Below are 937,460 nucleotides of genomic sequence, written 5' to 3'. Positions count from 1 at the left end.
CTATTATCGCTGGAAAACGATCCCTAGAAGAGTATGTGCTAGGATTGTTAAACTTTTAATAAGTTTTAGGACTAATTCCAAAACCAGTAATAATTCCTGATCAAATTATTCCCCTGGAAATGCTTATACACGTTCTTTTTATTAAGATTTCTCTGGCTGCCAGAAATGAAATATGAGCCTTACCAGAGAAAGAGTAAAGGAAGGCCAGAGCAAATTCTTATAAGCTTTTTTTTTTTTTTTTTTTGGAGGGGTGGAGGGGAAGGAGGCGGGAGCTCAGGTTGGAGCCAGAAAAATGACAACTTATCTAACTCAGCTCTCATTCAGGTTCCCTACAATAGGAATTCATCCCCCTGGCCTTAACAGCGAGCAGGCTTTCTAGCACATCCCAGATTTTGACTCGAGGAATTTGGCTCGCCCTCTTTTGCTCTGGGGCTGAAGCCGGGCTCGGTACACTTGTTGGGAGCTATTTTCTCATCGGCGGAGTCAGAGACCGAATTAGTCACCGACTCTTTGTTTTGATGTTACAGCCCTTCTTTCTCCCGTGCGACGCTGCAGAAGGACTTGCTGGGCTCTATGGGACAAGCCACCTGCACTTCCTTAGCTGCAGGGTATTTTTGACGCGCGTGGGCAGTAACTGCTGATCCCGAGTGCGGGAGAGCATCGGTAGAAGCTGCTCGTTTATTTCGGACTGATGAAGAGCTTACCTCTCGGGGAAAAAAAGGGTGCCTATTAACTGTTTATTAATGCGTCTTAATAACCGAAATTATCTCAGTAGCATAGAGCTTGGGAGTAAGAACCATTAAATCTGTTCATGTTTTAAGAGGGATCAGCCTGAACAGAAATCAATTAGCACCGCAGACAAAACCAAGCCCTTCTAAAGACAAGTGTCACTGCATTTTCAGCATACTTCGGGAGTTAATCGTTAGCGCCGACCGTTCCTTCCTACGTTGAAACATTTCAGCATGAGCAGGCGCTGACAACCCTCAGCGGGATAACCTTGGGAAAAGTCCCCATTACCAGGAGGGAGTTATCCCTCCTTGGCCGCCCGTTTCACACGTGCTGAGGAAATCCCACGCAATCCCATGCCGCAGGCTGGGGCCAGCACCGGAGCTGGGCTGGGATACAAACGTATCTCCCCGCGTCCGCCCCGCCTGCCGGGTGAGCGTCCCGGGGGGAGACGGGCCCGCCCCGCCGGGGCTGGACACGGGCTCGGCGACCGGACCGTGTCCCTCGCCGCTGTTCGTAGCATCGTTTGCGCCGGAGCCGGTGGCACAGCACGGCAGCGCAGGGCGCATCCCCCTTGGGCAGCGCGAAGGGGCGGCTGCGGGTCGGTCTCTGGCACAGAGTGATTTGCAGCCAGACCCCCCCCCGGCCCCAAGCCTTCAGCCTTCCCCGGCTCTGTCAGAGCAGCTGCCCGCGCTGTGGCAGCCTGAGTCCGAGTGTGTCATCCGTGTCACCCTCCCCCCCGCCTCTCCGTGCTGCTGCTCACCCTCGCACGACCCGCCCCCCCCCACGCCCCGGCCTCCCGCAGCGGCTGCGGGCTCCGCAGCCAGGAGCGCCGGCGGCCGTGCAGCCCCTCGAGTCGGCCGATGCTCTGTCACCGCCCCGGCGCGCCCCTCTGGCTCCCCATGTGGCTCCCACGGCCTCCGTGCCAGCCCCGGCCCCGCGGAGGCCACCCCGGCGACAGACCATGCCGACCCAGGAATTTCGGGGGGCGTTGGGGGAAGCCGAGGACAGAGATCTGTGGGTCTTTGCTGATCACTGAGGGGTCGGCTGAGGGTCTCCGGAGTGCATTCAGTGTCTCGGGGTTCCGCCTTCGCCGTGCCGCGATGGTGACCCCCGCCCCGCCTCGGGGGTGCCGCGCTGCCCCGACTACAGCCGGCTAACCTAGTTTTCAGAAAAAAAAAAAAAAAAAAAGCCCCAAACAGCAAAACCCTAACCCAGCCTTGTAAAGGAAGGCACACAACTTTGGGATTTCCCCCGTGGAAGCCTGTTGAGGATTTTCAATGGCTAAAGTCAATGTGGCAGCCTAACGCCATGGCAGCAGGTCAGGAGAACCCCTGCTATGGCACCCTGGTCGCGGCTTCTTGGAGCTTTGGGACTCCTCGCAGACCTGATCACTGGAAACCTGTAGCCTGCCTACAAGCACCTGGGACGCTAAATCAGGCAAGCCCCAGTTTTCCCCTTGCCCCGTATGTTCCACCCCCCACCCCCACCCTCTTTGCTCCTGCTTGGCAGAGTCGCTTTTACCCAGGAGACGCGTCTTCCAGTTGTTCCTGGCCATTCCATAGAAGGGAGGATTTCCAGCTACTGCCTCCTGTCTGCTCCACCGGGCCGTGGGGCAGTAGAGGTGAGGGCCTTCCTCTCACCGGGACACTTGGTGAGCTGTAGGGCGAGATCTGGAGACAGGAGATGGAAAAGATTAGAGACGAAGAAAAGTGAATTGAAAGCATTCCCGCTGCAGCGGTTCTGGGGTTCTGCTCCGCGGCTGCTTTGTTTCCATATCTCCTATTAGTTAGTAATGGGTTAATATACACATATTGCTCAGAGTGCAGAACTCCAGTGGATACTTCAGATCTGGGTCAAACGAGTGATTTCAGGCTCTGATGCTCAGCTTCGGAAAGATGCCTAGCTACAACCCAGCTGCAGGAAATGGACATGAGAGGCATCTGTTTCTCGGGAGCCTCCTCTGCAAATCCCGGTGTGGACTCCATCAGCAGTTTTGGCCCCCGCCTTTCGTGAGCCACTTTCTTGAATGCACGTTCTCGAGTATCGCCGGGCAATAAGCTTTCATTAACACCTGCTGCTAATTGCCCAAGTCTGGCTGGTGGTTTGGCTATGGTCATTTCTTGACGGGCTTTTCTTGACCTTGTAACTGTAATTACCAAAGAATAAAGGTATGTTTGAAACTTGTTTTTATGGCCTGAATATTCTGCAACCAGGATAAATTATACCTGCTCCTGCATCTCATCATCGGCATAATTTAACAATTAGCAAGCCAGCATTTGAATAGTCCAGGAACCAGTACTGCTGGCCAATATTGACCAAAACATTCATATAAACAATGCCCATTCATATATATTTGCACAAATCAAAATCTATTGTCACATACAGAAAAATTGACTTTAAAAAGGCAATGTTAATATTGATATTTTACTGTATTTTGAACATAACCTCAGCAATGCAAATACACTTGAAAATTTCCAAATATAAAAGTAATCAGAAAGCAACTGCATCAGGTTTATAATGGTCACAGATAAAAGAAAATGGGGCAAATCCAGACTACACTAAGGAAAATGACATCTCTATCATAGGTCCATAGGTTTCACCAGGACCAGGCTTTTACCCAGCTTCTTCCATTTTTTTTTCCCTCCTGTTGATGCCTTGAGATAAATTAATTAATTTCTGGGCTCCAAACTCTTCAGAGGGTCATAAATCCTGATGAAAACATGCTCCTTCTTGAAGTTGCACCTGGATCACTTCTAGGAACATTTTTTAAAGTTCATGTAGAAGTTCCTCTTCCTCACTGATTAATAAAGTGAAATGTTGAAGAGGGTACTGGATTAAGTGAACATTTAGTCTTTCATTTGCATCTCATAAGTATTCTTGAGAATGGTCTTTTTCTGACATGGACTAATGACAAATTTGGCTCCTGGATGACCAACTAGGACAAATTATTTAAAGATTACTACTAGAAACAATTGCTAGAGACAAATTTACTTTTTTCTCCCTCTCATTTATTTGCTCTGGAATCCTCAGTAATAATTTATATTGCACCAAATAAGATGTACCCAAGGCAAGTTATTTCTAAATGAGCAGAATATTTTACCTTTAGCTTGTGAGGAAGAAAAAGATCTCTCATTTTTGAAGGGCTCAGGTATAAGATTGTGAGGTTTTAGGAAAAGCTTACTTTTTATGAGGCACTCTTTTTGGAGGGATTGCTTCCAAATGATGACTGATGAAATTTTTGTCAGTTTCCAAAACTCACACTTAAAAGAAAACATTCATTTCTCTTGTGCTACTTTTCTAGAAGGGGAGTTAGGTCTTCCACTAAAATATTTATTTATGATCAGCTGTGGAGAAGTAATGATAACCTCAGAGCAAGTCTGCCTTAGTCAGTTGTTATTATACTTCTGACAAACATGCTTGTCCCCTGGGAACAGACCACAAAACTCTGATAGAGCTGAACATCTAGTACCAAACTAGTACTAGTTACAGCTGCAACATGAGCCAATATCCCACCTTGCGGAATACATCGTGTTGATGGCAGAAGGTATTCCAACCCACCTCCTCCCTGGGACATACCACCTGTGCCTGCTCTCGGAAGGCTTTCCATCCAGCTTGTTCAATCTATGGCCCACAGTTTTTTCTCATCCTCTTCAAAGTCTCAGCTGCCAATGACACCTGCAGCCACACTCTCCAGGCTTTATTTTTTTCAGGCTTTTTAGACTTGCCTCTTTTACCCTCTTTCCCTTACCTATCCCTTCTCTGGTGACTCCAGAGAAGATGGCTTCACCTATCACCTTCACTGTGACAGCACAGAGTATCACTCTTCACTTAGATTCTGTCTTTGTATTTGTTTTCAAAATATCTTATGCTGTTTATAACATACCAGCAATAATTCAGCCTAGATCAGAGCAAGCTCCTGCTTTCTCAGTCTCTGAGCATTTTCTTCCACTGTCCTCCCTTGATTAATATTCCTGCCAATATCTCTGAATCTTGACCATTCCTTACTGTCCTTTAAACCAAACCCCAGTCAAGTGTTACATAATTTAGATTATTTTAAGTTCCTTCAACAAATATAATTTGTCTATTTTCCCTCTACCATTGTGTAACAGTGCACAGGTCTCCTTGGCCCATGTGACCACCTACTCTTGTGCTTTCCTTCTCTGCACCCCTTTGCTCCACACAGCTGTCAACAGTTTCAACACAACTGTTGTATTAGCATTGACAATTGTGTATCTAACAGCATCTCTTACTTCAACTACAGTGTTGCTATAGGAACTTCTACCTTTCCAGTACTTTTGATAACATCCTTATGGCTCATTGATTCAGTTTCCCTCTCAAGCATCTACAGCTTTGCCCAGTTCTCTGGTAAGGAGCATCCTGTGAGGTTAGCTGTACAGTGTACTCCTCCTAATCTCTCCTGAAAATTGACTTCTTCAACTGCACTAGCAAAACACTCAACAGAATCAAGGCAGTGGATGGGTTGGATGGCTGTTCATTGTGATACAAGTGATTATTTCCTCATCCTTTTTGCACAGGCCTTGTATCACACACCAGGCTTGTTCACTCTCCAGTGCCAGGAAAGTATCTCAGGTTGCATGCCCAGCAGAGCCAGCTGAAGAGTACAATTTTCATTTGTCAAGACTTAAACATAGATTCAAGTAAGAACACAATTTGTTTTACATATATTTATACATAACTTTCATCTCAGTAAAAAATGTTTTTCCACAGCCTGGACATTTTTAGAGAAATAAATTCCTTTTAGAGCACCAAAGTGTAATGTTTCCAAGTAAAAAAATACACCTTGCATCTTGCAGATGATGATGTAAATGCTGTTCTTTCATGGCCTTCTCCAAGGCGCTGTCCCCAGGCATCTGTGGAAGCTCCCAGAACATGTGGCTGTGAGACATTTTCTCCACCCAAACAAACCCAAGACCATGGACCCCAAGGCATGACCCTAGACCTCGGGCTCAGAATCCCAGCCTTGCAACAAACAGTGGGGATGATCATAAAGATAGGGAGCCTGGGTTCAGATTAATATTTTCAGGGCTGAATGCCAGGGAAGGTATTTTCTGGGATTTCACCGTGGGAAAAAGCATTTCCAGGACACCATGTAAGCTTTGTGGGGCATTATTCTTGTGCATTAAGATAGATTATGAAACACGCTTGTATCATGTTTAGACAAATGGACCACAAATAGGGTTCTGAGTGTTGGTCTCAGACCATTGAAAGTCCCTTCCCATTTCCAAAGGTAACAGTTCCTTCCTAACTTAAGTCAAGATTATTTTGAGTGTTTTCAAGGAATTCTAACAATAGACGTAAGTGGGAGCTCAAATCCAAGATTATTTTGCCTCTGGCTGGGGTCAAGCATGGGCTTTAAGCAAACTCAGGAAAGCCATGAGACAGGAAGCTGAGGGTGCATGAGATTCTTCTGATGGACCAACACACAAGAGAAATTGATCCATTGAATGGGAAGCCATGCAGTCACACAACTGTGACCCTCTCACAAAGTCTGGATGTACAGTATCAACAGATGCAGGAGAGGAAGAGGAGATAAATCTCCCTTCAGCCTTTTAAGAAATCCATACTCACAAAAGCTAAAGTTCCATCACTTTGACATTGTCATTTCACCTGCATTTTATCTGCAAGATATATCTATTTCCTATCTGTAGATTTTTTAGAAATCCAAATGAAGACTTTTTCATCATCATGCTGTCATTCAAAGAAGCAACATTCCCATGGAAGGCAAGGGCCTCCAAGGAATCACACTCAACCATATTTGAAAGTTGGACATATATATGTAAATTGCTATGTATGTAAATTATTTTCATTAATATATTGGTGTAAATAGTAATATCAAACCAAGATCTTGATCTTGTGCATTTCTAGGGTGTTTGAATTAACAGCAATACAAAACAAAATACAAAATTGTTGACATTACCAAAATGCCATATCTGAAGATTGAGTAAATTGCATTGCTTTTACTTAATATTCTTTACTCCTATCTGTTTATTTAGCATTAATTCTATTCCCTCTTATCTTTGGTGATCACATTCATCGCTGATCTCAACAGGAGAGGGAAAGGTAGAAGCAGTTGCAATATGCAGCACGCCTCTCAGGACTCCATGTAGATGACAGGGTCCATGTGCTGTATCTCCCCTGGGCAAGCCTACATTTGCATGGAGTTGTGGATTATGGCTGGAAATAGGTCTAATTTTTGGAACTATGTTCAAGATCTGTCCAAAACTTTTCCTTCGATTGTAAGACTCATCTCTATGTCTGATTCATAGGATTGAACTGGTGTTAGTCTTTCCCTCTGGAATTGCCAGACTGGGTTTTCCTTCTTTACCCAACTGCCCATTTCCATAATAAAGGGCTGCAAGACCATCTTCCCCCAGCCAGACTTTCCTGAATTTGTCCAAAGAGATGAGCCGTTTTCAGGAGGGGACCACCAGAGAGCCCTACGTAAGCACACTGTCAGAGAGTGCAACCTCTTCTCCATTACGAAACCAGCCTGAAAATCAAGAGATATCCATGAGATGGAAAGTCTGACAGAGATGGAAGAAGAAACACACTGACTATCAGCAGTGATCTGGTAGAATGTGATTTTTTTAAAAAAATGATTGTTTTAGAGCTGGATCATTCTGACAAAAGAGGCTAGGGATGAGATTTTCACCACTACTAGTTTGGAGATGATGTTCTCATGAGTTATTTGAGGAAATAAATGCGTGGGGATGTTGCCCCCGTGGGATGGCTGGCAGCACCTGGGCAGCAAAAGGGCCAGGCCTAACAGCCCACAGTATCAGACTGTGTCTGCTCACCCCTCAACCCCAAGTGCCTGCATGGCTTCCCGTGCTACAGAGAGTGCGCTGACTCCCTGGGAAGCTGGCAGTGCAAGGCAGACCACGGGAAGGGGGAGCGCCGGGGGTCGAGGGGGCAGCCCCACAGGTGGAGCACTCAGTGCGCTGTTCAGAGCTCAGTCCCACGGCTCAGTTCAGCCCTTCCCGGCAGCAGCCGGGAGATGCCGAGGGTGGGGGACAGAGGCTACCAGCGCCCCGGCCGGGACCCGCCCCGACGGCCGCCGCCAGCGTCCGCGGCAGGCGGGGAGCGCACGGCGGCGGCGCCCGGCCCGACCACCGGGCGAGGGGGAACGCGCTCCGGGCTTATCCTGAGCTTCACACCGGCTTCGCGGCCGAAATGTGCGTTTCAGTGCGTCTAGGGACATGCTTTCAAAAGGGGTGTGTGTGTGGACACGAATGTCTGGGATGAGACTCCTGTGCTGTCTCCCTCCCTCCCCCCAGTTCCTGAAGAACTGAGGCAGATCCGTCAAAGGGCTCGCCGGTCCAGCCCCCTCACCCCCGCCTCGGTAGGCGACATGCTGATCGGGCCGCGCAGGCTGCGCGCCCCACCGCCTTCCTGCGCGGCTGCTGCGCGGAGGCGGCTGCGCCGGGCCGGGGCTGCTGCACCAGCCCTGCCAGGGAGAGCTTTCATGGGCAGAGAGGTTCACAGTGTAATGAACAGCTTTATCGTCGCTGGTATCTTTACAACTGCTTAGATGACTTTTTAATTGTGGCTTAATGCATTTAATTATGACAACTCTTGCCCATTTTCAAGTATGATGTATTAATATTACAGATCATTAACATTGCTAAATTACTGTAATGACACACAGTCCTCAGTGTCCCAGTTAGACAGAAAAAAGACCCGCTCTTCTCATTTGGCTCCTTTGTTATTTGCCTTATAGGAAATTCATGCACGATTCTTCAGTCTTTAAAGCATGTAGGAGAGGCTGCTGCTCCTGCTACTGCACCCTCCTTATTAAATTATTGATAGAGAAAATCCCCCATGTAAAACTTCCCGAGCCCGAGACACAGCACAGGAGGTAATATTGTCTTTCTAATATCCACTTCATCAATGTAAAAGTTAGAAAGCCTCGGCTCTTGAGCGGGTCCCCCCCCTCCCCGCTTCATAATTAGAGCAGACCGTATTTAACATCTGCAAAATAGTCATGCTTATAAGGAATGAGAAATGCGAGATGTTCCATTCTGTTTGCAATGGTTAGACCGTTTTAATCTCTTAACTTCAATATATGTCCTCTAGCAGGCTATACTTCTTGGATTTCATTTTTAGATCCTTAAGGCTGCATATATCTGTCAAACAGACATAATGAATTTAAAGTGCTAATGCCTAGAAGACCAGAAAAAACATTGAAATATATCCTCGGATGATTAAATTACCACCTCTAGCTACTTTACCTCCTTATGTCCAAACAGATTTCCCTTTTTACTTACCAAGTACCGGATCTGGGAGATGTGGAAGATGTAATTTCATGGTTAAAAAAAAAAAAAAAGGAAAATGAAAAAATAACCAACCCAACCCAACCCCAAACCAACCCATGCACGGATCTTTAGACAAGCTTTTTTTTTTTTTTTTTTTAAATTTGGTTGGGTTTTTTTTCTTTCTTTCTTTCTTTCTTTGTTTTAACATCGTTTCAGATATGTGCCTGTAAGATAGGACTTGCCACTGACTGGAGGTATTTTTCAATTACACCAGAGCTCCAGGGAAAGCCCGGGGTGGGAGCCCGTGACTTTGCAGCGCTCACCTAAAGGCTGGGGAAAGAGGGGGGATGAGATGCGGGCGCGTCCGACGGCGGCGGCGGCGGGAGCGGAGGCTCTCGCTGCCCTGCCCCGCACCCCCTGCCCCTCCCCGGGGGCTGCCCCTGCTCCCCCGCCGCCGCTGCCGAGCGGGGCGGCCCCGGCGGGCTGGCCCTGAGGGGGTTTGGAGAGGGGATGCGGGGGCGATCCCGGCCCCGAGGATGCCGCGCATCTGCGAGGGACCGGCGAATCTGGGGAGAGCGGGGACAGAGGGAAGGCGAGCAGATTTGTCGCGCTTTGAAATGAAACGTTATAATCCCTCCAACAATCCTGTTGACTGTGAGCTGTAGCGCCGGGAGTACAACACGGCGGAAAAAAAAAAAAAAAAAAAAAAAAGAAAAAGATACATTGTTGGATAAACAGCTCCTTATAGGTAAAAACTGAATGGGCCAAATAGATGAATAAGGCGACACAATGGATGGGGGGGTGGTGAAAGGAAACGAGTCGGTGGCAGTGGAAGAAAAAGGTAAAAGTGAACAGAGGAGACAAAAGGAGAGAAAAGAAAAAAATGTAGATGAGTGAGACAAAAAAGCAAAGAGAAAAAGAAAAGAGAACAAGAGGGGGAAAGAAGTAATATTTTCCTTGATAAAAATGCACAAAAGGGAAGATGAACTTTGTTCTTTTTCTCTTTCTACTCTCCTCTCTCTTTCTGCTTTTCGCCTCGCAGCACGCCAGCCTAAGCTGAGAGCTGTAATGTCATTAAATTGCAAATGCTTTTTCATTTCCGACACACACTGTTTACTTATCTGGCAAAAACATATGTTGGAAGGAATCCGTTAAATTCTGCCCATTGCCTTGGGTAAAAGTGCAATGGAAACGGACCCACTGAGCTTCTTCTTTCTTCTTCTTTTAGCACTTCCCTTATCTACAAGACTGCTTCGCAGAAAACTGGCTAGTTCAATGAAAAATGAAGATACAGCAGGAGATTAGAGAAGAACACTGAGCAAAAAATTCCTGGAGAGAGGGTCACTCCATTGCAAATGATTTCACTCCTCTAGATCTGCATAAATTACTATTTTTAAGGCATCTCCAAAGTCTGTATATTTTTCTCACTCTGTCAAACATTTAATTTCACGCCCCGTGTTCTGAATATGCTAAAATGCATATCTCTGATGCACCTTTAAGCCAGAAAAACGAATGCAAAATTGAAGATAAAATGATGTGATTTGCACTACAAGCCTATTACTTGAGGTATTTACATATAGTTTACCTCTGCAGTTCTGAGAATGATTTATTAAAAAAAAAAATCTGGATTAAGCTCGTATAAATATGTATAAATCTTTGTTTAGAAAATAGATTTTGCAGCTGTTGTGTCAAAAAGTTCTTTAAGATTCTGTGAAGAATTTTCCTTTCAGCCTGCTTTAAAAAAGAGGGGAAAAGGACAGTATTTGACATCCTGCTTTGGCAGGACGGAAAACACACACACACACACACACACACACACACACACGTTCAGACATTCAGGATTTTTCTGAAGACTCGTTTTGTTTGTTGTTTTTGTTGGTGGTGTTTTATTTTTTCCTATTTCACACTTATCTTCCTAAACTTCTCTGCTCACATCCTCTCCCCCTCACTCGCTGGGACTCGGTGTCAGCCGCGCTCTGGGTTTTCCTGAGCTTGTGAAATAGCGGGTCAGGTGTATGGAAATAATCATAGTATGGGGGGGAAAAAAAAGAAAAAAAAAATAAAAGAAGAGAGTAAATCATAAATCATCCCGGGCCCCCGAAGCGGAGGAGAGGACGCCGGGCAGGCTGCTCGCCCAGCCCGGCCGTGCCGCGTCCCGCCGGGGCCGCGGGGCCGGGGCCGCTCGCAGCCGCTTCCCCGGGGCTGCGGCCGCGGCCCAAGGGCCCCCCCTGGCGGCGCCGCCCCGCCCGGCCCGGCCCGGCTCTGCCCGGCCCGGCTCTGCCCGGCCCGGCTCGGCCCGGCCCGGCCCGGCTCTGCCCGGCCCGGCCCGGCCCGGCCCGGCTCTGCCCGGCCCGGCCCGGCCCGGCCCGGCCCGGCTCTGCCCGGCCCGGCCCGGCTCTGCCCGGCCCGGCCCGGCTCTGCCCGGCCCGGCTCTGCCCGGCCCGGCCCGGCTCTGCCCGGCTCTGCCCGGCCCGGCCCGGCCCTGCCCGGCCCGGCCCGGCTCTGCCCGGCCCGGCTCGGCCCGGCCCGGCCCGGCTCTGCCCGGCCCGGCCCGGCCCGCCGCGCTCCGCTCCGCGGCCCCTCCGCGCCCCGCCGGGCCCCGCGGACTCCGCCCGCAGCCGCCTCCCCCGGCGGAGAGGCTTCCTTTCGCGGGGACTTTCTTCCTCACCGGCGGAAACCGTAGCTACAGACCCGGCGTTGAGGAGAGGTGTGGATGCTCACGGGCCCTGTACGACCACAGGCGTGCTTCATGGAATTAACCTGGATAGACTTCTAAGGCAGCTTTTCAGCCGCGACGCCGCTTGCATTTCTTTCCCTCTGGAACACCAACAGCCGTGACTGGGGGTGAGGTGTGTGAGGAGTGAGGGCATTTGCTTGGGAAAGCCTCATACTCGAAAGGGAAGAAGAGACTTTTCAGATAACTCCAAGGTTAATTTAAGACTTGGCCACGAAATCTAGACTTTGAATAATACATGAATTGTAACAATTCCACCAGGGTATGGTGACTGGGAAGCGGTTATTTCCTGCCTTGGTTCTATCATCCTATTTTCATCTCCAGAACAGAAGCCCTAGGTTTGCTGCTTCCCCCAGCACAGAGCTTATAAAGTCACAACAGTGACATCCGCACACATGCACACCGCTGCACATTCCGGGCTCTGGTAACTGACCTCAGAGATAAGAAACTGAAACTCACTGTCTACATATCTCCAACTCAGTAGTAGAAAAAGCTTGCTTTTCTTTTTCTTTGAAGGTGATCAACCCTTCTGGTAAGTGCATGGCCGTCCCCCCCTTGGAAATACTTGGGGCGGATTGCAGCTCTCAGCTCCTCTTCCGTCACTGAGTAAAGGCTTCTTGCTTTGTCCATGGTCAGTGCTGGGATGACTCAGGCTATTGACAGTGACAGCACAGGTTGCTGACCTGGAGGGACAGATACCAGGTTTGAGCTCATCCCTTGTCCCCACAAAAGTAGGAAGGAGGGAAACCCTAAATACATTCAGTTCTTGAGAAGCAGCAACAATCCTGCTGTACTGATGCCATCAGTGACAACAGCACACAGTGAAGTGTCCTGAAGGCCATTGCTTCACATTTAAACAGGAGAAAAGTGAAGACATGAGGGAAATTCAGGATCTTGAGAAGTGCTTTATTTTAGACAGCAAAGATCCATCTCATAGATTTCTCAGAAATTGGTCTATTAAATATCAGTTATATAGTAACCAAACCCAGTTACTTGTAAGAGGCAGAAAGATGAGACCAAGATGTAGAGGTCAACCAAGTCTCACATGCCATGTAACTCTTTAAATACATTGAGATGGATGGAAGCAGGGTCTCCCTGCTGCAACAGCAGAACACTTGTCCCTCTGCAACAGCCATTTGTGTGAGGGACATCTAGGTAGTGACCCCTCTTCAGACAGGGGTGAAGGTCCACAGGCTCGGCAGTCCAATGAAATCCTGTAGCCCATCACCTCCATTCCACACCACTCTTTCAGAAGGAATTTATTAATTTCTAACTTCCCAGCATATTCTGCTTCTTGTGGGTCAGGACTTTGGGTCTGTATCATCATTACTACATCAAGGTTAGTGTTCTGAAGGTCTTAGGCCTCACTGAAATTAAATGGAAGAGCTACTTTTCAGGGCAAGTTTGTCAGGGCAGTGATGGCACTAAGTAAGGTTTCTGTCATATGAAGTTGCAGTTATTTTGGTGAAATCCCTCGCCAGGGAGGCTGCCTTTGTGTGAAGGAACAGACACACAGAAATGATTGCACTGAGGGGACAGCTGCACACATGCATGTGGAGGAGCTTTCAAGAACCCAAGCAGCTCTACAGAGCAGGACAGGCAAGTGATCAGATCACGGCACCAAACAAACATTTGCAAAAGCGTTGTATTTCTCAGAGACCTGAAAAGCCACAAATAGCCCTAGGGACTCCAAGGGGACACATCAGTGATGGAGTGACAGATGGTCCACCTTCTCCTGCCAGTTTGGTAATGAAAAGAGGGTGATAGGAATAACAGATAATCCTGATGATACCCAGTTTAAGATACAGAACTATCCCATCCCTCACCATGTGGAGGATCAATGCTTTGTTACTCTAGGGAGTTTGTCACCACTTGCTTGGTCTTCCAGGGGTCAGAAGAGGCTTCCTACCCTTGGCATGAAGGCTAGAGATAAGCAGCTACCATAGCTCTAGATGATGAAATGTTCTGAAAGTATCTATTGGTGCTGCTCACCTTTTCTATCTTGCAAAGTAGCCCTTCCCGAAATTCCTCCAAAATTCCTGGCCCTAGTACTAGCTCCAAGCCATTTCAGTTCCCTTCTATGAAAAAGGAGCAATGCAGCCCTGTCACTGGGAACTTGCCATGTTTTACACCAAACCCATTACCCTGCTGTGCTTCGATACAGCACTATCTGAATGTAGGCATTAATATCCCTGATCTGACTGAATCCTGTGTAGTCTATCACAGGAATTCATATCTGAGCTCTGGTGTTGCATTGCCATATGCAGCGTAAGGAACCTTCCATATGGTTTCTGAAAAGTGGTTACAGCACACGTGCACTAGCCAGTTTTCAAAGTAAAACAGATCTGTTCATTTTTATTTTCAAAATACCAAAGCAGTAAAATCATGTAATTGAGTAATCACTTGCCAAATTTCCTTTTTAAATCTAATCTATTTTGAGTTACATCAGAGCCAAAATGCAAATTAAACTGGTATGGTTCCAAGGTTTTTTTCCCCTTCCCTTTTAGAAAACACAATTTAAGGTAATCATAAGTAAAGAAATTTTAAAACCCCATTTGTTTTGTATGCTGTAAACTTTGGAAAACATGTTTCAGCCTGAAGTAAATTTTCATAGGTAATAGGTTACATAGAAGTCTTATGTAAATTTTGATCTCTTCTTAACAACTCCAATGTTCATTTTATAAAATTTGATTTGAAAATAATGCCATTGTTTTAAAAGAGGCTGGAAGGGTGAGAAACTAAGCAAAAAAAAAGTATACACTAACAAGGTGCACATACACTCGTTCAGCTGTGGCTACTGTATTAAAGAAGGAGAGATTACCGAGATACCTTGTTTTCAGATTCCAGGAATTCAATTTTTGGAGTGAGTTGTTGCAGGAGCATTAGAAGCCAAACTCACTCACCAGGCTGGACAAACTCAGGAGCACTTGACCACAGGGTGAGACAGATCCTCCCCATCCCACCAGAGTCTCCTGAAGTCACGCATCTCAGCCGATGAACAAGCCGAGAGATAAAGGCAAGCTTCCAGAGCACCCGCTGCTGGAAACCTTTGCTCTTTAGGTTGCAGATGTTTGGATTAAGTCTCTCCTTACCCACAGGCAGATCTTGTGAAAAGCCATGTGATGTCCTTGGTTGCCTTCTACCTCAGTGTTACCATCTGTTGGAAAAAAATGGCACCCACTGCAGTCGTGTCTGTTTTCATGGATTTTCTCTCAAAAAAATTTCCTCAAACTGGGGGCTGCTCGTGACGCCTCCCAGCTCCTTTTTAAGGCTGCAAAGACACAACTTTAATTCAAGTTAAAATAATTTAAAGCAGCTGAACAGTTTTCCCCTTGCTGGAACCCCCTGCCCCTAATGACACACTCCTGTTGAAAGACAGCGGTCGAGGGCAGGGACAGTCCAACCCTCAGCATGCAAAGTGCAGCAGAAGACCTAGAGAAGAGAGAAGTGGAGGAATTAAAAGGCTGACCAGCTGGCCTTCTAAAGAGGTTCTGGCCTCTCTTCAATGTGCTTTTCCGACTCCATCCCCAGCAGTGCCACCAGCACTCAACAAAGTTTGTTGAACCTGGTTTGGTGAGCTAAAACAACTGAGAACTAAATTGTTTTTTGTTTGGCTGCTGTGAAAGGCTGAATTTTTTACCAGTTTAACTCCTCAACTCCTCACTCAAACTGCAAGGTGACAGCCAGTGTCAGTCCAAGGGAAGCGAGAGCAGTGTGTAGCCAGGAGAACAGGGGAACTATTTTTGACAGCTAACAGCCCAAATTAGCTGCAATGTCAAACCACACCCTCAGGTCTCTGATGGCTATGGAGACTAGGAAGATGGCACAGAGGGCAAAGGAGAGACAGGAAAAGCATGGAATCAAAACAGGCCAGGGAAAAAGAGAATACGCACATACAACATGCAAAGCAGGGGCTGGACTGTGAGTGCTGATCGTGGGAACAGATGGAGAGATAGAGAGAGAAATGACACCCATTACACTCAAAGTCATATGTATGAGAAAGGGGGAGAGGGGAGGGCAGAAAGAGAGCACAGTGGGAGAGAGAATTCGCAAGGCAGGAAATAGATTTGCAGAAAATAATGATTTAAGGAAAACTGGAATCGGAACTTAGTGTTCACTGGAAAATCACAGCCTGGTCAAATCAGTGCAGTTAGAAAAGATGGATCCTTTGAAAACTGGCTTAATAGTTTCTCTTTTCATGTTTGACATTCGCAAGGAGAACCTGCTCTTTGTGTGTTGCATAGTCACACACAGAGTTAAAAAGTACAGCCTAACATCAGCAATGGCCAGTCCCATAAACATTTATTCTATCAATTAGAGGCAGAACATTGCACAGAATAAACTAAAACCAAATCAAATAAAGCATTCTTCCAGTTCTGTAGAGAATCGAGATGCAAACAAAAGGATCTTGATACTTCCACAGCTTTCCACTGGCACAGGAACCAGAAAGAAATATTCATTTAGATCTGGCTATAAACGTTCATCTTGTGTGGGAGGTCTTAGTATTGTAATATGTATTAGAACGTTGGTATTTTTCCAATCAAGTCTTTCCACTTCCATTTACATATATTTAATTGTAAATATTCATTTTCCTACCTGAAGCACTTTAAATAAATATACAATAAACACAGTCTACATGGAAGGGGAGTGAATAGCTGAGGAGACTTGCAATAAGCCCCAGAACTGCTCCAGCCTCCACATCGCTGGTGAGGAGCAATGCAGGATAATCCCTCCTGAGAGCTTGTGGGGGGTCTTGTAGATCGAGTTGGTGATCTCACCCTTTTGTCTCACTGCACTGAGATCCTCCCTCCCGACCAGTAAATCACAGCTGACACAAACTGGCATCTACACCAGCAGAAGCAGTGATGGCTGGCCAAGTGATGTCCTCTTACACAGAGAAGTGGATTTCTTCAGAGCACAACCAACTTCAGTTTGCAGTCTTGTCAATACACACTCCTACTTTACAAGCACTGAAACACACAGGCCATGGAATGAACAGACATGGTAACCCCAACTTTATTTAAAACAGAACTATATAATGCACAGAAACCCTCAGGTGAGATGTTCTTCTCTGACCTCAACAGTGCTGCTCACCATGGTCAGCAGGAGCAGTGCTGCCCCCAGGGGTACCCTGCTTCAGCTCCGTGCAGCAGTGAGGTGTCAGGGAGCCTGGAACTGCTGAAGCTGTCCCCGAACATTCCCCAGGTGCATGGCAGCTTTCAGCAGGCACAAACCCACACCTCGTACACACTGGGGCTATGGGGGCACTGGAGGAGTGCTTTTGTCCACTGCTGTCACCTAATGCAGTCCTGATGTAGGGCACAGCACCAGCTGATGCACACAAAAGCCTCAGTGTGTGACAGAAAATGAGTATGTTTTTTTTTCGGTGACAGAAAGCACATTTCAGAAGTACAGTTTTCAAGTTGGGATGCACAGATTGAGGACAACTGGAAGAAGGCTGAAAGCTATTTTTTCAAGATGAAGTTATGAAATCAAATTGATAGAATGGATAACAGTGTGGATAAGCATGAAAAAAGCAAGGTCTTATCAGCTGTTCTCCCAGGAGATACAAGCTAGAAAGAAAAGAGAGACTTTTACATACTTGAACCGCTCCTCAGGCATGATCAGAGGCAGTAAGTTACAAGGCAGAGTACAGGTTAAGTACGAAACTTTGTCCATTAGTCATACTTGAAGATTTCCCACCTCCCCAAGATATCCTGCACCAAATTAACTGAACATTACTGCAGCCATAGTGACATACTGCTACAGTGTGCATTTATTATTTAATAACATCAAACTGGTGAGCACTGCTGATCTGCTAAGAGACCTGGGCACCTGCTAAGAGACCCTTTGTACCACTTCCCTTGAGAAAGTGATACTTCATTGCTACAGTACATTAATAGCAAAATTAGAATTTATTTCCAATGCCAAACTAAGAAACTAATGTTACCTGTTGACTTATGGGGCAATGTGGGAAAGATGCAAAAGACAACACTTTATGTTTCATGCTTACACTAAGGGACCATGATTTGTTGTGGGGTGTATCTATAAAGTGAAAATAAGGTAAATGGTATCACAGTACTGACCAAGTCAAGTCAGAAGAACTACAAGAAGTAAGACAGTACTTCTAGAGAACAAAAAAATGGAGTGCCTCTTCTGAAAGTCACATAGAGGTTTTTTTGCATAGATTAAAACTTTTATCATGATGGATCATAAACTGTAAAGCAGTACTTGTGTCTATCAGAAAATTCTATTTTATGTGTGAATTTGAAGTGTTATACATGAGGACAGATAGAACTCTTTTACTACATTATTGGAGACTTATCAAAACCAGAATGCTTTTTTTCTTGAGAAGATGAAAAGTACAGAGATAAGCAAGGAAATAAAGACTGAAGTTTTAACCAATAATATTTTTATGTGGTTATCAGAGGAATGTAATAATTAATCTTTTAATAATTCTAAAGATGGTGTGAAATCATATCTCATCTTTTCCAGCCTCAACCTGCCATTCTTGATCTGAATTACAAACAATAAGAAAGGAGATGATTTAATGAGCAACTTTGTCATGTTGCCATTTTGCCTTAGTCAAAGGCAAATATCTAGTTTTGCCTCTAAACTAAAATGGAACAGACTTATGTTTCAACTATGCTCATAACTGAGGCAAAGATAAATGGAAAACTTTGGGCTATTTTAAAGCTAGAACCAGTGTCTTCACATTTTCACAGAGACATAATCAAATGCACACTGTTAAGAAGAAGCCAACACTGATTTACTAGAAAATAAAATCCATTTTGTGAAGAAACACACATGTATGAAGTTTAAGCTAAGCTAAATCCAAAATGAAAAATTTCACTCACAATGGCAATAGGTATGCTCTTATTATGAAAGAAAAAAAATGTCAGCATGATTTAATCATACTCTATAAATAGGCACTTCAATAAAGTATATATTTACACTGGCTTTCTGGATGCTAGGGCATCACAAAGTAGAATGGCTTTATTACAATGGATGGAAGATGGCAACTACTTAGAACCCAGTGCCAACATGGATTATAACAAATCCAGTGAGTATTTTGTTTTTCAATTATTCATAGAAAATTTAATCCTGATTAAGTATCCTTGGGCAGGAATTCATGGGTAGTTGATGACTGAAACCAACATTTATTTGAAATGCTTCTGTTAATTTAATCTGTGTATATGGCTTAATTATGATTGAATCCTCAATGTAACAGAAATGAATTATATCAGGATTAGAATTCTAGTACCACATCACCCATTCCATTTTCTTTGCCTTTTTTTTTCTCCTTTAAAAGATGCAAGGCTGCTGTTTTAATTACCTTTATGTTGCTATGTATTCCAGGGCTCAAAAACTGTTCAAACCTTGGTTACTGGATGAAATTTTTAGTTACATTTACTTTTTTTTTTTTAAAAAAAGGAAGACATAAACCCTATTTATGTTCCCATTAGGATGTTAATCAGTATGAACATTAGATGCAAAAAAAGGCTTTTCTTTTACACTCATGATAAAGGAAAGTTTCTTGCAGACAGTTGTGAACATTTTACATATGTTTTCTAGATGATTCTCCTTTCTTTCCCCGTCTTTTACACTGACACATAAAATGCATTTTCTCTAAAGCATAAAAATACAAACCCCCTTTTAGTCATCGTTATGCATCACACCAATTTCACAACTGTCCTATTTTAAACTTGTTTGAGCATGTAGATGTTTTAAGAACTCCATTTTATAAGACCTTCAAACCTAGTATTGACACAAATTGATGGCATTTTTGGTGTCCGTGAATAGGAGAGAAAAGATTCATTGTACTCTTCTGTGATACAGCTCAGCACCACTTGTTGAAGAGTATCTATAAAACTCTTCAAATTATGGATTTTTATACTCCCCAATATTTTTAACACATTAATCTAGGAATCTTGTCAGACCAAAGGTCTGTGAAGTGCTTTGATATTATCACTCAGTTTTCCAGAGAAACCAATGTATCATACACTTGTGACAAAAATATCTGTATATTCAAGTCATTATTGCACATTTATTACATAATGTATTCTTCCGAAACATCTCAGAAGTGATGTCGATTTTTATGTCCAGAGGATATTGTTAGTGGCAATGTCACTGATGACAGTGAAGATACTTCCCAATATAGACTATGAGATAGAAAAAGTCTGTAGAGGATAACCATGGAGATGCACTGACAGAGGATAACACCTATGGTAATAATCTAGAGACAAAAAAAAAGAGAGAAAGGAATAGTAAGTGAAAAAAACCCTCTCACTAAACCCTCTCAATAAATTTCTATCAGCATGAGTGCTTGAGGTTCAACGTTAAACCACTTAATACTGCTGCAGTTACAAAAGATTTGAACATGCATTTTAAGTCCAGGAATCAGACTCTCACACCTGGGTGTTTTTAAATCAGTAGATAGCCCTAGGCAAGTCACATAACCCTTCTGGCAGTCTCTGTTCTGGGGAATTTCAGACTTGAAATTCACCACCCATGCAGTTTCACAAGCAGAGGTGATGTTTAGATATTCTACTCTTACAACAAACAGAGTGGGAAAAAAAAAAAAAAAAAAAAAAAGAAAGCAAGCTTGGAAACACTTTGCACTAGCACAATCACGGAGCTGAGGACAGTGATTTATCAATCTCACTTCGCCAGATCTCTTTCAGTTCAAGTCTCTTCATCTGCAAAAGCTGTGTAGGGCTGTACTTCTTGAATGCCTAAAGGTGTAACTTGTTTCTGAGAAAGCATAAGTCTTCAGTTTATGTACAGCCAGTCCTTTAAAACACATGTTTTTCTTAAATAAGTATGGTATTTATTGATTGTGCATTTTATTGCATTGAGGTGCATTTGAAGAAGCAATTATGGCTGAATTATCATAGTGTAGGAACTACAGCTGCATATAATGGTTAAAGTTGCTCAAATGCAAGAGCAGAGTAATTGTAGTCTTCCTTTAGAAAGCTCAAAATACTGCAAAAATACTACTTTACTGATCCTACCTCTAGAGACTGACCTACTGCTCTGAGGATATTTTCATCAAGCAAAACAAAAAGTCTCTTCATTAGTAACGCTAAAGGAATCATTTTTTTTCTGCCTAGATTTCTTTTTTTTTTTTTTTGTAAATCAAACACAAAATTTATTTTATTATGTATATATAATAAAACCTTTTTTCCCCCCCTACATATCCTCTACACAAATAAAAGCTCATTTTCTGAATATATTTGCATACAAATGCACAGATGGTTATAAGCATAAAGAAAATAAGCAAACCCTATGCTGGAATGAGGTAGTCAATCACCTGAAAATAGTGGTGCACTTCATCTGAATGTGGCAGGCTGCACACACGGAGTTCTCCAGTTCCCAATATGTTTAAGCAACTGAGAAACTCAGTGAGTCCACCTTTGTTTTTAACTGTTTAGAGTTTATAAACCAAACAACATATTTGGACAGGCTTCTTGATCTAAAGAATACAGTTCAGCTACAGGTTCCCTGACCTATTTAGCCACATGAAGCTTTTAAAGGATGAAGATTAAAAAGCAAACAAAAAAAATCCACTGATTTATCTTTCTACTCCCTTTGTTAAAAGAATCTCCAAGGTGTTTTTAATTAAAAGCAAACAAGCAAACAATAAAACAAAACACCCCCTCCACATTTTCCTTTGACTTAACAATCTCCCCCACTCCCTCCCTTAACCTAGAAATGATTACCCTTAGATGATTCGAGCCCTGTATTCCTTTGTAAAATATGACTCACATTAGCATCAATGAGAGCTGTGTGACTAAGACTTTTCAAGTTGCTTTGGGGTCATAGGATTAACAGTCTAAGAGCATGAGTTTGCTAACAAACATTAAACATGAAGAACAACTACTATCCAAATTTCATCTCTTTTATCTTGCCTGTACATACCTTTTCTCTTTGATATTCTCTGAATATTACAGTGATGGTTGCAAGACATGGGTGGCACAGAAACCAGAGAATGCAGGCCTAAAAAAGAAGATGAGTTTAAGTTGTAAAATGACTACATGCCAGCTTAGAAGAAAGATGACAGTTACAAGAACTACATTTACATTTCTGTCTATTTTATGAACCCATTGTTTAATTTTCAATCAACACAACGAAAACCACACAATGAAAGGTGGGATTTCTGTTTTAAAAAGCTCCATACTCCTTGTCAAATTAAAATGCCTACTTCAGAGTATGATGACAGGGTGCAGTGTAATCAAACCAGACACTAACTTTCTTATGGAGGGAAAGTGTTTAGTGCTTCTGTCAACTGCACACCATGATTATATTTACAGACAAAGGGATCAGTTTGCTTGATGTAACCCATACTTTGGCAAAGGTGATGTAGAACTCCCTTTTCAGTGTGCTTCTCTCCACTGAGATAATCTGGTACAGCCCAGCAGCCAGGGACAGAGCTAGGCAGACTCTGAGGCCAATGAGCAGCCCGCTCGCCAAGCCATGGTGTGAATGGTAGCTGTGGTGATTTGTATCTTCAAACTGCTCCCAAATTAACAAAATGCTCTGAAAAAAGAACAACAGCAAAGCGCACTTAGAGTAAACCAGGTTACAGTAACTCTCAACTGACCTTCCCATCACAGATTAAGTTATCTGGTAATGCTCCACTCTACTTGTTAGGGACTGCCATGCTAAGCTAAAAAACCCAACAAACCACAGTCTGAAATGCTTTTTGCTGTGACCTATTACTCCAACTGCAACTGGCAGGAACAGAGTCTCACTTCTTGGATTCTGTAACTTTTAGAAAGCTTGACAACTTAAAGTTTCCTCTAATTTGGATAGAGGGAATGTAGCACCTTAGAAAAAAAATCTGAAATAATCACCTGCACACTTGTCTTACTCTGCAGGAAGACCACTGAAATGATTTAACAGAGCTACAGGGAGGTGTCTCCTTTCACTTGTGATCCACAACCTGTAAAGCTTGTTTCAAAGGCAGGCGACTACGCCTTTTCTTTCAAAATCCTAACAGGATTCACTTTTCTTTTCAATGATGGGGAAGTAAGAGGGTGGTGCTGCTGCCCCTTTTATACAATAGCCTTAAGGCTCAAGCATTCACCCAGGTTGAACTTGGATCTCCCACAATTCCCTTCTTTGCCTAAAGGATATCCAATTCACATCTCCCACCTCCTTGGAGAGTGCTGCAACTGCCAGGCTATAGGGTGTTCTTGGGTGGGCCACTCTCCACCCCTTCTATTGAAGCTGTGCCATTGTGGAGAAAAGAATTCAGCATCAGCTAGGTCAGAAACTGTGAGCGAGCCTGACTCTGCAAACACCTGGCTCAGAAACCTCTTAGGGTCTAGGAAAGGAGTGTCACAGGCTCCAAATGCCATTCCAACATCTGGCCCAGCACTCAAGCCAACAGATAACTACATGAAAGATAGTAACCCCCTCCTTAACTCCCAGCATTGTATCCATCTGCTGTGGAATCCAGTTTTCTGGGAGCACTGAGAGAAACAATATTGATATTCTCCAAGGAAAAACAGACTAACAAGCAGCTAGTTTCTGAATCTTAGTTGTGAAGAGGGCAGGCGCCAACCAGTTGCATAAAAAAATGTGTCTTGCTGAAGAACATCTTTTCAAGACTTTGGGAATGCTAACATTATAAATTAGAATACACAAAGTTTAGACTCTCAGAGCATCATGTAGCAGCTGAATGGCAATTTAGAACTTGAATATACACTGGAATCCAGTCCACCTACTGCACGTATCAAACTTGCACTGAGGCTTCAGGTGCCTAATAAAGCAGGTTTTCTAAAGAAAGGTAGGCAAATTTGATGAATGAAGTAGCTCTGAAGGTTCAGAAGCAGACATTGTATGGCTCAATTTAGAAATATAAATTAGTCAGATTCCTTTCTGAACACATTCAAAGGCTTTCTCACTACATAAAGACAAAAAGGTTACTTATATTAACTCTTTAAAAAAGGTGTAATCCACCTGTGCCTTCCAAAGGTGGGTGGCCTTGAATCTCATCAGTTGAGTAGTAGAATAATTTGTGCTTAGAATATCCTCAGAGTACTCTCCTGCTTCCCCCCTCCCTTACCTAAGGGGGACACAGCCCTGTCATTTCACAGCTGCTCTCACTTCAGTCACTCCTCAACCACCTGGATGGAAAATGGAACGATGGGAGAGGGACAGATGTAAAGCATGCAGGTTTTCAACATCAATGACTACGAGAACACAATCTGACTAACAGGCTTCAAATGTTCTCACCATAATGCTCAGAAAAAAAAAAAGTAATTTCAAACAAACATCTTCAAATTATCAAGTTACTTGACTGAGAATTCTGTCAAAGAGTAAGACTGAAGTAAGACTAAACTGCTCCTGAATCCCTGAGATACAGCACAGTGTTTGGTAACATTGTGTCTACAGCACTAGTTTTGACATGAAATTGATGAGTTCCTATCACAGAAGTTATTTCAGTCCAATTAGAACATGCTCAGACAATGAACAACAGTTTTACCAGTTACAGAATCAGTGCAGTCTTGTGAGCATTTTCCCTTTTGATATTTACATTTGAGAACAGCGAAAATATTGAACTTCCCTGAACTGTACATATTCTGCTTGAGAAAATAAAAGATTCCCTGAACTTATGTATAGAATCTTCCTGACTTAAGTGTCTGGGGAGAAGCCCTATAGGCTGATGGAGACAGAACTGTGATACTACGCAAAGAAGAAAATATCACTGGAACCTACCCTACCTTAAAAACCAGAGCTCATGAAGGTCTGAATTTTCCTTAGTCTACACCAAGAGTAACAGCAAAGAAAAAAGCCACTTTCATGGGAAGATGACAAAGAGCTGGAGTAAAGGGATCATGAGAACAAAGCCCAAATCCTCATAGGATAATAGTGTCTGACAGCAGAATGCGTTCTGGACCAGCCCTTTAAAGAGTGTAAACACCACAACATCAGCTGATCAAAGGCTGTGTATGGTGACAAGAATGTGAGATCACAGAAGTCTAGTTTCCTTCAGCTTCATTAGATTATTCCAAAATGAGCAGACTGAGGTGTTAGAGGCAGAGATGGAACTGTCAGTGCAACATAGTGTAAACTTGGACAAAATAAATGTATCATTTACCCTTTCTATGAGCTGGGGCTGTTCTCACTCACCTGGGAAAAGCAGGATCCTATAGAAAACTGTGCTATCAAGTCTTTCTAGGTAAAAATGGGTTAGACAATCTGTTTTCAATGAAGAAAAACCTTCATAGACAAGAATGATGTTCAAGTTAAAATCTCTTAAGTTGTGAAATATTAAAAAATAATAAAAATTTGAGAAATCAAGGTCAAGGAACCCTAAGGTCCCTTACCTTGACCACAGAAAGGCAAGTATCAGCTCACATAGCTGCAATATCAGGAACAAACTTAAAAACACCAGACATCAACATACTGAAGTAGACATCAGAGACATTTTTTGTTGGCAGTGAGCAAAATTATGTTTGAGCTCTGAGAAGAAATCAGGGGGGACAATTCTAATTGTTATCCAGAACAACAACTGAGCTTAGGCTGTAGACAAAAGAACTAGATGAGAGAGGAAGCTAAAGAGCTGGCTCACACTATGCTATGTCCAACTTAAAGTCACTGCTTCTTCGTAAGATGAAACAGAATGACTATCTCCTTGTTTACAAAATACACTATTCAAAATGCCTGACTTTACCTATACATAATCCTGACCTATCCTGGCTCACAGGGGACAACAACCACTGTCCAGTACTGGCCTTCCTCTTCAAATACTAGAGGAATGATGGCCATGGATATCATCCTGATGTTCCAGACATACAAGCAGAACCTCCACATCCATATGAAGAAGAACCAGACACTCTTCCTTTATGTCATGAGAAAACAATTATCGTAGAACTCCTCCTTCCCTTCACAATGCCAACACCGACTTTATGACAAGCCAAGATAACGTATCAATCTCCAGCAAAGACAGGTTCTCATGGAACAGATCACCCCTGAGAGGCAAGGGGAAGGGGGAAGCAAAAGGGAAATTAGAAGGAGTAGCAAGGCAAACTAGCTGTTTCCAACCATATCTATGACTCAGTTATCTGATGTCACGCAATGCAGCACAGCAAAAAATGGTTTAGATCTAAGGTCAGAGGAAGAGCTCATTTTGAACACACCTAAGAACCCCTGTGTAGGGTGAAGTCTAATGCACTAAGATTCTATGCCATTTTGATCAGCTTCAGAGCAATCAGCTGTCTTTCCAGAATCACTGCCTACAGTCTGGTCAGCCCTGGAAGCTGAAACTGCTCAGGTGTATGTGATGGGAAGGGCCTGCCATTGATAAAGCTCTGTACAAGGTTTGTGCCTCAGCAGCAGAAAGCACAATTTTTAATGAATGCACAGCAGCCTGGGAATATTTTGTTCTGTGGCTGAAATAAAGAATAAGTTAAGGCAAAGGGAGATGCTACATGGCAGACTTGTCCCTCCTTTGAGAAGTTACCTCTTTGCAGCTGCAAAGACCACAAGACATTTGCTGACTAGGAGGCTGTGTCCACCCGACACTGAAGGCAACCCATAAACATAGCCCAGGAAATTGCTAGTGCTTCTGAAAGAGCAAAAAAAAAAAAAATCCATAGCATCAGTACCAAGAGGAGAAAAAACCCTAAAAATCTGCTGAGCAATTTGAACTAGTAGCAGGCAAACAGGCTCAGATAGCTTGCTAGTCAAACCTGCATTTAAGTTGAAAAATAACATGTTTTTTCAGGCTGTCCACTTTCTTGACTTCCCTGAAGATGAGGACAGGTATGGGAGAATGTCAATAAAACTAACATGGTGCAATCTCTAACTGCTGCATTAACTTAATGCACATAGTTTCCAGCAGCCTCCACAGCAAGTCCTCAGAATATCTCTGATTATCCACATGGAGTCTGTCCAATCTCTGGCATAAGAGGAAGCTGGTTCTCCCATAAGAATCTCTGGGAAAGATCAGAACAGGAAGAAGGTTATTCTACATTTTTAGCCATTAAATGGGCCCATTGAGTGTTTATAGCAGGTCAAACATCCATGTCAATCTAGACAGACCAGTGAAAAACTGTCTAAATCCTGTTTCCCTGAGCCCAACAGCTGCACTCTGTAATAAGGAGAACAAATCTAGCAGGAGGTGTATTTTCTATGTACTGAACCATGAGATGGAAAATATCTTCTCCAGAAGGGATACTCTTAGTGTGAGGGAAATTTTGCTGGAGACAGTAGACACTGACATGGGGGTGCAAAACCACTTAGGCAATGACATATTCCAATATCCATATTGTGTTCCTACAAGATTCCTGCTGAACCTGACACTCCCAACGGTACCAGGAGGAGATGTGGTAGAGCTGTGCCTTACTGCTGAAAAGTAAGATAGACAATTGTGTGCTAATGCAGCTCCAATGCTGCTCCAAGAGCCTGAAGAGCCACTGCAATGGACCAGTCTTGGGGGAAGCAGCTCGTATGTGTGATGCCTGCCCCACTTTTACCATAAGTAACAACCAAAATAAGATTGAGCTGATTATACTGAGTGTCTTTTCTACGTATAGTAAAAGGAAACAAAAATGAAAAAGTTTCCAGTCTCAAGCAGCAGAGTACTAACACACCCATACATATGCACAAGTGCAGAGGCATGAATGAAATGAAATACTTTAGAAGTCTTCTTTACTACCAGCATGTAAAATTTCTGGTGTTGGATAGGTTCATTCCACCTTATTTTGACACCCATCTTTAAATTTCAACAGTCCCACTGACCTTAACAGCCTTTGGTTTATATTCTTAATTAGCAAGAAATGCCAGCTCCCAGCTATTCTTAATGTTCTAGAAGTCCACTTATTTAGTTTAGAAACAGCACTAATTACAGATACTACCCAAATGGCACAAAAATCTTCAGTATAATCTCTTCCTCATTACTGTCTCCAGTTTCTCTCTGCTCTTCTCTTTCTCAATGGTTTTCAGATTCTTGTCTTTATGATGTGATTTAAAGAAATTTGTTTACAAAAAGCACCACCAGGTTGAATGATTTCCATTACAATTTACTTTTAAGTTACTGGTTTACTTAACTTTCTAATTTATACTAATGGAAAATATTTGAATGAAATTATGTGTCAGACCATTTGTATATTTGCAAGACCAATCCTGCACATGAACCTTTCAAGAATTTCCTTCTTTATATTGATTGAAAGGACCATTAGACATTCTATTTGAGTGCTTCCAAAAGGAGGGTATTGATGATTTCCGTGTTTTCATGACAAAGACCTTGTCACAGCAGCTTTTCTTGTCTTTCCTCCCATGCTGCTGGTTGTCAACCTGCACAATGTACTTCACAATGCCTCAGCAGTACTGATTACAACTATTTATAGGACCACATTACAAATCAGATCAATAAAATGACTGCACAAATATTATTTTTTACTTTTTTTTTCAGTCTAGGTTGTTCCACTAATCTGGTTCACAGCATAATGCTACCAACAATTGGCACAATCAGGACTTTGGGAAACTGTGGGAACTTCTTAAGTGGTTTTACTGCTAGACAAAAACATACTGTGAAGCAACATCTTAAATTGTTAAAGTAAAGAGAAGGTGGTGTTACCTATTAGACATACTGGGTGCACATTATGCTGTGGGCTTTTTACCAGTCTTAATACTCCCTCCCTCATAAAATTAAAATATTGAAATTATTTGGTTCACAGTTCTGTCATACTTAATAGCAGCTGTATACTTCAGTGTAAGAATGAATATGAAATACAAACCTGTGTAACAACAACCACTACAGCAATGCTGGTAGATGCTGGACTGGAATCCCACTGAAGAGGTCTGCCATGAGATTTCTTCATTCTGCCTATTGTCCAACCCATACACAGACTCAACAATAAATACAGCATTTGTATCTGTGAAACTATGTCACACACTATTGAAAACAAAAGAAAAAGGAATAAAATTACAACAAAAATAAAATTGTGGGTTTTTTCCTATATCAAAGAGAAATGGTCTATATACCCGCAAACAAATGCTGGATGCTTATGCCTCTGCATCACCTTTTAATTTTGATGATTTAGATTAGATAAGGTTGCTTTGCCACAAAATGTGCCTATTTTGTGGAGTTTTCAGTGACCGAACCGATCACTATCAGCTTTCCTGCAGTTATGTTGCAGATCTGCAAGAAAATGGGCACAGTGCCATGTCTTTCCAAATCCCACTCTTGTGTCAGAGTAGTCTGGGCTCAGGAGTCCATCTGCATAAATAGACTTACAAATGCTAAAGAACTAAAATCATATGTATGTTAATCATAGTGCAAATATGCAACATGCTGAAATGAACTCCCTTCTTCACTCTGAAGAACTTTTGTTCAAAAATCAGATAGTTACATTGTACTTTGAATTAATTGCACTTTGTCTTAAGGATGCAGTAGCTTCCAGAAGAAAGCACAAATATTTAGGACAAATTCCACTCTGAGATACTTAAAGGGGAAAACATAATGAATAACCCTAACACAAACTTCATTAAGATCAACAACTTGTCTGTATTTCATTTTATTAAATGCAAAGTACCTTTGCCTCATTTTGCTATGTCCATTTTTAACTCTGTTTGGAAACAATTAACACATATTCCATAAAGTTACATTCTTAATCAGTGTCTCAAACTTGTGTTTGAAGCTGCATCAGAATAAAGAAAACTTTAAGCTAGGATATATTAAAGCCTTTATTTGTAGGCTTGCTGCAGCACTATTGACAGTAGAAAACTCTGAGGATTTCTCTCTGGGTGATTGTTAGCTTTAGATCTGGTAAGTTTTTGACTTAATGAACAATTTTAAAGTTGGTGTTGGGATCTGACTCATTGTACTGGCATAGCAGAGATGTAAAAGAAAAATAGATTCTTACGCTATGTATATTGTAAATTTGGTTCAGAAACTAGAGATTGGGCACTACACAGCAATGCTTTCTTTTTTCTTCATTAATATTTTAGTTCAATTAAATTTGTTCTTTATTTGTAACTTTCACTTACACTATCAGGTACAAGAATAATATTTCTGTCACAAAAAAAGCAAAGCTCTACTTTTATACAACTGGACTGTATTAAAAATTATAAATATCACATTTACTAAAAATATTGGCACAGGATATATTGCCACTACACAGAAATTAATATGGACACAAAGGAAGTGTGTCAAAAGAAGATCATCTACAATATTTCCCTGACATCCAGCAATACTAGCAAAATAATAAGAGTATAAATCAGACTTCAGAATGTAATTCTTGGGATATGCTTGGTATTCTCAGAGTTTACACGCTTAAATGCTTCTTAATGTATTAAGACACCTTTGCTGTTTAAGATCTGTCAAGAGCTTTTAGTAAATACAAAATTGGTAATTCTTTAATAAAATCAACCAGCACTGATTTTGAGCAAAAAATGATAATGGAATTATTTTCCAATGCTATCTTATTGTGAGACAGTACTCACTAGAAGAAGAATTGTTACATGAACTAAAGGCATGTCAAACCAGCGTCACAAACCTAAACTAGAAAAATTACTGAATAATTCTCTGTGTTCTAGGGAGTATTTTCTTTTCTGTCATTCCTTAAGATAAGCTGCCCTAGAAGGTATAGCCAGACATCATCTCTCCATCATATAATGGATATAGATACTGCTCTGCTTCAGTGTGGTAACAATTCGAGTGGATTCACACATAAATTCCTCTAAGACAAAAATCCACAACCAGCTTTAATTTTTGACATCCCATACACTTTGCTAGAAAGGAACAAGGGTGACAAAAATTTTAAAGATTACAATAATCCCACAATATTCAAGGTCAGTGTAAAGCCACATTACTAAACTGATACCATAATTGTCTGATTTCATCACAATTCATCTTTTTTGACTAGTCAACAGACATAATAATAGTCTTTGACTTTTCACATTTTATTCTTACCCAAAGTTAAGAGGACACCATTTGCAATGCTTTTGAGTGCCAGCATTATTTGTGTAATTCATGTGATTGGGCTAGGTGGTTAATTAGACTGAGGATCAGCTTTTTTATATGTGGTAAAGACTAAATCATACTAGGTAAAGAATAACTGCTTGAGATGGTATCTGAACAGGTTTTTAGAAAGATATCTGGGCCACACTACAATTAATAGAAATGTTAAGATTTATTTTTAATTCATATTTCTGCTGCCATATAGGAAAAATGGTATAATCTTTTCCCTTCAAACTATACTACTTGCCATCAGCCATTCTTCAGAACTGTAATTGCCACTGAAGCTTTCCACATTTCTGTTACTTCTGCTCTCTTACTGTTTTAGAAATCACCAAATTCAGAGACAGTAAGAAAGTATAAACTTTCCTAGCTGAATTTAAGAAATTGAGCTACTGATTCAAAAATAATATTCGTTATAAACTTATACAAATAAAAGTGGGCTTTTTGACTACAACACATACAAAAAAAAAAAAAAAAAAAAAAAAAACAAACCATGATGCTATTCTCTCTGAAATTCTGGCTGGATAGTTAACACTGGGGTGAAGTTATGACTACCTCCACATGCTCCATTTTATTTCATTTCATGAGATGAGAAGGAATGTTTAATTATACAGTTGTTGGAGTGGCTGCAAGGAGCTGCCAGCTCAAATGGTTAAAACAAGAAAGAGGCAATTATTGTGGTGTCAGGTGCCATCAAGAGGCTGATAATTCCAACTGCAGCCTTCTAAATGAACTCTACAAAGGGAAATATTTCTCTGTATAGGCTGTTACTCCCCAACACTACCACACTACTGTAGTACTACTTTCTTGGGGTGCTTCAAGCCAGTCAAAAGGAAATGTATTTGGTTGGAATGAACCTCCAATCCTTCAAAGGTGAACTGTGGAGAAAAAAAAAACCCAAACTACCCAACAACAATGGAGAATGAAGAATGGAACAAGATTAAGTTAGTGCATTTTGGAAAGCTATGCTACAGGAGTTTAGTTCCAGTGAGAATTTGGAATATCTTTACAGAGTGGAGAAAAACGATTTGTTAGCATCAAACCCTCACATAAGCATTTTTTGCATCATGCTAATCATAACATTTGTGCTGTAAAATACTTTTCCATTTAATAATTGTTAAATTTGTCAGTGAAATGACAAATTCTATAAAATATGATTAAGTTTCCTAAAAAGCTTGGCTTTCTAGATCTGACTCCACAAAACTCTTCAATGTATTGAAAGACCTGCTCAGTTGATATTCATGTCTTTAAGTGTTTGTAGCAGGGAATCTAGAGAAAAATCCTTTGAAAAATCTTTGAAAAATCCTAAACAATATCACAGATAAGTAACTTCAAATAGTTACTGTAAACACATAAAACATTTTTTTCCTGGACGAGTAATTTTTAGTATTAGAAATCAAATTATGTGATCCAATATCATAGTATAGTCCAGCAACAGCATTTGCTAATGTATTGTAGAGATTAATGGGTAAAATATGTAAGAAACAGGGGACAGACTCACATTCTGCCAGACTTCCCATAAAAGGAGCTCCTATCCCATCTCTAGAATAACTGAAAAAAGAACAAAAAGATTGTATTTTTAAGTGGGTGTGTCTTAAATGGGTGTTCTCTCTCACAAGTACATTTAGATAATGATGCAGTTCAAAAGTCAGTCCTAAATTTTGCCACAATCCCTCCAGGCAAATCATGTACTGATCTTTACAACACATTGTTCTTCAAGTTTAAAGACTGAAAGCAGAAAAGGAACAAAGGTACCTTGAGAAATGCAGGTAGTTGGCAAAAGCTGAACCAGCCTGCAACAGTAATGCAATTGTCAACACCTTTAATACACCATGCATAGGTCCACGCTTCCTAATTGTTTGCCACAGGGATTGTGCATATATGCAAGCAGTTATGAAGTATGCTAGGACAAGCAGGAAAAAGAATTCATGTAATCCTGTGGAAAAAAAAAAACACAGCTTAGTTTTATGAAGAAACTTTGCTACTAGGAGCAAATAACTAAAAAAACAGTGCAATCATTACAATCTTTGGGATTAATACAATAATTGGGAAATATGTAGCAACTGTTACCCAAAAGTGGTAGTATACATAAAAGGTCTAAATCCTAGTCAATTTTATCCAAGAAAATCGGTGAATTTTATCAAAAATCTGATTATTATTTGATCTCAGGAAGTGTTCTTAGTCAACAATACCCCTTCTGAGCAGAGAGGTTTGCAGCAATTACCAGACTAGCATAAAGTGACACAGTTTCTTGATACACACAAAACAATTGTAGCTCATTTGATTAGTAAGAAATATATTTATTAAATGACTCATTTTTAGCTCTTTTTGCTTGTTTATTTGATTCCGTAAAGGCACAATCTGAGGTGAGACAAACCCCAAACAGACTTCTATTTAATCTTTTTAACCACTGGGTGTCACCCTTCCTCCACATAAAGCAGCATAAGAAACACAATTGATCAAGTCTGAAAATTTACAGATAAAGAAAGTAGCACAGAAAACAGTAATTAGTTTTTAGCATGCCTTCTTTTGCACTTGTCCAAAAAAAAAAAATCCACAATTTTTTAAAGATTATTTATAAAACAGAAATCCTCTAATTTTCAGCCTGGCAGTAGTCTGGTAAAATGCTTCCCTTAAGACCTGGATCCTGGAAATCTTTTCTATCGTCAGTAAGCTTTGCAACCCATCAGGAGCTCCCAAAGGGTCACAGCCAGTGAGAGATATAAGCAAAAACAGATAAACAAGCATTTCTCATAGAAAACTTGTTTTCATTCTCCAACCTTCCTTGAATGTGGTGCCCATAGAATCAGATTCTAAAAAAACCTTTTTCTCCAGCAGCAAAATAACTCTGGTAAAAGCTTCCAGACAGCTCCCCATAGAGACTGGGAAGAGCAAGTATACACATTTCAATATCTGAGCTGAAAAGCATTAGAACTGGATGAGTTCTGAATAGTAGCTAGCATTGTAGCTTCTGTGACTGAAATTAAACATTTTGAACATACAAACAGGAAAATGGGAGAAAAATAGCATAAAGTAATTAAGAGGATTAAAAATTCCAGGCCACTCTGCTTCTCTTGTACACCAATACATGAGCATGATTTATCAATGACAAATCTATCTATAGGGTATAGATCAAATCTTTCCTTCTGCTTCAAAAGATACCCACTGAAGTTGGCAAGGACTATGTAGGTAAAAGTTATTTCTCACCATGATGAGTGAGAACTCTAGGAAAACTCTTTAGTAAAATCAGCTAGCTTTTAACAAACACTAAGCATTTATGATAGAACACTCCTTCCAACCATAGAGTGTAGAATATTGGTTTGAGACCAAAAGGGGTTAGGAAAAAGCTGCACTGAGAACCAACTATAAAAAAATACAATTTTCAACCTGTCTCCTTTAAGTTTCCTGACTTTCAAGGAACCTAGCTGACAAAGATATCTTACTTCAAAGCTTTTCAAAATGCTACCTGTTCAGTTGCCTTTAGGAATCCTGGATTCTAATGACACCATGTCTTATGTAGAAGACCCCTGCCATATAAAATATGATTACTTGCCAGGGATCAGAAGTCAGGCCCCCTCATCTCTGAAGACAAGCATCTTAATCACAGGGTGACAGCCTCAAGTTCTTTCCCATGCTTTCCTTATTATTCATTTAATTTTTGAGAGTCCTGTGCCACAGCTTAAAGTAACTCAAGTGAAGGAAGACCTAACTAAAACCTTCTGCAACTATGTAATTTTTAGTTGCCTGCATGAAATAAGCAAGAAATGAAGCTGGATCTTCTCTCTGATACCCTCTCATTCTAAGTTTCTATGAAAAAATGGCAAAGATTATTTCACAGAGATCCATTAAATTAAAAAAGAGAGAGAAAGAGAGATTAAATGCTCCTCAGCTCTTTGAATGCAGAGCAGTGCATTCAGCTTCAGGATTCATGGCTACAATGCAGGTTTTAATTCTGAATTAACAGAGGTGTTCCTCTGCAACTCTGAAAGACATGGCATGTACCGCTCACCTTGCTTCCTATTTGTTAGATCTAAATACATACATCCAGCACATTTACACACCTTCTTACTCAGCACATAAGCTGTTCAGAGTTCTGCTTCCCAGTGCTCAGTCTTCCTACAGAATTAATACAAAGCTGAAATGCCTCTGTAGGAGGTCTCTACATCACTTTAGTGGGCCATATGATGCCATGTAACTGCTTTGACCCTTGATGTAGCAATTACTCCTTTAGCAATTACTCCTCTTTGAGAGTATGTAAATTAACCTAGAATTCACTTCTGAAGGTCAAATTCACCAAATAAAAACTGGCAAGTTTATAGAACTTAAGAATTTAAAGAGAGGTTAAGTCTGATTATGAGCCTTGAAATACAGATTATTAATGTGCTACTTTCTTGCAGATTCTGCTAAGCATTCCAGCAGATATTTTCTTCCTTTCAAAAACTAAGCTGCTTTTGTTCCCTCTATATTCTCTTGAGGTCATGAATGACAGCAGGGCATTTGATTCCAAGCACAGCAATTAGACTCATCCTTGGTATATTCAAGTTCACTCTGTATAGGACTGTGCAGACTTACACTCTGTACAGACTCAGCCTACAGAGCCTTTCCCTCACAACAGATCCAGGAGAGTGACATGTTGATGAGGCCTCCCAGAGCAGTGATGCTATTCACTGCAACCAAGAATACATTAGGCTGGATTGTCCAAAGCATACAATTTTATCTAGGCATTTCTTTGGCTGCTGTCTTGAGTTTTTCCTTAGAAGTTTAAAGACTTAAAATCACATTTCTTATCATAACAATATCAGGTCAGACAAACCTCATCTACAGCCTGTGACTAAGACACTTATAATGATCTAAACACAAAACTGAAATTGTACTGGCAAAATGTTTTATCCTGCATGTACTCCTGTTGCACAGAATCAAGTTTCACACATTTAAGGATTTCACTAATTAATTAAAATCAGGTATTAAGTTTACATTCAAGTGGAAGATTACAATTTCAACATGTTCAAAATACCTATCGGCAAATATTTTAACACTGACTGTCCTTGTGTATCTACACTTCTAGTTAGTCAAGTTTTGGAAAGTCAGTCTAGGGAAAGGAAACTATTTGTCTGTGATGACAGAAAATGAACTCAAGTCTACTCTTTGTAAAAAACAGAATATGAAATATAAGACGCTCTGCTATCCATTCCCCATGCTCTTCCAAGCACAGTAAGTACTGATTTGAGTAATCAGATCCTTAACTTACAAATCTAATTTTAAGAAAAAAAAATCTTACCAGATTCCCCTGCGCTAAAGTGATCTAATGGATTCCCTTCTGCATCTGGGTTTAGTAAGACCATTTCAAACTGAATATCCTCGGATTCAGAATAATTCTCCTCGCAGGTAAACTTGTCTACATAAAACACATACCATGTTTCCGGATAAGGAATCTGGGACACTGTCAGATTTTGCTCAGTGTGGTTCACAGTCACTTTGGAAGAAAACAAAAAAAAACCAAAAATAGGAGTAAATACTTGATTAGTTTGATTTTAGAAAACACATCTTTGAATGAAGATAAAACTTAAATCCACAGCATCATATACAGGTTATAAACTATACACAGTAGAAAACAGACTGAGTTTTGAAAACTGTCTGTAACACCAGAGACCAGACCTCCAACTTCAGCTTTTATTTCAAGTAGGTGGGCAAGGGGTGGTGAGGACGCTGCATCCCACCTTTCAGCTCTGCTGGGAGGGCTCCCTCCTTCCAGAAGCTAGAAAGTGCAAACTATGTCCTTTGCTTAGCACATTTCCATCCTCCAGTTCTGTATTGACAGGATCAGCTATTCTGTACTACCCACAGGTACTTCTGCAGCATGAAAAATACCTTTGTGAAATTTATTTGACTTTGCTTTCAGAGAGATTTAGAGCACCAAACAGAAACAGGTGCATATGAGCTCAGTAAACAGCACCATGCATGCTTTAAAGGTGCAAATCAGTATTACTTCACAGGATCTTCTCCAAACTGTAACATACTGAATTTCAATTGACAGTTAATATCTGAAACCATTGTGTAATCAAACTGCATATTTCAAATCAGATTACATTTAAGAACAACTACGTAAGATACTCATGTTTCATCTGCTTGCTATCTTACCACTATTTTTGCCTAAAAACAACAGTTAACCAAGCACAGTCTCTTCAAAACCAACTCTTGATGCAAATGAGATCTGTGGCTCTCTATGTTTGGCTGAAACTGCAAGAAACACAAGCATTGTCACATTGACTACTGAACTTGAGTGCTAATCAGCTCAATCATTTCTCTACAGGAGAAATAACAATAACAGAATAATTCACCTTAATAGGTAAACATGACAATGGCTAAGGACGAAGAAAAATTTCATTAAAAAATCCACAATTTTTTTTTTTTTCTGTGAAAGGCCTTTCTAAATAAGAGCTGCAAACATACAACCTCATTTTCCCTAAATATTTTGTAGACAAAATTTAGAACAAATTTCTAACTTGAAGCCTACCTGTGAAAAACTTCAATGTAATTCCAATAAATGTGTTTCAACTACAAGAAGTTACTTTCTGTTCTTTTAAGGTACGAATTGAGCAACATGAGAATCCAGGAAGAATTGCAGTGTGTGTGTCCTTGCAGCAACTGTCATGAGGTACAGATTTGGACGACACACAAACCAGTATTGCGGATGGTGCTTAATCCAATGAAAGGCAAACTGTGGCCCACAGGAGTGGCTTTACTCCCCATGTCACCTCTCAGCTGACTTCTGACACTGTTATTTGCACCAAGAGTAAGGATCACACAGAGTGTGTTTAATCAGTTTCCTCTGAAATCTGTAAGCTGACTCAGAGGCAGAAAAGCCACTGATTCTGCCCAAGATCAGCAAAGAAATCCAACTCACCCTGTGGCCACACGACTCCTAAGAGAGCAGAAAACAGTGAGCACACTGCTGGGACAAGTCAGGAAAGACAGAATAGCTGCCAGTTATTCCAGCAGTACTTCAGTGCAGCTCTGATGAAGTGTAAGGAAACCACATCCCTACAAGTGACATCTGTGAAAGGTTTCACTATGACAAATATTACATGATCAATATGTTACTCTTGGGATTTTGACAGCACAAAGGAAATGTATTTAAAAGAGAAGCTTAAGTCGCTTAAAACACATTTGAATTAAGCTTCTAATACTAATTTAATTTCTTTAGAGGAAAATTTATGCTTTAAGTACCATTGTGATAAAAAATGGTGCAAAAATTATTATTTCAGTCTGTCTGTCTTCTAGTTTTGTAACTCAATGCTTCAGTGTTTTACTGTTCTTTCACATTTAGATGGATACTCAAGCTAAGCTTTATCCTGATTAGTTCATCGCTAATACTGTATTAAAAATTTTCTAACATGTTTTATACAGTGAAGCATGACAGATTTGTACTATCATGAGAATATAATTTCATTTTTGTTTTCTCTGCTTTGAAAAATGCCATTTCCATGGAACTGGAGAACAGGAGCCTCCTGACAAGTGAGAAACGTTCCTTTGCAAACAAGAGACAAAAAGACAATCTACATATTCTATACTGGTATAACCCTTAGCTCAAACATTAAACACAGCTGAATGTGAGATTCAGTAACAAGTGTCAGTTCTAAAAGGTGAAATAGCATTAAGTTATAAAAGAGGAAAGTTATAAAGTAAGGTGGCATGATGCAGATTAATTTTTGCAGAGAATAAAGACTTATTACGAGGTAGTGAAAGAGTAGGTTTACAGGTACAAAATTACCCTTTTACTTTGTACTTGGGCTACACACTCCCACCTTACAAGCATTTGCTTCAGAAGTTTAGAGGCAACTGCAGCAGGTTCCATCACTTTGCCTCTAGTTTGTTTTTCATTCCACTGCAATGAAAGTCACAATTCAAACTCAAACAAGTCACAACTCAAGTCACAACTCAAAAAGTCAAACATCTGACTGTCCCAAACATTCAGATTCTTTAGTTCTTCAGTTTCTTAGTACAAGGATATTCTTTGTAAATTCTCTCTCATACTCAAGATAATCTATTTTATAGAAAATTTGAGATTAAAAAAAAAAAACAAACAAGAAGAAAGACATTTACTCCAAGCAGAGCTAAAAAAAAATCTCTGTACTGAATGGCTAAATGAAAACTTTAGCCAAGTATGTACCCTTTTTGAGTTGTGAACATGTAAAAGCATGAACTGGAACTGGTCAAAAAGTTCGGCTGTTTCCACTAAAGCCATTGTTTGTCATGGATTTCATTTTCCAGCAGCACAATAAAACATAACTTGCAAACAAATTCTTCTGAAATGATATAAAAAAAGAAATTTTATTCCCTTGTAGTATTTTTAATTGTAGAAGACCAAAGTCCTAGTTGATGCAAAGCCCAAATTCACTGAAATGAATAGCCTAAACACATAGATAACTGAACAGAGTTCTAAATACACAGTAACTCTTTAAGGAGAAAAAAACCCAGTAACTCACTTGTCAGCTGAGCTTTAGAGAACTTCTCTGTACAGCTGTGATCTTGGACATTGTTCTCCAGCTTCTGCCATTCCTGCGCTTGAAAGAGGTGAAGTCTAGCTGCTTTTGCCACAGCTACTGCTATGTTCTTGATTCTGACACACAGAACAGCATGGTCACCTTGATATTTAGAAAACAAAATCAACTATTCTGTCTTGATGTCAGTTAAAAGCAAAAAGTGTGGCACATATTTCTCTTTTAAGTAACTGCAATACAGTTTCACATTATCCTTAATTTTTTACCACTACTTCCTAGTTAAAGTATTTATGGTCTTTCAGAAACAATTTCTATGTCTCTCATTAATAAACCAGTGAATGTACAATTCTCTATAATGCTATTTAAACAAACCTTCACCATAGCCCATGTGTCATTAACCTTCTCTACTACTAACAGCCTTCCCACCGCCCTCTTTTTTAATACAGACTTCCAGATAACATTTTTTCCCTTCCTCCCTCCCACCCCAAATTTTATTGTTTTTAAGTTAAAGACAGTGCCTCAATAACTTCTTCAAAGTCTAGTATTTTATGATCTCTGTGGCATGACTGTGAGCACCACAGGGTAGCTCTTAAGTCTAACACCAGAAGAGCTTTTGTGAATGGACTTTCACATTATGGATGGATTAGAGCTAAAATACTTAATTATAGATGACAGATTGATGACAAATTGATGCAAAGAAAATCAAACTTCAAAAGTGTTCTCTAATGTGCCAGGCTACCTGTGGAATCGCAGAATGGCTGAATGGCCTGGGTTGGAAGGGACTTGAAAGACAACCCAGTTTCCAACCCCCATGCTGTGGACAGGGACACTTTCCACTAGACCAGGTTGAACAAAGCCCCATCCAGCCTATCTTAAAAAACTTCCAGGGATGGGCATCCACAACATCTCTAAACAACCTGTTCCAGTGCTTCACCACTCTCACTGTAAATATTTTTTTCCTAACATCTAATCTAAACCTACTTTTTTCAGTCTGAAACTTGACACTATAGACTGCATCTTGACACACAGAAATATTTTAGTCATTTTAGAACTAGGTAATTTGACAAAATTTATCTTGCTTGAGTAATTCCACAACACTTAACCTTGTTTTCAAAATTTCTTTCATACATTGCCATAGACTTCTTTAACTTAGGAGTGTCCTAAATTAAAAGGTAGGATTTAGTGGAGAAGAAAAGTCAGTAAAATGTTCTATGAACTACAGTTTAGCTAAGATTATGAAATATTAACAGAAGGTTCTAAAGAAAGCTTCACTAAGACCCAAAATAGTTGCTGGTATTCATGCAGAAAGAGAAGTATTTCTATGCAAATATGTAAGATCAATTTATACAATTATATCTGAACACCTACACGGCTCATCTTCAGTTTTGACAGTCTTTTCTCAGATTTAAACAGTGCAGTTTTCCCCTTCAGATCTATTTAGAGCACTCGTACAGTTAACTTCTAGGACAGTGCTAATTAACTGCTTTCAAGTCACTTCATAAGCTGTCTCCACCCTAGCTATCATTTCTCATTCAGTACTGGAAGGTCATGCTCCAACTCTGTTTTTCTGCTCAATGGAAAGAAAATTGATTTTGAAGCTCAATGGGAAAGAAAAACAGCCTAAGCTACTGAAATGCTGAGCACATAGGAAAAGCAGGCAGACCAGCAGAGCCTCGCTGGACATGGCATGTGTCATGGCCACACACATCTCCTTCTGTTAGGTGAAACTCCTCCAGCAAGCACAGCGGGACACTGCTAGGGCTCTCTTTCAGCAGGACAGTAGCCAGGACTAACAGTCAGAAATTATTACTAACAAGGAGTTTTTAACACGGAAAGAAAAACCATTGGCAATAGCCAGGTGAGAATTCTACATGCCGATGCGCGGTGTCACCGTGCCCACACAGCCACTTTAGAAGCCCCGCTGCCTTTTGGGGGAGTCCCAAGAGGGAAGGAGCGATGCGAGCGGCAGGGAGAACACGTCTGCCCTCCCGGACTCGCGGCCGGGAGCGTCCGCACGGGCTGCGGGGCACGAAGGGAGGCGGCACAGCGCTGCCCTGCCCTGCTCCCCTCCGTGACCCACGGCGCGGGAGGCGCTGCTGCCAGCGGCTGCAGCCGGGGCCGCCCCGCCGCGCGGCGGCCGCGTCCTGCCGCTGGCCGCGATCCCCGGCCCCGCTCCGGCGCTGCCCGGACAGCGGATCGGACCTGATGCACGTCCCGGCAGAGGAGAGAGAAGGAGGAAAAGAGGGAAGGACAGTGCGAGGGAGAGAAGTAGGGAAGGACGGAGAGGTGCAGGGCTCAGCCCGCTCCCCAGCCCGCGGCCCCTCCGGCCGCCACCGGTCCCCCCGCGCCACAACGGCTCCTCACAGCCGCCCCCTTCCCCACGGCCCCGCTCCAGGGCGGCACAGCCGCTGCTGCTCCGCTCCCCTGCCTTCGGGGCACCCACCGTGGAACTGGAAGCGCGCCACGGGCCGCCACGGCTCCTGGCGGGCGGCGGCGCTGGCGAAGCCGCCCCGCAGCGTCTTGCCCGCGGCGAGGCCCCAGCAGCAGCCGGCGGCGGCGGCGCTGAGCAGCCACAGCAGCCGCCACCGCATCCCCGGGAGCCGGCGGACACCGGGATCCTCCTTCCCCCGCCCGCAACGCCCCCGCCGGGTCACGTGACGCCCCCGCCGGGTGAGGCGCGAGCGGCGAGAGAGCCAATGAAAGAGCGCGCCAGCCCCCGGGGGCGTGACCGAGCGCCGGGCCCCGCCCCCGCGGCCACGTGTCCCGTCGCTGGGTCCGGCCGTAAGTTGAGAGACCCGGAGTCGTAAAAGAGACGGACATCAGTCTCCCCTGAGTGCGGAGGCGAAGCATTGGCCCTTCTCACACGCCGCGCCCGCCTCGCTGTCGGTGGCCTCCGAGACGGTGACAACTCCGCCCTTGGGGCCGCGCGGGGAGCAAGGAAGGCGATCTTTTAAAGAGCCTCTTGCAGGCGCTGTGGCTCTGCCCGTGAAACCCACGGGTCCATGCTGCGCACGCGCAGCCGTGGGGCAAAGGGAGTGAGGGGCCGGTGCCGTAAAGCGCGGACGATGTCGGGGCGGGCGGGCCGTGCGGCGCCGCCGCTGTTCGAGAAGCGGGTCCTGGTGACGGGCGGCGCCGGCTTCATGTGAGTGAGCCCCGCGGGGCCGGAGCGGGCCGCCGGCCTCCTGTGCAGGGGCGCGGGTGAGACGTGGCGGGCGGGGGTCCTGCGGTGCCGCCACCCTTGTGCCCGTCCCAGGCCGGTTCCTTCGCGCCGCCGTCTCGGGCAGCGCACGCTCGCGGGCTGCCGGTAACTCGCCCTTGTCGTGGGTTCTGAGGTGGTAAGTGCTGGGGAGCGAGCTGGGAGGCTGCCCCCGCGGCCCTTCGCCTGGCGGGGGGAGTCGGGGCTCGGCCTCAGCCGGGACGGGGCTGCCCAGAGGAAGGCAGCGGAGCTGGTGAAGGGCCTGGAGCACAAACCTTATGAGGAGCGGCTGAGGAGCTGGGCGTGCTTTGCCTGGAGCCTCAGGCAAAACAGCCTCATCTCTCTCCTCAACTCCCTGAGAGTGGGGTGTAGCCATGAGGGGTTCAGCCTCATCTCCCAGGCAGCAAATGAGAGAGGACGCAGTCCAAGCTGCGCCTGCAGAGGTTTAGGGTGGACGATAGAATGCATTTATTCACAGAAAATATGATTGGATTTTGGACCGGGCTGCTCAGGGAGCTCAGGAGTCACTGTCCCTGCAGGGATTCGGGAAACGACTGGACGTGGTGCTTAGTGCCATGGTCTGGTTAACAAGGCTGTGTTTGGTCCTAAGCTGGACTCGATGAGCTCGGGTCTTTTCCAGCCTAATGCATTCTTTGGGTTGAAGGTGGCAGGGCTGGGACCAGCTGCTATTTCCCGTGTCAGCCCCCAGTGCTGGGGCTCAGTTTGAGTCAGAGCAAGGTCTGGCCTGTATTAAGCTGGAGCCCCTCAGTGTGTGCAAGCTGTGAGAGTTAAATTTCTGTGTGTGAATAACCCTGAACTAGCCCAAACTCTTAGGATGAGCTTCATTTACTGTGAAAAATGCATATTATATGGCTCTACGCAGATATTTACTATATGTATTATGCTAGGTTGGAAAGTTATGCTGTAGTAACATTTTAATAATATAGGAAATGTAGTTTTGTAATTGAAATTAAGCTTTAGTAGTTAAAATAGAAAATATGTGTGTGTGGTATTCTTTTTGCTCAAGAGAAGGAGAAGATAATCAAGAAATTCTTCACACAGAGATAACAATTACAAAAACCCCTAAATCTTCCAGAGGAGAGGAATTTATGGCTTTCTTTATCAACAAAAAAACGAACTTCTCCAAACTCGACTTAGACTTCAAGGGCCTGGAATTAACAGGAATTCCTCAACAAGTACCGGACGAATTCTTGTTTTAAATAAAAATATGCATATTCATGAAGTGATTTGTGTATGCAACAGGTTACCCCTCTTAAGGAGGGAATTCTCTTTTATCGGGGTCCTTCTCCTGGCTCACTTTTGTCCAGAGAGGGGTACCCAGCCCGGGCTGTAACTTTTTGCTGTTATTGTCTCTTTAGTTGTCCTAACTCTAATTGTTTAATCTTTATTACTATACTTGTATTAATTTTTTTCATTTTATTTTTATTAAACCTTTATAAATTTTTAAAACAAGTGATTGGCGTTTATTACATTTACGTAAGACCGTGCTAAAGGGACACTGCCACCTGGTTGTCTGATTGTCACTTCTAACACCCAGCAGCAGTGTCAGAGACTTGAGTGATGGCAGTCACTGTCGTGGGTTAGGAGTGTTGACTGTTTGGTTCTCCCTGATTCATAGTATGTAAGCTTTAGAGTACAAAAGTATTTTACAATGGCAATTGAATGTAGCATGTAACAGGTTTTTTTGGTTTTTTTACGTGACTGTGGGCTGTACTGATTTCTTTGGTTATAAGATGAACTTTTATTCTGACTTTTAGTTTCTTAACCATATGCACTTATATATAGAAAATACTAGGATAATGTATAGAATATATATTAGTATAATGTCGATGTGTTACAATATCTTTGAATTTGTCTTTGTCTTGAATATATCCCCTTCTTACCCCAAAGGCTTTAGAAAATGCTGAATTTTTTTGGAATTTGTCATCTCTTTATTACCTTAAAGCCAAGTATATAATTGTAAAATATGTTTTTCTTCTATCCTGCAGTGCTTCACATGTAGTCGTCTCTCTTGTGAAAAACTATCCAAACTATCTGATTATAAATCTGGATAAGGTAATACCTTGTTTTCTTTCTTGATATGGGCAACTGTTTTAAGTGATTTACAACACAATCTATAGTATGTTGAAATTTATATGGCTTATTGTTAGTTTTTGTTTGATTTTCCATTTGTTCCTGTGCAAAAATAAAAAAGTCAACTGTTGCTCAGAAAAAGAGCTAAACTTTTCAAGCTCTAAACATCTGTTGAAGAATTTTTACTTAAACAGATGTTTAGATACAAGTTAGGGTATCTGTCGAAGATTTGTGCTTTTAAAACCTCACATCTGCTTGAAAAGTAGGTTTTTTTTAAATAAGTTTTTACTTTATTCTCAGACTTTCCAGTGGTTAGGTTGGGTTTGAGTTAGCCTTTTTGCATCCATGAAGCCCACTTACTGGTGTTGTGTTACATTTCTCTTTAGCTCGACTACTGTGCAAGCTTGAAGAATCTTGAAACTGTCTCTGGGAAGGAAAACTACAAGTTTATCCAGGTGATAGAACCTTCCTTTCCACAAAACATGACTTTTTACAGATTTTTGGTGTATGCTTCCACAGTTTTGTCTTTGGACAGGAGGTTGGTTTTGATTTATTGTTCAGATCAATATTCAGACTTGCTGGGCTTGTATGCTGAGCTTCCTCCTGTCTACAAGAGGCGGTGCTGATGATCTCTCTGTCTTGGGGTCTGCCCAAGGTTGCAGGACATCTCAGAAATTCATATGGTTCAGTGTGCTGAAACAGCACCTTTCTCAGAGGTAGTAGATGTAAACTTGCCTTTTTTCTTAGATTCAGGCAAGGCTGGAAGCTGAACTTGCCCTGACCTGTTGGTGATCCCCATGGCTATTTATGTTTTTGTGAACCACCTCTTTCTTTCAGTAAGGAAAGGGATATGTGAGGAAAGGGACATGCATGTGAGGAAAGGGACAGTCTGTATGACATGTACGTGTGTGCAGTTTCAGCATGACTGAAATGGCTTTTTGGTTCTTTTCCTAAGGTTTTTGATTGTTTCCAGTGTGCAATATGAAATGTATGAATACAGTATAAAAGCCTTGTTACCTGAGGAGATACTAACATTTAATTGCTGGGGAGAGCTTGGAGTTCTACAAGATATCCTTTAAACAGGCAGGTCCCTATGTGAAGCAGGGGAACAGTAACTGGGAGTGATGTAGCTGTACTGCTTTTGAAAAGGGTAGGAATCTCTTGTCCAAAACTTACATCAGTATAAACAATTACAATTTTTCACTGTGGTTTTTTTTTTTTTTGTGCTATGGGGTTTGTATTTTGAGTTATTTGTTTCTGTTTTTGGTTTTTAGAGGCAGTTGATCACAGCTTAACATCCAGCTGGTATGCAACCAAGCAGTTTACACTGTCAGGAAAAAAATGTGCTGGAAAAGAAAATTTCTAATGTGCATCCCTTACAACTAGAACTGTAACATTGGTACTGACCTTAGGAGACAGCAAGAAGGATGTATTCTCTAGTGCTACTATAGAAAGGAAGTCTGTTTTGGAAAGTAGAACAGTAAGTTTAGAAAATTTGACACAGGGGCTGTATGAAAGATACATTTTAATCACAATTTCTGTTGCTGTTCAACAGAGGTGTACTATGCTTGAATTTCAGTTAAAAAAATCAGTAACTACCCATTTAGTTCAAAATAACATCTCTTTTAAAAAAGTATGTCAGTAAAAATAAATCACCGGAATAAACAGCAAGCAGCAAAGCCTTGCTTGACATAATCCAATCCCCCTTAGTGGGAATCTGCTTCTCCTTTTGTAGTGCCACTAGATGTCCCTGCCAGCTTGCCAGACTGGGAACTCTTACTTGCTCTGGGAACTTGGCATTTCAGCCTCAGTGCTGGAGCTCCATGCTGTACTTTTGTTGTATATATTTTTGGACACATTGCTATTTCTAATGTTAATAGTAATATAAATTCTGAAGTGAGTTTCATTGAGGATTTAAAAAAAAATGGGTGAAATTTTATGTATGGTCTTGTTTTAGATGTGGAATTGATAAGTGGCCCAGAACTCAGCTGATAGTGCTGTTTGTATCCTGTGTTCCCTTTGTAATGGTTTCTTATGTGACACTTGGAATAATGGGAAGCTGACTGTTTTCTATCAAAAACAATTTGCCCTTTCTTTTTTTCTTTCCTGTTTAGGGAGATATTTGTGAACCTGAATTTATAAAGCAGCTCTTTGAAACTGAGAAGATAGATATAGTCCTTCATTTTGCAGCCCAAACACATGTAGGTGAGCATTGCTGCATGTTTTGGTATTGTTTTCCATGGCTATACCTTCTTGAAATATATGCCAGTATGCCTTTTGTCTTTTCCCTTCATATAAAACAAGGATCCAATTTGTCTCTACAAATCACTTGATTGAGCATCTGGTGGCCTTTATTACTCAGAGGGATTCACAGCCTTGATTTGAAAAGTTCTTCATCTAACTGTTGTCTTGTTTTCATTGCACATAAATGGTAATGTACCTCTTTGTCTGCATTACATTTTTAAATTCTATCTAGATTCACATGTAGCTGACAATGTACTGAGGGAGTTGTAAAGACAGTGGAGAGGGGCTTTGTGCATAGTCTGATGTTTTTACTTAATTGGCTCCGGTGTCACATGAAAAAACAGCGTGAAAGCTGAAGGATTAGGCATAAGTCCCACTGAAATCTTGTCTCCGTGCTAAAAAGAGAGAAAATACTTATTGAAATTGTCAGATGTGATAGGCACAAAGTCATTAGGTCAGGGGAACAGTTGTAAGAGTCAAAACAGCTGCTGCTGAGTTATTAGTCATGGGTCCATATGACTGCATCTTGAGTTGTATGGACCCATTCAAAGACAATTGTCTTTGAATGACACTTTTCTTACTGTACTTAGCCAATGCTGTTTTAGATTTAAAAAAATCCATAACCAACAAGCTTTTGCTCATGATTCCAGCCTATTGTTGAGAACAAGGATTTTTGTCTTCAAGTGTAGAAGGTGCCTTCATTTAATACGGACCTTGCTGTCTGACAGGTCTATGTTGCAGCCGTCAGTGCCCTGTCTTGCCTAAATTTAATCAGAAATGTCTGCATTTTTTAATGTAGATCTTTCGTTTTGGCATGCCCTGGAATTCACCTACGTGAATGTTTATGGCACCAATGTGCTGGTTGCTGCTGCACATGAAGCCAATGTGGAGAAGTTTGTCTATGTTAGCACAGATGAAGTATATGGAGGTAGTACTGATGAGGTGAGTTTGAAAATGCATGAGGATTTTTCTGGTTTACCTGCTTTTAATAGTGAAAACAAAGTTGAGTCTAACTTTACTTGGCCTCTCTAAATGTTTGACTTCAAGTACTGGTAGCTTCTAGAAAGCTGACTATCAAAGTTGTCCTGTTTGTTTTTTTTTTTTTTTTTCATAACTTGTTTTATATTGAATGTTTATTGTCTAAAGCAGTGAGATTTGGATCATTAATGGTGTCACTACCAGAGGTAGTATAAAGAAGTGTATTATAAAGGTTTTGTCCTGGAGCATTCATGAGACTTCAGTAATGTGCACAGCTTAACAGGTGGGGACTAGCTAAAATATTAACAGAACTGTAGGTAGTGACAATTCAAATAGAAAACAATTCCTGTATTATTTTCATAAATATTCAGATGTTTCTTGTTGTTATGAGCAGATCTTTGATTTTTTGAGAATTTATACCTGACCTTAATTCAGGAAATGGAATTTAGCTCAGTAGAAAGGCAAATTATGCATGTTCATCTTTTTAAAGGCATAAATACAGTCAAAGGAGCCTTTTGCCATAGTCCCTGGAGTAATGCACTTTCTTAGTATCACAGTGTCTTTATCAGTTCCTTCAACACAACTTCCATCTGTAGGCCTTTAGGATACCCAAGGATGATGTTTTCTCGTGTGTAGACCCATGGCTTGGCTGATACCTTCAAGTGAAATTTTTCTGTCTCTGGGCCTTGAAAAGAGAACTTTAACCTGTTTTTTCTTCTCTTTGTGAATCACACTAGAAGTTCTCATAGAGTTTTTTTTTTTTTTTTGAGGGGAGGAAGGCCATTTAATTTCAGAGGCAAAGGTTGGACAAGAATAGTGAGTGTTTTAATCACATTAAGGTGATAGTTACAAATCGCATGTTGTATAGTATCCCTCCTTCTTTTGGTTTATTTTTTTCTCCTTTCAAGTGAGATGTAGATTAAAGTGTTAGGATAGTCTGGAAGATACCTGTTCTGGAACTGGTCAGAACTGTTGAAGCCTTGCTTTGGGCATTTTTGGGTTGCAATTCTACATTTTTTACAGAAATAAAGTTACACAAAAATTTGAGAAAAAAACCCTTTTGTTTAGGGCTGAATTTGCTAGTGGTGGTCCAGTTTCTCTCTGAGGCAATATGAACCTGAAAAGTATTAAACCTCTCTGTAGCAACAGTGATTATTTAATAAGATAAAGACCTGAGGACCTGCTGCTGTGAGGTAACTCTGTTACAAGTACAAAAATATTACTGCTGGTAATCTATCTGCCTTCTATGTTCAGTAAATAGGTTGTCTTTTGTTATGTCCTTCTGTTGTAAGGAACTTTGTTAGACTGATGTGCTTGGCTATTTAGGGGTTTTTATTTCTTTTGTAACTTTAAGGCTTATCTGGGCAAAAGAAATAGAGCAATGCAAATTTTTATTTTCATTTTAGGAATTTGATGAATCCTCACCAAAACGTCCGACAAATCCCTATGCCTCCTCTAAAGCAGCTGCAGAGTGTTTTGTTCAGTCTTATTGGGAAAGGTACCAAGTAAGTCCATAGAAGCTTCAAAAACTCTGTCTTCTGTAATTAAGTGTCTGTATTATGTACATAAGAGTATAAAAGAAAAATCAGTACTAGTCCACACAGTGCCACCTCTTTCCTTATTGTTGGTCTTGTAGTCTGGATGTGTTAGAGAATCGCCACCAATAACTTAATGAAGACACACTGCAAAACAGTGGGGACAGGTCAGATGTTTTTAAGTTTTGTTTTTGAAATCTGAACTGTAATATCTAAAAATGTGCTTTGATAAAATGGTCAAAGAGAACATTAGGAATTTAAAAACTACTGCTAAGCTTGCAGGAATATAAAAGTATTACACAGAAGTAGAACAAGCATAATTCAAATTGTCCTAAGACTAGGCTTATAGTTAAAGCAGAAAAAAAAAAAAAAAAAGGAAAAGCCCTGCTAGTCAAATTTGTTTAAGCAAACACATTTAATATTTTGGATACTTTAGACTTCTGTTCTTGATATATGATGCTTTTGCTATAAAGTGAACAGGAATAGGATGTTAATGACCTGTGAAACATACTGGAATAAGTAGGAGTAAGCCAGTCTTCAGTCAACCAGATACACGTATGCAATGTCCTGTGGTGGTTCCAGAGTAAGAGAGTTTTCAAACATTTATCACTTGTGGTGCTCCTAACAGGCTGAGAATGCTGGAGGCCCTTGCCTGTTTGACAGAAATACAGAGAGCTAAATTCAATAACATTTGCGAGGGCTTGCGGATTTTTGAGTAATCACTGTGCATGTGTTGGTTTGTTTATTGACCAGCAGGAAGGTACAGACTGTTACTGGTATATGCTTTCTTATGTAATCACATGTATTTTTAATGCTCTTCAGTTCCCAGTTGTCATCACACGGAGCAGTAATGTTTATGGACCACATCAGTATCCAGAAAAAGTAAGTAAAACTGTGCTTTACTCTGAGCTTCAGTGTACCCGAATTCAGGGTTGCAGTGATGTTACTTTTTTCTCATGTGCATGGGATGACTTTTGAAAAAAGCACTCTTGAAATTAACGTGTGATTATATATTTTGAGCTTAACACTAGTGTGTCTTACCCTGAGCACATATTTTCTGATTGTTGATAAAACTTCAATTAAAGACTTGTAGTTGAAAGGAAATTTATAACAGAAACTTTGTTTTGTAATTTTTCTGTTTTTCAAAGGATATTTTGACAGAATTCCCCTACAAATTACATTAACTCACATCATGTTCTGTAATTGTGAGTGTTCAATAACTAAGGGAAACATTTCAAAAAGTAAACTGAGAATACAATGTCTGGTATAGAAAGGGATGTTCCAACCTGCAAAGAAAATAAGTAAGATGGAGCTATAACATTCATATATAGGGTGAGAAGTAGTGTAAAGTGACTTGTGTTCATACAGACCTTGCAGGGTAACAATTTAAAACAGTTATTTGTGAGAAGGCGTTGCCTTTTTAAGTCCATACCTGGATCTGCTTGTTTAGTGAATGGAAATACACTGTTGAAATGAAAGTAAGCACCACATGTACTCTTTGGAGTTTGGAACTGGTGGAAAATATAGCTATATTTTACAGTTCTATGGAGGTGTTTTTTAATTTAAATTGCTTTTTACATTTTGTGGGATTTTTTTCCCCCAAATTTATTTTTACGTGCATTATTGCAGGTGGATAAGCAATGGCTTTTAGAGTACATTTTTCATTGATCTGTGTCTTGCTTCAGGTTGCATGACTGTTAGGAGTGTAGTCAGGGTATGTATTTGCTTGCTTTTGACTTGCTTTTGACTATTCTTCTTCACATACCAAATTCTAGTTACTGCTAAAAACACAGCACAAGGCTACATGAATCTTTAGTTTTATCTAGTATTCTGCTCCTCTGTTTAGAGTAGGGAGTTAAATTTAAGTAATTTGTGTAGTTTTCTAATGGCTTCAGTTTAAGGACTTTAATAGTGGGGGCAACTGTTCTGAAGTGTCTATGGCATTATGAATGGATCTAAGCTTTTAGATGAAGATAATGTAAATCTTTGTGCAGCAAGGATGCTGTGACATGATCTGTGTTTATCCATGTTATCTTAAAATTCTCTTCCAAATTTAACTGTTTTAACAACTCTTTGGTTCTACATTTACTGCAGTATGCTGGATGTTTAAACCTTGTTCTGAACAGTTGGTAATAATTATTTCTAGTTAGACTCTAATGCACTACCGTGTGCAAAAGTAATGGAAACTTCTTTTATTTTTGAAAAACTGTTACATTTGTAACAGCCAGAAAGATAAGGTTTACAATACAATAGAGGCACCTGCTCTTACAAACCAAAATCCCTGCAGTTTCTAGGCTTGATACATTCTTTCATTATATTTAATAAAACTTAGAAATATTTAAAGGATCTTATTAAAATACTTAATGCTACATAACTGTTGGAAGTTTCTCGTTCTTTGTAGAATAACAGCTTCTAAAATAGTGGAGTAATTTTTTTGTTTTGTTCAATTCCTTAGGTTATTCCAAAATTTATATCTTTGTTGCAACAGAACAGAAAATGGTAGGTAACTCACATTTTTTAGTAGTATTTGTGCTATAAAACTGTAATTGTAGTTATAAATATGTGCTAGTTTGTAAAATGATAATTATATAACGAAGTTCTGAATCACTTATTTTAATAGCAGGATTTCCTTAAAGTAAAGGATTGTTTGCATGTCAGGTACTTAAGGTACCTTCAGGTGCCCATGTAACAGCAAAACTGCTTAAAACACAGTCCAGTAAATTGAATGTAACTATTTGAGGACTAAAAATACTTTTTTGTCTTGTCTTAAGCTGTATTCATGGTTCTGGACTTCAGAGAAGGAATTTCCTTTATGCAACTGATGTGGTAGAAGCATTCCTTACTGTCCTGAAGGAGGGGAAACCAGGTGAAATTTATAACATTGGAACTAACTTTGAGATGTCCATTGCCCAGCTTGCTAAGGAGCTAATCCATTTAGTGAGTAAAGTGTTCTGATGCTTTTCTGTACTGGTTTTCATTGCACATGTGAATAATTACACAGACCTTCTGTAGCTCTGAAAGAGCTTAGACTTGTGGTGGGTGTTGGAAGATCCTTGCAGCAGAATGATGTGCTACCCTTTCTGTGGCAGCTGGACTGTGTAAGTTTGCAGTGTGGGCTATCCTGTGCTGGGCTGCTGTGTCAGTTACCCTGACTGCGTTATATCCTGACTGGCATCATGCTTAATTACCCTTTTTTTTCCATGCTGACTGCTTTAGTTTTTGGTCTGAGAATGTGACAGTATTAAAATCTAACAGTTGGATTATGGATGTTCTGGCATTGCTCTGGATGAAGGAGATAGGTTGGAGATGTTCTAGATAATTTTGGTGGTTTGAAGACTCAGTATACAAAAGACCATTTCTGTTTGTGGTTTATATTTTTTTATTTGGTAGGGTTTTTAAACAAGATTTAAGTTTGTTAAGGAAAAAAAAAACGTTTTTAAATACATGTTTAGATAGCCTAAGATGTATGGGAGTGATACTTGTTTTTTTTCTTGACAGATAAAGAAGACCAGTTCAGAGTCTGAAATGGAGCACTGGATGGATTATGTCAAAGACAGGTGAGGAATGTGGTGGACATGCAGGATGTGCTGCACATGCAGGATAGTTTTGTCTGGCAGGTTTTCTGAGACTCCTAACCAATTAGTTTTTTGTGGAAGTGTTTCTGCTCTAAAGGAGGGAACACTTTTGAGGGACTAAGAGCTGTTTTGCTTCCTTAATTTTTTTTTTTTTTTTTTTTTGCTAATGGATTTGACATCTATGATCAGGGTTCAGTATAGAAAACAGGTTTTTCATTTATTTGGATCTGTAGGTCAGAATGAATGTCTTGAAGGCAAACATGTAGTGCTAATTTCTGTCTTCAGACATTCTTCATAGTTGTCATTACTGATGTGTGCTCTGGGAAGAGGAAAAGTTTTACTGAGCAACTAAATCTTTCCTTCTTGGTAGTTCCAACAGTTTATTCAGTGTACTTTTTATTCAGCATCACTGAGTGAGATGAATCCCATCATCTCTCACTTAACTTTAGTATTTTGGCATTAATGTGACTAATTCAGACTTAGATATACTTTGTCGTAAGACCCAGTCTCCACAGGCAGAAATATGTGCCTGTGGAGTGTAGTTAGCTTTAGATTTCTATCTTAAGCTGAAGCTGCTATCTCAAAAGTAGTTGTAAAGCTCTAAGGTACCAGAGTTAGGGCAGTGGAAAAATGGGTAGCTTTTATAGATATGCTTTTGCTGTGTGTTTCCGTCCTTAATTTCAGGCTTGGTTTGGCTCTGCTCTTTTATATCCATTTCTTTTCTGCAGCAACAATGAATCTCTGCTTACTTTAGATATCACTCTCTCCAGAGTGATTAAGAATGATGTGTCTACTGATAGCAGTTAAGAATTATGGCCTTTAAAATTTTCACTTTCTGTTCACATTTAGATTGTTATCATGGCAACTGAAGTGTCTTTAAAAATGTGCTAACTTTTGTTTTTAGGAGATGTTCTTCAAAATCCTATCTGAATGTATTACAGGACTTTGAACAAATTGCCTTTGGCTCACATGATGTGAGTGTTTAGGAGTTCCAGTGTAATTCACTTTGATATGTTTCTTTGTGTGTATTGGGCCCTGTCTGCTAATGTTTAAACATAAATGGGCTTGGGAAAACTAACCACATAGGAATTGGTGTTTCAGGAGTGTTGAGGTGTCATCAGAAGTTGATAATATACCCAATTTATGACTATATAATTCTATAATGAGTGACTTAAAGGTCATGGGGGTTACTTGCTATGGAAAAATTAGTTCTGCTTCTGCTTGAGATTATTAGCACGTTACAGTAACAATGATAAAGTGCTTTGTTTGTGCCTGCACATGTACCTTGACTGTTCAATATGCCAGTGCCAGTAGTGCAGGATGCTAGACTAGGCTACCAGACTGTGTAAGTGAAAATTTCTGCCATGCTTAAATATCAGATGTATCTTTCTGTGTTGAATCTTGCAGCTTGGGATTCTGCATATTCAGTATTACAAAGTTCATGTAGCTAATGAGCCACTGTAATGATGTCCCTTTGGAAGCCTGTGCATTTTAAATCTGAAATATGTGTAAGTTTCTGGGTTTTCAGGATAAAAACCATAAATGCTAATATTAGAAAACGCTGGCTCTGTGTTGCAAATGCACTGATTTGCACAAATGCGTTGGCAGTGATTTTTGTGTTCATTTTTGTGCCAGTAAAATACTAATTAATATTTATTCTAGTCAATTTCAAGTAGTTGACTGTACAAACTGAATTGCATTGTTGTAGCTGCACTCAGATGCCACATATTTTTTGAAGGCAATGCAACCTGTTTATGTTGATGGGAATTTTCAAAATTGAAGCATACCTAATGTTCCTTGGAAGACAGTGTGAGGTACTTCATCTCTTATTAAGGAAGTAGTATAATCAGATTGTTTTCTGTGTGCATTTTACTTCATCAGGCCTACAAATGACCTCAGATATCCAATGAGTTCAGAAAAAATGCACAACTTAGGATGGAGACCCAAAGTGCCTTGGAAAGAAGGAATAACAAAAACAAGTAAGACTGATGACTTTTACACTGAATTAGGAGTGATGGGAGGAGGGAGAGGGAAAAGGGGGAAATGGATATATAGATTAGTTAATGAGAAGCTGAAGAGGTTGAATGTAACACTTGAATTTTACATAAATTGGCTGCTTTCTAAATAGTGAACTTACATGACATAAAAGAAAGAAGATAATAGCTTTTTAGTGCTAGAATAAGTCTTGCGTAAAGAACTTACAAAGTTTAAACTAGATTTTTGTAATATTATGGCTTAAAAACTTCCATAAAGAACAATTAGTATGTTGCTAGTCTTATATCTGTGGAATATTTGGATTTCCCTGTTATCTCTGGTCAGCTTAACTCATCGACATTCTTTCCATATTAGTTGAATGGTACAGAGAAAATTTCCACAACTGGAAAAACTCGGAGAAAGCTTTGGAGCCTTTTCCTGTGACGGACCCATTTGCCCAGCTCAGTGGTCCATAGTGTGGCACAGAACCTGAAGGAGTTTTTTCTACCTCATATGGTCTTCTCTTCAAAGCCTGCAATCAAATGGCCACACTGGACTCTTGATGCATTCAAGATACACGAACCATGACAAGTAAAGAACCACAGTATGGCACAACTTTGGAATGGTTTCAGCACTTTATAAGTTGAACCTCTTAGTTTCAGCTTTTGGTGCAATACTCTATTCTCACTAGGTATTGATTTTAAAAAACTGTATGGAGTGAAGAATATTTATAATGTTATAAATTAGTGTACTGAAGTAAAATCTGCCTTATTAAGAATAATTAACTGTGATTGCAGCTTTTGGGACTTGGAGTTAAATTTGTTTTAGTTCTGGAATTATTCATCTGTATTAGTTTGTTTTTACATTGTAATATATATAATTTTTTGTCACTTCAAATAATTGGGTTTTATTTTTAATCAAGGGGAGAAATGATATATTTTTTGGAGACTGTAAATTGATTGACAAAAGCTGGACACAGCGCCTGTATGGTTCCGTCCTTTTCTCTGCTGGTGCTCTTCTAACTTTTGTAGTTGACTGATTAAACTTACCTGCTCTATAACTTTAAATGCCCCTTTTTAAAGGGAACAAGGGATGATGTCAAGAAGTAGCAGGTGTTCTCGCTGAGGTTTCCAGAAGTATTTCCTTAAACTTTGTACTCATTTTACAGTATTACTGTCTATTACATGTTAACTCCTTTTTCTTCACTATAATTGTAGCAAACTTGAAATACTGGAACACAGTTAACATTCCAATGATCTTATTTCCTGTGATATGAAGGCTACTTATGGAGAAAATTTCTTAAAACTCTTCTTTATCTGTGAATTGTGGGTTGGCAGACCTTAATCAATGAAGTGTATCAACATTTTTTCTGTAAAAAAACATTTTAAAGATAAAACAATATTGAGTTTTAATATAAAATTTGGAAAAAACACTGTAATTCTAGAAATATGTCAATGAATCCTGTTCCAAGTTGATTTAGTAATAAATATTATGGTGTAATTGGTTTCTCTTCATTAAGAAGAACATGCTGAAAAAGTAGATGGTGGGGGTTTTTTTAAAATATGTCTTAGCTCTTCCTCTATCCTGAAAGAATTACCTTCACTTTTTTGTCTTTGAGGTGGTCTGGCAAACATAAAAAGGACCACTGTTCTTGGTTTTATCACTTCAGCTTCTGTAGTTGACCCAGTCCCTGATCTCTGTGGCCCCTGGGCAGAGCTGCAAGTGGCACGGGACTGGGATGCTGTGGTGTACTCAGAAAAAGCTGTGACTTCTAAAGAGTCTCAGAAACTGGGACTCAGAAACTTGTGCTCTTGAAGCACAAGTGTTTCCAACTTCATCACACCTCTTGTGGTGCATGGTGCTGTTGATAAAGTGCCACTTGTGGTTGGCAAGAGTCACTCTAAAAGAAGGCTAACCAGGAAATTTCTAGGCTCACTGCAATGCCAAGTGTTTTAAAGTCTAGGAGCCTGTTATTGAAGGTGAGTTTTCTTTGACACAGTGGGATAATAATACTAGAATTGCGTAGCAGTTGCTGATGTGTGATTTGGAAGTAAAAGCTTCCATTTGGGACAGATAGAAGTTACAGGATTTCGTATGTAATGATCTGTCGCATTCTTGGCTTACCAGATGTGCTTCTATGGATGAATCACTGAAATGTCATTGTCAAAACACACATTGCTGACTATATTCAAAGATTTCCTTAATTTTCGTACTTTTCTTGATATATGGCTTCCTTACAATGTGCATCCTTCCTTACGATATCCATCTTACTGTTCTGTATTTTGCAAAAGTCAGTACCAGAAATAGCTAAAGTGCTGGAAAGATCTGTCTTAGCTGTATTTGTGATTGCTGTGACAGCTGCTTTGAGTGGGTTGCATGAAGATGTGTCTTTCACATTCCTTATACTGGAAAACTGGCAGTGTTGTGTTTTTAAGAGTAGAGATTACAGATAACTAAAATCTTACTATTTTAAACATGCATAAACCTTAATTTAAATCTATTTTAAACCTTTGAAAATAGGTACAGTGTCTTTGGAACACTAAAAACAGTGTTATCAGAAATACACAGAAGAAAGCAGCATGGGGTGATTGGTTTATTGAACAGAACTTTTGAAAGTTGTTCTTAATGTATGGATGCTGAAGATGCAGGCATTGATATTTAAATGACTATCCAGAGAAGTGATAATACCTGGAGAGGATTTTCAATAGGATCTATTAATTTTTTAGTGAAAGCTTTTCTAGCCTATTTAAATATTTTTGAAGATTTAATTCATCCAAGTGTTTGAGATTTGTTTTTGTGTTACTACTTGTAAATATATAAATAAATGCACATTTTAAAATATTGAATTATATATATTCTAGAAATGTAGGAGGCTTTTGCTTTGAGATACTTTGCTGAAGATCAGATTTTCTTACCAGGTGAGTGATCTGGTAGGAGCATTTCTTTCACAGGGAAAAGTATTTTCTGTTATAGAAAACAGCTTATTTTCCCATTGGCCTTCGGGCTTCTGTAGGAAGAAAAGGACAAAGGATCAACTAGTGAACTGTCAGTGTGGAGAAGTGTGATGCTTTCAGGTTTTGTTTCTCACTGATTTTACTGGGAAGCATTTCTGGAGAAGGCAGAGGTAGTGATGTAAAATACTGTGAACACTGTAACCTTTGTCTGTTCTTTCAAGGTCTGTGTCACAGAGCCAAGTGAGGCCACACCAGTATGAAAATAAATGGAATAAACGTGTATTTCACTTATCTGCTAAAACATTCTAAGGAAAAAGGGCTGGACTTTGGCAAAGGTTTTGATTCAGGTTCTGTCAGGAACTTGGGAAGTTAACTGGGGCTTGCTGTTAGTTTGCATCTCTTTTTGGGATTACTGTTCTGAATTGGATCAGATCTTCGGGAAGCAGCTCCTGAAATCCCTTGTGCACTGGGGAAGAGCAACATTGCGACCTCACTGTCTTGGTGTACCACAGCTGCTATTCAGTGCATCCCTTGCCAGCAGCAAATGCAAGGATTTGGAAGACATTGCAGTGGGCAGCTGAGGCAGGGCTGTGTGCACTCACAGAATCAGAGTGGTTCAGCTGAGAAAGTACCTTAAAGATCACCTAGTTCAAGCCCCCTGCCATGGGCAGGGACACAGAGCCTCATCCAACCTGGCCTTGAGCACTGCCAGGGGTGGGGCAGCCACAGCTTACCCTGCCAGCAGTGGGGTGTTTGTGGTGTGTGTGTATCAGCTCCACTTTGTGCAACAAAAAGAACCCTTACTTTCTCCAAGGCTTTCTCTGGTCTGACCTCAGCACTTGGATAAAGCTGTGTGCTGCTTGCAGTAAGGGGTGTCAGCTGTGGTTTAAGCTGGTTTACACTGTCATAAGATGATGGACTAGAAAATACCTTTTTTTGTCCACCCTGTACTTGCTCCGATGTAGGAGAAAGACTGTGGGTGAAAAATGTGGGGTTTTTTTGTTGGTTTGTGGGGTTTTTTTTGACTAATAATGCTCCATTTTGCTGAAACTGAGTTCTTACTCTCATTAGGCACAAAATGCAAATATCTTTCTACAGAAGGAGGAACTTTTAACACAAACCCCCTTGCCAAATTCTGTTAGGGGAAAAGCTGACTCTTTTATTAAATATGCTATGTCTGAGACTGAATTGTCCTTCTCTTCTATTTAATTTTGTTTTGCATTACCTTTAGTTTTTGTTTTTATTCCCGTTGTCATTTCCATTTCACCTGGCAAAACAGAGATTTCTAAAAATAAGAATTGGAATAACCCATTGCTCCATAGTACCTCTGATTGTTGTGGTAATGTATTAAAACTGCTCAGTCAATAGTGTTTTGACTTCTGTGCATGCTGTGACACATTTGGAGTTTATCTGCACCAAAGATCACAGACTGTGTTAGCTGCATCAGTAGGAGACATTCTTGTTAAGGGATTACATTCATCATTTCTCAGCAAAACAATCATTGCCAGTGGCAATGGAAAATCATGAGAAGATGAGATTTTCTATCAGTATGTCGTTCACACACCTCTTAAGCATAAGTGTGGGTGGATTTTTTTAACCTCTCCCTAATGGAATTTGTTTGGTGAAGAGTTTTTGGTTGCAGTCACTAAACTGCTGGCTCAGTCCTCAGCCTTTGTACTTCTGAAAACAGGTATTTGATTCCTGAAAACTTATCAACTCCTGAAGAACTCACAAATGTGGGACAACGTGAGGAAAAATACACTCTGAAAATAAAAGGAAACAGGGTGATTTATGTTACCAAATATTCACATGGCTGGCTTGGGCTGAGGCTGCTTCTTCCCCACTTGAAAAAGGAGGGGTTTGTTAAATTCCTCTAGTACCATGGAAGAGAGTCTTGGTGTTTTTACTAACAGGAGGGAGCAGCAGGGGACAATTTTGCAAAGCAGCCTCTCTCCCCTCACAGTGTGCAGAAAGTGTGAGTAGGAGATGCCCTCACAGGTGGCTTTTCCTAGACCATGGGCTGTGCAAATGGGCACCAACTTGAGATGTCGGTGCCCATCACAGGCACTAACGTGGGCACTCTGGTGCATCCTCTACCTTTTCCCTGCAGCCACAGGCATGTGCTACCGGTTGCCTGTTGAAATTAATGCCTAATCAACAACGTGAATGTAAACTATTCTTAGGATAGTGATTTGTGTGGACACAGGGAGCTTCTCCAGTGGAAGAACATGGACACAAGAAGGTGCAGGTGCCTTATGTTCATGTATTTTTATGACAGCATCATCTCTGCACACATTTTGTCAGGCTTTAAAATAAAATCCGTGAAAACTGAAGGTAAAATGTTGCCAATTTAATGCTTCTGAGTCTCACATAATGTTCTAGTTCCCGTCAACCTCCCCCAATAATCCAGGGAGCCACTGCCAAAACATCTTCATTCTGACGTGTGTGTTGTGCATAGAAGTTTGTATATGCATAGTTTTGTGTTACTACTGATTTGTCTTTGGCTTACGGCATAATTTTGTTTGCGGGACCCGTCATTGGCTCGTTTGTGGCATCCAGCGCCGCAGGGCTAATAGCATCTATTCCAGAGCATCGGCTACGAGCGACGGGTGTGAAGAACGGATTAGTGCTATTTCACCGCAAGTCGTGCAGCACGGCGGCCGAAATAGCTCAGTTGGGAGAGCGTTAGACTGAAGATCTAAAGGTCCCTGGTTCGATCCCGGGTTTCGGCAGAAGCCTTTTCCTCCTTTTCCTCGCCCTGCCCGGGGGGTGGCGGGCGGCGGCTGCTGCGGGGCGGGCCCGCGGGCTCGGAGTGCCCCGGGGCTGGGGCAGCACCGGGGAATTGCCTTGCCGGGCTCCTACCGACTGCGTCGCTCCTGCGCAGCGTGCCCTGCCTTTCCGGTTCCCTTTTCAGCTCCTCTCAGTTTAGGCTTTTTATTTAGGGTGGAAGGAACGAAAGCAGCGAGCTTCATTCCCGGTCCCTCCTCTCCCCTTCGCTGTCTCACGGTGGCAGGGACGAGAGGAGAGGAAGTGAAGCTGCGTGAGGAGCGGGCGACCGGGAGGGAAGGGACAGAGCGGGAAGCAATGGCTCCAGGGAACTGGGACGGGGACAGGGACGATTAGAGGTTCCTTCTTCAAAATCTGAAACGCGCTTCAAAATTTCCCGGACCTCACCTCCGCCGTGAATAGATGGCTGAAACTATTTTACTTCACGAAATGCCAAAGGAGTAGCTTCGAGGCCAGGAAAGCTGGCAGTTAATGTCACCTAGTCTTTACCGCTCATCTGTTTCTTCCTATTCCTTTCTTTACTCGTAAGTTGAGAAAAATAATTCGGATTTTCTGAAGCATATTTTTAAGGAGAGTGTCTGGTTTTGATTTGAAGACATGAAGAGGCGGACAGTTCGTTGGTTGTCTTTGGTAATTGGTTGCAATTTTTTCAAACGTGTACCTTTAATCTGAACCTTTTCTCTGCTAGATCAGAGATCTTTCTTGGTACCTGGCATTTTGGTCATCACAAAACTTGTCACATCAGCACCCACCTTTGTTTTGGTAAGCTAAATACATTAAATTCTTTGTGTCTTTAAGACATTTTCTCCTGCTTTCGGGTAATTTTTTTGTGACCTTTTTAATACACTGACACCAGAACAATACACAGAAAAAGGCCTTTCAGTATTGATGTCACCAGTGCAAAACACAGCAGTAAATCATCTCCCTTACTTCTCTGTTCAGCATCTTCTCTTCATGAGAAGGTGTCACTGGTCCTTTTCTAATCACAGCATCACAACAAACATTGATATTGAACTACTTGTCCAATACAGGGAACACTCACTACAGATGAATATCTAATTAGCACAAAGCAAGGGTAGCGTTTCTTAGATCCTTAACAGGTAAGACGTATAAGGGGTAGTATAACTGCTTGTATTACTATTTCCCCAAAACTTTTTTAAGGTTTTAAAATAACATTAAGACTGCACACTTGCGTACTCAGGGATGGAAGGAAATGTTAAGTAGCTTTTTTTTTTTGTTTGTTTTTGCCAAAAGTGTTCAATTATTCATCAAAGACTTTTATAGTGCTTTGGGGAAGAGTTAGGGAGGTATTAATTTCCTGCAGATATGTGATCAAAGAAACAAAACCAGAGAAGGGCTGTTTACTGTTTGGCCTTTTCCACACTGCTGAATAAAAGAGAGTCATGGTGCAAGCTTGGGTGTCAGACCTCTGAATCTCTGCTTGGCTTGGGCACTGGCACCCTGAGAGACGGCACAAGGTCATTTGCTGTGAAGGGACTGCTTTTGTGCTGTGGTCTGGCTATAACCTCCCAATGCTGCTCTGGAGGTTTGGTCCCCTCTGCTTCTGAGCTCCTCGAGGGCCAGGAAGTGTGTGGGTCACCCTCACCCCTCAAAGGGTCTGATTTTCAGCAGGAGTACCCAGGCACATGGATCTATGACAAATATGTGCTGCATTAGTGTCTGAAATTTCTATTTTATCGATAAAGATAATATTACCTGTAATGGCAATTCCAATCTCGGAGCTTTTGTGACGTTAAACAGAAATTTTGTGGAGCACTGAAGTACTAATGGTGGTAGTAATGGGGAGAGTGAGAAGAAAATCTTGTTTTTTGTGTGGTGTGGGATTTAGGTTGCACACACTGAGAAAGGCCTGAAGTCTTATGTGGAAGAAGAGGATAAAATTAAGAGATAACCTCAATTCTGGAATGTTTTAACTCCTGTCTGTTTGATTTTCCAGGTTTGATGCAGATTCCTAATGTGATTTGGCAGGTTCTGTGAAAATAACCTCAAGTGTTGCTGCTTTATTGCTTGTCACAGAATATTCAGGCATTTTTTCATTCAACTGTACCTTCTTTACACAATCTATTTTGCTGCACTCTAGGCCTCTTCTTGCTAGCAAACATTTCCATTTATTTTTCTATCAGCTTCTTCCCTCAAGATGAACCCCCTGCTAGGACACAAATGCAGGCTGTCTAACTAGGCCTTTATGATTTAGTCACAAAGTTCCTTCTCTGCAACTGGGAAGATTCTCTGCTACTACACATACACTCACATATGCTTTTTTTAGATGCCCGCCAAATACTGAAGTTGATACCTCTCAGGGATTCAGAGGAAAAAAACCTTTTCATGTGCTTTCAGCCTTAGGCAAACATTCAAAGTCTGGTGGATTTGGTTCCCATGGTTTTTTCCATGGCCATCCTTCTGTTTCAAGTGAATGAAAACTGGGGCAGAAGAAGAGGATCAGAGAGAGGCATATCCCACATCCTAGCTCTGCTGCAGACTGCAACAACTTGCAGTCATGGAACATGACAAATAATGAAGAGACTGAAAGCTTTACTGTGAAATACCTCTATTTGGAATTTCTGACAGTGGTGGGACAAAGTTGCTGTGCTCGGTGTTATCCATAGGCTCAAGTTCAGGTGTTCCTTGTGCAAAATGCTCTTCCTTTTCTTCCATGTCCCCCGAGCTGCTCACCTACATAATTTTAAAAGTCTCTTCCTTGTCCCTGAAGGAATTTCTGCTCTTGATATTTGTTACTGTCTTATCTACCTCTCAGCAGTAGAATTTCCTTCTCTCTGGGTTAAAAATTGTGTTTGTTTGATAGAAAAGATTTATTTCTGTCTCTTTACTGAAAGATTTCCGACTTTGTCTCCTTCACTGTTTACAGGCATCTGGTAAATCTCATTTAGTTACCTAGTGTGACAGACTCAAAACATGAGTCATGAGTCACATTTAGGTTTTTTATGTTTTTAATGACTAATCTTAGTTATAGTCTATTTGGTTTCTGATCCTGTAGAAGAACTAGAATGGTGTTTTTTCAATTTTCTGGGAAATAAATGCAGTTAAAAAGGCAACAAAAATTTTCAACTGATGATGCATTTCTAGAATCCAATAGTTGACATTCAAGTCTTTTATTTCCCCTGTCCCCCTGTGAGTGAGCAGTTTAGGAGAGCTTTATCCTGTTTGAGCTCTGCTCAGGAACCTCATTTAAAGGAGACTTTTTGTGATCCCTTTCCTTGGGAGTTTTGGGCTGTGATTGTTTTTTTTCCCTCCTCCTTTTTTATTTCTTTTCCTCAGTGATTTATTCCAGAGTTATTGCTTTATGTTTTTCTAGTAATATAGGACTCGTATTCCATTACATGTAGAACTGGATAATTTATGTTACAGTTACCAAGGCAAATTTGGGGCAGTTAAGTGAAAGCTTAGCCTTTAGTCTTGCTATGGTCATCAATGCTATCTTTATTCCTTAGTGAACACCAGGGAGGCATTATATTTTTTGTTTAAATGTACACAGATCATCTTGCTTAAAGCAAGGGAACATTCATTACTTTGTCCTCAATGTTCTTGGAATTTAGACCACATGACATGAGGGATGAATATATTTTATTCTATTTTATATGTTCTATTGGGGTAAGTAGTAGCATTAGTATTTTGAATAAAAATTGTGAGAGAAGAATGTCTTCTGGATCAGGCTCTGGAAAGTTGAATGTAAGGTTACAAGCCAAACTACACTGTGACTCTATAATTTCAGATATTATTTCAAATACTATCTATTATTTCAAATACTCTACTATGTCCTATCTTTCAGATTTTTAAAATATGGTACACAGCCAGATCTGGATTTTCTTCTTCATATTTCTTCCCCTGTGAACGGGGCAATTTGTTGCATAGCTGAATTGTTGAGACGAGACACTCTGTCCTACCTATTTCACGTCACAGTTTGTAAACTGGCATGGATGTACTCTATGCAGATCAGGCCCTCCCCCACCACAGACATTTAGTGACATTCATTTGATATCAGTGACATTTAGAATTTCAGTGTCTCTCTGAAGTCAAACTAGTCACCCTCACCTCCTTTTAAGATCAAGGTAGAGAAATTAGGACAGAAGACGTTGCCAAGATGCCTGTCTGAGAATGGGGTGTGTTGTTCCCTTGAGGTGCTTCTTTCCCTTTATAGAGTACTGGTGAACATCAGGGTGACTGAGATTTGGTTCTCTTACCTTCCAGATTCTGGCTCCCTTAAGTGAATCGTACTTTATATTCTATGACTGCCTTTGTAGTAAGCCCAGGCTAGAATTTGATGAAGTAAAATTCTGAAGATAAAACTGTCTTTGGGTAGGTGGTCACCATGGCAGCAGTTTAACCTGTCAGTCAGCCTTGTGTTCATCTAAATTATAAATGGCTAAAGCTTATACCCATGTTCCTACATAACATGGACACTGGAAAAAGTGTGCTTGTTTAGTTAGAAAGTGACAGAGTACTGAGTCTCATAAACCAAATTATGATAGTCATGATCACTGAAGAAGTTTCTCAGACATCTTGAATGAGGGAGTAGGAAGAAACAAGGATCTTAAAAAAGAAATGGAAGTGCTCAATCATTATCCTAAGCAGAAATGAATAAAACCACAGTAAGGCAACACCTGACTTAAAAGTGTAGAAATGTATCTGCAAATAATGTTTATTTAAGGCTGTGGAAAGATCTGGCAGAGTTGACACAGGCATGTACTGTACCAAAGCAGCGTATGAAGTGTAGGACCTTCCTATGCAAGTTGTGCAGAGTACATGTTTCAGCTAGCATGTGTCCTTGGGGAGGGGAGAAGCAAAGTGCCAGCCAATTCAGAGCTTTGGAACTGTGTGTGTCTTTAAGTAATGAGGAATTCCCACTGCAATGAACTCCAGACTTCTGGGAGGCAAGTTCAGCTGGACCACAAGGCCTGGTGAGGAATCCATGAAGAATTCTCTGGGGAGAATTCATCTGTCTAAATGTAGACCTGTCATGCATATTGTTCTTCTCTGAGTTCCTCTTCTCTTCTAATACGTGAACATGTTGTAGCATATAAATTAGTTTTCAGGAAAACAATTCCATGCAATAGGAAAGGACTGGATAAATAATTTAAATACGAGAAGCCAGGAGATGATGAGACTATTCATATGAAGAGGGTTTCTGTGCAATGGCAGGATCATGAGCTCTTCGGAGCTGCTCTGACATTCCCAGACTTTGGCCTCATTCTCCCACATACAGGACAAGGAGGCAAAGGGTAAGGTGGTGACAGGGCAGTAGCTTTTGTTGAGAGATCCCAAAGACATACATTTGCTAGGAGATTCGGGTAACCTAGAACATGAATAGGTGTCTGAAAACCTGTGCTACAGGTTTCCTTATAAAATGGTCTTCTTGTTATCTCTAGAGTCATTATGAATTGTCGTGTAATTTATTTATTCTTCTGGTTTCTCCACCAGTTTATATGTAGAATGTTTTATTTTGACCAAAATACTTTCCAAAATTCCAAAGGCCAAATACTTTTCTGGCTTGATACCAATCAGTGCTTGAGTACAGTAGAAGGAGCCTGAGAAACAATAGTGTCATTGAGGAAAAAAAAAAAGTGAACTTGCTGCCTACTTACTACTCAGGAATTCTGTGTTACTTGTGTGAATTGTGTTTAGTGATTTCTTTGCCTGTAGCTTTGAGTATTCTTTTTCTCTATTTCCTCTCCTGCCACAAAAATATGTGAATGTATTTGTCCCAAAAATGTGTTGGCATATGGATATACTTCTTTGCCATCTTTTGATGACAGGCTGAGAAGTTTTCTGTAGGGGGTCACCCTATGCATGAATCCAGACTGCAAGACAGAAGAAATACTGTTTTCCTGTACTTTCAGCATAAATCCTAAATAATGTAATTAAAAATTGAACACAGTTTCAGGTGTTCCTGATCCAGTAGCTCAGATGTGTGGTGTGTTGAGTTGACCCTCACTGGATGCCAGACACCCTCCAAAGCCACTCTGTCACTGCCCTCCTCAGCTGGATAGGGGAGAGGGAATATAGAGAACGGCCTGTGGGCTGAGATAACGTCAGGGAGAGATCATTCAGCAATTACTATCATGGACACAACAGACTCAGGGAAATTAGTATGATTTATTGCTAGTCAAATCAGACTGGGGCAATGAGAAATAAAATAAGATCTTGAAAACATCTTCCCCTCATATCTCCCCCCTTCCTGGGGTTAACTTCACTCCCAATTTCTCTACCTTCTCCTCACCAGCAGTGCAGGGAGACAGCGAATGGGAGCTGTGGTTAGGCTATCATGTCTCTTCTGTTCCTTCCTCCTTAGGGGGAGGACTCCTCATAGTCTACCCCTGCTTCTGCCTGGGGTGCCTCCCACAGGCGACAGTCCTCCATGAATTTCTTCAGTATGAGTCCTTCCCACAGGTGCATGTGGGAACAGACTGCTCCAGTGTGGGTCCCTGCAGGGTCACAGTTCCTGCCAGCAGCTCTGCTACAGCACAGGCTCTCTCCACAGGTCCTGCCAGGAGCCTACTTCCCAAAGGATCACAGCCTCCTTCAGGCATCCACCTGCTCTGGTGTGTTCTACCCAGGCTGCTGGTGAGTCTCTGGTCCCCTGTAGACCTCCATGAGCCCATGCCTCACCATGGGCTGCACCAGGAGCTGCAGGGGAATCTCTGCTCTTGTACCTGAAGCACCTCTTTCCCCTTCTTCTTCTCTGACCTTGGTGTCTGCAGGGCTGTCCCTCTCACATATTTTCTCTCCTCTCTCTGTCTGCAGTTGCCATTATGCAGTAATTTCTTTTCCCCTTTTAAATGTGTTATCCTCAAAGTGCTATCACCTTCGCTGATGGGCTCGGCCTTGGCCAGTGGTGGGCCCATCTTGGAGCCAGCTGGCTTTGGCTCTCTTCGACATGGGAGAAATTTTTAGAAGCTTCTCACAGAAACCACTCCTGTAGCTCCCCATCTGCCAAACTGTGGCATGCCAGCCCAGTGCTTGTGGATAAGGCAGTGCAATCACAGTTTGGATAATTGGCATGGCTCATATGCTCAGATTTGCTGCCTGAAAAGTCCTTTGATGGTTCAGGGCAGTAGTACCAACATACTACCCATTTTTCAAGATGTGAAACTCTGTAGTAAATAGAAAGTCATTCAGGATACTAATTTGTAAACTGGTATAGTGCTGATTCTGTGCAGCCCCAACAACAGCTCCTTTATTTAAGTGTGATTGCATGGGAAAAACAGAGGAACTTCTCAGTAGCGACACACTAAAGAATGGACAGTGCCTGCTGTTTTCCAGTGATTAATAGAAATACAACTGTCTTTTTGTAATTTTTTCAGTGTGTTCTTCATGGCGTGTCATGCAGCAGTAGATAACCACCATTGCTGGTGACGCAGTGACGCCAGGATGTGGGAACTGTGCATCTTCTTTTGTTTTTCTGGGTGTTCCCCCTCAGCCAGAGAAGGCACTCTTAAAAATGCTGATGCATTACTGAGGACAAGAGACTATTGCTACATCTATGCCAGGACTGCATGCTGTAGTGTGCTCCCAGTGTTGTAGAATTATGTGATGGAGAGAGGCAATCATAATAAAATCTACATGTGCCACTCTTCTACTCACAGTTTTATTTTCCCTGTACACTAAGTCATTTCCATGTCATCCTCTACCCGCTCTTCCTTTTCCACACTACAACTTCTCTGAAAACAGCAGATTTCTCCTTCCTCATGTACTACATTAGAAACCTATTGCCTTACCTTATCTTGCCTGCCTCAGTATCTCACCTTTCTCTGTGCTTACTCTTTCTGTCTCATATAGGGTTTAAAATAGCTGTAGAAACATTCCTATCTGTGTCTGAATTGAGCCAGCTTTGATTTTAATAATTTTTATGATTGCTTGGACACATATTTTGCATAAAGACCCACCAGTTCAGGGGTTTGATTGGTTAGTTGAATGTATCTGTATATTTTGATTTCATTTTGGTGATGCTGGTAAGTGAGTGTGTGTTCACTTTAATTGCTTTCAGATATTATGTGGGTAACTTTGGTCCAAGACATTGTCTAACATAGATTCAAAGACACATCCTTCACACACCAGGGAGATGCATTTGGGTGCTGAGTAGGATGAGGAGGAGTGTTTTTCAGAGGGGTTTTGAGCCAGTTCTTCCATTTATAACTCCTGAGCTTCTTCAACATATTTTTTCAGCAACTATTCACACTGTCTTTTTCACACATTGTGTTGAGAGCAGAAGACAAAAACCAATTGCAGGTAAATTGAATCCAAAATGAGGTGAGTTGAAACCCATTTCAGAATACATGGTATTGCTAATATGCTTTATGCCTCCATAAATGAGGTAGAATCATATTTCAGTTTGTCTGTCAAACAGTAATTTTTTGATATAAAGATCTGAGAACCTAAAAGTGCTGATGACAATGTCCATGGTGTGGATGAACTCTTTAGCTACATGATGGCAATAATTTGCTGCTTTGATCAAAAACTTCTTGAGGTAGAGTGGTGAGGTTGAACATCCATGGAAGTATTGAATAGCATGGACATAACCATGGATTTTTTCATGATACATGCTTATAAAAATAGCTAAACAACACAGCTGGGGAAGGTGGAGGGGGAAGGTAGTGAAAGCTTTCAGTGAAGCAGGGAGAGTTGCCAATTTTTATTTAGTATGGTGGACCTGAACTAATAGCTATTGCTTCAGACTCACAGAATCACTTATCACTAATTTATTTTTATTTATTCATTTTATTGCTGTAGGAGTTGCATTGAGGGCAAGAACTGCTGCATACTAGGAGCTTTTTAAAGATATTTTTGTTGGTGTACTGAACAGAACCACTTAAGTGCATATCTGGTGTGTGTATTGATCTCATAGACTGTGTTCTGCCAGGTGAGTAATAAATGCTTAGCTATGACAGTTCTGAAAGTCTAACAGCCAGACCACCTCTACAACAGCATCTGGTATAATGTGAGGAAAGGATTACAGAGCAAATGAGGACCATTCACTCTTTAAAAACAATTAAATAATTATTTTTGCCTGCAAAAAGGCTATTAGAAAGGAAACCCTTCCCCAGTTGCCACTCAGATGTTTTCAGTGCAAGCACTGAAGTTCAGCAGTTGGCCGGTGGAATCTCCACCCCAAATTTATGTTACCACATTTATTAATTTTTGTTAATGCTGCATCTCTATCCTCTGTGCCTCCAGTTAGTTTTGCATTGCTACTGCTTTAATGGAAAGTATTATCTTACAGTGAATGGACTCTATTTATCATCTGTTTACAGGGTTTTGATTAAAAGAATAAATGTGTTTCTCCAGCCACCTCAGATAAAACAAGACCATCAATTTCTCAAATCTCATAAAAGACTTGGAGAAATAAACCTGAGGCATTCACTCTCCTGACAAGCTGCCAGACCCTTGGTTTCACACTGGCAAAGGCATTTCTGCCCTTGATGTCATGTGCAAAACACGAGGATTTGTGCCGTGCTAATCCCTCTAATGAGGGCTTCTCCCAACCTCTATATAAACCCTGCTCAAAGCCGTGGCTGCTGGACAGGCACCACAGAGTCAAAGCACCCATCTTTTGAGCTGTATTCGAGGCAATTAGAGGCTGGGATTAAGCAAACACCCAACACCAGCACCCTCAGCAGCAAGAGTTATTATCCTGGTTGGCTGGGGCTTGGAGCTGTGGTGAGGCCAGGTTGTCCCACAGTACACATCTCCCTGCTCTTCGCAGTCAGGTCCAGCAGGGAGGCACAGCCTGCACGCAGCAGTAATGGGAGCCCTGAGGTGGCTTTTCTGGGCTGGGCTGGGCTACCTGAGCTGCTGCTGTCCCCCACAGGCACAGGCACAGTTTCCCCGTGCCTGCATGACGGTGGAAGCCCTTCGCCTGAAACGCTGCTGCCCGGCCTTGGGGACAGAGCCAGGCAATATCTGCGGGTCCCTGCAGGGCAGGGGACGGTGTGAAGAGGTGCTGGCAGACACTCAGCCCTGGAGTGGCCCCTACACTCTCCAAAATGTGGATGACCGTGAACGGTGGCCCCTCAAGTTCTTCAACCACAGCTGTCAGTGCACAGGTGAGATGGGTGCTGGGGGGAGTGGATGGGGATGGAGGGGTCTGCTAACCTTGCTCCAAAGGCCAGAGGCATTCCTGGTGGTATAAGGCATCAAGAAGGCTTCAGATATTACCGTTATCTGAAAAGTTCTTCCATATTTATGATACTGTTAGTACTTTTTCAGAGTACTTTTTCAGGGTCAAAGAAGTATTTTCTCTCATGTGAATTTCGATGTTTTCCTCTTTGCCCGTGGAGCTGTCCCTGTAGCCAGGGGTCCCCTTTCTCCACAGGGTTTTGGACCTTTCAGTGCTGCTTTCAAACCTCTGTCTCTGCTACTCATGGTGCTCTGAACCTGGATCAGCGTGCATTGTTTGAAGATTTATTTCTCATGGGTGAGTACTTTGCAGCATGACATAGCCCTGTGCACTGAAAGTTTCCCAATGTCAGGCCAGGGTATTTCCCAGGTTTTTTAACTAAATTTACATCTTACGCTGATCCAAAATGTGTCTGTACAACCACCAAAGAGGCCACCCTATCCTTTTCCTCCTCATCTCCAGCTGCTACTTCTCACTGTGACTTTACATGGGCTCCTGACTTTGAATGCTGGAGGTGAAATGGATCTAGGAGGAGACGTGCTTGAAGGCTAACCAGGCCAAAGGGATAAGGTTCTAATGAGACCACTTCCCTAGTGCTGGCAGGAGGCAGTGAGCAGGAAGGTGAGCTCAGGGCAGAATAAGGTGACAGGACCTCTTCTCAGCAACAGCCCTGAAGGGGGGTTAAAATGAGCAGGAACTGCAGCCTCAGCCCAGACTTCTGTGCAGGGCTCTCAGGAGATGGCACCACTAATAGGGCAAAAGGCACATCAGAGGCACTGAAATCTCTTTCTAGGCACATTTCAAATGAAACCTGGGATTTCATGTTGAAAACATCAAGTTGTTTGAATTTTCTAACATGAGAAGAATAAACTGCCTTGCATCAGCCTGATTCTTAGAACGAGCGGAACTGTTTTGTCTAAAATGTATACCTCAGCTTGCACTACCAAGAAAGCCCAGATCAATCTGGGAAGGCAGCACTGCAGAGAATTTCAGCCAAAGACATTAAATTTTCCAGTGCAGTTATCAACTGGAAACAGAGAGGCAGTGGCAGATGACTTAAATGGATACAGGGTGTTACCAAAACTCCTCAAAATAATAACAATAGACTTTATAGTATACATAAATTTTTATCTCTTTCTTTGACTGGATTTCAAATGCTTGTGCAAAAGAACCTTTCCAGACAGTTTGCAAAAAAAAAAAAAAAAAAAAAAATCGCATGCACATTTTTTTTCTTAAAGAAAAGACAAAAACCTTATATATCTCCAAAACTTTAGTCAGGTATCACATACAGACACAGATCCTGGGTCAGAAGAACACTGGAGAACATGGGCATGCACCAATATTTACGTAGTTAAAGTCATTAGAGCATCAAAACCTGTGAGTAAATTGAAGAGCAATTGAGATAGACATGCTCTGAATAGGCAGACATTAATTTGCTTGTCCAAGTAGAGATAAGCACTGGTATTTGATATTTGCAGGACTGGATCCCAAGTTACATTAGCAGAATGTAGTGTCCTTTCCATCAGCTTTACTTCTTCTGAGCTGACTGCTCCCCTTGGCTCTTTAAATCCCTTGGATTCCTCTTTCTCCTTGCAGGTTTTTTTTAATCTAAATATACCAGTGATAAAACAGTAAGCAAAAGGTATCCTTATTCATGATTTTCAGAAAGTTTTCCTGGCCTGTACTCTACTTGATAATGTATGCAAAACCATTTTGAGGAGAATGCTAAGAAGTACACAGCTATGTGGGATTTGAATTAGATCTGATGCTTTTGCAATGCTGGTGATTGTGGCTCCGTGTCTATTAGGGTTTTTTGTGGTTTTTTTCCACTTGGTTTAATGCACTGGTTGGTTGTCTGCACAGCAGCTGTAAGTGGTGTGACGTGTGGTATTTATTAGGCATCCAGAGCTATGATACCTGTGTAACATAATGGTAGGTAACATAGGGTAACAGAAATGAAATATGCCCATTCAAAGGGACATGGAACAGTACAGATCTCTGCTATTAAGGTGTCTTATTTTCCAAACTGCAAACTGCCTGTTTGGAATAGTTCCTGGATTGTGTAAACTCCAACCCCACCAAGGCTCTTTCTAGCACTTAAACAGTATAAAAGGTTGTGTTCCATCTTTATAGTTTAGAACTGGTGTGGATGGTAAGCTGTGGGAAATTCAACAACCATGTACCTGATTATTTGGTTAGACAGTGCCAACTGAACGTGTCACACAGCTGATGGCTATATGGTAAGGAAGCTGGAGGAACAGTGAGGAACAGGGGCTGAGATTTCCCAAAGGTGGGATTCTGGAGTTTTTGCAATAAATTTAGCTTTTTGCTAAAAACTTAGTATCTAAGAAGGAAAGAAACTCTGAAAACTTTTCCATTTGTTGAAGCCATTCACTGAGGAAAAATACCTTAAAATCATATCTATCCAGGTCTGGGTACTGAATATTTATGGGCCCCTCTTCCTCCCAAACAACCTAACAAACCAAAGAGGAAAAAGAAAATCCCAAACACAAATATGGATGAATAGCTATAATGGGATCAGATTAATTTTTTTCCATTTCTAGGCTTTAGCAGATAATATGCATGAGTTTTTCTTTAACTGAGGACAAACAGAACAAGATTAGAACAAAAGAAAGATCCAGCTTTTCTTCCCACTTCTTGTGCCAAGAGCCATGGTCAATAAGCAATTGCAGGTTTGTTGTCAGGATGCACTTTTTACTCAATGTGTTGGTTGCAGGAAAAATATCATCTCTTTAAAAAAATATGGGGTTATGGCAAGAATGTAGTTGGAAGGTAGCAAAGCGTTTTTAGATCTTGACTAATTTCAGTTTCGAATCCATTGAATGTGTTCTACAATTGGTTTGGGTGCCCCTCATATTATTCAATTTATATAAATTCTTAAACTGAATCTACCGGACAGATCCTGACACTGTGCAGTATGTGTGAAGGGGAATGTGCTAATTTATTTTCAAGAAGGTGTACATGTTGAATTAGATGAAGTGATGGATATGTGAGTCCAACCTTGAATATTGAGACTTGTAGATGTTTACAAAACAAAGCAGTGCTTCAGTGAGATAGTTGAATTTCGTTTAGAAGAAAATTATTTTAGAGGACTTGTGAACTCAATACTATTTTGAGTTCTAAATGATAACATTGTACTGCTGGGATATAGATCTGGTATAGCATTTTAAAAACTCAGTACAGAAGACTATTGTGAAAAACGACTGCAGTCGGTCATGTGGTTGCTAGTACAGATTGTGACAGTGATTAAACAATGACGTAGTTTGAGTTCAGTGAGGAATTAAACATAATTATCATTCTTTTTTTCTGCTTCCACTTTCTGAGGTTTACATATGGGCATGTGCTGAACATTATTTTTTAATAGAAGTTTTTTGAGGGAAAAAAAAAATTAAATCCTTTTGAATTCCTGTGCAATATATTCAAGCTGGCGACAGATGATTTAACATCTATTCTTTAGATGTAATCAAATTTTCAGTTAAGCCATGTAGCTGATATGATGGCTACCCCATGAGGTAAAAATTGGGCTTTTGAAGTGGTTATAAAATACACTTCATTTACTTGTTGCAGGGTAATGTGTCTGTGGAGTAATACTAAAGTATAGCCATACCTTGATGACCCTATTAAATCCAGTGTAGGTACAGATCTTCCACATCCTACAGCCTGTGAGTGTGTCCAAATGAAGAGCTAGAAAAGAGAGAAGAGCTAACCATTTGTCCTACATGTTAGCAGTCCTGATCCCAGCCTTGAGAAACTGCAGTATGCAGGTGTTTCAAATCTAATGTAACTCCTGTCTTAATGTAATAGCTAAAGAAGTCTGAAAAGGAGTCCTTTCTCCCCATCTGATAAATGAAGGGCATTAAACTAGTCTCTGTGGAAGGAAGAGGCATGGCAGCTGCCAGGGTGTCATCTTGGTACACTGAAACAAGGCAGAAAATGGTAAATGTTGAGTGGGTTCATTTTTACTGAAGAAAAGACACAAAGTTGATGGAGTTATTAATTTGTGTTATGTTTGGTGACTGAAGGCCAGCCATATGTTATGACCTCTAAGAGGCAGAAAATCCATGAGCTCAGGCAACCCTCAGGCTTAAGAAGCAGCTGCAGTGGTGTGTGATGACTGGTGTTAGCGTTCACCAGTGATGTGTGTGAGCACATACCACATGTCAGGTCATAAGAAGTGTGTTTTTCCCAGTGCCATGCCAATGGATTGACCCACTGGGAGAAGCAGCATGGCCACAGTGCCTACAGAAAGAGTCTTGACTGAGAAAGAGCACTTTAAGTGTTGCTCAGATTGGGTACAGAAGAAGGCAGCTCCCCAGACATGTGATCCCATCTCCAGACAGAAGGGTTAATGGAGAATACACAGATGATATTTTGATCAGCGGCAGTACAGTGGACATTCCTGGAAACAGTGGAACAAGACGGGAGCATCCCACAGTGATATTATCTCCTTCCTGTGTACCAGAATGACCTCCCACACTACATTCTCTGGAAACCACAAGAGATGATAAATAATCTCTGCTGTCCCTGGCAGAGCCTCAGGAAGGCTGTGCACTGAGCTCCTATGTGTTAATCACTGAAGGTGAAAAAATGCTAAGGCATGAATCCTTGCATGCTCCTAGAGTCCCTGTGTGCAAAAGGATCAAAGTGAAAGGGTCTCACTGCCTTACTGAAAATATCTGCAGTGCACTATATCCTCCTATCAGGAGATTATTTTTCCTGCTCTCGTAGAGCTGTACCATTGAAGTCCACCATCACCAGCACAACAGACAGGTAACTTAAGTTGTAAGAGAGCAGCATTTCACAATGCTGTCATGTGGGAAGTGCACATGGCAGTAAATGAACTTTCTGGAAACAGTAATGCATAATTTCCAGATCAGTGGCCTGGTAGAGTGCTTTAGAAACAAATAGTGAAAAAGTGGTTTGGGTGGGTCAAAAAAAAAGCTGGGTCTGATTACTGCAGTAATTTCTCATTGAACTATGGGAAATCCCACAGACCTCCATCATTTTCTTGCCATTTCAGCTGCTGCATAGAGGCAGTCCTGTGATGCATGGTGAAAGAAAATTACAAAAAACAAGTCTTGATATAATGAAGTTTTGTGTATGTTTCTGACAATGGAACATTGCCAAATAGACCTGAGGATGTAAAAAAAATGTTCGAAACAATTGGCAGAAATATTGCAGTGTGAAATACCACTTTGCCTGGAAATTGTCTCCTGTTTGCAAGTCTCCACTACAGTCCTCCTCATTTAGTAAAAGCTCATGCCCCATTGAAAAGTGACTGGGGAAGTGATGGAAAGAATGGAGCCCTTGGATTCCTTCCTAGATAGGGTGGTTAAGGGAGAAAATCCTGCAGAGCATCAATTGGATATAATTAGCACCTGCCAAAGGGAAACAGGTGACAAGTCATTGGTCCATCTAGCTCCAGATACAGTTGGAAAAAAAGCTTTCTTCCCATGAAGATAACTCATCATTTCAGGCTTTTGCAAATTTCTTCTCAGAGCCTGAGGAGGTACACAGAGTATATGTAAAATAAAGATATTGTCTGATAAAATTATTTCAGGCATCAAGACCTGCAGATTCAAAGGGCCCTTCCTGAGGGAGGAATAGGCACCGTCAGAGCCTCAACAAGTGACTGAGGGTGTCTTGCTCTGGTACCAATCCAGACAGCACAAACCTGGTCCTGCACTGCCTCTGCTTCTATTAGTGCTGTATTTCAATGTGATGCTTATCCAGCATTGTGAGTAGAGGGGTCCCTTAAATGACTGGAGGAATAAATGCCAGTCTCAAAAGAGGTTGTTGGCAGATCTTTTCATGGTTAATTCCTGCTTTTTCCTCCTTCTCTTAAGGATTGAACTGTACCTGAGTGTGAGGGGTCAACAGGTGCTTTCCAGAAGGTCATGGTACATGACTGAAACTTGAGAAGTATACATGACCTAATTATGCAATGTTGCAAGATATTCTTGATATTTGTCATCTGGTCAGTTCAGGCTGGAGTATGCGATGGGCCCTAATAGCTAGGCTGAGTCATGAAGAATAAACAAGACACAGATAGTGGGGAACACTGAATTGATAACAGTAATTTTGCTGTTCTGATGGGACCCTGAGGATACTGTGATCAAATAAATCTTCCATGTTGCTTATCCCCCCTGCCTCCCATATCCATGCAATCCACACAATCTGCTTTGTTTCATATAACTATAACCTACTTACTTCTTCTGGTGTATGTCTTCATCTCCTTTAGCCAGTGAAGACCCCTGGCTTTGGGTGCCTTCCCTCATAGCTGGAATATGGCAGCTGAACCCAGCTGCTTCTACTTGCGTCATGACAAAATGTAAGCCATATATCTGGAAATTGTCCTCATGGGATGCCATTGGGATGTGCATGATCCAAAACCTCATTGAAGTCTTCATGCTTGTGGTCCCTAAACTGAGCACTGATCCTCAGCTTCATGACAACATGTAAACTTAGAGATCTCAGGGGCTCTGAAGCAACTGTAACCAACCTACATTTGGTCCAAACTCTGCAGTAAGTCCTCATATATTCTTGGCAGCTCTCACAGGAGTCTGCCACACATTTCAGCAGCTCTTACCCTAAAAGCTAGACATAAGCTTCAGAGCCTTGTTGGTAACAGCCCTTTTAACCTTGGGGGTCTTTGAGTTTGGTAATAAGCCCTGTAGCCCCTAACAATCTGAAATCTTGCTTTAATGTTAATTGCTGTTCTGGTCATAGGCTCAAGCCTACAGCCTAGGGACATCTGCCTGTCTGGGAACATTTCATAAGACACTTCCTCATCCCCATGTTAGTCCTGGATCTAGTAGCACCAATATGTGTGGTGAACAGTGAAATTTTGTGGCATTTTGGAAAACAGTTGTCATAGTTGTTGTGGAATGAGTGTGTGGGGAGTTGGAGGGGAGGTTGAGAACAGGTTAAGGAGTCAGTGCAGATTTTTGATAGCAGTGTTGAGATCCCAGAGGAACTCTGTTGTCATTCTGCTCCCCCCTGCCTCTGGCAGCGTTGCCTCATGTCCTACACTGCTGCAGCCTGCCAGCACAGGCAGGGAGCAGGCAGGGAACAGGTGTGTACTGTGGGAATGGCTGGTTGTTCCCTGGCTCCCCCAGAAATAGGGGAGCAAGACCCAGTAGGGCCTTTCTGCTGCTGCCAGCTGTCTGCCACAGCATGCAAGAGGCCACACTTAAAGCAAGCTCTGCTTTCCTGGGCTCTCCCATCTCATCAGAGAGTCTGAGCAATTATCCTAGAGCAGACCTGATTACTTGCCTTAGGAGTGATGCCAGCGGGGAATAACAGTACTGCAGTGTTTCTCAGGCTGTTATTGCAGCACCGTTTAATAACGCTTAAAGTGTGACTAGCAGCAGCCCTAGTGCTTGTCCTGGTTCGTGTTGGGCCCTAGATACACTGTTGAGAGGCACTAATTTCACATAGGTTCTGTCCTTAAGAGAACTGTTTTGTTTAGGGATTTTTTTCTGCGCTTAAGGATCCATGTGAACTGACCCTGTTTTGGGTTTGATCCTGGAAGTAGAGGAGTACTTGAGAGCCAGTCGAGCAAAGCACTTCATCACTGGCTTAACCTCAATTGCTCAGCTCTCTGTTCAGTGAGAGTCCTCACGTGCCTGAGGACTTTGCAGAGCTCTGAGCACCTCAGGGCGTCAAGCCCATTACCCAGCACTTCTCCAGCTGGCTGAATGTGATTCTTGGCCCTGCTGTGGCTCTGGGAATCGAGCCAGTCATCCTTCTGGTTAGTCAATTGGCAAAGCTACAAGTCTGCTCAGCTGCTGTCCTTTCCAGGAACTGGCATCTCTGGGGAAGAAGAGCACTAATTCTTCATTCTTCTACGTTGCACTGTTAGTTTTCCCTGATTCATAATGTCATGACTGATTGTTCCCTCTTGATCCAGGAAACTTTGGTGGGTACAACTGTGGTGAATGCAAGTTTGGCTGGACCGGCCCTGAATGCAACAGGAGGAAGCCAGCAGTTGTCAGGAAGGACATCCACTCCCTGACAGCAGAGGAGAGAGAGCAGTTCTTTGATGCTCTAGACCGTGCCAAGACAACCATTCACCCGGACTATGTCATTGCAACTCAGCACTGGAGAAGTCTGCTTGGTCCAAGCGGAGAGGAACCGCAGATTGCCAACTGCAGTATTTATAACTACTTTGTTTGGCTTCATTACTACTCAGTCAGAGACACGCTCTTGGGTTAGTTCTTTTCTTTTCCAGTGGGGTCTGCAGGTAAACAAAAGGGTGAAAATACCACTGCTGGACAAAGGTCCCAGTAGTAGGCACAGAGCTGTGGAGCAAAACAGTTGGTGGTGAGAAGCTGGTGGCCTTTGGACCTGCTATGGTCTGTTCCCCACACCCCGTGGCAGCTGGAGCACATCAGTTGCGCTCCTGGTGCATCTTCAGTCTGACAGGGAGCAATGCACAGTCTTCACTTGAGTGAACTGAAGTGTGGCCAGGCAGTGACTGACTTCAAAAAGATGTTCCCAGTCCACAGGACAAGGTAGATGCAGTGGCGGTAGGAAAGGGAGTCTGCAGTGGTGAAGCCATGCAGAGCCATGCAGAGATATATGAGACCAGAGTGCTACTGCTTTCTGTGGCTTTCAGCAAGTCACCAAGTCCCCAAGGATGGGATTTGCCTGAGAAGCCACAGTTACCTTTTAAAACCTAGCTTAGAGGTTTGGGTATCTAACTCCATGCTTTCTCCCATATTCAGATTCCTAGGCTGCATTTCATTCTAGACAGAAGTACCTATACCAGCCCCATTTCACAAAGCCTACTTCTTGTAGGAGGTGCACCAACCAGTTCAGCTTTTCTGCCTGGTAGTCCCATGTGCAAGCTGAACAGCCCTTGTCTATCTCCTTGCTGGAGGGTGACTGCTACTCTGCAGTCGGTATCATTCAGTTTGCCCCCCTGACACAGCTCCCTTTTGCAGGGCTGAAGGAAGCAGCCTCTGGCCTAGTGAGAGCAAAGGTTCTTCAAGGGACAGGACAGTCATGCGGAAAGGGAAAGGGGAAACTTCTAGTACTGCTGCAATGGTAGATAAATGATTCAAATGTGATTTGAAGCCTCTCACTTCTCACCCAGCAAAAGCACTACGCAAGAAATAACAAGCGCTATTTGAAGAAAATTGGCAAAGGATTCTGGATTACTATTGGCATGGAAAATGCTGAGGTTCTCTTGATAGATACATGGTCTAAGTATTGCAGCTGAGCAAGAAAATGAGGTAATGCACATATTAGCAAGGAGATAGGGTTTTAAAAGTAAAACCAGTTTTAAAAATCAAAATTCACTAAAGTGAGAAGAAATCTTCACAATATCCAGCTTTTTAGGGAATGTGAAGTTTTGTTCGGCATTGACGCAAATATCCACAGAGGAATTTGTTTCACTTGTCCCAAGTAAGTGATGTAGCTTCTGATGGGTTCACTCTTTTCAAAGATGCAGAGCTGAAGTTTCTTGTTTAACTTCCCTCCAGGCAATAGAAGGAAGTACTGTCTTTCTTTCCACCCTCATTTGATGCCTAAATGCTTGTTTTATCATCCCTTTGTAGGTCCTGGCCACCCCTTCAAAGGTATGGATTTCTCCCACCAAGGACCTGCCTTTGTCACTTGGCATAGGTACCACTTGCTGTGGCTGGAGAGGGAACTGCAGGTTAGTTGAACAGCCTTTCCTTTTCCTTGCACAGCTTCTCCCTTTTGCTCTGTCACTTTGTTGAGCTAGCCAACGGTAAGCTACCTTCGAGGATAGTTTCTCACCCAAACTCCCAGGAGTATTTGATCATTTATCATTTTTTTTTGTTTTGTTTTAAGTGAAATTAGTGCATTCTGTGTGATGAAGACTGAATGATTTCTCACCATGAACATTGATGTGAAGGTTATCATGGAGATTTTTTCCTTTCATCTTCACAACAGAGGATAGAAGATGTGAAGTAACAGTATTTATTAATAAAATTGAAGCAACACCTTAATGTAAAACTTGGTAACAGAGATTGTTGGCTGGTGTTGAAGATACTGATGAAGATACATATACTAAAGATATGACATATTATACATTTAATACATACATATATTTAGCAATATGCCTTTTAAACAAATATATGTTAGCATGCCTAAGAGTCAGTTGCAGAAGCATAGACTCATTTCCATTTGCATGACTTCTATATTGTCAGTGTTGCTGTATTTCAGCCTTACAGATCTCTAATGAAAGTGGTTGCTTATCAAAATAGCTGCAGGATCTTGCTTGTGTGAAATTGTATCTGGCAAGCAAGCACAATCAAATGCACTGTACTCCCCTATTAACACAAGTTCAGATTCCTCCCCAGGGCCAGTTTTCTGGAACGAAAGCCAACCACACGCACAATTTTACCCATTACCCACTTAAATCACTCAAAGCCTCTTACTTGCTTAAGGCTCAATTCATCTCTGCTCCTGCTCTCCTGCCTGGTCTCTGAGTTGGCAGAAAGCCTAACATGGCCAAAAGAAGGGCAGTACCACAGTAGGAAAACCAGTCACAATGCCTTTGCTTAGACTGATTTAATGCCACAATCTTTTGGAAGGAGTTGGAGAGGCACTGTGAAATGCAGGTAGTTGAAATGCAGAATGAAAAGCTGAATATTCAGTGAAATATCCAGTCAAACAGCTTGAAGGAATCCAGCTTGAAGGAATCAATTTCTTTCTCTTTCCTTTGGAGCTGATTCCCAACTAAGGTATTTCTGTCCATTGCAGCGCCTGATGGGCAATGAGTCCTTTGCGCTGCCGTACTGGAACTTTGCCACGGGCAGGAACGAGTGTGACGTCTGCACAGACCAGCTCTTTGGAGCATCGCAGCCTGACGACCCGGGCTTGATCAACCTCAGCTCCAGGTTCTCCCGGTGGCAAGTAGTTTGTAACAGGTAGGAGGGTATCCAGAGCAAGCTCACATATGGACAAAACATCGCTGTCATTCAGCATTGACAGCATGGGCTGCTCTCTCAGTGTGAGTAGAGTGGCAGGAAAGGAGCCGAGACGTCTTCTTTAAAACTGGAAATTGCCATCAGTTCATGGGTAGATGGTTCTGTGTAAACTTTCCCATATTGTGGAAGTGTATTTTTAAAAGATGATTCTTCTAGTACAGGATTTTAGTTGATTTAGCCAATTTATGGCTGCCAAAAGTCTGAAGAGTTTCCCAATTGGCAAGTATCTTTCAAAAAAAGAAATGCCTGTCTGTTGGTTCTCTATAACATGCACCCAACTGATCTCAGCAGCAGAAAAAGAAAATTGTTTTGGCATATAGAAAGCTAGAGATAGGCTGGAAAGTCTACTACCTTGTTTTGGATGAGACTTTAACCCTGATATATATAATGCAGTTTAGGGATTGACTTTGCAATATCTGAGATTTCACATGAAAAACAGCACAGAGCCAGACAGGAGCTTGCTGCCAGCTCCCTGTGGGAATGTGCTGACTCGTGTAAGAGCAGGGCTTTGACAGGGGATTCAGATGCGGGATCAGGGTGCTGTGACATAAAATGCTGTTGGTTACAATACCCATACCTCATTCTTCTCTCAGCTCAGGGGCAATGTGCAGTTAGTCAGACAGAGGTACGGAAAGCTCAGGTTTTTCAAAATAGTCTCTTTTTCTGGATACCTAAAGAGATATTTGAAATTCCAGCTTCAGGTACCAGTTGCCTTTAAGTCTTGGCCCTACTTTTTCCTGAAAGACAAACAGGGCTTTGGATTTTTCTTGAAAACTGAAGTGACTAAACTTTTGTCTCACTAAGGTTAAACTGAGAAGAGCTTTTGTTTACTTCAAAAGTTTATGAAAATGCTGTTTCATTTCCTACTGAATAGAACAGATATTTTTGTTTCAGCAGTGTTGCACTGTTTCTCTCCTTCCGTTTTTCTCTCCCTGGTATAAAGGATTTGCTCCCCATTAGTTACTGAGTAAGCCCAGGTTGTTCTCGAAGGCCCTGAAAAAAGAGGATGCAATGCATTGCTCTTGCTTTTCTTCTAAAGTGGATGAGGGATGGCAAATGAAAATCTGTTTTCTGTCATTTCTTGCATTTTCTCAGCTCACATTTCCCTTCATTTTTTTCCTTTTTGTTAAGAGTTAAAAAAATAGTCTGTCATCAGGAGTGAAAGTTTGTCAATTCAAAATTGAAAACTTCATTTTACATTGCCTGACAAAAACTTCTTACACAGCCCTTGGGAGTGGAGAAGGCATGACGGGAGTTGGGCTTGCTTTTTCTAAAGCATCCTCTCTCTGTGGACAATGAACCTGGTAACTCTTGGTCTAAATGACTGTTGGTCCACAGAGGATGCAGGGCCACAGAAAGCCATATCATGGTGACAGTCCTGAAATAAATTCATCTCCCAGGCTGTGTGACATGAACTGAGCTGCCCCAGGAGGTGTCCATCCCAAACCTCTGCTGTCTCACACGTATAGCTGAGGACTCTTTGTACTGCATGAGAAAAAGCCAACAAACAAGTCCTCACCTTCTTCTGACTTGTGCTTCTCTCTGTTCCATGCTCAGTTTGGACGACTACAACCGCCTGGTCACACTGTGCAATGGCACTGATGAGGGGCCGCTGCGGCGGAGGCCGCCCCGCGGCTCCAGTGAGCAGCTACCCACTGTGGAAGATGTCAGGAGGTGCCTTTCCCTGCAGGAGTTCGACAGACCCCCCTTTTTCCGCAATTCCAGTTTCAGTTTCAGGTTTGTCCTTTGACTTCTCTAGAGCTGGCTGGGTCACTTGTTTTCTTTATGAGCACATTTATCAGCAAAATGTGGTTACTTGATGATGCTTTTTCTCATCCGCAGGAATGCGCTGGAGGGCTTTGATAAACCAGATGGAGCCCTTGACTTGCCAATGCTGAGCCTTCATAATTTGGTTCACTCTTTCCTGAATGGGACCAGTGCTCTCCCTCATGCAGCTGCCAATGATCCCATCTTTGTGGTATGTCTTTTACCCCCATCGTGATTGACAGTGGCTGAGGCTCAAGGGCACCTTTCTTACAAGAGATTTGCAGAACAAGTAAAGTGAGTTGCCTAAGAAATAGTTCTTTAAATAGAAAAGGAGGAATCCTTTATCTTTTCTTGAACACTACCACACCTGCATAAATGTTGAATAAAAAGGAAAAAGATCCCAGGGTAATTTGTAAAATATAAAATAAGATTCTAGGGAGAAGAGCTGCTATTCCAAGTCATGCTGCCTTGAATAATTTTATTAGGTGGTATCTAAATCTAATGGCTTATATTGAAAAACAACAAAACCTTATTTTACAGCAACAAGATAAGGTGAAATTTGGGATAGTTATTTTAAAGCAGTAGATTGAGTGCTTTGTTTCTTTGTTTTAATATTTACAAGCTAAAAGGAAGTCCATACAATGTCAGGGTGTATTGGGAAATAGAAAGAATATGATTTCAGTGGTGCATCGGAATAGTGCTGCACTGCCATGAACAGCACAAACAGTGTTGTGCAAATAAAAAGCCAGTAGTTGACTCTACTTATGCATATTTCTCCCCTAGTAAATTCATGCAAATTTATTCTCTTCTTTGTTAGATTAAACCACAGCATTTACATTACATATATAAATTCTTTATATATTATATCTATATATTATGCAGATACATTTCTTTCTTACCTTTATTTTAAGTTTTCAAAACTTTATTTTTGAGAAATAAGGCCAAATACTTTTGTAATGGTTCTTCAAACTGTTTCCTTAATGATTCTTTAATTTCTGCATGTTTCTTTCTTACACAGTGAAACTCATTTCACTATTCTGTAATTTCGTACAAAAGATTATTTTCTATAGGATATTTTCCAAGTTTTTTCCAGGGTTGTAATTAAAAAAACGTGAGTACATCAGAAATTAGTTTCAGACATTTGTAATAGTTGTCTGAAACAGATTTCCTGCATTAGTTAATTTTAGATCTATAAACTCACCTGATCAAAGTCATGAGCACCTGGAGCTGTGGAGCTGGTGGCACATGCTCTAAAATGAGCATGATGGAGTCAAATTTCCTGCAACTTTCCATACTTGTTCAGAGACAAGAAAGATTAAAATAATTTTGAAAGGCACATTCACCTGAATGAGCTCAGTGGCCCCTCACCTGCGATGATTCACCTGTCCATTTGACATCAGCTGATGTTAAACTGTCTGGAAAAAGATCTTATTGTGAACAAGCAGCAACAGGGGTGTATAAAGCAAAAATGTCCCATGCAGAAGATCAGTTTAGTCTTCTCATGAGCTTTCCTGATTTCCCATTCTGTAAATCCCCTCTAAATTAGATTACCCTCTTCTCTCTCTTTCAAAAGCTCCAGCTACCTTGTGTGTTTGTTGTGTGTTTTAAAGGTGGTTGATTTCTGAAAGAGCTTAATAAATGTGCGTGCCCATGCCTGGATTTGCAGGTTCTTCACTCCTTTACTGATGCCATCTTTGATGAGTGGATGAAGCGTTTCAAGCCCCCTGACAATGCTTGGCCTGAGGAGCTGGCCCCCATCGGGCACAACCGCCTGTATAACATGGTCCCTTTTTTCCCTCCCGTGACCAACGAGGAGCTCTTCCTAACTGCGGAAGAGCTCGGCTACACCTATGCCATCGACCTGCCAGGTATGTCCCAGGATGCTGTTCCTTACCAAGTGATGAGACAGCTCACATTTTCTATGGCACAGGCATATGTAAAATAAGGAACCTTTCACAAAATGCACAGGTCTATTCACCTGCTCACTTCCCAACATTAATATTTGGGTACCTGGAGAGATGTACCTGGGTGTTTTTTCTTGTAAACCCCCAATTTTAAAGATATTCCATGTCCATGGCTGGAATCTTCATTAGTGTTTGTCTATTCATTTGAAATTACACTTGACACAAATCAGACAAAGACAGAATAGCAAGAAAGTGAAGTATTTATGTAGAAAATCCAAATTTTGCAACAAGATATTAAATATTTGTAAAAGGCGGAAGACTAAGATCTGCATGAAAACCATGCTTCAGCTGTTTTTCCAAAGATTAAATCTGAGTAGTTTCTTTCTTCATTTCAGTATTACTTTGAAAGGCATAATGTGCTTATCTCACTTGTGTGGGAAGGAATTTCTTCTAAATGCTTACCATACATCTCTGGTTTTAATCTGTGGAGACTGTTTAAAGGTCTGTAGACTGCAAAAGATTGAAACCCTTGCCCTTAGGCTGCATTCATGCAGGGGAGCCCTGATTTGTGGAGACATGCTAGCTGCTTTTGCAGTTCTTCTCTCAGGGGCATCCCCAGAATTTTCCCTGAAAGTTTAGCTTCCTTATGAAAAGGAAAGGAAAACTTACGGAGTTTAAGTTTTCCTCCCTTTGGATTACTGTACCCCTCTCCTGCTTTGCAAATGTAGATGCCCCTTTGGCATGAAGCACCCAGAGAGGAACATGGGTAGCTTGTGAGTCTGTTGTCACATTGGAAATAAACATATATTAATACATTGCTGGTTCTTACTTGAAAGATGATAAAGCAGGAAACAATTCATTTTGGGACTCTACTAATTTTTGGAATGGTTGCATTCAACCTTTATGAAGACTGCAGATTGGGGCACAAGACTTTTAGTTGCTTTTATAGTCAGTTTGACATCTCCCGTAGCCATCTGTCTCCTCTAACCCATATATATAGATAACTTTTAAACATGTGCAGTCCTCTTGAGAGTGTGGTGTTTTTTTTGGTGATTGTTTCATCAAACATGGTTATTGCCATCTCAGTATATGTAGCATTCTTCAGAAAAGGAGGGCAGGCAATTTTTGCTTCTTCTGAAAGCACAAAAGAAAACACAAACATTTAGTCAAGTGGAGCAATGTTGTCATAGGAATAAGCAATATTATCTTTGAAGACAGTGGTTCTTCAGAAGTGGTTCAAAATCAGCAGATGCGATCTGGAGCTGATCAGCAGAAGCACACTAAGTAGTGTTTTCAGTTAAAAGTTTGACAGTAGGCTGCTTTGTGGTCTTTATGAAAATTTGAGGGTTTTCTGTTGACCAAAATAGCTTGGAAGCAGCTGTCTTGAAATGTCACTATAGAAAGAATTGCTCAGATCATTCATAATTTTGGCCAAATTAGGTGAAAGTCACATCTCACAGTCTCAAGCTGCATCAAGGGAAATATAGGTTAGATATTAGGAAAAAGTTTTTCACGGAAAGAGTGATAAAGTACTGGAATGGTCTGCCTGGGGAGGTGGTGGAGTCACCATCCCTGGATGTGTTAAAAAAAAGACTGGATGTGGCACTTGGCCATGGTTTAGTTGAGGTGTTAGGGAACAGGTTGGACTCGATGATCTTGAAAGTCTCCTCCAACCTTGTGATTCTGTGTGATTCTGTGTTTGTGAAAGATCAGTCTTTTTGTCTTGTCAATGTTGATCTTTTCCATTCCCAGCACTTAAATTTGTATGAATTATTGAAATTTAAATTCAGCTGTACACTTCTCTAGCAGGAAGCATCTCCATCTCTGGTATGTGTCTCAGTTATGTGGTGTGTTATGAATTTTGCCTGTGGCCAGTAGGTCACTAAGCTGCACAAGTAATCATAATTTATCAGCATGTAGGAAATATTATGTCTTCTGTGTAATTTGCAAAATTGAATTATGGACTGTCCTCACTTCAGTCATTTCATATTTCCAGGTTCCCTTGACAAAACCCAAGCATGGGCTGTCATGGTTGGATCCACAATTGGAGGAGCACTTACAGCTCTGGCCGTGCTTGTTCTGCTGCTTGTGCTTTTCCAGCACCGAAGGCACAGAAGAGGTTTTGAACCCCTGATGAATGTGAGCTTCAGCCCCAAGAAGTACATGGGAGAGGCCTAGTGCCCTCACTTTCTTTGCTTGCTCTTGTAGGAAGTGACCTTGATTGCCTTACTGGTATCTTAGCTGAGACTTTATCACACACTCCTTCGGCAGCTGACTAGATTGTTCTCATTCAGGTTTTTCCCGTTATCTTGTGAATTGTAATGTGTGAAGTCTCTGGGTACATATGAGAAAGGCCCAAGTCAGGCTAGATTTTTTCTCATTACTAAATGTTATCTGGAGTGTGTGACACTTGTAAATCATCCTCTAGAGATTTATATCAAGACAGCTGAGAATCCAAATAGGAGAAAACCAACTTGAATAACCAACATAATTTTTCACCTCAATGTGTTTTTCATTTCATTTAGCAGCATTAAGATGTGCTGAAAGTTATTAATTCTGCATGTATATTTGAGTAATACATTATTTTACAGTTATCAATAAATATTCTGAATAACATAGTCTTGTTTTAAAGTTCAAAATGTTTCATGCAGTTTGACAAAATATAGGAACACCCTGGTTACAGTTTATTTCAGAAACATGATCAATTTTGTATGCTATTTCCAATAAAGTTGATAGCAATAGGTAAACTCCACAACTCCAACTCCTAACATTTAAGACCAGGAGTGCCCTGACACCTAGATGTACACTTGTGTTTTACCTCTGTGTTAGGGACCTTGGACAGAAGTTGAAAGTAGGACTTAATTTTGTCTCTGATGCACTGTTCTATGAATCTAGATGTAAACTTCCAAATTTCCAAAGTCTAGGATACAGAACTCAAGGTAACAAGACTAAGATAACTTGCATTACTCAGGTGTGCAGGTGGGGAATCAGGTTTGGATATGGCAGTTGTTAGGCCCCATCCTAAACATTCCTTTATACATTCCCTATATATTTCTTTATTTAGACAGAGATTTGAAACCCATTTGTGAGGTTCTCCAGTGTTATCTTGGAACAGGTTTTTTTACATAGCAAATGACATCTTGAACAGATCCTGTCGGCTTTGGTGCTTGATATATTACATTAATGGAGTATTCAGACTTTGTGTATTGTGGGGTCTTGAGTCTTATAAAACCTTTGCTGATTTTAGCCTTGAATAAAAAAATTCAGTTAGTAAAATTTTCTGGCATTTCTTTTAGGCCTGCTAAATACCACCTATGTGGACTAGAAAAAATATGTTTTTCACATATACTTAGCTTTGAATATGTGTAACTCACAAAAACTTACCTCTGAATTGCAGACTTTTTGGGTCAAACAAAGTTGTGATTTGCTCACCACACACTCAGATAGCCTTTGCTCCATCAGGTGGACAGCAGTCTGCTGCTATTTCTGCTGCTTTCTGTGCCTTTGGGGGATCCCAGTGCACTTGTTCCTGGATTATGTCCAAGATGTCAAAGGTTGAAGCACTTTTTGTACAGCAGCTCAGCTCAGTATCTTAGTTCCCAACTCAGGCTGCCTTTTGGGGGTTTTGTTGTTTAGGGACTGGTGTTATCTGGTGCTGAAGACAACAGATGAGGTCTCCAGAGATCTAACTTACACATGTGTTGCATTAGTTGACCCTGATCTGTGTCAGAAGGTAGCTAGGCCTGAGATCTCCATGTGCCTTTCTCAAGGAGCTCTCAGCTGTTTTCCAGCACTACAAGGGTCTTCATATAGAATCACAGAAGACTTTGGGTCCAGATCATCTAGTCCAGCTCCTCTGCAGTGAGCAGGAACATCTTTAGATCAGGTTGTTCAGAGTCCTATTCAATCTGACCTTGAATGTTTGCAGGGATGGGACATCCACCACCTCGCTGGGCAACCTGTGACAGTGTTTCACCATCCTTATTGTAATAAATTTATTCCTTATGTTCAGTCTATATCTACCCTCTTTTACTTTGAAACCACTACCCCTTGTCCTATTACAACAGGCCCAATTAAATATTTTGTCCCCATCTTTCTTATAAGCTCCATTTGAGTATTGAAAGACTGCAGCAAGGTCTCCCTGGAGCCTTCTCTTCTCCAGGTTAACAACCTAGAATGTGCACCAGTTCATGCTAAACACTAATTTAGAGAGCTGCTGTTGGATGGAGATGGACACAATTTTGTCCTTCATGGGATCTGGATGCCAAAATTTAGGAGGCACTCTAGGCTGCTATTTCCAAGGGTGGATGAGAATTTTCCTTGGAGTCACAGGGTGCCCAACTGGCTTCTTCAGATTGGTGGTTTGGATGCTGCTGCCCCAAAGGTTTTCTTTGCAAGCTGCCCTGGTAACGGGCAAGTAACAGTGGCAGTGGGGTAGAGGAAGGAAAGAAAGAGGGAGAAATGTAAAAAAAATGTAGCACAGCAGCTAACTTGTTAGAACAGATTTTGCCTAAGAGCCTGTAGGCAAAGTAAAGGAGAGTTCTTGTCTCTCATGTAAACTGAGTGGAAAGGTATTTTCCTTTCCAGAAGAAGAGCAATGAGGGCATTAGATTGATGCTATGCACATAACAAGTACTAGGGTCAAAGACCCATGCATTCCTCTTTTCACTGGCTGGAGCTTAGTTTGGTAATTAGGGCTTTAACAATGTGAGTGGACTTAACAGCTACTTATAAAAATGTGCATCTGTATTGAGAGCACAACCTGCCCTCTTGTGGCTTACTGGAATAATACTGGTGACACCAGAAAGCTCTTTTTCTCCCTCTTAAAGAAGTACAGTATTGTTCTAGCAACGAAGAACAGTTGTGTCTTTGGTGAAGGAAAGAAGCACAGGTCATCTTTGTATGAAATGTTTGAAAAGAAAGGAAACTGAGCACAGACACTTTAAAGAAGGAAGGAAAGGAAATCCTGCAACAAGTCTAACTGTAAAGGTTGGTTTTACATGTTTTGATATTCTATTAATCCCAAACAACACAAGATGCATTTTTTGTTGCTGTTTTATGCAGATGTTATTAAATATCAGTTGTCCTGAGGCTGCTGGGGTGGGATTAAGAGGGATGCTCAAAGGCTCCCACAGATGCCTAAACTGAGGGAGAGAATGCTGAAAACATAGTATCCCAAATCTCCACATAACCCAGTACACCCTGGGATTTTCATCCTACAAATCAGTGCAAAGCATAACCTCAGCTGGTGCTCATGGACCTCCTCTGCCCTTCACTTTTCCCCTTCACATTCATGATACACAGCCACCCAGCCCAGCCCAGCCCAGGGGGGAAAGAAGAAGGATCAGCACATCTGTTTTACTCAAGGCACTTTGCTAACAGATGGGAGGTGCACCGCTGAATGGCTTCAAGCTGAGATGGATGTAACCATCACCACCCCTGCCCCCTTTAAAATAATTCCTACTGAATTGCTGCTTTCTTCTGAGAAAATGCACACAGGAGCTACAAATGAGATATTTGATCTCTGGAGAAGAAGTACTCAAAAACATCCCTTCCTCAGCCTTTTTTGTTAGCTAGACCCATGCAGCTTTGCATGTAGGGCTTTTGAGTGGATCATCTTTCTGAGGAGTTTAATGCTGTCTGGTCACTAGTTAATTGCTCTCTCACCTGGCTGTACTGGATCTGTGGACAGCTAATGCCTCCTTCTGAGTCACTCAGTAGATTAGGTGCCTAAATTTTGACACTGTAGTAAGCTGATGAAAGCCACATCATCTCTGTCAGCCATGGCCTGTGCTTTTGTGAAAATGATAATCATGAAAATATTCTTAAGGAATTAGTGAGACCCTGTTTTCTGAATGAAATTGAATCTCATTCCTGTCTGTTTAGCTAAATGCTTGAAATGGAATTTGTTCCAATTTTGTCCTGGTTTAGGAAAGAAGTGACATAAAGCTACCATGTCTCATGGCTATTACTGTAAAATTTTAAGTTGCAATACCATTACTGACTTTCCTTTGGGGCAGACACATACCTATGCTTGTGATGGCAGAAAAGAGAAAGAAAAGAAGCAGATTGAAAGACTGTCAGCTAAATTTAGCAGGGAAGGTGTACACTCACAGAACTAGGCATGTAGGCTGATACCAGGAAGGAAACTCTTTTTCCTGAAATACTGGCTGTGCCCTGCTGTGCAGGGCATGCAGTCAGTGATTTGCCCTACACACAGGTGCCTGCACTGAGTCAGGTTATGAACAAAGCTGTGTCTGTGATCCTGCTCTGCTTCAGTGCTCCTGCAGCTGAGAGACAGCAGATATTCATTATCCAGGGCTTTTTACTGAAACTGGGCTTTCCAAGACCTGGGTGGTCAGACAAAGTGGTACCAATGCTGCACATCTTTGTTACACACCAGCTTCTTCTTGTGAAGGGGCGCTCACCTTCTCTTCCATGGACAGCAAAAGTACCTCTACACAAATTAAGACAACATATAAACCATTGCACTGTATAGATCCAAAACCATGCTCCAAGACCAGCAGGGTATGGATGAAATATGAAAAGAAAGCTTCAGGTATTCATCTCGCTGCAGAATCTGCAGGTTATTTTGTCTATTCTGATCTTCTTCACGAATCCTGTCTGCACTTATGATGATGTTACCATTGCCATGTGTTCCCACTTCAGACGTCTCTTTTGTCCATGAGCCAGGACACATGGGTTTTCCAGGATAGTGGCAAAGCTAGTAAATCTGACTGTGAGAGCGAGAAATCTCAACACACCAAGCTTTTCACTAGAAACCAAATAAGCAGTCAGCTCTCTTCCACATCATGTAAACCATCCCTGTTTGTCTCTCCTTCCTTCACTGCCTTGTTCTCTCTGGCCTCTTGACAAACTGATGAGCCCTGGAGCAACTTCAACAGGCAGGAGGGAAAGAAAGTATGGGTGGACTGCAGCCATTGCCCTTGGCAGCACTTCCAAGTGCCTGAATAAAGGAGGCAGTCACGGGGTCTCCAGCCCTTATCTTTGTCCTCAGGCTTTCTCACAGATTAGATTAAAAAGATCCTCTCCATCACCATCGTTTTTCCTGTCATGGATCTCCCTCTGTGGCTCCTGATTTTCTGCAGCTGTGTAGCAGAGAGCTCAGCTGTCTGTTCTGGAAATGGTGAGTTGTGTTATGTGGATGTATGGCTGGAAGACAAAGGCTTAAATGTTCAGGGGTAAGGCCACAAAATCTCCCTTGCAGCTTCCTTCACTGGGTGATTTCATTGCTGCATCCAGGCTGCTTCCAGGCCTGTTTCCCTGCCATCCATCTCTAGTCTATTCTGTCTCTTACCAGATTTTTAAAATTTCTGACTTAGAAGAAGGTCTCCTGAAATTTCTTTCATTTTTTTTTCTCTCTGCATGCCTCCTTGTTGAAAACATCTTTCAGTGGCTTCATATTTATGTGGAGGCATTATTGTTCAAGTATCCGTAAGAGTCTCACAGTTTCCTCTTCTGCTTGAGTTAACTGAAAAGCTGCTAAACACGTTAAATGCTCAGAAGCTGTTCTTGTCAGCAATGAGGCTGGTGGCTTTGTTGGGGCTAGGTGCCACCAATTCCAGATAGAGCCTGAAGTGCTTATTAAACCTTCTTCATTGGGTTTCTTCTTCATTTTTACCAGAGATTTCCAAACTCCAGCCCAGTTGTATAAGCAATTTTTTTCACTCTCTTGCTTATCCATGCTGCCATCCCGTGATCAGTAGCTGCTCAGGATGCAGAGACCTTACCAGAGAGCTGCTTCTTCCCATGGTGCTGCAGTGGGCTGTGCAGGGCCAGGGCATTGCCAGGAGAGCTGCTGTGCTCAGCCCTTGCAGAGGCACATCAAATCTGCTCCCAGTCCTCGGGACCGATGTCAACAACCGGGTTCATGGCTGGCAGGTGCACTCCTGCCCGGCACGCTGTGCTCTGGCTGGTCCCCTTGGCATGGCTGTCTGGCGGAGCTGTGAACCAACAGCTCCACTGAGAGCAGCTCCAAGGCTGTTGGGATGCATGTCACATCCCAAGGCGGCTGCATGTCCTCCCCAAGGCTGGAGAGGGAGCCTCGGTGAGCTGCAGAAAGCCTGTTCCTTGTGCAGATGTGTGCAGCAGCTCCGAGTGCCAAACCCCACGGATTTAGAATTCAGCTCAGGGCTTTGAAAAATACCACTTGTGAAGGCAAAGCACAACCTTTCCTGAGGAAAGAAGAAGCTGGATTTTTTTAACAGAAGGAAAAGCCCTTGTTTTCCTCCAACATTTTCCACATGTAATCTTAGGATAAGTTGATTTTGCAAAAGCAATGAGAGCATTTGTTTTAATATGGATTTTTTTTTTTTAAACCAACCCCCCAAATAAAAATATTTGATCAGGGACATGACACATATAGAGAGAGATTACAGAGCTCAGTGCTCCTTTATACTATGTCTATCTGCTGGTAAGAAAGAAGTATACCCTGGTGGCTGTGCTAGGACAGACAAACATAAAGATAAAATGTATATTTCTACTTAAAATTGAAAAGGGAGGGGGAAAATGGTACTTTTTGTTTCAGTCTTGCCTATATCTAATTTTTTTAGCTTGGTCTGGGGATTGCTAGTTGTGCTTTTGTGATGTATACTTAATTGTGCTATTCAGACAGATGAATTTGTGTCAGCTCATCACAACAGCCTGTCTCATGCTCATTTTTGCTTTAGTTGCTGTCAGTCTCTCAATATTGGTATGGTTTTTATCTGGAAAACACATCTCTAGTAGCACTTCACAAAATTGCTCTCTCTTCCTTTCTCTAATATTCCGTGATTTATTTCATTTGGACACAAGGTAAGGGCAGGTTTTACACAGCAAAGTGAATGGGAATGGGAATTTATTGAGCAACAAAATGACTATTTGGAATATTGCCTTTGCCTGAAAAGTGTCAGTAAATTCCATTTGCAGCCAGGGAATGTCAGACTTTTTTCCTTCCACATTTCATGGAATGTGTAGTGGGGCTGCTTGCCCTGGAATAGAATCCCTTAGTTTTCAGTTGTGCCTGGAGCACGGTTAAGGATCTTTGAAATTGTTTCAGGGAGGAGTCCCTCAAATATTTCAAATGGGAAAGAAAAAAATCCAGTCTGAATGTCTAGCATGTTTGCATTGCCGTGCAGGATTGTCCTAGTTCTCTTTTCTGCTGGGAGGTGCCCAGAGATTTCACTTCTGTTTGTTCCTCTAGAGACTTCTCCAGTCTCCCTCCTCTCTTCCACATTGCTTGCCTTGTCCTTTTGGCTCTTTCTGCCTTGCTTGTCAAATATATCTATTTCACCCTCCTCTAACTTACCCATTAATATTCATTCCAGTGGGGGAAAGTAGAATGATGCTAAAACCTAGGCTGTATTTTAAAGAAGCCTCATAAATTGAGTAGCACAAATAGTTGTCCTATGTAGTAACCATTTGTATCGTGTTTACGCTGCTGTTTTAAGTACAGTCATGGTTACAGTTGAAATATGGAAATTTTTAACATCTAATAAAGGGTGTCTGAAAAGTTTCTGTATTTATAATTTTATTGTTTTTTTGAATTAATTAATATCTCTATCAAAACTAAATACATGCATTATTGAAGAAAATCATTAACCACAAAAAAGAGAAACTTCATCACAAAAATTAAAATCAGGAGCCAGATTAGGCATCTTTATCTGTTTCACTTTAAGGATATTTTTACTGATACTCACCTCAAATCTTTCCTCTTAATTCCATTATTCTGTAGCTCTTGGACTTCTTTAATTTTACTCTCCTCTTTCTCCCATGCTCCTTATCTCATAAAATAATTTATTTGAAGTAACTATAAGTATCTAAGATGTCTCATTGCAGTAGGCTGGTCTCTTCTACAAGCCCCTCCATCCCTCATGCTCCCTCACTGCCCTGTCCCCAGAGCTCCTGCCTGCATGGGCTGCCCAGCTCTCTGCTCCCTTCCATGGGCTGGGCTTGGACAGGTGAAGCTGATGGCAGAAGTGAGCATCATCCATCACACGGGCTGCTCAAAAATGGGCCATCATCCCACTCTTTATCAGACAACATCATTCCTCATGCAGATCCCAGTCCCAGGGAGGTATTTTGCATTTACCTCATATTGCAAGAACTCGACACCTGCACATTCTTTTTATCAGCTGGGAATCTGTATCTGATGGCTCTCTGGTATGCCTGAGCTTAGCAATGCATCAGAAAACATTTTCTTAGGCCAACGTTTTCCCTGGATTAACTTCAACAGTTGTTTGGATTTATTGATGTTTTCCATAGACACTACCTGAACATTCAGGTAAATGGATATGCATTCCACAGATGCAAATGCAATATTAGGTTCAATAGTGTATTACTCCAAGAGAGTGCTAATAAATTCAGCAGAGCCTCAGAATTTAGTATATCAATATAATTTCAGTACTAAGGCTGGTGTTCAAATATCACGTTTAAATTGTAAAAGAACCGACCGGAACATTTACTTGTCATTCAAATAAAAGCATCTGTTGTTTTCAAACAGTTAGATGGTTGTATTTTCACTTTTAAAAATACTTTCTCACATTCCATTCTCCTTGAATTTTATTTGCATTCTGATGAGACAAAAGAATCAAAATAGACTTTCAATGTTTCATACAGTCATGACACAAGTATCAGAAGTTTGGCAGAGAAAATGGTTGTGATAGTATTTCTAGACTAAGGGATTCAGTGCTGTTTGAATAGGCAGGTAAATTTTTGTCACTTAACAGAATCAAATCTCTAGCAATTCACATTTTCATTCTGTTCCAGCAGGATTTAAAGCAAAGCAACATTAATTGACAGAATCTTCTCATAGGTGCACAGTAAAGGAATAATAATTAAAACACGTTATTAGTTGTCAGATTTTCTATGATTCACAGAAGACACTATGCACTGCTTCAGGTAATGTCTCTTCAAGGAAGTACCAGAATTTTAAATTGTTGATTTCATTAAACTCTTCTATGACAAGTGATTGTTTTTACCTTGTCAGGAAACATGCACAGTAAGGTTTGTTTTGTGTTAGTAAGATAAAGAATACTACAAAATTATTAGAAGCTGGAAATCATTCTTCAGCCTTTTTCAGAGGCTGAACACCATATTTTTTTTCCTCCTTGAAAATGCAGTGTTTTGGTTTAAGATGGGGAACACAGCAATCCACTCTAAAGAAAGGAGTACATTTCCCAGCCCTACCCAAACAATTTCTTCATGGAATCATTTTTAAAATGAGCTGGTTTCTCTCTGTTCAATGATAGACATGCCCAGAAGATGTCAGGCTTCCTCTGTCTTGGAGAGCTGGTGTGGGTAGCCAGAGGCAGCTGATGCAGTGCTACTGGAGATGCTCAGTGTGCCCTGCACTGGCTCCAGCTGCTGTCCCAGGAAGCCACGGATAGCCTGCAGTTCTTCATATTTGCCAGGTATCTACACACAGACACCTTGAATGCAATCTTTGACTCAATGTGCCTCACAAAAGTGCCCAGTGCTCTCTGATATATCCTAGAAATTCCAAGGCAGTGGGACTAGAAGATGTAAACACAGGCAGCTGAACCAAACCCTGCCATACCCAGAATGGCAACATTGCCTTTATTTAAGCAACTAAACCCCTTCTCAGAGTGAGATTTAGTTTTCCCAAATCTAGATTTTTTTACCAGGTTAGAGTGGGATTCAACTCACCTGAATTTAGGAAATTGGTTCTCTTGTCTAAACATAGGCCTTTAGTTTCATTCAAGGTTCTTGAGACCATCCCACCTGGACAACTAATTGCCAGTCTGGAAGGATGCAGGGCTCTGCAGGTCCTGTGTCATGTCTGCTGGCTCTGGGCAAATGCCTTGGATAACTCAAACTATTTCAAGTGATGCCAGATAGCAATATGTAGGCATCTGAACAAACCCCTTAAACTTGAAACATAATCAACAGAAGAATTTTAAAGAGGCTGCACTGACAGTTTGAAAACCTAATATGAAATCTTAGACTCCACTGAATGAATTAGAATAAGCCAAATTAAAAAGGAGAAAGAGACCCCTCTAACTTGCCAGATCCTACATTTCTTAAAGACCAAGATTGATTTACATTTTAAGACTCTTGGATCATGAGCAGTCTAATCAAAAAAAAAAAAAAAAGGTGTTCAACTATTTCAATAAAATACTACTATTACATTAGCTCCTGATATGATTGATTTAGATCTAATAAGTAAGTAAAAATAACAATCAAGTATAATTTTTAGAAGTATTTTATGTATAGACATAGATAGATCTCACCTTTTGCAAAAGAGTAAATAAAGGACTCCTGCCTGAAATTTATCCTATCATGACTTTGGACATTTCCATTATATTTTTCACTTTTCTAACAGATTTTAGGGCACATAAATGTGCCAGCTGAGAAGAGAATACTGTAGAATGAAGTCCTCATAAGTTATTTTAAAGATTCATTTAACCTCATGATTCTCCAGTAGCTGGCAATCATAAGATTAACATTGCTGGTCTGCAGAGAGCACTTTTTGTTGTCTGCAGACAAGAAACCACAAGACATGAGGCAGGTACTTACTTCAGATGTTTATTGTAGTCCATCAGAGAATATCAAATACCTGTTTTTAAACCACCAATATGCATTGCCTTCCTAGTGTGAGTGAAGGGTGATGAGAATGAGAAAAAACTGATGAACATGATTTATATTTAACAAAACTTGGATAAAAATGAATTGGACAATTTTAAATCAGAACAGTTATAGTTTTATTCTTTACATGGGAAAGCAATCTAACAAAACCAATACCATAAAAATAACTAGAATGAATAAGGCATGTCAAAGTCTTCACTGAGGTGTCAAGTAGATATATACATACAGTACTGAATATTAAGTGACAGTGTAAAAGATAGTCCCACACTTTATTTCTGTTGTAATGATGCACTAGTAAGTGTCACCAGTGTTGTTTGAGAGATAGACGCTGAGGATATAAACACAGATTTAAATGGTTAATATCAGACTTGTTAGATGTGCTTTTCCTGGTTCTGGAGCCAATGGCAAACTCTCACTGGCTTCACTGGGAGGAAGACCAGAGAGGCCGGGGAAGGTGTTTCTGATCCTCCATTGCATAGTCCTCACACAGCATAAATTACATTGTCCAAGTTGCTGGAACACTTCTAAACTTTGAATTCAAATGAGTTACATTGGGAAGTCTTAATCCATACACTTAGTTACCTCACCAAAAAGAAATACTTCTGACCACCTCTCTCTTAATACTTGGATTAATGGGCTGAGTGCAAACCACCTCCTATGGCATTGTGCATGTATTTGAAGGTTTCTAAGCTGAAGATTGTAATGAATCAGTCACAGAGCTTGTCATGCTGTGATGCCAGACCAAGAATACCCTTTACTGTCAACAGAGAGAAGTCAGAGTAATGTACAGAATAGGTAGCTACAGCCAGTGGAAAGCGTGTGTTTCCCTGTTTCTGTCTGTTGATTGTATAGACAGTTGAAATCTCATGGCACTGGGAAGCAGAGAGTTTCACTCTCTCTACTATATCTCACAGTAGATATGGTACCTATAGGATACCTATAGGTATCCTGTAGATACCATAGGATTGCAGACCATTGCAGTAGATGGTCTACAAGTGACTTTGTGTGTTGCATCAGTAAGACTTCCCTGATGAGCAACCTGGTATTTTCTAGCTGAGCTAATGCTCTCTCTGCCTAGAGAGTTAGTGAATTGTGAGTTGTATATTTTAATGTTTTGCCGATTATGGCAAGATTCATATAAAGGTCAATATATTTTCTTGTTTAACTCAGAAAGTCTATTTATTTCTTATTATGAAGACAACTGGAAAAACTGTTTTCTGACATTTTTAACACAATGTTTTAGTGGAGATTCATTGATAAGGAGTTTACTGTGATTTTGAAAAAATATAATTTAGATCTAACAATCAGAAGTGAATTCTCATGTAATGATCAGAATTTTATGTAATGGTGTCTTAACAAAAGAAAACTCTGGCTATTAGTCAGTGACAATCAATTAGACTTTCCAACAAGCCATTGCAAATTTAAAATATGCACATGAATAAACAGTAGAATAACACTATGAGAGAAATAACTTGCCTTACACCGTCACCAGTGGAAATACATATTCATTAATATATGTATACCATGAAGCAGGGAAACTAACAAGGTACAATCTGTCTGAAAAGCATTATGTGGATAATGTTTGCAGGCAGAAGGCAGGGCAATTAAAATTAATCTTTAAGAATGCTAGTTATTGTTTCAGTCTATTACTGAATATTACAATCCTATTCTAGCTTTCAGATGTGTTGTAAGCACAAAGAAAGGACTTTTCAATAGGCAGCAAAAGAAGTATTGATTCAGAAAATAAAATGCATGACTTTTTCAAATGCCTTTGTCTACTAACATAATATTGTACCAGGCAAAATTGCCTTGGCTGAGCAGCAAGGTCTTCTAATGTCTATATTTCAGGAAGATGCAATACAAAAAATGAGTTTAATTGGAGGACATTCATTATCTGGTAGTAATTTTAAGGTATATGAAAGAAGCAGGTGCAGCTCTACATATATACACATATATATGTTAATGCATGTAAATGACTGTTAATACAACCCTGCCAACAAAATATCCCTGCAGTCAAGCTTTTCTTAGTAACGAACAGAAACACAATGGTTTATGTTTTAACTGTCCTGTGATTTCCAAATATCATCTTTAACATGAAAAACTGTGAGAGAAACAAGCTTAAGAAACACATAATTCATTATAAATCTTGAGGGAAGGAATGGTATTTACATTACTGATCATTGTTTTGTGAAAACCACATTAGCTGTTGTGCACTGGACTTAGTAAAGACTCGGGGGAAACAGAAAAGCAGTGGGCTGAGCAGTATCGTCTGAGATTGCCTGGAAAATGTCAAACACTTCCCTTCTTTTTATCCACAGGGAAATATGAATGCATTTCTACTAATCAAAACTTCCTGGAGGAAAGTATGTGGAGAAGAAAGAAATGAAAAAGACCCAATTGCTGCAGGGGTAATCCGTTGGGTATTGTGTCATGTCATTCTTGGGTGACGGACAGTGGCAGTATGATTATAAATCTGTAATTCAGTTAAGGGGGGCCAGATGATATCATTAGAAGTAAGATCCAGTTTCCATGCATTCTGAATTCACTTTTTAAAAAAAAAAAAAACCACCAACTAGGATGGTGGTTTTGATCACCAGTATTTTACCCAACTCATTTTTAAAGAACATGCTTCCATAAGTGTAGAAAAGTCATCATTTAACAATTATTGTAGCCTGAAAGGAAGGATGTAGGGGTTCCGAAAAGCTTGGTGAGCTTTTACAGGGTTTTTTGTGTGCAAATAGAAACCAAGGAATAATGAAATTTGTATCAGTAAAGCCCCAAAATACCATCTAGGTTGCTGTTTTTATCTGGAAAATTGTGGGTTTTATCTGTTCCTTACTAATAGCAGCAGATGTTGCCAAATTAAGTTCTGCAGGCTCACTCATTTCCAGTTATTTCAGAAAATTTCATCAACACTTATAGAGACACAAGGTATAAACATATTTAAAGCACAAGTTCCTGGCTGGGATTCTTCTCATTAGGTCTATGTCTAGTATTGTGGTAAATGGAGCCTTTCCAATACTCTCTTATAGCATATGTGCTTGAAATTTACTGGTCTGTGATTGTATTTGTAGAGATACATATATGTGTGTATATGCATACAGGGAGAGAGATGCATCCTCACATGCACTATGTGCATATGCAGTTCTCAGAAATGCAAAATGAAAACAAAGTGGAAGAGCAGGAGGCCTAGAATATTGGACTGAAATGGGTGCTTCATAGCTAGGGCTTTTGGTTTCTGCCACATTTCAAGTACCAACCCCTCAAGAAGTATTCTAGGGAAAGAAAAATAATTTTCTCATTGGAGTCTCAAGAGATGGAGGGGGATACAGATGAAGCTGTGCTTAATTATTGTTCAGCTTTTAAGGAGTTTTTTCTGTCACACTACTCAGCTATTTTTTAAGAGGTGTGTTAGTGGTTTGTCAGCATTAACCTGTAGGTATAAACCTTGCTTTCTCTACCGACCTCTTAGATGTGTACTTTCCTTTCACTGATGCAGTAAGGGCTGAGACTGACAAACAATTAAGTGCATTAATGATTCAACCCAAAGGGTATCTTTATTGCAGATTCTCACTCCTTGAGGCACTGCATTAATTTTCTTCCTGTCCTTTGGCCATGTGTGTCATCATCCTTTCTGTCTGTCTGAACTGGCTTTAGCACTGTAAAGTTTCCACATTCACCAGCCTTGCAAATACATCTGGGATTTCAGAAAAGACCTGTTTGGGCTCCATCCCTTGTGCATATGTGCATTGAAGGCAGTCTTCTTTCCTGCTGGAATCTAGGATATTTGACTGGTTCCAATGTCTTATAAGTAAGACTACAAACACAGCAGCATCAGGCAGCATTCAGACCAACAAACACATGTTGGTTGTACATCTGGTTACACCAGGGTTGGTTTGGCCCAGAAACAAAGTCATTGTACTGTGACTTCTCCAGGTGGAATTCCTCTCCAGGCTCCTCACTCCAGCCCTGGTGTGAAGAAGAGGCATCATTGGACCAACCAAAAAAAAAAAAAAAAAAAAAAAAAAAAAAAAAAAAAGCAGAGGAGAGAGTCTGGGTGAAGTCTGGACCTCTTTTCTCACTAGTGGCATCTACCTCCTCCAGGCACTTAAGTGAGATTTCTCCATGACAAACCTTGTCATCCCTGGCAGCCTATGCTGGGAAGGGAGGTAAGCCCCTTCCCAGGTATGGAGGTGCCCATCTCTGCCGACTGACTAGAGATCTACAGGGGCAATGTGCTCCCTGAAGTGCTTGGTGGGATGATCAGAGGCCCTAAGTTGCAGCCAGTTTTCATGAAGACAGATGGCATGAGAGGAAAAAGAGTCAGTTGCAAAGGACTGAGAGAATGTAGGCATTGCCCATCAGGAAGGTCTTGGTGCTCTTGGCACTGTAACCACTTCTTGCTTCCAAGCTCTCAGTCTATAAGTGGACTGGAAGCGCATTCACAGCTAGTAAACAGAGCTTTCATTGTCTCTCTGGTATAGTTAGCAATCATAAGGCTGTATATCATTGCAGTGGAAAGAAAAGTCTAGTGTTGCATCCGAAGTATTTACTATAAAAGGCTATATACAGAAATAAATTCAATTGCATTAGCCCTACATAAAGTGATTTAAGGCATTTTGCACAAAAAATATCAGGTTCTGTGAAACCTATTTCACAAATGTATCAAAACGATTGTATATATTTTTCTCTTTCTGTCTATTTCTGTGGTACAATACTTCTCTGAAGTTACAAAGCCATAAAGAATCTTTCCCTTAAAAGTTCAAACCCTGCCTTGATATACTGCTATATATATACACACACACTGCCATATGCTGCTAAATATTCTGTCTTTGTAAGTAGTGCTTGGAGATGGGAGAACTTGGGATTTTTCGCTAACTTTCGTTTTGATTGGAAACCTCCAAATTTGAAACTACTATTTAGTTTCAGGTATGAGCTCTAAACTGGTTTTAGGTTTTTGTTGTGCCAGATTAAGCTGAAATGTTAGAACCAGATCAGTAGAAAAGCAGGTTTAAAGTTTAATAATATCTTTTCAACCCAACCCCATTTCTAAAACTAGTTTTATTCGAAACTTGATTTGCATTCATATATCATCTCTATAAATTCACATTTAGCTATGTTAAGTACTAATCTAGAAATACAGCATAAAAACCAGAGCTAACAATTTGCATGCTTTCAAGCAATGTTCATATGTCTGGAGTCATAAAAGTTTAACAAACATGTATAAATGTCAATTGATATCCAAACCAAGAAATCCGACCTACTTAAACAACACCCTTTCTTTGAATTTGAGAAATGTAACAAAATTGCTAGTGGAAATTAAATTATGTTGCTCATCAGCAAAAAAAAGAAAAGTAACGTGGGGGAAGTCTGTCTATAAATGTCCATCAATTGATTTGGTTTGACTTCCCTGAACATCTGAATGCGAATTCCTCATTTGTAGACTTGTGTTCAGATTAGGCAGAAGTTGAAAAAAAGTATCAGAATATTTCAGAGATGTAAATGGTCCCTTCTCCCCACTCAAGTACACACACATATTCACAAATTATTTACAAAATATTATTGGAGTCTCAAACTGAACTAATACCATAAAGCTGAAATCTGAAGACCTCTGACTACTCTTTGGGCAAATTTTTGAGATTGATCTGAGACTCTGTAGCTCTTAAAAGAAACCCTAAGATCAACCAACTGCTTAAAAATCTTCTGTGTGATCTAAAGACTGAAAAAATTGATCTGTTGTTGCATTACATGTGTACAATGCAACATACATGTAGCCAATGTGTGAAGTAAATGAAATGAAGCCCACAACATAAAATAAAATGAAATAAAATAAAACAAAATAAAAATATCCAACACCAGACCTCAAAATAATCAATTGCAGAAGCAATATGAATTGTTTCCAGAAGTTGTTGCCCGTTCAGTTGATCTTGCTATAGAAAATCCACAAGATCTTTGGTGTTGGCCTTGCTAGCTCATCAGCATACCAGATGATAACAAAACAGAAATTTCAGGCTATAGTTACAAGAAAGAAGTAGAATTTTGCCACAGTTGAATGAATAACCCAAAATATAATCTATAAACTCTAATAATAGATGGAAAAAAGAGTCAGCAGCATTTATGTCAGATAATCCAGAACATACATCCACACAGGCATGTTTAGAATAGAGAATAAAAGCTAAAGGTGGGGTTTGATAAAGCCCAATAGAAACCTCCCAAATAACTGGACCAAATCTCCCTGTTGCTGCTTCCTCTGTTTGAAAATAGAAGCTTTAGTTGCTACCAAAGGCACAGAAATCTGGTGAAGGGAGATAGAAAATCCACTGAGCTAAAAATGACAGAAAAGACAGTTCAGCCTGGAGAAGAAAATTGTCATAGCCAACACTGGTGACTCAAAGACAGATAGGACATGTGGCACACAGGAAGCATTAGTTCAAATTATTTATCATCAGGAAACACGAAGGCAAAAGTTGGTTTTTTTAATATACTGGCTGAAATTATGAAATACTTATTTTGAAAGGTTTTCAAGGCCAGGATGATACTTTGAGGTGAGGAGTGAGGAGGAGGGATGAGAAGGGGCACTGTCTACCTGTAACCTAATATTTGGGATATTTAGTGGAACCTGGGAGACCTCTGAGAAACTTAGAGGGTTAATGGAGTTTGGGCTTTCTCCAAAGTCTTCTCTGAATGTAATTTTCAAGCTGGAGAAGAAAACTCACTAGATGCATAATGAAATTGAGTTTTATTTATGAGACATGTGAACAATTTTGTGCCTAAATAAAACTTTTTAAGAATGAAAAACTGACTATTGACACACAGAAATTTGTTTTAGATTGTAGGCTCTTCCTCAGAGTCTGAAAGATACAGAATTAGACAGTCTACCAGGAAAATGAGAAGAGAGAGAGAAACTTTGCAGCAGACTACCAAAGAACTGCTGACTTGTGAAGCAATACTTACGCCTTCTCTATGTCCATGAGTAGGTAATCAGACTACACTGAAAATTCCCAGGCAGTAGGTTGAAAAGAAGAGCTGGACAGATGTGAGGAGCTCCAGCTGTCCCTCACCTGATTTTATTGTTTGTCCCCCATAGTCATATATATCTGCTGGGTCTCACTGTTGAAGTCACTCTGCCCTGACTCATTCTTCAGGCGTTTTCTATTCATCTTGGGAAAAAACCCTCCATTGTTGGCAGAGACAACTTGCTTCCCTAGGAGGCTCCCTGCTTTGGACGATCTGTGTGGGGGCTCAGGAGAGCCCTGGAGAGCTACAAAAGAGATGCAGGAGATGAGAGAAGGAGAGTTGCCTAAATGGCTATCTTCTCACTTTGGAGAAATCAAATTTCTTTCTAACTTCTTCAATGCTTGGAACTGAAAGCCACATATTCTGTATTATTTTCATGGAAGAAAGCCATACTGATTTATGTTTTAGTGGGAGTAGATTTGTCTTCCCTGGAAATTTGACTTTAAAACATCTTCAGAAATGCTGACAGATGGACCTCCACTATATCTAAGATAAATAGTCAACATTCTGTACATCTTTTTTGCTAATGATGAATGGACACACTCTTTCCCTATTCCCTCTCAAGAAAAAGACAACTCCTCTTAGTAATGCAGCTGTTCTGAATGTAATAAACAAACTACACACCAGATGCTGCCAACTGCTTTAAGTATTAAACCACACAGATTTCTTGGTGGCAGAATAGAGGAGGAAAAGGAAGAAGGTTTTTTTAATCAGCGTGAAACAAAAGCCTTTCATGTGTGTTAAATTGTTAATTATCAGTGCTACATAATTAAATATAAAGGTGAAATAAGAGCAGACTGAAATACCAATCCAATTTCTTCAAATTATTTGATTTAACTGTGTAGACTTTAAGCTATGGACAAACACATATGTCTTTCTTGAACTCCAGGAAAGTCCAGAGACCTCAGCTGTGGGGAAATCAGTCAGAAAGGCTGCAACTGCTTTGGAGTAAAGGTTGAAAACTTGCAGGTGACAATGCTAATGTCACTTCTTTTATGGACAGTGGTATTGTTTTATTAAGAGTCAGAAATAAACAACATATGAACAGCTTCCAGAAAAAAAGGACTAATTTTTTTCTTCCTGATTATAGTCAAAATCCTGGTTAATGACAAAGCTCCCATTTGTTTTGTCATGGCACCAGGATTTCACACAGGTGCAATGCACAAGTCTGTTTACGACCTCATATGATGCACAATCAGAATCATAAACTATATACTCAGCTTAGTAGAAAAAGTAAATAAGTACTGTAAGTGAGCACTTCATGTTATGTTGGCAAATTACCCTCAAGTGATCGGTTGTTTGTATTGGTCAGCAGATTTGAATAGGACAGACTGTTGCAAAATGTTCAGACTGAATTAATTTGAGACCATCACTCTTGCCCAATGTTAGAACTTTATTTTAAAAATCGAAGTTTTTATTCTCCATTATATCTCCTATACTGCTTAACAGATGAGGAAATTGTTACTATCATAACATTTATCCTTCACATACCCTGTTACCATGGTACTCTGGTCTTTATCATTATCTTATCCAAAAAGGGTCATAATTACACATATTAATATGATCCTCACAGTCCGTCTGAGTAGTTGTAATGAAAACATTGCCATGTTCAGTGCATCACCTGCCCTATTTTCCTTGAAAGTAGGCATTGCTGAGTCTATTATGTTTTGACAACATAATCTCAGTACTGACACTAAGACTTAGCCTTTGACTGATGAATTTCCCTTTAAAATTATGGCTTTTTTCAATTTTATGTGACATTCCACTGTTAAATCCATTCTCCTCTAGCAGGTTTGAACATTTGTGAGTTAATATAGTAAAAATAGTTTTGTGGTCTTTGAAATGTGGATTTCTTCTTAATATCCGTAATGAAATCTATGGAAACCTGCATAATCATTCTAAAATTTTCTGTATTCAGTTCTAATGGGTTATCTTTGGAAGCAAATTAAAAACAAAAACCACAATTTGCATCAGTGCTGTAATTTATTTTTTATGTTGAAGTAATAAAAGTTTCAGCAAATAAGTATAGTTACATTTGATAATGATTCAAAATCAGTTAGTAAACTGAAGGCAACTGCTGCCTGCTGAGACACTGCACATAGAGCCCACCTTCCAAGAACAGCTCCAGCTCATAGAATCATAGAATCACAGAATGGGTCAGGCTGGAAGGGACCACAGTGGGTCATCTGGTCCAACCTCCCTTCTCAAGCAGGGTCATCCTGGAGCACATGGCACAGGATTGTGTCCAGATGGTTCTTGAATATCTCCAGTGAGGGAGACTCTACAGCCTGTCTGAGCAATCTGTGCCACTGCCCAGTCACATGCACAGTAAAGCCATTTTACATGGAAGCAGCTCGAACTGGTTTACACATCTGTGGGAACAATTTTTCCTAAAAAGTTCCACAGAACTGGGATGATTTGTGCATCTGAGACTCAGATTTTCAGAGCTTTCCATGGACAGAGGTCTATGATGCCTCTTAGGGAACTGGGATAGATCAACCCTTACCAGAACACTGAGATGCAGTTTCCTTTCCTCTTCCTCTTTTGCAGGAAATCTCTATTCTCTTTTTTCATTTTTTTCTGATTGTCTTTTTTTGAAATGCCTAAGCTTGGCCAGAGTCCAGGGAGTCTGCACTGCATTTACAGTACGATGTACTGAGTCATCAGTAGAAAAATCTGCAGTACAATGAACATGAAAAATTTGGGGAGGATGCAAAAACAATTCAGTTAACATTGAAAAGATAGAACCTCACAGGGGTATACAGCAATAGTTATGTAATTAATTACATCTAATTTTTGATTAGCCTCCACTTTAAAAGAACATTATATGTGAAGAACAGAACTTCTAGATTGCGCAGCATAGAGGGTTTACACAATCAAAGGACTTTTCCTTAGGACTTAGCTCCTTTTTCTTGAACATGTAATTGTCTTCTTTATAATTTCTTACTTTATCTGCTGCTAACAGAAGAGAAATATTGAAATTGTGGCACACTAAAAAATTGCCTCAGAAGAAGAGCTATTGGATGCAAAGAATGTGTGAATAGAATAATTGGAAATTATGTAGATTCTCACATTTATGAACATGAATGCCTTTTCTTTTCTCTCCTTCATTCCCTATTTCATTTTCTCTGTAGATGTAATAGCTCTCTTAATCTCAGAAAAATGCAATGTATGAAGAGTGTATTCAACCTTTAGGGACTATTAAAGAAATGTATACACAGTAACTTCACGCAAAGGCATCTCTGTCTCCTGATAAAATATCACCATGCATAGTAGAAAAATAAGAGGAGAAATAATAATGTGGAAGACAAAAAATTTCTGGCAGAACTCCTGCAAGAATCATGTTTTGGCAAAGATTAAGCTGGTGTGTTGTTTGAGCAGCAGTGTATAAGATCCAGTTCAAGAAGAGCAGGGCAAGCTCCTCCAGTGACGAGCGCCTTCAGTGAACCCCAGGTTCTTTCTTACTCCTTGTCCAAAAGAATCCAACTTACTCCTTGTCCAAAAGTCCATGGAGGTCTGCAAATAGATGAGAGCACCCTGGACACACACCTTGGCTGCACCAGCTGAAAACAGTCATCAGATCACCTACATGTGTGCCCAGACTAGCACAACAACCTGAGGAGTCCATCAGCTCCTTCACTAGCAGTGTGGAGCAAGTACAACAGAGAACTTGCATCAGAGGGCTTGGACACTTTTGCCTGTCTTTCAGATCCATAATAATCAGATGGAAATAGAATCAGTTACCACTGAATAAACACACAACCAGAGAAATCAAAATCAAACAACTTCTCTTGAAACAAAGTTGCTGAGGATGTAGAGAGGATGTGGAGATGGGTAGAAAGAGATGGATCAGGGGAGATTTTTAAAGGGTTCTCCTTGTAGAAAACAACATGTGCAATTTCAGGAAAAAAATTAGAAGCAAAGACCTTCTGCTTGATACCTGCTGTACAAGGGCAAAAGAAAAAGCCTATGAGAATTGGCTTAAACTTCCTGGACACAGTAAATGCTCAATCAGAAGACCTGATCCAGGAGGAACATTTGGAGAAGCGGGAAGCATTGCTATGCTTACACATGTAAGACACGTGTGATCTGTATGCTTAGACAGTGACATTCTAATCTGGGCCCAGAAGAACAGACCACCTGTCAGGGCCAGGCTGGATGGCGCCCTGAGCAACTTCATCTGGTGAATGGCATCCCTGCCCATGGCAGGGGGGGATGCAACTAAATTATCTTTAAGGTCCCTTCCAACCCAGACCATTCCACGATTCTATGATGCTATCTATCATTATATTTCAAAGTAAACAAATGGGGAAGAAAAGGAATTGAATACAAGTGGCTCAAAACTTATACTTTTTGTTATTAGACATACTATATAAATAGATTGTAAATACTTTTTGGTAAAAGTGCTTAAGTATACTTTATGCTAACGTGCTGTGTGTTTTCTATTTTAATTTCATGCCTAAATCGATAGCTAATTATAATTTGACAAGAAAAAGCGATTGCAAAGGATATGATCTACCTGCTCTGCTGCTAAATTGGAATGTGGTTGGCTGGCTTTACAGTGTTACCACAATTTATATATACCATTTCCAGAGTCAATGTAAGAATCAGGAAATAAATTTATGGCAAATCATTTCAACACCACATAGAACTGCCCCGAAAATCCTTTGTCTGTGGTTGATAGAAGAAGGAAGATTTTGATGTCTAATTGTTGACACACATTCGTCCAGGATTTAAACAGCTTCCATCTTGGGTTTCATGACCAGATGCAAATTAGGGAAACTCTATCCCAGACCATAGCCATTTAGACAATGATTATTAAAGCAATGTATCCTTGAAGAATCTGAAGTACAATTACCATCACAATTAACATCCATGTCCTTCTCTAGGCCTATCATACAAACTCACATGCTCCCCCCCACCCCTCCACCAAATACACACATATGAGAGAGGTTTTCTCCACCAACCTGCAAACTTGTTAGGAAATGGACAACTGGATATGTAAAAAATTCTCTTCTTTGATTTTCATGCTCACCAGTCATTAAAGGGTTACTTTTCAGAGCAGCAAAAAAAGAAGAGTTGGTTGACCAAACATTTTTTTTCTTATAAAGAAGTGTCAACCCTGAGCTTGTAATTAAGAAGTTAAAATCTGTGATTTATATATATTTATATATAAAAATAGATGATCATACTAAGACTAAAAAAGTGAAAGAAATCTCCATGTCAGTACTATATATTTGTTTGATCTGAAATTTTGTAGAAGAAATCCTTGCGACACTGAAATTAACTGATATGAAAGATGTAGTTAGGTGTGAAACACACTACTGATGTGGTTGCTGTTAGTCTATTAGAGAATTGCTGTCTTGGTAGGGTAATGGACATAGTAGCAAAAACTTCTAATCGATGTCAGAACAGTAACAAAAGGAAAAAGATTACATCACAAGAGATTATTTTCTGTCTGAGCCCGTGAGGGGTCAAGAGAGTTGTTTAACATTACCATCATGGCTGGTGAGCTCACAGGGGTGAGCTAAGTGGAAAACTCTGACAATTCTATAACATGGATAAATCCTAAAAGAAACTAGGTGAAATCGTGCTACTACTCATATTTTTACTGGGCGTTAAGATTCAAATCCTAAGCAACTGTAACATGACGTTCTGAAGCTAGTGGAGCTACTACCATACTAAAAGATAAACTTATTTTTCAGCTTCTCTACCTTCATACCAATCTGATGTGCTTGGCAGATGGAGTGAAAGACATTCACTGCTGAGACATACTTTTTTAGTGTTGGGGAAAAAAAATCCAGCCTTTCCCCCTATAACAGTGATCATTCTGATGACCTGAATCATCCTACAGAAGTTCCTAAAGGAAAACTGGCTGTCAGTGAAGAATAGTTGCATTTTTTTTTGTTCCTTTCTTGTCTTTTTTTTTTTATGTTGTTTTGTTGATATTCTGTTGAAATGCAGCAGCCTTGAGTCAGGCTTGATTCAGAAAGAAAACTTTCTTGATTTCTTCCCCCATCTTTTTTCTCACTGGGGAAAACACATACTGTAAGATCTTTTTTCCCTTTTGCAGCATAAAAGGAAATGAAGCTCAGAAAGTCTCCTGTAATAAAGGATTGAGAAAGAATTCTCACAAGAGTGGATATTGTCTTCAGAGATATCTGAAAAAAGCAGGAAGCAGTTCAGTCTGGCACCTGGTACTCTTTGGGAAAACTAAAATGGGAAGCAGGTTGCAATAACTGCCATCTTGTAGAAAACTGCAAGTGTTTGTGGCATGGTTCATTGTCCAAGAGTATAAGAAAAGAAGAAAGTAGGCTGTTTCTGTAGCTAAAACACAGTTTCTCTGACTAGATCCAGGATTATCTCCACTGTCTCTGCAGTACAAGGCTGAGGAAGATGACGAGCAATGTCTGCAGTGACCAGCCAGGCTGTGTGGCTGAAGCCTCCACCTCCCTCCTGTCTGAGTCAACAGGCGGTGCTTCGGTGGTGACGAAGTCAAATTCGGTGGGGCAGATGTCGTCCGTGCAGCCGCTTCCGCTGCCTGAGCCGCTGGTTTCGTCACCTGGCACAAAGGAGTGAGGGAAACAGAGTGAGTGCTATAGCTTACAGCTTTCATCCCTTTTCTCCCTTCTAGTTGGCACCCCAGTGGGGATGAACACATTGGGAATGAGGAAGTGTTGGTGGTGCTAAATTTCATTCAGCAAAGCTTCCAAATGAAACCCACTGTGACTTAATTAGGTGATTAAGTGCTCTTCTGAAAAAGGATCAGACTGCTGGCATTATGGAAAGCCTTCAGTGTCTGGATGTATTAAACATGAAGATAAGCAAGAGAAGCAAAAGAAACAATTATATAACTGGAATTTCATGGAACAGAAAAAGACTTTTTATGTTGTCAGCAGCGCAGAGTACAAAGACCACAGTAAGTCATTGCAACAGAGCCAATTTATAAATGGGTTCCAAAATTACAGTTATGTAATGACAGTTAATGGCTTCTTACTTGTGTCCTGGAAGTTGACATCATTCCCATTGTATGCGTTCTTCAGTTTGTTAGTCATGACACGTAAGGCCATGATTTGCTGTCGAATGAAGGTGTCTGGCCTTGTGATGTCCACATCTACTTCTGGATTGTTGATCTGGTTGGTCAAGCCATCGTTCATAATCTCAGGCAAGTATCTATACAGCAGAATGAAAGATTAGTTTGAGACACAGTAATTCCAGAAAAAAAGCCACTGTGCAGTAAATGATGTGCTAAGAAATTCAATGTGCAGTTCTTAAACAGATCCATTAAAACTGTTTTAAAAATATAGTTTTTAATTTTAGCAACTCCAAAGGATCTGTTTAGTAGCACAGCTGCATGGGGAGCAGAAAGGATTTAAGTTTTTCAACTTCCTAACTCTCCATATACTCCCCAGCAAGAGCAATGACTGTGTGAACTATGGAAAGGGTTTGCAAGCCAGCAGTAAGTCACCACATATTCATATCCTCTGCTGACATGAATGGCTGCACACTAAATTAAGCATCTAACAGTGCATTCTGCTGTTTTTATTTCTTTCTGCTTAAAAAATATGACGTCCTTTGTTGTATATAGCATATTTGTTGTTCTGAGACAGGTTAGAAGCCTATCTTGAGGTGTTTAAAAGAGCACTTAATTTCCTTCTCCAATTCTTCCTTGCATCTCTTTTTTAGACCACCATGAACATCTCCAGCCTACATGACATCCAGGCCCATAAAAAGCATTAAAATTTTACCAAACTCCAGCATTCTCTTTGATTTGTTCATTATTCCTTTAAACCAGGCTATGCTTGCATGTCTCATGTACTTTGTGCATAACATTTAAGGTATGGCATTTCCTATTCATCCACAAATCTGAATCTTTTATTCAGGCTCTTACCTTATAATTTCTTGATTACTGCAGCATTCCTTTCTCTGACCTTGAGTAATGCAGTCTTAGGCTGCTCGCAGGCAACAAATGTACTTTTGCACATCTTTACCCTACAAAAAGCAGCCCATGCCTCCAATCATCCTACAGTAAAAATCTCCATTACCCTTTGTTAAAGATGCACTCTTTGTCCCCTGCTGCTTTGTCCTCAGGAAGCTCTCCTTGCAGGCTTTTGCAAAGCTACATTTTTTCCTGCTTCAAATTTCTGTCAAAAATTATCAGTGCATTTTACAGCTGCCAGGCTGAAAAAAAGGTTGACATTATATCTCTATGCTGGCATGGCACCCTGAGAAAATAGTGCATCACAGTTTCCCTCTTCTCTCTTGTCTGTCTTTACCTACTATCTTTGTCTCATATTTAGGCTGCAAGGGATTTGGGGCGCATCTACCCTTTTTTTACATTCTTTACAAGGATATGATCTATTTTGTAATTAGTTTGCATACCAGGTTGTCCTACTGATGTCTGTGGGACTCCTTGTGTGCATGTGTGCTCAGACAATAAGTAACGATAGCACAGTCTAGCCTACTAAAGACAAACTTTCACGATGCCTGGTACCAAATATAGTTTGAGAGTATTTCACATCACTCTCACTTGTGTGTGTCCAATTCTCTACCAGCACTGAAGTTTGGCGTTGGTGACAGCATATGTTCATATTAGTCTGGAAATATAAATATCTCTGGAATATAAATGTGAAAGTAAGGGAGATGAAAGGACTTTCTCTGTTGAAGTCATGGTGAAGAGAAAATAAACTCTGCATTGCTTCTGGAGGTTCACAAGACAACAGATGCTTTGCTGCACCAAGGAAGGGCTTAGTCTCAGCGTAATGGGTCCTTGCTTCGCAAGATGAGACTCATTTGCCAGCAGTGGCCTTTGAAGGTTTACATGAGAATAATACTGGGGGTGTGTGAACATCAAAGAACCAAACACAATTGCCAAAATACCCAGCCTCAAGCTGCATGTCCTGTTGTTTCACAAGTACCATGACGAGAAATAACATTGCTGTGGGGATCCCATCCAGACTCCTGCAGTCGGATTTACTGTGGTGAGAACACAGAGCTACCTCCCCCAGTATGCAAGACTGCAGGCCACGGTGTTATGAATCACTAAAGACAGAATAGGAAATAATTCTGCAGAGCTGCCTGGAGGCAGTAGGATGGAGACCTTGGCAGGCAGGGATGCTCTGGACTGCAAAGGAACAGCATCTCCATCTGTCACACGTCTCTACAAATGAAAGGGCTGCTGGAGATAAATTACTCAGCCTAGGAGTAAATCAGCAATTTCAAGGTGCAGTTGATTAAAAAAAGCAAGAATGTAAGAATTGAACTACTGGCTCAGAAAGGATGATTGTCCTGCTCTGTATCCCATCCATGATGATGGCCATAGCTGTTAGTAGCTACAAGTGATCTGAAATTGCTAAATATTCATGTGGATTGCTTTCCTTGTTTATGAAGGGTTAGCAGCTCTTTATTGCAAGCTGTCTATAAGAAGCTAAGGATAGCTCTGAAGGGCAGCTCACAGGCTTTCTTTGACTGATTTCTGTCTGGTTTCATTTTGTCTTACCATCAATAATAAAAGAAGAATGTACTGACTTAAAGCAATTAGAAAGTGCTCTGGTATGTGCATTTCATGGAGGTTCGTATTTTGCACTGTGACTAATATGCATCTGATGTCCTTCTCAGGATCATCTAACTTCACATGGGGCAGCCCATTCAGTGATTTTGTCAAACTGCCACACACCCTGCTTTATCTGCCCAGGATCTGGTGACCCCCAAAGCATTCCTGGCAACTGTACCTCACTTAGGTGTGTAAGGGACACATACTTGATGTAGGTCACAAGAAATCCATGGCCTTAACACTGCCTAACAGTTATTTGGATGCTTAAATTCCCTTGGCATTTAGGACATAATAGCAAAATAATTAGAAAGGCTGAAAATTAATCTTTAGGTTTACACATATACCAAATTTTGTGTGTTCAAATGCAAGTGTCTGCACATAAGCAGAGTCCTGCTCTCACAAGATCTAGCCACCACCAGATCCAGTCACAGCTAGTCAGGAGTTTATTCATCAGTGGAGCAGGGACAGCTGTTAGAGTCCCATGTGCCTTTGGCCAAATGACTAGTTCATTATGCTTCGTCTGCTGGGATTTCCTTCCGTAAACACAGACAGCTGGTGCCATTTGAATGCTCTTAGCTATTCCTCCTCTTCTTGTCACTAACTCTGAAAGGTGAGCTCTGAAAGGTGAGGCTTTCTGGATCATATCTGCAGGCTTCAGTGGGAGGTCCTGGACATCTGGGGCATCTAAAGTTATAGTGTGTTTCTTTCTCAAGGCAGCTGAATTGAGTCTTGAATGCCACTTTAGCCACTAGGATGTAGGCTGCTTGGCGTCATGCTGCCACTCCAGTAGGGTTTGAATATCCACTAGGTCCAGGGTCTAATTTTCCAGTTCCGTGAAGGTGTCGTGACTACTGAGACCATCTTCCATAGCAGTAGGTAAGTGTATTCAGCCAGTGGAAAACTGCCTCTTTGAGTACACTGACAGGGTATTGGGGGTCTTTTCGGGCACCTTAACATTGGTACTTTTAAAAATGCTCAAGCAGTTTTAGCCCAGGCTCTGGTCCAGAGGGGAGGCAGTGTCCTGTGTCACACTCATCCCAGATGGCCCACAGAATCTCCAGTGATACTACAACTGCATGGGCAACACACTCTTTATTGCCTCACCCCATATTTAAGTACCGGAATGTTTGAATGTGTCGCTCGATTCTGCCCTCATTGCTGAACTACTTCACCTGCTTCTTTGCAGGGGGAGAGGAAAGACAGAAAAGTTATATTGAATGAAATATCTTTGAATCGTTTTCCTTTATTTAAAGGATTGATGCAGATATGGGAACATGCAGCCCAAGGTGTTTTGTGAGTGGCAGCCTTGGAGAGGCAGCCCGACACATGTTCTGACAAAAGCATTTTGATGTGTGTGGGGTAGGGTTAAGTCACACCGAATAGGAAGCCATGTCTTGGGACCATGATTTGACAGAAGATTTGTTGCTGGCTGGGCAAAGTTGTTGAACACAGCTGCTTTTGCTGCAGTTCCGTAAGTTGAGACACCCTTGTGAATTTTAAGCTTTGCTGCTGCTTCTGCTCCCCTTAATGATCTCTTTGTAGGCCTGGCCATTACAAGAACTGTATGCCCATTATAAATGAAGAGAAGTGCCAACCTGAATCAGTGTCTGTTCTTTCCATCCTCCTAGCAAAGGGAAAAAAAAAAAAGAAAAAAAAAAAAAGAGAAGCAAGCTTTCTTAGCCCTCTGAGTATAGAGAAGCCGAACAATACTGTTTGTTTTCTGGTGTTTGCTCCTTGCTCAGCTATGTCAGGATTTTAGTGTAATTTACATTGTTTTCTGAAATATTAATGCTTTCTGTTCCTCTTAGCCTTTCCACAGTTCTTGCTTGTCTCAGCAGACACAGCAAAGACGTCTTTTGGCACATCATAGCCAAGTACCACAAAGCCTATTTAAAACCACTTCTCTTTTCCCCCTCTTGGTGTTTTTTTTGGTTGGTTTTTTTTTTTTTTTTTAATAACCTGTTAATGTTCCACAGTGTCTGCTTCCTTTTCAGGTCTAAAAATGATTGATGAATCTTTCAGGTCATATATATAAAGCTGTGAAGTTCACACCCCACCCACCCAAGAAAAAAGAAAAAAAAAGAAAAAAAAAAGGAGGAATATGATTTTAAAAAATAATCTGTCTTAAAGGGCAACATTCTCCATACTTTGCTGCCACAGCAGCTGCTTACAGTACAACTGGGGCATGCCACCTAGGCAGTACTGGAGGTATTCCAGGTGCACAGAATTGTAGGCAATAGAATACAAAATACAGCACAGGCTTACTCAGGCTGGGCTGGGTTTAGACAGTCACATCTGGTCCAGAAAGATAAGTGCAGTGGAAAATTGGCTTGTTTGGCTAACTAGTTCACCTCATCTGATTCTGTTTGCTCAGGAGGTAATCCCCATAGGATATTTTCTGTTTGGTTTTTTTCCCTCCATCTTGGAGAAAAGCTTGAGCAGACACAAGGAGAGGGAGAAAATGCCTAACTGCCACTTTTTTTGAAGATATCAAAATAAACCAGAGCCATAAATTAAGAATAGGCAGTTTTCACACATAGGGAGAAGTGGTTTATTCCCACTTTCATTAGTGGTGCTAAACACTATCTGTGCCTACATGCAGCTAAAGGACCCCAACTCATTGTCACTGCAAGCTTTGCTGGACATCAATGAGCAACTTTCTCAGGCCAAGCACTGGTTTGGTGAGTCTTTTTTCCCACTGAATTTCACCAGAAATTAAAAGCTCTCTGCCAAAGAAGTAGACACTCCCACATGTGTGGCAGGAGAAGAAGAGAATGTCAGGACAGCTGAGAATCTGTCCTGTGTTTGCTTTGGTGACATACCTTGTAGTTTTGAGCTAGATATTGAAAATTATAGTGTTCATTTTTCATTTTATTCCTTACCTTTCTGTATGTTTTTCTGTTTGTTTCATTTTTCTGTCTCATATATTATTCTATTTCTTCTTCTGTTTGGAGGAGTGATAGGTTCCTTGTGGAAAGGAATGCAGGTCTCATCTATTCCATGGATTACAGCTTTTCAGAGCTAAGACATATTAGTAAGTTTATAGTCCTGGTGAGCATGAGCACCAGGATGATAGTGCATGAGCACAATCTCCCAGATGCTTTGGTTGGAATGAGCTGGCTGAGTTGGTTGGAGCAATTAAAAGTTATTCTCCTGAACATCAGAGAGTTCCAGATTTGGTTGCTGTTACTTCAGTAAAAGTCATATATTCAAGGATTAATACCTTGGACTTGGTTTAAGTCCTAAAGACTGATTTTCCATCATTCTTGAGAAAATTTCTTAATTCTGGAGAATACCTATTAGTGAAGATGCCATCAGCTGTTAAGAATTTAATTGCATGTAGGGAGGGAGGTAAATTTTCCAAGTTTGATCTTAATGTTGTTTTTTAGATCCTAAATAGCTTTCAGAAATCTGTCTCTGCACATCTGGTAGAAGATGTTAATTCTTTAAACATAAAATTATGTTCATGTTCTTTTCTGAATACAAATATGATGGAGAAATCCTGCTGGGCATCTCTCTAAAAAGCACTTTGTCTGAAGTAGCTATTATTATTATCTTTAATATGGATTTTTCAAAAACAGAGATTCATCCATCTAATAAATATTTTCCCATTTCCACAGCACTTGGTTTCTACGTGATGTGACCTGATTAAAACCATTATTTGTACAGGATCAGCAATGAGCCAAGTGCACCCTTCCAGAACACCAAATGGATGACTCTGTTACTCCATGATTACTTGTGAATTGGTGACCTTCAGTTGGTGACCTGGTGTCACTGTAAATTAATCATGGCAGCAAAGTGATATTTAGGGAGTGTAATAACCACAAATGACCTTGGTGTAATGCCTCTCTCAGGAGAAAGCCAAGCTCTCATTCTCTGTGATCTCAGGTTTGTAACTCTTTTCCCCTGTAAAAGCAGCAGCAAAAGGTGATGTGTAAAGTGAAACATAAGGCATAATGTCTAGCTGGCAATTCAAAGTTTCTAATTCTTTATTCCAAAATAGAATTTGACAAAAACCCCAGCAATAATTTCCTTTTCCAATGGTAGCCAACCCCATGTTGTCTTCTTAGTTACAGCATTAATGTCTAGGAAAACAGGAAGTGGCTAAATTTCCTTTTTTTTTCCTACCACGGGCTTTTGTCATATTCTCTGGAATTCAACATGCAGCTCCTCACATAGCACAAGAGTGCTTATGACAGCTGACACAGTGAACACAGAGATATATATATATATGAATACTGACCAGACTTTGCTATGCTTGTTCTTGTGAGCTAGTATTTGATATCAGATACTAATCAGTCTGATAAAGGAAACCTTTATTTTTTTATGCTGCAGTAAAAATCTTTATCCACCAGCCAAGAAGTGATTTTGCATTTAGAGCTGGTTATTTTCAATATTGTTTTTAATACTATTTAATATGCAGCCATGACATTCTGTGGTGTTTCTCTGACTTATTACTATTGCCTCCACCTGAAGCACTTATTGAATTCTGTTACTGTGACTATACATTTCCTTTGTGAATGGATATTAAACAGAAACTGGTCAGAGGAGTAGTGACTGGACCTGCTGAAATCATATCTTCAGGTGATATTTTGAAGCTGTCACTCTACATCCAGTGAAACATCTGTGTTCAAATACCAAGAAGATTATTAAGAGAGGACTGATCTTCTCTCTCCAGAACATTAATCTCAGAAGGCATAATGAAAAAAAACAGGCTTCTCATAAGATAAATTCTGCAAAAGTAGGGTGAAAAACTGTATGCTTAAAATGTACCTCCTTAACTCCCAACAAATGTGGAAGCTGTGCCAAACCCTTCAGTGCAGGGGCAGAAGAGAGCTGCCAAGTATTTGCCAGGTGTAGTACACACACTAGTGTTAAGCATGGAAACCAGGAGGAATAGATAGATATTAAGGGATTTGGCTGCTCTTTTGTAGAAAGAGTAGCATATATCTCTTACTGATGCATGCATCCTGATGTGGCTCATGGCATTTAGCTGGGGCGCCTTGAAATTCTGCTTAGCTGCTGGCAGTGCACTGGCCTGGGCTCATGTCTTTCAAAGTTCAATAACAAGAAAGGATAAAATAGAGAAAGAGAAACCACACGTTTTTATTTCTCTCTTCACACCATTCCTTTATGATGAATAGTGTAATAGCCAGACACTCCTACTAGTACTTCTCTAAATCCCCAGGGACTTTCTCTGGATCTGGGACTTAGCAACTAAGCAGTGGCTCATGCTTTTGGACAGACTTGTTCACATTCATCCATAAGTGGATTCAGGGGGCTAGCAGTATCCCAAACAGCCCCCTCCTCCTGTCTGTAAAATGAATTCCTTTGAAGGCTATGTAGTAAGGCTAGGAAAAATTTGTGTGCATTCAGTGTGAAACATCCTCCTGTAAACTGTGCTCCTTATCAAAATGATCAGATGGTGAGAGGGTGGGGGGGTGCGATCTATTTATGCATCTGTCCATCCATACATCCATGTAAAATGACACCGAGCACAATTCTAAGTTTTTCTCCTTTGTTGTCTTATTTGCACTGCTTTTTATATTTTACATGCTTGTCTCATTTTTTTCTATTGTTTATTTGTTTGATTGGTTGGTTGTTTTTTCTTTTTGGCTCATTTTTATATTCTATCTTCATATATATCTTCAGGCAAAAGGAAAATGAAGATTCCAGTCCCTGAATGCCAGAACGTGTCACTTCTCTTCAGATTCAGCTGTCACCAGACACTCAGACCTCTCCACTCCTCACATCTACCCAAAAGCACAGGATACTGCTGCCCCTGGCATGGTCCCTGAGCAAATTCCTCCCCCTCTCAGCAGGGACAATCAGATCCTCTCCTCTGCCAGCTGATGAATCCACACTGGGACTTTTGGAGACACCTGCTCATCTGCTGGTTCCTGCTCTGCTGCAGCCAGGGCCAAGTAAGCTTCAAAATTAAAACTCACAGAAAACTCATCACAAATATGGGCAGATGATCACAGTTATCTCTGAAGAAGTAACATAAGGTCAAATCTTCTACACAAGATAAGTAGGAGTGCTACATTTATTCTCTGATGGTGATTTTTCATTTTTTGCCCTCCCCCCCCCAGTAAATAGCCTTAAGCTTTGCCAGCCAATAGCAAGTAGAATTGAAATTCCAATTTCTGTTTCATCCCAGTATGGTATCCCGAGAGTGCAATTGCTTCACAAGCTGTCAGTCCCAACACAGGGATGCTAAATGGACCTAAAGAGCTCTTTGAAATCTCAGTATAAATTATCCTTCTGGAGCTGAACCAATGCACATTTTCTGCCTTCACATGGTGACCCTCTGTGCACATTTACCTGACTCACACTCTGGCTTTAATGGCACCTTGACAATAAGTAATCTTGGCTACAAGTGGCGTGTGGACAATGGCTTGTTCTCCCCATTTGTCTTTCACCCTCATAAACAGTTTTGTGAAATACCCCCAGTTTCATGAATGCTTCAGGCCAGATGGGGATTTGGACTGGGTGGGGTGGAGAGGGGTCCACCTCACCTCGCCTTGGTGTGGCCATTCCAGCAGTCCTCCTCGACGGACGGACCCGCTGTCACTCGCTCATCCTTGCAGATTGTGTAGGGCAATGTTGACCAGAACTTTTTAGAGAGCTTTAGCTTTTCTTTAATGTCTGTTACCTGATTAAGAGACAATGAGAGGGAAAACAGATTAAAAAACATCAGCCACACTAATTATAATGTTAAACAATACATTGTATAAATTTGTAATGGTGATGATGGTGAAGGTTAAAAAAGCTAAAGGTGCTACAACTTAATTTCCTTGTGTTTAAAAACAAGACACCCAGCATTGAGCTCAGAACATACAAACAATCAAAGTCACCTTTTTCCACAGGCAAGACATTAATAAAAATGTTGCATCCTGCACTTCCTAGTTTCCATTTATCTAAGGTTTTCTAAATATACACCTTTTTAAGAATTAATATGCCTCACAGTCTGCTGAATGTAAGCTCAGTTAAATAGTGTACATCAGATAAACCCATCAGCTTGGTCATGTCTTAGAAAAATATTATATAGGCAGCTGCATGTGGAGGTTCTAAAAAATGGTGCAGTGCTGAGGTGATGTTGAACTGATTTAAGATATATGAGCTGAAAACACTGCAGTACATTTGGATCTCAGTTATAGTGAGAAGTCATGCAGAGACTATATTCATCTTTGCTATTATGTTTAGCTAAATATCTGTAGCAGAATACAGAATCTGCATGCAAGAAATGTTGGGACAGTATCGAAACAGTTTCTTTACCTTATAAATTCCTTGAACAATAATTTAATTTGGCATGATTCAGGTGACAAGCAGGAACAACCTGAATTTCCAGCATCAACTTAATAAATAAATGTTCTGACTAAAATTTTTTCAGTTCTTGTTTTGTGTATGGTATACTGGAGTGGGGAAATCTACAAGAATAGATAGAAAAAACGACAAAGGACAGACTACAAAGGATGAATGCTGCCACTGTTGGTCTTATGGAAACAGAAGCATTTCACATTAAGTTGTAATAGGATTTAGGGGAGCTTGTTGAATAGCTTTTAAAGGAAATCGCTAAGCTTTGTTCTTTAAAAAACCAAGAAATAAAAGCTCTCCATTCCTCCATTCAGTTTTGATATTGTCTTTTAGCTTGTTGAGGTACAATATTGTACTCAGCTATTTATCTCTTTTATCTTTTTTTCTCAGGACATGATAGCTCTCCTCACAAATGGCCTATGCTGCTTTGCCATGCTTAAACTCTGTGGAATGTCACTTTATAAGCCAGGAGATAGAAACAGCTGAGGATGTTATTTCAGAAGCACTGTTTGAATTTTCATCCACAAGAAATAAGTAAGAGAGTATTTTTCTGTATGGGTTGTTGACAGTGTTTCTTGCCATGATAGACACCTTATAAATCTCCTCAACACCCCTTGCCAAGCCCTAGTTGCTTTGTTTTCACATGAGATACTAGTGGCATTTGCAAGCCTTCAAAGTCTCAACAGGGGAGCCCTGTTAAGCCAAAAATTAAATTCCAGTTTACAGGCTGTGAACAAGGCTTTGGCAGAAATGGAGATGGTGTCAGGATGCCAGCCCTTTCTGATATCTTTGGTCCATAGGGCCAGGGTTTTTGGGGAGATAACAATCACTTTTATTCTATTTCTGCCCATGCTGAGGGTAAAAACCCCAAGGTCTCTGCTGAGGTCTCTACTCTACTCTTGTGCTGGGATAGCTAACCAGCACAAGCAACTCATTTAAACTACCCATTGTTCATGGTGTGTAAATTCCTGCTAGTACACAGTGAGAATAGAGAAATTCTATAGAAAGTGTAAGAAAGAAAGATTATCGGGTGGAGGATCCATTAATATAAGTTTACTGAACACGAAAGTCAAAGGGATAGATTTTCTTATTATTGCTTGTGCCTGGATGACTATTTACATGAGTAATCTGATTGATATTGGTTGTGAGTGATTAGCTTTCAGAGCAGTAACTTCATTGCTTGCTGGAAGTTATGTAAAGCTATTCAAAACTCATGTGTTTGGAGTTACATTCAGATTTTTCTCATATTCAGATTACAGCTGGTGCTCTAGGACTTGCAGACCTCTGTTTTCAACAAGTGATTCAGCACCTATTGGAAAGTGATTTTCCCCCTGACCCTTCTAAGAGCTGTAATTTGGAGTAGAAGCCTTTAATATTCACAGAAGCCAGCAAAAGGATGGAGAGAAATTGTCACAGCTCACACACTGCACATGCTTTCCAGATCCTCCCTGAAAATCAAAACCAGGACTCCCATTCCCCAGTCTCTTCTGAAGATATTAAATGGTGTCTGCATACTCTATATTAGATAAAAAATCATTAAACTTCCAAATGGATTTTCTTTTTAATTTGTATTAAGGAGGTACACCTGATAAAGTAAGATGGTCTTACTTTACTCAGGATCGTTGGTGAATGACAACTCATTAAATCTCAGAGGCATCCTCCTGAGGTGTTATTCCCATTTTAGAGCCTGGGGGGAAGCAGACATTTGCATGACTCACAAAAGGCAGCAATAGTAAAAATTACTACAGCTTAGGGAAACATTACCATTTACAGCCTCTCTAGGCGCCTTTGATTCAGGTGCATTTTAAAATTTTTTTATGTCATTCAGATATTTCCCTTCACAGCTATCTCCCACCTCACACCTTCCTATTGCATTATTTCACCATGGAGGTTTACACAACTTGTGTGGACTCAGTCTCTGGAGTCTTGCCCTTTCCTGCTGTCTGACCAACCAGACCTCTGCTAATCCTCAGTTTTTTAGCACTGGAGTTTGCACATCTGTCAAACTGGTTCCTTGAACCTCATCCTGGAACTTTCTGGAAGTGCAGTATGGTGTCTGATGGTTTTGCTAAAGGAATTCTGAACACTGATTGATTCACATCCTCTTTTAGGGAGTAGCCTGATGGCCTGGTATTCATCTGTGAGGTGAATATTTGGGCAGGTAATAACTTTGAAGTACTTTTAATGTAACTTTAAATGAAGAATAGAATTAGGAGATGTAATGCCTGCCATGACATGTTAAACTTTTTGCCCGTGGATTTCAGAGGTTTCAGTTCTGGGATCTTGTCAAGCATGACCACAGAAATTCTCTTATTAGTCCCCATGGTTACACATGTTCCTCTGTACATTGTTTTGATCGCCACTAGCATTTAAAAACAATGTAACAGATGTATAGACCCTTGAAAATAAGATAGAGCCCACTAAGGACTCAGTTAACATTGCTTGCTTGTGATTTATGAAGTCAGACTACTGTATTCCCTAGTGACCTGTGGCCTTGTAAATGATTCCTCGGTATTTCCTATTCTTTGAATTAAAGATTAACTTTCAAGCTTGGTTAGACTTCTGTGGAAACATTTAAATATGAGACATATGCGGTTTTGATATTTTACACATTTTCTTTTCACTTGCTCTAGCAGAGATTTATAGGGATTAAGACAACTGGATATCTTTGGCTGTAGCTAGCCTGATTTTCCCTAGTTATCTTCCTGACATAGCCCTGATATTATACTGAAATACCCTTTTTTCAGCTACTTTGGAGGTATGAAACTTGTTCTGAATCACAATACTTTTTCATAAGAAAAAAGATATAGCCAGAAACATGCAAAAACTCAAATTTTTAATTTATTTGGGACATAAAAAATGGATATTAAAATAGCCTTGTCTTGATCTATAATTGCTAACAGAAGAAAGGCATTAATGTGTAACTGAGAAAAGTTAAGTATTGGCATAATTTGCAAAGAGAAACTCATATCCAGAGTTACAGGAATGGTATAGCTACACACCCTACATTGAGAAAGAGTTTATTTTGTATTTCTGCCACTGACTTCTATGCAATCAAGTCAGTCATGTATGTCATACAATTCCTCAGCAGGACTTGGAAGGGCACCCATGAGCTCAGTTCCAGGCCTATCAGCATGGTCTCAGTTATAAGGTAAATAAATAACTGACCCATGTTTCTGTCTTTACTCACCTTGCATGCCAAAGTCATGAAGTGAGCTAAAAGCAAGCCTGTCACTTTAGTAGGAATCAGACCCTAGCATTCCTTGCTTTATTTCAGGGCATTTGGATAAAATGAGAATTCAAAGTAAGTTTTGAATATACTATGTAAAAATAAAAGTGTGCTGAATATCAGTTTCATAAGGCATGAAAGATTGCAGAAAGACCCTTGCTTGTGAACACGGAAGACAGTGGAATCACTTTGGCTTAATTTCTGATGGAAGAATGCTTCTTTGGCAGTGTGATAAAGTATGCTCAAAAGCAACTGGGGACAAAAAGCAAATTTTAAATGTGGAGTCCCTAAAATAATTTTTTAAAAGTAAATTCCTTTTTTTTCTTTTTGTCCTGCTCTGCCAAATCTTCCCCTGTCAAGACCATCTCATATTCCTTTCAGATTCATCATCTCCACCCATATAATTCCTACTTTCAAAGATAAAGGACTATCAGAAGATGCTAAAATCATGTTCAAAGATGGTGAAATGCACACAAACCTGACGTAGGTTCAATGTAATAAATGAAATAAAATAATATGGAGTCTTTATGTTAAGAAGAAATGTTTCCCTTTAACCTCTCTTTCTTCTTCCTGCTGTTTTTTAAAATAACATTTTTTTTCTTGTTTATTCTGTGATTTGGAAAGATTTTCCTTTTGAAGTAAAAGCAGAATATTCAGCTTGCCTTTCTGTCAACACCTTCTCCTTGTGGATGCTCAGAGATGTGTTGATGCAAAGTCCATTGAGAATTAAGCCTTTATGACCTGGAAAAACGTAGAAATGTTTCTGGTGGTTCACTGGAAGTTGCTTCTCTGGGGTACCAGGGTGCCACCCCAGATGTTGTACTGTGGACTGTATGTGGCAGCAAAGACACGTGGCAGATGTTTCAAGTGGCTGCTTGTGATGGGGTGCGGTAATTTCAGGGACTTCAGGCCATGTATGTAAAGTATATTCTGCCAGTGTGTCACACTGACAGAACAGCTACAGACAGCAAGTGGAAAGAAGTCTGACATTTTGTCTCAGAGAACAGACATGAAAGCAGCCATCGCGAGCCATGTTCGTGTCTGTTCAGTTTCTTTAGTCACTGACTCCTATGCCCTTTCATTCACAAGCAACATTTAACTAATGCCACTTCTTCATGCTACATTATTTTCCAGTGAAAAACCAGACAAGCTTTTTGTTTGCCTGCTGCTTGCTTTGCCCTAGAAGCGTCTAAGACATCCAGCCAAGCACTCAGTACCCTTGCAGTCTTTATTAAAAATAATGTAGACCTTGTATAATGGTGGGCAGCTGGATAATGGATTTGTGGATATGGTACTTGAGCACCTGAGCTGCATGTGGAATTGTGAGAGGCATGTCCTTCCTCATGGGCATGGCCAGGTAGGAAGAACAAACAGGTCACCACCATTTGATTTGTGTTCTGCCGTACCAGCAGAAAACTGCGCCAGACTTTCATACATCGATTTATGTCCATTAGGGATTTAATCTGAAAGCATTCAAAGACTAACAGCCAACAATTTGTTTAAAAGGACTAGGTAGCAACCACATATTATATACTGTTTCTAACTAAGTTGTTATGTGTATATGTCTGCTACATGTGAGTGTCGAAGTCAGGGCAGGAATCATAAATCACAAGCAGCTTAGTATAGGACAGCTGGGTATTTTAACTGACACACAGTTTTCCTTGTAAGATGGGCTTAATGAAAAGCAGTTAACTAAGTTTTAGGAACTGTCCCCCAAGAAAGATGTGTCTCCTGTGTGTCCTTTGTTACTTCTCTTATCTTCCTATAAATATCTTGGAGGCACTAAGGATTTATGTATAAGCAACTGAACTGGGCTCCCTCTATCTCATCCAGCTATTTAGCTAAAAAGGATCTCTCTCAGACATTTTATTAAAGGAACCTTCATTTCTCCACTGATTAGATGTAGGGAGCTTAGGCACACATTTTTGTGTGGCTCATTAGGTGCCCAAAATTTCAATGCACACTGGGTACCTCAGTGAGGGTGACTTGCTTCAATTATAAAACAAGCGAGGCAGAACTTTATTTGCTCTATATGGAAATCTTTCTTTTCATACATTATACATTTCCATATTTTCTCACAAAACAAATTTAAATGCCAAGCCGTTGCCAAACCACCATGCACTTGATGGTATATTATTTTCAGCTTTTTAAAAAGTGAGGCGTGTGCCACATGGACTTAGCGGGGTTTGAGCACCGCGTCGCCCCAGCTGCCAGGGAGGACCCTGGGTTTGGGGGGCCCTCGAGATGGCAGTGTTGCTCAGTCTTGACGCTGCTGCCAGCCCCCCTCAGCACACCCGCTGTGTTTCCCAGAGAATAAGACCGTAGATTGTTCCGCTGAATATAAAACTGACAACCCTGTTATTTTAAACTCAAAAGTGACAGGCTGTTATTTTAATGAGGTCTGCCAGTGCCAAGGTTAACCAAAGCTTTATTTTCCCTACAAAACATTAAGACTGCGGTTCTAAAAAGGGGGCTATGAAATTTTATGGTTATTGATACTTTCTCAGGGCATAGAAGTTCTGAGAATTTCACCCAGGTCTTCTTGCTCAAAAAATGATTTTTGTTTTCCATCCTTTTTTTTTTCCCTGACTTTGTGACTTTAAATGGTCTGGAGCTTTACCAATAACTGCCTACTCATGATTCATGTTTCTGAATCTGCAGAAAAGCAGATGACAGCTCTTCTAATCAAGAGCTAATGCAAAATCCCAGTTATAAAGCACAAATGAGCACCTGGGTAATTTGTGAAATAAAACAAATGAGCCAGGTGACTTTACAAAGCAAGATTTTTCTCATCAGAGTATTTTGAAGCAAAATGAAAGGATTTGTTGCTGTCATTGTCTGTGAGAGTTATTACCTTTGACAAGAAATAAGTTAAGGCCTTTAATAACAATAAAGAATGGCTATTAACCTTACTGAATTCTCAGAGTAACACATATATAAGTTCAGAGAGTTAGGGTGCCTTCAGCTTCCAGACTAATACCCCTACACTTAGGTATCTACATTCACGTCAATCCTCAGAAACCCAACACTGACTCACTTAAGTTTCTAGTGCCATTTGAGGCACCTGCAGCGATGTGGGAAAGTCCCTTGCAACTTGTGATTTATATGTGACCGCCCAGGGTGCTGTCTTGGATGACCTAGCTGAATTTTGTTGTATTGAGCTTTGACCTGAAACAGGCATTTTAAAACAATCCAGGTTTCCTACTGCATGTTTTTCAGGAAAATAATTTGCGGGTCTGCATGAGGGCTGACGTGATCCCGCAGAAGGCTCCTTGCCATCTGTGGCCTGGAAATGCTGGAGTCACGTCACAGGTTTGCTGGCTCCAGGGGCAGGTGCCATTGCTCGTGTAGCGGCTCGACAGTCACTGCTCAGAGCTGACAGCCTTGTGCTCCAAAAGAGTACAAGCAAACAGGCGTGTGCCTTTGGCATTGCTGCCTTTCTGAGTCTTAACCCTCACCTGGGGATCTTACCTTCAGCAGTCTCCACAGCCCTGCAGAGAGCACAACGTTGTCTCGCATCATCAAATGGACATTTCTTTTTTAATAAAACACTGACAATTTTTCTCACAGGCAGGTAGAGCCTGACAAAAATCTCCTGCCACATTCAACATTCATTTTGGCTGGGGAGAGATGAAGGGCAGAAATATGTCCAACGGTGGAGCAACCTGCCCCAAATATCCTTTCCATAAATGTATCCTCCTTTCCATAAATGTGTCCATTTAAACTCTGCACTTTGACCCCCAGTAAATAAAAACATTACTTTAGGAAGGTAGAAAGTACAGGAAATGTTAATGCCCCGAAATGGAAATCTGTAGGACCTGAAGCAGCTTTCCCCTTCCCTGCAATACCTAGGAGCAGCACTATAAAACTGGTCTATAAATCTGATTCAAGCAAATCCAAAGCACTTGGAGCAATCAGCTTTTTATTGCAGATAAGTATTAAAGCAGCAACAGAAATATGTTGGAATCTTAAAGATAAAATGCCAGAGGCTTTTCTGTGGCAAGGCTAAGCCGTTAAGCACTGTTTCTTTCTGAATAGTCCTTCATCTCTCCAAGCAAAAATGTTAATAGCTAATGTAAACAATTACTAATAGAGTATTTCAAGCTTACATAGACTTTCATTTGTCCTGGAAATGTTCATCTGGTACCTGTAGTGAAGTGGCTGTTTCTTGTCTTAAAACTCAAGGGTTTAAAAGGACCTGCATGTGTTACAGCAGAAAAATAGCTGAAACCTCACAAGAGCCATGAGAAGTGTATGATTTCAAAGTGCAGCAAGAGCTGGGATATATCCTCTCAGAGCAAGGATAATTGTACTTCATACTTGAAGAAGCCTTACATTTAACTGCACTGCTTCTAGTAGTTACTTCTTGACATAGCTCCTTTGCCTTCCAAACTGAAGAAGTTCTCAGAGGACTCTCAATGATTCAAAGCCAAACTTTTCAGGCCCTCTTATCCTGGGGGATCCCCAGGTCCCACAGACTCAGCCCGAGGGAGAGCAGCTGCAGAGAGCAAGGCATTAGAACAGTAGAGTGCTCTTCTCCACATCATAATCTAGATTAATAATGTTTCCATTATTAATGTTCTATGGGAACACCCCAAACTTGCAGCTGTACCATGCAAACTCCTGCTTGTTCTAACACCAAGATTTATTCCATCCAAAATTAATGCCTGCTAGATTTTCCTCCCCTAACACTTCTGGTTGCCAGTCATTCTCTTCTGGAGCTGGAGTTTGGTTTCAATAGCCTGAATATTTTCCTTCTGGATTATTTTAATCCAAATACATACAAATCTGCATTATTACAAGCGGTGAATATATAGAGTCAGGAAAAAATTAAAAGTCACCATAGAGGCTTTGTGCTGTTGCATATGCTCATTGAAGTGATATGTAGTTTTGTTTTTTTTTGTTTTTTTTTTTTTTTTGCCAAATTTTCTTTCCAGACTCTCCAAGGAAGATGCCACAATTTCATTTTTAGAGTTGTTTCAGGGATGAGAAAGTTATCAACAAATTAGTGTTAAATCACATGCAATATAAATGGTTAAAGCATCTAAGTTCTAAGTGAAAATCACAAAATACTGAGAATGAAAAAGGTAATGTTTTCAGAGACACAAAGTTATGCAAAAAGATATTTCTGGCAGGTTGAGTAGGCTCAACAGGGAAAGTGCTTATCAGGAAAACAATCAGAGTCAGAGAGAGCCTGGTAGTGTCAATCTGCTACGTCAATATACGAATGGCTTTCACTGCCTTCCTACTGAGCAGGGGAGCTGAGGTGGAGCTGTCCTTTCATGATAAGGTTAAGTGCCCCAGTTACTGGATCCTCACAGAACAACTGCACACAGCTTCCTCAGGGCTGCCAGGGACCCAGGCAGATGCAGACAGGCGATGGAGAGGTTGGGCGTGGGTCCAGCTGCTGCTGGTGTTCAAGACTCCCTCTAAAAGAGGGAGGAAATTTAAATCCAGATTGAAGTATAGCAAAGTAATGTTGTGGTCTCATAAGATTTTATCCTAAAGCAGCAAAAATCTTATGAGACGAATCAATTCCCTGTTTTCTGCCATGGCTGGGTGGAAAGTCATGAATTTAGATATTCTTTCAAAATTGGTGCTCAATCTAATCCTGAATCAGGAAATTGACCCCTTCTTTGGTTCCCTTTGAAGCAGATATGTATATCTGGAGTCCTCAGTCTGAGCCTTGTGACTTGGTGAGCGGTATGAATTCAAGGTGCACAGCTCACCTCTGCCATAAATTCAATACACTGCAAAACCATTTGTGAAATCTAATCTGGACAATTTAAGGAGCAAACACCGATGGATAAGAATGAGCACAGTTTCCAGCACTTAAGGCATACTGTGTGAATTTCAATGAGTTCTCTGTCCCAAAGAGTTTTTATTCCAAACAGAAAAATGAAGAGAAGAAAGGAATACCCCATATAGATGAAAAATAATCATATACCAAGCAAATTACTTAAAATCAGAGAGTCACTGGATAAGCAAAGCATTTCCCTATATCTCTAGTACCTTCCTTACAATGAAAATTCTATTTTCCCTTCTTGAATTCTGCATGAGGTAAAAAATCTCCCCACTTCTCCCAGCACGCCTACCTAACAGTAGTGATAATATAGGACAATTCAAGCTATATTTAAATCAAGCAGGTAAACACAGCATGCAACTAGGCTTGATGCTACTGCTTGAGTATTTGCTGTGGCTCTTGGGCAGGCTTTGTAGCTTGCCATCCACCTCCCTGCCACTACAAGCATGCTGCTCTCATCTGGGAACTCTATGTCACCACTCTGCTGAGGGGGATACACCCCTTTCTGGATGCTGCCAAGGGAAGAGGCCTGAGTACTGCCCTTCTTTCTGTGCTTGCACCTTCCTCTTCCCTTTAGAGGGCCCAGCATCACAGGGGCTGTAGGGGGAAGACAGGCTGTGTGGTTCTGCTGGGACAAGGGTGCTGTCACTGGGATATTTCCAAATACAAATGGAAAACGGGAATGCGTCTGTTCTGCATCTTCTGCTGTGGGCTGTGAGGGCAGGGTGGGTGGTGAAAGGAAAGCTACAGGACTCAAAGCAATCAATTTGCAATGGATATCTGGTGAGTCACTTCACAAAGAGCAGTAAAATATTCTTGTCTCATTCTTCCCTCGAAGCCCAGGCAATCCCGCCTGTTCTTCACAGCTGTCTCTGAGAACAAACAGGTACAGCCGAGCTGCAGAGCTGCCTCTAGCTGGCAGGCAGCCTTCTGCCAGTTACTGCTCCTGATGGAAGCAAGCAGCTGGACAGGAGATCGATGCTTGCTCCTTGCACACAGGAGCTTAAAAGCAGCCCAGCTCCTATGCCAGCCCTCTCACGATGGAGGCAGCTGTGCGCTGGCCATTTGTTTGGCTTTTTTTTCAAAGTGCCTATCCCACCTTTGTCTGCTGATGCTTTTCAGCCACACCAGGCATTTGGTGACCACAGGCTGTGTTCCCACGGTCAGGAGTCTATCATAAAAGTAATGACATTATAAAAGTAACGAGTGCTGTGGTTTATTTGCCTCCAAAATCTAGAAACTTTTAAATCCATGTTTTGGGGAGTTTAGTAACAGTCACAAAAACTGGAAAATTGTATTTGTTTTACTATAAGAGTGAAGACTGCAGATTTTAAGAAAAGCAGTTTCAGAGGATTGGGAGTGAAAAATCTAGAAAATTTGCAATTTTGTCTATAAAAATTACTCTGGAGTTCTTCACAGTGTAGAAAAAACTCAAAATAGAAAAAAAGAATATGCACCCTCACAAAGTGTAGTGTCAGAAGGGAGCTAAAGATAATAATAGAAACATTCACATTTTCTGTCTATTTTAGTTATTTTCCAGTCAGGAACTCTTCAGCAGACAGAAGAGATTACTCTCACTGAGTCAAAGCTACCATTGATACTGAATGCATAAAATATAGGCCACTGCCTGAAGAATATTTTCAAGATCCCATAAGGATTTTGAGCTTCACAAACCCTCACTTCTTATCCTCTTAATTGGAGTATTTCAAGAATGTCATTTGAAAAGCTGGGATTTGGTGACTTGGAGTAGAAAAGGATCAGGAAGGTAGTGGCACAATGTAGAAGGATCCTAGTTACCCTCTGTAGGAGTTGATACAAGTATGTGAGGAAAGACCAAACCTTGCCATCTCTGAACTACCTGTGAGAGTAGAGACACAAGCTTGACAGAAAAGAAATATGATTTTTGGCAAGGGAGAGGGAAAATTTCCCTTCTAAAATATTGTCCTCAAAGGGCTCAGAGCAGTTTGAGAAGTTGAACTATAAGGAAAAATTATGAGGATTCACCTAAAGCAAAAAACTCACTTAATTGTTTTAAGCATCAAATCATTCTGCAGTGGGGATTATGTTATAATTTATAACACATTTTTGAGTCACTGCAAATTTATTTCAGTACTTCCTTGAAAATTCCCTGACAGTAATTTATGCGGGCCAAAGTTATATTCTGTCAAACGTGTCTCAAACTATCATATATCATCTATCCATCAAAGCCACATCTACCCTGTGTAGACACAGGGAATTTGAAAAAAAAAAGAAAAAAAGAAAAGGAAAAAATATAATAGAGGAACAGAAATATTTTATAATGAATAAGATAACACTTGGGATAAAAAAGGAAAGAAACAGATGAAAATGGGTTTCAGACAGACTGTTCCACTGCTATTCACTGCTCTGACATCTTTGCATACAAGAACAGCAGTTCCTAGAGGGGACCTGATGTTTGTGGAGGAAAGGGAGCAAATGTACAATTGCTTTCAAATGTACAAATGCTCAGAGAGGAGTGGCTTGAAAAATTTAAAATCCCTGTAGAAAGAAACAGCCCAGCGCCAGTTTTTCTTTATTTAATTGCTATGTACAACGGAATAAAGAACATGAAGCAAATGCGGTGTTCAGGGGATAAAAGAAAAGGAAAATTATACTTATTAGCATGCCTTTTATTCTGCACTGTTAACATCTTGCTGTTGTGTAAAAAGATTGCCACAAGGAAGAACAAGAAGCAGGAGAAGTACAGAATTCTAATTGAGTTTTCCATGCTAAACAAAATACCATGATGATTGCTCATTCGTTTGACATTCCTGCTCTCCCTGAGTCAGCACTCTGAATGGCAACATCCATCTGTGATATTTTTGAGCAATGGCTTGACCTATGGGTCATTTGCCAGCAGAGCAAACAGTTGTTGACTACCCTGCCCTAAATATCAAGCAAGCGAGAGTTTCATTCTCTCTGGTTCACATCTTGAGCCACAAATGGGCACATAGGAGAAGAGGCGATGAGGTTCAAATTTTTTTTTTTTGTCACAGTGGTAATAACTTGCACTGGAATATAATGAAAAATTAATTACTTCTTATTTTACTGGAATATTTTTCCCTTTTCTATTTTATCTCATTTTCTTCTTCCTTTGTGCAGCGCATTATCTCCTTTTACTGTCTCAGTTGACTCTGTCTGTCCTGCATGGCTGGGGTAACCAGGAGGTTGTGGCCTGGTAACCATCTCCCAAGGTTGTGAGAGCTCCAGCTTTGGTCTGTGAACACTTGAGGGGAAATATGGGTGAACCCTTGCAGGCATGAGAGGTGGCTTAAGAGACTCTTTGGCACCCACACTATAGGCCTGCCAGTGTAAGCATATCTAAAGGGCAGGAGATTTGTTGGGTCAAAGCATGTAGGGCTGTGCAATGTAGACATGGGCTTCTGTTGGGCTGTTTTGCCAAGCACACCCATTTTTACGACCAGGAGATCATTCCATGTGTGTACATAGACATATACTCCCCTATACTTAACTGCTACTGCATGCTGAAGCAATCTAAATCAGATATGACAGGAAAACCTGTAATTCCATCCAGTCTTTATATGCTGATTTCCTTTCCCAGAAACCAGGAATTACCAAAGTTTTGGGAGGTGTATACTTGGGTCTTGACAGTCTGGAGCTGGTGCCAAGCCAGAAGTGTTAGCTCAGTGTGAGCATCCAGAGCAGATGGATGCTGTGGTTTAGCCTTTTCCTGCGAAGGCTGTGTGAGACAACTCACTTTTAGGTATGTCAAGTCAGCATGCAAGAGGTTAAAGCATATTAAAAAGTTTCAAGAAACTTTCCCTAGAAACTAAAGTTGCCTGTAGTCATAGAGCAGATGTACTTCTTTGGAGCAGCTATAAATCCTTTGAGTACCCTAATAAATACACTGCACATTCTTTGGAACAATGTGCCCAATGGATTTAAACTGCATCTTATCACTTTTTCCTGAAAATAATTATCACACCTATTAGAGGCTATATTTGGGATTCTTACCCTTATACATATATCTGCTTTCCTCTCTCTAGACAGATATTCTGCCATGAAGGATGTGTGCATTTGCAGCCTGATTTTCTCCCCAAAGAACAGAAATAACCCTATGACTATACACTGGGGCACTGCTTACAGTTAAATCAAGGTGCCCTTGAATATGGCTGGAAGCTACAGGCACTGAAAATCCTACTTTTAAACTCTTCCAGGAGCAACATAAACCTTAGTGCACAAAATACATTTTCTGTCTCTTTTCATATCAATCCATTGGATGATCATGCTGTAATAATGAAAAAGTAGTTGAATAAGAATTTCAGAGCAGGGTAGTCTTGGTGACATTTCTGTTAACTGCTTTTCCAAAACACTTTGTTGGTCACAGTTGCTACTGTTGAATGACTTTCTGAGAAACATCTTCACTGAAAAACAAAGCCCAGTGAAAGCTCTATACTTCAATATTTTTAAAGGCTTGACAAGCTAGATTCAGTGATGCTGCCTAGGTTGGATTCAGTTTCTTGGGACAGTTTGTAGATGATTTAATTTTTCTGTCTGAATCAGACAACAGTCAGGTATCAGTGCTAGGATCTTTATTTTTCTCTGAAATTCAAAAGCAATTCAGTAAAAAAAAATTAAAAAAATACAAGAAAAAAACAGACTGAACAAACTCTCTTAAGGATAGCATAGATTTATGAAAAATCCACAGAGTATTCTTACCAAAAAGAGAAACAAGATGTTGGGGGGGGCAAATAATGCACAGGGCCAGCTCAAGTGAGTCCAGCAGGCAAACTGTAAGTAAATCCAATTACAGAAAGAAAGATGTGCCTGATAACACTTGGAGTATAATTAAAAATTCCTTTTGATGAATGTACAATGGATACATGTAATTCTATACGATGGAGAACAAAATTATTTTGTGCAGACTAAATTCATTGCATGCTGAAATCATTCCTCCTTGCATTAATTTGACTCCAAACACCAAGAGTTGGTCTTGCTTGAATATGATGAGTGGTAGCTTGCATTACAGCTCAGACCAATGTTATCTTCATCACAAACAGAATTTTCCCAATACAATACTGGGAGCAGATAGGTCTGGTTGTCCTTAGGGACAACAAGCTAAGCTGCTTTCTCTCAGCAGACAGATGATTCCCAGGTGTTCAGCCAAGAAAAAGCATTATTCAAAATATAGTAGTAATCCATACTTGGGGATTAAACCATCCTCGAAAATCCAAGAGATATTTCCTCATAACAAGCAAAATATTCACAATGCATACTGACATCCTGCAGACATGTGTGGATGAGATGCTTCACATAGAAAAGTAATGATACTGTGACAGGCACAAATACTCAGGTTTGTGGAAAGCTTGCAGTATAGTAGTCACAAAATGATCTGTGTATTCACTTGTAAAAGGAAAACTTGTTTATGAACAGCAAAGCCATATGAAAGTATGGCTCCTCTACCAGCAGTAATATTCATTACTGCTGTAGTGTATTTTGAGCTAATATGAAAATACATCACAGATAAATTACCTATGATTTTCTGTGTATAAAATTTCAGAAATGACAGCAAATGTAAGGCATGTTCCCCCTTTGTCCTCCTCTGAGAAGTCAAAACAAAAGTACTAATGTCTTTCTAATGAACACTACTTTGTTTATCCAGAATCCAAATAACAACACACAGAGGCTGAGAGTCAGCATAACCCACTGTGTTGCAAGAAACTTAAATCAAAACTGATATTAAATCAATGTCCTGATGATTTGCTTCCCCAGAGCACTCTCACTCCCACAACAGGAAGGCTGATGAAAATTAAAGTAGTAGTGCATCATAATGCTCATTTAGATTAGCTTTATTGGAGCCAGGAACAGATTTTAGCCAGTATTAAGTGCTTAATTCTCACTGACTCTAGTTTTTTAGGGGCATACACATTATGCACACACCATCTACTCTGCATGAGGTGTAGGTTACATCAATGAATACACCAGTCTCACACATCTTAGGCAGGAATGCTATTGAACGTGGTGCTTTATATGGTCTGCTAAGGGAGTTGGCATGCTAAGTTCCAGGAAGACTGAGCAGAATTGCTCACCCCAGTCGTTCTATTGAACCTGGACACAGTCCAAGATAAAATAATACCAAAATTTCAAGCTCTAATTGATATTTCTCCTATATTTGAAAAGTTATAAATGTAAGTATGTTTCTATAAGCATACATTTTTAACGTTAGTATCAAGAATACTAACAGTAGCCACTGAAGATAGATCTATATTACTTCATAAAAATAGGAAATGGCCCAAGCATGGGACCTCAGGTGGTTCATGGTGCTAAATTGTTAACATGTTCCCTGGAACTGTGCTCAATCACCCCAAGTGCTTTCTCCATTGCAATGTCCTGCCATGGCTTGGTGGAGAGTTTATTCCAGAGATGGTTCCCAGCAGGCAATGCACATGAGACGGCATATTTATGATACCCTCTGCTCTGTACAGCTCTCTAATGCTATCCTGGCAGGCTTTGCCTTCTCTTGCACAACCATGCATCTTTCCTGCCACATTCAAGGGCACAGTGACACATATGCCCAATTCAGTACTGCCACATGGATGGATCACACACAGCTCTCACATTATTTCAGATTGTTTGAATTGGAGACACACACACCATCAGTATTTTCTAAGACTACAGCAACACAATGTGTGACCCACAGGAGGTCCAGGACCAAGAAGTGTGGTCTGTGAGTGCAGGCAGTTTGCTTCTGTGGAAATGAGTCCTCATCAGTGTGAACAAGGCACAGTTTACTTTGTATAGCCTCAAAATGTCAGGATCATATCTTAGCCTTTTCTCTATTTAGTGGCCTCAATATACCCTTGTAGGCAGTCCAGGCTGATATTTGCAATACACATGGAAACTCCTTTGCCTAACTTGGTGGATGTGATCCAGTTGCCCAAGTGTTGCCATTACTGTTGAAGATGCCCCAGAGAAAGCTACCTGGATGTCAGCTGTGGTTTCAGAAGGGTGCATGACTACTATCCCACTGAAGCACTGCTGTGACACATACCTTGTGCCACATGTCTCACATGATGTCCATAATTTCAAATGGCAGTAGGTACTATATGTAAGAAAATGCATGGAGCTCTGACAGTGAAAAAGTTAGTTGCATTCCAAATGATCAAATATCCAGTACCTATGTATCTCATGCTTATCTGACACTGATGAACAGCGTCTGGGAAGTGCTTCTTTGCCAGTAACTCAGAAGACATGGTCTGCAGGCTGGGTACAGACTACAGATGGACAAAAGTAGGAAAGCTGGAACTATGAACTTCACAGAGAGTTGGAAGTTGTAAAAGGTAAAAAAATCAAGCTTACTTAAGGAAAACTAGGATGAAAACTTAGTTGCTGGTATATTTTAGATTGGAAAAGCTAGTGGTAGGAAAAAAATCTCTGTGAACTGAATGTATTTAGCATTTTTATTTGTACTTCAAGATTCACACTTAGACCACAAGAAATTCAGAACTGTGACTTCATGCTCTGAACACCTACTGAATCTTCATTGTGACTCACCCAAAACCTAAGAAAATGAATGGAATTGTTTATATTGACCTCACTGAACTTAATGTTAGGCTCTAGGTTTCTTTTTCTATGTACAGTTTGATTTGTGAACATTATGCCCAGGTTTGTTTTAAAAGGGTGTCTGAGTTAATGTGCTATGTCCACATTTGCACGCTTTGGATGAATGAGCAGAGCCTTCCTGCAAAATCATTGTACAGTCAGTGCTCAGGCCTGCTGAAAAACGAGGCCATTTGCTGAAAAAGCTGAGTATAGTGTTATTAGCCTAATTGTGGGCTCTAGTAGAGGAATATGGTGTCTTGTATTAATATGTATTCTGCACCTCCTGTTTACCTGGAACAAGAGTTTGCTCACTGATTACAAACTCCATTAACATCACTCCAGAAAAGACAGTCCAATCTAGCTAGAATGAGTTCAAATATATAGGCAAATAAAAAGATGCTTGGTATATCCTAATATGGGTATAGTTTAATTCTCTTCAGTGAAAGTGCTGTTCCAAGCACCATGAGACCCACAGAAGTTCCTGTGGCAATACAGGCAGCCATGAAAGGGATCACACATCTGGTGTCACTGCTATGAAACAGCAGGCTGTCCTTATTCCATTAAATGAAATGCCATTTATAGTTCAAAGTTCTTCATGGAGGGTTAAATGCTTTAAATACTTATGACTGATGCCATAATGGCAGAGTCAATAATATCTAAATGATTTCATGTTAGTGTTCCTCAAAACTGAAGGCATTACAAAATGACAGGTACCATAAAGCTACAATTTGTCAAAAATGGACAATATAATTTTTATGCTACACTTTTGTATCTTTTCTGCCTATCATTCATTCTAATAGAATAGACAACACTGATGATGCATTCACAATTTAGTAACACATTTCATCTGCCTTCCAAATCCTAACAAATAAGAAACTTAATTGGTAAGTTTTAATATCCTTTAATTACAACACTGAAACAGTGTTCCACTGATAAACAGTAAAAGAAACTTGGATTTGTCACTCTTGCTGTTCTGTATTTGTCCATACTTCATGTAAAAGGGGTAAAATATGTGGAATCTGCTTCTAAGGATTGTTCAAGTGCTCAAGCTCTCAGTTCTTACATCAAGTGCAAACCAAGCTGTTGGCACAGAGACCAACAACCAAAGAACAGCTGGAAGCTGGAGGGTAAGTCACCTTAAATGCTAACTTACTGGGAGGTATGGGAGATTTCTAATCACTGAACTTCACAGCCAGACTCATTCACACTCCCACACTATATCCCAAGACATTTCAATGCATTTCCTTCATGCTACAGAGTTCATCAAGGAGGATGCTCTTGTATTAGGATGGATGACAGGTGATGGATAAGCCCCTTTCTAGGAAGATGGGAGATTGCAGTCTCATCAGCCAGGGAAAGGAATTAAACCTAGACTTTCCATGTGCCTGTGAATGCTGTCATAATGACCTTTGTCATGCTTGATGTCCATTTTGGAAGACAACCTCTGCTAGTGGTTCAAGGTGATGCTATGGTGAACATATATAAATATATGATCCAGGTTATATGTGGAGGTGCTTCCTGATGCTGATAGATAAAACACCAAATATGCCGAGGAAGAAAAGATCTAAAATATTGGCCTGCCCTAAGCAATGACTGGCTATTTCTAGCTAGTGTCTCCCAGATATTTTTAGCCAAAAAATCACTACTGAAGTTTACTTTCTCATGGGTAATTTTTATTCCTTAGAAACACATTACTGAAAAAATTCTAAATGGAATTGTTTTATATGTTTCCGAGACCAAGCTTGCAGACTGTTGATTTAAATTATGGAACTTGTATCACATCTCACAATGAGGCACAAATCTGTCCCCAGACATAAGTAATGCTAATGCCTGACTCAAAGATTTGGATTCAGCTCTGGGCTCTCTCATTGTGTCCACTCTTTTTGCATCTAGCTCTTCAAGATCTGATTCAAAACTCGCTGACAGATTCTTCTTGGCACTGGGCCATGTCCTAATGAACAGATAGATACACATAGCCCCAAAACTGTCATTCAAGTTGCATCACTGGTGTTTTCACTAAGCAGTACTGATGAGGTAAATTACAAAAAGGATAAATGTTTATTTTTCGCAAATGAAGACTTTAATACCTCATTTTTTGAGAAGAAAAGAAAGAATATAAATTGAAAGAGAGAAAGAACATAACCTCAGTAAAAGAGGAGTTTCAGCCAAGAGTCAAAAGCGGGAAGTGATTTGGTTTTAAAATCTCTAAAAGGCATTGGAGCAAAGCTTAATCCTTGGACACTATGCATATATTAACCTCTACAAAGACTTTGATCAAACCCTTAAATGTCATCAACCCCCTTTCTGTTTCTTCCGAGCCATATAACATCACACACATCACAAGAATTGACCTTTATTGTTTGCAGGCATGCTGAGGATATTCACATCATCCACACACAGCCCAGAAATACCAGTCTCTGTTCCTTACAAGATCTAAATAACTCACAGTGCATGGAAAGCAGGATTGCATACCCCTATAATAATTTAGATTAGAAGGGACTCCTGGAGGTCATCTGGTTCACACCTGCCACCTCCTCTTCACATCCCCATTTGGTTCAAAGCAGAGACAAGTTGAAAGATGAGTCTATCTTCAAGTGAGATCAGCTTGCTCAGGGCCTTGCCTACATCAGGTCAATGAATATCTCCAAAAAGGGAGGTACCTCAAAGTCTTGCAACAATCTTTTCTGATACTCACTCACCTTCACTGCGCAAAAAGAAAAAAATTCCTAATATCTAATCAGGTTTTCCTGTACTGCTGCTTGTGTCCACTGCCTCTCATTATTTGGCCATGAAGCTACAATGAGGATATGGCTTCATATTCTTAGTAACTCTTCATGAGGCAGTTGAAGGCAGCAATACGATTCCAACTTTACTTTCACCTCTTCATCCTGAACAACGCTGCTTTCCTTTCCTTGTATGCCATGTGCTCCAGCCCCATAACTACCTTGCAGTTAGAATTAGAGGCTTGTATGGGAACTCCTCTCTTTCCTATGGCAGTGAAAACAGCAGTCATTGGATGGATTGCTAATTGGATAGAGAACCCGTTAGGCTGGACATGTGAGAGGCTATGATTTGTATTTGCCCTCCTTTTAATTATAAGGAAAGGCATTACTGTGAGGAATTTTGTGTGTGTGTATATGTGAAGGAAGACATATAACAAGATATTCGGAGGGGTGACTTAATTTGAAACAAAACCAGCCTCAAAATGCATTCCCTAACTTTTCATAAAACTAGGCTTTGAACTACAGAGATTATAATTGGTTTGAAACACAGCAATTTTTTTGGATAACAGCAGAGGAAATAAACCTATGATGTTCATAATCTTGCAGACAACTTTACATAAACCCATAAAATATAAATATTGAAAAGATGCCATATATATGTATATATAAATACATATATAAAAATGCATATATATATATAAATTCCTGTGTCTTTTTGTTGCACCAGCAATATATATATAGGGATCAAGCATTAAAGACCAATGTAGTCATCCATATGTAGGCATATCTTTTTCATAATCAGGCTATTCTTTGAAAGCCTTGAAAATAGTATTTGGCTGTTCTCCCCACCCCAGACAATAACATTAGAGTCAGGTGAAGATGAAATGGTAACAAAGACAACTAACATTTTTTTCTGAATATTTTTTGCCTGATGCTTGTCTCCTTTTGTGAAGAAGCAAGAGACTGAGAAAATAGGTCCTCTGCCACCTTTCATATCAGCATGAAAAGTGATATAATTGAAGTGATAGCTAATGGTCAGAATCCTTTAAATAGCTCTGTCAGGCGTGCTTGAGCTATCTGACTGATTTTTATTTTGGCTTTTTGACTCATTTGTCCATAATGGTTTGCTTTTGCATCCAGGAGGAATGTGATGCTCAATTAGGACTCAATCATGTGGTGCACTGAGAGGAAAGTTACTTACGTGTTCAGTAATTGAAGGTCTTTGACATGTTACCTCTGTGTGCATTTTGCTCAGCACGCAGGGGTGCAAATGTGCTTGCCCATGGGACATGTGTCCCAGCAGTGCCTGCTGGGCGGAGGAGAGTGACAGCAGTGTCATCTACAAAGAGCAGTGAGTGAAGTAGTTTTCTTGTTCCTCTTGTTTTAAGATGAAACAATTTGAATGAGAATTGGCTCCCTGTTGCATTTCTGAAGCAAAGGTGTATTTTGGGATCCCACAGAACCCACTGAAAGGTCAGGCACTTTGTAGGCAAGAGGGTTTAGAGCTGCACAATGGAGGAAATAGCTGTTTTCTTCCATTATTTTTTCTCAGAGCCCTCAGCAGTATGGAAACCCCTGGGGATGCAAATATGAATTGACCTGCCCGTTCATTACAAAGGTGTTCTGTGTCTGATGCCCCCTGAGCAAAATCTGACACATCTTGCTTGCGCTGTCTACTGAGGCGTTCATGGGTAGACACCCCCACCTCTGAAAAAAGGAACAGAATAATCAAAATTCAGAGCTTCCATTCACGCCAGGTGGAGAAAATGCTTTTGGAGATTTCCAGCTGCTGTTCTCTGCAGGCAGCATGGACATCACTGACAGAGTGCTCTTAGAGCATATACTGATATCAAAGCACTGGCTTCAGCGTGAAACTAAGGGGATGGTTTTTTGGTTTGGCTTTTGTCTGTGACTCTGTTGTTTTTGATGGACAAGTTGGGAAAGCTGCTTGTGCTAGATATTGAAATACTGCTGTGGGGAATTTGTGCTCTTTCACATGTCCAAACAATTGGGTTCTCTATCCTGGTAGCAACAGATTCATTGACCTGATGTAGGCAAGGCCCTGAGCAACCTGATCTCACTTGAAGATAGACTCATCTCTCAACTTGTCTCTGCTTTGAACCAAATGGGGGTGTGAAGAGGAGGTGGCAGGTGTGAACCAGATGACCTCCAGGAGTCCCTTCTAATCTAAATTATTATAGGGGTATGCAATCCTGCTTTCCATGCACTGTGAGTTATTTAGATCTTGTAAGGAACAGAGACTGGTATTTCTGGGCTGTGTGTGGATGATGTGAATATCCTCAGCATGCCTGCAAACAATAAAGGTCAATTCTTGTGATGTGTGTGATGTTATATGGCCCGGAAGAAACAGAAAGGGGGTTGATGACATTTAAGGGTTTGATCAAAGTCTTTGTAGAGGTTAATATATGCATAGTGTCCAAGGATTAAGCTTTGCTCCAATGCCTTTTAGAGTTTTGCACACAATAATCTGTTTGTTGATTGCTAATAGTCCTTACAATGACTCTTTTAGGTACTAAACCTATTCCAAGTCTTAGGAAATACAGGCAGGCCACAAGCACCAGCTGATACAAGTGTAGATGTTACATAAATTTATATCTATCTGAAAATATGTGCCTTTGAGGACAAGAGCCCCAAACTAAACTTCCTAACCTAACAGAAGAATTACTTAGTGCTTAGTCATAATTTCAAACAGTTAAAGTACTTAGTGTCTGAAATGCAAAATAGCCTCCTCTGTTTGTTTCTGTGGAGAAGAATATTGGATAGAATTGATCACAGGACCAAATGAAAAGGATATAGTTCCATTAGATTCTTTTAGAGGAAAGACCATCCACTCCATGTGTGGAAACCTAAAATGGCCATGCAAAAATTAAGGGAATAGATATTACTTGATATTGCTTTCTAAAATAAGATGCAAGCATACTTACTATGGAGTGAAAACACAGGGAATGAAAAGTGTATCTCAGCAATGTTTTGACAAATTTTCCTGACAAAATTCTGAATGGCTTCTAAGAAAAAGTATGTTCAGTGCCGAAAAGCTGACTAACCATTAAAGACTCTATATACCCATGGTGATGGTAAAAAACATGGTATGGAAGGAGTGCACTGGGTTTATATGTGCTGCTGGAGTCATACGATGGTTTAATCTTCTTTGACATGGGAATAGTAATACTATAATAATCATCATCTTGTATTTTGTAACTAGAAATTAAATTTGAAAAGAAATTAAAAAAAATTATTCTCTATGTTTTAATTCCTTATATGAATGAAATAAATTTCAAGTGTGTTGCAATGTCTTCTGGAAAATTCTACCACCCATGTGCTTTACAGACATGAAAAACTGACAATTTTCTAGTCTCTTTGTAAGCTATTTCTTGGAGGCCTTGGAAGAGTGAAGAGAATGAGTGGGCAGTATTTCTTGCAGGGATTGGAGAGAGTTCTCTGAGCAGTTTTAGTGTATCTGCTAGCTTCTAACTGGACAAGACAAGGCATGTTAGTGCTTTAGTGACAATTGAGGTATTTAGGGGATGAGGGAGAGCCACAGCCCAAGCATTTAGAAACATTGGCAGTCAGGCCAAGACAAATGCACCTTAATATCTGCCTTACCCTGCATTAATCAGTAGGATGAGACTGACCTTGTTAGAAGGGTTCACAGTTTGCTGCTTTTTTATTTTTGTTAAGAGGGGCAAGGGAAATTTGTCTTTTGTTGCAAAGCTTATACGAAAATCCTGTTGCAAATTATTCCATTCTAAAAGAACTGAAGCCCTGTGGGGGAGTTGGTGGGCAGAGGTAGCTCAGCAGGGCAGTGGTTGTGGCCAGCAGATTGTACAGCAAACACAGCTGGTGACAGCAGCTATAAAAAATAAATCCAGCTCAAATCTGCAATATTTATTCTTCTATGATGTATCTGAGATTGTCTGTCTGTGTAAGAGCAGTGTTAGGTCAAGGAGGGGGTAAAGAACTGGGAAAAAAATATCTCTGGTAAAAGAAGTCCGTGTGTCCCTGCAGAAGGCTTGATGCCATGTGTCCTGAAGAGCAGCTCAGGGTGAAGCCTCCTGAAACACTCTACTCTCTGCATGGGGGTGGTTGGACTGCAGCTGGATGGGAATCCTCCTGCCTCTCCTGAAACATGCTGCCAGCCTGCCTCGGAAGGAATAACTTTGTCCTAGTTACCTGTGTATGTTACTGGCATGACAGATGTTCATACATTGCTTGGTGCTTTTCACGGCATAAAGCATTGTGCTTGGTTCTGATGACAAATCCTCAAAATGAAGATCACAGAGCCTCTCTCAGGTTTACAATGATAAATGATTTCCCGTCCATTCCCTTTCTCTTAAAGCTAATAATGGACCTTTTTTGCCAGCTGGTGTCAAATTTATTTTTAAAAATTTAAAAATTACTGCTGGGACCACCCCAAATACCTGTCAGGACAAAATGTGTGATAAGTGTCAGTGGTTGCCATCACTCCCTCAAACCATTTGAATACAAAGATTACTTTCTACTTGCAGTAAAAAAATCTTAATTACACTCCTTTAGCCCTCATTTTCTTTTCCGAAGACAGAGTTATGATGCCCTTCTCTTCTTGCAAGGCTGCTATATAAACCTGGAGTCTTCATTCATATTTAGCTGAAAGGATTTTCATCTAGTACTGCGCAACAAATCAAAAACCTGCAGCAACCTGAAGATATTTTATAGTCAATCTAGTAAGACTGCAGTTTTCATAGAGAGTAGTAATATATGACCTAGACAAGACCCAGACAAGGGCTTGTGAGAAAGACTGTGCAGCTTTAAAATTATTGCTTTGGATGTAGGAAAGAAATATGGATAATCACTGCCATCCCCTGACCCAGAGTAGTCTTCTGAGAGATAAGTATACAGCTGGAGACAAAAAACATCTGGGAGTTGGCAGCTTTTGCAGCTGGGTCATTCCACTTGAAGCTGAGATTTAAGCTGATGTATATATGAATAAAACTTTGAACATTGCCTTGAGTGGAGATGAGGGGGTGACTTGTTCTCCCTCCTGGGACAAGGGATTTTACACCTTTCCAGAAGAGAAGTGTTTGGAGACAGTGTTTACTTTTTTAGGCTCCAAATGACTTAAATGGTTTAACCAGTAAACTCTTAAAAAAATAAGAGAAGGTTTTGCATGGTTCTGAGTATGCTGCACTTGTGAGTGCCTCACTTCCCAGAGGTTCTCTGTTTTAGATTTTACACAGAGGAAAGCTGACTCCATGGAGTCTGTGTGACATACAGGCTGATAACCTGTTATTACCATTTGGCTGATAACCAAAATAAGCTGTGAGATATGGTACAACCACCCTGCAGAGCTGTATTTTTTACATTTAATCCCTTCTGAATGGAAAGTGGGTCCTGGGCCTGGAGTTAGGGTGTGACGGAGAGTAATCTTCACCAAGATCAATCTTCACCAATATATTAATCTCTCTTCTATTAGCTATTACAGCTATCCAGAAATAATAGAATCACAGAATCATGGAGTGGTTTGGGTTGACAGGGATGTTAAAGATCATTTTGTGCCTACCTTCTGCCATTGGCAGGGACAACTTCAACTAGACCAGGCTGCCCAAAGCCCCATCCACCCTGGCCTTGGACACTTCCAGGGATGGGATGTCTACAGTTTCTCTGGGCAACCTCTTACAGTGTTTCATCACTCTCACATTGAAGAATTTCTTAACATACAATCTAAATTTCTCCTCTTTTAATTTAAAACTCTTCCCCCCTTGTCCTATCAAAATATGCCCACGTAAAGAAATGCTCTCTCTCTTTTTCTAAAATAAGAAATAGTTCAAGTCCTGCTTGAAAAGAGACATAGTCACCCCAGAAGAGCTTTTATAGGCATCTGGATGAGAACTGGTGTGGCTGTTTCTAGTGTAGCGTTACAAAGTATTGCACTTCAGAAAGTGAGTGAGAGACGTACTGGTTGGAGTACACAGCTCAGCAAAGCCATGTGCGTCTCAAAGGCTACCCTAAAATCCACACTGTGGAAGGTGGAGCCCCCTGAACCGAGCCAGTTAGAAATGTGGGCACAGTGGGTATGTACCCCACTCTGCAAGGCAGTGGTTGAACCATTGTTAATATATTTATAGCCGTTGTTAATATATATTATATACTGAGGTGTGTAGTTCCTATGGCAAGGTGGCAGGTTTTTTCAAGCAGGAACTGTGGACTCACGTGTATATTTCTCCCCTCAGAATGCAATATTTGTCCCCTCAGAATGCAATTTGCCATGATTTAATCCCAGCTGGCAACTAAGTACCATGCAGCTGCTTGCTTACTTCCCTCTGCCCTCCTCCTGGTGGGATGGGAGAGAAAATTGGAAAAAGTTAAAGCCTGTGGTTCGAGAGAAGAACAGTTGTGAATAGTAGAAGAAGAACAGTATGTGAATAATAATAATAATTTTTTAAAATATGATGATGAAAAGAAAAAGGAAAGATAAATAAAACCCAAGAGAAATGAGTGATGTACAGTGCAATTGTGCACCACCTCCTGACCTACGCCCACCTCATTGTCGAGCAGTGATCAGCCCCTTCCAGCCAACTCCCCCCAGTTTACGTATTGAACATGATGTTCTGTGGTAGAGAATAGGTCTTTGGCCAGATCAGGTCACCTGTCAATGCAATTTCACCACTTTTTCAGTGCACATATTTTAAATAATAATTCTGATTTTCTTTGGCTTTGCCTCCTTTTTTTTTTTCCCCTTCACTCATCACTGGAATCCAGCCGCTTGAAAGTTTGGTGTTTCTGTGACATAATTTACAAGTACCTGAATCCTCTATTGGAATCAGCCCATGAGGATCGCTGAGCAAATGTCTTTTGCAAATGGCCTCTGATTTCCCTGCACTTAGTTGGTATTCCTATATGCTCACAACACTGCAGGTGCTTTGTATAAAATCAGGTCATAAATAAAGCCTGAAAAAACATCTCTTTAATAGTGACATCATAAAGTTCTGCGGTTATTGCTTCTCAGTGGTTTCAAAATCAAATTTGCTTTCTATATAAATAAAATGGTGTGAGATTTTTAGCTAATTAGCAGCCCTCCCTTGAAATGTGAAAGTCAAGCACTTTATTTCTAACGTGGGGATTATTTCCTGCTCTGAATGAATTACATTACAGGCACAATAAAGAAACAACTGAGCTAGCTCAAAACAGGACTGGGGAGTTTGTGTCTGCACACAGCATGTTGATGAAACTTTCCATATCTGTCCCATTGGCTCCAGCTGGTGAAACGAGCTAACTAAGAGAGTACCCCCATGAGCAAGGCTGCTGAAGATGATTAGCTGCCTGCAGATGTGTTACACATCACCTGAGACAACTTGGGTGAACTGCAAAGTTCAGGTGAGATGCTGATCAAATATTAGATCAGCATCAAAACTGAATGAGTGTGACTGTGCTCTGGGAGGTGACCATTTGAGTGTGATATAAGACCTTAAGAATCTCCTGCATGCCTAGCTTGCAATTAAAGCCCCAAATAATATAACCATCTTTGTCTATAAAGGCAAACACCACCTCTCCACCTCAAAAAAACCTTGCTAGATACCTTTGTCAGGTCAAGACTGAATTATTGTAGTGTACTCTATTTAGAATGAAATATAGAATTCACTTGAAAAATGGAGTAAGCATGAAATATAACCACAGCCTCACTGCTTAGTAAGCTGAATGCTATGCCAAGAATGCATTACACATTGCTTTGGGGTTTTCTGTACTAATATACTGGCAGTGAACCTTTAATCAAAATCTATTCCAAATTTTATCCATTCTGCTGGAAGGGATATTCTTTCTTTTCTGAATTAACAGCCCGGGATTTGTTATGTTACAGACTGGCAGAACACAGTCTTAACCTCTTGCAAAAGAACTTTCTCTCATTGCATTGGATTTTTCTAGAGATGAAAAAAGGCTAGAAAATGACAGAGGGAGAATATGACTCTTACTAAAAAAGATCTCAAGAGTTTGGCCCTGAAGCAAGTGGCAGAAACTCCCTGTATCTGTTTTACACAGCACTTGCTGCAGGGTTTCCCATGGCCTGTAAGTTACATACACTGAGGAGTGCCAGGTATCTGGGCAAAGTATTCTGAGGGTAATACTGGGATAACAGATGATAGGATGGAGCTGTAAAAGTATGCTGGATCAGGAGGTCAAAGATGGGGACTTTGTGCCCCATCTACTGGCTTTGTGGAATGGTTCCTGATATCCTTCTAGCTACGTCCATGTCTTGGAGGATATTTATTGGTGTGGGCCAAAACTGCAATGGGGAATGAATCAGCCACCATCAGCTATCAGTATGAGCAACCCTTGGGCCAACCCTTGATCACACCCAGCCTTTTTTTGTTCAGTGATCCAAGTAGACCCGTCAGTTCCATATTCAGAAAAAACCATAAATTCTCAGTTACACCTCATGATTGGTGTGTGATGGCTAACCTTTCTTGCAACAGCAGCTGGAAATTTCTACCTGCTTTTTCCTGCTATCTCCTCAGTTCTCTTAAGTCTTTCCTTTGCAATGTAGTCTCATATTTTTTAGGTCTGGCAGGAAGTCATTGTTCCCAGACACATGACCTTGTATCTGGCTCTATCAAAATACATTTTATCTAAATGGACTAAAATCATAGGTGATTTAGATCACTGTCTTGGGCTGTCCTATTCTGTCAAATATATATTATGGGACCCATCTGTACTACTTGCAAAACTCATATTGAATTTTTCCAACATAAACGCTGAATTCTTCAAGATCTTTAACTGGTTTTCACAGAGTTGCACAGGAATACATGGTTATATTGAAGAACATAGTTGCTTGGAAAAACGGTGATTCCCTGTATTTGCTGAGAGCAGTAAGCTAGCTAGTCAGTCCAGATACTTCTTTTTGAAATTACAGGAAGTACTTATGTATCTTGAAAAATCTCTCTCCATTCTTTAGGTTTTTAATATACGTTTCCTCCATGTTTTGTAAAGGAAGATTTTAAAGCAGGATGCTATAATTTTTCACTGAAAATAACAGGGATGTATTACTAAGCTAGATTACAGAACTGATCTTTGTGAAAAACAAGATCAGACAGAGATGTTCTGAGTTGTCATCTGCAAACTGTTGTCTTCGTTCAGCGTCATTCTCATGTTTGGGGGTGTTTTTTTATAGGCAGCTGTACAAGATTTTTGCATTTTCTACGAGACTGATCTTGAACCGTAAGTTCTATATAGGGATTCTGATTTTTAACAGCTCTATGCTTAAAAGAAATGGTGTCAAACTGTTGCCGTACTTCTTTTTCTGAAGTAATTTTTAGTGGAACAGTAATTTCTAGTATATATTTTAAAGTCAAATCAGCCTCTGTCAATAACTCTTTTGAGTTGCTAATTTTATATGCTTAATATTGTAATTTTAGTCTCTCTTCCATGTCAATGGTATTTTGATTTACATAATTGAGCTATCTTTTCATAAATAATTTAATTTTATTTATTATTTTAGCATTCAAAGCTCTCAGTTGTCTACCTTACCCTGGGAGAAAATGTTTTCGTACTTTCACAAGCTCACAAGCTCACATTTACTTTCCTCACTCATTGATGACCTACTGCATTCTCTTCAGTCCTTTTGTATAACTGGGCTAAATCTGATTTTTCAAAATCACTAGATATCTGCATTTTTGTCCCTCTGCAGTCTTATTTTCTAGTGAATCCTACACTATCCTCACTAGAGAGTTCATTTCTGCACTCTCCCCATTTCACTGCATCTATGGACTAAGGTCTCTGGACACTGCCTTCATCTACCGATGGTTATTTGCTTGGATAATTTTATTTGCTTGTTTGTTTTTTGTTTTTTTAAGGAAAATAAATACAGGACAGAGAAAGAATCACTGGATCATGAGGGATCAAATAAAACTCTTTGCCACTACTACATTTTGGGGCTTAGCTTGGTAGTTTTTTCTTCAGTAATTTAAGAGTGACAGGAACATCCCTGGAGACAATGAAGATTGACTGTCCATACAGATAAAGTGTGAGATCAGTCACAGGAACAGTTTTCACATGGGCCAGCTCTCCAGACCAAATTTTGGCATACTTTGGGAATTGTTGTGGGCTGGGCATCTTGTTGAGAAACAGTTTTCATGAGGCCACCAAGCTTGGTGAGATTTAACACCACAATTGTTCTGAGTTCTTGGCACATTACATTTCTGCTGGGCTCTTCCTGAGTCAGGGACTCTGTGATTCCATCTCAGACTATGGAAAGAGCCACTCTGTTGGTGATGTCCATACCATGGGCAAGTTACCTAAGCTAATTTGCAATTCACACATCAAGCTGGACACACCAAAACCAGGCCCTGCACAACACCTGCTTGGGTACAGCAGTGCTGTCTAACAGAAAACATCAACAGCGTCAAGTATGTTCCTCTAGGAGACACAAAAGCTATAAATGAGAAAAAAAATTGACACAGGAAGCCCTGTCTTATTTGGAGAGGACCAAATAGGAAAGAGGATGGTCAAGGAGCACAGCTACATCATGGCAGACAGAGATCCTTCAGATCACCCCAACCCAGCTCGTTATAGACCTGGTGGCTGGATGGCAAAAACATGTCAATTGATTGAATTAGTCCTGTGGAGAGGCAGGTCAAGAGCTGCAGAATGATGCTAAAATATCTTTATTGCTTCCAGTGAGCTGGCAGCTTCCCATGCTGTGGTATGGTGAGTGGCAGGTTACACCAGCTCACCCAGAGCTGGCTTCTGACTTTTTAGACTGTGTTACTGCAGAGCACAGAGCTGACCTGTAACACATTTCTACTTGTAAAGTTCAAAATGGGAGGGAAAAGAGCAGTGATATCTCCCTGAGAGATCAGAAGCCATTAAAGATTTTGCATAAAGAGAGGAGAAAAAAAAAAAAGACCTGAAAGAGATGGCAACTTGCCAATAGGTTACTCATGGACCGTAATAACAAGTGGACCCATAGGGATAAAACGGCAGCCACAGGATGAAGTCTTGTCACAGAAAGACTCTGCTTTCCTCAGATGAAACCTCAGGCTTCTTTCCCTCTCCTACACTGTTCAGGTCTATTTTCATTTCAATAAAGTATCATGGAAGTGTACTGGAAATTAGCCAGTCTCACTGTTCCCAGCTCTCCCTGTTTTACAGTACAAAGCACTGTGCAAACTCCTGAGGCACATAGCTCTCCTGCTTGTTTTGTTTTGCTCCCCGGCATTTGTAAGCCTCTTGATTAGGGTGGCTCCCCCAGCCACCATATGGGAACACGCACCCTGAAGGATAACACCTGCTTGCCTCCAGAACCCAGGGTCATCCTGGTGTGTCGAGGCAAAAGCTCCTGATGCAGTTTTTATGAAAGACTGAATTCTGAGACTCGAGCTCAGAGCCTGTGAATGTGGCTTGTTGTGGCTGAACACTGACAATGAGATGATGCACAGCTTTGGCCTTAAATGAGATTTATAGCTAGGGCTGTTCATGATGCAAAGAATCTCTCACTGTCAAAAGAAAGAGAGAAAACAGGCTCTGTCCATTTTAAACAGTTAATTGCAGAGGTTGTTCTCAGTTGAATAGAGGTACAGGCATGGGATGGTAAAAAAAATCTTTTTTGGGTGCTCAAAACTTCTGTTTAGACTGTGAAGTTTTCAGTCTGCAAGTCTGAAAAACTCAGCTATATGAACATATGTTGTTCTTATATGATAAAAATATATCTATGCTTTTATCCCATGAAAACATTCAGATAAAGACTTTCCAGATGCTCCCAAAGCCTTGGATTTAACCTAATATCTTTCCTAAAAAAATGCTCCAGCCTAGCTGTGATGCATTGCCAATGAACAGCTTGTATAAATTTCTCAAAAGTGATCTCACAGGAAAAAAAATAACAGTTTTTATTGATTTAAGTAGACATCAACTTAATTCTATAGGAGGGGACACATTGAATATGCTCTTTCTTTGGGAAAAAAGTCCAAGAAATAACACACTTTATAACTTTAAAATGTTATTTCCCCATAATAGTTCACTTTTTGCTCAATTAAAGTGTAATTTCCTGGGCAAATTCCCCAATTTTTAGACAATGGTTTTGAACAAAAATGTATTTGAGGCAGTTTGAATGTAAATGTTTTGTATGAGAGAAAATGTACATGCGTGGTAAAATGAATTACAGTTGGATTTAATCATAGTACTTTTAGTATATGACTTATGCCAATCAGGAAATCTAGATTAAGTTCTACTAACACAGAAATACCAGCATGGCTTTTCTTCCATGACAGGTGGCACAGAAAAGAAATGCTTTTATTTAAAATATGGTTTGCACCATTTTCCTTTTGCACAAATCAGCTAAGGTCCATAAATGAGAAACAACTTGGATTTTATTTTAACCAGATTCGCAATCCATGAAAAAGTTACTGCCACGTAGCAGTGTAAGAAATCAACCTAATTCTGTGTCAGCCTGCTGCTCATATTTGGAGAGATCCTTGTGCAAATATACTCCAGTAAGTGAAGGCTACTCGTAGTGTGAAACCCAGAAGCACCATGAGCTGGCAGCAGAGAAGTCTTGTGCTTCAGAAAAACAATAACAAGAAGATGTTGTTGAATTTCTCAAGGTGTGTGGTGAATAACAGCACACAGTTCTTCTTTTCTTGGGAGAATACAAGTGGATTCAGAGTTGTCTTGCCCCAGCGGAGAGATAATTGCTATAATTCATTAGAGAGGCTAATTTCCATTTTTCATTACTGGAGCAAAACTTTATAAACTGTGTTGAATGGAATGGGAGCTTTTATTTCCTGAGGCTGCATATATAATAATTTTAATTCAAACAACCAGTCGAACCAGCCTATGCTGGTCATTACATCTCCTGTCTTCCTGTCATTTTGTAGTTTAATTTCTCCATCAACTCATGCCTAGTTTTACATGTTCTTTCAATTTCTCTGTCTTGAGGCATACAGCAAAGTAAACTTATTGGTGGTGGTTGATTTGCACAGTTTCTACCGTCTCGTTTTCAGAATAGACCAGCCAACATCTAACATCGATCTTACATTATTTATGTTTCAGCTGTGCAAAGAGAATACTTTCACACTGGGAAGGACTTTAAACTATGTCCTATTTTAAGACAAACCTATTTATTTTCCTCATGCCCTTGCCACATTTGCTGATCAAAGCCACTTACATCTAAACAAGTTTTGTTTCTTACAGGTGCTTTGCCTGTCTTATTTTATTCTGCAGTACAACTGCTTGTGAAGGTGAATTTATAACTCGGCTACTGTATGCATGACTTCATCCTGTGACGGAAAAGGCAAAGGGTTAGAACTCCACTGTAGGTCACAGAGGAAAGGAAATCTGTGTCAAAAGAGTTACCAAAAAAACCCCACCAAACCCCAAGCCACCAATAAAATCCCTGAGGGAACCTTAAATTATTAAAATCCAGGGGAACTTTACCATTCTGACTACAAATTCTTTAAGAATTACAATATGCAAGAAGACAATCTGAAAAACAGAAGAAATAGAGAAGAACCAGAAAGGTGAAAAGTAACACAGCAATCAGTGGACTGCTCTCAGAGCAATCCTGCTGTTGGTCTCTAAATGGGAGTGACATTCTCCGGGATTCTTGCTTGGACTATGCAGACCGACATGTGTTCCAGCTTCTGCAGTGCTATGCACCAGACCAAGGAGATACCCTGTGATGATTATTTTTTAAAGTTGCATTTAAAGAACCACCCCAAAACCAGAGTACTTCATGTTTCTGAACCTTTGAAATCTGTAAAATATAGCTGCAATTCTACTTCAGTCTCAGATAGCAGACTACATCAGAAGCTTGCTTTACTTAATTTATTTGCTTATTTATTTCTAGTCCTGACCAAACCCAGATAAACAGGAAACAAAAAAGAATTTTCTGCCTTACTCATATCTGTTGCCTGTTTTTCAATGAAAATGTGGTTTGATAGCTGAGAGTTGGGGTGGTTGGCATCTGAATTAATTTCTGACTCAAGCTCTTGGTGCCAAAGCTGTATGTTTGTACAACTCTTAGATAATAGACCCCTCTTGTCAGGAATCCTAAAAAGAATTATATCTGTAAAAATAAATAAGAAAAAAGCAGCATGATTTTTTTCAATGCACAAAATTGTTTAATTCAATGAGATGTGGGAGAAAAGGTAAAATCACTTTTCATTTTATCTGAATTGGATTACCCATCCTCCTTTTTTTGCTCTTATGCTTCTTGGGTTCAATTATTTTCAGAAGATAGAACTTGCCTCACATCATCCCACAGATGGCTTCCAGCCCTTTAAGAAATATACTATGCAAGCCAAATCTCTGAGATGTTTACACTTCCTTTTAAGGTGGTTTTAGCATTTTTTATCTCATTTATTTTCCTACTTAGGAAAACCTGGCAAAGTATCAAAAAGGAAATGTGCAGATGAGTACTCTTCATGGAAACTAGATGGATGCTTAGTAACAAGGGGACCCACAGAGATAAAACAGCAGGTTCCCAAGGTTCCCAAGGGTCCCAAGCCAGGGTTTTCTGATTAGCTTGTTAAAATTCAAATTCATCTGATGCCTGTGGATCCTTTCAGGACTAGTACCTTTTCTGATGAAGAGTGAAGTTATCTCAAGCTGTACTATGCACCCCAAAAGCACCTCTTGGCTTATCTTCTGATAAGCCTACACAAGGCTCATGATTTTGGCCTCCCTCCCCTAAATTTGCAGTTCAGGGTATCAGCTTGCTGCCCTGCTAGCAGCCAGCATAGCATGCTCCACATTTAAAGTTGTGGGATATATTTACCAGGCTGCAGTACTTCTGCTGCCATCCCTTATGGTATAGACCAGCAGGTGCAGGACACTGAACACTGTCTGGTGCTGCCCATACTGGCATGGCCTTTCATACGTGAAGCCTACAGGCAAATTAAAAATTCTATGTACAGGGAAAAAGCAAAACCTTTACTGCTTGCCCTCTCTGGATGCTGGGAATAGGAGAGGAGAACACACTTTGTGTTTCCAAGCAAAGGTCTCAAGAGTTTTAGTGTTCCCTGAACCTACACCTGAGCATACAGCCAATTCCCAGAACAAAAATTCCGAGCCATCTCGAGCCTCTTGGCCTGCACGTTCACACATGGAGAAACAGGCTTCTCCCGAATGTCCTCCTCCTCTCTCCAGTGTACCCTTGGTGGAAAATGCAGCACCCTTCTCTGTTGTCATAGTCCATGAAACAAGTTTTGCTCCCCACACTGGCCCATGAAAATCATATTGCTTTTCTCCTTCACAAATGACCCCCCTGGCATAGACAGGTACTGTAAAAGAAAAACAGGCAGGTTCCTTCAGGTTATAAATGGTGGCATATGAAAGATGTCTAGGACAATTTGATTTTCTTTTGCTGGTTCCCCCCTTGAAGACTGAGTGGAGAAGACAAATAGCTGTGACTGAGTAAATATGACAGTAGACATATAAGGGATGGAGCAAACCATATGGAATATCAGAACCTTATTTAAATAAACATACTTTCTGAACCAGAAAAGTATTTGAATATTATGAATAGAAATTTAAAACACTTCTTGCTGTGCCTCATAACCCCATTTTCCACTGTAATTCATTTATACCAACATATTATGCCTAAAATTTCTATCTGACAGACCCTTGCACCCTTGCCCTATTTAGCTCTAGCTGAACATCAATCTGACTTTTAATAGATGCCTAAATATCCATAGTTTGGAGTCTTTGCTCCATCTGGTTTCTGATAACAGGCAAAGCTTGATTAACTTATCCTGATAGGTTACTATGGCAACTTCCACCACTGCAGCAAGAATTAACAGGTATGTTCTTATCATTGCTCTTTTCCCCCAACTATGCAATTTAATCCATTAAAATTAACTGGTGAATTGTGCAAATGAAGTCTGAGCCTTGGACTCCTTGATGGAAATTAGTCATTGGTCTGGATCATAGTGTGATGGTCTGGATCATAGTGTGAGTATTACTTTCTTTGTTAGAAAACCCTTCAGCAAGCCAACAGCTAGAGGAGTAAGGTGTCAAAAATCAGATAATATTGCATTCAGAAGTGCAATAAATCCTAAAGAGAACCTTAATGTTAGTCCTGTTATGTGTCACTACTAATAGTTGTGATACTACTAATATGTGTCACCACTAATAGTGGAAAAGGACAAAATATTCCCTAAAGGAACTGGGAAAACAAATTCAGAGGTTCTAACCATCAGACACTCTAGTGTTTCAAATGGGGAAAAAAATATTGAGGTGTGCATGTAAATTCAGTTTTGTGATCACCATGCAGCATCAGAGCTCTTCATGAAAGCCTGATAAGTTCACTTGCTTTTTGTTGGAGAGTTTCCAGAGTGTGTGTGGGCTCTTTTCTGGATGCAAAGTTCAGCAACTGGCTTGTGTCCTTAGCATGCACGGAGTACCTCTAGAGTATAGCTCATATTCTGTAGTGAGAGTCTGGCTTTGGTCACCCAGGTCTAGGAGGCCAGAGTTAAATTTTGGGTGGTTATAAGACATAAATATCTTGCTCAGATCTTCCTTTTACAATGATGTCCTTCTAATTTCTGTTTTCTCGCTGATGAAGTGAATGGCTGAGAGCAGAGAGAGTGTTATAGTATGGGAATGAGTGGCCTTGAAGTGATTATGGTGCCTTTGCCATGGGGACGCATTAAGGAACAAATAACATTGAAGAATATGTCCCTATAGATCACTAACTATTTTCTAGATTTCTGAAACCGTGTTTGCCAGCCATATTATTTCACATTTTAGCACAGAAATAAATCAACATTACAACCTGTGGAAAATAGGATTTCTTAAAGTACTTCCACAACTAGCCTGAGAATTCCAGGGGTTTTGTCCCAGAACATTACCAAGTCAATTTTCAGCTAGTCACATTCCCAAGTGAGCTGCATGCTTTACAGGCAGTACTTTTTCTCCAATCCATCTTTCCCCTTTATGTCTATATCTGGCTGATTTCATGATAAAAGAGATTTTTAAGGGATCTGGTTTTGCCACATTGATTTTTATCAAGCAAGGGGTGACTTGATAAAAGTGTGATGAATCTAGGCCTCTCTCTGCAGACAGAAAAGAGCTGAGTTATCCATTTTCCATTTAACAATGAAGGTCTTTACCTAGGAGAACTAAAGTAGGACTGAGAATAGGAATCTGGATGGGATTGAGACAGGTGCTGTCCTCTTTTCTTTTCCAGCTATTTAAGCATTATAATCTGGGAGACATGGGTTGCAGTTAAAAACAGTTATGGTTTTCCAGTCCCACCACTACATGTGAAAATGCTCTGTACCTGACAAAGAGGAGGATATTCCCAGTCTCTGGGAGTCTTGCACCCTGGACAGTATTCCATCTCTACTGCTCTGCACTTGGAGGTGTAATCTGAATTGCCTGAGCATAAATGGCAAGGGGAAGACTATGTAAACTTTCTCCTCTTTCTCTTGTGAGGCAAACAGGTTACAATTCAGATTTTAACTTGGGTATTAGGAATATCACGCTTTACAGGAACAGCTGATTTGTTTTTCTGGATGACTCCATTCCCATAGTGCAAGGAAATGGCTAGAAAAACATACAGAGGCAATGAGCAATGACTGGGAATCCTGCATCTTTGATTTCAGAAGAAAAGGTCTGAAAGATAGAGCTCATTAAGGTGCTCAAGACAGGAACTGAGTTTTAGTATGTGTTCAATGCTGAGCACAGTGTGACTCCTTGTTGCCAAACCAAATCAAGTAGAAATACCATCAAGCTGTATGATAGTAATTTCCTAGTCTATCCAGACCACGAGCTCCAGAAAGAAGAATCTGTGAATTAAATTAATCTCACATGATGTCAGAGTTCTTGTCTGAGCTACAAACTCTTCTTCTGCAGACAATGGTGAGAAGCAGGAACTGAAGAGTACAAGTGCTACTTAATTTAACAAAGATTTTTAAAGTAGCTCAGATCAACTGTGCCTTGAAAGTGCCTATTTCTCTCAGCTGACACCAAAGGATACATCATCTGTCTGGCTCTGGGATAGGATACTCTCACTTGGTCAGCTGGATTTTGTCTGAATGAGGGAATAAGAGTTGAAAAGATTTTAATATAAAAAATATTTCTAATAGTATAAATGTTCCCCTATTTTTAATGTAAAATTTATTTATAATATTATAAATGTTCTCTGATTTTTAAGCCCATTAGCATTCATTGTGAGATCAGAGAAAAGGAAGTTTCTCAGAGATTCATTTTATTATGCAGTAATTTTTTTTCCTCTGAATGACTGATGCTTTTTTCAGCAGAAGAAATACATTACTCAAATTCCTGTTATTTCTCCATATATATCATACTTTAATATAGGAGCACTGCAGGTACCTTATATTAAAAACACAATGCACTTTAAGCAATTAGCTTTTTACTTTACTTTCTCTAGCAGTTACTTAGGTAACACAGTTATTATTATGTACTGGATATTTTTATGGCTATGAATGTTTCAAGAGAAAAACAACTTTAATTCTGGCCTGTTTTCATTTGGGTTTCTACATAGTGTTTATGCTGTCCAAATATATAATAGGAAAGGAAAAGTCTCAGCACTTTAAAGCAAAGGCAATTATCCTAGGGACTGTTAAGAGCTGGTTGAGTATCAGCAGCGTGGTTTGCTCCCATACAAATGAACAGTAATGTCAGCTGTCCATCAGGTTCTGGCAGTGCATTAGACTTGCCTGAATTTAAATCTATCAATGTGGGTGTTGACATGTCAGCTGGGTGTCTAAGAACCCACCACAGATGGTGGAGACCTGGAGGGAGGTTCATCTGCCTGCAGACAGATATCCACTGCTTTGGAAACCTTCCCTTTTCCAGAACAGATGTCAAATAGGTCCTGCACCATACCCGAGATCCTCATGTGAAGTCTCTCTGTGGAAAGGCTGTGACCTCTTAGTCAGTGCTATCTAGACAGCTATTCAAGTTGCCAGCTGTCTCATTTTGGTGTAATTTAAGACCTTATTAGTAGCTCCTAGCTCTCTCATTCACTATAGATACAAATGAATTTAATGCCACATTGGAGTCCTCTAAAGCATCCAGAAGATGGAAGAACTTCTGTAAGGCACAGAAGTTCTTCCATCTCTTAGCTCTTTGCAGATGCCTAGACAGTTCAGGGCATGTCAGTTATCATGACACTTGTGTTTCAGCCAAAGATTTCTGTCTGTTACTGGCCCCCTTGACTTGCTCTCCACTGCTACCTTTAACAATGGTTAACAAATCCAGCTCCACAGAGCACCTGTATTAGACACACTGAATCAGACAGAATGAATTCCATTTCTTTTGTACCAGAAATGACATTTACATGACATACATTCATTACAGAAGCAGCAAGACCCAAGAAAACCAGAAAGACATGTACATGATGGTAATTTACGATTGCTGCCACCAGATCACAAAGCCACTGGAACATGGTGAAATTGTGAGCTTGTACTCAGTCCCCAGTTGACTACATCTAAGTCCTTAATTCTAACAATCTTAGTCACTTTTACTTTGGTAGGCCTGTTTGGATAGAAGTCAGGTATTGACTGCTCAGAAGGAGTTAGATTAACTCAGCTCTAGCCCTCTCAAACCTAAATATCTTGTCAAGCCTGAAGTTCTTCATAGCTGATGGAGGAACATTGGCACTTCCACAGAACTATTAATGCAATCTCTGGCAGATATCTACATTAGACTGGGAATGCCCTCTGAAAATGCCTATTTTCTTAACCAGCTGTGCAAGGAGTCTTTACTACTCAATCTTAATCCTGTAGGTGGAGTTCTCTGTTACTGTGTACCTCAGTACTTGGCAGAGTCCAGAATGGGATCCGTTGAAGTGTCTTGCAGGTATTCTCCCATTTTCCATGTTGACTAAATATCTGAATTGATAATATGCTAGCTACTAATTTTGCCCTTATGTGGACCTGTGAGGTTGCTAGGGTCTACACCCAGACCTAGGATCCAGAAAATGTTGGGTTTGCTCAGAGATGCAGTCTTAGGCTTGTCCTCTGTTAAGGATAGATACAATTTGATGTGATGGATCTATGCTTTTCCCTTCCCCAGTATTATGAATCATCTTGGTTTTCCCATCAAACATCTGTAACTATCCACTCAAGATTTATTGCTTACATGCAGCTCTGCATTTTAGAAGAATTCTGTATTGCTATCCCAACAATCTAGATTGATACATTGATATGAAAATATTGAAGGATGATAAGAGCAGAAAAAAAAAAAAACAGGAAATCTTTCCTAATGTAAAATGTTCAGTTTTGACTAAAGAAGGGTCACAAAAGAATCATCACTTGTAATGAAGATAAACCTTCTTATTTCTTGTATTTTACTTCTCTTTAGCCACTGTAATACACATAAAAGTCCATAAAGTGGCATTTTCTGTCTATTACAATCAACGGAAAACATATGAGATGTTTAGTTTGGGAAATCAGTTTCAGTCTGCTGTAACCTAATATTTGTTCTAAGTGGAGTCCAGCACTGCACACTCCTGTTACGAGTTCAAAACATATCCATGTGCTGCAGTCTAACAAAATAAAATAAACTGGAAAGGCTGGAGAAAACTAATTGCCAGCAAAACATAAAATATGTTTTTCTTTGGAGAGTGAGATTCACTATTCGCAACTAATTTAGAAATTACCAAAGTTTTAATTTCTCTTTTGGCATCTACACTTGTATACAACTGACTTTGTTGTGGAAAGACATTTTATGTTCTTTTGTCACTTGCACAAAAAAGGACCCTCTAATTCTCTAGTGGTAGATGAACAGATGATATATCATAAATCCATTTTTGATGAAAACTTAGAACTGGTTGGCTGCACTCATCTTAACAATGCAAGAATTCATCGCAGTTTAGCACCTTCCAGACAGGCAGGCAGCTGTTGCTGTAAGTGTCATATTACATAGAAGCATCTAAACGAGCATGGTTTATGTACTGCAAATGGGGACACAAGCCCTGCCACTAATTTTTAAACCATATTGTTTTTCCTAATATGATAGTGAAACACTAAATGCAGAAGATGCATATATAGTTAATATCCTTCTTTATCATGAACATGAACATTAATAATTGATTTTTTCTTTTGCACATATTCATGCACAGACACATGAAATGAAATGTGATCTGTCTTCCAGCTGAAAGAGCAATGTGAATTTCCTGCTCAGATTAATCTTCCAGAGGCTGGTAATATAAACTTTCTGTATATTGGAAAAAAACCCTAGTCTTTATTGAGTAGATGCTAAAACATCAAATGGAAGGAAGTATATTTTAATCCAGATTTACAAGGTGAAATTTCCATTGAATAGAAGGTGTGCAGCCTTCAAATTGGCAATTTTTGTTTGAGTCTAGCTATCCTTCTAGGTACCTGACGATACCATGGCAATGACTATGATTAGTAGTATGATAAGAACTATGTATCAATATATCTTATAGACCAAAATCTCCTTTGTGCATGTCTGATTCATAGAGCCTAGCTCCAACCGCAAGAATTATGGCTACATTTAGACATCTACTGGATGTCTAAACTGGATCTCTGAATTAATCACCCAGATTCTATTTATGCTCAGTGGGTAGAAGGGGTTAACTGTGAGTCCTATCTTCTCTAAATCAGTATTTTAAGCAAGCTCTGGAGGTGCTATCCCCATTTATTAGTAAAGGAATGAAGTGATAGCTCAGACTTTGATTGTAACACTAGAAACATGAAAAGCTAGGATAAATAAATCCCACCTCATGTTTATCTGGTTTGATAGGGCACAGATGTGCAAACTTTAGCCTAGATATCTTACTTTTCTTTACCCTAACAGCCAAGTTCATTAATCACATAATTTTTGAATGTACACCAAGTGAGGCCCCATAACTGTACCATTTCTTCATCTTTCTGTTTGCTGAAAGTCTGGTGATTAGGAGTGGATTCTATCTGCAGCTTTTTTATTCCCCACCTCTCTAACGGTGATCCATAGTATCATTCACACCCCTATGACTTTCCTGGAAATGAGATGATGACTCTCAATGGGTCTTCACACCCATCAGGTAAAGGAAGTTCAACTAGTACTAAAAAGTCAGTTGTAGAAGATGATCAAGTAGGCACCGTGTTCCACAGGACATCATTTTTCAGGCAAGGCAGAAACTGCGTGGCAGTCAAGATTTGTGCATTTTCTTTGACTGCTAATTAATAGAGACATCTGTGGTTCCTGTCACTGTTGGGAGATGGCCTTTCCTTGCCCATGCTAGTCAGGGTCTGAGCAGCAGTCAGACACATTCCACCTGAAGACAGAGGCAACCACTGTAACGAAGCTCTGTCTTAGCAACCACCTCATGAACGTTCGGAATGCAATGCGTTGGATACAGCAGCATGCACAACAATTCACCTGGGGGATGGAATAATATCACCATTTTTAAAAACAGGACTCTGTCAGGTCTGCCAGGAGGGTTCTGACAGCTGCCATCATTCATCCACCTTTGCCACTTGGAACTGGTATTAACCATGAGGGAAAAAATGACTGCACAGACTTAAACTTAGATATTGCTGTGAGACAGAAACTGAGACTAAATGAAACTTGATATTAAGCAAACACTTATTTTGGAGAACCAATCAAAGCCTAAATCTAATGCCAAATGACCACAACAAAGTGGTAAAACACATTTATTAATTTTGCATATTGCGTCCAAACAGCTAATAAAAAACAGGACTCTGTCTAAACATGCAAAACGCAAAGCTGGAGGAGCTGTACAAGTCAGGAATCATCTGCTGATTAACATCACACAGAGTTATCAAATCCAACAGCACAGCATCTAAGGGTTTTGGGGTAGTAGCCTGCGGGAAGCCAGTAGGCTTCTAAAGCACTTGTGCAAGCCTGTCATCTTCAGCCTGAAGAGCGTGACCCAAAACTCCAGAGTTACGATGCATTTTACAGGCTCATTTTTTGTATCTTATCCCATGGCCTCAGTATGCAGAAGATACTTGGAAAATTAATCTCAGAACTTTACACCCTCTAAGACTTATGCCTTCTGGATTTTATTCTAGGGTTTCTTGAGGGAAAACATCTTGAGGCTAAACATCCTATCCCAGGAAAATTGTGCCATGATGGCATATATTTAACAGTTCAAGATTGTGGAGCAAATGGAGTCTAACAAAACTGAAATGAAAACTTCACTTTTAGGAATGCCCTGGAGGATTCTCTGGCCAATTCAGATCAATGTCTGATTTGTCTACAGTCTGTTACTTTTAGTCTTTTATGGTTAAAATGCAAAGCAGATTATATATTTTTTAAGTAATATTTTCTATTTCATGTAGTTTTGGAGCAGTGGGAAAAAGCTGCTCACAACTGGTTTGTTAGGTTACCATCACATTTTTTCTCCGTAACAAAAACCATAGCACAGTGGAATAAAAAAGAGACTAAAAGTACATCAAAATTTATCCCTGAAAAGGGTAGTTTAGGGTATCTTCCTCATGGAAACTGAGACTTTATCTGCTTTTACTTTAAGAAAATCAGAAGGGACTCTAAAAGAACATTTTCCCACAAAGTGTGACACACTATATTTCCCTCCCTGGGGTAAAGAGCATTAAAGGTGTCCTTTCTCAGACGGGGTGCATGCTCATCCACTAATCTATGCAGCCACTGTACTGTGTGTGAATGCAAATCACCCATGAATGCCACGGCCAATTTCTCATTTGCCTGTCTCCATAGGATGCATGTACTTAATGTATTATATGGTTAATAGTGCATCAGCTCCCTGGTGAAAAATCAAGAAAACTTCCGTGTCCTCCTGAAAGAAAATGCGGAATTATTTTATATATGTCCAGCCAGGTCAGGCTGCTGTATGTTCTCGGGAGAAATTCCAGCTGAAGTAAGACAGCGCTGCTGTACAGTGATGTGGTGGATACAGAGGTACTTGGGGCAGCTCAAACACAGGAAGCAGCATGGCTATATCAGCCTGGTGCTCTCTGTAGACTAATCAGTCCTGCTAAGAAGCTGGACTATTTAAGTCCATGCTAAATGCAAATCTGTGCCTTCTCCTTGGGCTGTGCTGAATGAGCTCTGCTGAGGAAGGCTTTTCTGTCTGGAACCAGGGACCTCTAACAGCCACAAAAACTTATGAAGCTGTAAAGCATAAGGAGATTGGGCTGCAAGACAGGGACATTTTTAGGGAGAGAGCCCAGGAAGGCCTGTGAGGTCATTTCCATTGCTCCAGGCACAGGACTCTGAGCTGAATGCTACTACAGTGTCTGCATTGCTTTATATGTCCTTGTGGGGTTTGAGGCTATGGGGATGCTTACACCAGGTTTTAGTTCACTGGAGGAATACATAGCTCCTTTTGAGGCATCATCCTTGAGGTGAGAGAAAAATACTGGAAGGCAGCAGCAGCTCTGGGCACTTGGCAAAATGAAATTAGAATGCAAAATTACAGAAAGAACTGCTAGAATTTTAGCTTACAAGACACACACACAAAGTAAAGATGGTGAAGATGAAACTTAAACAAGCATTTTGCCCATCAAGGTACAAAGACAAATGGGAATGAAGTGAAGAATAAGAATACCAAAGCTTACACCATGTTGCATTGTCCTCCAGATAGTCCTCTGGGAAGCAAGAGGGAAACAGATTCAGGGAACAGAAAAACAAAACAAAACAAAACAAAATAAACCACAGGTTATACCAAACAGGCAACCACAGAGAAGATAACGAGTCTTGATAAGCAGTTGATTTTAAATGAGAAACTTTAGATCATACTCTACAAAAACAGGTGTGTTCAGTAGTTAAAATGGTTTAATTTTTGACAATTTTTAAAATTTACTGATCTTCAGGTGTACTTGCTAGACGCCTGGACTAAGATTGTCACTTTTTGGCATTTTGTAGTAGAGGGATTACGAAAGACTTCTCTGAACTGTTCTAATGTATACTTTAGGAGGAGATGAATTGTGCTTTAGAAATATGTGATCTCAAATCAGTTGCCTAAACCCATGCTTAGGTGACTGAACGAAGGCCTTTATTTCTCTCTGTTAACAGTAAAAATGACAGTCATCTGGACTCAAATTGAGGTAGCTGGTTCTAGGTATCTGCACTATGGATTTCTATACTGATTCAGAAAAGTCCTCATTTTTGCTACTGTTACAGTCAGTATAAGGTGGAATACAGTTATCAAAATGTAGGCAGAGCAAGTCAATTTAGCACCTCTAAGATATTCAATTTACCTTCCAACCAGGTGTCCTGTAACCTTGCTTTCACCTTTGGACATCTTGAAGAGCACAGGCATCTCAAAGAGCATTAGGTGACTATATTTATGTAGCTGACTTGCACATGGTACAACCTGCAGAGAACAGCTGGGGCTCAGTTCTGTTCTCCCACTTGGATGCCTCACAAGGAACATCCTCTAGGGTGGTCTATCCAGACTCCAGATGCCAGTCCAGGGGAGCATAAGCATCTCAAATTACTGATCTATCTTCTACCTCAGTTAGATGACTTAAATACTCCAAGACATTTCAGTCTTGTCTACCAACATGTGGATATTCCAACTGAGTCTTTCATTTCCTAGTTTTTGAGAGATATCTGTGACAGATGGGATGAATCACTCTCCAAAGATGTGTATCTCTCTCCATTTACTTCAGAAAGAGCCTGACTTTTAGGCCTAGTGCTGTGAAGATGTCATTAAATTATCTGAGCCTTGAATTGCTTGAGTTTCTGTCGTATATTCAAGCCAGCTCCCCTCTGCTGCTCTAGAAGTGTACTGGTCTCCTTGAGTCCTCTGCTGGTCCTATATTTCAGATACTCTAAGATGCCTCAGATGGTGCTTTTCATCCATGCTTAGACAAGTCTCTCAAGCTCTACATAACTTCCTAAATAAATCAGATGCTTTAAAACCACATATACCACAGCCTTTGGGGGGTATTCAATTTTTTCCACATTTTTTAGTATTAATTTTGATCTATTTCTAATTTGTTAAGCCTTATTTGTTACAGCTATGACAATAACACAGAGAAATCACTTTCTCTCCTTTTGAAATGGAATAGCTGGATTAATTGCATAAGCTCAGGGAAGGATGAAGGAGCACTTTCTCAGATACCCGAGTGATTTCAGCATAGGCTTCTTATGAGGGCTGCTTTGTGCAACATACCTGATAAAATATGCCCAACTGAATTAAGCTTATAAGTGGGGATATGAGCAGGACCAAAACAGAATTTGGTTCAGATATGCTGCATGTTTGTATAACATTGAGATGCAGAGGAAATATTTTCTAAACTTGGTTTATTCTACTGTCAAAGACAGATAAAAGCAGAATGGTTTGTCACTTCTTTTGAGGTTTTTGCAACTGTATGTCTGGACTTTGTGGTGACAGTTTAAAGTCAGTGTTCCATGAATACAAACTCCAGAATAGACTTCTAAAAGCAATAATATAACACTGAAGAGTCTTCTGAATCGCAAGAAAAGACTTGTTTCTTATATCCATAATAATCAAAATGGTCTTTAATGTTTGAAAATACCAATTAAATACTAATATGGCAGTGTATTTATATGAAGTAAGCAACAGAAAATGATCAGTGTGTAGACAAGAAAACTGCCGTGCATATTGCACCCTGTTAATAATGCAAGGGTTAGGAGTATCCAAATGAAGCTGGTCCTCTAAGCTCTGGCAATAGTTAATGAAGAGAGAAACGTCATTCAGGGAATGATTCAGCACATGGAAAGCTGAGGTTCTAACACAGGTTAAATGATGTTTCTGTGAGGCAGGAGTGTAGCATTTATAGCCTTCCGGATAAAATTACCCAAGATGGTGTAAGATGCAGGCAGTGACCTTTCCCAAGAGCTGCTGAGGGATTACAGCTCTGAAATAAGGCCGTCTGCTCTAATCCACATAAACTACCTTTCCTAGCTCCACTGAGATCAGCAGCCATCTCTGAACTGAGAGATGGTTGGTCTCAGCCCAGAAGGAGACAACACATTCATCACTGCCATTTGAAGATGGATTTGATGCCAACACTCATCATTAACAGACCATAAATAGCAATTATTTTACATACTGTCACGCTATTCTTTTAAAAGTTTTAAAGTTCTTTAAAAAGTTTTCTATGTCTTCTGATGTTTACATATTCCTACTAGAGTTCTCACGCACTGTTCATGAAAATAATGATTGTTTTACATTCTTCTTTGTAGGAGGAGAGAATTGATAGACTGTTAGTTTGAGCAGTGTGGTTAAAGAGGTAGCAATTTCTTCTTCCAATCCACTTTTAAAATTCTATATATTGCGAGGTCAGAAATAAAACTTCCTCTTTTCCTCTTTTTAGATCCTAGTGTAAGTATGCGAGTTATTTCGTGTCGTAGTACAACATACCATCAGTAAGAACAGGAAATAGGAATTTGATTTGAAGATTTTTTTAATTAACAGCAGTAATACTAAACTCCTTGTTTTGTTTCCTGAAATAATGCATGAAAAAGACTAGTTAAATCATATGGAGATATGTTCCCCTTTCTAGAGGTCTAGAAGTCATAAAGAATGATCTGCATTGGCAACTTTGATTAGTTTCAGCCTTTAAAGGCTGGCAGCATAGGAAATATCTCTGCTTCATTCAGTGTGCTGCTCAGTATTTTACAAGTTACTGTTTTAAGAAGGATATTAATGTGTTCAGGAGTATTATGTCAATATGTAACGCAACTTAAACCTTCCTTTTTCATTACAAAAATGCTTGAACTGTTCTTACATAATCAGATTAATCCAAGCTGAGCTGTGCTTCCAGCCCCTTCCTTTTTATGTTCTTCATCCTATTTCACAACCTTTAGATGTTCACAACCTTTAGATTTGACAAAGTGTGATTAAAACCTAAAGGATTTGGTGACCTTTCACTTCACCTTGGCCAATTCTACATTAAGATCCAGGCCTCTGCTCCAAGCAATGCAGAAGGACTGGTTCTCTGAGTCTAAAGTGAAAGGGTAAAATTAAGATCCCATCTAATATAGATTGAGTATTGCTAGTCAGAGTTTTAGCCTGAGATGTTGCACTGCACTATGATCCTGCTGTGGTTGGATCTACAGTGGAGGTAAGAATCTTCTCTGCTTCTCCTTTTAGGATAACTAGGCTACAATATTTCCAGGAGTATGGAGAACAAATAGATGTTGCTTTTTGCTGTGGGGTAATCCTATGTCTTTACCAGAAATGCCATGTTATTTTCCTATTGAGTTGCCATGAAAATTGACAAAATAGAGTACATAGAGGACAACATAGGCGGAAGTGATTGGAAAGACTCGGCACTGTGAAAAACTACTGCCACCATCATATGAATTTGATGAATGATGGCATCAAGAAGATACCCGGGTCCTCATCTGCATTGGTATATTTGGGTACTCCCTTTGGCAAGACAGATCAGTGCTCTGCAAATGTGCAGGAATTAGCTAAGGGCACGTGATACTGCTTTTTTTTAAATCAGAAACTCTTCAGTTTTGCTCATTGGTTTTACCTACAGATGATTGCTGGGATGATACTAACAGCTGTAGTAATTATCTCTCTATAAGTCTATAGATGTATAAATAGCAGGAACATTGAAGTCTGAAATGTGAATCTGATGATCGGTAGCAAAGCAAATAATCTTATGTTAAAGTATTGTTTTTCCAAAATGATTGAATAAGTAAAGCAAGATTAATGATCACTGAAGTTTTAGCTGATTAAAGTCAATTGTTGAGATGGATGGAAATAAAAGCGTGGTAATTTTATAATTAAGTAAAGAAGTGAAACAAATCAAGGTGCCTTTGCAGTGTGTAAGTTAAAGAACGAGGTGATAAAAATGGCTTTAATACATAACTTTTTTATAAAATAAAAAATATAAAATATTGTTGTAGACCATTTTTGATACATAATTTATACTGTAAAGTACCTGCAAAGGCTTTTGTGGTTTCTGGCCTCTAGGAAAGAGTTTATTCTCTTCTAACAAGTCTAATACATAGAAACTGAGCCATACTGCTGTCCTACAATGAAAATCTATACCATTTCCAGTGGAGAAAAAAAGCTTTACTGAATGCTGCAACAGCTGGCAAACAAACTATAAAGACTGATTATAAAATTATTAAATCAGGAGATGACCACCTCCTAGCATATAGCCAAGCCTTTTGTACTAATCTGAAAATGGAATATATTTTGCCTTACCAGCCTATCCAAACTTGTGCCAGCAGCAGTTGTAGGTCGCTCCTCTGGGTTATATGGTCTAAACCGGGTATTGAAGTTTTCAGGGACAGAACGGGAAGATCTCAGGGCAGGTGCTGGTTTAGGTTGGCCACATCCTTGGAAAACCTGAAAAAAGACATTCTTGGTTATATGTTGGTTATATGAAAATAATGAAAAAAGGCCATATTTTAACCTCTTTATTCTTTCTTTTGTATACTTGAAACAAAGTTTGATTGACATTTTTATACTAGTGAATTGAGTGCTTGGCCTACATTAAAACTCAGGTTAATAATTTAGCATTATTAATCACTTGATGAAGGTACAGAAACATATAGGGACCTTAAATCCCCCTTAATTTAAATAGGTGATTATTATGACAAATTAACACCTGAAAGCATCTTAATTGCTGTTTTTCCAGGAAGAAGAATGCACAAAAGGATGTCCTTTGTGGCCAGACATAGCTGATAGCTGCTTTCAGTTTTGTTAAAATGCAGTGTTTACCCAGAATCACAGGTCATCCATAATCCCTACCTACAGCTCTTTGTACTTTGCAATCTTATTTGTAGTCTTAGAGAAAAGGTCAATGATGAAATAGTCTTGTAACTGGATAACTTTCTTATTCCCTACCAATCTCTCCCTAGAAAAAGGGTGAGGCAGACTGAATGGGCAACACTGATAATTATTTTCTGCTAGTGTGTTGTTTTGTGGGTATAGAAAATAATGTTTGCAGTTATTAAATTCTTCATATATTTCCATATGGAAAAAAGTTTCAGTGTTGTGCATCTGGTTGGTACTAAAGGACACTGAGACATTTTTGACTACTGCATATCACGAATATTTCCCAGAGGCATTTTTGCACAAGCTGCACATCCAAAAAGAGGTAGAAAATCCACTGAATTAAAATTTTCAAGTGCTCTCATGAAGTAGAATCCTAGTGTTTGCCTTCACATCAACTTTTTCAGTTTTAGAATCACTCTTCTGGTTTTGTGACCATTGTATTTTGACTGTTTCAACATTTTGCCTCCATTCGAAAGAAAAATAATTGAATGTCAGAATTTCTCATAAAACAGATTATACAAAACCCTAATGCCATACACAGACTTTTTGAATGAGCTTTGTGGGTGTGAAAACCATGCAAATGCTGTGTTTTGATTGTAGGACCAAATTACTCCTTTTTGTGTGGCTATATTGGTTTCTGTGGCCAGGTTTTGGTAGTGGGGGAAATACAACTTCTGTGAGAAGCTGCCAGCAGCTTCCCCCATGTCCAGCAGAACCAATGCCAGCCAGCTCCAGGACAGACTCTGCTGGCCAAGGCTGGGCTGATTGGAAGTGACAGTGATACCTCTGTGATAACATAGTTAAGAAGGAAAAAAAAAGTTATTGTGCAGATGTAATTGTGGCCAGAGAAGAGTGGGGTGAGAGCATGTGAGAGGAAGAGCCCTGCAGACACCAAGGTCAGTGCAGAAGGAGGGGCAGGAGGCGCTGCAGGTGCCAGAGCTGAGATTCCCCTGCAGCCTGTGGGGAGGCAGCTGTGATCCTGCAGCCCATGGATGTCCCTGGGGATACAGAGATCCACCTGCAGCCCGTGGAAGACACCCACACCAGAGCAGGTGGGTGCCTGAGAGGAGGCTGTGATGGAGCAGGATCCTGCAGACTGTGGAGAGAGGAGCCCACACTGGAGCAGGTTTGCTGGTAGGACCTGTGACCCTGAGAAGGGACCCACCACTGGAGCAGGCTGTGCCTGAAGGACTGCAACCTGGAAGAGTGGAATGCTGGAAGAGTGACCCAAATCTCTGGTGCAACTTCTGCTCCTTTCAGGGTACATTAAATTGGCTCTCAGGTTTCCTGATGTTAATTTAGAGGCCCCAAATGATTTAAAATTTGCTGAAAGGATCTGATTCATACTAAATATTTGTCCAATCATCAGGTCTGCTTTGGCTCAAAGTCCAGCAAGTCAGCTGTTGTATGGCCATTGGGATTTTTAATTTATGAGTGGAATACTGTTTGGTCTGGTTTGAGAATATCTAAGAGTTTCAAGCCTCCCTAGTCCTGAGGACTATTGGACAATAAATTAATTTAATCAACCAAGAAAAAATATTTTAGCTTGTAAAGCTCTAAACCTTTCATCAGGAGAGAATCTTATTTTTCCTCTGTGAAGAAAATTTAACTAAGATTGATATTCAAAATTTGTACATGATTGTGTAGGATACTGTACAACTTAAACGGTAAAATCTATACGTTAAGTGCATGAATTGTACTTACAAAAGTTTACTTAATTCTTCTGATTCGAGATAAGTTATGCACTGAAAACATAATTGTTTATTTAGATATCTATAAAATCCCATTTACTCAATTAAGCAACTGGGTATTTGCCTACAAAGCAAGTGACAATTATCCAGAACATACAACTAGATTCTCAGGAGAAAGGAAAGTGAGGGAATGTCTCCTTAAAAGTCCCAGTGTGTGATTGTTAAGCTACTTGTATGACCATGTGGTACAACTGCAAGTCTACATAATTTATATTACATCTTTTGTATGATGTACTGAAAAAAACCCAACAGAGACTTTGTGGCATTTATCTTCATACAAATAGTTGCAGCAAGTGCTTTTATACAAACACATTTACATACAGTCAGACAATAACAGAGATGGAAACTAGACAGTAATATTTATATCACAGAAAAAGAAATAACTTGCATTTTAAATGACCTAACAGAAATGCAGTAAGGATACCATATTCAGTAACTGAATTTTGAGTGCAAAAGAGACATTTTAAAATTTGCATCCTGGTATTGACAGAACACAAAATGTAAAGATCATAACTGATATTAACAAATGCTTCCTAAGAAGAAGCACATGAAATACTTTCTTTACAATGCTACTCAGAGGTATTGAACAATTTCTGGAAAAATATTCAGGTGTTTCATTACACATGCTGTAAATTGGTAGTATAAACCCACTCTCTAAAAAATTGTATTTTATATATAATTGGTGCAGTCCATTTCATCTGAATTTAGAGAATAGATTCCATTTGAAATTAAGAAAGCTAAGTTAAGTTGGTATTGTATATGTGTCTACATTTAAGCTATACATCTAAGATAGGGGAGATCAAAAGCTTCCTTCTGTTTCTCTCTCATCAGCACCTAGAGTCATTTGGGATGTTCTTGGATATCTGAGATGCCTGTTAAGATTTTATAACATAAAACCATTCCCCACTGAAATGCTGTTAAAGCTCAAATGGACCAAATCTCTGAGGTCAGGGATATGAACCAAGCCATGAGAATAAGTCAACAGAGCCAGTGAAGAATTAAATCTCTTGAGCTGACTAAATGGAAGTATCTACTTCAGGACTAGGATGTAGATACTGTAGAAAAAACAGCCCCTTTCCCAGGAGAATTTGAAGTTTTGAATTTTTGTAGAAGCTGTAGTTTGTTCTCTGGGAAGCCTTGGGTCATACTGTTATTTAGCTGTGTGCTAGTGCTCAGTGTTTCCAGTTGAGTGTCTCTATATGATTCTGCTCCATTGACTCTTCAGATAGAATAGCATTGATTTTTTTACCTGAAATGCCATTATATTTTTCCTGCACAGAGCTCTGTAAAGAACACAGATAAATGAAGAGGTTTTCTTAGTATGAAATTTGTGGACTATTTTAAGAAGAACCTTGGATGTAGTCCTGTGAAGATATCTTATAAATAATGCAAAGGTAGTCTGCTATGTCATGGAGCTCATTCATCCATTTAGCTGAAGTAATTGCTGAGAAGGAACATATATTTATAGGTTAAAATGGCACATCCATCAACTCAGATAAAAGCAGATTTAAGACTTACTAAGAGGAAACTCTGTTATGGGACAGACTATATGGAAGTGGAAAAATCTGGTCATGGCAGCCAAATGACTCTTCCAGCAGTCTAACATACTTGTATAGGACCAGACCATTGCAGAAAACAGTTCAATATGTTGTGTTTTGAGCAGCAATGAAGACATGATTACGCTGATGCAATCAGATTAGGAAATTTCTCCATTTTGAAAAAAAATGATGTTTTAACATATTTTGTGTTGTTTTTCTGAGTTTTCCTCCACTTGTGAATGAGTAATCTCTGCCAATATCAACTAGTAAACATTCATGTTTTTAAAATGGAGCAGATGTAGCATTTACTTTTTGACTTGAAGCAAGAACCAAAGGTGTTGGTACTGACAGCTTTGTGGGAAAATTGTGAAGGCTCTCAAAACATGCTTGTTTTGTCCAAGATTGAGTATTTATGTGTTATGACTCTGAATATGACTACGTGAATTACCTCAGGGAGAATGAGAATGAGAATAAGGTAAATGTATGCTATGACTAAGCCTGGGATATGAGCTGAACCTTGGGAAACAATGCACAAAATGTAAAAATTTTGCCTGAGAAATAATCAACATATTTCTGAACACTGAATTTGGCACTATATTGTTCAAATACCAAAAAGATGTCACTGGAGAATAATGAAGAGATTTCAATAAAGAGGATATCCTGTCTCTGCTATTACAAGCAGAAATCCAAGGTAAATCTACTGCACCATGACTTCTGCCAGAGGCGACCTTCAGGGAACATTAGTCTGGGTAGATCCAGGCTGCAAGGCCTATTCTTAAGAGGTACTGATGTCTTGGGAGGCATCTCAGGCAGCCCAGGCTGATTGTTTTGCACTCTGTGATGTGGCTTGTGGAAGGTACTCTATAAGAATGGCTGCAGGTGTTAGATGATGAATCTGTGGAAACTGGTTTTGATGATCAGCAGTCCTTGTCTTCTCTTAGAGAAGGGAAACTTGGGGCGTATTCAGAGCACATAGATCCTTCCAGCAGAAAGGCCTTGGGCCTTGGGGTGTGACTTTCTATACCGTTGCTCTTTTTTGACAAGCATCTCCAGTTGTCACAGCTGTCAGGAATGGCACTTTTCCAGAGGCAGAATAAGGACCTTATGTGGCTGTCATTAAGGGACAGTTGTGCAAGGTGAGCAGCCAAGAAGCCTAGAGATTTGTGATAAGACTTCCTGGACAGTGCTGAATATAAACTGCTGAGAAATACCAAGAAAATAGAGAAAGATTGCAGCCTCAGAACGAATTGCAGGAGTTTGACATAATACTAGCACATGTTTAATGTGAAATGTGCTAGAAGAAATGACTGTAATCATCACACAAACAAGAAAAGTTAATGGCCTAGGAATAGAGATGCTCCATTTTATGTAGTGAGAGATACTAGAATGTGTCTGAGCTTGAATGTCCTTGGTCAGCAGGACAAAGAAAGAAGAGGTACATGTGGTATCTCTATAATTCTGTCTCAGTGTTGACATGCAGCTATCAAAAGAGGAAGACAGAGGATTTGTGTCTTCTAAGGAAACGAAAGACAAGGAGTGAATTCAAGCAATAAGCCTTGACTTTCTGCTCTGATTAATTGTTAAGTCATTGGCTTTTTCCTGGACTTTTGGAATAGGGCAATTTTATATAACTATTTGAAACAGGAGTGCTGGAGTTTGGATAATCCAAAACTCTGGGTCTTCTGCCTACAAAGAGAATGAAGTAAGTGAGAGCTCCTTGAGGAAGAAATCTTTTGTTTTCATTTTTTCCACTCCTTTGAAAAGAAAAAACATTATATAACATGGCCAAAAATTCTACTGAATAGAGCATAGAGTCTTCTCTCAGATATCAACCAGGTTTTTAGATAGAAAAGGCTGCATGTCAGCGGTGAAAAACAATCTATGTGTATGTGGGTGTTGCAGGCACAGCATTATTAGTGCATCATCATTTTTCCACTGTAACAAGGCACTGATTGACTTGTGGAAAAATAGCTATGATTCCTAGTCACCACATTTTTTAGTAGATGCAGTCAAATAAAAGGTACAAAATGGTCTGAAGAATGAGAAAATAGAAAATATCATGATTTCAATACCCTGCTTTAGTGGCATCTCAAATTAATTGACAAGAGTGACTTTTCTCCCACATTAGGTCTGCAATTGCATTCCATGCACCCTACTACATCTGGTGAGGTGTTTGTCATTTCTACTGAAACTCTAAGTGGTCAACATATATAAGGGGGAAGCATTAGATGGCAGAGGACAGATTCAAAGTCTGCTTGTATATCATCTCTGCAAGTCTGACCTGGCATAGAAGAGGACAGCACTATACCCAAGGCCTTTGCCTTATTTTAAGGGTAAAGCATTTCCCTGTTACATAAAAAAAGATGGCTTTAACCTAGGAGATGAAGGAAATCACATTTCATGAGAATAATGTCTACAGAGAATATACAAAGGTCCCTCAAGGATAGACAGCTCTATTATCTATGAAAATATAATGAAATAAATTTTACTGATATAATTTCTGTTCTACAAGATTAAAAAAAATATTGTCTAAGATTTCTCCTAGAGGAAAAACTTTTGCATTGTAAATGGCATTGCTATTAATCTTTACAGCAAATAAAATATTTGTGAGGGAGAGGAGAAACAGTCTGCTCTGCTACAAACTAGTAGTGAGATGAGCTCATGCCAAAACAATATTGGACTCTGGCAGGGGATGCAGCTTTCCAGCTAATGGATAAACTGTGAAAACTAAACAAGTAAAAGGGAAAACAAAATACACCTGGGCCTGGGGGGGAGTTTTAAGCGAAAATATTTTTTGTTTCTTTTTTGAGGTAAGGGCTGAGTTTGCTGAAGCTGACCTTTAATTCCCAAAATATTTGAGAGAATTTGGCTGTTAAACACTTTGATCACTGGTGCCAGAATAAAGTCTCATCCTGCAGGATGCAGACTGCTTTTAAAATCCAAGGAACATCACACAGGTTGAAAGCAAAAGGCATATTGAAGGAAATTCTTAGCAACCTGCAGCACTGGGGCCATAAAAAGCATTTAATTTTGGGTTGACAGGAAGAATGTGAACCTCAGGCTCCTGCTTTTTGTCCCCACTTTTTTTCCCAGCTATAGCAGCTTCCTTCCAAGCAATGGAAAATTACTGACTTAGATGGCAGTCTGGCCAACAGCTGACTACTGGGAGTTAAATGGGAGATAGAAGCTCCTAATGCAGATAGCTTGGCAAACTGTTAACTTTAGAATTTCAGCCACAGTGCACTGATGAATATTAAGGCAAAGCCATTAATTGTTGACTATTGGTTCAATAGCACCTGCTACTGAATTTGAAGGATCTTATTTACAGGGGGTTGGGAGGTGGTGGTGACCTGTGTATATACACACACATTAAAAATGGAAAAGAGGCAGTCGGTATCATTAGCTCTGTTTATCTTTGTGTCAGAATCCAGACAAAACTCTATCAAACTGAGGTCTGGTAATCAGAAACCGGCCAATGTAGTATTTCCCTAGAGTGGCTATTAATGGAGGTCAAATGGAACATTTTGTGTATTCACCTCAAACACATTGTGCTCAGTCTGACCTAGATAAATCAAAATGTGTTTACAAGTTAATATGTAGAATCACAGATGAGACACGAGTGGAAGTTAACAAGTATACTCTGCAGGATAATGCTTACAGAATTACCACTGGTTTTTAGAACACTCTATTTTCCTTAAATCTCTTACCGTTGTTACTTTGAAGTTTAATAAATGGTTGCTTTCCCCCTTCCACTTCCTTTTGCAAAATTCAAGCTTGTTTAACTAGTTTAGTGAGGAATTCAAAGCCAGTGTGGTGAACTGTTGAACAAGCAAAAGTAATTTCTGGTGGTCTGGACAATCTTTCTTAAAGTCTAGACAGAAAAATTGGTGGAGATATTTTTTCCCCCCACTTGTGACATTCAACAACAGAGAAGGCATGAGTGACACAGTACCTTTGCTGACACCTGCATGCTGTTCTCTTGCATGTTCATGATGGCTTCAGAAATCTTGACATCAATAGGATCCATGACTGATTCAATGTTGAATGGTCCCTCTAATCTCTCGGCTACCAGAAGCATAGCATCTGTTAAAACACAAAGCAGCCATTCCCTTAAAGAAGGGATACCTTTGGGTTCCTCAGGCAGACCAGCACTGCCAGCTGTAGGTATGGATACTGAGCACTCCTCAGCAGGAGTCTGGGGAGATGTGTGGCAGCAGCACTGTGAAGCCTGCTGGGCTGCTTCCCAGTTGTCAAAAATATCTTCTCCTACTGCTGCCACCACACAAAGAGGAATAAAGACTTAAAAAAGTTAGATTAATAATAGTTGCCATTGTATTATTGAGCTTGGGGTAAAATTATTTTACACAGCTTCTCAAAGCAGCCAGTGCTTTGGAGTGTACTTATGTAATCTCCTTCCCAAGAAAAAGCAGGATGATAGAAATGAATCCTTGGGGTATGTTCTTAGAATTTGTGTGAGATGATGAAAATTTTGTTATGATCTATCGGGGTGTTATAATTAAAGCAGCTGTTCTTTCTGACCTTAATGATCTCATTTTCTTGCAATATGAACAGTAGATGAATATTGGATTTCTGCCATAGTATATAGGTATCAACCATGTTTGCCTTGCTACATTTTCCAAACATGGCTGTAAGTTGTATGTAGAAACATATATTGTTTGTATGTTTTGGATTAAAACAAAAACTGATTAACTTCCATTTTGCTTAACTTCCATTAGAGCCCCTCTGCAAAATAATTGAATCTTTTGATGTTCATTAACAAGTAAAAAACAAGCAACTGAACAGAAATTCATGGCAATAAAAAAAGGTTTTGCCATGAATCAGATATACTTGTCTATACACAAAGTTAACATAATTTATGCGGCAATAGCCATGTGATAAACTGGATTTACAGTATATCCTTTGAACAGCACATTAACAGGATCCTTGTCTCCTATGTTAGATGTAAAGTTTTCAGCAACTAATTAGCTTTAAGCAGATGACAGATGTTGTAACGTTAACACGACAAACAAAAATCTTCACATGCTCTCTTCTTTATACATCAGACTTAAGCTCCAGAAAGTACCAAGCAGACTTCCTTCCGAAACAGACCCATGCCGGCTTTGCTGCTGTAAGCACCAGTCCCACAGCAGCTGTGTGAAGAAGGCATGGAGCTCCCCACAGATCTGACAGCAGTGCTTGTTAGCTTTACACTTGGCTGCAAGTCACAGAGATTTGTTCCAAGATGGACATCTTCTCCTTCCCCATAAAAGCACAAGTGCATGGAGGTATGGGGAAAAGGCGCTGGTGTCTCACTACGGCAGTTGAGACAAACCCCTCCATGCACAGCCTCACCCGAGGACTGCATTATGTTTTTTATATGCTGTCAGTGAGTACCCAGAAATCCCACTGAAGCTGGAATTGCTTGGCATGTAGCACCAAAGCATTTTTGCAAATTTACATCTAATATTTCACAGTAATTTTAGGCTGGAAAGAGTGTAATGCCAGTTATTTGGAGTGAGGTGTATATAGCACTTGTTGCTAACTGTGAGAAATGGACGGATGATAGAAAATTGGTTTCAAGCAGAGGTGTTATTTTGCCTGCACCTTATTTTAAAATTCTGTAGTTTATTGCATTTCCAGTGGGAAGTGGTGAAAATAGGGACTACCTCTGATAGAGAAAACAGATTTCATACACACACAGACACATACATACATACACACATGCACACACTTACAGCTTACAGAAATAAGTTAGCAGTTTTTCCACATGCAAAAAAAATTACAAAGAGAATTTGTAAGTGTGGACTCCTATGAAGTATTTTCTTCCTCATGTTCAGAATGACTTGTATAAAACATTCATGATTTAGTACTTTGTGAGCAATGTGGTCAGCTTAAATTCTAGATGCCACGACCAGTACTAGGCCTTGTTAGGGTATAGGTCTTGGTGGACGGATTTTGGTAGTTTACTTCAGGAACAGGGTTAAGGTTAGGGTTACTGCATAAAATAGTCAAAAGGTAGATTTTTTTGTTTTGTTTAGTTTTGGGTTTTTTTTTGTAGGAGTAGATTACATTTTAAGTTAAGGACAGGTGCCTCTTTATATGAGTTCACTTTATTTTGGCAACTAGAAGGTTGGAAAAGTCTAGTGCTAAGTATGTGTTCAGGGACTGTGCTGAAGCAGAGTTCCATAAATACATAATTGCTGGAGATCTCTTGTGAGAATGGGTGGTGGCTCCAGCCTCTTGCTGCTTCATCTGATAGCACTGGGCAATAGTTCTGAATTAAACCTTGAAGTAAAATCTCAGCTATGTGGCAGAAAAGTGCATCACCTTTAACTGAACAAGAACCACAATTTTAATTTAAGAATATCCTTTCCTCAAGGAAAGTGCCTTCAACTCCAAAGTGAATAGCTCTAGGAGATGCAAACTAAAAATCTGTTCCTGGCTTAGACAGTTTGTATCTTTAGAAAGATACCCTTTAGCTAATCAGCTTCTATTTTCTGAAACTTAAGCCTATTCATAGACTTAGTCTTTATATATACATATACATCTATATATCTATATCTATATCTATATCTGTATCTATCTATATCTATATCTATATCTAATCTATATCTATATATCTATATCTATATATCTATATCTACATCTACATCTATATCTATATCTATATATATCCATCTATCTATATCTATATCTATATATCTATATCTATATCTTTATCTATCTATTAGATATTGTAAAGAAAGAGGGCAAAGGCTGAGGAATGTGGATAATTCCTGGCTGTCAAAGGTGAGCTTTTTGTTATGTTAAGCTTCTTTCTTTGATATGGTGTGGTATAGGTCTGATGATAGCTAGGGTTCAAGTTAGGTTAGGGTGAAGTTTATATTTCAATTACATGGGCTATAGCTTTAAGCTATTGCTTTACATAAAGGAAAGGAAGAAAATTAGAGAAAATAAAAGAAAACAAAAGAAGAGAGAAAAATCAAACAGTAAATCCCTGCTTGTCCATATTCTTTAGTTTATGTCTCCTTCTCTGGCTTGGAATGAATCTGGACCACTCCAGGCATCTATTCATAACTTAAGTCTGTGGAGCAGTAAGAAGTTATGAGCCCACAGTGACATTTGACATTAGAGCCTTGTGATCTTTTATTTAATTGGATCTTAAGGATATGCCTGGGGAGAAAGGGGTTAAGGGAAAAATATAATTTTAAATATTCACACCTTTATTGATGACAGGTACATCTTTATATTTGCATTTTCATTTTGGGGTTAGGATGTGAGATAGGACTAATGCTGAAGTAGAGGCCTATACAGGGATATATTTGAAGAGTCTGAGAAATGGATTAAATGCTGTGACAAGAGATGCTTGAGGGGCTGAAGTAAAACAGGTTCCTCCTTCAGCATTATTTCTAAGGCTGATGGAAATTGTGCTTCCAGTTAATGCTCATTTTAGGGATCAACTCAGACTAGAAGTCTGGGACAATTGCACAGTTCAGATGAGTTCTTGTACGAATGGAAAATTAATGTTTGAGGACTCTTTTACTTCAGTTCCAGCAACTTTGTGGGGCCATGGCTGACTTAGCAGTGACCAGGCTGCTGGGTTATTCTTGTTTCCTTCTGATAGGAGCACTACAATCTCAGTCGAGCAAAAGAGGATGAACAAGTGGCACTTTTATGAATGCCAAAGTTATTTTCTTAGCCTCTGTCTGACTGGGGTCTTCCTTCTACCCTTTTTCTAACCATCATGCTGTTCCTAACTAAATCAAACATATTCAGATGATACCTGACAGCCACAGACTAAGAGAAGCCTGAAAGAACAAGGTAGCCTTATTATTGAATGTTATTAGTGAATATTCAGGCCCCTTGGAAACAAACTCACTTCGGTATTTAACAGGCTTGATACTATAAATTTTTTGAGTTAGGCCTCAGATTTAAACTAAGACTGAATTTTTCATCCAAAACATTGATTTCTAGGAAGAAATGCTGAATTGCTGTCTTGGAAAATATTTCCTCGGGTCATTAGGTTGAATTTTCTTTTTTGCCAACCCTAACTCTCACTACAGTGATAAACTTTATTGTGCACTTGTACAGTTCCATGTGAGCACATACATCCCAACTACTCTGTGCAATTGATTGAAATGGAAGCTGTTAGGTGGAATACAATGAAAATCAGATGAAATGTAATAAGCTGAGATTTATGACAGGACAGTCAAAATGTTGTAATGGTCCTCAGCAGACTGTAGCTCTTCAAATCTCTAATTGTGAAATTGTGTATCAACAAACACAACACTGCTGTCCAAAGTCCTTTTTTTTTTTTTTCCTTCTAAAATATTGTGAATATTATTACATGAGAAACTGGAAAGATTTCAAAATGAAGTTCAGAAAATCTAGATGCTTTAGTCTTGAAATCCTAATTCTCAAGAACAGACCCTTGAAGTGGACAAAAGCCTAGTAGAATTCTGCATAAATCTGAGTGGGTTTAATAATTTCTCAAATTAGTAAAAAATCAAAATCACCTCAAATAGTAGATATTGGGAACTGAATTATTGTTTGTACTATAAAAATCTGAAAATTGGGTCATTGACTCACCTGTTTTTTATGTTGTTAATATACTTGGACTGTATTGTTCAATTATATATGTTCTTTATTTTTTCTCTTTTGTATTTTTCTAAATCTGCTCTCTTAGGTTCAGCATGTCTTCCTTCTCCATACACTATAGCGTCTGGCAAGAAGCTGGCATCTAGCTGCCAGCTGGGGGGAGTGGATCAGGAACTCGGTTTAGGCAAGTCATTCTTGTCCTGTGGGTTTGTCCGGGTCTGGGTAACAATAGATGTGATTATTTGCTCACTTGGGGACACAGGCTTGCCAATGGCACTGAGAAAGTGCAGAGCATATGGCACACTGGGGTCACCCGCTGGGGGTCACTGGAGCTCACTGGGGTCATCAGTGCTGCTGCTCTCAGCCTCTTCTGGATGCTGAAAACAGGAGTGGGGACCTTCCTGATGCACTAACCCCTCCAAAGTCTACTGAAGGCCTAGGGTGTGGTCCAAGGGCCCCCAACATGTCTCTGCCTGCTGAGCACAGCAGTTCTCCTTAACTGCTTTATATTCTGTTTTCCATATCAAGAAAAACCACAGGCATTTGTCAGGCTTTTAGATGGACCTCGTTTGATTTTAAGCAGTATTTAAGGAAGAGATCCTGAAGAAATTTTTTACTTACTTTATAGTTTTTTTTTTTTTTTAGGTTTTATAGGTGCCATTTTAATGAGAAACACAGGAGAAAACTGGTTATCATGCTAAGTGATTTATTGTATAACTTAAACATTCAGAAGACCAGGTGTGAATTTCAAGATATGGAAATACTTTATGAGCCCTAGGCATCTACAGGCAAAATAATGGATAGACTAACAATACAAATAGACAAGAATCTGGCTCTGTTTCCTTGGAAATGCATCAAGCCACCCTCCTATAATCTTGATACCAAAAAGTGACGTGTTGCTGTTTGTGTCATATTTCTTTCAGGGTAGTTTCCCAGAAAACTTTCTAGTGAATTCCAGATTGAAATAAAAGGAGCAGGGACAGTGACATTGATGTATGAGACTTCTGACAAGTCAGCACCCCCACCCCATACTAGGCTGAAATACAAAGCTCTCTCAAGAACCATCAATGTCTCCTTTTTCTTGCCTTGTTTCTATCATCAAGAAAATGCAAGGAGGGCCTGATAGGGAAAATTTGGGAGGCTGACAAGGAAAGGTATTTTTAGGGTCTCTGTTAATTTGGCTGTGACATCAGTTTTTCCTTTCATGCACATTGTTGCTCTTCTACTTCAAAATTATCAGTGAGATTCCAGCGATGGCTGAGCTTCCCCCAGGGGAATCCAAGAAAGAATCTATGGATGAAGTCTATAAATGTTGTTTTTTCATGGAAACAAAGAATGTTAAAATACTAAATTGCATGTCCTTCACAAAACTGTAAGGTATATTTTGTTTTGGGAAAAAAAAAAGGAGGAAGATCTTATTTTAAATTCCCTATTAAGAGTTCTCTATTTTTCTTCTAGGTATGTGTTCTTACACTTATTTATGGAGAAGTGCAAAATGCTTGTTCCCAAAGCTGCTGGTGAACAAAAGTAAGGGTAAGTTTTTATTTGTGAAACTTCAAAGGATTTGTCTATGGACAAAACCATGGATTGCAGATTAAATAGTTGTAAACAGAGTGAGCAACCTGTTGCACTTGACTATGACCTTGAGAGTGGCAATGACTGTTTGGAATAGGATATAACTGTTGATATGCTGGGCTGCAAGGCAGGGATTGTTTGGTAGCTTCCCAACCTTCTGACCAAGGGCAAGGGGAGGCAAGAGTCTGGATTGTATTTACTAGGTCGTGTAGGTAAAACTCAGTGAGTTTTCCATCATGACACTAAATATAAATAGTGGTCATAAAATCTTTAGAGCGTTAGATGGTAAACTAATGAAACAAATTAAAAACTAAAAATTGAAAAGTGAAATATGGGTACATATTGACTTTTTACAAATATAATATCAGTGGAAATACATTCCTGTAATAATCTGCCAAAACTTTTACTGCTAGATGATGATGTACTAAAAAAATTCAAGAAGAGAAAAGTAAACCTCTACCTCACATTTAAGGGAGGTGGTAGAGCTCTTCTCAGGAAAACAGAATAAGGCATGACAGAGATGCCAAACTTCTGTTTTCCTTAGGGTCCATGGTCCTTTTTACAAATTATTATTCATATTAGAACTCTATATGTTTCTATCCTGATAAGGCTAAACTGACACTTTACAGATTTCCTGTCTGAGTATCATTAAGCTCCACATACACTTCATACTACGGAATAATAACATTATCATTTTCTACATCCTGCTTTATTTTATTTTTTGGTGGTTTTGGTGGGTTTTTTTAGTTTGGTTTTTTTTTTTGGTTGGTTTTTTAAAAAAAATTGTTGTTTGTTTTCTTTCATTTAATGGGAGAAGGTACTTTTCTTAAAATTAATCTTGCACTTGTGCAGAGGGAATCTTAATATTTTTATTTGGATATTCAGTTGACAATAATCAGTTAAGCTTCTCTCTGGCGTTATGCAGGCAAATGACTTGTCAGTCCTTGCATGAGAAACTGCTGGATATGGGGTAAGATTTTCTGGAGATGAAAATTATCAACATATGAAGCTGAAGCTGAACAAAACTGGGAGCAATGGGGAAAACATGTCTGGGATGGGTTGTTTACATGGGAGAAAACAAGGGCAAAGAAAGATGGATTAAGGTGAGCTAAGGAACAAGCATGGGGAAAGAGGGCATATGAAAGAGGCCATCTGGAAAAACAGCTGGTCAGCAAACTTGTCAGAGGCTTGATCACTGCAGTCTGCTCTTTATCCTTCTTAAACTCTGTTCTTAACCATTTTGTGGTTGAGAATCACAGCATGGTTGTGCAGAATATTCTGTGTGTGTGTGTGTGTGTGTGTGTGTGTGTGTGTGTGTAAGATGCTGCTAGGAAGCTTCAAGCCAATGACCCTGTGAGTAGGAGACCAGTAGCAGGTAAGACCTAAGCTTTCTGATGGACTCTTGCTTTAGTCTGGGTGCAGAATCTGGACAGTCCTGAGGCCCAGGCTATGGTTCAAGGGAGTTGGTTCAAGATGTGTGTGTGTGTGTGTGTGTGTGTGTGTATGAATAAAGGGAGCATGCAACTCCCAAATGAACTGTCACAGGGGCAATCTGACAGAGATCCATCCACCCTCTTAACCCTGCTGAGCCTATAATTTCTGCACATCATCCTTGAGCATGGAGTTCTTCAAAGGAGTAGTGCAGAAGGATGTACTCCAGAAGGTGTCTAACTGTTCCTAGTACAACTAAGGCATGGAAAACTCCATTTCAATCTCTTTTCCTGTTGTGAGCAGTCTCAAAATTTTACCAGCTGAAAAACACCTTAACCACCTCTGCTACTCTAAAGTGCCCAATAGCTCTCTTTTTAAAGCTACTTCTATGGAATACTTAGCTATTCTGGAGAGAAAGATTGGTATTTAAGGCATATAGTCAAGAAGGGGTGAATCCAATTTTCTGGCTTATGCTTGAAAGGCTGATGTCTGAAGGATGATGTAATGAAATTATGTCATAAGTTCTTTCAGGAGGGACTGGAATACAGAATTGTCTATGCCAGGTTAATTACCAGCTAATTAAAAGGCAAACTTTAAAAATGAGCGTAGAGTATCAGATCCAGTTTTTATTATCTAGGTTTCAATTATAAGAATGTACAGATTTAAGAATTAAAATGTGTTTTTTGATATTTCTGATGAGCTATGTAGCTGTGTTGATTCATAGCAGTATCACTCTGCCTTCAAAATAAAAAGGAAAAAAAGAATTGTCAACAGTATGAATAAATTAAAAGGATATTTTATTATTCCTGTTGGGATTGTATCTCTCTCTTGGGTAGAGCAGCTCAAAAAATTATGGTATATGTATAAAAAGTTATTGACATGCAATTGTCATCTTTTTGCATCTGATAGAAACAAAATGAGTTTTGTTGGGTGAACTGCAGTTTCACTGGATTTTTTTTTTTAGTATTTCACATACCATATATTTTTCTTCCATGTATTGAAAAAAAATGGCAATATAAAATTATTCTTTTTCTATGTCTTTATATAACTTTTTGGAATTCTGAATAGTTTATACAGTGGTATTAGATAATGTCTTATTCTTGTTCATGTATGCAAAAAGAAAATAGCAAAGACTAGGCAAAATGGTCATCTTTGTCTACTATTCTTATTCTTCCACTACCTTTAGTAGCTGAATACAAGACGTTCTTCTGAACTGGAATTTCAATATTATTGCTAAATGTTGAGGATTCTGTCTAAATGTTTGACATGCATCAATTAATAAAACATAATACATTTCTAAAACCTTTGTCATGTTGCTTTTTCCATATGCCTAGAGAGGTTTAAATGGTCTCATTCTCAGTCACAGGAAATGTTAGTAAATAAGAGAACCTCCATTGATGCATGCCTGTATGCTACCTTCCATAGTTAATTTAAATTTGTATTAACATAGACTAGTGTGCATAATTCTTTTAGGATAGGTGGAGTTTGGAACACTGAAAAAAGTCCATCTTTCTGACTCTTTCTTGATGAGACAGGCTGAGATGATTGAAAAGAACAAATCCTAGCCTGAATTTTCTTACTACATTTAAAGGTATCCTTAGTGAAAATCTCCTGGGTATGTAGTTTGCATTATCTTTATGCAGTCAAAGACATTAGAAACTCAAAGATCTTTTCAACCATTCCAAAGCCCATGCAGAGTTACAACCCGAGATATAAATTCCTAGGTATAAAATCCCTAGAGCTCTGTGCAGAAAAAAATTAAAATAGCTTTGCTATATTCTTCTGACTTTTTTTATGAAAGCTATTTCACTCTATGCCATACACCACTATCAGAATATTTGTCCAGCTATGCATTGTATTTTTTCTGCTGCTTAATTTAACTCAACTATTTCTAATAAGCTGCTTCATATAACTTTAATCAGTTTGATTATTTCTTCTTTGTTAAATCCCTCAGATATATGTAGATATTTATAATGTCTTTTAGTTTGTACTTGGTCATATTTTCCATGTTAATTTTCTTATTCTGTTTTCATAAGTGGTTTCCTCAGGTCTTTTCCTGTTTTCTTTATTTCCTTTAAAAGAATTCTCTAGTATTGTGGTGCCTAGAACTAATTAAACTTTTCGAGTTGGATCTCATTCATGTTGTTTTGCAGAGGTCCTTTTTGTTCCATATGTCTGACTCAGAAAACTTCCTTGATTCCCTTGATGTATCTGATTTCCTTATCCCCTTCATCACAACTGATTTATAATTCATATTTCCCATGTCAGTGCTGACACATTTTTCAAATGTCTCCTTATATTCAGAATTTACAGTGAATATGATTTCTACAGTCTTTTTTATTTTCTTCCCCACTTCTAATTCTAAATTTTGTGCAGTAGAGATTTTTCCACCCTTAACCAAATTTATGGTACCTTTTTAAACACATAATTAATGACCTGTCCATTATCTCTTCTGGAAAATTGACACATATTTTACTTTTATAAGAAGTTTGTTTCAAAAAACTTTTAGTTATTTCAAGATTAACTTCACCCATTAACAGTATCCAATCTACACATAGCATAGAATCTTGTCTCAGCATCTTATCATAGCATGGATTGGATTGGAAGGGACCTTACAAATCATCAAATTCCAACTCCCTGCTATGGGCAGGGACATCTTTCACTTGACCAGGTTGCTCAGAGCCTGTCCAGCCTGGCCTTGAACACTTCCAGGAATGGAACATCTACTATTTCTTTGGGCAAACTGTTCCAGTGCCTCACCACCCTCACAGTAAAGAATTTTTTACTGATACCTAACTTAAACCTACTTTCTCTCAGTTTGAAGCCACTTCCATTTGTCCTGCCACTTCATGCTCTTGTAAAAAGTTTTTCTCCACCTTTCATTATCTTTTTACTGCTTAGTGTGGTGGTATCTATGACTTTAATGTCTTCTGCAAAAATCCAGTTTAAACCTAACAGACTGATGATCCTATTGGCCTTTTACTGCCTTATGGAAGGACACTGCTCATCATTCTGTTTTTTTCTTTTCTATGAATAATTTTTTCTGCGTCATAGTCTCTGTATGCCACTAGATGTAATGCATTTTCAGTGCTGCATTATCAATGACTTTTTAGCCATTTTTTGGGTTTAAAGGGTCCAGTGGATGACCAGCTAGATGATGAAAATTTTGGAGATAACTTTTGCTCCAGAGACATTTTTAACAGACTGCACAAGACCCCAACCCAAGACTTTCTTGCTGTTACCTTTTTAATAAAATGGACTTGGGGGTAAACAGAAAGGTGAAAATGGACAGTGGTGTTACTGTTCAGGAGTGTAAATATGAAGACTGACCTAGAAAATCTGAGAAGGACCTTATGATACTGAATGACTGAGAAATAAAATAGAATCAGCTGATGAGTATAAGAAAACAAAACAAAAAAAATCCTAATATCTTTTAGGCAATGAAGGGTTTTGAGATGACCATTGTCACTCAAAACCAAGCTTTTCAGTTTATGCTACCATAACATTGTCTTAGCAATCATCAGAAAACCTCACACTGAATATTTGGAAAAACTAGAGAAGGAAAAGAGCATCAAAGAAAATAGGTTTATAGTTACAAATAAATCTACAGTAAAATAACATCACAGATAGCTCATTGCAGAACTGATAAATGAAAGCTTTAAAATATGACACAAACCTTAATCTAACATCATACAATCCTGAATTAGAAGAATTACCAGAGGATGCAACAGTGGCCAGCCAAATTGTGGGTGACATGGAGGTGTCTTCAGGATCAGTGCTTATTCCAGTACAGGAAAAGTGATGTAGAATACAGAACTAGCTAATCACATATTTACTTTCTTGAAGTTACAGTAATGATAATTTGTTAATTCCAAGTATATATGGCAAATTCCTCAGTGTTGTCATCTTTACAGAGAATAACTGGATGATCCTCAGTTTCTTTGGTAAATTCAACCTTTTATTTCCTCTGAATCAAAGAAAATCATTGTGTTTCATGTGGGAAGCCACAGTTGCTATTAAAGTCTGAAATACATACTTCCCAGGTACCAGTGCCAGGCTTTTGAATAGGCATCCTACGACTAACATCTTTCCTGCTACTCTGTCAGTAGGATGACTTTATGCCTTTCCTTGTCATAAATAAACAATCAGCCTATGACCATCTTTGCTGGCATGAATCCATCCCAATGGAGCAACTCTTAGGGAGGTGTCACACACAGTTGCACAGACAAAATTGATTTTTGCCTTTCATTTTATTGATTAATATGGAAATGTACTGCGGATATCTCATTGCATTTAAAAGCCTGCCACTATGCAGAGAATTTTGAGATGCCTAATAGCATTTTCTCCCAGCAAGTCTCAATGCAGCAAATAAAAACGGTGGGTTTGTCCCCCCACTGATAAATGTTTGAATCCCAAATGATTGCATACATCAAGGCTGTCACAAATCAATGCTGTTGGCATGACTAATCTATTTATTGTTTTGATAGTCCTTTTGAAAGGAAAGAGCAATTTCTCTATGTTTGCCTAGCTGCACTAACTATATTATTGGGATGAAACAGAACTAATCAATAGGATAGGGGCAACGTTGTAAAAATCCTACACTCGAGCTCCTTAATTCTTCCAAATTACCTGTGTCTTGATCTTTTAAATGATTGGAAGATCAAGAGTAAAAATGTTTGTCCAGTCTAGATAAGGTGAAAATACTATAAAAAGTTAATGTCCATCACAAGGCCACTTGTCTGATAAGCTGTAATCATCATAAATATTAATAATAACATGCAACAGTGTTTTGCAGAAAATAAAAAGTCTGTTCCCACTACAACTTTGACAGCAGGTAAAAAATTGCTTTTAATAGAGGGTGAAAAATTAAAAAATGGAACGTTTTCCACAGAAACATTTCTGTCTGGCTGCACATTGCTGAGGCTTCCAGGCCAGTAGCCAGGGAACCATTGCATTAATTGTCCCTCTAAAATTTTTGATTATCTAAAATGAACATTTCCCAAAAGAAAAAACCACCAACAAAAAATTCATCCAACAGCTCAAGTTTTATCCAAGGGGGATTTATGAATATGAATTAACTCTATTTCATAAGACTGCTGTATGCCATAAAAGTGGACTAGGAAATATAAGGAGGTATGGGGATGTTTTGGGATTGAGTTTCTATAACTTTGAGTTTTAACCTGTTCTTTCCATTCTAAGCCCCTAGTAGAACAGTCCTCCCTGGCTCCCTGAACACTAAATGTGGAGATGTAGTCAGCACTGAAGACCTCTGGAGAGATATTCCACCCTCCCAGTTTATTTAGGGGTTAAGTTTGCTGTGAACCTTTTCATAATGCATCCCCTCTTTAGGAGCTGCCTGGCTAAAGCAGCAGCTTTGTGCATTCAAGCCTCTGCACTGCTCTGTCCCACCCTCCTCATCCAACTGAGCTCCTTATCTGCCACTGGTCTGTGCTGGAGACCAGCCTTCACAGAATTCCTAAGCTTTGTGTGCATCAGCTGAATCCAGCTCCTCTTACTAGAATAACAAATGTTGATGAAATTACTCTATCACTAACCCAGCTCCAGCCCTGGGATATGAACACTGATTTAATGGCATTTCTTCTTGGTCCTTCCAGACATAAGCAAGAACAGGGTGCAGATCCAGTAGCACATTAAGAAATGTTAGGCTCTGTTCTCTGCTGTTGTACCCACAGTTTATTGCTGTAAAGAAATAACACTGACTTCAGATTTTCTGAATGTGATAGCGTAAACCCAAATACGCAACCTCTCAATGCTATACGTTTTAAAGAAGACATTAAGTTGATTATTAATACTTATATCTGCCAAGAATAGGACATGACCCAAGGCCTAATAAAGTCACAAAGCATCTTTTCAACAATTTGTTTTGGAGAAGATTCTTCATTCCTAGTCTCAGATTTTTATGAAAGAGTCCAATATTTTTTACAGTTGGCTGAGTGTATGGAAGGAAATAACTATTATTCCCATTTCTGCACTGATATTTGCGGACATTATTGTACAGATTTGAGCATGGTTTGGCTTGACAGGACTAGGTGGTAAAGAAGTTGATTACTTTGTTCCTATTAAACAAAATAGGCCATGCCAGTTTTAGCTCTGTTCAAAATAGGGGTGAAAAAAAAAGAATTGTCAAATGGAAAAGGACAGTATCTATGGGGCAAATTGTTTTCCATGGTTTCAGAAGAGAAAAAAATGTGAGAAGACAGAAACAAGAACAGTAAACACTATTCTAAAAGTGGATACAGAAATGACTGCTTTCTTAAAATCCTGCTTATATGTATCATATTTTTCAAGAAAAATTAGGAAAAATTACATTATCTACATTATCTGGCAGTGATATATGCTGCACTGTACACTGGATTCTGTCTACTCTGTGGGGAAATCTTTTCACAGACACTTAACATTGCTGATATTCAGTAACTAAAAAAGGCTTTCAAAGTCAAGTGTGTTCTGCTTCAGTTAAAGGAAAGTTTAAGACAATTTTTTTGTCCTCACTGTTTCCCACATGCTCTATACAGAAAGATAAGAGTTAGCAATATAAATAATGATGATTAACTTGGTAGCATCATATTCCTCTACGAACCAGGAAAGAAAACCAAAAGGTTTTTATGTCGGAACCCAGAATGTCCCTTGGACACTCTTGGATGTTCCGGGCCCAGGTCAGAAGCGTTTGAGACCCTGGCATGCAGCTGGAAACCCCTGTGGCTTTGAACCTGATCCATGGAACAATTTACCAACCTTGCAGGAAGAACAAGAAATCACAAAAGTTTAGATATTATAGTAGAAGTAGTCACAAAGTGAAAGGAAGATTTTTTTGAGTGCTGTACAGGGGGGTTTTAGGCCTTGTACAGAGGGGTCTGAGTTTTGTACATGGGGGTCAGAAGTTCTAAGATAGAGGGACTTGGGTGGGCCCTGTCCTCTTTCCTTCTTCTTCCTAACCTCCATGTTCTTGGTGATGTTGGCACTCACAGATTGGTTTAGAGTAGAAAGTCACTGTTCAATATAGGTGATGGGCATTGGGGGAAAACCATAAACATTTAACACGTCATGTACGATATAAAAGAGGGCACCAGCCCCCTGGGTGTTGGAGTGTGCCTTTGTCTGACTGCTGAACGGACCGCAGCAGTTCAGGAAGAAAATCTTTTAGATAACATACAATAAACTACCTTGAGACCGGACGACTGAAGACTACTGAATCTTTCTTTGGAGACATGGGTTGGAGGAGAGACTTTTCCATCTTTTGGGGTCATCCCAATCTGGGAGTGAGCCCTGTCATTTTTATAATACTTACATCAGCCTAGAAACATCTTTTCACTTAAAGCAGGTAGATACCCTTTATATATCCCTCAGGTGGGGTCTCTGCACTTGTGAGACCCAGCCTGGAGCACAGCAGCCAAATCTAGGGCTCCCAACAAAAGGAAGGCCTGGGTCTGTTGGAGTGGGACCAGATGAGAGCTGTGAAGTTAAGGTTCATCTTGGAGAAGAGAAGGCTACAGTTAGACCTTAGAGCAGCTTTCCAGTACCTAAAGGGGCCTTCAAGAAAGCTGGAGAGGAAATTTTCACAAGGGGTGTCTTGATAGGACAAGGGTCATGGCTTTAAACTGAACAAGAGTTGGTTTAGAACAGACATTAGAATAAATTTTTCTTATTAGAAAACAAGGGTAGTGGGGCACTGGAGCATGCTGCCCAGAGAAGCAGTGGATGTCTCATTCCTGGAAGTGTTCAAGGGCAGGTTGGATGGGGCCCTGAGCACCCTGGTTTAGTGGAAGGTGTCCCTGCCTATGGCAGGTACATTGGAACTAAGTGGTCTTTAAGTTCCCTTCCAAAACAAGTAATTCTATTATTCCATGATATTTTCTTTTGGAAAAGGAAGTTAGACAACTTCCCATTTCAAAAGCGAGTTGCACAAACTTGAACAAACCTGTACTTTGGTGGTATTTATTCAAACTATGGAACAGAAATATTTACTTTGATGATTTCAAACATTTCTCTCTCTCTCTATGGAAACATAATAACCAATAAATTCAACTTGCCCCTTGCCCTAACTTTGCTGCTTAACTTTTTTTATTTGTTTATTTATTTCTGCAAATATTTGTGTGCTTAATGTTAGTTTACACAAATATCTGTAGCAGAGTTTCCATTCATGAACAAATTATTGTGTCTGTGGTTCAGATGAGTTTGTTCATCCTTGTCACATGTCCAAGACCACAATTTCTTGATAGAAATGAGACAGAAAAATTTTACTGAAAACATCAGTCACTTCGATGTAAAAATGACAATGTATGAAAAGACAGTCCTTACCTTTTTGTTTGATAAGAATGAATCTCACTAATTTAAAATGGAAAAGGGCCCGGCAAGGAAAGAAGATGAAAAATTTCCATACCTCTCTTACACCTCTTACTACAAAGCTTTTCTTTCCTTCATTCCTATTGGAAGGCTAGAATGTCTAATCAAAGACTGGAAATACATCTGCTCTGAACTAAGCGGCCAGTTAAAAAAAAAAAAAAAGAAAGAAGGCCTCCCAGATGTCTATAACTCATAATTGTGGTTTCCTTTAGTGTAAATGGTTCAGTAGAACTGAAAATTCTCTTCTGTTTATAAAAGCTGGGTTTTGAAATGTAGTGAATAAAGATTGCAGTCACCATGTGATCGCACACTTCTGGATAGCTGCCTGAAGGAGCAACGAGGAACACAGGAGTGTTCTTGTGCCTCCTCAGACACTTTCTCCTGACCTGCCATGCTGGATGCATGAAACAGTCTGGATATCTACATGGGGTAGTGAAAAAGAGGACTTGGATGGTATGCATGGAGAAGGATAACTTCCAAGAGAGTCCAAAAATGAGAAAGCAGTGTCAGAAGACAGGCCAACTGTGCTGCTTAGCTCAGGATGCTGTCACAAAACCCATTTAAGTCAACTGAGAAAGGGGCTTAGTCTCCTCTACACCACTGAGGACAAAATTATCCTGCTCTGTGCCAGCACTGATGCCCATGGAATAGAGAGACAGATTCAGGGAGGGACAGAGGTGGTTGGAAGCAATCCCAGGTTCATTTTCAGCATGATGTGATCTGCTGCAGAGCAGACAAAAAGATTATGGGAATGGGAAGAAGCTTGCCTTACAAAAGGCAGCTTGTATTAGAGTGGCTTTTACTGTGTTCAGAGTGGTGCTGCCATCTCTGTCAGGTTCTCAGGTGGCTCCCACCAGCCCAGGTGTTTGCAGGAAGAGGTGCCCGCAGGCCTGGAAATTGGGTGCACCCAGCAGCACTCTGGGTGGGTTGGAAGGCTCTGACCACGTGAGTGCTACCGGCTTCCTCTGTAGCACCAAGCACAGCTCTGGAAAAGGATGTGCAGGCTGCAGGGAGAAACATTTCCAGAAGGATGTAGTGGGAACAGCATGCTGGAGAGAGGCTGCTGTGCTGAAGCTCCAATATAGAGGATTGCCATGGTGCTGGAAACAGTAGCCAAAGCTAGAACTGTTACAGCAAGGTGAACCAGCAGCAAAAGGGGAGCCACAGCACAAGGTTGACAGAATGACATCAGGGCACTGTGAAAACAGTTTCAAGAAAAAGTTCTAGCCTGTTTCTCCTCAGCTGGGCCCTCCTGCTTATCTGCTATTCTGTTTTTCTACAGTAATGACAGTGTGCTTTGAAAATGCTTAGGAAGTTTTGAATGCCTCCACAGAACAATTTAAAAAGAAGATATCAACAGTAAAATGGCATCTTGTTAAGACAAATATATGCCTTTCAGTGAATGCTAGATGCGAAAATGATTTGTTTTTAAAACAAAAATATGCCCATAAATCTTTCTTGGTTTAAACAGTCAATGATTTTTAGTTATTTTTATTTTCTGAAGAAGCAGGAAAGTACAACAATAAATGCTGATTGGAAAGGGCATAACGAGTTATGTACTAGCTTGTGTTCTTTTCAGCTCCCTAACTTCATTTGCTTGAGAAAATGGAGAGCAGGTTGTGATAGCAGATTGATGGTTTCTTCTAGATGAATAAAAAAAATTTCAGCACGATAGGGAGGAATCTCAATCCTGTCCACATTAAAGAACAAAACAATTATTTATTCATGGAGACATAGGCCATTAAGGACATATTTATTCTGGACTTTTTTTTTTTGTTCAGATAAAGATGGATTTTTATCTTTATTGTCACTTATGATACATCTAAGGGTTTCTGATATGTGATTGCTTTGTAGAGCTTCATGCTGTTTGAGAGAATCTAATTTCTTAGATAAACACTGCCATTATGCAGTTATTTATCCCTTTGCCATTAGGGCATACTCCTTGATTAGTAGTTTCATGATTTGCTTACCAAAGAGCACTTGGTTGTGCATTTTCTTGAGATTCAGATAAAATACCCTTGTTCACATTCAGCTTCATTGTTTCACAATCAGATCTCCAGTTTATACAAATCACTTCCTCACATTGTCTCTGAACTCTTAGATAAGTCATTATTTAAAAAAACCAAAAACATGAGTCTTTGTGTGCTTTGTATTTCTTTCCTTTCTCTCAAAAGTACATTGCATCAATCTCCAATTCCATCTTACCCAAACCATTGCTTGATGGCATGGGAAATAAGATAATGATAGCCCAGTCTGAAGTGTACAGCACCTTGTGTCTTCCTACTGTTTTCCTGCAGCAAACAGTGCACACACAGTTTAGGGAAAAGAAAAGTGTCCGATGGCAATTGCACTTTTAACTCTTGGGTCACACACTGAAAAAACTCCTAGATATTACTGGAAGGTTTACAATGCATTTAATTTTGTTTCAAAATTAACAGCAATTTCCTTCACATTCCATTTCCCACCAGATATTATGTGCAAATTGGATGAGGTCACCTAAAAACCATTTTGTTTAACAAGAGTTTATCTGAGGAAAGAGAATAAATAGACACTTCTTTTTTTTTAAATAGGAAAGAGCTAAGCTATAAGAGTCCAAGGCTATAAGATATCCAAGGCTACTGAATTACTGGATGAAAGTGTTTGTTTTCATAGCAAAAGACAAGTGTCTTTCAGTCCTTAAGCTTTCTATAAAATGCCTCTCTGCAGGGCACCACAAGGCGGATAACAAATCTTTCTCTGTTGCAGGTAAACCAAGAGAAAAGTTCATCCAAGAAAGGGAGGGAGGGCCACCCAAAGAACCACGTATCAGCTTCATCTCCCAGAAAAGAGTTATTCCACTCTTGCTAGTAATGTCAGCAAAGGAGCCAGGGATCTACTGGAAATTGCAGCAGACTGCAGAGAACCACAGAGGACATGGATTAGGGCTGTGTTATGGGGATAAATGTCTTGCAGCTGTTAAGTAAGCACTCTCTAGCCAGAGCTGATGAATCCTGCAACACAGAACTGCAGAACAGAGGGCTTTCCCCAAGTAATGATCCATCTGTTTTGTAACAGCTTTAAAAAGCTTAGCACCTTTGTTTCAACGATTTTCTTATTTCATGTTTCATGCTGTCCATAATGCACTATTAATGGCACATGTCATGAGATCCTGTCTTCAGCTGTCATCATTTGTTTTAAAGAAAAAGATAAAAGAATTATAATTGCAAAGTCTGCTTTGATTCATCTGTTACTTAAAATGTGCAGTGAAGGGTGATAAAATAATTTCTTTTTTATATTGACTTAGGTGAGACTTATTTTCATCATTTGGATTGCTGAGGATTTGACTGTTTATAGTATTTCTATAAAGAAGATGGGAGTTTTACCTATTTGGATGTAGATACACCTGTATTTTGTAGGGCTGTACTTTATATGTGTACAGCTGTTTACATACTTGTGCACAAACACACACATCTGCCAACATGTGCATACAAATTTCAGAATTGAAAGTGCAAGTAAACAAACCCTTTAGTCACACAGATGAATATCTGCCTGCAAACCCCAGTATCTGTTTGCTAGTTTCTAGCACCAAGCTACAGCAAATAGACTCAAAAGCTACAGTACATTTTATGAATTTTTGCAGAAACTTCCAGGTCTATTAAAATACAGGCTCAAAAAGCCACTTAGTGACTTTTTGTTGCTGTTTACAGTTTGGCTTGGATTTATTTAATGGAGAAAATATTATTCCATTCTTTGTTAAATTTATAAGAGATGAAGGACAGGACGAGACAGATTTATCCACCTTAAATGCTATTAGCTTATTTTGTATGTTTGCAGGGTCTGATTATTTATGCCATTTAAAACTGACCAGCACATGAGTCCAGCAAAGAAACTGAGTAGAGAGATGGGTTTTCATCCGTGGATAATTCAAGAATTTTGCAAATGTGCTTTTGGCTTGTACATTATTATGATTTACAACTACTATGAACAGAAAAGCAAAAACACTACAGAAAATAACGAGATAAATTATTTAATGGTTTCAGCTTCATAATTTACAAAATGGAGCAATTATCTGCTCTAGTTCCACACATTACAGGATGGGGCAGTGGGAAATCTCTCCAGCGGGATGGCAGAATATTCCCTTTCTCATAATAGAGAAGCCATATCTTGTCAACCACCTGCTTAGAGATGGGAGATCATGAGTTGCCTGGTCCTGAGAACAAGCAAAAGCTGCACTAGCATTAGAATCTCCATGTATGTAGTCTTGCAGGCCAGGGCTGAGCCAAAATAATCCACGTGAGATTAATGTGCACCCTAGTAAATGTGCATATATGTGCATGTTTTTGTGTATTAATGAACCCAGTCCTGCCCACATAAAGCAGGGTCCCACAGAATGAAGCACATCAACATCCAAATTGTTAAAGCTGCAAAATGGAGATGAAGTCATAGAATCATATGACAGGGACCTCAAGAATGGTCGGGTCTAACCTTTCTCGGCATTAGCACAATCTAAACCAGATGGCCCAGCATTCTGTCCAGGTGAATCTTAAAAGTTTCTAGTGTTGTGAAATCCACCACTTCTCTGGGGAGGTTTTTCCTATGGCTGATTGTTCCCATTGTGAAAAACTCTCCTCTTGTGTTCACTCAGAATTTCCCCAGGAGAAATTTGTACCCATTATTCCTTGTCCTTTCCATGAAAATTTTTGTAAAAGTTGCATCGTCTTTGTAACCATCCTGTAAATATTGGAACATGGTGACAAGGCCTCCTCTAAGCCTTCTCTTCTCAAGGCTGAGCAAACCCAGTTCTCTAAGGCTTTTCTCATATGGCAGGCTTCCTATATGTGGCACATCTGCTTAATTTTTTTTTTTTGACAAACTGGTTTGCCATAAGGGCTATTTTTGCCAGCCATTTTGTTATTCAGTCCAGCTGGGAGCTGAACAACACTCTCCAGCTCAATGTATAGCTCTCAAGAGACCATGTCCAAGTGTGTGTAAAAATTAAGCCTTTAAGTCACTACGGATGTTAATTAATAGCCATACTGGCAGGGAAAGGAGTAGAAGTCCTCACCTAATTTCTCCTGCTAACAGAGGTTTACAGAATGTAGAGTTCTGCATTTTTTCCCCTTCAGTGGATTTTCAGTATAAAAAAACCACTGCAATGTAAGGGGTGATCTGAGCAATGATAGCCCTTATGGCTGAGCCCTGGTGTGTGTCAGTGCATGCAGAACCTTGGACAGATGGGTGTGCATTTGTCTCTCACCAAGGCTGCAGAAGGGATGCAAAGGTTGTTTCATGTGATAGCAGAATATTAGAACCCTAACTATACACTACAACCTTGATTCAAAACTAGGTACAGGTCTTGTATATTGGAAGAATTCCAGAAATTACTCCATTATTTTTTAGAAATGTTGGGGACAAAATGTAATGCATCAATTCTGCCTATGAAAAACAATTTAGGGCCATGAAAGGGCTCATAGAGAACAGCTTCAAGCACTGATGGATTGCTTGTGCATTATCCCTACTGATTACTGAACACTGCATCTGGATAAGTACTTTCACTTTGATTGAAGATACAAGGTGCAGACTTTGATCAAAATGAATTAAATGCTTACTCTGCAACACTTTCCCAAGTGCAGGCAGAAGACAATGCAAGCAGGAACTGGAATTGCAATCCACATACAATGGGAAGCAGGAGGTGGACTTGATAATGATATTTTCTAACCTAAATGATTCTGTGAGTCTGTGAATTCAAAATTAAAACTGTGTAACCAACACAAATGTCAAACTGGTTCATCAGTAATGGGAGATTTATTCTATTTGCACTTTAAAGTCACTAGTATTATATAAATGTCAATTTTCTTCCCAGGCTGTGGTGGTGTAGGCACAGAGTAAGTAGGTTTTTTTAGCCATGAAATGAGACTTATGGTCTTAGGGCAGTACAAGCTGCTGCTAGATGTTTCTTTTTGATGTTTCACTCTAGAAGCCAAGCACCAGAGGGGCATCCAAAAGGCAGGAGCCCTGGGCATTAGCTACCTCTGACTGTTGACACCCACTGATCGGAAAAGGAAGTGGCTTCCTGCTGGCAGTGGGAAATGTTGTGCATGAAGTTGGACATCTCTTCATGGCCTTCTCTCCCTCACTGCTCTTCCCATATGCATGAGGGCTGCGAGTGGTAGCTGTGACTCTCCTGAGCACCAAGTGCAGTGAGACCCCAGCCCTTCCCCAGCGATTTCAGGAATTTCTTAGTGTTCCTCATGCTCCTCATGCACAAGCTTCAGCAGCTCAAGCCCAGCTTCCCACGTGACTGGAGTGACCCTTTTTTGTGTGAGGCTGTAACTCAGAGCGGCCCCGGGGACATCACCCACCAGCCAGCATGGAGAGGTTGTGGGCAGCCTCTGCAAGTTCCCATTCCAGGATGGCTGACATGCAGTGCCTCCCTGCACGCTCCTGCCAAGTCCAAACCTGTTGCACCTCTTCCTCCTCCCGTCTCATCTCTGCCTTTCTCTTCTGCTTTGATTTATCCTGCTTAAACTTAGGCACCAAAGTATGTGGGTTTTAAACTGGACTGAATCAGCATGTGTATTAAAAAATCACTGACACCAATGACTGCATAGGGTTATTCTCCTTTTATTTTAGTGGTCATCATTTAGCACTCCGGCATGGCTGTACAGATAAACCAATTCCTACTCGAGTTAGCTAGATAAAAGTGCAGAGAGACTGCTGTGAGAATGGGCTGCTCAGCAAGGCAGTGGCAAGCAGTAATTCAGCTGCCTTCTTGCTTTTCCTCTGTTTAATGATCTTTTTACTCATAGGCTAATCTGTTACGCAAATTGTCAAGTGAAACTCGAGTTTGAAAACAACTTGTGCTCTTCTCTTTTCATCAAGTTAGTTCTGTCTTAAAAAATGTTTGCTTTCATTTTTTCTTTGAAGAAACAGCTGTTTCTGTGGAAGAGCTGCAGACACTGGGTTCCCAATAATTTCAGTTTCAACTCCCTTTTTCTCTGCTTCTATGATCTGTTACTTAAACATGGGCTAGATTGAGAATAAAGAGAAAAAATGTTGCAAACTTATTTTTTATGTACCACCTTGCTTTTCTTCTATAGATTCAGCTGCCTCCTGAAACTCTTTGAAAGAGATGAAGCCACTGCCTTTTTTGTTGCTGTCCCCACCATGAGAACAAATATCACATATGATTACCTTATAAGAGTAAAATTGGCCTTTCTTGGATATGTTATTGGAATGATTGGTTTTGAAGGAGGATATAAGAAGCAGAAGCTTTGACTAGAAAAAATTGAGGGGTTGCAAGGGAATATAGTACAAGAAGGCTTATTTTCAAAATGGGTGCAAATTGTAGGAGACAATTTCTAAAAAAATACATAAACCCACTCAGTAGTCCTTTGAAGAGTCTTAAAGTTGCTCCACACTGAAATATAGAGGAAAGAGATAGCAAGGGCTGTAAGGGCTATATCCAAGGTACCCAAGAACAAAGCTCTAGAATGTGCGGCAGCAAGCTTTATTCATTTCGGTTGCTGTAAAATGGGCATGGAAATTGTTCCATTCCTGACTGAAGGCAATTTTGTTTGATCATACATACTACATGCAATTTGATACTCCTTTTTTTAGGCAGTGAAAGAAAAGTATATGAAAAATGCTACAAAAAGATATAAGGTTATATTCTAGGAAAAAAAAAAGAAGTAAGAAGCCAAGTCTCTTTAAGTTTTTTTAGTATTTGAATATTAAACTGCAACAATTTTAGTTTTGAATACATACATGAAATGCCATCCTAAGTTAGGTACCCAGTTTGAACAGAAAATTTTGCTGTCCGGTGAAACAGTTCAAATTCAGTGGGTACATTTATTCTGGCATTTTGGTGCAGATCAAGAGGACTCCATTTAAGTACATTCCTTGCCTGTCCTCACTTTGGTTCACTTTGCAGTGTGGGCTCAGGGACACACAAACTGGATCCCTTTGAGAGGCAGCAGTAGGGGAAGATGTACTTCAGGATCACATTCCCTGCATTCCCAGCATCACTGGACACTGGTGCTCGGGACCAGGGCACAACTTTGAAATGTGTGTGCATTGAATGTGAATGTCAGGCCCCTGCACCAGCTGGTTTGCTTTGCAAGGCCCCTTCCTTCGGTCCACACTTCTGGCTGATATAGAATGAATATTCTGTACACAGTGTTTGATCTTCAGTCAAAGGTGGGGTGTGTCAGCAGAGGCCTCTGGAAGGAGATCTCTGTCTGCCTAAACCCAGATACCATAATCAGTCTGGCAAGATTTCTCCTGGGAGGGTTTCAGAATCACATTTTTCGCTATCTAGATCAGGAATATAACTGTTTATGCCTAGAGCTAAATCAATACCTAAAGTTTGGGTGCAAGTTGCAATGAAGTGGTGTTCATCTTCCTTACTGAGTGGTGGAAGCTTTACTTTTGAACTCACTTTAATCAATTAATTATATTGAGCAGACATGATAACTGAAAAAAATTTTTTTTGATTTGCCTACTAACTTTTCTTTTGGGCACAACAGATCAATATGACAAGTAAAATTCTTCTTTCAAAAGAAAAAAACTCATGAACTAGAACTCCCTTTAACATGTATTGATGATCATAAAATAAAACCCTTTTCAGAGGGATTCACATCTTACTTTTAATTCATACTTATGTTTTATCAAAAAAAGTTTTAAATATATTGCATTTTTAAAGCTGTCCTCAGATACTCTTCTGTTTCTGTGGTGTCCTACTTCCCTCTCTCTCCCTCTCCCTCTCCTCTCTCTCTCTCTCTCTTTCTCCCTCTTATGTACATATAAATATTTTATGGAAAACAGATGGTCTGGTAAAGTTGCTATCCACTTAAAAAGGCAGAAGATGAAACAGAATGGATCATATTATTCCCTAACATGCTCATAAAATAATTCTATTAACATCAAAGTAGGTACTCGAAGCTGTAGGATTTACCTCCACATACTGAAGTGAGCAACCTACACAAAGCCTAAATCATAATTACTGTTCTAGGATGACAACTGTAGTCAACCAGGGAAACCTTGCAATAAGAAAACAATGTGCAGCCAAATGGTGTTTATACATGATCAAAGAAGATAAATATTGGCTGAAACGGACACTCTCTCTTCCTCAGCCTGTTCATCAAGAGATGGTGACCTTTTATTCTGCATATTGAAAGGTCTTTTAAATTGGTGAATCTTTGGAGTGCAGATCTGTTGATCTTCTGTCAAAGAATGATGGAGGCTTGGAAGGCAACTTTTAAACTCCTGGCATTTAAATAAAAAAGATCAATCGTAATAAATGATCAAAGACCTGTTTCTTTTCTTCATAAACAGTAAGTGTACCTTTCTGTTGGTTCTAATCTGAGGAGGTACCCTGAAGATACTTTAGCCTCTCTTTTCCCTGTATGATACCAGCTGGACATTCCCTTAAAAACCTGGAGAATTTGAACAATTCACTGTGAGAGAGTGAACATCAGTGCCCTCTGAACATAGGGCAGGTAACAAGAAATCATGACTATAATAAATTAAGTCAGTATTCATTCCATGGTCAACTCAAATGTTACTTAAATTTGAATTTTCCATCAACTGCCTATGTAGAAGTTCATCAACAACATGCACTGATTAAGGGAAAGGATGATTATTATTTTCCACAAATAGCTTCTCAGCAAGCCCTTATTTCAGCACAGAGACAAATGGAAACAACCTTTTCAAAGGACTGCTTTGAGCATAGAGTTAGGAGCTGAATAAACTCATTTTTATCCTTTTAAACTTTTGGATTAAATAGTTTCTGAACTCTTGTGGGCTTTTCATGCTGACACTGGTTTTATCCTTTCATGGGGAAAAATGTGTGGGATCCTACTACTGCAACTTCTAAAATGAGGGAACTAATGTTATTGGTTTGTCTTCTGAGCTGTTTACTGAGCTGGCAAAGTGTACATTGACAAAATCCTTTGTTCAATATGTATCAAGACTCAGTTCAGATTTTCAAAATATATATGATGCCTATTTCAGAATTTGATTCACATGTGCCCTTAACAATTTATAACAGTACTGGCCATACACCTGTCAAACAGCTGAGACCACACTTTAATCTGGCTGCAAGTTTTCTTTTGGAGCCTTCAGCAGATGCAGTTTTTCAACTTAAAATTTTAATCTTTAAATAGATGGTTATATGCTAATACTTTCATTTTTTATTTTGTAATTAAAGTCTTTCTGATGAAAAAGTAACCTGCAAGTACTTTAAATTTGCTTTTTAAGAGAAAAAAAAACTAGTGTTTGCAATGTTTGAATCTGATTCATTTCATGCTGGTTATTTGAATACATTGCACTAGTCGTCTTCAGACTCTTATAAGCTGGAAATGTATAAGATTTTTAAAAAAAGGACTACTTTCTTGCAAAATATGGATTTTTGTGTCATTAAAAAATGCTTTACAAGTTCTCTGAGGCTACGACTGCTGGAAGAAGTCCTGTTATTAATCTTAATGCCAATGACAACACATTTAGCGACTCACAGCACTGACTTCTAGGACGGAGATTGTAAAGGCAGATTTATATTGGATGACGTGATAGGAACTGGTGACGTGTTTGCCTGCATGTGCAACACCTAGGCTGGAAACTTATTTTATTTTAGTTGGAATGCAACCAAATAAATAGGGAGAAATTTTGCTGGTTCCTGTTATAATTTAAATTGAGGTCTGAACTGAACATTTTCTTATGAAAGACATTTTTGAAGGATGAATGGAGTAGTCAGTCCTCTATAATAAAGAGACTAATTTGAAAAAAGCTGGTCTATCCATCCACAGGAATCTGCCTGCACTAGAGATATTTTTCTGTCTCTAAAATGATGCTGTTTGAAGTTCTTCTGCACAAACTTATTTGAACTGCTTGGCTCTAGTTCCTCTCTGTGTACTCACTCCTAAGCAAAAATAGAAATTTTTATATGCATGTAATCACATTTTTCTACTGAAATATTTGCATGTGAATGGTTTTGACTCTTTCTCTTTGAAATACACTTTAAAAAGTTCTTTTTTAATGAAAATAAGCTAGCAAGGACTTCTTGTTATAACCAGCACTTTGTGAAAAGGATAGGCCAAATTTATTTGAAAAAAATAATGGTGAATTTACAATAGTAAATAGTGGCACTTTCTTTGGAATAAATGATTGCATATAAAGTGTCAAAATGACAAGAAGCACAATGGGATAACACAGAGAGCACAGGAGAAGAGACAAGTTTTGAACTAATATCAGGAACATGGTAAAAGGAGGTGAAGGAAAGGGCTGTTCTGCATGGCTGAAGAGGAAAAGTAGAAACTTCTTACAAGAGTTCCAGGCAGGCTATGTGAAAAGAGATCATTAATATTGGTTATGGATCTAATGAGTAGTTAAGATAGCTTGGACGGGATTTCCTAGGGTGTGAAAACAAGGAAAACAATTCTAAGGAGAGATTTGGTGGGAGTCACTTCTGACTGCGCCAAGTAGTAAAAGAACAGAACAGAAAAAAGAAGAAAAGAACAGAAAAAAAATTTCAGGGGTGAGTGCTCTAACCTGTATACATTTATATCACAAAGCAGCTGCAACTGTAGATATACCTCCAGAATTAAATCTGCCTCTGTTGAAACAAATAGCTAAACTTCTGTTGTTTTCAAGAAAGCTGGTGTTTCATTTCTGGATAATATACATGTGCAATAAAAGGGATTGTTATCCATAGATCACAATTAACCACACAGGACTATCTTTATTTATTTTGTGATTCTGTGTTTTATACCAGACAATCTAAGATAAGTCATAAAATATATTAAAAAAACCCAAAAGTAAACCAGAATGTTCTTTATCCTGCAGCCCCTGCTTGTTTTATGAGATTAAAAACGGCTACCTAAAGTAGTATAATATTTTGTTTATCTTGAAGTTTAATTATCAAAAGCTATTTAAAAATCCTTCCACTACAAATGTTAAGTGCATACAAATGTTATGCATACAAATGCAAAACAGTATGCATTTTATAAGAGCAAGATAAGCAGAACCAAAAGATGAATAATGACACTGAGTACAGCTTTTTAATTACCAAACGTCTTTTAAGATGTCCTTTGTTTCTTTTAATGGGAAGTTCATAACAAAAACAAATCAAAAACTAAGATTAAAAAATTCATTGCATATAATGCATTTGAAATGTATTGCTCCTATAACTTCCTTCCACATTATTTTTTCTATGACTTAAAAAACCCAACAACATCTAAAGCTGAAAGAAAAACTCTATAGACTCATATAAATTAAAATAATAATAACACATTCATATATGTCCTACTAGATGTGTGCTTAAAAGCTTTTTCAAATATTCTTTTTTTAATGGCAAAACTGAAGCAGAGTATTTGTACATTAGAAGTTGAAAAATTGTTAGGGTTTTTTTCTTTTTAAATCTTGTTTCCCTGGCTCTTAAATTGTCAGCTAAATCATACACTTTTAAAAGTCTTAGACTACTACTATTGAAGCTACCTGTCTCAATTATTGCCTTCTTCATATTTGACTGGAAGGTAGCTGTTACATTCAGAGGACACTTATGCTAATTATAGGAGAAGAGAAGAAAACAAATTTGATTTAATAGCGTCTAGGTAATTGAAAGTTAAATGTCCAATAAATGTCATTGATAGCCTGGCTAAATGAAACTTTTACACAAGGTAAAGGTATGTTTTCTTTGAGGAAATAATTCACATTTCAATGTCAGCATGCCTGGCCAGGTGGGATACCTCCTCTTTCATATTTTCTTTGCCGATGTAATGTTAAATGGCAGATGAAATATGGTAATCTTAAAAAATGCAGGCTCAGATAAGTTCTTCGTTGTTACAGAGCTTGCTTTCCTGAGCTTAAGACAACTTGGTTTCACAAACTCCACATTAAATCTTCCCTTTACACAAACATTTTAACTGTTTTATAAAGCTGGTATTTTTGACCGTGGCAAGGTTTTAAAGACAATACAGGGAATTTAGCTGAGGAATGGACAGAAGTACTAATCTTTCTTCCACTGGCTGTAAATCTGATCTGTATTTTAGAGCATTTTACTTCTGTACCAAAAAACCCCAACAAACCCACATTTAAAAAATATTGTCGATATCAGAAACCCAAATGTTTTAGATATACAGTAAAATTATAAACTAAATAACAAAGAATAAAATCTGCAAAATGAACATACAAATTTCATAATGTGAGATTTAGTGTCTTTCATCACTCTCAGCCTAAATCCTTTCTAATGTGCTTAAATTTATACTGACAAAAATGATGTGGTCATTACATGGGTATAAAGACATTGCCAAATAAAAAAAACAAACCAAACAAACAACCCCCCAAACAAACAAACAACAAACAAAACCCCTCTGTTTAACTTGCATAATAGTATGGAAAAGTAACAGGTCTTTCATTCCTGGTGCCCATGAAAATGAAGGTCATGTATGTTTGTGCCTCCTGGCTCCTTTTCAGAGACATACCATTCAAAACCCCACAAACTTCTAATTCTTATGACTGAAAAATAAGCCTGGTGCGAAATCAAAATGTTTCCCGGCTTTTGTATCTTGCTTCTGTAAGTTTGGGATTGCATACCATATCTGTACACCAGGAAAAATTTCAGGCTTGCATTTGGCCCCCCTCTATTCCCTGGTTTACATGAAAAGGAAATCAAAGATGTGGTCAAATGACAGTCATGGTGCATTGCCACAGGTCCCCAGTCTGGATGTCAAAAGATTTGAGCACTTTGTTTGTAATAGTGTGGTCTGGATTTGTTGAAGGGCTGATCCACAAGGTGAAGCTGCTGTGCAGCTGCCCAGGGTGTCTGTGTGCCATTGAAACTACCGAGAAAGTCCTTAGAGACAACAAGGGAGGATGGCTATTCTTCAAGAGGTTTTTCAGCCAAATACCTTTAAAACAGGACTTGGGGGGTTAATTTATTTCAACAGTTGCTAATGGAACTACGATGTTGTAATACTAATGTGGATGTCCATTTCATGGCACAAAGTACTGGAAAGAAAAAAGAAACAGAAATAGATGAAGTTCTGTATTGCTTAATAGCTTTGAACATTGTCCTGTATAACAGGGGATGCTGACAAAGTTGGTATTTTGCTTCAGTTTTCAACACTTAGAGGAGCTCTCAGCTTTCAGACTAATTTGAGACCAACTCATAAAATAGTTTAAAAACTACTCTTGACCCACAGCAGACTTCACTCTTCACTTCTACCCTTGTTGGGTAGTAGTTTTTTGCTCCACACCAACATTCACAAGAGCACAGGTTGACATTGCTGTCATGTCTGTATGGGAAAATGGGATTTTGACCTCAGGTTTCTAGAGATGAAGAGTTAAAACATATTCCTCAGCTCCACTTGTGATTTCCTACACTGTCTTTCTGACATAATTTAGAAAACCTAGGTAACACTAAGTGAAACCCTTAATGCTGAATTCCAGCTGGACTAAATCAATCTGTAATTAGAATTTTATAGGTTCACTTCACAGTTTGGTAATGCCATATTATTCTTCAAAGAAATAGGCTGGGGGGGACTATTCTATACCTGAACACAAGGATTTACATTGCTGTCTCCCTCTATTATCAATGGAAGAAATCACATCTATTGAAATAATATTGAAATAGAAAATTGGATGGGATATAATGGAGGAGAATTGCCAAGTTTCATGCAAATGAAAGCTGATACAAAAATACTGCTTCGCACTGTATATGACACATGCATAATTGCTACACTGATTTATGTAGCATTAAATACATAAGCAGGTGGTTTAAGTTTTGTGGATGCTAATATAGTTTTAGGATCTGTAAATGGCTGTATCAGGTCAGACAAAGGTTTACATAATTTAATAAACTCTGACAGTGAGTAGCAGCAGATGGCTAGGAAAGCATGGAAGAGCAGGTCAGACACATAGTGAGGAGCATCTTTTTATTTCAAAGCCCTTATCTGATTTTACTTTAATGTGTCTGCTTAACCTCTTTTCTAAACTCATGTAAACTCTGGGAATGACATTACCATCTGGCACTAAAGTCTGAGCTCAGCCATGACATGTGTGGACAAGCACACTTCTGCTGATTTTCAATCTACTATCTGTTGATTTAATCAGCTATTTATCGCCTCTTGTACTATGCGAGACATTTCTCTGTGCACATTCCCCTTGCTTCTTGGGGTTTTATAGGTCATTGCAGTATCTCTCTGGAGATGTTTCTATTCCAAGATGAAAAGTGTTGGTCCACAGAGTGATTCCTAGCATAGAATAATTCATATTTCTCTTTGTTCTGTTCTGTATCATACTTAGTTTTTCAAGACAAAAGCTTTTTCAAGATTGGGAAGCCCAATCTCTACAGAGTATTTAACATCAGCTAGTATTTCAGCTTAGATGCAAAACTGAGTGATAACTTATAGGCTTCTGAACAAGTATCTGCTTTAGAATAGAGTGTGCAGAGACACAGTGCAATTTTTATTTTTTTTTTATTTTGCTAGCATTATAGACCTCAGGTCCAATTTATGTAAGTAGTTTGCAGCTAAAACATTTTTCTGCCTGTGTGGTGAATTATGTGTTTCATAAAACACATCACACCTTCAATGTGGTTTCATGTTTTATATTGTTGATGTTTTATTTAACTACATATTATCCAAAAGACTTTCTCCTGTTTGGAAGAACTCTTTGCATTGTCTGTTATACTCTGAAAAGGTGTTGTCATGTGAGTTCATAGGAGGAAGGTGACAGACTTGTTCAGGAAATGTATGGCTGTTACTCAGGATTTATTTTCACATGATCTCTCATGTGATATTGGAAAACACATCTCATTTTTTGGGGTCATCCTTGAACATGAAAGGTGACAAAAGCACAACTGTATTTGATTCTCTCAGGTATTTAAATCTAGGAGCAGTTAGCCTGATACTCTAAATAATCCCAGTGACAGCAAGAATGCCATCAATTTGAATAAATATCATCTCATGGCATATGAAATCCTATTTCCGTCAATGAGATGCTGAGAGATTGTTTTGCAAGTGACAGCTACCTTATGTTGCACCTTAAGATTTCCTTTGTCCAGAACTTGTCTCATCTCACCTGCAACACCAACTTGAGACTGCACTAGAGAAGAACAAAACACAAAATTATCTGGGTCTGATAGAAACAGCGTATTCAGGCTCGCATCTTCCATGTAAATTTAAGTGATCTTCCATTCTGCAGGAGTGATATTCAGCAGGTGTGAAATACACCACTTTCTCTCTAGTTACAGGAGCCCTCTGTTCAAACTGATTTTGGTTTCAGCACCACTCATTCACACCTTGTGTGCCCTCTGCCTCCTAGGGACTAGTACAGCTGTGAGAACAGCTAGGCCATTGAGACTGAAAACCCCTTGATTTAAGCACCAGGGAGTGGTGTCAGTGCTCAGCACACATTCCTAGTTGTTTCAGCTGATCTGAGAGCACTGGACAGTACAGCAATGATTATACACAACAGAGGCTCAGCCTGCTTACATGGGAAGGAGGAACAAGGGGGATGCATGCCAGAGCCAAGGCGACCTATGTCCCAGCCCTTGAACTGACTGAAGAAACAGCTAGCAACTATTTTTATTGCCTGAAGCTGGACTAACAACAGCAATGATGAACACCTTTGATACTCATACCTGCTAAAAAAAAAAAGTTTAGGTCTGCTTTAGAAATGCTACTCCAGCATGTAATTAAAAAAAGGGCAGCGAATTTTCAAAGTTTAATTTTTTTCAAGATGCATGCACATCCTAAATTCCTATTTATTATTCATATAAAATGAAACCTTAAAATACCATTAAATGATGCTCAGTGGTAACAGGAACAATTATGATTAACTGAGAATGATTTACCACCCAAGTTCCTCAGATTCTAATGCTTCACATGACCATATTTATTTACTTAAATTGAGCATTTATCTACTTGTTCTTAGCATTCAGGTAGAGGATATAAAATTATGTTCTTCTAGTTTATCTACCAGTACAATTTAATTCTCATAATAGCTGTTTCTCATTCTGTTTTGAAGAACTAGACATTAGTTTTCTATATGATGTTCCACCCTTCAAGCAGAGGATATCCCAAAGTGCACTATTTGGATGCTGGTCTCAGCTGGACTGTGCTCAGGAGTACTTGATTCAAGGCTTGAATCAGACTTCTCTCCAAATTATCAAGTTACTCCCTTGAAAATGAAATTCCTGCCTTCTGCCTCCGTGACAGGGTGTCTTGTCATTCTGATGATATTTACTAGGATAATTTTACCAAGACTTTTCTTTTCAGGGATGCTTTTATTTCTGGGTAATTTCTCCCACTTGTTGAGTTATGCTCTTTCTACAATGGCAGGAAAATTATGCTTCTACGTTTCACCACAGAAGCAAATGCTAAGCTTCATTAAAAGTCTCCAATAAGTAAGTGTTATTATCTTTGCATGAATTTTTAAGAGGCAGTTAGATGTATCTGTATTTATCTAAGAAAAAAAGAAAAGACAATAAAACTTTTCAGACTTGTCTCTTATGTGTAATAAAGCACTCTTTTCTCACTCCAGTGACTATACAAATTGAACAAGTGACTTTAAACTGCTCTCCCAGAGTACCATAGTAGAAGACAATGTAATTGCCCTTGTCCTTCCTAACACTCTATATTAAATGAAAAGTTCTCATCAAGACGAAAGATAAATTTTTTTCTGTCCTGTGTTTGCATAAATCTCAGAGAATTTGTGAAATATTTGAGGGTCTTAAATATCTCTGAATCACACTTGGGGTAGAAAGGCAACAAAAAGGTCCAAGAATGGTCCTAGTAGAAGAGGTCCAACCTATGATCTGGTTCCTTCAAAAAGAAGGAATTGTAAATCTGGCTGATTGAATGTTATACTTTGAAAAATTTCAGGATTTTGCATAGATTAAAGTAATACTTAAGAACAAATCCTGTCAAAGTAATTTCAGCAGACCTTATCTGTATGTCTGAAATCTTCTATTTGAATTCAGCATCCATCATCTTCCCATGATGAACAGACAGTCTAACTAACCAGACAGAAGGATACCTTACAACTTTACTGTCAGTGAAGCTCTGCAGAATTCCGACTGGCACGCTCACACCTGGTAAGATGCATGGACTCATGCTGGGATGCAATTAGCACACGTATGCTCATTTGTTATTGTCTCTTTAATCCCCATTCCTTATTTTTGCTTTAAATCAAGTAGGATATTTTCTCAAAGACGAAAATTTTCTCTATGCTTATTTCCCTACAGACAAGAATAACCCCCAAGAGTAACCTGTGTTTAGTTTCAGGAGAAATATGGCATTTCTGAAACACAAGTAAGATCTCCATGGTATTTTGTATCATGGAAACAATGAAAGTGCATAGGCAAAAGAAGAGAATGCTTTCATATTATTCAAGAACCATCTACCTTCTTCTCCAACTGAGCCTGGACAGACTTGAAGAGACAGTGCATGTTCAGCAGTTGACATTTGAAAGGTTTCCCATGCTTAAAATAAAATTTCACTTTAGAGCACCCTAGAAAAAGCATTACTTATTCTGATTTAAAAGCATTAAATACTCAATATGTATTTTTTTTCTGATACATATGCATACATATATGTAAAAAAATCAGCAATTTTCTCATTACAAATATTTAACATTTTATATGTCTTTGGATGAGATACAAACAAATGCATACAAGAAGGGGAGAATAACTGTATTTATGCAGGAGATAAGCTTTTTTATGGTTCTCACAATTAAGATTTTGGGATTGTATCTTCATCTGCATTTGAAAAATCTAATCTAAATGCTTCTATTAAAAAAAATTACCAACATATCACAATTCTTATGTTTTCATTCCCTGAAAGAATATGTCTGGCACACTGGTGTCACTGCAGAATTCACTGCCTCAATTGGAACTCTGCTCATGAATCTCAACAATGATGTTTTTGCTTACTATTTTATGTTTTCAGTTTTTTTTTTATTTTATGAGAATTCAGAAGAAATTTTAATTGTAAAGATAGTATATTGAAATATGAATTGAATTTATATTAAGGGTTATAGGCTCAGAGAAAATTTCCTAGCCATCTCAACAGAGAAGACCTACCTCATATACGTGTATCATTGTAGAAAAATTCTGAAATAATTTATAATCTATAAGGTCCATGCAAACAATTAATCAAAATTCCTCTTTCCTCTCTTTCCCTTCAGAGATCCACCTACATACCTATCTTTATCCCCTCTTTCTTCTGTAAAGAGTAATTTTCAAACAGTAGGAGCCAAAACTCAGGTCATGGGGATTAAAAATCTCCTGAATTCCTTAGACATACAGTTCACAAGGAAATTTTGTGAATTTCCCAGCCGGCCTTCACAAATTTCACTTGTTGTGCTGAGCTCTTAGAACACTATGAAAACAGATATATTAAAGACAAACAGTGATAATTATTCATTGCATTGTAAAATTTATCTTAGAATATCAGACATGAGCAGAATCAGCACAGAGTCAGTTAGTACAGACTAGATTTGTCAAAAAAAGCACAAGAAAATTATAAAAATAGAATTTCTATAAGAATTCTTGTATTTATTTGTGCAACTGCACATTTTAACATCAAATGGAGGATGGCTTGGTAGCAAGACAGAGTCTCTCTTTAACTGAAGTTCTGTGGAATCCTTTAGGTTTGAAAAGCTCTCCACGATCTCAAACTGTTAACTCAGCACTGCCAAGTCCACCACTAAACCATGTCCCCATGTGCCACACCTACATGTCCTTTAAATACTGAATTTTTGCCAGGGATGGTGACCCCGCCAGTTCCCATGGCTGCATGTCCCAATGTCTTTCAGTGAAGAATTTTTTCCTAATATCTTGAGGCCATTTTTTTCTCTCCTATCCCCTGTTAACTGGCAGAAGAGACCAACCCCCACCTCACTACACCCTCTTTTCAAGTAGTTGTAGAGAGTGACAAGGCTCTCCTTCAGCCTCCTTTTCTAGATGTTAAACACTCCCAGCTCCCTCAGCCACTTCTCACAGGACTTGTGCTTTAGACACTTCATCAGCTTCATTGCCTTCTCAGGGCATCCTCCAGGCACCTCAATGTCCTTCTAGTGAGTGATCCAAAACTGGATACAGGACTCAGGGATGTGACCTCGCAGTGCCGAGTACAGAGAGAGAATCACCGCCCTGGTCCTGCTGGCCACACGATTGTTGATACAGGCCAGGATGCCACTGGCCTTCTTGGTCACCAGGGCACACACTGGCTCATGTTTGGCCACTGCTGGCATTCAGGTCATTTTCTGCCAGGCAGCTTCCCAGCCACTCTTCCCAAGCCCATAGGGCAGCATGGAGTTGTGATTCAAGGGCAGGACCCTTGAATCACCTGTGCCACCTGTTCTTGTTAAACCTCATACAATTGGCTTGGGTGATTGATCCAGTGTGTCCAGATCCCTCTGCAGAGCCTGCCTGCCCTTTAGAAGCTCAACAGTCCCACTCAGCTTGGGGCCATCAGCAAACTGACCGAAGGTGCCATCAATGCCCTCATCCAGGTAATCACTAAGGGTGTTAAACAGGGCTGGCCCCAATACTGGCCCCTAGGGAACACCTCTGGATGTCTCTCCATTCACCACCACTCTTTGGGCCTGGCCACTCAGCCAGCTTTCAACCCCAGTGAACAGTGCACCCTTTCAAACCATGAACCACCAGTTTCCGCAGGAGAATGCTGTGGGAGACCGTGTCAAAGGCTTTACATGACATCCACAGCTTCTCCCTCATCCACTCAGTGGCTCACCTTGGCACAGAATGTGATCAGAATGTGTTGCTTAAGCAGAACCTGCCTTTCACATACCCATGCTGGCTGAGCCTGACCCTCTGGTTATTCTGCATGTGCTATGTGACAGCACTTAGGACAATCTGCTCCACAATTGTCCCTGGCACTGGTTGTGTTATGGTTACAACTTTGTGGTTAACAAGTTAAAGAATAGATGCTAAGTAGGCAGCAAATTTGCTTTCATACTTGTAAAGTTATAATCCCAATGAAATGCAGAAAGCCACATTTTTCTCCTACAAGCAGTTCAGCAAATTTCCTTTTCTTTCACTCAGTACATATAGCTAAATCAAAATAGACACAAGATCAAAACATTGCTGACTTTTATTCAGAATTTGGTAGAACATGAGGAAATTGCCTTTTCTGAGCAGCACTTGTCATGCAGCCTCCATGAACCTACCTACCCTGAGTTAAATGTAAAGAAGTATAGATTGCACATAACAGTTGTGCTGTTCCTCTTTGCTTTTTCCAAAAGTGGTGCCTTATCGCATAAATGATATCATTGCCCAAGTGTTTCAAGAAGTTTAATTAAATGTATCACTTCCAATAAATTCCTTGGGCAAATGGTCTACCATAGGGGCACATAAAGAACCTGAACATTAATTGCATTTGAGATTAGCCTTGCTGAATTGAATTCTCACACACTGATACCCTTTCTGCTTCAGCCATAAATATCAGGCATTTCTACATCCAGCTATTGGCAGGTTTACTGTAAAGTAATATTCCCACTAGACTGAAAGTCTACATGGGAAAAAGTTTACTATAGAAGAACTGCCTGCTTACAAATTACCAGCGAGGCAGACAGTACCTCTCTTTTGATACTCTTTACAAATGCAGCATTTCTATTCAATATCATTCCATTAACAATCTCTGTATCAGAGAATTGCACATGAAAAAAAAAACAACTGTAGTTTTATAAACCATCAAAAATTTCTGTGTAAAAATACCTCCACCAAAACCAAACCAAACAAAAAAAAAAAAAAACCCAAAAACAAAACCAAACCCCCCCCCCCCCCCCAAAAATAACCCAAAAGAAAGCCAAAGCAAGGACACCTGGTGAAAAAAATCCAATTTGCTGATAAATTAATTAAATTCCCTACTGACCCAACCCTGAATGAACATGCCTCATGTGGGAGAGACTTAAAGACAAATTTGCTAATTAATGTTAATGCAGGGATTGGAACAATTAGAAGAATAGGTTCACAGCAGAACATCCCTCTTTTGCTCAGTTAGTACAAGCACGGTAACTAGATCTTCACATTTGCAAGAGTTATTGTGAATTAAACAGTTCCATTACACAAAACACAAGTAATAATGTTGCAGTCCCCTTGTGGAGGGAAATGTAAAACAAGTAAGGAATAGCTGTTCTTTCTGAGTTTATATGTAATTGTGTCCCAATATCCTGAGTATCACGGGAAAACCTTAAGGGATTAGTACTACTGTGGCACTTCAAATAGTCTAAAAGATTATCATGCCTGAACATCTTTTCAAGGCATATTCTAATAGAGACTTAACCATTTGTAACTAGTTGATTATTATAATTGCATTTCAGTGAATATAGTTGTAAAATAGAAAATTGGATAAACTCACCTGTATGATATTACAGACTAATGAGAGATGGGAAAGCTCCAGATGAATAAAATTAAAAGTGGCTGAATTCCCTTTACCAGTGCTTATATTCGCTACTGTTAATTTTTACAATGAGATGAAGACTGCATACATGGTGGTGACCTGCCTGACTCCTTCCTAGTTTTGATAGATCTGTTTTAAAAATTAATTCTGGGTGAAATAAGATTCCTAGCCTACACAAGGGAATCTCACAATATCAGTTATAATTTTATTGAATTTATTGGATTCTATATGAAAAGTAACATAGTACAAAAGATGTTTGCCAGTTCCTGATGATTCTACTATTTTTATAAATTATTTCTTTAAGATTATGTATCATATATTTCTATTTTGCCACCATGCTATCTCTTAATTACTGATCAATATGACTCTAAATATAGAGCTACTCAAATGGTAGACTACAAGGAGCCATAATGGACTACTGGATAACTAATGTCTGTTTTAACAAGTCCATAACCATGTATTTGCTATAGGAGATACTTTACTATGGCTCCAAAGGAGCTATTACAAGCTATTGACTTTGAGCACATTCCTACCCATCTAATTATGTATTAATGTTACTGCTGTTACTGTCACAACAGAGAAAACTGAATTGAGACAAAAAGTTAAGAAGTGAAGTAAATGCAAATTTATCTAGCATTGAAAATTCTAAATGAAATGTTTCTTTTCTGCTGTTTACATATTTCTTGGTAAAAAAACATAAAATTGGTGAGCAGCTGAAATAAAGGGAGACGACTATTAGAGCATTTTAACACTCAGTGGATTCAGTTTCCAGTAAGGTAGACAGTTGTTTTATTTCATTCTGCATTCCTGAACAGAGGTATCACACAAATTTTTCTTTTTAATTATGAGCTGAGTGAAAGGAGCAAGTTTGTTTTCTTCTTCCGTCTGTGTACTATTACACTGATTTTCAAACTAAATCCTTACTGAGAAAGGAGATTAATTTATTTTGATTTATCTGGGATCAATTTTCAATAATATAAGAAAATTTGAAGCAAGGAAATTTTCATTTATTCCATTTTACAGTGAAGAATTTGCACAGCTTCAGTCCTGGCTGCATGTAAGAAGCAAAGAAATAGAAGAGGGACATAATGAAATCTAAAAGAGGAGCAAAGCTAAAATGAAGGGACAACCCTTTCCAGATGAGCTAAATATTCCTTTCACCTCCCTAAAATACAGCAAGATCTTGAGCTACACTCCCAGCTTTCCTGCATTCAGGAGTTTGTATTCACATTTGTAGAAATTACAACTACTGTCTAAGGCTGATAGTGGAAAAGACAGTGGATGTATCTGAGAGCGTGATTAAAAACAAGCCAGAGACACTATCATTTTGGCAGACAGCTTCTAAGTCCTTCTCTACCACATTAAGATTCTCATCAGAAATCCTGTGACTATGTGTATGATGATGAGGCAATCCATACCTCGACATATTACTTTTCTAACACATAGCAGATGTAACCAATAAAGTGGTCAAAAGAGAATATTTTCCTGAATTCCAGTTGAAAACTTCATCAGAAGACTGGAATGCAGAATACTTTTTCCTTTAAATAACCAACACCAAACATATAATTCTTTCTTCAGTAGTGCATGCAGTTTTCACTACCTCTAAATCAAGTCCTTTCCCCAAAAAATGCAACAGTCCATATGCAGCAGGGGAGGGAATGGAAAGCAGAATTTTCTAGCAAAATTACTCCTGGACATGGTTTGCTATGGCCTCTGAGCAAAGACTTCCTGAACTGAAAATGAATCACCCTGACAGTTACAAAAAACTAAGCAATAGGGCTTAGAAATGTCCACAGAATACATATTCTCTCAAGGTGCATGATTCTAACCAGAATCTTAGATGAAATCTGTCTCACCTAACTTCAGGAACCTGTAATGTAGACGTTTAGAGATGAGCTAAACTCTTAATCTAGGCAGTGTCTGCTGTCATTTGAGAGAAACAAGCACAATTCATTTGACTTACTTGACCCATCTTTACCAGAATGATCTATATTAAAATAGAAATATTAAAAACAAGCCTAATGTGCCCAGTTTAGACGTGTAGAAATCCACATTTAATTTGATTAATTCTCTGCTTAAAACAAAGTTTAAGGAGTAGAAAGGGCCACAAGTTATATATCTGAAAGAACTACACAAAGGAACAGGTAAGATAGAGGGCTTTCCAAGTCTCCCTTGACAGCATCTCACCCTAAATTGTACTAAAAGTTGCAGCCCACAGATCATATTGCACAAAACCATAAAACCGAAACACACCCAACCAAAGGATGTCTCAGAAACATCCTGAATAGCCTGACTTTTCCTCAAATCTAAGAGATTTAATGAACTAAAACTCCAGAAGAAATTTCTTAATTCACTAGGTTACTAGGATGTTAGTCCTAATATTAGTTAGAGTTGAAGGGGCATCTAGAGGTCATTAGGGCTAACTTTGAGGATAGATACTACTTTAAACGTAGCTCAGGTTGCTTATGGGCCAAGTCCAATTGAGTTCTGAATAGCCTGTGTGGGACATCTGCTCAAGTAAAAAGTCTGCTGCATCTGCAAACATTACAAAATGTGCTGAAACAGAGGTAAGACTTCTGTTAGCAACAATACTCTGCAGACCTTCATTTGATAGGCAGCATTTAACATGAGAAAGGTGGTGAGGAATCATGTATGTACACCACCTACACCATCTGTACAAAACCCTAAAACCCTGTTAATATTTCTGTGGAATAGTTTAGTAAGCTACTTAATTTGATTCAATGTGATAATATAATTAGCTTTTTCAGTTCTACTCATTAAAGGAAAAAGAGACAAAAACCACAAAAAAATTCCCTTAAACCTGAGGACAAGAGATGCTACAGTCCTTTTTTGATCATTTTGTTGAAATAATGGGTGTCATGGGTACTCAATTATGCCTAATTGATAAGTAGCTAGTGATAGCTAAGAGTTCAGGTAGATAGAGTCTGATATCCCCAGCTCAGTTTTAAACCTACTGCTGTAGCAATATTTGATCTTTATTTCACAGAAGAAGAATGCATTGCAAGTGAAAGAACGGGAAAGAATGAAGAATTGTGGTATAGCTGCATATCTGGAAGAGCCTCAAAGAAATTACAGACACTGCAAACATAAAACCACTGACTGAATTAATTAGCTAACGAAATTTCATTTCTCATTTCTCTCATTCTGCATTGTAATACTGCATGCCCTTGAACTGCCACCTGTACTCACAAGTCTTTATTGCTGGAAAAATAAAGAAATGAGACACACAAACATGCACTTTCTATTATACATGATATGAGTGATTCCAAATAATCAGAATACGGTTGGGAAAATGCTGCAAAAACAACATATATGTATATGTGTGTGTGTGTGTGTGTGTGTGTGTAGTTCAGCAGCAGAAAACATTTTTGCAGTATCATCAGAGCTGTAGCCAAGCTAGTGGGTACAGATACAGTCCTATCTTCATCCTCTGTGGTAGAATGGTTCATTGCTTTCCACTATATCTTCAGAAGGGAAAAGGAGGGTACTTAGGCATGGATGTTCCAGGGTGGGCAATATCACCGGCAAACAAATCAAACCAAAAGGATTTGGACCTCATTAAGACAACTGAACCTTGCAACTGCCCCTTTCAGAAGAGTTAAGTAAGGACACCAAATAGTGGTAGATGTCCACGTGCATCATTTCCCCTCTCCTTTCAGCTCATAGGAAGCAGTTTGAGTGGTTTCAGCTTTATGGTGATTAGGCAGAGCAGAACAGTCCCGCCTATGCTAGAGCCAGTGACCCCCATTACACAGGAATGTGCGTGCTGTGAATATTACTAAAGCATACTGGGTTGCACAGGATCACCAGCAAATGGAGAGTAAATGACAAAATGAATATCCAGTCTGTACTGAGAATCATACAGGTTTCTGTTTGAATCAGTAGGATCTCAAAACCCCAAAGGAATTTGAAAATAGTTGCAGCAACTGAACTCAATAGAGGTTTAGCAAAACTGTTCCAGAAGTCAGTAGAAGTTCTTACAAATCAAATATTAAGGCTGCAACCACAGATTTATTTTTTAAATCTTTTCTTGTAATGCAAATCAAAGAACTATTTAAAAGACACTTGCCTTCATATGTCTCCTTTCAAGTTCTTCTGATCAAGTAAAATACTGGCAAGGATTGTGTTGTACGGTGTCATATGGTAGTAAAGCAATTCATCAGAGCTGAATTTATAGTAAATCAAGGTTGCATGGTGTTCTGTTCTTCCAGATCACCAGGATATCAGTAACAGTATTGCCAACGAGTGAAAAAGTGCTAAGAGCTATATATAAATGATATATTTCCCAGAGCTCATATGAAAGCCATGACACCTTTGCTAGAGGAGCTGCTAGGTTAAAAAACAGTCCTTTCCTGGTTGTCATACTCTTTCTGCAAAATAATTGCCTGATGAGTCAAAATGGCTTTTTCTTATTACCCCTTCATATAATTTTTTTTTCCACAGAAATATTCCCAGTCAGTAACAGCATTGTCTAAACACAAAGCTGCATCATGCTGGTATCTTGTACACAGAATCCAAAGGTTTTGCTTTTAGTGTCAGCATGCATGAGAAAGAGGATTTTCATTGCATTGAGTGATATTTCTTAAGGTATGTGGCTTTGCTTATTATTGCTTTAAAATAACTACATCTTGTGTTCATTAATGCTGAATATGAAAGTGTACCTCAGGCTAGGGTTTCACTGTGGTTTTTTTCACCCCCTGCACTGAAATGCTGAGCAGTGCTTCATTTGCCAAAAACCAGATGCTTCCTCCTGCTCCTGCTGTAGCCAAACGTTTGATTCGGATGGGATTTTGCATCTGTTATACCAGTTATGGGAATTGCAGGAACTCATTAGCACTCCAGCCCTATGTCAGCAGACTTCATCTGGGAAAGAGAGGAAAATGAGTGCCCCACAAATAATCCACAGCAGGAGGTTTCATCCCTTCAAAGATATCAAGACAGGTATCTGTAGTTCTGTAGCTATTTCTAAAATACCTGTTTTTTTCCTCATAAATATGGTTAGATTATCTTCTGCTAATGAACAAGTCTCATCATTTACTTCATTTGGTATAGAAATATTGGAACATAAATCAGTAATTTGTCTTTAGGAGATCTCTTAAGAATTTTATTTGCTTTAACGTGAGTAATCTGTCCTGCAGACATGTCAAAAATAAACTTTGAAGGCTGCTCTTCAAAGTTACACCATATGTACTGGCAAAGCTCTACTTAGTTTTTCCTTTTTATTGGCATCTTCACAGGACAACACCTTCACATAAGAATACATACAACTCCTCTTCCCCTTGATAAGACTGACTTGTTGTTAGAATGGATTCTGTCCAGGAATTTAGTACAGTTGAATGTTTATTGCAACTTCATAACTTCTTTACAGCACTGACATTTTTAACTAGCATGAAAAAATGAGTAGAAGAATATATCTGTTTTCTTTAGTTTATCCAAAATTTATTTAGGGCACAAAGGTGCTGCCATTTGGATGCTTTTAAGTATAAATAACACATTTGTTGCCTTTTATGTTGAATAAACAGATGAAGGTCCTATGAAATGTCAGATATATTCTTAGCAACTGAGCCATTTCCCATAAAGGATCAGTGAATCTAAGCATTTTTTTCTTGTTTATAATTAGCAGCTTTCCTTTCCAGTCAATCCTATTCTACATGTTAACATCCCAGAAGTTCTTTTCTGCTCCATTTGAGGTCTGATGCTTGACACATATGAGATAATTTTTAAAATTTTGGTGCCATATTCCCATGGAAACAGGAATTACACTGTCATTTATTGACTGTTTTTGAGAACAGTTGCCCAACCACCACCTCTTAAAAAGCAGTTGGCTAGTTATGCCACACCAAGTAGGGATTGCCAGTAGGTACTGTGGAAAGCATGTGTGTTCCCTGTTCTGAGATGAAGGACATTGCAAAGCACTTAAATACACTGTTGAGAATAAACAGGACTACTGAGGATTGAATGGTTGTTTTCATACACATGCAGAAATTACATAAGTGAGTGATTGTGTAAAGCAGCTCTGCTGAGCAGAGAAGGCTGTTCAATAATAAATCCAATAATTATTTTCAGAACTTTGGTTGTTAAATGAGTGGCAGCATTTGGCCAGATTGGTTTTGGTTTGACAGTTGAGATAAAGAATCCATTTTGTTCCAGTCCTTTTAGTAAGTTTCTTCCACTTATCCCAACCCAAGAAGCCACACAGAAAATGACCAGATATAATTCATACCATAGCCTATGAGAGCAGAGGCTTGTTTAATTTCCAAAACCATCCCGCTTCATGTATTATTCCTGCAATTTAATGTAATGACTTTCATAATGTCTCACTTGGATTCACTTCAGTAAAATGTCCTTTATCCTCCCTTCTTCCAGTTTCCTGCTTAGAAATTGCAGATTAATGAGAATTTACATGGATGATATGAATTCTAGTCCAACATCTCTCAACTATTTGTGAGTGGTTTACAAGTTGTGGGTTAGCTGAACTGCAGATGCAGGGACACTGAGCTGGCTCCTTGCAGTGACAACTCTGGTCTGGCAAGAATTATATGCTACTATAGAGTGCTGTGGGATGGTGGCTTTACAGTTTGCAGGGTCAAGTTGGCCCAGAACCAGTTTACAGAGCCTAAACTAAAATCACTTGGCCTTCCTGTACCATGCAGAGTCAACCAAACATCTCTGCAAGGGGCTGGTCCAAGCCTGGCACGGCTGACTTGGCGAGGAGGTAGAGTTTGATGGGCACTGCATTATAGCTCATAGAGCTTTATTTCTCCATGCCTCTGTGCTGCTTTCCAGCAGTGCTCCTGGTCCAAGGCATTGTTTCTAAAATGGAGAGTGGAGCTGCTGTACAGAGCCAGCATGGATCCAGTGCCATGCCTGAACTGGTATACACTGGTACACCTGAACTGGTACACACTGTGGGAGTCTGGGACAGAGACCCCTGAAAGGCTCTGCTAAAATCAGCTGTGGTCTACCTGCCTTGTTGGCTACACCAGACGTGATAGTGACTCTCTTTTATCTCATCCTTGTTCAATTATTTTGTATATTTCAGGTACCATCCTCCTTATTTGTGGTCAGCTGATGATAAATTCCTTTCTGAAACATGGCTGGGTTTTGGGCATACTTATCAACTAATGTTTGGGGAGGAAATGCTTTTTCTGAGTAAAACCTCCAATTTTCCAGTTTCTGGGACATTGAAACAGCAGTGAGTGGGACCAGCCAGCACAGTAAGGGCTACCTCAAAGGTTTCCTTTATGCTTTCCTGCAAATTGGCAAAAAAACATGGACCCTGTTAGCCACATTGTGCCAAGGAATTTAATGGGAGGCTGCTTGTTACAACAGATCAAAGGGATCCAGACTTATGCAACAGGCAGTAATATTTCTTGCCTAGGAATAGCTGTCTAGCACAGGGGTAACTTGAGGATGATTGCATAAAATATCTGGCTTCAGAAGAGCTAGCCATTACTGGTCTGGAGTCTACAAAAGGAACCACCTTATCACTGGCTCCATAGAGGGCAGTCTGCATTCCTCTACCTCAATTATGTATCTGAAGGCTGCTCAAGAGCCATTAAAACATCTCTAAATTATACTGTTAGTTTTTGAAACTAAGTTTAAAATGTTTTTGAAGAGGAGCATATGAGAAGAGGTCCTTAATTTATAGTGTTTCTGGAGATAAATGGGTTGTGCCAGAGCAGACCCAGAGAAAGTAAAATACAACCTGCTGCTTGCTGACTGCCAATGAGCATTACTGCCCATTTAGGAGTACAAGAACAAAAGACAAACTAAATTATTAAATGCATGTACTTGAAAAGAATCTTAAAGGTTATATCTTACTGCATGAAACTCTTTTATCAAACTCCACATCAACAGCTGTATGTTAACTCTTGAACTTCTGTACCTGGAAACTTCTTTTCATACCACCCTTTTCTAATGTTGTCAGTTTTCTGATAAAGTCTTTGGTGCACTGAAATGTTGAGAGAGCATTAAAAACCACCAGTTTATTCAAAACTGGTTTGCAAAATTCAGTCACTGAATGATGGGTCCTACATAAGTGTTGAAAAAGCTAAATGACACATGTGAAGGGGAAAGTTCATGTGAAACAAAACCTAACATTAATTTAAATGGTATTTTACTGTAACAGAGGCTGGAGTATCTATCACAAGCATCCAGGGGAACAAGAAGCTTTGGCAATCTTACACTGTAATGTTGAATTTTAGGTATTTCTGCAACACTGATCTCTCTACATATATCTTGGGAGATCTGAGATCACAAATGTACTGCATGACATTCTTTCTCTTTGTATGACATATGTGACCTTAGAAAATACCTCTCTAAGATAATCCCTTATTTTTCAATTTTTTTTGAAAACTTTCTAATGCATTTGTTCATTTTCTATATAGAAGGCTTTTTCCTTTTTCCTTCCTGTGGGTATATCCTAACTTTCCTTTGGAGTAAAACTTATACCTCTTGAAACTGCTGCATCCTAGTGCAAAGAGGAGATTTCTAGAAGCATTATCTTTTCCTGATGAATTCAGGTTTCTGGAATTATCTGTTCTGGGTTAAAATAAATTCAGGGAAAATCCAAAATTAAGGAATGCCTTTTAGGACTGATTTTTCAGTCTTTTTTTTTCAGCTGTCAACAAAAACTGATTTATCCCTTCTCAGCACATAATCCTCATGCTGACTGTGAAGAACTAGCAACATCAAAGTGAATATCTGCTAAAGGTACTCCTAGTGAAGAGAAGGATTTGTTTGTCTGAAGCACTGGCCAGTCTTTGTGCACTGCAAAGGGAGTACCTCTAGAAGAGTAGAAGGAAGTATCTCTAGAAGAGTGCCAGGGTGTAAATTCTAGAACCTCTTATTCTTTCACCAAACGTTTTCCAAAGCTATGAAGGCATGTAGCACCTTAGAGGAGAAAAGCATTTATACAGGGAAAGCTGCTAGGGGAAAATAACTCAAATTAATTCAGAAAGCTTTTTTTTTTGTTTTTCCCAAATATTTTTTGTGATCACTTATCATCCAGAAGAGAATCCCAGGGAAAAGACTGTTGTATTCATGTTCAATCAGACTGACAATCTTATTTTCTCTTTGTGAATATGGTTATAATATATTTTCTCCTAGCATTACAATGCTCTTTTCTAAGAAAGCAGTGGTAAACTTTATCTGAGGCATGTTAATGAAGTCCTTCAACAGAAGACAGACTTCATAGGAAATTCCCACCTCACTTTAATTCAGCTCTCAAAAACAAGAGGATGAAGAGCTATATAGCCCTTTTTACTTTGTAAAGTTTTATTGTTGAATTTTGCTTTCTAAAAATACAAGAGCATGACAAGTATGGAACCCCCTCTTCCATGTGTGTAGCTTGTTCAGTTTGGCTGTCAGGTTTCACTCAGAAGGCAGCCCTAAAGATTTCTCTTCCTCCAAATCTCCTCTTAAAAACAGTGATACTCCATTAGAACAACTTATAAATTATGTGCTTTACTACCTCCCAATGAAAAAAATGGGGAGGAGTGAGAAGGCTGTCAGAGAGCTTAGGGGGTAGTTTAGAAGCATTTCTCTCTGCAATGAGGAATAGGAATTTCCATCTTCCACAGAGACTCTAAATTGCTTTAGCTTATTTGAACTATTGTAAATAGATTGAGTGCATAAAACAAAGTTGGCTAGAATGACTGGAGACAAATTGCACATTTCAGAAGATTAAAGAAGATAGTTTCCATCCCCACTTTGGGGATCAGTGAGGAGATGTGCCAGGGTGTGCTATCTCAAGGAGCTTCTTGCTGCATACTGCTTATCCTCAGCTGCCTGGAAGAGGGCTTTGGTCACACTCTGGCTGAGAAGGAAGTTCCTTTGCTCTTTTACCTTTATGTTATATCTGACCTGCAGTCACTGCACATGCACTTAAAATATTTTAAATTAGTGGCAGTTTTTAGCAGCAGGGAGCCCAGCACATGCTGACAGAATACTTTACTTCTCCTGATGGGTGGCTCTTCCTAGGCCATTCCTATCTGTGTTACCTCAGCTAAATAGCTTTCAGTGTCTGAGAAAATAGATATAAAATGGCTTAGTTAATTCTAAATTAGCTGCAGACTGTGCTTCAGGTTTACTGTTTGTTTATCATTCAAAAAGGGAGTAAAAGGGAGTAAAAGGGAGTAAAAACAGTTTATTAATGTAAATATATTTTCTTAAAAACTTCTCCAAACAACAAACAACAAAGGACTGGAAGAGATGTGGGTCACTGAGAATTGGTATTGCAAGACTCTTACGATGTGAAGCTTTTCATAAAATTATGAGGCCGCATCTTAAAAGCAATTAATTTTGTCCTCCCTATTTGAATGGAGAGGAATTCTAGAATCTCATTGCTCTAATTTTGTGAAGTCTTTGCTTAAGTCTCAGAAAGAAATATTATTCCACTATCCTCCAACTTAAATTTCAATTTTCTTTCCTTTTTCTTGTTTCTCAGATAATATACTGGTTGGGTCTGGCTGGGATGGAGTTAATGTTCCTCAAAGTGGCCCATATGGTGATTTGTTTTGATTTGAGACTAAAACAGTGCTGATAACATACCAGTGTTTTGGCTATTGCTGAACAGTGCCTTCATGGCATTTGGGCTTTCTTAGTTTCTCACGCTGCCTCCTCAGTGAAGGGGATGGGGTGGGCAAGGGGCAGGGATGGGACACAGCTGGGACATCAAACCCCAGCTGACAAGAAGGATATTCCAGGCCCTGTAATGTAACACCCAGCAATAAAAGCTCAAGGAAATGAGAGGAAAGAGACATTAATTGTTATGGCTTTTGTCTTCACAAGTAACCACTACCTATGCTGAGGGTTGGCTTTCCTGGAAATGACCAACCATCTTCCTGCTGGTGGGAAGCAGGGAATGAATAACTTATTTTGCATTGTTTCACATGCAGCTTTGCTTCATCTAAGCTGTTTTTATCTTCCCCTCCAATTTTTCAGGTTTTCTTCTAATTCTCTTTCTGTGAGTGACTGGTTGGGCGGTCATCTGTTGGCCAAGGTCCTCCAAGTACCAAGAGAGACAACAAAAACATTTTGTTACTTTCTTCCAGGCTTGATTTTTGTAACTCTTCTTAGAGCTGGAAAATATTCAACCATTCTCTACATATTCCATTTTGAACCCTTTTTCCTGATGAAAAACTGGATTTCTTTCTTTCTTTCTTTTATTTAATTTTTTCCTAGTGAAAATATTTCTACTGATACACCCCAGGGTGCAGTTTCCTTTTCCATTGCACTATATGAATCCCACTCAGTTTCTGATTGCTACTTCTTGTGACTGTGAATAATGCTAAGTATTTCTTCTCTGGGCGGCACAGCTCAAAGAAAGAGAAAACGTTGATTATTTATGTCATCAGAGGTGTGTTGACTCTACAAAAAGTCAAATAATTTACTACTGTTTTGTTTTATAGTGGCATACACTTTGAATGAAACATTTGTGCTTGCTCACACATTTTGAAAGAACTGTACAGTGAAGTCAGGATTCAAATCTCTGACACATCAGTGGTATTTTGGAGAGAACCAAGTATGAACACTTCAACTGTGTGCTTCAGATTTTTAACTGTCAGTTTTTGTGAAAAATGTAAAGCTTAGAGTGGAAACACAAATCTTATGGTGAAGGAAAAAGTGTTGTGTGGCTACTATAAACCATTGCAAACTCCAAAATGAACCCCGGTTGCTTAGTCAGTGGGTCTGGACACTGGCTTGTCATGAAGAATTTGAACTGGGTATGTTGTCTCACAAAAAAGAGTTCATCTCACCTAATGTAAGTAATTAAAGTAAAAGCCTCTTTTTTTTTTTTTTTTTTTTTTTTTTTTAAGCGATACAGGGTTACAAGATAAAACCTTGACTCAGCTCAAATTTCAGACATATATACATGTAGACACTTACATCATAGACATTTAAGTTGTCTGAATCTGGACCTCTTAATATTAGATTATATGAATAGTTCTTTTGGATTATTTTTCTACTTGGGAAGGGTATTCTAAAGAGCCTCAGTTTCCATGTTGCTTTTTTTCTAGTTTTTATTAGATAGTTTAATAAGCTTAATTTGGGGTACTCTTCAGATCTGAGGGTAAATCTGATTTTTTGGAAACATTAACATGAAATGGTAAAGAAAGGACCAAGAGTACCAGACTCAAAATGAAAAGATAAAATTGATTCCCTCTCCTTCCTCTTGCCAGGGAGATTTCTGAGTTATCGCTTCTTGGAACATAATTTTCTCTTGCCCTGTACTTTAACTTTTTAATTACTTTTTATCAGGGATGAACAGAATTTCTGTCAAGCCAAGATATTTTCTTACTTGGTTTAAAAAAAAAAAAAAAGAAAGTAATATACCTGGGAAAATTACAGAAAGACAGTTTATGGGCTGTAGCAAGTGAGAACTACTGGTGTAAAATGACTATCAATTACTCATTTTCAACCAGCTATCTCATTGGATCCATTCCACCTACTATACTGTAGTGCATTTATCAACTTAATTCAGGCAGTTAGTCATTCGATTTTCTCATTTCATTATTCTGCATAGAGAGCAATTGTTTTTTGTAATTATGGTAATAAAACTATATTTAGATCTGATTTAACCTCCCACTCCTTTAGGCATCCCAGTTAAGTGTGTTCGCTGTGATCCTATTTGGTTTTCTCAATGCACATATTCCCTTTACACTTGGGGGAAGAAGAAATGGAGCTGTCAGGGAAATTTGGACAATAGGAGACCTCCGTGAAAAACTTAAATCAGGCAGGTTTGGTTTTGGCTATGGTCATTACCAGAGAGAGACATAACCAATTCACTGTTTTGAATTCCAGTTCTGGAAAATCTGACACTTCTTGAAATTTATTTTAAATTTTCCTAGATTTACTCCTTTTTCTAGGTTGAAACTTTGGAAGACTTGGAGCTTTCACAGCATCTGATGTTAGTCAAAGTTACATAGAGCACATATATACAGTGAAACTCTGAGGATTTGTGTTATTTAACTGTAATTTTCTAATGTTATTTTTATGAGGATGTTGGGCCCAAAGCCAGGATAGAAATCAATAATTGCAAGAGGTCAATCTCCTAATAATTTATCTGCTACCTATAAATCCACCCACAAACTGGCTGCTTAAATGGCTGAATTTACAAGAGAAATTTAGAACTAATTTTAGGTTTCATACAGTCCCCTGCAGTATACTAGTGAAGTATTATAAAAAGCAAATATCAAAGTTGCAGTCCTCTGGCATGAAAATTTCTGCTTTGAAGCCAAAACATTTTTGACAGTTTTTGTTCCTTCTTATAGCATCTTGCACTTAATATATCTCTCCCAGTAATTATTTTGTTCTTTATCTTCCAATTTCTTCCAAATTTAAGATTCTTTTTTGTGTGTTTTTTTTTCCCCTAAGATTTGTATATATTTTTAATGGAAAATGAACTCTTAAAATTTGTTGAATGTGCTATGAGCTTCATCCCTGACCTTTTGTTTTTCAGCTATATTCATTTCATACAGTCCCTTGGTTATTGCTAGAGTGTATATTTTCAGGTTTGGGCTTCTTTGTTCATCAACATTAGCCTTCTTTATTTCTGGTGTATTTTTAGCTAGATTACATGCACAACCCTTGGGCATACATTAATTTATCTTTGAATGTTTTCCATTTCCCTCTGTGTCCTTTATCTCTATTGATTTATCCTACTTGATTTCATCCTGTGCTTTTACATTCTTCTGAAACTCACTCTTTGAAATTTAACATCCTTCTTTTTTTTTTTTCCTTTTGTGGTTTTACCTGCGTCCTAATTACCACCCTAATTAGGTTATGAACACAATTGCAAAGAGCCCTTGCACTTTTGCAATCCTTTTATATTTACCACACACAGACCTAGCCAAAGATTGATTTTTTCTTCTAAATTCTTCCTTTTTCCTTACTGCATATATAGTATAGTGCTGTGCTTTAACCACAGAATTAAACATCTCTTGATTTATTTATCTTATGCAATGAGCCTGAATATACTAATTCATAACTTTAACAATTTGCTGTAGATAATGTAGTGTTTGCAAGTCCTATATATTGCTATATGTTTTTTCAAATGACAACTATAAATTTATCTAGTTTTTATTCTTTTTTCCCCCCTCTGGTTTCATTGTAAAATCTAATAAATTACTTCTACTGTGACATTTTCAAACATAAAGTATGTTTGCACTTCTATTAAGAAAAATATTACAACCATATGTCTCTTAAAATATTTATAGTTATTGGAAATTTTAAAAATTTGTCTTACATGGTTATTCAAAATCTGCTCTTTGTTCCAAATGACACTTGCAAAAAATTTTTCTTCTCTCCTCTTCTCCTCCTTTGACTTCCTAATTTATCTCAGCTTTTTATGTCAATCCCTTGTAGACTTTCACATCATTCATCTGATCAATCTTTAGCTAATTTTATACTTGCCTTTTTTATTTGCATGCAGCCAAAAGTCTTTGTCATGGTGACAATGTCATTTTTATTGCCTTGTGCAGGCAAAATTAAGAATTTTCAGGAATATTCTGGGGTATTGTACAGCTTTAAAGTAATGGCTATTTAAATTGCAGTCACTTATGCCACTATACCAGTAGGTGAATCAGAAAACTTGATGCTTCTATGCAAATTTATCATAGAAGCATAGAGTGATTTGGGCTGGAAGGAACCTCAGAGATCATCTAGTTATGCACAGATACAGCAAAAAAACAAACAAAACAAAACCAAAAAAACCCCACAGTGTTGTGTCTTCATATTTGTTTCTGCCTCCTCATTTAAGCAACTTTCCCTTGCTTACAGCAGATGGGTTCCACATGCATAGTGCTCTTGCTGTTCAGCTCCTTCCTACTGTTATTTCAGGGTAATGCACTTCAACCACTCAGCTGTCAGTTCTTTCACCTACTACGTCTTTGAAGACTAGAAAGGATTTAAGGAGACTGCATATTTTCTAATTTCATATCTCAATCATAGTTATGACTGTATGTCCAGAAAATGATCCTGTTTCTTAGAAAATTGTCCTATTGCATTTTTCTTCAGATTACTTTTTAGCCACCAAGACCCATAGATTCTGAGATAAATTGGATTGCCTTCTTCCCACGGACAGCAGTTTTAACCTCACAGTTAATGATGCAATAACTTCAAAACAGTTCACCTGAAACTTCATTGCTAATTTTACTTTGCAACAACATTGTACTGAAGCTCAGAAAATACTGAGAACTATTTGAAATCATTCATCTTCATAGTCTCTTCATTACAAGACCCAATCCATTCCAGTAGTAAAATATTAATATTTGTGCTTTTCAGTGACAGCCTTGTTGTCTTTATTTCCCTTTATTAATTTCTGCAGTAGGACTGGGCCTGCGTGTGTGTGACTATGGCTATTCATGCAGTGACCTCCTGCAGGGAAGTGGGGTAACTCTGGGAGGTGAAGAGGGAAGAAAGCAGTATATACATGTGTGACTTCCTCCTTGAAATCCTGCTCACAAAATTTGGATATATCATCTGTCCACACCACATTAGCTCACCCCATTTATGTTTTCTGTGCCTCGGTGCAGTGGTTTCTGCACCATGTTTTAAAACATTTATATCTCTTACAATTGCAAGTGAGTTAGACTAACAGCCATGTAAGCTGCAGGCATTTTTGGCATAAATTTGTGGTCCACATAATGTTTCTTCTTGTATACAGTTGTACTTATTTCTAGAAGGTTTTAATTCTTTACCTCTTCAGGTTTCCCTCCCAGCAGAGCATCTCTTTAACCATCACACTGACAGGGAGTTGAAATTTTCTGCATGGCTTGGTATCGATTAAGATCTTTCCTCAGCATCTTCCCTCTTTTTCTCTTGCCCTGTCTTCTCTTACTAGCTCTAAAACCAGGAATTCTTGATCTTATTCTTACTGTGCTCATCTTTTCTGCATATCCTTGCTATGAAATGGTTGTACTAGGCACCAGGGATTGTGATAACCCAGTACACAAGCTCAAAAAACTATACTTCTGTCAGACACTTCAGTTAATGCAGATACTATATGTATCCATATTTCTCTTTAACTGTCTTCCTTTAGAAATCAGCATAACCTGCCCTACTTGCCCTACCTGCTCTAAAGCTGAAAGGTTTATGTTGTTGTACACTAGACGTTTCAAGCCAAGGTTTTGTAGCACTAAAATTAAACACCAAAACAATAGGGAAATCAGTACACTGGTTTAAATGCAAAATTAATTAGGATGCAAGAAAGTTTTGGGTTTTTTTCCCTTCCTAGTGATATTCATTATCTACTAATAATTTGCTCTTTTCTATTTACACACAGTCAGAACTAAAACCACATGGGTTCTTCTATTTTCAGTGTGAAAATCAAGCTCCTATTGCTGCTAATGACAGCTATAAATTAAACATAGATGAGAGTACATTTAAAAAAAATAATTCTTGGTGCAGTATATTAATCTTCAGATTTAAAATTCAGGTGCCTCGAGACATAACTTCAGTTATGATCTCTGTCCAAGAAGGTAAAAAGCAGCACATCATAGATTACAAAGCTGGTGATAATTTACTTGAAGAGCTGCAATTTTTCAAACTTGATGCCAAATGTAAATCCACATATGTCTTTCAATACTCTGCATTTTTGGCAATGAAAAGGTTTTGTTGCACTAGTAAGAATCCACATAACTCAACTTCCTCCTGTGCAAAAGTATACAGTGCACACTTAATTTCTCTTCTTTTCTATAAAGACTTGGTTTAAGATTTTTCAGAGCAATTATATCTTTAAAAAGAGCAATTGCTTGTGTCTATTGATTAAAGGGTCACAACCAATCTATAAAGCTGATATTTTGTTTTTCCAACTTCTAACTAGAAAACATTTGTGGTTTTTACAATTGATGTTTAATAATCACAATGCTGCAACACATTTTGCCTAATTTTATACATACTTAAAATGAAAATTTTATTAAGAAATTAAAAACATTTGAACTAGAAATATAAAATAAATAAGGCTATAAAAATATAATAAAGGAAGAGGGGAAAGAAGTAGAGAAGCAATTCAGAAACGGCACTTCTATATAAATTTAAGCCATTTTTAAATAAGATAAAACATACAAAGAAAGGTAGTTTGAGAATTACTTCAGAGAAAATAATTGTGTGCATGCTGCAGACCTAGTAAATAAAGAGCCAAAATATGGAACTATAGTTTTTAAGTCAGTGCATTTATGGAGATCAAATTTAAATATTTTCTTCACGAGTCATAAGATCAGTGAAGATGATAAACTTGAATTAAACTTATGGAGGCATTTGACTTGATGTAACATGACACTTCAATTAAAAAATTATTTCAAAGCTCTGCAAGGGCTATTTTAAAATTATTAAAGATGGCTAAATGATAGGTCTCAAAATGTCAATATAAATTGAAAGTGTTCTTATTCATCATCAAATCCATTCACTGAACTCACTTAGGGACTGTTTCTTGGCACTAGGATGCATCATGTATTTATCCAAGATCTTTAAGAAGCTTTAAAATTATTACTGGTACTGTGGGAGGAAGACCAGAGCCAGGGTGAATGATAAAAAGGGGGAAGGCTAACTTCCAGATGAAGCAATCTGGGGCTTGTCACTCAAGCCACAGGGCAGGACATGCTATGGCACATCCCACAGTCTTGACCTCCCAAGGCTAAGGACCTGCTCTGTCACCTGGAGAGCCTTTTCCTTCACTAAGAGCCAAGCAGCAGAAGGGGTAAATTATTTTTCCTCCTGATCTGCACAGTTAGGGTATAAAACTACAGCTAGAATCAGGGAAAAGGTCCTAAAAGACACGGTTTAAATTAAATGTATTTGTGTTTCCTCTACATTTCTCTGCAGGCTAGAATATTATTTTTCCTTCCCCAGCATCTGTCCCCAGTAGAAGTATTAGAATGAACAGCAGCACTGGCCTAAAATAGAAGGGAAAGGATATATAGCTCTTCTCTATTGGGAGTAGTCTACTTAATTTCAAATGCAGATGTATTCTAAATTGTATAATGGCCTATATAAGCATTTATGGCAGAACATTACGTCTGTGTTTTTTAATTTTCTGATATTTGCAGTTGTGTGATTACATAGAAATATATCCTAAAGCTATGACTATAAATCAGCAAAGTTCAGTTTATGTGAATATCAATATTTAAAACTAGTATTCAGCATGTCATAGTTTTATTTTTTCAGCATTATGCAAGGTTCTCAAAAAACCCCATGACATCTTTAATGAGAAAGCATTGTAGAGTGCCATTTCAGATTCTTGTGTTTGCCAAATTCCCTTTAATCTCAGCACAATCAATAATGTTCTATATCCTATAAGGCTTTTTTATTATTTTAGACTAAGTCAATAAATTACAGGAAGTTAAGGACCAAAGAGGAGGCCTGATGAAAGCTGCAGTTGGAAGTACCTTTGAGTGTTCAAAACCAAAGATATATCAATTAATGTCTATGACATTATTTTTTTTTTTTTTCCCCAAATTTCTACTGTCACTATTCCCTTTCCAGTGTTTAGGAAGTTATTAGGGAACATATTTATTACCAACAAATTTGTCAGGAATACTGCAAGAGAGAGGGTTTGTAACTGAAAACAGAGCAGAGACCACTACTGGAAACATGACTGTCACTGAAAACACTTCAGTTCAACTTTTCAATTCCATAAAAGGGGAGTTAAACCTTCCCTCACTGTCTGTGGGAGCCAAGAAACATTCTGATCTCCCTGGAAAGTCAAACTGCCTGTCCCTGGCGTGCTGCCTGCCTCCGGATGCTCTGCAGGGATCAGATGCCCAGGGAGCAGCGCTGCTCGCTCACCCCTCTCTGATCACTCTGTGATTCTGTGGAATCAGTGTAACTAAGAGAAAGGTATTAGCTAATTAACATACGGGCCACATCCCTTTCTTCTCTTATTACCAGGCCCTCAAGAAATATTTCAGATCAACTATTAAACCAGCGGATTTCTTTTCCTTTCATCACCTGGAGATTGATCTTTTTCAGTGGAAAACAGCTCTCAGGTGATATCTCAATTGTTCACAGGGCCAGCACAGCTCTGCTGCAGTGAACACTTTACAATTCCCAAAAATGAGAGCGTGGTCAGGTTAAAGTTGGATGAGTATGCCTGAAAATTATGACTGCAGCAAAGCTGTATTAGTTGCAAGAAGTTAATGATTTTATTCTTGGGATTAACAATTAAAATAAACAAACAAAAAAACCCCCCAAGAAACCCTGATTAACAATTTTCCTTTAGGAACGATATACACATGCTTTGATAGAGTGACAGATGTAAGTGTGAAATTTATCAAGCAAAATTCAGCAGTCACATATAAATAAAACATTAGTTTCGGTTTAAGCTCAATATTTACTTAGAAGCTTGCTTAATAGTTTTATCATTGGTAGTTTACTTTTAATTTAGATCTGTGTTAGAGCAGCCTTCCAAATATTACTTGTATTAAATGGATACATTTGTGTCAGGTAGAACTAGATTCTAAATAGCTTTCAAAATATTTAGAATCTGCCTTTTGGATGTCAGACACGGTGTGTCCAAGAATGTAATGTTTCACATAATTGAAGAGCCTAGAATATGTACTGCATTAACGTGGACTTTGACTGAAGTCTCCTTGTACCTAATTCTTCATTATAATGATCACACAATAGATAAAGGTTTGGCAAAGCTTAATTTTAAAATTATTTTTTTAGATGGAAGATGAATTTGTAAAGTTCTCGTCTAAAAAACAATATCAAGATTGACTTCTTCCAAAATACAAATAAAAATCTCTAGTTACTATAGTAAGGTGTTTTGCAATTTAAACACTTTGAACCTAAAGTTCTTGATCAAGTGAAAATTCTTGCTTCTGACATAGATGAGTAAAATCACTGAGTAATGCAGACAGTTTGACGTTGAATAGATTACTTGGATGCTCAAATATCCTCAAGATTGGGTCCATCTCTTGTGAATGGAGACCAAGCAAAGATTTTTATATGAAGAAATATTTCAGTTACAAATTTAATTTTTTTTCAACTGCTGACTTTCTTTGTAGAAAGAAACATCCCCAAACTCTAAGAAATACCATTAAGAATTCAGTGTTTTAAAGTCTATATTGATGGTAAATCAGCCTTGGTTCTTTTTGCTCTGAATATTTGAGATGCGTTACCTGAGGGATTATTTTCCGTCTTTAGCAGCTGGATATATTTTAAAGTTACATTCATCTGTTATGAAGCGTAAATTCACACAGTTCAAGATCAGAATGCTTATCAGATGATAACAAAGTGCTGCTTTAATAGATGATCCATAGGAATCCTAGTATCAACACGCAGCTGTCACATTTGCATGCATTTCTCATACCCTGCTTGGATCTGAAATGGATAGCTGCCAAAGAGAATAAATTTGCTTTTATTCTCATCTAAGACCTTCTCCTTGTTGGTAAATAATATGTTTTCATCAGGAAAGCATGAATATGTAAAACCCCTGAAAAAGATAACATATGTATTTATATAATCACTCATAGCCAGGCCATATTACTGCAATAAATTATACTGTTTGGTGTAATAGTGAGAATAAAATGATGAACATAATGAACAGAGAGGCTATTATTATTACTGTTCTTACTGTTCTGGCACCACGACCATATTATTCTCATTTCAGTCATATTTTTGTCAAGGCAGATGTTGTAAAAATCATAAACCTGATGATACGTCTTGCATTTCAGAATGAACTTCAGAGAAAAACAAGACCTGTGCAGGGGGTAATAAAAGCAGCAGATGACCACTCTGCTTTCCCCTTCAAACACTAGGCCACTGGTAACAACCTGACTTGCAGGTCTCAACTGCCTTTGTGTTAAAAGTATTATTGTAGTGACAGGGGTGACACATTCCAATGTCATGGAAGGAATGAGGATACCCCATATTCACAGATGTCTGCATCAACCATGAAAATTTATATTTTTCTTTTGGATCCTTGTTTAGAGTACTGCAATATTTTTCCAGGCGGTGGGAAAGACAACTTTGTGTTTACTCTTACTTTTAGTACTTATTTACTACTCTGAGTATTTATTAAAAAACCCACTCCACTGCTAGCCCACACTGACATTATCCACCTGAAACTGGTCACAGAGTGAAAGAACAACAGAGACTTCCAAGAGCAGAGTCATGACTCCAAGATTTCCTGAAAGGCTTGTGTACAGCTACTCTCACTGGCTTTGCTCCAGTGAGAACCAAAGTCTTGCCATGAATTCACCCCTGAAAATTTTCAGTGCACAGCAGATATTTGACTCTGCATAAATTGTTCCTGATATTATAGTTGTACATATATTGGTTCAATGTGAGCCTACAGTGTCACTTTGCTAAGTGACTTGTGAGCACTTTGTCATAAAAAAAAAATGCCACAAGAACTTAAAAACCTAAATAAAATATATCTGTACAGAGTTTACAATGCAAGCATACAAACTTCCTTTACCAAGAACACCCACACATCCTACCAAACTTCTTTTAGATGGGAGGAGCTGTGAGCATGTATCTATGAAAATGTATTTCAGGAATTTGTTATGCAGATAATAGTGTGCCCAAAAAGTAATTTCAAGGTATTTACCAAGCACACAAAGTATCACACCTCTCCACTTCCTATGTAACTGGAATGTAGATCTTATATTTAGTGAGGCAGGGATTGTATCTTTATCCTCTTGATCTGCATATGAAATTGTATCTGTAGATGCTATATGGTCTGACTGCAAATTTGGTTGTTTTAACACCTCACAAAGCAGGGAAAGCAGAAAAGCACTGAGCATCCAACACTTATCCTAAGTCTTATCTTGAGAACAGATAGCATCATGAGATAACTTCTGACTGCTATCCTCAGGCATAATTCCACCACTAATTATTTTTCTTATTACCAACACTTGCAATTAAAATCTTTGTAATTAGAACACCATGTTTTTATAAAATAATTTGCATTTATTTAATTTCTCATTACTCTATTTATTCTCTCTATTTTCACTCCCTCCCACAAATCACAATGAGATGATCTCAGAATGTATTTTCAGAAAAGTTTAACTGGTGCTTCACTTGAAACCAGTCCTGTTGTGCTCCCAGGTCCACAAGGACACCAATGATTTTCTTGTATCCTGTTGATGCCATCTGTTGAGTGCAGAGGTCCAGTCCATTGTAGCTGCCCATGCCATCTGCTTTGCACTCCTGACCTGCTCCATGTGGCATGTTGGGCAGATAGCAGGCTAGCATGCTGAACTGCACTGCATGAGTATTTCTCAGCTTCCCTTTTCAATATGCTTTCCCATCTCAGCAACACGAATTGTCTCAGGTGGCTCCAGTCAACTGGTGAATCCCAGCAGTGACCACTGAGCAATTTAGAGTAATTGTTTTAGGACAAATCATCACTTCTGAGATTTGCTATGAATTGAAGAGGTGTTACTTAATAAATTGGCTTATTTGGTAAAGAAGGTCATGTACCGACTTGGGCACTGTGCCTTTCATGCAATGTTGAGAAATGGCCTTACTTTGGTTTTGATATGCTGGACTTGAACTGACTTAACAGGAAGTAATTTTTTTTTTTTTTTTTTTTTTAATGACAGCATATATGTAGATTTTATTTTCTGTGTCTAGTTGGCACCTAAACTTCACTCAGGTTTTTATTCCTCCTGGTACATGTGTATTTATTCCACTTGGATTCATAAAAGCCCACTAAGGCTCAGTGTCTCTATCCTTCATGTCATTCTTTACAGCCCTTCACAGACTGGACACACTTTCAGTACACAGCTGAACATTTTTTTTTGCAGGACCCTACTACTGCAAAGTGCTGGCTCTTCATAGCTTTTTTTTACTCAAAAAGTCTTATAATTTGATGACAGAAATTTATCTTTCATGTATACTTCCAGTTTTACTACATTTAGCAATAATGTACCATCCGACTTTCAGCAACAAACTACCAGGCTTGTGACTGTGCAATGCACTGGTTGTCTGATCATCCAGGAATTTAAAATTAGTAGTCACTCTCTGCACCCAAACTATATCCATGTTCTCTGTGTACCAAATCAAACACAACCTGGACAACTGGAATTCAGTGCAGATATCTCATACCAGCCCACATGGAGACTGGTTTCATTGGGGACTTTCAGGCATGAGCTGATCTGTGCACATACAGTATAGGCCAGATTGACAGCACATGCACAGATGGTTTTATGGACACTTTGGACTCCTACCATTTTCTTCATTAGAATGTTGGCATGTATAAACTGTTCTTATTATGGGGAAAATACAGAACATAGCTGTCACATAAAGCTTCCCTGGCTCCAACAGCAAAGGATATTGAGGAAGATTTTTTTAGGGCAGTTGTATATTGTAATACTAAAAAAAGAATCTCGGTTATACCAACTGTCCATTTGGTGTTGTGCATATTAAACTATTTACTCTTTCTGGAAAGATTAATAGTCTGAAATTGGTGTCTGGTATAAAAACACCATCCTCTGCAAAAACATGAAGAATGGAACAGAGGAGCAAGCAGTTCCAGGGGCAGATCCATCTTATCAGTCTTTCTCACCCATCTAAGTCCATTTACTATGAAGGCATCCCAGGTGGATACCTTGGGTTAAATATCCAGGTTTTAGATGGCTGAAGAAATTTAAGGAGATGAATCCTTCTCCAGGTGGTCATAGCCTTTGTTCAGCTCTGAGGTATAGGATGATGAAACTAGAATCTGCCATTCAAACAGTGGGTTAATTAAAGGTCAGAGCTTTCCCCTTTGGGATATTTGTTGTCCCCAAGAGTTCCTGGACTAGAGCAGAAGTCAGACCATTGGCTGGCTCTGCAGTTGCTGTCAAAAGGTGTTTTGCACTATCTCAAAGGTAAGATTCTCTCACATAAGCACTGTGCAATTGCAGTGCCTGTGTCTGTGCTCTTTTTCACATAATTAATCTGAGTTGCTTCTTGCAAGGTATGAGGGAAATATACAGTGACTGACCCGTGAAGTTAATTAACTTTGCCAGTGATACCTGAAACTACCATCTTGTATTAGTTTGTTCTTCAGAAGGAACTGCATTAGACATTTTCCTCCCTTGTTTGATTAAAAAAAAATCCTGCTATGAAGTGTAAACTAATACCTGCTGACCATCATGAAAGAGCTCTCACTTCTGGTTTTGCAGTTGCTTTTCACTATTAAAGCAACTATGCCTTTTTATCAGATAGAAATTACGTAGACCCCTTTGTGCATTTCTTTCTGAAATGTCTACAAAAGGCCTATGCCATACCTTCTTAGAGAAGAACCCCACTGGACAGTTTAAACTCTGTGTGGAGTAAACAAACAGAAAAGATATGGGTAAGTTTTATTTTTCTCCCTCTGAGATACTTCAATGACAGTAGAAATACCTTCATTTTGAGCAAGCCTTTTCTTGTCATTCAAGGGCTTTTTGATTGAACAGGTCAAAAACCTGTTGGAAAAAATAATTTCAGGCTTTTTATAGAAACCACCAACTTCAAATGAAAAAGCTTTCCTTAGTATATAAAACTGCCCAAACAACCAACACCCTAAGTCACTGGAAAAAATATGCAATTTTCACAGCTAACCCAAGAAGACTAACAGCTGACAATCTTTCAGAGGCCAAATGCCACATTATATCAGAAATTTATCAGGTGGGAGCTGAAGAAATGCTTCCTTTCAAAGGATCTATTGTCCTGGCAATAATTTATTCTCTTTTTGCTAAACTGTGGAGCTTGAAGAGATTCACTGCTTTTCTCTCCCATGTCTTGCTCAGTAGGCTGTAGCTCCAAACTCCAGCATCCAGAACCTGCCTGTGCTAACTCCTTGGTGTTAGGTACAGATCAGCGATCTCTGCAGTAGGCAGTGGCAGTATGAAATGGGAAGAAATGTCAATCTTTCTGTTTAGAGTTACTCGTTTTGAAGTCAATTCATTGGGATGCATTGCTTACTCAGATGTGAATAGGTGAGCACATTTAAAGCCAGATGCCAGACATCTGTGCCTGTGCAATCCACCTGTCTCTGCTGCAGAAACAAGGATAATGGGAAAAAACTACCAGACCTAGGAGCTTTTGCATTGGAAATGCAATCTCTGATGAAACATACTAATTGAGTTGACTTTGGCTCTAGCATGTCAGTCATGAGAAAGTAAATTTGCAAGAAAAGTAAATTTTGAGGGAAAGCACCCCTGTCCTCTGTATACTTGCAGGAGAGAATCTTCTGAAAAGTGGTGAGAATCTTCTGTGGTAGGTGAGAACATAAAAGGCGTAGAGAGCAAAGATCCAGTTCTGGTCTCCTCCTATTGTAACTGGGAAATGCTATAATTGTCAGATTTGCATATCTGTTTTCAAATAATGAAAGTAGGGAGGCAACTGGGTGAATATGATACCTTGCAAATCCTGCTATATCAGTTTTCAAAGACCTGGTGTTTCTACACTTAGTAGGAAGGGAGATATACAGGCATTAGTACAGCTCAGACAGCAGCACGAGAGATGCAGGCTGAAAAGATGCTGGTTCCTGCCAGAAACTAGATTATCCTTATTTTACATACTCCTCTTCACAAATCACATCTTTTTAGCCTTTTTTTCTTTCCCTGGTCAAGTAGGGCAATTCAGGAATGTGGTTTGGATCAAATGAATAGTGAGAGCTGGGAAGGGAGAGAAGCGAAGGCAGAAGCACCTTCTGCGGCAATTGGCTCAGGAAACAAAATGACACTGAAGGTGTGATAAATAGCTTGTAGTAGTGGAGGCATCCCATGACAGGATACAGATCGAGTGATTTTTGACAGCAGGGAGCTGGTGAGGCATAACTTGCCTCTGGGGTAAGTGCCCTGCCATTAAACTGCAGGATCAGTGCAGGAATGTGCTGAGCCTCTCCCCTCAGCTGAACAAATGTTCTCACCTGAGTGAGAAAATGCTCCCACATCAGGAAGCAAAGTGGTGGATGAACCAAGACATAAGATCGTTTCCAGATCCAATTCTTCTCAATAAGAATGAAGAGAGAAGAAAAAAAAAGAAATGCTGAGCAGACATTACCTGAGCGAGATTGGAATCAGCTCCCTCTGTTGTGGAGGGACAGGAGTCAGACAAGAAAGGAAACAGGAAGGCTAGTGCAGGCTGGAAATTTGTACTAATATGTGAGAGGTAGAGTGAGAGAAAAACAATCAAAACAGTGGTGCTGCCAGACCTGTGGCCATTGGGAGGTGCATCTCTTGGCCACTGCTTGTAATGAAATAGCAAATGAAACAAACAGTACCTAAGTGTGCTGCTGTTAATGGGTGGTACTCAGAAACTGAGTCCACTTGCAATTATGGGCCTCCCAGAGTTGTCACTAATCTGTACTATTTTTGCTCTGCTCAGCCCCAAGACACAAGCACTCATTGGTTTTCTATTTCTCAAGTACCTAAAAAACCACAGGCAAGCCAAAGCAATAATTTAGTTTATTATACGGCAAAGGTACACTAGTCGCTTGGGTCCTCTCTAATCACCATCCTTGGCAGTATTTATCTCATTTTTGAGATATTTTTGAGATAAAAAAGATTGGATCCAAGCTATCAAAAATGTAGCACCATAGATCTTTGGGGAAAACAGATGCAGGAAGCCTTAATTTTCTTAAGTGCCCAGCTAAATGACCCTCAGATAACAGAGAAGGTGCAGTGGGCAAACATTTTCCTTGGTCAGGAATAACAGTCTTGCCTTTCACACTGAACATAGCAACTGTTCCTACCTTTTTGCGTCCTTTCATCTGCCATGGTCCATTAAATGTGTACCCACCTGCCCTGCACAGACTCTTTTCCTTCAAGCAGCACTGACAGTCATATATCATCTTCAGCAGAGAAACTTGTGCAGTGCCAGGCTGCAGGATAAGGGTAGTTGACTATGGATCAGACTTAAAATCTGGATTTAGCATACATGCATGTATTTATCTATCCATGTAACTACATAATAATGCACACCACTTATTTTTCTTTATGGATCCAGAATATACTAATTTCATAACACATTTCTATTTAAAGAAGTGGATTCACAGCTAAAGTGAATTTGACAGACAGAAATGTTTGGTATATTGTACATATATGAGAGCCCTTCACAACCCAAGGCAATCTGGTGTAATCTCACAGCTGGCCATGCTTAGAGTCGGAGGCTGGGCAAGACCTCTTGAGGTCCTTCCCAGTCTGGGTAATGCTGTGAAAGCAGCCTGACACGGTAGAGTTGTTATCTTTCTTTCAATACCTCATTAATTTGGAAAGGATAGATTATAATTTCTGCTTTTCAATTTTACTGTATGTTGTCATTGCCTGTCTTTGAATCAATCTTCACAAACCTGAGACAACAGCACTCCAGTGAAAATGAACAAAAACATACTTGGGCATCTAAATGTGTTGTTGTTCTTGTCCCAAACAGGAAAAAAATTAACTTGGGTGAATAGCTTTGTAAGTGATTTCAGTTTTCACACAGGGGGATAAGTTTACTTAAGGACAATTTTTTTTTTTTTTTTCAGTCTGTTTGCTGCTGTGTGGAAGGTGATCAACTTTCTGGGACCATGGCTCATAGGTGGAGGTATTGGAAGCTTTTAGAGCTTGGGCCTGTGTCCACCTCACACAAAGTTAGGTACCTAATTAAAAGAAAATTGAGTTTGGCTGCCTGAATATCAAAGGGATTGGGAAGCAGCTCATCTTGAGGTAGCAATATGGACAAAATTCTATCCTGACAGAAGGTGCTATCACAATCACCAGTGTATCTGCTTACCATAGATCTGAACTGAAGGTGAGTATTTTTAATGTGGCACAAGTAAGAGTAACTAAATTTTCTCCTGAGCCCCTGAAGTAAATTTAGAAACAAATTGTAAGTACATCATATAATAACATTGAATTAGTATGTTCATTTCATGGGCAGTTAACCTTTATGTCTCTTTAGTAATTGATTGCCTTAATACTTTGTTAATGTTATTAGTTTCATTAGTTTATGATCTTTTTTCTTACCTTTGGTCTTTTATTATATTAGGTCTATAAATTTTCATAGAATTGATTAGTCACAAGAATGAAGGTGTTATGTTCTAACACCATTCTGTCCTTCATGGAAAGGAAACACTTTTTTGGTACCGTTCTCTCTTCACAAGGATAACTGAAATACAGTGATTACTAATTAAATTAGTATAGGTATGCTAGCTCTACCAAAATGTTATGATTTATAGTTTTGGTCAAAAACAAGAGTAAAACTAAGCTAATTTTTTATAGCTTTGATATTAATTAATAATATTGCATTTTAATCTTTCTAGTAATGTGCCATGACCTCTAAGTATCTCAAATTATGCCACTTAATCATGTAGGAAGAAAGACAATGCAATACAACATATAATGTTCTAGACAAGGAAAGAGCAGGTCAGGCCAAGTATTTCATACTATATGGTTGCATCAGAATTTGAAAGTGAGAGAAACCCTGAAAAGTATCTGCAAGGAAGAATTAGCTAGTACACTTACTTTCTCAAATAAAATGTGACTTTATAAGCATTTTGAGATGTGAATGAAATAAGATTTTCACATAAAAAGAAAGGCATACTGAGATCAGCAATCAGATCTATTGCTGTGGCTTCTTTGTTTGTTTGTTGCTGCATTTTTTATCATCCAAGGGGTCTGACTGGCTTAGTTAAATTTGGTTAACTGCCTTGACTCATTTAACATTGCTACTGTCTAATATTGCTCCTAAATTGCAAATGAGCTTGATTCCAACACCCCCTAAATTGAATGGAAATGTTCCTAGTGGCTCCGGCTGATGCTGGAGCAGTTCCATGGTTTACATCAATTATTAGGGCATTTTGTTTGGCATCATTTGAGAAGCCTGTTTGTAAATTCACACCTTTTTTATCTGCATTAAGTTTAGTACACCAAAATTCTGTCATTACTAAGAAGCTTTGTTAAACCTGTAGAAACTTAGTGTTACTTGAAGATTAATAACACAACAATCTTTAAAATAAATTTGCACATCAGATCTAAATCTAGAACAATCTGCTAAGAATCAAATTTCAGAGCATTTCTTATTGACCTCTTCAGCTTCAGTGGACAATTTTCAAACCATCTTGCATGAGTAGTCACTCGACTTTCTGTAACAGCTGGGTTCAGACTAGGGTTGTGACTCGTTTGCATGTTACTACTCTATTAGAATTATAGAATCACAGAATAACCTGAGTTGGAAGGGATCCACAAGGACCACTAAAATCCAACTCATGGCCCTCCACTCAACAGCCCTGAATAACACCACACACACAAAAAATACTGTTTTAATGGTCATCAGAGAATGGTCACGAAGTCATATTAACTGGATTTGACTTGTTCTATATGAAATATAATTTTGATGCTTTTTTTTCCTAGTCTAAAAGCTCAGTAAACAAGATGTTTCCTGGATTCTCCTGGCAAAAAAACCCTATTATGTAAATGTACCCAGTCCAAGGAAATTTGTGCTAATGACCAGTAAACATATTTGAAATATGACTGATTTAATTGCCAAAATTAAGTCTATTTCTTCCATATGTGAGTAAAAGTAGTTGCTTTAAGAATGTCACATTCTATGTGTAACATAATGTTGACTCTGGTCCACAAAAATTAATTTAGAGAAATTTCTACACTGTTAGAAAGAAAAAAGCCCTAAATGTATGCATTAAGATGTTTGGACAGTGGCCAATATAATGCAGAGTAGCTGTCAATGTATGCTCTAGTTAGGGAAAACTCTCTCAAGTTCATAGAAAACGTCTTTCACTCTGGGAGCTTAAGCAGAAATTCTACTCAGATGGGCTAAACTGCTTTATATGAAGCTTTACTTTTTTATCCAGACAAAAAAAAAAAAAAAAAGATATTAAACATTTCCAGACATTATTCTTGAAGCTTCCTTTTCTCAAATTAGAAGACTTTCTTGTGCAGATAAACTGATGCAATTTAGAATTAACTGATTATAGAGAATGTAGATAACTGGTGACCAAAACGTAATTGATTTCATCTACACTTTTTGTGACCCTTCACTGATTTCAGTAGATTTACTTCTTGCCTGTAAATATGGGATCAAAATCAGATTCAGAAATACAGTCTGCATTTCATTTGCTAATTTTCAAGGAATAGGCTCACAAACTATTGAAATAATTTACACAGTAAGAAAAGTATAAAATATTTAGACTTAGACATATGGATTTGCTTTCTTTCTCATCTCTGTAAACATACAGAATAGGGTTATGGTTTTTAAAATAATTGTCATATATGTTCCAATTTATCTGTGCTGCATCTTATAGGATGAATGCCTGTACTTAGATCATAGTGTTTTCTGAAAGAACAAGTAAGAAAATAAAAAAAAAGGAATTGATTTTTGAAGAAACAATAAAGATTTTGCTGTTAGTTTAGGAAAATATTTATTTTCATCTAGTTCACTCTTAGGAGAAAGTAGGAGATCTTAAACCTAAACTTCCTACAGCAACTTGGAAACAAGGCAATTGTTGTCATTGGGAGTTGATTGGCAAGGACAGAGAAAATGAGAAGATGCTGGAGGAAATTGGGCTTTTCCAGATTAGAAATACATCTGTTTTGGCTGGGTGTGGAGAAAGGCTGATGGGTGTATGAAAAAATTCCTTTCAGAATCACCTACTCCCTCGTTTGAAGATGCAGCTTTCAGGCACTGTTTTAATTACTTGTTGATCCACAGGGGAAAGGGAATATATATTGAGGAATCTGGTGCAGGTAGCTGGGCGTGCAAGCTGCACATTGAGATGCAGGTTGAGTTATGGGTGGGAGCCTGGGACAAGAAGCTGGGAGCTGCCAACCTTTGGGATAACAAAGGGCATGAAGATGGATGCTGCCAGCCAGGTGAATGGACACTGAGAGACACAGCAGGAGCCAAAGACTCAGGAAGATGAATGAGAGTCCTGCATACTTGGACTGGGAGGGGATAAAAGCCCAGGGGGTCCTTTGTTTGAGGTCCCTCCTTGGACCCACCAGCTTGGGCTGTGTCTGTGGTAGTGTGCCAGGAATAAATGGAACAAGACATCTGAGACAACATGGAAACCTGGTCTGATTGTGTGAGCGGGGTGAGCAGGGAGCCAAAGCAGGGCTCCCATCAGGTCACTGGAGCTGCCTGCCGGGAAAGGGCTTTGGTCCCAGCAGCGGAAATCTGGCCTTGGGGAGTGTGACTGGTGGGGAGCCTGTGAATGGTCAGAGTGGGAAGTTTTCTTAATTCATAGGTGTCTGCAGAGTTGGCCTAAAAACAGATCGTGAATGGCATGGAAACCTAGCCAAAAGTATTAGGACTGCAGAGTTACACATATGTAGGCTTGTAGGTAATCAAATACCCCCAGAACTCTTGTGCCAAAACACCGGGTCCAAAACCATTAATCTAAGTGCTCCCATGAACACATAGAGACAATAAACAGAGTCCTAATGTATAAGTGAAGCCTGTTACAATACAGTTGAGTCTTAACATTTCTAGTAGCATTTATAAATGAAGAAAAAAAGAGGGCTTTTTGTCAAACATTGAGGTACATGCATAAACCAAAAATAAATTATCTGGGTTGATTTTGTATAAAATCAACACTAAGTGTCTTCTAAGAAGACACTTAAAACAATGGTGAAATCAGAGAGGTCAAAGTATATCCTGCAATAATATTTTAAGTCTTCACTGGTAATTTGCGGCATATTGTACAAATCTTTGCTGTGCTGTGCATCTACACATATGTTCTGTAACATCTGAAATAAAGCAGCTTTTGCTAGGAACTTATCAGCCAAGGGATTTCTGAGATAGCATAATTTTGTATCTAAGTGAATAGTTTCTGCTTTCCAAAGGTGAAAACTAGGAATATTTAGTATTAACTAATCATTAAGTCCAATGTTCTATTTTTTGAGCATAATTATCAAAGCGAGTAGAAAACTCGCTCCAACCATTGCAACTACTATTTGTACCAATTTATGTATGGATATTATTTTATGATTCTGTGTTCTTGTGATTCAGCTATAGAAGACCAGAAGCTGAGTTGACACAGAGGCATTTGACCGAGTTAAGGGATCTTTTGTGTTGAGTGATAGGACCTTCCCTGTGAAAACCTCTGCATTTTATAAATTACTCTTAAAAAAGCATGAGGATATCCAAGCAGAAAATACACTGTAACAAGTCTCTCATTATTCTGTACAATGAAGTATTTATTATCCTAAGGGACATTACTGGTCACAGTACATTTTAGTGGTTGCAACAGATTTTCTTTATAATAAAAAATAGATTTTCCATTACATCACTCTATAACAAGCTCTGAAGAGCAGCTAAACTGTGGTAACTTAAATCGAGATCCCTCTTGTCCTGGCTGTGTTATTGCTCATCATAGGCATTTATCTGATAGGGGTGTGTTCAGCTGGAAAAGCATTTCTCGGGCCACTGAATCCTTTCCTGTTGTCCTGTGCTCCCCCAGCCCTGATTAAAATAACACTGTAATATAACATCAACTCCATTTAGTTTCCAAACCACAATATCACAACCCTTCCAAACACCCTATTATAAATCTATAAATCTATACAGTAGGAGGCAGCAGAAGCCACAAGCTATAATGAGCCATAGGGGAACTCAAGGTCATCACCCATGTCTGAGAGGCCTTCAGTATGAGACACTTTGCTAGCTGACAGCAGTGGATTTGGGATAATACACCCCCTAGAGAAGGCAAGACAGGAGAGGAGTTCTCATTGTCTGATATAATCTTCTTTCCTCAGTCTGTTAACCTTAAAATTGGAAATAAGGTAAGGTGGCTTCAGACCAGGCTAGCTGTGAAAGGACACAGGGCAGTGGGCTGTGAGCAGACAGATGAGCTCCACCAGCTGGAAGCCAGTCAGAAAGGAAGTGCACTGGAAAATTCATTGCTTGACAGACTGAAAATTAATTAAATAGCAATGTTGGGATCCAATTAAACCTTGTCCCTTGCATGCTGTCCAGATACTCATGTGCCTGGGAAAATGAATTTAAGAAAACCAGAAGAGCTGCTCATCTAAATAAAAATAAATAAATAAATAAATAAACAAAATATAAATAGAAAAGATGTCAGCACGACATTTTGGCTGAAAAAGAAGTAGAAAAGTGTATGAAGCAAGTCCTACATAATGATTTCTCAAAGGACAACTAGTATGAACCATAAAAGCAATTTCTTCACCAAACTTCTTACCTGCTGTGACTGTCCAAACACTTTAGCTTGCATTTGAGACTATTGTCTAGCTCCACTTTGCAGCCTTCCTTCCATATATTCTTCCGTTAATGCATTCAGATTTTCCTTCAGGATTTTTTTCCCTGTTCGCTATCAATATCAGTATAAAGTTCTAAGAGCATTTTTTTCCTTGAAAAAAGCTGCTTGTGTATTATGTTTTAACTGGGTTGGTGGTTAAACAACATATGGCCACTCACTCCCTTCTGCCCCCAGGTAGAACAGGGTAGAGAATAGGGACAACAACAACAACAAAAAGTAAAATCTGCAGGTTGAGATAACAACAGTTTAATAGGACAGAAACGTGAGGGACAATAATATGAACACTAAACACTAATACTGCAAAATAAGTGATGTACAATGCATGTGCATTGTCTGAAGAATTCCTGTGAAGAGAACTCACCACCTGCTGACCGATGCCCAGCCAGTTCCTGAGCAGCTGCCACTGGCCTGCTTTCCCCAAGGTTATGTATTGACAGTGATATGGGATATCTCTTTGGCCAGTTTTGGTCAGCTATCCTGCTGTGTCCCCTCCCAGCTTCCTCTGCACCCCCAGCCTGCTCCCTGGTGGGGTGGGGTGGGAAATGTTCAAGTCCTGTGTACATAAACACTGCTCAGTAACAGATAAAACATCCCTGTGTTATCAACATTATTTCCATCCTAAATCCAAAACACAGCACTATACTGGCTACTAGGAAGAAAATTAGCTCTACTGCAGCTGAAACCAGGACATTGTCTCAGTTTGGGCAAGGATAGATGTGACTTTCAGGAATATTCACATCAAGCTAGCCTTCAGCCACTTTATCTTCACACTGTCTGCTCTGTAACAAAACAATGCACAAAAAAAGCCTCTTAGATAAAACATCCTTCTGACTGTGTAATGAAATGCCACTAAAATAGCCTGCAATCAGCACTGGTGAAAAGGGGATCGTCAATGCAGAAAAACAGAATCATGTTTCAATGATTTTCCTAAATCTGGATGCCTCAAAACAAGGGCTGAGTCACTGTGACACTAAAGAGGAAACCTCTTAATTTCAGACAATGAGGAATGTGGATATACATCTGAGCTTTCATATTCTTCAGGGAAGACGAGTACAGAAGGGTACAAAAGGTGACAAACAAAAAAATCTGCTATTTAGATCCTGGAAAACAATAGCAGAAACTTTACAGAGGGTGTTAAGGTAGGGCTCCTGGGAGATCCTTCCAATTTTAACACTTATGTTAGGGAATAAGTAATTTTGGACCTGATTTTAAAACCGTGTTTATTTAGTCAGCTAGCTCAGGACCCTGATGTACGCAGTTGTTGCACACACCAACATAACCGTGCTGACATAAATATCTCCCTTAACACTAAAGCAGCAGGAATTTACTGTAACTCAAGACAAGGACCCTGTTTTCAGAACAGTTAAAGTTACATTTACTTTGATTCACCAAGGATTGAGAATGAAGCTTACTTTTTTTCCATCACTCTGTGATTTTTTTTAATATTAAAAAGTATTTGTTCATCAGAAAATGAACATACCTCTCTATACTTTGCATTTATTGTAGGAGCTGGAAGGCACAAGCACATTAATGAAAATCACTTCACTGAAGTCATCTAGCCTATTAGGAACCAGCATAGTTTCTTATATGCGAGAGTCTCTGAAATGAAGAATAAAGTAGGGGGAGGAAATAAAAATAAACAAAAGGACAAACACTGATGTTGGATTTGAAGTACAATTAAAGCATGTTGCAAATCTAGATTTTGCATCTAGCATGGTTCCAAGAAAAACATCAGAAAAACTTTGCTCACAGGAAGGAATTAGGTAGCTGAGATGAGGAAGGGACATAATAGGTAGAGTCAAAGATAAATTGAGTGTTTTATCCTGAGGGCATAAAGTTTTATAGTCTCCTAAATATCCCACTACACATTCTGATTTTGATGAGACATTATTAAACACTATGGCAGGTGAAGACTTCTATCAATACATGGGTTAATCTGGGCCTTGGGATGTCTGAAAAATTCCTGTGGAGACAACTACAGAACTACTCAAACTCATAGAGAACAATTATAAAGGTTTAAACTGGATGTTAAAGATGACCGAACTTGTTTGGTATCAGACAATGAAGTTGAAACAGAGAATTTAAATCAGTTTGGCAGAATACTGTTCTTTCTAAACATATACTCCAGGGGAAAATTCCCAGGTAGATGCTGAACTGAATTTCAGGGATAATGAAAAGCATAGAAGACAGACTATTCCATAGGTGAACAGTGAAGTTTTTATAAACTTACTTATTATTAATGACAAAAGAATTCACCTTTAGTTCATATAGAATTATTTAACTACAGAAGAAAAAAACCCCTGTCTGCCTGCACAAGAATTAAAAAGTATTTTCTGCTGAACATAAATATGTGCCTATAAGTACATATCTAATCTTTATGTCTCTTTGCTCAGTAATAATGCACTAAAAGATGTAGCATAGAATATAGACATAATCTGTTGAATTATAATGACCTGATCAATGGGTTCTTCAAGGGAAATTCAGGAAAACTTTGTAAACTCATCATCTTAAACAAGTAAGTATAAAAGTTTCTTGCCACATCAGTTCATCACATGAGGGCGGGTATTTTACAGAAGAAAACAGTATTTCAAAAAGACTTCATGCTTTATGAGAAATATTCTTTCTCACTTTTCAGTCAGAAGATAGAATGCCATTTTCAGCCTAGTAGCTTATGTATCAATGGCAGAAAATAATACATTATTTAAAAATCATGCTCTTATCAATACAAACAAAAATGGTAATTTTTGTAAGTGAAAAAGTATCCAATCTAGAATCCATGGTTTCACAATTCCAAAATATTGCATATTCTTATTTTCAAATGATCAGAGTCTTTCTTGAACAGTTTCAAACTGAGTAGACCTGAAGCAATCAGTGTGGAAACCAGTCTGGTAAACATGGCAGATATCACATTGACAATATCTTTCCTTACATTCTTAGTCTATACCACGCAGGCATGTTCTTGGGTGCCTTAGGTAGAATTCACAGAGAAGTACATGTCAACAATGTAGACTGGCAGTGATGCTATTAAAAAAAATAAAAGAAAAAGAAAAAAAATAAAGGTAGTAATTTTGTACCTCATTTTGCAAAGCAAATGATCTCTGTACAACACAATTTACTTTCCTCAGTCATGTTCTCTCACTGAGAGGCTTCTCTGGCATCACGGCTGTGGTGGTGCTGCAGTGAACAGCTCACTGAGCATGGCAAATGCCAGTGGAGTCAGGTCAAGGAACTGCCTGCTTGCCTCTAAGCTTTCTGAGATGGATGGCTTGTGGACTGAGTCGGGGAGCATTGATGTAAATTGTCCATTGCCTTGCTAAATCTGGATAGACAGATGTTTTTTCTTTCTGGCACTAGCTGTCTTTATGTGGAGTAGAAGCACTTGCAAGTAATTTCGTTCATGTGGAAATGTTTGCTGACCTCTGCTTCTGTGCAGAGTTACCAGAGAAAAGAGAAGCAGAATCATACCAGACTATGAAGAGGCTCAGGTTGCTCAGGGCAGTTAGAAACTGCAAATTATGAGTATATTACATTTCTCTGTTGATTTCAGAGAAGAAAATAAAGTCCCACATTGTGCATGAGTAGACATGTTGTTATAAATGCACCATTTTTAGAAATAACACTGCTGAATATCCTAGATCAGGATGCACTAGTTGGAATTTAGCATTGCATTGAAGCACAAATACAATTTACTAAACTCATCAGCAGTAGCTATGTTTGGCTTCTTTGTAGTGAACATTTTAATGTATAGTTAAATTACTACTCACAGCCATAGAAAGAAGTTCTCTATTATTTGAAATTTTAGAGCCTTCCTATAAATTGCTAGAGGTGAATTTTACACTAACACTATAAAAAAAAATGGAAAACCTCTAAAGTGCTACAATCCAGAAAATATATGCACTATTATCACAGATTTCAAATGCAACTACAGATAATTTTAAACTCATGGTAAGCTTCTCCTTAAGCACTTATATTTTAGCAAGTGTAACTGCTCTAAATCTCATTGTATTCATAGAGTAATTTTGCTTTGAACATTTCTGTAGGTAAGCTTAGTGCTGCTCATGGTGATATTTATTGAATCTGGATTGTTTTACAATTTGCAACTCATTAATTCTGTATACAATTTGAAACAAACACAGAGATTCTTGTGTAGCTCTTTAACTCAACAGCAATACATTACTATGAAATATCAGCTATCAACAGTTGTTTCATGAGTAGCAGAACTAATGAGGTCAGTGTGTCTGTCAGTCACTTTCTGGCATTTCTCTACACACCATCGTGCCTCGTGCTGTGTTCCACACCCTCAGTCTCTGTCTCTCTTTTCTCACCACCACCTGTCTACTGAATGTAACTGAAATGGTCAATGGATATTCCATCCAGATATTGCTGAGGGCTGACTCTGAGCTGGCAATATCCCAGAAAGAGCCCTCAAGGGAATAAGACATCATTAAGGTAGGCAAAAATTCGTGGGTTTTTAAAAGTTTTAATTATGTAAGGAAAAAATAAAGTAGAAAGTAAGAATCAAATGACAGAGCCACAGAACAGCCCAGGCTGAAAGGGACCTTGAAAGATCCTCTGGCCCAACCTTCCATGGGAAAGGGAGACTAGATGAGATTATCTAGCACCATCTCCAAAAATGTCTTGAAAACCTCCTTGGTAAAGTTGTTCCAATGATTGATTGTTCTCAGCATAAACATTTTGTTCTTACACCAACACCTCTTACAGTGCAACTTGTACCCACTTCTTCTTGTCCTCTCCATGTGAGTACTCATGAAGGGAAAGTGTCTGTCCTCTTTAGGTGAAGATTTAGTTTAATGTTATTTTTCAATGTTTACAGTCATTATTATTATATTGCATAGTTTTTATTGGGTTTGCAAGTTGAAGGAAAAGCTCTCTTTAGATCAGATTTCTGTCAGACATTTCTCTAAATGGGTGAGTTAGAGATGCTATATCCTGATTTTCAGTTCATTCTTTGAGATACAATTAAAATGTGCCTAGGCAGTGAAACATGAGAGCCCTCTAATTCCTTATGTGATAAAACTGTCCATTATTTCCATGCCTGCTACCTCTTGTCTTACCCAAGTCTTGATACATAGGCTGACATATCAGTTCCCCATTCTAATATTTTTTTTTATTCTGAAGATTAATTTTCTTGGGCCACCTCATAATTTTCAAGATATCCTCAAATATTCCTTAATTTATCATTTTTTTTAGGTCAGCAAGCCTCTTCTATTTATATTCAGTAGCCCAGGATTACGAACTGGTCCTGTCAGTTTTGAACCTGTTCAAGTATCAGGCTTCTGGCCATCCAGTCCTTACACAAGCATAATTTGATTTGCAAATTGAATAACGGAAAACAAAACCACAATTGAATGGAAACAGGAGTGAAAATTTGAGGGCTATGAGTAATGCAAAGACAGGAAAAATTATTGAATTCCAGAAAATGACTTAAAATGCTTTTATTTTTTGTAATATTATCATGGCACTAATTTGAATGCCAATAATTGCAGACAAATTAAAAACTATGCAATAAATTAATAATAATAATAACTTAAACACTACATGGTGCAAAGAAACAATAGGAAAAAAGTCAACATGGGCTTCTTGGCTGCCTTCTCTAAAGAGATTTGATAAAGAAAATATAGATGAAGGTAGGATGAGACAAATTATGCAGTCCAACTATATGTAGTGTTTTGAAAAGAATATTGATGCTATTAATTTCTTTTAAAAATGTTGTTGAATGAGGACAGTATATACAAATGGACTTCAGATACAGAGAGGGTGTGAAGTGTTAAAACAATAAATTAATCCAATGAGAAAAAGTTGAAGAGAAATTGAGATAAACACATAATGCAGGAGGTTGACTGAAAACCACCTCTCAGCAGAAAACATCCAACATGCAGTCACACATTCTATGTGCCACTTTTCTATGCCTGGTACATGGAACAGCTCCTGTCTTCTCCCAGTGGTGGAGGGTGCAGGGACAGAGCTCTGAAACCAGGCTTTTCTGGTGTGCATTGTAATGTAGCCCAGGGCAGATGTGGAAAATACAAGCAGGAAAGTATTTCCAGATGTCTTAATATGCTTTTCTGGGTTCAGTTCTCAATCCCTTGATTGTATCATCTTTGCCCCATAAAATCTTCACTGGAGAGGAAACCAGTTGCTTACCAACATGATTGAACTAATTAGAAATGCTAAGATAGGTGGCAGCCTGGGCTTGAGGGATCTCAATCTTGAGGGATATGGGCAGGATGAAGAGTAGTCAGAACCTTGATGTTTAGGAGACTGAGCTTTAAGTTGTTAAAGTAATTAGTGGATGGTCTGTCCTGGGAATTTGCCTGCAGAATAGAGGAGATGAACAGAGCTGTCAGCTCTTTAAGGACATTTTTCTTAGAGCTCTCAATTCCCAAGTGGAGGAAATCAGAAAAGGAAGGCAGGAGATCAGCAGGGCTGACAAAGGATCTCCTGGTCAAACTAAAGTGTAAGAAGTAGCCCTTTGGAGAAGGACTTCTGCATACTGGTGGGTGAAAAATTTGACATGAGTCAGCAATATAAACTTGCAGCCCAGAAAAACTGTTGCATAAAAAGTATGGCTAGCAGGTTAAGGAAGGTGATTTTCCTCCTTTACTCCTCTTTTATGCTTCATGTGAAGTACTCAGGGTTTTTTTTACTGTTCTACTTCATCAGAAAATGTGGTTCCCCCAAAACAATTCCTGTGAAGAATCATCAGTTTGAGCAAATTCATTCAAGTGATTTCTTAGGTCAAGGGTAACTTTCTTTTTTCTTTTTTTTTTTTTTTTTTTCTTGAGCTAATGTCTTCAGGCTCTGATAGGTTTAGCTCCCTGACCTACGTGGTTATTTTGAGTTCTGCTCCCTTGCCCTCTTCTCTGTCACAACTTCTTATATTCCTTATTACATCATCTGTGGTGTACAAACTCCTAACTTAATTTTAGTGTAAATTTGGAAGTATTTAAGAAAGATGTGAAATATTTTTAGAATTTTTTATACTATTTACTTGCATGGAAGAAACATCGTCCAAGTAATTGAAATACTGAAAACAGAAGAACAAATCACTAAGTATGAATAATCATGACTTTGTGCATTGCCAAATACTAATAGCTTTAGTGGCAATGACATATCTTTCATTAAACAAAAGTATAAATATTTACTCAGTGGGTTCCCAATCTCAGTTAGATGCATAACTGTGAATTATCACATTAAACTGCATGGCATGAAGCAAAGAATAGTCAAGACAGCTTTTGGATATATTGTTTTCCAAGCAAAAAAAATAGAAGTGCTGCTGCTTTATGATTTTTACTTCAAATATCTTTTGATAAACTACATCTCACAGATATCAGAACAAAAGCTAGTGGTAGAAACCAACACAAAATATTTTACACAAAAAAAGCACAATAGCTCACAAGTTAAGAAAGAGAACTGTGGGGCATGGAAAATAAAGCCATTAAATTAACAATTAACATGAGGAATAAGTTGTAGATCATCATTAGCAAAGGCTTTGGAATGTTCTTGACTGAAGGTCATTATTTACTGTCAAAGATTCAATTCAATTTCGGCAAAATCACACACTGCTAACAAAACCTGAGGTCACAGCTGCCTCAAAAGAGAATCATTATTATCTTGGTACTTTAATTAAAGGAAAGAATGGTAAGGTTGTTAAACACTGCATTAGTAATTTCAATTTTCTTCTGGAATCTGATGCAAGTCCTAGAATGTAAATCTGGTTTGAAAAAGCATAATATGCAATTAGAAAATGTAAAACACGAATCATATTTGAGTAACTGGGTATATATAAATTAGTTATTTCATAAACCTTTTATAGAGTCATGGAATCGTCAAGGTTGGTAGAGACCTGTAAGATCATCAAGGCAAACCATTTACCCAGCACTATCTCTGTAACATTTAAACCACTAAGTGATACCACCCAGTGCTGGACCCAGACACCTCTTAACACCTCCAGGGATGGTGATTCCACAACCTCCCTGGGCAATATATTCCAATGCCTGACCACCATAACAGTGAATTTTTTTTCCAAATATCTAATCTGAATGTCCCCTCTTTCTGCTTAAGGCCATTTTCTCCAGTCCTCTCACTGGAGACACTTCCATAAGATTCTGTCTCACAAGTCATTCTTTGGATGAATTTTTACACCATGATGAAGTTTTTTTCTTAAATATGTGCTTCAGTTTACACAATTTCTAAGTAGAAACTACAATGCAGAACAGAAGTGCCAGCTGCGGCAATTTTGGATGCTTGAGTCTCATTTAAGAAAGCTAGTCCAAAGTTTAATAATGGTATCTCTACAGCTGGGTCAGTCCCCAGGTTTTTTAGTTTTATGGTGACTTTCTGAAACTCAGAGGCTAGTTGGGATTTGCAAATGCAATTTAAGATGGTCCCAAGTTTATTGCAACTAAATTGATGGAGTGAATTGTAACAAATTTGTAGGAACCTACTGAATTTAGGAATACAGTCTAGAAACACATCTCTCTCTAGAGGTGACTCACATTTAAAAAAAAACTCCTGGCTCTCCATTCAGAAGCCTCAACATGTGTTGAATTACACATAAACAAACATGTATCTTTGAGATTTTGTCTGATTTCTGCTAGATAGCTTTGGAAATACAGATTTGCTAGGCACAACAGGGGTTTGCAGTGCATTTGCTAAACAAAACTGGAAAACTGCAAGGTAAGGTAGAATGTTTGAAGATTGATTATCCTCAATTTTTGCTTCCTAAGGAAGTCTCTGATTCATTGCTATATTTGTTATTTAGCATAATTTGTCCAAATTCAAATGCCAGATCACTGCAATGGTCTACTTATTGTAAGTAGAAAAGCAGAATATGAAACATTATTTCTGAGTACAGAGGTGGTTAAGGTTCTCCAATTGGATACACTAACTGATAGAGAAAAAAACTTCTAAACCAAACAACAGTTGAGCACAGTATATTGGAACGAGGGAAAGCAGCTCTTAAAAACAAGATTGAGAACAGTAATTAACTACATATGTATTTTCAATATTATTTATACTATAGCTAGATTATAGTACACTCTTGTAAGTATACTTCCTCCTTCAGCTGGAGAGTACAGGGGAGAAATTATTGCTTGTTAAATTTGGGTTATTTCTGGGCAGGACTGTTTTTACTTTGAATAGTCAATATTAATCATAAACCTCCAAGATTTCTGTATTCAGTAATGATATTCAGAATCCACAGAAAAAAGTCAAATATGACTAATTATAAGAAAACTAAAATATTTCAACATATTTTACAAAAAGAATGTATTTTTTTACTTTCCTTTTGCAACATTGCATTCTTTTATGCAAAAGCATCCTTTGTAAATAGGTCCTGGTGTCGTTTTACTGCACCTTGAGATCTATTGCCAAACAGCATTGTGTATGTAAGCCTACATAATCAAAAGAATAAAGGAATTAGAGCACCAGAAGCTGGACTATTTTAACCCTTTCTTCCAAAACTAACACACACAAAAAGAAAATGGTCTAAAAACCCTGTTGAGCAATTAAAAGTCCAGCAATTCCATCAACATTTTCTATTATGTCATAGCTTTTTATTTCATAATCTTCTTTGGCAAAGTAGTCAATCCCTCTTTTTCTTTTAAATAAATTTAAATAGTTGTGGCTCTCTGCAAGTAATGAATCTAACCAATGGATATGGGAGCACCTGGTCTACAGTCTTGGCTCAGCTGAATTCAAAGGGAAAAGTTCCTTTCATTTGGTAGTTTTAGGATTTTACTCACAGTTTGTAGGCAAATGATGTTCAGATTATTTCATGACACTGTCACATATCTATTAATTCTGCTTTTTAATCTGCTGTTATGGGTACTTCTGCTCTGGGACACAGAGGGCAGCATTTCCTTTGCAGCAAGAAGCAAGGGATAAATCATGAAGAAGGCAGAAGCAGGAGAGAGGAAAGAAGAAGGCTTATTTTGGGGGGCAAATGAATGAGCTGGAGTGGTTTGTGCAGGATTGTCTCCCGTGGAAGGGACCTCATACTGGAATAGGGAAAGAGTGTAAGAAGTCCTCCTGCTGTGGACAAAAGAGCGGCAGAGACAATGTGTGATGAGCTGATCACAACCTGCATTCCCCATACCTGTCAAGAAATTTTCTGTAGATCATTTTGAAAGGATCACTTTTCATGGGTCTCAGGAGGCCCTGTTCTGCAAAGCCTTACCTCAGCACAATGCCTTTGACACACAGATAGCTCTGCTGCTAGCAATATGACAGCTTGTGTGGGTAAGAGTTTCAGCAGCCCATCACTGAGATTTCTATCAGGAAACAGGTAAATCTATAAGGAATCTTTGAAAAACCTCTCAAGCACTTCCAGCACATATAACTGAGACACAGGAAAGATTTATTTAACATGCCTGAAAATATAAAAGCTTTTTTTTTTTTTTTTGTTCAAAAAAGTTGTGTTAGCAATTTAAAAATTAAATAACTCCCATGCCCCAGAATATTTATTGCTGAATTATCCTTTTAGGATTTTGCTGGATCCTGCTGTGCCATTTTTCTCTCTAAGAAGCAATTTCTTAAAGATTTCACCATTACCTTCTTGCCGTAACAAAAATGTGTTTACTTTTTACAACTTGAAAAATGTATGTATGTGCAGAACTCCGACACATGTAGAGTTTTTCTTCTGAGGCAGAGATTTGGAGTAGAGAGAAGGAACTCACTGCTTTCTTCCTAGCACGACATATTTACAGCCTGGTTCTGTGAAGAGCAACAGCCTTTCTCTAGGAAGTGGAAGTGCTGTTTTTAGGGGCTTTCTCAAAATCTGTCCACGGGTCTTGCTTTTTAGCTGAAACTGCTGCTCTTGCAGTACCTGGGAGATATGTGCCTGTGCACCTTTCTTTCCTTGCTGCTGATGTTTATTCTGCCCTTGGACTGAAGCCTGTCCGTAACACCGCAGAGGGGGAGGCTGGTCACCCTCCTACAGAGGACTAGTGTTTGAAGTCATGTGTGCTTCCCTATGGAATCACTCAGGTGGATCCCAGAGGATTGCTCAGATGGGCAAGCACTTCTGGACATGCCCTTGTCCAACACCTGGCTCAAAGCAGGGTCAGCTGCATCAGGCTGACCAGCACCTTGCCCTGATGAGTTTTGAATATATCTCCATAGACAGAGACTGCCTCTCCGGACAACCTGTTTTACCATTGTCATAGTAAATTATTTTCTTCTTATTCCTAAATAACTGGGCACCAGAGGGAAGACCCTGGCTCCAATTTCTTCACTTACCCCACTTTAGGGATTTATATACACTGATGAGTTCTCCCCTGAGCTTCCTCTTCTGCAGGTCGAACAGTCCCAGCTGTCTCAGCCTCTCCTCATATGATATGCTCCAGACACTTAACCATCTTAGCATCCCTTTGCTCCAGTTTGTCCACGTCTCCTGGACTGGGCATGGCAGTCCCAGTGAATGGTAGCATCAGGTGGGGCTGACTCACATGGAGCAGCACAGACCCACCAGGAGCTGCTTCACTGACAGCCCCTGGCGAGAGGTGTTAGACCAATTCCTTCTGGTTTATTTCCCTGGAGCAGCAGCCAGGGCAAGGATCCCACACACTGTCTCTGATGAGTGCAAGCAATCAATCTGACTGTCTTGCAGTGCCTGCAGTTCTCTCTTATGAGATTTTTTTTTAAGCTCAAATGGCAGCACTTCTATTTTGTTCCAGACAGCAAAGGATCTGAACTTTGAAAGCTGCCAAATTCTAAGCAGAATCTAAACTATTTATCTTCAGACATTGCTCACTAAGGCCTTTCTTCATTTGTTTGACTTGGGTCACTGGCACATAATCTCAAGTCAAAGGCTCTAAACTTTTATTCAGCACATTGAGGGCTCATCCTGACCTAAGTAGGGCAAATTCTGAAGATTAACAGATTACATGAATTTAGTTTGAGTTCTATTAGGCATTTGTTAACACTATACTTCTTCAGCTACTCAGATACATTCACAATCTCAGAAGATATGGTAATTTGCCCTTCTGCTCAGGCATCTTTGCTGCAGATGTTTTGAGACTGACAAGTGCTTCTCAGTATAGTCCCTCAAGGCCCTGTAGGTTTAAACTGAATCTCAAAGGTAATTTTCAGTCTCCTAATTTATATATGCTAAATTCAAGTTCACTGTACATAATTATAGTCAGCACCCTGCCACAAAAGGGAATCAACCCAGCCATACTCTGTTAACTACACCACTTTGTGCTCAACACACAAAATATGTTTTGTGGTATTTTACATATGCAACTTCTAGTAAGGGCAGGAGGAAACACTGGAAATGGCCAGTGACCCAAAATACCCTAGAGAGCTGAACTGCAGAAAGCATTTGCATTCTTTTATCTTGGATAAATGCTTTCCAATTTCTTTGCTTTGATGATTTGGGATTCTGCCAATGTACAAGTTATGAGATCTAGTAATTTTGTTTAATACTACTGTAAAAAGTCTGTGTTTTTTTATTTTAATCTGTGAATGTGGAATTTTGTCATTTTCTGAAAAGTTCTGTATCACTCACCAGATTATGCACAATGATGAGTCATTAACCTTAATGATCACCCTGTCTACACAGAAGACAAGGAAGCCAGTTAAAGGTGGAAGAGAATTTTTTCCCTCTTCTCATTTTCTATAAAACAGAACAAAAGGTAAAAAAACAGATTTTCTTTTTGAGGCAGAAAGAGCAACAGACTTTCTTTTTGGGGCAGCAAGATAAAGCAACGAAGTAGGGACTTAGAAATAATTCACAGAAGTAAAAACAAAGGAGGTTTCTGCCAAGAGTGGAGTATCTGTGCTTCATCAACCACAAGCCTCAACCTTAGCAAGCCTCTGGCCTGTGGAGGCCCTGGGAGAGATGCTCTGGGGCAGCACAGGGAACACAGTACCTGAGCCCAAGCAGCAAAACACAAGCAAAGTTTCTTACTTCATCCAGGTTTTTTTATCACTCACCCTGTCATGTGAAAACCAGATCTGAATGCCCACTGATCTATGAGTGGTCATCTATGTAAAGCAAGAGGGACAGACATATAAAACCACGCACACTGGATTTCAGTGTGCTTTGCCCACATGTTGTGTCAGCCCACAAACATGGGCAGAATCGGGCTCTGCACACTCCTAAAGTGCAGTCACAAGGGTGGTTCCCGTCCTTTTTCATTTCAGCCTCCAGTAAAATAAGTCAGCTCCATCTTTGGGTTGAAAGCAGAATACCCCACCCAATTAAGAAATCACTTCCCCAGAGAACATGCAATCTGCAAGGTGAGGAACAAAAAGCAGTGCAAACAGTGAAAACACTTTTGTAGAAGTTCCTAGTGCTGTTCATTGCTTCACATAGTTTCCTGCTGTTTCCATCCTGGCTTTATTAAAATGGACTAATTTCATATGGCAGTCACAAGAATAATTTCCAATTATTATATTTCATTTCTATTTCATCCTTTTTATTTTATAAAGGCACATTATGCATTTATACTTGATACCATTTTAATTAATAATTTTTCTATTTAATCTTCAGCTCTGTTGAAATTATTAATGGTAAAACAATTATGAATTAAAGCCTGTGTGAAAGTAAGGAAATTTGAAGTTTTACCCTGAATTTGGTTTTCTTAAGCCTGGAATTAGCATTATTTTATTAAATATTTTGTGAAGAATACATGGATAAGGAAAAGAGAAAAGCAGAATAAGCTAAGTGAGTGTCATTTAATGTTATATGACACGAAAGAAAAACAAAAAACCCTGCCAGAACAAATGGGAATATCAATCCCAAATGTTAGTTCCATATTACCATCAAAGCCAAACCACAGAGGAAAATAGTTTTTGTGCTGCCATTGCTTTACATCTAGCAAAACATGCAGTACAAAAACCCACTCTTCTACTTAGGCCTTAATCCAAAAATGATACTGAGATGTTTATATCTAGTTGAAATTAATGGTCCATTCAAATTGGAGGGAGGAGGAATCTCAAACCTGATGCAATGTTGAAGCACTATCCATAATGAGAGGCATCTCAGGCAGTTCAGACATTTAGCACATTGGCTGATGAGGAGTGTTTTTCCATGTGTCTTTTTCTGTATTCTCTGTATAGGTAGTGGCATCCTGGGAGCAAGATACCTGAAAATCAGATATAATGATACTCCCTGCACTGAAGTTATTTGTGCAACTTAAATTTCATATATTTGAGTGAAAAACACTGAGACTCCTAACCTGTGTGCTTTGGTGGCACTCACTGTTAGGTTTAAAAAATATGGGGATTATGGTCCTTTAGTACACTTTTCCATGAATGGGAAGAGCCATTATTTAAAAACTGCAGAAGTAAGGCAACCTTTATGATGAAAATTAATACAAAATTAATCAGAAAGGAAATTATCTCAAATGTGCTACTTTCCTGACTGAATACCAAGTTTGTACCAATCCTTCTAGGCACAGACATAAGGAGCTGTGGAAAAAGAAAAAAAAATAGATGAGGCTTAATAGGAGCATTGAGGCAAAATTGGAGCATTGCTTTCATACCCATGAGATTGCTTTTTCTTTAAAGTATTCCAATTATCCTGACAGTAAAAGAAAGAACAACTACGTTAGTATCATATTATTTCCATAACAGCTATCTTCAGTCACTTCTGATCTGACAAATTTCTACATATATTGTGCCTAATAAGCTTGTTTTGTTTTTTTGCAACCCCCTTGATGAAGTGTAAATAACACCACAATTGTTTCACTGGAGGCTTGCTATATCCATCATCCTACACGGCCTGCTGCTAAGACATAGCACGTGGTGAGGCTCCACTGTGGCAACAACTACCAGCCCATGATGCATTGAAATCCTCAGCTCCTCAATGCTAAAGATCATTGTGTCCTAAATAGGAATTCTATAATCTGAACAAACAGAAATCCCCTGCTCCTTCTGGTAGTGGTGCAGTATCAGCAATTAGCTGCTGAGCCCCAGACTGTATCCCAGAAGATGAGAAGAACAGCTGCTTTGGCACATTAATGGCCACTGGCAGTATATCATTCTGTTTTTAATTTAGGCAGCATATTGTTCTTAATTCCCCTCCAAGAGACAGAGGAATCCACAAAAATCATCAAGAAAGTACAGTCATCTTCGTGAGTGCTTGTGAGAAGGCTTTTTTTCACCTCATCAAACCCTACCAGGCATTTTCTGCAAGGAGTCTTCCCAAAGTTGCTGATTGTTCCCCTAGAATGCTGATTTTATTAACATTCAGTCATCGGCATTGTACACGGCACACTGTAAGAAGTCCTGGGTGTATCTTCCAAAACAGCAGATTCCCAAAAGAATGACAGTATCTATATGGAGTCATTCTGTCAAAAGACTCTATTATTAATGAGGTAAAACTGATGTTGTGTAAAAATCAATACACACTGTTAAGGAGATCTGCCTGGGCTTTCAGTGGTTATAAATTAACTTTTTTTCAGCAATTGTAAATGCAAGAGGTATAAATATGCTAAGCAGTTCAAAATTATGTGATGAAAGCTAAAACTAATTTGTGTGCTATATCATTCAGTCTTCTTGAATGCAATCTTACGAGCCGTAGCAATCTTGACCAGAGTTTAAAGGTATCCAGTCACTGAAATGTTCATTAAGCATTATCTCAAGAGGCAGTTCTGTTTGCTAGAATGATCTTTTTTAATTAGTGAATTACAGAACCGCATAAAAACCTTCAGCTGTCGTTGCCTTCTGCTTACACAACATCTTTCTGCTGCCTAAGAACTAAATTGCTCTGTAATTGTATCCTCCACTGCAAATAAGCAAAAATGTACTTCAGGAAAGCCCTAGTGGTTCTTAAGAGGGTCAAAATAAAGATGAAGAGCCAAATACCTTACAGATTAATATAACCAAGTTTTCTTTTCCATCTTTCAAAATCTCTTAATGGTAGCTTTTTGTTGAGAAAATGATGGTTGTTGCTATCATGTGAGTTGTGTAAAATCAAAGTGGCCTTCATCAAACAAAATATGCCCCCCACAAAGCTACAGGTAAAAATAATGCAAAAAAAATCAAACTGTGGAAGATGGAGAAAGAATAATTCTGGCTAGGAATTGCACATTTCTGCCTGGTCAAGCTCTGAACATAGGCCTGTCCCAATACTAGTAACATATTCCAGCCAGATTTTTGGGATGTCTTGTAGACTCCTCTGACATTGTTCAGTGTCAGAATGACTGATTCTTGTATTTATGTTGTCAGATGAAGGAAAGAAGCTGGGGATAATTTTACTGATAATTATCTATTCATCCAATTATTTCTGCCCATTTACTAAATGGTTCAAAACTGTAAAACAAAAAAAAAAGTAGCTTCCAGAATATAACTTCTGTCTGTTGGCTATGGAAGAGACTGATCTAATTCTGTGTATATAGGAAAATTCTGGTTTTAGCAAGAGATTGTAACTAGATATGATATCTAATGATTGTGAAAGGATGCATGAAGTTTATAGAGTGAGGTTAGCAGTACCAGTTAAATAGGTGTAAATAGCCATTCTATCAGTCAGTGAGTGTGCAGCAAACAAGGGACCACAAAATTTCCAGAGTAGTCTTAAGATTAAGCAAGTCAGCACTCCTGACATATATTTAGCCTGCAGATAAGTAAGAGGTGCTTAGCTCAATAGGTTGTCTGAATGCAAAATCCCCCTGTAATCTTGCCTGCACTACTGACTGTACAAGGTTCAAGCAAAGCTGTGACAACATCAATACACAGATGCCTGTTGCATCAGAAAAACACATACGAGAAAAAACCAACCAACCAACCCCACAACTCAGACAACCACCATTTTTTCCATCATTATCAATATACACATGCCTTAACTGAGAGGACAGTGAAGGAAAATCATTCACACCAATTTTCTGCATTGCTTCAAAATAAATGCACAGTGACTCCAGAAAAAAAAAAATCATCACACCACACTACAAAACAGTAAAGCTGGTGAAATCAAGTAAGAAGCTGATAAAAAAGTACTCGTCCCATAAAACCTCCTGAGAAAAATGATGAGGGAAGAGGGAAGCAGAGCTCTAGCAGCGTAAAGGAGGAAGCTGAAAAAGCTGAGGACCTCACACAGTTTTATCATCTCAGTTTTTACTTCCTGGGACTATGTGACAACTTATAGTAAGAAGTAAGCCCAAGAATTCCCCACAAGGACAGCAATGCAGAGGCAATACCACCTTGAGCAAATGGCACTGTTCTTTGCAGCTTTGAACATTCCTTTGCCAAAGATATTTTTTAAAGGAATTGTGCTTTGGACTTAGAAATTCAGCGACTCCTCGCAGAATGTGGCAGCACTGGGATTAGGAGAAAAGGATCTCAGTTCACCTCATCTTGTCAATACCTGGAGAAGAAACATGCTCTTCCCTCTTCTGGTCATCATTTTTTCTTTCATATTTTAATAAGTAATGACTACATGAAATTTTGAGGATGCAATGTAAATGATATTCTAATAAAAACCATGTCACAGGTCAATAGCTTCATGGACATGGGAAAAAATAATGAATTACTTGATGTCTAATACTTGGTTTAAACTAAATGAGGGCATTTTTGAGGTCAGTTAAAATGATGCTGCATCTTCACCTCATGCATTTTTGAATTAGTGGTTACATAGCCTTTAGCACAAGTATTTTGAGACCAGCTTTTTTTTCCCATCTCAGATATTGTACTGTTATGAAGGGTTATGTAAAGGAAGCTTCTTTGGTCTTCTCATCTGTCAGCAGCTGATGAGGACCCTTTAGAACAAAACACAGCTTAACAGTGCAAGTTCTCATCTACTACTATCCTTTCCCCTCATTTTCAGGCCTTCAGAAATAATGAAGAAGAATGGGAAAATCAGTACATTTTCAGAATTAAAGGTGAGACGTGAAGTTATTTTGTATACACATGGCCTTAACAGAGTTAGTGGGTGTTTAGAGTTACAACAGTAATATCTTCCTCCTTTGTCCCAAGCCCAGTTATGATATTGTACAGAATTTCTTTTAAAGCTCTTTGAAAGCTGGGAAAACTGTAATAACTTCAGCAAATGATAAATCAGAGGAGAAGATTGCACTAGCGAACTGGACTTCAAAAAACATTATCTTCCTCTTCGTTGTAGATCCTTTTCTGCAAATATCCATATAATATCTCTCTAGCACAGGTTTGGTTGACATTTCCTCAAATAATCTAAATTTCACTACAGACATTACACATAATTGGAAATTATACTCCTGGGATAAAACTGGAATTTTCTTTATTACAGAAGAGAGTCCTTCTAAGATAATCAAGATTATCAAAACAGAATAGAAGCACTAGCCTTGGTTCCTTCCAATTTAGTAGTATATCCCATCCAATAAATTCTATTGAAACTCAACGCAGACTAAATAAAAAAGGTAAATAGTACTTTAGGTCAGATATTTTAATGGAGCACTGTAATGATTAAACTTTAAAGGATCAATTATTTTTATTTTTATAGTAACAGGAATTGCATTTCTTATATTATTACAGAAAGTAAAAAAAAAACTAAGAGACAAAGGCATTACTTCCAACAGCTAGTGTCCTGTATCTGGAAAGAACCAGCATCCCATTAAGGCAATTACTGTTCTCATTTGGGATCCTGATAGGCTCCTAAATGGTCTGTCATTAAGATATATACAGCACATCTCTTTAATAAGATCTCTTGATTTGATGAAGCCCTTATTAATACCATCGAAGGTCCCAGAAGAACACCTCCATTTTTTGTGAGTGTTCTGCTCAAGATTACTCTGGTGTCATTGACACTGCTCTTGGTATAATTAGCCTTGTATGCAGAATCTTCTTTGGTTTTCAACACAGCTTAGCAGTAGTATGCATATACCAATGTGATGAAGCTCCATTTACAGAAGCAGCTTCTAGCATGAAAAGAATATACATTTTTTTTAATATTTCATTTTTAAAGAAAATAGTAGTGCAGATTCTGATTAATCCATGGTCATCTAATAGGGAGACATTTTATATAGTGTTTTTAATAGCAAAAGCATGCCACACTATTTAGTCTATTCTAAAAAAACCTTTTTTCCAACAGCCATATCCTTTTGTTCCTCCTGTTCTTCTGTAACATGATGATAACACTGCACTGACACTTGTATTGAGAAGAATAAAATACACTATAAAATTCTTATTCATCAGGCTGGAGTATGGATTATGAAAATTTCTTTGCTGTTTGGTGTGAGACACAGATTCCGTACAGTGATTAAGCACTATATACCAGATAAAATCCTACTAGCCCGAGTTGAAAATGATAGTTCGATTTGGAGGGGAGGGCAGGAAAATGGAAAAGCTTGAATGGATAAGCATATGCCATTTACAGTTGTTAAAAAGAGAAGGACCCCTCTGACCAATGCCACAGCTGTGATGCACAGAAGTGGCAAGCTGTCTGAAAGCTGTCAGAGGGACCTGACAGAGGCCATGAATATGAGTCTTTGTGGAAAATCAGCCTGCTGATAAAGGTATTGAATGCATGCTTTGGTAGCTAAGCAAGCACCAAAATTTACCCAGTCCTTCCATCCATATAAATTCATCATCTCTAGAATTCCTATCATTTAATTTCACATGTCCAGCAAATCCGAAAAAGACAATTAAAAATTACTTGCAGAGTATTGTTGAAAATCTGGCCATTTCTTTGTATATTTTAACAAGGCCTGGACTGTTCTAAATACCTCTTTACCTTGCTATATTTGCTTTGTGATTAAAACTTTTATGTTATGTAAAGCTTAAAATGACATTGAAAACAGGGAGAACATGTGAGAATTTATAGTACCTCCATGCTGTTTGATGGCAAAATCTCTCTAGGAAAACACTTGAGAAAAAAGTGTGCATTTTAGGATAATTGCCATGGTCCAACAAGTTTTTATAGTAACAGTGATTTTAAAATGAATTAATAGTTACAATGTATTCAATGCAATTTTAGACACCATTAGTCCAGGCAGTATTTGTGGAGTTATGCATGAAAAGGTATTATTTTCTTATTGCTTATCATTCAGAGGTACTTTTGCATGCACTGAAAACTTTCCATACCCTTTCCTTCCATTTTTTTCACTTACAAAGAAGTTTTCCACCAAGAAGAAAAATGCAGACGTGTCCAATATTTCATCAAAATACTTAACACGAGACACTTTTCTAATTCTCTTTGACATGTGCAGGGAATTTGTTCTGTTCACTCTGCATAGCTTCCGAAATGTTAAGACTCATGCAAAAGAGTAGATAATTCAGAATGAAGAAAGACAATCTGCCTATCTGACATCAGTGGAACCTGGGAGAACTGTGCAAGTGTCACAGCCAGCACAGTTAACCCTCACTGTTGTAGCCAAGCAAATGCACTTCCTGGGCTGAGTGGTAATATCCCATTCCCATCAAGAGATCTTCTGGAAGACCAGGGGGAGACCTCATAGCTGTCTACATCTTCCTCACAAGGGGAGCTGAGGGGCAGACACTGATCTCTCCTCTGTGGTGACCAGGGACAGGACTGAGGGAATAGCCTGGAGTTGTGTCAGGAGAGGTTTAGGTCGGATATTAGAAAAAGGTTTTTCATCCAGAAGGTTGTTGGGCAATGGAACAGGCTCCCCAGGGAAGTGGTCACAGCAACAATCCTGTTCAAAAAGCATTTGGACAACACTTTCAGGCACATTGTGTGATTCTAAGGACTGACCTGTGCTGGGTCAGGAGTTGGACTTTGTCGATGTTTGTAGGTCCCTTCCAACTCAGAATGTTCTACATGTCTACGGCTCTATGATGCCATGATTCACTGCAAACGGATGTGATGGAAGTTTGCTTTGATTGCAAGGACAAGGACATGTGTCAACAGCCACAGCACTGTTGGAAGCACTATGAAGGATGGATTTAGATGACTTCACTAACCCTGAAGCAAGAAAATTATGCTAGATTTCCTGAGTTCCCAGAGAATGAATGCCTTAACTTGTTTTCTCAGCTCCCTAAGGCCTTCTCAAATGAAGTAAAATCCATTCAAATGCTTCATCTGGCAATCTGTTAGGGTAGCTTATTGTGTATGAACTGGTTCAACTTTTGTACAATTCAGCACTGTTTGTCCCCTTGAATTCTTTATTATTGCTGAGAATATTGTCACAATTTAGAAGAAAAAATGAAAAAGAGGCAAGTGATCACAACTGGTAATAGAAGCAATCTTTGTGATGGAATTTTGTCTTCAGTAATTCATCTGCAAAATCTTGTACTATCTCAGGCTTGGATTACTCCGTTACTTAAAAAGCCCTCAAGTGCTTTTTGCTTTCCTGGTGCTGTGCTTTGTATGAGCATTTGCTCTTTTGCTGTTCTGCTTCTGGGTTCTCCTTTCATTTCTACCAGCCATACCAGAACAGCATCACAGATACGAAAAATTTGCATTTTTACATGAGGGCTCCAGTATACCTTTTTTTCCTCAAATAATGCAAAATTGTAAAAAAATTTAAAGAGTGCCTGTTCTAGAAAAAAAAAAAGTCACCTCCAGTTGTTTTGCTGTCTCATTCCTTTAAATTATTTTATGATTTTCCAAATTTCTTAAAGATATGTGTTCTGCAAGTAATGCATGGACATGAAATTATATACAATCAGAGCATATGCAATATAAAATTTATATTGCTGCATACTTCCATTCTTTTCCATTGCTGAGGCTGCAGATGGGACTGCAGGTGCACTGTTCTGACTGTTTAAGCAAATTAGTAATATAGTCTGCTACCAATTAGTCTCAAAAAAAGAGCTATTCAAAGGAAAAAAAAACAAAAAACAAAAAACAATGTAGGAGTTAAAGTGCCCAAGTGCCTTCAGGAAATAACAATAAATATATTTCTAATTTATTTAAATAGCTAAATGTTCTGGGTCTAGCTTGGATGGAGTTAATTTTCTTGGTAGCAGTCTTTATGATGCTGCATTCCAGATTTGGGACTAAAACAGTGCTGATGACAAACCACAGTTTTGGCCATGGCTGAACAGTGCCTGCACAGTGTGAGGCTTTCTCCATCGCTCAGTCTACCCCTCAGTGAGGAGGTTGGGCTGTGGGTGAGAGGCCAGGAGGCAACACAGCCAGGGCAGCTGATCTGAACTGGCCAGCAGGATATCCCATTCCATAATAATTGTGCTTGACAACAAAACTGAGTGTGCTTGTCTGCCATGGTGGCCATTGCTTGGAGACTGAATGGCACCAGGCTCCCTGTGGGAAGTGGTGACTGATTGTCATTGCAACAATTGTGGTGGATTTTTTTCTCCTTTCCTTTACTTGTCTTAAATTCAACCCCAAAATTTTCTCCCTTTTTCTCTTCTGATTCCCTCTCCTGTCTCACTGTTGGAAAGGGAATGAGCTGCTACCTGGATGCTTAGCTGCTGGCTGGGATCAAATGACAACATAAATTAATATTAAACTAGGGATCCTATAAATGAAAAATCACCCTTCTAAGTGGAATCACAAAATTTCTTGAGGCATATATAATTTTTTTTCAAATGCATTTTAGGACTCTAGCAGTAAAATAAATACAGTTAGAACTCCTTCATCTTGAGAATAGTAAAGGAAATTATAAGTTTGGGTTCAGTTTGACAAACCATTTACAACTTGCAATACTGGATCTCTGAACTCACTTCTTAAAAAATTAAAATGAGCATTTCTACATTAAATAAAAGCCCTGCTGGGAAGAATTCATTAAGTGCTAACAGTATGCCTTTGAAAAGGATTAATTTCCAGGTGAAAGGATAAATATGTATTAGAACTAAGGAAAGGGGATCAGAGATGGAAAGAGAAGTGTTGCCAAAGCTACACTGTGCTGCAATTATAGTAACCTAAGAGCTCTGTTCCCTTTAGTCCAGTTCTTGGTGCTGGAGTTAGTTTATTCTTACTGGAAAAATAAGTATTACAGTTTCCAATGTTATGAGTTGATCTCATGTTACTAGGAACTCTATAAACATTGCAGCACTTTTTAAAATTCTGCCCTGTGCTATTAAACAAGATTCTCTATGTTGGTAGGAGGCCCTGGGCAAGTACTAGTTTAAAGTAATGAAGCACCAAATGTTACCAGAGCTTTGATTTTGATTTCAACGTTTTATCAAAATACACTTTTCTTGTTGCCAGTACTTCTGCTTCCCCCAGTGATACAAAAACATTTATGACTACCGGCACTTCAAAATAATGTGCATGGTCACAGCTACAAGTTGGTTTAAGGAAAGTAGTGCTTGGCATACCAGCCCCTTTTCTAAGTTAAGAAACATGGTTTGCTTTCAGAAAACCTAGAAGCGTCAGGGCTCCCTCCCCCAATAGTGAAACTTTGTTTCCAGTTGGAAGTGGATTAATGCATTTTAAGAAACACCCATTTTAATCTGTGATGTCATTATACAGATGTTTGCAACTGAAGAAAACATTCTCTGGACACACCTTGATTTAGATGCAGGCCTATCACTGTGGTGGTGTGTTTTTGCTTTAAATTTGTGTTTGCCCCCTGTTCCCTTCCCTAATCCCTCCTTTCCCCAGTTGTCAATCTTCCCAAACCCATCCCTAACCTCCTCCCTTCCAAGCTGTCAATCCTCCCCATCCCTGTCCCTTTCCCCAGAACTCTCCCTGCCCATCCTCCTTGCCCAACCCCTCCTTCCAGAGTGTTCCCTGTCGATTTTGTTATACTCAACACCCTATTTGTTACTTTGTATTATTCCCCTCCCTTGTTCTCCCTGATAGATTTATAAAATGTTATTCCCACCTTTGACCCCTCCCCAACCTTACCCTCATTGGTTAATGTTCCTACACCCCTCCTCCTAAGTTACTGTATAAAATTTCTGTTCACTCCCCGAGTCTTGTCTTGGGGGTCTTGGGGCTCCATCTTGTCCATCTGATAAATCCACTCTGGTTTACCCCAAGACCCATGTTGTCTTCGTCTGTCCCTGCGCCGAACCATCTGAGAACTGGGATTGCAGAGCTCGCAGGGGGACGGTCGCGCCCCTGCTTTCACCACCCAGCACACCCCTGACGGCGCGCTGCAACATATCACAATGGTTGCATTTAAGCAACTAAATATTAGAAACCTTTTTCAAGTGCATCACTTGGAAAACCATGGGTGTTTTACAGACAGAGCAAGGATAGGGGGAACTTTCCACCAAAAACCTTTTCTTTCTTCAGTTTTTTCCATACCAAGAGAGTCCAAGAACTTATCTTGGACAGTGATCTTAATTTCCATGACTACGACAGGTAATGTTTGCCAGAGATTGTAGCAGAGTGGTTCCAAAATCCAGTGGTCCTTTCCAGAATTGTATTTGAAATTCATTTTACACATTTTACAGATATGAAAGGTGCACATGAAGACTGTTGTAGAACATTTGTAAGCAAAGTGAAGAGAGGGGGAAAAGCCAGAAAGAGAAAGCAACCATTCTGGATAGGATAGCAAATGGAGCACTAGTAGTGATACAAAGGGGGTATGCACATGGGCAGCACTGGAAAGCAGGGTTTACAGCTTTCCAAAGGAATGAAGACAAGTGAGTTGGAGAGGCTCTATTTAAAGAAAAGAGCAGACTTATCTAATAAAATGTTTCTGTAGTTTTAAACATAAAGCCCAGCTTTGTGACCTTGCTAGAAAGATACTTATTTACTGCTCAGGTCAGAGAAAACAGCCTGGTGTAAGTTTTGCTTATACCATAATTTAATTTTACATTTCCTTCCTTATTCAGGAGGTAGTATCAAGCATCTCTAGTATATAAGACATTTTTGTAGCTGTCATAAAAATGGCTAAAAGGATAAATGAAATTGCACTATTGGCCTAAGTGGGATGCTTGAAAAAAAAATTTGTTCTCCCTGCATTGACATGTGTTGATTCTAAAATCTCTGCAACACTGTAAAGGCATGGTTCTGTGTTAATTATCTGCTTTTGTAAGAATATGTTATAAAGTATTAAAGCTGCAAAGGCAAAAACTTGAAAAGCAGGAAATTTTATATTTAAAGTAACACATAAAACTTTAAATGTATTGCTGCCTTCTGTGCATACATAGTATGACAATTTTTAATGCCATACTCACACTTTTTTTTCTCAAAGCAGGCCTGTTTCATCTAACGTACACAATGGATATTGCTCAATATACTCCCTCAGGAGCTGGTTTAATATTTTTTGTGAAATTATAAGTCAGCCTTTGCAAGCTTTTCAGCTCATCACTCAAGAACCTGGAAGACTCTGACCAATCATTTCATCTCCAATATGACATTAGGTATATCGCAGCTGGAGGAACACAGATAAAGTGTTTGTGGGCAACATATGGGCTCAGCAGTAAATGAAGAGTTATAATTTAGGACCACCTGACTGCCACACATGTGTTCTGATACGATACATTTCTGTTCAATGTGATGAACAGAAGGATGTTCAGATCAGACTGTAAGCTTACATCCTGGCTCTGACCTTGGGGAGCCAACAGGACAGTCTGTGAGGACAGGTGGAGCCTGTAGTGATATAAATACGTAGTCTTTGTAAATATCATAATATTTTCTGGGGAATATTTCAGTCTTGAGTGATGTCTGACTCTGAGACTTCCTGATACAGAAGTGATGGGATTTTTTTGCTTAATGGCCATCAGTTTTCTTCTCTGAATTGGTCCTGGTGTTTTTTGATAACATACAATATCTCACGTCCTAGTAAAGTGAGCTGAATTTGTGTATGCCCTTTATTTCTGTTGTGGAGATATCAAAGTAAGTACCTGGGATCTGAGGACACAATGTGGAAACCTGAAAAAAATGCTGGTTTACAGAATTTCTGGACACGATAATGGGGAAATTGCCACCTGCAGAGAAATGAATATTTTCAGTGAGCTTCCAGAGCTGAATGGGAAAAAAGACCTTGGTGAAACTGAGATAAAAATCTGTATTCACCACAAAACCATGGGTGTTGAATCTTTTTTAAATCAGAAACTTGATTCACTGTTCTGGCACCTTGCACAGGGAAAAGACAGATAAAGTTATTGGGATAGAAAGAAACATTTAAAAGGGGATCAACCTAGGGGATCTACCCTTAATTTTTTTATTTGCTGTTACTGCTTTCTGCCATTTAGTGCCTCTTTATCCGGGACCCTGAGGTCAGTTTGAGTCTGGATGCTAGATATTAATATTCATTCAGCATCACACCATGATTTTTGTTGGGATTAATTGCCTGGACACAACTTTACTGAATGCAAATTCCTGCTATTACATGAACACACAGCTACTGCATTTGAACTTGGCTGGTTAAATCCTATCAGAACAGCTCTGATGCACCAAAATCTGTGAATTAGTACAATTATTGCAACATTAACATACTTAGCATACCTACTAAAAATGCTTCTTTCCTTTAAATTACTTAATAAGATTGATATTAGATCTTTTTTAACTGCTAAAGCAAAGGAAGCAGGGCTGCTACAGGCTGTCCCTGGTCATATTGGCTCCCACACTCTGAACAACATGAGACTCTCCTCTGGAAAGGATTCATTTGTGATGAAAAATTTCTGGAAAAATCAGATGGTATGAATAACTTACATTATGGTGCTTGATACTTCTCATTTTGCAACTTTCTAAATATCTTTTATGTTTTTTATATTTAGTTGCTTCTTTTTCAAATAAGAAGGAAAAAAACGTGAATACAAACTCCTTCTGTTCAACCACAACAGCATTCCACAGTGTACTCATTAAAAAGCACCTGGACTGTAAACTATGAACACACCACTATTGTATTTTCAGTATTGCATACAATGACCTCCTCATCTTATTTCCTTTTGTGGGAAACTGCAATATGCAACAAAGTGTTTTTATTTTTGTGCAATAGTTACTTTGCTGAAAAAATAAGCAATGTAATAAGGGGTGATATACCAAGCACTTACAATGGTTCCTGCCATGGGTTTTCAAACAATATTTTAATCTATGCTAATCTGGCTCAGTGCTTTGAGAACTATTACATGTTTTTTTTACAGCCCACTTGCCATCCCTGCTAGTATTACAAATGCCCTCCACTGTATGCATGCTTTTATTTTATTGCACCTTTAGGCAAATTTAAAGCAAATAAAAAGATATAATTATGTTTGATTACGGTAGCTTGGTGGTATATTTGTGTCAACTTGTTCAGTGTCTATAATTCTTTGTTTTTCTGGTTTCATTGAATATGTACAAGGGATAAATAGATCTCAGAAGGTTGTGTACTTTGCTCTGGAGATCTACTTTGTTCAATTTAAAAGAAATGATTGCAGTATTATAGAAAAAGAGAAGAGACATGCATACCTCTGGTGTGTGATTCCCCAAGACTTGAATTACTCCTTAGAGATGCCCATCTGTCTCCATTGATTATAAGAGAACATTTAGGAAAACTACATGCTAAAGTAGACTCATCAGCTTTATACCTACATTGGCTGTAGGTGTTGAAGTTGTGCTGTTGGTGGTGACCGCGGTGGCCTCTGTGGGAAGTGTCCAGGGGCTGCCCCATGCCAGACACAGCTGTCTTCAGCCCAGTGCAGGGAACAGCTGAACCCCTCAGCTATGACTGCTGAACCTCGGGTAAAGCAGATTTAAGGAGACCTTAAAATGCCAGTCAGGCAAAGGGAAAAACAGCTCTGCAGAGGTCAAGGCCAGGAAAGGAGAAAAGGAAGAATGTGCTCCAGGCACTGGGGCTAAGTCCTCTGCAGCCCATGAGGGACCCACACTGGAGAAAGCTTTTTCTTGAAGGACTGCATCTCATGAAGATTCCACACTGGAGCAGGTAAACCACACCAAGAGGGAGGTATGGCAGGGATCAAAACTTTTACATGGACCATAGCCCCTCCCCACTCCTCCTGTGCTCCTTGGGGGTGGGGGGAGTAGAGGAGTTTGGAGTCTGGAGTGAAGCTGAATGTGGGAAAGAGGGGAAAAAATGTGTTGTTTAAATCTTTCTCTTTGGTTCTTTCTATACAAATCTATTTTAATTGTCAGTAAATTAAATTAATTTCCACATTTGAGTTTTGCCCATGATGGTAATTGATAAGCAATATCCCTGTCTTTATCTTGACCCATTGAACTTTTGCCTCATATCCTGAGTCCTAAAAAGGAGGGGGAGCGAGAAAGGGTCTGAGGGGGGGTCTGGCTGCTGGCTGAGGTTAACCCACCAGAGTCCCTAACCTTAAAAGGAGTGATATCAAGTAGTAAATGGGGAAGAGGAGGCCTTCCAGCATCCATTTTATGAAAAGTATTTGCATAATTTTTCTGAAAAGAAAAACTCTGTGCCTAAGATGAAGGCATGCATTAATAATTTCACTATTATTTCTGATTCAACTACAATTAGGAAATACAGCATCTCTTTACTTCTGCTAAGGCATTATTTTCCATTAAACCTATATGTGTCACATCCCACTGAACATGAGATATGCCACAGTCCAAAGATGCAATATGGATGTACAAAATCATAAAACTAGAAGAATGACTTTATCAGTTCTTTACTGTTTTAATTTTCTTGAAAAACATGATTCTGACTACTAGTACATACACATGCTAGCAGAAGAAGAAATAAATGAGTTTGTGGCATGGTTGGGCACATTTTACTTAGGTTACATGCTGGCTTTCAAATCTGATGGTCTAAATAACTAAGACTGAGCCAGTAGGATAGCAAGGATCCCTAATGTAACCACATACTTAAATGAAAGTATGAAAAGGCCAAAACAAGACCCTAGCTATAGTCTAGGTCACTGTTGCTCTCCAGGTTTCCAAATCAGCTGTGTCTATTTTCCCTTTAGTAATGATACATGCTCTTCTACCAATATTTGTACAAGATAAAAGGCATAGAGTCTTTGGAACTGCAGTGTGTTAACAGATGCACAATTAATTTAGTCAGGTTTCTTTTCCTTAACTTTTCTTGAAAACCTTGTTGAAAAAGACTGCTGCTGCTCCATTCCTCTGATTGCCTGTCTCATTAAGTATGTACTGAGTAACAAGTGACAGCACTAGCTAAGGTGCTTTATGGTATAAACACACAAATATGGAAACAAGCCATTTAATGTGCTCCAGAAATGGTTATTTTCTTCACGTATTCAGTTTTAATTAAAGATGCATCCACTTAGAAGGACATTCATCATCATGCTACTGGCAAGGAAATCCCTCATTGTGAAAACTCTGCCCTTACTAATCAGTTCCTCCTGGGACAATTTGAGGAGAGGTAACTAGAAATGTATAGAAAATCAATTCCTCATCATGTGTAAAATTTAATTATTTCAAAAATGTCATCACTCCATATTGGGTTTGTCCTGAAACTTCACGTCACTTTTCACCAAGAAAGAAGAAGAACAAAATCACCATGTAATTAAGTGCCTCTACAAATTATGGACTTCAGTCCCTCATATCTGATATAGTGCTCCTGAGAGAACACATGCTGGTTAAGTTTAAAGCAAAGTTGCATCTTCCCAGGAAACATTTCAGTTGTAATGAACTAACATGCGTCAATTACAAAAACAAACAAAAAATAATTCCATCCAGTTCTCAAATGAGTCTGTCGTAAATGAGGCTGTGGAGTGCTATGCTGGACAAGATGGGGCTGCATGTGTTCTGCCACACCACAGATTCACTTTCTAGGGAAGACAAGTTTTCTTCCTGCAGTCACTTCTGTGGTGAGGATGGAGACTCAAAGATCCTTGCTCCTCAGTATTTCCATCAGCCAAGCTTTAGGTCAGCACTTCTAATGCCGCATCTTCCCGGGATCAGTTTTGCTGTGAGAATGGAAACAGGACTACTAACATTTGAAATATTTTAGTTTAAAATATGTAATCTATCTGCAATGCCATAAGGTTTTGTAGGAGAAGCAAGAGCAGATAAAATGCTTCTTAAGACAGTCTACCTAAACACTTCACTCCATGCAAGGGCCAGACTGATCTTAGCTATTTGTACTCAGCTCTTCTTCCCGCTGACTTTATACTGTGGAACAGAAGTTTGCAGATTTTATGTTGGCGAAGTTTGTCGCCATTGCTAAGTTCCGCTGACATTTGTCTCGTTACGGTTACACAAGGCCTGTGCTGTACAGTGCACACCACAAGTGCAAGTATCAGCATAGGGCTGGAATCAGTAATGGTGCAGAGAGCCATAAAGGCTTTATTGCTACTACGTCACTTGTGAGTTATGTAGGTCATCCCAAACAAGTGGCAAAACAACTTTTACAGCAACGTGAGCTGTTATATTTCAGTCATGTCACCCAGAGTATATCTCAGCAGCATTAAGAAAAAAATTTAGCAAGCTTTTAAAATAAAATGTTGTTATTGAAACTGCTTTTATGTGACCCTCCACCTGCAAAGTGAGTTGCCTTGTTTGCCCACAAATCCCAAAGATTTAGGCAACTCACTGCCTGGGTTATGCTATGCACATATTTAGTGCACATATTAACTGAAACTGTAAAGCTGTCTACTTCTTTTTATGCTTGCTACCTTATCCTTGTTGCACAGTTTAGCTTTTAAGACATGTAATTATATATCCATGTTCATAATGACATAAAATCCCACTTTGATTCCTCACAAATCAAAATTACTTTTTCTACCACACTGTTATTTGCAGTTAGGCTTTAAATTTCACTTGCTGCCTTGAGCTAAAATATATGTGAAAGGAGGTGCAAGGTCATCTACACAGGATATTAACATTTTTACAAAACAGGAACCATTTCTACCCATATCACACTATGATTCCAGTCCTATGGTATTAATAAACCCTGCTTACACACTGTAGTTATATCAAAACCTATTAAAATGCCAAGGATCACTTATTCAAACAGGGCTTTTATGGTTAATCAGGAAATTTAGCATTGATTATACTGCATCTGCTTTTAAATAAAGCAAATTAAATTTGCCCACTTAAGAGTCATAATCAATCCCTTTGGGACAGTGAGGGTAATTAGCATATTTAATTACCCTGCAATGGATTCTTTTTTCACTCAATATTTAAGACATATTGTATTACTGCAAAAGGTGACTACCTGCTTTATGATCTGCACAAGAGACCTGGTGTGGCTGTGAGGAAGGGGACTACTTTTATTTCACAAAGCTACAGGATGATGAACATTTTCTTCTACTTCTTTAAAATTAGAAAGGCAGATATATCACCTTAAGAAGAAGCTGAGAGTCTGTGGCACAGTCTGCACATCAGGTATGGTTTTTCATCCTGGCAGCAGCTCAGCTACTTTGTAGAAGTGGAGGTGGTTCATGGCACCACAGCTCTGAAATGTGGGAGCATGTGGATTCAGCCCATGGCCCTGCTGCCTCTGAGTCTCCTGCAATCCCTGCTCCTCCAGGGAGCTTTCTGTGTTGAGCCCTTGGTCATGTTCTTATTGCTCATTTCCCTACTCCCAGTGACTGATTAAAAATGAGGGAAACTGTCTTTTCCTCATCTACCCTCTGTAAAGAATTTCTTAAACAAGGAAAAGGGATTGGAGTTTTCGCTGGTGATTATTTCTGGATTATTAATTACCTTTAATTACCATGTAAGACCAAGATTAAAATGCATTCTAAAACTTGACACTTCAACCTTATTAGCTTACTACAAGAGTACGGTAGTTTCTAACAATTCTATTTATCAAAGGTAAACCTCTTATTAAGACCTTCTAATTATTAAGGTAGTGTAATCAATCTTCAGTAAAATTCCATTAGAGAGAATAAGCCCTTGAGGAAACTGCTTGTGACTCTTATGAACTTGACCAAGTCTGAAATGTATAAGAAACCTCTTTTCAACCACTGTGAGTTTCCTATATTAAAATTTTCTATCTTGACTCTGTAGAAAGAAAGGATTTTGGCTGATTATATGCCTCTCGAGTGCTTTAATCATCTTGTTAATGTTGATGTTCTTTTTTTTTTTTTTTTTTGATAAAAACTTTATTCCACAAGCAGATAATTTGATGTGAGGGAAGATAACTCATAATTGCATTAGAAAGCACAATCTTTCCCCCACATATTTACTGTCTAAATAGTTTAGAAATAATATTCTGCCTCTAATTTGCCTCTTTACTGCATTACCTGGGTATCATCCCCTTCATGCTACTTAATCTGATTGTGTTTTCAGTATACAGATGAACTTTTTAACTTAGGTCATCCAAAAATTCTGTAAAAGCCTTAATCTCATCCACATTTTGAGTTTTTCATGTGTCCTACCCTGTATGGTCTATGTTGCTGGACTGGAAATCCTTTCCATCTGCAGATGTGTGACTTGCCAGACTGGGATGGGAGGCAACCTGAGCTTGCAGCATTGCCCCTCCTCACCCTCAGAGCCATGCAGAGCTCTGACCTGCCTCCCAGGCTGCTGGGAGGTTGTCATTTGGTAGTCTTACCTATGTGAAAAGAAAGCAGAAGACTTTTGGCTCTTAAAAAATCTGTCTGGGAGAAGGAACAGAAGTAATCTGTCCAGCCTACAAAAGATGGATATAATCAGAGTTAACTCCAAACAAAGCAGAGTTCCTTTATCCCAGATGAACTGTGACCTTCAGAATCACAGCTCTCTGTAAAAGATGTCATTATGGTGACAAGTTATTCAAAACTAAGCTAAAATGTTTGCTTTTGATTTCTGCTTTTCTCCTATTATTCAAATCAGACGGTATTTCTTTCCATTTACACTAACATTCACAGTCTGTCCTCATCCCTTCCTGCTAGCACTTACCAGAGCATTCTGCATTTTTCCATCTCATCAACTTTATACCTCTCTAAACCTCATCAGAATTTCTTCACCTTCATATATGTCTCCTAATAACCTGACTCAATTTATTCCTTATAATATATCCAACAAATGAATGTTTTTTTTAGTCACCCTCAAACTAACCTTGCAACAGCTTCCTGCAATTTTTGGTACATACACTTCAGCACTGTTAAGAAAATAAATGTTTTGGAAAAAGTTGAATGTAAAATGATACAAAGGCATATTACTGTTTGTGCTTTCTATAACAAATGAAACATGAAAATTATCTTTATGTTAGTGGTTCTTCTAATAAGATTTTATGGAATAAATCTCCTGTTTAAAGAAGAAATAGAAAATGAAAATATCTTCTAATTCTCCACTGTAAGAACTTGTGTTTTATTTTTCAATTGACTTAAAACACATCAGAATTTTATGCAAAAACATTGTCTTCAAAAGCAACACATAACAATCCTTTTCACTTGCTTCCATCACAGAAACCTGTTAATAAAACCTTGTTAAACATTAGAAGAGGCTGCCAATAATGGGATTGTTTTTCAGGTTCTTAAAGAGAAATTAAAATTCTACTTTATTATGGATGCCTTTAGCCTGTTAAGCCCCAGACATCTGGAAAAAATCAGAATATTTACTTACTCCCTAAGTAAATAGTACTTAGGGAGGGTATTCTGAACATAATGATAAAATTTTGGGATATGAAAGGAGATTGGTTTATGCTCATGTGTTTTCATAAAAGCTTAAAATTATTTCTACTATAGAGCTGGTCTTATCATCCTGGTCTATGTTTTTTTTTGGTTTTTTTTTTTTTTTAATTAGAAAACTCTTTGTGTAATAGTTTTTAATTTGAATGAAGTAAGTTCAAAACAAATGAACTAAATAAGACATATATACATTAAGGACAACACAAGAATTTCTATTCTGAGATCATCATAAAGGCTTTGAGTCATCCTATATATTTTATAACTGCATTTTACCTTTTATGGTATAGAATTTAACTCCAATTAAACTGAGCAACATTATATTGCAGATCTCATTAAGCAGGATCTCTTGGTACTGCATACAAATACCTGCTAGATTTCTGCAGAGTCTTGCTTGGTACTTCCACACCTATTGCTACAGAAAGAAGCAATTAAGAAATCAGATGTATTGAATTAGAATTTTTAGCAAGATATAAATAGATACACTTTTTACTTACTTTCCTTTTTTTACAGAAAAGCATATGTTATAAACAGGAATGAAAAATTTCTGGACATGTAATGAAATAAAAGACCAAAGGTTATGGTATTTTATCCTTTTGCATCATCTGTCTTTATTTTATGAGCCCCAGCTGGTACCTGTGTTCTTTCCCACCGACAAAGTGATGTATTCTTTCCCCAGCATACAGACCTCTTCAGCTTTGTCATTCATATACGTAAGGTTTTCTTATAAGCCATTTTCTGCCAAGTTAATACACCAAAGCTTTAAAGGTGGAATACAAGAGCTTTTTAAAATGTTTTAGGGTACCTTCTTTCATACTGTCAAGAATAACTGCAATCCATTTAAGTCAAATGCTTCATATAAAAAGAAGCATTTACAGCAGCAGGGTTGTTAAAGAAGCAGTTTATTTTCTACAATGGTTTTAGCCCAGCCCTTTAGTTTTCAAGCATTTAACTCATAGACAGAAGTCTTAACTTTCTCCCTGCAAAGCATAAGTGACAGTTTCTCATGTAATGGTCCTCAAAGCTTGAATGACTATAAATACTTATTCAGGCCTTGTTATTTGCTTCTGACTTGCTTGTAATGACTTAGTATTGTGAAAATGCAATTAAATGCTGTGACTTACTTCAAAGTAATGGAACATACAATTGCCATGTGGCTAAATTTGACTGTGGAATACGGCCGGCGCTTGTAATGGATGCCTTTATTCAGAGACAAACGTGAATGAAGAATCACAAAATGCAGGTAATAACTGATAGTCAGAACATCCATTCTCAGGAATCAGATCAGAGAAATATTGCTATTATTATCCATTCAATTACATTAGGTTTTGAGCTGCTCTGTCTTGACAGGCATGCAAGATCTAAATGCTGCCATTTTAACTGGAAGTGTATTGCTTCAATGTGAGATGCTGAAGACTCCCTGAGGCCGTGGGGATGCAGCCAGTCTATGCAACATCTCCATCTGAGATGGACTGCAGATATAAAGGTCTTTTCCCTAACTTCTGACTTTCTTACGAAGGATGAAGGCACAAAGATGTATTCTGGCACCTTGGCAGGAGGCAGAGTACACAGAGGTGTGCTGCAGAGCACAGCTACCCACAGCATGGCCCTAGCTTTCACCACTGCAAAAATGGGCCTGATTTGATAAAAAACTTTAGGTAGCACATTGTTTTCATACTTCTATTTATATACTCTTTAAAATTCGAGCAAGACATTTGGTGAAGGGGCAGAACTGTTTAGAAATTTCACATGGGATACATGGTCTTGCTTTCCTTAACCCCATTTTGTGGAGTCTGTGTGAAACAGCTGATAAAACCCTGTTGTTCTCTTGACCAAATATTGAAAAAATAAGTATGAATATTCTTGGGCTAAAACATAACTGTTTACATGTCAATTTGGCTTCTGAACCATCTACATTTTAGGAGACATTTTTGATCAAATTTCTCTCTAGATAACTCTATTCATTACTGCATCCTTTGGCATAAACCTATTTCCTTTTAAATGAATTATCATTTTACCTGTTTCAAAATGTAAAAGTTTGGGTTTCATTCTTTTTTCCCCAAAGACATGTCAATTCAGCTGTATTTATTTGGTTTTTTTTAGTAAGCTCTGAGTATATACCAGATGGGAAATGACAGATCTGCATATCTATGCATATTTCTGACATCTTTAAGTCTTTTTATAAAAACACAAAGTATATTTATACAGGCCTCTAAAATGAAAATATATCACTTTAGACAAAATGCTTACAGTTTGCTTATCCACATTACAACCATTTCAGAGATTCCAAAATATTTATTTTCAATATTGAACTTCTTTTTATGGTCGATCCACTCTCTTTCAAAGCTGTTCAGTTTGCACAACTAGTAAATTACTTTTCCATAATTGCTGTAATTACAGTCCTCCTTGTGCTCACTCTTCTCTCAGAACTGTGCTACAGTTCAACATTCTGGTAACAGAAGACTTCATGTTTATTTAGGAGGTAACATAGAACACTGCAAACTAAAATATCTAATTGGGAAGCTCTCTGTAGTTAATGAAATGTAATAGTACTGCAATTTAAAAGACTGCAGCATCATTTCAGTTATACAAAAAACTTTTAAAGACAGTGTATGGCTTAATGAAACCTTGAAATGTTAAAATTTTTCCTACTAAAAATCAGGCTGAAATCGTGGCTTTAAAAGATGAAGAGAAAATATGCTAATAGTAGGGGAAAAAAGGCATCAATATAGTCTAGGTCATTCCTACAGAACATAGGAAATCCCCATTTCCTGCTTAACCATCTCTGGAGAGATTGTTAATGTAACTACTCAGGAGTGCACATTGTCTGCTTTGACAAGAAATGGTGCTTTATCTTTCTTGGGTAAGTTTCATTGAAAATGGTAATTCTTCATGTGCACAGACTCTTGTCATTTTGTTCTAGCTCTCCCTAATATCTATGTAAAGAGCAACTCAGTTGTTTAAAGCATACCTATGAGGAAATAACATTTAGGTACCCAAAATAATAATAATATGGAAGATGGAGAGGACTTCTTCTTTCTAAGTTATAGCCTTTTTTCATGTGCATCTAATTATAGTTTTCATTTTCAGCTCCTCTAGCAATGCCTTCTCTCAGTTTTGCTGTCAGCACCAATCATCCAAACCTGCTATTAGGGTTCTGAATTCCTTGATAAAACACCTCAAAAACACAAGGAAAAAGGATTGTCTGCAGTTCTGAGATGGGCTGAAGCTGCATTTCACAGAGCTTTCTGTACTGTTGATCTGTATTCACAACTACTTTGTTATTTTTTCATGGATACAATGAAGTGAAAATATATTAAAAATGGCATTAATTTCAGGATCCCGATTAAAGCTGACCTTGTGTAATAAACTGACACATTTACTGCAAGGAACCACACAGACTTTGATTGTGCATCATATTTCACCGTTCCTTCTAACAACTTTTTATTCTCTGATTTTTTTCCTTTTCATTTTGTTACTGTAATTCATGCAGGAGCCTTCTTAAAGAGAGATTTTGCCATCTCTGTCAGCTTTCCTACATATCCCTGCTTACCAGACCAGTGTTCTAAATTGCAGAAGAAAACTTTTTATGGTATAATTTTCCATTATTTTAATTGCCCTTTTTCTTACCTTAATTATTTCCACTTCATAAACATAATTAGGCCTTTAAGACATTCTGATTAAAGTTTTTAAAATATTTTTAAAATGTTTTTGTCCATAACATGTAGGAAGATGTAGGATACATCATATTTGCATCTTTCAGTACAATGAGAAGTCTTTAATGAGATCACTTGAAAGTTAAAATAAAACAAAATCACAAATTCTTCATGCTAGTGTATAACACAATACAAATGACAGAAATGCAAAAGCAGAAATTTATACATAACTAATTTTCTCCTATTGAAAAGGAAACTGAACTAGTTATCTAACAATTATTAAAACTAGAATAATGAAGTGGTATATATAGCATACATTTAAAGTATTTGACAGTTTATTTTCTCTAAGGAGACACATGTTTTTTCACCATTGTGCTGCATATAATCTAATGAAGAACTAGAAGCAAACCCTTAAGATGGAGCAACAGGTAAGAGCTTTTACTACCTGGTAGAAAAGGCTAGAAGGACATCCTACTCTCTTACCCCACACCTCATCTGACTTCCCTGTTAACAGCACCCAGAGGTTTTACTTTGGCCCTACCATGCCTTGGATGGTGATCAAAGGGGGCAAGAAGCCAAGACAGCTCAATGAACATACTGAGAACAAAACTGATTAAAAAAAAAACAAAACAAAACAAAAAAACATATAGGAAAAAAAAAGTGGCAGGCATGATTATTTTATGCTTGGGCAGTGGTTCTGTTCAGAAAAAACACCTTATCAGCATCCAAGTGAGTGCAAAAGAATCAGTGCAAATATGCAGCCATATTGGGTCAAAGGGACGGAGGAGAAATAAATTACAGGATACCTTTTCAGCAATGGTGACCACAGTCATCTCATGTAAAGTTAGGATTTGCATTTCTACTTGAGTTGTCCACTTCTTGAATTGATGCTGCTCTGGCTGAGAATTTCAAACAACCTTTCCCCTCATAGCTCATTTTCCACCAGGTCAGTAGGCTGAAGAAAGTTTGGGAGGCAGGTCAGCAGAATGGAAGGAGAAGGAACACATGGCTGGGAACGAGTTCTCTGACTTCAACAAGAGGTTCTACCTCTTAGACTGGCTCTTCAGGACTCTTCACCTTAAGGATGTTACTTCAAAATGCACATAAAGATCTACTGATGAAGATGAAATTAGCTTTCCACTTGTCCTGAATTATTTCCTTCTGCTGTTATTTCTTTCTTTCTGTAAGTTGATATAGTGGCATATGAGTTACATCAGGTAGGTGAGGCCTCTCCCAGTTGAAAGCCTATCCTAGTTTTGGGCTGGATTAGCTCCCTGCTGGTCCTGGTCCCAGTCAACTCTCCACAGGCTGGCTGCCCCACTGCTGCTGGAAAAGGCACAGCAGAAAGCCATGGCAGGGACAGAAATGTGACTGACCTGTTCACGGCAGCTGCCCATAGTTTCATATCTGTGTAGCATCAAACTAATCTCATAAATCACAACCTGGCTGATATTTCAATTGACATCACTGGCCTAGGGAGCTCTTTTTCTTTCCCTGACACTCTCCTTCCACCAGCTCATTCCCACCATGCTGCCTGTCCCTATTTGTTTCTGTGAAGGATACCACGGTCAGGGCACCTTGATGGCACAGTGATACAAACACAGCTGGCTGCTGCTTGGGGACTGCCTCAGCTGGCTTCAGCAGGATGGGTGCCAAATGTGAAAGCATGACCAGATAGTGATTCCCAAAAGTAGCTTGCTCACACACCGCCTTCACAGGTCTAGAAGTGTTTTCTGTCACACTTTCCCGTTCTGTGCCAGACCATATGCTTAACAGAAAACAAGGCACCAGCCCCAGTCACCCCTCCCATACAAGACAGTAGTAACAGCAGAGACAGCTCCTTGTTCCTTCACCCAGTAGGAACCACAGATGGTGGCTTTCAGGCTCTCCTTGTCTCCTCTGAGGGAGCTCAGTTGTTAGTTTTCAGGTATTGTATTGATTCCTGAGCATCAAAAGGTGACTGGGCTACGACTATACCTCATCCTAGCAAATCCCTGAGGAGGGTCTGGCTGTTGTGAGGAAAAAGGATTAAAAGTTTTAAAGTAAAAATCGAGGGGAGTTTTGGTTTGCATCCAGAGGAGGGCAACGAGGCTGGTGAGGGGCTTGGAACACAAGCCCTATGAGGAACGGCTGAGGGAGCTGGGGTTGTTTTGCCTGGAAAAAAAGGACACTCAGAGGTGACCTTATCACTCTCTACAACTTCCTGAAAGGTGGCTGTAGTCGGGTGGGGTTGGTCTCTTTCTGCAATCAGCAACTGACAGAATGAGAGGTCACAGTCTCAAGCTGCATCAAGGGAAATATAGGTTGGATATTAGGAAAAAGTTTTTCACAGAGAGTGATAAAGTACTGGAATGGTCTGCCCAAGGAGGTGGTGGAGTCACCATCCCTGGATGTGTTTAAAAAAAGACTGGATGTGGAGGCACTTGGTGCCATGGTTTAGTTGAGGTGTTAGGGCAAGTGTTGGACCCAATGATCTAGAAGGTCTCTTCCAACCTAGTCATTCTGTGAATTCTGTGAAATTAGGATAACGAATACAAAGCATTGAGAACAGAGAGCATTATAGGGTGCTGTTTTATTATTTTTTGATGACTCCTAGCTCACCACACATCCCCTCCCTTGCCATGGTGCCAGAACCCACTAGGTCACAGGGTGAGACAAACCAGAGAACAAACTCAGCTAAGAACACTTATTCAAAAAGTAGAAAAAAAGTATATGTTGTTTTATAGAGATCAGCTCTCTGGCCTTCAGTGCTGGGACTGGAACACAGGAAAGCACAGGGAAGAGTGTCTGTCATCACTGTTTTCTGTAGCAGCATCATTAGGTCACTTAATAATGAAGCCACCCTTCAGGCAACATTCCGAATTTTGCATAAAAAGCAGGTAAAAATGCACATCTACTCCACTGCTTGGGTGCAATCTTCATTGGTCAGCAGCTGCTCAGACCCCATGAGATCTGTATTGTTTCTATATTCCTATATATTGTTTCTATATTCCTATGCTCCTTTGGATCACTGCTACAGATATCATGTACACAGTGAGTTTCTGCAGAGAAGAAAAGTAATTCAGCTGTCTCAGGTGAGAGCTTCCTAAAGACAAAATTACCCACAGTGATTAGAAAGTTCAGATAGTCATGATAATTTCTCTGAGTGCACATGGAAAATTATGGCCTTAAAAGTATGAATTGAATAAGCCTTTTCAGATTGAAAGTCATTGATGTAGAGACAGAGTCTGAATAATTCTGGGAATTTTGAGATTCCCTAGTAGCAGTTTATGATAACATAAGCTGCAAACTGTGATACGTAATCTCTTTTCAGGTTTATACTTGCAGGAACTGTACATATTGGAAATCAAATGGATTAAGATTGTTATTCAACATCTCTTCTTGCTGTATGTTTCTTTCTTTAAAAAAGTCAGTCTCTGTAGCAAGAGGAAAGATGGAATTCTGCTTGGAAATATCCATTCTAGCTTTATAGATAATAGATGTGGCTGGGCCATCAGCAAACTCAGGTTACAGGACCCACTTGGGAGCTCAGGGAAATACAGATAGCAAGCTTAGGCTCAAATCTGTGCTACCATTTTATATTGTAGTTAGTACCTAAACCAGATTTCAGTACCTAAACTAAATAAAACTCAAGTTGCACCTAAATTGCAGTAAAAACATTTGGCAAAGCATCCTATTGATATCTGTGTTTACTGCTCTTTTAGCAAGAAAGCCTTTTTTTGATGTGACCTGAATTTTCAACCCATGCAACCTTCTCTTTTCCAGCAAGCTTTTTTGACATGTGTTGATAAAACAAGGTGCCATTCTCACAGGGCAAACAATCTTCCACTTCATGTTCAAAGTAGGAAGGGATGTGTGGGTCATCATGACATTCCCAAATGACAGCAATTCACCCCACAATTTGCTGCAATATTTAGAAAATATATTGTGTTAATCCAAGCACTCAGTCTGATCATCCAGATGACTCCATGAATGCTGTGAAAAATTTCTACTTTACACATTAGAAAAATAGGATAAAACCTGTTTTACTGGCACTGGCCTATGGTCAGTTAAAGAAAAAATTGTGATTCCTGTGAATCCTGTGGACTGTGATTTTTTTTTTTTTAATCTATCTCCATTTCTTTAACTCATTAAAAGGTAACACATAGTAATTGCAGTGTCAATTCATTCTTTCTTTCAAACAATAATTTTGTAGAAAGATGTTTTGGTTGGGATGGTGCCCATTCATATTCTTGGCACTTCTCTAAAACATATGAAGGCAGTTGCTCCATTTTCCCCAAATAAACAAATTACAGCTGCTATTCTTCAAGCATCAGCTTACTGCTTCTGATAAATACAGTTTTTTAACATAAAAACATTGTAACATTTTAAAATTTCAAAATTTTGTTACTTGAAATGTTGTGTAATGCACTTCTGGGAGCTCACTCAGCTCTCATACCCTTTAATTCACTAAATGAGAAGTATAAATTAAATACATCCATGTATGTAATGTGGAATAGCTCAACTCTGAACCTTTTCTCTTACTTTTCATAAACATTATGTAAATTCTCCTATTTATTCTTGAATGAGGTCACCTATAATTTTTTGAATTTGGTGAGCTTGTTTAAATGTTTCAGAGAAATATTCAGTCATCCAATAGAAATCAAAAAAAAAATTTTTCTATCTTATCTGTATCTGCTTAATTTAGAGGAATTTGACAGATAACCAAAGCTTTGAGTAGCTATGGAATTCAAGCTTTAAGGAATTTCAATAGCTACCCACTTTCTAATGAAAATATTGATATTTCATAACTAACCTATTTGCCTTGAATCCTAATCCTGTTCTGCAAGGTGTTCTATGGCAATATAACAGTCATTTATTCTATTAATTTCAATAGAATTTCAGTATAAAGTAATGAAAAGCAGAGACTGCACATGCAGTAACTACTAATTCAGTACCATTTTTACTTTTTTTTTTACACTTTATATTTTTACAAGGATTGAAAAGCAATTTGGTCTACAGGAAAAGATAATTAGTTTTTTCATATTCGTATTAGGGATCTTCAATGCTTGGAATAATGCTTTTATGCCTGAAGGTCTTGCAGTCTATAAGAAATACTCTGAACTGGAGGGAAATTTTTCAGAAAAATCTACCCTCTTACCCTCAAAACATTCTCTCCTGAAACACAGTAAGTCAGAGTTCTGACTGTGTTTTGTCTCTTTTATAACAGCTCAGTACCTATTTATAGGATATATTGAGAGTCACTTTCCAAGAAAAATATGTCAGCAAATAAACTGAACTGGAATACCAAAATAACACACAAGATAAATGAAGATTCATTTTAGATAGAACTATTTATTTTGTATGGTATTCCCAGATCTCTCAAATTTGGACAGGCATTCAGAAATTTGAACAAGAAAGACTTCTGATAACACACAGATTTTGTGACCAACTTAAAAGCTGAAAGATGTATTACTCTTCCTCATAAATGCTTATTTATTTTCATGCATAACAAATGCAATGTTATTCAGTTTAAAAATTTGTTTCAGAAGTCCACAGAGGTGAAAATGACAATAAAATAAAATGCTTTTAGAAAAATAAGCGATGAATTGTGGCAAGTAGAAACACATTTCTTACAATGCTGATTAAGTTATACTACACGAATCCTGCAGGCAACATGCTTTTCATAGTTATTTAAAACACTAAAAAAAGTAAGAGGTAAACAAAACTGGAAAACACCCCACAAATACCAATGAAACTGCATAGCTGGAAAGGACTGCATTCTTATCACTTACAGAGGACTATAAAGCCACAAGACTACACAATTTGGACAATTTTGACCAAATAAGAAAACAAAATGAAAAGAAAATTCAGTGTCAAATACTTTGGAAAAAGTTATTTGTAACCTGTTGTTTCCCTCTGAGATATTTATTCTCCGAAGAGTGCAAGTCACATTGATTTGATGGTTCCTCTCCCTGTAAAGAGTTGCCCTCTATTGGTTGGGCCCTTATCGGTGCTGGGATCCCCAGCACGGGAAGAATGATAGGCAGAATTCCAGTGACTTCAGAAGTCTAATTAATTACTTTATTATACTATATTATACTAAAACTATATTACACTAACAAGAACTATCATTAACTAACTAGAAAACCCGTGACTCTCTCTGCCGAGTCCTGACACAGCTGTGACCTAATTGGTCAATCAATCCAAAACACCATCACCAGTGTCCAATTAAGAAATCACCCTGGGTAAACAATCTCTATAACACATTCCACATGCGCACAACAACGAGCAGCAGCAAGTGAGATAAGAATTGTTTTGATCATTCTTTTCACTGCTTCTGTCACACCTTCTCTCAGGAAAAACCCTGAGAAAGCTAAGTCTCTCTCTGTTCAGAGGACATGTGAATACTACAGTCCCTGTAGCCTGTTCTGCTTGGACAAGGTAGATTGGAAGAGAAGTATCTCCACATCAGCTCTGTCTGGATTCATGCTTGGGTTTAACATCACCAGATTTCAAACAAATGTGCATCCAACTTGAAACACTATATAAGACTATCCTTACCCTATGCATTGGACTTCATTCGGTATTTAAAATTCATGGCCTCTGTAATTAGATATGCTAACTAACAAATTTCTTTTTGTAAGGGGAGAGAATTCTTCTACATCTTGAAACTGACAGACTTGATGAGGAGCTTGGAGGTGCTTTTACACAAAGAAAAATAAATACTTGCTTTCTCATCTCTCAATAACAGGTAGTTTGACAAAATGAAGTAATTTCAGAATTATTTCTTTATTGATACATTCAGTATAAGCGGAATTAGATCCGCATGTATTTTTCACTGACATACTTCCATTAGCTAATTATTTGAATCAGTTAAAGTTCTGCCACACTGTCCTTCCTGATTTTGACCTAAGTAATTTATAAACCTTTTAATATGCTTTTATAGAAAAGTTTGATCAGAATGAAAATTTCAGAGGCTTCTTAAAATGACTTGCATATTACCATAATTCTACTTCTTTTAATTTTTTTAAATATTAATTTATATTTACACTCTTCAAAACACACATCAGTTGGATAACTGGGCTCTGTATGTATTTTTCTAGTAGTTGCATTTGAAAGAAACAAACCACCAAATAGACACATATCAATGAAAGATTGAAAGATACTGTAAGAATATGTTGATAGTATATGGAGAAGAAAACTAAACTAAATATTATGAGATGCCTCAAAACTGTCTAGTAATTTGAAAGTGATTTATCTGGGTGCCGTCAACATGCTAAAATGAGAATATTAGTCATTAATATCTGGAATAGAAGATTTTTGTATTACTGAAACATGGTTTTGGCCATCAGCGTAACTTGGAGAAGCCATCTCTTATTACGTACATGGAAATATTTTCCTGACAGAAAGTCTCCCAGGAAAAATTAAAAAGGAAACACAAATATTGAATTTTCTAATTTTTATGAAAAACTAACCAAATAGTAAATGCAGTACAAAGTGGAGAAGCTGATTTAAAGTATGTTGTCAGCATTGCAGATGTTAGCAAAATTTCAACTGACAAAATATTCATGGATTAATTTTTAGTTTGTCATAAGAAATATATAAACCCATTCTTTTGAGTGTACAAACGAAACACAAATCGTAAACTGTAGCTCTGTCTGGCCAGAATTGTCAGTCCTGTTCCTGCAGCAGATAGAGTATATATCCTGTTAATTTCCTTCTTTTCATCAATATACAAAAATAAGGAAGCTGAAGTATAACTAAAGGCCAGTGGATCTGTTCCTACATGTTTTATTAAAAGAGCTAAATCTACTGGAAGACCTTTTGTATCATTTCTTCTGTGAAATTCAAGCTAGAATCTTGTGAGTGCTCTATGTTTTATTGTCTTATGCTGAGGATAATTTCTTGCCTTTTTGGCACTGTCCATTCTCCATGGTCCATCATTTGTTTTAGTGATGGTTTTCATCTTATTCTACATTTGAATTAAGTGCAAGATGGTGTTGTAACCTGTACACTGAGAGTGAAGAGAGACTTTCATCTCATTTTGTAACACTGCAATGAGATGCATCATTTAGTTGAAAAATTGGACTCTCTTCTGAGGTCAGCAACTAATATCCAGCAGAACCAAAATTGTGTTCTTTCTTTTTCGAGCTGCTACTTTCTCCTTCACAGCTAAATGTATTTTAAGAGTTAACAAGACAAGACAGATAAAAAGGCTCTTTGCTGCTGCTGCAAATTGAAGTCTGATATTATGAAAGTGAGTTCCTACTGACATGGAAAGTTCTGGTGGCTAAATGAAAAATACATGTTATGGGAGTTTAAACTCCCATAGGTTAACTTGCAATATAAATGACATTAAGGGATGTTGAATATTACAGGGCAGGTGACACTGAGTAACACAGAGAAATAAGAAATATAAGAGCAGAGTTTTTCACATTACTTTCTAAACACATTGAAATTTCCCAAATGCATCAGAACATTTTTAGATTCCTCTCTTGTAAAAATGCTCAATGAATTTTGGCCATACCAGCTCTGTCATAGCATTCTGCACAAACTACTTCTCTTGATTTTTGAAATGGTAAGATCTTCTGTTGATAAGGCAGAGGCAACGGAGGGGGAAAAAACTCTATGTTTCTCCTAGTATTTCCTGCTTCTGATAAAACATTCTTTACAAGAAAAAAATTGAGGATTAACATATTACAAGAATGGAATCCATAGGACCCTTATCAGAAAGAAATAATTACTTCCTGAACCTTTTGTTTTACTGAAATTCTAATCTCTCCAATGATTTCAAGTTTTTGCTCCACTAAGTCTGGCACTGATATGGGCTAATACCTAGGGATCTTTATCACAGTGTCATTGCCAAGTTATGAGAAATTTATAGTTCAGCCAAACACTCATCAACTTCTATTAGCTTATCTTTAAAAAGCCTTTCCAAAACAAGTAAAGTGACTGAGTCTAATCAATGCCCTTGTATATATGTGCGGCTTCATTAGAAAAAAAGAATAGTTTGTGTACATTAAGGAAAAAGAACATTTTGTTTACATTAAGAACATTAATCTTGTATTAATATTCTATATTATAATATATATGTTTAATATTTATTTTACATATATATATTATAATATGTAATATTAATACAAGATTATTGAGCAGGTTTTGCCACATTGCTAATAATGTTTAGAGCTTTTGGCAGCTTAGGATAATATTTGCATAGCTCAAAAAAGACCTGAATAAGCACTCAAAAAATAAAGAAAATTCAATGATTTAGACTGAGAGTGTCTACACATTTGAATTCTTTTAATGAGATGAGTTTTGGGTTAATTTTTTATCTTCAAGAGAAATTGAAACTTTCTCTGAAATTCAAGAACTAAAAAAGCATAAGGAACTTATACTAAGAAATTTCTCATTAATGGAATCTGGCAGATTGATTATAATCAAGAATCACTTTTTGTATGTGTGTGTTTATATGTGTGTCTATTGTTCATTTGCATCATTAGTGTTTATTTGTAAGGAGAAATTAAGGCTGGTTGCCAACACCATTTCTGTATTCCAAAAAGAAATCTGTGATTCTAAATGGATAATATGCTACCTAAGACATTATCACAAACAGATTAGCCCTCATCAAGCAATGGCTCAAAATTATAATGCAAAGCAAGTCAATGTCAGTTTTGCTTTGACATCATTGTGGTAAGGGATCATCTTTTATTGATACTGTATGATAAACTCAGCAAAGTATTTTCAGATATAACCAAGCGTTTTGATAGTTACTTGAAGAACAAATTTACTCTGATTTACATTTATCTCTCCATTACATTTGCCTGAATAATGGAGATTTGAATGATTTGACATTTCTTTCTAATATGAAGTTTAGAGAATCTGAAATAGTAAATCAATTTATCAGAAAAAACACGTAATTCTAGATATTACATAGTTTCAAGTTTATTTTCAGCATATGAAAACTGTCTCTTATTTATGCAGTTTTCTAAAATGGGTGCGGCTTCCAAGATAAAATACTTTAAATATATAAAATGGAGTCATGGTGCAACCAATACTTTCCTCAGATATACAGTTTTAAGTGCAGCTGAATACAAGCAGAAACAAAATGCAGAAGCATGGACAGAGAGATAAATTTTATTTCAACTAAAGTTGAAATAAAACTGTCAGTACTCCTCTGGGCAACCTTCTAATTATTGCACAATTATTTTTTTTTCCTTAAAAATAGGGGTGTTTGCCAAAAATAGAATTCAGGTTAGCTCAAGTTTATCAATACTGACCAAGTCAAATGGTGATTCAACTGAAGATATGTTTTTAGAAATAACATAATTTTCACCCTTCGTAGTGTAATACAGCATTGCCTCAATAAAGCCCAGACAAAATAGTAAGTTCAAACCAATTAAAATGATATTTAGTCCCACCTGCTTTGGGTAAAATGAAACTCACATGTTCTTAATTTGGATTTGTAATCTTAAAAAAAAAAAAAGCACAATTGCATGGAGGTAGCTCTTTCAGGTAACTGAACTATAAAAGCACAGCCAAGTTCTGTAGTCTAGGTGTGTGCTTCAGTCACAGTCATATGCCAGAGAGACCTGCTGCCCCAAATTCCCCAGATCAGAAGGGAAACCAGATCAGGTAAGAGGCACAATATTCTCCAGCTGGTCCCTTGCCTGTGAAACAGGGAGATCAGCACAGTGCCTGAGGGATATCCCAACAGGTAAACAGGGATTCAGCCCTACATAAATGGAATTAATTGAGACATCAAATCCTCCACTGAAGAGAAAACTCTTTGAGGTGCTAATATGCATGGTAACCTAGGACAGAAATAGCAGCACTGTTTACTGCTCTCCTGGAAGCAAGGCATCCTTTGGGAAGGCATAGCTATGGACTTGGAAAAGTGTGAAATAATAGTCCCAGAACCGCAGAGTATTTGAGCAATAAATAATGAACGTATTTCCTGTTTCTAGAGATATCTTATGCAACATCCCTTGGTTAATTCACGGCATTTTAAGGGCAGCGGCAAAACAGCTTCCCCAGCACTTTCCCTGAATCTCAACAGAGAAATTTGTTGTTCTTTGCAACTTCCAAACTGCGCTCATGTGTACTAGACAGACATTTCCCTTTAATGTGAAATAATATGAAGGAGTTGGAGATGAGGAATCAAAATGGAACTTAAGAGTCATCGTTTGGGTCCAATGGTTTCATTATAAAATCTTTCCAACTTTTTGACAATGCTGATCAGTCTTGCTATTTGCAAAAGAAGCTGTAGTATTTAAGTGCTGCAGTCAACATAGGACCTGCTGAAAATGCTGAGTATGTGACGCTCATATCATTTCAAGTTTTGAGAAACTTTTTCCTGCATATGGAGAAATCTTACAGCTCAAGAGAACTGTGTTCTGCCAAAGGCAGAATTCTAGAATGGCTGAATTTGATCCTGTATTTGTAGCTGATGTATGACATGATGATGGGTGATGGGCACTAATATCTTTTGTGCCTTAAAGAGAACGGCATAGTTAATCTCCATATGTGATTTCCAGAAGACATGTCAAAGCTCACAGTCCCAAGAGTTTTGCTGCTATCATTCAATTAAACATTTGAATTTTCAGAAATCCACAGTTCCTCTTTAGGAGCTGCAGTCTTCAGGAGTCACTCAGAGTGAAGCCATTAGCCCCCCTTCAGGATGCACCCTCAAGTAACAAGCTGTCAATGGTGTCACTGGCAAGATCAGGCCAGATGAGTCCCAGATGAGTCCCTCTTTTGATCCAGTAACAGGAGCACAATCCCCATAGTCCTACAGGAGGGAATCTCTTTCTTCAGTGACACATCCTAAAGCAAACATACAGGGCAATGGATGCTGTGAGTTGCTTGTAAGCATCTATATTGCCCCAGGGGGAGCATAGATTTTTGGCAGGGTAAGTAGAGTTTAAGCAGCAGGCATGTGCTGGTGCTTTTTGCATTCTGCTGGCAGTCCCACAACTTCAGAGAGCTTCTCTCAGGCTGAATTCATTTCCATCTAAGGAATTACACACCCAGGTTGCCTATCCTTTATACTTCAGAGGTAAGAAAAGCAGTGGGAAATAACAAATACTGTTCCCCTCTTCTACACGTTATTTACCTTACTGAATGGTGACGTTCCCTTTATTTCAGGGGTGCTCCTGTGTACTCTAAACTATCAGATCTTGGTATTTTATTTAAAATGTAGGCAGTGATTATACTATTTCTGGAAAACAAGAGGAAAATATGGGATCATGGAGGTTACTGCTTACCAGAGAATTAAAAAATTATAATACTTTTAATTAGGCATTGTCAAGCTGAATTCACTTTTCATTTGTACAGTTACATATCTTTAACCTGAACTGACATAACTGTTAACAGGTGTTAAGCCTGTGTTTTTAATAGCACTGCAAATTCCTTCATATTGCTACCTATGCATTATGGAGACTAATTGGCCTGAAGCACACGAAAGGTTTTTCATAAAAAAGATTAGATTTACATCTGCAAATGTTGTTCTCAACCTCTGATCAACCAGATTTGCAGTTGTATCACATATCAGAGTACTCTACTCATTTCCCCTTGTTTTTGTAAAAATAAGCTAAAGTAGGGGAAAATAATTCTGTACCAGGGATCCCATTATTTCATACATGTTCACAATGTGGCTTCACACTCTTAGAGCCATTCACCAAAACGTGACACTTCAACTAAGGGAATAGATATTGGTGTATAATAGCTACTATAGTCTGTACAGAGAAGAGACTTAAAGAAACTATTACTAATGGAAACTCTGGAGGTGCTCAAGTTGTTTTAAGAAGTACGTAGAAAAGATGAAAGGCATTAGGTTAAGAAAATTTTCCCTATTTTCATTCTGATGGTTGGCAAAGGTGGTTTCACTTGAAGTGTCATGGTAACCTTGGCTCAGGAAGAAAGCAAGAAGGGATGATTTTAGCCTAAAATTTTAAATATTTTAAAGCATATAATAATTAAAAATAAGGCCTTATAGTCCTGGTTTGAGTTTTAGACTGTCTTGACCATGAATTCTAATCAGTTTTTATATCAGCGCAAGATGCAAATGACGAACTTTTAGTGTTTGTATTCAAGTGTCCATTCTATGCTCATCAAACCAAAACTGATGAATTTCTACCGGAAATTCTGAATTTGGAATAATGGCACCCCAGGGCTGTAGGAATCTTTTGTAGTGCCACTCCATGGGAGGAAATAATAGAACTTACTTTTTCTCCCAGAGTCTTTGTGAAAGGCTAACATACAAAAAATAGCACAGTATACTTTCATATAGTGATTAAGGAGGAGGGTAATAGAGAAAAGATATTCAAGTTCCAGGTAACTAAAGTTCCTAAAGACTCTGATTTTGCTCTTACTTACCATGATTAAGCCAGAACAAGACTTTTGCCTACTGAGCATTGCAAAAGACTGCCAGCCTTCAGTCTGTACTGTGCAAAGATAAGTAAACGGGAAAGATGGAGCAGATTCTCCTGGAAACTATGTTGAAACACATGGAGAACAAAGAGGTAATTGGTGAGAGCCAGTATGGCTTTCTGAAGGGGAAATCATGCCTGACAAATTGGCAACCTTCTATGATGAGACTACAGCATTGGCTGATAGAGCAGAGTGATTGACATCATCTACATGCACTTATGCAAAGGGTTTGACACTGTCCTGCATGACATCCTTGTCTCCAAATTGGAGAGACATGGGTCTCATGGATGGACCACTCAGTGGGAAAAAAACCTGGCTGGATGACCACATGCAGAGTTGTGGTCAATGCCTCACGGTCCATGTGGATCCCAGTGATGAGTGGTGTCCCTCAGGAGTTGGTACTGGGACAAAGATACTGTTCAGTTTCTTTGTAGGTGACAGGGACAGTGGGACTGAGTGCACCCCCAGAAAGTTTGCGGATTATGCCAAGCTTGTGTGCATGACAATGCCAAGCTGGCACCAGTGTGGTGTGGTCAGCATGCTGGAGGGAAGGGGTGTGCCACCCAGGGGTTCAGAGGGGCCTTGACAAGCTTGAGAAGTGGGTCTGTGTGAACTTTATGAAATTCAACAAGGCCTGGATGGTGGCAGCGGCAGACACACCTACTGGTCGGCTGGAGAGGTGATTGACAGCAGCCCTGCAGAGAAGGACTTGGGTGTGTTGGTTGATGAAAACCTCAACATGAGCCAGTGGAACCCTGGGCTGCATTAAAAGCAGCGTGGCCAGCATGGCAAGGGAGGGGATTCTGCCCCTTTACTCTGCTCTTCTGAGACCCTACCTGGAGTGCTGCCTCCAGCTCTAGTGTCCCCAGCATAAGAACATGGAATGGTTGGAGCAAATCCAGAGGACCATGAAGTTCATAAGAAGACTGGAGCACCTTCCCTAAAAGGACAGGCTGAGTAAATTAAAAAAAAAAAAAAAAAAAAAAAAAAAGAATCACAAGAAAAGTAAAGAATTACTATTAGTATTATAGACTGATTTTTTTCTCTGAACCAAAGTGAATCTTGAAGACACAGTTATTCCTATAATAAGCTATTAAAAAAGTCAAATCAGGGTGGCCTCTTGAAACATTAAAAGGAAAATATTTATCCTTGTGCTTGCACATGGAACAGAGAAAGCACAGAGACCTGAGGACTTTTGTAAGCAGTAAATGGAATTGATTGCATATTTTCATCCCTAAAACTTTCACTAGGAGTAAGTAGTTAAGGTTTTGTTGCGTACTTTTTCTGAAAATAACCTTGTTGCTCTAAGTGAGATTGCATGGTATACTCTTCCTCAGGAGAACTCCTAAAGTAAGTGTCTGAGTCATACTGATGGGAAGAAAAAAGGGATTTTTAAAGCACAACAAGAAGAAAGTTAATTAGTAATGCAGAGCCATTGTAATGATAACAAGAGAAATAATTTTAACACTGGCAGGAGAATCTTTCGCTGAAGCCTCGCAGATATGATTTTCTCCTTCGGTGAAGCCTGGCAGGATGGAGGCAGAAGGAGGTGTCTGGCTCTCAGCTCTTCAGGCCTTGAATCCTGCAGTGTGAACACTCTGCATGCTGATCTGCCTTACTGCACAGCAGAGCTTGTCAAATATGGAATACACTCACAGCAAAGCCACTTGCTCTTCACTCTACACAGAGGGGTGGCTGTGGACACAAACTCTTGGCTCCTTTTCTCAGACAGGGCTGCAGTCTCTGCTACTGCACAACTTCTGAAGTGTGTTCTACAATCACCTGCTTACTAAAACATGGTCGAGGTGAGTCTGATTTATCATAGAATAATTTGTAGGAAAAAAAGAAAGAGTTTTAATTTCTGCTATTAAAAATAGCCATGCAGTGTCAAACCTCCATGGATTGCATTTGATATACTACTACGCAGGCATTACACTTTGTTACTAACTGCAGCAACAAAGCATTTATCAATTACTTTAGATTTCCACAAAAAAAAAAAAAAAAAAAAAGCTCAGATACAGTAATTACTATGATTAAAATAAGTCCCTGGATTTTTACTCTTCTGTTGTGCTAAATTACTTCTATAACGATTGTCATATTTGGCCCACAGTCTTGCTAGATTTTCAGATTTAGTATCATCTATGTTTTTGTCTCAAGACAGAAGAAACTTAACTCTAAGTCTAATAGTGAAAGAAATTCTCCAAAAAACAAATGGGTTATGGCCACTTTGCCACCCTGAACCTGTGATTAAGGCAGCTGTCAGAATGAGATGCGCTTGCTTCCATGGAAATAATCTTTTTACAGCTGTTGATTCTGAAGCTGAATAAGGATACCAAGAGAAAGTGTGGTGTCCACTAAGGTGGGCTCATTCCTCAGCTGACATTCTTGCTTGAGAAAAAGAGCAGTTGAGGGGAAATAAATGACCAATTACAGGGAAAGCTAAGGTCAAAAAAAATCAAAGAATCCCAAGATAGGAACAGGGACTTAAACACAGGTTAGTAAGAGAAAGAGGAATAACAGTATTGCTAAAATTGGATGCCATTCCCTAAGATACAGGGGCTTTAAATTTTTGTTAGTGGGAATAATTTTGTCCATCTCTTCTGTTTCTGTGACAGAATGAACAGTGGGATGCCTGATTCTTATTGCTGTTAATTGGTGTAGCTCCATGGAGAGAAGAAAGAAGAATAATTTTGACTATATCTGTTGGGCCAGGAGAGAGAAAATCCCTTTTTCCCCACTCCACAGAATCAGTCAGCTCCTCCCTGGGGCGATCTCCTTCCTCAGCAGTACAGTTCCTCTGCTCATGCTTTTTATCTTGCATTTGCTAAGTTTGCTTGAGACGGATGCAAAGGAGATTATGATGGGTAACTGACAGGCAAAACATCAGAGGCAAGCTTTGCAAAATACACATTTTTAAAGTCAGTGTGGTGGGTTTACTTTTAAATACCTCTTAAATATTTTATATAGATACCTGAAAGGAGCATTTTTTCATTACAGTTTTATAATTATAATATGATATTAAAGACTGTCTTCCTTTCTCAGGCAAAATTCTGAGTTGCAGATGATCTGCTAGAATGAGATACGCGACATTTGGATTTTATAATGCAATAATATAGGCAACAAAATACAAAAAGCCTATAATGAAACGTTACACAAAAAGGACACAGGCTTTAAGGTGACAAAACCAGGAAATATATAATAAGCCATGTTTCATGCTGCTGCAGCTGTTTCACCTCCTACCAATTTTCACAGTCTATAAAATCTTGGAAAGCACCAGATGTTTAGGGGAAGTTGTCCCACTCTCCCTAGCTTTTAAAGTAGAGGCGAGATTTATTAGTACTATATATATGTGATTTCAGTCCTGACTTCTATATTTATAAACTAGGTGAAACATGCAACACATCCTGCTGTCAAACAGCTCATTTACTTTCCTCTGCTCCTCCTCACGTGCGGATCTTGCCTGTTGCTGGACCATTGCTGTAACTACAGAACAATATCAGGACACGCAGTCCAAACCACAGGATTTACTTAGTGACAAACAAAACTGAGAGTTTTCTCCTAGTACCAACTTCTATCAAAACAACCTTGCAATGCACAGATTATGAACTAAGCAAAACTATTTTGCAATGCACAGATTATGAGCTAAGCAAAACTATCTTGTGTATGAATATGCACTAACATTTGGGATTCCTGCCTAGGCAGAGACTGTTAATGCAAAAAATTATCTTTTTTTTTCCACTAGTGCATGGTTCCTAGTATTGGAACAGGGATAAAAACTGCTCATGCGTAATTTCCAATCTTTCATAGCTCAGTGGTGCTGTAAAATGCTGCTGTTCGTTTTAATTCAGTGAGTGGAAGTTTTGTTGTGTTTACCACTAAGGGAATTGCATGTGTTATTAGAAAGCCTCTGACAGCTGTCAGAGACAGAGACAACTTGCCTCATTTCAGTCTTTCATAAAGGAAGGACCCTCATCTTCAGCAAAGTTGTCAGAGGCCTGAAAATGGGATAAAACAGAATACCTTTTCCAAACACATGAAAATTTTTGTATCTCCTCTATTATCTTCCCCATAAAGTTACAGAGGGAAAGTTGTATAGTTAGAAGAAAGAGGAAATATGATTTGATGTATTTGTACTGTATACTACCTTGTCATCACTGACCTGCAGGGATAATTGCATAGTAACCTGCCTGGCATGGTATTTAATAAATTAGCACTATGTTTTAGCACAGCATACAAGCTTTTGTGCAGTTTTTTATTTTCTGAGAGCAAGAACAATCAAAACAAAAGAGATATTGATGCAGACAAGGGCTTTGCAGCAAAGATTCTGAAAGTCTGAATCTGTAAGCATTTCCACACTTTCCAACACATCTCACTGTGCCCAGGACTCTCACTGAATTTAAAGCACCAGAAAAGGAAATCTTCCCTTAACAGCTCAAACCTTAACTTCCAGCTTTTGATTTAAACAGGTGCTTGCCTTAATAAAAACTCTGTTGTTTATTTTAGTTCAAATGCTTGGGGTTTCTTTTCTTAAAAGCCTACATTATTTTTTAAAATCAGAATTAGTGACATTTCAGCACTTGCTTATCATTCAATGACAAGGAAAGTAGCTTATGCAATGTCCTTAACAGGTTAGAATTGTTTTCTCATCAGCTCCTACTTGGCTTTCTGATGATGATCAGATTCTCCTTTTTACTCCAGTAATCTCATGGGTATCCCTCCATACTGCACTGTTTCTGATGTCACCTCCTTTAACCCGCACAAGAGACTAGGAAGGCAAATGTATCTGCATCATTTGTTTAATATTGTTGTTTGCATGCTGTTTTTATAGCATGCTCAATGCTTGTTTTCACTTTTCATACTCTGATTCATTTTTCATCCCGTTTTCTTCTCCCTATCCATCTTGTACTGCTGAGTAAAGCAAAAATCCATGAATGAGTCAGAGTCAAATTTTCAGTCACATTGGTCAGTGGGGTTTGAAGTCAAGCAGAATGAGATTGCTTATGTTTTATCTTTCCAAAAATAGAAAATAAATTTCCTTTCTTCAGCTGCAATAAAGAACGTGTTATCCCATTTTTTCCAGCTGCATTTATTTTTCCAAAATCCAGTCTAGACTATGACACTCATTAGTGTCTAGGCTAACTAGCTGTTCCATTCCTTCCATATTATCATCAGCCTTATCTAATTGTCATCCTATCCTATCACCAAAAACAACTTAAAAGTAATATTTCTTGTTATATGTTACCCTTCTGGGACTTTTTTTTTTTTTGGTTGTGGGTTTTGAGATTTTTTTTTTTATTGGTTGGTTTTTAGTTTTGCTTTGTTTTGCTACAGGACAGATGAATGGCTCTTTAAGGGGCAATTCTTCCTTTTTTATTCTTCATTTATTTGCGTGAAGAGTTATGTGAATAAATAGTGGGAGCAGTTTTTCTTAAATATACAATCTATGATCCATTCTAGCATGGGGTTGCATGTCCGGTACTTTCTATTCAGTACACTGGAAGGGAGATGTTAGCATATTTTAGGCAAGAATGAGGAATTGATAATTTCTCATATAGTAACTTTTAAAGCTTTTTGACTATGTACTACCAGAATTAAGAACAGCAGCTGTTGTGATTTATGTTCACTGGATGTTATACAATGTTATTATCTTCTCAGCTTGCAAGAGCCTGGTTTTCAGTTGTAATACATACTATTTCTGCCATGTTAATCTTGTTATCAAATCCTCAACCAAATCCTTCTCAACATTTCAAATAGCATGTAATAATTCAGCTCAGGAGCCGTAACACCACACCATTCCTTTGGAAATATGAAATATGAAACGTGACTGGCTTAGGGCATGGCGAGCAGTCATTTCTTACTGCAAGCCATGAAGTTCAATTAGAAAGAGAGCTGCATCTGCGATTGCTTCATTCTGAATATTGACCAACAGTGTCTTCTAACCTCACAGAACCCTGCAGAGGTTTGATATTACCAGAGTTTCCTTCCACTAATATTTAAACTCTTCTTACCTATGAACAGATTCCACTCAGTATCCAAATCAGCCTGATTTGCTAGGCAGCCCTTCATTACATTGAGGCAATAGTTGTTGCAAGGTTTCACAGTGGGAAGTCCTCTGCAGTAAGGGCAGTACAACATCTTCATTAACGCCCGGATGCACCCTGGGGTGGGACTGACCTGCAGAGTTTAAGGCAGGGAAAGAAAAAGAAAAAGGAGGAAATCAATCTCCTGTTCTGTGAATTTCGGGATGGCTGAGATTATGCCTCTCAAACAGTAAGTGCAGAAGGGGCAATTTGTGAAAAGAGCTCAACCCTTAATAACACCCTCCTATAAAACTAATCGATTCCTGCCAATTATCTTCATTTAGCACAGCAGTGACTTTCAGGAATGCAAAAGTCAACACTTCCCTACTGATAGCAGTGCTTGCCTCCCCAGCCCTCCCACACAAAATCTCCTGGAAAAGTGAAGGAAAAAAATCCAGGGAATCAGCTGGGTAGTAACTGACTGATCCTAGCATGGAGGATCCTGAGGAGACTTCTCACTCTTCCTATGTAAACTAGAACTGTCAGTCACACTGGCACTGGATTAAAATCTCCTCTTTATTAAAGCACAGTAAATCCAGGATAATCTTGACGGTTTCTATAAATTTATTCTGAACTACACGATGACAAAGGGATATCATTCTGTTTTCAGAAAAAAATACCCTCCTTTCTTCTCAGACAAATTCATAAAGAGATCAGACAGGGTTTGTTTGGGCTTTTTTTTTTTTGGTACACTTTCAACATCTCAAGTGACAAAAAGCATTATAGGCAATATAATGCATTTCAATTTTCACATCAGCATGGCACATGTCGGCACATGTGAACTTCTCTTCTGCATTTAATTTTCTAATCTCAGACTTTAAAAGTCATATGTACTAGTAAAATATACATTTTCATGCCAGACTTTCTAGCTTGGATTAAAAGTGCACACTATGTACTACTCACATTAATATCTTGTCATGGTGCAGTGGAGCACAGTTATCTCATGCTGGACTGACAAACTAAAGCAATGACAAAGAGCTGCAGGTTCCTCAGTGATTTCAAAATTCCTGGACAGGAGATTGCAAAGCAATGGCACTCCTTTCACTCAACCTGTTGGTTTATGAATAAATGCAACACTACTGATATAAATTTGAAGGGATTAAACTATTTTTCCATAATCATGGTAACTTGTGCTGAAAGCATGAATCTAACTTTCTACTGTAGCTGTAGAGGTTGAACTGATTGATGTCATTTGTATTATCAGGATTGTACTAAAATTGTGTTTTCTTTTTCTCTGGAATTTGTTTCTCTCCTTTTGATATTAAATCATTGATTTTTAGAGAACTACAGAGAACATAGTCTTTACACAGGACATTTTTAAATTAAAATGGTTCTGAGATATAGCACATGCTTCTGAATATGCTCAGAAGGGATTTTGGTTTAGTTTCCTAGGCACTAAGTTCTGCACTTTACTAGCAGAACACTGATGGTATGTGTGAAGGTATATTTATCCATCCTTTTCCAATCGCTTTTGAACCATCAGCCAGTTTCAATCAAATTTAACTGAGCAGTTCAGGTCTCAGAACATTAAGATCCTACAGGTTTTTTTCTTTTAAATAGACAGCTGAGAGAAAAAGAGGAGAGAGGCTCTATTATTGCCTTTACTGAGGAAAAGGGTGAAACATGAGGTCAGTTCCTTATAGATATCAAAGAATCCACATTGAAAATGATGCTATGAATGACCCATTGGTTAGAAAAAGCACAAGGGGAAACTTCCTTATTGAACAGCATTTGAACATTTGAGCATATTGAACATTTTTGAACAGCAGAAAATCCAAATTTAAAAAAAGGTGGACTTGATTATTTTCACTGCTCAGAACTACTTTTTAGAGTCACTTATCCAACTGCTGTATACCTGCAAACCTAGAACAGGTCAATTTTTACAAAAAGACTAGCACCAAAGAAGGAAGTAAGCAGAATATGTATGTTTACGGTCAACAACAGAATCTTCAAATTTACATTGAAATTGCTGCTTAAATCCAGAGATATTTCCATCTGTGACTACTGAGAGTTTTATCATTTAGGTTCCTTTCATGCCTGAAGTTATTCTTCTTCCCAGTTCCACTAGTCTTGTCAATGCCAAGTTATCAGCACCGAGCTGACCCCTAAATTCAGCTGGAATCCACATGTTTTCCCATCCACATCTTCCCAAATCCACTTTGGTACTTGTGCTGACATATACCTATAAGATCTTCACCTTACACAAAAACTTCCTCTTGAAAATATATCTAAAAGAGAGGAGAGTCCCTGTCTTTATATTATATATTAGCTTTCTTATATTGTCTTTATATAGAGCGAATACCATCAATTTCTATGTGAGCCTCATTTTATAACAAGAGCAATCTGAGAGGAAAATAGCAATCATGCTTTACTCTGCCAGAGATCCAGATCATGTCCAGCTCTGCTAGGACAGGACCCTAAAGGCCACAAGTCCTTTAACAGACTACTTCTGGTCACACTCCACTGTGAAGTAGTCAGGATAACTCCCAACCACCCAAAAAGAATGAGCAGGACCAAGGTGTCTCATATCTTGTGTGAGTGTCTTAATATCTCATACAAAATGGTGGCACCATTAATAGCATTTTACAAGAAAGAAAGGTGGTCTGCTTATGTTAGGAGTGAAGTAATATCTTTTTTAACAGAAGAAGCCAAGAGGTGGGTCCAAGCAAAGAGCAGATGGAGAAGGTTTCTACAGAAGCCTCTGTCATATTATTTATATCTGCATCTGACTTAACTACATCATCCTCTGGCAAAGACTAACACAAGCAAATCAGTGCTGATCAAGCTGGATGTTGCAGAACTTGGTTTCAGAATATGCTGCACTGGTGACATAAAATACAAGCATAGATGAATTGCTGTGCCTGCTGGCTTGCATTCACTTTGCTTATTGCTCACACCTTCTGCTCCAAGCTGGCCACATCCCATACTGCCACATCGTATTGGCACTACACTTCCTCTGGGTGGGTTCCACTTAGTGCCTGAGTGACTAAAATACACAATTATTATTTTGGGTGGTTTTTTTTTTCAGCTCAAAGTGTTCGGAATAATAGGAGTCAGTAGTGCAGGCAATAGGAGTAAAAGGAAGCTAAATTTAATGTTGTGTGTTTTGAAGTGAGACTGGAGGTTTCACTGAGCAGATTATGCTCAGTGTTGAAAAAAGAGAGGGGGCCACAACATGACAGATAGCTTCATGTTGGTTTCTGGAGAAAGTGTCTATCCTGCCAAAAGTGCATTGAGTGGTGAGACAGGTGGAGAGGTCCAAAACACATCTGTGAAGAGGACTAACAATTAAGCTGTGACCTGAGCAAGGGATGAGTCCCATTCTCAATCCTGCTCCATATTCACTTGTCACTTAGCAGTACTGATGTGCCTTTAGGTATCCAAACGGTGGCTCAGGAAAATATTACCAATAGCACAACTACTTTAGAAGTCTGAAGGCTAAAAGTTAAATGCTGCATTACAGCAGTTAAGTTCTTTTCTGGACCTAGTCTTCAATGAGCAGCCAGATTTCAGTTCTCAGCTTCAGCTGTTTTTTCTGTACCTTTTTTTTCAAAGAATACAGTTAGATCTTTTTCTTCCCTCAACAACAGCTGACTTATCTCTCATGCAAAAAATAGTCAAATTTTAGTCTAAGATTCTGAAATCTTGGTAAGAACCACAATATAAAAAGAATCCAACTTAGAGTGCGAGTATTTCAGAAAGCTATAAACTCCTGAAATCTGGAGATTATCACAGAAAGTGTATTTTCAACCACCTTGTTGCTGCTGGAAAATGCTATGAAATGCATTTTGAAAGCCCATTTCTCATTTCCATCTTAAAAGAAAATAATACTCAGAGTCTCTCACACCTAAGTACTTTTATGCAGACCAGCCAAAAAGTAGATATTAATTTCATTCAGAGGTATTGAAAACCTCAAAAACTGCATTTCCTCAGGAGAGTTGTTTCTCAGCTCAGGAGTTTCAATGCTTTTTTCTGTAAGTAACATTTTTTTTGTTGGGTACAGCTTGATTTTTTTTTTCTTTTTTTCCCTTTTCATACATGTTGCATTTGGCTCTGCAATAATCGCAGCAGAGAAATTTGCATAGACTTCAAAGTTTAGAAATAACCGGTTGATACGTAAATCATATAAATCTGTTGGATCACACCGAATGATGTAACTGGGGAAACTGCTATAGAGGAGTTATTAACTACAGCATGCTGTCTCCCTGACTGACTAAGACAGCTTCATTTTAGCGCAAGTGTACATGGAATACAGCACATCAGAAGAGTGCCTTTCTGAGCTTTGATTGAGCCTAGTAGCTTCAGGACATGTTACGTTACTGCATTTTGTACCATTTTCTGGCAGCTTCAGCTTTACCCAAATGCATGTTTTTGCATACATGCAAAACCCCCCAAAAGCAATATTCTTAAGGGCTTCATTACTGAATACTTGTTTTCCTTCTTCAGAAAGTCTAGGAGGAATATTATTTCATCTAAAAGCCAGATTTTGCAATGGTGAACTTGCAAATATAAATAATTGAGGAGAGAACTTATTTGGGTAAAAGCCAGGAAATTTTACTCTCTTGTAACACTTCATTTGCAGACTGCTTTGTAATGTATTTGACCTGTTTTTATAATCAAAATCCTTGGCTTTATCAAGTATACAAACACAAATCTTTTTTTCTGATACAAAAATCAGAGAAACATATTAAACAACTGGTCACCTTTAGAAGGTTTCTTTTTTATTTATAGAAGATTTCTTACCAAAGCAGCTGGTATACCTTGTCTGTTTACAAGGTAGGGGTGTTCTTCTAAAGTTATATTGAATGTACCTAAACTCACAGAGTAAGTCCATACACCATACTTAGGTCCAAACCCTGTTATTTCTTGGCATAAAATAAAATTTGTCAAATATGAGCAAAATGAATCACTACTGAGATCACATCAGGGAACACACACACTTCCTATGTTTCCTGTGCACCCAAAGGAACTCCTCCTATTTGAAACCACGGAGTCACTCCTTAGCATGAAGCCCTTGCAGGAGAAACTGCTGGGAGGAACCAGCCAATCTAGCCAGTTGGCCACTGAAATAGATACTCTTTAAAAATGCCTCTAGAACAGTGTATAATTTGAAGGAGAAGAGGATTAGATTTTATTCTTCACAAGTTTAACAAATGCATTTACATTCAAGCTGCTGGATTAAAACTGGAAATTTCTACTTCTTTCCCATTTGGTGTTCAAAATGACGGTGAGGTGTATTCCTGCAATCCCATGTAAATGGTCCATAAGTGGAGAGAATTTTGAAACTAATCACTGTCTTTAACACTTTAGTGTTGGCTAAATCATCCAGCTTTCCACTCAGCAAGCTGATGTATGTCTGGCAAAGGAATGGTGCACACTGTCTGAGAAACTGAGGTACTGACATCATTAAATTATTTTTGGATCTCTGTGCAGTCCATCTACTTAATGATGAAAAAATGAATAAGTTTCCCAAGCATTATTTTATTCATGGACTAATTATCTCAAGAGTTTACATAAGACTAGAGTCACAGAATCATAGAAGATGTTGACTTGGAAAGGACCTATCAGGATCATTGAGTCCAACTCCTGGCCCTCCACAGGGCATCCCGAGTCACACCATGTGCCTGAGAGCATTGTCCAAAGGCTTCTTGAGCTCTGCCAGCCTGGCGCTGTGACCTCTGCCCTGGGGAGCTGTTCCAGGGCCCAGCCACCCTCTGGGTGAAGAACCTTTTTCTAATATCCAGCCTAATCCTCCCCTGACACAACTCCAGGCCATTCCCTCAGTCCTGTCCCTGCTCACCACAGAGAAGAGATCGGTGTCTGCCCTTTCTCTTCCCCTCGTGAGGAAGTTGTAACTGCAGTGGGGTCTCCCCCCAGTCTCCTCTTCTCCAGACTGCACAGACCCAGTGACCTCAGCCCCTCCTCATATGGCTTCCCCTCTAGGCCCTTCACTATCCTTGCACAATAAAATGCTTCATGTATGTGGCCAGGTCAGAGTTTTAACTTGCATACATTAGAATGTCTTGACTAACTTCAAGAAGTCTCCCTACATTCTTTTATCTGAAAGTTAGTCTGTAGAGAACTCCATGGTATGATTCTAGGGATTCCTGTCCCCAAATCCTCCACAGTTTAATTCTAGCATTCTTATCAAATAGTCTATTTAAAGATCAAAGGGGACATAAGGATTAGCTGTTCATGCTTGTGATTTCAGAGGAAAAGGAAGAAGGAAAAAATCTTTAATTAAGAATTGCATTCAATGTGCTAGTACTGAGGAAATTTCTCCTAAGCACAAAACCCAAAATTTCTACCACCCATCATAACAATGATGTAACCAGGATCAGACTGAGATGTATCACAAAGCACACTTTATAGGGCACACAAGATTATTAGACACCTTTGGATCATACATCCTAGGAGTTTTTTTCTTTAATTTCATCTTTAATTAACTTCAGGATAATGACTAAACTTCAGTGCAATCAGAGACTATTTTTTGCCATACACCTTTGACATTTTTTTATCCACATGTTACAATTACTCCCTATTGATTTTTTTTTTGTTGTTGTTTGTTTTTTTTACTGGGAAAAGCAGGTAAAGCTTAGCTGGTAATGATGGTTTTGTTCTTTTTGCTCTTTCTTTTCTTCAGAGAAGATCTGCTCACTGTTGGATCCAAGTAATTAAATTTTCTTTTTGTCCATATTTTGGCTGTTTTCATGAACACTGTGTTATTGCTCATTTCATTTAATAGTCAAGGTATCAAGAAAGTTCTTTTCAGTGGAGTTCAGCTGAAATTATGTCTGTATGTATCCAATTATAACTACATAGAAATAATAATAAGATTTTGAATGCTCTATTGAAGTACTTCTCATTGCTTCAGACTGGCTCATAGAAGCTAAGGCCTCAGTTCACTGCTTTTATAGCACAATCTGATATAAAAATAGAAGTATTGCATCAGCCATACTTAGGAATTTATGTTGTAGAAGGTAAATATGAGAATATTTGCTTATATCAACCAAAAGTCTAGTCTAATACTAACCACCTAAAGACAAAAATAGCTATCCTTTTAACAATTTCATCCCAGTTGACTGAAAGCTAGAAGAGCTGGTTTAAGTAATACAGCTTTGTACTAGTGCCTATGACTTTGTGCTTGAATTATATTAAACTGAAAATAAAAAACTTCAGCCCTTTAAGCAGCTGCAAGATTCCCACAATCCTGGGATAGTATATCTCATTAATATGATGAGACAAAACATGATCATTTTAATTTTAATATACTAATATCCCAGAAAATATTTTTCTAGCAAAGGTATAATGTATAGTACAAGATGTTCATTAAATAATTAGAAAAAAATAGGACAATATAGTTGAACCCTACATAAGTTTTATAGTGTAACAAAAAAGATTATACATTTACTATCTGTTAACAAACCATGTAGCACTAAGAAAGAAGAGGAATTTTTAGCCATTGTTATTGTCCAGCTGAGATGTCCTTTTCCGGTATCCATGACTTTGAAATCATGAGAAACATGCCAACTACCTTTCTTTCGAATGCTTATTAAAATTTGAGGCATTTTTCTTATTTCATCATCTCAGTTGTGTTCCAGTGTGTGCATAATTCTGGAAGGTGTACTAATATTGTCCCTCTATCTAGCAGATGAGAAACCATGAAATATTACAAGCCATTTAGAAAGGAATTTAAACAAATAAATCCCTAAAAGTTAAGCATCAAAATTTTTGAACATTACCTATGGGCATCACTCTTAACTATAATTTGCCTAAATTATCACAACATGTAATTGTGAAAGTGGCCATATGAAAGTAATGGCTGGAAGTCTTTAAGAGATTACAGCAGGAGGTTGAACATCAAATAATAAATAACTGTTGGAGAGGTGAGTTGTGGAATTTCACAATTTCTCTACAGAAGTCAAGAGCAAAAAAAAAGACAAGGACAAAATGTTCAGATGTTTACTTGGGTGAGACTGAAGCGGTATTTACAGAGAAAAAGAATAGCCTTCCCTATTTTTAGGAAACTAGGAAAATTACTTATCAGATGATCTGAACACAGAAAATCTAAATTTAGAAAAGCACTTGAAAAGCAGCAGTCACAAGATATTTTGTGTAAAGCTTATTTTTAATCTCTTGATACACTTCTGAGTGACACTTTAAAGAATTTTTTTTTACAAAATAAAATGTTTGAACACTCAGATATAAATATTAAAATGTTCTTAAATCCTGTTTTACCTGTCAGAAACATAATTAAATTCAAACAAACTTGGTGGAAGCGAAAATTTATTTGACTTACAAACACGCAAGCTGAGAAAATACTCCAGGATACAAGGATTTACATCCCATGAGATATCACTGAGCTGAAAAATCTGCCCTGCAAATTTTGTGGAAGAATATTTATCTATCTCATCTGTTTTTAGAGTAATCCCACATTAAACAGAATCTGAGGTACAGATTCCATCTGTTACTTTCCTGGAATTTCGAGGACAGCACTAAGGTGAAAAATCTCTGAAATAATTTCTTCCATCCATTCCCAGAGGATGAAAAATTTTCCAGTACACAGAAACAAAGAAGGAATCTCACAGCTGTTAGGCTTTCAAACTCCATCATTTCTTCTGGAATGTAAACATTAAGACACTCTCTTAATAAAAAGTAGCTACTCTGCTTTCTTCTCAGAGCAAAAAGTCTAAACTGCCTCTCACTTAAAAGTGTGCTCATTTCTTTCAGACTCATACTCCCTGTGAGGAAAAAAACTGCTGTAGAGAAGTAGGTTAAGTATTGCCCAGGTACAAATCATAAATAGAAAGGGAAGTCCTTGATAATCTGGAAATCAAACCCCCAGATAAGCAGAAGGAAAAACTCTGAGAGAAAGAGAACTGTCACAGCAGGAGATAATGATCAAATCGTGCACTTAGATGTTTTGTGCAGCAGTATCTGGATAAGAAAGTGATGTGAAGAATGGTCAAAGTCATCCTACTTGCAACACCCACAAAGTTTGAAATGCAGACTATATACCTGAGAGCATTCTTGCTGATTGCCTATGATTCACCATGCCAACCAAAAAAGCACCTGAGAAGAAAAGCAGTTCTCTAAGAGAGAGAGAGAGAGCACGGCAAAACTGCTCTGATCACTCACAAGTACTCACAAGCACCTCTCCTTGACTGTCTACTGATGCATGAATTGTTTCACTGACTGAAAAAGGGCATGAATCAGAGTGGTGGAAAAGGCTGTGGGATGTCTTCTTTGTGCAGTGTCAGCAACAACACACTCATGAGAAAGAAATAAATGCTTACACAATATTGGCAGTCTTGGTTGATAATAAGTTATGCAATAATTCGAGGTGACAAGTGACAACAGATTGACCCAACTTGTTCCTGCTTCTTCCTGCACTAAGAAACATGAAGTCAAGATGCAAAAGACACTTTAAAGTTTAGAGTAAGTTGGTCACTAAATAGTAATGTGATCATTATCAGAATTAGTTGACAATGGCAATCTCCTAGAAACTGCAAGTAAGGATATGTAGATTCCTTCCAGCTGTTTTCCTGTGTAATTGGTGAATTGTCTGGGCTGCATATTCACAGTGACAAAAGGTAGGAACTGGGTAGATCAGTACTCAAAGGAGGGTATTTTTACTAGAGAAAGAAATAAAATTGTAGGAGTAATGAAGCAGGAAAGTCCAAGTTTGATGGTTTTGCCTACTTGTTAAGCCTCATCATATTCCTATACTGAACATTATTCAGGCAAATTCAAATGGTAACATTTCATTACTAGCCTTGGGCTATTGGGGGAAAAAGGCTAAGGAATATCCATAGAAATCAAACAAGATTTTTCAAGTTGCTCATGTTCTTGGTCCTTCTCCATGAAAATCAAAAGACCAAACAAGGAGTGCTGAGTTTTGAAACAAAGCAGTCACTCTGAGTATTCCCAATAAGCTGGTCACACCGTGTCAGAGACAGGTTAGGTACAAAACACAGTCATAAAGGCACTAAGGAATGTGAAGCCTGCTTTAAAGAGGGACTGTTTTCTGAAGACCCTGCAGCCCAGTAGAAAGCAAAATGTTAATTTTTTGGAACACAATAGAATATAATATTTTGCTTTTTAATGTCATAATGGGAATTATGTACAAGATGGACCACAACAGACAGGACAGTAAAACAAATTCTGTGTGAATCATATGCAAGTACAGAGATTGAAAGGAAACATATTTAACTATTTCCTTGAGTTCTAAAGGGAAGAAGGATGTCAGATCTTGAAGGTATCCCAGCAAGGATCTAGTCAGATACATTGCTAGGTTCCAATATTCAACCACAAAGTCTTGGTAGTATATTCAGTGTAGCACAGAAGCAGAGTGATACTTTAGAAATAGTTCACCATCTATTTATAGGGTCCATAAATACCCACGGCATTACGTGGGCCCAAGTCATGTGAGATCACCCTGCAGCTCCATGTTAACATTTCCTCCTTTATGGTCTTTCTGATACTCTTGTTAGGTTTTCAGAGAGCTACTTGTAAATATAAGTACCATATATAAAATATTTAACAGATGCTCAAGTGCACCTTGGGATGATGACTATGGTCTGGAATGACCTTTTTATGGGATGTGTGCTCACATTTCTGCTGAGTATCGCACTTGCAGTTTTTAGAACTGCATAGCTGAGAGTAAATCTTCATCTCATTATTTTATTTTCTTTTATTTCCCTTTTAATCCCTTCCTCATAACTCCATACGTATAGACACAAAACATAAAAACAGAGGGATCCTCGCTAGAGTCTGTGTGTCCTACTTCCAAGATACTACAACAGAAATGTAGGGAGGTGTTTAAAACAAGAATAGTTAGGGGAATAATGTTTCCATGAATAAGGATTCTTTTCAGCATTTTGTCTCTGAGTTGTACACTAAAGAAAAACATGGTCCAAAGTACTAGCACTGGATGACTACATGATATGAAGTCAAGTATATAATTTCCTAGAGAATGTTTTACATATTAAAACAAACTAGTCCTGTGTAAAAGATTCAAATTTCTTCCTTCTCCACACTCAGATCCACATAAACATAAGATAACCTGAAATCATGTATGAAAAAATTAAATTAGACACATTGTCTTCTCCCCAGTAGCAGAAGGGTGAACTGCAGCAGCAAATTGCTTTTGTGATACCTAGTATTATAATAATATACTTTAGGGACTGTAATTTTTGGGAAATAATTCCAGTGGAAAGTAAGGACATTGTAGCATTGGTTTGAAAGAAGCAAGTACCAAAAAAAAGACAATTTGTCAAGTTTAAGCTGGTTATTTTTTCATTCCTGCAGGAAGCAGATCAAACCTAATCTATTAAAATATATCTGACAATCAGATTTACTTTTTTCTTTTATTTAGAGATAGACTGTATGTGAAATTTGCTATTAAATCTTCATTTAACCTACCCTGAATTTTAGGTTGATGTACAACCCAGAAATAGTGTCTACAACCATATGGAAATATTTTTAATATCTTGTTCCTCATAAATTCTCAGCAGGTAAGATGTTATTCAGATTACTTTTTCTTTTATCCAAAACTGAGCAAGAAAACTCATTTTGTGTAGGGCTGACTAGTATCTAAGAGGCAGCAGATTTATAAATGAGAAAAATAAAAGATTTTAAGGAGGTAAACAATACAGCCTAAAATTATTTTATTTTGCTCAGAATTTTTGCCAGAATAATTTAAACCCCAGCAATTTCACTTATATCTATGAACTACTGTAATTGTATTGATTTACAGTTCTTACTTTCTCAGGTGAAGAAATAATTCTTTTATGTGTCATCTTTTAGTGTGTCAACAGCCCTTGGAAGTGCTGATACTATATCATCCTCAGTGGCCAGAAGTGCTCTGCAGTATGCACTGAAGCTCCTGTCCCAGATGCACACTTCTCAGCTGTTGGCTAAGATCAAGTGCATCATCTTTTCTTATCACTTTATTATCTGATACATCCTCAGCTTAAAGATTTTATATTAAATGGATTTGGAAGACATGGGAAGGAGTAATAATTTTCTGCATCCACTCCATGCATCAACCCAAAAGTGCACTGCTTCCAGCTATTTTATATATATATATATATATATACATATATATATATATATAGTGGTCACATCATGACTGCGTGTCAGGATGTGATATCTGGGTGTAAAACCACCCTGTGTGCTTTCATCTTTTTTTAGGTGGACTCTGGATCTGTCATGCTTCCACAGATCCTCTGATGATGCAGTCAATGGCCACAATACCAGCCCTCAACTGTACTACGCTATGCTCTCTATGGAGAACTCCTGAAATCTCAGCCTGTCAGTGCAAAAAGAGGGAAGGTTTGTACCTGGGACTGCCCTTGTCCCTGCTGGTGTCATTCTTCCCAATTGACTGTCACAGTCTTTCTAAAAAAAATAAATAGGGCAGTCTTGACTGTACTGTTGACTGCACTGGTCCGTAACACACCTGCAACTAGACCAAGGAAAGGATTTTTGTATTTCTCCCTCAGCACACCAATTTCTCCTTTAAGAAAGTGAAAGAAGCTCTACAGCTTGTAAAATAAGATGTCAGTCCTTGCTGGATGAAAAAAACATTCATCTTGAACCTCAAAAGACCACATAGATTGGACTGAATGACAATTTGACCCATGTCTCTAAGTGAAAAATGACTGAGTTTATTGCTGGCTAAGTCAGAAAACCCAGTAGAAGGAAAATATATCTAATGTTTTTTAATGGCTACCTGGCAGTAAATTTGTATTTAAGCTATTCCATTGCCATTTGTCTTTATTTGATTAAGCCACCTGATTTATTAAACATGCTGGAATACAATTTATGTACAGCAGTATAATCCACCTCGTGGTCTGGTTTCCAGAACCACAGGAATAAACACTCTCAAACCATAAAGGCACTCTCAGTGCCAGATATCCATTTATAATGCCTGCAGAATGATGTCTCATCCTTATCATCTCCGGTATGGATGAACTGTCAGCTACTCTACCACAACCTCTTTCCAAACCTTTTAAAAGTAAGGAAAGTCTGTTGTGTCCAAAACGCAAAGATATTTCACAAGATGGGAGAGATGTCCTCAGTGCAGCAATATTATTCACCTGGAGTGAAGAAGACAAGAGGAATACCACTGTGAAATCAGCACTGCTTTAAAAAGACAGCTTTGGCAAATACCATTGGAACAAAAATGTACAAAATAATGTTGCAGAAATACTCCCTTGTACAAGTTGACTCCAGGAAGTGGGTTCTTACTATAATCAGCCCTTTACAACCCATATATCTCCTTCCCATTCCTATATCTTGTTCTACCCTTAAGACGCTTGACTGGCTGTGTGGACAGACTTACAAAATGGTGAGATCAGTGATATTGCTGCTGCTAGAAATGGAACAAAAATACTGCTGGGCACCTATAACGATGAGAAAAAGCTAAAGAAATGAAAAAATGATGAAAGAAAACACACTTAGCCAAGACTGAAATCCTGGAGTACAAGAATCAGCCTCTCTTCCCACTTGTCTCTCTCACCCTACAGTTGTCAAGGGCACTGAAAGATAAGCTGAACCAGAAAGAATTTCACTATAGCTGCATTTCTTCATTCAGAGGAAAAGCATTAACAAAATACTTTACATATTATCACTTCAATTGAAAAGTATATATTCCCACTGTAGTAGTTGAAAATGTGAAAATTTTAACACTATTACTTATAGACATAGGTGCACAAGAGGGAAAAGAAATTTCTTCAATATTATGGGTTTTAACATAATGATCTTGCTATATTATCATTTAGTGGCTAATCACATGCTATGAGCAAGCATGTGAGCAAGCAAACCCTTTATGCACTGCTTTTTATTTGTTTATTTTTTGAATGCCTAAACACCAAGTGATAACTAGAGATGGTTATTAAAGGAAGCTATTTAATTACTTACTCATGTAAGAAGTTGATTTTCCTCTTTCTCTCTCATTAGAGAAGTTTTAAAATGAGAATAATGTTCCAAGCAGAAAAGTCCACAATATTAGCTAAGTCAGAGTTAGATATCTTAGAGTACAGTACAGTGTTGCAGAGGCTGGGTTTGTTTCATTACATATTTATCTTTTATGCTCTGTAAAAGGTCTACGTTTATATTATTTTATTTAAAATGAAAAAAAATACAGTGTAAAAAACAAAAAAGGAGTTGTGGAGATGAAGCTTTTGTAAATATGGTGGGATACAATGAAAAGCAGATTAAATTCTGCAGATTGATTTTACTCATTGCTTTTACCAAACTAAAAAAGTTAATTTTGCTCCCTTTATCTGATTAAATGGAATTACCAGTTGGTGAAGGGAAGAGATTGTTCTGCTGTAGTATTAGTTGGTGCAGCCTCTCCTCAAGTCCTGCGTGCAGTTTTGGGCACCACAATAAAATAAATATATAGAGCTATTAGAGGATGTCCAAAGGAGGTGTCACAAAGGTGGTGAAGGGCCTAGAGGGGAAGCCATATGAGGAGTGGCTGAGGTCACTTGGTCTGTGCAGTCTGGAGAAGAGGAGACTGGGGGGAGACCCCACTGCAGTTACAATTTCCTCATGAGGGGAAGAGAAAGGGCAGACACCGATCTCTTCTCTGTGGTGAGCAGGGACAGGACTGAGGGAATGGCCTGGAGTTGTGTCAGGGGAGGATTAGGCTGGATATTAGGAAAAGGTTCTTCACCCAGAGGGTGGCTGGGCACTGGAACAGCTCCCCAGGGCAGAGGTCACAGTGCCAGGCTGGCAGAGTTCGAGAAGTGTTTGGACAATTCTCTCAGGCACATATTGTGATTCCTGGGGTGGTCCTATGTGAGACCACAAGCTGTGTCCTTGTGGGTCACTTTCGACTTAATATTCTATGATTCTAAATCTCTTGCCAACTTTTAATGAAACTTTATTCCACTGAGCTCTTTTTCCTCAATAAAATTATTATTTATTTTAGATTCTTGTTCTGAGCAAGACTGTGTTCTCACTGCATTAGACAAGCACAGAAGCAGATACTTCCATGTTCTACAAATGACAAACATAATCCAGCATTTAAAATGTGAATTCTGCCCATTTTTACATGCTGCTTTTCAAACAGTAGCATTACAATGACAACCAGTCACATTTTCATGGCATCATAAGGTTGGAAAAAATTTCTAAGAGTCTAACTATTAACACAGAACCATTGCAATTATTTTTATCAATTGTTAGGTCATCAAATCTGTATAATTTGATAAAAAAATATGGGGCTTGGTCCACAAGACAAATTGCACCCAAAGTAATTACAAGTTTTTATTAGTCACAAATTTGCCAAACAGGTCTGATTCAGAATCAAGAGAATGAAATATAAATATTTCATATGGATAATTGATAATATAAAATAGGGAAACAATACAATTTTGACTGTTCAGTGAATGTTGCTGATATTTTGTAGGTACTTGAGCTTCCCCCATATTTATTTCTACAGCAAAGCCCTTGCTATTGTATATTAAGTCCCAATCAAGCACTTATTAGCTTCTTCTAGGTCCCAGTTAAGTTACTTCTTTTAGTATGAGCAGTAAGTTTAGTCTACTTCAAGAGATAGAAAAAGAAAGTATTTTAAATCACTCAAGAAGAAAAAGAAAACCATTCAAATACTGATTTTTAAAATTAAATCTAGAGAAATGTTGGTTTCACAATCTTCAGAGGCTTCTGTACCCAGAATTATTTGATATCACAAACTATTCTGAATGGAAGAATCAAAACACTAGGAAAATGTACTTCACAGCATGTGAAGTACAATAAATGAAAATTTTGTAGAGTGCTTATATTCATTCTCTACTTATTTATGGGCACAAAGGAAAAGTGAAGATGGAGCTGCAGACATCAAAATCAAGTGCAGTCTATTCTGGGAACCATTTATAGTGTAAGTAAAAGTATAATTAAATAATGACATCATTTCAGCAGGATCCCATGATAAGAATCAATAGTTAGGCCACTGATCTTGCATTAATGTGGCCTTACATTGTCACTAAATCTTGTCACAGCCACACTTTCACGACACCCTGAATTAACCTCGACTATAACCTTCCCTTTAAAATAGAAGCTTTTTTTACCTTCCCCTTTTCAAAGGCTTCAATGGCTGCTTCTTAGGATTAATGGTATTCAACAGAATTCACATATACAAGACATGATATTCCATTTTAAAAGGTGCAACAGATGTAACAAGCCTTGCCCGAAAGTGTCTTTCACATAAAACAATTAAATGAAACTCTTACATGTTTAAATTATCTGAACTTTTGCTGGAAAACAAATTCCTTTTCCTTTAAGCCTTGCATACATATTGCTTGGAAGCAAATACTGCATTTTGATTTCAGTCATAAATCCAAAAAAGTACTATTAAGCAAAAAACATACAGAGACACAGAGAAAATAAACTGAACATGACTAACATGCTGCAATATTACTTTTAAACTTGTGGCCCTGCTGGTGATGTGTATTTTTTTTTCATGTGCAAAGAACCTTCTGATCTTCTCCAAGTCAAGATCAGCATCTGCAATACATTTTCCTTTTGCTTAGATTGTATTTGCTGCCTGAGACTTTCTGCTCTTGCAAATACAAAAGGCTTCCCACTCCTTACAACTCTTCACAGATTTACTAAAAAATGAAATGCTTCAGAAAATTTTGTGGATACTATTTTATAGCTTTAAAACCATATGAATGTGAACATAAAGCAGCTTCCTGTCCAAATGATACAGTAGGATTTATAGAGAGACATCGTTTTCACTTCAGGGTTTGTTAGGAAATGTGAAGCTGCAATGAATCCTTACCATTCTGGAAATACAAAATGTGCTCTTTCAATCTTGTTTGAAGCTTTCATATTATGTAATTTCTTCTCTGGTGATACTTCATTAAATCGTACAGAAAACTCATTGTCCGCCCTCTCTGAAAAAGTCAATACAATAACTGGATCTTTTCATAAAAAGAATCAGTTTCAGATTCTTTGCTTTCCTGGAGGATTAAAAGCCCTCTGGCTTTTGAAGCTCACTGTGCCCTTGCTGCCTTGTTCCGATATCCAAGGAGGGTCTTATCCTGCACGTTACAACTCACCTTCAGCTTGGTCCCAGAACTGTTCTCTCCGATACTGGATTGTTTTCTGTCTTTGACTAAGCAATGGCATAGCCAGCTGACTACTAAAAACGTGCCTTAGTGTTCAGACTCAGCATTGTTCCTGAAGCTCAGCATTCAGACTGAAGGCAGTACCAACAGAGCAGAGCAAAGACAAATTGGAGACCTTTGTATTTAATTGCTCTTTTATGTTCCTGTATCTATGTGTTGTGAAACATGGAAGTGCAAAAACTGTTGATGTAATTTTTCACATCATAATATGCGGCTTCGCGTTACTTTTCTCAGCCCTGGTCAGCTCTTGAGTGCCCAGCTTGGGTGTCTCAGCTTTTCGCCGGGGCTGGGGCTTGCCGTAGTTCCCGGGCGCTTTTGCTGCTGAGCTCTGGGGTGGGCTGCTGGCCGCGCTTCACCGTCGGCACAAGGGAAGAAACAAAGAGGCAGGGAATTCGTCCAAGTCCGTCCGCGTGGTGGCTGGATGCTTTATTGGCTGCAAGAGCTGCGGTGGAAAAGCTGCAGCCCGCTCCCAGCTTCGCACGGACGCAAATGGCCGAATTCCCTGCCTCTTTGTTTCTTAATATCCATATCAAGGAGCTCATGAGTTTTTTTTCATGGAGGGATGGGACCTTTGGATGGGATCATCTATTTCCAAACTCCCTGGCAAGGGCAGGACACCTTCCACTACACTGGGCTGTTTAAAGCCCCATCCAGGCTTGCCTTGAACACTTTCAGTGACGCAGCACCCAGAAGTTCTGTGGCAAGCTCTCTGTTCCAGTGACTCAGCACTCCACAGTTCTTCCTTAGGTATAATCTAAACCTATCCTTTTTCAGTTTAAAGTCAATTTCCTTGTGCTACAACAAGCCCTTGGAAAAAGGCCGTTTCCAGCTTTTCTCCCTTATCAGTACTGGAAGGCTGCCCTAAGTTCTCTTGGACCCTTCTCTCCTCTAGAGTGAGCAACCTCAACTCTCTCAGCCTGTTCTCATATAGGAGGTGCTCCAGCCCAGTGATCATCTACCTGGCCCTCCTCTAGACTTGCTTGAGCAGGTCCACATCCTTCCTATGTTAGGACCCTCAAAGCTGGACACAAAATTCTGGGTGGGGTCTCACAGGAGCAGAGTAGAGGGTGAAAATCACCTCCCTTAATCTGCTAATCTCTTGTCTGTGGTGAGAAGTGACAGGACTTCAGGAAATGGCATTAAACTCTCATAAGGGAGGTTTAGGTTGGATATTAGGAAAAGGTTTTTCATTTGATTCTTTTGATGCAGCGCAGAATGTGTTCGGCTTTCTGGTCTGTGAATGCACAGTTCTGGCTCATGTTGATCTTCTTATCCACAAACACTCTGCGTTCTTCTCAGCAGGGCTGTCCTTGATCCATTCTCTGCCCAGACTGTATTTGTGCTTGGGATAGCCCCAACCCAGGTGCAGGACCTTTAACTTGGCTGTATTGAACTTCATGAAGTTCACAAGTTCTCAAGCCTGTCAAGGTCCATCTGAATGGCATTCTTTCCCTCTAGCACGCTGACTGCACCACTCAGTCTAGCAACTTAATACAACCTTCTAATAGTACTATATTGCTTGTTAAGTATGTGTTTTGCTTTCCTGGTTTCAAGATCTCTCATATATGAGAGGAAGCAACAGCTCAACCAGAAACTATACAAAATGCACAACATTCTTCTGCTTTTAGAAATTCAGTGACAGACAAATCTGCACTTATTTCTGTCTTAATCTTCATGCATATGGATTAATGCTTGGGGTTTTATGACCAAAGAAAAGGTTTATCCTTGTTACTTAACTGGACAATGGTTCTATAATATTTAGTTTTAGAGGTTCAATAAAAGCATAATGGTGTGTAGTAAAGCTTAATCTACTCTACAGTATTATCTAACATCCATATAAAAAACATAAGAAAGCTTTAGGGAGAGTTTGAGTTGACAAGTCAGCTTTACAATGTGCTTTGTCCATTTTCTCATTGCCAGACATCTAGAAAAGGACAGGTTTTCTCTGTATGTAGCTGACTTGTAATAGACCAGACAGGGCAACTAAATAAAGCAAAACCAGATGACATTGACATAATGTTGATAAACTAGATTGCCTGCATTTTCATCTTCACAGCAGTCAGGGTGTCCAGTAGAACCAAAAAGAACCAAGCAAGAACAAAATGGATTTATTTCCACTAAAGAATTACCACAAGAGTATTCCAGAAGGTGCATTGAATCCCCTTTTTTAGTTTTGATGTCATTGTACGGTAGAGAAGATACAGACAGGTGGATATACTTGTACACAGAACTGCACTAAGACTTTAAAAAATATTCCATGTTCCACAGTGGTAAACTAACTACCTTTTTTTTCTGTAAGCTAATGAGACAAAGCTAATATCGGCTTGTCCTTCATCCCGTAATTCACTTATTATAAAACCACTATTCAAATTACAGTCACATCTTATTAGACAACAGATGGTCTTATCTAAATTGGTTGGTTAATTCAGGTTCATGATTTTGTATTAATAAAGTCACAACAATGAATCAAACCCTTCTAGAACTCTTCTTGAAGTCAGCCATGTGTGGCAGCCGGTGTTCCTATTCAACAAACTTGCAGAAAGGCCACTTGTACCAAATGTATTTCTTCAGTTCCTTAGGAATCCTCATTATTGTGCCCTTTAAATGCATTTCTTCTACCACTGATAGGTGTCAGAGTCTATTTTCCCATTGTTATATATACACTAACTCCATGAGAAGCAGAAAAGGTAACTATAATAGGAAAACCTGTGAAACTGCCATGATGTTTGAATTTTGTTTTATAGAGAAGATTTATGCTCACAACAAAGATTTCATGTCAAACAAGATTTTTCTAAATATATAATAATTCTTCTGCTATAAACTTGCAGTTAACAAAATATTTTTAAAAAGATGAACAACAGACACTTCACTACAATAACATTCTGATTGTCATATGTCAAAGTTACAAGTTTTTGCAACATGTTTTATTTTTGAGTATTTATGTGAAATTGAGCACAACAACTTATGCCTCATAAACTCTATTTTAAAATTCACATTCTTATCTCTATTATCCTTATTCTGCAGATGCAAAACTGAACTACTCACTGAAGACAATATGGTATAAATCTGCACTCTTTCAGGAAACATTAAGGGAAGAGCCTAATTTCCAGTGTCTCATAAGCTCTCCTTCTTGCAATGCCTTTTTCCTTGTGGTCTGAAGATCAGGTTCTGAAATAGTTGTACCTATGGGGTCCTTTATGAGAGCCAGAGCCCTCCCACAAATTGACATGCAGTTTCCAGTGCCTGGAAGCCATTTAGGGAGAGGTTTCCCTCTGAAGTAAATACAGTAGCTATATAAGCCGGCCAACCCATCACAACAGCAGATTTAAAAAAGATGCAAACCTGTGACAGAAAACCTAAGGCAAATGCTGAAGAGACACTGAAATGCCCTAAATGAACAGCTGTCTCACTTCGTATGCAGCAGCCAGTGTCTGGTTTATAGCATGAACTTGATGGCCATGCTCACATAAAATCAGCAATAAGCCTGGACTTTTCACACCTGAATTAAAAAAAAAACGAAAAAAAGAAAGGCCAGTTCTTAATACAAGTCAATATTTTATTTGTGCTTAGGGAGATCCCAGACTGTGAACCAGTTGTGTTTAGAACAATCTGCCCTGACTGAGGTCTCGCTGTCAAATTGTCAGCAGTTTGCTCTGGTGTCAATGGACTACTGTTTTGAGTTTTGAATCCCTTTCCCCAGGATTAACATGACCTGTTGCTGAAAGTTTGAGGTCGAACATACATAGAAGTTAAGGGTATGAGTGGTGATGCGTCAATCTTCATTGGGTCAGGAGAATAAAAAAAGACATGATTGAAATCACACGTTCAACATCCAGTAATACTTTTGATTAAGAGATAAGCAACCTGGAAGCTGATGCAAAAATAATTGAGAAATGCTAAGAGAAGGATTAGAAAAATGCCTAACAGTTGATCCACCCAGAACTTCAGATGACTAGAAGTATTAGAATCCCAAGTGCAATCCAACAGTTGCACTTAGAATTATTAGAATCCCAAGTGCAATTAGAATCCCAAGTATTAGAATCCAACTGCAATATCTTCCAAGCTGTTAAACACAACAGTTATGCTATACACACATACAAAAAATTGCATCTCATAAGCATCCTGTGCAGAACAAAAAACAGCTGTAATGGAAGGGGATGCAGGTTTTGAAAGAGAACTGCAACCCTGCTGGTAACACTTGCATAGTACAGCTGCAACAGGAAGTCCTCAAACTCTCAGAAGATGTAAACCACCAGAAGCAGTAAGGAGATTCTAAGAATGAAATCCTGACCCATGTGAATTTGAGAGGAAGACATCACCTGGCCTCAAGGGCCAAACTGCCAGGTCCATTTGGAAATTCACCTAAGCTGTGCTCTGCAGTTAAATAATTGAAGCAGAAGTCCCTCTTGAGGCAAATGATAATAGAGCTTGAGTACTGAAAGAAGCAGTTCTATTATGTCTTAAACTCACAAAGATGTACATTCTAACCACCTACACCACCCCCACTGCTTCTTTTTTTTTTTTTTTTTTGGTGCAGATTACTGGTTTTCATTGACATAATGATTTATTTGCATTAGATTTCAGAAGCGAAGATGTCATGTGCATGAAAGAAAAAGGAATTTTGGGCCCACATGGTACAATTTTTCATTTACATTACACAATGCATATGACACCTAATAAAGAAGATAAAAAGGCACATCTCTTTGTTGAAGTGAAATAGTCTTACATTTCAAAGAGGAGAAAAAGGATTTGCAAATTTTGCACTTTGTCTGGAGGGTGCTACTGTATATATTTAGTTCATCTCATTTTACAGGTCCATTTTCTTTTATTTCTCTGGCATGATAACAATTCCCCTCTAGTGTTATTTAATTTAAATTTGATTTTCTTTACACATGATGCCAACTTTTGTGCTTTTTTGATTATCATCTGTAAATGAGGACAAGGTGGGTGTTAAGAGGAACAGATGATAAATTACGAGCTATCCCTAAAATTGCAATGCCTAATTTATGTGAAAATTGAGATAGGTATGTAGACCAAGGTTTAAAAAACAACCAACAAAATAACTATGAACTTGGAACAAAGTTGAGTCTTCTACTAATTTCAAACTGACCAGGCATCTAAAAAATCCTACTAAGTAGCATGGAACAGACTGCTTACTCTTTGTGAAATCTAGGTAATTAAACTTAGGAATCCAAAGACCATCAGTATTGTATAATAAAACAGGAAACACACGAACAATACCAACATTTTCCAGTGAGCAATTTTTATCCATTGGAAAAGACATTGACCGGTCTATAGAATTCAAAATAGGACTATCATTTAAAAGTATGAGGAAATCAAAACAAAGAATGAATGACACATAGAAACCCCCCTAGACAACTGAGAAAATGCTTCACAGAAGTATCACATAAAGTTAGAGGAAGACTACTTTAATCTAAATGATTCTCTGCTGTTTTATCCTGTAAGTGTTCAGTGTCCAATGCAATAGGCAAATGCAGCTTTAACAGAATCAACAGCCTTGAAAGCTTTTATGCTTTTAGAGTGCAATGAGCTGTAATATAAAACAGGCTACTATAATGCACATGGGTAAAATGTTTTTTGAGTGATACAACCATTTATGGTGCCACAAATTTCATAAAAATTCCCTGAAAAATGAGAGAATTAGAGCAGTAGAGGAAGTGATTGCCTATATAGGTGGTAAGTGATCACTGACAGTAGTATGGTTATGTCACAAGTAGGTAAAAAGTAGTTTCAGAGAAGTGAAATTGTTCCAGAGTTATAGGGATGAGTAGTATGGCTGCAGTGCATGCAGACTTATGGAGTTGGCTATTTTGGTCTAGAACCTCTTCTCTTTTTGTCCAAATTAAAGAACCCCACCCCTCTCACCCACCCAAGTCCCTGAAACCAGGGGGATCTCCTGTGAAAAGCCTTCCTCAGGTTCTCCAGTGGAACCAAAACTTCCAAATGCTCTTTTTGACTACTTCTCCCTTTCTGTTTTCACACATCTGTTACACACATAAGAAGCTTTAGGGGTGAGGCATAGAGAGATCAGTCATCTTTATGTTTTAAAGTGGCAGTGGGCCCTTTAGGCACCAGGCCTTAATCTACAAACATTTCTAGAATTATTTTCAGAGAGCTAAAAGAAGTGTATGAAAACAGTTTTCCAGAGCACAATGAAATTAAACCCACCTGACAAAATTATTGCAAATAGCTTTCTTCATATTTTTAAGCCATCCTCTGATGCCACAATATCTCCTACCATGCTTCATTTATCTGTGTTTACCTTGTAATGATTTCCGTACCCTTTTTAGAATTTTCTCATTCATTCCAATACCTCATGCAGATAAGCCACTTAATCAACTTTCTTAACTTCAAAGAATTCAATTTTTTTAACATGTGTTTCTTGTATATTAATGCAGTTTTCACAAACTTTAATTTAATATTTTAATTCAACACTGGAAGTATCTGTGATAACTTACTCAACATACATCATAACATGATGTTATTATTAGTTTGAGGACAAAAGCAGAATGGTTGATCCATAATCTCATTTTTTTCCCCTTGTGTCTTACAAAGCTACTGGATGAAAAGCAATTAGTCTTCACATAAATGCATATAACTTCATACATGTCACATAATAATCAAAAATAATATTGAAATATGTCCTGGCTTGTAAAATAAGCATGTATTCTATTTTTGCCATCTGTTGGGAGTTAGGCAGTTTTTCTTATCTCTTTCAAGAACAATGACACTGCCAGGAAGATAATCTCCTGTTAATGGGCTATTGAATTACTCACTGTGGCTGGTAAGACTAGTTACATCATCCCATTGTGAGATGCTCCACCCAGAGGGAGGAGCCAAGCATCCCTGCCACCATAAAACAAGCATTTCTGAGACAACAGACGGCCTTCTTCGCCGGATTTCCCAGAGGAATCAGGAACCAGACCCAGCTGCTCCTTCGCCGCATCTTCAGAAAGGACCTACACCCTTCTGCAGATTGCCGCTCCAGGAGGAGCAGCCACCATCTGGCTGGACTACTATCAACACCCTGACTTCTCAGGGTGTCAGGTTTTTCTCACTCTGCCAGTGGTTTTTTTTTTTTTTTTTACTTGTGCTAAATTGCATTGTTATTTAGTTTTTTTTTTCCTTCCTAGTAAAAAACTGTTATTCCCATTCTCATATCTTTGCCTGAGAGCCCTTTTAATTCTGAAATTGTGATAATTCGGAAGGAGGGGGTTTACCTTTTCCATTTCACAGGAGGCTTTTGCCTTCCTTCACAGACTCCTGTCTTTTCAAACCAAAACAAAATATAAAATGAAAATCCTCTGCCATCATTTCTTATTCCTGTCCTCTACACTGAAATTCTATGATTTTGTTATCCTTCCTTTAAAAGTGAAGATTTTAGAATAAAAGATGAAGTAATTAAATGAAATTGGGAGTATTATAATAATTAAAAATAAGGTAACAATGTGAAAATAATATGGAATGACCTCTCTCTTTCCCTTTTTTATAAGTTACAAAAGACTGGTCTGTCTTAGTTGATTCCTCATTAACAAAAGAGGAGTATCAGCCTGACAAAATTAACCAAACAGTGACTATTTTAAAGACTAATCCAGTGATCAACTTCTTTTTTTTTCTCATTCTTGTTTGATTTACAAGAAGCAAACAAAATCTTCCTACAAACAGCCCTGACATCTTGGGCTTGGGTAAGAAAATAAATACTATCTCATTTTCAGTCTCCAGTGGGAAGGCAGACTAATAATGGCCGTATTATGGTCCTGGTTCTGCAAAGCATTTTCTCCATGCAGACATCACTGCAGGATCCTGGCTGGTGCTCAGACCATCTGATGGCTGTTTGGTGGCCAGAGTGAGACAAGCAGACAGTTTAGTGAGTTCTGTCCCTCACACCACCACCATGTTTTGCATTAAGTGGTGTTCTGGCTGGCAAACTAACCTGAAAAGTCCTATTGTGGATGCTGAATCTGTCTGCTAACCATGCCAATCTAACAACCACATATAAAAACTTTCACTGCTGCCTTCATTCTTTGGCTAAACAGAGCATTTACTTCACTGTGATATTAATATTGGCACTATTTGCAACTATGTAGTTCTCTAAATGCTTATAAAAGCTTTGTTAAAATCTCATTGGTTGATCTTAGCCAAAAAAGGGAAACAAACACAAGGTATACTCCATTCCTGGGGAAGAGTTATGTTGCACTGCAAAGAAAATATAACTGACACTAAGTAATTCTGAAGGGTTTTGCCTTTCTGTCCAAGAAGACACACCGATGAGCTTTTTTCCACAATAGGAATGTAAGTCTGAATTGCACTGCATGAAATTACACTTGCCTAGGCTTATCGGAGAAACCACCTGAAAATGACTTACAACTCAATTTGTTGGGATAAAGTGGCAAAGAATCCTGGAATGGTGAAATGAATCTTTCCTGCTTTGAAGTTTCTGGATAGTTTTTTTACGATAACCATAAAATAGAATAAAATAAACTACAGATCAACCTTCTCTGTAGAGATTTACAGATAGATGTACTACTATTTTTTACTATTTCCAAATTACAAATTATGCAATATACATATAGAATAATTTATTGAAAATATATTTGTTCAAGAAAACTTCCAAAGCTAAAGACCAAAAACCCTTGGTCATCTAGCCCAAGTTCTTGAGAATCCAGATTTTTTTTTTCTCAGTGCTAATCCATTTCATGACTCTCCTGCAGGAAGAAGTTAATTCTTCACCATGTTTAGAAAGTTAGTACAAAGATAGATAGGAGGTTTTAGCTAAGGTGTGGAGCAAAGTTTCCTTTTCTCAGTTATGTTTCCTACCTAGTTTTTATACCCTTTTGACAATTACTAAATAATTCATCTTTCTGCTTTAAATTTAGCTCTTTACATTAAACATTTCTGTCTAACATAGTGAGTAAACTCATGTTCATTTAGCTTGTTCTCTCTTTTTAATAAATATTATTTTATATAATTTTATTGTTCATGAAATAGCTATAATTTCAAAATTTTTGCCTGGGATTTTGATTTATTTGTTTGTGTGATTGCTCATTTTCCTTATGAAAGCAACTTTTTTTTCCTTAGAAAGCAACTTTTTGACTATGTCTTCAATCTCATTCTATTAGCTCTAATTATTTCTTAGCCTTTCTCCCAGGCTAAGACACCTACACATTTCACTGTTAACTCTGTCTCTTTTGTAATAGAACTGACTTGGTTATCATAATAATGTCTTCTGAAACATGAATGATTTTACCTGAATTTGCTCCTCCTTTTTCCCGTGCTCTTTCAGGAGAACAAAATATTATGTTGGTGGTTTTCATGTCCCTTGAATTTTTAACCACCAATTATATATAGTTCCTACTAAGAAAATTTACTGGAAGCCTCATTTTAGGAGCTCAGAGATAAGGAAGTTTCCAGAATGATTCCTATAGTCAAATTCCTCCTTTCCTTCTACAGTGAAAGAGAGGAAGCAAATTTCACTGTTTTTTCGAGCAGACATCAGCATGTTGGGACATTTTTTCTTTGCTGTCATTGTGAGGGTTTATTTGTGCAGTTTGTTTGCAGAAAAAAGCACCTCACTGAGTTTTACTCACTACCTATGAAGAAAAAAAGAGACAAAATGAATCCCAAATGACTTTGGGTATTTCCAAGACACAGGCTGTTGGACTATGGGCCAGTGGATCATATCACTGTTATAATTTATGCCCTTAGCTTAGGCAAAAATAATCCAAATTGCTAGTTTCAGGTAAATAATTTCACTTTCACCAAGTTAAGTGATGATGATGAAAATTTGAAATGCCACATCTACCATGGTGTCGTGGTTTGACATGGAAGTGATTTTTTCAGGAAGTTGGGTCAAACCAATCAGTGGTCAAGTTTGGATATTGGCACCTGAAGTGACCACTGAAGATAGGGATACGCCTCTGAGAACACAGGGGGTTAAAAGCAGGAACTTCCAAGAGCTCGCTCTTTTTGGTTCCGGTCAGGGTGCAGTGCAGGCTCTCCCCTGCCCAGCCACGGGCTGGGTGGGGGAGGGGAAGCCATGAGGCCTGGTTGAGGTGAGCTGAGGGGTAGAAGGACTGGAACCGAGCCAGCTCCTGTGGACGGAAGGGTGGAGAGAAGCGGAGATGCCTTTGTCATTCCCCCCCCCCCAGAGGGAAGAGACAGAGAGTCCGGACGGCACCTGTAACTTTGCCAGCGCGGAGGAGAAGGAGAAAGGGGGGAAGGTGCCAAGGAAGTCTGAGCTTTTAACCCTTTCCTGAGAAATGAAGGCTTTGTAAAATAGTACTCCTCCTTGATTTGAAGTAGAAGAGAGACAGTCTGGGATCCGAAATGATGGAAGAAGAAATTCTTGAGTTGGAAGGAGATGATGGAGTAGCTTGTGGCTGGACTTTTCTTGTTAGCCATAGACTGAACCAAATTCTTCTGACAGAAGCTGCACTTAGGGGGGTGCGTTAGTGAGCCAAGAGACCTGTTTCAGTGATTATCAGCAGAGGAGTAGTGAGGACAGAGGAGAGTTCAGGAAGGTGGGGAGAAGCCCTCTGTCTTCGAGGAAGAAGAAGAGGAGAAGAAGACCTCTGTTCTTGGACCCTCAGCCCCAGGGGAAAATGGGGGGGACTGTAGTCCCGAGATGAGAAACTGAACTGTTGTCTCTTTTTTGGTCCATGGCAAAGCATCCTTAAAGGAGCCCTATGAGCAGTGTGTCCATGCCCAGTGGTGAGAGCACTGTGACATGGAAAGGAGAGTGTCACCATGGCACATTTTCTCTGGGTGGTTGCCATGTTGTCATGGTTTGACACTGGCACGATGCCAGCGCCTCCATGAAAATATACTTTTTAAAATAATTGCTGTGAGATGTGATCAGGAACAGAGCAGAGCAGGCCCAAACTTAGTAACTAAGGAAAGAACTTTATTAAACTACTACTACTATAAAAACTACAAACACTAAATCCTGGATGAAGACTTTCTAAAACACCCCTCTTCCTCCCACCTAATTCCTAAACAAACTCAACAGTGAGACACCACCCAGGATCCTGATTAAGTTGCTACCCTTCAGATATTCGAATGCTCAGTCTTTCAAGGGAGACAGGAGTCTCTCCTGTGCCACAGACCCCCCCCAGGAAACACAATTGCCACCCTTGTGTTTCCATGTCACACATGGCGACCGCCCGGAGAAAATCTGCCATGGTGACACTCTCCTTTCCATGTCACAGTGCTCTCACCACTGGGCATGGACAGACTGCTCATAGGGCTCCTTTAAGAATGCTTTGCCATGAACCAAAAGAGACAACAGTTCAGTTTCTCATTTTGGGACTACAGTCCCCCCCATTTTCCCCTGGGGCTGAGGGTCTAAGAACAGAGGTCTTCTGCTCCTCTTCTTTTTCCTTGAAGATAGAGGGCTTCTCCACACCTTCTCTCTACTCCTCTGCTGGTAATCACTGAAACAGGTCTCCTGGCACACCAACGCACCACCCTAAGTGCAGCTTCTGTTAGGAGAATTTGGTTCAGTCTATGGCTAACAAGAGAAGTCCAGCCACAAGCCACTCCATCATCTCCTTCCAACTCGAGAATTTCTTCTTCTATCATCTCGGATCCCAGACTGTCTCTCTTCTACTTCAAATCAAGGAGGAGCAATATTTTACAAAGCCTTCATTTCTCAGGAAAGGGTTAAAAGCTCAGACTCCCTGGACGGCTGATATCTCTGCCCAGCAGCCGATACCCAAGGCCAAGGCTGGGCGCCTTCCCCCCCCCCCTCCTTCTCCTCCGCGCCGGCAAAGTTACAGGTGCCGTCCGGACTCTCTATCTCTTCTCTCTGGGGGGGGGGGGGAATGACAAAGACATCTCTGCTTCTCTCCACCCTTCCGTCCACAGGAGCTGGCTCGGTTCCAGTCCCTCTACCCCTCGGCTCACCTCGACCAGGCCGCATGACTTCCCCTCCCCCACCCAGCCCCATGGCTGGGCAGGGGAGGTCTGCACAGCACCTTGACCGGAACCAAAGAGAGCGAGCTCTTGGGAGTTCTTGCTTTTAACCCCCTGTGTTCTCAGAGGCGTATCCCTATCTTCAGTGGTCACTTCAGGTGCCAATATCCAAACTTGACCACTGATTGGTTTGACCCAACTTCCTGAAGAAAAAAAAAAAATCACTTCCATGTCAAACCACGACACATGTGTGACATGGAAACACAAGGGTGGCAATTGTGTTTCCTGGGGAGTCTGTGGCACAGGAGAGACTCCTGTCTCCCTTGAAAGATTGAGTATTTGATTATCTGAAGGGTGGCAACTTGATCAGGATCCTGAGTGGTGTCTCACTGTGGGGTTGTTTGGAAATTAGGTGGGAGGAGGAGGGGTGTTTTGGAAGGTCTTCATCCAGGATTTAGTGTTTGTAGGTTTTATGGTAGTAGTAGTTTAATAAAGTTCTTTTCTTTGTTATTAAGCTTGAGCCTGCTCTGCTCTGTTCCTGATCACATCTCACAGCAATTATTTTAAAAAGTACATTTTCATGGGGGCGCTGGCATCGCGCCAGTGTCAAACCGTGACACATGGTGTCCATGCCAAGGCTGTGGGGACAAGTCTGGAATACTGGAAAAGGTCTGTTTGATGTTCATGAATGCCCAGCTAAGCCACAGGCACCAGCATGTACAGGGGGAAATAACTGAAATGTTTTGATGACCTGTCATATAAAATAACTAGATAATAATCACCACCTTTTCCATTTGAAAGAAATCAGTGTTTTTGTGGCAATCTTTGTTTCCCTCTTATTTAGCCATATTTTACTGGAATAGAACACTAGCTATGCAATTAAGATAACTTGTTTTATCCATCAAAGTCTTTGTCCTTTTTACTCAAACTGACACAACTGAAAACGTTTAAATAAGAATCACAAGAAAAAAATAATCAGCTGCTGCTCTCTGAAAAACAAAATAAAAAATATTGATTGGATTTTTGGATAAAAAATGTTTTTTCCTACAGTGCAAAGTTACAAATGGCAAAGTTAGATTGAATTGAAGAAAGAAAAGGCTTCTTTGCAAAAAAAACCTCCAAACCAAACCCTAACTGAACCAAGCTAAATAACAAATACTTAAAACTGAAGGCAAGAAAAGGAAGCTTTATTTTTATCAAATGTTAACACTTGTTGCAGCAGCCTGGGCTTTCTTTTTGTGACACTGAAACCAAGACCTTTTGCCTGTGCACACAACGCTTTTGCAGGCTGGTACATCATCATACATACAGGGAAGTATGAATTCTTCCCTGATACAAACATGGCCTTGTGCTCCAAAGCTGCCATCTCCTGAAAGCAAAGCATTCACTGCTTCCTTAAGGAAAATCATGAGCTGTGAAAATCAAATCAGACATAAAAAATGTGCATAATTTTTATTGCTCTAAACTGGACTGTGTTCTGCCATGCGAAATGTGAGTTGCTGGGCTTGCATCGCAGGATGAGGAAACCTGCACGCTGTTGTTTGGCAAAGCAAATGAGACTGGCAGAAATAATAGCAAAGCAGCTAGGCATGACAATATCACCTGCTTTTTGTGCTAATCATAGTAGAACTGCCAATTAAAACAATGCAAAATAATGTTTAGATGCTGATACTAATTAGTGGCAGAAGAACTGAAAAGCAACCTCTTGAAATAAAGGTCGGTGTTATTGATATTTTGTTCTCTTCTTCCAAGGGTCAGAAGCTTCCTGACAGTAGTGCAGCATGGAGTTTTTAAGGAAACAATTTCTCATCCTATTTTTTTTCTATTTTAACCACAGAAGCAGTGAAATTCGCTACTACACTGTATCTGGAAGGTTGAAATATGTTTACTTAGTAACAGAAACTTTGATTCTATAGGACCTCAACTTTGGTCATGCTTTATGACCTTTAGAACGACTTTTAAAAATTTTTCTTCCTTTTCCTAATCAGGGTTGCCCTTCCAAAACAGAATCAGATTATAAGAAAAGTTAAGCAATATTAAACATGGTACACTTAAGGGCAAAATTCTATAAACAAATTCTACAAATATCTTGAAAGAAAAAAAAATCAAATAGTTTCTAATTTTTTTGTTTCCACATAGAACAACCATTTCAATTCTTATTTTGTCTTTGAAAAATCCAGCTCACCCTTCAGACCATTCCAAATCAGAATGTAATCAGATCAAATTTCTATTGATCAAACCAAAGGAATTGTCAGCTTACACAGCTTCGACTGCAAGGCTGCCATGAAAAGGAGTAAAAAAAAAGAATTTCTATACTTAATGAAGTTTAAATTACAATGAAGGAAAAGCTGAATAGGCTTCAATCAGAAGCAGTAATCCTAAGAGGGCCACCTGATGGTTACATTTAATATGCTAATGCTATTACACTGCATGAAATTTTCTATTCTTTCCATAAAGGTCTTCTTAACAGTAATTAAATGCTAAGACATTCAGCCCCATAAAGAAAAGAGATATAGTGAATTTATTATCACTAGAATCAATGGAAAACTTTTTTAAATTAGTATTTGAATAGCAAAAGATTGAATTCTCACTACTCAGGGACAACAAATCAGATCGGGTCTCTTAAATTGAAGGCAACCATATCTTCTTCATTTGAATTGAAAACTTCAGTATAAACCACTGGTTTTGCTACGCAGCAGATGGCAGGAGCTGATGCTCTTCCACAGATGGCAGGAGTTCATACAAACCCTCACCCCTTCCTACCTTCAGCATGTTTTACACCCAAGAGCAGTGAGTGACCTGTGCTACTAACTTTGGAGATCTGTGCCTCAGCCCCTACTGGTGGCTATCAGGTGGTCTCTTGACTGGGAGATCACCTGGAATTACATGACCAGTAGGTCCTAAATGCTGAGAAAGCACTTCTTGTGCAGCCAAAAGGGTGACCCACTGCAGAGTGTGTGCTGCCGCGGCAGGTTGGTCTGCATGAGATACAAGGCATGACTGTCCTTAGTGTTATAACCCTGGCTCTTCCTCTCAAACTGTGACAGTTCATGCTTTTCAGTCCTGGAGGTCCCTGGCATTCTGTCAAAATGACAGGCATCACACTTATGTAAACATCTCTCCAGTTGTAGAAAGAATATTTTGATAACCTCTTGCAAGTACTTACTTTTTTTTTTTTTAATAGTTGAAGTAAATTTTTTACCAAGAGCAAGCACTGGAATTACACAGCTTGGTTTCCAATAAAGAATAATTGGATTCAGACCATAAAACTAATTAAGATTGCCACAACTTCTTTAGGATCCTAATACTGCTTTTAATACTTGCTCATAGGATTTCAGAAAACATTCATTTGCAAAGACATTTATTTGCATATACAAATGCATATCAGCTAATTTAAACACAGAAAGAAAATTTAGGTCCACTTATTACTTAAACTAGGTGGAAACTTAAAGGCAAATTCATTCAGTTTAATATTTAATGAAGTCCTAAATCAAAACTGATGGGATAGGACTATAACTAGGAATAATAACCCCTAAAGCATGTCAAAGATTGTTATTCCTTAAAGTCTTGGCCACAGTTCCATAGCATCTACCATTGTACAGAAGTACTTGTCAAATATTTGAAACAAGACTCCAAGAAATTCCAAGTGCTAGACAAATGCTGCAAATCTTCAAGTTTACTGTGTTTTAGCTCAAAAGCTCAAAATTTAAAATTCTGGTGATAGGAGACAATTTCATTAAATAATGGATAGTGATGCACAGATTCAAATGTAAAAAGGAGAAGGATATACCATGGGAAAATTGCTGAACATTAACAGTATGGTATTTATTTATATATTTCACCCTTCTAACTTTGGCCAGTGACACAGAGTTTCTATTCTGTGCAAATGAACAACAGGAAGTTTTGGTCCATGGTTAAAAATGGGTCTGTTTCTTGCTTCCTCAAGCATTTCCAACTTCCCGCATGGTAATAAAGTGATTATACTTGGGAACAGAGGAAAATGAACCTAAATTTTGTGAATCAGTAGATAAATTTCAAATAACACATCTTTTAATCAAACATGAACCAGTGTGTGTGACTGCCATCAAAATAAAATTACTTCACCTGACTTCCAATTAATAATGATAGTCAAGATCTAATGAAACCAATGCCAGTCAATGCCACTGATCTACTTCTAAAATTATCTGAAATACTCAGTAACTTTATTTACAAAGAGAGATAAGATATCATTTGTGCAATGATAAAAGAGAAATCCTTTCTCCCCTTCCTTCCCACCCCATCTTATCTTTCGACATTTAAACCTGGACAAAAAACTATGGCTGCTGTAACTACTGCACAGTTTGCAACCAGAAAAGAAATGTTTGTCAAGATTTTACAATATATGCTCCTTCCAATCCTGTAACAATTTCTGTATTCCATTTTCTCATCTGTTTGCCAGACTCTAATATCCTACACCTGCAGTTATGCCACCTCAGGTGGTATCAATGTCACCTGATACTACCTTTAACCAGGAACTTGGCTAAATCTTGAGTGAAAGAAGATGCATTATGTTATATGCTAATGTTTTCAAAGAGAGCAGCTGGAAACCTGTTGAACATACTAAGTTTCCTATAATGTATTTCAATCAATTTTTTTTCAGGTTGGTAGACATTTGATGAGAAAGTATTTAGAAACACTAAACCAGCACTTTTAGGTTAGCTGACTGGGAGTTATGGAGCAAGGTAGGAAAGCTGACTAATTTTAGAGTTGGAGTTAAAATATGACCATGTATAACACAATTTAAAGATGATTAATAATGAAAAGCCCAGATATGTCTCTTAAAATTAAATGCCTTCTTGTTCACCCTCACCAAATATTTTGTAGTACTAGTCCCATCTATGGAAAACGGAAAGGATTTTAATCACCTTCAGTTTTAGCATTTCTATCACTGTAGAACTTGTTTCTGGAAAAAAAATCACAAAAATGGCATTCTGTACAATTTCTGGACAGAGTTTTACAAGAACCTCTAAGCAGAATGTATGAAAACAAAAGATTAATTCTTCTAGACTGAGGCAGAAAATCTTGCACATGCTCTACAGCTTTCCATTTTTCTAAGGCATTGAGGACTGCTCACTCTTCATGGAAAACCCAAGCTAAATAATTATTTTCTAATAGCAAGGACCCTGAAAAAGGAAGGAGTGCAATTTACAGCGCCGGTTTCTGGACATGCTAAGGTCTCCATATACAGCCTATCAAACTTTGCAAAGTTAGCTGATGGTGAATCTTGTGCCATTTGACACAACCAGTCTCACCCTGACTGTTGTCATAACACTGCTGAGAAGGTGGGTGATGGGAAAGCCAGCAAGTTATTTCTTGTGTGTCAAATTTCAAGTCTGGGAGGAAACGTACATATGTACATTTTATACAAAACATGATAATTTAGAGGCTGCTAAACTTGTTTTAAAATAAATATTTTCTTCTTGCTCAAGTCACATATTTGCTGACATGGAGATCTAGCATTCCTGTTTGCCTCTAAATCCAATATTTTGATTGCGTTCCAGTTCCAATCACAGAATCACAGAATCGCAAGGTTGGAAGAGACTTTCAAGATCATCAAGTCCAACCTGTTCCCTAACACCTCAACTAAACCATGGCACTGACTACCACATCCAGTCTCCTTTTAAACACATCCAGGGATGGTGACTCCACCACCTCCCCGGGCAGACCATTCCAGTACTTTATCAACTTTTGCGTGAAAAACTTTTTCCTAATATCTAACCTATATTTCCCTTGATGCAGCTTGAGACTGTGAGGTCTCGTTCTGTCAGTTGCTGATTGGAGAAAGAGACCAATGCACACCTGACTGCAACCACCCTTCAGGAAGCTGTAGAGAGTGATAAGGTCATCCCTGAGTCTCCTTTTCTCCAGGCTAAACAATCCCAGCTCCCTCAGCTGTTCCTCATAGGGCTTGTGTTCCAAGCCCCTCACCAACCTTGTGTACTAATACAACATTCTTTTAAGTGAAGATGAATGGAGCTAGAAGAGAAGGAAAACTAAAATTTTCCTTCTTAAGTGAATCCAGGCTGCCATATAGCTTGGAAAAATACTGACGGCATTCTGTCTTGTGCCTCTGATCTTAGACCAAACTGATCCACACCACAGGAAATACCTGCTATACAGATGATTCTATTACTAACAGCAAAAAAATAAAGCCTTTTTTTCCTTCATAATTTGTTTCATAATCTCCAAGCCAATAAATGACACAGGAATTCCTTTCCCCCTTCCATTTTTAATATTAAATAACAACCTTCTGACCCACATCCTACCCACAAAAAAATTGACCTGTGATAATAACCCATTGGCTACTCAGAAGTACTATGTCAGTCTCCACAAACTGTGATACTTTAAGCACTACTATGTAATATAAAAATTCAAGCCACATTTCCTTTTACATTTTTTTTCTCCCCAAAACCAAGGGAAATAGGAAATGCAAAAGAAAACTTCAGACAGAATGATCAACATTTTGATGTCCTTAGAAAACCCAACTGATGTTTGAAAATAAATTTGAAAAAAACCCTGAAGCTGCTGTAGTCAATAACTCAAATTTTGTACAGGAGTTCTTCAGACATCTGAGAGATTTCTTAAGAAGGTTTTATTAAAAATGCATGAGTAGTTTAAAATAAACACCAAGAAATTTGAAAAATCCTCAAATGTGGAAATTACACTAATGCAAATAGTGTGTGCTCAGAGAAATAACTACCTTTCACTACCTTTGTAATAAAATGTGATTTCTTACAGACTATCTACATAGCATAATGTTCATGAAAATTTTCATTATTTGAAGAGCTAATAAAACTTCTGTTCAGTTAAATCACTCATTCAGACCAAGCTTTATCTGTGGTAAGTAAAATATAAGTTTAATGTTCAGGTTTTTTTGAAAGGCAGTCCTGGAGATAGCAAATACTGATAAAACAGGAGGTTTCACCTACAGCTGAGCAGTTTCTGTAGCTAACAATCAAATATATGCTGAAGTTTTTATATTTTAAAATTTCAAAGCGTATGGGTAAGAAATTGTTGATTTTCCATATAACAGTCATCAAGCTAAGGTTGTGCGTCATTTCCAGTGCTGAAGAGTTTCTGCCTTATCATCACATCTGGTTTTATTTTTAAATTATAACCTTAAGATTTATATCACCTTTTCCCCTTGGTTTTCATATATATGGGTTCATTTAGTTCTAGACCCATAAAGTGCTCTCAACTTACTGTGCTGTACATTGGTTTGGAAAGAAAAAATCTAGAAGAAATTTTTCTTTGATGCATTCTTTGACTCTTAATATCACAAATATCTGTTGGTGACATTCCTATCACTGATTCAGTCAAATGACTTCCTGTTGAGGTTAGAAACCCTTGGAACTTCAAACATATTTCTGGATTTAAAGACCCTCAAAAGCAGTCTTATATATACTTCTACTGCTTGTGTATAGTATCTGAAATTTGGAAGAGATTAGAAGAATATATGTGGCTATCTTTGGGAAAATCTGTTTGGATTTGACTGAGTGGCAAACAGAGCAATGTTGTCATTTATGCTACTCAGTAGTGGACTTGCTAAACCACTGGGCTAGACATTGTGAACATTCTGTCTGAAAGAACTGTGCTTCAGTCTCATTGAAGCTTCTCTTGCCATATGTGATTCATGTAACATATAAACTTTATCACAGCAAGAGCCTGGATGTCTGAACCAAAACTCTCTGCTGTACTGTAATAAGGATTGATATGCACCATAATTTTATTGCATAGTGAAACCCTGAGAAAATGAAGCAGACATATTTGAAATTTACCTGAAAATTTGATCACCAATCATATTCTGTTACTTTGGGAAAAAACAGATGGATATATGCTAATCCTACAGATAACAGAGTCTATCTTTCTTTTAAGGAAAAGGGAGAACATAATAAAACACCCTTATATGAACATTGGATAAGTAATATGTTGACTTGCTGATGTGTATTTATGTTCAACTTTGAAAATCCTCTGTTTTTTTGGGGTTTTTTTGGTATTCAAGTGGGTTTGAGACAAAATCAAAATCAATCAATTTTGACAGTATCAGTTCTGAGCCAGATTCTGTTACCCTAGATGCAGGTGGAATGCTGCCTTTTTTAGCAAGTGGTGCAATTGATTTTAATGGTATTACTTGCCAAATAAGAAGCTCTTCAGACTAAATAGGATATCAGAAGTCACCTTCCATAAATGAAAACAAAACAAAAAAAATTGATGACTACTAGACATTTCATATATGCTGAAATACAAAATGAAGGTTTTTAAAAAACATAAATGCTCTTGTGTAAAGACAGTTTAAAAAGTAGCCTTTTAGTAATTTTATTGCCTTATTTCTTTTGAGCACTTCAATAAACATGGATGAAATGACTTTTCAAAAAGCTACAGCAGGGTAAAAAAAATGAAAAACCAAACTCTGCTATTCATAGTCTTAAATAAGTATACACTTAAAATACACTTCATATGAATCAGCATTAAAAAAAAAAAAACAAAAAAAACCAAAACTTTGCTTTTGGCTGGGAAAGTCCTTAATTTTTTTTTTTCTTTTATTCCTTAAAGAGATGTTCCTTGCAGAGGAATTGCTGTCAATGGTGTTATTACCAAAAATAACATCTCTGTAAACTGGCATCAGAGTGTGAACCAATTAGCACTATGAGATGCTGTGGAAGTTTAAAACCAAATGTGGCAATAACCATCTGGGTAGACAAAATATTCTTTTTACCTGCGGGTCCTTGAACATGGCAATAAACATATGGCAGAGAGTGCTGGGCTTGTTCAGTGCATTTCTAATAAAAATCTAGGTGACAGAAATATGCCATGATAGGTGTCATAGAAGCTAGTATAATGACCTTTCACATCTGGCTGCCTCATTTCTAATTAGGAATGAATAAGATATAACAAGGTCAGGTGACACTGTCTAACACAGCATATTACTTGTATATGGATCAGGCATTTTGATGAAAAACTTCCAAAGCATTTTTGCCCATTATCTTACCTAACTTTGTGTGACAGCAGACTGTGTCCCCTTTGAAGAGGTTCCAGATGTGAAAGGTCAGAACTTTTATCCTGAAGTATGCAGCTTATTCTTTTTCTACATCTTTGTTACCTCTGTATTAATGTCAAATGAAATCCAAATTTGTTCCCTCCACTTTACAAACCTTTTGAAATGCTGCTTTCAAAACATGACACTTGTTCAAGCTGTTTACACCTCTCCAACAGCATGAGCACGTTTCACCAGCCATAACACCAGATGGCCACATCCTGGCTCCCTTATTCTGAGCCTATTTTTGCAGTCAGTCTCACTGAAACAATATTTTATCATAATCAACTTCCTTAGTCTACTTCCTTTATAACCTTCCCAAAAAAATTACAAGGAAAAAAGAGCATTTCTAGACCTTTGCAAAGCACCTGAATGGTCTTTGCAAAGAAGAGAAGAAAATTCTGCAATATCACACACTTAAATCAAGAAGATTAGCTCTACCTGCCTGACCAAGCTCAAGCATGGTAAGGGAAAACAGCTGCTTCTTTGCAAAACTTGACACCCAGGAGGCCAGCCCAGGCTGTAGGGAGTGTGTTTGGGCTGCCTGAGGCAGCTTCCAGTAGACAGCACTCATCCCCCACAGTGATGGTCATGCAGTGGGAGGGCAAAAGAGGAATGTCTGCGACAGGTCCTGACTCTGGGCACCAGCAGGTGATTGCCAACAGTGCCTGGTTTCACATCATGCACCTTTTCTTGGAGTTTTGGGGACATATTGGTGTTTGTTCTCTTGAGGAACCATGGGTACTACCAGGCAAGTGCTGCATGAGCTGTTCCCTCTGATTTGGTGTCACCTGCAGCTGTCTGGATTTTATGGATCTCTTGCACTGGGAAGTTTCTGAGCAGTCTTCAGTCACTTTCTGCTGTGAGATGTCAATTAAAAAAATAGAAAGAAAAGAAAAAAAAAAGAGACAGAGAGATGGAAATGGTACTTTGAGAAACACACCAGTTTGCCTAAAAGGTCACTCAAACAAGGTCATTATTGACTGAAAATTAAAACTCTTGCTCTTTCCAGAGGAGAAAGATGGTGCAATACATCGAAACCCACAGCATGTTCAGGATAGCATGCAAAGGTTCATGGCTTTAGTGAAATCATTCTGGTGAGATATATCAGGATTTTTTCAGGCCCTCTTGGCTACCAGGGCACTGCTGACTCATATTCAACTTGCCATTGACCACAGGGACTCTTCAGCTAGAAGATAAACTCTGGAACTGGGAGCATAATGCTGTCATCTCAGCTAAATAACCTTTTGTTATAAGCTTCAGGTGACACCTAACCAGAAGAAACAGATCATGCAGCCCTCCCATGGAAGCACTTTCATTGCCACTTGAGGACAAACACCAAGGAAAATGTAATATATTACGGAGCTCTCTGCACCATATTTACACACACCTTCAATGTAAGAAGTGTAGAACTGGGATACCTCTCTTTTTAGATATTCAGTTTTATGAGTGAGTTTATGCACAGAAATATTGAGCCACTAAGGCAGTTATTTTTAAATAAGTCATGTTTTTTTTAGGACTTTCTGCTTTTTTTAAGACTTCCAATATGAAGTTAAGGCTTTGGAAAAAATACAGATTGATGCATCCTTGTTTCCTTTACATCCCTTACTGTCACACTTCTGCCTACCTATTTTTACTTCATTCCTTTCATTTTTTTTACTGAGTAATAGCTGAAATTTTTTTCACTGTTTTACAGGACCAGGGATTATAATCACGATGACAGTGAAATATCTGGCATATCACTTGCACTGCAAAAAATAACTGCAATACCTAGCATTCTGTGTTGAAATCCTATTTTATTTCAAGTTCTCAGTCAGTGCAAAACAGCATTTTGCATATTTTCTTTAAACACATTTCTATCTGCATTTCTTCTAAATTTTCAGATTTGAGATGCAATGATGCTGCTGACATGGTTATCCTGCAAATGCGTCTGCAAATCTCAAAAGATTTGCCTGCCCTGACTACATAAATACAGACTAGTAAAGAACTAGAAAAAGGCAGATAAGTTCACTGCCCCTGGCATTGGCAAATATGTCCCTTTGGTACATCCATTAAGGGAAATGTTATCTTTACAAAGCAAAATCGTGTCATAGGCACTCAGCAAAAGATGGAAATGCTACAGGTCAGACTTGAGCCTCTGTCTGTGGTGAGGCCCAAAGGTCAATCAGGAGTCAGTTAAAGTTCTCCTCTCTATGTCACCAATGCTTTGACCTATTTCACTTTGTTCTGAGCAATGAAAGTTACTTCAAGGATTAACCAACAAGGGGAGACTTCTAATTTCACACAGTCAGCACCCCGAGGAGGAGAGGTCATGATCCAGTCACTTTCCTCCTCCCAGCTCTACCATGTAGGGAAAAAGCATCCTCAGCTGGTCTCAGACCATCACCTCTATTATGAAGATTTTCCTTCCGACATAAACGAAATTCAAGAGACCAAGCATGATGTTCACCTTAACTCTTTATTTTTCTATTAACTTCTGCCATATTTGCATTGCCTTGCAATTAAATGACTACGATCATGAGAAGATACAAGATGAAGTTAAAAAAAGTCATTCAAAAGCTATAAATATAAATATAGTCAACAACATTTCTGATGAAGAGAATAATGAAAAGGAAAAAGAAAATTGATACATGAAGCCTGATGAGTTCCTGCACATTTTAAAAGAATGATGTTAAAAACATTTATTTTTTTGTAGATGAAAAAAACACAGATTTTTCTCCATGCCCCATGAGACCAGAACAGCAGGTCCTGTGAGTCACAGTGATTCACATAAATCTTTCTCTGTTTCTAATAATGATTAAAGCTTTAAAAATGCCACAAAATTGTAGTTCTAGTCCTTGAGCTCCTGGAAGGCTCCACCCTCACTGTAATTGTTATTAAATTGCTATTAATGGCCTGTCTGTGATGTTTCTGTCTACATGGACCAAGAGGGTGATGCACAAGAAATAAAAAAAAGGAGAAAATGTTTAAAAATAGCCAATGAAAAATTCTACAAAACCAATCAGAAGATTTTAAATCAAAGTCATTTAAGAATCTAAAACCCATTCAATTTTGAGAGATTAAGCTTCAAGTCACTGCAATACTTCTGGAAATTTTAGAGCTAGCGGTGAAACACAGCACAAAGGGCATGAAACTCCAGTGCTGGGCCTGCCCTTCCTTTGGCTTTTGGAAGTTCTTGGAGACAGGGATAATAATGCTGCACACAGTGCCACCTGTGACTGTAGTAAAAGTCTAATCTGACTTAAATTCAAGACTAATTTTAACTCAAAGCTGTTCTTATGTATTTTAAAAATTATAATAATATTTAATTTCAAACATTTTAATCAGTATGTCTGACATGTTTCCAATTCCATTTTTCAATTAATACCATGAAAAGGGAAGGATACAGTGTATGTAAAGAGTTAAGACCCTTATTTTGGGTCACAATAAATATTTCAGATTAATTTTTCCTAATGTAATTCTTTCTTTCCCCCTTGAATTTTGTTAGTATGCTTCCCCTAGCTGTCATCACATGACCTAGTCATGATCACATTTACTTCAGTTGATCAGAAGATGTTGTACAGAAAATGGTACACTGTAATGATATTTAGAGATCTCAGACCACTGTAAAGGATATTTTTGATGTTACCCCCAGTGCCATAGAAAGGCAAGTACCGGATCTGTTTTAAATCTCCATTTGCATTTTATGTATAAAACTGTTATTTTACATAGTAATAAATTGTCTGCTGTGAGGACTAGCTTTTTATTTCTTTACAGAAATTATACCATTAAACCAGTTCATACTCATTTTTATTCCTAATGTGGATGGTCAATTTCTCTACAGACCTATATGTTTTTCAGATTCCCTTCTTACATCATTTGAGTGCAGAACATTGACATTTAAATCCACCAGCTTTTCCACAGCATACTTTTTGCCTCAGTCAAATTTGTCAACATCAGTTTCTGTTTTCTCTGAAAACTGAATTTGCATTCAGTTTTCACTGCTGCAAAACGCTGTATCTTTCAAAATACCTTGAAGAACAGGCTACTGCTATGGTTGTGAAATAGAAATGGTTATTCAGCCCTTAACCTGTCTGTAGAATGTGACAACAAATGTACCTACCAGTGTAAATTCTGATCTTGATGATTATGCACTGAGACCTGGATAGCAGCAGAACAGCTGTAGCTTACCAGAATGGATTAATAGAAATCTTTACTGACTTTATTAGATTTAAGGGAAAAAGAAAAAAAAAAAAGAAGAAAAAAAAAAAAAAAAAGATTGTAAATGCAGTGGTCTTTTTTCAAAAGTAAATTGCATTGGGCAAAGAATCCAAGCACCATTTCAGGCTTCAGGCTGGTGTTTGTATTATTTTACTCACCACTCTGAAATCGTAATACAATATTGGTGGAGAAAGAAAAGAAAGAAAAGCTTTGTTCTTTTTCCAATATATGGATCCCTTTTCATACTTTGGAATGCCTTATTAATTAATTAATAGTACTTTATATGGGGGGGGTTTGGTTGCTTTATATCCTTTCAGTCATTTAAAGATGCTATTGTGAATTTGCGCATTCACACAGAGCACTGATGACTCTTGATTTCACCCTGTAATAGTCCTGGAGAATTCAGCAGTTGTACTGCTGAACAACACAGAGTAGCTGAGCCTGTAAGAAACTGAAGAGCAGTTTCAGAGCCTCAAATCCCACATGACCATCACTTTTATGAACTAAGGTGGTTTTGCCTCTGCCTAATGACTTTTTTATCTTCCTTATAAAATAGAATAGCTACAAAGCTAAGAAACAGTGAATGTATTGTAAATCTGTTATTCAGGCAGTGGACAGTGAAATTTTCTTGCCTCTGAGTTCCGATTCAGACACAGCAAGAATCTATATTATTCTTCAAAGTTACAGTTATTCTTCAAAGAATCCATCCATCCTTTTGGTTTCTGTGCCTTCCCTTGTGTAAAGATTTTCAGCAAAATCTTTGTTAAAATCAGTTCCATTAGGGGAAAAAACAAAAAAGTTTCACAAAACAATTCTCATCATGGAGACACAAAAATACCTTTACATAGAAATACTTTGTGGAGTGAGAAAAATAGCTTCTCTCATAAAGCCTATTTACTGTATTTCATTAGATGCCATAACCAGACTGCATTCCTAAAGATCTCTCTTCAGCATTTTTCAGGTGTGGAATTCTACCACTAGAAGTGTTGGATATATTTCCTCTTGCTGTTCCCAGTTTTACTTTTGTTAACAGCACAACATAGGAAAATTCTCCCCTAAAGCTTAGTTTCCTTCACATTTCAATGTCAGATTTAAAGTTCCTATGCTTATGATTTGCTTATTGTATTTCTTTATTCCAGCTGGGGATCAGGAAATACTTGGTAATAATTATTTGCAAAAAATACCAGAGAGAGTAGCATATAGCAAAAATAAAAAATAATAAAAAAAAGAAAAATGCAAGGCATAGAGAAGGATGAAAAATTGATAATGTGCCATCTAAAATGATCAAGTTGTCAAGGATGACACTGATATAAATTCCCTTGTTATTGCAGATGAACTAGTATAATACCAGGGGACTGAACATGAGCCAGATTTGATTTGTCAACTTGTTGCTATTATTTTGACAACATTTCAGCAAAATTGTCACATCTGCCGAAATTCTGTTAGAAAATTAGATGTAGCAAAGAACACCAAGCAGCCTTATTTTCTCCTACTGGGTGTGCTGGGATTTTCCTTTGGTGAGTCATCAGCCGGCAGCAACAATGAAGTGTCACAACAATCACAACGATACCATCTGGTTAAGGGAGGTGATCCAAGAGCAAACATGCATCTTCCTAAACATAAAATTCATCAGCATAAAAAAATGTAAACACATACACAAGTGTGTGGTTTTGCATCCATCTATCTATCTATCTATCTATCTATCCATCTATCTATCCATCTATCTATCCATCTATCTATCTCAGCAATTCTTGCAATACTACCAAAACACCAAGATGGTAGCAATTGCAAAATTTCCTGTAGGGATTTCTATCATCAGCTAAAGGCACAGATGATATTACTTGAACTTTGTATCATGAGAGCTCATGGCATTTGGAAATATGGGATATGTTTTTCATCACATGGTGCCTGTCATACCTGGTGCTTGCAGAAATTAGGCTTTAATAATTAGAATGCTTCCATTTTTTTCAAAGTATTTTTAACAAATACAGGCACAATGCACAGCTCTGTCTTGCCAAGAAGTCCTCCAGAGAGCTACCAGACTACAGGATGATTAGTGCACTAGTACTTATCTAGATGACCTTTATATTTTTTCCCTTTTCCCTTACTGTGTATGTGGAAGTTCTTGTTGCCTTTGAAAGTAAACTATTAAGAAAATCTAGTTCTCCTTGCCAATCCTGGAAGCAATAGTGAATGTCCAAAAATGTAAATTTTTGATCAGTGTGGTTCTAGAGTGATAGAAAAATATTTCTGAAGCATTTTCTAAATTAAAAATGACATGGAATAAATTAAGAAAAAAGTCAATGATAGTTTCAAAACACGTAAAGTAAAGCTCAAGGAAACATTTGCACTGCAATTCATGAAAATATTGACAAGGAAAAGATTATTACTGAAGAGGTAAAACTACAGATTACCAATATATCTCTCTCAGTCCTTTTAAAAACAAATTTAATTGTTTAATGAATGAATAGCAATATAAGTTTAGATAGAAACTTTAAATTATTTTTGTTTCATTTATAAAATCCAGATCTTTTAAAAATAACATAATAAAAAATAATGCTCATTAAGTGACAAATAGTGCATTGTTTCTAGCACATACTCAACCTACTATCCATAATAAATTAGCACAATGGACCTCATGAAGTAATTCCAGAAGCACTGATAAAGTATTTCTTTCATATCTATTCATATCTATTATTTTGTCTTCCTTTAGAAAGTAAAACATAGTTTAAGTGACTTGGGGAATGCACCTGTAGAGCCAAAAGGATTTCCTCCAAAAGCAAAAATCCCTAGAGGAGTGGTTTAATGACAATACAATAATTGTAAATATTTTATTTATTTAATCTCTGTGCTTTGTGCTTAGATTTAAATAAAAATCTTAGATATGAACAAGACCAAGGCTAAAAAAAATTTGCATAAATGTTTACTGTGTTTCCCTGGTGGTTGTCTAACACAGCAGGAAATAAATGCTACTGTTTTCTGCTAAAATATATGCCAGTATTTCTATCTGTCTTTCATCTAGTATTCAAGTGATCTGTGGCACGGGAGTGGAAAAATTTTACTTGCCTTCACTTGGATATAAAGTGACATATAAACATATGTGCTCACATGGGCATATAGCATACAGCCAAACTTTATTGAACCCTCACCTCCCCCCCCCAAAAAAAAAAAACAAACAAACCCTGAAAACCCAAAAAAAAAAAAAAAAAAACCCAAACCAAAGCCACCCAAAGCCTCAACTTATTGCAAAGGTATTTTCCTACTGATATTGATTGATATTAATGCAATTTAAATTTTGTGACTACATCTGATCATTTTATTAAGATTAAATTAATTTTCCCCACATTCATTAAAGAAAAAAAAAGAAAAAACATCCCTTGAGTCTGACTCTGAACACATGTACTGTGAACTATGTACTGTGAACATATAGTAAAATTAAAGCCTGTTTATCATACCTAAAGGTACCTAAGTCCCACTTGTTCTTGCTGAATTCTCTGCAAAGGTTGCTACGGAAAAATATTTATGGTTGTGGTAATGTTAGTGTCCTAAAAGAAAAAGATCTTCACTGATGAGAGATTTAGCAGTATTTATCATCAGTCAGATAGTGCACAGTAGGTCAGTGTCTGTCTTTTGCTCTCTGCCACATGCACACAAACATACAGCTACACAAACATGTTCTGTTTTGAAAATTCAGCCCTAAAAAGTCCAGATATAAAGAAGAAATAGTCATAGATACGATGAAATAAATAACAATTCCTTCACATATATACAATGACTTCAACAATAGGCTACAACTTTAACATTCACCTGTCATAAACCAACATCAAAGCCAAATACCCATCAAAGTGTAGTCTTTAAGTAAGCACACTGGAAATGAAACACATTTAGAAAAAACATATTTTAAAATGGAATGCAAATCATGTTTTCAAATGTGTTTCATCATTGGAGCTAGATGAGGCATAACTGATGACAGAACTTAGTTTTCTGTATTCAGTCTTCTGAACTATGGCATTATGTCTGTCCCTTCATTGGGAGTGAAGATGAGTGTGGAATGAAAGCAAAGCTTCAGATCAAAATGAAAGAGAAGTGATATCACATAGATAAACTTGTCTTGGACATGTCAGTACTTGCTATTTCATTTCTCTGATATGAAGGATGGATGAAGTAAAACCAATTTTGGTTGTCAAGTGCTGCCACAAAATGGAGAGAAACAAGATGAACAATGAAAAGATGTCAAAAATAGGTCTATCAATAACACTAACTTATTTTACACATACACAGTAAAACCCCAGCCAGCTTCAAATTTCACATAAATAAAATGCCATTTCATTTCTGGTGGTCACTGTAGTTGCTGAAGACATGTACTGCTTCACCCTCCTTCTCAAACTACAAGAATCACCTATTTGAGTATCTTAATGTTCAAATACTACATCTGTACAGTCTTGAAATTTTTAATAACTTGTAGTAAAACATTCTTCAACTAGGACCCGACAGTTTTTTTGAAGAACCTGCACAAAGCTGCTGTTGAAGGCAATAGAAACTTTGTCTGCCCAGCATCTTTGAAAGCCTGTTCATATAATTTTATTGCTCATTCAAATATAGGTCCTGCAAAAATAAGAAGAATGTCCAAGCAAGAATATAAATAATTGGAACAAACCTACACAGGGTTTGGGAATTTATAGAAAATACATTTAAATTTAACACACAATATTAAATATAGCAATAAATACTGAAGACAACCCTGAACTGAGCTGTAAGAATGAGTGAAGTTATGACAGAAGAAAAATTAAAGAGCCTGTAAGAGAAAAAATGAGAGTGTAGGGAAACAAAGAAAACCCTTACTATGTGGAAAATTTGCTGAAACACTTTTTCTATAAAAATTGTAGTGTAATAAAATACCATCCCTTACCTTCACAGTAAATGTTATTTTGGAAAAAGTATAAGCAAGTGATTATTGTATAGGCCAAGATTCTCTTTAATTCATGTTTCATTGATAATTAAGTAATATTGAATTGGTTCATGAATTAGATCTATATGGAATGGGTCTATAATGTATGTAAAACACCTTAGAAGTTAAAACAGAGAGCACAATAAAAACTGAAACAACAAGGAGTGTGGAAAAAAGCATGTGATTTAAACATAAACAGAATTGCAATAAAACCAATTGAAATGGCAGAGACAGCCACATGCAATCCAACCTTGTACCTCCCTATACTATGTGTTCATACTGATTTTCTCAGCAAAAGGAGTATTAATAGCTCCAATCAGTACCTGTCAAAGTGATTCTGTTAACCTTGCCCACAATGGTTTGATCCAGTCGAGTTGGTAGGAGTGACAGCCTGGCATTCTCCTTCTATGACATGCTGCAGAAAACTAAGCAAGTCTTTCAAAGGCTTTGCTTTTCCTGGTTTGATAAGATGCTTTCTTTGGAAAATAAAAGTAAGCTTATTAGATCAACTGCTCTCTGAACAGATACAGCATATGGCTATATATCAAAAGCAAATACATGTAATAAAGGAGCTCAACCTGGAAACTCTCATGATTTAAAAAAAAAATCATTCTCACACAGAAAATTAGTGTCCTTTCAATATAGGAATATAATATAAGAGATATATCTAAAGGGATAAGACTTCATATTGTCCTTGAGGATCATGATGTGAAACTGCTTTAAAATGTAATTACTACAGGGGGAATAAATTACAGAAGCATATACTGAATCACTGATGCTGTTTGCTCTTTTTTAGTTATAATGCGTGTATCCATCCTATTTCCCTAAAGAAATAAAATTAAGAAATTCCCTTTCCATCAGAGTGGGCAAGAACAGTATTTTCTCTTTCTTTTCTACAAGGAGAATGACTGCTGCTCTAGAGACCAAGTGGTGCTGTTGGAAAAGTGTCCATTACTCTTTGGGCTGGTAGCTGCTTCATCTTTCATTAGGTCATGCAAGGAAATTCAAAAGGCAGCAAGTGCAGCCTCTTTAAATTTGAAGTCATAAGAACTAACCATGATAGGATATTTGGAAGAGGTTTAGAAGCTTAAGGTAGCATAAAAAGCTATTAGGACCATTTTGTTCAACTTTTTTTCCAATTTTCTTGAAATAAGGTTGTCTAATAACTGTCACATTCGACCTAAATTGCAGGATCAAATATGAATCTTTAACACATGAATAGGCACAAAGGTCTTGGATTTTTTTCTGCTTTATCATAAGCTACAATCTTATTTTCCTTCCACTGTCTTGTTCAGACAAATGGAGAAAATACAAGGACAGATGAAAAATGTCACTTTTCAAGAAACACGATTTGGAATGGAATTAGTAAATTGCACAACACTAACTTTAATCTGAATCTTGATTAATCCTCTCTGTCCTTGCATGTCTCCCTTTTCCCAGATATTATCTCTTTCACTCTTTGAATTTCTCAATTTTAAGCTAAAATATTCTCAACACTGAGTGTTTTAGGCACCCTGTATCAATGTTTATTTTTGCCAACAAAGTTTCACACAATAATCACAAACAATTTAAAAGCATTTCCTGTTGACATTTAGTTCAAAAAAAAACAATGACTGTTCTCAAAAAGCAAGTTGGAGGAGATTTTGAAATATATAATAGTATTTCAGGGTAGAGAGCTTAAATGGAAATGAGGCTACTTCATGAGACAACAAAGTGGAAGCAATTTGAATTTCACTTTGCAAAATCAGTGTGCTGATACTGCACCACAACTTGAAGTGTTAATTCAGGCACCTGAAACTGTCTAAATGTCAAATGAGAGAGGTGGACATGTCCAGGTTTGATAAATCAGTCAGGTATTCGGACATCTAAATCAACTGAGAGAAAATCTCAAGAATCTTCTCCAGGCTAAACATTTCAGATTAGCAATTTGTTTGGCTCTATGTTTTAAGATTTAAAGGTATTTGAAAACAAATCTTAGTATTTTATTTGTTAGTATATTACATTAGCCTAATGATAAAAATATAGCCTGGGAAAGAAAGCCACCATGGATCACAGCTCTTTCATCTCAGAGGCACCACACTATTTTGGAAAATAGCTTAAAAAGGAATGCCACTTTAAAATACCTTTAGATAGAGAAGTATGTTAAATATGAAAGTGCTCACTTTCTACTGAATTTCAATTGGACTGAGACCTTACCAAGTTGTTGGGGAATGTTTGGAGATCTTTCTCAAATTTGGGATTTTTCCAATAAACTAAGTTTTCCATTGGGAAATTCTGAGCTCTCAAAATTGAGATCTTGTGCTTTAGGTGATTATACTGGATCTGGTTGGATTGAAGTTAAATTCTTCACAGTGGCCCATGTAGTGCTGCATTTTGGATTTGAGACTGAAACAGTGTTGATACACCACTTTCAGCTATTGCTGAGCAGTGCCTACAAAGCATTGAGACTTTTTTTTGTTTCTCATTTTGCCTCACCATTAAGTAGCTCAGAAGTAGGCAGGAGGCTGGGAGAGGACACAGCCAGGACAGCTGACCTCAGAAATATTTGGAGACTGGCTGTGCCTCAGTTTGCCTGTGGCACGGGAATTGATTGTCTTTTCAATCTTTATGTTTGGTTGGTTTTTTAAAAATATTTTCATCACTTATTAAATTGTCTTTATCTTGACCCAAAGGCGTTCTTGCTTTTGCTCTTCAAACTGTTGTCCCCATTCTGATTGAGGACTAGTGGATGAGTGACTGAGTGGGTGGTGAGTTAATGGCCAGGGTCAACCCACCACACTGATAAAGTGGTTACAGCAAGAACATTTTGAGGGCTAAGATTAGGTTTTATAGTAAAATAAAAGCAAGGGATTATTCCTTTTCCAGTCAGTTCTGACAATCTCTCTTTTGCTAGTGTTTTTTCTAGGTAATACATTCAGCTAAACACTCATTAGTGCAGAGAAAACATAGGATAAATTAATTCTAACTCTCAGAAGCTAGAGAGTTATCTTGAATTGTGGAAGTAAAGGCTCAAATGCCTTTACAAGGAAAGGGTTCATTACTTATCCAAGGTGGAATAGTTCCAATGGGAGAGGTTGCAATTTCCTTTCCTCCCTGGTTATGGATTTCATTTGGAATGAAGAAGGCATAGGCTAAAGTACATGGATTACAAATTGGTCTTTCTCATTCATATAAATTCACTGGTCAATAATCTAGTGAGAGAATAAGACTGGAGAAAGTTTTTTACACCTTGAAACTTTGACTTGGCAGGAATCTATTTGTTCTCCAGCTATACTCTGTTATCCTTCAGCAAAATATCTCCCAGTTCCTTTGTAGGGATATTGAAGCTTCATGGGATTCTTTAGAATGAAAGGTATTATAAAACAAAATAATTACATAATTAACTGAACATAAAATACTCTTACTCAATTCTTATTCAATTGAATTTTGAAAAGTGCAAAGGACAAAAATGTGGATGTCCTTGGACCTGGATGGTCCTTGCATAGAAAATTTAATTTTCTTTGAAGGTCTTTCTTTTCTCTCAATGTCCATCTATTCAAAGTTAATTTAAGACATACCCTGCTGAAATGCAGTGGTACAAGTACTATCTCTAATGGTGTCTTTGAAAGTTATGAAATGCTGCATAGCCCTCAGCAGTCTTCAGTAAACCTATTTTACTGTTCCTTGTAAGATTTATCATGCTTCACTTTGTCTGAATAGGTATATGAAGAGCTGAAACACACATAGACAGAAGTGCTCAAAACTTTTGCACTGTCGGCAATCAAAATGTTTCATGGTAATAATCCAGGTAAGTACATGGAGTTTGCTTGACATATCTGAGTAAACAATTTAGACTAAAAATAAATCAACAAAAGCCAGACATTTTTTTCTGGATCTCACAGAAAAAAAAAATTATATTGGGAATTAAAACTCCACTAATGAAACAAACTTACACAGATGGGTACAAAATATTTTTTTTTAGTATAGTTACATATAGGTAAGGCTTCTTAAGAAAAATTAATATTTCACAGAATCACAGAATATGCTGACTTGGACAGGACCTAGAAGAATCATTGACTACTAAGTCAGTTTAAGGCAATTTGTATAAATTAGAAGTATAATGAATGTGTATCTTTGTAGATTCATAGATACACTATCCCCACTTAAACCATATTCATGCTTTGGTGATACAAATGTTCAATCCTCAATACCATAATTTTTAAGAGTAGAAAAGATTTTAGCTGATATTTAATGAAAATGCAACATGAAACGGGCAACAATTTAGAAGTGATCTGGATAATATTTTGATCTACATAAACAAGCAGCTGACAGACAGCCCTTGGACAGAGATTAAATAGTCAGAGCTTCATAGGTTTAATATTTATATTAAACATGCTGAGAATACCTAGGTTGTCTCTTGGGTTTGCATGCTATCTCAACCTTTGCTGCAACAAAAATATTCAAAGTTTTATCTGATTATCTGGATCCCAGATTTTCCACTTTGTTTTCTTTCCTTGTCAGCCATTCTGTCTTGTCCAAAGAGAAAAGAAATGCTACAAATTATATCAGATATTAGTATTGAAATTATTAGTAATACATAGAAATATTTTATTGTCATAAGGTATGTGTTACACAATACAAGTGAAATACTTTGGGAAGAACATTGAATTACATTTAAAGGGCCTGAGAACAAGGCTTGTAACAATGGGGAATTCTCATTGCCAAAAATCTAATGTAGTGCTTAATTTTTTCATTAAAACATATGATTTATATTAAAATACCAACTAGTTTGAAACAAAACTACAAAGATACCTTAAGAAATAACTTTGATACAGTTTAGATTTTATCATGTGAGAAAATCTATACTTTCCTTAATGTTATTTTCTCATCAATTTTGTTGACCCACAACCACCTTTGCAGAGCTATTTACACAGGAAAGATAAGACTGCTCTTTTAAGTTGAAATCAAAGTACGGTAAAGTAACTAGCTGTGTTTCTGACTGCATCTTGTCCCATCCCTTTAGTGCAAACAGTATCCTACTGTAGACGTTCTGAATGAGCCCTTGGCTGGAAAGGATGTCCAAGGGCCTGATGTGAAGGTAACTGAATGAAGCAACAGCTTTTGGGGCACCTGATGAGTAAAGAGCATGTGTACTATAGCACCAGCTTCAAGACCCAAGGCATGCTTTATTCATACACCTGGACAGAAATGCAAAACAGCATCTGCTGCCTTGTTTCTGTCCTTTCCCTCTTCCTTCTGGACTTGAGGAAACAATAAACTGCAGTTCCTGGCTGACAGGGTAGAAATATGCTGGGTCTTTATTCAGCTTCTGCAAGGGAGAAAATGAAGGGAAAAGGCTTCTTTTTTTCCACATTGTTCCAATTGTGGATGAGGGAAAAGCAGAGTTAGGTCATGCATTAAAGAAGAGATGCTCCCCTGAATCTCTTTGTAAAGGGCTCTGTTGAATACAGCTGTGAGTTTGTAGACGTCTATGATGAAGCATCACCAGGAGGTTTTTGCTACCTTCAGTGCTGATATGTACTTAGTAAAACTGCATGCACAGATAATGCCCTTGAATTGCTATTCAAGATGCCAGTGTTAATACAAATCTGGAATGTTTCTAAAGGGTAATAAAAATGTAAAATGAAATAATTCAGCAGACTTCAGGTGACATCTCTGTCCTGTGCAATTTACCACAGGAAATAAATCACTGAGACAGAAAACATATGTAGTGGCAAAACTTGGGCACTTGTCACATCAGTTCAGCATCAATCCATATCTGTCTAATTAATTCAGGCTTCTATTTGCTTTTCTTCACTGCAAACTTTTTTTTTGTCAGAGAATTTTTATGCATTTTTCAGAGCCCATAAAAAAACTATATATTTTGAATAACAAAATTGGTAGACATCTTGTTTCTCTAGTAACATGAGGATATCTTATTGGTTCCTAAATATGTAAAAAACCTCAATGCTTTAGGCTACAAAGTTACCTATAAAATTATACATGTGGCTTTTAAACCACACCATGTTGTCTGGAGGACAGAGATACTACTGAGACAGCACTGGAGGAGCATTCAAGTGAAAATTTGTTTCAGACTTCTATTGACTGTGAACACTCTTAGGCAGTGCTTTCTCCCTGATGGCTTTTTCATGATTTCCCACTGAATTTTTTTCTTAATACACTGGGATTAGTAAATAAGCCATTTCATTTTTATTTTCCCTTCTGTGAAATGCTTCCTAAGTAACTTGATTAATGTTCAAAACCAATATTTGAGCAGCCACATAATGTAATTAAAATTTCATAAAATAGCTATAATCATCCTAGCTTGGTAATAAGCAACCTTATTTATTACGCAAATGATTTCTTTGGATTTTCAACAAGTACTTTATTTAGCTAACTAAATAATTTTTTTCTGCAGGCGGCTTGTGTTTTAAAACAGACAATTGAAGTCACAGCCAGAATGCCTTGCTGTACATACCCAATATTTAATCACAGGAGGTTTCAGCTACGTGCACCTTGAAGTTAGGTTGATTCATCCAGGAAAGTGTGCTTGACTGAGTTCCATTATAAACCTGTCTGCCCAAACTGCTTTTTTTATCTTGAAATGATACTAAGAGCACAATGATCCAGTATAAAGGTAGAATGTTATGTGAATAGGATTTTTTTTTTGAGTAATGTGCAGCACTGTATGGGTATCTTTAACACCATATGAGCCTTTGCTGCCAATAACAGTGACTGTGATATCTGCTATGTGCTGGAGAACCTTAGAGCTGAAGAGAAAGGCATTTTAACTTTTTTTATTGCTCTTTACATAATCTCTATCTCCATACTGTTCCTACAATCTAATTCTATTTGACACTGAATGATTTAAAGTGCAGTCCTACTTTGAAAGTGCTTTTGCAAAAAATGATAGCATGAAGTTACCTATTTGTTATATCCCAATGATTTCCAGATCAAATTTGCTTAGCTTGCTGACTAAAATATAATTTTTTTTTCTATGCATCTGTTCTGCAAACCTTTCAGGAGTCTGGAAAGTAAACTGTGTTGTTTCCTATACGCACAATACAATCTGAAAACCCTTCTGCTGGGCAAATGATTCCTTCTGGTACAACTGTGAAAGACAAAGCATTGCTTTCAAATCCTGCCCTCATTTACCTCCCTCCATGTAGCCTAGGGCCCACAGTGGGCCTGGAAAAGAACTTCTTAGTACTTGCTTGAAGCTATAACAGACAGGATGCTGCATTTTTAACTGTTCATAGTTATGCTGATGACATAAACAGTAGAAAAATGTCTCACTTTCTACTGATGAACACATTCAGTTCTGTAAGGATGACAGTATTGGAAAGAAAAGATGATTTAAAAAACAGTCAATTTTCCAGAAGGATAACTAAAAAAAGCTGTTTGTAGAGTGAAATGGTCCCTGTACACTACCAGTTTTTAGGAAAGATCCAGAGTTAAATATTATTCCTCAGTTCAGTATTACCACCAGGAAGCTTTTCCTTTGTGAAAACACCAGTTGCAGTAGCTGATGATTTGTGACGTTGTGTTGTAATCCAGGAGGAACTTGGAATATGACCAAAGGGCGTTACTAATATTCTGCATGACTAATTATTGAACCTTCCTCTGGGTTCAAACTTCCCAGTGTTTGCACAGATGATGCCTTTGTTCATCCATCATTTAAAATGTCTTGTAGCTGGAGAGCTAACAACATTCATAAAAGACCATTCATAAAGCCTGCTGGTGGCGAGGGAGGTGGAGTGACAGTTTGCATTTTTCTGGTCTTTTAACTTCTTTGCTGCTGACCATGATTACAAACACTGTGTAGCTACAGCCACTGGGAAAGTAATATTTTTTTAGATAGAGAAGCTCAAATACATTATATTAAGGCAACAGTCAACAGACAAACCTAGTTCTGCTAAAGAAAACGAGCTTCTGTCAAGCTGGAACTTGTTGGATCACACTGCTGCTTTCACCAGGTCGTTTTACAAATGGAAACTGGAAAGTTATGAAATGGAGGAAGAAGAGAAACGCCCAAAATTTAACTTGACGTGGAGCTGGGTTGCAGACTAGGTGTGCAGAGTTGGAAGCTGCTGGGTTCTGTCTTCTGGCTTTATTTTCACTAATTACCATAGCATCAAGGAAAAAATTAAATTTGGAGGTTCCTCTGGAAGGTAATCTGACAAAAATTGCCCTGCTCTATGTAGAAGTGGGAGGCTGAACAGGACTCTATCCACTCTATCCATTTACATCCAAGATGTAAATTCTATGGAAGCTTGACTCCAGGACCAATGCCCATTGATCTCAGTGGTTCCTTCTTGCTCTGGCCTCTGTGAATTGCCTATATCTTGAATCTGTAAACAAGAATTTCTAATATTTTCCAGATGTTATGCAAAGCTCCTGGAGAAAGGAGACTAGATTTAAGGATTGGTCTTAAACATCGTAAAAGGATTCATAACATCAACAGTTGCAATAATCCCTATAGTTTGAAGTATGTCACTACTGCAAAAGCATGATATCAAGAAAAGTATCTGAAATGTCAGTATTTATTTTCATAGACTTTTCTTTGTAGACAATCTTGGACATCAAGCTCAAAGCTCCAAGAAGAATATTCCCCTCAGAAAAAGAGGAGGCACTAAATTTCCTATCTTCTTTCACAGTGCCTTTCTTCTACACTCAATTTCCTTTCCTTTTTCAGCAGCATTCTGATTAGCATTTCTCTGCAGAAAATCAATACTTATTTCATAAGAATGAAACTGACTTTGAATTTTAAATGGAAATTGAACCTTACAAACCTCCGATTCCTCAAATATGAATCTGTTAAATGGACCCCAAAATGGACTCCCAAAATGACTGTTCTTCCCCTATTTAAAGAATGATATGCACAAAAATATAGAAGAAAGTTACTGAAGAACTCACGCACTTGCAGAGTAGATGAGAATTATCCATGAGCAAGTTCTGGGAAAAGCCTGATGCTGTGTTAAAAAAAGAGGTAATTATTGAACGACATCCCTCCTGATGTTCTTTTCTGTTTCTTATTTGAATGACAAAAAAGTGTATGCAGTGTGTGTAGTGAGTGTTAAATGCATATATGCATGCCTGCATAAGTGCACAGGTGTCTGCACCCGTCACATGGGGAGTCTTTATGACTGCTGTCTTGAAATTCTGTTTCTGAAAAGAGAAAAGAATAGAGTGCTAAAAATAAAATACTGCTCAATGAAAGACAGATACTAGACACACAATTTGGTGATATCTATGTATCTATCTCAAAATGTTTACTAATTTTGGAAATGCAGGTGCTGACTGTAGGAGCTGAATACATGATTTTCACTGACTTCAGGAAAATGGATTTTAGGATTTAATTCTAGCATCTGAAGATCAAATGCAATCAGAGGTGCACAGTCCTTGCTCCTGCATACAACCTCATTGGTCAAATGTTATTGACAAGGCAAGGCAAAAAGCCCCCCAGCCCATGTTTATTATGTTTTTACTAACTGGATATTGTGAAGCAGAAATTACAGGCAAGTGAACTGCTTCATTAAAAGAGCAGAAACAACATAACCCCTCTTCATATTGACTATATGATTATGACGTGTTTCATTAAGCTTTTCCTTTCATAATTTTTTTCCTTGGGAATGTAAGTATGATCTCATCTGTTGACATATGATCACGGAATCACAGAATCATTTTGGTTAGAAAATAATTAAAATATCATCAAGTCCAACCCTTGATTGAATGCCACCATATCAACTAAACCAGTGCACTAAGTGCCACATCGGGTCATTTCTTGAATACTTCCAGAGATGGTGACTCCACCACTTCCCCGGACAGTACTTTCACATGTTTAGGAGCAAATAATTTTAGCCTCTAGAGCTCCAGAAAAAATGTTTTTCCTGCTGGAGAGGAAATCTGTATATCCCCAGATCCTCCTTACAGCCTTTCTTGTAGATGGGTGTTACATTAACTAACCTCTGGTCAACTGGGGCCTCCCTGGTTAGTCAGGATTGCCAGTAAATGATGAAAATTAGCCCAGTGAATCCTTCTGCCAACTCCCTCAGTACACTCGGGCAGATCCCATCCAGCCCCTTAGGTTTTTGTGTGTCTGAGTGGCGTAACAGGCTGCTGACCATTTTCCCTTGGATTAGGGGGGCATCATTCTTCTCCTCCCCCATCTTCCAGCTCAGGGGGCTGGGTACCCTGAGAACAACTGGTCTTACTATTGAAGACTGAGGCAAAGAAGGCGTTAACTACCCCAGCCTTTTCCTCATCCTCTGCCACTGTATTTCCCCATCTCAGCTGGAAGAGACCATCACCTAGTCCAACTGCCTGACCACCTCAGGCTGACTAAAAGTCAAAGTGTATTACTAAGGGCCTTGTCTAAATGTCCCTAAACCATTGACAGGTTTGGGGTATTGACCAGCTCTCTAGGAAGCCTCTCTGGTTCCAGGTTTGACCACTCTCTTGGCACATGCAAAGTCCTGCCTGTAAGAAGGAATAACCTCAGACAGGTTACACTGGGGACTGAAAGGTGGAAAGCAGCTTTGCAAAGAAGGCCATGCAAGCCAAGCTGGATATAAAACAGTATTGTGCCCCTGGGGAAAAGATGTCCAGCAGACTTCTGGGCATCATTAGGAAAATCACTGCCAGCAGGTCAAGGGATAACTAATTCTACCCTACCTGTCTACCCCTAATTTGATGAAAAGAAAAAAAAAATTAGTTGAGGGAAATAAATATTGGCAACTACACTTTCCCTCTCAATTTTGAATCTAAACCAGTTTATTCTGTGCCTTTCTCTTATCTATTTTTTATATCTGACTGACTTATTAGGCATTTTTCTTATTTTTATCACATTCTGTAAACAAGCATAATTTAAACTATAATTTTCAAAATATTACCTCCTTCACCTTCCTCACAAATGTATAAATGTTTATCAGTTCCTCAATCACCTCTTCATCCTTTTGGTTCTGATTAAACTGTTTTCTTCTGTGCTAAAATATGGGTGACAGTACCTAGGAAGTAAATAAACAACCTGGCAGAGAACCATGGGGTCATACCTCACTAGTGATACAACCATCAGTCTTTTGATAATTCTAATACAGAAATCTATGTGTTCACTTGTGCCCAAGTAACAAACACATACCTTGGTCTAAGCAATTTGACAGTTTCTGACCTGCAGATGTTCAAAACCATGCATGAACCAATAAATCTGGCTATTAAAAAGAAAAAAAAAGCTGAAGCAAAGCTGGGATTTTATTACTTCACTGAATCAGATCATTAAAGCTGAGTTATCACCCATAACAAACCAAAAGGATGAAATTATGAAATGCTGGCTCTTTGCCCAAAAAAAAAAAAAAAAAAAAAAAGCACTATGGGTTTATTTTTATCTCAGAAAGTCAATGCTCGTTCACTTAGCAGCTTTACCAGATGCAATGAAAATTTAAATGGAAAGCTCTAGGCAGTATTATTAAATGATTTCCTCACTCTTTGATAGAGAAACATGTGGAACACAGATATCTTAATACAGAATATGTATAGCTAATGCACCCACATAACCTCAGTGGGATAGAAATGGGCTGCAGTGAGGAGAAACAGATAGTTGTCTGTTGCAAGAAACTTGGTTTCTGTCTGTCAGTCCAGCTTTTGAAAGAAAACAGAGGAAACTGTATGTAAATCCCATCTATAGTTAGCTTCTGTTTTTCAAAAACAGACTAAAAGCTGTCACTTGTCCTTCATGTTTTCAGTGGGACTTCTCTAGTGAGACTTTAATCTCTAAATCCTGCCAAGTATCACAAGATCTTCAAACATATATGAGGAAATACACATGATCAGTCATGGCAAGGAATATTTTTTTTTCTTAATGAATCCTACAGTCTCCTGCTAGACAGAGTTTTATTGCACTGTTGCATAGGACACACTGTAGAAGGGAGAGCAGATAGGAAACTACAGAAACTTGCCCTTGCACCAACTGGATCTAGTATCCCTCAAGCCTTAATTTGAAAAAGAAATTTCTCTTATATGGATTTCTGGTTACAGTGTTACCTTGCAGAATATGACTTAGAAGTAGTAGAATAGACTTTCCAGTAATCTTTCTTAGACAATACCAATAACAGTGAACTTGGGCCACAAAATCCTCTTCACTGTAAACGGAACTGATACACCAGTCAACCTGCTGTAAAGATCATATCATGCTGAACATTTTCAATTCATGCTCAAAATCAGGAAGGAAGCAGTACCCCAAACTCAATCATAAGGTCCCAAGGTCCACGTCCATGCACTCAAGCTGGAAAGTGTAGGGGTTTTCCATATTAACAAAAGAATATAAATAATGAGCTGTGAACTATGTACAGTTCATGGGAATGACTTACACCAGCAATACCTGTTTTGTTAGTGTTTTTACTAAAATTAATTGATAATGTCCTATAAATTGTGAAACAAAAAATCTGGGAGAGGAGAGGAAAGAAGAGGAGAGGAGAGGAGAGGAGAGGAGAGGAGAGGAGAGGAGAGGAGAGGAGAGGAGAGGAGAGGAGAGGAGAGGAGAGGAGAGGAGAGGAGAGGAGAGGAGAGGAGAGGAGAGGAGAGGAGAGGAGAGAAGAGGAGAGGAGAGGAGAGGGTTGTCTTTATCTGTACAAGCATTTTTTCTTTGCAGTTCATGTGCGGATTGTAGTTTAGTCCTGTACATGTCCCAGTAGACACTGGCCCAAGGTACATTTTTTAAAATACTTGTATGTCAAATATTCAAAGCAACTGCACAGAGCACATGTACCTTACTCCTTAATGCATCAGGCAACAAAATTTAGAGGTAAAACACTACCACTGAGAGGACTGCAAAATATTTTAGCAAATCTCACATGCTTGTACAATGCAGAAATTCTATTCCCTTGTTCAAAACTGAAGGCTTCATTTCCACATATTCGGTCTTTTAAATTCTAAAAACAAAAACTTGAAAAAAAAATCCTCTAATAGAGAAATAAAAATAAATCTGTCAAAACAAGTGCAGAAAAAGCAAAGATTTTTTTTTTCTTCTTTAATTGACAAGTCTCTAACACAGACATTTTCTGCTTCATTTATCTGTGGCTGAGCTATAAAAAAGTATTTAAAAATATTTTCAGTGACCTGTAAGAATAGGATTGTAGAGTTTAATAGTCACAGCATTTCAGGACCACATAATACTCTGTCACCCAGCAGGATAATGTCAGAAAGGGACAGTTGTCCTTATTCTTATGGAAGGTATAGCAACTGTGATAATTCCTCCTTAAAATGGTTTCCCATGATTTCTTGATCCCTGGTCAAGATAGATGGCAGAAACATTACATTAGCCTCCCATATGCTTGCACTAAATTCCAAAAGTTACTTTTTCATTAGGAGATATGTCTGTGAATAATTTTCAATAGTTTCCTAATTTCTATGCATGTTTTTTAGTAAATAGTACCAATAGTCCAAATACATTATGAAAAGAATTTAGAAAATTCTAAATTTTGTGGTTCCTTCTCCATCTTAGCACAGGGTTTGTTTGTTGTTTTTTTTTTTTTTTTAATTTTAAATTCATTTAAAAATTAATATTTTGAATTAAAACCTTTTTGCTATAAAGAAAAAAAATTAACTCTAAGAGGAGTTCATAAGAAGAATCAGTTTGAATTAAAACTAGGTGTTTTTTCTTTTGGCTTGGTTGCTTAATTTTTTTCCCTACAACATTTGGTCTATAAATATGAACAATATAAGCTTAAAACTGCCCAACCCAGTCCACAAGGCAGAGAAATGTCCTTGAATATTTGGTGATGCTAGCAGTAATTAGCTATTATGGTACAAATTGCAGAACTCAGGTATGGGCCATTCAATTTAAAACATGTCTCTCTTAGGGAAAGAAAAGGACAGAGCACATCCATTCCTCAGAATTACTTTTTCACTGCTTTTGCTGGTTTGTGGTTTAACATTTCCATGCATCTTTAAAAACTGCAGGCATAAGACTCAGGCAAACTAAACACACAAAACATACCAAAGTCGATAGTTTGCAATTTTCTGCTTGTTTTCAGGGTTTTGGAATTAATTAAACCTGAAGCTTCTCTAAAGTGATCATCCTACCCCAAAGTTAAGTACTCTATTTTTGTATTTGCTTGGAATAGTCGTCCTCCCAACACATTAGCTTGTTACGTCTGCAGTGAGCTAACCTGTCAGTCAGAAGACAGGTGATACTCTTGGTGTTTCACAGGCTTAGAGCAGTAGAAAAATACAAAGTATATGGGAAGCCTCCTAAATTGTTTATGCATCAAAAGTGCAAAACTGCTATCCCTGCAGTTCTTCACACTTCATTTGCTATCCCCATTTCCACCTCACACCATGACATTCCCTGAAAATATTTCCCTGTTCCTGCAAAGCTGGTCAGCTGTGCTACAAGAGCAGAAAGGCAGAGACCTGAGCTCTCTGGTTTGTGAAGTAAAAGAGGGCTAGGGATTGATGTTCCACAAGGCTTGTGGCTTCAGCCATCTTCCCAGCTCACTGACAAGAACTTTACTCAGGATGAGCATCTTTTGCAGACAAGTCTGCAGCTGGGGAAACTGAGGGCATGGGGCTAGGGAAGTCAGGAGAGCAATACTGGAATAGGGTGTCTGCAGGAAAATAGCCTTTATCACACCCGCTGTTCCTTTGCAGTTTGGTGCTAGCTCATTGTGAACATTTAGGTGGTTGGGCAACTGCAATTGCTATAAAGCAATTGATAAGGTATATTAGAAAATGGTAATCTAGAATCATGCATTGGGCATACACTACCAATGAGAACCTTTAATTTTGCACATGAATTTAAAACTCAGTTTTCCCCCTAGAGAATGTAGCTGCACATGTGGGGTTTTTGTTGTTGCTTGTTTGTTTGGGTTTTTCTTTTTTGTTTGCTTGTTTGTTGGTTTGTTTTCTTCTTTTTTGGGGGGATGTTGGTTCTGGTTTGGTTTTTTTAAGGAATCCTCAGATTTAAGAGAGGGATGAGTGCAAAGAAATCCTTAGATGGGCGAGCAAAATTATTATAGCAGGGGATTTAACTAACCAAACAATGCAGTAAAGAACCGACAAGAGTTATTTAAATAACATCTCTTTTTCTAAAATACTAAATTACACATTGCAATATTCTGATTGTGAGATATGAGTTTATGCAAACAAGCCTACAGAATAAATGTAGTATATATAAAATAGAGCTAAAATAGTTTATAAAATTTAATTAAGACCATGACTAAATCAGTTACTTTTCCCCTAGATTTGGAGAATTGCCTACCTTCAGTACGCATGTGCTAGAATTATTGTTCATAGAAAGTTTATGAAATAAATGAATTAGCTTGTTTTTGCCTACTTCCATGGCCCTCCGAATTCTGTTGTTTAACAACTTGACTCCAATTCAAAGTGGCTTTTCATTGGTATTAGAAATGCCTAGCCAAAAAAAAAAAAAAAAAAAGGAGAGCAAAGGAATTCTAACCAAAAGATAATACAGTGGGAAGATCTTGTCTGTCGAAATCTAGTTGTTTAAAAGTAGGGAAGAAGAATGAAAAAAGGGAAGTTGAATTATGCTTTTAAATCAGATGTAGAGAAAAAGAGTTTGTCCATTCCAAGAAATGATCAAACTACAATCAGAGTATCTATCTATCAAACGTTTATGTGCCAAAACATCAAATTAGTTTCACAGCTTCCTTCCAAATTTTGGGTGTGAAAAAACCTCTCTAATTTGATGGAGTAGCCCATTGCTGTAAAGTAGCTTCAATTATGGAACTCTTCCCTGTGCTTCACAGGATATAAGATTTTCTGATTTATATCTTCACCCTATAAAAATAATTTGAAATTAGTCAGTACTGTTATCCTGAAGAAATAAACCATGCAATTGGTAAGATCGCATTTTTATGAAAATCCCTTTATAAGCACATTATAAGAGTGATTGTATAGCTTGCACTGATTTTCACATCTGAGCAATTCAAGTATTGAGAAACATATTTCTCATCTATATGGACTATTGGGTTTATGCTTCCTTTTCCAAAGTTTTGATTTAATAAGCATGGTTGCTGAATTCTGTTATTGAAGAATGGCAATTCAGAAATAACTCCTTTATTGACTGGAGGAGTTCTTGCTGCACTATATAGCGCTGCACACAGAAATCTAAAAGATTCAAGTTATAATAGTACAACACAACACAACTGTGCTGTATAGAATAATATTCTGAATCCATTATCAACAAGCCAGAGTGGATACTGATACTTCAGGAACTATCAGGGTTGGGACAAAGTTGTGATGTTGAAAGGAGCATATCATCACTTTTAGCCTTGCATGTTCATTTTCAAGACTATGAATCTGCATACGCTCCTTTTCTCATTATTCTATTTTTCCTGCAGTAAAATTTTTCAACAGATTTTCCATTGAGAAAAATGAAACTACAGTATTGCAACATCATTAAAATATTCCTTGGCCATCAAAAGTAAAAAATTGTATTTTTTTTTTTTTGTAAAATAACTACAATTAGTTATTGTAGTTGTTCCTTATTTTTCTTTCCTTTAATTAATATTACTACCATGAACTCTGACTCAGTATCAAGACTCTGCTGAAAAAAAAAAAGACTGGGAGAAAAAAACAGGAGAAAAAAATTTATACAGATTGAGCATTATAGGAGAATGGAGACAAGCTGTTGTTCAAAAGAAGAGAAACTAAAATTGGGAAGAATAAATAGACAATAGAAATATGTAGCACATGAATAGCACAGATGATGACAATTTTACTGTTTCTTTGTGGACATCATTTCAGGAAAATTATGAAAGAGGGCTGCTTTAGGATGCTTCTAATAAGAATCAAGATCAAGAACAATGATGGAGTCTGGTGTTTGTTTGAAATAATGAGAAGAAGAGATAAGCTATGAAGTTAACAGAAAGCTTATTTTAATTTAATAAAAAGGCAGATCCAATAGATAGCCACAAAGAGAAATTTTAAACCTCAAAAACAGAGGAAAAACAATCCTTAGAGTATTCTGAAAACATTAGCAAGACTACTGAGCAGAAGCAGGACTGCATTGGTCAAGGCCAGAAAAGGATGACACATTATGCTGGGAGCCTGGATTAAAGTATGTCAATGCAAGAAAAAGAGGTTTATTTGGTATAATGTACAATTAGTCTAAAATATTTGGATGCAGTCTGGAGGAAAGCGCAAACAGAGACTGATCTTTGCAGTTCATATGACACCTTCTAAAAGGAGAGATGCTGCTGCAGAGCCAGGGAATGCAGGTAAATTTTAGAACAGATCATGTTCTTACCTGGAGGTATCCGAGAAACAAGGTTTTAGCTTGAGTGGAAGGAAACAGGACTGGTATTGATAGTAAATTACATGCCTTCCCAGTAGAAAAAGAAATGGTACATTATGTTGCTGTTAGATGAAATTACCCTGAGGTATGGCATAGTGGAAGGAGGGAATGGACAGGCTCTACAGACCCTAGAGGACCTCCAGCTAAAACTAGTATATTGGAAGGGAAATAAAGAAGGAAAGAATAAGAAAAGAACATAGACCTGGGAGCAGAGTTTGCAAAGATTTCAAGAAGAAGAGAGAAGTGCTAAGAGTGAGGAAAAGATAGAAGGTAAAAACTAATTCTTATAGCATAATTCGGCTTGGGAAAATCATTCTCATGAGGGCTGGTTCATTACAGTGGGATAGAGGTTACAGAAAAGAACAAGGCCATTGCCATGCATGTACTCTGTGATCTTTCTTTACTGTCAGCATTAAGTGAGATTCAGCTGCTCGAAAATTAGACATCTAATTGTGAGCGACTTACCTTAGGCTCTCTTTCTAGATAATTTATCAGATCTATTTTAAGAGATAATGAATCACACTCTGGAAGGAGCTTCAATTGACTTGAAGTGGAACATAGACAAAGAGCAATTATATGCACAAATTAAGGCAGAAATTCTACCACAGAGATCTGTGTAAATCTGGCTTCAGGTTACTGTTCTCTCCCCTTCCATGTTATTCCATGAGTTGGCTTTGCCTATAATATCTCTGAGAAGTGGACTAAGGAGTCTGATTTTTTTCCAGTATTAGAAATTTTTTTAACAACTTAAGCACAGGTTTCAATAGCTACATTATTTGTTTCAAGGGTATCCTTGGTCTGCCTCTCCTAATATTTTTTACCTGCCTTTCCTCTTCATATAACGAGTGGCTATAGGGCAGAGGGATGAAATACCTGTTGTGCACAAGAAAAAATCTTTAATTATCAAACCTAGTGATAAAAATAAAAGAGAATTTGTAACAATATCTACATTAAGCTATTACTATATTTTATTTTAAAAACTATCTGATCATCTTCTACTGCAAATTCACCCAGGTGTGCTTTGGGTGCCTTGAACTGATTAATTTTGGACAAGAAAGCACCCTTGCTGCGCACAGCACACTTAACAGTAGCTGTTGCAGTGTCTGCAAATTTTATGAGCACTTAAGGAGCTGTTTCCTACATTATTTTTTCATTATATAACATTTTTGTACAGAACTGCAATGATTTTAACTGCGAAGCAGTGATTTTCCTAGCACAGCACAACTCTGACACCTGAGTACCATCATATCAGCATCGGTCCACTGCACAAAGCATCAACTTCTATTATTATCTGAAACTGTCATATCTGTTTTGCTTTTATCTCTGCCTGATCTGCACCTGTACTAAAAGAAAGAAAAATGCTCTAAACGTTGCCCCTGTTGCAAATGAAGGGCTATGCTTCAGTGTTTCTCTTACAGTTCTGCTGAAGGGTTGGTCCAGATGACAATGGAAGACATTCAAAGATTTGCAGCTTTTTTAAAGCTAGGGTATTTCTAACCAGTATGTGTTTACTCCAAAAATTTTTGGGTTTTATGGTCCAATACATTCCTATTATTTTGTTCATGGCACCAGATCTTCATTCAACTAAACTTTTCCTTTTGCTTGTCTTAGAAAATCTAGAATTTTCAAAATTAAATTAAACAAATAAATAATTTACTTAAGGTGACAACAGCTTCCATACTTGTTTGCAATTATTTGAATCCAGTGAGCAAGAAACCATTGCAGTGATATTTTCCCAGAAATCATCAAGTTTAGTCAGAAAGTGAATCGTGAATCTATAAAAATTTTACAGCAGTGGTAAATTTCACTGATGCAACTACTCATTGATATCACTTTATATTATCAAGTATTTGAAATAATCTTGCTTCTATGAAAATTTTCAGAGCACCAGTACTTTGAAGTGTGAAAGTTTTAAAAATATAGCTGACATACAACTTCAAACCTTTGACTGAACTATGCAGCCTTCACAGTTAAGAATGTTTTCTCATTATGACTGTACCTTTTGGTAAAGATGTAGAGAATCTCAATTTTTGGCTTTTAAATTCCATATGCAGTTCTTTTTCATAGTGTTCTCCTAAGGTAATTTTTTTTCTTTCAGCAATATAAACCAAATTTCAGATTTTGTCTTCTGTATCTACAAATACACTTTCAATGACAGAATGACAACATATTTGACATGGTTTTAAGTACTTAATTTTGAATGAAGAACTATCAAATTTTCTGCAGCTGATATATGAATGAAAACAGCATTATTTTCTAAAATGTTGTAATGGCCTAGGTTTTACTGATAGAGAAAGGAAATTGAGCATCTGAACCAAATAACAGTGGAAAGAAAATACTTTCTTTCTATGCCTCTGATTTCAAAAACCTCTTGCCAATCTAATCTCTGACTAATCTCAGCCTCACTGTACTGCACGCACAATGTATGCACACACAAATCTGGCTGAAGACCATTCAAGAACAGCTTCATACAGCAAGTTTCTCTTTGAGAGACTAAAAACATGTCATGTAAAGATCAAACTTGTAACAGAAAACCACAGGGTTACTATCAGTGCTTCCAGAAAGACTGAGGAAACTCAGTAGGTAAGCAATAAAAAAGGCGTTGATTATACTCAATGCCTACTAATTAGTAAGAACAAATGCCATTATTTTAAAGCAGTCTTTAGATGGTAAGTTTTTATCCATATACACATTTTTATGACACAATTCTAATGTGAAACAGTAAGAGGCACTGGCAAGCGGTTACTTCATCTTTAGTTTCTAAAACCCTATAAGCTTTAACCAAACACTTGACTGAGAGTGACTCAGTCAGTGACTCCACTGAAAGAGGAGCTTCTTTCACAGCAATCTCCGTGGCATCAGAGATACATATCTCCAGAGAACAAACCCTTATGACACCACATATAGGTGACTTTATCCGTGTTTTTCTGCCAAATCATGAATATGGGGAATATAGGTGGTTATGCACCCAGCGGGGTGGAAGAAAGACAATGTTGATTCAAATGTTGAGTCAGCTTCTCTCCTGCATTTCTACAATACACCCACGTGCTCAAAAAGGCAAAAAGCCTCAGGGAAGGATTCCTTGGGATACTTTTTTTTTTTTTGTGATGGTAAGTAAAGTGCAGTTGGAACCCCAAAGCCCTAGTGAATCACATTTATGAGCACAGCACCACAGCAAATTGACAGCTTGCATGTTCATTTGTAACTATTCCAAGGGACAATCAACACTACAGCAAAAATATTATCTAAGGATAAGGACCTTTATTTAGGACATACCAAGCCAACTGTTCTTGTGAATTACAAATTAAAAAGTGATAACAAAAATAAAGCAGTTGGTTTTTATAAACAAGATTTGCAAAGATCATAAATATTTTTAACTTTCCTTTGCCTGTTTGTTGTTTTCTACAGTTGCTGAATGGCACATTAGCCACGATACATTCCTTTGTCTCTAGGTTTTCTTCTTTCCTGTCCTTCCTTCTAGCCTCATATCTTCTGAACAATAGGTTACTTCTTTCCCAGTTTTACACATTCAAGATTGTACAGCAATTTAATTTTCTGACTTCATCTATGCAGCATTTTTGCCATTAAAATGTTGCCCTCAATTTCATAAAAAATACATATATTTCACCTGTCAGGTGTCAGCCTCTCAGCAGATGCCATCTTGCTCCATCACTAATGATGATTATACCAGAGGTCACTGTCAGAGACATACTGTCATTTCACTGATGTGATAAAAAATGTGCATAAAAGCTTTTCCTTTATGCATTAAAAATTCCCTCCTAATCTCACCAATTCCACTGTACAGATGTAAAAGGAAAGCATCAATAATTTTTTTGACTACAAAGTTAATTTCTCCTCATCAGTAGGGATTTCAGGCTGTGTATGTTCTATTGACAGTGAATTTTTGCAGAATGTGGTATTTCACCCCTGTGATCCAGCAGGTAGCCTCATTTGGTTTCTAATTGCAGAGTATCAGTATCTGTTCAGTTTTTATCCTGAATTATATCTTTCCAGGCTCTTGTCCTTATCTGACCTTGATAAACTGATTGCATTTGTGAAGCTTACAATATGCTCTTTAGACTCCTTTTCAGATGAGTTATTGGTTGAGCAGTTGGATATAGCTGGTTAATCTTCCTGTGCCTTTGGGCAAGAAATCATCTCTGCTGAAAGCTGCTGTGATGAAACTTAGAAAATGTTCAGTTTTACTGGGGGAGGAAGAAAAGGCAGAGGATGTGGGATCTTTCAATGTCCTCCTATTAATTTTTATTTTGTGCCATTGCTGTATCTTCCAAAGAATTTAGAGTATATTGTTCCCTTCAGAATAGCCGCTTATATGAATACATACGGTAAGTTTTTACTACATTTTTTGTGTCCCAAAGGGAAAGAAACTGTAACTGGCAGCTCATAATATTTATTCAAGTTACTGCTGAAGAAAGTTCTTCGAGTGGCAACTCTAGATGATAGAAAAGATATTTGACTACAGCAGCTAACTTCCATACCTGACATAATAAATTACTGGGTTTTATCTCTGATACATTTAGATTTCTTTTTTTTAGATATATAGAAAATGTTAAGACTAGATTTTCACTGAATATCACTCTAAACAGTGTTAATAATTCTGAGAAGAACAGGAAGGCAGATGAAGAGGCCAAACCTTGTGTCAGGTTTCCACCAAAATGGTAATAGATGCCAATGGAGATGGGAAAAAATCCAGACATCCCAGGAAACTCTATTGTGACCAGACTGTACCTTCACTGAGACACTGGAGTGGTTTGATCTTTTCTATGTGTTGGCAACACTTGTTTAGCTTGTCAATAAAAAGTATTGTCAGATGGTAAGTGAATTAAACTCTTCTTTGTGCTTTGTCGCCCAGGAGCTAAGACTTATGGATGATGTGTGAATGTCTCTGTAAAACTCCTCAACCAGAGAAGAATTATGGACATCACCCGGGATGCGGACAGCCCTCACTATGGTGCTACAAAGGCAGGTCTGTAAATTCCTGCTTGACTAGACAAAGTGAGTTTGTTACTGTGGATTCACTGGGCATCTGGGAAAAAGACCACAGATAATTTGTATTCACATCTTAGAGCACTGCAGGAAAAAAGCCTGCATCACCACCAACTAAAACAATGATGAGAAAGAACCACTCTTTCAAACACAGTTCTTCAGTAGGCTCCTTCTTTGCAATTATTGTGGAAAAAGGATTTGTAGCAGCAGAGCATATGAGGGAGGTTCTCCTCTTCAGCAGAGGGAAGTATCTTCACAGAATGATTTCAGTTACTAGTTTGAAAAAAGTCCACAAATGTCTTATATATGAAGAAGCAAAAGAGAAAGAAGTAGATAATTAGCAGAGGGTAATGCTGCTAGGCTTGGTCTGCTACACTGAGGAAAAATGCACTAAGAAAGTGGTAATTGAGATAAATGAGTGATTCCTGCCATTCACAGTGAAAAACATTTCAAGAAAGAGACCCTATCTCTGCCAGTATCACCAATGTCCTATTATAGCTAATTATTTTGTGTAAAAATTCCATAATAATAATTTTAATTATATAAACATGTGCCTTGTAATTAATATTTGAGGAAAATAAAGCCCTACACTGCAACTGAAAAACACAATAATATCAATTGCAAGTTGACCTTTAGCAGGTAACAGCCTGATGCCTCCTCAGCAGGTGAGGTCCATCAGTTCCAGACACCAGAGTTTTTATTATTATTTCAGGAGCACAGCACTATTACTTCCAAGCAGCTGCAGGTCTTGGCCTTCATCCTGCGGGGTGTTACATTACTAGAGCTTGACTTTCCCCAGCGACTCCCCCAAAGAAGGCTGAGGCAGCTGGACTCACAGGGCTACCAGGAAATGGTGGAAGATGCAAAAGGTAAACAGAGAAGTAAGTGGAGAGCAAAGAAGGTTTCAAGAAGAAAGGATCATTGCACAGGCTATAGCTGAGGGCCAACAACTAGAGTTTCTCAAGAATACCTGATTAGTGGAAAATCAAGTGATTATATAGATTAGCATTTACTGTGCTTTTCCTTAGACTGGCATGATAAAGACAAATATCCCTTTGCTTTTTTAAAAAATTGAATATACATGCTTTCCCTCTGAACTTCAAAGCATGTCACTGCATAGGACTACAGCTGATTTTCCTCAAAATACTTTCAAGGAATTTTTGATTAATATTTATTTGATGCTTCCTCTAATTAATTTAGTTATATTTATGAATATCTGCAATCATTTTCAATCAGTAACTTTGAATACTTTTTTAAGGCTGCTGGTTACCTGCTCATACACAAGTGGTGGTAGCACATGCTTTCAATAGATATAACTATGACCTTGCTGACAAATGTATTTGATAAAACACTGACTGCTGGGGAAAAGCAGCAGGAAAAGAGTAAGATGAATTATCAGCCTGTTCATCTGGCAAAATACAGCAAAAATATCAAAAATCTTCTAACCTTACATTTAAATATTAAATAAAATGTAATAGTAATAAAAAACAAAAAAGCACCAAAAAGCCCTGCTCTCACACTGAGCAAAATACTAGAAAAATACCCAAAGTACCTTGCCTATCCATACAGCCATATTAACCTCCATCAGTTGTACTCTGCAGCTCAAAAAACTTCACAGCCACGTAAGGGAAACAAACATGAAGGGAAAGCATGGAGATTTCAGTTTGCATGAAAGCAAGATGAAAAATGAAGCGTTAGAATAGCCAAAATAGATAACAAGGAGGTCTGTTGAATGTCTGGCTTTCTGCTTGCTGAAAGAAGTGGAAACTTTAATTATGATTCATGGAGTCATTATTTTTTTCTATGCAGGAAACTTAATGGAATAATGATTTTTAATCACTGTGGGATGATTCCTGATGTGTCTAAACAAAAATAGTACTGATGATGTATAATGCATAAAGAGCATTTCAAGAAAAGGAGTCTCACTGAAATGAAAGGACACTTAAGGACTAAATGTTCAAGGATGTCTTTTACAGTTTCAGTTCAGGGCACAGACACTCAGGACCTCAGTCTCCCAGGATCACAACCAAAGTGCAGCTGGAAGGCCACTTGTGCTTCTGCCTGCTTTACATGAACATAACAATTTGTACCAATTCTTTTGATGCTCTCTTTCCCCTCCATAACTGCCTGAAATGTGGTGACTGTTGCAGGGCTTTCTGTTCTGATGATGAAAACCATGTTATTAGGGGCAGTCCCTGCCTAGCTACCGACTTCCTTTCAACTAAAGTGCACTGGTGGCAATGTACCAGTGAAATTTGACTTGACTGATTCATTTCATCTTGTGTTCTTTCTGTTCTCATTCAATTAAAGTCATTGTAGCTAATTAAAAAAACATGTTCGTTTTATTTGGATATAAGACATAATATTTTCCAAAATGAGGTATGATTAAAACATATGAGACAGATGTGGAGCTTTTTTGTACAGAACAGCTCTACAGCCTGCTTGTATTTCTTTGCACTGTAAAATATAAATCTGAGTCCTCTTCTAGCTAGCTTATTTTTTATTCTTTTTGTTCTTTTGTAGAGCTTGTGATACATATTACTTTGTACTGTTTGTTCCCATAGTTTTAATTCCATTCTTACCTACTTCTGTCCTCTCCCTCCAACCTGTTTTTGGTTTGCTTTATGGAGCAAAACAGGCTGCTTGACACAGTGATATTTGCTTGCTGCTTCTAGGGTTGATTAAACTTTTATCTATTTATTTCCCTTGAGTGCCAGTTTGTTGTTCCTCATTTCTGATGTCTCCAGTGTAGATTCCTGTATCTGGTCTGGTCAATGGAAAGTCCAAGTTGTCTCTGCAGCACCTCATATTTTCTGTTTGAGCTACTTACATCAGGATTCTACAGACAGCATGGGAAAGAAGAGGAAGGATTTGCAAGCCTTCTTTACAGCCACTGCACCACCCTGTGCTCAGTATTGAAGCAGAATCAGTGCAACCTGCATAGGACAAGCATAAACATACTAGACCAGCTCGCATCAAGGCTTGACCAGTGAAAGCAGGTTTGGAGTCTCAGAGACTGAGATAAGTATTATGAACATTACAGAAAAAAACAACAAAACCAACCCTTCTTGGTTACTTTGAGCACAGTTTTAAAATAGGCAGTAGTCAAAGACACAAAAAGAAATCATCTCAATTCTTAAACTCAGTTCAGTTTCACATGAAGGGCAGAGTTGCCACTGGCACTCTCTTCCTTTTGTATACAAAGTTATGAAATTCCTTAGAATTGCCATTATGGCTCCAGAGAAATCTCACAAGGCGACTGCCTTGTATTGCAATATGTCTTCTGCTACTGATGTGCAAAAGTGTCCAGCATGCTCTGTGACTCCTGATTTTGCAGGCAAGTTACAAACCCTCCCTTTTCTATAAACTAAGTACTTAAAGTTTAAAGGCAATAATGTATAAAAAAGTATGATTCAATCACATTGTACAGTTTGTTTATTTACAGTGACCTGAAGATAGTCACTGAGCAGAAATCGATGAACTATTTAATTTCCCCGAGAACCTCTAAACAAAGCCTGCTAGCTCACGTCTACTAATAAAACTGTAACTTTGAAATCCAGCTGCTCTAACTATTTTGTAGAAAAAACTCCTAAAAATATTGCCTGTAGAACTGAAGATAAAGGTGTTATGTCACTAAAGGTGACACATTATTACACAATTGAGATAATTTAAAAAATATTTAGCTCTTTTGAGCATTTCTGAGGACAGTGATTCCATAGCCTCCCAAGAACACCTTTTCTGGGGCTGACGTCCATCATGGGAGGAAATTTTCTAATGCATAAGTAAAATTTACAGTGTTGCAACTGGGTTTGTTGCCTTTTGCTCTACAGTGCACCTTTAAGAAGAGTTTAGGTCCCTCCTGCAACTAACTATTGAGTATTAGCAGCCAACAAGAGAATCCCTGCAAAGCCCTGTCATCTCAAGATTGAACAAACAACACTCTCTACCTCATATCCACAAACAGAGTAGGTGAAATAGAAAAATAAAAAAGCTAATAAAATATTTATTTACTTTTGCACTCTTGGATTAAAAAGTGACCACCTGGAAAACTACTGCTCCCAGTGAATAAATGACTGTGCCCAGAAAATAAATGACCCTGCACATTTTCAGAATCAAGTTTGTCTTCTAAGCAAAATGCATTTCAATTTTTAATAGTGAAGAAGAAAAACTTCAAAAAATAAGTGGAAATTCTTTCCTGTCAACTAATCTTGTAAACCTAATACTGCTTGTAGATTAAGTCACTTTACTCCTTCTCATATGCTTTGTTAGGACAAACTGCAATAGTTGAAAGAAAAATTATTTTTAAATTGTCACTCTAAAACATTTTTGAGTATTTTAAAGGTACTGTAAATATTTTATTTTAAACTCCTAGGTCTAGTCATTGATCATACCAGTGCTGGTTCAAAAGAGATAATGAAATTAAAAAAAAAAATTGTTTGCTTGCTTGCTTGCTTTTTTTTTCCAGCCAGAGCAACCTGTCGGGTGGTACACCTTTGCTGCACACATATAAGTCAGCATTGACATGACCAAATATGAGGCTTAGTAGATAGACTGATGGCCAGTTAGAAGCTCCCCACAGGAGCACCATACACAGTCTAGGACTAATACCAGAAAGAAATCTGATATCCCCCATGTATTCTTTCATTAAGGTAATAAAACTTTGGTATCTCTCTTGGATTTGTGTTATATCTGGGTAGGGGGCTAAATGATCTCTAGCATAAATCGCATCTCCTCAATGGACATTTGTCAACAAGAGAAATAACTGATCATCCAAACTAAACTGCAGTGCAAAGACTTCCTTTTGGGATGAACTATGAGAAAGAAAAATAAGATACAGATTTTATAGAAAACACTATTAAGACAGAAGTATAAATATCTGATTGACTGAAAAGCACACAGACAGAGGAAAAACACAAATTCAGAAAAAAGTTGTTCAGCAATTTTAGTGGACAATTCTAAACTAAAAATCGAAAATTCTATTAGGTGTTGCACAATTAATTTTGTTATCTATGAGTTAAGGTTTACAAGTGGAAACTTGCAAATAACAGCAGCCTTTATGGAAGGTTCCTTGACCTTCACTTACTTCATACAGAACGAGTATCATCATTTAATCTTTGTACTATTTTCTTCTTTATGCATAACACATTCACTATCACACAAGTTTGTGCAGAAGTTCACAAGAATAAATTGTTTCATAAACAGATACTAATAAAAGTAAAGTTATAGTTCACTGACAGGAGTTATACAAGGCTTTCTGCTGGATTTCTTTGAAATCTACTTGTCACTTCCACAGGCTGGATTTGTCAACCCTCCACTTCCACTGAAAAATGTATCAGTTATTACTTTGTGATTAGAGAGGGAAGGGACATTTTAGTGTAGGGTCTTCTATTTGTTTTAAATGAAAAGATATATTTTTTTTTCTGTATGAGAGCGTTAAGCACAATTCGTAAATTTTATAGTTTTTCCAGAGGGCTGGTAATCTCAGTGAAGTACATGTTTCACTGTACTCCAGTGTAATTAGAACTTCCAGTTCATCAAGAGAATGCTTGTCTGTCCACAGACATAGGAAGTAAATGATTCGTGTCTTTAACACTGTCCTCTTTCTCTCCCTGCTTTTAGTGCTGCTCATTGAATGCCCAAAATGCAATGACAGCAAGGAAAAGATCAATCCTACTAACACCAAGAGAGATCAACACAAGATAAAAGTTTTCCAAATCTTTTATCAGAGTTATGATATCGAGAATACAATGGGGAATCAACTCCAGCCTTTGTGGAACTGCATAGACAAGCACTAACAGGTAGTGTCTGCCTAAGTTAAAAAACCATTCATTATTATAAATATATATATATATAGAGAGAGAGTGCGAGAGAGAGAGAGACAACAAAACAAACAAACCCAGCAGTGTTTCTCTGATTGATGTTATGCCTTCCTTTGAAAGAAATTCTCTTTTCCATAGGTTAATTGCCTCAGAGTGTGGTGCAGCTACACGCATGCTGCTCCTGGCTCTAGAGGTCTCTGCTCCAGGATTCATCATGCAATGCAAGCTTAACACCTGCCCTTGGGGTTTCTTGCCTTACTCAAATTTACAGGGTAATCCCAATGCTAGAGTGCATTTATAATATACAAGAAAAAATATTTTGACTTTAACATATTGAAAAAATAACTCATCTGGAAATGTGATGGACCTTCCAAGCAGACACAATACAATGGCTTAACTATTTAAGGCACAGATTAGGTGTCACTACCATGTCCAAGATGGTAAATGAAGGGATTCTGGATTCCCTGTTCTCTCCTATTTCTCACACTTCGTCTAATAAAAAGAGCATAGCTCCAGAATTTTGTAGCTTTGTGCACTGTATTGACTTTCTGCGGACTGATTTCTTTTTTCAAGGCAATAGAACAGAAAGAAGCAGCCAATGATGATATTTGATTCTCACAGATGTTCTGTATGCCTCAGTATCTCTCACCTTTTGACCCAACCATCCATGTTGTTAAGAAAATCCTACAGTCAGAAATGAGGACAGCCAATTCCTTTTTCTGAAAGGTCAAACTCAGAAACAAATCCAACTCCTAGTTTTCTGAAATGTTGAAATAAAACATTCCTCTCACTCGACTTTGACCCCAGGGCACATCTGATCTAGAGAGAATAACTGCAAGTGAAGACTGGTGAAAAAGACTTCCAGCATTCATGATTCAAGGGATCTACAAATAGCCCCAAATAGGAATCCTCTTGTCTGAGTATTTAAAATTATTGAGAGAATCACTGATTCAGTGATAACACCAGGTGTTCATTTAAATGCTGCAGTTTAAAGCGCAACTTGCTCTGTACGATTTCTCTTTTGAGGGACTTCTTCTTTTATGGGTAGGATAGTGCAAAAGACATATTTTGCTTGCAATGGATATACATTTCCATGCCCTAAGGTACAGAGACACAGGAAGGAAATGTGTGAATTGGCCTGCAATGAGATCTATGGTCTATGGACTAGAGGTAGAGAACAAGACTCTTTGCACTAAACAGTGTCAATGCAGGGGCCATTATCTGCAGATTCTGTATCCTCCCTTCTCCCTGGTACGGTTAGCGCCTATTGTCTCATCCAGGTTTTAGCCTCAAGTTAGGCTACAGGTATTCTGCAATATAACATTTACAGCATTCTTGAAGATTTTGGGTCAGGTTTGCCTGTTTGCAGTCATAGTCTGACTTTATTTTATAACTGAGCTGGCAGCAAAAGGCAAAATATACTGAGGAAAAAGTACTTTACAAAATCTGTAGATAAGAGGTGTCAGAAGGAGAAATCTTATTCCCTTCAACCATCTCATTTCAACTGTGATAGACAAGGACAGAATACAGAATTACTGCCTTGTTTCACAATACAAAACACACTACTTAAGGATAAGCATTTGAATATGACTTGTTTCCCCTTAAGAAATTAATATAACCTTTGAACCTTTAGAGTCTGCACACAGACACTTGCTTATAGCACTGTGTGAAACTTCACATATTGACAAATTAGAATGCTATTTTTGACAAGGCAGTGATATGTCAGGTTAAATCTAAAACTAGAGAAAACTGTTTTGGTCTGTGTCTGCAGGTATAATCTTCTAGTGTGTGACCAAGTCAAAATGACTCAATTTTATTGGCTTTCCAACTCCACATTAATCTTTTAAATAAGGATATATGAAAGTAGAGCAAACCCTTATTTATTTTGGTAATTCTTAATATAAGAGCAAAACTGATGTTGGTTGAGACTGGAGACCTGTTGGAAAGTTTGTTTAGAAGTGTCCTTGTGGGACTCAGACCAAAGTTTCACCAGCCCTAGGGCAGCATACACATACTGTACACATGCAAGCTAATGATCATATTCCCATATGCACTTTCTGAACATCATTTATTCAGAGCTGAAAAACACTGTCTCAACAAAAAGTTAAATTTCAGCAGTTAACTGGCTCTATGCTTTGTCAATTCTATTAGGAGGAGGAAGGTGGTACACTTGGCAGCCACCTCTCTGAATTGATTGAAATCTCGAGTACTAAAAAGTACTGGGTTTATATACCAACAGTTCTGTTTTTTTTTTTTTTTGTGATCCCTTTATTCATTGATAAGTCAAAATTCCTTCAGACTGAAATATAAAGTAAATGGAGGAAACTTGAATAATTAATGACTTGAATGAGAAGTAGTCAGTGTTTTTACAAACCCCCTGACACCAATTTTAAATAAAAGAAATGCTAATACATGGAGGGGGGGGAAAGTTTCTAAGGTCCTATTAAATGTTTCAAGCCACAGATTTAAACCTCTGGCTAGAAGAGCTTACACTTGAACATGGGAGGATTAGGTTAAACAAATCAGTCACTGGGGACTTGAACAGAGTCAGCATACTGCACACCTGAAACACAGTGAGTCCTAGGGAAGAAGTTCCTGGAGAAGTTCATATGCTAACATGCATATGTAAAACTGAAAATAAAACAAAAAGCCTGAGATTTACATTAAAGAGGAATGCATTGTTATTATTATCAGTACATAGCTGCCTGTTACTGAGTGCAAAAACAGATTTCTTGCTCCTGCCTCTCAGCCTTCAGACACCTCCTCCAGACAGAATGAGAGGTCCATGGGCAGCCAGGGGAATTGAGAATACTGAGGGGAATCAGCTAGTCATGTCCAGCCTACTGAAAAAAACAGAGCAAACCCCATGTGACAGGAAAACTACCAGAAAACTGTAAAACAGTAAGGAAAAAACACAACTCCCAGGAAGAAAACCTCACACTGACAAATACCTTTGTGTTCATCCATCTCCACAGTTTTTATTTCCATTCCTTTCCACCTATTTCAACCTCCTATTTTTTTTTTTAGCTTTTTAAAATTTCCGGTACAGGAAAGTGAGTTGTCTACAAAAGTCTAGAAAATATATTCTTAAAGTTTGCTTCTCTAAATCTTTCTCTTCTTTCTCAAATGTCTGAAAACCCATGTCTAAAACTAAGCAGTATGCTTACATGAAGTATATGCCTTTGGATATAGGCTGATTACAGGTTTAGAGGGGATTATTCTCTTCCACTTACAGTTATTGTTTCTCTTCCACTTACAGTTATTGTTTCTTTTCACTGTCATGTCACTCCCCTTATTGTCTTCAGTGTTCCATGCAAAAATGAGCTAAAATACATTGAACAACAACAAAAAATCCAAACAGTAGAGCAATTGCTTATTAAAAATATGAAAACCAAAATCTAAGTCAACAAAAAGAAGAAAGCTTCTTTCCCTTCAAAAACCCATTCACAATTATGTGCTGCAGCAGTACCATGAGAGTCTAAACAGAAAAAGATGTGGCCCATCCAAGCTTTACATTGAATTATTCTGTAGGGCATAAAAAAAGAAATCGTAACTACTGCCTCCAGTGCAATGAATTCAAATCAATCCTGTGGAATAAGGCCTGAAGGTTACCAATGTAAATTGTCTGCAATAGACCTAATAGAGCCCTGCCAGCCTTTTCATTGTAGATATTGCTGATTGATTTGCTGTATTAAAGTGCAGCAGAGATTGTTGTGATATGAATTAATATTAACTGGTGAATAACATATATATAAATGTGTCACAATCTGTTTAATCCACTACATACCCCTCCCCTTTAATTAGATCTGGCAATCTTTAAATATAATATTTTAAATGAGAAAATGATAAGCGATGTACAGAATGAACACCCTAATTTATTTAATGTCACTTTAATGGCTTCAACTTACTTTTTTTCTTAAATAAATGTCAAGTTCAGTTGAAGAAGATTAGTCTTGGCTATTGTTGAAAGTCCATTTTTTGTGGTTAAAGTTACTAATAAAATGTTAATCAGGCTTATTTCTTGCCCTGCAGTATTAGCTATTGCTTCAAAGCAAAGCTCCTAAGATTTAAAGACAGCTTTTGTATAGTCAAGAGCTCCCTGTGGCATTAGAAATTACACTCACTTTTTCTTCCTCCTTTTCTCAGATTGCTTATTCTATCAGGAGTAATTTACTCTAATTAGAGTCTGTGTGTTCTGAAACTGTAACTGTTTCTCCAGGACAAGCTGAGCAATATTGTCTCACTAGTTGCTATGCCCCTATCAACTTCATAAGCAAACTTTAAACCTGAATAAATTAAACCTAGAACACAGCATTTGTCAGACTGGATCAGACAACTGGTCTATCACAGTGCCCCGCCTGCCACTGGCAATGATCAAACGCTTCACGCTCTTGAGCAAGACAAAGTATGCCTGGTGTACCCAAGGCAATATTCTTCGTAGCAAAGGGGAAATTCCTTCCTGGCCTCCATAGGTGATGGATTATTTCCCTGAAGCTTAAGATTTTATTACGACTTTGCTTTTGCTTCTTTAACTAAAGAAGTAATAGATACTAAGTCAGAAATTCTTATATGTAAAACCAGACACGTGCTCTTTATTCAACCTGATTCTTCCTTCCCAATGTGGAAACAAGTGTTGTGAAGTGGGTCATGCATAAGTTCACAGAAATCAAAACCACTCATATCAATGAGTGCAGGATCTGAGGACAGTTTGTAGCAAACTGTCATCTGTGGCTTCTTCTGTAGACTTCACCATGTCCTCCAGTTTACCAAAGGATTTCTTATTCTTTTGGTAGGGTAACAGACCCATTTCCTACTCAAGAATATAAATTATTAATTTTTCTCCCTGTCATTTTCCACAGCTATGACTGTTTAAATAATGCGAGGGGATGTTTTGTTTATTTGATTTTTTTGTTTATTTGATTTTTAGTCTTGGTTTTCTTTTTTTTTTCAGGCATATAATAACTCCTCCTTAGACTAAGGCATTCCTGGGTAATACTATTTGTTTTTATTCATCTTTGAGAGACAATTGTTTCAGTCACAGCAACATTTGCCTTAAAATCATAGGATTAAAGTTACAAGACATAATGAAAGTAATATTATTTCATTCAAGTCATTCATAAAGAGAGTAATATTATTTCATTCAAAATGTCATTGTTATGATTTTATCACTTTCTGTCTTTTTGAAAAATTTATGTTCTTGTTTGAGAAAATCCTCTGTGTTTTTTTTTTAGGTAAATTGTCACAAACAGCACAAGTAACATCAAGCAGAAAACTCAAACAAGAAAGCTTTTTCCCTAGAAGATCCATTCTCTCTATCCTTTCACAGTTTCTCTTCTTTCAGATTAAAAAAAAAAAAAAAACCCCACAAAAACCCTACATAGCAAACCCACAAAAGATCAGTTATTTTCAATTATTTTCACCCATGAACATTATACTTGGTTGAATTTCACAGGCATCATGCTGCTCAGGGGCAGGGTGTCTGCATCTGCATAGTGCTGGATTTTAATTGCCAAATCATGCTAATTAAGTAAAAAACCTTAAAGACTGTTATTAGCAAATATCCAACTCATTGCATACTCTCTCATTCAGGTCATTGGCCTATATGTAATGTGTGCCCTGACCTAAGCCAGCACATTGATTTTTCTCCAAAACCAAGACTCAAAATTGCCTGGTACTCCTTCCTTTCACTTAAATATCCATCTGTCTTAAGAAAAAAAAATATTATCTTTATTTTTTAATTTTCCTTTGTACCAACAGTGCTTTACAACAGGCTTTATAGTCTTGTTTGAATTAAAAATCAAAAACAATTATATTTTTGATCCTACCTTTATTTTTTCTTTTAAATAGAAAACTGAAAAACACATGATCCCATTAACCAAATTAAAAGCAATTTTTTGGTACATAAACTTAGCATAGTATTACACTATGTCTCTAAAATTTAAGTTAGTATCCAGTGATCAAAACAGAAATAATGTCTTTTATTCTTCAGTTTTGCCTTATACCTTGAGCTGCTTAAATAATTACTTTAATTTCAGGGTTTATGTTTCTGATCTGCTTTTCAGGTGAAGTTGCTTATGTCCAAACTCGGGAAAAGAACACTTTTAAAATAAAACTTTTAAAATAAATCTGTCACTCCACAATTTTTGCTCAAATAATGCATATAAAAGTAGGAAGTTTGAATGTTTGATTAAGAAAAAGAGAAACAGCTTTTAAAGACATAAACATCTCAATAATAGTTGCAATCATTCCATATAAGAGAGGTGTAATTATGACTGGTCCAAAAAGGAGGGTGGCAGAGGAAAAGCCAATAATGGGGTATTTATAATGAAGAAAACAATATTTCAGAATGAAATAGTATGACACTGAAACAGTTGCAATGCTCCATAAAATCACTGGAATTGAGCAACATATTAAAAATGCCACGTATCTCTTTTTCTTACGACAAGAAAATACATCTAACTTTGAAGGATAATGGCATCTTTTATGGCACATCCTTGGTGCACACAGTTGCATCACCTTCAAGAGTGCACAAATTCACTTCTAAAACTTTGTGCAGGGCCTTGAAAAATAAATTACACATTCAGTGAACCTGTTGCAATTCTGAGAGGAGTGAACGAATAATTTGTGGTATTACTGGATGAGGCTAAAAACATCTTAACTTATGCAGGTGTTATAATTTGCATTAAAAAGCTCAAAACAGATGTTAAGGGGTTTCTCAGCATATAAAGAATACAAAGCATTACACACATTTAGGCTTTCTATTACATGAATAACTTTGCTCATACGCATTGGAATATGTCTTCTGAATATGTACTTACTATGTTCACGAGCAATTTCTAGGATAAAATTTTATGGAAAGAATTTCTGCATTGATATAACATTCAGCCCATAAATTTTTCCTAAACTCCACTTTTGAGGACCCGGATTTCAAGAAAGTAATCTCAAAACAGGCACACTATGTATTTCAAATAAAAAAAATAAACATACTGTGAGTGATAGATATATTTCTGAGCCTGTCAATTTTGCAAGCACAGAGTTCAGGCAGTAAGTTTTCCCTAATGCCAAATACTTTCTCATGCTTAAATGAATGTGACAAAAATCAACAACAAAACAAAACAAAACAAAAAAAAACCCCAACCAAACAAACAAGCAAAACCCCAAAAAACAAATTAAAAAACCAAAAAAAACCTATGAAGAAAACATTCAGTCTAGCAGTTATCCTTGACAGCCACAAGGACATTTAGGCAAGTGCAGGAGGCCACATCTTAAAAGCACTTTCTGTCCTTGGTGAACCCAGGACTGTGCTGTTAAGTCTTTCCATTTGTTAGAATGAATAGTGATTCCACACACTCTGCAGTATAACACCATTTAATAAGGAATGAACTTAGTAATGATGTGAATAACAAAACACAGCAACAAAGAAAAAAATCACAAATCCAATTCTGCAAAATTTTAGAGCAGCTAAAGTTTTGAAATTACTTAGTTTTTAAAAATCCCAGCAAGTGAAACATTCAGCATGTTTGAGTGTAATTTAGCTTTCTTGTTATCTCTGGTTATTAGCTTAATGGAAGCTGATGTATGTTAGCATCTTAACAATTTGGTAGTTCATGGTAGCACTGAACCACAGAGGACATTAATTCACATGGTGACTTTTGGAGCCAGACTATAAAACCTCATAAATATTATATATTCCATTATCTGCTTCATATAAAGGGGATTACCATATGAAAACCCAAATATTGGCTGCAAGTAGGGGAAAGGAATCAGAGTATGCTAAAGACAAAAGTTTGTAAATTTGGGAGGCTAAAGAAGGAAGAACACATAAAATTATTGCCTCCAACAACTGCCTGGATGTTTAATGCATGAAAACAGAATAACCCTCTTTCCACTCAAAATTCACACCTTCCAGAAGATATATTGTCATTAAAGGAGTAAGATTCTGTAAAAGTTGAATAAATCAATCTGCAAGTTACCTTCCTGTTTGAATGGAGCATCTCTCTAAATGTTACCCAATCATCTAGCTATTAAGGCAGGGGTGAACTGACCCTTAGGACTTCAGTCTCGAATAATAAACATCAGAATAACAACAGGCAAGGTGTGTACGTGAGTGTGTGTGTGTATCAGTGCATATATGTCTGTCTCTGTATATATTTACGATTAAAAAAATAGCTCATGTTCTACTGTTTGGTCATTAATTTCAAATCAATTAAGAAATAAGCAACAGAATATGAGTTGTTTTTAAGTCAAATAGATCAGTCTATCCTTCATTTGGTCCAAATTCCACCAGTGACTCCTAGAACCACTGATTTAAGGAATTTTTTTGTATGTTTATTTAAGCATATTTCCTTTTCTTACCATTTCAAGCACCACTGAGGGTATTTGATTGTCCTTTCCTGAGCTGTTCAGAGAGCTTCATTATCTTCTCTGATTATAATTCCCAGCTCAGCTGACTGTATCACCTTCAAAACTTTATTTGAGAACTTACCTAATTAGCCTTTGAACCACTAATTGGCTATTATCTGCAGATCTCGTTGCTTTTTCTTTCACAGAAGGTTTTGTTCCTTTCATTATGGGAACATAGAAATTGCCATCCTGGGACAAAACAATGGGTCACATAGTATCATATCCTTTCTCTTACCAGAGCAAAGACAAGACCTCTCAAGCAGGTGTTCAGCACCCCGAGCCTGCTCCTGTCATTATCTCATCTGCAAGGCTTCCACTGAAATAAAAGGCACAGAACTTTTCTCCTTTGGCTGCAGGTGTGCATTGAACAGATGTCTTCATTGAACTGTCCATGGTGACATTTTATTTTTTTTTTCCTGAGAGATTACAGCTAATTCAGAACTTAATCACATGTACAAATAGTGTAGATGTCATTCCCAAACAGCTCACATGTTCTCGTCTGGGTACTGTGCCCCTTAATGCTGCTAATTAAAAGTTGGCTATGCAGGCATACATCTTCCTGTGAAAGAAGTAAATTTAAGGTCTTAACTTTTTCCCAACCAAGAAGTCTTTTTTTATTTCAATGCAAAATTTGCACTTTTTAGCCTTACAAGAAACTATAATTATTTTATCATAACAACCTGATATATTTTGCTTTATTTTAAAGAATATCTCTCATATTTCTTCAATGATAAACCATAAGAAATGACAAATCATCCCCTTTAAAACATTTCAAAAGCTTGATTCCCAGTATTGCCAACATTATCTATTTAAACTTTTTGAACTAGGCTCCAGAGACTCACAACCCACATGAAAAAACCGAAGATTTTTAACAAGTGTTCAACAAGTTGCTGAAATAATGAGGAGATGGCTTATTTATCTACCTTCAGATATTTAAAAGTCTGAGTTTTCCTTCTGAAAAGATAAAACTAAAGAATAATATTCAAGCACAGCTCTTTATTTCAGTAAAAAAATGAAGGGAAAGAAGAAAGAGGAGTAGCCCTGGAACACTGATCCCCACAATTCAAGATGTGTACAGATGGGAGAGGGTCCAAGGAAGGGCCATGAAGATCATCGGAGCAGTGCAGAACTCTCCCAGTGAAGAAAGACTGAAGGAGTTAGGCCTTTCCTCCATGAAGAACAGAAATATAAGTCAGGACCTCATCACAGTCTTCTAGCATTTAAGGGCAAAGAGGGCAGAAGCCCTCTCTCCACAAGGAGCCACCTAAAGAACACACGGGATAACAGCTAGAAGTTGCATCAGGAGAAGTTTCACACTGACATAAGAAAGACATTTTTACAGTGAGAAGAGTCAGTCAATGGAACAACCTCACCAGGAATGTGGTGGAGGCCCCATTGCTGAATCAAAATCTGATTGCACCAGGGGCTAATTAATCCTGTCTAGGCTCCCTTTCCCACAGATCTCTGGACCAAATGACCTAGTGGGGGCCCTTTCAACGTGGGCTTTTCTGTGATTGATTCCATGATTCTAGGAAAGAGTAATGGAAAAGAGAGAAAAAATACAGAGGAAAAAAGAAAAAAATAAAAAGGGGGGAAGAGCAACACATTATTCCAATAGCACAAAGTGGAATACTGCAACAGGCTCTGCTCACATATATAAAGATCTCCACAATGCTCCCTCCATGCAAAGTGTGAAATAACTGCTACCAGTGCTTGGGCTTAATTTGAACTCTAGATAAAATAAAATCTAGTGTTCACCTTCTGGTTGCCAGGGCTGAATAATTCCAGAGACCTTGACGTAGTTTCTGTAGGTCATTACACTAATTTAAATTCACAATGCTTTCGTCTCTGCTTTGAATGTAAAGTACCTCGCAGTCAACTGTGCTGCATTTCCTTTACTATGCTTTCAAGAGATAGTTTCAGTTATTTCCCTCTCAAGTACCTCACAATTCATTCTCTTCTTGACTACAATTTTGTTCTCAAAAGAATGCTGAGCTACCTGGTTTAAGATTAAAAATAAAGAAGCTGCAGGACTAAATTTAGTGACTCAAGTAACTAAAGTGGTATCTTTTGGCTTAAACTGAATTTTTTTTCCATTTATGACATGGGAAGTGTTGAAGTTAATGCAAAATAAATTACATTTAAACTAAGAAAAACCTATATTACTCTTTCAGCTGTCATTATCACTCCATGTGAATGAGTGCACACTCTTGATCTCTAGCATATACAAAACTATATGACTTAGTTTGACCAAAGGTCAATTCAGCTCAGCTGATATACCAAGTGGGCAAAAAGTATCTTAACTGATGAACCTTCAGCTAAAATATAAAGCCTTTGTATGTGGTCTTCCCTACTTCTCACAAAGATGATTCCCCATGGTTTTTTATGCAATGTTCTTCTGCATAAAATCACCTCCACCTGTAGGAGGTGGGTTCTGATGATGGTGTTTCAGGTCAGTCATCCTGGGACCTGAATAACCCCTGCCTAATTCTCAGCACCTGTTGCAGTGCTCTGGTATGACAACATGAGAATCACTGTTCTCTCTAGTTTGGAAATCCTTGTGGAGATTTATTTTCCCTGCCTTATGTGCGCTGTACTTATGGCCTTTAACTATATCTGAACCAGAATACAGGCTTAAAATCTTCAGTATGTGGCTTTTAAATAAGGAAGTTTGGCACTTTTACCCAGGTCCTCTTCAAAATTACTAAGACTGTAGGACTGGAAAGGTGCTAAACTAGCCTGAACAGAAAATACAGCCCCATACATTCAATAACAGAAACATAGATCCTAAAAAACCTCTGGAATGAAAGTATGTTGAAAATTGGGTAGAAAACTGGGCATAGGAACAATTGGGTTTGTCTATCACAGCTCCTATGAAACCACCCTTTCATTAGCAGAATCCTGAAAAACAAGTGAGGAATTACCCTCAGTAGCCACATCTTTCTTCAGAGAAGAGATGACAAATGTGAAGAAAACACAACAAGAAAAAAGGAGAGAAGCATCTCTGAGCTATTTGAACAGCCAGGAAAGAGAAATGGCACAGAGAAAGTCCATTGAAAAAAGAATCAAAACCAAATGAAGACTAGAAATTACCATTGCAGAAGTGAAGATTTTAAATAGCTTTCAATAAAACTTCATCTTTTATCTTCCTTTTCCCTTTTTTCTTTTACTTTCACTCTTGCATTTTTTATATCTTTCTCTTTATATTTTTTTTCTCCAAATTCCCTTCTCACACCATTTCATTTCATAACAGCATGTGTTGGTTTCAAATATGTAATCCTTACCAACAATACTTGCTGGTTCCTACACTATGTTCCCAGTGTATAGGGGGATATTTCTCTATGAAGCCTAATGAGAAAACAAAAATGTAAAATGACATATTATATTACTTGCAATGACTTAGGCCACTGAATAAGGATAGGCTAAGCATACAAATTATTTTTTTAGAGGGTCCTTAAAAAATGCATATCTACTTTTTTCTTTCAACTGTTGGGTTTTATCAATTTAGAGGAATTTCTCAGAGTACATATAGCAGTCATACATATCCAGCAAATAAATGAGCTTTGAAAATAGTCCTAGATACAATTTCCTATAAGCATTATTTGGATTATCAAACCTCTCCCTAAGAATTGCTTCCGACTACTCCACTTCTGTAGACTGACAATGTCTTCCATCAGTTTTAGTCGGACAAATAAAAGATGCTTATTTTCCCCACCACCAAAAGCATAACTCTGTCACCAAGATCTCCTCATTTTGTGAATTCTGTGAATAAGTAGATACGTGTTTTCTATTATATAATTATTTCAAATACTACAGATGAACTAATTCCTTTAAAGGTTTTCATATGCATATGTTTCAATTCCTGGAAGAAAACAAACTATAATTTAATGCCTTTATTCTCAAATGGTCTCCAAAGTAAAATATACTACATTAATTCTCATAATGAATAATTTTATTTACAATTAACAAAAGTGCAATCTTTAGAGGAGTTTTTTGTTAAAATATACAGGTCAACAAAACTGGAACATTTTTGGTCAACTGAACATCAGGGTTTTTTAAAGCTTCTTTACGCAAACAAGATTAATCTTTTGTTTTTCAGCTCTGCACAGTGTACTTTACTGTAAGCACTTTGATTTTAATTTCTACTTATGTGTGCAAAGTTTTGAGCAGACTTGTTTCAAAACCTATCATAACTTTTTGAACGAATGAAAAGATTTTAAGATGACTGTCACCATTGTCATATGAAATACCTAATTTGGTATGTTCAATTTTTTAAAATAACTAAATAACACTAGAACACTATATATATATGTGTATGGTCCTAGCAAGTACAGTTCCTCATTGTTTCTGATATTAGAATATAGGAAAACAAATTTGCTTAGGATAATCTAAATAGATTCAATTACAGGACGCAGTTTTGTAAACTTCAGAAGACTACATACTTTCCTATATTGCAATCTTGTAAGAAAACATTCCCATAACTGAAAGAATAGTTTGTTGACTTCTATGACCTGAAACAATTGTGACTTTTACTCTACTTAAAGGAAGAAATAAGATGTGGCCATGTCCTACAACTGCCTCATAGCAAGGTGTAAGGGTAAATTGCTGGAAACATGATAAAATTCAAATACACATCTTCTGGGTCAGTTGTGAGGCTAAATAATTTTATTTTAACACTTTAGCAGAGGTAAATCTGATTTATGACATCCTTTGAAAGGAATATTGAAGAAACTTATTACAAAACTAGACATGTTAATGCAACTGTCCTTGTATTTCTAAAACTTGGCTCCTAATTTGAGCAATCCCCCCCAAAACCAAAGATATTCGCAACATACTACAAAATGTGCTTTAATGATGTTTCATTGACATGAATGTTGAGCTGTCTTAAGGCCATATTTCAGCTGACTGAGAACTTGAGAATCAGTTAAAGGAACAAACACATAGCACTTCTATGATATTCAACATGCATTTATTCCTCCTCCATATGGAAAAAACACTTTTCATGGAGTTTTGAGAGGCTGTCCCCTCCTATCTACTATTTGGAATCTTCTGATATACCTTGCTTGTTCCAGTATCAGTATTGCTCAAAGTTGGTATTCAGAGAACATGAAAGGAAATTGGTTTGTCTGCAGAAAGCCAGGAGATGATTGCATTTTTCATATGTTACTTACTGGAAACAGAAGCTCCTTCCCTAACTCACCCCCATCTGTCCCTATTGTTCTGAAGTTATTTGCAAATAAGGTGGAAAGCACTTCACTGAAGCATTTAATGTTAGAGCTTACTTGTATGCAGAACACACAGTACTGAATGAGGTGCAGAAAACATTACTCAGTACAAAAAATATGCTATTGGAATTATGGCATCATCTTCAGAATCTGACAAATTGCCTGGTGTATGAAATGTTTAGACACTGGTGGTTTACTTGAGATGCACATGAGTGGCAATAAAATCACAGGGTCTCCAAGACAAGATTTGAATTTTGATTTGATTGCAGAAAATTTCTGGCAGGAATATTTTCAAGCTGCAGTTGATTTCCTAAGTTGGAATTTGGCTTGTAAACAAAGAGAGGATTTTGCCATTTATTCCATTCCATTCCACATTTTTATTCCATTCCACATTTTTGGATTTTTGTGCCATCTCCCTGATGATAACTTCACTTTTTTCCTCACTCACAAACTGCTCATTTCTGCAGTGGCACCTGGCATGGATGGCAGACTAACAAGAGAAATACAAATGCTAGAAGAGAAAAAACACACAAAGCCTTTTGCAAAGTAATGGTGCACAGCATTTCTTGCGTCTGGATATTTTTAAAGGGAACTCACACCCTCAACTGTCATTTTGCTCCAAGATGATTTATTTTTCTTCTTTGGAGTAAAGACTATGAAACAGGCCAATCAGTTCCTGTGGTTTTACATGGTGAACTTATTTCCTATTATAACTGTAAAGTAGGGAGAATTTGAAGCTGGTCAGTGTGAAGGGTTCTGAGAGTCCATGCATGCCCCTCACATCACTACTCAAATACACCTAAGATGCTTACTTTTTCTGCAGTGTCCCCTAGTGATCCTGGAGCCATCTTTAGAAGAACATTAATGGGATGTAAGGTAACTTTAAAACTTTCTTTCCTGTATCCTGTTTAAGAGTTTCTCAAACATTCTCAATTTTGACTCAAAGTAATAAACTATTTAGCACAGTATTAAACCGTTTTCAAGGACCTTGCTTAATTCTGCTAATGGGAATAACTGTATGCATGCACAAAGTACTCCCTGGAATAAGCCTTCTTGGAGTTGGACTTCATTGCAAAACCAAAATACTCTGTCCCTAGGGATCTAGTGATGCTAATGGATGACTTTCACTGGTTTTCTCTTTTTTTTTTTTTTTTTTTTTTTGTCTTAGTCTGGTCTTAGTTTTAGGAGTGTAAACTGAGAGATATTGTGCCTGAGCACAAATATCCTTTGTCTTTTTGTTTAATCGCATCTTAATGGAACTAAGATTCTGGTACTCAGGCAACCTACCATCCTCCTTCTTTTTCAAAGTAGTTTCCCTCAAATTTCACAGTTTTAGTCACCTACTCCACCTGAAAAGACAACAGGAGTTCATAGGGCAGAGGAGGGATTAGCTTTTAGTTGAGTAGTAAAAGCACAAAAATCATCCTTTTGCATTTTTTTAATAGTAATCGCAAATTTAATTTGGGATGTGATAGTTTTGATCTTTTTTCCTTTGTTAGAAAATATATTAGGCGAAACAAAAGGTTTGCATAGGCATCTAGAAATGTTCTCCTCTCCCAAGAAATGCACACAAAAAATTAGATAATTAAAAAGCAAACAATTAACTATGGAGAATGCATTTCAGTCCAATCTATATGCAGCAATCTACTCTAGTCTGTATTCATAAAACAATTAATTGTTGTATTATCTTATTGAAATCACTAAGACAATGTTGGATCTTACTATTAGACTCCTATTAACATTTTATTGGCTCAGAGCCATTAAGAGTTTCTTTAATATGAATGTTTATTCCACCCAGTCATAAAACCTGCCAGCATCATTGCAAGCACCACAACATCCACTGAGCAGTGACTGCCTTTGGTTCATTTAAACGGATGAACCTTCACAAAATACTCACTAAAAATGACAGAATTGCAAGACCCCCATTTGTTGCATGAGATAGGAAATTTACAAATGACAGCACTTTTGCAAAGTCAACAAAAAAACAAGCTCTGCCAGCCTGAGATGTAAGAAAGTAATCTCTTCAGTTGGACACTGAGGGTCAAAATGATGGTCAGAAATTTTCTGCTAAATTCCAAGGACAGAAGGATTTTCAAGCCTGAGAGGAAAGACTGAGTGTCACAGGCACATATGGGTTTCTCATGAACAGATAAAACATAGGCTTTATCTTAAAGTTTTATCACATTTTCCTGTGCCTTTGGCATTATGTAACGTAAGCACAGTTATATAAAAGACCCAGTGGGATATCTGGTTCTTTCCATTTCACTGGGGAACCACAATGCTGGGAAGAGAGAATGTGATTAGTGGAAATTCATATCTTTATTCCTATTGTGTGACCTGGGCTTTTGCCTTAATGTGATTTTGAATTAATATCTTTCAGGGAGTGCAGACAGGAAATAAAGTCTCTTTCTGGATTAAAAGAATAGATATTAAAGATGAAATGAAGAAGAGCTGAATGAGAATGTAGATTGTGAATATGCTAACAATCATGCTGTCCTTTTCATATTCTTCTTTTAGAAAGGCTACAAAGAGGACAACATGAAAAATAATGGATCTGCTGAAGTAAGGCAGTAAATAATGCGGCAACTTATCCTTCACAAGGTTAGTTTTCTCACGATATTTGAGAGCAAGGCATGTTTGGGGTAAGACAAAAAATTATTTGATGGTCTCAGTTCAATAAATCAGCTTCTTTTGTTTCATTTAAAAAAAAAATTCAGGTGCAGATTGCTGTAGACTTGAATTTTAATGACCAGAAAGTCATAGGTCATTAAGCTGCACTTTAGACATTATGTTTTCCAAGTGTAAAAAAGAAACTTCAAACCATGACTAGATACATGTGTTAGTAAATGTGGTGACACTGATTCTACAGAAACTTTTGTGGATAAGCAAATGGCTTCATCTTCTACTGTTGTTAGTCTAACACTCTTTCAGAAGTGGTGCATTTCACTCAGGGAATGTTAGCCGAAAGCTGACTCAATCTGTAACCTTAAATGATGCAATTCATCTCCAGTGAGGGAGAAAAGAATGTTCTTGAATAGCAACACGATGGATTTGGAGAAACAAACACCAGATTGCAGCCCTACCTGAGTGCTGCCCTCCAGACCTGATGCCAGTAGGTACTAATGAGAATTTCAAAAGTGCCAGTCCAGTGCACTATCCATCAGCACAGCAAAACACAACTTCACTGCAGCTGACAGAAAGTGAAGTGTACTTTCCAATCCACATCCTTCCAGATTTCCTAAATTATAGCAATGTCAGACAAATTTTAGATGTTTTCTGGAACACATGAGTCCCACCAGGTTTGTGTGAGTTCTTTCAAAGACTGCTGAGCACACGTTTTTTCTGGCATCTATTCCAGGTGACATTGCCAAACAGGGGCCCTGTTATTTCATGTACCACCTGTAAATATATCACAAGGTACATGGTAACCCATGCAGTGCACTTTGCCTCCCAAAGAGTGTTATTCACAGTTATAAAGCTTCTTCCCAAGGGATCACATTTCAGCCAGAGTATGAAGTCCTAAGTGTTGAGTTATTTAAAACCACAATACTCCACGGCTGACAATCATACAGGTGTTAGTCTTAATAAGGATTGATCACATGGTTAATTATCAGTTGTAACTGTGCTATGTCATGTATTACAATAACAGCAATGCCAGCAATGCCATTTATTTTGTGGTTCTCTTCTGAAATTACTAATACCATAAGTTAATGATTTGATAAAGTTCAGATTGCTGATATAATCATATCACAGCTGCTCTGGTAATGAGTGCTATAGAGATGTCTATAAGTAGGCTATCTAATTAGGTATTAGCATATCCATTGCAATATCCATCTTTATGCTCTAATGCTGTCCTTCCCAAATACCCATTTTGGGAGTCCTTGTTAATATAATTTGCCCTGGAGCTCACCTGCAAAATGAAATACATTGCCACTTACCTAGCAGGAATCCCAGTGGAGCATTTGCAGGTTCTGCTGGTACCACCACATGGGGAAAAAAGAGGCAGTAGGCTAATTGCACAGCAGGGGCTCCACTGTAGCTGCTCCCACTGATGCCTTGAAAGCCAGGAGGCTTCAGCAATTGTGGGTCAGCTCCTCCAAAATCAGGCTCAATGTTATTCAACAGCTTTTTATGTTTTACATTTGGGTAAAATGCTGAGAGCTTTGGGGTCTTCCTCTTTGAGTTTTGGAATCTCTGGGTCTTACAGTGGCCACAGTGTTCCATTAATTACAAAGGTTAAAAAATTATTTTCCCCCATTAACTACAAAGGTTAAAAAATATTTTCAGGTGAAAGCTAATATTCTGACACATAGGTTAAAAGCAGTGCATTTTTAGAAAACACACCAAGATCAGAAAAGGGCACACAGAGGAATAAAATATAATTCAGAGCACTACAGGAACAAAAGCATCAAAAATTTTTTTCAAATTTTTTTTCAAATATTTCAAAAAAAATTTTAACAAATGTTTTTTTCAAATACATTAATGCTGAAAGGCACTGTGGAAATAACATCAGGCCAATGCAGGATAAGGTATCCTTGCAAACAGGGACAGAGGCAAGGCAGAGGTGTTTAATGCATTCTTCGCTTCCGTCTTCAACACTGATGACAGAAGCAGGTCTCAGTGCTCTGAGAAGCATGACCATGACTGTAAGAAAGATAAACTCTCAGCTGTTCCTGAACTAATGTGGGATTTACTGGTCCAGCTGGATCCCAAGAAATCTATGTGGTCTGATGGGATTCACTGGAGAACCCTAGAAGAGCTGGCTGATACTACAAAACCTTTCTTGATGATTTTTGAACAGTCTTTGGAATCCAGAGAGGCCCCAGCTGACTGGAAGCTGGTGAACATGTCCTGATTTTCAAGAAGGATAAGAAGGAGGACCCTGAAAACTACAGGCCCATGAGTCTCACTTCAGTGCCCAGTAAAATCATAGAAAAGATTATTCTGGGAGGTGTTGAGAAACACCTGGAGGCCAACACAGTCATCAGTCACACCTGGCAGAGCTTCCTGTTTGTTGGACCTGACTTCCTTCTAGGACAGGATAACCCACTTAACTGATCAAGGGAAGGAAATAGAATCTTTCTGGGTTCAGCTTCGGCAAGACTTTTGATATTGTGTCCTAGGATCCCTCTGGACAGTGTCCAGCACACAGCTGCATAAACACGAGTGAGCAGCTGGCTCATGGGTCAGGTACAAAGGGTTACAGTGAATGGGGTGACATCAATAGATGACCTATTACTAGTCTGTCACTAGTGAGGTTCCTCAGGCCTCCATCTTGGGCCTTGTGCTCTTCAAAATATTGAGTAATGACCTAGGTGCAGGACTCAAAGGGATACTAAGCAAGTTTTCTGACAACACTACTAGGAGGAGTTCAACTCCTTCAAGGGCAGAAAGGCCCTGCAGAGAGACCTCAACAAATTAGAGAACTGGACAATCACCAGCTGGATGAAATTTAACAAAGGCAAGTGCTGGATTCTGCATCTGGGCTTTGCCAACCCAGGCTGTGTGTACAAACCAGGGACAGAGAGGCTGGAGAGCAGCACTGTGGGAAGGGCCCCGGGGGTCCTGGTTGATGGCAAGACAAATGTGAGTCAGTAGTGCCCTGGCAGCCAGGAGGGACAAACGTGTGCTGGGGGGCATCAGGGACAGCATCACCAGCTGGGCAAGGGAGGGGATTGTCCTGCTGTGCTCTGCACTGGGGCAGCCCCACCTTGAGTGCTGGGGGCAATTTTGGGTGCCACAATATAAAAACGACATTAAGCTATTAGAGAGTGTCCAAAGGAGGGCAGCAAGTACACTGAAGGGTCTGAAGGGGAAGCCATATGAGGAGTAGCTGAGGTCACTTGGTCTGCTCAGCCTGGAGAAGAGGAGGCTGACAGAAGGACTCGTTGTAGTCTTCAGCATCCTCATCAGGGAAAGTGGAAGGGCAGACCCTGATCTCTTCAGTCTTGTCACCAGTGACAAGATGCAAGGAAATGGCATGAAGCTCAGGTGGAGTAAGTATAGGCGAGACATCAGGAAAAGGGTGTCTGAACCCTGTAACAGGCTCCCCAAAGAAATCCTCAGAGCACCAAGCCAGTCTGAAATCAAGAAGCATTTGGACAATACTCTCAGGCACATGATTTGACTCTTGGGGTGTCCTGTGCAGGGCCAGGAGTTGGACTCAGTGATCTTGATGGATTCCTTCCAAATCAGCATATTCTATGATTCTATGAAATAGCAGTGGAACAAGCTAAGGCAGAAAGGACCTGGGTACAGGAATGGCATGGCACTCTGCCCTGAGATTTTCTGAAGACAAAAGAACATGACAGCCTCAAACATACCATCTCACATGAAAAGAGTTTTCAAGTGGAAAGAATTAAAATTCTTTATGGTGATTTAATGAAGAAATATCTTGGAAGTTTGGTTCTTAACTAAATAAAAAACTGCACACTAGGACAAGAGCCATCTCAAAAATATTTAAGCTTTAAAAGACTGAAGTCCTTAGAGAAGTGTTACACCCTAATTGAAACACAAAGACTGGTTATTCAAGCTGTAAGTGAGCATAGCCCAGCCACAACCAATGGCACAGGGTCTGGATGAAACCCTAAGTTTCCATAAAAATTGTAACCAAATAGTGTAATTATTGGAGACATTTAGGCACATGTGATGTATGAATCATAGGGTCTACAATAGACAAGTGATACAAAACACTGGAGACATAAAATTTCCCCTTTCCAACAGTAACCTTCACTGGATTAGAGAAAGCACTACTATTTTTTTTCTCTGAATTCTTCTTCCTTTTCTATAGTTTTCCTGCTTTACCAGTTTGGTTGCCACCAAGGATTTAAAGAACATACTCAGAGGCTTACAGGCAGAATCTGTTGACAGCTATTATTGATATGTATAAGTAACATATATGCAGAAAATAAGAGATCTCTGAAGGTGTTTAGTGTCTTGGAAATGCAGAGGAAGAGAAATAGTCTCTGAACCTAATGATGGGAGAGAGCCATGGCTACCGTCCAAACGAGGAAAGAGCTAAATGGGAGAGAATACAACAGATGCAAGGCTTTTTTTTTAGTTTTATTTTAAACAGAGACTTTGTCTTTGCAGAGTTTCTGAAAATTTGGTGATAGGCATAATAAGATTTGATATGAAAAGACATTCCTTGGCTAATTCATATTCTCTGCCTTCTGACTGACCACCCAAATGGCCTGGTTAATCTGCATTTTCGTTGCATGTTAAATAATGAATTTAGTAAGTGTTTAGCAATACAAAATAGCATTAAAACTCTGGAGATTGGTGAATAATGCATTAAGAAATGTAATTTCATTAGTAGAATGTTTCCTTTTTTATTATATCACATGCTCAATAGCTGGATGAAGAATAGAAGTATGCGTGACTTTCCTACTAATAAAGTGAGCAGAATTAAGGGAAAAGCTACAGAAAAATAAATTACTGTTTCTGCAATTTCAATAATTGTTCTTCTTGCATCACAAGAATCTCTTAACAGTGAGAGTGCTTAGCCAAAGATATCCCCAGCTAGCAATTGGAAGCATCAAATTAAGTGAAAGAGAATCTTTGTCATTAATCTGTAAGAAGTCATTGAAAAAACTACACTGATACAATTTAAAAAGGATTTGGTATTTACAGGAACAGCAGTAAGTTCTGAAAACATTACACTTACTCAAAAAGCTACAGAAATGAATTCAGAAAGATGAAGAAATAATGGATTGCATGGATGATCTGAGGAAGAAATTATTTTGCCAGAAGTTCCGCAACTGGATAGGTGGATTAAGCAACGTTTTCTTTGGAAACATAAGGTATAAACCATCTAGAGTGAAGGAGAAGAGCAATTAAAAAGCTTCACTTGTTCATATAGGCAAGAAGTCAGTACTGAGTCACACTCCAAATACAGAATCTTGGAAAAGTTTCACATCCCAAAAAGCACAATGCCTGTCATCAAGCACTCACAGAAAAGTATTTTATCATAATTCCATATATTCTTAACTTAATCCATCTCAAAGTTGGATTAGCATTTACCATTGTAGCATCTCAGAGATATTCAGGCCCAATGTAGCCAGTGTCCAACCACCCCAGCCTGCTGACATAACACTTAAAAACAGGATTCATATTTATGACACATGTTAGAAGGATGAAAATCTGGGTCTAAGAGATTCATTGTACTGGATTTAGTTTAGTATTTTATAAAGAGAGGAGACTTTTAAAGAATTCTCCTTTGCAGAATTTTCACTTAAATTGATTTTACAAAGAGTCATAAATTTAATTTAAAGGTCCTGTATGCTTGTCCCTTTGCATATCATCTATTTTTACTTTTGGGTTTCTTTCCATTCTCCAAGGAAATCTTGGCTGGGGAAGATAAAAAAAAGAACGTAAAAAATGTGTAAATACAAAAATGACTAGCAGAAGAAAAATCTTTCCAACCATAGTCAGGTGACATCTGAGTTCTCTTAAAAGTTAAGATAGTTATGGTGGCGTTATACTGCAAATGCTGTCATATTAGGAACTGAATCTGTGTGTAAAGGAGCTACAAAAGTAAGATTCAGCTAGGGGCTTCAGAAATTCAGCTTCAAATGTCTTACCACCTATGTGTCTGTAAGGGAGACCTGTCTAAGCTCCAGTAGGAGCTGGAGGAGGACCTAGTCAATACTGCAGTTGATGGAGGCTGCAGACATACTGAGATCACACTAAAACAGACACCGACACCTGCCCAGCTGAATGGCTGCCCCTTCCTTTGACTGCAGAGTAGAATGGGACAGCTTGCTTGCATGGTCTGTGCCTCCTGTATAGACACTTGATGTTAGGGAGAACTAAATTCCTTTGACTTTCACTCATGGGGATGTGGCAGCCTGGCTGCATTTGATGTGCTGTTTGACATCTCAGCAATCCCTGGCATTGCAACACTTCTTAGTGAGAAGGTGGTACATTGAAGACAGTTCAAATATTTTCCACTTATGCCCATTAGAATGTTCATTGTAGGTCCATGCTAGACATGTACATGACTTACATCTGTACCTGTGTGTTTGTATCAGGACCAGACTGTCTCCCTGTACTACTGTTCTAATAGAAACTACTCTGTCTTCATCAGACATCATTTTTATTCACGAGTTAAGGATGCAAAGGATGAAAACTACTATGCAAATAATGTTTACTGAGAGGAAAACTAGGCCCAAATACTTTACCAATAATTGTCATCACATACAATATACAGATGTTTCCATCTGCTTTGCTACTTCTAGCTAAATTTGTATTATTTAGGATATTACAAGTTCAGCATGGATATGATTTCTTATAACAAGACACAGGTGTTCCCTTTAATTCCCGCTTTCACTATTTGCTTGACAACACATTTTACTTCAGCTGTTGGCTGTTATTGCTGTGGTCAGCCTAATGCTGTAAAGCAAATATAATGTATAAATTATATTTTGAATCTGCTGCAGTAAACAGCCTTTTAAGTTGTGCCATTTAAATAAAAAATGTTTAAAAAAATGATTTCATGTTTTCTACCTCTTTTTTATTATGTAAATTGAACCTGGAACACAAAATTCCTATTTTGTCTGGCTGACAGTAGTTTGACTGCTATGTGATGAAACACTGCACTTTTCTAATATTATTATTTTGAAGCCAAGCTGAAGCAGCAGTTCAAGACCCTTCCTAACTACCCTGATCTCTGGAGATTTGTCAATTATTTAAATACAGAGATAAAACAGAGATGTTAACTAAAGCCAAGAGGGCAAATGGTCTCTGAGATGTGAACTACATCTCAAAATAAAAAGGAAATAAACCACATAGAAATAGACAGACTGGTATTTTTTTTTCTGAAAAGATTAACAGAAGCTTTTCTGTTCACAGGAAAGTAATTCATAGTCTGTTCCCATTACTCTCTTCCATGCAAATAATTTACTCCACAGTCATTCCTCCCACAGTCTTATTGAACAAATTGCTTGCAACAAATTGGTTGACAAACTACAATTGCTCCATTTACAAATAACTCTGTAATATTCCATAATTTGGAGAAGACTTTGCCTGAACTGAGCCAAAAATTCAATATAAGGGATATAATTAGGGGGAAAATAAAATAAATTATTTCTTCTAATTCTTTGACCTGAGAATTTTAAACTTGGCTAGGAAAGTTAGTAGTCGTCTTTTAAAGAGTCATTAAAAATGAAAAAGAAGACAGAAAACTAACCAGAGATGTTGCTGAAAACCTGTTTGGGAACTTGACAGTAAAACCACCATTCCTGAGAGTATAATAAAGTTTCTGTTGTGAAGGTACAGAGCTGAGCCAAATTTCACACTGTTCCAAGAAAAAATAAACTTCAGTCCATTTCCTTCTCAGAATCACTTGCCTCCTTTCCTCTACATTTTTGAACCATTACCACACTCAAACCAGATCTTAAACACAGCTGTATGGAGTCAGCTCTGCTTCCAAAAGGCAATCAACCCTTGGAGAACCAAAACTTCAATTTCTTCCTGGTGTAAACTAAAGGTCACCTCTAGCAAATACAAGCATTTCCTGAGGCTTGGCTTTAGTTAATCATGATAGATAAATTTAAATATGCCCTTTTGTCACATAAAAAGGATCAGAAGATATCATAATCATAGAACAAGACTCATTTTCAGCTGTAAAAATGGAAGAAATGTGAGCTGCATTGTTAAATGTGTAATGACAGTGCTATTTCCTTCTGTGATATTGCCACATATTTGAAAAATAATACAACATTTTTTTTCAAACTTCAACGATTTTATTCAAGGGACTACCGCATTTAAGAAGGCAATAATAAATTCTCAGGTATCATAATATCTGACATGAGGTTTGAGATATCCCTAAATACCTCATATGAAACCACGTCCTGGCTAAGAAGGGAATACTCATATTAACTAGCACTGACTGTACAGTAAGCACCATTAAAGGGAGATCATCAAATTAAAATTGAATCAGTTTCAAGAGATGAGTTAAAAGTAGTTCCAAGGACTGCATCTGCCCATTAATTACCCTGGCAATGGGCCTGATCTAGAGGAGAACTTTATACAGAAGTGTTATTTTTTGAAGCATGCAAATACAATTTTCCTCAGCTTTTTATGCTTATGTTTAGAGACAGGTTTTAAATAAATCGGGATCAAGGAGAGGTTGCAAAGAGAGAAAGACACAAAAATTTTCCCCTTGAGAATGATTTTCCTCTTTGTTTTGAACAAGATCTCGACAACTAAAGGTGACACTGGGTAGCTGGGGAAACCTGCTATATATGAAATTCTGTCGCACAAGCTAAATGAACAGAACAACAGGTGAAATATTTCAAGCTCTACTACCTTATAGTTATCATATCCTAATGTATGCCTTTAAACAGCAAAAAGACTTTGAGATGCAGGTGAGATTTCAAGTTGATAATGTCCTCAGAAACAATGCTTAAATCTATTAATATCAAGCACTCATGTCAGTAACACAGTACTTCCACCTATTTAATTACACTGTTAAACCTTTGATAGTCATACAAACAGTGGACACGTGTGTGCATGGTTATATATAACGAACACATACATTCACATGCATGCACATGGAAACATCTGCAGTAAAGTCCATGAGAATCATTATTTGGTTGCCAAAAGCTACTGTTCTTGAATCCCTCATCACATGCTTCAGGGGTGTCCTGGTTTGGCAGGTGACCAGAACAATATGAGCCTGCACATCAGTGTACTTGTAGTTATACACTTCACCTCATCCCTTTCCCAGGAAACTGTGCTTGGAGCCACCCTCATTATTCCTCAGAAAAACCACCTGTGAGACTGTGTTTCCCCAAGATTGTGTTTTCAGCCAGTGCTCCTTACTTTATTTCTGTCAGTCACTGCCTCCTCTGTGTAATCTTTGATACCCTGCTGTAGGTTCTCCTTATTTATGTTATTCCATGAAGTGTGAAGAATTCATTGTTTTCCAGGAGATCATGTTCCTACCCAGCTGTGTTTTTATTTTCATTAAAACTGAGGGAGAGTCTCCAGCTGCAGGGGAAGATGAAAAATAAAACCAGAAATAATATTCTAGCAGAAATATATCTTGGAGGTCCCATTCCACCTATGTAGTGGCCACAGCAGTGTAACCTCACATCCTGTGGCAGTTTTTTACTAGCTACATCCCAATACTCTGTGCTAGAAATAATTTTCAGGCTTATTTCCTAGGTCCAGCTAAGAAATACACTGCTTTTGCTTGATCCCAGTTCTTTTGCTTGCAAAGTTTCACTGACTTGAAATTAGCACTGTTGTGCAGAAGCTTCTCAAGAGAAGATTTAAAACACTTCTAAGCACTTGCAACATCATGCTTCCTGGCTTTATGTGACTCAGTGTAAACTAGAGCTAAACACAGCAGGCCAAAATCTCTGCTAGTGTCAGTCATGTCAGGCTCTTTAAAATCAATGGAGCCAGGCTCATTCGTCTCTGCATCCAGTTTTTACTGATACAGAAAAATGGTGAATTTATAAATATGCAAAGTATGTAAATGAATAAGCTTGTTTTTCTTAATTTTGATGCCACATGGGCACTGACTCCAAAGATAGCTGGGGTTAGTGTTCCAGGTGTCATAGCACAGAATCTAATTGACAAGTAAAATAGATAAAGTTTGCCAAAAATTATTTCTGAGTTGGTGAGATCCCCCTCCAGACTGCAGAAGTCTGACATTCAGTGAGTAGACATAGACATACACATACGTTAAAAGAAACCATCACTGGAATTGTTTATTGTCCATTTTGGACATATACCTTGAAGACACAAAAACTATTTTCCCTTTACTCTTTACTGGCACGTGCCCTCACCACATCACCCAATTCAGAGATCTGAAAGGCTGGGACTGGCAGAATTAATTACTGCCCACCACAGGAAAAGATCAAGCTCTAGACCATCTAAGGAACCCGAATGTGTATTTGAGAAGTCATCGCATGCTGGTGAAGTTCCCCTGACAGAAAAGGAGGAAATATAACCCCATTTTTATTAAGGAATAAAGTACAGGCCAATCAGTCTCAATTCTCTGCCTGGCAAATTCAAGGAGAAGAAGTCCCTGGAATGATGGTAAGGCACAAGGAAAACAGATGTGACAGGCTGGTGACAGCCAACATGGTTTCACCAAGGGCAAATGGTGTTTCACAAATGCTGTGGCAAATTTCAATGACTGTATTACAGTACTGGTGGATAATGGAAGAGTGACTGACACCTTCTACCTGGACTTGTGTAAAGCATTTGACATTTCTCTGCACAAAATCCTTTTCTCTAAAATGGAGAGACATGGATTTAATGGATGACTTGATACCTAGGTGGAGACCAGTGAGGAGTGGCGTGCCTCAGGGGTCAGTACTGGGAATAACTCTGTTGAACATTGTCAGTGACATGGTTGCCCAGAGAAGCTGAGGGTGCCCAGTGCCTGGAAGTGTTCAAGGACACATTGTATGTGGCTTTAAGCAACCTGGTCTAGTGGCAGGTGTCATCTAGTCCAACTTTCCTGCAATGAGGAGAGGCATTTTCAAGTAAAACAGGCTGCTCAGAGCCTCATCCTGAACCTGACCTTGAATGTTTCCAGGGATGAGGCATCTACCACCTCCAGGTGGCAGGGCAACCTGTTTCAGTGTTTCACCACACTCATAATAAAAAATTCCTTCCTTCTGTTTCCTCTGAAACTATCCTCTTTTAGTTTAAACCCATCACCTCTTGTCCTCTCTCTACAGCCCCAATTAAAATGTTTGACCCTATCTTTCTTAGAAGTCCTCTTTAAATACCTAAAAGCCTCAATAAAGCCTGTTCACAGCTTTGTCATTTCCAGGCTAAAAAAACCACAACTATCTCAGCCTTTCCTGATAGGAGAGGTGCTCCATATCTCTGATTATTTGCCTGAGTAAATTCCTTTCATAATTTCATTGTGTACCTTTTATTACTTACTAGAAGCTTTGTTTCAACAGAGTCATAATGACCATGATGTATTTCCCATTCTGCAAATAATATATCACATTCTGCCATTCCTGTTGAGACAATCGGCTTTGCAAGGAGCACTAATATAACAAATGGTCATATAATGTTACTATAATAATTTACTGTTCTTCATGAAAAAAAAAAGACAAGCAGACTCAATTTGCTCCTGATTTTCATCCCTTCTGAGAAGCTGCATTTTGAACTGCATGACAGCAGTGGACAAAGACATTATTTATCAATCAGGCAGTCCCACTGACCTTGAAGCAGAAGAAAGCAAGCATGTTATAACTCCAGGTGCAACCCACTCACTTGCTTAATAGAGAAAAAGCAGCTCCCCAGGACACATGATTTCCTCCCGCTACTTTAATCGAGGTAAAGTGGGACAAACAATGTTAACTGCCACCTCCAGTAGAAATAGATGTTTTGTGGGAGGAAGGAATAACAGGATAGCAATACTGCATTAGCTGCCCTTTCTCCTTGTGCAGAATGGCAAAAAATGATAAAGCGAGACCAAAAGTGTTTCACACTGATACTGTAAAAATATTTTTATCTTGAAGTTAAGAAAGATTATCTTCACTATTCTTCTGACTGAAATGAAGTAGCTTCAATTTTGTTAACCTTAAAAAAGCACCAGACAGGAACCTGTAAATAGCACAGTGGTTTTCAACACAGGATAACCACGAAGAATAGTCCCTCTCAAAATACTTGTACAAAATGATCAGTGAGGACAGTAGGATTAGTTTTCTGGAAAGAGGATCTATTGTCAATTGACCAGATGAAATTCAGAGAAGCAAAGTCCACAGTTTATCTATGGATAATAGCAATTCCTTCTGATTTCCTAACCAAGCTTGACAGCCTATAGAGGATGAGGAGAGTGCATCTGTAGCACAGAATAGTGATACTGATTTAAACTCTGAATTGATATCTGGTATTTGAAACTAAGAGCCGAATCCAGCACTTGAGAGTGAGGTTAATTCTTGAGAAGTCCAAAAGAAAGGAATTTAAAAAGACAGACTTTTCTAAGTGAAAATATATGTAGAAAACAGGAAAATAATTACATTAATAATTGAAAAAGTGATTAGGGAATCATTGCTTTAAAGATGATGTTAATAGTATAGACACTAGAAGAACAGAAATCAGAGAATCTGTTACTGACTAGGATGTCTCCTTTGTCATAAAAGTCACTCTGATATTTAATTGGATAAGTGTATTAATGACCAATTACTAGATGGAAAGAAACAAACAGAACAGAGGTCAAAAAGTCATAATTAAAGAGGGATGGCAGAAAGGAAACAGAGGGAAGGGCAAGAAAGCACTCCAGGAACATAAATTATTCTGTGTCAAGGGAAGTTATGTTGGAAAAATAATGTTTTTATTACAGCTTATTCACAGTGTGAAAGATACTTTCCAAACTACTCCTCACTTGCAAACAGAGGGTTTGCAGTCAAGGGCAAGAGGCAATACAGTGACAGAGAAAATAACACAGGCTGGAGATAAGGCTGGGGGTGCAGCTAATGAAATGGGTAAAGAAAAGGATATTCTCAGATGAATCAATGTCTGAGAAGATTCACATGAGAGGATGCAAGCATGCAAAAGGGGAAGGAGGTGGTGGTTACAAGAAAAAAATACGTTAGAAGGGAAAAATACCCTGGTTGAGAACTAAAGCCTATCTGACTGTTGAAGTGTTACAATTTAGATAACTATTTATATATATTTATAGTCTTATAATATTTACCACAGTATAATATATTTACAGTGGGAGCAGTTTCAGCTTAGATCCTAATTTGTTAAGAGTAATTGCTGGGCACTTAAGCATCTGTGTTGTAATGTTAGGAGACACCAAGGCAAACCTGCCACCCAGTCAAGCTCTAATACACAGAGTAGATGCCAAGTCTCAGCTCCCATCTGACCTCAGCTCTTAACTGTCTTTTCCCAACAGAGAAGAGGACGTGGCTACAGGAGCATTTCCATTCATAGGAGACAATTGCTAACTGCCTCTTTAATCTAAGACTACTGCTTAAAGATCTCTCAGGCACAGAGCAGAGGAAGAGTGGAAGAGTGTCATCAGGCTCCTGCCCTGGAAGGGAGCTAATTGTACAGCACCCAGGCTGATACTTCAGCCTCACTGTGCAAAGGATTTGTTCCCACACTGCTCCTGAGAACTAACCAGCAACAAATCCAAATGCTTTAACAGAGCCATCTGGAAACAGGAAACTATGCAGGTCTGAGCTGAAAAGTGACAGTTACTAATGGTTGCCACAACCCAGAGAATCTGCTGCCATCTGCCTCCCTGCTGACTTTGGATGCATTTCCACCTGGTAGGGCCATAGCCCACAGCTGAACCTTTGCTGAAAAGCAGGATGTAAACAGAACTACATATTAGGATAATGAAACAAAATTAGTGCTCCTGTCCAGAGACAGCTTGGGAGTGAAGGGTCCCAAGGTTATATAAGAAAGTTCAGCCTGAACCTCATTAAGGACCACTGCAATCACATCTTGCAGTATTAAAGGTTACCTGGTACTGTTTCCATGTCCTGCGGTGGACAAAGTGACAGCACATGGCAATTCTGCTTTTTAAGGTGCTGGTGTTGAAAATAAGCTCCCACAAGCTCTGTGACTAGTACAGACCAAAGTTTAAAGCTTTATTTATATGTTTGGAGGGATTTACATCAAATCAGCCAGCACCTCTTCCCTACATCAAGTAGAAATACTTTTCAAACTTACAAATGCAGAAGAAAATAAACAAACATATAATGATCATAAACATTTCTGAAATTACATTATCTGAGTACTTTAAGATAGTTATCTGACTTTAGTCCTACCTTGTTTCTTTATGGATTACTTTAGAAACACCCTGTAAGGAACAACTGGTCTTTTATTTTGCTAAAATTCGATGACATTTCAAATACTTGTCTTTTAAATACATTGAAGAGTAACTGTTTTGAAGCCAACTGCATGATTTTCAGTAATTTCAACCCTTTATTCTCTTTTATAATGAGCAGAGGACTGAAAATTATGCTTGGTATTGCACCTAAAGCATTCAAAAAAGCTTCAGAGAAGTCTGAACACAACTGATTATTGAGTATTTTCAAATATATGATAATTTATTGTCTACAGTCTCCCACAGAGCTCTGTTTCTGTCTTGCATTCAACTAAAAAAAATTCCTGCCATTTCTCAGCAAACAATACAAATGTTATCATTTTTTATGATGTACTTTTTGTGCTAAAAAGGATAAGCAAAAAGACAAAGTTTTACATGTTTGCTTCTCAGGTAAATGCAACAAGAGATTCAACTTGATACAGCATTGCAGTATGGATTACATTTACTTTTAATAAACTAGATGATCTTTAATTTCCCTTCCAACTGAAATCTTTCCATGGTTCTGTGTATTTGCAAATGCCATTTACATAAGAAATTTTAATGTCCTATGCAAGCATTTAAATAAAAACGCTTCATTCAAATCTCCTATATCATTACTGGTGCAAAAATAAGTGACCTGGTTTTTTGAAGTACTAAGGATGGCGTCATTTATTGAAATGCTCCTAAGGACTTTCAGGCATACATTTGTTTAAACTTTAGTGTCATAAATTCAAATTATTTTTGTAATCTGGCATTCAGATTTGATGGTTGATGTTTGTTTAAACCTTAGTGTCAGAAATTAAAATTATTTTTGTAATCTGACATTCATAAATAACAAATTATTTGTCTGATTCAAATATCCATGTTTGACTATTCATCAATGCTAAATGCATATTCAAAGAATCTTTCAAACTAATCTGCCTTCCATGAAGACATCTGTCTAGATCAGTTGGCTCCATTATCATCCTACCCTTTAACTGCAGCACACAGCTTGTGCACCTAACACTTCAAGAACTGACTCACTGAACAAGAAATATGTATACCTCAGATACCACAGGGGTTTCTCAAGTATCAAGGTGATTTTTCCAACTAAAAAGGGGTTTTAACCAGCCCCCTTGAAAGGGAGGAGGAATTTGAATAAAGACATTTCCCATTTGGCTGAACTGTTGGAAAGGTTTAACTGTACTGAAAGAGGAGTTATTGTTCTTTCTTTTCATTCAAGCAAAGGTTATATCAAAATCAAAAAGTTTTTATTGTTCTAATGCTTTCTTTGACAATACAGTACACTTTCCAAACCAGTGTATACTTTGAAACTCCCAGCAGAGTATTCTGCTGCTTAATCCAGGTTAAACTCTGCAGTACAGCTCCACAGCTCCTGTTCAGCAAACAGGAAGGCCCTACATCTTATCATCAGGCTTACTCTGGAGATGAGGTCTTGGAGATTATGTTCTCCATGATCTAAAGATCTATTTTACATTATGAAATTAAAGCAATAGGAAGGGATTTTTTATTTCATGGATCATGGACACAGCTGTTAAATCCCACTTAGCCTGGATGGAAAACAATATCCCTGAATTAGAAACAACATGAGGTATAGACTTTGGTTTGAAGAGACAAGGTTTGTCCTGATACAGGTATGCAGACAAAGAAAGGTGGAGATTTTTACCTCCACACACAGAGTTCGTGAAACAAAAATCCATATTTGTATAGTACCAAACACGTGGGTTCTGTAGTCTAGGACTAAGGTCTTATACATATTATAAAATTACAGATTATCAGCATTAATAGAGTTGAGAGAGTTGGGATTGTTCAGACAGGAAAAGAAAACGCTCTGTGAAGATCTTAGGGCAGCCTTCCAGTACCTAAAGGGGGCTTAAAAGAAATATGAAGAGGCCCTTTTCATACAGGCAAGTGGTGATAGGACAAGGGGAAAAGGCTTCAAACTGAAAGAAAGTAGGGCTATATTAGATATTAGGAAAAAATTCTTTATTGTGAGGGTGATGAGGTACTGGTTATCAAGAGGAGCTGAGGATGCCCAGTGCCTGGAAGTGTTCAAGGCCAGGCTGGATGGGGCTTTGAGCAACTTGGTCCAATAGAAGGTGTCCCTGCCTATGTCAGGGGTATTGAAACTACATCATCTTTAAGATCCCTTTCAACCCAACACATTATGTCTTTCTATGATTAATAGTAATATCAGGCAGTCTACTCAGCTTACATACCTTCTACTGTATTACAGTTAAATGTTAAATTATTGAAATTATTAAATGTTAAATTATTCTCTGAGGGTCTTTCTGTTCCCTTGAGTATAGGATCAAAATGATACAAAAATTGCTTCAAGACAAATCTCCCTCACTGAACCTATTCTGTGCTGTCTTATCTAGGTGCTCCAAGTGGGCCATACTATTTAGTAAATTAGTTTGATCAAACCAAGTTTTCACTTATTAAAGTTTGGTACTTTCTCTTTATATTGGTAGAAGTTTAAACCCAGAAGGGGTCATTGTAGCCATCTGATATCAAGACTAGCAAAACACAGCCAAAAAAAAACTAGGTTAAAAGCACAGCAGAGCTTTTTGAGAAAGCTATTTCAAAAAATATCCAATTTAATATTCAAAACTTCAAGTGCTAGGGAGGCCATCATAGCTTTTGAATAGCTGTTTCTATGGATAATTACCCTTGCAATTAAAAATGTGTGTAGTGCATAGAGCCTGAATTTGTGTAGTTTCAGCTTCCAGCTAGAGGATCTTTATGTGTCTTAGTCAATTAATAGAAATCATCAAAATGCTGTTCCATGCTTTTGTGTGTAAAATCCATGATTAAACCACCGTTTATGCTTTTTTTTTTTTCTTAAAAGAAATAGACTTCTCTCTTTCACTCACCCTTATTGGACATATTTTAGTTACTTCTAAATATTATTATGACATTCTTCATCACTCAGTATCTTTATTGGGTTGTAGACACATGGAAACTGGGAACACTTTCTCAAATCAGTCTAGGATGTGTTCAAATATTTTTCAGACTGGACTAAATACAACCCAGTTACACCAACTCATACCTAAGCATTTTTATCCTTTCATTTTATGATAAAGTAATTTTTATTTGTCAACTCAATCAGTTTTCATCTAGAGCAACCTTTCTGAGTCAGGAAGTTGCTAGCCACTAGTCTTCAGAAATAGAATTCTAATTTCTGCGCTTTCCACATAAGAAGGGAGTGCCCTACGTTCCTTCTTAATTTTTCTCTGTATTTTACAAACAATCATTTGAAAAGCTGGGTTTCTTTCACTACAGCCATGCTGCCATAAGGTTTCTCTCTATAGAGAACCAACTCTGTTCTTCTAAGGGCAGCAGACCAATTTTTATAGATAGAACAATTCATAATTAATCAATAAGAATTCTATGCTTTTAGCTTGGTTTGATGCAGGAGAAACAAAAGAAAGAAGAAGTCAGAGTGGACATACGAGTCGAAACTAGCTTTATTCAAAAATCCTCCCCCTCTAACCACCAGGCTGCTGGTTCTCAAAACACCCCAGCGTGGTGCTCCTGTTCCCTAACTGTTCTGGGAGAAGAATGCTCTGAGACTGTTAGGTGTAAATACAAAAATAATTTCAAAACAAGGAGAAAGAGAATTTCCCAAAGTATCAGATCATCTTGCAAGCCCTAGTAAAATAAATATAGAACAGAAGTATAGGCATGGATGTACTCTAGATAGTTTGGAATTTCCTTAAGTAAGGTTTACATAGTCTGGGAAAAAAAAAAATCACCTCTGCCTCCAGACAGTAATTTAGTGCAATTAGAAGATCCAGATGCCCAGAGAACGAGGACTTCAGTGTCCTAATTTTGAGACACCGAGTAATTTCAGTATGCAGGGAAATCCACTTCAGTGGTGCCTCAAACCAAAACACCTAAATCTCTACCTGTTTTAATACTCTTAGGAATAATGGCATCTGTATAATATCCAAAAGTGAATCGTAATTATGTGATTGCAATGTGTCCTGGTTCCAGCCAGGAGAGAGTGAGTTTTTTGCAGCAGCCAGGAGGGGGCATGGCTATGACAAAGAGGCTATTCTACTGCACCTAATGGTATTGACAGGGGTGGGGTGAAGGGAGACTCTTCCCAGGAGAAGGGGTCTCTTCCAGTCAATTTGGCTGGGTCAGGCTCCAAGGAGCATTTTGCACGTGAATCAAATCAGTCTTTTGTACATTTCTGTTATTAATATTGTTGCTTTTACTATTCTATATGTTATGAGGTTTTCTTACCTCATTGCTGTTTCCAGTAAATTGTTCTTATCTCAACCCATAATCTTTACCTTTTGCGCCTCCAATTCTCTTCTCCAGCCACCTGCAGTGAGAAGTGGGGACAAGGAGAAGGAGAAAGTAGCACCATGGTTTTAGGGGGAGCAATAAATTGGAGAAAACCATTCCTAAACCATGCCACAATGGAAGAGCAAAACCTTGTATTAGAGAGATGTAGGCTTCTCTTAAACTCTAGAAAAATCTCATTTTTAACAAAACATCAGGTTACATAATTCAATCATGTATATTTTCAATCATTTTATTGTAAGTATTATAGTAGTTCCAATTATTGAACACACTAGCCTCAGAAAGAAATGTTATAGTTTAAAATAGGAGGGATTTAGACATGGTAATATTTTTTTCTTTTTATCTATATAATAAAAAAATGAATACATTTAATCTCTAATCCTTACTAATCTGCCATAACAATGAGCATGACAGCACTCTCTGAGCACTAATTATTTCACATAACTTCTGATAACAATGCCATCTTGCACTGGCATGCTAAAAGCCATGAATCACTGGTTCTAGAAAAATTATTTATTCTTTCTATGTGCGTTTTGCTAAATAGTAGTGAAACACTTCAAAAACACTGTGTAAAAGTAATAAATCTCATTCACTTTTAAAAGGAAAAATGTATTTTTTCATGTTCAATATAAATATTACATTTTATTTGTGGAGACACTGGCTCTGATTTAGAAAAGTATTTAAGTGATGTTCTTAGTTTTGAATTAGTATCTCAGATTTAAAGATGAGTATGTTTTTAGGTCTTTTGTCACGTCAGAGCTAATGTACAAAGTACTGAGACGTCACAAACAGTAACAGAACAGCAAGTAAAAAATACCACAGAATGCTCACTGGATAGAGCAATAAAATATTGTTTTGAATGTTATATTCAGAGAACAAGTTTATGAAGAGATTATTCAGCTTCTATTAAGCTATAACATCGTCTCAGATATTCACCTGAGATTCACAATACTGTTTTGCATTGATTGTTATGCCTCTCGGTGTGTAATGTATTGGTTCCTTATATGAATAACATAATCAGGATTTCTTGTATACAAGTACAGTTTTCCAGGGAAATAATAATAATAATAATAATAATAATAAAAAAAAAACAACAAACAACCCTACATAAAGAAATTTACATAGTCACTGAATACAAATAGGATTAGTGTACAGTTAACAGCAACTGCATTCAAGAGGAGTCAACAGCATTTGCAAGATGTTTAAAAGCCAGCATATGAAGTAATGATGAGATGCAGCTGCATCTGGATCATTTCATAGTTTCTTTGTTCTTAACAGGATTCTCTCATACTACTATTTTATGTGCAATTAATCAGCCTTAGAGGTCTTGTAAACTCATCATAACACCATTTTCATCTATGCAGTGGATCAAGAAATGTACAGAGAATCTCATGTCTCTCTTTAAAAGATAAAGTAATTGACATCTATAATCCTTTCTGTGTGAGGATAGTGTGGAAAATGCCATAAAGCTATACTGTAATTTGCTTTAAAATGTTGCCAGAATTATTCATAGGCATGATGTCTCTCCTGGAGGAGCGGCTCAGTGGTCCAGACAGACAAGGATTTATCATGATGGGAGCAGAGAATGTTTAACCTTCCCATTAGAATGTGGAATAGGTACCTTCACACAATATCACTCCCATATCTCCTTGGATACACAGCCCCACTCCCTACAATTAGCACCATCTCTGCTCCCTGAAATAAAGGCCTACAAAACTTGGCAAACAGTGAATGCTAATTCTCACAATGAGTTCACCTTGTGAGCTTAGTAATGTGGGCTGACTTTATAAAACAAAGGGGCATAAACTTGAACATCTCCACCTACTGGGATTTCAGTTATTTTCAAAAAATTACAGTCCTATGATTTTTAAGCCTGATTTCTCATAACCTTACAATGTACTGTGAGCAAAGTGCTGACAGCATATTCCTTCCCCTTTGTAAATTTGTTGCTTACTGGAATAGCCAAAGATTTCATACTGTTTGCTCTGTGTTTGTGAGAAACCTGCAGCTGGAGAGACTGCACTCCAGAGATCCTCAGAGCGGCTGGATGAGAGCCGCATTTCGGATGTGTCCTTCCACATGGGGTTCTGGTGTATTTGCCCACCCTGCTGTGAGTTTTCTCAGCACAGCTGGCAGTCAGCTTATTGTGTATCACTACTGTGCCGGCAATTACAACACAAAGCCCAGCCGAAATTCAACATGATGATCCTGATAACATTTTGCTGTGAAAGGACACAGAGGTGCTGAAAACTGGCACATACCATTTCCCTCAACCTTCCCCCCCCCCACTCCCAGGATCCAAGGTTACTTACCCCTGTTAAAAAAAGAAATTTAGTTTGTGGATAAATGTGTAGAGACATTGTTCACTCCACATAGTGATGGGCCTGTTAATGTGAGTAAATTTGTGCCATTTTGAAGACAGGGTTCACTCCCCTTTTTATTTATCCATGTACTGCTAAAAGTATCTGGGAAAAAATGAGACAATGAAAAAAAACCCCACAATTAAAATGTTCCAACAATATTGAACAATTGGGGTGGGGAGGGCACCTTATTAGCCTTTTTCATAATAAAACTATGTGAAGCCAGTAATTTAAAACTAACCCCAACTTTCGTATTTCCTAACAAATAACATGTCACAGGGAAAAGACACTTTGTCAGCTGCCCAGAGATAAATGGATGTAGTATTTAGAAAAGGTCAAATAAAATTGCACTAAAATCTGTGCGATAAATCAGAATTCATTTCTAGTCTGAGAATACAGTATGCAAAAATGTCATCATGGTATTAGCATTCTAGCCAGCTATAAGCATTCAGTGTCTGGCAAGAAAAATCAAAGACCAGTCTTTTTCACTCTTCTTAGCCCTACAAACTGCACAGAAATATAAGAGAATGAATTAGATTTTATTCTTGCTTTTAGGTCTCCATAACTGTTCAGTGTAGCATCCTAATCTTTTTTGCAAATGTCCCATTCAGCTGGAGACAAGACAGAACTATATAGGGACCCTGGCTCAGTAAATCTTCATATGAGCCAAACAGCTTATTTTAACATTCAGGTTTGCTAAATCAAAGCTCCTTCTATTTTATTTTAGGAAATCTGTTAAAATATGATAAATAATCTATGAAGAAAAATTAATTCAAAATGTCTCCTGACACATTTTTCAGATCAAAATCACATTTTTAAATGGTAGCTAAGTTTTCCTAATATCTGCTTTTCATTGCATTATTTCATTGCACTATCTGATTTCCTGATTAAGAAAGGTATGGTCTGCACTCATGACTATGGGCAAGAGTCAGATCATTCATTTCTGTCCTACCTTTTGTTCTGAAAAGGCAGTGGTATGAGGCATTCATTTATTAACTTTGAGAACAGTCTAGTTCACTACTGACCACAGACTGCTTCTCAGAACATAGGTAAGATACAATATCAAAGCCAAAAATGTTCAGTATATTTTCTCATTTTTCAATTCAAAATAATCCTGAAAAGTGCCTATCTCCATGTATTCATGAATGAGCACAGATATCTGTGCTGTAAATACTGTATGGAGAATTACTCTTCAATTTAGACTTATTTATGGGAAAGACAGCAGGCAGGGTGCAATAGAGACTTCTGCATTTAGCAATAAAGAGAATAAAGACTTCATGCTTCTAGCCAACCCAAATGACTTGGAATCAGTCCTTGAACGTTAACAGCTGATATTCATTTGTGATCATTTTGCTGCCGAGGTGCCTGATTGTCTATGGATGGCAAGGTGCCCCTTGCAAGGTAATATGCCAGTTTTCCAGGACACAGCTGCCAGTCAACTGTGGGTTGAGGTGGTGAGGGTATATTGCACTGCCAAGGCCATCCCATCTGCATGAAGAACATTGTTTCCTCAGAGAGTGGCATGCCAGTGCCAAGTGCCCAAGCCAAAACGAGATACAGGAACAATAGAAGAGAGGATGATGTGGTGGTTTCAGGCACTTCACTCTGCCAAAGGGTGAAATACTGTAGGTATCCTGAGCAACCCATGAGGAACACTGGTGTCCAGCATATCCAGCAAAAGGCACAACCTTCAAGTGCTCACTTAGGTACATTTATGGGAGAAAACTGTCTCAAGAACTGATATGCTGTAGGAAAAGAACACAGGATTCACAGATCATGTTTGCTTGAGAAAAATGTCTAAGCACATGCTGAGACTGATTATGGGATACTAGGTATCAAAAAAAGGATTCAGTAGATACAATATTTGCACCTTAGTCATGTTTCCGGTTCCTATTGGCCATGACTTTGTCTGCCAACCAAAAGTTATGTATCCTTTTATGTACTTACATAACTTTTTACATAACTCTTTAAAGCTGGGTTTTATAAACCTTCCCAGCAATATAAATTCTTCAGTTGTACAGACACGAACTATATTCCCCGGACACTTAACACTCATGCTAATGTTATGCTTTTAATGTAAGTGCTACAAAGACCTCTGTGCTAATTGCAGTGTTCACCACGAAGACAGCAAAATCCAGCAGTAAAAAGATGAATAAAATCTAAGCACATCCAATGTGATCAACAAGTGAGGTATTGCAGTAGTACTGCATAAACTCGTGTCCTGATCTTGATCTATTTACATGACTTACCTCCAGCATTGCTACTCATGATTTATATCCATACTGCTGATTGAGTAACTGAGCTTCCAGTCAATAAGCCATCGAAACATTTATCAGGTTCTTTCTTAAAAAAAAAACCAAAAAAACAACAACAAAAAAAACCCACAAAAAAAACAAAACAAAAAAAAACCAAAAATGCAACTTAATTGCGTGAGTAATCTAGTATGTGGAGCAGTAACAGAGAGAATGTGAGTTACAGACTATGATGCAAACAGAAAATATATTACTAAACAACTTCCATGGCTACAACCACATACAAAATCTATGTCATAACCCTAATCAGGATATGTGAGGAAATACCATTGCAAGTTTTACAGGTTATAGGATTCAGGAGGTTTTTCTACTGCTGATAATTTTCTATTTGTGTTTATATCCTTATTATTCAGTAGTATTTGCAACAGAATTTAGGAAATTATGTTTGCAATTTACTTATTTACAGATTGTGTATTTTAATTAGATAATTTTATGCCTGACTAGTTAGCCACGTATTTAGATCTCTTATGTAAAAGCAAAATTCTTCAGCTGCTGACCAACTAACAGCAGGTTCCTCACATAAATACTGTGATTAAATCATTTACAATTTACAAAACTGAGCATTTTCAGAAATACTAATTTACATAAAGGAAAATTGGTCTACTTTTACTCAAACATATTCAACAATCTATTTTTTATTATTCAGTCAACTCTATTAATACACCAGAACACAAACTGCATTAAAACTGTACATTTGCTGGCTTTAAAGCAGCTGATTTCTACAGAAACCTGAGGGCCTCCAGGTTTGAAGAAATGTGATTCTGAGTGAATCTCTACAGAAATAAATAAGCCACTAAGGTCAGCTTTCAACTATGCCTTTGTTTCTTAGCTTAGTAAGGTCGCTGAGATTTTTTATTCTTTTGATGGAAAATATGCACTAAAACTAGAATAAAATGTATTAAACCTGTATAAGAGAAACAGGAATGCATTAAAAAAGATGTAGAAACAAAGAGGTAAGAAATTTTTCAATTTGTATAATTAATCTCTAGCTCAGAAAGTAGGTTTTGGTGGAATGTAAAGTTTTAGTCCCTAGAATAAATGATCAAAACTATATTATTGGACATGTACAATATTATCAGATCAATGAAAATTTTTCTGAGTACTTTTTAGTCCACTACCTTATGAAGTTGGATGATTGATAAAGTGTGCAGATGAGACTACATGATCAAACAGCTTCTTCCCTCTCACAGTATGGCCAAGCTAGTGTAGGCTGTTACCTCCAACTACAGCTGCCTTTTGAACACCCTGAAATGGTGGCTGATATTCCACAGTCTACCATCTCCACAACTTCCTGAGGCAAAATAGATTTCTCTCTCAGTAAATCAGTTTACACCTTTCCGACTAAGCCAGAATACAATTTATGGAACAATCTGAAGTCAATTCTCTCACTAGCTGAGCCACATTCTTTGAGATGAGACCCATTAAAATTTCCAAGCACATCCCAAAAAATGGCTGTTCACATTTACTGAGGCAGTAACTCCTTTGCCAGGTTCATTTCATGTTCTGTAAAAAATGAAAGCCTAGCAATCTATTAACTCTTATATAAACAAACAAACCAAACAAAAAAAAACAAAAAAAAAACCACCCCAAAAATAACAACTAACAAAAAAACCCAACACAAAACCAAAGTAAACAAACAAGCAAAAGAAACACCAAAAGGAAATTATGGTCCTAGGGTGAAAAACAAACACTCACCTCAAAATGAATAATATTCAAAGGCAAATCTACCTGGCTAAATGGAGCATAAGTATTTGGACAAGACTAAATACCAAGGCAGAAATGTACTGATATTCAAGTAACTCAAGTATTAATATTGTATATGTCCAATAATTTATCTGCACATTTTATCAGCACACATTTCCTTTTTTAATTTGTATATCTGTTTTAAAGAATCTTACATTTAGGAAAAAATTGCTATTACAAATAGTTCAAATTACACCTGTTTTCAGATCCTACCAGCAGCAAACATTACCACTTGAAAATTTACAAGGGCAGTTCTTGGCTGCTTTATGACTGATACTTGCCAAAGTCTATTTCTGACCCACTTCATTCACAGTAAAGAGATGGGGAAGTGAGATTTTTACTTTTTCCTGCTGTTATTGCTCTCTGACCACCATTTCAATTGAGGCGACTGCTCAAAAATTCTCCCTTACCTCATGCCAAAAAATCAGGAAGTATTTTTGACAGCAATCAGAACAAAATTAGTTGTGTCCTAGGATATAGATTTCTATCTTTGGAAAAGAGTAAGTCAATAATAATAATGCTGAAAAGGATTCTATAATCAGGCATTGCTCTTCTCCAAAGGTACTAAGCAACAGCTGTATGTTTTTTGCCTACTACAGTGTTAGTTATGTTTTAATGTTGCCAGTTTAGAAATTCTTTTCTATAATGATTACTAAGAAAATCAAATTGCAATTCTGTCACAAGTATGCATAGCAGATGAATTCTATAAACCATATACTTCTTCTCCTCTTTTGTCGTGTCACCTATTCTTTAAGTTACAAGGTCTTCTTATTCCAGTAATGAATAATCTACATACACCTGGAGCAACAGATTAAAGAGGACATTTTCCATTTCATTTCAACAGCAGTCCCACTTTCTAATTATGAAGCACCACACTTTACATGTAAAGAAATTAAGGTTGATTCTGCCTTATTTAATCTTTATCCATCATGTGCAAAGTTAACTTCTGATCACTGAGATATTGAACACTTGGATGAATAGGGTTTATAAAAAAAGAAAGTATAATTTTGAGTTTAATAATTATTTTTTGTAAGAATAACAATTACAGATCTACATGTCAGGCAGAAACTAACCTTCTGGGCTTTTAAGAAGTGTGTGAACACTATTCTTAACTTCTCTAATGAAATCCTAAGCATAATAAATAAATATAAACTTACAGAGTAATTAAAAAAATATGAACTAGAAGCCCGTTAAAAAAAATCACAAGTAAAATGCACAGGTGTGTTTTCTACAGTTGTGCAAAAAGGAAAGGAAAGAATTTAGGACTTCTGTGGCAGAAGGAACACACCTTAGGCAATTCCCATCCTTGCATTTAGAAGAAGTTTTGTAAAGTTGTGGGATGTTCAAATTATTGGGCAGTTTTACCTTGGACTAGTTAAAGGCCGGTCCATGCATTAAATGGCCTCTAGCAGATCTTTGCTCCCTCTCCTTTGCTGGTGAGAGCATATTCACTCTAGAACATGACTGAACATGTACAAGATGTGATTTTCCCCTGGAGATGCCCGATTTTCTGCAGAGATCATAGAAACAGTATCAGGTCACTCTATTTTAACATAGTTACCTCAGGTAAGTGCAATCCTAGGTGACAGGACTTTCTGGCTATTAAACATTGTGCTTGATTTTAGCTTCCAAGACCATCTTTCCTTTACTTTTCCCCCATCAAGCTTTATGTTTCTTAGCAACTTCTCAACGCATGTAATACCCTCTGAATTATAAGCCCTTAGCTCTTCTTGCTAATAAACACATTCATAAGCATTTTCATCTGCCAAAACTTCCATTCTTCTCAATCCCTGTCCATTTGCCACTTTCACTTTGAAAGTATCTTAAAGCATTTAGGAAGCATTTTACTTCTGAGGCTTTTTGGATCATGTTGCCGATACATTTAGGTGAAAAGATAATAGTGAAAAATTGTTCCATTAGAATGCATTTGTTTATTCTCACTGTTTTTATAGGATGTCAAATTGACAGCAAAGTATAATTGAGTCCTTAGTCACTGATAAAAATGAGCAAGAAAGTGTGGCTCTGAACAATGCTCCAGCTTTGATCCAAAAAGGCAAAAATAAAGCTACAAAAACCAAAAGCTACATAGTTTGGAAAACCTAAAGTAGTTTTCTGTACTTGTTGACTGTATTTTTTCCTCTGTATTAAGATTGCCTTCAAAAATACTGGACTGAGTAGTGCTTTCTGTCGTCTATATATAAATATATTAACATTTCATGATATATACATAAATACCTATCAGGTGATAATAACACAGCCATTACAAGCTCAAATAGCAACATTTTTATGCCATTACCTGTAGCTAGTTTGGATGCTCATAGGCTTATATATACTTTAGTCCCCTCTTTCTATTAGTGTTTTGAAATATTTTTTGATCATAAGCACAGGTGAGTGAACCTCAACAACTACAAGTTTGTGCAAAGGAAGATCATCCAGTTCACCTCTTGTGCAACACAGAAAGTTCTCCTACTACTTTAGCTGCCAACATGACACCTGGGAATCTGTCTCTGTGTGTGTGTGTGTGTGTGTGTGTGTGTATACATGCAGGAATGTGAAGGCAAGACAAGACAAAGAAGTGCTGGAATGGATTATCACTTGATTAAGCAGTTGGCTCAACCACTCTACAGAAATCTAATCTTTCCTTGATAGGTGCTTTTCCTACTAAGGACCAATACACAGTCACCAGGAAAATAATTTTGATAGTCAAAAAAGAAAATAATCCAATACATTTAGTTAACATGTTTCTTTCTCATGCTAAGTGACAATCTCTTCCATTTCATCTCTTAGCAGCAAGAATAACTTAGTGCTTTTCACACTCCACTGTATAAGTTCTACCTCACAACATCAGTAATATTAACACAATATATCCGTCAAGGCTTATTAATTTTGCGTATGTGTGTATGAGTGTGTATGTATAGAATGACAGACTCATAGCATTTGTTTAGGTTGGAAAAGATCTTCAAGATCATTGACTCCAACCATTAAATTAATACTGCCAAATCCACTGGTAAACCATGTGCCTGAGGGCCACATCTACATGTGGTGACTGAACCACTTCCCTAGGCAGCTTGTCTCAATGCTTGACAACCCTCTCCATTAAGAAGTTTTTCCTAATATCCAATCTAAACTTTCCCTTGTGCAACTTGAGGACATTTCCTCTCATCCCATTGCTTCATACTTGGAAGAAAAGGATGACCCCTACCTGGCTACAGCCTCCTTTCAGGTGGTTGCAGAGAGTGATAAGGTCTCCCCTGAGCCTCCTTTTCTCCAGCTAAAGAACCCCAGCTCCCTCAGCTTCTCCTCACAGGATTTGTGCTCCAGAGCCTTCACCTTCGTTGCCCTTCTCTGGACACGCTCCAGCTCTTTAGTGCCTGTTTGTAGTGAGCAACCCAAATGAACACAGTACCTGAGGTGTACCCTCAGCACTGCCAAGTACAGGGGGACAATCACTGCCCTGGTCCTGCTGACCACACTATTGCTGATACAAGCCAGGATGCCACTGGCCTTCTTGGCCACCTGGGCATACTGTCAGCCCATATTCAGCCCACTGGCAATCACAGGAATTGCCCTTAGAAACTGTGAACATTTGTTCCCCTCTTTGGGGCATGCTCTTGGTGGCAGGTAAGGCTATAAGCTTCAGAAATGTATTAAACTTCTGCAGTGTGTTAAACTAAAATATCATGTGTGTGAAATTCCAATCATGATGAATTTATGCAAATTATATTACATACAGACAGTTTATAAACATTTTATCTATGTTTACATGTAGTGCTGTTCTTGTGCCTTTAAATGGTCATTTCCTGACTGAAAATCTCTTATTCTACCCAAATTTCCTCAGCAATGTTTCCATCAGTAAGTTCTTCAATCTCCCTGTAAAGACCTTTACCTTAAAACCTTTATTTTCAACCTGATTTTATATAAATCTGTACAATCATACCCTAACCAAGTTCACATTGAAGTCAATGACTAAGGTACCTTTTACTGATTCAGTCAAAAGGAGTGAAAGTGGGAGGAAGAGCAGAAGGCACACACTGAATCTTAAACAGAGAATAGATTTTACATATAAAATATGCATTGTAGGAATATATGTATATTCACAGTTCTTCAGTACTAGTCTAAGTGTAGAAGACATTTCTCTCAAAAGCAGTTTTAGGGAATCAGACTGAAAATATGATATGGCCATAGGATGCTTTCTTTGGGGTCAGGGTAACAGTAAGACAGTTGAGCCATTTTGGTATTAACATTTCACTGTCTGGGTCCCTACTCCTCTCCCTTCTTTCTTTTTTTGAATAAAATTTATTGTATGAATTATTATTTCATACTCCTAATATTTAAAATATATATTGCATATATATTTCTGTAACCATATGGAAGAAAAAGTATTTGCATAATGGTAGAGACTGGCAGCCAGCTTCCTCTGTTAACTTTGGAGACTGCAGGGTATAAATAAATCTGCAAACATTCTTCAACCAAAATTTTAACTCTGATTTAAGTGAAAAACTGAATTGCATTAATTTCCATTTGGCATATTCTATCATAGTTTTAGATGTTGATCATATATAAAAAAAAATGTAACACTAAAAATGTTGTATTAAGAGATTTCTTTAACCTTGCACTTATGGCCAGGAAACATTCAGAGGGCTCATAAAAGTACTTCAGTTTTGAGGATCAGGGTGAAAGTTTCTGATGGCTGTTTTCCTTGTGTTTTGATTTCTATACAATGTCCTTGAAAAGCAGATCTGCACTGTTACTTACGAACAGAGGTGAGATGATGAAAGATACACAGTGGCTTATTTTTCCTATAAAACTACACCTTACTCATGATGGGTAGGTTTCCAGGTGCTTTCTGAACTTGTTTTGGTTCTGTCTTCCTATACCCTATGTGGTATCAATTTATCTTGAAGTTTAACTTAAGATCTTGAGGACCAAAGACAGCAGTGTGCTGTGAGCTGTCTCTCTGCTGCATTTCAAGCTAACTGTTAAAGTAGCCACCACTTCTTCAAAGAAAATGTCAGTGCAAATTCAAAACTAACACTCAGTTGGAGGAAAACTGATTTTTCCCCATTCATGCTATCCTTTGCACAGTAGCACACAAAATTAAATAGTTGTTTCAAATAAACAATGGATTGAATGGCACTCTAATATTAATATAATCAGGTAAAGCCAGCAACAACAAAACATAGATTTAGCCTGAAGAAATCAGACAAATAAATACCTCTAATAATTCTTTCAATGACTAGGAAATAGGCAGGTATAAAAGGCATTGTGGCCAGATCCAACCAAATTTCCATAGAAGACCTTAGACCTAAAAGAAGATGGCACTTGAGCTGAGCAGCTTTTCCATACAAGTTTCCATGGCTCCTAGGCTTGAGCTGGAGTTAATGCAGCTTGGATGCCACAGACTGAAGCAGGTCAATGATTGCATTCCCCAGAGAGAGACGACCAAGCACTTAGATCCATATGCATTCACTTGTTTTGGCACATGTCTGAAAAACAGGATTCATAGCAGCTGACTTGGTGTTCCATCACATCTACAGAGAGTGGTGAAACTCCTGAATCAGTAAATTTCTGGAGGAAAGAACACAGGTTGTCATTTCTTGCTTTCTGGTACTGTTTAAACACTTAAGGTGATTTTGTGAAATTTAGATAATATCTTTGGCAGCTCAGGCTTCTCTCTACCAATTAGGTGCATAAAACCTCCATTTGAAATAGCACAATTAGATTGGTGTCTTCTCTGTGGAGAGAGCTGCTGATGGTTCTGCGTCACAACTCAGTATGCAGAGAGCTGACTCAGGAAATGCAAGTTAGAGTGCACTAGTCCTGCTCAGCTGTGTCAGCTGGCCAGCGATTGTCTCATACACACCCACTTCTGGATCTACAGAGAATGCCAACACATGAACACGAATGAAAGCACTGTGAGATGAAGAACACAATAGGCAAGTGTAGATGCAATTCTGTTGCTGATTGATATGGAAGATCACGTAAGTGGGGGCTAAGTAGAGAGCCCATATGTGCTTCTTGAAGAAATCCAGCAATTTATTCACTACTGTATTCATACAAAATTGCTAAACCTTCTAAAATCAAAGAAGTCAGACTTGCAGAGTATTGGGACAGTCCAGAATATCAAAACATCTCTGGCAGTTTTAAATGAAAAAAATATTTTCAAGAATGGGAAAGTTGTTTGCAGGCTAAAACTGCACTAAGGTGTTGGGCAGCTGCAAAGTCTTTTACACCAGCGGCCAAAGGATGCCAAAGCATTATGAAGGACATGAAGGCATGTGTTGCATTAAAATCCTCCCTCTATATTCTTAATTTCTGCTCTTGGCCACTTAAAGGTGATAATTGTTCATCTGAGGCCAGCTAAATCCTCTCATCTTATTCAAAGCTCTTTTTTCCCCAGTTTGGTCTGGTACATTTAATTATTTTCTCAAAAACTCAATTCTTTTTAAGGGCTTAAAAATAAAAGGAGAAGGAGGAAAAGAGAAGGAGCAAGAGCAAAGATGTTCTTAAACATGCAGACCAAATGAAAGTGACATTTTATCTTTTCCAGAAAAAAAATATGGGAGAAACTCAGCAAGCTTGAGTATGTGGATAAGTTTAAAATTTCACAGATGACTAGAATTATTTACCTGACAATTAAGTTCTTCATTTTGTATTCCTATGTTCACACCATCTTTTTTTCTTTTTTGGCTGAGATATATTTTGAGATGCAAGACTTAAGCAGACAATGAAGCCAGTTGTAACTCACTCCTGAATAACTGAGAATTGAACTTAGATCCTTTATTGATTTCAGACTAAATTATCTGAAAGTCTCGAAGAAATTTGACTTCTTCACTATTTTCCTGATGACTTTGTTGGCTGCAACACTTAAGTAGATATGAATTTAAATTCCTGTTAGTATTCCTGATGCATTTTAGGTAAACAGATAGTTTCTTGGCTAATGTTTTCCATAGAAACCTGAAGGCCAAATAACCTATTAGGATCTGTTTTCTGCTTCTGTTTTCTGGCTAATATGAGAAATAAAATCAATTGCTTTTCTCAAATCATGATTGAAAACCAGTGCTTCCATAGGCTGTCTTTGACACAGAATTAAGACAACCTGTAAAAGGAGTCACTCTAAAAAGTCAGCAAGTTGTAAGATGATCTAGATCCCCTTGCATTGCTTAACCTTCAGACTTTTTAATCTCCTTCTTATTTCCATTTGATTCCTCTGAATTTTCTTTCACTTCCCTGTGCTAAAACAGCAAAAATCTAAAATGTGCTGTAAGATTAATTGCAGAATTTCTAAATACAGTGGTGTCAGTAAGCTCCTAGTTGAGCTTTGTATCTTCACCATTATTTTTATTATGACTTGAACATGTATCATGATATACATTAGGATACATCCTTTTTCCCAGGAATGTCTCTGAAAAAGTTCAAATTTTTTTTCTTACTATATTTTCTTCAGGTGCCATATCAACATATTTTGTAGGTGGTAAATAGATCTGATGTGAGAATTTTGAATGATTGTGTGCAAAATGTGCTTTTCAGCAATCCTGCACAAAAGCTTGATTAAAACAATTAATTTTCTAATGGGTCATGACAGTGTTTAATAATGTTGTTAAATTAAAATAGTCTCATTACAGTTCTTAATTTATAGTTAGAAGTTTCATGCAAAGCTGAACTAAAGGGTATTTGCTATGCAGTAGGCACTGAGCAAAACCCAAAACACAAAGTGAGCAAAAGAGCTGCAATCAGAAGATCTCTGTTTATGAATGATACAAAAAATCAAAAAAAGACAGGACTGCTTTGGATTCTGAGATGTGATGTGACCACAGTAGGAATAAAGCCAAACAGCAGGCCTACCTAGAGGGACACTCAGCAAGACTGACTGTCTTACTGAGCAACATGACTCAGTTACACTTGGGCTATTAAGTTCAATACCAAGGTAGCTGAATGATATCTAAAGACCTATGAAATGGAGAGGCCAGGCTGGATTATATCTGACAATCCTCATACGTAGGACATAGACTACAGCTTTTGTAGACCTACTATTGCCTTTTTCCTTTTGTTGAAGCTGCTGTTTCATCTTAGGCCTTTTCTCCTGAACTGCTCTTCTGGAACATCTGATGATTCCAGTGCACATAAAGTGGAAAATAGATCAGTGCACCTGCAGTATGTCTGGGATATCTGGAAGGCATTTGTTTCATTTCTCCATGAAATGTGTGCAATTAACTAGATCAGTTTATGTGCCTTTTCTTTCCAAAAAAGAAGGAAAGATATTCAGCACAGCTGAACCTCAATTCAAAGGAAACTTCCCAGAAAGAACTCAAGTGTGGATCCAATTCACTCCTGCTTTTGTGCCACAGACAGACACATTAGAGCTCTGAAATTCCCCTGGCTGGATAATCCTTGGGCTCCCCGCCTGAGGAACACCAAAGGAGAGGAAGAGGAAAAAAGAATGTGGCCCCATTCATGTCACAGTGTGATCCAGTTTTTGTAAATATATGTTAATTCAATGAAAACTCAAAGAATTAATGACTGAAAAAAACTTTAAAACAACAGACAGAGATGCAATCATAAAAGCTCTGCTTGCTCAGCTAGGCTCTTCCTAAACCAGCAGTTTGAACTGAGAATTAAAGCTGAAAACCATAGTCTTTTTAGATTTCCTTTCCTTCTGTGGCTTTAACAAGCCAAATCTCTTCAGCCAATGAAGTTAAAATATATAGGACACATAGCTCTTTATCTGTCACACCCTGCAAATCACATTTTCCAGGCTTAAAGTACAATTTGTTTAGGCTTTTAATTATCTGACTTATCACCATGTCATATTCCTCCCCCCTGCAATAATTACATTCTGAATCACTGTGTCATTCAATATTGGCCTTTATTTATGCCTCTCACAAAATGTTGAATGTTTATTTATAAACCATGAAAAGCAGAGTTTGTAAGAATATTGATTCAGTGTATTAGAAAAGCAGTGGCCTGGCATTCTGCAAGTAAAAGTAATCACAGACAATTATTAGAGACTGCTTTTCACTACTAATCTTGGGTTTAACCTTATAATTGTATTATTGAATTTATTTCACTTTGCTCATGTATCACCAGGTTCCTAAGAAGAAGTCTGATATTAACATAATTTAATAATATTCAGGGAATGAATGGTTTTAATTGGTTTAAAAAGAAGGAGATATATAGCCTATGCCATACAATGAGAAAAGTATTGTAACAGCCTCTTTTTATTTTGTAATAAATGATAATTAATATTTAAATGCAATAATGAAATAAGTTCTTAGTGGCTGGGTCACAAATCTTTGATGTTCATGCCACTAACAAAATCACTTAATGATGCCCCTGAGCTGAGCTTCACTTTACTCCTGGTATAAAAACTACTTTGGTTGCTGGTAGCATGAATTTTCAAGTGTCAAAGTCAAAGCCAAACTCAGAACAATTCTTCTTTTCCTAATCCCAATATACAATGGGAAGAAAGTGCTCAAATTCAGACAAAAAAAACAAACCAGAAAATGGCCAAACTTAGAGCAAAGCAAAACTAGCAAACAATAACTAAACCCCTAGGTCTCTGTAAATAAAAGTATTCTGCACTCACTTGCTGTTCCTAGTGAGGCAGATTTAGTGCAAGAGCCAATGTAGATGATTTTTTTCATTAAATAAGGAAGAGTTCTGAACCAAACATGGCATGTATAAAACAGAACCAGTTCCCAAGGAAAGACCGAGTGATAATTGTTGTAATTCAGCTGTTAATACATTTGGGAAAAGTATTTCAGGAATCACAGTCACCTGGAAATCCTGGATCCTTCTGTTTAAGAATGTTAATTCCCCATGTGTTTTTCTGCTTACACCCTCCACCACTCAGTGACAGTTCAAAGGTATTATTAAGATAACTGAGAATTCTTTGTTTAGAGTCAGAGAGAATAACAGCATTAATTTCTCACAAAGTGTCCAGAGCTCAGACACAGTAAAAGACGCACATGAAAATTATGCATATGTCTTTTCTATCACATTATTGGTAATCACAGCTAAGAGCAACTGCAGAAATATTTTCAGCAGCTTCTCCAGCTTAACATTAGATACTAAATCACAGCTTGTCAGGAAGGCTTGGTGGTTTTTTTGTTTTTGTTTAGTTCATTTTTTTTTTATCTAGGAAAAAGTTGATAACAAGTAAATTTAATAACAATAATATGTTAATATGCTATATTTTTATAGAGGAACAGGGAAGGACAAAAGTATTTTATTTTTAACCAAAAGGTATCAAAACAGACAAGCCAGGTTTTTAGAACCTAACAAAGTACTGAAAAAAACAGGTAGTAGAAAATTTAACTAATTATTTCTGAAACTGTAGTTCAAAATGTCCATAAACATCTACTACCTACAGCTTAAGAAAGTATACTAGTTGAGAAGCTCTGCTCCTATAATGACCTTTAAACTACTGCCACTGAGGTAAAATCAACGAAACAGACTTTTGACATACCCAAAATGGCAGTTCTGATGTTGCATACTGAATATTATATATTGAACCTGCATCAGGGCAAGTTCAGACTGGACATCAGGAAAAGGTTCTTCACTGAGAGGATGGCTGGTAACTGGAACTGTCTCCCCAGGAAAGAGGTCGTAGAACCAAGCCTGTCAGAGTTCAAGGAGCATCTGGATGAAGCTTTTAGTCATATGTGTTTTTTCTAGTAAGTCTTGCAAGCAGCAGGGAGTTGGATTCAATGATCTTTACAGGGACTTTTCAACTTGAGATATTTTTAGGAATTCTACTATATTAATGAATAAATTGATTTAAATGAAGAGTTAATTTTCTCAATTTAAGAAATAATTACTTTTTCCTCATATGCCTATATAACTTTCGAGAATATATATATATATATAATTTAGAAAGCTGGTCCATTCAAGCCAGTGGAAATATACTGCACTGAGTGGAGATTTAAGCAGCATAGCAGCATAGCACTGAGAAATGTAATGCATTAGAGTAAGAAACAAAAACATTTAAAAATCTCTGAAGATTAAAAATTGTAACTAGACTTAGAGTTCATGAAAATACTGTTCAACTAAAACAGTGTAATAAAAATTCAGGCAGATGGAAGCAACTGTGTCTGCTTGCAACTGAAATATAATATTTAAAAAATATACAAAAATAAGATGTCCTAACCACCCTCCCTCCCTCCCCATTTATCTAAGTGTGACTTACTAAATTAAAATCTCACTGACAAGCAAATTGCTAAACTACAAAATCCTATTGAAAGAGGAAAATGTTTCTGATATATGTTGTCTCCTTTGAGAGTGCTTGAGGACACACTTCATCGAAAAAAAGGAAGTGTAGCTCCTTTGCAAGGAGTACAATGGCTGCATTGTTTTCAGATATTACAACCTCTCTGAGGAAAAATCTTTAGAAAGGATATGTCCCTGACATTAGAGAGGGAACAAATCCTTTGTGTGTGACCCACCAACCCTCTACAGAAGTGGTCCAGAAGACAATGAGACAGTAGAGGCCTGAAGGAGATGTTGTTACCAACTTTCTCATTAGTCACTCTTTCTCATGGTATTTAAGGTGTAGGCTCAACATTTTTCTATGTCAGCGGCGGTTCAGTGAAATAATGGGCCCACAAATAGAAAGCAGAAAATCTTTTAAGCTTTTGATGTTGCAGGTAGAAGATCCCCCTCTGTTCCCAGCCAGAGCAGAGAATGGAAAAAGGATTTTATAGAAGAACTGCAACAGTTCTTCCTTTCATTTTCTGTCTTTATTCATTTCTCCTGACTTATCCAGATATGGCATCCTTATCACAGAATCTCTCAATATTAGAGTACAATGAGAAAGAAATCTGTGCTGAATTTGGATGACTTTCAAAACAGCAACAACAGATGTTTACCTCTCTCATTTTTGGTTGCAGTTATGTGCTAACTCTAAGAAATGGCTGTAGTATTTTAAAATTATATTTAAAGAAAAGGATTTGTCATTTTCCACAGAAGATAAACCAGCATAAAAGTCCACAGTTATGATATGGCAATGAACGATTCATTCTCAGAGTAATCACAGCCTTTCCACGGGACAATTATTAATCTTGAATATTTGCTGCCATTTGGGGCTCTTAATACCTGCCTCACCAGGCTGCATGGAACACAAAGTCCCTAAGGCCAGAAATTGTTTTGCATATGCTGAGGGTATGAATACAGCCACCAAGATTTTAATATCAAAGATAGTCCTGCAATCAAAGTGTATTCTACATTTAAGCACAATGTTGATTTTATCAATTTTTAATAGCATCACATGATAATTATCCTAAAGAAATGTGACCAGCAGGTCACCTGTACTCTGCTCTCAGAGAAGACCCCACCTGGATTAATAAATCCAGCTCTGGAATCCTCAGCATCTCAGGAAAGACATGGACCTGTTGTACTGGTCCAGAGGAGGGCCACAAAAATGGTCAGAGGGCTGGAGCACCTCTCTTATGAAGACATGAGGGATTTGGGGTTGCTCAGCTTGGAGAAGAGAAGCTCCAGGCAGCTCTTATTAGCAACCTTCTAACACTTAAAGAGCATTTATAAGAAAGATAGGGATGGGATTTTTATTAGGGCCTGCTGTGATAGGACAAGAGGAAATGCGTCAACTCACGCCCATCATATCACACCATGCCCCACTGTGAAGAGCTTTGTTGCATTTCTTTAATGACCTCCCTAGTGGCACCAGGTGCAACTGCTGTGCCCTTGAAGTAGCCTCTTCTCCAGAATGAAGAAGACCTAGTCCCACAGGCTCAAGGACAAGTAATACAGTCCAGATCATGATGGTGGCCTCCACTGAACTTGGTTCTGTTTATCATTTTTTTTTTTTTTTTTGTACGAGAAGGGTCAAAAACTGAACACAGTGTTCTAGATGTAGTCTAATGGAGCATCACTATGTGTCTACAAAGACACTGTTGTGTCTTGCACCACCCTTTTAACAATGATTTCAAGTGTTTCATTGATGTTAAAAAAACCCAAAAAACAACAGAAATACTATTCTGCTACTGTTATCATCTTCAACTGACACTATGAAAAGACCCACTGTATCATTGCAGAGCTAGCAGTTCTCATTACAGGATCATAGGATCATCTAGTGATCTTGTTATAAACCCTTTTCTTGAGAGGGTTATGTACCCAAAGCCCAGAGGCTGAGAGGAACACAGTTTCTGGATATGTGACAGAGACACCTGCACATTCTGTACAGTCATGTACATACACAGGGAAAGTGACATCTCAGCTGACAATTCAGACCTTAATCTGTGAGGGATTCACAAATTATGCATCAATTACATAAATTACACAGTTTACTCTCTACAGTCTGATCCAGCAAGACCTAATGCCTGCTGACAACAGTGACATCAGAGCTCTGCGCTCACTTAGAACCTGACCCATGGGGACACCATCACTCTTCAGAGGAAATCTGGGGCTGTTGATATATGCATTCTGCACATTTGGAGGCTAAAAGGCTGCATCTGCCCCCAGCTAGACTAGGCAGCCGGGGTTTCACAGCAATACACTGACACCATTCAGAAAGACTGCAAGAACTGACAGTGCCAGAAATCAAAGAAAGGCAACCCTGAAGCTCAGGAAGGCACTTGGAGGAAGAGACTTTGGTTTTAGCTGACTAGCAAGGATCACATATTTCATCCATTGAATTTTAAGTGCAAAATGACCTTTTTCTCCCATGCAGTCTCCCAGACATAAAACCAGGTTCTCCCTTCCTCACTACATTTCTAGCTCCATGGCTCCTCAACTTGTAATTGCAAAATATCATATAACACAGATTAAGAAAAGTTTAAAAGCCCTGTCTTGTTGAGTGCTTGAGCTGCAGTCTATTGTACAATGTATCAGCTCTACCTCACCTTCTGATTGTGGTTTAAATGAAGCAAATGAAATGGTCCTCTTGAGGCAGAGGAGTGGCTTAGGTTTGTAAATGTGGGAAAGTATTGGATGGGCCAAGCATCCAAATTACTCACACAATTATTGTTCAGAAGCAAGTATTTGAGCATTTCACAGTGTATGTCATGAAAGTATTTCAGAATTCAAGGTCCAAATACACTCTGAGGACTGTGAAATAGCGAGGTCACAAAGCAACTATCTAGCTGGAACACTGATTCAGAAAGGTATACCTGATTTTGAAATACTGTATAAAAGTCATTCAGGCACATTTGTGGTGCCCAGATGGGTTATTTTTGTGTGGGTTTTTTTCTTTAATTATGTGAAGCCCTCAAGGATTATAATTGTCATAAATATTTGCATAGATAAATAATTAAAACTAAAATAAATGTGAGTCAAACCATCCTTTGGGAAAGCTCAAGCTTCAGAGGTGTCACTGTTTGTCTGTTTTTTTCATCAGAAACATGACTAGGCATTTCTAACAAAATCCATCACCCAGCTGCATGATGAATGAATGCTGTGAGGGCTGTACTTTCCTAATGAACAGCAGAATAAATTTACTTGAAACATTTAAATTCCGATCTAATCCCCATCTTTTATATATGTAGCCAGTTTTGAATTACAAATGACAATCATTAACATGCTATAACATTGATGTATATTGGTATTTTACTATGTCCTAAGCACAGAGAAATGCTTTCCAGTCAGTATTGCCTTAATATACCCAGAAGGAACTGAAAAAAAACATTGCTCCTATTTATGAACTTAGGATGGATACATTGCTAGGCATTAAAACCAACCAAACACACTTCCTTGTACTGAAAAAAAAAAAAAAGGCACAAAGACAGATTTCAATTGTCTGGCAAGTTGAGAACAAATTCAAGCTAAAAAAACCCCACCCTGATTTTAGATTACCTTGGATACTCTGTTCGCAACCTCTCTGCCTACTGTCAGCCCCTGAACAAAGGTGCGTGCAGCAATGAACGCTCTAGTCACTTGAACCTTCAGCTTCCTGGGCACATCTCCAAAGGGCTTCAGCTGGTCTGTGTACTTGCTTACACACTCCAGGTAGTCCTCACTGAAATGGTACTGGGGGTTTATAAGCTGGAACATCCGCTCCAGCAGCCGAGCCCAGAAGTCGTTCAGCATTTCCTCCAGGTTCACGTTGCCTCCTGTGTAATAGCGCTTCAGCTCCGTGAAGAGGTCCTGGAACACCTCAGAGTTCTGCATGTACAGCATGCCGTACGTCCGGACAAACATGTCGTTTAAGGATCGCTCCGCGTTCTCCAGAAGTTCTCGGAAAAACTCTGCAGGGAAAACCAGCAGGTGTTAGTGGCCATAATAGTAAGGTACGAAGGGTCTTCTTATTGCATTCCCAACTCATCATAATTTGTCTTAATAGGTTGATACCACAGCATTTTACTAGAGAAATTCATCATTTGGATAGGAAATAGCTCTATTAAGAATTTAAGAAAAATAAAGTATAAACTGAATTTCCTATCACAGTCAAAAGATGTAGAACCTATACCACTGAGCAGAAAACCCCATTTTAAAGAACTTCAGTGAGGGTAGTTCCACTTCTTCATGTGCTATTTGAACATAGCAATCCCTGTCCCTCCACAACCATTAAACTAAATCTTCTAAGCTAAAAGTAAAGTCACTAATATGATGATTTAACTGAAAATTTAATGATTTTATAATTTGGATTCCACTTTGATCAAGGCTTTACAGTGTAGAAGCAAGCCATGGAAATAAATCTGAACGCTTATTTGCATATATTCTTGAAAAGAACTTGAAAGAAACTTCAGTGGAAATGAGAAGGATCCTTCCTAAAATTGTCACATGTCTAGGTAATGGTAAAAAATGTTAATATATTTAATAATTTTTTACTCTGCTGAAGAGCAGTGCTAGAACCCTCCACCAGTCATGTCACAGCCATCCTACTAATTCCAGTTTGTGCTGGTTGTTTATTTTGGAGGTGCAGGCATTAAGGTTTTCTTGAAAGGATTTCAGACAACTGCTTTGGTGCCTTTTATCTACTGAGGCCTAAACCATAAACAATTTCTAAATTTTGGCTTGTGGAAATTATTCTTACTGGAAACTGAGCCCATGGGATAAAGTAGAAATATGTAATCATCTCTTCTGTTCAGATTTTTTAATTGCAATATGGTACTTAGGATGTCCCAAAAAATTCACTGAGCATGTACAGCAGTTCTTTAAACCCAGCTGACCAAAGCAGGCATAGTATCTCCTGGCTTTCAGAAGATTCCATCTTTTTACATGGCTTGCTGTAAATCTTCTTGGAAAAAAGTCCTGTAACTGCTGTGGTGTAAATGAAGCATTGCAGACAGCAAAGCAGAAATGGCAAAACCTTTGGCAAAATGTGCTTTTGCTGCAATTAAATGATTTGCAGTGAAGCAGGATTCATCACACACCAAGTCTGGGATACCAGGTTCTTAATTTGTGGTCACTGCCCATAGACACATCTGTGTGTGCTAACTGCAGGGATGTGCTGACTTCTCATGCTCTTGGCTAATGCTATGATGTGAATAGTCCTTTAACACAGGGCACTGCTATGGCTACAGTGACTTATTAAAATGCAGAACCACTGCAATGCTAAAGATAGGACAAAAATTAAGACTAAGTAAGGAAAAAATCTACACTAAATTTGAGGGTTTGCAACTGTGATCAGATGAAAGCAGAATCCATTGAATACTGTGGACCAGTCTACAAAGACTCAGCAAGAAAATAATCTCTTATCTTTGGCAGAAGTTGTGCAGAGCTGCAGCCTTTGATCTCCTGGATAACTGGAAAGGGGTTATTATGGAAATGTACACACAGAACACTGAGAACATACTTGCTACATCAAAGCATTTATTAAAGGGAAAATATCGTCTAATAAATATATCAACGTCTAAACTGTCATTAAAACTGCAGCTCTTCAGAAGGACTAAATTGCATTTGGAAAAGGATATGCTTTTGCCAAATAGTTTATGTAGGGAAAAGGAAAAAAAAAAGGGAAAAAAAAGGGAAGAAAAAAAAGACATCCACAATAAGAATTTTGTTGCCAAATAAAATAATTAGAAGTATACAACATATAGGCTTCTGTTTAAGAGGAAAGTGAAACAAAGCTTTTTTTCATTGCTAGCCCTGATCTAGTGATGTCTTTGACATCTAAATCACCATGATTACTATTTTGTACATTCAGCATTTCTTCTTCTAGAAATAATGCACACTGACTGCACTGCTGAATACATCTAATTCTCTAGTCACGCAATCCAGAAAGCAAAAACATGGCAGAGAACCTGGGGCTTAAATTAAAATTTGTTTTAAGGCTGGAGGCAGGCTTTCCCACCAGTGCAATTGAATGACAACAGCCTATATATGCTGGGAGGCTGCTATAAACAACTCACATGCTGGCTCCTCACAATCCATAGCTATACTGGGAATCCCACTCTTTATTTTAAAGGATCATGCCACTGCATAAGTCAGTCACAGCAAAGCTTAACTGCATTTGCTGACAGCTCCTCTTGTCTGAGATTATTAGTGTATTCTTTCTTTGTGGGGGTGCATTATTTAACAGTCTCATAGTCAGCTTGTTGGAAGCTAACCAAACTTTTCAGGGAGGGGTAGATACTTATTCCCTGCTTGTACAGCATCCAGCACAATGTGGTCCATGCTGGTCACAATCTTTATTTTTACTGTGGTACAAACATTTCCAGTAGAGAATTCATGATAGTCCTGAATGTGAAGCCATACATATTAATTCTGTAGGAAAGCTAATGTCCTCTAAACTACAGCACATTTATTTAATTTTTAGTCTTCTTACAGGTCTCTAGTCTTTGAGAGCTACTGCTAAAGGTAAATTATGCCATTAAAAAGTTGGAGTGTTAGTCTTTTGCACACTTTGACACAAAAGACAGTTAAGAGAGCTATCTGCATCAGTAACCCCATGCAGGATTAGAATAATAAATCAACAGCAACTACAAAAAAGTTCCAGACAGAAAGAGATCTCCCATGTAGTGCTAATTTCTCAACCAACTCACATGCAGAAAAATGAATGCCGCTGTGAAGGATTGCTTGCTGTTTTAGTCTGCAAATCTCCCATATATTAAGAAGGTAGTCTGCTTTGCAGTGCTTATGTATACAAACTGTGTCCTGGCGTAACGGAGCACTTGTTCGCTTACATCAGTAGAAACTGTATGTACTTCCGCAAAGGCTGAATTTTGCCATGGTCTTCACAGTAATGTAAAAATTTTATGTTCATTGCAAAGATGATATTTCATCAACCTGCAGGTAGTTTTTGAAAACTAATGTAATTTTTCAGCTTCAAGTAAAAGAATGAAGATGAGAGAGACATTAGTCATGTTGCTTAATGTGCTTCTGGAAGGCACTCAAGTACTAGGGTGGGAGAGGAGAATCTATATGAGACAGAGCTGTGCAGTGCTTTAAAATATATATCTTGTGATTTTTTCTTGCTGCTAAAATAGGTTGTCATGAGCAGTGTTAATGCTGGAAATAATTTTTCCTAATTTTAAGTGATGATTCATTCATATGACAGTATATGTGTTATGTATGTCTTTTGTTCCCATCATGTTTTCATACAGATTTAATTTATTAACCAGAGGATCTCAGGAAGCCTGTTCACTTCTACGAGGTAGTTGGAAAGAATAAGGTCTAAGGCACACTGAGATACTGAAAAGATGGAGAGAAGATTGCTATTGCAAGCCATTACATGCTCTGTGTATGCTTAAATGGTGGGTTTCCAGTCCATTGATCACACTTCAGATTTCATTTTTAAACATTATTTGTAAACTTAGGATGCAAGATAGATAATAACAGTCTGCAAATGAAGTCTGAATTGTTTTAAAATATTTTGGCCATGATAAGCCAACTCAGTCACAAGGCGAAAGGGCAGAATTGCTAGACTCCATTACTGAAAGGTAGGAACAGTTCACAGATTAAAAATAATGTCTTGTTAGCTCTCACAGTACTTTGCCAACTTCAAGTTGACATTCTCATTCTATTTTGACGTAGGGAAACCAGTGCCATAATGCAATTCAACATGGACCCGGTCTATTTCCAAAGTGATAACCAGTAGTCACCGTAAGTCAATGGATCAAGATTAGGGATAATATTGCAGCATGACTGATGTAATAATTGCTTTTAGCAAAATATATGCACAAATACCTAGAGGCAATTTTTACAGACACAAATTTGTATTATGGTAGAGTGGATATTCTATGATCATTCCCAGCCTGATAAGTTCCCTTGCATTTTCTTTTCCTCTGTAATAAGCAAAAGCAATGTCTGACTATGGGACAAGATGCAAAGCTAGAAAGAGTTTGTTTTCTAATTCCTAAAACCAAAAATATATTCATGAGCTCTAAGACCAAAAAGACAAAAAGATAATTTCATTTAATTATCATATATTCTGCACAGTTTTCCTTTTTAGCAGAATTTGAGACCTGAAGACATAATATGGTGCACCTGATACACTGTTAGCTAAGAAAAAGCCAGCTCAGCTGCACATAGCTCTGGACAGTGATATATGCCTGATTTTACATCATTCTTTATATAAAACACTGCTCAGGACGACATCCTGATTTCATCTATCATTGACTAACAACACCCAAACCCTACTGGCAGTTCCCCACTTTTCCAAGAGCTCTAAGGATTTAGATATGTAAATTCTACTAGTCTTTTCCATTCTACCATGATCTACCACTTCCTGTGAAGATGCGCATGTATTTACACCCTGTACACACTTGGTGTACCTAACTTCATTGCAAACTGTTGAACTTCCTAGTCCTAATAAGGCTGATGGTAAGAGAATATTAGAATTCATGTAAATGGACTATGCTTTTTGAGAGAAAGAGTCTTTGGGGAGTTTTTTAGGTACAGATATTTGCATTCATTAAAAATACCAGTGTCAGCCTTTTTCTGCATCCTGTTTCTGTCTGTCTTTCTTTGTTCAGGAAGTCATTAATGAAATAAAAATGTGTTGGTGAAATCTTCACCTTTTTTTGGTGAAATCTTCATCTTTTTTGTTGCAAAGGCTTTATTGTTTTCTCTTTATTTAAAGATATTCCACAATGGCATCAATTAATGAAAGTTGTGATTTATCTCAAGGAAATTCAAATGAAATTAACCTCTGTGGATTATATGCCTTTTCATTTTCCAACTGCTTTAGGTTTCTGGAGTCTTTCTTTAAACAATAACTAACCTTACGAAGCAAAAAGAACTCAATTTAACTTCCTGATTCAGAAAAAAAAATTGTTGTAGGAGAGTATTTACAGCAGATTACTTTTCTTCCTCAGTTTTGACATTACATTTGTTTTATACTCAAGAGCAAACACATTGCTTGCATAAAGCTACCAGTGCACTGGTATTACTTTTTAGTCAGCCTGAATAGCTAATTTTAAAATTTCCTTACAGCTTTGACCTTTAAAAATACTCAACAGTCACAAATTGGAAACAAATTTCATCTTCCATTAGAAAAAAACAAAATTTGCAGAGTGATGAAATTTGTAGAAAACTGCTCTCTGTTTTTAACCCATTTTGAATATATATATATATACATTGCATTTAAAGCCAAGAAATACAAGTCCAATAATTAAATGTGCCCTATAACTGCAAATTTCAGAATAGGTGATTTATATACTCAAGTTATGTTTTGGATATGTGTGAAATTATCTATCTGCTAATGGATAGCTTTTTAGACTGTTCCAGACCTGTAAATAACATGATATTAAAAAATCTTTTTAATCCAAAAAATCTTTTGGATGCAACTAAATTTTTTAGAAGCGCAGTCTCAAAGGTTGTGAGTAAAGATGAGAGTCTCTTCCCTCTGTAATCCCTCCATTTCTCAGACTACTGCAAGACTTGGTAACAGCAGATAATTCACTGTGATCTTCTCCCTCACACCTATCCAGAGCCTGTGACTTCTTCCCCCTTATGGGTCAGGATATTGCGAGAAAAGAATGAGATACGGGGGGAGAGGAACCACTGAGCCTTCATCCTTAACCACTCCCCACTGTGGAGCACAGAGACAATGCAAACAGGACTGTCCTAAGCTAAAATGAGGGACATGAGGATGGGAAAGAAACACAAACACATCTATGATGGGCTGGGTTGGACAGGGTGGATCCAGTGCACGAAAAAGGAAAAAAAGCTATGCTGCTTTTTATGCATCAAATGCCATTATCAGAAAGGGAAAGAACTTGACAAAGAATTTAAGGCATTATTTAATGCCAAAGTACAAAGGATCTGTTGTACAAATGAACATTAATACAGAGTTAAAGGATCTGTCATCTACTCAGAGCTGATTACATGCATCGATAAAGGCTTATAAGACTTTATTCTGCAACACCAAAATCAATAAGAAGATTATCAACAACTTCAGGGGATGCAGGTGCAACCTTCAAATGCTAAATCTACTGTTCTTTCACTGCAAAAGGTCATTTGAGTATGCATGAAAGGGAGACTTCATCCTGCCAATGACTCTGTACAGACACTCCTGCAACTAGCTGAAACACGTAAGTTTCACACGAGGAACATTAGACATTGCATATACTTTTTGAAGTCTTTACTGCACTCTAGAATCTCGATTCTGTTGCATGTGGTACTTTATACTGATAATATATCCTTGGCTGTAAATATGAAACCTGAAATTCTCAAGATGCCCTCAAAGAATTCATTGAACTTGGAGCAATAACAAAGACAGAAAATTCTAGGAATAAAAACAAAACAATGAGATAGTTTTACACATAATTTATATATACACCAATAACTATCCCTGAAGGTTCTGCTTTCATTATCAAGTGGAAAATGCCCAAGTGAAGTACTCATAAAACGTAAGCAAAATGTTACATGGCATCAGAAGATTACATTCTGGAATATTTATGAAAGGATATTTAAATGCTTACAGAAGTAGTATTGTCATGAATATCCATGACCAAAGAGAGATGTGTAGCACTTCATGGATATCTGTGAATTTCAGAAAGATGAATTTTACATCATATGTTCATAAAAATGCATAACACCTCATGAAAGATTCATGAGTCACCACAGTTTCTTCTGAAAAGCATTTAAAGCTTTCATGAAAATATTAACAATATATAAACTATGGGACTCAGTGCAACAATTGTTTTAAAATATAGAGACTGTACGATTTTTTGCTACGTATCACTAGAGGCTATTAAACACCCAGTTCAATAGTTAAAGAGATTTACCATCTAAAATTTTGTATGAAAATTCCTTGCCATGCCTATAATCTACAACCATCTTCTAAACATATTAGAAGTTTGTTGACTCTTAATACAAAGAAGTGTAAGGTGGACCAGAAGACATAGGGGAAAATTAACAACAAATTGCCTTGTTACAGTCTAGATAAAAATTAATTTGGGAAAATTTATATATTCTGTCAAAAAAAAAAAAAAAAAAAAAAAGAGGCAAATTTTTGATAAGCAGGTCTGAAATCAGAGGCAGTATTTGCTATCACCAGACTCCTGTGCTGTTCAGAGGTCACAGGAGTTGTGCTGGGGAGGAATGTGGCCCTGAAGTCACTGTGTGCCTTCACATCTGTTCTTAAAGTAGACAACTTGAACTGACTGCAGGTAGGAGTGACACATGAGGAAGGACACTCTGGCTGGCCAGAGGAAAACACTGAAACCTTCATAGACTTTTATTTATAATGGGGTGATCAGCCACAATTTGACAGCAGCGACACTGGGCTTTGGAGGCAGAAATCTCAGCCTGGGTTTAGGCGTGTGTGGGATTGAAGAGGGCTTGCTCACCTCTTTTAGCATAGTGTCTTCTTTATTTTCTTCCTCCAACTTTAAACAAAATAGACTACTGTACAGAACTGTCGTTGAGGTATTTGAAAACAATTTCTTGAGCGTTACTTAGCTTCAAGAAAGAGGTGTTTTCTGAAGCATCGAGTGGATAAGATGCATTCAGTGAAGTACCCAGTAGGAAATGAAGGTGTGAATCCCAGTGTGGAAAGGTGGGGTTTTAAACTGATCTAACTGGCTGCATCACAATATGTTTAAAATTAGAAGTGCAGCTACTTTCATGTCACAGTAGCAAGTATAGGAATCTAAAACATATTTGCACAGTTGTATTTATATAATGTAACTGCAGTAAATCTGTTGCTGTTTGCCTTTCAATCTCATTTCACCTTTTCCCCTTTTTGAAGAAGGCTCATTTTAGTATTTAGAAAGAAATCAGTTTATTCCATAGAAAAACACCAAAATCTTTAGATGTTTGATCTGAGACAAATACTGCTGAAATAACTGCAAAGAATTATATTTGAGCTAACCAGCAGAAGCCTGCTGTAAGGGCAGATTGAAGTTTGACTGCCTATGAAAATTATTATGTACGTAAAATCAATTTTGAATATAAGTCTGCACCTTAAGAGGTAATGAAGTCATGTTGATGGTTTATCCAGACACCTCTGAATGCAGCTAATAAGTTCTGTTATGGTTTAGCACTACTAACAAAAAATATAAAGCTACCTCCAAGAAAATTTACCTATTTTTGAGCTTATCCAATTTTTCTACACCAACACTCAAAGGAACCCCAGATACCCCAAGAAGTATTAAATCCCAGCTGGTTTCCCAGTTGTTTCTTGACTATTTGGACACTGAGCACATGATTATTTGTTACTGACATAATGCCGATATGATTGAATTTCTTGCTTGTAAATTGTGCCACATGTTCAAACTTCACTGAAGCAACAAACTTAGTTTTATGACAGCAAATTAAGCGAACTTAAATGTTCTCAGTTTATTGGAGGGATTATTTTACTTTTTTTTCCAAGGCAATAGTAGACAAGTTAAAGACCAGCCATGGTCCTAGAGATCAGATTTGGGGAATCAGCGACTTAAGGCAATGCATAAAATCCTAGATTATGGATAAGGTTAAGGACAACAGAGTTGGCCTCAAATAAACTACAAATGTAAAAAAATAGATATATTACATTTAGAAGAAAACAGTCTTTTAGATTCTGGATCTGCATTCATGTACTAGTAGAAAGACCTTGGGTCCCCTAAGGAGCTTTGGGAAGTCAATAAACTTTCCTACCTGGATGTTTCAAAGATCAGGGATTAAAAAATGAAGTCAGTATTTGAATAGCTTTAAAGTCAACACAAATCTTCATCTACAGACATCAGTTCACTGGATCAAGATGCATGAATAATTTTTATCTGACCTACCTTCTTACCAGAATGTTTTCTTCTCTTACAAGGCTGTCTAGTGGGAAAGCTTTCCAGTCACTAAGAAACTGATTATCTAAGATATGGCACAATGAAATGAAAATCTAGCTGTACAAGATTGGTATATAGGGTTATGTTAGATTTCAAACAATATAACCTAATTTTTATCTGATTGAACGACACAAGAGTGACCTTAAAACTCCTAGGCCAAGTTTATTTGAAGAATTGTTTCTATTTATTAGCTGCTGTGTTGCTTATGTTTCCACCTACATGGATATGTCCATGTAGTGACAGCAAAGTTTTGTGCTTCTGCTGCTGGTCTGCTGATAAGTTGCTGAACATATTGAACATATTGACAAGAATATTTCAATGAACCCAAAAGCTGTTGACTATCTAAGCAAACAAATTATATACTTCACTGCTTCCTAGTTTTGTGAGGAATAGGATGGCTCAGTGGGAGGTAGGAGCCTTAGAAACTATTTCTGGATTATTTTGTAGGGTCTTTATTTGTCTGTTGGTAGGGATAGAAATCACTGGAATTCCAGGCCCTCTTCCATTTACTGCTTCTTCCATCTTTGCAATGTTGAGACCTTACTGTCTGCCTTCTTTGCAACACAGTCCTCATCCCTCTCTCTCTGACATATGTAATCCTCACATTACATGGTTTTTTACCTGAGAGCTTGATGGGGAAGCATAGGCATAGGCCATGCTTTCCACATTAGTGTCCAATGCTTCCTCCTGAGGTGGAGGTGAAGTGGAGACTGCACCCTTCTGGTGGCAAGGGCTTTTCATTCAGTCCCTAGAACTGTTGCTGGACAGTATTTCCTTGTGTAATATTTGGGTGTTACTCCAGCTTGTTTGGCTACAACAGTAATGCGGCAGTATGAATGTTTGGGAAGAAAATCCCACTAACCACTTTTCTCATATAAATCTTACCAGCTGAGAGTTACAGCCCTCTGAGATGAGATTTAAAGAACAGGTTGAAAAGCTGATCAATCCTACTGGGCAGCAGGCAGTGAAGGGGCTAGGGTGCCCTGCACTGACTAAAGGTATTGTACTTGTTTTCCTGCACTAAACTACTGCAGAAACCTTAAAATAAGGGAGGATAAGCACAAATGAGGCAGTACAGGTGAATCAGGAAAGCAAAATTAGAGGGGAAAATAATAGTCGGAGAGAAGATAGAGAAGCAGAGAAATGGCAACTGAGTGAAACAGACAAAGTGCTAAGAAGAGAGCTCAACTTAAGTTTTCCAAATGTTTCTCAGAGTTTATCAATATTGCCAAAACCATCATCCTTGAGCACACAGGCAGAAGAAGGGTCTCAAAAATTGAATGTCCAGGCTACACATTGATTCACTTCAGATACCCAGCCAAGGAACCTCAGCATGAAGCCTTGCTCTGCCTTTATGTTCTCCTTGGGGAGAGAATGAAGGAGAGGAGAGAAAGAAGGATTTAGATCAGAAGTCTAGCTTGGGGTTTAAATTGGGGGCTCCACTTCACATCCTGCAGGAACCTGTCCTTTATATCAACCCCACTGGATTAGAGCTAGTATTTTCATTTAATGCATGTAAAAAGATATGCTTGATAATATGATTTTAGGCCTTCCATTACTGCATTATCTGAAAGACTAAAGTTTTTAGTGGTCTGGTGAAATAAAGAAGCAAAATGAATTCTTATTTTAAGTGATTGTTGCAAAATATTTTATGCAATAACTTTGTTCTTTATTAGTTTCCCTAATGTATATATGCTTAGTCATTTGGGAGAAACATTCAGACATTGCACAGGATAAGGGTCAAACAGTATATTTCAAACAGAAATAGGGATTCCTTTGAAAAGGACATAATAGAGAACATGCTTCCTGTTTTTTAATTGAGACACCATTCAACATTCTTTAATGAGGACATTAATAATTGTGGAAGGACTTTCAAACTCACAATAAAACACCGATAACTTCTGAAAAATGTAAATGTTAGGGATTTTACATGTTAGGTGAGACTAATTACCTTGGTCCTCTGCCATAATAATAAACTTCATAAGTACATTATAATTTTATGTAGCCTGGATGGTCTTGGATTTTAAGTGCTTCCACATTTACAAACCATGTAATTAGAAATGTGTTTCCAATAGGTGACTTTTATGTTAGGGTTCAGCATTAAATTGTGTACCCATTATCTAGAGAACATTCTCCATTTTCATTGAAGAAGCATTATTTTATTAGTCACACATCCCTTTCTTGCAAAGACCATATGTTCACTCAGACTTGCCCATAATATGTGCATATATAATACATTTTAATTGATTTTTTTATGTTTCAATGTCACAGTAATTGCAATAGGTATCATCCTGCCTACCTAATACATATTTATTAATTAAAAACATTAATTAATATGCATTAGGTATAGTTTATACCGTAAGTCACTTAATACAGGAAAACTCAATTAAGTAGCTGAAAATGTAACTACTACTAGAGGGTACTTAAAAATCTTTTTTGTTGATTACACAGAAACAGCAGCTTTTGTCTCTGGAATCAAGACATACTGAAATATTTCATAACACCATGAATACCCCACATTTTTTTTCTTCTTGTTGCTACTACATGTATTTATTTTAAAATTGGCCTCCTCTAAATATTTTTACTTATTCTGAGGAGTCTTCAAAATTTGTATACCCATCAAAGGCTCTGAGTAATTCTGATCTAGCTGAAAGTAATTTTCATAGTGATTTCTTATAATCTGAACATCAACATAACTTATTAAAAATGTAAATTTATTTTGGCATCATTTTACTTTGTTTATTTTGGGGGGGTGTTTGTTTATTTGTTTTTTAATTTGTTACACTGTGGGTACCACCTAAGAAATAAACAGGTTCCTTCTTTGCAGAGGAACTATTTCTTCTGCTTTAACATACCTCTGTCTCTGAAAAATCTCAGACCTACCCTCTATTTCTTTTTCTTTTGTGAAGTTAAGGAGTTTGACAGGAAATAAAAAATTCAGTCTCATGTTGTTTTGCTGCTGGCTGATACATTGGTATCAGGTCCAAAGGGCCTCTTGTTATCCTTCAAAGCCAAATGTGAGAACATAAATACATGGTCTGCTCTGCACGGATAGAAAAGCCAGAGGCACAAATCCAGACCCACCAAAAAGAACTAAAGGATTAGAAAAATATACACATTTTAATCCTTTGAATTACTTCTGTATTCAATGCTTAGGCCTGGACTTGACATGGGAAAATGAAGAATTTAATCATATTTCTTTTTTTAATACAAGAAGTAAGGTCATCAATGTAATTAATTTAATCACATATATAATTTAGAGCATAATATAAAATTTAGAAAGTTCATGCAAACAAGGACATGGAAAAAAGATGCCTGTTCACTAAAGCTTTTTCTAAAATGTCAGGTAAGATTTAAAAAGACATAGAAGTCTAGAAATCATTTTTTAACAGATTTAGGAGAGGAAGGACTTCTGAATTAATAAAAACAGATTTTTTTTTTTTTAAATTTTACATCACAGAATCTGCGTTCTTCACTTCTGTCTATGCATATGAGGGTCATGAGTCCTGGATCTTTCCATTTTATTATTGTCTCATTTACTCCTTTAGTCTTAGCTTTTTCTTGAGACATGCATTGAGAAAGTGACTAACATTGCAGCCTAGCATGCAGCAGCCATTTGGGTCAGCTAATTTGTGACATGAAATAAAAGGATGGGAATAAAGTAATATTGCTTCATTTAGATTACTCTTAATAGGTTTAAATCTTTGCTGATATTCTGCTCCTTTCATTTCTGCTATCCTGACCTGGATGTATGTGGTCTATAACACAAAGCAAGTTTACCCAATCTTTCTTTGAACTGCTGATGGTAATGAATCTGCTTCCTCCAGCCCCAACTGCTGCATTCAGTTATCATCAAGCACAGGCATCAACTAGAGCTCTAATCTTGCTCTGATGGATGGAATACTAACCTTTCACAAGATTAGAGACACAAGGTGTTCTAGAGATAATAAAATTCAAATAGGTTTATTTCAAAGGGCAACTCAATCTCGATTTTGTTCATGGGTCACTGGACAGATCATTTGCCAGTGTAGTTTTTGTGTCCTTCTGCATCTGGCTTCTGTGCAGTGCTCCAACTATTTCATATTAAGTGGGCACCAACAGGCAGAGTTCGGCAAGGGTCTGGCTTAAGCAAAAATAGCGAGGAACTCATTCAGCATGGAGCTGGCAACTTTACTCAAAGTTCATCTTCTCAGGGCGGTGCTTGGATGGTGGGAAAGATTTTCATAGCATTTTCAGAAATGACAACCATGATAAGCATCTTGAACACTCTGAATTTTAAACTCCTTTTAGATCAAAGAGCAAAAATCTTGCTAGCATCATGACAGCCAGCTGTGCAATATATGCAGTAGCTGTAAATTAAGAGATTTGTCGCTTGTGAGCAACCATTTTTAATGTGCTTGTCAAACCCTTCTATGCAAAAGCGTTTACAAATCAAATATTTAAGTCAGGTATCTACAGGCCTGAAGATAATGCTCTTACAGGTGTTAAAAAAAGATTCCTCCAGATGATAGCTGTGGTGTTACATACAGAAATTAGAATCCCCTAAAGGCAAAATAGGTGAAATTTCCAGCAACTTTTATGGTTGTAACTTGCCTCTATTAAATATACCAATTAACCTAGCTCTGTTGTTCAATAGAGCAAAATTAAAAGATTACAACTAGACTGTTTAGTGAACAAATACTATTGAAGCCAGTGAGTATAATGTCTGGCCTTCATTTAGGAGAAGGATAAAAACAATTAAAAGGCCCATATAAACCAGACAGCTAAAGCTGCAGGTATATGAATTTCACACAAACTACAGCACCTCAGTGAGTTAGCCAGGAATTTGGAGGCTGGTTTGTGTCCACAGATGTGAGCAGCTGGACTTCTCTTCCAGAGAGAGAGAGAAAGAGAGAGAGAGAGAGAAGGGTGGGAGAAAAAGCATCATAAGCACACATAAGGAAACCAGGGAAAGCTCAAAGAAAGTCAGAGGGAAGTTTTATGCTCCAATCCAGGAAAAAGAGAATGCTCTAGGAATTAAAAAAAAAAAAAAAAAAAAGATCAGAAATATTAAACCCTGTCTTTTTTTTTTTTTTCCTCAGAATTTGCTTCTTGCATATTTGTTATATGGGTGAGAGTTTAGAACAACAAACCCTTTGGAGGTAAGATTGTGTGCTTTTAGTTTCCCAAAACAAGGATGACTACACTGTATTTAAAATTCAGTGGCTGATGGGTTTGCATGATAACTAAGTAGGACAGATTTCATGGCATATGCATCTAAAATGTGTACTGGACTAACTCTGAAATCTGGAAATTGAAAAATAAAGTTCAAGATTTTTTTACTGCTTTTAAAGCCTTAGAACTACAGGAAAAATGTATTCTCATTTTGGATGTTTTAACTGTGACAGCTCATAAACGAATCTATTCCTAGAATTGCAATCATATCTCTGGAGTTCATTTACAATGTTTAAATTTCATAATTGAGTGAGTTCTTATTATTTCAAGACTGTTTCTGTTTTCATTAAGCTTTCATAGAGACAGTTCACTTGTTATTGTTGTCCTTTATAGTAAGAAGCTCTTGAAACTAATTTTATAGTACATATTTTTTAAAATTCCAGAAATAACTGACTACATATGAACCCCATGATTGATTCAGGAACTTATGCATTTATGTGTTTTTTCTCCTACCCCAGTACTAGGAGTTAGGCATTAATTTTCTGGAAATATATGCAAAAGTAATCTTTAGGCATGCAAGGTGGAATCCATACTTGAGGACTGAAGTCTTTTAGTTAGAGGACATGAATTTTTCAGGTAATCATCTGTCTTTGCCACTTCACTACCAACTCTATCAACCTGCATGCAATTTTCTACCCATAATAGATGCAAAATGGGCTATTAAATTCCCACAGGATCATACAGACTAGAGAATAGAGAATTAAGTTCTATGTTACCCGAATTGTTCACACAAAAGGGGACTACATCAAATCAAGACCTTTCAGGAGTGTCAAGGCTCCCAATCAGCTGCCATGGAGATGTGTGTGACAACTAAAAACCCAGTGCTGTAGCTCTCCATCAGTGAGGAGCTGGCATGGAGGAAGCAGAGATGGGGAAGCAGTCACTGTCATCAGCCTGTCAGACTAATCCCTGACTTGCCTCAAACTTTTAATTATGGAATTTTTAGTGGTATGTTTCATCCTGATAGCATGTCTGCATGCTACAGGCTTTGAAATCTTCAGTCTATGTGGGGGAGATAAAAAAGCTGTAGATACATAAAGCAGGACAGGGAAGTGTTACTGTAGAAATAATTTTAAATTATGTCTTGAATAGAGTGTATATTAAAACTTGGAAGATTTCAGCTTTCAGAAAAGCAGTCATTCAAATAAACCAGGTGTTTCTTCTTCCAAGTTTTACAAATAAAGAAATAGAATTTTACTGCAAATCAAAATATGCCACATAAAAGTACGAATACTACTCTGGCAAGCTGTCAGGAAATACAGTATACCTGCAAATATAAAAATTACTGAGGAGCTCATCCTCTGGTTCAAAGCCTGGACCAGCTGCCTGGAAGCATGAAATCTAGCATCAGACCTAGTTCCAAAGATAACTGCTGAGCTGACTGCTCAATAATCTTTTTTTATAAAGCCTGATCTGCAAGCACACACAATGAAAAGTCAAAGGACTTAATTTGATTTAAATGCAGCTGCCCTAATCACAGAGAAACAACCACAATAGTCAGAAATAGCCAGACTAAGCTCTTTTCCAAAGAACAGCACTTGGCCTAAAACACATAACACTACCCTCTTCATCATTAACTTCGAATTTTCTTGCTTTCGTGGGATTAAGTCAGACCCCTACCATTATGTTAATGTAGCTTTTTGTGGTTTAATTACAATGTTTCCTCTAGAGTGTAACATATTAACAATTAATCAGCTAGTTCTTAACTTCCACAAAAGGAAACATCATCTGTTATTTGTGCTGCTATCCTGCCACAATGTCAGCAGAACTAAAAACAATTATACCACAAAAGCTACATGCAAATAGGGTCTGAAGCTAAAACAATGAAAGACACAATCTCAGACTCATCCCTGAAATTGTCCTTTGTTCACTCTATTTTATATAAACAGCACACCACTAAAATTATTAATTTAATACCAGGCAGTAGGGATGTCCTAGCAACACACAGACTGACTGATGCAAATTGTGGATGGAAAGCCATCTAAAGAAGCAAAATTTGAAGCTGATGTTCTTTCAGGATTCATTGCCTTCTTCCATGGTATGTAGATGTAAATTCTCTGGTTTATTTTTAGGTCATACTTATTTGCAGAGCCAGGCTGATTATATTTGGCAGAAAAAATCATTAATGGATGCAGATAGTAATCGATCTGATAGATTAAAATAATGCTTTTGAATTATGTGAAATACATGAATGTGAAATTCAAGAAATGTGTTAATAAAAAACCCCAGAAATAAGATATTGGACATTAACAGGAAATGAATAAATAAAAAGTCACTGTGGATATTTAGCATGTGAAAAAAATCAAAGACTCAATCCTATCAGCAGTGAAATTTTCCCAGGTTAAAATTCTCTCCTCAATGTGGACTGGGTACAGAGACAGAAAATATTTTTATGTAGTTGGATGGCAGAGGGAAATGAGAAGAGAAATTCTGCTGCTGTTGTTACTTTTCTTCTTCCAGAGAGTAGTTTTCTCTAGGGTGCTGTTTGACTCTTAGAAGTCACCACAAAAATGGCAGTTTGAGTCAACAGATTTGTTCAATGACAAAATATGTTCTTAGCACTCTTTCGTTGTGTTAGCCCTGAAGCAATAACATGACAGAGGGGGCAAAGAATGTACTAGTAACTTTTGTTAGGCACAAACAGTCTCTCCCTCCCTCCAAAAAAAAAAAAAAAAAAAAAAAAGATGGTTGCATAGCTGGAAAACTATGGGGATTCCCAGGAGCTGCTTCCCAATCCTAGGTATAGCTACTGCTAGCAATGTGTGCAACATCAGCTGCACAATTAGGACATTGTACCTGTGCAAGCAGTTTTACAGTGCATTTAATTATTTTAGAGCAGTTATGGTGCATATCATTAATCATATTTTATTTTCTTAATTTTGTATATCTAAGTATTAGGTGGGTTTTTAAAACTCCTATTTGGAATGTTAGCAGATACCTGAAATGGATAGACCTTGACACCTGTTGTATTGCATTATTTTATTTGTAGCTGTAGTAAGGATCAAAATTGCAATCTAGCTAACAAATTTTATTTAATATTCCCTAACATTATCTCTGGTATAACAGATATAAAGTCTAGCTACAGCCTTTCTGTGATTGTGGATTGTTCATACCAATTTTTCAAAGGTAACTCATTGTCCTGTCTGCTGCAGAAGTCACAAAGGAAGATAAATCTCACATTCCAACAACAGCTATCACTTCATTCATTAGTAATACACCTGTAGTAGCAGGAGCCATATACACTTTAACTGGCTTGTTTTTACACCTTTAAATTGCTTGTCATCATAAAGAAATGACAGCAGTTCATTGAGAGAAGAGTAATGCAGCAAGAAGGCTGAAGCCATTTCCAGTGTTTAATTGCCATTAAAAAAAACTAACAAGTGATTAAAAAGATAAATCAAAAGTTTGCAGAAAGACTAAAGCACCCAGTCAGTTTTATGGTTTCATTTGAGCTACAAACACGTTATACATCCATTTACAAAACAATGAGCTCTTACAGTTTATGAAAGTTTAATCTCTTGGTTTATTGCTTTAATATATCTAACATTGGTAAGGTTTACTTTAGAATGAACTGTCTGACTATATGATGTTGATGTTATTTTTTTCATTCAATCTGCAAATGGAATGAATAACATAATAATTGTACTAATCTATGAAACAATTAAACTAGAGATAATTGCTGCTTCTCTCATATCTGCATGTAAAATAAAAGAATTAATATTTTATAATTTGGCAACGCCTCTTGTTAGCACAATATTCTGACATCAATTTTTTTGTTTGGCCACAGGCATTTGAGCAAATGCTGGAAAAGTTATGCAGAACCAAAATGCACACTGCTGGTAAACTTGTGCTTAAGGAATATTTCATCTTAGGCTCACATGTCTGGTAAAACTTTGGTCAAATAACATCAAAAACAGAAAAAAAAAAAACCCAACCCAAACCAAAGAACCACAACCATATTTCTTAAACTAATAACCTCATAATTTCAGAAAATAAACAAAAAATGAAAAAATGGGGGTTTGATGATAAACTTATGCCCTTCAAATGATACGTTTATCCTAGACTGAACTAGGAAATAACAAAAATTCATTACATTAGCAAGTAACTGCTACAAAGCAGTTATTATTAAAGAGGATTTTAAACACAGGTTTAAAAAGCTCAGAAAACAAACTGTGTATGTACTTTCACTGTTGTAAATGATCCTACCATTTCTGAAGGAAATAAAAAAACATCCTGAAAACTATTCCTTTTTATTTCCTACCTTGTCTAAGAACATATTGATCTTGGCATTTGAATTGATTTTTATTTTATTTTTTTATCCACTATTTCAGGAAACTGCTAATGACATGCTTTTAAATTCCTGAGTCTGTTTTAATGATGTGATGTGGGAGACTGTCTCTTATGCACCTTGGGGATTGGCTTGGGGGGAAAAGGAAGATCAGAGAAGGGAAAAAGGAAGATGCTGGTCCTCTGAAGTACCAGAGCTGTTTCCTACCTTTCAAAGCTGTCAGGTCTTTTACTCATTTGCTGTTCCATTCTGCTTCTCATATGCACATCATGTCCTGCAACCTGAATTTGGTTATCTTTAATAGATACACTACAAAGTCAGCAGTATCAGCCAAAGGTCCCATGGTCTCTTCAATTCACCTTGTGGACACAAAGCAACCATTGCAGGCCTCTGGCAAGATTTGTTCTCCATATAACTACCAAGATAGAGTTTCACCTCTCCGCGTCTCTTAATGAAATGATGGAATTATCATGTGTGGTTTTCAGACTAAGGGCTACTTCAGCATAGTAACTCACATACACATAGAGAATCACAGAATCATAGAATGGTTCAGTTGGAAGAGACCTTAGAGTTCATCTAGTTCCATCCCCCTGCCATGGGGGATCATAAACTATTAATTTTGAGTAAAGCATACAGGGTTTTGTCCCATGAAAGTTTGCTAAAAATGTTCACAATTCAAGATGTGCATAAATAAAAGGAAAAAGAAAAGCATTTAGAAAATAAAATGCAATGTTTATACTAAATTATAGAAATAATATCATTCACACTGTTCATTTGGAGCTGGAACTCTGGAATCTTGAAGGAAAGATTATACTCATCACTATCCAAAACAGTGAAAAGCACCATCAATTAGGAAGAATTATGATTAGTTTTTTTACTGAGCATGTGACTGACTCTTTCCACACAGGAAAAATATCCTCCATAAAACCTGTGCCACAAACAAGCAAATAAAAACCAGGAGCCCAGGAACTGAGGAAGAGGCCCAAATCAACCTGAACTGTGCAGAATCACAGAATCAAAGCAGTTGATTCTTTCTCATTTCCCACTCAGAAATGCAATCCCCTCTGACTGCACCCCTGAACTGTTATGCTAGCTCAGTCTTGTGGGACGGCCGAGGAGCAGAGCTTCAGAAGCCAGGAGAGAGAGGCTCAGTTTCCATGTGTTTATTTTCTGGGGAGAAGGAGGAAAAAGAGACAGAACAATGGCGGAGTGGGTTTTTATCTAGGTTCTGGAGGGTTGGGGCCATCTGGCCTCTGGCCAATAGGTTCCCTCTAGGGTTTAAGGGTCATTCTAACATTCCTATCTGTGGGGTTCTGCTGCAGGGTGATACCATTCCTTAAAGAACTGCAACAACTCAGTATGACTCCTAACATATAACTTACCCCAGGAAAGTCAGTGGTACAAGATAATGTGGCTCTAAAACTCTGGGGAAAACAGATAATATCCTACTGATCACCCTGACTTTATTGTATATCTTCCATGCTATTGTCCCATGTGTGGATGTTTATGTGTATGCTAGAGACATAACTTTTAAAATTAGTATTCTACATTTTTATAAACACTAATGTACTTAACCACAGCAATTTCTAGTAAGTGAGCATAAAAATACTGAACTATGCATCAATCAGAATATTTTTTATAAAATCTCAGAAATTAATAAACCTATGATTGGTAAAAATAGACATGATTATCAACTCATTGACATATCTTAAGACTACTGCTCCTTGAGATCCACACTTGTAAACTTAAGTGCATACCTGTTCATAACAAAATAAAAATAGTGGTAAAAATCTTAAACTCATCACCCTGGAGTAACATGCATTCTAGGCCTCTTCTAACTGTTTAGACTACAAAAATTTAAAATTAATTCCTTTCCATAAAATTGTCTAAATGGCAAGAAAATGTTTATTTTTACAAATATATCATCAGAATTTCTGACTGATTTTTCTAGATTGGCATTTTTTTTCATTCATCATCATCATCATCATCATCAATTGTACTTTACATCTTTATAGTCCGTGACTGAATGTTAAATTTTCATGGAGTTCTTAGACTCTTATGACTCCCCTTTCCATTTTTGTTCTGAATGTTTATTTCCCAAATACAGGACTTCTAAATTATGTCTGGTGAAATACCTAATGAGAGTGACAGAGAATATAATTTCCCTATATGCTTATCTATTATAGCTACAAAGAATCCAGGTTAAGATGACCAGCTTGTAAACAAGAAAGAAAACACTGATAAAAAAAGTCAAGGTAAAGCTAGTAAAAATATCTTTAGTTTATGGATAAAAGTAGGAAAAAATGCCCAAACTTTCCTTTACCTTCCCCTCTTGTGTTAGAATTTACCTATAAAGAGTATGGGTATTTAGGCAAGATATTAGGAAGAAATTCTTCATTGTGAGGTGGTGAATAGGTTGCTCAGAGAAGCAGTGGCTGCCTCATGCCTACAAGTGTTCAAGGGTAGGTTGGATGGGGCTCAGAACAACCTGTTCTAGTACAAAGTGTCCCTGCCCACAGCAAGGGGGTTGGAATTACATGATCTTAAAGGTCCCTTTCAAACTCAACTGTTCTATGATTTTGTATTTAACTAATGTAAACTGTGCTGCAGGGGGAAGAAATGTGCTCATGTGCCCACTTTCACTGACAAGGTATAAAGGTGAGTGAAGCTTGTGCTAATTCTGCATGGTTCAGTAAAGACATACTTGCTCTTTGATATGAAATTCCTATTTCCATTACTTTGTCACAATTCATGACACAGGAGCACAGGTAATGTTGTATTCATTTAAACAAGTCCGTGTTTATACTGCAAGGTAAAAAGGGAGTTTGGGAAAAGGTTTGATTTGTGACTTAATGATTTAAAAGATTGGTTTCACATCACCTAACTTGGCATGCTGTTACTGCTAATACCTGTATCCAAATTGGTCACATCAGAGTCCCTGTTTAGTTAGTGAGTTTAGTTAGTGCTTCTTAGAATGCAGATGTGGAATGCAATCTAGAGACATAGAAATGGCACCCTGAAGTTCCTATTTGTCTTAATTGACTGTAAAAATAACAAGAGTGAGCAGTGCAGATGCCCACAATGTATATGGTCATGTGAATCCCACTCAGTGTTTGCTCTTCCTATTTGAAAACTAAGGTTGTGATTAACTGTCAAAGACTTCAGCCCTTTTATTTACTTGATCTATCCATAATGTTCAGATAAAACTTGGTCTGATGTTAAGTGTTCCTAAATTTTCCGATCCAAGGGCATTCAAGCATATTAGAAGCTATTTTCAAGTATGGAATCTTCTGAAGCCTTTCTAAAAAGAAAACAAACAAACAAACAAACAAACAAAAACAAAACAAAAACTCAAACCAAACCAAAATGTTAGCTCTGGCAGTTGTTTGTACTTTTTATGGCATTACCATTGGGATTTTGATTCTGGCACTCACACTTCTGGTCAACGTTTCTAAAAAAATGACAATCACAGTCTTGGAAATATGTTTCAAGATGACAGGACACTTTGCAAATCCTGGGGGATAGGAAAGGCATGTAGGCATGTGCTAATTGGTTTGATTGACCAGCAAACCTGCTTTTGTAACATGAACCATTCCCTGCAGGGAACAGAAACATTGTTTCTAACTTCAGGCTAACTATTAGTTTTGGGATTTTCCATGAAACAGACCTTGTTGACCTGCAGCCAGAAAATAATAGTAGGTGATAGCAGTTTGGGAAACAAACTGTCAAGGAATTGTTGTGCTGGAGCTGGATTCAAATAAGGTGAAACTTGTTCTACTGGAGTTACATTTGTGTGAAAGGCTCTAGCAGTGCTGATTTGATGGCTGATAAAGAGAAAAGAGTCCTAGTAGGCAGCAACAAGCTGGTGAATCACAGCTGCCTCCTGATGTTCATTTGATAACAACTACAGCTTATGAATGTCATAATTGTGCAGGGGTTATTTGCTAGTTAGGGAATCTGGTTTTCTATTAAAATAAGGACAGGCAGAAAGGCCAATTGAAAGGAATGGGTTAAATTTATCTATGGTTGTCTTCTCAACACTTTGGGAAGAAATATAATAACAAATTAAAATGATCAGCCAGGGACTCATTGGTCATTTTCATGTGATCATTGGGATAAGAAAAAGATCAGAGAACCTGTCATAGCACAGGACTCTAGAAGAGCATGTCATGCTTAACCTAACATTATGAAGGTTGGGTCGGGGCCAGATGTGATTACTCTCTAGTACATATGAGTGCTAAACACCAGGGAGAAAACAGAGGTGTTTAAGATAATGAATAAAACAGTCATAATAACAAAAGGCCATTAATACAACTTGTTTATGAATTAGATTATTTCTCTTAAACAGAATAGAGAGTTTCTGCACAAAATTTCCAATAAAAGCAACTGGACAATAAAGCTGAGGAAGAAGGGGGAATTTGTTCTGTAGATATAGAAGACTTGTGGTATTTTGATTCACGCTGAAAACTGATAAGTATTATCTGTACAAAATATTCCATTACAAATGGTGGAAAAAAAATTATCTTCACCAATTAATATAGTCATGATTGGAAAACACTGGCAACACCATATTACACACATAAAAGAAAGACTATTTTTCTGTGTAGTTAACTTTCCTTGAGTTAGGAGAAGACAGCGATCCCTTAGTAGACAAAACCAGATTTTTTTACTCACTAAATTGTAATGGATGAAATATTTTGTCTATTCCTGTAAATATTTTAAACTATTTTCAAGATAAATTATTTGCGTATGACAACAAGAAATATGCATAGAATAAAATTAAGACAGTTTTCTAACTAAAATGGAGCCAGTTTTCTAACCTATTACTTATGATGTTAACACAGACTTTGTTTACACTGATAATTGTCCTTATTGTACATAACACATTTCACATATTTGGTTCACAGACAAAAAAAAAAAAATCAAGAAAAAGCTACATATTTTTGTAGGTATAACTGAGGCAAAGTATATTTTAGAAAATTTACCATTTAATAAATTATTGTGCCCAAGTACCAACTTTTTTTTCAGTCAGGTTGCATCACTCACTGTCATCTTTTTGCAATCTCTTTTGCATATGAGATTCAAGCTTTCCTGCCATACAGTATTTACTTAAGACACTTTCTGACAAAGTTCTTGATAGCATTCTCAGGTGGTCTCTTCTACATCTCATAGGTGATGTCAGGATCTCACTTTCCTATCCATCCCAAAACACCACTGCTTTTAAGAGTTAATACTTGTGATAATCTAATAGATTCCAGAAGAAGGAAGCTTGTGTCTGTCTGGGGATATTATTATCTACATTTCGGGGGGGGGATCTACCTTAGATCTTTTATTTTGGATCATGCACACTCTTTCAATACACATACCCACACTTTCTTTCACATGGCAGGATGGTCTTGTGTGACTGTGCAACTAGAGTCTTTTGAAATAAGACCAAACCAGAAGATGTTCCCTGTGAGCATAACTAACCTGCTCCAGCTGGTAACTGGATCTCAGCCAAGAAAACAAACTTTTACTTTTTTTTTAGCTATGTGACTGAATTTGTGTATTTCAAGTACATTTTTGCTGGAAGATGTAAAATTCCCACAGTATGCAAGAAAGAAAGAAACAAAGAAGTCGTAGTAGCAAAAATCATCATTTAGCTTCAGGAACTGTGAAAAACATGTGTAATTAGGATTTTACAGCAGTGTGATACCCTATGAGAAATCAACAGCAATTGTGATGCAACATCTGGTTCTTCCAAAGACATACATCCCAAAACAAAAGCTACTAAGAACTAAAATGTAGACAGAATAGCAATGCACAGGAAGGAAAATAGATATGTATTAGCTCCTGAATTCTACATTTATTTGTTTGTTTGTTTGTTTTTAAGTTTGGTTGGGGATTTTTTTCTTCTATAGCACAAAGTCAAAACTTAGCATAAGAAATGTTTATTCCTGTGCGAATTTTCTCCTTTTAAAAAATATTTTTATATGGTAATGCATGGTACAGATTGCTATTTATCCTTACTAAGTGTCTCTGATGTACTATCATGAGAAGACAAAAAGCCCAGATCTCTGACTGGGTGGCTAAAACCAGAAGCACTAAGGCAGCCCATGTAAGCAATGGTGGCTTAAAATTTAAGGAAATGGTGATGAGTAGTGATTTTGTCTCAGAAATAAGCTGTAACTATGGAAAGGTCTTTTATAATAAGATTCTATATGTTATTTCAATTACCATTGGGTCACTATCTTTGGAGAAGGTAGTGACTTGTATAATACATTTACATAATAAAAAGTGAGTGAAATCACAGTAACCAGAGAGGAAAAGGATGCTTCTGTACACTTCCAGAGCACGTATAAACCATAAAAGGTGACAACTCATCCCTTTAATGCATGTAAGGTATGGAAATCCCATTATATGCAGCACTTCATATTGCTGCCCTTCTGTACTATATGTCTATTTTTACTGCTGCCTGTGACAAGCAAGTACCCCTGTCTCATTTTACACAACACTAGAGAAAAAGATATCAGGCACTCATGTAGCCTTAGATGTAGGTGTCCAGTGCTGAAATCCTAGCCCTTTGATTTTTCTCTGCAGCTTAGCACACAACCTCTCACAAGCAGAGACAAGCAGTGTCTGTCTGCATTCTGCTTCAGCAGCTGCCAAGGTGCTGCAGTGCATGGACTCTTCCTGAAGATCCAGCTGAGGAGGCTATTTGTTGGCCCAGCAGAGTGAGATGTCTGCTTGCAGAAGATCTATACATAACTTTATGCCTATTTCCTCATCAGTGTAATGGGGCTAACTAGACTGTGCATGCCTCAGCGAGGATTTGAAAGCTTTAATGTAGCCAACCAGTCTGTGGAGTACTTATGTATTACAGCAGCAGAAATAATAAAGCATACTTCAGGAAGTTAAAAGTTAAGCACTATACAAACATTTACTGCAGCTAAGCTTTAATACTTTTAATATAGCTTGAGGAAGGAACAGCAAACAAATTTGGGCCTTGGAGTAAAATGTAGCACCATTGCTTATGTGTTTCTTCTGTTGTAAAATCTAACAGAATTGGATTAAACATTATCACTTGCTCTTTAATCTTGGTTTTACAAGGTGTTGGTTCCTTGACCTGATTTTAAAGGATTTAAAACTCAAACCTGTTATCCTTAATAGCAATTCTAAACTTCAAAGCTTTGAAGGAGGAAGAGAAAATAAGATCTGCTGCATAGTGGTTGAGATTAGAATTCTCAGTGAGTATTCATTCATGTCATGTTCAGAAATACCTATATGGCTACATGCTGGGAAACATGACATGCTGTTTGTGTAATTGAAAACTGAGAATTGAACGGGTAACTAGGAACTTTGGCTGTCCTGCTTGAAATGCGATGTGTACAACAATAATAACACATAGATATCTGATTCAGATTAGAAAACAAAAAGAATGACATAGAATACTTAGCCCAATATTTTTCTGAAATGCTGCTTAAAATTACTGTGGGGAAATAACAACCCTGCCCTGATAGTAATCTTCTTTTCCATTTTTCTCCTACTCAGTAACCAGAAGCTAAAAGTGGTTATTTAGGACTTTTGTTCTTATTAAAAGGGGTAAACTGTACACCAAGGTGGGGGGGGGGGGGGGGGAATTGATAGCATTATAAATAAAAAACTACAATGACATAGGTTTCTTTCAAGAGCCCTTTTATTTATCAAAATGCAGGACATTTTGCAAGAACCACAGGGCTCAGAAACCACCAAAAATCACTTTGCTGGCAAGCTAGTTGTCTTTATCCACTCACCATTTCCACCAGGAAACTTTTTTCCGTTTTTAATTTGGACTGTGTTAGAGATGCTTCTCTGCAACTTCTAGTGCCATGTTTCCTGAGTGAATCTTTTTTAAAATAGGTAATTTTCTCAAGTAAGTAGTACTGTCCTGTAAGAATTTTCCCAAACCCTCTGAAAAGCATCATATTGCAAGCAGATCTGGTAGGCATGAAATGAGCTTTCCTATTTCCACTACAAAGTTTGAGCTGGTAGCTAATCCCAGGCACATTCCCTGTTATGTACAACTCCAACACTAACTCTTGGCATAATATCAATCCCCCCTTCTGACATAAGAGAATACATACTGTATAAGGACCCATCCCGGATTTTCAGTAAAATATTCTTAAAATCTCACAAGCTGAAAGAACTTGTGAAATTTTAAGATGTGAGCTAGGGAGTGTAGCTCCAGAGGTATCACAGAGGTATAACCCTTGAAGGGGGTTGTTATTTTTATCAATCCTTAGCAACACTTGCATGGCTTTCCCAGTGAGAGATCGTGTTTCTAATAGAAAAGAGAAGTGCTTCTCTGGGACCTGCTGGCCAGCAATTGATGTGAAAAACTGAAAACCAGGCTAACAGCAGCAAAGAGCAGTGAGCTCCCTCTCTGGACATGGTGGTGGGTGGGAGAAGGCAGCAAGAGCTGGCTTTTCACATGGATATTGCCTGGGAAAACTAATCACATTCCCATTTCAGTATCTGACTTTGGCCGCTTGTTCAAGTTCTCTAGTTAGATTGCAGAGACACCAAGCCTTACCCTGAAGACTTTGTATGAAGGATAAAAAAAGAAAGGAGGGAGAGATGCAGACAGTGGCAGAGAAGACAGCTGAGAACTGGAAGTGCAGTGTGGCATGTAAGAAGAAACCAACAAAAAGAAACAAGAGTTACAGGAAACTTAAAACCTGGAAACAAAGACCTGCAAAATATTACAACATCAATCAAAATATGCACTAAATCCCTGACTAGCTGGATTTTTTACTAACATAAAATTTCTTAGCTCCTTTAATCATAGTATATCTACAGTGTGGTACAGGAAGAGGTAATGCGATTTGGCACAGATTCTTAAAGTGAGACTAGGAAAAGATTGTGTCCTTCAGTAAGGGAAATAAAGGGGTTGCTAGTCTGTTGGATATTACTTCTTTATTTCATTTCTCAAAGAACACAGGTCTGGTGCTGAGATATCACTTTTTCTATATCATAACCTTTGAACAATCTTCAATACTCCGCAAGACGTTATTTTACAGAAACATGATCAATATCCCTAAATAAAGATATGTGATGGAAAATACCAACAAAAACCCCCAAACCACAATAACACAACAAGAAAAACAAAGGAAAAAACCAACCCAACCAACCAAACAAAAAAACAAAACCAAAACCATCCAAAAAGAACCCAAAACAAACAAAACCAAAACAAAAAAAACAAACCAAACCCAAAACCAAAACAAGCCCCAAATCCCCAAAATTAGTCTGAAAGCTTTGTGTTAGAGTTGGCTCCATATCCAGAACACTTGTATTAAATATTTTCATATATTATTAAAAAGAAACCTAACACTTCACAGAAAATAAAATGCTATCCACTGCACATTTCACCAGTATTAGAATATTTTCCTCAGTTTCTGAAACCTTACAGGCACGAAAGACTCTGAACTTCTACTTTTGTCAAAGCTCTGAAACTTAAGGCCTATTGTTTTAACAACTAATTTCTGCATATTTTGTGTAAACACATTTTCCCAAATGTCTTCAGTTTTTTATAATTTAATATTTTATAATTTAATTTTTGACTTTTTTCAGCAGTCTACAAAATATGATTTGCATTATGACTCTTGTCTCTAATTCCTGAAAGCAACCTTTTCCTTTAAAAAAATCTATTTATATGTAAATTATTACACGTCTTTCTATAGCCCTAAATATTTCTCCATGCAAACCTTTTCAGCACAGATGCTTAGTATACCTGAACCAACTGAGAGTGCATTGGTTTGATAATTCCAGGTTTTTTCCTTTCACCAAGATTTCCTGAGTGCGGGAAACCAGCAAAATTACCAAGGCAAAAAAAAACCCACCCAAAAAAACACTCAATTTTTTTCTCTAATCTAAATACTGCTGAAATATATGTACAGGAAGAAGTGAAATGGATACTAAGCCCCCAAAGTAGCTATTGATACTAGAATCCAATGAAATAGGAAGCACAAAAGGATTCCCAGTTGCACATCATATCCCATATCAAATGCTGGATGACAATCAAACTTGATAGTAAACCATCTAACAAAGTAACCTTGAAATGAGCTCCCAAGGCAGTGCATTCAGAGATGCTCTATTTACTGTGAAGAAAAGTGCTGATTTCTTTGATTGTAACTGTTCAGACTCTACTTTCTAAGGATTTGAGGACTTACAGGCATAGAATTTAGAGTTGTGGTAAATCACTAAGAGTCCACTTCAAGACAAGATATAAGGTTAGAATTATATGTTTTCTTAAAAATATACCCTTCAATAACAGTACAACATGTACAAAAGTACAAAATAATGAAGTATATTACAAGAAATGTAATAGAATCATAGAATAATTAAGTCATAGATTCATAGAATGGTCTGGATTGGAAAGAATCTTAAAGATTAAAGATCATCTAGTTCCAGCCCCTCCCCTGTGCTCACTACAGCAGGCCACTAGGAGCAACCACTAGGCCAGGTTGCTCAGACCCACATCCAGCCTTGATGTTTGATATAGACAAGAACTGATGTGAGCTGCAAGAGTAACAACCATTTCTATTATATTACTGTTATGTGATATAGCATTTTATGTACATTAATCTAATGGGTTCAGTCTTGGATGTCAATATATTTGTCTGCCCTAGAGTATTCAATATTCAAATAACTTAAATAGTCCTTCTTGATATGTGTTTGGCAATATTATAAAACATCTAGAGCATCAAAAGGTAAAGGCATAGAGCAGCATTTCTTCTTTTCAAGGTACAAACCAACTGTTCTAAAAGAACATGATAACAGAAAGTGCTTGGCAGTGACCTTTTTCAGTCTGCCTCTTCATTTCATATTCATTTCCTCAAAATACATTTAAGGGGGTAAGAAGAGCAATGAAATGAACTTTGAACAGGTAACCTATTTAAAAACAAAAGGAATTTGTTTTACCTAGAAGCATTTCTTTGTACTATCTTCCTTACAAGTGGTTCTTCACTGTCAATGTGGAAAAAAGTTTTAGCACCAAAGCTAGTTTGATCTACCTTCAAAAGTAACATTTAATGACCTCTACATTGCAATACCTAAGCAATCAGCAGAATGGCTCCAAGTGAACAGAGATTTTCATATTCTCATCAGTAGAGTGGGCAAGAGAGGAAAAAATTAATTTTAGTAACATGTTTCCATGTCTTAATAAATATACACTGTAAAGTCACAACTGACTGATATACTCAGGAAAAGGATTCACATTAAAGAATACTTGTTGAATGCTTATCATGGCGAAGCATTTTTGAAAGATAAGAAAGGGTGCTAAGTAATGCTTTTTGGTTACAGTGTGGTCAGGTCCCTCTCAACACAATATAGGTTTATTTCTAGCATTTTATTTCAAAATAATGTCAGCTATTCAGGCTAAAATATAATTACCTTTAAAATGTACCTATCAAGTATGAGCAGCTACCTTTTCTCATAAAAAACCCCAAAAAAACCAAACCCTTAAAGAAAATTAAAAATGCAGGCAAATTGCCATAATAGTGGGCACTTCTGTTCTTCAGCCCTATGAAATATAGACTGCACTGAATAGAAGCTTTTTAAGGCCTGGGTCTTGTGAAGGTTTGTGGAGAGATCCCAAGTCCATCTACTCACAGTGGGAGAAGTGACACCTCTGGTAAATTATATGCAAAACACATATCCCAATTACCTTACTCAGCAGCAGGTTAATCAATGGCAAGCCCAATGGGCATCATTCATCTGTCTTTTGAGACATCTGAGCCAAGGCCAGAAGACTGAGTACAAGAAACTTGAAGTGGGATTTCTGACACCATTAAACATTACATGAGAACCCCACAGTTAGGAAAATGTTTCCCACAGTAACGATGTTGAAGAATGAAAGGAGGCTGAAATGTCTGTCTTTTCTTATAGTTCAGCCTTCCTATCCATAGGTTCCCTCTCTGATTTCTCTGTACAACCAGTCCACTGCTATTGAAACACCAATATCCTCAGGACCTGAGCAACACAGAACTGTACCCATGCATGCCGAAGCAGGGGCAGAAGGTAGGCTTTTCTAGAAAAGTGCTGCAGCTATCGACAGTTACAGCAGAAGCACCGTGATGTGAAGCAGAAATCACTGTGGCCTTTTTGGGGGAACTACATCCTACAGGTTCCATTAGCGATGCTCTACAATTAACCATTATCTGCAACTTTTGGTGATTTGGAGGAGTACCTATGTTTTGTGATTCTGATTTGGTCTGTGCTGTTTTCAGGGGTGTGGAAGTGCAAAAGTTGAAGGTCAGAAAGTAAGGTGTATCTGATGGAAGCTCTATTTATCCAAGAACAGGGCAGCAAAATCATGTAAAATCTCAGAATCACAATTTCAAATGCACATGCCTAAATGCTCTCAAATTCTTTTACTGGATCTTGGTTTAAAAAAAACCCTGAACCACCTTTCTGGGGGCTGTGACTATTGATATCATTTATAAGTGAGCATAGGGTTCTATAATGCACTTCCACCAGTGGGTTGGTATCTTCAAAGGAAAATCACTTTGTTTTGCTCTCATTTTATATGACACCATCAATTTTAAAAAGAAAGCATATGAAAAAGGACTAGTTTAAAAGAGTACTATGAAAATTCAAAAGGCATAATCTGGTTTTCATAAGTGTAAAGATTTTTATCAGATTTTGGAGCTTCTTAGGCCTCTGAGACCCTCTTGACCTGCAGTACAGTCACTGGAAATGTCAGCAGAGGAGTACAGTTTGTATTTCAAAAGTCTGCTGCCAAATTCCAGCATATTTTCCTTGTTGTCTTTTGGAATGGCTCTAGACATATTGTGCCTGTTTCTCTGTATTCCTGAAATATCACTTTAATCATGGAAGTTAAGACAATTTTTTAGTATAAAATTAAGATCTAGTGACTTCTTTATTTAAAGATATAATCCATAGAATTTCATACCTCTATTACAAGGTCTGTCTACATGCTGGAATTCTCACCATGTGCATGCAAAGATTAAAATGAATACTTTGGTTTGCATGAAGTCTCATATTACAGATGAGTCATTTTCATATGATCTGTTGTTATTTACAAGTATGAGAGCACCTTCCTTAGCAATGTACAACAGCAGGAAGCTGATTTGTTGAATTGAAAATATTCTACCTGGACTTAGTCCAAATGGCTCAGAGGCATATCAGAGCCAGAGAAGATGCACATTTCAGAAGTTGACCAGGACGAAAGCAGCACTATGTTTCTTCACAATGAGTAGTTTTGAAGTGACATTCATGAACAACAAATACATGTAGGATTTCCTGCTGCATAAACTCTTTCACCAGGTAACAGTTGATTGGTAGCTGCAAACTAATTCCTAGCTATGATTCAGCTGCAAACTAATTACTAGCTATGATTCGGTCAGAAAAATGCAAATAAGTACAGAAGCTTTAAACTCCCTACCAAGAAATAGTTCTGTACCTTTGTCCTTTATGCTACACCTAATTTTTGTATATGCAGAAAGTAATATATTTACAGTATACGGTTCTATACTTTTAGAGAGGGATGGAAAAGAATTATTTAATCTTAAATTCCATATTGGTGCAATAAGAAAGAGGAGCAACTGGACATATATGGATCTGGAAACAAAAAAGCAATTAACAGTAAATGCAAACCAAAAGCAAGGCTCTGTAAGAATTTTCCATCAGAACTGGGAGTGGTAAAGGGATGGGATAATCCTGCTAGCAGCTGATTCCTGGGGGATGGAGACTGTATTTCAGATCACAGGTATCAAGCATCTTAGAATGTGGCCATGAGAAAAAAAGATTAATTCCCTAGTAAATAGAATAGATAAGACTATTTCAATTGGAAAGGACCTACAATGATCATCTAGTCCAAATGCAACATTTGCACAGCTGCAAGAAGCCTCTTCCTTTTAATTCAGTGGAAAATTTCACTCACAGAATGGACAGCATTTTGAGGAACTAACCAAAACTTGAACTTTGCTATGAACGTCAGTATGGGCACAGCATGCTTAAACAAAAAGAAAAAGCAACACTAAAATAAATTTTAGTCCTGCTTTCTAGATAAAATAAAGATTTTGTTTTTCCTTACTTTGGGACTGCTTACTTACTACTCCTCACTAGCTGACTTTAACTTCCTCATAGAATTAATTTCCTGTTCTTTTCAATTATTAGTCATTTAGAGCACTCAATTTAGTTCTGAACTAAATGACATTGGCTTGTTTTCACCTTAATATTATACTTTGCCTCTGATATGTGATAGTTACCCCATGACAACAACCCAACTTTTGACAGTGAAGCCCTAAATTATATTTACAATCTCTTCTAGAGAGAAACTAATTAACAGACTAGCCCTAAAACTGTCCTCTTCCACCAAAACAGAGTGTATGTGCATGAAAATGTGCTGTCTCAATAATCACGTGTTTTTACAGAACAGGAAAGAGTTTTCTCACAAAGGCAATGCACACAATATTCAGTTTTAGTCCTATTTTTTCCTTTTCTCTACTTTTGCAGAAATTCTTGAAGCCTAGTTTCCTATGATGAAAAGTGAAGACTGAAAAATATTGAAAACATGTAATTTTGTCAAAACTTTCATCTTAAGTCAGCAATGAAAATGACAGGCTGTTTTCCCAAAACTTAAACAGCAAAAGAGCTGGATCTGAACAGTTGCATTAAAATTGGTTTGTAATATGAAGACCAAAAAGCTTCCTGCCTTCCTATAAGCTTTCATGGGATGGAATCCCTTGGAGAGGATACTATCACAAACTAGAAAACTAAAAGACTGATATTTTGGATGGAATGTAGCTGCCTCTCTTGAAAAATTAAGCATTTATGTAAAATTTTGCTTTCTGCCTTGACATCTATTTTTATTTAATTCTTCTCTATATCCTGATCAAAACCTTTATGTACAGGACCCTTGTGTCAATGACACACAGATTATGAAAGCAAAATTACTGGAGGGATCCTGACTTTTCAGTGAGAAGGTTGCATTTTTAATTTCTTCCTCAATCATTGTCCAAGAAATCTTAAAACCAAGTAATTACTGATTTTCCAGGCAATTTTTATTTTAATACTATATTTTCACCATCTCAGCCACTAGGCCAAATAATAAAAGATCACTGAAAATTATATAATTTTCTGATATTTGAAGTCCTGCTTTAACTGTTCCTTTCAAGTCAAAGGTCACCTCCAAAAGATGGGTCTGAAAGGAGATTCTGAAAGCTTTCTCTCAGTTATTTCAAACTGAAATCGGAGAAGTGAAAAGCAAAACACTTTGTGGGTAGCCTCAATGTGAAAAATTTACAGTGTATGCAGGTTAGAAAATCAATGTAGGCCACAATTTACTGCTGTTAACTTTCACTCATTTAACTGTTTTGTGTACAGATTGAACATTCATTAGGGATGGTTCACTGAATATCAAGATTCCTGTAAACCAATGGAAAACAAATCTATTCTTTCAGCAATTTATATTCTTACTAGTTTTCTATGTAGAAGCCTATTCATTTACAGGTGAAATATAGTCAGATGTTAACAATGTTGTAATAATACATTTAATTGCTCCTTAAAGTTTCACCTAAGCCTCATCCTGAAGGGCAGATACTTACTGCTTTATCAGGACCATGTTTCAAATTTGTTCTTTATCCTGTAAACCTTAATGATGCCATAACCAACAATTTACAAACATTTATCATCTGAATCCTACAAAGCCTCCAGATTTTACCAGCATATACTGTCTAAAAAAAAGGAGTAATTCAGACACTAAGATAATCAGATTTTCAGTGAGGGTCCCTACTCACCTCAGCATTTCTGTATTCCTAGGGTGAGAACAACTGAAATGCTTCCACTGACCTACCACACACTAAGCCACGTGCTTTTGTGAATATAAGCAGCTGCTCCCCTTTCACTCCTTTCTCCCACTCTTCTTTAAAGAGAAGCTTTTAACACCACAAATTGCCCAGGGAGAAAGCACTGTGGTTTTGGCTCATTCAACGTTCTCACACAATCCTCTGCAGACACCCACTGTACCTCCTCTCTCAGAGGTCTCTGTAAGCACTACTGCTGTACATAACCTCACATTAACCATTGTGCCAGCCTGGTTCTGTCACCAAGCCCAGTGCTTTTCTTCTTTAAGTGAAGTCAGGAAAAAAAAATAGACCCATGATTTTCTTGGACAGAATAACAATTTACTGTGTTGGTGATATTCAGCCACAGGCATACAAAATCTAAGGATTTAGGTTCTTTCTGTTTATTTTTTTACTTTTCTGGGTCAGTGTTACTGTTAAGAATGCCTCAGACCAGCAAAGCTTTTGTCTTTCTTTGAAGCTGGTCAGTGCAGCTCCTGCAGATACTGCAACTCATTAAAACAAATTACAGTCCCAGACATATATAGTCTCCAATTAGCTTAATAATAATATAGGTAGAAAACAGAGGGAGAAAATAACAACAAAACCCCCATGCACAGCTACTGAGCTTGTCTTTTTCCGCGGCTATACCCTGTTTCTGTGAAGGCTGCAGTTTAGGTTCAAAACTTACTTCAATTTGTAATGTGTGAAAGAGAAGGATTTTAATCCTCCTTTCCATGAAAACAGAACCTTAACTCCAGAGTTGTGGCCTGACTTCTATAATCCTTTGGATTCATATACTTCTACTTTACTGAAAAGAAAATATTTCCCTTCAGCAGAAAAAAAATCCTGAAAAAATTCCTTAACTTGAAATGTAAGAAAGTGTGGTGATAGAATTTGAAGAAAATAGAGGTTTTAGGAAAAGAAAAAACCCAAACTTTTATGGTATCTTTCACTAATATTAATCTAAAAATGCTAAAGAAGAAACAAAATGCAGTCTATACATAGAATGAAGTGAGCCTTCAGTGAGGGAGTCTACATCGTGACTGGTGTCTGATTGTGTTTTTGTGTTGCTGAAGCACCTTTGTTGTGACCATTTATTTAGGAAGTAATTAAAAATACACTTACAGGATTAGGTGAGTTGGCTGTCTCTCCTGTCATTCACTCATTCACTCATTCACTCATGTTGGGTTAATATGCCAAATTGATATGGATGCCCACCCAGTCTGTCACAGTAAAACACAGCTTTCTTGATGGGAGATGCAGCTGGTGTGTAATAGATTTCATTCTCCTTCAGTTTGCAAAGGCAAAGAGCTTATTTTAAATCCTTTTCAGCTGAAATCTTCTAACTGTTAGAAATGGCTAGGATCAGCCTCCTAAACCTCCAGTTATAACTCAAAATAACTTGTTTGACTTAGCACCAAATAGGATCAAAGCACTCTTAAGTCATGGAGATGAGACTTATCTCATCTCTCTATAGATCACTGTAGACATCTACAACAAATTTTGTTTTCCAGGCCTCCTTTTTTTTTTGTGTTAGTGAGAACTAGGAATTTTATAGAGCTATTAAAGTACTTTGTGCCAGATCTCTTCCTAAGAAAGGAGGAGAATAGCACTCTAGAAGTACCTATTCTTTTTCTGTAAAGGAACCTTGAATGACTACTTCAGATACTGCCAACACATTAGGGGTGTCTACTTGGATGAGAGATCTCTTTCCATGGATTTTTTTTGAAAGAGAAAAGAGAGCTGTTGAAATTTCCTCCTACACTTTCCTGAGTGAATGAGTATTTACAGTACCTTTCACAATAAAGTCAAGCAGGTTAATTTGAACAACTGATTTCGGAAGCTGTTCTCACTTCACCAGCAGTTTACTACTAGCACTCTCCAGCTGGCACGGGGGACTGGAAATTTCTGTTACTGACTCTGGAATTGATTTCTCATCTTCTACCTTTCCCTTCCGTGCACTTGTCTTCAGTCTTAGCATGCACCTCACTGTTATACCAGAGAACACAAAAAATCTTAGTGGAACTCAGAAACATCTAAAATTCTATGTATACACATCTCCTAAGCCTTTTTTTATTTGGAAGAAAATGTCTAGAACCAAATAAAGATGGTAGTGTCCATTCTTCTATATCATTACATTCTCTTTTATTACTACAGCATCACTTCTACCTGTTAAATTAGACCTGAATAAAGAGTAAAACTAATCATAAAATAAATATGAAATGGATACATGTTATTCTCATAAATGTTTTTTGAGTAATTTCTCTTTAAATTTCTGGTTCTGGCTCTGCATTTATGACTAGACTTGTACAAAATATGTAGAGACAGAATGTAGCTTAAAATCACATGCAAGCAGACAGTTCCTTCCACCAATATAATACTATATTGGCAACTTGGGAATCAAAGGGAATCTTGGGTAATGATCATTTAGCGTTGCTTTTTGTTTAGAAATGCATCTCTTGATTCAATGAGGGGAAACAGACAAAATGTCATAAATCTCTGTTGGTTTTATTTGGCTTATTTATTTTTTTATTCAGCCTTCAAGTTGATTTATAACATCACATTCAAATAACTTGGTGGTGGCAGTCTTTGTTGCAAAACAAATGGATCAAATTAACTATCCTGTGTACTACAACTCTGGACAACAAAGTGCTAAACAGTACATGGGTGGGTTCAGCACTTTTAAAATGTTTTGTATATACCTTAATGCTTACTTCAGCCACTGATTGATTAGACTATACTTATCATGTAAGAGGATTGGCTCCATTACAATAAAAAAGAAGGAAAAAACCCACAGCTATCAAGTACTTGGACCTCTATTAGTACCATCTGAGAAACACTCACTATAAATGAGAGACTGAAATGAGGGACAAAGGTGAATTTTTCCAATGCTAGTAATTAATTCTTGCTTTGCATAGGGTAATTGAGGGCAATCACAGAATATTGCATGTCATTTCATTATTGGGTCATCAGATGGACTTCTACTTGCATACCCTGGTAAATGTGTTAAATATCTTGGCTGCTGTACCCATGTTGAAGATAAAAGCCCCCTGTCAGTCCCACCTTCCCTTTAAATGTTGTCATTTACATTTCACCTTTTTTTTGTTAGAATTGGAAAGAAATAAAGAAACAAAATGCAAAACCTCATGCTTTCCTTTGCTTTAATATGAAAAAAGTGTCAGAATAACTAAAATAAAAACATTCTGGAACAGCACTAAATATGAACTTATATTGTAATGAAATTCCCTGCCTGAGATGCTCATGCTGTTGTGGTCATGGCTGTCATAACCCTTAGCTTCCTTTTCCTATGTCCGTGCAAATCCCTTACCCAGGTGCCCAGCACTCAAAAGTAGGCTGTGACAAAAAAGAAAGGCAGCTGCTAGATAGAACTAGAAAAATATTGGTTCTGTCTTGACAATCAGCAACCAGGTTGCTAATTTCTTCATTAATTCTATGAACTCTCCTACAACATAAAGTACAATTCCGTTGATACTTTAAGTTACTTGTTCTGAAAAGATGGACATATGGATTTTTAAACAGACCTTTCTGTTAGTGACCCACTCAGTTGTGATACTTTCAAGGCCACCATACGTTAGTTGACTGAATATACACATACATTTCTTCAGTGTAATTTGTGAGGCATGAAGATATGCCTGCTTCAGAATTTTGACACAAGTCTTAAGTTCAGTATGACTTCAGTTAAGTCCTACAAATTATTTCAGTTACTACAATTATACAAGTATGGGTCTTCAAAATACATCATTATACAGTGGCATCAGATTCACCAGTGGCACCCACCTTTTAGGAGTTTTAATGAAGAACATAACTCCTGTAGAATTCTTGTACAATACACAGTTTTTGCAATCTGCTGAAATACAAGATCTGGACCTCTAGAAGTGCATCTCTTTCTCCTCATTGACTTTGTGGGGTTCTAGGGAAAAGGTTTTCTAACTTCCATGCTCTGGAAAGATGCGTAAATTACTTAGAATTATCCTTGGCTTCAGTGCATCAATGAAGATAACAAGGATTCCTATGAGTAAAGTCCTTCTAAAATAAATATAACATATATCTAGTGCTTTGAAAAGTTTCCATAGTGTTTACAATATTGTGCAGTGCTGTTCTCTTTGTGATCATGCCAGACAACAAATGGTGGTGTGATCAGAGAATCAAAGTTGATATAATAGATAATGAACAACAAAATGTGGAAAAAGTAGGACCTTCTTTACCACTGTAATACAAGAATTTTTCTTACAATATTTTTCAAATAAAGTGAGCAGTATTTGAGTCCATGCTCCCTTTGTGCCACACAGACAAATTACGCAGCCTTGGTCACTTGAGATCATAGAGTCACAAAATATCCTGAATTGGATAAAAAAACAGCTAGAATCATCAGAAGCCAACTCCTAGCCCTGCACGAGACAACCTCAAGAATCAAACCATGTGAGTTGTCCAAACAGTGCTTGAACTTTGTCAGGCTTGGTGCCAGGACTGCTTCCTGCTGATCTTGTGCACAAACATTTCTTAATATCTAACCTAAATCTTCCCTGACACAGCTTCATGATATTCCTTGGGGTCCTCTACAACTGGTCACCAGGAGGAAGAGATAAGTTCCTGTCCCTCTGCTTCCCCTTGTGAGGATATTGAAGATCACAATATGGTTTTCCCTCAGTCCATACTGTCTCCAGGCTGAACAAGCCAAGTGACCTCAGACATTCCTCATAAGGCTTTCTTTGTACTGTTCACCATCTTCATAGATCCTCCTTCAGATGCTCTCTAATAACTTTGTGTATTTTTTTATATTGTGGTGTCCAAAACTGCACCGAGGACTCGAGGCTGCATGAGCGCAGAGTAGAGCAGGACATGCAGAGATCTGCATGTTTGTGAAAGCAGCAGGTAAATTCACACTTAGGAAAGAGGTTAAAAAGCTGTTGTACCAGTGAAAGCCATGATCACAATACTCTGTTACCACCTGAGATGCTAGCTCCTGATCTGGGACCTTGCCCTTACCAGCAGCAACACACTTTGAACATAGCCTTTGCAGTAGTCAGCAGTCCTTCTCACTGAGCAGTCCTCATCAGCCAAGTGGCTGATGCCTTCAGTTTGGTCAAGAATAGGTAAAAGAAAATTTCATCAAAACCAGTCACAAGGAAAGCTCACCATGAGATGGATATTTTTGTACATATTGCACTTTTGCTGAAAAGATATAATTTTTCTTTCTGAAAATGTCAGCTTTACAGATCACATTAAATGTATCCCTATTCTCAATGGGTTTGGATGGCTTAATTGCAGATCAAGCCATCCAAAATTGCAGATTGCATTCTGTTTTCATTTTGTATATACAGCTGCATATTTACCTGCTGTTCATCTGATACTGTATATTTTACTACACATAATACAGTTTGATACAGTATTAGCAAAGCAGCAGGATATAGGTACTAATATATTTAGCTTAATATCTGATGACAAAAAAATTTAAAAAATCTAAGATACAATCAATCAGAACACTCCAAATTGGCTTATTCCTGTATTATTTTCATGTCCCACAGGGTAGTTTTAGAATCCAAAAAATGCACAAATCAGAACAGAAAATGAACTCACTGTTTTTAATATTAGCAGCAGCACCTTTATTTCATTTTCAGTTAAAATGACATCCATTTTTTCATATAATGTTACAGGTATTTTTGGTTTTGTTATTATCTAGACTCATGTAAATAATTTCATTATTCAAATTCAAAAAAAAAAAAAAAAAAAACATTTTAGCAAATTTCCCAAAAGGGAATTATTTGGCAAAATGATTAACATATCTTACATATCATACATATCATTACATATCTTGACTATTTCAGTAATAAGAAAGGCAAGTGAATTAGTTTCATTTTCAGCACTAATCTCTTCTATTTGCTTAAAAAAGTTCACAGTTTTGAAGATGTCAGGGAAGATTAACCCAACCCATTTATCACAATTACCAGAGAGGAACATTTCCCTGCTAAAACTGACTCACTATTTTTTTCCATGTACTGAAGGCTGTTCTCCTTGGGCCTCACTAAACTTTTCACAGTGTTCTTCTGGTACTTCCAAATAGAAGATGTTATAAAAATTGATATCCTGTGTTCTCTTATACAATTTTTAGAATCCTTCATTCCCATCAGATGAATTTTCATGTGCTCCAACAATACACTCTCATATAATACTAATCTCTTTTTCCCACATAAGTAATGCCGTGGATTTAAAAAGAAACTGCAATTTTTAAAACAGAAAAATGAATTAAACACTACATGTTTTTCTAGGAAAGAAAAGATTGCTAAAATTGCTATTTCTAAAACATGACCATAATGTGCATTTATTTGTCAAATGGCATTATGTTCTTCCTTACTCTTGTGTTTGAATGTATAAAAAAAGAAAAGCATCCCATGATCTCTCAGACTTTGAGACTGTGAGGTCTTAAAAAGATCATAATACCCTTAGTACTCTAACTTCCTGGGATAGACTCTTGTTAATACACTGCCGAAAGATTGTTTTAATTTACTTTTAAACTTAAATCTGTCATGAGTGAAAGACAGGGGAGCAGGGGTAAGACTATTTGATTCAAATGTGTTTTATATCACTGGGATTTTTCTGATGCAGTGGTGTGTGTCTACAAGAAGAATGCAAACAACTTTCAAAGCATCATCATCCCTGGTATGCCTCTCTTTTGTAAATTATACACAAAATCGATACTGAAAGTCAGGCTGTCAAAATTGCCTAGTACTAGCATACAAGTGACTCTAAATTAATCACAGATTTTCGATCATCCCATCACTGGAGCAGCATCAGTAGGGAATAACCAAATAGTTTGGCTTGTCATCAGTTCTGAGAAATGAAAAACTGGAAAACACACCTATCAAATGGACCTTGAATATAAATCCTTTCTGAGGGCCTGCACATTATTCTCAGCCTGACAAGCCCACCTTGGCTGAAGGATTTATAGAGTGTCTGCTTGCAGCAGAGGCAACAGAGCGTAATTACCTGGATTGAGTATTGCTCTAAAATAGCACAATGGAGGATAACATTTATGAATCACAATTATCATGAACCCTTCCACACAGGTGGATCATGGAGCTGCTGTTCATCAGTGCCACAAAATAAAGGAACAAAATGATCCACAGAGTATTGCAGGCCCTCTCCCCAGACTGAGAGAAACAAGAATAAATTACCAGAATTTTAGTTGAAACCTAGACCCTAAACGACATCATTAATTAAATATGAGCATTAACCACATGTTAATGCTGATTTTTTAAAAAAATTGTTTAGGAGAAAAGGGACAGTACCTTCTACCAAACATTTATTTCCCTGATGTCAACATAACTTCTCAGAGAAACAAATACATATTGATATATGTATGCATATACATCTGCACACAAATACCTAGATATGTACATATTTGTGTGCAGATATATATGCATACACATTGCAATTTCTTAATTACTAAATGGCCATTTAGTAATTAAGAAATTGCAATTCAGTCATTATAAATGGAATTAAGAAATCCTCCTTGTAGTGTTCTTTGAGATCATATGGGAGAGACTGATCAGATATCTTTTTCTAGTTTCCTTGCATAGGAAGCAGTGACAAAAATAGCCTAGGAGGAAATAAATATCTGCCCTTCAGCAATGGCCAGAGGAAAGATGGTACTGTCAGCAACTCAATCTGTCAGTTGCCAGAGGCGTGGTGTCTCTCTCACATAATAAATAATAACTAATGATATTACTGCAAAGATTCCATATACTTCTTCATTTGTTACAGTCAAAAGAGCTATCATCTATCCCTCGCTCCACACAAATGATCTAAGGAAGAGCTTCACATCCTCCCTCTTGTTCTTTGTAAGTAATAATTTCATTCGTAGAGAGGCAATGGATGTCACAAGAAAGAGATTATTTTCAGGAAACTTCAATAAAAAAGATGATTAGATTCTGTATGACAGGGCATAGCTGAACTTGAATAAACAGATGCACAAGTAGTCTAATAAACTGATTGCATAGCTTCTGTTAGTTACTTATACTAAAATACCAGCATTTAATGAGGAAAGAAAAATAAACCAGTTGCTGTTCTTAAGTCTTGTCATCACAACACCTAAGATTACCAGAGGGAGCAAGTTAAAAAGGTCCTAAAGAGATCAGAAGACTACCCTAAAAAATAAATGGTAGGGATCAACAGGGGTTGAATACTCAAGCTGGGTCTCTTTTATTTAGCAATGTAGATGTTGTTGATAGTGAATGCTATGTCTAGCATTCAACATCAGTATGCAGTACTGTGAAAAAGTAAATATTTTTCCATTTATGTAAACTTGGATATTTCCCAAACAAAACAAAAAATTAACTGTATTTCAGTCCAAATTTGATCAGAAAATTACCAGTAGCCATGGACAAAAAATATGTAAAATAAAATTCATTTTTAAAGAAATGGGCTCAATTTATTCTTTTTGTTAAACAGCATTAATTTTCATTTATATGGAAATACTTATAAAACCAAAATAAAATCAATTAAGAAATTTTCATTTTACTTAAAAATATTTTATCTTTCAATTCATTTTTTTTGAAGTTGAGAGTAAGAGGGGGCTCACTCTTTGAACTGGAAGAAAAGCATTATACTATATGACCCACTATGACATCTAACACTATTAACTACACACAAGTCTTCATTTTACTATTTATAGGGCCAAAGCTCTTAAGAATAAGAATCACATCTCCCAGTAAAACCTGGGATGTTCAAGGACTTCTTCCAGCCATTACTTTTCAGTAGCAGTGTCGCCAGAACCATAGAGGGCTCTCCTTGAAGGCAGCAGTAGGAGCTTTAGCTCTCAGGACTAACAGTTGCTCCTCAGTATCCCCATATTGAGCGGCACTAATGAGTCACTGTTCGGGCTAGCCTGAGCCATCTTCCACAGTGACTTAAGTAAATACATCTGGTTTGCCCTGAATCAGAGTGGGAGGACTCCCACAAGCTGTTATTGGGCCTCAGCTGCGGGGGCTGTGATGATTACCTAGAGAAGCAGCAATAAACAGCTGTGAAAAGTAAATTCAAACTGTTCTAGCTAGATCTTGTTTATTTCTGCACTAACTTAATCAGAATCATCCTAAGTACAGATGAGTTCTTAGGATTTCATTCATCCAAAGATTGGGGAGGCTGGCCTGACCTTTCTTAGTTTATAGAACACAATGAGATCACAGTCTATTTCTTCAGGGGAAAAATAGCAAAAGATTAGTTTTGTGATGGAGACTTAATAGATTGGACGTGGCCAGAGGGCATACCAGGTTTCTAACTTTCATCTTCTAGCATGTTTTTTTCTTTACCTTAATAGTGGGCAACTATACACGTAAATTCTTGCTTTTTAAAGCAATGGAAAATGTGAAGCTGCAATAAGAACAAGTTGCTAGAAGTCCATGGAGAAGATTTTGGAAAGAAACATGAATTCCTTAATTCATTCCCTAGAGAAATCCCAAACCTCAAAGTTTGAAGACCTTATTTGTTAAAAGCAGAGAGAAACAACAAACCTCAGCAGGGAGGAAGGAACAAGTTGTGAAACTTTAACAAGATCTCCAAGGAAGCTTAGACAAAAAGGTAAGAATCGATGTTGCTAAGACTTAAAAAAAAATATCAAAAGTAAAGTTTCATTTTTATGAGCTACATCTGAACCCTGGATAACCTGGCCAGCTTCTTGAGTTCTCAACAAAATACCTTTCTTTAATTGGACAGGTTTAAAAAGACTAACATGTTTTCAGACATTCTATTAATCAGAACTTAGAAAAGCTGAAGGAGAGCAGAGCATGATATAAATTGAAATAACTGAATTCTGTATGTTCTTTTATTGTTACTGCAGTAGTTGATTTTTTAGTTATCTGTTCTTTCTATGATTATCTATTACTTTATGAAGACTGTAAGGCTTTCACATACAAGATACATGAATCCAACATCCCCCTGTATGTTATGCATCCTTGCCAAGTTGAAAGAGTTAATCCAGGAGGTTTAGCCATTTCATCATTTCACTGAAAGGAATTTTTAATTGTTTAAAATAACTTAAAACATTTAATTTGTGTGTAAGCTTTGAGAATAAAACCTTTCCTCCTTCCCACAACCCTCCCCAAACCAAACCTCTCAGTGTCTGTTAATTTGTTAGCATTAGTACAGCTAGAAGGACCAAGATGTTTAAATGAGGGAAACTAAAGTAAAAAATATCTATTTATTGTGATAATATTTTACATGCATTTAAACGCTTGGAGTTTACCTGGAAATATAAAGATTAATGCATTCAGAACCAAACTTACAAAAAAGTTAAAAAATCATGTTGTACTGTAGAATGCACTGAATATTTTGTGACTGGAGCTTGCCAAAAAATACCTTTGTGCTTATCTGGCAAATCACATAAAAAAATGAAAAATCTGTTTGTACTGAGTATTTAATTAATTTTTAAACAAGGAAAAATATACTTAATGTTGCGAGTAGATCTAATTAAAAATTAACTCTGAATTTCAGTTAATAAAAATGAAAGGAATTTAAATTAAAAATGATCTTGGAATAAAGATTGAATACAATTCAAAACAAAAATGTTCAGTTCAGGACCAGCCCCCAATTCTAAGTCAGTTTAATGGTGTATTATCTATAAAGAAGATAACTAAGTCAAATCCATTCTGACATGCATGCTTAGGGTGAATGATAATTAATTAAAAAATTTAATTTTATTTAGTTTTATTTTGTTTGTTAAGATGCTTTTCCTGAAATTGTGTATAGAAAATCCTATTTACTTAGACAGGAAGGCTGGTTTAGAAAACGTTTGACTACATTTCCATCCAAATTCCCATAGGTACAAGGACTTCTGGATGAGTTCAAATTTTAGATGAGTAGAAGGTAGTTAAACTGTTTCTTTACTCATCCTCTCCCATTTTTCTTCTTGCTTTTAGATCTGTAAGGAAGTCCCACTAGCTTACGAAGAGTTAAAAAGAATTTTAACATAAGGCAATCAATACAGTGTGTCCTGGTCTACTCAGGCTGAAGGGCAGTAGCTCTGATTTCCACAGCCTTGCTAGGATTTTCAGATAGAAGAATGGATCTGCCACTCTCTGTGATGGTGCGTAGCCTCATCCTTGGGATTCAGCAATAAATGTTAAAAACACATCTTTTCCCTTCTTAGTCACCTCTGGCTGCTTACAGCACCTGAGGAAATGTAACAGGGGCCCAAAACAGTAATGCCCACACCTGCAAATGGATTTCCTCGTGTAAGACGGGAACGTGGGGAGTACAAGAAAGAACACTTGGGAGACTTTTCCTCTTGCATTTGCTTCTTGAGAATTGGCTGAATCAATATTACTTACTGGACTGTCAAAATGTGTATCCTCATGTACATTAGATATTCTCAGAATACTGAATTTCTTGATTTAGATGTTATTTAAAAAACTTGAAATGATGGTATTTAAATGCAGAGAGATGCAACAGCAAGAAAATATATTACTGGAGCTGTAACAAGTTTTATATACTTTTCTTTAAAAATTGTCTTAAAGGCAACCTATTTTTAGGCAACTCTCTTATCAGCTTTTAAGCCAGGAAAATCATGTTTCTCTTTTCAGTATTAGACCTCTGCCTTCTAAACAGAACAAATAATTTTTTTTCTCCATATATTAGATCTTAATCAACCCAGTATTTTAGACTGTTATTTAGAAAACACTTTTTAGCTACTCTATAAGGAAAGCAGAGGACTGCCATTTTCTTTCCCTGCATGGTCTTGCATTGATGACTGTAGAAGACTTCTATCCTTTCTCATTTCACCTCTCCCTGTGCCAAATTTTTTTGTGACTCAGAGCAATTCTAGATGATGTTGCTAAGCTCAACTACCCAGTCAATGTCCTAAGTGGGTGAAAGATTAATTATTCCCACTGAGCTCAACTATGTCAGGATATCAAAGGCCAATTACAGACAAAAGCTATCATGGAGTGGTCACTTCCAACCTCCTGCCAACACCAGTCCCAAATGCAAAGGAAATCAGTTTCCTGCTGAACTGAATAAGATCTAGTTTTAGTACATCCCATGTAGCCAGCATGCTAGTATCGTTTTTATTCATTTCCATAGCTGAAGTATATGTTTGTCTGAGCTGCATGACTCATCTTGCAATGTGCAGTGCCCAGAGCAGTGGCACTGCTGGGTGGGAGGGCAACAGACAGCACATCAAACGCGTCTCTGCTATGCAACACGAGCAGAGGTTGTTGACAAATTGTGACTTCAAAAAAAAACTCTTTTGCACACTGCTTGTTGACAGCTGTTATTATGACATTTAATCTATAGTCATTATTCGGGGAAGCAGCTCAGCCAGGATCCAGCAGTCAGTCTGCTAAACCCACTTAGTGGATTACCTCAAGCTTTAGCTCCCAAAATTCAAGTTCCTTCATATTTTGATGTGTGAGAGCAGAGCAAAAATCTTAATCAATGGGTGTCAGCAAAAATTCCTCAATCTGTTAAGAAGAGAAGAAATAAAGCTGGGGGCATAATATGTGCCAGCATTCCTTATCAGAGCAGTCGTGGCCGAAGGCTGGACAGGCACTGCACAGGAATCCTGATTAAATGGACTAATTTTGAACAGTGTCAAATTAAGATGTATTTAATTTTTTGCTATCTCAGGTGTCATACACTATTATATCCACATGACTTAACTTCTCTGCTTCAGTCCTACTGCCATCACTGCTTTGATGACTGAAGGATGTGCCATTTCCAGCTATCAATATGATCTGAATATTACCAATGCTTCTTGTTGCTTCTGGCTGGCTCAAGTCCAGTTTTGTTTTCCCATTCAGAGACGCTCCATTTAATGAAGTTACTGGATTTGGATCTGTCTAATGTCTATCTGATTATGTCTATCTCTTTTTGAAGAACTACACTGGATAAACTTATTAAGGATAAATTCAGTAGGCAGGAAAGTTATTTGGGACACTGATGATTCTGACTCAAAATATACCTGATGAGGCACATGAAGTGGAACAGTTCCAGCAGGAAAACCTGGAAAAATGGATCCAGAATAATGCTAACCTGTTTATCATGGCATTCTCTTCTCACATTGGAGACCACAATCCTACACATGAAATCCAGTTTCTCTCTCACTACTGGTTTTGACCAGGAACTCCACTGGAGAGCTGAGAAGGCTTAGCCAGCAAAACCTTTTTATAATGGCACAAACCAATAATGAGTTTTTGTTTTGATTAATTGGGTTTTCCAGCTAAAATAAACAAGCAAAACTTTGTCATGAAGCTCCTTCTAATATGCACAAAACAATTTCTGGATCAATTCTATCCCAAATATTAAGACTAGATATAAGTTAATATATTAGAGTTTACTGCATTGATTTGAGCATTAATTCACAAATTTCTGTAGTAGATTTGAAAGGTACATTGCCCAGTCATGCTGTAACATTTCCTAATAACTGTGTCATTGCAAGTATCTATCTTAGCAGTAATTGTCACAGTCCTTGATGAGACTGGGAATAATTTATCTTCCTATTCTGGGTCCAGAGAAGAGAGAGAAAATAATCTAAAATTCCTTTTCAAACCTGACTGGTTCTTTTTTGCATCAAGGCTGGGAATGCAAAACCTACTTGATTAAGGATTCTTCAGTAGTGCAAGTCAGACCACTCACTGAATAAAAATTAGCTGAAGAAAACTCAGCTTCTGTACAGATTAACCTTAAGATACCACTACTAAAATGTAGTTTCAAGATGCAAATGCTGTATTGTAATGGCCAATCACAAGATCTTGCACGGCTGCAGGCTCTCTCTTTCGTAACTAATGTGGGGTTTGTTGAACATGAAATCTGTGACCTTACAACCTTGACTTTCTCAAAGAGTGCCCAAGTGAGATTTTTAATATATGTCTAATAGAATGTAAGATGACTGCAGTGTAAATTAACAATAGTCAATTTTTTATGCTTATCTTAATGTGCAATAATTTGCCCAAGAATCACGTAAGATTTACACTCAAGCCCTGTGGAAGAGCTTGTAAACAAAGAATCCATTGATTTACAAATATTTACAAGTATCAGTGTGATGGGACCAGGTAAACAAATAAAAAGCAAACAGAATTATTATTATTGTCCTTTGGCAATTGGACTGCTAGATTGTAAAAAGCAGGTATGTGCAGTTTAGGGAAGAATCTTTTGATTGGAACTAATTACTAGAAATAGTGCCTCTATTACAATATTGCTGTGGTGAATTTCTATCAACTGTATAATGGAAACTCTAGCTTCATGTCAATTCAGAGAATAATTAGACAAGCTCCCTATTGATAGGCACAGCAGTGACTCAAAAACAAGTCAGGAAGCAGAATTACTGTTATTCCTCCACAAGAACAAACACCAAGCCTGATGCTATGACCACACTCATGTATGCTGTCACAACTTTGAATATCACAATTTTATTCACTGCATAAGGTTCGACAGAGTCACATCATATAGAAAAATTCAACTTCAAGAAGTGTAAATATTTTAAACTTATGTAAATTACACTTGATTTAATGTGAAATGGACAAAACGGCAAGTGGCCTATAAATAAGGTCAGTATTTCTGGGGTATATCTTAGTAGGAACTGGGGAAAACAAATAGGCAACAAAATGACAAATATTTGGATGTGTAATTCAAGCAAAACAATGGTTTGATCCAGCAAGCATTGCAGCCAATACAGAATTTGTATATGTGAGTTGCTGAGCTGAATTCAATTAAATGTTTTCAGGCATTAGCGATTACACTCATTGAAGTCTAAAGGACAGATGTCACCATTTACAATATAATACAGCTATTTTAGGGTAGCTTTTAAAATCCATCACAGTCTGTAATGCTTAATACTTTATTCAATTAATGAAACAATATAGATAGATTATATTAGGAGTCAGATCCTCTTAATGAACATATATTTGTCTTGGTTTATCTTAGTGGCAAAATCTGGGCAATTTTTAATGTCACAAAACATTTAATTAATTTTTAAAAATGATAATACTGGTCTAGATACTAAAGTGATGCAGAATAACACAGTTCTGATGTTTCCAACTCCCAGCTGAAAATAATTTCATATTTCACAAATATTTGAGTATTCATAAATTACTGACACATAACACATTAATTACAGAATACTTCTAAAATGCACTATTTGAAAGATTATTTTTTCAGTGTGTTGAACAGAGACAATAGTCTTAGGTCGGATTTTTTTTTTACATTATTTCTGTCTCTAGGATGTTGTGGTACACATGATATGAAGTCAACCCCAAGTCTGTCAACAAAACCAAAACCAAGCCAAACCAACCTAACCACAAAAAGCACGTTAATACAATTAGCATGCATTTATACTGAAATGTGTGAAAAGATAACTGTTCTACACCAGTTATGCACAATACAGTTGTATCAAAGAAATAACAGAAGTATTAAAAATGTTGAGGTTTGTTTTCCATCTATTTATAACCCTGAAAAAGCATCCAATAAAAGTTTTGACACCTTTGGAAAGGTTTTAAAATTTATAATGAAAAGTAAATTATAAATTACAGTTGTTAGGATTTTGTCAAAATTGTGAGGCATTTACAAGTACAAAAATATAGCCTTGCTATGAAAGAAGATATAAGGCTACTATGATAAGCTAAAGCTATGAAAAACACTTTTTTTTTTTTTTTTTGCTTTGTTATAATTCTGAATGTTAATCATTTGCAGCAGAAGGTTGTTTAGTGGTGGGATGGTTTGTTCCGATCAAAACTGTCACAGAAAGAGGTGATCTCTTCCAAGCTAAAACAGCAAATTAATTATAATTTCATTCACTAATGAACACAGAATACACAGCTTTTCCAGTGGCTCTTAGAGAAACATGAATAAGCTATTACTGAGTTTTACTTTTTTCCCCAAAATCTCTTTCTATATGTTTACTGGGGTAATAAACCTTGTAGTGAGCCAGAGATTCAATTATTTCATTCCTTTCTCAGAAAGCAGAAAATTTGGAATTACTATTTACTTTAAGGATTAACCTTTTTCTCTATGGCCTGACTTCTGTCTCTTTAATTTTTAACCCTGGGGATTCTCATTTCATTTATTATTTTATTTTTTAAAAATAGAGATCCTTTTCTTCCTTAAAATCAATCCTTTAAAAAAATCAGTTAGAAATCCTTATTTATCCTTGGACTTCACCATGAATCTCTGCTTATAGATTTCTCCTTATTGCCCACAAATCTTACATGTCTTCATAAAACAGAAGGAGTCAGATTGATACCTTAATGACATGGCATTTCAAGTTGTTGAGATTTAAGGCAGTGATGCACAGGAAAATAGAAGGACAGGGTGCTTCATTGGAGTGAAACATGGATGATGCATCTTTGCATGCTTCCTTTATCATTATTGATTTTACAAAGGGAATTTAATACTGCTTGCAGCTGGAGACATAATATTAAGGAGAGCAGAAAGATCAAGTGCATTCCTAAGCAAGTCTCAGGCTTGGGTAGAGAGGGATTTGATCAATTGGGGTTTCAAACACAACAGGCCTAGGGTGTGTGTGGGGAAGAGCTAAAAGCTGCATTTAATCCCAGCAGACTCTTAGTCTTCAGAGGTTCTTAAAATGGTCATGAAACATCCTGTCCAGAAATAATTGACTTTTTTTTTTGTATTTTTAAAATAATATTATATGTACTAACGCAATGATAAGGAGTATTATATATACTCAAGACCCATTGCATAAAATGTTTAAAAGTAATAGAAACAAGAATTCAAAATGCCAAAATAATTAAAAAAATAAGTAAAGGATGTTGATGTTCAATTTCAGACTCTCTCACTATTAGTTGGAGTGGAATAACACAACATTTCTTCTACACTACAATTTCAATCCTCCCTCTGATAGTTTCTTTATAACTCTTTCAGGTTTCTAATAGCTTTTTTCTTCTCTGCAAATAGTAGTCTATCCCTTCTCTGCATTTTAGCCCGTACTCTGGACTTGCTTGCAAATAACCTCTCTGGGGGCATAACATATAAAGTAACTAAAAACTTTTCCATCAGTCTACCTCTCTCCAGTTGACAAAGGGCCTTCTTTCACATTATTTGATGAGAATTCCCTGCTATTTTCAGCAGAGGAATTATTATAATGGCAATAATTTTTCCTGGACTTTTCACCTGTCAAGGCAGCAAGACCTCTTGCAGGATTTGATGGCTTGGTGCTTTGGAGTACAGGCAGAATTTTCTTCTAGGTGTCTTCTCCCCTCTCAGTTTTAGCAAGCATTCTTCTGTTGGCATACTTTTCTGTCCTGAATCCAATACCTAAGGGCTGTCATTATGCTGAGTTTGTGTCAATTTTACATTGACATAATTATAATGCTAAACTTGGGCTTATTTTTTGTTCAGTAGTTTTATCTTGCATTTGGTTGGATTATTTCCCAGTCTTTCAGAGAGACTACAGAGGAAATGGTGTCTACTCTAATCAAATGAAGCTGTGGAGAAATTCACAGCAGAGAACTAAAGGAGACCATATTTTTGAAAAATTATTCTTTTAGTTGTCCAAAATAACAGAAATCCCCAACTCATCTACTTGCATGAAGTAATTTATAAAGTCAGTTAGCAATTACAATATGAAACCCAAGCTAAATTTTTAGCATCTATCAACAAATAGCTATGAAATTAGTTACTTTAAATTGATATAAAATATAGGATTTAACAAGTGAACAAAGGAGGACAGAGTGAACCAGTCATCAGGTTTTCTAATCTGATAGTAAAGGAATGAGAATTTCCTAGAGATCCTGCCACCTCCTGAAGTTTCTTCTCCTCTTTTCTCCTACCCAACCTAACACTACTCTTCCTCACCCTCACACTTAGAAGTTACCTGATCAGATCAAAACCAAAAAAGCACATAGAGGATTGCTTCTCCTTTCCTGCCTCAGTCAGATCTCCAGCTTTATTTGAAATGTGACACGTGGGTTCCTAACTTCAATTGCTTTCCTGTATCCTTTTCACATTTACTTCATATTTCTCATCTTCAAACCTTTCCAGCTGCAGAGCCACACCAGCAACCCTGAACATATAATCCATCAGCATGAAAAACACTGCAGTGGAAAATACATGTAAAATTACATGCAAGCAAAACAAGAAGGGAGAAAGAGCTGACCAGAGCTCTGTACAACTGCATTCACCAACTCAGTTATTAATGTGGTAAATAATACAATAATAAAAGAGTAGGAATTTTCTTCATGTACTTGGGGGCTAGAAACACTCAGCATACTGGGTTTTGTTTCTTGCTAATGGCTGTAATATCTCTTTTTCAGCTACCACAGCTGCATGCTGAGTGGTCACACTTTGTTAACAGGCAATGTCAAAACAGACACGTACAGCAGATTATGGGTTCTAATCCATTTCATTGTGAGTCTGCTAGCCTTAGCCTCTCAAAATGTTCTATTTTTGTTCAATTGCAATAAGCTTATCACTAGAAAGGCAGCTAATGATAGTATCTCAAAGAGCTTGACACTACCACAAGTTTGTCAAGTGTCAGACTAGCAGACTAGATTGTGTGTAATACCTGTCTTTCTTTCAAAAGCAATGATGCACAATTCAGCCCTCACCACTGATGCTGTATTTTCTGCTGTTTCTTTCATTTCTGCATCTGTTTGATTTATTTAGTCTTCTAGGAAACTAGACAGAACTGGATTAGTGAATGCTGCTGTCCTTCTTAGTGAACATTTTACAGTAATGACTCTCAGCATTACTACCTAAAAAATGTGGAGTAGAAAGGATTTTTTTATTCTAGAAAATCTGTAGGACACCAGAATTACAAAACTTGAGATTTTTTTTTATTTTTTCATGTTTAATTAAAGGGGAAAGGTGGTTTCTATCATGGCAGCTTATCACAAGAGACTTGAGTCCTGGTATTTGAACCTGAAGTGGGTGTAGCTGCTTAGTTGTGTGAGCACAGCTGTGTGAAATGTGGTTTGATGCTGAGCCCATTCCTGCTATCACAAACTGTATGGCATCTTCTCATATACTGGGGACTTCTGCTCTGTGTCTAACAAGTATGCTGCCTATAAAGCTGTTAAGTGTTTTGCAATATATTAGCATGATGAGGGCTGTAAATGCCTTAGGAAAATCCCCACCAGCTGCACTGGGTTTAGTCTTTTTATGTTAAGACCCTACAGCCTTACACAGACTGGTTTGTGCCTGCAATCAAATTATGCCCCTGTATTTGTGGTGGCTCAGGTAGTGCACCCAAAGGGAAAGCAAACCTCAGCAGGAAAATGCAGATTCTCAAGATGTATTTTGAAAGATTAGAACAGTGTTATCTGGATATTTCAATAGATAGATCAACCAATGTTCTCAAAATTCTTCTGTCAAGTAGATTCGGAAAGTCATAGCTTTATTTGGAAAAAAGAATAATTCATAAAACTGGTTTCAATGCCAAACCAGACCAAACAAAACAATAAAACTAGGACACTGAGATATCTGGAAAACACTTGAAGGCTGGAATGCTTTCTGTACAATATACCAAGAGAGATGGGTCCTTCACAACAATTAAGAAATCAAACATTTTAGCGTGACATACACTACTGTGTTTTGTTGTTGTGGCATTGTTCAGATAAGAACTCCAAAGGCAGAAATGTAGGAGGTAGGATCCGTCTTCCATTTGTGATCTGATTATAACAAAAGCAGTGAAACTGTTTAAAATTACATAAAATCCTATCATACCTACTAGAATCAGAGGCCATCTGCACTGAGCTTTTGCAGCTTATGTTTCTACACATGCTTTTGAATTCATCTACTTATTTTCAAGATAAAAAAAATTAAAGATATTTTACTTAGTGGATTTGGGGAGTGTAAAACGTTTTAGGAGGGCAATTAAGATGAGGAAACTGCTGGTTGCAGGTAAGAATGAACTGTGTGATCACTTCTGTTGGGCAGTGGGTTGAAAACACTGTCTGCAGGCTTTAGCATGCAAGAATGTCAACAGTGTGTTAACTGATGCACAGCAACTCTTCTCCAAACCTATGGCAAAAGGCAGGTCATTCAGTATTCTTCTTCTGGTATCACTGAGAGTAAAGTGCATTCAACCTTGAAGAGACAACTCATGTATTAGCAGTGAGACGTTGGTCCTGATTGCTTCTTTGTAATTTTATAAGTTTTGATAAGAAGTATTCAAAATAATTATAATGTTGATTTCTCTCTTTTGTTTGATGGTGTTTCTCCAGACTGGCTGTATGAGCTGACAGCTAAAAATTGCCAGATAAGCAGCAAGGTCTAAAGAATGGAATTTTTATGTCTCATTTTTCTTCAAGGTTTGCTTCTGGGGTGGATGAAGTGCACATTTTAATGCCTTCTTCCTGCAAACACTTATGCACATGTTTAACCTTTTATGTGAGAATAATCTGCAATGTCTTACTGGAAATAAGTATCAGGTCCTATGGATATGATGTTCTAAAAATATCTTTAAGGTCCCTTCTAATCCAAACCATTCAATGATTCTATCATATGCAGGTCACTTTAACAGCTAATGGTCTCAAATTTCTTCTTATGGAGGAAGTGACATGGAAAATGTGAAGTCTCACTACTTTCTTGTTTAATTTTTCCCTGCATTTCATGAAACCATTAAAATATTCTGAAGTTGCATGGATTACCACAAACCAGCTAAAAATTCAAAAGCTGAAAATTCAAAGAATAACTGGTAGGGATTTTTTCCCTAATTTTATCTCATAAATGGTGATATAATTAATTGTATAAATAAAATGTTTAAAAATTTTTATTACTAAATATATGGTTTAATCTACCATACACCAAAATGGTGCAGTAGGTCTGTGAATATTTGCAGGTTTTCACATATATGGAAGACTGCATTTAATCATAATAAATACATCTCTCAGATGAACACAGACATAGGGTAAGATTTTCTTTTACCTTAGTGCATGGATAACATCAGAAAATCATGTTCTCCCTACTTTCATAATTCTACCTTACCCACTTCTTGCTGACATTCAACACAGTTTCTAAATTCAGCTTATCTATCTGCATGCTTAAATGTACTGCTCTTCATTTTCTGCTGAGACTGAAGAAATATGATGAGATGACTCTTATCTCAAAGGATCTGCTCTGCATTCTGTCTCTGATGCACAACATCCCAGTGGAGTATTGGATTGTTTATCTACTTGCACTCAGGCTTATCTTTCCCATCTCATAATGTAGTACATTAAAACAAGGCTGTTGCCCCATTTGTTTGTTACAGTTTTACCACTGGCAGTGCCTTGGTCATGTGCTGTGCAACGATTGCACTGTGCTTTCTTAAGCACATATCTTCTATAATTATCATGAATAACTGTATAAATTCTCCTGGTGCTTAAACACCTCCAGAGCAGGGGGCCTGACTGTTATAGGTACTATACAAATGGTGAGAATGAAAATATTAGTAAAATCAAGGGAAAGACCTTTAGGATCATGTAGTCCAATTGTTAACCAGGGACTGACAATTCCACCACTAAACCATGTCGGCAAGTGCCACATCCACGTATCTTTTAAACACCTCCAGAAACAGTGACTTAACCAGTTCCCTGGGCAGTCTATTCCAGTGCTTGACAACCCTTTACTTGAAGAAATTTATCCAAACATCCAGTCTAAACCTTCCCTGGTACAACTGGATGTCAACAGTTGAGAAAAAAGAGATTAAGGATTAGGTCATTGTCATATCTAGATTTCTTTCAGAAAGAAGCCTGTATTTTAATGGTAGCATTAAATTGCATTACCTTATATACTCTAAAAAATACAATTTTAGATGTGTATTATGGATCTTTGAAGTGTATGAAAATTTTTGTAACTTTAAAATGCAAATGTCTATATATATAAATACATATCCTTGAGCACAGTGTGTTGTTCTGACCCTTATTTGTTGGCAACCAGGCAGATTTCTATGTTTTCAAGGCAGAATAGTTATTGCATACTTATACAACCCTTCACATATTTTGAAGGTATTATGCTAATGTCATTTAGGTAGTGGCTAAAGTATGTTCCCTTATCAAAAACAGGCAATATGTATTCTTATTGTTTAATAGCAGTCCAGAAAAAGTGTTTTGTGAAGTGCAATTTTGTGGAAATTTTGTCCTTCAAAATAATCATCTAGGATATGAGTGACTTACAGGCTTTACTGAACAAAGAATAATATAAGCATGAGCTCTAATACTTTCCCAATTAAAAACTTCTATGGAAAAAAATAAGCCTCAAAACCACTTCTTTGCCTTTTTAATCATCAGTAATGCCATACAAGCTCCAGGAAGATAATTTAGACAGCTTTTTATAGAAGGTCATATTTTCCTACAATCTCCTAACTCTTTATGACAGTAAAAGGACCAGCATACCTGGCATTTCATTAAGGTGGCTATATTGGATTAGACTACTTCTGAAAAGTGAATAAGTGGCCCATTCCCCATGTTTGCACATCATATTTAAATACCAAAGTGTGAATAGGAAAAGACAAAGCTGCAGTGCACCCAGGCAGTGCAGTGGGTGAGTTATCTAGAGGATAATGAGATGTGTGAAACTCTGCAGAGTACAGGTGCTGCCCACACCAGAAAGCTGAAAGCTGCAGGGAATTGTTCATGGTTACAGATTAACGTGATTGCACATCCTTCCATTCTCATCAAGTCCAAGATTTTTGATCTATGGGACTTAGCATGAAATAAGTGAAAGAATCCATAGTTTAACTTTGAATGACAAGTTAGAATTTTCTTTGGTGTTGGGAAGTATTTTGTCTCTGTATTATGGCCACTCATACTACATGTTAACTGATAGGTACAGGTGTGTGCAGCTAATACGGCACAAGGTGTGCATTGCTCTAGCTGGAGATTAGGACTGGAAATACCAGTCAAGGGGCAAGTGAGTTGTGACAGCACTCATGTGGAGGATGGCTCTCCTCTGAGTAGATAAATAAAGTAACGAGCTTACCGAAGAAACTGCGTTTTTCTACAGAGCAGAGGTATAAGCAAAACTATAGCAGGACAGGTGTGCTCTAGAGCTACTGAGGGAACACTAGGCAGGGAACATGTAGGAAGGCTGAGGGATTCCTTTGCCCAAAGAATGGAATTTTCCTCTCAGCAGAACAGACACATTTTCTCAAAAAACAGAGAAACTGTTTCCTGGAGTCAAAATTCAGCAGTCCTCATGATACACAACTACAAATATCAGAACTGTTAAATTCAAGTCATAGCTCAATCTCTGCTCTAAACTAAAAAGAAATTAATTACAGCCTACACAAGAGGCAAAAAGAAATCTTTACAAATGTCCCCTTACATGAGGTACAGACATGTTTCTCTAATCAGCCACAGCATTCCATGGTCCCAATATCAGAAAACAAGTAATTTTTTGCATCCCTCTGTTACACATGTACTACCTACAGGAAAAGTATTAACATCAAGGGATAAAAATTGTTTGCTGACATCCAGCTGTGATTTTTTTTTAACTCCTACTAAAATGACTATTATTTCATCCACACTGTGCATATTTTTACACTTCTAGAGCTGAGCACCTCATGGAAATCCAACCCTGATTTCTGTGTTTGCAGACACAGAACTCTCCTTCTGTCCTTACTATTTCTCCTTCTCCTTTCAAAGGCACCAGCAAAGCACACTGGCAAATTTTTAGTGACATGGAGAACCACTGCATGGGCATGGCTTCTGCCTTATTGGCTCCTCTTTACAGTAGTGCTACTCTTCCAGAGTTGGAGGCATTTGTGTGAAATAAGGGATAGTAAGGTACTTGTTTATTCCCTACACAGTATGTTATGACTAGTTTATGCTTTAAGATTACTAGGAAAAATTATCAGAGAGCAAATGACAGATTGCTGGCTTGTTAACATTCCCATTGTGTAGTCTCCTGTCTGACACTGATTCCCTTACACTTGTTTTAACAAGCTGTATAAAAATCTCCCCTATGCAAATTGCCGTAGCAGCAGACAGCAGTAAATTGTGACTGGAGTGACCCCCATGAAATCCAAATCCTCAAAAGCTGTTCTCTGTACAAGAGCACTCATCTGCTCTACTCTGTAAAGGCTATCACTTCCATCTTTCTACCAGTGGATTGTGGCAAGCAGGAGAGGTGAAGCAAAGTAGAGGTCAGTGATTTGACTCCTTACGCAAGTTAATTGTCCTAATCCATTCCTGGCAGTGTCATTTTCTAAAACCCATTTATCCCATCTAGGGATAAATTGTAGTAATGTCATGGAAGTGAATTAATTCTATCAAATTTGCTACATCTCTTGGCAGCTAACAGTTAAGCAAACAAGAGATGTCTTTCAAAAGCTCATCTTTAGTATTTTTATGTTGTTCTGCTCAAAATAAAGTGCAGACAAAAAATACTGGGTATTAGAATTAAACATTTCATTTCAAACTACAGTCTTTTTGAGGGTGCCATTTTTTTTTTCTCTAGTTTAATAAGTCCAATAGAATTTTTGAAATCGACCTCTCAGAATTTCACACCTAAAAATCTGGAAACAGGAACGTTTGTATACATTTCTGTTGGTACCTTGTTTGAGTCAAAGTAAAGACTGAACCTCTGATCTCTACATGGAGTAAGAACACATTGTCATTGGAGCTCTTGGCTACTCCCCTTCTCATTCAAACACTTGTTCCTGGAGTGACACAAGGAGACAGAGTCATGATTTCAAAGCATCAACATTTTTGGCAAAGAAACAAACAAACCATGATGAAATGTTCACTTTTTGGGGTGGCAGAAAATCAGTGGTATTGGGGGCTGTATTTTTCCCCTTCCTGACAAATGTCAAACAAGGTATGCAGCAGAAGGGCTGCAGGCTGCACAGGACATGAACATCCCTTTCAAAAAAAAAAAAAAAAAAAAAAAAAGAAAATCCTGTTTCAAGGTCAGAACTCTCTTCTTTAATGGGCATAAAGTTACTGCTACTTCTACTTTCAGCATCACAGTGTTGCACGAACAGAGTGCACTCCAAAGACTTACCAAAGTTAAAGGCTCTCTCCTCTCTTGAAGCCTATCCTTATGGCAATGGGTATTTTGAGCTGCAGCATATATTTTTGTATATAGATAGATTTTTTTCCATTCCTTCACTCTTCGTTTGAAGCACATATGATTTAGCAAAAAGGCTGGTCAAAGCAGGGGTAACATGACAGGACACTGTTAAATAGTTTAGTAAAAATGCGTGATACTGATAGGACATTTTTAGAGTGGGAAGTGTACTCAGAACAGATGTGAGGAAAACACTGCAGCAAATCTTTGAGTAAGTACATCTGCTTTTTAATTCTTACAGCCTTGACAATTTCTAGGTGAACACCAGAGAGAGATCTTTAATACAGGAGCATTTGCTGAAAAGCAAACATACGGTATAAGGAGGAAAAAAGTCACAAAACTATTTCCCTTTAACAACTACTTGTTTTCTCTAAAAATATAAACATTTTAATTTGAGAAATGGTGAAATTAAGGATAAGTAGATTTTTGTTTTCTCTTGCTGGTTTTCTGTGGCCTCATGACAAATTGCTACAACATATTTGCATAAAATATAATGAAGCTCATTCACCAGACAAATAGCATTAAGGAGTGGTGTTTTATGAAAGGATAGACAAAATGTATTTATTAGAAAGCTGTTTTCACTTTCTTCTAGCCTAGCTTCTTGTATATATGTCTGTACACTGAGGCATACCTTGTTAACCATCCATTAAAATTATAACTGGTGTGATTGCCTCAACATTGGGGAGATAATGACTTAATTAGACTGTTGGCAATAACAGAGTCATTTTTTTAAATCATGCCAATTAGCATTAGAGTTTCTTCCCTCAGGTGTCCCAGGGATCCCTTTTGGCTGCCTTTATTGCTTGAGATAAACAAAATCATTGTTTTTACCTATATCTCTGATAATGACTTCTTTTTTTAATTTTTTATTATTCTTATTATTATTGTCATAATGAGCTGGAGTTGTTGATTGCAGTGTGAACTGGTTTTGACTGGGACAGGGAGTATTTTCTGCACAGTTGCTTGTATGGTGCTGTACTTTGGATTTGTGTTGGAAACTGGTGGTAACAAGGGGATGCTTTAGTTATTACTGTGCAACGTTTGCACACAGTCAAGGCCTTTTCTCTCCTCACTCCACTCATGAGGAGGCTGAGGGTGCATGAGGATTTGAGAGGTGATACAGCTGGGACAGCTGACCCCAAATGACTAAAGGGATATCCCACACCATATGACATCATGTTCAGCATATAAAGCTGGGGGAAGAAGAAGGGACAGGGGATGTTGGAGTGATGGAGTTTGTCTTCCCAATTCACCATGAGCTGTGATGGAACTCTGCTTTCCTGGACATGGCCAATCTCCTGCCTGTCCAGGGGAAGTGGTGAAAGAATTTGTTGTTTTTCTTTGCTTGTGCACAGCTTTTGCTTTACTTATTAAACTGTCTTTATTTCACCCCATGAGTTTTCTCACTTTGACCCCTCTGACTGTCTCCCCCATCCCATTGGTGGGGGAATGAGCGAGTGGCTCTCAGGGGCTTAGTTGCAGGCTAGGGTTAAGCCACAACACAATACCAGCGGCAAATACTCTTGGAAAAGAGATTCTTATCCCAGCAGTATACCAAAATACTGTGTTCCTAAGCCTGTAAAGTACTCCTACTCTTCCTCCTGACCTCAATTTACAACAGCATACTGCCATGCTGTTTAATAAAGTGTTCTGGAGTGTGTTAAAACACTGTGCTGTACTTTCTTCTTTGATATTAAAAGCTGACAGTAAAAATTATTAATAGTAAAGTTTCTGAGACATAAATTTGAAGTATAGTTTGGCTTGATCACTGACCCTCTATCCACACATTGCAGACAGTTCTTTGTGTAACTGGCTTTTTTGCAATAGGAGGCAGAGACTCTTTTCTAAACAAGTGGTGCTTCACCCAGCATGTCAAATCAAAGCATCTCACAAACAGCATATTTGCAATACTACAAATAACACATCCATGTGCATGTTTTTCACAAAGATAAGGGAATATTATTGATTGTTGATTGATGATTTAGTTAGCTGTTGGTTATTAAAAATTGAAAGCAGTATACTGAGACCAGCATTTTGGAAACTGTGCCACAGCAGTAAATATCAATAGACAGAGTCATAGAAAATATGTGAAGAATGGATTTTGAGGAAGGATAGGAAAGGACACCATATCACTCTTATTCGCTTCACCACCTGAGATTAGAATGGATATGTGGCTTGCTGATGTCAGTTTTGCCAGCTAATATGAATATTTCCTCAATATAATGTACTCCATCCATGTCAACAAACTTTTGCCTATGTTCTATGTTTTCAAAAAACCCCCGTTAAAAACAAAGGATCATTTTAAATTTACAGGATCATGATGAGAACTCAGAAGGATTAGGATCTGATCCACTGTTCTATAGGCCAAAGTTTACTTAGACATATGATAAACTTACATGAACTTTGAAATATATTCAAGTGGAAAGAATAGAAACAAACATTAAGTAGTACAGTGTTGTTACTATAGGTTATTTATGCTTCTGCCTTTCTAACTCAAGGAGGATAACCAGCAATGAGAAAGGTCCACTGAAGATAAATCCTGAGAAGGAAAATTTTCCTGTTCTAGAAAAAAAAGAATAAACACAACTCCCCACCCCACCAGTTCTCCACTGTGCTGAAACCTATTTCCTTTGAAAGTCTCTAGGCGGCCAGATCCATGAGACTGTGGAAATCTCATGAAGAGCAGGATGCCGAGCTATAAAGTTGGTGCTCCAAAAAATAGAATAAAATTAATACATGTATCAGTTGTTAAAAGATAAATTCTAAAATTTTTCATAGGAAATTCCATGAAGTCAGAAGTATGACCAGGATATAAATGCAAGATCCCAGTAGGCATGAAATAAAAGATTTGATTTTACAACACCCACCATCTCAGTAAATGTTGGATTTTGATTATTTCTCCTATTCCTCTAATAATCTCTTCTCACAGAAACACATATGCAATGTTGCTGCTAAACCTTTCATATCAGCTTTATTTGATATAGCAGAAAGTTCAACAGCATTGTGTATAAAGCCTCATCGTAGCCCATGTGTAGTCTGATATCCAGTTTAATCCCATTAGAAAACAGAAATGCACCCACCAAGCTCAGATGGTTGCAAAGAACATCTTGCTTGTTGCATTCTGGTTTTCTACAGGAACACAGTGATGTCTTGTTAAACCAAAATCGTACTAGTAAAAAAGACTGAAAGAAAGCAAATGAAGAAATTTTCTTCTAACTATGTTATACTAATATTTTCTACTTCACTTTCACATTTTAAGATAAAAAAAGGTTTTGTTAAGATAAAAAATGAAAAAGGGAAGTGCTAAAAGCTGCTCTACAGATTTTAAGCCTGGTTATTTTAAGCTCCTGTAGCTAATTGAAATTTATCGATCTGTACTGTAAGTGCCGGCTGCTACAGAAAAAAAAAGTAGGAGAGATTCATGCACCACCACAGGATCCTTATGTGTGGTTGCACAGCCTTCATATCCAATCCATGAAGGGACTTTTTCACGTCATCCCTATCCCAACAAAACCCTCTAATCCCCAGGTCTGAGGTGGGGACTAAATACCTTGCCTGAAGTGTGGAGACCAATGGTTTCTATTCCCTGTTGCTCTTGGTCTGCTCTCTGAAGAGCTATCAAATAACCAGGAGTTAGGAGGCTGCTCAGGCTGCATATTCCAAATCCAGAGGGCTTCCAATGAAAGTCACTGTGCCTCCTCTCCATGTGCAGGGGAAGGCAAAAGAGAGAAACTGGGGAAGGCAGAAGGACACAGTTGCTAGAGCTGTGCCTGGAAAATGAATAAAACTAGAGGTGGTAGGAGAAAACCTTGTTTGGGCTGGTGCAGCTGTGTCAGAAGAAACATTAAAGAGACACTGTGCTGAAGATTAATTTTGTCATTAACTGTATTCACCTCCTGTTATCTTGCTCTTCATTGAGGGAAAAAAAAATCATTAAATCTTGCTGTGAAGACAACCTCATCAAGGTCAATGCCCCAACATGGGCTTCTTGCTAGCTGCCACCAGGGTTTTAAGTTAATTGGACCTGACCCTGAAAGTCTGTTAAGTGTTAAACAGGCACGTGTTCTTTACAGACTAATATCCACACTGTCCTGATGTACTCACAGCATATCTAATGAACAGGATAGGGTACCTAAGCTGGGCAGTCAATAGATTGCCTGAGCATGGCATGGACCTTCTGTCACACACTCTGACTGGGGGAGCTACAGCATCCAGACCTCTCCCTTTAGGCAAAAGAAGCTTCCAGCTGGCCACAGCTGCATGGCCGTGATCTGGGCTGTGCTTATCCACTGTATTTACAATCCTGTCAGTATTACTGAAATATGAAATATACATAAGACATGCTAAAAATTAGAGTGTTTCAATTATTTTTCTCTATGAAGGGTTGTCCCACAACACTTCCACTTAAGTAACCAGACAACAGATAGCAGGTCAGATTTCAGATAGTTACTGTGGTCCATTCACAAGATGACAAATACTAACATCTATGCTCTTCACATCAGTATTAAGTTGTACACTTTCAACATGAGTGGAAATCACAAAGTGAATGCAAGTTATAAATATTTCCTGTAAGTAAAATCAAAGGAGGCAACTGTATCGCATTCTGTTTTTCTCTTTTACCTCTTCTAAATATACTCTCTTTGGTATAAACAAAATCAGGTATTGCTCTCTGCTTTTACTTGGATGACTGAAATGGATGATAAAGTTGAAATATATCAGAGTCAGCCTATTTTTTCACTGGTATCTTCTTAAGACGCTGCGCCTTACAGTCCTTCACTGAAGAACAAATAGATCCTGATATTACATACAAGTAGTCACTACTAAACGAGTTTGAGCTCTGCATAAAGTTTTGCAAGTAATGTGCTACAGCAACTGGCAACACATGCTTGTCCTGGTGCAACATTTTCGTTCCTTTAACTTTTCCTTTATTTTACTATCTGGAGTAAGCTACTGTACTGGCAGTCTCTTTGTACTGATTTCTGTAGCAACTTTCACTGGTAGAATTTTCTCACTAGATTGACAGGCTGCAGTTTTGCACTGTGAACTGCACATTCAATTGGGGGCACTAGGTCTTTTTCTTTGTCTTCTTGTCTATGAAAAGACCTTGGAAAAGAGCCTGGATCTAGTTATTCACCCTCACAGCCGACTTTTAAGCTAGCTTTCCTATACAGGCAAGAGGTGAAATCATCGTTTAAATACAAAGGGCAGCATCCTCACCTGTGGAAGCTTCACAGAGTGTCATGGGAGTTTCTTCTCAGTTCCCTATTGACACAGAGCAAGTCAGGCTGAGAAACAGAGAGCAGAGCCTTGACTCCAGAGGTTCCTTGGATTTCCCTTATTATAGATTAGCTCTGCCTTGAGCTTGAAGAGTTCAGAAAATAATCACAAATTAACACAAAAAAGTTCTATGAATTAAAGGGGAAAAATATTAGGCCTGTTGTGCAATATTTTAATGTGTGTATTCACCCACAGAGACCATCACAGACTTCATTAAGTAAATAAGCTTATGTACACTGTGTGCCAATTAATGCATTAATCTGCAGAAAAGATATGGTATTTAGGCTGCAGTCTCTAAGCTTCTAGGGTTTGGATGATGCAAGCTAATGATAAAATTATACCCAGTGTAAACTCATCTACACTCATAAAAAGGTTATGCAAAACTTCTTGAGACTTCACAGATAAAGCATATTTTACAATTATTATGGAAGCAATCCATGAATTATAATATGATTTTCATTTCCTAATCTTTTTTAAATCAATTTGAAAGTATGCACTACAGGTACCCAGAATAGTTTCTGAGCCATCCTCTTGTTTCAGCTTTCATAACAATTTTCTGTTTTCATTAGGAAACATTTTAGTTATAATTAAATCATATGCTTATTTAATGCAGGAGAGGTTCTACAATAAGGCAAAGAAGTTCTCGTATTATGGTTATATAAGAATAAATACAATGCATTCTCCATTAACCCTATTTTAAATATTAATTTCCTGAACACAATATTATGCTAATAATGCATGTATGTAATTGTCATGTGCATGCAACTTCTAGTAGCAAGCAGCACAAAAATATTGGTACATAGGGAGATTCAGGAGATCCCTAGTCCAATTTCCTATTCAAAGTAAGGTCATCCATGAGGTCAGGTAAGGTTCTGGGCTCTGAACTTTATCCATTCTTTATCCAGGTTTTGAAAATCTCCAGAGATGGAGATGCCACCAAGATTTAAGTAATTTTGTTTAAGTTAGACTGAAGAAGAATTATGGAAGTAGGTTTAATTTTTTGGCAATTCAAAGCATATTGATATACATTTGAATTTGCAGGAGATTATTGGAAAAGCAAAAAACAAACATTCTCACATCTAAAATGTGCCACAGTAGTACCTTTTTATGATAGGAGTGAACAGTGCTACATAGAAGCCTTTGTTCAAATCTTGCCCTACAAGTTATTACATCTCAAAATATTATGCCCTTTGGAGACAATCATCAGGCCCCTCTGCACCTGAACTTCTTCCATCAATACTGCAGGATTAAGTTATCTCATTATCATGCAGTGGTGCCGGGACTTGTACTTCATTAGCATCTTCAAGGCATTTTGTCACCTTCAGGAGGAAAGCACTGCTACTGGCAACAGCGGCAACACCATCTCAATATACAAATGAGGTCACACTGTTATGGAGGATTAATGGCACAGTTTTACTTTTGCAAATGATAGTAAATGTATCTTAATGAGAGTTAGCACTGCAGGTAAGAATGGCACCAAAAGATGACATAGGAGACAAAATATTAGTGAGCAGAAATAATTTTAGAAATTAGAAGAAAAGCTGAAACTGGAAACACAGATCCCTCTTCTAGCCTACTGCAAGGACATAGAATGGAATCTGCATAATCTCTGTGCCAGTGAGGAATTTCTGTCACTGCTAACATAGATCTGCCCACATTCAGCCAAAATCAATGGGTTCTGAAATTTTTTTTTGTACATTTAGTAGATGCTTAAATTCTTGACTTCTAAATTCTCAGGTGATTTAATCTATATGGGCAGGGCACAATGCAGAGTTCCTCAGGAATTCTTCAACTTCAACTTCCAGCTGAAGTTCAGGGTTGCTGAGGGTGGGTGGGAGTGACTTTGGAGGTCTCCTCTGTATAATGCTCTCCAGCAGGCAGTAGCAAGTTGGTTTTGTCTCTTCACATGGTACAATAATCATTAAATGTGCAAGCACACTGTATTTCACACAATCCTTGCACCAAAAAAAAATAAACTATGAGAGTGAAAAGGTCCCATGGAGAAACGCCATGCTGTATTATGATCTGCACTGCAGACATCCATTGATCTTTGCTCTGAGGGTGTCGGAACCCAGAATGCCCCTTGAACATTCTTGGATGTTCCGGGCCCAGGTCAGAAGCATTTGAGACCCTGGAATGCAGCCACAGACCCCTGTGGCTTTGAACCCGATCCATGGAACAATTTACTAACCTTGCAGGAAGAACAAGAAATCGCAAAAGTTTAGATATTATAGTAGAAGTAGTGACAAAGTGAGAGGAAGAGTTTTTGAGTGCTGTACAGGGGGGTTTTAGACCTTGTACAGAGGGCTCTGAGTTTTGTACACGGGGGTCAGAAGTTCTAAGATGGAGGGACTTGGGTGTGCCATGTCCTTTTTTCCTTCTTCTTCCTAACCTCCATGTTCTTGGTGATGTTGGCACTCACAGATTGGTTTAGAGTAGAAAGTCACTGTTCAATATAGGTGATGAGCATTGGGGGGAAACTATAAACATCTAATACGTAATGTATGATATAAAAGAGGGCACCAGCCCCTGGGTGTTGGAGTGTGCCCTTGCCTGACTGCTGGATGGACCACAGCAGCTCAGGGAGAAATCTTTTAGATAACATACAATAAACTACTTTGAGACTGGACTACTGAAGACTACTGAGTCTTTCTTTGGAGACACGGGTTGGAGGAGAGACTTTTCCACCTTCCCGGGCTCACCCCAACCGGGGGTGAGTTCCAAGATGAGGGTTCAGGAACTGAAAGGTGATCTTGCTATCTGCATACAGTGCTACTAAATCAGGCTTCCAGAGACATCACTTCATGGCCCCATATGACTTAGATTTCTGATAATATAAGACTCAGCCTCAAGAAGAATTTACTCCAGACTTGAGAAATATGAAATTAAATTTTCATAGAATATGCAGGTAAGAGGATCCAGGTCTGCCACATTTTGTCACACACGCTAAATGCTAAGTTTTTGGACTTAATGATCTTAAGGATTTATTCCAACCTAAATGCTCCTATGATTCTATGATAAAAGACATCAGATTCCTTCTCTGACATAATGGCTTTTTCAAAGAAAAGAGTGAGGCAGTCATTTTGAAAGGCATAGATTATGTCAAGTCAAATGATTTCAAGCCTGTGATCTTTGGAAGATGTCTGTAGTCAGTTTGCATGCACTTCAAAGAAAATATAATCCCACATGCTGTTTTAATGCCACTTTGATTAAAAGTTAATAATTATCATCTAACCATGATTTTAGAAAAATCTCAGGACAAACAAAAATTGCATTTCACAAAACTGAGGAAAGTTAACATAGATTGTCAGTCTGCCTGCACATGAACAAGAAAACATGAATTTCCAAGAAATAGCTAAATCAAATATTATAAGTAAAGGGACAAAATATTATGCTTCTCTTAATTTCAATCTCATGTTAAAGTTTTCTTTTGCTTAATGAAGATATTATTTTCTGGATAGGTAGTAGACTTATTCACAGTGATTCAGAAAGAAAATAAAAATCTCTGATATACTGTTCCACTGTTTGGTAGTAGTATTTTTGCTTTACCATGATATACAAACCTTCTGGGTCCTGTGAGACGCACAATATGTGAATGTGGTGCCTCCACTGATAATTATCTTGATTATCTTGATTCTTTCATCTACTTTTCCAAAACCACAATCATGGACAGGTAATAACCCTGCTTTCAATGCCCTGGAATATCCTGAGTGGGAAGGGACCCTTAAGGATCATTGAAGATCATCTCCCGACTTTTCCTTCTTTGAATGCTACTCATGGGAGATAATTTTTCCATTCTTCCATAGGAAAGTGAGCCTGTACGTCATCTGTGTCCTCCTGCTCCTTATTTAACCCCAAATATAGCATGAGAAGCAAACACACAATAAAGGGCATATAATGAGAAAAAATATACTCAAGCCTTTCCATTGCCCTCTTTTAGGCACCAAGTTGAGGAAACAGTGAAACCAAGAACTGAGAAGAGTATGTAACTAGTAAGAGAAGGGATATGAGGAAAGGCAGAAGTATCTTTATGGATGAAGGTATCACTTGCTACAGAAAACACTTCCTACAAAGTGCTATCTTCATGTTTCCCTGTTTCAACCAAAACCACATTTATTTTTCCCAGGCTTGAAACTATGTGCCAAAATCAATGCATTCTAAACAGTAGTGAGTAAGAAATATAAAGGAACATTTCAAAGATTGGAAAAAAAAGAATTAACAAAATAGGAATTTCAAGTGTATTCCCCCTACAGAAATTAGAACAAGAGAAGTGAAATAGAAATGTTCAGGTTTGAAATGCTTTGTTAAAACATTGTTTCAATTTTAACTCATTTACCCTTCTTGAAAAATTCCAGACTAAATTCTAAATCACTCAGAATTTCAAAACAAAGTGTTATTTTATTTTATACCCAACAAGGCTTTCCAGTGAAAACTGGCCTCACTGTGAAGTAAATATGCAAATATTCTAAAGTTGTACTTCAGATATGGCGATTGGCATTAAACTGCTGATAAGTTAACTTTATGTATAACTAAATGCAGTTGTTTCCATCACACAGCTGATAGCTATTCCCCCCGTTGCAAACAGGAAATGACTTCATGGAATCAATCCATGACTGCTGACAACTTAATGGAGACGACTATAATGTAATTCTGTCTCTACACGGCACAACTGTTCCCTGAAGTATATATTCTATTGATATTTTGTAAAAATGCCTTCCATCCAGTATACTTCTGGATCTGCAAAGCATGCTTTTTCACCTGACAGCTTCTTGATGAAGTTGTATAGTGTCTAACATAGTATTTCTTAATGTTTACGAGGCGACACGCGCAAACAGTGAAATGAAACCTAATCTTTTAATGACTGTCTCTTGCTAGCATGCCACTATCTCCAACAGTAGTACTTGCTGGTTTCATTTCTTGTAGTTTCATTTATTACAGGTTCTTAATTATCTCAATACTTCATGTGGAATCTACTTAGAAGTGAATACATATTTGACCAAAGGATATAAATATGAAGCAACCAATAAAATGACTGACTCAGGAGAAGATTACATTACCTGTGCAAAAAGACTATGTAACAACAGTAGTTGAATAGGGAGTCTCATTTAGATATACACACACACACACACACACACACACATATATATATATATATATATATATATATATTTATATGTAATTATATAGAATTGGGAACCAAAATACAGCCAGATAAGACAGAGAAAACTGCTTCAACACTGTAATTTCAAAAGAAGCAAACACAGATGCTCCTGAAGATGTCTCCTGAAAATTTATCAATCCAATCAGCTGTTTGCATTCACTTAGAAAAAGTTGCCTCTGTCCATCACTCGTACTTTCATTAACTATGAATAGCACAGGAAGACGGTCAAGGAGCAAGTTTCCAAGGTATTCAGGATAAATTCAAAATCATCACAGAACACTTACAAGAGATATCAGTTTTCGCTAGAAATAAGAAAAATAATAAAAAGATTCCTTTTATTTTACTCTAAGATCAAGGCAAATGTACTGTGAAAAAGGACTACAGTACAGAATTATATTAAAGGACATTTGCCTTTTCAGTCTTTATTTTACAGACTGTTTAATATTTAGTTAAATGAAAACTGACCTTAGGGGAAAAAAAACCTAAAAACAACATGTCCTAAACTAAATTAAGATGGATATAACATAGCATAAAACCCTGTTCCTGTTATCTCAAATTACCATGGAAATAATACATAATGCACATATTAATCCCATGGGCAATTGCTGAAAAACATCTGAGCATTGCTAAAAGCATTTAAAGAGACTGAAAATATAAACTTCTTTTTAGAAAATGAGCTATAAGTGAAACAAAGAGTGATGATAATTACTTAATTGACTGGATGGGTTATTTGTCAAGAATTCCTGCAAGCCATCTTGATTGTTATGTAGAGCCAAATGGTGCAGTATCAAACTGAGAAGAAGGAGGTAATCACTTCTTTGCTCTCCGAACTTCTCCCTAGCACTTCTGATTCAATAAAAGACTTAAGGCATTTTTAACATTAAGATCCAAAAACTTTCAAAGGAAAGCTTCCAATTCGGAACACATTTTACCTCTATCCTATGTGTAATTCCATAGAGTCATTCTTAATTTTATCCCTCACTTAAGTGCTTTATAGAACCTGTAGATATACAGGTGGATAAAAAAAATAGAAGCTGATCTGGCCAATCAGGTTTCATGCCAGTCAGATGAGACCATTTCAGTATTTATGTATTTATACATATGTATTTATATTTTACTTAAGAGGCAATATTTATTGAGGTGGTGATGAAAGACAGCATGTGAACCATTATCCGAACAGCACTTGGCCATCTGTGCAAAGCTGTGGTTTTCTTTAGTTAATTTTATGCTCGTTACTTGTAGTGATAGATGACAAGAATTAGGTTTTCTGAAATTCTGTTATGTATGGATAAAATTAAAGAACTATAAACAATAAATGGGTTAGCTATGGCCTAAATGACAACCATATGGATAATAAGATTTAGCATATGATAAAGAAAATTTTCATTGGGGTGAAATGTAGTCTGATGCCTATTAACAAGGTATATTTTTTCACTCTCTAATTTCCAAAACAAGATAAGGAAGCTTAAATGAGATTCACTCACAGTGTGAGCTGGTCTCCAACTGCTAAGCTCTGTGGGGCATGTGCAGGCCTAAAGTGTCTTCTAATTACTTTTGTTCAATTCAGGGTTTTTTTTTTTTGTTTTTTTTGGTTTTTTTTTTATTTTTTTTTTTGCTACAACTTCCTACCCATGCTTGTAAGGAACCTAATGTAGTTTAGTTAATGATATAGCAAACATATTTCCTGGCTTGAAGGCATGATATGTATTTTTGATTTGCTCCTGTCCTGATTTCTGAACTGTTTGCCTGAAATGGGACCAATGATTCAAAAAGGCATGAAGTTTTGCCATGTTAACTGACACTGATCTAATTATAAATTAGCTTTAACTCTTTACTTACTGAGGAATTTCTGTGAGCTGGAAAGTACTTGGTTTTCATAACTTTTTAAAATTATGCAGTGTCTTAGAAATAATACTTGTATTATGAATCAAGGTTTTTTTTTCATTCAGTGAAATGTAAATCACACCTCAGAACTTAGACAGCTGGAGTTAGACAATGGCACTGGTAAAAGAAATGTAGGAAATCAGTTAAAGGAAAAGCATGCTCTAATGCCGAATTGGTTAATTATATGGCTAACTGATATCATCTTCATATAATTCTAGTCATTAATGACTAGAATATTATTTTATTATCAAGTATGACAGACAACTCCCATGAAAAGTTAGAATTTATTTATGAATTTGTATTATTGTTACATAGTACTTACTATTATTTGCTGCTTATTACATTTGAAAATGCCTTGAGTAGAATGAACAAAGTTAAGTATGCAAAGGTTAACTAGGAAATATGATTAAAGATATTTTCAAGGAAGTTCCCTAGTCAAAGAGGGACAATGCCTGCGCATTTTTCCACTTATAGACCAATGCTAAAAGAACCCAAAGCTTAGGAAAACTTTGAATTGCATTTATTTAAGAGGTATGGTTTAGCAATGTTAAATTCTGATTGAATTATAGAATAAATATGAACTAGAAGAAAGTTCTTAAAGGCATGAGTAAGGTAGTAGAGGAGTTTTATATCCTGAACAATTTCAGTAAGAAAGTGAAGTTTCAGAAAACCCTGTAGTAACAATTCCAATTTCCTCAACATTTCCAGAAGTGTGAAAGCAACAAAGGAAGACCTTCAGTGTGTTCAGCGAGGCACACAGAAATTCATGCTATTTTATCTTCCTCTTTGAAATTGTGTTTCAAAGTCAGAAGTTAAATACTGTGGTATTTCTTGTATATTCAAGTTGTTTTCACTCACTTTAGTGCACAAGGCTATTTGAACATACAAAGCAATCTGTTTCCAAATAAAGCCATGCTGCAGCCACACTTCTCAGATTTCTGAACTCAAAATGAGCTCAGAAATCCTTGGAATTGGGTCTTGCTTTCCCCTAAATTCCAAGAACTGTTTTGAGGCCTTGCCATAGCAAATCCCTTGATGACTTGTAGGAAGGGGCAGTCAGAGGTCGATACACGGTGAACCTTTTTGTCAGAGCACCACGTGTGTATTGGCTTAGGTGACGAAAGCTGTTTAATGCCTATTCTTTTGTTTTTGGGGAATTTTCATTAGGAAGATAAGCAACATGAGGATCTACCATCAATACCTTCTAGAGAAAACTAGAATTTCATTTGTTATTGCTTGGAAGAAACTCTGTTTTCCAGTTGTGAAGATATAGCATTTGTTGTCTTTCTAGTCAGACTGTGTTTGCCATATGGTGTAAATAGGATTAAGGAAACTGGAAAGATCACCTTGCTATTCTGATGTTATGAATAATGTTATTGGACCCATGGGGAAAAACACTTATATGAATAATATTAAGTAGTTTAAAGCTGATTATCTGTCTGATTACAAAAAGGACTAAAACACTGCAGAGTAATTTAACTGCAAAGATAATTGTAAATAAAAATTGTATGAACAATATTTTTGTTATCAGAAAAATAAACAGGTGTGTTTTCTTGACTCTGAGCTGTCTTAGCAAACAAGAGCTAATTTTTATCCTGCTACTTCCAGTCACATAAAGACCATCTGTTCATTCTTTTAAATTCCAATTAGTGCTATTGACTGATCTTCTACAAATACTTCTTCTAAGCTTTGCCTGCATGAGTGTTCTCCTTTGATAAAATAAACCTGGGGAAAATATGGCTGCCTCCTTGAAGAAGCTAACTGCTTTCAGGAGCTTTTCAGGTGTCCTTTTCAGCATCCCAAGGCATACAATACTAAGATATTGTTCTGAAACTTGTGTACTCCTTCTTCAAATATATTGTAGCTGTTCTTAAACATTCTTAAAAGGTGCATCAATAAAATGGATGGTTAGTTCAGTGCACAGCTAAGCACATAGATAAATAATTTACAAAATTAAGAAGTAGTATACTTCTTCGGGAAAGGAGAAACTGTAATTTTAGTTTAAAGCCTTCTTCCACAAACCCCCTTTCTTATGGAATCGAAATAAATAAATAAAAAACGCCCAGGAAAAGATCATGAAAAGAATGGTATACATGCAGTGAGGAATGTGCTAAGGAAAGATACAGGGAAAAAACAGCTGCAGATTGATTGCCTTTCTTTTAAAGCACATGTTCAAAACTGGTTAGTTTGATCCACAGTTTAGGAAAACAGTATGGTAACTGGTAAAAAAATTTCATAAACGAATGAAAATATCACCTGCATTGATGAGAAAAATGTATTCTCTTCTTGATAGATGATGATTTGACATTGTCTGCTTGTTCTAAAATCATCTCTCCACTATAACATTTTTGTAGACAAAGAAGCCTCTGTCACTAAAGAGAATCGATGAAGAATAAAGTGGTAGGTCAATATGGATATTCCCAGACCCAGCCTGGTAGAAACCTCTCCTTTTCTCTCTGACTGAACTGAGAATATCCATAGGTCATGACTACAAAATTTGTGTTGCTCTGTTACACTGGAGTGATAATGTACATTACTGATGTATAATCCTGATGTACAACAGTTGCAGAGGTTGAAAACAAAACTTATGCAACTCCTCAGCTGCCTTCTGGCAACAGGTGCATGGCAGAAAGACAAATTATTTTGATGACCAGAGACTGACATTATTCTGCAGCTTTGACAATTTAAAAAATCACCTCTTTTTTATGTAAAAGACCAACTTGCCTAAAAGAACCAAACACACATGATAACTGCTGAATCCCCTTATGCATTTTTTAGGAAACTACTGTTCAATCTATATCCACTCTTTACACAACTGAAGATTTGGTTGCTCTTCAGGAATTTATGCTGTCATTCCTCCAGGCTAGAAGAATGTCCTTCTTCCTCAGACATTAGAAATTTGCCACATAATTCCCTTCAGACAAGAATATTTTAAAGAAAGATTTACCACTGAAAAGAATGCTATTTAAGAACTGAGGCTATCAATATTTATTAGAGTGTAGATATGTTTTCTGTAATAAGGCACACAATAACATTATGTTAAAAGTTTTAAAACTTGTCTTTTACCTGCTACAATAGTTTTGCTCTGGATTTATATACCACCACTGACATAGCACAAGTATTAGGAAATCTTTTACTTTTTGCACCAGATTCAGTATTGAAATCTTTCCAATTTTTAAATTGCTGCATAATTTAAATTTCATAATGAAGCTGTATATTTTTAGGTATTTATTCAGATTAAAAAAGAACACAGGATATTTTAGTTACTAAGTCAAATACTTAGAAATAAAAATATACATAAAATACAAAAGTAAAGAATAATAAGAAAAATATAGTTAAAATATTATATGTAGGTAAAAATATAGAGTAATTAAACCTGAAGATTTTTAGACTTTTTGCTTATAGGATATCTGCTACATAAACCTCTTCTTTTAAAATAATTTTTCAAAAGACCCTTGTACTTCCAAGTGCTAGATCCAGCTGTTAATCATCCCTGTGTGAGCCAGTGTGTCTTCAGACTGCAAAACTGTTCAAACTTTGTTAAAAATTAGGTGGACATTAGCATATCTCTCAGGAGCACTGCTTAACCTTAATAACTAAGCTGTTTGCTGAACCTGAGACTACACCATAGGGGTTTATCAGTACATTTGTTCCAATAAGATAAGATTCAATACCTGAGATTGTGCAATTGGAAATTTGTTTTTTGAATTTCCCATTCTCAAGCAAGGGCAAACTTTCTTCTGTACAGAGAAGTACAGCAGTTACCAGCAGATTCTCAGTATATAATGTTCCTTCCAAAGGAACACTTGTGAAACAGCACAGTACTCCCAACAGGAGAAATCCAAATAGCTATTGTAAAGGACTGTGTAAAAGCCCTTAGGAATCTCACCTCCCTACAAAATAAAAAACACACAAAAACATATAGCAAGAGAACCAGAGCACCTGGAGTGGGACTGACCTCAACTAAACTCAGCTGATAGCCTCCCCTGCAGCAGAATTCAGCTAATCCAAATTAGGCTTTTACAGCACAATATGATTAATTCCACTGAGCACAGAGGCAATACTGGCACTACTGAATAAAACAAGGTCACAGAGAGTCCTCTGCCCTTAGACACAAATGGCATAAGGTAACATACTGCATAAACCCATCATCTACTGGTTGTCATCTGGCTGCTGTTCTTTTACATTACACTGCCATTTGTAGGGGTGGGTTTTTTCATTTTAAGCTGTATGATAGAGCACTGATGTTCCATCATCTAGAGTGACATTTTTATAGCAAGAATAAAACTGAGGACTGTCTAGTGGAAGGAATCCTGGTCCACATCAGGTGGGCTGGAACTAGACTAGATGACATCTATTGTCCCTTCTAACCCAACCATGCTATGTTTCTGATTTGTTTTCGAAGTGCTAGAGGGCAGCATGAGGACAGGTGGGACCCCACTGCTGCTGCTGTGGGACTCATGGACTGTGTGGGCTACAGTCCTGACTGGTGCAATCCTTCTCACACTATGCATTAGGAACTGCCCTCCAGGCATACTCCACAAACAACTCTGAGGCATTGTCTTGCAAGGAAAGGACTAGGTGGTGTGGGCACAAAGCATGCCAGGAATGAGCAGCACTCCAGCTCTCACATCCACCCTAAGGCCATGCTTTATACACTACAGACATAGTTACTAGTCAAAAGTACAGACTTGGGTAAATCTGGTGGGTAAATCAACAAAAAACAGAAGCAGGAATAAGTTAGAAATTTTGTAAAAAAGAAGCAGATATGAGATGCTTGAAGAAATAGAGTGAAATAAAAAGACACAGATAGGGAAAACATATGCAAAGCCAAATCAACTCCCAACATTAATCAAACTCTCCAACATCAACTCCCAACATTAATCAACTCTCAGTTGTAGGTTGGGTTGGTTTAGTTAGGGAATGTATTAAATGTTAGTTAGGTTGGTTCTCTGTACCCCTATTTTCCCTCATAATGGTTTACTCCACGCTGTCTACCACGGGAGCTCTTACATGTCAATCTTGTAGCCACTCCCTGATTCTTCACAGAAAGTTCTGTGTCAATCACCCCACCTTTGCAGTTCTACTTGTCCCAGAACACTGTACCCACCTCTGTTATGTTCCCATAGGCTGTTATGATCTGTGTCACTCCCCTGTTGTCTGTCCCTATTGAGCGAGGGGGTTTTCCACCCCTGTCCGCCCGCCCCCTATTTAATCTAATTCAAGTCTTTGTTCAGGGCCATTTTGCCTTGCACGGTGCTGGGAATGGTCGCTCCGACCACCGCTGCGACCACGCAGGAAATAAAAGTTCTCACTCTCACCGGCAAAGTGTGCCTCTCTCGTGCCTTCGTTTCCTCTCAGCGTGAAGCTATCAAAGCCGTGTAATCACGCCGGAGTGCTCGGCACTAGCAGGGAGGCAAACGCCATAGCCCTGGAGTGCCCGTCCACGTGGCAGCCACGGTCTCTGCAAGGGCAGCTCTAGCCGGGCTTTCCAGCTGCTTGAGGCCGTAGCGGGAGAAAAGCCGCAACTCTCCAAATCAATTTATGTCTTCTATGATAGTCTCACACATGCAATACATAATAAAGAGGGGTGCAACTAAGCCCTTTACTTGAAAATGACACAAGGTCCACATGTACACCATCGCTAGCATTTGTAATGTTTAGAAATGCAGACAATTGTTTGGATCAGACCTTGTTATTTTTTATACATTGTCTGTCCTGTCCTCAGTTGTTTGAAGACACTAGTTAAGTTAAGGCTGATATAAATGTTTTCCTGTTCTACACCCTGAAAAATTTGGAAACAGATAAAAGATTATAGACTATTGCCCCTTTTTGATTAAAAGAAAATCTTCCTAGATAGAACACTCTTTTTTTCTTTTTTTAAAATTTGGCTTAATTTGATTTTTTTTCTGGTTGAAATAGTAATGAGAATCTTTTAGTTGGAACACAACTGATTGCACATTTTCAAATATGAAGAAATGAGACAAGATCGAAAATACGCAAATGAATAAAAAATTATGGGTTATTTTTATTTTCAGTTTTAAGCATTGCTGACTGTTTTCTTAACAGTACTTTTCTCTATTGCCATCAGAGACCTGTACACAGCAATCTTACAGTCCCCTTTGTATTTAAATCCTAATAAAAATTATAAAGTGCAAATTATGAAGAAAAGAGCAGCTTAAAAACTTGGTGGTTTGCTTGTTTTTGTTTTTTTGTTTTTTTTTTTTAATAGGAAATACTGATGCTTCTGTAGTCTCTATGCAGTTAATCTCTTCAAAAGCTCCTGTCAGAAAGAGAAGGGGTGAGAGACGTGCACAAACTGCTACAATGAAATGCATAACGGGACACCTAGCAGAATTTATGTGCTCATATGTGTATGCACGTGTGTACATCTCTCTCATCTCTCTCTATCAGTCTGTCTATCATCTATCCATCATCAGATTTGCTGAACTCTTCCCAATCATGCCTTAAATTTTGTTTTTAAGTATTAGTTTTATAGCAATGTGACCATACTGGGTAGAACAATTTCTAGAAGACTTTGTAGTGGCACTTCAGAAACCTTAAATGCTCTCTGCTAAATGTTAACAACCCCCTTTTATGAAATCCTCAAACTTGAAGTCTTGATTGCTATTTTCAAAACAATGCATAGTTAAATTCAATTCAAGTTTGAAATGACAAAGGAGAAATGTATCCAGAAGCCTCCCAAATGCTGCTCTGTATTGATGCAGCAGCAAAGGGATAAGCCATCTAATGAGCACAGTCTAAGGCAGTGTATGTGATACCAGCTCCATAAAATGTCACATTCTGAACATGCTGTCTTGATAAGTACAGCTTTCACCTTTCAAAAATCTGTTTATTTAGTAACCTTCAAAGCTGGTCTAAGAAAAAAAAAAATCTTCTCTTTAACTGAGGATTACTTGTCCAATCATATATATCGAAAAATTTTCATGGCTCTGAAGACAGCTAATATTTGGGAGCAATATTTGTAGGCATAAAAATTTAAGAAAGTCAAGTGACCCCCCAGAATTCATAAGGTAGTAACATCTTCTCTGTAGGATTGCCTAATAGAACATGAAACATTTGGCAAGCATCAGGATGGAAAAGGGAAATGGAACAAGTTTTGTCAAGGAAAAGAAAAACTCTTCTTAAATCATGAAATATTCTCTGATGGCACAACATGGTTTGAAACTGAGTTTAGTGCTACTCTGTTCAAAGTTTCATTTGAGAGCTTTACACTTTTTGCAAAGTTAGTTCATTTTCATGCATGGTGCCAGTCCCTAAAAAAAGCAAAATACATTTAGCTCCTTTATGCGTATAAGGCCATAAAAACCTGTGTGGCATGGACAGCAGTCCCTGGTTTAGGCATGTGATGGTTCACATATCATATTTAGGAAAAAACTTTATGTGTACTTGAGTGTAAAGCAGAGGTGTACAAGCTTCCCTAAACCAGAGAGGAACTTGCTGGCATGCTTTCACTTAAGTTACTTCTAACTGAACTTCAAGTCAGCTTTACTATAAGCACCTTTGCATATGTTTTCTTCAGTGCAAATATCTTTCTAAATCAGGATGTTTATCAGTACTGTGTTTCAAGCTCATATGATAAATGGTCATCTTAATTTAAACTTCTAACTTCTAAAAATGTGTCCTTTCCACGAAGTCATTCCAGGTAGTTAATAAACATGTCCAGTGAGTTAAGCTGTGTGTAAAAGAAGAGTTTATGACTTTCCCATCTATTCCATTAATCCCCAATTATTCAAAAATTTCCAAGTCTCAGCAAGAGAAACATTTATGTCTCTGGGAAATAATGATTTCTATCCTTTCAAGTACACTCACCATATTCAGGAGGTTACAAAACTGTATTAACGAACCCATGCTTAAGAATGAGTAATTTTCCTGGATTACATGTTCATTACAGACTGTTCAGAAACTCTTATACCTTAAGCCTAGCAGCAAACTACTGCATGCTTTTGAATACATTTTCATAGACAAAATACCTCAGCCTCAGCTATTAGAATATTAACAGCATAAGATTAACATTTTTAATATAAACTTTAATAATTAGAGTTTTTCCTTAAACTTGCCCTTTTAAGTAAAATAGTTCCCAAACCCACCAATATCTACAGCATAAATAAAAATAATTGTGTGATGAATCTATAAAGAACTTTAATTGTATTGTAGTGTGCATACAGATGACTGACCCAGTAAATTAAAAAAAAAAAAAAAATTATTGTTAGATGGAATATCTAAAGGTCTCTGCTCCCAGAGTTGTATTTTTAGAGATAATAAAAAGAGCACACAAAAGGCTCCTTCCTGCTAAAAATTTCCAATATATCTACATCTGGTCTACAGCCTTGCAGTCCATTCCCACATATAAAAATGATTTATTCAAGAGAAGAATTTTACCCTGGTGGTGAAAATCCAGGCTGAGGCCCTGTGAGACCCAGCTGCAAGGTGGCTGCAGGGTGTCCTGGCATGGGGGGGCTCTGTGCTTGTGCAAGGTGCGTGTCAAGGAGCAGCAAAGGGGGCAAATGCCACCTTGGAAAGCAAAGATGAGGGTGTACAGTCCTGAGGCCACCAGGGCAAACCCAATCCCAGGCCTTCCCTTCAGGCTGCCAGGTGTTTAATAGAAAAGTGAATCTATGCTTGCATATAAATAATGAATGATGGAGAGCCTATTTCTTCATGAGTACACTGTCATACATGGTCCATAGTGATTCACAATGATGACATCAGGAAGAAGAGTGCATCATGGCAACAGTGTTCATGTTGATGTGTAAAAGAATCAGGAGCAAATAACTTACAACCTGATGAAGGTATTTATAGCTATAAATATTTTGGGGTTCATGGACAGAATAAACCTAAATTTAAAATAACTCCTAACTCAGATTTTTCAAAATAAGGTCTTTTTTCTGTACCAATCACACAGAGGCCAGCAAATATTTCCTTAAACAGAAATAAGAAACCAATTCAACTCAGGTATGATTGAAGTAGGCAGCAAAAAGCAAAGCTGGGGACTCAGGTATTGACTTTTCTTTATTATTCTGATTACTGTTAAGGCCCCTCTGAAAACATAAAGAGAAATCAATATCAGTTGATATACAGATTTATGCAAATGCCTCTTTTATTCTTTTATATATTTATAATACACTGTGCTCTTGCACATATTTAAGGTTTTCTCTTAAGATTTAAAAATCCACACTATCTAAAACTATTCAATTAACTGGCAAGCATGATTTGTTTTTTTTTTTTTGTTTTTTTTTTTTTTTTTTTTTTGTTTGTTTGTTTGGTGTTTTTTTTTGTTTGTTTTTTTTTTTTAACAGAAAAAGAGTAATTGAAATAAGGATTGAAAATATTGCAACATTCCACATCTACTGATGGTGGGCCTAAGCATTTTTCCTTTGTGGACATGGGAAGAAAGAAAGAGAAGGGGACAATAATATGTAAATCCACAGACATAAAAACTGTAACTATGAACCAGGAAATCTTATCAGTTTCCCACTCATATAAAATATTTTCAGTTCACATGCAATTTCAGTGAATAAAGTGATCTACTGTTAAAGCATTCTCATTTAAAATGAACAATTTATTGAATAAATTTAACTTCTCTTTCACTTTTCATTTATCTGCAAATAAAGTTCATAGTTTTAAGCTGACATAAGTATATGTGTGGACATTTATGGAAAAAAAAATATCTCTGCCTGTTAGATTATGACCTTTATTCTGTGGCATGCAACAAAAGTGTGCTGTTCTTTTCTGTGTGCTGTTCTCATCTGTGTGATGATGAATACCACAAGACTTTGCTACAGTTCCCAGGCTGGTAAACAAAAGAGACAGAGAGAAGAATAATTTGGGTAAACCACTGCTGGTGTAAAGATTTCTGCAAACATATACATATATTTCTTGCAGTTCTAAATTCAATTGCCCTGGGACAACTTGAAAGAAAATGTACCTATATAGTTTCTAGGTTGAGACAATCTTTATTTTTTTGCTTCAATCAAATGTTACTATTTTTTAAGCTTGTGACTTCTAAAGTACAGGACAGATAATTGTGTCTTATCCCCAGTTTCTGAAAAATTCTGTATTCCTATATTCTACCTTTCTTTATCACTTCTTCCCTTCCCTTTGCAAAATTTTAATCCTTTCATTTGTATGTTTCAAGGGAGTAGGTCTTTTTTTTTTTAATTTTAATAGCTTTATCAGCTCTAGCCCATTCTATTATTCTCTTTGATTTCTTCAACAGAAGTTATTAGGTCTTTTGGTCTCCTCTTTTTCCTAAATCTAGAGCAATTAAGTTTGAGCCAGTTAAACACCTCACATATTCTTTAAGCAGATTCCATAGCATTTCTCAGCAGTGAAGTTATCTGAAACCATGATCCCCTTTCCTTAATCTTTCTAGCTTTCTTTGAGGTTCTATCCTTTTTTTTTTCCTTTTTTTTTTTTTTTTTTTTTACATAGCCTGAATAATTTTTATCACCTTCAAGTATGGAAATCTTTCTTCTAAATTACTAGTCAGGCATCACTGAAGTTATTTCTGAATCTTATGCTTGACATCCTACTGCTAACAGCAAATTATGTAGGATCTCATTGGAGTCTCTTTCAAAGTGAAAATGGATTATGCCATCAAGTTTCTACTCATCCACCACTTTAATCTATTAAATCATTTTTACTATAGAAAACATCTACATACATGTTAAATAGAAAAAAAAAAGAATATACTTATATTAGTATAAGTATATATCAGTTATAGTTAGTCAGTTCAGGAAGTTGTTTATTTTGTGAATTCATGCTTTGTCCAGTGAAATTTAAAGATAAATAAGTAAGTCAAGGCACTAAGCTATGCATAAGTACATATGCAGAAACATAAAGTTATGAAGCAAAAGAATGACACCTGAAAATTATATCACCTCAACAACCAGAAGAAGGCAGTCACTGTCCTAGTCATGTTCCAAGGAAGGTTCTAGGCAGCCTTCCCCTCATTGTTTGCCTTGTAATCAGAATCTTTTCTATACAATGTTTTTAAAGTGTTAGTACAGAATTTTAAAGCAGTTTTATGGTAATCAGTGGTGATATATAGTGCTGTTGCTTAGCACTGTGTTTAAGGAGCAATATTAATAGTCTGCTAAGATTAACTTGCTAATGATAGCCCTACATAGTTAAAAAGAAGTGTATATTTTTACATGAATTTTGAAGCTTTTGCCAAAAACCTACCATTCCTGAGCCAGTGGGAGAACAATGTTCTTACTTCCAGAGAAACTATTTTCTCTCTAGATGTCTAAGGGTTGATTCTGGTCTAGCTTCCATAGATAAAATGAGTGTATCATCAAGTTAATGAAGCTGGTGAAACTTCCATTGTTACCTTTGATAAGCAAATGAACATTACTAACAGCAAAATCACAGGTGGAAGGGAAAACATCTAAAAGTTCTCTAAAAATATAAGTCACATTTACATGATTATGAATTTTTTAGATGTCCATGAAACTGATATTTCAGTCTTATTGCAAGAAAAAGAACCATTCAGTTCTTCATGCCTGCCACATTTCTGGAATTTTAAAACCAAGTTTTGCCCTTCTGTCTATAAGCATATACATATATATAGATATATGTACACATTTGGGTCATGTGATTCCTGTGATATGCTCCAGGGAGTGACCCTTCCCCTAACCAAATGAGTCCTAAATGATTTAAGCCCATCCTGCTCTTTCTGAATTAGTCTGCATGCATCTCCAGGCTGTGTATAATTTGGCTGTAATAGGTATTTCACAAGCCTTTTCAGGATACTCAGCACACCATGAATAGCATTTCTCTTGCCTGCGTGACACCAGCCGTCGTAAAGGACTTATCTGAGGTCAATTTAATTTTAGGGTATGAAGTATCATAGCAGTATTTTTACAATTCTTTAAAAATTAATATTTCTATATGGAATGGACACGCTAAATGGCTTCCTTGGTAGCTGTCAAGTTTTTGATTTGGTGTCTGGAAGCTGAAAGTAACTGCTGTATATCAAAAAGCATGAGAACCCTCCTGGCCTGCTGGAGCCATCCTTGGGCCAGTCTGCAGAGAGACCTTGCTGATGCTTATTTGCAGACAGACAGGGTTGGTCCACTCCAAAAGGGATTTCAGGGGTGATTCTGCATGCATGAAGTGTGAAGAACCAGGAAGAACAGGTTTCTGGATTGAAAATTGAATGATTCAAACTGACAGTGTAGATGCAGCTTCTGTGACAGCAGAATAAATCCACAGCACTGGCATGATTGATTCCTCTCATTGCACATCCCTCCTGCCTGATCTTGAAGGAAGGCTAAAATGTGTGACTCCAATCATAATAAAAATCCTATAAAGTCGTCCTCAAGACTTCATTAGAATATGCAATAAAATATGTATTTGTGTATAATTTTCTTGCTGTTTGGAACAATTACAAGATCTTCTCCTATGCAATTTACACAATATCTAAAAATTTGCTACTCCTCATTTAAAAATAGAGTGTTGAAGTTATAACAATATATTATATTCATTAATCTTATACATGAAGGTTAATATTTAATTTATAGCAAAGTTTTATTCATTCAGTTATGGTTATTGAAAGCACATCAATGTCCACATCTGTCAGCATTTTACATCTTTTTAAATGCTTCCCTCTCAGAAGCAAGAAAATGGCAAATTAGACCTGAGGGGGTCTAAAAGGAAAGAGAAATTCAGTCCTCTCCTGTAGAAACACCTATCAACCACTATGAAGAGCTGAGAAGTTCATATTAAGTAAAAGACAGGCCACTAAAATGAAATGTTTTCAACATTTTTGAAATTTTTAAGTGTTTTCACTGCTTGTAGGAAAAATATTGGTAAGTCAGAACGAAATGTGTCTAAGAAACAAAACAGACGATTAACTGTCCTGACAGCTTCTTTAGCTTAAAAGCAGATGGCCATTAGAAAGAGATACGTACATCTCTCATTTTCTCTTGGTCTCCAACATATTTATAGGCATCTTGGAGCATGTACAAATTTTTGCACATCAAAGTAAACTTGGCATTTAAAAATTACCAGGAAAAAAAAAAAGTTTACTTAAGCAAAGAACTCAAAATGTGTCCTTCTAAAGCTATTGACTCAAAAAAAAAAAATCAATACTATTAACTGGATTTAAGTGAACAAAAAGGTATCAAAAGCAATCAAAAGAAAATGGAGCACACAAAATTAGTCTTGAAGTCACTGAGGCACACACATAGACTGTCAATGTATGGGAAAGTTAAGTGCTCTAAAACTTGAAAAGTACAGTTTAATGGAACTCTGGGACTAAAAGAATATAGTTATTTAAGAAAAATTGAAAGCAACTAACACAATAAAGAAAGAAATATTGTATTGAATTGATCCAACTGACATAGGTTGCTTTGTTTCTGTAGGCATCTCATGGATCAGAAATGAGGAAATTTGAAGACTTAAGAAGAAATGCTAAATGAACAATCAAAAATGAAATCCTGCCAAAGAAGACAGACTGAAATACTTTTTTTATTCAGTTAAAAACTGAAGAATATCCTTTTTAAAACCACATGTCTGGAATGAATATGACAAGCCTATAATTCAGAACAATTTAAAAAAAAGTTTTAAAGGAATTTTAAAATGCCTTCCTGTAATTAAAGTTTAAATTAACTTTCTGCCAAGTTGGCAACAGAAACTATTGGCCTTTTTCATGTTAATTTTGGATATATAAATCATCTAAGTAGGAAATGGCATTATTTCTTAAAGCAACTGGATCCTGAATGTTGTTCCAGCGTGGAAAAGACGGAACCGTTCCTTTTTGTGTCAACAGGGCACAAACATGGATCCTTACTCAGGGGTCTTGAACACAGCCTATGTCTTTGCATTAGTACCTTCAGTGGCCCTACTGATTTTACTTTAGGGGATAACATATGCTCCACATATATGCAACAATAATTTACAACAACAGCAAAAACTCAAATGGGTCTCCAGGTGGGTTACATAAAAACTAGTGGATCCTGGAAGATGCTTAGCTGTTTTGGAGAAATTAAGAAGAATATGTTTCTGGTGTCACCGGGAGATTGAGATCAGATCATTTGTGTGCACTTCATGCAGCAGCAGTGGGTTGCTACGTACAAACACAGAAGGCAATGCTGTCATACTGACAGAGCCCCTGGATTGCCTGGGAGTATAATTTTTAATCAGTCCCAAATTTCACAGTAAGCATAAGGAGACAAGAGCTACTCTGTAAATGAAGTGTCTCCCACTGGATGTGAAGAAAACAAGGAAGAGTGGTATTCAGCAAGCCCTGTAGCTTCCACCACACAGGAGCTCACTCCTGCTCAAACAAGGATGCAGAGATACCTAGAAATTCTGCAGTCTGTTTATTATTTTTATTTTGCTATCAGCCTGGCTACTCAGTGATTCATCTTTCATGGACTTCAGGGTCTGTGAAGCAAAAACTGAGCAGTTTTCAGTCCTAAGCTATGCCAAATCCAAAATGTAGAAAAAGATCTTAACAGTTAGCAGGAAAGGTCACTGAATGGTCCTAGATGGTCACACCAGTGGTGGTGATGTCAATGAATCTTGTTTCTTTTTCTGACTTCAGACCACCCAATATACTTCCAAAGCACACCTTCAAAGCAAAGGCAGATATTGAAAACTGGCTTTACATTGCCCCCTCTTTTTTTTCCCTCTGCCTTTCCTCCCCCAGATTTCTCATATCTGCCTCTGTTGCATGTTTTCACAACAGTTGGGACCCCAGCTTTTGGCATGTCAGAGCTTCTTGGCTGCTAAACATGATCATGTTGAGCAGAGCTTGGTCTTACCTGAGCTCTATCAGTTTGTAAATGTCAAAGGTATGAAAAATTCAGAGTGGTACATATTTTTGGTAACATGTTCCAGTTGGTTTTCTGACATAAAGTCACTGAAAAATATAAGTTGAGAACTGATGGTCAACTTTTTAGTTCTAAACTTGTCACATAGCAAACCAGTTAGATGTGCTTCTCTCTTTCTTATATAAGTACACATGAGACCTTGTATTTTGGTATGTTAAATACCTAACATGACTATTTTAAGAGAGAAATACTATATTGTGTTAATTTGCCTGACACATGACATATTAAGTTTTTAACTTCCTTAATTTTAATTTGGATATATGATTTAAAAATAATGTATGGCTCATACAAGAATCTGAAATCTGTACCTAATGGGCTTCAGGAAAAATTGTGGTGTCTTCCTAAATCTGTTTCAGCAGCTGTCTACACAGCAGGAGGAACAAGCTTCCACATTCCAGTAACTGCTAATTACCACTGATGCACAGCCCTATCCTATGGCACTGCCACTTCATTTCCAAGCAGTGCAGGAATGGCTGTGGACAGGACTCAAATGACTGTTATCTCTGCCTTTGGGGGACCACTATGGGTCCACTGAGTCTTAACTGGGGACATAGCTTTTGCTGAAATTCAGGAGTTTTACCTAGTATGGGTAACAACGTTTGCCTTCAGATTTCTACTTGATATTCTATGGATGTGTCATCTGACTCCCACATGGCTTTTTTTCTCTTTTTAACATAAAAGTATTTTTTCACTCCAAAAAGCATTCTACCAGGCCTTCATGTTTAATACTTTACATTTAATATGTTTACTAGCAGTCACGTTCTTTGGTAGAAAGCCTTCGTTTGCAATCCAGAATGACACCATCAGCATGTAAAAGTCCATCCTGCACTGTCTTTCTCTTTTAACAGATCCAACATCGAGCAGTCAAAAGTTATTTAGCAATTGACATTGACATAACTTTGCCACAAGCAACTGAAGCAATTACAAGACCTGGGATGGGTGCAGCTGAAACACCTTGATAAGAAAGCAATGAAAAATGACACATCACACAAACAGAATAGTTTCATCAGTGCAACACTAAATCAACATGTATGTTTCTGGCACTCCCCATTCTTTTTATAATGGAATAATCAAAAAGAGAGGAGGACTGATATCCCCAATTTTTTCTGACAGACTGGAAATGAGCTAAAATAAAACATGCCTGTGCACTGTCATTTGACTGTATTTTAGTGAAGACAGTTTCAATTTAGTGCTCCATAAAACACTTCATATTTTAGTCTGGCTTGCCTGTGGCTGGTATAAGAAGATAATCTGTTTGTTGAATTTTTCCTTCATTCCCTAACAAAAATCAGTATTTACCATGACCACCAAAATCAAGCAGGATATCACAACAGCAACAGAAGAACAAATCAAACTTGTAAAATAGGTTGCCTGATGTTCTGTCCCTTGTGCAGACAGTATACCCGAAGAGTGGCAAGAGTTAATGAGAGAAATACAACACTGTGACCACTTGGGCAGAAAAGGCATCTCTGCACCATAGAATGAGCTGTTTCTCCCTTTCTATTAAAAGAATGAGATCTACCCACAAGAAAGCATTTATTTCTGGGCTATTTCAGTTTACAGAATAATTTGGTATTTGTTAATTTCTCTTTCCAAAGTTAACTACAAGTATCATTAGATGAGTACGCTGATTTCTCAGAAGACATTTAGCATTCTTAATACTTCGCTGTATTTTTCTCTTTTCACTTATGGTATCAGCAAAGTCCCTTTGATAGCATATCCAGATGAAATGTCTTCTCATCCTTCAAATGTTACCACATATTGCAATTACAGGAGCTTTTGTGAAGCAGTAACGTGTTTCATTTTAACACAAAAGGCAAGCCTTACTTTTAATATTTCCATCTACTACCAGGCAAAGAGATCTTCCTATTTGTACATTTCTATTACTGTAACATTATGCAGTGAAATATCAGCTACAATAAACAATGAAAACTCTTTATTAGAGAAGGTTTCCAAAGGTGTGAGTAGCAGAAGGAATGCACAATGGCACTTGCAAAGTCATCCTTTCAAGATGCAAGGATACACCCTGATAAATGGAGGCAAAACTAAATAAGTCTATAGAATCTATCTACTGAAGATAAGCGTTTAAAGAGAGAGTGCAAGAGAGGGGCAAAGTATATTCAGTGGTTTCAATAAAAAAAGTGAAAATTTGGTTCAGTGTGTAAATTATGTTACAAGTTTTCAGGAAAGAATCCAGCAAAATATTCTGGCACTACATTTGAACATTTTTTTTTGTTTTGAAATAAAATATTCATGTTTTTTAGGTATTTCAGTAGGAAAGTGCATAGAAAACACTGCACATATTTTGATTTTTATCTATAATAAGATATTTTCCCTCTTATTGAATTTTGCTGCTATTAAAATAAGAAAATAAGAAAATCTTCATCCTTCTCATAAGGAGAGTAATACTTCAAATTCAAGAATGTAAGGCATGGAAAGGGCTATAAATAAAGCTTAATAAAACTTTTTAAAAGCTAATATGTGCCTTATCTGTCTCATAACTACTGAACTTACTGAAAACATTGATTGTAATAGGAAATTTTAGCACCAATGTCAGTTCTGACTACAACAAATCAAGCCAGAAACCATATAAATTCTAGTACTCACTTCATCTATTTGTAACCCTTTCTATATTTACCTCTGCATACAAAGCAGCTATTGATTTCTGCTGAAGATTCACTCAACTGACATGCTCCCTGCTTGGGCACTAAGCAATATAAAAATTAGATCTTAAGACTGGACAAGACACAATCTCTGTCATTGTTTATTACATTATCAGTTGCAGCCAAAGAATTTTTCTTAAAAATGCTCTTACCTCATTGCACCAAACAGGTGTACAGGATTTATGAGAAAGAATGTTAAAATGAGAGAATACTTAATATTAGAGATTAAAATCATTTTAGCTACCATTTATTCCCGAGGCTTCTTTTATCATCATTATCATCCTTCTCTTTTATGCAATGATTATGAAAATGCACCATAGTTTTAGTTCAACCACCTGAGATTTACAATCACCAGAAGACAGCTTGTTTGTATTTTCAGTGTTAATTTCTCCAGTATGACATGCAATGTCTAAAACAACCATTATGCTTTATGTAAAAAAACAAACAAACAAACAAACAAAAAACCTCATTAAAGACTTCGATATAAGATGTTGAGATATTTTCAAGTGCACAAAATCACTGCTGAACTGTATATAGAACAGCAACATTTTCCTTTATAGAAAAGGATCCCAGGAAATTATATTAACTACACTCAGCAAAAGAAAAGGAAAGCAGCTCAAGGTGAGATCCAGGTAGATAAGCTTGGAAAGAGCACAGTACTGGAAAAAGAAAGAATAAAGCCTCTATCCTATGATGGAGGACCACAAGAAACTCTCTAATATAAACAAATGCCTGAAGGGGTAGTTCATGCCCCATTCAGGATAATTTATTACCCTAAATTCTGTAAGTCTGATCACTTTGCTCTTGGCATAATTTTCAAGGTTTCCCAACTCAGGTTTGGAGAGGAAAGTGATAATACATATGAAAATTAATGTGGAGCTGACTCCTACTCATTTGAATGGCCTTAAGGCACCTAAATTATGCCTTGGGCATGCTATTTCCAGTGAATATGGAAATTTATGCTGCCCACTTAAAACTAGTAACCTAAATTCTCTTCATACTCTCTGCAGACAAACAGATTGATCTAAAAGGAAATCAATTTATACTAAAATAAGGGTGAAAATAGGGAAAGGCTTTTAGACATACCTGCCTTAAACTAAAATTCTTTACCTGAATACCTCCCATAAATTTGGAATAATACTTCCAAATCAGATAATCCTGCATACTGGAAATAAAATTATCAATACACTCATAAACACTATTAGGTGATCTGGAAAGAGTTTTCCTCAGTCTGTTCTGATAAAAGCATGCTGTTCTTCATAAAGATGATCCCATCCCTGAATCAAGTACTTCAACACTGGGAAGGTATGTGTGAGAAAAAAAAGGAAATGGCCTAGTCCTAGGTTACCTTAGCATAGCCAGAAATCTTTGTTAACAGAGAAGTCACCCTTTATTCCAGATAGCAGGTGAACAGAAAAATCACACAGTCCTTTACCACATTTTTAGAACAATTCCTCTAATTTTCCTACCTTTTATTGCTTTTTTTATGTTATTATTAGTACTATTATGATTGCAGGCACTGAGATTCACTTAAGCTGACCCACCTGAATTGTTTGAAAGCATTGACAGAGTGTGGTACAGATATTTTGCTTTGATAACTTAATACAATTTGAAGAAAACCTAACATACATTTTAAGAAAATGTTGAAAGTATTAATCATTTTTATAAGCACTTTGGCAAATGCACAGCAGGCATGTTATCATTATAGAGTTAATTAGCTATTTTGATGCCTACACTGATTATTCATTATCACGTTATTTCCAGGGAAACTCAGATCCTTATAATATGTGCTAAGAGAGAATCTATTTTGGTGCTTTAGGATGGGATTTCTGACCCAAAATATGTGTAATGTAATTTATATCTGTGCTAGTCACTATAGGATTCTTGTATGCTTTATGGGGAGAAACAGGCAGTGTAATCCTATAGTCAGATTTAGAAGACTATTTTAGGTTGCAGTGAATCACACTCGAGAAGTTCTGTTGTTCTCCACAGATTCTAAGAGGAAGTGAGCATGATTAACTCAGATGCAGACATCTATACTTTACATATCTCTGTTCAGTTACATGAATTCACCCACAAGTGTTGCACACACACATTTACACAACTGGGTGTTATTCCAGAGATGCATAAATCAGCCAAAAGCATTTCATCTCTTAATTTATGAACAGAGGAACCCTCTTTATTTTTCTTAAAGCAGTATTTCATCATGCATTCATATTCTAATCTATGACAAACATATTTGTGAGCATTCAAGTAATCTCATTTCCTTTAGCATATCTGTATTTTTAAATGGTACAGAAGCATATAAAATATCCTTAAAGGAGACAGATTACATGAACACCTGAAGTCCCAAAAGCACTCTAAATTCATTAGCATGGTCCTAGTTAATTTTGCTGTCTAGAAAGAGTTTTGATGAGTTTGGATTCAGTTCTATACCAGCACAAATATATAGCTTCCAGTTGTGGAACAAGTTAAGTCAGAGTTAGAACTCTACATTGAAGTTCCCTGCTCCATAATGATTGCATGGCAGAAGAAAGCTTAGTGACAAGCACATCAAAACAGCCCACTGCACCAAAACCTAGCAAGAGACAGATATTTCAGATGATACAGTCTGTGTTCATCAAATCTTTCTACACTCCTAAACTAAAAACTAGCACATCCTAGACCTCTACTTTTATTTCTCCAATACCTATTTCATCTTGGAAAATACAGAATGCACTTTCAACTATGAGTTCTTCAGCTGGAAAATTCCTATTGCTTTAAGTCAAGATATGTCTGAAGAAAGTTAACCAAAAGGGAGAGAAATTTATGAAGCCATCAATTGGTGTAACCTTGGTATAGCTCTAGAAAGCTTAGCTGTAGATTGATGGAGGATACAGGATCAGATAGGATGATGCCACAGAAGAGGGAAAAGGAATGGTTTGAGCAGCAGGAAAGGACGTAGCTACTCTGATCTGCTCTTCACTTATGAAGGTAGGTATGCACTCTGCATTTATATGGGTACAGGAGCATAAGCCAGACCTCACTCTGCTACATCTGACCTATCTCTCATTCTGATGCCATTTTCCCTTTGTCTCCCTACACACAGTCAGCAGTGGGGGCTGCCTTTTTGGAAAGTGTATTTCTGCCATTTTGTCTCTCTTTGTTCCCATGGTCTCAGTGGGATTGAGCTGTTTTATATCTAGCAATTATTTGCTGCTTTTTATTTCCCTATTGCTGTTTTGCATGTTCAAACTACACACCCATAATCTCAGCTCTGTAATTTAGTTTTGGAAGCCTTCTCTATGGCTTCAGGTCAAATATTGTGTTCTTTTGGGGGTCAGTGTCTGACAGCACAGAAAGTCTAAAATTCTCAGCATCTAGGATTCCAACAGGAAACTATTATATTTTCACATATATCTAATTGTATTCATTCCTTATTGGTGAAAAGGGATTGACTGAAACTAAAGGGAGGTAATTCCTTTTAGAGTGTCCACCTCTTTAAATAGTCTTAAACCAACACAGACACATATTTATGCTCATTTTTATCACAACTGAAAAGCATGGGAGGAAAGAAATGATGAAATTTCCCTCAGTAAATGAAAAACTAAACTTTGTAAACAGTAATAAAATTAAAGATGCTGTTATAATGAGAACTTTTAAAAGGAATAGCTTCAGGTCAAACTGTTGATACAGACAAGTTTAAAGCAATTAGGAAGACTATTTTCTCACAATAAATAACATAAAACAATTTTGTCAAGTAGAAATGAATTTAAAGTCATAAACTTATGCTTTTATATTTTCTTAAATAGATTTTTCTTTCATGTTATTACAGTAAAAAAGAAAAAAAAAACCAACCAAAAACGACCCAAAACCCAAATCCATCTCCTACTGTAGTTTTTAGTCTGACAATGCTCACAGAAGGATTGTATAATTAAAGCCTGCATGAACTTTATTATTTTCTGGTCTCTTGAAAACTTTATAAATATATTCAGACATTTCACAATTTAGCCTCTTTCCCTATACTTCTGGCATAAACATTGTCTTGACAGTCCCTTTACCCACAGTGACTTTGTACATCATCTCAAGATAAAAGGAAACCCAGAAGTATTTCAGAAGACCCTAATTTGGAAAAATGTATTGAGTGTTAAAATTGCATGTTTTATATATAAAAGAAAAATCTTTATCTGCAGAAAGGCCAGGGAAAACCTCCTCTCTGTTTTTACCTCTGAGAAGTCTTAGCTCAGAAAAGTGATTTGTCCCATTCTCCCTCTCAGTGATCACTGCATTTGTATTCTCAGTAGCTAATGTCTTACGATTGGTGGTCCAATTTTAAATTCCCTTTGACTTCTTTTTCTTATTGAAATTTCACACAGTGCATTATGATTGAAATATTTCTTTATCAGCATTAGAGTTTCAAATGAAAGCCATGCAAATGAAAGCAGATATAAAGTAAAAGTGATTTGCATAAGCATTTTTTAAAAAAGAAATTTGATGGTGAAGAAGAAAAATTCCATTGTGCAAAAACCCCACTTGGTAGAAAGTAAATTCTTTCAAGAATTATAATATTTTCTGTAATTTGGGTTGGAAAACAAATTATTAGATCAGTGGCGTGTTTCCTGTTAGAAGCAGAGAAAAAAAGCAAAAGTTATAGGTTATACCTCCTGAAATTTTGTCCAGAATGTAAGTCCCTGGTTAGTTTCGTCATGCATTTTACCCATTTCCTGCAATTGGCTTCAGAAGCATTTCTAGGGATCCTTTCTCCCACAATCAAGTAGATGAGTCACTCTCTTCATTATAAAGGCAGGCTTCCAATGCCACTTGAGAAACCCTGACATATCCTGAAGTCACATGAGACTTTGGTTCAAGATCTATAAAAACACCCTGGAGAAATATCTGGTGTGAGAGCAGGTATCAAAGAACAGACCATGTGGCATTTGATCTTGTAGTTAGGTAACTGAACTGTTCCTGGATTTTGATTAACTATGACATAATTTATATTTGACTTAATCGAAAAGTGTGCATTTACCTTTAGACACCTCCATTTATCCAAGGTAGCGATGCATGACAAGACTGCAGAAGCTGTCGCTTAGGTTTTTAGAAGCAAGCTGCATTGTCACAGAGGTGCACAATAAGATGACTTCTACTAGAGCATCAGAGCTCTATCAGTATGTTTAGCCCCTAAAAAATAGGGGGTTTCCTTGCATTATGTATATATCATGATATAATTCTTAGAATGTATAACAAAGCTGTCTGCAGTTTTCCTGTTTATCAAGATAGATTTTGAATGATCTTGGAATAAAAAGCACAAATCCCAAAATTTCACCATGTATAACATGCTCTTTCATGTGTTTTGAAGTTAGATGAAATCTTATATTTGTAATTTGAAATCTTCATGTTTCAATAGAAGTCAGGACTTTAATTTGTAGACATGGAAATTAATTTCCAAGACATGGAATTTCTGCTGGGTTTACAAGAAATCTGGTATTAGGATATCAAACTTCTTATACCTGGCTTCACTCATAATTGATATGTAGCATTTATGTTAAACAGTATATCCTTCATATACATTTAAATTTCATCTCATGAAAGCAGGGTGGGCTATCATTTCACGTGAACAGCTAATGTTAGCACTCAAGGATAACAATCGATATCCAAAAAATAGGATTTGATTTGTATTATCAAAGCACATCATGACAACATTTACACTCCTATAATTTTTCTATCTACAGTTTAACTGGGTATAGCTGGAAAGGTCAAATATGGAATCATTAACTGCTCATAACAAGAATGATGTAGTAGCTGCAAGGTCCCATCAAACTAAATGCCCATGACATTTTCATTTGAGTTCTGGCAGTATAAAGACAAACACTGATTAAATTAAAAGCCTACTGTTATTTAGAGCACATTATTTTAATCTGAATAAAGAGGTCACACAAACTGTCCCAAAACATACTTAGTGATATATTAATCATATATACATCATCATCTCCTTATCATAGTCAACATCTGTCTCTTGTATCTCCCCGTCTGTAATCTGAAAATTAGCACACCTGCATCTCCCCCTAAAAAAAGGCACCACCTCTCACAAACCAGCAAGAGCTGCAGCATGCTCCTTGTATATTAAATGTACAATTTCAAACAGGTTCAGAAAGGACACAGTTCTGTAGGGATGGTATTATGTAACCAGATTAAAGGATCTTGTGTTGTACCTTTTAATGAAAATGAATCCTGCAGTGCCTATTTTAAGTACTTATTTGCTGTTTAAGAGAACTTACTGTTAAGTCACAGATTATTGAAAATCTATGATCAGAAAATAGAATCCAATTTTCACTTTTTTAAAGAAATTCAAAACTCAATCTAATCCTGATTTTCATAAGGCAGCTACTTTTCCCATAGCTGTAAAATATGTTATGTTCAAACTTATCTCTGTGATCTAATTATAATTCCTTCTGTGTAATGTTGGTACCCTATGATGTTCATGAGTTATGGCAGAGCCCCATAGACACTCTCATTTATGGACTGATGGAAAAGTCTGTCACTACAATAGATCTTGTAATTCCTTAACATTCTGTGTTATTTTTCACAATTAGAAAAAGAAGTCTGAGTTGCTGCATGACACTGTCTCACATTTCAGCTGGCTTAATTAGCAAAATCATCCCAAAGGAATGAAATTATACCCAACTGGGACTGTCTTACTTCAGTCAAAAATATTAAAGTGGCCAAAATATCCAAATCAGAAATGTTTTTTGTAATACTATTAAATGTTCTTCCATTTTAAAATCTTTTCACAAACAAATCTTTAAACTTGGACTCTGTGCTCACTTCCTGCATTGGCTGAAAGCAAAAGAGCAATAAATATTTTAAGACTTTAATAATTTCCAGACCCCTTACAGTTTCAATTAGCATATTAATGCAATGGTTCATTGGTCTTATTCAAGAAGTTAAACTTCTAAATGACTAAATCAAAAGCATCTATTATAGGACTATGAGAAGACTGGTATTAATTGCAAAGGAACACAGACCAGAGTGGAAAAATGCAAACCCTGCATTTGATTAATTGTTCAGTCAAATGATTTCAAAGGTCTCTTGTCTTTCTCTAATTAGTCTAGCAATTAAAAATTGATCTATACACTGAAAATTATATTTGACTTCATAATTATATTTTAATCTGCTAGTATCCTATTCAGAAAGATAATTTAATTAATTTCTACATATACTCATTATTATGTGTGTCTAAAAACATTCAGTATGCTTTCAATGAGTTCTCTCAAAAAAAACCCAAAAAACCAAAAAACAAGCAATCAACTTTACTTGTTCATATTTGGTGGGCGATAGATGTTCCTGGTACAAGAAATCAGAGCTAGAAAATAGTATATGTGGAAATAAGAGAGAACTGCTGGGTTTCTTGATTTACTGGCCAGCACAAATTGGCTACAGTACCCATAAAACTAACACAGTGTTCCTTAAACCCTTGAGTTGCGGAAATCCTCGTGAAACTGATGACTTTTTGGAGGAAGATTCTGAAACTTGGCTGTCTTTGGTTATACAAACTGCTCTACATGTCACCACTACCCCACAGACAGGAAGAGTGCTGGCCAGTTTTCTGAGTGCACAGCTGTGATTTCCCATAAAAGCTCTACCTTGGCCACATCTTGCAGGTCTTACTGTCATTCAAGGCTACAAAGCTGTGCATAAGAGATGCTCTAAACCCTGCAGATTAATCAAGTGCACTGTAACATTTTTGTCCTGGGCTACAGAAGAGAGATCAGGAACAGTGATGCTACCTGGAAGAACATTTCCAAGAGTATGTGCTGTTCCAAGCACAGTACATGGCACTTACTATGATGAGTGCATTAGCAACACAAAAGACTAAAGGGCAATGTCAATGTTTAAAGCTTAAAAGTTAATTTCCTGTAGCAAAGGAAGAGATGTAGTAGAGGAAGGAATTTTTCTTTACAATAGTGTAGCTGCAGGTTATGAGGCTAGTGCTGCTAGTGAAGATGTAGAAGGTCCTTTTGCAGGCAGAGCTACATGACAAGATTTCTTCCAAATGGAAACACCTGGTTCTGCCCTGACCTTTTATTACAATAGTTCTGTCGCTGATGATTGAGAAACCTTTACAAGACAAAGAAGAGTGCTCATACAGGTCTCCATTCTCAACACAGAGGTGAACACAGACTTGTGGCTGTAGAAAATGGTGATTTGCTTTTTTAGTAAGAGAGATGGGAAAGGCTTAACAGATTACCAAATCTAGCTAGTTTTCTAATGTGATGAAGTACACTTTCGGTTCTATAAGGAGAGTCCTTAAGACATCATAGCCAAAAGTGTGCATGTAAGATGAAAATGCACACCAGCACAGGTATGCACAGAAGCACAGAGGATGAAATACATCCAGATACTACGGAGACTCACAAAATGAAATCACAATTGGTACAGAGTCAAGCTGTCATGGTAGCAACAGCCAAACTACTTCTGTTGAAACATGTCCAAGTACTTGAGGTAGGGATGTGCACTGTCAAGTGATGTGACTGGCAGACTACCTAGGAAGAAGAGGGGTATTGCAAAATGCAGGCGAACCCAATGGGAAGAAATGATGATGTCCAACATCAGTTCAAAAGGTTGAATGATTTCTTTATTATAACTATGCTATAATACATTAATATACCATAAAAAGGAAGATACTAAAACTACATACCTACTTTCTCTAACTACCATATCTAACTCACAACTCCTGACCTTCTCTCGAGAGTCTGGACACAGGTGGATCTGATTGGCCCTCAGGCTCAAACAATCCTCACCAGAATCCAATCAAGCAATCACCCCAGGTAAACAATTCCCCAAGCACATTCCACATAGGAAAAACAAGGAGCAGAAATAGAAATTGTTTTCTCTTTCTTTCTTGCTGTGCACCTCTATGAAAAATCCTGAGAGAGAGAGAGAAATGTGCTGCCACAGAGGAGGTTCTGAGAAGGCCTGAATAGATGAGCCAGCTGCAGCTGCTGATATAAACATTAGGGTCCCTCTGAGGCCAGCATAAGGGCATAAATAAAAGATCAAGGAAGTCATGTCATCAGACACCAGATTGTCTTATTGTTATTAGTCTACTTTCTGGTTCCATTTTGGACTGTTCAAAACAGTTTTTTGCAAGAAGGGAATGGTCTGGGAGGTTGTGAAGTCATAGGCAGTATAGCTGTGAGGCAGTCCATGTCACTTGTTCTCAGGGACAAGAAGCGCTTCTCTTGGATTCAGCCGTCTTGGTCTGTAAGGCTCAACCTTACTCTCCTCCAGGCCAGGGTGGCACAGGATGGTCTACCTCCATCATTTCTCACCAGTCCACCACTTGTTAAGCTCTGGCCCTGATGTTGTTCTGTCCATAAACCTGGATAAAGAAGGGCCTCCATTTGACTTTGACAGAATTTGACTAAATTCTATTCTCTTTGGAGCAGTTGAGCAACTGCTCATGGGGTTGTGATTTCACAGTCTTAAGAAGACATCAGTCCACGATTACTTAAGTTTCTAAATAGGGAACACATGATTCACTGCTGGAAATCAATGAACAAAGACGCTGAGATTGCTCTTCCTCCTCCTCCTTTCCCCCACTAGCAACAATGAAGTTTAGAGTTTTTCACACATTCATTCCCTGCAATAAGCAAAGTATTAGCTCTGTCTTCATGTCTGTCCTAAGGATTTTTGTCTAAATGATCCGTCTTCTTTTAAGTCAAAATCATCCACAGCTCTCTGGCCAGCACAATCTGTCTTAAAGGTTTCTCTAGTTAAGAGTGGAGGATTCTTATGCTAGGGGTAAAGTTGCATTACATGGATGAAATAATAAAAGATAAATATAAAAGTATATTGCCCCTATGGCAGCTTAGTTTACCATAGAAGTTTAGCTCCTTGGAAGGCTGTGACCGTAATAAAAAGAGCAGCTGGCAGATAAATAAACCAGAAAAATAGTTATGTGAAGAGTAACTCATGAAAAGGGATCTATCCCAGGTACTAATTAGCATGAAAAGTTTGTGACACTGCTAAACAGCAGTAGTTTCCAATATCTCTATGAAGATAACAAATCTTTAATTGGTAGGAATTTCTAAGTTCTTTCTGTAAGAAAATTCAAATAGGACACATATGACATTTTCTTTTTTTTCTTCTTTTTTTTTTTTTTTTAATTCCAAGCTCGTATTTTTCACCCTCAAACCATGAATACAAACTCAGGTTCATTTCTTCAGATGCTGCTTACAGAAATGGAGTCTTGGGGGAGCTAGCCAGTTTTCTGTTAGTATCTCATCCTAGTCTTTATTAGGTATTGGATCAGATCCTTAAAGAATAGAGACAATCCAATACTGTTGTCAGAACTAACCATTTTAAAGTACCAGATTAAAAAAGAATGCAGGATTACATGTTTAAAAGAAACATATGCCTGATATATAGACCATACCTGATTAGTCAGCACCAACCTATTCTCTGTTTTGAATTGCCTGTTAATGTTAACCTATAAAATTTTAAATGTATTTTTCAAGTCTCTATCTATGTTAATCTATGTCAGAAACTGCCCAGGAAAACACCATATCACAGTCAAATATGTTGAAACAAGAAATGATTTGTTCAAATATGCTAATAATCCTCAGACTCTTGTCATGTTCCTACTATCAGTACACAATTTGCTTGATGTAGAATTTCAACAACAAGCATTGTTGGTTTCAAAGGAGTTTGGCATTGGTGTTTTAAAGTAGCTATAATACAGAAACATCTGTACCAATCTATTTGAAGAAGAACACTAAGTTTATCTCCCTTACATCCTGCAGGAATAACTGGCTACAGCTCAGTGTACTTGCTAGACAAATACAACTCTGTTGGCCAAAAGTCTGAGCTCTCTACTATGTTTGGTTGCCTACTATTTCAGGAATACAGTATAAAACAACAGCAAAGGCAGAAGCAAGACATCTGTAAATGGTACTGGCTGTCACAAATCTTGACAGCTTCCACTGACCTATAACATTAATATATCAGCTTTTCACTTTTTAAGACCAGAAGTGTAAAGAGCAGTTTCCACACTCCCTTTTGCAAAAAGATAAGTTCTAGTAAGCCCACAGGGGAAAAAAATGACAGTTACCCAAAATAAAGGTCAGTGCTTAACTCTGTAGCTTTGCATGCCCACAATTCAGCTACTAAATATTGCCTGTTGTTTCTGTTTTCTCATCACTATAGCCAAAGCACATAAATAAAAAACCTGGTGTAGATGTTTCATTCTGCTATCTTCTGTCAACTATGATTTTAACTGTTTGAGGCATTGCATTGATGTAACACACAACTGCACTGTGCCAAAGCTAGCATTCTTCACTGAATTGATTCAACTGCATCTAAACCTATTCACCCACCTGAGAGATCTTCAGATTTTCTTCTTCTCTCCAAACATCCAATGCACTATGGGGATCAGACCAAGTGGGAGATCACTTTCTACTAATAACATAAATAACAGACAGACTTGAGCCAGCTGAAACTATCTGAACCTTCAAAACACAAGTGGATTTTGGAAGTACTTCTGGGATACCAAGCACAGCCACAAGAGATGTGCTTTCTTCCTATTTTTCTGACACCAGAAAGATTCCAGATACTGACTAAGGTATATAGGGCAGGTGGTGCAGTGGGTTTAACACAGAAAATATGCAGGGTTTATCCTAACTTATTTCACAAGGCCTGTAATCACCCAGCTGGTACGCACCAGCACACATCATGATGTCAGTCTGCTACTGCTGTCCTTGGTCAGCAGGAAAAAAATAGGTCACAATTACATTTAATTAAAGAGAACATGAAAATAAATGTAAAAAACAATTTTGGATACTGGTGTGTGCATGCTGCACAAAGGGCAAAGGGGCAGCGATTTGAAAAAGGGACTGCTTGAAGTCACTTGATTTTTAAATCTGAGGTCAGATAGCACACATATTTGCAAAAACTGCATGGCTCCTCCTTGTGTGAATAAGTCTCACTCAGCACCACATTTTCAGTACACCAACCCACTGACTTTAGTTTCAGAGGGAAAAAAAGCTGCACAAAAAGTTGTAATTTCTCAGGATGAACAGTTTAATATGTCAAAGACCTCTGGCCAAAGCTATCCTTCATTCCATGTTCTCTGGGCATAAGTATGTCCCCATTTTCCACTTGGTGATATATTTTCAAGGAAAACTGCATGATACTATGTAAATTTACTACATCTGCTTTGATATGTGTTCAAGGTCATGTTGGTTCTTTCTAACTCGAGGGACTATTGCTACAAAAGGGCTGAGTACAGGAAGAAAGAGATGCATTCAAAAGGGCAAGTTAAAATAGAAGAAAAAACGCTAAGAATGATTTTGAAATTATGAGGTCTTATCTTCAATAAAAAAGTTGAACTAAAAATCTTTCTAGATGCCAGAGTATGTGATTTTAAGATCTTTTATAACACATATGAACATGCCCAGTGGACTCTTCATTAATCTTCAGCATCATTTGACTGAACAAGGACTTTCAGCCCTGTACTTTCCATCTCAGCTGTACATTGGATATATGTATATGCCTATAGAAACAGCACAAAAGTGTGAGGAATCAGGTGAAGCAGAACATAAACTGAGAATATGAACTTTATTTTTTTACAGAGTAATCTATCTAAACAGTGAATCTATTTGCCATCAATATTTACTACTACTCAGAACTGAGTAAAAAATGAGGAGCCTGAAAACTAAGCCAAGCCTTTCCCAGTGACCATTGAAGAGTTGGGATGATGAAGCAAAGTCCTGTGCCACTGGGAGTGTGTGTGTGTGGGGGGGAGGGTTTTTACATTGCCAAAACATACAAACTTCCTGTAAGGAGAGTGTAGGATGTGTTATTACATTTTCACAGAAGAAAACAAGACCAACAGAAGGCAAGTTCAGCAACAGAAAGGTGCCAATGATTCTGAATTCATTAAAAGTTGGTGGAAAGATGCAATTTTCAGCATCACTAAAGGATGCTTCCACCTGTTGTTATTTTGCAATGGAAAGTAATATATTACTGTGTTTCTGTCAGTTAACATCTAAATCTGCTGATACTGATAACAACATAATCATACTTGTTACATTACAGAGTGCAACAGTACCAGAGTATGAGCTTTTGGTGACTGCTGCAGATCAGCTGCTAGCTGGATATAGAGTGCAAATCACTAATTGGCAGAACCAGTCAGAAGGGCTTTGGAAACACAGTACGTAGCCCAGACCTCCATTCAGTCATGTCTGCCTTCTTTCTTATCTTCTTTTTTCATTCTTTTCTAAACATCAAAAATCTTACAAAAGAGAGGTTGGGAGCTAAAATGTTGTGTGCCTTTTGCGATAACTTTAAAGCAACTTATTCTTGCCTTCATCAACCTGTTAAAAATCAGTACTTGTTTTTTTATTTTGATTTATTTATTTTGTTTGATTGGGTTTTGTTTGCATTGCTTTTTTTTAAATTTTGAATGAAGATGATAAGGGTATATCCTTTTAAAAAACTATACTATCACCATATAAACAGAGATATTGATTTCACTTTAAATTTCTCGTTTCCTCCATAGGCATGGAAGAAATCAAAGGATACTGTCATCTTTCTGCTGATGATTTAAAAACTCCTGCTAATGGATAGTGCAGTGAAATTACATTTTCTCTCCCTCTTCCTCTTTGTCTAAGTACTATTAACAGGTGCTTGATTTCTTTGGTAAGGAGAAAAAGGGCCACTATATGAATGCATTAATTTTTTATCATCTAATTTGTTTTCTTCTTGTAAAGCTATGGTTTTGGCAATGATAAAAACATTCCTAGCAGCAGAGCTCTGTTAGGGAGCATTGCTATTCATCGGTAAATACAATGTTGATTATCACAAGAATTTAGATGTGTTTGATGCACATAAACATAGATCAATATAACTTATTTTCCATATGTTTATTTACACTACTGATACTTTTTAGACACATTATGTGGAATTAAATTGTATGAACATGAACTACATTATTCCAGCATAAGACTTCTCAGAGAAAACAGTATTTGATCTTCCTTTGTTCTGGTGATAAACACCCATTTCACTAAGAGAATTACACTGATCTGAAATCAACACAACAAAGGAGCATTATATTTAAGGTACTAAGGTGCTAAAATATTTTGAACTTTTAAGCTCTTTTAAACTCTCATCTGACTATAGGCAAAATACAAACTAAACCTTCATTTTGTATTAGCCTGTACTTCATTTATGCTACTGCACAAATACAGCCTCTTGCTACCAAAAGAGAACTCACAAATCATATATAAGAATGGCTAGTTAATTGCTACTTTTCACAGCTGAGAAAAATGTAAATTAGTTAATGTTATGGGAAATTTGCTATATCAGTTACTCTCTGCAATTTTTATCACACCTCCATTGATTATAGAATAAAGTTGATATTTCAAAAAGTCATGAGAAGCAGTTAGCAGACTGTTTTAAAATTATTCAAATGTCAAATTTCTGATTTACTGTAATGCAGATGATAGTTTTAAAAGTTGGTAGGAGAGGGAATTTTGATATGTTCATACATTAACAAGCAATACTTCCTACATCTATTAATGACATTTAGTACTATATAGCATCTTGAAAGGAGTACACTGCTGCTTTCAATGTTCCAAATATTTCCTATTCAATGTTGACAAGAAAACATTTCATAAGCCCTGAAAAAGCTATTAATCTACAGATATTTGGTAGGAACCCTTGCATATTCTGAAACCAGCTAGCAAATGCTTCCAAGGGAGCCAATTGCACCCATGGGAAAAGAATTGGGGTTACACCACCACTGACCTCATTCATCACTTACTGACAGTGGCCTAGATAAAGTTTGCAGTTTTTCCTGTAAATGCTGCTTTGGGAAGTATAAATGCACCAGTTGTGGTGACTCAGTTTCAAACTAACCCATTGTTTCAAACCAACAAGAAAGGTGTATACTTTCACCAGTTGCACGCAGCCCGTATGAACATATAAAAAATCAGACAAAGAAATCTATGTATGTGATGGTGATTACTTTGTTTTGGATCCCAGGCATATGATTATATACTTCCATTATAAATTTTACCTGTATCATGTCCTAGATCTGTGCCCTGAGATCTTCTTTGAATTGTTTAATTAGAACACCCTTGGCTGGATGCTCTGATTTTCTGAGATACTAATACTATTTAATTACTTGGATATACCAATAACTACAGTATAAGATTTAGTAATGACATTTTTACAAATGACAATAGGAACAAAGTGTGTGTCTTTGCTTGGTTCCCCAACTACAATGCTGACTGAAGAAAAAAGCTTTCTCTTTTCTCTTACTTCCTTATTAGCCCAGAAACCATTAATAAATTAAACCACAGTTTCTTATATAAAGGAAGTGGACACCTTCCCACACTGATGGATTTTAATAGCAGTTATATTTGTATTCTTAGGCTAATGCCCATCACAATATTATCTAAGTGTTCTCCAAAGATTCAAGTGACGTATGACAAGAAGTATAATTTCCACTTTTCTGACTCAGTATCTTCTTTACTGATAAAGTATTTTTAACTTGCTTTCTATTTCCTTGTGCCTTTTTACTTATATTTTTTGTGCATTTATATTTAGAATGTCTTAAAGGAATAAAAATAGAAGAGAACGCTACCCGTTTTACAAGGATATTTTTGTACATAAATGTTCTCTATGCACAACTAAAAACTTAAACCATAGAAAAAAATGTGACTGCATAGGATGTGAAGGCAGCTTGCCAAACAAAATGTATTCAGTTAGAGGTGAGACCACGCATGTGTTAAAATTTTAGCCAGTTTAGCCACTTGATGCTAAAGGTAGATAAGCAGATAGAAACTTTCTGCTTCTGGAGAATTGTGAATACAGGGTTCAGTGTATGAAATGAGTTGAGGCTTCCTCCTTGCATGCTTTCATGTCTCCTTATAGACTACCTTGAAATACAGAATCATAACCACCACAAAATTACATACTTCTCCTCCATTGCTATCTCCTGCACTCCAGATAGTAGTCCCTGAGTGAAAGATAAAGTAAAGTACTAGCCATGTTTTACTCAGGATTTCACCACAGAAGAAAATGAAGACAGAAACTATACTTTGACTGTACAGTTTCCTCTGTGGGAAATAGGAAAAAGTGTGATCTTTATCCAGCCCAAACCACATCCTTTCAACCACACAGTGCAAACATTTCTGGCAGATGAAATGTCAGCCGGACAGGACTGCTGTTCCTGAAACATCCTACCCTGTAAATCAGCATAAATGGAGCACATATGAGCCATATTCTGAAAATGGTAAAAAAAAAGCTTTTCCTGAAAATTCCCAGCATATATTTAACTGTACCAACTGTCTGAACTATGGATTCCTCAGAAACTTGATATGATGCCACTATGTTTATTCACCTTTGCTTCATTACAGGATTACAAAATGGTGTTGTGATTTGTTTACAAACTGTTTGATTCTGTTAGCTTTTTTTAAAGTTTTTGTTTGTTTGTGTTTCTGTGTTGTTGGTTTTCAGTTGATTGCAAGTTAATTTTTATTCAGTTACAATTGAATTAATGGTAATTGAAAGAAACAGAAGTCATAAAATATTTTTCTTCTTAAATTTCATTCTTCAAAGTATTTTTTTTAAATAAGCACATCTAGAAATGCAACACTTTTGCCTACCTGCTCACTATTCATGTGACATTTTTGATAGGAAACTACTATTTTTATTGTTTATTTTTAGCCTTTTAAATCAGCCTTATTTCACAACTGTTTGTCATTTTGATTTTCTGAATTGATAATTATCTCTTTGCAGATTCATCTTTTGTATTTCAGGTTGGACTTTAAATTTCTGTATTCTTTAAACATTCAGGAATTCATATAGCTATTTAACTCATCATGTGACAGCAAAGACTTTTTCTTGCTCTCATGTTTTTCTTTAACAAGATGTAAAACCTCTACTGTAATAATGGAAGGCTACTTTTTTAATTTCCAGCATGATAATGAACCATTATATCTAAAGTTAATGTGTGGCTCCATGAAAGGAAAAACAAATCTTGAGAAAAATATACACTAAAAGAATTTTAGTGAAAGTCAAATATGAACATTATCATAGATGAAAAATGGGAAGTTATCATAAATGTTGGGAGATAAAGCTCTATAATTAGGGATTATGTAAAGAATGCCATAAAGTAATTTAATAGTATCTTAAGTAAAGGTGTCATATATGGATATAAATAACTCTTTTGAAAACATCATTCCTATATTTCAAGATTCAAGTTTCAAAAGAATACATTGATGCACATTGATTAACAACAGAGATTTGGATTAATCTTTGCTAATTATACTTTTCCCATAATTGACGGTAGTCACCCAAAACTGATCATGTAGGCTCAATATCAAGTCAAGAGAGAAAGAGTGACACTATTGGCAGTATTACAGAATCTGCTTTGGAGCAACAGAAAGGCTTTAACAATATTTAGTGTTTAGTTTTAAGGGAGTAGATTGAAAAAATTTTCTGACATCTCAGATCAAAATGTTTTCTTGATTGTTTCCGACTGACTTACTTTATTGGATGTCTATGTCAACCTAATGCTAAAATATTTCTGGTATAAAAGTTAATCTGCAAAACTGAAGGTAAATATCCCCCTCACCACAATTTTATATCAGGAAGCTTTGCAAAAGCTAACAACTTCTGAAAGCAAGCATTCCATCAGGCTCTAACTATCCACAGCCACACTAACCACAATGTGCTGTTGGGTTAAATCTTCCTTCTATTGCTTTGTCTCACTGCTCTTGGCAGGTACTGCAAAGGAGAGAAAGTAATTTCAATCATTGTGTATTACATGTTGTTTTTCTTCTGTACTATAAGTTTTTTGTAGTTAAATAGAAGACTTAATTCTTTAGGACTATCATTTGAGGTCTCAGGGGCATAAGGTTCATCAAAAGGTGTAAATGGGGGAAAAACACAGAGTAAGTAAATTCACAATGAATTTTACTTCTAATGAGGCTAAAATTGTCTCCGGTTCATCTTTTCTCAATAATCATTGCCAATTTTAGTTGGAAAATAGATATGAAGACATAGAATAAAAATAAATAAATAAAATAATTATTCCTTATTAGATAATTAGATAATTATTCCTCTATTAGATCTTAAAATGTGATCTGCATGTATTTTATGTAACAGTGGAGGAAATATAGTTGTTTAAAACTGTATTCTAATCAGAAAATCAAGATACGGAATTCACAAGTTGAATCCCTTTGTTCCTGTCCCAGTTGCTTTTTACCACCTCAGAACTGTCAGCAACACAGAAGTTGTGTCAGCCAGCAGCTAAGATCATAAAAGGGAAAGCATGGAAAGAGAAGTAGTGCTTACAAGAATGCCCTTCTCATTACAACACCTATGATTTATAATAATTTCCAATCTATGCTAATAAGCAGATCCTTTAAAAGTGTTGATAGTAGCAATGGAAATGTATGTCCAAAACCAAATTATTATTATTATACTGCTAGGTTGCTTGAAATTTCAGCTTGAAATAATTGTGCAAGAAGTTCAATGACACAAATGTATGTATTATAAAGTAAAAACCAATTCAAAGTCTCAAAATTTTTCAGCAGAGAGAGATGTATATTAAAAATTTTATCTGCTTCCAGCTAGCAATGCTCATTAAAATATCACATACTAAACTACTAGAGGTCATCTTCAAATGCCAGAAATAGTAATATTAGACACTGATGACATCTTCTATGCTTCTCTTGGTTTATATAACATTACAATATAATTCATACTTGTTATTTCAGTGAGATGGATCTTGCTCTTCCTATTTGAATGTTACAAAAAGGAAAATAATAATGAATTGCATTTGAACAAGTTGTAGCTACTAACACTGATATTGCAAAATACTTGTTTTAGAACTGGAGTAGAGTGTCATTTTTGTGACACATTTCCTCTAAATTACCTAACTACCTGATTTTCATAGCCAGTAATTTTTTTAAGTTCCAAGCTTTTAATAATTTGATAATTTCAATATTTTCAACAATTTCATTTTTTGCTTGCTTTTCTGGATGCGAATCCTACAGTTTATCTATACTTTCTGGCTAAAAGAAGGAATATGACTACTGCAGAGAAAGAATGCAGCATCATTTATTTTTTGGCTACTGAGAAAAATTCCACCACTTCTTCATACTTCCTTTTCAAAGGCAAGGTCATAAGATTATTATCAGAACAGTAAAATAGCCATGAAGCCCATCTTCAAAACTATCTTCTCTGTCAGAGTGGTCAACGAAGTTTTTGCAATCTTTGAAATCAGTGTAGTGGCACTAATTTGTAAATCCTTCCTTACTTTTGGAGAATGTTCTGGATGTTGAAAACTATGCAATGTATGAGGATCTGCTTACTAGTATTCCATTAACTCAAAAGGAGATTGTCTCTTTAAAACTAGAAAGCAAATTCAGAATAAATTCAGTCTAATCAAGTTATCTTTGCACCTTCAAAAGTCAATATCACACCTTCAGCTCACTGGGAAGAAATATTTCGCTTTCCTATCACCTCATCTCTCATCATCAACTGACAATTCATGGAAGGCAAGCAATTCCTGGGGGTTGTTTCACTGCTTTTAATCTCTGGATATTGTGGCAGCCTTATCTGTGAATTTTCCTACATTGCCTAGGTCCTCAAATCTTCAACATGGTTTCAGCATAGATTTTGATAGATGTTTTAATTTCCTTTATTAAAATATAATATTTAAGGGAAAGGAATCTTTTAAACTCCCAACCAAAAATGAAATTATACCTACATCATCATAGGGAACTAACTTCCTATTAATACAATTGTATTTGACATTTCCATTAAAAAATCTTCTAATGTTATATTATTATGTCTGTGACAGCTCACTGTGGGTTCTATGGTTACAAACTGATTTTAGATTATCACTTTACTGCATGTCTTCTAACATACATAACAGGTTCACTTTAGAGAAACATTAATTTGTTTTTGCTCTAAAGGGGTAATGAAAAGATATTTACTGAATTCAATTAAACTTTTGCATAATAATTGTGATGCTTTTAATTTAAAGAAATTTAAAGAACCTAATACTTAAGGGAAAAGTGAAATTAAGCAATAAAGTGGTATAAAACCTTTTTGCTAATTTTATTAGCCAGTTAAATGTAGGCTTTTGGACAATGTAAAGGAATACCTCTCAAGGGACACTGCAAAACACAGGAAGCCAGGCAGAAGTGATAAAGGAATATGCAAGAAAAGACACTAGACTGGCCAAATAAAATCCCAGAAGCAGCTAAGTTTTGCTTAGATTCTCAATAATATGATTTCTGTCATTTTCCTATCATAAGAAACTTTTAACACACACACCAGTACAGAAAACAAAGCCTTAGGTTTCAAAATCATGAAACCCTTATACGTGCATAACAATATTATTTTGACTTTAGTAGTAGCATATGATTTCAAGTAGTACCTTGTAAAGCAATTCAGACAACAATTTAAAGAGTGTTAACAGTAACATTACAAGGTCAGGTACGCAGCTCAATAGCAAAAATTAGTTTTCATAGAATATCATTAATACACAAATTATTTATTCAGCTACATGATATATTCTGTCTGGGAACTTGACCTCTGCATTGCCATCTGGTGATTGCAAATTTTGCAAAAAAACACTGCACCAGCCTCAGATTTTTGCTTGTTCAGAAGATTATCCTTTCTACATTATTTAACTACCTGTCATTTGACCTTGCCTTGAAAATCATTGTATGCTTCTCATGTCACTGCATTCACTGTTGACAGCTGGTGTTTATCATTAGAAGCTGTGAGGGGAAAATTACTCAGTCCCACTTACAAAAGCAGATCATATAAAAAATAAATAGAAATGAGGAGTCCCTAAATACCAGCAGCCAACACTTTGCCATATAGGGGGAATGTACAGTGGTTAGATCAAATTTCAGTGTACAGCTGCTGTCAGCATTCCTACTGCTCAAGAAAACAGCTGAAGTGGTACCTGTGGTTTCTAAAGCGCTAGCTTTAAAATACGTCAAAATGCAGTATGTTAGTCTGCAGTACAGCTATTTTCTGTGGTGGGCTAAAACCTAAATAAGGTGGTGAGTGATCACTGTTTGTCCCACACTTGTAATCATCCATTACTGGCAACTGTCAAGACAAATTCTGGGCTAGACAGACCTCTGTGCTCAGCCGTATGGCTTCTCCTCTGTTGTGATAAAACACCTGTCAGATGCAGAAAGCAGCATCAGGATGGTGATGTGGGGGACGTCTTATTTCACGTGTGAAATACAATCCTGGATCTGGCCAAGCTTGCTTAAGTAAAACTACACTACATGTTTTCATTTAAAGGCATCAGCTTTGTATCATAGACAAATACAGGAATTTAGCCTTTGGTAACTGCAAATATACTTGGTTGCAGCTCAAAGGGGTATCTGGCTGTTTCCTGCCAATCTTTTCTTACTGATGACATGAGCTGCTGGAATAACCACATTTCAGTGAAGGCACAATAGATGACTATATTTATTTTTTATATTTATATGTTTGGTTCATTTTGAAAGCTCACTAGTGTTGTGTAGGAAGCAAAGGGAAAACTTTTAAAAGAGTTTCCCTAAATTCTGCTTCCTATACTTGGGAGGTACATTTCCTTCATTTGTACTTCTTTAGAACCTGTTGACCCAATTTTACCTGTCTATAGCCAAAAAGAACCCTATGGGTGGAAATAAAAATCTACTAAGTGACTTAATGCAAAGACAAGACCCTCCTCTTATGTAGTACCTGATTATGGATGAGAGGGTTGCTGAGAAACAATGTGAAGTATTGCAAAAGCTTGATCTAAAAGAGTATAAAACAACTTATATTCTTCTATGAATGCCCAATTCATGATGGCAATGCAGTTCTTTCTTTTGACACCATGAAGCTTTTGACACATTAAAGAGAATGTGAAATTACATTATTTCCAATAAGCTTTAGTTCCACTTTCTTGACTCATCCTTTTTGTTTATATTACACCTGATTTAGACTTTCTAACTGTTTCTGACACCGTGAAGCCTGCCTTGTTTCTACAGAACAAAAAAAGACTAACTCTATACCCAACCATAAAATTAATTAGACTTTATGAAAAATTCTTGGATTATCACACCAATAATTAAGCTGGGATGGGCAGACATTATTTTGAACATGCAAAGCTGCAAAACTGCAGAAGGGTGTGCATTGCATGTCTTTCATAAAGCAGCACTAACTCTGAGGGGCTTAGCCAGTGAAACAGGTAATCCTCTGTATAACAATATCCAATACTCACTCCTAGTTGATACAATTAGAACAAAGAAGGGATAAATAAATGATTGATGAGTATTCTTGCACATTAAAGGCTAGTGGGTTCATTCACATGTGACTTTCAATAGATTTTTTCAATCTTGTGGAATGTGGGCTTGTGGAAAGTAAACAAGTGGCATAGGATGCAATTCCTGCTGTAGGAGATAAATAGCAGTTTTAATTATTTTTTTAAAATTTGCTCATCCAAATAGCACGATCTTTAGAATGATCCTCTGTATCTGGTTCTGTCATTAAATATGGTAAAAGTATTCCATAAGAGAGAAAATAGCTATTAATTAATAAGATTTTGAAAATATCATTGGCAAAAACACCCCACTTCCTTTTCATTTGCTTACAGAAAAGAAGTTTTGGAAACCTGCGTCACAAGCAAAAAATTTGCATTTCATACAATGCTTCAAACATACTTTTAAAGGAGGAAATAGCACTTGTATATTTCCTTGAAATGAATTTAACTCTTCTCTAATAACATTTTGATTAATTACATGTAAATGAATTCTAAGTTTGTAAAAGGGTTTCTTCAGTTGTCAAGGTGATTTTTATTAGCATAAAATGGGAGTCTCTTCCCTGATTTACATCAGTACTTTTACTGCTACTGGAGAAACTACAGCCTCATCTTCATAAGGCTCACTTAATGCTTTAAGTATTCATTTAGTTTATACAAATATAGAAATTAGGAAAATAAACACTACTGAACTTATCTGTTTTTATGTTAGAAATATTAATTCAAAGCATCTAAATTTATGTTGGATGGAACATGAGCAACATAATAAAAAATTAGTTATTGTTCCTCTATAAACCATGGCTAGACGTAGCAGTAACACCATCTGAAAAGTGCAAGTTTGAATAGACAGCTTCAGCATCCTGACAAAACCTTCAAGTGTCTCAGCTCATCTTTCTAGGAAATTTTCAACAGGAAGTTATTTAATTCAACCAAAAAAACCCCCACAAATCCATATGACATCTGATAATTGTGATTTTTTTACAAATATGAATCCTTTTTTGTTTTTAACTAACACAAGTAATAAAGATAGATCTAGAAGCAAATTTAATTAGATGACTACATGCTGCTGAGCTCTGCTGATCAGCATAAAGCAGTCATTTTTTAATGTATTTGGACTATAATTAAAAAGCTTAAGCATGTGAGATGAAATTAGTGGATACAAGTAAATTTTTGTCTTTTGCAGCAGACCAGTATTTCATTCACTTTTTTTCATGGGGTTTAGATTCCCATGTCAGTTCCAAAATCTGTGAACTCTCCTTTCAGGGTCCTCTTCACAGAGGTTTAAGATTAAAAGGCCAGGAAGCACTCTTAAAGTCATCTGGTCTTTTCATAACACAGGCTATAAAAAAGTCATGCAGTAATTCAGGAATTAAGGGTTTCATTCCTTAGGGTTATTGTATGTGTCTGAGAGAACTGTCGTGGCTTGAATTTGAAGTCATGGTGTAACTACAATATCACTGAACACCTTTTCCTAGAGACTTCATGTGAAAGTATATTGCTTTTATCTAAACTGATTTTTTATCAAAGTTTCAGTTTCCATGTACATGCTATTTTTACTTCTACTATATTACAGAGCTGTTTATTGCCCAAAATAATTTGGATCAAATTCTTTTGGAGCCTTAGAATGTGACACCCTTCACTTTCTATTTCTTAAACCAGAGAGCTATTTTAAATTCATAATATGAGAGATAAATCTGAATTTAACCATTCTCTTAATCCTCTCATAATTCACCTCTGTCAACAGCTTTTACAGCATCATCACCATAACTGAATGTAGCACTTTACCCACAATGTCACTGATGCTGAATACTAAGTAATACTCCTTCTGTAGTCCTACATTGGTAACTAATTTTCAAGGCTGACCTCAAGATCCTTTTCAGAGTCATTACATTTGAGGATACATCTAGCAGGAACAACATTTATGTTAATTTTAAGCAATTTAAAAAATATATTTAACTGTACTATAGCAGATACTCCTGAAATAAACTGCAGTTCTAAGATCAGAGATAACTGATCATTGCATGGTCATTTCTTCTCTTTATTTTGTATTTGTCTGTTGCATCCTGGGTGGGTTCAGTTAAGGGTTTTAATAAATATTAGTTAGATCGGTTCTATGTACCGCTATTTTCCCCTCATAATGGTTTGCTCCAGGCTGTCTGCTACAGGAGCTTTCACCTGTCAATCTTGTGACCACTCCCTTCTTCCCCATGGAAAGTTCTGTATCAATCACCCCACCTCTGTGATCCCATTTGTCCCAGAACGCTGTACACATCCCTGTTACGTTCCCATAGGATGCCGTGTTCTGCGTCACTCCCCTGTCCCCATTGGGCGAGGGGGGCTCCCACCCCTGTCTGCCCGTCCCCTATTTAACCCCAGGTTCCCTCTGCCCCAGCGCCATTTTGCCCATGCGAGCTTGAGAACAGCTGCTTTGTCCACCACTGCAGGCATGCGGGAATAAAGAGTTCTCAGCCACGTGGGCAGAGTGCGCCTTCTCTATAACCCTTTGTCTCACCTCAGCATCTGGCTATGGCGCAGCAGACCCACACGGAGGCTCAGCCCTAGAGCTCTGCACACACGTGGCGGCCCCGGTCTCGCCGAGAAGCAGCGTGCCAGCCAGGCACCCCCAGCTGCCCGGGATGGGGGAAAGAAAAACCGAACGCTGCGTTTGTCTTTTTTTTTTTTCCCTTCTTTTTTTTCCTGTTTCATTTTCTCACAGGTAAGGAAAAGGTACTAAATAATGTAGAATCACACGACCCATTTTATAATACACTACTCTTGTAATACCTAAGTAATCCAAATGCTATTTCAGAATTTATCACTACAAAAAAAAAAGTTGTTTTTTAAAATAAACTGTGTTTTTAGAAGAACCACTATAGCCCCTCTGCTTGTCCACTTCTTGGAAGGAATTTGACAGGACTCTCCATCCATGCTCTTTCTTTGTTAAAGCAACCTTCACGCTGAAACCCTCCTCCTACTGCAATACCTTCTTCTCCTCCCTCGGAGATAAGTCACAAGCCACAGCGACCTCAATCTGCTATTCTGTATGAGCAAGAGAAGTTTAGAAGCACATCCCTTGCCCCAAAATTCAATGAAAGAATATATTTTTCCTACATGATGGATCGAGAGGTACTTTGAGAGACCAGATAAAGATGACAGTAAGATTAAAAATTAATGTAATTTACTAAGTACATCAGTCTGCAATTAATCTAGTTGAAATATTAGTAATTTCTTCTTACAGGAACTAAGCCTGTGCTCATACACAGTATGACTGACTTCAGTTATTTAAAGAACTGGGCAACATTTCAGCTTTTATAGAACTATCTTCATTTATTATTTTTGTTTGATTTTTGTAATAGCCATCTCAATAGCATCAAGACACATTTTGTTACATTCAATCACTTTGTCTAATTAGGGAGAAACTTTTTTTATTTAAAGAATACCCTGGTGCCTTTTACAGTTGTATCATGACAAACTGCCATTTGTACAGCAGCATCTCAATAGGCACATCTATGTAGCCATGAAAATCTGACTGCTGGATTATGGTCCAATTCCATTATTTATTATTTTTTAATATTTTCTTGTAATTTATTTTTTTAATCCTCTGATCTCAACATTTTTGAAGACCCTTCCACGAAGGTTTTTAGATATGTCACTTGTTGTAGGAAATGTTACCTATCAAACAACAGTAAGATGACAGCGTAACAGAAGATTTTTGGTACCTATATATTTAGATACCGTTAGATATTGTTTCCTAAGAACAATTTTATGAACTTTAATTGCCATTGTTAGAACATTAAAAGACAAGGAGATTCAGGCCAACCAGCATGCTGAAGCTCAGTCTGAGCCAGGTTGTGGGAAACACTGTGCAGTGGGCACCTCTGCACTACTTTCTCATCCTTTTATGGAACTTGTATGGATACTGTTCTCTGGACTTTGGGAAAAACTCTTTCTTCATTTGCTTTCATCAGTATACACACATATCCTTGATGAACCTTTCAGAGAACTTATTTTTCTTTTAAACTGGCTATAAATGGTTATTGATTTTTATATTTTCTGCCATGACTGTTTTATGTAATATACAAAAGTTAATTCTTGCATCAAGCACCACTAAAAGTCCTTTGTTATAGATTCTTTTCTTAATTACTGTGTTACAGCTTCATGTTTCCTTTTATACTCTTTCTTTTGCATAACAGCACTTGAAGAAATTTTAACAATGAAAAGTTCTCTAAGAGAAGGTGTGAAAATTTTCCACACCCTGCCTACATCCCAGTCAGCTTTTGTTCCCTCTTCTGACACCCTCATTCCTGCTAAGCTTCACTGTTGTATAAAAGGTGCTGCCACACATTTATGCATCACCAATCATACCTTTCTCTGTTTGAAATATATTCTGAGAATTTCTAGGGGTAAAAGGAGTATAGAGTCTCTGGAAGACATTTGGTTTCTCCACCAGACATCAAGGTGTATTTATGGAGTGTAGATATGGAGGAGATATGTGCCTATAAAGATCTTGCTCTGCACAGGTGGTAAGAAACTAAAGCAGAATCAAAAGTTTCAGACTAGGGAGCCAGTTGAAAGAAGACTCTCTGCTCTCTGACACTGAGATTCCTTCAACTTGCTGAATGTAGTTGGTAGCTCTCCCATGTGTCTAAAATACCAAAAACAACTGAACCTCTCAGAAGGTCGGAGCTCAGAAAATTACTCAATAAATCTTCCAAAAACGCATCTTCCTTTTTGAAAATACAAGAAGCATAACTTTCTATACTTTTGGGGTGACTGGAGAAAAACAAATCTTTTCAGTGATGTATTTATGTATTAAGAAAAAGAGAAAACAGGACATAAATAAAAAATATTTTATTGAACTTTGTTTCAAGTACTAGAATATCTGTATATTAGAGTCAATAAGCACAGTAGCTCATTTCAGAAGCTAATTTCAAATACATTTATGGTGCAGTTGAGCAATGGGTTCTATACATTAAAGGAAAGTAAATAAAATTTTCAATAAAGGGACTGCTAATGCCTATCCTTTTAAAAAGATAAAAAAAATATAGATAGGAAGGATGCAGATACTGATCAACATTCGTTCCTCAAAATTTTGAATCTTTATCTTAGAGTTAAGGTGTTAAGGCTGTTAGTTTTTATGGAAGGAATGGTGAGTTTCCAAATATTTTATAGTCTTTGGGAAAAGAAATGAGATGCCAAGCACATAAAATAGTGGGATATTTTTATTTGAAAATTCTTTTCCCTTTCCCTTTCCCTTTCCCTTTCCCTATTGTCCATACAAGAAAACAGATATTTCACTGGTCTCACAAGCAAAAAGACCTCATGGGACTTAGAAAGCTTTGAGAAATCAAACTACATAGGATGCTTGGGAAAATATAGTATTTCAATAGACAATTATGCCTTCTGAAGTTTGAAAGTCAAAATTATGACTTCCAAAAGTCATTGGTAAGATTAAACTATAGGAAAATAAAATAGAGAAAACAAAAGAGTTGTGGGTTTGTTTTGGTTTTTGGATTTTTGCTTGTGTTTTTGTTTTTGTTTATTTGTTTTTAATTGAAAGATCACACGGCAGTTTATGTGGAATCATATAGATAATTTAATGTAAGAAAAAAAAAAGGTAATCCAATTCAGTCAAACTGCTGGAAATAAAAAATGTCCTGTGCTCCTCTGGATCTCCCAATTAAGTTTTGAAGGCTGTATGTTCAATGTTATTAAAACAACTAAAGAAAAAATGTATTCTGCATCACCCCCATTTTTATTCTGAGTTGCCCTGAACAGAATCTGTCTTACTAAGTGCAGCAGTGCATTATCTTTAATCCATTTTTAAACATAAAGACTTTTAAGGTCATTGTTAATTACAGAAAGGTCCCAATTCTTCCTAACAGGAGGCTGTGGATGCATCACTGTGGTTAAGCAAATTTACCTGTTCGGATTAATATAAATATTTGAGAATTAGACTAGCTTACCCCACTGGGTTTCCATCATTTAACTAACACTTATTTTCTGGGCAGGAAGCAAGATAAACATCTTTCATCCAAATAATAAGCAGTGCTGCTAATAAAACATAATGCTGCATGAAACTAAGAGGGTCAATCTGTTAACCTGTTCATTTCTTCACAGACCTATAATATTACTAAAGGGAATAAAATAAATGTCAGAGAAGGAATAATCAACAGTAGCATTATAAGGACAGAATCAAGGAGAAAGAAAATGTCAAGGGAATGTTGCACCTAACATACTCCCTTTTAAATTGCTTCACTACTAGAAATTAGGCAATTGAACAATAACCTTAAATGGTTTGCAAGAAATCTGACTGTGGGGAATTTTGCTCTTCATAAGCTACACACTAGATATTCAACACAATTTGAAGAGTACTGATCTGTTCTGAATCTATAACCTCACAATAAGAAACTGCCACCTAGCCATTGCCTTTCCACCCTGTAAAGTCACAAAATACTGTGAAGTCTGTCCTCTCTTCGATGAACTCCATTTCATTTGTGATACGGCATTTTATAGTTCCTTATTCCTCAGTGTCATGGCTTTGCAAATTGCAAACTCATTTATATTGGACAGGGCTATCCAGCCACAGAGAATGGGTTTTACCTTTATTTTGCTCTCAGTACTAGTGAAAACAGACATATATCTTAGCAAATATTTTCCTGTGCAACCTCATTTTCAATGCTTAGTGGTAAGATTTACTTCATAATACAAATCAAAATTCAAGCTTAATAGGAAATTACCAGTTCAGTTGTGGTTCCAAAGCCTTTCTTTGAAATATCCAACCAGCCTAGCACATATATCTGGATTAATTTCTCATTAGTCCTTGTCATTGTTACTTGCTGGAAAATAAAAATGACTCAAAGTGGGCTTATGCAATGGAGGGAGGATAGCAAGACTAAATATACTTCTCTAGCTACAATGGAGGGAAGATAGCAAGACTAAACATACTTCTCTAGCTGTTATGCCCAAAATGGAAGATTCAATGACTCTTACAGCCTTACTCCTAAGAGGTCTTGAACCAATACCCATTTAACAGCAAAAGATACAAGAAAATGTCAGCTGGAAGTCTGTGGTGCTAAATCCTAACAGATAAGGAAGGTCAATATAATATTCTTACCCCAGATATTTCTCATGGGTGGCAGACCCATATATTCTTCTTCTCTGAATGATTGCACACTTTTGCTTTGACATTTTTACACTTATAAAAATACAGTTCTACAGTTCCTCTTAGTTTAAAAAGGCATATATGGAAACTGGATTTTATCTAACTACACTAAAATTTGCATTAATTTGCAGAGACAAATGTCAGGTAGATTTTTCTCTCTGAGCTGTTCCACAAATTAAGCAATTTGGATCAACTTCAATAGAGGATTGATGAGTGAATTTCCATCCACGGTATTATGCATAAGTTAAAAGTAAATGTTTTGTGTTGAAGAAATAAACAAAGAGCATTTTAAAAATACAGTGTGGAATTCATTTCTTTCTGAAACTTCAGAAAGATTCTCTAAATATTCATTACCATGGATACCAAACCGTGCAATTGAATATCTTTCTTCCAACAGAAGGAATAAGCTGCTTCTTTGCTATGGTCTACTCTTTTCCACAGTGGTCGTTCTTCTGACCAAGTTGATTGCTACAGTCTGTACCTTCAATTACTGAGAAGCAAGTTATTCAGGTAGCCAGGAAAATGTTTACATTAACATTATATAAGTCTGGCAAAGAGTGGGATTCTGTAGAGAAGAGTAACTTCCAAGATATCCCTTACTGCTCCACAGTTTTAAGACGTGCTGCTGGTTTTTCCACATTCCAGTAAAAGTCAAGCCAAGAAGTAAAATGATTATGCTTCAGTAACTAGAATTTTCTAGTTTCTTCAAGTATATGTTCAGCTTCTCAGTAGCATTATTTTTTCATACAGCATTAAAATGGTACCTTTTTCTTAACTACATGTGCAATAAAATAAAATGGACAGTTCTTATTTAAATAAAAACTACCTTGCAAGAAGATATGCTAAGAATGAAATACCTTTAAAATAAAGTGCTGCCTTAAAACACTTTCTATGAACACCTAGAGACCAAGTCATAAACCACAGTTCCCATAGTCAATCTGAATTTGTTTTTATGTTCAGCATTCTTCAGTAAAAGTAGAAATCTGCAAGAACAGTTTAGTCCATTATATTTTCCCCCACTCTGCTGTATAACTTGCTTTCAGAAATCATTATTATTTTATAAAAAGTATCAATTTTCATCATTATTTGATAAGGAATCTTTATGAATCAGATATAGTGGTTTTTCATCAATCAAAATTTCATTTTGATCCATCTGATCTCTTTAGATAGTTGTGAAATACTGTTAAAATAATTATTTTTCTGGATTTATTTGTATCAGTTAATGTAAACAGTTAACGCAGTTCAAGTAGCAAAGTTACATGGACAGGAGCCTATTTTACGTGAAATGGTATTTAAGAAAAATAAGAGGTTTAGCTTTAATAGGAACACAAATGAGCAGTAAAACTCTAAATCTTTTCTATCTTAAACACCAGGAAATATATTAACAATACTAGCTCCGACAGCCAAGGTAAAGCTCCAACTGCACTGACTTGTTATATACTTCATATCCAAAGGCAAAACTAAGATTTTGAGTTTTCATGTTCTGTAGAAATAACTAGCAAAAAAAGACAAAAAACCAAAACAACAACCAAAAAAATCATAAAAAAACAAAACCATACTCACCCTTCCAAGAACATAAAAAAAAATCCCTATTGCCTTACCTCTAGGATTTCAAAGCAATGTCACCATCAGCACTACTGGGACATCAGTGGGTTCTACATTATGACTGTGTTGTGGAATTTGCACTGAAGCAATGCTAACCTTGCCAAAATTAATACAGGAGCATATGGTTGCCCAGCCCACTGGCATTGCCTGAATACACACAGGAGGAGGAACTGAACTAATCCCAGACATTGTCAAAAGTCTGGATGAGCCAACATACACTAGCACATTTACACCTGGATTCAGAGACCATAGCAATAAATGTCAAGGGTTTGGAAATCTTCCTGAAACCTCATCAGGCTTGTCCAACTTTACAGTTCTGAAATGAAATGAAAACATGAAAGGTTCATAAGGGTACTGAAGAGCAGTGTTAAATCACATTTGTAACCTTCTTTGCTTAATTCTCCATCACACACAAGTTCCCTGAAGAGCTACTTTCAAATTTGGAGCAGCATTTAAAAATTCCCTCTCTTATTGAGTAACTATGCTCCCCAACAAGACTCATTTCATCCAGCAGAATATCACAGTATGTGAAAATGAGTGCAACATGGATGAGAGGAAAGAGTATGCAGATTAAATGCACATCTACAACTTATATTCCCTTTTTTTATTTATATTTGCAGAATCTTGCTACCACCTACTCCTCATGCTAGATACACAGAAGGAATCAAGAGGCCATCTCAGGTTCTTTTGGGAAATATTGGGTGGCTGTTACCAGCAACTGCCAGGAGAAGAATTTTTCCATACAGTATTGTTGGCTTATCATAACTAGGATGCTTGACACTTTATATAAATGTCGCCCAAAAAAATCAAGATCATACTGGTTGCTAATTTGGGATCTGAAAGGAATCTCTTCCCCTCTCTAGGCAAAGAATCTGAATTTTTTCCCCCTGCTTTTCTTCCAAAAGGCATTTGCCACTATGAAATCTTGCACATCTCATCTAAATAATCTTCTTCTTTTGATGTGCTTCTGATTGCACACTGTTTTCTTCCTTTGGCATGCTGCCTAGTCTCCCAAGTGTTTCTATCCAACTAATATCTTGCACAAGTCTTAGGATGTCACATACAGCTTTATAGATGAATATTTGCGCTGCATTTGAGGTCCTGATTTCTACTGAAGGCTCAGATATTGCCAAGAGAGAGACCAAAAGGCAAGATTGGATATTTAACTGAATTCTGTGGGCTTAAGCTCTGTGATACTTTAGAAAATACACTGTGCTGTAACAGGTAATAGTTTCCACTGTTCTTTTTACTAAAACTTACAAATCTGATGATAGCAGCACATCTCTATTCCATAACAGAGATAAATCTCTTGTGTCATGGTTCAGCGACTTTAGAGAATTGTGGCACTTTGCTAAGCTGATGGAAACAGACTTATTTAGGAGTCAGTTAAGCAGCCTTTAAATAATGTCTTTATGTTGCCTTCTTAATGAAATAAATAACTGTTCATTTAAGAGTGGATTTGTAATTTAATGGTTATTTTATTTATTTATTTATTTCAAATCAATAAAATATTCCTGTTGGTTACTTCCCGTTTTTATAATATTGTTTGAATGAAGACTGTATCACTGAAGGAGATGAAACTTAAACATGACAAATATTTGAATAATACTTGAGGCAATTGATATAATTCTCTGAATTAAACTCTTTCTCTTTCTCATTGCATGGGACTTAAATTTCAACAACTTACATTTCAACACACAAAATAATAAATGCATTAACAAATTTCCCGCTTACATACAGCAATGTAAAACAAATACAAATTGGATATAAAGGGAGTATTCCATCCTTCCAGAAAATAACCTAAATAAAATATTGATGAATCTACATTTATCTCAGCCATTAAGAGGGGTGAGAGAGATAGATTATATGATTAAAGGGGAAAAAATATTTCGAAGAACAATTGGCTAATACCAAACATAATGTAAAATAGTGTCCAGTTTTCCAAGACTTTTGAATGAACATTCTTATACAGCTTGTAATCAGGAGGCAAAGATCAGAGCTTTAGAGTGAGAATTTAGTTTACCAGGTTTTAAGCACAATGAATGCTCATCACAGGACACAGGATTAACACAATGAAGTATCTGATTTTGATTGACAAGAGGTGTGAAATGCATAAGAACATTATATGGTCAGAAGTGCCCCTAATCAGTAAGGTACATTTCCTTAAGGGAATTGTAACTGAACTTCAAAAATCATTACCTTTATACTTTGGATTCCTTATGTCACATTATCCATACAGCTGGTACATAGATGAGGTCTAGTCTAATACTTCTACTTACTCTACTGCCTGAAGCTGAAGCAGTTTGTGGCACTGATTGGAAAAATGCTGATGATCCTAATTCATTACCAACACAGTTATAGCTGATCAGATGGCAGATTGTTTTCTAAGAAGTTAGAAATATACAGAATTCTATTAACTGCAGTATGCACACCCATTTGTGAGCAGAATGTCATAGTTATGTATTCAAGCACTCAGAAGTTTGTCAGAAAAATTGCCTATGCATATGCAACTTTACATCATCTTTGAAACATCCATCATAATATTTTAGTTACTTGACTCATTACATTTCTTCCTCTAAAACTTTAGTTGTATTTATTGCTATTCAAGGTAGTATTTTTTGTTCTTTTCTTTATTTGGTGTTTGTTTGACCCCATACCTTATTTAGCACACATTATTCAAAGCTTGAATTGAAAATAAAATTATTTCCTTCAGGACTGTTTCCATGGTGGGTTAGCTATAATGAATGAATGGTGAATGAAAACTCCGTAACTAGAAAGATTCAATTAGTTACAGCCATTTTTCAGCTTGAAAATTAACAGTTTTACTAAGATACCTGCTAGGTTTGGGTGTATAATTTTGATCACTTGAGACCTGACTTCTTCATACACTAATTTATAACATTGTCATCATTCAGAGCTATTCTAATTGATCTTCTTTACAACTGGAAACACAACAGTTCTTCAAATCTGACCCCATATTTTTCATGGTGCACCCAGAAGGATGGAAACATCACATTTTAGATAAAAAATATATTTTTGAAATTTAGGTGTAGGTTCCAGGAATTTCCTTTTTCTTCCCTCCAGACTCTGCCATGCTTTCATCTTTGTTTCTCTCTTTCCCCTAAGAGACAACTACTTTACCACCTCTTTGGCTCTCTGCTCTGTAGGCCTCCTCCTCCTACAGAGATGGTCTGAGAGATATCTGAGAAATTGTACATTCTCAGAAATTGTACAAATAGTACAAATTCAACAGGGGTATTCAACTTTAAAATCTTCTGCTTCAATTTAAGAATGGAAAAAGGGCCTATCTTCCTGAAAGCTTGTCTAATTTTTCCACTTATAGAGATACTACTTTTAACACAGATGCATTAATAATGGTATCATTCTGTTTCACAGTCATCAATTCCATCTCTAGTGTTACACATCTTCTAACCAGAAATAAATGAATCAAACATCCTACAGAGAGCATTTTCTTTCAATGCAGACTGAGAGAACAAGGCATTGGATAAAGGCTTATGTTAAAAATGTATATGATCATAAAAGCAAAGACTGTAGTATCATTCATGTGTGCAGACCTTAATTTTAGCATTCCCTAATGCTAGGTATTCTAAACCATAATTCCAAATAAAAATCCAGTAATGTCCACAGCTGTAGTTTTATTAAAGTGTTTTCACATTTACATGCAAAACATTTATATCACAAAGTATAAACAGACCTATACTCTCATTTGTATGTTTATATTGACTAGCTGTAAACATAAGCAAATCACATTGAATCACCTGGAAGTATATTTGTATAGATATTTTGGTATTACCATTCTTATTGGTTAACATGAAACACATTGTCTTTTGAATTAATAAATGAATAGCAAATGACTTAAGTTAAAAAGGAAGTCAGAATACACTGATAGGTAGAAAGGGAACTGCTGTGTCAAAGAAAACATAACTGCCTCCATGTAGCAGTTACTTGTATTTCAGCTAAATAAGAACTAACCAGACCAGCTGACAGCCAACCAACCTTCTGCCAACTCTCTCCTGAATTTATATGTTATTTGCTACCCACCACCTGTTATTGCTCACCATCATCTTCCCCCGACACTTGTGATTTTCTGACACTTTTGTGCCTGTCTGGGTTTCTTAGACTTCTGAAGGTACATAGACCTGGTAGATGCCAATTTCTGTATTTCTTATTTAGTCATATGTAGATGCTTGTGTTTTTCCCATAACTATTCATCTACTTTGCCCACCAGTGCCCCAGCCACTGCCAGAGGGAAGGAAAAGCTGCTGTCTTCAAAGTGAGAGCTTTCTACTGCCAGGTGCCACAGGAAATCCCCTCTCCCTCCATGTCACAGGCTGCTAATATGATTGCTTTTTGACAGATGTAATTATCTTATGTCAGAATAAATAGATCAGAGCTTGAATGAAAAGAAAGAAGGGAAAACAGTAACTAAAATCCTGCAAAGGTTAAAGAGGAGGAAATGTTTTTCATAAAATGTTTCCCTCTGTGTCCTGCAATACTCACATAAATACCATCTGCAGGGCTCAAGTTTGGCAGAAATCTGAGCCCTGATGAACTTCATGACTTCAAGTGTGTATATTTGTTGATATTTATCAAGTGGGATAGCAACCAGGGGTGAAAGGGCTGTAAATACCACTGCATTCCTTTGTGGCAGTGATGGCTGATGAGGCTGGGAAAGACCTTGCTGCTCTGTGAAAGCTGAGCAAGCCAGAGGATGAAAAGGAAGCTGAACAAGAGCAAGTTAGCTTGTTAAACAAATTCTAGTTAAACAAAGCCAGAATGCCATGTTTGAGATCTGCAGGCAACTTGTGCCCATTCTGGTGGTGAAACTCTGTTTGGAGGAGTCAGAATTTGACCGAACTTGCTTGATAGGAAAAAAAATATGTTGCCATACTTGCAGTCCAGTAAGAAAACAAGACAGACAATGGCAGAAATAAAAAAAAAATAAAAAAAAAAAAAAAGAAAAACAAGACATAGGAAGCTCATCAACTGTCCAGCAGGGAAACACTTTCAGATCATTGCAACTGTTGCATATTTTAAATTATCCCACATTTTGACACAATGATACTAGACGATCAGTCAATCTTTTCAATTTCCCGTATCTCAGATACCAGGCAAAGTCCATGATTTACTGAAACTGTACATGTTTTAAGAACCAACCCAAAACATGGCATTGATTTTGTCTCATTAATGCTTACTATTACCTCATAAATTAAATCTTAGGTGTTCTCAGTACTAAAATCACAGACTTCAAGGGCTTTCTTGACAGTAGATACCTTGTACTTGGCAGGCTAAAAGCTCATTAAAAATCTCCCGAATACCTCCATCATACCTTCCATAAATGTAGGCTGGAAAGACAGGATAGTGTCAGTTTGCTAAATTTGGATCATGGGCTAACTCTACAGTCAAAGTTACACCTGCAAAAAACTAAATCCAGCTGATAATGAGGACATTTAAAAGAACAGTCTAGTGCATACATTCCTGTATGGAAACTAGTCACATGTGGTAAAAAGTGGTCAGAGAGCCACAGTGTACCTGGAGCACTATTGTGGAAGCAATTGTAAAGGGGGAAAAAAGAGCCACTTTTAAATCTGTAAGAAATTTTACAGAAAGCTAATACAGAAATTTTTTGAACAGGTGTAATGCAATGAGACAGATGAATAAGAAAGGATTTAAGCTGCTGCATTTGTTATTAACTGATTCTCAAAATGGCAATATTTTGAAGGTGAGAAAATGAAACTTAAGATACATGAAGCACCAGATTCTCAAAGATAGATTTAACCCCATAGCTTTCAGAGGGAATTTTTCACACCTAATACATGGAAATGGTATATTGAGAGGATTTTGAAAGTTATTGGCTGGGAGTGAACAAAGCTGCTGCATATGCAATGGACAAAAAGCAGTTTGAAGAACAGCAATGATTTCCAACAATTACTTCAAATCTGGAACTAGGTGATAGGTGGGCAAGACAAACCACTAGAATGAAAGAGAGTGTTAGTAGCTACATTCATCACTTAGGATCACAAAACCCGGATCACTTGTGTAGGGGATAGATTATGTCATAGTTCAGGATTTAAGATAGAAAAATAGAAGGCTGAGTTCACCCATGCATTTCCTGTGGAAGCACATATTATAATACAGGTGTTAGAATTCAGATTGGTACACGATGACAAGATCCTTTGCAATAAATGAGCCTTAATATTGGCTCAGCTTTATGTCAGCTTTAGCCGAAATTGCTGGATTCAGTTACTGAGTGAAATGCAAAATGTAGAAATTCAGACTAAACTGTCTAACATTACCTTCTTCTTTAAATGATGGGACAGATTAGTTAGCCCTAGTTTACACATCTCCAGATTGGGCTTTTAAGTCTCTACAAGTCTTTCAAGTCTCACTTTACGATCAACAACAAAGGGAAATTAATCTCACGTTAAGAAAGGCATTTAAGAAGAGTAAGATAAATTACTCTCTGGAATGTTTATCTCTGCTGACTTTAAAAGAAACCACGGGAACTGGCTGATATTTACACACCTTTTCTTTGGATGTTGTCAAGACTGGGCAGATTAATTTCTCTTTCAAAGTTTTTTGTTTTCTTGTTTTTGGGTTTTTTTCCCCTGATTTTGTGTTTAAAACATGTGGAAGTATTTCCATTCTTGCTACTAAATTCTATATTGCCTTAGAAAGAAGTGAAACACCTATTCACTTTTCCTGTTCTTTGAAAAATCACTGTTTTGCCATGTTTTTCTTTCCATCATTAAAATGCATATAAATTGTAAATATAATTGCAGTAGCTGAGAGAATAAAGTATTATTTTCACACTTAAATATGTCAAAAGGATAAACGACAACAATGAAAATTTAAGAGTTCAATATAGGAAATGTGCAAAAGAAGAGGACTGGGGAGAGAAAACTCCTTTTACAGCTGTCTTGTGATGAGCCTGGAACTCATCAGGGGAAGGCAGAATGTGATTTGCATGGTGTAAGCAATACCTGAATCAGAAGCTTCATAGTGAGAGGTTATATCTATACTGTTTGAAATTATCATTTTTTCTTGTTTTTAATTATTTGTAAGTAATTTTTAATATATCCTTATATAACTTTTGCAGATAAAGGTTTAATTGGGATGTCCTTCATCCAGAAAATGACCAAAGAGCCTGCAAATGCACACATATCACATGCTAACAAGTTATGTTCCTCTGCCCACATTTGGAAGTAAATAATTCCAAGGAAGAAAGATTTGTGATAGTATCTTCTTTTGTCCAGTCTTTTGCAAATCTAGTAATATAAATATAACAGACCTGCAAAGGAAAAGAATGCCCCAGCAGCGACCTGATTACACAGAAGCTCTGTTCACTGCTGTCACTCACCTGGCAGTCAACAGGCTCTACAGCTCAATGGGTGACTTAGACATGGGTTTCAGACTGAATTGTCACATTCTGAATCCTCACGCACTTCTGGTACATGTCACTTTGCTGGAAGGACTAAGTACAAATGCATACTACTTTTCAAAATAGATATGGCATACTTTAAAGTTCTCCTGCTGGTTTTGTGACCATCAAAACAAAAACTCCCTTCTCTTACAAGAGATAGTCATTACTGTACATTGATGACTTTAACGCTGATGTAATTATCTAAAGATAATGTTACACTAATAAAAGTAAAGATATAAGCATAGCATAACTGTGCTTGAAGGTGCAACAGGGGACTATAGAATCACTGGATAAATAACCAAAACTGAGATTCAAAAACAAGATGCCAGTGCTCTTGCTATTGAGTGCTACGCGTAATGAATAAAAGAAGGGATCTGTTCAGATCAACAACGGGTACATACTGCTCTTTAGGCCTAGACAGACTGCGAACAATTTTTCCATGGCAACCAACTAATGTAACAGTAATAGTTCTAACAGATGGAGGCTTATTAACTCATCAAAAACAGGGACCCCATATTAAAGTTAGTCTCATGATCAAAACTGATGAAAAGAAAATTATTTTTATGCAAATCAAGTTGGCAAAACATAAAGTAAGACAGCAGATACAAAAGATGATACTTTGGATAAAGTGTTCCTCTAGTCACCATTCTGTCTCATCTTCTGAGATCCCCCTGGAAGCATATAACATAGATAATATTTATCTAGACTGCTTTTCTGTTATTTGATAGCTTATAATTATTATCTTAAATCTTAGTTCTTGATATAATGTTAAGTTACACCAACAGAACCTAGTTTACATTAACTTTTTTTTTTATTTGCATCTACAGCCCTAATCAGGTAGAGCTGCACATCCAGCATTTACCGATGCCAAAAAAAAAGCAAACTAATGTAGAGTAAGTTTCTTAAAAAAAAATTATTGCAGTTTCATTCTGTAATGAGATGAACTTTTGTAACTCTTTATTTGCACACCCAGATAATTTATCATTAATGGACTTCATGGAAATTATTATGGAAAGCAAACTTAATAAATGAAACAAAATCACCCAAGTGTAGCAAAAAAACCTCAGATATTTTTATGCACCTTGAGATCACTTGTCTCTTTGTTTATCCAAAGAATTATCAGGACATGCAAAAAAATTAGATTATTACTGAAAATATTCTGAAATGTTACATAGTAAGACACATTTTGGATGCATTTTAATTCCAAAATGGGGAAAATAACATACAAAATTCCAGCAACACACATCACAGGCATCTCAGTTGTAAAAGTCTTTTTGTCTTTTGCATTAATGACATAAGCCAAGTAATATTTAATGACATTTCATTTTAAATATTGTAAAGACCCAGAATTGTTTTCAGTATTGTCACATTTCAAATATTAAGTTAAGCTTTTTACTCTATAAATGTAATGCTGCATTTGTGTTCTTACTACACAGCATTTTCAGAAATAAAAGTCAGCACTTTTATTATAAGTTTGTGGGTTTATTTTTCAGGCACTTAATATATTAGTATGTATGGGTGACTGTCAGACTTTATGGCATTTCATTACATCCAAGCAAGAGGAGAGAAAGACAGATTTTGAAATGTAAATTTGACAACTCATTCAAAATTACCACTACAGCTTTGATTTTTCTAAGTATGTTTCTTGTTGCAAATGAAATTCAAGAAAATTTGAAAAACACAAAAGAGAATGCTGTACACTTTTGACATTTGAATTCTGCCCAGTCAAGTATAAAGGTACCACCCCACACCTTATTGTTGTCTGCTTTAATCTTTCATAAAAGATTAACTTGCAGTGTCAAGGCCACTGGCTAACATCCATTTTGACACTGATGAAATTACCTGGAGTGATGCAGTCTCCTGAGGCACACTGTCACAATTAATGAAATATGAAGGAACCAAAGAAAATTTCCTGGCTCTGCATTACAGAGCAGAGGAAGAAAAAGGTAAACAGAAAAGGCAAAGTAAAAAAGAAATAGGAAAACACTTTGAAAAATATGAGTGAAGATAGATTTGCCTTCAAAGTAATCTTCAAATTCCACAAGAGCAAAACAGATTTGCCAACAGTCACGGTCTAGAACAGTATGCATGCAGCCTTTCGGCATTTTGGTCACAGTATCTTATTCTAGAAAGTCAAGAGCAGTAGATGGTAAATGATCCTGGCTGAGTTAAAGAAGGAAAAGAATAAGATTCAAGCCTACTTCTCCTTGCCAATTCCTATGTCCATCTAGCTTTCTCAAATCTCTCTCCCAAATCAGTCTTCCTTTTTATTGAAACTGAATTTGCCAACAGTCATCACACTCGAAAAAATGAAAAACAATTGTTTGTTCTAATTTCTTTACACAAGAGCTTATAAAAGCATACGAGTCAATTGGAAATTACACTAAAGGCTTCCAGTAACTCCAGAGGACTTCAGATCAAAGTGTATGAGGAAGCATCCTTGTGAGTCCTGAAACCACAGGCTCAGGGGACCTTCATTATTAAGGAATTTAAGGGACTTTCACAGCAAGAAGAGTTGTGTTCATACAAAAGAAGATACAGATAAAAACTTTTACAATGGTTCTGGCATAAGCTCAATGTTATAGGCAACTTTACTCTGGTTTCAGAATCTCTTGTTTTTAATGATGTTATTGAGTCAAGAATGCAGTGTTCAACTCATATTAGAACAAATTATGGGGAAAGGAAGGTGTGAATCCTGTCCAGTTGGCTAAGCTTTTCTGGGACAAGAATGAATGAATCAGTGCTATTGACTTTAAGTTCCACATCTAAACATTTTTCCCAGCCATATATATATATATATATATATATATATATATATATATAAGAATGCAGTGAAGAAACTCAAAAATACAATGTAATTTTTCCCTGTCTTTTCCCTAGCCATTTATCTCTGATATTTAAAAGATTATTATCATTTTAACTTCAAAGGCCTATATCAGGCCTTTATCACCACTTTAATCCTTTACAGAGATCCAGAGTTTGAAGTGTACTAGTTGTAGTAACTGAACATGCATCTCTCTGTAACTTCCTTGAGCTTGCCTTGAAGCTCCTAATTAATTTGGTTACTTTTGAGCAGTGCACTGCCTAAGTTGTATATTAATTCTATATAGCCTTATAGTACTACCCTCTGCCATGAAAAAACCTCCCAACCAAGTTTAACTGAGCATTTTTAGTGTTACCTATCACTCGTCTCTGAAATCTATTTTTAAGAAAGTAATTAAGCTGTAGCAACTGATCCAGAGAAGAGGTTCATGTATCACAAGAAAATTTCCTGCACTCTGCCCTTTCCTGGACTAGAAAGCATCTTCTAACTTTACCCAACAGGATCAGAGGGATAATTGCCCAAAACTAACAAATATCAGTGACATGAGATTATTATGGAGTAAAACTTTTCAATTTACATTCTAAGATAACATTTAAATAGTTGGACACCTGAGTCATGAAAAGCTACATGCCCTACAGCCATTCAGCCACTGTGCAGAATGTCATTGTAGAAGCCATACAGTTGAAACCAAATGAACTCTACATCTCAAAGAGAAAAGCCAATTGGCAGAGGACAGAAACATCCAGTTGTCATCAGAAACCATTTTTTCATGAAAGAATCTATCACTGTTCTCTCTGTCCCTTAAGTGAGACCTATAAAATACCTTTAACATATGAGCCTGGAAGATAAAACCCATTTTTATACTGGACAGTAAAAGTTATGGACTGAATAAAGATATTGCACATTCCATTTTTCCCAGTGACACCTTGCCAACTAGCCCTGAATGTTGCATAGGCGTTCACCACCTGCTTCTGTCAGCTCCATGCAGAATAATGATCTTCCCACCTCTGCTTTATTAACCTTCCCTTCTTCCATCAACTGTCATACAGCTTTTCTCTCAAATTGCTTTACTGATTAACAGAATTAAACAATCAAACACAACTGCTTCTAACTGGTAGCTAATTTTTCATTTTTCTCTTTCTCGTTCATATCTAAACATGTTTGAGTGCCCCATTTCAGCTAAGTCAGTCAATCTAACAAAATACACTATTTTTTCTGATTAAATTGTGATGATATATGGGCACACAGTCCCACAAAATCTTCCAGAATTGATTTAATAAAATATATTAATTTGCAGTTAGCTCTGGTCAGGGTAAGAAGTTAAATGGGAGTTTAAGATATTATATGAAGTACCATGAAGGATGTACAGAATAATTTAATTTTCAGTATTTCAATATATAAAAAAAAAAAATCTCCTTTGCAAAATATATATAGGCATTACGCCTAACTATGTTTATATTGATTAACCTGGACTCAGGTGCAAATACAGAAAAATACTTGGAACAAAATACTTTATTTTTTTATTTGTTTGAGGTACTCAATTAAAAAAAAAAAAAAAAAAAAAAAAAAGCAAAACAAAAAAAACCCCAAACCCCAAAAGCATACTGAAATCACTGGGAGTTGTGGAAATGTTCAAGGCCAAGTTGGATGAGGTATTGAGCCACCTGGTCTAATGGAAGGTGTCCCTATCCATGGCAGGGTTGGGTAGAAGTAGATGGTATTTAAGGTTCCTTCCAACCTAAAACATGCTGTGATTCTGCAACTCTACAATACTTGGCAACTCTGAGAATCAAGTCCTTTCTTATTTATTACAGTTGATAACATCTTCAGAGTCATTTAACAATGTTTTAAAAGTGACATATCAGATGAAAATAAATGTCTGAATCCCCATTATAATAAAAAAAGAGAAAAAGTTGTAGCACCAGCTGTCTCTAGACAAAGTCAGATACAAAGTAATAACTTTCTCTTTGCAGCACCTGTATTCAATTTCTAAAGTACATCTGTCATTTTATTTTAACAAAGTCTAACAAGATCAGTTCACAGCCATCTGTGTCGCTCTACCTTGAAAGCAATTCAGGTTGCATTGCTTTAAAAAATACCATTCAAAGCAAAGGAACACAGAACAGAACAAAACAATTACACAAGATTAGAGATGACATTTTCAAGTTTCTTACAGCTGACAATAGATATCTCCATGCACTTACAAATTTAAGACACTTGATGCAGAGCTTGCACAGGACACCCCAGCCTCTTTTCAGCAGCAGCTCTATTGCATCACCACAGAGTTAAACCTTCTGGAAGGGCTTACACATTTTTGACATCTCATGGTGCTCACATGTTTTTTTTTTTTTTAGTCATCCCCTACTATGAAAGAGATCCAGAAGGCTTAGTATAATTAATGATTCTATTTCTTGAGAATCCCTGTAGTGGCAAGTGAGCCGACAGAGGAGTCAGGCTTTCTATAGCAATATAGCAGAAGTCTCCAAATAATGGGACTCCAGCCACAGGTAACTGGGCTATATAGGTTGTTCCTAAGCAGAACAGGCAAAGAAAAGGCGGAAAATGTGCATACTACTAAGTCACTTAGGCATGCTTTTATAAATTCCCACTTAAGAATAAAGAGTTTTAAAGAGTGTGTATCAAAGCATAATTATTTAACTAAAACTAAATGAATAAGGATAAGCTTCTGAGTCTCACTGGATATAGTCTCCCCGCCTTGTATAAATAAAAGTCTACTTTGATCCAAGTCCTTCACACATGGTATCAAATCACATCTGCCAGAATAGCAGGAGTTTGGAAATACAACAATGTGTGGCATTAGAAACAGAATTTCTGATGCAGAAATTAGGACCAAGGGAGAAACAGCCCATTAATTCAGTATTAAAAGGAGCCAATTTAAGGGAATGAAAACAAAACACAAACGGAAAATTATCAGATCAGAGCCAAACACTGTGGATTTATTTTAGTCCCTCTGTAGTCAAACAGAGGATTTATTTTTCCTCATTTTTACAATAAAAACTTTGCTATAAGTAATGAAAATAAGTTGTAGTCTAATTATTAAAGTTATGCTTTTTGTCTAAAGACAGATGTACAGCTTGCAAATCAGGCAGTTAATTCAAATGCCAGTCAGGGTCTAAAATCACCTACAGATAAGCAGCTAAGTATAGCTGAATCCTGTCTGTATGATGGAGGGAGCTGCTGTTGGGAACCAAGCTTTTGCATCAAGCTAAATGCTGAGTGCCAGGAACCTCAGGACACATGGGAAAGCTACCAAGTCCAAATCATTACTACAGAGTCCATCTGTGAGATCATGACAGACTCAAAGGAACAAAACCAACAGGGACATGGGAACATGGAAAACACTTAGCCAATCAACCAAAGCCAATAAATATGGCAAAGGCAACGGACTGTTGAGAACTTAAGGCACTTTGTTCCAGGTTAACTGCAGAGAAATAGGCAGCAATTTGAAATGACGAGTAATGGATGGGTTATAAAAGCATTCCAGTAGCTCTGTGCTGGAATGTAATGAAACCATAGACTCTTCCAAGTAGCAGCAAAAGGAAAAGAACGTCTGAGGTTAAAATTCATGCTGCCAGAGACTTGGAATCTTGACAGGTACTTATGGCAACAAGTATTTGTGAAATAAAAGACATAGACCTCTGAACCCAAAAAAAGCAATGTCCTTTGTACGAATGTGTCCCCTGTTGACAGAGTAAACAAGTTACCCTTTGTCTCCTTAAAAAGGAGAAAAGCCCAGAAGTTTCTCTCCTCAATTTGGTTAAAAGACACCTCATAGGACCTTGGGGACTTCACCTCAAACTTAAGGACAGCTAATTGGACAGAAGCCAAAAAGTCCCGCCTAAGCAATTCACTAGAAAAAGATGATAACAAAAGAAGTAATGGCTTTTGTGAAGTGTTTTAGCAGGAGCAAGAACCTATTGCCCTGGCTCGGTTTTTCTCTGTAAAGAGTTTTTTTCTTTCGCTTTTTATTTAAACTTTTTGTTTCCAACACTGTCACAGGAGCCATCCTGCTTCTCTTATGCCACCTGAAGTAGCTGAGATATCAAGGGTATAAAGCTTATCTCTGAGAGCTTATAAGACCTGGCTTGAAGAGAAAAAGCAATGTCCTTATATTCAAATCTATTATTATGCATATCAATATCTGATTTTCTATTTCTCCTTCACAAATGCTCTATCTTTATTTCAACTTTTAACATCTCTGACTAGGTAAAAAAATTATTCTCAGTTGACACCATGCCATTAACAGTGCTACTATAAAGGCCCAACTCTATCACGAAACATGAAAAAACATCACGTGCACTAAATAATGTACACAGGTACTAACATTTTGTTCAAACACAAATTCTTTTTTCTCTCTATAAAAATCCCTGGTATCAGTGCTCTTTCTTTCCAATACCTTCTAAGAAAGTCACAGTTCACTTCTCATATGTTCCCAGAGAAGATTCAAGTCTTTGCTTAAGTTCTTTGACAGAGAATGCTACAGCAAACAGAACCAAGAGTGAAGCTGGCAGCATTGAACACCTATTTTGGTGGGGAAACAATTACCTGTCCTTCTACCCCTCAGCTTGTACTCTTTAAGTATTCCAGATTATCACTCAGCTTTTTAAATAGTAAAATTTCTGTAATGAATAGTAGTCTCTTTTCTTTTGGGTCTTTACTGTTTTGATTTGATAATTTCTCAGATAATAGAATCTTGGGTTGTTTACACAGTAAACAAATATGTGAATTTCACATATATTGTGTAGTTTGGGTTGCCTATTTTTGTTGTGAAAATCTCAGTAAAGTCTACTTAGGGGACACCAGACCTACCTAATTTATTGAAAAGATAACACATTTATATTGAAAAGATAAACTTTAAGAATTGCAATTACTATTTTTAAAGATATGTAGCACATTATTTTTTTTCTCCATTTCTAAATACCCTGAGGTCTTAACAAACTTACTTATACTTACAAACTACTTGCCATTATACTCCAATTCAGGATCACTTTCAGATTGTGAAGCTCTTCATGTTATGAAATGATATCTTCATTGACATTTATATTTAAAGATTTCCCACAGTTGCCTAAAGTGTCCCTTCAATATGTCCTTTTATCTGAGATACTGGCATGATCCTGGTTGAAGCAATGCAAGATCTCTGAAACATTCATGTCCTTCTGGGCTGGCAGCTAAAGGACAGGCAGTCTCATAGGGAAAAATAGTCCAGACATGAAGGATGAAATCCAACTCTCACATAAAGATACCCGCATTTATTTGCATGCCCTAGCTCCTACTATCATCAACAGGGATGAAAATTTTAATAAAGTTGTCTGAACCTTAGTATTCAGCACCATTTGAAATTTTGTAACATATCCCACTTGCCCTTCAGCTGCTACTCCAGAAGTGACATAAATGCTGTCTTATATCTGGCAGCCCTGGAAAATGTCCCAGAAAGCCTACAGTGGCTTAAGCAATACTAAACACCCATGTGCAAGAACCAGAAGGCCAATTCAATCAGGGGGCCTTGAGAGCTAATTCCTGATGTTGGTTCAACTACCAAAGTGGTGCCTACTACCTTCTGAGATGTCAAGTATGGACACTGATTTGATACTAATAAATACGTTGTTGGACTCTGTTGTCTGTATTTGCTAGATGTCTTCTGACTGTGATGGGAAGACAGAACTTGGCTTGCTTGTAAGCACCTGTGTAGTACACAACTAAATTTGAGCATTCTAGTTTGCAACTGAGTCTCACCCAAAAAATACCATTCCCTAGACATAAGCAAATCTATCCTTCTCCAAGAGTGTAATATATCTGGTTTCGATTCAGGTGACTAAACAAACATGTCTAGTGTTATTTGGAATGTTCTGTGATAGTCAAGACATGACACCTTAACATCATGGGTTATACCAAGGACTATGCATTTCTGAAGCAACAGCTGGAAGCTGAAAATGGTATCCTATGGTATTTCAAATGGTACTAGGTAACTATAGATAGGTTTTTTAATTAAGCCATCTACATTTTATTGTTCAACGTGATCACAGATTTTTTAGTTCAGAAGCTCCCAAAAATCATGTGTGGCTATATGCCAAGAAGTGAAATGTTCCAAAATAAAGGCAGAAAGCCTATAGAAAAGGACAGCAAATAAATTTATATTCATCCTGAATTCCAAACAAAACAATTAACAGCATAAGCTCAATTTATTAAAATGCAAGAAACAGAACCTCATTTTTTCCCGCTTATTATGAATTAATTGATCTAGAATTATTGGTTATCAATTTGAATGACATGTTAAGACCTCAAACATCTTTTGAGATTAAATCTACAACTGGATGAGCTCCTCTCCAACTAACACACTGCCCGTTTGCTACCTTGTATCACTTTAATCAGATGCATTTTGTTCAGACACTCTAAAATTGCCTCTTTTGGAAAACATAGGTTAATTAGTTTCTTGCATGCTCTAGCTGCGATGTAGTGACACGCCTAGTCAACAAGGAACCCATTCAAAGCTCTGTGACACAATTTATAAGTACTACTTTTGAACAGCCTTAGAGAATAAAAGCAAAAGAGCACTAATAATAATGAAGATTTTTGCTAGTAATGAAATACATTCTGTTAAAAAAACCCCAAACAATAAAACAAAACTAAACTGCAGTGAAGTTCTTGATATACTCACTTCATATCACTGTAACATTTTACAGAGAGAATAGTTTTTCCCTTGGTCATGCATTTTACTGGCACTCAATGTTACAACCTTCTAAGAAATTAAAGGGTCTGCATAATGGGCATTTCTTGATTTCTTATCCTATTTCACCCCATTTTGAAGAGAAATCACCCACCAAGGGTATCAAATGTAGCAGAAGCAGTAGCTCCCTCCATTCCCAGAGGCTTCAAGAACTTTCTCAATTTCATGCTTCTGTGCACAACTTTATTTACACTAAAACCATTCTGTTTTGTGCTTCAGAGAAAATACTTTGTCTTGATCTCCCAGCAAATCTTGGCTATATTATCTGAATACCTCTGTGAAGCTTTGACTCTTTACTATAGACTGCAGCTGACATATCAGGTGAAACACAAGTGAACTGCATAATGGAAGTTAATGTCCCGTCAAAATGGGGTCAACAGGATACAATCAAACGTGTATATCATCTACTCACAGTGTTCAAGCTTTTCTTCAAAACAGTATTTAGATTTGAAGTGGATACACTAACACAAATATTTAATATACACTGATGAGGCTCTGCTAATTATCTTTTTGAAATACAAGTTGGTGTCTCAGAGAGACACTTTAAACAATGGTCATATTAATAATAATTAAATTTAAAAATCTCTTTTTTTAAATTTTAGAATCTAAATTTAAAATCTTTTGGTTTCTCAGCAACCTTTATTTCCATGTATAAACACAGGTACAAATATAAAGCCAAATACTACTGGGGCTGCTTTTGACATGCTTAATTACACAGCCTTTTTAAAAATTACTTTTATACTGTTTGTCTTTGTAAATTATCAACTCAAATTCAACCATTCAGCATAGTGTCTCCATAAAAAATCTTCAGGCATATATGTGAAGAAATAAATTTTCTTCTTGAAAGATTCTTTCTTTAATTCAGTAAACACTGCTGAATACCTATCTTTTAAGCAGAATTTTGAGCCTTTCTTCAAAGCTCTTATTTAAATAAGTTAACTACTTAGACACTTTTCTAATGCAAATTGGCATAAATTGAAAGACACTGAAAAGCACTTTTGCTGCATGACATTCAAAGTTAAATGTACCTACTTTGTACTTCTATAGAAGTACATCTATTCCTTGCTTGCCTGGAACTTTTCTCACAAGAATTTAAATTATAAGATGAAACAGAATACTTGTATTTCACAGTGTGATGGAAGGGACCTGGTTCAATTTCTGACTTTGCTTGCTCTGACCCAGCAACAGCTGTTTCATTCAAATTAATCAGACAAAAATCTCAGCTATACAGAAAACAACAGCACAAAATGACAATTGTAGTACAAAGTACTGCTGAGAAATCTTCATTATTGTCCATACAACTGCATTTTCTGAAGCTGTTTGTCCAAATTGAAAGTACTGATGGAAGTTGTACTCAGTCTTCTAAGTACTGAAGGATCATCAGATGACTACACACTTCCGTCTATGTGCAGCTGTACCTGGAATTCTGGATCTCATACAGCAACTTCATTTTGTACCTTCGCTATCACAGAACATTTTAGTAAGCAACAGCCAAAAGAAAAAGCATTGGTGGAGATAATAGTATTTTACATTTAAAGTTCCTTCATAATGAAATACCTTCCAGTTTCTTGCTGTGATGTGGAAATTTTATTCAAGTGTGGAAATTTTATTCAAGTTGGCAAAGACTTATAAAAAGCCTTTTAAAAAAAATCATCAGAAATTTTACTCCTTTTTCATGACATGAGAGACAGTTGCACAAATCACCAACATTAAGGCACCATGATCACAACATCAGAGAATAGCTGAGGTTTAAATGGACTGCTCAAGGTCAACTGGACCAACCTCCCTATTCAAGTGAGGCCATCTAGAGCAGATTACCCCTGACTGTGTTCAGACAAATTTTAAGTGTCTCCAAGCATGGACACTCTACCACCTCCATGGGCATGCAGTGGCAGTGCTTGGTTACCCTCACAGTCAAAAAGTGTTTCCTGATATCCAGAGGGAAGACTTTCTCTTTCAGTTTGTGCCCATTGCCTCTAGTCCTGGTGCTAAGAGGAACTTGGCTTCATCCTCTTTGCACCGTCCCTTCAACTTTGTACAAGTTGATACGAACCTCACCCTGGACCAAACCTTCTCTACTCCATGCCAAAACTGTCCCAGCTCTCTCAACTTCTTCACATATCTCTAATGCTCCAGAATTTTAATCATCTTAGTAATTATTCACTGGACTTGCTCCATTGCGCTCATGTCTTACAGCTCCAGGTGCTTTTCTGCAAAGCTGGTTTCCATCCAGTCCCTCCTCAGCCTGCACTTGTCCATGGTGTTGTTCCTCCCCAGGCACAGGGCTTTACACCTGTGTTTGTTGAACTGTACAAGATTCCTGTTTTTCTTTATCCTTCTTAAAACAAACTACAGTGGGATAACACTCTGGAGAAATAGAACCAAAAGGTCAAAAGTATCAGAAAGCTTAAATTTCTTGGACTTTAAGGTACTATGGCCCTTTGAAATGTCTTAAGGGATTTTACTTTGTAAACTTTCTATGTTTGTGAAATTTCTTCCTTCAATATCAAATCCATTGATTTCTTTCTTTCTTTCTTTCTCCTCTTATCCAAGGGCGAGACTGTCTAAATATGAACCTATATAATGAAAAACTTGATTTAAGCAATGGAAAAGGAACCAAAATCCCATATGTGGAATAGCATAAATCTTTGCTTTTTTTCATTTTGACTTAAACCCTTCTCTTAAAGAAAAAAACATTTCTCTATAAACCAATCTCATATGTTTAAAACCACTCCACATCTGTAAATTTTCAATTTTATTTTTTTTTCTGTATGAGGCCAAGTGGTCATCATTTTATTATGTCATATAATCCCATATGACAATAAAAAATATGAAATATCCATCATGTAACAGACTTGCATCCAATTATATGAAGGAGAAAGAAGACACACTACAAATCTTCAATATTTCTGTAAGTGATGTGCTGAATTGTTATATTCTTTCAGATCTTCCTTAGAACAATCTAACTCCATGATCTGACTTCACTGCCTTGATCTACAGACCTCTCTGTATCTCTGAAAACATTTTTCCAACATTTGTTGTTAGTTGCCTGTTGACCATCTGCTAATTTGACATTTATTAGTGCAATTTTTAAAAATCTTCTTCCATCTCTCTGTCCTGATACCAAAAATACAAAAACGAGATACAGTCTTCTTCAGAGGAGTCAAAACTGGACACCAGTTTCTTATTTTTCTGGAAGTCCAGGATGAAATTAAAATTAACATTTTAATTTCTTTAGCAAAGTTATTGTGAAATTCTATTTGATGGAGGATTACCTTTCCCTCGTTGACCTTGTTTTGGTTTATCTCTAACTAGCTTTAGATTTGTGGTGGCACAGAAATATTTATCATAATGCTGACTCATGCACACACATACCTGTGATTAAAGGATAGTAACAGCAAGTAGTAAATTCTGTATTGAATTAACATTATCCATGGTTTTAAAGCATGGCACAGAGAAAAGTATCTTTGACTCTGAAATAAAGCATTAGGTAGAGTGGTGCAAGCATAGGATGGTGGCACAGGCTGTGAAGGTGCTGTTATAGAAGATAAAATAGGCCCTGGACTTAAATCACCAATGGTTTGCCCCTGGTCACTACAGGGATACAGTCTCAGGAGCTGGGTAAAGCTGACTTCAGCTCAAGGGCAACAACAAGCAAAGGTCAGGAATACTTATGTATTTGCCTTGGGAGCTAGTGCAGGAAGAAAAAGGAAACAAACTCAACAGAAGATTTAGGAAAACTTGCAAGCAAATATTCTCCCAAGAAAAACAGAAGCACAGAGGAAGCACTGCCCAGCATCAGTAGTGGCCTTCTGCAAGTACAAAGCTGCAATGTTGACATCACTCTTGAGGAAGATGAGTGCTGATTGCCCTTAGAACCAGAGGAGCAGAAGGGTAAGCATAACCCCAGGGGAAAGAGCCACATTTACACATGAACCCATACTGGGAGTGCAGCATTAAATTGTATTAGTACTGGGCTATTTTTCTATGGGCTATTGTGTTCTTTTCTGTACCTGGAAAAGCAACAATTATTTGGTTAACTGTTAACCTTTGCATCATACTCATAATGTATTTTTGGCTTGGTATGAAAGGTGTGGGTTTGCCCATAAAAAATTTTGCATGAAACACCAAATCTGTTTAAGGGAAGTAAAAGTTCTGAGCTGCCTTTCTTTGAAAGGCTGTAAGAATAATGTTGGCCACATAGGTTTAAGGTAGACAGGGTATCCTTCCACGGTCTCTTTCCAACTCTCACATGTTTTCTTGCTCTAAACATCTATCTACTATGATTTTTCTGCACCTGGTGTTCATCTTTGTCTTCTATTTCAATATTTGGAAATATTTTACATTCAATGACAACACTAATTTTCAGATTTTTTTATCTTTCCCAGAGAAGCTCTGAATTTCCTTCCAATGTCTTATGGCCCAAATATGTAGAAAATTGACGTTGGGATTCAATCCCTGATATATCTGAAACACTGACCCATCAAATTGGCAAACTAGTTCAGCATGCTAAAAGTGGCAAAATGTAAGCACTGGATTCAGCTTTATTTTGTGAGAAATATGGGGTTTACCTAAAGAAAAACATTTTTTGAATTTAAGGCAAAGTAAATTACTTGACTCAGAAAGAAAAGGAAAGATAAAGCAAAATAAAGTGATATATTTTTCCTTTAAGTTGAGATTATTTTGTGCTTTGCAATTTCTCAGAAAAACTATTTTAAACATTTTAAAATAACCAAATTCCCCACAGAATATTTAATTCAAAATTTTCATTTTAAAGATACTAATTTTCAAATTCATTCAAAATTTACAGAAAAAAATACCCTGTTCAGCTGGTACATCCTCCCCTCACATATTCTGTCTAATCAGCTTTCAAATAAAGGGAAAACTAAAAATGTGATTAGGATAGGACAGGACAGACTAGACCAGAATTACACCTTTCATCTTCATAGAATGCATGCGAGTAATACTTTAATCGTCTTTCCATAGCCCACTGAGTCCTGTGCGATAAAACTGCATGCCTAAGCAACACAGCATTCTGTCCTAGATGTTTTTGTCCCTGCACAAATCAAAACATCTTAAAGCTTTGTCATTTCCCCAAGTCTGAAAGCTATCTGGATGTCTATATAATATATTCTACATCTGTGGAGTAAAACAGAATATAAGAAAAAAGATCATAATATTATCAACATCATTATGACAACATTAAAAGCAATCCGGGTAAAAATACCATGACAAAATACAAAATTTCCTTGAATTTCCATTCCACTCTTCATAGCATGAAAGAATGTCCTCTCCTGGTGATCAAAATAAAAAACAGGCCATCAGTGTATTCAAACAGTAGGCCAGAAAAATATTTTAATAAATGCTTCCATCAGATTCTGATTCTTCTAATTTTCTGTGAAAAACTTATTTAATAAATCTATGTATCACAATTTCATAGCCAGTGGGTTAATTGTGGGAAAAAATTTAATTTGTCAAAATTTTAACCTGCACATATTTGGGTATTACACAGGCCAAGTTTATAAAAAAATAAACAGATAACATATTAATTATTCCTATTCCCAGTGAAAATGTAATCATAGTCACTGGCCCTTAGTGCCATATTCCCAGACCCTTCTTTCAACAGACAAAGCAGAATCCCTCTGCCTAGAAAAAATGTCTGTAGAGATATTTCATGGATAGTTAGAGGAATGTCAGCTATGTCTAATACCAGTTACATTCTGAAAATACTGTTTTAAACATTTTTTTTTAGATTTGCCTGTGCATTTTTGTCACACAGAAATATTTTCGTTTTCTTCTTTGCCAGTGTTTCTCACTGTGACATGTTTTGGTTTTAAAATAGATTCAGTGTTCTTCAGGAAAAAAAAAAAAAGGAAATATCTTTATCCCTTCCTGCAACTATTTCTATTTTTAACAAGCCTAACTGTACAATTAATTTATCAATGTTGTTCCAAAATTAGAATTTCCAAACACAATTTTTCAGAGTTTCACTTTTAGGCTGGACAAAGTTCTAGTGACTTCACTAGGACTGCACTAATGAAAGAACTAGCATGTGGAGGAATATTGACCTGTAGGGGACCAAACTCAGCATCATTTCAGGCAGTGTGGTGTTCTTCCTGGCCTCCATCTAGCTTCCCAGAAAAAGGCAACTCTCCTGGAGACCTTGTACTCACTTCTGTAACCCTGAGCCCAGGCAGTCTGCTCTCTAGGAGACAAGACTTGTTTGCCCAGCCTGATGGAGAAAAGTTCATTAGCTAGAACATGCAATAAAAGGAACGCAAAACCAGAGACAGCTGAGCAATTGCTGAGCAATTGCTAAGCAGTTATTTAGCTGATGAGGGACTTGAGAAGAATAACATCTGACACAGGAAGGTATAAATCACAAAGGCAAAAAGCAGAAATGGTAACCCAGCAATGCTGAGCATCAGCCTCTCCCACATCTAAAGGCTGAGTGGTCACCCAGCTGAGATACCAGCCTGGGGTATCTCACTGCAGGATCATGTCAGTGCCTAGCCTGGCAGCTCACTAGTCCCAGTTATCTGTTGTGTGTATCAGTCAGCAAATAACTGCCTTGCACTCATAAATTGTATGTATCATTCTTTGGTGTGTCTCTCTGGGTACAACAGAATTTTACAGATTCATAGAAAGGCTTGAATTGGAAAGTAGAAATTTGTCCATGTAAGAGGAAAGAATGCCTGGACATTGTGTCTGTCTAGTGTCTCTAGTGTCTTGACAACCCTCAAAATGTTATGCCTGGCTTCCAGCTACCATGTCAGAATAATGAAGATTTCCAGTGTACCTGGGGTTTATCTGTCAGTCCCATAATGATGTGACAGATAATCTAGGGAATTTCAAATACTCCAACCGGAAAACTGACTCTGCCCATCTTAGCTCCATGTTACCAGCATAACATGCAAAAACCATCAATTTAATATTTCTAGTCTGAAATTCTCTTTGGAAGATCTTACTTTGCTCATTGACCATGTTGAATTTTAGGGAACATCAAGCGCTGAATATATAAAATTAAATCACCAAATGCATCTTTTGGTGCCCACACCAAGATTAGCTTTACACAAGAAAAATATAAATGTAGATGCTGCCACAGCAAGTGTCTAATAAAAGGTCTAATTCAAAACGCCCCAACACATCTGCTACATTGTCTGGGAATGTGGAAGCCTCCTGTTATAATAAATGAAGGTCTAGGAGGTTTATGCGTCTCAATTTAATTGCTGAAAAACAGTTGCTAAAACCATTGAGATAACTGAGAATGTATCCAGGAACACACAGGCCATCTCAGACAGAATTTGACACAGGCAGGTAGATGAGTGTCCAACATTTCTATGTGGGTTTAGGTAAATTATTCTCAGGCAAGCAAAACAGTGGATGCCTCAGCTACTTGGTTGATCCCACTGTATAACTGAAAAAATGACAACATCCACTGATGATTTTGGTAAATTGCAAGCACTCAGTTCAATTTCTTTATCACAGGCAACTACTGTCATTTGAAATGCATTACTGTAATCTTCCTAGCCTCAAACTGTCATGCCAGAAGAATGTGGGTCTCCAAAATATCCTTCCATCGCAATTAATGGACAAATTCCTGTCAATTGCAACAAGCCTGGATCGGTGATCTCATGAAACAGACCAACATGAAACAAATCAGAGTCATCAATGTCTCTGACAAGTCTTGTGTCATACCTACTACTCTGACAAGCTTTGGGTATTCTGGAGGGCTTCTTTTCCCAGTGAAACTGGACACTGATGCTTACATAAAAGATTTGTGCCTCCTTTGACTTTATTGGAAGTTCAGATAGCTAAAGCACTACTGGTTGTGCCATTGAATTAGAAGGTTTTTTACAATTATTATAGTTCCCTCAAATTACTTGATAAAAGATTTTTCCAGGGAGGTGGGGAGTGTGGGGATGGGACAAAACCAAAAAGCTCCACCATAACCCAACCTACCAAATATTATGATGGCCCAGTTGAATAGAAAACCAGCACTGCACATTCCTAGACATACTGGTTTTTTGTATGCTTTCTAAAAAAAATTGTATAATTTCTTTGAAAATTCCTCTTTTGAAAAAGTCTAGGCTATATAGTGACTCATGGAAAAGAAAACTTCTGAGAATAGGAAAGAGTTTAGTTCCTTCCATCTTTGAGCTTACAAGCACAACATCAGCAATTAGAAAAAGATTTCTTCACACTCCAAAGAGAACAAAAAATTGGAAGACTTGGTTATGAAGCTGGAAAATTTTATTTTGCATTAATTGCTCTCCTCCTTCTTTCTTACTTCCCAGTCTTGTACACATTTCTAACGTGTTCCTGCAGAAGAATCTACCTACATAAAATTAATCTTGATGACATCATGTGGTGCTAGTTAGTCAGAACATTTAAGGAGGATAAAGCACTATAGCCTTAAGGACTCTTAAAATGAGAATCATTCATTCTCTGTTGTCTTCTGTGAAATGGATTCTTGCTGTTACTAATGTAAAAACCTGCTGCTAAATGTTTTGACTGTACATATTAGCCAGCTGGTGGTTCAGTTCTCACTATTGAGTTGCCCAGAACTGAAATAATTAATTTAGCTAAGAAAAGTATATTGTGCAATACTTTTTGGATTTGTGACTGTAATCTGTAATCACCAGGGAGTTTATTTGGATTTGCAATAATACTGGAGTTGGTAATTTATAACAGAACAGGAGCTCACTAAGTAGAGCTTATGAAGCTTGAAGTTTTTCATTAAGTTGTAGAACTTTCTATAATAGGGATGCTGTTAGCAGCTTACAGTTGGCTCAAACATTAATCTGTGTTATCCTAATAAACTGAAAGCAAAATCCATGGATTTGAAAGGTCCCCTTCTAAGCACAGGTATCCTTAGTATTGTCTCCTCATACCTGTATAGCAAGAAATAATTCAAAGCTGTAAGTATAAAGACTCCTGTTTACTGTAAAAAGATTGGAATCAAATTCTCAAGGAAAAGACTATTTGGGCCAAAGAGATGCATTATTACCAATTTTTGTAACTTTTCACTGCATAAATGTCATTTATTTTTGCTTCTGCTTACCCCTTGTGTTGCAAAAGGCTTCTAAGAAATGTAATGTGTCAAGATTATCTGACACTTGAAAACTGTTGTCAGGCAAATGCTGCTATTCAAATATATTCATTAATTATTTTATCCAAGCACTGATTTAGATTTTCTAAAGAAATAAAGTAAATGAAAAAAATTACATATAAACAGGAAGTAATCATATATACTGCAGCTCTCCAATAGACTGCTAGAACAACGAAGAATATTTGTGACACAATATTCATTATGACAGACACTGTTGGTCTAGCTTTATTTTTTTTGTTTGCTTGATTTTTTTTTTTTTTGGTAAAACTTACCTCATGGTCCAGTGAGATATTTATTTATCTTTCTTGCATAAGGAATGGACCCTCTCAGATATATAATGGAGCCAGATGCTGATCCACCCACTGTTGAAGAATTCAAAAGAAATGGAGGATACTCTTACAAAGGCTCTCAAAGCCATCTACTAAATAAAATGTGTCTCTACTTGCAGGAATGGGTGGCTGACCCAGTGATTTATTGATTTTACATTAAAAAGATGTGAATTTATGACACTTGGCATATGATCGATCCAATACTGGTGCCAGATGAAGAGTTAATAGGAGTAGACCATCATATGCCACTGCAAAACAGAGAAAGTGAGAAAGCTGTAATGACATGAACACTAATCCCTCTGAAAGGCAGCTGGTTTTTGTTACTGTTATTTTACAACAATGAAGAATTTTATAGTTGTGCATCGCTACACTTTGTGTTTTAATGACACTGTTCTATTTTTTTTAAATTCAATGCTAGTCTGTTAATGTACACTTATTCACAGATGTTTAATTACTGTTTACAGATGTAAAGCATCAAATCTTAGCAACTTCATTCTTTTTAGTACCAAAAAGTACTTCTTGAATCATTAAAGACAGGAAAAAGACATTGGCAGTACTTAGCAATCTCAGCCCAGGTGTGTCATGGGTTTAATAAATTTACTAAATACTATGCCAATTTAAAAATGACAAATAGAAAACACCATGTATGACTGTGAGCAGCAAACTGAGTATGTGTCATACATAAGAATAGAACCACAGAATCATTTAGCTTGGGAAAGATCCTTAACAGAGACAAACCATAAACTCAGCACTGCCAAGCTCAGCACTAAGCCACATCCCTAAGTGCCACACCTGCACATCTCATAAATATCTCCAGGGATGGTGACTCCAATGTTTCCCTGGGCTGACTGGACACCTGGCTTGAAAACTCTTTTCATGAAGAAATTCTTTCTAATATCCAATGTAAACCTACCCTGGCACAACCTGAGGCTATTTCTTCCTGTCCTGTCACTTGCTAACTGTGAAAAGAGACCAATCCACCATGTTACAGTCTTTTTTCAGGTAGTGGTAGAGATTGGTAGGGACTCTCCCCAGCCCCCTTTTCTCCAGGCTAAACACCCCCAGCTCCCTCAGCCAATCCTCATAAGACTTGTGCTCTAGACCCTTCACCAGCTTTGTTGCTCTTCTTTGGATGCAAGAAAAGAGTACTGAAAGTGGTGCATTACTTTAATTTTAATATACCAGAAACTATTACTGAAGCATCTTTTTTTTTTTTAATAGCAAAAGGAAATTAGAAAGAGAGTGGAGCACTACCATTTTATTGCTCTTGGATGAGTCCTCTTTTGGGTTCAACAAGTCAATACGCTTCTTCATTTAAATAAAATGCATGAAAAAAACCACAAAATCAACCAACCATAAGAACAAATCAGCTTTTCTAGCTCAACATCATTAACTCCAACATCAAGTAAACAATATCAGGTGCCTTGAACAAGGCAAATATGTAGTAATAATTAATTGGAGGGAAATTGGGATTAAGACAAGCAATGTCTTTGCACCATACTGGCAGACATACCAATGGCAATTTCCTTGATAAATATCTCCTATAACAAGGACACTGAACATTCACACTTTTATTTCTCAAACAGAATCCAAAATGAAATTACAGACTTACAGAGTTATGTTCTGTTCAAAAATTTCTTCTCATAAATAAATAAATGTTTTGAGTAGCTTACCTTTTAAACTAGTTAAAAAATTTTATGGTAAGAGATATATATAGAGACAAGCTAAATTATTGTTTGGTGAAGTGTTTATCCATTTTACCCAATTTTGATACTAAACAAATGCAGAAATACTCTTGCAGTCATTTTTCAAAATTTGCATTTAAATAAAATATTCTGGTTTATACTTCATTCAGTATTAAGTGTCTGTAACAATATCATCCTTGGATGAGAAAATGAAATTTTCCTGTGGTGATGTTTAAAGACTGCCTTTTATGTGCAGATACTGGCTTTTACATCAATGAAAATGCATTATTTCAAATCTGAGCAGGAAAATAAACACTGCTTTAAAAAAAAATCTCCCAAAAAGCTCAGGAAGAAAAAATGTCAGGTAAAATCAAGCATGAATTAGCTTCCTACAGATGAGCAACCCCACTTTCTCAAGAAGATTTATTTTATTGTAATTTTTTTTTACTGACAAAAAAATCTCAAAACATCCAATTTGTCTTCTTCTCATTACTTTCCCTCTGCCTTATCCCTACTGCTTATTGCTCTAAGTTATTAATCCTTCTGACCTTCATGGCTCAGGATTCTGAGATCATACTTTACTCGCTCTAGGTTTAAAAGCAGTATCTAACCTCTGCCTTTCCATCTTCCACAACATGAAGAAAGGCATGAAGATAAATGTCCCTGGATGCTGCAGCCTTGAATGTAGCTTAGACAACTCCAGCTTGGATTCACTGCAGCATCCTCAGCATGGGACTTCTTGGTATTTATATAATTATTCCGCAGATATCAGTTGAAACTTTTACACTTTCCATACTCACCAATCCAAAACAGAAATATCAATCCATTTCTGCTGTGCTGTGTGTGCCATGTGCTGGTAAATCCACGTGGCACACCTGACTACTCCACAGACACCTCAAAAACCCTGTCTGCTGTGTTTTGAGCTGATTTGTCCTTTCTTTTGCCATTTGATCACAGAGAACCTGCCTTTTCCATTTGTGCTGAAAATAACCATCATTCCTAGGTTTTCAGTCCATATCTCTTATTCTGCCCTTGAAAAAGCTGATCCTCACTTCAGTTATTGATATAGAGGAGTCCGGTGCCATTTGAGGTTTTTTAGCACATTTAAATTGTCCCCACAGAGCTAATGAGGCTTACATGGGACCTCTGTCTCAACCATGCCCTTTTGATGAGGCATCTGAAGGCCAGGAGGAATAACTGGTGGCATTTCATAGGGCATGAGAAGTATTTATCAAAAAATGTTGCTTATAAGTAGACATTCAGCATATGAATTGCTTGCTGAAATATAAAGATGCACTATTATTTTCAACACTGTGAGATTGGTCCCTCTGCTTGAATCATACCTGCCTAACCTCTGCATGTGTCTTGGGAATGCTGAAACATCTCAAATGGCACATGTCTATTGTAAAGTGAGTGAATTCTCTCTTTTTAATGCAGTGCGAGCAATCTGGAGGGAAAATAGCACCCTGAAAATCTGAAAGAATAAAAAGCTAATCATGGGAACATTTTTCTCAACAAAATAGTTTAAACATATTTGATTAACTTTGATAACCGTTTAGCATAACAGCAAACAGCAGATAAAAAGACAATTTAATTACAGTGTATTTTCCTAAATCCAAATTTTCATTAAAAAAACCACAAAAATTTTCCTTTGAGGCAGAAACGCAAATATCCTTTCAAATATTCTGTCACTTTAACAGTCTTGTAGTTGTTCAGATATGAACTTCCAAACCAGTGAAGCAAGAATTTCCCCAAAAAAGGGTCTCATTTTCCCCCACATTCCATGCCACTCATGATTATGAGTAATGTACAGGGGTGGAGAAACATAATGTGCAGATACCTCAAGGGGATTTGATTTTTGTGTGAGAAGAGTCTGTAATGTTGAATTTTATAATATTGGTTGCTGAATGACACTGCTACATTATGCTGTAAGTACTATGGACAATGAGCATGGATAGCTCCAGCCAGGACAGAGCTTCTTGTTTTTTACATTATGCTTTCCAGGGGTATGAGATTAAAGTACCATTTTCAAAAATATGCTAACCCCTCTGCTTGTGTGTGTTGCACAGGAACACCTTGCTGTGGTTAAGCATTAACTTCCAGTAAGACTACCTACAACAATATATAACATTCAGAAAGGGAAGGGAAAATGGGCTTCAGACTGCGGTATTAGACATAGAAAGCACCCCAGGTATTTTAAAAGTGGTAAGGAGGCAGAAGCTTGGTTAACTTAAGTCATAAAAGCAGTGTATAAAACACTGACTGACCACCTTGCCTCTCATGAAATACTCACTTATCATTTTATCACTTATAGTATGGACTTCAAAATACTCAGCATCCGTTCTGGAGCACAAGGCTTGTGCAGGGTGTTCTGCCACTCCCACAGGGCAGACCACCTTTACAATGAATAAGGGCCCTTCCTTGTTCAGGAAGACTGGAATCTTCCTGATAGAATGGGCTGGAGAAGCCACAACAGCAATGTTTATGCTCTGCAATACTCACCACCAGCACTGCTTGGGGACATCACATTTGACTGAAAGTAGAAACATTAAAATACCATAGAATAGACTTATTCTGTGCATTTTACAGAACTGGTTGCACATGGAAAACAAAAAGCAGCTAAAAAACAAACTACAAAACCCAGAAATTATTCATCCAGACAACACTGCTATGCAGAAGAGATAAACACAGATTCACATGCAAAAAGGACTAAGTGAAGAGATATTTTTCTCTGGAATGAAAATCTAAGTCAATAGGAATGTAGACACTTCCTGAGTGTCCAAAACATGGGGCTAACCCAAATACACACCTGCATCTTTGTTTCTGAGAAAGATAAAGATCAAATATCTCCAGTGTAGCATCCAGCATTACTCTACAGCAGCATTACAGCATTAAATTCTTTCTACTGTCACACTCAATCATTTTACCAAGAAGCCAAATGTAAAACAGAAAGGCTTGTAGCCTTTAGTTTTATATCTCAATGAGTTAAATGGGAATGGGACATTGAGAGTAGTATTGTCTCAGAGGTAAAGTTATTACTGTTTACCAAAAGAGATGAGAATATTTCCTTTTTGAGAGATTTTCTTGTATATTCAGTGACTTGCAATCATCTCTGAATGTGTTGCTTACACGAAATTCATAAAAGGTAGAACACAACTGCTTTTATCAGGCTGTTTTGTAAAATGCAATGTGAAAAGAGCTAAAAGTTGCTCTTTCACATTCAACTTTGTTTACACTGACACTGAAAATGGCTTTTATTTCAATGATCTAAAACATGCAATAACTTGCAGGCCAAGAATTGCTCTAAGTTTACTTTTTCAATTCCATACTCTTCAATAAAAGTGAAAGACAAATGTGTTCATATTTATGCAATGTTATTTCACAACAGACCTAAGTTTGTGCTCACACATGCATGCAAATCACTTAGGCTGTATTTTGTTCAGTAAGGATGATTTAAAAGGGATGAAAACATGCCTACAATAAAAAAAGAAAAGAAACAGTCACCAAATTAATAAACAAACCTTTTTTTTGTCAACTTCTCTTTTAAAGCATAGTTCTAATGAAATCTGAAAGAATAGGAAACCTGATACCTGATGATCTCTTACATCTCTAAAGCAGATGGCTTCATTATAATTTGTGATTGAAAAAACTCAATGATGCAGAGATTTCATTAATATCTGGAAAGAAAAAAATTGAAGGTTTGCTGCTATATCTATAAAATCAGCCTAATATCTATTTTCTGCTGCATCATCTGAAGTGAGCCAAGTTTAAATCTGAGGATTTTGAAAATAGTGCTACAGCATTGGCTATTCTATTGAGATCAAAATAATCTCATTATATGTCCCATGTATTTGGGTTCCCTTGTTGTCCCCAGTCACATATAAGGAAAATGTGTCTGAAGTCTTGATGCACTTATTACTGGAGTCCAGCTGTGATAAAGAGCCATTAAAATCTCATTGGCTGCATAATGTTATACTTAAAACACAGCAGAAGCATTTTGTACCAGCCAGATACATTATAATATCGCTCAGACTGGGGAGCATTGATAGTATTCAACATAACAGAGGCTAATGTGTTAACTGGAATGTAAAAGACTGTAAGAAAATAACCAGAAAATTAGTATTTAATGTATTCTGTTCCTGTTAAGTGAAATCTGCATCTGGAAATTCAGCAGTGACATACCGAGTACTGTGATCCTTCAGCCATTTTTGTGAGTATGAGAAGCAATTTCAGGACTTGAAATCTCCTGATATATGCACAAATAGAAGCAGAGTAATATCCCCATACACTGTATCCATAAATTAAAAAAAAAAAAAAGCAAAAAACAAAAGCCAGAACAGAAATTTAGGTAGAGGACTCTGAACATGGAAGGAATGACATGTCCTTAAAACATGAAGAAGAAGTAGCTTCTATTGTCATGGGATAGTGGCAACATCATTTTTTCTGGTTGTGATCACTCTGATATATTGTGACATCACTATACCTAACTTTAGATGCCTGTGACATGCATCTCATAGGCTTCATCTTCATTTCTTTTACAGTCAACAGAGAAAAGGGGCCACTTGTAAGATGTATTCATCTAACCTGTTCTAAATTAGGAAATATGCTGTTCCCCGAGAGTTCCTATTTCTCTCCACTGACTATCAAGGGAGTTGAGACAATTTGCTCAGATGAAGCCATCCCACATTGGCTGACATCCCCATTCAGGGAAAAAAAAAAAAAAAAAAGAGAGAGAGGGAGAGAGAAAGAGAGGGGAAAAGGGAGAGAGAAGGAGAGGAACCAAAGGTACAGAGGACAAGGAACTAAGCAAAATGGAAATGGTCTAAAGGTCTAGTGTGAGAAGGGTGACTCTGAGAGACTGGACTGCTAGTGATTTATGACTCAAACATTTGACCACTTGTCGTAACCACTCAAGTTACATGAGAATGCCCCTCCCAAGTACAGGGGGATTCACATGTAGGATGAGGGTATTCATCTCAGCTGATGGGATATTATGGGCCACGATCAACTCAACTACACTGACATAAGAGGCGTCTGCAACATCTCAGCATGGCTCAAAGACTCATGGGGACATTTTCCACCTACCCTCAGCATAATATAAACCCTATGGACCTGGTGTTGGGTGGACTGTCCTTCTACCACTTCATGCCCAGTCTGCAACCACTGAGAAGACTAGAAAAGGACCAATGGGACGTTGTCAGAATTTACAGAGTGGTGATTTTTCTTTTCTTCTTGATCTGTTTCTCTGTCACTCTCTTTCTTTCTCAGTTCTTGTCTCTCTACCTCACATATATAGTTAAAAAAATACTACTATTGATTTGGCATATAGTCTCATTTGTACCTTAATTTGGGCAGAGACATCACTTAATAATTTTAATAACTGGATCCTAACACTAACCTTTAATATTTAAGTGCCATGAAAAGAAGAAAGAGAATCATCAGGAAAGGGGAACAAAAGCAACCAACATAAATTCCTTAATAGAAAGTGATAGGCCAGTGTTTAAACTGCTACTGGGAAAAGTATGGACAGGTTTGCCATAATAAGCCTTTGGACCAAAGTTCAAATTCTTAAGGATAGCCACTTCCCTTAACTTTGTGCCATGTAAAAAGTTTGTTCTGTGTCACCACCTAGGTTGCAGATGAGCACTAAGGGCCCCAGCACTCGCACCCTGGCGTGTTGGCTACCCTCTCTTCAGCAGCTACCTGCTGGCCACTGAGCCACTGATCACTGCCCTTTGAGCCTGATAGCCCAGACGATTTTCTACTCACATAGCAATCAGATTAGGCAGCCAGGGTCTCCTCAGCTATCAAATGAGATCACTGTGGGAGATAGTGTCAAAAACCCTACCAAAGTCAAGGTATATTGCCTCCACGGCTCTTTTCTCATCTGCAGAGCCAGTCATTTAGCTGTAGAGGCAATCAGGTTGCTCAAGCATGATTTGCCCTCGAATGCCTGCCGTGAACACTTGCGGTGCCTGAATGCAGCTGGCCTCACAGTCTTTTAAATTTAACACCTGCAAACTGACAATCTCAGTCCTGCAAGGCTGTTGAACCCCAAACTGATGTTGAAATGACACAGCCAACACCTGCTGCACTTCAGGACATCCTAGATTTGCAAACTGGTTGTTTTTTTTTCAGAGTGCTGTTTCTAGGGATAGCAAAAGACTCTGATGATCATACTTGCAAATTAACAAGCAGCAATAGAAATACTAAATTCCTTAGTATCTCCACATCTCATTCTTTAGGAGTGTCTTTTTATTTCCAAAATCAAGCCTTAAAACTAAATAAAACTAACTTGAAGCTACTCAGTAATAAAGACAGAAAGTGTTTTTAGAGTAATTCAGATATTCTAAACACTCGTTTAAGATGTCTGATTAAAAGCATTTCTTACTGCAATTTTCCATGAATTATCAAAACTGTTCATGCTTACAAGACTATAGAGCTGTAATTAGTGTTGGTATTTTTGTTAATGCCATCACTTATTATTAAGATATCCTTCATGAAGCCTTTCAAATACCAGGTTTCATTGTTTCCATTTAAAATAGCATGTTTTGAATTTGTGTCAGGGCTACTTTATAAGACATGCATTTCTGTCTTTCAGAGGCAAAGAGAAACAGATCAGTAGCTAAACAGCAAAGGTCAAAGCATGAATCAATCATTTCACCAATAAACCATCTTCAAGATATACAAGGAATAGAAAAACATTTAGCTTTGTATTCTCTGCACAGACATTTAAAGAGAAAAGGCTGAAAATGACATCTGATTCCCATCAGTCTTCTAAGAACAGGGCTTTAAGATACTGGATAGCTCAGAGCAAAGTGCTGTAACAGGCAGGTGCTAGGCCAGCCAGCAAACTAATAACATTTTATGGTGTCAGTTGAAGGAACAGATGTTTAGGTGTGTTTGTAGTATCTGCAAACAAATTTCCTATCATCTTCATCTGTTGAAGACATAGAATACATACATTTTTCCATATTTCTCATTGTTTTTCTTAAACATTTCTGACCATAGGACTAGGTCACCTGTGCTTTTGCCTCTGGACTCACTAAGGAGATGAAATGGTTGGTTTTTCCTTTTCTATTCTTTCTTTCTGTAAATATTTTGTTTGCTGCTTTGTCTGTTTGTTTTATATAGGCATGTGGACATCCTAAGTATGCAATCACAACTAATCTAGGAAACAACTAATGTAATAGTTACTTCTCTCAGATAGTGTCCTTATCATTCAAAAAATATTATTTAGCAAGATTGCCACTTTTCTGTACCTGAGGTATGGGAACACATTCCTAGAGGACAAATAACATGTCATAGCTGGAGAGGAGGGAGAAAGAATAATTGCTAGAATCTTCTCTTTACTAAGTGTGTGTTTGATAAGCAATACCCTTCTTCCACCACTGAAATTTATGGGCAAAGTTGGATCTTGGAAATCATGCACCTACCAGAAGACGGACACATAAAATTTCTCCTCAGCTTAAAAGGAAGCTCTCTCTTGCCTTTATGAAAAAGACAATCTTAAGAAGACGGACACATAAAATTTCTCTTCAGCTTAAAAGGCAGCTCTCTCTTGCCTTTATGAAAAAGACAATCTTAAAAGGAGTAATAATTAGGTATCACAGATTTTAACTTTTCACTGTTGTTAGATATAACAGTGGTATTCCAGTTCTATATAGTAATATGGTAAATATAAAGAATTTGTCAACTGAGCAAAATTGCTAGAAGATAAACTGTATTTGAAGTCCTTATCTGCAGAACTTATAGTCAGGATGTTCTGCCTGGATAAGAAGTGCAGAAAAATATGCTTAACTTCAATATTCCTAATTTACAGTGAGCTCACTACAGAATCGTGTCTTGGTGCCTGGGGCAGAATTCACTGGCTAAAATCAAAACCCAGCTAGTCCTAGTGAAATAATGCATTTATTTGTTCATTTTGGAGAAAGTTAGAGGAAATCAAGTGTGAGTAGCCTTTTACTGTTTTATAAATATATACTAGGCACTTCAATAACCAGAAAATAGAGTGGTCAGTGCAGTAATGGTACTTACGGAAAAATTTTTAGTGACAGACAACCTTAAATATTTTCATGAGAACTGAATCTAAAAAAGGCTGCAAGTCTACTGCAATTTGGTAACAGACCTGAAAAAAAAGCCTGCTTTGTTTGATAAATAACTGGGGTTCAGTGATCTACTTCAGCTGTGGGAAGCTGTCATGAAGTTGAGGAGCAGAAATTTGATATGAGAGCAGTGTTGTTTTGAAAGATCAATGATGAGAGGAGGTTATGGCAGAATTTCAGCAACCTAATTAGAGATGTTAGTAGTATATCCCAAAGAGCTTGTGTCAGATAAAGAATAGGGTTGTTGGGTTTTTTTGTTTTTTGGTTTTTTTTTTTTTTGTTTTTTTTTTTTTTTTGCAAATGAATCATCTAATAATCACCTGGATGAGGGACTAAGCAGCACAATAATTAAATTTGAAAAGATTATTTCAAAATGTGAGGTGTTACAACAACTTATATAGAGGGTAAACAAAAAGCCTGCAATGACTGAAAATAAAAGCTGGCAGTCACTAGTGACGTATGTGACTGGAAAAATGCAAGTGAATGCATTAAAGACTAATGAGAAAAAATTCAACAGGAATACCTGTGGGACAATTACCTAAATGTAATGTGAAGGTGTAAAACTGTTGCAGCATGGAAAAAAAATCAGTTTAATTTCATAATGTAAAAGATATTGTACACAAGAAACCTATTTTATTACAACATGGTACACTCACTGAATATTGTGTATACGTCTGGCCATTTCTACAGCAAAAATCTGACCTGAAAGGAATTTACTAAAAAGTAATAAAAAGTGCCTATGAAAGAAATTCAAACTTATGATAGAAAAAAAAAGAATGTTTGCTTACAGCAAAAGCTTGGATCAATTAAAGCTAAGAAAAACTATGTCTTTCTCTAAAAATTTTATGGCATTAACATCAAGAAGGTTGGGGTATATATAAAGCCTGAGAAAAGGCAGATGAAAAACAGACTGCTCCATTTGCAGTTTTGTCACTACCAAATGTTGTGGCATCAGGCAAGTCAGATTGCCTTTAGGTGCCTCAGTTTCTTCATCACCTCTATAATTATATGAATATATGTACAACATATATTGTAAGAATATATACAATATATATTGAAATATTTTTTTTCATTTCCCAGAGAAGTTAGAAGACTTCAGTTAACTAACCTTGATTTAGATTTTTCTGAAAATGTAAGAGAAAATATAAATAGTAGAATGGAAATAAATGGAGTGAAAAAATATGTCTGAGATACTTTTATTTACAAAAGATCTGTCAAGATCTGGGTAGGTTTCACTGTTTGAAAGTTAGCATCCTCATCGTGCAAAGATTTAGAGATCTGTGATTCACGTTCTCATTTAACACCTATGATTTCCATCTACGTCATTCTGGGAAAATGATCTTTTGCATATTCATCCTTCTGTGAATAATCTGTATGAAGTCTTCCTATGTGACTAAAGAGAATTATGTATTTGGTTAAAATATGACAATGCAGCACAGCTCTAAAAAATCTGACTATAAATTTTCTTTTCAGCATAGCGTTTTTAGTCTAAATTTCAGAAAGTTTGAAGTGGATGCAGAGTTGAAAGGTAACCCTGTTGTTCAGAGAATGGATATACAATTCATAATGGTCTTTGATAGTGGATAGGTAGGGGATAGCAATTTTCAGACCATGTTTATTTACCTACTGAGTTATAATTGTTAAACCTGTTTTCATCCTTTCTTCATATCTCACCAAAGAAGAGATGAAGGCATTGACTGGAAATCCTGACAATCCATAAGTGTGTTCTATACTCAACAGTTAAGACATTGCAGATAGATTTACAGCAACATCAGAAATAGCTCTGTTTCTTCACTATCTGTGTGAATAATTTCAGAAGCATTCTTTCACAAGGAATGTGGCCTTGGAAGTGCTCTACTATCTAGACATTTCTAAACTGATCTCTAAATTCATTCCCAAATGACACTGAACTCTTTGGAAACAAATCAGGTTATTTTCTTTCTCCTAGTTGCAAAAACTAGCATCATTACTCCAAACTTTGAGCTGCCCTGGCCCTGGTTTACTTGATACCTAAGCTGGCAAGCAAAGAGAAATGAGATTTATTTGAAAGATAACTGCCCTCCAAGAAGGAACAGCATAGTAAATAGCACACCAAATACGGTAAGTACAACAAATAACACTATTGTCTTATTAGAAAATGTGGCTGTTCCCATCGTAAAGTACAGTGCATCTACATAAAACCTAGATTTATTTCCTGAAGAGACTCCAGGTCAATGCACCATGTGAATGTGATACTCCATTAACTCACACATGTTTTGCAAACAGAAGCTGAGAAGAAACCTTTTAGCTGTTGCAGAACTTGCTGCACTTGTTCACAGATGGTCTATTAGAGAATTTGATAGTGTGCTGTTTTTCTGAGTAGTCTAATGAAGTCTTTTAAACAGACTAAGTGCTAAGCCATTGGTGGGAGTAGTGTCTGGCCCTTTCCTAGGAGCTTGAAATCTGCTGTTTCTGTGTCACAGCTAAACATAAGCACCTACCTATTGGCCACCCCCTTCTCAAAATTTCGCCCTCCTAGTTTTGTTACTGCCTTGACAGTGTTTTGTTCTCATCTCCAAGAGTTACTTGCCATACTACATGGACAGATCACTCAATTTTCACCACTGTCTTTTTATCTCTTCCACTCCTTTCTTTTATCTGAAGGAGCCACAGCACGTTTTTGCTGATTTTACAAGCTAAGCCAGTTTAGGTGGTTTAAAGTTGACTGGTGGTATGCATGACCATCACAAAATTAAGGTGGTCTTGTGGCTAACTCTAAGCTTCAGCATCTACAAGTCTTGAGCAACAGGAGTTTAACTATAACTAGACTACACATGTTTACCATATTAATGAAGGAAATTTCAAGAAGGGACAATATCAGGTCTGAGCAGCAAAATGTGGTGTTAAATTTTCAGAAACTCTACACAAGTTTTAGGCAAGGAAAACAAAGGTCATTGGTTCAAACAAGTCTAACTTCAGGCAGTATCTTATAAATCTTTTCAAGCAAAAATAATTCCAATTTTTCATTAGAAGTTTGTTATTTTAAATTAATTCTAATATTTGATCTAAAAATGTACTTGTTACAAGATGACTTGTTTTTCCCTTTATCTGTGCAGCCTTTAGCCATCAGAAAATTATCTTACTACCTGTAGGTCTAGTAATGATGCAACAATTAAAATGAAAGATCAATATTTATCTCCTTATGTAAAATTAATAGCACTGCACAAACTCACAAGCAATATTATCACCTGAGTCTTAATTTGAGAACTATAAATCCCCTGTCCAGGGATACCTTGCTTTCCACAATTATACCTCTGCACTAGGGATGCACAGATCATCCCTGTAAATGGTCACTGGTTCTGTCCTTTTCCCCCCAATATTGTACACGTTTTTATTCCAGAGATTACCTAAAAGCCTCTCACATTGCTACTATTACAAAATTAAATATGGCTTATAGCTTTCCTGGCTATGCTTAAAATAGTAAAAAATAAATAAATACAATACAGAGTATCAATAAGTGCATTGTCAATCTGCATATTAACACAGTTTCTATTTAGGGAATTTGCAAAAAGCATCATTAGAGATGCAAATTAAGGAGATTAAGACATTTAGAATTTTTAGTCAAACCCGGGAAGTGCTATTGTCTTTATGCTGTGCTAAGATTGTTTCCTTTCAAGCTGTGCATTTGAAGGCCTAATTACAGATACTTGCATTCTGCAGTCTCTTCCAAGTTGAAGAGGAAAAGCAGGTGCCAGGAGGGGGGCAGATTTATGTCCTAGATAATATTCCATAACAACTACAACTCCCTGCTGGTAAACAATCCTCAGGCAACAGCTGCCCACTCCTGTTCATACCTTTAGACAATTCACCACATCCTGACAATTTAAACAAATAAATCCCTAGCCTGCATGAGCAGTAAAGCCCTGTGAATTGCCCAGTGAGAGACCTTTGCTGAGGTGGCCTTCAGGTTTCAACATTTACCCATGCTTTCATGGGACTAAGGCCATAAAAGTATAGTCAGGTCTCATCTGTCCTTTTCTCACCTCTGAACTTCCCTTCCTCTTCTGCACTGCTCTTCTTCCATGCACCAGATGAAAAAAACCATTTCCTCCTAGGCACAGCACTGCAACGGTGATAAAGTTTCAGCAAGCAACTTACTGATGCGTAAGTAGAAAACCAGATCACGCTTGAGAAATGCATCTCTCAGCAACACAGCTACATAAATCACAAGCATAGCCCAGGTGAAGGTGAGGATAAGGACTTTCATTTCAAAGGGCCTTTTTTTTGGTAAATGGTGGGCACAACATTGCTTTGGCGTGTTGCATTTTATTTTCTGCATTAGCTGAAAATGCAGTTGATCCCCATGCAAAGTCCTGGCATTAAGCCTGCGTATATTTAGGCCCAGCACAGGCTTATCCTTGGGCTAAGAACAGAAAAAGGATTTCTCTAGTTTTATGTAGCTGTGGATTTCCATGCATATGAAAGAAAGCAGTTCAAAAAGCCAGGAACATTAAGGAAGAGAATGGAGGAATGGAAGATGCCAGAAAATCCAAATAAATCACTATGCTTTTAGGGTTCCCTTTGAACAATTATTATGAACAGAGCATGATATTATCCTGGCATGTATAGTACTGTCTCTCTGGCTCTGATGTTAGAACTGGTTTATCATTACTTTGAATAAACAGTAATATTTTTATTTTCAAAGAATTACGTAAAATTAAAGAAAAAGAGAATTCAGGTACACTCAGATTCCTGAGACCAGGAGTACCTTCATTCCCTCTACAAGGAGAATTGCTGATAAGCCATTTGGAAACTTCTTTCTAGATCTCTTTCATTTTCTAAAATCTTTCTTATTTTCATCATATTTTGTTTTGGCATACAAAGAAATTGTTGTACAAGGGTATGCAGACAGGACCTGATCCAGTGATCCCATCTGTACGGAGATTACATGACACTGAAACTGCCAAAAAAATTAAAGATATGCCCATATTTACTCAAGGAGTGTGATACTATTAATGTCTGGGGTAGAAAAGTCTGTTGTAGGGTAATTTCTAATCTAAGCTGTATATGTTCTTAATTTAAATTTCCTTAATGTTCACTTGATATTTAACTTCTCATTGATATACAATTATACTGGAATGGTTCAGCCTCTATGCTCTTATTTAGACTTAAAATTCAATGTGTGAATAAATAATTCACAACTTTTAGAAGCTGAATACCAATATGCTTACAAGTACAGAGTGACCTTTTAAAATGCTGTATCATGTATGCTTTGGTATGAAAAGAGGAAGCTGAATTCCAAATATCGACTACATGTAGGAACAGGATGTCTGTGGGCATTGAACTAAGAAGAAGAGTAAGTTCAAAGCTGTAGCTCTCCACTAGCTGTAGCTCACTAGGCAGCAGATCCCATCTAGCTGGGTTTGGTTGGAGTCCAAAAATGATCTTGAGATGTCTGAGGTTCTGGGATCCATTCCTCATGGCCTAAAAGCATCTTCAGCTCATGGCCTGTACTGAAACTTCATTATGCACTCTAGAAGGTGGGACAAGGTTCCCCTTGCAAGTTATTTAATGAGATAATAAATTAATTTATTACTTAGAAGTGCCAGGAAAATTATGGAGATACATACAACAGTAGACACTGAAAAAAAAAACTGCTTTCTTGGGAGTGTTTCAGATTTGCTTGTAAAGCTGACCAAGTGACATGAAATACATATTTCAGCTCCAAATCTTGCTTCTTGTTTTGTGGTGACTGAAACAAGGTGTTTTCTTCAAAAATTGTTTCCAGCCTTTGAAAATTAAACAACCCAGATTGTCTGTATTTGTTGGTCTCAATAGCTACAGCAGATTTCCTAGTCTGCATATTTTCACATGCATTCATTTCTTGTTATGCTTTGAAAGCTTGTTGCATTTTTCCCCTTAAGAGATTTCACATGCTCCAAAAACTATTTCACATCACGCAGAAATCACCTTGTCTTCCGCCTACCAAACTTTGGTTCAACTTTTATACAACAAGCTTACATAAATTGATGACTTCCTTAAGCTGCATATCCCTGTGAAACCACTTCAACATCAGAAAAAGGAAAAAGGAGGTAACAACAGAATTGATTTCCTCAGTCCAGTTTTAGCACCTGTGCAAACCAGTTGCTCTTATCAGGGTAAAAATTAATTCACATATGTTGTACTCATTCACTGATGTTAGCATTAAACAAATACCTGCTGTTGCCTTTTCCTGGACATGATCTTGCTGAGATTTCACTGACTGCAGATGTCCTACATTTCTGGAATAAGTTGATTTCACCTCCTTCCTGCTTTACATATGTCTAATGTTTTCACTATGAGTATAGCTAGCTCTTCAAGAGCAAGGACAGCCTTTTAGCTGTGAGTTGATGAATTTCCTAACTCAGGAATGCTGAATGGCTTCTAGATGCTCCCATAATAACACAAAAGAAGTATCAATTTACAGTAAAAAATTTCACCTAGGAATGTTAAATTAAGAACCTGCCACATATTAAAGAAGATATATTTCAGGCCTTAAGGTTTGGTTTTCTTTTCTTAAGAGTCTTGGTAGAGATTCAAAGCAGGCTTTAAGTAGCAATGGTGTCCACCATCTGTCTCTCCACCAGTGTGAAGACTCTTCCGCAGAAGCAGCATTGTTACCCCTCTCAGATTGTTCCTGTAAGCCATATACTTTTCTTTACATGACTACAGTCTAACAGACAGCTCATGACACAGTATTTTTGGTCCTTTCTCTCTGTCCCCCTCCCCACCACCTTTTGCCAGTTCATCTCCTGCTTTATGCTTTGCCCTTCCAATAGCTGCTGTTACTGACAGGTAACTGACGGTGCACTGCTGAAACACTTGACATTTCAGTGCTGTGTCATTCTGAGTCCATAAAGCACACGGGTTACAACTAGAAGAAAATTAAGGGCTTTATTTCTGATAAAGTTTAAAAAACATTATATATGTATCCCAGAGTAAACATGTGATGCATATACAATAAACACATTAAGCAAAAGCAATTCAGTATAACTTTGAAAAGATGGGAGAGTTGAAAAGAAAGATTTCTGTTTATGTAAAAATCTCAAGAAGTGAATGTGTGGGATCTGTATCAGAAATATTCAGAAAAATAATCCACAAAAAAACCACATTCTGGAGAATCAGTGAAATTTAGAGTTTCAAGGTATTTAGGAAAACTGGAATATTTCAATAATATAGGTGCCATATATTGTTTTAACTTCAAAGTCTACAGAAACATCACCTCAACATTTATGCACATTAAAACAAGCAAGAAACACTGCAGAATGGATAATCTAATGGGGTTTGTGTCTTTGTGATTTGTGTTTATTTTACCCATGGCAGCCTGGCCAGCAGAAACTGTGCTCCTTACAGTGATGTCACATTTAACACCAGCTCAGTGGTGATTATGGTGTTAGACTAACCAGTTTTGTCAGCCCTCACCAGCACCAGCAGGGCTGTCCATGCAGAGAAGGATGGCTGCTACTTTCTTCCAGCACCCACACAGACAAGTTTACACTCTGGGAGTCTAGGCAGCATATGTTTATTTTGACCTCTCAGCTGCTGGTATACAAAGAGACCTAATGTAAAGCAAGCAGGGAAGACTCGAGAAGCAATACCTCTTTGCCACATCTTCCCTATCTCCTTCCTTAATTCTGGCAGCTCTACTTTATATGTGCAATTTTCATAGTTGCCACTGAGTATAGCACAAGTGGACATTCATATGCCTGCTTTTAAGTTATCTCTAGAAGTAGTCACATAAAGCATTCTCTAGAAGTATGGTACATAAGCATTTAGGCATACAGCTCCCTTCTGTCCTATCTTACTGCTGAAAGTGACCGTCCTCCCAGAAATACTCCTCCCAGGAAAAGTGACAGTCCTCACAGATACTCCTCCCAGAAAAAGATCCACTGCCATCTTTTTCTTGTAAAACATAAAACAAAGGTAAAAGGAAAAATAAAAAGGAAACTAATTTAAAATAAACTCTAAAAAGTCTTTTAGGTAAGCAGAGAAACAGAGACAGAGAGTCATTAAATAATTTTTCTGTATTACAGGAACCTTTTCATGATACACTAAGTTTCCTTTTAATTTCCAAGTTGTTTGGAGGCACAAGCAAAAGAACTAGGGAAAGAAGGTCAGCAAAAAGATAACAATGCCTGTTTATAGCAGCCATGAGATTAATCTAAAAAAAAGTATTTCTGTATTTAATGAGGGTTGAGGACAACAAATGAGAAATTATAAGGCTACAGTTCTCATTATCAAAAGTGCTGACAATATGTATGTATAGCATTTTTTCATAGCTTGGATTTTATGTACAGTGGCTATTTTTGATTCTCACAGCATGGTTTTGTCCTTGCTGTGTGTCAGGTAAGCACCTACCATCAGAGTAAGAATCACGTAGGGGTAAAAGAGTCTCTGTTGGACAATTGCAAGAAGACATCAGTATTATGGACTTGAGGCTGAGTCCACTATTAATTCTATTCTTGTCCACATGCATCTGAAGCATCTTTAATCACAGGGGATTTAGTATTTGTAAATCAGTAATTTTACTTATGGGTTGATATTTTAAAGGATTGGACACTTAGAGAACAATTTTCATCATAAAATATTAAAAAACATACACTGTTCAGAGCTTTGCTGAAGATTAAATGCTATTTGAATTCAAGAGGATAGTGGTTTTTTTAAACCAGCATAAGATAATGACTGACCTTTATAGTGCCTACCTGTCTCAGTATTTTAAATGTCTTTCTGTCTTTCCCCACAGAATACTAAACAAAAAAAAAAAAAATCAAGAAAGAAACAAAAAACACAAAAAAAACCCCAAAAAACAACACACCCAGAAACCTAAACAAAAACAAAAAACCAAAAAAACCCAAAAAAACCAAAAAAGAGAGGACGATTTCTGCAAAAGAGGCAAAAAAAAAAAAACAACAACAACAACAAAAAAAAAAAAAAAAAAACACCCCAAAAGAGAACCTCAGAAGTCTTTTAGCTGTTTCACTCCTTTATTCTGTTCCTTGGGGTGCAATTTATCTGAACAAATGTATAAGTAAGTCCAAAGTATAGGCATCTATTTCATAAATACCCTTTCTAACCCATATAGAGAAATATGTACTCTAAGGAAAGTTTTTTCCAGACCTATTTGAAATGTAAACTTTACATTAATGTGACTTGCACCCCTTACTCCCTGTTGAATACTGAAGGAACCTACAGGAACACTCATGGATATCTAACCGTCAGCAAGGCAAATTCTGCTTTCTGTTGCATGGGAAAAACACCACATCCCTGCCCTCTCAAAGCCTGGTTGGATTTGGCTACACCTGGACAACATGTTTTCTAACGAGATCTGTTTGAAAGTGGGTGATGCCCACCTACTCCAGCTCAGGGTTATGCTTTTTCTTTGCTTTGCAGCTTCATAAATTTGATGCAGCTGCTTAGAATACTACTGTTCCTCTGACCAGCTGCACTTAGCAAATGAAACTGAGGAAGAGCAGAGCCCATCCAAATGCACAAAGTGCATTTCCAACTACAGGGAATGTGCAGAAGACACTCAGTCTCAAGAATGTTGCCTTTCAGTCCTGGACTTGGCCATGTGACAGGAATTAGCATCCCTGACTGGAAACTGTTCTTATTACTAGACAAATCATTCCTATCACAGTTTTGTAGGCTTGCCACTTCTCCCTTTTTGGTTAATTAAAAAAATTTCTTTAACGTAGTTAAAAAATGTTGACATAATATGTGAAATTGACAAACAGCAATCTCAGGGCAAATCTTTCAGGATTAGAGATTAAAATTGTTTGCAGGCAATAGAGGTTTCTCTTAGGCTATCATCAGCTCTCATAGGATTTTGATCAGGTGTAGAATATTTTATTTTCAAATTTGTGTTTCCTGTCAAATTTAAGGTATGGCATCTCTTATTAAGAATCTCTTTAATGCTCAGAAACTTGTGCCAGGTGGGCAATGAAGGCTTGCAACCCATTACGTGCTACAAGTCAAAAGATGTTGCATTTCTTTAAGCTTTCTATTTGCTCTAAGGTCTGTATTTTGGCAAACACAGAAGTTATGCAGTGTGTTAAACTACTAGATGAATTACATGCAAACTGTAGCTCTGCTAGCACTGTTACAGCCAAGTGGTTGTGGATTTTAAAAAATCCACCTGTCCTGCAGTGGATTTTGCATTTGATGTGAAACATGTAAAGCAACACTGAAATATTGTAAAAGAAATAAAGTAAAACAAACAAACCACAACCATCTTGCCCAGAAGGAAGCCCCAAAATATCTGGTAATCCAGCTTTGGTATGGTGTAGCCTACAGGCATGGCAGCATTAGAATAATGTAAGTATATACTTATTTGACTTTCCCACACTCTCAGAGAAGACCTCCCAAACAGGTCTGCTGAAAAGGCAGTCCTTTATGACTTCTTGTTTCCAGAAACCAAACAGTCCAACCAAAAATCTTCACGTGGAAACCATGCCCTTTTGCTTTGGATGCATGGAAAGCAGAGTACTAGAAAATATCCTTCTGGAAGTCCATCCTTTACACGGTGACTGTGGGAGGATGGATTGTAGGAGAATAGAGATAGTGCTGAAGGCAATCTCACCCCTGAGGAGTTGCAGCTGTACTAATTACCAAAGAGTAGGAACAGCCTTCCCCTTAAAAGGTCACAGCTGTGTCCAATAAGGATGGGTGTTATAAAATAGTAGATTAGGTGACTGAGAGGAGAGTTGTGGTCAGTTTGTTGTGCTGCTATGAGGAGTGAGGGTCAGGTGGCTGTGCAAGGGACAGTAAGGGTTAGTATGTGCTAGGAGGGACATTAAGGAGTCAGTGCTGTGTGGAGCTGCCTGTGAGACCTCACAGAGAGAAGGTATGAAAGTTTTACAGGAGGATGATAAACTGATGGTGACAGTCAGTTCCCATCCACCGTCAACTGGTGCCAACCACTGATGCTGACATCTCACCATGACAGCACCAGTGTACAAGTTGCCTTCTGTGTCGATGTATTCCCCCTCCTTTGCAGAAATCCAGAGAGGTGAGTGAGCCTGTAGGTATAAGCTATAGCTCAAGATAGGCTGGCAGGCTTGGCAGCAAGAGTCGGAGGAAGAGGGAGTAAAGGGCAGGAGACTTCAGTGTATTCCAACTTCAAGCACCTCCCTCATTTCACTTTTCACACTTTTTATTTTTTTTTTTTGCTAAGTTTAATGACAGTTATAACTGTCTAGAATAGTTCATCTCTTTGAAAAGTTCTTACTTTGTTGGAAACCAACTTCACAAAACATATTTTTTTCAGCTCTAGTGCCCAAGAAAAGATTCAAACCTGCTGGTTTTCTCCAAGTTCTTCCATAAAGTGTGCAAGAAAAAGGAATACATAGTGTCTGGGATGTTAGCTATTCTTCTAGGTATTATGGGAGATCATCTGTGAAACTTTGCTGCCCTGTAATTTACACCACTACTGCTGGTAATGACTGTAAGATATATATGAGCAGCACTAATGGGTATGGATCACTGTTCTCCTAGACTGCAAATAAAAGGAGCACAGGGAATGATGACACTGTATGATAGATCAATGTGGCTGCAGATTGGTCCTTAGGCTATTCAGGTTATTTTCCTTAAAAGACATCATGCCTCACACATTCTGCTGAAGGCTATCCATATCCATTCAAGTTCATGATAGCTATTCTTAGACATTCCTTCATTTTTAACACCACTGCTAAGACTGCTAGTGTAATTTTTAATGAGAATGAGGAGACAGTGTGTCTTTTATCAGGTTCAGATCTATTTAGCTTAAATTAAAACTCTTTGTTATATTTCTCCCTATGCTAATTCAAAGGATTTGTGAGAAAATGTCACTGAACTGCTACTTGTATCCTCATTAACATTCATGACAAAACCTTCCGGCCAGGCTGGTTTCAGTTGCTGATGGAGCAATACTTAAAAGAAATTGGCTTGTGTGTGAAACAGCTGCTCAGCAATGTCACTATGCAAAGGAATTGGTGATAATAAGATGATACTATTACAGCTACACTGGGAGCATAATATATTTTAAGCTGTTTTGAGGTATATGGTGGAGGTCCAGGAAGTGAAGCATGATTACTTGTCTGTTGTTAGGAACAGGAAACAGCTGATCATTACAAGTCTGCTTATATGGCTTAGTCTTATACAAATCCTTGAGGTAAGACAAAAATTTCTATCTGCTGGAATTCTTCACTTCCGGTGCTTCCTATCCGCTGGAAAGGCTTTTTGTTTCTTTTCCAGGTGTTTGGAAGTGTGTGTGTCTCCCATTGCTGAAACAAGTATTGCACTCTTTGCTAGAACCATCGAGTACTTGCTGTTTCATAGGAACTTTTCTCATTTCAAGGCTTTATTTATTTGGCAAGATTCTTAGGAGAAGATTCTGTGGATCCTCACACACCTATTACTGCAATTCCAGATAGTGATTTTGCTCGAAATGACTATCCAGTATGTCAATGCAATGACAAATATGCAATATGATGATGGCAATACAGATGTAAACATCTGCATATAAGGCTCAGCCAAGAAAGAACTGGCAGCTGGCATTATGTTGTGTAGTGACTTATGCTAATGCACTCCACTTGTCTAGAACATGGAAACTGAATGAAGACTTATACTGGCAGATCTTTGGTTCTGACATATCTTTGAACCTCATATGCTATGAGAAATAAATGAGTCTAGAATAATGGAGTCAAAAGTCCCAATACAATGACAGCCCTTTAGAAATGTGGAGTAGAAATGAATAAGAAATTCAAGATTATAAGGGGATTTAGGATGCAAGAAATGATAGGCAGTTAAAAGAAAGGTATAATTTTTCTGATCATAAATGGTTCCAAATAGTTTAGCAATTTCTAAAGTTCTCTGTTTCAAATTTCATCTTTAGCTGCTATTGCTTTTAATTATTACAGAAATTTATTTCTTGTAGAGATTTAGAAGTACAGCACTTCAGGTGAAACAAAATATAAAACTGACACAGAAATTATGTAGGAACATTGCCAGCAGGCTGAGGAAAGGGAATCTTCACCTCAGCTCAGCATTGATAAGGCCACACATGGAGAGTTAGGTCCAGGTCTGCACACCCCAGTACAAGACAGATATGGACGTACTGATGCAAGCCAAGCAAGGGGCAGTAAGATGATGAGGGGACTGGACTACCTAATCTAAAAGCAGAGGCAGAGAGAGTCGGGATTGTTCAGCCCAGAGAAGAGAAGGCGCAGGGGATCTCATCAACATGCATAAATATCTAGTGGGGGGATATATAGTCCAGTGACAGCAATGGGTACAAAGTAAGAAAACCAAAACAAATCAGGAAATTCCATGTAAACACAAGAAAACACTTTATTGTGAGGATGGTCAAACACTGGCACAAGTTGCTCGAAGATGCTGTGCAGTGTCTATCCATGGATATATTAAAAATACAGCTGCACATGATTCTGGGTGACCTGTGATATCTGAGCCTTCTTGGAGCAGAAGGGTTGACAAAGCCACCCCCATCACATCTCGGCCATGCTTGGATTCTGTGTTTCCATATAAAAATGTTTGTCTTATCAGAGGCTAAAGAGACAATGTTCAAGTTACAATAGATTGAGTTTCCTTTTAGATTAGATTGTTAATAGGAATCCAGGAATAAATAATGAGAAGGAAAACAGACCTTGAATTGCTTCTCAAAATGGAAATCATAACATCATATCTATGCTTAAGTTATCATATCTAAGCTCTATGATTGTGGGGCAGAAAACAAATTAAGAAAGATAAGGCTTATGAAGGTCAGATCAAAATTCTAAAGAGCTCACATACCTCTAAAAAGTCTTATGTTGCAAAACTTAGTATTACCCTAAGATGTCTAGTACAGCATTAAAAAAAATCTACAAGATATCCTTTTGATGTCCTTTCAAGAGTTCTCAAAATTATATGAATGTCTGAACAAAAAAAGAGCTTGGCAGCAACTATAGCTGAAATTAACTCCTCAAGGGAGCAACACTGATATCTGTCTCAGCATAACTTAGATATTAATATATTCTTTTATTGCTTACATATGCTGCTCTTGACAAACACAGGTACTGTGCAAAACTTACATAAAATCATCACAATTGGCTGTATCTGTTTTGCTATTTGTGGTGTACTAGCATTAAATGGCAGACTTATGTATCAGAATTCCTTTGTGCAATCAGAAATTAAGTGATTGCACCGAATTAAGAAACAACAAAAAAATGGATTATGCTTGAACAGTTAAAACATGGACCTTAGCTATCTATCTTAATATAAGTATCATCGCATTTTAAACTGCAAGAAATCTAGCTGATTTTACACTGAAAGTCTATTGGGTGAATATATTTTTCCATTAATGTCTTTGCCCTTCTGAAAAGAAGTAGTTTTTCCATACAAGTGAACCAATTTTGAATAGCTTTAAAATAGCATTGAAATTCTGAAAGCATACACAAAGTTCAAATGCTCTCTGATAAGACATCACATTGCAAATTCCCTTTAAAACATCAATAATAAGACAGAAGAAACAACTTAGTCTTTTATTCCAATTTTCTGTGGAGCAGATCCCAGAGGGGAGTATTTACACCCAATCAGGAACTTTAAGCCATACCTTACCATCAGTATTAAGACACAACTTCAGATTACTGAAAAAGCTGTAATGTCTTTAAACTCAATGCAATACAGAAAGGCCTGAAGTTGACAAAGAATTAGCGAAGTGCTATCTGAGCTCTGTGGTCAATTAGCCCAGCGTTTTCAGTGTGCTACATGGTCACTGAACAGCGATCACCCCAGTTTCCTTCTAGGAAAAATAAAGCCCCGTGCATGCTGTAGGTGGTTTGAAATGTCTGTTCTGTTTGCATACTCATCTTGTAATACTACACACAAATTCTAGACTTTTTTTTTTAGGTCCTTTGACGACAACTAAATTTTTAAATCCACTACTTAAAAAATTTACACTTTTACATTATAAAGGGAAGTCATCCCAATTCAGAGCAGTGCACAGTCATCTCCACCTTCCAAGGACATTCTCTAAATTACATTAGCATCTGATCTGCTAGAGACTTTACTCCAGCTCATCTTCATATTATACTTCTTCCATTCCCTTTTTCTAGAATTCATTTTTTTCTTCTGTGTTACATTGAGAGAAACAATATTAGAAGAAAAGAAATCTTTACTTGGATAATAATACAGAATTACCCTAAGGAGTTAGGCACTGAAGAGTTTTGAAGCAAGCTTCCAAGTTCAGAGATTACACTTCCACCATTCTCCTAAATGTGTGCATATGATCCATTACCTGGGGTTAGCCAGCTTTACCTACCTATTTGCAGGCTTTCCACCTACATGCAGCTCTGCAATTCTCTTTGCAATGCTGATTTAGACCTCTTAATGCCAGACTCTTTTCAACTTGCACACATGCAGAAATGCTCAGGGTGACACTTTCAATACAAATACCGATTTCATATTTAGATAAAACCATGATTTGAAAACATGGATCATAGCCATAAAAACAGCCTAATGTTCAGTATTGAAGACAAACACTTAGCAAATTGCCACACCATAACCTTGATCTTGAAAACATCTTAAAAAGGCTGATCACAAGGAAATAAAACCCTCAAACTGTTCTTTTCTGTTCTTTCTAGGTAGAAAAGATGTGTTCCGTACTGCTTAAGTGGTTTGTATGATAATCTCTCTCAAACGCAACTTGAGGCCTTAGTGTTTGGAAGCCAGTAACCCTCTTAGAGCCTCTGTACATCACAAGAAAATCATGCAGGAAAAAAACAACAGCCTTAAGGCTATAAAAAGGCAGACTACACAAATACTGCTCTGCAATAAGAAAAATCATGGGAGATCCACTATTCATCTTGCAACAGTGAACATAATTACAAACCTAAATTTTGCATTTGAAACTAGGAGACAAAAATTATAAACCTCTCTATGCATATCTAATCTCTTTTTTCAACATTAGCCAAGCCTGCAGGCACTTAACAGTCTGATTCTTGATGTCATTGTAATTAAAGGCAATATTCACAAGGCTGATAAGCATACCAGCTGTATATTAACCCTTATCTTAGCCAAACTGACAACTGCAAATGTGATATCTAATTGTAAAGAAAACAGCATTGGAATTTATTATGGATATTATGGATACTATGGCTGTTAAATCCTATAACCTTGAAAATAAGTGAATTATATCCACCCTACCATCAAACTTCTTGTGCCGGGATACAAAAGTCGTGCGTACGAAGTGACTTGTCTCCTCCACTAAGTTTTCAAACTCCAGTTTGCTCTGTTGGCTTAACTTGTCCTCCATTTCTGAGGTGCAGCATGTATATTCCTGAGGGCAGATTCTCAAATGTTCCCCTAGAATCACAAGAAAAGAAGAAATTAGAAATATTTGAATACAGATAGAAATGTGCCAGAGCCAAAACACACATGATGGATCTTCAGTTTTGGTGGGCTATCCAGGGAACTCTTTAAGTCAAGCCTTAAAGAGATTGACAGGAAACATCTTGAATTTGTATCAACAACTTTGCTATAGCTGGGTATTCCTCGCAGGCAAGAGGAGACACACTTTGAGAGTTGTTTTGATACTTCAAAAAGTAAAACTGCCTCACACCAAGTGTTCTCCCACGCTGAAGAAACCTTCTACATTTGCTGAAGCATACTTAAAATTTGAAAAACAATTGCTTGCTTTTTGTTTGTATTCAAATTGCCTGGAGAAATATCTAGTGAGATGACCTATTACAAACCACTGGATCTGCCAAAAATTGCAAAACAACAATTATGCATTTGCTGTCAAAACCTGAAGAACAGAAATTATGAATTTTTGTAGACAGGTCCCACTTGCCCAAGTGCACCAAAACATTCTTCCCTTCTCCCATTCCTTCCCCTCTTCTTAAGTGTATATTAATGATTGTGTTTGGGTTTTCTTGGGCAGTATTTCTTGTCAGACTGAGCAAATGCTCTGCTGAATAAGAATAAGCAGTGAAGAGTTTAATTAATGCTTATATTATATGGAAATGCAATGTAAAAGGTAATGAAAGCCTCTTATTTTATTCAGTAGATTTATCTGTTGAAGCACTCTGCCAGTTCTTCTGACAATATTGCTTTCTTCAGTACAATTTTCACGTGGAAACCAATTCTTCAGCTCATGAAATTAAAATGGTCTGTTATTACATGAAATGTGAATTTCCAATTGACACTGTACTAAGGGTGTCAGAAACATTTAGCTTGGTTTATACAAAGGCAGAAAATTCTACCATTTCCTCTTGAGAAATAAAGATAATGATCTGCCTGTATGATTAAAGTTACTTGTAAGGCAATGAAAACATTTGGCTTTCTGTACACCGAATCCTGATTAAAAATCCCTCTGCAAATCTCTTAAAGGTGCAAATAAAATGATATACAAAGCCCAAGGGTTAAATAAATACTGGGGACCTGATTCTCATTTATATTGAGGCTCCTTTCTACCACTGCTGAGCCATAAAGAAGACTCAAATGGAATTTATATGTACTTTAAGGCTGCTTTTCACCATTCTTATTATGTAGTGAGGAGAACCAGGCCCTAAGTTTTATGCTTCCCAGGGGTATAATACATTTAGCTGCTGCATCATTTTGAAGACAGCATCAAAAAGAGGTTTGCACATGCTTAGAATAAACACTGTCTTGAGTTTGCCCTCACCTTATTCGAATTTATGTTTCAGTTCTCGAATGAAGTCTTTTAACTTGAAATTTAGTCATTCCTCAATCCTGACTCTTCACCCCATCTTAATTTGTTTTTTCTGCAAGAGTTCGTAATATATGAATTATAATGCCATGAGATTTCTTTTAGCAGTCTCAAGACTTTTTAAAAGCTCACAGCTATACATCTTCAGAAAGGATAATTTTATTATTATCTGTTACTGTTTGGCAGTACCACCACCTACAAGTCCCAGTCATGTCCAAATGAACCATGATATAAAACTTTGTATAAAACTGGGAAAAAATTATATCCCATGACCACCAAGATATTGTAAGGATTGCTTCCCATGTCTGCTACACCCTCCCACCACAAGCAATGAATTCCTCTCCATCCTCAAAGTCACACATCTAAGCCATAAACAACACATACAGGGACTGGTGAGCCAGCTGCTGTCAAACATAAAAGATAGTGGCAGACTAATGTTTGCCTTACCCTCTACATCTCTGTCACATTAAACTGCAACTATTCAACAGGTAAGGGAGGTGCCATAATAAGAAACAATAAAGGTTATTTCAGTAACAGTAATGTGAGTTTTTATTAGATGTCAGAAAGACAAGTAAAGTTGAAATATTGTATCATTAGAAGCAGTGCTGTGTGCTTCATTAAATAAAAAAATACCCCATCCATAATGTCTGCAACCCCCTTTCCTCAATAAATCCAGGGGTTTTTTTCCTTATTGAAAATACCTACTTTCCAAGTTCCAGTCAGAGTGGTAGTTTATGCTTTTTATTCTTCATCTCTTCATCTGAAGTTCTTCTTCTCTTTTTTTTTTTTTTTTTTTTTTTTTTTTTTTTTTTTTTTTTTTTTTGGTCTGGCTCCATTTGTTTCTCAGAATTGTCAGACTATAAGCTGGCCTAATGGTAATCATCATGGCACTGTGCTTAGTAAGTAACAGCCATGAGTCTAAATTTTTTAAGACACTATTTTATGCTGAGTATTATGACAAATTAAATTCTATTGAACAGTCATTTTTGGAGGAATAGTAATTTTTTTCTTTTTCTGATTTATTTGGAGTCTTAGTTTTGCTTTGCTACAAAAATTTTTTCTCATTTTACCTGCTACAAACTCATTCAGGTTCCTACTAATCGTTTTCTTTTACATGTCTTTTCATTAAGTTTCTTCCTTTTAATTCACTGGGTATTCCTTCATTCATGAGGCTCTTTACTTTAGAAACTCACATTTACCAGAAACACTCAAAACTCCTACATTACACGTCATTGACTTTTTCTCCAAAAAGATGTCTTCCTAAATCATCTATACTAGCCACCCATTCTCATCACAAAAAAATTTGCTGTACAATAATGAAGTTTTTTCAAAACAAATTTCAATTTCTTTTCTTCTCCCTGTCAATATATTCTCTGCATTTCTGTAGAAAGAAATAATAATGGAAATATTGTGCTACTTTTCATATTCTGTTTTGAGATTTTTGCTTCCTTCTCTTTCCTGCACTGGAAGATCAGGTCAGACTACAGACAAAGTGAAAGAAAAAGCATTTTCCATTGGTTCACACCAATGGAGTCTTTGTATGCCTAAGATGTTCAAGATAATTTTGTAAAAATTAAGTTTTTAGAAATTTTTGCTCATAAGCCTGCAATGTTTATACTGGCCACGACTGGCTGCAGTTTCTAGAAGTCCATAACATGGACAAAAGCTCATGTGCTTTCCTGGGAATGGCAAAGGGAAACTCTCTGACAAAATAATTTCAGTATGCTTTTTTTTTTTTTTCCCTTTTTAAAAGCAGGATTCTCATTTTCTGCTTGTTCTTATCAAACCTCCAACTAATGTTAGAATTACCAGGTCATTTAGTTCACTCCTTGTAAAAAAAAAAAAATGGACACACTTTTCTTAGCATAAGGTAGGGGGTTTGTTTGTTGGAGTTTTTTGGTTGTATTTTGCTGTTTTTTTCTTCTTTTTTTGTGGTTTTGAGGTTTTTTTCTGTTTGTTTTGTTAGTTTGTTTTTTGTTGTTGTTAGTTTGGCTGTTTTTAATTAAGGGGTGTGTGCTTTATTTTGGATTTTTTTTTCTTCTTTTGTGCAAATATGTGACCTAAAAGGCTGTTTGGATTGGAAATAACTCTGCAGGCTAATTTGATTGTGCTTCCTCTGATTTTTTGAATAGGATCATTTACCATTTGTATTTTGTAAAACACTGTTCTATTATCATAGAAAGTGTTTAATCACTCATTTGTGTATTTACACACCTCAAGTATTTTGCAGGCTGAAAATGTGCTCATAACTAATGTACCAGTTCTTGCCCTGGGAAACTCCATATGGTCTAGGTTCTTATGCTAATTTTAGCAACGATTTTTGTGGCACAAGTGGCATTGGTTATAACTGACTAGTTTTTCCTTGCTGCAAATGGTGTCTCCCCAAACAAGTTTGACACGAATGTAGTTACACTGCACCAGCATTCTGCCAGGCTGAACAGCTACTAACTCAATATTCCCAGCGACCTACCACAACTCTTCTAACCACCATTTCCAGCTGAAGATGCTGACCTACATATCTCTCCTCATGTGGCTTACATTATATAAATCAAATCAATTGCCTACTACAAATTCAGCTACCAGTATTCAATTTCAGTTTTATTACAGCTGTAATCTCACACCTGCCTTCACATGATCCAAATTGGCAAGTTTTGCAGTTGAATTTGGCAATCATGCTAGCAATGCTGCTTTGAAGTGTGATAAAGCAATTTATAAAACACTTGTTTTATATTCAGATGTATTACTGTTTGGTGTCCTTAAAATGTGCTACAAAACTCAGAAGTCTTTAAAAAATCTCAACTTACAGCTCTCAAGCTGAATAAATGCTTTTACTGCATATCAAAATGCCGGAACTGATCTGAGAGTGGTAACTGCTTGCAGAAGACACAGTCTGAAGGATAAGTAAACCCTATGGAATATAACACTACCCTTAACAATTTAACCACCAGATTTCCTGAACACCTTGGTTAAATTATTAGAAATGGAAGTATTATCACATAACATATTTATTATCCAGCAGAATTTTTTATGGGTCATGTTGCAAGTTTAGCAATTTTGGAAACAATTCTTTCTCAGGCAGTCAAAATTTTATAGTTCCTACTATAATCATAAATTTAAAGCCCGATAGTGGTCTGTTCACAGAATGGTAGGGCTAACTGTATGACTGGGGAGAATAGAAAGAGTCACCACCCTGCTTCATAAATCCAGCAATGAATAAAAATTATTAAATAAAAGGGGTAAATTAAAGGTGTGCTTTCAAACTTGCTCACTTTGTATGCATCAACAGAGCCTAAAAGAAGAAAAGGTAGCTCTACATTCTTCATCTTCCAGGTTACATTGATGTGATTTGGCTTTGTCATTAGCTGTGCTCTTTGAAATACTTGCTTCAGACATGCTCATATTCAGCCACTTGTGGAGAAAGCAGTGAAATTTATTAACAGTATGAGCTTCAACAAAGACAAGTATCTAGTCCTGCACCTGGAACAGAATAGCCAAAGAGCCCAGTACATGTTGACCCCTGTATGGCTGGGGAGCTGCCTCTCTGAAAAGGATGGGAGCTCCTAGTGGACACCCAGCCAACAGGAGTCAACAATACTCTGCAGCAGCAGATGTAAATCTGATACTGGGTTGCATCCCCAGGGGAATTTCTAGCAGAGGTAGAAACATGATCATCCCTCTATACTCGGTGCTTGTCAGGCTGCACCTGAAGCACCTGGAGCACCCTGCCCCATTCTGATCCCCACAAGACAAGAAAGATGCAACTGGAAAGTGTCCAAAGGAACATCATGAAGATGATCAAAAGACTGGAGTTTAAGGAAAGACTGAAAGAGACAAGTTTTTTTCCCCTGGAGAAAGAGAAGGCTCAGGTGGGACCCAAGGTATTACAGTACTTAAAGGGAAGGTATGAAGAATATGGGGCCTCTCTCTTCACAAGGACCCACATGGAGAAGAAAAGCAGCAAAAGATACAAATCATACCAGAAGAAGTTTCATCTTGAAATAAGAAATAAATTTCTTAAAGTGAGAGCAGTCAGACACTGGGACAACCTTCCCAGGGACATGGTGGATGCCTCATTGCTGGAGGTTTTCAAGATTTGATTGGACAAGGGTGTTAGTTAACCCCATCAGGGCTCCCTTTCCCTCAGTACCTGAGACCAGATGATTTGCCAGCATTCCTTTCAAAGTGGGCTCGTCTCTGGTTCTGTGATTAGGTACTTCAGAACTTCATACCTCTCAGAATTATAAACGACTGGAACCATTTTACTTCTGTTTTTAAGGTAACATTTTCCACCCAGTTTTCTGTATTTTTTATTATCTTAAAAAAATTACTTAAAAACGATGATGAATAGAGTTAAAAGAAAAACCTCATTCAACTTTAACCTTGCCCAAAGTTTTGAGATTTGGATCATTTTCAGTATGGTTGATGATGTTTCTGAATACCTACTTTTTGAAGTTTTCAATTTAAGTTCTCTGGTGAAATCAGGAGCATAGGAAACTCTTAATGATCACATTAGAAATTTTCTATTAGAGAAAGCTATACTTCTCCAATACACTTGCACCATTCTGTCACACATCTGCTAAAAGAAAACAGTGCTGTAAAAGAATTTGACTGACAATCATCTTCAATTTGAAAAAAAAAATAAAACCAAGCAGCGCTATCATGTTTTCTGAATTAACTTTTTTAGCGGTTAAAAATAAATTAGAAACATGAATTTTAGCATTTCAGGCAATATCCAAACAGCAAAAATTAAAATATCATTTTGTTGGACAAAACCCTGTTCACTAACCATAAAGTCCTAAGGCTCATTCTGACTTTGTAATTATCTTCTCTGTGGGGTATAACAGCCCTGCAAGCAGCCTCTGTAAAACTGCACCTGACATTCAAGTCACAGATTGAACTTTCCCACTCAAACTAAAAGGAAACAGATAATGTTTTAAATTAATTCCATCGCAATATTGGCCTGACAAGTGATGACAGGAGCAATATTTGCACAGAAAATGACAGCTAGAGGAAGGGAGGGAAACCTGTCTGTAACACACAGATCGTGCCATCAGACACAGCACTCCTAATTTTAATCAAAGGAATATTGAACTTGAAAACCTTTTATGTCTGGTGGACTCCAATAAACCTGTGCAACTACCCCAAGAATAAAACTGACTCATTTGTTTGCCAGAACTCAAATCATCTTTGCTCAGATTCCTTTTGTTCCTTGATTTCTTTGAGGTCAATTAAGAAATGAATGCCTTCCAAACGGACTGATAATTAGTTAACAGCCTCTTCATTACAGGTCCCACAGGGAACATTCATTTACAAGAAGCCCCGACCCTGCTGTCCTTGGGAAGATTTCAGTAATAAGTTACTGAAGCCAAGGCCAAGGCAAACTTGTTCAGACTAAGACTATACAGATGCTAAAGAAAGAACTGAAGTCCCTCGAGTATTCCCAACTAAACTACTAGAAGCAGTACCACTACTCCAACACTCAGGATCATTTTATTTTCCAAGCATACACAGCCAGACAAATTGTTTTTTGATAACACAGTTTGTGAGAAGAATCTCTAGTTACCTCTTGGAGAGTGTATTACTGGCTTTGTGCTCAGTGCCTTGTGGAAAGCAAACAGCAAGGCTGTGATTCAGCACCAATAGTTTCATCATCTCACATGGCTGCAATTTTCTGATTTCAAAGCATGCTCCCACCTGGGAACAGCCAGCAGCCAACTCCCCCTCCCCCGAATTGATTTTTGTTGTTTATTATGTCCCCTACTATAATAGCAGAAATATCTTATATAGCATTATAGTGAGAAGTAGAATACAAGCAGCACATTTCTTTACCATGACCACAAAACACAATGTAAGGCAGGCTTTAAATTTAATCTGCCCTCAGAACAATTTCATGATTAAGATAGCAGGATGAGATTGCACACATTCATGTATTTATAAAGATTTTAATCAACATTCTTCATATAAACCTGAAATCCAAAGATGTGATTGTAGCACATGGTGTATCAGAGACAGATGTATACCACTTAGGTCACATACCCACCAAAATACTGTTGCAGTAGGAGAGCGTGCTGGATTTAGCTTCCTGGGATTAACCAGATATGCTGTACTGTGCAAACCAGTCTTTAAGATAGTTATACCATTACTGATATACATACATCAAAGGTTAAAGCTGAATGGATACAGTCATGCCATTTGATTGAAGTGTCAAGTGTATTTTAAAGCTGTGCAGATCCCTTGCTAATCACTGTATTGTCATGCATAAAATCCATGTTTCTAAAATACTAAACAACTGTTTAAGAGTCATTATTCAAAGTGCTCTCCTCTTATTCTCTTATATTGATGCCTTCAATCAGCCCAGTGCAACCTTTTTGTGCTACCATTAAACAGAGTAATCCACTTTTTTGTCTTCTGATTAATAATGACATGCTTTCCTGCAATGCCAGGCACAGAAACAGCTCAGGGAGACAAACATGATAATGTTGAGTTGGTCATAAGTCATAGGCTGTAATGGATACACCAGTGGTTAAGACTTTGGTGCCTCTGCCATAAACTCTTTATTGAAATATTTTTCAGCCTAATCTCTTTCTTGGTTCCTTCAGGAAAAAGACAGTACAAAAGGGGAGGCTACAATTTGTAAAGATCTAGGAGTCCTGTTATTGTACTGACTCAAGGTCTACCCATGAAATTTAGGGCCAGAAATGCTGGCATTTGTCCCTTAATTACTGTTTGAAGCCAACCACTGTGAAAATCAAAATGCCTCTACCAGTTCCTAAGTATTAACCTTACTGTGACACAAGCTGTAAGGCATGAAGCAAAACACTTTCTCCAAGTTTGTGCATCTTTGACTTTATAAAGGAGGGGGGAAAACTTTTTTTTTTTCTTTTTTCTTTTCCCACAGAGAAGCATGCTAAGAATATGTCAACCAAGTATAATGGCCAGAGAAATCACTCCATGCAAGAGAGGCCAAATGCTGAAAAAAATAATGTCTCATTACCCCTTTGCAGGAGTTCTGTGGTCTGCGAGCCAAATTTGGTGCAAGTTTACTTATCCCCAGCTTGGTTCTACAGAACCAATCACTGTTACAATGTGAGAAAGTCCCTGCTAAAGCCCAATAAGATACTGGAAGCAAGGCACAGACCGAACTGTGGGAGATTCAAGAAGAAAACTACTGATATAGGAAGGTGTAAAACGATAAAGGAAAAACGTGACAAACTGGAGGGTGGCAATGAAGAAACAAGGAAAATCAGCTACTTCCTGACCTAAATGATGACTGCATGAACACCTGAGAGTTATCAGGTGACTTATCACTATGGTAATCAGTCTATTGCTTAGCCTCACAGCTCATTGGTCCTAGTTGGACATGTTCTGCAGTGACTCTGGGAGCCTTGACTCCCAAGGGTCACGTGAAAAACATCCACAGCTGCTCCTCCTGATCGGCCAGGTAGAAGAAGATACCAGAATATGTGGATGCCTTTTTCTGCAAGTGACCTCTCCTTCAGGTGGGAGGGTCTCAGAACTATATAAATAAGTATTTAGGTCTTTCCTAAAGGTGCAGAAGAGAATGTCCTATGTTCCCACAGTAAATCTTATGCAAGTAAGGAACTCAGACCATTTCTGCCCACTTTAATGAAAATCAACAGTGCTGAAATGATTCTCCTTCAATAACACAGGATACCAGCTGACACAGAAGGAAAAAATATAGTATAGACATCCACTGAGAATGTGCCAGAGGGAAGTCCTCTCATGAAAGATTTTTTTTTCCTATTGACTAACTACTTGCAGACTGTTTTAATTAACTTATGTGACAAATATAACTTCATGGAACTGAAAATATCCATATGTTAAAGCATGCATAAAAACACTCTGAATTGGAAAGCTTCTAATTATCAATACGAAACAAAGGTTTCTCACTGGATATTGTCAACTATATAATGCAAATAGAAATTCTGTATTATTAAAACCATGGATGGGCAAACTTTTTATGAATATGCAAGAAATTCTGAAATATTTTTTAAAAATTATATTCCCTTAGGAATCTCAGGGTTCAGCAGTGAGGCCTGACATTCTTGAAATCCTGTTCATTGCTGCTTTCAGATTCTCAGTTTCAATAACTAGCTGTCACATCCTGTAGAACCTGGGTGGGGGTGTCCAGATCCTCCCATCTTTCAGATAAGCTCGACTCATGGGCATCCTCTGAAAAGGGAGGAAGCTGGTGTGTATGTGACTAAAGTAGCCTGGGGGGCGTATGGACTAAGCATGGTTCAGGAAACAGTACTGTCACTCTCCAGCAGAATTTGGAAAGTTTTGAAGGGTTCCTGAGCATGAACTACATGGTTTCTTTCCTGTTATAGACCCAGTGCTGTCTCAAAGCTTGCCAATTTTCATAATCTCTGAGGTTTCCACATTATAGGAGGTAGAAATTCTCTTAGCTGCTGGTTCAGGTCAAGTTCTCAAGTTTCTGTCTTTTCCATGTGTATCCAAGGGCTATAGGTATATCCCTCGACAAAAAGGACCTAGCCACTGATACATATGGTTAGAGGAACTTGCAGTCATGCTTCACAGGGAAAAATCCCCTTTTATGCACCTAAAAATTTTGGGTGAGGGCTTGAGTTAATTTCTTAGCCCATTTTCAAACAAAGATCCTGACAGGAAGGATTGTTGCTTTGCTTGACTTTAGCATCCCTCTGCTCTAGAGTGGGATCTGCACAGGCTGGATCAATGGGAAAGGCCAATGGTATGAGGTTCAACACGGCAAAGTTCCTACACCTGGGTCCCAGCAACCCCACTCACTGCTACAGACTGGGGGCAGAGTGGCTAAAGAGCTGCCCACTGGAAAAGGACCTGGGGGTGCTGCTCAACAGTCAGATGAACATGAGCCAGTGAGTGCCCAGGTGGCCAAGAAGGCTAATGGCATCTTGGCCTGTATCAGCAATAGTGTGGCCAACAGGACCAGGACATGGATTGTTCGCTTGGACTCAGCACTGGTGAGGACACACCTTGAGTCCTGTGTCCAGCCCTGGGCCCCTCAGTGCAAGAAAGACTTTGAGATCCTGGAACATGTCCAGAGAAGGGCAACAGAACTGATGAAAGCTCTAGAGCACAAGTCCTGTGAGGAGTGGCTGAGGGAGCAGGGAGAGTTTAGCCTGGAGAAAAGGAGGCTCAGGGTAGAGTCTCTACAGCTGCCTGAAAGGAGGGTATAACAAGGTGTCTTCTCCTAGGTAACAAGTGACAGGACAAGAGGGAATGGCCTTAAGTTGTGCCAGGGTAGGTTTAGATGGATATTAGGAAAAATTTCTTCATGGAAAGTGTTGTCAAGCCCTGTAACAGACTACCCTGGGAAATGCTTGAGCTGCTATCCCTGGAGATATTTAAAAGATGTGCAGATGTGGCTCTTAGGGACATGGCTTTTTGGTGGCCTTGGCAGTGCTGAGTTATCAGTTGGTCTCTCTTCATGGTCTTTTCCAACATAATGATTCTATAATTCTAACAGTGAATTAGAGAAGGGTGCTTCAGAGGTCCTGGCAAGAGCAAGCATGACATCGTCCTTGACTTTAAGTGGTTTCCCAGCTTGAAGAAGGATACAGGACAGGTGCGTCCTGCACTGCTGAGGCTGCAAGCTTTAGAATGTAGGCAGTGTAATGAATGCAGTGTAATAGAAAAACCTGTTTGCCAAATCATGGTGTTTTTTCAATCAATATTTTTCCAGCAGAACACTGTTTGCTCTGAAAAAAACTTTTAGCTCACTCTAATTAACAGAAACTATGCTTCCATAATATCATCCAGCCACAGTAATCATTGCCAAAAGAAAAAAAGAAAGCTTTTTAGAGGATAGCAGCTTAGCCACAACAATTTCCCTTTTCCACTATTCCCAATAGTGTTTGAGATCTAATCTATTGTTAGCCCTACAGAGTGGGCATTTTGTCTTTTGTTCATGTGGGAACAATGTGGGAACTTCTTGTTTTGGTTTAGTTTTTTTTTTTTTTCCCTGCATTTAGACACGAAACGAGCACGAACAATTTCTTTTTAGCTTATTTTATTATTGTACTTCTATCAACACCCTCTATGGACTGTGATACTTGGTAAGGGTCAGAGTCTTCAAAATCAATAACTGAATGTTTCTTGCTCAAGTGTTTTAATGTTAAAGGTTTGACCTTTATGATTAAAGATCATCTTGAAAGGAAATCCTTTTAGGTGTCTGAAGTCTTCTCTTATGTAATCACATTTTTGAATTGACATTTTTAACTGTGTAAATTAAAAGGCTTTGGTGCACTTTTATAGACTTAATCAAAGCATTTAAATATAGAAGAATAAAGTAATAAGCTATACCTTTTCTATCAGTCCTTTAGAGAATTACTTTTACCTTCTTCATATATCTTTTTTTTGGGGCTCATTTCTTCAGTACAATCACAGCTTTTGACTGGCACCTTATAGCAGTGACCAGCCTCCCATTAATTTGTGGTTATTTTACAAGTCACACTTAAAAAAAACCCCAAATCTCCTGAAACAACAACAAAACTTATAAAAAAAATATTTATTGATATAACATCATCTTCAGTGTATGATAGGCATCATATTTTCCTAGATAAAGCTTAATAATTCTTCATTATGATTAAATGGGCTATTTCCTATAAAGAATACTAGGCACACTTTGTTACTCTTTACTCTGTGTACTTCGGCTGACATAACATGGACAGATACTATCCAAAGTGAGTACTTGTCTCTTGGAGAAAACTCTTTGCAGATCTATAGCAGATTGAGCCAGAAAGAAAGTTGGCAAACACTATGTCAAAGTCCTTTGTGCTTTTTGCCTTTAGTATAAATAAGACTCTAAGTCATCTGTCTAATTCAGATCACCTTGAGTACACTTCTGTCTTAGTTCCTCCTCTCAGAAGCTACTCAGAATAAAGTATTCCCTGGCCTCTGCTGCATGGATGGAGCCAAATTAAGGTATAACAGTAATGACAGGCAAAAATGTAAGGAAGTCTCTGAGGATGTCTGTATGAACCTCAAATGACTGCCCACCTTATCCAAAAAACTGTTAAAACAGCTATAAAATTCATAAACCCATGCAAGCCAGCGTTGCAGATGAAGATATGAAGTTTCCAGGTTTTATTATTATCTCTGAAGTTCTACATGTAAGGATTTATTATTCTCTGTGAGAGGGCCCATTGCCTTCCTGGGGTGCCTTTGGTTAAACAGTTTGAATTTGCCTTCCTTTACTCTCTTCCTCCCTTCTCCTCCTCTTTGGAGAGAGTCCTGTGGCTTTGCCAAGGGGCTCTGTGATTGTGCCATCTGAGCAAAAGTGGTGCTCATTTACACCCCTAATACAGAGTGACTGTGATTATCTATAGAAATCCCTGCAAACAGCAAGAATAAGTCTGTAAAATAAAGGCTAGGTCAAGATGCACATAATTCCAATATGAATCATGTATATTTAGGAAAAAGCAATATTTTGGGTATTTTTTTTTTAAATAAACTATGAACTATATTTCAACTCTGGGCTCAACAGCAGCAATAGTAAATATATTACAGCACTTTTTGGTGCTCTATTGGACTAATATATGCCTAAAATCTTGGGCCTGGAATATTTTGGGTTTTTTCACCTTGCAAAAAAGTTGTTAAGAAAATAGTTCTAGACAATATATTATTCTTTAAATATTAGTTACTATTAATTTCTAAAGTCTATAAAGTTGACATTTTCAGCAATAGTATTGACTTTTACTGTCCTTACAAATTTTTAAAAGAGATGTCCTAATAAAACTCACATTATCCTTTTCCTCATCAGTGTCTGCATTGATTATCAAAAGTAAGTAATATATACTGTATTTTCCTTGTATATTACAAATAGAGTTATAAAAGATGACTGACAAGTTATGGTTAAGGAATACATCCAGTAAGCTATAGGTGGAAGACCATCAAACTGTCTTTCCCAGACTTTGCAGAGTAAATGTCTGCAAGTAAAGGTAATGCCAGCAATTACCAAGGAGAAAAAAAAATTATTTGGTAAAATGTGCAAAGCATTTAAAAGAAGATCTCCACTCACTGTCATTTCTATATGTGTTTTAAGTTACTGCATAACTCTGTCACAATTCTAGAACATCAACCTGCAAAGTCTCTCTTTTCTGGTTTGTTTCATGGGCAATAAGGAGACCCAGGAGATGGAACTTGGCTCTGAAGTGGTGATTTACACAAACTGGAAATAGCATGGACAAGTTATGAACATTTGCACAACACTGAGCACGCAATTAAAAACATGGAGTGACAAAAAGATTTTTTCTTGTTGTGAAACTGTTGCAAACAATTACCTGAAAAAACAGAGGGGTGTGGATGCTTCTGTGGCAAAAAGTATATCAAGATCAGTGTGTTCATAGAGGGCTTATGAGATAAGGCAACAAATCGCATTCTGCAAAAGAAGTCATCAGCAAACAAACCAGAATGGTTTATGAAAAAGTCATATACAAAATATACACATCTGCCAGTAAATAACCTCTTCACTGAGCTGGCATTTTTCTAAATTACAAATTAGGGATTCATGATCCTAATAAATACAATATACTACCAGTTGACAGGTTTCACGGCATTTAATGTTTCTGAAGGAGATTTATAGGTTTATAATAAGGAATAATATAATGCAGGTGCTATTAACTTCACTAAAAGCCATGTGCAAAAAAAGAAAAGGAAATCCTTTACATCTTGATTAAACAGAAAATACCAAAGCTTTTGTAAATTTTTTTCTTGTCTACTGTTTTCTAAGGAAAAAAAATCCCTATTTCAAGGCAATTTCTAAGCAGTGTAATTAATGTGGTGCAGCTCACTAATTGCCTAATGAGTACTGTGTTTAATGAATATTCTTTTAAAGTTTATGGCTATTTTCTACATCCATTCAGCGACAGCAGTTGCTCAACTGCAACAGTAGTTTTGAGCACTTGTTGCAGATGCTGCCAACCATTTTCTGCCAAATGCAAATCCAACTACTTGAGTGATTGAATTATCACTGCCAATCTTAGCTGATACTACTGTTAAAAGATTAATGTCCTAAAGGGAGAATCAGATTACTACTAGCATTCTTTTAACATCACTTTAGGAACACTCTAAATTCCCTTCCACAGAATAGAACGCTTTTCAAAATCTATATAGCACATTTAAATAGATTCAGCCTTCCTCACAATATGGTTGCGAAGTATCTAGAGCTGTGGTGGGTTGACCCTGGCTAGATGCCAGACACTCACCAAAGCTTCTCTATCACTCCTCCCTACAAGTGGACAAGGGAGAGTTTATGAGTTGAGATAAGGACAGGACTCACTGATTGCCAGTATGGGCAAAACAGACTCAGCTTGGGGGTATTAACTGAATTTATCACTAGCAAAATCAGAGCAGGTTAATGAGAAGTAAAATATATCTTAAAAACACCTTCCCCTAACCTCTCTCCTTCCCAGCTCTACCTCCTCCCCCCAGAAGTGCAAGGAGATGAGTCTAGAGATCCCCGCCAGGACCCTGCTCCAGCACTGACTTCTCACAGGTTCACAGCTTTCTTTTGTGCAGCCATGGGCATCTTTTGGGCATTCCGTGTGGGTCTCATCAATGACCTAAGGGTGGATCTCTGTATCCCCATGGACCTCCATGGGCTGCAGGGACACAGCTGCCTCACCATGGGCTGCACCACGGGCTGCAGGGAAGTCTCAGCTCTGGCACCTGCAGCACCTCCTGCCCCTCCTTCTGAACTGACCTGCGGAGTTTTTCCTGTCACACATTCTCACTCTTCTATTCTCTGGCACCCATTACAACTGCACGACTTTTCTTCCCCCTTCTTTAATATATTATCACAGAGGTGCTACCACCATTCCTGATTGTCTCAGTCTTTGCCAGCAGAATGTCTGTCCTGGAGCTGGCTGGTATTGGCTCTGCTGGACATGAGGGAAGCTTTGGGCAGCTTCTCACAGAAACCACCCCTGGAGCACCCCTGCTACCAAAACCTGGCCAGGAAAACCCAACACAAAAGTTAAATTCTATCTTAATGGAGTTATCATACAAAATTAATGATGCATAGTCTCAGACCAAGTTCTAAAACTACACAAAAACTAATTAAAAACAAGTCACAAAACAGCTATCTAGGCTACTCCTTGCTGTCATTTAATAATTCACTAGTATCTGAAAACTCATAAAGTAACTACCACAGGATAACATTACTTCCTAAAAAATGAAAGCTACCTACAACATCCAACATAAACTCTTAAATGATGATGATGGTGGTGATGATGACAGTAATAAATTCTGCAATAACTTTTGCATCTGAAAGTACCACTAAACTCTATGTGATAACTTACACACCTGAAGTCCTTCATCCATAAAAACTGCCAGCATTAAAATTCATTAGGACAAGCTGTTGGAAAATGTATTTTTAATTGATATTTGGAGTTTAAATTTGTAATTGTATTATTACTCATCATTTATTGATTATTGAATTATTGATTTTTCCTTTTATACAGCTACAAAAATACAGGATAATTTGGGTATGGTCATGACCTCCACACTCATGATTTGGGCAAACAGGATTTAAAATGAATCAAACATGCTGTCTTACAGTTAAAATTGTATTTGGTATACAATGAAGTAGTATGATTCATGTATCAAATGATTATAGTCCTTGATGCAACCTTTCCCTATTATAAGCTATAAATGTGTGACTACTTTCTCATAATCAGATGATCAATTCAATCAAGACAACCTTAATGTATTGATATCTAAGATATGTAAGGAAACAGCAAATTAAGCACCTTCACTGTCTTCTTCATTCAAGTGATACTTAAAAGCTTCTAGAGCAAGAAAATAGAAATTCTGTGCGATCAACTTCCTGCTACAATAATCTGAAACTATTATCACTATTGCCACTAACATAAAATTCTGTTTAAAAGATTAAAAAATGGAAGCCATATAATAATAAAGACTTAGGCACATATGCTAGTGACAGAATCTTGTAAGGTCCCACAAAAATTCTAAGTTGATTTGCAATATAGTAGATCTATGAAGACCAAATAAGTAATACAAAGAAAAAGTTCAAAGCTTTAACCAATCTGTCTACTTCAGGAAGGAATTCTAGAGTGAAGATAAGAACTGAGCTCCCTGCATTTTTAAAGGTAGATGCTGCATACTTCATGTCAAGCTGCAGATCTGTGAGTACAGACTGCAAAGAGAAGCAGCAAGCAGTGATTTAATGCTAATTTAATACATCATTCAGAGTTGAGATAGCATCTAAGACTTGTTTGACAAGACACACTCAAAATACAAAATGATCAAACTGAAATTGTGTCAGTTATTTTATGAGCAAATCAGGTCTCTGAATGTTGCAGAATATCCTTTACAAGGGGCTGTATCATCAGAACAGATTAATTAGATGAAAAGTAGAGGTACTACAGGGAACGACGTCCACATCGGTGAAAGTGGGATTGATCAAAGAAATACAATGGTATCATGACGTTCCCCAAGTGACTGCATCTTACTTTATTAAATGTTCCCATAGCATGGCATGATCATTTTTGTGCTTTATTTCTGCTGCTCAGAAATGAACAAAGTTCACCCATTTTGTTTCATGGAGTCAAGCTAATATAATCTTCAGTTCTGATCTGCCTTAATTGCCCTTTTGCAAGTTTGAATGATCCCACAATCCTCAAAAAAAAATGCAGTCAAACTTGTCATATTTTCTTTACTTACCAACTTACTCAATGCATAAGCTTGCATAACTATGAGGCTCACCCAGGATTGGACAGCAACCCTTAGATTGTCTCAGTTTGATTTTGGATAGTGTAATTAAATTGTCAAACAAAGGTCTAGTGCTTTTGAAATATGAGAAGGAAACAGGAACTGAAAGAAAGGGAAATGAAAAGAGAGAGAGAGTCAAAGTGTATTAATAATGAGGGTATAAATAATGTAACATTTATCCAGAAAGAACCATATCATTCCTATTTTAATTTTCATAAGCTCTCAACTAAAATAGATTATAAAAGCAAATCACACTAATTATTTAGACAGAACAAAACCTCACATTATTTCAGATACTTTGAACTAAAAGAATGTCACTTGAATAAACGCACCAATAATGCCACAGCATTACCCTGTTATGGGACCACAAAAGAATGAAGGTTAAGGAATATGAAGTGTGGGATCAAGTAGGCAGCTTCTGCTCCAAAAGAGGTACAGTAATGTGAGCATTAGCTTGACTATGCCACATGCTTTGGAGCTGCATATCAGTCCCTTTGGCTAGCTATTTTCTGGTTAAGCCAGGCAGGCAAGCAGAAAATATCTCCTGATCTTCTACATCTTCCCAATTCTGACATGGCTCTTAAGAAAGTATGATCCAGTGTCAGGATGAAGGTTGAGATCTTAAAGAAGCTTTTTACAGTTGGAGATCTCCAGGAAGCGACAGCTGTCCTTCCTGCGGGCTCACTCTGCAGCACCCACACCCACAAACACACTGTAGCTGGTAGTTACGCTTTCAAGATTTTGCTCAATGGCACACTGCTTTGCTGTGAATACAATACATTGGTAGTTTTACACAGAACCCTTGCTTCTACAGCAACTTTTAAGAGGTTATGTCAATTAGCTTTTTTTTTTTCATGCCAAAACACAGCCAAAAGCGGATAACAGCAAGCTTGTATAGCTGCATACGGGCGAAAAACCAAACATATGGAGTGTGAAAAAGAAGTGAAATCATTGAAGAAGCTAGCAGATAATGCTTCATACAAAATTTAGTCTTTTTTTTGAAACAATGAAAAGTGAAAAATGTGGTGGTATTTTTCTAGATGTAGTTTGTAGTATCCCAGATTTCTAGAATTCATTTAAACAATCTCATTCAGATATTTTGACTTTACTGACTGATGCTTTTGCCTTCAGTTGCACTTAGATCTGTATTGTCATTTATCAGTGTACCACAATAACAGAACCAAATACATAGAACTCCAAAAATATAATACAATCTTCATATACAGTTTTCCATAATCATATTGTCCTACATACATATGCCTTCAATCTTCAAAACTGACTATTCAGTCTCACTGAAATCTGCCACATGGGCTAAGTTCAAGGACAATTAGTGTTTTGAAATCGTAAGTCACCTAACGGTAGCAAGCTGAAACTTTAAAAATATGAATTAAAGCTCAATTTTAGAGAGACACTCAAAAAAAAAAAAAAAAAAAAAGTATCTCCACTCCCCCACTCCCAGGCAACTGAGCTGTTAAATTACAGTTGAAGCAACTAGGTCTTCATAAAAGCTGTGGGTAAAAACACTACAGTTCATCATACAGTATTTTAAAATAACACACCTAAGTACTGCTGCAAACAAAAATTTCTTTTCCATTATCAAAATCTTATGCCTCTAAGAAATTAAAATAAAGAGAGGAGTTTTCATTGTCAGTCCATGGTAAGGATAGTGTCTTAACAAGATGCAAAGATTTTCATGCTGTTGTCCTGGTTTTGGTACCGTGTTGTTACAGAAACATTCAGAGGACAGTGTTGCCTAGGATGCTTCACTCACAAACTAAATTAAAATGCTTTTAAGTTTCTCCAAGAATTGATGTGAGAAAATAAAGAGATATTATTCTTCTCAGTACACTAACTTTTTTTTACTGAGTAATATTTAATGCAAATGGAAAGAAAAGAGTTTTCAGGTCTGTATCTTTAGTTCAATTCTGTAGAACAGACTTCAGATACAATGATTGGCAGGACTCATTGGAAAACCTGAAAGACTGAAAACCTTTTTCTCTTACCAGTTTTCAAGATCTGCAACTTTATGAAACCCCTTCTGCACAAATATTTTCCACATGCATTTTTTTCCTTGGAAAAGGTGCCTTTCTGGCTCATTGTGCTGTTTCCATTTTTCTTTCAGAAAACAGCCAACAGTTTGTATATTCACTTGGGACTGGTCTGCAATTCATTCTAAGCAATACATTTAAATAACAGGAAGATCTGAACATTTTCAATTCTTTTTTAACTTTTTTACATCTTACTAAAATGAGCTGTCTCTTAAAGTGGTAGTCTACTGGGCTCATCTCTATCCATGTTACGTGTCTCATAAATATTCAGAAACTTGTTTTGATGTTGAAAATTATTGTATTGTTTTTGTGTTATCTCACTGTCCTTGAAACAAGAGTGCATCATACTTGCAAAGAAGTTTTCACATATTGCCTACCTAAAGTTTTATATCCACTAGACATTACAGGATCTGGATGATTTCAACTTAATTGACAGGTAATTCTCAGAAGTGTTGAGACAAAAGATTAATTGGTTTTTTTGGAAACAGTGTCTTAAACTATAAACTTTTATCTGTGAGGACTTGCATCTTCCCAGAGCAAAGTGCAAATATTCATATCAAAGCATTTTTGTCAAAATACAAGTGCAAGAAAGTACAAGCTAATATTGGTCCAAAGTTATTTTTTAAAAAAATTAAGAAGTTGAAGATATTTTCAGTTTGCATTGTATTAAAAAGGATATTTAAATGATTTTAAATTTTAAAATAAAAAATAAAAACCCACATAATTTTTCAATATAATTTCCTTTTGGCACTTAAATGCATTACAATAAAGTCTATTTACTTTGTATTTACTGCAAATTCCTTCAGTGGAAGGAGAATTTTGATAAGCATTCAGGAAGAAATAAATGGTAAGGAAAAAAAAAGATCATCTAAATATACTAAAATTAAGATTTTAAAACAAAAAACATGTTGTTAACATGGAGGATAATGAGAGACTATGTTCTCTTAAAATATATCTAAAAAGAAACTTATAATGTCCAGCTTGTATATACAGCACTTGAGAAGGTTATGATTTCATTTCATGATGGTTTGTGAGCCCATACAATTTGTGAGGTATTTGATTACATTTTTTCTCTGTGACCACTCTCAATAAACACTCCAACACATGCAAGTCCTGCTAGTTAGGAGAAGAACTTCTCCTCAGGCCTAGTGCAAGAGTACGGTGGGGAACCCCACACAGTTTAGGAAGTTCCCAAATCTTCCTTGATTGGGAATACCTGGCTTGGGAATCATGCTAGATCAGCAGTTACTGTCTAACTACTAAATTATGTCTCAGTCACTACAGAGAAAAAATAAGTTTGTGTTATCATTTTGACAACCAGCTCTATAAAAAATCTCGAAGTTAGGCAACATTTTTCATTTGTGGTAACATTGCTATAAAGCTCATCAGAAAAGTGAAGACTTGTTTTCAGAGTTACACAGAAATAAGAATTTTTTTTTCTGAGAACTTGCTCTTTCTCAGGAATTAGGTGATTGTTCATGTATTTATTTACATTGGCATGTCAAGAATACAGAATCACAAATGTCAAAATCAAATGTGAGCAAATTTGCACTACAAATGCAAAGTACTGCTAGCTGAGAGAAACCTACATATGTTCTTCTTTCAGTTCACAAGTGTTTACATGCAAACCTGGATATTCACAGAAGAACAGAAAGTTCTATCAGTGGTAAATTGTTGGCATTTCCTAGGCACAGTGGTGCATAGCTGGCTCGTCATCTAACACTACAGAAAGAAACAGTGAAGGCCAAAAACCTGTTTATACAGTAGATGACAAAAAAGAAAAGAGACAACACCGTAAGGTAAATGTCTTTGTGGCAATACTGACATGTTTAAGTTTTGGTCTTGAAGGATGTACTCCCTGTTTTGACAATATAGGATAAAATGTATAAATGAAAATGCTGAAAAGAACGCAAGACACATGGAATAAATGCTAAAAAACATCATTCCTCCTCAATAAAAAATTTAAGGTAAATGCTATTTACTGTGTGCTAATCCAATGGAAACATAAAAAAACCTTCTTGAGACCTATGTGAAATTATATCTGGATAGTCATAAAAAATTGAGAGTAATATTTTGTCTTCACTAATCTGCTATAAGGTTCACCATAAATAAATTTTTTAAATGTATTTTGTTAAATTAAAAATTTAAATAAGTCAGTTAAGACAGTTTCGCAGGCTGCCTCTCTGACATTACATAACCCCCAAAATTTTTGTGTTTGCCTTGATTTTATTTTTAGTAGGAAAAGTTCTTCTTTTGGTGCAACACTACTCCCAAGTCAGATCCCTTGCTATTGTTTAATTTATTTTACTTAGCTTGCAGTTCCTTAATAGGTGTGATGCCAACTTTGCTTCCATTAAAGTCAACAATACTTTGGCACTAACTCCCAACAGCAAAAATAAAAGTTGCAGTGTAACTTACATCAACTTTTGTGAACAATTTGAAATTATTTATATTTTGCAATTTGTTGGTACATGGCCATTTCTTTCCCATTGAACATTTTATTTTAAAAAGCTTAACAACTTCATCTTTATGTAAAACATGGTAAATTACAGATGTTCACTGAGAGTATTACACAGACAAAAAAGACAGCCCCATGAACACTTTATTTTTTAAGCCCTGTTTTGAAATAATATGTATGATGACATATTAAAAGTCTACCTTGTTAGTTGTAAATACATCTCACTGTCAATACTGTTTAAATATAGAACTAAAACTGTATTTTCTTATAATCGACTTTCTTATGGGAGATCAGTGAAGAGCAGTCTGCACATAGCACTTGATTGAAAATTAGAAGTTCTTATCCACAAATTTGTACTATGCCAACAAAAGACAAGGGCTCTCTGGTGTTATAGATTAGGACTTTGATTTGAGTGTTGATGATAGAGCTTTACAGCCACACTATGAAATTATGGAGGGACTATTTTTTTTAATAGAATATTCTGAAAATTTATGACTGATTGTATAAATAGCTTCCAAATATTTAGGACTTTTCCTTAAAAAATTGTGAAATATTAAGATTACTGCAACATTATTTTAAAATTAAAACCCATATACACATTCTAAAACCACATCTATTTAGCTAGAAGTATAGAACTTCTATATAATTGATAGTTATGTTCTAAAACCTTCTTTTCCTCTGCCTGCCAAGAAATAAAATACCATCCATGTTAGCCAAAGGTATTGTGTAACAGTGTTGTTTTTGATTATTGATTATTAATTACAAAGATATCATGACATATCACATATGATAAAAGAGTTTCCAACCATCTACACTGGATGAGGGGAAAAAAGATATATACTCTTCTCCAGAACATCATAATGGCCATATCAGTTGAGGTTAGTCCATTAATTTTTTTTTTTTTTTATCAAGAGAAATACTTCAATAATCTCTTGTCATGGTATAACCCTAGGTGGCATTCAAGCCCCACACAGCTGCTTGTCTGCTCCACCACCTGTGGGACCAGGGAGACAACAGGAAGGGTAAAAGCAGGAGAACTTACGGGTTGGCGTAAAGACAGTCTAATAGAAAAAAAAGGCCACGTAGGCAAGCAAAGCAAAACAAGGAATTTATTTGTCCAAAAAAAGCAGGGTGCCATCACGTGTAACATGGGAAGACAAAATTCCATCACTCCAAATGCTTCCCATTCTTCGTTCTTTCCCCTACTTTATATACTGATAATGATGTCCTACGGTTTGGAATATCCCTTTGATCAGTTTGAGTCACCCGTCCTGGCTGTGTCTCCTCCCAACCTCCCCAGCACCCCCACTCTCCACACCAATGTGGCAGTAAGAAAATCAGAAAAGGCTTTGGCTCAGTGTAACCCCTGCTCAGCAATAACAAATTTTTTTCTATATTATCAACATTGTGTTCAGCACAAATAAATCCCATACCAGCCATGGTGATGAAAATTAACTCTGCTCTAGCCAAAACCAGCACATCTCCCTAAATCCAAGAATAAGTACTTTCTACTTGCCTGCAATTATCAGGTATCTACAACTTTCTCTTTCTTGCTTCCAGTTATTCTTGTTTCCTTCTATTATTGAAGGGTGTAAGTTATCAACTCAGAGACATTTTTTTAAATCACAGTAGAGTAGCAGTTACAAATAAAGAAAATAAACATAGAGTTATATGAACGGCAGTGAAATAGCCAGCAGCAGCAGTTAAAACAGTGAAGAAGCAGCATTGTCAAAAACATCACTATCTGTGCTGATGTCCTCATTACTGCAGAACCAGTGTCTGTCTCCAAAAAAGGACTCTCCCTATTTGTTGTTTAGACCTGTAGACACCTAATATTTCTCCAATATGCTTCATTCACACATTGAACAAAGAACATTGGTCCAGGAACAGAACTGAAATTTAGTTGCAAGCCTTCTACTCTGATTTCCACTCTTCAGAATTCCACAAAGTTGCATATTTGCTGTTGTTAATTAAACATCAAATTGCTGTTGTTTTTAACACTCACATCGCTTGTGGGATGAAGAGGTCAAGGAGAAGCCAAAAGAAATGTGTAGGCAGTCTCAAATGCATTTTTACATGGATGGTTCTCTACCTCTGATGTGTATATACTCCACTGTCACAAACACAGCAGACTTCAACTCGATTTATTGTTTTGATTAATAGTCAGGAAATTCTCATCTTGTTTTCATCCTGAGCTCCACACATACCCTGGATTGGTCTATGAAGACATCTTGCAGTGTTTTCAGCTTTAAATAAAGATATTGTACTGTGCAACTAATTCCCCATTGCAAAAGAACAGTCCTTATTTATGCAACATTATTGTCTGCCACATTAATAGTTACAAGCAGAGGAGGAATCTTAGGTTTCAGGGGTATTTGGCAGAAGTTGAGCTAAAGGTGTTCAAACTTTATAGCATCTTTGAACTGTACAGTACATCTCAATTCTCAGTGCCTCAAATGGATTTCAGGGATTTAAGATATTGTAATGTTAATGATTTTCCTTTATTTCTAATTTTTCCAAGAGTTTTTCTACATCCATCTTCCTTCTTTGGGGATGCTGAACTAAACCAAATAGATTTGCACAGTCATTTAACTCTTCCCATCAATAAGTGATATTCTAAACAATGGGGAATTTGCTTTCATCAATATCCAAACCAGTCTGGATATTACAAGTACTATTTTGTTTGCATGCAGCCATTTTTTATAGTTTTCAACTTCACATGATGATGATATCATAGATGTAATCTAAATTCCTCTTTGATTACAAAAATATATATTTTTTGAGGGGTGCATGGATGTATACATATGTGTGTGAGCCTGTGTGTCGATGTGTCTTTGACCATGTATATGGGTATATTCTCTAATTAAACTAGAATTTAGTATGTAAGTTTTTTGGTCATTCTATCATTCTATCATCAAGGTTTTTAAAGCAGCCTGAAAGTCGTAAGTTTCCTAGAAGAAGGAGTCAGAAAACTGAAGGAAAACTTGTCCATGAAGCACTGTTTGCAGAAGGTAATCAGTTCACCAAATCATCAATTTCTCATTACAACTATTAAAAGTTTTTAGGTCTAATTAGGGCAATAATAAGCACTTTGAAACATACTTGTTTATTATGTGCTTTTCATTCATTACTAAAAGAAAAAAATTGTAATTCCATGACAGAGTCAGTCTCATTGCCAATCATTTTTCTATACTAATACTGCCAGAAGCTGAGTAACAGAATTTTGACTATCAAAAAGAGCAAGTAATAGTATTAGATACTCAAAAGTACTCAAGAGACAAACAGAATTATATGAAATATATTTATATCTTAAAAGGCTTGATTGCACATTACCAAAAACATTTTGATTGCTCATTACCAAACATTTCTCATTACCAAAAGAAAATTCTACTGGTAGCATTTTCGTACTCAGCTTAAATTGCAAAATTTGAATCATATAAGCACTTTTACTCACCAGCTGTAGCTGCCAGCAGGTCAGGTTAAAGTAAGCAAAACCCAGGCTTCATACTACTGACATTTGGCTTACCTTTCAAAAGACTGATTAAAGCTTTCAGGTTTGGGTTTTTTTCAGTAAGATTAAATTACCTTAAATTTCAAAAGGAGCTCAGCTAAAATAGAACAATAAAAGTGTTTCCTAATTAAAAAAATATATCCTTCATCTTCAACTTTTTCTACAGAAAAAAGAATTTCCCAAGGTACCAGATGCATCTTTCACTATTGTGACTTTGTATGTTTTAGCTTTTTTCCTTCAAATAATATATTTTTCAAGCAGTGCAAAACAATTAGTGCAGATGATTGGTTTCTTTTGCTATTCTCAACTGACAGCTCCAGCAAACTACTCTGAAGACTTTTGTTAAAGGGTTTTTTTGGGGCTTTTTTCACTTAAAAGATTTGATTTCACTTATTCTCTCCTTTATAGTTCTTTAAACTTCACTTGTAAGATCACTGAAAAAAAACCCAGCTTTTCCTTCAAGAGGGAAACATGTTATTCAAAATTCTCCCCTTCTTAATAGCACTATGTTAACCAGTAACCTTCAGGGCAGGTTCCCAACTAGTCTAGATTCCACTGAAATGGAAAAAAAACCATTTATTGAGAGCATATTTTTTTTTTCTGTGGAGTGTCTCCAGAATATCAAATATATCCAGGACAATGCTTTAATGTAGGAACACTGTATTTCTTTATTTGGCAGCCAAGCAAGAGAAATAATAGTTTTTCTTCATTCATTCATTTTATTTCTCTGGTGGGCTTTTTTCACAGCATGAGTGATTCAAATCTGTCATGCAGTTTTCACTGACCTACATACCTACTTTTGCTGAAGTAAATGTTTGACAATAACCACAATTATAATCATGATTATATCTGAAATCATCATTCAGGAGTTGGACAGATTGTTATCCAGCTTCTTTTAGTGAACTTTTGGCATTTTTTAACATTTAATTTCTCATTCTTTGTCACAAAAAAAACTGGCAATACAGTTGTTCAGACACAGCAATATTGTGATATTTTTTAGGCATCTCATTCACATAAACATGCATTAAAAAACCAAAAATCTCTTAATTTTCAGTGACCAAAAATTTGTTATTAACTCTTCATATCTGCAAATTATAATGTAATCTGCCCTGGGTCCTATATGAAAGATTTGTATTGGCATATCGAGAAGTAGCAATATGGTAATTTGGTTTATTTTCCTTAATGAGGGGCTTTATTTCTTTGCACAATATGCCAAACAAGTTAACTCCCTCTGAAAGAGTCAAAGACTGAGATTACTCCTCATAGTTCGTACTAAAATGTTCTTTCAAAATGATAGCTGAAGGCTACTATTCTGAAAATCGCTATCAATAAAACCTGAGATTTTCATCACAGATAAATTAGTATAACAATTAAAATATTACTATTACAGCTATATTTTGGCCATTTGTGTTTCAGTTTGAAACCCTTCAAGTTATTGCTTAGATTACAGATTTTTAAGACAGCAGTCATCATCAAACTTTCAATTCCGGCTGCTCCCACATTTAGAACAATGCTACAACCCTGAATGTTTCAAAACTCATACGTATTACAAAAAGGGGATTTCAATCCAAGTAATTTCCTTTCATATCTTTAGCTAAAAAGTTTGCTTGAATCACCACAATGGGGATGTAATAAGGCTGTGCAATAAAATATTAAGAGGAGGAAACATTCACCAACACTAATCACTTGCTGTAATTTTTTTGTCAACTGTGAGCGTGGTCTGTAATGCAGTAGCCAGTAGGAACAAAACAAATTGTGACTGCAGGGGTTTGGGGATCTTCTGCACATCAAGTCAGGAAGCCCATCTACTTGTGGGCTGGTTTGGAACTGCTCTTGGAAGCTGCTGAGAAGTTCCCCTGGTTATAAATGCTCTGAGAATTGCAGTGCGTGGCTGCAATGGCTGCATTTCAAAGCAGGGCTGGAAGAACAGACACACATCACTCCGTTTGGTCCTGCAGCTCAGTGCCACTGGTTTTTTAAATAAAATGCTATAACAGCTGGACATTATTTCATGATCTTGAGTGCTAGCTATGCTTCAATCTTGCTGCAAACTTGGCCCTCCTGAAAGACATTTTGAAAATATTTATATAAACCCAAAAGTTTGAAAAGGCAAAAAATTCTGACTCTTTTGTCAAGCAGTTTTTTTTGCTTGGTAGCAAACTAAAATGAAACTCAGCTATACAGTTTCATGTTGAGATTTTGTAAGCATTCTGTATATGTAAGGAAATGAAAAATGTAATTTAGACTAATTATTCTTGACATTTTGAAATTATGAAAATACTGAACTTCAAAAGAAACTTTGCTTATGCATACACTGTGTGGTATTCTTAATGAGGATGAATGTAATTTTACACCACAATAACTTTGTAATTATTTTGTAATTAAAAGGTCTGCTCCTCTGATGACTTGTACTTACACTTAACACATAATTAGATATAATTGATTACATAAAATAACAGAAACTGAAAGAAAGATTAATGTTGAGAAGTAGATATTTGAAACTACACTGTTTGCTTAAAAAGAATAGTTTCAGTGGTTACTCTAAGATTTGCACTGATTGCATGCTGAAGCTTGTTTTTAAAGTCTTTTTGTACAGTGAGATAATTCCTTCATCACATACAAACTTTTCTTCTTATTAGCAGGTGAAATTAGGATATCCCCTCACTGACGCCCTTCTCTTTTGCCATACCCTGTCCCGCAAAATACCTGAGCCATCCATCTAAGATGATAGCCTGACTATTAAATTTTTTTCCATTTTAAGTGTTGGGAAAACAAGGCAGCTGTTGCCCACAGGCCCCCTTGTGATAGGGATTTCTGATCTCCACATAACTCTCTTGCATGGACATTTTTTGTGCTGTGACAGCAAACACTGCTCCTCTATGTGCCACTTTTGGGCAGTGAGCACGTTAAGGAAGGGTTCTGTCCCTAAGGATGCACTATTCTATATCCTGAAGTGGTGACAGCTGTGGATGTCTCTATGGCAGCAAGAAAGCTGGTGCCTCTGTGGATCTTCTCTAAGACACCTATCTACTCCTAATGCTCCCTAATCTAAATTTTCTCACTTCTTGCTTCCTGCACACATTTTTTTTTAGATGTTCCATGGTCACTTTTCTGACAACAAATGAGTTCTATCTCCTGAGATCTCGGTACCACTCCCTTCCACAATAGCAATGTATTTGGGCCTAACTTGGTGTCCTGATTTTCTGGTTTCCAGTCTCAGATAACAGTAGTTCTTCACTCAAGTGATAAGAGAGCTATGGAATCTTCTAACACAAATACAAGGTGATTCTATCCACAGTATTAAGGTACATGATTTATTTTATTGGAGTTGGTTGTCTCAGAAAAAGCTATGCAAGCCAAAATATGACATGGCTGGGACGGTATAATCACCTGTACCAGGGGGTGTTGGTAAACTTTGCATATACAGTTCGTGAAGATGAAAAGACTGATTTAGAATCACACATATTACAGAGTCAGTCTGGGACTGCATAGGGAATAATAAATTGCTGTTCAAGTGGCAGCACTTTCCCTGGTGAGAGGCAGACTGGCCAGACCCAGAGTATGAAAACTTTGGATCAAGAATGGACAAGCTTGGAAAACACTTTGAGGAAACAACTTGGGGATATTTTATTCCTTTTCAACTCCCTTTTTTGCACAAACAAGGAAGTAGAGACATGGTAGTAGAATTGCTTCAAGCGACAAGAAGATGAGAGAGGTTTTCCTGTTGTGTTTGCATAAGCAGATGGCTGTTCTTGATGTGTTTCATTGGGAACATAATCAGTGCATTGCAGACGCATGCAAAGACACAACAAAAGTGACAGAAGAGCAGCTGGGCTTTAGGACTGACATGTCTGATGAAACTGGGGTGGCATGGCTTGAGATTTATGTGAAAGTCAAACTGTCAGGAGACTGTGAAGAACAGAGGCATGTAATTAAAAAAGCATGTGCTTTAACAAAGCAGATTTAAATGGGAATTTCACATTACAGGAGGCTTTTTAATCAGATATTTTTTAACAAATAAAGAAACACATCAAGACAAAAAAAAACCAAAAGATATAAAAGAGTTGTTCAAGAAAATTTGCATGATACTTGACATAGCAAATATTTATTGCCAGAGTTAACTTCTTGTAGCATCTTGCTACAATACTGTCTGGCACTTGGATTATGTATTGTTAGATGAATGGGTATAGCATTTATTTTCCCACAAAGTTGATTTCCTTTCAATATGGATTGTTGAATTTGTTCATGTAATGGATTAAAATGGAAAGAAACACACAAAATCAAAATACGGTGTTCTTTTTAATTATTATAGCTGAATATACACAATGAAAGAGCAATTAAGATTTTTACCTCTTAAAAAAACACCCTGATGCTTTGGCATAAGTGTGCTTACCAAAAGGTTATCTTTAAGATATCTTATGAAAGCATTTCAGTTGATATGTCATGAAAAAAATAAAAGTGCTTAGACCATCTGCAAACCCTCCTTTAGAACAAGATAACAGTTCAAGAAGAAGTAACTATTATGCAAAGCAGAGGCAAATAAAAAGTCAATTTACTATGGCAAATTAAAACGAGATCACAGAAATTTCATCTCCACACAAAAATATTTAGATGTCTTCTAAATGACTTACAAAAATATTCAGAACAATTTGATTTGTAATTCTGTTCTGAAACTACATAAACAAAAGATTAATTTAAACATCTTTTTTAGAAGTGTCTCTCTAAAAAAATACATTATGTTTCTGTTTCCTATTTAAAAATTCTCATTGAAAGCCCCTTCAGAACCTGACGTACACTGCATTTTACTACCCCCAAAAACCCCACTAGACCCAAATAATACTTAGATAAATTTGTGTGTGAATATTTTTAATTTGTGTCCACTACAGCAAAGTCCATCTTGGGAACATTAATACAAATCGCAAATTACAGACATCGGGAGAACTGCAAGCCAACACTCCTGGCTCACTTTGTTGTGCTTAATCTCACTGCTAGGCAAAATTAAGAATTCCACAGTATGTCTGTAAAGAGATTGAAAAATTGACATGATAATACTGTCAATTTCGATAATATTAGTGCTGGAAAAAAATATCAGGACATAATAGAGAATTTGAGAACATCAGTTCCTTGCCTGTTTCTCTCTTCTCTTCCCCTCATCTTAGCTAGAATATAAATTACCATAGGAAGATCACATGTTTAAGCATGGACACAACGGGCAAACTTTGGGAGTCATCATAAAAGGTGTTTTTTATTGAAAAGAAATGACAGGCTCAGGATGGGAAGTAGCAGTGGAGTCTGTGTCTGGTGGGGCAGAAGAACATCAAACCATGGCCAAGCAGCAGCGCCCTCACAGCATTAGTGCACCATTCCATCAGGAGGGCAGACACGATCACAAAGCAAAGCAGAACAACTTGGTTTTTATTTAGGGATATTCTCACTCCTGCAATAGCTTGGCTGTAATTCAAAAATGCTCTGATTGCAATTTGGTACAGATTACTCCATGACCAAGAAGGTAAAACTCACAGAGCTATCTGTTTATGCCTATGCCACAGTATACACTCACTTCCCTGACACCAGACTTGCTCTGAAAGTGCTAGAGAACTAACAGCAATTAGCATTTTTCTAAAAAGAAAGGAAAAACATCCAGACTATACACTACAGTTTTTCTTAAAGCTATGCAGCACCTGAATTTTAAGAGCATTAACACTAAATATGTGTCATATTGCTCTAATTGCCTTGCAGCTGTGACTGCTGGGCACTTCCGCAGCCATAATGCTGACATTTCCTAACATTTGAGCATGTGGCTTTCGAGCCCTTCCAGATCCTGTTTACAGGAGTCTAATGCTCTTTTAAAAGTCATTTTTTTCCTGTATACAAACAAAGGAAAGTAAATGTCACATATGCTTTGTGAAACCATAATGAGCTCTGCACTAAATGTTAGATGCACTGGACGTTCAGGCTAATTATCAGTTGCTTTTGCAGGGTACATATATGTTAACAAGTAAATTGGAGCAACAGAAGAGGATCAGCTAATCAGAACAGATGGCACTGTGGCCCCTGCAATGATATATCTGGTACAGAAGTTTTACCTCAGATGAGATGAATCCAGTTCCCTGGATTGAGTGCTTGCACCAAGAACATGGAAACTGACTGATCCAAAGGACTGGTGATTGGTAACAGCCCTTGCTCTTGAAAAAGGGACGGACTCTATTTGGCTTGCACCTGAGTCAGGCTTTCATCAAGGGGGTATGCTTTGAAGATTCTATTGCTTTCCTCTGAAAATACAAATAGCTTTGTGACTCTGCTCTCTGACGCGCAACACGTGGGGATAACCTGTGAACTATGCCCACAATTTGAGTTCTGTCTCAAAGCAAGCAGTGAACATAGGCACAACCTAACAGAATCAATTGTGCAACAGGATGCTATTTTGTAAGTCTGTTTGACAGATATTTTGCAGAGGAATATTGTTTTTTTCTTCCACATTCTGAAGGAACTATGTGACTTTAAACCTCCCTGCTCTCTCGTTTCCATTTCCCTTACCTTTAACATACTTGAATTTCCCCTTGTCATTTTTGCTATTTTTTTAGTCCTGCAAATTGCCAGTTACCTGACAGCCTCCTTCCACTTCTTTTCCATTTTGTCCTAGTATTTTAATGAAGCTTCTACTCCACATTGATCAGGTACCAAGCTAAGGAACAAGAACAGGATAAACCTTCATTTCCAGAGACTGACTCCAGGGTACTACAAGTGGAGCAGAGAAGTTCAACCCTTCTGCAGCACAGAGAGATCTTGTAGGGTGAGGGATTTGACTTTTGCAGTTCAGTTCCCAAGGAGACAATAAACTTAAGAAGGCACCAAAATTTTAAAAGGAATGGAATATTTTCATACAAGGAGGAAACTGATAAACTAGGGCACTTCAGCCAGGAAAAGAGATTAGTGTGGAAATTGTGAGGGAGATCTGGAAGATAACAAATAGCAGAGAGAAGAGTAGGGAATTCTTACTAGCAATGTGAATCCATATCAGTGTTTTGTTTTGATCTGGAGAGCACTTGAACCAAATAGCCTCTTTGGTTCACACTACAGAGGAGCTTCAATGCACATTAAATAGATTCCTTTAAAAGGAAAATAAACTGAAAGATGCACTCCATATACTCACCTAAAATGAGTCAGCTACTAACAGGTGTGCATGTAACGAGGCTACTGTTAGCTTGACGTAAAATCCCTTCAAATGCATATTGTAGGCTATCAGGTCATCAGCATGAATAATTTCATTCTACATATTCACTTTCATTCCTCTGTACTACTTGCTAGGGAAGGCATATCCCATGTTGCAAAAACCAGAAAGCATCAAATCAAGCAGTGACTTTAAAAAGCAGATATTCTGTATTTGGCTCAGTGGTACGTTTCATTTGAGTGGAAAAATTCTATAAGGGTTCAGGAGTTATTGGACAAATAAGATGTCTGCAGAACATATTGACACAGATGCAATTTCCTGCTCAGAAAGCACCCAGATTTCAGACTATGAGCAAATCAAACCAGTGGACAGGTCATTCCATGCTTGCCACATTACTGTAACATTTTTGTCAAGCACATCACAAGCTCCTTTTCTCTTTCAAGCTGAGTACCCTGAATTCAATTTCAATAGATGTGGGAGATTCAGAGTTCCCTAGCTACGTGATTTGCTTAATGACCATAACTTGAAAGATGGCTTTCCAGCAGTGCCTAGCAAACATTTCCTAGCATCCTCAAGGCAGAGCAAAACACCACCCGCCAAGTACAGAGTTAAGCAAGATTTTCAGTGCTACACCCAGCTGAACAGCACCTTGGACACAGGCTGACATTTTAGAGTTGCTATGCTTTTATCAACAATCAGGAGATCTTTTTTCTTCTGAAAAGAAGAACATTTGTTCCTCTGGTATTTTTGCCTTGTTAAGGTCCTATACGTGCTTAATCCTTGGTTGTGCTACTTTAGCATTTTGATTTGGACCGGGAAGGAGAATTTTTAAGAGAATATTGCAGTCTCTGCACCTGTGATGCTTTGGTTCATGTCATGTATCAGACAGCAGGCACACCTTGCATTTCCTTCCAATTAAACTGCAGCAAGTGAAAAGTTGCACTCCAAGACTTTACCTTAAATATCTAAGACAAATAAAGTCCACACAACCACTACAGCACAAGTGAAAAAAACACCCTGAAAATGCATATAATGTAGATATCATATCCTCAGCAGCAGCTATTGCACTCTACAGATCCATTCTTACTGGACTGCACTTCTTGCTAACCAATAATGAGATGTTTTGTTTCATTTTGACTCTGATAAAATTAAATGAAAGAAAAAAGAAAAAAACCAGAAGGCTCAAAATGAAAGCAGTGATGGGAAAGTTAATGATGAATCTTCTCTTGGCTATGCTAGAAGTCACAAATTTAAAAGGCACCACTGACAACCAGGGCCAGCAATTACAAATTACAGACAAGATCCCAAGGGAGCAATTAAGGCATGTGTGAACAAGCTGGTTGCAATGACCAAACATTTCCTAAATGTGAATGAAAATTTGGTATACAGCTTAGAAAAGAGTATATTTTATCTACACCAATTCAATTTAATTTTAATTATATTTATATTTATATTATTTATATTTATATTTATATTTATATTTATATTTATATTTATATTTATATTTATGTTAAGGTTTGGCCTAACCTTTTCATGTTGTTGCACCAGGAACTGAGAAATCAAGATCTACTACATAGCCAGGATTTTACACTTTCCAAATTAAAAGGAGCTCAGATTATTACTTCTCTGTAAGTGCTCCACAGCCAAACATGCTCCTAATAAAGGTGTGGCAATACTACTTGACTGCCAATGCAGTCAATAAGCTGAATTTTGTTCCACATTTTAGCTTCCTTGGTCAATTACACACAGATTTCATTAAAGGAATCTGTTGAAATTTGAGGAAAGATTGGTCACTACTGCTCCATGAGTATTAGAAATTTTACAATGTCTATATGCATTGGTAGTTATGCTAAAGTTTGTTCCTCTTAAATAAATCTTCCAGTCTTGTAATTTACACAGAAACTTGGAGAGATTTTTAAAGCCAGCTCAGACTGAAAGATGCAGATTTATAGTGATTAGGTGCTGCTACACAAACTAAGAGTAGAAATACAGCCTTGTGCTGTGACCAGAAACAGGGGAGGGAGCCTAGCACAGCTTAAACTGCTATGATTTTCAGAAGTTTGTCTTTAACGCCTGGTCCAGAATATAAATTTGCACAGATGAAACACGGATGATTCAAAACAGCCCCTTTCTCCCACATTTTTAGATTCTGTCTCTTTCCAGCCTTCACGTTTTGCTTTGTCTTTGTATTCTCGGATCCCAGGGACTCATTCTTTGTGCATGTCTGCAAAACATCTCCTACAGCTGGAGGTGAAGCTGTACTGACAAAGAAGCAGGAGACTAACAGAGGTACAGAGGAGGAAAGGTACTTACAACTGAAAGGAACAAAGGAACAGGAACAAGTTAACCTGACTGCAATGTAAATTCCTCCATGTTGGCAAGAGGTTCCTTTACTGTTCGATGGAGTGCGGAATACAGTTCCTTCTCAAACAGCCATGTAATATTCCTTTACAGTTGGAGGATGCAGTGCATTTAAAGCTGGATTCCACCCACAACACAAGAGACGTTAATTACACTTATCAACCCAGTTCAGTTAAGTGTTAAAGACTGTTACTGAAAGCTTTAATTCTCCAACATTTGTTTGCTAAGCTCACCTCATCAAACAAAACATCAGACTTCTCCTCTTGACTTACCCATTTAGCCAAAGTAATGCACAGGACATCAACATGATTTACTTTTTAAGTACAAATAAATCATATACACTTGGGAGTCTGGATCTCAGGCTTCACAATTAGCGTGCGTACCTACTACAGAGAAACTGTAAGCGATGCTTTCAAGAATCTGATTCCTAGTTCTAATTTAGTATCTTTATCTACTTCTCTTACTGTTTCAGCTCAATTGCTGCTTTTCCATGCATCAGAATCATTAGTGGTCACACAGAGATACTTGTCTCTGGGTTAAAATGTCTGCAAGCTGTCAAAGTGTTTTAGTGTAAACCTCTGTGACTGAATATCCAGTGGTGCTCTCAGTATACAAGAGATAGGCCTGTCAATATTATTTACATGATAAATGAGCAACACTACTCATTTTAACCTAAAGTAAAAAGTGCTTTTGGGGTGCTAATTAAGAATTTTTTTCCCTATTACAGTTTTCTATTAAAGTGTTCTAGTTCTAATTCCTTTTTTTTTTTTTTAATTTTTTCATATTAATTTTAGGCTTATCACACATGAAGAAAACCATATGCTTTCTCAAAAAAGAGAAAGTCACTAACCTGAAAAAAGGGATTAAGAGAAAAATACTTTTGGATGTTTTAAACTGCAGCAAGAGGCAAGAAATAATTCATGCCAGCAGCAAATGTAGCTCAGGGATTTTTTTCCTACCACTTCAGAATATATATTAGAAACACTTTTGTTCATTGTATTACAAATATTCTCTGTTTTGTTTCTTTTTATCTTATTAAAGATACTTACATAAAATTATAGGGGGAAAAGAGTTTGATGATGGCTGAAAAAAGAGTCACACATTTCTTGGAGAAATTTGGAAAAAGACACTCTTTTTAGAAACAATTGTGTTTTAATACTGTACTCCTTACTAAGGATGTTAATGTTAAGTTAGAATATTTATTTCCAAGAATTTGTTTGTTTCTCCACCTGCTTCTGTACCTGAACTCTTAATCAGGTTTGTAACAGTGTAATTATTTCCACAGCAGCCAGTTCAGGTTTCACAAAGAGAGGATTATGACTTCAGTGTACAAAAGAGCAGCAAGAAGATTAAGTTTTAGAAACAGCTTGGGGGAGGGGTGGTCTTGTTTAATTTTACTAGTACTAAAGAATACAGAAAAATAATCAAATACATACAGTCATAGAACAGTTTGTGAAGAAAAGGCATGCAAGCATTTTCCATGAGAAGTAGGATTTCCAATCAATACAATTATACTATTACAAAATCTAGAGTGGGATTTAACTTATACATCAGACACCTAATTTACAGGCAATAGGTGTGTGTGTGAGTGTGTATGGGGGAAATCAGCTGCCTAAATTTAGGTGCCAGGCTTCATCTGAGATATTTTGTCATGCCTGGGATATCTGTATGAGGTATCAAATAAGAGAGAAGACACAGGGGAGATGTGTGACCTTCTGAATTTGCAGCTAAAGTCAAGCAGTAGGTAGCAGGACATTTCGGCTGGTACCAGACACTCAAAGACCAAAGTCCTGTGTTAAAAGGGTGGTCTAGATTTTGTAGCATGTATCAGATAAACCTAAGCATTTATATTAGGCAGGTGGATTGAGTCCCTACAAGGAGGTGCTTGAATCACAGTCTTGCTCCTACCTTTAATGACAATTTAGAAATTTAGAGACATGCTACATTTCAGTGACTGAACTTCAGTAAAAAAACCCAACCAGGCAAAAATTCCCAAAAAACCTAATAACAAAAACAACAAAATGAAACCAACAACATTTTATCAGGGACCTTGAGGACGTTTCTGCCTGCTTTTAGAAAAAATTTTGACGGCTCTCTGGAGGGAGATTAATCCTATCTGGGCATGAAAAGCATCTGTAAGCGGGGGTTCAGATCTGGATTAAGGAGATACAAGAACACTGAAGATCAGTCTGTATTGATTTCCTAAGTGCCAGCCTTTCTCATCCATACTGGAGAAATCAGAAGCGGTTCCTGCATTTACCAGGTACATATCAGGCAGCTAACACTTTTAACAGAGGGACAAGTAATCAGGTGAGAACAGAGAAAGAACTGGGGAGGGAATATCTGGCTTAATTAGATGTTGCCAAATCGACAGAATCTCAGGAAATTTGTCTCAGAGTACACGAAACACTGACTACAACAATGTCAGAAGCATTTTTAGTTATCTTTCAGAATTTTGAGAGGACGATGACATTTCAGAATATTTAAAAAGGTCAAGCACATCCTTAATCTCTAGAAAGTGGCAAAAGGAAGAGACAAGGAATTATAAACTAACTACTCAACTTATGTTCAGTACCTGAAACAATACTGGAAGAAATTAAGAATTTTAGAAACTTGAAAGATAACATGAAGATGAACAGCAAGATTCATCAAGAACAAATTCAATTCAATTTTCCTTCTAAGAATAAGGCCTTATAAAAAAGCAGAACATACACCAACTTAAAAAATACTTTTGGCATTGCTCCAAGAGACATTTTGATAAGTAAAGAATGTTACAGACAAAGCTATTCTGAGACCCATGCAATATCACTTTTAGACCTGCACTCAGGGAACAGTTATCAATAGTTCATTGTAGGACTGGAAGGTATATGACAGTCAACAGATATAGCTACAGCACTACATCAATAGTCTTCATATTTAATTGACAACATAGTGACAGAGCAGAGAATATATCTATTGAATTCACAGGCATCAAAATGAAAAAAAAAACGCTTTAGAAAACAAAACCAAAGGATTGACAAAGTGGTCTGAATTAAACAGGATGGGATTCATTATGAAAAAAGTCCCAATCCAATGTTCTCCAGTGAGGCAAAAAAAAAACAGTTGCAAAAATACTAAATGGGAAACAAGTGTTAGGGTGGCAGCTGTAAAAGGAAAAATCTAAGGCATATAATGAATTCTCAGGTGACAGTAAGCTGTCAATGCCAGCTGAGTGGTAAAAGGCTATCATACTGAGACATATAAAGAGAAATATTTTTGCAAGCGACATGAAATCATTCTTTAGGATTGGCAAAGCCTGTTCTCTCTACTGAGTCTAGTTTTGGGCCTTGCATTTAAAAAAAAATTGGCCACTTAGAGAGATCCTACAGGGTAGCACCCAGATGTCTAATAATCATAACCTACAGAAACAACTAGATTTATGATTCATAGAAGAAAAATGACCAAAGCTGGAATATAAGAATGATCTCTAATATTAAGAAGCAGTTGTAAAGAGAAAGGAAATAAGCTACTTTCCATGTCCTCAGTGTATAAGAAATAATGGTACTACACTTCAGCAAGAAAAATTTAGACAAGAAATATGAACATTCTCTAAGAGTAAAGCTATTTGAATACAGGAATAGATTATCTGTGGAAATTGTGAAATCATAAAAGTTTAGATGTGCAATTTTACAAGTATAGGACTCTGTTGGATCAAAATGGGGAACACGAACCTTTGAAGTTTCTTCTAGGAGGCTGGGGTTTTTGGAGGGGGGGACTCTTTAGATATTTATCTCTTCAGCTCAACAGCCCTAAAGCAAGGAATGGCACTTTTATCATCAAAGTTTCTTATTTTTAATTTGGGAAAGAATTTTGTCTATTCCAAATTTTATCTAGTAGGTCAGTTTATAATTATTTAATTTCTTGCTTGTATCATCATTTTGGTGCATTCATATAGTCTTAGAAAAGTGTTTAGTGCATCACCTGTAACTTGTATTAGGCTAAAAAACCTCTTAGAAACAAACCAGCTAGTATTTTTCTGAAACATGGGACAGAGAGAAGAGATGAGCAGAATTTGATGGAGCTGTACTCATTCAATGAAAACGGGAAAGACACATGAGAATGAGAAGGACACAAACACTGCAGTCCCACTGACAGTTTGAGAAATTTAGATGACAACATAATGTTTACATGTCAGGAATCCTATAGTTTTTTCACTGCAAAAACTTATATTCTAAAACTTTGCTGCATACGCAAAATGCACTCCATCACTGGCACCAAATTCAGGAATTTTACTGAAATTCCTGGCATAATTGTTCTTTCCAGGCACTTCCTCCTTCTTTAGCATACAGGCTCCTAAATATCTTTTTCTTGCATAACTCAGGTCTCTTTTGAAAGCCCATATTGAGTTTTTACTCTATTTATTAGATCACAGCTTTACAGACTGAATTTCCATTAGTTATGATGCTATTGCAGTTAATAGGCATAGTAAACTTTCTTGTTACTTTGTTACCATTTTACTTCAGTGTTTTCACATTTCCCAGTTTTATGTTATAACTCACATGCTTCATTCAGTATTTATTTGTTGCTTCTTATATACTGTCTCCTCTAGAAAATGGGAAAAAACCTAGCTGTCTTTCATTTAAATGTCTGTACATTTGTAAAGCTTTGAGTAGAGTGACTCAGCCCATAAATATCCACAAAGTTTGAAAATCGTTGGGCATTTAATAGCTATTTATTAAATTGTAAAGGAAGTTTTCCTTAGGGCAAGAAAGAGCTCCACCTAATGCTTCTGCAAATGGTCTAGGAAGGGAAACATAATAGTTACAGACAAAATACTGTCAAAGCAGTTCTTTGCTCCATTTCAGTATCATCAGCTGTTTAATGATCTGAGAGACAAGATAATGGCACCAAATATTGACATCTGAACTGCTCCACTAGATATTAGTTTTCTGTATGCTATTTTGTTCTTTATCACTCATCTTCCCATACTTATTTTTTATTGTTATTGGTTACTAGGGTCTAGGACTAAAGAAAATGTAGGCAAGGAAAATAGTTCTTGGCTTGGTAACAGAGAAAAAAATTAATGTCAGAGATCAGGATTAGCTGGAGAATTGTTATCCTTCTGAATACTCAGTATGAAATGATTTGAGGGAAGAAATGAGGCCATCACAATATTCTGCAAATGTCAAGACAGGGGACCATGTTAAGTGATGGTTCCCAGCCTCCCAAGACCCTCTTGAAAACCATCACTGAGGACTGAAGAACAAGAGATGCAATTGGAAGCATTAAGCTGAAGACTTCCTAGTTTCAAGTGACTAATTCAAGTGCACCATCCAAAATTAGTCCATTAGGTTTCCTGAACTCAAGAGCGTAAAGGTCACTGCATAAAGTACACAGAAGTCTACAGTATAGGAAGTATTGAAACACAATTTCAATGACTATACCACAATTGTTGATTTTAATGGCCAAAGCAAAGAGCTGTCCCGTTGAATACTTCTTTGTTAAAGACATATTCAAATAGTCTCTGGGTATACTTCCTTAATAAAAAAAAAAACCAAAAAACCAAAACCAAACAAAAAAAAAAATCCCAAAACACCAAAAAGCCCCAACAAAACAAACTCCCTGTAAAAACCAAAAACAAACCCAAAACAACAAAAAATCCAACAAGAAACAAACAAACAAACAAAAACATGCCAAAAAAGCCAACCTAACCCCCCCAAAAAAACCCAAACAAAACCACAGAAAAGACAAATCAAAATAAAAGCAATTCTTTTTTATAGGGGCTAAAGGATATAGTTTCTTATGATCATCCTTAGGGAATGCAGTAAGGTATGGCAAGAATCCCACCCCAAATAAATCAGAAATAATACGCCATGCAAAGCCTTTTTATGCCCACTTGATTTAGGAAAGTGCTAGAAGAGATTTAGTTCATTAACACAGGGGGACATAAGTGTTCAGGTGACGTTTTCTGAAATACCTAGACTGAAAACTAAGCTTCTCAAAACCCAGAGAGCAGTGCTGCCTAACACCCGCAGTACATGGCTTCCCCAGGGCCCTGAAGTCCCACAGGTGTGTTTCCAGCCATGCAGCCTCCCATTCTGAGCACACTCGGCTGCAGGCTCTGAGCAAAGCAAGCAGGCAGGTTTCTGGCACAGGGATAACCACTGCTGGACTCACAAGCTCAGTATTCCTCCCCTTATGTTCCTTAATTGAAGTGAATATATGCTTTTAGAGATGCTTCTTTGTCAGTATTTAACTGGATAGTTACTCCAGATGAAACAGAAGTTCAGTTCTCTACCTCTGCCTGAGGGAACCTGATCCAAATTCTTCCGGTACTCATATTATTCATTCTGGATACATCTTGCCTATATTCAGTGGTACAAATATTGTTAATTGTCAATGCCACCACCTACAACAGCAATCTATTCTTGATGATTACTTTAGGATGGAGTCCTTTAACTTAGGCTATTTCTATTTCTTTACCATCAGCTAACTCTATTATCTAAATTACTGCTGAAATCTTTAATGTCTGTTTATTGCCTAAAGTTTCGTGAGTTGAATTCCAGGCATGATATCTAATGCCAAAAGTTCTCTATCAGTCTCTGCTCCTAAAACTATCTTCTGTGGAATAGCTTGACATATGTAAGACATGTAAGATACATAAAATATCTTATGTAAGACAGACAATGACAGCATTCAAGCATTTGTGCTGCACCAGAGTTTATAATACACAGGAAATCCTATGGAGAAAAGGCTAATGATTAGAAAATATTTAGACAATTTTAGAAAAGGAGAGTTTTTGTTTAAATAAGTGTTTATGGGCAATACTTGTAATTTTCTCTCATGCTGAAAGTATTGTTTTATTTCTCCTACAGGTGCATACAAAAGACTGCTGTGAAACTAATTTCTACTGTTTACACATGAATATTTTTGCATGCTATTTCTGTGCCTACTGAATATCCTTTAAAATATTTGTAAAGCAAAAGAAACATTAAAAATAAAGCCACATAACTCATTTTGATAATGCTTTTGAAAAAAATGGTAAAAAGGTTTATTAAACCCTGTTCCTTTTCACAATTTTTCTATCAGCATAATATATACAGCTCATCTGAAGTGGTAGCAAAAAAAGTTCAAAATTTAACTGTTTATACAATCTCTCATAATCAATTGCTTCACTAATGGTTTACTTAGGAAGATAATGAAAGATGAACCCGTAAAGCAGCTGATCTCAGCAGAAAGGTTATAGCATACTTATGATACAAATCAGGAGAGATAAGTGTGTTTATCCCTTAAGACCTCTACTAAGATCTGGATTAGTAGCTTTTGATACTTTTCCAGAAATGAAGAACAGTTCAAGTCTTGCCAGTCTTTATAAGCCATGAGACAAATAAAAGTGAATATGAGGATAACACGCTTAAAAATCATGACAATCCTTCAGAATATTTTGCTAGAAAATACACAGTATTTTTTTAGTGAGGGCAGAGATCAAAAAATCCAGGGATAATTATCTACTTTAACATTAGAGTCAGTACATGACTTGAAAACTTCTAGGTACTTGCTCAGCCTTTTTGTTTGGTTCCAATGTCTGCACCATTCCTAAGAGAAAACCATATGAAATTATTGGTTTCCCCATTATCTACTACATGCATTTGATACAGCTGTGTGTTATCTTCTGCCTGTGCTTGTGCAGATTTACACAAATGAGTGAAATCAAAGGACCAGTGTTTAAATTTGAGTAAGGTGGATACTAAGTTGCAAAAATATGAAAATAGATTATACACTTTAGTATGAAAATTACTATCATAAGAGAATAAAATGGACCCACAAGAAGTTATTTAAAAAGGAAACTCTGCTTGCATTGTTTTTCATTATCTTTGGGTGTGAATTTAAATAAACAGAGGACAAGTTCTAAAATCAGAACTGGATAATAACATTTAAAAACATCACTAGTAATTTAGAGTATTGTGAATCTTTCAACTCTGAAGACCAACTGATGACAGATCTGCCTATTTATTTCTATTTTTTTGTGACAGCTATGGTTATATGATCACTTTCAATGACAAGGAAAACTGCACCTTCATGCAGAAGAAAAATTAGAGATACTGTGAAATTTTCCATGTTGGCTGCTGCTTTTTCTTTTCCTCTCTTCCAAATGAGAAATTACATCATAGTCTGTATAATCCAGGTACTGTTCCTTCAGGGAGAGTGTGTGTAAGGTACAATGCAATTTGACATATTAAGGAGGTAACATGGTGCTTTGGAGGATTTGTAGCATTCAAGATTTTTCTGAGTCTCTCTCTGAAAACAGAACTATTGGTAGCGGACTGAAGGACTATTATGACTTTGCTGTAGAAGAAAATAATGTGGTTTTATGAGAAATTAATACAAACTGAATGCCTAAAAAGTCTTATCTTAAAAATACATAGTTTTTGAATGGTGAGGTAAATAAAACAGTAAAAACATGTACTCTATAATCACATTAGACTCTCTTTCTAAAAAGAAATGGGCAACAGATTAGGGGTGCTTGTTAGTTGACAGAAAGGTATGAAAGTTAAAATGCTTTTCAACATCCAAGGCATACAAGGATGGATTTAGACTGGAAATGCTTGGATTTCTCCTTGTGTATGCTGCTTATAGGCATATAAATAAAGACAAACAAAACATAATCTATTTAAAAAGACCAAAATGTAAGAACCAAAATTAGTCTTGATATCAAAGTTAATTAACGTCTCACACTATTAGGGAGCCAAAAGCAATGTCAAATATTTCTTAAAAGGAAATAAACATTCTAATATTATCTTGTTCCTCAATTATCACTCTTTCTAATACCAGCAGTTTTCAGGTGTTACCTTTGCTATTTATGTATTGTAAGAGCACTTACTGCTACTACAGTAAGATTTTCATCAGCACAAACACAAATTTCTGTTCCAACAGCTCTTCATATGTGTTTGAGCTTGGAAATTAGGTTACATTTGAGAAAAAAATCCCTAAAGTATGCCTAAAGAGTTATGTTTGCTGCTTTTTTTGAAAGCACTTATAATCTTGGATTAAAGTTGAAAACAATTTGAGGAAGAAAATGATGAAGGGGTATTAATCTGTATTTACACTTAGGCTATTTAAATAGATTGCTCTTTATAATACATTTCAAATAAAAAAACTATGCAATAAAATGAAGCAGGAACACACTGACAAATTAGATTTTCTGAACTCTGCATGCATTGTACAGGGATGGACATCTCTTTGAAGCAATATATCTTCCTGTTATGTCTTGCAAAGCCCATACAGATCTAACTGACTATCAAGGCCAGTATTTTTGTAAAAACACTTCTATTTAACCAGTTAGATTACTTACATAAATTCAATTTTGAATTGTAGAGTAAGTGAATCTCCAAAATTCAAGCTTCTGTTTCACTAGTAATCTGACAAATACACTACTGATTTCTAGTTTCAGCCACAAGGACTTGAAAGTCTCATTCATGCTCAATTTAAAATCCTGGATTTAGGTGCTTTAGGGTGGCTTGCCATGATTTCCTATCCTACCAACTACTGGTCTGCCTTTTCCTTTCTGAAATGCATTTTCCTCTTGGCTCTCTGCCCAAATACTGTTAAGAAGCATTAGCTCCCAAGGCAGGCCTCATCCTTTTCCAGTTAAATAGAGTAAGAAGTGCTGATTCTACTATTTTACTGAAATTCTCACTATATTGCTCTTTATTTTATGGCTTGTCTCCAAATGCTCCCTGACCTAAGAACTTGCTGTTCATAAAATGACGTGACTGCTCCTTTCACACAATTATAAAAGAACTCAATAACCCTGTTACTTTTACTTCCACTTCACTGATCTGAACACTGTTTGAATGTAAATTTGATAAGCCAGTATTTTGTCAGAAAAGCTAGCAAGATAATATTGTTTTAGCCACAAGGAAATGTTTTGATTTTTTTTTCCTGGATTTCTTTATATGTGAAAATGGCATTTGGGAAGTGTAGTCAAGGCAATTCTCAAACATATTTTCTGTTTATTATCACTTACATGTTACTCTTGATAAATAATTCCAGAAAAGAAAAGTGTAAATATTTTAGTGCTAGGTGAGTTCTTCAAAATCATGAGGTGTCTTAGCTTCTGAACTAAGTGGTGAAACTCACTCTGAATTAATTAAGGACAAAATGCTATTGCTGGTATACCTGCACCATTGTCCTTTTGCTTCCATAGCCATGGGATGCCAAGGAATGTAGATAGTTTATAAGTGTGGTTCAAGATCCTGTTAAGTTTCAGGTGTTGATCTTCAGTGAGATATCCCAGGCATCCCTAGAGACCTGAGATCTGCAACATAGCACCTCTCTTCATCCCTGTGACCCTACCTGCCCTGTGTGGGCAGCTATACCAGTACTATCTTGGTACTGGGTAGAGTTTGTACCCAACATCTGTGTAGCTACAACCACAACACACTACTGTGCTACATTTGTGGCATCAGTAAGAAAAGCCTGACACTCACACACACTCTCTCCATCCCCTAAACCCCCTCTGGGGTCTGACAAATATGTGCATCCATCGTGCACGTTCAAAGAAGTTAGAGTAGTTCTCAGTCTTTCAAGGTAAGGGAAAACAAGCCAAGTTCCTCAATAGATCTGACTTGCCTGTTGACTGGGAGCAGATTTGCCTCCTCTTGCTTATGCTCACCGGGACAAGCTATCCCACTGATTTCCCCTATCCAATCCCAGGTTTTTTTTAAGGAAGAAACTTTGTAATTCTCTATCTTGCTTTTTTGTGATCATCTCACTTGTCTAGCAAGACGTATCAGTATCTTGCACAGTGTCTCATATGACTAGACATCATAAAATCTATGAGGAAGAGGAAAAAAGACTTATAAGAATGTATATGCCTTGAGGATGAATGTTAAAAAAATACTATGTTTTAGAGTAATTTTTGAAAGAAAGACTATTTTAAAGTAAAAGTATTATAAAATTTACAGGCTAAGAATAGATGCCAGACTGGTTTTATATCTAGAAAATTACTTATGTAGAAAATATTAATATATGGAAAATATGGATGTATTTTTTCTGACTTCCCCAAGAATTAGATAAGATAGCATTTAAAAATTGTTAGTTTATATAAAAATGTTTAACATTTATTACTAATTACTAGAGTAATTGAGATGGAGACAAAATTACTTCAAGGGAGGAAAGCAGCATATTTTTCTGGAAGGAAGTTACTCATAAGTTCCTTAAGAATATTTTAAATAGTGATTTTGGCAATAAGAGCAGAAATACACTAAAGAATGTTTTTCAAAAATCAAGACAGGAAGATATGAATAGCACAGAGTGAGATGTAAACCTTCAGGAATAATAGAATTAGGAAGAAAGGTAACACAATTAGAAAATAATGTTACTGAGAGGAATAGCAAAATACATGACCAAAATAGGTTTACTCGTGGAAGAGAGGATAACTGAAAAAGGCCAGCATAATGAAGGCTACAGAATCCATGTATAATGTGTCACACTATGTATTTGCAGAATCAAAGGAAAGTATTACTGTAACTTTGTAAAGAAGAATATTTAACGTAATCTAGAATACTCTATACATAATTCATCATTTACAAAAAGAAAAAGATGAATGCAAGCTAGCATAAGTCTGAAGCAGTGCTACCTGGATGAAAGAAGAGTTTTTAGAAGAGAATTTTTACTTTCACTTACATTTAATCTGAAAATATGAAAGCCTTGTGAAGTTTATGGAACAAGTCCCCACGGATCCATTTCCAAGCACATTAAGGACAAGTGACTGTGAACAGCCACCACAGATCTACAAAGAACAAACTGCACTTGACCAACCTGATTGCTTTCTGTGAGGAGTAACAGCCTCTGCAGATCATGGAGCTGGTCAGGAGGAAGCACTGAAAGAATTTTTTTAATTTTAGTAGAGCTTTTGACAAAGTCTCCTTGTGGTCAAACTGGGTGAAGATGGGTTGGATGTGTAAATTGCAGGGTGGATGAAAAACTGGCTGTGCAAATTAGAATCAGGGCTAATGGTTTAAAGTCTAACTGGCAACAAATTTGGGGTACTGTTTCTCACGAGTTGATTCTGAGTCTAATGACTCAACTGAATGAATCAATGAATCTCTGTCAGTGATGTGAATGATCGCTCAGAACAAACCTCCAGTGCATTAACAAATGACAGGTGGGGGAACATGTGATTGCTTGAGGTCAGAGCTACTATTCAGAAAGAGAGATGGAGAAGGGGCCATCATAAACTTCATGAAATTCAGCAAAGACAAATAGCAAGCTTGTGCATCTTGGGGTGCAACAACAACATGCAACTGCAGCAACTCTGAAGATGGCTTCAGGGTCCTAGAAGATGACATGTCAACATGACAAGGTCTGTTTTACACTGGGTATCCTAAAAGTGTTCCTTTTGGTTGCAGAGTAGAGGGAATAATTATTTTCCATACCTGATGCCATGCAACCCATATTCTTCATAGTATACCTGAAGAGCTTGTTCTGGCAGGTTACAAGGCAGTCTTCATGTTATTTCAGACACTCTTAGTAAGAAAAAAACAAAACATGCAGGCACACAGACACAAAATAAGAATTGCGTGCTAGGGCTACAGGAACACCACACAGGGCTGAGAAGACACTTTGCCAATCTGCTCTGGAAGGATAACACAAAAATGGACTGGAGCCTGGCTACGAGCTACTTAAACTTCAGAGCCATAGGCCATTAGAGTAAACAGAGATTACATAGGGAAGTGTAAGAGCAGGGGAAATGTACAGCGATACTTTTCTTCAACACTTTTCCAGCTGTGAGAAATGTACTTGTGTTTCTCTCCATTTTATGCCCAACAATTTAACTGAATGCCAATAACTTTTCTGTGTAAAATAAAACGTGATGACCCACAATGACCTGGCTATTTTCTCCACCTATTACAGAGATCTCCAGCATCTCCTTTGACCTGAATCAATAATTTCCTTTCAATGTTGAATACTCTGACTCTAATAATTCTGGTCACATGGAGGTCTGTATTTCTAATGATCATTTTCCAAGCACCTTTGCACACTTACAAGCTCTTTAGGGGTGTTTTTTGGTGTTTTTTGTTGTTGTTTTGGTGGTGTTGGGGTGGTTTGTTTTTTATTTTAGTTTTTTTTTTAATGTGGCTAGGTTTTTTTTATTTTTTTTTTTTCACTTATATATGAGCAGAATTGAATGAAATGTTCAAGATGAAGGCAAAACATTTGTTTGGATACGAGTATAGTGATGCTTCTTTTTGACTGGCCATTCTTAAAAATCCCATAGGTTTTGTCTTTTTAACAGCTGTTGAGAAGTGAGATTTAATAACTGTCTTCTAATAAACTCTTTCCTGAAAAGTAATATTTAATCTGTAGATCACCATTGTGTACATTCTTATTGCTATATAATGCTGTAAGTAAAATATAGATTAATGAGGTTTATTTTAATTCTATCACCCTTCATTTGAAAGAACTGACAATCACTTTAGTTTTATCTGCCTTCTGCTACCTTTTTTTTTTTTTAATTTTGGTCAATCATAGAGAGGTTAAAGAGCACAAGTTTCATAAGTTTCAGCATTTTAATATCACGTCTAAACAGTCATTTTCCAGTTGCCATCTGCCATTACTCTGGAACTGGGGAAATGTTAGCAGAAGAGTATACAATTCCTATTAGTTTTCAACAGTACTTTTTGCTAGCATGTAAAATTAAGGCAGCTCCTTCTACTTCCATCCCAAGAAAAGAAAAACAGTAAAATTAAATAAAAAGGAAAGTGATTTAGCCATGAACTGGTGTTCTGGCACCACTCAACTGCAATTCAAATTTTCTCGCTTTTGGTTGTATTTTCCTCTGGCATGTTTTTCAAAAGTGTGTAGAGAAATATTCCAAAGCAGAACCTAACACAAAAACTTATTCATCTTTTATTTCTTGTTTCCTTCATACAATCATTCAGTGGTTTGGGTTGGGAGAGACCTTAAAGGTCATCTTGCTCCAACCTCCTAGCCATAGGCAGAGACACCTAGACCAGGTTGCTCAAAGCCCCACCTGATCTGGCCTTGAACACTGCCAGGGATGGGGCACCCAAAATAATTCTTTGCTCTTATTCATCACTTGAGCCTCCTAAAGCTGGTACTCCCTGTTTATCAGTCAGTAGAGATAAGTGGGATTACTGCTCATCAAGGAGTTTGACCATACCCACAGATGAGGCAGGAGCATTGTGTTCTTGAAGTGACAGAGTATTTGCAAAATTATTTTCTTAGCCTGGAAGACTGATTTATTTACAAAGGTAATTTCTTGAGTCAGCTGCATCTCATCTTACTGATGATGGCAATGTCATCTCTCCTCGATCCCAGCAGAGTTCTCTTTTCCACTACATCAACTCCCAGGAAAACAGAATAAAGCTGAGTATCTATTTACTTACTAGACTCCTTATTGTTCTAAACAATTACTTATAGTTCAGATTTCCTAATGCCCTGCTGCCCCTGAATACAGCCTCCCAATCCCAAGGCAATGTTGCTGCATTAACTATATTCAGCTGTATTCTTGTGATTTTGATGTCATCCCTGTCTTCAGCTCTCCTTGTGTAAATATTGTCCATGAGATACTTTCATTTGTTTAAACAAAATTCAAACCAAACCAAAAAATTATCTTGTTACTGAGAAAGAAAAACATTTCAGAGCACAGATATTCCTTCTGATAATGTATTTTTACTGCTGAAAACCTGAACACTGTTAGCATACATTTTAAATCAAATCTTTGCTTCAACATAGAGTGACATTTGAATGGATTCCTTTTAATGAAATAAGACTTAGAAACATATGAGGTAAGTTAATCAGCCCTCTATAGGAACACATGTAGAAATTATCATTTTCAAGTGGATAAACATAGGAATTATTAACTTTGACATATTAAATTACGGAATATTAATAACATTCCCCCTCAAATACATAAATATTCAATTCTTCTCCCATCCTCTTACTTTTTGGAAAGGGAAGTACTGTAGTTGCTACCTTATCCAAATAACTTATTTTCTGAATTAAAAGTGCACCTGAATTTATCGCCATAAAACAGTGGTTGGAAAAATATTTCTCAAACATCTCTCAGTCTAAAGGGATGGGAAACATCTTTTCAATACTGAGACTGGTTTGCTTGAGGTTGACAAGTTTGTTTGACTTTTGCTTCCAATTATAAGTCCTGAACCATAATTATATCTTATATAATAACCATCTTATATGTCTGGCTAGCATTGGCTCTGCCAGACATGGGGGAAGCTTCTGGCAGCTTCACACAGAAGCCACCCCTGCAGCCCCACCCCCACACCAAAAACTGGCCATACAAACCCAATAGAGCATCTTTTGATTCTGTTCTACCAGATTTATATATATATTTGTATGTGCATCCATCACTGTCGTTTCTCTGTGGTCAATGGCGATAACTTAGTTCGTGTATAAGTTCCTGACCTTCTCTCCTACCTACAAAAACATAGCTGACAACTTAGACAACATGAGTAATTTAAATGGATTAGAGATTAGAGGAAGTGAAGCATAGTGCTCACTTCTAGATAAAATGAGAAAAATATGTCTTTTTGAACATATGGTAGTGTGCATTTGAAGCATTCCTAACTGCTTCAGGCCCAAAGTCAATGCTTCCACAGACAGTATGGACCTTTGCTGATCTCAGTCGTATTTGAACCAGTGAGTTTTGCTATGGAAAACAACATAAAAATTTTGGATTCAATTGCTGTGTAGAAATTGTTCCCATGTTTATCACTGCTGCAACATTACTCTGAATTTTCACCAACCTTTCCTGTATGACTTAGACTGGGAAGAATCTGGTTTAAAGGATTCAAGAACCTATTTTCAAGTACAAGCTACCAGGATCAAGGTCTTAGATTGTTTTTTCCATTGATCTTCCTAATGATGACTCAATTAATTCAGAATATCAAATTAAAATATTAATGCACTGAATTTAATTTGGCTTGAAGTATAAAAAGAATTATTCTCCATGATGTCACTAGAGCTTAGAAATAACTTTTAATGAACAATTTATTTGATTAAATTAGTCCTTTTCTCTGGTCGTGAAGGCTTCATACTCTTCTCAAAGTCTGAGCTACCACAATCAAGTCTGAGCTATAGAAAGTTCATAATACATTTTTTGTTGTGTTATGAAAGATTTATGACTGATTTGATATTTTAGAATTTCTGTTTTTAACAAATTTTGACTAGAAATTTGCATTATATTTTATGAGTGAAAGAAATAGTTTGTGAAAAATTAAAACTAGTGTTTCCTTTTCTGGAAATAATGTGTAACATTTGTACACAATTTACAAATGGCATTACACTTCTTTGCAGTTCAGTTGCAGCAAGAGTTCAAAATGAGAAATATCTAGTAAGAAAAATGTTTCTGGTTTTGTCTTTTTTTTTAAGAAACTTAATAGTTACTACAAATACCATTATGTTTCCAATTATTAACAATACGAAATAAACGTGATAATGGCAAGCAATTACCTTGCTCCTATAACATAAAATTACCTGTTTCCTTTAATTCTTTCAAAGAATACAGAGACTCTTTTTTTTTCCCCGAGGTAATCAGAAAAAGTAGCACAAAGACACAGAAATTAATAATTGGACTTCTGAAAACTATTTCATCATGGAAGTGTAGCAATAAATTATATTTAAAAATGAACAGTATTCAGTGGCAGTATCAAAAAGAACTCTTATTCCACCCCATTCAATTGTACAGAGAACTTAACAGAAGACTAAATTTCAAGTAGACTACTCATAAGTTTCTTTGTTTTTTAATATTTTCAGTGTTTGGGAACTCAGTTGCAGACTAAAAAAAAAAAGCCAGCACAATCAGTATCAATACCCAGCAAGTGCTGATTTTCAGTAGGAATGTACTGACAAATTTCTTGACAGCTAAATAAAATCGTCGAGTCTTCATAAAAGACGTTGATCAGAAGATGCCATGATCACAATGTGCAGGATTTTCTAGCAAATAATAAGTCTTAAAAAAAATAAAGGAAAAGAAAAGCAAATGTGTATGACAGCTTTCAAAAAAATTATGCAACATCATAAAATGGTAAATATTTTGGCAATATTTTAATTGAGTTATTTATTTGATGAATAAACATATTCCAATTTTCTCACGTTTCTCAAAATGAAACACTGGCAAACTGAAAACATATGATATCTGAAAATACAAAATAAAAAATAATTTCTCTCAACTCTCTGCACTAGTTACATGTGCTATTGGATTATAATCAAAGGTATATACAGTGGCAACACTCTGATATACTCTAGAGTACAAAATCACACTCCTATAGGGACACAAACTCTATTTTGCGTGTTCCATGAATATAGTACCTAAACGTATAAGGTGTTGACTAATTAGTTGTTGAGTTGCTGTTTCCACATTACAAAATGAATTACACCTATCTAAATTTCAAATGAATTCCACGGGTAAATCCCTCCACGACACCTATTTTTCTAGAGCAGGAAGATCACACTTCCAGGACATAGAATAGCTACTTCTTGCTACACCAGAAATCTGGTGGCCACTCAAAACTCAGTTCGTTTATCTGCACTAATTTTTTAGGGTCTCTTTTAGCCCCCTGAAATCTGTGAGATATATGGAATTGGAAAATTTTTATTTTAATATTTGAATAGTCACTAGAATTTACCAATGTAAATATATACAGGTTCACATGCATATACATACACTAATACACATAAACATACACCCACGCATACACTAACATATTTTGCATAATTTTTTCTTCTAAGATTTTAGCTGTTTTCAAATAAAGGTACATATTTCTGGGAAAGTCAAGACCCCATCTGAAGCTGAATCTGAAAACATGCAGGAAAGGCCACAAGGACTTCTAGAGGTCTATCAACAGCAAATTAAAAAGTGTGGGCCCGCTGTCAAATGGGAATGGGTACCTTTTGACACAGAACATGGCAAAGGCTGAGGTGCTCAACACCTACCTAATCTTGACCAGGTGATCTTGGTAAAACCAGCCTTCATTAATCCCTGCCCTGAGACCTATTGGAACAAGGAAGATTAAAGGTTGGTGGAGGAGGATCAAGCCAGGGAACATTTAAACTGAATGGACAGAGACAATCTCTACCTGGATTGGATGCAGCCATGAGTGCAGAGGGAGATAGCTGCCACTGTTCAAAACCTCTCTCAAATATCTTTTTAACGTTAGGGCAACACAGGGGGGTTTCTGACGCATGAAAGAAAGCAATTTTCATTTCTATCTTCAAGAAGTGGACAAAGGAAGACCAGGGAACTGCCAGTCTCACCTTAGTATCTGGGCAGGTGATAAAGCAAATAATCTTGAAAGCCATTTCTAAAGATAGGAAGAACAATCCTATTATTCTAATAATACAAAAAGGTGTAGTCAGCATAGATTTATGTAGTGGAAAGCATGCTTGTTCAAACCAATAACTTTCTACAGTGAAAGTACTAGAACTCTGGATGAAGAACAGTGATGCATTTTATCTTGACTTCAGCAAAGACATGACCTGGATGATGGGACAGAGTGCACCCTTTAGAAATTTGCAGATTATACAAAGCAAGGAGGAATATCTGGTACACCAGATGGTTGTGCTGCCACCCAGAGGGACTTCAACAGGGTGAAGAAATGGACTAACAGGAGCCTCATGAAGTTCATCAAAGGGAAATAAGGTCCTGCATCCATATACAGAATGAATACAGGAAGAATAACCCCACACACCAGTATCAACTGGGGCTGACTGGCCAGAAGATTTTCATACAAGGACCTGACAGACAAGAAGTTGAATAAGAACCAGCAGTGCAGCAAATAAAATCCCAACAGCTTCCCAGGGCATTGTTTTGAGTGCTGCCAGCAAGCTGACGGAAAATGACCTTGCCCTATGCTCAGCCCTGGTGAGTCCACACCTGGAGTGCTGTGTTGAGTTCTAACTATCCAGTACAAGAGGAACATGGAAACACAAGAGGGAGTACAGCAAATGCCCACAAAGATGATTAAGGGATTGGAGCATCTGTGATATGAGGAGAGGCTGAGAGAGCCACAACTGTTTCACGGGAGAAGGAAGGTTCAGGGAGATCATCTCAGTGTGGATTTGATGGGAGTAAAGAAGACTGAGCCAAAAACTTTCAGGGGTGTGGAACTGTAGAACAAGAGGCAAAGAACTCAAAATGTTACATTTTATTTAAATAGTAAAAAAACCTTCTACTAAAGGGGTGATTGGAAGAAGTTGCCCAGAGAGGTTGTGGAGACTCCACCCTTGACGTTACCCAAAGCCCAGCAGGACTCCATCCTTGGCAACTTGCTCTTGTTGACTCTGGTTTGAAGAAGATGTGTTGGACTAGATGGTCTTTAGAGACTCTGTCCAACCTTCAGCCATTCTGAATTTCTGTAATATATTGAAGCCATCAGTAACTTAATACAGGGAATTGCTGCTGCCACCAGAGGTATAGCTTCTCTGGCTTGACTTTTTTGCCAGCAAGAACCTTACATCTTGAAAGAGAGTCCCTAGCACATGTATATATGCACAGTAATGTGTATTTTTTTTTTCTGTGTGTCAACATGAGTCATCATCTGAATAAAATCTAACAATATCTTTTGTATAAAAGTTTTTAAATGTTAGTGTTTTTCATGACCTAGGACTATCAGGACTTTAAAAAAGTGGTAAACAAAATCAGGGTAATTTACAACAGAAATCACTCAAAATTTCATTTTGAAAGGACTTTAAAATATTTTCTGCATCTCTGAATTGTTGCAATTTTTTCAAAGATGTAAAATAATCATTTCTTATTCCATTATAACTCAAGGCTATTTTTTCTCCTTGTTAATCAAATATCCCCTGATCTAAAGCAGCAATCCTAACTAGCACTTTTAAACTTAATTATATTATTTTAATGGGATTCGATATATAGATGCTTCAGTAATTTAGTGTAATTTGCTCAGCTTGGTGAGGAAAAGAAAGAAACAAAGCTTACTTTTGAATTTCATTATGCTGTCTTGAAAAGAAAAAATAAAGAACGATCAAATTTATGTGCAGTCTTGTTACAACTGAATATGTTAATTACTTTTTATCAAAACAACTTGATGTTACTAGGAAACAGAGTGACAAAGGCCACAGGTGGTAATGAAAGAAGGATGCTTTATCAGAAGTGACTAATACTGCTTGAGTTGCCAAAGTAACCAGATTGTCTCCTAAAAATGTATGCTTTGACATTCGCTTATCAATGCTACTGAAATGCAGGTCTTATCATGACTGCATAGCAAGTTTCATTTCCATATAAGTGATGAATATGCAGATTCTTCTATTATTTGAACATCCTATTTATTTCTTTTTCCTGCACTGAAGAAAAGAAATGTTTCTTGTGGGTAGATTTCATCCCTTGAAAGGGATAGGCAGTGACTTCCCTGATTTCTCTTTTGAACAGTTTTGCCTTTGGGTCTTGGGTGATTACGCAGTAGTTTTGCTTTGGATTGAAGAGCTTCTTTCAGTTTCTCTTTCCTTTACCAGTTTCTTTTTGCTGTATTTTCATACATCTCATTGTCTCTTTCAGCCACATACTCCTACCTAGATATGACAAAACATCATGAATGTGCTGTTTCACAGAGAATCAAAGACTTTTGTTTCATATTTCTTTTATATCTGTATTGCCATAAAATCTCAGAAAATTGTTTGGATCTGAGTCACTAGAGTCTTTGTTATACCTTTAGTTGACATTTTCATCTCGGCAGTAAAGACAAATTTACACTTTTCTTAGCTTTCTCCTACAATATTATAGCAAATTCTTCATGTTCTAGATGTTATCACAACATCTACATGACTGCACATGGGGCTCTAAAAAGGGAAAATGCCTTTTTGTTGGTCCCTTGAAGCAAAACCAGGCTACAATAAATGCCCTGGCAGCAGTATGGTACTTTATAATAATTTATTTCTTTATTGATTCATATGGTATCTGCAGCTGGCCAGTAGATCCCTGACCAGAAAATGCAGCATTTGTGCAGGGACTCATGGAGAAGGAGAAAGACCATGGCACCACATGGCAAAAGTACAGGTGTAGTGGTAAAGAAGCACAAGAAAATAATCAAAACAGAAGGGCAGGACTCTCATGTTCAATGCGTGAGATTTGACAGATCTGAGCAGCATAAAGCCAACTATTTTGACTTGCTAAATTTCTGTTCTTGGCACACATGTAAACGACTACCAATTGAAAGAGTAGAAAATCAAATCCTACTTCCTTTGTTGATACAAAAATATGACTTTCTCATCTTTCGAAATTGGCCATGAAAAATGTCTGTACAATTTTCAGCAACACAGGCATACAATATCATGGGAATAAGTGGCTTCCAATAATTCAGAGCAGAAAAGCAGAATGTTTCTCAGCTGCTGAATACTGCAGGTTGTTCTCAGTATAAGGTACAATTTCACCAAAAATTCAACCAATGATTAATGGAGCTCACCAAGAAAAACAGTTGAAATTCCAGGTAAGGCTTTTCTGTTAAATAAATAAATATTTTTCTCTGTGCAGTACAGATTGTCTAAAGGGGTACGTTTTATCTCCTCTAATTTCAGACATCTAGAAATTAAATAACCACATTTGGTGTTTGGAGACATACAATAATGAAGAAAACTAGACTTCTCCTGAAGGAAATTTGTTCGACCCCCACAGATACCTATTTCAGGATGAGACAAATTACTCTCCAGAAATACCTCTTCCTTGACTGTAAAGGGAAGCTGGGAGTTCAAGCTTGGACACTAAAATGATAGTTGCTTAAATTATGGTGCAAAGTTATTCATGGTGACTGCAAGATTCAAGACTCTTCAAACAACTGGCACTTGATGTGAATGTAAAAGCACTGAACTGAAACAGTCTATAGTATGTGGCTATAACAGAAAGTAAACATTCATCTTGAGAGAAATTTTATTATATATTAAACAGTTTGAGAGCAATTTAAATTATAAATACCTGAAACAGTGAGCATTTTTTACAAAAAACTTGTATCAGTACCATCCAAATTTTAAAAGCGGTATCACAATGTTAAAAAAGAGATTTCCCCTAAGAAATCTGTCAGTTTTTGATGACTTTAGCCAGAGTATGATCTGAAAACCTTATTGCTTCATTACCACTTTGATATAGTCCTATTGAATGCAGTGTCAATGGACCTACTTAGAGAACACATGACTCAGTCACTGTGTTTTCATTCAATCCAGAAAGGTTAGTCGAAGGCTGAAATTGAACTTGCAGGTCAGCCCGTCTTCTTCATGAAAAATCGTGAGCAGACTGAAGGTGCAGCGGAAAACTGGACTAGGTAGTATATTAGATCTCCCTTTGCTGATGTACTAGAAGTAGTAAATATTCAATCAAGTGTTAGTAAAGATCTCAGGCTTTCCATTCATCCCCATCCCATGTATAAATATTACTAATTTTTGGAAAGAAACAAATTAAAACAGACTGAATAATTGCAATTTGTTCTTCTGGAATTCCTTCTCTCTCCTACAAATGCTGTGTGCTATATAAAAGCCAAGATATTTATATAATACTTTTTATTATAGTTCAGATCCAACTAGAATTCTTTTCACAGAAGGTTAATACAATCTTATAAGCTTTAATATTCTTCTTGAACAGTTAATTCTAATGCTTTACAGTTAAGGTACTGGTCAAGAATCCACCAGAATCCAGAATATTTTTGACTCCTAGAATATCCTACATATTGTTCTATCTGAAAATCCTGACTGTGACTCACAATAGGCTCCCAAGAGGGCCACTTAAATCAGCAAAACTGATTAGGTTGGAAGCATTAGTCTGCTGAAATAATTCAGAGAAGCTATTCTACCTGAATATTCTATTGAGGGAACTTTGTTACCCAAAAACTGTCTCAAGGGTTTTAATCCCTTTCATGCGCAGGCAAATGTTCCCTCACAGTGCTTACAAGTAATGGATCACTGCAAAGTTTACATTTGCTATGAATTACAGACTTTAAAACAAATACATTATAAAACTACCACATCAACATTTCTGATTCAGAACAAAAATGCATGCAAAATGTAAATATAAACCTGTATGCATAAAATGGTCTGGGGATATTATGTCTGCCTTCATTGAGCTGTCATACAATGTCCAGTGTTAACAGTTAAAGCAATAAGTTTGCATGTCAATTGAAGTACATATTAAAATTCTAATACTGGAGGAGATGAAAGATAACAGGACTTGGATTACACAAAAAATAGATGCAGACTATCGGAGTCAGTATTATAAAATATTCTTATTTAGTTCCTTTTTATTGTTGTTGCTGTGAATAACACTGCAAGTAAAGAATATTAATATTTTAAAAGGAATAAGCAAAAACCAGATTCTGGCTGAATAGTACTAATCTTTCACTGCAAGACCTCATGTTTAACCAGACTACATGTGTACTGTGCATATGGACCTTAAGACTTTCATTTTCTGCCTTACATTGTTTTTGTTATTAAATAATAATAGTTCTCTAAAGTACCCAGTGGAACAAGGGTGGTCATGTTGTTAAACATGCAGTGAGATGCACTCCTTGCACTACTTTCTAAAGAATTAGCCTAGGCAAAAATTTTTTCTCTCAGTCAGTGACAAGTCAAGGGCAAAAAAAAAAATAAAAATCCAGATCCTTTCAGTCTAATGTCCCTTCCTCCCAAGTCATTTAGCTCCATGTTATCATATGGCCTATTTGAAGCCTCTCAGTTTTCTATAATAGTGATCCTTTAGTGGTTAATGTGGAGTGAAAATGTTACTGTACTTGTTCTCAAGCCATTTCACTATGCTGTCACAAGACAAACCAAACCACACAAACAAAAAAAATCTTTCACATAGACTTTCACAGTAACAAATGCATTATTCCCATCTGCTTCACAAGCCTTATTATTTTGTCTGAAAATTTTCCAGCGCCTTGGGAGTTCGCTTAAAAGAATATGTGAATAGATAAAAAGTTTGTTCGTCTCCATTTGAATACAAATTCAAAGTCCCACCCAAAAACCCCACATAGCTACACTACTTAGTTCTTACTAACACGTGCTTGTACCATGAAACAATCACAGTACAATTTAAATATCACTGATTTATGGGGTCAAAGTTTGGGCACTCTAATCAATCCCAAGTCCATCCTGAGGTGAGGCTGTGGCTTACTGTCTTTTGCAAGAAGAATAATGGTATCTGGGGAAGACAAGAAGTGCTCTTTGTGACAATGAATTCTCTCTCAGAACCAAACACATCGCTCCCATCCATATCCCATTTCCCAGTGTCTGTGCCTTCAATGAAAGATTTTTGTCTAATCCACTCATGAATTCTTACTCCAATGCTTCAACTGTCCTAGTATTAGAAAACTTATGATTCTGAATGCCTATTTAATTTTCCTTTTGTAAACTTTGAGAAATTATTTGAATTTATTAAATGCTGTTTTTATATTCCAAGACTATTATCTTAACTGAGAAACTTAAGTCTCCCTCACCTTTTCTCAGAGGTGTCATAATTCTTATTTCTCTGTATGGACTATCTCCAGTTGCTCTTTCTTTGCTGTGTTGTGTTCAAGTCTGGACAAAATGTCCCTGCCTCACAGCACAAGGGATATATCTGATATATATTTCTGACATATACATATATACATATATATGTGTATGTATGTATCTTTCCAAAAGTGCTTCTGTCCATCCAGTTCACTATATACTTTGGGATTTTTTTGGCAATAGCATACCATTTTGACTTTTGCTACTTTTATTAAAAAAAAAATCTCTGTCTTTAAAATGCTACATAATCAGTCTTTCCCTAGCACATACTTACACTGCTTTTTCTTCTAGATTATCTTTCCTCATTTACATTACCCCTATTTTCTTCACAATAATTTCTGCTAACATTTCAGAGTCTTTTCCTTTCATGTTGAAGGTTCAACTGTGTACAGGTTAGTATCATTGGAAAATTGAGTAAGTATTGCTCCTATTGTCTCATCCAAATCAATACCATGAATATTAAATAACACCAGACATAGTACAGACGCTGCAGAACCCTTCCAACACATTCATATAAACCACCACTGAAGTGCTGATAACGACTCATTGACAATGACTTTCCAAGCAAGGTTATGTATAACTGGGTAACAGAGCTGATAAGCAGTAAATAAACAAAAATAGGATAAAAGCCCAGAATGGACCTCATGTGACTCAGACTGTGTTGTAAATTTATAATTGCATACAGCTTGACAGCACTGTTATACATATGTGTTAAGAGACCATGAACAGAGAAAGAATCTTTCTTATTCAGAACACTAGTCACTCTTACAGCATGAAAAATTATTTTCCAAGACTCCCTTATTAGGAACATCATACATTATACAACAGCAGTGCTTGTTCAAACTGTTTTTCTGATAAGAAACACTGCATTTTAAAAAGCAACCTCTATTTTAATATTTAATACCCCAGCATATCTAGATCTCCAAAAGTAGCAAGCTATTTAGGCAAGTAGAGCACTTCGTGTAATGTTAAAAGCATTTCTGGCATTTTATGTTATCTACTTTTTAATGACTGTATTTTCCTAACATTAAAAATGAATTAATATCTTTCCTTAAGTAGTCTGCTGAATGCTGAAAGAGTAAATCTGACAGGGTTACTCATACCTTGCCTGTACTGTAGAGACCTACACATCAGTTTGTTTTTCATACTGTTGAAAGAAAATGGGTTTGCTTCAAAACTCAGCATCTCAAAAGCTCATCATGGTTATGCCTAGGCACCAAGGAGAAAAATATACACTTATTACCTTTAAATTTCTTTAAACTAAAATGTCAAATGCGCAAAGTCACCATTGCTCTAACTGGCATTCAAATCCAAAGAGGAGCGAGCTGTATCAATTGTTCAAAATTGCATGTGGTCTAAACTTTGCAGCAAAGAAACCTTCAGAGTTGTGCAGTGAAGTCATAGGAAGACGATCAAAAACACCAAAACAAAGATCAAGTCTCTCTTTATTTTATCCTCATCTCTAACATAAGTGACTTAATTTTCCATGTTTCTACTTTCATTTTCCTGAGGTTTTTGTCTGTCTCTTACAACTACATTTTTCATTGATTATAAAACAGAAGCAAAAATTAATAGAATTCCTAAGGTAAAACAGGAATTCTGGGAGTATAATATATTTGGTACTGTAATTAAGCAATAAAAATAGGAAACTGTGGTTTCCTATTGTCATGGTTTGACACTGGCGCAATGCCAGCGCCCCCATGAAAATGCACCTTTCCAAATAATTGCTGTGAGTTGTGATCAGGAAGAGAGCAGAGCAGGCCCAAGCTTAATAACAAAGAAAAGAACTTTATTAATCTACTGCTACTATAAAACTACAAACACTAAATCCTGGATGAAGACCCTCCAAAACACCCCTCCTCCTCCCACCTAATTTCCAAACAAACCCAACAGTGAGACCCCACCCAGGATCCTGATCAAGTTGCCACCCTTCAGATAATCAAATACTCAGTCCTTCAAGGGAGACAGGAGTCTCTCCTGTGCCACAGACTCCCCCAGGAAACACAATTGCCACGCTTATGTTTTCATGTCACACATGGCAACCGCCCGGAGAAAATCTGCCATGGTGACACTCTCCTTTCCATGTCACAGTGCTCTCACCACCGTGCATGGACAGACTGCTCATAGGGCTCCTTTAAGGATGCTTTGCCATGGACCAAAAGAGACAACAGTTCAGTTTCTCATCTCGGGACTACAGTCTCCCCCATTTTCCCCTGGGGCCGAGGGTCCAAGAACAGAGATCTTCTTTTCCTCTTCTTCTTCCTTGAAGACAGAGGGCCTCTCCACACCTTGAACTCTCCTCTGTTCTCTCCACTCCTCTGTTGGTAATCACTGAAACAGGTCTCTTGGCTCCCCAACGCACCCCCCTAAGTGCAGCTTCTGTCAGGAGAATTTGATTCAGTCTATGGCCAGCAAGAAAAGTCCAGCCACAAGCCACTCCATCATCTCCTTCCAACTCAACAATTTCCTCTTCCATAATCTCGGATCCCAGACTGTCTCTCTTCTACTTCAAATCAAGGAGTAATATTTTACAAAGCCTTCATTTCCTAGGAAAGGGTTAAAAGCTCAGACTCCCTGGACGGCTGATATCTCTGCCCAGCAGCCGATTCCCAAGGCCAAGGCTGGGCACCTTCCCCCCCCACCCCCTTCTCCTCCACCGGCAAAGTTACAGGTGCCCTCCGGACTCTCTGTCTCTTCCCTCTGGGGGGGGATGACAAAGACATCTCCGCTTCTCTCCACCCTTCCGTCCACAGGAGCTGGCTCGGTTCCAGTCCTTCTACCCCTCGGCTCACCTCGACCAGGCCTCATGGCTTCCCCTCCCCCACCCAGCCCCATGGCTGGGCAGGGGAGGTCTGCACAGCACCCTGACCGGAACCAAAGAGAGCGAGCTCTTGGGAGTTCCTGCTTTTAACCCTCTGTGTTCTCAGAGGCGTATCCATACCTTCAGTGGTCACTTTAGGTGCCAATATCCAAACTTGACCACTGATTTGTTTGACCTAACTTCCTGAAAACATTCACTTCCATGTCAAACCACGACACCTATTTTACATTTCTTCTTCATATTCACTTCAAGTTATGTGTTGAGATCTGAAAGCAGCCCTTCATTCCGAGCTGCTAATGGCCCTGTGTCTTCTCAGCCTTTTTATCTTTACACCCTCCAGTAAGAGGTAAATGAAACTGAAGCCAATACATCTCAAAGGTCCAATTTTGCAATGTTTTGTAACACAAAATTCAACATGACTCCAACATTCTCTAACAATTAGAAGGATTGAGTCAGATAACTTAGCTAAAACCTATTCTAAGAACTAGTTGTCAATGACAAGAGATGTGAGAAAAAATATGGGAGATTCCATCAGAGCCAAATCAATAGTAAGAAAGAAATTCCCTGACTCTTTTTTTACATATTGGGAAGATCATGTTGTTTTCTCGTAATTTCTGACTGATTTCCTAATTTTCTTAAGAAACCTATAATCAACTATAGCTGATGTTAGAAAACCACATACCAGTATTTTTTCATCAACTTTACATTATGTTCTGCAAATTATGGCAGTGTTTAATGGGAAAGAAATGCTCCACTGATAGCACTTATATTAAGCTATTCCATAAAGTAAAACTGAAAACAGAATAGATGCAGTGGCAACAAAAACTATGCAAAATAATTGCAGAACCCTGCCTCAAATCAATACCTAAGGATTCAAACACAGATCTGCTTGCCTTTTCCTCTTCTGAGACCACATGTCTTCACACCAGAGAAAGAAGAGAAAATCTTCCCTGACCTTGGTATGCAATGTGCTAATAGCTGTGAAGCAGTTAAGGCCTAAGTCAAAAGCCTGATTGTTCCAGTGTTCTGTTACCCACATAATTCAGCTTTCTTCAAAATGCCTATTGCCACAGATTCAGAGAGTCTCACTCTATTATTCTGCTTATTTCTTAAAATGTATGCACAACAATAGAATTAATTACCATTTTTGTACAGGTACAAAGAATTTTCCATTTTCATTTGTATTTACAGACCTACAGCTCACTGTGCAAACACAAAATGTAAGAGACAAAATGGTTTTATGGTGCATGAATGGTAAGATCAGTTATAGCACCTATTCTTGGAGTGAATGTTTTTGTAGGCATATTATAGGTTCTTTGAAAATGTTGTCCCCCATTATACTGAAAAGAGGCTTTATTTTAATGGTTATATATTGATTTTCTTCTAGAAGCAATGAGTTCCTTCAGCCACATGATCTGTTATTCTCATGCATGCTGACATTTCTAATGCAGTATATTAAATAAAGTACATCCTACTCACTGGAATTACTTTCTGGAAGCAATGACAAGTATTTCACAGTATTTCACAAATTTCCTCAAAACCATCTACATCAGCTTCTAAGAAAAGCAGCTATTACTTGCAGTTTTCCAGACTTACAAACAGTGCTTCATTATCTTGACCTACTAGTCTACAGAAAGTTTCCCATAAGGGAAAGCAACTATTTCTCATACTAGAAGCATCACTATAATTAGACCCCTACTGAGCTATCCTTAGCCCAAGGCTCAGTCAAGAAATTATATCTGGAAAACAGCATTTGATTAGGATAAACTTATAAATTCATTATGCAGGTCTCCTAGCTATCATTTAATGTGGATAATTCAAACTCCTTTTCATAAGTTATTTAATGAGACAATAAGTATCCATGGGACAGGTTATTAGAAGTTCCCAGCAATACATTTGAGCTGGTATATGTCATATATATGCCTTGGCTCTGTGTTCAAAAACAGGTGTTTGAAGATAGACTAGGAATTAAAAGCCATCAGAGAGCATGAATAGCTATGTAACTGTAGCAACAAGGTTAATTTAAATCATGGAGTGGTATCTGAGTGATTCATGTAAAAATCAAATGAAAAGGACTAAGATTTCCTTCCAAGTATAATCTTTCCATCCTTAAAAATAAAGAGGATGACTTTCTGCCTGTGACAGACTCGCTACCAACGTTCTCGAGAAAATTTAAATTAGCACTAATAAGGAACAAATCTCAAGTGATTCAGAAAACTGTTAGGGCTTAGTTCTCCATCTCAGAAACCGTGAGGCATACCCTGTTGGAGCAATTTCTGAGGCGCAATACATGGGCCTGCATTGATTCATCTTTCTGATGTCAAAGAAAAGCAGCAGTGAAGACTGCCTCACTAACACTTTGGATAGCTCATCCTAGTTATTCAAGATGTAGGTGTGGAAAGAAAAGGATTTATATTGCTCCTTATCAAGGCTGGTTCCCCTCCCACTCTGCAGCAAACTGTATTTTTCTGTTACTATGTATTCCTTCCTGATTTCCATCCCATAATTCTGACATGGAGATGGGCATTAGGACGACAGCCCTCTCCAGTGGCCTTGCCAATTGGGTATTTGGCATAGCCATGCCTGTCTGTCAGCAGGGAATTCCCTGCCCGCACAATCAGGAGTCCCATGACACTCTCTGAGGACACATACTGTTTTGACTTCTCCTCGATGGTGACATTCCCACCACATTTGTGCTCCTCTAGTAACACATTTGTCAGTCTGAACCCTTGGATAGACTGGAAGGGGGTGTTTTTCACAGTGCTGAGGGACATTCATGCCTTGAAGTCTGCTTTCAACTTGCTGCAGTGCACCAGCCCCGGTATGAGAGAGGAGAGCATCTCAGGCAGGTCTGGCAGCTCTGTTTTGAACATTTGTGTTATTCCTACCACTCACTGTTAATAGTGCAAGCAGATGGGAAGCCCTATATTGGTAGATTTCTGCAACTTTATGCAAACCAAGACTAAAAAAATACAGTCTAAGGGTTAGGAAGGTCTTGATGCCAGGAAAATATAGCTCCTGCCAGGAAGAATGAAGATCTGTAGAAAGTTTGGGGCACTTGAAGAAAGACTAAAGCAGGTAAAAACACAGAAGAAACACAAAGCAGGACAATTATGGACTATTTTCCTTTCTGCAGTGGCATGTATGGGAAAAATGGAATTAGGAGAAGCAAAAGGCAACCACTGTGCCCATGGGCATGTTGCGTGAAGCAACACTTGAGGTAGAGAACTGAATATAGGGGTGTGATGGCCCCCCTGCCAGAGGACAGCTCCAGACTGACCTAATTTGTCATCACTTATGTAGCCAGAACCTAAAAGATTAGATGAAATAGTTTTTGTTCAAACTTTTTTTTTTCTTTCCTTTTGTCCTGGATTGCAAATGGATGTCAGAATGAGTGGTTTCATTTTTATGTAATTCTGACTGAGATTTCACTCTACCTGGAAACATAGCAAAGAGCATGACAAGAAGTTAGTCATACCCTCCCTCTGATAAAAAAGAGGACAAGAAAATGTCAGTGACAACAGCAACACAATCAAAGGAGTGATAAAACTCCCTGTCCAAGAGTCAGAACAAGTCTGTCTTCCTCTCACTGATCTTCATTTTTCCAAGTGCTCCAAGAAGCCCTGGTGCAAATGAATTTACTTGGCTTCTCTGCCTGTCACTACTACCAGATCACTTTCCTCATGAAAGTGTGAAAGGTTTCCACAGTGCCTTTCACCTCCTCCCACTGTGAGCAGTAATGTGGCAGCATTCTCGATTTAGGAGACAGTGAGAAGTTTTACATATGTAAACAGTCACTTCCCGCTTATGTGATATATTATTGTTATTCAGAAAACAGCCAAGGACACTGAATCTGAAAGTAACTATAATTCTACCATGCATGCACCATAACTTTATACTGTGAAGTTACCTTTAAAAATATGATTGAAGCATTATGTTTCCATGTTATTCTCCTGCTGGAACACAATAAATTCTTGTCAAGCCTGCTAAGATTGGAGAATTTTATTCAGCTAAAGCTTAAATCAGTCTGACTTATGTAAAATTTGAGAGGGATGAGAAAGGTGCCCTTTGCCATATCTCACTGGTACCTCATATACCTTGAGATCAGTGTGCCTTTCAATATTCATTGTGTCAGGCTTTATTCTAAATTCCCACAGGTACAGCAGGCAGTGGGAGTGAGAGCAGGCACAGTACTGTTCCACGTACCTTCAGCTTGGAAAATTAAGTTAGAGATGATTTGTCCATTACCATTTGCAGACCTGCAAGTGGGGCTATTTTTGGTTCTAAGTATTTCTGTGTGAGGCAATTTGTCTTCCCTTTGCTATTAGCCTTTACTCTGCTTGATCATGCAGTCTGTCATTTGGTACCTTCCTGTTGCTTTCTTGGCCTCACAAGTTTTGATAGGCTTTCATGGGCAGAAAGGTCTCATCATGCCTTCAAAATGTGAAATACACGTCTGCTAACTATTGGGGGAGGGAAGTCCAGACAAAATGGATAGCCGCAATTGCACGGAGAAACTTTATGCCTTCAAGTCACAACTGGATGGCTTTGTGATATGTAGCGTGCAGTTTGCACCTGAAATTTTAATTAACTGCGTAAGGAACAATCTGGCATTAATGCATGTGATTAAATGGTCTCACATTAAAAAAATGGATTGCAAGTGAAAAATAAGGTTCACTTTTACCATGAATAATCCCTTTCTTTTATCTGGAAACCCTGCTTAATGCCTTTCCTGAAAAAAAAATGAAAAATATCATTAAAAACTCTGATGCTCTGCTTTCTGTATGCTTTACAATTTCTGAAGGATTTTTCCATGGATGATGAGGGACAAGATCCTTGTTAAAGAACACTTTGAATCTCATCCAACAAAGATGACAATAAATCTTCAAACCATTTCTGACCATATGTCACAACTCCTGAAGGCAAATGAAGGCTTTTACAGCTTTTAAATAATCTTTGGCAATGACAGCTGCTAAGGCATCTTCCTCCCCGCTCTTTCGTTTCTCACAAAGGGGAAGGAAAAGTTGTGCTTTTATTTACTCTGCTCCCAGAGTCACACATCATGACCTGGGTTACTGTAAACTAAACATTCAAACCAAGATGAAAGGTCTACTTAATGTGTGCAAATTGAGAAACCTGTTATCCACAGAGCTCACGCAGTTTTCAAAATAAAGATACTGCCTTGCATTCCTAAACCATGGCACTTTTCAAGGGCAAACTGTATTTACTTGGTGTTTCTAGTACTAAATCAGCCCCAGACACAGAGAAATAAGTACTTTTGTTAACCTCTGAACAGGAAACTTGCAAGGGCTGAATCCTATAAATTACTATATTTACCACACTTAATAGTATGATTTTTGCATCCATTTTCTCCTGTTGAAAGGCTCAGATTAGTAAATCAGAGTGTAAAAAAGGACCTGAATTTTAAGGAAACAGTAGTCCTTGTGACCTCAATAGAACATTTGTCTCCTTGAAGAGAATCTTGTAAGTTATGCAGATTAGTCTAGCAAGCCTGGGAGAGGGATGCTTTGAAACAGAATGTATTTATCCATGGGCACATTTTCTTATATCACAGGTTTCTAGATAGAAGAAAAAAGCATGCACTGCATTTTAAAATATTTGTAGTGGCAAACAGTGTAAGAAAGTGTCCCCAGCTGGACTGGTTGGTATTCACTTGCTGGAGATGGGTGATTTCTAGAAACCGAAGACTTCATCAGTAGTGAAATGCTATATTTATTGCATTTTACTTATCTTAAAACGACACAGAGAATCCAAATACAAAGTGCATTCTGTGTTCAACCATATAACCTAATTTTTTTTATATTTCTTGGAAAAGTCAGTCTACAAATCAGTTAATTAATTTCATAAGCACACACTTTTTTCCTCAGTATATGTAATAATATATGTGACACCCGTGACTAATCTAGTAACAATGTTCTAAATATTCTTTATCACATTTATCTATCTCCAACATCATCTTCTAAAAAATCAAAAAAACCTAAAAACCAAGGCCCAAAAGCATTTGCTATATTTTTAAAATATTACTTGATATCAGGCTTATTTTTATTATAATGTAACAAATATCTACAATTTACTGCCATGAATGGATGCACAAGTCAATGTCTTTCAAAGTCCCCTGTGTCTTTAGGAGCCAAAGTTCTACATGTATCAAACAGTAATATCCTCAGCTGACATTTGTGATATTTGCATCCTCAGATATACAAAGCCTGATATTTAAAATAATCTTTGGCACACACATGCTTTCAGAAGTCTAGCCACTGAATTTTGAGTGTTTTAATTTCACAAGTCTGATGCCAAGTTGGTTCAGAGCATGGGTTGTGTGAGTTTGTAGCTACCTACTCTGATCTGGGCTTTCCCATTGGTGAGGAAGAGAGTGTTTAGGAATAAGGCATCTATTGATTTTTGATTATGACAAGTTTAAAAAACAAACAAAAGCAGAAGAGAGATGGGGTCTAGAATCTGTTTGGGGATTATTGAAGTGGTGGGATGAACAACTTGGAATTTCTGCAATGACACACAATGATTTTACACATCTCATTTGAGGCAAGTAGTTGATTTCTTAATTTGTTACAAGAAAGAGAAGCCAAGAAGCACCTGAGGAATGCAGTGGTGGTTCTCACCTTAGAGTCTACCTATTAAATGGAAGATCTGGGTTCAACACTCTCTTCAGCCAGAAGAATATACCTAAACCTTTTTCTTTCCAAGAACATGCCATCATCCATTCTGTATTTTAGAGTGAAGATTTCTGTTCCTTTTGCAAAACGTTGCCTGTGGTGACTAAACTGATAGCAATATGTCACCTTCTGAGGTCTATCTCAGTATGCCTAAGTTAAAATAATACTTCAGGCCTAAGAAATATGTTATAAATACACTTAGTTGCAAATTTAAACATATATTTTATACATCTCTGCAGATATTTTCCTGAAAATTGCACTTACAACTAATGTGCTTGGTTAAACAGGTGTCTTCACTTTCAGGACACAGTGAAACACATGACATATGTCAAGTATTTGCTGACCAAGCAAGCAGAAGCTGGTGTGCATATGCCTACGTACTTTTTATGGTGAACAAAAGTACATGTGCTTTCAAATCCAGCCAAGTTTCTCTGAGCTTTATTTTATACCCCCATTAATTATATAAGAGAAATGGGAAGATCTGGAACTGGAGCACTTTTTAAGGACAGAGGCAGATAAATAATTGAATACTGCATTGCTTTGGATAGCTTCCGCATTCTTTTGCCCTAAGATATCTCTTTCAAGCTTCAGGGAATTAATGAATTAGAGCACTGATTCATCTATTACACCTGTTTTAGGGGAACATCAAAAAATGGAAAAAATAACCCCACAAAGTGGAAACATCTTGTAATTTATTCCCTTCTGTGACTGCTTCACATCTTCCCAACTGAGTGAAACAGTAAAAAGCCTGTTTAAAGACATGAATTTAAAAGTGGGTTTATTAATTTCTTTTATTGAATTACATGAAAATACTAAAATTATAATGCCCAACATTCTCAGAAAACAGTTTATATCCATAGGCAAATTGACTTAAATACATATATATGTTTTCGATAATACTCAGTTTTTATCTAAGATAACTTTTGATGAGTTATGTTAAATCATAAAAGTTACAGGAAGAACAGTTTGAAAAATAATGAATCTGTATTCTTGAATTTATAAGATCAGGTCAATCTAAATTTAGCCAAAATTCATTAACTATCTTTTTTCTAATTTGAGCTTGCACTCAGGCTGTGACCTGAGAACATGCACATGCTTCTATCCAGTCCTTCAGAGTCTGACACCCCCTCTCACATGCTGGGAGATTGAAGATAAATTTCCTTTTCTTTTAAGGTGAGGCAGGTGAAGGAAGAACTGATAGGACTGTCTTGTAATGTTGGCAATAATTTATTTCTGATGAGCAAACACCCTAATTTAGTAAAAGAGAGTTCCTAGATGAGAAAGAAGAATCTCAAGACTGCCCCTCCCATCCCTATTACAATCTTCACAACCAACAAGCTGTCTTCTTGAGAATTTTCTTCAAACTCACATGCTGAAAATTCATACCCCTGGCTTCAAACAAACTTTGAAATATGTATTTCTGTAAAGATGTTTAGGCAGCTCTTGCACTGCCCCATTTTTTAAATCCCTAGTCAAGGAAACAGAGTGTACCCAAGAAAATACTGTGAAGGAGCTGTCCCTCCCTCATTATAAAACCCACCAAGAAATGCCTTTAAATACCACTGTGCAATATGGAGAAAGATTTAGACATTATTATTAAGCTTTCAAACTGCCTATTTCCAGATTTTGCAGGTTTCTTTCCACTGTTGTCATTTAATTATAAATGCTGAAGCTTTTAGCAGCACAGAATCAGTTATATTTGGTTATGAATGATTAAGTGTGCATGAAGGTTTTTACCAGCACATTAATCATCAGGTACAGAAAGAAGCATGACACTAGCTAAAAATTCACTTCTTTATTGCCCATGGGAAGTGTAACGTCTTCACATACAGTCAGAGATTGCTTACATTTATGACAGAACAAGTGCTGAGTAAGATGCACTGAATTTGCATCCCCCTAAAAAGTACTTCCATTTGGTCAATGAGATTATTTATCCTTGGACAGTATGAATGGCATTAGCAGAAACAACAGCAGTTGCAAAATCAGGTTAGGAGTTTTAATTAAGCTTTATTTGATGCCTGATGCTGGAACCTAAAGCACACACTGAAGAATGAATTAGTTCAGGGGAATATGGGTATCTCCATGCATCCTTGTATTTACCTGCCCAGCTCTGCCCAAATTTCCCACTTCTACTCTCATGTGGTTCTGCTGAAATGGTTTTTTACAACAGAACAGCAGCACACAGAGACTCGGGGCAAAGTGTGGCCCCTCTGTGGTAAGTTTTGAAAATACACTTAGTAAAGGGCTGCATTTCTATTTTCAAGTATGAACAACTGTAAGGACCTTTGCAGTTTGGGACATTCATGTGAACTTTCTATTACTTTCACATTGAAAGAACTTTCTCAAATGTCATCTATCTCTGAGTGAGAAAGTCCCTTTCCTGGCTTCTGAGATGCAAATTTTCAGACTGGGACAAGTTATGCCTATGTGTCAAGCCTGAAAATAATTTGTTGCAAAGGTAGGTTATCATAAAAAGTGTATCCAGCAGTCCAGATTTTGTGTTCAAGACTTCCTTTTCCCTTAAAATTAGTCAGAAGCATTTTGACACACCTCAGTATTTTCTTTAACTCAGGGTAGAATTTAAAAAAAAACAATTTTAAAGCAAATGTGAAATACAAAACAGTTGCAAATGTTTACAGTAATCTATCTTTAAGCTATATGAGTGAACACCCAATCTAACAGATTTCTCTGTATATCCAGCTCCCAGATGCAGTCTCAGGAATCCTGCTGTCCTCCATTCTCACTGTATGTCCTTAATGAGCATCTGTTCCTACTTAAACATACTGGGTTTATAGACTATTTCTCTGTGTGCTCTCTTGGAGTTATATACACATTCACTTCTTCCCAATTCCCTCATTTATTTACCTCTTTGATTTATTGGAGAGATGATTAAGACAGCCCTCCCATCCAAAGGAAGTTTGTCCTGCTGCTACTGCGGAGATGGAAACACTGGTGCAGCAGAACACTGTCGCTTCCTGCACTTGCGTGGCCCACTACAAGCCTTTTGACTTATGAATAATTCCTTCTCCAGCCTGTGTAAAAATGTCAGAGCAGAAATTTCACTGGCTCTGTTTACATTTATAAAATCAGATGCATTTTTATGGAAGCTTGGAGATTATCCAATATACTTGACACGAATATGAAAACAAGACACAATAAACACAAGTGTGCTTATTTCACTACATGACCTCATAGATAAATATCAAACTCTTGAATTAACCCTGCTGAGATGGCCATTTTTTTGAAGTGAATTTCCCTTAAACTTATCTTTGGTAGTTAGTAACTTGTAAACTGGAAAATTTAGTAGTGCCACCAGCTAGCTAGGCAAGATTCACCAGAATAACCCAACTACAGCAGTACTAATTTTAAAACTGCAGAAATCCAGACTAGCATTTTGCAAGGTGCAAGCCTCCTATGCATTGGGAAGCACTCTGAAAACCCTGAAAAATAAGAATATGTATGTAAGAATCCATGTAGATTTTCAGTCATGTGTCTGCACCTCTCATTTGTAATATAAAAACAGTATATCTTGTTTGGATATAGAAGCAGTTTTTCAAAGATTTTTCATTTTCATGTGGAATGGCTAAATAAGGGAATACAAAAATATCCATGGCTATGACCTGCATCAGCTCTTTTTTGATAGGCTTACTATTAGATAATCATGTTTGAGTTTCTTTCTAAAACATCAGATGAAGCCTGCGCAGAAGAGCTCCAGAAAAATATTAACAGAAAACAGGGAAACTTAAGTAATCAACAACAATAATCTTATGCATCTTTACACAAAGTGACTGAACACTCATAAGAAATTATTCACATCAGGTATTAAATAGACCCTTAATAATAATCCTGATGATTATTCTTCAATGGACAGATGATGGTATTTGAGGAATCTTTACTGATTTGCTTATTTGGATGAAAATATTTTGCTTTGCATGAAAATATGTTAAAGTATGACTATTAATCAATTTCAGTAAAAGCAACTTTCGTGTTCTACTACAGTAACCATCTAAACATGAATATAATCTAAGAAAGTTTACAGAAGCACAAAATAAATATGGTATGCATAATGATGATGCAAATTAAGGCTCTCCAGCAGAAACCAGTTACTTTTGCATAAAATTAAAACCCAACTGCGTTTTCTTTCAGCCTCTCCCTGCAGGACCAGCTATGCCTCCTTTAAAGTGAACTTTCAGGATAATAAAGCAATGGCATGATGAATATTCTAAAAGGTCAGTACTAATTAACTACATTAAGGTATTTTACATAGAAACAGCTGTTTGAGGACACATTGATTTTTTTTTTTTTCATGTGCACCAGCAAAAGTTCCTTCAGCAAGATTTCTGTGGTTAAACGCTTGAAGAAAGGCAGAGTAGAAGGCTTTATGAACACCACAACATGTTTGGTGTGCACGTGTCTGTTGTATGTGTGAGCATGGGCATATTTACTCATACACATAAATACATTAAGTTTGCTCAGATCATTAGTTTAACAATGTCAACATTCACAAAGAAAACAAACCATATCCCCAAATGTACACCACCAGTATTGAAGGAAATCAACCAGTTGCCCAGGTGCTGTGAAGTCATCTTCTGCACTGACTGAATTCTAACCTGCAAGCTTCATCTGAACACTTTCTATAGTTTTAGCTCCAAAGCAGCTGCTACTACAAATGATCCATCACCTGGTCAATTTCTCTCTTAAAAAGATGGGGCTTTCCACCTTCAAATAGTCTGTCTGTGAATGACAAAGAAAATTAGTTCCTGGGCATCTGTGAGTGCATTGTGAGCTTTTACATTAGCAATTCAGTGCACTGCAATAAGGTGTTCTGAAGAGCAAAGCACTTTCTGTTGAGTTTTTAGAAGCTTTTACTGCACATTAATTCTAATTCATTCTTGTGGCACACATAGGATTTGCAAAAAAACATCTGGTTAAGCTTCATCCAAAAATCCTTCGCTTTCTACAATCCAGCACTGTTTCCATGATCCATGCTAGGATCCAAGAGGCAGTTGCTAGATCTTGCTTTTCTCTCTTTCTCGATTTCTGTCCTTTTCTGCTCCTTATTTCTTCTTAAGGTTGGATGGGTTAGAGTTCAATAAGTCAATGCTTTGTGAAATGCTTTGTTTTGATTGAATATTTGCTTTAAATTTTGCCAACTTCCTGACCTTCTAAAGTTTGCCAGTAAAGTTTGTTTTTTTAACCATCTGAGAACTTTGTTGTGTTTCTCCTGCGTGCTCACCTCACCAAAAAGTAGTACCTTAAGCCCTTTTTAAATAAACACTCTGAGCAAGAACCAGAGCTTTGCAAGGCCATTTAAAGACGCAAGAAGCTATGAGCATTTCTCTTGATATGAGTCTTAGACATCTCCATACATGAACCTTCACGGCTCATTTCAAAACTCAGTACTCCTTGAAAAAGAATTAAGAAATAGTTTGAAAGAGCTTCAAAGATGCTAAGTCTGGGCCCTGCCTTCTTTATGAATTAATAACTTTTCTTTTGCTTCCTCCCAGACACAAGAAGAGCCTCTCACCAATTTCACCCTGCAATTCTTTTGGCTTTCCAAGTGACAAAAGTCTGGTTAACAGCACCCAAAGTCTATCAGTACATTAAAACTTAATGAAGATATAGTCTGATTCTTGAAAAAGCAAGCATTTGCAATTTGCCTTACTCCTCTTACGGTAAGCTTTATACAGTGCCTTTGACTATCATCTGTACCATACATCCTTGAAAAAAAACCTAGCAGTTTGAAAGCTGTCAGGCCCAAAAATGGCCACAAAAATGACCAAGGTTTTGGAGTACCTCTCATGTAAGTAAAGGCTGCAAGAGATGGGACTGTTGAAGAGGAGAAGGTTCAGGAGAATCTCATCAATGAATGGAAATACTTGAAGGGAGCGTGTAAAGAGGACAGCCAGGCTTTGCTCAGTGGCGCTCAATGATGGGACAAGAGGCAATGGGCAAAACCTGAAACATAGGAGGTTCTCTCTGAACATTAGGAATTACTTTGTCACTGTGAGGATCACAAAGCACTAGCACATGTTGCCCAGTGAGTTTGTGGAGTCTCTGTTTTCAGAGATCCTCAGAATCCGACATGAGTTATGTGCTGTAGCTAACCTTGGTTTGAGAAGTGGATTTAGGGTAGTTGATCTCCAGAGGCACCTTTCAGCCTCAAATATTTTGTGATTTCCTAAAGAACCTTTTAGGATTCATGTGAATTATGGCCTTTTCTCCATTTCTGTTCTCATGTTAAAGGGTGTGAATTTTCCTGCTTCAGTAGAATAAGGCATGTTCTGGCTCAGGAAATGATTTTGATTGATAATTTCTGTTTTCAGTTGAAGTAACTTAGGCCTCACAGTCTCTGCTGTAGGGCAGCCATTCCTGTGGGTTTATAGTATTTAATGTTTTCCTTGGAACCACTGGCATGTGCAGTCACACGATTACATAATCCCTGCATTTTTCTTTGAAGAAAAGGTTAATCAACTAAGATGTATATAAAACTTGATACTGTACATTTTAATTCCCTAAAAAGGAAATATTTCTCTTAATGGTCCAACTTTTAAAAAATTGTTCTAGTTGACTGGTAGTCTGATTCTGGAGACAGAAACTAAATGCCCAGCTTCACCAACACTGGAACCCTGCAGCTGGTAACTCTTCCACTGAGACCTTAAAAACTTTTCTGCACACAAGGAACACCTAAGTTTTCTCTGCAAGTAAGTTCATTTAGAGCAGTAGCCTTTAGCCTTTTAGCATGAGTTTTCTCTCCTTAGCTGGAAAAATCTTTCCCTTGCTTTGCTGTCCTAAGGACTACTACAGTTGCTATTCTAAAAATATGATAGCTCAAGAGTTAGAAGTTGCTTAGCCTGTTGTGTGTCTGGAGGCTTCTGTTATTGTCTTACTATTTGTAAGTTTGCAAGTTTAAGGGGTGGTTTTGGAAAAGAAAAGCAGCAGGCAAATAGCCAGTATTAACTCTTGCTATACCCTGAGCATATATATGAAGGAAGAATGGATTTTGCCTCTGCAACCCACTGTTTTGGACGAGAAAGGTCCATCTAAAAAAGAACCCCAAAATTGAAGGCATTAACTATTATTTAAATTAAAGCAATAATTAATTTTCCTAAAATATTCCTTTTTCTCCCCTAATTTTTTTTTGTACTTCTTCAGTTCACTTCTGGCATAAATGCAAACCAACCCAAAATGTAGCATCACTATAGATTGTTCAGAGATAAAATGAGATTTCTCCTTAGACAATCACAATGGGGAGTTTCATATTTTTCAGACATTTAGTTGGCAAAATAACAATCAACTTATTTAGCTCATATATAATATTTAGCACTGTGTTTTAGGCTGACTAGTCAATAAAGCCTCCATTTCATAAAAACTAAAGGAATCATTAAAATGATATAAAGACGAGAGACGTGACATAAAAAAAGCCTAAAACCCCTTCTTTTTCTTTCCCCTTTGAGGGGAGTATATGCCACTGCATTCTTTAAACAGACAGAACATGAATCACTTTCCAGAAAGCTTCTCTTTATTGGATAAAAGTATAAATAATGCCAGTGCCAAATCTTAAGGCAAAAGGAAAGTAGGAGTCACATTCTTCTTTAGAAATAGGACCCTCTTCCTAATGAAAGCTATTGAATTTACCAGCTAAATGTCAAAGAACAGAGAAAGATGAAGAGAAAGAAGATTTACCATTAAAATCTCCAGACATAAAGGACATTTTCATCATTCATTTGAACAAAGGGTTTTTACTGTTTTAAATTCTGGCTTTTCTAGAGGAGAGTACTTTTATTTATATATTGCTATAGTGGTCAATAAAGTAGAAGAGGAACAAAAATCAACTGTTCAGTGTCATGAAAATAACTGTTCCATAGTTCTTTTCTGTTCTCAGTAAAGAATAAAAAAGAAGGTAAGACAGAATAAATGGCAACCCACAATATTGTTGAGTAATTCAGGTCAAGAGATGGGTTGGAAGCTACTGAGTAAAAAACTTACGCTTGATTTCAGATTGTAAATAGCCTCGTCTTGCTCATTTTTGTGCACTGATGGTGTTCTGAATAATTCTCCTCCTGTCTTTTATTGTCTTTTTTGACATCTCTTCATCTATGCACAACTGTAAGAGATTTACTGTGATTTCCCCACATACACACAAAAATTATAACTCTAAGAACCTTTTGATATCTGTAACTGTCACAAGAACATTTATATGCCCAGTATAAATGTGTAGATCTTAGATCTCTTTCTACCCATCCTTAACTCAAAAAACCCACTTTGGCCATTTATTTCTGTAGATGAGTAAAAACCAGTATAAAGCTTTAATGTGCATGACATTATAACTGAGACTTGCAGTGACAAAACCACTTCCACTTCTGGATGTGAAGTTTAAGCCCTAAGGAAAAAGGTAAAGGTGAATTTGATGTTACTCTGATTGCTTCAAGTTTCATAGACCACAAAAGAGCACTCAAACAACCAATCTTTGCCCAAAGCAGCTCAGAACAGTAGCAGTAGGAACATTCGTAAAGCTGATGGGTAGATCTGAAAAGATCACCTCAAGACTGTGTCATTTATTAATCTATCCAATTCAGAAGTGTTAAATCTAACTACAATTCTAAACATAAAACCAGAAAATCCAAAAGTTTTGTGGTGTTCAACCTCATTGCTGGGAGGAAAGGGTTAAAACTGGAAGATTTGGTGACAAGAAGGGACTAGTCTCACTCAAAATAACTTTGCAGCTGGGAATGCTAAATATTGCTATAAATAAAGAAGTCATCATGGGAAAACTCCCATTTTTTATGCTTAATGTGGTTTATCCTCTGCCTGTTTTGAGAAGCAGAATTCTTGTAGAGAGATAACACATTCTCACAGACATGTGGAAGCCTTTTGTTATCTTGGGGCAGGCAGAGAGGCCTCCCTCTCCCCAGTGCTTGGTGCCGGGATAAACTAAGCCTAACAGAGCCTCTGTCCCCATGTGTCTCTGCTGCCCAGCATTATAAGCAAGGTAATGAAATAAATTTACTCCTCGCCTTTTAGCTTTGGCTTGGTGGTTGCCTTGGCTACATGCATGTGCTGATTCACACACTCACACTCTTCCCTCACATTATGAAGCCAAAATTATAAAAATCTGAATAACGCTGTCATTCTGCTGTTCATCTCTTCAGGTATATTTCTACAGGATAGCAAGTCAAGGCTTTTTAATGAATCATTAAGGTGCAAAATAAATTCCAGAACTTCCCTTTTTTTTTCCCTACAGATTTAAATTAATTATGTTTAAGGCTGAGTTGACTCTTACTCATATTTTGTCAAAAGACACTCTCTCTAAAATTATCTGTTAATCTTTCCTGCTGGTTTTCTAGGAATATTATTAGAAAACTATAAATTTGCTTGCATTCCTATTTTATCTGGGTTGCATTAAAATTAGCCCAACACAAGAAAGACATGGATTTCTTGGAATGAGTCCAGAGAAGGCCACAAAGATGATCAGAGAGCTGGAGTATCTGTCCTATGAAGACAAGCTGGGAGAGTTGGTGCTGATCATCTAGGAGAAGACAAGCCTCCCCAGAGACCATTTAGTGGGCTTCCACTTCCTAAAGGGCCCCTACAGGAAAGCTGGAGAGGGTCTTTTTACAAGGACAAGGGAGAATGGCTTTAAGCTAAAAGAGAGTAGATTTAGATTAGATATTAGGCAGAAATTCTTTACTGTAGGGGTGGTGAGGCACTGAAGCAGGTTTCCCAGAGAAGCTGTGGATGCCTAATCTCTGGAAGTGGTCAACCTCAGTTTGGATGGGGTCTTGATCAACCTTGCATCTAGTAGATGTCACTTCCCACAGCAGGGAGCCTGGAACTGCAGGATCTTCAAGGTCCCTCCCAATCCATTCTGTGATTCTATGAAAAAAACTTCCTTTCAGGTGCTGTATACAACAGCTGAACTTATCACGATTGGCCTGACTGCAAATGCTGAAATCTTGAAAATGTGCTGAATACATTGAGCTAAAAGGCTAAAACCAAACTAAAACTTATTCTAAGATAAAAAGAACTCCATACTTTAGGTCACCTAGAGTGATAAGGCTGAGGAAATCTAAAGTTTGGATGATTTTTCTCTTTGGTGCAATTGGTGCATTCTACAACTCTACATTGAGTTTTGCTGCTAAAAATAAATAACAGGGTTTTTAATACCTAGTGGTGTTCTATGAACTGCTTCAAAATCTGTAATTTTGACCTTAAAGGAAGACTTAGCAACTTAATGTACATCCTAAGTACACTGCAGGCACAGACAACTCTGTTGGCTAGGATTTTATCCTTTATCTTTAACAATTACATTTACTTTAGAAAACTAAAGGTACTCCACTTAAGTGACAATTTTGAGAAGTGAAGGGAAAAAAGATTAAATCTATTAATAGCTATCAGAGTTAACAGGCCATATAACCTCTAATTTTGACTGAAGACACAGCAAATCTGTAAATTTTCATTTGCTGGGTATCTGTTAGGACACCCAGTAAAAGAAAAAACAGAAAACACTGTACTAGCCTTAAGCATGCTGCAGGCATTTTGCCACTTGTTATCTCACCTTGAATTTTTATAAAGAAGAACTATTTCTGAGATATAGTGAATGAGATTTGCTGCTTATTATCACTGGGTCATATTTATGTGCCCTCTGGTCACAGCATGTTTACCTATTTCCTATATTTGCAAGTCATCACAGTTGAAATCAAGAATGAGGCTGCACTTGTCCAGCTGCAACATTCTACTTCTCTGGCAAAATGAGGATGTCTCAAGAGACAGTAATCATTTATGACACTGTTTACATCTTTCATTTCTAGGGGCTATCTAATCACGCCTTCCAAGTAGAGTCTCATGAGTGACAGGTTTGAGAACCTCCCCAGGTGAGCAGACAAATAACCTCAGTAAGATGCTAGCAAAAAAATGTTGAAAATGCCTCTCACAGATAAAGCATGAAATCCAAATATCTCCTCAGTTCATCTGGAACAATCAGGATAGTGTGAAAGGCCTGACACAGATCATTGACAATATTTTTACTACTGAGATCCAGGAGACTGTAAAGTCTGGCTACATGCTTTCCTTTGGCAACAAAGCACCATTATGACTACATGTGATCTACTCCTGCTACTCTCCCAGGAGAGCTAAATGATGGTTGTCCACAGGCATCCATAGCATTTTCTGAAGCTTCAAGAAATAATGTAAAAATATAGCATGTGGTGAACCTTTCGGGCCTTGTGAGTTACAATTAACATTTCAGGCATCTTAGAACTGTTCTTCAATGAAAAATATCAAGGGGAAAAATAAAAACAAATTTATGAAAACTTGTATTTTTTGCCTACTACACTGCACACAGTTTTCTCATCTTTCACCCTTGTCTTGTCATTCTGAAAATTTTTATTTCAATTTTAATAATACACAGAACCATTCTGTGACTTTTTTCCACACATTACATTCCTCTAATGGTAACAGCTTAGTGCATTTAGCATAAAATCTCTATAAAATAAAACATTTTAAACATTATATAAAGTCTTTGCATATATGAACAGACTTACCTTTAGAAGGATTCCTGGACCTGTTATTTATATTTTACTCACTGAAATGAACCAGAAATAGTTTTGTTTATTAGTAGAATGTCTTTCTTTTTTTTTAACCATGTCCATGAATATGACAACATAAACAAAGACAACAAACCGAATGATGATGGGTATGACATTTTGGTGTGTACTGTGCAATTCTAGAGTGCTCAAAGAACGGTGCTGTTTAGCTGATTCACTGCTTCTCTGTAATTAAGGTGTACTCTAAAATGACCTTAAATGGACCATAAATTCCTGACTTTCTCCAATATCTATTTCAATTACATTGATTATTATACAGTTCTGTGTTTTAGACAGTTTACATTTGCTATAAAGTTTTCTGTATGTAAATTCATAAATGGTTTAAATTTGAAGACCTTGAACACAGACTTTTTCTGATTCCTTCCTCTTCTTTTTTTTTCATTTGACTCTCTTTCATAAACTGGCATGAAGGGGGAAAGTGGGAAGGGCATTTGGAGAGGATTAAAGGCATGAGAATATTTTGGTTTGAGAGGAAAGTCTAAAATATTGTTATTTTCAGCTGCTGTTCCTGGGACACGTTTTCAATTACTGTTGTGAAGGCAAACTTACACCATCGTAAAAAGTGTATTAATCAACACCGGTGTCCATGAAGTGCTTGGCCGTTCCAGTTACCCATGTTTGACTGACAGGGAAGGCTAAGTATGCATCCCTGGCTGACCTGTGCACAGCTTTTCGTTAGACACTACAGGAGGCTGACATTTGCATATGTACACCCCTAATGAATTAGCAGAGGAAACTGGTGTACAGAAGGCTAATTGAGAAACAGCTCCTAGTATACAAAACTTTCCTCCCAGGAGAGTCAATGCTTTCTGTCAAATTTTAACTCAGAATGCATGTGAATTTATACACAGTTCCAGATGGCTGAAAACAGAATTGAAAAGAAGAGTAAGAATAAAAATATAACTGTATGGTTTGAAGCCCATGATGCAGTTTACAATTTCATTCAGCTCAGGCCATGATAACACAAGATGATGCACAGTGCATTATGAAGAGTCCATCTGTTTCTTAGTCAAGTTTTACAACCTGTGCTAAGCCCGTCATTGCTAAGGACAAGATTAAGATGATCCCAAAGCTTTAAAATTATTCATGATGTATTGTCTGCTTTAACATTAACCTAAAATCCTACTTCTAATGGAAAAGTTAACATTAGAAATACACTGGAATAGAAAATAAATTTTTAATCTAAAGAGAAAATAAATTTTTAATTTAAAGATGAGGCACATAGAGTTACCATCTAGCAAGACAGACTTTTTTTTTTTCCAAATAAACTTTGTTTATTACAGTCTAGACTGAAATAAAGTAAGTTAAGGAAAAAAAGACACAGATCATCTTGTAGATATGAGACTATCTGTTTATGTAACTTTTAAGGGAGATAACGAAATAAATATTCCCTGGTTGATTTGAAAGAAAAAAATCAATGTGTTTAATACTATGCAGAGTCAACCCAAAAATTTTATTACCTTTCTGTAGCAACTCTAATGTGTCACTAGCTAGAGGAACTAGACTAAGTAAGTGTGCAGTAGACATCTTCTTATGCAAATGAGAGAAGAAAAAAACTAAAGTAGCAATAAACATTAATACATTTGATTAACACTTTGTCCTGAAGGCATCAGGGACAAACATGCATGCGATGAAGTTCTAAAACAGCTCTCTGCACTTAAGATTTCTTATAATATTTATGACATTTCTGTCTTGGGGCGCTTTAATGATAGTGTATTCTCTGATGGTCTGCTTTATGTCCAAAAATGGTTGCTGCATCTTTAAGGTGGGTGTGGAGGGAGCTTTCGGGCTCTTCGGCAGCTATTTGTCCCTGGCATTTTGAGGGTTTTTTCTAGCATGTGTGTGTGAGGGTTCTGACAGTACAATAACTAGCATTTATTTACCTTTTTCCCACGCCGTGTGGGTACTCTATTTGTCAATAAACAATTGGGGTTTTTTTCACTTCCATCCACTACTATTCATTCCTTGTTCATGGAAAGGGATTGTTGGAACCCATTTTTTTAGAGGAAACACTCAATCCAGAGTGTTTTTCTCCTAAACTTGTCTCTAAACTGAGACAGTTTCTTATAAGGAAGGAAAAAAAATTGTAGAAAATCTAGTAATTTGCATTCACACAGTAACTTGCATAATTTAAATATCATTTCTATCTCTCTTCCTTACCAATACCTGTTTGAACTTTTTCTGTATGACCTTAACTGGCCCAGTTTTTGATACTCCAGAGAAATGAGTCACCATGTAAATCCCCATGAGTTCCCTGAACAGACAAACAGAGGCAGCAATTCAATATTCTGGATCAATTTTTGGCATTGTTTGGGGTTCTTTAATATTTCCATTAATGAGTGGAAGAATCAAAATTCCTCCCAAATCATGATATTGAGGCCAAACATCTCTGTCTCTCAGGTACTGTGGTTTGTAGAAAAAGGAAGCAATATTACTGCTTATATATGAAATTGAAGCTCATCAGGATGAAATAATCTAAACCAGTTATCAATGCTATAGGCCTAAAGTAGGCAACCTGAACAAACCTACAAGAAATCTCAGTCCTTTTCAAAGCAGTTGTGTCCATCCAATATTTCTGTAATTTAGCTGCCTGACAATTTTCTTAGTTTTCCCAAGCATGATGTAACTGTATTCCTTTTCCTTACCTGCTTAAGTTCTTTCATCATGCCTATCACTGTGAGGAAAACTGTGCTGTAAAAAAACAATACAAACAATACAGAGCACCCCAAAATCAACCAGATGTATCTGTGACCAAAGCAGAAAGCCTGACCATAGATTTGCTCCTGGAAAAAGAGTAATGCCATGTGTGTCAAAATAATGCCAACTTTGAGTGCAATTCAGCCCCCGCTTACGACCTCCAGTGCTGGATTATCTACCTAAATACAGGCATGTGGTCCTGCTTGAGAGGCCCGGGGGTACCTGAGCCAGCCACAGATACAACAGAGGTACAATGTGAGCCCCAAGACTTTCTGGACTGGCAGCTGGAGGCCAGCTATGATATTCCAGGAAACTGAAATACCATTACAAAGCATATTTGAATGGCTGGCCAACATATTCAGAGGAGACATCTTACACACATACATTGTATATGTGTGTATTTTTATACATATGTTTATGTATACATTTTAAATATATTACAATATGTACAACTTTACAGAGATACCTAAGTATTTTATCTTTACTTTCCATTAGTCATTTTATCTAAGTTAAATAAGCTTGAATAATTGGTTTGGATGGAATAAGGGAAAGCAAAAAAATTAGCAGTTGAAAATAAACACTGTTCAGTATTGTCATAAAAAGTTCAATGAATAAAATATTTGCTGCTCTGTTACAGCATGTATGGTAATTTCATTTGGCATATGAACCACTGAGGCATACAAAATATTGAAGGATGATTTTTCAAAGAACTTACTGCATTGGCAGTTCTGTAACAATATTACAAGGCAAGAGGTCTTCAGAAAGTAATATGCTGAGATAGCATTTTTGTGCCAAGGCATTTTAATACAATTATGTTTGTGTAGCTGCTGTGATGTCTTTAGAACCAGACTGTATCATTTAGAATACTTCGTAATATCTCTTGATGTCATGCTTGTATTTTTTCTGATCAATCATTTGTAATCTCAAAACATGTCAGCTTCCACTTAATGGGTTTTACTTCTTAATTTAGGAAAGTATATCTAAGTATATATATATGCAGTGGGCAAGAAATGTGTATATAATATAAATTTTATATGTGTGTGTGTATATTTATACACACACATTTTTAAAGCAGGGAAAATTCTGTATAAAGATTGAATTCTGTTACCATATTGCTTCTTTTTCTTTCCGATGAACAACATGTATTTTGAGAAGGTGATCCACCAATCTGCTGTAACATGAAAGGAAACCCAGGCCTTTAAAGATATTTTTATTCTTTTCAAGAATTTGCTTGCTGTGTATCTAGTTATCCTATCGCTTTACAACTTACAAAAGGAATCTGATAATCAGTATTACAGATTCAGTAATTTCAAATATGTAGCACATTTCTTTACTGTGTAGCTGAATTACAGCTGCTGACAGAGCTTCAGTGACAATTTGTCTCGAATGTGGTCAAAACTTACCAAAAGTCTTTGCTTTATGCCAAGCTTTTCAATAAACTGCCAAGTTTAGACAATGCTGATAATAGCTAGTCCACAGGGATAGATACTATATTTTACTCTTGTCCTCCAAAATAAAATACAAGCCTGCTTATGTTAGCAGTAGAGATAAAGCTGCAGAACATTGGGAATTGGGCACTGACCATAAGGCTAGTGCAGAAAGGAAATAGTGACTCAGAATCTGGCTCTGCATCAGAATCACAGTGAGTCCCAAAACCTTGCATGAGGTCATCCGCTGCATCATTTGTCTTACCTAGGTCACTGTACCTGGGCAAAAGTGACAAAATATTGTATTACTTTTCAAAGAACTATGCTTCAAAGAAAAATACACCAACTTTTCCAAAACCTCTACAAGATGTGTGGAAGCTACAGAAAAATTTCATGAATAGTCAAGCCCTGATAATTTAAAAAAAGCTATAAATCATCTCAGGTCTTTTGAACTCTTTTGGTTATAAATAACAGTAATTATTTTGTGATCTAATTGGATATTCAAACACATGATTTTCATTAAATAAGTAAACAATACTGAGTTGACAGAACAAACACACTTTTAACTGTTATCATGAACACATTTAGCTTCTCTCTTTGAAAGTCAGTTACTTGTAGAGCTACTTTCGTCACTAAGTCACTCCTTCCATTAGCAAAATTTTTGCCCTACTCTTGTACATTTTATGACTGAAAAAAGTTAGAATAAAGCAAAACCATTTTCAGAATATAACTTTGAGACCATTTATAAAACATCTTTGTCCTAGAATTACCAAAACTTCTTCAATCTAACATACTGTAAGCACAGCAGTATATTCTACAATTACTTTGATTTAATGGCTTTCTAGAAATATTCCTCAAGATCATGTTTGTCTTTTTCAGCTTACAAGCATCAGCAGATACTTTTGATAAGCTCTTATCATAACCCCTTTTCCACTCCATTATGTGTGTGCCAATGTCCTTTTTTCGAAAAGCAATCACTGTTATTCAAACAGATGACCCCTAATTTCATTATCTTGCAATTTATGTATTAAACAGACTATGTAATTATCTATAATTACAGCAAATTTGGTTTTAGTTGCTGAGGTGTATTCATATGGTTTTGTTATGATTTCATGTTCAGATTAATGGTTTTGCCTTATGCAAACCTCTGATGCTTTCCTAATTAAAACCTTTTCAGGTAAAATATGCCTCATTACGCTTCTAACAAACACATTAATCCATCAGGATTACCTGATAGTCCAATGTTCCTCGACAACAAACAATTTGTCTAGAGTATTTTTAAAGCATTAATATGGAACATTGCAACCAAGTTTTACAAGTTACATTTAAAAGTAAAATATGCAGTAATTTAATCAGTACAATATGAGCTGAAACAATTTTCAGGGTTTATTCTCATAGCTGTTTTGACCAAAAAAAGGTTGTTTGCAGCTGGGCAGTCAACGTACACTGAGAAGATGCCAGCTGAGATGGCTGAATTGACAACAAGCAGGTTAAGCACAACTGCTACTAATTCTCTGAAAGAAGAAAAATGAGTACTAATGCTTTGGTAAAAAAAGAAAATACTTTCTAGTTATTTACAACAATGGTCTATGTTTCTGCCTTTTGGGCAGTGTGCAGCCTAGAGAGACAGAAAAGTTTTGGGTGATTTTGAGCCCAGGGAGCTCAAAGCATTTCTAATCCACATGACTTGCATCCTTCCCTTACTGAGGAACCAAATACTCACTGAGTTAATACCAGGAATCAGCAAGCAAAAGAGAGCAGATTTGAGAGACCTGGTTTCATGTCCTGGAGACTCCTTGGTAATACCCAACTCCCTCTGAGGTCCCTGCAGGACCAGAGGCATTTGTGGGCTCTGGGGTCCCACAAGAAGAGCAGAGGAATCAGCACATGGAGACATTCTGGTGTGCTGGCTGCTGAAGTATGTTTGTAAACCTACCCAGCAAGCATGACTTAGAGATTCCAAGAGCAGAGAAACAGACTACAGCTTTCCTTCTGAGACAGGGAAAAAGCTGCCAACCAAATTATAACAAGCTCTTCACCGAGTGAAGCTTGCAAGGGAAGCAGCACTGAATATAAGAATGTCATGCCACACATTACATATTCAGATATAATTTTTACTGTATCTCTCTTTTTTCCTTTAAAATTTACCTACCATTTACAGATATTTGAAAAATTCATGGCTTACTGCTATTAATAGTTTGAGCTTGTGAGGCAATCCATGTTTCCTTGTCACTAGAAATCTACTTTGGTTATTACTGACCTCTCTTCTGGCATCAGCTGGTACCGTCTGCTATGAAAACACATCACAGCATCTAGCAACTACTTGGAATAGTCAGGGATGTGCACAGAACAGTTGCAATCTCATTTATTCCAGAAAAAAACAGCAGAAATGATCATAATATAAAAGCAGTAGGCTACTTTTTTTCTTCCTATTAAAATATATATTGCTCTCACAGTCTGAATAATAACTTATCAATTTCTTTGTACCTTTAGATTTGTTAATAATACATCTAAAACAGAATAATGGAGATAAATATCTTTAATTTTCTACTTCATTTTGCCTTCAGAATACTCAGGCAACCTGTGGCTTTCTTCTTTTTGCTACTAATTCTTGACACATCGTAATCTGAATACAAAATTTGAGCAAGTAAACCATTTAAACATTTAGAAAGATCACAGAAACTTAAAAAGAAGAAATTTTAAAACTGCACAGATGGACAATCTTTGAGCAGTGAAATTGCACCCAGATTCACTAGCCTAACCCTCAGATTCAGTCTACCAACTGCACTTTCAGATTAGAAACAACCTTTCATTTGAAGTCTCTGTCTAACCCAAGACTGCACTGAAACCTCTGACAGCAATATGAACTTGCATTGGCTAATTCATTCCTTGTATTCCACAACTGAAATTTGTCCATCTGGTAGTTGTCTTTTGCATATTTTGGGGACTTGCTTCTTCCATCTGTGTTTTTACAGCACCAAATAAAATTGGATCGTGTTGCTCAGTTCATGTTATTAAACACTCTGAAAATACAGATACAAATTTAGTATACTAAATCGTCTTAGAGAATGAGGTCAAGTTTCCCAATGGGTTTTAAAAAAGGGAAAAAAGGGAGTTTGGGAGTTCTGTGGGTAATAATTTCCACAAAAACAACACTTTTGAACAAGCATTTGAACAAACGCTTGCTGAAAAGGGAAAAAAACCTCCCTACCTACCTTGAAGTACTAAATGCATTTTGACCTAAAATATCCAATCTACCAGGATTTAAGAGAGATGAGAACTCCAAAACAAAGGTAGAAGGGAAAAGACAACACCTACACTTTGAGGCATTGACACTGTGAGGTTTTTTGCATCCCAGCAGACACATTCCTCCTTCTGAGCCATCCTAAAACAGAGTTTGAACATCACAATTTGGGGATACACCAGAAGAGGATTTAAAGTGATATGAGAACAAATGGACATTACACATATACTAACTTCTATTCATTTTTCAGGCAGGCACTTTCCAAACTCATCAACGTTGCAGTGCTGGAAAGAAGATGAAGAAGCAGGGTCTGAATATGAAAGGTTTTATTGGGCCTTACTAAAGCTTATAATTTATGATACCAGCCTCTAGGATATGAAATGTTTGCCTAGCCTTTGTTCCTCTGATATCAGAGAAAAGCTATCTGGATGGATTTTAAATTGTATTACTGAAAATAAAGTGGAAACATGAAAACAACCTTAGATAAATTGCTTCAATGACCAGTTAAACTTGACAGCATAGCAAATATGCAGCCAGATTTGGTTCTCTGACCCACTGCCTGAGAGCATCTTTCTTTTTCTCTATTTTCTAAACTACAAATGTACATTTTTGACTTTTACAGAAAAAAAAAAAAAGAAAAATCTCCTAGATTGGCACCGTCGTTTCCAAAGAGCCTTCCTGGCTTATACTTATATGAGAATACATATTTGTATTTTTAGAAACCTGTTTTCCTCCTCTTTTTTTTTAATGATTTCTTGCAAATACAAATGTATAATTATATAAAAATTACATGACAATCTCTTGTTCTTTATATAATTATATAAAAATTACATGACAATCTCTTGTTCTTTATACATCCATGTTTTCCTTTTAAATACACCAATATACAACTACTTCAAAAGCACATTCATTTATTATTTCAGTAAGTCTTCACTGTACTTATATTAACTAATCTGAACATCTGCATTAACTGAAGCAAGCTACAGCTACATCCTCCTAATATTAAAAGCAAAATAGCAGCTCATCTTATGAGGCAGCGAATTAAAGTTAGTTCCAGCTCTTCTCAGTTCACATTTTTTAGAGCAGGTACACTCCCTAACAGTCCACTCCGTGTTTACTGTCGTGCTCTGGAAACTACACATATACCTTCATTTACTGTCTCCTCGATCCATGGCTAATTGCATCTATCCATCTTGTTGTCTGCTGCAATCATCTTCTACTTTCTAGTGAACCAACTTTCTCAGGAACCTTCATTGCATGAAATATGTTTTTTGAATTCTATGCTGAAAATTTATTTTTCTCATTTTTGTCTATTTTTGACACATACATCACTTTCCACATACATCACACCCTCTTTAACTCTTAAGAGTTAAGTATTCTACCTACTTATGGTTAAGTACTCTAATTCTTAATAGCCTTAGAAGGCTTATGATTATTTTGTTGGTCCTGCAGTGGCAACTATAAAAACACATCTAAATGTCTATCTACTGAGGAAAACTTTGAACCTTTCTGAAGTTAGCTGCACATGTCTTCTACAAAAAAAAACAAAGCATTTATGTCCTCAATAAGACATTTGATTTTCATGTGTGCTGTACATATATATTATTCCCATAATGTTACGACAAATAATTATTCAGAGTATTTCAAAATTCATTAATATAAGGTACTTTGCCTTATTCTTTTCTCATCTTTTGGGATGGCTTGGAAAAAAATACTTTCAAAGGTCTATGACTGCAGCCTGGCCTTCGCTGTAAGTTTATTCCACTTTTATATTTTAATCACTACTGAACATTACATGAAACTTTAAGTATTATTTAAATCTACAACTGCTACCACAATGAATGTACTTAAAGGTTTGTTAACAAATAGTTTGAGTTAAATGATGTCCTATATTTTCCACATTATAACTGAGGTACTTGATTTAAAGCAGAAAACACATAGAGAGATCTTTTCCCAAAATTCAGTCCGAAGAAGAAGATTGCTAGCTGCGCCATGTTTTGTAAAATTCATGTCCCTTCACCTTTGCTCTTCTTAAAACAGATTTTATATCTTCCGGAATGCAGATTTTCACTTTGTTGCCCAAGGGCATACTAGAGTTGTTACTGACCAATTGCTGCTTTCCCAATGCCTGCTCCTCATTTAAGTCCCCAAAGGGACATCTTTGACTAATTTAAGCACCCCTCTGTTCCCAGAGAAAACTAAGAAATACAGTTTCAAAATCCTGTAGCCTTTTCAATAAAGCCCTCAGGTCTGCCCTTCCTAAATAATTACTGTGGTATCTTCTTCTGGATCATGTTGATAAAGAGTTCCCTCTTAAATTCAGCAAAAAACAAACACAGGTAACAAAGGTCACTTCCCCCTGAAGACCCAAAAGACACAGGAGGAAACCTTGACACATTTGAGCATAGCAACATAAGCCACTCTATTTAGCCCTATCAGCTGTTTCCAACAATGTCCAAATCAAACTATATGGCTCAGGTAGGCACACAGGGAGACACTCATAACACTCAGTCAGTCCTTGTGTTTCTGCAGCACACGGGTTTCCCAGTTCTGGGAAACCTGTGTGCTGCAGAAACCTCTGCATTTAGAAACTCCTGATGGGATAAATTTCATCAGTTTTTTAATGAAATTGCCCCTTGCACTCTTGCACAGTTTTGGTCTCCCTAATGGCAAACAGTTTTACAGTTTATAAGGTAATCCACAAAGAGCATTCTCTTTCTTGGTTCATGTTGATGTTTTCTGTGATTTTTTTTTTTTAATCTTTAATTTGCACTGAGACCCCCTTTTGTCAGTGAAGTCGATAGGATCCCCCTTTTTCCAGTCCTGAAGGACAGGTGACTGGGACTGTAGATCCTTTGCTCTATCCACTGCACTTTGATGACCAGACCTTGAGCCACTGCCCTTCTGAGGACACATCTCAAGACAGGCAATGCAGCACTGACCATTCCACTCAGAAAACAGCACTTTGCAATGAGGCCTTCACTTTATTTCAGGGACTTGAAGAAACATCCATGAGGCAGACATTACACATAAGTACACTGGTCCCAGGGCACAGATGCCACTTCTGCAGCAGCAACACAATCCTACTGCTCAAACTCAGTGGGCACACAAAGGCTCCCTGTATCCCTCAGCTAGAGAACAAAGATCTCTTCTTGATGCGGACAGCTGTGGAAATTGAGATATGGCTATGAGGGAACTCAGAGAAAATAAAAACAGGCTGATAAGGGCTCTCCCTTTTACCAAGCATGTTGAACTGCTGTGCTGTCTAGTATCATTTTACAGTTATTTCTTGGACAAGGAACCCAAATTATTTCCAGTTTTGACATACAATCACTAAAAAAATATATTGGAACTTTTGCTTTCAGTATTTCCATTCACATTACACCTTCTGGAATTGTATAATGTAGATGCAAATTTTTGCATTAAAAGATTAAATTCCTTTGCCTTATTTTTCAAAACAATGACCTCTTTATATTTTAAACACCTTCTAATACAATCTGCAAACACACATGAAGATGGTCTTGTGAGATTCAGCAGCTGGGGAGCAGACCCAAATACTTCTTGAAAAGGTCATGCTACTTCCTCTGGCAAATGTACAGCTGATTATTAGTTTATTGCACCAGGTACATAACTTACATGATATAAACTATTCCCAGTGCATTTACATGGCTTCATGTTAAAATCATACTGAGACCTATTTGTCTCCACCTACCTGAAAAGAAAACAGAGCCTATTCTAAGGTCTTGTAAAAATTACCATGTGAGCCATGATACTTTTTAGTTTTGTTCTTACCTTCTTATTTGTGCCAGGGTCATTAGAGTGAAGCACAAAAGTCTTTTGCTTTAGTACATGAAAATCTTTTTGTCAGTGTTCATTTGTACTTTTTACACAAGCCAGTCCATAATCTGTATTCCCTTTGAAGAATTCATCTTCAATGCCTACTCACATTCCCCTCTCATTCAGCACTTTCTCAGCTTTCATGGTTTACAAACCACAGAGATCAAGTGACTCCAAAGAAGACACTGTTTTTTCACCATGCGGGGTGCTCCAGCTATGCTTTGGATTGTGATGACATTGCAGGTAGCACTTCTAAATCTATTTCTTGATGCCTATGCTTTGGAAGAAAAAACAAAAAACAAAAAAAAAAAAAAAAACAAAAAAAAAACAAAAAAAAAAAACAAAACAAAACCTATTTCTACATTATTTCAGTGAATTAATTACTATGCAATTCTTTGAGAACTTTTGCTTTTAATGCTTTGTATTAAAAGATATCAAGACTGACTGACACTTAACAAGAATACTATATATAACACAGCAGTGTAACAACAGGATTTTTCCTACTACTTTTTCAGTAAACAAATATGCAGGTTTTCCATCCATATGTACCTGACAATACAACATGATTGATGAGTCAGCTCTGTTGATTTTTAAGAGCCAATAACATCTCATGTGCCATTGATAATTTTTTAATCAGTCTGAAATAATTTATTTTTGTTTGGACTGATATCTTTCTGTTATGGACCAGTTTCATCTGTGCTATTAAATAAAATAAAAAGCATATTTTCAAGAGAACTGTGAAAAACACTTACTATTTGTTCAGTGTCAAGGGTTCACTTAAATAACATGGCAAAATATCTTCTCATTATAAATTGTGACACAAATATGCAGGCTACCAAATTCACTTAAAAATACACACTTTTTTAATCTTCATAAAGTGTAAGTGAATCGTAAGACTGCATTTAAGCCATTTTTAATTTTTGAAATATCTGCCATCATGAAAGCATGTATTATCCTTTTGAGGTCAGCCAGTTGAGGAGGTGGGAATACAAAAAAACAGTTCTACTTCCAAAGAATAAAAAGTTAAATTTTCAATATTGAAATCTCATTATTCAATTAAATTGAAATTTACAAGCAACAAAAGAGTCTCAGAAATTCTATTAAATCTGTAGTATCAGAAGAAAAAAAAAAATCTAAGAATGCTTTAACAGTAATGTAATAGGAGAACTGATGAAAACTGTTCTATTAGCCCGAGTGTGAAAATCTATCATTGGCACAGTGTATGAAATAAGCTGAATGAATTCATTTAGTATTCACTTTAATTACAGTTCTACACCAGGCTATGAGCTCCCTAATATGTAACTACCTCTTTCACCAATAAAGCTTGCTTTATGAAGAGCACAGTAGGTAGATCTCCAATAAATGACAGAGGCATAGGCACTTTTTCATTGGCCTTTTACTTCTGTTAAATGACATGAACTAGCTATCAGAACAATTGTGGATACATTTGTGTATGAAGGTTGTTTCATCCCTAACCACACCACAGTTTTTTATTGCATATAAAAAATATCATTGTGAAAAAAATACTTTTCTTTTCTTGCTCATTTCTTCAATAGGATTTTTTTTTTACTTGGAGGATATTTATTTCTGGCCTTACTCTTGATTTCAAATGGTGATCACCTGTGGAAGACCTACAGAATATAACCTATACATTATTTTTAAAGAGGCTTTCAGTTGACTACCCAGAGAAGCTGTTAAATTGGCAGATGGTAACAAAAATAGTATTTGAGCAGAGTGTTTTGCTGTTTCCACAATCAATTATGTGGTCAGGAACCTATTGATCACCCCGAATTGCCCACACCTGAATTAAAAACCTTCTGGCACTTCACTCTTCAATGGGAGTGCTCTATGCCCATCATATAGTTAAGACTGCAACGGATAGACTCAATATAAATACTACAGCCAGGTGCACCTCTGTGGTACCTCTGAAGAGCAACATGTTGTTTGCATGCAGTAGGAACTAGAGAATATTTGTCCTTTTCTCCTTCAGCACAGCAAGCTTTACATCCTTCTCTGTGTCCACTGGTGTGCTGTGGAACTGGCAAAACTGTACTGCCAGACACTGCCAGGCTGAATTCTCTTCAATATTGCACCAATGTAAACAATTTTGGGTTATCCCTTATTGCCCACCACTGAATTTTCCCCCAAATTTGTGAATTTGACAGTGAGACTTCTGCTATACCTTAAATTCGTGCAGAAATCAGCAAGTGGGCTTCAGACAAAAGTGTGAAAACTGTGTGACTGCATAAACCTCCTTTCAGAGTTCTCTAAAATCAGGTTATCATCTTAAACCCACCAAGATTTTACTACAATGAAGCAACAAATGCATCATCAAGTTAAATTTTTGAAGGTGGCTGAAGCTTCTAACAGACACGAAAAATATTGTTGCTACTAATATCTCAAGAATATTGTGAAAGACTCCTTGCCTAGATACTGTTTTGAAATTTTTTTTTTGTTGTTTATAGTGAAACAAAAGAACATATGAGCTAACTGAGATGTAATTGCATCAGAGAGTTTTCTGAACAGCTAAATAGTGTAGTGTGGATACTACTTAAAGATATGACTCTGAAAAAGCTTTAAGAACAAAGGTAAATTAGCCTTTGGGTGGCTTAAAAGAAAAATAAATGTAAGCCATAAATGGAATTTTTCCCATTAGTTTATTTTCCTTAGTCTTCACACATTACCAAAGTCCAGAATATGACAGCAGAGGACATGATTTTATTTTTTTGTCTCTCATATGGCAGCTGGAAGAAAGATCTCTACAAAGAATATTTATACACAGAAATAAGGTTTGCCTAACTAAACTCTTCTCACAGTAGAACATAATTTACAAGTTTCTATAACTCTACATCTATATTTTATATGTGTTGCACTCTTGGACCCACTTTGCTCTCATGCCTTTGGCAACATTGTGTGCTGAGAGATCTCACAGTCAAGCATAATACCTGTATTAGCAGTATGATAAACGATAGCTTTTGTTTGCAAGCATCAAGCATAATTGGTAAATAAGATGAATAATGAGCACAGAAATTAGTACAGAGAGAATGTTCAGCACTGCAATATGGGCAGTCAGCTACTTTTACATTTGTAACTTCGGATTAGTGCCTTAAAGACCAGATGTCTGGTCACAGATCTTTTTTTTTTTTTTTTTTTTTTTTTTTTTTTTTGATGTGCATGCCTTTGCCTGAAGACGCTGACAAAGTAGGTTTTAAAAAGACAAAACATGAGATTTTTTTCCCCTGCTTCTGAGAGTTTGGAAAAAACCTCTGCACAAAATTTGTCCCAGGCTGAAATTGCCCTCAGGAGGTAGATCTAATGTATCATTAGAGATTTCCTTGATTTCTTTTGTGTTTTTAGATTTTTAATACTTGGTTATTTTAAGAGGTCTTTGGTGGAATTAATGTAATTGCAATTAAATCTTCATTAGATGCATTGAGATCTGCTAATTGAACATTCTGGGTAAGAGCTCAATGTATTAAGTATTGTGATTCTAAAACTAGGAAAAAACAAGCACTGCCTAATTTTCATTGCAGTATGATGATGGCTTTGTCTTCAGTTACACAACTAAAATCCTTTTCCACATTCTTCATTTACAATCAACATCTGGTGTAACTGATTTCCCTAAAATTGTTTTGTGTAAAGATTTTTAATGAAGTAAACTAGTTAGCTTATTAGTTAGTGACTAAAAATACTTTGATATGGAACTTTGAGATGTCTTTGTGACAAAAAAATGAGGGGTTTTGAATTTTTTTTATGTCTTGGGGAAAACTGCTTACCAGTTTTGACCCATATTCATGAATTCTCTCACTGAGCTCAAACTGCCTATTTTAGAAAAATGTAAATTAAGCATCCCAAAAAGTTTGTCTTAGTTACAGATATTATTAATTATCTACCTGTGATAAATAGTTTTCTATTTCCATATGTTTTTACAGTATAGCAAAACCCAGAAGCACACCAGAACAGATTAATATCAATTTTTTTTCAAATGAATAAAACATATATCTTTATCACTAAAGTTATGAGAATGTTTACTTGTTAGAATTTTTTAAAAAGCTCAGAAGTGTCTGATAAATAACAAGGTGTCAATAATAATTGTCATCATTTGTTAAAATGGGCAGTAGTAAAGCCATATAATTCTGGACAGAGAGTTCTGGCACCATTATGAAAATAAAAATTCTTATAACATTTCCTTTAAAAATTCTCAGTAAAAAGGACTATTAATCTTCAAAATATTGGAAAGCTGAGTCTATTTAAATAAATAACTAATCTTAATTTAATATTTTCTCTTGAGTTATGAGAAAGATTTCAGCAAGGTCTATAACCTCAAATATGGCAACTAGTAGTTTACAGGGGTTTTTTTTTTCCCTTGATATTACCCTATACAATTAATTAACTACTAAACACAGATTTCCATAGCACCATTTTGAAATTTGTTTTTTCAATAGTCATGACGACTACTTATTTCATAACCCATCATTCTCTAGTGATGAGAAAGAATCTCTGAAGACAGTAGGCATGGCATTAAAATGACCCAGCTTATCTTCTTGGCCTCCTGAGATCTCTGCATGGCAATACCTGCACAGCCCCTCTGTGCACATCTTGGTAGAATTGCTGACATCAGAAATGACCAGGAGTGTCATTTCTGTACTCTGTAAATACTTAAGTATGCACTATTTGTTTCTGCTGACATTTTACTGCATTCTTGCACAATGTATTACCCTCTGTTTCAATTTTTTACCGTTGCAGCATTCTTGCTCCTTTTATTGGCTCAATTATTTGAAGTGATATGAGGTAATTTTTTTTAGAGAAATAAGTTTACATTTTAGCCGCAAGTCAATTACAGACATTAGAAAATTCAGGTGTGTGTTTTTGAAAATATCAATCCACTCTTGACCAAGTTATTGCTCAGCTAAAAAGAAATGAACAGAAGGATGCCATTCATCAAGCAGTGATTAATTAACTAAGCATATCTGACTGCTCATATTGGCTGTATTTTCACGATAGGAGCACAGTTCAATTTAGTTTATTGTCGTTTCCTTCCAGGAAGTTTCTCGGCTGTATGACGGCAATCCTCCTCCAGGCACTTAAAAGAAATAGAGTTAGCAAGCTGTTTATCTGAGATAACTTTCAGCAGCAGTGAGAGGAAACCATTACTGCTGACCAGTGGCAGGTCTTGCCTGTGTTTCCTGCAGTGCCTGGGTGGACTTGTGAACAGAGACTGGAAGGACTGTAATGTATAATTCTGGTCTCAGTGGAAAAGTACAAACCATCCATTTCAGTATCCCAGCAGAGGGGACAAGAGTGATGTAGAATCCATGCATAATCTCAGAGTCACTAATTTCACTTATGCATAAACATGAGTCCTAAAATAAGACAAGAAGGCTTGAAGGACAGGACTCCTCTAGGAATTTGAACTCTGTGTTAATACCCAAATCTCAGGAACATCTCCACCCTAGATACCCTGTAATCAGAAACCAGTGCAAAAGCAAAATTTAACTTCTTTTCATAGGTTCCCATGATAATTCAGTTTGGAATGGAACATCAAAATCTGTCCAACCACCTGCCCAAAGCAGTGTCAGCCATGAGCTGAACACTCCTGTACCTCAAGGGTCGTTCTTTTTCCTCAGTATTAAGCAAGTGTTCAATTCACTTCCTTGCACACATGTGTCTGGTGCATGTCCCAGAGAACCAAACCCTCATGGGTTCCAGCTGCTGAGCCCAGGAAAACTCTGTCTTCTAAAAGTCACCAGCAACTTTCCTAAATGCCCAAGCTGAATCTACAGGACAACAAAGTGCTGCATACAAACTCCAGTGCCTCTGGCGTGCTTGATGTGCGAGGTGTGTATAGAAACAGCACATACAGAGCATCATGACTCTGTGCGTCTCTCATCTGAAAGACTAACAAAAAGTGCAAAGAATAAATAAATAGATGAAATATTCTTTGAGATGATGACATAAGGTGTGGTGGTTTTTGTTTTGTTTTGTTTTTTTTTGTTTTTTTATCAAAAGACTAATTTCTATTTGGCCAGACAAATTCAATTTCTTCTGAGAAACTCATAATATACCATAATAATCAATAAGAAAATACTTAACTATTAGAAGAAGATACTTCCATTAATTATTCTCATTCCATTTTACTCCTTCTATTTTCTTCCTAATGTATAAATTTTTAACTATTACATTTATTACGAATTACATACAATGCATGGTAGTTTCAGTATTGCAAGTCAATGCTTCCTTCACTGATTATAATTGCCTTTCTCATACAAAGGAGCAAACATGCTTAGTGAGATTCAACTAAGTAAAGCATTTATTAATAGTGAACTATTGTCTTAACTCTGCAAATTTGCCTTTATCTGCCGGCAGGATATAATCACCACATTTATGTTATAGAATCACAGAAATATATAATCATTTTAGGTTGGAAAAGGCCTCCAAGACCATGAAGTCCAACTGTTAAACCAGCACTTCCAGGAATATTTGTGCAGTGTTTCCAGTAAAGCATTTTCTGTACCTTTTAATCTGGTGATGTTAGCTTTATTTGCAACACTGGAAACAGATTCATGATGCAAACTGCAGTAGGGGTAGCAACAGAAGAAAAATCTGTGCCTTTGCTGTCACCATAACTAGTCATTTACCCAAGCCACGTGCAAGCCTCTATGTGTTATCACAGGTGCCATGGACAGAGGTGGCTTTTTTGAATAAGCATATTTCAGTAATTCTCAGACATCCCTCCAGTGTGTAAGTGAGCCTGCACATGCTTTTGGAAGGAATTGTGAAGAGTCAAGGAGACACCAGAGGCATTTTTTAAACCACTGTATGCCTCAAACAAACAATTGTGTCATCAGAAAAAGCAGAAGCAGGCTGTGATTGCCGCTGAACAGTCCCTTTGTCTCAACATGATCTCTACAGACTTTTGTCCCCAACTAACATAAACATTTTGTCTGCAGCATGGCCAAATTCTGAGCAGAAGGATCAATCCCCTCAAAAAAGGGGTTTCACTGGTTTTTTAAGCACAGAAGTGATGGTGGAAAAGGTTGTCTACACTGGCATTATCCCTAGGGACAACCTGGGAAACATTCAAAGCAAAACAGCTGTTTCTGAATTCTACATATAAATAATCTTTCTTTCTTTTTTTTTTTTCCAAACAGCCAGTTACTAATTTTAAAATTAGATGGCTACTCACACCCCAAAGTATAAAAGAACCTGAACAAGTATCTGAGAAATCTTAAGATTTTCAAAACTTTTCTTAAAAGTTCTGAAAAGTGTGGTTTAAAAATGCTTGGGATTCTTGGTTAGAATAATAACTGCTAGAGAAATATGTTCCTATATTTCATAATTATTTAATAACTTAATTTATATTTTTATGGTTTAAAAGTGAAAGAAGATTTTCATTTATCAAAGTATGAAAGAATGAGAAACTTATTTTTATTTTTTCTCAATTATCATTCATAGGTAAATTCAGCATTTTCTAATAAACGCATATTATAAAAAAATTTTAAATGGGAATTTTTTAACCATATGTGGTCAACTTTACACTGTAATTAGTAGCACTATGTAGAAAAGGAAAACAATTATATTTTTCTCTAAGAATATCTGATTTAAGCAATTTGAAATCTATAACTATTCCCCATTTTCTATAATAGTGTTATTCAATAGGCAGGAATCACTTATAATGTCTGCTTTTTGAAACCTGTGTTGCACTGCAATTTTTTCCTAGAACAATAACAATAAAAAACAGGAAAATTCACCAGCATTTGTGCATATCTAGAAGGTAGAAGTATTTAATTTCTCACATCATAATAATGCTAACATTTTCAATTAAATTTAAAGTAAATTATAGTTCAGCTCTCTAATGTCATTGTTTTACTTAATGGCCTTAATTCAGGCCTGATGTTCAGATTAGTAGCTTTGATTATTCTGTTTATATCAGCAACTGCTTCAGTTTACATACAAAAGACTCCAGAGCTTGGGGAAATAAAACTCATGATTCACTACACTTATCACATTAGATTATTATAAATAGGAAAATGATGCCATTAGGTTCAAAGCAAATGAACACATATTTATATAGATAGCAGATGCAAAATATAAAGACTGCAGTTCAAAAATAAATTTCTTTGGAATAACTTTTTAAAGAAGAAATAACTTTAGAAACTTTCTAGTTTCTTGATTTGTGTTCCATGAAACTGCATGAACTTGTGTTATCAGAGTAGAAGCATCTTTTTAAGTTCCTTTGACTACAACATCAAAATAAGAAAACTAACCTGAACAAATTATAGAAAATGCTTTTCTGTTTCCTTTTTGCCTAGTAGACAATTTTTTCTTTTTATGCATCAACACTCACACACTTCTGTTCATTGCCTTCACTCCTGATAGCTGCTTTACACCAAAACTTCAGGACTAAGCTTGATAAACACTACTAAAATGTCACAGAGGTCCCTGATTGCTAGTAGGGAACTACAATATGCCCATGGTGGCTCTGAAATGCTACATTAAACATGCCTTGCCTTCCATAGATCTTTTCCAAGATAACTGATTTAGCAACAATTTAAAGCAGATTTAAGAAAATTTTAGCAGACCAACTTGTAGCCCACTGCTGCATAGAAGTTGATAACCTGCTAGTACATCTGTAAGAAAATAAAGTGTTTCAAAATTAGCTTACTATTATAATTAATATAATATTTATAAAATACTGATAATGCATGGTAAAAAGCACTGGCAGAAATAAAGCGCTGGCAGTCAGTCGTTCTGAATATCAAACTTCAACATCCTGAGTATTGCTACTCCATCTCTGATACCATTTTAAGCAGTAGTGGCTGCTGCTTTAAGAATCAGTGGCTTTTTGTTTCTCCTTGGAGTTGTAACCAAAAATCAGTCAATTTCTCATCAATCTTTGGAGGTTATCCACCTACCGTGTTCCTGTAACAACATCTAATTCCAGTCCCCTAGATAATATTCCATTAACTGCAAATAGTTAAACTGGCATCACCAACTTGAATAGTCAATTGGGACAACTCATTTAACCTGACCACCTTGTTAACTAGACCGTGGTATTAAGTGCCATGTCCAGTCATTTCTTTAATACCTTCAAGGACAATGACTCCACCAGTTCCCTGGGCAGCCCATTCCAATGTTCAATCACCCTTTCTGTGAAGAAATTTTTCCTGATGTCCAACATAACCCTCCCCTAGCACAGCTTGAGTCTATGTCCTCTTGTCCTGTCACTGATTGCCTGGGAGAAGAGGCTGATCCTCACCTGGCTACAACCATGTAGTTGTAGAATGTGATAAGGTCCCACCTGAGCCTCCTTTTCTCCAGGCTAAACAACCCCAGCTCCCTCAGTCACCCCTCACAGGACTTACCCTTCAGACCCTTCACCAGCTGTTTCCCATCTCTGGACTCACTCCAGCACCTCAATGTCCTTCCTGATTTGAGGGGCCCAGAACTGGACACATCATTTGACATCTATCTAGATACTTGCAGCAGAATCTGTGCCATACAAGGGAAGGGTTCTTTTTTGTGACTGGTGTGTATAGCCTAGAAAGCCAAAAAAAAATGTATGTGTTTTAAAATGTCCATCAGAAGTGTCTGGATAGTTTGAAGTGGTATTCAGAGTCATGTCTTTCTGTGAAAATGAGAGAATACATGTATACTGGGATGGGATATATTAGGAGCTGTCTGAATGGGTGACACAGTACCTCTTACAGGAAGAAAAAGCTGAGGCTACAGAGCTGAAATGCCTGTAGTTTGAACACAGAGAAAAAAAAAATCCAGGAAGGTATTTAATATGATTGTCTGTTTTCTTCTGCTTTGTTTGCTTTTATGTGCTGCTATATGGTAAAATATGTTCCACAAACCATTTATTTGAACATGGAGCTCCTAATTGTAAAGAAAGTCCAGATGTAAATGTCTTTAGGGCACATTTAATGCAGAAAAGACTTCAAACCTCTCCAAAGCACAGAAACATTTAAAAAGGTACATTTCTCCTCTGTGAGTCAAAAGTGATCAGAGTAGTGGCTTCTTGCAGTATTTTCTTTCGAGGGCATAGAAATAGAACATAAACAGGAAAAGATTACAGACATAGGAGGAAGTGCTGCCTGGCAGAGCTAAAGGGCAACAGAAAAAAAAAACTTCAATTCAAGTGAGAGGTTTCTATTCCTAAAATTCATGTAGAACTCACTGAAGCATGTACAAAATGACAACAGGTTTAATATGTCTGCTACTTGTTAGACTAATAAAGCTGAATTTGAAAAAATCCTGTATGCATACATTTTTTAAAAGGTGTTGCACTATTGATGTAGTAAGAGCGAAAGGACAGTAACCTTCATTAAAACTTGGTTATGTGGTCATCTGCATAGTTCTTGGCTGCAGTGCAATGTGTGTTTTCTGCAAAAAAACGACTTCTGAGAGAGCACGACCTTTCTGAAAAATAGACTGGTATCCTGCAGAGCCAGGATCTGTGGTCAAGAATCAATACAGGCTTCTGGAGGTGTCTCGTTTGGTTTAATGGAGAGCGAGCAAAATAGCACAGTGAGCGGCATAAATCCATAAACACTATTCAAATGTCATTTAAGGTGCCTTCAAGGTTAACAATCATTGCTATCAAATAAGCTGTCAGAATGGCAGGAAGCTTTCATTTGCTGAGAGGTCTAAGGTCTAATGCGGTAATTAAACCCAGAATACAAAATAAACTGTTCCCATGCAGTGTACCAGTGAGCTGGAGAATCCTAATGAATAGTCAGCATTGCTGCTGCTAATGGTCACAAAACTTCTGCTTCTGCTCCAGCAGCCTTACCTCCTTAAGCATATGGTACATTAAGTGCTTTATCAAGTTTCTAGGACCGTTCCTTTGCAGTTTTCCAACAAAAATTCACTGAAAGCAATACATTTTTTGACTTGTCACAACCTGTACCTGGATGAAGTACATCCACTTTTCAGCCAGCTCAGAGTGATTTAGAGGCTGTGACACTGATAGAAAGAGAAGCAAGTGTTAGAGCACAGGTTGCCCTCATATGTGTTGTATCTTGTGAGTCTGAGTTTGGGAGTGTTGTCACACTGTGATTCTACAGGCCTATATAACCTTGAAAACACATTAAGCACCTTCTCTACCTTGGAAATCACACTGGTCATTTATGAAAAGGCTACAAAATAGCCTAAAAGCTACTACTGCTCTTTCCCTACTTAACTTCCTGGAGAAAAGGAAAATATTAAAAAACAAACAAACAAACACCACAACAAAAAAGCATCTGCTATATAGATGGCTGTGTGGGGAATATTATGAGTAGGACTGCTTGGTGCATTCCCAAATTGAAAGCTGCTGGTAATAAAGAAAGATATCGTCTGTAAAGACAAGTCCAGCACCCTTGGCTGCTTCAAGGGAAGCACAGACTCGTTGGTGTCTCCTGTGCCCAAACTCCAATCATCACACTCACTGAAGGGCCAGCAACAGAACGATACCAGATAATACAAAATGTTTTAATGTTTTAAGGGAAAAGTAATAGTGAATAAGCCTTTGCTGAGCCCTGTTTTACTGCCTGTCATCTTTATGTTATTAATTCAGGCTGAATTTCCAGTGTGTCACAAACCTGGCTGCAACCCTTGGGAATACCAAGAAGTACCAGAAATTATTTTTCAGAGCTGAGGCAGTACTATTTAGTGATAGAAGGGGACACTGAAAGGATTTCTGAACCTGACACTTGGCTTCATAGACCTAAAAATGCCCACTGTATCCAGACACAGTTAGTTTAAAAGCTTTTGCGATTGAATAATTGAGTACATTCATATTGCAAACTATGAGAGGGTAAGGAGAAAGCTCAGTCACAGGAACTCTCAACACCCATTTAATTGCTTAATTGTTAACTCTCTTCTGGCTCTTGTTGCATACAGAGGACTTGATATGGAAATTGGGTTTGGTCTCAAGACTGGTGGATATCAGACAACAGCCAAACAAATACCCTGAAATACAGCACTCCAAGAAAAAAATAACTTCTGCATTTCTGGTCTTTGGCCTAATAAACTGTGTTTGCCTTAGGTCCTACACCAACTACAGCATTATTTAGTTCCTCAAGAATTTATTAAAAAAAAAAAGGAAAAAAATTACCATAACTGGACTAGACATTATATTTCCTTGAAAGAAGCAAAGTCTCAAAGTTGGAGAATGTTAAGCTTTTAGAGAAAATGATTTAATAGTCTCTTAACTGTGGAATATACAGAGCAATAATTCTGACAAAAGGTGACTTATCTTTCTGGGACACCTATCAAATTGATTGTGTAGATTAAATACATGCTCCAAAGTGTATGCATACAGGTACTAAAATCACAAAATACTGCTGAAAATGTCCAAAATCATCCCTTGTGTAACTCAGCTGAAGCCAGGGGAATGACACCTGGGAGACATTTGTCACATTTATAGGCAGGTTTCAATCTCAGTGACAGCAGAACAAAGGCCCCTGTCAGCAGGAGCTCTGCCAAAAGTTCTCTTACGCAGTGAGCAAGTGCAAGGCGTAGGCACGGGAGCCCCATTACTGACTAATTCAGGCCCAAAATGAGATTGAACCAGAGTTAGTAGGAAAGGTTCAACCTACTCCCTGTATATGATACATCCCTGAAGGATCCCAGGTGGGTTTTAAGGTTTCTCTCCTGGTGTGCCTTAGAAATCTTAGTGCAACCTACACTCCTTCCATCGATTCAACACATGCAAATGTCATGACTCAGATCAGATCAGCCATATAGTGGCATGAGGTAAAAAATAAAATAACTGGTCAAGATATTAAACTGTCCAGTTATTTTTCATACAGTTCCACCCCTTAATCCATCTGAGTTAGGACACATTAAACAGAAAATGTAAACCAAAAAATGGAGCTCTGAGTAAAATAAATCACGCATTAGTTTCCTATAATTTGGGCAACGGGCTTGCAATTTCTATCTAAAGATTTCTGATGATGCCTAGTTTTGAGCGACCATTAGAAAGTCAATGATAACAAACTGCATTTACATCCAGAGTTGCTCCCATTGTAAGAGAAGGTAGTGTTCCAATGAGAGGAAATAATATATGAAATGAACTGATAACTTAAAAAGTGAAAGATGGAAGCATGATGACAGCAACTAGTGCGCATGCTTTTACCTTACTCTGTTCCTCCCTTAATGAGGAGTTTGCTGCTGAGCACTGAAACAACTGACCTCTCTTCCTATTTCCTTCACCTTAAAACCACTGCACAGACTGAAATTCCTAATGGCCCCTGGAGTAGAAAGGAGAAAGTAAAACTCTGCAGACATATGGATTCATCAAGAGCAATGAAGATGACAGAAAATGGATGTCACAGATTACTGTATTTAATAAGACTAACAATAAGATGAAACTAATGGCAAAGTAAGCTTGAGAGTTTTCTAAATACACCTGGGAAAATACAGTAAGTGACATTCAAATGAAGAAACACTTATCTAAAAGAGATGGTTAACAAGCATAGTGGGGTTTTTTTTTCTTTCCTGTCAGTCTTCAACAGTGGAAGAGGAAAGACATTTTTCAGGAACTGATCCTTAGAAACGAAAATCCCTAGAGAGAACCTTAAGTGCAGCAAATCACTGAGTACAGATCAGATACTTGGACAGCTCTGTAAAAAGATTATTCACTACAGATTTGGTTACGCCATGAAGCCACAAATCATGGAAAGAATATAAGGGCAATATTGTTACAAAGGAGAAGTGTCCATAGCTCCTGAGACAGGACATTGGAACAAATTAGAGCAGTCCTTGTGCTTGGAGTTGCAAAAAACCTAAAATCAAACCAAACCAAAACCACATTTTTTGACTCATGCAACAATCATAGATTAAGGCCCCTATTTCACTGAAAGTTCTTTTTGTCTATCTATTCAGCACAAGGAAAAAATTATTTTTTCTCTGCAGTGAGGAATCTAATCTACTGTACTGTAGATGACAGAGTCAACAGTAGATTGCCTGCTTCTTTTTTGAAAAACATAAAAACAAAACGCGGCCTAGAATGTAAAAGACTATTAGAAATCATAATCTTGTAAGAGAATCCCTTATCAAGTAAATAAAAAAATAAATTAAAATCCTGTGGTATTTAATAAAGACTATTCTTCTGGAATAGACAGTTAATGTCAATATGCTAAGTAGATCTATTCATTAGAGTACTGCAAGAGAAAGTTGACTAAATAGTTGAAGCCTGCAGGTAATCATTTCAATTAATGAAGTATGGAAGATTGTAAATAACTTCACACAGATTTGCACAAGATAAAGAATGAGAAATACCAATTTCTGATAAAATAAATTATTATTTGTATCAGGAACAAAATGCCTAATCCTTCTAGCTTGAAACAGGACATTTATCTAGAAATCACATTAAACTTATCAGTAAACAACGTGTAAGTTTAAAAAAAAAGTATATTTTATGGAAGTAAGATGTATTGGTATGACTGTTTTGCAAAACTTCAGTGCAATTTCAGTCTTTCACAGTTTTTCAAAATGCAAGAGAAGAATTTGAAAAATTCAAATATCATATTGATTTTTGTTTTATTTCACTGACATTGTTTGCAATAGGATTTTTTTGCAATGAAATTTGCATGCTCTGAGGCCCTTTTCTCTGTAACTTGTTTTGGTTCTTATAAAGATGCAAGATAACACAAATGGGATTGAAAAGAAACCTTGTATATCTTCTGAATTTTATTAGGAAAGTGATTAGGAGGAAAATTTGCATAAAGGAAAACTATTCATTAAGCATGGGAGAGACTGGAAATAAACATCAATATTGTAAATGTAACTCCCAAATATCCAGTGAATGCAATACTACTGAAGCCTCTCCTATTCCCTGCTTTAAAAAAATGAATAAGAACATCACATATATACTTATATGAGAGTTTAGGTACCTAATTAGAATGTTCATGTTTTACTATCACAACAAATGTAAAAGCCCCATGCTGTAAAAACAGTTACCCATATACCGTGAGTTATTTTACTAATATTCAGAGGGATCCAGCTGGGTCACAAGACTCCTACTTCTGTATCTTTGGGAATTCAAACACACAGATGATCCACCACAGCGAGCCTTAGCATGAGAATCCCCAGGGCACATGTTTTAATAATGCCTATTCTAAAACACTTCTATTTTTCCTCTGCAGTGATAAAAAACCCACAAAATTTAATGTTTACATTTAAGTACAAAATGTCTGTCTGTTAAAAATGCCTGTCTCTGTCAGCTATTACTAAGCAGGCCTAGGGCAGATAATCTCCTCATTTGAGAATATCAAAAATGTTCCTAAAGCTAGGTGTGTGTGATGAAAAGTTCTATTAAGACAACAGATAGAGGAGAAAGCTAAGTAAATGAAGTCACATGTTTTCAAGGTTTATTTCCCAGTAGCCTGAACTCCAGTATCACTGATGGTCTAGGCAGTCTTCCACATCATGTTATCTTGGTGGGTGATCATGCATTTACGACAGGTGATCCAAGGACTTAGAACCTGTTGCCTGGAAGTCCCAACATGGCCTGTTTTACAAACACACAGCAGTACAGGAAAGTGTAAACTGTATCAGAAAGCAGGGTGTAGAAATTTGCAAGAACAAACTGAACGTGCAACAACAAGGAAAAGAAATTAGGGGAGCTAATTCTTCCCCCGCCCATGTTTAGACAAAATTACTCTAACATGGAACTCTTACTTTGGACTGATACATCTAACAGTACTTCAGACTGAACAGGCTCTCTCCATTTTTAGTGTCAGGCAATTGAAGTCCTGTTCTCTGTTCTAACTAAATGTGTGCATGTGGGTTGCATGCCAGGACAAATTGTGGCCTCAGTCTCTCCCACAGAGACAGAAAAATCCCAGACAGATTGCTCACATCATGCCTTGCCATCAATATCACCTCCCCTCCTATGTGTACCTTCCCAGAGCCTGCTAATCCTACTCAAGGCATCACAAAACCCTATTGTTCTCATGCCCATCCATCAAGTGCAGTGAGAGCATGAGTGTAACCCTGCAGTGGGCTTCTACAGGAACTGCAGAAAATGATCCCTTAGGTGAAGGTCACACATGGCTGGGTGGTGGTAAGTAGGGGTGGTAAGCAGTAGGTGGTTAAGTGCTCTTACTGCTAAGGGGCCTTCTGCCAGAGAGAGCTCAGCTGGAACACCAGAGCTGGGGCAGTGTCAGCAGGGCTGGCAGGTCTAGAAGAGTAAGATTTCTTCACTCTCCAGCTAAGCCAGTTTTAGCTGAAAAATCTGGAAGACACATGAAATACGGAGGTCTACAATGCCAATCTTGCAAAGTCACTGCCAAAGTCAAAATCATAATTTCAATAATCTGTCTTTTATGTCATTATTATGCAGGTTCTTTTTTACCCTGGTAAACCACCATTCTTTCTCTCTATAATCTGGGATGCTTCATGGAGAGCTGTACCCTCACTATCTCCCTAAGGTATCACTGTATGGATAAAACATGAGGAAAGAAAACAGTGGGATTCAGGAGCAGGGGGGCCTATATGACTGATTTGATAGACTCAAAAGGTTAATCTTCAGCTACATCTTGTTCATTAGTCTAAATATTCATTTAAAACATCAGTGTGCTTTAAAGTACTTTGTCAGTACCCATTAAGAATTTGTAGTGCATATTTCAGGCATCTTGATAGTAATAGGCGCTGAAAAGCAGGCAGTGTCCATCTTCTAAAGAGTGGTTTTCCCTCTGAGTGCACTATGGGGCTATGATGCACCATAAAGTGACCTTGTATGCCCTGTGGACATGCAAGAGCAACCCATTCTGTGAAAATCAGGCAATTAAAAGGCATAATGTGTGAGCACAACTTCAAAGCAGCTATTCTTTCAGGTCTTGATTGCAAGCCCTCCTTCTTCCCACTGATATAAGGGAGGTGAAGAGATCTAAGAAGATCTAATACTGGCCACCTACACTGGAATGTGGACAGCTGAAAAAAGGGTTAGCTATTATTCCTCCTCTGATACATGATACACTTGTTCACATCATTCTGCTAACAGAGCTACACTGTGCAAGTAAATATCCTGCAGTAGATAGATTAATTGCATCTGCCAGTTAGGGACAAAAATACATCTATTCTGCTAAACATCCCTGTGCCCCAGGCCATACAGTGAATAAACTTCTTGGTTGGGCTGGAAGTACGATAGCCTGCAGTCCAGTCCCACTTGCTCATGCCGTCTTTCTGCCTCTTAGAAATAATTGTTTGGGCTTTAAGATGTTTCAGTTTGAATACCTGAAATAACAGGAAGGCTGTCATGCAATCTGTCAGCACAGAACGGTGTGTACACAGCACACTGCTGAGGGAACGAAGGACATGGTATCAGAACATATGGTGTGTTTCAAAGTACATGGCCCATTGGGATGGTGTAGAGGACTGTGTAGGGCAGAAGAAACCAAACCTGGCATGGTCCTGGCTGAGGAATGGTTTGTCCTCAGGAAGAAGCATCTCCTGAACTGCACCTGGGTTCACCTTGGAGGGAGAAAACACTTTGATTTACTTCACCAGAGTCTAAGAATCAAGTAATGTATCACCACTTCACAAAGAAGCATTTGATTTATTGACAATGCCAACACATGCAAGGCATCCTTTTCCACTGAAGCTGCAGGAACCAGTTGTGTAAGTAATGCATCTGTTCTGCCAGTAGCTCTGTAAAACGTGAGAGTAGGAGCAGAGAGTTTCACAACAAAGGTCAGGGACAGCAACAAGGGAATGGTGTCGCAGTAGGAAAATTGTGGTTGCTGGTAATGATGGCAATGAGCTTCATCAACAGCTTCAACACTGCTCACACTGTTACTGGGGAAATGCCATCTCCTGTTGCCCTTAATCACATCCTGTGGGAGTAACTGTATGTAAAGTATGTAAAAGAGCAGCCTACCTGGGAAATATAAGCATGAATACCAGCAGTCCACTGCTGTTTATTTTAAAACATAAGTACCAGGAAAGCAACTCCTGTAGCTGGGGTTATTCACAGTGCACAGGAGCCCATGAGCAACTGGATTCTACTTTCAACATATGGAACAAGAGGATTGCCAGGCCTTTAGTATGGTACCTTCTACATGTTGCTATAAAAACACTGTGATGCAAAACAATAAACTGAGAAGAGCTGTTGCCTCCCATGTGCACACATGCTTATACACATGTGAGTAAGTGTAATGCTAGCAGGATCAGGGGGCACCATGCAGGGCTCAGACAGCCTCCAGAGCCAAGCACTGTCTCACACAATATCATCACTCCCCTTCAGTGGAGCCCATCCATGATTGGCATGGGCCAGACCACCCTGCATTCCTCCTCTGAGGAGTTGGGAATGCTCCAGGAACATTTGCATTTACCCTTGCAGATGTTGCCTACAAATGACAACTGCTGAACAAATGAGTATGTGAAAGGTAAGCTCAGACTTTTGATGACTTGGGAGTGTCAGATAATGCCTGATCATACATTCGGGTGTTTCTCTTTTCTTCTCCCATTACAGATTTGATCATTTGCCACTAGGTGAGCACACTGCTTAGGAACTGCTCTTCTTCACCAGAACTGAACACAGGATAACAGCTTCATAGATACCTTTAGGCAACTCTTTGCCACAGAGAGTTTGGGATAGAATTAAAAAACACCACAATAACCCTTCCACTCATGGTTAGCAAATGACTGTTGCTTGTCCTTTGGAAGATCAAGTAATTTAAATTTTAAATAGCTATCACTCTACCTTTGACTATACTTGCTTTTGCTGTTCCATACACTGCCCTCAAGGCTATCAATAACATCACAAGAAACCTCTGCTACTGCCTCTAGAAATTGTTTAAAACCATGAAGATGAAAGAAGAAAGGAAAACTAGAAGAAAAGCAGAATGAAAATGTATGCTTTAAAAGCCAGTGGTTGAAAGAAATGATTTAATAATGTGTAGGTACTTATAAAAGTACCTAGAAAAAGGAATAAGTGCATATTAATTCTTTCTTCTTAATAAACCAAATAAGAAATAAAAAATTAGTGCCAGAATCTTTGTAATTCATTGAATGCAGCTGAACATTTAATAAAATACTTGGGACTGTGTACTTCTGTCTGGACTAGAAGATTTGGTATATCAAGCTCATTAAGAGTTCATGTCACAACTATGGACCATTGCCAGGCAGGAAATATATCTATGAACAAGAATATTTCGTGTATCTGGAAACTTTTTTTTTTTTTAGATAAATGTCAGCAGAGACTTACTCAGCCAGAATTTTTAGAGAATTTAGATTCATTCATCAATATTTCAACAATGCTACACTTTTCAGGAAAGAAAGCAGTATCTGAATTCTGAGAGTAAACCTTATAATGAATAAACAAATATTCATTTAAAAATCCCTCTTTTGATAAATTATTAAGAAGAATGGGTTAGTTGGTATAAATGCACACAAATGTACTGCAACTGTCAATTTATATTTTCTTGTGTGAATAGTATCAATGTCACAATAAAATCCCATATATTTAGAATACTGAGTGGTAACCAAAGTAACATCAAGAGAAATACACGACTCAGACCTAGGCCGAGATGACCATTTGAACCCACTGACTTTGTATCTGAAAACCTTTTTTTTTTTTTTTTCCAGATACTTTCATATTCATCTATGGGTTTTAATTTTCTTTCTGAGACATTTGCATTTGCATTTCCTGGTAAGGAAATTGCATGCCTATAAAGCAGATCAAAATTCAAGTATTAATTTCACTTAGAATAAATAAAATACATTCCACAAACACACCTGTAACACAACACATCCACAGGATATGTGAATTACGTAACAGTACTGGTGATATGAGCTTTAGAAATTGTGATATCTTTCACATCCAATATAAACTATCTCCTAAAAAAGTACATCCCTCTCTCCCATGTCTACCTTCAAAACACTGAACAAAACTCTTGTTTCCACTTTTTTGAGCAGCACTGGTTCTTTCAGGATGAATGTGCCCTTCATTCACAACTGGATGAATGTATTGCTCTCAGTCTCTTTTCTAACTTATCGTATCTTCTCATCTTAAGTTCATATAATGCATTATTCAAAGCAAGGACCAAGCTCTTCCCTTGTGTTCAAGATGTCTATTACACTTCAGGAAATGCACAAGCAATAATTGCTTCCTACAAAGTCAGAAGCTTGCACTGACAAACTGGGATGTAACAACTTAGCTGACTAATTGGCTTTTACAAACTTTTATGAGATTTGCTTTGGAGTTAAAACACTGGAAGAAAGAGTCTATTTTACCACAACTACATGTATTTTATAGCAATTTAGGAAAAAGTGTCACCAGATCTCCAGCCTCTGAAGAGGTGTGGATTTTACCGTTTTCTGCAAGTCTCCAGAAAGACTCTGCGGGCTGCTAGCATAGTCACTACACAAAACAAGACTGGTTCTCCTGGGCCAATTTCTATAAATTTTATTCCTGACAAGAGGAGCAAAGGCAACAAAAAACAGTCTAGGGAGATGTACTAGGAAACAATAAACATAGCATTATAAAGCTTGCAAAAGGAGAATTACCCACTTTGAAGCACACAGTCTCTACCACACTGCAGCCACTTCTATTCAGAGGCAAATACATTCTCCATGACAGCTCCTAATGGTCTCCACAGTTGTTTACTGAACTTGCCCTCAAATTACAGGGTAATAAAGGGATAACAACCCTTGGCTGACTAAATGAGGAGGTGGGTCCTCCCATCAAAGCCCATCTTTCATTACTTGCCCTTTTCTTTTGTTCATCCAGTGAAGTAATGTTTCACAACTACAACTAAATCACTAACAATTAATGGCCTAATATATCTTTATTCCAGTTAAATCCCTCTGTGGGGCATCACTGTATTAATGCTCCAAAACTAGGTTATAGTTTGATTAAAAGTCAGCAATGTAGCAAAAACAACCCTTACTTCAACTAAGCATATAGAGGCACTTGGTATTACTATCCCTATATCATGCTGTCAGGCTTCTTTTTCAAGACTATTAAAATTTTTACACAACATATAATTGCATTTCTGCTGAATGCCACTTTTCCTAATAATCTGTTATTAACTTGCTAAATTTTGGTCCCCCTCAGAAGAGGCCACCTACATACATCCTGAAAATTTGAGAATTACATCTGTGATTACATATTCTGACCCGCTTTCAGCCTGATATTCCCACAAAGAGGAATACAATCTAAATTTATTCGATACAAACAGACAAGAATTTGCCTGGATAACCATATTGCTACAGCAAATTTCTGCCAAAAGTAACTATTAAATTTAGATTAAATACTATCTTATTCTGTTCTGTTTTCATATCTGCACGTTTCTTTAAAGGACTTTGACTATAAACTGGGGATCTGATCCTTCTAAATTCTGAAGCCAAAGATGATGTGACCAATTTTTAAGGGTACTGATGTCTAGTGCACTTCAACATCACTTCAAAAAGGTTCTCAATGCACTGAGCATCAGTTGAAAACTCAAGAGATATTGAAGGCAACCACATAGCCTCTAATCTCAGTAGACACATTATTCTTACCACAGCTGTCTTAAACCAGTTTTACAAAAGTGATGGAACTCCTGTTTAAAATGCTTATTACACAAGAGTATGTTGTTATTGCCTTACACATATAGAAGCTGACTTACTGTAAACCAAAACCAAGCCAAACTTAAGCTGAAGTCAATAGTCAGGGAAGTAGAATAGAGAGTTAAAATCATTACAGATTCTTCATATGAGGAAAGGGACCTCCTTATGCACAGTCCTTGACACAGGAAAATAATGGAGATGCCCACCTCCTTCTCTCCAGGCATCCACTAACTGGGATTTTTCTATTTTATATAGTTAACATATTAACAGGAAATTCAGAGAAGGAAAGCCTACATTGCATGCTTTCTAAAACAGCAAACAACCTGAGAAATCAACTTTCACTAAGCCTTGTTAATGTTGATTTTGTTCTCATGTTAATGAAGTCAGCATGTTGATGTTGATTTCATTTACCCATGCAGATCATTGATTTCACCACATCCTCTGCATATTAATGACAATGAGATCAATTATAATTAAGTACGCATTCTATCTAATAACTTCTGTGTTTTCCTCTAATTAGTTAGTATGTATATAAAGATATTTTTTAGGCTTTCTGCAATTAATATTCTATTACCATTGGTCCATTTTACGGGTAAAAACTAGACCTCTTTATAGTTCAGGATGGGAAGATTTTCATGTATATGTGCTTCCTTCCACCTAGACACCTCATCTGAGGGATTTACAAAAGTATTTCATTGAACTGACAGACGAACCACGTTTTATTTATTCTATTTTGTCAACTATTTGACGTATATTGTAAAAATAATTCTGAGAGCAAGCCCACTCAATTTCCTTTTTCGCTTCCTTTTTTGTTTTTGTTTGTCTGGCTGGTTGTTTTTATTGTCCTCCTATTTGAAATACCAGAGAGTCCTTTTTCCACAAGAGTAACAGGGCTTGCTGTACCCAACTTGTATGGAAATTCAAATTTCAGAGGAGTAATTTTCTTTTTTATTGATAGATGCTGATCAGCTTTGTCATTGGAGCGTGGATATAGCTTTTCTCAATAAGTTTTAAAACAGTCTCTGACACATTTTATAGCCAGGATAATATGATGGGACATTTGTTTCTAACTTACAGTTCTTTTCTGTTGACTTTATAACTGCTTATCAAACATGAATGTCTTTAAAACTCCTTGAAATTAAAATACCATTTTCATTCTACTTTCTATCACATGAACTTGCATGAACAAAGAAAATAATATTGCCCTAAATGTTCCACATTTCAGGAGTAAGTACACTCCTTAATGGTGTTAAAGAGTGTAGGCTGGATTATGTGTCCTGGCTGATCTTGTTTTACTGACTGTAAAACAGCGTGTTGTAAAATGTACATATGTTGGTTATTAAGATATTTTGACAAGCTCTACATACATCACAAAATTTATTAAAAAACCTTCAAACAAACAAAACCAACATGAAATATGAGTCATTAGGGGGCAATTTTGAGTCAGTTCTGAGGAAATGCCCATACTGATGTTCTGTGTTGCTAGAGGCAGAGTTCTTCATGTCAGATATGGAACTGTAATCTTGGTTACTTATCCTAGAACACTTTTTTTTTTCGGAATTCAAGGAAATAAAAGCCCAGCATCCTGGCAAGACTCCTGTACTGGTAATTACATTATAGCTCTAATTTTTTTCCCTTAAATTGCAGATGGGTTAAAAGAGTAAACGTTATTTCTAATGCTGATAGGAAGAAAAATCAAAACCCCACTGTTCTCATGCTACTAATGGGAAAGGATGCAGTGCTTCCAATCCAAATGAAGAGTGTATGAAGGACCTGCAATTGCACTTAGGGCAGTGCAGGACAAATGTGAGGTACTGCTTTTAATCAAGAAGAGAAAACCTGGGGTTTTTTTCCTATAACATAGTTATATTACGTATTTACTTTAGAAAAACAGCATGTATTTATCAAAGCAAAGCAGAAGAAGCAGCTACGATTTTGCAGACTCTTCATAAAAATCATGTATCCGTTATAGGTCTGGTTATTCCCACCTATAACTTAAAGTATTTGCCAGCTCTTAGAAGAAGTGTATTCCTGGGGTTCAAGTCTTCACTGCTTTTAATGTAGTGAAAATACTGTGGATAGTCACTCAAAGAGATCTGGCAAAACTAAATTTGAGTAGCAGATGGAAATCTTCCTTTATTCAGCTCATTTTAGGGCCACTATATCCAGCAGCTACTTTTCTTTACTTTATGTGTCATTTCAACACTTCTTCCAAAGCACTTTGTGCTTTCTACCAACCTGGATTTCTGATACAATTCTCTAGGAACTAATGACAGCTAAGAAGTAAGAGCAATTAAAACATGCCACTTTGAGCACACAATTCTGATGCATTTTTCAGAAGAACTTCGATCATTTTTCCTTGAGGAATATAAAAGAAAAGGAGAATGGAATTGGAAGACAAAGTTATACTACAGCTCTAGATTCAGGGTCAAGGGACATGCCCTTGTCTGAATGGCACCTTAATACTGCTGAAGAAATTACCCACACTGTCCACATGAATAAAGGACCCAGGTCAGTTTTCATCCTGGATAAAATCTAGTACCTTCCAGCATTTCAGATGGCATTATTTCAAATTCCAGAAATACAGAGAGATTGTGCATCCCTTCTTTATAAATGTGTCAGCAACAAAATACCTCTAGGTTTCTTTGCATCCTCCTGGGATGCATGGGTGCATGGGTGCATACATCCACCCATCCTGCAATGGTGGAAGTATCATGGTAGCAGGGAGAGCCCTACCTTGCTAAAAGAGATAATTCCTATTAGAATCAGCAGAAAATCACGGAAAAACACAAATATACACAGAGAGTCTTACTTTGTCACGTCTATTTAGGTATTTCTGTCCTGAATTATTTTTAATGGGTACAACTCCCACCTTTTTGCTTTCTGTGTAGGTCTCTGTATTGTTTGAGAACTATAAGGACATAAAAGTCATCTGTGTAGTTTCAAGTACTTGAGAAAAGAACAAATGCATTTTTAAAGCAGAAAAATCTGAAGTTTGTTATTGTACAGGTAAATCATTAACCTTTTCACTGGGTAATGGTCACTGGACTTGAAGAAAAGAATAGGATCACTGCTCCTTTTATTTTTGTCTCTTTATTCTTTGGAGATTCAATTCAACTCAGATTAAACTGAAGTTCTTTCTTTGTCATTAAGTTTCCCAAAAATAGATCCTAGGGTTTAAATATCATTTACATAACATTCAGAAGAATAATCACATAAATAAGAATTTATGAATGATTAATCACAACTGCTGTTATATTAGCACAATACTATTTTTAATTTATGGAGCCCACAATGGCATTTTCACTAACCTGCCAAGGGGCAAGTAGCAATTAATAAGCACAGTGATTAACTGATGAGTCACTGCATAGGCATTCAGAGATGTATGGATTGATTGATTGATTAATCCTTCCACTGTGATCATGCCATAGCATACCTGAATGACAAGGAAACTCTTGTGTGACAAAGTGTCCTCAACAACAAAAAGATTATAAAAGTATCACAAATATAGAGAAGTATTGTTAATGTTATTTTCTCTGAAAGGGAATTATTTTGCTCTCAACAAAAGGGACGAAATCTAGACCCTGTTTGCAGCTGCCATAATCTGCTGAGCACTTACAATTCAATGGGGAGAAAAGAGCTGTGTTGAAGTGCTCTGGTAATGATCCTTCTGCCTGAAGAGTAACTGAAACTTTCAAAATACTCAAGATGTGCCCATTTTTACACTCCCGATAGTGAAAGGAAACAGTGTTTTTCTTCTGAAAATGTCAGATAAGATACGTGCTCTGGTTTTGTACCTCTTTTCTTGTTTCCCCACCCAGATATCTACTAATTCATACAGCTCCATGGAAACAGAACAACTGACTAAAACCAGTTAAAGACTAGGGAGAAGCTACAAAAGGGAATTTGAAGAAGCAGCATTTGGTTTTGTCTTTCTTTCAGGTAGTAGCATGTGAAACAAAATATATTTAAAAGCAACAAAAATAAAAGCATGGATAAATTAGGCTGACATTTCAAAGGAAGACATTAGAAAGGAAAGCAGTTAGAATGTTCAATCATAATTCAGTTCTCATTTGGCTTGCAGAACTGAAACCTTCCAGAGGGATGAGGTGTTGCTTTTAGCAAAGTTACAATGGCCTGTGAAAGGGTGCAACACACAGATCTACGGCCAGTAAGCGGCTGGTCACAGAGCTCATATGTGATGTTTGAGACAGGTGGATACTGCTGTTCTCCTTGATTCAGACATGTAACTTCATCTTTAAATTCCTGTTTTCATTCCAAAGATATTGGTTATATTCCAGTGTAGTACTGGGAAAAGCTTTGAAATACCAGAAGTGTCTTAGGAGTGCAAAATTTCTTTCTTCCTTGCTATGCTTTCAAGACTTAAATATTACCTACAGACACAGAAAAATCCTGAAAATAAGTTTATATAACTTACAATCTGCTTTCTATTCTCAAATGACCAAGATAGGGTATTATGAAAAAGAAATTAATACTATGAATCTAAACTAAACTATGATCTAAACTATATAATTTTATACTCTAGATTTTCTATCAAAGATAGAGCATACTTTATTATAACATTCTACAGATTATTTAGTATTTGCTTTTATTTTGCTCCCATACTCAAACCAACTAAGACAATTTCTTAATATGAAAAGATGTACAGAATACCAGAAAAAGAAAACAAATGAATAGACTAAAGTTCAGGTATGAAGGAGGGGATGAAGATGTATTTATTTAGTCATCAGACTGGATGAGAATGTAAATTAATATAAACAGCTCCTAGGTCCACTGTTTCATGTAATTGGAATTGCTCAAACATGTCTCTTAAAATCAGATGTCCTTTCAAATTCAGGCAGATATACTACTCCAATACCTACATCTATACCTGGAGATCAAGGGAGAAACATACAACCTAAAGGAAGTGCTGACAGGGAGGTAGATGGGACATTTCCACTGCTGTCAACAAGGAGGAAGGCAATGTTTTGCTAAGAGCAATTAGATCTTCAGTCGGTCATTGTGTAGAGATGTGTATCTGGTTCCACTTTTTATGGGGACAGCTGAGGGTCACATTTCCCACTTCTCTACAGTGCTTGATCACAATCCCAGAAGTAGTTAGAGATTGATTAAGGTTGGAAGGGATCTTTGCAGGTCATCTTGCCCTATGCCAAAATAGGTTCTCAGGTAGGTTATGCTTTGGTGAAATGACTTGATCATGGAGAGCTGTTGTCAAAACTCTCTTTCCCTGACAGCTGGGACAGGCCCTGAGTAGTTCCTGGAAAGGAGAACGCTGAAACAGGAGATTCAGGGCAGAACAAACCCAGGCCACTTCCCTGAGCAAAGGCAGGAGCCAGGCAGAGATGGACATGGTGCTTCAACAGCTCTTCTGGATGGTGTGAAGGCCTGCCCATCTCTGAGGTAGGGTGATTAAAAAATGCAGAGTGAAACAGAGGCAGCAGGCAACAAAGCAGCCAGGTGGAAGAATGGAATCTGCGAATAAAAGCATATCGTACATACTGTGCTTTGGGAACAGTACTTTGACACAACCCTATTTATTTCACAAAGGAAGTACAAAGAGAGATTCAACCTTATTGTCATTTTCCCCTCTAATACAAAGGATCCTTGGGACTCTAATTACTAGCTAGCTTCTCGCATCAAGAAAGGGAAATGCTGGTAGGAGACATGGAATTTATTTTTAAGAAGATAAAACTGTGAGCAGGTTTTTCTGATGAACCACAAAAGAGCAGATGCCAGCATGTTTAAAAAACTCCAAAACAGACACAGTAATTTTAAACAAGACTAAAAGACAAGAGGTGCAAAAGGGGATCAAAGCAGCATCTGGTGATTTCTGAGAAAAAGAGAAGCTGACTTTAAAAACAGCTTTAAACCTTTGTTGGATTAGCTGTTATCAAAGGCGTCAGTAGAAACGCATCAGAGGAGTTGATGAAGTGACCAGCAGACTGCCTGTCATAACTTAAAAAGTTTTCTGTGAAGTAACCAATGCTAGTCAAACTTTTGTTCTGAATTTGCTAATGGAAGTGACCTATAACTTGAACTTCAAAGCTCAGAAATCATGTTTCATGAATACAGTGTAAGTCAGTCATCTGAATACAAAATTGAGCTTGCCATAGTTCTTTAACAGATTTTATATTTATAAAAGCTATCTATTCATAATATACTGACACTCAAAGGAAGAGACATGTGGCTGTTCCAACTGAAACCTTTTTTTTTTCCTTTTCTTTCTTTTTTTTTTTTTCTTTTGCCAGAGGAAGAGCTTTCTTTGAATTACAACCAGAACAAATGGTTGCAGGGATCAGGAACGGGGTTCCTAACAGTCACTCCTAATCAGCAAAACATGTTAGACATCTAGGGCACAAAACAGTCTCCCAAAACTCGCCAATATTATGCAGATCTGGCACAATCCTTGTAATAGATGCCTCAGTCTAAGTAGTTAATTTGAGTTGGCCAAAGACCAAGCAAGAGAATAAAGCTGCTGTCAGGCAAGAGAAATTTATGCGAAGGCCGTACTAACAAATTCAGCAGGGTATACTCACTACCAAGTCTATGTGCATTCAAAGAATTAAATGAAGAAACACTAGATGAGTTGCTACTTTTAGCCTTGTTAGTAATGCCTAGACAAAGCTTATGTACACTATCTATACTAGCAGCAACATATTTAAAAATTATGTGAGGCAATTTAGCCATCTTAAACTGAATGGAAATAGAACCAGTTTGTTTCAAAGTAGTGATTCATACTGACTTCACCCTTACGAAATGAACACTGAGATGGTACAAAATGACTAGATTCAGTGGAACCTTGAAGAAATTAAGAGCTTTACACATTCTAGTCTTAGTAGTGTAGATTTGAGTTTGCCATACTTGCATCAATATCAGCACAGACTGCATGAGAAACCACTTCTGTTATGAGCAAAGAAAGTTCATTCCTTAAGAGAACTCTTGAAGGTGCTTCTGTTTCAGCATTCCTGCTTTTGAGACCTTTCTAGAGCTGGAAAAAAATAGAGCACAAGGAAGCAATTATTAGATTTCAGCGCATATTTTTTGTTTTGTTTGGGGTTTTTTTGTTGTTGCTGTTTTTTCATGGTTTTTCTGCTGTTGTTTTTGTTTTGTTCGTTTGGGAGGGTTTTTTTTTGAGAAGAAAATCCAACACAAGATGATGGTAAGGCTTAAGTTAATATACTGCTTCACTGCTTTCAGTGTTATCTGTGCTGGAAGAAGCTTGGGGCCAGTATGAGCTCTATTCCCTTTCAAGAACTCTCTTGATGGAAGAATCCTAGAAGGAACTTAAAAGAAATTTTACAGTGTTGTAACAAAGTAAGGTAATGTATTCATGTAACTGAGTAGGGTAATGCAAAAGGTTTCTTTACCCACTGGACAACTACAAATATTACTGTAAGTAGAAGAAAAAATAATTCATCATTGTAAGAAACACTTTTGCCTCTGAAAACATGATTACTCATCTCCACAATCACAGAACACAATCTTCTTCCAAAACAAATGTAAGTATACTGCAAAACAGACATGCAAGAAACAAACAGACCAAACCAATCAAACAACCAAAACCTCAAACTCTGATAGATTTGTTAGTAAATATAAAAAAAATTAAAAATAAAGAAATGCTTAGAAAACATAGTGACTTTAATCTACTAGGAGTAACTCAATCAAAATTTCCAACAGGGAAAGGAGAGTGTACTAGGGATCTTTAAATGAACTGCTTAATCCACTCTTAGACTCCCTGAAGTGTCTTAAAATTTGTCTTGCATTGATATAAAAGGTCTCTATCTGATTTCCTTATGGAGAGTAGTTTTCTGGTTTTCCAGAAGTATTGAGTAAATGTTCAAAGCCTTTCCTGGCATAACATGCTGAAGATTCAATTTCACAAAGGCCTTTTCATTTTAAATGCTATGAATTTATTTTCTCTCTCCTACTTTTACAACATCATCAAGACTCATCAGCAAGTTCTTGTAGAAAGAAGAAAAAAGTGGATTGTTAACAGCATAATATTGTCTGTCTTTTGTTAGGGTTTATTATGAGATAAATTGCAATATTTGCATGCAAAGTTTTAATGATTCATGACACATCAGGAGACAGCTTAAAGCAGAACTAAATATTCAGAAGTCGTGTCTAGGAGAGGGTGAGAGGAAGCTCTGTTTAGGGCTTTGGGTACTGCCACACGCAATGAAAAAAAGGGTTTGAACAAAGAAAGTTATGAACTTGTATTATGATTTAAAAATTGCTGGTGACATAGTCCTTCCAAAAGCCATAGTCATGCTTTAGGATAGACACATTTTTCTGTTGCATGAAATGCTAGGAGAAAGTTGATTATGAAGACATAGACTATTATTATTAAAGAATTTGGTAAGGATTATAAACACTAATTTATACAACAAGCTTTCAGACTTTCGTCTAGCCTGTCATCCCTTTGCTACCTTATAATCAGCAGAGATAAACTAGCTCCTCCAGAGGGTTATTAATTTTATTTTGTCTGAGAAATGTGGGATGACTTAACAGCTTAAGACAGAACTGATGCAAGAAGAGTGATCTAGATCTTTCCACAAGAAGGCGCACAATAAAATAAATGTGAACAGAATTGCTAAATTTTCACAATGACTGAGTAAAGTAGGAATTTTATAGAGGCCATCAAAGGCCTTCTCTCCTTCCAAAATTAGGTTGTATCCCAGATTTCAAGTCCCAGTTGAGTTTAATTCTCAGGAGTGCAGTGCACCTGGGCATTCAAATTGGAATTCGGATTCAGACTTAACAACATAAATGAGACTTAACAACATAAGACTTTTTGTCTAAGAACAAAGTGACAGATCCACAGCTGATGATCTTTGGCAGAGAGCAGGTCATTCTTTATGTGCACATATCAGATTAAGATGATTAATCAAACTCATCTATTTTTCAATTAAAACAATCTGTCCAGGTACCTCCTAACAGTCAGACACCTATTGGTTACAAAGCTCACAAAGAATTTCAGGGAAATCCTCCTGATTGAAAAAATATTAAAGTTAACAGGAGAATGTACTTCTCTTTACATAAAAAACATCAAAGAAGAGTGTATTTCTGAGGTAGATCCTTACTCGTGTTTAACCATAATGTCACTCTCCACTGTGATGCTGTTACCTCTCAATGAGAAGCTTTGGAAGAAACTGATATTTCACTGGAGTTGTACATCAGTGTATGTGGTATACTGCAAAGTGAAATGTGCTCTTTTGCATGTAAATGGGCAAGGAGATGAAAACATTAAATTGTGGTTCGTTACAAACAAACATAAGACTGTCCATTTGTTATACTCTCTTCCCCAGACTCAGCTGATGAACAACCAAGTCACTAATACAAGCTTGATACCATTTGATAGGTTTGTGCCTTTACCACACTTAGAAAAAGATGTTGATTTGCATCCTGCAGAGTAACTAATATTCTGTAGCTAATTGTGTGCACTGCCATGACAGAACATCCATAGAAGAACATTACCACATACATCTCAGAGGGAATAGGAAGATACTTCATTTATAGCCACCCATCTGTCTAGTCACAGCAGAATTACATACAAACACAATGCACAGATTACTATGTCCTTCAGGAACCACTGTCCCATCACAAAAGCCTGGCTCTCTGCACAATTCAATTCACATACCAGTTCACTGTGTTGCAAGATTCTGTACACTGTATGCCTAATGACAGGCACAGAAATTTGAATTACAGAATTAGAGGGGAGAAGATAAATGTAAAGGTTAATATAAACATAAAGAGAAACAGTTTAGCTTTATTTTTTTCCCAGTACAGTATTTATCATGCTGATGGCTCCCAGTGGGACACTGTCCTGTGAAAGTGAAAAATACTGCAGAGGTCTTGTCAAAATGCAGTTCAGCAAAGATTAATGTTCTGCTGGAGAACAGAAAATAAGTTTCTTTTCAGATTTAGATGACTCAGAGACTTCTAGCAGCAATTAACTGTTGAGAATATTGATAACTTATAATTCATCATAAACATGAAAGTAAAGGGAAGTATTATCACACTGACTTCTCAGTGGCACACTCAATAAACACATCTTTTTTGGAGGAGTCAGAGAAAGCACTCTAATGTATAAGCAAGGGACTCCACAGGGCATCCTTCCACCACACTGCAAATCACTGAGGTCCAGAAGCTAATGCTGACCAAGCTTCTGCGTCTGCACGAAGCAGCTCAGCATGGTGCACATGTAACAAAAATGTAACATTACACCTAAAATAGAAGAATTCTCAGCAGGCAAACTGTTTGGATGTGGCATCATACAAATTCAGTTCCATTGCTTTTAAATTACTTAGTTCTATGTTACTGTGAACTTGAAACTGCTTATCATGACTCCAGAGCTGGTGTGAGATGTTGCCAGCTTCAGCATTTCTGCAGTGGCTACTATTATGCAGTATAGTTGTACAGTGCTGTCAGTGCACTATTAGATTAGGCTTGGAAAAATGTCTTTATTGCACTTGAGATAATCTGTATTCTGAGCAATGGCCCTACCATCAATTAAAAAAACCCTGAAGTTTCTTCTGTTTTATATGCTGACATATTTGCTTTGGTGTACTTGCAAGTATAGATGTGTTTGTGGGAGGCACTCTCATGTTTATGTTTCTGACAATAAGTGTCAGATCAATTCCTATCACCCCATATGGATTTTTGCTTTATGCAGTTTTAATCTACTCAGTGTCTTCTTCTGGCCGTTCAATCCAGACCAGATTTGCTCCATTTCTTTATTAAAAAAACAACTGCAATTTCATTCAAATATTATAACTCTTATGATGTTATTCAGTGAAAACAACTTCACCAAAATACACGCAGACAGAAAATAAAACCCTCATTTTTGCTGATATTTCCAAAATTTTCATGACTTTTAAGAACTTAGTATACAGATGCATCCATTATACCTCAAATTTTGTGCCTATAATGGGAATATTTTTTATGATCTTTGTTTAGAAGAAAAAAAGTTCTGTTCAATAAGGAAAACTGACTTAGGTAAAACTAGAAGGCACTAACACAGACTTTGGTCTCCCCTTCCCAGTGCAGAAATGGGGGGGAGTGTCAGAAAAGAAGGAGTCGTCCAAAGAAAACCTTTTATCCTTTAGCTGAATGAGTCCTGAGAGACTACTCTGCATGGCCACCATCACTAAGCACATGGGGAATGGGAGATTTCCACATGACCCAAGTGAGGCAGACTCAGGAATCTGTGTCAGGGAAAGCTGTTGTATCAAGGTACATCTGAGTTTTTGGACATCTCAAAAGGAGAGCAAAGAAGACCCACGAAAAGAGGTGGGGAGGTTGAAAATAGAAGGAGAGGGATTTAAACAGCACTGGGGGGAAGAACGCTTACGTGGAGCTCCTCACCTTGGTGGTGGAACACCAAGGGAGAGAGATGTGGGGATGGAGGAAGTAGAGGTGGGAAATCAGGAGATGCTGCACTTCAGCAGGATAAAAACTGGTGGTGAGTTGGAAGGGTGACACATGAGGACCTCAACCATATGCAATAGGAGAGGAGGAGGGGAAAAATGAATGCAAGGAGTTTTGGCTGCAGCCTGTGAACTTGAAACTGCTTATCAGACATTATTATGCAAGCTAAGAAATGTGGGACACTGGAAACATTTGGTATAAAGTCTTGCATAAGTGGGTCACCAGATTTAATATTGCCACACTGCAAGTCATTAGAAGTACCTATTAAAAAAATCTATCATGGAAAAAGCCTCACAGATCAGTAAATATATTCTTCCCTAATTCAAAAGATTCTGGCAATTGAAGGAAGGTTTTGTACAGGTGTTAAAAATGTACAGGAGTATGTCCCTAGTAATAGTCAAGCATATGTGAGAGATCCTTGTTTCAAGTACAGAATGCTTTATCTTAGATCATGCTACTTCAGCAACAAATCTAATTAGTGACACAGCAGCAAGACTGGGATAATTTATTTTAAAATAATTTAAAAATTACAAGGAGACTGGTCAGACAAAACAACATAAAAAAAACCAAAACAAAAAAGTTAAAAGTTATAGAGGCCTTTGGACCAGAAATACAGACACAACAAATTGCTTAAATATATATCACACTCTTACAGATACACACTCTTAATCTAGGCAAACGTGTGGCAATTCCTATCAACTTACATTCATTGGCAGACTTTGTGCTCTTTCTCTGGCATGCAAGCTGCAGCATTTCCCAAGCGTATCAGCCAATTAGGAAGAGGTCAGCTTTCCAGGTTATGTTAAACTTAAATTTTGTTCTGATTAAAAAAAAAAGCTACTGTGTCAACTAAAATTGTTGACAGGAAGGCATACACTTAACCAGCATTCCTGTCTGATGATAATTCAGCTATGGCATGTTACAAGCCTGTTTCTGAAGCTCAGTGTAGCAAATAGGAGCTCACAGTCCCAGAAGAATACAAGGCTTGCAAGACATTTTCTGAGATAACAAATATTCCATACGTGGCATCTTGTCACCAATCAAAGAGTTAAAGAACTGTAACTTTAAGCAGTAACCTCGAGCAAATGGGAATTTGTAGGTTTTCATAAAATCCCGTATAAAACGTGGGTCAAATTTCAGTAGGAAGGCAATTGCCTAAAATAATGTTGTGGTTTAACCCCAGCCAGTAACTAAATCCCATGTTGCCATCATGTCAGGATGGGAGAGAGAATTGGAAGGGTAAATTTGAGAAAACTCATGGGTTAAGATAAAAGACAGCTTAATAGGCAAAGCAAAAGCCATGCAGGGAAACAAAGCAAACCAAGGAATTAATTCACCCCTGCCCAAGGGTAGGCAGGTGTTTGGCCATCTCCAGGAAAGCCAGGCTCCATCACATGGAACAGATCATTAGGATGAGAAAAGGGCATCACTCCAAATGTCTCCCCTTTCCTCCTTCTTCCCCCAGCTTCATATGCTGAGCACATGGTAGGGAATATCCCCTGTGTCATCTGGGGTCAGCTGTCCCAGCTGTGTCCCTTGCAGCTCCTTGCACACCCCAAGCCTGCTCACTGGTGGGGGTGGGGTGATAGGCAGAAAAGGCTTTGGTTCTGCGTAAGCACTGCTCAGCAACAGCTAAAATACACCACTGTTATTTTTTTAACTTTGTTGTTACACTGTCTCGGTCACAAATCCAAAACACAGACCCATATCTGTGTTACTGTGAAGAAATTTAATTCCACCCCAGCCAAAAGCAGCATAAAGAATGGGCATTTTATTCCAAAGTTGATTTTCAAGATTTTTTCTCCTCGTTAGGAGACATGCTCTCAGAGATGTAACAGCCCTAAAAGACTTCACTGCTGCTCCTCATACAGTTTTCTGCACCCACCAGTCTGATAACTGGCAAAACTCACTTAATCTAGCAAAAAGAACATCCAGCCATTATCTAATTAATCCTCTAAACCTGAAGACAGACCTCCAATAATGCCAGTGCAACTATTAGGAAAGTTCCTTTCCTCAACAGAGAAATTGGAACTTGATGATATTTAAGGTTCCTTTCAACCCTGGCCATTCTATGATGAGGAGCAATCCAGAATTTTCCCTTAAACCAGATAGTCCCGAGGACAGAATTTGATGGGATATTGAGTCCTTTTACAGCTACTAAAAATAGAAATACTGTCACATTAGTGAGTAGAATGGAAGAAACTGAATTATTTTAGGTTTGCGAAGGACCGACCATTTGCAGATATTAGGAAACAGTTTGCAGGGGATTTGAAGGAGCAGAAAGCCCTGATTGTTGCATTTCCATGTCCCTTCCTGCTGAGCCACCTTCCCTGCTGGGAAGCACAAGCTATAGAAGTTAAACCCTAAGTATGAAGTTCGAGTTTGTCCATTGCTGCAGCACTGGCACAGCTGGATATCACAGCTGTGCCTTCATTCACACCCAGCAATGAATTCCCTGAGAAGCTCAAGACTTCCAAGACCAGTCTTGTACAGGTGAGCTAATGGACTGGCTGGAGACAAGGGACTGACTTCAAGCTAAGTGACTGACTGATCTTCGAGCCACCTTCTGTCACAATCAATTACCCGACTGAAGAACTGCAGGTACGTGAGCTCTCCATGCGGGAATTTTAAAGGGATGTAGAGATTCCCCCAGGCAGTTCCTTCAGTGCTTTGTTCAATTTGTGAGCTTAAATGTCTTGATTAATGTCCTGAGTATAGTGTCCCAGTGGGATCCGACTGGGGAATTAATCCAATCATCTGTAGGTAAGCCACATGAAAACAGCCTGTAGAAACTTGCTGCAGACACAGAAATGTCCTTGTAGGACAGTCTTTAGTACATATTTTTGCAATGGTTGGAAGATGTTTTCTATGAGATAGCTCCTGAAAATGCATCATGCATGCATTGGGGTTGCCAAGTAGTACCACAAGCCAGCAGAAGACTGGTTTGGTGAGTTTTGTCCAAGCTGACCATACCAAAGACTCTTGCAATAAGGAAAGTTCCCCATTTCCACCCAGACCAGTAGTTTTGAGTGATTTCATTCCAAACACACCTATTACAGAATGCTATGGTCCTAAGTTTGGTGGTTTTTGTTTTGTTTTATTATACTTTTTTTTAAATAAGTATTCTGTCCATTTTACATGTCACAATACTTAGCATCAAATCACAGTCATTCAGAGAAGGTGTGGTTCTTGATAAACTCTCCAAAGAGCTGGGGGAGAGTGTTAGCATCATTTCTCCCACCACACACCCAATAAGGATGTGATGTGGTAAGGAATCACAGCAAGATGGGAACTGCGGAATGACTAACTCTATTTCTCACCTTCCCATAGTTTGTGTTTCCACAGAATCCATAAAACTGTAAGATTATATACAGAAAGAGTAGGAAACATTGTATTTAAAATTCAGCTCAAATTTGGAAACTGAGAGCTTAGTAGTATTTGTTTAACAAGATTCAGCACAAAGCTAGGAACTGGGAAATGGCAAATCCTGCATGACATCTGCCAACAAACATAATCTCCCTAATTCTGCTTTACTCTGTATTGTTAAAAACCTCCAAACCTTAAAATCCAATAAAGTTCTTTTTTTTTAAATCCTTCTACTCTCATTGTTAATTTCCATCTACATTTTCACAGGAACCATCAGACACATGTTTCCAAACCATGAAGTCTGAACAACTGAATTAAGTAACAAAGACTCTATCAGTAACATCAAGTTTGGAAGCATCACTGTTAACAGGACACCATGTCAGTTAATGAACTTCGGTGAATGTAAGGTAATCCTGCCCTATTTGGTATGTGCATGTCAAAGGGAAAAGTTAAGAGGCTCTCTGATATTTTTTAAATTTTGAATTATCACAAAGACTACAATTGAATCATAGAGATCTGCTGTGCCTTATTATCAAACCTATATTTCTAGGAAGATCTATAAAGAGCAGACTCACAGATGTGTACACTTCCTAAATGAGCACTGCAGCATTGAGTAAACTTCCAACAAGCAATACCAGCTAATAATGCTTGAGAGAACTCTAAAAGCAAACAGATCTCTTTAATTCAGCTGCTTAAAATATGCAGCTTTGCCTTTTCGGATTATTAAATTTTATCTAACATATTAGTCTTCTTTACACTTTTCTGTACCTGGAACTACCAAACAGTCAAGGATGCTTCAAGCTGGATGACAGATAAATGGAGGAGAGAGATATAATAGAGGCCTTTTAAATTCAAAGCACTTTGAAGAAGGTGCATACAGACTGTTAATTCTTTTTTTCTCATACAGGGACTAAGGGAATGACTTACTACCAAAACAACCAACCACCAAAAAACACAACCCCAGAAAAAGCAAGGAAGGAAAACAAACATAACTTGTATCACACAGCAAATTAAGGTGAGGAAGAACTTGTAAATTTTTACAAAGTTTCAAAATTGACAGGAAAAATTAATGGAAAAAATCTTGGTTTGGAATCATTAAATATGACTTAGGAAGCCCTGGAAAAATTTCTGTGCAATGTTACTTACAACTGGAACTCTTCCTTAGGTTGTCAGTACCCTATTACTAATCCATTGTAATCAAGATATGAATTGGCTGAATATTTGCTGTAATCTGATATGAACCTGAATATGTTCTTATGCCACTATCTTGTGCTTTGAAATCCCCAAGCACTGTAAAACTACATATCTCCTGGGGTTTGCTATTTTTAAATCATTATCTTTGCCTAATACATATAGGAACAAAATTAAAATATGAACTTTTTCTATTCCAGAACTCACATGTGAAAATTTCAAAGAGATAATGGATACATCCTACAGCTAAACAGATACACTGTACTGAAAAAAAAAAAAAAAAAAAAACAAAAAAAAAACCCACAACAGTCTCAATCATTAGATGACATCTTTTTAAATATCTATCTCCAGCAGCTGTTGTATCATCACCAGCTTCTCTCTCTATGGTCACTGAACAAGAAGCCTTTTCCTGAAAAATACTTTACTGAAAATTACAGAAATATAATAACATGAAAACAAAAGATGATTTATTTTTAAGAGCTTCTCTGCATCTTAAGTAAGCACTGTTAAATTCCTACATAAGGTACAACAAAGAAGACTTTTATCACTGAAATTGAAGATCCTAATTTGATACCAGAAAAACCTGTATTTTCTATTTCTAGCAGTGGACTCACCCACCAATCTACTGCTTTCTTCTTCCTACAAATGATATGCTCACTTTCTAAAAAGGAAGCACTGATATTATATGTTCCATTAAGTATTTTTCTTTTTTTTCCTTGCCCTGTTTTTTCATTTGGATTACTTTCTCATTTCTGCTTCTTGATTACTTCTCTGTTATATTAAAACCAGCTTTTAAATGAACCATCAGCTTACCATGGCAATCCTGCAATATTCCTCTGAGTACAGCACTTGCATTTATACTTCACAAACATCCTGACACCTTTATAGGGTTCTTAAAAGAATAAACTTTGAATAAGGCTGCATTCGAGGTAGTGATGTTTAGGAAGGAGAAAAGATTTATGTATACTCATTATAGTGCTTCTTCCAGATGTATTAAAAAAAAAAAACAAAACAAAAACAAAACAAAAACCACAAATACAATGTGTTCAAGTTAATTGATTAACAACAACCACATGCAATAGATTAATAATAATAATAATAATAATAATAATAATTCTATGTATTTATGGAAGTAGTGTGGCTAGGGAGCAGTGACCCATAGACAGATACATTAAACACTGCAGATTTGCGAAACTCTGCACAGGAAGTGTTTGTGGGGAGCCATCCTGTGAAAGAATGTTTTAGTAAGAAATTAAACTACACATTTACTCCCATTTGTTAACATGCACCAGCCATAGCAGTGCAATTGCATTTCAATGTCGCCTTTATGTATTTATTAGTGCGCTGAAGGCAAAGTATGTACAAGGTGTTTCCACACACATTGAATAAAAAAAAAAAAAAAAAAAAAAACCAGAAAAAAAAGTCAGAAAACCTTCAATTTGCCATGTCAAATGAGAGACTGATACATCCTGGAGATGCTGAGCCTTTGCACAATTTCTCATCTATGAGCTTCGGAGTAGGTAATCAAAAGCTCCACAACTCATTCCTGCATCTAGAACCATCCCTGTGACCCCTCCAAGAAGTTGATTCCACGTACTGGTCTCAACATGATTATTTTATTGACATTGCTCTGCTGAAAGACGTTTGCAAATACCATCCCATTTTCCAGCTCTTTCTAAAAGATCAAAAAGATGCACCTTGCATAGCAGACAGGAATTTACACTGATGAGTGCCTATTGTCTTGAATACAAATGCTGCTCACAGTGTTTGCCCAAAGCTAAATGTGTATGACTGTAATAACTAACTGCAGTTAGACCCTGAAAGCAGACTTGTATTGGAGATAAAAATATGTTTGTGCTGGAGAATAGCTTTTGCTTGAACAACCCTCAGGCTAAGATCTTCAGGGCCTCCTAATTAGGGAGGATGGCTCTGAGCTTGAAACCTGTAATTCCAAATAAAGCAGCTGGAAAGGGCACATAGCTTGTGGATGGAAGCAGTAACAAGTGTGCTAGGCTATTGCTGCTGGTAATAGATCCTGCAGGTTGAGATCCATTTCCAGCAGCGATCTGCAGGTAGCAAACCATCCTGGTCCATGGCTTCATTCATGTAGTGGGAGGCAAGTTAATGGACTTAAGAACCAGAGCACAACCTGGCCAGGACACTAACTTACATTTTTTCAGATTTTTTGCTTTTTTCAAGTACAGAAATTAGTTCTTATTGGGCTAAAGCACCCAGATAGTGCCCATTTCTCAATCACCCTTGTTGTTTTATTGCCTGTAAAACAGCCTTTATTGTTTTAGCTTTCCACATGAGACAGGTTGCTGCACTTTCACCTAAAAGTTACATATTGAGGTCAACAATAAAGCTAATTTTATCATGCTACTCACTTGAACAATATGTTTAACACATGTGAAATTAATTAATAGTAGTTCTTCAAAATTCTGCTAAGCAATAAATTATTTTCAGGTATCTCTCATAATCTCTCATATTTTTGATCATAAAAAGGATTGAATAATTTTAAAATCACTCACAAAGAAAACCTGTAGAATTCAACTATCATATGCTCACTAAATGATGCATACATAAAGAAAAAAAAATCTAAGTTACTTAAAAAAACTAAAAAACTGTATTATGATCTCTAAGCTGTGTAACACTTATAGTTGAGATGCCAAGAACAAAAGGGTGCAAAAAATTCCAACAGGATATGACTAGCAAACAAGATACTTGAATATTTCAAGTGACAATGCAAAGCATGTCCTACTTGAATAACTTACTGAAAATACCATCTCCTCCACAAGGCATGCACAAAAGTACTAAACATGCCCTCATGTAGAAATGTACCTTGAAGTAATTTTAAGATTGTGTTATATATGTCGGATCAGAAAGCAGCAATAGTGGAAACAACAATTAAGCACATGGCAACAAAGAACCTACTGCAATTCTCACAGCACCACAAGCATGAAAATAAATTTTAAGCACCATAATGTTTTGAGGCACTTTTAGAGGTTGGCTTAGCCTCATGTCTGATGTAAATATTTTACACCAGTACTTTTCATTTTGACACATCTAATTGTACTGAACTAGAAAGCAATTCCCAGAAATATATGTGTTTTAGATATTCATATAATCTGAATATATGCAGATATTATAAAAATATATGGGATATTGTAAAAGTAGACTTTTCTCTCAGCATATTCAGAGTAGAGTAAAATAACTTCTTTTTCTATTCTTGTTATTAAATGATTGCAGAACTATTTTATCATGCAATCCATAGCAGAACTATTTCACTTTTCATTAGAAGTCCTGATTTATTCTACTTAAAAGCATCAGTACAGAAAAAATAAATCTTAAAAAATCATACAAGAGGGTATGCATAAAATATTTTTTTAAATGGGTATTATTTCATGGCACCAGGAAAAAAATGTTAAAGTATTTACCAAATCCTGAATATGCAGAAATCAAACAATCATTCCATTTTCTTGATGAAAATTACAACGCAACTAAGTTACCTCAAAAGACAATTTCACTGTCTTGTCTCATGACCCGTATCTGGTTTATTGGGGTTTTTTTTCAGATCATTGGTTTTAATAGCACTTGATAGTTTTTATGACTGCAAGACAAATTAATTTGTCTTGTCTAGATCCATTTGCAGTGTTTTAAGTGCTTCACCCGTATATGCCCATATATTTAAGCCACATCCTACAATTTCAAACAGGAACAATAAGGTGGCAGAGAATTTTCTCAAAGCTCATCTTCTGTTTTAAGATGGAGATATAAAAATACAAGCAATATCTAGTACTTCCACACCTGTGTGACTTTAATAATGTGATTTTATGCTTTCAGAAAATCTGCAGAAGCAACTAAAATCTGCAGAAGCAACTAAACTCACCACTTAGAAGACTTTTTTGTATTGAAAAGCTAAGTTTCATTAATGAAAGAAACAGAGAACAGCTTATGATAGCTGTGATTATGATGCAGTACAGTAGAGAGAGCCTGAGAATTCAGCACCCTTCAGATCCAAAGCAGTGTTTTAGGGGGTTAAAAACTAGGACTCAGGCTTGCATGGGGAATGCTTGCAAATAGCATGTGCTGAAATGGCTGAAGTGGGAACTATCCTGGCTGTACACTCCCCTCACAGCTGCAAGTTACACAAGGAACAGAAGAAAGGGAAACCTTCCCACTCCACTGGTTTTCACAGTCCTGTGTATTTTCTAAGTTAAAAGCAACAGCTCTTTACATTAGTAAAGATGAGTGTTAGGTATGGCAGTAAAGGAAAAAATAAACATTTTTAGTCATCCTGAAAACTAACTGTGAACATGAGACAGAGATCTTAATACCCTCCTACAGACCATCATTTTGGCTCCTGCAGGTTATAAAATAATGCAAAAAGGGCATAAGCAAACACAAAATACCACAGATTACAGTTTCAGATCATTCCACAAAACTGGAAAGTTGCCTGCCTTGAGGAAACAACTTATATGTGTGGTAAGAATCTTCACAGGCTTTGGCAGGTTCTCTGCTGCCTATAAGGAGTTTCCAAGTGATTAAGGATTTCCTCAAATTGTAGGTTAGCAGTTTTACAGATTCTGTATATAGTAAAGGAAAATAATTGCTTTATATAACTCAAAAGCCCTCCAAGCAAACAGGCTATAACTGCCATGGTGTTAATAAAACAGCTAGTTATAAATCAAGCATATTCTGTGAATAAAATACAACCAAATATTATCAACTTCCTTAAATTAATTTTAAGTGTTGTCTGGCAGCTAACATAAAAATACCCCAAAACAGGCTGAACATAATGAAAATGATTCAGTATCTCCAAAGAATGACCTTAAGAGACATGGAAATAAATGGATCCAAATACCATTTTTCTTGTATGTACAAACATTTACTAGAGGCTCTTCAAGTAACTTATACATGTGGTAGAAACTATCCATCCTCTGTTTGCACCAGCTTCAGGAATTTGTAACGCCTGCTACATTGCAGCACTGATTTTTATTTCTGCTATTGTCAACGTATTTTTCCAGCTACATAGATCATTTTGCATTCAAATGAATAAAGAAGTTGGCTATTGTATTTTTCATGATTACTTACAGAAGGTCATGTTATTCATATACTAACCTTTAGTCCCTATATATTTTCTTAGTCCCACTAAATTTGTTTTCTCATTACTTCTACTGTTATTGTTTACCAAAAATAAAGATTTCTACACTGAAATTATAAAAAGAGGGGTTTTGTTACTTTAAGAACAAATGAATCCCATAGCATTTCAAGCCTTTTGTCTCCTGCTACATCTGTCTCTCATTCTGATTCCCAGTAACACATTAAAGCTGGCAGTCTCGCCGTTGGTAGGAGAAAGGCATTTTTCAAACACATTTACTGTTCAATATGGTGTTTCCCTGTACCATCTTACTTAGGTCAAATGCTGTATATGTGGAGATAACTCAGCTAAAGTCAGGCCTCTTATTTCACGACCAAATTAGTATTTATGAGAGTTCATACCAAACCAAACCAAACCAAACCAAACCAAACCAACCAGACTTCTGACTGCATTAGCCATATTAGTTCTTTGAGTAGTGGAACAAAGCCAAAATTGGAAGTGTATGGTTTCAAAAACATTTCACTATCAATGTGACCAGATTTATCAATACCAAAGTGAATTTGGTAACTTCACTCAAGTACAGGCCTATCTGCTATCAATGCCATGGATTAGTGCTCTTTCTGTCACATCTTGCTCAAAAGGGATTGATTGGTTTTCTGGACTTGGCTTCTTTAAATTTAGCTCACTACAACATTCACTGACAAAGCACAGGAGATCCTAAGCAATTCTTAAGACCTTATGTCAGACTGTCAGTATATCCTGACTTTGGGAGCATTGGATACGTATTTGTTATGATTCAGCAAAGATGGCACAGCAGAGTTCCAAAAGCACACAACACTCTTCACCTCTCCAAGTCTTTACTATATAATATTTCCAATGAAATACATTGAACTTTCCTGTAAAGAAAAAAAAAAAGAGAGATCAAATCCACCAAAATAAGATAGAAGGAAAAATTGTTACATGATATTCAAGCACCATGTGCTCAGAAAACACATTAGATGCTTCACACTGTAGAATATTAGGCAGCAGAATAGACTTGAAAGGCAGCTGGTTAAGAAAATGTAATGAGTTTGCTTTAAAAAAAAACACTCAGAAAGTCACTCCTGAGAAATAACTCAGCTTAAGCTTTAACAGATTTTTAAAAAATAAAACTAACTAAAACTAAAGCCACTTAAAATAACACAGTCAAAATGCCTCTTAAAAAAAAAAAAAGAGAGATTCAGATTCATTCTATTTGTAGACCAGAGCAGTATGACGTGTTTTACATCATTCAACTGCTTTAAATAGGTTTTAAAGTCTGACACTAAAATACTGATTCTTACATCAAATCCTTGAAATCTGACAGGTATTTAGCTATGTAACCACAGCTATTAAAGTCCAAAGCTACAAAGATATAAAAAAAGAACATGCAGTGACACAATCTTTTCCATAAGAACTATCTCTTACTTTCTCATCTTTCACAAGACAAAGCCACGATACCCTTATCTTTTGTCGCCCTTCGAAATGTTGTCTCTCCTGCCTTTTCTAAACATGGAAAATCACAGTAAGAGAAAAAGAACAGTACTTTACACAAGGAAATCACGCAAAGACAAATGGACTGAGTCAACATCTTTAAAAGAAAGTTCTCTGCTGCAAGGAGAGGTTAGGGAGGACCACAAGTATATGTCAGATTCTACTTGCAGCTACCATTTCCATAGAAAAATGACTGGTTATGTCAGGCTATGCCCCTCATCAAATTTACCGAAATGTGAAAGGCAATGCTGCCTAAATCACAGAAGAAATTAATTTAAGAAGTATTAACAAAACACCAACAACAAAACCCAAAGAGCTATAAATTGCTGGAGGCTGGGAAAGCACACAAACACCATTGGTTCCTAGAACTTCTACTCTTCCTTCAGCAACTGATAGTGGTGGCTCTCAGATCTACAGTATTATAGTGAAACATCTCTGTGCCTTCCTTGATGCAACTTCTTTTTCTTCATCCCTTTTAAGTGATGCTTTGTCTCCTTATTCACCTCTCTATAAAAGAACTCTTTTCATTGTAAAAACAAAAAAATTATTAAAATAATTACATACACTTTACACTAGGGAAGGAAGAGTTTAAACAGTCCATTTTCATGTATTTCAAAGTTCCTTCCACTGAAATCCTAAAGTACATATATCAATTTGACAGAAGGGCAAGATGTAGCAAAAATGGTCATGAAACAGATTTTTTTTTTTTTTTTAGCTTCAGTAATCAATTCATAAAATCCTAAAATACTGTGGAGGGGAAGGGTCCCTATGAAAACTCTCTGACAAGATATACAACATAAAATCTATCACTCCTGTTATAGGCAATCAGAATGTTTACAGTCTTCCTTTAAGTACAAATTCATTCCTCTACTTAGAGCATAAAGTGAAAAGTACAGATAGAAAGCACTACTGGAATATGATTGACTGACTTCCTAAAGTATGCAATTTAAAAACTTGGGCACCTGATGGCATTCATGAGAATTCAAAGTAACTTTTAGAATTTAGTGAACTTTTTCCCCCTCACATCACCAGAAGTATCCTTTCTTGCTTTCTTCATGTATAAATATGAAGCAATCATGTTTCCAACTAGTTCTAGGATAGCTCATTCGTTTTCCAACTTTCCTGGCATGGAAGAAAACCAAAAACTATCTTCCTAAACTTGTAGTTAGACATGATCTTTGACTGCAATCCCCATAGGTAATAACCAAATTGTCCTCAGCAAACCCAAATTAAAATCTCATCTGCTACTTAGGAATGGGTACAGAAGAGCATTCTTTGAAAAAATGAATTAGTTACATTTACAATCTAACTTTTCAAATTGGATAAATATCCATGGAATGACCTACTCAACACCTGGCCTACGGACACCTGATGTCATGCATGTATCTCAGAGGGGAGAAAGGCCTCTAGCACAGGAGCTAGGTGTGGCTCATTGGCTCATTGACAGAGCGTCAAACTAGCTTGGAAGAGGGAAAGGGATTAAACCTGGCTTGCCAGCACTGAGCAATGGGACGATGTGACAAACAAGCACTAATGGGATCCTTTAATCTGCTTCACGAGGTGAGCCCCAGGGCTGCACAGTGCACTACATGGATCCTCATGTTTTACCTCTCTGGTTGAGGAAAAGGCAAAAAGGCAAGCAGAGACAGTAGAAACAAAAGATGCTGTAATCTCTTTCACTTTCCAGCTGAATCTTACTGTATTTAGTGCTGTCATTCAGCATTACTCTCATCTGTCTTGTTGAGACAACTGTAGCCCTCTTCTTCACTCTCTTACTACTTAAGTTAAACTATGGCTTCATTTCATGTCTAAACATTTGTGACACCTTAAGACTGAATTATGGTTATTCACACATTCACATTGCACTTTTCATACTGCAACACTTAGTGTTAACACACATTCAAGTGTTATGAACCTTAGAGCTATCTCTTAGATTTTAGATTCATAACTGGGTTATGTGATTCAGAATGGTATACTTAGAAAAGATAGGGTGGAGATCGACAAGGATATAAATTGCTTTTCCTCTCAAAGTGGACAGCTACCACTGGTCTAGGAACCACCATGACTCAGTAATGACTACACACGTTATTTCCCATACATGTTTACATCAATTGTTTTCTTAGTACATAGACTCACAGATGACATAAGTGGACATACAAGACATTAAGTCTGTTGGCTGGAGATGCTTTTCAGCAGGTCAGCAAACAGGAGGGCAGTGCAAGAGCCCACCTCATTCACTCAGAGGTGACCATCAAACACAGGAATTGCTACCTGACTCACTACAGTTATTTTTGCTCCCTTAAGGAAATGTCTGTTTCAGTTGGAGGAAGAGTAAAACTAGGTTCTAAAAGTAGATGTTAATAAGGCAGGAGGAACTGAAGGAGAACAAGTAAATCTATTCAGATGCCTACTGACATTCAAGATTAGCTATAAAATACTTCTGCTAGGAAACAGTTGTCTCCTAAAAGGAACCTGAATGGCATGTACAAAGTATAAACTGCTATGCAATGTATACAGACATAGAGACACCTTTCAGTTTTAATGCTGATATCAAAAAATAAAGCTTTTTTTTTCTTTCACTTACAGATCAATTTTTAGAAACATTTACAACATGCAAAATAGACAGCAAGGGAACCATTTTTTTTAAACATTTTTAATTTACACATATTTGAGCTAGGTGTGCTTGCCAAGATTTTTCTTCCAGGACATACTACTTATGAGTATTGTGACATGCTAACAAATGCTTCATCTCTTCCACAAAACTTCAGAATATCCAAAGTACAACAAAAAAAGTCTCACCTTAGCAAATACCTAGATCAGCTTCAGAGCTTCCAGCTATAGGGTTGAGGGATGAAGGTGTGTCTTTCAGTGACTATAAACCAGAGCTTTACACTGCAGAATCCAAAGCAGTCCAAGGAGCTGGTTTTGGATCTATTTTTTAACAGATGGATTAAGATCTGCTCACTGCATTTCTATAATCATGGGTTTGATTATCACAGAATCATAGAATGATTTGGGTTAGAAGGAACCTTAAAGATCATCTAGTTCCAACCACCCTGATGGAGGCAGAGTCACCTCCCACCAGACCTGGTCATTCAAAGGCCCATCCAAGTGGACAACTTATTTTGTGCTTGAAAAAAAATTATATTTATGTGTCGGTATGTTTAGTGAACTGAGTATTGTGAATTCATTTCCACAAATCATAAAAAAAAAAGGCTTCTCATATTTTATAAATGAAAGACAAATGAATCATTAGTTAACATATTTGTAAGCAGCCCTCTATGTGATCACTGAATTTTTATGTAAAACTGTTTACTTGTGCTATAAGAAGTCTGCAGAAATACAGTTTTTAGCAGTAGCAGCAAAAGTAAGCTACCAATGACTGTCAATAACACTTCATCAACAAATATATATTATTAATGCAATATTTCATCAATGCAAAATGATGTAATTGCTTCAGATGGCTGACCTTGAAAACACTTGATGTGAATTTCTGATTTTAGACAGGAATTTCAGAAGCCATGCAGTTGCACAGATTCAGCAAGTATTTCCAGCATGATCATTGCTCATGATTGCATTCTTATTATTAAACTAATACATATACTATTAGAGCTAAACAGAAGACTATAGGAAGGGGAAAAGTCTGCTTGAGATTCACAAGCTACAGGTTTTGAGTCAGCCATGATAAACACTTCTCAAGTGAAAATGAGCAGAAAAGTAGCAGACATTTTGGAACTTACTACTGCAACCCCATCCCTAAATGCACTGCAACAGGACAGGATGCCTTTTAACAGCACTAAATTCAACTTTTCGGTGCATGGCTGGACCTTTAACTTCTCCCTGACACCTGAAAGCCTGGACACTTACCTATGAGTAAAATGGCCTTACGTTTCCACTCAATATTTCCAGATGGAAAGAGAAGATCAGAATTTTTAGTTTTTTTAACTAGGCAAAGTTTGCATGGGGCAGCAAGAATTCAGAGGACAACTGAAAGAGAAACTACAGTTATAAAATTTCAAAAAGTAAGTCAAGTATTTGAAAACACAAGCTCTTATTATAAAAAGTTACCACATCTTTTCCATGTGTCATCACAGACTATACAGTTTATAGGCCCTAATTCAACTCCCTGCAGTAAAAGCTTCCTTCAAAATTGGATTCAAAGTCTAAAAATTAATGTCAGCATTTTTGAGAGATTCAGCTCTCACACAAGCAGATTCTGTGAAACTGGAAGTCAAAACAGGAAACTCAATTTCAGACACAATCCTGAGATACCAATTAATACATATTTTTATAAGCAGGCTCCAAAATAAATCCTCTTCCTTCCTAGCAGACCTCAGCATTACCTTGGTTACACACATTAAATTGTGCATATATTTTCTTTAAATCACACTGTTGAATTATTTCTCCGAACAATACAAAACGACTGAAGCAGGAAAATAAATGTATATTGTTTCAGCTATCTGCTTCCAAACCACAGGATTTTTTGCATATCCCATTTTTTAGCCAGCTACACTGCTTACAGATTAATGCATAAAGCAGTAAAAACCAAAGACTGACCATAAAGTACTTGAAACTACATTGGATGCGCATTTTTTTCGCTTTTTTTAATTAATGAAGCTTCACCTGCATGCAGTCAAAAGCAATCTGAAAGAGATTCCTTAAGCAATTAGCAGAGCAGACCTCTATAAAGGGATTCAGTCCAGTTCTCAGAAGACAGAGCTCTTACGTTTGTCCGTGTTCCCCACACTTTTGAGATTGTTATTTGATCTGGATTCAAACTCCCTTGCACTACTCTTTTGCTAGGACCACCCTCTGATTCCCAGCAAATCTTTCCCTTTTGCAGCCAGCAAGCTGATTTCATTTCTTCAGCTATTAAGAAAGATCATATGAGATCTACTTGAACAAAAGGAATCTGATGATAATTTTATGAACACAATGCAAATGCTAATACAGCATCCATGCTGTTCTGGAAGGTTTCATACATTGGTGCAGGAAGATAAGGGGAACAATATTCCAGAGGCATTGTGCAAACTTAACAAAAAACCCAAGAAAATTCTCCACGTGTAAATATTTTCACTGGTATTAACACCCATTTGCTGTTCCTTTACAGCAAATGTGTTCTTCAGTGAAAATGCTCCTGTTTAGCATTTAGAATCTTCTACAAAAATTAAAATCTGTTCAAAGTAAGTGTAAATGTTTAGAAGCCCAGAACTTATAACGAGCAAGACTCCAAAACTTCAGAGTATGGATAAACACATTTTGGAACGGAAGTACAATTATGTGATTACGAAGAAAATGATTTCTGCTTCCAAACTGTTTTATGGTACATTGCATAGAAACGCCTTCTGCATTTTTTTAAGTAGTCATGAGGACCAGATGACACAAATGTTGGTCTCATCCCCACTGGTATGCAAACTTTTAGAATATACTAACCTTGTACATTCTATCTTCGTGGTGTACCTATAGGCAATATTTTTTGTCATTTGGTTTGGGCCATTTCTCATTTACACGTTCAGGTAAAAAATCATAAACTTGAAAAAATATATTTCATTTCCAAAAAACAAATCAGCTTGGCATTTTGTAAATTATCTTTCAAACCCTGCCTGTAAAGAACTGATATCATAGAGATATCAGAAAGTTTAACTAGCTATACTTCGTGCAGCTCGTGAGAAAAATTTGGGCATACGTAATTTAATCTCTATGATATCAGAAGTATAACCACTGGCTCTTGCAAAAAATTCTCAGAACTAACGCAACAGTGCTAAATCCCACAGCTCGGGGAAATAGGAAACCTTTGGCCCACAAAATAACAAACACTTGATGAAGAAGAACATTGTTATTATGCAGTGACAGCACTCAATTGAACTTGGTCTCCTGATCTAGAGGGCAGTGCATTCAACAGTCACTGCATTTCACAGACATGGAAAGGGAAAATCAGGAACAGATTCTTGATAAATCTTTATCTTATTTTGCAGTATGTAATTAGAATGCATGAAATTTCAGAGTTGTCTCAAACATTATTTCAAGAAGTTACTAATTTGGAAGTGTCTTAAATTAAGTGGGAGTTTCCTGTATGTTTCCCTTTTGATTGCTCCCTCCTCTCATTTTCCCTATGTCTCAACTAATACAGTGCTTGTATTGAGACTTACTGTAGCATGAGGCCAATTTTGATGCAAAATTCTCCCTCTCCAGGATATAGAGGAGGACTGTTTTTCAGGGCACTGAGGAGCAATGCTCTGTCCTCTTTTTGATTCCATGAGATTTTTCAAGTAAAAAAGAAGACAATCCCCTCCTTTGTGAGATTCTGTATTTCTTTATATTTTCGCCTTTTTTCTTACTCTGAAACCTTATTTCTAGGTCTGCGTATCTGGAGAAAAGTAGCAAGAAATATGGACTCGAATCCACAGCTGGCATAAGAAAATTATTAATTAATTACTTTTCTTCCTTTTTAGTCACTGTAGTATTCCAACTATTCCTTAGAGCATAAAAAAAAACATAAAGAAAAGCATAAATATATTATATTTAAAAAGTAACTTTTCCCCACACACTAGCCACATGTTGCAGAAAAGCTACAACTTAAGTATATACTGGAAAGCAGAATGAAAAAGTAGCACTCAAGGACAGATCCTTACTTTATTTCAAGGGATTTTTTTGTTGCTTCTATATTTCACAAAAATAGAAGATTCTATCTGAAGCCTAATAACTGTTCCAGCTCAAATCAAGAAATATTGTGAAATTGCTAATTATTTCATGAAAACCAGCTGAAATTAGAATGTCCAGACAACTAATTGCATCATCCTTCCCCTTCACATCCAACTCCATTTGATTTACTGAAAAGTAAAATCCTAACTGTTAAGACTTAGAAGCCAAATCACAACCAGTTCTATGACACTCAAAAAATAATAGGTATCATCCACTAGGTCTATCCGAAAAGCACTCAGCCAAAGAGGCAGCAGGAAAAGTACAGCACAGCTTTGTGCCATGAGGGTTGAAAGGGGTTACCTTGTGATAAATTATGGTTGCAATAAAATAAAACAGGAAGGAAGGTGCCTACAGCAACACACACCAGCCCATATTCTTCTTCAGTATTTCTTTTTGCCTCTTACTGTCTCTAACTGCCTGTGAAAGCTTTACAAAAATGGAAGGCAGATGGGCAAAGTCTGCTTGACCATTTCTGCAATTTGGAAGACTTTGCAGCACAAAGATTGCATCCATATTATAACCTCAGCTGCTGAAATCATAAAACTGATATATGTTCCCAAAAAGCCTCCGTTTCATTCTTCTCCTGTTAACAAATTTTTTGGATTGATCTTTTCCTTTCCAGAACACAGAGTAATGCAACGATCCTTTTCTTGAATTTCTTTATGTGACCATTCACCTTACACCAAACCTCTGTAAATATTGTGTACCTTCATTTGTCCTGTTTTATGTATGCAATTATCAGTATGCATTCTGTGCAGCTGCAAGTATATACAGGACTATAAATGCCTGTATAATGTCAGCACATCTGGCCTTTACGAGACATTTGTCACTCCACCACATTTGATATATGTGGGTTGCCACTATAATAGCAAAGTCTTGTATATTGCACAGAAAAACTTGTGGCTACTGAGCACAGGGCTGGGCTGCACAATGCAGCCCCTAACATAGGTATCTCCTCTGTATTTTAATGCACATGAATTTAAGCACAAACACAGGCACTTCCACTTATCAACGGTGTGCTAATACCTGTCTGGTGTTACTGAGAGACCTTCTGCGTCCTCCTGAACTAACAGAGTGCTTTGTCAAATAAAATAATCAACATATGTTTTGATAGAAATCAAACTAATGTTAACACACTACACACCCAAAAAATTTTAATCTTTGCAAGGAAAGAGCGTTCACAACATTTGTCAGTTTAAACACTTCCTGGCAATAGCTCAGCTTGTTAACAGGCAATGAAAGACTGCTCTATTAAGCTCAGGGTGATGTTGAAATGGTTTCATGTAAGACGATAGCAATTTTCCTTACCACCAAGTGAGGCTGCCTGTTGAGAAAGGCCACGGCACGCTGCAGGTCTTTGCTATTCATAGGTATTGATTGTAATGAGGAAGACATTTTATAGCTATCCAACATCATAGTGAATTACACGAACAGTTATGTTTTTATTAAGAGCTAGGAGTCATATAAAAATGACTGAGACTGCTGCTTAATATAATGGCATTTCCTTTTAATTTTAACTGAAGCAATGCTCCATACAAATAATAAAAGAGATTATATAATCCTTTGGTTTTAATTTAAACCCAGACTTTGAAAGGTAGAGGGTTTAATAAATGCTACCTCTTAGAATTTACCGAACTACCACTTCCATGAATAAAATAGTTTTCCTGATCAGAACTAGATCAAGTTTTGTTGCTTAAGTGAAATTCTGAGTTCCTGGAAGTCACCCAAGTGTGTGTGAACCTGGCCTCAGTGTACATTGCAAGACAAACATATTGAAGCATAAAAGAATAAGAAAAGAACAACAAAAAGGAATGTCCACTAACAGAGAGGAAAACATAAACCTGGTTAGTGTCCAAAGGTGAAGAGAGAAGCAGCTTTTTGAACTCATTCAATATTCTGCAGGCTCCAGACATGATACTGCAGAATAGTATTTTTTATTTGGGTATCAACATTGCCGGTAACATAAACCTCTGCTGAGGATGGCTGGAAATCCACAATGAAAGAACGCCTTTTCTACAGAAAGTTATAACATCCACAGGTACAGAGAATTATGCTAAAAGATAAGCCACTCTTGGTCACTAAATAATGATGCCTGATCATTTTCATGTTTATTATGAAGTTATCTGTTTTGATTAAGTACCTTTGTATGATTTCAAAGGACTGTGTTGGATTGCACCTGTGCTGATGCAGTTTAACTTCAGTGATTCCACTTGATTTAGCAGAATCAGACCACTGTAAGGCTGTTGTAATGAGAGTGTGAAAGAGGGACCAGCAATCTCCATAAACTAACAAGCTTCAGAGTCAGTCTCATTCTTTGTATGGCTGGATGTGCATGTGGTTTCTCCATTCGTTAGTGAACAAAGAGATATGCTGCCCTCAAGAATACTTGCATAGTTTTCATTAAGTCATCATTGTGTATAAAGATGCATAATCTTGAAAATAAAATTTCACCTATATATTCTTGTATTCTCTCTTCCTTGTTCCTGTCATCACAGAGAACTTACAGAAAAGAGGTGGAAAATGTAGAGAATAAAGAGCCACAGAGTCTGGTGTCCCAAATGTGGCTACAATGTCCAACATTTACAAAATCTGAGCCACCTAAGTTTGAATTTTAAAGACCTAAAGTTCCTAGAAGGAACAGTGAAGATGGATATACAAGTCTTTCTCAAAGCATCTCAGGCTGTGATTCTCCCCTCTAATGGCAGAGAGCTCACAGCAAAGTACCCTTCTAGAGAAAGTGACCCAAGCAGGTGCCTTAAGTAAAGGATGAGAAATACCTGTGTTGGCAAGAGTTAAAGAGTTCATGTTTCTTTATACATGCAGGTTTGGTACTAAAATTAATATTTTAAATATTAATTCCTGTAGGAAAAGGTGAAAGTATTTTCCCATTATTAAATAACAAGACTAAATTACTATTTACTAATTTACTAATTCATAAATTACTAAATATTAATCTACTATTAATATTAAATAGTAATTCTTATTTACTATTTACTAGAACATATTTTCTTGATTTATTACTCATTATGGGTCTTTTTCTTTTAAACCCTGCAAAAAATAACTTGGTTCCAGCCTTTATCAGTGACAATCTATATACATTTAACTATGTGGTCTCTTAGACCAGATTGTAGATTTCAAATCCCAAACCCAAATATTTGCTACTTCAGGAAAGCAGAAACTGTCCCCATCCAGATCCTGCCCCATTGCTGTTTTGAGCAGAGCTGGGATAAATGTCAGTTTCTTTAAAAATGCCTTTTCTTCCTTAGTGCATAGTCTCCTCCAGTGAAAAGACTTTTCAAATATCCCTAGTAGCAGAAAAGAAGTTGCTCCAGGGCAGCATACACCATAGCCCATAGTACTAGACCCCTCACTGCTATCCCCACCTTCAGCATTATTAGCACTACAAAATTATCTGTACACAGCAGTTTTTCTTCCTGCTGTATTATTTCTATTGTATAAGACAGTCTTGCACAATTTCTTTGATTTGAATCTATGGAAATGCACCCTGCATAGCAGAAGGCACATCAACCTCTGGTTTTTAATAAATGATCACACTGACAATTAAAATTCCCGGTGACAGGTGAATTACTGTTAAAATCTGTGACTGATTTCTAGCAGAAAAATCTGGAACAGCAGGGAGTAGAGCAGCTAGTAGAAAACCTTATTAAAAATCAAGGTAATAAACCTTCTGCAAATATCAATTTTAATTATTTTTTAAATTACCTTTTCCTCTTCCATCTCTTTCATATGGCCCAATCATGTGAAAAGTTAATCATATTTTATAATAAAAAACATTTACTGTTCTTTTTTTCATCATCTTTAGTGGAATTTTTCAACAATATGAGCCATTACTCTAAAATGGGAATTTCTTCAGCCATCAGTGCACACAGCTGTTTTATAGTTAAACCGTTTCCATCAGTAGAGGTTTTTTGCTCAAGTATTGCAGGTTCTGGAGCATGATTTTGCTACAGGGTTTTTATTTATAAAAACCAATTTTTAATTTCTAATAATATCTGTACAATGACTGGCTAATATTTCTGCTCTTAATAGGCTTCTTTACTAATAATTTTTGAATTAACTGAAAACAATAAAAGTTTCTAGAACATGTATAAAGAAGTTGTGGAAATTACATGCCCAGCAGAAAGACATGTGAAAAGGAAAATTCTTCTTAGAAGACCAATGTCATTTATTTTCATCTCTTCCTCTCCCACAGATTGAAAGGATTTTGTCAAGAAAAGGCTTTCAAGGTCCTTTTTTTGTGAACTGAGATACAGAGCCCTTCATTTTCAGAGGTGCATCTTCAGAGCCTGCATCTTCATTTTCAGAGGTGAAAGATGTAGCAAAGTTTTGCAAGTGATTTGATTAATGGAAGAAAAAGTGTCCTAAGGGCCACTGAAAAGTGACACAGAGCAAGGAAACATAAAAACCTCTGTGTGCTTACAGTTTTAAATTTCAGTCATCTCTCTTTCTTTCCAGAAGTCCTTTTTACTTACACTGTAATAATCTTTAAATGGGTGGTAATGGAGAATAATGTACTTAGTGATGTCTGGAATTGGTCATCTCTAACTTGTGAGTCACCATGGACAGAGTGTATATTAAACAGTACATCACAGTCAGGCCTTTAATTCCAGCTCCTCTTATTTATTTGCCTAGAGTACATCCTGCTCTTCTTGCAGTTTGGGGAAACTGACCTGCTTAGGGGCAGATAAAGGAGTAACAATCATAAAGACAACAGCTGTATGATTACTCTGACATTTGCAGGGGCTTAGTGGAGGCACTGAACAGCCTTGTCTTTATATCATTTTTTTTTCCACAGCAAATAATATTTTCCTAGATAGGACATGAAGCCAATTGAGTGTATCTTTTAATACATATTGAATACATATGTGCATGCAACCAGACAGATACAGACCAGTTTCTTCAGAATAGAGACCACTTAATTTAACAAACAGGGACTTCGCATTGCCCAAATAATGCATTTTAAATTCTTATTTGTTCAGCTGCTTTGACTTTCAGAGTCACATATCTCTTTATCATATGGTGATATGGTGGATTGCAGCCCCTTTCCTGACACAAGATGAAGGCTGCAGCAGACATCCAGCCATCCAACACTGGAGCTGTTAGCACTGATGTCTGTATTGAGTGTGTGTATATAAATATATATTTGTGCTGCCCACAGCACAAATGAGCAGTGAGGACCCATAATATAAGAGGACATTCAGTGGAATGTTGCAGCAAGCACGATTCACCTGGACCACAGCATCCTCCCTCCTCATCTCAAGCAGCTCCCAGGAACTGGAGGACTGACTGGTTTGATGCACTAAATGGAGTGTCTTCACAGACCTCAAAACTAATGAACCTGGGCTCACAATCCTGTGCAACATGCTCACAAAGTTCAGCAAAAAACAACTTGAGATTGCATGAGGCAGAAAACCTGCCATTTACAGAATGAGTTTATCAGAATTGATGTTTTTTTCTAGAAAAAGCTGTTGTACATATGAGCTCAATTTGATGCTGCATTGTTTAGTGGCAGACAGAGATAATACAAAACATAATGCAATTTACCGCTTCATTTCTTCATAAAGTCTAACCTGAAACATTTATTGCTCCATGTTACAGTAGAGAAGGAGTTTGGCAAAATGAGTAAAGTAGGGAATCAGGAAAACTATAAATAGTGCTCTCTGTTTTCCTAAATAATATTTCACACTATACCAAATCTGACCTGAATTAACTGTCTAAAATTTATAAACTCACGTTAGTCACCCTGGACTAGACTTGTATTTATTGTTTAATCTGTTAAAGAAATTGACAGCTCAGTCTGCTCTGCCCATGGACTTTGATAACTGAGAAAAATTTTAAAAAGCACAATCTTAAGCTTCTGATTTTGTTTTTAATCACAGCAAGTGCTAAATTTTGGTCGGGTTTCTTCACAGCTGTCAATCACGTAAGATCGACAATTGCACAATTAAAAGGTAACGATTTTGAAACAAAGCAGCACTAATGCTTTATGGGTTTAGTCTTCTTTCCAACTTTTTCTATTGCAAAAGCCAGATTCCATTACTTCAGCCCTAAAACACAGAGCACCCCATATATTCTTACTCACATACAAACTGCAGACTTCCTTTCAAATACTGGAGAAAAAAAACCTATAATTTTTCTGTTTTCTGAGCAAAACAGCTGATAATCTCTTCTTTTAGCTCCTCCAGTACCCTCCAAAAATCCCCTTAATGACTTGCCAAGCATGAATTTTGGAGTTTACTATTTTTCTATTTCCCCCCTCCTCTTTTCAACCTCAGTTCTGGAAAACACATTTCTCTTTCAATACCTCTGTTAGAAATGATGGCTATTTTAGCTGTTGCAGTTAATATGCATTTTGAGATACCAGCTGGTGCCTCTGTAGAGCACTGCACTGTAACATGTGGTAGATGCCAGTCAGATTAAGGTTAGTAATCTTTGTTCTGTATTCTGTTCCATAGAGTATATCCACCTTTAGCTAGTCTGTAGAAATGGATAGAATTCAGACAAATGCATGCATTCCCCAATTCTCTAGAAATCGTAAAAGGCAGAAGATGAATTATGACCTTAGAATAAAAAGTGTTACTTCACAGGAAGATCTCAAACTTCAGTGAAGACTTTCCAAAACAGAAATTGAAAAATCATATTTACAAAAAGTTAAATTTCCACAATGCAAGAGATGGTGTTTTCAGTAAGATATGAGAATGAGATAATCAAAAGGAGGTAGATATAAAACCAATCTGCAACCCTAAAGATAACCACTTGCAGCTACTACCACCACAGTTCCTTTTGATTTCAGATGATCTGAATCTACTGCCCATTGACAGGTGCTCAGTATGAAAGAAGCTGATCCTGAATGAAAAGGACAATTTTCACAGTTCAAATATCCATATTGACCCTATGTGGCTTAGTTTCAAGACAAAGTTATTCAAAGCAAAGCAACATTCAAAAGCCTCTGGTTGATAACTTCTGAAAAATGTAGGCAATTTAACTGTAAATGCCTCACTCCTGCTGGTCAAACTTACCATCTCTTTATGCACAGGCACTCACTGACTTAAATAGATCTACATTAATTGATCCAGCAACTTGAATTAAGTTCCAAAGCAAACCACAAAGGACGTTACATGTGGATTTTAGTTTGTGCACTAAGGATGTAGAACAATCCCCAGATCTAAATCACATGCTCACACCTCTGTAGCTCTAGAGCTAACTTACAACCAAGTCATCTTTACTGTGATGCTCCCATGCTCAAAATTCATGTAGAGACATTTCAATATAATGGTCAATTAACACTGAAATCCTTTAAGTACTTCATCCATATTAACCCCAACTGAGTACTTCATGATTAATTTTATTAATGCGAATTCCAAAGGAATTGTCAATGATTAAGTTCTTATTGTAGAGCAACACCATTATTTTTATGCATTTGTGTGGGGGTACCTGATCTCTATACTGCACCTTTGAAAGATTATTTTACAGACAGTGGCCAGCCTGACTTAAATGAGGTGTGATACCTTGATGTCTAAAATTAGGTGAGGTAAATCCAGGCCACAGAATCTAACCTGAATGTCACTAATCTGAGAAAATTCTTCATGACTGTACCAGTGAGCTTTTGGTTTCCCTTCCTGGTTCCCTGCACATCCTGCTCAAAGATTTTTAAAAATGTTCAACTGTCTGCATGTACATACATTCTGGAATAGGAAATAAGAGGGAAGTGCCTTGACCCACCTTTTTTCCTCTGTCCTGGCTTCAAATATGGATCAATTAGAAGTGAATGCTTTGTCTCCTCTTTAAAGAATATGGTGGTATTTAACTAACAAACATGAACAAGAGATAATGCCTCTTTTCTAAATTTATCATTTATTTTGAGCAGAGATTGCTGAATTCTTATGTTGACATTTTTCTTAGTTTACTCATACTAGAGTAAGGTTACCTATGCTTCAATAAAATTTAAGAGCACCAACAAATTGTATCACTTTATTTGACGCACCTTTTTGAGTCTAGGTAAGCTTAATATACAATTTTTACTTTCTGTTTTGTGTATTATTATAAGATAGAGTCTATAATAACCACACATATAGAAATATCATTTTAACAGAATTAATACTGATTCAATTAGTAAAAGACTGTAATAATGTAAAGATTATTACAGTCTTTTACTAATGGTGAAAATTCATACCCAAAAATCTAGGTTTGCATCCACCAGAGAGAATTTCTAGGGTATCTATAAAGATCTGATAAAAATTCTGGGCCCTTAACGTTCCTCAAGAATATATTTTAGAAAACTCTTTACTGAAAAAATTATGACAGCTGAACTTTTTTGTTAGTTATTAAAAATATTGTGATGCTGTATTCTGAACTCAACAACTATAAACCAGGCATAATTGTTCAAGAGAAGCAAAGGAAAGATTATAAAAATCTAGAAATCAAAATGTTATGAGGGTAGAATGAAAATGTACTTGATTCTACATTTTGGAAAAAGGAAAAGTATGTTTTCCTAAAATTCAAAAGCTTAAACTCCACCTCTCTTGCAACAACACCTTCTAATAAGAACAAAATTCAGGACATTTGAAGATCTATATGCAATTTTCCTCTATTTATCTTCATAATGAATTATGTACCCTAGAAGTATTCATTGACATTACTTGAAACTTTTCTTAAAAAAATTAAATTAAGAGTTATCATTGCAATAATGGAGATAACATGAATGACTGTAAGAGAGAAACCCACGTCATCAAAAGTTCAATTCTAAATATGTTTGTATTTCTATCAGGAATTTTTGTCACTTAAAATAAGAACTTGCCTTTTTCATCACAGATTGTGGTGTTAAGTGGTTTGGTGGGTTTTTTTTAATTTATACATTTTTGAATTCTCATCCATGTTGCTGATTCAGCTTATCCTTCTCTCCCACTGATTTTGGCAGAAATTTCATTAGGTAAGTCTTTACCATTTCATTAGATTAGTCTTTACTTTGTCCATACCATTACTAAAAACATGCAATAGTACAAGATTGAGGGCATATTCCTACAGGACACACATCAGCTTGACAGGGAACAATACACTCTGCACAGCTTCCTTACTAATTATATGATCACATAATAGAATGTAATTTTTTTTTTTACACCTTCTTATGAAAATGTCATGTGAAATAATGTCAGAAGATTTACTTGTCAAGACAGATGACATCTCCTGGTTCATCACCTTCCCAGGAACTGTTATTCTGTCACAAAAGGATATGGGACTGGTATTACACAATTTCTCCTTGAGAAATCCATTTTAGCTATAACTCATCTCCCCACTATTCTGCAGGTGCTTACAGTTACTTTGATTTATTTGTTCAAGTTGTTTGGGCTTTTTTTATGACATTTAAATTATGCTGATGGGTCTGTAATTCCACAGCTCTTCCTTCCTCTCCTTTATAAAGGCAGGCACTGAGTCAGCTCTTCTTGAATTTTCTGAAACTTTCTCCATTCTTAACAACAGAGAACTGTTAATGGATCTTGAGAAGGCTTCATCTAGTTACTTAAATATTATACAATAAACTTTATTAAAACTGGATTATTTTCAAATATGTAATTGTTCTATATATTCTTCAGGAAGCTCTTCTAGCATTCCAATCTCACATCTTAGCCCTTTCATAGGCTTAGTAGTTGCATTAAAGCACAGCAGCTCCAATTAAAGAAAAGTGAGAAAGATATTAAAAAAAATTTCAAGTTTAATACCATTTTCCAATTTATTTCCTTCACTGTTTGATAGCATATCAACCTTTTTATTTACCTTGCTCTGATTATTAATGTATTTATAAAATTACTTAGCAATTATGCCTTTTATGGCATAGGCTTTTTATGTCCTTTTTCTTATGTCATGCATAATTTTGTGCCTTGGCCTTTCCAGTTTTGTCACCCTTCCTATTAGTGCTATTTCATCTACACTAATTTGATAATTTGACCTAGTTTCCACTTTCTGAGGACTTTTTTTTTTTTTTCCTGGGCCTTAGGCCAATGCAGTCAAGGCTTACTTATGGGAGCTACTTCCTAAGCTTCACAACTATTGAAATGGTTTGTGCTTCTCCCTTAAATATAATTTCTGGGGGGAGCTGCCAGTGCTTGTAAATGTTTTTCTCTTAGATTTATTTGCAATGAGATCTGACTCATCAGCCCTACTAGTTTGTTCTCTTATAATTTATTGGTTTTATTATGATCTGCACTTTCTGTTTCTTGATGTAATAAATCATTTTTTGTCCTCCCTAAGCAGGTTAAAAAAAGTGAGAGCAAACCCCCTTCATATTTTCAACTACATTTTCTAGAGGCTTCTTGCTAGCTGCCTTCAAAGAACCACAGAGAAACAGAGGCTGGGAGGGATCTCTGGAGGGGATTAGTCCCAAGCTTCTGCTCAAAACAGCACTTAATGGAAAAACTGGATGAGATTGCTCAGTGCTTCAAGTCAGCAGACTTGAAATTCTCCAGGGAATAGACTGAAGTTGATTTCACCACCTCCCTGTTCAGTTTTTTTCCTTACTGTAAACCACTTTTCCCCTAAATTATTGTTATTCCTTATACACAGCTGAAATCTTTTGCATTGCAGTTTGTGACAGCTGCTTTTCGTCCTTCCATTGTGCACTGATGAAAGTCTGTTTTCTCTGGAATGTCCTACAGGTAGGGGCAAAGTCCCAGAATCGTAGATCACCAAATGGTTTGTGTTAGAATGCACCTTAAAGATCATCTAGTTCTAGCTCCCTGCCATGGGCAGGGACAGCTGAGTAACCCAGGCTAGTGAAAGACATAGAGTGGCCATGCCCCCCAGCCTGTCAGCTGCCTTTCCTCCACTTGGGTAAAATCAAGCTGCTGAACAGGTAAAGTAACATTTATTCTTGTGTACGAACACTGAACCTTGTACATTTCGGAGTCAAGCTTAAAAGGGAAACTGGGATACTGCAAACCCATCTACTCACAACACTGCAGTTAAAACACTTCAAAAATTTCCTCCAGGCAATTGCAATACTTGCCAGGGGATAATATGTTTAGGACCCAAAATAAAAATATTTCTGTTATGGCAATGAGAAACTTAACTTTCTACCTAAACCATGAGTAAAGTAAGTAACAAAGAAAGAAAACTTTACAGTTGAAATATCTTTGTAAAAACATAACCTCTATGGCATAATCCCACATGAAGAATATAAAACAGAGGCACCCATATCTGACATGCACAACTAGCTTTGCAACAAAAAGATACTTTATTTTCTTTGCAATAAAAATATGGGTTTTTTTCTTTGTAAAACTGAATGTCTACTGCTGCACTAGAACCAACGTAAGGGTCTGTAAGCTCATGATATAACTGAGGTTTTGAGGGTTTTTTTAGGAGGCATCATATGAAGTTAATTTTTTCCTCACGCATGAACCACTTTAAGTATTTTGCAAGGATTTTGCCAACCACAGGAGATGAGTAAGTAACAGAAGTCAAAACAAATGACAGGGTCAGATGGGATTCAGCAACCTGAAGACAGCCTGTGATGTTGTTTAACTCTCTGTCTGAATATGGTGCATCCCAGAGGGTTTTCTGCCCTACCACCACCACCAACTGCCAGACTGTGCAATCCAGTGTCTCCACAGACAAAATGATTTTTTGAAACCTCTAAATACAGCAGCATTAATCCACTTCATCAGTCATAAGTCACACTTTTCCACTACAGCTCACAGAATACAAATCAGGGCTGGAGCCCACCAAGGCAGTCAGAAAATGTCCTTTGAACTACATTTGGTCTCTCTTTTTTTTTTTTTTTTTCCCATGAATGCTTCCCCAGTACATTGTAGAAAGGTTCTCAGAATTTGCTAAATGACAACAGTATGTTTTGGTTTGTGTCTGCTGTACAGGTGCTTTAAAATATTTGTAAACATTAATTTCTCAGGAGAAACAGTAAAGACATTGCAAATAAAATTCAGCCGTACTTCAGAACATACCAAGAAGCACAGTATGAATTTACCTTCAGATGTCCCTCTGCTACTTTTTCTTAGTTTACATGGAGTTTCAAATCTTGAAAGCAAAAGTGATTTGGGAAGGTAAAAATTTCTTTATATGGATGGTAACTCCTGATGTTTGACAAAGCTTTCTCAGGTTCAGTAATAGGAGCTCATTCAAATATTTAAAAGAATCCAACTTCTAAATCTCAGCAGTACCTACCCAATCTATAGCTAGCTCATTTAATCCCAAACATACTTTAACAACACTGCTCAGTCAGAAGGAAGCAATTTCACCAGAACTAAACTAATGATTTCCATCAAAAAACAACAGAGAATGCAGTGAAAGTGTAGTAGGAAATGTACTATTTTTCCTTTTTTGATCTTTGTTTTTTCAAGCTTTATTCAGCTGCATAAGGCCAATGCAATAATAAAGGCTAATTTCCTGTGGCAATCATCGTCAAAGGGAATTAAAATTAATGCATGTATTCTGGAGCTGTACTGATAAAAAAGGTTCAAACAATCCCTATTATTTCAAATAACATTGAAAACATAAGTGGTTTTCAACTTATTTCTAGCTATTCATTTCGGATTAACATAAAGTAAGCTACTTCAAGTTTTACCATCCTTGTGCAATGTATTTATATCAATATGATTACTATCTTCAGTGAAAGGCTTGATATCAACATACATGTAATTACTGGAAATGTTTCAACTTATATTAAGAAATTAAACTGTAAGATCAGCAACAACTGCCTCAACTAAATCAAAAGGTTCTTCCCACAAGCCACATATAAATTTTCTCATTTATTGAAGTTACATCTCTTTCACAGCAAAATCTGAGCCACTCAGCTTCACTTCTAATATTATCCTTATCAACTTTGCTGACTGTCTCTACAACATAGGGATTATACCTAGTTTAAAAGGATCTCTGTTGGAACACATAATGTCCCTTGGACACTCTTGGATGTTCTGGGCCCAGGTCAGAAGCATTTGAGACCCTAGAATGCAGCCACAGACCCCTGTGGCTTTGAACCTGATCCATGGAACAATTTACCAACCTTGCAGGAAGAACAAGAAATCACAAAAGTTTAGATATTGTAGTAGAAGTAGTGACAAAGTGAGAGGAAGAGTTTTTGAGTGCTGTACAGGGGGGTTTTAGGCCTTGTACAGAGGGGTCTGAGTTTTGTACATGGGGGTCAGAAGTTCTAAGATGGAGGGACTTGGGTGTGCCCTGTCCTCTTTCCTTCTTCTTCCTAACCTCTATGTTCTTGGTGATGTTGGCACTCACAGATTGGTTTAGAGTAGAAAGTCACTATTCAGTATAGGTGATGGGCATTGGGGGGAAACTATAAACATCTAATACGTAATATATGATATAAAAGAAGGCACCAGCCCCCTGGGTGTTGGAGTGTGCCTTTGTCTGACTGCTGAACGGACCGCAGCAGTTCAGGGAGAAATCTTTTAGATAACATACAATAAACTACCTTGAGACCAGACAACAGAAGACTACTGAGTCTTTCTTTGGAGACATGGGTTGGAGGAAAGACTTTTCCACCTTTTTGGCTCACCTCAACCAGGGGTGAGTTCTGATAGATCTCTTCTGAAAGCACTTAATCCTTTGTAAAGGTAAAGAAAAATTAAAGTCAGATAAATAGAAACTTGTATTAATTATTTCAATCTTTTACTTCTGTGTGACAACTCTGTACACAAGGTATTTCAGTCTAACATTAATTCAGTTAAGTTACTTACATGTTTTGTGCATGGTGATTTCCCTATACAGATGAGGAGATAAAATACAAAGTGCATTTCTAATATCTAGGCCAAATAGTATTTATTTTTAAATAATATAACTCTTAAGAAATTAATGGCATAATGTAAAATCTTTACCAGTTGATCTTAACAAAAAATGTAAGAAAAGAAATCTGGAGCAAAGGCTTCTTTGTCCACTTTTGAGGAAAATAACATGCCAAATGTCTCAAATTATACATATGTATATTTTGACAATGTGAGGAAACAAGAATCCATTCACAGCAAATATTATTTGTTTTTGAATAGGGTCAGGTATCCCAACATGTTCAGTCTCCAGAGACAAGACAAGATGAGACACCACAAAGACTTACTAGGAGTAGCCTACCCTGCTTGGCCACAAGATCTAGCATTTGGAAGCCAGGCAGAAAACACAGGATCTCTCAAACAGATCTAATGTCTTCATGGTACAAGTGAGTGTAGCCTCAGACCACAATGTGTTTCAAAATACATTGAAAAGCAACACAAGAAATGTTGCTGGTGTTTCTTTACTGAGCTGTGGACAATGGGTAAACATTACCATCCAAGCCTGCCCTGGACCCAGCTTCACGCAGAATGGTGCAGAGGAGGCTTGGCTTACAGTGCTCACGTGACTCTGGGGAAGGTTCTGCAAAATCATCCACACATCTAGAATGCCATGTGGACCCGGTGAGCCTAAGAAGTCTACTGCCACAGCCCCAAGTGTGATACTAAAGAAAAGGGGGGTTATGGGCAGGGTGTCAAGTATAACACCAAATGATCAAATTATAGGAAAGGTCTGGGGATTTAAATAAAGCTCCTTAACTGTATGAGTCATCACTGCCTGTACATGTCACTGCTGCAGAACAAAAGCAGGGTCACTTTGGCTCTATTAACTAACAAGTATTTCATATGACTCACTGGAAATATTTACTTTCTTCTACTTATCACTGGTGGACCTTTTCCAGAGAACTGTCAGTGTTTTGGGGCAAGTTAGCCTAGAAAAACTGAAGGGCCCAAAGGAAAACAAGAAGACCCTATAAGACTAAAACATGCAATTTTAATGAAGGAAAGCCAAATGAAGCCCATGCGGTGCAGCCAAGAGGAAGTGGCAGCAGGAAGGAGCAAGGGGAGAGGTGTTTGAGTAGAGTAGGCAGAAGCTGGAGTAAAAAAACAAAACGATCATCTGTTCCTTGTGACCACGGCAGATAACAAGATATTATCTTAATTTGCAGCAAAGAAGATTTATGTTTGATCTCAGGAAAAGCTTTCTCACTTTAGGAACAGAATATACACCAGCATCTGTCACATATGGACATACTTGATCCTGCTTTCAGTAGAGGTGAGGAATTAGATTATTTCTTCAAGACAGTTTGAGGTTTAGATTTCTGTGATTTAATGACCCCAGCTGCCTGAGAAACTTATGAGTTGAAATCCGAATTATTTGCTTACATATAATAGCTTCTATGGTAAATTAGCCGAAACACCAAATTATATGATACCCGTAAGAAGTACTAATAACCAAACATTCCTGAATTACAAATGCAAAGGTTACTGTTCTTTATCCCCTTTCTAATCCTGTGAGCCATTTCACCTCATGCCTGCCTGGATGCATCAAAGCAGCATTTCTGTTGACAAATATTGTAAGTACTTGTCATCACAAATGTTCAACTCATGATTTAAAAAGTAACATCACTATGAAGTTATTATGGAAGTTCTATAAACTATTATTCCTGTGTGGATGGGGATAAACTATTATCCCCTTCATTGGAACTGCACATGATTTCTGATGTGCTTTCTTTCATTTGTTTATTACAGCAGTAAGTTTTTATCCAAGATGGAATTTCCACAGAAGTATCTTAAATATTAGAACAGTATCAAATAAAACTCATACATTTACCTATTCCTCTGAGAGAAAGATGATGAGGAATTTATAGTACCATGGTTTCTTGAATTTAGTGGGAGCAGTGGCTAAGGTTAGTGCCTTGAGAACTCCTAAGAGAGGAGAGTTTTTCAGGAGTTACTTGCATAAATTAGGTGTCTTTTTGACTGGCATGTTTGTTTTTTTTTTTTTTTTTTGATGAAAGAGAGTGAAGTAGATTCAGAAAAAAAAAAAAAGGCATTAAAAGCTTTTGAAGGCCAAGACTTACAAAGTATAGGCTAAATCAGTATTAAGGAAAGTGAATCAGTTTTCACATGTGCCACTGAACTAGAGACCTGCATTTTACAAGAGGCTGGATGCATACATGCCAGCAAGTTCTCCTCTCTGTCCTAGGACATTTTCTAGTTCCTTTGCAGATTGGTGCCAACTAAGTAGACTTTTTTTTTTCTTTTGCTTAAGGGTTGAGTATGTTTTACCTCTTCTTCTCATGCGTGATCTCAGAAGAGAAAAAATAATAATGGAAAAAGCCATGCTAAGATTTCTTATCTTTGTCTCTGGAAATAAGCACTATTTCTATGTTGCCTGGCCTCTCTTTTTATCCTGCCAGTGTTTCTGTGCTTCTCAGTTGCTGCTGCTGGCCACCATGCCAGCATTACCACTGCCCCTGCTCTGCTGAGGAGCTGACAGTCATTGGTATAGATGACACTCTTCTGCCAGCAGATCAGCACATTTCCTCTGCAATAAGCTAAATTTAATTCTGAAATTCATACCCATATGGAAAGGAGAGTACGTAATAGCCATTTTACTGCCCACTGCCAGCAGCTAATTGCACAAATATACATGCAAAGCATATATACACTCCAGTAAAATCTGTTGAAGGATGCATGGTTTATTGCTATTTCCCAAAACATTTGGAGAATTAGAGTAATAAGTATAAAATAAATGATATATTTTCATCTTATCAGACAAAATTAAGGTCTGCTTTCTACCATATTTGTCATCTTCTTTCAGGAGGAAAGCCTATTCATTTCCGTAAAATGGCCTGAGAATTAAGGCAGCGTTCATCCGAAGCAGCGGAAGTATTCAGCTGTTAATAAAACCAACAAGCTTTTATCAATGAGATCAGATGCTCCTTTCAATTCTTAACCCAATTTATCATCAGGGCATATATGAACAAGATCCATGTTTGAACCTTCACACAAATCAAGTGAAGAAGTGCACAGTTAAATATAAACGATTATTAGGAAGCACATCTGATTCTATAAAAAACGTTTAGCCTTTGATTCATGTTGGGAGAAGGGGTGAGAATGATCCCTAAGCAGGTACAGTTTTTTATTCTGTAGCCCAGACTGCATAAATAAAGTTTTATTTGTTGCGTGTTCATTAATGACATAATCAAGAAATAAAATTACAAGTAAACATCTATTTAATACCCTATAAATTTTTTCTCCATCAGAGAGCACCAGTCTTTTAATTTCAGTTCCCAAAGAGTTTTTCTCTGGTATTTTACTTCAACTGAAAACTTCTCTGGGATGTATTATAAATGTTTCCTATGTTAACTGGATCCTAAATATAAGTCTGTCAAAGACCTGCAGTGTCATAATTTTTGTGATTTATGTATGTCATTTATATATGTTATAATTTATGTAAAAATTGACAATTTATAGTACATAATTGTTAATGGATATAATAGTGGCTTAGAAGATGATACATCCATCAGCAGAGCAATATGCTACCATAAGACCAACATGCAAACAGATAGGTGGACAGATAGAGAGAGACAGATGCTTGAGTACACCTCAAATGAGCAAATCTCTTAGGAGCTGTAGGCAGACATGAGCTAAAGGTAGCAGTATCAAGGAAGATGCAATGACCAGTTCAAGCCAGGTGAATGGTTTTACCACCAGAATGGTTTTACCGCCAGAGTGCTGCAATTTCAACATTCTCCCTGGGGAGACCAGCAATGGAGAACTAAAGTTTATCAGCTAGGGCACAAAACTGACCCAATGAAGGCTTCAGATTGATAGTGGCATGGCCACGTGCTGCTATGCCACCTTTTACAATGCTACCAACTCATGTTGGGTCAGGTACATGTGGAAAGTCACCATTCTGGGATTTCTGTGACTGTGAAAAGATCCTCAATGCTGCCCCAGAGAGCAGTCTCAGTCTTTTCAACAAGCAGTAGTTAAAAATCACTCAACGGGAGTGTTTATGATAAGGATCAGTATTACAGGTCTACATAGATCAAGAGAAGCAATCTGTGATTCTGCTAAAAATTGGAGCAAATGGTGTTTTGAGGTCCCTTCCAACCTGTGCTGTTGTATTATTCTGTAATTTAAAAGAGACAAAATCAAACATGAACCATTAATGTCAACTTTGATTTAGATACCTAAGCTCCTTCCCAATCATAATGTCATATGGCAACCAGAAGGCCAAGGAATGTTCAAATGAATTAGAGAAGCAAGTAAGACTCCACATTCATCTATTTCTTCCTCCAAAAGCTGACACATCCCAGAGTGATGAGAAAAGCAATGTCTCCATCAGCACTACAACCATTTTGTTTGGCTTGGAAATAGCTCCTGAAAGATGAAAAGCACAGTGTAATTTGGACAGGAAAGCAGGCCATGCTGAAGAAGTAATGCTGATACTTTCTCTTTTTCATTCTCTTCTGATAACTTCAATGGGTTTTAGCTCATACCTTGTTTATCCTGGGCAGCCAGGAAGACCAGGGATAAGCTATATGGTTTTTTCCCCTGCAGAAGGGGCTCTGGTGATTCTTGATAGATTAGAAATATTCTATAAAGAACTCTTAATCATTGATATATGAGGCTTTACCATAGCTTCACACTTAGGCAAAAGACAATTTGAAAATTGCTGCTTTGGAATTTGTCAACTTGGAAAACAAAATTAAACTCAATGACTTGTAGAAGAAATTTCAAATTGTTGGACATGTCTACTAAACCAAACTTACTTTAAAAACATGATCTTTCTGGTACCTAGATGAATGGCTTTGCCAATAAGCTTAAGAGCTTTTCTAATACATGTTTTTTGTTCACAGTCCCTGTTTGAAGAATATGATTACTACCTTCTCTAATATGAGATAGGATCAGAGAATTTAATTTGTTGCATTTGATTCAAATATTCTAATTTGAAATATTCCATATAAAAACCTCTCCTTTATCTCTTCTTTAGCTCAAAAAAGTGTGGAAAAAGAAAAGTGATTTAAAATAAAAATTAATATTTTCAAATTCAAAGATAAATATGTAATTTTCTCTACATATATTTGACACATGGCCGTAAGTTTTCAGAAGATGCAAGTAATATAAATTTTGCTAATTTGTTTACATTCATACTGCATTTAACTTGATATATACATTCTTGAAAATCAGGAGCTTGTAATCTTTTATGTGTTCTGGAAAAGAGTGTGAATCTTGATTTAGTTCCCTGTCCATACTCTGTCACTACCTAGTGCTTCTGTGTCACTGAAACACTTCCATTTCATTTAATAACAACTTCCTTTTGCATTCCAATCATATTTAAAGTATTTTACAAAGTAGGCTTGGGTTGGAATTAAAATATTACAACTTTATGTTATTCTGTCATTAAATGCAGAATCTGCTCAACTCAATCAATCCTCCCATAAGCAAGCTGAAAACTGATTTTCAGAAGCACTCATCTTTAAATAGAATTTTTAGTAAGAAGAAAAATATCTTCTAAATTACACAAAAATATAGGTTATGTATGTCTATTTACCTCTATTTATGCAAAATATAATTTAGCATTAATGAAGTGTCATGAAGTTTGGAATGGGAATTTATCTGTCCCAATATTTATGCCATACACGTCTACCTTTAATCGCAGGCACTTTCTCCAGTCACAGAAGAGAAGGCGGCATCCCATCCTAATGCTGACCAGCAGAGACCAACTGGAGCAACCTGGATTCTGCTAAAAATCAGAGGTGTTTATTTCTTTCCATTACATGTCTTTTACAGTCCATCTCTGATGCAGCCATCTAAAGTAAGGTGAGAAGAGGTCTTCTTGGGTTCCTGCTATTTTGCCACCAAACAGAAGCTGAACTTCTAGCAAAGGTAGTGTTCATCTGAAGAGCACTGTATAAACAAATACACTGGGAATATTTTGTGAAGATAGAATTCAAAATTTAACCTACTTATCAAATTATAAGAAGAAAAATCAAGGCTTTAACTTACTGTTAGTTCCTAGTAGACTTTCATCCCTGGTAAAAATATTTATCTTTTCTGAGAATTTTAGACCTTTTGTTGCAAGCTTTATAATGTAGAACATAAAACAGGTAACAAAGGTATTCACTGAACAACAGTTACTGGACCTAAAATTTTCAGGGAGGGGAAAGGAAAATAGGTAAACCAAGAACTGCATCACCAATTCAGAAAAATCAAATTCAAAAAAAGTGGTTCTTTGCTGACAAGGAGTAATAGGAATTACCCCCATGGGATACAACCAGCAATCAGATGCTAAGCAATAGTTTCACTGATCTTTCTAAAGAGTGTGTAAACAGGGATAGCACCATCTGCACTAAAAGCACTGTCCTGCAAACCTCCTTGCATCATAGGGCCTCACAGTGCAGTGCCCTTGGAAAGTCCAAGGATTCTCTGAAGTGCTATTTCTTAAAAAGCAAAAAGCCTAAGCCGTAACAATAATTAATTTCAAAATATTGCCTTTGGAAAACTTCCTGTGAAATATATACAGTACACTGGAGGAAATGTAGTGAATAAATGCAATGAAATGGTAGTTAACAAGTACATTTTTTCCTCATCTATGCTTATAAAACATAATTAAACCCATCTTATCTTACAAAACATCATCATTGATAATGCATCCAATTTTACTTGCAGAAGTTGTCGTACTCTAGGCTTTTAGTATACAACAATGACCACATCACTAGATTTTATTACCCTACTTAAAACCCCTGTAACAAAAGCTGAAGACAATCCTTACAAGAAGATTCAGCATTATCATTAAGAGCAAAATTATGTTCAAGAAGTGAGGAGGGATTATAAACAGATAACTTTGTAAAGCTACTGATGGGAAATTCCTGCTTGTGTGAAAAGTAAATGATCAAAGTTCTCCGTATTATGTCTTGAGAGAATGGAGAAAATGCCAGCTACCATTTGAGACCATAGGCTGTATTCTGGCCTGAATAAATATATTACTGATGCTGAAATACTCTAGTTCAAGATGGAATTGAAAATATTTATTTTAAGGCACAACAAGAAAATATGCTATAGCTCTATTCACATGGTTGGTTTGGGGTTTTTTCCCCTCCAGATTAAAATTGAGGGGTTTTATCCCTTTCCCCCCATGTACATAAACATTGTTCAACTCAGTGCAATGAAGAAGATGATTAAACATGCAAAGTATTCTAGTGAAACAAAGAGAAAATTTAACAAGGTAGAAATCCATTTAGATTTAAGTGAAATGTTCCACTTTGAATTATTAGTAATTTGTTAGTATAAGTAAAATATGCTGTTTAGTCTGGTAGCTCTGCAGCACTGTAAAAAACTACCCCAGCTGCGGAGAAAGAATGTGAATTTCCAAGCTAAAGAGATAAAAAAGGCTTCTCAAACTTTAAAACAGACAAGACAAAGTAACTTAAGAGTTCTTTCTGTACTTTCTAATAAAAAATTAACTACAAAAGTAACTAGCTGCAAGTGTAAGGCAAAATTAGTAAAATGAATATACATGAACCTATTGTAAAACTCTATGCATATGTAAACTAGTAAAGAAGAATAAAAAAATAACAGGAGTTCTCAAGGGGGAGCATGTCCTTTGAAAGAGAACGATCCCCACGTGTCCAGCACTACAATAAACATACTGTATCTACAACTCCTTACAAAATTTGTAAGGTTTAATTTTTCATCTGCATTTCACTAGTACTTAGTATTGCATATATATTCAATAATCTGAAATTTAAAGTTTTAAACAGATGATTTAAAAAATCCAGATTTGTCTTATTATTATTTTTTTCTCAGAAAATACTTTGTATGTAAATACAAATTCCTTCCACAAACAAACTGCATAAATATATGAACATGCTTTAAAGAAACACACCTAAATAATACACAAGCACTTTCAAAGGAGATCATTAATAATAATTTTCTACTGCCATACTGATAAAGCAACATCATACTCTTCTATCAGTGTGAACCTGACTAAGGACTCCCCACAAAGCTGTGAGGCAGTTCTCAAAATCCAATATGGTTATTGTCATGATGAAGAAGTAGATTCTCAAAAATACTCTGTATCTACGGCCTATCAAAACTGGCCTTTGCTTTCTGGTAGTTCTAGCTGAGAAAAACTACAAATATTAAGAAACAGACAAGAGACTGTTAATGGATAAAAGTTTAGAAATACTATTTGTCTGTAAATTTTACTTTAATTTCAGCATCAGTTTCAGCATCTCTTTTGAGAATCATTTGTTGCTCTGTGATTAGAGGAAAGAAACACAAATGTCCCTTTTTCTTCTAATTGCTAGAGAGCAATTGCTTCATGGGATATGGTTATGGCCAGCAAAGAGGAGAGAGAGGCTGGACATGTGGGATGTACCTGTCACAACAATTTCCCTTTCCCTTCCATTCCTGCACATAGTATGTCACCCCTCATCTCACTCAGTAATTTCACTGTCTCTTTTCTTTAGTTCATCAAACACTACGTACTCATGCCACTTCCTCACTTCAAAAGAGGAAGGTCAAAAACTAAGTAGAGATAAAAGCATAAGCAGAAAAGGGGTTAATTCTGGCCATCAGAACAATTTTCAAACAACTACAGGGAACAAAGGGAAGAACAGATATTTCCTGCATCAGCGCAAAAATGAAGATACTATTTCTGACTGTATTGGGTGTAGGTCCCAAGGCTTGTGTAGATGTGAGAGGCTGCAGGGGATGGACCCTGTGGCAAGAGAACAGGGTGGGCATCTGCCTCCTGGCTAAAGTTAATCCACCAGCTCATGCACAGTCAGGGTCACCTAATAATGTCAAATCTGAACTAAAATATCCTGAAGCCTCTAGAAAAATCAAAGAAAGAATATTTAACAATGTTAACCTCAATTCTGCCCTCTTTAATAATGGGGTCAGAACATTTCCACTACAGATGCTGAAGAATGGTTTAGAAAAAACATGGGGAAAGAAATAACTATGTAAAATCAAGAGGAGTGCATTAGGCATAAGCTAAAAGAATGCCACTCCCTTAAGTATGGCTTCCACTCTAAATTTAACACTCGTCACACAGCCCTTGCAAAACTTCATCACTTCTCCTTTGCTCAAGAATATTTTCCTTAACTGCCTCTGTGTTATTGCAGAGATCTCAATCATTCCTATAACTGCTTTGTTTTCTATCCCAATTTATACATGACACCCTAGTTTTATCAGTGATAGGGAATCTTAGTACTATGAGACATACGTAGGTCTTCATCAATATGCATTTAGGTGTCTTCATTGATATACATTTAGGTGCACAAGTTCCCACCATTATAAACAGTCATGGACAGAATTAAATAATTCAATACAAGCATCTAAAATAATCTGAGAAGCTGTTTGGCACCCTTAACACATGCATGGAGATGATAAAACACAGGCGCTGCAACGAACTGTAAGTTTCATTAATATTTATTAGATTCCCGTCTTTGGGATAAACTGGGCTACCTCAACTATGACTTACAATAAAAATTCTGCACCAGATGTTCTTGAAGACACAGGGGAAAGCATGGGTCCACTACTCCAACCTCCCTCTGGGCCTTGTCACATTCACTAGCTCTACATTCCTGTTTCAGATATGGCAGGACAGCTCAAATAGTATTCAACACCTAAACTGAGGTAACCAAGTCCAATTCTACCCTTGCGCGCAGAGTTCACTTGCAGACACTCATATTTAGGTGACAATAATTTGAAGCCTCATTCACAACACTGACAAGCTCCTTCAACCAATTTCCCACTCATCAGTACATTTGAACTCAATGCTGTGAATGGAAGTTGGATAATGAACAAGGCATATGCTGAACTGAAAAACTTGACACACAACACAAGTAATTCCACTGCTGTTTAGGTGTACTACTGTACAACTACTACTTTTCCCAGTAACTACCTGTCTATTCAGGAGGGCAGCCTTAGATTATTTTGGAGCATACCTGCAAGTGCTTTTCATAAGCTGAAGTCAACATTACTTTAATTCATCATTTTCTGGTGTTATAAAATATACTACTATATTGTATGAGAGTTTAAAGTAATTGAACACAGGAGCTGAAAGTGCCCTTGGCAACCTTAACTCTGGAGCAGACTTTTGGACTGTTAATGTAGACTTGCTAAGAATCACAAATCAACATCACCACTGTAAAAGTGCAATTTTGCCAAAAGGTAGAGGCATGCAGGACAAACTCTCTTGCTGTTTCTATGCTTTTTTTTTTCCACTGCTCTCTGTGCACAGTCCTAAATAGCATCTCAGTTGACAACCATACAGCTCACCAGCTCAAACCCCAGAACTTGTTCACATAAAAAACTCAAAAACTATTCATTACCATAACATCTTAAGAGACTCACAGGGTGGTTTTACAAATCAGCCAGCCATCTGGAATCACCTACATTTTTATATAAATTCTGCTCATTCTCTTGCTCATTATCTGGTGATTTAGTTTTTAGTCAACAGGTTTTCGGTCAACAGTTACAGCTGGCTTTGCAGAGAGCAAAATGGTACACACATGCAGAACTATCCAACAAGCAAGCAGGAAAATTAAGTTTCAGGAAAAAGGCTATGGCAAGAGGAAGTGAAGATAGAAGGGATAAAGTACAGTGAGGTCTGGGAGAAAGATAAGACATGGCAGGAAAGGAGACCAATGGAAATGAAACAAAACTGTGACAGAATTCTGTGATGGCAGAAATGAAAAACTTTGTCAGGAAGTGCGTATTTCACCAGAATAGATGCAGCTATCCTACTTGTAGAATGTGGGTAACTGAAAACACTGGCAGTCGCTAGAGCAGCAGCTAAAAAGTGGCTGAGAACCCAGTAAATCAAGATCATCTGAGATTCTTGAAGACAGATGACAACAGCACACAAAAAAGTTATGTGGAAGAACTGGATGTACGAATGATAAATCAGTGCCAGAAATCTTGACAGAAACTTAGCAAATGCAAAGCAATTTGTTGATCATATCACTGTCTATGAATTACATTTATAACTCTACTTGTAATAGAAACATTCTGAGAGACGTAAACTACAGACCCAAAGGGAGCAGGGATGAACGATGGAGAGATTAATCCTTCCTACAGAAAGATGTAGGTCTTTTTACTATTGGCCTATGTATTTATTAGTTCTCTTCTTGATTTGTTTCAAGGCACACCACATTGCTATGAATTTACCAATTTTAACTGGGACAGGCACTTTGTAATGGCAGCAATAAGCCCAACACACATCTGGAGAATTAGTCATACAGTCATAGAATCATTTAGGTTGGAAAAGACCTTTAAGATCACTGAATCTAAATGTTAACCCAGTACTGCCAAGTCTAACACTAAACTATCCCTAAGTGCCACATGTACATGTCTTTATTTAGAGCAGGTAGAGCCAAAGCAAGGGCAGATGATAAAGTGCTTTACAGACTGGAGCTTGACTCCTGACATGCTGAACTCTCTTAGTCTTTTAGAATGTTTGCAGTGAAGTATATTTTTGAGTGGTGGTCTTCTTGCCTTTATTTAGAAAAAATAAAAAGAAGTGTTAAGGTTTTGGTACTTTTTCTTTATTTAAAGAAACAATTTTATGAATTAAGAAATATATTAAATAAATTTTATTTAGGTAGAATATTTTTTAAAAAATTATTTGCATTGCTGCAAAGAAATGATACAAAGCACACAGTTAAAAATTAATATGTTAATCATAGATTATAAAGCCACAAAGATCTCAGTGATCCTCTAATCTGACCTTCTGCATAATAAAGGACAGAGGATTATCCTGACTTTATTCTAGTTCTTCATTCATATGCTTCCAAATGCTTTTTTCAGGGCTTAGAAATGTTTTGTACCCTTCTAAGTATACAGCAGCCACTTGTAAAGAAAAAGCATTAAAAATAAAAACAGTATCATTAGTATAAATCAAACTAATCATACTAATCATGGCTCTTTGTGTCTTATTTTGATATTTGAAGTGCCTTTCCATATTAGATTTCATATATATATATATATATATGTGTGTGTGTGTGTGTGTGTGTGTGTGTATATATGTATATATAAAGTTTAGATATTTACAAACATGTATAGATTTTCCAAACATTCATATTTCAACTTTCAGATGGAAGCAGAGGGACTTGGAATTATTGTGGCTTCAAAATAATATTATGATATGTAAGGCTTTTCTGGCTAAAAAAAGATGCTCTTTCTTTGTCAAGAAGGCCAAACTGTGTTGATATACAATACAAAGGTGTTAAGGTATTGTCAGTCCTGATGAACCTACCGCACTTGTTTAGCATATAGCCATCCTGAATGAAATAGGAAGTCTTCTCCAAAGAACTGCTTATCTTCATCCTGGTTGTGGCGAAGACAGCCCAGTTGGGATAAGGAACTCCAGTCCTCTCACTGTACCAGCAGCAATATTTGTTTTGATAATAAACAAAGACTGACTCATACCAAACATACTTATGAATTAAGCATGTGCATAACTTATTCTTGGTGGACAACAGTAGACGTGTAAAAATAAATTATAAGAAATTACTTTAGCATTGCTTAAAAACTGTATGCATACCGAGACAGATACTCTACTAGTCATAATGTCTAGAAATTTGTAACCCAACCCCAGGAGTTACTCAGCTGACCAAAGGCAATTGCTTTAGCTGCCTTCTCTGGAGTTGTGTTTTAAGGTTTTACAGCAATCCAAACCACTCCAATGCAGCTGACGCAAATAGGATACACATAACCTGCTAAACTAGCATCTGTAAACCATCAGGGCACCTCAAATGGGACCTCTGCAGCCAACTGAATCATATTCAGTGTGTTAACTTCACTGTGGCCCAGTTAGTGCTCCCGGCCATGCTGACTGGTTTGCCTAAAAGCGTGCTTTCTCTACAAGAAGCCTGGACCTCTGGTTCACAGTCAGTTCTGCAGCTGAATAAAGTCTTTATTGAATCTTCAATCATATGCTAGGAGGCAGAGCAGAAAACTGAACTGCTGCTGGCAAGGGAAAATGCCATATGCACCAGTGCATGCAGAATGTACAAGGGTACTACAGAAGCTTGGTACACACACCAAAGTACTGGGGATTCGTAGTCAATAGAGCTCTCTACTTGTACTCACTACGCCTATATTCCAGATGCTATCGGTTCTTTCCCAGCTCAGTCAGATCCTGCAGGGAAGTATAGGAAAGCTGCTGACTTGATAGGAAAGCTGGGTGTCTTCACACACTATGAGTCCTCAAGTGGGCTTCACTATCTTCTATAAGCCAAAGCCATGCCAACTTCAGGGACCAGCCATCAAGACATCATCCTGGTTCCACATTTTGGTGCACCATTTTGCTAAGCAAGATGGCTTGAAATCCCGTGCACAAGCCAAAAGTCCATTTCAATGAGTGTGTTTCATTGCAGTTGGGGAAAAAGAAAAACCTGCAACAACTCTAAGCAATTCAAGAAAATCAGTGTTTATTCTATTTTTATACAACCAAACCAAACAAGGGGGATTTGAGAGGTTAAATTCCTTCTGTATAGTTCATAGAACTGAAATTATGAATTCTAACTTCCCTCCAGTTACTGGAAGTAACAGTTGTGCTCTCAACCTTACATCAAGCCAAGAGAGTTGCTGGCAGATCAGTGTTTGCTGCCTAAGAGCATTAACTGCAACCAACAACTACTGTTATTGTACTACACAATGAAAGTAACTGAACTGAACTTGCAGTTATAGGCTTTAGGCTTTTTCAATTGGTCTTGCTAAGGGGCATTTTTTGTGCCCTTTTTTTTTTGTTTGTTTTTTTTTTTTTAAGCCGTAACACACAAATCATGAAGCAATGAAAGCTAACGGGAGATACCAGCAGTGTATTTATTTACCCTGCTACCACTTCAGGTAATACAATCTCCCCCTCCCCCAATGCAACTTCCTCTTAATCATGTTATAAAATCTGTTTTGCATTGTTCAGGTCAAATTGAGACTGAGGTAAAAATAAGTAGAAGGGTCAGCAAGGGATGGGTCAATGCAATGGGTCAATACTTTCAGAATAATTGGTTCTCAAAGAATGTAATCTAAATTCCTGGAAAATCAGTAGAATCTCCAAGAAAAATCTGGGTTTGATATAACTAAACAGAAATTTAAATATAAGGCATTAGTCTTGAAACAAGATTTGATGCATTTCACTTGTTCTCCTTTCAAAGATAACATCTTTTAAACTCATAACACATAATATCAGGAATGAAATTTTTTTAAAAAATATTTTTTCACAGTTGCAATTTATGCTTTGACAAATAATACTTGCACATATTTACAAAAGAAGATTGGAAATAATTCAGTTTTTTTTGTTTAAATTGCACACAGCAGAGGATTCTGTTTAATTACTTGTTCAAAGTACCTAGTCAGTTTGAGTAAATCCAGTAAGTCAAATGTAAATGAAAATACAGCAGTATACTAATACAATTTCTATAAATAGCAGCATTTATGAAAAAAAAGAATCCCAGCAAAGTCTAGACCAGCATATAACTAGAGTACATTTTAGGAAGTATGCTATGCCTATGTGAAAACACTCACAGTAATTTGTTGAAACTAAATTCATGATGGTATACCATAAAATAACCAATTTAAAATTTTACCTTGGCTTTTCCCTCTTACAGTATCAAAAGTGAATGTATTTATGTATTTATTACTATAAAAGTACACATATAAAACAAAGGAGAATTTAAGAAAACACTGGCCTTTGGTGTCAACTGATTAACAGCCCTTTCCTTAACAGATAAAAGCATGGTCTTTCTTCCATTATGCCTTATATGCAATAAAAGTTTTAGCAAAATTTCATGATTAGGACATTCTGATTTATAACTTTTGCTTATATTATTTCATCCCAAAACACTACAATCTAAGAAAATACAAAAAATGTAAAAAGAATAGATCAGAAAGAAGAAACCATGAAACTTAATATTGCAATGAAAGATTTTACACATCTTGTAATGAATTTGAAGACAATAATTTGAAGGGCAAAGGATGCTTTAAAGAAGAGAATTATTTTTCTGATCGATACTCTAAGGTTAATATAGCTAGCATTACGGGTGAGTACTGGAAATACAAGAACAAGCATTTGGGTTTGCCAAGATTAATCCCAGATCAGGTATGATACACGACCTGTCCTAGTTTTGCTGGTAGGTGCCAAGAAGGGGCGCAGCCTAGAACTGTGTGGGCGTGGTTATATTGCTTTTCTATACCACCTACTCATCCCTGGAGCATAGCTTCGGGGAGAAGAAAAGGTGAGCACACCCTGGAAGCTGCACCATTTTATTCCATTTTCTTCTGAGGGGAAGTTGCAGGACCAGCCTTGCAGACTCCATCCTTCTCCCACTGCTGCCCATCCTTACACTTCCCTTAGCAAGAACACAGCTCTAAGTGGCAAACACAGCTGAGCCCACAGGAGCGCTGGGGTATCAGTGCAGGAAGCTGACATGGGGAACTGTTTGTTTTCAGTAAAAGGTTATCTCAACCTATAGTCTCTGCCTTTGTCCCTCTCTCACCAGAGAGGGGTGAGGGGAAGGGGAACAGCTTATTTGGAGTTTAATTGCCATTTGCTTTTTTAAACCACCGCAGACGTAATCACAGTATCATATAATTACAGAATTATTAAGGTTGGGAAAGCCCTCCTAGATCTTCAAGTCCAACCATGATAATAACATAGGGCATAACATTGAGAAACACAGTATTTGTGGCCTCCTAGGATTTGTTTTAAAAAGCTTCTCTGCCATGAATTGAAGAAGGCATCTCAGCAACATTCTCCATGACACCCATATGCAAATACAAGAAGGGTAGAAGAGCCCTGCATGTAGACCTCTATACCAGAGGAACTGTGACCTCCTTCATTAATCTGTTCAGCTACACTGAAGCCACTGCTGTTTTGACTACAGGACCAAAAATGCCTGCTATATTTGAATCTCACTATAATCTGAAACCATGGATGGCCAGTAAACTACCATATGAAGACAGAAGAGAACACTCCTTGGACATTTATCTTTTACATGCATTTTACATCCCAAATCATAAGAATTATATTAAAAGAAGTAACTGCAAAAATTGAAACAAAAATTATTTCAAAATATTTTTTTTCATGAAGACAGTTAAACTGTTTGTATTCTACTCCTGCATTCCTCTCTGTTATTGCTGATGCAAACCTCAGTACAATGACAGTCCTGTATCAGTTTATCTCTGCCCAGAGTAGTGAAAGACATATCTGCTTTTTTTAAAGCACATCTGTAAAGCACATCACTCGGTTCCTTTGCTCTGGAAGAGCTTGTAGCTATGTCCATGGGCCTGCCTGCAGGTGATACAACACTCCTCTTTGTTCATTACTAACAACAGAAAAATTTGTCTGAATGCTCCTTTAATTCTTTCAGAAAACTTTTAGAGTTCAGTGATATAACATCCTTCCACAAAAGTAATGTTAAATGATCCCTACTATTTTATTTCTCCACATCTCTCAGTTCCATATCACATTTACCAGTAATTTGCCTGCTCATCCACTTAGAGCAAAGCAAAAACAAGCACTCTGCAGTTTCACCAAAGTCAGTGTCCAGTGCTTTCCTTTATAGGGTTATTTCTATACTCTTCTGTATCAATACAGTATTCATTTTTGTTAGGTTTTTAAACTGTTTCCAACAGATCTCTTGAGAATACTCTCAGTCGCCTGGACAGACACTCTGGATTACCCAAAACATGCAATACTTCAGCTTTTTTAAGCAAACAACTTTGTGGTTCTATCTGCTATATTTACACTTTTCTCTTTGAAAAAACATGAAAACTAAACAGAACTTAAATATTTTTCTTCCTAAAAACGACATGCAACATATCTTTATGGAGGCTCCAGCTTCACCCTGGGGCTCAAATGGATTAAAAAAATAAAAAAGCAGAGGCAAATGCACAAAGTTATTTTACTGTGCATAATTATGAGTGATGACTGAGTAGCTCAAGTACTCTTATATTTCCATGAAACAGCAATACAGAATAATATATGTTTTGGATATGGACATGATCTAAAATGAAAATTATATAAAAAAAAAAGGTAACTAGTACATAGAACATATCAGTTCTCTTTTCTAAGCATAAAAAGAATTAGGATTTTCAAAAGAATTTTTAAAAACACATACCCAGGTACAGGCACAGCTTTTTAATTCCATATAGCAAAGTTCAGTTACAACAGAAAAAAATCTAAACTTGTGTAAAACTTAAAAAAGTAATCTCTCATACAGAAACTGCAGAACAGTTTTTGATCACCTCCTATGAATACCAACTATCTGCCAACCAAAACAATGCTCCTCAGCACTATGAAAGACAAGCTGATGACCCGCGACTGGGAACAGAGCATTTGTACACAGTGTACACTCCTCTCCTTACAATCGGGACACAAATGCTCACATTACCTTTATTCCAGGTGACCCTGTAGCAATAGTAGTGAAGAAATGAGATCAGCACTGCCAGGAAAGCCCAGAAGGTAGAGATCCCACTGACCTCACAAAGCTCACACTGAATCTCATGCCAGCACATTTAACATATAATAAAAAGGTTTGATGACTTTTTTCACTGTTGATTTGTGGGTGGTCTTGTGCACGGCCAGAAGTTGGACTTTGATGATCCTTGTGGGTCTCTTCCAACTCTTATCTCTTCCAAGGATATTCTATGAGTGAACAGCACAAGACACCACATAAAAATGTCTGGCAGCAGATCCTGGCACCTGCAAAGTGATGGGAAGTCAGAAAAAAGTACTTTATTCAGGTGTCACACTTGAAAGCTAAAACTGACGCCTCCTACTCCAAAGGGGTTTAAGCAAACACCTGAATAATGAAAAAATTACCATATTTTATGGCCATCAGAACACCTCCAGCTCTTTAGCCTTCTTCTGTCCTAGCTCCTACTAATGTTGTTCACCTAATGGGCGCCTCTTGACAGAAGTCACTAGGGCCCTATAGTAAGCATTGTCTGCCTAATTAGAAAGGTTGACTGCCCCTGGTTTAAGGTTCTCTATTTTACTTCACAAGAGCAGATGACTATGGCTACAGAGACATCATGATTTCCCACAGCTCACTTGACAGGCAAGAGTCATGAAGCTTTGGTGTCTTGATCCCTTGGATCATCCAGGTACATAAGATTCAAGAATTGTAGCTACAGATTTTTTTAACTATGTGCTTGTCATCAAGTATTTGCAAACTAGTGAAAAGTTAGAATAGTATAGATAAGACACCACTTTAATGTGGGAATGACAGCATTTGCCTGGTTAAAGGGAAACACCAGCACATCATTATTTCTTGTTACTGTAAGTTAGATAGGACTTATATTTGGTTGCTATGTAAGAAATAAGTTTATTATTGTAAGTGCTGATTTCTAAAGTTACCTTATCATGAGCTGCTCTAAGGCTAACTGATATTTAAGATGTACTCTTTAGTATGTGTACAACTTTTAGATAACCTAGACATAATATTGCCCAAAAGAATTATATTCTCTATTCAAATCCTAAAGCACTTACAGTTCTTATCTGCAATATTACATTTCTACAGGAAATTCTTCCTATATCTAATGAAGGCTTCAATATTGAAATAAAAATTCTTGCTTCTAACATGGCAAATTCTAAAACAGTAATACTTTAAAATGTCATCATCAAGTACAAAGAAGACTGTTCTATGTATAGAACCTGCAAGGTCATTTCACATCATAACTGATTATCAATTTAGTATCAGCATTTAACTATCAAGTACTGATTTTAATTGGGACGTTAGATAATCATCTGGTACTGTTTAAACAAGCTGCCAGTCTTATAAAGACAAGAATGACCTCTCCAAGATTTAAAAAAAAATAAAAAATTATCAGTAACTTATTTAATATTTGCTGATGTTAAAACTTTATTTTACAAAGTCTAACAATTGTTTAAGTTTAAAATAGTATATTTTAGGTTGTCAATAAGATATAAAGCACAGGGAAAACTCATAAATGTTTCTGCAATGTGAGGCATCAATAAGGCTGAAAATTTTGTAAAATTGTGAAAACCATCAGAGAGTTCTAGATGCAGATTCTTTGTATTAAATTGAGTTATTTGGAATTATAGCAGTATTCTATCTTCCCATGTATCCCTTTGCAGGCTGTCATGTTAGGTTAAATCCACCACTTAATCCCAAGACTAATCTTGGAGAGAGACTCCATATACAGAAAATTTTACTTTATTAGAAGTGTGGTGTGCTATTTCAAAATCTGACAGTAATCATGTTTTCAGTAGACTAACATTTAATTCCAGCATTGCTGGTGCCCATGGCCTTGTGATGAGGGAATAGAGATGCAAGAATAAAGGCAGTGATGCTTCAGCTCTTGCATAACTTTTTTGCTTGGCAGAATACTTTACATAGGTATATTTATTGCCTTATACAAGCAAGCCCTCTTTGTGACCAAGATAGGCAAGAAATAGTCTTTGTGTTCAAGTGATCACAGACCATCATACATAACTGATCCAGCTCAGACATCTAAAAGATGTCTAGCCTCAGCCAGTCATGAAGGATTTCTCTGCATTTAGGGAGAGTATCTTTAGCTCATGATTCATACTGAACTAAAACTGGAATCTGAGGTGGGATGAATCATATACACTAGATGTCCGTCTTTTTGTCTCCACTGAAACTACTGTTTTAGAGAGGATGCTCACCTTTTAGGTGACTCATTATGAAATCCAACCCAGAAGATTAGGAGTACCTTAGAGTACCTGAACCAGAAATCAAATTGAAGTCTGTACTCTTTCATAATGGATCCTGTTTGGAATACTTTTGCCTGATAGGCACATGGGTTGAATGGATGTCTTCATTTCAACCAAGGACAGGGTGAGGGGGCATGATGCGGTGGAGCCTGGAGCCATGTGGGCACAGCCAAGATATTGTGTTATCTGACAGTATCCTGTGTCATGGGCAGGAGAAAGGGACTCTCCCACTTCCAAGAAGAAACTGCATGGCTTGCAGTTGATCATGTAGGGCCTGTCCACCACCGCTTTTCATTGTCCTGGGCTTGGTGAGCAATTTTGCATGTAAATCAACCTCTTCTTGTATACTTTTGTTATAATAATGTTGCTATTACGATTCTTTTTCTTATCTCTTTGCTGCTTCCAGTAAATGTCTCTTACCTCAACCCATAATCTCTGCCTTTTGTCTCCCACAGGAGGGTGAGGGAGGAGCAGCTTGTGTCTTGGAATGTCACTCCTAAACCATGACAATGGGGTAAGCATGAAGGATAAAAAAATGTAAGTGGGCAAAATGTGCTCATTATTTTGAAAATATGACAGTATATTTACAAAAGGGACCACAAAATCTTCCTACTGTGGTAGATACTGGAAATGCTTATTATTATTATTACTAGGAGATAAGACCTAGTAATACGGTGTTTTAAGAAATGCATAAAATTCTCTTTATATGCATTTCCTATATTTCTTTGAATAACAATGAACTATTAATAAAAAACGTTTTGAAGGACTGTATTTAAAAGCTAGTTTGCATGAGAAAAATGGCGTCTTCACACTAAAGAATTACCAGTTTATTATACTTTTTCATAAGAAGCATCACTTTGGTGGGAATAGGTAAAATTTATGGCATTGTTTAGTACTAGTTCTCCAATAAGGCGGTTCAAACTTGCTGCTGGGCTTCTGAACTCCCCTTGGAAAACAGGAATTTGAAGACAGAGTGGTAGAGATTAATGGTAGCTAAAAATATTGGTTTCTAAAGGATTCAGGGAATTATTAACAACTAAATTAATATTCTGCAAGGAAACATCTGAGAAAAACATTTCCATGTTTATTAAAAAACATCTACCCTGTATTATGCTGAACACATAAAAAAATTATATCCCAGATCAGACACGTGACTCACAACTACAAACTGCAATATTAGAGCCACCTGTCTCTCTTACTCTGTCTCTCTGCAGCAATTCTTAGAAACCAAGAAAGATTTTACTAATATTAATGTGCATATCCACATGTTAAAAGCAAGGTCAAAGGAGCCAGCAAGTGGACTAATCATTAATAGAAGCATTGTAATAATCTTGTTACAGCTGGTAGATATTGTTACTAAGAGTGATTTGGCATGCAGTGATTTTACAAATGTCTTTAACATGTACGATACAAAAGAGTTTTTTATTGGTGTACTACTCTGACACTTTTATAAGTGTATAAACAGAAAATGAAATAACAGCAGTCTGCACTAAGGAAGAACATTTTTTGTTTCACTTCTCTCTGTTAAATCTTGGTAAACCAATGATAAATATGTCACAGAAAGCAACTAACTAACTACCATGGTAAACTTTTTTAAAATTCAAAAACTCTAAGCCTATAATAATCCTAATCTGAACAGCTAATCACAATGTGAAGCTATTCTAATGTGTATCCAATTATAATCAGGACTATGATAATGGCACTGTCATTAATCTTCTGTGCTATTTTTCATTATTTTCAGAGACACTGCTAAAAGCAAATTCACAGAGTTATTTAATGGAGATGGGAAGTTTCAGCCTTTGTACTGCTTGACATTTTCTATGGCATTCCTTATTTTCAGGAAGAATTTCAAATTTTGGCATTAAATTTTCAACAAAATATCTTTAAACAAATATCCGGTTGAGGTCTGTTGTTTAAGCATGCAACAATTTTTCTGATATTCCATTCCAGACTGAAATCACATCAGAAAAGGCAGAAAAGATTTGCTATGCAAGAGCTTTACGAATTTCTTCTCTGGTCTCATCAGATAACTTGTCACTTCACACTCTGGAGCAGCAGCAAACTGAAATGTGTCAAAAAAGCTTCTTTTTGTGATCCCTAGGAAAAAAAAAAACAAACTACTGCCTCTGAAGAAAACAAACTTTTCTGGAAGATTTCTCTCCTGACACACACTGTGGAAATGGATTTGACAACTAGACACTCCAAGAAGTCCCTCAGAGCCTGAATGCGCCCTCGTTCAAAGCCACTCTTGTTAATCAGGACATTAGTAGGACCTGTAACAATAGGACAAGGAGCAAAGGTTTTAAATTAAAAGAGAGTTGCTTCAGACTAGATAGAAGAAAAAAAAAATGATCATGAGATGGTGAAGACTCAAACATGTTACCCAGAGAAGTGGTGGATCCCCCACACCTGGGAACACTCAGGCTATCTACATCCACACCCAACACATCCACCTTCATCCCTAATCATCCTGGACCTCTTCTCAGGCCTGGAGAGAGCTTGGCTCAAAATGGTCATAATTTTCCCTCTACTCATTCAGACATGGAGAGCCAAGGATAAATGAACTTACAATATTAACAAGTTTTCAAAAAGAAAAATTGGTGATGGGGAAAGAACATCATCACAAAAATGCAAGGATTTTTCTGGTCTTGCAGCTTTCTGTCACAATGGTACTGGCTGCTTCCTTTTCTTTTGCCCTGTATCCAGGCTCTGCTGAGGAGAGGGAATGACTTCTGCTTGGCCTCTGTGGCAGGTCAGGCTGGTAACCTGGACACAGAAAGCACAGGAAGAGGCTGAAATAAACAGAATGGTCCTGTAATAATGGTTGGTATGCTGCCTAAGGACAGAAATCTTCCAGTGCCTTGTGGTCCCACAAAAATCCATGAGGCATGTCTAACACAAACAGCAGTAACAGCCTGGCTCTACACTGCAAGACAGACTTTCAGAAGACCTCTCTGAAGAGTTAAATACAGTCAACTTGGCATTGATTCAATAGGATTTTTTTTTTAATGCAAAAAGCAGATTTCAGGATTGGAACATAATGTAATTGTTTTGAAACCCAGTACTGAAACAGTTAATATGTTCTGCATTAGAGTCCATCATCCAAAGAAAATAGGTGAAGGAAAGAGTTGTTGACCTTCATTTATCAACATAAATTTAAATGGTTTTTAATTTGTTCTCCACACTACAACTGGCATTTGAGAGGAAAACAACATGTGTCAAGAATATCTACCTGAAACACATTTAAAAAAATGTATAAAGATGAGTTATTGAGAAAAAGAAAAGTGTCAGGTTGAACTGATAGAAAAAAGTTCGTATACAGAGATTGAGATCTCCTTAGAAGACAGGGAAAAACAGTAACGAGAAGGGAAGAGAATAAAGAATAAAATATTGTGGTGAAATAATTTTATAGACAAATAGTGGCAGATGTGACATTGACAGTGTTACTACTTGGAGAAATTTCAAGCCTGTGGGTTTGGTGGTTGGTTTTGCTTTGGTTTGGTTTTTTTTTATTATTACTATTATTCTTATTATAACTATTAAGACTGGAAAGATACTGATCTTTCAGTATCTTCTTACTTTTAAGATAAAATACCATCAGCTAAACAAAACTAATCTCTAGTCTTGTTCTTCATGGGATTTGGAACACTTGAATGAACCCATTAGTATGTTGGGACCAGCAGACCAGGCTTCCTGGGTAGCTGTTATATTGCATGGATAAATGCAGGTTTTAGCCTACACAATACAGCTGAATTGCAATTCTTTTTAGCTGTGATTAATTTCACAGATGATTTTACACACCATAAATTCAAGAAGCAAGACACCAAACCAAGGGAAGGGTTGTTTCAAGACGAGCTCTTAGGATAGTAACACACATCTGCAGTTCTACTGCAATATACTAAAGTTTATTTATTTCAGTTCAGTAGCAATAATTGGCATACCAGCCCATTAGAAACTGCACACCAAGGGAAGGCAAACCCATAAGAGCTGAGTGATATACCTGAAAAATTACATACATATTGATTTGGTAAATGAACGCACTTGTCTCTTAATGGATACAAATAAGTAAGGGCCTGTAATCTTACAGTAAAGTTTGAAAAACAATTAAAAATGGCACACAGATAAGTAAATGAATAAAAACATGTATGTGATTCTTCTGCACAGAACTAGCTTTCATGGCTTTGTTTCCCTGGTATTGGAAGCCTCCTGCCCTCAGCTGACCTCCTAGGAGCATCTCCTACCTCTTTAATCACACCTTAAATTAGACTGCAATCAAAACAGCATTGTTTTCTGATCAGCACCTCCCAGGTCTCCAAACAGTGCACCCCTGACCATACAGAGTGTGACCAGTGGGCACCAACAAACTCCATAAACACATGCTTAAGTGCACTTACCTTCCTCGAGTGATGATGGCAAATAATTTCTGGCTATAAGCCAGCATATGTTACTACACTGCAAGTCCTTCATCAACCACAGATTTACTTGAAGGGTTAAAAACTTCTAAACATTACTACTTCTGTAGCCTTTAAAATTATGTACTTCTTTCAGATGTTTGGCTTATCTGTATTTTTCCTACTACACAGTGTCTATACTGTAAGACATGGAAAAAGCTTACATATCACACAGCTCATTAGAGGCTTAAATGAACCAGTTTTAGATGTATGATTTTGACCTCATTACTGTCCTCAATCAATGAAATAAAAATGGCGGCTGTCATAACATCATCTCTTGGATACGTTACTGTGGGAATCAGCAATCAGAGTCTGCTCCTCAGATGGTAAAAATGCTACTGAATATATCTGCTGGTACTAAGCTTGATTAAATAATAATAGAGAAAAAGGCTTTTTAGAACTCAATAAGCCAATCAAACTATCACTGAGCAAACTGGAGAGAAAGATATATCCTACCTGCATCTTGTCATAACCTTGGTCCATCTGCAAAATGCCGTAGGAAAAAAAAACCCCTTGCCTGACACAGTTCCTTTGCCACTGCCTAAAAACATCTTAATGTGCTTGTATGTGACATGCTGCAGATGTCGCAGCAAAACTCACCACATGTCTGAAGTCCAGCTCTGAAGGCGAAACATATGCTTTAGGATCAGTGACAATTTTTTAAAATACTCCTTATCTTCAGAATGAGATTATCGCTCTTTTTCACTCTTCCCCACACTCATGCCAGTCACACACTTAGCAAAGGATGAGCCACACTGCTGGAGATGCCCCTTTCTCTCTACTGCCTACAGAAGGAACTGAGGTAACTGCAACTCACTTGAGGCTTGATGCTTAACCCTTAAACAACCAACTGCACTCAGGCTTATCTATGGATTATCTATGGCTGCATTCAATTTAAGAGTGTTTTCACTTACATGTACTAGGCCATTTTCAGAACTTTATACTTCCAAATGCATTACTGTATAAACAATCATTATTTGAATTTCTAAAAATACAGGGATGCTTTCAGTTTACTAAGCCTTTAGTTTGCATGTATTTGTGGGTAGTAAGCTGCTCTCTGTACAGCTTACCTGTTACATGTACTGGACATAAAATGTATGTTATTTTTGTGAGACCTGAGTGACCAACACTTACCCCAAAGACTCAATAATTCACTACTAGACCAGAAAAAAGATGTTTTACCCAGAAAAAAACACAAAACAAATTAGCACTTGAACAAGTTTACAACAAGCCTGCCAAGCCAAAAGTCTGCAAATTTTGCAGTGTTCAAGTTAAGCTATTCTAATTTATTGATTTATTGGTATTTGGCAAATAGACTTTGACTGCTTTTTAATTCAGTTTCATTTTTACCATTAAAATAGTGGTAATTTTTTCTCCTGAAAATATGATGTGAGATGTCCAAAGTCATGTTTTTAAACAATTCAACACTGGTTTTTATGTAATAGTATTTTGAGGTGAAATCATTCTTAGACATTCCTGTTTCTGGAATCTTGCATCTCTATGGGAGGCTGGGTTTTGAGAGGTCTTCTATGATTAGGCAAATATTCCTTCTTTCATTTTAACATATGTATCAGATTGAATTCTACAACGAAGGCTTCTTCTTGCTGCAGTACAGAACTGGTTTGTAGGTTGTACCTTTGATTTCTTTCATCATGTACTTCCAATTAGTTTAATAACCTTCCCTGCACACCTGTAGAGAAATGGAGCTTTGAACAGAGGCAGAGTACAGGCAGAAGAAAAGACTTACCTGTATCTTCAACATCAGGTAGGGAAGAAACAATGTTTTACCTTTCTGTAGTCCTCTTCTTCCTTCCTTCACCTACTTTTCCTCTTTATAGATGCATGTAACAAGATGTCAGCATTCATCCATGGGAGACAGCATGGAAAGATCTGGGCAGAAAAGACTCTCCATAGCTGGATCCCTCCTACCTACTCCGGGTCAGGTGTAAAGCTTCTTTCTAACATGTGGTGATGTGTGATTAGGCATACAATAAAACTAATTTACCTTAAAGTAATTTCTCCTGAGTATCCTCAACTATCTTATGATCTACACCATTCAAACTGGGAGGGGATTTTTTTTTTTAGCAAAAGATAAAGCTGACTTTTTTGAAGCTGTTTTTAGCCTGGTTTCCTATGGAAACAGGACTGAGCAACAATACAACACAGTCTGTGTGTCCTCTCCTTGTAATTTCTGGACTAAATAGCCTGATTTCAACTAAATGTGACTGAGGAGATTAAAATCTCAAAGATAGTTACACTTTTATAAATTTTGAAAGCGGCAGCTGCTGGAGAGAAGAGAGACCAGGATCCTTGTATTAACATGCAGGGTGCTAACAATCTTATCAGCCCATTATGTTGTCAAGTGTGGCAGCCAGCATACCATCACCAGAATACATGCATATTCAGAGATAAAAGAAGACCTCTATAATTCAATTATTAACCAAGGGACATAAATCCACAAGAAACCAGTCCTCCTCAATTTTGGTTTTTTTAGGCCTTTTCTCTTTTAACTAGACAGCCAAGATACCAGGCTGATGAGGGTGAAAAATTAAACAAGAAGAAGGAACAGTTTAAATTAAAACCAAAAGCATACAAAATCCATACTGTTGCAAAAGAGAAAAGTAAATTGGTGGAATATAGAGTTTATAAGTTTCTATATTAAAAGGATGGGCAGCTTTTAAGGTTATGTCCTACATTTAAATACATTTACAATTTTACCAGGTTCGGAAGTCCTACACATACACATGCCCGTAGACAAACACAGATCAAGAAGGAGATTATGAGCATCACATTTAGCTGCAACTAACTAACATACTGAATGATTCAGCTTTTTCATGCAGATAAAAATGGCATAAGGCTGAAAATCATTTTCATTTCCTGTATGCCACAGCCAAGGAAACACATAATGGTTAAAGAACTGGGACTCTCCCACCAAAGCCATTTTTACAGCTCTTGAGTGATTAGTTTGACATGGTCTAGCATAATTATCTATGCCACAATTTCTCCTTGCCTGTGTGAAAAATACTTCAAAAAACACCACCAAATACTCATTGAGTCACTGTCAAAATCCATACATTGACTGGAGAAAGTTGTATGAAAAGTTATTTGTTACACAAAGTAGCATAATTGTTCATTATATATCCAATGTTCTGTCAGTGTTTACTATAAATAAGACTGTTCTGTTCCAAGATTTCACAAGAAAAATACAAATTCTGAGCTTTCTGCCAAAAAATTTCAAAATCTAGACAGCATTTCCCAGCTAGCAGCTCCTGAAACATAGTTAATGTTTGATCACTACCTAATAATTATCAAGGGGAAAAAATTAAAGAATAAAAAAATGACCTTCATTTTCTCTCATTTTTGCAGCAACTTTTTTTTTTTTTAGGTCAGATCTCTTTTCCCTTACATCCCCTCTGCTCATACTGGGAATCAGGTGCGTGCTGCCAGCAGGACTTGTTAATTCAAGGAGCTGCTGCTGTCCAATTAAGCTTGCTGCCAGATCACAGACAGCCAGACACTAAGGTACCTAATTCTCCTTCCTAGTTCAGCAGTAAATGCAACACCATTAGCGTAGTCTTCGTATTAATTCACTCATTTGTAGGCATGCTTTAAGGCTAATTCATGTCACTCCAAATGAAAAAAAATGTAAAAGTGAAGATGGATATCAAGCACTTAAATAAGCCTCAGTAGAAAACAGAGTTGCCTTTAGTCAAGAAAGTAATCCAGAAGACCTGAACTCAGATGGAAGTTTACTCAAGCAATCTACTTTTACTGTTTGAAAGTTCCTAGGTGCCTAAAATGTCCCTTTAATATATCCACAGATATTTTCCAGGTTTAGGAATGCAAAGAAGCCAGGATTTAGCTACAACAAAACATAAAAATGAAGATCATAATCTCCTGCCTACCTTCCATGAAAAACTGAATTCATTAGATATTTTTACGACTGGATCATGATCAAGCACGTCTGAAGTACAGTGTTAACCAACACTTTTAAAATGTAACACAAAGTGCTGGTTCCCCTTTTTTTTTTCAGTAGCTGAATGTAGCTGAACCTATTTTCAATTTGTAGTCTGCAGGCATTATACAAGAACAGACTGTCTTGGTGTAATCCATAAAGAATAACTAAGAGCATCCCAATCATCAATAAGACTTAAGTTTGCTATGGATGGATATGCATCTAAGCCAGAATAGCATTTGAAAAAAAAACCTGAACCTTTATTCAGTGGATATACTCTGATTGAAGGATATACTCAGGATATTTTCAGACATAACAGTTCAGCTGCTTTCTTCGGCTATTGCAATTCAAGCTCCTGTCTCCTACTACTCTGCAGGTTATGCAAAGCATCAGGCTATGTGACCTGAGAGAGAAATCAGGTATGGGATGCACAGCTCCTTACACTGTACACTGTATTATGACAGAAGTAGACGCTCAATCCAGGCTGATGGAGGATCCAATTAACCTTCAGAGAACTGTGCTGAAATAGCCCAAAAGTAGCCAGCAATTAGCACAGGAGACCCATACGTATCTTAATGCTATCTCTCTCTAGATCTCTGCAGAGATATAAAAGCAACTTTCCTAAGATGAAGAAACTCCTTCTTTTAAAAATGTGCTTGGGATCACTCTTTTCCTTCAGGCAGCACTGGTAAAATTCCATCTGGTATTTTCAGGTCCCCTATATACACTTGTCTAATGGATTCACTGCTTCTTTGAGGTGAGAGAGCTGAAGCTTTATCTGCAACATCTAATTTCCCTGGAAAGTGTCTTCACAAATGGGTTGTACATTATTCTGGCTGGGAAAGAGCCCCCTCCAGCCTTTCCTTAGTCAAGAGGAGAAAGAAAAAAAGAGCATGATTCTGTAGCTTCAAGGGTAGAGCAGCTGTGTGAGAGAGAAGTGTGCTCCAGATCCTTCTGTGATAATTGTTTATGAAATGTATTCAGTAACTGGTTAGCATAAGGAACTAGACAGATCTGAGAGGCAGGTTTAAAGCCCTCGACTCCGCGTTTGCCCCCAAGCAGCTCTGCTGCCTTGCACTCAGTTCTCACCCTTGCAGTCTATACTTTCTCCAGTACAAGATAAAGAGCTTCTAACAAAATTTCTAATCTTGACATTTAAATATTAGTCAGTGGCTATGCTCAGCATCCAGTAGCCAAATCTTCCTTTTATTTGTGGGTGTTTTGGTTTCTTGGGTTTTTTTTAATTCTTCTCATGATGGCAAAGGCAACTTTATTTCCAGCCTCCTTAAAAAAAGCAAAGAAATAGATGAAAAAACAACATTATAAAAGAGACAAAATTAGCAGTCATGAAAAGTACAGAAGGCTTGGAATAAAATATATATTTGCTGGGAATAAAAGCAGTGACACTGACAGTGGCACTTGAAAGAGAGATCTGCAGGCAGGCTTTTTAAAGAAACTGAGGCCTGTAGGATACTGTAATTTTGCTGCATATTTGATTTCACCTTAGAAAGGTAGGATTGGTGAGAAATGGGTGCTAATGTGAAGTCCACAGCCAGCATCATTCCCCTATGATTAAACAACAGGTTTACTGAAATCCACTAAACCTCCTCTGCACTTTGTGAATCCCATTTGAGCACTGGAGCCCATCAGAGTTAGAGTGTTCTCCAGTCTAGAAAGAGCAAATAATCTATGTCAATGAGCAGAAAGAGCAAGAACAATATTAACTAGAAAGCTTGCATGTTTATAAACTATTTAAATACTTATCAATACAGTATTTTAAACCCAATATATAATGCAGGAGATAAAATACTTTAGGTAGTGTGAGAAGGCGTTAAAAGATCAGCAGAAAGCACAGTGTAGCAATGAAAGACGCCACCACTACAAAATCTATGTAACAGGTACCAACTGCTCCTCTCATTGTGTGATACATTTATTATCTAGAACTTGATGAAACATAGTGTCACTGGCCAAGGCTCCAGACTTTATCAGGATGGGAGAAACAGCAACACATTCATGCAGCTTTTATGATGCATATAGAAAATGAGAGACAACAGTTGGATCCAGCAGTCAGGAAAATGGAATTTAAGCACTGACTCAAGAGTTACTGCACTCTACTAAGTATGTTTCTCTTGATAGTATTTTAATCAAGTGCTCTTAAACTTGGGCAATACATCTGCTCTATTTCCCAAGCTATCATACATAAAGATTCTCAAACTGCTATAATTTATAAATGGACCTCACTCTGTCCTCCCAGGTATTATTAAATCCAACCAAAAGTGGCCATTCCACTATGCACTCCACTGTCTCTATAGCAATGACAACATTACAAGCTAGAAAAAGGATAGTGAGAAATTTAAATAATAAGGAAAAATCACAAATGAGCAGACAAAAACAAACAAAAACAAACAAACCAGAAAAAAAAATCATAAATACAGCCCAAGGCTCCCCAAGAGATGAGGCTCAGGAAGAAGGAATGACAGTTTGCAATATTTTGAGGAGGCACAGTGAGCTTTGTGCGATGATGCTAATAATAAATAAAAATTTAGAAAAGACCACAATTTCAACTTTTGCCCAGGGCTCTTTTGAATGTCTGTATGCCTCTGAATGTCTAATATGGCAGTGGTTTTATTCTATATGGCTAGTGATCTAGTACCATTTAATTAAAGCAATTACATTAGAAATTCATTTTCATGAAGGAATAACATGCTTTGCTTGTTAGACAGAAGCAGACAACCGAAAACTGAGTTGATTCCACATGAGTTCAATTGCTAATTTTTAATTTTATGACAGTCCTTGGATGCTGTGGCAATTTCCATTTCTGCACTGCTCGCAGAATGCGGAAATGCCCCATGACAGAGTAAGAGCATATCAGTAGCGGTCACACAGGCTTTTCTTGGGCAAAAGACAGCCCAATCACATTCTCCCAGAGCACCTGGAAAGCTCACATGTTTAGGGCAGATTTTCAAAAGAGAATTACTTTTGTTCCCACAAGTTTTATGGAGGTTCCAAATAAGAGCTTTTGAAAACTCCATCCTGAAAGCACAGCTTTTAGGTCACCAGTAATGGTTCATCAACCATTTCTTTCAAAGCCTCTCAGTACCCGAAAACCTTTTCAAGAAACTTCTTTATATAGAGACATCACTTTTTTTAGGAACTACACATGTATATGAAGGGACAGAGTTTTTTCCCCATTTAAAAGCAGTGCAGTCTACTCACAGCGAGTAATCGCAGAAAATGCTGTTGAAATTACATCTATTCTCAAACAGTTTTGAAAGGGATCTAAAGGTAGACCTAGGGTATGTTTTATCCCATCTTGTTGCAAAAACTGCCATTAGATCATCACTTCAATTTTGTGAGAAATCTGTGCTCCTAAATGGTTTTTCTTGGTGGAGAAGAAAGTTTGCTTTGTTTTGCCTTGTTTTAATATCGCCTGTCCCTTGACATTGTCATTTAAAGAGCCACTGGCTGAAACTGAAGCCTTCACAACAGTCATGCAATTCTTCGTCTCCTGCAATCAGCTGAACTGTACCAGCATCAGCCTAACCTAAATGAATCCGGAGGAGATGCAAGGTGGGTTTCCCAAGCAGCTTATTATGACATGCACTAACTTGATGGACTCAATGACAAGGGTCTTCCTCGTGTATTCTTGTGGCTGTGGACTTGCTGGTTTTGAAGAGTTGCCAGACAAAAATGGGTGAACTTTTATGACCTAATTTACTGAACCACTCCCAAGAAATATGCAGAAGCAAAACAGTGGCTGAAGGTGAAGGTTGCCAATTGCTAAAATGGTCTATCAATATTCAGAAATAAAATATGGAAAGATACAATACCTGCATCACTGATAGTTAATCAAGAATAATTTTTTCTACATTTATGTACATATCACAAATTTTTACACCTTCAGACTTCCTTGGTGTTGCTGTTACATTATTATTTTTAATTCTTCCAGTCTCAGATTTTGCACTTAATAAAGTTAAAGATATATAATCTTAAAGACCTAAAGAAACCCCAAACCCGCATATTATGCCAATGCTTAGAACCTCTGTTGAGTCATGATATTTTTAACACAAAAAAAGGCACAAAATTCAGTTGTCTGTGAATGAAAGTCATATTATTAACTCCATTGATCCCAGGAAAATCCTTATCAATTGTCTTAGCAATGGTTCTGTTACGAATTAAGCACATGTCTCCATCAGGCACTGCTTTCAGTTCACAACTCTGAAGTAAGTAGCCACTGAAGCATTAGTCCAAGAACCTTAGCAAGTCAAGTAATCCTTTCACTTCTTCTTCAGTGAGTAAAAAGAACATTCTAGCTCAGGATAGCAGTAGCTTTTACTTGGAGACAATTTCTTCCATGTAACCAAACTATCAAGGGTCTCCAGGTAAGTTTCAATTCATAAAGGGAGAGTCTGTATTGACAAAAAGCAAGAGCAATGAAATCTTCAGAGAGGCTGTAACAGGCAAGGAAGATTGCTCTTATTAAGCATAGTCTTAATTTGGTATATAATTAATGTATCATTCTGTATTTAGGTCCCATTTCTGCAAATTTATATTTTAAAGACATTTTATTTAGTCCTTAAGACTAAATACATTGAAACATTGGCTGGGTGACCTGACAAACAAGAAGACATTCCTGATGAAAGGACATGGTACACATATACTGAAACACTTAAAAGAATCCCGCCCCAAATGGTCTATTTCAAGGGTATCCAGTGAATAAAAAATATAATTTTTTAGAATGGGATATTTTAAAAATCAGCACAGCAAAAAACAGGAAAGAAAGAAGAAGCATTTTCCAACAGTTTTCTCCCCATGGGGAGGAAAAACTCTCCAGCACATTGCACAGAAATAGAGAACATACTTCAAAGCTGAGCTAGTGTATGCCAGAAGATTTAAAACAAGCTGATAAAATTCTGAGATGTGCACAACTTCTACCACCCTCCCTATCCCCCCAAGAATTTGAAATTTTGTCCAGCCTTTTAGCAAAAAAATGGTTTAACTAGATTTAAATTTTCTGATCTCCATCCCATTACCTGACCTCAGACATTTCACTCAGTTTTTAACCTCACACTCTTCTGCAGTCACCAGCTGTAGCATCCATCCTGCTGCTCCAGTGTATGAAACACTGTTACACTGAGAACACAACACATCACTGTACTCACTCTGCCTGCACAGTCTCTATCACAGGTATGCATTTTGCTGCTCACTGCAGCTAAAAACCATTTCTTCTCAAAGAATTTATGTACTTCAAAATTGGTAATTTCATTACTAAAGAAGATCCATCCTCCACAGTTAACTTGATTTCAGTAATGGTCAGTGAAGCACCGCACCTGTGTCCCTTAAAGAAATTTGGGAAAGAGCCAGCTTTGATCCTACAGCAAACCCTTTGCTGATTTTGGGAATCAGCAAAGAACTCTGCCTGCTAAGATAACTGCAAAGGACCAGCTTCAGAGAAAGAGGCAGAGAAGACTTCTCTGTAAAAAAGTTTTGTTAGGAGAAAGAAGGAAAGTATGAGGAGTTTCTTAGATATATTTCCCACCTTAAAAAAAGGGTCTTAGCCATTTATTTTCTCAGCCTGACGAGTGAGGTCCTTCCTAATGTGTCTGATCTGTGGCCAGAGGCATCCCAGGTGAAAACACTGTCATTTGATATTGTGTATATGACAGAAACATAAGAATGGTTTGGGTTAAAGGGAACCTTAAAGACCCTCCTGCTACGGACAGAGAAATCTTCCACAAGACCAGATTGTTCAAAGCTCCATCCAGTGTGGTCTTGAACACCCCTAGGGATGGTGTTGCCAAACAAATTGCATTTCTTTTAAAAAAGAGCCCATGCACCACTGGGGGAAAATGCTGGGACGTAACCAACAAGAAGGTTTAGTCCATGAAACCCATAGCAGCTAACAAAACAACCTCGAAGTGACGTCCATGTGTTATAAATTAAAGCTTAGGACTTGACATGCTCCAGTGATCTGAGCGCTGGGGGAGGAGGTTAACACAGGAAGAAGGATGCAACTCTGATAATGGACACAAAGAATGGAGAATTTATGGGCAACAAGGATATTTGGCAGGACTCCCAAAATAAGGAAGAAATTCATCTGAAATCAGCTCCAAGTGGTAAAAGGTAATTCTGGCAGTGGGGATCTGCAACCACCAACCCACAGACCACTGATCCCAGAAACTCACCAACCCAAAAGAAAAGAGAAACTCAGCATGAGAACTAATTAGCATGAGAAGTGAGAGAACCATTAACCAATAGAAGCTAGAAAACTAAGTACCAAGAGAACTTGTAATTTATATGCAGAGAATACTAATTCCAGTGAACACTAATTCCATTGTTTGCTAAAATGTAATTAAAATTATGTAAGTAATTAAAACTTTTGACAACTGGTGTACATATTGGGTGGAGCAATCCCCATGTACCTCACTGCTGAATAATGTCAGCTTTCTAACCTAGCAACCTGGTTGGAGAGTCTATTTTCCAGTTTTTGCTGACAACAGGACATCCAGTTTCTCTGGGCAACCATTTCCAGAGTCTCACTACCTTCAGAAAAATTAATTTCTTCCTGATATATGATTTAAATATACCCATTTTCAGCTTAAAGCCACTCCCCTTGCCCTATCACTACATGCCCTTGTAAAAAGTCTCTTTCCAGCTTTCCTGTGGCTCCCCTTTAGGTAATGATACACTGCTTTAGGGTCATCCCAGAGCCTTCTCTTCAGGTTGAACAACCCCAATTCGCTGAGCCTGTCTTCACAGAAGAGGTACGATTCTATGATTCTACACACACTTAGATATATATATGTTGACATATATACACACATATATACATATATGTATGTATGTGTATATATATTCATATATATATATATTCAAACCCATAGATATCCTATATATGTGTGTATATATATATATACATATTCAAACCTATAGATATCTATTCCTAAGTTTCAATGACCAGTTCAGACCATTTTAACCACAGAGCTATGTGGTCCTGCTGGCTAGGACTAGGGCTAGGATATTTTGGTTCAGGACAAGTGTTTATACTAAAGCTGTCTAGTGGTCCCAAGACCCTACAAATTCGGGGTGAGTGTGAAGATTCCACCCACTAGGGATATCTGGTCCCACTCTGTGACCCCTTTTACGCTCACAAATATGGGGAAAAATGAGAGCAACTGTTCCACAGTGCCTGGAGAATGATTTTAGAATTATTTTAGATTATGAACAAGGCACGGTGAGCTGTTTTTATGAGCTGGTATAAAAGAAGTTGCTGAGGACTAAGCTGAGGGAAATTAACTGACTGGATGCTGATCAAGGTTATATGTTAAGGAAGGCAGAAAAGATGCCCAAGAAAGGAGAGACTGCAGGGGAAGTGTTAATACTGACAGAAAAAAAAAAAAAAATCAAGGAGAGGTGTTTCCTCCCAAGAGGGAAGGAGTGTTCAGCTGACTGTCAAAGGGGGAGAGGGAAAGCACTATCAATGTTGGGGAACGAGGATAAATTTCAATGTTGTTGCTAGGGGAAAAGATTTAGGGCCACTAAATCACCTAGCAGTGTTCTCCATATATTTGGGATTTAGCATTTATAGCAAAATAAAATAAAATAAAATAGTACTTCACCATGTAGTGAAGTAAAGCACCAATTGTACAGTGCTTAAATAGCATCTTGCTCCAAGACTATTTTAAACTGCCTTAACTGGACTCCTTCATGACAAACCTTTCTGGGCTAGGCTAGAACACATACCTCTTGTACTAAGGCACAACAATTGCTTTTCAGTAATCTCTAGTAGGCATGGTAGCTTTTTAACTGGTTTGTGCTGCAGTAGTTCTGAGAAAGGCTCACCTAGATCCCAGATCACCATGGTAGTTGCTGTAGTACCTATAGTGCTGGGTCGCCCTTTTACTATGTGTTATGACATACATAAGTATTTAAAAACCCCTTGTAGGTGATGACCAGGTAAAAAGATTACATCTGTCAAATCCATCAGAATTACTTTGGGCAATGCTCTTTAAAAATACTGGGTCTTATGGCACATACTGATAGTGTCCTTGATTCCAATAATACTGTGGTTAAAAGACTAGGAGGCAGAGGATTGAATTTTGCATCTTTTATGTCCTCATCTTGTGGAACTCGTAACTTTTTATCAGCACTTCAGATGTGGCCACATAAAAAAACACTGAAATCAGATTATCATTAATGCTGACTAACAAAATCCCCAGCTTAACATACTGCATTATTGAGTAAGGATGGAAGGTGGAAGTCCAGGGGAAAAAATACCATACATGCAAACCATGTAAAAAAACTTCAACAAAGCAAAGACACCACAGTTGGATATTGTCATGAAATTCCCCCAGAAACAGAGAAAGCAGATATACAAGTTTCATTCATTTGAAAGTTGTCTATGTCTTCCAGTGCCATAATTTTAGACACTTAAAAAGAAATAGAGTGATGTTGGGCTATTCAATGGGCCTCACATACCTGTGGAGTTTTTTTAATTAACGGGTTAAAGTATGGAAACGTTAAATCAGAAAAAAAAAAAAAAAAAAAAAAGAAATTTCCCTTTCTGAGAAATTCACAAGCCTAATAAGACTGACACAGATTGGTCCCTACAAGAAGAGGGCAAAAGCAAACAAATGATACCATGTCTCACTCCCTCAAGTTTTGCTCGGTATCTGCACTTTCACAGGGAAGTTAATTCAATGTTACTAAATAACAAAAGAACTGAGAAAAAAGGAAAATATTTCTACTACTTCAGAACATAAATCCCTATATTTCTACACAGCAATTCTAGAATATTCTATCTGAGGACTTTTGTTGCTGAAGAAAGGAAATCTCCAAGTAAGCACAGTTATACACTTCTACCTTCCATCACACTATGGTCCATAAATCAACTGTGGAGCAATTTTTCAGAGTTATGAGCTTGGAAAGATTTATCTTGCTTGGAAAGCAAGTTCCTACTCTAGTATGAAAATTTGAAACAAACTTTCTATATAATATACAATTTCTATTTTCCTCACCTGGTATGACTAATAGAAGAACAGTAAATTGCTGTACTGGTAGCCATGTATTCACTCCCATTGATCTCCAAACAGAAGTCATGACTCCTCTGCCTCAGATTGATAGTGCTGTTACAAAAGCTCTGATGCTTACCTAAAAGGAAGAAAGCTATTTGGATACTTCGAATATGAATGTTTAATTAGTTATAGCAAGTATTCATCTGAATTAATAACATGATCCCATATTTTTTTGGCAAATGCTTCTAAAAAGATGTTTGTTAGAAGACCGTGGCCATACTTCTCTAGACAAACAGAGTCTTACACTCTCCTTACACTGGTTTCTCTGGAAAGCTCACTCTGGTCTTCATGGGTCTATAAGAATAATATTCCAAGTTTTTAACTTTTCTGGTCTGAAATAAAAGAAGCAACCTTAAGACTAAACTTATACTGGCAATTCGAAGGAAAAAACTTTTCTTTGAATATGCTTGGAAGACAGGGTGGCAATTTCACTTCCTACTCCTGTGCTAAGTCATGTATCTACAACAAGTCCTTCCCACTGGTCTTCTAAAAACTATGTTTCTGTTTATTTGTCATGGTGATTTAGTGCACGGTTCTGGCATTTCTAAAAAGAGTTGCATTTCTTATGCCTAATCATGATTAGGATGATTATGGATTCCTGCTTGACATAACTTTCCTCTGAATTAAGGAAAGTTTCCTCTTTGTTCAGTTAGTCCACAAAATAATGGTTTCCTAATTCTTCAGACATCTCAGATTCTCTCTTCTATAACTTGGACTACACTCCAAACTAGTCTAGAACATGTGAAAGCACATAACACAGCTGTTTTTGTCAGTAAAATCCAGCTCTGCGTCAGAGGAAGGCTGCAGATGTAGGAGAGGTGGCTTTTTAATCTCCCTCAGAATTTAATAAACACTGAAAGAGGAATCCCAATCTCTGTATCAGATATACCAACAGAAGTTTACATAACAAACCAAATGAATAGAAAATTGTTGAATGCATGATAATAAGTCCTGTCTCACAAGTTACTACTTCTCTGGAAAAGTAAATAAAGTTTGTATATGATGCACCTGATTTGCAAAAAGCAGTCGAATTTCCAAAAGCCTTCTTTCAGATAGCATACTTAAAAGAGCCTTAGACCTGAGTATCGTGGGAGGAGAGGCAAGAGTGTCTTCTGGCCTGGTAACTGGCTAGCAGACAGGAAGCATGTTAGGAATAAAAAGGTCAATATTCACAACAGAGAAGGAAGCATTCCCATATTCCCATCAACTTCTCTCAGGTCTTGTGACACTGAACTTTCTTTTTTAGCATCTGAGAAATGAGAAAGGTACATGAAGACAAAGTCTGATAGTAAAGAATTAACCAGAACAGGAGTAAATAAAACTGCCTTTGAAGAGCTGCACGAGGATCTTATAAAACTCAATCACTTGGCAAAGAAATTACAGATGAAATTTAAAGTAGTTACTTGCAAAGTACTTCATATGTAGGGCAAGAAAGGACTGTCCTAACCACACAGTCATGGACTGCTCTAACTTTCATTAGTATTAATAGTCAATTTAAAACCTTTGATTACTGCTCTTCATGCCCAGCAGCTGTTTAAAAATAAATAATTTTAGGAATTATTAGGCAGCAAGAAACAAGACCAAAAGAGAAAATTATTTACTACGTAACCTTACAATGCAAAACACCTGCACATTTTCAACAGGATGGCATACTTAGCAAAGGTATAGACAAGACCACAATGAGTTAATTTTGTCTTTGAAAATATTAGATAGGTTAAGAAACTTGAATTAAAAGAACAAAAAAAAAAAAAAACCCAGATAGCTTTATATTTTATTTTAGCAATACTGTCTGCTGTATACATGTCTTGGAGTAAGCCATCTAGTTTTGATTTAGTTCTGCCTTTTCAGGATGTCTCTGCCTATATTCAGCTGTATGTGATTATAGAAATTAAGGATGGAAGCTAAAGGGAAAAACCCATTAGGGTGTTTTTTGCTTTGTTTTGCTCTGCTTGTTTGTTTGCATTTTTGCCTCTGGTATGCTCCTTGAAATCTACTGGGGTGGCAGCTACTACAATTATGTCAGAAGACAGGGGAGGGAGAAGAGACAAGATGAAATTTCTTCAGCAGTCAGGGAAGCACAAATGGAATTAGATGTGGACAGCACACACATTTTAGAATTATAATTTGAAATTAAGCCTTCAACACGAAAGTTCTGCTTCTGAGAAAATTCATCTGAGCTAGCAGTTTCTGAGGAGATAGGTAAAATTATGAAGGAGGAGCATCTGTTGCCAGTGAGTGACACCTGTTACTGACAGCACACTGTTGGCTGGTGCAAGGTCATGGTACTACGGATAGAAGCTGCATTCCATGCTGCAAACTTCACTACAATTAAAAATGTTCCCGAGAACTGAAAACAAAAACTTAACAAGACTGTGAAAATAATAGGAAAAAGGCTTCTTAAGCAGATACATGAAATGGGAAAAGTGGTAATTAGTAATACAGGAGAGTCTTGTACTAAGTCAAAGGTATTATGTGAGGTGGGATCACAATATGGTATTGTCTCCTAAACCTTGCCAATTGCTCATCTCATGTAATTCAATCACAGCTGTAGCATCACTAAGCAGCAAGGAGAAGGAGATAAAGCCAGGCTTTTCCCTCTCCTGGAATTTTCAAGGAAGTTCTGAACTTTGCATTACAATATCTAAAGCAACCCTCTGAAGGAAACAGAAATAATAATAAACTACTCAATAGTAAACCAAGAGCCTAGTCTACTAAATCGTTCCAAGAGAAACATTTAAAATAAATGAACGCTTTAGCTTTCAGCTTTGAAGAACTGTTCTCATTTTCATGTAGTCTTTGTCCCATATGAACTTGGCACTTGAATACACTTAGAGCAGTACTTCAGCAGCTGCCACTTGCTCTGAACAAACTGTGGCTTTCCCCTCTCTAGAAGAGCTCAGACACAAACTAAACATTCGTTTTTCAACTGTGCCTCGCCTAGTCTTTCTGCTGACAAGTCCACTCCACATGCAAACCGTGTTCACATTAGTTGTCCCTTGGGCCCTCAGTGACAAACACTTTTGCAGCAAAACAGGCCTTATGAAGAAGAGGACCTGTGAGTCAAATCCCAAACTATCCTCTTCATCAATTTATGGACCTGAATCCAAGTCTGATGCTCAAGAGACTCAAACTCTACACCAAGTGTTAGGGGGTTTTTCATGTAAATGTCCTTCTAGGGTTACTCCTAATCTTGCTAGGGCCGTAGTAGGTGCAGTAGTGTATCCAGTGGTGCTATTTTGGGAATCATTTGAAGCTCCAATCCCATCAACAGTCAAAGTCACAGAACACTTCAGCGTAATCTCACATTTTTCAATGAATGCAATCATATTTCCTGTCCATTTCAATACAAGTCCATTAAGCTGCTACTGTATGAATACCAGGAAAATTCATCACAGTAAAAAAGGTCCATAAAGGACTTTTTTAAAAGGAACCAAGATGTATTTTGGGCAGAACAAAGACCACAGGGAAACAGATGCAGAGTGAATTTTGTACAAAAAGCTGACATGGCAATAAGAAAGTCTAAATTCAGGCACCTGCACTGTAACTTTGATATGCATCTAAGGAGTCTTGTTTAAAGATCATGAAGAAACTTAGGAAAGGAAACATTATTACAAAAAAAAAAAACCATACCTACAGTCCTGCATGCATTTGCTTCACAATGGTGGATGGTATAGGTTTAGCGTGAGCAACATTGGGTAGTGTTCAGTCTGTAGGACAAAAGACTTTTTTTTTTTTGCCAAACTTGGAAAGTCCTTAGTGAATGGAGATGTGAGTTGCAGCTACAGAAAGGAGAATCTCATGAGTATCATGGCAAGGGCATTTCCACGGAGAACTGCTTGGTAGCATTCTTCCTCCTACAGGTTCCTGTATCTCAGCCAGACTTTCACAAATGATTCTCCATTTACATTAATCACTTCCTTGTGTCCAAAAACAGACACAATAGAGCATGTTATGCAGAAGATCTGCTTGGAGACTGAAGCTAAAGCCAGTTGTTAGCACTACTCTGAAAATACAAAGTGCTAAGTACTTTTACAACACAAGTTGAGCATCTGAATATTTAAAAATGCATTTCTTTCTCACATGTTAAAGGAAAATAATGGCTCAGGACAGATTATGAAATTAAAAAGATTTAATTAAGTTTCTAGATATAGTAGTTGGAAGAGAAGAGGCTATGAGAATATTTATAGCTTATCTTCAGAACAGAATTTGAATAAGATGTAGTATAAAACAGAGAAAATAATTAATTGTCTAAGTACAATATGTGATCCTGTATGAGGATTTGTGTATGAGTATACTTCTAGGACTATCTTTACTCATAGGTAGCCAAGCAAATCTCTTGCAACAATTGTAATTATCGAGATCTTTAATGTTTGATGTTACAATTCTAAATTTCTAATACTATGCTAGCATATTGTTTTTTTGTTTTTTTTCATTGATCTTAGCTATATACTAGTAATTTTTTGTGTTTTAAGTAGAAATATATGCTACAAATTCTGAGAGAATCAGAAAGTAATGGAAAAAATACATTACTTAAGTCTGCACCATTCCATACTTGATTTATTATGGCCTTGACATAAGAAATACCTATTTAGAAAGTGTTCACTGAATGAACTGTCTCTGTTTTCTGGGAAGGAGAAACAATATCTAAATTGAAAGTGAGACAAGATTTACCAAACAGCTTTTGGTAAAAAGAGAGAACATGCTAGAAAACAGGAGGTAATGCTAGTAACAATTTAGCAGGTTTACTCAGTAGTCCTAGTACAAGATCAAAGTATTTGTTTCGCACTAGCCTACTGATTACAAACAGCTAAATGCAACTGTGGGGAAGGGTGTGTCCCAAAAAAAAAAAAGAAGGATTTTGCCTACTTTCTATTGTTTCATTTTTTGCAATATTATAATGTCTCTCTAAAACAACAGTCAAGAGCTGGATTAGCACAGATGAGGTGCAATCCGCATCACATCCTGCCCAAGGGAGAGTAACTCACCAGAGAGGACTGAAGTAAGAGGTGCTGCCCAGCTGCTGCCTGCACTGCCTTGCTCTATTTTATGATACAATCACTATGAACAGTATTTATATCCCCTACTTTTAGACAGCTAGTATGAGCTTTCAGTGCCTCAAATTTAGTCATCTTCCTGCAGCAGAGTGATTCTGACTACCTCTGCTAAGGACCTAGACTCACCCTGTAGCTAAAAGAGAAAAAGCTTTGAAGAAATTCAGGCTTGCACCTACAGAAGCAAGCAGAGAGTTCAATGGAAGCAACTCCTTAGGGTAATGCATGGCTGATGAGAAACTGACATCCACACTATACTTATTAAAGGGTTTGGATTTATTTTGATCTTGGACTAGAAATTTGATTATCTGGAAATGGTTGGAGTACACTGTCTAGTTACCCCCAAAAAAGTCCATCTTGTGTTCTCCAAGAACACTTTATAATGTGAATCCAAGCACAGCAAGTAGAGAAAATGGGGAGCTTTACTTAAAAGCATGTTCCTAATTAATACCAAAATGCTAATGCAGGTATGTTCCCTGAATGCTTCCAGGTGATGATGTAGAACATCTTAATTAGAAGTCTTCCCTCCTCCATTTACTACAAGTAACTACAACAGGAAAAAAAAAAAGATACCTATTATCTATTTTCTTGTCATGTACTATAACAAAAAAAAAAAAAAAACACCAAAAACATAAAACCATAGAAATCTATATATTTCCAAGGGAAACTGCAGGATATCCACACACCAGAATACCACACTCATAAACCTGATTAAGCAGATGCCTAAATCCAGTTGGATTTAAAATGACAAACACTTCTTTTTGGGTGATGAACATAGACAGGAGAATAGCCCTCCTCTCTCATGGCTAGCAAGTTGAAGTTTCTGCCACAAAACAGCCAATACAACTGCTTGGGGCAAGGGAGCTGGTTTTTATGGGTTTTATACAGAGGTCTTGGGGCTCTTAAGAAGACACTGCCTCAAACTGCTGTCTAAGATTTTAGTATCTAAATCTTTCATAAAATCCTTCTAGGACCTTTTGGATGTCTGCATATTCATAATTTCTGTATAAGTGTATTACTGGATTTGCATGCAATAAAATACTTGCAATATAGCCACTTCTGAGTAGAACAACACCTTTCATTTTACTTTTTGTTTGCTAGAATCACACATGACTTCATACGCTGAGAGCCTCTGATGTCACATATATAGTAAAAAATGATGTTTCACAAAGGACAGCAAATTAACAGCTTTGCTTTAATCATCTCTAGATAGATAGATAAAGGGATATATATATATATAAATATGCACCTCACAAATAAGATACAGACTTCTGTCTTTCATAAGTCAATTCCAAGTTTTTCAAGTATTTGGGTATCTTAATACCTTAAGAAGGTATAAAAAAAATCCCTAAATGATCCTAAAATGGAAGTATCTTGGAGCCTGGCTCTTTGTTCTTTCTCACATAGTCATGTTCTTTTCTTAGCTGAAACATATATTGTGAATCAAAACCTTTAAAATTGTCTTTTCATTATGGGATCATGAAGAATTTATATTTCACAATTTCAGTCCTTGAGAAATGTACTTGATTGAGAGTGACTAATTATGAAAATCAAAGCAACAGCAGGGAATATTTATTGAAGGAACTAATGACAACTATGAAGTTCAAACACTAGGAATACTGTCAGAAATACACCAACCACTTGTGCCTGGTGAAATTTTGAAAGCAAATAAAATTCTACAGAATTCATGTGCAAAAAATGCAAAAAAAAGATTAAAGACTCGCATCTGAAGGGAAGCTGCCACATGACATTTCCTTCACCTCCACTGGCTGCTGCATGTTTTTATGGAGCACCTCTTCTCCCTCACTCTCCTCTTTATTTCCCATTTACTTTCCTTTTGATCCTGTCGCCAATGGGCTTTCAAGTACATTTTTTTTTGATCCATCTCTTTTACTTGTCCCTAGCATCATACAAAAATACAAAGTATCTCCAGTTTTATCAAACCAACATCTCAGCCCCAATTCACAGACCTCTCTCTCCTGGATTTTTATCCAGCTCTGGTTCTGTTCAAAGTAAAGCTTTTTCTTACCAGTATCTGCTCATGAGTTATAGTGTAAGAAATAAGTTTTAAGCAACAGTCATCACAATACCTGCTTAATTATGTGTATTTGTTTCATTTATGTCCAGAATCTGCATCACTGGTAACTACCAACTTTCTGTAAAGAATGAGTAAGTGGATTTTTCATTTTTAAATAAACTATTTCCTTGCTCTACAGCATGATGCCAAAGAAAAAACTCCAGGCTGTTCTGCCTACCTGAGTTACTAAAATAGCTGTATCTTGACCATGTGGGGCTTTTATATCATGATTATAAATGCAAATTAGTCATTCGTAAAAACAGTGGCAAGGAGTCCCATCACTATTTACATACAGGATCATGAACAATTTATATTTCACAATTTCAGTCCTTGAGTCCTTACCACCATTTAATGTTAACCCCAGAATACAACATAAGAATAATTTTGCTATAATACTTTTCACATCAGGTTAGAGTCACTATATGCTACTTTGGTAAATTACATTTTATTTACACTGTTAAAAAACCTGTTTTGGTGTTTCCTAATTTTGGATTTATTCGTTGCTACTAAAAGCACAGTTAACATAAAACATGTCAACAAATAAAGTTTGTGCCTGTTGGCCATGTGCAGGCCAATAAAGGAGATTAGAGCAGCAGTAAATATATCAATTAGCCCTGTGGTGCCACACACTATGTGCTTCTTCAGTCCTGATTTAGACTGAAGTTGCATTTACCTCTGGTGTTCCACACTTTTAGGTAGCAGCAACTTATTCCATGCATTACTCTGAAACTTTACCTGTTTTAAAATTATTTTTTAAATTAAAAAAACCTTTTTCTCAAAGCTTTTGTATCTGTTTAAATCAAAACAAACCAAAACATAACAAATAAAAAAGCCAAATCCTTAGCAATTTCATACTAATTTTGTATTTGGATTTGATTATGTTGATTCCTTCTCAGTGCTCTTCAATAAGATGAAAAAGCTACTGGCAATGATAAATGTCCCTACTCTAAACTTTGTGGAGTAATTATGAAATAATGACATTAAACATTGCCATCCTAATGACAAAAAATTATTTTTCCACTGCCCAAATACCGTATCACACTTTTCATCTTAAGCATCAACATCATGGGAAATGGTAGATAAGCAGTGCTTTGCTTGGAGTTAGCTTATATTTGCTGCAATTTTGTCAGGCTTCAGTCTAGAAGACTGTAATTTTTCATTCCTGTATTCTGATGTGGATTTTGACTTTTCTGACTGTAGCAGAATGGCAAAGGCACTGCTTTTTAGGACATCTCGCCACTTCTATCTTGTGGCTGCTTTTTTCTTGTTTTGTCCTTTGCCTGTATTCTTCCCAAAGTGCTGATGATTGAGAAGCAAAAATACATCTCTACTGCTGTTTGCTATTAATATTTCTCCCTCCTCCAAAAGTGAGGGAGAAAAAGTGCAATAAACCTCTCATTCCTTACATCTTTATTTGAAGTCATGTCCTCCACCCAAATCCAAACAAATCCAATACCTTCAACTACTCCACACAGTATTACTGTATTACTGTGTGGAGTACATTAAATTACTTCACAAGGCAACAGGTGCTGTTTCTCAATGTAAGTCAGGTCAGGTAGGGCATCCTGACCCACCTGGACCACAACACATCATTTGCAGGTGGGCTGCAAGGCACTGGGACCTGGAGTGCAGCCACATGGACTCGAGAAGCCAGGGAAGCTCCTTACAGTAATGACTCATATGAAGGACATGGATTTGCTGGAGCACATCCAGAGCACAGCCATGCAAATAATCACAGGGCTGGAGCATCTCTCCTGTGAAGACAGGATGAGAGACTTGCAGTTGTTCAGTCTGAAGAAGAGAAGGCTTCATGGAAAACTTATAGCAGCCTTCCAGTACCTAAAGAGGGCCTATATAAAAGCTGGAGAGGGATTTTTACAAGGATATGCAGCGACAGGACAAGGGGGCAATGGCTTTAAACCAAAATATCTAATCTAATCTAATCTAATCTAATCTTGCAATAGATATTAGGAAGATATTCTTCATTGTGAGGATGGTGAGACACTGGAACAGGTTGCCCAGAGAAGCTGTGACTGCTGCATCCCTCCAACTGTTCAAGGCCAGTTTAGTTTGGGCTCTGAGCAATGCAGTCTACTAGAAGGTGTCCCAGCCCAAGAAAGGCAGGCTGAAACTGGATGATTTTTATGGTGGCTTCAGATACAAAAATATTCCATGATTTTTAATTACTCACCTCTCAGCAGAGCAAGGGGACCACTGTGAAGCTGTTGCCATCTCTTAACTGAAGCCCTCAACGAGATGCCCCATTTGCTGGCTCGCAAAAGATGCCTCTGCAATTATTGTGAATGTATGAGAACTTGAACAGAAAACTCGTGGGGCCTCTACTGTGGCAGGAATAGTGGTTTTCCTTTTTTAAAAAGGAACTCCATGGAGTTTAACTTCCATGGTCTAAAAATAAAATACTACTTACAGATGAACTGTAAAATTAGAGTTTGTAAACAAGATTCTGATACTGTCCAAATTTAAGCAAACTTGCTGGATTAACACATGCAAAAATTACAAAAGATTACTTTAGTTATAAGGTTTTTTGTTCCAGCAGATACTGTTAAACCAAGCCTGTGTTTCTTTACTTTTACATAATTCTGCAGAAGCAAACTTGTGTACCTCATGCTTTTGTTCCCCAATGCTTTGTTCCTTCTCAAAGACTGAACTGACTGGACTCCTCTCCGTATCCTCAGGAGTTCCTTACATATGGCTTAACTTTCAAGAAAATGATCTTCCAAGAAATAGTTCAGGAAATAAAATTCTGGGCAAAGAAAGAAGGGCTGGCCCTTCTAAAATCCAACAGTCTTGACAGGCTTTAGTCAGAAAGTGCTCCGAGAAAAGGCTGACAGAAAATTCACTGAAAGGAGGCTAAATCCTAAGTACAGGAAGACCACACTAAATGATATCTTCTTTTCAATAATTGGCAGATAAAACTACAGTCTGAAGTTGCAGAAGCACAATACTAAGAGCAATTTTTAAAAAGTGGGAGGGGAAGGGAGAGGGGGGGCGGGCAGGGCCAGGACATGGACATACACCAAGAAAACCCAACAAACAGATCAAGCAACTAGGAAAAAAGTAACATGGAGTGAAGCTGATGGAAATTTACTATCAGGTTATCTTTATAATAAAGGCAACACAAATAAAATACTAACTCCTGGCAAGGACCAAAGAAACAATAAAGCTGAAAGAATTCTAGTAACCTAGTCAGTGAAAACTAGAGGACACTGAGTCAGCTACTCATGAATGCCCAAGGAGAATGATTTCTTGATGAGATTGTTGTATCTGATTTGAAACAAAAAAAGAAGTCATAGAAAGAAGCTCCCCCCTCAGCATGCTGTGCACATGGAGCAGAGAAATTCCGTAAAGAGGTAAGGACTGCTGACAGGATGTTTGCAAAGGCAAGAGCATTTTGAGACTGTATCAAGCTTTTTGAAATGTGCTAAAGGGGGGATGCAGAGAAGCTGAAAACCTAGGGGATGTTCAGGGAGGGACCAAAGGAAGAGAAAGACAAGACACTAAGGGGAAGGACTTTCAGAAAGACAAGACTGCTGCAGTTGTTAGTCACAAATACACAGTCAGATAAGTGATCGAAGTGTCACACTCACTTTTAAGTTCAGTACTACCTAAGCCGCTATAAAATGACTACAAAATTCTTAGAAAGAGAGTTTTGATCCTGGTTTTATTTTTGGGATTGATGGCAACCAGGAGGGAATTTATACTGAAAGTGAAAGCAAAAAAACAATCTCAGAAAGCCTTGTAAGTCCACTCATCAGCATTCCACCAAATATCCACCTCCTCTGTCATGGTTATGTCTATGTAACTGTACAAGAAATGTTCTTTAGTTCCTACATCTTCCTACATCAGAGTTCTGAAGCAAGCTGAATGTAGATATGCCCCAATTTTCCCAGCCCATTCTGCATCCTCCTTTCTCTCAATATCAAATGTATTATTAGTTCTGTGTCTTTTATTGCTTTTCTCATTTTGTTGTTACACAGCTCCTCTGAAAATTGCTGTGTAAGTCTTGAATGAATATAATATCCTGAATGAATATAATATCCTGAATTAATATAATGTCATAAATGAATGAGAATATAATGGTGTTAATCACAAAGGAAAGCTGTTCTCATTTATTTTAACTGTTCCCTGAAATAATCTTGCCAAAATGCTTTTGGTCTTGTTAAAGTTTCATTTTAAGTACTTACTTCATTTTCTATTTATATACTGCTTAAATTGATGTTTGTGCTGTTTTTCACCTGAGAAGACATTGGAAATGGAGGAAGAACTCACTTGTGAGGGTCAGCAGTGTATAGTCGATAGATTCATCATGTTATGTATACGGAGTTCATCAGAACTTAATTTCCTTAAACTTCATGATATTTGGAACACCTCTTGCATTTTTGATGAGCAGCCCAATTAAAAAATAATGAACCTGTTTTTTGTCTAAAACTGACTTATTATCTTGGTGGTTTCCAACAGCAACCTAGAGCTCAGTTTTATATCAAATTATTTTGTGCCTGTTGGCCAGCAATACCTTTGGAACCTTCTAAGGCGCTTCAAAAGTCAAACAATTTCCCCAGAAGTTTTAAAGCTGCTACTATTCCCAGTATAAAGTTTATATCTAGGCTCATAAAGAAAATAAAACTTGTAGTGGAAACAGACAGAACCCATGGGATGTTCAAGACCTCTCTCTTGTACCTTAACCTTAGTGGAACACCTTAGGAGAACTGCTTCATCTTTAGCAGATAACAACAAGATTTCTGCTGCTGACTCTCCATGGGACATTTTTGTTTGTTTTTACAGTATTACTCCTAAAATATTAATATTCAAAAAAAATATATATTTATAGAATACAAAATGTTAAACACCTCATCAGGGTATAGAAGGAACCATTCTGCACCACCACGGACTCCCAGTAGCAGGAAAATAAAAACATTTTCCAAGAATGTTTTCTGTTTCATGCACATGTTTGAGGAGTGATCAAACCATTTTTGGAACTACAGCCTACCCAAAACTCAACTTCAACAACAATCATGTGCACTTCCAATAGTTAACACTGATGTCCTAAAAAATAGGCACAAAACAAAACATTCTCTCTGTCTCAATGAACAGAGAATCATAGATTCATGGTATTATTTGGGTTGGAAGGGATCTTGAAAATTATCTAGTTCCAACCCTCTGCCACGGGTAGGGACAGTTTTCACTAAACCAGGTCCTTCAAAGTCCCATATAGCATGGCCATGAACATTTCCAGGGATGGAGCATACGTAACTCTTCCTGGGCAACATTTTTCAGTGCCTCACCACCCTCACAGTAAGGAGTTTCTTCCTAGTACCTAATCTAAACCTATCCTCTTTCACCTTAAAGCCATTGCCCCTTGTCCTATCACTGCATGCATATTGTAAAACATCCCTCTCCACTCTCACGTAATTTCTTGTTATTATGCAATACTATATATGCACAGTGGAATTGCTTCAAAAAGAAGCAATGCATCACATGCATCCCTCCAAAAAAGGGCCTTGAAGATGTTGTCTCAAAAGGTGGAGGGAGGACTCAACTCTTTCACCCATCAGCAAGCAGCACACACAGGGTTTTCACCTACACCAGTAATCACTGATTACTCAACTTCCCTCATGCATTGTATCCTGTAGCCTTAAGCACCTGTATGAAAAATTATCCTGCAAGGCAGGAAGATGCCTAAAATAAGGGACTGTACCAGTAAAAACAGTGATAGCCTCTTTGTGGAAGCAAAAAGTATTTCAGCAATAAGTAACTTTAAAAACTGAATTATCTGTTATTTTTTTCTTAATTTGGAAATGGGGATGTATGTATGTGCTGTGTAGCGTAAACAAGAAATGTTGTGCACAGAATGGAAAAGAATGATTTAGAAGAAAGAAGCTCCCCGTAAGGAACTGCGAAAATGTTCAGAACATATTCTATAACTCGCCTTTGCAAATTAACTGCTCACTGTTAAAAGACATGCCTGCAGCTCACTTGTAAAATTAGATCGACCAAGACACTTTTTCTACAAAAATTTGTTTGCATATTTTGTTCCTGTTATAACTAATGCAACTTGGTAAGTTCCTTTGCTCCAAAGGGTTCCAATGATTAGCACTTGCAGATCGCAGCAGGGTGAAATAAAATGAGACAAATATTTGTGGAATAAATATTGGTAATGTTTACAAATTTGCCTTTCATATGAGCATGTCAAAAATACAAATATGTATTAATCAGAAAATGTGGCTGCTAGCAGTTAGTACCAACTTCCCAAAATGCTTATTGTTGAAAATTTTAAACAGCTCATCTCATATTTGCCCATTTCAACTAATTAAAATTTTGCCTCCATATCTCTATATTGGATTAACATAAAGGTATGCTAACTTTAAGATCCATTTTAAGAGGTTTTATTTTGCTACATTTTCTTATGACCCATCTGAATAGTCACTGGATGCAACAGGTGGATGGGCTCCAAACACCAGACAAGCCACAGAATGGAACAAAAAGATAAGCACTTGGGTAACAGCCATTAAAATGATGATGATCCTAATTTTCCAATGCCATTACCCTTTCTAGAAAGGTTTACTGTCTGTGCTGTACAATAAATGTAATAATGATGGTGAAAGGACTATAAAAAATAACCCAAAAGTTTATAAATCAATAGCAAAGTGACACACATGATTCTTTAACCCAACCGAACTTTATGGACTGATATCAGATTTGTTTGGCATTACAGAATAAAATCTGGATGAATCTATTCTTAAGTGTAGAATTTGCTTCATCCTGAGTTGGCTTTTTGCTCTTCTTGCAGTTGAAAAGGACAGGGGTAGCTTCTGTAGCATTTCCGCTTTCGTCAAAAACAGATTTAGCAGGAGGTCCATTAGGCATGACAGTAATGGTAGTGACCACCCTGTCACTGAAAAATGGGAATTACTCTAGAATACTCAAAGAAGAAAAAAACTAACAATGACAGAAAAACTATGCAACTATCAAAAAGACAATTGGACCTCATTTATAATCCGAATTTGTAATCCACTCATTATCCATAGAGTTACATATACCTCAGAATGTAATACAATCTCAGCAGACTTTTTGAATGTAAGGAGCTGTTTGGCTACAGAGATTTATGAATGTAAATGCATATGTCCATACACTGTGGACATAATACTGCCATGTATTCCTCTAGGTTGAAGAGACAGAATTAGTCTGTTGGGCAGACTGTGAGAGGAGCACTTTAAATACATTCATCAGATAACGAAAAACTTTACTTCAGCAGTGATCTGTATTTATCTGTTTAAGTATTCACCAGCAACCAGATTTTGGTATAAGAGGTGGAAAGAGTTTGTGGTTTGGACAGTTTCTGTACTGAGCATAGACTGTGCTCTAGACAATGATTAACAGTGTCCAGCTGGAGCTGCTTTAAAAAGCAAACTCAAACTCTAAAATACTAATTAACAAGGTACAAAGATGCATCCATCAATTACTGTTGAATCTCACCAGGATATGAAGCTGGCATCTTTTAGAAGGACAACTAAAAATTTAAGCAGCAGATTTATTTGCATTATGTTTGATGTCTATGTAACAGAGACAGGTGTAAACAGTACATACATAACTATGACATTATGATTTTGTAAATCTCATGAAGAAATACCGACAAATATAAAATGGAACCTCTTTGGAGTCAGGACTGTTCCTTTCTTGCATTTCTTCAGTGTTTCTCACAATTAAATTGCCATTTTGAATTCTGATCATTTACTGCTCTGTTTATTTCTGTAAAAAAAACCCCTCCAATTAATTCTCAATCAAATTCCCCCATCGGCTGCATTCAATGGAGACAGATAGGCAAAAATCAGGTTTTGGGGAGTCTTTAACTCAAAAAAACTAAAAACAGAAGCATGCACGTGCTTCAGAGCCAATCTGACTGCAATCAATTCACAAACAGCTTTTAGTATGCTATCTCAGTAGTTAAAGAAGAAAGAGCCTTTGGAGTTCTCATTTAAAGAACAGTACAGGACTTCTGAAGATCAGCTTTAAGAACAAGCTAATCACTGTTTCAGCATTCAGTTTCAGGAAGTCCTTTCTAGGAGTCCTTCCACTTCATCAGCCATGCTACATGGCAAAGATAAGTGATTGTCTTTAATCGGTGAATATTAGTTGTGTTCCAGGTATTCCATTAACAATGCTTATTGCCAGGCAATAGTCAGCACAAAAAACATCTCTCAAGGAATACTGCTCCTGCTTGTCACCAATTCAATAAATAAACATCCCCTGTGCCATTCTTTTAAATACTTTCATTTTTAAATTAGATTTTTATTTTCTGCTCAAAACCACCTAAACCTCTAGGTCAAACCAACACTACTTACTTTGTAATTTTGATTTGCGTTACCTGTCCTCCCTGCTTTATTTTGCAACAGGACTGCTAGGCAAGGATGAACTACTTCACAAAATAAAACTGTTTTATTAAGGAAGGTTTTACTGTGAGTCATGTTTAACAACAAATTTTTGAAACAGTTTTAAATACACACATGGTATGCAAAGATTGGATAAGAATATTGTAACTCACAATGACTCTAACTGGTTAAAGGGAAAATGGCCTGAGTGAGAAACTGTTCAATAGGTATTTTCCATATTTCTCTACAACAAAGATAATGCTGACAGATTAAATGATATATATCTACTCTCATCCAAGGAGCCTAAATTGCTCATATGCAGTATTAACTTATATGTTAAAGTTGTAAAGCCAAAAGCTAATATCATAGAACTAAATATTCATATTTTGTGTTTATGCTGTGAATCAAATCTGTGAAACTAAAGAAGATGAAGTTGTTGTTTGTATTTACAGCTCCTTCCCCTCTGAAACACTACATCAGTTTAAGAGAAAAGATAGGAAACAGATCAGATTGAGCCACTGGACACTGCTGTTTATCAACCCTTTCCTTTGATTTGTCACTGAATTGTTTACGCTTGTTAAGGACAAGCACTCATTTAAAAACAAGGTTACTTACAAACTGGAAGGCATTTAGAAATTGTTCACCATCTGAAGTCTCATGGCTGACAATCTGATACTTAGGACATACAAAGAAGCATTTTGCCACTGCTTTTAACCATCTCTATCTCAGTGCTACTGTGAGCACAACTGTAAGGTGAAAGGTGCCCAGAGTTGGGAATGGGCACCCTCAGGTGTAGAAAAGATTTGAAACATGAAAACAGCTATAAATAACAGTACACAAACATGAGGTCTAGCAGACTCATCCTTTTGCCTCCTAACATCCAAATTCAACATGCCATAAAATCAGCAGACACCCACTAAACTAACCACATAAACTATCACACACTGCCATGGTAACAAACAAGAGTATCCCTAAGGTAGTAAAGTCCTCAAAGTTCTTTTCCTCATCCCAGGCAAGTGTTCAGCTCCATCAGTTTTGGAGAACAGATGACTTTGCTAGTATGGCTTGTAAAGTTGATGGCAATGCAGTTAGAAAGCCGAGAACAGAACTGGGGATAATACCCAAGAATGTTCAGCTGTTAATAATTTCTTCTGAACTATACTGCTAAGAACACTATACTACTGCCACACCGCATTTCGGTGACACATGAGAAAAGATGGACAATATTCCTCTAGCAGTTTCAACAGAATTGTAAGACTACCTGAAAGACACCATCGGATTGTGAGCCCCATGTTCTCACCATGACTTCAGGTATTCCCACATTCCCACACACCATCTTGAGGAACTTCAAGATGTTTTTTGGTGGATTTGATATCAGATCAATTTTCCAGTTCAGGTCAGCATCTCAGAGAAACATTACCTGAAGACAGGAAACCTGAATCCTGAACTGAAAAGAACTTACAGGAACTGTACACAGGATATGACAAGAGCCTTCTTGGCCATGTAATAATCAGTCAAACTGTCATACTTTTGGTAGGATAACTGGACATAAAGATCTGTTCTCCACTGTTATGATTCACTTCTTAAAATATAAATCCTGTTTAAGAAGGCCATTTTAGTTTGCTTTATTAATTATTGCTCTCAAAGACAAACTCCAAGGTCATAAGGGATACCAACAATAACTCAAAACCCATCCACAGACATTTGACATGAGAACTATAGTGAGGCATTTACCGACTGTATTTTTCCAGGTTTAGAGTACTTCCACATACCTCCACAGTTCTCCAGCCACAGCATTGTCCACATACATCCTCCCACTGTAGCGCATCACAATCTGATACCGAGATGTATGAAAGCCTCACCCTATGCATTGACTTCCCTCCAAGGCCAATTCATACAAATGCCAAAAAGACAATCCTACAGCCCCTAGCATGTTAGAAACTCAACACAAAAGCCAGAGGGACATAGCTAAAAACATCAGATAAATATGTTGGTACCATTATAAACACATCGAGAGCTGCACAGACTGGCAAAGAAATAGTTTCTGGCAACAGAGAAGTCTAGCTTTTGACTTACAGGGAAGGTTTAAGGACCTACTGCTTAGTCAAGCATCATGTTTGAACTACCTGGACTTCCCATGCAGTGGGATAAGTATGGTTGACCTAGCCTTTGATCTTTCTGACATATATGAAGTGAATCCCATGTCATTTTTTATTGTGTATATGTTTGCATTCAGGTGTTGGTCAGATGGGGCTATAAAAAAAAAGTTTTGACCTGGTTTGCAAGCACCTGTTCTGGTAACGTGCAACTTCTCTAGCTCTTTCAGTCCTTAAATGTGACTGTGAAGCCACTCCAGGTAAAAGCCATAACTTTACCTCTGCATGCACACACAGAGATCCTGTGTGTTACTCTGTAAGCAAACTTATTTAATGCCACTCCACAGCACCTGTTAAAAGCCTCGACACTTCCACTTATTTTGGTCAGATTTGGCCTGCTATTTTTAACCCAACAGGTCAGTGAGCAGGTTCAAGGCTCCACTGTTTGTCAAGAATCTGTAGAAATGCTTCTTTCAGGAGGGAAAAAAAACAGCTCGAGATGCTCGGTACCCTTTACATCTGCTGCTCAGCTGGAGACACAGTTAAAAGGCCATTAGAAGCACAAGGTGACAGACCTCACAGGCCAGATGAGTTGGAGAGCAATTTGCTGTTTGCATTAGGAGTATCACCCCTGGCTGCTTCATTTTGGTGCATCAAAAGCAGATCCTGTACCCAACCCTGAAAATCAGGACCAGGACAGGTGGCCAGCAGGTCTCCATCCCATCTCAGAGCTGGGGTTGTGCTGAAGAGCCTCTCCCTGCATATTCAGGTTTCACAGTGGCTGGAGGGGACAGCAACCCTCCCAGCATGGCCCACAACCGCTGACTTTGCCCACAGAGACGGGCTCTGCTGTGTGGGTGTCACAGTAGGACACAAATTGCTGTCACCTGTGTAGTCAGTGGGAACTTCTTCCAGCACATCTTTGGCAGCACCTGCCTCCAAATGCCACGTGTCTTCTGTGTTCCACAATTGCTCAACAGAATAAAGTGCTGCTGTTCCACTTTGCTGGAAGGAAAAGGTCATATTAGCCAAAAGAAACTCGTCGGAAAGAGCTGATCGTCTTTGTGACAGCCCCCTATAACAAGAGCTAGAAATGTTCTTATTAGGGGAGCTCATTTTTTGTATGTGTGCCGGAGCTCTAGAGCAATAAGTAGTGAAGAAAGCAAATCTTGGTTTCAGTAGGTTTTTAGGCTTTTTTTACATACAGAGGAATAAAGTGTTATGAATTTTACCAGCATATGTTTTCTTGCCATCTGCAACACATTTTAAATTCCTTTTGCATCTTATAATGTATTCTCTCTCTTTAGCATAATAACAATTTTGCCTTTAAACACCAACCTTTATATGCTGTTCTTAGGAATTTCTGAAGAAGTGTTAATTCTTTTACACATATTTAAACTGCTAAAATAATTATGCCTGATAGCATGAACAGTCAAAACCACAGAATGTGGGTTCCCTTCATAGGGAGATAGCACCCATTAACCAGGTACAAAAGGTGGCATACAGTCACAGTTCACTAGAAAAGTAATTTCATTTTGCTAGTAATGGGAGTGCTGATACTTTGATACCATAATGGAGATTTAAGCACCAAACCTGTTATTTCAACTAGAAATTTTAATGTAATTATGCATTTTTACTTTACTAAGCAGAAAGGAAGATTAGTATGCACAGTTTTCTTACACGTATCGTGGGGAATAAGACAGAGATCTCCAAGTGATACTGCAAGATGCTCAAGTCATTCAAAAGAAATGACAGGTAGTAGTTTTAAAGACAAATTACCCAGAAAAGCTTTTATTGTTGATCGCTTGTTAAAAGATTTGCCATTTGCAAGTAATTGTACATTCAGCTGAAACTGACCTTTTATGAGAGCCAAGTGGTAATATAAATGAAATGAATATATTCTTTATTGCAGTAATATAAAAAAGAATGGCCTGAGCTTTTAACATAGTGCTTGACCTCTGGTGTCTGAACACCACCTAATCTCAGGAATATTTCAAAACAGCATATGATGAAACAAGTACTAATACAGCTTTAGAACAGTTTAACACATTAGCACTTAGAAGTGTAGAAAATATTATACTTTAGGTATGTTTTCTCATTATAAATCAGACTGACAACAGAAAGAAAAGAGATGATTAGAAACCATACACTAAAGTTCATAATTATATTAATTATTAAAGCACTGCCTTTTCTATTTTAAAGTCCCTCTTTCCAAGATACCCTAGCATAAAGTCACACTGGGAAACTCCAGATGCTGAGATATAAAATTCTCATTCAAAACTGAATTATTTATAAGCATTAAAAACATGCTATTTCTTTTCAAAGGCCCTGATCTTACAAACATCACCTTTAGGTTTTAGATGTGGATACATAAGTGGTATTCCCTTTAATGGCATCAATCACATACAAACCAATAAATACATACAGAAGTGACAGCCAAGATAGGTCTGAGGAAAGCTGTACTTCCTCCTACCTACATGCACATGCCAATTTATTAGCATGCACCATGCACTCATAACTGGAAAATAAGGGAGGCCATAAGGAGAGGTGACCAGAGAGACTCTTGATGCTGAAATTACTGCAACTGCAAACAGAGGTGAGAGGGGGGCACACACAATGTGGAGGATACAACTACTAGAGTGTTCAAACAAAAAAGAAGTATAAAGTTTACATGAAATTCCATGTCCATCTTCACTGACATCATGGAGATCAGGAGTGAATTAATGTCTAATGGCCCAAAACAGATTTCACAAATTTGCACTGAATACAGTATTTATTTTAGCAAGGCTATTTCTTTTTTAACACTGCTGAGGCAACCTCACAAGGTGTCTGTCTGTGAATCCCCATCTACCTCCTGGTCTACAGGCACTTTCTTCTCACAGCTCTCAGTGAGAGCAGCAGAGAAACAGTAAAAGAAGGTATTAATGAACAAGTACTTGGATACAGACTCAGTCAGGAGGATTTTCCCTATTCTATCAATTTATTACTGCATTTTAGAGTACAAAAGCAAAACATTCAAAAAGAAAATCTTGGGAACGTCTGACATGGACTAATAGCTCCATTGCATGGGTGACTACTGAGGTATTATTATTGTTGTTGTTGTTATTATTATTACCACTTAGGAGCTACAAGCAACTGTGTTATATATGCCTGCTTGCTTCAGTCAACGCCTCTGTATTATGCCAGTATAAAGCCTATTCATCAAAGCACAATTTCAAGTGACTCCTGACCTTCAAAATGAAGGGTTTGCTTCTGCTTTCATTTCAGTCACTTTGACTGTGGTGACTGTGCTGCCAGAATCTCACCTCGTCCATCATCTGTGCAGGAGAACAAAGTTCACATGCTTCTTACGCAGCATTTAGAATTCAACATCTTTACTGCTGGATGCTTCATCAGAACAGTTGTAATCTTTATCTAAATAAACTATTATTCAACAAATAGTAAAAAACCTCCAAACTAAAAAAATGCAAACACCAAGCAAAACCACACCATACAAAACCCCCACACCCTTCACCTTGGGAGTGGAAAGGCACAAAGCAGATACATCCACTACTTTACACAGTCAGACATTCACTTCCATTCAGAAAATTGTGAGGCAAGGGCACAATCCAACTTTAACTTTGACATTTAATTTTCATGGCTTCCTTTAAGACAATGTAAGTTACTGAAGGCACGGCTGGATTGAAACAAGTATTGCCAAAAGATATGTTCTATGATTTTTCTCATGTGTTGACTTTCAAATTACAGATTTTCCTACAGCAAAACATTTCCTGCAAAAAGTCCTCAGGAGCTCCACTAACACTCATGAATACTGGGTCATGGCAACCTGAGTCTCACAGTAGAACTCTTAACACACAGAGAGTAGCCCTGAGTAGCTCCTGTCAGAGATGAGCCCTTTACAAAGACAGCCCAGCACACACTGCAAGCTCCAGCTACCCACCCTGCATGTGACTGATGCACAGAATTAAGCCTGCAGCAGCATATCAAGTATACTTCAAATTTTCTTCCTCTGCCCCCCATTCTGAGGTAAAGTTGCTTTATTGAGGATTTACTTTGCTAAACTATGTCAGAAAACAACTTTATGTGCTGTACTCCATTGAAGGTCACAGCACCAGAATGTGGTTATTAGACAAGACGTCAGAAACTGAAGGGTGATTACAAATACATTCTATACAATCACATAGAACAATTTAGCATTGTTGTAAATGTACAGTGAACAACTGTAGTCACATTACTGCCAACTTCAACATATTTCAACAAAATGCAATGGGAAACTCTTCCTTACAGAGCGAAAACTGACAACTTTTTTCATATGTAACTTCTACTGTCTCTGTGCAAAAGTGAGTGACAGTACAAATAACGTTACAGAAGTTACCAAACAAGTCTCTTGCATTGTAGTTCAATTCAACAGAGAGAGATTCCTCTATGTCCATAGCCTCTATAATTAAAACAGGTTCTTCACAGCTCTTTACATCAGTACATACACACTTTGCCTTGGTACATATACACCGTCTTCAGTTTACCATTTCAACAGTCGTAGCTAGAAAATAGCTTTTAAACAAATTACAACAAAAACCATGACTGCTGTTAAACCAAAACACAGAAACCATGCAGTGTATTACTATTTATCATCATATTACCAAGACATTGATGCAAAATTTTTTGAAAACACAATGTTTATTTGGAAATATGACTGTAATAAAGTTCTTTGAGCTCCTTAAAACACGAAGCCTTTGACGGACTACACTTCTGTAACATTAACAAATTGCTTCCTTAACCAAGTCAGAATGATGGAAGAAAGACAGAATGAAAAAAAAAAAAAAAAAAAGAAGAAGAAAAAAGCCTCTCAAACCTGTACATTGATTGCTTTAACTACACTTCCAACATCACACCAGGTAGCAAATACAGAGCTTTAACATTAACAAGAGCCCATGCTGCATGAACAGCTATTACCCCATCTTGCAGCACTGTACAAGAACAACACACTTAGAAACATACTTTGAAGCAATCCTACTCTTACAAAAACTCACTTGAACAGCTACAAACAGAACTGCTCAAAAGTTGATACACCAACTAGCATAAAGGAATATAAACTACAAAAAAACCCAAACAACTTCAACAGGAAACTCAGAAAAAAATAGCTCACACCCCCATAAATCATGTACTTAATCATAAGAGCAGATTTACTTATAAAACTTAGCAGGAAACTGTGGAATAATTTGGGATTTAACTACCATTAAATATTTAATTACTCTGAGTCTTTCTGTACTGATACATGTCAACAGAAACTTGTAAATGCTGGGCTTACTTAAAAATTGCATGTCGACTTTGCACTGTACATTCAGCATATATATGAAACAATAAAACTTCTCAGTGAGCTGAAAGCAACAAGTGTTTTACCCAAAGTTATTATAAGTCTGAAATTGACTAGAATTTATTTCTTAATGTAACAGAGGATATCCTACCATTCTGTCTGAAAGCAGCTGGTGTAACAGTGAGCAAAGGGAAAGCATGACTGCATATTCAAAGGATCTGTGGCTCACAGGAGAGATTTCATGATTTCATATAACAGATGAGCAACCTGAATATAAATTACAGGAAAAAGCACAGAAAGACCAGAGAATCAGTAAGCCTGAGGGATGAAGGTGCAACATGGAACAACCTTCCCTGTATCTTTGTGAACTACAGCCTCGCTGTCCTGAGATTTTCTACATTTATCATTCCTCATGTAAAGTGCTAAATGTTACACAGTGAATAACGGTGGCATTATTTCACCTCAAGGAAGATAAATCTACTGCTTCCAACTTTCAAGAGGAAGCAAGCAAACCGAGGAGCATCTAATTCACTCTACAAATAGCAGGATCTAACAGCAAAGTGCCGGTGGCAAAGCATAAACCTTTTCTGAGGGCTCAAGCAGTCCGATTTATGCAGCCCCGGCTCATATCTTCACATATAATAGCTCTCTTTTTGTGGTGTTCTCTGATTGCTAAATGAATTTCAGCCCCAAACGTATTTTTATTCATTCAGTCTTAAAGCTACAATATTGATAAGGTAGTATGGAAAAGAAGGGAAATAGAATTACAACAAAAAACTGTTCCCAACACCTTCGCAGGCAGATTGCGATATAACCTGTTGTAGGCATGTTTCAACAGACGGAAGAACCAAGTAACAGGCTGCCGGGGCTGCCGGGCGGGTGTGTGTGGATGTGCGTGGGTGCCTCTCCCCGGCAGCCGGTGCCTCTGCTCGATCCGTGCTGCGGCAGAGGCGCCCGGCGGCGCCTCCAAGGGGCGACCCTCCCGGCCTGGGGCCGCGGAGAGGTGCGGAGGGGAGCAGGACTGCCCTCCTCGCACTCCTCCTCCTCCGCCGCCTCCTTCACGCCCTGTGCCCGTGGGAAGAGGGAGAAGTTTTCTCCCCGGCACAGGGCGGCAGCGGAGACAGCCGCTACTGCGGACCTGCCCGCTGCCTCTCGCCGCCCGGCTGCAACTCTCAAGAAGTTTCAGCCAGCGAACAGAAAAGCGGGTGAGCCTGCCTGCGTCCCCATCATTCTCACCCTTTTTTTTTTTTTAACCCCCACCCCCTTAGTTTCTGTATTTCTTTAATCTTTATCGACACGCACACACACGCTCCCCCGGGAAGCCCCTGGGTGCCACCCGGGCCGGCAGAGCCGCTCCGCTCCGTTCCGCGCCGCGCACACAGCGCCGCGATCGCCGGCCCCGCTCCGGTGGGGCGTGCGCGCAGCCCGGCGGTGGCAGCAGCACCGGCCCCGCTCCGCGGCCCCTGCCCGCGCCCCACCGCGCCCGGCCCCGTCCTTACCTGCGATCTCCTGGTAGGGCACGCTGGCCAGGCTGAAGCCCTTGGCGCTGTACGCCTGCCGCACCTCACCGCAGCTCCGCGCCTTGCCCTCGGTCCCCGCGGCCGGCAGCACCGGCAGCACCGGCAGCAGCAGCAGCAGCAGGAGCAGCGGCGGCGGCGGCACCGGCAGCAGCGGCCCCGCCAGGGCGCAGCGCCGCGCAGCCCCCCGCGCCGCCGGCATGGCGCGGAGCGCAACTCCCGCGCGGCGCGCAAGTCCCGCGCCGCCGCCTCCGGCGCTCCGCCGCGCCTCCGCCGCGCCCCCCGGCTGCGGGGGCGGCGGCCCGGGAGCCCCCCGGCCGCCCAGGCAAACTTTTGCGAGGCGGGGGGGAGATGGGCGCGCACACACACACATGCGCGCACGGCGGGGGCAGGAGAACGGTAGCCTTGTCCCTCCGGCTCCTTCTCCAAGCGCAGAGCGCTCGCCTCACGCCAAAAGAAAAAAAAAATTTAAAAAATAAAAAAAAAAAAAAAAAAAAAGAAAAAAAAAATCAAAACCACAAGCAGATACCCCACAGCCAAAAGCAAAAAGAAAAAAGGCAAAGGAAAAAAGAGGGCAAAATCTGTCTGTAGCTTGTGAAGATTGAAACCGCGGGTGCTTTGCTGCGAGCGGAGTCCCGGGGCAGCGTCAGCGCGATCCGCCGCGGAGCTGTGCCTGCCGCTTCTGCCAAGCTGGATGGAGACGGTGGGGAAAGCAACCGGCGTGGGGATGGACTGGACAGCGGCTCGGAGCGTGCCTGTGTGCCTCTGTGTGTGTGGTGGGCGTGCGTGTGGTGCACCGGGTGCGTGTGCCTGTATTTACGGGAGCCGGGGAAACCTCTGCTCCGCGCAGCGCTGGAGCAGCCTCCGAAGCCAGGCAGGGAGAAATCCTGGAGACAAGACGCAGCGAGGGAGAGCCGCACATGCACACACACACACACACACACACACACACACACACACACACACAGAAACGTGCTACACGTTGCATTGCCGAAATACTGAATACAGGAGCAGAAAGCAAATCCTGGCGTGGATCGCTGTTTGCTGGCAGAAGGAAGGAAAAGCACCCTCAGCCCCGAAAACTTCCTCCTCACCACAAATCCAGCTGCTCCTAAACCCAAAATTACAAATTGCCTGCTAGCGAGACGTCAAAAAGGTACTACTTCTTGGCAGTATTGCTCTCTGTAGTAGCAGGGTTAGACTGGGCCCCTTAAATACTTTTTCCCCATTATTATTTGTTGCACACATAAATTCCTGAGCTGACAAGCTAGAATGAGGATTAGTCCATCGTCTAAAGGAAAGAGAAAAGGAAAGATGTTTCTGTGCATCACACAAAGAATGAGAAAACAACAAAGATAGTCCTTGACCTGGATAATTCCTGCCAACCTAGGAGAGGAGAGCAGGGGAACAAAACCATAAATTTCCTTTCTGCAAATGAGCATCTGCAAAAAACTGAATGGGGGAAGTGAAGAAAATTCCTGCAAGGTAAATTGATCTTGGGTTAGGGAGAGAGAAAAATATTCTGTAAAGTATTTGGTAGCAAAATCCAAACTTACAGTTTTAAAAGATATTGCAGTACTTTTTATGAGTACTGTAGAGAAGTGTGATAGCTTGTTCAACGTACACAGAGAGATATGTCAGATATAGGATGAAGTGAAGAAGGCCCAACAGAAGAAATAAAAGACCATGATCTTGCAGACTGACTTATCAGTGAGGAGCCACAGAGCAGTATCATGACATATCATAATTCAAGATACTTTCACTTTTAGTCAGAAATTTTTAGGTGCCAATACTGCTGTGGTGTCACATTAGCTGCAGTGTTAGTTCTGGATCTGGGCCAGTGTACGCAGCCTGGTCACACCTGGTGTTGCGTGTTCCTCCAGCATCCCTTCCTATTTTACCTCTCCCACATTGTCATTCCTTCTTCCCTCTCCTTCCCCCCACCCCAATCCCCCAACCGAACTGGCACTGCTTGTGCACACAGTGGATAAGCAGTGTTTGTATGTACTGTAACAGTGCCAAGTGCTATCACCCAGCCTCTTCCACCAGAGGACAGGATGCAAGTGGACCCCTCTATAACAACCTACAAATAGAGAGCTCAGTGTCTTAACCAGCCCACTACAAATAACAAGCTGTTAGTACATGTTAGTGCCCCCTATTAGTGAAAAGTTAGACACAGTTTGTATATTGACTTTGCAGAAAAGTTTTGGCAGATCTGTATGTAAGATCTCAGGATGTGCCAGATACATGGAAGATACACTCAGTTCACCCAAAGACAGGATCAGAAGGGTGTTACAGATGTTAAACATCCCTAATTTCTTCTGGATTGCTCCAACTGTCTCCTATGCTGTGGTCAAAGCCAAGCATTAGTTTACCACATACTGAGCATGGCCCACTCCCCCGCAATCCAGTCTTCAGCATTTCTCCAACCCACAGGAAAGTTAGTTGACACTGATTCAAATATGCAAATAAGAAAATCAGCAAACTGTTTTGAAGTGCACAAATCACCGTAAAAGAGCAAAAGAGATCCTGTGATTAATTTAGGGTTGCCTCTAGGTAATTAGTTTTTTTTTAAATATGTGAATCTGCCAGAAAAAAAATGGAGCATGTTCACCCCTGCATTTTTTACAAATACCGGTTGATTCATACCATTGTTAGTATAATTAGCACTTTTACATAAGACAATGACCCATTATATAACATGGGAAACTTGTTATGGGAAATTCAGGCTCAGTTCCACCTTTGAATCCTGCCTCAGATGCAAGTAGCCTAGACAACCAGTTGTATCATAGTCCTGAATGTGGAAGGAAAGCCTGACTCTCCCAGGAGCTCACATTTAAACATAGGTGTTTCTTTGGCTTCAACAAATCTCCTACTCATCACATGAGAGAATCATTGTGTGTTCTCAGTATGGATGTAATTAATTTCCTACCAAATGGAAGAGCTCCAAAGAAAGCCCAGGTCGGAATGCACTCTAAGCCAGTGGCTTTAGCAATCACTTAGAAACATAACATCTCCTGCCAGGCAGATCACAGGCATGAGCTAAAAGCTCTCCTATTTCAGGACTCACAGTAGGAGGCTGTTTGAGGTAGTCACATCATACCCATTCTTTTCCAGCTGAACCGTATAAATAAAACCATAAACCTGGTGTGTTTCACAACTCATGACAAGATCTCCAACTTTGTTTTAAAGCTTTCCTTCCTTCTCCTTGACATGGTGACTAGTGTCTTCCAACTTAAAGCATTGTCTGGCAGAGATGGACTTGATCTTGAGTTGGTGTGCATCGGTAAGGGAGCTGACACTGCTAAGTTGGGTAAAATGCTGGCTTTTCCTACATTAATTTTGGGTAAGAACACTTTTCAACAACTCAATTCATTTGCATAAGCATGAAAATGAAACATTTCATTTTAGTTATATGGAATATTTTGATCACCAAGGAAAGTTTTTGTGTCTTTTGTATTTCTCTGGAAAGATACAATAGCACTTAAAAATAAATTTTTAATGGTTTTCATACCTGGCAGTCATACTGAAAAATCAATCTTTTACCCTTTTGGAGAACCTCCTTCATCAAACACATTCAATGTGGTAACATAGATGATTGCTTAGATTGAAGACTTTGCAATGCATCTGCTGGCCACGTTTACCACAAGTGGGCTTTTTTGTCCTCAAGTTATTCTAAATAGGTGTTCATTCATTTCAAGTTCTACCGATCGATTTTTTGCGAAGTTTTTCCTAAAGATCTGCAAAAAATGTAGAAGACATGATTTTTAACCATTGTTTCCAAACACTTCTATAAAAATTAATTAAAACTAATAATTCACATCCAATCATAATAAAAACATCAATTGAAAGTGGAGCAGCAGCCAGAATTATTTCCTTCATCCACTGGAATACTACACCTCACATGGCTGAGACAGCTTCGTGATGTGCAGTAAAGGACTTATGGCATCTTTAAACAATAAGGAAAAAAATAAGTATTGAATTCCTGCATCATTTGCAAAGCAGCCATCATCTTGAGCTCTGAATGATTCAAGGACATGGTGGAAAAACACAATTATAGATCTTAAACATTATAGTGTGTAGTACATAGGCATGAGATGGAGATTTTACAAGGAATTTTTGCTCCTTTTTTCATGTTTTTGAGTTATTTCCCTTTAGAAACAGGATAAATGATGCTACTTTGAAAGATACGCTGATTTATTTTCAGGTGTTATCAAAAAACTCTCCTTGTTTTCATGGGTATTAAGGGGACTGCATAGACAAAAGCATCTTTCACCTGACTTGACAATAAAGCTTTGGCAAATGTCAAAACGCTCCATAACTCAGCTTCACAAAAAAGAGAAGCTGACTTCTCCACTAAACCTATGACCTATGCACTCCGTAGATTTGCAGCTTTCACATAATGGATTTCTAGAATGAATGTTTCACTGGTTGAGGAAATAATCAGTAAGATTCTCAGATGTCTGATAGAATTTCTGTTGATGAAGTAGCTCTGACATTCCAGCTATTTCTGCAGGCAGGCGATGGCCTCTGTGCACATTAGCAGCCCCTGCACTGCAGCTGCTCTGGGGGTGGGAGGGCTTTTAGGATACATCCACACACAGGTTGCCAAAGTGTTTAGAGTACAGAACACATCCTGGAGATTGAGGACCAAGTCACTCACACTCCAGGCTCTGCACACCAAAAGGGAAATCTGAACATGCTCCTTTTGCTGTAAAACCATGAGGACAGATATGAAGGCATATCTGTCTTGTTCTTTTTTTAGGTCTACAGTCTGCTCCACGTGGATGTTCTTTGAAAGTCCAGAAATGGTTAACTGCATAGTAACACTTTGATTGAAACTGAGCTAAGAGTTTGTCCCAACAAAACTTTCCAAAGAGCAGTTCAATGAAGGCATACATTGCAGCATCAAAAGGAGCCTTTTAACTGATTTTTCATGTTCTGCTTCATAGCAAAACTTTCTCCACACAGCACAGACTGCTCTTCCTTAGCAGTCTGTGCTAGAAGGGGAAACTTTGGGTTTTTTCTTTGTAGTGAATGGTATTTACTGCAAAATTAATGCAAAGCCCAGTTGTTTCCAAAAAGTGAGCTCCAGAGGCACAGGTGTGAAAAACTCATCTTTCTCTAGAAGTTGCACTCAAAAATAGAATTGTCAACACAGCTGCAAGGTAAGTCCTCTTAGAAAACGTTTTCAGATTCCTGGCCAAGAAAACAGACCTGCTACATACACAGAATAATGAAATATGACTAGCTTTCTTTCTTCTGAAAATTTTCAGAGACAGAAGGCAAAAAATGATCTAAGATTCCATATGCTCAGTTATGCATAATATAGGAGGCTTAGGCTCCCATAAAAAAGGTTTATAAGTGGTAATCAGTGATGTCATATTAATTATAAGCAATAAGCAGTAGTGGTTGCTCTTGAAATCTGCAGGCTATGCTATTTTGGGAAAATAGCTGCTTTTTATATTAGCTGTTCATTTTATGAAATCTTTTGTGAACAAATACTAGAAGTTCATGCACAGCAACTGAATGGGTAAGTCAAAGTATCTAGACAGAACCATTGCTCCTTTCAGGTGAGGATTACAGCAAACAATCCAGGGCTGTTTCTCATTGTAATAATTTTTTAACTTTTTTTTCTCTCTACTTATTTAAGGTAGTGCCATTTAATCTGCCTAAACCTGGATGTATAAAATACTGAACTACAGAGTACACTGAAGAAAAATCACAGAGTCAAAATATTCAATTTGCAATACCTTATCACTAGAAAAAAAGTTAGCTTTATTTAGATCATAGTCTCGAGTAATGCAAAAACCCATAGGTATTCACTTGTGACAATTTTCATTCATATTTTATCAATTTGCAGTATCATTATTTCTCTGTTCAGCTGAAATTTAAGGCAATAATTTGCAATAGACAGAATATGGACATATTTCTGATACAAATGTACAGCATAATATATGCATTAAAGCTGTGAATGTAAGGTTTATAGTTTTTGAATCACCATTTCCGAGCAATGTGTTTAAAAGTATATGATATGTTCTCTGAAAAAGATCAAAGAGCTTAATATATTTTGTAAGTTACAGCTATAATGATTGCATTTGCAAAAGCTTTAATTTACTGGTCTATTTCCATAATGAATGGGAGCCTAACAAGTCACACAAGCTGATACATTCAGCAAAAATACGGGATATCTTAGACTTGACTTGGAATATGCATTATGATAATAGCTGTAGTTTTACTGGAGAGTAAATTTTATTTCTTGGCATGCTTACATTCTCAGTCTTCTTGGGTTTTTTAGTTTTCTAAACCAAAATATATTTTAGGAATATCAGCAAATGAAGGGTAGGAGGAGGTTGCAATGGTGCATTCATTTGTGTACATACATGTGTTCTGAAAGGCTGTGAGAGAAGAAAAGCCACATTCTTAGGTAAAGACATGCAAAAAACCTGAGGATTAAAGCAAGATACATCTCAGGCACAGTCATATAATTTCACTTTCCTTGGTACTCTAAAAGGAATTATGTCATCACCTTGTTGTCACACAGTGGGCATGACATGCCATAATCAAAATTGGGTATTGTATAGCATGTAAAAGAATTGCTACTATGGCCTTTTTCTTGTGGATGTTTAATACAGATTTACATGGGTCCATGGGAAGATTAGACAAAGCAATGGAAAAGAGATTATCTAAGAATTGCTAAGTACACAGCCGACTTCTGGCTCAGGAATAACTTCAGCAACCAAGTGGTCAAGATGAGAGATTATCTGTAGAAATTTCCCGTACTTTCCATTGGCATGTGCTTTGGGACACTGTTGGAGAAGAAACAGCCTGTTAGGTCTACCCTCTGGTCAGAGCCAATACAACCATTTAAATGTTACATTCTTAATTTGGTTTTGATCTTAGGTACCTAGAACAGAAGATAAACTAAACATAAAGTAAATGCTTGTATCTTTGCATCTGGAAAACTGCACCACTTTATAAAGTGCCTTCAATGAATTCAGACCTCCAGCAGGAAGTGGTGCAGAGCTCTACTTAATGTGCATGCCTTGTAAATCCCTCATAAACATCCAGTTTACCAACTACATCCTGCAAGTGTTACAGAGATTGTCAAAACCTATCCTTTTTTCCACTTCCCACAGTCAGGGCAGTTCAAAGGAATTACCGTATTCTACAAGATCCCTGGCTCAACAGTCACTTCCTTTTAAAAGTATGTTTTGCTTCATGGGAAAGTACAGTTCGTCCCTATCATATCTCCTTTTCAGCTCCCTCTGACTTGTTACTGAGTAGTATTCCTGCGGCGTTCTGTTCTTTTCCCCCGGCCCCCGGGCAGCTCCGGTGCCTGGAGCGGCACCACCTCTCTCCGGGACCTGGGTTTCGCCGCCTTTCCCAGACGCGGCTCCGTTCCGCGGTCCAGGCGGGGCTGGCCGCAGTTTCTGCAGCCACGAGCGAGGGACTCTGGCAAAGAAGCGAAGGAATTGTCCAATTCACCCACGAGGGAGGCTGAAAGTCTTTTATAGGCTGCGGGAGCTGCGGCGGAGAGGTCGCGACCCGCCTCCAGCGCCCACGTGGGGGAATATGGCCCCGAGTTTCAGGAGGCGTGGGGTTTTATCGGAGGTGGGGCGAGGAGAGCAGAAGCCCTCCCGCCCAATGGGGACAGGCGTTGTAGCGATGACAAGGACCACGACAACCAACTGGGACGCAACAGGGGCGGACCCCGGGCTCTGGGGCGAACGGGGTTACGGGATCGGGGTGACAGACACCAAAATCTCCGGACGGGACGGGGAGTGCTTACAGGACTGACGGGCTGAAGCTCCAACAGTGAGAGACTCGGAGCAGACTGCCGTGGCGGGGGGAAACACGGGGGGTGCACGGGGGTACACAGAGCTCGGCTAGCTAACACAGATTAGAACCCCTAATCTACACCCAAATCCAGGATGCCACATATTCCATGGAAGAGAAGCTTCCATAAGTCCCAGAAGTACTTTGTAGTTTGATTCAACACAGCTCATGTCTGTTTGACCTTTAAATGGCAAAGCTCAGAAGGTTTTATTAATATCAGTGTATAAGTCTTAGTTTTTTGGGGTTTTTTCTGTCCTTAGGACACTAAATCCCACATATGTAATTAAATAAAAGAATTGCTTCTCCTAAGGAAAGCTCACCGAAACTCTCTTTTATATTTACCTGCACACTGTTCAGATAAATAACCTTATGTTCCTGTTCAGCAAGCTACAAATCCAATCTTAGGCAGGGAAAAAAAAAATCATGCAACGTTTACCCCACTTTCTTCAGAAAATTTTTTGCAGATGTTACAAAGAAAAGGACTGTATTCTATTAACAATGCTCATGTTCAGGGAGTTCTGTTGATTTACAGTTCTGATACAGAAAAATCAGTTATGGGTATTGATCTGTCTTGATTCAATTCTTTGTTGGTTAATTTAGTGGCAGCTAGGTTTTCCTGTATTGCTTCAACACTGCTTTGTAGTTCCCAGTATTACCTTTAACTCTTCTGTGAAACTTAGATATTGTATTCAGCCTCCCTCCAATCTTCAGACAGTAGCTGGCTTTAATTATAAAATGTGCATTTGTTAAACAACTCAGATGCTTTATTTTTATTTCCAGGCTCACAGGTTTTAGGAGAATGCCTTTTTCTCTGGAGATTATTTTCATTATCCTCACATGAACCCTTCATCAAAATGCTACAGCTTATCTTCCTTTAAAAATTTCCACCTCTGTCAGCAAAATTATCATTAGTATAACCATATCACCACCTTTTTTTTCTCCCAGAGCTCAGACTCTTAATGTTAAGATTTTTAAAAAGTGCTAAGAGTGGGAAGGGCAGGAGTTTATTTGCAGAAAGCAAGAAGGAAAAAAAAAAAAAAGAGGGACACTTTGGTTTCCCTCTGCAGTTTACTCTGTAGCAAGTACAAAATTGTGACCCTTAAAAATACATCAGTTCCAAAGCAGATAAAACACAGTAGAGAGAGAGAGATTGTGGGAACCCAGCAGATAAAGGGATGAATATTTGTATAGGAGCCATCAATCTACCTACTTTTTATGGATGGTTTGTTCCCCAGTGACCCCTAAGGAGCAAAAGACCCCGTGGGCAAGTAAGGCAGCATGACAGGTGGCCAGTTGCCTCCAGGCAACCTTTGAAAGACCATTTGCCTTACCTGACAAGGCACAGATAATTGACTAACTCACTTCAGTTATCTGACAAAGTCTTAGGGTTGTGTCTTTGAGAAGACAACAGGGTTGCACCCTCCATTCCCTAGTAAAGAGAAGGTGCTGAAGAGAGACCCTGGATATTTGTGGCTATGGAGTTGCTTTCAGCCTCAAATCTTTGAAGACAAGCTTCTCTGCAGTCAGAAAATCAGGTATTAATTCCTTAAGAAGAAACAGGAAAAAATGTAAAAGAGACTTTTTCGGTGTTATCTCTAAATCCAGTGTGAGTTTTGTATATGAAGATTGATGAATATGCAGAAAGTCATTAAGCCTATTTGTATTGTTTTCCATGATAGTTTAAAAAAATTGGGATTCTTACACTTTAGTTATTGCTATTTTCAGTAGGGATGGGGTTAGATGACTTTCTGAAGTCCCTCGTACCATATATTATTCTATAAGTCCAAGTCCTCAATGCAATATTCTAATTCCTGGGTGAGAAATAAAGTTGTACAAAGAAAAAAAAAAATGAAAATTTCTGAAAAGAGCTTGGCACCCAACTCCATATGTCTTTGTTCTTCTATAGGATATGTGTCGCCTGTAGGAGTTGAGAGCATGAGAGCAATGGCTCCTTTCTTGTGGCTTGTGAAATTGGAACAATGAAACTGGCTTGGGATGACTGAAACTGGTGCAAACTGTTATTGAGGTTGAGCAGAAGAACAGTGCTGTGATGTCTACACCTAGAATCTAGTGTTCAGTATTTTTTTTTCTTTCCAGAATTTTTTATTGGATCCTATTATCTTTCAGTGCACATGTAGTGACTGGACTCTTCTCAATTCAAGAAAAAGCTTTAGCTCATACCCTTCTTATGCTTCCTTAATAAGTATGTTCTGTCTATCTAAAAAGGCTTCCTTCTGCTTGCTTTCAAGTTAAAATGAGTATAAATCCTACCACAATAAATATTTGTAAAATAGACAGCTGATAAAATTCACAATTCTTAAGAGTGCCTTTGGAGACGACCTTAGAAACCACAGGTATCTTAATGTCAGTTTAAGTGAGCCTTGGCATCTTGGCATGTACACTATGCAGATCCTTTTGTAAATTTGTTATTTCCAGAGAAGTGTTACAGAATAGTCTTATGATGCTTTTCCTACATCATATATCTTTTTTTTTAAATGCAAAGTTAAAAAAAAGCAAGCAGAGCTTGAAAAACCAAGCAAAGCTTTTCCAGAAACCATGAGTTTAAAAAAAAATCAAAATACTCTAATCTCAGTATAACTATGGCAATTGATTTCCTCACAGATACTCTCTCTGCTTGTAATTTACTAGATGTATGCAAATTGCATATGTTTAAATGAATATGCTAAATGTTGCAGAGTTAGCCTGGCCATGTGCAGTAGATCGCATTTGAGCAAACATCAACCATCCACGTGCAGAGTCCTTTTGCCTGGATTTTAGTTTAGATTTACTGAAGTCTCATGACTCCAGCTGCTGAAAAATTCCAGATCAATAGCCAGAGAAAGCTCAGATAAGTAATAACAGGCAAAAACATATTGCCAAACAATGGATAGTAATAACTAGAACAATTGACATGCATTGAATGGACTAATACATCTTCCATATGTAACCAGACATTAGAACAAAATATGTGAAGAATGAAAGTGAAGGAAAATGCAAAAAGATTCCTTGTTATTGCTAGAATTTGCACATTCCTCTTCCTAATGAGTCTGTGCACTCTTTCAGATTATTTGGAACTGGTGTTCTGAACCAGCCCAGACTTTGTTTCTAGCAGGGAAGAAGTGTCCTGCCCCTAATCCCCAAGGTTACAGTCAAGAGATTTGAGGAGCCCCTGAAGTTGCGTTTGTCCATATCCTGTCTGAGTCCTAGTAATTCCCCTCTGTTCATCAACTCAAGGACTAAATCTGCATGCAACCTAAAAGCTTCATACCATCTTGTCAGAGAAGCTTAGGGCAGAGCTTCGCTGCATTATATCTGTAATCTACAAGTCTGAACATCACTTGAATACCAAACCACGCACATTTTGCAAAAATGCAGGGATTAAGCAAGAGACTTAATAACATAAGTCAAAACACTGGGGACGTGTAAGGCACATGCAAATATTTAGCTGAAGAGCACATTTCCATACCTCTTATGCTATCTGTCCACCACATGATCTTCTCTTTTGTTTTTTTGTCAGTTGGTAATAAAGTTACACTGGTGTTTTGAAATACAGGGTGATTATTAGAGTGAAAATGAGCATGATGAATACCATGCAGTGTACATTTTCTGCTGTGGTGGGTAAGAAAGATTTCACTCACTAACTCCATTGTTATCCTGAATTCATCCCTGAAATACATTTGCAGAGCTTCTAGAAATATGTTTATGTGCTCTCATAAAAGTGGCAGATCATATGAATTTGAAAACCACAACTTACTTCATATTTTTAAAGTATATGTGGAAGTAAGCACAGATAGCACAAGCAAGAATTCCGTTTTGCACGTGCAGAGATACTGTCAGGTTTCTGAACATTAAAATATATAGGATATTGTTTTAGAGATGTGACAAGGTATTGAATACTGCCTTGAATACTGCAAATATGCCTGTAACTGTCTTTATAGACACTATGCTCCACCCTAAGAAGTTTATGCTCTAATTGCTAGCTTAGATTATCAATTACAAATTGTTTCCAGAAAAGAATGACAGTTTACCATGAATTTATGAAGCTACAGACATAATTAGCATATTTTCATTCTATTTGACTAAACAAATCAAGAAAATATATTCCAAATCATCAAAAGAAATGGTGCCATTCCTTGGTTTCAAAGGTCATTTGAATGATAAGCTTACTTCTTTAAAATTATGCTTTAGGTTTAGAGTTTTCAAACATGAATTCTATACCTGATGCATTAAATTAAATTTGTTGTACTAATATTGTATTATGATCTGGGTTTGGGCATTTGTTACATAGAGAGATTTATTACTAAATTTTTGGCTAATAAAGAAGTCAAACTTGAGAGATGTATCCATTTTTCTTTCCCTGAGAATTCTTGACAGTTGCATGCAACTTCTATGAAAAGAAACAAAAGAGTTGAAAGTCAAAATCTCATTTACCTCATTTAGTACTTGGGAGTTTGATTTAATTTTGTTGTTGTTGTTTGGGATTGGGGTTTCTTTTCTCCAAGACTTAAAAAAAATGAGGAAGGAAAAAGAAATTTTTAGCTTAAGAAAACATAGGGAAGTTAGATGATTTTATAAATTGTGGGGAATTGTGGTTTTATATAAGGTTTATGTATAGTAACAGGATAAAAAAATATGATTTATTAATTGAAAAGCAAAACAAATATACAATATCTTTGTTAAATGAAAGTAATTGATCACTTTCTAGAAAGGCATTAAGTTATGTAGCTACCTGAAATGTTAAGTTACAATAAAGTTATAGTGAAGAATGGTGCAAATTTCAAATTAATGTGCATAACTCATTTGTCTACCAAATGATCCCATGGTAAGAAGAAGAAGAAATACATACAGAAAAAAAAGATACATCAAGTAAATAAAAGTAAGTTTTAAGAAACATAGCTTAGAGGATCTATTTTATTAGTTTTTTTTTCTTTGCAATGTTTATTATTACTTGGCCACTCAGTTCTGCTAGGTAGTGCTACAGGTAAAGAAGATAACAGCCAAAAGTCTTGATTAGAAATAATCACCAGATTTTATCAATAGACTTTTAGTCCCCACCTATATTTCTTTATAGTATCTGCAATTTTATTGATTACATTTCTGTGTTTATTGCAGAATCTGTGATTAAAGATCCAGCTGGCAAAGGTGACCAGTGTTAATCAGACCCTATCTCTCCTGCCAGTGATCACTGCAAAAGTATTCTCAGTGTAAAATAACCATCAGCCCTGTACCAGGGAAATATTTATGAAGGTATTATTTTAGCAGTAGGTGAGATGTTCTGCAGCTAGCAAATCTTGGCTAAAGAATTAGCACTTGGGAATTTTACAGGATAGTTACTTTCCAAAGGAACTAAGTTATTTAGGCTCAATAGGGGAGGATGATGCTTACAAAGTATCTAAATAGGAAGACAGTGACCTCAGATTAAATGATTGCTTACAAAACTTTAGTGACATATTCTACAACCCCAGACTGTGACCCCATATATTTCCACTTCACTTTATCTATTAAATCACAAAATACATCTTAATCTCCAAATAGTCATATCTAGAATATCCGTGATTTTAGCTGATGAGTGAAGCCAGACATTTTCACCTAAATCATCCCACAAAATATAAACTGACAAGTCTTTAATTGTGTAAAGCTCCCAGTGTCTGTTATCTGATCTTGTATTTTTGAAGGAAAAGACTGCATGTAGTGTATGTGGAACTAATATTCTTCCTGGAGGGCCACCCTTCATTGTATCAGTTATCTCCTTTTCTGGTTTTCTAATATATGGTGTTCTGTGAATGCCACAAAATATAAGGTACAGAGCACATCTGTTTCATCAACATCAGCTTAAAAAAATATCTTTTTAGGAGAAAAAAATCCTTTTAAAACTTAAATTCATTCAAGATGCTACTTCTCACTAAGGAGTATGCTCATGAAATGAAATGTTGACAGACTAATAACAATATTCATTTAACTATTACAATTGAAAATATATGAAATGAATATTCACAGCAAGAGATCAAAACCTTGGATTACAGGAGGAAAATGGAGAAAAAATATTTATTCCTCAGAAGTAATACTGTACAGAATGGATCAATCACTTTCTTTACTAGACCTTCATAAAAATAAAAAATGAAGGAGATAATCTTCCTTGGAAAAAAAAAGTGCTTAAGGTAGATGTTCTTTTGATTTGAACTTTTAGCATCCATGCAATAGAAATGTTCTGTCAACATATTTATTACTTGAATATGCTTTTATCATCTTAATCTCTGTGATCCCTGAGAAAAAAATATTCTGTGGGTGGTAGAATAATGCCATTTGAGTCACAGCATATTTCTGCAGATGCTGGAAAAGGACAGTTTTACTGACAAATATTTACCGATTTAAAGCAGCCAACAAATGTACATAGTATTAAATCATCTCAATTTTATTACTCATCTGAGGTGGTTTAGAACACCAAATCCCAACTTAAAAATCATTCAGAGTTCCAACACAGGAACAAGTGTCAATGATTACATCCCATCTCTGTGATACAGGCGACACAGAATGTAAATTTTACATTGGCAACACTCTTCCTGCTTTCACTTTTTTAAGCCTTTATTTGCATATAAATGAGCTGTGGCAGAAACTGCCAGTGGTAGTAGTCCTCTTTACAGACAGAAAACAGAATTTCTCATATACATGTACTCTATCAGGGTGGATGTAAACCCCTTCTCTCTCACTGATGCAGTAAAATCTTCTGACATACTCACAGCGAGCAGGTGAGAGCATCAGTGACATTAAAACATTATCCCAGCAGCAGAGTACTCTTGGCATTTTTTTTTGTACCTGTTCAATCCAGCATGAGACAAAGGGATTGTCATGCAAAAAAAGGGGTTCATTGTCCTTTCTCATACTTTTACCTGGCAGACATAGTATGGCTTGTTCTGGGAGATGTCCCAGTTTTTAAAGTCTCTTACAAGAGGTGGTTTTCATTTTCTTCATACAGCGTACACTTTAGAGAATTTGGACAAATTTGCTAGGTATGACTTTTTAGATATTTAAATCTTTCCTAAATGCCTCTTTTTCACCTTTCCTGAGGATGTAATCATATATCTCACTCTGCCTCATGGTGAAGATTAATTGAAGGTGTTTTCATTACTTCCACCCCATTCATTTTCATGCTCTTTCCATTCCCTGGATCACCAGCATAGGTTGCTCTCCTAACTGACATCCTCCTGCAGTTCCATAATGTCACAAAACAAATTTTGATTATGCTTTGGAAAAAAGAAGTGATGAAAACCCAACAGTGTACAAACAAGGCAAAGGGCTACTAAGAGAGCAGATGGTGGGCCTACATCCCACTCTTCTACCCAGGAAAACTTGAATGAAAATACATACTCATTATGCATATGCCCCACTGAAGGGAATGCATCCTAATTAAAGGAAGCTCGATTTCCACACACAGACAGCAAGTCTGAGCTCCTCTTTTGTCAACAAAAGCCAAGCAGTAGCAAAACATCACAGCCAGTAGCCATTATAATGGGAGAGGGAACAATTCCTTTTCCCACCCAGCTCTGTATCACGTTTTCTTCTTCTCCCCTCGGTGGTGGCAAAGGGAGCATCCTCTTGACACAGATACACTCCCTCCCTAAACTTTTCCCCACAAGCTGATTCAGATAATTTACTATCTCTCCCTGATGTAACCTCGGTGGCTGCAGCCTCCAGTACCAGGTTGTATTAATGTGTCACATAGTAACCTACTAACCTTTTCAGAGTTAAAGATAATAGTTAAAATAGGTTAAAAGACTGAGTACTTACGCTTTACAAAACAGATTTTATCAGATTAATAAATTTATGAAATATGGTTTTGCAAAGCAATCCAGCAGCTGAATTTTTAGAGAGATCAGCAATCCCAAATCAGAAAACTTGTTATACATCTTTCCATACCTACTTCTTATTAACCCAAATAGCAGCATTTCCCTTTTGTTTGCTGAGAGGAGACAGACTTGAACCACCTGGTCAGCCTCAGGTTCTCTGATTTTTGAGACAACAATTTTTTCAGACAAAATTCACTACTTTTTGGGGCTGGGATTTCTTTACCATATTCTTAAAATTTGGGGTTCAAATATGTGGTCAGTACAACAAAACCAACAGAGAGACTATTCACTTACCTGATGCAGTCTGACATGACAAATTTTTAACTCAGCACTTGCTGTGTTTCAGTCATTAATAAGAAGATAGTAGAAAACAACTCACTGGGTAGTACATAATGTAAAAATACATTGGTAGCATAAGAAAACACACAGAAGCAAACCCTTGAGAGAAACACCAGTAACTGATTCTTGCCATAACAGAACAACATTTCAATTCAATTTACTTCATATCCATGTAACTTTTTATCCTTGACTGTACTGTGAAGATGTAAAGACTATCACTTACTGATATTACATTGTGGATTCAGTTAAATAGACTGGGGAGATTTAAAAGATACAACCAGGTACTTTGAAATACTTCCTTTTACTGACAGTTCAGAGTTGATCTAGTATATTGGGAGATAGAATGTTAATCAAGTAACAATGAAAAATATGAGCTGGCTTTAATAAAAATCAGCAGGTAAAGTTATGAAGTATTTTAATTAACAGAAATTTAATATTAGCTGATTCAGATATTTTACCATATTGACCATTCAAGCTTATTTCAGTAAAGGAGAGAAAGAATAAAAAAAGGATGCAGTACAGCACAAACATTTAGCATTATTTCATGATTTTTCCAAACCCCTTTATCAAATTGCGTATCTTCAACTGAATTTCCATTTTCTATTCACACAACAGGATTCAAACAGCACAGAAACTTTGAGGTTGTTGGTGACCTACTTGCATAATGCAAATTCTGTAAAAATACACAGGATCTGTAATGAGTAAAACCAAGGACTTGATTTGTCATTGGAACAGATAAGAAACCTGGAAACACCGAGCTATGTTTTTCATGCTTATAATTGCAAACATACATTATTAAACCATCTCATTACACCAAGTAAAGCCTCTCAAACTTTGTAAATCAAACATACCAATGATTTTTCTAAAGCTCAAGGTTCACTCTGGCTGCCACACTTGCAGCCTCCCCAGCATATACCAAGTCATAGGAAATAACTTTTCAACAAGTTGACAACAGGATTTCTGCCTCGATTCCAAGTAAATGCATGTGTACAAGCCACACAGTGCATGCATGAAACTATCACACTGAAATAGGGAAATAAGGTACTAATGGGTGCCTCATGTTTTTAAGACTAGAAGACTACTCAAAAAATTAATTTTGTGTTTCTTTTGTCTTTTTCTCTTGAAAAAATACTTAATAGATGTGTTTTAAAAGCTTACATTATTTCTTATGGTCTAAGCAGTCTTCAAGTTTTATATAATTCATTTGAATTTTCTCATTTGTTCTTGTATTCTTCTTTTGAGCAAATTAAATTAAAATTAAGGCAGTATAAAATGTGAAATTAACACTGTTGTTCTTGTTTTACTAGTTTTGACCATGCTTCTCATTCAAGGACCAAAGCACTTTTCCTGGCTTTCAGACACCTGGTTCCTGTTTCATCCCTAGGAGTTTCAGTATCTCAAAGCCTTCTAGAAATTCTCCTTGCAACTGCTGCTCAGGGACTCTCATGACTCTACTGTCCACGCTGAAAAGCAGAGCATTATTTGCTGGCATAATGGATTTGCACTCTTGAGAGCATTTGCAGTCCAACCAACACAGGTAATAACAAATTCCCAGGAATGTCTGGCAACATCAGGATTGTCAGGGAGAGTTTTAGACAACTGACTGAAGGTCTTGGTTACTTGTGCTGCTATGTACTATCCTGCAGCAACTTAAAGCTCAAAACAGGACAAAACTCAGAAAGCATTGTAATCTAGCATTAAAAAACCCCCCTAAAACTACATGATTAAGACATTTGTAGCTCCTCCAAGGAGTCATGGGGCTGTGATTTGGTTGGATATTTTCTTTGGTTTTTTTTCTTGGTTGGTTGGTTGTTTCTTTTTTGAATAATATTATTTAAAAATCATTACAATGTAATGTAATCATCATTAAAATGTAGGATTTTTCCTTTTGGCACTTTATTTTAGCATATAATGCAGAAAAGTACCAAAAATGTGAATTTCTAATAAACTAAGCCATGACTAAAACCACAGTTAAAAATAACAAGAAAATAATAATCTTACTGAAGATGAAACTTATTCTGCCCTGTTGCCCTTGTTCTGCCCTGCCCTGTTGTCAAATAGTATATTTGACAGTATACTATTCATCTTATTCTGGCTCAAATGCTTTGTCTTTTTGTCCTTGTAGTCCAGGCTGAAGCTTCACAGAGAGTACTTGTGGGTTAGGAATGGCATTCTCCAATTTAGAAGTCCTGCTAAGAAAAACCCCACGCCACCACTCACTTCCTCTCCTGCTGGAAACAAAAAATGCAAAGATCATAGGTTGAAATAAGATGAGTTTAGTGGAAACAGTGATAAGATAGGAAAACCAACAGTAACAGCAACAATATTAATAACAAATGTGTGCAAAAGAAAGAGTGTGAAGCTCAACCCTACCACAGTCACAGCACCCCAACCACTCCCTCTAGTCAGGACCAGTGTTACCTCACCACTGTTCACCCCACTTGCTTCACCAAGAAGTAATGCTTTTCTTCTTGGAAGGGAGGGAGAGTGCCTTTCCCCAGCCCCTGGCAATGACATGAGGTGATACCAAATAACAGTAGGGTCTTGGCCATTCCCACGCAGCTCCAGCTTCCGCCCCCTCACAGCTACTGCAAAAAATTCACTCTGTCCTTGGCTGAAATCAGGACACTACTTCAGACACGAGACAAGTGGCAGACCAATAAGCAAACTGAGACAATTCTCCAGAGATCAGTCGTTACACAACAGATGAATGTAAAATATATCTGCTGCATGAAAAGGCATTGCTTATTAATAAAGCCAATCTTAGGACAGCTTAAAATCCATGCTGCAATTTTATCCCAATAAAACAATCTCTATTTATTCTAAACCAAAGCAATTGTAGCTTTTTTCATTCAACGTTAAACTAAATGAAAAATCATTACTAAATTACACCAATAAGACAAGATAATGGCATCTTTATAAACATGGAGCTATTCCACAATTCCACATGGAAAAATTATTAACTAGAAAACCAGTTTATTTGCCACATAATTGCCAAAACCTGATCATTCTTCCATCACATCCTACCCCTCTGAGTATTGGTCCATCAGAAACAATGCAGCATATCTATTTATTCTGCAACCTGTTCCTGCTGAAAATTGTCTCCTTACTTCCCTTCTGAAAAAATGCCAGCCAAAGGAAGCAATCAGGGAAAATTTGGGGCAAGAGAAGAAGAAACATGTAGAAGAGTGTAGGACCTCTGAAGGACCAAGACTAAAATGTCATGGTACTGTACATGGTATTGGAGGGAGCCCACGGAATTTTCAGGAAAGCAACAGGAACTATAAACTACAGGTCTATAAAAGCTGTACAGGAAAACACTTTAGATGTTTTTAAAGGCACGAAAAAAGTCAAAGACTGAGGTGATTCGTGCTTGATTGTCCAGAATGCCATATGAACTAGACTGGACAAAAAAGTACATTGTCTAAAGAATAAGTTGCCTTTAAGGAAAGATAAGGTAGGCATGCATGTTTGCCTTCTTTTCACATCCTTAGAAAACCCTGTTTCTGCTGGCATTAGGAAAATTGCCTCATCAGTCTGCTCCAGCATCTTTGCAGAATCTCAGGGGTCAGCCCCAGACCATCACAGTAACCACAAGGGGATGTACAGTACTGTACAAGAGAGAGTACACAAGGTCTGACCCAAAAATAACAGAACTGTGAGATCTTGTCCAGGTGGGCAAAACCAGGAAACTTGACACTAAGGGGTTTATATCTGATGCCACTGCAAACAGTGCTGGATGCAGCATAGCTCTGTGCACTAACTGTTCCATCTCTGCAGCTGGATAAAATTGCTAGTTGCTTCATATCTGTGAGATGCAGACCGCCAAAAATCAGGGAAAGTTACTTATTCAGACATGGCAATTCTATTATACCTGGGAAAGCAGTGAGAGAGCCCATGAACCCACAAGACAATGTGACCTGTGTACCAATGGAAAAAGGTTGCACCACATGTAAGAGAAGAATTGAGTTGTATTAATTTGCACCCACATTTTAAACTCAAGTAACTACACACAGACAATCTACAGAAATTCTGTCCTTTCCATTTTCCCTTTAATTTGGATGTCAATAGGAGTATACAGCAAAGTAGGCTATTACTCCTTTTTTTCTATTTTTATTGACACATCAAATCCCCTGAAAAAAAACTCCTTTGCTGTTTTAATGTTTAATAGTTGTAAATAATTTATGTACTCCCTTTTTATTTCTGTCTCTGTTTTTGTTTTCATGTGTGTTGCCTGAGGACAAAACTCAGGGTTATTGTTGCTAGTACTGGGAGAAGCAATCCTTTGGGTATGATCTTTGTTTTCACTCTCTCTGAAACCCTCCAGCTCACTGACTGCAGTGATGCTGAATGTGAAGCTGGTACCTGTCAATCACCAGGGATTTAAATCTATCAAACCCTGCTTTTTCACTCACACAAATTTTAATATAGCCTTGCACTTCCTTTTTGAAAAACATGAATATAGAGATATCCAGAAACACAAAAATAAAATAAAATAAAAAAGAGAGAAATTCAGTTTTCAAAGGCAAACACAGCAGTGGGGTTAACCTGTTCCACAAATTTCTCAGTTATGAGCATGTGTGAATATAAGACCAATAGAGGCTATTTATAGTGCTGACAGTGTTTACAACTCTAAGATTTCATTTTCTTCTGAATGGGTGCCTCATATCAGTCAATATCCAGGGAATGTAATCACAGAATAATCAATTTTGAGAGAATTGAGCCCTTTCTTTGAAAACTTCAAACAACAATGCTTATTAGGACACAATTCTGTAAGGGTACAGTGTAAAGCTTAAAAAAAAAAGAAAAATGCATTTTACTATGGTTTAAAAAGGGGAAAAAATAGAAAATACACTCAGGTAACAATCTCTATCCTCATGTAAATTAGATTAATTAGTATTTTTGTAATCTTTTGGGAAAAGCTGATAATAGGAGCTACATTGTTTATGCAAATAGTATCCAAATATGCAAAATGGACATCACCAGATTATAAATTAAACTTCAGCAAGCTGATTAGCCTGATTCTATCTTTAGAAAGCAGAAAACATCATTAAAAACATTCACTCTATACTAAAGAAATTAGATCCTTTTTTTCTTGTAATATGTGGGGATAATACATACAGAAAATAATCTTAGCATAATTTTAAATCTTTGTTTTTCCCCCATTTGGAATCGATTTTGAATCATTGAAAATTCCTTGACACAACCCATCTTCAAAAGGATAAGCACAGTTTACTCTTTAAATAAAACTAACCAAATCTTTACAGCAGCTAGAAGTCATCTGAATTCTGAGTTCAGTATATAGTAATATCCTCCTTTCTGAAGACAAACATGAAAAAGGATCTATATTGAAATAATTTTATGGTTTAACAGAACATACTCATCAGGAAATATTCATAAAAGTTTCTAAGTTTATCTTCTCATTCATTGCCTTTAGGTAGAAGTGCAGAAAACTGGGAGATAACATTTTACTCAACTATGAATTTTTGTGCATCTGTGTTAAATTGTGTAAAGAGTAATGGTCTTGCTGCTGAATCTTGAACTTCCTATAAACTCACTGTCTGTCCTTCAGAAATGACAAAATCAGTACAAAATCTTCATTCCTTTCAAGATTTGAATCAAAACCTCAAAATTAAGACACATTATTGAAAATTGAAATGACCATACGATTGACCTTCCAAATCAAACTTTCCTGCTTTCCTATGTCGATTATTTTATTTTTATGAATTCCCTATTCATCATAACTCATTAAAAAAAATAGACAGGAGTAAATGCATCACATCATGATTTTGAAGGAGCTGGGAAAAAATCACCATGACCAAGTATGTTTAACACAGGGGACAATCAATGAGCCACACAAACTTCCATCAGCAGTGGGCCACAATGAATTGCAAAATTCAGCCTCAGTACCAGTAGCTGGTTTTGGAAAAATTGTTGATCCTAACTGTGAGAACTGCCAAAACTCTTCAACAAGAAAGGTGCAAAGCACAGCTTGATCCCCTTCATGTCGAATGTGTAATCTCATAGATGTAACGTAGGAATTTTATTTTCATTTTTTCTATGAGAAAATAGAATGAGTTTTTCACAAAGCTATAAATAGAAGGAATTATAAACCAGCACATCAACAAGAAAGTTGTTGCTTTCTATATCTGACAGTTTTATATTTCCAAACAGAGCCCTAGTGGTATCAGTGGATACCACTTTCTTGTCCAAAAATTTACTTCAAAAAGTATTAATAAAACTTAAAAAAATATAGTATGCTGTAATAATTTTGCAAGCTTCTAAAGTTAGCAGGTTTAATATAGAGTGGAAAAGTTGTGCATCTCAGTAAAAAGAAAATAATAAAAAAAAATTAAAAACCAATTTGTGCCTATGATCAACTGTACCTTATTTCAGTTTTCCATTTTCCTAAACTCTGGAAAACAAATTAGTTCTGAGTTTCTGGGGTTTTTCTACTCTCAGTCTAGCATTGATTTTACCCCTAACTAATAGTTAAGCAATTTTAGCTTGAGAGTGACTTATTTTTAGTTTGTCAACCTAACAAGAATTGAAATCATGTTTTTCCTTTTTTTTTTTTTTTGTGCAGTCTGCATATGCACATTCTATTTTTAGAACAAGAGTGTTTTATTTAGACATCCATGAAATGTTGCTATTTCAGATTTTTTTTTTTCATCTTGAACTGCAAAACAATGTCAGACTACCTGCCCAAATCAAACTGGGGGTGGCAGAGATCTTTTCCTACGAAAATATATTTCTTAGAATGATTATGGTACTTAAGAATTTGGAACAGAGGATCAATATTACTGCCATTGTATTTACATATGTCTTTGGAAAACGTAGCTGCTTTGAAAGACACGAAAGGCAAAAAGAGAATAAAGAAGAGAATTAGATCTAAATAGGTTTCTTTTCATGATTATGGGATGCAGGCATGAGGAACTTCTGTTCAATGCTGCTAACAATTTCACTGCTGTCTACCAATAAAACAACAAATAGGAGTCAAAAAGGCAATATGGCAAGTAATAATACTACAGCAATTAAAGCTCTCAGATGTAAGAATATGCAAGTGTTTCTCAACATAAATACAAGTTATATTTTAAGATTTACAGCTGGGTGACTTGGGATGACAGTATTTCAATATGCCTTTCAATAACTCAAGTACTCTACAGTCATACTGTCCAACTCAAATAGCATGTAGAAGTATAAACAGGGAAAGCATATCAAAAGCAAAGATTAGCCTTCACTCAGGAAAGACAGCTAAACCAAATAAATTGCAGTTTATAATAAGACCATGTTTATCCGTAATATGCAAAGCCAGCAAGAATTAATAGATCCATTATACTCGGACCTAGAGGCATGGAAATAAATACCAGACCCAGAGTCCAGTAGCAGCTTTCCGAAGTTCACAGTGTCAAAGTGTCCAAGTACTAGACCAGCTGTATTTAATGTTACTAACTTCAGCTATGTTCCAGGAAAACAAAAGAATCTATAAATGCTTACTAATAACTCCGTTATTACACAGCTTCTGGTTTCTTCAGGCAACATTTCTGATCTGCATCTCTCTCCCATTCTGCCTAGTCTAGTAACCTCTATGTTTTTTGACAGTGGGCTTTTAGATAGTCTTGAGGTTACCTGCCCTGTTTGCCTGCTTGATTTGGTAATGAGGCTCAGTAACCCTCTGTAAATGCATACCAGCTGAGGAGAGATTGATAAAATTGATCGTCTTCTCTGAGGTGCTAAAAAGCTTCTCTTGAGACCCTGACTTCGGTCACAAATCTCTACTGATAGTACCTGAGGACTTAATCCATGCAGTAGAAGGAGAGCCTTCCTTCCTGTTGGAGATGGCCAGACTGACTTGGCAAACCCACAAGATCTTTTACATCACTCATGGGAAAGACAGAACCAGCCCCTGTTTCTTAAAAAAAGCATTGACACCTGCCAATACAGGATAATCTAACCACTGTGGCTTTAGTGTTTTGGAGGCTCCTCCAAGTGTGTTTGTGAGGAGCAATTAATAAGAGAATGACTAATAGGTTCCCTCAGCCCATCTGTAGGACAGGTAGGTTTTACTAAAAATTAGGGGCTTTGTGTTCACATACAGCATCTCAGGGTATAGGGACTTGCATTTTTGATTGTTAGTTGGATTTTTTGTTTTTGTTTGGTTTTTTAATCAGTTTTTTGTAAAGGTCCTAACTAGACTTCTTGTTGGCAGACTGAAAGACTGCAGTGAGTGATAAAGGATCAGGAGAACATGGCAGTGACATACTTTCCACTTTTTGGGACTTTTATTCAAAAAATAATTAACCATACAACCACAAAATAAAAAGCCTGGACTCCATTCCCTGCTCAGATGAAATCAGAGCATCATCTCACAGTGAAGATGTGAAGAAAAATCTCTTGTTTTCTGGCCCCTGGAACTTTATATTCTTCAACTGCCACAGCCTCTTCAACTTTATATTCTATACTGACATAGCCTCATTGCATAGAATGGAAACTAATTTCTCTCTTGATGCTTTAATAGTAGCTTTAAGATGTGGATTTGCCACTCTTTAGTTTGAAGGAGGAGATCACCTACATCTGTTTGGTAAGCGAATGGGTGAATTCATCCTCTGAATTTTTAAAAGAAAATAATTTGCCTTTGGTAAGGTCTGTGTACAAGATGTTTTTAAAGCACAGTTTATTCATCGGGCTTTCAGGGACCTAAAATGCTGCTGCTGCTGCAAAGCCAACTTGATGGTGAATCCTTTAGATGTAGATGATGTAGTGCCCAGCTGTTATTGCTTGTAGAGGTGCCCAACTCTTAATTTTGCACCTGAGCATGTAAATTTGCCTTATACTGGTTTAAGAAGAATAAGCCTTTCTTGATGCTGTTCCATATTCGTCTTCTTACTCAATTGTTTCTGGTCCAGCATGTCTTTGTCAAAGACAAGCAAATATGGAACAAATAGGTCAGTGCTTTGTTTGACTATCACATCATTTTATACTACTTCAGATTTGCCAATGGAGCAGTAAAAAAGGAAGATTTTCTCGGCTATGTAAATTCCTTAAAAGCTTACTGGAACTGAGCATAAGATCTAATGAGAATTGTTTCAAATATGCAGAAATAAACTGAGTTAACATGCTTTCGAAAATTTTACTGTTTCTTAGGGAATAATCTGCATAGAAAGAAGGAATTAAAATCTGCAGAAAGCACTCATCATGCAATTGCTAGTCAGTTAAGTCAGACTAGAGGCAGTGGTGTTAAGTGATAGGTAGTCAGTGATAGTCATTTACTGATAGTCATTTATTTTTCTCAGTTTCATGATAACTAAGGCATCTAATGGAATGGAAAAGATGCTCAGTCTTTTGAGTTTTCAGATTCTGATGGGATGATGAAAAGTAACATTTGAAAAGTAACTGCAGAAGCATTTATCAATAGTATAAAAAATCATACATGTGAAGCTGAAGAAATTATGAAGGGAATTCCTACTAACTTCTACAAATTTTTTTACAAATGAAGTTCCATCTTTGAAAAAAGTTGAGTTCAAGTCCAAATTAAGAACTTGTACCTTCCAGTGTTTTTTTATTCCATGTGAAATAATTAGTTTACTGACAACAAGAGGAGCGTGTGGTGATCTGGAGCATGTTCTGCCATTGACTAAGCCCCTAGCCACAAAGGAAATGTGAACTTCCACATGTAAGTTGCATGAGTACATGAAATTCATAACTACTGTAAGGTTTTTGCATAAAAAACACTGTAAATGCAAAAATAATTTCTTTTTTTTCATTGCAGTCCCCTTTCTACCTTTGCTTTTCCCAAAAGAGAGAGAAGTAAAGAACCTTCCCATAGACCTAATTTTACCAGGCTTCCTCTAGGCCATCCATTTCTTGCTAATTAAAGATCTCAGGGGTCTCACTGAGAGGTCCAGAGGCCCCAGAAAGTAAAAGAGAAACAATTGACTATTATACTGTTATAATAAGTTACTGTAATATTTAGAGAGAACATCAGAGCCAAGTGATGCAGGCTGTCTTGCCTCCAGACCTCTTGATTCGATCTGTCTCTACAGTAGTTTTGTCCTGGAAGCAGCTAGCTGGAGCAGCCCATAAAAGACATGAATGGATGGTTTAAAATATAAATGTCACAGATGATCAAGGATTAAGTTATAAATTCTGTCCTGACAGTGTTTGTTGTCATTGCTCAGAATTTTGATCAGTGTGACTTTTGAAATGGTGCCAAACTTAACCAGCTTTGTATCAAATTTTGGACTCTGTGCAATGGTAGGGCCTAAACCCAGTAGAAGGTACAGTGTTAGATGATTCAGCACCTCATTTTCAAGTATCTGGCATATTCAGAGGGATCCACATCCTCCTACATAAGCCGTCCTTCCCAGAAGCATAAGTAAAGGACTATCAAAGGGCATGGGGCTACAGACAATTTCTGTTCAGCTATCCAGAATTTCAAAAATCTGGTTTGTCCTACTGGGCCTGTAATGAAGAAGACTGATAGTTTTCTGCCTGATATTAGCCATGTGTTGTATCTGTAGACAGCATGAGAATTGGAGAAAATGAGTGTGGCTGTGACCCTTACCAGATGTCTGCATATCTCAGTTTGGTCTTTGATGCACTGTCCTAGGGGGTCTTTGGAGCTGAAACTCTCCTCTCTCCCACACACTTCATGTTTTTGTGCTTGCTCAAAGCCTGGATACAGGACTAATTTAAACTTGAGCACAAGTAGTCATAACAACAGAATATGAGAACTAAGATGTGGTTTCTTGTCAGATTAGGGCCACACAAATAATGTCTGACACTATTTTTGTCTCTTTTTATCTTGAGCTCTTATGGTTATATGGCCAGAGAAACAATTTCTTCAGGCAACTGACTTGGCTTAAAAAATATTTTTTCCAGGTTAGCTTTTGACTGACCATTCACATCAGATGGCAAGAATCCCAAGGCTTTTCACTGGGATGACTGACAAAAGAGTATAACTGCTCTGTAAGGTTCATGCAGTCTCTGGACAGAAAGATCTGTTTATTGCATTGAACTTTCTTGAAAGCTAATTTTGAGGTAACAGACCTAGGAAAATGAAAGCATCAGTTTTGACATCTGAAGGTAAATTGTTAAAATACCAATATATGGAAGACTATGCAGCTAATTAACTTTTACAGCCAATATATAGGCAATTAACTTTTTCACATTTACCATATGTTTATCCTCCTGCAGGGAGTATTTCCAGGAGGAAATCATAATGGGAAATAGCTCTGCTTTTATATGGGAATAAGATCTGTTGATGATAGCTACAAATTCTTACATAGCTCATGATATCTTCAAGGGAAGGTGCTGTTGAAATCTAAGGAGTGAAATGTGGGAATTCAGCAATTAATTTCATGATTTCACAGTGCTCATTTCCATAGGTGGTTAAGTATAAATGCTCCTTTGTCTTTTCCTTAGAACAATTCAAAGCAGTCAGTATCAGCAGTACTCAGGAAAGAACAGCACATCAATTTAACAAGACTCTAGCTGAATTAACTGCCATACAGAGGTACAGTGTGTTTCGACACTCCCAGATTGCTCCTCCCAGGAATAACCACATATTACCTGTCTATTATACAGTAAATGTACAGTCCCAGGTCATGACTATGCCTTTGTTGTTGTGACGAAGACCTGTACTCAAGCTTTTTTTTATGTTAGGACTTGTCTCCTAAAATATTGATTACTATCTGCTCTTACCACACAACCAATTGTGGCAAATATTTCAGTTGTAGATAATTGTTATACTACTGGCTAGTGCTCCTGCAGTCGTCCTCTCTTCGCTGTAACCAAATGACTGCAGTCATCCTGCAAACATCTGAAACTATTAAATGCAGAAAAACTTTGCTGCCAGTTCATAATGTTGTCTTGAAATGATAAAGCTAAAATGCATAAATTAATGTATTGACTGCATTGTCTGTGACTGCTTTTGAACTATGTGTAGCTCTCCAGGTCATTTTGCAGTCCTAGTCTCTCACCAAAAGAACTGTTAGAATGCACTGATATCTCCTTTCCTGCACCTGTGATAGCAAAAAATGGTTGCCCAGTGACAACCGTAAGGACCATGAAGGTGCCTAAAGCTTTCCCAGGTGTGCAGCTGGGAGATGCTGGACTCCTGGGGCTCACAGCGGGATTGCCACCTGCATGGCTGCATCACTGCTCTGACAGGGCTTGGGAGGGAAAAGCTCTGTTGCCATTTGCCAAAGAGCCCTTGCTTCTCTAGTGGTGATAGTGGAAGAAGAGATGTTTGCTTGGGTGCTCAGGCGGGTTCTCAGACCAAAGCAAATGGAATGAAAGGAGCGGATGATGAGGAATTAGGTGATGCTGTGGTGAATTGGTTGTTCTTTGTCATTATCCCAGTTGTAACAGTCAGTCCATAATTAAATAAGGCTTGCCACAAAAGTTGAAGCAGTGTTTGCACATTGGGCTGATTTTATGATATTGTTTTTAAATTTATTCCAATTGAATCCCTTATATATTTATTTGACTAACTATGATATTTATCCTGAGGTAGCAGTAGGAGAATATTTATTGGGAGAACAGAGAAGAAGAAGAAAATGAAGGATTATTTTAGTTATGTCTGCCTTAATCTTTGATCCTAGAATTGAGCTATATTATTAAAAATATTTAAAATATCTCACATGGTTTCTATCCAAGTATGTAATTATAAAAATACTAATTTTACAATTGCCACCATTTTAAAAATGTGAATGGAAATTTTCTGATTGCAACACTGTGATGTGACAACGAAAATATAATATCTAAGATAAATAAGACAGGATTTTTTAAATGTTTGTTTAATACTAAATTTTTCTCCAAATATCTGTGGGAAATATATTTCTCATGCGCAAAACTGCTGTGTTTCCTCCCTTTTCTTTTTGAAACATATTAACTATGCTAATCTGAGTAATAACTATGATAATCTGACTAATCTACACTTTCTTTTTGTCATATGAAAAACATTAGTTTCATTTTCAAGTTATTGAGCTCTTTCTGGTTTTGATGGAGATAAATGTTCTAAAGAAACAGTATGTTAAAACTCTTAATTTAAAATATGACATATATTGGTTTGAAGACAGAACAACTCATTCTGAAAATAGATCTTTTATTGTTTTTATTTAAATTAGTCTAAATTAGTAAATTATTTTGACTACTCCAAAGTGTCACTCCTTGCTGAATTAAGTATTGAGCACTGATATTGATCATATATCATCATATTGATTTGCTATTTCAGAAAAGTTCTTTTCTATCTCCCTTATTTAGAATATTCTCTAAATATTTCATTTTGGAAAAATAAATTCTTGTTACTGAGTGTTTAAATTTGAATGTCTTGAAACACTTCATGATAGAAGACAATATATCTTTATCACCTTAGAGTAGCTCAAAGTACACTGTTGGATAAGATTTAAACCCATAATTTTTTTGATAAACTGCATAATTTGGAAACTTATCCTGAATACAAACATGGAACAGTTCTCCAAATTTTGCATTACTTCACCAAAATAAGAATGCTAGCCTTGGTAGCATTATGCAAAAATGTGTTAGGATCGAAGATAAACAACAGTGACTAATGTAATGCAATTGCAAAAAATATAATTATCATTTTTAATCAGGAAATAAAAATAGGAAAACTGTCCCAATGGCACAGGATGTACCCCTTTTTGCTTTTTTGGTAGAGCTCCTTTCTGTGTGGTCATGACAGAAATGCTTTCACCTGCACTGTAGAGTAGATAAACACCAAAGAGAGTCCAGAAGGCTGCAGTTGTAATGATCCTTCAAGGAAATGCTCCCGTAATGCAGTGCAAGCATGCTAAGGTACAATTGCGAGTGCTAGATGTGAAGAAAAACATTTTCCATCTGTTTAATACACAGACTGTGTGGGGTTTCATTTTAATTTAAGAGATTAACTTTACAATATGAAAATGTCCCAATTTAAACTCTGAGGAAACTACAGAATCTGCATTTTGGAACTTTTAAAGGACAAATATTTTGTCAGGGATTATAGAAAAAGTTAATGGAAATCAAGAACAGAACCAGAAATATTTCTAGATACTTGTAACCAAATTTATTGCCACACTTTTTGTCTGTGAATATCTTTTCAAAGGTGGCACATTAATCACATTAACAAAACCAGGCATTTAAAACTGCCTTGAGACACACTGAGAATTATTTTTTGACATTTAACTATGTGCTTACCCTTTTGTTCCATAACATTTACAATAAGCTTATGGTTTTCTCCTCAAGTTTCATAACTACAGTAACATAAAAGCAAATGCATCTGTTAATTATGCATTCATTATGTGTGTTTGTTAATTAATCTTGAAAATAAAATGGCAGGGAAACTGAAGGTCTGCAATAAAGATATTTGCAAATTGGAATTGGAGCTATCAGGGAACAACTGTCTATATGACAGTCAAAAGCACTCTTTTTTTTCTATTTTCCAAGTTGATTTTAATGGCTGTGTAAGAATAAAACCTATTCATCTATCAAAAGTGACTGTAAGAGGACTGAATTAGTCTTTTGTCATGAATTTTCTGAATGAGCACTCAGCAGTCATGGATGTTAAGGCCCAGACAAAAAATACATTACTCAAGTTCCAAGTTCAGGAGTTGACGCTTGTTCACTTTTCAAATAACTTGGTGCAATCTTGCTTTAATCCTACACACACTTTTCATTATGGGATTAACTCTTGTAGTCCTCTGATATGGCACTTTGTTTGGCTCAAATATTCTTGATGTTTGTTGTCTCAAGTAGAAATTACAGATGTTCCATTAATAAAGCAAAATTTTAAAAAAATTATTTTTATACTTGTGTTTAGGCAGAAAAATATTTTGCAAAAGATAGGAATATAGGTGTGGATGACCAGTCTGTTTTATTTTCACTGACATAATACTCAGTCTTTCAGAGCAAAGTCATCTGTTGCATAGAATGTGAACAAGTGAAGGTTCATTTTGCATATTTAGCAAATATCCACATTCTTGCTGTCAAAGTTTCCTTAATGGACACTTAGTTTCGTTAAATAATTCTTCCACTTCACTTTGAGATTGTGTCCAGCCCTAAGTATTCAGTTGCATCAAGAGCTTATTCCTGTGTTCATTTATTTAAAACCCACTACTAATGATGAAGTACTTTAATTGCTGGCAGCCTATCTCACTACATTGCTTTAGGAAAAAATGCAGAAAACTGATCACTGAATAAATTTGTTAATCACAACTGATCACAAATATGTTTGTTAATAATAATGGAACACACCGGGAAAGTGCATCTTTGTCTTCTGTTATGGGGAATATACACAAAATGCAGATGCAACTTTATTTAGGAAAGCAAATGGCTAAGTTAACTTCAGAATAAAATGAAATAGAATCCCCAAAAGTCATAGAATCTCCAAGTGTCATAAAATGTGATAATCCACAGGGGAATCCTCATGCTGGATTTCTTTCTTGATACATGTAACTGAAGTATACATCTATTATGGTTTGTCTTTTTCTCATTTGCACTTGGTTTGACAAAACGAAGAGATTTTAAGTCTTGTTGTATATTCCTTTTTCTTCAATCCACAACATTCCAAGATTTGATGACAAAACTGGCACTCTTCTTTACACTTGTTTCTGGAATTCTTCCATTGACATGTCATGCTCTTCATATGACTTCTGCTGAAAACATAATATCCAATATCTTGATTTAATACTTATTACCTTCTGTTACCTCATTCACAGAATCACAAAAGCACAGAATTTTTAGGGTTGAAAAGGACCTCTGGAGACCATCTAGATCAACCCCCCTGCCAAGGCAGGGTCACCTAGAGCAGGTTACACAGAAACGTGTCCAGGTGGGTTTTGACTGTGTTCAGAGAGGGTCTCTGTGGCCCCCCTTGGCAGCCTGTTCCAGGTGCTCTGCCACCCTCAGTGTAAAGAAGTTCTTCCTCATTTGAGGTGAAACTTCCTGTGTTTTAGTTTATGGCCATTGCTCCTCATCCTGTCACTAGGCACCACTAAAAAGAGCCTGGCATTATCCTCTTGGCACACACCTTTGAGATATTCATGTGCATTGATGAGATGCCCTCTCAGTCTTCTCTCAACTAAACAGGCCCAGATTCAGCAGTGTCTCCTAATAAGAGAGATGCTCCAGACCTCTCAGCATCTTTCTGGCCTCTTGCTTCAGGATTTATTGTATTTTTTGAGCTTTCATTCCAATGACTGCAGATTAGGCAGGACTGTAGGGAGAAGTCTTTAAAAAAGGATAGAGGTGCATAGCTTTTGCACACAGATTTTTTTGGTATACTGGAGGCAGTTATTGTTCTAAATCTGTGCATACAGTATTTATCAATTTAAAGTAAGAACTAATGAACCTAGGTGTAGTATATTTAATCCTTTCTTTCATCTTACATTTCTCTCTTTTCTGTACTTCAGTTTTACTTATTAGCTTGATCATTGTTTCTAGTCTGACTTTATAGCAGTTCACCACTTAAAGACCTAATAAATCAGAACATTTTTTCATATTTAATTAAATGTAATTTTAATTTGGCTATTTGTAGATTTAGTATTATTAAAGTTGTGGTGCAATTAGTTCATATAATTTTACACCAAAGGCTTTTTTAATATAAAGAAGGCATGTTCTTTATATTAAGTGAAGTGTTAGAAGTATTGCTTGTTTTTAAAATAGGTAGTGCACAACCGGAGACAATCTTTGGGTTTGATTTTCTTCAACTCTGTTGTGCACCAGCTTTCCTTTATTTCTGTCGTTCATTTTTGAATTAGTTGTATTTCAACAATAGTTTACAGTTATAGGCAATTTGAAACTAACATTCCTCACAATGCTAAGAAACAGAAAAGTTTTGAACAGTTTAGTGGGGGTTGCCTGATATCACAAAATACAGTTCAATGTACATATATAGTTTCTCTGAAAGACAAATAGTTTATATTTGAGCTAAGAATGGGCAGTCAGATAAGGAACTCAAAGAAGCAGGGAATTTGCAAGAGCACTTAGAAGGAATATTTTTGGCCTATACTGCAATTTTCAAGGCAAAAAAACATCATTAATGGAAGTGAGAGATGAAAAAATGAAATCAACTTGTTTACTTATTTTCTTTTGCAGATGGATAAGAAAAGCATCGGCTAAGAAACATTATGCATAAGAAATCTGTAAGTAATAAAGGCAACTGTCTATTTATTAGCTATAACTGACATTATAACCACTTGTCTGGCAAAAGTTGTGTCAGTTATTTCCTGCCATACAATTGTATTGCTTTCTTCCGCTGTCTTTTTGTACATTTAGGCTTCATTATTCACTTTTGATCTTTTTATTGACCAAATGACCTTCAAGGCTCATGGAACTGGCAGAGGCAGTTGGGCTGAAGTGGGAGCTGAAGATGAAATGCCGACAGGGGCAGACCTTGGAGGCACGACTGGAGCCTTAATGGGCCGGTGCCAGGGTGGACTGCACTGGCTGCATGACAATTGCCGAGGAACCCTGCAGAATGCACAGTCTCAAAATTTTTCTCGAGGTGAACTGGGAAAGTAATTTGAAAGCAGCCTGGGAAGAGATATGGCTTAGAGTAGAAATGAAGCCTCAATCTGGTCCAGGGCGTGGATTAATGCGAGGAAGAATGCATCGCTTCAAGGCTGACCGGACTGTCCCAGGGATCAAATGCCAGTCAGGGCTGTAGTTAGGCAGCTGATGCTACATCTACAATGCTCAAGAGAGAGATTAAAGATAAGTAAAGTCTGATTTATGAATTCAGTTAGGGACATGGTTATTTATAATACAACATTCTTGTTTGATGTTCCTGTCTACATTTAATTTTATTTCTGATAGTGATATCTCTTGTTGCTGTTATTCTTCCGAGCCCTGCTCGTTTTTCCTTTCCTAGTCATACATAAAATATTTTTGCGAGGTTCTACTTAGACATAAATATTTTCATTTGGTCCATGTCCATTTTACTTAAAGGAACAGCTACAGAAATGTTCTACAGAGGTAACACTGAAGTGCTGTTGTCTTCTAAAAATATTTTTTGGTATCATAACTGGAAGTAGTTTAAATAATGCATATTTAAAATATAGTTAGCTTAGTTCTAAATAATATCTTTTTAATAGTATGTCTTTGTTGGGAAAATTCAAAAGTTCTCTGGGTAGTTAATAGATGCCAGTTAAGGATTATTGCAGAGAGAATATCCTTTCAAAATATGATCTGAAGATGGTTTGCATCTTGATTGAGGGATCCTAAGAGGAAGGTGCCATATATTGGAAATTTTCAGGTGCAGTAGTTTGGCAGAAAAAAGAAAAAGAGACTGCATTTATGGGTGAAGAAAGTGAAGCTGTAGAGATCAGTGTAGAAGATAACTAGCTGATTTGTTTAAATAAATTATTAAAAAATTATAAAAAACAATGGACTATTTAAAGTACTGTATACATTATAGAATGCTTACCCCTGAACACCCCTTAAAGTACTGTGAGGCAGCAATGAGGTTTCTTCTTCGTTTTCTTCAGGATGAACATCCATAACTCTCTCAATCTGTTTTCATAAGAGAGGTGCTTCATCCCTCTAATCATCTTCATGGCCCTTCCCTGGACCAGCAATATATGGGTCCACATCTTTCTTTTGCTGATGACCCCAGACCTGTACACAGTACGGTGTCACAAGAGCAAAGTAAGGGAAAAATCCCCTTGCTCAGCCTGATGTTCAGCTTTTCATCCATGACAACCACCTAAACCTTCTCCACAGGGCTGCTCTCAATCACATATTCTCCCAATCAGTACTCATATCTGGGACTGTACCAGCTCAGGTGCAGCATCTTGTATTTAGACACGCTGAACTTCATGAGATTCTTGTGGGCTCACCTCTCAAGTTTGTCCCGCTAGACAGCATCCTGTCCTTCTGTTGTATCCTTGGAGACAGCTTCATAAGGTGAAGGAGTTTTAACAGTTTTAGAGAGCATTGTTCTTACCAAGATATCTCTTGGTAAGTATGTGCAGCATATTTTCACTTTTTTGGTATTTTTTCACATTCTTTGTCATATGGTTTGATTATTTTTCCCAGATAAACATCTTCTTTCCATCAGTATAGGTTAAAATAATGTTCATGTTTTCAAATCTGGGTAGGATTTTGTAACTCTCTGCCTGTGATATTTCAATGTTGTGCATTAACCTGAAAGTTAGGTGTCACAGGGAAGTTCAGATACATGAAAAAGTTTCTACTGTGTACAAAGTTAATCAGACAAGGCTAAGCTAGCTAGAGTTACTTTAGCATAAGCTAAGAGCCTCTATACAAGCAGCTACCATAAATCAGGTGAGATGGGTGAAACTGTTGCACCACAACTTGTTTATTTATATCAGCCCTTTACTGTGCTTTGAAATCTAATGTTTTGATATAGTAAGCATCATAGGTTGTAAATACATAATTAATACACTATTTCCCTGCTATGTTTTACTGTTCAATTCTTTTTGCTTGAACTGCATTAAACTACTGCATTTAAAAAAGAAAACGCTCATATTCATGGTTGAGTTATGTTGATTTCATTTAGAGTTCTTAACTGATATATAATATTTTGTACAGTGTCAGATTACAAATGTGTATGTACAGTGATACATAGTAGTGATATAACATTGAGTATTAATAATGAGTCAGCCTAGAAGTAGTTAATTTAATACTCTTTACATTGTATACAACCCACATTTTCAATTCATACTTTCTTTAACACACAGCCTGGTAAAGTTTCACATATCAGTTTTCTGTAACTAGTCACTTGTGGTAGAGTGCACTATTCCATAACTCCAAGCTTGCTATATGAACAAAGTCTAGATCTTTAAGTTGTGCATTTTTCGTACTGCTCTGATGCTGTTTACTCAGTATGAATCATGTATTTTGTGCTTTTAGGCTGTGTTAGGCTGTGTGAACTTGCTTTAAGCTTGCCAGTTTTACCCTAAGCACCAGAGGCTGAAAAGCAATTTAGGCTCCTCCACTTCCATCACTAAACTGCAACATAGCTTAAGCAAGATCATTTTCTTTAAGAACAGCATGATTAATTTGTTTTAAATGTCCTGGACATGGGTAGCGTTATGAAAGGGAAGACTGGACTGCCCTATAGGGTATAGTCCCACAGAGTTTACATACAATCTACACCTAGTCTGCACTGCCCGCACCTCTGTTTCCACCAGGAGTGTCTGAATTAATGTAGGGCTGTGATGCAGCTCACCAGAGTGGTGTCTTAGTGAAAAACTAAAGGTGTTGGTTGCAAGCCTTGGGGAAGGGATAAGAGCTTTCAGGTATGTTTGAGTCTGCAAGGTGTCCTTGGATTGTGTTGGAGGATGTAAAGAGGGGAGGAAAGCTATCCTAGTATAGGTTTGTCCTTATGTTTTTGGGAATTGACTACATCCCTCCTCCAGCTCAGGATTAATCTTGGAAAAAAGATGGTACAGTTGAATAGTGAGCTAGTGGGGTGTTTTGATTATGGGAGCAAGTGCTTGAGTTTTCTCCCTAGCCTCTTGTGTTTTCCAACACAGACAACATGTAGTTCTTCTTTAGGATTCAGGAAAAATGGGTAGCCTGAATCATGCTATTGACCTACCACCTATTTGTAAAAAGGTCTGAACTTTGTCTTTTAAGCAAATAAAGTGATTCCCTGGTAGCTTTGACATGCACTTTTACACTATTACAGGGATTATTACCTTTCATCCCTCTGAGGGCCTAAGTGAGACTCAATGCTGCTGCCATGAACCAAAATGTAACAGATCCCAAGCAAGAGTTGGATCCCAAGCAAGAGTTGCCAGAGTTTTTTTATCATTTGGCAAAACTCTCCAATATTTAGGTTAATAGACTTCAAGGAGCTCAGGATCCTATTCTCCTGCCAGAGCTGGTAATGAAAGCAGAAATCCTCTCTCTTCCTTCTTCTCCTTCTTTTTTCTCCTTCTTTTTCTCTGTGAGGTTTCTGGAAGATATTAACCACTCTGTTAGTTTATCAAACCCTGGGAGATTTTTTCCAAATTGCCACACCCGCAAAGAAGCTGGAGGAAGCTGCTCTGTCTAGCTTCAACCAGAATAGCTTATCATTAAAATTAGACTGGCATTGTCTAGTAAATACAGAACTGACAGCCTGTGGTGTATTACACTGTGTGCTGCTGCCTTTTCCTGTAAAACAGATGGTTTTTAAACACCAAATGAACAAACAGTCTTTCAAAGGCAGATTCCCTTCACAAAGCAGTGTTTGTTACCCTCATTGGCCTCTCTGATATCACTGCCCTGAAATACATATATATAGCATATTTAAGTTGAAGTAAAAATTATTTCAAAATTTTAGTTATGAACCATAGGTTATACCAGTAAATTCAGCAGAATCTAGGAAGTCTCAGGAGAGGCTGAGGTCAGCTGTAGAGCACAGCATTAGGAAGGATGAATCACTCCTATCCTCCCATTTATCAAGGCTGATACCCATGACAGGCTGAAGGAGAACTAACAGTTGTGGGAGAATATTTAGCCTCCAAATTAAACAAGCATTTTGAGTGTTTGTCATCAGTACCCAATTTCTCACAAAACTTTTTTCCCCCACTCTTTCTTTTGTCAATACTGATAAGGCACCAGCCTAGGTTTATAGCATCAGTCCAAGTTTGTTTTCAGCATTAGAAATTTGCTTTTGGTTTAGATATTTGAGAATTTTTTATTTACTCTCAGAATTACATGTTAGGTATGTTTGTAAACCTTAGACTTCATAATGAGGAAGAGTTGAGCTTAAATACTGTAATGAAAGGAATTTAGGTCAGTCCTACAGAGTGCAAATTAGACCCAGTGGTCAAATTCTAAAATGCAGTTACACTTGCTTTTGACAGGACATAGGATTATGGATACTGCTGTTCATGGAATGCTGCCTGGAACATCTGTATGCATTCAACTGCTTTGCAAAGAAATACCTTGCATCATTAAAACTGTGGAGTCATGGTATGCATGAACCTTAAAAAGTCCACAGAGCAGGAAAAAATATTTCAGATTTGAATTTCTAAATCTTGTTGTAATACAGGCTTGTTTGAATATTATGCAGTTTCAGGTGAATCAGGCAAGAGGGAAATAATTAACAGATTATTTGTTTCTTTTGACCTCAGCTTCCCTGGTGCTGATTAGGGAAGTTTCTTCTAGGGTAGCAGGCCAGGAGTTTTCAGATGAAAAAAATATTATACACAGACATGGCATAATAATATGTCACAGAGTAACATGCCCTCAAAGGAGAATATATTGCAGTATTCATTTACAAGATCTTTTAACAGTCGTGTATGATAAATGTAATTTTGATTTGGTGTGGTATACTGTTTTGTCTTGAGAGGATAATTCTTTGCATTTTAATTTTATTAATGTAGCAAGTTAGAAAATGGTGTTCTGGATCCACATAGTGAATTATTCATTGCATTTCAAATATTAAGTTGCCATCAAATGCTTTCTGATATGCATTACATAAAGTCATGCTGAATCTCTAATGTCTGGACTGCCTGTGTAATGAAGAACCTCTCAGACAGTGTTCAATCAAAATACACTTGAGAGAAAGCAGACACAGTATTTTGATAAGCATCTCAACTACCCTATAGTGTTATTTTGTTTGGGTTTTTTTTGTTTCCAGAGATCACCACGTCTCTTCTTCTTAGAACTACATGCTCAAGCACAAGAGTTTTGATTTGAAAGCTATTACAATGAAATCATTAGATGAGTTTCTAGGGCTGCTGTTACTGGTAAAGCTGTAAAAATAATTATTTAAACATCTCTAATTTTACCCAACAAAAAACATACTCTCACTATTCTTTGTAAGAAATGTGATAATGTGTTCGAAAAGTGAAACATGCCTGTAACATGGCCTTAGATTTCAGTCAGGAAAAGGTGCTCTTCAGCACCTTTTGTGTTCTCTGAGAATGTAAAAATAAAAATAAAATAAAAAAAAAAAACAAACCCAGAACTCATATGACTAAAGCCACGACTTTTAAGAGATTAAAATATATAGAGATTAAGAAGAAAGTTAACTAAAATGTTTAGGAAGTCTAAGTCAGAAGGGAATGTTTGTTATTTTTAGACATTGACTGAATTTATTCCTTATTGTTTTAGCAGATATGCTGTCTTGCTTTTGTTGTTGTTATTGTTGTTATTTTAATGGCTGAATCACCTGATCTCTGTTTTAGTGCTCCACAGACACAAGTACTGGAAGACAAAAATTAGCATCATTCAGGTACACCGGATTTTTTTTTTTTTTGTTTTGCTTCTTTGTCCTTGGGGGTCTGGGAGAGAAATTGCTCTCAGAGTAAACCTGTGCTTCGTGCTCTGCATTCAGCTGTTTCCATGGCCAGTTTTACATCCTTAAGCGTTCAGAAACATGCTCGTGTCCTCGTGGCACGCTGTAATTCTCAAGTGTTAGTAGTTTTAAAGCTGTTGTTCGGTGTTAAGTCGCTAGGTGGCATGTGGTAATGAAGGAGAAGGAAGTTAATACTGGGAAGTTCTGGTGAGCGCAGCTGGCACCAGGCGCCTTGGAACAAACACGTCAGAGTTAATGTATTACCATCTGCCTCTATCTTATTCACTTGTTGGACAACAGATCACAGTTGTCTATTGCTCAACATGCTTTTACTCATAAATTATACCAAAATCTGTTCAAATATTTCCTTTTGATAACTTCATGAAAAATCATTGTGTGCCTGCTTGTTGTAGAAATAGTTTTTTCCTCCTCTCCCATCCTCTGCCTCATAAAAGCAGACACAGACTGAATCTTCTTAACAACATAACTAAAATGTATTAAAAAAACTAGATAAATTAGGGAGATGCTGTGTGTGAGGGGAAGGAGTGGAAGGAGATATCAGTGCATATATAGCCATATTATTTGATTAAACTGTTATGATTAAAATAAAAGATTTTTATTCCAAGCATTAGGCCTACAAAAGAAAAGTTTCTGTCCCATCTGTATATGCAATTGAAGGAAAATGGATCTGCCAGTTATCAGAATTCTCTATCACAGAAATCAGTGTAAAGGTGATAATTCTGCAGATGGAGGCATGGGTAGGATACATTTCCCTATAGAAATAAGCAATAGGAGCAGCAGACAAGTACAAAAAACAGTATCTATTCTATCTGTCAGCCTTTAAAAGTTTCTACCCATATTCTAGAATGACACTGATTATACAAAGATCTTGATTATACAAGAGACAAAATGTATTACATATTTTTGTAATGTTGTCTTAGTTCATTCAAAAGTGTCAGAGGCTCTGGCGATCTATGCCAAAATATGTGGGGAAGCTGTGGGCTAAAATTTTTGGTTTTGTATGCCATCCCATGTCTTAAGAAAAACAGCCTTCTTATTTCTAAATTTTAAGCAGTATCAATGTGCAGGTAGCCTATGGAAGCCAGTTGTTTAGTGATGATGTCATCCTGTCCTGTGAGATGTGTTCTCTTCTCCACCTACCTCTGAACACTCTGTATAGAAAACTTTAAAGACATGAGAATCTCAGGTGGTGTATGGGTGGAAAGGCACAGATACCTTTCCTGATTTTTGTTTCTTCATTTGCTGCCACACCCATCTGCAGAAGATCTGAATTTGGGGAAGTGAAATTTTAAGGTACTGAATGCAGAGACATGATCAATTCCAAAAACTCCCTGGAGAAAAAAGGCTCAGGGGAGACCTTCTTGCTCTTTACAACAACCTGAAAGTTGCATCGTGGTTTGGGGTTTAGGTTAGGGGTTCTGATCTGTTAGCTAGCCATGTTCTGTGTACCCCCACGCACCCCCTGTGTCTGTTCCACTTTCCCCTTCCCGCAGCTGTTCACTCCGGGTCCCTGGCTGTTAGAGCCACTCCTGTGACCACTCCTCATCCTGCCTGGAGGGTTCAGTGCCCCTCACTCCAAATTCCCATCCCCCGTCTGCCCCAGAGCCTGGGGTCCGCCCCGGCTGTGTCCCCGTTGGGCGCCATTGTCCACGTCATCGCCACGGCACCCGCCCCCATTGGGCAGGAGGGCCCCTGTTCTCTTCGCCCCATCCCTGATGTAATCCCGCGCCTTGGAGTGCCCACCGCAGTTTTCCTCACGCGCCAGCTGGGCGGGGCACAGCACCTCAGCACAGCTCCCTGCAGCAATAAAGAACTTTCAGCCTTTCATGTGTGGGGAATACGGACATTCCTTCACTCTTTACTGGTGTCTCTCACTCGCGGTGGCAAGAATCCACGGCCAACCCCGCCCGGACATCGGCACGGAGCCGAGTCCGGAAACACGCGACGATCCCGGGTCCTGGAGAGAGGCAATACCATTCTAGGTGCCAGAGCTGCCCGGGGACCGGGAAAACACCATGAGATGCCGCGCCTGAAAGGAAGTTATAGTGATATGGGTGTCAGTCTCTTCTCCCAAGTCTCATGTGATGGAATGAGAGGAAACAGCCCCAGGTTGCACCAGGGGAGATGTAGTTTGGATATTAGGAGAAACTTCTTCTCTGAAAGGTTTGTCAAGCATTGTAACAGGTTGCCCAGGGAAGTCACCATCCCTGGAGGTATTTAAAATGTGTGGAGACGTGGCACTTGGAGACATGGTTTCAGGGTAAAATTGGCAGTGTTATAATAACAGCTGGACTCAATCTTGGAGGTGTTTTTAAATGTAAATTATTCTATGATTGTATGAATCTGTGACTCTATGATCTTGTATCTTCTCTCTGCAGAAGTTCTCATCCCTTGATGGGGGGCTCAGACAGGCTAAGAGGCAAAGACCTGCCAATGACCCCCAGCTGATCAGCTGAGAGTTGAATTTTTGGTGCATTCTCTGTGATCCAATCCTTTCCTTTGGACCGTTAGAATCAAGGAGGATACTGTCTGGGCAGCTATGACTTACAGCCAGCCCTTATCAAGGTTATTAATGCACAAAAGGATTATGAACAAAGAAAATGCCAGGATTTGTCCAGTTTTATGGTCCACAAATTCTCTACCCATAATTTGGTGTTTGCTTTTTAAGCACAAAATAGGGTTCATTAAAAGTTTTCTTTGGGAGCCACCTGTATGTCAGAGGGAGAGAAATGTCATATGAATTTGGCATCATTAAAGAAACATATCATATGATGTCTGAAAACATTAAAAAAAAGAAAAAAAAATGTAATTTCCATTAGTCAGAGAGAAAGAAAATACTTAGAATTTAAGCAGTCAACTGAAGTAACTGATTATGTCTCAGTACATGCTTTGTCATTAGCATAGCAAAAAAACCATTCCCTCTTATAATGAATTAAATGTTCTTCCTTTCTGGATAATTTAATTGCAGAGCAAAGAGGTCACTTAAAGTTAAGCAAGAGATTCATAAAACATAGTCCTGCTCTGCCTGTGTTGAGACATTAAGTACCCCCATGTCTGTGCTTTTTACTTTACTTGGGCTGTTTGTGTGTAGTTATTTCTGTTTATGCTTGAACTGATGCATTTCATTCTGACCGTGACCTTGATGGCTGCCCTGGGTTTTTATTCTATACTATATCCCAGGTTTTGGAGATGGTTAAAATTAAATTTCTCTTTAATAAGGTAATCTGTCTAAGCAGACATTGATTATCTACTTAAACAAGTATTTAATCACTCTTAATAGGACTGCAAAGTATCTTCATAATATAGTGAGGAATAAGAATTTGTGAGGAGAGAGAAAAAGAAAAAAGAGATGCTTTTGTTTGTCACGCCAAACATGTATCTGCAATCAGGAATGCATTTCAAATCCAAATAAGTGAATTAGGATGTCTACATTTGATTATTTATCCAGACTATCTTCATAGGCAGTGAGTCTGATTCAAGATGCCTATTTATCTCTATTAACTCTTAAGTAAGCATTGCAAACTACTTCAATTGTGGTTGTCTAAACTTAAGTGAGACGTATCCTACCCACCAGGACAAAACGTTTCACTACTGAAAAAACTTCCTTGCTGGTAGAGATTCAGCACGAGGAACAGCCTAAACAGAACTTGTTTCAAACTCACACATGGTAAGATATACACTTCTTAATTTTGGATGACTAAGTTCAAACTGAACACTTTTAGGAAGAATTAATCTGGTTTTGACACATATAGGATGAGTTGAATCATGGCACAGAGATGAGAACAGAGAGATTTGTGCCATTTTATTGTCTTCCCATATCAGAACCTTATTCAATGTGCCTTGCAATGGTTGCTTGCAAGGGGTTTATCTTCAGGTGAGCAACAGTCCTGATGGTTTTGACTTCAATTGTATGAGAATTCATACCCAGCAGCAGTACCAAAGGGAGTATTTCTGATATCAAGTCCCGGAGGATTTGAGCCCCTAAAGATTTGGATCAAACCTTGCAGGTTTTTTTTTAGTTGTTAATCAGTAGCTATAGATGAGCAATTATGATACAGCAATTGTACTGTGAACAATGTATGCTTGGCTAATCTTTTGCTTTAAGGAAGAGTGAAGACAATCCCAAATTGAATGGGCTGTCAGGAGGAGAACAACCAGGAGTGAGTGGTACAGTGTGGAGCAGAACTGATCAGTAGCTAGGGGGAAAGTAAGCTTGGAAGGGTGAGTTTGCAGCCACTGACTTATTGACTGCCAATTCAAAATGGACCCCAGACTCAAATGGAAGAAAGAACAGCACATGAGGACTAATTAGCATGAGAAGTGAGAGATATAGCTGGCAAATAGGGATTTGAGTAGCCATTAATAACTGTTATGTACCCTGCAACCAATAGATGCTGATGCATTTGTTTGCTAAAGTGTATAAATAGCGTAAGGTTTTGATGATAGGTAAGTTAGATATTTGTTGGTTACCACCCAGCTTTGTGCCAACTAGAATTAAAAATAGAAATACCTCTCCTCGGTGTGTGAATTGGTGCTGCCCACATTCGGGACAATGTCTCCACTATTGTCAAGGGTAGTTCAAAAAGACTTAAATAGGTAGGTCAGTGGAGACTGAAATGCTTCTCGTGCATATTTTAGTGTTTCCATCATGCAATGACTTGAATTTGTACTTAGATAAGTGTAATGATTGTTGTATTAACTTAACTTTTACTCATCTTCACTAAGAGATGGTCAGGTTTTATTATATTTATTTTCTTTTCTGCTGATGAATTCTTAAAAAGTGTGCCTTTTGGCTGCAGTGAAAAGCAAAGATAGTCCAGAAAGAGCTTTGCTATATAGTCCTGTTTAAGTTTGTGAAAAATTATTATTTAGAAATAATGTGATTGTCTCTAATATAAATGTTATGATAGGAACTTACAAATGGGACAGAGTGCTACTTTTAATGTGTTCATTTTCACAACTTTCATTTTGACTTGTATATAGCTGATAAAACACCCAAGAATCATATATCATGTTATATTTCTCCTTTCCATATACATGATGCCTAACTTTATTGTGTTATTTTTCCCAGTTAGAGTCATACAAACATATGCAGAGAATTTAGTCCATTGTTTTTCTTTTTGTAGTCTAAAAATTCTTTCCTTTATTCAAATGCTGTTTAATTACTTAGAAACTGACTAAGCATTAGATGTTTGAAGCCACTAAACAAATCAATGCTCATTAATAAACAGAGAAAATGTCATTGTTTCATTTCAATTAATTGATCTTAGTTACTCATGAGCATTATCTCTTTAGAGAAAGACTATTTTTTGCTGTGCAAGGCTTCCCAGTATTATCCATCGTTACACACTCAGATTAACAGATCAACTCCAGTCAAATGGAAACATTAATAAAGTTCACAATACTGTCATAAAATATAAGCTTTACTAATAACTGAAATTGTCATTTGAGATTCTTTATAAGAATATGTTTCCTGTTGGGCTCAATAACACACACACACAAATACACACACACATGATTTAAAGAACTGTGTTAGAACAGAATGATGTCTGTCTTAGCATTCCTTTCAAAAATATTTCATTTTAAAAACATGATTTTGTTGCTTACTACAATGTTCTCCTACTGGTAAAGGTGCAAACATCCTATTATAAACAAATTCAGGAACATAAAGAACTGCGTAATATAAGAAGTCCCACACCAATGAAATAATTGTAATTAACTTTTAGCACCATTAATTATATCCTTTACATATCTTAAGACTGAAGTGTGATTTATTTGCTATTTTATTAGATGATATCAAAAGAATCATAATTTTGTAATTTATATTATTTCCTGTGCAATTAAGAGTTTAAATAAGTATAAATGTGTTCTAAATAGAATATAATGTGTTTATATTGTAAGAGTTTATTCTGTTGGCACAAAATGACCTTGCTAATAGAGCTGAGCAAAAATGTGCAATAGGAGCACTTCAGAATGTCAAAATGCAATCCTGTTTCCAGTCAGAAAGAGAAGCTCACTTCTGGGCAGCAGGGAGTCCTAGTTGATGCAGAACCAAGAGCTTAAAGGTAAGTCCTTGACTCCTGCAGGCTTAACACTTTGCTTCTGCTTTCCACAGCAGGTGTCTGGAAGCCATAGCCTGATGTAGTGGGACACATGATTATAACCTATCTGCTTAGGGTGTCTGTCTGGCAAGCAAAACTTCCCAAATTTTGCCAGTAATGATACAGTTCCACAGGACAGGTATTTTGGTTGGTGAATCATGGATACAGTGACTTGGTGAATTTTTAATGTATTGTAGCTTGCCTGCACGAGCATAGATATAACCAAATGTGAAAAATTCTGTGCAAGTGACCTTGCTGATAGTGAAACGCTTATTTTCTGAAAGTAATTAGTGAGTGTCTTGACAGGATATACTAGCAGGAAAAATATGTATAGAAATCTTTGTATCTGTATCAGAGACATGGATTATTAAGACTAATTATAGACATTATACATTCACCTTGTATTTTCATATAAAAACAGAATTGAGTGCCACTGGAGAAAAATCCCTTCCATCTGAAAGCAGCCTTCATTTCTGTATGTGCAATGGAATGCATTTTCAGTGCAGTTCCAAATACCTGTATCACTGACTAGAATTACATCTTATTCTAACTGCCTCAGAAGAAAACAACATCCAAAGCAGAGCCTTTCAATCTTTTCAGTCATGAAGGAAAACATTTAGTGCAGCTCCAAGTTCATAGAATCATGTTGAACACAAATTTTAGTGTATCAGCTGTCTTGAAAATATTTGCCATAAGCATATGCAATTAATTTACATTTGATTGGATCCTGTGGAAGTGGAAGCTGTGTATTTTTTCAGTATAATACTGGTTATTTAGGAAAAAATATGTTCACAGTCCTGTTTCTCTCTACACAACTGTAATAAACAAGCAGAAAGGCTTGACAATCTGAAGCAAGAAAATTCCTGTGCTTCTGAATGAGTCCTGTGTTCCGAAGCACTCTGTTCTCATAATTTTGAAATACCCTGTGTTTAGCCTTTCCCTTCAGTCCATGATATGGCCTGCTACCTTTTCCCTCTGGCCTCTCCCTTTGCAGCTCTGTCCCTAGAACCAGCTGTCACCCAGGGCTGCCTGCATTAAGGAACCACTGAAGAACCACCTCGTGATGTGACATCATCTACAGTCATGGTTCAATTAAGCGAAAGGTCTTCTTAAGGATTAATTTGTGCTTAGAGATACTGATCTTCATTTCTTCTTTAATAGTCAATGAAGAGAGACAAAGGCTTCTCACCTGCTAATTTAGTTTATAAAGTTGGGTTCTTACAGAGGGTGATTCAAAGAAGGATCCTGCTTTTCTCAATTATACAAGGGACTGGACTTTTTTAGCACTATTGAGATATTCCCTGAAAACTTGTCTTTTAACAAAAGTGAACACACAGTAAAATATGTAAGACTTGTCAAAAACCTTCCCTCGATTCCAGTCTTTATGTACACTTGAAGCATTTCTATCTTCACCTCTTGTTCTGTGAGATATTACCTCCAGGTCCAACAGTAGAAGTTGCTTGTATCATTGCTGTACATATTCATTCTTAAGCACTAAAAGGGGTCAACTTTTTACTGGAGAGAAAATTCAAATTTAGAGCAATTAAGGGAAAAAATCATTTAAGGCAGGAAAAGAATCGGTTTATACTGGAAAACTATCAACCATCTTAGCCCACTCCCTTCTCTCTTGTATTGGCAAAAGGATTTTCATGCTAACCATTTAAGCAAGCTAGTATTACGAAACCATCTTGGGTTCATCTCCTTGTCGAGGTTGTTTATCTTTCTCATTTTTTTTTAATTTTTTTTGTCAAGTCTAAAAACAGAGTGCTTAGATACAATTTCTCATTAAAAATTACTGCAGAATCAAAACTTATGGTTTTAGTTGAAACCAGATGCCAATTCTTTAGCCCTGAAGTACTTTGCCACATTTTTTTTTAATTTCTTGTCTTTCTAATAATCAGAGGAATACAATATTTTTACAAATGCCAGAAGTTTATAACATTCTGCCTCTACAATTGATGAAAATACATAACTCTTTTTAATCTAAAAATGAATAGTGTTTTTAAAAGATCAAATTATATTAGATTATTTGTAATTTTCAGCCTGGTAGTACTCTTTGAATCACTTAGACTAAAAGCTGATACAGTATACACAGTTAAGAATTAAAGATACAGAGAGCTAAAAGTTTTAATTGCAAGGAAACATATCAGTCACTTCAAAATAAGGCACAGATTTTTCAGAAGTGATTAACATTTATTTTAAATGTCCATAATGCTTTTTAGAAATAGTCCACCATGTTTCAAGGTCAACAGATTCACTTCAGAAAATAAGGATTCTTTCAGAGTTAGCCTGTGCACCTCTCTTGTAACTACCTGTTATACACAGCATGAAGAATTTTTTATTATCATGTTGTTTTTCTTAAGATAGCAAGGTGATAAGTTCAAAGGTGCTCTAAGTGAACAGCTAATTGCATATCAACCCCTCTCTCTGCCAGCAGAGATTGTGTAAATGAAGATTAAAGGAAAAATAGATAATCTAAAGTTCCACTAGAGAAGTCCATTGAATAGTTTTTATCTGAAAGAAAGAAGCACACACAATATACCAGTCTCACGTAACTGGCATGTCACACCAAATATAGATTTTAAACAAGCACTTTATGAATATTATCATTTAATTAAATTACTAGATTTTTTGCCTTAAGGAAAAAAATACTTTCCATCAAAATTTTGAAAGCTGTGTAATTCAATAATTAATTGTTCATTGGAACAATTTTTTAGTAGAAATAGAACGAACTCCAAGACTTTGACTCAACCTTTAACCTTTAGATAATCACTAAATTAAAAAGTAAATATTAAGCTATTCTGCTTCTGAAGAGGTAACCACCCAAAGGAAGTAACCTCTTTGAAGGCTCTAGTATAGTCCTGTCACCATCATTGAGCATCAGTAGAAATTTTAGAAGGGAAATGGGTTAGATAACTTAAAAGAAAAAATAGTAACATTTATTTCAGGAGTCATTCATGGTAGGAAAAAAATGAGTCAAGTTAAAAATATATGGAAAATGAATGTTAAAAGGGTAAAATTTTAGGATTAAGCCAAGGATTGAAGAAGTTTTAAAATCTGAAGGTAAAGAGGAAGTCTTTCAAATTACATCTACAATCTCATTTTTCCCATACATTTGCTCATACAAAATGGTTGATTTTTCAGTTAGTGAAGACAGGAAAACAACCTTTCAGTTTTCCATAAAAGTGTTATTTGCAGATTAAGAAAATAATTGTGGGTTTTATTTTTGTTTTGTTGTGGGTTTATGTGGAGTTTGGTACTGTGGGGTTTTTTTGGTGCCTTTGCATAGTTTGTAATATATTTTTAGTAAATAAAGGGGTTACAGATTATGAATTTTACCTTCTACAGATGGCATCATCTGACTCTTAATTTTCTTTCAAAGAAAGAAATTAAGACATGTTGTTTTAAGCACTATGACAAAATGTTAAGAGAAATGTAAAAGAAAAATTGGAAAAAATTACAAATATCAATAAATATTATATAAATATATCAATATAAATATCAATAAATATCAGTAAAGGTGAAATCTGTCTCACTAAGTTTTAACCCCCTGAAAATGGGAGTTTATTTATTTTAAACTGCATATGAAAGCTTAACTTCATAAGCGAGGCACGGAGAGATAATAAAAAAAATCTAGTAATTTAATTGAACTTCCACATTAGTATTATCTTGCTTTTAGGTAATTTCTAGACAAAACCAAGTGAAGTTTAATATGTATCATAACTAGTGTATCTGAAAATCATGGAATCAGGAGGATTTTCATGCTTTTATGAATATATTTGTTTTGCTTTTAATAAATATAAAGGAATAACAATTTCAGGTGTCTGGCTGCCAGGTGCTCACCAAAGCAGCTCTATCACTCCCCTTCTCAACTGGAAGAGGGAAAGAAAACAACACAGAGTTCATGGACTGAGATAAGGACAAGGAGAGATCACTCAGCAGTTACTGTCACAGGCAAAGAAAACTTGGAGAAATTAGTTTAATTTACTGCCAGTTAAATCAGAGTATGATAATGAAGTGGGCTGGGGCGTAGCTGCTTCACCATGGTCTGCACCACGGGCTGTGGGGGAATCGGCTCAGGTACCTGGAGAACCTCCTGCCCAACCTCTTTCTCTCACCTTGGTGTCTGCAGGCCTGTTGCTCTCACATGTTCTCACTCCTTTGGCTGATTTGCACAGGGTTTATTCTCCTCCTTAGATGTGTTATCCCAGCATCGCTGATGGGCTCGGCCTTGGCCAGCAGTGGGTCTGTCTTGAAGCTGGTTGGCATTGGTTCTGTCAAGCGCAGGGGAAGCTTCAAGCGGCTTCTCACAGAAGCCACCCTGCTACCAAAACTGAGTCAAAAAACCCAAATACCTTCCACCCTTTGCCTCTGCTTTATCTCAAATTCCTCACGTCCCTGTTTGTGAGCCAAAAAGGACTGTTCTATGTTGATTTTGCCTGGACCACTAACATGTGCTGTCATTGCCTTCCTCATCAGGGTGAGAAAATAACATGGGAAAAACCTCATTGTTCAAGATAAAGGCAGATAAATAAAGAAAAAAAAAAAAAAAGGCTGTGTGTGGAAGAAAAGAAAACCCAAATGATTTATTCTCTACTTCCCAACAGCAGGTAATGTGCAGCCACTTCCCTGGAAGTAGGGCTTCAGTGCACATAACAATTGTCCTGGAAATCAACTGTCATAATAGTAAATGCCACCCCCCTGCCTCCCAGTTCTCCTGGTTTTTATTGCTGAGCAGACACCATATGCTAAAGAATAACTCTTTAGCCAGCTGGGATCAGATGTCCTGGCTGTGTCCCCTCCTAAGATCTTGCTTGCTCCCAGCTTCCTGGAGAGAGAGAGAGTAAGGTTGGAGATACAACCTTGATGTTGTGCAAGCTCTGCTCAGCCAAAGCCAAAACACTGGTGTGTGTTGCCAGCACCTTTCCAGCTACCACTCCAAAGCACAGCAATATGTGGTCTGCTATGGGGAAAATTAACTCCATCTGTCAGACCAAATACAACAGGTAAAAGACAAATTGAAAAAGTAGTATTTACATTTTACTGAAGAGTTATTCTTGGTGGCTTCGTAGCTTAACAGAAAGTGGTTTAGACAATTCAAAAGAAGTAAATAACTTCATTTATTTTTAGGGTATAAACATCCACTGTATTTATAGACATTCTATTTTCTGAAATATATTTTCAGCCTTAAAGAGTATCACTTGTTCTGTTGAGGCTGTTGGTTCAAATATTTCTTGGGTTAATGCAATAAATTTGCACTAATTTCTTTTTTCCAGCCAGATGTCTCCACCAGACTATGGAATCCTTAAAAAGTTTCTCATAGCTGACTTCAAAGCCTGAGGTAATTGCTTTATCACAGCAGGTTAGGAAATCTATGTCTGACACAGAGGTTGAGTCCTGAAAATAGTACAGGTGTACAGGCTTATGTTTTATGCATATTTTGAAGACAAATTAGCTTGTTTCAGGAATTTTGATCTCAAAAGATTTAGCTCTTGAAAATATGGATGTTCCTTTATCACTCATTCCAATTGATGCTTCTGTTAAACATTTCATTTTATCAGAAACTCTCTTGCAAGAATCTTATTTAGAAGCATCAGCACACAGAATATGAGAATAGTGGACAATCTTCTGGGGGCAAAAGAATAAAAAATAGCGAAGGAAACGTTACTGTTTTGTTTGGTGAGTCTGATTGCATCCATTGAACTGGATACATCCCAGTAATTTTGAGACCCCTTTTATCTGTCAAAACAGCATTTAAAAGCCCTGCACAACTTAGACATTTGGGAAGTCCCACTCCAAAATGATCCTTTGTAACTGGAGGCAGATCTGCCAGGTCTCTAGAACCCTCCTTTCTCATATAAGCCTGAGAACACATAAATAGATTAATTAGGCAAAACCCTTGAGCAGGGTATCAGTCCTCAGCTGGAGAATGAGTTCACTGCATACCCAACCACCGTCGGATCTCAAAACAATTCCAGTGTACCTGATGGGGATTAAAAATAAAAATACCATTACGTTAAAGAAAATATTACAAAGGAAACTTTAAGGCAAGAAAATGCAAAAGCAGACAATCCTTGAAGTACTTCCTGAAGTTCCTCAGTGTCTCTCAGCTAATTTAGGAATGTGTGCTGTCTCTCATTTTCTTTCTAACATATTTAAGCTGAAGTATCCAACTTGCTGTTACAAGCATTTGATTCCTACTTCTCTGTTATTGGGATTTTGGACAATCTTACTATCTTTATGTTTTAGGCTGTGTCTTCTAGCTTTTTTCACCAGCATTTCCTGATTTACATTTCCTGCAGTAGTGTCTGATATGTTTACAAGCTTCTCAAAGGTTTTAGGCTGTTTTCTTACTCTTATCTTTCTAAAGACATGTTTGTGAAACTGTATGGCTGATGTCTCAAAAAACAGCAATTTTTTAATCATCATTGAAGTCTTCAATATTAATTTTTGCTCTAAGTGTTGTATAAAGACCTATCATCATTCAACAGATGGTGAATTGGGAACAGTATCATTACAGAAGTATTTAACTTCCTAAACACAGTGTTGGAGAACAAATGAAACTGATAATGGTATTAATATTGAATAGCCTTGGCTATTCAGATTTCTGACAGCTGGCAGATTTCATTACTAAGTCATTAGAAATAAACAGTGCTAAGTTTATACTGATCTGGATATCCTTGTAAGGATTTAATAGAGAATAACCTTAAAAAAGTCAATTTAAATTAATTATATGAATAAAAAAAAAGAGGTTCTGTAAATGTTACCGAATATTTTTGGTTTGCAGTGGTCAGATTTGAGTTAATTTAGGGAATTAGTGATGCTAATGGAGGAACTAAGCATATCGATTCACAGAAATTCTGGGACTCCTTCACATTCAAAAAAATTATCAGAGTCCTGGAAAAAATTTGTGGAAAGGCATTATGGCCTTTTCTCACTGAAAAATCAACTGTAAGGCTGTCAGGAGTACACTTGGAAGGAGGAAGGAAGAAAACACCAGGTAGGAAAGAAAAGGAGTACATGTAGGTACAAATTTTCTGCTGCAAGTCCAAGTTAGACTGCTTCAAATAGAATAAGAACAAAACCTCAGGGCCATTTTAGTTTTATAAATAAACATGAATTAAAAAAAAATAAAATAACAAAAAAAAAAAAAAACCAAACCAAACCCACAAAACAAAACCCAGCAGAACAGACTTAACTCGGCTTGAAAGACCTACCTCATACACCAGAAGCAGTCCAACTGCATTAGCACTGCACTCAAACAAAGCCCATATATCGGCCCCCTGCACTTGCTTGTAGGCAGGCAGCAAAAAGCATGTGTGGAACAGCACAGGGAAATGTGAGTGTCAATGCACAAAGTCAAAACTAAAGATGCAATGTCTAAAGTCAGAAACACTTGATCATTTTTGTCATGGGACCCTAATAATCAGGTATCTATAGGATAACAAAAATCAGATACCTATAAGATAAGCATGTGAGATATTTGGCATCAGATAACTTACATCGATCTACAGAGTTAGGAGAGAAAGTACTGAAATTTTTTTTTTTTAATTTAAAAAGAAAAATTACCCATCCCAAACAAAAGCAAACAAACAAAACAACCAAGAAAACAAATCAAAAATCCCAATCCCAAAATCCCCACAAACACCCTATTCAAGAGCAGGCCTATTAAATGGATTTATGTAGCATGCAGGAAGTAGAGAAGTCTCAATAAAATCATCCAGATGATGATTATTTGCACCAATGAGCTTTAGTGCATCTGCTGTACATGTTTTGATCTTGGTTGCTACTAATGTTAACTGTTTACTCCATTTTTTATGAAAGCCAGATAATTCGGGTAAAGTGGAAAGATATCAACATATAAAACTTACAACTGAGTTTAGACATGAAGATTTTGGAAAGACACATCTTCTCTGGTAACTTGTAGAAATGGGACAGCAGCTTCTTATTTTATTGTATTCAAACCTCAGTAAGAGTAATTTTCAAAGATTTTTGTCTTGACCAGTATATTTAAGTAAGATACTTCCTGGACACAGTCCAAACTCAGCATGCATTACACAGAGATTAATGGTTTTCATTTGTATCTACTGTCATCCACTGTTTTTCAAGGAAGTAAATCATTACAGATATCCAAGTAAAAGAAGAGATTAAATCATCCCTAAACTTTTTTATTGTAACAAAGCAACTTCTTTGGTAATAAAAATAAATTAAAGAGATCAACGAAAATTAGGAATATTGGTCACAGAGATTATATTTTTAAAAGTTACAGAGCCAAAAACTTTCTCATTCCTATTTAAATCAGATTGCACTCATTAGAGCCTAATCATTGGCTGTACTTGTATTAAGGAGAAAAAGAGTTCAAGTATTAATCAAATTAAATAAATATTTGCATAATTTCATAATTGTACTTCCACATTAGTATTATCTTGCTTTTAGGTAATTTCTAGACAAAAACAAATAAAGTTTAAAGTACCAAATAGGAAAAAACTATGTAAAATTCTATAAATTAAAATAAAAGGTAACATTTTTTATATAACCCTGATATGCAGATACTTTGGATTATGCAACAGAGACACGTCCCATAGGTAACAGGGGCAATGCAGATATTGGTGCAGCAGTGAATCACAATGGGAAGTTCCTCTGTTCTCAGTCCTGTCCCTGCTATGTGTGCACTTGGTGTGGACCTCTGAGTCCCCTGTGTGTCCTGAACATTCAAACACAGATCTCTCAAAGCACCCCAGGACACTGGAGTAAAATTACTGCTAAAAATAAAATATGAGGGAGGAAGAAGTTTCTAGATGTTGTGGGAGTCGTGCTGTTGACACTATTAATTTTTCTAGTTCTTTGTGACTGAATGTTTATCTTTTTATTTCTTCATAAAAGCACAATTAGAACAACATGAACCTATGTGTTAAATGTATACCTTTATTGTAAAAAGAACCCCAAACCAAACCAACAAAAAGAGACTGAATGCTTTGTTCAGAATACCATGTTCATAATGGATAATAATGATGTTCACAAAGTTGAGTAATTATATCTAGAATATTTGTCCAAGTTTTAAAACCATTTAATGCTTTAAAAATGTAATGGAACCTATCTAACATTTAATTTCTGTGTGTATCTTCCCTTGCATACAGACAGACATTTAAAATTCAGCTTTTTTTGTATGAACTGCCAGTTTTACACCTTTTTCCAAGACATTTGCCTTCACTGGCAGAGCTGCTGCTAGCTCATGTTTGAGGTGAGGTTGAAAACCAAAATAGGTTCCCTTGTACCAGCATCATCAGCTGATTTACATAAACATTGTCTAATCAGCTGATTTGGCTTCAAACAATTTCAGAGAAATATGGAATCATTTACGGTATCAACCCCTGTGTGAGCTGAATGCTAATGCATAGGAGAGACAAGTACTTCAATGAAAACTTTTTTTTCATACAAAATAAAATTAATGTTAACAATATGACATAGAGGAGATGAAGAAGCATTGTAGAATTCTGGGTAAAGGATTTTTCCAAGATGTTGCACCAACAAAGTCCATGAAACCATTATTCAGACTCACCAGATTTCATAAAATCAATTCTTTTCATTTCCTATATTCTCACTTCTGTATTATTACCTAAGAATGTGAGCTAACCAAAAAGAGGCAAGAAAACATGAAATTAAAAAAATGTTAGATATAAAAGCTTTTATACATAAATCAAGAGGACTGAAGTCAAAAGCAGAACTAACAGAGCTGCTTTTACCTTGTGATTGAGAATGATTTTTGAATGCCAGAGGATGACATCACCATACCAACAACACTAACAGATTGTTATATCCTGAGGTGAGAAAACAAGTACAGATCTTTAATAAAGGGTAAAAAGAAAAAGTAGTAGTTCTGATAAATCATTAGGGAGAGAAAAGGTAGTCTGCAGTTTTGGACAAGTGATTTAACTACCTGCCAGGTAGTCCACTGAGTACTCCTCATTTCGTTGTTCAGGAGCTGTATTTAACCACTTGCCCTTCTTCACCTGTGCAAGGAAAACTTCCCCACCCAGGAGAGGAGTGGTGAGAGCAGAAGCAGTGGCTCCTCTGAATGTTACTGCCTCTGCTCCCTGCATTAGTGCCAAATCCAGAAAGAGGTGGAGAGAGCAGTGGGCTGTTGCTGGGGAGGAAAGTGCCCAGCAGTATGTGAGCAAAAAGATCAGAGCAGGACCACCGATCGTCCCCATGGTCAGACGAGCCCTGCAGTCGCTGTGATGTCTGCAGGAGTGCAGTCTGAAGTGGACACATGCAGCTGAGCCAGCAGGTCTGTATGGCCATACCTACGGCATAGCTCAGGCAAAGGCCATGACTCTGGGTCTGAGCAGAGGTGCAGCTTCAGTGCTGCGGGGTAGAGGCTTCCAGCAAGGCCTCCACGAGGTCCTTCTGCCACCCAAAGTCCTCTCCCGGTGATTTGTTGAAATATTAGGCAGCTGCATCACATCAGCACTGGCTTTGAGCGCAGTCAGCCTGACCTCTAGAAGGGAAGGGAGCCATAGACTCCCTGTGCAAATTCATCCCTGTGATGCCAACCTTGGCCTTTTCCCAGTAAGGCCATTAAGAAATGATGGCTCATGTTCATGTCAGGGGCAATGAACTCAGGGTAGCACTAAAACACAGGAAGGGCACTTAACTACAGTAAGCAGGCAGTACTTACCTTCTGCCCTCATTCTATGAAATATCTAAGAAAAGCCAAGCAAAGAACTCAGGAAAAAACCCCACCTAAACAATTTAGATAAAAAATGCTATGACCTTACGCAAGAACCTAGAAAAATGAAATTTTATAATAGAAGCTAGACATGTTAAGTGAGAATTCGGGCACTCTGATATATACATTTTACCTACAGTTGAATCTACAGGCTGGTTGAAAAATATTATAAATCCCACATAACTACTGAGATACCTCTCAGTATATAAATATAAACCATTCAAAATTATCATTTGTATTAACAAATAAAACAGCTGAAATAACGCTATCAAACCAGATATTCAGCTTTGTGCCTAAATTTTAAGTCAGCACTGTTTGTCTAGCTACCTAAGGCAAGACCCTTGTCTATTAGGTCCGAATTTGTTATTAGGATCACCTTTGCTAATTAAGTCTACCATTGGTATTAGAAATGTAAAAATACTGCAGCTTTTACAGTAAATTCTCAAACAGCTGTTAAATTTTACTGGTCTTCATGTTACACACCTATTAATTTCTAATACTATTAATTTACAGTTATTTCCAGGTGTTTATTTTATTGTTGATTAATAAGTCTTTTTGCTGTTGTGAAGAGTGTTAATTACTCTCCTGAACGTTTCTGTAAGGCAGATAATAGAGATCATGGAATAGTTTAATTACAGACTATTGTTGCAGGTATGAATGGTTCATTTCAGAAGTGCTAAGTGAACGATAAATTTAATTCAGTACAGAATTGGGACATTCAAATGATCAAGATCAAATACTGAATTTATTGTAGTAAAGAATTTTTTGTTGTTCTGAGGACTTATAATTTTTTGAAGAAGTTAATTATAATTATTTAATCCATAACGTATCTCATCACCTTCCAACTAACATTCACAAGAAAAACTTTGTTCTCAGTTGTCTTTGTGCAAGTAGAGTTGCACAGGCTTATTTGGTTATAGTTTGATGCATAATTTTTATGTCTAATTTTCAAAAGTGTGTACTATTTTTTTTTATGTATAAATTTTTTACTGCAGAAATAATCTTTGCATGTTTTTCCATGAAGTGACTAATGCATATACTTACACAAACCCTGCTACACATTGCCCTGCATATTTGAATGAAATCTGTAGGGAAAAAAAAAGAAGTGTTTAATGTAAAATGCTCAGAATATTTGTTTTATGGAAATTATTTTCAATGTATGAAATTTTAAATTATTGTAGCTCTTAAATCTTGTTTTGACACTACAATTATTAAAATATTTTTTGTGCATGATAAAACAGAAGCTAGGGATTGCTTCAGGTGCTTTAAGGAATGCCATTTTTTTAATCAGGGATCATGATGCCCAGCCTGTTGTTGCCACTCCAGAGGCACAGGCCTGCACACATCCTCTACCTTCATATTTGTCTGCCAACTCTGTGCAAATGTTTCACATAGTCTCAAGCGATAGCAGTTTTCAATGTTTAGACATATTGAAAGAGATTCAGGTTCCTGAAAAATATTATTTAAAAAGTAATACTGCATGGCATTCCAAGAAACAATTGGGAAACCTTTATAAAGGTTTCAGTAGCTGCTAAGCTATTTATTGCCTAAAATAATGCAGGCAAAAATCTATTACATAGATCATCAGAATCACATTTTTAGACTATGTGTAGATATTCCAGTTGCTGGAGCAAAAAGTTATCAACAATGTTTCCAACACTAGTGGAATGAGAACAATACTCTGTCAGGATGAAAATAAATCATAACCCCATAGTTAACTCTAGAAATGAAATATTTTTTAAGTAATTGTTATAAGAAATGAGAGACAGAGTATTGAACGTGAATTGTGAAATTTTACTGTTGCAATTCAAGAAAATACTGGCTATCTCATGTACAGAGATTGTAACAAGGATACTATCCAGACAACCATGATTAGAAGATACAAATCAAAACACTCGTGCAAGTCTGGCATTGTAACTGGTCAGAACAGAGAGATAACAGAGTCTAACAAGGTCTATTAAATATAATATAAAATATGGTGATGGAACGGTGATTTTACTGCAATAGGCAGATTAAAAAGAAACAATCTACATATTCTTGAGAAATTACTTAAGCATAATTAAAAATCTGCTTGATTGTATTCAAAGGGAAGCTTTTAGATGAGGTTTTCTTTTCAAATTCTTACTGCACAGTATGGAAACCACGCTTGCACTAACAGTCCTTGATTTTCAAGATTCTCCTTAATGTGGCACATTAGGGAGCCAAGAGCAATGTTCATCCACAGAACTGACATTTCTACTTTCTAGGAAGAAATTGCATTCAGCAATACTATCACACTATGGCATAACATTGTCATTGTAGCCAATAGAGGTGTCAAGTATCTCAGATGAATTGACTTCAGTCCAAGCTTCTGGGGCTTTAAAGACAAGCTTACAAGAAGTAATACCCAGTGTTATAAACACCTCAGCTAGCTCTAAATGATGCAATGTGACTGCACAGTGCAGTACCATACTCTGAATGCAGATTTATGCTATGTTAGACCTTGGAAGCAGCATAAGTACAATAAGATAACCCCTGGCAGGCATAGGCACAGCACAAAGGTGCCTCCAGTTTCAGAACTAGCTGGGACAGAGCCTCTGCCTGGCATTGTACTGTGCTGTGCAAATATAAATTATGCATTTTCATGTGAGGGCCTCTTCAGGAGGGCACTTTGGTTCATCTCTGAGGACGAATAATGTACAGTATATACTCTTTGTGCTCATGTGCTTTAAAGCTGTAGCAGGAGCTTCCGTATACTTCAAACACCAGGAGCGGCTGACCTAAGGACAGCCCTTCCCTTTTCCTTTTGTCCCCAGGTTCCAAGATGACTAAGTCAGCCCTTGTTATCTTTTTCCCTAATTTCAAATCTGGACCTGAAATGTAGGCCACAGCAACTTAGTGTAAATCTTCGTGTGCTTTAGATTTTATTGATGTTAAAATCATTGATAAATCTAATGAAAAGAAAGCACCTATACATCCCTGAAGAAAGATTTGAACTTTGCAAGTACTAAGCCTTTACTAATTTAAGAGTGTTGATAAGCATTCCATAATTATATAATAACAATAAAAGCAGTATTATCTAAAGTACTACACTATTTAAGTATAGAGAACTAAAAAAGCCCCATTTTTATCATCAGAAGATGGTTGACTAGATGTTGTCTAGAAATACAACACACACACAAAAAAAAGAGAAGTTACAGATTGAATATTTGCAGCAGTAAAATAAAAAACTTTACTAAAGGCTTTTATTTGTGTATTGTATTCAAGACCATACATTTTTTCGTTAAAGGCAATAATTTCTTGACAACAATATATATTTTTAACTGGATGAATAATACAGTTAAGTGCCTCATTAAATGACAGTCTATTGTATATTGTATCAGCCAATGGTGAGATTAATTTATCTAACTAGACACATTCATGATGAATCTGTCACTAGGTGATGATTTAGACCTCAGAGGTTTGGTATTTAGAATATAATCTTTAGGCCAGGGAGTGATCAGGTAGCTTCCCCTGGAGAATGCTGCAAATCCTCCAGCTGAGGAAGGACCTTCCACACCCAACAGAAAGGATTGGCTTATCCCAGATTAAGTATAAGAGTGGTGAAGCACTGGAACAGGTTTCCCAGAGAAGCGGTGGATGCCCCATTCCTGGCAGTGATCAAGGCCAGGTTGTATGGGGCTTTGAGAAACTTATTCTAGTGGAAGGTGTCCCTGACCATGGTAGGGGTATTAAAGTAGAGGATCTTAAGGTTCCTTCCAACCCAATCTGTTCTATTTCCATTCTAGCTTAGTCTAGTCTAGTCTAGTCTATTCTCTACTATTCATGCTCTAGAGAATGAGTAAGTGTCAGAAGACTCTCAAGAGAATAACAATGACTATAACAATTACTCAGGCAATAAATATGCAGTCTAGAAGAAAATACACAAAGGAGGAAACACTCAAGCTAGAAAATCTGTTACTTACTACCCATGCGATACATTCAAGTTCATAAGTTCACTTGCAGTAATTGTGTGTATGAATTGCAGATAAAACAGACATGCCAAGTTAAATAAATACAAATAGTTAATACAAAGCACCTGAAGTCAAAGGCAAACATGCAGAAAATTGAAAATCTGAGTGAATGCTATGAATAAAGCAATGCCTTTTAATAAAACCATTAAATGTGAAGTGTAATTGCAGACAATGAGGGCAAAATGCTTGAACTTTGCTAGAATTATTCCAGGGAAATGTAAAGACTTACAGAGCTCAGGATGGGTAAAAGGTAATTCACCAAGGGTAGACTGTAACTGCCGAGTACAGACCCACTGACTCAGAAACTCACCGACTCACAAGAAGAGAAAAATTGATCATGGGGATTAATTAGCAATAGAAGTGAGGGAATCATTCAGCCAATATAATAAGAGAAATGTTTGGCTGTTAATTCCTTTGGTTTCAAAAATGTATAAATAGTGAAAAGTTTTGAACAACCTAGGACCACTGCCACTAAGGAGCCCAGGGTGAAGAATAGTCAACCATCTTCTGATGATCTCTCTCTCTCTCCCCCCTCCTCTCTCTTTCTCTCTGTCCACCCTACCCTTTCTACTTTTATATTTCTTTATATCTCTCTACCTCACATTTACTGTTAAATAAACTCTATACTATTAGCTTCAGCATGTGGCCTTGTTTGTCCCTTTATTTGGGCAGAGGTATCTCTCAATTTTATCTTAGCAGGATACTTTACAGGTTTAAAAACAAATGTAGCATACAAGAAGAAGCTGTTTATGAAGAAATTGTGCTCTATTTAATATACAAGCCTTGGTACAAGTCTGTATATCTGAGTATAATGGTAATTATAAACAAACACTTCACTAACTGACAAGCAAATTTTGTGGATCAGATCTTAGAGTATCTCTAATGGAATCAGAATCTGTCTCTTAAGGGAGTAGAACATTTTTCCAACAAAATTGTGCTTTTTGCTTACCCAAATTAGTCTAAAAAGTCATCTAAATCTTAGCATCTCCAGGCATGATGTGGAGATACATATATATTTATATACACATCTTTACATATACTATGTATAAAATATAGAAGTACGTAGTATGTCTAGGTCTCTATGTACCTGTATGCACGTTATATAATGCATATTATCTACCCATATTTTCATGTACCCAATAAAGTACACACTTTTGGTAACTGAGAATAGAAAGATATAAAATATTATAATTTCCTATATCATTTGTTATAATAATTTCTTATTGTTATTTATAATAAATTTAGTTTATACTACAGAGCACTGTTACTGACAGTCTACTTAGAGCAATGGCAACAGGCCCAACTGTTTCCTATAGAAAGCAATGGAAAAGATCTTACATTATATGGACAATTTCCTAAAAGCAACTTTCCAGTATATCAAGGCACAGAAAGGGGTATCTTGATAACCACATCACAGATTAACATCACTATAATCCACAAACACTACTTAATTCTCCCCAAACTCCTTGACATCATCTTTGAATGAGGGTGACACGACCATGTAATTTTATAGGCCCACAAAAATTCATCTTGATCCTTCTGTGGCTCACAAATCCTGCTCCTGCCATCTCAGCTTTTACTCTGGGCAGATGGAAGGGAGAAAGTGTTCTTAGACATTTTAAGGTTGATTTCTTAGTCTTGAGTCTCAGTCAAAATTACACTCAAAATTTTAATCAGTAGAGCTTTTATAGCTGAGGGTGCGAAAAAAATCTCACTCCTTACTGACACTGTTATGTTAGAAAAATACCTTATGCAGAGACATTTATGCTGACAGAGTCATTGTCATACTTAGTTTATGTCATTGAGAGGATTAGTGAGACTATGATGGCAGAAAAGCACTTTCTGCTCCCATGCTCTGCATGTACACTGGAGGCTCTGCTGGCAAAGCATTTGGTGTAACCAAGCCAGTGATTGAAGGCATCAGTTCAGATTTGTTGATATCTCTCCTCTGCTCACATTTGATGTACAGTCAGCACCATTTAAGTTTTAATCTGCTGTGGGTGCTGAAGTGTCTCACACAGGAAAGGTGAAATATAGAAACTCACAGGATGTAAAAATTAAGATATAGTCTGAGACTAGCTTGCCATCCTAAATCCTGTTATTTTTCAAGGATCTCTTCATTCTCTTAATCTATGTCCAAGTCTTTGGACAATTTATGCATGAATGTCTCTATATAAAAAAACAGGAAGATGAAAGAGAAACAAGATACTTCTAGGTCTCTAAAAACATATTAGTGGTACACATTATTGAAAGTGAAAGTTGTCTTTTTTTAATGGACTTTAGTCACTAAGGAAATAATGAATCTGATATCTTTTATCTAAGGACTGAATTGGCAAAGGCATTATAATACATCCTTAGTAGCACCTGAAACACATTCTACTTTGATTACTGCCAGGACATGGGGTTAGCACCTTCAGCACCTTAATTTATTTGTGTTGAAAACAAGCTCTCAAATTCTTGCAGTCACACAACTTAGTTTCAAACTTCTGGCTTCCATCTCCATTTCTGTGATTTTATTTTTACTTAAATGAAAACTATTAATGGGATTCAATTCTTGGGCTCTCCCCACCTCTCAGGAAACTATGACTGCTAGCTGTCCACTGCTGTTAAAACACATCATTATTTGCTTTTGACAATCCATTAGAAGAAAACTCTTTCAATAAACTGATTAACTTAAATACTTCCTTCTTGACATACAACAATCTTCTGCATCTCTAACAAAGATACAGTTGAAATGCCTAGGTAAACAGACATTCCCTTTCTCTCCAAACTTTCACATGTGTTCTTCCCCAGGAATCTGACCCCATACGATTCTGCACAATTTTTCTTTTTTTTTATGGAAAACTTTGAGAAAATCAAAGGAATCTATAGATATGTGTCGTGGTTTGACATGGAGGTGAATTTTTTCAGGAAGTTGGGTCAGACCAATCAGTGGTCAGGGTTGGATACTAGCACCTGGAGTGACCACTGAAGGTATGGACACGTCTCTGAGAACACAGGGGGTTAAAAGCAGGAACTCCCAAAAGCTCGCTCTCTTTGGTTCCGGTAGAGTGCAGTGCAGACCTCCCCTGCCCAGCCATGGGGCTGGGTGGGGGAGGGGGAGCCATGTGGCCTGGTCGAGGTGAGCCGAGTGGGCTGAGGGACTGGAACCAGGTAGAAGGACTGGAACCGAGCCAGGTCCTGTGGATGGAAGGGTGGAGAGAAGCAAAGATGCTTTTGCCCCTCTCCCCCACCCCCTCGCCCCCCCACCAGAAGGAAGAGACAGAGAGTCCGGATGGCACCTGTAAATTTGCCAGCAGAGGAGAAGGAGAAGAGGGGGAGGTGCCCAACCTTGGCCTTGGGAATCGGCTTCTGGGCAGAGATTTCAGCCGTCTGGGGAGTCTGAATTTTAACCCTTTCCTGGGAAATGAAGGCTTTGTAAAATACTACTCCTCCTTGATTTGAAGTACAAGAGAGACAGTCTGGGATCTGAGATGTTGGAAGAGGAAATTTTTGGGTAGAAGGAGATGATGGAGTGGCTTGTGGCTGGACTTTCCTTGTTAGCCATAGACTGAGCCAAATTCTCCTGCAATAGAGACTGCATTTTAGGGGGATGCTGTGGTGAACCAGAGACCTGCTTCAAGCAACCACCAGCGCAGAAATGGAGAGAACAGAGGAAAGCTGAGGAGGGAATGGTGACGCACTCTGTCTTCAGGAAGAAGATGATCTCTGTTCTTGGACCGTTGGCCCCAGGGGGAAAATGGGGGGGACTGTAGTCCCAAGATGAGATGCTGAACTGTTGTTTCTTTTGGTCTGTGGCAAAGCATCCTTAAAGGAGCCCTATGAGCAGTCTGTCCATGCACGGTGGTGAGAGCACTGTGACATGGAAAGGAGAGTGTCACACTGGCAGATTTTTCTCCCGGCAGTTGCCATGTGTGACATGGAAACACAAGGGTGGCAATTGTGTTTCCTGGGGGAGTCTGTGGTGCAAGAGAGACCTCTCTCCTTTGAGGGACTGAGTATTGATTATCTGAAGGGTGGCAACTTGATCAGGAATCCCGGGTGGTGTCTCACTGTGGTTTTGTTTGGAAATTGGGTGGGAGGAGGAGTGTTTTGGAGGGTCTTCATCCTGGATTTAGTGTATGTGTTTTTTATAGTAGTAGTAGTTTAATAAAGTTTTTTCCTTTGTTATTAAGCTTGGGCCTGCTCTGCTCTGTACATGACCACATCTCACAGCAATTAGTTGGGAAAGTGCATTTTCATGGGGGCACTGGCATTGTGCCAGTGTCAAACCATGACAATATGACATAATTAAGATTATATATATATATATATATATATATAAATATTTGATGATCTCTACAACTCACAATCACTGTTAGTCCTATCCTACATTTATGAAATTAAGTATAGCAATTCTTCTGAATATTCAATTTATGTTTGCATCAAAAAGACTTTCATAGGGATTATTTAATTTACTGAAATTAGTTCCTTTCAAACTAAGTATTAACAGTAGATTTGAATCTTTCAGGTATCTAAATCATCTCAAAGTTAGATGATGAAGCTTGAAGAAAAGCACTCAAAGACCTCATACAAGAAGTGGATATTTTGGTTCTAAAGCTGCCAATATGTCCTGGTACTTCTTTTAAACTGTCTTGGAACTAACTCCTCTCTCAGTACAGCTAAGCAGTAGGGGCCAGTGAAAGTTCAAGGGAAGGAAATGTCCCAGGGAAATGAGCACTGACCAGTCCAAAAGCTAGGTAGATTTCCTTTTATGTACAGCAGCTTTTAAGAGCTTGTCCTAGCAGACCTTACCTTAAATGATCTGAACAAAGGCAACTAAGAACCTCATAGGGAGGTGCCAATAATTGCAGGCAGTTTGTGTAGTTTGTGGTCATTAGGTGAGGGAAGTTCAGCCCACAAAAGTATTCTCTTTAGGCACAGAGTGGTTTCAATGGCAATATCAGCTCTACCTATCCCTTTTGCAGTATTTCATCTCTCAACAGGATGAACATTTTTCCGATCAGTCTATTTCAAGAACCATTTCCATTGCTGTGTGTACAATAGAAACACACCTGCACATACAACAAAATGACAAATATATTGCAAATATGAATTTATAGTGTTCTCTATTTCACTGGACACTGGCCTTGAAACCACACACTAAATTATATCAGTGACAATTTATAATCACTAGCAAGCAGCTAAAGCTGTTGATGGTAGAGACTGTTTAGCAGACATATTTTTTTGTTTTCTGTTTTCTACCCTTAACTATCCAGCTGATGTATAGGTATACATCACAGATACTTTGTAAGGAAAGGTTAAAAATTGTACTTCTTAGGTGCAGATATTAAAGGGAAATACTTTTCACAGAGACCGATCAGCAAACTTATTTTGGAAGCTTTGGGCTGTGTTGCTTAGAAGAGATGAGAGAAAGTTTTAGATTGCAAGCCAGTCCTAAAAACTGTCTGTTTTTGCTAGACAGCAAAGGTAAACAGCTGTAAGCCAGTTCAATGCACAGATGGAAATCAGACTACATATGAATTTCTCTGTTATGGTGAGTCTCAAAGGGGATTCATTAGAGCTCAATTAAGAAACAGCTTGATGTAAATTTTCTTCTTACATTTATTTGCTTATGTTTTTCACATAAGCTGCATGGAAGAAAAAGAGGTATCTGTGAATTTTAGAAACTATGTTATTCTCCCTTTGACCATTTCATTTTATACAGCTTTCTGTTTATTTTTCTCTTGTGTATTTTTCTTATAAGTGTGTACTTTACCTACTAGATCTTTATGGCAGTTTGTAAAAACAAAATCACAACCACCAAATCATTCCTAAACTCAGACCTTGGTGAGGTATGTGAGTATTACATGGTAAGCAAAAATGAATTATTTGGAGACTTGGAATGCACAGCAACAGAATAATAGAAAAGCTTTTTTTTTTTTTTTTTTTTTAATTTTAATGGTGAACACAAACATAATTGCAGATATGAAAAGATTTATCAAAGTGAAGTATAATTTGGATGTTTGAGAAGTGTGATGTTTTTGGTCATTTATCGTCTGTCATTTATCTTTAGTGACCTCTTAAGAAAGCAGCAGCTCAGTGCCTTTAAGGCAGGGTGGTGAAAACTGGCTGTAATTACTGGTGACAAGTGTTATTTGCTTTACCTTGTCCTGAAGTATTTGAACTGTAGCTTGCAATTAAAGGTACTGAATAGTAATTAACTTTTACCTTGCCTGTTGGTGTGAAACCTTAAGTCAATATGCTACAACAAAAGAGTTTAATAAGGCAACAAAACCCTTTATTTCTGATTACCAAAGCCAAATTAGCTCAGGGAAAAAAAAAGGTCCGAAAGACTTCTATAAAACAGTAAACTGACAGTATTTAATATAGTTGTTTCTTTTAAACTTCACAATTTTTTTGCAGAGTTCATTTATATGCAGATGATATCAGATGGGTTATTATTCAGTGTAAATGTAAGAAAATTAAGTTTTGATGAGAGTTTATGCACCTGAAATTAAAGAAAAAGTTTGTGACACAATTTCGTACTGGACACAGAACTACCACAAACTTTTTTTTCCAGAAACAAAACTTTTGGTATGACACTGCTGATTTGTCATAGTTACAGAGTGAGGAAGTATTCTAAATGGAAATTCTGATTTTTCACACAAGTATGTAATTTTAACAAAATAATGGACCCTGATATTTGTAGAAAATTAATCTCATCTTAAAAGGCATAAAAACCTTAATCCAAACCTACTACAAATATGCAATTTAAATGAAGGGTGAATGCACAGATGTACTGTGAGGTGAGTCCAGGAGACCAACAGGAGGAGGTAGAACAGCAACAGCCATATCTCCTGGGCATTCAATTAATCCTGCCTGCTCCATCATTTTCCAGTTCTTATTTAAGCTGCCATAAAAAGCTGAACTTTCCATTAGTGTTGAGGAAGACAGTCGTAATAGAAAGAGATTTATATCCTCAATTTAATATGCTGTACTACTTTCTATAGTCTGCTCATTATTAGAGTGTAGGTAGGTCATCCAATCATTATCGCTTAAGCACCCATAACAATTTCAGAGAAGCATGTTCAAGTAAGTCTGCTCCTACTGAATGAAATCAGTTGGTTTACTCTTAACTAGACAGTGATGGGAAGATACAATGCAAGCAGATCAACGGAGTTTAGTATTGTTGTGGAAGAGTAAACTATATCCTGTACATTAAAACAGCATAAAAATGATAGGTGCTTTAAAGGAAAAAGCTATTTCTATTACAGTTCTCATACTTTGAAATTCCAAGGGCAGATTAAACTTAAACTTAGGTCTTACTTTCTGGGTCTGAAGGATTTTTGAAGAGTCTACTTTTCATCAAAGAAGACAAAAGAATGCTATGAAGAGAAGTGAAAATAATCTCCCTTTATTATGCCCAGTTTCTAATCCACACAACAATAAAGAAGGTACTAAAAGCCTGTACTGAGGCCAGCCAATGCAGTGGTGTCTGCCAGGGTACTTATATATGTGAAAGTAGTATTCTTGAGTTTCAGTGGATTTGTCCGTGAAGTAATGAGACTGACAGCTCTCAGTAGTCCTGTCACAAGACTTTGCACTCAAGTCTGCCCTTCTTTCAGCTGTACATAAGCCCTGAATTAAGCAGGGAATAATTATTGATATAATTTTCCAGTTGAACAAATTAGTCTTATAGCTCACTTTCCTTGTAATCATTCTCCCTGACTTGCATGTGAGGACCATTTTATAATGTAATTTGTCTTGTTTTGCTCTGATCCTTACTTTATTTCCTGGATGGGCCCTTGTGATTTGTGTTCAATTAAGCCACAAACTCCTTGAAAGATAAAAAAGGCTTTAGAATCACAGATTCATAAGATTATTTTCTTGGAAAGGACCTCTGGAGGACATTTTCTCAAAAATCCAACTCAAAGAAGGACCACATTTTCCCAAATGATAGTAAGACAACTGGTTTTTAAAGTAGCTAAGTAGCTCTTCCCATATTTATTATGGCAGCTTCCATAACAGAGTCCTGATTTTTATTTCTCCCCGTGTTAGGTTGGTTAATCTACTGGGTGGGAGGGAGAGGAATAACTGAATTCTCAAAAAACTTTAAAATTATTGTAAAATATGTTGTTGAAACTACAGACATGCAAAGAAGAGACACAATTTTATAGGCTGTTGTGTATAATTTTTTTTAAGCAGTTATGAGGACAATGTAGTTTTGATCAGCTTTAATTCTCATTACTGATCTACAGCTGACTACAGACTACTTTTTTAAGAAGGCTGTAGAGCAATCTCTCATAATCTGAGTCCCACCTTCCTTCCAAATAGGATAGGGTTGAAGCTGAGAAAGGTAGCTTGGACTAATTTTCCAGTGTTTCAGTGAAAAGAGATCATTTTTAGGTTTATAGTGTGCTTGGGAAAAATCTAACATAATTATTATCTTCTGGATTCCCAGCTCTTCTCCAAACAAGATTGAAACATCTGTAAGGTTTTTCAAACCTTAAGAATTCTTAAGAATTCTTCTTAAGAATTCTTCTTATGAACCTTCATATTCTTAAGAAATGAAGTCTTAAGAATATCAGCATAAGTTCCCTTCAGAGGAGAGGATGTTTGCAGGAGGCATATACAATGCTAATTTAAAAACTAACAAGCAGGAGTCTTGAAAAATATCAATGCCAAAAAATCTTATCTAAGATGAGGAAGTAATACAATGAAACTATAGGGCAATTATAAGGAGAAAGAAGAGAAAAGACAAACTGTATCTTCTAAAATGGTCTGTGGGTTTTTGCTTTTTTTTTTTTTTTTTTTTTTTTGTTTTTAATTAGGCCATTGAATCAAGTGCTTTACATTTGCTAGCAGTAAAAAAAAATCAGATGCTGACTATAACCATCTGCTACAAAACAGCTGCAGGTACTTGCTGTACTTTAGTTGTTGTGGTGCATATAAAGTGGTGACTATGTAGCATGATGAACAAAAGATTTGCTTTCCTATCTACTGCAAACTGAACATGAAATTCAAAAGATGAATTGATAAAATAAATTTCATATTTTGATAATTTAAAATAACAAATGAAAGAAATATTTTTGCTTTTAATCCAACAGATACAAGATGTTGTTAAGCACAAATGCCATGAGAGTTATTTGGAGAACTCCAAATAAGGAGTTCCAGGCAAAGTGATTGAGAAGTTTAATGTAAAGTAATTGAGGTCTCCATGTTTAATGCTTCTTGTAATCTTGGATCTGTAATTAACAGTATCTCAATTTAGATTGCATTACAAGGAAGCTTTTTTTTTTTCTGCAAAAGAGATAGTTTTATTAACAGTTTTGATTATGTTTTATTTTTCATCCTACTATAATGTTCATCTTAAGGATAATTTCATGTAGTGTGAGCGGATGCTCTGTTTTCAATTAGTAGGGACTTGCTAGCCAATGACCGCACAACAGTAACACAAACAGTGTGCACTGTAGAGACATAAAATATAATGTCTTCAATTTTAAACCAGCTGTTTTGTGTTCACCTTTATGGAGAAAATAAGACAACTCCTAGTGTGGACATGCAGCAAAGATTTAGACACCTACATTTAGGTGTCCATTTGCAAGCTAGTATCCAAGATACCACTGTATTTTTAGAAGATTTTAGTTTTGATTCAGACGCTCACCCAAAGGCTCTCAGTGTCTTTTGATATGTCAGACACAGTGACAAATCTTACAGAAGGTCTACAGAAGTCCCATGTCCTTTGCAGGAGTAAAGGATGAATAGAATAAAGTATGGTATTTCAAATGGTGTCAGTTATCAATGTCTTTTCAACTGCTTTACAGCCAATAGTCTACAGAATAATCCAACTGATGAAATGATACCAGCTCCCTCTGTAATGGAAAAGTAGGTGCTTAAGTGAACAATAACTTTAGATTAAGATTTGAGTACCTGTGCACAGGCACCAAGTACCATTTTGGACATTCATGTGCCTTTCAGCGATCTACACAGGGCCAGCTGATATGAGATCTACCAGATAGCTCATGCTTAATGAAGTGTCTGTAGACCAGGAGGACTATCCCAAAGAAGCTCAAATGGCACTTGAAGTCCTTTTGGTCAGCTGAATCTGACCCTAAATATATACGGTTTGTATTTACATAAAATCTTTCAATACTTGTATTTTGGAGTTAATATCATAGAATTACAGAATCTGCTGAATTCTAAGGGACCCAAAGGATCATCGAGTCCAACTACTGGCCCTGCACAGGACACCCCAAGAGTCACACCATGTGCCTGAGAGCATTGTCCAAAGGCTTCTTGAGCTCTGCCAGCCTGGCGCTGTGACCTCTGCCCTGGGGAGCTGTTCCAGGGCCCAGCCACCCTCTGGGTGAAGAACCTTTTCCTAATATCCAGCCTAATCCTCCCCTGACACAACTCCAGGTCATTCCCTCAGTCCTGTCCCTGCTCACCACAGAGAAGAGATCAGTGTCTGCCCTTTCTCTTCCCCTCATGAGGAAGTTGTAACTGCAGTGGGGTCTCCCCCCAGTCTCCTCTTCTCCACTGCACAGACCCAGTGACCTCAGCCCCTCCTCATATGGCTTCCCCTCTAGGCCCTTCATCCTCGTGGCCCTCCTTTGGACACTCTCCAAGACCTAAATGTCTTTTTTACATTGTGGTGCCCAAAACAATATTCAAGGTGAGGCTGTACCAGGGCAGAGTAGACTGGGACAATCACCTCCTTCAATAGGCTGGTGATACTGTGCCTGAATATGCTACTGCATTACACATAATATATTCTTAATATGTTAATACAAATTGTTCTTCTTTATAATGGCTTTCCATACTGATTAAAGGGAATTAATGTTGATAGGAAATAAAAAATACACTTGGATATAGATATGACTGAGCATAATAAAATCTTCATTCACAGACAAGTCAGTGTAATGAAGTATAATAAGCAGAATTTCAAATGAAATGAATAAAATAATTTGAAAATGAGCAAAATGTTCTCGTAATTTATAATTTGCATCAAAATGCTTTTAACTTTTTCACATGGTCATTAAATGCTTTTATATATGTGTGTATTTATATAAATATATTCACTATGAAAATATCTTGAAAAATCATTATGATAACAGTATGTGAATCCATTTGGCCTGCTAATCTACTAATATAGATGAAGGCAGAAGAGGGTTGTGGTTGCCTTCCAAAGATCTTATGAATGGACTGTAAGACTGTTTTTCCTTTCTCCTACATTGCAGCAATTCAGGAATCACCTTATGTAAAAGTCATTATAAGGATGTGAAGTAAGGGAATGTGACAGGGAAATTCTGGACTTCATAACCATTTCACTTCATTGGACAATACTTCACTATTTTGCTGAGGTGAAAACATTTTTTTATATCATACCAAACTCCATTTCTTATGGAATTGAAAGGCATCCACACAATGAGTCCAGCTACACTCCCCAGCTACTTGCATTTTTCTGAAGAAATGGAGTGAATGACACAAATTTGACTCTCCTCTGTATTGTCCTTACAGTTAACTAAAGACAAATGATAATAATAAAAAAATCTATATTTCATTGACTTGTGTCAAACACAAATGTGGTTAATGTTCTCAACCACAGAATCACAAAAATATTGAGGTTGCAAGGGGCCTCTGAAGGTGATCTTGTGTAACTTCTTTGCTCAATCAGGGTCACCTACAGCAAATTGTCCAAGACTTCATAAACAAAGTCACAAAGAGAAATAAAAATCTTATATATACTTTTCCCTTACCATCTGAGATCTAGTTTTGTGTTTCAAAAATACGGTAGGGCTTTTATTTTGGTTTTTTTTTGTTTTTTCTTCTCATATTTTGACATTTTGACTACAGTAAGGATCATGCTTTATAGAATTACCAAATAAAAGTTTCACTGAAGAGCAACATGAAAATCCACTTTCCCCCAAAACATCAGTTCAACTCTTTGAGTTTTATACCACTTCTCTCAGCTCTTCTGCTGTTTTCCAAGTTTTCTCTGGCACCACAAATAAATTTTTAGTGATGGCCACATAACAAAAATGTCAAAACACAATGAAACAAAACATTTTTAAAAGAAGCCCTAAAACATAAGGCCAAATCCCATGTGATATTCACTTTTGTTTTCAAACTAATTTTTCATTATTTTTTCAGAATTGTAATCACTTCATGTGCATAATGAGCTCCATGGGGAATTTAACGGGAAATATTCCCTCATGTCATGCTATTTCTTGCACTATGGTTAAAACAGTACAAAAGTCCACCTCATAATATATTGAGTATAGAATGAAATAATCATTAGTTTCCAGTCATCTATGAATTCACATGAATGTCAATCTTTCTGCTAACCCTTCTTACTTTGATATAAGAATACACTTCAGTTTCCATGAAGTCTGCAGGAAAAATCACAGATTTCATGGTTGCAGAAAAACAGTTTTAAACATAGGATCAGGTGTGATACGATATGGATGCATTTTATATTTTTCAAACCCTTAGCACCTTCAAAGAGACTATTAATGCCTTAGGACTAAGTCACAATGAGCACCTATTTAACTGATCAGTTTCCATCAAACCTCCAGATAAAACATTGTGAAATACCTGCCTGTGTATTTGTGTATCAGTGTGAAGATGAGCAGTGTACAATAATGATTTAGGAGAACACTGATCTTGGTCCCTTGCTTCATCAGACAGTTTCTAGCAAAAAACTGAATGACTCCTATAGGTTTACTTGTGACACTTCATCTGAGTAGGACTAATCAAAGGAGGTGCAGGAGTAGTCAAATATAAGGCTATTTCTCAACTCATGGTCTGTATTATCAGTGATCTGTAGGATCTGAGCAAGTGTTTCACTAAACAGTTTGTGTTCACATACAGGCAGTCAAACAACTGAAATGGAAACATTCAAAAACAAAATTTGAGCATCCCCTGCTAACTTTAGTTTTTTTCATATGATGTAGATAAAAACCATTTTTCCAACATTGCACAAGACAATTTTTGTATTTTTAGAACAGTAGTTATCTTTCTGATTAAAAAAGGCTGCTCTTGAGAGGCACTGGTCTAAGAATTGTAGTGTAGTGTTTCTGTAGTGCTATCTTCTAATCTCTTATGACCTTTCTGTTGAGAGAATTGCATAATGAAATTTTCATATTGTGAATCTCTTGATGTATAGCTTTTATAGGAAAGATCTTGCATTTCTGCACCATTTTGAAGTTTAGCTGACTAGAGGGTCCATTTTGTTCATAACCTCTGCTCAGATGATAGCAACTCTTTGACAGTTGCACGTCTCTCTTACCTACTCTGATTTGACTACAAGAGTGTAAGGAGTATACTGAATTATTCAAACAGTACAATCTAACACATATGAGCAAGCTGAATAAATGCCAAGTATGCATAACTTCATTCATTACCTGAGAAGACACAGAGGAAAATATGCTGTACACTGTGAAATTACTTTCTTCCCATATTACCTGAGACAAAGAGAAAAAACATCCAGCAGAATACATATCTTGACTGAGTAGAAAAGGAAGTGAGCTAAACAATCAAGGAAAATATAGCCAGAATTTTTATGTGTTATATTACATCCTCTTTCCCATCCCTGTATGCCATTGTGAATCAAGGTCCTGCAGAATACCAACTAAAATTACTTTATAAAAGTTATAATCATGAGTGCTGAGCTAAGGGGAAAATGAAATGAATTGCATGATGATAACAAAGATTATGACTGTCATAAATTATTATCTCAGTAGGGCTGAACCATGTAGGAACCAAGTTCGAAACCTATATTGGTATTTAACAACAGTGCCAGAATACTTCACTGCCCCTCTTCATAACTAAAAGCCCCAAAGCATTAATAACTATCCTAATGGCTATGAAACCCAGATAGGAAACACTCCTTTAATCTACTGTGGGTGTTTTTAAATCAGTGACTCTTAAAGGTAGAACACAAAACATGGAGCATAATCCAGGACTCCACAGGCTGGCAAAGTGTTTTAAGTTCTACACTGTGAACTGAAGATCCCTTTTACCTTGCAAATCTCTTCTGCTTAGCATTTGAATGCTGCATTTTCAACAGGAAGTCTTCTCTATGCTTGCCCCTCCTTTACAATCTTTCAAATTGAGTGTGGGGTGGAGGAAAGAGGACATTATTTGGGTGAACTTGGGTTTCACAAGAACACAAGAAATCCTCTCTCAAGTCAAACCCATGGTTCATTTTGCCCTGTGTTTTAATCCAAGAGCAATAGGAGTAGTCATTTAGAAAGTCCGTACAAATCAGCCTGTTTTGTGCAGCTAGTGGATTCCCTTGAACTCCCCCAGGATCGCTCTGTCGCATTGAAGGTGCTGGAGAACACTTCCTTGCATAAATGCTGCAGAGAGTAGCTGTTGTTGATGAAGGCCACTTTGTTCAGGAACTCTAGTAACACACTCTGACATTCTAAAGCTGGCCTGAATGCTGTCTTAGATATGATCTAGCAGACACCTCTGTGACAGATCTTTCTTTTAAGAATTAAAAACTCGGAAACAGCCATGTAGAATATTCAGGTAAAACAACCTTAGTGTGACTAAAACTGTATTATGGACCTTGCTATATTTTGCATTATATTCTCCTTTGCTTTCTGTTGTTACCTTTTAATATATTGTGAGTAGTAGAAGTGAGTTCCAAAGCATTTTAGACTCAGATTATTCAAGACAGCATAGGCAAATTAAGGAATGTAAATAATGGAAGAAGCCTTTGTCTAAAAAGTCACAATAGGAGGTTAAAAAGACAGAGAAATATAAAGGAGAGGGAAAGGAGAATAGTAAATTCAGGCATGTTTGCATAAATTCAACAACAAAAGTAAAATGTTCTTTCTGCAGCCATATAAAGTGATTTGCAAGTATATCAAAAACAATTATAATACAATGAAGCCAGTTGAAATAATGAGCTGTACCTTCACTTTGTAACATGTTCTAAAGTGGGCAGATGTACTGTGTCATTGTCATGCATTCATCTCTGGTTTTGTTTCATTTTCAGCATTAATTTTATTAAGTGATACCCTCCCAGTATAGTGTTCCATGCATAATGAGACATGAGGACAGGGTAGCAGTTCTAACAAAATGTGACACTTCTGCAGGCTGCTCAGCAGAACTTGCTCTGTGAAGACACTTACCAGTATCCTCTTCTAATAGAGTGTGTCACATCCCTGACAAATCAAAGATGCATTCTGTTGGAAAAGTGAGTGCCGGAATATTGTACTTCATATGACAGGGCAACTCTGTGGGCAATGTGACTGCTTTCATTTACCAAGTCCCTTGTCTCAAACTGACCTTCAAGTTCTTCAAAAAGTTAGTTCAGTTCCAGTACATTTTTAGAAGCATTTGTTTGTCATTATAGATATAATGGTGCATACTGTCAAGCATTTACCCTTTTATTAAACACAGTCAAGATTTTTTGTTATTTTTATTTCTGTCAAGCCTGTCATAAGTGCTAATAGGCTTGGAACTTTGCTTTTCTGACAAATAAATTTTCAAAAGTTTATTTGTTTGGAAATACATGTTTCACTTTGTTATTAGCTCTGAACTAGTGAAAGTATCTGAATATATTAGTACTGTACAATTTGCAAAAGAAGTTAACCCTGCAAAGTTGTGCTATGCTCTCAGTTGTCCAAAGCTGCTAAAATCTGAGACAGAACTGTGGATTGACCTGTGATAGAGATTAGAAACTACATTGTCAAGTTGCAATTCTATATCAAGTGAAGATAAATATATATTAAGATTGGGGATTTTGGTTATGAGCAATCATTAATTTGAATGAAACAAATGTGGAGGATGCACTTCATTTTTTAGTCCATAATTCACTGGATCTTCACAAACTGTTCAGGAAAAAAATTGAAATTACAAAAATCTTTTTCCAAGGAATGGGAAAAAAAAAAACCAAACTCTTCATATTTTGTTAATGGTTTTCATATTTTTTCTATCTCTGAGGAATTCTAATGCTGGTTTCTGCAATTACATTAGTCTCCTGAGTGATCCAGTTATTGTGAGAATAGTCTTCTAACTCTTTCTGATTGCACTTGCAGTAGATGTTTAGCTGATTCAGTATATGTGTGTCCATATCTGTATTTGAGACACATATGTTTCCAAGAAAGAGTGTTTAAAATTGAGGTTAGATAAATCCTTAAAAAGACAAGCTACTAGAAACAAGGTAGGTTTAAGGATAAAATGAAATCAAGTTTCTACAGTTAATGTTATATTTGTGTTTAATTCTACTTTGCTACGGCTGAAATATGAATATTGGTCTCAGCCAGACTTGATTTGTAGCAAGCATTGATGTAAACATAAAATATTGTTTTAAACTGCTCTAATTTTAATTTCAGATACTCATAAGGAAAACATTTATGAACTGAGGATGGGAACACAAACCACTAAGCACAAAAATGCCTATTTTTTGGTTTTGGGGTTTTTTACTTGATTTTCCTTTACACAAACATTTTTACTGCTTTTCCTTCCTATAAACAACAAAGAAAGGTCCAATAGTTGATTTCCTTGTGTATTCAAATTTTGTATTTAATAGTATCAAATTATGGATAGATATGACATCTAAATTCAGAGCAACACTCTTCAGAAGCATTTAGCTTTTCTCCCTAATTCCTGTTGATTTTTTCCTCTTACTTTGTAAAGAATAATACTGTGATGTTAAAGTTTCTATTTGCTTGTCCTACCCATCAAAATCTGGGATCAATATAATGAAGTATTTAAGAACAATCAAACAGCTGAAACATTCTTTCAACTTGATCAGAGTAGAATTAGGTAATATTTATGTAAATTCCCTTGCTTATTTAGCATTACACTTAAGGAGAGTGGAGCTTTACACTTGGTTTCTGAGAAGAAGCAAACAAAAGTCAGAAGAAGTGGCATAGTTGAATGTGAAGATGTGTTTACATATTTCATAAAGTAATTTTGGTTTACAGAGTTTCAAAAAGCAGGATTCAGTTTCCTAAATGTAGACTTGCATAGCTCTTTCAAGTACCCATCTGCTGCTCCTCTCCTTAAATGATTCTAGCTCCATGTAACTATCTGGAAAAAAATTAGAGCATCTATAATGACATTAGTTACCCACTTTTAAAGAACCAACTTGCTTTTTTCTGAGTTGGAAATAAACACTGAATATATGAGAAATATGTCAAAATGAAAGTGCAAGAAAGAAAAACATCTGTAAATATTAACCAAAACATTCTGCTTCAGTTATTTTTGAAACATTTCTTCTCAGTTTTGGCTTTTATTTCTCACTTTATAAATTCCTTTATGTTTTGATTTTAAAAGTATGTTTCTTCTGAAGACCAGAAAATAGATTTTAAAAAGCTATAAAACTTAAACAGTCATAAATTTATTTTTACCCAGAAAATTCAATGACAATTTTACATTTATTGTTTCAATAAATCATGACTTTCTAAATTGAAAAAATTCACATGAAAGTTTGTGACTAATTCCATTTATGATATTTCTTTCAGATGTCAGAATATACAGTACTTCTATGAGATGCAAAGAAGGAATTTCTATGTCTTTGAGTTGGTATTTGCTATATTAACATAGACATCAGCTGCTTCTCATAAATCTCAGTGTACTTTGTGGGAAATATCCACTGGTAACATGAAATATCCACTGGTAGCATTTTTAATGGAATCGTTATTATTACTTAATTATAAAAAATATTTATAAAAGATAATTTTAAAAGAAAATAAAATAATAAAATATAATTATAAAATACATATTTGTTTATTTGGTTGTTTTTTTCCTAATGACAGGTGCTTTCTTCTTGTCTCCTGCAGTGCTTTTCTAATTACTGTGGGGAGAGCAGCACCCTGATACACTACTTTCCTAGGCAATTGGGTTTTTTTTGTATTTGCCTTCTGTAGTTCTCTATAAAAATTTGTTTGATCTTTCCTGACAGGAAATACTTTCTTTCAATATAGAGGAAATGAGTCATTGAAATAAATCAATGTGTTCTCAGTACACATCACAATTGTCATAGTTCCTTTGAAAGTCTTGGTGTTTCAAGATTTGAGTTAAAGATTATCTTGCTTCCTATCCTTTCTTTTGTACAAGCTGGGGGAAAAAAAGGTAAATTGTGGAGACCAGCCTTACTATGGCTGTAACTTTCTCCCCAAAATACCTCAAATATTATATATATTATATTATATTATATTATATTATATTATATTAATTATATTATATTATATTATATTATATTATATTATATTATATTATATTATATTATATTATATTTATAATAATATTTTATATAATATTATATTTTATTATGTTATGTTTTGTTGTCATGTCATATCATATCATTAATATTTTATATATATTATATTTTATACCCTAATACTACCTACTCCATGTACAAGAGTGTTCTGAGCTCCTGAATAGAACATTGTGAATTCTCTGTGGAGCATTCTTTCCAGTTCCAAATCCACTGACATTCTAAGTCATATATATATTAACCAAAACTCCACTCTCTCATGCCGTTTTTCACATGGAAACCAAACATGCAGACAGAGAAGGAGACACAGGAATTAGTGTACCTAAATAGTTTTGACAACCCAGATAAGGAAACTCTTTTCACCATCAGAAACACTTTCTTCTCTTGTTACAGTACCAGCATTACTTGCAAGTATCTATCATATATTTTGCATTTTTCAAATCTTTATAGTGCAATATTATTGTTTCCATTTTTAAGACAGAGGTCTGGGGTCAAGAAGAGGTAAATGGCTCCTCCCAGACAGTTGCACCAGCTGGGGCAATCTCTATCCCCTTCATCATGTGCCCCAGGAAGCCATCCTCATTCCCTGAGTCCCTTGCTTCAGAGCGTTTTACTTCAATTCTTTACCTTTTAGTTCCTTTCTGAAATGAGCTAGACATTTCTTCATGGGCATGCTCCTACCTCACAGCTGAAGCACCAGCCCTTCCTGTTCCCAAGCCTCCCAACGTGTACCAAATAATCAGTACCCTGAGTACTGTACCTGCATGCCCTGAGTGCCCTGTGCCTCCAACATGACCAAATAATCTTCCAAGCTTTAGAATCTGAATACTGCTCGGACTGTGTTTGGTTGTTGTATCAGCACAGCCACTAAGACCTGGTGAGGAGTGCAGGAACAATGGAACAAGGGAACAAGGACAGGCCACGGACCCCAGTAGCTCCACGTGCACCAGGAGGATCTGCTTGGCCCTGAAGTTGATGAGAATGGTAGCAGTCCCCATAAGACTGTGCTGCTGATGTACAACTACCTCACAAAGTGTCAGAGAAGGATGTGGCAGATGTTCAGAGTACCACGTACCAAGCAGAGTCTGACGGCAGGAAACATTTCATAGGAAGATATGAGATACAGGAAACCTGCAGATATTAATTTGCCTCCAGTATTTAACTTGAGATATTCTGTTTGCATGAATAAGTCAACTTTTTTTTTCCAACCTAAAAAATTTGCAGAAGGGAAAACCTACCATTGGAGTTGCTACGAGACATAACATTTTTGATACCTGAAATACACTGAGATGTATAATCAAACTAAATATTTTTGTCACTTAGATGAATAAAGTGCCAAAAAATCAAATATACAGGTAGAAGACCAAGTCTATATGTAATGCCACTTTCTTAAAAATTAGGTCTATACCTGAGTGCATTGCTGAGTTATATATGATTTTAAAAATGTGTTTTCCTTTAATGCATTATGTAGATTCTATATAAAATTTAATAAATTATTACATAAGTACATTTTAGTGCTGCTCCTTAGAAATTAAAACTTTGAAAGAGATTTCTCCTATATTGCTTAATTCTGGAGGTAAGGAGGTTCTTGAAATGAGCTGAGGTATTGATAGATCTTCAGATATCCAAATTCTTACTGATGGTTTTATTCTGAAAGTCCATTAGAAAAGTACCTTCTCAGATAAGACTTTCTTTCCTTACTAATATTTCAAGTTTTTTTTAATTACCCAAGGCATACACTGAACAGAATTTAATTGTCTTATGTTCTGATTACCTGTTCCAAAGTTATCTGAAAAGGCTCATTCACAGACCAAAGTGGAACTTTCTGAAACACTGGTTTTACTTTTGCAGTAGCTCTGAAGATCAGACAAAATGTGTCAGGAATTCCTGCTGTATTGAAATCTATAAACTACAGGGACTAATGATGAAATCAAGAAGTTAATGATGCCCACTGATAAGAATTTTCTCCATTTTAATTCTAGTTTAAGCCCATGCTTAATCTTGAAAGATGATGAAAAGGACTTTCTTTTTGCATTTTTCCACAAAATGTTTCTGCATAAGAGGTTTTCATCAAGACTAGCATATTGTAGGGGACTTTGTAACATGAAGCAGAAAAAAAGATAAGCTTTTCTTTCAGCTTTATTATCTACTTCAGGAAAAAAGAGAGGGAAATCAAGCTTTTATATTTTATTATGTTTCAGCTTGAAAACAATTTTGATAGGACTTCGTTCCTGAATCTGAAATAGCTCCTGAACTTTTAGCAGCTTTTAATAAAGGAGAACTTCATTGCATCAGTGCAGTGATCAATATAAGGGATTGGGATCTTCACATATACATCCTCAAATAGCTTAAATACGACCTCTGTGGTTACTGGGTCTTGTAAACCAGAAATATAAACTTCCAAATCAAGTCTCTGTTTTCTCTCTCTCTCTTATGGGAACATATGATATTATGCTGAAAGTTAAATTATTTTACGTACAGTAAAAGGCAATTGGCTGACACCTTAGCCCCTCAGAAGGCTCTCATTCAGGCATTTTCACCTTGTTTACAGGGGAGTGGTAGGAGATACAGAGTTTTTACTGGTCCTACCCCTGACAGACACTTAGGCATGGTTTGCCCATGGTAAAGCCATAGGAGTTGCTCCTGATACCTTGTTCTTCATGTGCCTTGCCAAGATTTCCTGAAGAATTTAGCCCATAGCCTTTCCAGGTTTTGAAGTGAGTCTGCCTTCTTGTCTGCCCTAAAAAGGAGCATGAGTGATGTCTGCCTTTATTTTTGTCCTGACAGGAAAGGCAGACTTAACTGATGTTTCTGCTTTTGAATGCCATGGATTGTTAGAGATTTGCTTTTAAAAGATAAATCAGTGTCTTACTCTCATCTTGCGTGAAACTGCAAGTCTTTTTCTGTAGATGTAACAATGATAGCTTGTAAGAAGGCTATCAGAGTTATGATTAAAGGTTCAGATCACTCATTGCCATGAATGCTGATTGCAATAATTGAAGAACTGGCAATACTTGAAGCAAAGGAAACATATTAGAAGAGGAAAGGTAATTATAACAGTATTCAAATATTTGATTGAATGATAAGTTTTCTTGGATGCTTGCAGTATTCAAGATGGGAAAATATATGAAGAACTCATAATGCATCATAACAATTATTATTATTGATTTTTAATATCTCAATCAAATTGCTAGTTCTGTATTGGCTTCTTGTTTCCTTATCAGCTATCTCTCAGACAACATCATATATGTTTTCTGAAAACAGCTGTAGGAAGAAAACTTCTGAATTACACTTGAAGTTGAATTTATATTTAAAATAATTAATTTCTTGCTGGATATATTAATTTGCACCTAAGTCACATGCTGTAAGTAGAACAAGTTGTAATCAATGGGACAATTCTCAGCATGTACAGTTGTACATAAGAGTAAAACTGAGCTTAGTATGCATATTAAAATGAATGGATGAAAGGATGCAGGGTTATATGAACTACTTGCATTATTTTAAAGCAAAAAAATTCTATTAGTGACTCTTCTGCCAAAACCTAGTCACTGAGGCTCAAATTCTTGAAAGGGCCTGTTCAGTTGGAATCTATAGACTAATACTTATTTGAATGAATGCTCAGTTACAGAGAGATTTATTTTGCAAGCTTTCAATACTCCAATAAGAGACACTTGCTTAGAGAACCTCATGCAAACCCCGAGAAGGGGAAGATAGTATGTCTATATGATAATTCTGCAATCTGCCTTCTTGTTCCACTCACAAAAGTGGGATTTTAACCAGTGCTATTTGTAGTCTACAGTGGACTATTACATGTCAGCAGCTCAAATAAAAGATTTCAGTCCTATTTGTTTGCTTCACTCTAACACTGAGAAATGCAAGAGTAAACAGGTATAGTAAGATTGAATGCTCTGAAAAACACAGATATTTATGGAAACAGAAATGGGAATAAAAAAACACAAACAACTACTTCATTTGTCTAATTACTTTTTACAAATTTCCTTCTTAGTACTAATCTCTCTTGACTTATGTTTTCCCTGAAAATACTAAGATGTCAGTTTCTTCAGAATAAAAAAAGTAATTTAACATTGTATTAAATAAAACTGATATAGATATATTGTAATCAAGTAAACAGACTGTAGAATGCTAGTAATTTTAAATGCTTTACTTTACTTTTACTATTATATCCCAAAATACACCTGTCAATAAAAGAAAAAGCATTGAAATTCCATGAAACCTGTGAAAGAGAGCGACAGAGAAAAGGGCACAAAGAGTTTTTTTCATAAATAAAGCAGTTTTATTGATTAAATGGTTTTGGCTATCCTTTATTAGCAATTAGATACATAAATTATAATTTCAGTATGAATTATGATTATTTAAGCACCTTCATAGCAACAGTTATCATAGTTTTAATGGGTATGATATATAGAGCACAATATTTATTTAATTAAATATATATATTCAACCATGAATCATTAACTCAATATTTAGCATTCACCTTCCTCATTGACTTCAATTAACTAAGGTCTTCAAAGATTAAATATTGAACTCTAGTACTACTGCAACTAGTTTTAGCTGTTTCTCTGGTGGGAGTAGCTGCAATATAATCCCTACGGAATAGCTGCAGTACAACGTCTTCCTCCTGTACTTAACGACCTGTCCTTTCAAAATCTGAGATGAAGAACCAGGTGATTTAAAAAATGAAGTTTGCTTCCCTCCAGGGGATTTCTGACTCATGTCTGAGAATTACTACTTTGAAGCTGCTGTGTAACTAAATGTTTTCATAATTTATTATGCCTTCTTTAATTTTTTGTTCTTAGGAAATACTGGTTTGTCTTTGAATTAGAGCTTTTTAATTTTGACCATAACAACCAGCAGAATATTTGAAGATGCATGATTTTCCTATATGAACTACACTCTTGAAACAATTTTTTGGAGAAAAGTTGAGTTGTCCTTTAGATATACACGTTCATCAAGCTTGTGTGCCAGAACACTAAACTTAGATTATTTTTTACTTCATATTGGTTTTCTAAATTAATTTCATAGAAATTGAGCTCTCTTGAGGTCTCTTGGCCAAGTCTTGCCTACAGATCATACTATTGTGCATTTAGTGTTCTAGGCGTCCCCTTTCTGTCCAGAAAGCTGAAGAAGAGCCAAAGGCAGTATTTGCTCTTCGCATCAGGTTTGTGTTCCTTTCAGGCATAGTCTTGGAAAGAATCATCATCAAGCTAAAGAAGGAGTACCTTGAGTATCTGGCCAAAATCAGACAGGATGTTTCTCAGCCGAGCCATCTGAAATGACTGGATAGACATTTCATTTGCACAAAATGACCAAGTTATCACCTGGCAGTGCCTTGAGTTTCTGTCCAGTAAAGAATGCAACATAGGAAAAAAGAAATTTTGCTGTTGGAGATTACACAAACCTCGATCAAGTATACAAATGTTTTTGGTAGGAATCAGATGTAGTAAACAATGTTGTCAGCTTTGTTAATTTTTTTCATATTTTGCTCTGTTCATGAAACATTTTTGTTACCTATTACTGAAGAGTAAAACCTTGTACCCTCAACTAATATTAAGATGGAAATCAGACTTTTCAATTTTCTACAGTTGTCTGAGCTCTTTGCAGATCTTCTGATATGATAGATGATATATTTAGTATTATCAATAGAATACTTAGTTCAGAGTCAATACTTAGTGGTCTGCATTATAACCACTGTTCAAATTGGATTATCATCTGGGATATAGAACTGCTTTCAGATTTTACCAAAATGTTGGGGGTTTCATATTTTTAAATTTTACTTTAATGGAGGTAACAGTTACAGAGGTAGAGTCAGTTAAAATAGGACTGTAGACCCATTGTGAGGGTCTACATTCTAGATATGATTTTAAAAAACATCAATAAATTATTTTATAAACCACTTGATTTCTTGCTGCATTTCTCTGGAGTAATGGATAACTGTGATATTGTTCACAGGAAAGTTATACCAACCCTACAGGAAGACTAGATGACCAGACTGATTTTCTAACTGTGTAAGTATATGGCTCACTAAAGTTGTCACAAGAACAAGAGATCATAGAATGGCTTGGATTTTTGCCACTCCTCTGCCATGGTCAGGGACACCTTCCACTAGATGACATTGCTCAAAGATGTCCCTGCTCATAGCAGGGGGTTTGAAACAGACAATATTTAAGGTCTCTCCCAACATAAATAATTCTGTGATTGTATGATTCCATTCTAAAATTTATGAAGTTTAATACACCAAGCATTCACAATCCAGAAATCTTACAGAATGGGAGGACACTTGATTTAAAGAAATGTGGCCATTAAAACAAATTCTGATTTGTAAAAATCAGACTTTTTTAGTTGCTTTCTGTTTTGCATTCTGTGTAGACTAGTATAAATAATTTATTTAGTAATAGTTAAGATATGATGCTATTAAAAAAACCCATTACTTCAGTGTTTAATACTAGAGCTAAATTTAGAAATAAAGAAACTAGCCCAAGCTATAGCACTTCATTAAACTTTGGCTCCAAGGAGTCTGAGCTATTCTAGCTTACTTGCACTGAAATTAAAAGAAAAATTAAAATTAAAGTTGTTCATATATGTATGTTTGTAATGAATCATTAATTCTGCTCTATCTACATAGCAATCAGAAGAATAAAATTATACAATATTCTGAGTAATTACTAACACAGCATAATTAGTTCAAAATACTTTGTGGGACAATTTCTCCAAGAGTTTCTGTGACATGTGTTCATTGTGTAATAATCAAGCATGCTTAACCCCTTTTCTGTTAGAAGGATTGGTGAGCAGAATGTCTTTCTGGCAAACAATCCGAGACTTTGATGAAAAAACTGAGTATTTTTTTTATTTCAATTAAGAACATACACAGAAGAGGCCAAGACATAAAGTGAAGACATTTTGGAGTGAGATCAGCAGGGAGATACAAAGACTGTTGGGAAGGTTGATCCATGCACCATGGGGGTAAATGCTGAAAGACTGGGGAGTGTTGATCCTGGAGAAGAGAGGCTAGGGGGGACCTACAACACCTCATCCAAGAAACTAAAGAAGATAGTCAAACTTTTCAGCTGTGAAGGTGGAAAGTGAGAGAAAACAGACACTAGGTGGAAAATAGCATGAGAAAATGAAGTAAAATCTTTCTAGGTAAGAAAAAATGCCATGAAGGTGGTCAAGCACTAACAGGCTTCCCAGAGAGACTGTGAAACCTGCATCTTCTGATATATTTAAAAATTAACTGTATATGGCCTGCTGAATGTGCTCTGAGTAAGTGGATGGACTACATGATCTCTGGAGATGTTTTCTGACCTTTATGAGTGTGATTTCATCTTCCATGTAAGAAGAATCTTTGAGAAACACAGGAGATTTTAATTTTATTCCCTTTCCTGTTGCGGCGGGTAAGGAAAACAACTATAGAAGCATAAGGCCAAACGAGACATTGACTAATCTTTGGTTTATGCTTTTAGTCTCTCAAAAGATAAATAAGACAAATCAGATTAAGTGTAAATTGCTGAAGATCTTAAAAAATGTTCAGAGCAACTCCAGATAAGCGGAATAATTCTGAACTGTCAATTTCTTTGCTAACAACTGGATTAATTCCGGTAGACTAGATCCAGGCACAATAGTTCTGACTGCACTGAGTTCAGAAGTTTAAGTTGAAGGTTGAAGGTTCAGCCCCAGGTAACAACACAGACTATTTAACCTTGAGACATAGCCTGGTCTGATTTAAAATTCTCTCGTTGCTGCAGACATTGTAAGAAGTGCTTGAGCAAGATAATGCATAGATTTTTTTAGGTGATGACATGACTAGCAGTCTGTAGACCAATGGAATTAACAGAGTATCCTTTACATGCCATGCACTGAAGCAACATATCTACATGTCCCACAACATAGGACAGTATCAAGAAGAGACCAAGATGCAGACCTTGATGAAGGAATAACATGTCCCTCACTGATGTTTTAACTCCTAAGTAATATGAAATAATCTCTTTTACAACCATAAAGAAGCAAACAAAAATTTTCCCCAAAATATATTATTTCAGTTTGCAATCTAATAGCTTCTGGGATTTCTGAATTTTAGTCTCTTAGAGGTGTTTGCCCAGATGATACCATTTGAATAATCTAATTTTGATTTGTCAAAAAATTCAAACATCAAAGCTACTTTTTCTCCATATTGACTTTATGAAAAACCTAGGCAGAAGAGTTAGATTATCAGAAGAGCCATGACTCACATTAACATCTGCTTTTCAAATATGGTAGTACCTAATTTAGGAACATAAAATGGACTGCATAAAAGTTTTCATCACCTTGGCCCATTCTTATAAGCAGAACAAGAAAGATTCAATAAGGAGCATTTTTACCAATGGCCTGCAAAGAAATCTACTGATTCTACTGGACAGAAAAGAGTAAATATGCCACTCAACTGCAAATCACATCTTTAAGTCTTGATTTTGAGGGTGAACCCCAAATTTAGCTCAGGTAATCCTGTGTAAAATCTGAATGAGATAATTTTTCATACTTTTCATAGTTATTAGGTCATTTTCAGCACTTTCAAAAGATAGTTCCCTCTACTTATTTTAGAGTTTGGTTCTACAGGTCATGATGAACTAGAACAGTGCTTCTACTGTTTTTTTTTTCCCTGTGTAAGGCTTTTCTGCCCATAGCGACATTTCCTTCTGTCTTCTACCACTAGTTATTGCAAAACTTTGCAAGACACAGGCACAGTACACCCATTGAATCCATCTTCTTTCAGAAAAGGGAAAAGCATTTTTGTGATTTTGAATGAGCTCAGCTGATTTTAAATCTAATCTTTTTGCCTAAAATGTGTTCCTAAGAATGCAACAACTTCATTCCCATTAAAGCTTTTTCAAGAGAAAAATCTAAGTGAGATTGGTAGCATGATTATAGCCTCAAGCATACTTTGATGCTTGCTTCTGTGTTTCTGAAGTTACTGTTCAATCTCAAATTACCCAGAAGTTTGTGTCCCGACAAACTTCTGTAGCAGGGTTTCATGGGAATGGTGATTTTGGCTCTTTTGTTTGTAAATTATTTCCTTATTTCTAGCAAACCATTTCTTTCTCTTTTCCTTCTGCATTCCTGAGCAACATCTGGAGAAAACAAGAGTCTGGGTGACTTCCAAATTCTTATTTGCCATATGTTTTCTTATTCATGGCAAAAGTAAATGCAAAATCAAAGAAACAAAAATTTCTATACTGGGCCAGATACTCAGGCACTGTAAATCAACCAAATTTCCAAAAGAGATCTTCTGTCTTTTGCATTTGCCATATTGGCCATTTAAAGGGAACAGTTTCTCATTGTCAATTTACCATTTTAATACTGTAAATGGCATTTCTGGAAGATAAATTTAACATAAAAACATTTTATTTAGCATAAAAATAGCATTCCTGAAGAAGAGGAAAGTAGACAATACACAAAAAAAATATTTATTTCAGGAACATTGATTAGTCTACACAAATTAATAATCTTGACTACTGTAATTGCATCTTGAAGTCCTTTCCAGAAGAAAAGTTTGGAACTCCTCTTTCAGCATCTTGAAATGGACATATGAATGGTTTTAAAGAAAAGTTTGGAAGACAGAGGGAAAGAAGAATCCTGATGCAAAATAGCACCTGGGATGTCACTTATATTCTTTGCCATTAACAAATTCAGTTCAGTTGCTATCTTCCTTATTTCATTCTGCAGTGCATTTCTGAGATACACATACCTTGTCATGTTTTCCTTCTGTAACTGTAACTTTCACTATAAATTTTCTTTAGTGATGTAAATATCTTCCACATGACAACATCTATTTATACTAATGAATGAATTTTCTAAGTTTGTAATGAATAAAAAGGCATTTGTATATAATTAGTCATCACCTCTACCTTGCTTATCAGAACATTCAATGATTCATAACATAGGATTCAGAATCCTGTATTCATATACAGCTGCTGCAGTATATAGATAACTCCGCGGAAATTCATGTGGAAACAAAGTCTTCAGGTTCAACCTCTGTCTGTCCCTTTCAAATTGTAACTGGCATTCTTAACTTCCCATTTGACTATAATACCTGCAGTTTGAATCATATTGCTAAAATGATGTTCCATCCCTGTTATGCTGTATAGCATCTGCTACAGTTTTCTTAACCTTGAAATACACCATACAGATGTCTTATTCCTGATTTTCCTCTCTAATGAGGTCAGTGTCTTCTATAGTCTCAAACAGTACATGGAATAACATTATTAGATGCACATTGTAATGTGCAGAATTAGAAACTGAATTAGAAAGCAGAACTAGAAAGAATTCTTCCCTTTCCTATTCTTCCCCTTCTTCTTCCCTCTCCCCTCCTCCCTTCCCACACTTCCTCTCCCCTCTCCCTCTCTTCTCTTCCTCTCTTTGTCTTGCCCCATCTCACCTCTTGCTTTAGTCATATTCCCAGGGCACAGTTTCTCATTACTTTTCCATAATTTCAATATTTTAAATGACATTTATCTTTTGGGAGATGAAATGTAACATAAAAACTACATTACCAAAGAATAGACAATACACAGACCTATTACCATTTTCTCCTGTCTGTCTCTGTCCCCAGCCCTTTATCTTTTGTTTGTTTTGATATGCACAAGCCTTCTTAAAGGTAACGCAAGTTGTTCTACAAATTGTTGGTTCCATCAATTTTAGCCTCAGGTTCAAAATGCCCTCACAGAACGGGAAGATGAGATCAAAAATTGATTTGAATTTAATTTAAACTCCGTGACAAGAAATGAATGATGTTTTGAATCAAGTTCATCCAATGTTTTCTTTTTCTTTTCTATTCTATTAAACTTTTCCAAAAATGACTTTACATTTTATCTTTTTTGGAGGTTACTGAGTTTTGAATTTTGTGTGTGTATGTGTGTATTATGTTCAGTATATTGTTCCAAAATGTTTAGGTATAGAGCGCTTGTGACTTTTGTCCCTTTATGCTTTTGGAGGACTTTAGTCTCTGGATTAAAGCCTGGATTTTATTATTCAATTGCTAGCAAAAATAATAAAAAACATGTAGTGCATTTCATCTTCTGACAGAGGTGATCTGCACAGAGCAAATTGTACTTGAGAAGATTAAATTATTTTCTTCGTGTATAATAATGAACCTTACTCTTGAAATTACCCTTTCAGTTGCAAGAAATATCTTAAGGGCTGAACAGAAGATTTCAAGACAACTATTTTCAATCAGTGCGTATTGCACTTAAGCTAAGTATATTATTTAAGGTGATTCATTGATAAAAGCTCTATGAATGGTAATGTAACCTGAAAAGTGGGACTGTGTTCTGGGTATCATACAAGCACAAAAATCAGAAAGGCAGAATGCTCAACAAAAAAATAACCTGATTTGCAGCTTATTTCCCATGCCAAGTAACTTGCTACAGATGTGTGAAAGAATGGCTGTGCATTCAATATCTTGCTACTTCCTCAGCTGTTACTAATCTATAATTTGGAAGTTCTGGGATTTCTGGGTACTATTACCAGGTGTTTTTACTGCCATTTCATTACTCCCTCTTGGAGTTGTCATCTTTATTTGCTGACACTCATAATCTTGCCCTGCATGTTCTTGAAGCCAGAGAACATAAACATCACTGGAAGGCAATTTTCAATATTATTTTAGACACTCAAATCTGCTGCTTCCAGAGTTCATACTTTCTAAACTGTTTTCTTAATCTACTCTTCCTGCAAAGACAAATTGTCTGTCTCCTTCTTTTCAAATAATCTTTGGATTCCAGGAAGAGAAAATCAGTAAACAACTGAAGCAGAAAGACTGTTAGACTGGAAAGATTTTGCAAGTAATGAGACATTGTTTAATTGCAGCTTTGCTATGGCAAATTTGAAACTGTAGACAACACCACTCTGTCTTGTGCTGCTTCTGTCCACAAATTTTAATATCTGTGTAGAAGAAATCTTGGCTGCATAAAAGGCTGTTTGAACTGTATTGCACATTAATAAATCAACTGTAAATGGAAAAGGATCTTTCAAGGAATACAAACTTTGGCGCTATTAGAAAGGAAATAGGAAAGTCTCTTGCATCATTTTTACAAAACACAAAATCTCATCTTCAAACTCCTTGGTTATATTCTTTTCTTAGTTGACTATGAGATGAATTATCTGTCCATTTTTGATGTGCTGGTAGTAAAACAGCATTCCCAAATTTGGATGACTTCCCAGAATTGCATTATACTGAGGCAGTGTAGCTCAGTTTTTATATACTTGCATGTTCCAAAATATGGGTTGGTGTGTTGGAAAGCAAAAACTTATGCATTGAGGTATTGTTTGGTATCATTTTTATTATTTCAACAACAGCAAGAATGAAATAATTAGTGTCATTGATTTTTGCTGTAAAATTTGTGTCGGGATTATCTAAATATTTCTACATATGTTATATAAAATAACTGCCCAAGAGTATCAGTTATATAGCAGATAAAAAGAATGCTCTTGTTAGGTTTCCCTAATCAGGTTTGAAGTTGTACAATGAAGTTAATAAGTCTGAAATACTTAGCTACTGGTAGACTATGACAACAGTCCCTATGCATGGTGTATACTCAAAAATTGTATTCTGCTAATGCAGCATTATATTTGTCCCTGCTGTGCAGTGGTGTGCTGGTGTTGGCTACGAAACTCTAGTTTGGCTAGAGTTAGTTTTCTTCACAGTAGCTTGTATGGGGCTTTGTTTTGGATTTATGTTGAAAAAAGTGTTGATAAGGCAGTTTTGCTCCAGCTGTTGCTGAACAGTGCTTATACAGAGTTATGGCCTTTTCTGTTTGCCATGCAGCCATGCCAGCGAGAAGGCTGGGGGCTCACAAGCAAATGAGAGGGAAAACAGCTGGGACAGCTCAGCTGACCCCACCTGACCCAAGGGATAATCCATACCATCAGATGTCATGTCATATCAAAGGAGTATTCGTACAAAAACGTAACAGAAGAGTTTTTGGCATCTAATATTAAACAGCAGATAAATATTAGGATAAAAATTATGATAGCGGTGCTTCATTGAATAGGCCAAATTTGGGCCTGGACACAATTATTTTTCAACTAATCTCATTACAGCAAAATTAGGGATATAGGTATGACATTGATACAGCATGTCCTCTTTTAAATGCTTTCTTACTTAATAAAAAGCCTCTGAATATTTTCCACTTTTATGCATATGGAAAACCTTCCCTAGGGAAGTCTGCACTGCAGAAATAACACTGAAATTTTTGAAGCAGTCTAAATCATTAGTTTATAAATAGGAAACAACCCTTGGACTACAGGTCTTGACTGCATTGTAGCACAGTTAAACTTCTGTCTTTGTTACCCTATATACATTTCTTGTTTGTTTTCAGACCGAAGGTAATGGATTCTGGAGTTCTGAAATGCTCCTGTTCTCACTTTTTCTTACAGTAGACTCAGCGTGTGTATGCAAAGCAAAAAGAAAGCTTTGGCTTTTTTTCAGCGCTGGTTGATGTCTTTAGCTTTCTGCGGCTGTCAGCAGCTTTGCTGTTGTTGCATTCCTAAGCCTGGTGTCCCAGGCAAGGACACCTGTACTCCAACAGATGATGGCTCCTGTGCTCCAAAGGTCAACTTTGGTGTAACTGGGAGTACAGGAGAAGGCTTTTACACACTAATAACTTGTCCTAATATGTGGCTGGGGTATGGCTTGGGTGTTCATCAAGACAAAGAAACCAGAGAAAAGATGTCTTTTGCAGTAGTGTAGATGTGGTTTTTATTTGCTTGACAGAGATGGAATTTGGTAATGAACTAATTGAAAAGTCTGTAGATTAAAGCTTTTATAACTATAACATGGGCAGAGGTAATTAAGATACAAATAACAAGGGTCATGTGCCAAATGATCTCAACCTTGAATCAGAGAAGCATATTTTAAAAAACATCCCATCATATGGTTTAGCTTTTAGCTTTTGCTTTGTGATTACCATCAATAGTGTCAACTGTGTTTGTTACTTTATAACACATAATTTTTTGTCTTTTTAGAAGATCATAATAGATCACAAAGATCACAGCTCCATTAATTCACAATTGCTTCTTTAGAGTTTTCCCCATTGAATGTCTGCTACAACCTTCTACTTTTTTAGTAGAAAAGGACTACCTTGTGTGTATTCCACTCAAGAATTCTTTGTCTTCAGCACATGCTACACAACACTGACCAGTTTGTGTTAAGAGAATTAGCTAATGGATTCAACAAATTAAGGAAAACAAATAAGTAATTTCAGAAGCATTTGATATTGAACAGGAGACACTGATTCATTACATACAGTCTTGTCAAAGTTCTGTGAAACAAAGCAAACATAACTAGACAAGATTAAGATGTACACATCCAGCAACAAAATCACAGATAAACAACTCCATCTGAAGTTCTTCTCCATATTATGGCATTGTTGACTTTACCTTGTTTGCTGGTTTGGGTTTTTGTTTATTTTTTTGTTTTTGTTTTTTTTTTTAACTAGATAACTTATCTTAGAAGTAATAGAATATTAGTTAGGGGAAGTGATTGGAAAAAAGCCATACTAGGTGAAATTGCCCAAACATTTCTACAAAATAAATAAAAAAATGGGTTTGTCCTTCACACTAGGAAAACTCTCTTTTCACCTTTCTGTCCCCAAATGCAGTTTCACAGGTCATTCTGATCTCTATCATCCTAGACATAATCAGTTTTCTAGGTGATTTACAGAGATCACAAGTATTTATCAAATCCTTTTTGCTGTGCAATATGAATTATTGACAGGCCCAAGGCCCACCATGCTGGTTATTTCATTCAGAGTAAATAGGTGATGATGTGCTTATATGAGTAGAGAGCAGATTGACAGAAATGGGAACAAAAGGATGAGGACAGTGAGAGTGTGGTTATAAATATCAAAATAGAAAATGAAATGACAGAGGGAAGACTGCCAGACACAATAAGCAAAAAAAGAAGAATGTTGTAAAACAAACATTAATTTTAATTTTTTTTAAAGTATATTACAGTTTATGAAAAATAAAACCAAAACTATTTAAAAAATTTCAGCTTTAGGTAGTTTCAGTGTGAGAGGATCCCTGTCAGCTGGATCCATAAGGATTATGGGATACCAGGCAAAATCCAGCTTGTACACATAAAGATTTATAACACTTTTTCTTTGGCTTTTGCTGGGGTTGTTTCTATAATGACCAAGTTAGGTGCCACTCACTTTGGCTGGTGTACCAAAATTTTCAGCCATTCTATCTGGTACTAAATAAACTGGGGTATTATGTCTCCTAACGGCATAAATCTATATTTATTTTACTCCTTCCTTTCCCTGTTATTGATGCACAGTAAAACTGAGGAATTTTACCGATGGTAACAGAAAACATCACAAAACACTATAAACATCTTATTTCACAAGAAACAAGTTTGGGTGTTCTAATTTTGCATCTTACATGTGTTTTAGTGATTGTTTCCCTTCCAATGATTGCCTACCATGACAGATGTTTAAAATGTATAGTGGTATTCTTATTTTCCATTTCATACCAAAAAAGCTGGTGTGTCTTCAATGAAACAACATTCAAAAAATACAAAGCTCTATTTTGCAAATACTATGTCATCATAATTCAGTTCTTCAGACATTTCTTAGTGCTGCTCATTAAGCTTATTATCACAAATGAAGTTTGTACAATCCCTGTTTTTAATGCTGTGTTGACTCACGCATAATAGAGTAAGAAACATCTAATAGTGATGTAATCCCATGGAGAGCATCTTTTTACTTTTGAAGTAATGCAAATAATATTCTGTGTTGCACTAAATTAGCATGAGGCTGATAAAGGGTAAAACCTATTAGCTGTATCCTTCTCAATTTTGCTGTTCACTGGTAGTGCTAGCAGTTGCTGCAGCAAGTTCAGAATGCTAAACCTGATGAAAAAGTCCTTTAATAGTAGTCTACATCTAGCAATTCATGTCATGCCAAAAAAAAATTTAAAAAGTAATTTATGTATTCTTCTTCATTATGTTAATATCATGTTAATATTAAATATAGAAATACTGTCAATCTTTAAACAATACCTGTCATAAGCTATGTGTATCATTTATCAGCTTTTGCAAACTACTTATTTTGCATGTTTTTGCATAGGCTATGCAAACTTGCTTTTAAAGCTTTTTAGGGGGGCTTTTTTTTTTGGTTGTGATTGTGTGTTTTGAATTTTTTTTCTTTTATTTTTAGGTAAGCTGCATGAAATGAGGGATGAGATATACTGAAGGACATCCATAGATTAAAAAAAATTAATTATGTGTAAGGATCACAACCAGTTGTCCATGTTGGGTGAAGGAAACATCTGTATCCCAATGTCATGATTTGACATGGCAGGCAGCTGAACACCACACATTAATTTTCTTCGATCCTGGCCTCAATGTGGGATAGGGAGAGAATCAGGAAAATAAGAGTGAGATTTGTGAGTTGAGATAGTTTAATAGGACAGAAAATTTCTCCTACTACTATTACTACTCCTCCTCCAACTAACAAGAAACAACAACAAAAGAATTATAATATATATGAAAGAAGTGATGAACAATAAAATTGTTCACCACCTGCTGAACAGTGCCCATCCTTACCCTAAGCAACAGCTTCTGGCCAACTTTCCCCCTAGTTTAAATGCTGTCATTTCCTAGGGAGTATTCCTTTTGCCCTTTGGGGCCAGCTGTCCTGGCTACGGATCCTCCCAACTTCTTGTGGCCAGCAGCCTCCTCACTGGCAGGGCAATGTAATAAGCTTAAGAGCCCTTGCCTTAGAGTAAGCCCTACTTAGCAATAACTAAAATATCAGCGTGTTATCGTTCTCATCCTAATAAACACAGCACTGTACAAGTTACTGGGAGGAAAATTAGCTGTAGCTATACTGACACCAGGATGCATAGCTAAATAAAATCAGTCATCCATTTATTCTTACCTTACTTAGACTAATCATAAACTAGTTGTTCAAGTAGGCTTTTTATTTATAAATTTTTATCTTTACTGTCTGGCTGGTATAAAGTATCAAGGACTGTTCTTTCCTGTTTTCCCATCTTTTGGGTCAGAAAAATGAGGCTGTACTTTCCTGAACTGCTTAATTTTCTCTAAAAAGTGTACCAACTATACCTTCTAACATTTATGAGGTTCCTGGTTCATACCATCTTCCTCACAGTGGAAACAGGAGAACTATTTCTTGAATATACCAGACCAAACCAGGAAGCATAAATAAGCCCTCCTTGCCCTAAATATCCATAGGAAAACATAAGCTTACTCCTACACATGTCCATAAATGCACAAAACAATGTTATTAATGTTAGTAATTTTTATCACTGTGTATAAACAACTGCAGCAGTTTCACCATGCTTGGCACTACCTGTCAACTGTTATAGCCATTATCACAGAATCAAAGAATCACAAAGAATGTGCTGAGTCGAAAGTAACCCTCTAGGATCATCGAGTCCAGCTCTTGCCCTGCACAGCACCATCCCAAAAAACCACACCATGTGCCTCAGACCACTGTCCAAATGCTTCTTGAACTCTGTCAGGCTTGTCTTTCAATCCAGCACTTCAGGAGCCCAGAAATTTTCTCTTCATATCCAAAGCCAAATCATATGACATGTCAAGTCTCTTTGAAAGTCATCTAATAAAATAATGGAATGAATTAGGGTTGTTTCCATATAGCTCAATTTTACTATTTCTCGACTAGTCATTCTGATATCAAAATATTCCATCGGCTTTCAAAACTTGGTGAACAGTTTGGCGGAAGGTACATCTAATTTACCGATACTAGCAATATTTCAAATAAAATTATATGAAATGCCTTCTTTCTTCCATGTGACTGGCAAGATTTAAGAGTTGTCTATTTTTTATTCTCCTATTATTTAATTTTTCCTGCTCATACAGCCTGAAAGTCATTGAGTTATTTATCATTCACTTACTATGTCTGCGTTGTGGCAACCAGTCTACCTTTTTTTTGGAACAAAATAGAAAAATGTTTTAGATTAGATAGATGGCATGCACCTGACTGTGTACAGAATAATTTGGTTGTGAATTTATTTGATCTAAATGAAGTGAATATACTTACATTGATCAATCAGACTGAATAATAATGATGCACTTTACAGTGACTAAAATAAGTTTTCCCAGAACAGCACCATGTGGTTTCATCCTCCAAACCAGACTGGAAGAAATGCTCCACTGCTCTGACACCTGACAACTTTATTCTCTCGTGTTCAATTTTGCAAAGCTCAAAAGGAATTCTGGAAGTTGTCTATCTCATAAATCATTAACTAGGGCTCTCTCCAGGAAAATTTTTCCACTATAATGTTCCAAAAGAGTGCAAAATAAAATGGACAAGGATAACACAGTTATCTGAATAAACAATCATATTCACTAGAGATTTCTTATAGGCACACAGGGTATAATAAATTTTACTTTGCACTCAATTTAAATAAATGATAGCTGTTCTAAAAGGAGGAAAAGACTGTTCTACAGTATTGACCTAATGCATAAGCCTGATCTTAAATTGCTCTGAATTTAAATAGAGTTCACTTTGGAGCTTACTTTAAATTGTATTCTGACAAAACACCAAACAAAATCACGTATTCTAGTAAGAAATGTTTCAAGGAAGTAAAGTTTACCAAATTCCAGCTCAAGCCTTGTTAAAATATGCATATAAAAAACAAGCAAACTCATAATATAAAATTTACCTTTCCCCAAAATACACTTTAAAACATTTATAAATATTAAAAATTGATATTATATGTTAGGAATTGATACCTGGCACAACCGCATACTTTTTTGACAATTCTGGATGATGTAAGCAGGAATTGTTTCAGCTAAAATCATGATGATGATTAAATTATTAATTTAAGTAATTATTTAGTTATTATTTATTAACATTTTTATTAACTATTCTTTGCCCTTCCTGTTTCTTTCCTCATTTCAGCTTTTTTCTAATGAAAAACCTCTCTTTTTTATGAGGAAACATTACAAACAAGAGCCCTTAGAGCAACACTATCAGTACCAACACTCAAAATAACAGCATTACTTAATGAACAGCTGAAGAGACCAATGGTACCAGACAGGTATGTCAATAAGGTGCTTACCTTTTTCAGAATGATTTTCTCCTAAAGCGTCCTAAAGTACTGTTGTAAATTTTTTCAGTGGCCATGTTTGCTAAGCATGCAGCCCTTTTTTATATTCTTTAAGACATTTATAAATGTCCTGTAAGTACATCCATTTCTTTAATAGGGTTTCACTCAAAATATGGAGAGAATTGTTTCCTTCTTTTTCCTTCTTGTCTGCTGAGATGGTGTACCCTACCACGCTGGTGAAGTGCCCAGTGTCTAATGATACACTGAGAGCAAATATCATATCCAAAAGACAAAGTCACTGTTCATGGAAAGTAAACATAAAGCCCTAATTCAAAACTCACTGAAGCACTGAAATCCCTGGAGAGAAAAAAAAAAAAATACTGATTTCTGTGACCATGGAAAAAGCCAAGACATGCAAAAAATATATTCATTATAGTACTGCTGTATGGAACATTAAGGTACATTCATTGCAATGAATGCAAGTAATGGACAATGGAAGCCCGTGACAATACACTTAGCAGGGAGAACTGTTCTCACAGTGTAAGTGGGGTTGAGGGAGCAATTTGACAAAGAAGAAGGTCACATAGTAGACTATTATCAGCTTGCTCTTGCAACACAGAATGTTATTTAATAGAACGTGCACAGTGGATTATATCAGGACAAAGATTCTCTGATTTTAAGAGAATTAAATAAAAATGAGAGGTGGCAGAGAAGGTGGAGCTAAACAGAGTGCTTCAAAAAGGGTGAATGTGAAATTAAATTAAGGTAGTCAGTGACCATACTGCGGAATGATAAAAAAAGATTATGAATGACAAAACAGAAGATAAATTTACTGTCAGCATGTCAGACTTCCAAAGATGGATGCTGTTGGAAACATCACAGTTCTAAAGACAGAAAATAGGTACACCATTTAGAGCTTTAGGTGTGATGAATTTTCCTCCCTCCAGTTTTGAAGGAGGTCTAAAAGAAAATTGTACTACATTCTACTAAGGGACTGATATGATGAATGACAAATGAAACAAATTATAGGTAACACCAAGTTCTTGATTCTTGGAGTAAAATATTCAAATAAGGATTTAAAACTTTTCTATAATGCCTGACCTTTAAGACTACAGATTTCGCTGAGAAGCTAATTTCCCTGTGTAATATAAATGAAGACCTCAAATTCCACACATTGTGCAAGAAACTGCCTTTTAGGTGAAGATAGAGATAGATCAGAAATCCCAGTGTCCTGTAGGCCTGTACATGTTTGTGTGTGTACATGTTTATCTCTTCAAGAGCCACAGATGGTAAGTGAACTGTGGGTAGCAGTTGACTAAACACACTGTGATGACAGCTGATGTGTTCACTCTTGACAATGAAGCAGTTAGAATGACTGCTCTCTGAAGGACTTCTACATCTACAAAGCATGAGGGTCCAGTTTCACATCCTTTAGGATCTGTGAGTGTCCTCATTGACCTAATTTCTCAAGCTACAACCAACCCCATTCTAAGAATGGGAGACTGTGCATTTCTAGGTCTTAAGTGCTGCTCTTGCAAGCAGTTGCTACCGGAGAAAGTAGCACTGAGACCAAAACCAAGTGTTGATTTTTAGCTGGTTGAATTTCCAGGGAATCAACAAACTGACCTGCCTCACTGCTTGCCTAGCCAAAATGCAGGAGGCAGAGGGAATGTGCTGTTGCAGACATGGAGGAGGTTGGCACTTTCAGCAGGACACTGTCCCACGTGGGCTTGAGGCACTCAGGGAGCCGCACTGCCAGTGGGGATGGGAAGAAAGCAGATCACACTCATCACACTGAGCAAGTATGGAAGGGAAAAAAGAGCAAATTAGGTAAATAGTACAACTGAAATAAAACAGCAAAGCAAATGCCAGAAGTTGGTACATTTGAATAACATATTTAGAAAAAAAAAATTGTGTTATGCTTTATTGAAGAGTAACTACATAAGGGAGCACATGTATGATGGGTGGATAGTTACCAGGAACAACTGTTATGGCTGCAAATGGAGGCAAGCACAAAAGATAATGTGACACAACTTGAAATCTTTTCATAAGGGAACCTTGCAGAGAAAAAGGAACAAAAGGAAAAAAAAAAAGTTTTCTTTATGTTTGTACATCAGAAATGAAGATATATCTGCAGTAATACATATCTTGCTGTATTCTGATAAGTAATTAAAAGGAAAGGCAGAGAATAGACATTTCCTTTCACAATGTAACAGAGGCATCCAGAAACAGTGTAGGTGAAATCATGAATATGAAGGTATACCAGTATTTGTACCAGATCCATGAGCTGTTGCTACCTGATTCCCTTGTGTCTCACTATTTGAAAATCAATGGTATTTGACTTTGCTTGATTTGTGTCTTCTATTAAAGAATAAAATCACATTACATTAATTTTTCATATTGTAGTGATAAAATTTATTTTCTACTAAAAAACCTCTTATATTGACAAAGGTGTAAATCTGTAGTTTTTAAATGTAAGATGGACAATATGTAACAGCCTTGATGCCATGTAGTTTTTTATGAAGCAGGAGCATGTACATAATTTGAATATGTGACAAATTGGAAGTCATATTAAAACTTTTTTTTTAATATTTTAGTCATATTTTTCAAATGTTATATGGAAGTGAATCTCTCCTGGAAGTCTTAAATGTGATAGCTGTTTAGTTTTGATGGAAGGCAGTGTACATCCTGTGTAATAATCCATTTCTTTGTATTTTTCCACTTGCTTCTAACTTCTGTCTTTGCAATCAGAATGCAAATTTTCCTTCTAAATTACACTTGAAAAGAAAATATTTAAAACAAAAGAAAGAAGAAAAGCCCACAAACGCTACATACATTCATTGTTTGCAAACAGCAAATTTTGTTTTAAATTTCATTTTTTCAGGATCTCATACAGACAGATATGTATCAGCAGAAATATAGAGTAAGCAGAAAAATAGAGTAAGACTGAAAGTAAATGATGCAGATAATAGAGATTAAGAATCTGTCTGCAAAATGTACACTGTCCTTATAGTTAGACCCAGATGTTTTCAGAACCAGGAAGCTGTATTAGAAAACAAACAACTTGATAGAAAGGTATCCTTAGATAGATTTATCTAAGATTTATTAGGAAGATCTTTAATGTGCCACGTGGTCACTTGGCTCTTCCAAGAAGCACAGATGTGTGGATGAATGTACTGAAGTGTGCTGAGCAGTGTCAAAACAGATGCCACCCCGGAGAAAGAAATGCTTTCAGTATTTTTTGCTGGTGTCACATGTGGTGCATTTCCAGGTAGCCCATTTTGGCCAGGTATGCTTTCAATCAAATCCATGATCTCCATTTTGTTTGCTGTTTAGAGGAATCTTTAGACATCTTGGTTAAAGAAAATGGAGAGCACTTATGGGGTTCACCTTGTTATCTAATACAGCTTGCTTGTCTCAATATATTCCATGCAGGAAATACAAACAAAAGGATTTGCAAATGTTTTGGGAGCCTTTAATTAAGTCAACAGAAAGTAAGCAAAAACACACTGCTTAGCATTTTGGGCAACTCAACAGAAATTTTCATTTTACTTGAATAAAAGATAACATAGGGGGCTTTTAACCTATTATCTCAGGAAAAAATATTTTTATTGCAGCATTTTCTGTGTTTCCCTTTCATTATGGGGCTATAGGATTTTGTGGTTGCTTTTTACAGGAGTTAGGATTATGAACTATAATACATATGCTAAATTCATCCTTAAAGTATTAAATATAGTCTTACCTGCTCTGTAAAAGCTGTTAGACCTGATTTTGTATTATTTAAGTGTCTCTTTTATTGCAATATGTTCTTTTAGTGCCATGTTACCTGACATCTTGCAACATTAGCCATCCACTGTAGATCCTAAACGGAAAAAATGTAAAAGGTGCCAGTGAATTCTTATTAATAGGCTTATCCTGCCTCTGAAGACAGCAGAGAAAGGAAAATGGAGGTTTACTCCCTTGTCTGACAGTGTAAATATGTAGAGAAAATAAAAGTTACTGTTGTCTATAAAAAGTCATTAGCTTTAAAATCGAGAAAAGAATTGTTTTCATCAAGTGGGGATTGATCTACTTTACCATGTCTCAAGTAAAAGGACAAGAGGAAATGGCATATGTTGCCCTAAGGGAAATTCAGATTAGATATTAGAAAAAATAAAATCACTGAAAGAGTGTTAGGCATTGCAACAAATTGCCCGAGGATGTGACCGAGTCACTGTTTCTGGAAGTGTTCAAGAGCTCTCTGGATGTGGCACTTGGTCATAGGGTTTAGGGGTGAATAGTGGTGTTAGGTTGGACTACACGTTCTTGAAGGTCTCTTCTACACTTCATGAGTCTATGATTCTGTGAAATGCACTACTAACCAATAGAATTTATTGTTCACAATACCACCAAAGCAAAATCTTTCACAATACCACCATTGGTTCACAATACCACCAAAGCAAAACAGATTTCCTTGACTCAATATTTTGGAAAAGTTTAACTTTTGTATCTTCAATGATAAGTATGAATTGCAAATATTAATAATCCTGTCACAAAAGCACTTAGAGTTATGACACTTTTACATGTCATTTTCATAGCAGTTGATATTTCCCTAGAAGCAACATTGTTGGAATTTATCAGCTATTGAATGAAGAAAAATAGCCAGCAAATTAGCAATAATATAGAATTACTGTTAGTTTTGCCACTGGCAAATAGTGTTTTCAGTACAGGCTCATTAGCCTTTGTATAAAGCATCTCCAATACTGAATCATATCCTGGGGCAGCATTACTTTGTAGTCTTGCTTCAAGCAGAACTTTATGAGCAGAAACCTTTTATTATTTCTGTTTTGTTTTTGTTTGTTGTGGTGCATTTGGTCCTTTTTATATTACATTTTGGAAAACAAAATGAGGCATTTAGATCTTCAGATTCTTAGCCAATCTTACTTGTCAGTAGTGTCTGAAACAAGCAAGAAGCTCATCAATCCTTTGGAAATGGACTGCTAATGTAATATTTAATCCATTACACATTATGGCTTTGTTCATTAATTTCATTAGCAAAGATCTCAAATGCACCAAACTTTCCTTTTAGATCCAGACCATCTCCATTAATATCCCTTGGAAATGTCTTTGGGTTTTTTTGAAGTTTACAGTTACTAGCAAAAAGTGGAATTTATGTGTGCTCCTGTCAAATTGGGTTTGTAGCAAAGCTAATTGTTGGAAGCTGGAAGGCCAGGTTTCTGAATATTTTTTCTTTTCCTGTTCCAATCATGGCCTCATGAATATAACCATTCCAAAGTCCTATTCCCAGGTCATTACTGCTGTGGGGCTAATATAGCTGCAGAATTAGCTGGCTGTAATCAACAGATTGGAAAAAAACTGTGCTCATAGATGCAGTTAGGTCGATGCTTTTTATTTAGTCTTTAGACTTTGGAAAGGCAGCAAAATTTTTAACCTTTAAATTTATCATTAATTTAATTTCCTTGCATAATAATAATAACAACCTTTCTAAAAACAATTTTAGTAATTATAATTCTATTTGGACTTCCTTGTGGTCATTAAGGAAGTCTTATTTCTCTCACTCCTGCTAGACACCTGAGGTGGGGATGGGTCTTGTTATTTACTATCCAAAAACATCTGTACCTTATGCAATTGATTAATCTAAGTTTTTTTAGAGAGAGTTGAAGAAGATGTGCATCTCCAGGGGGCAGTTCGTTTTTCCTGTCATATAAGGTGGTATTAAAATGACATGTACTACAAATGTTTCACAGATGACTAAGAGAATGTTTGGACAAGCTTGGACCAAATACTTTATTTTTGGAAGAATGAACTTAGATGAGATGACTTCTATATCTTCTTCAACAAGTTCAATTTATTTTGCATTCCCAGCAAGGTCTTTGACAAGGTATTAATTCAAAGATTTAAAAATACATGTTTTATTATGGTAGTTTTCTGTGAATAGTATGCTTCCTTTAAGCAAGACAAAAAACAGTCCAAATCACTGAAATTTTGATCTTTGGTGGAAAAGAAATATGACTTTTCCTTTTAGAATTGATTTCTCAAAGTCTTTGCTCAAGAACTCAACTTTTTTTATTCATTGAATAACTCAAAATTAAGTCTTCTTAACTTCACTATTTGCTAAGCTATTGCTCCCTGGTTTTAGAACAGACAGGCTGTGTGAGTTGGGCTGCACCTCGTGCATTGGAGGAAGTCCAGTTTAATGGTATCTAGAAAGACTTAGTGTGTATGATCTAGTGGTTTCTAGGCTTGGGAGCCAGAAACCTTTCACACTGATCCTGTTATTCTAAGTTATTTTCAAAGGAAGTAGAGGATAAAGTTTCTTAAAACTTACTATTTTTTTCTCAAAAACCTTTTAGTTGTAGATGGGAGTAGGGGAATATTCTGATATTCTATAATGTTCACTCATTCACAGTGCCCCAACATAAACATAAATTGACATTCAGAGGTACAGAGAAACCTTAACATTCTTTGTGGCCTCCTGGATGCTGGATTGGTGTCATTTCATACATGATTCTTTTCATCATCTAAACCTGGGGCATGTGCCTGTATGGCATCAGGGAGTGAAGATAGCTTCTTCTCTTAGAGGTGATAAGAGGGAGTCTTACAGGAATTTTTATCTACTCGAGGTTGTCAGCACAAGAAACTAGCTATTGCTTACACTGCACTATGGAATTTCTTTTTTAAGTTGAGTCTTTTTATGAAAAGGGGTATATAAGATCTCACAATGTACTTACTGTGTCATAAAGGGTAGGGCAACATTAAAAGGGATATTTGAATTTTACAAATTCAATTCCATTCAGAGACTCACTGTTTTGAAGCTTTTTGAAAAAATGAGATACAGCCTGAAGGGAAGAGAAATAAAGGGCAGAGCTAAGTTTCTTTTTAACCTCACAATCTGAGACAGTCTTCATGCACATATATCATATAGCAAAGATATAATTTGGTGAAAAGCCAGCGTCGGGCTTTGATGCAAAGCCATTTGAATACTATGTGCCATATATCACAAATCCTCAAGATCATTTTGTTTAAACCATCTAGCAATGTTTGAGAAATGATAATTACTAACCTTCATGAAATGTAAATTTAATTTTGCCTTAGCATTTGATAGCTTTATGGGTCTTCTCTACAAACCATTTTTTCTGAAATGTGGCAGACTGACAGTTGTGAGGACTTCAAGAATGCAATTGCATGTCTGAAAACACTGTCCCCATAATATAAGCCACCACAATGGAACTTGAAATAAACACATAATGCACAGCAGGGAAGAGTTAATTCCAGGCCTAATGGAGTTAAAGGCAGGTCTAATGGAGTTAAAGGTTTGGTTATCATCCAGATAAAAAATTCCCACTGTGGCAAGCTGTTGGGAAAGGAAGAAAATGCCTATGCATATGCCACCTCTAGTTTATGGGAATGGCATCGTCACCCCACGGATACCCAGGATCTGGACTGTATAAACATGGTACCTCCAGAAAAATTACTCAGGGATCAGCAGAATGCCACTTGTGATGGTGATATATTCACTTAATCTCTCTCTCTGCCTCTCTCCCCCATCCCCTTCCTATTTGTTTCTATGTCTCTATCTCACATTTACTGTTAAATAAAATTTGTACTGGTGACTTTGGCATATGGTCTTATTTGCACCTTAATTCGTGTAGAGGTGTCTCTTCTATCCGGATCATAACAACAGTGCAGGAACCCAATGGCTTTCATCTAGGCACAGAACAAACACCCACAGCAGCACTGCAGGTTTCCTGACATTACCCTGTAAAAGATTTTTCTTCATCTCCATTCTGAAAGAAACAGTGAGAGAGGTTGGTGCAGTTCAGCTGCTGCTTGTTCAAACCTCAGCCTCTGCTGAAACTGCCAGTCAGATAGTGTACTAGTCACAGTGTGCCTAAACCTGCAGTGTTCTTCCATGTAGTCCAGCAAAAAGCTATCAAATAAAGCAAATGGTGGTGCTCCTTATTTGCCTAAATGTACTAAAGCTGAAATAGCTCATAATCACCTTAGCAATTCCTTCGCTCCTCTGAAAAAATTTCCTGAAAAAGGCTGGCATATCCCAGAATTAAATTTGTCCTTCTTTTCTACGGTCTCTGACAGGACAGAAGCTAGGGTCTCTGTTAAGATATTTGGTATGACCTTAATAAATGAAAGTAGAGTGAAAGAGGGAAAGATCACTGTGATGAAGATAGTGTATGGAACCAGAAATGCTAAACATTACTGCCAGCAAAAATATATAAGACGGTTATATGGAGAATGTAACCTATCTAGCCACTTAGCAATGGATGAAGGGGTGTTATTTTCCTTCTGAGACCGAATAGTGTCTGAACTACTTGAAATTCTGCAAAGTTACATGGCTTATTCTCAAGGGTTTGATACCTATTTAATAATGAGTTTTCTAAACAGCTTTGAGCAATAAAATATCCTCTGACAGTCATTGTAGGAGAATCAGAAATTACAAGTTTTGGGTGCTGGATCATGGAGTTGGAAAGCAGCTGTGAACTGTTGTGACTGGGAAGTACCTCTGATCCATGGCATGTAGTTCCCCAATAGCTGAGGCAATCCAAATCATATAATCACTTCCCTAAACATATCCAAGTCTATATGAAAGACAGGATGTTTGGATTTGGAGATTTAATGTTTTTCCCATTTACCTCATTGGGAAATCTGATTAATAAATTTGATTCTGTGAATTTAGATGATTCTTCTAATTTCTCATCTGAATCCAAGTAAAATTACCAACTGATGTTAAATAAAGTATCTGTATGGAAGCAAAGGCTGAATTTTGTATACTGTATAATGATACCAGCAACAGCATCCCATACCCAATGTCACAACTGGCTTTCCCTCATTGTAGTAATTTTTTAAGCATTAATTTTTGAAGTAGACTCTCCAGACTAATAACATTGGGATACCCCTTCAGTAGGCCATGAACAAACCTACAAAAAAAATGGACCTCTCTGCAATTCTACAGTCAGATTAGAAAAAAAGTGCTAACATTGACAATTATATAGAATAGTAGATAAAATTAGCATGCAAAAAGAGCAGTAGAGTATAATGTGAGAGAGAAAACAAAATGCTTATGCAGTTGTGGGGATAAACAATACACATACCAGTTAGTGGTTATACATCTGTGCTTTCATCTGTATTGCCAGAGAACAGATAGAGTTCATACTTGTGCAGGGATTTAAAAAACATTTAGAGTAACATTGTTTTGCATGTTAATTACTACTTTTGCCCACTATTGTTTAAGTTTTACTGGAAAAAATAAGAACAATGGATATTGACAACATTGGATCTTTTTCAGAGTCAAATGATGGCCTTTGAAAACAGATGTTTTCATGCACTGATAAGAAACGTTTTTTTTTTTTAAAGATTGGTACATGGGCTCCTGATTGAAATAGCTATGAAGTATGCTATTGTTTTAGAGATGAAAATAGAAAAGTAAATATTTTTATCATCTTTCTTTCCTGAGTGTTCAATCAGTTGTATGTTGCCTTTTGTTTCTAAAACAGAGAGATTCTCTTCCAAAATTGTTTTACTTAAAGGAAAGAAACCATTTGTTAAAGAAATGCCTGAAACCCAAAAAGTTTGTGCTGCTGACCATTATCTGCTTGTTTACGTATAAAGGCTGCTGACCATTATCTGCTTGTTTACGTATAAAGGCAAGTGTATATATATCACACAATTTTAGTTTTCTAATTTCAGGTGAAAGCAGTGCTTGGCTAGAGTTTCAACGCTCAAAACTCTGATTCCCATTAAAAGAGATCTTCCACTAGCTCCAGAGAAATTATTGGTTGTTCTATCCTGGGGATCTCTGTGTTTTCAGCAGTGATATGAGTGTTTGTCCGTGCCACAGCAATTTAGAACCTGATATGTTTCTGCAAATTGCTAGGCTGTAAGCTGTGGCAACTCAGGAGCAGACATGATAGATTCTAGGGGGACAAAATAGATTTAGAGGCAATAACAAAAAAGCTTCTCCACCATCAGAGCTCAGAGACAGTGAATTTGTTCACAGAGAGTATGAAATCTTATTGTCTTCTCTCTGGACTGTGTCAGGATTTTATCTGGGAACAGTTGCACCTAAAATGCAGAAACCGCTTAGGGAGGAGGAATGAGATTTGTCAGAACATCCATCACAGATTTCTAAGTATTGGAATAATTCACGCTGAAGGATTTTTGTTGTTGTTGTTGTTGTTGGTTTGGTTTGGGGTTTGGTTTGATTTGGTTTTTGGCTATGATTTTGTTGATCAATCAGTAAATTTATTGTCAATCAGTAAATTTGTCTTCAAGCTTTTGCATTATGTTAAGATAAAACCAAAGATAAAGTCATATTAGACACAAGCAAATTTCACTTGCCTATGGTACAGAATGGTTTATTTTCTTTGTTACTACATATCTACGTTTGAAATAGGACTGATCATTACTTAGATAAGCATGTATGTTCGTGGGTTTATAAACTCTCAAATATGATTTGAAATTCCAGTAGCTTTGCAGAAATGCATGGAGAGTGCCTTTCCCTGGCTTTCTCACATTAAAAAAAAAATCTTCCATAATTATTTTTATTTAGTTTCAAGGTTACTTAGTTTCAAGTTTTAAACAGTTTTAGGCCCATGCTGCTGTAGAAGGCTATTCAGCAGATCCAGATGGTACCTGAGTATCAGGGGATGCAGAAGATCAGTCCTGCTAGGGTGGCTATTCAAATTCTCTGTGCAGGTAATGAAGACAGGTAACACTTTAGAAGTTTTTGTTCTAGAAGGAAAAGGTTGAAGGCCTTAACTGGATTGTCCCATGATAAAAGTAATTTTTTTTCTCTTGTGAATTCACATATTAATTATTAGATATCCTTAAACTAATCTCTTTTTTACCAGAAGAGACCTACGTGATCTTAGATTCCTTTCTCAGGATGAGAGGAATCACTTTCAAGGTGACCCTTTGATCCAGAGCACTCAGTTGATCTGGCCACCCTGAGGCAGGTGTTTCAGACCACCTTGGTATAAATGTGCAGCCTTGGAATATAGCGTTGCCATTGCTAAAGTGGCCCTTACTGGCTTTGTATGGAGTTTTCAAGCCCTCCAGACTGGCACTCCTCAGACTGGCTGTCTGAATGTTTCTTTCCTTGCCTGCAGCTTTGTTTTGCTCAGTTTAGCTGTGATACGAGAGTTTTTTCCTGACTGACCCAATAACTATGGCAAATTTTGTTTACTTTCATTTATCTTTGCATGAGACAACAATAGTTTTACATAGATGGCAGTAACAAGCAGTTATTCCATGCAGAATGAGATATTTATGACTCTAAGACAATGTTCAACATGGAGTAATAGAGAATTAGTGCAAGAGCAGAGAACTGCAGACACGGAT

General features: G+C 37.4%; 4 protein-coding genes, 1 long non-coding RNA gene and 2 other non-coding genes across 10 annotated transcripts; 5 read left to right on the top strand and 2 right to left on the bottom strand.

Moving 5' to 3' along the window:
• Nucleotides 1-19,169: 19,169 nt before the first annotated feature.
• On the bottom strand, nt 19,170-41,832 carry GPR180 (G protein-coupled receptor 180). The gene is made up of 9 exons (XM_068182452.1): nt 41,660-41,832; nt 39,202-39,360; nt 35,994-36,188; nt 32,471-32,651; nt 32,217-32,266; nt 28,491-28,648; nt 22,087-22,278; nt 21,661-21,738; nt 19,170-19,975 (listed from the first exon to the last, which is right to left on the bottom strand). The coding sequence occupies exons 1-9, from the start codon at nt 41,805-41,807 to the stop codon at nt 19,817-19,819; spliced, it is 1,320 nt and encodes a 439-aa protein (XP_068038553.1). The 5' UTR covers nt 41,808-41,832; the 3' UTR covers nt 19,170-19,816.
• Nucleotides 41,833-42,024: 192 nt separating this feature from the next.
• TGDS (TDP-glucose 4,6-dehydratase) lies at nt 42,025-56,211 on the top strand. Of its 2 annotated transcripts, XM_068182451.1 has the most exons (13): nt 44,422-44,488; nt 44,893-44,961; nt 45,781-45,986; nt 46,242-46,345; nt 46,621-46,711; nt 47,550-47,692; nt 49,135-49,233; nt 50,086-50,145; nt 51,719-51,762; nt 52,035-52,200; nt 52,762-52,820; nt 54,720-54,817; nt 55,188-56,211. In XM_068182451.1, coding segments are annotated over exons 3-13 (966 nt in total). In that variant the 5' UTR covers nt 44,422-44,488; nt 44,893-44,961; nt 45,781-45,985; the 3' UTR covers nt 55,289-56,211. The 2 variants fall into 2 exon arrangements, with proteins under 2 accessions (XP_068038551.1, XP_068038552.1); XM_068182450.1 differs by lacking the exons at nt 45,781-45,986; nt 46,242-46,345 and adding an exon at nt 42,025-42,358.
• A 4,214-nt stretch (nt 56,212-60,425) lies between these two features.
• Nucleotides 60,426-60,498, top strand: TRNAF-GAA (transfer RNA phenylalanine (anticodon GAA)). The gene has a single exon. It is a non-coding gene; the product is annotated as a tRNA-Phe (tRNA).
• Nucleotides 60,499-67,106: 6,608 nt separating this feature from the next.
• On the top strand, nt 67,107-88,769 carry DCT (dopachrome tautomerase). Its single transcript, XM_068182449.1, has 8 exons — nt 67,107-70,632; nt 78,640-78,939; nt 80,291-80,391; nt 81,465-81,631; nt 83,249-83,428; nt 83,534-83,669; nt 85,125-85,326; nt 87,359-88,769. Exons 1-8 carry the CDS (start codon nt 70,332-70,334, stop codon nt 87,538-87,540), a joined length of 1,569 nt encoding a protein of 522 aa, XP_068038550.1. The 5' UTR covers nt 67,107-70,331; the 3' UTR covers nt 87,541-88,769.
• Nucleotides 88,770-110,848: 22,079 nt separating this feature from the next.
• Nucleotides 110,849-829,147, bottom strand: GPC6 (glypican 6). 2 transcript variants are annotated; one of them, XM_068182446.1, is made up of 10 exons: nt 828,648-829,147; nt 610,668-610,826; nt 437,594-437,985; nt 306,135-306,300; nt 178,110-178,240; nt 170,293-170,436; nt 165,713-165,742; nt 121,057-121,193; nt 111,983-112,158; nt 110,849-111,547 (listed from the first exon to the last, which is right to left on the bottom strand). In XM_068182446.1, exons 1-10 carry the CDS (start codon nt 829,036-829,038, stop codon nt 111,345-111,347), a joined length of 1,929 nt encoding a protein of 642 aa, XP_068038547.1. In that variant the 5' UTR covers nt 829,039-829,147; the 3' UTR covers nt 110,849-111,344. The 2 variants fall into 2 exon arrangements, with proteins under 2 accessions (XP_068038547.1, XP_068038548.1); XM_068182447.1 differs by lacking the exon at nt 165,713-165,742.
• On the top strand, nt 318,106-318,274 carry LOC137469833 (U2 spliceosomal RNA). Its single transcript, XR_010996712.1, has one exon. It is a non-coding gene; the product is annotated as a U2 spliceosomal RNA (small nuclear RNA).
• On the top strand, nt 481,267-484,761 carry LOC137469572 (uncharacterized). Of its 2 annotated transcripts, none has more exons than XR_010996595.1 (3): nt 481,267-481,565; nt 481,649-481,872; nt 484,372-484,761. It is a non-coding gene; the product is annotated as an uncharacterized lncRNA (long non-coding RNA). The 2 variants fall into 2 exon arrangements; XR_010996594.1 differs by lacking the exon at nt 484,372-484,761 and adding an exon at nt 483,210-484,331 and having other exon boundaries at nt 481,268-481,565.
• Nucleotides 829,148-937,460: the final 108,313 nt, after the last annotated feature.

This window comes from Anomalospiza imberbis, chromosome 2 (genome assembly GCF_031753505.1).
Source record: "Anomalospiza imberbis isolate Cuckoo-Finch-1a 21T00152 chromosome 2, ASM3175350v1, whole genome shotgun sequence".
NCBI classification, from domain to species: Eukaryota; Metazoa; Chordata; class Aves; order Passeriformes; family Viduidae; genus Anomalospiza; species Anomalospiza imberbis.
Note: the sequence above shows the minus strand (reverse complement) of the source record. Positions and strands in the feature narration are given on the sequence as shown.

What these genes read in the sequence shown, in the direction of transcription:
- TGDS (XM_068182450.1), top strand. Translation starts at nt 42,219, where the DNA reads ATGCTGCGCACGCGCAGCCGTGGGGCAAAGGGAGTGAGGGGCCGGTGC. An exon ending in TGCAGCCCAAACACATGTAG is followed by an intron (nt 46,712 to 47,549) that starts GTGAGCATTGCT and finishes TTTTTAATGTAG; the next exon opens with ATCTTTCGTTTTGGCATGCC. An exon ending in ATGGAGGTAGTACTGATGAG is followed by an intron (nt 47,693 to 49,134) that starts GTGAGTTTGAAA and finishes TTTTCATTTTAG; the next exon opens with GAATTTGATGAATCCTCACC.
- GPC6 (XM_068182446.1), bottom strand. Translation starts at nt 829,038, where the DNA reads ATGTGTGTGTGTGCGCGCCCATCTCCCCCCCGCCTCGCAAAAGTTTGC. An exon ending in GCCCTACCAGGAGATCGCAG is followed by an intron (nt 610,827 to 828,647) that starts GTAAGGACGGGG and finishes TTGTGATTCTAG; the next exon opens with GGGAACATTTGAGAATCTGC. An exon ending in AATGGCCACACCAAGGCGAG is followed by an intron (nt 112,159 to 121,056) that starts GTGAGGTGGACC and finishes TCTGCTGTATAG; the next exon opens with ATACTTGCCTGAGATTATGA.
- GPR180 (XM_068182452.1), bottom strand. Translation starts at nt 41,807, where the DNA reads ATGCGGTGGCGGCTGCTGTGGCTGCTCAGCGCCGCCGCCGCCGGCTGC. An exon ending in AACTACCTGCATTTCTCAAG is followed by an intron (nt 32,267 to 32,470) that starts GTACCTTTGTTC and finishes TTCTTTTTTCAG; the next exon opens with TTATTCTAGAGATGGGATAG. An exon ending in TAGTGGTTGTTGTTACACAG is followed by an intron (nt 22,279 to 28,490) that starts GTTTGTATTTCA and finishes TTCTTTTTTCAG; the next exon opens with AGCATTTTGTTAATTTGGGA.
- DCT (XM_068182449.1), top strand. Translation starts at nt 70,332, where the DNA reads ATGGGAGCCCTGAGGTGGCTTTTCTGGGCTGGGCTGGGCTACCTGAGC. An exon ending in AATTCCAGTTTCAGTTTCAG is followed by an intron (nt 83,429 to 83,533) that starts GTTTGTCCTTTG and finishes TCTCATCCGCAG; the next exon opens with GAATGCGCTGGAGGGCTTTG. An exon ending in CCAATGATCCCATCTTTGTG is followed by an intron (nt 83,670 to 85,124) that starts GTATGTCTTTTA and finishes CTGGATTTGCAG; the next exon opens with GTTCTTCACTCCTTTACTGA.